Genomic DNA, 1057481 nt, shown 5'->3' on the forward strand with positions numbered 1-1057481 from the left:
CACTACAAATACATAAAAAATCTTAAAAATACATAAAAATATTAAAAATACATAAAAATAAAAAATACATAAAAAAGTCTTAAAAAACAAATGTCTACTTTATCATAATCCCAAAGAAGACTAAAAAAAGAAAGAGAAAAAAAAAATGTGCTTCGATTCACCCTTGGTTTTTCAGGTCTTGATCTGGAGCTAAATGGGCATGTTCCATCATAAGTCCTTTGGAACTGTGGTAAATCATTGTTTTGATCATAGTTACCACATCTTTCAGGCTTGATTATCTTTATAATAGTGCTGTTACTCTGTAGATTGTTCTCCTGCTTCTCCTCAATTCACTTTTTTTTTTTTTTGACAGGCAATTGGGGTTAAGTGACTTGTCACAAAGCTAGGAAGTATTATGTATCTGAAGCCAAATTTGAACTCAAATCCTCCTGACTCTAGCACCAATGCATTATCCACTATACCATCTAGCTGCCCCATCTCAATTCACTTTATATAAGTTTATATCCTAAATTCTTGTTATTGTTGTTTTCCCTAAAACCATCTTGATCATTTTTATAACACAATCCATCACATTTATATATAATAACTTGTTCAGCCATTCCTCAATTGATGAGCTTCTCTTTATTTCCAATTCTTGGCCACCACAGAAAGAGCTGCTATAAATGTTTTTATGCATATGGGTTCTTTTTCTTCTTTTTTTTTATTTCCTTGGGATATAGTCCTAGTAGCAGTATTACTGGATAAAGTATTCAGTTTTAAAGGCCTTTGGTAATAGTTTCAAATTACTTTCCAGAGTCTAGAATAGTCCACAGCTCCACCAACAGTAAAATTGTTTTCCCTCATTCCCTCCAGCATTTTCACATTCCTTTCTTGTCATCTTAGCCCATCAAATGTCTGTAAGGTTGTACTTCATAATGATGATTTTTTAATATACAACTATAAAGACACATACATGATGAAAACAAAAATCCTTCATGAATTCTACATTTCCTGCTCAACTACTAATTGAGACTACACAAGTTTAGAGGAATGACCTATTCATATTCATTATGTCCAATTTTAAAAATATTGAACCTAAACTAACTTTTAATATGTTAATATGTCCAATATGTTTGTGCTGTCATAGGTGCTATGTATGTCTTAAATATGGCAGAATACCTTACACCAAGGGTAACCCGAAAGCTTAAGGCCATACATTAATCACAACAGCCATAGTTACTGGAGACTGCTTTTGCTACCATAGGATTTGGCACATTCAAAGGGTTCAACATTAGAAACAGATAAGAGTTTTATTGATGGATATAACATTAAAGATGGTGTGTTACCAACTGCTTTCCTGCTGCATGCAAAATACTACTTTGGAGCCTTTCCATCTGACTTAGAACTGAAAATTATATATATATACTGTCTTGCCTTATTCCTAGAGATTGTCATAGGGTTCTGCATGTAGCAAATACTTAATATATTTTTTGCTATTCATTTATTCCTCAGTGAAGAAAACTGAAGTACCACTATGTAATAAGTTTCAAAACATGGCCAAGAGACCTAACCAATTTCTTTAATGTATAAAAGACTTGTTGAGTCTCTATGACCTTTATCTTAGAGACCTATATCTCATGATATAGCCATGAACACTTGCACATTATATTGTATAATTTAATATTTGGGTAGATCCATGACCTCAGTATAAGAACTACCTCCAAGAGTACAGATCATAACCCACTCATACTTTCTTATTCTACACAATTGTTGTTATATCCTTTCATAAGTCTTCTTTTAAGTATCTTACTTAATGCAATGGAGTTTAAGTTTTCTCTGCTTATCTTCCTCACATTGAAAAGGAAATAAACAAAAACAGCTATAGTTAATACAATTAAAGTGAAATAAATTCCTACATTGTAAACACTCCAAGAACATATGTCCCTTTATGCACTTCAAGACCACCTCTCTATCATAAGGCAAGTATCATGATTCATCATTAACATTTTAATATTATGACTTGTCTTTGAGTTCAAAGTTCTAAAATCTTTCAAAGCTGTTTTGTATTCACAATATTGTTATTGTATAATTTGTTCTCTTGGTTCTGCTCATTTCACTCTGTATTAATACAGATATTCTAAGGTTTCTCCAGAATTGTCCCTTTAATTATTTTAATAACCAATTAAATTCATATTCAATAATTAGTTCAGCTAACTCCCTGCTAACATTTCAAAAAGTTACTGCAATACTTGAATTGTGCTTATATCAATCAAGTAATCTTGAATGATCTTAAGAAACGCTTTGGAGACATTATGTTAAAGATATTTTGGGTGGTATTTTGTCAATCAAACCAAATTCTTTCTGTAGTCAACAAATCATAAACACAGTGGGATTTTGTGTTCTCAATTTTCAGTCCTGTTTATGACTATGAATGTTCTATAGTAAATAATCATCCATGCAATCCTGTCTATGAATTTCTCATATTTTTATCAAGGATAACCTTGATAAATAATTCTGTTAATGGCTTCTCTTGATTATCTTATATGTATCTGTTCATAAATGTTGATATATTTTCCTTCTTCTCCTTCCTCTCCCGCATTAAACTATGAACCTCTTGAGAGCAACGTCTGTTTTTGCCCTTTTTTGTATTATCAGTGCTTCGCACATTGCCTGGAACATGATAGACACTTAATACATGTTTGATGACTTGATGATGAAGATTTATCACAATAATTCTTTGGCAATCCAGCCTATATAACCTATCATTTAGAAGTAGAGCTCTGAAATGACAATTGCTCAGATTCAATCTTGGAGACTTATTAATTCCCCCAAACCCCTTAGATAGTTATATTTGGGAAACTCTGAATTTAACTCATCTATGGGATATTTAAACTTCTTACTAACAAGAAAAATTTCAAGTATTTTGGACAAAAAATATTGGTTCCTTTTCTTTCATATTAAATGTTAACTTAGCAAACCTCAAATCACTATATAAATGGCTAGCTATTATCATTATTCTTATTTATCAATATTATCTTCTAAATGTTTTTGCCTTATGTTGAACACTTACATAACAACTGATCAAATATTTGTCTTCAAAATGCTTATTCTTATTTTTTTGGACCAGATTTGTGATTTCATGAGTGTCAGGAGATTTTTATAAGGAATTCCCCATATTCCAGCCTTGAAAGGTTAAGTGAGTTACTTACTGATCATTACTCAGTCTATATGTGTCAAGAACAGGACTTGAAGCTGGGTCTTGTATTCCTTTTATTCATGCAGTTCTCACAATACTCTCATGTTTCTAATAAAGCATTCAGAGTTGCTCTTATATACACCCACCAATCATACGTTTCAAATTGTCATTATGTATACCATTACATTGTAGGTGCTTAATAAACACTTTGTCAACCATTAAATTCTATAGAAATGTAAGTTGTAGAATTTCCATTAAAACTTAGCATGTGCCTTATAGGTTCTCCTTGGCCAAAAAGAGAGAGAGAAAGAGAGAGAGAGAGAGAGAGAGAGAGAGAGAGAGAGAGAGAGAGAGAGAGAGATCAGTAACCATGTCTTAATAAATAATAATAATAGCTTACAGTTTAAAAGCACTTTGTATATGCTATCTTATTTGATTATTACAACAATTCAGTGCTATTATTATCCTCACTTTACAGATGAAGAAATTGAGTCTGGAAGAGATTAATTGACATGAAAGTCACACAGCCTTTAAATGTCTGAAATAACATTTAAACTTGTGTCTTTCTGATTCAAAGACTAATAAATTACCACTTCATATGCTTTGGAAGAAGGTATTTGATAGCAATACTGTTACATGGAATAGCTGTATCCAGGCAACCTAAGCCATAGGTTAAACATACTACTTAAGCACTCAATGCATATTTTCTTATTTTAATTATAGAAAAATATTTTATTTTTATCATTTGGAATAGCTCAGCAAAAGCTTTTGCCCCAAGAATTGAGGCCTCCCCCCCCCCCCCTTATGTCAATGCATAGCATTATTTTCTGTAGAAACATTTTTTAGTATTGACACAGTTTGGGATTCCTTGTCACTCATCTTCTCTTGGTAATTTTCATGCACATGTCCAAGTCAGTTGCTGTTGCTTGGAGCCAAACCAGACAAAGATGTTTCTCTGTGCTAACATCAACTGCTTTATTAGCTCTAGTGACAAGCCAAAAGCATAAACACAGGCTATAACAACAACTTTAGATACTAAAAAAAGTAAATGTATGACTGCTAACCATCTAGACAGGGTTTTGGTTTGTGTGGGGGTTTTTTTGGTTGTTGTTTTTCACTAAAAGCAGATTTGACACATGAAAACAACCAAAGGAGCTTGACCTCATTTTTCTATTATATGGGATAAGCTGAGTAAAGACTCTCTCATAAGGTTGTAGTTAAACCATAGGTTGAACATACCATTACCAACATAGGCCCTTATGACTTGAGACTCTGCAAAAACAAATTAAGCTGAACTTAAAAAGCTGTAAATGTTAGATTGTCTTAAATGAACATTCCCCTCCTGTTTCTTACCACCTCTTAAATAACATAAAGTACTTCTTTTAAAGACAATTTATTCTTTTGTTTCTGAGACAGGTTGCCATGTTTAGAGTATAACCCAGATAATGGAGGAAGTCAAAGTAGAGGGAGGGGGCTTCTGTTGTGTTTAATCTTGTGTTTTGCAATTTGTGCTTTGCAATTCTTTACCGACAAGCATCTTGTCAGATGGGAATTGCCATCTCCAGAGATCCTAATAAACCCCATTTTGCTTTTCTTACTCTGAGAGCCTCTGATTGTTTTTGTGGTAGCTACCTTCCCATGAAGTTTGGAAGCTCATTCAGGGATATTTCCTGTTGGTTAGAGGTCTTTCCTGTACCGAATCCTTGGACAGGTGCCCTCTGGAGAGTTCTCTGGTATTTCTTGAACTCAGTTTGGGAACACCTACTCCAATCAGGTAACTCCAGAAGAGAGACAAAATGGAAAGCAGAAATGGAAGAAGGTTAGCTAAGACAATTAATCCAGTCCAGTAGATAAGCCAGGTAAGAAAAGTTTGAAATCAGTCAGTTGTGCACAGGTGAAGACAAGAAAGAACTGGGGAAGGGAGAGAGACTTTAAGTCCCTCTGCCAAGAACTAGTGAGCCACATGGGTGACTGGTTTGGGACTGAGAGAATTTAAGTGGAAAAAGTCCATCAAAGGCTCCTATTTCCCTTTAATATTGGAAAAATCCTAAGAAGTTGGAGTCCATAAGGATTCTCTTATTTTCCTTTGGTAAGATTGGGTAAGTTCTCCATTAAAGAGAACAAAAAACTGAATCCTGGAAAAGAACATTCTAGCTGGCTCTCCTATCTAGTTTCCCAGGACACTAACTTTAGAAAGACAATTCTTTACAAATAATTGGGATGAAGTACTAAAATGTATAGGGAATAAATCCTGTTGTTTTTATTTAGACAGGCACTGTCCATCACCAAAGGTTGAGTGTAAATTCAAAGGAGCCTACAATACCTGGCTGGTTGACTGACTCCTAAAAGGTGGGGCTCAGAATGGGAGTTTCATTGATTTAGAAAAGCAGTTTTTGTTTTTGTGGGAGCCTGTGTTTTAACTTCTGGATTTTCTTTCAGTCAGCTAAATTACAAAGGAAAAGATCTAGCTATTTGGAATTTAAAAGAGCTTGTTTGTATGTAATTAGATTTATGCAAATAGCTTTTAGCTAGAATGAGAAAAAAAAAACTAGTTCTGAGAAAGGAAAAGTTAAAAAAAAAAAAAAAAACTGACCTTTCTGTGGACCTTAAACTGGCCAGTTTGGGTCTACAGAAATAGTTAAAGTTTCAGAACTGCCAAAAAAAAATAAATAAAAAACTTTTGGCAGATTTCAGGGTTTTTTAGGTTAATCCTTAAATTGCTTAGCACTAACTTTAGTTAGCTAAATTGAGTTAGTCTATTGCGTTTTTAAGTAGACCTAATTTACATGATTAAAAGCCTTCTGAGGGCCAGAACTTGAGACTTGCAGAAAAACTGCAGAAGGAAAAAAAAATCACCCTCTATGAGATTTTCCAAGCTTCTCAGGTTTGTGGAATCTATCTTAGCTAGGCTAGTGTACCTGGATTCTTCTGGGGTTTGTGCTGGTACCCCAACACCTTAGACATGACCCCTCAATATTTCTGGCATGGAGGATGAGCTAGTCCCAGGGCCACAGATCTGCAGCTGGACAACTAGTTCCAAATTTCTCCAACCTTCTTCCCCAAGGTTCTAATATCCACCAGTTTCTTAAAGCCCCTTGGATGGATTTGAAAGGGCAGTTTTCAATTTAGGGCCTATCTGTGTTTAAATTGGAATTCTGATGCTAAAATTGTATGAGATAATTACTATTAACTAGTACATGCTAAAATTGTGAATTTGTTTATTCTTGTGTAAAATTTTAGAACTACATATGCACTAATATTGAAGTATTGCTACTAGAAATTTAAAACTATACTTGATCTGATTGTAAGTTAGAATTTTTGATTCTCTGATAACTTAAAGAGACCACATGATTATATTTCCTAATTGGATGAAATATATTTAAGCTACTATATTGCTTTCTAAATTGTATATTGGGTTATTTGTAAAAATTGCTTGAGCTGGGTATGTGGTATAAATTTTGTGAAATTGAGTCCACAGCTATTTAAAATAGTAATCTTAAGGTTTGTCTTGCTTTCTTCCTTTAACAAAGAAATAAAAGCAAGAAAAATTGGCATATAGGAATATGTGTAATTGCAGAACAAAGTGTATCTTAAAGATGTGTAATATGTCTAAAGATAAATAAGAAGGTATTGAGAAGTCCCTTCAGAGAGAGGGAGCCTGTCTCTAACATATTCAGGTTAGATTTTAATAAAATAATACTTAGGAGGTGAACTCTAAAACTGTCCTCCTTGACTTTTGGGGTGAGCTCTGAAACTCTCCTCTGACGGGCAGATAAGTGGTTTCATTAAGATTAGCCCAGGACCACTTCCTACTTAGCTGGAACTTAAGTGGTCTCATTCAGCTGGAGATCTGGGCCTGGGGGCAGTGACAATATTGAAGGAATCTCATTCAATAGAAGCCCCAGCCTCGGATTTCTTATAAAAAAAAAACAATTTTAAACTCCAAATCTTTGCAGAAGTCCAAAGTAGGAGGATGCTTTGCCAAGGGACCTCTCCTCTTGGCACAGCTGCCTGCCAGGACTACTGCCCGCTATGAAGACATTCTCTTCTCAGTGATAATCTCTATTTCTCTGCCAAGACCTCTTGCCACTAAAGAATCTGTCTTCCTAGCAAAACTGCCTTCTCAGCTAATAATAAACTTCCCTTTTGTCATTCAGACTTTTCAGGTTCATGAATTCTTTCACATTGGACCTGTGTTGACCAGAAGGGATTCCCACAACTCTCTGCACTGCCACTAACCACATCAATACTAGTGGAAAAACTGAGATATGGTGGGGATGGGTGGAAGCTTTCCCTTGGGCTTTTGCTACTTTAAGGGGGGTTAGTGGAATAATATTGTAACAAATTGTACCTAAATATGGATTGGTAAAGTCTATTGATTCTGATAAAGGAACATATTTTACTTCTAAGATTTCATAAGAAATAATGGGGAGGGATTGCAAATTGAGTGGCAATCCCATTCATCTGGGCCTCTGCTCTCATCTGGAAAGTGGAAAGAATGAATCAGATTCTTAAGAAACTGATTACTAAATTGATGTTAGAGATTAATTTGCCATGGTCCAAATGTTTGCCCATTGCTTATTAAAGAATTAGAACTGTTCCCAGAAGTAATCTGGGACTTTTCCCCACATGAGATTGGTTTATTTCATTTTGGAGGCCAACAAGAAAGAATTTTTGAAACAAAGGATAAGTTTTTAAGGAATTATATACTGGCAGTGCTCTCATCCTTTTTTAGCCTTTAGGAAACAAGCATTGCTGGCCCAGACAACACCTTTGAAATGTGCAGTTCCAGGAGAGTGGGTGCTTACTAAGTCCTGGAAGAAGCAGGGTGGGAAGGACCTTACCAGATGTTACAGATGACTGAGATTAAAGTCTGGAGGCTGAGAACATCAGGGTTAAAGTACCTGTGGAGGAACCTCAAGAATGGACTGTTAAGGACAATTTATAACTTCTAAAACTTCAGGTTAGTACCTGAACATGTTTTGATATTGAGTGGTTATTGAGCATCTTAAAATAAAATGATTTGTTTAATGTTGAATTTAAAATCCATCTACTTAGATATGACGATAAGTCATGAACTTTGTTTGGAGTTTTGAATTCGGGTATGATTGTCTGATGAACCATGAAGCCAGTAATCCACCATCTGAAAGGAATATGCCACAAGCTACTCAGAGCAATGCAATCCTGAATTGTTACAGGTGGAGGTTAGTACCTGGCCAAGAGCAGGGAGGACAACCTTGGCTTCCGCTTAAGGTAGGATCCTTCTGACTCAGTTTCCCCATGGTGTTCTTTTGAATAAGAACCTACCTGAGTATTCCTGAGTCTGACTATAAATTGCATACAATTAGCTAAAGATACTTTATCCTGTCATGTCTCAGGCTGAGACCTGAAAGACCAGTGTTTGATTGTAATCATGTCCCTGCTTTTTCCTCTTACAGCAAATTTCTATAATCAGGGCAAGTGTTCAGTAGAAGCTAGGAGCACAATTCAAGTATGTAAGATCTTGCAGTTCTCATCCAAAATATGTGGCCATTATATCCTAAATAAGTAGGATAAGTGACTATTTGGTCTAGTCATATATCTGTTGCTAGATGCATGTGTCTGTTTGTTCTTTTAGTATTTTTGCTGTTACTGACTTTCATGACAGGCATTTTTATTTGTGAAAGGTTACCTACTCTAATTACTGGAGACAAAGATAGATGGCCCCTGGATGGCAGTTGGGGATACAGAATCCCAATTTGTATGCTGAGTAGGTTCATTAGATTCCAGGCCATGGTAGAAATTATTATTAGCCAGACCACAAAGACACTGGATTTATTAGCAGACCAAGCCACTCAGACTAGAGAAGCAATACTCCAGTAAAAAAAAAAAAAAAAAGACAACCAGACCCAGAAGGATTAGAGACTGAGAACAAGATGGTTGAGGAAATGTATGAAGAATGATATGAGAGGTCTTCAAAGGTTAATAAAAAAAAAAAGAGGAGGGATTATATGGGATAAACTGAGTGAAGACTCTCTCATAAAGATGTGGCTTCAACCTTTGGTCTAATTATAACTTGAGACTTGGCAATAATAAGTTAAACTATAGCTAAAAAGCTGCAGGTGTTTGACTGTCTTGAATGGACATTCCCCTCCTGTTTCTCACCACCTCTTAATTAGCATTTAGGTACTTCTTTTAAAGACAATTTATTCTTTTATTTCTGGGATAATTTCCATGTTTAGAGTATAAGTCTGGACTCCCCCAGACAATGGGAGAAAAGGTCAAAGTTGGGGGAGGAAGGCTTCTGTTCTATTTAATCTTGTGTATGGAAGTTTGTGCTTAGCACTTATTACTGACAAACACCTTGTCAGATGGGAGTTGCCCTTTCCCCTGAGATGGTAATAAGCCTTTTTTTTTTGCTTTTCTTACTCTGAGAGTTTGATTATTTTTTTTGTTGTTGCTCACTACAATCCCACATACTATTACTTGTTCCTGATTTTCCCATAGGATATAAAGATATGAGGGATACTTAACTATCTCAAACAGATTCATTCCATTTATTTCCCTAGCAGTGGCTACCCAAAGGATAGCATTTATGGGGATGGTATATCAAATACTAAATACGGAACGTTCTAAAAATCTTAGCAGAGTTTTAAGCTTCAATAGTCTTGATTACTGTTGTAAGGCAACTGCTGCCTCTGAAGAACAAAATTTTGTAGAAAAGCTCTGGTGATTAGTTTTAATTAGCTTTTTAATTGCCTTAAATTATTAAAAGTTATCAAGATTATTAAAAACTAATTAAACTTAAACTTCTAAAAGTTATTGGGAGCACCTAGATGGTGCAATGGGAGTATGCTGGGCCTGGAGTCAGATCTCATCTTCCTGAGTTCAAATGTGACCTCAGACACTTACTAGATGTGCAATCCTGGGCAAGGCACTTAACCTGATTGACCATTTCCTCATCTGTAAAATGAGCTGGAGAAGGAAATGACAAACCATTTCAGTATCTTTGTCAGGAAAACCCCAAATGAAGTCATGATCAGAAGACAACTGAAAAGTGACTAACAATTAAAAATTATTAATTTTATAATACTTTAAAAATGCAGAAAGACTTTAGGAACACTATGTATTTATTAGGTATTTAATATGAGCCAGGAACCAAGTACTACTTGGTACTGGGAATAGAAGTATAAATAATGACATATTCTAACAGCCTAAAGTCTCATGCTGTACAAAGGACATAGGTACAAGAATTATTTATAATAAGAATATTTTGTTATATTTCAATTAATTGATTTTGGTGGTTGGTGATGGTGGTGGTGGGTTTTGGGGGAGGGTTTTTGTTTGGGGGGGGGATTTGATTTGGTTTGGATTTTAGTAATCCTATGTATTGCATTTAAGCACCTAAAAACCATTATTTTCAGAAGGGGATGATCAAGCTTTGCCCATTCTACCAAAGAGGCTCAACACAAAAAATATTTAACAGTCTTTTAATTCAACTTACTCATTTTTACAGGATTAAAACTGAGAGATTAAATATTTTGTATATGGCTGTACAGGCAGATTAGAATTGAACTGATTCAAACCTCCATTCACTGACTAAGAACCCAGGGCTCTTTCTTTCCCCACTATGTTGCCTTCAGGCTAGATGATAAAAATGTTTGCTAAGTGCAACGCTTCCCTTGGGGATCCAAACCTTTTGTAAATGGAATTGAAGTCTGTGTGAAGAGAACTGTTGCTTGACCTTCAGCACAGCTGGTGATTAACCATTAGACCACTAAGTATATTCTTTTTCTCAGATCCCACTCCTTACTTAAAGTCTAAGGACACTTTATGTTGACAATTTGACAACTGATTTTTACATTTTCACAGCATCACTATAGACGGTCCACACAAAAAAAAAAAAAAAAATTCTTGTCATCAAAATAATGGTATCTTATGGATTGCTATAAAGAGAGATTGTGACTTTGTTTGTGACATCACATATCACTGAAAAGAAGAAGCAGTAAGAGGGGCAGGTCCCTGAACTCTTACTAGGCACATGTGTTACATATTGGGTAGCAACCAGCAGAGAAATTGCTGTATTTAAGGTCACTTTATAAATTATTGAGAGAATCAGGGGTATTGTAAGTGATGGGCTCACCTGAGATTTTCTACAAAAATATTTGTAGATGTGAATAATTGTTCTGTAGATGTAGCATGGTATAGTGAATGGAATGGAATTTTAGGATGGTAATAAGATGTACTGAATTTGTCACTAAAGGACTATAAACATCCAATTTAACCTTTCTCCTTTAACCTCCAAAGAGATTAGGCAAAATGTTTTTGAGGTCTGTTGTTTTCTTTAAGCCTAGGTTGATTGATCTCCACTTTCTTATGTGCTATAAATACCACCAGTTGATACTAAAGAAAAAAAAATACAAACTTACTACAAATTAAACACCTTTATCACTTTTAAACTGTGACAAGTTCCACTTATCTAAACAGTTGTTTTCATTTATAAGCACAGTGACTCTATGGAGATTTCTCAAGATTTTTTTTTAAATTCCAGCTAATCCCCAGCTGTAGTAGAGAGTAAAGATGGTAATTATTTCATTAACACCTTATTATTCTATGATAAAAGTCCTCTTCATTTTTTTCTGTCAAAGGCACTCTGAATACAATGTTATTTTCAGTGTGTCATATTGATATCCCAAAGCTATCACCTCCTTTCTAAAATATTTACTAAAGGGAATTGAGTTGAATATAATTGAAAAGAGACATTTAATGTCTTTGAAGCAACAGCTTTGCATGAGTCCCTCCTACCTTTTCTAATTTAAATTCTATATTATTAACAGAACCAAAGTCTTTTTCTTATGAGATTTCACTAGAGAATCTCACACATTGTAGACACTTCTAGAGAAGTCCCAGGATGTGATGACCAGGTTTAGTACCCAGAGTATTTTAAAATCAGCCGGAGTCAGGATAAGGGAAAATCCTTGATCTTTATTCTTTGCAGAGGTGAAGGGGAATGGGGATAGGAAGTGAGAGCAATCAGGCCGAATCCAGCCAGCAGTGCCTCTGGCTCTCACACTCCTTCCACCAAATCTTCCATGCAATCTCCTATACAACACATCAAATTTACACAGAGAATGGGCGGGGCCAGTCTTTCTCCAAGCATATATTAATAGAGTATTGTCCAATTACTAATTAGCCTTAAGTTCTCAGACCTCAATGCATCTGCTCAGCTTCAGCCCATTACACCAGGAGAAATTTATTTTCGCAGATTTTAAAATGCTACATAAATTTTGACTCTTATTATTGTATTAAATATAATACATAATAATAATATGTATTACATACATATATAGCTTTCAAGTAATGAGACCAAACATCTCCCTAAGTATATTTGTGTGTATGTACACACACACATACACATATATATATACATTTATACATATGTACATATACATACACCTATTATATGCCCATATTTATGTGTGTTTATAGGTACATGCACATAAACACATTCTATGATACTGCATATACACAGCAAAACAGAAACGGTTTATTCATATTATCCACATATAATGCTTGAATTAATGTTTTTCTGTGGGAACTGCCTAAGATGTGGGTCAATATGAAAAATAGTGATATTAAAATCTTTCTAATATGTTTATGCTTGGAAAGATAGTTTTAATTTTGCCCTGAAAATTTGGAACTCATAATACTATTTAAAATACTGTCATATTTTGGATTGTAAGCTCAATTGGTACCCTTGCATTAATGCAAATGTAAATTATCTACTTCCTAAACCCTACTAGACATTCCCTAATAACACAAAGGGATTTCAGCAAGTACTCATCAAATATAACTTGATTTGAAAGTTCCCTAATAGAGCTAATTCACTCTAGGTGATGTGGGAAAGATTCCTATCTTTGATTCCCAAACCCCTCTAGTGAGTGTAATTGCCCTTTGACTCACAAATCCTGGTCTGTTTGAATTCCAATAGAAGATCCGGACTTCTCCCAGCCCCATCAGGATCTGAGCCAACTTTGGGGCTACACCCAAAAGCCCCTTGAGCTAAGTGTCCTATTATAAAAGGGCCACGCTGGGAACCCCTCTTTGCAGAGATTCCAAACATGGTTTTATGCCTCAGTTCTCTTTAACTGTTCTGACTCAGTTTCCCTAAACTAGTTTCATTTGTCCCAGTTTCCTTGGCTGTTCTGTCAAATCCCCTTAGTCGTAAAAACCCACTCTAGTCCATTAAGACTGGGAACCGTTTACTCTAAGGTTATATATTGCTAGCAAGATAAACAAGAGAGCAGAACTCCTGACCCTCCCCTGTCCTCAAGAATTTACAATATCCCTCTAAAATATTCCAAGATACCTCACTGACATCTTTATCTCTGGGTATTCAGACATCCTGTCTCTGGGCTTTTAGGAGTTATGGTCTCCCCCCAACCTGGCAGAAGCCTTCGCGCCTTTTTTACCTTCTTTGTCTCTAGGGTTATTTAAAGGAGAGGGCCGCTCTTATTTGGGGCTGCTGCATTCTTTGAGATGACAGCCCTGGGACCAACATGGTTTCCTTGATCCCAGTATATCTTTATCTCTATCTGAATGGATAATTTGAGATGAGAGTCCTGTCCAGTCAATTATACTCTACAATTAATAAACTATTGAAAACTCTCTAATCTCTCTCCTGCCTCAGTTTCTCTGGCATTACAATGGTAGCCATGTGAGGACCCTCTGTCCACTGGACTCCCTGTCCAGTGCCCTCCTTATCTCTACCTTCACCTATCTCCTACTTCCAAACCCAATAATAAACCTCTTTTATCAGTCTAGCTCTCAGGCTAATAAATTCCTTTATTGGGAACTTGTGCCCTACTAGACCTTATTTACCTGCCACTAGACCTCAACTAAATCCTAATCTCATTTAGGTACCCCAAATCTAGACCTCAAGATAGGGCTTGGAGGAGGAACTTGACAACAGAACCACTATATTTGCATGAGATTTCACTTAGGAAACTTGTGATACTGGAGCCACCTGCCAATGATTGCTGGAGATTCAACTCAGACCTATAGAGTGGATCTCTTCATGTGAGAGAATGATGATAATACAAGGAGGCTGAGAGGCAGTTGCTGTTCTCTGACCTCCCTCCTCTTCCTTCTGCCTCCAATTTATTTCATTCCCAATCCACAAAGAACATCTGTGCCAGTAAAGTTATAATTCACAGCTGTGGAGGCTCTCAGAGAATTGACCTGCCCCTTCACCTAGGCATGGTCCTTAACAGAATCTCACATACTATGGGTCCTTCTGGATAGACCCAAAAGAAACAGGGTAACCAACATCCAACCCACACACATAAGAGAAAACAATGAAAGAGCATAAATAAAAATTGCCCAGGATGAGGAAGTTTAAATAAGCTATTGTCTTTACTAATTAAAGAAATATCAGCATAAATGATTCAATTCAACAAAAAGTTAAAAAAAAAAAAGACAAATATCAATTTCAAATCCATTGGTGCCCTGAAGTAATAAAGGAAAATGAAGACATCAGAAATTGTCACTGCTTAATAGTTAAATATACTGTTATCCATAGCCCAAGTAAAGAAGGCAAGATTGGTGCCCTCCCAGAGCATTGCTGCTACATTTCATGCATTCAAACTCCTGTAATTTGGTGACTTTTCCTTTGCCTCCAGGCAAGGAAGACATAGCTAATACTTGAAAAAGAGAGAGGAAAAGAGGTGAGTGAGAGGCAGAATTTCCTTGAACATGGGTGACGCAGACCTGAATTTTAAAAAAAGGAAAAAAAAAATCTCCCCATTGGACACAAGCTAAAGTTTTGATATAATAAAAGGAATCCTGAGTAACATTTGAGGGTTGTCATTTATTCTCTCCTGTACATCCAACCATGACAAAATTCCTGCCATCTTTCGAAGATATTTTGGAAATACCCTGTTTCCCAAAAAGTGAACTATGCTCTGAACTTGGCATATCAATAATCCTTTGTGCTCTAAATGACCTCACTCTCTGGCAAAATATATTGCTTGCACCAGCACCAGGAATTATTGAAGTATTGAGCTCCCACCATTTGCCAAGGCCCATCCATCAAATGTTTACAATCCCTGTTCTTTGTAACCACTGGGTACTGCATTCCTGTTCCTGCCACAAAACTCTAGTTCAGAACCCCCAAGACTGAAGACAATGGCTGTTCCCACAGCTCCCAGGAATGCCTATATTTTCCCAAGAAATGCCAACCATGATTACTAAAGATCAAAGAATGATTGTGTTGAGGTTTAGCTCCTTTCACATATATGTGTTCCCAGCATCAGCAGCATTAAGTCCCCCTTCTTAAGAGAGAAAAGGAAGAAGTTTTGAAATTAATTAAACTTCCTTTTGTGTGCACCTTGTCCTGTTTCTGGCCTGCTCTGTTTTGGCTCCAATTACCCACAGGTTAGAGGTCAATTCTGGTCCAATTAACATTAAAGCAGATAATAAATCTGAATTAAATTAAAATGAGTTATAAAATTAGGGAACAAGCCATCACTAAAGTTACTGAAAAACTTGAGCATGATTTTAATCATGAATGCTTCTCAGGAGATCAAGAATAAATGAACCTTTAACCATGATATGTAAAGTATCCAAAGTCTACATGCTTTTCTTACTCAGAAATGAAAAATAAGTAAGAGAACTGACCTACACGGCAAATGATGTGAAGAAGGTATTAATTACATTTTCAAAGCTACAGCCCAGATCACTGACATTTTGCCAAATGTTATGTTTTAGAGATGGAAGATTTTTTTAGATTCTCATTCAACTGTAAAATAGCCATAGCATCACAGATTCCTATTGTTAAAATCTTTCCTCTTTCCTCTAGTGAAATGGAGGTTAGTTGGAGGGAGACTGGCTAACAGTGTGTTTTTTAGGAAGTTAAGACTTAAAAACGAAAGGGACTTTAGGAGACACACTTTACATAGCATGACTGCTATGAGTAGCATCATAGAACTAATAAGGCAGAAATAGATGCCTTATCTTTAAGGGTTTCCATACTCACTACCATAAAGCATCAATGTCTCTATGTCCAAACTGATCATGGACCCTCTTCCCAGTTTTTGCCATTCTCAAATGGTATCAACTTAATTATTCTTCTCAGTAAAAAGTATATAATTTCTCTGAGAAGCATAATATTTTCACAGCATTTCATGGTTGTGATTAACAAATGTACATATCCATAAACCTATAATATGCTTATGTTTATATGATTTTATGATATATATGTGTATATATACATACATAAGCACATATACATATGCATGATGCAGCTTCAGGGAGAAGTGGGAGCCCGTTAAAAGAAGGCTGATATTTTTCAAAAGGAAAAAACAGATAATTATCCTATCTTAGGCTCAACTCATTATCCACGTGCAGCCCCTTTCCCAAGTATGTCCTGATGGATAAGCCCTATAGGCTGACCTTCTTCAATGACAGTAGTACAATGACTGGCAAGCATATAGCTCCCTGCTAAATTTGAATTTGCCTCTTGATGTCAATAATAATAATGATGATACATGGATTGTTCTTTATTTTTACATCTTTCAGCTTATCTTACATGATTTTGATAAATATATGTACACACATAATTATTTTGTTCCATCAAATCATTTTTATTTGTAATCAAATAGAATATAGTAGAATCTTGCATTTCTATATCTTTTAGTCAATTGTGTCCTTGAAAAGTTTTTCTTCCAGGTATATATGACTGCAAGTCAAACATTATAGTTTCTAATAATTGGAAGTTGAAGATTACCTGAATGACAATAGAGAAAGGTAGGCATAAATAAAAATTAATAATACAAATGAGAATGACATTATAAATGTTGTTTCATATATGTTATCTGAGAAATATTTAAGTGGGGAAAAAAAGATAGTCTGATCACAAGTGGCAACCAATGGACAGTTTTCAGACTCTACTGCTATCCCCAAAATGTCAAGAAAATTAGAGAAAGGCCCTCAACATGTTGGATGAATCACAGATGGAAAATTTCTGAATAAACACAGACAAGAGAAGCACAGGAAGGAAAGCACAAATGAGTTGAAATCAATATCTTTTGGGCATCATTGGGCCAAATAACATTGGAGTATTAGAGTACATTCAGTACACTGAGCAATCAATGTCATTTCCAGTATAAGATAAAATAATACAACAATTAACTATAAACTTGAAATCATCTTTTAACTTGTGAAATCATTGCTAAAGCATTTTATTACTTTGTAGCCATGTTCTTCTTTCCAGAAAAAAAAAAGAATATCACTACAAAAATTTGATTACTATTAGGTTTTATCTGGTGGGGAGGAATATGAAATCTAGACTGAGAAACAGAATTAAATATGGTTTCTTGATTAGTAGACATAATGGTGCTGGCACACTTTGAATATTGCAACTATTATTTTTCTTTAACCAGGTTCCTAAAACTGAACCATTTGAAAACTGCCTCAGGATCCAACCACAAAATTAAATGTTGAATGAAATACAAAAATTCCAAAAGCAGGATTGGCAATATATTATGCATTTTTCAAAAGCAACTTATCCTTCCTCAGGGAAAATCAATTGAAAAACAACTGTGAATTAATTCTATTTGGCCTCATTCAACCACAAATTTTTTTTTAAATGTATAGTTTTCCTTTCCATGTATACAAAGCATATTTATTAATTTGTTCAGTCCCTGCTTACTTTCTGTGGGACTAGCTTTAGGCACTATTGTGAAATAGAAGAATTCCATTTTCCATGCTTAATCATTTTCCCCTAAGGCTTCTTTACATCATCAGGCTCTGCTCTCTCTAGTGTGCTAGTGCTTCTCAAGTGCATTTCTAACTCCTCACTGTTTTCCCCGCCCCCAAAGTGGAGATAAAAGAAGTGGGAGACCCTGAGTGAAAATGAGCACATGATCCTTTCGAAAGGATAGCTACTACAGCTAATGGTGTTTACTGCTACCAACTTCAGCTGGTAGAATCTCTGATGGTTCAATTCATTCAATTAATGAAATCACAGAAGTCTCAGAAACTCAACATAATCAACACATCCAAAAAATAAACTAGATACACACAAGTCTTTTACATATTTGAGAGGAATAAAATGTTTTTGTCATTGGATAAAGACAAGATGGCAACAAAAACTTTCTTGCAGTTGCTTAAGAAAAAATCAGTTACACCTCCAGTTCTAAAATGTATAAAAGAACAAATCAGTTTGTAATATTGCAGTCCAGCAGAAGGCTATTCATAAGCAAATAAACTCCCCTGAGTCTGTATTTCAAAACAGATCATAAAAGAGGGGAAAGGACCCATTTGTGCAAAAATGTTTGTGGCAGTCTTTTTTTTTTTTTTTTTTTTGTAGTGGCAAGGAATTGGAAATTGAGTGGACATCTTTAAGTTGGGAAATGGCTGAGTAGGTTATGGTATGTAAATGTGATAGACTACTATTGTTCCATAAAAAATGATCATCAGGCTGATTTCAGAAAAGCCTGGAAAGATTTATACAAACTGATAATAAGTGAAGTGAGCAGAACCAAGAGAACATTTTACATAGTAACAAGAAGATTTTGTGATGATCAACTATGATGGACTTGGCTCTTTTCAACAATGTGGTGATTCAAGGCAATTTTAACAAACTTGTGATAGAAAATGCCATCCACAACCAGAGAGAAAACTATGGAAACTGAATGGGGAATCAAAGCAGAGTATTTTCATTTTTGGTTGTTGTTTTTTGTTTCTTCTTTCTCATGTTTTTCCCCCTTTTGATCTGATTTTTTTTTAGTCATCATGACAAATATGGAAATATGTTTAGAAGAATTGCACATGTTTAACCGATATCAAATTGCTTACTCTCTTGAGGAAGAGTCGGGGAGAGAAAGGGAGAAAAATTTCAAAGAGGAGGTTTTGCAAAGGTGAATGCTGAAAACTATCTTTGCATGTATTTGGGGGGAAAAATACCATTACAAAAGAAATAAAAACTCCCCTGAGATGGAAAGATTTGGAAAGACAAAAGAGTTTTTATTTTTCCTAACCCCCTCTTATTCCTAATAACCATATCAGTTTAGTAAATTCAGAGATTCCATCAGTAAACACCATTAGCTATAGTAGCTGAAGAGAGGAAATACCAAAAGACAGATATGAAAAGATAACCACCTGAATACGACACCTTTAAGGATTAAATCTCTGTGAAAGAGAAGTAATACAAGTAATGGATTCAACAGAGGTATCAATGTAATGGTAATACTTAAAGGTAGAGATATATGGGATATTTAGGGAAAACTAACATCTCAGATATGGGAGTTTGCCAAGCCCTTTTCAGGATTGCTCATCTACCTTTGGTGTTCCCTTTTACCCATCTCTCATCTGTGGCTCCAAGAAGCTGTAGCATATACAGAAACTATCCCCTGAGGAAATTGTCTTGGCAGATAGGCTAAATAAAGTATGAGGTTAATTGACATCTCAGACCAATCACTGAGTTTGGGACATGTCTACCCCATGTATATGAAGACTTTCCTCAGGGGAAATGGAAAGATGAGAAAAATTTGTTCCAGGGCCATGAAGGCAACTGAAACAGTGTAACTTGGAATGTTTAGATCGTGGTCAGATATCAAAGACCCCAAGGTTATCCATTGTATTCTGAGCCATTGCCCATCATCTTGACTTTTGCTTTATCACTGTACTTCAATGTCTCTGGAAGAGAGAGTGAGGTTGACTCCTTTATGCAGCTCTGCCTCATTTAAATCCTATTCACATGCAAGTCAAAACATCACCCATGAAGTCATTGGTCCTTTCTGAAAACAAAGGACAAACAACACCTAAATGTAATTTCACTTTCAATAATTAATTGCTTGAGATATCCCTTTGCCAATGTGCCTCACTACCATTTTACTTTAAGTTTCAGCTTATTCTACCTGGGGACATTTTGTGTTCAGAGAGAATGCCCCAAGGGAAATATTTATTTTTTAAGTCCCCTTATCATTTTTATATAATCTTAGTAAATACCCTTTCTAAATTTTAACTGAGGGTTCTAAATGATAATTATTAGGAAGAGTACTATGAGCAATAGTACTAGAAACACAGACCACTGAAACTATCTATATCACCCTGAGAAAGGCAATAAGTATTCATCCTTAGGGTTCCAGGCCATTAATGCAAGTGGGATTTGAGGAAATAAGTCCAGAAGGAATGTTACAATAGAGTTGGAATGAATTGTTATAGCAAAGAAACTATAGCCATACCTCAAATTTGAGAAGCAGTAACTTATAATGAAAAGAACACTGAATTGGGGCAGCTAGGTGGCACAGTGGATAGAGCACCAGCCCTGAAACCAGGAGAACCTGATTGTGTGACCCTGGGCAAGTCACTTAATCCCAATTACCTCGGCAAAAAAAAAAAAAAAAAAAAAAAAGGAAAGAAAAGAACGCTGAATCAGCATCCAAAGTTCAGGTATAAATTCTGATTCTGCTGCTCGATTATTTTTGTGTTATTAAGGAACGTCCGACCTAATATTCCTCATCTTCAAAATGGGAAAGTTAGACTGTGTTCTAGAATCATAGAATTAGAATAAAAGGAACCAGAAACATTATCTAATCAAAACCATTTCACAGTTGAGGAAACTCAGGCCAAGAAACATGCATTTACTTGCCAATATGGCATAGTTTGTAATTCTGAAAAAAATTTCAAATGTGTGCCTTCTAAATCTATATTCATCACTCTTTCTGCTGGAGATAGTTTTTTAAATCTTTATTAGTTCTACATCTATTATTTCTGATTTTCCCAGTATATGGTAAAATTATAGAACTGAAAGTGATCTCAATTGGCATTGCATGTAAAGCCTGAAGAGATTTTTTTTAAATTATCTAAACCAATTCTCACAACCTTAAAATGAGGATTCCAAAGACTACAGAAACTAGGCAATTTCTCTAACTTCACAGAGTTAGTAAACCACAGAGTCAGACCTGGGATCTCACCCCACTCCCTACCCTCAAGGCTTTTGATTATTACCCTAGTGATTTTTTTCCTGTTACTCCAGTAAGGCTAATTATCCATGGCCTATTCTCTCCCAACAATTACAATAGTAATTAAAGAAGGCCATAATTTAATTAAAGACATAGGCCATATATGTTTCACATATCACTTTCATAATTTTAAAGTAGAGAGCATGAATAATTGAGGAAGGAAAAGCTGAAATAGATGCCCTGTTAACATTAACTGCACCTCTTTCAACCCTCTGGTCAATATTTATGAAATCAAGAATATAAGTTCCTAAGGTAGAGACTATCTTAAATTTTGTCTGTTTATATAGTGTTGAGCACCTACTAGATCACTGAATCAATACTTTGTCAAATTGAATTAAATTTTATTCATTGCTTAATTCTTATAGAGGAAGGAAAAAAAAAGGGGGGGGGATATAAAAGGAAAAGGAACTGCTACAGAATGGTGAGACCTAACAAAGGCATGAAGGAACATAATAGAAACTCTATAAAAATTATATAGGTTATGCATTTATATAGGTTATATACATAAAATATCATCCTCTTTTCCATCTTCACATCCCTATCAGCCAGAACTATTACTATTGTGCTGTAGGAAAATGTAACATTACTGATTAAGTTTTTTTAGTTGAAATACCAAATCTCCTTTTAGTATGGTGATAGAACCAGAGAGAGAATTATACTATTTAGAGCCAGAAGCAATCTTACAAATCCTCAGTAATTGGGGAGGATAAAAGTTCCATTAGGAAAAGGTCTTTTTCCTTGTCCCTAAAAGCAGAAAATTGGATGCCTCATGAAGACCTTATCTTAAAAAGGCCAGTGTCAACTACTGCATCCAGGGCTATCTGTAGTTGTCATAAATAGATTAGATTAGATAGATAAGATAAGATAAGATAGATCTGGCCGCTGGACCCAGTGAAAATGAGTCAGGTGACCTTCACAGTTCTCCCTCATTTAATTTCAATTCACTTTCATGTCATGGCATCACCTCCCTAATGCTATGGTCCTCTTCCAGAATGAAGAACAAGCAAGCAAAAGGGCACATAATAGGCCCTTAATGGATATTTGATTGATAACCAATTAATACCTTGATTAATTAATAGATAGATAGATGAATAGATTTATGAGAAAATAGATCCGAGAAATTAAGTAATTTGCTCATGATCATAGAGGTAGGAAAAAAAAGAGTTCGGAAAGAAATTAAGGTCCCCTAACCCCAAATCCTGTTATAAGATTTGATGTTTGAATCTATTGGTTAACTGCCTGTTTCTTTTCATCCTGACACATTTTTCAAGCAGACTTTAACAATGAATCTGAGTGATCTGAAAATATTTTTTTTTTTAATTTCTAAGACCAAATTTATGGTTGGTGTGTGCTAGCTCTCTAAAATGGAATAAAATAAGATTTCAGAAAGTTCAGAAAGTTTTGTGGGTGTGTCATGGACATTTTTGTCATCTTGATGAAATTTATTAACTCATCATAATGTTTTTAAATGCATAAAGCACACAGGATTACAAAGAAAATAAATTTTATTGAAATAGTGTTATCAATTTCATTTACATAAACCCCAGTTGAAGTGAAGAACCTCTGATTTAGAGTGACCTAGCCATCAATTTCAGCATCTGTAGGATGGGAATAAATGTTAGGATTTCCTACCTCACAGAATTTTGTGAACACAGGGCTTCACAGATATTAAAATACCTTGTAAAATGATATCAGTTTCAAAAGATTCACTGCCAAGCTCATATCAATGTGCCAGCCCTCAGAATTTCCATAAACTACAGATCTAGGAAACCCTTCTTCAGACCCCTGGAAAGGGAAACCACTAAGCTTGCCAAGAAGTAGTGGTCATAGTGATGAGAGATACCCTTCCAAGTCTACTAACCTTCTGATGGATGATATTGATGGGCACAGACAGTACTATATTCCCTCAGGGATATATTTAATCTTCATTTGAATTTTCCCTTTGAAATCCTGAAAAGGTATTTCTTCCCTTCTATACAACTCTCTCCCTTCCTCTTTCCTCTTTTCCTACTTTCCTCTTTCCATCCCTCCTTCCTCCCCCCCCTCATACCCTCCCCCCCCCCGCCCAACTCTCTTTCTCTGACACATACAGATACTCACACAAATGCTTAGAGGAACACTAATCCAGGTCCTCTACTTAAAACCCCAAATCCTAACACCCTACCAAAACCTGCTACTATTACCTACAAGAAAATGGTAATATTTCAATATTACTATTTTTTTTAGTTATTCCTATATTAGCATTGCTAGATTAACTACCCAGGGAGGGGGAAACAAGCATTTATTTAGCACCCACTATTTGCCAAGCATTTTACAAAGTACTTTGCAAATATCTCATTTGATTTTCCACAGATTAGAAAAGTATAAGGATTTTTTTTCTTGTTAAAAGAAAAAAAATGTCCTCAATGCAATAAGCTGTCCCCTGAAGCCACATATTCAGAAATTTCAGCTGACTGTGAAAGTTATTTTGAATGGGAACTTCCATTCCATTCCAGCTTTAGAAGACTTTTGAACCAATACAAAAACTCTACATTTCAACTTTTAACCAAGGTTAGCCCTACTGTCAGAAAGCTCACTAATACAGAGATGGAGACCTAGGTCTGGCTCTAGAGGCTTAAGAGGAACAAAAATAAAATTTTCAGTATGAACATTTATTCCTTGAAAATCAACAAACGCTACAAAAAATGACTTGACTTTTATTTAGTTAATTAACAAAACTTAAGAAAGGGATGGGAAAAAATGTTAACAATACAGATTGAACCTAAAAATCTATCAGGCATACTATTTTTATATGAGAGAGAGAGAGAGAGAGAAATGATTGATAGATAGATAGGTGGATGGATGGATGGAGAAGAGACAAAGACATAAATAAGAGACAGACAGACATAAATGATAGAGAGATAGATGGGAGAGTCAATAGAGCACCAGACCTGGAATCAGTAAGACCTCAATTCAAATCTAATCTCATAATAATAATAGATTTGTGATGGAAAATTCTCACTGTCATATCCAGAGAAGGAACTGTGAAGACTGAATGGATCAAAACATAGTATTTTCACCTTTGTTGTTGTTATTGTTTTTGTTTGATTGGTTTTTTCCCTTGTTTTTTTTTCTTTTTGATTTGATTTTTCTTATGCAGCATGATGAATGTGGAAATATGTTTAAAAGAATTGCACATGTTTAACCTATATCAAATTGCTTGCTATCTTGGGGAGGAGGGAAAGGGAGAAAAATTTGGATCACAAGGTTTTGCAAAGGTGAATGTTGAAAACTATGCCTCTATTTGGAAAAATAAAATAGTATTAAGACTAAAAAAAAAATCAAACTACCACATAAAATATTTACCCCACATAATATAGTGTGTGTCCTAATATTAAATCTTAGAGTATTTTCATGCATAAGTTATGGAAATATTGTTCATGATCTCTAAGGTTACGTTTACTTCTAGCAATGTAAGATACTATTAGCCTTTGGTAGAAAATAGTACTTTCACCTTTTGGTGATTGGACTAGTGCAATTGTGTAGGTTCCCCTTTAATTGATATACATCACAAAACCCCACCTTCTATACAGTTCTTACCCATATTTTTCCTAAAATTATGTATATGAGGTCTACTATATGGAATTCTTTTCTTTTACTACTTGGTAATAATGATGAATTATTCAGAATTGTCTATAAGAATGTTAAGACTATATGGGATGATTGGATCACTTTGACTAACCTCTTAATATTACAGATAAGCTACCTGCAGTCATACAAGTCATGCATTCAATAAGTATCAGAGTCAAAATTCAAATCTTTGCATTCTGTGCAGAGTCTATCATCTTACCACATTGTTGTACTCTGGTTCTCTATATATGATTAGTCAAATTAGTTAAATACTTTTCCTGGATATATGCGTTTTCAGTACTTCTTTTGTACCACTTGTTGAGTGCATGAATGAAAAGGTATTTATTAAGTTCTTACTATGTGCCAAGGACTGAGCTAAAGAATTAGAGATAAAAATAAAAATCAGACAGTTCTGTACTCTGGTCATTTGAATTGTAAAGAAGATAATACATATAGGGAAGTGATACTCAGGAAAGGATACTTTGGTCTGGAAGTTAAGGATTATTGGGGAAATGGGGAATAGAATAACTTTTTTTTCAGGAACAATGGCAGAGCCAATTGGAACTAAAGAACAGAGAAGGAAAGGATACATGCAGAATGATGGGGCAGTTTGCTAGACTGTGGGAGAGATGACCAGAGAATGGAGAGAGAGAAAGGAAGTGTGACTAGGGCATTTCTGAAATAGCTGACCAGCAGAGAGTGCTTGATAAGACCATTTTCTTCAGTGAAAGTCACCATTAGTCATATTTTGCAACCTGCTTTGCACAAGTCATTCTCTTGTCGTTTGAATAGTTTTTCATTTTAATTCTTTGGAAATAATGGTGGTCTGTGACTCACAACCACGATATCACTGGGAGTTATTTGTATTGAAGAGAGGTGGTTTTTGTGGTGGCAGTGTGCATCCTGGATGCAACAAGTTACACAGTTATCCCTTCTATATTGTGGGGATTAGGGGGTGTAGCACCCCTGTGATCTGGATAATCCATATAGAATTTTTGGGCCCTTCCTTTGTACCAAAAAAAGAAGTCTGAATTATTATGGTATTAAAAGATAACACATATATATGTATATATACAAACATACACACATACACACATATATATAGATGTATATTATATATATTGTATATATATATATATATATATATATACATATTACATATATATTATGCATCACTGGATTTCTAAACTGTTTCCATGTCATCTGCTGGCTTTTATATGTCATCCATAGCTTCTGCAATATTCCCCCAAAATGCCCATTTAATTTTTTATGACAATCCATGATATGTCAAAATCATGATTGGGAAAGTCATGATGTGGAAGGTATAACTATATACATTTTTAAGTACCCAGCCTGATCTCTTCTTAGTCTCCAAATCTTCAAATCACAGTATCTCAGAGATGAAAAGAGCATTTGAGGCCTTTTTGTTCAATTTAGAGTTGACCAAAAATTCCTTCTACAAAATCACTCATAACCCATTTTATTTTTTAAATCAATTTCTAATAAATTTTTCCTTACATCAAGCCATTTAACCTTGCACCCATTGCTCATGGTCCTGCCTTCTGAGGCGAAGAAGAACAAGTATTTGCTGTCACATATGGCATTCTTTCAAATACCTTTAACTCAACTCTTGGTCTTCTTTCCTCCAGGATAAACTTGTGGGTTCCTTTTATGAATCCTCACAAAGTATTTTCTAAATTTCCTTTACCATCCTGGTTGCCTCATCTGGAAGCATTCAAGCTTATTGATCCCTTCCAAAAATATGTTGTCCAGAACCAAACACAATATTCCATTTGTGGATTGATAGAAGCAGAGTACAGGATGATAATCACCCTTTTGTAAGGGACACCATGCTTCTCTTTACACATCCGAAGATTGCATTACACTTTTAAAAGGTCAATTGGGTAGTCTTCAGAGCATTAGATGGAGAAGGCCTGATTTCAAATCTGATCTAAGACACCTATTAGCTTTGTGACTTTGGGCAAATCACTTAACCCCTGTTTGCCTCCATTTCCTTATGTCCTATACTAGCACCCATCTCCAGAAAGATGGCAAAAATAAAATGAGAGATTTCTAAAATGCTTTAGAAATCTATAAGTTCTTTGTAAATTCTAATCAATTTTTGACTCGTAGTAAGTTTGTAAAGCACTAAAATTTCCAAATTGTTCTTGAATTCTAGTTAAGCCATATCTATATTTTACTTAGTAAGCTAATTTTTAAATTAATTTATTTATTTTAATACGCATTGCTTTTTGAACCATGTTGTCAGAGAAAAATCAGAACAAAAGGGAAAAGCCACCAGAGAGGAAAAACATAAAAAAAAGAGGTGAATATAACATGTGTAGATTTACATTGAATCTCCTTTGATCTTTTTCTGGATGCAGATGCATTTTCTGTCCAAAGTCTATTGGGATGGCTTTGAATCACTGAATCCCTGACATGAACCAATTTTTTATAGTTGATCATCACACATTCTTGCAATTATTGTGTACAATGTATTCCTAGTTCTGCTTGTTTCATTCAGGATAATTCATGCAAATCTTTCCAGCTCTTTCTAAAATCAGTTTGTTCACTATTTTTTATAGAACAATAATATTACATTACCTTCATATAATATATGATATGATCTATATGAACATATATGATATCATATATCACTGCTTGTTCAGCCCTTCCCCAACTGATGGGCACCTACTCATTTATCAATTCAATATTACCCCCCCAAAAAAATTGCTACAAATATTTTTCCACTATGGGTCCAGTAGAGACATTGCTGGGTCAAAAGTTGTGCACAGTTTTATGGCCCTTTGGGCATAATTCCAGATTGCGCTCCAGAATGGTTGAATCATTTCACAACTCCACCAACAATGCATCAGTGTCCAAGTTTTTCCACATCCTTTCCAACATTTATCATTATCTTTTCCTGTCATCTTTGCCAGTCTGAGAGATATAAGGTGATACCTTAGAGTTGTTTTAATTTGTATTTTTCTAATCAATAGTGATTTAGAGCATTTTTTATATGACTATAAGTGAATTTAATTATGTTATCTGAAAAATGTCTGTTCATATCCTTTGATCATTTATCAATTGGGGAATGACATGTATTCTTGAAAATTTGACACTGTTCTTTATATTTTAGAGATGAAACCTTTATCAGAAATGCTGGTTATAAATATTTTCCCCAGCTTTCTACTTTCTCTTTTAATCTCATTTCTGCTGGTTTTGTTTATATAAAACCCTTTTAATTTAATGTAATCAAAGTTGTCCATTTTTGTCTTTTATAATGTTCTCTAGTTCTTCTTTAGTTATAAATTCCTTCTCCAAAAATCTGAAAGGTAAATTATCCCTTCCTCTCCTAATTTTTTATGTTATCAGTCATTATGCCCAATCTTGTACCTATTTTGACCTTATTTTGGTAGGGATATGAGATATAAGTCTATGCTGAGTTTCTGAATATCATTGTCCTGTTTTCCCAGCAATTTTTGTCAAATAGTGAGTTATTATTCCAGAAGCTGGAGTTTGGGGGGTTATCAAATACTAGATTACTATATAGGTCTTGATTATTGTGTTGTTTGTATCTAATCTATTCCACTGATCCACCCACTCTTTCTTAGCCAGTACCAAATGGTTTTGACGATTGATGCTTTATAATACAGTTTTAGGTTTGGTACTGCTAAGCCACTATCCTTTGTATTTTTTTCATTAATTTCTTTGATAGTCTTGACATTTTGTTCATCTATATGAATTTTGATATTATTTTTCGTGTTCTGTAAGATGTTTTTTGGCGATTTGATTGGCATAGCACTGGACAAGGAGATCAAGTTAGGCAGAATTGTCATTTTTATTAACTCAGCCTATCCATGAGCAATTGATATTTTTCCATTTGTTTAGATCTGATTTTGTTTATGTGAGAAGTGTTTTATAATTGTGATCATATAGTTTTTGGGTTTGTCTTGGCAGATAGACAACCAAATATTTTATTTTGTCTCTAGTTATTTTAAATGGAATTCTCTATCTCTTGCTGTCAGGCTTTGTCAGTAATATATAAAAATTCTGATAATTTGTGTGTATTTATTTTATACCCAGCAACTTTGCTAAAGTTATTAATTGCTTCCAAGAGGGTTTTGGATGATTTTCTAAGATTCTCTAAGTATATCATCATATTATCTGCAAAGAGTGATAGTTTTATTCCCTCAATGCCAGTTCTAATTCCTTTAATTTCTTTTTTCTTTTCTTATTGCTAAAGCCAACATTTCTAGTACAATATTGAATAATAGTAGTAACAATGGGCATCCTTGTTTCACCCTTGTTCTTATTGGGAATGTCTCCAGCTTTTCTCCATTAAAAATAATGCTTTCTGGTAGTTTTAAATAGATACTGCTTATTTTTTTTAAGGAATGCTTCCTTTATCCCTATGATCTCTAGTGTTTTTAATAAGAATGGGTTCTATATTTTGTCAAAAGTTTTTCTGCATGTATTGAGATTAGTTTCTATTGTTTTTTATTTTTGATTATGTTTTGATTTTGATTTTAATATTTTGATTATTATTTATTGTTTGATTTATTTTTATTTTTTATTTATTGTTTTGATTATTTTTTATTTTGATTTATATTTTGATTATTATTGTTTTTGATTTTTATATTTTGATTTATTATTGTATTTATTTTAAATACCAAAATACTTTGGTATTTATTTATGGTCAATTAAAATAATAGTTTTCCTGATATTGAACCAGCCCTGCATTCCTGGTATAAATCCCTGTTGGCCATAGTGTATTATCCTACTGATAAATTGCTGTAATATCTTTGCTAATAACTTGTTTAAAAATTTTACATCAGTATTCATTAGGGAGATTAGTCTGTTATTTTCTTTCTCTGTTTTGGCTCTTCCTAGTTTAGGTGCCAGTACCATATTTGTGTCATAGAAGGAATGTGGCAAGATTCCTTTTTTATATTTTTTTAAAAAATAGTTTACATAGTACTGGAATTAATTGTTCTTTAAATGTTTGGCAAAATACACTTGTAAATTCATCTGGCCCTGGAGAATTTTTTTTAAGGAATTCATTAAAGGCTTGTTCAATTTCTTTTTTCTAAAATGGGACTATTTGAGTAATTTATTTCTTCTTCTGTTAATCTGGGCAATTTATATTTTTGTAAATATTCATCAATTTCAGTTAGATTGTCAGACTTGCTACCATATAGTTGGGCAATATAGTTCCCAATTATTGCTTTAATTTCTTTTTTCATTGGTGGTAAATTTTCATTTTTGATGCTGGTAACTTGATTTTATTCTTTCCTTTTTCTAATCAAATTAACCAAAGGTTTATCTATTTTTGTTGGTTTTTTCATAAAAAAAAAACTTAGTTTTATAAATTACTGCAATAGTTTTCTTAGTTTCAATTTTATTAATCTCTCCTTTGAGTTTCAGAATTTTTAATTTGGTATTTAATTGTGGGTAATTTTTGTTCTTTTTCTAGCTTTTTTAACTGTATGCCCTATTCATTGATTTCCTCTTTTTTATTTTATTCATGTAACTATGTAGAGCTATAAAATTTTCCCTAAGAACTGCTTTGGCTGCACCCCATCGGTTTTGGTACATTGGCTCAGTATTTTCATTCTTTTAGATGAAATTATGGATTGTTTCAGTGATTTGTTTTTGACCCACTCATTTTTAGAATCAATTATTTATTTTCCAGCTGATTTTTGTCTTATCTTTCCCAGACCCTTTACTAAATATAATTTTCACTGCCTTGTAGTCTGAAGAAGCATTTATTATTTATGCCTTTCTGCATCTGATTGTGAGGATTTTATGCCCTAATACATTGTCAATTTTTTGTGTATGTGCCATGTACTATCAAGAAAAAGGTTTATTCCTTTCCATTTCTATCCAATTTTCTCCTGAGCTCTATCATATTTAGGTATTTCTAGGATCCTATTGACCTCTCTAGTTTCTTTCTTGTTAATTTTGTGGTTAGGACTGACTGATTCTGAGAGGGGAATTTTGAGGTTCCTCATTAATATAGTTTTGCTGTTTATTTCTTCCTGTAATTGGCTTAATATATTCTCTATGAATTTGTATGCTCTACTACTTAGTGCACATACAATTAATATTGTTACTACTTCATCACTTACAACCCTTTATTAAAATGTACATTCCTTCCTTATATCCTTTAATTATATTTATTTTTACTTTTGTGTTATCTGAGATCAGAATTGCTACCCCTGCTTTTTTATTTCAGCATAATAAATTCTGTCCCAGCCTTTTGCCTTTACTCTGTATGTATCTCTGTTAAATGTGTTTCTTGTAAACAATATATTGCAGCATTTTGTTTTTTAATCTACTTTGCTATTTACTTCTGTTTTATGGGAGAGTTCATCCCATTGACATTCACAGTTATGATTACCAGCTCTGTATTTCACTCCATCTTACTTTTCTCCCATATGAACTTTTGTTCTCTCTTTCCTGCCTGTCCTTAGTAGTGTTTCTTTTTGACCCACTCCCCCCATTACTTTATTTTTTTTATCACCTTCCCCTCTTCTCTTACCTTTTTTCCCCTAGTATTTCTGCCCTGCCTTCTATCCAGCCTCTTCCTTTTCTTTTCTCTTTCTTTGATTATTACTTTATAGGGTTAGATAAATGTATATCCCCAACTGAATGTTTGTTATTCCTTCTTAGAGCCAAAACTGATGAAATCAAACATCAGATAATTCTCATCCCCCTTCCTTCTTCCCTCAATTATAATAGGCCTTTTGTGCTTCTTTATGTGATCTAATTTGTCCCATTATACCTCCCCTTTTCTCTTTTCCCAGTACAGACCTTTTTCTACCCATTAATGGTTTTTATTTCTTGAAGTTTTAATTTTGGGATCTCTTTCAGTAGGTGACCAACAAATTCTTTCAATGTCTATTCTACCTTCTGATTCTATGACATCTGAGCAGTTCTCTTTGATGATTTCCTGAAAAATAGTGTCTAGACTCTTTTTTTCCATCATGATTTTCACAGAGTCCAATAATCCTTAGATTATCTCCCCTAGACCTATTTTCCAGGTCTGTTGTTTTCCCAAGTAGGTATTTAACTTTTTTTTAATCTTTTCTTTTTTTTTGGTTTTGCTTGACTAATTCTTGGTGTTTCCTCAAGTCATTCATTTCCATTTGTTCAATTCTGGTTTTTAATGAATTATTTTCTTCATTTACTTTTTTATTTCTTTTTGTAATTGTCCAATTGAGTTTTTAAATGAATTGTTTTGTTCTATGGAATTTTTTTCCCATTTCACCAATTTTATTTTTAAGGGTTATTTTCTTTTTCCAATTCACAAATTCTGTTTTTCAGGAAGTTGTTTCTTTTTCCACTCTATCTTTGAATGAATTACAGCTTCCCTTTCATTTCCCCATTTTTCTTCTAGCTCTCTTTTAAGAGCCTTTTAAATTTCTTCTATGAGAGCCTTATGTGGTGGAGACCAGATCATATCCACCTTTGGGTTTTCATCTAGAAACAAATTGTGTTTAGTCTCCTCAGGGATTGAAATCTGCTCTCTTTCAGTATAGAAGCTATCTATAGTTAGAACCCATTTGGCCTTTTTCCTCATTTTATCAAAAAAAAAAAAAAAAAGCTACAGTTTGCTTTTGAGGCAATGAGGGGTTATCGAGCTTCCTCACCAGACAACAGGAAATGGCAGCCAAGCCACAGTGAAAGACAGAGGCTGCACTGGGATTAGTGGTTGCACACTGAGATTGTTCTGAGTCCTTCCCAGTTCTGGGTGGGTGTGGCCAGGTCCTGAGAGACTCTAGAATTTTGGGGTTATAGTCTTTACCTTTTGTGTTTATAGCTTCTCTCCTGATCTACTGGCTTGCTGCCAGGGCAGAGTAGCCAACACTATGGTAAAGTTCTCCCCACAGATTTTCAGCTGGTTCTCATCATTCTTAGGTGAATATCACCCTAGAATTTTAGCCTAGTGAGTCCTACCTAAAGTTGCTCTGAGCCATTTGGTTCAAAGTTCATACCAGCCCATCCCTGATTTTCCTCTTCTCTACTAATTACAGTATACACTACTCATTTCTCCTATTTTTACAGAGACTATACTTTGTTCTGGATCCTGGGTTGTTCAGGCCAGTTATCTTGTAGTTTAGGTTCAATATTGGAAGAAAATAAGATATTTCTTGAAAAATCAACGGTTAACCAAAAGAAATTTATTTTCCCATAGCAGTAAGAGAGCAAATAATCTTAGACATTGAGAATACCTTGAGTTAATTCAACTGAGCAAAGTCCCTTGACAGAATTGCCCATTATTTTCCACCAGCCAAACAACATAGAATAGCTAGAGTTCTTCTTAGTCAATTTGTAATCAGGTAACCAGGGAATGGATATCAACAGCCTGAACCTTTATTTCCCTTAGTCAGTCAATAATCTTAAAAAAACTTTAAGGAACGCTAGATTAATATGCATGGGAGCAGACATTAAAATAATGCTCCTGCGATACATCATTTCAACCCCAGCAACCAATTCCTATTGATGAAAATTGAGTTCAAAAAAGTTCCCCATTTTATCTCTTCCAGTTTTTGAAGAATGAAATTATTATCAAGGAAAATCAAATTATTTACTGCTCAGTTTTAAATAGAGAATGCCTACATATATCCAGAAACCTTTCCTTTCCCTAAAATACCAAATACTTGGTATTTCCAATTTAAGTTGTTTGTACACAGTTATTTGCATCTCTTCTTTCACCCCCATTAAGCTGTAAGTTCATTGAGAGCAGGGACTTATTTTGGCTTACTTTATATCCAATGGTTTAGGACAGGGCCTGCTACATAGTGGGTGCTTAATAAATGTGCACTAACTGACATTTATCCTTCATTCTTTAAGAATTGTGACACCAGGGAGGTTATGCCAAGTGAACTGGATTTAAGTGAGGGAGGATTATGCAAAACTATCAGCCTCACTTTGTCCTCCAGAGACATCTGGATCCAGTGGCCAGATTTAAGTCAGGATGACTGAAAATGGCACTGGATTAAAAAAAAAGAGAGAGACCTTGACCTTTTTATGTTAAAGTCTTTAACAGGTCTCCAGCTGACTGAAGCAATTACTCATTTAGAGATTAAGACTAATTTAAAAAGAACTGTGGCCAAAAGTGTCCTTTTTTATCTAGTAAAAAAAAAAAAAATCAATCCAGAAGAGGAAGACTGATTACCATATCCTAACTCCGAAGTTTGTGCTCTCTTTTCCATATTCATTTATTTATTGTTTACAGATAGCTACATTAGTGGTGTCAAATTCAAATATAAAAGGCAGCCATTAATATCTACATATGAATTCCTAAGGGCCACATATTGACTCATTTTTATTTATTATTATTTATGTTTTATCATATGTTTGTATTTCCCAATTACATTTTAATTTGGTTCAGGTTACACAAATATGTTACTGGTCTTTTTTTTTTTTTTTTTTACACCATTGATTGATATAATACTTGGGTGATGATTTTTTCCCTTCATCTTGCCTCTGTTGACTTTCACTCAAATAATCCTAATCATGCTTCTTAAATTTCCTCAAATGAGGCTATGTTTAATATATTGTATTCTCTACCTCTACCTACTACTTTCTGATGTTTGAGGACATTTCATTTACCTATCCTGTTTTTTTTCTTTAATTTATTTTTCCATAGTCATAGTTTAATTAAAGTTCCTTCTTGAATTAGCATCTCTACTTCATCTTATTTGCTTTTTCTGTTTTTTTTGCAAATGCTTATAAATCTCTGAAGCTATAGGTGCCTTTCTACAAGTTTCTTTCTTGAATCTTTTGGAAATGACTCATTCTTAGCACCAAGTATTCAATTTTTTCTTTTCCCTTTCTTTTCTATGACACATTCTTCTACTTTCCAGTCTCCTGACCAGTTCAGTATTCCCCTATGCCTTCTCAATTTTTTTCCTCTGAAAGAACATCTGTTTTCCCTAATAATCTAATGGGTGAAAAAATTCTTTTTAGTCCCCTCTATTTTTAATTTATGGAGGGAGATCACTGTCCATATTGAGCCTAGATAAGATTCATTTAATGGGCAGAACTACAAACATCACATTATATATGTCATTGTAAAATCTACCTGTTCTCTATACTTGTCAGCAATGAGATCATTAGTCCTTAATCCTCTGTTCTTTATCTGTCTTTTGAGATCATTAACTCTAAAGTTATCACTCTTCTTACTTTGTAAGCATCTTTTCACCATCTTATCCCTTTGTCAACTTCCTTTTTCTTGACTTACTAACATCTATATTTTCTCAATTTGTCTCAAGTCAACAACTCAACAAGCATTTATTAAGCACCCGCAATGTGCCAGGTACTATGCAAAGTGACAGGAATATAAAAGGTAAAAACATAGTCCCTACTTTCAAGAAGCTCACAGCAAAATAGAATACCTAGCCTTATTAAACTCCATCTTCTTCTCCTTCTCCTCTTTCACCATCTTCCTCTTGTTTCTCCTCCTCTTTAGATTTTCATTGTTGACCTTATTCCTTCAGATTCTACTTTTCAAGTTTTCTTCAAATCCTTCTCTTCTGTCTTAACTCCTTTTCCTTCTACTCAAACCTTCTTTTTCCCTTCATCTTGAGCCTTTCTTCTCATTTCATCCCTTCCCCTCAACTCCTCCAAATTTCCCTTTCCCAATTTTGTGTCACCTTTTCCTTCAAATCTACGACCATCCCTCTCTGACTTCATAGTGCTCATCTACAATGCTTGTCAAAGGCAACAGAACATATGGATATATTCCCATGTCTATATTTATCTCTGTATCTCATTCTAAGTTCATGCTGTAGTCTTTTGAGTCTTTTTACTCTATTACCTGCCTCTTATAATTAAAAATCAGTACTTGATCACACTGTGCTAATAGAAAGTATTATTACTACTAAGACCACTTATGAAAGGGACTCATTGTTACTATTATATTCACTTCCTAAAGTGATTTACTTTCATTGACTCACTCCAAAATGTTTGTAGGAATCATTTCAAAGATTAATATTCTCTTTTTATACTACTAATTTTTCATATTGCCACTATCTCATCTTCTAAAGTCGCTATGATTCATCAAGTTTAATATCAGAATGCTTTTTAAAAATAAGTCTAAGAGGCATCATCACAACCTAGTTAAAATTCAGTTCAGTGAACACTTAAATAAATGTTTCAGACATATCCATAATTTGACAAAAATTTCTCAAACGTTTATCCTGAGTTTAGCACTGTGAAAATCACTAATGATACAAAGAATGATTATATTCAAACTTGTTTTATGCTGAAGAGATAGAGCATTTATCTACCTAAATAATTTATTTTTTTTCTTTAGGGTATTGATTTAATAGGTATAGGGATGGAATGGAAAGAAAAAAAAAAACTTCCTCACAATGCAGACTGACTACTGTTATATAGTGTATAATCTTAGAGCATTTGCCTGGGACACTGATTAGTCAAATGATTTTCCCAAAGAAGACACAGTGGACATCAGAGATGGCATTTAAAAACTGGTTAAGCTGACTCCCAAACTAGCTTCTATCCACTATTTCTTCTATCCACTATTTCATCCTAGTTCTCATATATAAAGCAATAAGGAGTCATTTCAAGATGAAAAGAGCATAAGTAATTTGGGGATCAAGAAAGGACTCACATAGAACATGGTACCCAGGCAACACATTGACAAAATTCTACCTGTTGAAAGTATGTTGTCAATGGGAAAATGAGGTATTGGGAATTTTTCGAAACAGATGTATAACTTCATCAATGAAGAAAACTCCCAGTGAGTAACTTCCTCTAGAAATAGAGGCAGCTGATGATGCAATGGATGCAGTGTTGGACCTGGAGTCAGTATTTTACCAGAATTCAAATTTGATCACAGACAGTATTAGCTGTGTGACCCTTGGCAAGTCACTCAAATGAAATAATGTTTGTAAAAAAAAAATCTTAGCATAATGCCTGAAATTTAATAAGCTAGCATAAAAACTTATTCTCTTTCCCCTTAAAATGCAGGTGAGGCTCTTCTCTGCCACTGTCATATAGAAATGTACATGGGATACCAAGAAGTTGCTTGCTCATAGTCCAATAGTCATATGTGTTGTCAAATATCTACATGAACTGCATGTTCTTGTTGAACTTGAATCCAAGTGTTCCTGATTCCAAAGTCAGTTCTCTATCTCCTGAGACACACTGTTCCTCATGAGAAAAGTACCAGTTTTTTTTTTTAAAGAACAAAAAATAAACCATACAGCTAGAATATAATCCTTGAGCCCAAAGATCTAGGAGAAATAAATCATATGATTTACCCTAATTTTGTGTGTAATAATGATTATCTTGTTTTGTTTTCAAGCGTTATTCTTCTCACCAAGAATAATAGTTAGTAGAGTGGGCAAAGCTGGTTCTCAGTTGGAATAGCAGCTGTTCTTGCTCAAGACTCTGTACAATCTATGAACTTGTGAGTGGGGCATTTTATTAGCATTTTGGTTAGGGCTGCCTGATCCACCTTCTTTCTGACCTGTGTGCTGGCTTAGAAAATGAATTTATCACATAGGGAACAGCAGGAATCCCAGACTAGTTTTTGAAGCTAAGATTGTAACTTATTTGCTCCAGTAGAGAAAGACAAGCACAGAAAGCTAAGTATATTTTCCTGGTTCTTAAGTATTTCCATATATGTGCTGTTCTTTGTCATGATAGGTGACAAAGATAAACTAAGATAAGATGATGACTTCAAGGATCATTTTAATGAGGAGAATTTAATATGAATAGTTGCCTAATTTAGAAGTTTGGATAAAATTAAATAGCAATTATTGCAGATCATATTGAAGGCTATATTGCCTCAAGTATTATCTCTGGAATATTCTGAACAATGACTGAAGTCTGAAATTCTACATGCTTAGAGAACATTTACCAATGTCAATGATTATTTAATTTGGCTCATAAGGCACATTGGAGCCAAAAATGTATACTACTTTTATTATTATAGTCTCATTAATTGTAGCATAAACAACGCACAGGGCCTCATAGTTATCTTGGTACTTTTGTCTCTCAAGAATTAAATTAATCTTAATATCATTGCAAGAGGCAGTATGGTATGGGAAATGGTGGAAGGAAGGGGATAGAGACAGAAATAGAGACAGAAGCAGTAACAGAGAGATAGGGACAGAAATGGAAAGATAGGGACAGAAACAGAGTAAAAAAGACAGAGAGAGAGACAGAGAGAAAGAGAAGCAAGAAGGAAACAAGGGAAGGAGGAAGAGACAGAGTGGAGAAAGAGGAGAGGTAGGGAGACAATTTCAAAGATAGGAAGACCTGAGTTCAAGTGTTACCTTTAATACATACTAGTAGCTGTGTGGCACTAGACAAGTCACTTAATCTTTTAGTGACCTAGACAATAGCTCTAATTCTATAAGTTACACAAAAGAAAACAACAACAATATTTTAAATACTAAACAATAGCTAGCAATTGTATTGCTTTTATCACAAAGCATTTTAAATATGTTAATTTGTTTGATCTGCTTCTTAGGAGAGAGAACTTCTTTTTTTGGAGGTTTCCAATGTGATAGATGGTTAAGTGGACCCATATTTAATTCCAATCAGTATTAATCATTTATGATTCCATGGGGAAGTGATTATAAATAACTCTGTATAATAGACCCCAGAACTGTGAACTGAAAATTACAAGTACATTTGCTTAATCACAGGAAGCCAACTAGAGGACTTCCATTCTTGTTTTTTCTTGTTACAGCAACCAAACCCAATGTGATGGAGGAGATTCAATTACACAGAAAGTCCCTCAGGTGTTTTTGTTGCCCCTCTATCCCCAGTTATCCCTCTATTGCTCAATAAAGGGAGATGACCATGAACATTTAACCAACAAGTTGCTCTGTTTGCTGTCTGTGGCCTGCCTATCAGTTCATCAGTTCATGTAGATATTTGACATCTATTTATCAGTCCAGTTCATAGTTTTGTTCATCTTGGTAGGACCTCCTGAAGGGTCAAAATAGATCTGTCAAGGTCTGTTCATTAGCCTATTTGTTAACCAATGGGAATGTGTATTTTATGTAGGCCTCCAAGAAGGTAAGATCTATTAACCAATGAGAGTCTATTTTTTTTAGTTTACTTCATCTATCTGGGTATCAAGCACTATAAAACCAATGCCCTGAAGGAAGGAGGCATTTCAGATCATGAGGAAAATCTGTTGCCCACTTCATTAGAAGGGGCCATGGCTTTAATAAAGTACCATTGGCTCAGAACTCTTATTTCAGTTTATTTTATTATAGTTCTCATTATTATAGTTTATTATATATTATAATATATGTTACATTATAGTTTATTATATATTTATTATAGTTATATAACATATAAATATATTTATTATAATTTTGGGTCACACATCTATACCAGGAAAGTCATAGATGTAGTCCTTATTCCTTACTCCAATTATTAACTTCATCTTCTAGTATTGGTACCTCAAAATAGTTTATACTCACTTCAAACTGTAGTGCAATTTAATGATAGTTAGCAAGACTACACTAACATGGATGGATCTGAACCCTGAAGTTTCAAGACTTTTATTTGAGAAAAAAAAGGATACACATTCATTTTATAGACCAAACTTTGAACTAATTTCTAAGTAAATAAAAACAATTATTACATTGAAAAAGAGATCTTTCCCACCTTTCCCAACTTGGTTGAAATCACCTGAATAAGACACAGCCACTTCTTCTATAATAAAAAATAAAGCTTAAGATGCAAATCCTCCTGAGAAAACTTAGGCATAGCACCTAAGTAACTAAATCAGAACTTTCCTCTAAAACAAGACTCATTCAAGAATTTGGATTCTGACTAAATTACTAATGTCTATTTTGATTCCATGTTTATTTGTTTATTTTTGAATTCTGCTGACCTTATTAGAATTATTAATATATATTGTTAAACAATACTACAATATATTTAAACTTCAGGACCTTTGAATCAGGTTATCCAATTCTGACCCACATCTTTCTGCGCTTATCATCCACTATTTTCAAACATATACTTTATATTCTATCATTCTTTACAGAATCTGATTTACTCATTGTTACCTAAAATATGCCTTGGCTTATGTTTTCCCATGATCTGGAGTAACTTGTCCTATCTTCCCTTCTCTTTATATTCTATCCAAGTTATATTAATTCATTTGACTTATTATCTACCCATTTGTCCCCTGACTTTTACTTGTGCAATTAATGGTTTTTATTCTATATGTAGAATTTATATTACATTCTGCCAATTGTTACACTAATTTAACCCAACACAAAAATCTTTTTAGAACACAATTCTATCATTTTGTGTAATCTATCCTCTCTGCAAAATTTTAGAACATATAATACCCAAGTCACTGACTAATATCTTAAATAAAACAGGGATGAGAATGGATACATAAAGTATCCTCCTAGACATTTCCCTCTAGGTTAAATGTAAACAATTAATCATTTATCTAGAGCCTAGTCATTCGACTAGTTCAGAACATATCAAATTATATTGAAATGCTCCTCACAACTCTCCATCTTGCTCACTAGGAAGATTTGTCAAATGAATTACTGAATTCCAGGTACATTTTGTCTGTGTCATATCCCTTATCTACCCCTCTGCACTTTAGTAATCCTGCCAAAAAATGAAATATGTTTAGTCAAGCATGGTCTGTTATTAATGAATCCATGCTAGTCCTTATTGATCTCTGTCTCACTTTCTAAAATATCACCAACAGTAGCTCCATCATACTCACTAGGAACCATTCATCCAGGCCTTGTGATTTGAGCTCATCTAGGGAAGTTAAGTGTTTTTTTTTTTCACTATCTTCTCACATCTTGTTATTCAATTCCCTGTTAATCATTTTTGTTCCTACTTCCCAAACTGAAGGTCATTCTTCTGAGTGAAGAAAACAAAGTAAGAGTGGAGGCAATTCTACTTTCTTCCTGTCATTTATTATAATCATAACATCCATCTCAAGCAGAAGTTGTTACTTCTTTCTGATCTTCATTTTCCTCATATATGCCTTTAAAGATGGATCTCTTGTCAACTTGAGCATCTTTCTCCAGTTTCAGCTCATTCCAGAATTCAGAATTCTTATTATTCCTTTAATAATGTCATGTATCATTTTTATTCATTTTTAGCTTGCTTCTCACATTCATTTCAATATTTATATTTAGAATAATTAACCAGTTCTATATAGTAAATTCAAGTTTGTTGTTAGGTACATGTCCTTTTAAAAATCTAAGTTAATGAAGGATTTTCTTTTCATTTGTATTAGTCTTTTTAAATGAGGTCCACTTCTCTTTTCTTTCAGTCATTTGTATTTATATCAGAGCTAAATTTTTATGACATGAAAAAAGCTAGTTTGATTAGAATCTATAATTTACAAAGCTAAATATCCTGAAAAAAAGTTATTCCATAAATTTCTAAGGAATTATGTTTGGTTGGACCTTTCCATTACCATAAAGATAGTGGCAGTGTGTTTCTAAGACTTCATTGAAAAGATTCATCTGTGTGGTTTTATTGATCACCATAGAATTTATGGCAAGAAAGCACCTTTTAAAGTCATCTAGTCTGACGCCATTATTTTGGAGATAAGGAGACTAAAGCTTAGAATAATAGAATGTTTGAAGATTACTTTTTGGCTAGAAACAATTATTTTGAGATCAACCCAATGGCTATATAATATTGCTTCCATATAAATTAGATAATCTGTCATAAATGCTCTATTTTCCTTTCTAAACTTATATAAAACAGATGTGCCTTTGAAATGCAAACTGTCCCCATAAGATCTGAATATCTATTTTTACCTCCTCTCAAGTACATAAATTTTTGATATTAATCTTCACTTGCTGATTGAAGACTTTAGTCATTAGCTTTAATTATAGCACTATTCATGGAAATGAGAAATTTGTAAGTGTTAGTAAGGGAGATGAGACCAGAATCAAAGTGCTTCATCATTTTGATAGAATCAGAACAGAAATTCCAGTTGTTTTATGGAGGAGGTCTCAAGGCAAAGCAAAAACTGTATTTGTTTTTTCTCAGTTCTTAGGCTATTAGTGTTTTTACCAAATAATTACTAGGGTTCAGAAAATCTAAAAACGGGAAAGGACTTTGTAATTTTCCATGATTCTCATTGGTGGTTAGTTTCCCTAATATCAGGTCTTTACATGCCTCTCTAAACTTTTACCCATTACCATTACCCTATTAGCCATGATAATGCTTCAGATATTTTTTTACTATACTGTTCTTAAGTCAATCAATAAAATATTCATTCAGTACCTACTATATATCCAGATATTCCTTTAAGTTTTCATATTAATAACAACTAAATATATCTATAAAATTTTACATTTTTTTTTTTCATTTGCTCTCACAACTTTGAGGCACTGATGGTGAAAATGAGACTGAGAAATAATAATTGATTTAACTAGAGTCACTCAGCTAGCAATGTCCAAATTAGGATTCATACTCAAGTCTCATTGATTCCAAAGTTAATACAACCTGCATCAAACCACTAAGCTCTCTCAAGTACAAAGGATGAAATAATCTTTACCTTCAATGAGCTTATAGTCTAATGAAATAGCTATCTCAAATACAAAGAAAGAAATAATCTTGCAATGAGTTTATATTGTAATGAATATACAATATATGTACATATGTAATACTATATATATATATACATATATATACAATGTAAATATAAAGTTACTCAATATATATGTATATAAATGAAAATAGCTAAATTTCATTCAATCATGTCCAACTCATCATGATCCTATTTGGAATTTTCTTAGCAATGATACTGGAGAGGTTTGCCATTTCCTTCTCCAACTCATTTTACAAATGAGGATATTGAGACAAACAAGATTAAGTGATTTGCCCAGGCCCACGCATCTAGTAAATATCTGAGACCAAATTTGAACTCAGGTTTTCCTGACTTCAGGTTTGGCACGCAATCTAATAAAATTCATACCTGTCCAATTCAATATGTACGTCTGTAATGTCTGGGCTAGCTCTCTGGAGGACCTCGACATCAGACAAAGTGCTTGGTCTTGGGTTAGAGAAGTGAAGAAGGCAGGAGAACCACCATGTGGCTGGTCAAAGATGGAGTCTGGACTCTGGAGTCTAGAGCCTGAAGTCTTCTCTGTCTGAGAGTACTGAGACTGAGAGCTCTGTATCCCTCCCTCAGCCCTTAAATCCTTCCATACAATTACCTCACTATACCACATTAAGCATGTGCAGCCATAGGCACCATGCTGTGATTCAAATATATCTTTTCAGAGTTCTGCCCTCTACATCTCTAGCTTTCTTTTGTTTTAGAACAGAGGTGGTTACGTCCTCCCTGACTTCTCAGGAAGGGAGGTGAAAACACCCACAGGAAATGGGGAGTCAAACCAGACATTGTTTCCTCTGGGCTGAAATTGAAATAGGTATACATAAATCCATGAGCATGGGATTTATTATTACACAAGCACATAGTAATATAACTCAGGCTAGTAGTGATGTAACAAACAACATAGATCAACATGAGGAATTATACATGCAAATAGTGATTTTAAAACAGTGTGAATCAACATAGTGATATGACAAACGATATGAATATACATGTCCATAAGTTCTAGAAGCAGGGTATGTAAATAACAATCACACATACACCTCCTTCAGTAGCCAAGAGATAGTCCAAAACCAATCTATTGTCCATTACTTCACGTGTTAGGGAATCCAATGATTCCTGCAGATATTGAAGTCCTGCAACAGTCTTATTAACAATGTCTAATGTTCATGTGTCAATTGCCATAACTGCCATGCTCTTTCAGTGGTGGGCACAATCAGGGATGAAACCACCCGATGTTTCTTCAGTCTTCTCCTTTGTTCCAAGGGTCTGCTCCATCTCTCTCCAATGGACTAGGCAAACACGGCTCATTGGTACCCAATGGGTTTCTTCTCCACCTGTAGAGATACAAGCAAACCCTCTCCCCCAAGCAATTAACCTATCTGGTCCCTTCCATTCACCACTTTCTGGGTCTCTCCATATCACCTGGCTATTATCTAAAGATAGTGGAGCTGCTTGCACTAGACACTGCCCTTCTGGTGGATTATAAAACCTGTCTGCCAGAGACAGTGCATCTTTGTCAAAAATCAAAAAGTTAATAGTGTAAAGTGTTAATTCATTAACAGTGTAAAGAGCTAAATTTAGAAGTTCCCTACCATTATCTGTGGCTCCTTTTCTTTTTTGCTTTTGGAGGAGCGTCTTGACTTCTCTGTTTCTCCTCTCTACTATTGCCTGTCCTTGAGGATTAAAGGGTATGCCAGTGGTATGTAAAATCTTATACTATGCACAAAAATGTGCAAAATGTTTAGTAGTATATGCAGGACGATTGTCTGTTTTTATTGCTTGTGGCACACCCATAATTACAAATGCTTGGATAAGGAATTCAGTGACCACTGGGGCTGTCTCTTTTGCTGCTGGTATTGCAAAAGTGAATCCTGAAAAGGTGTCTACCACAACGTGGATAAAAGACAGGTGACCAAAAGATTTATAATGGGTCACATCCATTTGCCGAATTTCAATGGGTCTCAAACCATGAGGGTTCTTCCCTGGAGGGTGTAAGTGTGTGGAATGGAATGCAAACGGTACAGGCTTTTACTATGCTCCTAATTTCCCCTTTTGTTATCTCAAATTGCAAATGTAAAGCTCAAGTAGTCTGATGATATTTAGAATGAGATTATTGGGCTGCCTGAAATAAAGGAGTATTGACTAACATGGTTAAAAGGCAATCTGCCTTTGAATTTCCATGAAAAATCAGACCTGGAAATCCACCATGAGAGTGTAGATGCAAGATATAAATCTTACCTGGATGTTTTCTCACTTGCTCTTGAAGTTCATTAAAGAACTGATATATATTAGAAGCTACAAATTTTATTTGTGCTGTGGCAATTCTTTGTACCACACCTATTGAATAGGCTGAATCAGATATTATATTTATATCTTCTGGATAATAAGTAAGAACTAGAATGATTGCATACAATTCATTCTGCTGAGTGGACTGAAAAGGAGTTCTGACTATTCTCTTTATAGTTAAGTCATGAGAGTATACAGCACAAAGGTTATGTTTGGATACATCTGTAAAGATAGTTGGTCCTTTAAAAGAAACCTTAGAAACCTTTTCTTCAAAAATCCATCGCCAATTATATAATAGTCTAGTTATCTTTAATGGAGACCCGTGTGTGAAATTTGGAGCTATGGCCAATTAAATTTGCCACTCTGGGATGGTTTCACAGCATGCATGAATTTGTGCATTAGTATAAAAAGTGTATATCTTGTCAGGTCTTATCCCAGATAATTGTACTGCTCACTTAATGGCCTTTAATAAAATTCTAGCCACAAGCACTGGGTAAGGAGTAGGGTTCTGGTTGTGCTGGGAGGTTCACCCACTCTATCACACTGTCTCCTTGATGAAGAACTATTGTGGGTGCCTCTTTTGTAGCAAAAACTGATATTTCCAACTGTTTCTGGGTGACTTTTTCAATCACATTGGATAAACCCAGTTCAACTTCTCTCAAAGCCTCAAGCTTCTTTTGTAAGCTGGTGTGGTGAGTTTAAAACACTGTCTCCCCTTAAAATGTCATATAATGGTTGCAATTGATAGGTAGTCAAGCCTAACTAACACTGGTCGCATCCATTGGATATCTCCTATCAACTTCTGAAAGTCATTTAAGGTGTTTAGCTTTTCTGTTCTTAAGGAAAGTTTTTGTACTGTAAGCACCTTAGGGTATACTTCATATCTAAGTATTGAAAAGGAGCATGTCTTTGAATTTTTTCTGGAGCTATATGCAATTTGTATTTCCTTAGTGTTTCTATGGTCTTTTGTAGACATGCTTCTAACATTTGCTCCTCAGGTGCACACTCATATCATCCATATAATGTAACAACATAACTTTTGAAAATACTTTTCTTACTGGAGTAAGAGCAGCAACAACATACATTTGATACATAGTAGGGCTACTTTTTATTCCCTGTGACAAAACTGTCCATTCATCTTTTATAAGGCTCAGCTAAATTAACACTGGGCATTGAAAAGTCAAATGTTTTCATATCCTCCTTATGCAGAGGGATAGAATAGAAACAATCCTTAGTGTCTATAACCCAAAGAGGCCATTCCCTAGCCAATTGAGTAGGAGATGGAAGTCCAGGCTGAAGAGTTTCCATAGTTTCCATCTGTTCATTTATTTTTCTTAAATCAATTAATATCCTCCATTTTCCAGATTTCTTTTTTTACAACAAATACAGGGGAATTCCAAGAACTTAGAGAAGGTTGTAAGTGTCCTTGGTCAAGTTGCTCCTGTATTATATCTAATAAGGCCTGAATCTTATCACTTGTTAAGGGCCACTGTTCTACCCACATTAGTGTATCAGTTTTCCATTGGATAGGAACAGGTGAGAGTGCAGGCAGGCCTTCAACAGCAGCCCTGCCTAAAAAACCCAGTTTACTCATTTGTAAACTTGTTGTAAGATGTCTCTTCCCCACAGATTGATGGGAATTTTTTCAACTACAAAAGAGTAAAAAACTCCTGTTTCACCTTCAAAAGTCCATCTCAAAGGAGTAGCACTGACTTCAGCTGCTATTGATCCTCCTACGCCAGACATGTAGGTGTCTGCCTTAATCTTTGATCAGTGACTGGGCCAATTGGCACCTCTAATGACTGTACGATCTGCACCTGTGTCTACCAATCTTTCCAATGGTATGCCATTTACATAGATAATGAGCATAAGATGGTCAGCTATCACAGCTTCATTCCAGGATATTATTGGATTTTGTTGCTAGGAGCCAAAATCTGGGCAAATTTATCACCAGATTGCCTATTAGGAGTCTGTATCAGTAAACCTGATGCTACTACTTCTCTTGGTTGATAAGTTATACATTGTCTACCTGTATTAGTAAATGGGATATTGGCTACACATTCCCCAATTTCCCACATCAGTGTATGGTTGGACACTGTTTTGTAAGCACTCTCAGGAGGTGGAATGGTCAAGACTACTGTATGTGGAGGCAAGGGATCTATAGGTCAGACAGGGACAGATTTCACCTCTCCAGGGGATATCTCAGTAGTCCCAGCTACATACAATTCTCTTCTCCCCAATTGCAAATGCTTTCTCCCATCAGGTTGCTTCTCGGCTGATTGATCATGTTGGAGTCCTGAACTTCTAAAGACTCTCTGGGTGTAACATCGGCTGCCATCATGCCCCAAGTGTTTTTTGCCTGGGGCCCTGGAGCTCAGCCCTGCTTTCCATTTTTCTGAGTCAATCTACATTCTGATACCCAATGGAAACCTCTGTTGCACTTTAGACATGGGGTTTGGGGTCTTGCTTTTTCACCCTGTTTTTTCACTCAATGTTATGCCAACATTGAGCTTTCAAATGCTCTACTTTACTACACTGAAAGCATTGAGAAGTCTCTCTGGAAGTCCCTTCCCAAAAACCCTGTCATCCCATGTTTGGATCTTGAGAAGTCTGCATCATAGCCTGGATATAAAAGGTATTTGTGCCTACTGTGGCACAAAGTCTTATGATTTCATCTAAAGGACCATCCTTGTGTAGTTCTAGCATAATTCTTCTACAAACCTCATTAGCATTTTCTTTAGCAAGTTGTCTTATTATAATTTCGGTTACTACATTTTCATCAATAGTTTGTATGACAGTGGGACTGCAGACGTCCCACAAAATCATCAAAGGGTTCATTTGGCCCTTGTGCTATTTTCGTGAAGGCCTCTCCTCTGTCCTGTTTACCTGGGATAAAACCCATGTTTTGATAGCAGCAGAAGCAATTTGCTCGTATGTTGCTATAGGGCAATTAATCTGTGCTAAAGTGTCTGCATAAGAACCTACACTTGTTAGTTGGTCAGAGATGACTATTATATTAACTCTAGGAAGCCTATTTTGTTGAGCTTGTATCCTACAGAGTTTACTACACTCAGAAAGCCACAACAAGTTTTGTCCAAGTTCTAAACATGTCCTTTCTATAGATTTCCAATCATTAGGGGTTAAAACTTCAAAAGACAATTTTTTTATTATAGCTTTTTATTTACAAGATATATGCATGGGTAATTTTTCGGCATTGACAATTGCAAAACCTTTTGTTCCAACTTTTCCCCTCCTTCCCTGCACCCCTTCCCCCAGATGGCAGGTTGACCAATACATGTTAACTATGTTAAAGTATAAATTAAATATATATATACATATATATATATATATATATATATATATATATATATATATATATACTTCACACTTCCTTGTCTGGCTGTGCTTATTGGCATGGTACTCAAGATCTCACTCTTCATGCTTTTCAGCAGCCTTTCCTGCTGTTTCTTCTTTTTCCTTATTCTAAAACTTATGTAATCCCTTAAAGTCAATAGTATTATAATGTATATATAGAATGTTTCTTCAGGAATTGAATCAGGACCATTATGTTCATAATATTCAAATAGCTGCTCTACCACTAGTTTCCACTTATCTGGTTCTAATCTTTCTTCCTTAGAAAACCTAGGAGACGTGCACTCTAATGTTTCCAAGAGTTCAGGGATCTGATCCCAAGTTACCAACAAACCTCTCCCACATGATTACCTCACTACACCACACTGAGCATGCATAGCCATAAGCACCATGTTGTGATTCAATTATGCCTTTTCAGAGTTCCAGCCCACTACATACATCTACACATGAAAATAATTAAATACTATGAGAGATCACTAGCACTTGAGAATAGAGTGCCATGAGGTCCAGGAAAGGCCTCATGCCAAAGATAATATTTGAACTTTATATTAAAGCAAGAGAAGGACTCTATGAGGAAGAGGTAAGATGGCCTGAAATTCAAGACCTGAAAGACAGTCAGTAAAAAGGCAAAGAGACAAGAGTGTGTGAGAAATAGAGAGAAAGATAATTTTTCTGGATGGATCAAAGAGCATGGAAGAGGGAATAATGTCCACAAAGCTGGAATATAGGCTGACTTGGTTATATAGCGTTTAAAAAATAAACCAAAAGAGTTTATATTTTTTCTCAGGAGCAAGAGTGAGCCACTGACATGGATTAAATAAGGGGATCATGTGGTTACATTGACCCTTAAGAAAAACTCATTTTATGATAGATATAGTTGGATTATATTGGGGAGAGATTTGAGATAAGAAAACCTGTCAAGATGCTGTTGCAGTAATCCAGAAGAATGGATATGAGACCCACTGAACTAAGATGGTAACTGTGTGAGTAGAGAGAAGGGGTCACATGGAAGATATTGATAAGTCTTGTACTATAATCTAAATGTACCCATTTTCTTAAACCAATCCCTCTACAGTATTTTCCAATTTTCTCAACAATGCTGGTTTCCCTTTTCAGGTTGTATTTCAGCTTATCTAAGGACTTCCTATAATATGGTACTTAGAGAGCCAAGTAAAATATCCCTAATGTGGTATAACTTGGCCAGAATACAGCAAGACTGTGGCCTCTCTCATTCTGAATACTGTGTCTTTTTTTTCAATTTTCTTATTTCATTAAATATTTCCCAATTACATGGTTTAAAAAGTAATATTCTTTTTGTTAAGTTTTGATTTCCAAGTTATCTCCCTTTCTCTAGCCCCTACCTTCTCAATGAGAAAGTAAGCAATGTGATTTTGATTATATATTGTCATGCAAAATATATTTCCATATTAGACATGTCACAAAAGAAAATGCAGACAAAATAGAAAAGGAGAAAAATAAAAATGTTTAAAAATTATTATTTAACCTGCATTCAGAGTTTATCAGTTTTCTATCTAGATTGCTTAGCATTTTTCATTATAGGTCTTTTGAAATTGTGTTGGATCATTATCTTAACCTTTACAATATTATGGTCACTTGTACAATGTTTTCCCAGTCCTACTCACTTTATTTTGCATTAATTCATCTAAGTTATCTTCGGTTTTTCTAAAGCCACCCTGCTCTTCATTTCTTATAGTATTGCATCACAATCATATACTACAGCTTATTCATCCATCCCCCAAATAATGGGCATCCCTCAATTTCCAATTCTTTACCATTACAAAAAAAGTTGCTATAAATATTTTTATATGAATAGGTCTTTATCCCTTATGATCTCTGTGATACAGATGTAATAATAGCATTCGTGGGTCAAAGAGTATATCCTTTGGGGCATAGTTCCAAATTGTTCTCCAATTAGTTCACAATTCCACCAGATATTAGATTTCTATGGTCATTTACCACCTTTTTTAAATCTATTGTCAAAATGTTTTGACAATTTCTGCTTTGTAACAGATTTTGAAATTGGTACCAGTGAACCTCCTTCCTTCAGATTTTTTATATTAATTCCCTTGACATTTTAAAGCTTTGGTTCTTCCAGGTGAATTTTGTTATTTTTCTAGCTTTATAAAATAATTATGTGGTAATTTGGTGGGTATGGAACTGAATAAAGAAATTAGCTTATGTAATATTTTCATTTTTATTTTACTGGCTTAGTCTACCCATGAGTAATTAATATAAGTAATTAATCAACAATAGCTAATTATAAGTTAGCACAATTAAGAGTTTCAACAATTCTTTAGATCTGTCATTGTGTGAAAAATATTTTGTAATTGTGTTCATATGTCTTAGCAAGTAGACTCCTTAGTATTTTATATTGTCTACAATTATTTTAAATGGAATATCTCTACCTCTTTCTGCTGAGTTTTGTTGAAAACATATAGAAATGTTGATGATATTTATATGATTTTATTTTATATCCTATAATTTTGTTAAAATTGTTCATTACTTCAAGTAGTTTTTAGCTGATTCTCTAGTGCTCTCTAAGTGTACCATCATATTATCTACAAAGAGTGATTGATCTGTTTCCTTAATATCTATTTTTATTACTTCAATTTATTTTTCCTGTCTCGTTGCCATAACTAGCTTTTCTAGTAAAATATTATCAGTAATGGACATTCTTGCTTCACCTTTGATCTTATTAGGAAGACTTCAAGTTTGTCCCCATTACAGACAATAATAGCTCTTAGTTTTAAATAAATAGTATTCATCATTTTAAGAAAGGCTCCATTTATTCCTATACCATGCCTTTCTTAATGTAGCCTGGAAGAACACTAGAATTTTTTGACTGCCTTAGGATACTATTAACTCCTTTTGAGCATCCAACCCTCTAAAATCTCTCAATCCTTCTTCACAGGAACTATTGTCTAGCCACAACTCCTCCATTCTGTACTTGTGAAGTTGATTAAAAAAAAAATACACACTTCTTTCAAGTCACTCAATACAAAAAGTCCCAATGCCAGAAGCAGTATGAAGAACAGAGTTGCTGTTGTATCCACTCTTACCTGCTTGAAGCAAAGGAGAGGCAGGAAGGATGAAGGGATAAGCAGTCATTTTGACCTCATGCAGACTGGTTACCCTTTGGATTGCCTTACATGGTGATCTCACCTGGTTCCCCACAAACACATAGTACTCAGCCAGATATCTCTCATCATAATGCTACAGTGGAGACTTTCTTGCTCTCTGTGTTCTTTTTAAAGCTAACCTGCCATGACTGTTGCCTAGAGACTAAAAACTCCCCATCTTGTGTTCCAGTAGCAAATCTTTCTGTCTCCATCTGTTAGGTCCATAGTTTTTAGAATATCAAACACCATGTCCTAAATTTACTTTACTAGTGGAAAGCTGAATTGCCTCCAAAAAGAAGGGGGAAGTGACCTTATTATCTTACTATTAAATCTCAGTTTCATAAATACAGTGATTCCTCAGAGCTAGTACAGACCAAGCCTCAGACCCCCTTGGCACAAAAAGGAACTCAGCCTCAAATAAAAGCCTAGCAAAGCTTCAGATGGAGCCTTGGGCAATGGGACAAACAGCAAAAGAACCAAAAGCTAAGATATTGACACAGAACTCAGTGTATCTTCCATGTCATGAGGCTATATAATGAGTAACATGTGTGAATTCAATACTGTCCTTAGAGAGTTAGCACAGTGCCTTGTTACACAGTAGGTACTTGCCAAATATCCACTAACTAACTGATTGATCTAGACCTTTTCCCAAACTCTCTATTACATCCATTCACAGCTTCATGGTCTGTAGAGAGCAGAAATCCATACAACTATTACCATCTAACATAGTATTATCAAGTAAAGAGATTCCAACAAATTGACATTTCCCCAGGCTTAGAGCTAACACAGAAAATTCTTGTTTCCTTAATCCCTGTGATTCAGTTACCATCTACTGGGGCAAAAACCTAGTCCTATGTTTATCAGAAAAGGATAGGAATTAGAGGTGGAATTCATCAAAATTTGGAACCTCCCAGATAACAAACAAAAAAACAAAAACAAAAACAAACAAAAATTTTTTCTGCAATAGAATATGGAGGGGTTATGTAACTTATCTAGAGTCACAATGGTAATATGGGATAGAGGTGAACATTTTGTTTCTTAGATAGGTTCTCTATCTACTATGTCATGGCTGCCTCTCTCTACAGGGAATGAGGGGAACAATCAAATTAAAGCCCATATGAGAAACTTCATAGGGTCGGAGGAAAGAAAGACAGAGACAAAGAAAGAATCGTGTGTGTGTGTGTGTGTGTGTGTGTATGTGTGTGTGTCCTTATCTCTTTGTCTCTGTCCCATTTTCTCTTTATTTCTCTCATATCTACACACATAACCACTCATTTTTTTCCTATCCTATACACACTTTTATTTTTATATTCTCTCTCTCTGTCTCTCTCTCTCTCTCTCTCTCTCTCTCTCTCTCTCTCTCTCACACACACACACACACACACACACACAAGAGAGAGAGAGAGAGAGAGAGAGAGAGAGAGAGAGAGAGAGAGAAACATATTCCTATAAAAGAAATTTCAAATAAAATTCTAAAATGTTTCTACTAGAAAATGTAACCTTGCATGCTGAAGAAATGATTAAAATTTTAATAGGTGGATTGAGTATGTGAAATCAATTGGAATCTTATTTTGGTTTTTTGTTTGTTTGTTTTGTTGTTTTTGTTTTTTTTTTCCAGTTGTGTTTCTTTATTCTGTTGGGGTGTTTTTTCTTTGGTTTGGTTTTGATTTTTGGTTCTTTCTAAAAATGTTTGCATTCTGTGAGAGCTATCCCTCTGCTATTCCATTAATCTCAATCTCATTCTAAGATAATAGCAACTATTTCCAATATCACCACATGTGACAATTGTCATAAACAGTTGCACTGGGCAGGTTACTTCCCCCAGTGAAAAACTCTTAACTCACTGAATGCCAGCCAAGGACCAAGAAGTGTAAAAGACAAATTAGGAACTGATCCACTTACCTCCTAACTAATCACTGCACGCCAGCAGTCTAAGAAAGAGTAAAAAGCAGATCCTTATGATAAACCAAAATGTGGCTTTCCCTACTTATAAAATGTTTAAGTCGCCCTCCCAACCTATTCTTCACAGACATGCAAATTCATCTTCAGTGTGGACATCAGAAATTTCTGGATCCGGGAAAAGATTCCAAGGTGGTCATGTTCCAATCCCTGTCCCATTATCTTGAAACCAGACAATGGTCTCTCCTTTAGTAAACTCTACCTGTATCTCCAAATTACGAATTTTTTTATGCTTCTACTTTGAGGGGTAAAGTGATAATGCTTATCATGTAACTACTTCTTTTAGGGAAAGAACAAACTTTCAGTGAAAACTAAATGCCTCTACAATCTCAAGAAATTTATTCCTCACCTCCAGCATCCTGTGATTACCATCTTTACTCTTTTCTTATTCCAATTCAACTCAACCCTTCTTTGTCCTCTTAGAACTTAGTATTGTATCCATCATCTTCACAGCTGCCAGAAGAGAGTTCCTGAGGCAGAAGTGTAATGTCACTCTCCTATTTAAAAACTTTAACCCCAAGAGAACAGCAACAACAAGATTATGTAATAATCAACTCTGATGGATGTAGCTCTTTTCAACAATGTGATGATTCAGGTCAATTCTAATAGATAAAATGGAAAAAGCCATCTGTATCCCGAAAGAGGACTATCAGGATTAAATGTGGATCACAGCATAGTATTTTCACCTTTTTGTTGTTGTTTGCTTGCTTTTTTCCTTTTTGATCTGATTTTACTTGTGCAGCATGATAAATGTGGAAATATGTATAGAAGAATCGCTTATGTTTAGCATATATTGTATTACTTACTGTCAAGGCAAGGATGTAGGAGGAAGGGAGGGAGAAAAATTGGAACATAGATTTTTGCAAGAGTGTATGCTCTTGCTGAAAGCTATCTTTGCATGAATTTTGAAAATAAAAAAGCTATTGTTAAAAAAATTTTCCTGACTCCTCCTCATTTATAAAATGAAACACAAGCTTCTAAATTCTATAATATAATTGTCCAAATATTGGCCCCTACTTTTCCAGATTCATTTCATACTATTCCCTTTCAAGATTTAACATTTCAGCCACTCTGGACAATCAGATTTCCCTACCTGACATCATATCTGAGCCTTTCTCAGGCTCTCCTACATGTCTACAATGCATTCTTTCTTCAGGTGACTGGGTAGTGGGATCAGGTCAGAGATTAGATTCAGAATAACCTGTCTGAAAAGAGATACCTCCATATACAGCTGCGAAATAAGATGTGAATAGCATAGAGGTACAAGAGGTGAGATGTGATTGGTAATGGTGGTGTCAAGATTCTGGGTTAGTAATAAATAATCTTCAGATTCAAGGCAATATGAATAGACTTGGAATAGGAAAATGCCAGTCATATTCAGAGAGAACTATGGAGATTGACTGTGGATTGAAACATAGTATTTTCACTTTTTTGTTTGTTTATTTTTTTCTCATGATTTTTTTTCCTTTTGGTCTGATTTTTCTTGTTTAAAAGATTGCACATATTTAACCTATATCAGATTGCTTGTTGTATGTTGGGGAGGAGGCAAGTAAGGGAGGGTGAGAGAAAATTTTAGTTTTACAAAAATGAATGTTGAAAATTGTCTTTACATATATTTGGAAAAATTAAATACTATTGAAAAAAGTAATAACCTTCTCACATTATACTAACTACTCCCTTTAAAAATCCACAGCGACACATTGGACATGCCATCTCTCTTCAAGTCCACAAAAATAGTCCTGAAAAGTGATCTGATACAGAGTATGCCAGTGAGACTCTGCCCTCTCATTGATCAAATTCTGACAACACCACTGAGCTTCAAAAGACTGCCAAAACAACCTTCACTCTCTGCATTTGTGATATTAAAAAAAAAGCAGAGCTTGTAATTTCATCAGTTGCAGAAAGTACTAAAAAGAAATTTTTTTTAAAGTGCTGAACATTTTCATAACCTCTTGCTTGATCAAGATTGCATTTCAGAAATTATTTCAGAACAATTCATCTTTTACATAGCAAATGAAAATAAAAAAGTTGATTCTGCAAGGAAAGCAAAATGTAGTCATCTGGAAAAATAGAAAGGCAAATGTGAAAAACCTGAACAGAAACTAAATTTTTATGCAATATGGAATTTTTATCTTCTAGGGCTTTCACCTGTAACTTGAATTAAAGCCTATAAATTCATCCTCAGTTTCCTTTATAATATTGTTCTGTACTCATAGAAACAGATTATTTATCTCCTTTGGCAGTGGGACATTTTTTCTAAAATCAGGCACTTCATAATCACATGAATAGATTTCAATTAAAGGATAAGGATTTGATTGCCAGAGTATATATTCTTCCATTTAACTTTTGTTGTTCAGTCATTCTTCAGACATATTTGATTCTTCATGATCCTATTTGGCAAAGATACTGGAGTGGCTTACCATTTCTTTCTCCAGCTAATATTAAAGATGAGGAAACTGAGGCAAATTGAGTTAAGTGACTTGCCCAAGGTCACCTAGCCAATATCTGAGGACAGATATGAATTTAGAATGATGACTCCAGGCCCAGCATTCTATCCACTGAGCCACCCAGCCAGCTTTTTTATTCTGTGCTTCTCTCTCAGAATTGTAGAATGAAAGACTTCCCAATCCCTTGTCCTTATTCTTTAAGGAAAACATTTTTAAATGTTTGAAGACACTCACAATGGTTTTTATGACAAATAGCCTTTTCTTCATGTGTAAATAATCTCTGAAATGTATTGTGCATTTTAAGTAAAGCCTGCTTTTCTGTACAGTCTATAAAGTAGACTAAAAGGAAATTCTGAAAATTGTAAATAGGGGCTTTGAGAATATTAAATTGGAATGAGAAAACAAGACTGAGAGAAGCTTCCCAAGACAAGAAATGTAAAGGAACAAATACTCCCGTGTGGGAGGATGTAAACCAGATAGAAAAAAGAAGCTGGGATGAGAAGATAATAGTTTGATTGAGGCCAGAAGGAATACCCATCGAAAATGAAAAGTATTTTAAAAAAAAGTTGTTTAGGAGTTAAGAATGAGTATCATTCTTTAAAATTCCTATGAAAGAGAGGTTGAGAGAACATTTTCACTCAGAACAGTAAGTGCTTCTAATATATACTGTCTGGTCATACTCTGAAGTTAAGCTCTGGGGAAAGTAACCAGAATAGGATTTGCATCCTCAATAACCAAGAAAATGAGTTTAGAGTCTTATAGAGAAAGACAAATATCAAACTAGGAAGTAGCTGAAAAATGTCTGATGTTCAATGTGTCTGACTCTTCCTGAGTTTCTTTGGGGTTTTCTTGGTAAAGACAGGGAGTGGTTTGCCATTTCTTTCTCCAGCTCATTTTACAGATGAGAAAACTAAGGCAAATAGCTTAAGTGACTTATAATAGGTTAAGTGACACATAATAAGTGTGAGTTCAGATTTGAACTTCCCAACTTCAGACCTGGTGCTCTATCTACTGCACCAACCAGTTGCCCTAATAAATGGCTAGACATTGCATTAATCAAATCAAGCTACCTTGAGTGAATATTCCATGTTTCAAGAAACTATTCACCTGAACTTATTAAAATATATATTCCAGTTAAGATGTTTATTGTGGTGGTATTAATAGTCATCCTCCTTTCTTTAGCAGTTCAGGAATTTCAATATAATCACTGATGATTCCTCAAATATCCTGAGCCATCAACATCAGGCTCCATAATCTTTATACATAAATGTGTGTGTGTGTGTGTGTGTGTGTGTGTGTGTGTGTAGTGAAATTCCCATCTCACCATAATTTCCTTTCCTTTCATCTCCCCTTCTTTTTCACTCCATTTAAATCTATTCTTCAAATACATTGCAACCTCCATCTCTTCAATACCATCTTGTTCACCCAAACCATCATTTTTACTTTTTTTTTTTGTCAAAAAAACTCAAGGCTGTAATGAATCCAATTCACTGTCCTGAATCCATAGTATTGTTGGCCCCATAGTCTTTGCTATCCTTCCTCTTCTTTCTCCTCCCCCTCCTCCTCCTTTTTTTCCTCTTCCTTTTTCTCCTTTCTCCTCCTCCTTCTCCTTTTTCATCTTTACCTTCTAATTTCTCTCCTTCTCCCTCTTCCTCTCCCTCTCTCTCTTCTTCTCCCTTTCCTTCTCTCTTCTCTGTGTGTGTCTCTCTCTCCCTTTGTGTGTGTGTATATCTCTCTCTGTGTATCACTCTCTCCATCTCTCTTTCTCTTTGTCTCAATATCTCTCTGTATATGTGTCTCTGACTCTCTATCTCTGTCTCTCTGTATGTGTCTTTTCTCTATCTCTGTGTGTGTCTGTTTGTCTCTCTCTCTCTCTTCTCTGTCTCTGTGCTGTCTGTCTCTTCCCCAGGTCCACATTATAGTATTTTCTTATTAGTTCTTTCCCTGCTGTCTATAAACATGTTTAGATTTACTCCATCCTTGAAAATGACTCTGACATTTCCTTAAAGTATAATCCTACATCTGGCAAAATCCTAGAAAAACCAATCTATGCTTTCTGACTCAATTTTCTCACTACTCACCTACTTGTTAATTCCTTAGATTCTGAATTCCAATCTCACCCCTTTACTGAAACTATATTCTATACGTTTATCTGCAATCTATTACCTGCTAAATTCAGATATATATAAATATGCATGTACATATAATTTATATTTTATTTATATTACTTCAAAATATATTGTATATTCAGTCCTCATTTTTTTGCATATCTCTGAAACTTTTGATAAACATTATTAAAATCTCCTTCTTCTGGATGCTCCCTACTCCACTGGCATCTATGACAATTTTTCTTCTCTATTGTCTCTCTTGCTGCCTTATTTATTATTCCTTCTGGATCACCATATATTATCCACCATTTTCCCCTAACCTCAGTGTTTATGTATCACCTTCTATCATTTTTCTCTTTGTGTGTCTGCTTCCCAGGATTCTGTCTGAAGCCATTTTTTCTAAGATGTGCTTGGAATCAAGAAGATTTAAGTTCAGATCTGGCATCAGAGATGTATTAGCTGTGTGATCTTGAGAAAGTCCCTAATCTATATTTGCTTCAGTTTCCTCATCTATAAAATGAGCTGGAGAAGGAAATGGCAAACTAATATCTCTGCCAAGAACAACATGAATGGGTTAAAATAGAGTCAGACATAATTATTATGAACAACAAAAATGGTTAGTATGTCTGAGGAAGAATTTAAACTCAAAGTGTCTGGATTACAAGTGCATTCTGTAATGAGAATGGGTTAACTGTTCTTACTCTTAAGACAATGTATTCTACAATATTTCATTTTAAAACCTCTGTATTCACTTACCTATTTGTCCCTAATTTGTTGAAATTGTTGTAAGAATTTTTTCTTTGAGCAAAAGAAAGAAGGTAGCCTATTTTTCATTGCTGAACTTATTTCCCTTTTTATTTAGGAATCCACTGTTGTCTTCAAAATGTGCCTGTGAAATGTTATGCTGCAAGTGTAGATAATAAAAAACCTTTTGCTTGGTCTCTAGCTAGGATAGCGTGCTTAAGAACTGGCAAGAATTTAAACAAACCCCCAAATCCAAGTGCTTTCCTGGATAGATCAACACATTTTGATATGTCACATGTCTCTCTTGTGACAATTGATTTTCAGCTGGCAGGAAAGACAAAGAGGTCTTGTAGTTTTTGTTAAAACGGAAGGATTCAGGAAATCCATGAGAATAAAAAGAGAAACTTGTTGAGCCCTGTACAACTAAGAACCTAAGCTAGAAAAACAGCTATTTTATGAAGAACAACTTGGCAAAATCATACATATGTACACAACTGCAAAAGACCAAAAAGAAAGGCATGTTCTATTTGAAAATATGAGCTTCATGCTGCTTCCTTGCAGATTTCAGTTCTAGCTTCTTGGCTGCTGGACCATTTTGTTCCAGTTTTTTACTCTTCCTGATATCAAAATATTTATAGAAATCCGGAATTTTTTTGGCAACTGAATGTGCATTCATTCAATTAATGCTAAGAACTCATTGGTAAATGAGCATCCAATTGGTCAGTCTATAAACATAGCTGAGTACTTCTCCCCCCCCACCCCCATGGTGCTCTGACTCATATAACTTAGAACATATCTCTTTAAAGATAACCACCTGGTCTCCCCAGGGGATACCAGTCACCTGCACCAAGAAGAGCCTGTCAGCTGTGACTAGTTTGACAGCAAACTCAGCAGCACTTGTCAGTTGAAAAGGACATCATTAAGCATGTTACTGCTAGGCTTCCCTGCTGCTCCATCAGCCAATACAGCAGGTGTTGGGCAGCCTCTCTAATTCAGGATGTTATTGGATTAAACGATATTCCCTTTGAAGCTGAAGACTGTGTATAAACAGCAGTTTGTGCCACAAAAGCCTACCAACTCAGCAAGAATATAATAGATGGATACCGCATGTTTAAATATTTAATGAAGATTGGACAGCTCTATGGGAATGGAAAATCTGGTGGGAATTTCTCAGTGTCAGAGTCTGACATTGAAGGTATAAAGGAATTACTTTTACTTTTTAATGTCCCCTTCCATCACAGGTCTCCATTTTTGGAGGAACAAAAAGCACAATCATCAAAACTGAAAGAGAGCTTTTAAAGTATCTAGTCCAATGGTATCATTTTACCAACAAGAAAACTGAAGTTGACTTTCCCATAGTTACACAGTGGCAGAATCAGGATGAAAGTTCTGGGGTCTCCTGACTGCTGGTCCAGCTTTCTTTCCATTGTCAGTAAGTTTCCTACAACTTCTATAGACCTGGACCAGAAAGAGAAAAAGCTAACAGTATTTTGCAAAGATTTTCTTGCCCTTGATGTTGAGATTAAAAGGACTATGTGTATGGACAAATAATATCATAGTTAATACTTATATAGCATTTAAGGGATTCAAAATATTTTGCATATGTCATCTTATGTGACTCACACAATAACTCTGTATGATATGAGCAACAGGCCTTATTCTTACCACCATTTTCGACGATGGTACAATGAGATTAAGTGACTTTTCCAAAGTCAAAATAGCAGTATGAGTATTCAAACTCAGGTGCTCTGACATCAAACTCAATGTGCTTTCAAGTAATCTTTGTTGCTTCTTGTAATATTTGCGTATGGTTATTCTTTGAGAAACAGTTTCCTCCCTTCATTTATTCTTTCTCATATGAGAAAGACCATTGATTCATCAAAAATGAACGTTAGGAGAGATAACTGACAATAATCAGGATTCAAAATTGTCTTGACAGGCCATTACATTGAGCCAAATATAATGAGATGAAATGTAATAGAAATAAATGTAAAATTTTGCAATTGGGTTCAAAAAGTCAACATTACTTGTTCAAAATTAGATAGATAGAGCAATGCAATTTTAGACTTGCAATGAGGTATAATGCCTCAAATTAACCAGTCAATCAACAAGCATGTATTAAGTGTTTGCTTTGTGCAAGATATCATGCCAAATGTTGAGACTATAATGAAAGGTAGAAGCCCAAAGAGAAAGCATCCTAGGTCTGGGAAAGTGCTACTGCCAATACAGAGAGACCATAAATGTCATTTCATCAGTGATGAACAGTGAAAAAAAAAAAGATTTACTGGACTGTGTACATGAAGTAGAGAAATCGCAAAGTTGGAAAGGCAGGCTGGGGCCTCTCGTTTCAAATGTGAGAGAGGTTTATATTTGCTCCTAGAGGTGTTAGGAAACTCCTGGAGTTTACTGAGTAAAACACAATTGTTCATTAAGTGTATGAAGCTGGATTTGAATTTAGGTCTTACAGTACTACCTACATTTAAGGTAATTTCTAATTCAGACACATTCATATTTAAACATGAGTCTAAGAAGTTATTCTAAAGGCCAGTTATAGACTCTATTCTTCCACTGAAGAATATTGTAAAACTTTGGGCAGGCCACTTAACCAATCTTTCAATCAATCAATTAACATTTATTAGTTGCCTACTATTATATTAGTTAGATGACCCAATGGATACAGTGCCAGACTTGGAGTCAGAAAGATTCTTCTTCACGAGTTCAAATCTGGCTAGCTACGTGACCCTAGACAAGTCACTGGCGCTGTTTGCCTCAATTCCTCATCTGTAAAATGAACTGGAGAAGGAAATGGCCAACCATTTATGTCTTTGACAAAATAAATAAACAAAAAAATGGCTCTGAAGCTTTAAGTTGCAAAGAAGCTACCAACTGACATTGGTAGAGGAAATTTCCCCATCTGGAAACGCAAGCCCAATTCTTATCACTATCTGTAATATTCTTCTCTAAAATATTATGTTCTCTGGGAGCAGGTTTCTTGGGGGGCTTCTGGAGGCAGCCTTAGTTTCAGTTCGGTTCATTAATCATAAGTGCAGCCAGGGATTAAAGTCCAAATCCTTTATTGTCTCTTTTAAATTCTTGTCTCCTTCCTGGGGCCTGGTTAGCTTTCTTAGAGGCCTATCTCTCTCCTTAGTTCCAAGCTTAAGCTGCTTTCTCTGGCTTGTGAATCTCCTCGACTGAATCCTGGCTTCTGAATCTCCCAGACTCCAAAGGTTTCTGCTTCAGTCTCCAGCCAGCACAAAGTGGAAGATGGAATGAATCCGTCTCCTCCAAGACCTAATGGGCTTCTCTTCTTTGGCCCTGAGAGCTCCTCCTTATAAATACTCTCTTAAAGCTGTGAATCTTGTGGAATTATAGTACTAAGTACATGTAAATTAGAGAATCATTATCTCATCAATTCCACGTACTTAGCACCTTGTAAGAATCCTAACAGCTATCAAGCTATCAGTATCTACACAAATTATCTCCTCAATAAAAGTAATTTCCTTGAGGGTGGAGAATATTCCTTTTCATCTTCTTACCTCCTATACCAAACATGGCATCTAGTAGACATATCTCTTTAAGCATAGTAAAGATTTAATAAGTGTTTTTTGACTGTCAAAATGCTTATTGATTGATTAATTGAATATGTTTATAAGATACGTTGCTCACAACAACCTGATGGAGTTAATGTAAACATTATTTTTCCCTTTTTAATATATGAGGAAACTGAGAGTCATAGAGATTGGCCATAGCCATCCAGCTAATAAATATCAGGAACATCTAGCTCTACTAAATCCCAGTACAGTTTTAGTTGAAATCTTGAGGAAATTAGGTATTCTTAGAGTCAAAGATAAGGGGGTACTATATTCCAAACATGGAGGATAACCAATGCAAAGACAGAGATGGGAAATCAAGTTTTGGGGGTAAAGTAAAAAAGAAGGTAAAGTTAGAATCCTTCTAGATGTGATAAGAAGCCCATGGAGTTTATTTAGTAACAGAGTGATATTCAGGAATCACTTTGGCAGCTTTATGATGGTTGGTTTGTCATGAGAACAAGATTTGTGAGATGGGAACTAATTAAGGAACTATTGTGATACTCTAGGATAAAGATGATACAAAACTGAATTAAGATTGTAGTTGGGTGAGTAGAGAGAAGGGAACAGATTGAAGAGATGTTGTGAAGTAGAAATTACAAGATTTAGCAGCACGTTGGATATGTGGGGCTAAGGTATTGTGAGGAATTAAGTATGATACCTTGGTACATTTTCTTGAACTCTGAAATCCTGTTTAGCTCCAAAATCCTTTTTAACGCTAAAATTCTATGATTCTATAATATTTATCTATGAAATATAGACACTATATCTTTTGAGCTCTAAAATTATAAACTCTTATTAGTGAGGATAAGCAAGAGTTGACTGGTTTGTATTCAATGATTATAAATCTTGCTGTTTATTTCCCCCTTAGCCCACCATCATCAAAAAATAACAATAATGGTATCTTAATGGTATCTAATGAAATTACAGAATCTCATTTTTGCAACAGAAATAGCTCATCTAGCCCAACCCACAAACAAAACATCCCCTCTACTACATTTGGTGCTCATTCAGCCTTTGCCTGAAAACCTTCAGTGAAGGGAGATTCATTACCTCCCAAAGTCCTCCATTCCATAATTTGGATAGCACTAATGCTTAAAAATAATTAAATAAAATCTAAATTTGCCTCTCTGCAATTTCCATTCACTGATTCTAATTCTAATTCTGCCTTCTGGAATCAAGCAAAAATAACTCTAAATCTTCCTGTCAGACCTTCCAAAACCTTAATGATGACAGTTGTAGTGAACAGTATTTCCTCTCTATCTCTATCCTCCCAATTCTTTTCTTCTCCAGAAGAAAAATTATTCCCATTTTACAATTGAGGAAACTGAGTAAACAGAGATTAAGAGATTTACCCACTAGCAAATTTCTTATTTCTGATTCCAGGCTCACCACTCTCTCCTTTTACATCATCATCCACTATGCTACTGGTTCCCTTTAAGAAATCTAAAAAAATCACTTCTACCCAGGAAAGTGGCAAATGGTATAAGGAAGAAAAATCATTGTTATATTTAGTTAGATTTTAAGGAAATGGGTGAGTTGAAAGTCAATAGTATCCTTTAAAGCAAAGAAGAGGAAGTTTTACTTTACTGAATGGACATGAGGAGAATTTCAAAATTATCATATTTGATGTCAAGATAATCACTGGTCTGATGTTTGTTAGAAGAACAGATAGTCTACATTTATTTCTGTGGGAAGCTCACAATAATGCCTACTCATCACCCCAGGTGCATATCAATAGTACAAATTACCTATAAATCTGTCTCAAACCTTTTGCCCAAATAAGTGTGAATGAAGATGACTAGTCATGTGTGAGCTTTCCGAAGTTATACTTTTTCTTTCATTTGCTCCAGTCTAAAGATACTTTTGATAAATTTGCAGTATTTTTAAAATTTAGAAGTCACTTTTCCTATACCAGCCCCTATAAGAAATTCTTACCTACTTTACAAATGAGCAAACTGAGGTATCAAATCACTTTAACAAAGTCATACAACCGATTAGTGATGGAATCAGGCCTTGAACTGGGGTCTTCTGACTCCAAAACTAATGTTCCTTTTATCACATCATACTGCTTTCACAATTTTAAAGGAAAATTTATAGTAACTAATATATTGTTTTCCAACTCTATACTATTTTTCTACATCATCTAATGAATTATTGACTTTTCAGCCAAGATTTGGTTTTTATACTTGTAAAAATATGGAAAATGTATTTTTTTCAGATATTAAGGAATTTTGCTAGAATAGATGTCTCTCTTAATTAAAGCCCTTTTTTCTTAAATTTCGATGTTAATGTTCCACAAATATTAATTGACTACTATGTGAGAGGCACACAATGATTAAAAAATATATAAAGATACAATACCTACCCTGAAGGAGCTTTTATTCTAATGACACATCCTTTCACATAACAGGATAGAAGAAAATTGAGTCACTTGGAAATCCAGTAATGGGAGCCTGGCTTTGGTCTATTTCAACTTGTGGATATACTTATTACTAGTGTTTCATAGATTCAAGACATTAAAAGTTATCTAGCATTATCCCCTTATTATGCAAAAGAAGAAAATGAAAAATAAAAATGATAAATAACTTGCCTAAAATAACACAGGGAGTAAATGATAGAGTTGGGATTGCAAATCAAAGTCCATGATTCCATAGATTAAGCTTTTTCCACTGCACCACAAAATCTCTCCACTAATTCTCTATTCATATTCAATAATACAAGAAGACTTTCAGCCACCCCTTCTCAACTCCTGAATGCTATGCTTATCAGGAAGAAGCTATTCTTTCAATCATCCCTCTTTCCTTTTTCCTTCTTCATCTCCTTCCTATCTCACAGTTGGTTCCTTATTTCTTTCCCCTCTGTGGTAGAAAATTGAATTCATTAAATTTTCCTCAAAACCCACTTAACAAAAAAAAAAAAGATCTCAAATCTAATTTTATAATTCCAAAACTCACTTCTAAATGTTACTGTCTCTTTGGAAGGTATCATCACCATCCATCTTGTCACTCAGTTATACAACCTCAGAGTCACTCATTTTTTCTCTCTTTCATGTCTCATATCTAATCAGTTGCCAAATAGCTTACCTCCAAAAGCATGGTTAATACACTACTTGAAGCTCTCATCATCTCCTGCCTAAATTAATAATAATAATAAAACTGGTTTCCCTGTCTCAAACTTCTTTTTCCAATCCATCTTTCACACAGTGACCAAAATGATTTTCCTAAAGCCCTATTCTAATCATGTCATGCCTTCCTCAATAAAACATATAACAGTAACTCATACATCTCACTTCAGTTGGTCCACTCTTTCTGAGAGTTATTGGGGTCTTTGAACTTCTTTGGACTCATCTTTTCCATCCTTGCCCTGCAGACATTTTTGGACATGGGCTAGAATTATAAAACTAGAATTTGAAATTTTTTTTATTAATTAAATCATTCATACCCTTTCTGGGAATAATGGACTATATTACTCCTTTTCTTTTCTACAGCTGAACTGTTCTTTATACAACCTGGCTGATTTATTGTTTCCTCCTCCACTATAATTGTTTTTTAATAATATCATGTAGTATAATTAATTTAAGCCCGGACTGAATGAAGTGCAAATAACAATGGACAAGTAATTATACAAGTATAGAATACCGAAGGCATAGTGCAGGAAAAGTTTATATGGAAGGAAATTGGGAGCTTCAGTAGAACACAAACAGTGAAAGTGAACATGGGGCACAGCAGCAAAAATCAATAATGTGATCTTAAGCTGCACTGATGAAAGTGCAATTTCCAGAATCAGTGAGGTAATTATCCTGCTGCACTTGTCCCTAATCAGACATCTGAAGTATTGTATTGAGGTCCAAGTGTCTTGTTTTAGGGGAAGACATTGGTAACTGGGAAAACATCCAGAAAAAGCAAACAGAATTGTGAATTGACTTGGGGCCATCCACTAAAATATTTAACTGAAAGAATTGAATATGCTAACTCTGGAGAAGACAGTGGAGTGGCCTTTGAATATTTGAAGGGTTGTCATATGAAAAAGGGATTCGATGCGTTTTGCTTTGTCCCCATAGAATAGCACTATAAATAATGGAGGGAAAGTTATAGTTACAGTAAGGATAATTTCAGTTTGACATTAAGTAAAAATTTCCCAATAATTAGAACCATTCCTTTGAGAAATGGGATGCCTAAATCTGACTTTTTTATTGCCCTTTCTCACTTATATTGTCACATACACACATAGAGATACAAATTTGTGAAGCCATCAAGAACTTCTCAATTGGTAATATAATGATGTCTAATAAGTGAGCTTTAGCAAAATCAATGAGTTAAGAAGTCCTGGATTCAAATCCATTCTCATACACTTAGTTGTGTGACCATGAGTGAGTCCTTTAATCCCTGCCTGCTTCGGTTTCTTCAGATATAAAGTGAGGACAATAATAACACCAATTTACCAGATTTGTTGTAAGGATCAAATCAAGTCCTATTTGTAAATCATTTAACATAGTACCTGGCATTTACTAGGTTCTTAAACATTTTTCCTTCTTTTTTTATTCTGCTCCTATTTTCTTTTTAATTTATTGTATAAAACAAGTTTTACTATAATATAATAAAAAGATGATTGCACATGAAACTGCAAATTATATGCAACTTTATATTCCTTTTAACTATATAATAAAATTATTGTGTAAGATTTTTTCCTTTCCTCTCCTCTTTTGTCTTTGCATTTTTGACATTTTTTGGCAAAATATTTTTAAATGTGATGATTCAGGGACCTGATAAAGTTGACCAGTTTGTGGCTGATAACAAAGCTTCTTTTAGGACATTTGAAAGAGTTTTTGTAATTCATATATGTGTGTGTGTGTGTGTGTGTGTGTCTGTGTCTGTGAGGAACTTCCTTTTTAACTAAAAGAGCAAAAACTGCAGAAACTCCATCTGTACTGTGGATGAAGCTTTTTTTTCTAATCAAAGTATTGTTCACCAAAAAAAATCTTTCCCCCATTTCCAAAACATCAATGACCAATTAAAAAGTTTCCAAGAGCTACTCAAAAAATAATTTTTCTTCGATGGCATCAGCATGCACAGAATACAAAAGAAGCTTGTTACATTGAAAGATGTCTTTAGATTCATCCAATTACATTCTGAAGGGAAATGGTAAGACTCCATTTTTTAATGTTTTGAAATATAAAAATAAATATCAGACATTCTAGCATTTATCTCCTCATTTAGCAATGAAATTCTTCTTTCTTTCCTCCTCTATTGCAATCCACAAGTCGGCTTGGCCATCTTTACTGCACTTTAAGTTTCTCCAGAAGTGTGGGTCTTCCTTTGGAATTCTGGTAAATACTATCATAGGAGGCTTTAAGAAAAAGTTTTTGAGCGTGTGGGAGACAAAGACACACAGAGACAGGACAAAGAGATAAAGATGAAGCATTATATTGAGGAGTAGCACGAAGTCCAGTTTGGCTAAACAGAAGCAGGCATAAAAGGGGGAAAGGAGGGAGAAAGTACTTATTAAATACTGACGTGGGCACTGTGCTAAGTGCTTTACAAATAGATCTCATTTGCTCCTCAGAGCAACCCTGAAAGCCAAATGCTACCATCATTCTCATTTTCATTTGAGAACATTGAGGCAAATAAGGGTTAAGTAACTTGCCCATGGTGACATAGCTAGTATTTGAAGTACAATTTGAACTCTGATTTCTACTCCAGACTAACATTCTGTTTATTCACTGGGTCTCCTAGCTGCCTTTAGACAATGGAGAGTAATGTGTAACAATGCTGGAAAAGTAAGCAAGAGCTAGGCTACAAAGGGCTTTAAATGTCAAACAGAAGTGTGTAAATATATACACAGAAAGACAGAAATGTAGAAAAGTAAAAAAAAAAAATCACAAAGTTTTTTTACCAGATATGGTAGAATGATATATCATGATTAAACCAGTTTTACATTCTGAACACACACACACACACACACACACTGACCTAGATATACTCAAAAATTTATTAGATGGTAATGATTGGCTTATGTAAGTACAATTCACATATTGATCTAATGGTCATAATAGACCACAAGTTTCTGAATATAAGATAGTAATTCAGTTTACTTATCTAAAAAGCACGTTTTATGAAGGCATGTCTTTTAAAATCAATACTATAAAAGAACAAGTTCATTTTAGCAGTATCTAGTCTTTTACTAGAGTACTGTGGTTAGGAACTCCACAATATAAGAGGTATATGGGAAATTTAAAAGATTCAGTGGGAAGCCAAGAAAATAATTAAAGAGCTAGAAAATCAAATACATTTAAAAAAAAAGAAGGTTCACAGATTTAGGATTCTTCAGCATAAGGAAGAAGGCTTCCAACTATATGGAGGTCATTGCTGCATAGGAAGGTAGTCAACTGTTTCCCATCACCACTGAGGCTACTTAAGAGGAAAAGTATTAAATTTGAGACATAAGAGAGAAATTCTTGATAGCAAACCTTGTCAAACACTTACATGAAATATGAGAGGGTTGGGAGTTGAGGTGTTTGGAGTAGCACCTATCATCTTTCTCCTGTGGAGGACTTTTTCTTTACCTGTGTGGGTTGACTAAATAGTTCACTCTTCCTGGATCTCTGATTCTCTGATAAATTTGAATAAGGACAAATCAAAAATCTGCCTCTAGTTAAAACTTTTACATTCTCTTCTAGTATTCTCCCTCCAGCCCAGTCTCTATTAATGGAATTTCAATGTAAAAGTTTATGAGGCAGACTGGCAAAAACTGGCTCCAGCAGGCAATTTAACAAAGAAAATGGACCAAAAGAGAGTGCAAACCTGTCTCTACCACAACATCATTCAAAAGAGAAATTTCACTGTGTCCCGAAAACCTCATTAAAATGTTCTGGGCAGGTTTCTAAAACAATTGGTTCTATTTTGAGCCTTTCTAGTGGTATAGAATCTTTAAAGGAAGTTTGTAAAAGATAGTCCCTTTTGCAAGATGAATGTACCTATTTTGCAGCAAACACTCCATTAATATCTGCTATTCCTTATCCATTTCTATACTGGCTATGCACGTCATCAACAGTATATGACAAAGTCAAGTATCATCTTTTCATTTTTCCTAAATTAAAGAAGTTTGACAAGACTAATTGAAGCTAGAAGGAAACTTTAAGAGGAGAGGAGGAAAAGAGAGAGGGGGTAGTGAGAGGAAGAGAAGAAGGGAGGAAGAGGGAGAGGGGGAGAGAGAGGGAGAGAGGAAGGGAGATAGGGGGAGAGAGAAGAGAGAGAAAGAAGGGAGAGGAGAGAGAGGAAGACAGAGGACATTAGGAAGGAAGTTAGGAAGGAAGTTGTTAAGGAAGGAAGGAAGTTACTAAGGAAGGAAGGAAGGAAGTTGTGAAGGAAGTTGTGAAGGAAGGAAGGAAGGAAGGAAGGAAGGAAGGAAGGAAGGAAGGAAGGAAGGAAGGAAAGAAGGAAGGAAGGAAGGAAAGGAGAGAAGAAGGGAGAGAGGGAGAGAGAAAAGGAGGGGGGAGAGAGGAAGGAAGGAAGGAAGGAAGGAAGGAAAGAAGGAAGGAAGGAAGGGAAGAAGGAAGGGAGGAAGGAAGGGAGGAAAGAAGGAAGGAAGGAAGGAAGGAAGGAAGGAAGGAAGGAAGGAAGGAAGGAAGGAAGGAAAGAAGGAAGGAAGGAAAAAGTGTCTTTAAAAAGGGAGCTAACTAAAAATTTTTCCCTTGGAACAAAAACATTTAGGAATGGGTACAGTGATTATACATAGGAGAGTTGATGGCTGATATTATAGTGTAGTAAAAGAAGAGGTCTAACCTTTACCCCTGTCAGCACTGGGAAGAAAAATGGGCCTGTTAGAGAGGTACCAAAGAAATAAGATGGTGGGTGAGTGGACCAGCAGTGGTTGTGAGATATTATTGAGTAACTTGCTCTGGCAGAGGAAAAGATAAAAACTGCCATAGGAAGGAAGAATTCTTTTAATCTCCATAAGGGTATGCTGGTTAAAAGTCTGATTTACTTCACATTGAGTTACAGCTCAGCTAGAAATTCTATCCAAAGAAATACTACCTGGTGAACACAGTTGTAATAAGCAAGCTTGGAAGGAGGGTAGTTTGGGGAAAAAAACCTTTATTCCAGACCATAATATGTTCATAATTTCTTGACTCATTGTGTCCCATCCAAAATGGGACAAAAAGAGGGAGGAGATAACTTACCTGTCACTATCCTTAATTTGAAATCTTCATCCAGAAGGAACATATTGAAACCATTAGAATTTGGGGAGAGTGGAATATGATTTTGCTGAATGGCACCAAATAAGCTAATGCTATGGGTGCTTCGGAGCTCAGAAAGACCAATAGCCTCAGACACTGGAAAATGTTTGCATTTTGCAAGGAGGAATTTGGAAAGATGAGTAAATGTGCCATTAGAAATAATATCCAAAATTGGCTATCCCAGGATATGACCCATCTTCTCAGCTGCTAATTGGTTAATCACACTCCCTTTAAAAGCACTTGAAAATCACACTGAAGTAAGCCTGTGATCCCTTTGAGGACTTTGAAAATCACCAAACCAGAAAAAAGGAAGTAAATTATATTAATCTTGCAAAAAATACTACCTGGCTCTTTTAGGAACTTTTTGAATTGTGGTTAAGAAAGAAAATTCACAAAGGGTTGGTACCAAGTGATGGTATCTCCCCTCTCCACATTGTAAGCCTCAATTCTCCAAAGAATGACAAGATCTAGTTTAATTCAAGGTTCTAATACTTTGAACACTGTAAATGTTTCTGGAAATACATCAAAAACCACCCAGATGTATAATGCCAAAGGACAAAATTAGATGCTAGCAACCATGTGGGTACAATAAAAGAACATTGAACTTTTAATTATAGTACCCAAGTTTGAGTCCAAGTTTTGTGGGATAAGGATGTACTGACTCTGTCAGGTTAAGGGTACCTCATTTAAACTCTGGGTCTCTCCTCAACCGCAAAATGAGGAGGTTGGACAAGAAATCATACAAGGTCCTTTATAGCTTTTGATCTGTGAACTCCTTAATGCTTCCAGATAGCACTTTTCCTCTTCCTGTCCTTCTCTTTCTATAGTTATTCTTAAAGTGTCTTAATTTTTTACTGTTTTTCCACATTAGTCATGTTATGAAAGAAATAGACAAAAAAAAGTTCATTTTTAAGCAAAAGAAATATCGAGTTGAAACACAAATTAGCTATCCCCAAATAAAGGTTACATTCTTAAAATGAAATCTCTCACTAATTAAAGGTCACACACATGTAATACAAGATAGATTGGTGGGAGAAGAAGGGGGAGAGTCATTTATACCTTTTATATATACTATTTATATGTGGAGCAATATAATATATACTCATCTTTCTTTTAGATTCTGAATTTGAGACAGAGGCCGAGTTTTTCTTTTACAGCCCCTGTGTATGGATCTCTGCATTTGACATGTCTTCAATACTACTGATCAGCAACTCAAAAGATTATTGATAGAATATCTCTGAAACTCAGTTAATTATCCAATCTGGCAATTCTAGTGGAAAGAACACAGAACTTGGAATCCAAAGATTAGATCCTACTGCTACCACTCACCAAGCTTTGAAATTTGAATGAATCACTTCCTGACTCAGCAAAATGAAGTGCTTAGATTAGATTGTCCAAAAGTTCTTTCCCCTCCTAACATTCAAGTAATTCATTCAAGATCTTGAACTTGTTTGTTTGCTCCAGTATTTTAACCTAAAGTAACCTAAACTTTCCGACCTCGATTTCTTTTGAGTTATAATGATTTTCTTCAGCTCTTCTCCCTTTGTTTTCTGTTTAAGTCTCCTGATCATATTTCCCATTTTTGGTCCCAAATTCAGCTACTTCATCTGTTCAGCAAATGACTGTTCCTGACTATCTTCACTAGGGGGTGACACTGTGGTACTTAGGAGAGCCCACCAAGAAGAAAACAGTAGCTAGGTGACTCAGTGGATAAAACACAAGATTTAGAGCCAGGAAAATCTGAGTTCAGATTTTCCCTCAGACATTTACTACCTGTGTGGTGCTAGACCAGACCTTTAGCTTCAACCTCAACTTCCTCAGTTATATAAAAAAGGAGGAAATTGGACTCGATGGCCAAAGTCTCTTTTAGCTCCAAAGTACTTCAAAATCCTATGAAATTGTATGAAAGGATACAGAACACTACCTGCTAGAGAATTAGAATCTCAACAAAAGAAGCAGTATATGAAAATATAATGACATGAACAAGTTGTGATCATTTTTTATGCTGATCATAAGGCACACTGGTTTTGAATGCATGAATTTGGGTAGACTCATTGAATTGTCTAATGGAAAAAAAATGCACAAAAACATATCCTTTTCCCTTTCTTTGTCCTAAATTTAAAACTGAGAGGCAGCTTGACATATGGAATAGACATTTGCCTTCTAATTGGAAAAGACAGGATTCAAATTTTCCCTTTAAACATCCAGCTGTTGTGTGATCATAGTTGTCACCAGTGTCCCAGGAAATCTGCTAAGGCTACTTGTGGTAGTACTTGTGGTGATTGATCTTTTTCAGGGAAGAAAATTTCTATAGGGAAAGTTCACACTGATTAAATCATAGATCTAAACAAAACCAAAATAACAAAACCTTTGAAGCATAGATTTTTGATTAGGAGGACCCTTAGAAATCACTTTGTCTAATTCTCTCATTTTACAAATAAGAAAACTGAAGCCCAGAAAGGAAGTGACTTGCTTCGAGGTCACACTAATAATGAGTAACAGAACTAGAATTTGATTCAGTTCTTCAAATTCCAAAACACTCTTTCTATTATACTACATTGGTTACAACTAATAATAAAGATCTTCCTTGGAAGCAAAAGGGAAACTGTAAATTAACATGTATGAAAGTGGTTAATTATAAAGTACTTTATAATCTTCACTTTTGCTTCCCCATAGAAATTTTGCAATGGAAAAGGTAAATATTTAGCCAACTGACAGTTTTAAATTCAGCTCACAATTATATACATCTTCATTAAATAGTCTATTTGAATAGAAACATAGAATTGGAGGAATGACTCTGAAACTATTTTAAAATCAATTGAAGTGGAGAGAAGACTCAAAAGACCAATTTCCTGAACAAGTAAAGCTCAAGGGGAATATTAATAAGGTAAGAAACAAAAAAGAAATTGTATTAGGCAGTTATTATTATTTTATTGTTAATTATTATTTAATTATTTATTGTTAATAATTAATAATATTATTATTAACTAGCATCTGTTAAGCATCTAACATGCAACAGGTATTATGCTAAGCCTTTTTATTTAGCAACATCACTGAATATTTATCCTACAAATGAATGCCTAGGACAATGGTTCTTCAAGGGTGAGCTGTGAGAATTATTAGGTAGACTATATGATTTGGGATATTAGTTTATGTAGATAAAATATATTAATCACTTAAGTTTGTTGATTTGTTTATAACTTTTATTTACTCACAACACTAGATATGTTCACAAAATGTTCACAAAACAAACTTTGCCTATAATACATATACACCAACCTCAAGATATATGATATTAAAAATGGAACTCAACATAAAATGGCTGCTCTTATGGAAGAGACAATTTACTACCTGCATGATTTTTCTGGACCACTGACAACTTGAGAATACTGTTAATATCAACAAATGATACTATAATATTGGCCAAACAAAGTTTGAGATTCACTGGTCTAGACATTTTGTTCTTGCTCTTCAGAGATTCAGTCACATCTGATTCTTTGTGACCCTATGAACCAAAACATACTCTGGCCTTCTTTATTCCACTTTCTCTTAAAATCTGTAAAATTTTATGTTCATTATTTCCATAACATTATCTATCCATTTCATCCTCTCCTATCCCCTTTTCCTTTTGCCTTCAATATTTCCCAACATTAGGGTCTTTTCCAATGAGTCCTGTCTTTGCATTATGTAGCTAAAGTATTTAAGCTTCAGCCTCAATAATTGACCTTCCAATGAATGAATAGCCGGAATTAACTGCTTTTTAGCATTGACTGATTTGATTTCCTTGTTGTCCAAAGGACACTCAAAAGTCTTCTCTAGCACCACAATTCAAAAGTGTCATTTCTGCAGCATGCAGTTTTCCTTATAGTCTCTTACAAGTCTATATTACCACTGGAATAGCTTATATTATACTATACAGTGAATATTAACATTACAAAATATCTCTTATGGACTTACAGAAGGACCTCTAAAGACAACCAGAGGTCCCTAAAAAAATACAAAGCTAGCTGTAGACTTGCCCTTTGATTTGGAGCACCAGTCTTCATAATAATATATATTGATAATTGAACTAAATATATAATGGCTTAAACATTATCCTAAATAGTTGCTCTATCTCTGTTTTGGTTTTTATGGTGGAGCAGGGTGGAGTGGGGAAAAGACTTCAAATCATTTCAAAGCAAGTCTAGACCTTAGAAAAAGGTCTTATTATTATAAATTTTTAAAAGATCACTATCAAAGTGGGGCAGAGTTGGGCAGTGGTGTCCCCCTAAAATTTTGAATGCCTTTTAATTCAAAATTTGAGTTTTATATTTGGGTTTAAAAAAACATGTTTAAAAAACCATTTTCACAAATATAAAAAGGGGGAAATCTAGTTGAACATCAAATTGTCTGAAAAAGATTTGAGGTGTTTCATGGACCAAAAGTTCAATGAATCAATAGTGTGATATAATAGCAAAAATCAGATCCTAAATTCCCTCAAGAGAGATATAACTTCCAGGAATAAGGACACAACAACTGTGTTGTAGTATGCCCTTCTCTGAACATATCTGGTATATCATATTTAATTCTATACACTAGATTTCAGAAAGGGTATTAATAAAGTGGAAAATATCCAGAAGAAGCAATCAGGACAGCTTGTGGCATATGGGGATTAATCAAAGAAATGGGTGATATTTAACCTGATAAAGGGAGGCTTCATAAGGACTTCATAACTGTCCTCAAATAGCTAAATGATTTTCATGCGCAAAAAATATATAAGATTTGTCCTGGTTTGGCTCCAAAAGCAGAAAGAGGAACAATGGGTATAAGCGAGTAACAAGGGAACAAATTTATATATGAAGTAAAGTAAAACTTTCTTACAATCTTAAAGTAGCATAGACTGCCTCTGGGTATAACTGGTTCCTCCCCATTAGAGGTCTTCAAAGCAAAGGCTGGATTAACCAGTTGCCAGACAACATACAGAAAGAATTATTGTTGGACTAATCAGTCTTTAAGTTCCCTTCCAGTTCTGAGATTCTGTGGTCCTCCCAATGTATTAGATACTGGAAGGATTCTCATTACTGAGTAAAGGAAGAGGTTGTCTTTATGGGGTCAAGGAAAAGATTGTACTTAAAAGAGAAGACATTCATTATCTTTTGGTTCTTTTATAGGAATCTTGAATGGAGAATTGCAGTCATATGGAGACTTTTGCAGTGTGTCCTATTTTAAATAAACTGAGCAAGTTATTTTCCAAAGTGCCCTAAGAAATTTTAAGCATTAACTTTCTATCACTAAGACACTAGTTCCAGTCTGAACAAAAAGAGATTTACAATATAATGTTTCTTTTTTTAATTAAAACTGGGAACTGCCTGGAAAAAATAAATAAATAAAACTAGTACTGAAGCAAAAATAAATCTCAAGAAATTGGTGATTAAATTCTGAGTCAGAAGAGGGCAAACAAATTGAACACAAGTCAAATGAATAAATGCTATGCAAAGGCTGGATATGAAATGTGACAGAGAGTGGTGGAAATAGCCCTGGATTCTCACCATTCATGGAAACCTGGGGGAAAAAAACATCTCATTTCTCCCAAGAGGCACATCTCACTGATCTCTAGGTTCTGTAGGTCTCTGTTACTTTGTCTCTAAAATGAGGGTATTTAATTCAGTATACATGAAATCCATTCTACCTCTGATGTTGGTCTATGATTATTGTGAACCTGAAAAGCTAAGAGTCTTCTTTTCCTTGGAACTACATCCCTTTTCCCTGAAACAATGCCTTTGGTGAAGTTGAGGCAACTAGGTGGTACAGTAGATGGAGCAATGGACGAGGACTCAAGAAGTTCCGACTTCAAATCTGGTTTTAGAACTTACTAGCTATCATTTAACCTCTGTCTACCTTGTTTCTTCATCTATAAAATGAGAATAATAATAGAAACTACCTCTCAGGGATGCTGTGAGAAATATTTAGAAAAATACTTTATAAAACCTAAAAGGCTAAATAGATATTAGGCATTGTTATTAAGATTGCAAGTATACTGATAATTATTCTATGGGAACTTTTGTACTTAAGCAATAAATTAAACATCTGTTCTGAGGCCCAGTAAAAGTCTACTGTTTCTAGTACTTCACATGATTCACCAACTTTTTAAAAGTGTCTTAAAAATAAAAATGCACTTATGTATCCTGCAAGCTGAATATTAAAAAAAAATTAGAAATGTAATGTATCTGTAAATCTGAGGGATAAATATGGCTCTATTTATAATAATTTCCATTAAGAAAGGCTTGTAAGTGTCTCATGGAAAACTCTGAAACCTATTCTGTTTAGTTTGCTATTCTCTGACTTTTGTTCCAAGTTTAAAATGATCATCATCCCTCCCATTTGTCAAAGCCTCTCTTAGCTCCTTTCAAAACTGGCCAGGGAATTTGAGTGAAAGCTAAGAAATTTTGTTTCTTTGATCCTCACTGGAAAAGAAGATGGTGCTGAAACTTGTTCATTGCCTGTAGAACAGAAATGTGAGAACTAGAAGAGAGGTCAATGGAGTAGTAATGACCCTACAAAAAAGACATGGGCCAGGAAAAAAAAATGGTGTTTGTTTTTTGCTTTGCCACTCCAGAATTTGATATGTCAAAAAGAAATAAAAATAAAGAAGAAAAACAACATTTTGTGGTAGCCAAAGATTATAAAATAAGGAACTATTTTATGGGGGAAATTATGATATAGGAATGTAATGATACATTATTGTTTTAATAGAAATAATGAACTGGATAATTTGCAAAAAAAAAAAATGGAAAGATTTCTATGAACTGATGTAGAGCAAGGAATGCAGAACCAGGAGAAAATTTTAAATAGTGTTAACAATATTATAGAGAAAAAATAACTAAAACTAGAATTCTGATCAATAATTTGATAAGTGGTATGTTCAAAAGAATGAAGAAGATTCACCTATCAGCAGACTGATGAATTTAAAATGTAGAAAGGCATTTAAAATATAACCAATTTGACAAGTAATTTTATTGAATCACAAAACTATGCATTGATGAATTCCTTTTTCACTTTATTGTGTTTTTAATTTGTTGGATAGGGGGAGTTAGGGGTAAGAAAAGTAATAAAATTACACATCATTTGAAAAAAATAAAAATAAAGCATGTTTTAAAAAAGAAAACATGAGGCTTCTGCAATGTAGACAAGACAGTAGAGTGGAAGAAGCATTCAGATGAACTCTCCCAACATTTCCTTCCAAACAATTTTAAAAATGAGGTTTCATATCAAATTCTGGAGTGGCAAAGCCAATGAAGTGTTAGATTGAGAAATCCCTCCAGCCCAAGACAACTTCAGAGGTCAGAAAGAAACATCTATGACACAGGGGTGAAGACTGATCTGAAGTCCCCGTGGATGAAACACCAGTGGTGGGACCAAGAGGCTGTGAAAAAAGAGCAACAGCTTTTGGAACTCTCAACCCAGAGGACCTGACAACTGGTCGGAGAGAGATTATAGAGGACATCTTTTCTAGTTCTGGATGCAGAACTAGACAACTTGACAACTCCATTGCCTATATACACTTTTAGATAATTATTCTAGGGAGAGAGAAGGACTTGCAGTCAAGAAGGATTTGAAACTCTGAGGGGAAGTATTGCTTTTGGTCACAAAGAAATGAGGAACTCTGAGGAATAGAATTGCTTCTAGTCCTAAGGGAGCAGGAATCCTGAGGAGCAGTGTTGACTGCAATCCAAAGAGATTAGAGGCCTTCCCAGAGTAAAGAACAGAATGAAGAACATGAGAGCAATGACCATAGCTCTCCCCAGATTACACTATCTTGAAAGCCTCAAAAACTCCCAAACCCCCCAAACTAAATCTGAAAATAGAAGTCTGAAAGCCTGAAGCTTAAGACAATGTCACTACCCTCTGCACACACCAGAAACAGAGTCCAAAATTAACATAAATTTCAAAATCAAGAAATGGGGTAGGGAAAATGAGCAAACTACAAAATAAAAGAATCTTACCATAAAAAGCTATTATGAAGACACGGAAGATCAAGACACAAACTCAGAAGAAGACAATGAAATCAAAACAACTACAAACCCTCAAAGAAAAGATGTAAAAATATGAAAAGGAAGTATAAAAATTGCTAAAGGAAGTATAAAAAAGTATAAAAGAAAGGATAAAAAATACTAAAGAAAATTGGACCTTAAAAAGCAAAATTGTCCAAATGGGGGGAAAAAGTACAAAGGCTAGCTAAAGAAAATAATTCCTTAAAAATTAGAAGTTGTCAAATGAAAGCTAATGATTCCATGAGACATGAGGAAATAATAAAACAAAGTCAAAAGAATGGGAAAAAAATAGAAGAAAATGTGAAATATCTTAGTGGAAAAACACTGATACATGACATCCTTCTAAAAACTTCATAACTAAATGAAGAAAAGAAGAAATGCTAAATACAAAATTTTCAAAGCATAATACAATAATATCTATACAATGAAGAGAGATAATTTAAAGATTATTGGACTACATGAAAGCTATAATCAAAGAAAAAGTTTAAACATCATATTTCAAGAAATTATCAGGAAGAAATTCCAATATCTTAGAATCAAAAGGTAACATAGAAATTAAAAGGTCCACCAATCAAGATCTATAATGGTTCCCAAAAATAACAACTCCCAATAACATTAGAGCCAAATTACTGAAATCCCAGATCAAAGAGAAAATATTTCAAAATATTTCAAATATTCAATAACATGGAGCTATGATCAGAATCATGAAAGATTTGGCAGTTACCACATTAAAGAAGTAGACAGCATGGAATATGATATTCTGAATGGCAAAAGAACTGTAATTACAACCAAGAGTATCCTATCTGGAAAAACTGAATATAATCCTTCAAAAGAAAAAATAAAGGGACAGCTTGATGGCACAGTGGAGAGAGCACCAGCCCTGAAGTCAGAGCACTTGAGTTCAAATCTGATCTCAGACACTTAACACTAACTATCTGTGTGACCCTGGGCAAGTCACTTAACCCCATTTGCCTCAGCAAAATAATAATAATAATGAAATAGAGAAATTTCAATCTTCCTAATGAAAAAGACCAAAACGATGTAGAGAATTTGACTTTCAAATGTAAGACTGAAGAGAAACATAAAAAGATAAAAATAAGAAAAAAAGGGATTCAGGTTACTTTTACCTTTCTATATGGGAAGATGATACATCTAACTTCTGGGAATTTTATCATGCAGTTAGAAGCATTCTGTATAGAAAAAAGGTGTAAGACTGAGTCAATTATGTTAAGATGATAATTTTAAATGGATAGGTGAAAAAGAGAGATGTCCTGAGAGAAATGGAGAGAGGAAGAATGGAGGAAGTTATTTAAGAGAAAAGAGGTATTTCAAGGAAGAGTTTTTATACTGAGAGGGAAAATGGGGAGAGAGAAATACTTGAATCTGAGGTGTAAATTTGTTCAAAGATGGAAAAAAATATATATATCATATGTTTGTGTATATGTGTGTATGTATATACATACATATATTCAGTTGGTAATAGAAATTTATGTTATCAATAGAGGAGAGGATGAAATAAGGAAAAGGCTAGGAAGTTAAAAAGGAAGGCAGACAAAAGAAGGCCCCCATCAGAAGCAAAACAGTCTTTAGATAAGGGACAGAAGAAAAAAAATAAAACAGATTGGAGGGGAAAGCACAGTAATCATGTAAATATGAATGGAATTAACTCACCCATAAAAAAAGAAGCAGATGGCAGAACCTATTCAAAACCAAAATCCAACAGTATGTTGTTTACAAGAAATACACTTGAAACAGAGAGACAACAGAGAATTAAAATAAGGAATTGGAAAAGACTCTATTATACTTTAGCTGAAATAGAAGGGGCAAAGATAGCAACCATGATCTCAGAAAAAGCAAAAGCAAAAACAGGCCTGATTAAAAAGAATAAGCAAGGAAACTATGTCTTGTTAAAAGAAATCATAGAAAATGAATTAATATTAATGCTAAACACAAATACATCAAGTGGCAAAGCATCCAAATTCATAAAGGAAAAGTTAAATTAATTACAGAAGGAAATAGACAATAAAACTACACTAGTGGGAAACTTTAACTTTCTTCTCTCAGAATTAGATAAAACTAAACATCAAAAAGATGAATAAAACCCTAGAAAAGTTAGGTACAATACGTCTCTGGAGAAAATTGAATGGAATATAACTTTTTCACAGCTATACATGACATCCTCCTTAAAACTTCATAACTAACTTCAGAAAAGAATAAATATTAAATGCAAAATTTCAAAGCATAATACAATAATATATATATATATAAAATAAAAACAATATTCCATAAGGATCCATGAAAATATTTATTAAAATTAATTCATATAAAATAATTTAATCATAAGAAATGTGTGTGTCAGAGAATTAATCCTAGAAATAATCAAGAATGACAACATTGACAAAACATTACAAAATCTATAGGATGCAACCAAAGCAGTACTTAAGCAAAAATCTATCCCTCTAAACTTACATCAATAAAAGGAAGTGTAGAAAAATGAATTGGATATGCAACTAAAAAGGCTAAAGAAGGAATACATTAGAAATTCCCAATTTAAACAACAAAATGGAAATCATAAAAGATCAAAGGAAAGGTTAATAAAATTGAAAGCCAAAAAATATTTTGAACAAATACATAAAAGTACGAGTACTTTATGGGGAAAAACCATTAAAACAAATAAACCATTGATTAATTTATTTTTTAAAAACAACTTGCTACTATCAAGAATAAAGAGGATAAATATACAATAAATAAAGTTAAAGCAATTAGGAAAATGGTGCTCAATTATATTCCATTTAAACTGACAATCTAAGTAAAATGAATGTTTACAAATGTATAAACTGCTCAAATTAACAGAAAAGAAAGTAGAGTACTTAAATAACTTTTTTAAAAAAAGAAAATGAATGAGCCACAAATGAGTTATCTAAGAAAAAAATCTCTAGTACCAGAAGAATTTACAAGTGAAACCTACTAATATTTAGAGAAAAATTCATCCCAATATTTTATAAACTATTTGAAAGAATAGATAAAAAAGAGGTCTTGCCAAATTCCTGCCAAATTCTCTTTACAATGTAAATAATATTTACAGAAAATCCTGGGAAAATTTATATGAACTTATGCAAAGTGAAAGATGTAGAATCAGGAGAATATTACACACAGTAACAGCAATCTTGTAAGAATGATCAACTGTGAAAGGCTTATCTACTCTACTGAAGATAATGATCTAAGAGAATTCTAAAATATCTATAATGAAATATGCTATCACCTCCATAAAGAGAAATGATAAAATCTTAATATAGATTAAAAGCATTCTTTTTTAATTTTATTTTTCTCCTTTTTGGTCTGATCTATTTTATAATATGGATAATATACAAAAGCATGATTTCACATGTGTAATCAATATTACATTGTTTGTCTTCTGAAGGAAAAAGAAAGGCTGAGAGAAAAGGAGAAAAGTTGAAACTTGTTTTTTTTTTTTTAATGACCATTTAAAATGTTTTACATTTAATTAAGAAATATTTAATGAAATAAAAATATGTTTTAAAAATAAATTTAAAACATAACTCAGAACACTCTACAAGGAGCAGGAATTATAATGTAGTAGACATGTTGAAACATAATGAGTTTCTGAACATTATCCAGATGTAAGTCAAGAATATGAAAATCATTTTTCTATTCTCATCCATGGGCTTAAATCTTTAGGATTTACACAAGCCTCTACATACACACAGACACACGGATGCACAAATACACATACATACTGTTATGCCACAGTTCTCTTTTATTTTCCTGAATTAGTTTCCCTAATTATTCTAACTCAGTCCTGACTAAATTTCTTTGCTTCAGTCTATAATTATCAGCTCAAAGCTCAGTCCTGCAAAACCTCCCCTCCCTCTTTATCAGAATATTTGATAAGGATAAAAGATCTTACGTTTTAGAATATCAGGCCTCTCCCCATCCCAAGCTATCGAAATGTCAGATACCGTCTTATCAAGATGCCTCCCTCCAACTCTGGAGTTCCTCCCCCTCCCAGTGGCTCACCCCACCCCTGACTCCACTCCTGCCTCAGTCTACCCCCTGAATCTGAGCCATGTGTTTGCTGGATTCTTGGAGACAATAGTCTCATTCAGCTCTAAGACCAAACCATGAATCCATTTGCCAGTAAATCTCTCCCATTTAATAAATTATTAAATACTCTCTAATCTCTATCTTGCCTCAGTTTCTCCAATATTATAATACATGCACACCTGCACATATATAAACCCTAATGAATATGGAGTCATAATATCTGAGTAAGACTCTTCCTCAGGTACTTTCTAGCTGTGTGATGTAAAGAAAGTCACTCAGTGTCTCTGTAATTGTTTCCTAATTTGTAAAATAGAAATTATAATAGTATTTACTTCTCAAAGTTGTTGTAAAGATTAAATGAGATATATAAAAGGGCTTTATAAACCTTAAAGCACTATATAAATGTTAGTTATTTTTATAAAATTATCCATTAGTACCACTACCTGAGTGCTGATGCATCATGCATCTTATAATAAGAATTACTAGATTATTACAAAGAGTGACCTCCCAGTCTGGGAATTAGTTATACCTCTATGATATTCCCCCTGTGCTAAAGGATCTTGAGCTGGAGTCCTAGAACTTTTTTTTAACATTTTCATAATTATTTCAATATAACTAGTTTCCTTTACAATTTTATGTACTTTATCTTATATGTGTAAAATCTTATTTTAAGAAGAGGTCCATAGGTTTTCGTAGACTGTTAAAGTGGTTTATGACACACATGGAAATGAGCCTGCAAGGCTCTAGGCATGTGTTCACATGATGTGTTGCTTAGCTATACTTAGAGCAAAACCACTGCTTGCCCAAAATGACCCAAACATGCACACTTTGGAAATCTCTTACAAGTATCTTATATGGTTCCTTTGATTAAGCCTAATGATTTTGCCCATTCTGGAATAAGTGGTAACAGCTGAAGAGTATTTGTAACAAACATGATTAAATTCAGAGCTAGAAGGGTGATGTCATTTACTGTGAAACTTAATTCCAATGCTCATTAAGTTTTCAGTAAAGCCTGCCATATTAACATCAAATGGTTTGACCAAGACAAACAGATATTTTCTAAGTGGACTTGGTGACATTTTGTATGGACTTCTTATTCATGGATGGTGGTTGCTGGTTCTCTGAATAATGGTCAAAATTTCAAAAAAAAAAAAAAAAAAAAAGACAGAAAAAAGAAAAAAAGTCCCTACATGGCAATTGTCTCCAGCACTTGGATCCCTTTTCTCTCTTTTTGATAATTGTGGGCCATGTATTTGACCTTAATAATTGAGAAAGCTCAAGCTAGAAAAGAAACATGAGCTTAATTTTTGCGCTTTTTCCAGGGAAATAATTATTTACTTTTAAAATTAAGTTAGTTACTTAAATAAAAATAGTTACTGCTGTGTATAATTCACACAAGTAGTTTTCTTTATTTTATATATCATTACATATATATACACACACACACACATACACATTTGCTGAGGCAGTTGGGGTTAAGTGACTTGTCCAGGGTCACACAGCTAGGAAGTGTTAAGTGTCTGAGGCCACATTTGGACTCAGGTCCTCCTGACTTCAGGGCTGGTGCTTTATCCACTGTGCTACCTAGCTGTCCCTGGGGTAATATTTAAGGATCTTCACTGGGTCAAAGTGAGTCATAAAGAGATGAGAGGCACTATCCAATTTGAAGAATAAAGAGGTAATAGTCCCTCTGTATCCTCCCTTATCAACCCATGTGGATCTGGAATCTTAATTCTAGGCAGTTTGAGAAGGACATTGATAAAATCTTATAATTAGAAGAACAAGAAATAAATAGTCTATCTGTCAGACTTATGGGAAGGGGACAAATTCTTCATCAAAAAAAGAGGTAAAGTGCATCAAAAATGCAATGTGGATCATTTTGAATTTAATTATATTCAGTTAAAAAGATTTTGTCCAAAGCCAATGCAACCAAAATTAAAAGGAAAACATAAAGATGGAAAACAATCTTTACAGCAAGCATCTTTGATAAAGGCCTCATTTCTCAAATATATAAAGAACTAAGGCAAGTTTACAATATAAGCCATTCCCCAATAGAAAAGTGGTTAAAGGATATAAGTAGGCAGTTTTTCAGAAGAAGAAATCCAAGCCATATATAGGCATAGAAAGAAGGGTCTAAATTACTAGTTAGATAAATGCAAATTAAAACAACTCTGAGACACTACCTCATACCTATTAGATTAACTAATATGACCCAAAAAAGGAGATGATAAATATTGCAGAGAATGGGGTGGGGGCTAGGAGTTGGGGTTGAGACTGGAAAGACTTGTATGAAACAATGCAAATTGAAATGAGCAATATATAATAAAAATAACTATTTTATCCAAATTAATTGATATATTCACCTCTATCCCAATTAAATTATCAATTTATTTTTACTAAATTAGAAAATAATAATAGCAAAATTCATTTGGAAAAAGAAAAAGTCAAGAAAACACATGGAAGTTATAAAAATAAATGTAAAGGAAGGAGGATGAGGAGTACTAGATCTTAAATCATATCATATGGCAATAATTATCAAAACCATTTGGTTCTGGCTAAGAAAAAGAAAGGTAGTTCAAAGTAATAGAGTACACATATAATTTACAGCAGCAAATAAACACAATAACCTTGAGTTTGATAAGTGTAAAAACTTAAGATTTGGGGATAAGAATTCATTATTTGGTAAAAAAAAAAAAATGTTTGGAAAACTGGAAAGCATTATGGCAGAAACTGATCATTAACCAATATCTAATACCATTTACCAAGATAAAGTCAAACTAGATATAGGATCAAGATATAAACATTGATCTTATAAGAAAATTATCAGATTTATGGATATGTAAATAATTTATAAATATATAAGAAATAGAAAGCAAAGGTATATATAAAATGGATAATTTCACTTACCTATAACTAAATTTTTTTTTGGAAAAATAAAAATAGCCAAAATCAAGAGGAAAGCAGAAAATTGGGACAAAAATTTTGTAGACAGTTTATCAGATAAAATTTCATATCTAAAATATGTAAAGAACTTTGTCAAAACTATGAAAATACAAGTTATCCCCCAACTGATAAATGATGTCAGTTTTCAAGTGAAAAAATAAAAACAATTTATAGTCATATAAAAATGTTCTAAATCAATATTGATTAGAGAAGTGAAAAATAAAACTACCTTGAGATATCATTTTAAATCCACCATTTTGGCTAAAATGATAAAGGGGGAAACTGATAAATGTTGGAAGGGATGTGGAAAAATTGGGACACTAATTCCTTGTTAATTGAATTGTGAACTGATCCAACTATTTTGGAGAGCAATCTGAAATTATGTCTAAAGGCTTATTAAGTTACCTATATCCTGTGATCCAACAGTGCCATTTCTTGGTCTATTTCCAAAGATGATTAGGGGAAAGGAAAATAACTTATATATTATAAAATGTTTATAGCATCTCTATCTATGGCAAAGAAATGGAAATTGCAAGGAGGCCCATCAACTGGGAGAATGGCTGAACAAGTTGTAGTATCTGAATGTAATGGAATACTACTGTGCTATAAGAAATGATGAGCTCAATAATTTTAGAAAAACACTGAAAGAGTTGCAAGAAATAATGAAAGTAAAATGAGTAGAATCAAAATAACACTGTATTCAGTAACAGCAATATTGTTTTAAGAACAGCTTTTGAGTGAATAAATTATTTTGAGAATTATAAATACTCAAAGTAATTATAGACAGCATATTAAGAAAGATGCTATCTATCCCCAGGGTAGGGGGAAAATAACTGATAAACAGAAGTACATATAGAACAATTTTACGTGTGTGTGTGTGTACCTATTTGTGTTTAAAGATAGCCATCCCTAGGGTAGGCAGGGGAAATAGAAGAAAAAAAAGGAGGGGGAATGAAGTTTACATGATAATTTTATTGTACATTTGAAAAGAATAGCAAATTGTTCTTAGAAGATTGGAAGTTTCATGTGTAATTATCTTTTTTTATTGTACTGTTATAAAAATGCTTGTTTTATCCCATAAATCAAAAATAAAATTAAAAAATAGAAGTCCTCCCCTGTAACAAATATGTAAAGTCAATCAAGACAAATAAACATTCACCACGTCTGAGAATGCATATTTCATTCCCCATCTAGTCCATTATCTTTCTGTCAAGAAAAGAAACAATCATCCCACTCTCTATCAATATCTCTTCTGTTCAATTCTAAATGTACTTTTTAAAAAAGTCTATATTTCAAAAAAGAGTAAAATCTGCTTAAATGATGTGACAATATCCAAAACATCCCTTCATTTGTTTTTACTTCTTATAAAGCTCTTAGCCACTATAACGAACTCTGACATTTCAACACAGACATCACCAAGGGAATATTATAAGCAATGAGCTGCCATTTATCATGGCTTTGTCCTAAACAATTTACCATAGCTGATGGTAAAAAGAGAGGAAGGCCCTAAGAGTTTCCTTTTACCCCTTGATGGGCCAGCTTGACAATGATGGCATGTACTGAGTACCTGGAAATAAAAGAATATGGCTCATTAATACTAATTTCCCTTTACCAGATCTATCCCAAAAAAACAATCTTAACTTACTATTTTTGCTCAAATAGCATCATCCCTTTCCTGAATGACATTTTTCTGAAAGCTATTTTAGATTTTTTTTCTAAATGAGACATTTATTTTAGTTTTTTTTTATTTGATTTTCAATTCCTTTGAGAAAAAGAAACTATTCAAGAAACTATTTTTTTACTACACATGTGTAACCTTTATCAAATTGCTTGAATTATCAATGAAGGGTAGGAGAGAATTTGGAACTCAAAATTGTAAAAAATGCAAAGGTTAAAAATTGTTTTTATATGTAATTTGGGAAAAATAAAATATAAAAATTCAGAAAAGAGGTATAAAATGACTGAATTCTATAGATACATCTTGATAGTAGAAATGATAAGGCAGACATCATTGAAGTAATATTTTGGAACACAGTTTCTCAACTTATCCTTCAAATAAATTACTTTAATGAAGTCAGCATAGGGGCAATTCAGTGACAAATGCCATGGGAAGGAAGGAAAAATGAGAAATTCAATTGATGGACACACATGAATCTTTTCTATCAATGCCAAATCCCAGATTAGCTTCTCCCTATCCAATCCCACCATAGCAAATGGGCAGAGGGTTTGACTGATACCCACAATTCCCCCTAGAAGTCATACCTTCTTCCAAGGAACATTTAGAAAGAGTAGCAAAGACTCTTAAAAGTTAGCACAAGGTCTTGCTAGACTGATCTCATTTACTTTTTGATAAGATTTCTAGACTGGGAACATTAAAATAGAATGCCACAGGCACTGTACACTTGATTTCAGCAAAGCATTTAACAAATTGATACCCTTGGAGACAAGATAGAGGGATATGAACATGATGATAATAGGTGGATTCAGAACTGATTGGATAGCAGTGGTGATTAATCAACAATGACAACCTTAAGGAAGGCTCTAAGATAGTCTATCAACATTTGACTCTGTTCTGCTTGGAATTTTTATGAACATTTGGATAAAGGCAAGAATAATATGCTCATTCTCAGAAGTAGAAAAGCATTTATTTCTAGGATTCTTCTTTTAAAATAGAAAGCAAGCATGGACTGGCTCTCCTCCAGACCTTCTATACATCTCTGCTAATGCCCATCATCTCGAACAGAAAACAACAAAATCCATTGACTTTTATTTTACCTTCTCATCAATATGACTGAAAATCCTGCTTCCCTTGAAAAGAGTCAAACTTCCTTTACATTATATAAATGCTCAGCTCAGAAGCCTCACATTTTGATTTCTGAAGATGCTCTTTGCTTATTCTGATCCTTACACCAGAGGTTCCATCCCAACATGAGGAAACCAGTACCATGAGATGGTACTCCATCACTTCTGTAGCTTACTGTTCCTACCCCCATGAAATGTGAGAACTTCTGATATATTTCTTCTATGTTGCTTACTAAGCACTGACACTTATAATTTTTTTTTGGTGGCAGGGGGAGTTTGATCTGTGATTTCATCAGAGTAGGGAATTTCTATTATAGAAACTCCCTCTTCCACTGCAAGTAAATTCATTCATATTTTATAATATTAGAAAGTGCCAATGGCACTGTGGAGTTATAGTGACTAAACAGTGTCTACATCATCATCACTATCACCACCATCACACCACCACCACCACCATCACCAGAGCTAACATTTATATAGCCCTTACAATGTGCAAAACACTTTACAATGACAGGTTTTATTATCATCCCCATTTTTGAGGTGAGGAAACAGATAGAGAGTGAGACACTTACTCAAAGTCACACAGTGATAGAACTAATGCATCAGAGTTCAGACCTAAACTTATGTCCTTCTGCCATTTTGTATCAGTGTATATGATATAGAATAAACATTTTCTAATATGGAAAATATTACAAATTTAGAACTAGAAATTACCTTAGAGGACATATTTTCATTTTACAGATAAAATAGAGACCCAGAAAAGTAAAATGATAATCATCACCCACCCTAACCTTAGTCTCGTGACTCTGATTGCAAACACAGAAATTAGTCAGATAATAATTGTCAGAGAAAGATTTCAAACCCAAGGCCTCTAACTTCAGAATTCAATGCTCATTTCTCTTACATAATACTGCTTTTCTCAATCATCATCTCAGAGATGATAATTCCCAACTTGATCAGAAGTGTTGTGTGGACAACTGACTCAGTAAATAGAGTTCTGGGTCTAGAGTCAAGAATACCTGAGTTTAAATGAAGTCTTTGACATCTACTAGCTATGTAAAATTTTGGCAAGTTATTTTACCTGTGTCTGCCTCAGTTTCTTCAGGAGATGATAAAAGCATCTATTCTCAGGTTTGTTGTAGATCAAATGAGATAATATTTGTAAAGCACTTAGCATAGTGTCTGTAACATAGTAAGTACTATATAAATATTTATTCATTTCCATTCTAGACATCATTTTTTAAAATAGTTTTTTTCCCCAATAACATGTAGAAACAATTTGCAACATTCATATTTTGAGTTCTAAATTTTCTCCCTTTCTCCCTCCTTCATCTTCTCCCTCCCTAAGATGGTAAACAATTTGATATAGATTATATATGTGCAATCATGTAAAATATATTCATATTAATCATATTTTGTAAGTAGAAACAGGCCAAAAGGAAAATGAAAACAAAGTGGAAAATAGCATACTTCAATCTTCATTCATATTCCATCAGTTCTTTCTCTGGAAATGGACAGCATTTTTTTTACCATGAATCCTTTAGCACTATCTTGGATCATCATATTGCTGAGAACAGCTAAATCATTCAAAGTTGATCATCTTACATAGGCATCATTTTTTACAAAGCAAACTAATAAGCTTTGGCACATCTTTACATGGAAGACCAAGATAGTCTTAGGTTTAAAGATTTAGGACTAGAAGGAACTAAGATCAACACCCTTATTTTTATCTTCCTGTGCCTGCATACCTTTGATTTATTCTTCTTATAGGATTATAAAAAGAGAATTCATTTTTTTTCTTTTCTGTATCAAAATGTGCAGGATAAATGCTAACTCTGCTGCAGACATTTTGACTAAAATAATGGTTAAGGCTTTGTTGTCTTATTTCAATAATTGCTCCACAAATTTATATCTTTTTCACAGGACAAAATTTATAATCCTACCATATATACTGAGCCACTGTAAATATTACTGATAATGTTATAATGTACAAGCCTACATTGAGAAGGCAAATTGAAAATTGCTTCTTCTGGTAATTTACTAAAATAGAATAATATAGGAAAATTATTGATGTTCAATGAAATAGAAAAACTGTCATGTAATGAAACTATTCCTTCTCTTTCTCTTTTCCAGACTCCTCATCTTTCTCCTAACACTAAGCATGTGCTTCCCATAAGATTCTGAGTTCTTAGACCTTTTCTCTCTTTACCTTATCTTCCCTCATGATCTCATTTATTCCTACAGCCTTGAGAAAGTAATGATAAACTTCTGGGTCTCATTTCCTCATCTGTAAATTTGAGAACATTAAACTAGTTGTCCACTGCAATTCCTTCCAGGTCTGAACATGTGATTGGCTTTCAATAGATTCAAAGGAATGTTACATAAGATCCCTAGCTTCAAAATTTATAGAGAAAGTTGTCCCCTAAAAGGATAAAGAACTCTTAACATTCAAATTTAAAATACTTTTAATGAAAAAGGAAATAGGGAAGAACTCTAAAAAAAAGATTCGGTGTAGATTCAAAGGTGACTCACTGACTTAGTTATTATTTTTCTACAGATAAGATAGCTAAGATACATGAAATATATTCCTGAATATATTATGCTACTGTTTGACCTATGATTTCTTCTGTCACCTTTTTTATAAAGGGAAAGAGAAGGAGGAAAGGAATAAAGATTTATATAGCACCTACTATGCTCTAGGAACTTCACTAAGTATTTTTTTCAAATATTATCCCATTTGATAGTCAAAACATTTCTGCAAAAGTAGGTGCTCTTATCATTTTTAAAGGGTCACAGATAATAGGAAACCCTGAGTGAGGTGTAAGACCCTTTAGTCTAGTGGAACTCTGCTGACATATCTGGTTTGGCTCCCCATCATTCCTAAGGGCATCTTAGTCTTCCTGAGAAGTCAAGGGTCATGACAACCTGTGTTGTAATTACAGAAGAGTTATATTAAAGTGGCAAGGAAACATCTGCACATAATAGCAAGTTGTTTATATGGTCCTGTATGCACAGTATTCTATAGTTAATGCATGTGCAGTATACTATAGTTATGCAAGTGTATTAAGGTATATAAAGCTGAGAGAATTTTGAATAAATGTACTCCTGTTTGACCATCTTTGAGAGTTCTGCCCCTTCATTGCTCACCCATGAGCAGTATTTGGGCTGGTACTGAAATCCTCCGGTGAGCAGGTCTAGACAATTATTATACTCATTTTACAGTTATAGAAAGTAAGTCAAAACAGAGGTGAATTGACTTGCTCAGCATCATATAGTTAGTTAGTGTCTAAGATTAGATCTAAGCTCAGACTTTCCTTATCCCACTCCCAGCAGCTCTATCAACTACAGTAGCAACTGCTTATATATACCCATTGTGCCTAGGTAAAAAAGATTCTTAGCCTCCCTACTTTCTTATTTAGTTTTAATCACTGAATGATTATTGCTTCAGTCAGACTGAGACTTGTTAAAGACCTTAGTTTAAGAAGGGCAAGATTTGCCATTATATCCAGAGCCATTTCTAATTGTCCTGATCTATATCTGGCCACTGGACCCAGATGATTCCAGAGAAAAAAGGGAGGCTGGTGACTTTGTATAGCCTTCCTCACTTCCTCACTCAAACCCAATTCATTTGCATGGAATGGCATCACCTCCCTGTTGTCATGTTTATTTTCAAGAAGGAAGAACAAACAAGAAGCCAGGTATCATAATCATCATGTAGGGGGAAAGAAATTACATTAACAATGTACAGATCATGATAACAGGTGAAATATAAGAAAAGAGACAAATAAAATCCAAGACACTGATAAAATAATGTCTAACTTCTCCTTGATATATTAGGGTCACCTGTTAAGATGAATTTCAAATTTAGGTATTAAAAAGTAGCTAGATATGATTAATGAACTATTGTCAGGAATCTTGAAAGACTGGAAAACTGCAAATACTGCAGAGTTAAGGGAGAACAAAATTCATCCAAAATTTCCCTCTAAATATTGGAGGGAATAGGGGAAAGATGATGGAGTCTTCAGTCTGGAAACCAGTGAGCTTGACTTTGATTCATGGCAAAATTCTAGAGCCTCTTATGAATAATCAGTTGCTAATGAGCATCTAGAAAAGAAGTAATGATCACACTGAGACAGCTTGATAATTAGCTTGACCCATAGGCTGACTTAAAAGATGAGTTTCATTTCTTTTTTGGACAATTTTACCAAAATGCTTGATCACAGGAATGCTCTAAATAAAAAAAAAAAATTGTTTTAGTAAAACATTTGACAAAAGTCTCTCGTATTAACCATTTAGAAAGGTTAGAAAGAAACTGGTTATACAATTCATAATTAAAATAGATCAGAACGAGTTGACTATCAGAAGCAGTTGTTAATGATAATATGCCAGTTTGAAAGGAGGTCTCCAGTGGAGTGACCCAGGAATCAAGCATTGGCTCTGTGTTATTTGATTTTTTAAAAAATCAGTGGCTTAAATAAAAATGTAGTTGGCAATCTTAACTCATTTCCTAATGACACAAAGCTAAGAAGGATAAATAACATACTTGACAAAAGCTTCAAAACAATATTAAATATGTAGGGTATTGAGATATAAATAAGATATATAAATGTTCAAAATAAAGAAATTATTTAAAACAAACTTTTAAGAAAATAAGGAAATCAGGGATAGGCAACAGTTCATCTGGAAAAAAGTACCTTAAAGCAAAAGTTCTTAACGTAAGATTTGTGGACTTTTTAAAGTATTTTGCTATCTATTTCAATACATTGGTTTCCTTTGTTATATATTTTATATATAATATGTATTATAACATAACATATATATTATAATATATATTATATTTGTATTATATATTTTATTTTATCCACTAAAAATATCACTCTTAGGTCCATAGCATTCATCAGATTGCAAAGGAAGTCATGATAGAAAAAAAAAAAATTGAAAGTTTAAAAAGCTAGTTCTTAGAGTTTTACTCTTGGATTACAAATTCCATGTAGTATAATGGTACCATGGATGATAAGACAGAAACTTTTGCTACATTAAAAATATCAGATAAAGTAAGACATCTTGGACTAAAGTAGCAATGGTCTTCTACTCTGCCACAGTCAGAGCCACCTGTGGATTATTATTTTCAGTTCTAAGAAATATTTTAGCACAGTCATTGATAGGTTAGAATTGGCCAATGGAAGAAAAACAACCAGAATGAAGAGAATAAAGTATTCTTTTAAAAAAGTACTATGTTTTAAAGAAGAAAAGGCTTTGAAGCGGGGCAAACTAAGGTTAAATGCAGAGTTATACAACTATGAAGTGTCATTAGTAAGTTTGAAGTCACATATTCTTGATTCCAGGTTCAGCATTAAATTGCCTGTTATACTGACCTGCCTTTCTATAGAAAATAAGAAAAGAAAATCTTGGGGAGAAAGATAAAATCATACCTTTAGAGCTAGAAGGTATTTTTGAAGCCATCTAGTTCAAACCCCTTATTTTTAATAAGTGAGAAAACTAAAGCTTAGAGAGGTTGGAGTATTTGCCTCAAGTTTTTCAGGTAGTGAGGTAGTGTGGGGAAGAATGGGTAAATAAACTTATGTCTTTTGTTTCCAAATCTGCATTTTTCACTCTACACTGCAATACCACTATCCCTCCCTAAATATTTTGGTACTTAGTGCAGACTCCTATGACTATATTTTTATGTGCTCCCATCCCCCAGAATGAGGGAAGAGATCAAGTCTGCGGTAGACTGTCTTACCTTTTCTCTTTAATCTTCCTGAAAGTAAGACTCATACTTATTGCTTATTCTCAGTACTTCTTTTAGCCAAGTCTGATGACAAACTGCAATGACAAATTGCCTGCTGAGTTTGGTGGTGAAAACTAATGAGAAATTCTGCTTTTCCTTTTTTTTTTTTTTTTCTGTTTCTTCCTCTAACTTTTTCCTCTTTCTATTTTGTTTCTTTCAGTTTTTCTGCCTTTTCTCAGGAGGGGAAACCAACTTGTTCAACATCTTTTGATTATTTAAAGACCTAAAACAAACTGCAGCTGAACACAGTTAATATGACAGGTTATCTGGCTGAATTCAGTTACCAGCCACTTCAGTTCAAAGAACAAAATTTACTAAGTGCTTTCCGAACTAGTACTGTACTAAGCACCAGAGATACAAAGACATATGTAGTCTCTGTCCTAAGGAGCTAAAAGTATACTGCAGAAATAGTAGACATATAATAAATCATTCTTGACTCCTTCCTTCTTCCTAACCACCACTCTTTAGCTAATCATGTTTCCAAATCTTATCTAGTCTACTTCCATAGCTCTCACATCCATTATTTTTTCTACACTTATCCAATTTCTGGTACTCATCATCTCTCACCTAGATTACTGTAATAGCCTTCTAAATGGTCTCCTTGCATTCAGCCTCTTCCACCTCCAATCTATCCTTCACAGAATTGCCAAAAGCAATCTTCCTAAATTATCTGTCTATGTCACTTTCCTGGTCAAAAATTTTCAGTGGATATCCATACCCTCAACGAAGATGGAATGCAAACACATCAGCCTGACATTTAGAGCTATTCACAATCTGGCTCCAACCTTCCTTTTGAGACTTGTTTCAGATCATCCCAATTTATAAACTCTCTGTTCCAGCCCAAATGCCTGACCAATTGTTCTCAGAAATCACCAGTATATTTTCAATTTATGTGCCTTTGCATACATTGTCTCTCATACCTAAAGTGCCTTCTTCACTACTACCTTACCCTGATGCTTAGCACATCATATAATGCACTTAATAAATGCTTGTATCTTTGAATTTTCTAAAAAAAAAAAAAATGACAGAGAAAATGGGGAAAGATTAAAAAAAGAATTGTTGAAATTGGGCAAATAAGAAAGAATAATGGAAGTGAATTATTTACCACAGGAAAAATTATTTACTGCAGGAAATAAAAAAGCCAAGCATTGAATTAACATACCAAATCTGCATTACAGGATTGGTGGCCTCTGTGGGAAAGTCCCTGACAACAGAAACAAGATGTGAATTTGAGCTTTAGCTGTAAGTAATTCTGTTAGGTATTATAAAGAACTTCCTGATAGTTTAATGTGAAGTATGGGATAGCTCCCTGGAGGGCCTCGAGGTCAGCTAGGGTCAGGATAAGTAAAAGTCCTTGGTCTTTTGGGGGAGAAGCGAAAGAAACAGGCAAACTGTCAAGAGGTTTACCAATGATGTATCCTGGATTCTCGAGTCCAAAGTCATCAACTTCTTTCCTCCTCATCCTGCTGCAAAGTGACTATCTCATCCCTTTCTCACCCCGCCCTCAAATCCTTCTCTATGATTATCTTAACACTAAACATTCAGTAAGCACCAACAGTGAGAAGAGCTATTTATCCAAAAAATATGCTCACATCCAATACGTAATTAGCCTTAAGTGTTCCATTGTCTGATTCCAGCGCACCTTTTTCAGTTTCAGCCCTCTACAATTTAAGGCTAAATACATCAATAATAGAAGTTTGGAAATTGTCTTCTCTAAAGATATTTAAGTATCTTGGATTATTAGTTCAGTGCAGGCTGGTGAAAAGTGAAGGAAGAAAACTATAGGCTGCTTTCACTCTTTTGATTCTATAAATGTTTCATTTCAAGGTAGCCTTGACTATTATCCAAATAATTTGTAATTCAACCTTCAAATGTTAGATGCCAAGTGTTTCCCAGTAATATTGGCTAGATTTGAAGATTAGTTTTCTGATCTCCTGGGAAGAGTTTTTTCTAAAAATTATACACTGCCATTAGTTTAATTAAAGCTAATAACAGTTGTGCTGACTCTTGGACTGCCAGAAATTTGCAAGATGGATGAAGTGTTTTTCAGCAGGTCATCTCTTTCCAAAGGATATTCTAACAACACTTGGGATGTATTTTCATTCTCTTATGTCACACAAGCATTTTGTACTGTAGGCATACCAGGGATAGAGCTTAATGGAGATCTGTATAATTGCATCTAATTCAATTCACAAAATCACAGAATTTTAAAGTTGAAAGAGATCTCAGTAACCATCTATATTGTAATGCCAGAGAAGCTGAGGTAAGATAGAGATTAGAGACTATTTAATAATTTATTTAAAGGGAGAAATTTACTGGGACCAAATGGATCCATGGTTTGGTCCCAGGGAAATGAGACTATTGTCTCCAAGAATCCAGCAAACAATTTGAGTTCTCAATGACCTATATACAAGTGGCTCAGACTGAGGGGGTATACTGAGGCAGGGGTGGAGTAAGGGTATTGAGAGTGGGAACAGGACTCTGACAGAGTGGGGTGAGCTTCCAGAGATGGATGACATAACAGGGGGGAAGCACCCCAGACATGGGGAGAGGCCTCTTGATAAGACAGTATCTGGGAGATACTGGGATGGAGAGAGGCATTCTGATATTCTAAAACATAAGATCTTTTATCCTTATCAAATATTCTGATAAAGAGGGAGGGGAAGTTTTGCAGGACTGAGCTTTGAACTGATAATTATAAATTGAAGCAGAACAATTAGAGAAACTGAGAAACTGAGTCAGGACTGGGTCAAGATAACTAGGGAAACTGAGTCAGGACAATAAAAGAGAACTGTGGCATAACAATATCTGAAGAAAATCCCATCCACAATATATTTGACCAAGTGTCATCTGGGCTCTACAACTTCTACCCATTGCTCCTGGTTGTGCTCTTTGGGACCAAACAGAACAAAATCTAATTTATTTTCAATATAATCCTACTTCAATATAGCCCTTTTATCCTTTCTTTTCTACATACTAAACCTCCCCGGTTCTTTAAACTGATTTTTCTATGAAATGGATTCAAGGATCTTCACTACTCTAGTAACTCTCTTCTGTAATCTCTCTAGTTTGTTAATGTGCTTCATAAACTTTAAAAGACCTGAGATTATAAATTCTAAAGTTGAATGATTGCAATGATCTAGCCTGACAAAACAGAACTCAATCCAAATTGCCTCCCTCCATAGAGTACATAGACCTGAATACATAGAGGATTGAGATCTAATTCCCACTTAGGAAATTCTGCTTTTACATCTGGCCTCTGACACATTTTAGCTGTTATCCTAGGCAAGTCATTTAAGCTCTCAGTGTCCTAAAGAAGCTCTTTAAGACTTGCCCAGCAACTCCACGTCTGAATTAGAGGGGGGCAACTAAAGTTCTCTTTACTGATGAAATCACTGACCTGGAAATAAAAGTTTTAGGTTCTACAAGAACAGAAACAAAACAGGGCCTACACTCAGCAAACTTTAGAGAGTAATACAAGTTATCATACAGTTAAGACATGTAGGTGGTACAGTAGATAGAGCACTGGGCTTGGAATCAAGAAAACCATAGTTCAAATCCAGCCTTGGACACTTATTAGTTATATAAACCTGAGCAAATCACTTGATTCTATTTGCCTCAACTTTCTCATCTGTAAAATTACCTGGAGAAAGACGAGAAACCACTTCAGGATCTTTGCCAAGAAAACCACAAAATGGGGTCACAAAGAGTCAGAAACAATCAGAATGACTGAATAACAACATGATATTGCTTCTATTATGACCTCTAAAATGAAGAAATGGCAGGTACACAGATGAGTAAATGCTAGATATATCCAATATATATGAGTAATTTAGGCAGAATGTAGAGCAGTAAGGACTGGGGAATCAGAAAGGCCTTTTGAAGGAGGTAGAATTTGAAGGAAGTAGCCTGGAATGAAAGAATTCTGGGATACACATATATGTGCATATATATATATATATACTTATATATGCATATATAATGTGTGTTTATATGCAGGGAATAAATTTAAAGACACTGCTTCTTTCTCACCATAAAATTTATGGCTGTCCTGAATGTGGGTTTGCAAAATGAATGAATGATGATGATATCTTAATGCCAATCTTTGATATGGGCTAAGTCATGAAAAGACTTGTCTCAGTGATGAGAGCTGAGGCTGAAAAAGAGGTTAGGCAAGAATGGGTAGACGTTCAGCTGTCCAAGGCATGAGTTCTGGGGAAGGAATGTCACTAAACCCAAAGGCTATGGTAAAAAAAAAAAAAAAAAAAGCTTTATTGTTAAAGAAACAACAAGAGGGATTCTCTTGGCAGGCATATCATTCTCAAGAGAGAAGTGATCTGCAAAGAGTCATTTTCTGAAGACCCATTTTATGCATGAGTCTAAGGGAAGTCTCAAGTAGATGTGAAATATTGACTGGGGGTGGGGGTGGAGGGGGGAGAGGAGGGAGGTCGTGGCTTCCTCCAAGAAAGCTTATCTTGCTCTGAGAGTTTGCAGGACCGTTTGGATTTGTAGATCAAAGGAGACATTTTGTTGATTTTACATAATTTTACAGGGATGATTCAGATCAAGCAGAGTTTTACTTTCATCATCTGCATCTCTTCCATTCCTGAAAAGCATTGTATAAAGGCAGAGTAACTTTAGGAAAAGACTATTGGTCTGGGAATCAAGAAACCCATTTTTGGAATTCGGGCAACTCTCTTGCCATGTGACCTTGATTAAATTGCTTCAATTCCCTGAACTACCTTGCAGTAGTCATTGAATACATGACCTAGAAAATGAAGAAAATGTCAATCAGTCAAGAAATTTTTATTAAGTCCTTAATATGTACCAGGCATTGTGAGAAGCATCAGAAATAAAAATAAAGGCCAAAAAAATGGATTTTTTCCCTTAAAAGCTCACATTATAATGGGAAAGACATGTAAAAAATTAGACAGATGATTTGCCAAGTCTTTTCAGGCCTGCTCATCTACCAAGGTGTCCACCTTCATCTAACTCTCACTTGTAACTTCAAAAAGTTATAGGAAGTACAGTAGCCAAATCCTAGTAAAAACCATCATGGCAGACAGATTAAACCAGGTTGAAAATAACCAACAGTCCTCAAACCTGTCAATGAATTGGGGGATGTCAGCCCCAAGCATATAAAAACTTCCCCTAGTGAAATGGGAAGACAAGAACGATTTGTTCCAGTTAATCATTCGATCCATGAAAGAAGCTGAAGTAGGTGCTATGGAGCACTTAGAGCTTTATCTGACACCAAAGATGCCAAGGTCAGCTGTTGTATCCTGAGACACCACCAGTTGTCTTGACTTCTGTCTTCCCTTGGACTTCGATAATTCTGGAAGAAAATAAGGATGCTGACAACTTTGTATAACTCTGCCTTACTTAAATCTAATTCATGTGCAAGTCTTGCAAGGTATCACCCTGTGAAGTCATTGGGCCTCTTCAAAATGAAGGACAAACAAAAAGACATTTGGAATGTGTGTGTAATGTAAAGGTACAAAAGGAAAATAATTTCAAAGAGAAGAAACTATCCAGTCATTGGGGCAAGAAAAAAAGATAAGGAAAAATCTTCTGTAAAAAGCTGGGTTTAAATTAAGTCTTGAAAACAAAAACAAAGGAATCCAGAAGGCCAAAGTAAGGAGAGGGAGTATCCCATATATGGGATATAGTTTAAAGTCACCAGGTTAATAGATGGAGTATCCTGTGAGAGGAATGGCAAAAAGATCAAAGTCACTGAATACATACAGAGAGTAAAGTATAAGAAAACTATAATGATAGGAAGGAGCCAGGTTGTAAAGAGGCTTAAAATCCAAAAGTCGCATTTTATTTTTGATCTTGGAGGTAAAAGGGAGCCACTGGAGGGAACTACTGAATATCCTCTGGCTTCTATCATATCCATAATTGCTCTTCAGTTAATTACTCAATTTACCAACCCCTATAAATGAAAAGAGACACCTTAGGAATAGCTAGGTGGTGCAGTAGATAGAGCACCAGCCCTGAAGTCATGAGGACCTGAGTTCAAATCTGATCTCAGTTACTTAACACTTCCTAGCTGTGTGACCCTGGGCAAGTCACTTAACCCCAATTGCCTCAGGAAAAAAAAAGAGAGAGAGAAAAGAGACACTTTTAACTATCAGTCAAAAATGGAAATACTCATAAACTGAGGCAGACTGAAGAAAGTAGAATGGGTAAATCAACATACCCAGTGACAATAATAGTGCAAATGAAAAACATATTACAAGATATCAGAATTCAGATCATATACCAGACTTAATTTTGATTCTAAGATCTAAACTCATTAATCAGAGATAGTCTCAATTTTGAAATTATATTCCTAAGGCCTCGTATTATGGCCTTATTATATGAATAATAATACATAATAAATTCTTGTTGAGTTATTGCTTAAAATACATTTCTCTCCATTTAGTAGAGAGGCAGTCAACACCCAATGCCCATTGAATCACTGTGTTTATATTTCTTAGCTGTTTTATCTTGATTATAAAGAAGATTTATTCAGAAATTGTATTTTTATAAACAGCCAAAAATTAAAATAAGAATAAAGACAGGATACTGCAAACTAAAGAACATTAACTTTCAAATCAGAGAACATAGGTTCAGGTCTCCCCTCTGACATTTACTATGTGTCTGACCTTGGACAAGGAACTTATTTGTCTTTTTAAATCTCAGTTGCCCCATCTGTATAATGCAAAGAAAGGTTCAAGTAGTTAACCTTTGAGGTTCCAACACTAAAACTTTGTTCTAATATTTGGACTAGATAATATCTAAGATTTTACCCAACTCTAAATTTCTGCAAATCAATTATAATTCAAATTCTAGTCGCTTTACAGAATGGGACAGAAATTCAAAGTGATTATTTTCTTTGAATGATAAGAGCTGGTAAACTGACCAATTGAAGAATAATTGTGGATATGCCAGAAATCAGGAAAACCAAGATGCAGTTATTCATAGAGTCCACAGAAGTCATTGGAAGTTAACTTGAGTGTCTGCAATTAAGAACTAACCCATTTCATCTACTTAAAAAGTGAAATATTATAAGAAAGTAAAGAAAAAGCATGTTGCTGCTAGAATAGTATTATAAAGACAGTCTCTTTGTTGTCCTGACTGATAGTTGGAAGGATGTTATTTTTGGCCTGTCTTGACTTGCCACACTGTTAAATTATCCTGCCAGTTTATCTTGAGCACATGCCAGAGAGTCAGGAAATAAGACTTCATTTGCAATTAAAAAAAATTAATTAAAAAAATACTTAAAGAGACCAGACCCAAAAACTCTCACATTACTAAAGTACCCTGAATTCCATCATATCCAAAGCCATATTAGTTCTCACTGTTTTGCTGATTCAGCAACATCTTTCTATGAATAATAACTAGACCAGCAGTCTTCAGCCCGTTATCCAGAGTGGACATTAAATTTATATTTTTGAATTAAATTACCTTTCAAAATACAATATGTATAATGATATATTCATAAGAATGGCACAAAACAAATGTGAAGCAAAACTTGATGAATGAGGGAGAATCATAATTGTTTGGAATAATCAAAGAAAGCTTCATGGCTGTGAAGGTAAATAGGTTTTTAATAGTTGGAGAGAGAGAATTTTGATCATATTAAGTTAAAAAGTTTTTGTACAAACAAAACCAGTGCAAACAAGATTAAAAGAGAAACCATAAACTGGGGGAGGGGGAAAATTTACATTCTGATAAAGGCCTCATTTCTAAAATATATAGAGAATTGACTCAAATTTAAAAGAACTCAAGTCATTCTCCAATTGATAAATGATCAAAATATGAACAGACAATTTTCAGATGAAGACAATGAAACCATTTCTAATCATATGAAAAGGTGCTTTAAATCAGTATTGATCAGAGAAATGCAAATTAAGAGAACTCTGAGGTACCATTACACATCTCTCAGATTGGCTAAGATGACAGGAAAAAATAATGACAAATGTTGGCGGGGATATGGGATAACTGGGACACTGATACATTGTTGGTGGAATTGTGAAGTGATCCAACCACTCTGGAGAGCAATTTGGAACTATGCCTAAAGGGTTATCAAACTGTGTATACCCTTTGATCCAGCAGTGTTTCTACTGGGCTTGTATCCCAAAGATATCCCTTAAAAAAGGGAAAGGAATCCACATGTGCAAAAATGTTTGTGGCAGCCCTTTTCGTAGTGGCAAGAAACTGGAAATGGAGTAGTTGCCCATGATTTGGAGAATGGCTGAATAAGTTATAGTATGTGAATGTTATGGAATTCTTGTTCCATAAGAAATGATCAGCAAAATGATTTCAGAGAAACATGGAGAGACTTATATGAATTGATGCTAAGTGAAGTAAGCAGAACCAGGAGATCATTGTACACAGCAATAGCAAGATTATACAATGATCAGTTCTGATGGATGTAGCTCTCTTCAACAATGAGATGATTCAGACCAGTTCCAGTGATCTTATGATGAAGAGAGCCACGTACATCCAGAGAAAAAACTGTGGGAACTGAGTGTGTATCACAACATAGCATTTTCACTCTTTTTGTTGTTTGCTTGCATTTTATTTTCTTTCTCATTTTTTTCTTTTTTGATCTGACTTTTCTTGTATAGCATGATAAATGTAGAAATATGTATAGAATAATTACACATGTTGAATATATATTGGATTACTTACCATCTAGAGAAAAGGATTTGGGAAAAGAAGGTGAAAAAAACTGGAATACAAGGTTTTGCAAAGGTAAATGTGAAAATTATCCATGCATATATTTTGAAAATAGAAAGCTTTAATAAAAAAAAAAATAGCTACAGAGAGGAGGCCATGATGGACAAAGAGAATGATGTGAACAAAATTTAAGGACTTGTATGGGAGATTAGGGAATCATCAGATGATCTATTGAGGTACCTTACAGAATCACAGAACAGCATAGTACAGTGGAAAGAGCACTCTGGAATTGAAGGACCTGAGAACAAATATCGCCTTTGATACTTACAACCCATATGATTTTGGACAAACACATCAATCTCCATGGCTTCAGTTTCTTTATCTGTAGAAAGAGACAATTGGATTAGTTGATCTTTGAGGTTTCTTCCAACAGTGAAAATTTGTAATTCCATAGACTTTCTGAGCTTCAGTTGCCCTATTTGTAAAAGAAGAATACCAATAGTCCCTAATTTATATGGTTGTTGTTGTTGGCAATCAGAAGCACTTGTAAACCTTAAGGTAATAAGCAAAAAATATATTAGTATTATACATGAAAAATTTTGGGGAAGACCCAATTTATCTGATAGAAAGTTATTAAAAATGACTGTTGCATGAGTATTATATCTTGTTCTGGAAGTTGTAAAGTGTATGGTTGTTGGTACTTTCAATCCAAATAATTCTTTTACATTGTTTCATTTATTTGAAATAAATGTAAACCCAACTCATTAGTCCCTTCCAGGGTTGGGATTTTACCAGAATCTCACTAAAACACTAGTAAAATGAGTTTGAACCAAACTAGATGAGTCAACGCCAAAAACAAAACAGTCCAAGTCAAAATTCCCTTACTCTCCACAAAACAGATATTATGAGGAATCAGAATGTAAAATTGGCTGTCTTTAAGCCAAACTGAAAAAAAAAAAAAAAAAGGCAACTGAATGACTTCATTCATGCATGGAGATTTATCTAGCAGGGAGTGGTGTTTAAGAAAAATCAATTTTTGCTATCAATAGATTTGAATTGCTTCAACAAATAAACCATGCAATGTCAGATGAGAGCTTTCTAAAAACATTAGGATTTTGTGCCTACCTTGGTTCAACTAGTATCTAACAAATATTTATTGAAAGTCAGGTATGTGCAAGGCACTCTGCTAAGAATTGAAAAAGACACAAATATATTTAAAACATGGCCTCTTTCATCAACTTTACAACCTGCCAGAATAGCTAGGATGAATATGTAAATAGCTACTATTCAAATTTGACTATAATATACATGAGGTCTAAACAAAGTGAAAGCACACGAAGGAAAAGATCATTTCTGGTTGAGTTTAATCCAGTTTTTTCCCCTCCATCCAGGACAAAGTTCACAAAAGACAAATAAGATAAATTTAATCAGGACAGAGAGAAAAAGATTCTTCCACCACCCCAAAAGGCACAGGAAAAAAATGTAATGCCATTTAGGATTGCAGAGGGAAAGTTTAGAGTTTTTCTGAGTTACAAACATCCATGGGGGAGGGATTAGCTATAATACCATCTGATAGTTTCCAATTTTAGTTAATTATTCTTAATAACCCGAGCTAGAAGAGTATGTGTTATCAGTGGTCCCTAAATTTTGGCCACCTATGTTTCAGCAATGATCACCCTGCCTTAATTATAGCCACAGTCCTGAATGAATCACAGAATACTTCATGGACCTAATGCTAGCACAAGGCTTTGCTATGAAAGGGCAATAGGTAGAAGTGGATTGCAAGATCATTCTAGGCATATGGAATGATATAGGTAGGAAATTTCAATAGTATATATTCTGGTACTTTGCCTCTCTTCAAACAAAAAATGGAATTGGGGGAGGACTACAGTATCTCTAAGGAGCCTTCCAGTTATAAATCCTGTGATCCCATATGTAGTCAAATTTGCCTGAAATACATGAAAGGGAATAGTGAAATAAACCCAGCAAAAAATGGCTGACCAAAGAATTAGAAAAATTAATCTGGTCATAGTTGATAAGATAATTTAGAGGAGAAAAAGACTAGCTATTGTTTTAAAAATTCTCTAAAGTTCCTTCTTAATCTAAAACTCTGTAGACCTTAGCTATTTAGTTGTCCTCTGAAATAACTCAAATTTGTTCCCACAATATTGTTATGTATTAATACAATATTGTAACTTTGGTCATCTATAAATATTAGATATGAATTTCTAGGAACTATGAGTTTTAGATACAGATAAATAAATTCACTAAAATCTATACCATCAGTAATAAAAGGAGCTTCTTAGTCCTGAATGATTATTCTTCCTTCCAAATCTTTCTTCTTTCTATGTGCTCTATGTCCAAAGGATAAAAGTTGAAAAAAGTTTCCAAATAATAACCTTTCAAATAATTTTAACCGGTATTTATATTCAAATAAACTATAACTAGATTCCTACAAGGATGGATTTTCAAGTTTTACATCCAAATAACAGAATTCCCCACATTTTACCATAAATTATTTCCTTCTCACTATACAACCTCAGGTCTTAGAAAAAAAAAACTGCTAATTAATATACTTTCAGGGTATTATATCCTCATTATACTCCCAAATGATACCTGAAAATATATAGTTTTCTGATATAATTAAGTAAAATAACATTAAAGAATGACTTACCTACAATATTATACTTTAGCAGTTTTCAATTTCTTAATTTACAAAATTACAATTGGGGATATTGGTTGTTTTGTTTTCTGCTTTGTTCACTTTGTGTCTCTTCATGCAAGTCTCTCAATATTTCCATTATGTGTCCTTCTATAGAGTATAATATTCCGTTGAACTCAAAGATCACAATTTATTCAACCATTCCTCAAGATTAGACCAGATTACTACATGTATTCCCTTCTAATTCTTGTTTATCTAATCTATTCCATCTATCAACTATTGTTTTTGAAATACTTATGAAACATAGAGGTTGCATATTATTTACATACTTGATAGAATTCACTTGCAAAGCTATTTGGATACTTTTTCTTATAGGAGATCATTTATAAGTTATTCAATTTATTTCCCTAGAAGATGTTTATTGAGGTTATCTTTTTCTATTTTGCTTATTTAGGAATGGTATGTCTTTTGAAAATATTAGGTTTTTTTTCCTTTGAGATTGCAATTTTGTGCCAGAGAGTATATAATTGTAGTTTCTAATAATTTTTTTACTTTCCCCATATTTCTTGTGAATTCTTTTAACTTCTTTTTAAAAAATATTTTTAGCAAGACAATCAGGATTAAATGATATGGTCCACAGCTAGTAAGTATTAAGTGTTTGGGGGGGCCTGAGGTATCAGGTCCTCCTAATACCAGAACTGGCATTCTATTTAATGAGACAATTAACAGCCCCTTCTTTTTATTTTCTTAACTTAATTTGCCTTCTCTTATTAAATTCAATTAGTCAATAGTTTTTCAATAGTATAAGTCTTTTCAGAAAATTACATCTATTTTTTTAAACAATTGATTTTTTTTCCTTAAATTTTCAAATCTGGTTTTCAAAATTGATGACCTTAATTTTCAAAAAGCATCTACTTTTGTTCCTATTTTAGAACTATTTTTGGTTATTAAGTTCATTCTCAGTCCATTGGTTCTTTCTTTTTATCTTTTAATTTAATTTAAATATAGAAATTTATAAGAACACATACATATGTTTCTATTTTATTGCATATTTATATAAATAACGTAATACAAATTTAATATAATCTCTCTCTAATCACTACATCAGTCAAGTAACAAATCATAATCATTTCTTAATTGTTTATATTTCTGTGAATTGGTATTTGATCTATCCATTATTTAGGATACAATTTTTAATTCCCATTTATCTTTGTCATTTGGCATATTTTCTTTAAAATGGTTATTGAATTATAGTTCATAAAGGATGTATTTATGGCTTCTGCCTTTTTGCATTTGTTTGTGAGTTCTTTAGCACATAAACTTTTCTACATGGATTCCAAAGTATTGATGAATAATAAAATAAGAAGAACCAGAACAATTTGTACAACAATAATAACATTGCAAAGAAAAACAACTTTGTACTTGACATCTCAAGTCATTTCACCAGTAAAATAAAGGACCAGATATATCCTTCTACTCTAATAACCTCATGAATCTTCCCAAAATAAAAGTTATTCACAAGAAGTAAAGCATTTACTGCTGCTCCATGGGCTAAGACCCCAGAAATCCTAATAAGGTAATAGTCCAATAAATTGGGAAAACTTAATACCTACTCGCCAGTGTATTCATTCAGCTGCTTCTTCCCCACCAGCCCCACCCTGACAAGGTGACATCACTGTACTCACAGGCTTTTGCTCTGGCAGAAACAATTCCTTTATTTTTTGAAAACATTCTGTGGCAACAAACAGCTGGACTCAACCTGTTCCCTTTTCTTTTGAGAAGGAGTTGGAGTATAAGAGAGAGAAAGCTTGGTCTGCCAAGGGTGGCAGCTTATTATGTCAGTAGTCACCCAGAGAATTAGGAAACAAGGATGCCAGGACGGGAATGGGAAGAGACTACAAAGCTTAATTTACAAATATTGAGATCTTGGGCAGATTTTGTGTAAAGGGAAGCTAGTCATTTAGTCGATAAACATCTATTACTTCTACTATGATTCAAGCACTGAAAGATGGTGTTGACAACATGCACAAAATTATATACAAACAAGCATTGTACAAACAAATTGTACATTTTTCTGTCCTATAGGATAGCAATCAACAGATAAAAAGCACAAGCATTAAGGAGGATCCAGAAAAGATTCTTGCAGAACTTGGAATTATAGATAGAATCTTAAGGAAGCCAGGATATGGAGGATGGAGGGAGCTGAGGGATGTATTGTCTTATGTGAAGAATCCTTATGAAAGGATGTGTCTTATGTGCAAATTAGTTTGCATTTTGCCTTCCATTTCCTATATTTTGGATCATACATTTAAGGGAAGGGATCTAAGAAACTGTCAAATCCAAATTCACCATTTTACAAATGAAGAATCTAAAGCAAGAGGTTGAATGAGTTGGCTAGAATCACACAACTAAAAAGTGTCCAAAGCAAGCTTTGAACTCAGCTCTTGGGGAGACTCATTCCAGGACTTTTCCACTACCCCACAATGCCTCATTTCTGAACAATTTTGTTGTGTGACTTCTTAAACAAGAGTATTCAAATTAAACTCCTTATGTCTTTATATTTTTCTTGCAAACCATTAATTCTCAAATTTTATTTTTCTGTTACGCTACAGGGCACAGTGAAAGGAGTACTGTCCCTGAACTTGGGCAAGTTCCTCAGTCTCTGGCTATCTCAGTTTCTACATTTGCAAAATGTGAATAATAATTGTACCTATCTCAAAGGGTTGTTGTAAGAATGAAAGATGGATCAGTGGAGAAAGCACCAACCCTGGAGTCAGGAAAATCTGATTTCAAACAGGCCTTAGACACTTAACACTTACTAGTTATGTGACGTTGGGCAAGTCACTTCACTCTGTTTGCCTCAATGTATTCATCTGTAAAATAAGCCAGAGAAGGAAATGGCACAACACTAGTATTTTTGCCAAGAAAATCTCAAATGAGGTCAAAAAATGTTGGAGTGGATTAAAGGACAAAAATATGTATATGTGCATATATATGTGTATGTGTACATGTTTGCAATTATTATTATCATATTATTAACTCTATAGTTCTGGCTTATAAAGATTTGTGTCTTCTTCAAATTTTAATCCATCATTAGTTCTTTAATATCTCTATTTTTCATTATGCCCAATCCTCCTCCTGTACCTACTTTTTAGAGGGTTCAATACCTCACAGATATTTTGCAGCAAACTTTCTATTATTAAATCATGTGAGTCTTTTTGAATCCTTCCTTTAGCAATATTATTTCCAATCTTAAAGATGCTAAACTTTTTTTTATATCTTACTTCCATTCAATGTCTTTTTATGGTATGTCTCTTTATCTCTTCTAAAAGTGGTGGTGGTGGTGGCAGTGATTGTATTGTTGTTCCTGCTATCACTGTTACTGTTGGGGATAATATTGTCATTATTGTTCTTTGTTCTCAAAGAGGACCCTGACATTAGGGAGGTGAAGCCATGACACACAAGTAAATTGGATTTAAAAGAGGGAAGGCTGTGCAAGGTCACCTGCTTCATTTTCCCTCTGGAGCCATCTAAGTCCAGCAGTGAAATACAGATCAGGATGACTAGAGATGGCCCTGAATGAAGTCATTGCTGTTGTGGTTAGTATTATTGATGGTAATAGTGGTAATAGGGTGCTATTACTGACGGCAGTGATAGTAATGTTTTCATCTAAAAATTTCTTTTCATTTTTTTTTTAACTGTGGCTTACTTACTCATGTACTGAGACTCTTTTTCACTATTTCTTTCATCTCTGTTTAATTTTTTTGGAAGAGTTTTTTCCCTTTCCCTTCTATTTTTGATATTTGTTCTTATTTTATTTGGCACTACTTCAAGACAATGCAAAAAAAAGATGGGAGTTATGATAGCCACTCATTCTTCCACCTTTTCATCCCTGTTCTTTTCGAAGACCACTTATACACCTACACATAGCCTTTCCAAAATGCCCATCCTGAAGCCCCAAAAGCTAAACCAACATCTGAATTTCTCCTTTTTGATTCCTTATTTCATATGTATATATGTATACATATATATTATTCATATGTATATTTCATATGCACATAGCTCAACTCCACACAAATGAGTCTCTCATGAGTATTTTGTAATTCTTATATAATGATTTTTAGTGCTGGAAAATGATGCAACTTTTCTAAGTAACTTTGATCATGGGTATTGAGAAATAAGAATTTTCACATGTGGGAAAATTTACTCCAAACTAGTACAATAATATACACAAGACTGCTTATTGAACCAGAAATGATGAAAGGGAATATGAGAGGAAAGACTGAGGATTACATTCATATAGGCAATTTTCTCTACTTATATTACAGACTTTCCCTGAAATGAACTATACACAATTTATTTCAGTGACAACAAATATTCCTGAGAAAGCAGTTTTCTTAACAATAATCTTTTTTTCAAGTATGACAATTTCATTAATATATCAGAAAAAATACCCTGTATGTCTATTTTTATAAACACAAGAAACAGCTCAGCAGCTCCGAAATTATATAGGAAGGTGGTAAGCTCAACCATCTAGTATACTTCTGTACTGACACATTAAAATTGCTCTTCTAAGGCAATAATATTGAATATAAAATGATAATTATTCAAAAAGATGTTGAATTTTAGATGTGTCAATATTCCTTCATAGAAGCCCAACTTTCTTGCAAAGATGGCATCCAGATAGAAGTCTATGCAAAAGCACCTACGTGGGAGAAGAGGTCTTAGAGCTGTATATTCTTCTTAGAGCCCTACTGATCATCTTACATATTTCCTGTAGGGGCCCCTTTGAAGATAAATGCTCTTGATTTCCTGATATTGCGTAGACATCAAAGAAGCATAGGGACTGTTCAATGGTCATCCATCATTCTTGCTAAGTGACCACTCCATTTTCTTTTCTGGTTCTGTACTTTTATTGTATGTATTTTTTTTCCCATTGGTAATTTATTATACTCTCCTCATCCCTAAACATTCATCTCTCCATTGTTCTGTAGGTAACTCACAACTTTGATTCTTTGGAGACTTTGATATTTTCCTATGTACCACAAAAAAAAAGAAGAAGAAGAAGAAAATTAGTTTTAGGAAGATAAGTCTTTGTTTCATGGATAAGCTTGAGAATCATTAAAATGCTATGTAAATTCCCAGCCTGGTCTTTATGTTGAATTGAAAATAATTCATCCCTCTCCAAGTAGCTCAGTTTCAATCAATTCACCATTTACATTTAAAATCTACATTCTATTTAAGCTTCGGATTTTCACATTCTAGAGTTGTATAAAAATAATTTCAAACTTGTTGTCTTTGGAAAGAACTGTGTGGACAAACATGTAAAGAGTTGTATTTAGAAGGAGCAATGTAAACGAGTTTTAATTATTCACATGTCTAGCTGGTTCTAACAAGTCAAGTGGTATAATGGTATAATGAACACCTTCTAAAATCAGTTCCCTATCTCAGACCACAAAAAAATTCTCTAAATCACTATTGATTAGAGAAATGCAAAATAATACTATTCTGACATACCACCTCCCACCTCTCAGATTGGTGAAGATGGCAGGAAAAGATAATGATAAATGTTGGAGGGGATGTGGGAAAACCAGGACAATATATGCATACTGTTGGTGGAGTTGTGAAATGATCCAATCATTCTAGAGAGCAATCTGCAACTATAGCCAAAGGGCTATAAAACTGTGCATACCTTTTGACCCAAAAGTATAACTACTGGGTCTATATCCAAGGAAATGAAAAAGGAGGAAAAAGGACCCATATGTGTAAAAATGTTTGTAGCAACTCTTTTTGTGGTAGCCAAGAATTGGAAAATTAGTAGATGCCCATTAACTGGGGAATGGCTGAACAAGTTGTGGTACATAAAGGTAATCGAATATTATTGTTCTGTAAAAAATTATGAAAAAGCTGATTTTAGAAAGGCTTGAAAAGATTTACATGAACTAATATTAAGTGAAACAAGCAGAACCAGGAATACAGTGCACACAATAACAGTAAAAATGTATGATGATGAACTGTGAAAGACTTAGTTCTTCTCAGTGGTTCAGTGATCTAAAGCAATCCCAATGGACTTTGGACAGAAAATACCATCTGCATCCAGAAAAACAACTAAGGAGATTGAATGTAAGTCAACACATGATATGTTCACTTCTTTTTTCTTTTTTTATCTTTCTCATGTTTTTTCCCATTTGCTCTGATTTTTCTCTTCCAACATGATTCATAAAGCAATGTGTGTTAAAAAATAAAAAGTTTAAAATTAAAAAAAAGAAATTGGAGACAGATAATAAGTTAGTGCATCAAGAGGTCCTCACCCACCATGGAAAACAAACTAGAAAAGCAACTGTTTTTGAGTCTCATTTTGTACTTGAGCCCTCCTTGTGTTCTTGTCCTTGTCCCTTGCAATGAGAAAGAGTCTAGTCTGGATCCTTATTTAAGTTACTGAGTCTTTTATGTAACGACTGGCCTTGTGAGATGCCATGAGCCAAATATCATTTGGAAACTATCTTTATATACTCATAAGAGTGGCAGATATGAGGAGATTGAGCAAATGAACTTTGTTTTCCTGGGTCTTCTAGGTTTGGAGTATCTTATATATTGTTTGGGGGAGCACCTAGGTCTTTGAGATGATGTGAGCATACAGCCATGTGACAGATCTTATGTTATGTTATATTATGTTATTGGTGTGTTTGTTTCTTTTACCGTTTCTATACACAAAAAGGCAAAATACCATACATATTATTTTTTTAAAACTCCTGCCAGTTCCCATGGAGTACCAGTTCTGTAAGCCAAAGCCTTAGGATCAATACAATATAGCATATTCAGGGAAAATCAGAGTTTTCAAAGAAAGCAGGCTTTAAAACGTAATCTAATTGAGCAAATTAACTAAACATAGCTCTTAGACTAAGTTGGAGACAAGTCTTTCACACAGAGAGAGGTGAAGTTGAAGGTTAGAAAATCACATGCTCTCTGAAAACCATAGACAACCACCACAGGGGACTTCTTAGGGCTGTTTGTTTTGTTTGGGGGTTTTGTTGTTGCTGTTTTGTTCTGTTTTTTTGTTAATGAATTGGATCAGGGCAGTGACTTATACCACCACCTAGTGGTTAAATATCTACCATGCTCTGGTCTCAAAGTCCTCTTGTTTCTTCTGACTTCCTCCTAATTTGCCATCAAATCACCTAATACCACATTCCTTTTAATCAAAGAATTGTAAATAGAACATGAAGTCCTTGAAAGCAGGGGCAATTTCAAGTTTTGTCTTTGTATCTCCAGAGCAGAGCTTAGTGCCTGACACTTTATAGATACTTAATAAATAATTCCCTTGTCCAATTGAGCTCAATCACCCATGTATCATCCATGACTATTTTCATATATAACTCCATTTGGAGAAAGAGAAACTATATTCATTCATCACTGGAAACCCTCCAACCTTGCCATTGCAATGAGTAGAAAATGAGCCATCTGCTTCCCCACCCCATCCTCCACCCACCACATCAGCCAAATAATTAATTTCTATAGTTGAAGAAATCATCCAAGTAGAATGAAGGACATGGAGTTATTTAAGATCTGAGAAGTACACTACAGAAAGTTAGGTAATGGGCTGGTGGCTTTGGGAGGGAAGTAAGAGTCACAGATGACTTTTGATAAAGGGTGTTTTTTTTTTAAATATCTTTCTCTTTCTTCACTCCTTCCCTGAGATAAGAATCTTTAGGACTTGCTATTTGCTGCAGGTATATGTTTTTGTTTAAAATCTGAGGGAAGCAAATGTGATTTTTAAATTTTAATTTATATTGGGAATAGAAAAAAATCTACTATTGATGTTTTGTCCTCTTACTTATCCACTCCTATCTTATACAATGGATAATTAATCATTTGGGTGTCTCAGTGGATAAAGCCCTGGCCATGATGTTAGAAAGATCTGAATTTCAATTTGACCTCAGACACTTACTAAATAACATTGGATAAGTCACTTAACCATCTGCTTCCCTTATTTTCCTCATCTACAAAATGGATATCATAATAGCCTCTCCCAGGCTTTTTAATAATATCTCCCAGGATCAAATACATGTAAAACTCTTTGCATAACTTAAAAGTTCTCTATAAATGCTAGCTATTATTATTACAACTAATGTTTGCATTGCTTTCCACATGTTTCATTTCATCCCTATTATGAGATAAATACTACAATCATTATTCATCCAATTTTATAGATAAAGAAATTAAGGCTGAGAGTCTTGCTTTCAGGAACATGGTTCATAAATTCCAGAGTTAGGACTGGAATTTGTCTCCAAGTTCAAAACTTTAGCACATCACAGAAAAATAATTCTCAGCAGACCTGAGTTCAGATCTGGGCTTAGACACTAGCTGTGTGATCCTGGGAAAGTCGCTTAACTCTGATTGCCTCAAAAAAAAAAAAAAAAAAAAAAAAAAGGATAAAATAATGAAACTAATTCTCTCTCTCTCTCTCTCTTTCTCTCTCTCTCTCTCTCTCTCTCTTAAATATGCATACCTACCTCACAAGTTCTTAGAGAATTCTAGAATATCTAACTTGGTCCATTACAAAATTATGTTATCTGCCTACTACTGGTATCATTATTCGATTATTCTCTTTCCAACTGAGTAGATCTTTGTGACATCCTTCTTGTACCTGCCAAAACTACCACCTGACATTGATATCTAATAAAATACTGGCACTGCTCAGCAAAAACTTGTCAAGTTATTGAAATATAGCTCTTGATAAGCCTTAAACTGTTGTAGAAACCTTGATCACTCATAATGATGATGGAAGTGATGAAAATGATGATAACTTGAAGATGAGAAGCAACTAAAATTTGAAATATCCAAAGTAACTCATCCTTTTCCCCAATCTTCACCCCACTCTCCTCCAAACTTTCCCATTTCTATTGAGAACAACTTCATTACTAGTAATTACATAAGTCATTACAACCCATGTCTAGAATAAGATGAGAGGAAGAAAAAATGTCTTTAACCTTTGCCATTCTAATTCTTAAATGCATATAAAAATAGTGTTAATTATGTCCAAATACTCAGGTGCATGATTGCAGTCATCTTCAAATCTCCTCTCTCTTGTCCATCTCACTGACTATATCCTATCAGTTGCCAAAATCTTGATGTTTCTATCTGTACAAAATCTTTTCTATTTTTCTTTCTCTCTCTTCACAAAACCATCTTCTAGTTCAGGTCCTAATTTCCTTTCACATGAACTATTGAGTTGCTGTTGTTTGGTTGTTTCATTCATGTCTGACCCTTTATTAACCTGTTTGGGGTTTTTTTGGCAAAGATACTGAAATCGTTTGCCATTTCCTTCTACAGTTCATTTTGCATTTTACATTTTTGCCTCAGGAAGCTGAGCAGCCCTTAACTATAATAATACCCTCCTAATTGATCTCTCTGCTTCAGGTTTCTATTCCTTTAAAAAATAATCCTTACAGGAGACAAAATAACATCTCTAAATCACAGATCTGACTCTCTCACTCTTCTCAAGAAGCTTCCATGACTACTTATGGTCTTCAGAATAAAGAGCAACCTTATTACTTTGTCACTTAAAACTCTTCAGATTTTTTCTTACCCTACTTTTTCAGAGTTATTTCACTGAAAGACTTTTGATGAATTCTATGTTCCAGATAAACAGGCCTATCTGATCTTACTGGAGTCAGCATTCTACCTCTCTCACCTTCATGACTTTGCCCTAGGCCATCTTACTACCTGGAATGCTCTCCTATCTCATGTCTACCATTTAGAATTCTTAAGTTTCTTTCCCATTCATACCAGGTGCCACCTTTTTTGGTAAGCTTTCTCAGGCTCTCTGAATTGTTATTGCTCATAATCTCCACAAATTATTTTTTATTTACTTATCTCTGTAAATACTATGCTAAAGTAATAACTGGCTAATATTTTGACAGCACAGGGAAGTTTGCAAAGCAATTTATATAATTATTCAATTTAAATCTCACAACAATCTTATGAGGAAATTACTGCACTTTAAGGAGAAAGAAGCTTAAAAAAAAAAAAAAAAAAAAAAGCTATGGGACTTGCCCAAAGTATGGCAGCTATGTGAGCCAGATTTTGAAATCAGGTCTTCTTGATGTATGACATTCAATTCACTCCAACATGCTATTTCATTGTAAGCTTCTCAAGAAAAGAGATTTTCTTATTATTTCCTTATCTCCTCTTATCACTTGGATCAGTGTTTTGCAAGCACTTAAGAAAAGAGGGGCAGTTTGATTTGAATTTTTGAATTGAGGCTGGTATAGTGGAAATAATTGTGGATTCTAAGGAAAGAATACTAGGCTCTAGTCCTGAATGTCACTAAATATCAAAAAAGGGTTTAATAGTTCCTCCTCCACCTACTTCCATTATAATACTAAAGTTGCAGTTGTTCAATTCCATCTGACTCTTTGTATTGCAAACCTCTTTGGAGTTTCCTTGGCAAAGATACTGGAGTGGTTTGCCATTTTCTTCTCTATTTCTTTTCACAGAACAGGAAACTGAGACAAACATGGTTAAGTGACTTGGTCAAGGTCATACAACAATTACGTGGGTGGCTAAGGCTGGATTTGAATTTAAATCATTTTGACTGGAGGTTCTGTCCACTGCAACTTCTAGCAGTCCTATAATTTTAGTAATTACTATAGTGCTTTGCTATATGATAGCCCTTATCATATAAATATTAGGCACTACTAATAAAACATCAAAATGTAGGATTAAAATATAAAATTACCTGATAAAAAAGAAAACTTTTTTACTTTTTTCAACTGAAAGGAAAAAAAATATCTATTCATAAAAGTTTCCCCTGTACATACTCTTTCCTCTCCTAAATATTCCAAAGTATATGCCCATCTTCCTTTTGTGTGGTTCAGAATGGTGAATGGTCACCATTTAATAAAAAACTGGAGAGATCTCTAGGAAAAAAGCAAAAGTTTATTGTATGTTCTTGCAAGAAGCAGACTTCTCTCCCTTTGAGCAAGCAATCAAAAGGAGGAGGCACCTTTTGGGACAGGTTTTACATTTTAAATTGTCCCTAACTTGCAACCATCCCTCCCACCACTGACCATCATCCTTATTGGCTGAAAGTCTTACATTCTAAAGGGGAACTACCCAAGAAATTGAACTTGGCCAATAGGGAGAAAGTGAATGATGCCATGGGAGGATAGTAGGAAGGGGACTTAGGTATGCCCTTGAGTCAATGCTCAAGGACCTTCAGGTCTACTCCAACTCTGAAGTAGATGAAACCTTACTGGATTTTCACAACTGTCTGAAAGATCTCACCTCATCTCTTTCAGTGCCCCCTCTTATTTGTACAGTGAGAGCTCTTCAAATTTTGTAACATAACTTCACATTCCCTATCGAATTCCTCATCCTCCTTTTGGCTCCTGTTGGTCTTCTTGTGGCACCGGCTCCCATCCTCGTCCTTTTAACACCATCAATCTAACAGACCCTTCAGCTTTGTCTTCCAACCTAATCATTCTAGATAATGAGTTTTGGATCATTCTAGTTATCAAATGGATCAAACTAGGTATGCAGGTAGGGAGTAATATAACACTACTAAGCGCTTTAAGGCCAAACCAAAGAAGCTGCTTCCACCAGCTTCCGCCCAACCAGGACCACAAGGAAGTCTCCTTCTTTAAGCTCCACTTCAATTCTTACTCAACATTATTGGCCTGGAGAGTCATAGTTCAGCATATACAGCCTCCTCTAGATTAACAGATTCTTTACTATTAACATACAAATTTAGTTTTGGGCACACCCAGTCTTCAAGGGAGCCATACTTAGGCCAAATGGTGCTTCCACCAACAGCATTGTTACCTCAGACAAAGCAACAATACCCTATCATCTTTTTCTTGCTTTTTCCTTTATATTTTGGCAGTTTGTTCCAATTACTTATCTCCCAAGGGACTATCTACCGATGTTTTCTGATCTGATCATTTTTCTCCAAGAGGGATAGCTGGAACAGGGCTACACCCATTGAATTTGAATGAAAACTAAATCCTAAAATGCCCAAACACATCAATTGTCACCAATTTACCTCAGTCACACAAGAATGCCTATCCTATCCTGTCCAGAGCACCCCTCCAGAATCTGTAACTCGACTCAAAGGGCTCACAGGGGGCTTACCTCTGGGTTGCCATGCAGCAAATTGCTTGACTGATCTGTCCTCACACCGAGCCGGTCAGAAATTTTACCGCAGAGTCTCTCCCTTTTGCTTTGCCCTGAGTCTTTCCATTTCAGGCCCACTTTACCTTGAGGAGCAAGGAGAAGCCCCTGGACACTGGTGGGCTTCGGAAATCAGGGCAGGGTTCCATCCCACTAGCACCTAAGAGTTTGCCTAGTCACCAAGTCATGTGATCCTGGACAAGCCCCCAAAACTGTGTGGCTCAGATTGGTAAGGGATCACCATTTAATAAAAAGCTGGAAAGATTTCTAGGAGCAAAGCAAAAGTTTATTGTATGTTCTTGCAAGAATCAGGAGTCCCTCCCTTCAAGCAAGCAATAGAAAGGAGGAGGCACTTTTTGGGAAAGGTTTTACACTTTAAATTTAATATAAATATATACAATATAATATAATAGCAACTCCTCGAAATTATAAATCCTCATGACATAATAGCCCTAACTAATCTTTAAAAATACAGACAGCTGCAGGAAAAGATGAAATTGATTACCTTTCCTTTCATCATTAGAAAAATACATATTCAAGCTAAAATGAGAACAAATTTGCCTATTTTATCTAGACAATATTCCTAGGATCTTTTCCTCCAGTGTTACTCTCATGTTTGCTTTTTTTCCCAATAAAATTCCCCTCCTCTATATTTCATTCCTAGCTTCAACCATTCATAGGCCTCTTCTTCCTAATCACACAGTATTTCACTCTTGAGGGATTTCCCCCAAATACATTGGGTTTGATTATTGTTCCTAAACAGATGGATGACCTGAATAAGACAGTGTTAAGAGATAAAAAGATTCTGTTGGCACAAAGCATTCTAGAATCACAGAACATTTAAGTGTAATAAATATCAAATACTTTCTCAATAATTTAACAGTTTATTTGAGATTTCATGGTAAAGGTGAGATTCCTAGAAATTAAAGAGATTTTAAAGATTGTCTAGCCCAACTTGATTTTATGAATAAAGAAACTAGAGGACAGCTCATTCAAACAGCTTATCAAAGATTATCCCAGTTTCAGAAAACTACAAGTGAGTTATAAATAAAGAAGGCTGTCTCAATCAGAGATCTGCTTCTCAGTTTATTACACACATAACCCAAAAGGTAAAAATGTAGAATCAAAGCTATTTGAATCAGGAACATAAAACATCAAGTTATTTGTATATTCCTATGGAAGCCAAATGGTAGAATAAAAAGAATGTGAAAAATGAATACAGAAAAATCTACATTCAAATCTTGCCTCTGAAACTTATCAGCAGTACTACTGAACACTCTTCCTTGGGCACTGATAATGTACCAGATCTGAAATCAGGATGGGCTCATTATTATCCTTTGTTCTCAAAAAAGACCAAAATGGCATCACTATGTGGCTGGTCAGACTAATACGAGTTTTGAATGTTCTACTGGTCAGGCCCAAATAGTCCATGGAAACATTTGGCATATGTTCTCTCAATATGCATATCTCACATTTCTTTTGAGCTATTGCAATTATCTTTTGCTCAGAGAATAAAGCACCTTCTCTGATGAGGGCACACCATTCTGGACAGTCCTGTGCCAGTGTCTTCCATGTCTCATCAAATCACTTCTAAAATTCTTAAAAGAAACCTTGAAAGTATCTTTGTATCACTTTTTTCTCACCACAATGTGAGTGCTTGCCCTGTGTGAGTTCTCCATAAAATTTTGGCAAATGTATGTATGGCATTTGAACAATGTGGCCAGTCCAACAGAATTATGTACTTGGCAAGAGAGTTTGAATGTTTGGCAGTTTAGCTTGAAAAAGGACCTCAGGGTCTAGTACCTTATCCTGCCAGGTGATTTTCAGAATCTTTCCAAGACAATTCAAATAGAAGCAATTATACCATCCCTATGTAGAATCAATTACAGCCAGCTAGAGAAGTTTTGAATACTGTCAATGAAGTTCACTTACCTTGGCAGTAAGCTTCCCAGTGATGTAGACATTGATAATGAAGTCAACACACACATTGCCAGAGCTAGCTCAGTGTTTGGGAGGCTCAAAGAAAAGTGTGGGAGAAAAGAGGTATTAGGTGGACTTCCAAAATAAAGGTCTATAGAGCCATTGTGCTGACCTTATTGTTGTCTGCCTGTGAAAACTGAACTCTCTAGTGCCATGCCAGGAAACTGGATCACTAATGTGTCTGAAAATTGGAAGACTTGAGTTCAAATATAATTTCAAATGCTTGATCCTGAGAAGTTACTTTACCTCAGTTTGCTTCTTTTTCCTCATTTGTAAAATGGGCATTAATTAATGTGGATCAAATAAGACAATCATTTTAAAGCACTGAGCATGGTGTCTGGTACATAGTGAGCTCTACATAAATATTAGCTATTATTGTTAAAACTCCTAACATCTAAGTACCTCCAGCAGTTCTTCAGTAGATTGTAACTTGTTAGCAGAGAGAATAGCGATATCAACAATCCCAATATCACAAAATCACAGATCATTTTCTTATTTATGCATTCAAGCCTATATCAGAAGGAATCCAAAATATTCCACGAATGGCTAAAGAATCCATTTGGTTTAGTGAGTCAAATGACTAGAAGTCCCTATTCTCCCACTAATTAGCTATGTGACCATGAGTAAGTCTGCTTCCCCTGTGGACTTCAAGGTCCTCATCTATAGTAATGAGTGGATTGAATCAGATGGCCTTTAAAGTCCCTCCTAGTTCTAATAATCTATAAATCCTTTCCTTGCCATGTAATCTCAGATTAGCGCTTATGTTACTGAGAAAATAATTGCCTTTTCTCCACCCTACTGTTGGGCAGAAGTAACGAATAAGCTATTTTATAGTCATAGTGCATCATAACTCTCTTAAAATAAATATTAGTAGAGGAGATTATTCTGAAATTCATAATATCCATCCATCTTTCTTGAAGCTACAAACTGACCCTCTCCTCTGTAACACAATCACCTGTTGCCATGGGAATGGCACCAACAATTCTGTGACATTATCCAGCATCGCATAAGCCAGAGGGAAAGGGATGCAATTTAGATAGGAAGCTTTCTGTTTACATAGATACCTTATAACACTGAGGGGGACTGGGCATCAAGATAAAAGGCATCTGTAAGGAATTAGAATTATGTCCCAGATAGCAGGATATTTTAAAAATTGCTCTACTTATCATCCAAATAAGAAAAATCCCAGCCTACTACAAGATCCAAGTTCACATCAGGCCCTGGAACATAGCGAATTATATGTATGTAGTTGTCACGTAAGTAAATCAATGAGCCTTTTATTTTTAACCCCACTTCATTGATTCTATAGCGGCATAGTAAGAGATGAACTAGTCTCTTTCTCTCATATTATAGATTAATAAACAAGACCCAAAACGTAATATTATATCCCTAAAATCATACAAATAGAGGAATTAGAATTTGAACCCAAACATTCTGATTTCTATTCAGGGTTGCATAAAATATATGAAATGATCCTACCTCAGAACAACTGGTCCAAAGCCTTGTCTTTCTCAGGAAGAGAAATCTTAAAAACTAGATAGCAGCCGCATTTTTTCATTGTGTTTGCATAGACAAACTTTTCCATTGTATGCTAAATATTGAATTGACCTCATCTTGTCAGAACAAAAACTAAGCAGAAAACATATTTGGTCTTATTTTATCTGGTCCTTATTTTTCATGGAATTCATCCTTTGATACCCAGCTGAAAACTACTGATTCAACAGCTTGTGGGAAAGAATGAGCTCTCCTCTGTGAGATTCTTGCTGGAGAATGAAGCTGTAGCTCTACTCTTTCTCTCATATATTTTGGTCCACATTAGTTTCCCCATCCTTGGTCCTCTTCTGTAAAGTAAATGACAACATTTGTTGTCAACAGCTGCTATTTTTCATAAATATTATCACTCCACAGGGGTCTATTTAGAACAAGAACATTAAACACTTCTGTTGGACAAGACAAAACAAGATGCAGTTTAAAAACAACCTGAATGTACAAACTGTCTCTTTACACTCTTCTATAGACCTATCTATAGACCAGCAGGAGAGAATTTCATATTAGTATGTCTGAAATATAACTATTTTCTTTTTGGACAAAGATGTTACCTTGAGTCAGAGGATATGGATTCAAATTATATGCTTTCTGTATGACTTTGACTACATCATTTGGCCTGCTAAGTAGTGCAGTGGATTCATAAAGACTTATCTTCCTGAGTTCAAATCTGGACTCAGACCCTTACTAGCTCTGTAACCCTGGGCAAGTGACATAACCCTGTTTATTTCATCTGTAAAATCATCTGGAGAAAGAAGTGACAAACCACTCCAGTATCTTTGCCAAGAAAACCCCGAATATGATCACAAAGAATCAGATATGACTGAAAATAACTCAACAGTAACAAGTCATTAAAGGTGCTGGCTCTAAGATTAGCCTTTGCTAAGAAAGCTCTTGAGAGCTTTCCCAATTTTCCATTTATAAGTCTCTACTCCTTTGGGCTCTAGAGCATTTTCTGCCATTTTCCTACATAGTCACTCCTCTATCTTGGATTCAAGGAATTTCCTTTTCCTTTCCCATCTATTCTTCACTTATGCTTACTGAACTTGTCATTCTTTTTGGATCTACCTCTATAGTGCACCCAAGGTTCAAGTCATCTTGACTAACCAATCTTGATGCCATGAGTAAACATAAAGAGGATGCCCTCTATGCATCAATCAAGATAAGTGGAAATAGTTACTCAGGTGTTCTCTAGCTCAAATGATGAAGAGTTAAAGAAGAACTTATAGTTATGTTAGGAGAGAAAGTTGTTAATTGAATCATTTCAGCTATGTCCAATTTTCCATGATTCCAATTGGGGGTTTTCCTGGCAAAGATACTTGAGTTTTCCATTTTCTTCTCCAGCTCATTTTACAGATGAGGAAACTGGAACAAACGGACTAAGTGACTTGCCCATGGTTATTATAGCTAGGAAGTATCTGAGGCTGGATTTGAATTCTGATCCAGAGCCAGTGCTCTATGTACCGTGCTACCTAACTCCCCTATAAGTAAGAAAAAGGGTATATCAAAAAGACCAGAAACAAATTCTCTTTCAAACTCTTCAACTTTACTTTTAGAATCTATTGCTTATTTCCAAATCTCCTAGATATAACACCTAGGTATAACAACTTATCAGTTGTTGTGGTGACTAGTTCTGCTGGGATTAAAACAATTGTTGATGGAGAAAAGATGAAAAGAGATCAGTAGAAGTAACCAATGAGACCAAAATTCTAGAGATTTTTCCAGTGTTTCTGCATTATCATAGAACAACAGAGTCTCAGAGTGGGATAGGAATCTTAGTAGCTATCTAATTCAATTCCTACCTGAAGCATGAAATCTTTTTTAGCATCTCAAACAAGTGGTTCAACTTCTGCCCAAAGAAGCAGCCATTACTCCCCTAAAGCAGTCTCTTCCATTTTTGGAAAGTTTTAATGGTTAGGTAATTCTCCTGTATGTGAAGTCATAATCTGTCATCCTCTAGTTTTTTGCCTTTTGGGGTGGTGGGGGGTGGTGGATGGAGTTGGACTGCCTTCTAGATCAGAGCAAAACAAGTAGTACAAATTCTTGCACAAGACAAACCTGCTAATATTTGTAAATAGTGACCATAAGGCCCTGCCTATCATTCACATAAAGAGTGCTATATGATTCAGTAAATACATCACCAGGCCTAGAGTGAGGAAGACCTGAGTGCTAATGTAATTCTCATGCATTCGTGACTTGTGTGATCCTGTGCAAGTCACTTCAACTCTGTCTGCCTCCAAGTTTTTAATAGTAATAGTACTCACTTCCCAGGATTGTTGGGAGGATCAAAGGAGATAATATTTGTAAAGCTCTCAATACAGTACCTGCCTTGCTTAAAAAATACTTGTTCCTTTCCATACCCACCAGCCACTTCTCTGAGTTAAATATTTCCAATTCCTATCACATGTCTACACATAATGTGTATCTATCCCCTGGTTAATAATCCTATCAAATTGTGGCAACCAGAACCAAATGCAAATATGTGTGCTACAGCTTTATCCAAATCTATATATGTTAGTATATATTGATTTGTGGCTGGAATTGAAGCCCAAAAGACCTAGATTCAAGTCCTGCCTCTGACATTCTGGCTATGTGACCCAAGGACACAAACTGTGTGTCCATTACCAAATTAAAGAGACCCTAAATCAAAGACAAGTTGTCTACCTGCATTCTAGGAGTCCCTCATACCAATGAAATCATAGATCTAGACCAATCAATTAACAAACAAAAAACAAGAGACTAAAATGGCAATGATGCTAGTCTGACGTGATTTGTCCTCCATTGGTTTGTGTTGACTTGTAATTAATAATTATTTTCCTTTGTAAATGCTTTCCAATCTTCAAAACAGAAATTCATTCTAGAATTTCAGTATTCTTATCACAAACTAAAAGCTAAGTCTCTCTTCCTTCCCTTTCAGAAAACTAGGACAAAATTTGTCTGTTAGAATTTAGAATTTAGAACTTTAGAATTTCTAATTATTTAGAATGGAGAAGAAGAAGAAGAAGAAAGAAGAAGAAAGAAGAAGAAGAAGAAGAAGAAGAAGAAGAAGAAGAAGAAGAAGAAGAAGAAGAAGAAGAAGAAGAAGAAGAAGAGAGGAGAGGAGGAGGAGGGAGGAGGAGGAGAGAGGAGGAGGAGGAGGAGGAGGAGGAGGAGGAGGAGGAGGAGGAGGAGGAGGAGGAGGAGGAGGAGAAAGAGGAGAGAAAGGAAGGAGAGGAAAAGGAAGGAAGGAAAGAAAGAAGAGATGCAGGGAGGGAGGGAGGAAAGAAAGAAAGAAAGAAAGAAAGAAAGAAAGAAAGAAAGAAAGAAAGAAAGAAAGAAAGAAAGAAAGAAAGAAAGAAAGAAAGAAAGAAAGAAAGAAAGAAAGAAAGAAAAAGAAAGAAAGAAAGAAAAGAAAAGAAAAGAAAAAAGAAAGGAAGGAAGGAATGTTAAGATTGTGTATTTTAAGATCAGCACGAGACAGGAATTCAGGTTAGGGGAAAATCGTCAGTCTTTATTCTCAGTGAAGAAGGATCAGAGGTGGAAGAGAATCATGATAGCAATGTGTGCAGCTGAGTCAAGAAGCTAGCCTCGACCAGCAGCCACACAACCAGCAGCTCGGAGTCTCGAACTCAGCCCAATCTCTCCCAGCTTGTCTTCTTCCCTCTCTGCCTCCACCCACCAAAATCGTCATTTCCTATACAACACATCAGGACTTGCAAGGAGAGTGGGCAGGGACCATTCTTAATCCAATCATGTATATTAATAGAGTATAGCCCAATTACTATCTAGCCTCATGTACTTGGGACCTCAGTGCATCAGCTCAAACCTCAGCCCATTACAAAGGAAGAAAAAGGAAAGAAAGAAAGAAAGCAAGGAAGGAAGGAAGAAAAAATAAAGAGAAAAAGGAAGGAAGGAAGAAAAAGGAAGAGATATAAGATGGGAGGAGAGGGGGAGGAGAAGAAGGAGGGAAAGGGGAATACTGAGCAACAGAGAGAGATGCACACACACAAAAAGAGTGATTCCTTGCTCTCAAGAAGTTTTCATGTACAAACAAAATATATACAAAAGAAACTGGGGACAATCAATATAGCTTCTTAAAATTTGGCATTCTTTGCCTCAAATGCAGATCCCAAGGATTTAAACATTTTAACACTAGAAGGAAACAATTTTTAGATGATAGACTCTTAAGACCAGAATCCAAAGGACAAGAGGGAGGGAGTAGCAGGGAAACTGTCCTAATGAGGGACTTTCCAAACCCACATGATACAGCTGACAATGGTCATCCTAGTTAATTTTCCTGTTAGTCAAAGCAAAACATCCTTTTCAGAAGCAGTGTGGTATGTGCACAGCACTGAGGACACAAATAGAAAAGCTTAGAACGCTTCGATTTTTAAGGAGTTTACAATCTAATGAAGGGAGATTACATATTAAAGAAAATGTAACTGCAGGTCTGATAGGAAATTTCTGAATGTCCTTAGGGTACATCAGAGGGGGCTGATGGCAAAGCCCAGTGGCTTTTGATGACTTCAATAATTATTCAGATGATAATGACAGGATTTTTCAGGGCATAGAAGCAAAACAGATGGCAAAATCTTGAGAATCTTAGGAGGCAAAAGTCAGGTGATAATGCCCTTGGTCCTCCATTTCATCAGAAGTAATAGTATTGGTAAATCCCATCTCAGCCAAGCTATGTGAGCAATCAAACAATTTTGAGTTGCTTAGGCAAGGGAAGGAGGAAAAGAAAGGAGACAAGTAGGAGTCTAGGTGGAGTAATAATAATATAATAGCATATTATAATATAATAGAAAGAAAGAGCAGCTGTGGTATAGAGGGAAAAAATTAGTCAGAAGACCTAAGTTTAATTCCAAATATGCTACTTATAATATTTGAGTTCATGACCTACTACTTCTCCTCTCTTTACATTCAGCATTCACATATGTAAAATGATATGGGGCAGGAAACAGAGTAAGACTAGATCCTTTTCAGCTCTAAGTGTTAAGATGCTGTGTGGTTCCATGTTGTTCATGCTGATTTGTTGTAGTCATCAGGAAAACAATTGGCCTGTTTAGGCTTGTGCAGCAAACTGAAACACTGGATGAAACTTCTGAGAGATGTATGATTAAGATGCTTTGGGGTTATTATTTGTGAGATTTCCTATCCTATTCAGCCTTTACACAGCCCTTTTATAAAACTAAAAATAACTATCAATCATGAGTTAACATTATAATGTGTAGATCCAAACAATACTTATTTCAAAAGCTTCAGAAGTTTTCTATAATATCAAATAACCAAATAAAAAGTCTAACCAGCTTTAAAAAAAAAAAAAAAAAAGTTTTGTCAATTCCCGATATCAGGGCTTTACTTACCTTCCTCCCTAGATCTCAAAAGTCATTAATATCTTCTGAAAAAATGCTGGAATTTGTCATTTTGTTGTATTTAACTGTTGTTACTTCTTGGTTTGTTTATATTTGACCTATTTGCAAACCTGCAATCTGACAAATAGTGTACATTATTTCCAAGGGGAAATTTTGCTAAAGAGACAAGCATTATTATGTGATATATTTAGAAACACATGGATACAGAATGGAAGATTCTATGTTCTCTCTATCATCGTAGCAAAGGTTGCCCATATCAGAACTGTCCAGATGGTGCCATCAAAGAGAAAGTTGACCCCATGAATGCTTAAAGGCATGTCCATAATGTCTTGTGGCTTTTTAATGAACCATGACCTTAGGATTCATAGCTTCAGGATGCCCCAAACCCACCAGTAATACTTTTTTCTGGATGAAAACATGTCATGGAAAGAAAGGAAGCAGCAGAGTGCAGTGAGATGAATGTTGATGTAGACACCAAGGGCTTACCACTGAATAATCTTGGGCAAATAACATATCTGGCCACCATTGTCCTCATTTATAAAAGATTTGGACTATATAATGACCAACGTTTGTTCCAGCTTTCTCCCTAAAAGTTCTGTGCCCTCTTATTCTCAGTACTTCACTTTGCACTTGAGAAGGTAGAGTTTAAGGAAGTTGAAATCCCAGATTACTGTTCTAAATAAGAATAACTCCGATACACTTGTTCTTAGTTGAAAGTCATGCAATTAACCCTCCTGTGGTGAAATAGAAAAGACACTCAGATTCAGAAGATCTGACTTCCAAGAGTAAGCAAACTATGATTGCCTCATTTTCTCCAACTGACCGCACCCCGTTAGCAGTATCTTACCGACTAAATATTTAGTTATAAAAATATTTTGTTGTTGTTCAGTGATTATAGTCATTCTTCCTGACTCCATTTGGAGTTTTCTCGGTAAAGATATTAGAGTTCTGTGTCATTTCCTTCTCCAGCTCATTTCATAAATGAGGAAACTGAGGCAAACAGGATTAAGTGACTTGCTCAGGGTCATACACCTAAGTGTCTAAGGAGATATTAGAACTTAGGGCGAGAAATCTTCCTGGCTGTAGGCCCGACACATCTATGCTATGTAGTTGCCCAAATACACAGGTTTTGCTAAGTTCATATAGAGTTTTTGTTTGTTTGTTTGTTTTGGGGGGAAGGAACAAAGGGCGATGGACCTGTGATTTCATCTGCTGAAAGCAAGTGTAGAAACCTCCTTCATCAGTGAATATTAGCAATGAATAGATAATTCTTAAAGTCTTAGAGTTTCTTGGGGTACTAAGTTATACAACAGGATCACACAAATAATATGTGTTGAAAATAAGTCTAAAACACAAACTATCCTGACTCTCAGGCCAGGCCTCCTTCCCTTATGTCATATTGCTTAGTATAAATATAACAAGGTAAATGAAACTTTATGTGTAGTTAAAAACCTTAATTGAAGCCAGCCTATACTCACACATAATGAAAAACTTCAGGAGACGTAAACTTCAGGAGACGTACTATGAAACAGTCATCCCTATCCATAATTTAAGTAAGTATAACTTCCTTACAAATTTAATATAAAATATTCTTTCATTTTAATAATAATAATCATAACCAGTTAGGAGATCATAACTCCTATTTTTTAAACATGGATTCTTAAGAAGCCCAGTGGGAGATCTTCAAGTAGAAGCTAAATGATCTCTTGCCCTGCACATGGTTATAGGAATTATTTTTCAGCCTAATTTGGCTGAGTTTATTCCTAACCATAAAAATTTGGTGAATTTGCAATTATGATCTTTGCTGATCTTAGCTTTTATTTCTTTGATCAAGATAAAATCACAACATTTAGGCCAATTGCAAGTTCTCCAATTACCTCCTCTATCATTTACAAGAATAAAAACCACCTGGATCTTTTGCCTTTCTTCAAAACAAAACCAAGAAAAAAGAAATGTGAGCACATTTTAAGGGAAATATAAAAATATGTTCAAGCTTTAGATGTGCTAAATGTTAAAAACAAGTTATGAAACAGCATCCCTTGAAAAATACAAATGGATCCTGCTCTCATTTAAAAAATATTGTCACTTCTGTCAGCAAAAGGCATTTGGAGTTGTTACTGAAATATTTTGAGGACACTGAGGCACCATTTGGACTAAAAATCCATTTATATAATAAAATATTCGATCTTAATTTATCACCTATCATAGTTGTCCCACTGAGAAACAGCAGAACTTTTGTATCATATTTTATAATCCAGATAATACTTAGATGCCCACTTGCTTCCACTTACTTTATAGTCCATGCTTTTCAATTAGTTCACTAAAGAAATACAGGTCAAAGAGTTTTTTTCCATATTTTTACTCTCTCAGTAATGTGCAACATGAACATAATTTTAAGAGGAAGTCAGAATAACTTAACACACTAACAATATTAGATTTTAAGATAGGCAAACTTTCAACAATTACCTTCCATTAAATTCAAAAAATTAGCACATTTGTTAATCAAATTAATTAAGTAGCTTTTCAAAATAAAAGCAATGCTTTAAATAAATATATTCTTTTTATAACCATAGAACATATTGTTCTGTCAGAGATAACATACATATTACACTCAAGTACATTATCAGTAAGATGGAATAACAACAGTGACACAGATTCTACCATGGTAGGAGGCTAATTTGTCCCTTCATTGACCTATGTGTCTTCCAAGGTGTGTTAAAAGTACCTTGAAATTGGTTATTTCTCAAAACTTACCCCACCGTTAGACACCTGTATCATTCAATATGCTATCACTTTACACAAATGCTGTTCTTTCAGTTTGATGTGGCAGCAGCATACACAAACATACCCCTGCTACTGAGGAGTCTAAGGCTGGAGAGTTGCTTGAGCTAGGGAGTTCTGAGCTGCAGTAGGGCTAAAGGCAATCAGATGTCCACAGCAAGTCCAGCACCAGCATAATGAGTTTCTTGAGAGGTTTGCCACTAAATTGTCTAAGGAGGGATGAACTAGTCTGGATTGGAATTTGAGTAGGTCAAAGCTTCCAAGACAATAAGCAATGGAACAAGTCCATGAATGACAACTGAACTTACAGCCTAGGCAAGGTAGAGAGATCTAGTCTCAACAATAATAATGAGGATGATGATAACAATAGTCATTCCCTTTATTTAGAGCTATTTCTAACCTTCCTGGGCCTCCATTTTCTCATCTGCAAAACTAGGGGACTGACCTAGATGACATCTGAGACCCATTCCAACTCTACATTACCAATCCTGTAACTTTTAGAGCAATCAGGCACTCTTCATTAAAATTTTTATGAAGATACACTCAATGGCTCCTCATTGATCATACAAATCTATCACACGGCTCATGGTTTATAAAGTTCAAGAACTTTCTACAAATATCAATACTGAAATTTCAGAACTCCTAAATATCATTTCTGCATTAAAATCCTAATGGCAAACAGGTTTCACTGTGTTACCAAGCCCCTCATTGGTGGCCATTATTTCACTCATGATTGCCTTGTCCACTGAAGTTACAGGTGTTCATTAGTCTCAGGTGCATTACTTCCCTGAATTCTAATAAATGAATTTTTAAAAAATAAATTTCAAACAGCAATGGCTGAATGCAATGGCTTTGGTGATCTATCCATAAATTCTGCTGGTTTGTTATTGTTTTTATTGATTCACATTGATAGTGTGATTCAGAGAATTTATTCTAATCTATATTTTAAGCTATCAAAACATCTATCTATTGATAAATTTGTCTTCCTTCAACAATAAGATATATTAAGAGCTCTCAATTAAATGACAAAAGCAAGAAAGTAAAATAAGGTAAAAACCTAGTTACAAGAAATACTCTTCAGAATTTCAAAATTAACAGATATTAGAAAACTGGGAGTAAAATAAGTTAGTACATGGAGATGCAACATACAATAGATTTTATCCAATCTCTCTCCTTCAGATGCACACACCTGTGTCCATAAACACACAGAGCTTTGATCTATTTTAAAACATGACTACAAAAAGTTTTAACTTAGATAAATTAACCACAATTAAATACTGACATTGTGAAATAATCTGTGTATTTCCAACACCCTAGGGAGGGCATTCTTTGTGAAATTATAAATGCTCTAAAAAACAGTTTCAAGTCCTTGACCCAAAGGACAAGCCCAGTAGTTGTGCCTCAGTTTAGAGCCTTCCATTCTCATCTCCAGTTTCCTTCTCCTCAATTGCCTCAAGGCTTCTCTTGCTCTTTGCTTCAGCACCACCAGCCGCTGCTTTGCTCAAGCCACAGGACAAACATGCTAGTTGTATCTGCTTCATGTTCTCCAGGGCTTCATTCTTGGCATTCTTCAACAGATCACTTTGTCCCTGTACATGTGTGCAAATATGAACAAAGAAGAAATTAGGAATTAGAAATGATATTTTCAACATGAAATAATTCAAATTTTCTCATGCTATTGCTTAGATAAATGAATCACAGGCTCATTCTCCCTAAGTATATACTCCATATTATTTCAAAATAAGAATATATTATTTAAGCTTAAAACCTCACTAATCCCCTACATCTATGCTATTCCTCCGCCACTCCACCTACTGAACTCCCTTAGTTTCCTTTAAGTTCCAACTAAAATCCTTTTTTTATTGGAAGTCTTCTCCAGCCCTTCTATATTCTACTGGGTTTTTTTGTTAATTATTTCCTCTTTATCCTTTCTATGCAATGTTTACATATTGTCTCCCTCATTAGACTGTAAGCACCTTTTGAATAGGAATTGCTTTTTGGCTCTTTTTGTATACTAAGTGCTTATCACAGCCTGGCAAATAGTAGGCTCTTAAAAAAAGGTTGATTGATTGAGATTCCTGAGTTACCATGTGTGTGTGTGTGTGTGTGTGTGTGTGTATGTGTATGTGTGTGTGTGTATACACACACATATATGATACAAACATTTATATATATGCACACATGAATGTATATTATATATATATATATATGTATGTTTGGCATATATAGTATATAATGAGAGTTTGATATACATTACATATATATGTACATATAAAATAAATATATATGTTTGACAATCTGTAATAAGGTTGATATATTATGTATGATGAATATAAATAGTGATATATATGTATATAATATGTTTGAGATATATACACATGTTATCTGTGTTTGATATATTGTGTAATATATGGTATATTTAATTATGTTTGATATATGTATTTTATATATGTATACATAATGTGTATTTAACATATACTGTGTGTTTGATACATTGTATATTTATATGTGTTTGATACATTGTATATTTATATATATATACATATATAGAGTATGTATATTTGATATATATTGTATTTTACATATAGTATGAACCTTTGATATATATAAATAATCACCAAAGAGCATTACAGGAAGACCTGAGTTCAAATCCAGCCTCAGATACTTATAAGCTGTGTGACCTCAGAAGAATCGCCACAAAAAGGTATTGGAATAGAACCTTTATGAAAACTTATATGTATTCATACATATACATACACAGAATATCCTTCATGCATAAATTACCCTTGCTCCTTTACTCCCTGCCTCTAGGAATCCTTAACTCCATATACACTCACTTAAGGAGATATCTCCTAGAAAAGCCTTTCCTGTTGCCTTCCAATTAGTAAGGCTTCTCCCCATACACAGGAAATTATTTTGTATTTAATATAAAATATATACATCTACATGTATTTTGTGATTACTAAACGTGTTTCCTTCCAAAATGGTGTAAACCATTTGAGAAGCTAGATTATTTTCTCTTTTGTTCTTTCCCAGTGCTAGCAAAGAGAAGACACAATAAATAAATCCTCATTTAGGCAAAGTGGAATTATAGAAAAGTGCTGAATTTGGAATCAGGAAGATCTTTGGAATTTCAAAATTAATAGAAATTAGAAAACTGGGAGAGGAATAACTTAGTACATGGGGATGCAACATACAATAGGTCTCTCTCCTTCATGTGCACACAACAGTGTACACAAACACTCAGAGTTCTTATCTGTTTTAAAACATGGCTACAAAAGGATTTAACTTAGATAAATTAACCATAATTAAATACTAACATTGTGAAATAATCCATCACCCTACAGAGGGCATTCTTTGTGAAATTCTATATGCTCTAAACACTATGTGAAATCCCACCTTAGACACTTTCTAGGTATGTGACCCTAGGCAAATCTCTTAACAGCTTTATGCCTCAGTTTCCTAGAATGAATGGATTGTACTTCAAATTCTCATCCAAGTCTAAATCTATGCTCCTTTGATGCTATGAGTTCCTCCAGAATGTTTCTGGATAATAAGACAGGTCAGAGAGCACCTGCCTCAATCATCTTTGTATCTGCATCTATTCCAAATGGTGTTTATAAAAGGCAAACAGCATGAATGATAAAAACATACACATACTGGTTTCAAGCAAAGATATCTCTCATACATGGACTATTAAAAATGTATTCCAAATAAACTTTCCCCTGAATTTTTTGATTATTCTGTTTTCTAAATATGGAAATATTCTCAGAAGGAAGAACAGTGTCATATTTCCAATGACTGCTAAAGTATATAAGATACTAAAATCTATATTACACATACATATTTTCTCTCCACTATCCCATAAATAATTAATATTTCTAAGCTTCTTAATTACTAATTAATTGACCAATGCATCACCAGAAATTTATCTTGGCCACCAATCAGCAGTATGTATGCTCAAGCACCAGACTGTGCCAGTTCTGGTAAACAGAAGTCAGTTTCTCTAGAAAACAATAGCAAATTGGGGAAAACAATTTGTACCAGCTCACAAGAACATGACGGCATCACCTCCTGATAACCCAGGAGACAAAACGTCCTTGCTGCATAACAGGGAGAAAAAATAGAAAAGGCAGAAGCTAAAAGAGGAAGGACTAAAGGCAGTCAATACTAATGACATACTACCCAGGATTAAACATGAAGCACTCCTGAAAGAATTTTAATGCCTTTTTTTTTTAAAGGAGCCACAAAACGTCAGGTCATATCTCAACAGCCACAGATTGATAATTGACTAACTGTCTATTCTCCTTTCCCTATCCCTACTCTTCACTCCCAATAATAATTGGACTCAAGCAAAATAGTAAAAATAGTATGGGTACCATTTGCTCATCCCAACTAATTCCTCCTTTTTAGTGACTCTCTTCTCTAGCAGTATGAACCCAGGAGCATGCTATCCCTGACCAAAAAAATAATGCTACTATAAATATTTGGTGCTAATGGAGGATTTCTTTTTTTTAAAAGACCTCCTTGGAGTATATACCTATGATGAAATTCTGTGTGTCAAAACTTTGGGCATCTTAGTGATTCTATTTTCAAATATCCAAATTACTTTCCAGAATGGCTTTATCAATTCAAAGATCCACTAACAATGTGCTAATGTGATTGTCTTTTTACAGCCTTTCCAACATTAACTAATTCTGATTTTTGACTATCTTCTGTGATATATAATCTTAAATGAATCCTTCCTGCTTCATTCCTATCTTACTATCTCCCTAGTTCAATCCTCACCCTGGCAATTTCAAAACTTTAGCTCCTAATCCCACAAACTATCTCCATCCATAAAAACAACCTTCCTAAATAGATTAAGGGCATCGTACATGAGTATTCCTATTTCTATTGCTCTGTTCCTCTGTTCATTTTTAAAAACAAGATTTTCCTATTTGAGTAGAATGTGGATAGAGTACTGTGTCTGGAGTCAGAAAGATCTGAGTTCAAATCTAAGTAAAACATTAACTAGTTATGCGAACCTGGGAAAGTCACTTTACTGCTGCCTCAGTTTCCCCACCCATATATCAGGGGTTATAATAGCACCTAACTCCTACAATTTTTGTGTATATCAAAAAAGGTAATAATTGTAAAGTGCTTAAAATAGTGCCTGGCACATAGCAAATGCTATAAAAACAGTAGTTATTTTTGTTATCTCACTCAAGCTAGAAGTGCAGTAATCTCTTATGGGCTCATTCTTACTGCAAATCATCCTAGAAGCTTTGACCTCCTTCCTTTTTGACTTGGGTCAGTTCACCTTTTTTCTATATTCTCAGGCATCTCCTGAGGGCTCCATGTCCCCAGAGGCTAACCATATTAGTGCCAGACTTAGTTATGGCATGTAATCAGCTTTGGCCCTACAGAAGTTCAGAAATCTTGAACTTCAACAATTTATAAGCTTCAGCCTCCCTCAGTGTCAAAGATTACAGGCAAGCATCACTATACCTGGCTTCTAAGTCTTTTTCTATTTTATCTTCCTCCTTCTTGCCAAAACTGAGGCCATCAACTTTCCCCTTGATCCTATCCCCTGTGGTTTCCTTCAGGCCTCTGCTCCATCAGGCACCCACTTTCATGAATTCATCTTCACTCTTTATCTCCCTACTGGCTCTTGAAGGAAGAAGAGGAGGAAGAGGAGGAGGAGAAGGAGGAAGAGGAAGAGGAAGAGGAGGAGGAGGAAGAGGAGGAGGAGAAGGAGGAAGAGGAAGAGGAAGAGGAGGAGGAGGAAGAGGAGAAAGAGGAGGAAGAGAAGGAGGAAGAAGAGGAGAAGGAAGAAGAGGAGGAGGAAGAGGAGAAAGAGGAGGAAGAGAAGGAGGAAGAGGAGGAGGAGGAGGAGGAGGAGGAGGAGGAGGAGGAGGAGGAAGAGGAGGAGGAGGAGGAAAGAAAAAAAGAAGCAGGAAGAGGAAACCTATACTTATTACTTTGACCAAAATTTAGGATTTAACTTTTATTCTTTCTTTATTTTATCTTATTTGATACAGGCCATAATTCTAGCCCATTGAAATCTTTTGGGATCCTGGACCTGTTACCAATATGTTAGCTCTATCTCTCTATTTCTTTTTATCTGCCAATGTAATAAACATGTCATCCATCTCTAACTTTATATTAAATAGTCCAGAACCAAGGAAAGATACAAAACCACCAATTCCAAGCTGACAAGCATTTATGAATGACTATTCTTTGGATTATTTCTTCAATGAGCTTATACTAAACTAATTATATTTTGTCTGGCCAACATCAGCCATCTTGTCTGCAAAGATTTCATGAAAGATTTTGTCAAATGCTTTGCTGAAATTCAGGCCTACTAAATCTATGTCATTCCCTTGATCTAATAGTCTAGGAATCCTCACAGAAAAGCAAATGAGATTAGAGTGTCATAGTCTAATCTTGATAAAAATGCAGTAACTCCTAAAAATCAATTTTTTAAATGCCCACAAGACATTCTTTTAATAAGACATCCTGGAATTGCACTAGGGATTGAAGTCACACTCTCTTCAATATGTTACTCACTTATTAACTACTTTAGATGTAGTTTCTGTGAATCTACTTTACCTTTTAATGTAAGTAACTAGGTCCTCCCTTATTATCTTCTCTATGATGACTTGCCTTCCAGCTGAATGTGATACCTCCTTCCCTGTGTAGTCAGTGTACTCAAAGATACACAGACCTCTACTATGACCTGAAACATTTTATAACTTGTCTTGTTCCTTCTCCTAAACTGTACATTCCTTGAGGGGAGGAATCTGTATTAATTTTGTACCTTTAGCATATAGTACAGTCTTTTAGTCACAGTAGGTGGTTAACAATGAATTGAATTAAATTCTGCACTTTTAAAATGAAATAAGATTTAAAAGTTCATCTTAATGTTACAAGAATTGTGAATTAGACACAGAGATAAGATAAAGATGGCATTGAGAGAGCTCAGGTCAATAGATTCAGTGAGACAAAACTATCAGTGCCACAAGTTTTTTAGTACGATTTTTTCCAACATTTAGATCTGGGTATGGAGAACTAGGCTTTGCAGATTCATTTGCGTTTTAAGCTCCCTTCTTCTGCTTGCTCTTCCTCTTACTCCATAAATGAATCCTTCCCACCTATCTGGCCATTTATTTAAAATAGAGCTTTGTCCTTGCCTCCTGATTTCTTGAGAATTATCTTGAGAAATATCTTTCTCTTCTCAGGCTTCAGAATGCAAAAATCCTGAAGTCACTACAATAGCCATTCTAAGGGGTTTAAGGTTCCAGATCCCTAAAATGTCTGACTCTTTGTTAACATTAGCCTAATCTAAATATTCTGATTGTTTTTAAAATATTTCACTAGTTTGCTGTAACAGTTGGTATGATCCCTGGTTGTGAAATTGACTTCCCTATCTAAAATCCTATAGAATAGGAAATCAATTTGGCTTCATGGACTCCTTGATCTGTGGATAGAGTTTAGGAAATATATGAACTTGTATGGGAAATTCAGCATCTCCTGTAATACTTAAAAACATTATTCTGAAGAGTCCATTAGCTTCACTAAAGTGTCAGGGGATTCCATGACACAAAAGGATTAAGAATTTTATCCACATAGACATTGGAGCCTTCTCTTTGGTGGAAGCCATAATGTTTGGGGACCAAGAAAACTAAGACACCATATTTCCCTTCCCAACATCAAGTCCCCTAAGATGCAAAAAGTTACCCCTTTCAAGCTGACCTACTCTTTCTATCTCAATTCCCAGATCTCCTGGGAACCCTCCTAACAGTTTTGGTTTCAGACCCCGCCAGAATCCAATTAAGTATGGACACCTTTGCTTCATCCTTCTGCTGGTTCTCATGCTTCTACATGGAATCCTTAGTTTCTGATTCCCCCTTTTATAGGGAAATTGCTTGAGGGACTTTAACTTTTTTTATTATAGCTTTTTATTGACAAAACATATGCATGGGTAATTTTTCAACATTGACCTTTGCAAAAACTTCTATTCCAACTTTTCCTCTCCTTCCCTCTACCTCTTCCCTTAGATGGCAGGTAGTCTCATACATGTTAAATATGTTAATGTATATGTTAAATACAATATATGTATACATATTTATACAGTTATCTTGCTGCTCAAAAAAGATCGGATCAAGAAAGAAGGTAAAAAAAAAACAGAGAAGGAAAACAAAAATGAAAGCAAACAATAACAGAAGGCATGGAAATGCTATATTGTGGTCCACATTCATTTCCCATAGTTCTCTCTCTGGATGTAGCTGATTCTCTTCATTACTGAACAATTGGAACTGGTTTGGATCATCTCATTGTTGAAGAGAGTTACGTCCATCAGAATTGATTATCATATAGTATTGTTGTTGAAGTGTATAATGATCTCCTGGTTCTGCTCATTTTACTTAGCATCAGTTCATATAAGTCTCTCCAGGCCTCTATGAAATCATCCTGATGGTCAATATTATTCAAGAACAAGAATATGCCATTATATCACAATTTATTCAGCCATTCTCCAATTAGTGAACATCCACTCAGTTTCCAGTTTCTGGCCCTACAAAAAGGGCTACCACAAACATTTTGGCACATAAAGGTCCCTTTCCCTTCTTTAATATCTCTTTGGGATATAAGCCCAGTAGTAACACTGCTGGATCAAAGGGTATGCACAGTTTGATAACTTTTTGAGCAGAGTTCCAAATTGCTCTCCAGAATGGTTGGATCTTTCATAACTCCACCAACAACGCATCAGTGTCCCAGTTTCCCCACATCCCCTCCAACATCTGTTACTAATCTTTTCCTGGAGGGACTCCAACTTTAAACAATGACAATACAATACAAATTACTCAATTAGCACTTAAGAGGAAACAATTTACCATTCTCAGCAAATTTTCAGATTAGCCCTCAACAATGATTATTTGCATTTTTTCCAAAGTCTGAGAAAATAGAATATAGATAAACTCTGTGTGTAACTACATATATCAGTTGTTCCCCCCAAAATAAATATGAAAAATGAATGATGGATAAAATTATTTTAACACCCAAGGAAGGTCCATGGAAAGGAAAATTAAGTTTGATCCAAGAGAAGACTTGAAAATGTGTACCTCATTTCCTTCCCCTCTGAAGATGTGAATGTGGAATATTATATATACTATCAGACATAATTGATTGGTTTTGCTTAACTACAATTTTTCCTATTTAAAAAAAATCTTTTTTTTTTACAAAGAATTCCTCACTGGGTAGAGAAAGATAAGATTCAGAAAAGACAATAATATAAAATCAAGATAAATCAATAAAAATAAGATTTTTCAAAATAAATTTATTCATTGAACATAATAAGAATGCAAAAGAATACATAAGCCTGAAAGAGAAATAGCTAATAATGCTAACTATAAGCACCCTGCTATTGATCAGTAAATGTCTCTCTTTACTATAAGTACCCCTTGCTTCAAGTAGAACAGAGATGGCCATGCCCTCCTTCACTTTTCAGGAAGGGTGAGAGCCCTTAAAGGACATGGGGAGCCAAATGAGACATTGTTAGCAGGTTACCTCTGGGCTGAAGGGTCTTACACCTCACCTAGAGTTTCCCTCCACTATCTGCAGCCCTCTACAGGTCCCTTCCATTCTAAATAAACTAAGATATATTTTTAATAATGTGGTAAGGGAATCAGGTATTCTTATCTTTAGAATGTAAGTTAGTTGAGGGCTGGAACTGGTTTTTTCCTTTTCTTAATATGACGCCAAATACATAGTTATTGGTTAAGTGATTGACAGTTCTACATAACTCCTGAAGTCATTCCCAACTCAAAGATTTGATTTGTACTGTTCTTAGAACTGGAAGTTGCCTCATTGCTTCTTGAAATACTATACTAGTAAAAAATAATTCCTAGCATTTATAAGAATTGGAAAGTATTTTACACATCATCTCATTTATTCTCAGAACTGTATGAGATAGATATTTTTATTGCCCTCATTTTAAAGCGGGGAACTGAGTCAAACAATGGTTACATGACTCGCCCAGAATAATACAATAAGTATCCAAGGTCATATTTGAACAAAAACCCTTTCCAACTAGATGCAAACACTCTACGTGCTACTTTTCCTTTATTACTATGATTCTCAGTTAGCATTGTCTGTCTTACAATATTTTGTTTAGAAGGCTTTGTAACAGTATATTACCCTCTTAGGAGATAGAGAGAGAAAAATGCTTGCTCCTTGTGGAGACCACTATGATTGCACCTACACCTACGGTCCTCCACAGACTTCCTTCGGTCACAATTTTATGAAGGGGAAGACTGGGTCTCCCTAAAGGATAAAATACCCTTCTTCCTGTGACTTCACCAATAGTATAACTGTCTTCTGAAACTTTGCTACTTCCCAGCCAGCAATAGAATTTGTCCCAGGCTCAATAGTTATGGCCTAAACTTACTGATTCTAGCTAATCATCCCCCATATTTAGAATGTTCTCCTTTCTCCTTTCCATTGTTCAAAACTCTTCTCTTCCTTACAAGCTTACTTTACAAACTCACCTCTTCTGTTACCCTATTATCCTAACTAAAAAAATTCTCTTTCTCTTTAAATATACTTAAAAGTCTTTGACTTTATCCCTTTTTGACTCCATTACACTCAGTCATATCTTATGCCTATCTGTATATGTGTTCTATCATTCCCAGAAAAATATAAATTCTGTTTAGAGCAAAGCCTGCCTTGTTTAAAAAAATCTTTCTATTCCCAGAACCTAATAAAAATGATTTTCACAGAGTAGAGACTTCATAAATGGTTGTTTAATAGCCTAACTGGTTTCTCTACATCTTCAAATCCATTAACATAACACTCCCAGATGAATCTTTCACTACTGAGCTCTGATCACATCATTGTACTGTTCAAAAACCTTCAGAAACTTAGCTAATAAAATCTAAATTCATCAGTTAGTCATCCAAAGTCCTTCAAAGTTCAAATAAATAATGCAGTGGAAAGAAACGCAGGCCTGAAATCAAGAAGATTTCAGTACAAACTAGTTATCTGACCCAGAGCAAGTCCCTTAATCTGTTTACCTCAGTTTCCTTATCTATAAAATGGGAATAATAATAGCACCTACATCCCAGAGTTGTTGTAAGGATAGAAAGAGATATTTGTGGAATGCTTAGCATGTTGTCTGGCATATTTAGTCTCTACATAAATATTAGCTATAGTAGTAGTAGTAGTAGTAGTATCAGGCTCTCAGATTAATCTCATACTACTCCTTTCTATGTCTCTTATAACTTCTTCCAAAAAAGACTATTCCATAACCTCTGAAGGAATCCCATGTTTTCCTGTGTCTGTGCCTTGAGTGACTTTGTTGAGCTATAACATTATGGAATCCCAGCTCTATCTGTGGAAATTCTTCCCATGTTTCAAAATTTCAGACTAAATATCACCTCCTCCATAAAATCTTGTTTTCTCTAGGGTCTTATGCTCTTTATCCCTCTTAGAAGCTTTCATAAAACATGTACCTCTCTTTCCATATCCATGATTTTCATAGAATCATTAATTTTGAGTTAGAAGAAATCTTTAAATCATCAAGTCCAACTCCTTTATTTTATAGAAGAGGAAACTGGGGCTGAGAAAAGTTAACTATCTTTCTCCAAGGAATAACAAATGTCTGAGGCAAAATTTGAACTCGGGTGCTTTTGGAAGTCCCAGTGCTCTATTCACCAATTCTACCATTCAGATCAATTCAGTTCAATTTTTATTCAAGCATTTATTAAATACCTACTATGTGCAATGTTCTAAGCTAGATGCTGAGGATACAAAAACAAAAGTAGCAATGTCCCTGCTCCCAAGGAACTAATATTCCCCTGGAAAGATATAGTTTAATAAGGGAAAATAGACAGGACATCAATTCAAAGTAATCTCAGCTGAGGAAAAGTATCAGGGGTATCAGGAAAAGTCTCATGCAGGATGTAGCCTCTGAGCAGGATCTTAGAGGGAGTTAAAGATTTTCAGAGGTAGAGGTGAAATAATGCCAAGGAGATATGGAAAGGAGCTAAGTCAGCGAGAGAATGGCATGTAGGACTGTAACATAAAATGTGTGAAGGGAGTCGTGCTGTCTGATATTTCCTACTAGATGGTAAACTCCTTTAGGAAAGAGAGACTGTGTTTTTCTGACCAACTTGAATACAAAGGTAAATAAAATACTGGACTGAGAGTTAAATAGATTGTAGGTTTAAACCTCACCTCTAATACTTTACCTGTGTAACTATAGGAAAGTTACTTAAATAATATATGTGAAATTCTTTATAAACTTGAAAGTGTTATATAAATGTGACCTATTTATTCCTCTTCCCCTGTAAATTCCTCCACAATGCCTAACACACATGCTTCACACATTGGCATCCACTAAATGTTGTGCTAAAGCCTACTGAGTAAAAAGCAAAAGATTTATGGGATCCAAAGAGAGATCTGGAATTATCCAACTCTGCTTCCCCACCCTATATTCTGCTTTGAGTACATGACATTAGCTGAATAATAAACAATGGCCTATGTCAAATAAAATAATTCTCAGAACTATTAAAGATGACTGAGAGTTAAAAAATGTATAGCACTCAAAGATTTCTTAGAGACTAAATAAAATGTATTATTATGCACAACTCAGAATGAGTATTAATACATAGTATTTTTTACTCATACATAGTACAATACTGTAGATGAGACTGTTCTAGATAGAAATACTCTAATCCCTTACAAACCAATTATTGGTTTTATCCTCTATAGATCAAAACTAGAATTTTTGAATTCCTAATGTTTTAATCTGAGTCAAATTTCTAAGAAACTGAATAATGAAAAAAATACTGCTGTGTAATGGATGACAACAAAAATACATGAAGATGACATTTTAGGCAGCAATCATTTGATATTTCAGATTTTTTTCATAGAAGTCAAAATTATATGAATGTGACTTTGCAGGGGAATGGTAGAAAGTGAAAAATGGGGACTGGTCAGTGTGCGTGGACAATTCTCAGTTCTTGTTTCAAACATACTGCATGGAAATACTCAAGAAAATCAAGGGAAGCAATGTAGATTTAAATATAAGTTAATTATCAGTGTCGTGTTAATTTTTGAGCGACATCTATTAATATGAGTACTCATCCCAGTAATTAAGTTATATCTCTTGAATTGGGAAAACTCCTAGATTGATACACCACAAAAGTGTGAATTTCTAGAGGCTGAGGATAATCAAGCTGGCTTCCTCTAATGGTTATACAGTGAATAGTACACAATGGGACTCAATAGGACCCAATACTTGATAAACATTCTTGAGAATAAAATGGGGAGGGGAATGGTTAGGAGGTGGAGGGAGTGGTTAGGTGTGAAACTACTAATACAACAAAAATTAGTGATTTCATCAGGATCTGGGTGCTCCTGCCACCAAAGTACAAAACAACTTCCCACTCTAGACCCCCAAACTTAGCAAATGACCTTTCATAAGATTCTGAGAATAAAAATGTATAACCTTGTAAGCAATGCTGTGACAAATTACCCAGACTGACTCTCAGGTAACAAAGACATGGTTTTATAGTCAAGTCCTATCTAGCCGAGTAGGATTTATCAAAACTCAGGCTAGGCTGGGATAGCCTTCAAAATGCCACAATGAAGGTGATTGGTGGTTGTCCTTCATTCTCGAAGATCAAAATGACATCAGTATGTTGGAATCAAACATCAGAATACACCATTATTAATACACATATATTGCTTTAAAAGGTATTTTCTCCAATATCCCTGTAAGGTGAGTCATAAAGGATTATTGTCCCCATTTTACAGATGAAGAAACAGAGCTTTGGAGAAGCAAAGTAACTTACTTAGGATTATCTGGTGGCACTATTGAAACTTGCAAAGGTCCCCTGATTCCAAGTCTTATACCTTTTCCATTGTTGCACATTTGCAAAAAAGTGGCACAATGGATAGTCAGGAAGACCAGTTCAAATCTAACATCAGATACTCACTAGTTGAGTAACCATTGGCAAATCACTTAACCTGTTTGCTTCAGTTTCTTCAACTGTAAAATGAAGATGATAATAACATTTACTTCCCAGTGCTGCAAGGATTATAATAAGGCGTTCTAGCACATTATCTGACATATAGTAAATACTGTATAAAAGTTAGTATTATTATTGCCTTCATCTGCAAGTCACAAGGATCCCTTGCTTCCTATATAATGTGACAACTTAGTTTGGAAACTTTCTTTAAGAAGCTTAAATGAGCTCTAATCACTATTGATCAGAGAAATGAGAATTAAGACAACTCTGAGGTACCACTGCACACTCTCAGATTGGCTAAAATGACAGGAAAAGATAATGATGAGTGTTGGAGGGGATGTGGGAAAACTGGGATACTGATACATTGTTGGTGGAATTGTGAATACATCCAGCCATTCTGGAGAGCAATTTGGAACTATGCTCAAAAAGTTATCAAACTGCGCATACCCTTTGATTCAGCAGTGTTACTACTGGGCTTGTATCCCAAAGAGATAATAAAGGAGGGAAAGAGATCCACATGTGCAAAAGTGTTTGTGCAATCCTTTTTGTAGTAGTAAGAAACTGGAAACTGAATGGATGCCCATCAATTGGAGAATGGCTGAATAAATATGGTATATGAATGTTATGGAGTATTGCTGTTCTATAAGAAATGATCAGCAGGACGAATACAGAGAGGCTTGGAGAGACTTACATGAACTGATGCTAAGTGAAATGAGCAGAACCAGGAGGTCATTATATATGGCAACAATTCTGATGTACGGGGCTCTTCTCAACAACAAGATGATTCAGGCCAGTTCCAATGGTCTTGTGATGAAGAGAGTCATCTATACCCAGAAAGAGGATTATGGGAGCTAAGTGTGAATTACCACATAGCATTTTCACTATTTTTGTTCTTGTTTGCTTGCATTTTATTTTCTTTCTCATTTTTTTCTTTTTGATTTGATTTTTTCTTGTGCAGCAAAATAATTGTATAAATATGTATGCATATATTGGATTTAACATATATTTTTACCATGCTTAACAAATATTGGATTAATTGTCATCTAGGGAAAGGAGTGGGAACAAATGGAGGAAAAATAAAACATGTGGTTTTGCAAGAGTCAAGGTTGAAAAATTACCCATGCATATGTTTTGAAAATAAAAAGCTTTAAAAAAAAAAAAAAGCTTAAAGCAGATATTTCCACATTCTTAATAGTCAATAGTGAAAGCATTCAGAAAATTTAATATTTTCCATTGATGGTATTGGTGAAAAATTTAATTTTCTTTAGCTCCTGATTTCAAGAGCTGTTTTGCATTTCAAAGTACTGGAGGGAAAGGATAGAAATCAAAATCACTTGGGTGCTTAAAAAAATAAATAACCTTTCTTTAGGCAGTAGAGCAAGGATTCAACTAGCAACTCATCATGTAAAGGATGCTGAAAATAAAAACCATAATTCTTTATGCTGACATAGAAACTTTCATTAGAGAATCTCAAAATATTTTAATTCCCCTTCCAAAGGGCTTGTTTCCACAATTATCATATCAGGATAACTAAAATGTTCTGTGCAAAACACAGAAGTGTTGCTCTTTTCTGGAAAATTTTTAAACAGCTGTTTCATTTGAGCAAGATGAAAAAGTTAAAATGATCTGGAATCATCTGTCACCCCCAAAGTTAATGGCAAACATTATCCTTTGCAACAAGCTTGTCATCTTTCTGAAGATACCATAAGCAATGTTTCTGTGAGCATGCTCTGTTAGGGAAGCCATCTGCTCCCTTTGGAAGGATGACTGCAAGCATAATCCACTTATAGAAAATGCCATCGGAATTGCTTCAACACCAGTGAGCTAAATGAGAGGGGGAAAATATCCAAGCTAAACTTTTAAAACACGATTAAATTGAAATAAGCATTATGAATCTGCATAGTGATTCAGGTGCCCAGAATGATTTCCTTACCTCCCACTGACAAAAGAAGCATTTTGTGAACCAAATTGCCATCTCTTGTTTATTCCCAAAGCTATTCTTTGCCTTTTGTCTGTTCATAAGATATATGTATATAAGCAGAGGAAAAATATCTATATATATATAATTTATAGATATATAAGTATTCACATCTATATAAAAACTATTCATTTTATGAACCAAAATAAATATCTTGTTGATTCTCATAGTTATCTCACTTCTTTCTTCTATTGGTACATGTTTCAAATATATTATATATGTAGATTCAAAAATATCTATCATATACATTTTTATATATACATACATACATATACACAATATATCATGTATATGAACTATTCTAAGAACCAAAATAAATCATCCCTTATCGAATCTCAGTTATCTCTGTCATTGTCCTATTAGCCATAAGTACAGATGTATGCATATGTTTGTGTATATGTGTGTGTGTGTGTGTGTGTGTGTGTGTGTATTCCCAGATACATACTTCCCCTGACACTTCCATCATACTCCAAAACTGTAGTTTCCTTAGTGAAATTGCCCTACTGGGGATACTGACTTTACTAAATGCAGATCAGTGGTTGTTCTATAACCTGTGGTTTTATAACCTGGATTACTGAGAAATTAATTGAGTTGCCAAGTCACACACCTAACTGTGTGAGGAAGGACTTGATTCTACTTTCTGATTGAATATGTTTCTCTGTCCTTTCTGAGTGTTCCTATTGAGATCATAGAATCCAAAAGTAGGAATGGACTTCAAAAGTCATAAAATATAAGATTTGGCCTGAAGTGTATTAAACCAAATTGATAAAGCTAAAGGTTTTTAGTTACATTTTAGATGAAATTTCAATTAGTAAAACAAATATTTATTAATGCAATAAAACATACTACTTTGGAATATTTTGGCAGTTAAAGAGTTGGTTTTAAAGCCAAGGGACAATAATTCAAATTCTGATTCTTATGTTTATTACCTGAAAGTGACTTTGGACAAATCACTTAATTTCTTTAGGCCAAGGCTTCCCTATCTCGTAAAATGAAGGGATTCACACTAAATGGCTTCTGAGGTCTCACCTGGCTCAAAATCTATAATCTTATGATCAATAATACATGTGAATTTTCTCTGAATAATAAGTGACTCTCAAAATCAGGATTTATATAACTGATTTGACATATATGTATGTGTGTGTTTATCAAAATAATGAAGGAATATCGAGATGATACAACTAATGCAATATAAAATTGCATTGTTAACAATTGTAGAAAGATACCTTTTAAATGTACCTCAATCTTTTCACAATTGTTTATTCATGCCAAATATATCAACGATGGCAACTACTGATAATTCATCAGAGAAGAAACTAATTCTCCAAAGTGCTCCTCTAAGTTATGCTGAAGAATGAGTGTGTCATCCCAAAACAAACCATTTACAGTAATAGTAGGCAGATAGAAAGAATCATGGTCTCAATTAATTACCCTGCTATAATACTCTCTGCCTTTCAAAAGGTAAAAGAAGTTCTAATGATGAAAATTAAAGGTCCAGAAACTTCCTTTTATCTGAAAAATAAGTATGAAGGTGTCATTAATCAAGATGCAAGTCCATAACACTTCTAAGTAGATGGAGATGTTGTCTTTTAAGGACATCTTTAGGTCTGCCACTAGTAACACAGCCAATGCTTCATAAGCACAGTTGCAATTTTGACATTGAATTAAAGTTCACTTAAACTGAATCATTAGCAAAACCTGTGTCAAAGGAGTAATTTTAATTAACCTGTTGTCCCCCAATACAACCCTCAGGCACTTTTATTCTCAAAACTGTAACTGCTACTGAAAGAAATGTTTGACTTCTTACAATGAAGAAGAAGCACAGCATGTACCACCCATAACTGTTGAATTGATGAGTTTCCATTAGTGAAGTGAACACTGTGGGGGCCTCAAATTTGGAAAAGTACTTTCTATTGCTTCAAAAAGAACCATTACTTTTGGATTACTTTTTTTTTGGGGGGGGCATTAAAATCTAAGGTTTTCTCTCCTGAAAAACAAAACTTTCTTAATACTTCAAAATTAAGATTTAAGCCATATATCATATCAAAAGGTATATTTATGAGCATTCATAATCTTACCCTGATACACATTTCCACAGTACAGCTCCTGTTGTCATTAGGAAACATCCACAGATAAATCCAGCACTCAAGCTGTTACAACTTTTCCCCTGAACAGCATTTTAAGACTTTTTTAGATCAACTTTATAAATATTTTTAAAAATTTGTCTGAAGCAAAGTAAAATCAAGATATATTGACTAGTAATAATGACATATTTGTCAAGGGCTCTAACCTTTACAAAGGAGTTGCTTCAACAACATTGTGAAGCAGAAAGTAAGATCATTCATAGCCCCATTATATTGATGGGAAAACTAACACTCAAAAACCTTAAGCTAACAAGGGGTCAAGCCAGGACTTAACAGGGGTCTTCTGATTCCAAGAGCAATTACATTTCCCCTATACTACTCTTACCAAAATCAAATTTGCATTGACCGTTATTTAAACAAAGCAAAAAAATAGAAGCCAAAGTGGGAGAGGAAGAGGAAACATAATATAATATGGCTCAAAATCAAACTCTGACTGGTGTGCATTCCAAAAGGAAAAATCAACACACTTCAACAAATCAGTAAAAATAAATAAATAAATAATATTTATTAAGCACCTACTATGTGCCAAGCTTTGTGCTAAATCCTTTAAAATTGAGTCTTCACAACAACTTTATTAAGAAAAATAATTTGTTCATTTTAAGTAAGATATTCTCTTTTGGTTAAAGTCAAAAGGACCTAGCAGTAAAGAAAAGTGAATTTAAATTTTTATTAGTATATGTCAGCTTTCTCTGTCTCATTATGTCAAGGAAATAATAAGTCAAGTCAAATAAAGAAGCAGTTATCAAATGTTTACTATGTGGTAGATAGGAATTAAATGAATGGCAAAAACACTCCCTGTTCTTAAGTAGCACACATTCTAGTGGAGAAAACAGCACTCAAACAACTGTATAATACAGCACATTTTCAGGGTAAATTGTGAATAATTTCATTACATTGCATTGCTAGGAAAGGATTCTTGCAGAAGGTTGGGTTTTAGCTAAGACCTAAAGGAAGCTAGAGAAGCCAGGAGCAGAGATGAGAAGGGGAAAAAAATTCTAAGAACCAGGCACTAACCAATGAAGATGCATGCAGTTGAGAAATGGAGAGCCATTTGGAAGAACCAGCAAAAAAGGCCATTGTTGCCAGATTAAAGACTGGAAAGGTAAGAAGAAAAGGTTCTGAAAAGTTTTTAAAACTTTGATCTGTAATAGGGAGCCTCAGGACCAAATTAAGTAGTGTCAGAAGGGTGATGAGATTCAGATCTGAATTTTAGGAAGATCACTTCAGCATCTCAGTGGAGGGCAGTCTGGAGTAGGGAGAGATGTGCAGGAGGGAGAACTAGCAGATTTATGCAAATAGTCCAGGTTTAAGGTAATGAAGTGAGTGAGGTTTTTAAGACTTTGTCAGCAGACTGTGAGTTTTAGTAGGAGCTAGCAAGATGAAGTCTTCAATTACAGACTAGGTAATAACCCAATGCCTTTGGCCTGAGGATAGGTTTAGCTAAAAATGGAAACGTTAAGCATCAGAAATTGGGCCAGGTAATAAATTTTTGTTTAGTCACTTATGAAGACAGTCTACTGAGGTATGGCAAATATATGATGTTTCACTGATAAAAATCAATGAGGCCCTGAAGACTTCAAAGAAATACATCTGATTTCACCAAAGAGACTTATTTCAGACAACATCTTCGTGGTCTGACATCTGAGATTGATGCCATGAGGTCTTATTTAACCAACTAGTATCTCTTTAATTAAAGGATAAAATAAGGACTGGGAGCAGCTAGGTGGCACAGTGTATAGAGTGCTAAACCCCTGGAGTCAGGAAGGTTTATCTTCCTGAATTCAAATCTCATTTCAGAGACTTACTAGCTTGTGTGACCCTGAGCAAATCACTTAATACTCTTTGCCTCAGTTTTCTCAACTACAAAATGAACTGGAGAAGTAAACGGCAAACCACGTCAGAATCTTTTGCCATGAAAACACCATATGGGGTCATAAAGAGTTGTGCACAACTGAAAACAACTAAACAATGACAAAAAAAAGGACCTGATTTATGGATTTTCTAAAAGTTCTTCTCTATCCTGTAATTCTTTATTCTTGATCTATGTCAGTCACATCATTAATGCATGGGTGAAAGATTTAACTAGCCATAAATATACTTTCTACAGGACTCAGAAAAGGATGATTATACTTTTCTTTTTCTGATTGGATATAAACTCATCCAGCCTGAATTTTGAATTATCAAGAGAAACAAAGACATATAAAAAGTTGAATGAATTCATTTATAGCTTCAACTTATATGGAGACTGGTTATTCTAATTTCATCACATCTTCAATATGTTTTTTTTCTTTGGACTTTTATTTAGAAAAGAGAGTTACGCAATAAATAAGAAATTTTCAAAGTATCATTTTTAAAATGAAAATAAAACTGAATCATAAACATAAAGATATGAAATAGGCTCACATGAGTGTGAAGTGTCAAGAATTATTATATTGCCCACCAGGTGGCTCCCATGTGTTGGATTTGGGTGTGGGTATGTGATTATGTGTACAATATGTAAACACACACATTTTTAGGTATATATAAGTACCCTATCAAAAAAATGTAATCATAAAGCTAGATGACATCTGAAACCATTTCCAGTTCTTATATCCTTTAACTCTATCACCAGAGAACACTAGATAGATTACCCTAATTTATCTACTTATTTATAGGTAGATGTTTACTTGGAATGAACAATGGATTTGGGGCCAAGCAATCCCTTGTTGTTTAGTCATTTTTCGGTCTTGTTCAACTCTTTGTGACCCATTTGGGGTTTTCTTGGCAAAGATACTGGATTGGTGTACTACTTCCATTTCCAGCTGAGGAAATCTTACAGATGAGGATACTGAAACAAAGAGGGACTCCAAGTCTAGCATCCTATACACTGTGCCAACAGACAACCTTCCATTTAGCCAAGTTCTTGATTCTGCTACATACTGTTTGAATCTAGGCAAGCCATTTAACTTCTCTGCCTTTTATTATCTGTAAAATAAAAGAGTTGGATTAGATGATCTGTAAGATACTTTCTAGTCCTAAACTCGATATTTCAGAACTCAGAAAGCAAAGAAAGTTAAAAATCTGATAAATATATGTATTAACAGAGTTTCTACAGAGGAATTCAAGATATACAAGGAGAACTCCCTTCTAAGTGAAGAACGTGTCAAAGAAGATGTTATGGAAATTGTATGGGAGCCCTCCTTGAAGGAGGAAAAGGATTCCCAGTAATCAATTAATCAATGAGCATTTCCTAAACCCTAGGTGTCAGGCACTATACTAAATTCTGGGAATATAAAGAAAAAGCAAAAACTTCCCCTATCTTCAAAGAACTTGAGAAAATGGAATTCTGTGTATGAAGAACCTCCAATAAGTCATTGTGTCTGGATCATAGGGTATATGGAGAGGAGCAAAGTGTTAATGATAATTAATAATAATAGCATTTGTATGGCATCTGAGGGCAACTAGAGGCAAATAGATAGAGCACTGGGCCTGAAAAGACCTCAGTTCAAACTCGACCTCAAATACTTCCTACCTATGTGACTTGGGGCAAGTCACTTAACCCTGTTTACCTCAATTTTCTCATCTATGTATGAGCTGGAGAAGAAAATGGCAAATCATTCCAGTGTCTGTACCAAGAAAAACCCATATGAGGTCAAAAATTATTGGAAACAACTGAACAATAATACCTTCATCCTCCTTATTTTCTTAGGACTGGCCCCACTGACAGCATATCAAGTATTTAATATACAATGAGACTCAAAATAACCATGAAAAGACTAGATAAAACTGTTTTTCTTTGTGAAGAAATGTTTGGGAAATTGTACTGTCAAAATAAGAGAATTCATAAGCTGTGGAAGAGGCATGTTATCAACCAAGATGAGGAATTTACATGAATATCAAAAAATTGAATGGAATGGTAAATAACCAGGACTGAACCTGTTCAACACCAACTGGTCAAGAACATTTTCCCCAAACGCAATCACTTGGTAAAGATATCAGGAATAGGAATGCTTCTGTCCTTTTTCTCCTTTAATTTCATGGGAAACATAAAAGAAAAAAAATGCAAATATCCAGTTAGTCACTCAGGCAAAATCTAATTGTCCTGAGGTGATGCTACAGAATTTATAAAGATCTATGCTCACTAATGGAGTTGATCCTCCATTAAAATCTTATCCAGATGACTAATCATGGAATAACAACAGGAAAAGAAGCCTGGATTAAGAATGAAAAACTAGATTTGAGTCTCAGCATTTCGACCAAATAACTTTGTGGCCTTGGAGTAAATTAATTCCCTCCTAGGAATCAGTTTCCCTATTTAGAAAATGAGAATACTGAATAAAATGATCATTAAGATCCAACATTCTCTGACTGCATTTTCTTTACTTTTTTTACTTTTATTTAAAAATGCAGAACTAGGATAATATCTGACAAAGAATGTTTAACAATTAAAAAAAAAGAGTCACAGATTCTGAAGAACATCTGATGTCCCTTTAAAAAGTGACCTTCAGGTGTTACTGCAGAAACATGTTTTCTGACTTGAATTTGGGTTTTGCTCTCAGGTTTTTTACCAAATATTTCAATAGCAACAGCAAAGGTCTCAGATCAACAGATATTATTTTCCCCCATCTTTTCTTTCCCAGCCACCTTCTTCAACCCTCACAAACAAACACTTTATCTTTCTCTCCTGAAAAGGCATCAAGCAGTAGCTGCACTGCAGTCTAGTATAAGCCTGCAAACACTGAATAAGATAAATGTTAGTGACCAGCAAATCACCACCCTGGCATACTCTTTTAGGCAAGACTGCTCATTCCTACCAAATACTCAGGAACTATTTATTTATTTCCTGGGGGAAGGGGGAAGGATTCTTATTGAAAAAAATTTGAAAACACTAAATCCCCTAGTTACTATATGAAAATTGTTCATTAAAAAAATCACTTATGTAAAAACAGAGGCATCAGCAGAACATATATTTTATATATTAAGTTGAATTAGTGAAAGCCTAGATAGATGGTGGGTTTTAATGTTTTGTTTTGTTTTTTAATCAGAAACTAGTTACAATTCTATGATGTTTCCAATCAAGACTCCCTTTGGAAGTTTCCTTGCCAGCCTTTTACTAATTCTTATGCTGGCTTCCCCAGGGATTCTCCCATCACAAAGCACTGGACTATATTTTTAGGTACAGCCATGCATTGATTAAATAAGTGACTGCAAGAAGGTCAGCTAATCTTTCTAAGCCTCAATTTTCTCACCTATAAAATAGGGATAATAATATTTAAAGCACCCATAGTTTAAGCATAGTTTTAAGTTTATTGTGAGTAAAACACTTTGCATAGTTCACTATGCTATGGAATTTTGTTAGGGGCTGAAACTGAGTTGATGCACTGAGGTCCAAGCACTTAAGGCTAATTACCAATTGGATAATTCTCTATTAGCATATGCTTGGAGAAAGAATGGCCCTGCCCACTACTCTGTGCAGGTTTTGATCTGTTGGCTTATAGAGAGATTGAGGAAGGATTTCGAGGGTAGAGGAGGACAAGCAAGTGTGGCTCAGAACAGGAGAAGAAAGAGGAGATTCCTGTGTCTGGGAGCTCTCCTCTCCCTTTGATAAAGAATAAAAATCAAGGACTTTCTGGCTTGTCCTGACTCCAGCTGATTTTAAAGTATCCGGGTGCTAACTCAGTCTTCACAGAATTTCAAAGTAGTCTCATTTTATGAGAAAACACTTTTATGGTAGCAGGTGGCCCAGTGACTAGAGCACTGGGTCTGGAGTCAGGAAGATCTAAGTTCAAATCCAGTCTCATATACTAGTCTGTGGATACTGTTTCAGTTTCCTCATCGGTAAAATGAATTGAAGAAATAGCAAATCACTCTAGTAATTTTGCCAAGAAAACCCCATGGATAACATAGTTCATAGGCTCACAAAGAGTCAGATTAAACTGGACAACAGCAAACTTTTCAAGCAAGATTCACACAATTCACTGATTTACACAATATACTTTACTGAGATTTTTCATACAACTGCTTTTTCTTGAAAATTATATTGTTCCAGTGAAAAATTTCAGGGACAAGTTATGTTCATTTCCAATGGAGCTTTAAATTGTAGCAGCATAAATGTCTTTGTCTTAAGTGCCTCTTCTCTTGGCTCCAATTTTCAGTGTTTAGTTACTTGATTGACTCTAGAATTTTTCTCAAGGCTTTAAGGGTCCACTAGTAAATATTTAAATGTAATAAAAGAGTTTCCTTAAAAGAACCACTTTTTCTTTTTTCTTTAACTTAGATATTTTTTAATAGTATTTTATTTTTTCCTAATCACCAGTCAAGACAATTTTAGCATTGATTTTTTTTTTTTTTTACAAACGGTAGATTTATTTTGCAGAAATAGATTACAGACAAAAAAAAAAAAAAGGGATACAATAGATACTAGGAAAGGTAAATATGAAATAAAATTGAAAGAGCTTATAGTTAGACTAAGGAAAAAGACAAGTTCCTCCAGGGGAACTCACAATTAACCAGAAGAAAGGAAATAGTCCATGAGGTGGGAGAAAGCCATTATTTGGAAGGATTAGGCAGGGGTCCTCAAACTATGGCCTGCGGGCCAGATGTGGCAGCTGAGTACGATTATCCCCCTCACCCAGGGCTATGAGTTTCTTTATTTAAAGGCCCACAAAACAAAGTTTTTGTTTTTACTATAGTCCAGCCCTCCAACAGTCTGAGGGACAGTGAACTGACCTGCTATTTAAAAAGTTTGAGGACCCCTGGGTTAGACTGATCCGATTTAGCTAGAGTAAGGAAAATGGCACCATTGGAAGGAAGGCACTATGAAGGAAGGAGCCCTCATAGTGAGTTTAGTCCTAAAGAGAACTTATCCTTTAGCATTGATTTTTACAAGTTTTTGAGTTTCAACTTTTTTCCCTTCTTCCTTCTCTTCCCCCTTCTTAAAATGGTAGACAATTTGACACCTGTTATATATGTGCTGTCAGGTAAAACATATTTCAATATTAGTTACAGTTGTGAAAGAAGAAAGAGATCAAAATAAAAAATGGAAAAAAGAATAAAATAAGTGAAAAAAAAATCTACAGAGACCATAAGTTCTTTATCTGGATGTGAATAGCATTTTTCTTTGTGAGTCCTTTGTACTTGTCTTGGATCATTAAGTTTCTGAGAATAGCTGAGTCATTCATAATTGATCACACAATGATGCTGATACTGTGTACATTTTCCTAGTTCTACTCATTTCACTTTGCATCAATTTGTACAAATTTCTCCAGGTATTGCTGAAATCCACTGATTCATCATTTCTAATTGCACAATAGGATTCCATTACATTCATATACCTCAGCATGTTGTCATTCCACAATTGATGGGCAACCTATCAGCTTACAATATTTTGCCACCAAAAAAGGGTTGTTAAAGATATATTTACATATTTATGTCCTTTTCTCTTTTTTATGATCTTTTTGGGATACAGACCTAGTAATGTTATATTGTTGGATCAAAATGTATACACAGTTTGGTTGCCTTTGGACACAGTTCCAAAAAGTTCTCCAGAATGGATGGCTCCGTTCATAACACCACCTACCAATTGTGCATTAGTGTCAAAATTTCCCTCAACCTCAACATTTATCATTTTCTTTTTTTTTTTAAATATTAGCCAATCTTATAGTTTTGAGGTGGTAGTTCAGAGTTCTTTTAATCTTTATTTCTCTAATAAAAAGTGATTTGGAGTACTTCTTCCCAAGCTTATAAATAATTTTGATTTTTCATCTGAAAACTGTAGGACTACTACTTCATCATAAACCTCTGTAACTCACTTAACTTCTTTAAGAATTTGGATGTTACCCCACTTGATGTATATATGTTTACTATTGATATTACTTCATTGTCTATGGTACCTTTTAGCAGGATGTAGTTTCTTTCCCTCTCTTTTAATTAAATCTGGTTTTGTTTTTGCTTTGTCTGAGAACAGGCTACCCCTGTTTCTTCTTCCTTTTTTTTTTTTTACTGTAGTTGAATCAATCCTGTTCCAGTTCCTCATTTTTGTGTATCATTTTCCCAAGTAGGAATATAAACAGTTCAGCTCCATTGAATCCCTTATGTTTTCTTTTCCCTTTTGATCTTTTGAGGCTTCTCTTGGGTCTTGATATTATAAATTAAAATTTTTGTTCAATTATGGTTTTCTCCTGATGAAAGCTTGAAGTCCTTTGATTTTTTTTTTGATTGGCCATTTTCCCTTGAAATATTATGCTTACTTTGTAATCCTACCTCCCTTTGCTTTCCAGAGTATCATGTTCCATGATCTCTGTTCCTGTAGTGTTGCAGCTGCTAAGTTCCACACAATTCTGATTCTTGCTCTCTAATATTTGGATTGTTTCTTTCTGGCCACTTGCAGCATTTTTTCCTTGATTTGATAGTTTTGAAATTTTTCTGTTATGTTTCTTGGAGTTTTTATTTTGGAGTCTATTTCTGGAGGTAATCAATTCATATACATTACAGGATATGGCCAGAAACTGGAAATTGAATGGATGCCCATCAATTGGAGAATGGCTGAATAAATTGTGGTATATGAATGTTATGGAATATAACTGTTCTGTAAGAAATGACCAGTAGAATGATTTCAGAGAGGCCTGGAGAGACTTACATGAACTGATGCTAAGTGAAATGAGCAGAACCAGGAGATCATTATATACTTCAACAGCAATACTATATGATTATCAATTCTAATGGATGTGGCTCTCTTCAACAATGAGATGATCCAAACCAGTTCCAATTGTTCAATAATGAAGAGAATCAGCTACACCTAGCAAAAGAACTATGGGAAATGAGTGTGGACCATAATATAGCATTTCCATGCCTTCTGTTATTGTTTGCTTTCATTTTTGTTTTTCTTCTCTGTTTTTTTAGCCTTCTTTCTTGATCCGATCTTTTTTGAGCAGCAAGATAACTGTATAAATATGTATACATATATTGTATTTAATATATACTTTAACATATTTAACATGTATTAGACTATCTGCCATCTAGGGGAGGGGGTGGGGGGGAAGGAGGAGAAAAGTTGGAACAGAAGGTTTTGCAAGGGTCAGTGTTGAAAAACTATCCATGCATATGTTTTGTAAATAAAAAGCTATAAAAAATAGAAACAATAAAATTTAGCTACAGGAAAAAAATGTTCATTGGTTTTGTCCACTGGTTCCAGGATATCAGGGCAGTTTTCCTTGAAAATATCTTGAAAAATGCTATCCAAGTTCTCCCTTTGATTATGTCTTTCAGGTAATCCAGTGACTTTGATTTGATCCTTTTTTCCAGGTAAATTGTTTTCCAATGGAGTATTTTAGGTATTCTTCCATTTTTTCATTCTTTTGAATATGTTGGATTGATTCTTATGTCTCCTAGAGTCATTAGTTTCTACTTTCCCAATTCTAACTTTTATGTAGTTTTTTCTTTAGTGGACTTTTGTATTTCCTTTCCCATTTGGCCAATTTTACTTTTTAGGTACTTGGTATATTTTCCCAAGCTGTTGACTCTTTCTTTCCCCTAACTCTCTTGTATGACTCTCATTTCTTTTCTCAATTTTTTCTTCTACCAGGTTCTCTTGACTTCAGGGTTGGTGCTCTATCCACTGCACCACCTAGCTGCCCCTCTTATATGATTTTTAAGTTCCTTTTTGAGCTTTTCCACGAGTTCTTTCTGGACATGTGACAAGTTCCTCTTTTTCTTTGGGATTTTGCCCATAGATATTTTGATATTGTTGTCCTCTTCTGAGTTTGTATCTTGATCTTCCCTGTCATCATAATAACTTTCTATAATCAGATTCCTTGTTTTGTTTTGTTTTGTTTTTTGCTCATTTTTTGGATCTTTTTCTTTCTTATGTTAAGAACCACAGACCCTTGCTATTTACACTGCACTGGTGTTGCCCTGAGGCTCAGGGAGGTCCCTTATGCCTGGTGCTGTGGTGAGGGGTTGAGGTACAGAGGTGGCTGGTGTTGCTGGAGGCTATGGAAGTCTGACAACTTACCTGGTGCTGAGCCAGATTGTAGAGCTGTATCTGTTGTATGCTGAGACCTGTGGGATATTTCTGTGTTTTTCTGGGGCAATTCTAAAGCACATGGAGCTCTGGTTACTGGGTGTTTTTTTGCTCTAGGCTATGCTAAAGCATATAGAGATTCCTAATGCTGGAGTCTGTCCATTTCCCTCACTATGCTGAGATACGGGAGGGTTCTTGGTGATATTTGCCTTCTCCACTGCACTGGGGCTCAGGATCTCCCACTGGTCTGCTGTGGTGGAGCTTGCTGCTGGCTTGCTAGGATGTTTCCTGTCATAGACTGCATTCCCCCTTTTCCCAAATGAAACAGACCTCTGTTGATGATCTTCCAAGTTTTGGGGGGCTAAAATACTCATCCTGTTGCTGGTTCTGCTGTTCCAAGATATTTTTTGGTGTGCTATTTTATGAATATGAGAGAGTTATGATAATTACTACTTAATCCACCATCTTGGTTCCCAGAGAGAAAACCATTTATTCTTTTGTTTGTTTTTTGCTGAGGCAATTGGGGTTCATTGACTTGCCCAAGTTCACACAGCTAGGAAGTGTTAAGTGTCTGAAACCACATTTGAACTCAGATCCTCCTGAATTCAGGGCTAGTGCTCTATCCACTGTACCACCTAGCTGTCCCTATTCTTTTTTTTAGAACATAAACACTTCTATTAAACTCCATTATTCATCTTAGTAATTGTATTTTTCCTATCAATTTACCAAAGAACAATAACATAATGTAGATTACATATTGAGAACTGAAAGGGAGCTTGAAGTAATATAATTCAACAATATGACTTTATAGATGAAGAAAATGAGATCCTTACCCAGTATTATAAAGGGATTAAGTGGTAGAGTTAGAATTCTGAGACTAATTGTACTTATAATTTACTAGTTCTGAGTAGCCATATAGTTCACATCTAATTTCTCCAAAATTTAATCTCTCTGGCTAGTTGACCCAAGTTACCTTTCAACAAAGATTGCAATTACAAGAGAGAAAGAAATATATTAAAAGTTGTTTCAAAAATGCAATTATTCCAAAACAATAAATAAGGCTAAAGGAACAAGACTTGCCAGGTTTGAGTATGGGAAGACTCTGTTAGAAGAAGAGAATAGCTCTCTGGCAAAAGACATTTTATTTTTAGTGCCAGACACACAATGAATTCTCAATAAATATTTCATAGTGACAGTGATGAAGATGATGATGATTCATAAAGGAAGGAAGGAAGGAACTCAAGGACAAAGTTAAACAGATAACACTAAAAGATCATATAAAGCTATCCCAAAATCTAATCCCTGGGATTGTTAACAATCTCCATGGAATGCAGGAAGAGGAAGATAAATCCATTGAGAATTCCTTTTAGGAGTCACCACCTGTATGCAAAGCCTCATTACACTGGTACCATTGTTGTGTTTTCATCTAAATCACCTAAAAGACAATTTTTCATCATTCAAATTCCTATGGGTTGTTTGAAAAAGGGGTGGAGAGGGAAAGACAGGCCCTTAAATGAGAAATTTACTTTCTCCTCAGAAGGCAAAACTTAATTTGCTCTCTCAAAAGTTTGGATTGAACTTCAAGAGGGATTGGCTTTTGCTTGTCCTGATGTTCTTGTTTTTTTCTTGGGGAGAACAAACCAAATCAAGTATGTTTGGTTAACAAAATCAATGAAGGTACAAATCTAGCTAATCCACAGCAATCAGTGTTCTCATAACCAAATGAAATCTATTAATCTCAATAATACTTTTCATAGCTCAGCTTCTGATTTCATATGCTATGCTTCCAGTACCAATAATAACAATAAGTAAATAATAATAATAATAATAATAACAATACAAACAGACATAAATTTTGGTGCCTTAGGCCTTTGGGGTGTATTATTTTTAACAATTTAAAATTTTCAATTAATGATAGCACTTTTTGTCTGTTAAATATTATTGGTCATGAGATCATTTTCCTAGGCTATTAACTTCAGCATGATATTGGATTGTACTAAGTACTATGGTTTGTAGCAAATCAATAATTTTCTTATAATTCTTATAATAATATTTCTTATAATTAATAATGCATTAAAGATATACCTTCCCACCCCCCACTCACCATTATGATAATCCAGTGGCAGGACTAGAAGTCTGTTGAATTTGTAAAATTCAAGTATCATATTTTTAAATTTGGGTTTGAAAAAAAAAGGCTCTGCAGACATGATTATTCCACACCTTAGTACCTCAGAGTATTTGCACTAGAGAAGAAAATTTTGTATGAATCCAAATTTTGCTTCAATCAAATTCATATTGGAACAATCAAAAAAATGAATAGTTCAGGGGTTTCTATAAACAACCCTACAATCAATACCACATTTTCCCACATGAATTTTATGAACATTGTGGCAATTTTGCCTAAGAATCAAATTAGGTGAGAAGGATACGATCAGAAGCTTTTGTGAAAAGAGTAAAGTCAATGGGAATCATTGTTATCTCTGTTATCTCTGTAGCACCTTCAGAGATTTGACTTTGATTTGCTGATAATTCACAGCTTTTGATGCTAGTAAGAGAGATGGTATAACACACAGTAGAAAGTACACTGATGAGATAAATTTTATCATCTCTGGTACTTACTAGCTATATGACTCTGAGCAAGTCATTTTACCCTTGCAAATGAATTTACTTACCCATAAAATAACGATAATAATATTAACCTTTTTGCCTCCAAAATATTCATCATTTATTAAATACTAGGTAGGGGATTTAAAACCAAAAAGAAAATAAATCCTTTCCCTTAAACAGCTTATATTCTGCTAAAGGAATATATCAGTCATGTTCCGACTTGGCAAAGATACTGTAGTGGTTTGGCGTTTCCTTCTTGAGCTCATATTACAGATGAGGAAACTGAGTCAAACAGAGCTGAGACTTGCCTAGAGTCACACAGCTAATAAGTGTCTGCATCCAGATTTGAACTCACAAAGAGGAGTATTCCTGATTGCAGGTCTAGAATGCTATCCACTAAACCACCTAGTTGTCCCTTATAACATTGAAATAGATCAACAGATACATGGCAATTGAGTAAAGAAAGAAAAATAATAGTTAAGGAGATCAGGAAAAGTTTACTGTAAGAGGTGGTGCATACACAGAATATACCTGAATGAGAGTATAAGAGATGAGGGAGAAATGCATTCCAGATCTCGGGAGAAGCCTTTCAAAGAACATAGAAGGAAGAAGGTCCAGTTTGGGAAACAGCAAATGGGAAATTTTGGCAAGAATATAAAGTGCATGAAGTTTGATTTAAGGAAATCATTTTGCAAACCTTAAAAGAATTATATTGATGTTGGTTTTGCAATATGAAAGGATAAATATTCAATGAGGATCATAGATATAGAGATACAAAGAAACTTAGAGGTACTCAAATCTAATTCCCACATTTTACAGATAAACTGGTTTGCTCAAGGTCACAGAAACATCAAGCAGAACTCAATCTCATGTCATCTTACACCAAATTCATCATAATGTTGCTAAGCATGTATTTTTCAGAGTAAATCTGAAATCCTCCTGGTGACATATATACATACATATATTCATGTTTTAAGAGAGAATAACTCTTGTTTATATAAATAACCAAAAACTAAAAAGAAGTTACCATTTCTCTTTGGTGACCAAAATCTTACCTATCATTGTTAGGTATAGTTATAACCTTCCTTCGAGTGAGTGTTATTATTAACAGGGTCATCACAATATTCGAACTGGAGAGTACTACATACACATACACACACACACACACACACACACACAGTCACAATATATTTTGGAGCATTCTTTTCAGTGACAGTCTTCCTCTCCCACACAAATCTTTTATTAAAAGAGGAAAGGAAGGAAGTTTCTGGCTTTCCCCCCACCCCGCCCCCTCCATTTTCTGACTACAGCATGCTAAGTAGTCAATGAGCTGGCATTGTGGCTACACAATGTACATTGTTTAGAATCTTCAGTCCCTTTCATTTACTATTAATGTTTTGATATCATCACCATTGAGACAGACAGACATTTAGGTTCAGAAAATTTATGCAGAAAAAAATTACTGATCAGTCTCATTTTCAACAAATAATTTAAAAAACCTTATTTTAATGTTAATTATATAATATGTTTTATCATATAAATATATAAGTAAAATTAATATTTATTTCACATAATTATTCTTGAGAAAGTCAGGACTTAATAGCATTATAATGTAAAAATATTCTGGCTTTTGAGTCAAATGACCACTGTGCAAATCATGCTTCTTCCTACTTCTATCATAGTTTCCTCATTTGTAAAATGAAGTTAGTCTTGATAATATTGAAGATCTTTTCTAAATATAATCCTCTAAATAGTGCTAAGCTTAGAAATATTCAGTACCAGGTAGACAAATCAATCTATATTGAACCAAATTGATTTCAGTTTTCAATATCTTGATAAAACTTTAAAACATTCATTTTGCTGAAAGAGTTCAAAAACTCATTCACTGACACATTAACAACTCACATTTATTCTTTTATTTGAATAGAAATATGACACAGAAAGAGACAGGGACAGAGAGAAAGAAAGAAAAAGAGAGCTACAGAAAAAATGAGTGATATAAACATAGACAGTCAGATAAAGGATTTACTTTGTCATGTATAATAATTACAAAGCAAAATCATTCTACTTATTTCATAATGGTAATGACTTTTGCCCTGTAGTTCCCTTGCTGCTAGAGAATATTCCCATTGATTAAGTAGTACCAGTGAAAGATTTGGATTACAATCATTTTACTCTGAAACACATTGTAAAGTAACTTGAGAACTTTTCATCACCAAATATAACTGACTCAAAAGCCCATTGAGAATAGTATCGTTTAAATAAACATAACAAGAGTTAGACTATTTTTAGACAGTTTTGTGCTGGCAGAGAAAAGCCTACACACCTAATCATTAGGAGGCAGTATTCTCTGCTGCCAAAGAAGTATTCTGTTTGGCTAGAAAGGCCCATGGTTCTCTTTGTTTCAGAATGCATCAGATTTGATCTAGTGGGTTGATAATACCTCTCCAGTGATTTCACAAGAAATTCTGGTGAAAGGTCTATTGGGAAGAAGAAGAAAGTCTCTCAAATGCACCTCCCACCAACAAAAAATAATAGCTATATTCTTTAAAAGTTGCATAGAAATAAAATCATCTTTCAAATGCTAGAAGAATATTCTACTTTTAAAATCCCTAAAATGACTATCACTTTAAAACAAGGAGTCAGCTCTCAATTTTTCTCTTTTATACATTCTAATTATCATATACAGTTAATTACACTTCTTTAAACCACACCAAGAGCACAGCAGATTTTTTAAATTGTTTCACTGATTAGGGTACATCCTTTCAAAAAAGAAGAACTTCAAAACGGACTCCTTTTTAATTCCATGAACTTTTGAATTTGCAACCTTGTATCTCCAGAACCTAAGACAGTTCTAGCATATAACATAGGTGTTTAATTAATGGCTTATTGAGTTGAATGTAATTGAATTGTTGTATACTGTCTAGTGAGACCTCAGGTCTTTGACTCAGGACTAAGATGAAGAAAATCGATTTCAATTAGGAAATATCCACACCTGGAAAACAGCCATATCTCTTCTTCCCTATGGGGATCTACTCAAGCCAGTCCCTCAGAGACACCATCTAATTTCTTTGTCTTTTCCATAATGTGTACATCATGGGTTTGCCTTTTCTACAAGGTAAGCTCAAGCTAATGGGCAAAAACTACTGGTGATTAGCTGGGATAACTGTTCAGTTTTCCAAGCAACAGAGAGAAGAGGTTGTTCAAATGTGAATTGATAATGATACTTTACATCTGTAAAATTTATGAAAAATCATGCATTAAGCACTTAGTATATATCAGACACTGCTACATGCTAATTCCCTACAGTTTACAAAACCCTTCACATATTATCTCATTGGAAACTCTCCAAGATACTTCAAGGTAGTCATTATCACTGTCATTTTAGAAATGAGAAAACTAAACCTCAGAAAGATTAGAGTTGACCAAGATCACAGAGCTAGTGAGTGGCAAAGATAGGATATGTATATCTTCTAATTCCAAAGCTAATGTATTTTCTACTCTACCACATTGTTACCTAAATTAAACGGGGGCTCAGGGACACGAGGATAAAGCTGACATTTTTTCCATTTACATGGTTTTCTTTTAGCTTTATCATGTCCATTCTAGGAAACACTTGAGATAGCACTTTCATTTCAAACTACAAAAGCCTTTGAAGGCATATGAAACATCCATGAGAGAAAGTCCCCAATTCTGCCCTATACATGCACAGTGTAAAGTAAAATTTGGAAATGGTCTCCAAAGTTGAAGCCAACTCTTCTAGTCTTTTTAATAGCTTTATTCATTAGGACTCTGCCACTTCTGAATTATTTAATAATCATTGTAAGATATGCTGCTTTTCCTCTGAAGAAAAAAGTGTATCTCAGAGAGAAGCTAAATTTAGTTTGAGTGGAAAAAAAGTAACGTAGTCTGTGCTTCCATAATCATGTCAACAGCCTGGCTTTTATCTCTGCCAGTCTCCTGGGCAGCACAGTTGGGTTTCAGCCACCAAAGGTGAAAAGGCAGAGAGGGAGTAACTGCCTATTTATTGCTAAAAAGCGTTAGAAACCTATTGCTAAAAGTTCCTTATATAATTGAGACAAGAGCAATTCAGAAAGAGCATGTTGTAAATTAGTTATATAATTACCATAGGTACTTCCATTTTACATTTATATTAATTATAATGATCTCTGCTCAGTTTTTTACTAGTCCTGTAACCCTGGATAGTCAATTAATATTTCTGATTCCATGTTTCCAACCTCTGTAAAATGAAGAGTCTGTGACTTCAAAGGTTGCTTTTCATTCTCCTAATCTATAATTCTAAACTTATTTTTTTTTGCTTATTTCATTTAATTTGGTTTGAACCTGTAAAACACATTTCATTGATGCAGATCACTAACTCATATGTAACATAACATCTTAAAGAATTGGTTAGGGCAACAAGAGATTAAGTGTTAGGAAAATTTGAATCTGGTTACAGAGTCAGGGCTTGAACTTGAGTCTTACTGATTCCAAGAATATTGGTCTCTATAACATGCCAAACTTTTTGGTTTCAGAATCTCTTATACTATAAAAAACTATTAAAATCAGATGTCCAAAGAGTTTTTGTGTAGATTATATCTATCATACTAGAAATTAAAACTCATAATATTTAAAAAATATGTATTCATTAATTCAACAATAATAAATCCATTACATGTTGATATAAATAATATATTTTATGACAAATAACTATTTTCTAAATAAAAAATTTAGTTAGAAGGATGGCATTGTTTATATTTTTTTTATAAAAATTTAGCATCTTTCTTAAAAGAAGATATTTAGGTGGGAACCAGGATAGTTGAATTAGCAGTGAATCACTATAACTCTCTCATATTCACCTTCAAACATCCAGAAAGCAGTCTCTCCCCCCCCCCCCCCCCCCCCCCGCTCCAAACAAATCCTGGAATAGCAGAATCAGCAAAAAGGTGGAGTAAACAATTTTTTAATGCAAGAAACTTGGAAAATCAACAAGAAAGGTCTGTCTCATTTAAGTAAAGGGGAAATGTATTACAGGAAGCCAGCAGCAAGCCACACCTCAGCAAACCAGGGGAAGATTCTGAACCCCAATGCAGTGGAACAGGCAAAAAAAGCATATCCAGGGGAACTCAAAGATTCTAACTGCTAGAACTTCCTCTTGCTTCAGTATAGCCCCAGGCAAACAGGCAACTCCAGTGACCAGACCTTCATGTGCTTCAGTAGTCTTGAGGAAATAAGTAGATGCCAACCCTACTGTGCCTAAGCAAATAGGCAGCCAACATGCTCCTCACCATGTATTCCAGGTAAAGGGGCAGACTCCAGAATGCTTCAGTAAAGCCCCAGAGAAAGAAAGAAGCACCTACAAACCTCTACAAACACAAAACACCAACACTAAAACTTAACTCAGCACTACCAGACTCCTACTGCTTCCCACCACATCTTCTAAAAACAGGACCAGATATAAGTGGTCTCCATGGGCCTCAGGGCAATATCAATGCAGCTAGACAACTAGCCCCACCTGCAGTCCCTAACACAAGAAGCCTGAGACTACATCTCTTCCAACCTTGCAGCAGAGCCCAAATTGAAAAGAATGGGAACAGGCCAAAAGGATGAACAAAAGTAATATAAAAAAGAGAGAATCTCACCATAGAAAGTTATTATGGTGACACAAAAGATCAAGATACAAATTCAGATGTCAAAACATTTATGAGCAAAATCCCCCCCCCAAAAAAAAAAAAACAAGTAAGATGTCTCAAGCTCAGAAAGAATTTGTGGAAGAGTTCAAAAAGGAGCTTGAAATCATATAAGGATGATAGAAGAAAAATTGGGAAAAGAAATGAGAGTGGTGCAAGAGAGTTGTGAAAAAAGAATCAATATCTTGGGCAAAGATGACAAGTACTTAAAAAGTATAATTGGCCAAATGGAAAAGAATGTAGAAAAGCTGACTGAGGAAAACAACTTAAAAGTTAAAATTAGGCAAGTAGAAGCTAATGACTCTAGAAGACATTAAGAATCACTCCAACAAGTTCAAAAGAATAAAAAAATAGAACAAAATATAAAATATCCCATTGGAACAACAACTGACCTGGAAAATACATCCAGAAGAGATGATATCAGAATCACTGGACTACCTGAAAGGCATAATCAAAGGGAGGACCCGGACACCATCTTTCAAGATATCATCAAGGAAAATTGTCCTGATATCCTAGAACCAGAAGGCAAAAGAGGCATTGCAAGAATTCATTTACCTCAGAAATGATATTGCAAAATTAAAACTCCATGGAACACAAACAAAAAGCCAAATTTCAGATCTATCAGGTTAAGGAAAAAATACTGTAAGTGACCAGAAAGAAACAATTCAAATATGAGAGAGCAACAATCAGGAGTACACAATTCCTAGCAGCTGCAACATTAAAGGATCGGAGGCCATGAAATATGATATTCTGAAAGGCAAAAGAGCTAGGATTACAACCAAAAATCACCTTTCTGGTAAAATTAAGCATAATCAAGGAGGGGAAATGGTCAATCACATGAAATCAAAGAATGTCAAGTTTTTATAAGAAGACCAGAATTGAACAAAAAATTTGATCTTCAATATCAAGCCAGAAGAAACCTAAAATGGCATATATATATATATATATATATATATATATATATATATGTATGTATGTATAAAAGCCCGGGATGGGGGGAATATAAGGGATTCAACAGAGCTGAAGATGATACAAGTAATTCTTTTTTTTTAATGTACCATTAATAGTATAGCTCAAAAAAACACATATAGAGAAAATGTATGAGTATAAGGTGAATTTGAGGGAATGATAAAAAGTAATAATTAGAGATTACTCATCTAATTATGAGATGAGAAAGAGGAGTATAGTGGATGCAGAAGGGAGAGAAGAGGCAGAAAGAGAAAAATTAAAACTTATTACAGTAGAGAAAAGAAGGGTAGGCAACAAGCATTATCCTACTCTCATCTGTATTGGCTCAAAGAGTGAATAATTTACATAACCAGTTGAATATATAAATCTATTTTACTCAATAGGAAACCAAGATCAGAGAAGATTAAGTAAGGCGGTGGAGGATGGGAGAGGGATTGACAGAGAGGACAGAACAGGGAAGGCAATAGACTGAAACAAAACAATGTTGCAAAAGGAAAGGGTGAAAGGAAAGAAAGGAAAAATAGGATGAAGGGAAATATATAGTTGGCAATTATAACTGTGAATGAGAGCAGTATAAACTCTCCTATAAAACAGAAGCAGATAGCAAAATGGATCAAAAACCAGAATCCCACAATATGTTGTTTCATGAAACAAACTTAAAGCAAAGAAATACACAAAGAATAAAAGAAAGAAGCTGGAACAGAATCTATTATGTTTCAGCTAAAGTAAAAATAAAAATAAAAATTAAGCAACGGTAGCTATCCTGATCTCAGACAAAGCAAAAGCAAAGACAGACCTAATTACAAGAGATACAGGAGAAAACTGCATCTTTCTAACAAGTACTATAGATAATGAAATAATATCAAAACTGAACATCTATGCACTTAGTGGTATATATATATAGCAATCTAAATAATTGAAGAAGTTAAGTAAAGTATAGGTTCATGACTTCACAAAAGATAGAGGGCATTATAAAATGTGAAACAGCTAATTTTGATTATATTAAATTTAAAAGCTTTTACACAAACAAAAGCAATGCAACCAAGATTAGAAAGAAAGCAGAAAATTAGGAAACAATCTTTACAGAAAGTATCTCTGATAAATTTCTCAAATTTATCATTTCTCATTTCTTCATTTCTCAAATACAGAGAAACTAGTCAAATTTTTATATGAATACAAACTATTATCCAATTGATAAATGGTCAAAGGAAATGAACAGGCAGTTTTCAGATGAAAAGATCAAAGCTATATATGGACATAGGAAGAAGTACTCTAAAAATTTTTGATTAGAGAAACAAAAATTAAAACATTTCTGAGGTACAACATCATATCTATCATATCTATATAAAAGAAAATGATAAATGTTGGAAAGAATGTGGGAAAATTGGGACACTAATGCACTGTTGTGAAGTTGTAAACTAATCAAACCATTCTGAAGAGCAATTTGGAACCATACCCAAAGAACACCCAAACTGTGCATACCCTTTGATCTAGCAGTGTCTCTACTGAGTCTATATCCCAAAGAAAACAAAACAAAAAAAAAAAAAAAAATGGGAGGGAATCTACATAAGCAGATATATTTATAGCAACCTTTTTTTTTGGTAGTAAAATATTGAAAATTGTGGAGATGCCCATAAATTGAGCCTCTGGGCTCAATTGAGCCTCTGGGAGGCTGAGGTATATGAATTTAATAGAATCCTATTGTGCAATGACATAATGAACACAGAGATTTGAGAAAAACCTAGAAAGGCTAGTGCAAACTGATATAAATGGAAATGGAACAGAACCAGGAAAACACTGTGCACATTGTATGATGATCAACTATGAATGACTTCATTCTTCTCAGAAACACAATGATCCAAGACAAGTACAAAAGACTTAGAAAGGAAAATACTATTCATAACCAAATAAAAAACTGATGGACTCTGAATTCATTTCAAAGCATAATTTCTTCTTTTAAAAAAAAAGATAGCTACATGCTCATATCTGCTTCTGTATTCAATCTGTTGTGAAATCAATTTGGTTGAAATATATGAGGAAAATTCAGCCTCACAAATACATGTAGTTGGGAAAAGGTAGAGTTATTCCCCCCCCCTTCAGGCAATTGAGGTTAAGTGACTTGCCCAGGGTCACACAAATAGGAATTGTTAAATGTCTGAGATCAAATTTGAACTCAGGTCCTCCTGAATTCAGGGCTGGTGCTCTATCCATTGCGCCACCTAACTGCCCCTAGGTAGAGTATTTTAATAGGAAAATAATTTCTTTGTATTATAATGAAAAGAGTTTTCATTTTTCAGAGCTCTTGATAGCTTCTTAAGACAGTATACTTTAAGAACCACTGCACTATATCCCTACTGCCTCTCACTAACATTCTTGTCCTTAACACAAATTAACTTTTACTATTATAAAATATTCTTCCTTACTTTCTCTTCCATAAGTTTTTAAATGACATTTATGGATGTGAATAATAATTAAATGATAATAGAGATTATTTTCTATAACCTAGATAATTAATTCCATTCATAATATAATATTTAAATTCTTTCTTCAATTAACAATCACTTTATTTAAATTTAATGCACTAATAAATTATTTATAATACTAATGAATAGTTAATGAAATAAACTTTGAAGTAATTCTAAAAAATAATATATCAATCCCCATTTCATTTTGAGAAGTTCTAACAGACATATCGAGTAAAGTTATACTCTGATGCCTCATTGTATTACAAATATGACCTTGTATTCTTGAAGGCTAAGTCAGTGAAGCATAAATTCCATTCTGCCATTCAGTTTAACAAAACTTAACTTCGAAAGGATTGGTATATGGGGTACACCATGTACCATGAGTATACAGGCTAAAGATCAGCCTCATCACCAGGAAGTTGCACACAAGGTGAGTAATATTTTGGCCACAGCAACTCATGAGGAACTGTCTTCTAAGGCACAAAGCAGTTGAGATTGTCATCATTAATATAGAGGACCCATAATAATCAAATCACAGATCTTTTGACTTATGGAAGAGGTTTTACAGCCATATATCAGTGAAAGATAGATCTAGAAATTAAGAAAATTAAGTATGTGGACATAAAGTCAAAACTATCTTTATACTAAATGCCTCCAAGTTTATTATCCATAAAGATGGTGATGAAATAAATATATTACTTACCAAATGTTACATTGGGTTTCAGAGAAGAGGAATGGTGAGAGGATTTTTTTCTTAGCTATTGAATATTACAGACTATAAAGAGAAATCATCTTTTCTGTTTCCTACATAAACATTATAGTCACCAATGCCTAGTTAACTAAATAATAAAGACACACTGTTGTGTCTCTAAACTCATGATACAATCTACAGCATCTCTAAGAAGCCAGGGTAACTATCATGCTTTCTAACTGTGTATATTTTGCTCCCAAAAAGCACATTTATTTTTCAAAGGATTTTGTATATGTTATTTAATCCTTCTAGTAATTATATTATATAAATGCTATTAATATTCATGCTCATTTTACAGATGAGAAACTGAACTGTGAGAGGTTAAGTGACCTGCAAAGAGCTGAAGAATGACTAATTTTCTGAGGCAGGATGCAAGCTTAGTACTTTTTCACTTCAAGCCCAGCACTCTATCCACTCAACCCATCTAACTGTCTTCAATGACTTATGATGACAAGATATTCTATGGTGATAGAAAAAAAAGAAAAACTAAGTAGTTCATGTGAAATTAAATCCATTACCAGAATTCTTTTTCTCCTAAACTGAGCTAACTAGTTCCTTTTATAAGCTAAATAATATCTAAATGGGCACCTAGACACCAATTAAATGTAAATGTTTAACACATATTGGGCTACCTAAGTATGGGGATGGTGAAAAGGGAGGAAAAAAAATTTGGAACATAAGTTTTTTCAAGGAAGAATGTTGAAAATTATCCTTGCAAGTTCTGGGGGTAGAGCCAAGGTGCTGGAGTAAAGCCAGTAAGCTAATTCAGCTCTCCCAGTTTCCCTCCAGAACCAAATGAAACCCAAGCCTCTGAAGAGAGTTTGATGGAATGAAACCATCTGAGCTCTCCAGCTCAGATTAGACTGAAAAAAATTCAAGGAAGATCAGTCTCACTGGGGTGAAAAGAGTATTCAAACCAGGTCAAATAGACTATAGAAAAGCTTGTGAAAGGAAGGTCTTAATCACAGCAAATCAGCAACTAAGATGCTCAGTTCTGGCTCAGTAGAAGAGCAAATCAGTGGGGTAACTTCTATTCCCAGCTCAGAAGGCAAACTCTGGGAAACCAGGCTATTTCCTGAAAAGAGCAAACAAAGCCAATCCCTGAAAACACAAGGGATCCCTATGCTCAAAGCCAAGGCTCAGAATTTCACAGGAAATTTGAGATAATGCTACCTTTACCTCAGGCGCAGTGTTCCACCTTAAAAGTTAAAAAAAAAAAAAAAAAAAAAAAAGGAAATTCCAAAAGAAAAGGAAAGAAAATGAGCAAAAAACAGAAAAGAACCTTGACCATAGAAAGCTACTATGCTGACAGGACAGACCAAAACACAAACTCAGATGAGGACAGAATGTCCACAGAAGAAATCTCAAATAATGAGGCAAATTGGTCTGCAGCCTAAACAGGGTTCTTGGAAATTCTCATAAAAGACATCAAAAGGCAAATAAGAGAGGTAGAAGAAACAAGAAGAAAAGAAATGAGAGTTATGGATGAGAGAGTCAATAAATTAGGAAAGGAAGGAAAATAATTGGCTGAAGAAAACAACACCTTAAACAGTGTAGTAAATCAAATGGAAAAACAGAGACAAAAGATAACTGAAAAAAATCACACATTAAAAACTAGAACAGAGCAAATGGAAACTAATGGCTTTGTGAGATAGCAAGAATCAGTGAAACAAACTAAAGAGAATGAAAAGATGGCAGAAAATGTGAAATACCTCATTGGAAAAACAGTCAACTGGAAAATAGATCCAGAGGAGACGATTTTAAAATTATTGGCTTATCTGAAAGCCATGACCAAAAGAAGAGCCTGTATAGCATTCTACAAGAGGTCATTAAGGAAAACTGCACTAATATTACAGAAACAGGGAGGAATACTCATTGAAAGAATTCATCAATTGCCTCTGGAAAGAGATCCCCAAAGGATAACTGCAAGGAACATCATTGTGAAACTCCTAAATTATAATCTCAAGGGAAAAATACTGTAAGATGCCAGACAAAAACAATTCAAATATCAAGAAGCAACAGTCAGGATTACCCAAGATCTGGCAAATTCCATAATAAAGGATTGGAGGGCCTGGAATATCATATTCCGGAAGGCAAAGGATCTATATTTACAACCAAGAATTTACTTCCCAGCTAGATTCAGCATCATCTTTCAGGAGAGGTAATGGACCTTCAATTAAGTAAGAGACTTTCAACCATTTCTATTGAAAAAAGCAGAACCAAACAGAAATTTTAATCTACAAACATAGGATGAAAGAAAACCATAAAAAGATAAACAAGGAGAAAATATATATTTAAAGGTTAAACTGTTTACATCCCTAATTCACTAGGGTAGACAGAGAAGGGCACCACATGGACTAAGAGTGTAGTTGTGAATGGTCCCTGATGTGATGACATTAAAGAAAAAGACATCAAGGGGTGGGAAAAGGTCTGTACTGGAAAAAAGAGGAAAGGAGAGGTATAATGGATAATTAGTTCACATGAAGAGGGAAAAAAGGGAGGGGGATGAGCATTGTATGAAGCTTGATCTCATCAGTTTTGGCTTTAAGAGGGAATGATTATAATAATTTTCTAAATTAAAATTTAATAATTTTATCTAACCCTATAAAGAAGTAGGAGGGAACAGCTAGGTGATGCAATGGATAGAGCATCAGCCCTGAAGTCAGGAGGATCTGAGTTCAAATCTGATTTCAGACACTCAATACTTCCTAGCTGTGTGATCATGAGCAAGTCACTTAACTCCAATTGCTTCAGGGGAAAAAAAGTAGGAGGAGAAAGAGGAAAAGAAAAGCTAGGGATAGGATAGAAGGGAGGGCAGGCAGAAACACTAGGGGAAAAGGTAAGAAAAGAGGGGAAGGATTGATAGAAGATAACATAGTGGGTAGAGTGAGTTAAAAAAAAAACATTATTAAGAGAAGGGGGAGGAATGATAGGAGGTAAGGAGGTAGGTGGATTGGGTTAAAAAAAACCCACATGACTAAGGATAGGGTGGAAAGAGACAACAAAAGTATTTACTGGGGAAAAAATACATGCAGGGAAATACAGAGCTGGTAATCATAACTGTTAATGTGAATGGGATGAATTTTCCCAAAAAGCAGAAGCAAATACCAATGGATTAAAAAGCAGAATCTTACAAGTTGTTTTTTTTTGTTTTTTTTTTTCTTCAAGAAACACATTTGTCACAGAGAGATATATACAGAGTAAAGATAAATGGCTGGAACAGAATTTATTATGTTTCAGCTGAAGTAAGGAAAAAAAAGGCAGTGGTAGCAATTCTGATCTCAGATAAAGCAAAAGTAAAAATAGGTCTTATTAAAAGAGATAAGGAGGAAAAGTACATCTTGAAAAAGGGTACCATAAATAATGAAATAGTAACAATACTAAATGTGTATGCAGCAAATGGTAGAACAGGCAAATTCCTAAAGAAGATTTTAAGTCAGTTGCAGGAAGAAATAGATAGCAAAACTATTCTAGCAGAGGACCTCAACCTTCCCCTCTCAGAATCAGACAAATCTAACCACAACATAAACAAGAAAGAAAATAGGGAGGTTAATAGAATCCTAGAAAACCTAGATATGATAGATCTTTGGAGAAAGTTGAATAAGAAGACAGGAATACACCTTTTTCTTGGTAGTACATGGCACCTGCACAAAAATTGATCCATGTATTGAGGGCATAAAAACCACACAATCAAATACAAAAAGACAGAAATAGTAAATGCTTCCTTTTTAGACCACAATGCAATAAAAATTATATTCAATAAAGATCCAGGGAAAGACAGGCTAAAAATCAATTGGAAATTAAATAATCTAATTCTAAAAAAATGAGTGGTTCAAACAACAAATCACAGAAACAATCCATAATTTTATCCAAGAAAATGACAATAATGGAACAACATACCTATGGGATGCAGCCAAAGCAGGTCTTAGGGGAAATTCAATATCTCTAAATAACTACATAAATAAAATAGAGAAAAAGGAGATCAATGAATTAGGAATGAAACTTAAAAAACTAGAAAAAGAACAAATTAAAAATCCCCAATTAAATGCCAAATTAGACATGTTCAAACTCAAAGGAGAGATTAATAAAATAGAAATTCAGGAAACTATTGAACTAATAAAACTGAGTTGGTTTTATTAAAAAAAAATAACAAAATATATAAATCTTTGTTTCCTTTTTCTGATCAAATTAACCAAACAAAAAACAAACAAACAAAGCACCAGCATCAAAAATGAAAAGGGTAAACACCACCAATGAAAAAGAAATTAAAGCAATAATTAGGAGCTATTTTAACCTGTTCTATGACAACAAATCTAACAATCTAACTGAAAAAAATGAATATTTACAAAAATGTAAATTGTTCAGGTTAATAGAAGAGGAAATAAAGCATTTAAATAGTCCCATTTTAGAAAAAAAAAATTGAACAAGTCATTAATGAACTTCTAAGAAAAAAATCTTCAGAACCAGATGGATTCACAAGTGAATTCTACCAAACATTTAAAAAACAATTAATTCCAATACTATGCAAACTATTTGAAATAAAGAAGGTAAAGAAGGAGCACTGCCAAATTCCTTCTATGACACGAATATGGTACTGATACCCAAACCAGGAAGGGTCAAAACAGAGAAAGAAAATTACAGACCAATCTCCCTAATAAATATTGATGCAAAATTTTTAAATAAGATATTAACAAAGAGGTTACAGAAATTTATCAACAAGATAATTTATACCAGGAATGCAGAGGTGATTCAATATCAGAAAAACTATTATCAAATCAACCATATTAATAACAAAACTAACAGAAATCATATGATAATCTCAATAAATTCAGAAAAAAACTTTTGACAAAATACAGCACCTATTCCTATTAAAAACTCTAGAGAGCACAGGGATAAAGGAAGCTTTCCTTAAAATAATAAGCAGTACCTATCTAAAACCTACAGCAAACATTATTTATAATGAAGAGGAGCTGGATACATTCTCAATAAGTTCAGGGGTGAAACAAGGGTGTCCTTTATCACCATTATTATTCTACTGTACCAGATATGTTGGCTTTAGAAATAAGAAAAGAAAAAGAAATTAAAGAAATTAGAATAGGCAATGAGGAAATAAAACTATTACTTTGTAGAGAACATGATATATTTAGAGAAAATTATCTATGCATATATTTTGAAAATAAAAAGCTTTAATAAAAGAAATCCTACCTTCTTACTCCTTTGTATTGTTAATAAACCTTTTGTATCATGATCCTCTTGGAAGTCTGGTAAAGCCTATGGACCCCTTCTCAAAATAATGTTTTTAGATTTATAAAATAAAATACACAGTAGTAAAATGGAAATTCATTGTATTAAAATGAAATTTATGAAAACATTTTAAAAACTAGTTCAGTATTAGGAAAATTTTCCTAGAGAAAGGAATCTTTGCATTTTTCAAAGAAGGTTGAAAGCTTTCATCCTAATCTTCTCATCTTTCTGTCCCAAATGGAGAAGAAAAGAGTTGTGAAGCAAGAATGGGGGGTTATAAAGAGAGCACAGTTGTGATGGGGGCAGCTAGGTGATACAATGGATCAAGTGCCAGGACTGGAATCAGGAAGACCTGAGTTCAGATCTGGCCTCAGACACTGTCTAATCCTTAGCAAGTCACTTAACGCTGTTTGTCTCCATTTCCTTATCTATAAAGTGAGCTGAAAAAAGAAAATGACAAACTTCTCTAGTATCTTTGTCAAGGAAACTCCAGATAGGGTCACAAAGAGTCAGGCATACTCAGAACAACAACATAGTAACAATGAAATTGAGGAGGAGAAAGATCCCTTTTTAAAATGTTTAGCATTGAGAAATAGTGTTTTATTGTACATTTTAAATTATAAATTTGTCAGGCTCAGTGCCTGGCACATAATAAGTATTATATAGCTATTATTATTAATATTATTAGAATATTTATTTATATATTGCTTTGTGATTTCATCCTATAAGGAACTTTTGGTGAAAAAAAATTCCCTTTGCCTGTGAAGATTAACAAATTTTCTACAACTTTTAATAGTAGAAAATTGTCAGAAATTCCAAAAGATTATGGGACTAGGGTCATACAGTCTGATGTATCTAAGATGGATCTGTTGTCTGTCTTTCTTCCTATTGGTTTAAAGTTCACAAAACTTCACATCTTTTTAAATCACATAATAATCCAGTATGTCTCATAGCATAAGTATCATTCTCCTGATCTTACAGATTAAAAAAACTGAAGGTCAGAGACATTAAGGGAGTTTTCTATGGTCATATGTTGCCAGCCCAACCAAACCGTGCTTTTTGCAATGGAGTTGGAATGCTTGGCAATTTAATTTGAGAAAGGACCTCAATGTCTGGTACCTTATCCTGCCAAATCATATTCAGAATCTTCCTAAAACAATTCAAATGGAAGTGACTCAATTTCTGGTATGGTGTGAATATACTGAACAGGTTTCATAGGCACACAATGAGATCAATGCCTCTGCACATCTTCAATTTGGTAGGCAGTTCTATTTTTTCTCTCCCATACTTTCCTTCAGAGCCTCCCAAAAACTGAGCTAGCTCTGGCAATGTCTGTGTCAAACTCATTATCAATGTGTACATCCCTGGAAAGTATACTGCCAACATAAGTGTATGCCAAATATACGCTTGCCAAAAATACTATTTTATGGAGAATTCACACAGGGCAAGCACTTTGAAGGGAATCAGAAAAAGTGATACAAGGACACTTTCAAGGTATTCTTTAAGATTTCTAGAATTGATCGTTTGACAAGGGAGATACTGTCCAGCCTGATGTGCCTTCATCAGAGAAGATGCTGGGCCCTGTGAGCAAAGCAGAATTGATTTAGCTCAGAAGAAACATGAGATGTACAAAGTTAGACAGTCCATTCCCAAATGTTCATATTTGTGTCTGATCCATGGCAGAGTATTCCAAGCTGATCAGCCATAGTTGAAGATAATAACTTTACCCTAATATGGTGATGTCATTTTAGTCCTCTTTGAAAATAAAGGATCACAACCATTATGGTCATATAAATAGATAATATGATAGGTGTTAGGAGTGGGATACCAATTCATGTCTTCCTGCCCTTAATCTGGTATCAGATCTGTTATACCAGTTTAGTTATTTTGCATACATCAAGTTTTATTTAAATGACATTGTTTCAAGAATTTGAAAAGAATACACATAGTGTATAACAATCAGCTTTTCTCACTTTCCATTCTTCTTTCTCTTGTCATGCAATAAGGAATGAAGATTTGATTCCCAGAGAGCCCTGAATAGTGGGAGGCCAAGTGAACTCTGAATGAGATAAGACATTTGATATCTTTTGAAATCTGTTGGGAAGCTAAGAAGAAGTTGCACCACATAGAAATTTCCATTAAATTATAAGCTTCTTGAGGATTGAGGCTAGTTTCTGCCTCTTTTTGTAACCCTAGCACTTGGCATAGTGCCTGGCATATAAGCACTTAATAAATGTTGATTGATTGATTTATTGATTGTTTGTAGCTAGAGAACTTTGGTAGAATCCCAGATCTACTATTTACTACCTATACAACATTATGAACGTCCCATCCCTTCTTCTTCTCTATTTGTCTCAGTTTCCCATGTATGTTAAATGCAAGAGAAGGGAAAAGAGATTATTTAATGCCTGCTGGCAGAAGGCTGAAAATTTAGGAGACATCTAGCATGATCCCTTCACTATATAGAAGAGAACAATGCAGTGCTAGGAAGCTTTAGTGATTTAAGGAGAGGACTTAACACATAAAAGAGGCAAAATCTGATCTCCAACTTTTGGACTTCCAACCCAGTACTTTTTCCACTATATCATTACTACCTAATAAGAAAGCTCTTTATAACCACAATTAAAACATTCTATTATATACATATATTATGTATTTTCATATAGAATTTATTCCTTTATGTCAGAATTATTAATTCCTAGAGTGCCTAATTCTTAAAAATGTGTTTGTTGAGACCTTTCCAGTTTTCTTACAATTTATTCCCTTATTCTTAGATTCAGTGACACAGGCCTGCTGGCTATTCCATGAACAAAGCACTCCACATCTTAATGTCAAGCATTTTCTTTGAAATGTTCTTTCACTTCTGTTCCAATTACTGAGCTCCCTGGTTTCCTTTAAGTCTCAACTTAAAATCCACTTTCTACAAAAAACCTTCCCCACCCAACTCTTTTTAATTCTAGTGTCTTCCCTCTGATAATTATTTCATGTTTTTCCTGTACACATTTTGCTTTGTATATATCTGCTTGCATATTGGTCTCCTAAATTAGATTGTAAACTCCTTAATGGTAGGATCTGTGTTTTGCCTTTTTCTATCTCTCTTGCTCAGCAATGTGCCTGGCACATAATAAGTACTTAATAAATATTTATTGATTGACAGAAGAATTGAAATCTTAGAAGAGAAGAAATAAAATGAGTAACAGTTAAAAAAAAAAAAAAGAACCAAGATATAAAATAGAAATGAAATAGATGGCACATACACAATTGGGTCTTGATTTACTGTTTCAGTCTTACTTAGCATCACTCCCTACTTTATCCTGCCATCCAACTACATTAGCCTTCTCTGCTTCTTACATAGAATAATCCATTTCTTTGCACTGACCTTGTGGAACAACTACCTCAGAGAATTCCCTCTCTTCCTATTAAGAAGCAATTTGTAGGGACAGCTAGGTGGTGCAATTGATATAGCACCAGCCAGAAGTCAGGAGGACCCTGTGTTCAAATACAGCCTCAGACACTTACTGGCTATGTGGCTCTGGGCAAATTACCTCACCCAATTACCTAAAAGAAAAAAATACACTCCTGACATGAGGCCTTTCCTGATTTTCCTCTTTCTCTTCCTCTCACCTGCCAAATATTAACACCTTATCTCACAAATTCCTTTGTATTTTACTATTTTGTATATATGTGCTTTTTTTCTAGTTATATTGTATAAATTTATATATGTACTTGCCCCTCCCATTAGAAAATAAGTTTGTTCCAAATAGGGATTGTTTCATTCTTTTTATTTGTATCTATAGTACCAAGCATAACTTCCTGGAATATAGTGATTACTTAAGAAATAATAATCAAGTGATTGATTGAGATATAGATTATCATGACAATATTGAAGTATATAAGAAGAATTAGAAAAAGACATTTCATCTATATGCTAAATATGTCAAAAGAGAATATTTTTTTTATCTTACACACCAAAAAAATAGCAAATTATGAAAAAAAGAGTTTTTGTCAAGAATCATTCCATATAAGAAACTACTGCTGAGGAATGCCATCTATTCTATACAAATTTCATTTATCCAATTATCATCAAAACTCACAAGTAAAATCTTAATTAATTTTTTTTACCATCCCTTACTTCATTCTCTAGTAAATACCTTCCTTCTTTCTTTCCCTTCATAAATAAAAACTCCAAAAATATACTTCCCCATTATTATTTTTCCATCTGTACTTAAATCTTTCCTAGCCTCCTAAAAATGGATGTCATCTGTCAAGGCGCTAAAATTTAATGGTGATAACATCTTGAGCCCCTTAAAGCATAGAAAAGAATGAGCCAGAAAAACTTATTCCAGAGTCTCTCTAGAATATTGTTCTCAGTACTTTTGGCATCATGTTATAGGTAAAAACACCTTAAGTCAACTTCATTCTATAGGGGTGAATATAGCATATTGTCCTAGGCATAATTAATTTCTTTGTCTCTCTGCTGAGAGTAGATGCTCAAAACCTTTCAAGTCCCCAGAGTCTCTTCTAAATTTAATTCCAGTTTCCCTAAAAGGAATAAGCAAAGGAAGTTGTAGACTTCCTCTCAGCAAAGGTCTTTTAAAATAGGAGAGATTTAGTTAGATGTAAAACCATGTGAGCAATCAGAATAAACATGTTCCTGAAGAACATCATTAAGAAATGACAGATGGATGAATCTGCTAATGTGTGAATGAAATAGGTATGGGTGTCTGAATCACTTCAGTATGTAATATATGTATACTACAAAATGAAATGGAGAGAATGGTTCTTGTCAGAGCATATCCTAAACCTAGCAAGAAATAGATGTGGGATAGGAACCAGAGGGAGAATAAAAATTGACTTCTACAACGCAGCTATACTGATCTCCCTGTGGTTGTGCTAATATAACACTCCATCTCCCTTCTCTATGTTTTTTCTTTTGTCATCCCCACAAGCTCTGCCTCCTCACACCTGGTTTTCCTGGTTTTCTTCAACTCTTAATTCAAATCTCACTTTCTATCAGAAGCCTTTCTCAGTTCCATCCTTTCCATCCCTTTCCTCCCAACTGTTAATAATTCTAATTATCTTGACTTACTGTCTCTATATCTGGTATGTACCTAATTTTTACATGTTATCTGCCCCATTAGAAATTTAAGCTTCAGACTGATTTCAAAAAAGCCTGGAAAGATTTAACTGAAATGATGCTAAATGAAGTGAGCAGAACCTAGAGAACATTATTATTGTGTATAAATGATTAACTGTTGTAATGGGCTGAAGCTCGAGGTCCCAAGCACGTGAGGCCAAAGAGTAATTGGACCATACTCTATTAATATATATGCTTGGAGAAAGAATGACCCCTGCCACTCTCTGTGCAAGTCCTGATGTGTTGTATAGGAAATGACAGTTTTGGTGGGTGGAGGCAGAGGGGTAGAGAGAGAGGTGGAAAGAGATTGCTGGCTGGGTCCTGTTGCAGCTGCTCACATTTGCTATCGCGATCCCCCTTCACCTCCACAAAGAATAAAGATTGAAGATTTTCCCTTAACCTGAACTCCTGACTCCAGCTGATTTTAAAATGCATGGTCATCACAAATTGTGACAAACTTGACTCTTTTCAACAATTAGATAAATCAAGGTAATTCCTAACTACTTGTGATGGAAAGTATCATTCACATCCAGACAGAAAATTATGGAGATAGAATGTGGATCAAAGCACAGTGTTTTCACCTTTGTTCTTGTTGTTGGTTTGCTTGTTTGTTTGTTTTTTCTTTTCTGGGTTTTTCCTTTTGATCTGATTTTACTTGAGCAGCATGATTAATATGGAAATGTGTTTTAAAAAATTACACGTTTAAACTATATCAGATTACTTACTGTCTTGGGAAATGGATGGAGAGAGAGGGAGAAAAATTTGGAACACAAGGTTTTGCAAAGGTGAATGTTGAAAACTATCTTTGGATATTTGGAAAAATAAAATAAATTTTTTTAATAAAAAGGAAATGTAAGCTCTCTAAAATCAGGAACTGTTTTTTTTTCTTTTCCATCTTTTGTATCCCTCATAGCATAGAATACATGCTAAATAAATTATTGCTGAATAACTGACAATCGTTATCATGTGGAAAACCACAGAGAAGATCTCATATTTAATTTGATACATTTATACCTTGCTTAAATCTATGAGGCTAATTAAAAAACGGGCAAACAAGCATTTTTTTTGTCTCTCTACCTCTTTTTGTAACCATCCTACAATTTTTTATGAGCCTTTTCCCCTTTGATTGATATCAGATCAGTGCTACATCTAACTAAGAAGATTCAATTTTTAACTAAAGAAATTCATTCAAATATATTAAGAAAAGTAAAGAAATTTTCTATATTCTTTTATATTTTTAAGATTCAGCCCTCTTTCTTATAAGTCTTGGTTCTCTGGGTCTACATTGACTAATAGAGATGAAACTCTTTCTTTTCTCTTACCTAAGCATCTAGAAAGCACAGGAGGACCTAAATTCAGATTTGGCCTCAGACAATTTAGCTCCTCCTTACACCAAACACAGATGCGATGGATAAACAAAGAAATTTAAAGAACTGCTTTCTTTAGAGGTCTATAGCACCTCCTAGATCTTTGTGAACAAATCCATTATCGATACAATTCAGCATTTTTAAGTACTATAAAAATGAGGAGATAGATATGACTATATATTAAGTTCTACTAAGTGCCAAGCACTGTGGTAAATGATTCACAATATTATACCATTTGATCCTCACAACAATCTTGGGAAGTGAATGTTATTATTGTCCCCATTTTACAATTGAGGAAACTGAAACAGAAATTAAGTGACTTGTCCAGGGTCACATAAATGTCTGAAAAGCACTACAGGTGAATTGTCAAGATTGAATTTGAATGTTTGGATCATTATTAATTATATAACTCAATAAAATTAAATTAAGCTCAATAAATAATTCTATAATTATTTTTTAAACACCTATACCATGTGCCATGTTAAGTATTGAGAATACAAAAAGAGGAGACAGTCTCTGCCTTCAAGGAGCTTACAATCTAATTGGGAAAACAAAATGCAAACAAATATATACAAAGTAATTTATGTACAGGATAAACAGGAAATGATTAAAAGAGGGAACTCACTAGAAGGAATTAGGGAAGGTTTCCAGTAGAAGGTTGGATTTTTGTTAGGATATAAAGAAAATGGAAAGTGAAGTAGTAGAGGAGGAAAAGCAATTATTAGGGATAGTCAGAGAAAATGCCTGCATAACTGGATCAAAGAGTATGTGTAAAAAGACTAAAGGTAAGAGGACTAGTTGATGGAAGGCTTTGAATTACAAATGGCATCTTGTTTACTCCTAGAGGTTATAGGTATAGGAAGTCATTGGACTTTGTTAGAGTGGAGAAGGAGATGGTGGGGATTCTGGATAACTCTACTTTTTTGTTGTTGATGGCCTTACACATATGGATATAATCTCATGGAAAAAGAGCAATAATTTTGCACTATTTTACCACTGATTATTGAAACAATCAGTCTCTGAGTCCTTCTTTCCATTTTAATAGCATTTTCAAGCTCTCTGTTCCCAACATGAGAAAGGATAAGATGTTGAGAAAAGGTTTTTCTGTGAAAGCAACAACCTAAAAGTCTGTGTGTAGACCAAAGATAGCATGGAATTAGAATCCAAGAGAATATTGAATTAGACTGGCTTCTAGAAAGAGATTTATTTTTAAACTGCTTAATTTCTTTTTGCATAAGGGGAAAAGTTCCAAAACAGCATTCTGTGCCTTATATTGAGTCAGTTTTTTTTTTTATAAATACAATTTCTCAGAGATTTTAATATTGCCTTTGCAAAAATTGTCTAAACTGGAAAAATAAAAGATATTTCTTTCTAACAATGGCATAACAATAAAACTAATCTATTTTTCAACTAAGGTATAAAAGATTACAATTCTGTCCTAGCATTCGAAAGAAGCAGGTATTTGAGACTAATACAAGTCAGGATATTTTTAAAGTGTATCAACAGCAACCAGTAACTCTTCATTTGCAACATAAAATCAGTCCATCTTCTTTTCTAACCCTATGTCTCTAATATTTCATCCTTTGCATCATATTTTTTTTGCACAGTTCTCAGTGGCAGCTTATTTATGTCTACCATTTGCCTCTCCCTTGATCTTTGGTTGAACCTCAACTTTCATTCTTCTGTGACTGTATATTCTATGACTTGAAGGCATAAACATTATTTGAAGCAAAATGCTGAGCTAGAGTTAACTAATGAGGAGTCCATATAATATACCCAGTGTGCCAAGAAATAAAGAGAAAAGATCCAATCACATTGGGTGGATCCCTGGTAGAGATATTCCAAGAGAACATGGACAAGGGTTTCAAAGGAGGAAAGGGATTGGTTGGAGTTCAATTTGCATCACTAAAGAGAATACCCATATTGATGAGATCACAAATCTATCAAAATGTTAAGGTATCAAAATAAATTATCCAGGACTAAAGATGGACTAACCTAATTAAGTTATCTTTAAAGTTTGGTGTGCTTGCCCTCCTCATTTTCAATTCTCCAAGTCCCTCTAAGACTCAGTTTAAAAATTATGTACTATATCAGGACCTTTCTAAACCATCTAGTTAGTAGTACTTCGCATCTCAAATCACTTATTTATTTATGTTGTATATATTTTATATTATATTGTTTTATGTGCATATTGTTCCTTTCTCCCTTCCTAAGTAAAATACAAGCTCTTTGAGAGAAAGGATTATTTCATTGCTTTCTTTTTATCTCCAGGATTAAGTATAGTACCTGGCACAGAGTAGACACTTAATAAATGTTATTGAATTGAGAGACTCATAATAAAATTGGTTATAGAGTGATTGATTTTCTGAACACTGAAAACCTCAAAGACCATCTTTAAGGTTTTGGAGAGATAATGACATATATATAGATATAGATATTGATATTGATATAGATATATAGATATCAATACAAGAGGACTGAAGTTATCAAAGTCCCACATTCCTGCAATTTCATAGTTAATTTCAATAACACATAAGATTTTATAGGAAAGTACATTTTCTTCTTTGTTCTTTTCTTGTCTGTCATTATCCTAATGAAACTATAATATGTGTATGGCTATCATGCTATTTTAAAACCATAATCTTTTATAAATAATGATTCACAGCCTTGATGTGTGCATCACTGGATGAATGCTGTTGCAAATAAAACAAAACATCAAAACAACAAAAGACAGACCATTGCTTCAGAAAAAAATTTAGGGTCATTAAATACTCCGCCCAATTTCTCTGTGACAATCTAGCCCAAAATCCTCCTCTTTTTCAATTCTGGGCCCAGATCAGTTATGGAATATCACATTTCTGAAGAATTAAAGTTGAATGGAGAAGAACACAGTAGTACAATTACATGGCAACACACTGATTCAAATGACATATTATCAGGAATATAACTTTTAAAAAATGATCATGTAACAAGATCAAGTTGTGACCAGTTCATGTGCTTACAGGTACCATTGAATGTTAAGTTATAGGACATACTGAACAAAATCCTTGCAAAGAATTTACAAGAAGTCATAATCAAGAGTTACAAAACGCACGTGGCTTGTAGAATAGCTTCAGAGAAACCTAGAAAGATATCCATGAATGAATGCAAAGTGAAGTGAGCAGGATCAGGAGAATGTTATACACAATAACCAACAATATTATATATTGAAGAACTGTGAATGACAAGGGCTTGAGGTAGGTAGATCTTTTGAACTCAGGAGTTTTGAGTTGTGGTAGGTCTGAAGCTAATTAATAACAAATAAAGTATCAAAATGGTAAGCCTCTGAGAATAGAATGCTCATTAGGATGCCTAAAGAGGAGCAAACCAATCCAATGTTAAAAAAAAAAAAAACAGCAAGTTAAAGTTTTCATACTGATCAGTCTTGGAACTGGCCTAAATCACCTCACTGTTGAAAAGAGCTGCATCCATCTGAATTGATCATCATATAATCTTGTTGCCACTGTGTACAATAATCTCCTGGTTCCGCTTACTTCACTTAGCATCATTTCATGTAAGTCTCTCCTGGTCTTTCTAAAATCATCCTGCTGATTGTTTCTTATAGAACCATAATATTCCATAACACTCATACACCATAATTTATTCAGCCATTCTTCAACTGATGGACATCCACTCAGTTTCCAGTTCCTGCCACTACAAAAAGAGCTGCTACAAACATTTTTGCACATGTAAGTATTTTCCCCTTTATTATTCCCTCTTTGGGATACAAGCTCAGTAAAGACATTGTTGGATCAAAAGGTATGCACAGTTTGATAGCCCTTTGGGCATAATTCTGTATTGCTCTCCAGAATGGTTGAATCAGTCCACAACTCCACAAATAATGTTTTAGTGTCTCAGTTTTACCATATCCCCACCAACATTCATCATTACCTTTTCCTGTCATCTTAGGCAAGCTGAGAGGTATATAGGAACACAAGGTTTTGTGAAGGTGAATGGTGAAAACAATAAAATACCATTAAAAATTTTAAAAGACCATTTTTGAATTTGCAAAAAAATGTAGAGGTTGATATATTAAAAATATTTCTAGATTCTATTCTCTCCTTTTCCAAACTTATTTCACTTAAATTCCTTATATTTCTACAAATTTATCAAATTAATTTAATCTATCATTCTCAATAAAAACATATATAGCCAGTGGATCAAGACTAGCTAGTTGATGAATCCCTGTTGTTTTTAGTCACATTTGTATTCATAGAAAATTACTGTGCCAGCACAGCACTCTTAAAAAATTAAGATCAGCATATTTTATTTCATATATATATATATATATATATATATATACACACATATATATATATACACATATATATATTATGTATACCTACAAAAATAATTTAAAAATATATTTTGGGGTCCACTAATAATATTAACACCAAGATCAGCGTATTTTATTTCATATACATATATGCATACAAAAGATTTTTTAATATATTTTGGGATCCACTAACATTGTCATAGATCAAACTACAGTTCCCCTCACTGCCACGTGCAAACTAACATAGCAAGATTTCTCAAGATCTTCCCCTTCAAACATATATATTGTATAAGCATGCACAAGGCTGAGTAAGTATTTGAATTTTGTGTATAAATGGGTACATATGCACATCCAGCCCATGGTTTACCAAAATAAGCCATAGTCAAGTTTATTAGTGCCTAAATAATCTCTGATTTGGTAGATTAAAGAAGTACAAAATTTTAGAATAGTTATCTAACTACCTATTTCTTCCATAACACACATATATCAATTAAATATTCCACAATAAGAAAGTTCCTGCCTAAGCTTCCCCATGCCTCATTAAGATATCTATAACTTTTAGGAAGGCTTTCCTAACATCAAATAGTTTTTTTTTCTTTTTATAAATTCTATCCACTGCTCTAATTCTTTCTTTGTGACAGAACAGACAAGTCTTAAGTGTCCTCTACCACAGGATCACATTTATAGCTTTTGAAGACAGCTATCAATTCTCACCCCCACCCCTACCGTCATTCCCCAAGGCTTGTCTTCTCTAACCTAAGCATCCTGACTTCCTTTAACTACCTACCATAAGGAATGATCTTGAAGACTTTAAACATTCTAGTTGCCATCTTTTGGATGGCTTCAATCTTATCAATGTCATTTCTAAAACATGATGCCTGGAACTGAACAACATTTCAAAACTGGGCTGACCAGACCTAAAAATATAAAAGTGGCACTTTTACTGTATAACTCCAAAACTAAACTATAATTTAAACTAATAATTATTATCATTCTCCTTTAACAGAGAAGGAAGTGGAGGCTGAAAGAGATTAAGGACTAATAAGTGGCTGAGGTCACATTAAAACTCAGGTCTTCTTGAATCTACATCTCTGTCCCTTGTATTACCTAACAATATAAAAAATATAAAGAACCAAACTGGTTTCCTAAACAATTCCCTAACAAGAAGAGAATGTATGATAGGGAATGAGAGTGTAGGGTAATTATTGTAAAGACTATACAGTTCTTGATGCCTCACCAAACACTGCAGTTTGTCTTCTATAACTTGTAGCAACATCCCTTAGTCATATTCTGCTGACAGGCAAATACATGGAGACCCTATTAATTTCTACAATGTTCAACTAAAGAACACACCCAACCAACAGAGAATGGAATCTGGTGTCATATATCTGTAACCCTCTGTCTTATGTGCAAATTTAATTGTCCTATTATGGTAAAATGTTTATTGATTTCAATCTGCATGTTCCCATGCCTCCCACAGAGAATGAACTAGGCAATATGCCCACAAATAACTCTAAGGAACCTAAATCATTGTCCACAGCTGAGAAGCCCTTGAGCATATTGTGAGAATAGAGTGGACAATGGGAAAGTTCAAAGGGTAAGCTGTATTTTCCATTTACCTTCAGTACTGTAATGTTCCATGCAAAACTCTCAATTGCCTTATTGAGTTTTCTTCCTTTCAAGCCTTCTTTTGCCCCGAGATTATGAAGTTCCTCATGGAATTCCATCCCTTTGAAAATAAAAAATAACAGACTTTAGAAAATATGGTTCTCCATAATAAGGAATAATATATGAATTGTGAAAAAAAATCCTATTTTTTCCTTACCTCTAAAAAATCCCTTCCATTTATTTTGTTCATCCCTGCCAATAGCTTCTTGTTCAGAGTACAAATATTGGGCACATATTGGGCAAAATTATAAAAGTAATAATATATAAATAATGAAAGTCAATGAGCTATAATTATTCAATCCCTGCCTAGGGAATAAAAGCAAGGATTGTCAGCCAGAAGCATTCAGCTTTCTGTTTTTCTTATGATGTCATTCATACTTCAGTGACCCTATTACTTTATCAATGTTAGTATTCTCAACGTTGCCTATTATAACTCATCCATGCCTTTTTTTTTCCTAGGTGAGTCTAGGGCAAATAACTGACTTGAAAATAGAGTCCCTTGGGCCCATACAGTGCCAAATGGTCCCTAACTATGATTGATGTGAATAAATCAAAGAAAAATGCCACGCCAAGGATCAGCTAAAGAAATTTGTGGAAAGCCCAGCTACTGTTTCTCTAGTGTAATACTTAAATTCCTAAGAATGCAGAGACAAGATCAGATGCTTCAACACTCCAGATAACTTTTGAAAGCCCTACACCCCCAGGAAGACCAATGGGATTAAGAATTCTTTAATTCCAATTAATCAATAAAGTACAAACCTAACTATTCTAAGCATAAAATTAAAATATGGCCAATTAGCGAACCTCATTGAGCTCACAGCTATGCACTAAAAATCCATTCAAAGTTCATATTACTATCACTTTTATTCTATAAAATACAAAGAGGAAATCATGTAATTACCTGCTTTTTGACACTGAATAATCTTATCATGGATGGTGTCTGCCGTTTCAATAAGAAATTTGCTTTCTTGAATCATCTGTCACAAAACAAAAATAAAAGAAATTATTGCTCAGCATCATTAAACTAGATTTTAGAGGTAAAGCATGTATTTGTGTATATAAACTATATTTATATATATAGGGGTATACTAATCAAAGTTATTATGATTAAGTATAAAATATTTGTCTAATAACCAATATCTAGCTACCTTTTACTTCACTTATTTTTATTTATTTTTAAATAGTTATTTTATATGTGCCAATATTTGTAAATTTTTGTTCCATTATGGACTTCATTTTTTTTGGCCTTTTGTGCTAAATAGTGCTTAGTATATGGTAAATAAATGGTAGATTCTTTAATATGCAGGGGTGAGCTAGAGTCAATGCTAACCTCCAACTGTTCTATTTTCAGGGTGATCAATTAGACACTACAAGGGAGGACTTGATTTATTGTTTTGTTGTCTAGGCTTAAGAAAGAGTTAATTCAGATTAAACTAAAAGTGTGGGTGCAAGCATTTTTTGGAGATCTTAATTGTTAAACATTTGCCAACACACCCCTATATTGCTATGTAAACATTGCTTGAACTCAGCAGAAGTGCAAAAGAAGGCTTAATGAGTGAAATCAGCAGTAGACGAGATATATAGTAACTGTATACTAATAATAAACACAACAACAATAATTATAATATATTATAATTATATAATATTATATAAAGCATATAATATGTAATAATATAATATAAATTATACAATATTAAAATTATATAATGTATAATGATTAATATTTTATAATTGTATAATATGTTATATTATAATAAATAATTGGCATTTACATAGTACTTTAATATTTGCAAAGTCCTATGCATTCACTATCTCATTTAAGCTTCACAGTCCCATTGACTGATAATATAGTTGAGGAGAGAGAGATCAGGATAGGGTGACAATTCACAAAAAACATTTTATGGAATAAGCAGAATTAAAACTCAAAGAACAATAGGATTTTGAGAAAAAAAGAAAAAGAAAGAAAACTTTTTTGTTTGTTTTTTAAGGAAGAGGAAACAGTTTGAAAAACAGCAAGAAGGGAACAAGTATATCACATTAAGAGATAGTAAAGAAACATGTCTGATTAAAGGAATGACTTGAAGTTCAGAAATGGTGGGAGAGAAAGTAGGATAGAGGAAATGGAGCCAAATTGTGAGATTTCATGCAAGGCACAATCTGAGATGTTTAGACTTTATTCTGAGGGCATTAGGGAGCTAGTAAGGAGCTTAGAGGGTAAGAGTGGCAGCAAAAATAAAGCAGTGTTTCTAGAAGTGTGAAGGAGCACAATGATTTTGGTTACTGCTGAGCTGCAAAATAAATGTCACTAAAAATTCTTAGTCTTTTCTTAGGAAACTGGAAGAGATGGGATCAAAGGTATAAGTGGCAGGGTTATGATTAATACTTTTTCTAAGTTACAGTAAATCTCTTGGCCCAGATAAATTAAATTCCAGAGTATTGGGGGGAAAAACTCTTAAGGATAAGATTACTGAATTAAAGTTACTCATCTCTTTTTGTTGTTCAGTCGTGTCCAACCAACTCTTTCTAACTCCAACTAGAGTTTTCTTGACCCCCAACTAGATTTCTTAACATGGGCATTGTAGTGGTTTACCATTTCCTTCTCCAGCTCATTTTACAGATGAAGAAACTGAGGTAAACACAACTAAGTGATTTTCCCAGATCACATAACAACTAGGGATCTAAGGCTAGATTTTAACTCAGCAAGATGAGTGTTCCTGACTCCAAATCCAGTGTTATATCCACTGTACCACTCATTTCTACACTGTTCCAATAATCTCTAAGCAATGCTAATTTAAAATTTTGCAATAAGTCTCCCTGACTTCTACTTTCAGAACTTTAGAAATATTGGTATTCTAAAGCAAGTTTTCGCAATTCCAAAAGTCATTAACTTTTAGTTAAAAGGAATAATTTGGATGTAACAGGTTTTCTTTGATATAAATCCTCCCTTACTGTTTCTGGATCATAGTTAATGTTTTAGCAGTCTAGGAAAACCTGTTTCTTAATATCTAAGGAGACAGTGTCACGTTTCAGACATCCTGGCCAAACTTGAATTTAGGATTTTGGTTCCTATTGGATACCAAGATTTTCATATTTTTCATAAGAACTAAAACATATTTGTACAATACCAAAAAATAGTAACAATCTGAGTAAAAAGGAGAAGCTCCAGAATTCTGACATTGGACAACTGATGGTGACGTTTAAGCATAAATCCTGTTATCTTCTGCAAACAGCAAATTATAAACTTGGCATCACTTTTAGGCATTAAATTAAAAGATTTTGAATGTTAAAAATAAATGGTGATTAATAGAAGGTAATATCACTAAGAATGTCATACCAAATTGATCTCATTTCCTTTTTTCATTAGGTGATTAGATTGATTGATCAAAAAAAATGTTCTATACTTAATATGCTAATATATATTAAAGTTATATTTGGAAAAAGTCTATCACATTAACAAAATGGATAAATGTAGGCTGGATAATTGTATAGATGGATAGATGTGCCCTGATTAAGAACTAAATCCAAAAATCATTTATAAATGGAATGATGCCATGCTGGAAAGAATAGCTCAATGAGTACCCTGGATCTCTTTTTTGGGTGTCTTACTCAATACTTTAATCAATGACTTGCTTGCTTGAATGGCTTGCTTATCAAATTTGTTAGTGACATGAAACTAGACGGGATTGAAAACGGGGTAGATGACAAACTGGGTATCTAAAAATACCTTGGCAAGAATGAAGAGAGGACTAAATCTGACAAGAGTTTATAATAGAGGTAAATGTAAAGCCTTATCCAAGATCTTCATGAATATCCAATTGGGAAAGCACTACTTTATAACATGTTAGGATGGGGAAAATTAGGATTTTGATTGCAGTCTCAACACAAATCAAACATAATATGCTTGATAGAAAAGTCTAAATCAATTTTTGAATGCACCAAACAAACAAAATGTTTGGGATAAATTGATCATTCTATTGTCCTCTTTGCTAATCATACCACATAGGGAGAATAATTTCACTTCTAGGTAACATACATTTTGTAACATTTTACTTCTTAAATATAAGTTTTGTTTCAACATAGCAGACATTCTAAGAAACACTCAAATCAACCCTCTACATTTATACACAGACACACATATACACATACACATAATATTAAATAAATTTTTGGTGCCACATTCTGAATGACATGGACAATTAAGTGCATCCAGAGAAAGGTGACCAGAAAAGTGTGAGAACTTGAAACTACAAAAAGAATGGCAAGAACTAGAGACAATTAGCCTAGAGAATGGAAAATTAAAAGAGTTTATAATTATTGTTTTAAAATTCAGTTCAATTCATTTACATAAACATTTATGCAGCTAGGTGACAGTGAATAGAGTACTAAGTTCTAAGTTCAAATCTGCTATAAATCATTACTAGCTATGTGAATTTTGGCAAATTAATTAAACTCTCTCAGCTTCAATTTCTTCATTTATAAAATAAATTTAATTATATCACCTACCTCAGAGAATTATATTGACAATTAAATGAACACACACATATATATATACATATTTTTTGTGAATGTGTGTGTGTGTATACACATTTCTGCTATATTGACTTCAAGGCACTTATTTCTACATAAGTGACTGGATTGAGCATTTCAATGAAGACAATTTTCTATTTGATTCTTATTTAGTTAGAAGAGGCATATAAACATCTATGTCTAAAGAGCCTCATTATTAATGATTGATGTATTTCTATTAGAAATATGAAATCTGGAACTGTTCATTATAGAGTCTCATGGATTAATTAGAGCCATGCTCACTCAGAAGAATTGGGCCTATTCTCATTGATAATCTGACCACTTTTGGAGTACTATATCCAGTTTTGAGAGATATAGAAAAACTTAGAATATGAAGAATGTTTACATTGATCTGAATAGACAATCCATCGATCTTGTTCATCATTAGATTTGTTTTGGAAAGACTCTGAAAATAGACAATGTGCTGCGTGGAGATTGCACAGGAAATAGAACCTTGGATTATCTTTGGGAAAATGACATAGTTCTTTTAGTGATAAGCTTCTCCCTTAAAAATGAAAGGATTTTATTATTTTTGTACCAATAATCTGCTGATAATGGTTATTGCTATAAATCATGGAATACTGTAGTCCCAAGAGAATTTTAGTTGAGGTCACCTAGAGGGCAATGGAGAGGCATATGGTGGGCAGGAATAGGCTGCAGTGCATAACAAATAATAAATTACTAAGAAAAAATAGTGATGTAAAAATATCCCCAGAAAAATGTATGACAAAAGAGAAAAAAATGAATTAAATATGTAGAGAAAGAGAGAAATATTTAATGGAGAGTCTTTGAGAGCTGTTGTTACCTCAAAAAGACTAAGAAAATAAGAAGAAGGCCCCAGAATTATAGGTGAAGATATAGAGTGGTAGGTTTATAAGAATAAATGGACAAAAGTAATAAAGAGAGGGCAGCCATATGTGGATTGCAATTTGAATCAACGAAGAAAATATTTAAGCAATGAGATCACAGACCCACTGAAATATTAAGAATTCCCAGAATAAGATAGTTGACAGTCCTATTCTTAGACATGTTCCACGAAAGGCAGACGTAAAGAAATATTAACTTTCAAATACCTACAGAACATATCATGATGGTGTATATTTATGACTTAAAGGAAATAGCTAACACTTATATAGTGCTTGCCATTATCTTCTTTAATCCTTACAACAATCTTAACAGGTAAATGATAGTGATATCTCCATTTTGTAGATAAGGAAAACAAGACCAAAAGAAATTAAATGAATTTTCTAGGTTTACACAGCTAAAAGGTATTAGAAGAAGGGTTTTAATTCAGTTCTTCCTAGAAGTAGCTAGTGGCATAGTGGATAGAGCACTGGGCTTGAAGTTTAAAAGACTTGATTTCATATCTTGTTTCAGTTATTTACTACCTGTGTGACACTGAAGAAGTTAATCAAGTTTATTGTGAAGATCAAATGGGATAATATTAATAAAGCATTTAGCCCAGTAGTGGATACATAGTAAAAATATAATAAATATTTTTCTTTGCTGATAAATTCTATGTTCTCATCACTATTCCACTTAGAATTCCTTCAGCAGCTTCTAAAAGTGGCTAACATAAAGCCAGAACTAGCTTCTTATTTGTTTATTATTTTTCTACATTTATAATTTTGAAATTGTCATTTATTTCAAGGACTATTTGTTAAGTTTTCAAACATATTTTTTAAAAATGTTTTATGATTTTCTGTAGCAAATTTTAAGAGTCTTATTCTGAAAAGAGTTAGTAGCCCACATGTTTTGGTGAAATATAGATAAGGGGAATATTTCTTCTCAAAGAATGTTCCAAAGTTTCAACCATATGACAAACAAATAACATATTATAGATTTTTAGAATCACAGAATGCAAAGCTGGATGAAACAAATATCAAGCCCTGCTATATGATTCTAGAGAATAGGAAAATGAGGCCTAAAAAGCGAAATTACATATCTAATAGTGCTTTTATTTTTTAAAAAAATATTGAAAAAACACTTTTAAACATAAAAAAGTTGACTTGAATTATGTGACTTGCCTCAAATCATGCAATCAGTTAGTGGTAGAGACATTATATATACATACATATATGTGTGTGTGTGTATATATATATATATATATATATATATATATAACCTAGGTCTTTTGAACTACAAACCCAGTATTACTTCCATTGTATACTATAATGCAAATTCCCTTCTGGTAAGATGCAAATTTCTTTGAGAACAGGAAGTACCTCATTTTTCTGAATGTTTCTCCAGATCCTAACACAATGTCTGAAACATAATGAATGATATACATATATATATATATATGTATGTATGTGTGTGTGTATATATATATATATATATATATATATATATATATATCTTTCTTGACTGATCCTTTTCTTTACTCACAAGAAAACTAACATATGAATATGGTCTTGGAATTAGAGTTCCCTAATGAATGTTCTATTTTGTATCAGAAGTAAGAAGCAATATGTAGAAGTTGAAATGAGGCAAATTTTGGCTTGCCATTAGAGAATACTTTAGACCTGCTGAGGTATGTAAAATGGGCTGCTTCATGACAGAGTAGGATCTCCCTCTTTGGAGGATTGCATATTGAGACTATAGTATGTCCTGAATGAATATACTAAAATTGGTTCCTTTTCTTTATGACCAAAGCAGAACTAGAGATCATTACTGATCACAAAATAGAAAATTTCGATTATACCAAACTGAAAAGTTTTTGTACAAACAAAACTAATGCAGACAAGATTAGAAGGGAAGCAATAAACTGGGAAAATATTTTTACAGTCAAAGGTTCTGATAAAGGCCTAATTTCCAAAATATATAGAGAATTAACTCTAATTTATAAAAAATCAAGCCATTCTCCAATTGAAAAATGGTCAAAGGATATGAACAGACAATTCTCAGATGAAGAAATTGAAACTATTTCTAGTCATATGAAAAGATGCTCCAAGTCATTATTAATCAGAGAAATGCAAATTAAGACAACTCTAAGATACCACTACACATCTGTCAGATTGGCTAAGATGACAGGAAAAAATAATGATGATTGTTGGAGGGGATGTGGGAAAACTGGGACATTGATGCATTGTTGGTGGAGTTGTGAACGAATCCAACCATTTTGGAGAGTAGTTTGGAATTATGCTCAAAAGTTATCAAACTGTGCATACCTTTGATCCAGCAGTGTTACTACTGGGCTTATATCCCAAAGAGATTATAAAGAAGGAAAGGGACCTGTATGTGCACGAATGTTTGTGGCAGCCCTTTTGTAGTGGCTAGAAACTGGAAACTGAATGGATGTCCATCAGTTGGAGAATGGCTGAATAAATTGTGGTATATGAATATTATGGAATATTACTGTTCTGTAAGAAATGACCAACAGGATGATTTCAGAAAGTCCTGGAGAGACTTACACGAACTGATGCTGAGTGAAACGAGCAGGACCAAGAGATCATTATATACTTCAACAACAATACTATATGATGACCAGTTCTGATGGACCTGGCCATCCTCAGCAATAAGATCAACCAAATCATTTCCAATGGAGCAGTAATGAACTGAACCAGCTACGCCCAGAGAAAGAACTCTGGGAGATGACTAAAAACCATTACATTGAATTCCCAATCCCTATATTTATGCCCACCTGCATTTTTGATTTCCTTTACAAGCTAACTGTACAATATTTCAGAGTCTGATTCTTTTTATACAGCAAAATAATGTTTTGTTCATGTATACTTATTGTGTATCTAATTTATATTTTAATGTTTTAACATCTACTGGTCATCCTGCCATCTAGGGGAGGGGGTGGGGGGTAAGAGGTGAAAAATTGGAACAAGAGGTTTGGCAATTGTTAATGCTGTAAAGTTACCCATGCATATAACCTGTAAATAAAAGGCTATTAAATAAAAAATAAATAAATAAAATTGGTTCCTTTTAAAGATAGTATAAACCAGATGATTGTTGAAGTAACTTGCAATTCAAAAATTCTGAAATTCTGTGGAAAGGAAGCTTGAAGTATCACTTAGTCTATCTCTCTTTATTTGGAAACAGCCATAACTAAACGATTTCTGCCAAATGTAAATCTATTCTCTTTTAAAAAAGTTATTCTAAACGTGTTTTGGAAAGAAGCCATGGCTTCATTTCAAATCAGTTTTCTTTTGGATTGCCTTGAGGGCAATTAAATTCATTGTTATTAATGAATTTCTGGTACACAAACACTGTCAAATTTCCCTTCTTAGAATTAAATATCCCCCATTTCTTTCATCTTTCTATGTAGAGTCATTCTTTAATTCTTCAATCTGCATTACACTCCTCTTTCCTTCTACCTCACAAGTTCTCCACATCATCTGAAATTGGATAAAATATTCTGGTTCAGGTTTCAGCTATATTGCATATATAAGGGATGTTTTTTATCATTTTTGTCCAATAGTAAGATACTTCTAATGCCAAAATTTTTAGCTACAATTTTATATAGTACTTAATTCCATATCTTATATCTGTACAGAAGGTAGCTCAGCATAACAGCTCAATTTTAAGTCAAAAATATGGGTTCACTTGCTGCCTATGATACTTACTGATTGTGAGACCCTGAGTATCACTTTACTTCTCACTGCTCAACTGTCTAGGTTCATATGGTAAAAGATGTTGATCTTCACTGATAAAGGGAGAGTTTCACTCACAGTTCCTTACACAAATGAAATCTTAAATGAAGAGATAGGAAGACACCACTATTTGTTGTTTAGTTATCTCAGTTATGACCAGTTCTCCTTGATCCCATTTTGTGTTTTCTTGGCAAAGATACTGGAATAGTTTGCCACTTTCTTCTCTAGCTCATTTTTCAGATGAGGAAACTGAAGTAAATAGGGTTAAGAAAACTGCTCAGGGTCACACAGCTAGTAAGTGTTTAAGGCTGTATTTGAAGTCATGAAAATGAGCCTTCCTTTTTCCAGACTTTGGAGTCACTACTGTGCCACCTACCTACACATATGACTATTTAGACCAGGAGTCCTCAAACTATGTCTGTAGGCCAGATGCGGCACCTGAGGACAATTATCCCCCTCACCCAGGGCTATGAAGTTTCTTTATTTAAAGGCCCACAAAACAAAGTTTTTGTTTTTACTATAGTCCGGCCCTCCAACAGTCTGAGGGACAGTGAACTGGCCCCCTATTTAAAAAGTTTGAGGAACCCTGATTTTAGACTGATTATCTTTCTCTCTCTCTCTCTCTCTCTCTCTCTCTTTCTCTCTCTCTCTCTCTGTATGTGACTCTATGTGTGTGTGTTAGGGAGTGAGTATGCAATTTGCATTTCTTATGTCCTAAGATATGGATGGGTCAAATTTAAATTCTGTATCTTTCTTTGAAGGATAATAGTTCAGGAAAATATTTTTACATTCAAAGGTTCTGATAAAGGCCTCATTCCTAAAATATATAGAGAACTGACTCAAATTTATAAGAATTCAAGCTATTCTCTAACTGCTAAATGGTCAAAGGATATTAACAGACAATTTTCAGATGAAGAAATTGAAACTATTTCTAGTCATATGAAAAGGTGTTCCAAATCACTATTGATCAGAGAAATGCAAATTAAGACAACTCTGAGATTCCACTACACACCTCTCAGATTGGCTAACATGACAGGGAAAGATAATGCAGAATGTTGGCGTGAATGTTAGTCATATATTAGAGAAGCTTGGAAAGACTTACATGAACTGATGCTGAATGAAATGAGCAGAACCAGGAGATCATTGTATACAGCAACAACAAGACTATACGATCAGTTCTGATGGACATGGCTCTCTCTAACAATGAGATGATTCAAACCAGTTCCCTTTGTTCAGTGATGAAGAGAGCCATCTACACCCAGAGAGAGGACTGTGGGAACTGAGTGTGGATCACAACATAGCATTTTTTACTCTTTCTTTTATTGTTTGCTTGCATTTTGTTTTCTATCTCAGTTTTTTTTCCCTCTTCTTGATCCAATTTTTCTTGGGCAGCAAGATAACTGTATAAATATGTATACATATATTGTATTTAACATATATTTTAACATATTTAACATGTATTAGACTACCTACCATCTAGAGAAGGTGGTAGAGAAAGGAGAGAAAAATTTGGAACAGAAGGTTTTGCAAGGGTCAATGTTGAAAAATTACCCATGCATATGTTTTGTAAACATTTCCTCTATGTACCTGCTTATTAAGTAGAACTTTTTTGCTAAAGTTCCTGCAAAAATTTTATTTCATTTGTTCCTGACCATTTCTCTAAATTGCTAATGTTCTTTGGAATTTCAATCCCATCTCCCAAATCTTTCCCATATTTACCTGCTGCTTCTTATTTATACTTAACTTGGAATAATGGCATAGTCAATTGAGGGGCTTAAACCATAAAAGCACATAATATGACATCACTTTCATAATACCATTTCTTTGTTCAACAATCTTCAATAGCTCCCATTTTTGAACCAGTTGTTAAGGCTCTATACAATCTGAGCTTTATTTTAATTGTTCAACTTTATTTAACACTACTCATCAATACAACCCCCTTTTCCACAGTAGACAAAGTCAAGGAAACAGAAAATAATTATTTTTACCCTGCATGACTGCTTATATTGTGCTTGCTTTCTCTTGGAATGCCTTCTTTTATATCATCAGGCTCTCTAGTTTACTCATTCCAGAAATTGTCACCTTTATTCTTACCTATGCCATAAAAATCTTTCCTGACCACTGCAGAGTCATTTTCAGAGAATCTCAGAACTGGACCAATAAGGAAAAAATCCTTAGTTTTTACCTGGTTACCTAATACCTAAACAGAAATCACCTCTACAATATCATTGACAAATGGATAATCTGTCTTTGCTTGAAATCCTCTAGTGAGGTTATATCAAGCAGGTCAATCCATTATCCAATAAGAAGGTTTATCCTTATAATGACCCAAAACATTCATCTCTGAAACTTACCACTCATTGCTCCTAGTTACAGTTTCTGAGACCATTCAAGACCAACCTAATTCCTCTTCCACATAACAATCCAGCAATGCCTGACTATACCAATTATTCCCTTTCCTCCCTACAATCCATCATAAACTTTGTTTTATCAAGGCTAAGCACCCCCAGTTCTTTCGTGTACCTTCACCATGTCTTCTGGATATATTCACCTTATCCAGGTCATTCATAAAATGTGACAACCAACACTGATCATAGAAATTCCAAGTCTTATCTGTCTGGAGCTAAATATAACGGAACTATCATTTTCTCATCCTGAAAACTAGGTTTCTGTTTTTTACTTCCTTTTCCTGACATTAAATTATATTTGGCTTTCAGTATGTGAAAAACACACAGGTGTTTTTTTTTTCACATGAATGAGATCACCATGCTTCCCTCTTTTATGACAAAAGTAGAACACTTTTCATTTGTCCCGATTAAGATTGTCTTAAACAATTCAATCTATCATCATCATATGTCAAGAGTACTTTGAACCTTCATTATGATATCAATTAGCCATCCTCCCCAATTTCTGTCATTTGATATTCATGCCACCTAGGACTTTATTCAAAATATTGATAAAAAGATTAAACAGAAATCTATCAAGGAGAAAATCCCATGAAAGACACTAATTCATTCATCACTGTTCTTTGGATCTGGTCAGTCAACCATATAGAAGGAACAGTGATCCATTAACTGAATATGAGATTTCTTAGGCGTGATTTTAAATTAATTTTCATCCTGTTAGAAAACATGAATTAATAAGACGTTAGCTCCATAATTTGTTTAGGAATAAATAAGAGAAAATATTAAATAAATTTTTTTCTTTGCATCACATTTAGCAAAAAAATCCTGACAAATATGGTGCTTTAAGGTTTGCAAAGCATTTTTTGTGCACCACATCACCTAATGAATACAGACAGGTCAATCTTTATCTTGTTATATATTTTATTCTTTTTGGATCCAAAACATAACAGATATTTTAAAAATCACAAAGTAGGTATTTATATATATATAATATATATTATTGCTTTGGAGATATGTTATATTGAATCTCTATTTGTTTTGAGTGAAATATTCTTTTGTAAGTATAATATTTCTTATGAACTAAAACCCAATTGTCACATGGAATCACCCTTGCTTGCTTGTTTCCTAATATCTCTTAGGTCCCCAAACGTTCAAGTAATACTGTTATCCAACAGAAATTTTTGCCAACTCTGAAGATCTTTCATCAGCTCCATTACACAGTGTCAAATTGATTTTGTCAAGAGTCATCTGGTAAGGGTTAGAGGAAGTAGAGATGAATAGTAGTGATTGGTGACTCACTGCTGAGGGGTAATGAGGCTAAGCTATTTGTTGCCCTGACAATAGCAATAGCGAGTTCTGCTCTCTTACTAGGGCATGCATCCAGAAAACCTCCCCAGAGGGGAAAGAGGAGAATCAAAGAAAGGATAAGACCACTTCCCAAGACAGTTAAGACCATGATAATGGACAAGAGATAGTGGATATATCCACTGAACTATAATTTTGTTATTTTCTCTACTAAGAAGAATCATTTTCTGATGGAAAAGAATAAAACAAAATGGCTTAGAAAGGAGTTGAATCCAAAGACAAGTGGGAGTGAGTGTAAGAGAGCATTAAGGTGCCCTTGAATTTAAGTCACTATTAGACCATTAAAAAAAAACACTGGCAGATGCTATTGCTGAGCCACTGTGAATGACATCATAGAGATTAAGAGGTGTGCCAAAGGACTGAAGGAGGATAATGATGCCCCTATTTTCAAAAGAGGAAAGAAATAGTAATCTGATAAGCTTGAATACTTTTTGGAAAAATATATAATATATATTAAAGGAATGGTTTTGCAATCATTTTTAAAAAGAAAATAGGATCAAAAAGAACAACCAAAGGTTATATAAAACAGACCAGGCCAGACTAATTATATTTATTTTTCTAATAGGTTTATTTGAAAAGACCAAAGAAATGCTATAATTTACCTGTATTTTAGCAAAGATTTGACAGTCTTTGATGTTATTATTATGGACAAGATCAGACCACAAGAATAATCCCATGTTTACTTAGAAGGAGATCCTTAGAGTGGTACCCTAGAATCCAAGTTTGTTCCTATGCATAGAACATGGTAGGAGCTTAATAAATACTTGTTTATTATTTTTGATCAGTGACTTAAATAAACCACAAATGCCATATTCATCAGATTGGTAGATGACATTAAAGGTATCACCAATACAAACTTAGATAAAACTTGGCTGACTACTGACAAGTTGCCTAGGCAGCTAAGTTGTTGGGTTTGGGGTTTTTTTTTTTTTGTTTGTTTGTTTTTGAGTCAGTTGTCAATATTATTTGGGGAGGAAAAGACCTTGGAATCATGTCATAGATGAGAACTTGTAACACAGTTTCTTGTCTTGTTACACAGTGCCTGCTCAGGAGAAAACTAAGCACATTTTTAGAAAACTTCATTATCTTTTTTTTTTCACATTTATTTATCTAAACATCTGTTGTGTGTTTTACAAGTTATCTTTTTAAAGAACGGTAACATTCTGCAATCTAATTAGCTATCTTACTAATTACTGCTGTGCCATTTGTTGCTTTGGACAATTTAAAAAACTACTGGCCATACAGTCTCCCTCAATGAAATATCTTGAACTATAAAAAGGAAAAAAAAATTGCATATGACAATGCAAGAAGGCAAAGTTGATACCAGTCAGTAGTCAAAAAACAATAGCTAGAATATTGGGCCAAATCAAATAAGATGAAATGTAACAGGGATACGGATATAAATATAGATGTGTGTACCTAAGAGAGAGAATATTAAAATCAGGTTCAAGAAATTAATTTTATAATTACAAGTTAGAAGATATACTGTAGTTAGATAATATTTTGAAAAAATATAGATGAATTTTCATATTCTGCAATTTCGAATGAGTCAAAAGTGAGTGGATTAAATTAATGATCAATCAAAAAACATTTATCAATTGTTTGCTATATGCAGAACACAGTGCTAAGTGCTTAGACTATAAAGTCATACAAAACCAGAGCCTTAAGGTGTTCACATTCTAATGAGAAGACAGAATGTAGATAACCAGATACAGATAAGACATATACAGAGGAGATGAGAGGTAATTTCAGAGGAGACCACACTGGCAGATAGGAGGACTAGGAAAGTCCCTTTGAGCTAAGACTTGAAGGAGGGCATGAGAACTAAAAGACAAAATGTTAGGAGGGAAAATATTTTACAAGCATGGGTACAGCCAGTCATTACAAAGGCATGGAGTCAGAAGATGGAATTTATGCAGCAGGAACCTCAAGTGGTACAATGGAAACCACATCAAAGAGGTATACAATGTCCAGGATCAAGGAGATTCCACTGCATTCTTACCAGTCAAACCACAATTGGAGTATTATAGTTCTAAGTGACACATTTTAGAAAGGATAAGTTGGAGAATATACAAAATTAGTGATCAAGTTTAAAAAACGATCTCGGTATTTATGGGAATTGGCTTTAAAAATGGAGATGTTTAGCCTGGCAAAAAGAAAAACAAAAGGACATAATAGCTCTCTTTCAAGTATTTTCAAAGTTATCATGTGGGAAAAGTATTAAATTTGCTCTGCTTTTCCCTCAGGAAAAAAAACAGGAGTAATTAATACAGAGAAGTAGATTTAGGCTCAGTGTAAGGAAAAATATTAACAAGTATGATGGACTGTCTCTGGAAGAAGCAGGTTTTCCTCACTGAAGTCTTCAAGTCAAGGCTGGATGCCTATTAGTCAGCTACATCTGGAACTTCTAGAATTCCAGCCCCTAAGAATCCATCCAATTCTGATACATTAGGATGCTGGGATCTAGGACTTGAATCTTTGGGTTGTCGTTCTTTGTAAGTGATACATGTCAATAAATTATTGTTTTATTTACAGTGGGGTTTTTTTCCACTTGCCCCATTATTATCCTATGAGTCAATTATTTTGTGTATGATTTACACTAATATAATAGACATACTAAGGAAAACTAATATTCCTGGGTGAGGCAGGAATGTTTTATTCGTTTGGTTGGAATTCAAAATATTTTGATAAAATATATTTGTACTCTTAGAAGACCAACTTTTTTTGCTTTGAAAAACTATATTTTTTTGCTCATCCTTGTAATTAAATTGATGTAGGGAATTCAGGATAAGGGAAATTGTTCAACCAATGCAGATTGGCAGTTTTATAGCCTGGTTCCCTGGAGAACTCATAGAATAATCAATTTTTCCAGAGTTATACAAGCAATATATGTGAGAATTGGGACTTCAACACAGCTGGGATTTCACAGTGACATTGCCTCTTTTTCTTATCTGATTCTTGGTATCACTTGAGAACATAATACCTCTCAGAACTATGAAGTAACCCCAAACACGTGAAAAATTATTTCCTTCTGCTCAAAAACCCTTGGTTAGGAAGGCCATATGGAATATCATATTGCTTCCATTATGAAAAAAAAAAGCTAGCTATTATTTATATAGTGATTTAAGATTTGCAAAATGCTATACAAATATATTATTTGATCCTCATGTCAATCCCAAGAGGCAGATGATATTATAATCCCCATTTTATAGATAAGGAAACTGAGGCATATAGAAGTGAAGTAACTTATTCAGGCTCACACAGCTACTACCTAAGACTGAATGCAGGCCTGGAGTATTATCCATTGCATCATCCCTCTGCATTAGATAGCAATTCAGTCAATTTCAGAGTTTTCTAATAATACTCATTTCCCAATTCCCTTTTATAGACAAGGTAAAGTATTCAGGTACATTAGGTCAATGTATTATAAATTGTATTTATTTGTTCTATATCTTCAGAAATTCTATTTTAACTTCTATGTTAATGTTCAAGAATATAGTCTAGAAATCATCTGCAGAAATTGCTTTGAAGTTTTTTTTTTACAACTACACATGCTCTTTAGCCATTTTGGCCTCTGGCTAATTTACCCAAGACATTCTTGATTCAATAAATATCTGTATATTAATTCAAATCCAGAAAATCACAAGGAACCCACAAGAGTTCCCTGGCCATGCATCAAGAGACATCTTATACTACATCTAACAGGACTGAAATCAAAATGTCAGCCTTTAAAGATGAAAAAAAATGAGGAAAGTCATTCAACAATATTTACAAACATTCTTTATAAGCCAGCAAATCCACTGTGCCTAATCTTATTGGTTGCAATTGAAGGGGGGAAAAATGAGGTCACAGCATCTGAGGAGGTTACATTCAAGTTAGGGAGAGAAAACATCATTTGTTTCATTTTTATGTTTCATTTTATGTTTTATGTTGTTAGTACAGGATAAAGGTCTCTGTAGCATGGAAGGGTTTTTGTTAGACTTGGAAGAGGACTAGAATCATTGTCTTTAGGGAAATCTGGGTAGGAGAGGGAAGGAGTAGGTGATATTCAAAGTAAAATAAATAGATGATAGATGAACAGATAATTGGTAGAAAATTGATAAACATGTTGATAAATACATGATTGATAGATATATATAGTAGATAACTGATAGTGTTTATGCTAGGTATCCCTGTCCAATTACAGGGATACTTAATGTTCAAAATCATATAGATATATTATGCACTTTGCAGAAAGAATTTTTTCCTATGAAAAAACTAGATTTAACGAAGATTAAATCAGATCAAAAGGAAAAGTGGAGAATTATAGTTTGGTACCAGGGTGTTCTTAAGGATAATTCCAATGCATTATAAGTCTTGCATAAATGAGCTGTGTTTAGAGCATTCATAGACTATCTTTCTCAATGATTCACGCATTACAGTCATATAAAGTTAATCTGAATTTTTCTATCATAAGAAGTTCAAGGTGTTGTAAATCCCCAAGAGGGTAACAATTATAGGAATTATTATTGTTAAGAGAAAACAACCATATGCAATCTTGCATTGCTACTATTTATGTATATGCATGGTTTCTCCATGTAGAATATGAGTTCTTTTGGTATTTTATAAGTGAAATTATTATCTAACTCAGGGGTCCTTTACCTGGTGTCTTCAAAATATTTTGATAATTATATTTCAATGTAATTGGCAACTTGGTAATTCTATATATTTTATTTTATAGATTTATAAATCTGAAAAGCATTCATGGATTTTACCAAATTATTGAAGGAGTCCATAACACACACACACACACACACACACACACACACATGCATACGCACGCACACACATACAGAGAGAGAAAGAGAGAGAGAGAGAGAGAGGTTTAAGAATCCCTGACCTAACTTATCTGCCTGCCTCCACATTCTCCAAAAATCTTCCTAAGAAAACAAACAAACAAACAAAAACAAGGTGGTTTTACAAGCCCCACTCAAAAGTCACTTGAGTAACTTCCTATTGATCTTAGCCTGGAACTTAAGATCCTCCACCATTTGGTTTAACCAACTTTTCATTCATTCAGTAACCATTTATTAAGCATTTGCCATTTGTCAGGAATTGTCCCCAAGTGTTACAGATACAAAGCCAAAAAAAACGAAACAATCCCTATCCTTAAAGTGTTATATTATTTTGGGAGGAAACATGCACATAAAAAAAATTAAAGACTATATCAATACATAAATACAATTTCTTGGAGAAGGGTACTAATAACTGCAGAAATTAGAAAAGCTTACTCTTAGTGATAGTACTTGAGCTGAGATTGGAAGAAAGCAAAGAATTCCTAGGGGGGAGGAGGGTGGCTCAGTGGATAGAATGCTGGCCCCAGGTCATGAAGACCTGAATTTAAATGTGGCCTCTTGATACCAGTTGTGTGACCCTGGCCAAGTTGCTTTATTCCACTGGAAAAGGAAATAGCAAACTACTTTAGTGTCTTTCCAAAAAAAACTCCATACCCAGCATCAACATCCTATACTAGAGGGGGTCACAAAGATTATGACACAATTGAATGACTGAACAGAGATTTGATGAAGGGGAGGTGAAAAAGGAGTATTTCATACATAGGGATTACAATATCATGTTCAGGGAAAGTTATATAGAGAGAGAAGAGTCAATAGGCAGGGTTAGAAGAATTTCAAGCATTTAATAGATTATTTGACTTTCAAATGCAAACTCAAAATAAACACCAAAAAAAGGTAAAGATGAAAAAGAAATTTTAAGGAATTCAATAAGGTTAAACTGCTACATCCTTACATGAGAAGAGGATACTGTAATTCTTAAGAACTTTTGTATTATTAGGGCAGATAGAAGGAATATACATAGACAGAGAACAGGGGTATGAATTAATTATGATAGGATGGTTTAGAGATAACCTTCCCAAATAAAAATAAATGTGAAAAACAAAGATACATTCAGATTAAGGGAGAAGGAAGGTAGAATAGGATAAGTTATCTAGCATAAAAAGAAGCAAAAGAGTTTTAATAGTGAAAGAAAAGATGGGGGTGGGAGTGGCAGGCAGCATTTACCCTCATCAGAATTGTCTCAAAGCAAAAGTAATATATATTCTCATTTAGGTATGCAATCTATCTATCCTATAGGGAAGTTGAAGGGGGAAAGGATAAGAGAAAGAGAGGGGCTAATAGAAGGGAGTGAGGATTGGGAGAGGCAGAAGTAAGAAACATAACACTATTGAAGAACAGAGTGAGAGGAGAAAAAGGATAAATCAGAAAAAGTAGGATGGAGGGAAATATACAGTTAAAAATCATAACTTTGAGCATGAATGGAATTTACTCACCTATGGAATTAGAAAGTGGAATAGATTACATGATTTGTACATAAAGGGTAATACCATAAGTGAATTAGGGGAACATGAAATAATTTAGCTGTCAGATATAGGTAAGGGAAAAATTTGTAACCACAAAATATATAGCATTACAAGATATAAAATAAATTTTATTTAATAAATGCATAAATGTGATTGCATTAAATTAAAAAGTGTTTGCACAAATAAAACCAATGCAATCAAGATAAAAAAGAAAACAAAAAATAGGCAGGGAGGATTTTTATAATAAGTTTCTCTGATAAAAGCCACATTTCTCAAATATATAGAGATCTAAATTTATAAATTTACATTGAAATATATATATAAATTTATAAAAATACCAATAGAAATAAGATTAAAAGGGAAGTACGAAGCTGGGAAACAGTATTTCTGACAAAGGTCTTATTTCTAAAATATATAAAGAACTGCATCAAATTTATAAGAATGCAAGTCATTCCCCAATTGACAAATAGTCAAAGGATATGAACAATTTTCAGATGACAAAATTAAAGTCATTTATAGCTATATGAAAAAGTGCTCTATCACTATTGATTAGAGAAATGCAAATTAAAACAACTCTGACATACCACCTCACACCTCTCAGATTGGCTAAGATGACAAGAAAATATAATATTAAATGTTGCAGGGGATGGGAAATGGGAAAACTGGGATACTAATATATTGTTGGTGGAATATTGTTGGTGAAATAATCCAATCATTCTGGAGAGCAATCTGGAACTATGTCCAAAGGGCTATAAAACTGTGCATACCCTTTGACCCATAAGTGCCATTACTGGGTCTGTAGCCTAAGGAAATCATAAAGGAGGAAAAAAGACCCACATGTGCAAAAATGTTTTTAGCAGCTCTTTTTCTGGTAGCAAAGAATTGGAAAGTGAGTATAAGCCCATCAATTGGGGAATGGCTGAACAAATTGTAATATATGAAGGTAGTAGAATATTATTGTTCTGTAAAAAATTATCAACAAGTTGATTATAGAAAGGCCTGGAAACATTTACATGAAACTGATGCTGAGTGAAACAAGCAGAACCAGGAATACAGTGTACACAATAAAAGCAAGAATATGTGATGATCAACTAAGAGAGGCTTGGTTCTTCTCAGCAGTTCAGTGATCCAAAGCAATCCCAATAGATTTTAGACAGAAAATGCCATCTGTATCCAGAAAATTATCTAAGGAAACTGAATGTAAATCAACATATGCTATGTTCACTTCTTTTTTCTGTTTTTTTTTAATCTCTCCCATGGTTTTTCCATTTTGCTCTGATTTTTCTCTCCCAACATGATCCATAAAGCAATGTGTATTAAAAAAATAAACTTAAAAAAAAACAATCAGAAAAAAATTATAAGAATACAAGTCATTCCACAATTGATAGTCAAAAGATATGAACATGTAATTTTAGCTGAAGAAATCAAAACTACCTATATTCATATAAAAATGCTCTCAAACACTTTTGATTAGAGAAATGTTTCACAACTACCAGATTGGTTAATGTTACAGAAAAGAAAATTGACCAATGTTGTTGAGGATAGCAAAATTAGACCATTAATACATGCTAAATCAATACAAACATTTTGGAGAGCAATTTGGAACTATACCTAAAGACTTAGAAAACTTCATACTTTTGTCCTACCAATACCACTATAAGGGATGTATCCCAAAAAGATATTTTTAGAAAGGAAGAGAAACTATATCTACAAAAATATTTATAGTGATTTTAGGGGATTGTTGGAAATTGAGGGGAAGCCTATGCAGAATGGTGGAACAAATTAGAGTATATGATTGTGATGAAAACATTGTTGTACTATGAAAAATGACAAACAGGATGCTTTCAGAAAAACCTGAAAAAATTTATATGAACTAATGCAAAATGAAGTGAGCAGAACAGAAGTACATTGTACATAGTAACAGCAATATTGAACAATGATCAACGGAATGACTTGGTTATTATCAGCATTATAATAATTTAAAACAATGCTGCAGGATTTATGATGGAAAATACTATCTACCTCCCAGAGAAAGAACTGATAATGTCTGAGTACAGACTCAAGCATATAATTCTTTAAACTTTTCTTGGTTTGTTTTGTTTGGGGAGAGGGAGGAGACTGTTTTGTTTTACAGTATAACTAATAAGGAAATATGTTTTTCATGACTACATGTATAATCCAAATCAAATTGTTTACTCTCTCAACGACAAGAGAGGGGAGGAAAAAGGGGAGAGAATTGAGAACCCCAAATTTTTAAAAAAATGAATGTAAAAAAACCATTGTACATATAATTAAAAAAATATTAAATTTAAAAGGACCATTTTAAGGATGATAATATTTTCATTAATGTTGCTGGTTTGTAAGCTCCTTGAGGACAGGGACTATCTTTTATCTCTTATTTTATATTTAGCATAGTGCCTGACATAATACAAGCATCTGCTTATCAGCATAGAATGGTTGTTTAGCCAAACCTTTTTTCTGTAGAATTATTTTCATGGTCTTTTGTCCTCCAAGGCAAAGAAAACTGTATTTTCTTTTCCATTTATCGAATGTAGTTGCTGTTTTTTCTTCCCAAGGCAAGACAACTAGAAAAGTACAATTTCTGCCAAATCCTGAATTTGTGATGATTGGAGTCCAATTTAAGTACCTCAATTGTCACATATCTAACTCATATTCCTATATTTTAGAATTGTTTTCCACAACATATAAGTCTTTGTCTTTCTGCCTAGTCTGGCATTAATCATATTTCATAAATGGCCTACAAGTTTCTATTCCCCATAATAAAACTAAAGGATAATCTCTTCAGGGGAAAAAGAGAACTCATAAAACTTCTTTAAATCATGCCCAGTCATTGAATTGAAACAACTATTATTTTCACATACAACAAAGCCCATGCTTCTACAAAAAGTCACATTTAGAATATCCCAGAAACAAATATTAAAGGAATAAAAGCATGAGGAATATTAACTAGCCTAAAGCAAACACTGTATCTTAGGCAACAAAAAAGTATATTATTTACTTCTTTTGCCAAAATTATATATCTTTTGTCTCTTGTCAATGTCAGTCAGTAGGTTTTTATTACTTACTATATGCCCTGGCCTTGTGCCCTGTGTTAAGCACTTAGAGAAAGGCAAAATAAGTTCCTACCCTCAAGGACTTTACATTCTAAAGAACTAGATTTTATCAAATGCAGCTAAGTGACACAAGTGAATAGACTGCCCTGCCTATAGTCAGAAAAACTGATCTTCCTAAATTCAAATCTGGCCTGAAACACTTAGCAGCTATATGAGCCTGAACAAATCACGTAATCCTCTTTACCTCAGTTTCCTTATCCATCAAATGAGCTGTAGAAGGAAATCACAAACCACTCCAGTATCTTTGCCAAGGAAACCCCAATGGAGTTACAAAGACTTTGACAAAAATAAAATGACTGAATAACAACAAAGAATTTATTAAGTACCTACAACGTTCCGGTACTGTGTTAAGTGCTTTATGAATATTGTTTCTATCTATCTTCCCAACAATCCTGAAAGGCAGGTACTATTATAATCATGTTCATGTTACAGTTGAGGAAACTGAGGCAAAGAGAAGTTAAATAACTTTCATTGTCCAATGTAACATTATAAATAAATGTCTGAGAGTGAAATTTGAACTCAGATCTTCTTGACTCCAGGCCAAGCACTCAATCTTAACTATCTTTCACTATTTAAAGTAGATGGAGGAAATGAAAGTTATATTGGGAAGAAAGAATTGGTGATATACTAATGAACAAACTGACAATATTATAGGTATATTTCTTTTTTTCTCTTGTCAACAAATCCATTCAAAATGTATTTAATTAAGCATTTATCATTCCCAGACACTAAAGATAAAAAGAAAGAATGTCTGTTCTAAAGGTACTCATATTCTACTGAGGGAGATAACATTTCAATAATTAAGTACATATAAGATTCCCAAAGAGTAGTTGAATATCCTCTTGGTAAGAAATGTTCATCTTCAGACAGTCAAATGTTTTCACAGTTATTTTAAATGGGTCTCAAGACTATTTGCATGGGTGTCTATGAGGCACAAATAAAGTACTGCAAATGTATGGCAAATGCACTAGCTATGTTCACTACTTGTATAGAGATGGGAATTATGAACAAAAAAGTGATGAGTCTATTATTCTTTCAGTTACGGTTTTGGGGCTTAAACTTTGGTTAAGAATGCTGTACACAGATTATAAGCTATACTTCTGAAATATGAATAGAAAAATTGATATTTAGGCTCTGATTCAGCCAATAAGACTAATAAACCAGTGATGGCAATGCCAACTTTAGGGTCTACAACAAAAACAACCAGTCACCATCCTGATTTCTCTTGGGTTTTTTGTTCGGTTGTTGTTGTTGTTGTTGTTGTTGTTGTTGTTGTTGTTGTTGTTGTTGTTGTTCCAGGCCTAGGAGAACTGTTTCTTCCCCTTCTCTAAAAAGAATGAATTTTAATTCTTGGCTTGAAAATCAAGTGAAGAAATGAGTGGTTTCCATGGCATCAATTTTGATCGTAACTAGGGGAGCTGAAGTCACTCTTTAGAAAGCAGTTACTTCAGTCTACTGTATAAGTGGCAGCTTTGGCAACAGTAGAAAGGAAGAAGAAGAAAAGAAAAAAAGAAGGAAAAAGAAAGGAAAGAAAATAGGTTTCATGAATAATGAGATATGGGGAACAAATGAATTTCTAGCCAAAATTAATGTGAAATTTAATTTGAATTTCAGTAACTGGATTTTATTATTAATTCCTTTTTATCTTCTTATTTGGGAAGAGGTTCTGCAAAACATGATTCTTCATTTCATAGATTCAATATCCTTTTAAAAATATCCTCAAGCCCTATAACATAGTCCCTTTCATGTGCATGATAAATGTTTTTAAAGTTTTTAAACTTAACTAAGAAAACTAAGATTTCAAAAAATTTAAGCTCTAAAAATATTTCACTTTAATTGAATTCAAATCACTACTGAAATCTAAGCTTGGTTCACAATGTATATCAATTTCGTATGAGACATTTACAATCAATGCTATTCCTAATATTTGGTACACAAACAATGTTTTAGCAATAACATCAATAATATTAACTTAAAATAAAATAAAAAGCTTTACTTTAGGTGGGAATAAGGAGAATGCCATTTCAGCCTGTAGCTGCCTGCATTCCATAGATGGAATTAGAAGAACTCTCCCACATTTATTCAATGAGTAGTACAAAGTAAAACAAACTATAATCAGCAAGACTGGCAATACTCATCCAAACACACAAAACAATTATAAAAAATGTTATATTAGATTGTAAAATTTCATACCAGGTCATAGGCAGCTAGAACCTTTTTCTGTACATCTGGTATCATCCCCAAAGGTTCCAGGTATGGGAAGTTATCTTTCATAATGAGAGATACAGAGGGTGTATCATCACTGTTTATTAGCCGAGAGGACAAAGTCAACATGCACTGCTTCAAGCTGGCAATTGGAGGGAGTCCACAAAGCTCTTTAACAGACACTATTGCATTCTGTCAGGGGAAAAAATGGGAATTACATTGTATGGTTTAACACAATACATCTACTTTATAAAGCATCTGTTCTTAATGGATAATTCTATTAAGACTTTTTATAATTCCAAAACAGATTAGAACTGCAAAATTTGAGGGAAATTGGAAAATGACCAATATTTTAAAATAACAATACTCATTTATGTGAATATCTAATTTATCATTCCACACTTCTCTGATTTAAGAAAGTTCTCATATTCCATAAGAACAAAGCAGTTCATTTTTAAAGATCATATTAATGCATTTTAAAGCAAATTTCCTCCAAAAAAAAATTTAAATAGTTTTTAAACTAACAATAATTTGTTAATTACAATTTCTTTAATTTTTGCTATGATTACTTTTTACTCTTCTATTACACTAGTTCTTCTTTCTCTTTCATAGTTAGAGAACAGTTCTTAAGTTCTAGAAAACAGTTTCTAACATAATAAGTGAAAGTGATTGTTGCCATTTTCTAATCTTTCTAATCTATGTTTTCTGTACATAATAACAGAATGCTAGAACTCTAAAGGAATATAAACATCAAATTATACCTTTAGTTAGAATACCTTCTGTTGATATTCAGTTTACCAGTCTCTTGTACTGAATCTTACTTATATAAACTATTCTATTAAAGTCAGATAAATAAATTATCATCCTCTGATTTAATATTTCATATGCAATATTGGCTCTTCTCATTATTTATACTATCACAGAACAAATTAATAAGAGATGCTAACATGGGTCTCAATGATTTAAAAGAGGCAAGCAAGGTATTTTTATACTTCCTTTAAACAGGAAAAATAATTGTATATTTTTTCATATATATATATATATATATATTAGATTTTTAATTGATAGAATAGAATTTTCAAACTAAGTATATGTAAAATATGCACATGTGAAATTTATTTGATGATATTTCTACCTAATTACTAAAATTCTATTGACAAGTAAATTAAGATAAAATATGGTACTTAAAAATGAAAAATTAATATTTTATGGTATTTTCTCTTATTCAGCTCTGGGACCTTTCAGTAACTTTGGCATAGTATTACTCTGCATAAGAGTATTGGGAAAAAATATACCAAACTTATTTTTAAATTTCAGCATAAAAAAAAAACCAGATCTAAGCTAAGAGAATAAACAATATCCCAAATATGCTTTCTTTATTATGGTATGTACTTTTCTATCTATAGATAAGTAGGTCTACTTGGGAAGAATTCATTCCAAATAAAACAATGATACTCTTCTGAAGAATGACTCAAGGAAAAGAAGCTATCCAGTTTCTCCACCTTGCCTCCCTTATAAAATAGTCCATAAAAACCAGTTAAAAAATCTGATTTTCATGATGATTACACTGAAAACTTCCCTCTTTTGAACTAACCAGGAAACATAGGATAAAACCATGCTTTTGTTTCATAGGTCTTCTCTGAATAAAAGTAAAGGGATGGAGGTGAAATTTGCTTTTTTTAATGAACAGAAATTATTTTCTTTCTCTCCCATCTTCTACTCAGATGGGGGAAAAAAGAAAAAATATATTGTAACAAATATTCATAATCAAGAAAAAAAATTTCCCAAATGTATATACATTTATACATGAGGTATGTACATGATCCATATGTCAAGCATATTTGCATGTTTATTGTATATGTCTACTTTTGTATCTATCTATCTATATATATATATATTTCATACTTGTAGATAGATAGATAGATAGATAGATAGATGGATGGATGGGTGGATAGTCTTCTTTTGTACTCTAAATCAGCTTTCTATAAATGAAATCATGTTTTATCATAGATCTAAAGAGGTAGAAGAGGTAATATACTTGTGAAATGTTGTGTCTATTTTCAGATGAGGTCACTGAATTATTACTTAACTGTTTTAGAGACTTCTCTCAAAGTGGCATAATATATAAATTTAAGTGATATCAAAACAAAGTATATTGATAAAACTGAAAGTGCCCCCTCAAAAGGAAAACTTTAACAGAACAAGTCCTTAACAGAATAAACGTTAATCAGCATAAATTTGCAAATATCATTTGTTAATAGATCAAAGCATGGATAGCCTATCTATAGCTAATTGACAATGTATTATATTAATAGATATGCTAAATGACTTACAAATTTAAGTGGATCATTTAGTAGAGAGGGAAGTTTTGAAGGGGAGGTAATTGCAGATTGATTCAATTTAACAAAAAGATTTATGCGCCTACTACCGTGCAAATAAAAACATAAAGGCACACTCAATATATTTACCAATTTGAAACAAGAAAAATTGTTTCTTGCACAAAGTCCCTCAGAAGACCTGAACTTAGCTCTCTATTATAAATTCTTAACAATGGTTCATATAATTTCTCTAGGAATAAATCATGTATAAAGCTGCTTAGTGTTCCAAGGGACAGAAAGGCCTTAGTTCAAATCTTGCTTCAGAAACTTATTAGCTGTGTGACTCTGGGCAAGTTACTCTACGTCTCAGTTTCTTTATTTATAAAATGAAGATGATAATAATACTTACTTCTCAAGGTTGTTGTGAGGATCAAATAAGATGAGAGACAGAGAGGAAAAAGAGAGATAGTACTTTAAAAATCTTTTATAAAGATGGTGGCTAGCTCATAATAATAATAGTAGTAATGTACTGTTTTTATTTTTTCTTAAGAAAGAATTCAATTAGAAACACAAATGTCATAAGGGTATGTTACCTGCATATTTTCTCTCACATCTGTGGCTTCTCTCAAGGGATGAACAGCTATTTTAAAGATGTCATCTATGGTTTTCAGACCAACATTCCTGAGCATGGTGTACTCCCTAACCTTCTTCCCTATTCTTACTGAAAGACTGCGCTTTGGGGCCTTTCCTCCTCCACTTCGGTTGGTTATTGCTATGTGAACAAAGAGTGTCACATGTTCCATGATATCTCCCACAAAAGAGCGCAAAGGGATGTGTCGATAGCCAGGCTGCAGGCACTCCAGTGGTATCGTATACTGTCCTATAAATTCGTCACCAATGTAGTCATCATCCAAGACCACAAAACGGATCATGGCAAGCTCAGGAAGGTTTATTTGAAACTCAAAAGTTTCATCAAAAATAGGATTATCACTGTTTTGTTGAACAGTTTTAGTTCTTTGTTCTGAACAGTCTGCAGGAATACCATGTATTTCAATACAGACATAGGGATCTATGACATCTCCTTTAGCACATGCTCCCTTGGGTTTTGGAAAGTTCTGACCACTGATAATTTTAATATGCAAGGCTTGAGGAGAGACCCCTGGAACAATGCCCTTTGTATTGGCACTAAAGTAAGAGACTTCATCCCTCATGATGGAGGGTCTGAGAACATATCCACAACCTCCATTCTGGAGAAACCAGCCTGTATGTAAATCCATCATTGGACCCGGAGTCTGGAAATTCATTGCCACAATCTGGCAGCCACAATTCCAGAAGTCTTGGGGGTTCAAATTACTGGAATCTATCCTCATAGCACTTGGGTATACCCTTGATAAGAATCTCTTGTTATAATTTACAAAGTCCTCTGGATATTCATTGGCAATTCTGCTAGCTTCTGTCTCACTAAATGAGCAGATTTCCCAATAACTTTGGTTCTTCATAGATAGTTCAAAATCCCTATATTGGACAGATTTACATATAGATACCAAATCGGATAGTTCTCTACAGAGACACATCACCTTCTGTTCCCCATTATAGTCCTCTGACATCTTTTGAGACATTTCGGCTTCCTCATCTTCATCTGTCACTTCACCTTCCAACATATCCTGGTCAGGAGGCAACTTCTTTCCTTTCACAATTATTTTTCTTTTCAGTTTCTCAGGGGAAGGGAGGTAGGCTTCAGATGGCAAAGGTGCTTCAGTGTATAGCTTATTGCCAAAGATCTTTTTCATGTGTTGGGCCATGACTTTCTGTTGTGGTACAGAACAGTGAGTGCCTAAGCAAAGGATAAGTGGGTATTCAGAAGCCACAAAGGCAAATTTATTTATCACCTCTATGACACTACGGAAGGAAAGAGGTGTTGTCATGTTGTTACGATTACAAAGGATCGGCTCACTGTCTGGTCCATCACTTACATCAAGTTCTATGCTTCTACAACTCATTTTTAAAGCTCTAACATAACCATTAATATCAGCAGGTCCCCTGAATTGATCTTCTATTAGATAAGTATTATGAGAAGCATTGATATAATAGTGTGATAATGGTTGGGTCATGTCTTGAGCCACCTTTCTTTGCTCAGGATCAAAAATATCACATTCTGATGACAATAAATACTGGGTAAAGCCATCAATTGCAAGGAAACCTTTGAGCCGCCCTTCTTCAGAAAGCTCATACCTTCGGATAATGTCTAAACACATCTCCTCAGTTATATGAGCAACTCCTTGTTCAGCTTCTAAAAACAGCATGAGGTCATTAGCATCTAAATATTCTTTGTTTTTGGATATCTGGACGAGTAAGAAATAAACTTCTGGTCTGGTACAAAGTTCACTAAAAGCTTCACAAAATTCCTCTTTTGTGACTCGGGTGGTTAGTTTCTCTTTGCTCTTTTGAATTTCTTTAAACTTTAACCTGATCTTAGATTCCTTCAGGGTAGGGTTGAGCTGTTTAATTAATTCTACAGATGTATCTTCTAACATAATCCCATTGCCATCAACATCTGCTGCTTCAAATACTGTTTTTAACCACATGAACCTTGGAGTATTCTGGCTGCCTTCTATTAAGTCAAGGGGTTGTTTACTTCGAGAGACTAGGTACCGTAAACCAGAAACCCAAATATTTGCTACATCAGCTGAATTGGCAACCAGATCCAAAGACTCATAATTCTCCCCATGGAGTATGGACAGGGCACAGTCCTCAGAAATCTGGTCAGCAAGTCCATTGTTCCTAAATGTCTCTGTGTTCTTCCCAAGCCTGATCTCTTTTATAGCAGAAATATCAAGCTTTGCTTTTTCAAGGTCTTTCTTAGAAGGCTCCCAGCGAAGAGCTTGAAGGTCTGTGTCCAGGGTAAAGAAACGATTGTATATCCGGGAATTGGGACGCACTTTCTTCAGCTCACAGCCAGCCTGCATGAAACTGATGCAATCACTTGCACTGCTGATTTTCTTTTCCGATGGCATACTGCTGAATGACACAGTCTTCTTTCTTCCACATTTTTGGTTTGAAGGATCCTGTAAGATAATTGGAAAATGATGAATAAATGTCTTTTGTAAAACTGAAAAATTCAGAAAAACCTATTTAATTCAGAACTGCCTGAGGTTCATCTTCACAATATGTGAAGGAGAGGGAGAAAAGTAATAACATACAGAAGATGAAGGAAAGTAAAAGTTATAAATCAGCAGATTTGTCAGACACCTTCATGTATACAATTCAAAGAATGTCCTAATTATAAACTACTCAGTATATTAGATCTAAGAATCTTTAATTAGTAATTCTTTGATGCTATATTATTTAATATATATATATACCATTTTGCTAAATATATACTATATTATATATTATATATTTCAAGTATACTATATATACCATTTTACTAAAAACAATAAAATTGTTTTTTCTTCTTAAATAGAATATAAACAAAACATTTCACTGATTTGGGATAAAGTTTTTTTCCCAAAACTAGTTGAAATTTATAAAATTTTAATGTATATTGTTATTCCTTTCATGGCATTATATATACAATATGACTTTCCTATATCACAGTTATTTCTGAAACAAAATTTTTATCCTTTTTTATAAACTACTTTGAATATTTTATATCATTCTACCCTTCAAATAGAAAACTATGAAAATGCCCTGAGAAATTTGACACTAAACAACCTTGAAAATCAGCTACAACTGCTTTTTTATGTATAATGTGTTCTTAGTAATAGCTTATAAAAGAACAAAAATATAGATAGTATCATCTGTTCTTAGGGGTCAGTCTAATGTAACTCAACTCAACATTTTCTGCTCTAAAACATTTCACACGAATCAATCAATAAGTATTTATTATGTATTTAATTTGTAATAAGGTACTGTGATGAAGCTATGAATATAAAGAATGAATAACATTCCCAAGGATTTTGCATTCTAATAAGGGAGACAAAAAATATATAAGTATAAATAGAACATAAAATACAATAATACCAAAAAAAGCAATCTAGGAATACTAGCAGTTTGAGTACCTAAAGAAGAAAATCTTATGAAAAATATATCAATAAAAACAGATAAAAATTGTAATCCAATGTATTTTCTTTCATACATTTAAAGTGTTTTTCTGAGTCCATAGGCTTTACCAGATTGCCAAAAGGACTCAGATACAGAAGAAATTAGGTAGAAGATAATTCTTAAACTAAGTGTTGAACGAAGAGAGGAATCTAGTAAGGTAGAGCAGGGAATAGAATGTATTCTAGACATAAAAGAAGGCTGTGAATACTTATGTTGGTATATTGTGTATATGTATTAGTAAAGAGCCTCCTACTCTGTTAAAGTCTCCTGATTTCTTTATTAATTGCAGAAATTTAAGTCTTTTTAGCTTGTATGCTTCTAAATATATAAATAACCAAAATATGGCCTCTGAAAAGGGTCAAAGGGCCAATTACCTCCTGATTTTACTGACTTATGGTTCTAAAATAAAAGTAAATGTTCCCTATTCTCCATACAAAAACTACTTATAAAAAGAAAGCTAAACAAAAAAGACAATATTGAAACAAGGGACAAAGTAGAAATAGAATCCCTTCTGGGGAAGAAAGTGATTCACAGTAACCCCTCTCTTTTGGGGGGAAAGGAGGAGGGAATCTATCTTCTTTGAGCTTTGAGCTTAGAAGAAAAACTTTTCTCACAGATTCTAGCTATTGGAGATTCATTTGGAAATTCCATGGGATTGCAGGCGCAGTAGAATTTGCTAGGCCTGACAACTTGTAAGCCAGAGGCCAAAACCAGTCCAGCAGCAAATCTCACACAGCAAGCACCATGAAAAAGCTTATTATTTGATATGACATCTGCTTAGGAAGGTTTGTACGCCAAGGAGGCAAGTCTCACATAAAATAATATGTACTAAGTCTATGCAAAAAGATAGGTGAGTTTGGAGATGTAAGGGTCATCCAAAGTGAGTCAGAGTTTATGGCGTTTTCAAAGATCCCAAACTATTTCCTGGCATCCAAGCCCATCTTGTTTTACAGTGTTTAAGTGAAGTATGTAAAAGGATGTTTCAGATTTAACACTCAATTATTCTAATAGACAGATGTTAGAAAAGAAAAAAGAATATCTATGTTCCAAGTGCAACCTCAGCGAAATATGACTAGGAGAAAATGATCTGACTATATTAAGGGATTACAGAGCAAAGCAAGTAATTATTCAGAAAAGTTGCTACCAATGATTTGATAGGAAATAGAAGCCACTGTAGGATAAAAGCATGAGCACATCTGTGCTTTGGGAAAACTTATTTAACAATTTGCAGAGGATGGATTGAATGAGGGAGAGACTAGAAGGAAAAAGACCAACGAGGAAGCTATCACAATAGTTCAAGTGGGATGTGACAAAAGATTTGAGCCAGGATGGTAGTCATATGAATGGGTAAAAGGAGATACATTGAAGAAATGGGACTTTTGTTTGAAAATTTGATTGGGATTTGCTATGTCTTGCTTTCTGCTTGATGTCTCTGCTTCCTATTGAATATTATTCAGTCAATTATCACAAGTGTCCTACTCTTTGTGACCCCATTTGAGGGTTTTTTTGGCAAAGATACTGGAGTGATTTGCTAATTCCTTCTCCAACACATTTTCCAGAAAAGGAATCTGAGCCAACAGGGTTAAGTGACTTGGCTGATTCACATAGCCAGTAATTATCTGAGGCCAAATTTGAGATCAGGAAAATTAGTTTTCCTGACTCCAGGTCCAGCAGTTTACCCATTGTGCTACCCTAGCTGCCTGTTCTCTATGTTGATTGTTGGCTTAGCCTTGGTGTTCTTGGTCCAGATCTATCACCAGTCTATAGCAACTCAGAAATAAGGTCCAAGTCCTTTGAGTGGAGTGCAAAGAAAATATAGTTTATATAAATCTGTATTTATAAAAATAATAAATCATAATAATGACCTATTAGGAAGGTCTGCTTTTCCAATGTATGTGAAGACAAACAGAATAAATAATTTATAGGAGGTAGCATTCATCATATAGTGGAGGATATATCAGAATAGGAGACAGAACACTTAAGTTTGAATCCGAGTTCCCCTAAATGCTACCTGTATGAGCCTGAGCAAATCATTTCAGTTCTATTAGTCTCATTTATCTCATCTACAAATGAGGGAAATAAATGTTACTTGTGCTATATATCTTACAAAAATGTTTTCAGGAAACTGCTTGGTAGATTTAAAAAAAACATTATGCAAATTTGCCTCTTTGTCACAAAATAGACAAAAGAAATACTACAATAATCACTCACAGTAATAACTAGTGTTATTCATTGAGCATGTAACTATATGCATAGAACAAATTATCAATCACTCAAATCATGTAGAAGAACAGCATTTAAGCATCAATCAATGGCTTTGTGACAAGCAAATCATACCTTAGCAATTGAATTCTTTCTTGTGATTGACAGACTATACACTCATGAGCTTTAGAATATTTTCTAGTACATCTGCCATGCCTCTTTGAATTTCTAGAAAGGTTTTTGATTCCTTTTGATTCCAATGTGACATTCTTATTGGAAATAAGTGAACTATGTTAAAGACTGAATCCAAATGGTATTCTTTAATGACTATAGATATCAACCTACTAAAATTCAGTATTTGAGAATGATTTCCCAAAAGATTCTCATTAATAAAAACACAAAATCATAGTGTTTCAAGACTTAAAAAGAACTTGAAGATCTTTTAGTTTAGCCCTCTCAAATTAAAAATTATTAACAAAGGTCCCAAAAAATGAAGTGACTTGCTACATAGCACAAATAAATCAAGAACAAAGCCAAATCTTGGGTTTCCTGCCTTCCTATCTAGAGAATTCTCCAGTACATAATTCTGCCTTACAATTATCTGTATCGATAATCTGAAAAAAGGAACTGAATATATAGTCATCAATTTCACAAATTATATTCAGCTCAATAAGTATTTATTAGGCACTTATATCAAATTAGGCCAGTTTATGAATAATGTTTAAAATCACTCAATGCCAATATTTGTCTCTTTTCTTCATGATTATCTATCTCCTGCAATAAGAATTATGTTTTCATTTGCATAAAGAGGACTATGATCTTTGAATAGATGGTTTCTTGTTTTTTTCCCAATCTGTGATTCTATAGTTTTAACATAAACCCCTTTAGAAAAAGATTTAAAGAGGAATATTTACTCTATGAAAACAAATTAACTGCTGCATGGTTTTAGATGACCAGACAAATTGGTTTGTCTGTTTCCCCTGGATCAAGCCATATAAATTCAGACTTGATATTTTCATTGTAAACACATCTGTGCTTTGCAAATTATTTTGAGTATGAGTATTGATTTTTCTAATCAGGGAATTTATTTTATATTTTTGTGGAATATTTTTGGATTTTACTTATCAACATTTAAAACAACATTCTTAAATATCACTCATCATAATGCCAAGTTATTTCCATAGAAATGCAGATCTGCATTTACAATAAAAGTCATTGGGTAAAAAAGATTTGATTCAAAGATCTTTTCTATTTTGTAAACTCATTAAAAACATAAATTCCTTAAGTGAGCTATATCTCTGACTTCTTACTGGGTCCACTAACATCCCTAGTACAAAGTTATGACTTCAGCAGCTTCTAAAGAAGAATTCAAAAGCAATTACATACATTTTTATAACCCAAATGTTGTATATTTGTATTTTATCCTATATATACAAACTACTCCTAAGGAAAAGGTGGAAAGCATTCATTCATACAGTTACTCACAAAATGATTTTTAGATAATCCCAGTGAGGCCATATAATCTTTGTCTTCCATGGGTTTACACCAAATCCTTGACATTCACTTTGTTCATCATTTTAACTTAACTATGTAACTATGTACTATGTAACATAACTAAGTAACTATGATCCTACAATATTGAAAGAATAATCAGAGGAAACGATCTGATCTTTACATATAGAAATCTTTAAAAATGGGAACATTTCCCATATGTCTGGCCTAATTTAATTGTAATAGTGTCTGAAAGACCCTTACAACCCTGAACTTAAAGAGACAGAATGATTTATTATTCTATCGACTAAAACCACATCCTTGAAAATTAAGCAAAATTTACTTTCATTACAAGATTCTGGTAAAATGATTTATTGACTAAATCACATATCAGATCTTTGAGTGACATAGATATATATTACCAATTTTAGACAACTGATTTTTGCTTTTTCTTAGTATTTTTAGCATTTAACAACCAAGCTTTTGGACCTACTACAGAATTGCTATTTTTAATTAGTGTAGTCAATTTCTATGTCTATTAGTTATAAAATAACAATATATCTTCAGGGCTTTATGCACAGATGCAATATTATAGCAAATTTAAAGTCATCAATGGGAATTTCGAATGGTTGTGTATATTTTCCTACCATTAATGTAGGCAACTAATGACATTGCTTCAATGGAATTAATCTAACACATAATATGACTATAAATTGTGATTGGGTAAATTAGAACATGTCTCAGCCTCTAAAAATCCTATTTGACTACTGTCTCACTCTAATGAAAGCTTTCAAATTAAACATAATGTTTATAAAAGAAAATTTTGTGTTAGCATAATTATTAAGAGAGCTTCAAAAGACCATTTAAAAATAATTATTGAGAGGGAAATTATTCCTTTTTTATTTATGTACTTTTATAAAGATGACTATGTTATTCCATATTAATGTAATAAATTTCCCCAATAACCATTTCATTCTTTGAGTTATTGTTTATTACTATTAAAATCAAGAGAAAAAAAATTTGATATTGGGTCAAAACATTAAGGGTTTCCTAAGTCAAATTTTTGGGTACTGAGGTGGCACAGGCACAGAGACAGGCCTGGAGTCGGGAAAATATGAGTTCAAATGTAGTCTCCAGATCAGAAGCTGTGTGATCCTGGGTAAGTCATTTAATCCTGTTTTCCTTAATTCCTCATCTGTAAAATATGTTGGAGATGGAAATAGCAAATCATTCTAGTATCTTTGCAAAGAAACCTTCCAAATGGGGTCACAGAGTCAGAGACAACCGAAAAGAACTAAGCAATAACAAGAGGAAATGCCTTGGAGAAATAAATCATAAATGCACCAATTAGTGAACCTGAGAGTCTTCATTTCTTTACTGAACTGTCTACTGGATTATCCCATTCTTCATTATGTCCCACTGCTAAAAACCCTGAACAAATAAAGTCTACTCTTCCCAGAGAATATAAACAAAAGGCATGCCCTTTGTGTATCGCCAAGCTAATTTAACAGCCTAAAAAGTCACAGCAAATATAAATGGTGGGTTATGGAATATTCAGCATTTTCAGTACTAATATGGCTGCTCTAATATACCATGTCTAAAATCTCTTTCAAATCTTATTATGTAGCTACAAAATGATGATGTTTTAGTTTCCAAATAACTTACAGTAAAATACTTTTTTTAATTAATCACTTCCCCTCCAGGTCTGTTCAAAGATTCTCTTTTTATATCTTTCCCCAGGATTAATACCTACACAGTGCTTCCTGCTTTTCTTCAGATAGACCCAGGCACAAATATCCTGCACTCCAGTATATAGCATATAAAATGCCTTATTTTAAGGTAACATTACTTTTTATTGTTTGCTATGGCCTTTAATTGAAATCAGCACCTACAGAGTTATAAGGAATGGCACTCTGGTAGAGTACATAGAGAGCCTGCCTTGGAGTTAGAAAGAACTGGATTATATTCCTATTTCTAACACTAACTGGCTGCATGATGCTTGGCATATCACTTAAACTCTCAAGGCCTTCAAGCAACTCTCTTAAACTACCAGAAGCAAAAGCAGATCACTTTTTTCTGATCCCATGCTCCCAGGCTACTCTAACTCTAAATTGCCCAACAGATAGATCTACATTGGGACCACCAGGTGGCTCGATGGATAGAGTTCTGAGTCTGGAGTCAGGAAGAGTCATCTTCCTGAATTCAAATTACTTACTAGCTGCATGACCCTGGACAAGTCACTTAACCCTGTTTACCTCAGTTTTCTCCTCTGTAAAATAAGCTGGAGAAGGAAATGGCAAACCACTCCAGTACCTTTGCCAAGAAAACCCCACTGAAAAGTAGCTGAACCACAAGATCTGAGTTGATAAAAAGGAGTTTTCTTTTTTGGTAGTTCCCATTACCAATGCAATTATATCTAGGCCATACACATACAAAAAAAGTTTTAAAAACAAACCAAAGATATCTTATACCTTGAATAAGTCACAAAGAATATAATTCTTCATCTCACCTCTCATAAGTGACAAAGTCCTCAGGCTTTACAAGCTACCTACTGAGTTTAAAAATGATCAAAAGTACACGTGTGAAGGAATAAGAAACTTGCTTCCCTATGACAAGTGCCAAAATGATTTATTGCCAAAATAATCAAAAATGTCTCCAGGAAACTAAGGTTTCTGTGTTATTGTAAAAGGAGTCTAGCATTCAGAGGCATTATGTTCTGGTCATTTTCAAGAATAATGTCATATAGTCATGCTGAATAAGATTGGGGAAGGGAGGGTCTCTGCAGTGTGAGGCTAACTAGAAATCAAGGAGTGCCTCAAATCCAGAATCTCCTTCCCAGTTATGTATGAAGGACCTCTATCTTGGCTTCAGATTCAGTGGTAATGATTTAAAGAACACTACACACCCTCATATGGCAATTATCATCAGGGTGGAGAACACCAGCTGGGAAGAAGAACACTGCCAAAGCAAAGGAGTTAGTAAAACTGATGCAAAGATGAAAGAAATGCTAACATTGTTCTATGGATAACTCCACTGTAGCTTCTTTCTGACTCCTGATAAGATAAATACTTCTGGAACTTATTTTTTTTAAACCAAAAATTTGGCATAATATTTATTCTTGTATATTTTTGCCAGCTTCATTGTGCTATTGTAATATCTCCAAAAAGAAGGAAAAGACCAGAAATTATTTTAAGTAGTTGTCACAAAATAAAAAGTATTTTTAGTTTATTCTAGGCCTAGCTTCTCTCAGCCAGAAGCCTAAAATCAATAGGAAAGAGCTACAGTCCCAATTGTAAGAGCAATTCACACAGAGTTACAGGTTGATTCCAAAGACCTCCACTGAATTGAATATGACAAGTCTATTGTAATGCCTTGTCTTTTTCCCCCCTCTCATTCTGGCTCCACCTCTTGAAACACAGCCTAGACTCCAGTGCTAAGGAATCAGTCCAAGGAATTAGTCAGACCCCAATCTCAATCCTTTCTATATCCCAACCCTCCCATGTTTAATTTTTGATTTCATCACCTCACAAGAAGACACAATGTCTAAACAAGTTTTAATGATAAAATAAATAAACCAAGTTTTATGGTTTATATAGTCTCCATATGTGAGACAAAATATCTCTAAAAATCAAAACATGAAAGAGATCCCAAGAAGATTTTCACATTTTTTAAATTCATTATGTCCTCAATTAAACCACCCTTCAAGAAGGTTTTTTATAGTTGCAGGCTTGGACAATCTCGGAAACATCAAAAACTCCAGCCAAATGTGCCCAGTTTTTTCTGTTAAAACTTTCTAAGATAAGATGTCCAATTACTTCCCATAATAAACAAAAGGTCAAGACCACTCTGGGCTGGTTGCATAGGCTTATTTCTACAGTAAGAAGGCAATTATCTCAGATGTTGCTAACAGTGGCCAATGATTTCTTATGCTTTTCCACAGGATGAAAAAATCTGCTGTTAGAAGCAGGGAATAGGTAATGAGAAAACAATAATATGACAAAAGAATGAAAAATCTTTCCCCCTCAAAGATGCTTTATTAGTAGGACCTATATGTGCAAAAACATATGTAAAGTCCTTTGTATAGTGGCAAGGAAATGAAAATTGAGTGGATGCTCATCATTTGGGAAACAGCTGAATTAGTTATGGTATATGAATGTAATGGAATATTATTGTTCAATAAGAAATGATGAACAGGTTGTTTTCAGAAAAGCCTGGAAAAATTTACATGAACTGATGCTAAGTGAAGTGAGGAGAACCAAGACAACACTGTATACAGCAACAAGAAGATTATGTGATGAGCATCTGTGATGGACCTGACTCTTTTCAACAATGAGGTGATTCAACGCAAATCCAATAAATTTATGATAGAAAGAGCCATCTGCATTCAGAGAGAAAGTTATGGAGACTGCATGTGGATCAAAGCATAGTATTGTCACCTTTATGCTATTGTTGTAGTTTTTTTTCTTTCTCGTGTTTTTCCTCTTTTGATCTGATTTTTCTTATGCAGCATGACAAATATGGATATGTTTAGAAGAATTACATATGTTTAACTTATATCTGAATGCTTGCTGTCTAGGGGAGAGAGGAAGAAGGATAAGAAAGGAGAAAATTTTGGAACACAGGGTTTTGCAAAGATGAATGTTGAAACTACCTTTGCATGTATTAGAAAATTTTTGGATATTAAATTGATTAGGAGAGTACAAAACATTTACTTTGTTAAAGAGCCCAGTTGAAATTATATAACAAGTCTGTAGTAGACCCAATCAGCACAATTTCATGATTTTCTTCAGTACCACATGAATAGAAGTTAAGTTGGGATGATGAGAGAAATCAAGGGTTGGGGCTTGGCAAGTAAGACTGAACAATAGAATAAGGAGACAAGGGACTTGAGTTTAGAGGGAAATAGAGCAGAATTGGTTCACCAGGGATCAAGCTAGAGATAAAGGAGTTTCAAAGTTCATGAATATGAATATGGAACATGTCAGGTGATAGAATGATCAAAATCTCTATGTGGAACTGGGATGCAATAGAGGAATAAACCATGGGAAATGAGTAAATTGAGTAACTTAGAAATTAATGTGTTTGAGGATGTATCTATCTATTTATCTATAAATATAGATATTGATGTGAAACTCCCTAGTATGAGAGAAGGAATTCAGATGGAGAGAAAAATTGATCTAGGGTCTGATCTCACTAGCGAAGGAAGGAGAATGTCCTGGAGTCAGTAATTAATAACTACCAGAATCTTTATTTGGTGACAAATTTGAATTGAATGAACCTCAAAAAAAGAAAGAAAGAAAGTTTACTGAGTTATTGCAGGAAAAGTTGAAAGAGGCAATACTAATCATTGAAGAAAGAGTGCAGATGGATTATCAGTTGTTAGAAGTATCTTAAGAGAGATAGGTGAAAAGAGTTTTTAAATTATATTTTCATTCACAAGCATTTATTTTCTATCCCTAACACTTTCTCTCCCTCGTTCAACTGAAAAAGAAATAAAAATACTATCATCATAACCAATATATTATAAAATAAAACATTCTTAAATTGGTCAGAACCAAAAATATATATCTTATTCTGTATATTGAGCCATCATCTCAATATCTGTCTCAAGAAGTAGGTAACTGCATCATCATCGGTCCCCATAATTGGACATTGCATTGACAGAAAGGCCATCCATCCCTGGATGTTCATCATGATGGAGAAAAGCAATATTGTGTCCTATGAGGCCCATGAAACCAATTCATAGAAGACACAGAGAGAAAAAAGATGACCCATAGAATAAAGACTATATTCAAAACCATCTCTTTCCAGAACCCTATTCCAATTAAAATGGCCAAAAAGATCAAGTAAGGAAAACAGTTCTTACAGTGACTGAATTTTTCACATTATCTCTTTAAAAGATTCTTCTTCTCTTGAAAACAAAATTAATAGATGCTCCAAAAGAAAATCCAGGGACAGCTTCTAGGAAATTTCCCTGTTACTATGTAATATGTTTAATATTATTGATTTATTTTGCAAAATAGATGAAGCATCTATTGTACTGCACCTTCTTATAATTGCTAGTTCAGAACTCATTAAAAAACACTATATAAATAAATGATCATGAGTTCTGCCTTTACATATTTTTGTCAATTTATGTTTTGCCTGCAAGTACAACTTTTCTCATTCATTAACCATACATTATTTTCAGTCTTAGAAAATCATTAACTACAATATTAAAACTGCCTATAACAGGTATCACTTATGAATCATTTATACTTCCCTTTTGTTCTTCATTTGTGCCAGTATTTTTAAAAGATCCTTAAGATTACTTAAATAAATAAAATTTATTTATAGAGATATGTTTATATGATTTCAAGGAGAGCCTTTTTTGCAGTCAAACAATATATCTGAGGAAAAGAAAGTTAGAATTACCTGATAAACAAAATAGATAAGCAAAGAACTGAAATGTATAGGTGTAGATAAATATATTTATATATATATATATATATATAATATACACACACATATATATATTTTTTTAAAATTAGCCTATAATAGACAATTTATAAAAGGGTTGTTATTTAAACATATATCTTTAACAGAAGGCCTTAAAGAGATGCTAAAGAACAAGAGAGAAAGCAAAAACATGCTAAGATGGTCAAACCTCACCAAGGTAAGTCTGAATGAAAAAAAAAAATTAAAGAACTATCAAATATCATCATTTTAACAAAAATGTCATAATACAAAAACAAAAAAAATATGCATCAGTGCTTTGTTGTGACACAGTCTGCTTGGGAATGAACTTTAGACTAGTTCAAATCTTGGACCTCATCCATGAAGGAAGTTTGATTCCTAAAGTACTTGAAAGAAATAATCATAACAATGTCACCTATGACACTCCTTGCCTGGACTTTTAGAAAGGTTCTGGGGTATTTTACTATAGTAACTTATTTTGCTATTGTTTTGTTACCATTTGAGATTCAGTAAAATAACTTTTAACAACAATCTGAAGGCATTTATTAGCCTATGCAATGATGGCAGAACACTAAATTTCCACAATACAGGCCAACTCTTTCAGTCTCCATCCAATTCAATTATAAATGTTTGTGTCTGTAAATAAAATTATTCTATACATACTTCTTTTTATCAGTTCTCTCTCTGGATGTAGATAGTGCCTTTCTTTGTATGACCTTTAAAGTTAATTTGAGTTTTTATGAAAGACAAAATAACTTAATCAGTCAAGGTTGTTCTTACAGAATATTGTGGTTACTATATACAATGGTTCTGTTCATCTCACTCATTTAATTAAGTCTTTACTTAATTACTTAAGTCTTTCCATTTTTTTTCTAAAATCATTGAGCTCATCATTTCTTATTGCACAGTGTATTCCATCATAATCACATACCACAATTTGTTCAGCCTCACCCATTCCCCAACTGATGGACATCCCTGCAATTTCCAATTCTTTGCCACCACAAAGAGAGCGGCTATAAACATTTTAGAACATATATATTCTTTTCCTTTTTCTCTAATTATCTTTGTAAATAGATCAAATAGTAACATTACTAAATCAAACGATATATAGGTAGTTTCATAACTCTTTGGGAATAAGTCCAGATTGCTCTCCAAAATGGTTGGATCAATTCACAGTTCTATAAACAAAGAATCAGTATTTCAATTTTTCCATATCCTGTCCAACATTTGTCACTTTTCTCTTTTATCATTAAAAAAAATCATGTGATTATATTGAGATGCAAAAAATCTTTTGATAAAGCTCAACATTCCCTTCTATTAAAAAAATTCTCTTATTGATTCAAAAAATGTGCAGAGTGATTTGGGCTTTATCATCTACATGAAAATATATACAACAAAATCCCTTATCATCATGCAGTTTGATACCTCACCAATTTTTATTTTGTAACATCTTTCACTTATCTACATTGATGATTCAATGATGTTAAAACTATTGCATATTTTTTAATGAAAAGAAATTTTATAAATGTAGACAACTTGGTGCCTTAAAATCCTGATTAATGTGCATAATAAATCCTCTGAGGTACCCATATTATTTGAATTCCTATCAATTATTTCCATTGGGATAGAACCATTTTCCATATTTTACATAATTATAATATCAAATAATATGAATCCAAATACATGTAAACACTTCAGGGCATTCATTATTCACATTAATCAGGACCTGGCTTTACTTAGTATAATATAATCAGAAAAGATACCCTATGCTTTCTAATTTATAATACAAAAAGAAAGAAGTTGGCATCAGTTGTCCCAAGTTTAACCTGAATTATGCCACTTATTTCTTATTTTGGTGACTTTACATAAGTTAATCAACTTTTGAACCTCAATTTCCCTATTTATAAGTGGGGGATAAAATACTTCAATGACCTACCTCATCAGGTTTTTTTTGTTAAGCTACTGACAGAGTAACACTATATTAAATACTGTACTGAGTGCCATTTCTACTACTTAGTTAAATGTCTCTTTTTAATTAACTATGCTAAAAAATATTCAAATATGCTCATGTGAGAAGTGGTAGAGTAGAATAAAAAATATATGTATATGTATAAATAAAAGATATATGTGTGTGTCTATGTGTGCATATACATATACATATATTTATATACATAAATATATTCCATTATAGATCTAGTCCAAATTCTTAGTTTAGGTATATAACCTTTCTGCTTACTCTCTCTCCTTCCCTTCATCTCTACAGTTCATTCAGATGGGTAAAGCTAAGGGTGCCACTGACCAAGAGACAGGTGGAATCCATGGATTTATAAAATGTTAGTACCGGAAACGACCTTAAAGGCCATTTAGTTATAGGGTTCTTATCCCTTTTTTAAGTCATGAACTCCTTTGACAATCTAATAAAGCCTACAGATCCCTTCTCAGAATAATTCTTTTTCAGGTGAATGTTTTAAAATTATTTTCCCAAGAAAATTTAAATAAACAAAATATATAAAGTTGGAAAAATATAGGATTACAAAGGAAATCAAAGGCTGGTAAAAAAAAAATGTCAATTTTTTTCCCACTATAGTTCATGGACTAAAATGTGTATTCAGATTGCAGGTTAAGCAACATCTCATTTTGGAAATAAGAAAATTAAAACTTCAAGACCTGCAAAGATTTGCCCCAGGTGACAGAGATAATTAGAGACAAAATTAAAGCTAGAAGCCAAGACCTCCTGACTCCCAGCCCAGTTTGTTCTTCCTCTGCCATTACAGGCTACATAGATTCTATTTACAACTATAGTCAGTATAGTCAATATATAGTCAGAATATGCCATATTTAATGTTCCTCCTCTCTATTCCTCTCTTCTTCACAACTCATTGGGCTTCTCCCCAGGATTAAAGTACTTATTTAAAACTATAAAGAGATGGCATAAGAGGAAAGATCTTTAGTACTTGAAAATTCCCAACCTATCTTCATATCACCACACATATAGCATTTCATAATTACAACAATGATTTTGTTGTTTCATTTGATTCTTGCAACAACACTTTGAAGTAAAGTGCCCCAAATATTATCATCCCATTTTTATTGATAAGGAAACTGAGGTTTAAAGAGGTTAAGTCACTTGCTATAGGTTACACAACTAGTAAGTGCAAATCAAGAATTCAAACCCTTTTCTTTGGGGTCAAACTTTGCTAATGTTTCTAATTTCATCATGCAATTACTTTGTGTGGGGAAGCAAAGTGCATTCATGCTTTTATTCTACCATAGCATATGAATTCCTTTAAGTGCCAGCCATAACATGTTATTCATGATGTGATTTATTGCAAGATTCAGTAAAAACACAAGCTACACTGCAGAAGCAAAGTGACATCAATAGGATGATAATGAAAATTATAGAGGTCATTAGTATCCGTTCACCAGCCTGGTCTGCTGGTATCAATCCAGTTTCAGCAAGACAAACCTCTATCTCACACATAAAATCACAATTAAAATTAATTGGCACCCTGGAAAGCTTTCTCAACAAAGGTACCCAGGAATAAGTAGATCAAAACAATGAGATACTGTTCTCTTGTTCCTTCCTCAGAAAAGTTTAAGCACACAGACAAAGTTGAGACCTTTACAATTATTGTGAAGGTTAATTGAAGAATTTTGCTCTTTAACAAAACTTATCAGTATACTCTCCCTTAAAAAGTAGTCCTTAGTAGAAAATAAAATAGCCACTCATTACCAGTGATACAAAAAAAAAATCTCTTTAACATGCATTTTCAGAGAATTAATGTAATGCTCTAATTACTTTCATAAACATCCCATAAATGAAATCTATAATGGAGGGCTTTAATGAGGTCATTCATCAGAAAGTGATACAGAAGTAAGCATCCAGTTAACATAATGCACAATTTTATTTTTCTCTCCAAATAATATTGTGCACATAATTAAAATGCTTTAGCTGAAAATTAAAATGTCAACAGAGATGTGCCCATATTATTACGCGGATTCCATATCTTGAGCATTCTTGCATCCTTTACTATAAAGGAGTAAAAAAAAAAAACTATTAAAAAAAAACTTCTCCATGTTTCATTTGAAGAAAGCTCATTAAACTATCCTGAGAATTTTTTCTCCTTTATTTTGACTTTTAAGGATTTTTTTTCCTGAATTGTGACATTTTCCCCCAAGGATGAAATATTAATATGGTATTTGCATGATTTTCAATCACTTTTGAATTTAAACATATTCATTGCCATTAAAATTTAAATAAAGTATGTTTAAAATTGAAGAGGACATGCTAGTAATGCTTCAAGATTACTTCAGCTCTAGCAATCATTATCATAGGCTATTATTAAAGCAGTTTCAGAAACAGGTGACATTTTTAAGAAGAGACAAATCATCTATTGTTAAACTAATCGATTGAAATTACAGTAAAGATCAGTCATATTTTGGAGCAAAAAAAAAAAAAAAAGTTTTCACTGATGGAAGAGAAATGAAAAAATCAGGTCAATTGCCAGGATTTTATTATTTCCTTTACAACATTTGGTGCAGATAAAAACAAGATACAAATTTAGATGCACTTCTTTCAAACTTTAAATAGACACCTATGAAACATTTTGTTCAGGGTATTTCTTGAGAATGGAATAAACTCTATTATATTTGTGATGATACTATATGTGCTAAAAATAAATAAGAAGATCTCATAAAAGAAAATGCTATCGATTTTGAAGCAATGGAATTAATTTTAAGTTTTCCTCCAAACATAAATTAATTTTAAAAAATAATACTTTCCCCACTCAATAAAAATATCACCCAAACTATCCCTTCTAATGATAAAGAATAGTCATTTTTCATCCTCTGAAGTACATAAATCTTTTTTTCTATGAGAAAACAAGTTTATATAATAGCAAAATGCTATAAGATAAGCCAAAAGAAAGCATTTGCCTTCTCCCAAATAATGATTTGATTCTTTATCCTAATTTTTCTCTCATCAAATTCCTAAGCTTCCTTTTTATTAAATGATAATCTCTATTCTCAGTTACTGGATTGGGAGGCAAATAGGTGGCAAATTAAATAGATAGGTAGACTTAGAATCAGAAAGAGCTCTGAATCCTGCCTTAGACACTAAATAGCTGAATAACCCTGAAAAAGTCACTTGACCTAAGTAATTTTTGAACATGAGACTGGAATTAATATCCTCCAAAGTTTCTTCTAACTCTTAATTTATGATCCTAAATCATAGATATCAATCTATGGGCATTGCTTCAAGAAGATCAGACAGTTTTAGGATTATTATGTTTAGATTTTCAAAGATCAATGACTCAACTACATCCACATTAAGCTGACTTTGGGGCTTACGAATAGCATACAAATGGCATACATATCTATATTTATAATACATATTATATGTCACATACACACACAAATCTATGTAAACACATAAATGTATGTGCACAAGAAGGGTACCTTCTGGGTTCTCTGTCTGTCTAATACAGAGAATGAGACCATATAAAGAATTATTTCCAGAAATTTGATATTTGTAATGGGCTGAAGCTTGAGTTGGTACACTGAGGTCCCAAGCACATAAGGCTAAATAGTAATTGGACCATACTCTATTAATATATATGCTTGGAGAAAGAATGGCCCCCACCCACTCTTTGTGCAAGTCCTGATGTGTTGTATAGAAAATGACGATTTTGGTGGGTGGAGGCAGAGGGGCAGGAAGAGAGGCAGAGAGAGACTGCTGGAGGGGTCCTGTCACAGCTGCCCACATTGCTATCGCGATCCCCCTTCACCTCCACAAAGAATAAAGATTGAAGATTTTCCCTTAACCTGAATTCCTGGCTCTGCCTGATTTTAAAATACACAGTCATCACATTTGGCGCCCAAGCATGGAAACCAAGGACCCTACGATAGACAATAGTAGAGAGGAGAAACAGAGACATTAAGATGCTCCTCCACAAACAAAAGAAAGGGGGAGCCACAGGTAACCCTAGAGAACTTCTAAATCTAACCCTTTATACTACTAACTTCTTGGTTTTTGACAAAGATGCACTGGCTCTGGCAGACAGGTTTTATAACCCACCAGAAGGGCAGTGTCCAGTGCGAGCAGTTCCACTATCTTTAGATAATCGCCAGGTGATGTGGAGAGACCCAGAAAGTGGTGAATGGAAGGGACCAGATAGGCTAACTGCTTGAGGGAGAGGGTTTTCTTGTATCTCTACAGGTGGAGAAGGAATTAGATGGGTGCCAACAAGCCATATTCGCCTTGTCCATCACAGAGAGTCAGAGCAGACCCTTGAAAGGAGAAGATCCAAGAAATATCGGGTGGTTCTGTTGCTGATTGTGCTCACCATTAAAAGAGCGTGGCAGTTATGGCATTTGACTCATGGACATCAAAAATTGTTGAACTTCAAAACTCTCAGGAATCATTGGATTCTCTGAAACATTATAAGATTGTTGTAGGACTTGAAAACCCTCAGGAATCATTGGATTCTCTGAGACATAAGACTTGAAAGCCCCCAGGAATCGTTGGATTTTCTGAGAAATGATAAAACTGTTACAAGACTTCAAAATCTGCCGGAATCAGCAGGATGAATACAGAGAGGCTTGGAGAGACTTACATGAACTGATGTTGAGTGAAATGAGCAGAATCAAGAGATCATTATATATGTCAACAACGATACTGTATGAAGATGTAATCTGATAGAAGTGGATTTCTTTGACAAAGAGACCTAATTCAGTTTCAATTGATCAATGATGGACAGAAGCAGCTATAGCCAAAGAAAAAAAACACTGGGAAATGAATGTAAACTGTTTGCATTTTTGTTTTTCTTCCTGGGTTATTTTTACCTTCTGAATCCAATTCTCCCTGTGCAACAAGAAAACTGTCTGGTTCTGCACACATACATTGTATCTAGGATATACTACGTCATATTCAACATATATAGGACTGCTTGCCATCTAGGGGAGGGGGTGGAGAGTGGGAGGGAAAATCGGAACAGAAGTGAGTGCAAGAGATAATGTTGTAAAAAAATTACCCTGGCATAGGTTCTGTCAATAAAAAGTTATTATAATAAATTTTTTTTTAAAAATCTGCTGGAATCATTGGATTCCCTAATACATAAAAAAGACTTTTGCAGGACTTCAAAAACTTGGGGGGATCATTGGATTCCCTGACACGTGAAGCAATGGACAATAGATTGGTTTTGGACTATCTCTTGGCTGCTAAAGAAGGCATGTGTGGCTATTGTTTACATACCTTCCTTCTAGGACTTCTAGTGATCTTTTACAATACCATGTTGATTTATATTGTTTGTTATACCACTACTTGTATGTACAATTCATGTTTGTTACGTTACATCGAGTCTGCACTGACTGAGGGGAGGGTCATCACTAATAGCCTCTGCATTATTGCTATGTGCTTGTGTAATACCTCCCATGCTGATGGGTTTGTGCATAATAAGCCCCTCCAGCCCAGAAACCTGCTAGCAACCCTCACTTCCCTTTGGTGCTTTTCATTTCCCTTCCTGAGATGTCAGGGGGGTCGTGATCACCTCCTTTTTGGTGCTTTCACTTCCTTTTCTGAGAAGTCAGGGAGGGTGTGATCACCTCCCCTTGGGGGCTCTGACCTCCCTGAGGAGTCAGGGATGGCATGGCCACCTATGTTCTCAAACAAAAAAAAAGTGGGAGATGTAACGGGCTGAAGCTCGAGTTAATGCACGAAGGTCCCAAGCACATGAGGCTAAATAGTAATTGGATCATACTCTATTAATATACATGCTTGGAGAAAGAATGGCCCCCGCCCACTCTTTGGGCAAGTCCTAATGTGTTGTATAGGAAATGACGATTTTGGTGGGTGGAGGCAGAGGGGCAGGAAAAGAGGCAGAGAGAGACTGCTGTCTGGCGTCTTGTCGCAGCTGCTCACATTGCTATCATGATCCCCCTTCACCTCCGAGCCCCCTTCATCTCTGATCCCCCTTCACTTCCACAAAGAATAAAGATTGAAGATTTTCCCTTAATCTGAATTCCTGACTCCGGCTGATTTTAAAATACGTAGTCATCACAGATATTAGTCATACAAAATATTGTATCATCAAACTCATCAAACAAGACATTAAATAGGAAGAACTATGAAGTTTTATAAAGCAGAAAAAAGAAAGCCAGAGTCTCTTACAAATGTATTTGTATTGAATGGATCAAATGAGACTAAACATAGGGATTTGTAGAAATCCAGTTGGATTTTACACTCATGAATATTTTTCAGTTAATCTAATTCCTCTTCCATTATATCTCTTTCCATATTCCTTTTTTCTCTCAAGATGCTGGAGACTGATCTATCTGGACTAAATCACAAATGCATTAGCTTCTTAATACTATCCTTATTATTTTCAAAAAAGCAGTTTCTAAAAATGTAAAATTTTCAGTAATTTGACTTTTAAACCACTTTCCTTAATCTTTCCTTTGGTATTCAAGCCCTACAATTTTTCTTAGTATATTGTAAGCATTTTAAAGACATAAATTTTTTTCTGTATATAGCCAAATTTTTTTCTATATATCACCAACTAGCACCAATAGTAACTGATGTTATAGACATTTTATAAGTATTTGTTGAATTTAATTTAACACCACATTTATTTTTTTTATTTGGTATGTGCAATTATCAAGGCACAATGCCTAGCAAAATACAATGTTCAGTTCTTTTTTTTTTTAAATGATGGTGATAAAGTAATATTCTCTTTATGAACTTAGTACCCAGGTTACTGCACTATATTTGACTAGCAATAAACAATGAATAAATCCTACAGAATAGGATTTCACAACTGAGAGAGTCCTTCACTATAGAATTTTATTCCTGGCAAAGCCCAATAGAGCTTCAACAGGCAAAATAGTTGCAAATCAATTGTTTACATTTCTAAATTTCCTCAAATTATGAATTTAGCAATCATCTACAAACAAGAACATTAGAGGATTATATATGAAACTATCACTTGTTATATATAGATTTCTTAATCTCTTATCTATAGCTGTTTCATTTAAAACACTCATTTTTAAATTATGTGTTGTAATGTTTTAGGATTTTATAAATTCATAATTTTAATTTAAGATGTTAAACTTTAAAGATATCATTATACAGTTTCAAGGGTTCCCACTTCCCCCAAATCCATCCCAACCTACCAAATTAAATTATTTAGGTAGACAAAATCATTCCAGTGAAAGTCACAAGGTTTGCAGTCAATTGATCTCTAAGCCTGAATTGTCTGACATGGGGAGATGATATTAAAATTTCTATGTCACATGATTGTTGTAAAGATCCATTCAGATAATGGATGTGAAAGTTCTTTGAAAAGTAAAAAGTGTTATGCAATGATGTGATACCACTACCAATAAATAAGGCTTTGTGTTAGATCTCAAACTGTGGATTTATATCTTTAGAGATGATTAAAAGAAATGGGGGAATTAATTTTTTTAAGTTAACCTATATAGCTGAAATAACTAATTTAAAATTAAGGTTTTTTTAAATAAATATACATTGGTGAAGAAAATATCTAAGGTGCTTTGTCTTATGCAGATATTGTAGTTTTATTTTGGTTTAGTTAAATTATACCATTGCAACATTCAGTGTTCTTAAGTTGATGTCCTACTAATATTATATAACACAATAATCCCATTTTTTATCTGAAAATTTAGTGATTCCTGGCCATGATTGCAAAAGTATTCACTTCAAATATTTTTCAATCATCCTCTTTCTGATATAGCAATAAAATTAGTCTAATAAAGAAAGTCGGTTTCAATATATAAAAATTGATAAAATGGCTTACTTTTTACTTTAACTTACTTTCTTAGTTGACAATTAAAATCTACCCTGTTAATAACACAGTTATCCATGTTAAGAATTACATAATTTTAACTACTTAACTTTTTTTCCATTGATCACCATTCCAAAGGAAGAGAGACAGTGTATTTTTGAATGAAATCAATTCAATTAAACAAATATTTGTCAAAGATCTAAAATTCCTATGTTAAAAGCACTGATGTTGTTTTTACCTAGTAATTTGATTCAGTGTAATACCATAGCTCTTGAGTTCAATGCCATTAGTACAACCCTCCAGAGCTGGCGCTGGAGCTGGAGCTCTCCAAATTCAAAGTTGTTATTCCATTTGAATATCATCCCAAATATAATACCAAAAATAAATGTAGACTTTAAAGTTTAGCATTGCTCTACATCATTTTGTTTTTCTCAATCCAAACTCATGATTTCCTTTTTCCTGTTGAAGGCACCAATACCTTCCATTTACACAGGTTCAAAAACTTGAAAAATTTTCTATCTCCCTCTACCTTTGATCCCTCCAAAACTCATTGGTGAATACTGTGGAACTTTTTCACTCTCTCATTAAGACACCAGTATTCAGGCCCTAGTTCAAGCTCATAACTTTTCACTGGGGTTATTTTATAGTCTCCCTGCTGTTAGGCTTTCTTCTGGTCCACCACTAAAACAAATGGCAGAATAATCTTCATAAGACACCGATCTACTCAAACACCTTCAGTGGATCTATAAAGCTCCAAGATTACAGATCCTTTCATGACATCTAAAGACCAATCATTCAGTCAATAAACATTTATTAAGTATCTACTATGTGCCAGGCACTTGGGAGTGGGGGGTGGGGAGGGACAATTCTCCCTGCTCTTAAAGAGTTAACAGTCTAATGGGAAAGATAATATGACTATAACTAAGTATAAATAATTTATATACAGGAAAAATTATAAATAATTAGCAGAGGATCAGAAAAAGCCTCCTGTAGAAGATGAGGTTTTAAAGTATGTATAGAGGGCGTGGAACATAAAATATAAGAAGAATGTTAAAGTAAGAGGCAAGTTATGAATGGAGGCTTTAATTGACAAACAAAGAATATTATACTTGATCCTAAAGATGATGGGGAGTCACTAGAGTTTATTGAGTATGGGATAATCATGGTAAAGACAACTGAGTGGAGAATGGATTAAAAGGGGCAGAAACGCAAAACAGGAAGATCAGTAGGCAAGGGTTTCATGTCTGGACTCTTTCAAGAGTCTTGAAGTCTTGCCAACAAATTGAATTTGGGATATAAAGTTAAGGAGATTGGATAGAATAAGGAGTCAAAAATGACATAAGGCTATGAAGTTAAGTGATTGAGAGGACCTTCCCTCACAATATGACTTCTACCTAAAAGTTTCTGGAATGTGCCTTATGAGCATCCATTAAAGAAATTCAAAATATTTAGCCTAGAGAAAAAATTTGAAGGGCTATCACAATAAAAGGAGCTTCATGTAAAGAAAAAAAAAGAAAAACTACTTTAATATTAGAGTTATCCAAAAGTGGAGCAAACTATCTTGAGACAGTTGGTGTTCACCACTATTATACCACTGCAAAGGTCCTTTCAAGTTTTAGATTCTATAGTTTTGGGTTCTGTCTTTCTAACCAGATTTCACATTATTCTTCACACTTTATTGCAGCCAGACAGAAAGTGAAATATTACCTGATCTCAACCCACTTTCATCCCCATGCAATCCTCTGTGCATATACATGAGCCACCCCCATTCTTGGAAGGTATTCTGTCATAAACAATTACTAAGTTCCCTTTTTTCTTTCAAGGCATTGTGTGGGACAGTATCATCAACAAAAACATTCAGAGTCTCTTAAAAGTAAGAAAAAGCAAAAAGGGGGTTATTACAATCTTGTGAGAAAGGGTATTTTCCATCCCACAAGGTGTTTGTCAGAAAAGAAGTTTAAAGCATTGTCTGGGAAACATGATTAAATAGGTCTCTGAACTCAGAAGCCCCTCCCCCTACAAGTGCCCACTGCCTCCCAGGCTGGGCTTTTCTTCCATTTTTTGTGGGAATCTATGTTTACATTCTAATCATGGAAACTAACCCAGAGACAAAAGAATACAAGTTAATAATAATAAACTTTTAATTTAAATTTCCCTAGAGAACTGTGATACAAGTATATATCGAATTCAAAGCAATCACCATTTTTAAAAGAAGTAATTAAATGCTAATTAAAAAGTGGTGACAAATAGGAGGAGACACACCTGCAACTTTTTAGTTATAACTCTATTTGCTATTATGAAGTCTCAAGTCACAAAGTAGAGTTTAAGGCTATATTCCCATGAGAGTGGTCTTCAATCAGTTAATTCCACAAAGCACTGCTCAGATCTCTTCAATGAAACTTTCCATGTCCCTCCAGTTGAAAGATCAGTGATTATTTCTGCGTTCAATGCAATAAATATGACTTCTATAAACACAAGGAGGTTCTGTCCTTTAGGAAAGTCAGTTCAGTTAAACAAATATTTATTAATTTTCTACTATGTGCAAGGCACTATTCTTAGAACTTAAAATGCAAGATGAAAAAAGGACAAAGTTTCTACCCTCAAAGAATATAGCTGGGAATACACTATAGACCTTCTTGGGAGATCCATGACCATTCATTTCTTGGACCTAGGTTAAGAACCCCTATTGGAGAAATAATATATAGATATTGTATATATATATATATATATATATATATATATATAATATGTATATAAATAATGTGCAGAAATCATATAAAGATAAGTCAACATAAAATATATACAGAATGATTTCTAGGGGAGAAGGGCACTAGCAAATAGGATTACAATTGCCTGTACTCAAAAATATTTTAAGTGCACAATTTTAGAAACTCAAAAAAAAAATCACATAAGGCCATTAGTTTTTCTGAAGGCTTGTGCTTTTCCATATGTTGATGAAACTGAGTGGCTCAACCCTACAGCTGATAAATTTCTCATACTTCTATTAATGTTGCCTGATAATAATAAGATTTTTTTCCTAGGGAGTTAATATCCCATGGTGAAGAAGCAGAAAGAAAAAAATTCACATTACAGATTGCTCTTTAGTCACTTAATCATAAAAGGAAAAACTGATCATGAGCTTCAAGAAAAGCAGAAACATGCAAAGTATGTTTGGTTATTTATACTTAAAAAAAAATATCTTTTGAGAGTTTTTATCTCATTTTAAAAGAATAAAATAAGTAATTTATTTCATAGAACTCATGTGAAAAAGAAATTAATCAAATTATTTAATCAGTTGAATCAAACCCAATCAAAATAGTCAATCTAATCAGTCTCTCCCAAATACAGAACTTTTACTGCACACTTTACAATTCCAAAGAATATTTACCAATAATAGAAAATAATCTCTAATTAATCTCTAAGGAGGAAAAAAAGCCTCTACACCTAATGGCATATTTAAATTTAATTACCATCATTATCAGAAATCTTTTGAATATTCTATTGACAAGTAGTATATTATTTATTTATGCCTAGTTACACAATATTTTAATGAGTAGTTTCTCATTAATAATTTTAAAAGGTAGGAGGGTGGAATAGGCCTATGATTTTACTACTAGAAAAATAAACTCCATTCACCGGTGTAGAGAGGAAAGCCATCTGAAACTTATAGGTTTAAAAAAGTTTTCTGAGGTACTAACCCTACTAAGATTAAATAACTTAGACTTCTATATTGCATATATAGAGGTTAGCTTATAACCAAGCAACCAGTATGTTTTAGAGGTAGGACATGATCAGGTCTTATTGACTTCAACATCAGAACACTAACCACTATATCATCATTCCTCCTTCCTTTCATTAATAATTCTGCAATCAAGTAAATAAATGAATTTTCAATTAAATCAAATTTATTTTAATGAATTGTCAATTAACTCTCCAATAGTGGATAAAACCCATATTTCTAATAGTCTTCCAAGAAAAGACAATTTTGCCCATAATCAAAATCCATATTAAATTGAAGGAAGAGTTATTTTTAATTATTAACATTTTATATTTATAAAATGTTTTTAACTGTCCAACATCATAAACATTTTTCTTATATGAACTCCACAAGAGGCCAGTAAGAGAGCTTGGCCTTTTTTATGATTCTACTACTCCTATGTCTGCAATTTTTTATTTTATTTTACTTTTTTTGCTAAGACGATTGAGGTCCCACAGCTAGGAAGTATTAAGTGTCTGAGAACAGATTTGAACTCAGATCCTCCTGACTTTAGGGCCAATGCTTTATCCATCATGCCATCTAGCTATCCCTCCACTATGCCATCTAGCTACTCCTCCACTGTGCCATCTAGCTGCCCCTCCGCATTTTTTAAGAATATGTCTCTCGTGAATTTCTTAAACTCATACAAGATTTCTTGATAGACATGTATTTTATTAGTGCATTATTGATTATAGATATCAATGAGGGATAAAAGAAGGCATTAAATATACCTTTCTGCCATTCTTACTTATCTAGACTGGAATGAGATCTCACATCTATTCCTTTATCCAAAAAGTAAATACATATATAAATAAATGAATGAATAAAAGTATTGCTTTATGTGATATCCACACTAACGAAAGGCCAATTAATACAAGAGAAAGGATCCACTTACAATATGTCTGGAGGCCTTTCAAAACATTTTATCCAAAACTATTTTGTCATTTTTCACCAAAATATTTTTTTCCTCAAATTATTTTAGATTGCTAGATGGTATTGTGAATGTGTTAAAGAAATTGCATTTAGGTGGACTTGGGTTTGAATTTTCCTTCAGACACTTAAAAATACTTAGTACCTACCTTAAACATTTTCCTACCTGGGATATCATAGCCTCTCTACATCTCAATTTCCTCACTTGTAAAATTGAGGGTTATAATAGCACTTAACTCACTGGGTTGTTGGGAAGACCAAACAAGTCAATATATATGAAGTCCTTTGAAAAACTTAAAACATTACATAAAAGCTGGCTGTTATTATTAGCTTGTCTGAAGCTGACCCACTGACATCCTGTAAGGATTTTTACATATATAAAATCAAGTATACTGGTTCGAAACATTTTTTTTATCAAGAGCTAAAAGAATTTTATTTATTAATTTGTTAGTCATTTCTGTGAGGTAGTCAGATACCAATGATGTTATCTTTGATTCCAAGAAGATAAAGAGTCAAGATTATGACTTTTCTAGTTTATCATTAATTTCCACTCTTTAGCTTCTGAATATATGCAATCCTATTTGATAGCAATACTTAAGCACACACACAACCTTATTTCTATAATCAGTCAATACTATCATACAACAAAGTGAATTTTTTTCTTCTGTCTCAGACCTGTTAGTATATAGTCTATCATTAGTTTGATAATCTGTCCTTCAAATCATGCTATTTTACAAACAGAATTGATTTAATCCTAGAAACTTATGATTGCTTTGTTGGCCACTAGCTGTGCTATGAATAATCCAGCAATTCTCTTTTTTACCAGCCCACATAGGACAGCCCCTCTTTTCTCCTGCTCTACTTACATTTATAGGCTCTAGTGACTTGATCTAATTTGTTTTCCAATCCAAATCTTAACATTAAAAAAAAGTTTGGTTTGTATGGCTCAGCACACCAAAGTGGAAAACTAAACAAAGTCAGTTCTACCTTCTGATGTCTAATGATGTGAATTGAAACAAAAATTGTGTGGTGTCCCTTGGAAGTCTCTTTTTTCAGCAGCAAATTTACCTAGCCTATTAGTCCACTTTACCTTTATTAAGAAACTCCAATGACACAGTTGATAGAGTGCAGTCTGGAGTCAGGAAGACACAGCTTCTGACCTCAGACACTTACTAGCTATGTTATCTTTGGCAAATCACTTAACCCTTTTTGTCCCATTTCTTCATCTATAAAATGATCTGGAGAAGCAAATGGTATACCACTTTATATATTAGCAAAGAAAATGGCAGCACAAAAAGTCAGACACACCTGAAAAATGACTGAACGACATAGAATGTTAGCATTAAATTACTTGATAATTAATTTTAAAAGACTCACTTATAAAAAGATCTAGTCATTAACATGATATGGATTCTGCAGATAAAAATCCATCAAGACACAAGGAACTCCAAATTTGAGCCATAAAGCCATTACTCTAGCATTGGAAGGAATATTTGACATCATCTAGGACAATCATCTTATTTGTAAATAAACTGAGGTCAATGGAAGGGACTGACTAAGTGCTTGCTCAATAAATAGCTGGCAGAGTCAATAAGAAACCATGGCAGGGATCTCTTGGTTCCCATTCCAGTCTTCTTTCTGATGAGGTTGGGAAAAGAACCCCAGAAGGTTGGGATAACAGACCAGTGTTGTGAGATGTCTCAAAAGAATTTGCTGGCTTGAATCTATTTCCTAGTCAAGGGGCAAAGTTTATTGTAATTGTAATGCCAATTGGAAGCAGTCTAAATTCCAAGAGAATTTAGCAAAGAAACAGAAGCAAGGAGACACATTTATTTAGTTCTTCATGTTACAGATATGCTCATTTTATGGCCCAGAGGTAGGACCAAGGAGTAGTCTCTAGAATTTGGTTCATACTGACTAACAGATTATCTATCTGAGAATCAGCAAAGAACTGAGGAGTGGTTCATTCACCATTGTCTCAAGAATTTGATCTGTGGGACTATCCTAAGACCAGAATACTTTAGAATAGATTGGGTATGGGAGTTCCCAGGGCCAGACCCCAAAGCCAAAGGATTTAAATCACTGATTTATTATTGGAACAGAAGCCCCCTAAGGTCAGAGGACCTCAGAATCATTGTTATCTCCTCTAGAAGCTATATTACATCATTTCCACCCAATCAATATGTCTTTCATTAGGCTCATAGTTATCATTTGATCATGATGATAATCACCTAATTCCATATTTTAAATTTCAAAATTCTATTCAATTTTTAAAATGACAAAGAGAAGTGTCTGTATTTTATCCTAGAAGTCATCATATAAAATCACAAAAAGAATACTGATTCTGTAATCTGCAGACTTGGGTTCAAGTTCTACTACTTCAAGTCCAACTACTACCTTTTTCATCTTGAACAAGTCATTTGAACTTATATGGTCCATGAATTCCCTTTGTAATGACGATATGTGATCCTAAGGTGAAGTAGAAAATCCCTTTGAAATATAAGATTGTTAGTCAAATTCAAGGAGTTGACTTTAGTTATTGAGCATATATTATCTACCAAGCCCTATGTCAGGTCTTGTGGGAAGCCATGAAAGAAGGTAAAAGACTCAAGCCCTTACCACAGGGATTTTCCAGTCCATATGGAAAAAATGACATGATATTCTTGAAAAGTTAAATAACTAATCAAGTCATTATATTAGGTGAAAAATAAAAATTACAAAGAGAAGTGCTTCAGAAATTCAGGAAAAAAAAAAAAAAAGTAAGACCAATATGGACCAGAAGACTTCATGGAGAAGGGTAAATCTAAGCTAGGTATTGAAAGATTTAAATTTATCTAAATTATAATCATGATGAGACAGAAAGAGTAGTGGATATGGAATTAGGAAGAAGTAAGATTCAAATCCTACCTTCAATACTCATTAGTCATAGGACTAAGAACAAGTTATCAATTTCCTTGAGCTTCAGTTTGCTCATCTATAGAATGGTGATGATATCTTTAGTACACAAATGTCAGAATTGCTATGAGGATCAAATAAGGTAATAAATAAAACATAATTTAAATTATTACAAAAAATCAGTTACTATTTGGGGAAGATAAGATCATCAAAGGCAAGCAGAGATGGTTTTGCATGTTGTGTTCAGAGAATGATGAAGAGATCAGCCTGGCTGGAGCATAGGATTCATGTTGGGAAATAGTGAAACATAGGTTATCATTATATTAAATCTCCCTGAAGGTAAAAACTCAGATTGATTTATCCTTTTAAGTCCCCTCACTCCCTAGCACAGTATGCTGTGCATAGTAAATGCTTAATGAATGTTTGTTGAATTTTGAATGAGTACAGATTTTTTAAAATATACAAAGAGATGAACATAGGCTTCTTTATAGAAATTTTAAAGCAGTATGGTCTAATATTTGGAAATGATAGAAAAAATGTGGTCGTTAGCAAGCAGGCTTAAAATAATAGCAAACAAGAAAATTAGAATCTATCTTCTTAAAAATACTCTGGTCTCAAAGCAATCTGCTTTGTAGGAACCTCTGTTTTCCATATAAATGTATCATCTATATAATCTGAGAATCATCTTCAGTTACTCAAGTTTTCATCTGCTTAATGAAAAGTAGTTACTAAGAATGACGACCAAAATATAGCAAATGTGTGCCTTTTGTTGGTCTAATGAAATTCACTTAAGGGACTGGACAATATAATCAAGCGGGCCACAATGACATTATTAACAAGATTGCTACCAAATTTGGAACATGCAGATAGACTCTCCTGCTTCGTGTCAGAAATGGCAAACCATTCTAGTACCTTTACTCAGAAAATCCCAAATGGGGTCATAAAGAGTTGGACACACCTAAATAACAACAAATGCTAAACATTTTCCCTAAAAGGCTAAAAAAATAAAAAGGAACAAAGGAACAAATTTTTAAAAAGAAAAAAAATTTGAAAGAAGTAAAAGTACATAGACTATATATTAATTCTTAGACTTCTAAAAACACAGGTTCCAATCTGAAATAAAACTATATAGTAGTACATTTTGTTTCTTTTTATAACAAAACAAAATGCAAACACTGAGATGGTCCTTGCCCTATATTCTTATTATAAAAATGTTGCTATTGTGCCAAGCACATTTCTTTTGTTGTGCAGTTGTTCTTCATTCATATCCCACTTATGACCCTATTGGGGGTTTTCTTGGCAAAGATACTTGAGTGATTTGCTATTTCTTTCTCCAGCTTATTTTACAAATAATCTCATTTACAAACTGAGGCAAACAAAGTTAGGTAAATTGCTCAGGATCACACAGCTAGGAAGTGTCTGATATCAAATGTGAATCTGTGATGAGGAGTTTTTCTGACTCCAAACCTAGGTGCCATGTCTGGTACATAGTAAAGACTAAATAAATGTTTTTTGAATTGAATTGAAATACCCCCTTTCAAAACTGTCTTCAAAATCTGGGGCATATTTTCACAAATATCCTCAGTGATGACAAATCCATATTCTTTGAATAAACAACTGATTTTTGTGGCAACCAAAATATCATCTGGAATAATGTTTAATTAATAAATTAGGTGATTACACAGAAAAATATAATTTTCAGTCCAGAAATTTTTCTAAAACATCACAGTATTGCTATGAAATTAGAAAGACTGGTTACTAGACTGTTAGGTGAATGTGAGGAAAAACAGCATTTTATACATAGTTATATACATTCTTTAGTACCTAGGCTGGTGTTCTAAAGCTGTTCACCATTAATACTTAACAAATGAGTACAGTACAGAGAATAAATTTCTAGATCTAGAATGAGAAGAGATTTTAAAAATCAAGTCGTCCAATTTGTTCATCTTACAGATAAAGAAATTGAAGTATAGTGAGGCTAATGATTTTTCCTAAACTCATACAGAGAGTAAGCATCAGGAATATTTGAACTTGGATTCTCTGATTTCAGTCTTTTCTTTTTCTTTTGTACCACATTGAATTGCACTGTATGGTGGAGCATTATGTATACATACAACAACATACACAAACACATACATGTATAGGTATATACAATATATGTGTATACATATACACACACATACACATATATATGGACAAAACAAAGAAGATACAAACATTTATTCAATATCTATTATGTATCAAGCATTGTGTTATGCACTTTACAAATATCATTTTATTTGATCCTCATAATAACCCTTTAGGAGTAGAAGCTAGTATTATCCACACTTTACAGATTAAAAAAACTGAGGCAAATTCAACATTAAGAGACTTGTCCAGGATCTTACAACTGGTAAGTGTCTAAGGAAGAAAAGTATTATCTTTGGAATAAGTCTTTTATCATTTCTCAAGGTAAATATTTTGAAAAGGACCTCTCTTTTGGGTGTCCAAATTTTGGTGTATATGTTTAAAATAATCAGTATCTTTAACTTCATAGTGATAATACTATCTACTTATAATCTAGAAGTGTATTTCTTTTGGATTTAAGTTAGCAAATTGCAGATCAAAAAGGGACAAATTACTATAACAAGAAGATGTAAGGACTCACATGTAGAGGATATTTCTACTAGCTTTATAGAGGATAAGCCATTTTTCAGATGTGAGTGGACTAAAAGATGTTAGACTTCGAGCAGCTCATTTACATATGAAAAGTCCAAGAATGTCTGAGTAGCCAACAGAATCAATAAACATGCCCCCAGGGTATAATTGCTTCTGTGACTTTTTTTCCCAGATACTCATTTTCTTAGGTCAAATAGAGATCAAGTTTCAAGAAACTGAAGAACACTGAACCCCACAGCTGCTTGATGATTATTAGGAAGATGGCCATTATCTGGTTATGGCCGACCCTGCAAGGATGAAAACTTGGGAAATTTACTGTATGACAGCCATAATTGAGGGCAAGTATTAGTATTAAAAAGATGCAGTCCTAAATCTGGAAGAGTTGCTGAAAGAGAAGGCTTAACTACTGCTGATTCACCTGCTGCCCAACAGGTAGCAAATGTCAAACTGAAGAAAGAGAAGTGGAAAGACCATTCAGTCCTAGGCTAAGGAGCTTTGTTCTTTGTGTTAGGCTAAGTGATAATCCAGGCAAAGATTGCAGTTTAAGCTAAAGTAGGAGAGACTATAGTTATCTGCTTTACAAAGAGTAAGTTTTGAGAATAAATCAGCCAGTAAAAATTATATACCCTATGAGGAAGAAACCCTATTGAGTAATCTCTCTAGCATAGGTTTTCTTTGTGAGGATTCTAAAAGGAAAGGAAATCAAAATCCTACAATTCTCGATCTGCAAATTGTTTGGGCTTCTTATGTTCACAACACAAGCCTCACTATAAGTTTTTGTCCCCATCCCCACAAAGTATCTATTTGTGGGAAAGCATAAAGTTTATGTTGGGGAGAGGCATTTTAATAAATGTCTTTGCTTAAAAACTACTTGAGTCTATTGGCTATTAAGTACAAAAAATACTACTGGGGGCTTATGTTCTATACTTTTAAAAAAGTGATTGCTCCCACAATGCTCTTGAATTGTGGGAATCGTTACCCCGCTAGGGATCAATTAATCATGTGACAATATAAAGGGAGGGAAGGGTGGGGCCAACATTCTAATAAGTAGGCAGGGGCAGCAATGGATAGAGCAACAGTCCTGAAGTTAGGGACCTGAGTTCAAATTTGACCTCAGACACTTAACACTTCCTAGTTTTGTGACCTACCCAGTGCATGAGAAAACCTGCAGCACCATCAGTCCCAGCCCAGTGTAGTTAGTGAGAGGCGCCTCCTCCCCTTGCAAAAGAGCTCAACTTTTTAAAATGAGCAAAAAAAGCAAAATGAGCTCTGACATAAACCCAGAAAAGGGCAGCAAAGGCAATATGCCTCCAGGTGAAGCCTCAGAGGAGGATATCAACTGGTCTCTGGCTCAAAAGACTCTCTTGGAAGAGTTTAAAAAAGATCTTACTAAAAAGAGAAGACGGGAAAGAGAAATGAGTGCTATGCAGGAGAAGCATGAAAGTTTGGGGGAAAGACCCAACAGCTTAGAAAAGGAAACACAAATTGGCTGAAAAAAAAGAACTCCTTAAAAAATAAATTTGGCAAAATGGAAAAAGAAAACAACTACTTGAAAAATAGAACTTGTGAAATGGGAAAAAAAATCCACTGAACAAAACAACTCTTTAAAAAGTACAATCGGACAAATACAAAAGGAGGTAAAAAAGCTAACTGAAGAAAATAATTCACCAAAAATTAGAATTGGACAAATGAAAGTGAATGACTCAATGAGATATCAAGAATCAGTCAAACAAAACTAAAAAAAAAGAAAAAAAAAAAGAAAATTAGAAAAAAATGTAAAATACCTCATTGGAGAATGTAAAGTGGGGAGGAAGAGGGAAATAGTCCAGAGAAGTACTATATTATGTTTGGAAATAAATAAGTAAATGATGATTGCAATTTGATGATGTTTGTTTTAACATTGTATGAGGTCAGCAAAAGATTGTGTTGTTAGAGCTAATTAAGCCAGGTTCGGAAAGATTTACTACTCAGTCCATCCTCAGGCAAAGAATATTTTAGCTATAAGAAGTCTGTAAAATCATCTATTAAGTCAGAGAGGGATTTGTGTTCCACAGAGAGAGGAAATACATACACTAAGAACATACCAGATCCTTAAAGTACTGAACTACAAAATGTGATTATAATTCTAGGATTATGAGTGTGTGTGTGTGTGTGTGTGTGTATGTGTGTGTGTGTGTGTGTGTGTGTGTGTGTGTGTGTAATATTTATGTGTATACAGAAACAAGCCATTTGTGTAGGTTATGGCTTTTTAATAAATTATACCTTCTCTAATCATAGGGTGAGATTCTTATGTGTTAGGAAACTACAATTTAATCAAGGCTTTTAATTTGGATAAAAATAGCTTCTTATGAGAAACCTCAGGATTTTTTAACTGTGAAAATAAATAAATAAATAAAGCATCTTCAGCTCATTAAGAAAAGCAGGTTGTTAGAATGATTCACAAGTTTAATTTTGCTACTTGGTAGGTGTGATTAAGAACATAATTGAAAAAGAAAGACAAAAACCCCTGAAATATTGGTTTGTTGGATTTTTTGTTTTGTTTTTGTTTTTTTAAACCAGGGCACTCACATATGCCAGGTGCAGATTCACATAACAGTTAGAAGTGTGTTGCATCTTCAAGTGAGAAACTATTTTTATTAACACATTACCAAGTACAATAAGGGCAATGAAAGGGGCAAAATCTTGAAGGGAAAGAATGATGAATGATGGAAGTAGAACAAGAGTTGTATGACTTGAAGAAGATGCTGATGCTGACATAAAACATACTGTAACAGGCTAATCAAGAATCAAAGTCAATGAATAAGGTCACATTACTGGGCCACATTACTGGATCTCATTACTGGTATTAACTCTTTTCTCTGTAGACCAGAAAAGTCAAATTATATACCACTACCAAAATATTTCCCTAATTTTTAAAGTCCCTGAAAATTAAAGATTACAATACCCTTCATTCATCAACCTTAGCAACACAAAGATACACATGAATAGTCGAAGTAAATATCAAAATGGAATAAGACCCCTCCCCTCCAGAAAAAAAAAAAAAAAGATATGTAGCCAAATAGCAAATTTTGAATGATCCAGTATCTTATAATGACCAAACTCACTACTAAATATAGTATAGGCCTAAATGAGAAAATTGCCAAGATATATTTTATTTTTTTTTATTTAATAGCCTTTTATTTACAGGATATATGCATGGGTAACTTTACAGCATTAACAATTGCCAAACCTCTTGTTCCAATTTTTCACCTCTTACCCCCCCCCTCCCCTAGATGGCAGGATGACCAGTAGATGTTAAATATATTAAAATATAAATTAGATACACAATAAGTATACATGACCAAAACGTTATTTTGCTGTACAAAAAGAATCAGACTCTGACATATTGTACAATTAGCTTGTGAAGGAAATCAAAAATGCAGGTGGGCATAAATATAGGGATTGGGAATTCAATGTAATGGTTTTTAGTCATCTCCCAGAGTTCTTTTTCTGGGTGTAGCTGGTTCAGTTCATTACTGCTCCATTGGAAATGATTTGGTTGATCTCGTTGCTGAGGATGGCCTGGTCCAGCCAAGATATATTTTAAAACACCAACACACACAACTGCAAGTTTCTGTGGGTTATTTAAGTAAGAATACACAATTCCTCAATTGTTCTGGTTTAGGAACAGAATAGCAATAGGATAAAGAACAAATTATCAAAGGCTTATAGTAGGCATTCAAGGTAATAGAATAGCCCCAACAGAAAATGAAGAAGCCAGAAAAGTTTTCTTTTCCTTTTTTTTGCAAGATATTTGGGGTTAAGTGATTTGCCTAAGATCGCACAGCTAATAAGTGTCAAGTGTTTAAGGCCTGATTTGAACTCCAGGACCAGTATTCTATCCATTGTGCCATCTAGCTACCCCCAAAGTTTCCTTTTTTAATGTCTGTGGAAAATTACAAGGCTATATTTCCCCTCTACAATCCAACAAAATTATTTCATTAACTAGTGGTAGCTAAGAAGCACAAAATACCCAGAACCTAATGTAGAAAGGGCAGAATAAAACTTAACCAGAAGACTACCCTAAAAAATATATGATTACAAATATTTCTCTTTTAAATTTATTTTAATTAACCATTATACATAATCCATAATTATCTAAAGTCTAGACAAATTCTCCTTTATTGTTTTAAATTTTAAAAGTTATCTTTTTGCTTTGAATGTTTCCTATTTCCAATTAAAAATGGATGCCTCATACTTCCATTATAATCCTAGGCCAAGGAGAGTTTGACTACTGCATTATGGAAATTTCAACAACCTTTCCATCTGAAGCAAATTATTCTATTTTCCACTTGGAACATCCCCATCCTATTTGACTTTTTGCCATATCCTTGGAGGCTGACTGGAAAGCCTTCATAAGCGAAAGGCTGCCAAGATATTAAGTCCCACTGTGTTTGCAGGACCGTGCATCAGCAATGATGAAATATGGGTTGGCTTCAGTGTTTTCATCATCAGTGAAATACAATTTCACTGGAACACTCCCAGATTTCACCATTTATTAGAAAGGAGGCAGTACAATATTTTGGGAAGAATACTAGCTTTATATTTAAAGAACCTGGATTCAAATTTCAGGAATAATACATATATGCTTTGACAAAACTCTTGCCCTTACTTGGTCTCCTACTCTTCAATTGTGAAATTAAAAGTTGGACTAGATCTCCAAGCTCTCTTATTTTATATCTTATGAAAAGAGATAAAGATGGCCTTAAGACCAAGTATCCACAAAAGAACATTATGCTCCTTTACAATCTAGCAACTCAGAACATTGAACTTGCAATCAGGCTCTGATTTCAAATCTTGACTGTGCTCCTTACTTTCTCTTTGATATTGGGCAAATTATATAATCTCTCCAGACCTCAATTTCTTCAGCTGTAAAATGAGTGTGTTTGATCTCATGATGCCTAAGAGTCCTTTTAGCTCTATATCTAAGATGTCTGACTTTGGATTATTTTGGATTTTGTTAAATTCCATTAAAAAAAATAAGCAAATTGGTAGACTATTGAGCTCTGGCCACAAAATCAGGAAGGGCTGGGGTCAAATTCCATCTCCAAGACATACCATTTAATGTTGGTATCAGTTTCTTCATCTGTAAAATCAAGATGATATCTACTTCACAAGCTTACTGCAAGCTCAAATGAGATAATTAAAATAAAGTTTTGTAAAAATTTTAGTGTTCCATTAATGTCCATTATTGACATTAATTTACTTCCTCATCAGAACATGGAAGTGAACTTGAACTCTCAAAGATTAAGTCAAATAGACCAAGCTCTGCCATGTTAGAAATTATTTCTAGCATAAATTCATTGAAAGATTGTGTGAATAATGCATTGTTGGTGAAGTTTTAAAGGACCCAAACATTCTGGAATACAATTTGGAACTATGCCCAAAGGGCTGTAAAACTGTGCATATCGTTTGAGCCATCAGTGTCTCCACTGGATCTATATACCAAAGTTATCAGAAAAGAGAGAAAAAGAACCACATGTGCAAAAATGTTTGTAACACCAGCAATTGTGATGAACTAGGCTCTTTTCAACAATGAAGTGATTCAAGACAATTCCAATAGACTTATGATAGAAAGTATCATCCGTATCCAGAGAGAGAATTATGGAGACTGAATATATATTTTGCCTTTATATTATTGTTGTTTGCTTGCTTGCTTTTTCTTTCTCATGTTTTTTTCCTATTTTTCTTGTGCAGCATGGCCAATTTGGAAATATCTTTATAAGAATTGCCCTGCTGTTTTGAAGAGGGAAAAGGAAGGAAAAGATGGAGAGAGGGAGAAAAATTTGAAACACAAAGATTTGCAAATGTGAATATTGCAAACTATCTTTGCACATATTTGGAAAAATAAAATATTATTTAAAAGATTTTTTAAAAGATTGTGTCAGAGAGACATAGAAATGACATAAAATGACCATCTGGGCTAAATTCAGAAGGTTTCATTATCAGAGAATTGGTCTCCTTATGGCAAATATTTTTGGTGTTTTAACCTACAACTCATAAAACTATGTACTGAGGTACAGAAGGAGTGATGATTTACTTCAATGGAAATGAAATTATGGCTATAAACATTAATCCAAATATCATCTTTCAATTATATCATTTGTTGCAATAATGTGGAAATGACTGGTAAGTCACTTAATCTTTCTATGGGAAAGGCACTATCTTACCAGTCTCTTTCATCCTAGAGAATTTTTATACCAGAGATCCCTCCATATTGATAAAGTCACAGGTTCCAACCTTTCTCCCCAAAAACAAATTTAACTTTGTGATCCTGGTAAAGTCACTAAACACCAATCTTTATTTCCTAAAACTATATTATACATAATAGAAAGAACACTGTTTTTAGAATCAGAAGACCAGAGTGTAAAATCTAAAATTGCCAGTTAGCTTCTATAATCCTTAGTTTTCTCATGTGTAGAAGAGCAATAATATTACTTGCAATTGTTAATAGTATCAGCACTGTCATTAATAATTGTATACTTAATAATTTAATTAATATTACTGTTATTAATTACTAGTAATAGTAATAGCAAAAATAATAATGGTAATCCACCTGAAATGGTATTTGCCAGAATCTGTGAAAACATTTTATACTTTTAAAATGTTGTAAATTTATTATTATAGTAACTCTGATCCAACCCTATACTAACTCAGCATTCAAACAGATAATGGAAAGTTAGTTGCAATTTGGAAGCCAAATGGATGCATTTAATGCAGAAATAATTCAAAAATGTAATTATTAGGAAATTAGCCTTAAAATCAGGGATTATTTGAGATTCAGAATCAATAATTTCAGCACCTTGAGGACATATCTGGAAGAGATCTCTCATATTTAACCAGTAGTCCCTGAGATCTGTGAATGTGAAGGTTAAATCAATTGGTTATATGCAGGTTTTATGGGGTATATGGGGTTTTAGCCCCAAGCCCCTCAATAGCTTTAAAAACAGGAAGTGAGAGAAATGCAGAAGGCTGCTTAAAGCAGGGGATGTTTCTTCCCAGAACCTCCGACCTGCACAATGTGACAAAAAAAATAAAAAATCTGGGAAGAAGAGAGGAGTTTGGATAGGGTGTCCATTTCCTGTTTTTCTTTATTTATTAGCCTCCTTTCCCCATTCCCACTCCATCATCACCACCACATGACACTATCTGAGTTGCCAAATGATTGTTCCATCCTGAAGCCACTCTGGGACTCTCCATGTGGAGCGTTGAAGATGCAGAATGGACTCTCCCTCCCAGTGAGTCTATCATTCTTATACTACCAATAAGAGCTTGGAAAAGTGGATAACTGTATCTTGGTTCTACTTTGGTTCCCCCCACTAGAGCCTCTTTCCCTAGAGAGTCCAGACTTCAAGGATTTGCCTTCTGACTTTATAAATCTGAATCTGATCTGAAATCTGGACTAAGTTACTCAGTAAGCCATTTGGATGTTAAATACATCCCCTCCCACAGTGCTCCTCTGGCAAAAAGCTATCCTGGCAGCAGTCACAAGCAAGCTCATCTTAGCTCCCCTCGGTGAAAAGCTGCTGCATATCTGGCAAAGGAAGATACTAGAGCAGCCAGTTCTGTAATCCACTCTACTACAGGGCCTGCCCAAATGGTAGTGAGTAGAAACCAAGGTCAGGAAAGTCTGTTCCTGGCTCAGCAAAGGCCAAAGGGAGATCCCTGCAGGGCCACACGCAATTCTTTTTCCTCTGAATTGACCCTCTAGCCCTTTCCCAGAGGGGAAAAAAAACAAAACAAAACAAAACCATGCAGTCTTGTAAATACTCCACTCCAACACAAAAGTCTCTAAAGGAAATGGGAAATAGATTATAAAGCAGAGGCCAGAAAACCCAAAAGATTCCTCATTATAGCAAGTCCTAAAAAAAACTCATAATCTTTGACCCCATATCCAGTTTCCCTTCCCCATGCCTTTGTTTTGAACAATAACATTCCCACTATTTTAGTTTATCTTCCACCTCTTATAGTCAGTCTGTTAGCAGGTCACCTACTTTTTCAAATATATCCTGCCCTTCCTCTCCATTCATGCTATCTTCACCTTAGTCCATATCTTCATCATCTCTCGTCTGGATTCTTTCAATAGCTTCCTGACCTCTTCCTGCCTTTTCTCCTCTCTCTAACATACTCTTCACACTATAGCCAGTCTAAACATCCCTAAGCTCACTTTCTTTTATTTTTAGCAAATAACTGCCCTGTTCCAGAATCTCTAGTGGTTCCCCATTGGCTTTTATATCAAGTCCAGTTCCAGTCACCTAACTCTCAAGATCCCAGAGTATCTGTGCCCATCTCATAAGGAAAAAATGCTATCTGTCTCCAGAGAAAGAACTGATAAGAGTCTGAATGAAGATCAAATCTTATTATTTTCACTTTCTTTCTTTTTTTCATGATGGTTTTTTTTGGTCTGTGTTTTCTTTCACATGACTAATATGGAAATATGATTTACATGATTATACATGAATAACCTAGCATCTCAGAGAGAAGGAAGGGAAGAAAAAGGAGAGGATTTAGAAACCAAAAATTTTGAAGAACAAATGTTAAAAATTATTTTCACATGTAATTATGAGAAAGTAAAATATTATTCAAGAAAATTAAAGAATCTGTGTCCATTCTAACCTACTAGCATATTTCATATTCTTATTCAATATGTATCTTCTGTTATAGGCAGATCATCTAGCACTAATCCAATCTACTTCAAGAGAGCATAAGCAAAAAACTTCTACTTCCCTAATTGTTAGAGTTAAGAATTATTCAAAACTTCTTACACATAGTGTGCTAATTCTAACCTCTATGCATTTATTCATTTAGTTCCCCAGGCTGCTTCCTTCTACCTATGAAGTATAAAGTATTTATTGACTACTCTAACCCCCAGCAAATTTTCCTTTTCTATATTAGTACTCTATTTATTTGTTTGTTTGTTTGTTTATATGAACAGAATACTAACAGCAGGAAAACTTTCCTATAGTAAGAATCCTTAGCCTTGAAGGTAGTCTTTCCTATTTGTTAATGTTTTCTTCATTTTCACTTTCTCTTTTGTCTTTATATCCTTAGTTTCTAGCATATTGAAATAACTTATACATGATAAGTGCTTAATTGAATTGAAGATGCTTGTTGAACTGAAATGATATAAAAGTTGAACTGAATAAATAAGATTATATTTAATAATAATAATTTTATACTTGGGATCAAAAATTTTATTTCATAAGTATTAGATAAAGGAAATATATGACTAGATAGCCTTTTGTCTGAAAAAGATACAAAAATGGAATGAACAGCCTTGGGAAGAAGTAGATTGTCTCTACTAAAGAATCTTCCAGGAAAAGATTCGATAACTACATATTTGGGATTCTGTTCAGGTATGGGTTGACTAAATGAGCCATGAGATCTCATATCTTAAATTCTATTATTCAGTGACTCCTCAATGATGCAAAAATATTTCAGGAAAGTACATGAACCCATCACCATCTTTTAGTTCCAGATAATTGCCTAAGTCATTTAAATAATCCATAGTGATCAGTTCAGTCTATCTTACACATCATGGCAATGAGCAATTGTCCACTTGTTAGTCTTATGTTGTACTAGGAAAGTCCCACTAACCATGTAGAAACTTCCTTTCCTAAGAGCAGGTATCTGAAACTCTACTGTGAGAGATTTATTACTTCAGCAACAAACTTCAATTATAAATGAAAAGGGTAGCAACATAAACTGTTAACAGTTTTTTTTAAACAACTTAAACATGAATAAATTTCAAATCCATTCTTAGAAATGAGTTTTGTTAGATAGAAAGAGAATAATTTTGAAGGAACTGGATCCAGCATGAGGGAAAGTAACTATCAGGTATGAAAGTTGACAATGCTAAGACAAAGTTTGCTAACCTTCAAATTTGTCCTAGGGGAAGTTCTAGAGATCAAAGCCAGTAGTTTTGAAGGAAGAATATAGCAGCACTTACCCCAAACAAACCAATTCCTATTTTTGCTCATTCAGAATATTCATGCACTTCAAAATAGAAGCATTCCTATATGTTATTACAATGTGGTAAAGTATAAAGAAAGTTATAATGTGAGTAGAAGATTTTTTTCCTCCCCTAAAGTTTATACTATCCATAAAAGTGATGAACCAAAGTAATCACAAAAGACATCCTTTTTATTTTTAATTCATCAAATTTGTTCAGCTATCTCTAGTGCAGAATCTATACATTTTCTTTTTGAATGTAGGAACCTCAATATTCCAGTTTTCAACATTTTCTTCAGATCTTTTTCTTAATGACTTCATCGTTTTCTCAACCAGTCATAGGATCATAATTATAGAAATGAAGACATTAGAGGTCATTTATCTAAGCCATTCATTTTTAGATGAGAAAACTGAGGCCTGAAATGGACAAATTATTTGCTCAATGTCTCATAATTAATAAGTAGCAGAGTTAGGACTTAAATGCAGGTCCTGTTATTTGAAATCCTGCTCCCTTTCCACAATAAACAGGCAGGCCTACCTTGCTAAAATGTGACAACTTAATTACATTCCTTCAGTTCAAATCAGGAATTTGGTTAATTGAACTAAAAAGAGACAAAATTGACTAGTTAATTGTCCACCTTCTAGCTCTATGGTTGGACCTTGAAATGTCTCCTTTTCAAATAATTGTCCTGTATGCCACTCTTCAAATCAGACTATTTTCAGAACTATCTGTTTTAACTAAAAACAGCTTTCAGAGGTGTTGATTTGCTAAATGTAGCTTAATCTGAGATTGTAAGGACTTCCTGAAGGTAACATCCTAGAAATTTATCAGCAGAGAGATATAAAGGAAGAGAGCAAAAAAAAAAAAAAAAAGCTAAAGGAGTAGACAATATAGAGAGACAGGAAGAAAAATGTTGCAATCAATCCATCAACAAGTTCCTAATCTGTGCCAAGCACAATGTGAAGTGTTGGGTTTATAAATATAAAAATGAAACGCTGGAAAAGACTGGGGAAAAAAGAACAAAAACTCTCCCTTTTTTTTCTCTCTCTCTCTCTCTTCCTGACTGTATCATAGATGTGCTTTCACTTGCTCTCTCTGAGACTCTCTCTCTGTCTATTTCTCTCTCTAGTTTCTCTGTTTGCTTCTGTGTGTGTGTGTGTCCCTTGGTTCTTCTGATGTTCATATTACCCTGGTTACTCTTTCATTTTACCTCTTCTCATTTTACTTTCAATGTGCCCCCTTTTCAGTAATGAGCAAATCCCCTCATATCTTCCACTCTCATTCTTTAAGTCAAACTTGATTTCTTCCTATGTCAAGCTAAAAGCATATGTTTAATTAATTAATTATTTACTGTTCTTAAGTGAAAGAATATTGGAAATGACAATTCTATGATCTTTCAAGGATCAGGAGGGCTACTTCAGATCTACAGCAGAGTTTTCCAGGACCAAAGCCTGGTGATGCACTAGTAGATCCTTATAAAATTCAACCCAGAAATGATGATCTGGTTGCTGAGATTTTGAACCCACTCTTCACAGGGTCAAAGTTAGTAGGAAATGTGTCTTCTAGTTTGGGAGAGCTATTTTATTACTTCTGTACTTGCCATATCTTTTCAGTAATTATGACTTTAAAAACACCAAAAAATTGATGTTAATTGCTTATTGATGATACTAAGATAACTGGTAAAATTAATAATGAGTTAATAATTACTGGATCATTTAATGATAAAGGGGAGATATTATGTATAACTGTTGTATAGAGAATACAACAGTGACTTGAACTAGTAACATTAGAAGATATGCCAAAAATGATTGAATGAATTGTGATATGTGAAAGTAAAGACATTATTTTGCTATAAAGAAGCAAATTCAAAGAATCATAGGAAGTAGAAATTGATTCAGTGACGTAAGCTGGACGAGGAGAATAATTCACACAATAACAGCAACATTATAAAGAAAAATAATTTTAAACACTTCAAAAACTCTGAGCAGGGCAATAACTTGCTACCTCTCCAGGGTCCTGATAAAGAGACATTCTAGCCATCTCCTAAAAGAGAGGTGATTAACTCAGTTTGAAGAAGAGATGAATTTTTGGACATAGACATTTCATGGATCTGTTTTTGCTTGACATTTAAAAACTGCACAGGAGTATACAGACAATAGTTTAGAAGCAAGCATGGAGAAGTAGACAGCTTTTAAAGTAACAGATTGAAATTTAAAAAAACAGTACAGAATAGAAATTTATGCTTTGTTATAATACTATTTTGTGCTCAAAATTGGATTGAAAATGTTCTCTCTTTTTAGTGGTTAAATTCAGATTTTTTTTAAAGAAGATATTCTAAGCACCCAAAGGCACCCCTAGCACCCCAAGAGAGAGATATAGCTAATCATCCTTTGGAGGCTGATTAAACAATGGAAATGACTGTTTAAATGAGGACCACCAAAGTTTAAAAAGACTAAATTGTTATTTACAAAAATTTTCCAAAGATAATCAGTCCTAAAATAAATACAAAGAGTATACAATATCAACTGAAAAACACTAATAGATTCAAGGTGTGTATGTGGAGAGGAAAGTTGGGGTGTGTATGGATGTGGGTGTGGGAGTGTATGTGTTATTTTTAACTGAACTTATGATTTCAGAGGTAGAAGGAATTCATGGTCAGGAAACCCATTTTACCAATTAGTCACTCCCCTACCACCCACATTTTTAGAGCATTGTTTCACCAAGAGGTCTCAGTCCAATCACAGTCACTAGTGTCAGGATCATTATCTGAGTCCAGGTCTTCCAGATTCCCAGAGAAACTGTTTCTAAATCCTAAAATAGCATAAGGGTTTTTGTGAGGATAAGAGAATATGTTTTATTACCTTATACAAGATAATGTGCTAAAATTTCCTTTTCTAAAATCTATCTTTTAGGAACCATTTCAAAGGGAGTTTTGAAATAGTTCTATTTTTCTCTAGTTTTTATTATTTCAAAGTTTTCTCAGATGATTAGTTTCTATTAGATTATTCCCACATCTACCACTAAAGTGCCCTTTATGTTAACAATACAGGTACAAAATTGTTGTCGGAAGGATGTTTATTCTTGACTCTAATGATATCCTGATCAAGAACCTGGATATATAAATTTTTTTAATTAGAGAAGATTAGCTGGACTTTTGCTTAATGTTTAAAGACATTTGAGGGTCATTTTTTATTATTGTATTCTTTAAATATTTTCTCAATGTTTTCTGCCAGACTGAAAGGGGCCCCTTTCTAATCCCACAAGGCCTCTATAATGTTTTCAATTTGTGAGAAGAAAAAAAAAAAAAAAACCATGGCCTTGGCAACAGGGAAAACTGCATGAGGAGGGAGCAGCTTCCACACCCTCAACCAGATGGCTACAGGCCATAGCCTTCCAAATTATGTCTAGCATCATTGTAGCCAAATTTTCGACTATAGTTAGTGAACCCTACCATCCCTCCCCCACCCCACTGGCACCAAACACATATCTGACCCCAATTCAACAATGATGCTTAATGTCTTTTTCATCTAAAGCTCTTCCCACAGCTTGAAGACCAGCTGTTCCATATTGCAGTTGTGTACCAGAGTTGATGGATGCTTCCATCAACTTTTCTTATTTACCAGCCTTTTAGCTGCATCTCACCTTGGCACCCATTGCATTTTCTTCTCTGAAGAATCTTTCAACTTCCTAATCAATCATTATTTCCACAGGCCTGCCTGGTTTGATCATTCTGTAGAAGGTGCCTGCTATTAATATTGATGAAGAAAGAGTATGACCTCCACACAGCAGTTGCCTGGCACTCCTAACTTTCAATCAAAATTCATAAAAGACTTAAAGGCCTAATGAGCTAGGAAGTCTGAGACCTGCTGCTGCTGCTACTACTATTGTTGGCTGCTGCTGCTGCTGCTGCTGCTACTGCTGCTGCTGCTGCAAAAGGGATATCATTCAGCTGGGTTTCCCTTTTAAATTATTTAGAAATCCTGCCCGAGGTATTGGAAAGCAGAAACTCAGGGGAATTTACTGTTACAGGCACATTGAAAAACATGTCTTTTCATAGCCACAATGTGGACAATACCTCATTTTAGAAATGTGACATTCATTGAAAAGGTTCATTTCAGGGAACAATAGCAAAAAAAGCTCAGGATTTCTCATCTTCACTTTCAGACAATTTCCAGGTTCATTTTAATTTTCTGGCTCATCAGTCACAAACCATAGAGCCTTAATTACATGATGCCTTGTATAAATTATGCATAGAATTAATTAATATCTGTTGAATGAATAAACAACAAATGTTCTGTATGTTTTTTTCTCTCTTCACTCTGTGTCTGTCTGGTAAAGGATAGTCCACAGGAGGATAGTCCAGCTCCTGTTTTGCTTTTAGTTTAAAAAAAATTACCTCACTTGTCCCAAGGAAATAATATGAAATAATAAATTCTGTGCTCAAAACAAAATAAAAATTGTCTTATTTTCTCTCTATCTCTTTGTAAATAGATCAAAAAGAAAAATATCTTAGGCCCAATACATCATGTCATATAAAACTCATTGTCCTGGGTTCCAATCCCAGAGTTCTATAAGGCAACTTGAATGAATGTTAGCTAAGAATTCTGACCAAAGCAGTCCAATACGACCTTATCTACTCAATCTGGTCTTCTATTCTATCCTAAAAGTCTACAATCCAGTCTATTGTTTCTCAGATCAGCTCTCTTTATTCCTTCCTTCATGTCTTTGTTTAATTTATTCTTTCTTCTTATAACACTGTCCATCATGCCATCTAACCAATCACACACTTCTCTTGAGGGCTAATCCAAATCCCGTTTCCTCCATCAAGTCTCCTCCAGTTATTGATTTCTTCCTTATCTAAATTCCTATTGCATTGGCAATCTGTCTTACTTTATTGAAGGAGGAGGTTTGGGGATAATTTTCTGCTGCCACATCCAGAGTAAATAAGATTTCTGCTCATAATTTTTACCTTAATTCTTTTTGTAGTGACTGTCCTTATCCACTATACACACTATAGTGAAGAGCATACAAAATATTTTAAGGCTATGCAAGGTAAATTAAGGGCAAAATTTCATAGAAATTGCATAAATTGTAGGTTTTATGTCACTTAATTAATCTAGAAACATGTTCACACAATAGAACAGCTTCTAAAATTTACTATCAATTCCTTACTCCCTTACTGGAATTCCCTACGTTCCTATCCTAGATTTGGATTAGTTTGTGGTTTTTTTCCCCTTTTGGCTCTACTTTTTCCTGAAGAAGTAGATCTTTTCTATCTAGATGCCAAGGTCTTTATCCATCACTTCTTCATGGAAATTGCTCTCCTCAAAACCATTCAAGTCCCAACTCCATAATCCACAACTGGACAAAACTCCCTTTGTCTAACATATGATCTAAGCCAAAAGACTAAGAAATACTCCTCTAACTTTCTCTTATTATTATTTATGATTTCATATTTCCTCTAAAAGTCCCAAGCCCCTTAACCATGACCATCCTCATGGCATGGCACTCATATTGTTATTTTCCAGGCTTACTACCAAACATTAGCGTATGTCATTTACAGAAGAATTGTGTTTTAAAAGTCTTTAAAAGTCAGTGACTAGCATAAGACTTTGCATTTGCAGTTCAATGAATCTTTGCTTAATGAATCAATGATACTTTGGCATGTACAAAACCCAGTGATATTGGGTTTCAGTCTCAACAAGACTAAGAAAACTAATGTTCCATAAATATCTATGAGTTTGGGGGTTTTTTTAAGAGTGAAAGCTTTCTAACAGTTACACAGTTTCGTACCTGATTTTATAAGGTCTTACACTCAGTCCCACCTATCAGAAGATCAATTAGGGACTGAGGCTAGCATACACATAAAAGAATGGTGTCCAAGGAAATTGCTGAAATTCTTTAGCTTATCAAGTCTTATAGGACAAATGCTCATTCTGCTAGCACTCACTGACCTCCTTTTGAAGGGCCTTCACAATAACAGACTCCAATACTGAATACCAGTTCTTAGGATGTTGAGAGCAATTTCATTTCCTGTCTTATCCTTTTGGCTTGGTATTTCAAAGAATTCTAGCTTGATCAAGCATGACCTATTCTTTTGTGTGATCATAAATTATACTTTGCCTACTTTCCAGAGGAAAATTCTTCCAAAGGCCCTCTTGATTGATTTTGTTCACAGGTTCATCCTGCCCCTCAAGAAGCCAAGTTCAAAATCTTGGACATTCCTCTACGTTAGTGTTTCTTGACCTTTTCATTGGCAGGGATCTTGGTGATAGTCTGTTGAAGCCTATAGTCTTCTCAGGAAAATGATTTTACATGCATAAAATAAAATACATAGAATTGCAAAGGAAACTAATTTTATAGAAATATGGTTTGTAAAGAGGAAAACTGATATCATATGCAATCTTGTGGCAGATTTAATAGCTACAGAACAAAGTAATGATGAGATGTTACAATGGAACAACTGTAATATGATATGAAAATAGAAAGTCATAAGTATAAATAATGTTACTGTGCTTTACTGACTATTTCAAAATTGAAGAAGATGCTAAATTTCACTTAGAAGCAAAAATTAGGGATGCATCTTTTTTCTCATCCAAGTTCAAAGACTTTCTGAAATCTCTCCACTGATCTTGGATACCCCAAGTTAAGAATCCTTATTCTGCTTTCATTAATGCAAATTCCACCTCCCCATAAGGTTATAATTTTTTTCAAGCAAGGGACAATGGTTTTTTATTTCCTTTTCTATCATCCTCAGAACCTGAAAAGTCACTGAATATTGATGCTTTATTAACTGCTATGGATAAATGTTACCTGGAAATACTTCAAGACTTTTCAAAGATGGAGGAAAATAAATGTGTTCCAACAAACATATTTAAATGATGCTTTTTCATTGTACCCATCACTTCTTCTCAACAAGTATTTATGATAAAAGCAACCTACTGTTGTATGGTCAAGACTTTGAAAGAGAAAAGGGGAAAAAATGGCATAAAGCAGAGTCCTTTCCCTCTACAAACTAAAGTCACTGTCCAAGCAACATATACAAATTCACATCAAGTATTAGAAATTAAAAGTATAGGACTTTGGAAAAAGATCAAAGACGATTATCTCTATTTTACTATACTCAATTGTTCCACGAGGGGGTATAGTCCACAAAATAAGGTAAATGAAATGAGTTCGTCAGACGTAGAGAACTCCCTAAATCTCATCACAGACCCCTAGAGGTAGCTAGGTAGGATTGTAGATAAAGAACTGGGATTGGAATCAGGAATACCTCAGTTGAAATCTTGCCTCTGAGCAAGCTATTAATCTCTATTTGCCTTGATGTTCTTAACTTAAAATGTGGATAATAATAGCATTTACCCACCAGAATTGTTGTGAGGATCAGTTGAGATAATATTTGTAAAGCATTTATTTAGCACAGTACCTAATGGGTACTTAATGTTTCTTTCTTTTCTTCAGACTTCAGATTAAGGACCTGTACTCTAGGTATTCCATGAATTCAAGCTCTTCAGGCAAGAGGCTATACATACTACTCCTGTCATATCATTCTTCTATCTCTTTGTAATCACTACTTTCTGTGGTAGATGATATCTAACCAACTCCTTCATAGTATATCCTAAAATTTTGCCACAAATTAAAGTTACATTCACTTGTCCATTGTTAGCACCCTCTTTCTTTAACAGATAAAATAAGGATAACATTTACTCTTTTCCAGTCTTGCTGAGCCTCTCCCATTTTCCAAAATCTTTCAAGTATCACTTTGGATGATTCATCCATTCCAAGTACCAGTTCTTTCATATCCTGGAATATAGTTTACCTGGAACCGATGACATGAATTCATTGAGGACCCCTAGATTATTTTTTAACACATCTCCATGTATCTTAGGTTTCAGTTCCATATTGGTCATTTTTGTTCAGCCTGTCTATCCCCTTCTCAGTCCATCCTTTGATCTTCCTCTTAGTGTCAAATCCTGCTGTGCAGACCTTTGTTTGTCCAGACACCTTTGCTCAATTCTTTCTGACTTTAATTATTTCTGAAACTATTTTTATAGGATAAACCATACTTTTGCATTTATTTTCCTTCATCTTCTACATATGTTTCTTAAAGTCTTAGCTGTTTGATGAGATCCTTATGTATATATATATATATCAATTTCTTTAAATCTAGAGTAGAAAGGACCTTAGAAATCATCAAGTACATCCCTCTCATTACACAGACCAACAACAGGGCCCACATAGCTAAATGGCCTGTCCAAGTCATGTAGGTAATAAATTGCACTCATGCTTAATTCATTCATTAACTTGATAGATTGCATCAGTTTCCCATTATATACATAGAGAACGAATAGAATATTAGGCATCTTCTAACAGAGTGAAGAGAAATCCCAGTATTGTACTAAAGTTAGGATTAGAAATATTAGAGCGAAACAAATTTCTCTTTTGATTCCACAAGGGAAAAGAACTGGCTTCCCCAAGAGGTAAAATAATGACCCAAAGTCTTATGACAATTATTCATTTTATCATTTATTCTGGCAACCTAGACTCTGCTATTAAGTCATTTTTATAAGTGCAAATCTATGACCTCAGATTTTTTTAATTAAAGCTTTTTATTTTCACAATATATACATGAATAACTTTTTATATTCAACCTTACAAAACCCTGTGTTCTAATTTTTTTTCCTCCCTTATCCCTTCTCCCAGTTGGCAAGTTATCCAATATATGTTAAACAAGTGCAAGTCCTCTCTCTATTTCCACAAAGATCATGCTGCACAAGAAAAATCAGATCAAAAAGGGAAAACAATGAGAAAAAATGCAAGCGAACAACAACAAAAAGAGTGGAAATACTATGTTGTGGTATGACCTCAGATTTTAATTTCCCATATCTCAATAAGAGTTGATAAATCTAGTTAGACTTTTACTTATAGGCCATTAGTAAGATCATTCAGTCAACTAGGGTTTTATCCTAGGGTAGCCAATATCCATTTCCAAGCAAATTAATTTAAGTCTTTAGCTTACCTATTGATTCCAGGCAATTAAAATTCATTATTACTTTAAAAATGTCAAGTGAACTGAATACTTTGTCCTCTTCACTCTCAGCCCTGTATAATTCCAGAACATACAAATTATTGCTGAAACCATGCAATAATGAATATTTGCCATTTTACTATCCATTACAATATGAAAAGTTTACATAGCAAGATTTTTTTGATATGTCAAATAACATTTTAGTGATTCATACAATCAAAATTGATCCCCCTCCAAAAACCCAGCCAATTGTGATAAAATTTGGAGCAACAAAGCCAAATTAAGCTTCAATCTAATATATTCTTGTGTGTTCTACATTACCTCAAATCCTATGACTCATTCCCCTGCAACATTAAATAAAATTGAATAAACACTGGAACAAGAAAAGTAAATTTTATTGGTCCTACAGAGCCTGTTGGTTCCCTCTAGGAAACATAATGTAAAAAAAAAATACTAATTTCAAAAATAAGAAAGAGTTGTAGCAACATAAAAAGAAGTCAACCAATTCAAATTCTTAGATTCAGTGATATATGTGAATGATTAAGATAAAAGTATATGTATAATACTTCCTGTTATTCACATTAATTAAGTGACTTGTAAAAAGATAATGTAACATGAAGTTTGCCTGAATCATGATTTGCTCTTTTAAATATTGTAATTGATAAACAAAGATGATAAAACAAATCTGTTATCTGAACTTGATTTTTGCTTCATATTAAATCATCTACTTGTAAAAAAGGTAGAGAATAAAATAACTGATGGTTATAATAATGACAGCAAATTATTAAGAAAAATTAAGTTACAACATGTAATTCCTTTAAAAAGGAAGAAGTATGTATATTTCAAGAATAGTTTAAATGTCAGGACATTTAAAATTTTAATTCCATTGTGGAATGTTAAACCAAACTCTCTCACATTATTGTGAGTGAATCTACTTGGTAGGTTTGTCATGTTCTTGAGTTTTATATAATCAGCATAAAGTCATTTCAAAACAGTAACATCTGGAGAACCATATCAATTATAGGAAATTCTTCTTTCATTGGTACTTTTTGCTAAACCTACTCCTTGATAGTGGTAGATACTTTTAGTGAGTATATGTCTTTTGGACTCTATTGTTCTTAATAACCAAAATGTAAAAGTTATTTCTTTTGTTTCTTGTTTAATATATATACATATGCATATGTATATTATGCTATCTGTTACACATGTGAAGGTATTAAAATATTTTCATATTAACTATGATTTTTAAAAATCAAGAAAAATAAGGTGGAAAAAATATACTTCAATCTGCACTCAAAGTTTATCTCTTCTGTCTGGAGATGAATAGAATTTTTCATGATGAGTCCTTTAGAATTGCCTTTTATCGTAATACTGAGTCTTTCATAGTTGATTATTATTTCAATATTGCTACTATGTACAATGTTCCCCTGGTTCTGTCCATTTCACTTTGCAACAGTTCATAATTCAAGTCAGTTCAAGTTTCCCCAGGTTTTTTCTGAAACTATCCCAACTGTTACTTCTTATAGCACAATTGTATTTTGTCATAATCACATAGCACAACTTGTTCAGTTGGGTATCCCTCCAATTTCCACTTCTTTGCAACCACAAAAAGAGTTGCTATAAATATTTTTGTATATTATTGTATCAGTGGGTCATGAATAGTTTTATATCCCCTTGGACATAGTTTCAAATTATTGTACAAAATGGTTGAACTCTTATGTTGCATTTTTAAAATAATGTTACATAATTTTGACATCTGTAAGAGACATTTTACTGGAGAAGAATCTTAAAAGTAGAATTTTGTTTTTAAAAAAAATACTTGTTTATAGTCAAAAAACAGAAAAAGCAAGTGAATAAAGAATGCCTGTTTTCCAAGTCATGATACTTATTTGAATGGACAACCTATCTAGCTGATATGGTAATATGTATGTCTTGAACAAACAGCAACTAGATTCAGAATTGAACTGGAGTACGCATACAAATTGGATGGCTATTGGGAAATTGCATAGTTCTTTTATTGATCCCAAAGTCCTCCCTAATACAAAAATCAACCCTTATTTTATTTTCAGTAAAGCTGTATTTATTTAAATAAAGCTGTATAGCTAAATTGTAGAATTCTAGTCTCTGGAAAATAAAAGTTTCAATCAACAAAATGGCAGTGGAAAGGAACAAAAGGTCCCTCCATTGCCTTTGGCTTACAAATTCAATTTTTTTATACTTTATATATTCAGAAATTTTCCATACTTCATATATTCAGAATCATTGAGGAATGACATCATTGAGGAGAATATTCCTTTCATTGGTGCAGATGCTAAACTATCCGTACCCCATCTAGTATAATTCTTGTCCATGTCTTTAATGAAAGATGGGGATAGAAAAGGGAAAGATCCTAGTGGGCTGGTGTTTTTATCTAGATATCTTGACTTTACATAGCTACCAATAAGGGCTACTTATTGGTTATCCTTCACCCTTTTTGTTTTACTTCTATTTATATCTTTCTGATGCCATCTTTAATCTGTTTCTATTATATAATTCTTCAATTACATGGAACATTTATTTATATGGAACCTCTCATTCTTCAAATATTTTTAAATGTGGAAAATATTTAGCAAAGAAATTATATTTACATTGGTTTTAAGTAGCACATGATTTTCTGTTATTATTCAAATTATGAAAAAAATCTAAAAATAATGTAAGACAATTAAGACTGATAAATGTAATTTTTTCAGAACATTACATAAGACATGAAATACTAAATGAAATTTTCTAAATATCTTAAAGGAAAAACTTTAAACCTCAAATTTTAAAATTAAATTAAGGAGTGGTATGATATAATATGCCCACAAAGACTCACAAATATTAAACATTTTACTTGATTATTCAGCTCTTCTACATTAACAGAAATTTACTTAATAAAATTTCATCTTTAATTCATGGAAAAGTACTTCCCAATTTGGGGAAGCATTTGACCATGTCAAGCCAAGTTTTCCTTAAAATAGTCATTCAGCTATTCATTGATAGAAGGGAAAAGTTATTTTTTTAAAAATGTGTATGTGTGTGTATGTATGACAAAAATTTATAAATGTTGCACCTTACTCTCCCTCCAGATCATCTCTGATCCAGGGTCATGGGCTTCCTTCCTATTCTTCATAGATACTCTAAATCTCCCAACACTATAGATTTTTACAAACTTGAAATTCTCTTTTGTATCATCTCCTCTTCCTGAATTCTTTGCTTAATCTCAGCTAAAATCCTACCTTCTGCAAGAAGGTTTTCCCATTATCCCTAAATACTGATATGTTCCCCCAAGATTATTCAAATCTAATCCTATACATAATTTATGTTTACATAGTTGTTTGAATTCTGTCTTCCTCAGGTGACCATCTTTCCCTTTTCTTGCATCTCCAACCACTTGAAATAGTGCTTGGAACACGGTAGTTATTTAATAAATGCTTGCTGACAACTTGAAATTTGATTGTTTTTTAAAACTTTAAAAATCACTAACAGCCAAAAGAAAATGAAATGTAGCTTTAATTGTCAGCAGTGCATTTACCAGTCATCTGACAGAAATCTGTGGTGCTACAATTCTGAAAACATTGTCCCCTAAGCAAAATTGAAAGGTTATGGGTAGTCGTATTTAGAATCTTGTAGTTATTCCCGGATTAAATCATTTATTTCTCTTGCACATTTGTTCTCTGAATGGGAGAATATTCATAAGTCCAAGAGCTAAATTCATACTGGCACAAGTTCAGAATTGGGAGTAAGTTTTTTTCTTTTTTTAAAATTAACAATGTAAGTGGGCAACCTGAGGCAGAGTACTTTCTAAGTAACTGGCTTGTTTATGAGTTAAAGCTGCTTCTTTGCATACCTGGCAAAGTTCAATTAGATTCTGCCTTATCTCACCCACTGTTGACAAAATATAATCTCTTTTCTTTAGTAAACTCTCTTCCTTTTCAACTTCTCAGTTTCTTAACTCAAGATTTTGTATGCAGTCAAGTTTTCTTTTTGGAAAACATCGTGAAACAATTCTATTTTTACTTTGTCTTTGAATATCATGTATACAATCCAGCTGTTCTGAAGTCAACTTATACATTTTCATCAAGAATAGAATACCATTTCAAGAAAGTGAAATGATTCTTTGTGCCCTGGATGACAGCTTAACCTCACACTTGTTCTCTAGCTAAAATTCACTGTTCCCCCCTCTGCATCTGTTTTGGGATCATCTCCCAAGCTAATCACACAAGCATATGGGCTAGGCTTTTACTGTGGTTCTAGAACAAAATCATCACTTCCAATTTCCAAATCATTTATACATTCTTCAGTACTAAGACAAAATCCGATGTAATAAAAAAGTCCTTGACACTGTCCAAGACTCTCACTGATTCTGATGCCCAACCAGCACAAGTCTGATTTTTTTTGTAAAAATATATGCTCTAAACACATTTTTTGCTGTAGAAGATAACTAGTGAATTTGGCAATTAGTACCTATGTTGCAAAGGTTACTCCATAAATATTTTTGTTAGGTGCTCTGCCCCCTTTGCCTCCATTCTGCTTCAATCATTTGTTGATATGAGGATATCATTTCTATAACCTGAAACAGATTTTAAAGGCAGAGACTGATTTTCAGTAATTGTTTTATCTACTCTCAAATTTGTGCCAAAAGATCTTCAGCTAACACAGTTACATTTTGCATACCTGTAAGATTCAAATCACCATATGGTTCACACATACAAGAGAAAAAAATAAAATCCATGTAGTTGTATGGGAAGATCTGGGGAAACTGTGTCATCTCTGTTTTTGTCACAGAAACCTAAAATGAACTTTTTTTGCTTCTTACTCATCATCCATTTCTATTTGACTATTTTGATATTTTAAAATCATCTGTAAATCTGTACAATTTTAGATTTCTGCGTCTTCATTTTCAGATGATTCATTTGGATAAACAGGAACAAATATTGATATTTGAATATCTTTAACCCTGGATTCTTATAATACAAACTCTATCTGTTCCAAGACTTTCTTGGAATATTCTATACTTTAGGCCTAATGATGGCAAACCAAGAATACCATTCTTTCCTAAGCACAATGATGGATGTGTTGGATTGACATTGTCTTGGAGAGGAGATGGTATATTTATATTTGCTTTACTTCTGTGGAGTTTAAAGAAAGGGGTTTGAATATGTTCATTTTCTATACATTCTTCTACTTCATCTACTTCTACTTCATCTATTTCTAGATCCCCATGATGCTATAGTAAAAATTTAATGTTGATTTTCTGACATGATATAAATTATTTTGTTGTTGTTGTTGTTGAGTACTCTTGCTGGTCCACTGTGAAGTTCAAAAATATAGGTCTAAGGAATTGACCTTCTTCAGTAATATGCATACCTAAAAATTCAACATATTTGCATATTTCCTCTACATTGTTTTTATTTAGGCAAATTGTATCAAAAATCCTTTAACTGTCATGTCGTTCACTCTGCCTAGGCAAAGTCCGGGAGGGTCATTTCCTTCGGTCTAAAAGTGGATCTGGTATTTGGGATACCGTGGTTCTTGGCAGTGTCAGAAGCTCTGGAGATGAGACACAAGCCACAATACAGTGAAAATGTATAAGTTGACTCCAGAACAGCTGGATTGTATACATAATATTCAAAGACAAAGTAAAAATAGAATTGTTTCACGATGTTTTCCAAAAAGAAAACTTGACTGCATACAAAATCTTGAGTTAAGAAGAGCCCCAGAAGGGAAGTGATCAGGTAATTTGGTTTAGTTAATTTTTAAAGAAAGGAGTAATACTAAGAAGATGGTCTGCCTCAATCTATAACAGAGCAATAATTCATATCAAAGCTTAACTCCACTTGCTAGTGATCATAGAATCATGGAATCATGAAGCTGGAAAAGACTGGCAGAAGCAACATGGTCCAGATCTCTGACTGAAGCAGATGGTTGTTAGAACTATTTTTAGTGATTTCCAAGGATGGAGATTCCACAACCTCCTTAGTAGCCTGTTCCAATCTTACAGTCAAGATGTTCTCCCTTATGTCTAATCAAAACCCCATTCTTGCTATGATTTAAAACAATATCTATACAGTAACTCCTCTAGAATATGTAAAATAGAACACAGTCTTCTGCAGTATCCTTAGAATTAGGTTATTTTTATTTTTTTTAATTTACAAAAATCAATTTTCTTTCTCTTCACTGGAGAAAAAAAAAGATAAATTAAATCCTTATAACAAAAAAATCATAATTAAGGAAAACTAAGTGAACCTTGAGGACAGTTGTAGGATTAATACAGAGTGAAGTGAGCAGAACCAGGAGAACAATTTATACAATAATAATAGCATTGTTAATGAAAACAATTTCTCAGGGCAAGTCAAAAATCATCTATGATTCCTGAGGATCAATAATAAACCATGCTACCCATTTCTTAACTAAGAAAAATAATAGATTCAAGTTGTAGAATGAGGTATATTTTTCAGATATGATCAATGCTGGAATTTGAAGAAACTATAAACCTAAGTCCTTCATTAGCCTTTTCTTTTTCCCAGATTAAATTATCTCCAGTTTTCTCTTTGATCATTTTTATTGTGTTTTTTTTCTGGATCATCTTCAATTTTTCTGCCTGTTTTTGAAAATGCAAAAATATAATTTGCACATAGTAGTCCAGTGAGGACTTAGTCAATACCTTGGCATGAGTTATTTGTTGATAATAGAACCATACCACTCATTCATTGAATTTGAGATCCACTTTTCCTGTCATATTTGCAAAAAATCAATTTTCTCCAGATTTTCCATGTATAAGTTAGTTGAGTAGAGGCAATTAGGTAATATATGTAAGTCTAGGTTTGAAATCAGAAGACTTAGCTTAAAATTCCATCTTTGGATGGACTTTGACATGTGCTAAATGTGTTACTATGGGCAAGTCACTTAAGTTTTATGTTAAAGATCATATTAATATTTCTACCTACTGACTAAAAACACAGATTCAAACATCTTTTGATATTACTTTTACTACTAAATATACATAGTTATTCTTTCTAAAGCATTATTAAAATATGACATGGGTATTAGTCTAGACACTAAACCTTTTAAGTTATAGAGTATGATGGAGTATTAAAAAACAATCTTCCTAAAGTCCCTATGAACTCTATAGGAATAGAATGCTATTTCTCTATGAAGAAAGAGATCATGTTCTCTTGGATTAAAATGGGATTATAAATTAATTACATCAATCTAATATGCCACACACAATTATCAAATAACCATATAGAAAACTGCTATTCTATAAATTAATCTACAGTTTGGCAAAATTCTTTTTGGACTGATAGCAAGTTCTTTATATAAAGAATGAAAAGTTTTAAAATAATATAAATTTAGGAAATCATGTTAAAATCAGCTGCCATTTTAATAAAATATACTTTCTTATGAGAGGCAAAATGTTTGGAAACTCAGTCAGAAAGACCTGGGTTCAAGTCTCACCTGTGTCTATGTGACTCTGGGCAAGTTATTACTAGAAGATGTTTTTTATATCAATGAAAATACAGGTCTAGTCTCTAATTCTATTCTGTCTTGAAAGGATTTGAAAAAATTGTGTATCATAGGAAGTAAACACTATCTACAAGACGTTATTATATATGGTCAATGTGAATAGAACACAGAGACAAATCTAATTTGTAACCAAGATGAGTTTGTTTGCAAAGATAGAGAGGAACCTATGGTGAAAGTCTTATCACCATGGCAAATTTTTATTACAGTGGAAAGACATTAGAAGGATTGGCAGATTAATAACTTTTTCTTTTGTGTTTAGGCAGCCTGTCTAAAATGAGATGAGATTCATTTCCAAGTAACTGAGATCACTATCAGTACTGTGTGTCTCATCTAGATATAATTTAAATTGTTTGTTTTACTGAATAAATAGTACATCAATATCTTTTGAATACAAGATCTATTTTGTCCAAGAATTTCTCTCACCAAAAAGACCAAAAAAAATATGTGAATAATAAATAGCATTGTCTTACTTGATCCTTCAGTTCAATTAACCGGGTAATAATTAAACTTTAATTATCCATTATTAACTAATAATCAAAACACTGTTCTAGGTACTACATTTTAAAATTACAAAAATGAAAGAATCTCTGCCTTCCAGAAGCTTACATTCTAATTGAGGGGAAGATTCTTCTGACTCTACTGTTACATATCATCCCTGTCCTGGGTTGAATTGGAACCCAGGAATCAAGGAGTTAAATTGAAATATCAAAGGGCTGCTTTTGGACCATATAGTTCACGGGAGCTATGAGAGGATAGCAAAGTCAGAAGCAACTGACTGAACACTGAGGCAGCCAAGTAGCTTCTCTTATTGAAACTTGGCTTTCAGTCAGATAGTGGGAAGAAGTATGTAGTATTATTACATGAAAGCACATCTTTACTAGAAATTCTCTGTGAGATGGAGGACCTATGGAAAAAAGAGGCAATGAATCCAAGGGACTGGCAGGAGGAAAAATCAAGACCAATTTTAGTCCCAAAACAAACATCACAGAACAAATATTAAATTAAAAGGACAGGCGTCAAGGTGGGTGAATCATAGGGACATCAAGTAGCTAGAAAAGCAGACTGTTCCATGGCTAAAATAAACTGTCCAGTGATAACCTTTCTGATGCCCTCTAGTTTTGGGTGCTCCTTCTCACTCTTCAAAGTATCCTGTATTGCTTATCTGTTTTTATATTGTTATCCCAATAAAATTTAAGCCCTTCAAACGCAAAAACTGTTTGGGGTTCTTGGTTTGCTTTGGTTTGGTTTTTTGCTCTTTATTCTCACCTACACAAAGTAAGTACTTAGTAATGTTGGCTAAATTTCATTAAACTACTAGATAAAGTAGTTAGGTTTGGTTTCTTAGAAAACTTTGTCTAGATCTCATTCTTCCCCATCACTCTCTTTCTTGTATTAATATCTGGCTATGTATCTATTATATCACATTCCCCAATTTCATTCCTTACAACATAAAGACTTAGAGCATGTTATATTCTCAGATTCTAGAACAACCACATGAACAGAAAAGGAGCTAAATAAATGTTTATAGACTCAAACATGGGACTTACTGAATATTCAACTGACAAGGTCTTTCATATCTCCTCCAGAAGGTTAGAAAATAATAGTAATTTCTCCCCCTTTACTTCTGAGATCCCTCTAGCGCCAGGAGGTAGGAAAGATGGGGGGAGGGGAGAGAGTAAATCCTATTATCAGTTTTGAAAGGCTAAAAGCATTAGTAGGTGTAATCAGCATTCAGAGTTGAACCTGTCATTCAAGCTGCAGAGGTCTCTTTCCTATGTAAACCTCAAACCACCAAGCCACCCAGTGCAAGGAAATGAAGACTAAGGTGAAGTTAGTTATTTTAAGGAGATGATGATCTGGATTAAGAGACCCCAACCTAACCCTATTGATTAACAATGGAGCTGCCTTAGGCACAGAACTCTCCTAAAAAGATTAAAAATTGTGAGCTTCTTATGCAAACCAAACAATTTTCTAAAACCCCTACTGATCAAGTTAAAAAGTTGCTTTTTTAAAAGTTGCCTGTTATCCTTGCACATCCCAGTCTCTCTGTGAGCTAAATGGTTATGAAATCTATCACATTTTAGGCACTAAGTACTAAATAACCCTGGGAGGCAGGTGCTATAATTTTCCCCATTTACCAGAAGAAGTAGACAAGTTAAGTGACTTGCTAGTGTCTGGGGTGGGATTTAAATTCATCTTCCAAATCCCAGGTCCAGCTTTCTATCCACTGCAGTCACCTAGCTGTGTCCTTTGTAATTTTAATTAACCATTTCTAAGGGGAAAAAACCTACAACAACAGGAGCAAAATTTTTTATTTATTTATTTTTAAGTATAAAGTTCTCTGCAAATTTCTATTCTAATCCCTCTTAGTGGGGTGGAAAGGACCTTGAAAGTCTGTGGCAGTAAAGCATGTACACTGGCAGGATCTATCCATCAAACTGTAAAACTGACCTTTTTTGTGTTGTGGACACCTTTGATGGTTTAATGAAATCCTATGGGTTCCTTAAATGCATGAAACAAAATACATAGGATTACAAAGAAAACCAATGATATTGTGAATATAATTTTCAAAACATTTGTAAAATACAAGTTCAAGACCCCAAGTCAATAATGCCTTCTATTAGGATTTCTGATATGGTTCCAGGTACAGATTTAACTTGATGTTCATGTATCAAAAAAGTTAAATGTGGATGGACTCATCACCAAATTGGTCACTCAGTTCTTTGGTCATAACAACTTATAAAACAAAGAAAACTCAAAAAAGAACCTTCAGTCACAGTCAATCTCTCTTGGTGCCTGTGCTGACCGTAATAGAAGTATTGGATTCTAAGAATCACAATTTTCATACTGTCTACAAACTTCAACTTAATTGCTAATATTACAAGTATGTTTTCTTCACCCAAAGACTGAAGTGTTGACATAAAATTGGAAAAATAGAATCATAACAATATTAATGTTTTCATCATAAAGGAAAGTAGACTACAAAAGGATGCTACAGCTAAGTAAGAAAATTTCTTTACATGTTCATGTTGTAAAAACAAATAAGGGAAATGGCAAAGGTAATTTTATTTTATACACAAAGGCAATAAGATGCATCATTTTATATTTTTTCATCCTCTATCTCAGATATTGGTACAATAATCATCCATACAGTCACGTTCCTTGTATTCATCAACAACTCTGCAAAAAATGAAAAAAGACAAAGCCAGACAGACAGAGAAGGAGAGAAAGAGACAATAAGAGAGAAAAAGTGAAAAACAAAGTGAGAGAGAGAGAATGGGAGAGGAGAGAGACAGAGACAGAAATGAGAGAGAGATAGAGAAAGAGAGAGCGACAAAGAGAGAGTGAGAGAGAGTGGGAAAGGAAGAGAGAGAAGAAGGCGAGAGGGAGGAAGAGAAAATGAAAAAGAGAAATAGAGAGAAAAACAGATAGAGACAGAGACAGAGACAAAGAGAGAGAAAGACACAATATAAAGAACTTGATTAAATTCTCCAAACCAAGACAGCACACACTGGGTGTTCCTAAAGTCTTAATGCAGTTTTAAACTTGCTATTATTCATTCATTTCAGTTGTGCCTGACTTTTCATGACCCCATTTGGGGCTTTCTTGGCAAAGATATTGGGAATGATTTGTCAACATCAAAAGTTTAAAAATTGGTAAAGCTTAATTCCATACTAATATTGTGCTGCACCTTATACATTGATATTCAATGGCTTCAGTACAAAGGTAGGTAGAGGAGTGACAAAAAGCATGCTGGACAAAATATGTGAGGTTTGAGGTATGAGAGAAGCTAAAAATAACTTGCTTATAGACTACTCAGGTGCTTCAGGTCTTCATAGTATGAACATGGCCTTTCAGAAGAAAAATAGAACACCAAAAAACATCACATACACATGCAAAAACACTTGGTTACTGATATGTCATAACAGGATTAATTGATTGTCTACAGCTAGATAAATGATTAGGTAGAGTTATGATCAAAATAAATATCAAATTTGAATAAGAAATATGAGATGTTAGCAATGATTACAATGTGTTCATAATGAACCATTCACAAATAATTTATAAATGATGAAAAATGGAAAAATGAAAAAAAAAATGATATTGATTTTGTTTAACTATCATAATGAGGAGCCCAAAAAAGGTCCAGAAAAACACAATTTTCTTAGCACCAATCAAAGACCTGACTATCAAGGGCAACTACTGATTTCGAATCCAAAATAAAAATCCAAATAAAAGGATTGCAGATTCCATGGAATAAAAATTTTAGTCATGAAAATAAGGCTATAGAGAATTTGATATGTCTTAAATGAACTATGACATTTCAGGACATTCAGAAATAAAGTAGGCAAGTTATAAGAATAACTAATTTGCAGAAAGTGATAATAAATCTAATGATTTATTTCACATCACATCTAATGATATTTCACATCAACAAATGTGAAACCATCACACATACACTAAGCTTAGTCCTTAATATGCAATATAAGAAAGTTGAAATGACATTTAAGAAGACAAAGTTGGGAAAAGACACTGAACAACACCAAGGATAAAACAAGTAAATCCATACAAGTAAATCCATAAAAGCAATATAAAGATACATGATGGGAATCAGTAGGTTAAAGCATAAATATAATGATGACCCATGTGCAAAAAGTAAAATAAGTGAAGCCAAATAGGAAATGTATGATAAGAAATAGGGCAGGCTACTTATGCAGTAAGACTGAAAGATGACGGATAAACAGAGTACTGAACCCAAAGTTCTCCACAAAATGATAAAAGACCAAGTCACTATCGTGAAAACATTGTCCATGAAATTAGTAATAAGAGTCAATGATCTAACGCATCTTTCAATGGCACAGCAGAAAGAACATTGAACCAAAATAATAAGTCCTGGGTTCAAATCCTACTTCTATTCCAAACTGTCATGAAATTTCCCAGGGTTTTATTTTCTTCATATGTTAATAAAGGGGGTAGATTAAATAATCTTTGAAGTCACTTTCAATTCTAAATATATTCACTATATTCTTATAGTCTATCTACTGGTAGAAATGTTTTCCTTCTTCCACCTCAATCATCTTCTCTATCCCATATGGTAAAACAAAGGTTACCCAAAGATTTCTAATGCAAAAATAAACTCCAAAAAATTAATTGTGAAATATGTATTATTAAAAAAATATAAGGGGATTTGGGGGCAAGGTAGGAAGAAGGGTTGTTTATAGGTTTTGATTTTTTTTTTAGAGAGGGTATTGACAGATAACTCTTGCCATCTTAAAGAAAAAAGAATCTCTAATTGGTCCAAGATTTTTTAAAGTCACATGATTTTTATTTTAATAAATTATTATGTTTACCATGTCTTAGGAACTAACATTAAAATAATATTTATAAATGTTACTAGACATTTCTTGAAAAGGGTTATTCCTTTTCAGGAAAGTATTCCAGAGAAGTAGCTGAAGGCATATAATGCCCATATCACCTGAGCTAATTAATGGTTCTAACATAGCTAAAACTGCAAAAAAATCAATTCCATTAAACAGTTATTGTGTTTTGTATATATCACTTTATGCCAAGCACTATATTGAACAAAAAGTTAATAAGCCATAGTATTTGCTTTCAAAAAGTTTAAAATCCAGTAGGCATCATAAGATGGAACTATAAGTGCCCAAAAAGAGGCAATAAGGGCTTCAGTAGTTTAAAAGAGAAAAAAGAGAGGTGACATTTGACTGGGAATATATGGGAAGGCTTCATGAAGGTTGTAGCAATTGAGTTGCTTCTTGAAAGAAAGTAAGATTTCAATGGATGGACAGAAAAGATTACTTTTATACTCAAGGCAAGCAGTCCATTTTGTAATACAATGTGGGATAAGGAGAAATAGACATGCAGGATGGGACCAGAGCAGGGAAATTATTGTATTGTGATTTAATAAATTCATAACAAGTAAGGGTCAGAATATCAAGGATAACCCTTCAAAACTTCATTGTCCAGTTATGAAACTAATCCAAAGATGGCCTACAGATATGGTGTAATTTTGAAAATCAAATTTCAACATTATAGGCAACTTTGATTAATAAAATATGATATAACCATCTGAAATAATAGCTGGTAGAACTATAACAAAGAAATTCTTGTTAAAGTATAACAAGCAGATAAAAGGAGATGCTCAATGGAGTAGGGAGGTCTTTATGTAACAGCAGAAAAATAATAGGAAAGTAGGACGTCTCAATTGTGTTGAAGGTCTAAATCCAGGACTCTCTGAGAAGCAGAATAATTATCACACTGGCCCCAAGAAGATCAGCCTCAAACATTTACAAGCATGTGAGCTTGGATAAATCATTTCATATCTCAGAATCCCTGTTTTCTTAAATAAAAAATGGGAATAATAATATTTGGCTTACATACCTCACAGGATAGCTTTGAAGGAAGAGTTTTGTAAATCTTAAAGAATTTTACAAATGTGAGTTGTTAACATAAAAGCATTTTATTTCCTATTTACTTTATTCTGATGGTTACTTGTTCATTTACAATCTTAGAGTATTTACTATTTGGATTCTAAAGTAATTAGCCAGCATTCTAAAGCACTGTAGCTGACAATCTGCATTCAGATTTATATTTGCTAAGGTCATTTGAAAGATGCATACATCTTCAGATTTTAGTTGATGGCATTTACAAAGGTATGACAAGGGAGTATGACAATATATATATGTCATGGGCAGAAATATATGTGAAGGAAAAAAAACAGGGAACTTATAAGACCTCTGAGCTCTGACAGGAGAGAAAAAGGAGCAAGAGAGTAATTAGTATCAGGCTAAAATATAATCAGCATCACCAGGCTCCCTTTCTGTTCTCTCCAATAAAATCCCATAAACTGAGCCAGTCAATTCAATGTTCATATGCATACATACAGCAATATGGAAAGCATATCAGAAAGACAGATGTAAAGGTAAAAGACATAGGCTTAAATTCTAGTTCTGCTACTTATTACTGACACTACCAACAAGTCATTTCAACTCTCTGTGCCTCATCTTCCTTATCTACAAAATGACAAGGTTAGACTAGCTGTTCATCAAGGACCCTCCTAGCTCTCCGACTTATAATCTGTACTCTGTGAATAGATTCATTTCAGTATCTTTTGTTTTCACTTAGATTATTGTCACAAGTTCCTAGTGAAAAATTCAGCCCTTCTCTCCTCTGAACTAACACAAGGGATTTTTCCATATCTTGATTCAGTAAACCTTTAAATGTTATAGTTATTCAGTCATTTCTGTTTTGTCCAACTTTGTGATTCTATTTGGAATTTTCTTAGCAAAGACACTGGAGTGATTTGCCATTTTCTTCTCCAGCTCATTTTACAGATGAGGAAATTCAGACAAACAGGATCCAGTGACTTGCTCAGATTCACACAACTAGAAAGTATCTGAAGCTAGATTTAAACTCAAATCTTCCTGACTAGACTCAGAATTCTATCATCCAGCTACCTAGCTTTAACAATTAACAATAACAAGAACACTAATAATAAGAGTAGCTGTTGATGGTGCAACATACCAAGAATCAGAAAGACTCATCTTTCTGAATTCAAGTCACTTAATCCTGTTTGTCTCAGTTTCCTCATATGTAAAATATCCTAGAAATGGAAATGTTAAACCACTCTAGTATCTTTCCCAAGAAAATTCCAAATGGGGTCACAAAGAATCAGACCCGACTGAAATGACTAAACAACAACAGAAATAATAATAATGATAACATTAGCATTTGTGTGGTACCTAATATGTGTCAGACATTGTGATAAACAGTTTACAAATATGATCTCATCGATAATCAACTCTGATGAACATGACTCTCCAACAATGAGATGATTGATACCAGATCCAATGATATTATGATGAAGAGAGTCATCTACACCCAGAGAGAAGGCTATGGCAACTAAGTATGGATCACAACATAACATTCTCACTCTTTTTATTGTTGTTTGCTTGCATTTTGTTTTCTTACCCATTTTCTTTCCTTTTTGATCTGATTTTTCTTGTGCAGCAAGAGAATTGTACAAATATGTTTACACATATTGGATTTAACATATATTTTAATATGTATAACATATATTGGATTGCTTGCCATCTAGGGGAAGGGGGGGAGGAAGGAGAGGAAAATCTGAAACAGAAGGCTATGCAAGGGTCAATGTTGAAAAATTATCCATGCACATGTTTTGAAAATAAAAAGCTTTAAAAATAAAAAAATAATAATAATAAATATCTTATTTGAACAACAACCCTGGGAGATTGGTGTTATTATTATCCCCAATACAGGCAAGCTAGTCCCAAAACTTAGGGATCAGATCAAGAAGGAGCTTGGTAGGGAAAAAAGCCATAGACCAGAGGTAGCATTTGACCCCTTCTCATAGTATGCAGCAAACTTTCCTTATGTTATCCCTGGTTCTCCCTAATTATGGTGAAACATTTCAATATTAGCATGATTTTTTTTTCTATCAGCACTGTATTAGTTTAGTGAAGGGGACATCTTTCCCTCAAGGAAAAATTGCCTGCAACACAGACCTTGATCTCATTTACCCAGGAAAATAAAGGCTCAAGAACAAAATCCATTTTAAAGACATATCTAGATTCCCTAACTTAGTAGTTTATTCAAAGTATAAACAAAAGTGACTAAAAGAGCTGCATATTTCCTTTTAAGACAAACTATCTACCTTAGAGAAAGGTTATAAATGTCTCTCCTAAAGATTTCTCCACCCCAGTCCAATGACCCCAAACTAGATTATTCAACTTGTCATAGGGATACCTGAAAATACAGCTCCTGAAATTCAATCATTTCAATGTTAAGATTGAATTTGCACTCTCTCCTTTCATTATGCAAATGAAAGTTAGTAAGAGTAGTCTTCAATAAAGTCATAATTAGCATGGAGTGAACAGGACTTTGCCCAAGGTAGGATCTGCTCTTCCCTTGGTAGTGTCCTTCCTACACACATCACCAAGATCCCCCACATGTTGCCTAGTATTCCTCTCTGACAGTGATTAAATGTCCCCAAATGTATCTCTCTAGTCTCAGTGAACATTACTTGCCTCCCTATACTCTGCGATCCAACCAAACTGTTCTCCCTTCCATTCAATACACATCATACTCCATCTTTGGTCTCCATGAAATGATAATGACCTTGACCAATGCCTGAGATGCACTGACTTCTTATCTCTGCCTCATAGAGCCTTTCTTTTTCTTTAAAATACAATTCAGAAATCGTCTTCTGCTTGAAGTCTTTCTTAATAGAGTCCTGCCTCTCAAATTACCTTGTACTTCACAATTTTCTATATATTTTAAATCATTTACTTCATATTTATGCTGTATATATTTTAAATGTAGGTACTTGTCTTTTCAATTAGAATGGAATCTTTAACTTGTAATCCTGAGCATCTAGCAGTAGTAGGGAGTTAAGAAATACCTATGGATTAATTGTTCATGATGATCCCCCTACTCCCAGATTTTCTTCATCCTCCTCAATTCATGAAGAAGCAAAGGCCATATTCTCTAGTCCTCTAGTGGATTGGGAGGCTCCTCTCAGAGCTACGCTGTGTGTGTGTGTGTATGTGTGTGTGAGAGAGAGAAAGAAACAGAGAGAAAGAGACAGATAGAGACAAAGAATGATAAAGAGAAAGAGAAAGGAGAGAGACAGACAGAGAGACAGAGACAGAGAGACACAGAGATAGAGAAAGACACAGAGAAACAGAGAAACAGAGAGACAGAGAAAGATTTACAATTCGAGTAGAGCACTGCTCTATAGGGCCACAACCCAGAAATATGAATTTACCCAAATAGTGGGAAGAGTCAATTCTATTGATCTCTGATAAGCATATCCATAAACAATCTTGCTGCTTTTAAAAGTTAGCTATGAATGTTTAATTAAGAAGAAGCTTGCAAAAAGATTACCCTGAAACAAGTTGTATTTTTAAAAGCTAATCATCTTAATCATTTAGTTTAATCTCTTCCATTTCTGTTTACCTAGCATCCCATTACCAAGCAATCTTGTTTGTTGTATTTCTTATGTATGTTTCCAAAAAACAAAATCAAAAAACAAAAAAATACCCAACCTGTCTCTCTGATAGCATTTAGTTAATCCAGGATATTTATATCACTGATTACTATCAAGGAATAAGAATTTTCCATTTTCTTATTGTGAAAGTGAGTAGTTCAGAGTATCCAAATTAGCAATAAACTGTAGAAAAGTTTGGGATTCTGTTTATTTTGTTTCTCTAATGAGAAGAGCCCCAAGTCAACCACAACTCTCCCTAATCCCACTAAACCATGAAATGTTTAGTTCACCTGTGAAAAAGCACAAGGGATCTGTCATAATGAGAAACACAGCTTTGCTCTGGTTTGCCTCTCTGTGGGAATTTCATGTTAAGGGAAGACAATTTTGAGTCAGGCAGCTAAATTCTTCTCATCTTCAAATAACAGTTTAGTCTACAATTTGACAAATTAATATCTTGTGCTTCTATTTACTAGGAACTGAGAAACTGAAGGTAAAAAATTTCCAAATAGCAGAAAAAAACTTTTTTTTTCCTGCAAAAATATCAAGGCAATATTTTCTGTCTTACTCTCTTTCTTTTGAGTTTTGTAGGGAGAACAAAAGCATTTCCTGGCTGCTCTGCTTTTCAAAACGACAAGACTTTGGCATACATTCTGCTATTCCCACACCTGGAAAATCTCCATTGTATTATACATTAGAAAGCAAATATTAGTCTACAATGGAATAATTGGTCTATTTATGTGCACCTACAATAAGATAACAATGTGGATGTTGAAAATGACAGACTAGCAAGATAAGCTTTCCTTAAAGTCCTGGTTGCTATGGGGCCAAGCCTATGGGAGACCAGATAAAAATCAAGTCACATTCATTGAACATTCTTCAGAGAATTTGTGTATACAAAGACACACTAGGGGAAAAACTAGCAATAAAAAAGAACTCTATTTACCCATAAAAATCTTCCTAGATCTCCAAACTGAATAGAAGTGTATACAGAAGACATGTATAAACTCTCATATTGTCCAGCTAATAGAAGAATAATTTAATTCATTTGATTTCATTAATCTTTCATAGATGCTTATTATATGTAGGACACTGAGGTATTAAGGAGATGAAAAGGGAATGGTCTCTGCCCTTATGAAGCTTACAATCTCTAATATATAAATATAATCTATTAATATAATATAATATATTAACTTTCTTTTTCCATGGTGTGATAAGCACCAAAAACAAAGATTAGGACAGATAAATAAGGAAATTATGAGAAAACAATGAGGTCAAATTCCAGTGGTATTTAAAGACCCTTAATACTATGAAACATTTTGAATACATTCATTATCTAACCAAATCCTAAAAAGGATCATGAGAAAAATGAATCCAAAATCAAAGTGGTTATAAAGTCAATGAAGGAAACTCACTACTTAACTAGTTAAAATTAAACTTTCTGATCTTTTTATTTCTCTGAAAAAGAGATCTGGCCTCAAATAGCCAAAAATCTTTTGGGAGTAGTTATTGAAATTTGTAGCTACATTCAGACATTTGAAGAAGCCTTATAATGATTTTGGGGTCCCTTCAGTACAAAGTTCCTCCATATCAATATATGAGTAAGGTCAAATCCCAAGTCTTTTTAAGTATCATTATATAAAAGTATCCAAAGTATCCAAAAAAAAATAACATTTAGTATTTCAAATATTTGTTATTCCTATTTTAGAGAGGAGAAAATGGAGGCTCAGAGAATTTAAGTGAAATAGTCAAACAGTTAGATAAATAAGTGTCAGGACCAATTTTCAAACCCAAGTCTCCTGACAAGTCCCAAGCTATATCATATTGTCCTTTTGGCATGCAAGTAATCAATAAACATTTATTAAATGCCTACTATGTGTCAGATGCTGTGCTAAGTTCTGGAAATGCAAAGAAAGGTAAAAGACAGTCCCTCAACAAGAGAAGATGATGAAATAAGAGTATTCCCGACAAGGAGGGAGGAACAGGGGGACAGCCTGTGCTAGGAGATGAAATGTTATGTGTGAAAGCAGCAAACAGGAAGGTTTGTCTGGCAATGGACAGTGTGTGATAGTGAGTAATGTATAATCAGCTTGCAAAAATAGGCTGGAGACAAATATAAAGAACTTTAAATGCCAAACAGAGGAATCTGCATTTCACCCTAATGGTAAGATGGAACAAGGGAAAACACTTTTAACAGAGAGGTGATATTGTCAAAACTGAACTCTATGGAGCAATGTCTGCTGTCACTTCATTTATGGAGCAGCAGCACATATTTTGAATCCTCAGAGCTGTCTGGGGCTTTCTTTTTGTGTTGAATCAGCATCTGAAGATGGAGGAAAGGAAGGTGTGCCAAATTATCCATCATCACCTATCAGTCAGCAATGGTATGGCCAGCAATTAAAGTACTGTCCTGATGCTGATTGACCATTTGGTAAGTCAGTGATCATATTGGAAAAAGACAGAGGGAAACATTTCCTCCCCTGATTTATATGTACCTTATAATTTGTATATACCTATATATTAACACCATAAAGAGGAGTCCTCAAACTTTTTAAATAAGGGGCCAGTTCACTGTCCCTCAGACTGTTGGAGGGCCGGACTATAGTAAAAACAAAAACTTTGTTTTATGGGCCTTTAAGTAAAGAAACTTCATAACCCTGGGTGAGGGGGACAAACGTCCTCAGCTGCTGCATCTGGCTCATGGCCCCTAGTTTGAGGACCTCTGCATGGGATTTCTCACTGAGACATTAGAGATAATTTAATCCAATCCTCCCATTTTACAGAGGAGGAAATGGAGACCTGAAGAGATAAAATGATTTTCCTTGAGGTCATATGAGTAGTATGTATCAGAACTGAGATTTTAAATACTGTCTACTAACTCCAAATCAAGTGCTTTTCTTCTCTGCCAAAACCCCAACAGTACAAAATGACCGGGTGGGGTTCAATAGTGAAATACTGTACATATATGATTCAATAATGGGGAAGGAACCCTTGGCAGTACCAAGATCCCAATCTAAGAGCTAGCATAAAAACACATAAGCCACAAAGGTCAATTCTAGGACAATAGAGTGTGAAAGGGATGGGAGGGAAAAAGAAGAAGGAATATTGTTAAAGGAGATTTCTTAAGACCAATTTCCCAAACTTCACAATTTTGTCAAGGACAACACTAAAAACAAAACAAAACAAAACAAAAAAACAACTATCAGCTTAAATTTTCAGTTTTTCTCTATGAGCAAATGTGGCAGGATTGAAAGGAAACCCAGGACTGCAAAGAGGACAGGCTGCTGGGCAGATGAGATAACTCGAGAAATCATTTAGTCCTTCGTGTATTAAGTGTTGAACACCATAAGACAGCAGGAATGAACCAACAAGGGATAAACTCTTATCCTGCACTGAAAGCTTTTGGAAGTAATTTACACTTATCAGTAAAGACAACTTCTTTAAGAAAAGATAAACTTTAAAAAAAAATCTCACAATGGGCATCACTTAAGCTCTTGTTTTTAAACAAGAGAATAAAAAGCAAACTGTAGGTATTATAAGAAATTCCCTTTTTCTCTTGAGACACCTCCATCTTCTAGTCTCTTAAATCAGCAACTCAAGATGCTGTTATACTGATTTTATCTCAACATTCCTCTAATCAAGTCTCTTCACTCAGAGACCCAGTTCCAGAACCTCAATTTGTTCTAGATCATCATTACTGCCTTAATTAGAGTGCTGCTGTTCACTTGTGTTCAACTGTTTGTAACCCCATGAACCATAGCATGATAATGCTGCCCATGGGATTTTCTTGGCAAAGATACTGTAAGAAGTTGCCATTTCTTTCTCCACTGGATCAAGGCAAACAAAGATTATATCACTTGCCCAGGATCACACAGCTAGTTAAGTCTCTGAGGCTGGATTTAACTCCAGGCCCTTATCCAAACTATGACATGTTAAATTTGTTCATACAGTACATTTCATTTTTATTTATTCAGCAAATATTCAATAAGCAACTTGTATGGACAAAGTGCTATGATAGGAACTGAATATGACACAGTTCCTACCTTCAAGGAGTTTATAATCTAATAACAAAGATAATAATACCTTACATTTATATAGTGCTTTTTCATCACTATCATAGCATGAGGTAGGTTCTATGTGTGTGAATATTCTAATTTTGCAGAGGGAGAAACAAACCCTGAGAGGTTAAGTAATTTACTCATGACCACACAGCTGTTAAATATATGAGGTATAATTCTAACATGATCCTTCAAGCAGAAACAACAAGAAATGCTTAGAGGAGGGAAAACTCACCCTCAGATATAGTGATTTCAGAGGAGACAACATCTGTGCTGGACTTTGTAGGATGAGTAAGGCATCAAAAAGTAAAGATGGAGGAAAATAGGAGGCAATATTCCAAATTGAGCAGCTTGAGCAAAGATATGGCAAGCAGCAAAGAGACATGCACAGAAAATAGTAAGCAGCTAAAACATACAGTACATGTGAGCAGTAGTAGAAAGCATGACTAGAAGTGTAGATTGGAGACAAACTGAAGGATCATGAATTTTAATGGCTGTCAGGGGTTTAGACTTTATGCTGGAGGCAGACTCAGGAAATAATCACTAAAGGATTTTAAGCAAGAGCAACACGTTCAAAGTAAGTTTCTTGGGATGATGTATCTGGCATCATTGTGCAAGATGGAGTCCATCAGAAATAGACTGGAGATAACAAGCCTAATTAGGGTGTTATTTCAACAGTCTAAGCTTGAACTAATAAGACCCCAAACTAAGATGGTGGGAAGGGGAATGGAAAGAAGAGACAGATTGAGAAGTATTGTAAAGAAAGAAACAAGATTTGGGAACTAATTGCAAGTGGTAAAAGAGAGCGGGATATAGCTAATAACTGTGAGAAGAATGGTATCACTAAAACAGTGAGGAGAATTTGAAAAAAAGTTATCACATAAGAGAAAATAATGATACTGGATTTTATACATGTGAGTGTTAGACTGAGATGTTGTTAGGCAATCTTCAGAGAGAGGTTAGGATTGGAATTATAAATCTGGCAGTAATCCAGAGAACAGTAATGAATGAAGCTTTGGGATCCCACTATTTAGTGAGTTTGAAGAGTAAACAGAGAAAAAGAGAAAGGATTAGAAAGAAAAATTGAAAAACTAGAAGGCAAATACAGTGGAGAAAGCCTAAGATTCAGTCAGGCAAGCTAAGTATGAATTTCTGCTCTTCCATTTATTATCTATTTAACTTTGAAGAATCATTTCTTCTCTTCAGTCTTCATATTCCTCATCTTTGCATCTATAAAATCAGAAATGTGGAAGCACCTCAGAAGCCAAGGGAGAAGAGAGATTGAGAAAAAAATAGGGCTAGATCAAAGAAGTAAGAGATTGGGGGAAGGAGTATCTGGACATCAGAAAGATACTGGTGACTTGGAGGGAACATTTCCATTAGAGTTTGACATATTCCTCAACATTGGCACCTCTGATGTATTTAATTTATATACCATCCTCTGTGATAATTTCTCACAATGGTCACTCATGCACCTATCCCATTCAGAGTTTTAAAAGGAAATGGTATTGCTTTGTTGTTCTGTCTGTCTCTCTGTGTTTTTCTGTGTGTGTGTGTGTGTGTGTGTGTGTGTGTGTGTGTCTGTGAGTCTATGTGTCTGTCTTTCGCTCTAGTGTGTCTCTCTTTGTTTCTGTCTCTGTGATTGTCTCTCTGTGTCTCTCAGTCTCTCATCTCTCTCCCTCCACCTCCCTCCGTCCCTTCTTCCCTCCCTCCCTCCATCCCTCCCTTTGTCCTTCTCTCTCTCTCTCTCTCTCTCTCTCTCTCTCTCTCTCTCTCTCTCTCTCTCTCTCTCTTCTCTCTCTCTCTCTCTCTCACACACACACACACACACACACACAAAAAAAAAAAAAAAAAAAAAAAAACTGGTTCTTATTTTGTGTCCATGCCATGCACTGGAAGCTCTGCCTTTAAGGAGCACCTTAAATTTCCATGATTTTTAACCTTCCTGAACCTGGAAGGCTTCCAAGACTCTAGCCCCTCTTTTAAGGAATGCTCTGTTAGAGAGATATGACAAAGTAGAAGATAGATTACTGCTTCTGGGTGGTGGATTTTTAGTTTGTTTTATTTTGAATATTCTTTTATTTTGTCATTGCAATTCTGAAAGACTTAGTTTGTCTAATTAGTGTGTATGTCATGGATACTAATGCTCTTTTCCTCTCAATTAAAGAAATTAAATTTGTTTTACTTTTCATTGGCCTTTGCAGGCTATCTGATGACTCAAATTGTATTAACTGGGTGCATTTTAGACAGTAAGGGAGCTATTCTTAGGCTGCAAACCTCAAATCCTTATCCTCAGCTCCACTCACAGCCTCAAAATACAAAGAAAACTTAATTTTCAAACACCATCACACCTTTTGGGGTTTGGGAGATTAGGGAGGAGAGATCAAGAATAATTGTCAACACTGAATAAAAATGACAATATATTCTTCTATTTGCTACTTAGATGACAAAGGAGGTAGATTTTAAAATCAGACATAGGAAAAAAAAACTATGTCATAGAAAAAAACTACATACCAGAAATCCACAGTTTTATTTACAATTTCCTATTTTGTTTTTGTTTATGTAATGCATAGTTCTTTGGAGAGCAATCATTCAATCACCACTCAAATTAAGAGGTCAGGTCTCCACAGCAAAGATAATAACACTTCTCCCCTCGGAATTCTAGGGAGTAACCTGGGAGTGCTTTTCTGTAGAGTTTTGCTCATGAGTCCCCACCACTGCACCCCTCTATTTGATTAACAAATTGATCAGACTTAATCAGCCTTTAAAAATAGATGATTATGAAGATGGTATATTAAGAATAATTAATATAAAGCATTCCACCCAAACCAGAAGCATATTGTTCTACAAATATATGCAAAGTCCAGGAGAAAGAGGGCTCAAGCTTAAAGAGCATATTAATTAAAGGGGTAACATCTATTTATTGGCAGATCTTTTCTCCCCTTAAAGGTGTCTTTCTCTTTTGTGTAGCTTTCTTTTTTGACTTTAGAGACCTGAAACTGCTTTTCTTTAGTCTAGTTTGTTTTTGGCTCCCACTTTTGCTGGGACACTGCTAAGATACTCCTGGAAAGTTCAAAAACTTCAGACCTTTTGAAGTTCATAAAGTTATCCTCTGGTCAAGGGGGGTAGGAAGGAGACAGAAATTTTCTCCTTCCTTCTCCCTAAACAATTCCTTCTCAGAAATTTGGCCAGAACTTCTTCCACCACTAGGATGACCCACCATTGGACTGTCAGATTCTAAAGTGGCTTACATCCCTATAGAACATGAGTGAATTTCTTCAATCAATCCAAATATACTTCTTGTGTAGTACCATTTCATTTTATCTCATTGCTTTCACTTGTTCCAAATCAATTGATGATATTTCTACACCTCATTAATGCTTGCACTTGATCGATTGATTGATGGATTGATTTAATGAAGAAAGCCTCATCTGATAAAGGTATAACATTAATATAAGCACCTACATAGTGCTGTATGGCATAAAAAGGAAAGAAAATTTTAGTTTTGGTTCATTAAAACCTAGATTTTAACAGATGCAAAAAGGAACAGTTTTCAATTTTTTTAAGGTGCATGAAGTAAATGTAAGCCCTTTTTCATAGCTATGATGGAATAAGTTATTTCATGTCACTTAGAGGAGTACGCTTAGTAATATGTACAATTCATAGATCCACATGTACAAAGTATCTCAGATGCCATGGATTTCCTCTTGCCAAGGCCTAAATAACCGTTTCCTGTTCTATTTCCAGTTCTATTCTAGGAGGGAAAAAGTTGCCAGTTCCCCAGTTTCTACCGTCACTACCAATTAACTCTCTCCCTCTTCCATTTGTGTAAGTAAAAGGGAGAATATAGATGTTATCAATAATTCAGGAGCTGAAAATTTATAGGGAACAGATAATAATACCAAGATTGTTTCCTTTCTTTAGGTCATTTCCACTAAGTACTATAGGGAAATGAAAATAACACAGTGAGCGGTGACTAGTTGATGCAATGGATAGAGCACCAACCCTGAAGTCAGGAGGACCTGAGTTCAAATCTGGTCTCAGACATTTAACACTTCCTAGCTGTGTGACCCTGGGCAAGTCACTTAACCCTAATTGCCTCAGCAAAGAAAGAAAGAAAGAAAAAAAAAAAGAAAGAAAGAAAGAAAATAGCACAGTGAGGTTTAGAAGGGAAATCACATTGCAAGTCAAATGCTACATAAATGTGATATTGATGTTGGTGATATCATGAATCAATCAGTAGCTTATAAGAGTAACCAGAAAGAGTAATCAGTTTTATTAGACTGTACTGAGAAGCACAAATGGCTTCTGAGACACAGCTTGGCCATACTGAGCATCAACATAAGCACAGATGGTGTATGCTGCTATAGCTTGTTTAAGAATATTGTTTTTTCCTTTGCACATTCCACCTCAGAGATCTCTGAGTAATGCAGGTAATGTCAGCCACAGCAGCAATTTGGCAGTGAAATAAAATACAAGAATCATTCTCACAACTGGGAAAATGTCATTTTTAATAAAGGACCATTAAGAAGAGATGTTATCAAGTAGAAAAGCCTGTTATGGGTCTATAAAGATCTTAAACTTACTCACCCAAAAGACTATTCTGTCTCCTAAGCAAGAGAAAATGTACAAAACACAATTTTCTTTCCAACTGTTGGTCTCATATGATGAAAAATGGCTTTTGGTGGAAAATTCCAAAAATAATTAAGTGGTAAAAGACATTAGCAACATAGGCCAAGAGCTGCTTGGCCAGAGGGGCCTTATGAAGTAATGCTCATCTCACTCTCAGTGTCAGAAAAGTCCTGTACACCATTTAAAACCACTTGACTGAGGTCACTAACATAAAGGGGTTTTGTCCTCCTTTTCAGAAATATTATCACTTTGACAATGGAAAAATTAAGTGTGACAGACCCAAGTAATATTCTGTCAAACTTTAGTTAGACATCTGAAGAAAGATATCTCATTTAAAACTATAAAGGATTTTAGTTGCACTAAGTTTGTGGAGGCCTATTTCTTGTTTAAGAAGTTTTCTGAGAGATCTACTAAATGTAGCAATGAACTTTAGGTAACTTATTGAGAAACAGATCAAGTTATTGAAAAATATCAAACAATACAGAACCAAGGAGAAGTTTGTGGGACATGTACCTTATTACAGGGGCAAGTATGTGGTGCACCAGATCTGGAGTCAGGAAAACCTGAGTTCAGATCCTGGCTAAGTCACTTAACTCTGTTTGCCTCAGTTTCCTCATCTGTTAAATGAGTTAGAGAAGGAAATGACAAACCCACTCCAGTGTCTTTGCCTAGAAAACCCCAAAGAAGGTCTTAAAAGAGTCAGACACTCCAGAAATGACTAACAAAAGCCCTATTACATACCTTCCCACAAGTTGGCATTGACCTATCTTATGATACTTTATGAGTCTAGCTACTGAAACATCTCTGATTCTACCTTAGTATAGTTTAGTCCATATCTCTGTTTTGTCCATAAGGATATTAGGAGAGACTTTCTCAAAGGTTTTTCAATCAAAGCATAACTTACGTTACTCTGGTGTTATCTTGATAAACTATGGTTGTTATCAGTAAGTCCTGCCTTCCCCTTCCAAAACCTCATAAACCAGGCCTCATTCATAAGATCAGAAAGTCTAGCACTGGAAGGGACTTCAGATGACATCAAGTCCAGCTTTCTCATTTTACAAATAAGGAAACTGAGGAACAGGCACACCCAAAATTATATATGTAAGGTGAGATCCTCTATCTTTAGAGTCAGTAATTTTTCACAAATTTGAGAAAGTAAGAGGAAAGATAGGGTCCAAATCCTCAGCAAATAGCCAAAGTCTTAGTTGCCTAGAACAAAGAAAGAATGGTCTACTTGCCCAAACACACAGTAATGTGTCAAAGACATAACCTGAACTCAGATCTTCCTCATTCAAAGACCAGTCTTAATCCACTGTGCCATGATGAATTTGTTCAGAATGATGAATTGTATAGAACCTGGAGTTAAGCTTAAAAATCTATAATTTAAAGAATTTACCTTCTCTATCTTCTTTTTAAATCATTACAAAATTTACTTCATTCCTCTGACAATTTTCCAATAAATTACATTTCCCCAAAAATATTGCTAAGAATAACTCAGTAATGACATAATTCAAGCAGGATTCACTGATCCAGGTTATAGAACATTACACAGGATCCATAATCCTCACAAATTACAATAAGAAAAGACATTGCCTTAACCAACCTTGATTTTCAGATTTGATGAAATTAAAATAGAGCTATTCATCTTCTGGGATCTGAATACACCATGCAACAACTAAAGCATTTAAATCATGTCCCTTGTATTGAAACTTGAGAATACGTGAACCATTTCCAAAGTCTAATCTCTACAGTGTATGTGCCTATGCATTTGAACTAACCTGTGAATTTTTATTTTAAATGGACTCCATATTGGGAAATAGGCCAGATTTGATCCCCTACTTATTACAATTCTTATCTCCAGTTTCTTATCTGATAATCAGGTATAATTCATTCACTACAACTTTTCCACATTGTGTTACCAAGTAGTTTCCATTGGTGATGACAATGAATGCTCATTCCATTGAATTACTCTATTGTTCAATCTATTAAACCCAATTCATTTTGCATATCCTATGATATATTTCATAGAACAGCTAATACTGATATACTGTTATAAGTTTCACCCAAAAAAGGACTTTATACATATTACTTCATTTGTTCCTATTAACAGCCTTGTAAAAACAGTACTATTATTATCCCCATTTTATAGATAAAAGAACTAAAACTGAGAAAGTATCTTGCCCAGGGTCACACAGCCAATAAATGTGCTGCTCTAGATCTAGCACTCTATCCATTATGCTACCTAGTCACTATCTAAAAGATAAACACACTGTAAACTCATTGTTGGTGGGGTATGGACTCTAAACTATTTTCCTAGTAGTTGAGAAAAATTATTATTTATAACCAGTCATTTGAGGGCAACAAGAATTTTCCTTTTTCCCTCATTTTAGAGTTGAGTCTTTTAAAGGACATTATTGAAAACAAGATTAAATTAATCTCCTCAATCCTGGTCAGATCCCATCCAATTTTACAAGGAATTTAATCCCATTGTATTCTGTTTCATTTTAAATTCTATTTAAATTCAGGTGGGAATAAATTATACCTAGACCACTCCCTGGGATAGTCTGAATATAGAGATATTCTCTTTGTCCAAGAGTGAAATGATGTCACTCTCTCAGCTCCTCATTGGAATAAATCCAGTTCTCATTGTAATATTCCTTTTCTCATTACTTGGTTGGTTCAGGTCCTCCTAACTTCAGGGCTAGTGCTGTATCTACTGCACCACCTAGCTGTTCTTCTCTCATTACTTGTTAACCAGTCAGATTTGATTTCTGGAACTCCTACTTTTCCAAGGATCTATAAATTGTGTGTAAATTCACTACCTTAAGGGTCTTTGCCATTAAGGAATGCCACTGACCTCTTTTATTAAGATGGCAGCATTGTTAAAAACAACAACAACAACAAAAAAAAAAAACTAATTATAGAGACTTTTTGTCACATGGTACTAAAGGATTTATACAGATATAATCACATACTTTTGTCTTGTTCAACTCGGGCCACAAGCTTGGAAATAGATAGAAATAGAGGATTAGCACAGCCTTACCAATTGTGCATACTGACCATATAGACAAATAGTTATTACATATTCATGCTAGGAAGGAACAGAGGAAAGCATATAGCAGTTTATTTGTTCTGAATATTCATTTATCACGTACTCAATCCTTCCAAACTCCTGACTCACTTTTCTGTATTGGTCTTAATTTGTTTTGCACTCCTTTAGAATGCTTCCTTGGAAATTTTCAAAATTAAAAATAAAAATGTTTTAAAATAAAATATAATGGATTTTTAAAAGCAAATATTTAATATGTATTTATATGTGATATAAATTGAGAGCTATCTAAGAGCAGAAACCTCAAGTCAGAAAAACCTGTATTCAAATTCTGCTCAGACATATGACAGAAAGAATTGTTCTTTACTAAATAAATTCATTTTGTTTGATTTATTTACAACCTCTCAATTCTATAAGATATTGTTACAGATCAGCTTTTATATCAGTAGGCTATGGCTCCTACTGAAAGCTCTATATTTGAATCACAGATATGTGAAAAGCTTTGAACTTTAAACTAATCTTTATTCAAAATAAAATGTATCCCCCAAATCGCAATATGTCAATTAAATGGTATCCAACTGGTAACAATTGTTTAAAGAATGGAATTTAGGAAAAGGGATTATTGATTAATAAGAAATGGAAGTGGAAGAGCTTTCTTCAAATAAATTCACCTAAATTCAGTAAACAGTTTTAAAACACTGACTATATGTGAAGCATAAGTGAGGGGCCAAAGACAAAATTGAAAGAGTCTCTACTCTCAAAGAGCTTATGCTCTCCTGTATTTTCCTTAACAATTTGAACTAAGTAAGAAAATACAAAGTGTTTTGAGGAGAGAGCCAAGCTAAAATGAGTGATTCTGAAAGCTACGCCCCCCCCCCCAATATGGAGAGTAACAAGAAAGATACCATAAAATTAACATGTTAAGACAAATTCTAACTTGAGGGTGGAGATGAGTTCAGGACATAAAATTCCATAGTAGACAGGAGAAAAGAAGATTTAAGGCACTAGTCCCATACACAGAAATTCATGAATACCTTATGAAATCAGAGTTGAATATCAAGGAAGAGCTCACCAGGTTTCAGACTATGTACTGGTTTCCTATTGTAAAAACTTGAATGATTTTTGCTAAATGAATGACAAGCTCAATAGTAGATGTTTTCTGGTGGTTTATATGAGCTGACACTATCCCCAAAACTTCTGCACCCTGAGAATACCCCATTGTGCTACTCTCGTTTCAGCTCCAGGAGGGGAGCATAGAAAGAAAGAAAGACAAGTATTTCAAGGGATAAAGGAGAAACATGAGTGTGTTCCAGCATTAGATATGGCCTGACCTGCCAAAAGGGTAGTACGGATTCAAAATCCTCCAAAGGGAATCAGGTGTTCATAAGTACAAGGATAAAAAAGCAGCAGATAAAAAGGACAAGCTCAGTTCATAAAAATGCATGTTTTCAGTTATCTCACTTTGTATCATTGATTCATTTTTAATGAATACAAGAGAAATCCCCAAACTAAATCCAAATGAATTTTAAAAGCATTGGAATATCACTTGAAGAACTTACTAAGAATATAAATCAAAAATGTAGCCGTGTTTTTCCAGACTCAGGATCACACTTTTGCTAGGGGCATGAGTAAAATCTCTTGGGGGATGAGTGAGGTTTCAGATCTCAGAACAGCTGTTGCGTGATAGACTAGAGCACACCTTCTTAGTAGATAAATAGCATAAAGGGATCTTTGGGATTCCGATTAAAGCCAAACCTTACTAGCAAAGGGCTCACATTTTAATTAAATTACTCTTCTTACTTTGCTAAATAGTGTCATTTAATTAACATCTTTTAAAGTGCTATTTCCCCAAATCACTATCACATGGATAATCTAGTTTAAACTTGTGATATTAACTTCTGAGGAGTTCAGTATTTCTGCCCTGAGCACTAAGTTACTCACATATGTGCTATCTGTCAAGAAACTATTTGTCCAGCAGAATGAAGACTCAATCTTTGAGAAAAAAACAAAAAATCAAAACTCTTCCATTTAGCTCTTATGAGGGTTTCAGTTTTGTTTTATTTTGTTTTTCTCCATGGTAAAGGGAAGGAGCAGGACATTATAACTATCTAAAAATTAAAGAGGTTATCCGGACAAAAAAAGCCGTTAAGAAAGTATGGTCAATTAAATTTCTAATCTCCAGGAGAGCTGTATCTCATGGACAAATGACACCTCTGAATCTTAACCAGATTAAAGTAAAATATGTTAAATAAAACAAATTTGTAACACAGAAGATTTGGAGACAGAAGGACAAGTCTCTGTGAACAATTAAGGCTCTGAAATGACTAGTCTTCTTTCTAGTCTCTTGAAAGAAATTATTCCACTTATCAAAGTTCCACTTCAGAATTTCAACATTCCAAAGAACTATGTTTTGTGCAATATGAAGAAAATTTCCAATTTCATTCCTCAAAATGAAGTATTAACATTCACTCTTGAGACTATTACATCACAGACCAATAATTGAAGTTAGCAATTAGCAGGGAAAGTCTCTATTATAAGTAATAACAAATTTTAGCTAGTATTTATACAGAACTTTATAGTTTGCAAAATGTTTGACATATATTAAAATTTATTTGATCCTCACATTAATTCTAAATAATGTACTTTATTTCCCCCTTTTTGAAAGATGAGGAAAGAGTAAGAGGTTAAGTGACTTGCCCAGCATCACCCATTCAGGGAATGTCTAAACTAGGTCTTCCTGACTTGTATCCTATGCCACGTAGCTGCCAAGCATATTTCCTAGTAAAAGAAAAACTTATCATACTGTAGCTTTCTTGTTGAAGGTTCTAAAAAATTCTGGTGTGTTAGAGAAGGAAAAATGGCAAGGGGACAGGAAAGATGATTGCTCACAAGTGTTTCTATCCTTCATATTTCTTATCTCTGTTGCTCTGGTACCCTCACACAACACATAGTGTAGGAACAATTTCCAATGATGGCTATGAGATCAAGTTTGGTTCATTACTGCTTATCTCAACTGTATCAATTGATTTTAATTCCAACTCTGTCCTTTGTGATTAACATTGGCCAGAATTGTGAGGATATTAGAGGCAGTTTGGGGCTGGGACAATAGATGAACCTGAACGTAAGATGGATCTATCAAAGTAACCTAATAGTTATTGGAGAAAAACCATAGCGATGACTTGACTTCTCCTTTTCATCTTGAATGGGACAGTTGGGCAATCAGAAGCATGGGGAAATGGGAAAATATTTATAGTCATTACCACCACTGATCATAAGAATTATGACTGATCAAGAAGCTCTGTAAAGGTAATGCATAGACACACACATACACCATGTCATTTATCTCTCTAGATCGCCTTCTTCTTGACCTCACATTCTTCAAATTGACTTGGTCAACAAAATCTAGAAATTAATTGCCTATTTCTCGATTTGTTAATAACCTCATAATTTCTTTCTTAGCCGATTGCAGCTACATATGCAGCTGGAAGAGTTACAGTCTGAACTATTGGGCTGTTTGAATCAACACTCCAGGCAAAGGGAAAGTTAACCCAAAAAAAGAGCAGAATATCAAAATCTAAGTCATTCTTCTTCGTGATAAGATTTCAGATAATCAGGTTATACTGGGGGTTTGGTGGGAGGTTGGGGGAAGAAAAAAAGGTGGGGAATTGCTTCCTGGAGAATTGCTTTCTAGACAACAAGGCAAAAATTGATTCCAAGAAAAACTAGAAAAAGGAGACAAGTATTTCAAGTTTTGTTTATGAAGTAGAGGCAGAGTAGACTGTTGTTTGTTTCAAAGAGGACCATACTGTCATAGAGGTGATGCCATGAAATACAAATGAATTGAATTTAAGTGAGGGAGGGATGAGCAAGGTCAGCTGTTTTACTTTCCCCTTCAGAGTCATCTGTCAAGAATATGGATCAGGACAACTGGAAATAGTCCTGGATGCACTGGGAGATCTTGGCCTTTTTAAGCTAAGATCCTAGAGAACTACACTTACAGTCAGGAGCACATGATTGTGTGACCCCCTAGAAAGCCACTTAAATTCTTAGTCTTCTAGACCAATGGTTCTCAAAGTATGGCCTAATATTGATATATTTTAATTTTTAATAGGGTAAATATCTTTAAGGTTATGATAGTAGAAAGGAAGTTATACTGAGAGATAGGAGACCTCATATTCTAATCCAAACTTTCTACCTTTTCCTCTACATTGTTATATTTTAAAATTCCAGCACTTAGAATTCTCCATTAGCAATAATGGAGGGCAGAAGAGTAGCACATATCTATATTATAATTAAATAGACTGAGGAGAAAGGTCTGAGGAGTTAGGGAGGTTGAAGATCTGGAAGGTTAAAGTTTTTAAAGAAGAAGAGATTGAAGTAGAGAAAAGCCAAGCGCTGAACTTATTTGGAAGAAGCAAGGTAACCTGGATGGAAGGGCTCTCAAGAAGAACATGCAAAGAATAAGGGAAGGTTGCTGAGTTATAGAATGTGTCATTCATAGGATCTGAAAAGAGCAGTAAAAATCAAGGAGGATATAAAAAAGAAGCAAAAGAAAATTCCTGAAAAAGACCTAGATGTATAAAAAATATTCACAACAATTGGAAATTGAGGGGATGCCCATCAATTGAAAAATGGCTCAATATACTGTGCTATGTGTTTGTGATAGAATATTATTGCTCTTGGGAAATGATGAGCAGGATGTTCTTAGGGAAAAAAAAAAAAACAAACTTTAAAGTCCTCCATGAACTCGAGCAAAGTGAAATGTACTGTATACAAAGTAATAGTAATGTTCTGGGATGATCAGTTATAAATGACTTTACTATTCTTAGTAGTTTACTCATCCATGACTATTCTGAAGGACTTATAATGAAAAAGTTCTATTCATACCCAAAAAAGGCACTGATTGTGTCTGAAAACTGATTGAAGCATATTCTCTCTCTTTCTCTTCCTCTCTGTCTCTGTCCGTCTCTGTCTCCTTTTAACTTAATTTTGTTAATTGTTTTTATTTTCCTTAGGGCAGGAGATCTAAAGTTTCTTTCACAACTTGACTTTTATGGAAATGTTCTGTGTAACTTCCCAGGTGGTTTTTTAATTGTGAGTGGGGATAGGGGAAAGTACTTAGAATTCAAAAATTTTTAAAACAAATGAAAAAACAATTTTGTTTTCAATGTAAGTGGGTAAAAATATTAAGTAAATCAAAGAAGAAGGACAAAAAGAAAGAGAATCCCTTATCTCAAGGAATTCACAATCTAATTGGGGAAGATAACAAATATATATATCAAGCTATATATAGGATGGGCCACTAGGTGGTGCAATGAATAGTATCAAAATGACTCCTCTTCCTGTTAACATCTGACATCTGTCACTAGCCGTGTGGGCAAGTCACTTAATGGTATTTGCCTCAGTTTCCTCATCTGTAAAATGATCTGGAGAATGAAATGGAAAATCACTCCAGTATCTTTGCCAAGAAAGCCCCAATGGTTTCACAAAGAATCTGATACAACTGATACAGCTGAACAAGGATAATAAACAAATAAACAAAAAAAAAAAAAATAGAAAATAATTAGCCTAGGATTAAGATTAAGAGAGGTTGAGCAAGACTTCCTGTAGTAGATGGGACATAAGGGAACTTAGGGAAACACAAAGGGCAGAAGTGAGGGAAGAAAAGCATTCCAGGAATCAGGGATAGCCAAAGAAAATCTCTGGAGCTAAAAGATGTTCATGGAAGAATAAGGAGCTCAGGGTCATTGGAACAAAGAATATGCAGCAAGGAAGAAGAGATAAGACTGAAAATAGGAGAGGAAAGAAGGGGATTAAGCTAAGAAGAACCATAAATGCCAAACAGGATTTTATGTTTGATCATTGAAGCAATAAGGAACTATTAGAGTTAACTATACAGCTGACATAGTCAGAACTGTTCTTTAGGGAAATTGCTTTGGTAGCTGAATGGATGATGTATTAGCATAGAGAGGGACTTAAGATAGGTAGACTAGCAGGCCATTCCAATATCAAGAAATGAAGTGATGTGGGCTTAGATGAAAGAGATGGCAGCGTCAGAGAAGAAAAGGAAGAAGATATTGAGGAAATGTTGCAAATGTGAAATCAATAAGCAATATATTATACATGATAAACTGAGAGATACTGAAGTCAAGAGTGACACTTAAATTGCAAACCTGGGTAACTGGAATAGTATTGCCCTCTACAGGAATAGAGAAGATAAGAGGAGGTAGGGATCAAAAGGAAATATAATGAGTTCTATTTTGGACGTTAAGCTTCAGATGAATACTGGACCTCCAGTTTGACATGACCAGTTTGAGAATTATCAGCATAGAAATGTTAAATCTATAGAAGCTGATAAGATCACCAAAAGTTTATCAGTGAAGGGAAGGAGAAGACAACCCAGGACAGAACTCTGAGAGTCACCTATATTTAGAGGGTGTGATCTGGAAGAAGATTCTGCAAAAGTGACTGAGAAAGTACCTGAGAAGTCAGGTACATTGGAGAATCAAGATGAAGAAGTATCCTAAAAACCTAGAGAGAGGAAAATATTCAGAAAGAGAGGATTATCAACAGATACAAAGAATGGAGAAAGTTCAAGTACAATGAGGATTGAAAAAAGTCCAGTTAAGAGAGTTGGCAGTTAAGAGATAAGTGCCCAATACCATGATAAAATCAAAATAAGTCCATGATTTAGACATAAGGGTGATGTGATAAGCAAATTAGGAGAGCAAGGAATAGTTTACCTGTCAGATCATGGAGAAGGAAAGAATTTATGACTGAACAGGAAATAGAGAATATTGTAAAATTTAAAATGAATAATTTGATTACATGAAATTAAAAAAGGTTTACACAAACAAAATCAATGTAACCAAAAATTAGAAGGAAAATAGAAAGCCAGGGAACAATTTTTATAGCCAGTATTTCTGACAAAGGCTTCATTTCTTAAATATGCAGAGAATTGAACCAAATTTATAAGAATACAAGTCATTCCCCAATTGATAAATGGTCAAAGGATATAAACAGACAGTTTTCAGATGAAGAAATTAAAGTTATCTCTAGTCATATTAGAAAATGCTCTACATATCACTACTGATTTAGAGAAATTACAAGTCTAACATATCACCTCATACCCATTAGATTGGCTAATATGCCAAAAAAAAAGAAAAATTACAAATCTTGAAGAAGATGTGGAAAAATTGGAATACTAATGCATTTTTGGTGGAGTTGTAAACTGATCCAACTATTCTGGAGAACAATTTGGAATTACACCCAGAGGACAACCAAACTATATCCAGTAATACTACCACTAGGTCTATATTCCAAAGTGATCTTTAAAAAGTGGAAAAGGACTGACATGTACAAAAATATTCCTAGAAATTCTTTTTGAGGAAATTGTGGGAAAACTCATCAATAGAGGAATGATGAAACAAGTTGTTTTATATGATTATAATGGAATATTCTTATTCTATAAGAAATGAAGAGCAGATGGATTTCAGAAAAACCTGCAAAGACTTACATGAACTGATGCTGAGTAAAGTGATAAGAACCAAGAGAACATTGTATACAGTAACAGCAATATTGTATAATGATCAACTCTAATAGGCTTAGCTTTTCTCAGCAATATAATAATCTGAGACAATTCCAAAAAACTTGTGATGGAAAATGTTAACTCTATCCAGAAAAAGAACTATAAAGTCTGAATGCAAATCAAAGCATTTACTTTCACTTCTATTTCATTTTGTTTTTTTTTTCTTTTTCGTGCTTTTTCTCTTTTGAGTCTTCTTTCGCAACATGACTAATGTGGGAATATGTTTAACTCATATGATTGTATATGTATAGCCTATATTAGATTGTTTGTAGTCTTTGGGAGAGGGAGCAAGAAGGAGGGAGAAAAATTTGGAATTCAACATCTTATGAAAGTGAATGTTGAACACTATTTTTATATATAATTGGGGGAAGATACTATTAAGTACAAGAGGGAGGGAGAGAAGAAGAGAGAGAGAAAGACAGAGACAGAGACAGAGAAACAGAGACTGAGACAGACAGGTATTCAAAAAGACAGAGACACACAGATAGATAGAAAATAAGAGGGAGAGGAAGAGGGAGAGAAGGGAAGGAGAGATGATAACTTTAAAGAGAGCAATTTCTTTGGAATGGTGATATTGGAAGCTAGATTGTAAGTGGTTAAAAAGAGGATGAGAGAAGAGAAAGTGGAGGCATCTGTTACAGACAACCTTTTCAAGATCTTAGTTACAAAGAGCAGAAGAGATATAAAATGAAAGTTAGAGGGATGAAAGTATCAAGTGAGGGTATTTTGAGGATGGGGAGACATGAATATGTTTGTAGACAGGACTTACTAAAAAGGAAAAGATTGAAAATAAATAATAGAGTTGGGATAACAATGTCAGAGAATGAAAGAAGATATAGTCAGGCTTGAGGTGAATGCCAAGAAATGTGTCTTCAAAAGAAAGCTAAGCTTCAGCAAGCACTGGTTGGAAAGAATGACAGGAAAATCTAGGATCCAACAATTTTACAATAGAGGGATAGTCCAGAGAAATATTTCCAGTGGAAAATGCAGGACCCAGAGAAGTCTAGGTTTATGTTTTCTATTGCCAGAGCAAGATTGAAGGGTGACTATAGCTAGCTTTACAAAGGATCCCAGGCATCTTACCTGTGTGGCACAGGTTCCTAGATCATATGTGGTCAATACACATAGAGAATATTAATAAGTGATAACCAGGAAAGGAATGTAATAGCCATGGCCTTCAAGTGTACAGAATAGCTATAAGCAATGTCTGCTCCTGGCTGAGGGAAGGTGGAGGTAGGGGAGGACAGGAGAGAATGTTCTGTTTAATTCAGACTCTAAGTGATATTTCTTTCAGACCTAAAATTCTGTGATTCTAAAAGTTTGAGCTAACCTGTAGGAACATAGCATTGTGTTGAAATTTAAACTCTGAATTTTAATTATCTTATAACAAAGCCACTTATAACAAAGTGACTAAAGTTTGGATTTTATCCAGTCACAGAATATCAGTTACATCATACTCTGAATCATATCCCACAGAGAAATCCTACAAAAGAACAGGTCATTTGTACTTTTGTGGTCTTTCTAATCAGAGATTATGTTTACAACTACATTGTTTTTGTAAATAATAATAATTCAAGCTCCTGACTTAGAAACAATAGATTATAATTACATATCTCCACTTGATTTTGTCATTCTTTTAAAAATTAGAGAATCTTGTCATTTTTCTCTTTGTTTCTGATTCTTCTCAAAAAGACAGTTTCTCTGGAATAATGATATTGGAAGCTAGACTTTAAGTAATCAAGAAGAGAGCAAGAAGAGAGTAAGAAGAGAAAGTGGAGGCACCTATTGTAGACAGCCTTTTCAAGGATTTTAGCCATAAAGAAGAAAAGAGATATAGAATAAAATCTTTAGAATGAGAATCTAGAAGGCTACATTACCTTGCCAACATCTACATCTAAGTATCAGAGGATGTTGAGTATCAAATAAGTCTAATCCCCCAAAAAATGATTCATTTGAAGTTAATATTCCTTGGATTTACTCTATAGATCTTGTGGTGATGGCTACAAAATCAGTCTCTTCTGATAACGTCCCATATACTGTCCAAGTTCAGTTTAGGCCATCTGACTATTGTTTGCTTGGATTTGGGGGAAAGAAGGAAAGGGGTTAAATAAATTGGAAATTAGATTCCTTTATAGACATATATATTTAATGTATACCAAAAGCTAAACTGCTAAGCTCTGTAAACCCTGTAAAATTTGTTCCTGCAAATACTTTAAGGTTCAAATAATCACAATGATCTAATTAATTGTAAGAAAATTACTGCCTAATCCAGAAATTACTTTATTAGCTTTCTCTTTCATTTAAAACATTATAAAACTATTATGAGCAAGCACATTTACAAAGTTTCTACTTTCAGTATAAAAGCCATCATCAGACTTAGGGAGGAAAGGCCTTCAGAGATAATCCTTTGGGTAATATAAGAATTGAAATGGTCAATTAGGATATTTAGTACCATTTACTTTGCAACAAAAAATATAATTAACAATTTATAAGAAACCCTCCAGCTATATACAGTTTTATCTCCAGTTAACACACACATGCGAATTCTGCAGATATAGTTTTGTTTTGCTTCTATAGAAATTTCTGTAGACTTCTAAATAGTCAACTTAAAGCTCAGGTTTCTTGATGTCCTTATTCTTCATACAGCAATTATGACATCAGTTCAGGAAAAAATAAGCTAGACATGTCTATATGTGATAGATGTCAAAGATAAACAATACCTCAATTAAAGCATCTCAATTTATGTAATTCATTTTTTTATTTAGATATAGGCTCATTGAGTCATAGATAAAGGCATCTTAGAAGTGAACTAATACAACTGCCAACAGTTTACAAATAAGAAACTGAGATCCAGAGAAGGTAAGCCACACAGCTGGATAAATAGCAAAACTGTGATCAAATTCAGTCTATTTGACTATCAATGTAGAGTACATCTGCTCATCCACCTACTATAGTGGAAAATTAGGGCTTTGAATGTATCTACTGATTTGAGTGTAACCCCTTCAATGAACAGAATAGATCTGATTTAAATATATTACAACACAGGTTGAATATGTGATTTAATAAGCCAAATCTTGATCAGGAAAATACAAATAGTAATTCTGTCTAGAATCAGGGCCAACCATTAAGGTTTTTGACACTCTGTGTAAATACTATTATACAGAGCATTACAAAAGGACTTGAGATGCTTGTAGTAGGAACTATGTGGGCTAACTGAGTAGATCAGCTCCTCTTTGGATCAAGTAGGCAAAACTGTCAAGGAGGCAAATTTATATTACCTAGCCATCATATTTTTATTTCCTTTTACTCTATCCTTCAACAAAACCACCGTTGTTTCCCCTATTCAAGTACCCATATCCAGTGTCCCCAAATATTCTCTCTTCCCACCTCCCACTCTCTCCATCCTTCTTCTTTTAAAGCCTGACTTTTGGAAAGGTTCTAATAAATTTATTTACATCAATCTCATTGTCATTTAAATTTTAATAGGGAAAGAAAGCCCAAAACAATGAATCCCAAAATGTAGGATTTCAAGCATCAAAGAGTAGACAGAGAAACTTCTTTTGAGAGCACATCTTACTTGAAATAACATAACTCAGAGCACATAACTTAGTTGAAATAATAGCACATAGGTTTCTACACATTTCAACAAAATGAAAACAAAATCAGCCTTACTCTGTCTCCCAACTGACTTCCTCTTCTTGATCAAATCAAAATGGCTAACTATTAAGGTTTAATGAATGGTAGATGAAAATAAGAGTAATTTTCTTCCCTTTTGCCACCTATGATCATATTAGATACCTTCATCACATGCCATACCTAAGAGCTAAATATGGTAAAATGAACCGAATCTATTCCTGGCTTCTGGGATATGTCCATCTGAAACAAATATCAGAATAGTCAGACAAGAGAGGATCAGAAAGATTATATAGAAATAAGAGCCAACTTTATGAATGAATGGATATACTTTGTGTTATCTCAGTAGGATTCCATGGAAAGATTAAGAAAGTCATGGGGCACCTAGAACAAATATCCCAAATTTTATATTCTCAGAACAACTAACGAATGCTACAAAACCACTAAGGAGTTCTCCTGATGTTATCTTGCTGCTGTCACTGAGCCTTCCCAAAGATATGTTGTCTTATAAACTCTGTTTTTCAGTCTCTCGTAGTCTCTTGGTAGCTGTATGGTCTGGTAGTCCAGAGCATTGCTTTTCTTGTCTTGGATGGTTATCTAGTGCCTGATGGACATAGTCTCTTCTGAACATGGTTCCTTGCCACCCATTTCTAGTTTATTCTATTCAGACCCACTCACTGGCCACCTCATCTTGAGTCTTATAGGGTAGAGTGATTAGAATCCTGATAAGGGCAATCATAACCACCACACCCAATTAACAAAATCCAAGAAGACTGCTTTCAGGCTGATTGTCTTTCTTTTCTATTTTCTAGTTTTTAGGGGAAAGTGATGAAATAAACTAAAGATGTATCTGTCTCCAAAACCCAAACTGAGTAATAGACATGATTCTTTTTGCTATTTGCAACACTAATCACCTGTCATAGGCATATCAAAATTCAGGTATTCTAATAGGTAAGAAATTTCACCATTACAGAATTCTGAGAATTGAAACTTTCATTTTAGGAGATCCAGTTGATAAGGGCATCTTACTAACAACATCAATTAATTCTTAGAACACAATTGTTTTGTTTTGTTTTTTTAAATAGCAATATTATTATAGGATTATGGTAGGGAAAGGGTGAAATATTATCAAAAGCAAAAGGTACCTCATTCAATCAGTCAATAAGCATTTATTGATTCATCCAATTCAACAAATAATTAAATGCCTTCAGAAAGCAAATAACTATGCCAGGTTCTGGTAATGCTGAGATAAATCACACATTGACAATGTGTGATTCTTTATAATAGTGAAGAAAAACTAGTATACAAACAGCTATGCAACAAATGAGAATAGATAAAGCAGAAGTACAAAGCTAGAACAATATCTGGCACAGGGTTAGTTGCTAATTAATCGATACATATGATAAGATCTCTAAGATATAACAAACTGGCATCTACCTTGATACATGGGATACTAAAACCTACTCCTAGAACTGGAATTATTTGAGTAGACTGCTATATTCTAGATTCATCTATATTCTTATTCATCCACTCCACTGTCAACTTCCTCTAGCACATTCAGATAATAAACATTCAATTGAGTCAAATTCATAAAGAGTTTAATTAGATCATTAAAATCATGATAGAATCAAAAGGCACTAGAGTTATGTGTCACAGGAGGCAACATTCTATTCACTTCTTAGTGCCAATACATAAGACAAAATCGTTCAGAATGAGATTCATTTCTCCTTTCTTTAGTTTTCTGAACTCCAGGAGAGCCATCTGTGTACCTATGGATGTAAACTTGGAAAACTGTATTATGCATTGTTCTGGCTTGGATGCCTACCTATCCCTAAACGTCTATCACTGATGAAACATGCTTATTGAATCCATTATAGATTAATACTACATTGGACAAAATCTGACTGTAGTAAATCTAACATCAATAAGTGACAGGGGACAGGTATGGCTTTCTTGCAGCCTTGGCCAGCATTTCTTTTTCTTCTATATCTTTTAAATTCAATGAATTTTTCCACACCACCCTTGTACTTTGCATACCATTCATATATCAAAACAAACTCAGGATTTGCAGTTACCAGAGCCAACTAGACCCCAGGGCAAGAGGACCTAGAGGAACATTATTCCCAAGACCCCAAGACTATCCCAACAGACACATTCTCTGCCAAAAAATCCCTGCTATCTATGACACATATAACAAGTCAAGTTTCATGTGTTAAGATTGAAGCCTTAAAGTTTCCAGTAGACAAAGAAAAAACTAATTTGATTGCAAAATTAATCGGGGAGAAAGAGGGGGGAGGGAGAGGTAGAGAAGGAGGGCAGGAGGGCAGTGACAATATGTGTTATGATTCTCTGTAAATAGCAGTAAGATCAGGTTGGCCATCTGGTCCTGTTTCAACCAACAATAATAGCTGATGTTCATTTAAAATACTTTAAAGCCTGCAAAGTACTTTATATACATCACCTCACTTAATCCTCATGATAATCCTGTGATATAGGTTCTGCAGGTATGACATTCCAGCAACACTCTCCCTCCTTACTTCTTATTGGAATGGACATGTGAGGAAACAAAGGTTACAAAAGTAACACTTCTTGCCCATCCTACACAATTAGTGTCAGAGGCAGGATTTGTACTCAGATCTTACTGATTATAGTTGCAGTGTTCTATATTCCATATCATTCTGCTTTCCTCAGCTAAGGAAAAAGAAGTATGAATGTTGTAGAGGTATAGTCATTCATCTGAGTGACTGTACTGAGATGAGTGCAATTTAATAAATAAACTCTTCCAGTACATTGGGCAGCTAGGTTACCCAGTGAATAGAGTATTGGACCTAGAATCAAGACTGATTTTTCTCAATTCAAATTTGTCTTCTGACATTTATTAGCTGTGTGACCCTGAGAAAACCACTTAACTATATTTGCCTCAGTTTCGTCTTCTGTAAAAAAGAGCTGAGAAAGAAATGACAAAATACTCCAGTAACTTTGCCAAGAAACCCCAAATGGGGTCATGAAGAGATATACTGAACTGCAAATGACTGAATAACAATAGCTTCTAGTGTAAAATGTGCCTGACAGTTAGTTCATCTCAAAAAGCAAGCCTTGCACTTCCTTTTTTCCTGTGAGTTGGGTCCTTTAACTAGTAAAACAGTATATGCTAGGAGTTGCAAAAACAGGATGTAGCACAGCCTGCATTTTGATCAGTACAGATTTGTGCAACTGATTAGTATCTCTTTGAGAAGAACTCAATTTTCTGGCCTTTATTTGCACTCAGTAAACCTGGAGTGATGGGGGAAGGGCATTGCTGACAAAATAGATTCTGTGTAGCCAAAATGCCCTGAGTCAGACCAAGAGCCAGCAGACTTTACCCAGAATTTAAATAGCCATAGATGTCCACTCTGGATAAGAAAATCTATTATCTACTGTTCTGAACAAATGTCATGAAAGGCAAGAGATATCCTCATTGGCCTGTGCTTTCAGCTTTTAGAGAATTTTTCTATAAAAGCACTAGAAAAAAGAAAATATCATTCCAAAATCAATATTCCATCCAGCAAAAGAGCATTCCTTTGACTTTGATCTACCATCTGCTGTTACTCCCCAGTATATTTGGAGTTTTTATATTTATGCAGGTAATACCTACCCTCTGCTCAGACAATGTAACTTATAAACCCTTATGAAAAATGCTCTAAATTGCTCTGGGTTGATACCTGTCCACTGATGGTCCCTTCTTTAAAAATAGTAACTAATCTTCTAGGATGTTTTTTATTACTTGAAAGCATTTTTCATTTCAATTTGGTACTTTTTAAAAAAAATTAAATCTACACAGAATTAAAAAAAAACTTGTAACAAATATATATAGTCAAGTAAAACTAATTCTTCCATTGACCATGTCCAAAAGTTGCATCTCATTTTGCAACTTAAGTATATCATTTGTCTTTTAGCACTCTGAGTCTATCATCTAACCATGCTTACCTTCATCATCTTCTGAAATTCTGAGGAACCAAGAGATTTCACCTAACATTTAAATAAACATGGATCCCCATTTAAGGTAAGAAAATTTATAATTTACTGTTTTGAATAAATGTCATTAAAAGCAAGATGCCTTCTGGAATCATGGTTGGTAATCCAAGTTCCTAAGTATTTCAAAGTTGTGTGTCTTTACAATGTTGATGTGGTTCTGCTCACTTCCTTCTGAATCAGTTCATTTGAGTTTTTGCATGTTTCTCTGAAACCATTTCTTTCATCATTTCTTATAGCATAATAATATTCCATTAATCATATTTGTATACATGTATAAGTGTGTATCTATATAGGTGTCTAGTGCAATCCCAGCTCCTGTCATGCCAGTGCAACCCCAACCCCAGTACCAGAAAAGCAGGACTTCTGAATCAGCTACAGCCCTGGTGATTTCTAAATCTCTCAGCTCAGACACACCAAAGACAAGACTGGCAGAAAAGGTTTGTCAGTGACATGAGAGGGCCTTGGGAAATCAGCATATCAAGGGTGATTGTAGCAGTGGTGACAGCAGCAGCTTCCAGAGGCCTCATCTCATGGAAGTCTCTGTGTTGACATTGAGGAAGGACTCTATTGTCTTAGCAGATCTTACTAGATCTTACAGCTACACTGGGGCAGGGACATTCCTAGTATTTCCAAGGCAAAAAAGAGGACCTGTGGTCAGATCTCTAGAAGGATCTCTGGAAACAGACGCACAAAACTCCTGAAGTTTAGGACAGTGTACTCTCCACCCTGGAAATAAAGCCCTACTTTAACAACGAGTTAAAAACCTAGTAATAGGCTAGGAAAATGAGCATACAACAGAAAAAATTCCTAACCATAGAAAATGTCTATGGTGACAAGGAAGATAAAAACACTCACTCAAAAGAAAATAACAAGAAAAATAGAAATTGGTCTCGAGCCCAAAAAAAAAGCTCAAAAGGGATTTAAAAAACCAAATAAGAGAAATCAAGGCAAAATTAGGAAGAGAATTGACAGGGATGCAAAAGGAAATACAAAAAGCTAATGAGATTACCTAAAAAAGGCAAAATTGGTCAAATGAGAAAGGATATGCAAAAGCTCACTGAGAAAAATAATTCCTTAAAAATTAAAATTGTGGAAATTGAAGTTAATGGCTTGATGGGAAATCAAGAAACAATAAAAGAAAATCAAAAAATGGAAAAAAAATAGGAAAAAAGTGAAATATCTCATTGGAAAAACAACTGACCTGGAAAACAGATTTACCTACAAGTCATGACCAAAAAAAGAAACTGGACATCATTTTTCAAGAAATTATTAAGGAAAATGATCCTGATATTCTTGAGCCAGAGGATAAAATAGAAAGAATCCACCAATCATTTCCTGAAAGAAATTTCAAAATGAAAACTCTCAGGAATATAATCAAATTCTAGAACTCTCAGGTCAAGGAGAATATATTGAAAGCATCCAGAAATAAATAATCAAAGTATAGTGGAGCCACAGTCAGGATAACACAAAATTTAGAAGCATCTATGTTAAAAGACTGGAGCACTTGGAATATGTTATCCCAGGGAGCAATGGAGCTAGAATTACATCCAAAAATCACTTACCCAATAAAACTGAGTATACAGGGGAAAAGGTGGAAATTCAATGAAAGAGAGCACTTTCAAGCATTCATAATGAAAATACCAGAGCTAAATAGAAAATTTGATTTTCAAATTTTCAAAACTCAGGAAAAGCAAAAGGAGAAATTCAGGAAAGTGATATTGTAAGGGTCTTTATAAGGTTTATCTGTTTACATTCCTAAATGGGAGGATACTTGTAACTCATTAGAAATGGTAGGCCAGTAATTTTAAAATTAACTCTCCTGGTTTTATTTGCCAGTTCAGTTGCTTTTACAATGAGATATTGCACTTTTTTCTATTTTTTTTTCATTTTATGGTTTTGTTTTATTGTTTCTTGATTTCTTATAAAGTCATTCTCATTTATTATGGCAGTTAAAAGGAGTATATCTAGATAGAAGGCACAGGTTTGAGGTGAATATGAAGGGATAATATCTATTTTAAATGTTGAAATTTAGGGGTGAAAGAAGAATGTACTGTGAGAAAGGGAAAGGGAGAAATAGAGTGATATAAATTATCTGCCATATAGAAAGTCGAGAAAAAGCTTTTACATTGGAGGGGAAGAGGGGGAGTAGAGAGGGAGGGAGTGAACCTTACTCTCATCAGAACTGACTGAAAGGAGAAATAACAAACATACTCATTATGGGTATAGAAATCTATCTTACTCTTCAGGAAAGTAGGAGAGGAATGAGATATGGGAAAAGGGGAAGGTGATAAAAGAAAGGGCATATTTGGAGAGGAAGTGGTCAGTAGCAAATTACTTTTGGGGAGGCATAGAATAAAAAGAGAGAAAAGAACAAATGGGGGGAATATAGTTAGCAATAATAATTGAAAAAAAAAGAATTTTGAATTAAATTTCCCTAATAAGGCCTCATTTCTCAAACATAGAGGGAACTGAGCCAATTTATAAGAAAAAAAAAGAATTATGCTACAATTGATAAAAGATGAAAAGATATAAGCATTGCCTAAAGGGTTATAAATTCATGCATACCCTTTGACCTAATAATATTACTACTAGGCATGAATCCCAAAAGAGATTTTTAAAAAAGGAAAAGGACCCTTATGTACAAAAATATTTATAACAGCTCTCTTCTCAGGGCAAAAAAAAATTGGAAATGGAGGGGATGCTCATCAATTGGGGAATGGCAGAATAAATTGTGGTATGAGATTATGATAGGATATTATTGTTCTATGAGAAATGATGAGCAGGATGCTCTCAGGAAAATCTGGAAAGTCCTCCACGAACTCAAGCAAAATTAAATATATTATATGCAAAGTAATAGCAATGTTCTGGGATGATCAGATATAAATGACTTTGCTATTCTCAGCACTACAAAGATTGACTACTCTGAAAGACCTAAAATGAAAAATCCTATCCATACCAGAGAAGGAAATGATTGTTTCCAAAAATGGATTAAAGCGCTCTCTCTCTCTCTCTCTCTCTCTCTCTCTCTCTGTGTGTGTGTGTGTGTGTGTGTGTGTGTGTGTTTTCTTTTTCTTGAGGTTTTCCTTTCTGTTTTTTACAGTGGAAGATCTATGTGTTCTTTCACTTTTATGGAAATGTTTTGCATAACTTCACATATATTTTCTTAATGGGGGTTGAAGATAAGGGAGAGAATCTGGAACTCAATTTTTTTTTAATATAAAAAACATGTTTTAAATGTAACTGGAGAGAAGCATTTTTTAAGAAAAAAAAATCACCCCTCTAAAGAGAATTATATTCTATAAGGGATGGTACATATATATGAATATATGCAAAGTAAATATGAGGAAATTTGGTGGGGAAAGGCACTAGCAGCTGCTGAAATCAGGAAAGTCTTCTTGAAAGAGGCAACATCTGAACCTCAGCCAAGTATAGAAGAAAACAAGGGATTCTGGGAGGCAAATGTAAGGAGTAGTACATTCTAGGCATGAGAAACAGATTATGCAAAGAAACAGAGAAAAGAGAAGAAATACTACATGTAAAAAACTACAAGATTGCCAAGATTGCTAGTTTTGTAGAACAAAGGGTATATGATAAAAATAATGTACAAGCCTGGGGAGAGAGAAGGAGCTTCTCCCTCCTTTGAACTCTTAGAGTAACTATTGTCTAGATCAGTCACACATACTATTTATCATATAATGGAACATATTATAATATAGAAATTGGTGTTTTTGTCTTATCTCTATGAATTAGATTATTAAAGGTTTGAGTGCAAGAACTTTTTTCCTGTGTCCTTGGGTTCTTACAGATGCTGGAATAAGATCCTTGCACCTCATTTTTCTTTTAACATATTTATTAATTTGTTATTTGTTAAATAAATGAATGAGTGACAGATAATACCTATCAGGAAGAACACCATTCAATACCTTATGCATTTTAAGGGTTTGTGTAATATGAGTTTTCCAACTATCTTATTGGATACTTTTTTATTGTCCTTATTTTTCTCACCTCTACATATTGATTGTCCAAGGGAAAATAGGTCATTTATATCCTTATTTTGAATTATATCCTAGTTTTGAATTATATAATCCATTGTTACAAAAAATGCATAGGAGACACTCAATTAATTTTTGATTGAGAAGATGGAAATAGAGATCTGTTTCTAAAAAGCAAATTCAATCACAATTACTTAGACTGGTCTAGATATCAAAAGATCTAGGATTTTATTAGTAGAGGCAAACCTTCTATCAAAGCAAATAACAACTTTTCTGCTCTTTAATAAATGTTTTTGTTATTGTTGTTTTCATGAATTCTTGTATCCTCCTTCTGCCCCTGATTTAAGAAAAAAAATATCTGATAGCCACTTTCCCATGATGAGCCTCTTTGAACTTGGATAGACTGATCCTTAGACAACAGTGCTTTGCTGTACTTATATTCAAGATCTTTCTGTCTGGCTTGGTACCAGTGTTTGCACTTCTCTAGTATAGTCTTCAAAAATCCAGAGTCATAGGCTGGATCAGTTGATAACAATATAAATTAATGTTTTCAAATGCCCATAAAAACAAATGAATTCATAGTAAAAACTTGATATTATCCAAGAATCAAAAGGATGTTAAAGAATTAGTAAAGACTATAGAAGTCATCTAATCCAATCCCCTTATTGTCAGATGAGGAGACTGAGGCACAGAGAAATTAGATGATATTCCCATGATCTCACAAGTAATAAATGCTCCAGTAAAATTGGACTTACGCCTCAGTTTGGGGTATTTTGCATCTAGTTATCGAATATGCAAAAGGAGATGTATTTACCTGCATAAGAAACAGTTTGTGACAGTCTTTGAGAGAGAGAAACATAGTTCTAGAGATTCATTACCAGAAATACACATGAAAAAAGAAGCTGCAGACATGTAATTGAAGCCAATTCGTAACCATGTCCCTGATGGCCAGTTTGCCTTCCTAGAAAATAGAAAAAATGACCTCTTTGGATGATTTGTGGCCTTCTCTCTTGATTTGTTCATGATCTCTCATTCCACTCCCAGCTGAAGAACTCATATCTTCTTGTATATTCTTCAGCATATGCTAATCTATAACTTTTCCATTTTCTGTTTATTTGAACATCTAAGTTTACTCACTATTTACTATTTATGATGGAATTTTGTGTAACCAGTATTTGATGGAAAGGGGCTAAGCAAATAAAAATAAACTGAAAGCTCCCCTATCCCTTAGGTATAACCAGACAAGTGTTTTGGTTTGTTTGGTTTTTTTTTTTTCATTTTAAATTAGATATATCACCCTAAATTACCAAAACCAGAGATGAGGGGGAAGGCAAAATCTTCCAAGCCTGTGTGAAAGTGTAGATTTGAATCAGGTCTTTTGACTCCAAATTCTGTTTCTTTACACTTTTATCAAACTATTCTATCGATTTAAAGTAGTGCATTATTTCAAATAACTGCAAGCTTGTAGCTGGCTTATTTCATAAATCTTATTTCATAGATTTAGAAATTATAGATGTTATCTTCTCCAAATCTCTCATTTTCTTGATGTACAAACTGAGGTCCAGAACTGTTTAAGCCATTTGTCCAAATTCACAGAGGCTGTAAAACATCAGTAGCAAGGATTTGAACCTGGCCTCTCTGACTCCAGAATCAGCATTGAACCATGTTACACTGGACAAAAAGATGCCATGATATGAAAACAGCAGTGAAATGTTTGTTATGGGCCAGAACTCTGAACTTGAAACAAAGGATTTTTACAAGGTACTAAATCAGTGGAATTGATAGAGACAATAGTTAATCTAATTTAGCATGATTCAGTATGATTGATTTAATCCTACAAGAAGGTGTTATGGGCCAGAACTTGAAACAAGGTACTAAGTGGAATTGAGGAGACAATGATTAACCCTAAATTTAATCCTACAACAAATAATGGTTTCCTAGTGAGAATCCTAATGATTGGTTTGTACTCGTGTGGAGCATATAAGCTAGAAGCCTCAGCCAGGGACATTCGGGGGACATTTCAAGAGAAAAGACTGGTGTCAGGACTTAAGCTCTCCGAGCCAAGGGGAGAAATTCAATTCGATCTTTGATCTTCCTGGTGGCTGGCCTAGACTCCTGCACTTCCCCCACCAAGACCAAGGCCAGCCTGAAAGGCTCTCCAGAAAGCTGTCCAGCCCCTGGAAGGAGATAGGCTCTCCAGAAAGCTGTCCAGCCCCTGGAAGGAGATAATAAAGGATCTGGACTATAAGAAAGCTAACCCGGCCCCAGGAAAGGAGACAAAACTTGGAAAGAGACAATAAAGGATTTGGATTTTAATCCCTGGCTGCACTTGTGATTACTGAACTGAAATGAAGGCTGCTTCCAGAGACCCCAAGAAAACTTCAACAGAGAATATTACATTTTAGAGAGAATATTACAAATGTTGCTTCAGTACTATTTATCTGTGCAAGCTGGAGTAAGTTTACTTAACTATTCTGGCTGGAATATGATCTCAACAGGCTTTTGTAGCTATATGATTCTTAGACATTCTTTTTTTCTGTTTCCATATATATTTTAATTAATAGAATTTAATATATTTTACCCATATCTTTCAATAAATATGACTGAGAGGAGAAACAGATACTTTGTTGTCTAAACTCTGTTGTCTAAACTCTGAACAGTAGTGGTAAACTACAGAAGGAAAAGAAAAAAAAAAAAACAAAGAAGCACTGTTCATTGACTGAATGTTGCTTATTTTAAGAAATCCAAGAGAGTCATTGTTCCAGAAGAAACCCTTAATTGTTTTGTTGTTAAATGTATCATGATTGTTGCTATTCATTGACAAGGTTACATAAATTTCAAAACACTCAAATGGCAAATGCTAATTTGTCTTGAGGAATACAATCTTTTCAATGAGAATACTAAGCATACTCTCCACTCTGACATTTCTTTATGGCCATTCTTGCCTCATCTAGCAAAATTTTGGGCCTCCAAGATTTTGTTTTGTTTTAAACTGAATCCAAAACATGACCATAGTTACCTGGGGAGAAAATATTTTCACAAAAATCGCATCAAGTATTCAAAGTTATGTTCTAGAAAATAATATCATTGTTGTTTACACAGTAAAACCCTCATTAAAACATGTCTCCAATTGAAGCACAAAAGGAGTAAATAGCAACAAGATTAATTCAAATTAAAAACTGAAGACTAAGGATAAGTTCTATTTCCCCGATCTTTTTTTATTTTCAATTAAGCCTACAAATTGTTGTTATATTTGATCTATTATAAGGAGCCAATGAAATAAATAAAAAAGTCATTTCTAAAGCTGCAATTTTTTCTGGTAACATAAATAGTTTTGCTGGCACATAAACTGAATGAATTCTTTCACTTGCTCACTCCAAACAGTCACTGAAGATATGCTTTTGCCTTCTCTTAAGCTTGAATTCAAAATACAAATCTATTTTTAATATCAACATAATAATGTTGATATTGTAGACCACACAGGGGACAGCCAAGAAGAAAGTTTAAAAGGCCACAGCACCCTATTAAAAGTATCCAAACAAATCATTTGTATCCATCTGTAATTCAAAGAAATAGCCCCTGCTCAATATTTACAGAGAAAATTGAGTGGAGCATGTTAAAATGGGTTATTTTACACAAGACCATTTAACATTTAAAGATACTTTGCTTGTCCATCAATTTGTGGTACATATATCTAATGGAATATTACTATGTTGTAAGAAATTATGAGTGAAATACAGAGAAGTATGTTCATCTCTATGAACCAACGCAAAATCTTCATTTCAAGAAACACGACAATTTAAACAAAAAGAATCTCTTTCACACACACACACAAACACACACACACATCAAAAGTGGAACACATATGTTTTGAAAAAAAAAGATACTCCCACCAAACCCCTTTGCAGAAATGGGAGGTCCATAAGTGTTTCATATTTCACACATTTTTTTCAATGTATTAATTAGTTAGCCTTTTTTTTTACTCGTCTTTTTAAAAAATATATTTTTAAAATCCTATCTTAAAAAATGGTTTTTTTTAAGGTAAGAAAAAATCAGTTTAATTAGGATAACTCTAACAGGAAATGGTGGAAGAAAAGTGTTAACTCAGGGAACACTGAAGCAACATAAAAAAGATGTCAATAAATTAATTTTAAAATAATTTAGATATTTTGCTAACAATTTCTGTTTGTGGACAGAATTGTTGTATAAGGATTTGTTTTACATCTAAGAAAAGATCTTTGTAGGGTCTACAATGAGTGATGAGGTAGAATTTTGAAAACTACCCAATGTCCTTTTCTAAATTATCATAAAGGAAATTACCTACCACTTCTCTATTTCTCCCAGGCAACATTATATTCAACTACTGAGACAGAGGAAATAAAATGTTGAAACAAAATCTTAAAACCTGTTTAGGTTTTTGAAAATTGGAAGATATCCAGTCTCCACAGGTCTGTCTGATTGTTACAAAAACTAATAAAAGCAGTTCTACTAAATTTTTTTGCTAGGAAGACCAAGTAAAATTTTTTGCAAGTGCTTTGATAACTAAGTTGTACATAATACAAACATAACAGTGGTGATTCAATACAAATTTTCTTTGACCTGAAGAAAGAGAAAGATCCAATTGATGAAAATGAAGTACAAAATAAGTAAGAGGATATCTCAAAAAAATTCTAAAAAATGTTAAGATTCAAATCATGACGACAAAATATTATGAGACCTACTAATTTAAATAATCCTTCATTCATGACAAAATAAGCTATTACAAAATGCTTTATGAACCAAAAAACACTCTATAGATATCAACTAGGATTGTTGTTATTAACTGCTTCTTCCTGTGTACTATAAAATATACATACTAAACTCAACAACAAATGTTTATTGACTAAAATTAAATTCACAAACTTTCTCCCCAAATCATTTCCCCTTCCAAGCTTCAATGTTATTGTCAAAGAGATTACAATCCTCATAGTGCCCCAGGCTTACATTTTAGGAGTCATCCTCAAGTTTTCACTATATCCAATCTGTTTGACAATGTCTATTGATTTTACTTTTGTAACATGCATCTTATACACTCGCTTTTCTCCTTTAATGCTGCCATAACTCTCAGATCTCCATACCTGGATTATTACAATAGCCTGTTGGTTGGTCAACCTGACACAAGCATCTCCCCACACTTGTACATTCTCCACTTAGCTGTCAAAGTGGTCTTCCTAAAATGCCAACCCAACTGTGTCACACACACACACACACACACACACACACACACACTTCATAAACTTCAATGGCTCCTTCCTTCTCTCCCTCCTTGATCAAAGATAAAATCCTCTGCTATTTAAAACTCTTTATGGCCTAGCTTCACCCCTGCTCTCATGCCTACTTTATCTATTTTCTTATACATTATATATCTCCATGTGCTTTTTGATTCAGTCACACCGCCTCTTTGCTATTCCCTAAAAAAGATACTCCATCTTCTAATTCCAAGAATTTTCATTGACTATTTTTTATGCATGTAATGTCCTTTTTCATCTCCACCTCCTGACTTCTTTCAAGTCTCAGCTTAAAACTCCTTTTTCTATAGGAAAACTTTCCAAATCTCTTTTAATTATAGTATCTTGCATCTATTGATTATTTTCTACTTATCCTACATGTAGCTTGTTTGTACATATTTGTTGACATGTAGTTTCCCCCAATAGATTGTAAGCTCCTTGTGGTAAGGGGATCATCTTTTGCCTTTCTTTGTATCTCCAGCACTTAGCAGAGTCTGGAATGTGATAGGCACTTAATTAATATATATTGATTTACTGACTACTCACTTTACACAAAGGCTATATGTCTGAAAACTTGCATGAAATTTAAATATTTCTAAATCAGATCATATTTCAAATGTGATAAGGTAATTGAGCAACTAGGTAACCCAGCAGACAGAGCACTAGGCTTGGAATCAGTAATGCTGAGCAATTCACTTAACCCTGTTTGCCTCAGTGTTATCATCTGTACAATAAGGTAGAGAAAGAAATGGAAAACTACTCTGGGATCTTTCCCAAGAAAAAGCCCAAATAGGATCACAAAGTAAGAATCCACTGAACAACAACAATAAAATGGGGATAATATTAAATAGTATGTATCTCACAGAGTCATTGTGAAGATCAAATCAGTTTTTATATGCAAAGTGCTTTGCAAAACTTTAAAGCATTTTATAAAGTTTAGCACTGATCATTTGTACCTTTGATTTTCTTAAAGCTGACATACCCATAACTAATTGTTGATATGGCACATTTTCTTTGTTTAATTTCAAATATCTCACTATAATGAAAAACAAAATAAGCACAGAAAACATTTTTTAACAATTGAATAATATCTATGCATTGTTTTATTTCAAAGATCCTCCCGCTTGAGCTGCTTCTTAGACTATTGCAGTTTCTAAAATAAGAAAATTAACTAAGAGATCTATACATTTTAAAATCTTGACAAGTGAAAATGGAGTGGAGAAAACACTTGAGCTGGCAATTTTCTAAAAGTATTCCCTTCATATTGAAAGACAGCTAGTCTCTCAGCTTTTATCTGGGCATTATGAGCTCTAGACAGTCTATTTCAAGCTCTAATTAGGACTTGTTGATACTTGGACAAGGCTTTTAACACCTGTGGATCACAACTGCTCTGTTAACAAGTAAGAACTCTTTTCTTTACCTATATAATAACAATGATTTACTATTAATGAAAATAATTCATAGAATCATGGGGCCAGTGAAAAAGACCATTAATCCTGTACTAATAAATAAAAATAGCCCTGTACTTAAGAAACCCTCAAATGTATTCCAAAGGAAAAAAAAACGTCCCCTATCTCCCTCCCCAGCCCACTCCCAGAAGTCTGATTTTATTTCTGACTCAGCAACTTTCTTTCTAGGAGACCTTTCTACACTTGGGATATTGTTATTTTGGAGGTGAATACTGTCTAAGTGACTGCCTATACATTCTTACTTTCTAAAATCAGTGTAAGAGATAGTTAGTAATTTATTAGTACTAATAGTCTTTTCAATGGTCCCTGGATAAAAGGTCTTGTCCATTGAAATTTTCACAATTTTTCCTAAGGGTCATAAGAACAATTCTTAAATTATTGGGTATAATCATTTTGGTTGCTATTTTCCTCTCCTTTATCTACCCATCTCAATAAATAGTCTACAAAAGTTTGTAGTTGTCAATAATATATTCACTGTTCCTCTGGCTTCTGTGATTTTCTTGGGTCATACCTGGGCAAAACCTAGACACTAAAGATAAAATCAATCAATCAATAAGCATTTATTAAACTTCTACTTTTTGCTAGGCACTCTGTTAAGTGCAATGGGATAAATTCCCCTGGGCATTTAGATCAGTAAAATTGTATTTATCCTTTCTCAGTTTTAATATAGTTCTTATATTTTGAAGCCCAACACAAAAAGTTCAAATTAGTAACACCAAATAAAAATTTTCAGGACTCCCAGAATTTCACTCTTGGAAAGTATCTCAGTCATGATCTGTTCTAACCCATTAGCTATAGACAAACCTTTCTCCACCCATTCTCCATTATGACAATAATCCTCAAGTCTCTGCTTGAACACATCTACTTAGGGGGAATCTCATTGCCTCCTAAAATAGCCAACTGCACTTTGGAAAAGCTTCAATTGCGCTGAATTTCTTCCTAATATTGAGCTGAAATTTACCTTCCTGTAACTTTTACCCATTCCTCCTAGTTCTTCCCTCTGGGGCAAGCTTAATATTTCTTTCACATGGCAGCTGTTTATCCAGCTGTGCCTCAATGGGTGAGGGAAGATTTTAGGTCCTTCCTTCTTGGCTCAGGATGGAGTCATGGAAAGGACACTGACCTGAGAATGTGAACATTGGACTCCTAGTCCTGCCTCTTTCATTAACTACTATGTGAACTTGGGCAAATAAGCCACTTCCCCCTCTCTGATCCTCAGTTCACTAAGCTGTGGAAGTCTGAGAGTCTCTAAATGAACTTCTTGCTCTCAAAAGCTACAATTTTCTAACTTTCTTGATCTGTGAGATCATTTTTCAAAAAGTCATGATTGATATACCCAAGACATATGGTGAACCCATTAGGAAAACTAAGTAGTAAATTATGAAAACATATTTGTAGGAAGAAATGGGAAACAGTGTGGTAATGAACCCCTGTAATGACTTATTGCAAGAAAAGAAGAGAATTCTAAAAGAAAGATTAAAGAGATATGTTCCAGAATGAGAATCAATTTTAGTTGATATGCAAACATTAAATTTAATAATAAATACAGAGAAGAGTTTTTCTCTTAAAAAACTGAGTAGTATGCATGCCAGTGTCTCTAGCAGATTTGGTTGTCTAGCTCTGGGTTTTAAAAATTTGTTGGCCATTTCTGTGTAAATTATGACTTGCTTTAGAAATTCCTAATTTTTTATTTAATCCCATTACAATGACTTATAAATAACCATAGTTTATTTTTTCTGGCCCTGTGATTCCTTGGTTCCAGAAATGATGGCTACTATGCATGCAGATTGGCAACTATTCTGCAATATAATGGCATTAGAGAGCTACCTGGGTATCTTTATTAAGAGATTAAGTGACTTGCCTATAGTAACACAGTCACTACATATGAAAGGTAGGACTCAAACCAAAATTGGCCTGATTCTGTGGTTAGCCCTCTAACCACCATTTCTACCCCATAGTGCCTTTCACTGTGGTTTACAGGATATCACTCAGCATTTTAGCCTTAGATGATGAAGTAAAGCCAACTTTAGATTTTGACATATTTAGATCTGTTAAAACAAGTTGAAAATTTATTTTGAAGCAATGAATTTTTCAATGTCATATCTTTATTAAAAGTAATGACCTTTTACAGTATTTGTTGCTATGCAATAAATATCTAAATCTAAAATTCAGAAACTAAACAAAAATTAAAATGCACATGAACTGACTCCTACACATATACACTATTTCCATCCGAGCCCTAGCTTTTCTAAATAGAACTGGACTACTCCAGGAAGCAATTAAGATTCATGCTCAAGGACTCTGGAGTAATTGGCAGCTTTTTGCACTTCCCCTTTGAATCTTAAGAAATGAATCTATTTTTCTATTAATTGATTTCCATCTACCTACCCACATTTTTCAGTGCTTTGACCTGCTATATTCTTTTTTGAAGCACAGTTTAAATGTGGCTTTTAGAATTTCATTTTTCCCCTAAATTGAAAAATCACTGATTTAAATGATGTCCAGTTTGAGGACAAATTATGGATGAACATTAATAAAATATACAGTTGGAGAAAACCTGTAAGAAGCAGCAGGGTATAGTAATTAATCAATAAGCATTTTTTAATTATGCTTGATACTTGAGAAATAAAGAAAAAAGCAAAATTAGTTTCTGCCTTCAGAGAGATTTTTTAATACATGCTACCAAGACAGACATTCAGCATTCACATCAATAATACCATTCCCAAAGTTTATGATAGTTTCCTAGAAGGAAAATTCTGATTCAAAGATAAAATTGGGCTTCCCAAGGAAGAATATTTTTTTCATTAGAACACACAACTCAGTAGAGCCTCAGTAGAGCTCACCCTAAAATAAATCTTATAGGAAATTCAAAGAAGAAAACTTTTGGGGGGTTCTGTGTTTTGCTTGTGAACTTTCAGACTAGTATCATAATTTGCAAAATAACTGTCATAAATGTTATATGGTTATTATAATTGTCTATTCAAATAAACTATCACAAAAATATTGAGGAGTAATTACTATATGATTATTAAAAAATGTATTAGTGGACTTTTTTCCACTATGAAATTCTAATTTTTTTAATGTAGCATATGCTCTAGATAAAATGTATCATATAGTTTCCAAAGACAATACATTTCACTTTCTTCCTCTTATTCAATTCTGGCCCTGTTTCATTCTCAATCAGCAGTGTCTTTCTATGATACTTGAACAGATGGATGAGTTCTATGCATTGTCCATCCATAGTGTTTATTATATTCTGAACAATAGGTACTTTTCCTCCAATTGCTTTTTCCTGGGTTGACTGTGAGTTCATTGACCTCTTCTGAACTATTACATATATATATATATATATATATATATATATATATATATATATATATATCGCTATGTATGTATGTATGTATGTATGTATATTTACATGTACCTACACATACAGTTACATATATACATAAAATATGTATATTATAAATATTTGTATAGATGTCAATTCCAAGTATATTTCAATGTAATAAGTTTTCCTTGTTAATCCTTTGTGTTCAATTTTATGAAATATCATTCACAAAAAGAAGCATCTAAAGGACCTCACTGTATATAGAGAATCCCTTTTCAATCTTTACCCTACTCTAGGCCTCCTCCATGAGAGTGGCAACTGATGTTAGAGAGTATAAGATTTTATGCCTTATTTAATAATTGATCAGAAAGTTGTCTACATTAACTCTGCTATTAAATATTTCAAGTCTTTTTATGTGATTTTGATTTTTGTTTTGTGGGCCTTGATAGTAGAGCTTTGATGTACCAAATTAAATTTTATAATACTCTCTGAATCTTTAAGTCAACTAGGTGATTGAATACTATTGAATATCGTTTACAAAAATCTGCCTGTTGTCTTCTCATTTCTTCACCAAAGATACTTTCATTGTATTCTTATAAATTTTTGTAGAATTGAAAAATTTGGCATATGACTCAGTTTTCAATAGTTTTTCAGTAACATTTTTCATGCCATACTTTTAATGACCTCAAGCTTCTACCTAGACAAAAGTCAATCTTTTTAACATCAGTATTATTCCAAAGATGTTATATGTCAGCATTATATAATATACCATGGTGTCCAAGAAATAAAGTTTCAGACTGCCCAAAAGAAAATGGAGAAATGTATGGCAGGCATGGGCAGCTAGAACATATCACTAAGAGAAAATTTTGCAGCAAAATCATCTCATTAGCAGAGAGATATATGGCTGAAAAAGCAGTTACTTGGTTTGTGTCAAGAAATAAGGATAATCAATGTATAGCCTATAAGCTTCATTGATATTTCTAAATAAATACATCAAAATATCTAAAGGTTGTTCTCCCTACCCTAGCATACTGAGTGAATCTCCTGTTTAGGAGTTGGAGAAAATTACACAAGATGGGAAGGCTTAAAATAGGTCATTATCTATCACATTGAAGTATATATACACACATTGAAGAGATCATAGGTCCATCAGAGTTTTACATATTTTTTTAATAAATGGAACAACTAACTTTAAAACTTCCTGTAGGACATTATAAGAAATCTAAACAAATCAATTACCATGACTCATCTGGGGCCTGGAGAACAAATGATGAAATATATTTCCCTTTTCTCAGTAGCTTTTGTTTTTTATTATGAAGAAGGATTCATTGAGGATAAGCAAAGGGTACATAAGGAAACAACTATGATAAATAAATGACTGAAGCTCCTTTTTAAAAAAAATACAAAATCTACCAGGAAATTTTGACTTTTCATACAATGATATGATGAGGCGCTCATTACAATAATATGAAAATGATGCAAGCTAATTATATAATGACCTAATTTGAAGTAACATCATATGCACTCATTTTTCCTTTAGCAAAGACTCATTTAGTTGTTGTTGATTTATTTTTCAGTTTTCTCTGACTTTCATGACCCTGTTTGGGGTTTTCTTGGCAAAGAGACTGGAGTGATTTCATTTTCCTTCTTCAGCTTATTTTACAGATGAGGAAACTGAGGTATATAGGGTTATGTGATTTGCCTAGGGCCATACAGATGGTAAGTATCTGAGGCCAGATTTGACTTCAGGAAGTCTTTCTGACTCTAGGCTCAGCACTCTATCTACTGTGTCACCTAGCCATGCCCAAATGCTTCTTAATATTGTTATAGAATTACTATTTGATTCATGTTTCCCTCACCCCCATGATATCACAGAACCCATCAGGCACTGGAAGGTAGGAAGATTCTCCACAATTGAAAAAGAGGCTTAGAAATTATTCAGTTCTGGCAGGAAGACCTACCACCACAGTACCAGCTTTTTTATTCTTTTCCTTTCACCTGGGGAATGCAAAATTTATCTGACCTTCTTGCTTGATTACATGAATTAGGTGAAATAAAAGTCACCAACTTTTCTTGGCAAAATGAAGGACCACCATTACTAACTACCCTGCCTAGTATCTTTAGCTCCTCTAGGTTTAAACATCCACTCTGTTTCTATGTCTTCCAGGATTGTTATCTGACTCACTGGGGTAATCTAAGGCACTGTTGAATCCTTAAGACTCCTAGGCTTTTCCATCTAAGTTCCAGTCCAACTTAATGTTACCTGTTATCAACTTCAATTAGAGTGTGAGTTACTTGAGGACAAGAATTGTCTATATATTTTTGCAGAGAGATCTTGGCACATAGTAAGGCCCTAATAAATGCCCCTTATTCATTCATTCAGCCATTAAAAAGGAAGTCTTGACATTATAGGAGTACAAGGTTTACGTTCCAAAAGTACCTTTGAGATTATCTAGTCTAACTTTCTCTTTTACAAATGAGGAATATAAAGCTCACAGAGCTAAAGTGATTTGACCAAAATGACCCAGACAGTGAATGGCACAGGAAAGCTTCAAGCAAAGATTTTCTAGTAGTAAAGTTTATGATTTTTCCACATCATAATGATGGCGAAGAGTAGAGACAAATTTTACATCTGAAATTATGACTTTATTTGGGATATACTCAGGTATGCCCAAATTATTTAACTGTATTTCTATGAATGGGATTCTAGACACGGTCTTCATAACATACTTCTATTCTTACAACACTTGCTTTTCCTTTTAATTGCTAAAAGTGACATTTTGAAGTGGAATCATTCTGAATATACCACAAAGTTGGTTTAATTACTATTTTTGTCCTCCAGATACTACTAGACAACCCTCATATTTCAATTGCTTTGACATTTGTGAACCACCCTTTCAAAAAGCCAAATCACTCAGTATGGGTCTTTTATGACACAATCCAAATTCCTTGGTAAATTTACATATTTTCTTTTCTTTGCATAATAATGAATGCTATTCAATCTTAAATAAGGTTGCCCTCATCTTTTATTTTACTTAGCTATAAATTCAACTGCAACCTAGTTTAGAAAAGAGGAAATTGATGCTATAAATATCTGCAGTTAAGGCACTCCCTGGGAACCAATATGAGCTTAATGTTCATTTAACAGAATTCTTGATCTCTACAAAGTTTTCCTGCTTAAAATAATTTAGTAAAAACAGCAAGAGAATGCACACTATTATTTTATTTATTATTATTATAGCTTTTTATATACAAAACATATGCATGGATAATTTTTCAACACTGAGCCTTGCAAAACTTTCTGTCCCAACTTTTCCCCTCCTTCCCTCCACCCCCTCCCCTAGATGGCAGGTAGTCTAATACATGTTAAACATGTTAAATAAAGTATATATTAAATCCAATATATGTATACATATTTATACAGTTGTCTTGCTGCCCAAGAAAAATCGGATCTAGAAAGAAAGAAAAAACCTGAGAAGGAAAACAAAAATGCAAGCCAACAACAGAAAGAGTGGAAATGAATGCACACTATTTTAACATTTCAAAACAATTTAAATTTGCTTTCAGCACATAAATGTGAATGCCTTTATGCAAATAAATAAATGTAATATAAAGATGTTACCTCTCTAGGTCTCTCAGAGTTCCTTCAATGATCTTTCTTCTTAGCCAGATGTTGGACATGAGTAATTTTGAGGTGCTTTCTGGACCTAGAATGCTGATTTGTAAGCATTTGATCCCCTTTTCTATATTTTCTTTAAGAAAATATAGCTAATATCAAAAACATGATGATTATGATTTAATCTTTTTATGACAATGAAGACAACACCTCAGGGATCCACAAAGCCTTAGTGTCCTTGTTATGATCATCAGTTTTTATTGTGTACTATTAAAGATACAGGCAATAAAAGAAATTTGACTAGAAATGTACAGATTCTATGACATATCCTAGAAGGTAACTTGCCTCTTCAGTGTTAAACTTATCATTTAGGTCTTTCTAGTGAATATATACATACATAATTATATATCTATATCTATATGAATGTATAACAGATGCATACCATTGAATTTTCTAATGATTTGAAATCTAGGTAAGCAGATCTTTTGACAGTTTCAGAAGATAGTTGAAAGAAGGTGGTTCAAGAATTTCAAACAAGAAAATAAAATGCTTTGTTTTCTTACTCACTTTCTTTTTTGATCTGATTTCTCTTGTGCAGCAAGAGAATTGTACAAATATGTTTATACATATTGAATTTAACTTATATTTTAACATGTTTAACATATATCAAAATTGCTTGCCATCTGTGGGGAAAGGAGAAGAAAATCTGAAACACAAGGCTATGCAAGGATCAATGTTGTATAATTATCCATGCATATGTTTTGAAAATAAAAGGCTTTTTTAAAAATAAAAGAAAATAAAAGGCACAGATCCTTTAAAAGTTCATTCAATTATTACCTGTATTTTGAAAGATTTTTATTTTTGTTTTTGCCTTTCCCACTCTTTTCCCTCTCCCCAACTCTTTCATTCACACACATTATGCTTGCCATGTATTTACCTTATAAGTATGAGGAAGATTAATTCAAATATTAGATTTTCTTTAAAACTACTAAACTATTTGTAAAAAAAAAAAAAAAGTACTTTATCATTAAGACAGCTTATTTGCCTTGTAGAAAATAAAGCATTTCTAACTATTGTCACCTTTAAAATCATGTAATAGGATTACTGGGATGGGAACATGGGACTAAAATCTGTTTCCACAGTTTTTGACCTATAAAGTAGGAATAATTCAATATATACAAATACTTGGTGAGCAATTATTTTCAGGATACAAACTGAACATGTTGAGAGGTATAATTCTTATATGAAAAGGAGTTGCATGGGCCAGACACAAATTCATGCACCTAACAGCTACTTAGAAGACCATTGATCCTAGTTCAATTTGTAATCTCTCCATGAGTACTGTAAAGAATTAGTTTTTATATAGTACAGATTGGCACTTCTTCAATCCTAAAAAGACAATATGTACCACAGTCACTTGGTTCACATGTGAACTTCATTTTGATATATTTTATTTTTATTTTTATCTGGCTTTTCATTGTTATTATTGACAATGATAATGATGGCTAGCATGTATATAATGCTTTAAAGTTTGCAAAGTACTTTACATCTGATATTCCATTTGTCATTCATAATAATACTGAGGTAGGTGCTATTATTATCCCCATTTTATAAATGAGGAAACTAAAGCTAAAATGTTACTTGCCAAGAGTCATGCAGCAAGGAAGTCACTGAGACAAGATTTGAATTTAGGTCTTCCTAACTCCAAGTTCAGTACTTTATTGTTCTATCTAGTTACCAGCTGTGTTTTGTAATAGTAATTATACTACCTCTGAATTTCTATAGCATGAGGACTTAAACTAACTAGTACAAACCCTAAAAATTAATCCTCATAAGTTAAGTAACAAACAAAAGAATCTGTGATACAGTTTTTGTTCTGAAGATAACGTGGAGGATCTTTGGGAACATCACTGAATCATAGATTTAGAGTTTGCAACCTTAAATGTAAACCAGACCAATCAGCCTCTCAATTTTACAGATAAGGGAAATTGTAGTTTTTTATAAGATTCAGAAAAATTAGGTGCCAATCCAAGATTAAGTGACAAGTTGTGGTTCAGTGTTTTAGTCATGCCTGACTCTTGGTGACCCCATTTAGTAATTATCTGAGACCAGATCTAAACTCAGGAAGATGAGTCTTCCTACCTCCAGGTCCAGCATTCTATACACTGTACTACCTAACTGCCCCAAGTGACAAGTAGCAAATGGCAGAAATAGGCAGAAAATCTTAGATCTTCTAATTCTAAAACCACACTCTATTATTACAATAAGCATAGAATATATCCATATAGCCAAAGCATCCATAAACAATTCTTAAACAATTAACTTCATTGTTCATGGGGACAAATTTTGTTCAGAAGTCTCTAACATATGGACTACATTAGTCTCTCTGGGTGAATACCAGGTTGTGAACTCCTTGAGAGTGAATCTGGCTTTTGCCTTTCTTTATATCTCAAATTCTTCCTTATTACAGTATTTGGTAGATGCTTGGCTTCAAATCCAATGTTATTTGTACCATATTGCATCCATCAACAAACTGTTATTCAAAATAAAGGTCCAGTGGCTCTCTTCAACAATGAATTCAGACCAGTTCCAATTGTTCAGTAATGAAGTGAGCCATCTACAACCAAAGAGAGGACTGTGGGAACTGAGGGTGGACCGCATTTTCACTCTTTCTGTTGTTGTTTGCTGGCATTTTTGTTTTCTTTCTCAGGTTTTTTTTTTTTCCCTTTCTAGATCTGATTTTTTTGTGCAGCAAGATAACTGTATGGATATGTATACATATATTGGATTTAACATATTTTACGATGTATTGGAATAACTACCATCTGGGGAGGGGGCAGAGGGAAAGAGGGAAAAATTTAGAACAGAAGATTTTGCAAGGGTCAATATTGAAAAATTACCCACGCATATGTTTTGTAAATAAAAAGCTATAATAAAAAAGATAAATAGGAAATATTCAAAGAGGGAAAGCATTAAAATTAATAGGTGCTAGAAAAAGCACGATATTTGACATATTATAAATACTTAATGATTATTTGTTACTTAAATGTAATCTAATTATTTATAACCAATTGAAGAATTGCAGAATCAGGATTGGTAATGGAAAAAAAAATAAAGTAAAGGTACATTAAGTTTGCATAAAATAATTCATTAGATCTATTACCAGAAACAAAATTGTCCAAAAATCTCCTATATCACATTAAGACCAAATACCATGCAATGCCTTACTGACTCCTGAAAATGTTATGACTTCCAGCAAAGCTTGGTTCTAAAGACTGCAGGAGATGTTATACTTAAGGGATACAGCAAAAAAACAGAAAGATGTTAAGAATGTCAAACTGTCACCTTGTGATGGATATATTTAATAATTGCTTATGAAGTATTATGCTGTCACAAAGGCCACAGCAATAGGAGATGATCAACTACAGTAATAGGTTAGATGCATTTCTTTTAGGGTTCTAGCTCTAACAATAGCCCCCCAAATAATAAATTTTATATGATAGAGGCATTGTTCTGGGTGTTAGGTGAGGAAAAAAGGGAGAAGAGAGTGCAAGATGTATAAAACACAATTTTTTTCCTTGAGGAGCTTATAATCTAGTTGGAAAGATACCTACATGTGTGTATGTATGTACATGAAACAATAATTCATCGTACAGGGTTTAAGTCAAGACATAGTATTATGACAGCAAACAGAAGCTGTGAGTTTTAGCCCTTACTCTATTACTAACTTACTACTACTATTCCTCTTTGACCTGGGACAAGGCTCCTTTGTACCTTAGTTTTCGCATCTATAAAATGAGAGAAATGGAATACATAATCTCTAAAGTCTTTTATATCTCTAAAATTCAGTTGTTTAGTTCACTTTAGAGGGAAAAAATTAATTCATTTTAGGCTGGGATGACCCGGGAAAGCTTCTCAATGGAAGTATGAGTCTAATTGAGTCTTTAAGCAGAGAAGAGAAATTATGCAGTTATTTGATCATGACTGACTCTTTATGTGGTCCTATAGACCACGGCACAGCAACATTATCCATTGAGTTTTCTTAGCAAAGCTATCAAAGTGGTTTGCCATTTCCTTCTCCGATGAATTAAGGAAACAGCGGTTTAATTGATTTGTCTATAGTCTCATCAGTAAATAAGTATCAGAGACTGGATTTGAATTCAGATCTTCTTAACTCCAGATCCAGCAATCTATCCACTGAGTCACCTAATTGCTTCCATAGAAAAGAAGAAAGAAGAAGGGAATTGTGAATAGGAAATAAAAAAGAGGAAAGTACAAGATATATTTAGGTAGGGTAATTGGTTTCTATTAGTTGAATTAGGGAGTTGGTTTCTATTAGTAGAATACTAGATTGAGAATGTGGAGCAAGGCGAGTAACACTTAAAAATAGAAAAATCAGGAGGGAGAATTACAAATGCTTTCTGGAGTATATAAAAAGTTCCATTTTAGAAATGTTTATTTGATGTGGATAGCAGGACAATGAATTGGAAAAATGCAGCAGGAAGTTGTAATATAATTTATGTAATGTAATATAACAATATATAATGTAATATAATAGGATATAATATGTAATATAAAACTAACTTTAAAAGAATAGTTAGAACTAGAAATGTAGATGAAAGAGTGAAGGTTATGCAAATAGAAGAGATTTTTAAGGACAGAGTGTGGAGAAGTAAGGGGAGAAAGACAAATATAACAGTTTAGGATAAAACCATTATTTAGTGAACTAAAAGAGGAAGAGGATTAAAATGTTGTAAATAATCAGAAATATCAAGATGACTCCCAAGATCTAGATGTATACGAGATATCTTTTGATGTCTCCTTTGAGTTTTCCTGTGATGAAACTCAATCCATCTATTTGAGTGTACTTTAGAAGAAGAATGGGCAGAATTTCATCATGAGGAGCAGTATATATTTTTAAATAGTTTTTTTTTCATGATTACATATCAAGACAATTGTTAGCATTCATTTTACAAGATTTTAAGTACCAAATTTTTCTCTCTCTCTCCTTCCTCTCCTCCTAAATGTGTAGACAATCTGATAAAAGTTACACAACTGCTGTCATGTAAAACATATTTCCATATTAGTCACAATTCTGAAAGAAGAAGCAGCTCAAAAGGGAATAAAAACCACAAAAAAATATAAAGGGAAGTGGGTGAAAAAAATAATGCTTTAATCTGCATTCAGAGTTCATTAGTTCTTTATCTAGAAATGAATAGCATTTTCCTTCCTGAGTCCTTTGTACTTGACTTGGATCACTGTGCTGAGAAGAGCTGAGTCATTCATAGTTGATTATCACACAATGATTCATATAGTGGTTACAATGTTTTCCTGATTCTGCTCATTTCATTTTTGTATCAGTTCATATAAAATCTTTCCAGGTTTTTCTGAAATCTGCCTGTTCATCATTGCTTATTGCACAATAGAATTCCATTATATTCATATACTGTGAAGTCCAGGCTAGCTCCCTGGAGGTCTTAAGATCAGCCAGAATTAGGATAAGCAAACGTCCTTGGCCTTTAGGGGGAGAAGTGAAGGAGACAGACAAACTGCCACAGGCTCGCCACCAACCTCCCTTCTCCTGGTCCTGCTGCAAAGTGAGTCTGCCTTGTCTCACACCACCCTCCAATCCTTCCTACAATTATCTGTATACACCAAACATTGAGCCAGCATGGAACAGTGAGAAGGGCCATTTTTCCAAACATAGGCTAATAGAATCATTGTCCGATAGGTAATTAGCTTTAAGTGCTCGGTTGTCTGATTCAAGCACACCTTTTCAGAGTTTCAGCCCTTTACAATATATCGCATCATGTACAACTATTCCACAGTTGGTGGGCATCCCCTCAAGTTCCAATATCGCCATCACAAAAAGGACTCCTATAAATATTTTTCTACAAATGGGTCCTTTCCCTCTTTTGGGGGGGAGAGGGAGTTGTCTTTGGGATATAGACCTAGAAGTGGAATTGCTGGATCAAAGATTATGTACAATTTGGTTGCCCTTTGGGTATAGTTCCAAATTGCTCTCCAGAAGGATTGGATCAATTCCAATTCCACCAAACAGTGCATAAGTGTCCCGATTTTCCTATGTCCTCTCATACTTTTATCATTTTCCTTTTTTGTGGTACTTCAGAGTTGTTTAAATTGCATTTTTTTTAATCAAAAGTGATTTAGAACTCTTCTTCCTATGCCTATTGATAGCTTTGATTTCTTCAACTGAAAAGTTCCTGTTCATACCTTTTGACCATTTATCAATTAGAGAATGACTTGTATATTTATAAATTTGACTCATTTATATATCTGAGAAATTAGGCCTTTGTCAGAGACACTTCCTGTAAAAATTGTTTCCCAGCTCCCTACTTTCCTTCTTGTCTTGGTTGTATTGGTTTTGTTTATATAAAAGTTTTTTAATTTAATAAAATCAAAATTATCTATTTTATGTTTTATAATGCTCTTTATTTCTTATTTGTCATAAATCTGTAATTCATTTAATTTTTCCTTTAAGAATGTGGGAGCTGGGGCAGCTAGTTGGTATAGTGGATAGAGCACCAGCCCTGAAGTCAGAAGGACCTGAGTTCAAATCTAGCCTCAAATACCTAACACGTCCTGGTTGTGTGACCCTGGGAAAGTCACTTAATCCCAATTTGCCTCAGCAAAAAAAAAAAAAAAAAAAAACAATGTGGAGCTATACTACATGGTGAATATATGTTTAGTTTTGATATTACTTCATTGTCTATTATACCTTTTAGCAAGATGAAATTTCCTTCTTTATCTCTTTTATTTAGTTTTATTTTTGCTTTTCCTTTATCTAAGATAAGATTCAGTTAGATTTTTACCACTGCTTTTTTTTACTTCAGCTACAGCATAAGAGATTCTGCTTCATCCCATTACCTTTATTCTGTGTGTGTCTTTATGTTTTAAGTGTGTTTCTTGAAAATGACATTTTGCAGAATTCTGGTTTTTGATCTATTCTGCTATCCATTTCTTTTTCATGGGAGATTTCATCCCATGCACATTTACAATTATCACTATTAACTGTGTATTTCCTTCTATCCTGTCTTTCATCCCATGTTGCTTTTCTCTCCTTTCACCCTTTACTTTCTCAAGAGTGTTTTGTTTCTGTCTACCACCTCCATTGTGTCTGCCCTCTTTTCTGTCAGTTTCCCACTCCCACTCCCATCTTCTGTCTTAACTTAATCTCCTCCCTTCCTATTTTCCTATTGGGTAAAATAGATTTCTATATTCAAGTAATTATATATATTCTCTTTGAGTCAATACTAATGAGAGTAAAATTCAAGCAATGCCCATCACCCATCCTCCCACATTATCCTCTACTATGTTTTCCTTGATGTTTTATGTGAAATAATTAACCCCATTCTACTCCTCCCTTCCTTCTGCACTCAATGTACTTCACTTTCTCAATACTTAATTGTTTTTATGTCATTCTCTCAAACTTACCATATACCCATACCCTCTGTCTATGTATATTCCTTCTAGCTGTACTATTAGTGGTAAAATTTTAAGAATTGCAAGTATCATCTTCCCATGTAAGGATGTAAACAGCTCATCTCCTTTGAATTCCTTACTTTTTGCTTTTCCCTTTGTATTTTTTAGGCTTCTCTTAGGTCTTGATATTAGAGATCAGAATTTTTGTTCAATTCTGGTCTTCTTATGAAAGTTTGAAATCCTTCCATTTCACTGAATGATTATTTTTCCACTTGGAATATTATGCTTGATTTTGCTAGGTAGGTGATTCTTGGTTGTAATCCTGGCTCCTTTGCCTTCTGGTGTTACATGATCCCTGGTCCTTTAATGTTGCAGCTACTAATCCTCTATTATTTTTATTGTGGCTCCCCAATACTTGAATTGTTTCTTTTTGGTCACTTGTTTTATTTTTTCCTTGATCTGATAGTTTTGTAATTTGACTATTATGTTCCTTGGAGCTTTTATTTTGGGCTATCTTTCCTGAGGTGATCAGTGGATTCTTTCAATGCCTATTTTGCCCTTTGACTCCAGGATGACCAGGTTTCCTTGATAATTTCTTGAAAGATTCTGACTGGGTCCTCCTTTTGATTATGGCTTTCAGGTAGTCCAATAATTCTGACATTGTCTCTTCTGAATTTGTTCTCTAGGTCAATTGTATTTACAGTGAGGTATTTACATTGTCTTCTATTCTTTCATTCTTTTGAATTTGTTTGATTGATTCTTGATGCCTCAGAGTCATTAGCTGCATTTGCCCAATTCTAACTTTCAAGGAATTATTTTCCCCAGTTAGTTTTTGTAATTCTTTTTCCACTTGGCCCATTCTACTTTTTAAAGTTTTTTTTGTTTGTTTTTCCTAGTTGTTGATTTTTTTTCAAAATTCTTTTTTATCACTTTCATTTATTTTCACAATTTTTCTTCTACTTCTCTTATATGATTTTATTCTCCTTTTTGAGCTCTTCCATGGGTTCTTTCTGGACTTGAGACCACTTCATATTTTTCTTTGGGGTTTTGGCCATAGGGATTTTGACATTGTTGTCTTCTAAGTTTGTATCTTGATCTTCCCTGTTACCATAACTTTCTATTGTCAAATTCTTTTTGTTGTTGTTTTGTTAATACTTTTCTTGGCTTTTAATTTGAGCTATGCTTCCAGGATAGAAGGGGCACTGTCTTAGTCTTCTTGACACAAGAAGACTGTTTGGGCCCTGGCTGTTTACTTGCTACTTTACTGAGGCCCTAAGACTCTGAAGCCCTGAGACTCTCCTCTCTGGTGCCCATTTATTGGGGATAAAATGGGAGATGTAGGGATTGTAGGGGTCTGGCAGCTTAATTGGTGCTGAGCTGGGGTCAACCAGAATATATTTTGAAATTGGAGATTTCAAATTTCTGAATTTGAATTGAATCTTAAGCAGAATTGAATCTTAAATGTTTTAATTTGATACATTGTCAGAATTTAAAAGCTAATATTGTTTATACTTTTTACTCTATTTAGCAAACAATTTGTAAGCATCTATTTCATACAAAATACTATGGTAGTGCTGGAGGGGAATAATAAATGGCCTCTCTGTCTCCAAAGAATTTATAATCAAGAATTTGGGAAATTAAAAATGTTGAAAAGGCACCAGGATCACAGGACATAAGTGTTTTCTGTGATCAGTTCTGGTCATATATGTCATAACTGGAGCCTTTCTTCTTGCAAATGCATGTCATTCATTAACAGGCAGCTAGGAAAAAGAGTAAGTATCTTGTTGGATCAGTAGTTGAATCAGTGAAAATATATCATCACTTAATAAAATAATAAACTCAAAATTTAGTCTTAAAATGGGCCAATGGTTTAGTCTAAGCATAGGTAAAACACTGGATCACAAAAGATACAGTATTTCACATTTATTGGAGGTCTTCACAAAATGCTACTACTCTCATTAGGCCAGATCCTTTTAGATAAAGTTCTCTTTTCTGAGGACATAAATAAAAACTTAGATTTTCTTAGTAATTCAGACATGGAATACTTTTATTTGGGACCTGAAATATAGTCATACAACTCATAAGTACCATTGAGTAATATGAGTAGGAAAAAGATCCTGGAACAATGAGCTTTCTCCAGGATAAAGAAGAGAGCGTGGAAATTTTGGAACAACGTAGTAGAAATTAAGCTTATTTTCCTAATAAAAAATTGTCATTGATACAAACCAGAAAAGCAATGGAACACTACAGAATAGGGAGTTATAGGCCTCTTGTAGCATACATTCATAAGTCTGTGTTAGCTTCTATCAAAGCAAGGTCACAGTGGTTTTTTGAAATAGAAGTGTTTTATATTACATTTTCCCTTCCCTACACACACACACACACACACACACACACACACACACACACTATGAGATTCTGTTTCTATTCTCAGAAAATCTAGCCTTCCATCAAAGTCCTCCTCTTTGAAAGAGATTTCCTCATTATTTGACCCAGGCACAACTTTAACTTAAACTGAGATTTTGCCTCACCTACAATCATTGTCCCATTCTGTTCCCTTGATTTTCCCTTCAGGAACATCATCATTAACATTGTATATCATTTCCACAGCTAGTCACAAAAGACTGTTCATACACATTCATGCAAGCAAACAAATAAAATCTTATGATTCATTCATAAAACTTGGAGAAAAGAGAAGATTCTCTCTTCCTGCTATAACTAAAGAAATTATCACAATCATTGAAACCTTCTTAGACATAATCTTTCCTCTTTTAGAATTCCAATCACTACTGGCAAAATATGAGTTAAATGCTTCTGGGAGTCTATCAAATAAAATTTACAGCTGGAGTGCCTAACCTCTTCTGTGGGAAGGAACGACTTTTTATTTTCCCTAAGACTTGAGATCATGGGGATGGGTCCTGATAGTAAAAAGTCCTTTAGGAAAGAGGGAAGTGAAAGGAAAGAATTAAGAGTGAAGTCTCTGAGGGTTCCTAATACAGGCAGCTGTTTGAAGCATCTGGAGACTGTTCACAAACATTCTAGGAGAAGCACTACATATATTTTACTTTAGCCAACAACTGACCTCATCATCTGGATTCATGAGACTGTATTATTAATGCAGTCTAGAGGTTTCAAAACTAAATTGCCCTGAAAACTTTTTTTTTTACTTCGTTCTCTTCCTGCCCTGGAGTGATTCTCTGCCAAAGCAGAAAATAAAGTATTTTATTTCTTTTATTCAATCTGCTTTTGGTGGGTCATTAAGTCTTAGCATGGCTCTGTCACAGCTCATTATGTTAAACAGGGCTTAATGTTGGGAATCCCAGCAGTGTCATGGAAGAGTTAAGTAAGCTATTTTCAACTCTGTAGCAATTGAGGGAAAAAACATAGCTTAAAAACAACGGAGAGTTGAAATATGATCCACAGTCCCTTTGAAGTACTGTAGAAGAAATTGATTCCTTAAGTGAGATACTGAAATCTAGCTAACATCCCTTAGGAAAAAGAAATTCCAAAAAACAATTCTGCATAAGACACAAACTCCTGAAACAAAACTCACAAGAGTATTGTCTTCTCCCATAAGGAACTCAAGTAATTTATTCTATTTGTACCATGCAAGCTCAAACATTTTTGACAACCTCTCACCAAAATAATAAATGATACCAAACTCTAGCACTTGGATTTCAGTTCATTTGAAAGCATGGCACAAAACCCTTCTTTAAAATCATCAATGTTCTTGACCTAAGACATAATAGCATTATTAATATAGCATGTTGAGATATGTAAAGTGTTTTATACACAATAGACAGTTATTAGAAATTATGTCATCGGTAACTAATTACACTAATAGATAAAGGAAAGAAAATGCCTAAATAATTCTCCTAATCTAAATTATAGAATTATAATCTATAATTATTTTAACACTGTTTAGCCCTTTATCTGAGAAAGGTCACAAATTAAAGATTGGATACCATGGCAATGATTACTGTAAATTTTCACAGGGAATTGACTTTTTCTCTATCTCCTTTCTCCCTATTCCAGGCAGATGCTATCATTTATTTTCACCTACAAGTTCCAGGTTAACCTTATTGGAAATGGGTACTTAAAATGTTGGATTGTCCAATAGATAACTAGAAACACATACCTAAGGATCTTTAGGATGATGGCAGCAGGACACAACAAGCAGATGCCAAAGTGACTCTTATTCTTGGAAGATCTATTGCTCCTCAGATGTCAAAATATTTGTTTAAATACTGGCAGAGCACCCATCACCTCTACCTCTCTGGCACAACCTTTGAAGGCCAGTCTCTATATTCTGATACAAGTTAGATGGTATGGACAAATGATATGCTCTATATATTAAGGATCCTCAAATGTCAGGGCCTTTGCGATATGGCATAAAGCCCAAATCTAATATCATTTCTAGGGACCCCTTCCGAGACTGAGCTTTATAATTCTCCCTGTTCTATCTGCCTCACATATAAGTCATGGCCTCAAATAGGATACCCAGTGTCATTATAGTTAATACATGTTATTATTCTCATAAAATTTAAAGGAAGACATTATTTTTTCAGTGTTTTATTCCATTTATTTAATTGGCAGCACAGTAGATAAGAGTGCTGAGCTTAGAGTCAGAAAGACTAGCTATGTGACCCTGCACAAGTAATTTAACCTATATTTGCCTCAGTTTCCATCTATATAATGGCACCTATCTTCAGGGTTGTTCTAAGAATCAAATGATATAAGATAGTCAAGAATGCTTAGCTCTGTACCTTACATAAAACATTGAGTCTAATTCCTTCATTTTATAGATAAAGAAACTGAGACCCAAAGAGATTAAGTCATTTGAACAATGTCATACAGTTTGTAAGGGTATGAAACAGGGAATGAACTAAGCCTTCCTACTCCAAGTTCAAGACTTTCTCCACTACAGCATGCTTTTTATATTTGCTGAATCCAGTTTTTCTTTTACAATTTTACAAGTCATTATTAAATTATAAAAATTGTAACAGTACTAGGACATTGTTTTGTATTTAAATTTTAACACTTAAATCAAATTTTAAAAAAACCTGAAAATAAAATACAATAAACCTGTTTCCAAAATTATAATTTTTCTTTTAGGCATTTCAGTTTGATATAATAATTTATGGTTGCATCTATGCATTTTTCTTCTAACATGTCAAACTTGAAAGAAAGGTCCCCAGAATCTTGGACCCTAAATATTCCAAAGCATCTTAATCCACTTTGGACTCTTGCTTTAACAAGATACACATAAACGTTTTTAGCCAAAGCTAAGGACTGGCATAGATAACTAGGTCTTATTACAGGTGTCTCATCGGTTCTCCCACTTGCTTTATTCAGCCCCTCAGATCTACTATTTTCTCCCTATTTGCCTTAACTTTTGTTCCTCTTCTGTCTCTAACCTAGAGTATTTGTGACTTATGTTAGTCTGTTTTCCTGACTTCTAATTGGTTGCTTATATTGATCCTTATATGTGGCTATCCCCTGATCCTACCTCCTGTCTAACTTCTAAGGTGTATCTGATCCTTTAAGCCATAACTGATGACCTGGATTCTAAACCTCACTACCTAGTAGGACTTCTGATATCTGATGCTTCAAACACTGCTTCAACATCTCCCTCCCTCTCCCCTCTGCTTCCCCACACACCCCCATACCAGCACATTAATAACAAAGTCTAAATCTGAATTCATAGAGCTTATTAAAACATAAAACATTTATACAATAATTATCTTTAATTCCAGTTCCTTTGAATGGATATTTTAATTTGTTTTCTTCAAACTAAAGGTTAAAATAAAGGAACCTACAACCATCTATTTTGAAATGTGAAATTTTGATACCCCATATACCTTTTGTTAACTAAAATTAATTAAAATTAATGACATCTTCTTCATGCAGAGTCTATTTAGGTGGCAATTTTATCGATTTATTATGCAAAAGATAAATTTATGATCCAAGGAATTCCCCATTTTAAACATTAAAAAAATGAACGTAAACAGATTAAGTTGTATATTTTTTGTATTTTCTTTCTTTTTTTTAAGGACTTAAATGCTTATTGACTGGGAAACAAGAACAAAAATAAAAGATACTCCCTTCCCTCAAGGAGAAATGCTGAGGTGGCGGGGAGGAAGCTGCAGAAATAATGTACAGATACAAAATATACATAAATAAAAATAAAATAATTTTGCAGGAGTAGGGGAGGAGTCTGGTACTACAGTATACAAGTATTCTTATCGCCTAGAAGTTGTAATTATATGCAACACTCAACCTACAAACCTTTTCAACCTACAAACATGATTTCCTGTTGACACTTATATTCTCAGACCAATACACAGAAGCCTATTTAAACTACAACATACCTAAAGTATAGGACTATAAGTAATAATATTACATAACATAACCATATCTAGCAGTATTTTTTTTAATCATGCAAGATTCGCATGAGTAGTTAATCCTTAACAAGGTGAATTATTAATCTTAAGCAAGGATATGCACAAAGTTTATAAGACTTTGAAATGTATATATAGTGTGATCTTATGACATATAGATCTTGAAGAATTAATAGAACTTTGAATCCTTAAGCAGTATACTTACTGCTAGGATAGTCTCCAAATTGTGTTTTCTGTTTGATCCTTAGAGGCTCCTTTAGAATGTGGGTCCTTAGCAAATATGCAATTAGCTAAAGAACAACTATTTCTACTCAGGAATCCAAACTCAAGCAAATTTAGATGTTAAAAATTAAAAGGGTGAAGGATGTTTACTTGACTTTTGATCCTGAGGTTCTGAAAAAAAAACTGAGGTCAAAGAATGTCCAGAGTATAGCATACAATAATAAGGTTGACTTATTGAGTTATCTTTTTTTTTATTCAGAGAAAAGAACAAAGGCCAATAAAAAAATCAAGACAGTTTAAAAAGCTACATGCTGAATTTACATACTTAAAAAGAAAAGTAAACTGGACATCTGAAATTTAATGTATAATCCTTTCTTTCTGTTCAAATACGTATATGGAAATGACTTTTATTTGGTGTTTGTTAAGATGAGAATGAAAATCAATTTAAATTCAACAACTATAATAAAAAGTTATGGAAAATAGAAAAGTTGCTGCAAAACTAGACAAGAGAGAATAATGTCCTAATTTCATGAAAGGAAAGAATAGAGTTCCTCCAGCTTCAACTTAGCAATGGACAAAATTTTAGTATATATTATCACAAAAGATAATAAAGAAATGTATTTAAGACAAATGGAGAGATACTATAGACAAATCAATAGCCTTTTTTTTGGTGGATTCCGAATTGATCAAAGTACCAGAGCAGCCATTAATGATACAATATGAACTGTAAAGATTGGGAGTTTCTCTTCAAATGAAGTGTCTCAAACATTTGTTCTTGGTCTTGGAATGTTAAGTGTCTTTATTGGTGAATTACATAAAGTTGCTCAGTCAAACTGAGGTCTGTTGAAGATCTTAGCTTAAAAAGGCTGAGTTCTGCCACTGCATCAAGGGCTATCTCTGTTAGTCTTGATCTATATCCGACCTCAAGTGTGATCCAGGTGTGAACTTGCACAGTCCTCTTTGACTCAAATACAATTCACTTTGAAGTCATGGCTTCAGCTCCTTGATGTCATGGTAATCTTTGAGAACTAAGAACAAACTACAGCAACAGCAGCATATACTTGTACAAGATATAATCATCTAATTATCAGATAAAATAAAAATAGAAGAGATATTAAGTATATTGGTTGACAGAGTCCCAAAAGAACTTTATAAGCAAGAAAGATGGGCCAAATCTGATAAAATGACATTTAATAGGGATAAACATAAAATTTTACAATTGTATATTTAACATCAAGTACCAGATGGAAGAGGAATAACTTGAAAAGAAATTCTGAGAAAAAGAACCTAGCGCTTTTAGTGCCCTGCAAAGAAGCCAACAGTGTGATCAAAACAAAATAAAACAAAAAGCTAATGCTACATTAAAAAAAGGGGGGGGGGAAGAGTCCAAAATTTGGAAAGTGATAGTATCCTTTTTTTTGTCCTATTAAGACCATTTCTGGTACACTGTATTCTGGTTTTCAACTCTAAATTTTATAAAATAAATAGCATTCAGGGGTGGAGGGAGGAGGAGGGAAATGAATAAACCAGTAAAAAGAATTGGAGACTATGTCATATGAGAGCAGATAAGAGAACTGGAAATGTATTTAAACTGGAAAGCAAAAGACTAGGAGTGGAGAAGTGATTCTGTGTTCAAGTATCTCAAGGATTGTCTTGTGAAATAGGAATCAGATTTGTTATTCTTAATGTTGGCAAGACCAGAAATTAAAGTTGAAGTTTCCACAAGACAAATTTAGTCCTAATATAAAGAAAAAACCTCCTAATAATTAGAGCTATCTAAAAGTGAAATGAGCTGCCTTGGAAAGAAATGAGTCCTCCAAGTTTGAAGGTTCTCAAGTAGAAATTAGATGACTGCTTGTCAAGGAGATTTCAAAAAGAGATTCTTATTAGATATGGATTGGAGTAATTGGTGTTTGAGTTTACAGCTTCTTATTCTATAACCTTGATTGCTTCTTTTTGTAGAAGGCATTTCCTAAATCCACATCAATAGTTGCTAGTACCTTCTCCTCTGAAATTAGTTTCCATCAATTTTGTAATATACCTAGTTGTCTCCTCCCCACTAGACTGTGAACTGCTTAAGGAAAGAAATTAATTTTCCCTTTCTTTGTATTCTCAGGATTTAGCACAGTGCTGGCATTTAATGATTGTTGACTGACTATTGCCCTGAAGAGGAAAACTAGGATCAGTAGTCTAGAGAGAGGCATATTTTAGTTCAATCCAAGGAAAAGCATCCTAAACACCAGAGGTTTGGAAAACAGAATAAATTGCTCAGAAACAAGAGTTCTATCACTAGAAGCCTTCAAACAGAAACTGGGTGATCATTCATTGGAGATGTTTACAAATAGGATGCATAATTTGTTTAGGAGTAGACTAAGGGATCTCTGAGTTCTTCCAACTCAGCAGTTTTCTAATTCTGTACTTCTAAATTTAAAATTAACATTGAGGTAAGAAAGTATCACTGGAATAATAAATAACACATAATTAGATTCAGAAATAACTATATTCATTAGAAACTAGTCATCCAGATGGACATCAATGCAAAGCTGTTAGAGTATGATAGTATATGATAGAAAAAAATTCACCAAAAATTAGAAAGGAAAAAGGACCAACTAATTTCTTTCTCTCTAAGAGTAGTGATCTGTATTGAGTATAGAAAGAAAATCTAATTCCAAGCTTTCTTCATTGAAGTTACAATACAATACTCACTGACTATGATTAAATGACATTACCTTTATTTATGAAGAACATCAGGCATGAAGAATGTTAAGTAAATTATTTTTACTGATATCAATGATTCAACAAAAGTTCTTCTCTATTGGTAGCATGCAAGAGTTGGGTTCCTAAAAGAACAGGAAAGACTTCAAAAATAGATCTGGTCACTAATTATGTGTCTGAAGAACAAGGAAAAACCAAGCGGCTCATTACCAAAAACTTGTCACCAGATGAAGTGACCCCTCAACTTACTGAAGGAAAAAAGTTATTTGGAAGTATTGGTAGATTAAAATAATATCAACTACAAGCCAAAAGAGAGATTATAAAGTTTTTCTGTGATTTTAAAATTATTTTATTTAAGATCATGAAATAAAATTGGGTTTCCTAACAATATTTTTGAAAAATCCATCAACAAGTATTTATTAAGCTACTGCTATTTATTAAGCTCCTCCTACTATTATTACTGTTAAACTTACTACTGTGTGAGGCCTTGGAGATATGAGGACAAAGACAAAAATGAAATACTTCCTGCCCTCAAAGAACTTACTTCCATTTGGAAAGATTGAGCATATTCACATATAGTTATATACAGAATAGATAGAAGGAAATATAGGAGAGATTCAAATATTCATAACAATGGTAACTGAGCTGAATTTTGAAGAAACTAGGGATTCTAACAAAGCATAAGTAAGGAAAAAATTCATCGGGGAGGGATATAACTTGTTCAAAGCTATATAGATGGGACATGGAGTGTCCCTAATAAGGAAAAGTAAGAACAATTTGACTGGACTATAAAACACATGAAGTGAAATAATATGTAATAAGATTAGAAAAGTAGGTTAGTGCTAAGCTATGAAGGGATTTAAATGGCAAAAGAGGAGTTTAAAATATTTAATCCCATAAATAATAGGGAAAGAATACCGTAGCTTAATGAGTAGTGGAACAATATGGTCAGACTTGACCTTTAGGAAAATCACTTTTGCAGTTGTGTGGAGAGTAGAAAGAAGTGGGGAGAGACTTGAGGCAGAGAGAGAACAATTGGGAATATTTCAATACTCAGGAGAAATGATGAGAACTTAAACTAAGTTAATGGTTACAAATGTAGGAAAAAGGGGGGGATGAGTGTTGATCAGGCATGTTAACCATAACATAATAGAAAGGGGGAAATGGGAAAGATAACTTAATGTTATCCATAAACCCATGGTTTTTTATCCTTCATTGTACTTATTTTCAAGGTATCAAACCTTACCTTAAACTTACTAGATAAATATGTATTTTTGAGTCTGTTTTGAATTCATGGCTCAATGATTTTATAGATCCCTAACACTGTCTTACTTTCAAATGACTCTTTAAAATTCATTTACAGTCTTTAAACATCAAACACATTTCCAACATTTTGAATTTCTATTTCTCTGTCACATTTAATTCAGTCTCATCATTTATAATGTCATATCACACAATAATAGTATAAATGATCACATTTCAATCTAAAATTGTGAATATCAGCAATCAAATTTCATCTATTTAATTGAAACTCTTTGCTTAATATTATATAGATTTACCTTCTTCGTTTTGTTTTTGCAATATTAAAAATTGATTGGTGTTTCCCAAATAAAGCACGTTATACCAGACACATGTTGGATTATAGAAGAAAACCAGATTAGGATTTAAAATTTACCATGAATGACCCAGATGCAGGTAATTGAGTTGCTTTAATACAAAAATCAAAACCATTTTAAAACCATCAGTGAAATAAACTGAGGTTGTAGGGTTCATTCAATGGACCCTGGAGTTAGGAAGACTCATCTTCCTGAGTTTAAGTGTGGCCTCAGATATTTACTATCTATGTGACTCTGGATAAGTCACTTACCCCTGTTTACCTCAGTTTCCTCATCTGTAAAATGATTTGGAGGAGGAAATGCCAAATTGGTCCAATATCTTTACCAAGAAAATCATAAATGGAATCATGAAGAATCACACATGACTGGGCAGTAACAATCACAGAAAGAAGGCATTAAAATGAAGGAGAACTGAAAAAATCCTCTTGCAGAATGTGGGACATTGGTTGATACTTAAAGAAAACTAGAGAAATATAGGAGATAGAGGTAGGGAGGGACAGCATTCCAGCCATGGGAAACAATCTGGTAAAACACTCATAGTCTGGAGATGAAGAGTCATATATAAGGAAAAGCAAGAGGGTCAGCATTATAGGGACTACTCTGTCTACTTTATAAAGGCACTAGACAGATAGTAGCTTCACCTTGTACATTTATCTTTTGCTTAAATCAATTTGCATCTTGTTATTTTCTATTACCTTTACTAGAGCTGAAGAGGCAAGAAATAATGGAAGAGTACTATTACCACCCATCCTTACCTTCAAAGATTCTCTCTAAATTTGTTAGAGGATCAGCAAAAAATTACTATGGCAAAAAAAAAAAATTACCATGTGGTGACCAGCCTCCTGGTGATCAGATTCTCTGACTCAGAGAGATTTTTCCATAGGAGGTAGTGACTGTTCAACTTGGGTCTATATTGAAGCCTTTACTCTCCTAACATCATCTTTGACATCGTAGGATCAACTCCACAACAAAATGAGATTCCAGAGAAAGAATTTTCCTTGTGTTCCAGAAAATGATTCCCTTGAATCAAAAGCCTCATTTCACAAGTCATATATATTTCAAAAAGAATCTATTATTTAAACACAGGAAAGAGAAATTAACTGCCCCCAAGTCCTAAGTTTATTTTATCCAAGATCTAGAAAAGGCTAATAATAGAGTAAACAATCATCTGAGATCTAAAGTACTGAGTACAATTGCAATAGGAGTATAATATATGAAGTATCATAAAGTTTTGATAATGATTTTTATCTTCCTGTATACCTAATAAAAATATTTATATGTAAATTAAAAGGAGGGAGAGAAGAAGAAAAAACTAGAAAGATACAAATCCATCCAGAATGAAATTAAACACAACTAGCTGAAGTTGACACTAACAATTAATAAAAAGGAAGATATATAGGTGAACAAATTATTCATTTGCCTACTACCAAAAGGAAGATCCATCCATCAGATACTGAAATTTCTCAGGGTGTGACTAATAAATCATTTCCCAACATCAAAGTACCATCAGGAACAGGGATATACCAGGAATATGCTATGCTAAAGTATATATGGAGGTGGGAGATGGGAAAAGGGAAGATAATCAAACTCTCATCCCTGAAATGTATTGTGACAACTATTTAAGACCAACACATTTGTGCCTCACAAACCATTATTGATTTGGATTATATAAATAACATCAATCAACTGCTAAATTCCAAAATAAAATCTGAAAACTTGCCAGAATACTTCTGACATGATCTTCCCTATGAAGTACAAATGCATAATTGAATACCCCTTGCCAAGAAGCTGACAGGAAAGCTAACATTCCTACAATACTTAACTGGATGAAACCTTCTTGAGAAAGCAAAATCATGTTACACATCTGAAATACATTCTAATGCATGAAAGTACACCATGTACAGCATACTATGGGCCTGATGGAATTAATTTGCAACACTCTGGAGGTATCACATATATAATTTTCCCCAAAAAAGGGACTATCGACACATTAAGGGGGTGGGGGAAATAATTTTGGCATAGGCAAACTTTTTGTGTAAATGAAGCTTTCTTTCCCAGATTTTCTCTTCAATATTTTGTTCTTCCTTTCAAGAGACTTTCTTGCTTTCTTATTCTTCACATCCTCTCTCCTTCCTCAAAAACTCCATCAACACCTATTCTCAGGAAAAGATCTGATATCACTTATTTACATCTTCATATGAATTCAGGGATTCTAAAATGTTTAGCCTTATCTCTTAATTATACAATAAAGCTTTTCTCATGTTTTAGCCATCTGTAAGTAGGTGTGGAGACATTTTGCCTCCTAAAAACATATCCCGTAGATAGCTCTATAGTCTGCCTACACAGAAGGCAGCTATTGAAGGCTTCCTCCACCTTTTTATCTCATGACTCGTTCAAAGACTGCTGAGACCTCTCCCTTGTCTTTTTTTCCTACCCAAAAATATGATAATACGCCCCTGTTATGTAGGAGAATAACATATGTAACAGATTTCCTTTTACTAGCCAAAGGGAAGATAGGAACTCAATGAAGAGCTTCTGAATTAAGTTCAACTGATATAATGAGAACAGTTATTTAGATCACAGTTTTTGCATTAAGGAAAAAAAGGCAGTGATTCCTTAACCATACAATATTTAATCTCAACCAATTCCCCATCTACATCCACACAGTGAAGGCAGTATGTGGCACCACAGGATGGAAAACAGATTCAAATAGAGGAGAGCATAATAGAATTTTTTAAAATGTGTTTGAAACACACATTTTAGCTCCCTTCTTTACAAAATCTTTTGTCAGCAGTGTTAACAAGTATCAATGTGAACTTTTCTTGAATTTATTCTCCTTCTCCTTCTTCTCTTCCTCCTGATCCAGAACAATCTGTGAAGAAACTGGCAAGTCGTCAAAGGAGGACTTAGAAGAGAGGAGAGGCTTGAAACGAGAAAAGCAACAGTTCCTTGGATGTGAACTGATGCTGAATGAAGCAAGCAGAACCAGAAGAACCAGTGAGAGCAACATTATGTGATGATCAACTATGATACATTTATCTCTTCTCAGCAATGCAATGATGCAAGATAATTCCAAAAGACTTGCAATGGAAAATGCTATCCACATCCAGAGAAAAAACTATGGATTCTGAATGCAGATCGAAGCATACTATTTTTACTTTTTTTCAACTTGTTTTTGTTGTTGTTGTTGTTCTTTTTTCTTTCTTGAGATTTTTCCTTTTTGTTGATTCTTTTTTCACAAGATGCCTAATATGGAAATATGTTTAACATGATTGTACATACCTATATCAGACTGCTTGCTTTCTTGGAGGCAGGGGGAGAGAAGGGAAAGATGGTAAAAATTTTGGAATTCAAAATCTAACAAAAATAATTATTGAAAACAATCTTTATATGTAATTGGAAAAATACTATTAAGTGCAAAAAAAGAGTGCGATATTATTTGGAGTTAATCCAAAGTTTAGATCCTAGAAAGATTAAAACTGTATTTTTAACAAAGAGAATTTCCTTTATTTGAGGAGGGGTAGTTTGAAGTATCTGTGTTTTTGATTATGGTGCATCCAAGAACAGGGATAAAAGGATTTCCTCATTTTACAGAAGATATACCAAGAAATGGAATTTATCTAGTATGATTGAATGATATATGAGCTGAGGCTTTAAAGGGCACTGTTGTTTCATGGTTAAAGTGTTCAATGAACCTGAATTCATAAAGATCTGGATTAGACTTATAAAATAGACATATAGAATGTATAATATATATATTATTCAGAAATAAAGACATATTAGAAATACAAGTCACTTCAGTCAGTCATCAGTCAATAGGCATTCCACAAGAAGCTAAGGGAGAATACAAGGAACTAACATTAATTTCTGGATTGAAGAAACTAACAGGAGTATTCATTACTATTTGTAAGGGAAAAAATCTTTCCAGTCACTATAAAGATAATAGCATATTTATTTCCTGGACAATGTTTGTCTTGATTGACATCTTAATGCTAATTTCATATCTTTAGGAATGGATGCTTCTTACAGCCTTCTTTTTTCTTTCTTTAAGTTTTTTTAACCGATTCCTTTTCCTTTACTATTACTTTTTTACTAGGAAAAAATCCTTCCCTCCTCTCCCTTCAACTTTTCCTAATAATAAAGAAAATTTAAAATATCAGCAAACCCAAAAAATAATTCAGTAGGTAGAAACACATACATATACATATATCTACCTATTTATAATATAGATTAACAATATAAATATAAAATAAACAAAATGTATCTACAGCCCAGAAAAAAAAACTGAACCAATAGATCAGGTAACTTGCCCAGAGTAATACTAATAGGAACTAACACATATACTGAAATACATTAATGGTAAAAGTAAAGGAACCAAAGGAGAGAGAAGAGACTTTTTGGCAAAAAGTGGGGGAGAAACAAGAAATGCTTTCTTGTTCTATGCAAGATATGCCTTTATTATAAAAGTACGATTGATTTTCTTTAAATAAATATGAAGACTAAATCAGCATTGTCCTCTTTATTGTAGTCACCTTGGAAAGCTGGTAGAGATAATTTCTCTATATAAAACTTGTTTAGAATTCCCTTGGGCTCCAGTTAATGAACCATGAGAAAACTAGATCCATTATTTATAGTATAATGTAGAATTATATACTACTTTAGAGTAACACTTTAGTGTAGACTAAAAACAGTACTACCCAGCTTGACTATACACTATATTCACCAAAATAGACTCAGAATGACTTGACTATTTTAAAATATCATAATAGAATCCAAAAATGGGCTTCAGTTCTTTATAATCAAAATAGGTTACACCATTATGCCCATGGCCTTCCTTGAAACTTACTATGTCAGCTATTGCATTTTACTCCTTTAGCATTTGATGGCAGAAAAATTATACAACTGTGACAGCCTATCCCATAACAGGACTTCAGTTCCTCAGGACTGTACCTAAATCAGGCCAGTCTCCTCGTAGTTTTATGTTCAGTTAGAACAGAACAAGACACTTGAAGCTTCTGTGAGAGTTAACAAAAGGAGATTTATTTAGTTAAAACACAAGATATTTAAAAAGGAAATTCATTGAGGACACACAATTATGATTTATTTAAGTGAATTCCATACCCTTGTTATCAGTCGTGGCACCTTAAATGCTTTTAAAAAAAAGGGGGGGGGGGAGAGGGAGAGATTGAGCCTATACAAAGGAGCCATAACGAGCTTCAGATAGGGCTTCAGTCACCAGAGTCAATCTTGTCTCAGGGACTGTTTCAAGATTTTTCAAGGAAAAAACCTAGTCTGACTCACATGAGAATAATAGATTGGAATGTTATTCTCACCACAAATGGGAATCAGTCCTTATGTCCTTGAACAAATCACAATCTCTCTAAACCTAAGTTTTTACAAATATAAAAGGAGGAAGATTAGTCTAAATGTTCTAAACTCTCTTCTAGCTCAAAATTTTCGATTCCAACAGAAATAATCATTTCCACTTAGGAAGATAATATGATATCTTTATGATATCTCAGGAAGAATCCCAGAACAATATGGCAATGTCATTTTGCAATAATGTTTACTAATGTAACATAACAAAACCTATAAAATTGCAAGACCATAACATTATTTTCTTCCCTGAAGTGAAAATTGAATTATACAATTCAAACCAGAGCCCTACAAACATTAAGTTCTCTGAAAAATACCATGCTTACCATCACCATACCATTTGTCCTGTGTTCATGAACATTACTTCTACGAAACTAACATCCCTCTTCTAGAAATTTAATTTTGCCTAAAGTTACATTTTTATGAAGCATTAGATGAGGTATGTATGTTTAAAGATTTAGTGATTTCTGCAATCACAGCAATGTTACCAATAGATGGAGGAGGTAGATATTTCATGATTTGATGGATGAAAGGAAATATATCTCTTGCACAAACATATTTCCCTACCTGGGCCTACTGTACTGCCTGAAATTTCCTTCTTACTCATTCTTATGATGTTAAAGAAGTGTTATTAAAAGTCAAGTGATAACTAGAAGAGGTAATACTTTAAATCAGTCTGCCTTAGTTGTTCATTTTGTAAATACCAATTCTTAAAACTATTTAGGGAGTCATGAGTTGTCAGACATGATCTATATATCTGAGAATTTTTCTTTTCTTAAGGAGGCGTATTTCTTTTAAAGAACCATTCTAAGGGAAAGAGAAAATTGAGAAATAACAACAATGTAAAGAAAAAGTAAAAAATAAAATAAAACTATATCCTGTACCAAAAGGATATAAATTCAGAAGCTGTCATGTATGTTGCACTAAACATACATATATAAATGTATTCTGTGCCCTATATACCTCTAATTTGACACTCTAACCTACGCCAGAGATTCTTGGCTTTATCTCAATGAACATTCTATGTAGATACTCCTACATGAAAGAATTAACAGATTTCACAAACATGTTCATACACCACCGGAAGCAGACCTCAGGCTAGAATAAAATTTTTCTACTAATTGCAGATATCCCAAAGAACTTCAGAAGTTTCTGCAACTCAATTTTATTACTGGAAACAACTTCATTAAGAAAGAGTACTATACAACCATAATTTTGGAGGCAAAAGGTCAGTATCAATGTTACGCCACATTCCTGTCCCATAGTGGATTTCCTCAGCAAATTTTGAATGATCAGAGTTTGTATGGGATGATATACTATGCTGAGATGATAGGTAAAAACAATCCATTATAAATACATGTGATTATGTACACAGAAGCAGTCAGATAGAAAAGCAAGAAGGAATGGACTTATTCAGTAAAAGTATTGTATAATAATGAGTGAAATGGTTGCAATTTTGTTCAAATATAGAGCTAATGATAATAAATCTTATCCTAGTTTGTTCTTAAGATATTTGACCTGTTTCCACACTTAATGGACCACAAATCTTTACCCATCTAAATCAAAATTAAGGTTAAAGTGTGACCTTCAAAGGAAAAAAATTCTGCAACTCCAATGTCATGAAAGGGTAAAACATAAAAATTGCTAATCATTTTAAAATAACTAGAATAGTGAATTGAGAAAAGGCTCAGTTATAAAGATGATAACAAATACTTTAAACAATACTTTTCTAACAAGTTTGAAATAGGATCACTGGGACCTGAAGAGGTGGTTTTAATTCTAACATTTCTATTACTTGTTGAGATTTATAAAGCCCTCTTTCCTTGCAACAACCCTGAAAAGTAGATAATAACAGAAAGCTATAACTAGGGATTTTGAATTGGAAAGTTGAGTCAAGTAGAGTTTGGCAGAGGATGGAGAAAGCAAAAATCCTGGAATATTGTGAAGCCATTGCTATATAGGCCACAATCAAGATAATAGTAATCAGGGGCAGGTCAAGGTAAGAAGGAGCTCAGCTGCCATATAGCTTCCCATGAAGAAAAACCTCATGCCATTTTGTAGATGACTACTTTAATTCATTATATTTGCTACCAATATGATAAGTATAATAATTTTATATTCCTAGAGGCTTTCAAATGAGATAAATATCTTCTTAATTGTGGTGCCGTGGGGAAAACCTCCACTCTCCTTAACCTAGTTATAACTCTGGGTATATATATACCTTATAGAGGCCAAATAAACTTCACCAAGTCACACTGCTAGTGTCACAGCAGTTCAAAACCAGCCTCTCTGGCTCCAAGTTTAATGCTCTATTACCAAATAAGCTTTCTCATTGATCTGGGAATATTATCGCTCCATAGTATGGGGAAGTACTTGGTGCTCACTTGTGTCTGAAATGCTTCAGAGACAAAGATTGTACCTGCTCACCCACATATCAGTGTTGTGTTGGTCCAAATCTTACCTCCAAGACTGGTTTGACCTCTCCTACAACAAGATATATATCTAAGTGGTACAAAATCAGGTTTGTTGGGTTATAAACTTAGAACTATAGGAGCTTATTAGCACCCAGACTGGGGAATTTTGATGAGTACACTGCCCTCTCTCTAATTGTGGAGCACAGTTCATCCTGGAAATGTCCATCTTGCCTCTTATGTTCACAAATTTCATCAGAATACAGACATAAGCAACTGGAGCCATAGGCCTTCAGTCTATTAGGTGAATAACTCAAATAAAATGAACCCTGAATTAATCTTTCATTCCCCATTTGCCTACAATGCTCAGACCTCCAAGACTGAACCACTGATTATTGAGGTTCCTTTTTGTCCTACCTTAAGACTAGACAGCCCATGAAACACAATACAGGCAGAAAGAAGCTAGATTTACTCAGGATTGAAAAGAATTGCAGCACTAATAATGATGTTGATGATGATATTGATGATGGTGATGATTATAACTAACATTCATATAGAACTTAATAGATGCCAAGCACTGTGCTAAATCCTTTACAATTATCATTTTATTTGATCCTTACTGAATAAGTGGGTGCTTTTGTGATTCCCATTTTACATATGAGGAAACTGAGGCAAATGGAGCTTAAGTGACTTGGCCAAGGTCACATAGGCCAGATTTTTACTTCAGACCATCCTAACTACAGCACCATCTAGCACTAGCCTTCCTGCTATTACAGGATGATATTAAATTTTATCATAAAGGAAACTAGAAAAAGTCTCCTCTAGTGTTCCATTTTGGAAAAGCCATCCCAAACTGCTCATCTTGTTCTTGTATGGACTTAAATTAGTTTTCTAGACTAGAAGCAAGAACTCCCTTCTGAGATTTTGAGAAAAGTATTTCTAAAATTAAGAGGATGACCACTTCCTTAACCCTAAGATTTCAAGCTCCTTCTCTATTGGAGTTTTATTCTGGCCAACAAAGAAAACCCAAACTATTCACAGAAGCCTTCCTATACTGTTCAGCTTGTCTAGTCAATGAAATTTCATGTCATAATCAGATTAGGAGAAGTTATGACATATTCAATCTCCTTACATCTGATAGTAGAAGCAAAGTGACCTGAATTTATGCCTCTTGTCAGGGTGATAAATGAGTTCTGTAAAAGAAAATTAATAATTCTGTAGCTTAAGCCTGCAGAAAACTTATATAGGCCCAATTCTTTTCATTTGTTGCAGGGGTGAGAAGGTCAGCAACACTGGAAATCTTGCTTTAGGAGCAAGGGCTTCACAAATCAAAGATCTTACTCTACTTAGTATCATTCTGATTTTATGAAGAATATGAAAAGCCTGTCAACTCTATTTTAGTCTCCTTTCTCCCAAAATAGTATTATCTCCACTTTTTGCTTGGTCCTTCCTCCTTAAATCCCTGCTCTTTTAGTAGATCTGGGATTTTTCTTCTTCTGGGTTTCCTAGTAAAGGGTCCCAAAGGGTTCCCACAGTAAAAGGTCTCAAAAATCACAATAACCATGAAACTGAAAAGAGCATAATCTAGCCTGATCTGTTGTCAACTATGCAACCTTTGAAAAGAACCTAATTAGTTTATCATGCATGTCTCACATGAGCCAGGAGTAATTGTTACCTGTAAATTCTACCTGTGACTAATTTGTAGCTGGAAGGCCTAATTAAATCACAGGTGACCTGCCAAGGCATATTTTTAAAGTAAATAAAACTGCAGGGAAGACACAAGCAGAATAAGTAGAAGCAAGGACAGGAAGGAGGCAGGTCAGTCAATCAGTTAGTCAATAACCATTTATTAAGCACCTATTAGGTGCCAAACCCTGTGCAGAGTACTGAAAATACAAAGAAAAAGGGCTGTCTTGAGGAGGGAATGGAGTCCAGGATCAGAAAACATTTGCCCCACCCCCATACCAAATAACACCTGGAAACCAGAAAGTATTGCCAGAACACTGATGTCACAAGATTGGCATAAAGCAGACCTATTGTATATCCATGTGTTCTGATCATTATATAAACACTTTCCCACCCCCAGAGACAGCCAAAAAGTCCCAGCATACACCTGTCCCTGATGGGATGCAAAAAAAAGGGGGGGATCTTCAGTCCTTTATAATTCAAAAGCTCTTTCTGTCAGTCCCAAGCCATCCTCTTTTAGTCATTAAAAAACCTCTGATTCTGCTTGTTGTAACTTAAAGACAGATTCTAATTAAAATGCCTTATTATATCCTCATTAAGACACGCTACTTTAAAATTTTGAGTTTTACAAATGATCTTACATGATTATTTGAAACCCTTAACCAATGCCACATTATATTTTGAAGGTTATCCCATCATATTTTGGAGATTAAATTTTTGAGTTTTTTAAAAAATAATTTTACAGGATTATTTGAAATAGTCCTGTATCAAAGTCCTTACCCAATGTCTCATCATATTTTGAGTTTTTGAAGACTGTGTGAAAGGAAGCACAGGAAGTATTAATTTAGGGGTCCATGAAATTTTAAAAAATATTTTGAAAAGTGAAATCCACTTTATAATCACTTTTCTTGGCAATATTTAGTTTATACATTTATACATTAATCTGAGAAAGAATTCATTGATTTCATCAGATTGTCAAAGGGGTTCATCAAACACACACACACACAAGATTAAAGACTCCTAACCTAAAAGGTCCTACTGAAAAAAACTGAGAAAACTTCAAATATTGACCCAGTGGTTCAATAACACTCCCAATAAAATTCACAAAGACATCACAAAGACATGACTAATATATAATTAATTATTTTCTGGGTAGAAGGAATCATATCAATACATGTATACTGTCAACTAAGGTCTGAAGAGGTTAGAATTTGCACTGAAGGAAAAATTAGCCATATTAAAATGACATTAAGAATTTGTGAAATATTGACATAATCAAAATTGTAGCTTTGAATACAATTTCTATTTAACAACCCTAATAGTTTCCCTACTAAAGGCAAAAACATTGTTTATATATAAGATGTCACAAAAAATTTTAATCATGGAAAATTTCACTAAGACTCTTGGATCAACCTATATAGTTCACTACCCCTAACTATAAAGGAGGAAAGTGTTTGAATATGAGAAGCAGCATGTTAAATAGGAGACATTTTTCCTGAGTTCATGCCATTTGTCACTAACGTGGTGTCAGTAAACTGCTTGCTTTCTCTGATGCTTACTTAGTGTCCTCGTGTGTTTAAAAGATGGGGGCAAATTTTATATATCTTGAAAGTCTTCTATTTTAAAAATTTTCTAATTAGGGTAATATAACTATTTGAACATTTGAGGAATGTGATTTTTGTTTAAATTATGAAATTAAATTTGAAGATATACACATATTGTAGATATGAATTGTAGATATCTATATGAAGAGGATATATATAAATTAGTTTAATAAAAAGATAATTGGTATATCGAAGGCAGTCATATATTCATTAAATTTAATCATTAAAGCACATTTCTGCTTGCAGGGAAAAAATGGAAAACACTTCTCCCTGAGATTCCAAGAATATAGGGGCTGAAATAATTCAAGAGAAAGGAGACTTTTCCAGTTTAAGACTATAGGAGGGAAATTATAGAAATCATCTTTATGTATGCTAGCTAAGAGTAGCATTACTAGACAACATTTCATATAAAAAAAAAAACTATTAATCCTAAAACAAAAATCTAACCATGTTGCTCACCAGCTTAAAAAAAGTTACAGTGAGTTGTTGATAGGATAAAATGAGGTAATATTTGTAACATAGGAAGTATTATATAACTGCTTATTTATGAGCCTTCCTTCCCCTCCCTTCATCCTTCCACTTATTTGATCATATCAACAACTCTTTGAAGATGCTGTTATACCCATTTTTATAATTGGGGCAAACAGAGAATAAACTCATGGTTAGAGAGCTAGTGTCTGAAGCTGGATTTGAATTCAGGTTTTTCTGACTCCAGTGCTCTATCCACTACAACATTTAGTTACATAGATACCATTTGCTTCAGGGGTAAAATTAAAAACTCTTTTTCCCCCCAAATATTTAAAGGCCCTTATAATCTGGCTTCACATTACCAATCCAGATTTATTCATTACTCCATTCTCATATTCGACTGACTAGTTAAACATGTCATCTTGTTCATCTTGCACAGACATACCATCTCCCCTCTCAGGTCCTTGCAGTCTCATCTCCCATGTTGGAATATACTCCCTTCTCACTTCTGCCCTTATAACCCCTAGGTTTCTTCAAAGCTTACCTCAGGAACCACCTCAATGAAGTTTTTCCTAATTTTGTCAGCAATGAGGACCTCCTTCTCCCATAAAATTACCTCATTTAGTTAGTATATATTTTGTATTTATTTATATCTGTACATATTATTTCCCTAGATGTAGTGTAAATCCAATGAAAGCAGGCTTTAGCATAGGTTGGCACAGTAGATCAGCTGCCCAATAAGTATTATTAAGTGTCTACCAAGCGTTAGGCATTTTGCTAAGTGCTAGGAATACTTTTTTCATGGCAAAAAGACAGTGCTTGCTCTCAAGTCAGTCAGTGATGGAGACAAAATGCAGATAGCAAGGTACAAACAAGATATAACTAGATAAAGTGGAGATAATTAACAGAGGAAAGGCACTAACATTGAGTACATCAGAAAATCTTGCAGAAAGTGAGATTTTAGCTATGATTTAAAGGAAGCCAGAAAACAGTGATGAAGAGAGAGTGTTCCAGGGATAGGAAAAAAAAAAACAGTGAAGTCTGAATATTGTGTATTGTGAGTGTATTGTGAGAGGAACAGCAAGTGTCACTAGATCCCAAAGTATGTAGCATTAAATAAATGTTTCTTGATGGATCGATTAATGGCCTACAAGTAATATATATCAATTTAGCAGCCAGAAGAGACTACCTATCCAAAGCTTCACTAAGAAAGTCAGTGTCCAGAACAAGGAAGAAATTGTTCTATAATACATAATCTCAGCTGAGATCTGTCTGTATCTGGGATACTGTGTTTAACTGTAGACACTTCATTTGGGGAAATACTTAGACAAGCCAGAGTTTGCCCAAAAGAGGATGGAGTGTCTAGAATGACCAGAGGGGTGAGAACATGTGAGGAAGGAACCAGAGATGTTAAATCTGAAAGGGACTTGATAGTATTTGAAAGGCTCTTATAGAATTAAAGAAGGATAAATATGTTTGTTCCTCCCAACAATTCTAGAATGTTAGTGCTATCATCTTCATTATTTAAATGAGGTAAATAAGGTGTTAGATAAATGTTTTAGCCAGGGTCACACAGCTAGTAAACTGAGGCTCAGGAAGACCTGAGTTCAAATCCATCACTCTCTATATAGTATACTACTGATTCTAAGAAGTGACAGAATCCCCTTTCACTGGAAGTCTTCTAAAAATCCTGGATGACCACTTGTCAGGTATGTTGGATTGTCAGGTATAAAGGGATTAATTCAGGTAGGGTTTGGATGAGATGATTGTCCCAGGCTTACATTCTATAATTCTGCACCTTACTTTAAAGCATAACAAAGTGATTAAGGATTCACTATCAGGCTATAATAACTAAAACATTATTTCAGTCTTGCGCCACTAAAAAATGGAAAACTGCTGGAAATAAACCACAAATCAAGGCAATTAGGATTACCTGTTCCCTTCACCATTCATCAGGAATGGAAGCAATAGAAGAAAGTAGAATTCAGTTTAAGTGGCACATTGGAGGGCGTGCTGGATCTGAAATCAGGAATACTCATCTGAGTCCAAATCTGACCTCAGACACTTACCAGCTGTGTAACCCTAGGCTAATCACTTAATCCTATTTGCCTCAGTTTCCTCATGTGTAAAATGAACTGGAGAAGGAAATAACAAACCACTCCAGTATTTCTGCCAGGAAAACCCTAAATAGGCTCACCAAGAATTAGACACAGCAGAAAAAACAACAATAAAAGCTGTCCCAAACTTCTTTTCCCCATTTATTCTGTAACCTTCCTACCTCCCTTGGACTGTAGTTATGAGGCAACAAATTTGACAGGCTGTTTCTTGGCCACTAGACAAGGGCATTTATGTAGAACATATGCTAATTCTATAAGAAAACATTGAAGCAATAATCTTCACTGAACTGATTCTACAACTACATGATCTTCCTTGCTCTGCCCAAGGGTATATATACTCCACTCTAAACTAGAAAGAAAGAAAGTCATAAATAGAAACACCACCTGTCAAACACCACCAGTAATTACTCTCTCCTTAATTTTAAACTCTCAGTCCTAACAAATATACACTGGCATTCAAAGTCAATGATTTCTTCAAATGTTCTTTCTATTACACATGTTTAATATATATATTGGATCATTTGCCATCTAGGAAAGGAAGTAGGGGGAAGAGAGGGAAAAAATTAGACAGAGTTTTGTAAAGATGAACGTTGAAAATTACCCATGTGTATATTTTGAAAATAAAAAGCTTTAATTTTAAAAAGTTACAAATGTCTATTTTAAATCCTTAAAACTTTTTAAAAAATATAACCAGTATTTCTGGAAAAGGGGGGAGGAAATTATTTGACTAGCTAGAAAGGTAACTTAGTTTACTATTGAGAAAAGTACTTGACAGTGAAATAAAAGATCTAGTTTCAAAAAATAACTCTGCCATTATTCATATTATGACCTTGGACAAATCACTTCCTCTCTAAACCTGAATTAATTCATCTAGAAAATAAGATGAGTTAAACTAAATAATATCTAATGTTCCTTCGATATCTATAATTCTTTATTAGCAGACTCCATTCACCTTTGTAATTGCTATAAAACTTTGGTAACTTGTTCTTAATTAATTGGAAGTCAAAATCTCCAAATTAAGGTTGTTGAGGATAACAGCAGTAAAAACTAGGATCCAGAGCTGCTTATAATTTCCAACTACTGACCACTCTCATTTTAGAGTAAAAATAGTATAAATAATGCGTTTAAAATAAACTTCCACTAAGAAATAAATAGCCTTCAGACTGAATTCATTGATAATGTGATGGTATGAGACTGCTATGACTTTACTTTTAGCATCATATTCATTCATATTCTGTTCCCATTTAACTCACAAAAAAGCAAGCTACCAAAATACCATGTCATAATAACTGTTACTCCACACATTTTTTTTAATTGCTACGATGTTATCATCTAAAACCAGATTCAGTTGGAGCCATGATTCACTCTTGAATGACAATCATAACACCTTATATGTGTTTATCCTTTTTCTGTCATGTTTCAAAGGGCATTCTCATATATATTGTGATCTAATCTTCACAGCTAAAAAAGTAATATGTGCAAGTACTCTCATTGCCATCCTACACAAAAGAAAATGGCTAAATGGAGAATTAAGTGGCTGATCCCCACCCAGGTCACACAATGGCAAAGTCAGGGCTAAAATGTATATTTCCTGACTCCTGGACCAATGCTTAAAATTCTGTTATGTTATGACTTCCTTTGTACTAGACTATCCTACTTGCAAAAATGGCATTGAAGGGGAGAGATGAAAAGAAAGTTAAATTATCAAGAAATTTTGTATTTGTTAGACATATAAAATATACCAATTTTTCTATGTTCATAATTGTTTTCTATGTTTAATTGGAAATATTCAGTTTTCTGTGGAATAAGAGTCCTTTAAATGAAACAAGTTGTAATTGCAGGTTCATTCTTATAGCCCAATCAACCACCTCAAAATTAATCCACAATTTTACTTCTGCATATAGAGTAGTTGATTGGAAAATGAAAGCAATGTGAAAACAAAATATATCAATAAAATTGTTCTTACCCACCCAGATTCCATCCATCCTTAAAAACCTTCAATTAATCCTACCATTCTTCCAAAATATTTTCCTATATAGCTCCTACTTTTTATTACCAAACTATTAGAAAAATAGAAGCAACATTCTAGGATCATTGGCTCTACTATCTCACTTCCCCCTCATTTCTCAACCCCTTTGCAATCTGGACTGAATGCCCACCACTCAAATAAAACCTCTCTCATCAAGGTCACTGATTATCTCATAAATACTAAATGCTTTTTTTCTCAATAGTCTTTTCTGCAACTCCTTTCTTCTTGATCTTTTAGCAGCATTTGATGCTGTTAACAATTAACTCTCTCCTTCAAAAAATCTAGATATTCTTGGTTTTTATCATACCAATAGCATCAAACTCAAATGGAAAGTAGGACCATAAACCATACCTACACATCCCTGGATATTGACTTATCAAATGTAATATTATCAGTGTTTGATTGTATTTTGTTTGTGAGAGGTATTAGTTTGTTACACATTTCTTAATTTCATTTTAATCTGGCTCTGGCTAGAATGTTGTGGGCAGTATATGGCCAGTGGGCCAAGCAGATGGTTAGCATTTCTGCATGACACTGCTTTGTAGTGACTTTCTTCCTACCTATTCAAAAGATTCATCTCAATGTCACCTTTGTAAAAAATCATTATCTTTTCTTTAACCTTACTCACTCACTTTCTCTTTTCTTCTTTTTCAATATTACTCAAAGAATCTCTAGATTATAGTATGAGATCATCCAAGGAAAAGGATCCTCTCTGGGATCTTTCAACTCTTAATTAACAACAAAGTGAGGAGGTTACTTCTCATATATTTATCTGAAGATTACAAATTTAATTTTTTTTTACTTTTTAATTATTTCAGTACAGGCTTCATAACCCATGATGCCCTGTCTCATAAAACTCATGAATGAATGGGTAAATGACTAGATTTAAATAATTTAGCAAAATAACAAATTATAAAAGTAAATTACAATTTGTATTTTATTGTTTTTACTATACTAAAGTGTTTACATCACTTTTTACCACCTAAAAATAAGCCTGATCATAAAATAAATGATTCCTGCAAAAAAAAAAAAAGTTAAATCTTTCCCAGAGACAAGTGCTATATTTTCAACTTTCCAACCAAGTCTACTCAATAGTATAGTCTAATACTCAAAATACATAGGTAATTAACACATATAAAACTTTAAAATTAAAATTGTACTAAGATTTTTGGCACATTCTGTGTAATACCAAGTATCATTTTCCAGTAAATGAATGATCAGGAAAGATGAATACTCCCCTTTAAAAAAAAAAAAAAAAAAAAGATGGAAACTCTAATTGTTAAAACATACTCCTAATCATCATTAGTAAGATAAAACTTAAAAAGCAGATATTATGCATTTTATAATAGAATAACAGGACAAAGGTCATAGTAAATAAATCTGTAAGAAAAATCTACAATGAGAAAAGTCAAATAAAATCAACTTTTCCATTCTAACTATATGCTTTATACACTTGGAAATGTTATTATCTATAGAAGTAGAAAATTTTGATATATTTTGTTATGAATTATTTTAAGCTATTTACAAATAGCTTTAATATTATTTGTGTATATGTATTATGTATCTAACATACATACTTAAATGTTTGTTGGTTCTGCTCTTGTTCAGTCATGTCTGATTCTTCATGACCCTATTTTGAATTTCTTTGGCAAAGTTATTGCAATGATTTGCCATATACATATAGGACCACACCTCTGATTCTATTTTGTAGATATAGTATCACTGAATAATTTCTAGTGAAGAAATTTCCTTTACACTGCAAATCTGCAAATTTAGTCTTAGATCTGCATCCAGAAAGAGAACTGTGGAAACTGAATGTGGATCATAATATGTTATTTTCACCTTTTTTGTTATTTGCTTGCTTATTGTTTTCTCATTTTTTTCCTTTTTGATCTGATTTTTCCTATGCAGCGTAATAATTATGGAAATATGTATAGAAGAATTGCACATGTTTAATATACATTGGATTACTTGCCATCTGGGGAAAGGGTGGGGGAAAGGAAGGGAGAAAAATTTGGAACACAAGATTTTGTAAGAGTGAATGTTGAAAACTATCTTTGTGTATATTTTGAAAATAAAAAAGTTACTATTTAAAAAAGAATGTCCTTGCATTTCACATATTTAATTATTAATCATGTCATTTCAGTTGGAATATACTTGCATTTCACATATTTAATCATTAAAATATCATGTATGTTATTCCTTCTCCTTACATTTCAGCACATTCAATGTCCTTCAGTTTTTTGTGATAAAAATTAAGAAGAGCTCAAATCATACAATATCTGTCAATATCTGATACTGGACAATGCCATAGAGTTATAATTCCATGTAAGAAAAAGGTAGCTCTTTTTTATAGCTGGACATAGGGTTTATATTAAAAGCAAAACTGGGAAATGGTGGGGAGTACTATATTTTCTTAATTTCTTCCTAAATGAAACCATTTGGAGAAATATAAGAAAAATATGCTCTCATTTCAAGCATTTTATGGAAGCCACACATTGCACTCCAAATATTAAATCTACTTATCTTCCATATCTTAATTGGTGAAGTAAATATATGAATGCTGGATTATCTCAATGGTGAAATAACAGAAGAGACTGAGTTTATTTTTGTTTTGTTTTGTTTTTTAACAACTTCAGCTTTTACATTTTTTGCGAAGGGTTATGCTACTTATTTTATTCAGCAATATAGATGGAATGAATTTGTTTTCCAGTACTGTGTCTTGTTTACAAAGACATCATTGTTGTTGTTATTAAACATATAAATGCTTCAAATTTATAATAGAATAACAGGACAAAGATCATAGTAAATAAATTTGAAGAGAAATCTACAATGATAAAAGTCAAAATCAACTCTTCCATTTAACTATATGCTTTATACACTTGGAAATGTTATTATCTATAGAACAGGAAAATTTTGATATACTTTGTTATGAATTATTTCATAATTAAATAATCAAAGTAATAACTTTACAATCTCATCCTCATTGGTGCCTACATAACATTATCATGGAGACAGATGTCAAATTTATATCAATGTTCATTGATAAATGATTGATATTGATATTGATAAAAATCCATTTTAATATCATTTTCAAAATAAATTCATTATGCCATGCTAACACTTTTTATTCTGATTCTTATAAATGTGAAGACATAGTTAATAAATGTTCCCCACAAAGGTAATAGGGAAATTTGAACCTCTACTATTTGAAAATCAAGCTTTCTTGTTTCACATCAGCATAAAACTTCGTCAACTTGAAATCATACCTTAAAACTGTTCATTATGAAGTAAAACTCAGTATGAAGCAGGTTCATTTTGAACCCCAATATAACGAATTAATTAATAAAGGCTAAAGGCAATCTCCTGTTATAGCTGATTTCACAGCACAAACCCACTGGGAAAACAAATTAACAAGGCTTAAGAGATAGAAATTGAGTCTCACACACACACACACACACACACAAACACATACATACAGGAGGTTCACGTGTGCTAAAACTTTTGAGATGCAAAGAATATCAATATTAATAATACTGTGCAGAAGCCAATAGAAATGCTAATGTAGGATATACGATTTTCTCCAAAGGCATCGCAGAATCACCAGGCTAGAAGGAATTGAATGATCATCCACTCCAGCCCCTAAATTCATACAAAACTATCCCTGTACTGTTCCAAAGCAATAAGGATCCATGCATCTCACAGCACAATCATCCTATCATGAACTTCTTCTTTTAAAACGTAATCTAAGCAAAAAGCAAAAAACAAAACAAAACAAAACAAAAAACTTTCCATAAGTTGCATGTTATTCAAATGCTCAATTAGGGTGGTTGTAATACAGTATGTGCTGTCAAACTTAAAAAGAAACAGGGATCATTAAACCAAACAAAAGGATCCCTGCAGACTATAGATCAACTTAGAAAAATGTTTGTATCTTCTTTTTTTATTAATCCATCAACACATTAAAATCATATAGCCACTGCTTTTTAATCTCATTCAGGTAACACTCCAGAGTGTTGTAGGCCTTTTGCTGTCCAGATGTCTCTAAAAAACCCTGAACTTTGGAGTCAGCAAATCTGAGTTCTAATCCCAATTGTGTTGTGTGTGGAAAAAGGCCAAAGTCTCTCGTTGCATCCAGGGTCATCTCTAGTCATCTTGATCTGTAAATCTTGCCACTGAACCTAGCTGGCTCTGGATGGAAAAGTGAGGCAGATGACTTTGCACAGTCTCCCTCACTCAAATCCAATTCACTTGCATGTCATGGCATCCCCTCTCTGAAGTCATGGACCTGTAGGAACAACAGTACTTAACCTGGGCAGATCACTCCTCTCAGAATGTTTCCTTCTCTATAAATGGAGCTGGACTAAAAGATCTCTCAAATCCCTTCCAGATTTGAAATTCTTCAGTCTAATCTATTATGCATGTAAACAGAGTCTTAATCTCCCAAAGTCCAGAGTAAATTACTTAAAGACCCAGGGCTGTAACAAGGGTGAGGCAAATTAGGCACTTCATGTTAGTCCTCAAAGCTAAAATGCATAGAAAACAATGTTAAAATTGTATCAGACGCTCCATTAGGATAGAAGGACACAATTTTATATTCTTGTGTCTGGTGTAAAATTAATAGTTTAGTACTGTGAAAACCATTATTGATCACTTAAATCAACGATTTCTCTTTCTAGTTCAATCATCGTTAATATGATCTTTCTTCTTGTCTAATCTTCTAATCTTTTCTCCTGGGGACTCATCTCTAAGCCTGCTCCAAGTTGTTCTTGGTGTATAAACATATATGGAGAGAAAGAGAGAGAGAGAGAGAGAGAGAGAATCTCAAAAATCAACTTGTTAGGCTCTAATTAACTTTTTAGGAAGTCTGATGTACTGGGTGTTTTATTTAAAAATTCCTATTCATAAAGTCACTAAATGCTAAAGTTAGCAGAAACCTTAAGTGTGTAGGACAGTGACCCTTACCCAAATTAAAATCTGAGACTCTCAAGGCAAAAAAAAAAAATTCTTTTTAAAGCAAAAATAAGATTTACTACAATCTCTTGAGAAAGAGCAATTCCCAACAGACAAGTTGTCAATAGTGCGAAGTGCATATTGCAAAACACAAAACACAAGATTATACAGACCAGAAGCCCCACAACCCTTTTCTCCCATTGTCTAGGGGAATCCAGGCTTCTACTCTAAACACAGGAATCTATCCTGAAAACAAAAGAATACTAGTAAATAATCTTAATTCAAATTTCCCTAGAGAACTGCTATACAAGAAGATATTCTTGGATGAGAGAAATCTGTTACCTGAATTCCCAAAGCCATCATTGTCTTTAAAAGAAGTACTTAAATGCTAATTAAGAAGTGGGGGAGAAACAGGATGGGAAATGTTCGTCCAAGACAATGGAACACCTGTAGCTTTAAGCTATACCTCAACTTGTTATTGCAAAGTCTCAAGGCCACATTCCTATGAGAAGTTTTCGCTCAATTTATCCTATTCAGTCCCTCCCCTTTAGTTATTAACCTTTGAAGATATTTCTCACCATTCTCAATATATTTCCTCAACCATCTTATTCTTAGCCTCTAATCCCTTGGAACTTGGTTTGTCTTTTTCTCTCCTGGGATCTATCTTCTTCCTTTTAATACTCCAAGTCTAAGTGGACCTCCTCTTCCAAGTTGTTCAATCTTTCCTCTGGGGAAACCCCAGTCATTTCCCTGAGGTTAAATTTTCCCTCTAGAACCTACTTGGGGGCCCTTTGAGTCAGCCCACCCCAGCATTCTGTTTTTTCTCCTCCCCCATGCCATGTGGTATCTTCCCTAACTCATACCCCTTCATTTTGTCTATAACCCATTTCCCCAAATAAATCTACCTTTTACCAAAGAGAATGGCCATTGTGAATTCTTAACATGACCAAACCCCAATTTACATCATAGATCACATCAGTGAGGACCAGGTTTGGGATGAGACATAGACCAATTTTCTAATGTCTTTGGCAATTTCCTTCACTATCTGTCCATTATCATAAATTTTCACACAGCAAATATTTAATTTTCCACAAACTCTACTTTCTTTAGCCAGCAAGTAGTCTAATACCAATCTATGCTGGAGTACTGCTTCTCTAGTCTGAGTGGCCTGATCTACTAACAAATCCAGTGCCTTTGTTAGCTGGTTAATATTTCCACGATGGCCTGCAGTCTAATGAGCCTATTCAGCATACAAATTGTGATTTTATATATCCAACTCCCATCTTGGGTCATCATCCCAACCATTTGTGTCCCCAGTAATTAGAGTAGGTAATTCTTCACAAATAAATATGTCTATATCTATCAGGAAAGTCAACAACAACAGAAATGCTAAAAGAAGCAGACAGACATATGCATCTAGCAACAAATAGATGACTAGGCCAAATACTCATTTACCTATTAATTTAGAATAGAATGTCAATATATTTTCAGATGGGAAACTGCAAGATCTGACATATTTGAATTGTGTTCATAGCTTCTAGTGAACACTTGCCCAGATTATAGAAATTTGCTATAAAAGAAAAAAGCAGAGATATGATTCTAATAGCATCAAAACTGGCCCTTCAGGATTCAGCCTGAGACCACAAATTTGACAGGATATAGCATCCTTAGTTAATTGTATGCAATAACAATTTCAGCTTATAGCCAGACTCAAGAATAATCAGGTGAATTCTTATTCAAAGGAACACTATTGGGAAAATGAGTCAGAATGAATGCACCTTAAGCAGAGGCTAAGGTTGTCCTCCCAGTTCTTGCCCAAATATTAACCTCCACCTGTAACAATTCAATGCCTTGTAGTATATTCATTTCAGATGGATTACTGGCTTGATTATCCATCTGATTATCCATCAGACAATCATACCTGAATTCAAACTCCAAATAATATCAGCTACAGTCCCAAGAAATTTTATCTCAAATAGCAAGTCTCATTAATCAAAGCTTCAGATAAATTTCTCTCTCAAGAATCACAAATCCTAAATAAGTACTGACTAGACCTACTTGCATTGATAACAGTAAGAGATTCATCTTAGAAAGTTCACAGCTTATCTTCATATCTGAGTAAATGGGTTTTAAATTCAACATTACACTTTAAGATGCTCAATAACCAATCTATATCGAAGCATGTTCAAATGTAAACCATGTTCAAAGGGACAGACAGACTACTGTTCTCAAAATTTCCCATCTGTAACAATGTGAACAGCTTTAAAATGATTCAATACAACCAATTAAAACTCACATAGAATATAAAATAAACTGTCCTAATTTCACATTAAAGAACCCTATCAGAATTAATATTAATAATTTCTTCATCCTAAAAATGTTTATTCAACTTCCTCCAATCAAGGAGTCTTTATAAACTTTTCTGGAAATATAAATAACAAGTACAACACCAATATTGTTAAAATTCCTCTAAGTACAATTAATCTCCCCTCCCACTAAAACATTCTTAATTGCCCTGGTGCAAAGTCAATTTTAGAGATTACAAATTGTCCGTTAACAGTCCATTCTTGAGGTTACTGCACAGGTCCTTTAACCCTAATGTTCTCAGCCTCCAGACTGTAATCTCAGTCATCTGTGACCTCTGGTAAGGTCCTTCCCACTCTGCTTCTTCCAGGATTTAGTAAACACCCACTTTTCTGGAACTGCAAACTCCAAAGGTGTTGTCTGGGCTAGCAATCCTTGCTTCTTAAGGGCTAAAAGGGATGAGGAAACTGCCAGTATATGATTCCTTAAAAACTTATCCTTTATTTCAATAGAAGGTTTCAAAACCTTTTTCTTCCCAAATAGAATAGAGGAAGCCCCAGATCACTTCTGGGGACAGTTCTAATAGACAAACATTTGGCCCAAGACAATTTAGTCTCTAACTTCAATTTAGTTTTCGTTTCTTAAGAATCTGATTCATTCTTTGCACTTTCCCTGATGAGGGCAGAAATCCAAATGAATGCAATTGCCACTCAAATTTGCAATCCCTCCCCATTATTTCTTCTAAAACCTTACAAGTAAAATATTTGTCTTTATCAGAATCAATAGCCTCTACCAATCCACACTTAAGTACAATTTGTTTAGCACTACTCTAAGCCCTCTTAAAGCAGCGGAGCTAAGAGGAAAGTTTCCACCCATCCCAACTGGTGGCTTCATTAAAACTTAACTTGAATATTTTGGAGCCAGGCTCCCCTCCAGGACACCTACTCAGTAACTTGTTATTTGCCTTTAGACATATTACATACCTTTCAGATACAATTTATTCTACAATTATGCATGCCCCTATACACCAAAATTTCTTGCTTTTACTTCTTTGTTAAAAGGAGAAAGCAAGACAAACCTTAAAGATTCAGAATATAGGTTGTAATGGGCTGAGGTTTGAATTGATGCACTGAGATCCCAAGTATGTGAGGCTAAATAGTAATTGGGCTATACTCTATTAATATACATGATTGGATAAAGAATGGTCCCTGCCCACTCTCTGTGCAAGTCCTGATGTGTTGTATAGGAAATGACGATTTGGGTGGGTGGAGGCAGAGAGAGATAGGAAGAGAAGCTGGGAGAGATTGAGCCTGGGTTCCATACTCCTAGCTACCGGTCAGTCGAGTGGCTGCTGGTCTAGCTAGCTTCTTGACTCAGCTACACACATTGCTATTGCCGATTCTCTTCCACCTCTGATCTTTCTTCACTGAGAATAAAGACTGACGATTTTCCCCTAACCTGAATTCCTGACTCCGGCTGATTTTAAAATACGCGATCTTCACAATAGGTAATATCTAAATAACTTTGAACCAAATTTCACAAAATTTATAACATATTCGGCAGGGCTGACAAAATGTTAAATACATTTACATACAGTTTTTACAAATTACCCAGTTACAATTTAGAAAGCAATATGGTGTAATTAGGAAATACAAACATTGTGACTTCTTTAGGCAAGTTACCAGAGTAACAAAAATTTTTAACTTAAAATCAAATATAATACAGATTTAAATTTCTAGTAGCAACACTTTAATATTAATGCACACATATTTCTAAAGTCCTATGCCAGAATAAACAAGTTCACAATTTTAGCGGGTTTAATAATAATTATCTCATACAATTTCAGCATCAAAATTCCAATTTAAACACACACAGCCCCAAAATTTAAGGTGATAGAAAACTGCCTTTTCAAGTCAGCCCACAGCTAAGAAACTGAAAGACTTTAGGGCCTTGGGGGAGAGGGTTGAAGAAATTTGGACCCAGATGTTTGGCTGCAAGTCTGGAGCCCAGTGACTAGCCTACCCTCCATGCCAGAAATGCTGGGGAGGAGAGGAAGGAGATATGGAGGGGCCATATTGAAGATGTTGGGGCACCAGCACAAACCCCAGAAGAATCCAGGCCAGCCAGCCTGGCCAGGATAGATTCCACAAGCCTCTCCATGGCAGATAAAAGCTTAGAAATTCCCAGAGAGTTTTTTTTTCCTTTTGTCATTTTTTTTTTCCTGTAAGGCTCAGATTTAGGCTCTCAGAAGGCTTTTTGTCATATAAATTAGGCCTACTTAAAAATACAATAGACTAACTCAACTTAGCTGACTGATAATGTCAAGCAATTTAAAACTTAGTCTTAAAAACCCCAGAATCTGCTAAAATGTTTTTTGGAAGTTCTGCAACTATTTCTGCAGACCCACATTGGCCAGTTCTAGGTCCGTAGAAATGTCAGGGTTTTTTTTTTTTTTCTTTTTAGTGTGACAGTTAAAAATTTTCCCTATCTCAGAACTAAACCTTCTTCTCTCTAGGTAAAAGCTATTTGCATTCAGTCCAATTATATCCCCCCCCCCAAAAAAAAAAAAAACAAACAAACAAACAAACAAAAACTTTTAAATCCCCAATAGCCAGATCTTTTCCTTCATAATTCGGCTGACTGAGAGAAACACAGAAGATAAAACACAGGAACTATTTTTGTACATAAACAGAAACTATTTTTGTAAATCAATCAAGCTCCCATTCTTGGCCCCACTTTGGGATGGAAGCAAGGAGAGGAGCTCTGGAGACCAAGCCTTTGGAGTTCCTGGCCCCTATAAAAGGCTCCTTTGAATTTACACCAGTCCTCAAGAGATCAAAGGTTCCTCCAGCAAGCAGGATTCTTGCCCAAACAAAACAACAGTATTTAATCTCTATACATTTTTGGTACTTCATTTCAGTTCTTTCTAAAGGGCTATCTTCCCAAGACATTAGTTTTTAGAACCAGATACCTTAGATTGTGATGGAAGACTTATCCAATCTTACCAAGGAAAATGGGAAAAACCTTACAGATTGGAACAGCTTAGAATTTCCCAGTATCAAAGGGAAATGGAAGCTTTTTACAGACTCTGACCCCCTAAAATCTTCCAATCCCACTCCCAGTCACTCAGACAACTCACCACCTCTTAGAACCACTTACAGTCTCTCCCCCACCCTTACCAGTTGCTTACCCTACCTAGATTGTTCCTTTCTTAAGGTTCACAATATCTTACTCTCTTTTCAAACTTTTCTTAGCTGTCATTAGTCATTTTGTACAAGAAAACTCACATAAGGAAGGAAAGAAGGAAGGAAGGAAGGAAGGAAGGAAGGAAGGAAGGAAGGAAGGAAGGAAGGAAAAAAGGAGGGAGGGAGGGAGGAGGGAAGGAGGGAGAAGGGAAGGAGGGAAGAAAGAGAAAGAAAAAAGAGAAAAAATTGGTGTTATTCACTAATATGATGTCTCTAGAAATCAAAATAGAAACAATATCCAATGGTTCTTCCTTAGTACTAATAAATATTACTTATCACTTACCATACTGCCCATTCTACAAGCATCTAGGGATCTAATACAATTGGGTTTAGAAATTCATTGAAAGTTATAATACATTACTCTTGGCATTACATGTGTATAACTGTTTGGAGAATATTTGTGTGTGTGTATTGGGGGGGGGGGGCGGAATTAAACAGCTGAAGAGAGGAATCCCTTTGAAAGGAATAATGCTAACAATTTACAGAATCAGAAAGCTGCCTAACTACAGTCCAAATATTTTTCCTACGAGTAAGAAGACACCAGCACTTGATTTTCCAAAAACCTATCTACATCCTTTAATGTAACTGTGTTTATATAACAGTTGCCATAAACTCTAATTGGCTGAGATCTCCTAGATTTAACATGATTAGGGGGAAAATGCTCAGAGCTAAATATGCTGAGTCAAGATGCTCTTAAGTTTCCTTCACAGGCTTCTGGAAACACATCATAGACTAGAATTTGTCTGAAATAGTCATTTTTAAATATAGCTTTCTTTTTGAGGAAGCTTATTTAAGCTAAAAAAGTATTAAATGCTATGTAAATGCTGATAGAAATTGTGTCATGTTAGATCACATGAAATCTTTACACACAATAAAACATGCCATGCCAAAATAAATAAAGAAGTTTACATCATGTTAAATAAGGAGGCCTCTCTCCCTCTTTCATCCCAGACATACCCTGATGAGTATTCACTTAGTTTGGATACATTCCAAGGGTTCTAATGAATTCATTCATCTCTCAATTATCCATAGCTATAATATAGTTTTAGCTTGTCCCCAAACTAAGCTGTTGCTACTACAGTAGCAAAACAAAATAATTTGTAATTCTTTGCAAATGAATTTTTCTTTGTCTCCTTACCCTGGCATAAAATACCAATGAGCAGAAAAATGACCCAAAAGTAGATGACAGGATAGAAGAGAAGGAGGAAGAGAAGAAATGTGCTTGAATAATTAAATGACTGAATAGTTTTTGAATAATCAAGAGTTGGATGGAGAGACAACATCAAATCCCTCCTCTTGTTCCCTCTCCCAAGCTCATCACCATCCTCACTAAAGTTATTAGTAGAATTGTTTTTTCTTTGAGTTACCAACCATTATTCATGACATATCAGATCCATGGCAAGACTAGAAATGACCACCCCAGAGAGAGAGCTGTAGGTCATCTAATGATGGTCTCCACTCACTGGAGTCTCAATTTTTCTCTAATTCCTCATTTATGAGATCTATAATATAACAGAAAATATATTTCTCTTGAAATTTTATCTATTGTTGAATTTTGGTCTTTTTTTTCATTTCATTTTTCAGATCAGACCCTAATCTTTGTAACACTTGGATAGTTTGAGATCTCATGTTCTTGAATAACAAATTTAAAAATTCCTTAGCCTGGCATGTATGACCCACCACATTCTGGCATCATCCTATCTTTCTACCTTTATTTTAAATTGCTTTACTCTGTGTTCCAACCTGCTGTTCCCTGATCTGTCGTGCCAATTAATTGCATAAAGGAACTCCTTGCCTAGAATGCACTCAATTCAAATCACCAAACTAAGTCCTAGGGCAGAGATTCTTCCTACCATTAGGAACCATTAGGAGGGATACGTGTGGCCCATAAGTCTAGGTCAGTTTGATGGAGTGTTCTTGTCCTTGTCTTGGGGTAGAGTCCTGGGCCACATGAAATACTAGCTAGTCTCCCAAAGTAGCCTCAGGCTCCCTATTTCCTAAATTTTTACAGCTAATTAGAAGCTCTGTATTTAGCCATTCTGATAAATGAAAACAGCTGAAATAGTGGTCTCACAACTTTATAGAAAAATGAACTTTTAATTTTGGGGGAGGAAGTTCCATAAAGGTTCAGAATTTGGAACCACTGAACATGGTTCTGCTATTCAATCACTATGAGCAAAGTAAAATTGAATTAATACAGAAGAAATGCAAAATGTGCAGAGTTGGCAAAGCCATCCCAAATGTTCATAAGGATGATGTGTGTCCAGTCTGTGGCAGAGCATTCTAAGCTCACAGTGGTCTGAACAATCACAGTCCGACACATTAACTTTTGATATCATTTTGGTCCTTTTCAAGAACAAAGGACAACCAATCAACCAACCAACCTTAGGCATGTCATTCACACAGCAAAGTGGCATAGTAGATACTATTTCAGATCTGAACTCAGACAAACCTAAAATCAGAACCTGCCTCAGACACTGAATAAGTCACTTAACTTCTCTCAATTTCATGTGCCTCATCTGTAAAATTAGGATAACCACCTATATATGACAGAGTGCTGTTGTGAAAACCAAATGAGATAAAATAAACAAAGTGCTTTGCAAACCCATGAGTGTTCTATCAATCTGTTTTCTCATTTTTTATTGTTTTATTTTTTCTAGTTATACATGTATATTAACTTTTTAAATACATATTTCTTTATGAATCATGTTCTGGAAAGAAAAATCAGGACAAAAGTGAAAAATCTGTGGGAGAGAGGGAAAAAACAGAAAAAAGAAGTGAACATAGCAGGTGTTGATTTACATTCACTCTTCATCATCTTTTTCTGGATGCAGATGGCATTTTCTATCTAGAGTTTATTGGGATTGCTTTGGATCACTGAACCACTGAGAAGAAGAACCAAGTCTTTCATAGTTGATCAATACACATTCTTGCTGTTATTGTATACAATGTATTCTTGGTTCTACTTGTTTTGCTCAGCATTCTTTTGTGTAAATTTTCCCAGGCTTTTCGAAAATCAGTTTGTTCACCAATATAGAACAGTAATATTCCATTTCCTTTATCATACCACAGTTTGTGCAGCCATTCCCCAAATGATGGGCATTCACTCCTTTTCCAATTCTTTGCTATCACAAAAAGAGCTGCTACAAATATATTTGCACATGTGGGTCCTTTTTCCTCCTTTATGATTTCCTTGGGATACAGACCCAGTAGTGGCACTGCTGGGTCAAAAGGGTTTCCTCATCTTTAAAGTGACTTGAGTTGTACTCGATGATTGCTAAGATCCTTTCTATCTCCATAGTCCTAATTGTAAAAATACTTTCTACCTTTCTCTTATTGAAAAATTTCTCTTATTTTAAGAATTCAGTGCCACATCTTCCATGAAGCCTTTTTAAACCACTAAACTTCCTTGACAACTTGAACACTGTCCTTTGACAATGAATGATTTTTCTGTCTTTGAGTTTTCTTTTATTATTTTATATGAATCTGTTTTGTCCTTTATGTTATATCTTATAAGTATATTTATGTGTGTGTTGCATACTCCTAATTAATAAACAAGTGGCATTTTTAAAATTTATTTTAACAGCACTTTGCATGTGGTAATTGACTTATAAATACTGGTCCAATTGCATTGAGCCATGATTATCTACATGACTCTATGACCCACTAAGTGGGCTGGATACCCTCAATTGCCCATCTTTGACCTCATGCAGATGGCCTTGAATCCTGGTCTGATCAATAGAAACCATTGCAGAGGGATTTCCAAATTCCTACTAATACATTCTTAAAATAATCTCACCCAATATGGGTGGTCCTATTAAATGGATAGGAATTATGATTAAAAAAGAGAATGCCAAAGAGTGCCCCATTTAAGGACAGGATTAATAGATAACCTAGTTTAGTAGAGGTTCTTGATCTAGGGTATATGGACTTGTTTCTTTAAGATTTTGATAACTGTATTCAATATACTTGTTTCTGATGTATTTTATATGATGTATTTTTCTGAGAAAAGGGCCATAGCTTTTACTAGACACTGCTAAAGAGAGCTATGAAACAAGTAAAGGTTAAGAACTTCTACAAGATAGGAAGTTTGGGGTCAGTCACTAGATTCCAGAAAAGAAAAATTGATGTTTCTCTTGTCTTTTGGTTATAAGAAGTATCTTATGCAGATATTCAACAGAATTTCTTCTAAAACAGTCAACCCTCATGTTCTAAAAGAGGCTAACCCTGATTAACTGAAATGAACAGTTTGTCTTCTGTGTTCACAATTCCCCTTCTTTTATATCTTATTCTAAATTTAAGTTACCACAAGTTTAAGTCATTAAGATACATCTCCCTGGAGTACTCACAATCTAAGCCACATTTCTTCATGGGAAAAGTTTTGGTCCATGTGAAACTTGGGGAAGAAGTGCCTTTGAAATAATAATAGTTCACCTTCATAGCTATATGACATATAGAGCATATGTATGTTATATGTAATATCTGTATATGTGATATACAGTTATTATATAATAACATATGTACATATTTTCATCTATCAGTCTTCTCCTTAGGTTGGGGATCCCACAGCACTCTTTCATTTATCCTAATTCTTACCTATTCTACAAGGCCACCCATATTAGATGAGATTATTTTAAGACCTCTAGTTGTGCTAGGAATTTGAGGATTTCCCTCTGTCCAAAAACCAAAATAGCTTATATTTATCAGGCTAGGATACAAGACTATATAAATGATGTCAATTATGGCGAATTGAGTATACCTAGCCCACTCAATGAGTCATAGCATCATCCAGACCTCAACCTTCCTGAACCCAAGTCTCTCCCTGTATCCATTATACTACCCTGCCTTCTGGGAATATCCTACAAAAGGTGATCACTAAGATAGCTCTAGTAGAGAAAGCAACAATGGTTTTAGAAAGGAAAAGCACATTCATAATGGAAATGTGAAAGAGAAAAAGAAATAACTAATTTCACTATTTAGGAACTTGATAAAATAATCCACTAATCATATTTCTCCTTCTTCTTCACCCATATTTTCCTGCTATTCTCCAATAATGTAACAAGACCCAGGGGGATAGGTGAGAATATAATGTTGTCAAGAGTAAATTGCATACTCTCCAGAAATCTTCTGAAATGCCAGTCAATATAGGCAGAATTTAGAGACACAAACACCCTTTTCACAAAGGTCTCACAATCATAGTTCAACCTGACTCTTATCCTACTTTATCATACCCTATCCTATCCAAATCTGACTCTCCTACTGTTATCAGTGATTTTAACAGCAACTAGAAGCACTTAAATAACCAACAGAAACATTCCTGGGGTTGGGCAAGCACAGGCAATTGCTTCAGCCATGTTTTCCTAGGGATTTCTACTTCAAAAACTGGGAGGTCAAAACTGTAGGCACAGAGATTCTGCATGGAGAGTTAAAAAGGGAGCTCACACTAATTAGAAGAGAGACAGACAGACAAGAGACAGAGACAGGGATAGAAGGACAGAGAGACAGAGACAGAGATGCACAAATGCAGGCATGTATAGATGGATAGACAAATGGACTGAGAGACTGACATACATACATACATACATACACACATACATGGAGAGATGGCTGGAGACAGCTACATCCATACATCCACAGATCCATAGATGGATAGACAGACGGACAGATTTTAATAAGTACTTATATAAAATCAAAAAGGGTGTGATCAGTTTACACCAAACACCCCTCAGGCTCACACTGCCTAGTGGTGATATCTTGTCTTTTTTTCCTTCCTCAAAGCTGCTCTTGTTCATTTTAACTAGAATTTATACAACAGATCATTGAGGATATTAATGGAGAAAGGTCCCAAAGAGTAAACTTCCACAATATCTTAAGAATTAACTTAATAGAAAAGGAACAAAAAAATTAAAGAGACAATAAACCAAAATATTTCTCAAAAGGAAGAAGGACAGTGTATCATTCCTTCTCCTTATACAGTAAACGTTGCAAATTAGGAATTTCATTAATAAAATCAGATGTCTTCACCTTGAGCAGTCCACACTAGCAGTCACATGAGAATTTATAAGGAATTGTGGAAGTGATGACCCATGGTGGGGACTCCAATTCCTCATGTATTGTCACTTAGTCAATATTGATTGCCAAGGAAGACAAACTGTTAGCAGGTCAGTTAACATAGCTACTGATAAAAGCTGTTGTTTGAGAAGAGATAGATCTGAGAAGACCTCCAGTTCTTTTTTTTTTTCAAATTTGCAAAGCGTATCAAAGATAGCCATCAATAAATAAAGAAGTCTTGCATATTAAGAAGTACAAAAACAAAGTTCTTTTGCTGAATGAACTAGTGAGAAAAAAACATATACATAGCAAATTAAGACTAATCCTAGGATTACATTTTCAATTTTAACTCTACAGCTTCTGAGTCATCAAATACAAAAAAATAATAATAATAACCATAATATCAATAATAGAATGCAAACCTCTCTTTCCTAAGACAGTAATCCATGTTGCTGTGGAAACTAGAATACAAGCACATATGTGTATCTTCATGTATATATACACATATATGTACAAATGTATATATTAAATGCATATAATATATATGTGTGTGTATTACTTTGTTCAGAGGAAGTCTTTTTGGGCAGTGACTAATGGTGTACATTGTACATTTTGCTCAAAAGACTTTTGATGAAACATATAATTTATGGGGTTTTTTACTTTTCCAAAAACATTTATTTAAAAATAAAATATAGGTGTGTATGTATGTGTGTGTGTGTGTGTGTTGTGTGTGTGTGAGAAAGAGAAAGAGAGAGAGAGAGAGAGAGAGAGAGAGAGAGAGAGAGAGAGAGAGAGAAACTCTAGATGCTGAAATAGTACTATTTTCTTTCAAAATTCTTTTTTTTTTAATTTGGAAGAATCTCAAATAGTATATATTACATTCCAAACCACTTCAACCTATTTAGAATGTGTTTTTATATGGAGCAATAGTAATGAATTTTTCCCCATTCTGGGAAAACTCTTACTGGTAGGTCTTCTGCACAAATTATAGTATGCCCTTTTATGTATATTCATCCCTGGGGAGCAGTAGCCACCCCATTTCTGCCTGCCTCCACACCAATTGGCACTCAGTGAAACATCTGTGGCTCAAGACCAGAGGAAGTGGAATTGGCAAACAAACTAATTTGGATAATAAATTTTATTCTATAACTTAATTCTGATTAAATATATAATTTGTTCATTCACTTTCTTATTTCCTTTCTTTTTGCAATCATTTTATACCTGTAGCTTTGAGATATCAGGAAAAAGGGAAAACTGTAAAGAAAGAAACTTATGTTTGGAGAAAGCATGAAGGAAAAAGAAAAGCATTCATTTGACTAATTAGCATTTAATTGTTACTCCTACCCTCCACCTCACCAGACTACAGTTGCTCAACTCCGTTCTCTCTAACCCTCCCAGATGGCCTCTCAGTTTTCTTTTCTGATAATTTAGATTTACAAAATACCCACTCCCCAATTATCATTTTATAATATTTACCTACTATCCACACACTAATGACATAACCTGCTTTACCTCTAGACAGGATTCTTAACGTTTTTTGTATCACAGATGCCTTTGTCAGTCTGGGTTAAGCCTATGAATTCTTTCTCAGAATAATATTTTAAAGGCATGAAGTAGAATCCACAAAATTATAAAGGGAATAAATTATACTGAAATTCAGTTAGTGATTTGGTAAGAACACAAAGTCATGGACCCCAGGTTAAGAACTACTGCTCCTCAAGGCAGACAATTGAATGAATTAGATTTCCCAGTAAACTCACAAATACAATTCACAGACGTAATACTTGGCTATATGTAATGGTCTTTTGCCCAAGGCAAAAGGCTATCCCCACAAATAGGAATAAAGAACATTTTAGATGGCCAAAAAAACTAGGAAAGAAATCATCCTAAGGACATTTCTTCAACACATGAGCCCAAGAATCAATCAACAACTCATCAATCAATAAGAATTTTTTGTTAAGTGCCTATTATATGCCAACCCTTGAATTAGATGCCAGTGATACAGCCACAAAAATAAAATAATTCCTGTTCCCCAAAAGCAACTATTCTATCAGAGGAGACAAAATGTACATATATATAAACATATAAAAATATATTTCCCCCCAAATCAAGGTAAATTTGAGAGAATGTTAGTAGTTGGGGACAAGGTGGGTGGGGAGGGAAATGAAAGCTTTAGGTAGAAGATGGTGTCACTTGAGCAGAGTTTTAAAGGAAATTAAGGATTATGAAAACCAGAGGTGAGATGGGAGTGCATTTCAGACATAGAGGACATGTTTATATAATGCAAAGACATAGGCACAGTAGATGGTATATCATTTGTGAGAAATAGTAAGATCAGTTTACACGGAGCATAGAGAGTAGGAAGGATAGTAATGTGTAAGACTGAAAAGACAAATTGGGGCCAGGTTTGAAGGGTTTTAAAAGCTAAACAAAAGAGTTTTTGTTTGACCTCAGAGACAACAAAGAATAATTAAGAGTTTCCTGGATCAGGGAACAACATAGGAAGACTTGTATTTTAGGAAAATCATTTTGGCAGTAGTGTGTAGACTGGATTGGAAAAGAGAGAAATGAGACAGGACACATTACAATATCCAGGAAATAGAGGTCCATTCTACTGCTTTTTCATCCAGAGTTTATCCAGATCCTTAAAATTCAAGAAGGCTCAAGATAAATATATAAATATATTATATATGTGTGTATGTGTGTGTGTGTGTGTGTGTGTGTGTGTGTATATATATATATATATATATATATATATATAGAGAGAGAGAGAGAGAGAGAGAGAGAGAGATGGATAGATATCTAGATATAAATAATTACAAAATATTCAGGATCATCTGCAAGCTCACCAATATAAGTATTCCCTCCAATATTGTAAGTTTCAACCTTCCCTACACTCTCAAACTGTGAATTTGTCTGTACCTTCCAATAAGTTTGTTACAAAGGATCCATCCAATATTTTTAGAGATCTTTGATTCCTTTGGCTATCATGATGATGCCAATGGAATACACAAGCTATCCATCAGGTCAGTGTTATTATAGAAGAAATCTAGTGCAGAGTCCAAATCAAGGAGGGATTTCCTATATATGATGAAGTATTTTGGTTTCTAAATGGAATGTTCTCCTTCCTCATCACTGCTTTCTTATTTTCTTTCAAGTGCCAATCAAAATCCCTCCTTCTATAGGAAACCCCCTTAATTGTAGTTCCTTTCTTCTATTGATTATTTCCAATATATCCTACCTACCTTGTTTGTACATAGTTATTTTCATGTGCTCTCCCTCATTAAATTGTGAGTTGCTTGAGATCAGGAACTCTCTTTTACTTTTCTTTGTATCCCCAGTGCTTAGAATGGTGCCTAAAACATAGTGTTCAATAAATGTTTCTTAACTGATTGAAATGACATTGTTCTACTTATACCAATCTCCAGAACAAAGCAAAGACTCCAAAATTATAGGTAAAATATTTCAAAAGAATTCCATATAACTAACCACATAGGAAAAACCAAGTGGATTAAAAATGCCTATAGTCCAGATTATAACATACAGTTGAATGAACAATCTACAGAATACACACACACACACATACACACATATACACACACACATACATATATATATATATATATATATATATATATATATATATATAACTTGAAGAAAATTACAAGTGAACAATGAACTAGATGGACCCAGCATTGAATTTAAGGAAGATAGTAGGTTGGATTTCCTCACAAAATTTTGTGTTTTTTTAATGACCCCAAGCTTCTTTCTGAAATACATTTATTTCTTTTTAATACCACACTCTTCCAGTAAAGCTATATGACTATAAGTCATAGAAAACTACTATTTTCAGAGAAGTAAAGTTAAAAATTACCCAAAAGGCAATAGCAAAGCAAATGGTGGACATAAGAAGGCTGCAACTTATGAAACACATCAAAATGAAAATATTACCTCCACAAAACTTGTCTATAATTGTTTATATATAAGCAAAATTCAAAGGCTCAGAATTTAAGCAAAAAATAGAAATCAGAGATGGAAGTTTTAATTAAGTATCTAACACTTTTCTCATCATACTTCACTAAAATAAAATTATTTTCAACTTATTATTTTTCCCCTAGTCTAGTTTGAAGTAAAATGGAACACTGATTCTCCAATAAATTCAGCCTTTTAAATATAAATTCCAAGCACACTTTGGATTGATAAAATAGAACTTTTTATTCCTATAAACATGTCATATACAGATACTGGGAAAAGTTAAAGAGAAAAGCCAATCTGATGCAATGTCAATGATCCACTTTCAAAGCAGTTTTACTTTTTAGAAAGTTATATAGTGTTACCCCATAAGCTTTCCCCTGGATTCTCTTCATATCATCTTGAATATTTATCAAAGGCATACAATTCCAAGACTGTCTAACATCTAGTTTGTTTTCCTCAAAAATTTCCTGGTAAATGGGACAAGACAGGCTTAATTGGGCCAGTAATCAATGGGGACCTACTCTCAACTTTTTCACAGTTGGGACAGCATTGTGGGGAGAAGAAAAAAAATAGCAACATTCACTTGATCAGCACCACTAAATACGGAGCCAAGAAGATTTAACCTTGCCAAGACATTTAAGCCATTTAAAGTGAATGATAATCTAATTGGGAACAAAATGCTTGTCTGAAACAAAGAGCTAATACATCATTCCAAATGTTTATCTGGCAGCACAGTTTACTGAGCAAAGGTAAGTAAAAAAAAAATTTTTCCTTAAAGACATATTTGAATATAGCTGGCCAGTTATTTTATTTTACTTTATAATATATATGGATATGAATGTCCACAAGCACATGTACTTATAATTTATTTTTATATCTGCATATAACATATTCACAAAACTTTCAACTTATAAATCTCTTACTTAGTTCTGAAAAAAAAAAACTCCCAAATGACAACAAACTCCATTTTGCCCTTGAGAAAACCAAAGCCAAGAGTATCAATTTGTCTGTGGTCACACAGACAAAATCCAGCATTATTTCTACTATATCATATTGCTAAAGATATATCAGCATCTTGAATGTACATAGGAGACAATACAATGAGGAAATTTACATACATGCCTTCACAACCTTCTTTATTAAAGTTCAAGTTATTAAAGTATGTACCATTGCAATTTTTTTATATTAAAAAGATTCATGCTTAGCCTAAAAAGATTTCCTTTCCTTTTTTTCCAAGTTCAATGAAATTCTAATGGAAAGAACACAGACTCGGGAGATAAAGAACTTAGGATCAGATTCTGCCCCCTGGCATTTATTCCTTGGGTAACTCTGGACAAGTCACGATCTCTCTGGACTTCAACTTCCTCAGTTGTAAATTGAGTAGATTGTACCAGATGGCCTCTAAAATCTCTTTCAAGTCTACATCTATCATTCTATGATTCTCCCTCTTGAACCTACTATGTGCAAAGCATTATTATTCTATTCTCATATGACCTAACCACAGCTACATCAGTGCTAATTATAACTATCTATTCTGGTCACTCCCTAAAGAACTACATAACCCTAATGAAATTTCAGTAATAAATATGGATGTTGATCGCTCAAAACATTTTCTTCTTAGAAACAGAGTCATGCAATCCATCCCTTGGGAACAGTATTAATATCTCACCCACGCAAACTTGAATCATAAGACCTGATCCACAAGAAAGAATGTCTACAGAGACATCCTTCCTCCCAAATAGTTCTTCCAAATGAGCCAGAAAAGTTTCTAAATCTAGAAACCAGTGTAGCTATTCCTCCCAATTCCTTGCAAGATGTACCTTGAGCAGACTTATCTATTATTGCCTTGGCTGTCTGCCCTTCTAACAGCTAATTCTTGCTTATTATAATTCTTCCTCTTCCTCTTTCTCCTTTTTTGTGTTTAAAAATAACCCTTCATCATCAAAAGGTATTAGACATTGTACAAAACTCAGAATTAGAATATGAGTCCATACCAGTTCAGCTTCATTCTTTTTTTTTTTTTTTTTTTTTTGTTCAGCTTCATTCTAAAACTGAAAAGCCATGAAACAAGTGAGATACATAGAGGTTGTTGATACAGAAATTGGGAACATAATTGGTAACTAAATAAAACTATAATGACAGATCATACAAACTTCACAATAGAGGAGCCTACCTTGATCTTTCTCTTCCATATAGTTATATTAGTATTAAAGATGCAATGTACACATTTACATCCTAAAAGCTTTCATTGACTTCCCAGTGTCTAAGGGATGAAAAGTATAAATTCCTTAACCTGGTCCAAGCCTCTCTATTATCTATACTTAACCTATATTTCCAGACTTATATCCTCTTATTCTCTGGGAGCATCTACTCCACGATCCAAACAAATATGCTACACTTTCCAACTTCTGCCTTTTTTCTTCTTTTCCCCCTTCCCCATCTGCTGACATCCTATCTAATTTAAAAAGGCTTAATTCAAAAGTTTACTCTTCTATGAAGCTTTTCCTAATTCCTCCAGCTAAAAGTAGCTTCATTATACTTTGGATTTCTATGTATTCATCATATTCTAGTTTGTAGTAAAGTTATCTGTGTACTCACCTCTTCTATTAGATTGTAGTTTGCACATGGAGAACAGAGATCTCCTGTTCCTACACAGCATATATAAAATGATTAGGAAATGTCTATTAAATGATTATTTGTGGTGTGTTGCATAAATTTTAAGGCAAGAAATTTTCATTGAGTCCATACTGTGATACAAGATGGATAGAGACAGGGAGATACAGATAGATAGTTGTGACATATGAAACTGACTAGAAAATCATGATTTGAGAGAAAACAATGAAGAAAAAGCTGCCATGATCAAAGGAAGATACAATCAAAAGAATGGACAGCAGAAAGTTCATATATGAGAGATGTTAAAAATTAATGATATTATAGATTTCTATACACTTGGAGCACAATTCTTGCCAAGAGCTTAACAATAAAGTCTTCCAGTGTGATAATTTAGTACCCAGAATTATGATATCTTGCTCCCAAATCCAGTTCTGTCTCCCCAGATTAAGAAAACCATTTTGCAATTTTCAGAATATGTGAAATTTTCAATTTTAAGTAGCAAAATTTAGAAATGTAAACATCACACTTCAGAACAACTTTCCCTTCCCCAAATTGTATATTTTTCTGCATTATTTTTGTTTTGACTAAAGATTTTATTCTTAATGAGAAATTAATTTCATAACCCATGTAATTGGGGGTTTTTTCTACTTAAGTAGAAACTTGTACAACATAGGAAAATGTATGTGTAATTAAAGAAATTTCCTGGGGCAGCTTGATTGTGTAGTGGATATAGCACATTGCTGAAGTCAAGAGGATCTGAGTTCAAATCCCACCTCAGGCACCTAACACTTACTAGCTGTGTTGTCTCTGAGCAAATCATTTCACCCCAATTGCTTTACAAAAAGACAAAATAAAATAATTTCCTAGCTAAGCATTACAAATAACTACCTCACTTCTATGCATCGTAGCTTAAAAAGAGTCTCACAGCAGCAGTTACCAAAACCATTTGGTATTGGCTAAGGAATAGACTAGTTGATCAGTGGAATAGGTTAGGTTCAAGGGACAAAACAGTCAACAAATATAGCAACCTAGTCTTTGACAAACCCAAAGACCCCAGCTTTTGGGATAAGAACTTATTGTTTGATAAAAATTGCTGGAAAAATTGGAAATTAATATGGCAGAAACTAGGCATTGATCCACACTTAACACCGTACAGCAAGATAAGGTCAAAATGGGTTCATGACCTAGGCATAAAGAATGAAATTATTAATAAATTAGAGGAACACAGGATAATTTACCTCTCAGACCTATGGAAGGGGAAGGACTTTATGACCAAAGAAGAACTAGAGATCATTACTGATCACAAAATAGAAAATTTCGATTATACCAAACTGAAAAGTTTTTGTACAAACAAAACTAATGCAGACAAGATTAGAAGGGAACCAATAAACTGGAAAAATTTATTTATAAAAAATCAAGCCATTCTCCAATTGAAAAATGGTCAAAGGATATGAACAGACAATTCTCAGATGAAGAAATTGAAACTATTTCTAGTGATATGAAAAGATGCTCCAAGTCATTATTAATCAGAGAAATGCAAATTAAGACAACTCTAAGATACTACTACACACCTGTCAGATTGGCTAAGATGACAGGCAAAAATAATGATGATTGTTGGAGGGGATGCGGGGAAAACTGGGACATTGATGCATTGTTGGTGGAGTTGTGAACGAATCCAACCATTCTGGAGAGCAATTTGGAACTATGCTCAAAAAGTTATCAAACTGTGCATACCCTTTGATCCAGCAGTGTTACTACTGGGATTATATCCCAAAGAGATTATAAAGAAGGGAAAGGGACCTGTATGTGCACGAATGTTTGTGGCAGCCCTTTTTGTAGTGGCTAGAAACTGGAAACTGAGTGGATGCCCATCAGTTGGAGAATGGCTGAATAAATTGTGGCATATGAATATTATGGAATATTATTGTTCTGTAAGAAATGACCAACAGGATGATTTCAGAAAGGCCTGGAGAGACTTACACGAACTGATGCTGAGTGAAATGAGCAGGACCAGGAGATCATTATATACTTCAACAACAATACTATATGATGACCAGTTCTGATGGACCTGACCAAACTCAGCAAGGAGATCAACCAAATCATTTCCAATGGAGCAGTAATGAACTGAACCAGCTACGCCCAGAGAAAGAACTCTGGGTGATGACTAAAAACCATTACATTGAATTCCCAATCCCTATATTTATGCCCACCTGCATTTTTGATTTCCTTCACAAGCTAATTGTACAATATTTCAGAGACTGATTCTTTTTGTACAGCAAAATAACAGTTTGGTCATGTATACTTATTGTGTATCTAATTTATATTTTAATATATTTAACATCTACTGGTCATCCTGCCATCTGGGGGAGAGGGTGAGGGGTAAGAGGTGAAAAATTGGAACAAGAGGTTTGGCAATTGTTAATGCTGTAAAGTTACCCATACATATAACCTGTAAATAAAAGGCTATTAAATAAAAAAGAAAAAAAAAAGAGTCTCACATCTGTTTATATGGTTTTCCCCATCTTAAAAAATAGTGACTGTATCATGCTGTATCAAAAGGATAACTTAGAAATTAGATGCCTGTCCTGAGTTTCCCAAAACAATTAGCTGGGAAAAAACCTGCTTCTAATCCAAAGCATGGTTAGAACCACAACTCACACTAAGTAAAAAAAGATGATTTTACCTACAATTTTCATCAAATGCTGAAACAAGAAGAGAACAATGAAGAAAATTCTACTTATGAACCACAAAATAATTAAGATCCCTAATAGACTCCTTCTGCTTTATGCTATACAGATTTGTGATTTGCTGCAAGTTAACTCAGACTAATTGTGACATTACTTCCTTCCTCATCTAAAAGTAAATACCCAAGAGGCTCCTCTATGGCAATACAAATGGAAATTCCCTCTAATGCAGAAAGTGTGACACATAATTGTAATATAATTATTTCCAGTCCCTGAGCAATTAATGATTCCATCCATAGTCAAGTAAAGTCAACCATTATTAATTATGCATATACTGTGTTCCTAGCTTTGTGCTAGGCACATTTAGGAACACAAAGAAATATAAGATATAGTTTTTTGAGAATCTTAAAACTTCAGAAGCCTAATCTGTGAAATTGGAGAACACTTCAGTCTGAATGTTAAATGGTAAGATGAGCCCTAAGTGCTGAAGAAAGTGGTGAGATGAGAATAAAAGAAGTCTGTGAGGAAGACTTTTTGTTGGGCCTTTGAAGAATAGGAAGAAGTCAATATCCATTTAAAGAAAGGACACAATATGAGCAAAAGTATAGCGATGAACATCAATTATGTTAGGCTACACAAGCCCAGGCTTAATGAAGCAAAACAGATAAACTGGAGAGTGGTAAGAGAAAATATTGGTTAGAAGAAGCCATGAAAAAAAATGCAATGTTTTGAATGTAAGGTCAAGACATTGGGATTAGAATATGTGTGTGTGTGTATGTGTGTACAAATAGATATGCATCATTGGCAATGATTAGTATCGCCTTCCATACATATCTTGAAAATTACCATTTTTAAAATTTTGGAATGTCACATTTGAAAAAAAATTACTTTCTTTTCAACTCTGGGAGATGACTAAAAACCATTACATTGAATTCCCAATCCCCATATTTATGCCCACCTGCATTTTTGATTTCCTTCACAAGCTAATTGTACAATATTTCAGAGTCTGATTCTTTTTCTACAGCAAAATAACGTTTTGGTCAGGTATACTTATTGTGTATCTAATTTATATTTTAATATATTTAACATCTACTGGTCATCCTGCCATCTGGGGGAGGGGGTGGGGGGTAAGAGGTGAAAAATTGGAACAAGAGGTTTGGCAGTTGTTAATGCTGTAAAGTTACCCATGTATATATCCTGTAAATAAAAGGCTATTAAATAAAAAAAAAAGAAAGAAATGACCAGCAAGATGAATACAGAGAAGCTTGGATGGAATTACATGAACTGATGCTAAGTGAAATGAGCAGAACCAAGAGATCATTATATACGTCAACAACGATACTGTATGAAGATGTAATCTGATGGAAGTGGATTTCTTTGACAAAGAGACCTAATTCAGTTTCAATTGATCAATGATGGACAGAAGCAGCTACAGCCAAAGTAAAAAACACTGGGAAATGAATGTAAACTGTTTGCATTTTTGTTTTTCTTCCTGGGTTATTTCTACCTTCTGAATCCAATTCTTCCTTTGCAACAAGAAAACTGTTTGGATCTGCACACATACATTGTATCTAGGATATACTAGGACATATTCAACATATATAGGACTGCTTGCCATCTAGGGAAGAGGGTGGAGGGTGGGAGGAAAAAATCGGAACAGAAGTGAGTGCAAGGGATAATGTTGTAAAAAAAATTACCCTGGCATGGATTCTGTCAATAAAAAGTTACTATAATAAAAAAAAAAAGAAAAAAAATTACTTTCTTTTCATTCACTCTACTATAGTATTAAGACAACGTTGTGGTTCTTTTATCAAAGTCACAGGTTCAAAAGACAATTTCCATTATAAGTAGTTACTTTCAAGGACCTAAAAGTGAAGAGAGTCCAAACCATACTTTATTCTTCTATCACTAAGGAATCCTTCTCTAAAAATCAGCACAACCCTCCTCAACTTAAAATTATTATTTTTACACGTTTACAATTCAGATTGATAGATAATGTGGTATAGTACTGGGCTTGGAGCCAGAAATACATAAATCCTACCTCTGACATTTAATATCTGAATAATTCTCTACAAGCCACTCAATTGAAATGTGCCTCTAGCTAAGCCCTAAAAGCAAGGTAGTGTGGTGAGGTAAAAAGGCTGCTCTGAAGTCAAAAGACTTGAGTTTTAAGGGCCAGGGTTCAAAGCTTGATTTTGTTTACCTCTTAACTCAGTGGTTTTGAACAAGTCCCTTCACTTTCCTGCACCTCTCTGTTTCTTCATCTGTAAAATGAAGGGGTAGTCTTAAATGATCTTTAAGGTCCAATCTAGCTCTAAATCTATGAATCTATTTATCCTCTAATCTACCAAACTTTATCAGTTCTTTAAGTCTTAACTATTAAACTAAACTACTTAACTACTAGAGTCAGTATATCTGAAGAAATCAATAGTCCTTTATTGATCATTCATATTAATTAAAAATCAGTCCAGACTATATGTATATAGAATCAAAAAGCATTTGTTAAGTTTGAACTATGTGCCAAAAACTGTGCTAAGCCCCGGGGATACAAAAAAAAGCAAACAAGAGTTTCTGCTCTCAGGGGGCTCACAGTCTAATGGGGGAAAGCAAGCAAAGTATTGGTAAAGCCTCCCACTTTTTATTTTCATTAAGCACAATAAAGATCACCAATAATTCCATATTTACTACCCAAATTTTCATATCTCATATACTAGAAACCTTAGAAATTCCATCCTGAACAGTACTAATGGGAAAATTAACAAACAAACAAAAAGGTCATTTTTTGGAGGGAAAAGAAAATGTAAACTATTTACATTTTCTTTTTAACTACTTAACCTCAAGAATTCTGTGAGCTCATTAAACTCAGTCATTTCCGAAAGGTTTTTAATCATGAAGCAATGATAACAAGCAGTCAGTTGTCCTCCAGAAAAATCTATAATTCATAGATGTAAATTCAGCTTCTTTTTATTTTCTTTTGGTAAAATTTCTTTATCATATAGTCATTTCTCTTTGTTATATTTGTATCAGTTCCTCTAAAAATTAAAAATGAAGGGAAAAGGAAATAAAGGCTAAAGTAAAAGAAAAAAATGTACATGTATTTTCCCAAACTAACAGCTAATAGCCACAGAAAAGAACAACAATCGGTAAATTTAATTAATAACAGCTCATTTATGCTATTAGAACTAAATTTAGAACTATTAAATGTCTTAGAATTGGTCTTTCACTTTTATTATAATTATTATATCTGTCAATATCAAGGACCAATCTCAGTACTTTTTTTTTTACAAACCATTACCTAAAATAAAAGCAAGATATAGGATAATGTAGTAGTAGGTGGAAAGCTTATCTCAGTATCAGAAACAGAAAAACTAGTTATATGATGCCCTAGCCAGTCATTTAACCAAATCAATACCCCTAGGCAACTTCCTAAAACTCTAAATTTCAGAATACTTACTGATCTGCATCTGCCAAAGGAGTATCCTCAATAGAAAATTGAAGATGTAGACAAAAACAACATGATAAGATTATCTACCTGTGACCAAATAAATGACAAAACCCCATAAAACCTTGAATATAAGTAAAATTAGCAAGATAGCCACAAACTTAATAACAAATATCATTAGTAAGGTATGATGTCTTACATTACAAAGCTCAATAACTGTTGAGTTGTTATTTTCATTATTACTACTTAAGTTAACCAATTACTATTTACCCCAAGACCTTTCAGGATGATCCTTTAGCAAATATAATACCCATTATTGTCTAATGCAGGATATTAGCTGGTATTGGATTTTAAGCATTCTGTGCGACTTAAGAATTGGTTAAAGGTAAAAGGAAAAATGAATGAAAATAACTAGATAAAGAATTTTGAGGGAGACTTCTTCAGATAACTTGACAAAAGTTAGTGTGACACTTGTCTCATTGACATTAATTAATGTGAATGTGAATCCTATGAAGAAAGTAAGAAGGTCAGTGTCGCTAGTAAGGTGAAGTAGAATAAGAGTAAATTGCAAAAAGACTAGAAAATAGGAAAGGGTCAAGTCATGAAAATTTTAAAGGCCAAAGAGAGGATTTTATATTTGATCCTAGAGGAAATGGGAAGATACTGGAGTTTATTGAAGAGGAGATCATGACATGGTGAGACGTGCACTTTAGGAAGATCATTTTTATGAAAGAGGAACTGGGATGGGGAGAAACATTAGGCATCAAAGTTCAATACTGCAGTAGTTCAGTTGCTAAGTTATAAAGACTACTACCAGGATGATGGCAGTATAAGAGAAGAAAAAGTGGTCATATACAACAATTATTGAAAAGGCAGAATTAACAGGATTTGGCAAATGATTATATATGGGGGCTAAAGAGAGAGAATGAGAAGTCAAAGTTGGCAACTAGATTGTGAGCCTGAGAGACTGGAAGAATGGTGGTTGTATGGGAGTAAAAGTGTAGGAGGTATGGGAGGATAAATTGGCAGACAAAAGTTCAGAATCATTGGAATAGACAGATTATAAAGGAGGGAGGTTAGTTAATCACTGAAGAATGCATTCAGGCTAGTACCAGATTGAAGACAGGTCTTCTGAGGGAGGTTTGATTGTCCAAGTTCCTCTTCCAAGGTTAAACTTCATGCCAGGTCATGATGTTGTGTTCCACGAAGTACCAGGAGTCAGAGTAAAGGGGGTAATATAAAATAGTATATGTGACCATGGTCAAAGGTATTCTAATACCTTTCCAATTCAGTAGATTTCACCAGTCTACCCAAATACAATTATCCTTGATTTTCATTAGTATGGTCAGTGATAGACAACCTATATCTGCCATTAACCTAGAGGGTTTCCTAATGAACACTGTGAACAAAGAATCAGGAACGAATTACAAATGCGACTTTCTACCTTCTGAGTAACATTTTTAGAATCAAATAATGTTATTGCTGGAAGGAGCTTTGGAGATTATCTAGTCATTTCTATCCAATCCTTTTGTTTTATATTATCTTGTAACAAACTATTCACAACTCAATCAAGCATATTTTTCACCTGAGGTTGAGTGGAAATGGAGGGAAAGAAAGAAACAAATTATGAAAATCTAAGGTTACAGTCGGAGAAGTATATAAGAGGTTTGGGGAGGAAAGGGAAGGCACAAAAGGAACATGTTTGATTTGTAATAGTTTCCTTTTTTTCTTTTTCAAGTTCTATAGCCGATGGTCAGAGATAGATTAATTCTGAGCAGTAGTCAAGAAATTCTGAGGATGGAAGACAAGGAATTTGAGAGATGAGGGCTTCCCCTCCTTTGGCCCATCTTGGCCTCCCTTCACACACATCCCCCCAGGCAAAATCCTATGACCAGCAAGATGGAAGGAGTCACTTTCTGTTAACTTCTTCAAACTTTTAAGATTAAAAAAAGGAAATAAGAAGCAATTGTATAGTAATTAGACCTAAAGTCACAGAATTAGAAGATAGACCTAATGATATCATCAACCATCCCTTAGCAAAGTTAAAAATTTCAAGAATTAACACTGAAGAACATTAATATTTAGAGTACTCATTTAACCACCTACATCTTCATCCCTATGAGCAAAAAATACAAGAAGATTCATAGACTTGGGCCCTAATTTCTTCCATTTAAGAAAGAAGAAAAGTCAAAGGACAAATTGATGAATTTGAAAATATGTTGGGTGTGTCTGTATCAGCCAAAAGGAAAGGAAATAGAAAAACTGTCTAGGACTACCTGGAATCTCTCAAAGATTATTCAGGGCAGGGATCCAAACAATGATCAGCATATCTTCCAAAGTAAATAGGCTATGGCAGCCTCTGCCCACAGGATAGACCAGCCTCAAAGGTCTGCCCACTAGAGAGTGAAGAGAGCCAGAAAGGGACAGAGAATGACAGAAAAAGGCTGAAACACCAAAAAAGATAGAGAGAAAGCCTCAACAGAAGTTCTGCTTTTCAGCATATATATCAACTGGTCCTAAAAAAGAAGAATGAGTTAAATTTCAAACTGAAACAGGGTATGATGAGCATAACTTAGTACCTGTGGACCTTGGACACATCATTGAAATAGTTATGCCTCAGGTCTTCATCTGTAAACTGAAAAGATTAGACAAGATAGTATCTAAATCCTTTTCAGCTCAGAATTTATGATCTACAAATAATATAATACAAATAAAATAATATAAACCAGATTCCTGCAGATTCTGCAGAAATCATGGAACAACAAGACACTTCAGAAAGGTTCAGAAGAAAAGTATAATATATAAAATAAGAAATTAGTTCATTCGTAAAATAAGAAATTAGACATTTTATCTCAACACTTTTTTTTCTAATTGGCAGAGTAGGAAAATTTTAATTCATGATAGAGAACCTCTCTAAAGAAAGAGATGTTGTGAAGGACAGATTGAGAAATTTGAAACACAAAAATGCTGAAGTGAAGGCAAATTTATTTGACTTAATAAAAGGAAAAAGAAACATCATTTAACACACACACATCCACACAAATTCTAATCAAGTCACTGTCTTTAAGATAGGATGGGCAGAGATCATTTAAAGCTAACAGGTCTCCCAAAAGAATAGTTTAAAAAAATTTAATACCAACAAATTAAAATACTAAACAAATTTTTAAAAATCACCAAAGTGCAAAAAATATTATTTTTTTAACTGTCCAGGACTTCTCAAAGAAAAGAATATGCAAATTGTTGCCAGAAAGAGGTAGGGAAAGAAGAGGGAGAAAAATTAGTCCTTCCAAGTAGATCAGAGTAGTGGTCAAATTTAATAATTTTAAGGACAAACACAAAATTTTGCAAGGGGTCAGGAAAATGATCTTCCAGCATAAAGGGAAAATAATTCAATAATATATCAAAGGTAAATTTTAGATATTTGAAAATATTTTTTAAGGCCAACCCTACTTTTATACTAGTTTAAAAGGCAACAAAGTGGCATGATGAATAGAATGCCAGGTTTGGAGTCAGGAAGTTCAGGAAGGACTGAGTTCAAATCCTACCTCAGACTATTTACCAGTGATATAAGCCTGAGCAAATTGCTTTATTTCTGTTTGCTTCAGTTTCTTAATCTATAAAATGGATTGTTGTGAGGATCAAATGAGGTAATAATTGTAGCTAAGGACAGTGCCTGGTAAATAGTCAATGCTTGATGAATGTTAGCTACCATTATTATTACCATCATCCCTCCCTCCATTCAGCCTTACCCAAGTTGATCCTATCTACATACAGAACAAAAACCTTCTCAGTTTTAATTCAGTTTCCAAAAAATAGGTGATACTTCATTTTCTTTCTGTCTCTAATGACAGTCTTTTCCTCACAATTTTCTATACAACTAATTCACACTCTGCAGAGAAAATATGAAGTATATCCTAAGAAAAAAGGAATTTTAAAATGCCTTCTACTGCTTGCCTCCATACTAATATTCATAGAAAGTACAGATTGGGTAAGAGGGATTTACCTTATTTGCCAAATTTTTATTATAATAATAGCTATCATTTGCATTATCTTTACAGGTATTATCCCATTTTAATCTCATCACAACCCAGGTAAATAAAGGTAATTAATTATTGTGCCCTTTTTTACAAATTAGGAGATTAAGGCAGAGTCTAAGTGACTTGCCCAGGACCACACAACTGATAAATATCTGGGATTGCATTTGAACTCAAGTCTTACTGACTCTAAATCCAGTATTCCATCCACTGTGTCACCTAGCTGCTATATACAAGTTGGTTAAAAGCAGAATTGATCATAAGAAATATCTTCAAGTGTGTAAGTTTGCCATTAATTCAAATTCGTCCTCAGACATTTATCAATTGGTTAATAAACATTTATTAAGTGTCTATTATGTGCAAGACACTGTGCTAAGCCCTGGGGATACCAAAAAAAGGCAAGAGACAGTTCCTGTCTCCAAGGAACTCACAATATGATGACAACAAGCAAACGACAACAGTTATTCCTTCCACATGTTTAGGGGCATGATACCCCCTTGAGATGGAAAATCCATGTTAAAATTTTTGGTCCTCCATACCAAAGAATTCTGAATTTTTTTTAAATCTTTTCATTGGGTGTTTATAGTAGCTCATTATAAAATTTAGGTTGATATTATACAAAAGTATACAAATATTTTATGCATTTCTGAGTTTCTAAGCATTTTCTATATTGTCTGTTAACTTTCTAGGTTATCTGTGGTTTCTGCAAAACTCTCCAAAAATTCCCATTAAATTTCTCATGCTGATCCATGAACTGGATCAGTGAAGGTGGGGAAAGTCATGATATGAAAGGAATAACTATGTATAAACAAGTTATATGGAGGACATGGGGGGATTAAAAAGGGAAAGTTCTAGAATTAAAAGGCTTCTTTTGGAAGATGAAATTTCCGTTTAGACTTAAGGGAAGCCAGCAGACAGAGATAAGAAGGAAGACTGTTCCAGGCATGGAGGATAACAAAAGAAAATCCCCAGAGCCAGGAAATGGACAGTCTGGCTTGTGAGACAGCCAGGATGCCAGTGCCACTGGTTTGAAGAGTATGTGTTGGGGAGTAATGCATAAGAAGCCTAGAAAGGTAAGAGGGACTGTGTTAAGAAGGGCTTAGCATGCCAAACAGCATTTTGTATCTGATCCTGGAAGCAAGAGCCATGCACTAAGGCTTATTATTAAGTTGGGGAAGTAATATGGTCAGACCTGCATTTTAGGAAAATCACTTTGGTGACTGAATGGAAGATGGACTGAAGTGGAGAGAGACTTGAAAGAGAAACCACAGGAGCTGATGAGATCACCAAGAGGACTCAGGACAAAACTCTTGTGGGATACCTATGGTTAGAGATCATTATCTGGATGAAGATCCAGCAAAAGAGATTGAGAATTGGTCAGATTAGAGGAGAACCAAGAGAGAGTGATATGCCAAAAATCTATATAGAATAGCATTATCAAGTGGAAAAAGGTGATGAAAACTGTCAAAGGCTGCACAGAGGTCTGAGAATGAGGATTGAGATGTGATCATCGATTTTGGTAACAGATGAGAAAATTGAAGTAGTTGATTAATCTGGGTAAGTCACAACTTCTACCTCGATTTCCTCATCTGTAAAATGAAGGTGATAATAACACTAGTCTCCCAGCTTTGGCTATGAGGATAAAATTAGGTAGTATTTGTAAAGCACTTTGCAAACTTTAAAGTATTATGTAAATACTAGTTTAAGTTTTATCATTAATTATTAGCATTATTATCATAATAAAAAGAGCACTGACTCTAGCCAAGAGATCTGGGTTGAAATGTCACCTCTTACACTCAAGAAATTCATTTAATCTGTCTCAGCCTCAGTTTCTCAACCATACAATGAGAGTACTAAATTAGATGAACTCCAAGGTCTCTTCCAGTTCCACGTCTATGATCCTGTGGTTTTTTATGGGTATATATTATACTAACTACCAGAATTGTAACTAGCCATAATTTCACTTAGCAAAAACAAATTCAGCATTTTTCCTCTTTTATTTCAATTTTATTTGAGAGAGGGGAGTGGCAATACAGAGGGCTATTTGAGGTGAGATCAAGGAGTAGAGTAAAGCAAGTCCTTCTCCAGATGTCCAGCCTTGCTAATTCTAGCTCTGCTAATAACCCCTGCTGCTATATTCCCACCAACGCCTTCCCAAGACCAAGTCCCAAATATACTCTAAGAAGTGAAACCAATAATAAAGTAAGCCCTACAGACCCACAGTCCTATAGTTGCTAACAGTTCCTGGTCAGTTTCTCAAGATATTAAGGCAACTTCTACTGGGAGGAGAGAAGAACACCTATTTTCAGATATTTCCTGATCTATGAAGACCAGTATGGAATTAGGAGTGGTCATCATCTTTCTTTCTTCTAATCCCAAATAAAAATATAGCTAACTTTTAGAGCTATCAGTGAGGAATGGAGGAGACTATTTGTATGGATAGGTTAAAATAGCAAAAAGAAGTTATCAGGATGTATGATCTTTTCTCCTTGTTGAAAGAATATCAACTCTTGTAGGTATATAAATTCATAGTACTTATCATTGCTCCTGAGCAAAAAGTCATTGGGAGCTGAATTTTTAAAATAACATTTCCTCAAGCCAAAAATGGGTGGCAAAGGTTTTCCATCTATATATGGAAACATTTCCTGACTCTGCCAAGTACCTAGAAGAGTCTCCTTAATTCTATTCTGGCGATGTGAATCATGATCTAAACAGCAAATTCCAAAATCAAAACAATTTCCAAGTGAAGAAAAAAGCAGATCACCAGCCAAATGCATACAATATCTCCTGGAATGAATAGCTGTGGGAAACTGAATGGCACATTTATCTTCTGGGACTAAATCTACCACCACAGAAATAGCAAAGATTCACCTTCAGTCTCTTTTAAAAGACTATGTATTTCTGTTATTGTATGTGCTTTAAAAAAGACCACTAACCTTGCTATTGAGACAAGAAATTCAAATACTTATCTACAGATCACTTAACATCTTATCAAACATTTATAAACTCAATATTTTCTTCAATATGTCCTCATAATTTTTTCACTCCTTATACTTCTTTTAGAGCAAGTGTTTTCTGCAACACATAGAAATAAAAGAGATATTAAATTCCTCTTTTTTCTTCAAGGAGAGATCTAATACTAAGTCTCTGAAACCTCTATGATCAACAAAAAATACTACAAAAAATAGTTTCTGTAGAGGATTGTTACTTCCCCATCCAATCATTAAAAACATAACTCAAATATCTTTTTGTTATTCAGTGACAGTAGGTAAAGTATCATACACATGAAAAGTATACTTTTCTAAAATGTGATAAAATTTTAAGATATTTACTTAATATTTTCCCTACTTTTATTGATCATAATGAAAACATAAGACTAGTGAATGATACATTACTTGTGTTTAAACTGACTTAAGAGGATACATCAAGATCTGTCTATAAAATACAGATATATGTGATATCATGCTTTTATCTTATGTTATCTTCAATCACCTATATTTTATTCCTCAAAATGTTTTATCGCTATGAAAATTAAATGGGCATTATATAATATGTAAAGTTATCATTATTGTTGTTGTGTTACCTTTGTCTTTTCCCTGATGTCCTTTTAACAATATATCTTTCCTGATGTACTGAAAGAAAACTGAAGGCCAAGATGAGTAAGAGGAGCTAGATGGCACCAGGCCATTCCCAATAAATGAAAATCCATTTAAGTACCAAAAGACCCACATCCATAAGCGTCACCCAGGACTTTCAGAAGATATCTGTAGCAACCAAGAACCCATTATTCTCCATGGCCCCTAACTACCCTACATTTTGTACCCTTCCTGTCCCATTCATAGTATGCTTAATCCTTATCTGTTAAGCTAATCACTTGTTTTTGGATCTTTCTCCTTCAGATCTTTCTGTTCTTACATTCTTACACACACACACACACAAATTTATCTCCCTATTTCATAAGATGGGTTCAGATCCAGCTGATTATACATCATTTTCATTCCAGCAAATGGTAAAGAGATTGTTGACATTTCTGTTAGTGGATAAAATGAAGGAAAGAGGTCTTACTCCAAATGACAAGGCTCTCTGCTGGTCTTGGACTGTTACGCTCATCACTAGATCATGCCTTGTGGCCCATTCCCTACCCAACTCTCAGTTAACCCTTTGTATAGCAAACTGCCTTGATATGTTACAAGAATAAACTAGAAAGTGCCCTATTCATATTGGAAAAAAACTTAAGCACAAGATTGACTTGTATACCTATCTTGATAACAATTCAAATTATGGTTTTTTTCAAAGTTGCTGTAATTTTAGATTACATTAATATATCAGGAGAGCAACATGGAAGATATTCTCTGATTGTCAGAAAACATTGTGAGTTTTATGTTTAGTTCTTAGTATCATCTTTCAAGATTATATTGAAAAATTTGTGCATATCACAGAAAAATAAGCAGGATGGTTAGAGTAACATCCAAAGATGTTAAGTCTGTGAAAGAAAGTTTTAATGATTACATGATTGCTGTTTCAAAAATATAAAGCACTTCATATAGAAAAGACATTTTGTATATTATTTCAGGGAGAATATCTATGGCCATTATCAATAGCAGGAATTGAAAAAGCAATGTCTTTATTTAGTGTATAATTTCTATTACTTATAATCATATTTTCAAGTACATATCTAATATTGTTATTTTTCCAAAGTCAGACCACATCACTCAATGAATTTCAGTATTCTACATAACCAAAAATATAAATTCTTTTGATTGATTTTTAAAGGTTTTTACAACCAAGCCCTATCCTATTACCTTTTCCTAACCTTTTGCAAATGGTTTCTCTCTATATACTCTGAGGTGCAGAACTAGTCTACTTCCAAATACTTGACATTCCATTTCTCATTTCAATACATGGCTCTTCATTTCTCATCTTCATACCTTTTTCATTAGCTGTCACAAATGACTAGAATTCCTAATATTTTCTTAAAAATCTTTTCTTTCAAGTCTTTCAAGACAACTCAAATGCCTTCTTGTGCATGAGAATTTTCCTGTCCTCCCTCCTGCTAATTCCTCCCCTACCGAGTTTACATATATTTTATATGCGTGTGTATCTATATATATGTGTGTGTGTGTGTGTATGTGTATGTATATGTATACATATACATACAAAAATATATATTTGCATATAACTATATATGTATATGTCTCTTCTATTAGAATATAAGCTCCTTAAAAGCTCGGACTATTTTGCTTTTGTCTTTCTATAACCAGCACCTAGTGCAGTGCCTGGCACATAACACAGGTTCAATTGATTGCCTGGAGGTAGATTTTAGCAGTTCAATATATGGAAAAAATGTTTTAACCATTAAGATCATCTAATAATGGAATGGACAGCCTCACAAACAGAGCTCCCATTACTGAGTGTGCACCAGCAGTTCAGTGATTACTTGTCAGGGGTTTTAGAAAAAAATTCTTTCATGGAGTAAGAGGTTGAACTAGATGACATCTAAGGTTTCTTGATGAACTAGATGACATCTAAGATTTCTTGAAACTTTAAATTTTATTATCATATGTTTTCTCTACCCTCATGAATACATGTGGTATATTTAATATAAATTGAAAAATATGAAGGCTAATAAACCTAAAATCAGTCCTGAGAATTAAATGTATATGTGTGTATGTACAATCTATCATTCTCTATTTGTCTCATTTAATCTTGTAAACTAGCCCTCTTATAGCACATATAAAAATATGAAACAAAAATCTCTGTGTTATATAACATTATGATTCCGAAGATAAAACTTTCTAAAAGGAAGAGTTTGTATCAAGCTTGTAAAAGTATGCATTCATTTAGTTCAGGTAAATATGATGCCAATGAAACTAATGTCCTTATGGCATACTGGGGAATTAGGGGAGGGAGAAAATTGCTTCAATCATTCCAAGGCCATACAGTGTAGCCTCACCAGCTATCTTGCAAATATAATACAATTTATCATAATGTAGTCCAGGTGAATGATTCAACAAAAATCTAATCATCAACACTAAGAGAAAGTGGTTTATAGTAGATGAGTCTATTGATAGTGAGTTAGGAATGTTACATCTGATATTAGTGATTCATTCCCTCCCCATCACCAGTTAGTAATAAATACCCCCAATGCCCCGTCGAGAACTTCATTTCATAATTTCCTAATGGACTTATTATGTAATATGCTTAGCAGCTACTTGCTGATGTCTTACTTTCTCTACAGTTAGTTTATTAGGGGCAACAACCATGAATTTCTTAAACTTTTCATCTCTTACCACTAAAAAAAGTTTTTGTTGAATTTTATTACTTTTATGGAGAATACCATATAGCATACAATTCCACCAAAGTGATCAAAATTACATCCCAATTAATTGATACCAGAAACAATCTTGAATACCAGAACCCTATATAAATCATCTAATTTGAACCACAATTAATTTTATTCATGATGATTATCCTATCCAAATCATGTCCTTGAAATTCACCCAGAACAGAAAATCTCCCAGAACACAATAGATAGTATTTCTATTATCATAGATGTCCTAGCAAACTAATTTTCTCAGGAACTTTCAAATGTAGCATGATAATCATAATTTATTATATCATTTCACTCAATAAATATCATTGAGTCTTACCATGTGCAAAGGATAGAAAGATTAAAGCATGGTCTTTAATTCAAAGACGTTTACAACTTAGTCAAAAGAGCTTATACTCTATCATTCAGTTTTAAATTACCAAATATGTATTTCCTGTTTATTCACTGGAAGGTCAAATATTGAAGTTGAAGTTTAAATACTTTAAGAAGACAGGACTCATTGGAAAAGACACTGATATTGTAAAAAACTGAAAGCAGTACAAAAAGTGGATAACAGAGGATTAAATAGATAATGTCATAGAAACAATGAATGTCAACATGGACAGAGAATAGAGAATAGAAGTCCTATGGTCCATGGGTTTATGAAAAGTCAGAAATGACTGAACAACTGAACATTTTGCAAGATGCTTGCCCTAGGCTACAAAGAAGCAAATAACCCAATCCCCACTCTCAAGAAAAAGATCAATGTATGTATTCTATATTGAATTTAACCTATATTATTAGCATGTTTAACATATATTGGATTTCTTGCCATCTAGGGGAGGGGTTGGGGAAGGGAGGAAAAATCACAACACAAGGTTTTCCAAGGGTCAATGTTGAAAAATTATCCTTGCATATGTTTTGAAAATAAAAAACTTCAATAAAAAGATCAATGTCTATACTTTTATACTTTAGTACATAAAACTTAGTCATTTTATTTCATAAGTCCAAAATCTTAACTGTTTCTTCTCTTTCTTTGATACTTTATTTCAAGACTTGGTATTCTACTCTCAAGCAAAACTTGTTTTTCCAATTACTGTAGTATCATAGAATGTTAAAACTGAACAGAGCTTTAAGTGTTTTCTAATCCTAGTTTTTTGTTCTTTGAAAATATAAGAATTATATATCATTTATTTTAATCTCTGAATAATTGCATAAAATTCCATTGCAAAACCTCATGCATAAGTATAATTTTTCTTTGAGGAGGTGTCTTGGCAAGCTGGCACTACCCTTGGGAAGTTATACACCATTTGGTATGAACTCCAACTTTCTGTTTCTATTATATGCTATAAGACTTTTCAGGAGGAAAAAATGGTTTATATCTATTTAATCAAATGCAAATTCAAAAATTGGAGGAAAATTATACTACTATGGATGGATGTTGCTAATTTGAGCTCAGAGATTAAAAAAATCATGATCAGACTGATAAACCTTTATATTTCCAGAAGAGGATGTGATTTACCATAGTAGTTTCCTCAGGAAGGGTGGAGGGAATAGAAAGCCACCAACCTTCTATACTTGACGAGTTGTGAAGCTCCGAGCAATGGCACATCAAAACAGATTGCAGACTGCCAATGTGGAACTAGATATTTTTACTCTTCTAGGACAGGGTACTTTGGATCTTCTCAGCAAGTAACCAAGAAAAACTTAGAATGAAAACTGCAGCTAGACAGGCAAAATTTGTTTGATTTTTCCCCCAAACTCTTTAATAGCAATAAAATCAAAGGAAGTAAATTGTTTAAAAAATTAACATGTATAAAAGTAAAAGCATCATCCTGAACCTTCAAGTACACTATATCCCTTTTTTTAAGTACAAAACATTTATAAGGGTACATCTGATTCTTTTTCATATCCTGTATTATCATGTTCACTAATCAGAGTTACTTAATGAGGAATATTTTTTTTCCAAGCTTATTTTTGGTGAACAAGTCTCATGAGGATTTCAACTTTTTCTATTGGAAAGAACACTGGACTAGAAGTCAGAAAACCTGAGTTATTGACCAGTTTTTTAATCATCTATGTGATCTTAAGTAAAACATCTAATCTCTTGGGATCCCAGTTTCCTTATCTATAAAATGAGATTGAACTCTAAAGTTCCTTCCAGTTCTTAAAAAAATTAATTATTCTAACTCAGAAACACTTACTTGCTGATTTCTATGAGAAATAGCACTAAAGAGGAAAAAAAAGCTCCAAGAAACAATTGTTTGACATTCTTGCAGGAGTTACTTTATATTCCCAGAATTCAAGTCACAGAGACCACCACTCATTCTTTATCAGTTTCCCTGGTCATTTAGAGTTTCCAAAATTAAAGTATTTTAATGAAGCTAGGAGGAGGAAAAAGTGATCCAATTATCTGGAAACTATATGCACATTTTGAAGGAAAATATTTTTAGGTTTATGGGATCATTTTGCAGTTTCCTCTCCTCCAAATCCATCTATAGAATTTACTTCTACATGTAACCTTATAATAAGCATCCTTCACCAAAAAAAAAAAAATAAAATTCTGGAAATAAGGTTCAAAGACTTACCAATAAGACAACTATAGATAAAGAAGTAGTGATGAAAAGTGAAATAGGAAGGGGAATATTCAATTGACATTGTTCAGGAATTTTCAGTGATATTCTGCTAGACTATGAGCCCAAGGGCCAGGGACTATGTGTTCTTTCAGGCTCTGGACAGTGCCTACAGCATTTTCTGTACCTAAATTAAATCATTCTAAATTCTTATGCTTTTGTACTACACATACAAAAAAAAGAACATTTAATTGTCCCCATACCATTGCCTTAACTTTACTTTCTCAACTAAATTTTAATTTTTTTCAATACAAAAATGCCCCTCTCATTTTAACTGAAGTGAAATCAAACATACTAGGTCCTAAACTACAGGTTTATAACCTAAAATGCTAATCAACATTAAACATTACTCCTCTGAGGAAAATGAAAGTTAAGCACAAAAATTTCCATATGGAAAAAAAATAACTTGATGAAAGCAGGCCAAAGTTATTTTAAAATTTTTAACTGAGTACATGTAAACAAGGACCACTAAACTTTAATCAGAGAACGTTTTAATGTTTGAGAAAATTGCTGGTTTGAATAAAGGAGTATATAATCATACAGATGTGTAAAAATCATGTGGATAAACAGTTTTCTGTGCCTTATATTATATTTTAAGCACTTTCCCATGTCTAACATATGTATTATGTGCAGAATGTAGAGAAAAACATATTTTGAACTGTGTAATAATTTATAAAATATGTACTATATTTATACTCATTTTAGTACATATGCAAATGATTAGTACTACAAATATATAAAGCATTAATGCTATATCCCTAGGGCAATATCAGAGGAGCACAACCAATTTGGCTGAACAGCTCACAATCTAAAAATCTGTGCTTGGTTATGTAAATTGGAAAACGGCTATGTAGGTCAAGGTCATCAATTGACAAATCATTTTTCAAGGTCTTTCTAAGTGCCAGGCACTAGGCTAAGTACTGGTAATACAAAGAAAAAACAAAAATAGATCATGAGTAAATCACTAGTAGAAATCATCAGCCTTTTTACTCTTCTCTGACGTCTGCCATTCTAAGTTCATATAACACAAGATGAGTTCAGTGGTCACAATAGGGGCTGAACCATAAAAAGTGACATATGAGTTTACTTCAAAAGATTACCAAATACCCAAATGCACTCATACATCACATATTTAAGGGCAATATTATGGTAAAGCTTCAATTGACCAACAAGGGGATACAAACAGTGGAATTGAGGACAGAATCTGTCTTCAAGGAATTTACATGCTATCTGAGGAAGGAACATGTATTATATGCAAATATAATCAAGGCTAAAAACAAGATATTCTGGCCTACAGAAAGAAGTACTAGCAGCTCAGGGGATCAAGAAGGGCTTTATCATATAGGCTATGTGTGTCTGTTGGCATATGTGTGTGTAGATGTGAATGATTTTCATAACTATCTTTCAGAAGTATGTCAATGTGTTTCCTTTACCCAAGTGTTCTCATTCAACACCTATTTTTCACAAGTTAATTTTGTTTTCTATAATTGTTACTTGAAACCATATCCTGAAATTTCAAACTTTACTACTTTGAAATATAAAAGGCAATGCTGAGACTCGTTTAAAGTTGATATTTAGTTCCTATTAATTATTTATTTGTTATTTATCAACTTGCGATGTCATTCAAATACAATTTATATTAATGTAATCTGTTACTGAAATACAATAATTGTGTTGCTCAATATCTGAGGCTAGCAAACTTAAAAGAAACCAGTGCACAATTGTGCTTTATAACAAGCATTTGTTTTGTTGTTGTTCCGATGTTTTTCGTACTTTTTGACTCGGTGATTCCTATTTGGAGTTTTCTTGGCAAAGATATTGAAGCAATTTGCCATTTACTACTCTGATTTTACAGATGAGGAAACTGAGACAAAAGTAAATGATTTGCCCAGGGATATACAACTAGGAGGTGTCTGAGGGCACTCAAGTGTTGAGACCTCAACAAAATGAGTTTTCCTGACTTTAGGTGCAGCTGCTGAGCCATCTAACTCTTTTTTTTTTTTTAAGGGTCTTATTCACTTCTTTCTAGAATGATGTGAAATCAACATATATAAAAAAAAGTTAGGTGAATAAGCAGAAATACAACAAAAGAGAAAAACTAAAATGATTAATCTCTGACTTGCCTATATTTTCCCTTAGATTCTTCAGCGTTAGCCAAGAGAACATCAGTGGTTGATAATTTTAAAATGAAAATTTTATATGAGAATCAGCTTTCAAAATTGGGAGTTGTATTCAAAGTCTGCAGCACTTCTTTTTTTCTTTTATGGAGCAAGTCTTCATTTTTTTTTTTGACAATGGCTTTGGTTTTTAGAAATAGCCAGAAGTCATTCCATACCAAGAATGTTGAACCAAGCAAGAGAACAAACTGAGGAATACATTTTCAGTCAAAAATAAGGTATGGTTGTAAAGTAACAATAGTGATTAATTTTCTTAGATGTGTCATATAATGTCATTGAAGGTAAAATTCTAAAAGAGGAGTTCTAAAAAACATAAAGCAATGGCAGGAGCCTAAGAACATGTGTAGAGTTTCCCAAGGCAGGATTCCTTGGAGCAACAGCACTGATAAGGGATTCATTCCTCTTTGGCTGTACTGTGCCCATCCAGTTACACAATTCTCTTGGATTTTAAATGATTTATTAGTTTCCTTTAGCTAATTTCCAGATCATGTTTCTAAAGAAAGAGCATCAAGTCTGGAATCAGGAAGACTCATCTTCCTGAATTCAAATTTGTTTTCAGATACTTACTAATAGCATGACGTTGGACAAGTCACTAACCTGTTTGCCTCAAGTTTCCTCATTAGTAAAATGACCTGGAAAAGGAAATAAAATACTCCAATATCTTTGCAAAGAAAACTCCAAATGGAGTCACAAAGAATGAGACAAAACTGAAATGACACAACAACCAACTGCTACTCTATTAGTAATTAAATGCTATGTATGAAGCCACTTAAGAAACCCTTTAAGAAAAATCTGATCAGTACTCTATATGTAACAGGGCAAAAATTTATTATTTTCTAAAGCATGAGATTGATTCTACCATGCATAATATCTGCTTTTTGAATAAGGAAGAAAAAATGTTTTCATAATTGAACTGCTCCCAGATACCACTTCAAGGAAAAAGCCCAGTGGCCAAATGCCATTATGTCTGAAGAGAAGAAAAGTGGACTCAAGTATAATACATGAATCCATAAGATGATCATGGATTACTCTTTTCAGACCCGATTTTCCCTCAACCCATGATCAATTTATTCCTCTCTTCTTCCCACTAGTAACTGCTTTTTTTTTCTTCCACATTTTATTGATGTGTTTTGGTTTTATACAACAAACATTTACAGACTACTTCCACTTCCATGAAAGTTCCCTTATAAAAATATAAAATGATTAAGCAAAACTAATAATCTACTGACTTCATTTGAAAGTGCATGAAACTTTTCACAAATATAGCATTCATCCATTTCTCTATCTTTTTTAATTAAGAGAAATTTATTTTCTCTCCCTCCCAGCTCCAACTCTAGTGAAAAGAAAAAATGGAAAACAAATTTCTTTTAACAAATATACATAGTCAAGCAAAACAGATTCCCACAATGGCTATACGTAAATATATGTAAAATGAATATATGTCTTAATTCTGATCTTAAATCTATCACCTCACTGTAATAAATAACATTTTATTTGCTCTTCCTCTGAAATCATGACTAGTTATTATATTTATCAGAGTTCTTATGTTTTCAAAAATGATTTCTCTTTATAATGTTGTTATTATTGTGCAAGTTGTTCTACTGGTTCTGTTCATTTCATTCTTTGTCAGTTCATATAAGTCTTCAAAATTGTTTGTTTTTGTCATTTTGGTTTAGCATAAATTGTTCTTACTTCACTTTCTATCAGTTTATTTAAGGCTCTTTGAAATCATATATTCCTCTTTTCCTTTATTCCTTCATTTCTTCTATGAAGCACAATTAGTACTCCATCACACTCATATGCCACAACTTATTCAATTGTTGCTCAATTATTAGGAATTTCCTCAGTTTCCAAGTTTTTGCTACCACAAAAAGAAAAAATGCAATTTTTTTGTACGTAAAGGTTCTTTTCCCTCATCTTTGATCTCTTTTGGGTAGAGATCTAGCAATGCTAATGATGGGTCATTGGACACTTATTTATCACTTTGAAGTAACTCCATTTCTCTTACCTTTCTTTTGTGCATCAGTCATGCAGAGCACTAAACTGTAGACATGGGCATATCAAAAGAATAGGTCATATAGATCTCTGCCCTGTGCATATAGTAGGAATTTAAGAAACATATTAATGAAAATGGAAAACTCTCTGCCTGAAGCTTACAACTTATGTTAAGAGCTATGAAATATTAATATCAAACAATTAAAGAATAATCCCAGGGCAGCATATATGAACAAGTATAAAGGAATTTATAAATACTGAGGAAATTCAAAATAAGAGAACTATCAGTACAGGATTAAGCTGACTAATGTTAACTTGACTAACACTTCTCACATAGGGGAAATAAGTCTTCTTCAGCTGGGCCTTCAAAAATATGATTTGGTTTCACTGAGAGAAAGTAGCAAATGACATTCAAAGAAATGGATTTTAGAGTGGAAAGAGAATGAAAATTACATTAACAAAGCATCCAGAGGAAAACAATGATCAGTAAGTATGATGGAAAATCAGCCTATATGTAGCGAAGGGAATTATTGTAAAGAGAAATGATATTAAATAGATAACCAGTAACAAAAGCCCTTCCTATTCAAATTCACCAAACATTTATTAAAAATTGTATTGCAACACTATTCTAGGGACAAGATTAAAATACATAAGTGCCCCTTTATGAAGTTTATAATTTAGTAAAAAGATATGCACATACACAAATAGTAATATACATGATTAATTTGTGAAGGGTATAAACAAAATGAGAGGGAAAGATCATTACCAGTTTGAGGATATGGGGTAGAAGGTTTCCTGAAAGAGTGGTGATGTTCGAGTTTATTTTTAAAAGTAGGAATTTGACAGGAAGAAGAAGATTTTCAGGCAAAAAAAAAACATCAAATAGGAACAAAGATAGATAGGTAATAAAAGAGAGTGCATATAGGAGACAGAAAGTAGGCTAGTTTGGTTGGATTGTAGATTTTATAAGATAAATAATACAAAGATGACTAGAAGGCAAAAAGGGGAAGCATCTCTCTATAAAGATCTCTGAATGCAAGATTAAAGCAGATGACATAAAGTAGACTCAAATTGCCATCATAAGATTTTGAGGAGAGGATTGACATAAAAATTCTAAGAATAAGGAAAATTAATCTGGCAGCAGTATTAAGAGTAAATTAGGAAGAGAAAGAGAAAGAGAAAGATTTGTTAGGAACCTATAGAAATACTTCAGTGGAATATAATAATGAGGTTCTTGTCCAAGGTTATAGTGGTAGATATCAAGAGAAGCAGAGACAAATGTAAATGAAGGAAGGGTCATAGATACCTTGCTTTGAATGCCAAGCTAGAAAAATATGGATGGTTACTCATGTATTCCAAGAACCAAATGTTCATTCTGATTTACCTTCTCAAGCTGAAGGTTATACATCTGGGTTTGGGTTTGGATTTTATTTTGTCTTTGCCTAAGCATTTCATTCTAATAAGAGCATGTTTTCCCTACTTTTTGTTGTCTTTTTCCATATTTAATGTTTTACTGTATCTGTGTTGGACATTTGTCTTTCTTTTATTTGTTAAGATTAATATGTACTTATGCTAAAGGAAAATTCTTGGGGTTAAAATTACTTTCCTTTTCTAGAAGGAATAAAATTAATTTTTTTTACCAAGAGAAAAAAACAAACTCATTCTCACTGACTTGTGTGATTGAAGGCATAACATATCTTTCTGGATTCTTAGGTTTTGCTAATTAATATTTCATATATAAGACAAACACTAGTAAAGTACCATACTATAGGTACATAAGTCTTTTCTTTTTTTTTTCAAAATGATCTGGTGGCAACAAATATATGAAGCAATTCTGAGAAGAGAGAATTGTTATTTCTCCCAAAAAAAGTTATAAATAAAAATACATGGTAGTCTTTTTATGTTATTTTTCCCTATAGAGGTAAGAGCTCAGGAGTAACTATCAAGAACATATAGCTGCCAGGTGGCAAGATGCAATAATAAGTCCACACACACTGTGGCAAAGATGAATTTATGCTCACTTCAAATTTCTTCAATGTTTTCAAATATTATCACTCAAAAATGAAGTACTGCCAAGAGTAAGTCTCTGTTTGAAATACAAATGTCCAGCTTTAAAATCTGACTTAAATCCAGATCTATTTTAAGACAGAACAGTATTATATCCATGGATAACACATTTGTTGATTCCCCTCAAATTTACAGACCCTAAGTCAAATATTTACTGACTCTATAAATGAGCTTCCTTCTGCACTATAGGAATGGTAAGCACAACTCCATATAGCCTTAGTACAACTTACATTTACATGGGTCTTCCTAGCTGCAAAATATATACTCTCAAATGAGGCTCAGAACAACTCAGATATGGATACTAAAAGTATTATCACTATCTTACAAATGAAGAAACTGAGAGTCAGAAGTTAAATCACTTCTCCTTGGATATACAGCTTGGATTTAAACCCTAATTCCTGACTCCAATTTCTGTACTCTATTCTATCCATTATTTTACACCAAATACCAAACAACTTATATTTTATGGTAGCCCTGGTAGAGGAAGGAAGAGAAAGAAGAAGAGAAATAGGAAGAAGTGGAAAAGAGATTCTCCAATGAAGGTGAATTTTACCTCCCCAGGCATTCCTGGGGAATGTCCATTTTTGAACAGTCTTGTTGGAAAATTTTCCTGCCATCAAAGGGTCTAAATATTTCCATCTGAAATGTAAATTTTTGGGTACTTATTTTTACCTCTAGAAACAATTGAAATATAAAATTTCTTCCATAAGACAGTCCTTTAAACACTTGAAAACAAATATCAGGGCCCCCATGTTTCTTCTCTTGTCCAGACTACATATTTCTAATTCCTTCCACCAAACTCCATGGATTTAAGGTACTTGACCAACTGGTAGTCCTGCTCTAGCAAACTTTCTTAATCACACTTTCTCTTAGACTGTTATATCAGTCTCCTAATTGATCTCCATGACACTACTACCCTCTGCCTACATCATGGACAACGATACGTCCCCCTCCAAAAAAAAATGAAAACACATAAAACACAATATGATTGCCTAGTATCCAGAATAAGATAGGATAAATAGGGAAAAAATTCATGAATATAGTTTCATTTTTACATTTCTATTGTGAAAAATGATCATTTATCAACTTTGCTAAAGCCCAGTGTTTGGATTACAAGTATCAGCCCATTCAAATGTTGATTGAGTCTAGATTCCTATTATGAAATATAAATGTGGACATTCAAAGACACTGTTTTGGCTCATGAGCACTAGTTGTTTTTAGGAAAATATTTCATTCAAAATCATCAGCCCTGAGACCAGAAATGTAAGCAATGTACATTTAGTAAGAGTACATTTTGCTTATCCTTCCATATATGGCATTTGTTTGGTTTATAACCAATGTACAATCACTAAATTGTCAAAACAAAAAAATAAAATCAGATTTAATAGAAGAATAAATGCAGTCAGTATAAATCCAAGGTGTCATGAAAGTAAAGTACCATCATTCCTAATCCTATCTATTGATTTGTCTCCCTTGGTAGGTACTTATATATAAATCCTCTTTTAATAATTTTTGGCTGGAGAAATGAGTGAAACTGGCTTTGGGACTCAGCTACATATTTGTGTATCTTAGTGCTATTTATCAGCCTCACACAAAGGTATGAGATCTCCTCCTACATAAGAATGTTCTCCAGTTCTCTGGGGATTCTTAAAATTTAACTAGTTTCAGTAATTAAAAATTGGCTCTAACTTATACACAAAACAGTTGATTCAGTTGAAGCTTTCACACAATAAATCAAGAGTAAACAGGATGTTACTTCAACAGAGAGAGAGAGGTCAAATAAAACAAAACAAAATTTCCTTGGAGATACTTTCACAGCACATTTCAAAGAAAGTTTACAAAATTTCTAAATAATTTAAGTTTGTTTCACATATAGATATGTGTGAATATAGAAATATACAGAAAATATGAAGGAAACTCTTAAGTGAAAAATCATAGATAGTACCTGGGCATTACTCACTGAGCACTCAATTTAGTTCAGCAGACATTTGTTAACCACTTACTATTTGCAAGGTACTCTATTAGATATTGTAAAAAGAAAAAGGAAATATGAAAAGGAAAGGAAAGGAAAAAGGAAAGACTTTCATGAAAAGAGTCGTTCAGAATTTATGACCAAGCAAGAGATAGAGATGATCCACAAGAAGTAAAATTTATATTTTTAATTACATTAAATTTAAAAGGTTTTGCTCAAACAAAATCAATGTAGCCAAGCTGAAGAAATTGGAGGGAAAAAATATAAAGCATGATAAAGGTCTCATTTCTCAAATAGGAAACAGCCAAATTTTCAAAAATATGTCATTCTCCAACTGATAATTGGCCAAAGGATATGAACAAGCATTTTTTCAGAAGAAGTAATCAAAGCTCCCTATAGTCATATCGTTTTTTAAAAAATACTATTGAGTAGAGAAATGCATATTAAAATAACTCTGAGGTTCTACCTGGCATCTATCAGATTAACTAACATGACAGAAAAGGGAAATGACAAATATTTGAAGAGATGTGGGAAATTAGGACACTAAATGCATTTTTAGAAGAATTATAAATTGTGCCAACCATTCTAGAAGACAATGTGGAACTATGCCCAAAGGGCTATAAAACTGTGTATATCCCTTGATTTAGCAATATTACTACTACTAGGTCTATATTTCAAAGAGATCAAAAGGAAAAGGAACAAGTCCTAAATGTAAAAAAAAAAAAAAAATGTAGTAACTCTCTTTGTGATGGTAAAAAAAAATGGAAAATGAGGAGATACTCATTAATTGTAGAATAGCTAAACAAATTGTGATATATGATTATGATGAAATACTATCATGATATTACAGAAATGATGAGGGGAGGAGTGTTTCACAAAAACCTGAGAAAACTCATATGAACTGATGCAAAACAAAGTAGACAGAAACAGGAGAACCCTTTACACAGTAACAACACTATTGTATGATGACCAACTATAAATGTCTTTAGTTATTCTCAGCAATACAGTAATCCAAGATAATTCTGAAGAACCCATGATAAAAAATACTATCTACCTATAGAGAGAGAACTGGTGAAGTCAGAATGCAAATGGAAGCATAATTTTTCCACTTTATTTTTATTGCTTGTTTACAAAATGGAAATATGTTTTGCATGAATTCACATGTATAATTGAAATCACATTTTTTTTACCTTAATGAGTGGGAGGAAGCAGATGGGAGGATAAAATTTCAGGATTCAAATTTTTTAAAAAATTAATACTTTTACACCAAAATAAAAGAAAGAAAAGAGTCTTATGGAGATTGAAAATATCATGGATGTATCATAAAATAATAAAAGAAAAAAGACTTTAAATATTGGCAAGCCCAGTAAATTTACTTTACAGATGAGGTAGTAAGGTTAAGAGAAGTGGCATGAAACTTGACAGAAAAGTTTAATAACCTTGAATAATATTTATCACTACTGTTCCTCCTAATAGCAAGGTTATAAAGAAAATATCCAAATTTCATCATTCAATCCCATAGACTTTTTCTTATGTAAACTATGATTTAATTGTCCTACATAGATACCACCTCATTATTTGTGATGGAGAAAATTAATTTCCAAATTTGGCTTCCTTTTTCTATTAGCTTTTCTGAATATTCAGAAAGTTGAAAAAAGTCAATAAAGGTCTAAAAATTATTTAACTGCCACAAAGAAGTGGAAGTTAAGAGGTCTGAGTCTGACACTGACTTTGCTATGCATCCTCAGGAAAGTCATTTAAAGTCTCTGGGCATCAACTTCCTTACCTATAAAATGAGAGGTTGAGCTTAATCATTTCTAAGATTCCTTTCAACTCTAACAAGCTAAAAAATCATACATCTGATATAAACCTTTTAGGCTGTGTCTTTTAATTTTCCATCTATATGAGCAACCCCCCAAACAAAAGTCATTTTTCATCCACATTTTTTACTTTGAATCAACATATTCTGAAATAAATCATCTTTGAATGTGATACATTAAAAGAACACTTCAATAGCAAGTCAACATGTTGGTTAAGCTAAGTGTTATTTCATAAATAGTGATATTCAACCTGGATGAAGATTCATGAGAAAACATGGAAGCCATTTTTCTGACCATTGGTAGGATTTTACAACTGCATGATACAAACACACATTTCATTCTAGAATTTCTCTAGGAAATCTTTTTTATTATTATTCTAATAACTCAGCTCTATTTCCTTCTTAGATAGGAAAGATATTTAATATCTTGCAGGAAAATCTGAAATGTTGGGATAAATTGCCAGCAGCTTATTGTAATAATACTGAATATAAATGAACAGTATTAGAGAAGTTTTAAGGCCATCTTTTTCAAGAAGATTCATTCTGATAAAGCAAAATCTAACCACAAGTTTTCATTAGCTATACTCAAGTCAAATGAGTCACAAATCAAATCTTTCAGTAGTTGAAGAGTCTGTGCCTGAGAATGCTTTATAGGGAAGATTTTTGCAAGGGTAAGAGAAGAGAACTTCCTACCTTCCCTCTTCCCCCCTCCATTAACTATATCATCAGAACTATTAGTCCAGCAGAAAACAATGCATCCAACTGAGAGAAGGAATACACATCTAAAGACAGTTAACCAAGTGAATAAACACCTTCAAGAACTGTTATTCATCTTGACAGAGAAAATTTCTGACTGTAGACTCAAGAAAAGATCAGACCATAGGAGGTCAGTTAAGCAATCTATTCAACACAAACACTACACTCAAAAAGATAGATGAAAATTCTACAAAGAAAGAAAGATCTTGCAGGCACCTCATACCAGGAGTTGTGAGTCACCTTTGCCACGTGCCTTGATACATGAACCTCACTATTACTGTATTTTAAGTTTGAGTCAATTCTTCCCCTGGATGCTGTAAGAGAGGGAATTTGTGGGAGAGAAAATCCTAGATTTGGGGAAAGAATGTATCAACTGTTCTTATGTAAATGCCTTTGTCAAAAACTAACATACAATATAATATAGAAAAACACTGGCTAACTGTTGAAAGTACATTAGTAGAGATTTATGAGCTATAGTTTTAGAAGGCTGGTTCTATAGGATACACCCTCAACTCCAACATAGTAGCCACCATCTGGAGATCCAACCTTCTAGTACAAGTTGAGGGAATAAATCTTAAGGTATGTTCCAGATTTTTAGACTAAGAGAGTTAAACATTATTATATCCAAATAGTTGAAGAATTGTTGTCACAGAACTAGTGAAATGGGGAAAAGTTGTAGAAAGGCAAATTTAGGAAGAAGAGAGAAATATATATTTGAAGAAGATCCTTGAAGAAAGGGAAGGATAACAATAGTTGAAGGAAGAGCCCAGAATCACAAAATCTCATTTAGAAAACAACTATTCCAACTCATTCCTTAGCAAGAATCCTCTCAACAAGTAGTCCTCCAAGCTTTGCTTGAAGACCCCAAAAAAGGGGAGAACCTATTACCTCAAGAGGCAGTCTATTCTCCTATTGGATAGTTCTAATCATTAATAAGGTTTTTTTCCTTACATCAAGCCTCAATTTCTCTCTCTCTCTCTCTCTCTCTCTCTCTCTCTCTCTCTCTCTCTCTCTCTCTCTCTCTCTCTCTCTCTCTCTCTCTCTCTCTCTCTCTCTCTCTCTCTCTCTCTCTCTCTCTATATATATATATATATATATATATATATATACACTTTGTTTTCCCCTAAGTAAAATATAAGCTCCTTGGGTACAGATACTGAATTGGTTTTTTGTTTTGTGTTGTTGGAGGGGGTGGTATTTGATTTGGGTTATGGGGTTATTTTTTGTCTCTCTATCCCTTGAATCACTGAGCACATTACCTAAAATACAGTAGGCTCTTTAAAAATGCCTGTTCAATTGAAGTGATCAGTTACTTAAAGGCACCAATCATTTCTCCTTTAGTCTTGTCATTTCCAGGTTAAACATTACTTTTTCTTTCAAAAAAATCACATGTGACATAATTCCTTTCATCATTGTGATCACCTTCCACCTTAGGAAGTGTGTTGTCCAGGACTGACTAATAGGAAGAAGTTATATCTATACAAAAACTCTATTTTTTACTTTATTAAAGCTTTTTGTCTGCAAAGCATATGCACTGGTAATTTTTCAACATTGATGCTAACAAAACTTATTCCAATTTTTTTCCCTCCTTCCCCTCACTCCCTTCCCTAGATGGCAGGTAGTCCAATACATTATATAAAAACTCTAAAAGGGGTTTTTGAACTAGGATTCATAAACATTTTTAAATCTTTATGTATTTATTCATTAGCATTTCAGTATTCAGATGTATTTCAGTTGTGACCAAAGCAGAGCAGAAAACAGATAACGGGAAATAATATTGAGAAAGTTCTTGTCCTATTCCAGAATTCTGTTCATTCCAATATACTGCCTCACATTATGGGAATAACAGGATCAAAGGATAAGGATGGTGGGAGTGGTGGAGGTAGATTCTTTTAACACTGGGGAGATTTGAACATATTTGTAGGCTGAGGGGAATAAGGAGGTACAGGTAGAAAAACTGGAAATTCAAAAATAAAAGAGGAGATGATTGAAGGAGCAAGGTCCTAAAGGAGAAAGGACAGGAGTGGATCAAGAGTGTAGATGAAGGATTCGTCTTTGGAAAAGAAAATAACTTCATTCTTTGAGATCAGATGAAGGGAATCTATTAAAAGAACAATAATGGGAAACAATAGAAAAAAATTTGTAATAAGATCACATAAAAATAACCTTTAATTTTCCCCCAATTCTAAGACTTTCCAGTCACATAATTACCTTGGACTATAGTAGGTTCCTTTCTGCTATGAGAAGTTTAATAGGTGACTATTTTACACTAATTATGAATCTTTATAATTTGAGATAGGATTAGTAAGGACATTTCTACAGTTTACCCAAATGTTATTGCTTCCTAACCCAATGTCCTCCGTTCACAGAATCACAATGTTAGATATGAAGAGGAACTAGAGATGATCTAGTCCTAACCCCATATTTTTAAATATGGGGAAAATACGGTCCCAAAATGATTTAGAAATAAATAATTTAGCTAGGAAGAGGAAAAGTAGAGACTTGAACCCAGGGCTTCTGATTCCAAATCTATCACTTTTTTCTAGCTCTGCCACGTCATTTATGCCTACCTTCATTACAGAACTATTTATTGAAGATCAGATTTTTGGAGTTGTTATTTTATTGCTGTGAGGATTAAAAATATAAAATATATTTTTACCTCACAAGGTTGTTGAGAAGATCAAATGTAAAGTCCCATATAAATATTATTATTCTTCTTTTGTGCTTTCCTTCATGAATTTCTCAGCCTATTCTAACTTTTCATATGTTTTTCATTATTTCCTATCATATAAGAGGAGGGATTCTTAACTTTTTTGTGCAATGCACCCCTTTGACAGTCTGGTAAAACCTATGGATGCCCTCAAAGAATAATGTTTTTAAATGCATAAAATGAAATACATAGTATTACAAAAGAAATCAGTTGTATGAAAATATATTGAAATACAGACAAATTCAAAGTCTAGGAGAGTGGAGAAAACAGGCATACAAATAGTGAGCCAGAGCTTCCTTTGGTAAGTGTCATATAATTGCTTCCAACAAAATATTATTTGAGGATCTGAGAATTTTTTAAATCACTTACCGGGACTTTTGTGATTAGTGAAAATTTTCACTAAAAATATTTCCCAACCTGAATGGGAATGGTAGCATTTATACAGTACCTACTATGTGCCAGGAACTATGCTAAGTATTTTGTAAATATTATCTCACTTGATGCTCATGAGAACCCTATGTAATAGATGATATTGTTATCTCTATTTTACAACAGAAGAAAAGAAGGGACATGCAGGTTAAGTTATTTTTGTAAGGATCTAGCTAGTGAGTATCTCCAGTGGAATTTGAACTCAGGATTTCCTGACTCCAGAACTGCCTACACATCACATTACCAATTTCTTTTAGCTGCATTGCAATATTGTTTTCAAAAGTTTTCTACAATCCAGGAAAATGTCATATTATATAAAGGTGCCATTTAAAATCTATCACTGATTTTGCATAGAAGAGTAACTTAAAATGCTGGGATTGGAAGAGATGGCTTCTGTGGTCTGTGACATTCTATTACTGCTGGTCTATTAATCTTCCAGATCATCACTTTGAATAGATATTGTGTCATACTGACCTTCAGCCCAGGACCTTATGAAGCTGATGACTAATTCATTATGTATTACTTCTCATCCTGTCTCTCCAAAGCCCAACATTAGAAATTAAACAGCAATCTGGTACTTTTTTTGTAAGCAGTGGTCAGACCCACAAGCAAAGGAAACCCATATAGTCACACATTAACTCTTTCAAACATTCATTGTATTTTGGTATTAAAAGTCAGACTGAGAAATAAGAAAGGAGAAATAAATAAAATGGGGATGAGGAGACAAAGTCAATTTCCATCACAAAAACTGTCCTGTTTCCAAAGCTAAGAGTGGCTAACCTCCTTGTTGCACTGAACCTCTGGGATCCATTATCACAGAGCCTGGTGCTTCTAAAGGAAAAGAGCTATTGGCAAATTAAACTTTCCTTGGATCTAAATTCCCAGTTCTCCTAGATCTCATACAATTTTTAAAATTCCAAGAATACCACAAAGGAAAAAAGTGGATTTTATTCTAGTCAGTAAAACTATTGTAGAGTATCAGAGATTTCCTTTTACAAAGAAAATGATAACAATGTAGGGGATAGAAGTAAAAATCATATTTACATAGTTCGTACCGTTTGACTGGCACTGTATTTAGCACTTTAAAACAATTAACTTATTTAGTTTTCACACATTTTACAGGAAACTGAAGTAACAAGGGGTTTAATGATGCCCAGGATCAAATAGTAGCATCGAAAACTGGATTTGAACTCAAAGCTTTCTGACTCCTGGCCTATAACTCCCTCCACTGTACTACCTAACTTCTAATGTGAATCTGTTCTAAGAAGTTAGAGAATGTTTGCCACAATGCTGATAGCACAGTGTATAGAGCAATGGACCTAGAATCAGTAAAATCTGAATTCAAATCTAATCTGAAACATTATTTGTGGGGACCTAGGTAAATCATGTAATTTCTATTTGTAACCATTTTGTCAACTATGAAATGTGAATAATAGCACCTACCTAACAGAGTTTTTATAAGAATTAAATAAGATAATATTTGTTGTTTTTTTAAAGCCCTTAGCACAGGGCCTGGCACATAATAGATACTATATAAATGTTTATTCCTTTATTCCTTCCAATGAAGCATTCTCTTTAGGATGTGGTGCTTTTTGTTTTAATTCAGATTTCTGATTTCATTAGTATACAGAACTTGAGGAGAGAAAATCACCAATAAAGGTCTGCAACAGCTTTAGTTTTAAAGCATTTTCTAGGACACTGATGGGTTATACTCAGGTGTCACAGTTAATATGTCACCTTTAAATCATTTTAGCAATTGCTAGCAGTAGAAACATAAGTAAGAGCGATAACCTCAGCCTCAGTTTTCTTAACTGTTAAATGGAGATAATAATAACTGTTACATACACATATCCCATGTATAATCATGGAGTGATTATAAGGCTCAAATGAAATCTATACAAAGCAAATTGCAAACTTTAAAGAGCTAAATAAATGCCAGTTATGATTAACAATTTTTCAATACACATGTTTTGCAGATTCTTCTAGATTCTCATTCTGTGTCTGGCTAGGTATAGTACTTAAAGGTAGAAAACATCCTCATGTAACAAAAAAGTAGAACAAAAGAGAATAAATGATACTTTATGGACATGGTTAGTGGATAGAGCATTAGAGTCTGGAGGCAAGAAAATCTGGATAAGTCACTTAATCTGTATCTAAATTTTCTCAATTGTAAAATGGAGATAATAATAGCACCTACCTCCAAGGGTTTTGCAAGTATCAAATGAGATAGTATTTGTAAAGTGCTTTGCACAATACTTGAAACCTAATAGGTGCTTAATAAGTGCTTACGCCCTCCTCCCTTTACACCATGCATCTTTATTGTTTCTAATACCATTTCATACATTTCTGTGGAAGGGGGTGGGGAGGAGGTGAGAGAAGAGAATAAGAAACATTTGTAGAAAATATATAAGAAGTTAATAGGCAGCTTGAGAAAGTTGATAAGTGACCACAGCTTGGAGTCAGGAAGAATATCCTGATGAATAAATGTCTCAGACATTTACTAGCTATGTGACTCTGGGCAAGTCACTTAACCCTGTTTGCTTCAATTTCCTCATCTGTAAAATGACCAGAAATGGCAAAACACTTTAATGCTTTTACCAAGATAACATTAATAGAGTCACAAATGACTGAACAACATCTTGAGCCCAAGTATAGCATTCTCGGCAGCATGTCATGATGTAGTTCATAGCTCCCTAAATCTGTTATCTTCAAAAAAATGCCCTTCTGACCTTGTAGGAAAGGAATATAGAATGTTTCCCTTTTTCATGCCTCATGTTGAGGACATCTGAAAGTCATTAATTAATATAGAAAATATCATTTGTAAAGTTGTGAGGCAGTTTGCTACATTCAACTCTCATAAGTCAACTTATTTTTTACACTTTATTATTGCCTGAGAACAACTATTTAATCCCCAAAGACTTGGTTAATAGGGGAAATAAACTATTAGTGAAGCTCCTACCATAGCAAGTCCTGTAGAAAGTTTGAATAGAGTGCAAGACATTTGACTTCATAGTTATTAGATCATATTCTCTTTTGCTGAAAACTTTACTAGTGGTAATTTAGTATCATAAGGTAGACAGAGAAAAATGGACCTGAGGGGGAATCTAGGAGACTTCTATATTTTATTGATGAATAAGGGGGCAGCTAGCTGGCACAGTGGATAGAGTGCTGGTCTTTGAATCCAGAGCTTTCTGGATCCAGTGGCTAGATATTATAGATCAAGATGACTGAAGATGGCCCTAGATAAAATAGGAGACTTTAGCCTTTTTAAGCTAAGATCTTTAACAGTTTTAGTTTGACTGAGGCTGTACCACAAAGTCTAATGGATATTAACAAACTGGAAAAGCTCTGAGGATATTTCTGGTGTTGGGTTCTGAATATCAGCCATCTCCAAATAGAGATGTTCACTATCACAGCTTTGAGACACAGCATGCTTTAAAGTAGGGAAGCAAAAGTATCATCCCATCAGCAACAATGGAGGAAGCGCCCACACAGGTGAAATTAGGAATGTTTAAAATACTGAGGTGGCTTGTTTCCAAGAGATTTACCCCCTTATCAAAATAATCACAACTAACATTTACATAGGTCTTTGAAAATTGAAAAGCTCTTTACAAGTACTATTTCAGTTCATCTTCACAACACCTTAGATGGTTAATGTGATTTTTATGCCCTTTTTAAAGATAAGAACACTGAGACAGACAAATGATCATACAGATAATACATCTGAGGCTGGATTTGAATTCAGGGTAATTAATCCTTCTGACTCTAAGTCCTGCACTTTACCACTGCACTATCTAGCTGCCTAACATAAAGTATCGATTCATTTCTACATTAAAATCTCTGGAGCTTGTCTATATTTTATGAATATTATTGAGCTAGCTGTTATATGGAAACTAAATTATTTTTAAAGTAATATAATTAGACAAAAGCTAACTCACTTGAAAAGTTGTGGTTAGATTTTTATTTCTTTCGAAAGATTAAAACTAATTATATTCATAGCTTTTCTAAATTCTTCACATTTTCCTATGTTTATCTAAATTACTTAACATGCGCATGCAATAGTTTGCACAGATTTTTATGCATGAACATAATAAAAAGAGGGTTTTCATCAAGTTGGATATGAGATTCACCAAGTTCATTTCCCTCACTCTTCACCAAGAAAAGCTATTAAGAAAAAGTAAAATATGAAACTGCCTGAATTTTCTTTCTTCTATGACTGACATAATTGAACACTAGATATATGCTACAAGTGCACAATTAAAAGATAACCAGAATTTAACTTTTGCTCAGGTTGCAGTTCACTACACTTCAAAGCATAAAAATATATATACTTTTAAGGGCATCTGAACATAATTATGTCTTTTAAAGAATTTGATTGCATTTTTTTCTTAAAGCAAAAAATCCATTTTTCATTATTGCATTCAAAAGAGTAAACAGTTACAGCACTACTGAAACTGTGGCTTCACATCAGCCTTAGATTTACTAGCAAAAAGAAAGTGTAATATTTGTGATTAACAGATAAGCATTTGATACATTTTCTTTCTTAATACTTTTTAACTGCTGTTTTGTTTTGGTTTTGTTTATTAACAGGAGAAATAGCCTGTCAATCTACATATATATCCTTATCTCCAAAGAATTAGTTAACAAGTATTTCTTCAAATGTGCATTATGTGGCCTACCCTCTATATTATATACTGTAAATCTTTGTCCTGGATTAACTGTGTAATAATAGTAAGGCTCCCACTGAGTGGCACAATAGATAGATATGGAGTCAGGAAGATCTGAGTTCAGTTTCAGCCTCAAATCCATATTAGCGATGTAATCCTGGGCAAGTCACTTAACTGCCTCAGTTTCCTCATCTGTAAAATGAATTAGAGAAGGAAATGACAAACTACTCCATTATCTCTGCCAAGAAAACCCCAAATGAAGTCACAAAGAATTAATCACAACTGAAAAATCACTGAATAACATTCCCAAAGTAGAAGCAAAAGAGCTAGTAGTCCTCTGGGCATTATCAGGAAAATGAATTATGTTAGTCTAGAACTAGCTTTTAACCAATTAGGAAGAAAGAGAAAAGTGAAACATTTTCTTTTTTTTTTTAATAGCCTTTTATTTACAGGTTATATGTATGGGTAACTTTACAGCATTGACAATTGCCAAACCTCTTGTTCCAATTTTTCCCCTCCTTCCCCCTACCCCCTCCCCCAAATGGCAGGATGGCCAGTAGATGTTAAATATATTAAAATATAAATTAGATACACAATAAGTATACATGACCAAACCGTTATTTTGCTGTACAAAAAGAATCAGACTCTGAAATATTGTACAATTAGCCTGTGAAGAAAATCCAAAATGCAGGTAGGCAAAAATATGGGGATTGGGAATTCAATGTAATGGTTCTTAGTCATCTCCCAGAATTCTTTCGCTGGGCTTAGCTGGTTCAGTTCATTACTGCTCCATTGGAACTGATTTGGTTCATCTCATTGTAGAGGATGGCCAGGTCCATCAGAATTGGACATCATATAGTATTGTTGTTGAAGTATATAATGATCTCTTGGCCCTGCTCATTTCACTCAGCATCAGTTCATGTAAGTCTCCCCAGGCCTTTCTGAAATCATCCTGTTGGTCATTTCTTACCGAACAATAATATTCCATTATATTCATATGCCACAATTTATTCAGCCATTCTCCAATTGATGGGCATCCACTCAGTTTCCAGTTTCTGGCCACTACAAAAAGGGCTGCCAAAGTGAAACATTTTCTTGCCCCTTTATTAATCCTTTATGTAATGAACTACCTGTGAGACACTAGATTTAAAAAAAAAAAAAAAAAAGATAAAAAGATGATGAAGAACTCAGGTCTTGTACCATGACTTGTGTCTGGGGCTTCTACACATTTGAAACAAATCCAGATTCAGTAAGCAAACATTCTTGAGACTCTCCTTAAAAGATTTCGGTGGCATCCTATTAATATTAAGGTAAACTGAAACTAGCTTCATTCACATTTTCTCACCTAAAAATATAGCCTCAACTTAGAGGAAATCTTCCATACTACCAGCAATAAACCAAGCCTACTTACCATGTCCAAAAGAAAAAAGTTCTTAGGGAGATATTAAATGACACATTTAAAATCCAAATAACTTCCTTCTCAAATAAAATTTAAATTCTCGTTGTTGTTGAATCACACATGTTTTATTAATTCCTTAATCTTCAATATAGAACAGATACTGACATATATTGACTGTAGGGTCCTGAAAAAAAATCATTTAACTTCTCATTCATTGTCCCACACAACTTCCTAAGTCTTTGGACTTAGTACAGGGCAGGTGCTGGTTTACATTGGGAACTACATAGACTGATAAAATCAGTTTCACCCTCCAAAAATTTTTCAGCATATATCTCTGATATTTTCCATCTTTTAACTTCATTTCCCCTAAACTTCAGTTTAATTCAATTAGACCTGCAATTATCTAAAAAGTTGTTTGAGTCTAAACAGAACTCTCTATTTTCCTTTTGACTCTTAACAAGTATGCAGCTATATACACACACCACAAATAACAGAAATGCAAAAGGATATTTACATAAAATACAAATCAATATAAATAACAAAAAACCATAATGAATAGAAAAATATTCCCATCTCTCCTTTCCCTTAAAAAAATGAAAGTTTTCAACCACCAAAAATGAAAGGTTGAGTCTAGTTCCCCACTAAATTAAGAAAAATGGACATTCTACCTGTGTAAGCAGTAAAAATCCTATTGTCAACTTGCCCATGGAATAGACATTAAAGATTTCTCATTTTGATGCCCCTGTCTCTCACTACTGTGAGTCTTCAGAATTTTTCACCTTCCATTTCTCAACACAAAAAGATAAGAGCATCAATGGACTATTAAAGTAGAACTACATATGAGTATCTATCCATGAAATGAGTGGAGAGATGCCTCACTAGCCTGCAAAGGTTCTTCCATATTAACACCATTTAGCATTAGACAGTATTATTCTGAGAAAGATGTCAATATCTCATCATATTGTAAGAGGTCCCCAACAGAAGACAGAGTCCAAGAATAGCTTCTGGTTTAACAACTATCTCTTCTATCACTTCTTTGATTTGTATCTGTTCAGTTCTTTCCAGGAACTAGTTAGCCTCTCATTTAATGTCCTGAGTGAGGATATCACTGAATTCTCACACAGAACTCTCTATACCATATAGTCCTAAAATGAGAAGCAAATAGGTGACTCAGTGGGTAGAATCTTACGCTGGTATTCAAGAAGCCTCAATTTTCTTTGCTTTTAAGACTTAACTTTCACTATCACAAAGTCATTCAGTCTATTTTATAGACGATGAAACAGGCTCAAAGAAATTTAAAGATTTTCCTAGGGTCACAAAGATAGTAAGGATATTTCTACTCTATAAAAGATTCTTTTTTATTGTAATTATGAAAATGTTTCCTATTTCTAGAACAGATTTATTTCTACTTGTTTTTTGTTATGCCCAATATGACAGTGTTTCTATTTGGACACACGTAAACACTCTGAATGTAACAATTCAGCATATAGATTATATAAACTTTACATGAATTAACATGATAAAACATAATCAAAGGAATTCTGTTAACCAGCCAACAGAAACAAAAATTATAAAGAAATAACTTTTGACAAAGATAATTGCTCAATTATCTCAATTAATAAATACTTATTAAGGGCCCACCATGGTGGGTCTGAAGACTCACAAATACTACTCTTTAATATAAAAATGTTTACATGATGGTATAGTCTCTCCATTCATGGAGCTTTCGATACAGAAAACATCCTGAAGAAATTTGTTTGTAATTTCAGAATAAATGCTCCAAGCATTCTTCAATGGCCAATGAATTTCCTCTAGTTTGAGGTTAAATTTTTAAAACTATAATACTTCCCTCCTCTGAGAAAAACATTATAGAAAGTATTATTAAAGTTAGTCAAAAGTAAGTAATCAAACTAAACTATAAAAATAGGAGACCATATTTAGTTGTTTATAGTCCTCAGAGTATCCCCACCAGAAATTCTATGCTTTTGTTGTTCATTTGCTTTTAAAGAATAACAAGAAAATATTTGTTTTGCAGCCTGTTTCTAATCTTTTCCCTTATCTGTAGATATGGTGTGTTTAATGTTTTAGTAAAGTTTAATGTATATAGTAACTGTGCTCAGTGTCTAAGCAACAGACTAAATACAAAAACTGTGTCTGAATCCTAGGCAAGGAGAATCATTTACCCTCCTATATCATATTTTCCTTATATGTGATAGGATGATAACAATACTAGCCTACTTCACAAAACTGAGGTAATAAAGAATTAATAAAAGTTATCGATCATCTTGTAAATCTTGGTGGCTGCAAAATATTAGGTGCAGGAAGGTACCTTAATGATCATTTATTTTAATTTCATCATTTTAAAGTTAAAGAAAATAGAGATCCAAAGGGGTTGTCACTTAATCCAAAGTCACACAACTAGTCGATGGCAGAATCAAGTCTAGATCCAATCTCCTATTTCTTGGGACTTTTCCAAAACAACATCCTGCATTCCTTTTAAATGACTTAGAAATATTGCATCATGACAGAAAGTCATGATATAAACTGTTCTTAAATATTCATTGACTTCATGTTTTCTTTGAGTAATCCTTTTTTAAATCTAACTTGCATAAATTAGAAAAACGTAGCATAATTTACCTCTCAGACCTGTAGAGGAGGAAGGAATTTGTGACCAAAGAAGAACTAGAGATCATTAGTGATCACAAAATAGAAAATTTTGATTATATCAAGTTAAAAAAGTTTTTGTGCAAACAAAACTAATGCAGACAAGATTAGAAGGGAAGCAATAAACTGGGAAAACATTTTTACAGTCAAAGGTTCTGATAAAGGACTCATTTCCAAAATACATAGAGAATTGACTCTAATTTATAAGAAATCAAGCCATTCTCCAATTGATAAATGGTCAAAGGATATGAACAGACAACTTTCAGATGAAAAGATTTAAACCATTTCTAGTCATATAAAAAAGTGCTCCAAATCATTATTGATCAGAGAAATGCAAATTAAGACAACTCTGAGATACCACAACACACCTCTCAGATTGACTAAAATGACAGGAAAAGATAATGATGAATGTTGGAGGGGATGTGGGAAAACTGATACATTGTTGGTGGATTTGTGAACAAATCCAACCATTCTGGAGAGCAATTTGGAACTATGCTCAAAAAGTTATCAAACTGTGCATACCCTTTGATCCAGCAGTGCTACTACTGGGCTCATATCCCAAAGAGATACTAAAGAAGGGAAAGGGTCCTGTATGTGCCAAAATGTTTGTAGCAGCCCTGTTTGTAGTGGCAAGAAGCTGGAAAAATGAATGGATGCCTATCAATTGGGGAATGGTTGAATAAATTGTGGAATATGAATGTTATGGAATATTATTGTTCTATAAGAAATGACCAGCAGGATGATTTCAGAAAGGCCTGGAGAGACTTACATGAACTGATGCTAAGTGAAATGAGCAGAACCAGGAGATCATTATACACTTCAACAACAATACTATATGATGATCAATTCTAATGCATGTGGCTCTCTTCAGCAATGAGATGATCCAAATCAGTTCCAGTTGTTCAGTAATGAAGAGAATCAGCTATACTCAGCAAAAGAACTATGGGAAATGAGTGTGAATGACAACATAGCACTTCCACTCTTTCTGTTATTGTCTGCTTACATTCTTGTTTTCCTTCTCAGATTATTCTTACCTTCTCTCAAAATCTGATTTTTCTTGTGCAGCAAGATAACTATATAAATCTGTGTGTATATATAGATATATATATATATATGTATATATATACATATATATATATATATCGTATTTAACATATACTTTAACAGATTTAACATGTATTGACTACCTGCCATCTAGGGTAGGGGGTGGAAGGAAGAAGGAGGGAAATTGGAACAGAAGATTTTGCAAGGGTCGAAGTTGAAAAAAATTGCCCATGCATATGTTTTGTAAATAAAAAGCTATAATAATAAAAAAAATTTAAAATCTAACTTGCAAATAATATCAGTAAGGTGGACTACAAGGGAAGAGGAGGAAAAAAGAGAAGAGTTTTGATAAACATACATAATTATGTGTCATATTAGTCCAGAATAAAAACTTTTGCTTGAAAAGGCAAAAAAGCACAGAATAATGGATTTTCTTGGATTTTCCCTGTGATGTCTATATGGAAATCAAATCCATGTCATAAAGTCAGTTGGATTTTCTCAGAATCATATTTGTATAACTGGGCATTGCTTTCCCAAGTAAGAAAGGGTTTACACCACATACCACAGGATCATAGGATACAGAGTTTGAAAAAGATCATAGAGATTATTAGGCTCAGCCTCCTCATTTGGCAGATAAGGAAATGGATAGCCAGATAAAGGAACTAGACCAAAGCCACAAAAGATGATGAATAGCAAAGTCAGGAATTGAGGTGCAGGTAATCCCGTTTCCTAAGAGAGTGAATAACCATGCCACTCTAAAGACAGAGTCATCTAAATGATCAGATGAAGAAATTAAAACTATCTATTATAATCATATAAAAATGCTCTAAATATTTATTAGAGAAATACAAATTAAAACAACTCTGAGGCACTACCCCATATCTATCAGATTAGATAATATGACAGAAAGGAAAATGATAAATATTGGAGGGGATATGGGAAAATTAGAACATTAATGCACTACTAATGGAGTTATAAACTTATTCAACCATTATGGAGATAAATTTGGAACTATGTCCAAATGGCTATGAAACTGTACATACCCTTTAATACAGCAATAACACTATCAGATCTATATCCCAAAAGGGAAAAGGGCCCACATTTAGAAAAATATTTATAGCAGCTCTTTTTGTGGTAACAAAAAATTGGAAATTGAGGGGATGTCCATCACCTGGAGAAAGGCTGAACAAGTTGTGGTATCTGAATGTAGTGGAATACTATTGTTCTATAAGAAATGGCAATTATATGAATTTCAGAAAAACCTGGAAAATGAACTGATGTTGAGTGAAGTGAGCAGAACAAGGAAAAGACCATACACAATAACAGCAGGATTATATGATGATACATTGTGATGAAGTTGGGTCTTCTCAGCAATCCAATGATACAATTTATCCCAAGGGACTTGTCTTAGAAAATACTGACCACATCCAGAGAAAGAACTATAGAGTCTAAATGCATGTATATGTGTATGTAATCTGAATGCAGATTGAAACATAGTATTTTCATTTTTTGTTTACTGTTTATCTCTTTTTCATAGTTTTCTCCCTTATGTTCTGAGTCTTCTTTCACAACATGACCAATGTGGAGGTATGCCTAACATGATTGTACATGTGTGGCCTACATCGTATTGCTTGCTGTCTTGGAGAGAGGGGAAGGAATGAAGGAAGAGAGAGAGAAAAATTTGGAGCTCAGAATCTTATAAAGATAAATGTTGAAAAATTTGTTCATATGTATATGGGAAAAAATACCATTAAGTTAAAAAAAGATAACTATCAAATGACAGAGCTGGGAGAGATATCTAGTTGAAATACCTCATGTTATAAATAAGAAAACAAAGATATAGAGGATTAAAGTGACTTGACCACAGTCGTAAGCTCACATGTACAGAAGAAAAGGATCTCAGAAATCATCTAGTCCAAATATCTTATTTTATAGACTAGTAAATTAGAGATCATATAACTTGTCAAAAAGACTCACATTTAATAAGCATCAGAGATTTAAAAAAAAACTAATTTTTCCACTGTTCTATCAAACACCTATTATATAGTACCATGAGTTTTAACTAATAATTTTGCTGCCCAGAAAAATCAATGCAATTACAATTATTCTTTCCATATCATGACTTTCCCTATCTCAATTTGACATATAAGAAATTAAATGGGAATTTGGGAGAAGTTTTGTGGAGTCACAAATGACACACTCAGAGGCTAGATGACACAGAAAAATACTTAACCCAAATTTTACAATAAAGCACCATAAACACTCATAAAAGAAAAAGAAAAAAATTCAGACTTCTTTTCTGGTATGATGGAAGGGCCAAAAATTGTATGAAAATTTTCCAGATTGAAGGGTACGATGCCACTAACCCCATCTTCAACCCCCATGATATGGAAGAGATAACTATATTATTGTCATATTATTCTTTTAAAGGGCAATTTTTATTTTACTTTTTAAACAATTAATAAGCATTCATTTTCAGTTCTTTCAATTTCCTTCTCCCCTACTAAAAAAAAAATTTGTGTGTATAAAATCTTTTCAATAAACGCATAGCAAAAAAATTGGTCATGTACTAAAATATATATCTCATTCTCCTCCCAAAAGGTTTTATCATTTTTTCTCTATAAGAAGTCTTCATTATTTGCCCTCTGGAATTATGGTTGGTCATTTCATTAATCAAAATTTTTAAAGCTTTTAAAAATTGTTTTTAACAATGTTGTGATTACATGAACTGTCCTTGTTTTATTTACTTCAATTTGTTTGCGTTCATACAAGTCTTCCTAAGTCTCACTTAAACCAACTTTTTCTTATATCACAATGGTATTTCATTATATTCATATACCATAAGTTGTTCAGCCATTCTTTAGTTGATGGATACTCCTTTATTTTGATTGGAATGGCATTAAATAAATAAATTATTTTAGATAGTATTGTTATTTTTATTATGTTGGCTTACCCTTGTCAAGCACAATTAATATTTCTCTAATTATTTAGATCTATCTTTACTACTAAAAAGATTGTTTCTTGGTTATAGTCATATAATTTCTACACATGTCTGGTTAAGTAGACTCCAAAGTATTTTATATACTCTGTAATTAATTTAAATGGAATTTTCCATCTCCCTTTGTTGAGTTGGGTTTTTATTATACATAAAAGCCTATTATTTATGTGGGTTTATTTTACATCATTCAGTTTTTCTGAAGTTATTATTTCAATTCATTTTTAATAAACATCTACAAATAAGTATTTTTTCTTCCTCTTTACCTATATTTATTCTCTTCATTTTTTTTTCTTGTCTTCATGATGTAGCATTATATTTCCAGCATTATACAAATAGTTTTGTCTATTTGGTCACTCTTTTTCAAGTCTTTTCAAGTAGATGTCAATAATACTTAAATTTATAAAAGACAAATTTATTAGAAAGCACTGTTAAATTAATAATGACTTCTTGTCATTGTGTATGTTCTTAAGCTACAGATACATTATCATTGCTGTCATGTAGGATTCTATGAGTTTTTTATATTAAAAAAATCCTAAAACTAGAAAAGATTGAGAAATATAATCAATCCTCAATTGTCATAGGTGTAGCGTGCCTGGAAAAAAATGTGAAATAACCCACAAAATGCAGTGTACAAAATAAAATTGGTATGAAAAACATTTTTTCTTGCTAGTATTTACCTAGAAATCTACCGACAGCCCTTTGTTCTAACATCTAAATAAAAAAATGACTTCAGACTATATTCTTTTTCATAACATATGAAATCTATAATACCACAAATACTATATACAATTGCTGGTGGGGGTGGTGGAGATGGTGAAGAATGCATCAGCTTGAAATAATCTATCACTGATGCTTCTTGCACCATTTGAGATCCTTAATGACATCAGAGTAGAGGAGAATACCTGTGAATATAACTAGTTGTAAAAACAAAAGTGAAAATGTGGTTACTAATAAAATCAAACAAATGCTTGAAAAAACAAAAGTTGATCTTAAGGGTGAGTGTCCTATTCTTTGAATTTAGTGCCTTTTCCGAAAATGCTGTAGTATTTACCAATAGATGAAGTGTTGATTATTGTTTCAGTCATGTCCAATTCTCTGTGACCCCATTTTGGGAGGTATTTGTCATTTCTTTCTCCAGCTTATTTTCCAGATGTGGAACTAAAGCAACAGGGTTAGGAGACATGCCCAGAGTCACACAGCAAATAAGTGTCTGAGGCCAGATTTGAACTCAGGAAGAGTCTTCCTAATGCCAGGGCTGATATTCTATCTATTGTGCTATCTGACTTCCACAAACTGAAGTGTTCTCATGTTGGCAAACCAAATGACCCTTCAAAATTTTCAAAATAAAACTTGTGAAAGTATAAATCAATATCTAATTGAAAGACCAGCTAAATAACTAAAAGGCCTGGAATTATTTTTTTTAATTGAACTGTTGCTTCAATCTTTTGGCAATCTTTTGATTCTTTTGGCAAATAATTTTTAGTAAGTTCCATAAAACCATAAATATAACTGTTTCTTAGAAACGTTGTCCTCTCTGACTCACCAGATTGCCTGTTCCCTACACTCTTGATAATATCATGACATGCATCAATAATAACAACTCAAAACATTCCATTGCCTCTAGAAAGAAAGAAAAAAACTATCAATTGATGGCTTTGTTTATGAGAATGAAGATCAAAGGAGAAAAGCAGAACAAGTAAACTTCAAAGTGTTCTTTGTAAACCAGTGAAGTTTTCTCAAGGACATTGTTTCACACTGATTTAAGTCTTGATTAAAGATATGCCAAACAGTTTGGCAGGGAGCTAGATACCAACTAACCAGAGGTAACTGTGTATATTCTTACATTTACAACTTTTTTAATAAACAAGCTTTTATTGTGCTTTGTTTCACAGCTATTGACCTTTTTTCCTTCTCTATGAAAAACAATTTTCAAATCTATTTTAAAATAAAACTTCTCAAGCTAGGTGGAGTACATAGTAATAGTTTAGACAAGCTTGAACTTCATAACAAAGTTGTGAAGTTCTCTATGTTGTTGTGTACAATGTTCAAGGACCTTGCTTCTAGTGGGGGAAGACAATATATAAAAGAAAACTGAAAAGGAATGGGGGAGATGATTTAAAGGAAGAGAATACAGAGGTACTTAATCCAGCCATGGTAGAAAAAGTCCAGAGTGCAACCTAGAGAGAAATGAGACAAGGTGGAATTAGACTGAGAAACTATAGGTAAAGAAACACTTCTTATCCACTGGTTTCTAAAACCACTTTTTAAGGGGCCAGGAAAACAAAAGCTGAAAAGTCACCAATATCACTTGAAGTTAAGACATCCGGGACTCCAAATTCCCTTCAAACTTAGTTTAAAAAAAAAATGATATGCTGTATGACTACTATTGTGCTGATTTTATACTACTTAATTCAAAGAATCTGGGAATAAACACCATCTAGAATCAGTGAAAATTGTGTTAAAGGGATAAAAAACTCTCTGGTTGTGAGAACTGGAAAACTTAAAAGTAATAACAACTAGTTCTAAGTAGGTGATAGAGTAAATGCTTTTGAGATCCCTTTAGATATAGATGGGGGGAGAGAGGGAGGAAAGAAAGGAAGGACAGAGGGAAGGAGAGGTAGGGGGAAGGAGAAAGGGAGAGAGAGAGAGAGAGGAGAGAGAACTTAGTGTACTCCAGTCATGTTAAGTGCTGGGGATATACAAACAATCAAGCAAGACAGTCCCTGTTTAAGAAAACAATTTAAACAACAAATCATAGAAACAATCGATAATTTCAACCAAGAAAAAGACAATAATGAGAAAACATACTAAAATTTATAGAATGCAGTCAAAGCAGTTCTTAAGAGGAAATTTTTTCTCTAGATGCTTACTTGATTAAATAGAAAAAGAGAAGATTGATGAATTGGCATGCAATGAAAAAGCTAGAAAAAGAATTAATTAACCCCCCCAATTAAATATCAAATTTGAAATTCTGAAAATAAAAGGAGAAATTAATAAACTTGAAAGTAAGAAAACTATTGAACTAATAAAACTGAATTGGTTTTATGAAAAAAAGCAACAACAACAAAAAAGAAAACAGAATTCTAATGCATATAAGAGTAGAAATCTAATATGGAGAGAGTGCAAGGATAACTACTCCAAAGCAATGTAGCAATCTTGAGTGTTGAGGGGGCAATGATGTGAATTGTGGAAGGGTTCTTCCTAAAATGTTGATCCCAGAGGAAGTTATCACTGAGGAGAGGAATGCCCCAGGGTGGAAGCCTCTTAGGGAGGCAGGCAAAAAGTAGATAAGAGTCCAGAAAGTGGGGGGTGGGGGGAAAAGAACTATGCAGTAGATATGCATACTTGATAAGAGAATGAGTTCTCCTGATTTTCAAGCAAAGCCTTCGAGAGCATTGATTTAGGATGTTAAGGAGGAGATGCCTGTTCCGATACATAGACTGCCCTTGAGGTCCCTTCTCAATCTAAGAATTCATAAATCTACTGCACATACCATTTACTTCCTACAATGCAAGAAATTTGCCAAATATAATTTAAAAAACATTGAATGAAAAACTCCAACCTCTAAGGTCAAGGAGGCTATCTTTAAAAGTATTTATAGGCGAGTTAAATTATTAAGTAATTTGATATCTTTTTTTGGCCTTTCCTCCAATATTGCTTTTAATTAGAAATCATTTAACATACATTTTCAAATCCAAGTTGGAGTTTAGCACACAAAATGAAGAGCCATAGAATTTCTTAAGTGTTTTTTACTCTCATCCGGATCATCAGTTAATCAATCAAAACCCATATACTGAGTACTTCATTCCTCTTTAGACTGCACATATTGGAAATACCTTCTTTACCTACAGCTTCTCAGTCTAATTCCAGACAGCCTCGTCTCATTTCTCTCTAGGTCACACTCTGGACTTTTTCTACCATAGATGGATTAAGTACCTCTGCATTCTCTCCCTTTAAATCATCTCCTCCCACTCCTTTTCAATTTTCTTTTATATGTTGTCTTCCCCCATTAGAAGAAAGTTCCTTGAACATTGTACACAGCAACAGCAAGTTTATGTGATCAATTCTGACAGATGTGGCTCTTTTCAACAAGGTGATTCAGGCTAGTTTCAATGTTCTAATGATAAAGAGAGCCATCTGCACCCAGAGAGAGAACTATGGGGAATGAGTGTGGATCACAACATAGTATTTTACTTTATGGTTGTTTGCTTGCATTTTGTTTTCTTTCTCATTTTCCTCCCTTTTGATCTGATTTTTCTTGTGCAGCATGATAATTGTGAAAATATCTATAGAAAAATAGCACATGTTTAACATATATTGGATTACTTGCCTTCTAGAGGAGAAAAAGGAGGGGAAAACTTTGGAATACAAAGTTTTGCAAGGGTGAATGCTGAAAATTATCTATGCATATGTTTTGAAAATAAAAAAAACTTTAATAAAAAAAGTAGTAAACTCCTTGAAGTCAAAAACTGTCTCTCTTTTTATTTATATTTGTATAACCAGCTCCTACCACTATGCCTGTAAGTATCTATAGGGTGTGCTTATTACACAATAGCATTCTATTATAGTCATATATCACAACTTTTATAGTCAATCCCCAATTTATGGGCATCCTCTCAATTTCCAATTCTTTACCACAATAAAAAAGAGCTACTATAAATATTTTTATACATATGTGTCCTTTTCCCTTTTTAATTATCTCTTTGGCATTCTGATATAGTAGTGACTGAATCAAAGGATATGCACTATTTTATTGTCTTTGGGGCATAGTTTCAGATTGCTCTCCAGAATGGTTGGATTATTTCACAATTCCACAAACAAAGCATTAGTGTCCCAATTTTCCCATATCCCCTTTCTCATTGTCCTTTTCTGCCATGTAAGCCAATCTGATAGGTGTGAGATGATACCTTAGAGTTATTTTAATTTGTATTTCTTTAATCAATAGTGATTCAGAGTATTTTTTTCATACAAATGTGGATAGCTTTGATTTCTACATCTGAAAACTGTCAGTTCATATCATTTGACTATTTATCAATTAGGAAATTGACTTGTATTAACTACAAATTTGACTTCATTATCTACATATTTAAGAAATAAGGCCTTTAGCAGACACTAAAAAAATTTTCCAGATTTCTGCTTTCCTTCTAATCTTGTTTCTATTGGTTTTCTTTGTGCAAATTTAATTTAATATAATCAAAATTAATCAATTTACATCTTATGTTCTCTACCTCTTCTTTGGTCCTAAACCCTTCCTTTCTCCATAGATCTGACAGGTAAATAATTTCACACTCCACTAATTTGCTTATGTTATCTTCCTTTATGTCTAAAACATGTACCCATTTTGACCTTATCTTGATATACAGCATGAGCTGTTGGTTTATACTAGTTTCTACCATATTGTTTCTAGTTTTCTCAGCACTTTTTGTCAAGTAGTGAATTCTTATTTCAAAAGCTTGGATCTTTGGGTATATGAACACTACATGACTATGGCCATGTATTACTATGTATTGTGTACCTAATCTATTCCATTGATCCACTACTCAGTTTTATAGACTGTACCAGATTTGTTTTGACAATTACTGGAACTCTGGGAATTCTAAGAGATGGAAGTAAGGGGGTACATTCCAAGCATAAGGAACAGCCTGTGCAAAGGAACAGATAAGAGATAGAATACTATGTGTGAGAATCTCCAAGAAAGCCAGGTCAGCTGAAACATAAAATGTGAAGGGGGATAATGCATAATTAGCCAAGAAAGATGAACTTGAACTAGGTTGTGAACGTCTCTAAATGTGATACAGAAGCATTTATATTTAATCCTAGAAGCAATAAGTTAGAGCTTATTAAGCAGGGAGAAATATTATCTATGCTTAAGGAATATCATTTTGGCAGCTATGTGGAAGATATAATGAAGAGGAGAGAGACATAGGTACCTTCCCATAAAGTTTCCTCGTACTCAGTCAGTTCTCTTCCCCCACATCTACTGTCAGTCCAGTGTTTACCTCTAATATTCCCAGGAAGACAGTATTGTGAGATACTGCCAAGATACCAAGTCCAGTTTTGGCTCACATCTAACAAAATCCATGATGCTAAACAACATGTCTGCATTTCCAAGAACAACAAGAAACTTATATTTCCTCTTTTCTATTCCTCTCTCCACTATAAATCTAAGAGAATAGATTACCTCATAGGTCAATTAAATAAATTCATGCTTGCCTTTTGGTATGAGCTAACTCTATTCTTACCTATATTGCCCAAAGAGATAGACAATATTAGTTAGAACACATTTAGTGATGGGCTTATACTGTACTTTCTAATTAGCAGATAACAGAACTTGTCTTTTTTTTTTCAATTCAGTAGAGAGGCACAATGAATAGATACATGGATTATGTTTAAGTAATTTGAAATCTCCTAAGAGATCTACTTATCTACTTATCAATGGAAAGACCATCACAAGCTCTAAAAGATATTTTTCTTAAACCATTGCCAACACCAAATGACAGAACCACATAACAAATTCTTTACTGTTTATCTCTCTTTCTTACTATGGAACATGGTTCTTTATCCAAGTGGAAATTAAAAATGAATACATAGCCTGAGATTTTTCAGACTGCTGCCAAATCAGGGACAAATGACTGAGTAGTAAATATAGACTCTCAGACCCCAGGATTGGATCTAGGGTATATATGTCCTCTGACCCCCAGTGAGGATAGGGAACATTAGAAACTTTAACAACACAATCAACTTGAGAGATTAAAATGACAACCAGAGACATTATGGTGGCAATGTTATAAACATTAAAAGGAGGTCTTCTTCTGTTACACTCTATAACTCATTATTTGATTAAAAAAAAAACCTGCTAGGGAAACTGGAAAACAATATGGTAGAAAATAAGTATAAACCAACATCTCAACCCTGTGAACCAAGAGGATAACATAACCAAATTATATTACATCCACTTCTAGATTGCTCTAAGGCAACTTGGAATTCCACTGAATACAGAAAACATTAGCAGAAAATATATGTTCTGTACTGTCCTGTTGACTGACTCCTTGTCTTCTAGGCATTATGTCTAATCCTTTCTTTCCATTATATTCACCTGTGTCTATAGTTAGGAATACTAATCCACAGCAGTATTGCTGTGTAAGTGTTAAGAAGTCTTTATTTTTCCTTTGAAGACTTCATTTACTTGTATATTCTTAGCAGCTGAGAAAGATAGGACACCATAGTGGATGGAGGACCACAGCTTGAATTCGGAAAGATCTAAGTTCAAATCCTGTTTCTGGTGTTAGCTTTGTAGACAAAGATCAGTTTGACTTCCTAGATGTTTGACCTTAGACAAGCCACTTAATCTCAGTTTGCCTATAGATTGGTAATCCACTGGAGAGAGAAATGACAAACTATTACAATATCTCTGCTAAGAAAACTTCATGGATAGAAGTCTACTGGGTCACAGCAAGTCTGACCTAATTGAACAATTAAACAACAACAATATTCCAGGCACTGTGCTGAGCACTGGAGATTCAAATACAATGAATAAAAAAATCTCTACTTGAGAGGACCTATATGTTTTTATACCTTTAAACTGACTTCATTTAAATAATTCTATGTTACAAGCGATAGTTTGATAAATACAGAGGTTAGAGTTATATTTAAAAATTAAAATAATAAGAAAATAAATAATTTCAAGGCAATTTTAAATAAAAAAATTAATTTGAAGACTTATGGTACATGCAGTTCCAGAAACCTATATTTCCCATTTTTCCTCAGCACCTGATTTTAGTCTGATCCCATGGAAGTTCTTCCAAGTAACCCAGCATCACCCCCAAGAGCTGTCTAGGAAACACATAATTTCCTATAATCAAAGTTTCTGGGTTCTTCTCACATCTCCAACACAAAGCACTTTGAAGGAGATACTGTGGTTCTACAACTATAGAAAATGTTTTGGCACTAACTGCAAAAAAGACAAGAATCTGCCAAGTCCAAAAAAAATTGGTAATGAGTCAATTAAGCAATCACAACCTAAAAATTCTTCTGAGTTCTAAGAATCTTGACAATCACTAGCCACATCTTTGTGTTTTTCATTTCTAGCCCTGTCTTTCCTTTTTAACAGTGTTTTCAATATACACTGACAGATTCCTTGTTCTCAGCGATCTTTATAATGTAACAATTCAATCCAACAAATATTGGATACCTGCTAAAGCACTGATCTCAGAGAACTGATAGTCTAATAGGAAAATAAAAGGTGAACACAAATAACTTCAATTCAAAGTTTAATTGGGAAGGGACCAATTAGAGATAATTAGAGAGGGGAAAAAGAGATTTTAATTCTGGATGGAGGAATGAGGGAAGGAGAATGACAAGAGAATCCTGTAGTTATAAATGTGAGCTAAAATAGACTTTATATTATAGGAGGGTTTTTGTCATCTTTATGTCACTGACACAACATAAATATATCCCCATCTCACACCAAAGTTCTTGGTCTTAGTCTCTTAATTTGGCAGTAATGAAATTTGGTAGAGCAAACTTTGAAGTTTAACATCTTTTAAAATTTATTCCCATGTCTCTTTGACTTGCTGTTTTATGATAATCTTGACATGTCAGTCCTAATTGTATCATTTGAACTAAATTTCAGTTGAAACAGCTGGTCAAGCTATTTTCAGAAGAAAAAGGAATCAGTGATGCTTCAGTCTCCCAAACAAGCTGGTATTTCAACTTCACCTTTCAGTGTCATTTGATACTGCAGTGTGGCATCTGTCACTTATCTGGCATCTAATAAGGAATACATGTAAGCATTATAAAATTAAGTTTTTGATAATTTTAGAGGAGAAACTAGAATATAATTTAGTGTTATTAGCAATATGGCAGATACAATCCATTTCCAAAATAAATTAATAGTACATGTAGAATTTGTCTAGATTTTTTAATGATAAAATGTCTAATGTTATTCTTGTCAACAAATCAAGTCAATAAACATTTATTATGCACCAGAAAGATAGTTCATACTCTCAAAAATCTTACATTCCAATAGAAAAAATAACACATAAAGGGAAGATATGGGTTTTAGGAGGAGACATAAGAGAAGTTACACTCATAGGGTCATAGTGAAGAAAATTCAGTCAGGAGTACACACAAAAAAAATGTCAAAATGTGGATTAGAAGGTCAATTAAACTGATTCAAATTGACTGAACGACTAAACTCCAAAAGTAGCCACCAGTGAATCATTATCAATTTTTTTTTTTTCCGCAGAAGCAACTGGGGGTAAGTGACTTGCCCAAGTTCACACAGGTAAGAAGTGTTGAGTGTCTGAGGCTAGATTTGAACTCAGTCCTCCGGACTTCAGGGTTGGTGCATGATCCACTGTGCCACCTAGCTTCCCCTCATTATCAAATTAGAAGGAATTTCTCCACTGAACAACTTCTGGGTATTTATCTTAGGTTGTTGAATATTTCTATAAATGACTTAGAAAAAGGTATTAATGGTGTACTGATCTAATCTGCAGCTGATACAAAGCTGGAGAAATAGCTAATGCACTGAATGACAAGAGTCAGGATCCAAAAAGAATTTGACATCCTAGAATCTCAGCTGAGATTCTAATAAAATGAAATTAAATAAGAATAAATTTAAAATCTTACAGCTGTTGATTTCACATATTGATTTCACAAGTACAATTACAAGAAAGGCATGATGAGGCAGCAGTTTTTCTGGACATAGTTGGCAGTTTTTAGAGGAGTGAAACCTCAGGAGAAGCATGAAATGGAAGCCAAAAAAGCTCATGAAATCCTGGGCTGCAAGAGTCAAGGACTCCAATAATAAGAAGGTAACAATCACAGTCTTTTTCCTTAGTGAAACTACACCTGGAGAATTGTGTAAAGTTCTGGGCACCACAGTTTGGGAATGGCAGAACAATAACAATCTAAGAGAAAGGCCACCAGTCGAAGTAAGAGAAAGACCACCAATGGAAGACCTCAAGTCCAGACCAATATGAGGATAAATGAAAGGAGCTTGGCTTGTTTAAACTCAAAAAAGAAAACTCAAAGGGAATAGAAGAGTTGTGTTCAAAGTATTTAAATAATTGTAATTTGAAAGAGTGAGAAGACTTTCTCTGCTTATCTCAATGGATAGAACCCAACATAGTGGATATATAAATTTGCTGAATGATAAATTTAGCCCTGATGTCCAGAAGGAAAAACCTTCTAACAGCTAGAGCTACCTAAAAGTGAAATGGTCTCCATCAAGGAAGTAATGGACCTCTTTTCATTGGAAATCCTCAAGTAGTATTGAATGTACTTCCCCTTATATATCTTGCAGTGGGGATTCATTTAGGGGTAGAGGTTTGATTAAATAGCTATTGAAATTGTGATTTTTTTGAGTTTGCAAATTACAGAAACTAGAGGTATGGTTACCAACTAGAGTAGTTCTCTACTCTGCTTTTATATAAGAAATAATATCAGTAAAATTAATGAATGAAGGTGAGGAAAGAAGGAAGAGAGACTTAAGCAGTAGGATAACATCAAAGACTCTATAGCTCTAACAGTTACATCCTGCCATAGGTTAAAGCATTACAACTTTGTAATCACAGGGTCAGTCTTGGTTATCATTATCACTTTACAAAATATAATAGCACTGATGCTCTTCTGATTGCTGTTTTAACTTTTCCCATATATTCAGGGTTGCTAGATATGAACTGTGGAGTTCACAAGTGGCAGAACTCTTAAAATCAGAAAACTAAATTTACAAATATGTGAACTCACATATAAATCACACTTGAAAATGTATTCCAAAGACTAAGATGACCACATGATTAAAGTCAAAGCTATTGATTCCTTTATGTGAACACTTGCAGAACTTTTGCACTTGAAGTTTAAAGATACATCTAACCAAGGGCAGAAAATAACAAGAAATGTCCAGAACTTTTATCACCAAGTTTCAAACCACCAAGTCAACAAACATTTATTGTCTACAATGAGTCAGGCACTGTGCATCAAAGAAAGGCAAAAATCACAATTTCTTGATTCCACAGAGAAATATCTACCACTCAAAAGAACCATGACTGTGGAGTGTTTTAAATATCTTGCAAATGGAGTCAACAAAGTGAAACTCTTCTAATTGATGGCTCTGAACCAAAACTATATATGTGTATTGTAAGTGTGTATATTTACAAGTATATACACGCATACGTATGTATATAAATGTATATATATGTGTACATTCATGTGTTTATGTCTGTATTTATGTGTGTGTATATACATACACACATTGTGTGTGAGGAAAGAAAAACAGAGACAGAAAGAGAGCCATAGAGAAACCATGAAAATCACACACTCTACCCATTTCAGGAAGTGTATCCAAAACAGAGTGCAGTTAAGCTAATGGCAATAATATGGAAATGTGGGAGTTAACTAGTCAGCCAACTAAAGTCAGGTTAACAAGTCTACTGACCACCAAAGTCTACTTTCTGACCACCATAGTCTCCCTCTTAACTCCTGACTACCCATAATTTAGGTGGCCAGAGTCACTAATGTCAACTTCACAGCATAACTTCAACCTTCTTATCTTTACAGCAAGCTGAAGGAACTTCCACCAAAATGGTAACAAAAGGCCTTTATAGTCTCTCGTCTGTCTCTGTTTCTAGCCTATCCACAAGGCTAAGACCTCTGCTATATCCAACCCATCCAGCTGACCGAGGTTCCTAAAACTATTTACCCTTCTTTCCTGTCTCCTTAAACACAGCAAAATGAACATAATTTGATCTTTTCTTCATGACAGGATAATTATTGAAGTGTAGTAAGTGATATTTATATACTACTTTACAATTACAAAGTGCTTTCCATATATTATCTTATTTGATCTTTACCACAACTAAGGAGGAAAGGAATTAGAATATTGTTATTCTTATTTGAATAGGCATGGATGAGTTGTGACCTGCATAGAGAGTATGTGCATTCAACCTTCTCAGTGAAATCACAGGTCCATTGTGATAATTGAGTAGAAGGAAACTAAGACTCAAGAGACATTGTGACTTACCTAGGATTCCACAGCTAATAAGTGACAGAGATGGGATTCTACGTCCAGTGACCTTCCTGGCCCTGCCACATATGCTCTTCTCCCAGCTTAAAATCCTCCCCAAAAAACTGATGGGACGGAGAGAAAGAAGATGGGGGCAGAGAAGAGGAGGAGATTATCAAGGGAAGCATTGGCTGGCTTAAAGTTCTTCCAGGTAACTTTTTTTAATCAATCAATAAGCAATTTATAAAATATTTATTATGTGTCAGGCACTGTGCAAAAGATTGGGAACATAATTCAAGCAGAAAGATATTCCCTATCATTCAATTCATGTAAAAGGTTTAGGGGAAGAAAGGGAGTGAGGGAGAAGAGAGAGAGAGAAAAAAGAGACAGAGAGAGAGCAAAGGATGAAGCAACTGAACATGTATGGTAGAAGTCTAGAGTGCAGCCTAGAGAAAAATGAGATATGGTTGGGTGGGTGACTAGATGGAGATTCTGGGAAGAATTCCAATTGTGAGGAGAAAGGGAATGAGGTGAGCATTTATATAGCACCTACTATGTGCTAGACATTGTAGTAAGCATTTTTTTTTGATCCTCACAATTCCTGAAGGTAGGTTCTTTTTATTGCATTCATTTTACAGTTGAGGAAACCAAGGCAAACACAGTCTAAGTGATATGCCCAGGATTACACAGCTAGTAAGGATGAAGTTAGATGGGAAATCAGGTCTTCCTGATTCCAGGCCCAGAACTTTGTCTACTGTACCACCAGTATAGAATGAATTTCCAGGATGAAGAGCTTTCTGGGATATGATGGAGAAGTGCTGCATACTGAAGAGTAAAATTTTTCCAAGATTTGTTGATAAATCTAGATCCATGTGTTAGAGATGAAACCAATTTATCAAAAGAATAAATTTAGGGGCAGCTAGATGGTGCAGTGGATAGAGCACCAGCCCTGAAGTCAGGAGGACCTGAGCTCAAATCTGGCCTTAGACACTTACCACTTTCTAGCTGTGTGACCCTGGGCAAATCACTTAACCCAATTGCCTCAGAAAAAAAAAATTTAAAACAATACAATGGCCTGAATTTGATATGAAGTAAACTTTAAAAGAACATAAAATAAATACAGAGCTAGACAAAAATTATTTTAATTTTTCCTTAGTAGTATAAAAAAATTATCAGTTCACATGAGTAAGCATGAACTAGGTTTATATGGTTTTCAACAACATTCTTGAAAGTTACACAAGATAGGGACCAGATGGAAAAATGCTACTGACTTCACCATTTTGTCAAAAGTATGTGAAAAATATTTCAGTCTTAACAGAGATTCTTTTAAAAGTAGCTAACAGTTGATAATACTCACAAACTTGCAGCCCACTTGCAGACAACTCCGAAATACCACCAGAATCAGATTAAAAGATAATTGGGAATTAGATAAAACATAGTAATCAAAAGAAATAAAAAACACAATATAACAATATATTGATAATTTATGGTTTTCTAAGTAAACATATAGCCTGGAAGTTTCTATTTGAGTTTGACACAATTGCTCTACAAAATAAAAATAACACCATGAAAGGAATTTGTCTATATAATGTAAAGAAAACCCCATGGCTACCTCCAAAGACAAACGGAAGAAAGGAATAGTCTCTGCCTGGTACAATCCCAACCACATTTCTAAAAGATCATGGCAGCAGGGATGATGGTATCAAATCAATTATAACTACTTTGCAAAGTATATAAGAAAAATGGCATGATTCCTACCAACATGAAAATAAAGCTTTTCCCCACTCTTTTCCCCACCAATCTTAGATTGCATCTAAAAGTAAAAGTGGCAAAGCATAGATAGCATTTCTTTCATTCTTTTTTCCCAAAGTCCTCTTCTCTGATCTAGGACTGGGGAAGTTCAACAAAGATCAAATGTACTGTATTTGTTAATGGTTCTTAAATTATTTCAGGTAGTTCTACCATTCTATTAATATGTATTATTGATCCTACCACAATTTCCTTGATATTTAAAAAGGTGTCTTTTACGTACTTCACATGAGAATAATAAAATCACTATCTCTTAAGGGATTATCAGAGGAAATACCAAAGCAACACAATAAAAAGACCATACAAAAAGTAAATATAATTGGGAATATTTTATACTAATTAAAAGCTAAATTCATCTTGTGTAAATTATGAGGCAGCAGGTAGCCCAAATTATTTTAAGAAAGGAATCTAAAACTGCCTTCATTTCACTTATATAGGGAATACTTTTCAACAAAACAAACATTGAAGATAGTTAACCATAGATTTTATCCAAGAAAATGTTATGGCAAACTTCAGCAGTAATACTCATTTGTGCTCAGCTCAATCTTTTTAGTATTTAGCATTTATTTACTATATTTAGCAGCAGCATCATTGAATTTAAATTATTGAAATAGCTATTTTGGTCACCTGCTAACTGATTAGTCTAGGTCCTTTGTTTCTTTTATTTTGATATGTGATATTTGTATTTTGTTAGTCATGTAGATTTGTGTTTATAAAAGTCATTATTGTTTCTGAAAATATTCACCGATTACCACCCACAATGTACAATTCTCTATTTAAATTTCTCTCAAGAAGATGGCATCAATTGATTTATTTTAATTGAGTACTTAACATGGCCAGGCACTCAGAACGATATTAAAAAAAAAAAAAAGCTTTTATCTTCAAGAATCATAATTGAGAAAACCAAGTTACCACACTTGAAACCATTAAACAAGTCCTAAACTGTCATGACAAAACAGCACTACAGAGAATAGTAAGATCAATTTGGCCTTGACTATAGAAGGTTTTATGGAAGAATTGAGAAATTAGCTGCATCTTGATGGAAATAGGAAGATGGGAAGGAACATTTCAAATGGTATGTGTGAAGAACTATTCTTGACAAAGGAGAGGGTGCCCAATGGAAAACCAGCTTAAAGTGGAAAGTTAGTTGGATAGCAGTAGAAAATAACATACAATGGAATTAGATAATAGAGAATTAGATAATAGAGAACTTTGAAAAAAAAATATGGGTTTGGACTTGATGTACTAATTACTGGAGAGCCAATTGTATGTTTTTCAACAATGAAATAATATGATGACAACATTCTTTTTTGGAAAATTAACATACTCAAGGAAAACAGGATTGAAAGGAGGAAGAAAAATGAGAAGATATGTAAGTGATGTGTTCCATTTAAAGAGAAGCGTCAACAGTACAGTTCATATTAAATTAACTGAAGAGAGATAAAATATTCAGATATTTTAAAAGTAGGTAGGCTGTTTTCGATGAAATTGCTCCCTCAGTGAGAAGCATTTGACTAACAACAACAACAACAACAACAAAGAAGTTCCTTTCTTCCTCTGAAAAACTGGTTAATAGGGTTTGAATGTACTTTTCAGTGCAAAACACTGAAATGAGCACCAAGAAATCTGAATTTTTTTTTCATCCTGAACCACCTGACCTTGAGCAAATCACTTAATTTTGCTAAGCCTGATGTTCTTCAGTTATGAAACGTGTGCTGCTTATTACCTTGAAACTAGCATTGATTGAACACCAAAGTGCAGATCATCATAAAGAGTATAAACTTAGAGGGCTCCTATCTAGGGGATTTCAAGATCTTCTATTAATTAAAGTGACTTAATGTAAAGTGGCTCAGATAAAATTGCAATTAGTATCAAGGTCTCATATAATCTGGATTATAAACCCCGAACATTGGGCTTGCACAAGCAGAATTTCAACTTCTTTCCATAGACAGAAATTGCTAATATTTTTATGGCTTTTGGATGCTATTCATTTACATAGGAAGTCTCATTATAACATGCATCTTAAACATCCCAATAAAATTAAAATGGTACTTAATAGACAAAGAAATTCTATACTTTAATGAGAAAGAGAAAAAGGAGAGATAGACAGAGATAGACACAGAGTCAAAGAGAGACAGATACAGAGACAGAGAAAAGACTGAGGAACGAGGGAAGAATCAAGAAAGATTTGTTATATTCATTCCTTGAAGCCTCTATTGCCAATATATACCAATGTGAAATACCACCAGAACTGAATGTAGATCACAACACAGTATTTTCATCTTTTCTGTTGCTGTTGTTGTTTATTTTTCTCTCTCATTTTTCCCTTTTGATCTGATTTTTCTTGCACAGCATGATATATGTGGAAATATGTTTAGAAGAATTGCACATGTTTAATCTACATTGTATTACTTGCTGTCTAGAGGAGGAAGGAGGGAGGGAGAAAAATTTGGAACACAAAGTTTTACAAGGGTGAATGCTGAAAACTAACTTTGTATATATTTTGAAAAATAAAAAGCTATTATTATAATAAAAAAAGATATAGTGGGAAATGTGCAAATAAATACTGAAATGTGAAAAAAATAAGATTTTAAAAATAAATAAATGAATGAATGAAGGGATAGGGGAGAAGAGAAATACCACCAGAGACCAGGGAAAGAGAAAATCTCCATTACTATCCAACTTAACTTTCCACTTTAAGTCTGTTTTCCATTGGGCGTCCTCTCCTTTATCAAGGCTGGCCCTTCACACATTCCATCTGAAATGCTCCTCCCCATCTTCCCATCCCCATCAAAATGCAGCTAATATTTCAACTCCTCTATGAAACCTCCTATAGTCTAGGCCAAGATGACCAACTTCTCTTTCTTTTTCCAATCACCGCTACCACCTTTAGTGAACCATTATCAAAGCAGTACTAATAAAACAACATTAGTTGCCTCCACAGGAGGTGTGCTAAATTTATAAAAGAGTTACTAGACATCATATAGAATATTGGCCCTGGTGCAAGGATTAGAAATGGGATATGCGGCTGTATGGAAATATATATATATATCATATCTATACTCAGAATACAGTTAGAGGGAAAGGAGGAGAAAAGGGAAAAATTATTAAAGCACCTACTATGTGCCAAGCATGATACTAAGGATTTTATTAAAATTACTCTACATGATCATTAAAATAACCCTAGGAGAAAGATGATAATATCATTACCATTTTGCAATAGATGAAACTGAAGCAAACAGCAAGCGACTCACCCAGCATCATATCATATAACTACTAAGACAATGAGGTCCCATTTTAAAACAAGTATTCCTGGCTTCAGGTCCAGATTCTACTGTGCTACCTAGCGTCTTAGTCAACATTATTATTCATATACAAATAGAATATTTTTTTGTTTTTTAAATATAGTGATACAACATGACTTTATGGAAATGTTTTACAAAACTTCAACATGTATCTTCTCAATGGAGGGAGAAGAAAGGAAAGAATTTGGAGCTCAAAGTTTTTAAAACTAACATTAAAAATTATTTTATAGGTAACTGAGGAAAAATAAAATATCAAATAATGACAAATAAATAAATATAGTGTTATAAAATGTTCAGTGATTCAGAGATACTCTCCAAATCTTTCCATAATTTTTAAATGATTAAGCAAAGTATCACTATATTATCTCATAAAGTTAAATGATGACCGGATCAGAATGATCATGAAACTCAGAAACTTCAATATGAGAAAGTTTCTAGAATAAGTAACTATTCTAACAATTTCTCTCACTTGAATACCTTGAAAAAATTTTTAAAGAAATTAATAGAAATAAACCCATTAATGGAGCATAGTAGCCTGTAAAAACAGATAGCAATTTCATAATACCTGATGGCACACAGCTCCTTAAAACACAAAGAAAAAAACATCCAAAATAGACCAAAATAATTAGTGCAAAATAAATTGCTAGCTGATATGTATTTTGCCAAAGGGTAAAAGGGTAAAAAAAAGATATCTATTCCATTTATAATGCAATAAATCCTATTTCAATTATATCTGAGACATTCTTTATGCTTCTTGCTAGTGATCTGAAATTACATCAAAATAAACTGGGGCGGATAAACAGAACAAATTCAATGATAACACATTTTAACACATGCCTTTAGTCACCTAAAGGCAAAACAATGTACCATAGGTTCCAAAATCATTAAATATTAAGCTAATAATTCCTTGAAGATAGGGAAGTTTGCTTTCATTTTTGCATCCTCCATGCTTAGCACAATTCCTGACATATAATAGATGCTAAATAAATGCTTGTTTGATTTATAATTTATTTCCAAAACAATTTATACTTTACTTTATATTTTCTTAGTACAGTTTGTGAATTATGTATGTGCTATTATGCTCGTTTTAGTAGATGAGTCACATAAGAGTTTTGGAGTAATAAATGACATGTCCACACTAGGGTCACAGAATTAGTGTCCCAGGTGGGGTTAACCTGTGATCTTTACTTTAAGTCGATCATTTTTTCTATCATACCACAACACATTTTTACTACTATACTACTATCATGCTACCAATCATATATGATCTTGAAAAAAATTAATTTATGGCTGATACAATAAATGGTGCAGTAAAAGAGTGCTGGGTCTATAGTCAGAAGGACTCTTCTTCCTGAATTCAAATCTGGATTTAAATACTTACTAGCTTAAGATAGTGTGTGACTTACTAGCTTAGATACTGTGTGACTTCTAGCAAATCACTTAACTCTTTTTGCCTCAGATGTATCTCATTTGTAAAATGAGTTGAGAAAGAAATGGCAAACTACCTCAATATCTTTGCCAAGAAAAACCCAATGGCATCATGAAGAGTTAGACAAGACTGAATGAGTCAACAATAACAACATAGTAAATATGTAGAACTTCTTAGGGCTCTGAGTGAGGAGACTTGCTTAGGGTCACACAGTCAACATATGGTATATACAAGACTTTGACTCCATCTTCATGACTCTATGACTGTGTCTGCTCATTAAATCATACTGCTGCTTAACTCCTATAAAGTTCAAAGAAAGTGAAGATAGTGTTAGGAGCTCTATACACCAATGAGATTAAGTACCAAATAAATGTAATAGTTACCACAGACATTTTAGATGCCTTTAATTTGAATAGCACAAATATCATTGCCTAATGGAGAAAGCATTCATCCAGAAATATTCATCTATTGAGCCTCTCATCACAGCATCTTGCAGATGACATCACATTTCTAAACCCCTGTATCTTCAATCGATAAAATGTGAAGCATTCAACAAAGTGTCAAATAACCAACAAGCTAATTCTAAAAAGAACAAGGGTGAAGGATGTCAGGAAGGAATTGTAAGATAGGTAAAGAAGATGGACTGATCCTATAGAAAGATTAAGGAAAAGCAAATGGACAGTTGGAGTGCTCCAATAGTACATTTGATGTCAGAAGCAATCAAGTTATGTCTCTAACATGTCAGGTGAAACCCTTAAGATGAATTTTAGGGAGAATATGGAGAGTTCCAAAAGATAAGCAGATATGGATGGGTTGAGTTGCATTACTGGTGGGAATTCCCAAATCAATGAGATCACAGATCTGTTTGAATATTTGAGCCAACTCTCCAAGGAAAAAACTTCATCAAAATAGATAAGCATCTTCTCAGCAACTTCTAGTCTCAGAAAGGTGGCTGGAGCATTAAGTGACTAAGCAAGTGACTTGCCTAGGATCTCACAATAACTTCATGCCAAAGAAAGAAATCAAATGCAAGTCTTGATTTTAAAACTAGTGATTCCAAAACTATACCAGATTGCTTCTCAATAGTACTATTAACTGAAGAATAGCAATAGCTCATATTCAGAAAGCATTTATTAATCCCTTACTATACACATTATAGATGTATGTGTGAAATTTATAGATTAAAATGAAAACATTCTCCTTAAATTCTGATGTTTCACTTTATTGTCTATACAACATTTTCCCCACTGTGAGATAGTTTACATTGCCTATCAATAAACTCAGTATATAGCACATTTGTCATTAGCACTAATTATTATACCTAATTTCTAGAGATGACTCAGTTTGGAGAGTTTAAGGGGCTTCCTCATGACCTACGTGTACCCAAGCCAGAACTTAAAACCAAGTTCAGGGTTCTTTCCATAACTCTAGGCTACCTGAGTGCAATCTCTAGTAAGTTTCATCCAGAACAGCTTGTAAAGACTCAGGGCAAAGTAGCTGCTTGGAAAGAGCTCAAAACGAATGATAATTCCAGAGGAAATGTCTAAATCTCCTTTTCCTGTTCAACCACTTACACTTATAATAAATCTTTCCACTCACCTTTAACCATCCCTGCCTCTTTAGCATTCAGCAAGAAGGAAACTAATACTGTCAAATGTTTGAGCAATGATTATTCCAACTAACTTCTCAAGTGGTTTTATTTTGTTTTGGAGCTAATTCTTACAATTGTAAATTTCATGAGAGACACAATTGTGTCTTCTAGCTTTTCATCACATTTTAAACTTTGGAAATACTCTCTCTGGATCAGTAAACTCAGCATGCAACACATCTGTCATTAGCACTGACCTGAATTACTAAACAATCAGAAAATTAAATGTCACTTTGGGGATGGGGAGGAAAGGAAGAGAATAATCCAAACAGAAATTTGTCTTATTTAAAACTATTAGTACCATTAAAATGGAGTGTCATTATTTCTGGATGTTCCTTACCTATTATCAAGCTGTCAGTCAATAAGTGCTTATTAAGTGCCTACTAGATGCCAGACATTGTGATAAGGAATAATGATACAAAGAAAGAGGGAGGGAGAAGCAGTACCTACTCTCAACAAGGTCACAATCTAATTAGAGTGACATTATGTAAACAACTACATATAAACAAAATATATACAGGGCAAATTGAAGATAATCTGGGAAGAAAGTAGTATAAATCTTATAGAAGATATGATTTTATTTGGAATCTGAAGGTGACCAGAGAAGCCAGAAGATAAAGATGAAGAGTATTCCAAACACTGGTAAACAGGCAGCAATTTTTACTCCAAAAGCAAGCTGCATTTGGAATATTTCTCCAGTTATAAATCGCACCTAAAGGCAGGCACAACCAGAAATTTTAATTGTTTTGCAAAATCTATCCCACATTTATTATCATCTCATATTTATATAACTCTTGACATTTATAAAGTTCTTTATAAGAATAATTAGCTTTCTGGGAGATTAATCCAAACTATCAGATCTGGAGGTTAGGATGTTCAAGGTCAAAAGTACTCACTAAATACTAAATACTAAAGAAGTCAGCAATGTGTACTTATTTAAATTACAGAACTTACTTCCTGTTTGACTCTGTGACACTTAACTTTGGAAGAAATACAGTCACTGGAGATTATGATTAGAAACCCTCCTCAAAAGCCACACTGATGGTAGTATGGCTTCAAGCCAAAAGATCCTCCAAATGTACATCTAATTCTAGTTAAGTACCATTTCTCAATATTTAGTGTTACGTAGAGTCTCTTAATACAAGAGACTGATTTTTTTATGTAATTGAAATTCTATACCAATAAATATCACTGGAGATGAAAATAAAATTGGGTATTGACCTATTAAAGCAATTATATTGTGTTAGTTTTACACGTAAGAAAGCATTAGTTAGTGCTTTGTAAATTACATAAAAATATCAAGGATACAAAAGAATGGTATCTTCATCAATAGTGATTATTGGGCCTTTAAATTAGCAAAGGAGATTACATATGCCTAGGGAAATTATTTTTAAATCATTGAAAAAACCACTGATGAAATGGTACTTAAAACATCTTCCTCTTTTTTCTCAGCATCCCTCATAAAATTATACATCTTTCACTTTCAGCATATAATCATATAGTAGGATTTCATTCAAAATCAATTATATCAGTCCCTCAGTTGATTAATTAATATTCCTTACATATGGTTTTGCTCAAACCCAAGGAAAATTCAAAGAATCTACAAGAAGTAAGTTTCATAGGTAAGCAATCACTATTTCCTTCCAAAGGTTACTGGGGTAATGAACACTTGAATTTTGATCAGGGCCACACCAATGTTTTCATGAACCAAAATTCTTACATTTTACATGAAGCATTTGATAAATTAAATCTGTTTGGTTCAAGTAAATGAGGGTCTTACTCCCCTATGAAAAATGTCTTTTGCCTAGGGAACAAGGGCATAAACAATGGGACTATGATATTCAATTCCCTTGAAGTCTGTGAATACATCAAAGGAAATGTATTAACTATGCACTGTATTGTAATTTATGGGCAAAACACAATGTCTTGCACCCAATAGGCAATCAATAAACATTTATTGGAATAATAAATTAATGTCATACTTTCAATGAATGGACAAAAAGTCTTAAATGTTAAAAAGTAACAATAATAAAATTTGAAATCAAAAGGGGTTAAATTATTTGCCTAAGGACACAGAGACAAGGATTTGGACTTCAGTCTGTTATGATGTACGGTACTCTCAGGAGCACCATTTATTAGTGAGTTGTGACAATGAGTTGTGTCAGTCAATAAATATTTATTAAGCACTGTCTAATGTGCCAGACACTGGACTAAGCCCACTGCATGCAAAAGAAGCAAGACAATGCCTACCCTCAACAAACTCACAATCTAATGGGGGAGAGAACAAGCAAAGAAATATGTACAAATGAGCTAAGTACAGGATAAATAAGAAATAATTAGCAGGAAGTGGGGCGGCACTAGAATTAAGAGAGAGGAAAGCTTTCCTATAAAGGTAGGATCTTAGTTAGGACTTAAAGGAAACCAGGGAAGCCAGTAGGTTTAGATGACCAAGGGAAAATATTCTAAGCTTGGGAGACATTCTGAGAAAATGCCCAGAGCCAAAAAATGGAATGTCTTAGTGATGAAATAGCCAGGAGGAAAATATGGTATAAAAGAGGAGTGACATGATTAAACCAGGGTTTTAGAAAGATTACTTTGGAGGCTGACCAGGTGAATTGAAGTAAGGAGAGACTTGAAACAGACCAACTCATCCAGCAGTAGTCTAGAAGGAGACAAGATGAGAAACTTGTACAAAAAGGAGAATTTCTCCTTTAAGTTTTGAAGTCTATATGTTATTGTTTTTCTGTTCCTCTCTCTCCCTCCCAAGTTTTTGATTATTAACTTCTCTGCCTATGCGATTCTTTCCCATCCACCTTCAGTGTCTATCATGAAAAGGGCTAGAAAAATATCACCAAAATAATAGAATTGTATGTAAAATTAGAGTAAACTGTGAGTGAGGGACTGTGGATTTTTCTATAAAGAAAGAGCATATGTTTTAATATTTGACAATGATAGTATGTGACACTGATATTTTTACCACCTAGGAAAAGCTTCCATCTTAATTTTGAATATGTATGATATTTTAAGAATTAACTTATAAAACAAAATAATAAAGTCACAACTTAGTTCTTCATTTTTTGTGATAGAAGTTAATTTTATATTTTTTAAAATCTTTGGTCAATTTAGTAGTTTGGTTGATTGGTCATTTGTAATAGATTAATAAATAGGTTCTATCCCTGATTTTGCCACAACTTTAAATATGAAATCCTGAACATGAAAAGACATGTACTTTTAGTAGTTACAGTGAACTCATTCCCTAGAAAGTCATACATATTCACAAAGGACTTTTTCCACAATTTTCCAAATAGTAAGCTATATGGAACTTTCTTAATATGCAATCTTTAAAATCAAAGTCTGGATTGAAAAAATGCAATTTTCTATAAAACAAAATTTACACATCAGGAGTGCATGAACTCTTGTCTTTTTGGTTCATTTCTATAATTCCTTGATGAATCTAGAAAAAGAAAAAAACTTAGTTTCCATAGTAATTCAATAATTTACATAAATTTAAGTGATTTTTACAATTTCCTATGCTTATTCTCCTAAATGAAAATCCTTTGTAAATTCTTTTAATTTAAAAAAATGATAATTGATAATTCACTATTTAAATATCCTTTTTCTTCTCTTTTTCCTCAAATTTTCATAGAATATTTGATAATGATCTTTTCTTTACCTTTGTCACACTATATTATATTAACCTGTGTATATGTAATAAATGCCACAGGAAATGCTATAAGCTCCTTAAGGGTATGAATTGTTTCATTTTTTTCTTTCCTTTTTGTAGACCCAGCACCAAGTTGATAAAGTCTGAATATGGAATGATGTACATCCAAGTAGAAGAGGGCTTACAGCTGTTTGTAGTTATAAATCACCCTGGCTATAAAAAAGGAAATTAGGACTTTCTCCTGACACTGGTAATTAGATAAATTATTGGTGGAATAAGCACAATAAGAACTCTATAGGCTATGAATATTTGTGAAAGAGTATATCTAGAATTAATGAGGAAGTAGAAAGCAGTAGAATGTATGATAGATGATTATCAGTGGTTATGTAGGAAAGGAGAGGAAGGAAGAAGAGGAAAAAGAGGAGGAGGAGGAGGAGGAGAGGAGAGGGAGGGAGGAAGAGAAGGAAGAAGAGGGAAAAACAGAGAGAAAGAGATTAGGTAATATTGTAATGCTATGGTATTTGGATTTATGGATGTCTTCACTTGTGTTTTTCTATAATTTGTAGAGTGAATCCATAGGGGTTTGGGTGGTCTTTTAGGATGATCCTTGATTTAGAGAGAACTGGAGAGTGAAACTAGAAATGGTACTGAAAGACAAGCTGGGAAATGTTTGTATTGCTGATTCCTTCTGCTCTATCTGGAGCAATTCAAATATTTTTGGGATAGTGATAAAAACTCTGTATATAATATAGCTGAATTATACAGCTTTAACTCTCCATTCATCTTTATCAGGGAATATAGAATGAGAATGGGGGAACAGGAAAAGGAATAGATGGTACAAGCAAGTTCAAGCAAGTTCCTAAGCATAGGATCTAATAGATGCAAATTGGGTTTCATAAATGTTTCTTGAATTGAACTGAAATTTATCCTTAACAAATTGATAAAAAGTGTTTGGTGTCATTGCATATATCATTATTAAAGTATGTATAGTAATTTGAATAATCTTCTGTACGTTGTCTATTTAAAAGTACTTTAAAAGTACTCTTAATGTTAGAAGAGACTGTAAGGAAAGCTGAGCACTAAATGATTGACGCTTTCAAAGTGTCATATTAGAGAAGACTTCTGAAAGTTCCTTAGACAACAAGATCAAAGCAGTCAATACTTAAAGAAATTAACTCATAATATTCACTTGGTCAAATACTGAAGCTGAAACTTAAATATTTTGGCCACATAATGAAACGACAGGACTCATTAGAAAAAAAAAAGCCATCATATTGGAAAAGATTGCAGACCAAAAGAAGAGATTAAGACAGGAGCATGAAATAGATAGTGTCATGAAAGCAATAAATACAAGCTTGGACAAACATAGGAAATAGTAAAGAAAGGTCTTGTGTGCTACAATTCATTGGGTCACAAAGTCAGACTCAACCAGATGATTGAACAACAAAGTTCAGAAATAATGATCCACCAGCCTCAGCATCCGTAGTGACAGGACTAGTTGGTATGCGCCACTACAGATTCTTCAATTCCATAAGAATTTATTAAACACTGGCACATATTCTTCTAGATACAGTAGGAAAGACAAAGATAACTAAGATACAGAACTGTTTTGAAGAAACCTACAATCCAACAAAGGAAATAAAACATATATTCAAACAATGATGATGCAAAAACATCAATGAAATAGAATAGAGTATGGTAGGTAGGTTAACACATATCACAGGCAAGGTATCTAAGAACAAAATATCATGAGAGAACAAAGATGGAAAGAATCTATTCCACTGAGGAAAAAAGGGAATTTCTAGAGGTCATGGCAGGTAGAACCACAAAGGATGAACATTTTAAATCTAGTCATGACCTAGTCAAACATAGAGTGGGAAAGTAGAGAATAATATGGAAATATGGGAGAGAATTTGAAATTCAAATTTTACTTTTAAAAAATATTTAAAATTCTTTCTCCATATAATTAGAAAAAATAAAGACATTTTTAAAAAATAAAAGTACAGAAAATGGTGAGAACATGATGAGTATTCCAGTTTAACTGGAACACAGTGTATACAAACTAGTGAATGTGAAGTAAGATAAGAAAGGAAGAACTAAGTCAAGTTGTAGAGAGCTTTGAATGATAAGTTAGAAAATATGATCTTTATTTAATGGGCAGGAAATAAGGAACCATCAAAGATTTTTTTTTATCAGTAAAGTAAAATGCTCAGACCTGTTCATTTAAAAGATTCATGTGACAGTGATATACAGAATGTATTAGAAGGAGATAAGATGTAATATAAAGATCACTGGTTCTAGAGTCAAAAAAGAGTTCATATGTCCACAGGACTATCAAGCTCTGCATACCCTTTGATCTAGCAATACCATTACTAAGTTTGTATCCCAAAGAGATCATAAAAAGGGGGAAAGGACCTACATGTACAAAATATTTATAGCAGCTCTTTTTTAGTGCAAAAGAATTGGAAATTCTTTCCCCATAAGTTAGGGAATGGCTAAACAAGTTGTGGTATATAAATGTAATGAAATAATATTGTGTTATACAAAATGAGGAACTAGTAATTTTCTAAATAAAAACCTAGAAAGACTTATATGAACTGATGCTAAGTGAAGTAAGCGCAACCAAGAGAACATTGTACATAGTAACAACATTGTGCAATGATCAACTTTGATTGACTTAACTCTTCTCAGCAATACAATGTTCCAAGACAGTTCCAAAAACCTCATGATGGAAAATACTTTCCACACCTAGAGAAAGAACCGTGGGGTCTGAATGCAGATTGAAGCATGCTATTATCACTTGAGGTAGGGGAGGTGTGGCTTTTCCCTTTTGTTCTGTTTTCTTTTTTTACAATATGACTAATGTAGAAATATGTTCAACATGATTGCACATGTATAACCTATATCAGATTGCTTGCCATCTTGGGGAGGAGGGAGGGAAGATAAAGAAGGAGAAAATTTTTGAACTCAAAATCTTGTTTAAAAAATGTTGAAAACTATCTTTTACATACAATTAGAAAAAAAAATAAAATACTACTTACTTTTTTTGAAAAGGATGAGTTCAAAGTATACCTCTAATACTAATTTTGTGACCTGCCTGATTAACTTACCCTAACCTTTATCTGTAAAATTGGAATTAGAAAAAAAAAAGGGGGGGAGAGAAATTAGACTAGATGACCTCTGTGGTCTTTCCCATGATTCTAGATCCTCATCAAATCAGGAGCAATATGACAGAAGGCTACTACTATACTCCAGAGGAGAGCCAGTTAAAAACTGGTTTGGTCCTTAGGAAGCATATCATGTTAAAGCCAATAAGCCCAAAGATTGAGCCTTGCCTCCTCCCTCTCCAGTTTCTTGCTTTTGTGGCAAGTTAGTATTAAGTGGATAGAGCATTATTAAGTGGATAGTATTAAGTGGGTCTGGAGTGACCTGAGTTCACAACCAGCTTCACATACTTCCTAGCCGCATAACCATTAGCAAATCACTTAACTTTTGATTACTGACAAAAAGATCCACTGGATCTACTGCAAAAGTAAATAGCAAACCACTGCAATATCTTTGCCAAGAAAATCTCATGAACATTAGTCCATGGAATCATTGAGTCTCACATAACTGATCAACTGAACAACAAAACAGCATTAAGTTTCCTGGATCTGTTCTTGTTCTTTACTCAGAAAATCCTCATATCTCAATAGTCCAGGTTTACTCTATTTCCTTATGATGGGTCATCTCCTAATAGTTTCATATTACATCTTTCTCTAAAATGCTACATAAATTTGAGCCTTGACACAATTTGGGGCTTTACTGAAGTGTGTGCACACCATTGCACAATAGTATGTCCAAAACTGCATCTCAGTATATTGCCCTTGAGCTAACGGCAATAGAGACTATATACTGAGAATCTTCCCTGTTGATCTGTTCTCCTCTCCTTATGAGTAGTTATAAAGTTTTACTAACTGGCATTCCTGTGAGTCCTTTCTGCCACAATTCAAATTATTCCCTCCCCTTCTGAACTACAGGTCAGAACAAAGATGATGAGAGTAGGAATATAAAGGCATGGACAGGGATGGATGCAATATCTCAGAGGTATTATAAAGTTTTCCATAAGCTTTTTAGAAAAAATATCAGAGAAGCCTTCCTAATTTGTGTTCAGGTGTCTGAAAGATGCATTATAAATGCAATTCAAAAAGTAAGCGGGAAGCAATCAACAGAAGCTAGGAAAGTTACAAATATTTTTATTTCATCTTTAATTATATACTGTTTACTGAAATAGCTACTGTCAAGTAACAAAATCACATTTAATGCAAGTTTTTGTGGAGGGGGACAGTTGATGTTTTCCTACCAGTTAAGAAATAGCATGTTCCTATACAGTTGAAATTTCTGGCTAGCTTCCACTCCAGTTAAAATTCCTTACCTTCTGATTGAAAGCTTTTCGATGTGAGATTTACCAAAATGTCAAATAGTTATCTCTTACTGGCATGAAGCATATTGTTTAGCTCTTGGCCAAGACTCATTTTTACATCATTTGTCATTTTACACATGGAAGGGGGGAAAGCTTTGACAATTTATGTTCTCTTGAAATGAAAATATGCTTAATATTTTTCCAAGTTCATTATGTACAGATGTAATGTGTAATAAATTGTTCTTAAGAAATTTAAATTAAAAAGAGCAACAAACAAAGCTGAATACATTCACGTATTTCAAAACCTTCATAATATTTATGCTCAAGAAAATCTAACCATGTCCTTTCTAGCTCATTTCAGTTTCCATTTCATTAACAGTGAAACAGCTAATCTATGGGAAATGGAACCTTACTGCTGTGCTATAATACAACCTTCAGAAAAAAAGAAAAGAAATAGAAAAACAAGCCTCAGTAAAAGTGGTTAGAATGTAATGAATGTCAAAACATGCTGCACTCATTCATCTATTAACATTTGAAATAATTCTGAGTCAACCAAGAACATAACCTTAAAACTCCTATTAGGGGTTAATAGATTTATTTTGCATACTATTCTTTTCAGGACACTAAGTGAATTTGGTGTCAAAAACATCTGGGTTCAAATCCCACCTCAGATACCTCTTAGATATATAACCAGCACTTAACACACGCCTAGTACATAGTGTTAAATAAATAAATATGTAACTGACTTGTTGACTGACCGTAAGCAAGTTATTTCATATTTTGAGCCTCAAATTTTTATTTCCTTTACCACAAAAAAAAGAAATAATTAAGCACCTACCATATCCAAAACATTGGCGTTACAAATAGCAATTGTAAGCTTCTTAAATAAAACTACTGTACTACTTCTATTGCATATCATAAGTATTCAAAAAGCAATTGATTGAATTTTCATAAAGAGATATACTTCAGTTTGCCTTCTCTTGGAAATGCCAATTTATGGCATTCTGCCACCAGAAGTTTCCAAATTCCTTTTTCTCTAGAAAGAAAAAAAAAGATACAGAATAAAATGTGAAGGCCCCAGACCTATCAAAATAAATTTAATGGGAAAAATGAATCAGAATGTTCATTTTCTTTCTAGGTAGCCAAATTCATCACAAAATATTTCAAAGTGAAAGAGTGAATTTATATAATAATCTAAGAGAGCATGATGATTCAATCTCAGAAGATGTGTACTTATAACAGCGCTAGTGATAAGCCTTTCTTATCACTTTTTTGCTAGGCTAGTCTTTGCCACAATTAGGCATAAGAGAAGAAATTTAATAAGTAAATGTCATTTATAAGTTATTTTTCAAATTTTCTAATTATTTTTATAAATGTGTGGTTTTCAAATGATAATTTTTAAAATGTGGTCAAATATAAATGGATTTCCTCATTTTATAAAAGTGCTTAATTGTTTACTTAGGCATATTATGTAGCCTGATATTCAACAAATTGCTCATTTGATGACAAATGCTCTAACTTCAGGTTGATCACTTTCTTACTGAAGACAGCACTGGATACAGAGCTAGACTTTGAATTAGGAAGAGCTGGGTTCAAACCCCAATTTGAAGATTTACTATATGACCACAAGAAAATCTCTTGAACTCTTAATCTTCAAGTAATTCTCTGAGATATTAAGATTTAGACATTTTGGTAAGCATCAGAAAAGGGAGTTTCCACACTAATGAAATCATAGGTCATAGACATTTCTGGCATTTATCACGTAGAGCACAGCTAAATTTGAAAGAAAAATTTTAAATGTGTGTGTGTGTGTGTGTGTGTGTGTGTGTAATTAGTCTACTCTGAAAGCTGAAATAACTTTGAAAATTATAGTGGCAACCAAAGAACAAAAAGACTTTGACAATTTCTGTTGTGACTGATGATCAAATTATGAGATTTTCATTTCTCCCATTTTTGAATACTAGTCTATTAGATAAGACATATTAAACAACTCATATGTTACTATAATAATGACTGTTCAGAAATAGAAAAAACAGAATGGGGCATTGACTGTAAAGGGTTCCCTTAATGAAAACGTCATACCCAAACTCAATGATTACCATAGCAGTCAGAACTTTTGGCTTTGTAATGCCATGCTATGAATCATCCTTCTATTTAAGTTCAATTAAAGTGTTCAATTAGGCTTTATTAGCTTAAAATTGCACTAGTCTGAAGACTTTTAAGGTATCCTATATACTCTGACTTTATTCATAATGAGAATGCCAATGCTTCAACGCATTCCATAATTCCAACTTGGTCACTGGACAAGGATATTTTGAGTAACTATAGTTAAATTAATATTCAAAGACAGTCTAAAGACCGCTACTTTCCTAGTTGTCTTTGAGTCAATTTAACTGATCCTTTAACACTGGACTTGGAGTCAGAGTATATATATTTGAATCTGGGCTCTGCCACTTAGTTCTTATGTAACTTTGGGCAAGTCAATTAACCTATATGGACCTCATTTTCATCATTTGTTAAATGAAGGGATTGGATTAGGTGCCTTTTCAAGTCCTTTCCAGCTCTAAATCGATGAATGTTAAGAAGAAAGAATAAATATGAAAACATGACACTAACTACCCTATTCAAACAATTGACACACAAAAAACTTAGAATAAAGGGAAAAAATAATATGTACCATCCCCATTTAATGCAAAAGTAACTGAGTTAAAACAATACAATATGAAGGGGGGAGAAACATATCATCCAAGCTAGAAAACATTAGCTCTTGTTATTCAAAAGAGAGGCATGACAGCTAAAGTCAACATTAGTTTTAAATATAAATTTATTTGTAAAATGTTACTGTTTTTGAAACTATGCCCAAAGAGCTACCAAACTGTGCATAACCATTGCAGTGTTTCTATTGGGTCTGTATCCCAAAGAGATCATAAAAAAGGAAAGGGACCCACATATGCAAAAATATTCATAGCAACCCTTTTTGTTGTGACAAGGACTTGAAAACAGTGGATGTCCATCATTTGGGGAATGTTCATAGTAATGGAATATTATTTCTCTATAAGAAATGATCAGCAGGATGATTTCAGAAAATCCTGGAGAGACCTACATAAACTGATGCTAAGTGAATTAATAGAACCAAGAGAACATTGTACACAGCAACAAGAAGATTATGTGATGATCAATTCTGATGAAAATGGCTCTTTTCAGCAATGAGGTGATTCTGGTCAATTCCAGACTTGTGATGTAGAGAGCCATCTACATTCAGAAAGAGGACTCTGGGGACTGAATGTAGATCACAACACAGTATTTTCACTTTTTTGTTGTTGTTTGCTTGTTTTTTTTTCTTTCTCATTTTTTTCCTTTTTGATCTTATTTTTCTTGTGCAGCATGATAAATGTGGAAATATATATAGAAGAATTGCACATGATTAATATATATTGGATTACTTGCTGTCTAGGGAAGAGAGTGGGAAGAAGGGAGGGAGAAAAATTTGGACAAGGTTTTGCAAGGGTAAATGTTGAGAATTATCTTTACATATATTTTGAAAATAAAAAGCTAATTTTTAGAAATATGTGGTAGATTGATAATGGTCAAAGAATATGAAACAGATAATTTTCAAATGATGAAATTAAAGCCATCTATAGTCATATAAAAATGCTCTAAATCACTACTTATTACAGAAATAAAAATTAAAACAACTCTGAGATACCACTACACACCTCTCAGATTGGCTAAGATGATAGGAAAAGATAATGATAAATGTTGAAGGGATGTGGAAAAACTGGAACATTAATGCATTGTTGGTGAAGTTGTAAAATGATCCAATCATTCTGGAGAGCAATTTGGAACTATGCCCAAAGAGCTATAAAACTGCATACACTTTGACTCAGCAGTACCACTACTGAGTCTATATCCCAAGGAAATCATAGAGGAAGGAAAAGGACCCACAAGTGCAAAAATGTTTACAGTAGTTCTTTTTGATGATAACAAAGAATTGGAAAATGAATAGATGCCTATCAATTAGGGAATGACTGAATAAGTTGTAGTATATCAAGGTAATGGAATATTATTGTTATATGAAAAAATAAGAGGATTTTAAAAAGGCCTGGAAAGATTTACATGAACTGATTCTAAAAGAAACAAGCAGAACCAGAAATACATTGTACACAGTAATAGCAAGAAAGACTTGGTTCTTCTCAATGGTTCAGTAATCCAAGCAATCCCAATAAACTTCGGGTAGAAAATGCCATCTGCATCCAGAAAGAGAACTATGGAGATTGAATGTAAATTCACACATACTATGTTCATTTTTTTTTCTGTTTTTTTCTCTCCTATGGGTTTTTCCCCTTTTGTTCTGATTTTTCTCTCTCAACATGATTCATAAAGAAATGTGTATTAAAAAGTTAATATAAATGTATAACCAGAAAAATTAAATTTTTTAAAAATTTTAATAAAAATTAACTTTAAAAAAATTTAATGCTATTGTAGAATAGGATAAAAGATCATAATAAGCATCTTTTCACAACACATCAAAGAGTAGAGGAGGGGGAAATGAGTCAGCAGAAATCTTTCCATGAGGCCCAACTAAGGTAGATGATGATATAGTGACACATAAAAGGACATTTGTAAGTAAGATAGAAAGAAGGATAATAAGTACATGAAAAATGAGACATGTATCTTTTTCATCATTAATAACAACAGAGCCATCGTATTTGGACTTAACACCTCAGTTGTTGATGATATGAAGAAGTAAAAATGGGATTTTAAAAAATGACGATGGAAAAGGCAGTAAGACCAGACCAGGTACACAAATATAAATGCTGAAGGCACTATAATTTTGGAAGTTTAAGAATTAATTTTTCAAGATAAACAAAAAAGAAAAGTACTAAATGATGCTCCCAAACACAGATTATATAATTAACCAAAACAAAAAAGTGTTCAAGAAAACATCAAAAGCTACAAAATATACATTTCATTTCACCAAGGCCAGTCTCTGGTGCTACCTTCTATCACCTCCCCTATTATCACCTCCATTACATTGTCCCCACTACTAGTACTACTACTCTCATTCTTCTCTTTCTCTTTCTACCTCTGTGTGCATCTTTCTCTGTGTCTCTGTGGTGTCTCTGTCTCTGTTTCTCTGTATGTTTCTTTTTTACTTTCTAATTTTTAATCTCTCCCTATTTACTGAATACTTCCTGACTCCTGACATAAAGGTAAAAACTCTTACTAGATTCTGCCATATTTACTAACTGAATCTATCTCCTCCCTTTCTCAGCCAAATTTCTTGAAAGAGTCGACACTCAGCATCTTCACTTTTTCTCCTTGTATTCTCTTCTTAAGCCTGAGCAACCTGGCTTCCAACTTCATCAATCAACTGAGACTACATCTCTAAAGATACCAATAAGCTTTTTATCACCAAAACTAATGATCTCTTTGCTTTCTTCAACCTTATTGACCTTTCTGTAGCATTTGACACGATTATCCTCTCCTCCTGAATAATCTTTTCTTTCTGGACTTTAAATAATATAAATTTTTCTTGGTCCTTTTTCTATTGGGACATCTGTGGAAGAAATCAGTCTGAAAACAAATGTGAAATGATACAAACTGGCTAAATGTCTACCCCAAACAGTAACATTTAGATATAATGCTCAATTAATCAAAAATATTTGTCAAATTTTCAATTCATTTCAAGCACGGGGATAGGTAGTAGAAATAAACAGATAAAAATGAAGCTGCTAGGTGGTGCAGTGGATACAGCTCTGGGACCTGGAGTCAGGAAAAAGATCCAAATTCAAATCTTGTCTCTGACACTTACTAGTTATATAACCTTGGGTAAGTTACTTAATTTCTGTCTCTCTCAGTTTCCTCATCTATAAAAAATAGGGAAGATAATAGCACTTGCTTCCCAGAATTGTTGGGAAGATAAAAGTAAGATAGTATTTGAAAAGAGTTTTACAAACTTTGAAGTATTATATAAATGCAAGATATTATTATTGCTAAATGAAATAAATATAAATTCCATAATGCAGTATATAAATGCTAGTTAAATGAAAAGTCTCTAATTTCAAGGAATTTACATTCTATCAAGAAGAGATACATACAAAATTGAAACAAAGTAATTTGAGAGAAGAAGGTCAGTAACCAAGACCTATAGGGAATCAGCAAAAGCATCATGTAAAGGTGATGACTGAAATGTCTTGAAGGAAACAAGGATTTATAAGAGGTAGAGAGTGATTACATTGCAGGCAAGGAGGAACAATTATTGTAAAGGCACAGAGATGAAAAATGTGAAGAAATCCAAGAAGTCTAGTTTAGCTGGACCGTGGAATGAAAAAAACAGAATAAAGAATAATTAGGTTAAGATCAAATTATAAAGGATTTTAAATGCCAAATAGGAGAATTTATATTTTAAAATTATATATAATTTATATATATTAAATATATATTTAATCCCAGCCAGGAGCCACTGGAGTTTTAATAAACAATCTTATTTTATCAGCAATAGTAAAGAGTCCTAAATATGGGCTCTGTCACCTAAATGCCTAATAAGCTATGTAATTAAATCATAATAATACTTCAAAAAATAAAATTAGGTAGGAGCAGTTAGACTTGGCTAAATATATTTTGAAGAAAGCAACTCTGCAAGCAACTCTATTTGAAAGGCCCTTGGGGATCAATTTTTATGGTATCTAATAAAGGAATAGATTTCAAAATAGCAAAGATCGCAATGTTAATAATAGTTGGCATTTATTTAGTATTATAAGATCTGAAGTCCTCTATATAATTTGATTCTTCTGAATACTGTGTGAGATAAGCATTTCCTATTCCCCATGAATAACCCCATTTTACAGACTTGTAAATTGAAGCTTATGCAGATTAAATGATTGGTTAAATAAGTGTTAGAGGTGAAGAAATGTCACAACCCAGATCTTTCCTGACAAGTCCAACACACTATCTACTGCATCATACTATATACCTCACCAAAAAAATAAATAAATAAATAAAAAATCAGGTTCTACTAATAATTCACATGCCTGCTTTCATATTCCCATAAATAACTTTATTCATTAAGAGTATCCTCAAAGAAAACATGAAAAGGAGATAGGAAGAATTTAATAGAAAATTTTTTATACAAGATACCTTTGCATGGTCACACTCCAACTGAGACTGAGAAGAATAGAAAATACAAGCTCCCTTTGAAGCTATTGCTTTTTTAAGTATTTGACTTGGGGCAGGAGGAAGAATGAAAAGAGCTAGATTTCTTTGAAAAAAAGGAAAGGAAAAGAAAAGATAGTCATTGAAGAATATTTTTTTTTAAATTTAAAGAAAACGTAAGACCAGAAACACAGAAATGCAATACAGCTTTGAAAGTTACATGTTGAGTTTATCATAAACTGTAAAGAAAAACATGGATATGTTGCTTGTTGCCCTTCTTCCTCAAAAAGGGCCAAAACTGCATTATGTTATAATCAAGATACAAGGTGTCCAACTGTGACTGATCAAACCAACAAGAACTCAGCAGCTCTACCACAGGTCAGGTACAACTAATTCATATGAACATTTGGGGTGGGTTCTCTAACTTTGTGCATCTTATGCATCTTTTGAGGTACTTCAATTCTGCTTTGCTTAGAGAGCAACCACCTCTGATGAGGGCATGTCATGTTGGGCATCCTGTACTAGTGATTCCAACATCATGCAATCAATTCTAAAATTCTTGAGAGAAACCTTGAGAGCGTCCTTGTATCACTTTTTCTGACCACCACCACATGAGCACTTAGCCTGTGTACAGTTTTTTTGGCAAGCACACATTGGACATACAAATAATGTGGCCAACCCAACAGAGCTGCACTCTCTGCAATAGAGTTTGATTGCTTAGCAGTTAAGTTTGAGAAAAGCCCTCAGTATCTAGTACATTTTCCTTCCAGGTGATCTTCAGAATCTTCCCAAGACAATTCAAATGGAAGCAATTCAGTTTCTGACTTGGCTATGATAGACTGCTCAGCTTTCCCATACATATAGCAATGAGCTCAGCAAAACAGCTCTGCAGACCTTCAATGTGGTCATCAGTCCAATACTTCTCCCTCACACTTTCCTTCAGAGCCTTCCAAACCCTGAGCTAGGTCTGGAAATGCGTGAGTCAGCCTCGTTATTAATGTGTACATTCCTGGAAAATATGCTGCCAAGATAAGTAAACTTATCCATAGCATTCAAAACTTCTCCATTGGCTATAACTGATGGTTCTACATATGGACATTGTACTGCCGATTGATGGAGTTCCTGTGTTTTCTTAGTGTTAATTGTTAAGTCAAAATTAGCAAAAACAGCAGAATATAGATCCACACTTTTTTGCATCTCAGCTTCAGAGGCTGCAGTGGGTGCACAATCATCTGCAAACAAAAAAGCATGCACCAACACTCCCTCCACTTTAGTTTTGGCTTATAGTCTTTTCAAGTCGAAGAATTTACTATCAGTATGCTAGCTGACCTTGATGCCCCGTTCTTCCTGATTTAAGGCATTTGACAACATGGCTGAAAACATCATGCTAAAAAGCACTGGAGCAAGCACATAGCTTATTTCACTACATTGGTGATTGGCAAAACACAAGAGCATTCATTGTTCATTATCCAGAACCCAGTGAAAATGCTCGAAGTCAGAATATGGATTGTTGAATCTGGATTCCAGAAGACTGAGCTCAAATCTTGTCTCTGACACTTATTAGCTTGCATAGCTAATGTGAACAAATCATTTAATGTCTTCTTTATAATACCCACATCATAGGATTGTATGGCTCAAAGGAGATAACACATGTAAAGCACTTTGCAAACTTTGCAATGTTCTACAAATGTCAGTTATTGTTTTTCAGCACTCCAGATATATTTGAATACTGAAGAAAAATCAACCTGTGAAAAAGGCTTAAATGAAAGAATTAACAATATATTAATTTAAAATGCTATTCAACTTTAAATGACAAATATGTATTGCTTCCATTTCCTACATTTCCTAAATGGAAAGTAGATGAACTAATATATAATTGGCTCCTGTGATTGCTACAACATACAAAATGCCCACGATTTTGTAAGAAGGCCATGACAAATATTTAACAAATTGTAAAATGCTGTCATAGTCAAATGGTAGCATAGAAAGGAGGCAATCACTAGCATACACATCAGAAAAGTAAAACTTCTGGACAACTAAACATTTATTAGCTTGTCTCAAAAAAAGAAGAAGAAGCACAAGATGGCACTCCTTGCCCCTCCTCCCTGACTTGAGGTCCAAGTCTCTATCTTCTGCACTAATTAGTTTCTTTGTAAATGCCTTTCCCATGAAACTTCCTCTGATCCCTTCAGCTGAAACTGGTCTCTTCCCCCTCAAATTTCTCACAGATCTTCTCCTAGACCTCTCTCTTTTGGACTTATCCCACACTCTCTTATATCAGTTACTTGTATATGGTTTCTTAATTTTTTCTCTTGTCAGAGGTCAAGGTCTACATCATAGCTATGTTTTAATCCCTAAAATCTAAGCATGGTGCCTTACGCACAGTAGGCAACTCAGTAAATGTCTGTTGTTATATACACCACCACCTTCCAAGCAGACCACAATATTATCAATCCTAGAGTCAGAAAGACCAAACACTAGCTATGTAATTCTGGGCAAGTCACTTGACCCCTACCTACACAAAACTGGAGAAGGAAATGACAGACCACGCCAGTATTTTTGCCAAGAAAACCCCATGAACCATTCATCCACAGGGTCATAAAGAGTTGAGATTCAGTTTCCTAATTTGTAAAATGGTTAATATTTGTAGAATATGCCTATTACATGGGGTTGCTATGAGCAGAAATTTATAGACCTTAAAGAGATATATTAATAATAATAATAGCTAATGTTTATGTAATTCTTCAAGATTTACAAAGCTATAAATATGTGTAAACTGAACAACTGATATATTGCTGACTGAATTATAAACATATCAAAAGAGGGATAATAATAGCACCTACCCCCTCAGGCTCAACAAAGTTGTGTGGCTCCAATGAGATAGTAATAATGATGTATTTATCATTGTGCCTGGCACTTAGTAAATGCTACCTAAATGTGTTACTATTCATTATTATTATTGCCAATGTTTATTTTTAGATTGAGTTATTCTATCACAAAACACAAAGCATAAACAAGGAACATTTTTGTTCTTTTCAAAGAGTCACTTAAAGATTGATCTCCATCAGTTTTCGATTTTTCGTGGCAAATTTAAAAACCTAGGCCACAGGTGATTTATGAAAAATGTTGTGTAGAGAAAAGACACTAGTTTTCAAAAGAATATTTGATTTCAGAAGAAACGGTTTTGAGTTCCAGTTCCACTGCTTACCAATTGTAAATCACGGGCAAATCATTTCATCTTTTTTGAAATTTAGTTTCCTGACTTTAAAATGAGCAAAACTTGTACAAATATTTATGCTGCCTACCACATAGGGTTGTTATGAATAGAAATTTGTAGACCTTAAAGAGATATATTAATAATAATAATAGTAATAGATAATATTTATATAGTGCTTCAGGGTTTACAAAGATATAAATTTGTGTGTATTTATATCATCTCATATGAAGAATTATTATTCTTGGCATTGTTAATAGATAATCTCAAGCTAGCTAGTATAGAAAAAATTTGAATATGAAAGTAGTATTTTATGTGCAGGATGTTCATTACTTTTAGCAAGTTACATCTCATGTGATAAATGTGGAAAAAAAAATGGTCTCTATCCTCAAAGAGTTATATTCTATTGAAGGGAGATGATGAGATAGCTAGATAGGATAGAAAGACAGATAGACAATCAGATATAGATTATATATGTGTGTGTGCATGTGTGTGTATGTGTGTGTATGTGTGTACATATATACTTACATAAGATAGACACAGTTATACAAAGTAATTCTCAAAGGGACAGAGTGCTGAGAACTGGGGAAGATATTAGTGCCTATCTTCAGATTTATCTCCTATATATTTTGTTTGTTTGTGTGTTATCTACCCCATTATATTGTGAGCTTGACTATTTTGCCTTTTTTATTCTCAATTTCAGATTACCTAATGCATAATAGGTACTTGATAATGCTTGTTGAGGGGCAGCTAGATGGTAAAGTGGATAGAGCACCAGCCCTGAAGTCAGGAGGACCTGAATTCAAATATGGTCTTAGACACTTAACACTTCCTAGCAGTGTGACCCTGGGCAAGTCACTTAACCCCAATTGCCTCAGGGGAAAAAAATAAATGCTTGTTGATTTTATTTCATTAAAAAAGATAGCATCTTAGTTGTGCTTTGAAGGGACCCAGATATTCTAGGACATATAAATTAGAAGGGGGTGTATTCCAAAAATGGGAGAACCAAATATGCAAAGGCTAACAATATACTGGAAAGGGGCAATTGAAATGTCACAGGAAAGAGCTAAGCAGGCCAGGAAAATGAAGGAAAGCACGATTTTATAAAACTAGAAAGACAAGTTAAAGCCAATAATTTTGTATTATATTCCAAAGGCACCTATCCTCATCTCTCAGTTTTTATTGCAGAGTATATCTACAAAAACCAGAGTTAATAAAGGGTAGAGTGGCTTAAAATAGAGTTTAAGACACTAAAGGAATAAATAAATAGCACTTCCCCTAATCCCCACTAACTACCTCAAGTACTTTATACAACTGACATTAATAGTTCCCTCATAAACTTGTAAGTAATGTCTTCAAAAAAGCTGGCATTTTCCTCATAATACAGTAATAACTTACACATAAAATTGTTTTAAAGGTTTTTGTGGTAACTTACCTGCCAGAGTAGTGGGGAGACAGTTAAAATAATATATGTAAAGTGCTTTTGCAAACTTTAAAGGACTTTATAAATGTGAGCTATTTACAAAGCACTTTCCCCACTAAAAATGATGTAGGAAATAAAGTTATAATACTATTAACTAAACTTTACACATGACAAAAGTGAGCCCAGAGAGGTCAAGTCAATCAATCAATCAATAAACATTTATTAAACACATACCATGTGCCAGGAAATGTGCTAAAGGTTGAGAATTAAACAAAAAGGAGAGGACACTTTCAAGGTGTTCACAATCTAATGGAAGATAAAACAAACAAATATATAGAAGCAAGCTTTAACAAAAATCAGGATAGGAAACAATTAACAGAGGGAACTAGAACTTAAAGAAGTTGAAAAAGGTTTCCTATAGAAGGTGGGATTTTAGTTAGGACATAAAGAAAGCCAGAGAAACCAATAGGCTGAAATGAGAAGGGAAAACATTCCAAACATGGGAGACAGCCAGAGAAAATACCCAGAGCTGAAAGATGGAGTGTCTTGTTTGTAGAATAGACAGGAGGCCAGTATCACCGGATGGAAGACTACATGGTGAGGAGTATGGTGAAAGCAGAAAGAAAAGGCAAGAGTAGGCTGGGTTATAAAAGGCTTTGAACCCTACACAAGAGATTCTTTATTTGAATCTGGAGATGATATAATCAAACCTGCATTTTAGGAAAATCATTTTAGTCACTGAATAGAAAAATGGATTGGAGTGGAGAGACAAGGCAGGCCAAACCTGCACTTTAGGAAAATTATATTAGTCAGTAGTGGGGAGAGATGAGGTAGGCAGACCTACCAACTGATAATGGGTTTATTGCAATAATCAAGGAGTGAAATGATAAGAGCCTTCACTAGAGTGTGGGCATTATCAGGGAGGGAGGAGAATTTGAAAGATGTTTCAAAGACGCAAAGGCAGCAGATTGGATGGGGAAGAGGGAAGGTAGAAAGGAGTGGAGAACAACTTCCAAGTTGAAAACCCAAGAAACAAAGGGGATAGTGAGGGTCTCTGTGATAATGGAGAAGGTAGAGAGTTTAGGAGGAAAAGTTAGTTCCATTTTGAACATACTGAGTTCAGGAAAGGCAATTGAAAATGTGAGAGTGGAAGTCAGCAGAGAGGATGGGGCAGGATAGGTAAATTTGAGAATTATCAGCATAGAGATAGTTATTAAAATTTATTGAGGCTGACAAGATCACCAGGTGAAGTAGATAGAGAGCAAAGAAAGAGGGCCCAGGACTGAACCCTGAGGGACACCTACAGTTAGAAGGAATGATCTAGATGGGGATTTGGCAAAGGAGACTGGAGTAAAGCAATTAGATGAGTAAGAGGAGAATCAAAGAGCCAGTGTCCTGAAAACCTAGAGAGGCTCAAAGAACACTAGATGCAATATTCTAGGTCTCCCCTCCAAAATCAGAGCCCATTCTGCCTCTGCTATATCACCCTTCTGCCACAAATAAGTGAATGGTGGGTGCTAAATTCTACTTTCTCTTTTTTCTTGACTTTTTTTTTTAATTTTCTTTGATTTTATGGAAAATGTAAAAGTCTTAAACTTAAGTTTAGTTCTCTGGTTTCTCTGGCTTTCTTTATATCCTAACTAAAACCCTACCTTCTACAGGAAACCTTTTTTGAACTCCTCTAAATTCTAGAGTCTTCCCTCTGTTAATTGTTTCCTATTTATCCTGATTATAGCTTGCTTCTACATATTTGTTTGCTGTATCCTCCATTAGTTCTCTATATTTTAATAGAGCAATAAAGTCATATTTTAAATAGCTTAAAAATAAGCTGCATATTTAAAACCATAGTGAGGCAAAGAATATTAATGAATGTGTATTAATTCTATGAAAATGTTCAGTCTTGCAGCAAAAAGTGAAATAAATATTGCTCAGCCTTGTATGGAGCCATGTCCTTGCAATCAGACCATCACATTTTTACCAGCCTTTCATACAACCCTGGGACATATGGTGATGGTCCCAAGAGAAATCAATATTATTCATTTGAACAAATAAATCCTAATGCTGTGGGGTATAAATCAGTTTTTATTTTATTCAGTAAAATGTAAAATTCTTAAACACAGGAACTACTTGATTTCTGTCTTTGCGCAGCCAGCACCTTGCACAGTACCTCCTTGTGTGTTAGTCTTGACCTTTTGATTTCACCACTGTGGGAAACTGAAAGAAATTCTCTCAACTAATAGATGCAAGTAGCTACCCTTTGATTTATAGTCAGAGATTTGGCTTGCACAGAATAGATGTTTAACAAATTTTTGTTCAGTTTGTTAAAAAGCATCTAGTAGGGGTTCAATGAATATTTTCTAAATTGAATAATAACTTTAATCTACTCAAAGCAAAATTGACTTCAGTTAACTGTCTCTTCTGTGAACTAGATCAAATTCTCAGTTCAACAATTAAAAAATCCCAGCCCATTTCAAGAGCTGGGATCTATTTAACTGTTTGCTATAATGGTGTTGATTTTGCTGAAATCTTTCTAAAAATACAGGTCAATATAGGTAATATTAAATGAAATTGAAAGTAAAACTAAGTGATATGTAATAGGATAGTTCTGATAGTCCTAGATAGACATTTATTCTATCATCATGAAGTAGTATATATGGATTGAGATATGCTACAGATTAAAGACATACTTGTTGTTGCTATACATGTGTATGCATACAACAAAAGGAATTAAACATGACCTTTCTCTTGTGACTTATACATGAATATCTATGTAATATTTCCCAATAAAATTATAATGGTAATATAAGTAAAGACATAAAATTTAGCTGACCATGACATCTCCCTATCATTTTAAAATGCAATCTGAAGGACAATAAAACTTCAACTCTCCAGATTACCATCATTTTGAAATTTAACCTTTTAAGTACTAGGCCCTTTCTAGTGAAGTTTGTCATGATGGCATTGGTTTCATTGAAATCTTTCTGAAATGACTTGCAGATTTCCTTGCTTCTTAAACTGGACTTCCTGAATATAAATCAGTTTTTCTTTGATGACTCTAGATTAGCTTTGTGAATTTTAGTTTTATATCATACTGAAAATGCAGCTGCAAATAAAGATAGGAAAATACTAGATGATCCATAAATTCTCTCAGTTCTAAGTTATCTATTATCTTATCATTTCTATTGAGTAGAACACAGGAAAGTATTAGTAGCTAGCCCAAACTTTAGGGAGTTGTTATCTTGAGGGGGAAAAATGTTAACTGCAATAAATACTCCACCTTCCAAAAAAAAAAAAAGAAAAGAAAAGAAATAAAGAAAAGAAAAGAAAAAAAGATGGTGAAATTCTCTCAGTAGAGAGGTAGGGGACCATGAGTACAAAATACTCTTATGAATTGTCAAATGAGATCTCCTTCACAAATGATTTTGCTTAATAACTGTATAGATATGTATACATATATTGATATAACATATACTTTAACATATTTAACATGTATGGGTCTAGCTGCCATGTAGGGGAGGGAGTGGGGGAAGGAAGGGAAAAATTAGAACAGAAGATTATGCAAGGGTCAATGCTGAAAAATTACCCATGCATATATCTTGTAAATAAAAAGCTATAATAAAAATCAAATCAAATCAAATAAAAAAACAAAAACAATTGATTTTGCTTAACTGCTACAAGAAAAGAAGCAGAACTATATCAGAAAAAGATAGTGATATAAAAAAGTCAATAAGAAAAAAATGAAATCTCTCATATAAACTTGCTCTATGAATATTGGCTTCTTTCTCATAAAGCTGTGGGTGAATGATTTCTTCATCAGTTGTCTTTCTTCAAAATGAATTAGCAAATCAAAGACTAAGGTATTTTTTTCTCACCTTCCAGGAAATCATCACTTTTACTATGAATATCCGTTATTCAATTTGCCAGCCCGATTTAAAACATAAACTATGATTTGTTCATCATTACCTCAATGGAAGAGGCCCCTACCATATCACCATCTTTAAGCCCAGACTTATCTATTTCATCTGTATCATTCCTTCATGGACTCTGATAACTACTTGAATTTCAACATTCATCTCTGAAAATATCATTCAGCTAATACATCATTAAGGAGGTAACATATGAGGAGAATGGTTACAATTCAAGCTAGCACTTAAATGTAAAAGTATCCTTTCCCTTTAATTTCCCTAGGTATCAATCAGTCCATTTATCATCATTATAACATTTGCTATTTGTACACAACACTGATTCTATGGAACTGACTGCCACAATAGTAGTAATATCTTTTCACCTAATATGTTTCTACAAAAAAAAAAATGATAGTTTAGTTTAGATATGCCTGAAGCCAAAAAAAAAACTCTTTATCTTTAGCTTAAATTTTGCTGGATAATTATCTGACACTTTTGTAAGTTTTAAGATGATGAAATTTTTCAATCCTAAAGATTTGATTTTATGAATGTTATCAAGATTCCAGCTTCCTAAATGGTGGTTCCTTCAAAATTTGGGTTAAGTCAAGGTGCCAAACCCAATGATACCCTTGAGAAGAGGCTGTTGAACAGTAGCTTGCATCATTCAAAAATTATTAAATACAAAGCCTTATAGTAGAAGCTAATGACACAAAAATGTTAAAACAACATAGTCTGACTTCAAAAATTTCACCATCTGGGGCAGCTAGATAGTACATTGGATAGAGTACCAGTCTTAAAGTCAGGAGGACCTGAGTTTAAATCTGGCTTCAGACACTTATCTTGTCCTAGTATCTTGCACCATGGGCAAGTTACTTAACCCTATTTGCCTCAGAAAAAAAATATTTCACCATCTATTTTTTGGATTTCATGCAAAAAAAAAAAAAAACTTTTTTAAAAAGAATTATTCTCTTATAGTTGAAGCCCTAGAATCAAACTGGTGGTTGTTGTTTTGTTTTGTTTTGTTTTCTACTGTGTGATGAATCTATCAACTGTAGAATAACAGTTACAGTATTCAAGTCTCATGTCTTCTTAATAGTGTTCCCTCCTTGCTGGGTTTTTTTTTTTACTGGTTAGTTCCAGATCTGTAATCATCAGAACACTAAAATTTCACTGTATAGAAAACTGTAAAATAAGATCTTAAGAATCAATGATTCTGGGACAACTAGGTGGTTCAGTGGATAGAACACCAGTCTTGAAGTCAGGCCTCAGACACTTAACACTTCCAAGCTATGTGACCCTGAGCAAGTCACTTAACCCCAATTGCCTGGGGGGGGGGGGGGGGGGGGAAGAATAATCGATTCTAGCCCACACTGCAAGTTTCAACTTACCATATCTATAGTTGATAGCATCATAACTTCATTTCCTACAAAGAATGAAAAAGCAGTACTGACAACAATCTAAATGCTTTTCAAAGATTTCCTGATACATAGTTTTCATGCATGATCTCTCTTTGTGGCTAATTTCCCTTCAAACATTCTACTTCCTCATTTTCTCCTAATAAAAATCAGGAAACTTGCTCATTTGTCCCCCACTTCCAAATTGTTCACTATCTGATCACCAGCACACTCTGGTGCTTATTAAAGCAATTCTGTGCAATAACATGCTCTGGATTCCAGGAAAGTCTCACATTGTCTCAAGTTAATCTTGTTTTCCTTTAGTTTATGGGTTTTAAAAACCATTTTGGTTACTGTAGGCCCTCAGATATTAAGAAAGCAAAAGCAAATTTAGGGTAATAATAAGTTAAGAAAAAAAGCTACAGCTCAGATGTGACCAATGTCATTCTCTTGCTCAAGACTTTTTAGTGGCTCTCTATTAAAACAATAGAATAAAATAAAAAACAGAATAAAATATAATCTCAACTTGGAATCCATAACCATTCACATTTAACTCCAGCCTACTTTTGCTTACTTATTTCATAATTACTACCATTCACACACTCAACATTACACTCATACTTAGCTACTCGAGATTTCCTGAACTTGGCATTCTATCTTTGGTCTCAATCCCTTTAAAAAGGCTATCTCACTTGTCTGGAGGCACTCCCTCCTCACCTCCATGCATCTTCAGTTTCCTTTAAAGAGAAAAGACATGTCATCTCCAATAGGAAACCTTTCCATAATCCTTTCATTGGTTATAATTTTTCCTCAAATTGTTTTGTGTTTAAAAATTGTGTAATATTTGTATGTTATATTACTTTCCTTTAGCAGAATGTAAGCTCCTTTAAGAAATTCTTTGTCTCATCTTCATGTCACCACCAAATAGCATATCATCTTAAAAATATAAACCGTTTTAGAATAAACATATGGCATATTAGAGCTAAAAGGAACCTTAGGGCAATCCTTAGTCCAATCAAGTCCAATTATTTCATTTTATAGATGAATAAACCCTGGTAGGACCCAACATCATACAGCAAGTTAGTGAATGCCAGAACTCAGAACAAGAACTCAGATCTTCTAAACCTCAGTCAAAAGTTTTTTTGTCTGGTAGAATAACTAAAAATAAGATTTAGAAAGTATTGGGTAATTATGTCCATGATCTCTTGAACTGGATGAGCACCTAAGGTATAACCAATCCCTTAAGTGAACATCCATTTCTCTTTTTCAAAGCCTCTAAAGACAGAGAGAGAGAGAGAGAGAGAGAGAGAGAGAGAGAGAGAGAGAGAGAGAGAGAGAGAGAGAGCACTTCCTAAAATCTATATAAAACCCCTATGAAAATAAATGTTCTATAAAAATATTGTGGTCTGAAAAAACTTCTAATTGTCTTGACCTAGTCCTTTTCTGTCCATTAGACTATCTGTTCCTTAGTTATATCCCTTTCTTCTGCCCAACAACTCTTCCCTTCTGTCCTGTTCTTTCTCAGAAACTGCCATGCTACCCCCAAAATGTAGAAACTTGTTTATTTAGAACTTCCACACAAAGACATTTTGATTATCCTAGATGACTGCTGCTTCTTTGACTATAATCTCAGAGGTGGAAAATCACTTATTTCCTTCTAAGCAAGACTCGTTTTCTACCTAGAAAAACAGCTGAATGATTCTGATCCTAAAACTGGCTGTAACATCCAAGAAGATCCAGGAGTTGCTCTGAAATATAGACCCAGTAATCCTAAACTATTGCAGACCATTTACTGCCAAGACCTGAAGATCACTGTGTTGGAAGCTTACTGGAGATATCCCTGCTTCATCCCTTTCCTCTTCCTTACTACCCCCACTTTTAGAGATGACCCTGGTGTAAAAAAATAGGAAAGGGTCATTAGACTTCCCTAGTGTCATTCCCTTGTTGTCCATACATTCCCCTCCTTTAAACATATCAAATAAAAAGGGTCTGATGCTTTTAGCACTGTCTGTCGCCTAATTTAATGAAACTGTTTTAGTCCTAGCAATAGACGCTAACATAATAAAATTTATATTAAATCTGCTTTAATTGATCTTAAAATAGTTCCCTTATGTTTTATGTATAGTGTAGCTAGGTGGTACAGTGAATAGAGTGCTGAACCTAGAGTAAAGACTTATCTTCCTGAGTTCAAATCTGTCCTCAGACACTTATAAATTCTGTAACCCTAGGCAAATTAGTTAATTCTGTTTACCTCAGTTTCTTCATCTGGAAAAGGAAATGGCAACCCACTCTAATAACTTTGCCAAGAAAACCCCAAATGGGTTTGTGAAGAGTAAGACAAGACTGAAAACAATGGAACAACAACAAATGTTTCATGTAATTCTTATTGCTTGAGCCCTGATTCCATTCATGTTTTAAAAGCCCCTTTCTCTGCATTGTTCCTTCATCCTTTTCTCTTACCATCCTTTCCTCCTTTTTACACACCCACTCCCACCTCAAAACAATTAAAATTCTAAGTAAAAGCTTAAAGTGAAAAAGGTATTATAATATCCACTTTTCTGTGGCTGTTGATGTCCTTATATTAACATGATTGTATAGATTAATTAGCATTCCTATGCCAAAAACTCAAGCTGAAATTAAAAAAATAAAAAAACAAACAAACCCTGAAACAGGCAATATCTGAAAAAGAAAATTTGCTTCTTTATTTTCTTCCTGCGACTTTTTTTTTGGGGGGGGGGGCGTTAATATGATAAAATGTCAAGGATATCCTCAAACAAAATCATCTTTACATTTGCTGTCGACTCGTAAATTGTTTCTTCCCAACATAAAACAGTAAACCTTTTTAAATAGCTATTTTGGGGAAAGACACCCAAAGAAGAAATCTAGCCTAACAGCTAGAAATAATAACCAAAAGTTCACTGTGATCCTTTCTGAATTTATTTCTATATAGTACATGCCTAATTCATAAAGACTTGTTCCTTTTTTTTTTTTAAGTAAAATTTAACAATTCCACTGGCTTAGTTTTTCTTGCCTTTAACTTCATCTTTCAAAGAATTCAATCTTTCCACCTGACTCTTTACCACATAAGCAAATTAGATTTGGAAATTATTTTGGAAACATTAGGCACAAGATTGGAAGAAGTACCAACAGTACAGTGGATGTGCCACAAACTTGATGGCCCCTAAGGCCAATTCTAGCCCTGGAACTAACATCCAATAAAGAGTAATGAGACAGATGGGATTCCAAGCACAGGAGTTCACCTTTCAGTTAAATGGATCAGAAGCCAACTCTTTCTCAAACTGGAAATTGTTTTCATCTGGCTCAGACTAATAAATCTACATCCTTATTCAGAACCTTAATTCCTTTCATTATATCTCATAGCTTTTGTGCAGGCTTTAAATATCTTAAATAACATTAACATATTAAAAGTGGTTAGGGCAGAATTTGGTTTTGTTTGGGTTTTTTTTTTTTCTTCAGAAAGGATGAGGTAGAGGAAAGAAGTTACATTGCACAGCTGTACTCTCTGATTCAAGCTACCTAGCAACTGTCAAAATACAACCCAAACCACAAAGGTGCCTGAAACTGCATATGAAAACTTATTCTTGGGAGATCCACTGCCAAATGTAAAACTGTGTAATCTACTGCTTCTCATTTCTGGACATAAATACAGTGAGAGACTGCTTTGAGAGCTAAGTTGAGAAAATATATATTTATCCATAAGGATCAACTCCTATCTAACATCAACCACAAAACAATAGGAACACTTAATTAGAACCAAAAGCTCAAAACCTTGATTGAAGTCAGTGCTTTAAGAGCAAATGAGCAGAAAACCAAGGTTTCTCAGAATGTGAACATCAACAAAATAACATTTGAAGGGTGGAATAGATGGTATTACCTGGGAAAGCTACTTGTACAGAAAGTTATAGCTTTACAAATTATGCATCCATAGTCACAATTAGCATTCAAATTAATACTATTAATACTATTCCTCAAATTCTGTCTTTTCTGAAATTAAAAGTCCCAATTAAAAAGCAGCCACGTGTTGGGTTTCAAATGGAGTAACACCTCTAGTTACACCTTCCTAAAAAGAAATTGGAAGCCATACCGATTATGAATGTCCCATCTCTAGTGACTTGAATGTTACAGAGCGTTTAACAATGAGATCAGCTAGTGCATTAGAGGATGGAACATATTTATGTGAGGAATGCACTGAATGTCTATGGAAAGCCACAGGTTCTTATAGTTCAAAAGAAAATCCTCCTATAAATGTTTTCTCATAATTTGTAATAAATATGGCCTGAATTTTTCTCACTAAGAATACCAAGAAAGTAAACTAAAATTCTATTTTGAGAATTCAAAGTACATGCCATTCCTGCAAAACCAAAGAACACACATTTGCTCAACAGCCCAGTCCACTGTTTCATAGTTTTAAAATGTGAATAAGGGGCCATAAGTTTTAAATCAACATCATAGTTCTCCTTATTCTTTCTCTAAAACCCACAAACCAATTCTGATTATCAAGACATTAACTCAAAAAAGATTTTATTAAGTATTAATAGCATGTGAAGCTCAAATAGAAATGGGAAAAGAAGCTTAACATTATACAAATTCTATTGTATTTTTATTTGTTTTAATATTTCCCAATTATATTTTAATCTGATTGAGGCAGGGCTTTTGACACCTTCTCTCTACAATAGGTACAATTCTATTGTACCAGCTTCTACTAAGAAACCAACATCCTGATCCTGACTCCCATAAAATTCAGTGAGGAAATTTTTCCTATTATAAATTCCAGGCTACTTAAGCTATTCCTAAAGTTTCCCAATGGTTTATCAGGCCAAATGCCATCTTTCATCCTGATTATCCTTTAATGTCTCTGCTGTTTAACAATGTCAATTAGTCCTTCTTTTTCCAAATGCTTTTTAACCTCAGTTTCCAAAGTAAAGTCTCTTGCCAATTTGCCTTTGATTCTGTACCAACTGCCTTCTATTAACAGCAAAATCCCTTTGCTTTTTTTCTTGGGTTCCCAAATCTATGCATCATCCCTTTAATATCAATAGCTTTCTATACATCTCACAATTCCTTTATCTAATTCTACAGAACTTATTTTTTTCATTATCTTTTCCTGAAATTCCTCTTACTTGGAATTTCCATGTAAGCTCCAACCAACTGCCTTGCCAAAACAAAAATTTAGCATAAATTAAATTTCTCATTTTTTTCTCCAAAGTCACTATCTTTGCCAGCTTCCCTCATATGAGTTGAAGGCACTACCATCTTTCCCAATACCTAAGAATAGAACTATGTTAGTGTCCGTACTAGCTTTCCGGAGGATCTCTGGATGAGCCTTGGTCTTAGGTGGAGGAGTGATGAAGGCAGGAAAGCCACCAGGAAGATCTCTATTTCTGTCTCTGTCTTCTGTGTCTCCTCTGTGTCTGTCTCTTCTCTCTGTGTCCCAGTTTGAGATCTCCTCTCCAGTCCTCTCAGACCTTAAATACTTCAATATGATTACATCATTATATCACACTAAATATATACTAGAGAACCATTATCTCATCAATCACATGGAGTAAATGCTTACTATAAGCTCCCTGCTATAAGTATCCTTGCTTCAAGTAGAACACAGGTGGTCATACCCTCCCTGACTTTTCAGGGAGGGAGGTGAGAAATTCCAAAGAGAAAATGGGGAGCCAAACCCGATATTTTTAGCAGGTTTCCTCTGGGCTGAAGGATCTTATACCTCACTCAAAGTTCCCCCACTATCTGTGGCCCTCTACAGAACTACAAGATTATTATGGAACCTAACTTTCTAATAATAGTTAATAATGAAAATAACAAGCACTTATATAAAATCCGAGCACTGTATTATAAACACTTTTAAAATATTATCTTATTTGATCCTCATGACAACCTGTGAGTCAGATGTTATTATTATATCCCTTTTTTTACATTTGAGAAAAGTGAAGCAAAAAGAAGTTAAATAACTGTCCCAAGCTCAAATACCTAGTAAGAATCTCTGGTAGGATTTGAACTCATTTATTCCTGACTCTAGGTACAGTTTTAACAACAAAGTTCATATGGAAAAACAAAAGGTCAAGAATTTCAAGGAAATTAATGAAAAAAAAATCAAATGAAGGTGGCCTAGCTGTACCAGATCTAAAATTATATTATAAAGCAGCAGTTACTAAAACCATCTGGTATTGGCTAAGAAATAGATTAGTTGATCAATGGAATAGGTTAGGTTCAAAGGACAAAACAGCCAATAACTTTAATTATGTAGTGTTTGACAAAATCAAAAACCCCAGTTTTTGAAATAAGAATGTATTATTTGACAAAAATTGCTGGGAAGACTCTAGGTACAGTTTTCTCTATAGCACCATTTAGACTTAATACTCTTAAAAACTGAGAACCCCAAAGAGCTTGTTTGTATAATACCTATTGATATTTATTATGTGAAAAATTAAAATTGATCACTTAAAATTTTTTTTAATTTTAAAAATTATGTATTACTTCATTTTAAAATAAATCATGGGGGCAGCTAGGTGGTATAGTAGATAGAGGACCAGCCCAGAAGTCAGGAGGACCTGAGTTCAAATCTGATCTCAGACACTAAACACTTCCTAGCTGTGTGACTCTGGGCAAGTCATTTAACCCCAATTGCCTCAGAAAAAATTATTCCCTGACCCCCTGGAAAGAGTCTTGAGAACCTCCAATAGGACCATCTTTTAACAACTTAACTTTTTTAAGCTTTCCTTCGTATTCTTTCTCATATTTCTCTTCTTTGAGTACACTACTACATCTTTGTTATCTGAACTACTCTTACTGTAGTAAAAACTTACTTATCTTTCACCTTCCTTCACCTACCTTATAGCCTCTCTTCAAATATTCTAAAATGCCCAAAAAGTCATGTCCAATGTTGTCTCTTCCATTTGACTTTTTTTTGGGGCAGGTCAGGGAGGACCAAGGCAATAAAAGTTAAATAATTTACCTAGAGTAAGTGTCAAGTTTTGGATTTGAATTCAGCTCAGGGCCTCCTGATTCTAGGGCAGGTGCTCTGTCTACACACACACACACACATACATACATACATACAAACACACACACACACACACACACACACACACACATCTCTTCCATTAGACTAGTTCTTTAAGAGTAAAAATTGCCTTTGCTTTTGTATTTGTATCCCTAGTTCTGTCACAGAAATATATGCTTTTATTCATTGTACTTTCTTCACCTTTTACTTCGGTTCATTTTTTTGCCATCTTCCATATCTTCACTCTCCTCATCCCTTTGTTTCTGAACAGTTTAAAATATATTCTACTCAAGGGAAATGTTAAAGGTTTCCTCTATGTTTTCTCATTACTCTTAACCAATAACATACATTTAAAGTATCCATATAATACATATTCTAGGCTTTAATGCTATATTTAAATATTTTTAAGCATCAATCAATAAACATTTATTAAGTACATACTATGTGCACTGGGGATATAAAAGAGGCAAAAGATAGCACTTGTTCTCAAGGAAGTTACAGTCTAATTGGGGAGACAATATGTAAATAAATATATACAGAGCAAGCTATATCCAGGATAAATAGAGTAGGGTTAATGAACAGAGATACTAGAAATAAGAGAAATCGAAGAAGGCTTCCTATAGAAGATGAGGTTTTGGTTGGGAGTTAAATAGGAAGCCAGAGAGGTCTCCAAGGAAGAAGAGTATTCTGAGTGTAGGGAGTGCTAAAGAGAATACCTAGAGCTGAGAGATGGAGCATTTTATTTATGGAATGGATAGGAGACCAGTGTCATTAGATTTAAGACTTAAGTATTATAACAATATATTTTGTATTTGCTACTGTAGTTAAAAGGAAATTACTGTAGTTTATTTAATGGGGAGGAGGGAGATAGGCAGAAAGGAGGATGACATTCTTTGGAATTAGTCTACACTAAATTATGACACAGAGTCAATTTACTGATAGAAGAAACCTCCAGAAGCCATCTAATCTAACTCCCTCATTTCATGACTATGAAACCATGATTCTAATCCTGAAATCCATATACTTGGATAGTGCTTATACACTTAAGTGTCCATTTTGAGGGAGTGCCCAGGCCAGTCATTACTTCCTTCCAAGCTTGGCTCCTCACTTCAGACCATTCTCTCAACTAGAGTACCTTTGGCCCACCCTTTTTTCATCTTCCCTTTATGTATTATCTTCCCTCATTAAAATGTAAATTCCTGGGAGGCCGGAATTATCTTCTGCTTTTATTTATATTCCCAAAGCTTTGAAAAGTGACTTGCAGATAATAAGCACTTAATAAATGCTTGCTGATTTGACTTGACTAGAAAATGCAAGGACCAAAATGCTCACACACTCAAGGCTTACCATTAGAAGGATAAAATGCAAGTCATATATCTCAGAGCCTTCTAAATGACATGTTTGACCTCCAAGGTCCTTGTACTAAGTAAATTCCCAGTTCTCTTTTTTTCTCCTACATGAAGCATGGTTTATAATGTCTAAATGACTTCCTGAGAAATCAGGGTGAACTACTGTTAATGCCAAAAGCTGTTTCATTCATTTGAAGGAATGCCACATAGTCATGGGAATAGAACTAGAAGAATTTTTATTTTAACCCTACAACAAACCATTAGTTCCTAGGATGTGACTACTTTAAAAGGCTTTTCCAACAAAATTTTATATTAAATCAATAACCAAAATGATTACATTTAATCCTCATATTTAATAGTTTATGTTACAAATATGCAGTTATAATTCTCATGAAACAAAACAAATGAAAAGGATGAGTTAAGAGCAAATCACAATATTAAACTTTTAGAAGCAATAATTATGGTGTAATGGAAAATACATGTTAGAGCACTGATTAGTGCTTTTTTACTTGTCTGTAAAATGGAAATAATCAAACTTTTGCCATTTACCTCACAATAATCATAACAGCAATTAAAAGATACCACCAGAGGTATCTTTAAGAAAAATAAGATTTGTTTTTTTTCCCCCCCAGGAAAGACAGAGGCTTAACAAAAGGAATAGTTAGCTTTGGGCTCAAGTAGGAAGAGCTAACCAACCAGTAACCACTCCACCCAGATCCAACTGACAGTCTTCCAAGACTGTCTGTACCCTAAAGCACCTCTAAATCTATGGGATAATTAGAGAAAGGATGTCAGACTTTAACAACTGCATGTTTCTTCTTTATTTGACTAAAAGTGTTTACTTCACAAACAACTGAAATTTGAAATTTCAATCACTTTTTTTTCAAACTTCAAGTTCATATTTCCACCTACCTACAAGGCATTTCTTTCTGCTTGACTTCCCACCAACACTTGTAACATGTCCAAAATCAAACATTATCTTTATCCAAAAACCTCCACCATTCATCTAGTCATCTGCATATGAAACCTTGACGATATCTTTTGTTTTCCCTCTCTCTTTTACTTCAAAATATTCAACCAATTGTCATATCCTATCACTTCAATCTAAAATAATTATAGACAATAATGCAATAATTTTGCATATTTATTGCCACCAAATTAGTCGGCCAGATTATTACAATACCTTTCAATCTTTCTTCCCAAAGTAGTTTACCCTCCAATCAATTCTAAAGCACGAGTCTGACTATGTCACCTCTGTAGTCAATAAACAACCAATGATTTTCTATTTTCCCTAAAAAGAAATATGTTTTTCCTTTTGGCATTTAAAGCCCTTCACACAAAGTTCCTCCTACTTTTTCAGTTTTTGTAAAATTTTCTCTCCTCCACAAACACTATAGTCTAATCACTTAACTGCTTCTCATATAAAATTTTCCATTTCCTGACTTGGTACATTTGCCTTGACTGTGCCTTATATAATTTGCACTTTAATGGCCTCCTGCAAAACTCAGCTCAAATGTAACTTTCTGCAAATAATAATAACTGGCATTTGTTTAGTGCTTTAACTTTTGTAAAGTACTTTAATAAATGTCTCATTTGATATTAATATAACCTTATAAATTATTTCCATTTTAATGATAAAGAAATTGAAAATCAGAGAAACAAAAGATTTAGCCAATCACAAACCTAGTAAATATAAGAAGCAGAATTTGAATTCTGACCTCAACTACGTCTTAAGCCCAGCACTCTTTCTACAATACTGCCTTATACAGAGATATGATTATATCACATATTTTTTTTATTATTTTCTGACAAAAAATTGGAGTTAAGTGACTTGCCCAGGATCATATACCTAGTAAAAGTTAAGTGTCTGAAGCCATATTTAAATTCAGATCCTCCTAACTCCAGAGCCTGGACTTTCTCCACTGTGCTATTTAGCTGCACCTATATCACTTATCTTTTAAAAATTCTCCAATAGCTCCCCTATTGCCCACCAAACAAAATTCAAATTCCTTAGTTCAAGGCCCTTCATAATTTGGTACCAGACTACATTAACAGTTTATTTTCTACTACTCCCATCCAGATTACTCAATTTAACCAGAATGTAATGTCTCATCCATCACCTGTACATATTCCCTGATATTGCCAACATCATTTTATTGTAGACATTCCATTTTTTTATTCTCTAGAAATCAACACTAAGTTACTGAGATATAACTTACATCTCCTTGTAGAAGGAACACAAGTGAACTTAGGTGTCCTGGGATCTGGTAACAATAATCTAGTAAGTGCTAACATTTATGCAGCACTTACAACATACCTGGCACTGCCCTAGGTGCTTTACAGTTACTATCTCATTTGATCCTCACAGCAAGCACACTTCAGAGACATTGCGGGATCAGTTGCAAATATTGAAATGAAGCAAATCATGAATTGTTTTGTTTATTACTACATAGGAAAGTGTACAAGAGGATGATATTAAAAAACAAATAATCCATATACTTTAATTATTTTATTGCTTAAAAACAAAATAATAATAATGCTAATCTAAAAATGCTGAGCTTTCAGTGAATCATAATCTTTTCTCTGATTGAAGGTCTTGCCTCAGTGCTGATGACTGCTGAATGATTTAGGTAGTGACTTGAAAGATGAGATGGCTGTGGCAATTTAGAATAGGACTATACAATTATTAATTAGCTTAATTTCAACATTGTGATTCAGGCAAGAGTGAGACCTGAGGAGAGAGAGAAGTGGGAAACACATCGTGGTGCCCCAAAACAATTGCAATAGTAACATCAAAGATCATTGATCACAGATCATCATAACAGATATAATAATAAGAAGAAGAAATTTTGAATATTGCAATAATTAACAAAATATGACAGACACAATGTGAAGCTATTGGAAAAATGGTACCAAAAGATTTGTTTAATGCAGGGTTGCCACAGACTTTCAATTTGTAAAAACCACAGTAAAAATCAAAGCACAATAAAATGAGGTTTGTCTATATTATCTGTCACTGGCCAGTTATGTGATTTTACTATGCCTCTGTTTTCATGAATAGAACAAATACAAAAAAATTAAATTTCTCTAGCCCTCAATGAACCTACCATTGTTTCTTCCTTTCCTTCCCTGAAGGGAAGAGAGAAAGTTCAGATTACAGTGGAAGTAAATAAGGTTTAGGAAGATAGTGATAGAAACTTGATGTCTGAAAAACTAGAAAGATAGTAGTATTATTATAATATGAACTTAAAAGAAGTTGTTTTGTATATAAGCCTCAGAATAACTATCTCAACCCTTAAACATCCTAGCTCTTTCCAAATTTTTCCCAATGGTGCATACAGCTCTTGACTTCCACTGTGATTTTCCTTCTATAACAGCATATCTCTATTGCTTAGGAAAGACTACTTCTCCCACATAAAATCAAGACAAAAGTAGTTTTATTATGCTCCTTAAAAGTCATTCTATAATCATTTAATAAGTTCTGTGCTAAACACAGAATACAAGAAAAAGATAGTCCCTACCCCCAAAGACTTTTCCTTCTATTGGAAGAAGATAACACATAAAATGATATGGAAAAAAGGAAAGGAACGGGGAAAGAAGGTATCAATGAGAGATAACGGACAAATCCAGGTGAATATAGTCTGATGGGAAATGAAGGCATGACTGGCCTGAGCCATAGGAATTTAGGGAGGAGCCTTTCACCCTCCAATCAGAAGAAGTTGCCCCAGGGGAATGATTAGACTCTTAAGAAGGTTCATAAATCTAGAAAGGCTACATTATTTGTCTAAGAACACAGAGAGTAGGTGTTGAATATGAAAACCTGTCCAGGTGACTATTCGTTTATCTTCTCAAAATTACACTCTCTAAATGAAATATACTTACACAAAGCCATGAAAACAATGGTGACAATAACCAAAGAAAATAAATAAATGAAAGTGGATAAGAAGGAAGGAAACACATATTACATTTCCTTTCTTCTTAACACCAGCTCCTGTTTCATATATCTCCCTTTTATCCCTACCTTAAAGGAATGCTGGGAGAGTTTATTAAATTTGTTTCCAAAGATGCTCTTGACAGTGGGACCTGGCCATCAGGCCTAATTAGAAATAAAAAAGGGACCAGCTTGAGCTCTATTGGCATTACTTTATCACCCACCTTCAGTACTCTCACAATTCATAGAACAAAATAGCTAGAGAGGATTGGCTTCAGTTGGCAGGGGAAGAGGGAAGTTAAGATACAAAAGTTCAAATCTCACATCATATTTGGCTCACCTATGGTTTATATTTGGCTCATAAACCACCTGAACTAGCTATATGTAGGGATTATCTCTCCAGAGAAGAATCATAAACACTGTCTGTCTTTCAATCAATCAGTGAAACTTTTCCCAAGGTCTTCCCAAGTCTTCATTACCATACTAGCCAAATCTGTTGGAAGGAAAGTGGCTAAAGAAGAGTTGCAGAAAAAAAGTTAATCAGACATTTCTAAAACCTTCCAAAAGCTCCAGGGTCAGTTTCAGAAATGGTGCCAACTTTTGGGGAAAACAAAATAAGGAAAATCCCCTTTCTCCTTTCTCAACTCCAAACTAGCTAATTTGTCGGACTTAAGTCTCCTGTATTCCAAGCCAACTTTGCATTTTCTATTATAATAATTTGTAGACAAGGAAGGCATTCTTCCATTATCACTTTTTTAAAGTTATAATTAAAAAAGAAAATCAGTTCAGCCTGAGTTGTTGTTTACATTTTCTTTTTCTAGGATTCCTTTCAAATGGTCATTTCTAAGCTATGTTCTACAAAGGTTAAAATCACAAATGTGATGAAAATGCAGTCAGGGACATAATATTTTTTAAAAAGGAAAGAATGGCTAATTTTTAAAATTGATAGCAGAAATCTAAAACCTGCTTTATAAATTAAAATTTTCCTCCATCATGCAATAACTCATATATCATTAGGTTTCTCTTTCAAATTCTTATTGATATTTAAAGTTCAATTGTATACAATAACAACAAAATTATGTGATGATCAACTATAATAGACTTAGCTCTCCTCAGCATACATTGATCCAAGATAGTTCCAATAGATTTCAGACAGAAAATACCATCTACAGCCAGAGAAAGAACTATAAAGACAATGTGGATCAAAGCATACTATTTTCAAACTTATTTTTATTTGCTTTCTTTTCTCATGTTTTTTCCATTTTGTTCTGATTTTTCTTTGACAATATGAGTGATATGGAAGTACTTTTAAAATGATTACATATGTATAACTCATATCAGATTATTTGCTGTTTGGATGATTTTGGAGGTAAGGGAGGGAGGGAGAAAAAAGTGGAACTCAAAATCTTACAAAAATGAATATTAAAAAAGATTATGTAATTAGAAAAATGAAATGCTATTGAAATTTAAAATATGTATTTAATTGGTTCTCCAAATTTAAAGAAAGAGAGACAGACAGACAGACAGACAGAGACAGAGAGAGAGGAAAAGTTCATTTGATAAGAATTGAAAAAGGTCATCTTCCTGAGAACAAATCTGGCCTCAGACACTAGCTATGCAACCTTAGCCAAATTACTTAACTGTATGAGAGAGAGAGAGAGAGAGAGAGAGAGAGAGAGAGAGAGAGAGAGAGACAGAGACAGAGAGACAGAAAAAGAGAGAGACAGACAGACAGACAGACAGAAAGAGAGACAGAGAAAGAGAGAGAGAGAGAGAGAGAGAGAGATTAAAAATTCATTTGGCAAGAATTGAAAAAGGTCATTTTCCTGAGAACAAATCTTAGACACTAGTTATGCAACCTTGGTCAAATTACTTAACTCTATTTGCCTCAATTTCCTCATCTGTAAAAATGAGTCAGAGAAGGCAATGGTAAGCCAACCTAGTATCTTTGCCAAGAAAACTCCAAATGGGACCACAAAGAGTTAAGCACAACTGAAATGACTCAATAGCAAAAGAATTTAATCTGTTCCAATAGGTTGTTTCTTGTGTATTTTGAAATAATCTAAGTCATTGCTGATATAGTAATAAGATCATTTTTAAATCATTTGGGTGAGAGGGGAATCAAAGCTAGCTACCATTCTTGAAAACTGGTTTAAGAAAGAATGAATTTATACCAAATTCTTCAACTTCAAATTCTGAGAGCAGCATAGTTAACTAAAAGAGTAAAGGTAATATAAAAATAAATGAAAGAAGGAAGTTATAAAAATATTTGATAGGTAGCTAGGTTAATCTAGAGTTAATCTTAGGGTACTAGACCTAGAAATCACTTCATTGAATGCATTTTTTTTCTTCCCAACAAGAATTTAAAATATATAATACATAGAATTGGGGAATTACTTATTTTCTGAAAGGATTTCCACCCAAAATTTCATCTAAATCCTTCTCCAAAGGCTAAATAAGTAATTATTTTCTAACTGCCAAATAAATTGTACTGTCAGAGCAAGTTCACATTTGGTTTTATAAATCACTATACAAATACAGGCCTTAAAATATCCTTGAGAATTCAGCAAATTAGCTTTGATGGAATCAAATCATTATCACAGACAAAACTATGGTCCATTCAGAGATGTCAAACTTGCCTCCATAGTGCATCTGAAATCAGATTAAAATGTAATTGTGAAATCTTAAACAAATAAAAATAATACAACATAGACAATGCTAATTTGTGATTTTCTAAGTCTATATGCAGCTTGATTGATTTTTATGTCACTGTTTCAGTTCATTTTCCAAATTTTGTTTCTGGAAAAGTCCATGGTTAGAAGAATACAGACAATATAGTACAAAATTTATATGTAGCAGTAAGTAGTTGGAACATGACAACTTTTGTGTCACATCTCTCATTATTCCCATATACTTACCCTCCATTAAAGCCACATTGGTCTACTCGTTGTCGCCATAACTATAGTTATATTCATATTCCCCTCTATAAAGCCTTTTCTAACCAGTGCAGACCACCTAAATACTAATTGTATGCATTATTATTAATTTAGTATCAATCAATAGTATTTATTAAGCACCTACTATGTACCTGACACCTGACAAGCACAAGGAATAAAACAATCTTAACTTGTTTCTAATTATAATTCTAATGAGAAAACCAAAAAGTATATATGTAAAATACATATATATGTAAATATAAAGAAACTTAGGAAATACAAACATATTCAAAGTATTCAATATCAGGTAGTTTAGGAGAGATAGCATTAGTATCTGGAATGGGAAAAGGATCAGAAAAGGTTTCATGCAAAAGATGGTGCCTAAGATGCCTCTTAAAGGAGGAGATGGACTTTATAAGTGAGAGGTAAGGAGAAGATTCATTCCAGGCATGGAGAATAGTCAGTGAAAAGTCACATACATGGGAATTTAGTATCTTGTTTGAAGAATAGAGAAAAAAACCAGTCTGACTAAACAAAATGTAGGAGGGGACATTGATTATGCCAGGATGTATAGAAAGATAAAAGCAAAAAGAGGAGTTTCTAATTTTAGAAGCAATGTAAAGTCACTGTAATTATTTTATTCATTTTTTTTTAGCTTCCCACATATGCATTCCATCTCTCCAACTGGATTGTTGAACTATTTAAAGGCAGGTAGGAATTCTTAATATTCCTCATAATATCTCCATGAATGTCTTGCACTATTACAGTTACTCTATCAATGTTTATTGATTGACATGTCTTGCACTATTATTTACTTGTTTTATTGATATATGCCCTTATTAATCTTTTAGAACCATACAGAACTAAATATAAAAATATATTTACCAAAACTAACAAAAAGCAATTTGTTCAAAATTTTTTTTGAAATTTGAGAATATAGTTATCATCTTTTTATTTCTTCTATCCATTCTCATATGGGAATGCTAAAAAACAACAACAACAACAACAATAAAATTGAATAAAGGATAGGATAGCCAACATAGGACAATAAGAATTAATGCCTGAGAGTAGACTGAAATAAATGCCCTAAAAAAAAGGTCTTATGGATGGATCATGTCTGTTAAATTTCTAGAAAGTTTATTACACCTGATTAAAAATAAAAGTTTTCACCCCAAAATAGGGGGGAAATTTAATTAATACACATTTTCAAAACAGTAATTAATAAAATTTAACCACAATTTCTATATCCACTTTGAAGAGGGGGTAAAGTGTAAAATTGGAAAATAAAATAAGCTCCAATAGCCTCCTATTACCTCTAAGATAAAATATAAAATTTTTTATTTGATCAAAAGCTCTCTGTATGTTTTTGGTGGCAAAGGACTAGAAAATCAGGAGTGTCCATCTATTGTGGAATGACTGAATCAATTAAAGTATATGAACATATGGGTGAAAAATATATATATGTATTTGTGTAAATATGTACATACAGAATTGAACCAGCTATACCCAGCGAAAGAATTCTGGGAGATAACTATGAACCATTACATAAAATTCCCAATCCCTACATTTTTGCCCACCTGCATTTTTATTTCCTTCACAGGCTAATAGTATACTATTTCAAAGTCTGATTCTTTTTGTACAGCAAAATAACTGTTAGGACATGTATACTTATATTATATTTAATTTATACTTTAACATATTTAATATATATTGCTCAACCTGCCATGGGGGGGAGGGAAGGAAATGGGGAGAAGGAGGGGGAAAATTGGAACAAAAGGATTTGCAACTGTCAATGCTGAAAAATTACCCATGCATATATCTTGTAAATAAAAAGCTATAAATAGATAGATAGATAGATAGACAGACAGACAGACAGATAAAATAAAAGACAGCTTAAGTCTCACCTTCTATAAAGGGAAGCTTCTTTCAACCTCCACACACCCCCACTCCCCCTTAGTGTCTTCCCCCTTTGATTGCCTCTCATTTACCCTGTGTATATTTTGTGTTCATAGTTGTTTTCATGTAGTCCTCCTCCATTAGAATATGAGATCCTTGAGGACAAAGATCCTATTTTTTCCCCTTTCTTTCTATTTCCAGTACTTGGCACATAGTAAGAGATTCTGAAAACTTACTGACCAACTAACTGGTCTTATGGCTAAGGATTTCAAACATATTATTCTTCTCCACTCAACCTTCAGATTTTCTACCTTGATTATTCCCAACTTTGTATAATACCACCACCACCATTCACTTTATCTGCTACTAGTTGAGGGAATCTGGGAATACCCCTGGACCTCATAATAAATTTATTTTATCTAAACTCAAATGAGTTTTCATTGCTGCAAGATAATCTTTTTTTATCTCTTGACTTCATCCAATATTCCTCAAAGCTATTATTCCAAACCCCTTCCTATTCCTTATACCCTCTTCTCTTAGTTCATACTATATTAAAGAGACTAAAATTTTATCAGTCATGAATTCTCTCATCTTCCCTGTTCCACATCTTGGTGAGTTGGATCTCAAGCATTTATTAAATATTTATTATGTGATGAGCTGGGATTGAAGAAACAAAGAAAGGCAAAATTACAGTTGACTTCAGGGAGCTCACATTCTAATGGGGAAGATAGCATGTAAATATTTTACGTACATATGAGATATATATAGAGTAAGTGGAAAATAAGCTCATAGGGAAGACAGTAATAGCTAAGGGGGGTAGAGAAAGGCCTCCAGCAGAAAGTGAAGTTTGAGCTGAGTCTTGAAGGAATTCATGAAAACAAAAAGGTGGAGTATCCCAAGAGCATTCCAGACAGAGACAGAGGCAAAAAGAAAGAAAAGAGAATGTTATGGTTTAGGGATAGCAAGAGGACAATGTAATTTGATCATGGGGTACATAGGGGATTTGTAAAAGATATGAAGACTCCCTAGCTGTGTGATCCTGGGAAAGTCACTTAACCCCAATTGCCTCAGGAAAAAAGATATGAAGATTAAAAAATAGTCAAGTTATGAAAAGTTTTAAATTAGAAAAAATGGCTCAGGGAAAACCCCTTGGGGTTCACTCATATTAATCATATTAATGGGAGTGACATAAGTAAAGAACCAATAAAGGAGATTGTGATGGAGCAATAAAGCAGATAGGAAGAGTATGAAGAGACAGCCAAATCATGAAACTGTAGACAGGAGATATTATTCTAGAAAAGGTGATCAATAATGTCAAATGCTACATAAAGGTCAAAAAGGATGAGGATTGAAAAAGGACATTAGATTTTGTAATTAAGATATTAGTAGCTATGAAAGGGGAAGAAAAGGAAAGACAAGGGAAAAGAGGGAATGAAAGGAAATAAAAAGGAAGGCAAGAGAAGGGAAGGGAAGAAGAATGGGAGAAAAGTAGGAAAGGACTCATCTGTAAAATAATGGGATAGGACTACATAATTGTTGAGATCTCTTCCAATTCTAATAATTTGAGGCTAAGCAAACAATGTGTCTGAATGGTTTCTCATTTCATCTTATTTTCCCCTAGACTCAAATATTTAATCAGTTCATTGCAAGGTACTCTTCACACTTAAATATATCAGCAAGGTACACTATATTTATTTTGCATATATTTCGATCTTCATATGTTATTTCCACTCAGTAGAAGGTAATTTCCTTGAGGGCAGAAATTGTTTCATTTTTATTATTGTATCAGTAGCACCTAGAATGATGCTCAAAACATAGAAGTGCAAAGTGCTTAATAAATAATTGCTGGTTAAATGATAGTGCTTAGTATTGTGTTTCTCAATCAGAAATTATGAGCAAAAAATATTAGAAATATGCTAAATAATCAAGCTGCGAAGTCTGACAATTTTTAATGATTTATGTTCTGTTACTAAGGTCCATGATATTTTAATTTTAGCATATAATTGTGTCTTCTTAAAGTAATTAAAAACTATTAGATTCTGATCATTTATACTTATAAATGACCAATTGCAGGTAAAGTTTTTACAGGAGCTTGACTCTGATATCTATTTTTCTTTCATTCTCTTTTCTTTTGGTGGGCACAAGGAAAAATAGTTTGGATATAATTGAGAGATTTACGTGGTTCCTCTAAAAACAACAACAATACAAAATATTAAAGCCTTCACCAATTATTAAGGAGACAATCAGAAAATGCAACCTCTAACCCTCATGGAAAAAATGTGTCCTATAACATACAAAGGGCATTCCATGACATATGTACAGCCAGAGGAGATGGAGATCTGCCAAACTCAAAAATAATAATAATAAAATGTGACTATAGAATCTCTTTGCAACTGAATAACACAGCCATTACTCAGTTACTCAGCTTAAATGTAGTTATTTAGTTTTATCAGTAAAATTAAGAGCAGACCACTACTAATAACATAGCAAATGATCAAATGTCTTATGTAATGGTCATTACCTAAAAGCTATAAAGTAAGGAAATCAAAGTGTTTTCTGAAATTCTCAACTGAGAAATTATTGATTTTTTCCACTGTCAACATCCTATCTTTACATCAACTTTATTAACATAAAATATAAGAATTTATTGAAATATTTCTGTAAAAAATAAATATGGGAATTAGTATTATATTATTTTTAATATAGGAAACCACAACTATCAACGCTATATTAATACATTTATTGAAAATAATCTTGCAATAAAGCCTGAATTTGCAAAACCCAAAATCATTGTTAAAATTTGTCCAAGATGACCTTGATTTCAGAATACAACTCCCTGCCCCCAACACATCTGTTCTGTCCCAATCATTATCAAGTTGAATGGCAACATTCTGTCAAGTTCTATAACAACATGTCTGCTAATACTGCACTTCTCATTTTTATTCTCTTATTGGGTATGCTTATTATAATAATATCATAAATCATGCTTTTTGCTTTATGACATATATGTCATATGACATATCATATGCTTTATGACACAATCAGTTGGTAGCCCATATTAAAAAAAACTACAATGGATTCAGTGGGATCTGTTACTTTTTAGAGAAAGTAATAATCATTTATGGAATTGTTTTAGACAGCTAAAATCAACCAACTTCCATATATTTTTGATACATTCTTTAGGGGATTGTTTATGACATCACTCAATATTTGCTTTTAACAAAATGGCAGTCACTAAGCATCCAATCCTGGATTTATGCAAGTCATATTAAAATTGGTTACAGCAATAAATGTTATGAACCTTGGTAATATTTCATGATATTAGGTGCCTGCCACAACAAAGCTTACAGTGACATTGTAAAACAAAATAGTTTAGTGGAGAAAAAAATTTTTAAAGGATATCTTTTCTTCATACAAAAATTTCAAATTACTATTGCTAAATCACCCCAATATTTTCTCTTTATACTATCTTTCCAATACTCACTTTACAATAAATAATAAGCCTCACAGAAAAACAATTAAAAATTCCATGATGAATTTTTCATTTAACTATACTTTATTATATCTTAATATTATGTTATGTTTCAAATTAAATCTACTTTGAAAGTATTTAAGCCATAAGAAGAAATTCACTTTTAAGTTATTTATTATTAATTCCCTAAGTTTTGACTCAAGTATAATTTTTCAAAACTAAAATATGTCAACAATGGGTTTTGTTTCTTAAAAAAATATACTTATCAGTCTTTGGTTTGAAATGACCAAAAATATCCTTTTATTAATAATGTGTTGACATTATTGGTAAAATGATTAAATTACCTAGGAACTTTGTCTTTTGAACCCTTTTTAATCACCACATTATAGGATTTAGAGATAAAGCTAAGAAATCATCTTGTCTAGCCCTCCATTTCAGAGAAGAGAAAACAAACCAAGAGAACTGAGATGAAGCTTAGGGTCACAGATTAGAAAAGAATGGCAAAGAGAAGTTAAAAGATTTGGTCATGGTCATGAGGCCAGCAAATACCAGAGGAAGGTTCAGGCAAAAGTGCTGCCTGACTGAATCCTTACTCTTTCAAAGCTGGAGGCAACAATAAAGCATGTATCTTATTATCATCATCACCCCTTAGAGGTCTGAAATGTAAGGATTTTGAGGTTCAAAAACCAAGGAATCTAGCTCATGTGAAGAGTCATCAAAGTCCAGGTGCAAGACAAAAGTCAAGACAACTGGCTATGGTCCAAAGTGCAGTGAATGACCTTGGTATCTTCAATGTCTGCCCAAGCTCTAAGCACTCCACAGCACCTGCCTCCATTGCCTTCAGGACCTACTGGAACAAATTGTTCATATCTGCTCATTCTACCAGGGAAAGATTTCACATACTTAGAGTAGATACTACATTTAACTCCCCCACTGGTTTTGAGGCCTATTGTTTTTTCTTAGCCTGATTTATCCCATCTTCTGAAATGATTTTTCAGGGTAAGACTACTACAGATGCTGTAACTTCTTGGAGTTACAGGTGAAAGTTGGATGCCAGGTGATGACAATGATGGAAAGCAGTCTTGAAGAGGTCCTGGCAGCCTTTATACCCTTATTACCCTTCCCTAAACACCTGCATATCCCTTCTCAAAATAAGGTCCTACATATTCCTAGGGCATTCACCTGGATTCACGGCTTTTTTAGTTTATATAAGAAATAGAAACTAAAGATAGCATGGCCCCTATGTAACCTTAATTATATCTGGATGTCTCCCAGACAAACAATAGCATCTGACATTGAAATTTATCTATACAGAGGATAGACAGACCTGTCTTTTCAGGGGCATAATGAATTTCCAGTGAAAGATTCCCTCTATCAATACAGGTTGAAACTTATACTCAGAGGTTTGCTTATAGAATCATGAGGTTAAGTGACTTGTCTAGGGTCAGACAGCCAGTATATTAGAAGCAAAACTTGAACCCAGGTCTTCCTGACTAGCTTTTATCTGTTATGTCACACTGCCTCTCACATATATATACACGTATTGAACACACATGAGAAAGAGACGATTGCCATACCTTAAGATGCTATGCTAGGTGCTATGAACTAGAATTACACAGACTAAAAGGAAACCATACTTACAGTATAAAATACATGGAGGGGAATAATGTTGAATCAATTTATAAAGGCAGGTGGGATTCAGGTTATAACGGGCCTTAACAGAAGTCTGAGGAATTTGTTTATCCTAAAGGAAGTAAGAAACCCCTCAAGCTTTTGGAACATGTGGGTCACAATGTGAAAAAAAAAATAGTAAAACAAAATCAAATGAAGCACTTAGTTTTCAAACAAGCAAATCAGAATACTGCCACAACAATAAATATGATGTATTGTGACTTGTAGGTTCTGGGAAGTTTGGATCATTTGGGAACTTCTGGGAAACTACATTGAAATCCATTGTATTTCCTAGTACTAAGCAGAGTCTATAACAGTAGAACTCCTCTAAAGCTGTCTGAAGTATTAGCTTCAGTTGATGGATGCCCTAGCTCCCCCATGAACTACTATTTGGTCAATTTTCACTATTAACAAGCATAAAAAGAAGATGCTACCCTAGCCAGACACTTAATTTAGACAAACTCAGCAAAATTTCTGTTCTTAAATTCAGGAGCTGTAACAATACTATTCATTCATTCAACAAATATTCAATGAGATTTTACCATATAATTAATTCTGTTATTAGGTACCTCAGGAGATATACAGAGAGTTTCACCTACATCTATGGAATCTTAATTAGACACCCCCCCCAAAAAAAAAAAACAAGCAATTTGTGCCATTATACTAAAATATTTACTATTTCATTCCAAGTTCTTTGAAGGAGGGAGTGCTTTGTTTTTGTTTTTATATTTGTAGCATAATGCTTGCACATAGTGAATGATTCCTGAAATTGACTATGAAAGAGTATAGTGCTCATCAATCTGATGAAGCTAAATCCTGACAAAAAATTCAGAGAACAATAAAATACATCCTAAAATGATCTATTTATTTTCTCCAAAAAGTAATTAACTTTATTCTTTCTTTGGAAACTTGTAAAACATAGGCAAGTAGGAGTTGTACATTTTAGTAAAGTCATGTGATTCTGAGGTAATTCTTTTTTTTTTGGTTGTTTTTGTTAATTATTGATTTTTGGATCAAATAAAGTAATATAGTACTTAGAAAACAACTTACCCTCTAAGTCAAACTTCAGTGTCTATCATTTTGAAATATAATACTGGAATAGCAATTTCATGATAGTTTTCATAGGATCATAGTTTGAAAGTTAGAAGTGATTTTAAAGATCACCTAATGTAATAACCTCATCTTACAAGAGGAAATTGGCTTGAAGAAGCTGGTATTATTTTATGTCACATAAGTAGGAACTAGTAGATTATTATTGCTTGGTCCTTTTCCAGTCTTCACAACCCCATTTGAGGTTTTCTTGGCAAAGGTACTGGAATGATTTGCCATTTCCTTCTCCTGCTCCTTTTACAGATAAGGAAACAAAGGTGAGCAGAGTTGAAGTGACTTGCCCAGGGTGTCTGAGTCCAGATTTGAGTTCAGGAAGATGAGTCTTCCTGGCACTCTATTCAATGTGACACTTAGCTGTGCCAAGGAAATAGCAATATTTAATATTCAAATCTTAGGTCCTTGGATTCCAAAAAAGAATACGCTCTCATCTTTACCACATTGTAGCAAGTAACCAAAATGGTTTCTTGCAAGTATCTGATAAATAGAGAAGTCAGTTTCCACCAAACCAATAAAATGGGACCACTCATATGACAAAAATCCTAAGAAGAAAAACAAAATTTTTCCTTTTTTAGTATGTGTCACTCTACTGGGGTTATATGACTAAAATCACATAGCTAATAAATGTTAGGGTCTGAGGCTGGGTTTGAACTCAGAACCTCCTGACTCCAGGGTTGAATACTTTATCCACTGTGCCATCCAGCTGCCTGAGAAAAACACATTTCAAATGTTTCTGTCATGCCAATCTCTGAAGAATGGTTTAAATGACTCAGCCACATTTAACTCAAAATAATAGCCTAAATTATTGATTTTTATTATATTAGGACTTTGAGGATATCTTATATTTATGATACTGTTTTAAAAAGTTAACCAAATTAAGTTTAATTTCTTCCTTACAAATATATTTACTCATCTATAAATATTACAGATCTGTCAGACTATAACCAAGCAAAGGTAAAGATCAGTAAATAAAAACAGAAAAAAATATTATATTGTCTAAATCAATATATCCCACTAACTAAAAATCACAATTTATGGAAATTTATGACATACTAAATATTCATAACTAAAAAAAAAAGTTATTTGGGGGAATTTTAGAAAACAACATAAATCTTACATGCAAGATTTCTGAGAAATGTTTTAAGTTAGGCTACTTTACTACTGATAATCTTTGAGCAGAGAAAAAATCCTAAAAATAAAGATTTGAAACAGTATTATCTTTGTATCAAAATGATATTACACTGTATTATTTCTTGAAAATAATTTAAAACATTTTTTAAAATTTTATAGTTTATTACTGAAATTTCCTTTTTTTAAACAACAAATCTCTGAGACAACCAAAACCTTCTACCATGCAGACTAATCCTCCTGGTTAACGTCTAGCTCTAATTAGCCATACATGCCACTCCTAAAAGCATTTTCTATGGATACCACTTTATCCAAGAGGCTTTACCACTCTGATCCTTTTCAAGTGTATCTTTATAATTTCCATTGGTCTTTATTCTCAGTTCATATGCTACTTGATACTTCTGCAGTATTTGACATCAACCACCTCCTAGATACTCTCCTCCCTTAATATCTGTAGTACTATTCTCTCGTAGTTCTCTATTCTTTCAAACTTCCCTATTTCCACTGAAAGCACACCATTTTCTTTCAAGTCACTCAGGTCCCCAAATTCATAATCATCCCTCCCTTTTCCCTATATCCCTATGTTCCATCAAGGGCCAAGTTGTGCTGATTCTACCTCTAAAAATATTTTCCACAGATCCATTTTTGTCCATTCATCCAATGTCTGTGCTAATTCAAGCCTTCAGAATGTCCTGCCTGGACTATCACAAAAGCCTCCTAATTTAATTTTCCTGCTTCCATCTTCTCCCATTCTCCAAAAATTGTATCAAAGGAGATAATGTATGTAAATATTTTGCAAACTTTGAAGCATTATGTAAATGGTAACGATTGGTTTTGCCATTATTATTATTAGCTCCAAAGGTATAATTCTGGCTATATTATCCTAGTGCTAAAAAATATACAGTGATTCTACTGTTTCTCAAGATAAAACTCTTCAGTTTAACATCTAAAATCGTCCATAATCTTCCATAGTCCACTTTACCAAATATTTTGTATTATTCTTTCATTCATTTTATTTTAGCCAAACTATCTTACTCATCTCATCTCCTTCATATTAATTGTACCTCACATCTAATATATATCTCCTCATCTTCATATCTATCTCTTAAAGAGAATTCTCTAAAAAGTCAGCTCAGATGCCAATTCCTTTAGGAAGCCTTTTATTATTCTCAAGTTCTTAATTCTCTTGCTTCTCAAATTCCCTTGGTTTTTATTACTTGTTTAAGTCACACCTCACTGTTAATGATCTCATTTGGGATATTATTGGTAAAGATGCTAAGTGGTTATCCATTTCCTACTCCATCTCATTTTACAGAAGAGGAAACTGAGGCAAACAGGGTTAAGTGGCTTCCTCAGTGTCACAAAGCTACATTAGTAGCCGAGTAGTCTGAAGTCAAATTTGAGCTCAGAAAGATGAATCTTTATGAGTCTTGAGTCATCTATCTACTACACCACCTACCTGTCCTATCTATGTTTTATTGCTCTATGAATATGTTGTAAATCCCTTTCCTCTGTCCCAGACATTGCATAGTGTTTTGGATGTGGTAGACACAAAACAAGCTTGTTGAAAGGAACTGAATTCTCAGGAGTAAGGAGCATAGAATCCTAACCATGGCCTGTCATTCACGTCTATCATCTCATTTAGTGCAAATAAACACTAAAGCCACAATTTCCACTTAGTGAGCCCAAATGTACCACATTGTATACAATGATTTTAATCCATTATATGTGCTTCTCCCCCAAAAAATATAGGACCATATTTGATTCATGTTCTTTAATAGAAAGAATTAAGGGAGGGAAGTTGGAAGGGAACTTAATTTAAGACCCATAACTATTCCAGGATGAGGTTGTTTAATTACAATATCTGGCATAGAATACTTATGCAATAATTAAAGTATTTTATGGTGTATCACTGTGTACAAATAAAGTTATTCCATAGCTAGCGACATGATCTTTTCAAGATCCAAGCTCATAAATCTTTCATGCTTCATTCCATATTATTAGACACCTTCATTTAAAGAAGAACAGTGTCTAGTTATTATAACCAACAAGAGAGAATCTTTCTTTTATTTAAAGTTGGGAATAGAAAAGTGATAAATTTTAATGTTCGGGCTAGCTTTCTGGAGGTCCTTTGGACGGGCCTTGGTCTCAGCCGGATAGACACCATGAGAATGAACAGGAATAGAATCTAGAGTCTTTATTCTGGCCCAGACTTGATCTTAGTGCAGGAGTGTAGTGGTCAGAAATGGAATGTCTCTTTTCCAGTCCTTAGCCCTGATATACCTTATTGTAATTACATCATTACCGCATACTGATTATGTGTGAACTAGAGAACCATTACATCACTATACTAAGTACTAATATATGTGAACTAGAGAATCATCATCTTATCCATTCCACTGAGGTAACACCTTGTTTCAAGTATACTTCTCCTGAGTTCCCGCCCACTATAATAAATGGTCATTTTAATTCCATAAAAGTAACTGTTCTAAATAACTTATTGAGGAAGTGTAAAAGCAAATGTCAGTGAAAGATTCTTTAATAAATTACAATCTTTGTCTTGAGAAATCACTACTAGATATTTAAAAAAATAATAATCTTTATTCAATCCTTTGCCTCTGATTTGGGCAACTAGTGAAACAATGTAATCAGTCATACTGTATCACAAGGCACTGAGCAAGAAATAAGAGTCTTAATAGTTATGCATGAAAAGTTACTTGGTAGAGCTGTAAATTGCTTCTAGAGTTCTGAAAATAATTTGGAATTATGCAACAATAGTCAATAGTTCAAGCCTTTTGACCTAGTAATCTCACTATTGGCATATATCCTAAAAATGTTTAAACAGAAATAAAAGTCACAAATATAGCTTTTTGTGGTAATAAAAACATAGAAACTAAAAAAGTGCCTAGCAAATGTGGACTGTTTGAACAAATTGTGGTATGTAGAGTTAATGGAATATTACTGTGCCATAATAAATATGAAGAATTCTTTGAAACAGGAAAACTTGAAGCGATGCAGAGTGAATAAAGTAGAATCAAGATGATAGTATATAAAATGTAAATCATGCATGAAGTATTTCTGACAAATGTTTTAAATGAGACTACTTTAGTATTAATAGTCTTTGAGCGGAAGAAAAAAATCCCAAAAGTAGAAAATTATCTCTAGAAGCTTCCCTGTCCCCTTCTATTTTTATCAAGGATATTATACATGTGAGTATAGATCATTCTCACAAAATATTTTATAGAGATGAGCAAATAGACTTAGAATCACTGATGTCTTTTTAGTCATCTTTTTTATAACACTTAATTTTTAATGATTTTTTTCCATTCTTTTAGAATTTCTCTCTCTTTCAGATATCTTAAAAGTCAATGCTGAAATTCATTTAAAATTCTTTTGCAGTTTGGAACACAAGGTTTTGCAAGGGTGGATGTTGAGAATTATCTTTGCATATGTTTTGAAAAAAAAGTTGTATTTTTAAAAATCAAATAAAATTCTTTTGCTTCAGGGTAAGCTTTCCTCTTTACATATTTGGTCAGTTACTTGTCAGATAGTTTTATAAATTCAGATAGTTTTATAAAATCAAATTCATAGATTTTGGAAAGCCAGTTCAAGAAGCATTTTGTTAATTTTACTTTAATGCTTTCTCAAAAGAACCACTTCAGTGTAGATGACAGGAAATAAATATTATAGCATAAATATCATAAATTTCAATTATCATATAACTGTCTATTCCAGCTGTCATAAGAAAGCCAAATAAGCCCAGAACAATAATATCTAACAACTGGTTGTACAATTTCTTTTATTTGATGCCACAGGAAATAAAGTTCTAAACTGTAACTGGATTATTAGATTATATCATTGCAACTAAGCCAACAAAGAAATTGTTTCTAATAATTGCCTTAACTAAAGTTATAATTGCTAATCAGTTAATTAACGAGCATTCATTAAACAATGACTACACATCAAGCACATACTAAACACTTTATATGTAAAGAAAAAACTAGTCTCTTCCCTTGAATTTACATTTTACCATTGACATGTAAATAACAGAGATAGATAAGTGGCACAGTAGATAAGACGCCAGGCCTGAAATTGGGAAGACCTGAGACCAGCCTCAGACATTTTTACTACTTATGTGGTTCTCTTACCCCCAGTTTGCCCTGGGTTTTCTCCGCTGTAAAATGGGAATGGTAATAACAATAGGTATCTATCTCCTAGATTTGCTGTGAGGATTAAATGATGTAATAATTATAAAGTGTTTATCACTGTGTCTAGCACATAGTAATCATATAAATGTTAGCTATTATTATTAGATAAATAATCTAATGGGGATTTGATTGACAACTTGAGGGGAAACACGGAAAGATATCGCCAAAGAAGAAAACTGCCAAGTTATCTTCCTCATGAAAAACTTTTTAGAAGCATGAAACAAGAAACCTTCCACTTTTAATAGAAAGGTATCATATAAGGGAATTGTCAGAATCCTATCTGCTTCATCTCCTACTCTGAGGATGAAACATCATCAGGTCTCCTAATTCCTAATCCAATAGTCTTCCCACTATACCATGAAAACCAGAACCCAATGGCACAAACATTTAATTTGTATTGAAATAATGACTACCCAAAGATTTGTCAGATGTGTTTTATCTCTTACAATGTTTGTTTAAAAAAAAAGTGACAATTCTTGAGTATTTAGGGGAAAAAGTAATTTATTCTGTGACTTCATTTTTTACTGAGGTTCTACTTGGATGACTCATTCTAGGGTTCTTCAAGGTTACGCCACTGCCAGAGTATGAGCTCTCAAATACAAAATCCACTAAGTTCAAGAAATATGTATTACCCACTATGTGCTTGGCACTACGCTAAGTACCTGAGATACAAAGAAATCTCTACCTCTACAGTCTGTTAGGAGAACACAACAGATAAACACATATCATAATTTTAGGAAGAAGACTATAGTAACAGGCTTCACATGAGGGTCTGGAGACAGATGAAAAGTCCTCTAGGACCAAATTATGTAGGTTTAGAGAAGCTCATTCCCAGAAACACTCATTGTTGATTTTTTTTTCCTTTGGTCACAGCAATTCTGCAATTAAGGCATCAAGAGGTTGTGATTTGTACAGGCAGGGATAATCAATGACATAGATTAAATCATGAGTTTTTAAAGTATTAATGTGAAATAGAGAAGAGCATTTATAACTAAGATTGAGACTAAATTTTTAGCTAATTGATAGAGGATATATCAGTGCTTAATTTTAATAGCTTCTCTATCTCCCAAAAATCCTTTAGAGGAAATAAAGGGAAAAAAGATAATAGTACTCCCTCCTACTTTCCATAGATCAATCGCCTTTATAGAAAGGAAATGTTTGTGCTTATTATAGACCCTACTGAGTAGATGTTATTATAGACCCTACAAAACAAATGTTGTATTTGCCAGTACTTCAGTGTCAACTCTTCCCCAAATCACAGATTAATTATCCCTACAATCATAGGTAGGTAGATGACAATATAGATGGACCATGGATAGATTTTGGCTCTTTGATTTCTACTACTCATTAATCACTTTATCTGTCCATGAATATATAATTAGTGAATAATTCATATAATCCACTGCTATCCATGCAATTTCAAAAGAATGAAATAGCCCCAAAATTTTGGATAGGTTTCCTTTAGCTTTTATGTGGACATGAACATGAAGAGTACTAAATATTTGGTGGGCATGGATTAGTTGTGAGCTGAATCATTGGAATATATATCCACATTAATGATATAATATCTACTGATATGGGAAAGTATTGTGAAAAGCTTGGTTGGCTCTATGGAGTTATATTATTTCAAAATTCTCCTTTTTTAAAATTTAAGGGCTCCCCTTTCTTCCTAATATCACATGCAGGCAGTCTGTCTATTCTCAAAATAATCATGCATTAGAGTATATTCAAAAGGTATCCATGTACTATCACAAAGAGCATTATAGTTTTTCTTAAAGCACATTGTCAATTTTTGCTTTGACCTATAATTGCATGGGTGAAACCATATTCAACATCTTAATATATTGATGTTATCAAGAAACAACACTTAGTTACAAACCACTTTAAAGTCTAGATAGTTCTATTTAAGCCTCATAACACTAATGTTGTTACTATCCAAACTGTGTCCAAAACACTCCAAAATAAGATACAAAAAGATGCACTCTTTATAACCATTCTCAAAGACAAAAATAGAGAGAGCTACATTTAGAGTAGGGAAAGACTAGAAGTAACATCTCTGATATAGAGATACCTGTCCAAAAACTACTACAATCAACAGGCACCTGCTCTGCTATTCATTGTCTTAGGGAATTTGCTGGGAGACTGAAAAGTAAAGTGAATTGCTTAGGATGTGTTAGTCAATGTGGTCTCTAACCCAAATCCTACTAACTCTAAGACCAGTCTTCCAGCAGGCTGTGTATAGTTACACACAACTCAGTTTTTAAGTTTATAATCTATATGACTTAATTATATAAAACTATAATATATCTACCTCCAAAATAATAAATCAATTATTGCACTACAGTTACATTGGGCAAATTTACAATAATAATAGCAATAATAATTGTGGAGGGCTGAAACTCTGAAAAAGGTATGCTTGAATGAGACAAGAGAACACTTATGGCTAATTACCTATTTGCTGTGAGATAATAGCTCTATAAGCATATATTTAGATGATAGTTTTCCTCACCTTTGGTGCTTCCTGAATGCTTCCTGAATGAGGTAATCATAGGTAAGGATTGGAGGGCTGAGGTAGAGAAGTCAGGGTTACTTGGCTGGAGGAGGAGGAGGAAAGAGGCTGGAGAATCCAGACTGCAGAATCCAGGATACGTCTTTGGCAAGCCATGTGGCAGCTTGCCTGCCTCCTTTACTTCTCCCCCTAAAGACTAAGAACTTTGATTTATCCTGACTCTGGTTGATCCTGAGGCCCTCCAAGGAGCTAGTCTGGATATTATAAATAATAGTTCATATTTATATGGTATTTTAAAATTTACAAAGCACCTTCCTTATAAACAGCATTGTAAGGTAGATAGTAAAGTATATTCATTTAAAATAAGGAAACTGAGGCAACAAGAGTTGATTGATATTCTCAGGGTCAAATAGTGTATATCTGAACTAGAAAGGGAATCTGGATTTCCTGATTTAAGTATAGTATTTTTTTTCTCCTGCATCATGCATAATTTTGCAAATAACATTCATTAATGACAAATTTATCATTTGTCATCAATTACTGGGCCAGCTAGGTGGGGCAGTGAATAGAGTTCCAGGCCTGAAATCAGGAAGACTTATCTTCCTGAATTCAAATGAACCTAGATACTTACTAGCCATGTGACCCTGAGCAAGTCATTTAACCTTGTTTGCCACAATTTCCTCATCTGTAAAATGAGGTGGAGAAGGAAATGGCAAACCACTCTAGTATCTTCGCCAAGAAAATCTCAAATAGGGTCATGAGGAGTCAGACATGACTGAAAAACAACTGACTGAACATTAATTTATGACAAATTAAATTATAATAAAACCATAATCAAGCATTTAACAGGCCAAGAATCATTTAAGGATATCAACTCCAATAATCAAAGCAATTTTATAATTTAGTAATGATAGTTAAAGAAATAGTAGGTGGCAATGAAATATCCTAAGATAATTCAAGTTCAAAATTCAAAGACATTTTTACTTTTTCTTTGCCTTCCACCAGTGTTAGGAAGACTTGTTATTTATGTTTCTAAATGTTTCTCATCTTTTACCTTCTCACTGCATTTCCAAAGGTACAGCCGTACTCTAGGAGCTCACCTATAAATTACTACTACAGTCTCTTACTTTGTCTCCCTACCATTAGCTTCTCCCCGTTTGACTTGCATAGAGTTATTCAGGCCAGTCTTTTTCTTTTTTTTTTTTTTTTTTTTTTTTTTAATAGCCTTTTATTTACAGGATATATACATGGGTAACTTTACAGCATTAACAATTGCCAAACCTCTTGTTCCAATTTTTCACCTCTTACCCCCCCACCCCCTCCCCTAGATGGCAGGATGACCAGTAGATGTTAAATATATTAAAATATAAATTAGATACACAATAAGTATACATGACCAAAACGTTATTTTGCTGTACAAAAAGAATCAGACTCTGAAATATTGTACAATTAGCTTGTGAAGGAAATAAAAAATGCAAGTGTGCATAAATATAGGTATTGGGAATTCAATGTAATGGTTTTTAGTCATCTCCCAGAGTTATTTTTCTGGGCATAGCTGGTTCAGTTCATTACTGCTCCTTTGGAAATGATTTGGTTGATCTCGTTGCTGTTGATCTCGTTGCTGAGGATGGCCTGGTCCATCAGAACTGGTCATCATATAGTATTGTTGTTGAAGTATATAATGACATTTCACTCAGCATCAGTTCGTGTAAGTCTCTCCAGGCCTTTCTGAAATTATCCTGTTGGTCATTTCTTACAGAACAGTAATATTCCATAATATTCATATACCATAATTTATTCAGCTATTCTCCAACTGATGGACATCCATTCAGTTTCCAGTTTTTAGCCACTACAAAAAGGGCTGCCACAAACATTCGTGCACATACAGGTCCCTTTTCCTTCTTTATAATCTCTTTGGGATATAATCCCAATAGTAACACTGCTGGATCAAAGGGTATCAGGCCAGTCTTTTTCAAGCATTATTTTGACTCTATTCTCTTCTGCTTAACATTAGAATAGCAGTTTTTGTTAAATTTATTAAAACTGAATCTACAAAGGGCAACTAGATGGGGGAATGGATAGAGCATTGGCCCTGAAGTCAGGAGAACCTGAGTTTAAATCTGGGCTCTGACACTTAATACTTCTTAACTGTGTGACCCTGGGCAAGTTACTTAATTACCACAGGGGGAAAAAACTGAATCTACAGAGGACTCAAAGCTATCCTTTGGTTGGCCTTCCACTATCTTCAAACTTGTACTTGCTATCCTGGTCACTATTTCAGGAAGATCCTGTCATATTCCACTTTATTCCCTATTCCCAGACCCGTTCAGCAACTTCCAGTCCTTGGTTAGAACATAGCAAGCAATTAACAAATGTTTTTGTATTTATTGAAATATGAAGGTGACCCCAATGATAAACTGTCAACAGGATATATTAGGTAGATTTTCTTCTTTTGTATGTATTTTAATTTTTATAATAGCTTTTTTATTTTTCAAAATACATTCAAAGATAATTTTCAACATTCACCCTTGCAAAATTCTGTGTTCCAAATTTTTCTCCCTCCCTTCCCACTTCCCCCTTCCCCTAGACAGCAAGTAATACGCCAATATAGGTTAAACGTGCAATTTTTCTAAACATATTTCCACATTTAACATGCTGCACATAAAAACAACAGATCAAAAAACGGAGAAAATGAAAGAAAAAACAAGCAAACAACAACAATAATAAAAAGATGAAATATGTTGTGCTCCACATTTAGTCCTTCAGATGGATTTTTCAAAATGAATGGCAGGTTAAATTGAACCATCCATGCAATTGACTTCACAGCTATCCTTGAAGCTAGTGGCCTATGTTTTCATGCTATCCTATTATCACAAAGAATGCAGACTATAGCTGTAGCATAGAGATATCTCTGCATGAAGCTAAGTGGCCCATACAGGAATTGAACTGAATTGACCTTGTTTTCAAAAGAATCATGTTCTAATCAGTTGAGCTAACCCAACTACTTAGTATATACACATAAATAGAATCAGGAAAACTCCTGAATTCAAGAAAAAGTGCTTTTCACAGTATATTTTGATAATATATAGTAATCTAGCTCTTTAACTCATTTAAGAGTACTTCATTTAACTAATTCTTTCAACTTAACACAAGCATATTTCACTGCAAAGTCTATAAATATCAAGTGTGATTTCCCTCTTATTTTATAAAATGATGTTATTTTAGAACTTTAGAGATCATCTAGTCCCACCCACTCATTTGACAGATAAGAAATTTAAACAGTTGCATTCTAATTCAAGGCCTCAAGTTAAAAACAAAAAAATAAAAAAAGCAAAATCTGAACTCCACTTCATAGATACCTAGATATCTTAGCAGAGAATTCGGAATCAGGAAGACCCCAATTCAAATCCTGCCTCAGATATTATTGGCTTATAACCCCAGACAGGTGACCTAACCTCTCTCAATCTATTTGCTCATCAAAAAAATAGAGATAGTAATAGTATCTGCTTCACAGGGTTGTAAGGATCAAATGAGTTGTGAAGAGCTTAATGAAACCTTAAAGTGCTAAAGAAATTTTAGCTGCTGTTATTAAAATCACAAGATGCTAGAGCTGGGGTTTTAGCAATCAATTTATTCAACTGCCTTATTTGACAAATGAAAGAAATGGGAAGACACTTGCTCTAGATTGAACAAACAGTAAACAGCAGAGAAGGGATAAGAATCTTTCTAATTTTTATAGAAACATGAGCAATTCAGAACAGATATAATAGCATCAAACTGAAAGTACAGGATTTAGGCAGGTGAGAACAGATATTCTCAGGCTTATGCTGAATTCTATGCTATGATAAAGAATTTAGGGACATTTCAGGGTGCATTAGCTTCATTTATTTAACGTGAACAAGTATTTAAAGGATAGGACTTGGTTAGATTTTAGGAGCATAGAAGTAGTGTTAGAAAGGAACGCAGAGGTTAATAATCCAACACTCTCATTTTATAGATTGGGGATAAAAGGTCCAGTAGATTAAGTGATTTGCTCTAAGTCACAGAGAGTATTAGAAGAAGGATCTGAACCCAGATCCTCCAACTCCAAAACTAATAGTCTTTCCACTATATCATAAGGATATCAATATTTTGGAGAAAAAAAAAAAAAAAAGATGTGACAGGCAAAATAAACCTTAATGTCACAGCTCCTAGGTGGCACAATGGATAGAGAGCTGGCTCAGAATCAAGAAGGCTTTGAACAAGAGTTCAACTCCAACCTCAGATATTGAGTACTTGTGTGACCCTAGGCCAATCACTTAATCCTGTTTGCCTCAGTCTCTTTCTCTATAAAATGAGAGAGAAGGAAATGACAGACCATTCCAGCATGTTTGCAAGAAATTCCCAAACAGGATCACAAAGAGTTAGATGTGACTTAACAACAAAGATTTGAAATATGATGAGTGTTTGCCCTGTTACTATGTATGTCACATTTCTATGATCTTAAGAGGGAAAAGATTGTGGCAAAAAACCTAATATCAATCAAAATAATACCTGATATTTATATAATCACAGACACACACATATCATATATCATATTATAGATCATCCTTTCACAATAATCCTATAAGGACTTACAGCTACTATATCCCGCTAACATTGAAATTATTATTGTCTGTTATTTTACAAAGAGATTAAATGATTTTTCTCCCTGTCATCATCTTGATAAAATACAAACTTAAATGGCTGGCATTTAAAACCCTATTCAGTATAGCTTTCCCCTCTCTTCCAGAAATTTCTTATTATCTTCTTTACACTCTCTACCTTCCAGTCAAACTGATCTGCTAGATGTCCCCAGACTTGACTTAAAATCACATATTTAGAGTATGGAAGGAACCTTAAAGATCTCTGTCTTTGCATGGATTGTACAAGATATCTAAAAGACCAATTCTCCCCATTTCCTTCTATTAGAATACCTGGGTTCCATCAAAATTCATCTTAAGTGCTATCTCCTATAAATAGCCTTTCATGATTCCATAATTGTCAGCACACCATTCATCCTAAAGATGCTTTGCTTTTATTTATTAGTGTGGGTGTGAGTATGTAGACACACAGATAGATAGATAGATATGTGTCTATGAATATATTTATGTGTATATATATTTGTGAATTGAAATATATGTATCTGGTCTCTGTATATATGTGCATGCATATATTGATAGATGTAGATATATGCCTGTGTATATATGCTTAAACATGTAGCTATAGATATATTTATAGATATAGGTATTCATTTGTCTGTACATTTATATTTGTTTATATATGTATATATATTACATATGTATATATTTAGTTTTTGTAGATATGTTATAATTGTCGTTCAGTCAGTCAGTCATGTCCATCTCTTCATGACCTATAAACCATACTGTCCATGAGGTTTTCTTGGAAAAGATATTAACGTGGTTTGCCATTTCCTTCTCCAGTAAATTCAGGCAAACCGAGATTGCATGACAGGGTCACACAGCATAAGCGTCTGAGGCCACATTTGAACCAGACCTTGCTGACTGCAAGCCTATAAAAGTCACCTAGTTGATTCCTATCGATAGATATATATGTATGTGTCTGTGTATATGCATATACGTAGTGTTTCTACTCACACAAAATAGAATGTTAGTGCTTTGAGAATAGAAATTACCTTATTTTATTTGAATCTCCAGGCCTGGCATATTGCCATCTAACTAGAAGATGCTTAGCAATGTTTTTTTAATATTGAATTGTCCAAGTTTACTCAGTAACTAGCAGAATCAGGCCTCAAATCCATGGAATCACACTATTTTCCACATTCTTTCCACTAGATCATGCTACCTCATTGCCTTGAAGCTTATTATACTTGAGCAATTATTTATCTTTGGAAAGTAAGAATAAAAATAGCCTCCCCCCAAAATTAAAATAATGAAAATAAAGATGGAGGACAAAAATCTAATGAACACCAAGTTAACTTATTGTTTTCCTAGGAAATCTCAATGCATTAAGTTTCTGTACCTCAGAAGGAAGTTGATTTCAAAATATAATAAAATATTAGACATGGTTTTTAGGAAAGTTAAGTTGCTGTTTAGTTCTCATTGACTTCTCTGGAAGGAGTTCAGTCTAGCTAAAACATCCTGCACAATGTTCTCATTTTGTGTAAACAAACATCTGATCTCTGGAAGCTATACGAGCTCTAAAGGTCTACCTAAAACTAAAACAAATGTGTAAGAATGCTATGAAGATCTGTGAACTGCTCTTCAGATTTTTTAAAAGTAAGTCTTAGGGATATTCTCCAGCAATCTAACATTCCTGAACAGGATGCCAAGTTCTTTTTTCCATCATATTTCCAAGTTGACAAGAGGAAAGAAACACTCAGATTCTGAAGTCAAGAGATCTCAGTTTGAATCCAGAATGCTTGATTATGAGCAACTCTGCTTTGACCTCGATTTCTCCATATGTTAAAGGAAAGCAGTTAACTAGATGATCACTAAGGTCCTTCCCAGTTCTAAAATGCTATGATTCTTTGTTCTAAATAACAGATTTCTGGACCAATGTGCACAAAAAAGTAGGTTCTAAGAGTTTCCTTTTAAAGAATTATGAAGTATATGAAAAATCATAGATCATATATGACCTTGGCTGCCAAACTGTATTTAGATATTAAAGGCTTGAAAAAAATCCATAAAATGATCTCTAAAGACTTCATATTAATGCAGAAAATAATTAATGATTTTAAAGAAAATTAATTTAGATTTGGGGAAAACTAACCATAAAGAAGTAGTTTAAAACTTGGGAGCTGTGACCACTAAGGTATTAAAAGAAGGTCTGTAATGATAACAAATATCATAATCTTAGGAACTACAATCATGCTCTGGTAATGCTCGCTGATTTTCTGCCAGTACTGTTTAAGAAAATCCTTAAGCCACCTAACTTCTTGTTTTTCCTATCTCAGAGCAATCAGCAGTCTTAGACCACTTGACTGAGCCCCCTTTCCCAACTAAATCACTGACCTAATAAATTCTGGTCTTGGTGGGGACAGGGGGTGGGGGGGAGGGGAGGGGAGGGTGTGGTCAGGATTGGGGTGGTGGTGATGGTTATTGTTCTGGAGAATAGCATAAAGTGAAGGAAGAAATCAATGGAACAACAGTGGGGTTTTTCCAGGAGAGGGTAAATTACAGAATAAAAGCACTAGCAGACATGTACTGTATATGAATCTTAAAGAAAATCCTTAATTAGACCTCAATAATGTCTCAACCTATTCCCTACTAACAACTTTTCAGAGGGAAGGGAATGTCAGAAGGGTCTTCTTATCTGAACAATGATATGTTTAAATTTCTAAGGTCCTCTCCAGCTCTTTGATTCTTTAATTATATTTGTGGTTTATTTTTCTTATCAGAATCCAATTATCAATTTTTCTGTAATATCTTGAAAATGTCCTGATGGGACTTAGAAAGCAAAATGTTGAACTTATTTCTTTCCTTATCTCCATGCTTAGAGTTGACCCTCCAAAACTGAGGCAAACTGTCTTTTAGCACTTTCTTCTCTTTTCCTTTTGGATACCAAATACCTCTTCCCAGCTGCCTATTCTGTTTCCATTCCCACTTTCTCTCATAAATCCCTAGCTAAGGGTTAGCTGTTAATTGCTTATGGCAGCATTTCTCCAATTAATTTAGCAAAGTCACATTAAGGGTTTGAAATATATTAACTAATCTCTAAGTGCTAGTCTGAGAAACAGCCTATGAAGCATCCCCAGAATAAAGGAAAGTGAGACATTTTTGGAATAAAATAGAAGATATTAAGTCAATTTATGAGCTGAGAAATGGATGTAGATAATATTTTCATATTTAATATATTTAGAGGAAAAGATATGTCCAGAATTTTTTGTATATTTTTCATGGGGCAACTATATAAATCCCATTCAATATCAGAGTTCCACAGAATGTAGTTTGGGAACTATTGGTTTATGGTATTACTTTTCCTAAGATATTTTAATAAATGATTCCTAAAGACTGAAAAGTCTTAAGATCTCATAAATATCACAGACCTCCCTCTTCCCCAAAGTAAATTAGCATTGGCAGGACTTTTATAGGGAGATATTTTTAATTTAGGGACTTTTCACATGTCATTCAATTCACAAAACAGAGGCTTGTTCTAACAGCTTAAGAAAACTTGCACTCTTTGTTCCCATTCTCTATTGGGTTCAAACTCCAGATCTGTCATTTGCTAGTGTAATGTCTGTTCCAAAGTCCACTGGCATGAGACAATCTCCTTATTGGTGGAGATGAAGGCCCTGACATATGTGAGGGGCAGGATGGAATTGGTAAAAAAAAAAAAAAAAACCTTCTTTGGGGTTCTCCAAAGGTTGGTCCCCTTTGGGAACTTAAGATTTGAGGGGGTTTTTTTAAGTACTTCCAGTCACTTGGGACATTCCCAGCTTCCAGCTTTGAAGGAGGAAATGAAAAAAGCTAAATTCACTTTAGGTTGCTAAAGGTAAAGATACTGAAAAGGCATGAGAACACTAGAAAGACTCCATCATGTCCCTATTCCCAATTTGCTACTCTAGATAATTCAGGGAGTTTTGCTCTTAGGTAAAAGGACCTTCTCTCTTGATTGGGTTGAGTTATCTCATTCTCTGTGGAAGAGTTCCTTCACTTTGTTGTGTGGAATACACTATCCTATGCATTCCTTCTCAGATTTCTGTTTTGCAATGATTCGAATGCTTTGTTTGTTTTGTTCTGTTTTGGCTAATCCTTATGTGTTTTGATTGTGAAACTGGTTTCTCATGGTAAAAGGATCAAACCTTGTATACAGAGCTTGGGATCCCCCATTCCCTTCAAATGACAAAGTGATCAGAAATTAGATGGAAGTTGATCTATATTACCCAGATAATCAATATATAAAGACTCTTTTGCTACACTATTCTGATCTACAAATTTCCTAACCTTTATGAACTTGAGCTTCCTAATATGTAAACTAAGGTGAAAGTTGGGGGGTCAGAAGGAGATTGAACTGTATGATCTTTAATCCCTTCCATTTTTGCCATTATGTGACTTTATAACACTGATTCCTCTGATTTCTAAGATGATTGAGTAACATAGTACTGAGGTTCAGATAAGTTATATGACTTACTCATGGTCATAGTAAATGTTAGAAGTGAAATTTAAACCCAGGTCTTCTCCACTACAGTCCTGCACTCTGTCTACCATACCACATTGTTTCTCACATTACACATCAAGGGTGAACCCAGAGTGAACACTAAAATGGAAAACAATGACATGAAATCACCTTGCTAGTAGAACAAAATATCTAGGGAAAGGATTTGCTAAAGAATCTACTTGGTGTTCTGTGATGGGGCTGGATTTGCAAATGTTATACTTTATTGTGGCAGAACAGGAGGTAAAGAAACCTGCCGTGTAAATGTCCCTGAAAGGTAACTCACAATTCCAATAGCATCAGACCAATCTGCAAGAAATCCTGGCTTACAGTTAAACTGACAATACTACAACTCAGCAAATTTCATACATGAAGTTTCCCTGCTAGACAAAATAAGATAGTTAACATTAATAAAGCAAAGCAGCCCTAATTGAAATTATCCACTTGAATTTCCCATATATTGACTCTGGATTTCCAAATAGCAAGAAAATACTAATTGAAAAAACATATAAAGCAAGAATGTGTCTAACATACAGTGTTAACTAGTTCTCACCAATATTTCACACTTCTGGAGGGCATGAACAATATCAAATTTCTAACTCCCAAAGTACCTAGTATAGTGCTAAGAACATATGTATGTATTTGGCTAGGGCTTGGGGGGAAAGGGAGAATTCAAAAATGAAAGAAATGTCAGCAGGTTTCAATACACTACTTTTATTGTTATGTGGTTCATATCAAAGTATACACCTTGAACTCTTTCATGGAAAAAAAAGATTATACAAATACTACTTGCATATAGTAAACATTATACAATTTTTATGAAATTAATGAACATCAATACTAGCTATGGGAATTAAAACATAACAAATGCACAACATTAAGCATACTTATTTTGAAAATTTTACATTTTGTGAAATGGACTTCCCAGGACATATTCCAAAGCAAAGGAATAAAAATCAAATGCTTGTTGTGCTCCTGCAATGTAGAAAGTACTATGCTAAGTACTATGAGAGGAGTGAAAAATGAATGACAATTCTTAATGTTGATCTAAAAAGAGGGAATGAAAAAAATTACAAGTATATAAAAGGTAAAATATGCTATGTACCAAACAAAAAGGCATGATCAAAATGTTAAGGGAAAGTAAAGAAAGGAGATATTATATCCAGTTGCACAAATAAAGTACACTTTCATGAAGCATAAGATATTTCTCATAGTTCTTTAAAGATATGTATCCAGTTGCACAAATAAGGTACACCTTCACGAAGCATAAGATATTTCTCATAGTTCTTTAAAGATGTGTAAGGTGTTCAAGTCTTCCACAGTCTTTTCCTACCAGTTTTGCAATCTAAATTTCTTGTTATTCATCAAGCACTCTTCATTCTAAAACACGTGGCCTGGTATTTAGAATCTATATACAACATTCCATTCCCTGCCTTTCCAAAAGTGGTTTTCTCTGTTTAAGACAGTATTCTCTTCTTACAACTACTTCACAGATCCTTCATTAACTTTAAAAACAATGAGATAATAATGACAATTTAATAACATTGATATAGCACTTATAATTTGCAAATTACAACTACTATCTCATTTTATCTTCATAATAACCCTGTGATGTAAGTAATATATTATTGCCATTTTGCTGAGGAGGAAACTGGGGTAAGAGAGATTAAGTGACTTTTTCAAGGATCACCTGAAGAAATGATTTGAACTCAGATCTTCCAGATTTGAGGTGTAGTACTCAATGTAGTATGTCACCTAGCTGCTTATGTACTAGATCCAATATGAAGCTTTGCCAGATCTTTCCATTTAAAAATACTATTACTTGATATGTGCTTTGTATTTATTAACTTTCATACATGTTATTTCCCTCAAATGGAATATAGGAATAGAGACTATTTCATTTTCGTCTTGTCCAGCATGTAGCATTGTAAGTAATAAATGTTGATTGAACTGAGTCAAATGACAGAGATGGGAAGAAAAGTATTCAACACAAAATCAGGAAAATATATACCGAGAGCCATATGTAGGGGGAAAATGACAGATGAATTTGAAATAGCAGGCTGAGGTAATTTTCTGGAGGTATCTGAATTTCATTAGGTATACAATGGGGAATAATTGAAGATATTAAGGGAGGTATGACCAGAACTATGCATTAGCATGTTGAATTTGGCTGTTGTATGTAAGATTATAAAGAAGCAGTTTGATGGAGTAGATAGAGAGCTAACCTCAAGGCCAGGATCAGGTCCTACCCCTAGCACATGCTGCTTGAAGCTCTTAGTGCTCTAAACTTACAATTCCAAGTTGCAGAGATAATGCCAGTAAGAACTGGTAGAGAATTCTCTATACAAATGAAATCCCAATCCCTATCCAGAATCTATGCAGAATTGGAGGGGGGAGGAGGCAGAGAGATCGTCAAACCAGAGAAAACTAGAACCACAACTAGAAATTGTGGAAATAGAAAAAAAGAAAGGGGGAAGGGAATGAGTGCACTGGTGACAGGGAAGGGATAGAATTTATAGGGTCCAGCTACTGACCATAAGCATAAAAGTAATGAAAATGATTCCAAAGTTTTGAACTTGAGTGACTGAGAAAATGAGAATGCTCATAAAAGAAAAAGTGAGAAGAAATTGATGTTTTGTTTGCTTTTGAACATATTTAATTTTGGGCAAATGAGACATCCTGATGGTGATGCTCTTTAGGCAGCTGGGGCTCAGGAGTAAAGTGGTACTCAGGAAAAATAGAAAACTGGAGATACTGATTTGAGATTATCTGAATACAGATGCCAAGAGATGGGTCAAGGAAAATTGTATATAGGAATGTGAGAACAGCTTCTCTTCTTAGAGAAGAGGGTGGAGGAGATATTCTTTATGAAATGCTCCTTGGAAAAATTTCAAAGAGCTATTCTTAGAACTAATTTTTTCCTGATATATTGTTTGCTTTTCAAGGTAGCAACAAGAGAAATCTGTTGTTTTATCAATTATTGCTTAGGTTCAAATCACTATGAACAAAATAAATACAGCCCTCTTCAACAGAAAAAACAAACAATAAAACTAAATTTTGATTAACCAGACTCCAAATATTAAAGCCCTAAAATAACTGAAATAGGGAGGATTAGACTTCTTAGGAAGAAGCCACAAATGATAATAAAATAAGTTAATAAAAAGGATTTAATTTTCTTGAAAAATAGGCTGTATTCTGGAAATAGTGAAAATTGAGTTAATCTTACATCTCAATTGTTTTATAATGAGAATTAATGTTCAGAATGATTACCTCTGGTAATCAGAGACTGAAAGATGTTAAATCACCAAAGAAAGTTTAATAATACTCATTAAATGAAAAAAAAACATAAATACAATTTCCAAAATCATTATAAAAGGGCTGAAACAAAGATAGTTCCCAGTTAAACAGAAATCACAAATAACCATACTTTTCTCCTCAAAAAAATCTCCTCTCCTAAGATCAGTATTGCTATAAATGGCATTCCACTAATAGAAGTCTTAAGATAGTATGTTTTATTTCCCCCAAATAGCAAGACAGAATTGCATAGGTGATAGGAAAACCCAAATGAGAATACTACCTCCAAAAATGGCAGTTTGACCATAAATAAGTCACTTAATGTGTTAGTACCAGTAGACCCTTCTGTATAACCTTATAGTACAGACAAACTTCTGGACACAAAGTGTGTTTCTATAAAAGGAATTACCCAACTAGGTGCAAGCACTGTTCTAAAGGACACCAACAATCAAAAAATTACCTTAGTGTTAACAAAAGCTAAATTAACATGGCAAAAAAATGTGAAGACAAAAATATATTTTGCTCTTGAGATTGAAAATAATTCAAATTATTTTTCTATTTACACATTATCAATTGAAAATGAAGAATTTGAACCTAGAGCCTCTGACTTTAAGTCCAACAATGCTGACTTGCTCTTTCTAATAATAATAATAATAATAATAAAATAAACTTCACTACCTTGAAGAGAGGATTATATAATCATATAATCTTAAAAAGTGGCACAGTGGATGAAACTCTGGGCCTATAGTCAAGAAGATCAGAGTTTAAATTCAGCCTCAGCTACTTATTAGCTATATTTCCTCCAGCAAGTCACTTAAGTTCCCTCAATTTCCTCAACTGTAAAATAGAGATTATAATAACCTACTTCCCAGGGTTATAGCAAGGATCAGATAAGATCATTGTAAAGTGATTAGCACAGTGTCTAGCATGTAGCAAGTATAGAAAGTTTGCCATTGTTATCATTATCATTATAATGACTAAAAATCACAGCTTTAGAACTACAAGAGACCTTGCAAGCTCTACTGTTCAACCTTTCATATTATAGAAGAGGAGTTAAGGCCAAGAAAAGTTAAATGACATTGATGGACTTAAAGGAGTACTTTCTCTTCAAATCTTAGGGAAAACTCAGTACCATTATTTAAGTGAGGGAATAGGAAGTAATTGGCAATCACAAAGTGTGCCTGTTTTGCCAGACTACGATTTCATTAATGTCAATGATCTCTGCCTAGGCAGATTGAAAGTCCTCCATGCCTTTTCAACCTATACAATTCTTGCCACGTTTTTCCATGTAGCCTCCATGAAGGAACTGGAATAGAACATAGGAAAGGGATTAAAAAATAAACAAGCACAATTTGTGAATTAAAACTGCATTTGCATTAGTCCCAATAGTTTTGTTAACAAATAAAAATATTATCAGTAATTAATAAGTAAATTTCAAACCAAGTCCTTCTCTTTGGGATTATCATGTCTAGGAAGGAATGAGCTGGGAAAGAACTTTTAAACCAGAAATCCCTGAAAAAGTTATCACATAATTCTTTTGCTCATTAAAAATAAAAACCTAATAATCTCAGAGAAAATTCAGCTTCTTTATCTGTTTCTTTCTCCTTCTCTTCCTCCCTTTCTCTCCCTTCCTCTTTCTCTTTCTTCCTCCCTCCCTCTCCTTCCCTCTGTCTCTCCCTCTTTCTCTACTCTCTCTTCCTTTCTCTCTCTCTATTTCTCTCTCTGTCTCTGTCTTTCTTCCTTCCTTCTCTTTATGTGTCTCTCTTCCAGGTATAGACACAAAACTCACAGTTCTATAGTGCTTTAAATTGTATACAGTTATTTCCTCAAAAAAAAAAAAAAAACAATGATGTAGGTTATTACAAGTAGTAAAGAATTCCTGTTTTATAGATGAAAAAACTGAGGCATAAAAGGCAAAGTGACTTACTTATGGCCACATGTCTAGTATCAAACCTGTGTTGTTGATTCCAAAATGACTTCTTCCTCATAAAAATTATTTTAAAACCCAAATTCATATAATGACTTAAGCAAGGATCAACACAGAAACATATTTATAACATCTTCATTTTAAATATCTTTCACCTTGACCTTTTTACACTTGCAAATTTATATTAATAAACTGAATTTTTTTTCTCAAATTACTTTTTTCCTATACCATTTATGAGTGGAAGAAGATTTCAAAACTAGGAAAATAGAAGTATTTTAAATTATTTTCAAGGTTCCATATTTCTAGATGGATAAGATAAAGATTTCTCAGGAATAAGATAAATATGTCTACTAAATTAAATATAATGTCTATTAAATTAAACATTAAAGGGAAATCTACACAAATCAAAAGTAAAAATTTAATCATACCATGAAATTTAATTAATTGTATTATAAAATGAAAATTAAAGAACAGTATAGATTCTCATTATTTTTCACTGAAGTTCATTAAATGCAGACTGAAGATGCCACTTTCAAATTAATTTACTTTTGTCCTTGTTAAATCAAGGGTAACTAGAGGGTACAGTGGATAGAGTGCCAGCCTTGGAGTCAGGAAAACTGATTTTCCTGAGTCCAAAATTGATTTTAGACACTGTGTGACCCTAGACAAGTCACTTAACCCTGTTTCCCTCAATTTTCTTGTCTATAAAATGAGCTGGAAAAGGATATGGCAAATCTCTCTAGTATTTTTGCCAAGAAAAAACTCAAATGGGATAATAAAAAGTTGGACACAAGTGAGTGACTGAACAGCAACAAGAAGTTAAGTCAAATTAGAAGGTTATTTTTTAAAATTTATCCTCGGATTATAACTATCATTGCATTCAAATGATGGTTCTTAAATTTTTTCAGCCTTAAACCACTTTAGTAGAACAAAACAAAGCTTTCCCCATCAACCCAAAAAAATCTACTAACACATCCACTCTTGTATGTTACTAAATTTTCTTAAAAGCCACTAAAGCATTTCTCTACTAACCACACTAGGAAGCTTTATCTATTAACAGAAGTTACATTATTATTATTCCTCTTAAGTCTTCCCCAAGGTTATGGATTTCCCCAAAATTAATGTTTCTTCCTTCACCATAGAAAGAGTCTAGCAAGACAAAGGCAACATCTGTGTTAATGAAATCTTTGCCGCCTTGAAGTCTATGAAGGAATCAGTTTTGGGGATTTTCCACTAAATAGAGAACTTTCCAGTTTTCATAGATGGTTGATGACTGCAATATTAGATAGTCTTTTAGCCAAGTGTTCTTTTATCTTGATAGATATATATCAGATAGAATATAAAGAACAATAAATATTAACATACAGCCCCTTTTACAAATGGAGATAGGAATAATGTCAGTTTTGTAAAATCTCCCTGAGAAAAATCTACATCCTTTCGTGAAGTTTAAAATTAGTTTTGGAAAATAAAAATAATAGCTACTCCCCAACTCTGAAAATGTATGCAATTGTAATTATGTAATTTTCACATTAAAAAATTTTAATCAGCTAAAGTTTAAAATAACTTGGAAGACTGCTGTTTCAACAACTTGATATAGATGAAGCCCTATAGCTACTTTCTTCCTCAATGAACATGTTGATGAAAAGTGTTAACTACTTAAAATTATTTGCCATTTGGTCTGAATTTAAAATAATGAGATCTTCACAAATTGTCACAGAAACATAGGACATAAAAGCATATTTTATACAATAAGCCTCCCCATGTAAAACAGTGACAGTTCTTAAGCTTTGTTCAAGGCAGTTTTTAGATTCTTTCTGTAAAGGGCTGAAACTCTTGAGTTCATGCACTGCAGACAACCGAGCACTTAAGGCTAATTACTTATTGGACAATACTCTATTAGTATATGCTTGGAAAATGGCCCACCCCACTATTCTGTGCTGGCTCGATCTGTTGGTGTAGACAGAGAATTCTAAGTGGGATTAGAGAGTGGAATAAGAGAAGCAAGAATTACTTTTTGGCTGTGGAGAGAGAGAAAGAAGGTGTGGAGATTCCTGTGTCCATTCCCCTGACTGCTACCCCAAAAGACCAAGAATAAAGATTAAGGGCTTTTGCTTATCCTGACTCCTGCTGATTCTAAGGTATCCAGGTTGCTAACTCGGTCTTCACATCTTTCAAGAGTCAATATTAAAGAACTAACAAAAAAAAAAGTATTCTGGCTTTGGAAATCAACCAAAATCTCTGTTTTATCTCCTCTTAGGTTTTCTTTTTTTATAAGCACTCCTTTTTATTCTTTCTTTGTGGAAATATTGGTGTTTGGTCATATTTTACAGGTTCAGAATTTTTTTTAATTTCACATATTAGCTCCTTGTGTTGTCAATTTAGCTAAGGTAATTTCAGAAAACAAGGTAGACAAATTACTGTCACAGAAAATCACTTTATCCACAGACCATTAGGCAATTACAATTTCCCCATAATTTAGTCTCTGTCTCTTTTTTTATTAGAGCTTTTTATTGTATGTCCTCTAAGTTTAACACAGGAATTCCATGCAACATTTGGGAGACTGTTCTAGCTATTGAAATAGATACCATAATTAAACCACAATATTTATTCCTTATATCTTTATTTAAGTTTTTAAAGTTAGGGGGAATTATTCTTATTTTCAAAAACTAATTTTAAACTCTATCCAAGTTCTACTCTAATATTTCATCATCATAATCCTAGATCCTTTCCCTCTAATTTTTTTTAACATCTTTATTTAAAGTTTTGAATTCCAGATTCTATCCTTCTGTCCTTCTCCTTCCTGCTCTCTGAGACAGGAAGCAATCGCATATAGCTTATACATGTACAAATATGTAAAACATTTCCATATTAGTAATTTTGTACAAGAAGACTCAAAAGGAAAGAAAGAAGGCTTAAAATAGCATACATGATGCTGGAAAGGCTTCAAAGTTTGAGTCCAGTGAAGAACTGTAGGATTCTTTTCTAAAGATTGGCCTCAAAAAGCCTCATCATCAGGTTAGCTTTGAGATAACTAAGTTTTTATTCACAATAAGTCTTGTTTTCTATTTATTTAATGTTTAATTTTTCCATCTCTATGTAAAATAGTTTTTTAACCTTTGTTTTTAAAATTTTTGAATTCCAGTTTCTCTCTCTCCTTCCTTTCCCAGCTCCCCCCATTGAGAAGGCATGTGTGAAGTTATGCAAAACATTTACATAAAAGTCATGTTGCAAAAGAAAATATAGATTCCCCACCAAGAAAAAAAAAGAAAACCCTCAAGAAAAAAAAATGTTAATATGCTTCAATCCGTATTCAGATACAATCAGTTCTTCCTCTGAGTATGGATAGTATTTTTTCATCATAATTCCTTCAGAGTAATCTTGTATCATTATATTGCTGATAATAGCAAAGTCATTTGCTGATCAGCCACAACATTGCTATTACTTTCTACACAGTACATTTCACTTTGAATAAGCTCATGGAGGACTTGCCAGGTTTTTTCTGAAAACATCCTGCACATCATTTCTTATAGTACAATAGTATTCCATCATAATCACATGACACAATGTATTCAGCCAATGCCCTCAGTTTCCAATTCTTTGTCCTGAGAAAAGAGCTGCTATAAACATTTTTGTACATATAGGTCCTTTTCCCTTTTTTAAGTCTCTTTTGGGATATTTACCTAGTAGGGTCACAACTATTAATGTCAGTGAAGGAAGGACTCACAGGAAGAAATCACAGATCCTCGAAGTATTAGTGTAATTCTAAATTTAATTATACTTAAGATTATCTAAAAGACTAATGTCCCTAAAAGTAATGTTATTAAACTGTGGAGGGATTAGAGGGGGTGGAAGAAGAAAAGGGGAGAAAGGGGAAGGGGAAGAGAAAAGAAAAGTGAAGGTCCATGAACTTTCTAACATTCTGATGACTGCATTTCACTATAGTTTTCTTTGTAATTCTGGATATTATATTTTATGCATTTAAAAATATTATTCTGAGAAGAGGTTTTTGGAGTTCACCAACCTACCAAAGTCAACCTACAAAAAAATTTTTTTAATTCCTATGTTACAAAGACATCATTGAATTCTCATCTGATATTTAAAAAGAAAAGAAAAAATAGTTTCTAAAATCTGTCTCAGAGTGCATATAGCAGGGAAAAGTTAATTCTCTTGTGGCTTTATAATAATTAAGAGAGCTTTATAAACCAAAAAAGTTCATCATCCTAACTTTGTGTTTTAGAATTTGTTTGTAAATCAACCTGCTTTCTTCCTAGAAAGAATAAAAGAAATCAAAATTGTAATTCTTTTGTACTTGCCCTAAACAAATTGTTAACTCTTTTCAGGTGACTAGGAGCTTAGTTACTTATAAAGTTATTTATTGTTTGAAATTGGGTAAAGCATTGGCTCAGGCTTAGAAAAATCTTTATTACACAAAAATTTTGTTGTATATCAGTACTTATTATGATTACAGTTAACCTATAATGTGTTATTAATGTGTTGTAACCAGCACAGTATAATTAATAAATATGATGAAACCTAAGAGGAAAATATGGAACCACTTGAATTCCAAAATCATTTTTCTGTGAAATTTTCAAATAGATCTTTTCTATAATAAGCCCAAAAGGTGACTTTTTGATCTTAAAAGGGTTTCATTACAGTAATAAAAAATATGCATGCTCTCAAATTCAAACAACTTGTAAGAGTCCAGGATAAGCAAGGAGACACTGAAGTAATAACTTTCCTTCTTTTAGTCCCCAATGGATATAAGTATATATATAGAGAGAGAGAGAGTTTGTCAGTCAAAATGCTTACATTCTTACTTATGTCTGGCTTTGGTATTATTTATGCCCTGAAAAAAAAAGAATTAATTTAATGTTTATAACACAGGGGTCCTCAAACTTTTTAAATAGGGAGCCAGTTCACTGTCCCTCAGACTGTTGGAGGGTCAGATTGTAATAAAAACAAAAACTTTGTTTTGTGGGCCTTTAAATAAAGGAACTTCATAACTCTGGGTGAGGGGGATAATCGTCCTCAGCTGCCGCATCTGGCTCTCAGCCGTAGTTTGAGGACCCCTGAAAGATGGTGCTATCAATACTGCAACTGGAATTAGAAATATCTTCAAACTCTTATTAGCTATTTGACTCTAGGCAGATAATTTGGCCTCAGTTTCCTCATTTGTAAAATGGAGATAATAATAGTACCTTCTTCCCAGTACCCTTGATCCCAGAGGATCAAAGTAAAATGCTTAATATTTCTTCTTTCCATTAAAAGAAATAGAGAAGTAGGAATAGTCCCTATGTTGTATTACTCTATGAGACTATAGTTAACCTGTTATATGAGAAGGAGATTGCACAGTAACCCAAAAAGTCAAATACATGTTGCTTTTGATATCTTCTTATACCAATAGCCTGAGATGTGACTTAAAAAGAAATGTCCAATTGACATTTCACTATGCAAAATCTAATAACCTATTTTCTCCATTGTGAAAAGTGGGAAGAGCACAATCTTAATTTCAGTATACATTTCACTTCTCTGTGCCTGTCATTGCTCCTATTTTCATAATTGGCAGATTTTTTCCAAGAGAAAAAAATACAATCATAATAGTAACAATGGACACCTTAGCAGATACTTCTAAATCATCATTAGCAAAAGATCATAGAGTTCTTTATAAACTCCCAACTAAATTTAATTTTCCAACACCCTTGAAAAGTGATTGAGAGAATCACTTCAGAAATGCACCATGAAATACAGCTACTTTCACAATAGGATGGCACCATGTTTCTATGGCAGTTCCAGAGAAAGTAAACACTTCTGTGAGAACTGTTGAAATACATTCAGAAAAAGAATAGCAAATTACTTTAAATTTACAATATTACTATTGGAGAATTTTCCATGTCAGTTCCTATCTACCATATGGCACTTCAAACCACAAATCATCAATTGACAACTGATATCAACTCTTGTGTGCTACCTTTGTTTACACTCCATGTGAATACTAAAAAAAAAAAAAAAAAAAAAAAAGATAAAAGCTTCTTGGTGACTTAACACCTCTCAGCTCTCAGAAATAAGCTCAGAAAGAGTGAACAATAAGTGGGGAAACAAAAAGAGAATCTAGTTTCACTCAGATGTTAAATTTGGGAAAATCCAAGACTCTACAGAGATGAACTAAAAAAAAAAATGTGAGGAGAGTTAAGAAAGATTAACACTGAAACTCACGGTAAATAATGGGAAAATGTGTGAACATAAAGCAATTCTATGTGATTTTTTTCCAAATCAGAAGGAAATGTTATCTAAACTAGAATTTCATTTCCACAAAGTATAGGTCAAAGTAACAGAAAACAGTTCTTTTTTTCCCCTGTCCACTGTAATTTGGTATGGAAAGGGAAAGGGTTATTCTGATTTTGAAATAGTGTTATTAATAAACCTACTTGTTTAGATCACAGACTTTCAAAGAAGCAAGAAACAAATGCATGAAAACTTGGATAATTCACAATTTTTAATAAAGATTGATTTCTGCATTAGCTAACAATTAACACTGTGCTACAAATATTTAAGATGTCATCTAACATAGTCAAAGTTAAAATGTCAGAATAACCTTTTAGTTTGTATTAATCCCAAATTCAAAAATGCTAAAAATGATAAATTTTTAAAAGATGTAAATTCTTTAAGAGACTCATCTAGAAACGGTACTAATATGATTAAGAAATTTCCAAATAGATTTGATGGCTGTTGAAATACCATGATTATAAAATAAAAGCCTGCTCCTGAAATTTACAATATTAATTTAGGAGAGGCCACAATTTTCTTTGTCCTCTGTTGCCCTTCAAACCTTAATTCAGTTTGGATTAGCATCACAGGATTTTAAACTATGAATACAAAAAGAGATTAGGCCTATTATTGTTACCTTCTTTATTAGGTAATAAAAGTAAAAGAACCATTGCCCCACAACTTTATTATAATTCCAACATTGCCCTTGTGTGAATTTAAGCCATCACCAAAAATATACTAAGCAGAGTATCTAACGTGCAGCTAAAGAACAACAAACATGTTTGCAGGAATTGGTATTTCTTTAGCAACTTGGTTTTTATGGACTATTATTTTCATTTTGCTTTTCTAAATCAAAAAGCAATACTTCATAGTGGACAGCAAGCCATGCTCTGAATCAGGAAATCCTTAGGTCTCCCTTATAATCATACTTTTATAAGTATTTCTGGGAATTTGTACTGTAGTGTCTTAGGTAATTCACAAATTTTGAACTGCAGAACAGTACTGGGTCGTGCATTACAAAGAACTGACTCTCTAAAAGATCATGAATCAGTAAACTTCCCTTCCCCCAACAAAACACAAATTTTTAAATCTCTTGAATTTAAATGCTTCCTCAGTATATAACTACATATAGTATAATCTATTATAGATATTTAACCATCTGAAATTTGGGTACTTCCTTCACTAATTATGACTCCAAGTTTATTAGTTTCAAAAGTATATATTGCTTAGAGGAAGGGGATTGTTTATTTAAAGCTTGACCTTCTTACCCTTTTATCCCAGTTCATAACCTGAATAGGACACTAACCCCCATATAATCACTGGACCACAAAAATCACTGAAACTTCTATAAACTATTTATATCTGGTCCACACCACCCACTGTTCTTTTAATACAGCACCCTTCTTGATGGTCTTAACCTTGCATGTATCAGAGTACTGGGGAAAAAGCAGAAACTGTACTTATGGCTGAGATAGATGTATTATAGGAGTAATCTACCCACACTTGTGCTGAGAATTCCAATTTAGATCTTGGAAAAATGCCACTAGTTAGGTCCTGGGTACACTGCCTCAGATCTGAACATGGATCTTGAAAACAGGCATTTATTTGAGCACCAACAAGATGCAGAAGTGAAGAGTTCAAAGTCAGCCATATGTTATCATCATTGACACTTTTTTTTCCTAAGCAGTTTCATGCTGACTCAGAGCACGATGTCAGCCAAGATCGATCTTAATCAAATATAGGTCTGCTTGCTCACAGGCATTTGTTTTAATAGACATCTTCCAATTATGTTTGGTGCTAAGCCTATTGAGGGCCAGGGGGAAAAAAAACTATCGTGGAATGATGCACCCACAAGATGAAATGCCAAACCGAGTACAATCAAAAGGAAAAGACTGGAGGCAGGAAGGGGAGAGAGGAAGGTCAAAGAATCGGAGTGTGTGTGTGTGTGTGTGTGTGTGTGTGTGTGTGTGTGTGTGTGTCTGTGTGTCTGTGTGTCTGTATGTATTTCTAGCTGTCCTAGCTCCTTCCTTTTCTTCCTCCCCTAACTCCACCCCTAGAGTTCCCACTAACCTCAAGGTAGATGTGAAACATTAAATTCAAAAAAAGATTGGAAGTTATAGAGATTCCGGATTCTATTTTAGCAGAGAGACTCCCGAATTCATAGAGATACTTTACCACCGTAACTTCGCTACCTGAGGCAATCTCCATTGGATGGAAGGGGGGGGAAAAACCTTTAATTTTCCCTGCACTCTCGCTTAATCAGGAGCCTGACTGGACTTTGTCTTATGACTACGACCTGTTTCCCTCTTCCCTCCCAATACCTCAACCCCGCACTATTTTTTTGCTTCAGGGAAAAGATTCTACTGATTTTGGGGTGCTTGAACTTCACTGTTGAGAAAGTTAAATTCCGGAATTTCAAAGCCAGTTACTAATGAAAGCAATTCTTTCAGTACTGGAAAACAATACACTTCACAAGCTGCTGTCAAAAATCTAACCTTCTCTCTGATATATAGAGAGAACATAAAATGAAGTCTTGAGTACGCGTCTGAGACAAATGTTTAATATAATCAATACGCAACAAACAGTTCGACTGTAAACAGATTTTCTCACTCTTCATCCTCCCCCTACTCTCCATCCCAGCCCAATCCCCATGGCTAGTTTATGGAAACTTTCAGGAGGCTTTGCGGAGAGGGTTGGGGATGAGGAAGAGGTTGTAGATGTGAAGTATATCCACAGAATTAATAGCAGTGGAGTTAAATTTGTCCTTTGCTTAATTGACAGAAATCTGTAACTTGTAATCAACAGTAGCTCTCGTGAACATCCTGGGGAGGAAGGAAGATTTGGTAATGAAGGGGCGGGGGGAAAGGGAGGTGGGGGAAACAACACAAAACCTCAAGATGTCTCTAGGGATCCTGCATCCTGGCCCCCAGCTCCTGCCTGCTCTTTCCCAAGGCTGCACTGCACTCCAGATGCTCGGGAAGGGAAGCCCGGGCATCACCAGGGACGCAGAGGACAACCCCATTCCCCGGCCAACATGGACTCACCTTGATAATGCTACTTCGCCGAGGTGTCACCCGGGCAGCTTCCAGGAGACTGGCTTCGCAATCAGATGCAGAAGTGCCCGCTGAGGCTGGCAACGAAAGTCCACTTCTGCGGTCTCTTCGGCGTCCAGCAGCCCCCGCCGGTAGTCCTTCCCAGGATGCAGGATCTGGGCACACCTGAGTATCCTCCTCCCCGTGGTTCATCTCGGATGAGGAGGGACCTTCTCTGCAGGTCGTACCTTCGGCCATCGTGGTACCAGCTTCGGGCTTCTCCCGGTGGAGAGGGGACTTAGGGATAGCGGAACCCACCCCTCCACCCACAAGCAAACATGCACCCCAACGTCGACCCTCCAGACTTTGTTTTCACTGCCCCGAGGCAGCCACTGCAACTTTCTCGAGCAGAGGAGACATTACTCTGGATGAGCAGTCCTTCCCCCAACGAGTCAGATTATAGAAAGGGGAGCGAGAAGAAGGGAGCCTGGGAAGAGGAGAGAGGAGATAAACTTGATCTGGAAAGACAGAGGAAGATCGGGGAACAGAAAGAGGGAGAGGGAGAAGGACGAGGAAGAAGGGAGGTGTCCGGTCGCCAAAAATGCAACGCAGACGCTTGGCTCGCCCCCGAACAAAAGACTCCAAGGCGCCTTTTCAAAGTGGCCTCCTTGAGACAAGTATGTGCCAGAGCGCAGAAGGAGCGAGCGCTGCACGGGAGCACCCCGCCCACCTGCCTCCAGAGAGCGAGGCTGCGAGCAAACGAGCGAGCTAGCAGAGCGAGCAGGAAGTGGCTCGGCGGCTGCCTCCACCGCTCCTCTCGGTTGTGACAGGGAGGGAGACTTGTTTTGACAGCCCGTGGGGATTGGCAGGCGGCTGGGCCTCTTAGGGGCCGAGCAATGCCAAGGAGGGGGTCGGCGTGACCAATCCCCAATGGAGAGGGGTGTGACCAAGAGAAAAGAATGGAATGTGTTCTGTATTGGGAATAGATCCAGATGGTCTCATACATAACACTGTGTGTTACGGATCTGCGAGTGTATGTATGTGTGTGTGCGTGTGTGTGCGTGTGTGTGCGCGCGCGTGCAGGAGGATGCTTCACACGTATTTTTGGGAAGTTTTGAAATTTGAATCGAGGTGAAAAATGAAACAGGGCGGAGAGGGGGGAGATCCTTGTCCATCTGCAAAGCAAATAAACTCCCAGGGGTGCTGGATCCAAATGCTTAAAAGCATCCATTGCCTACAAAAGTAATTTATGGGATGTGTTTGGGGGGTGGGGAAGTATTCTTGTCCTAGAGAGAGGTTAATATCAGCTTCACACAGGCTTCTTTTAAAAGTAAACATCAGGCAGAGAGATAAGATTGGTGTTACTGCGGTTTTTTTCGTAGCAAGTCGGGAGACGCAGAAAATAAAATAGAAAAGAAAAATATTAATAGAAATAGTAAATATGAATAAATGTGATGAATAAAGAGGAAGTCGAAGGCTAACGAACAACACAAATTAAAGGATTCAATAAGAATTATGCCCTCTAATAGAATTCTACTTACTGAAAAAACTGAATGAGAGCTTTGCTCCTATTATACCGTTGTTTAGTAAATTACCTATAGAGATAAATTGTTGCTTATACATGTGTCCTGATATTAGACCTCCTCTTCGAAACCACCAAACCACACAATCTCCTAGGGTGACACGATGAAAGGCACCCTATACCTTTATTACTTATAGGAGTTGATTCCAATCTGGGCTGTACTAAGGTCCAGTTCTCATTATCAAATTTTCAGTATGAGCATTTACACCTAGAAAATCAATAAATGCTACAGATCAAGGCTTGATTTGCTGTTTTGTTTGTTGTCGAGAATTAAGAAAGCAATAGAAAAATTAAGTTTAAAGATCTGAATCAAGTACATTTTTAGGGAAAGCTGGCGGAGCCCAACCTTCATTCCAAGTCACTTCAACTAAAGATCTACTTATTATTCAACAAGCACAATTAGGTACTACTCTAAAGAGACTAAGAAGTCTAAAGAGCCTTTAAAATTGTTGCCTTTTAATATATCTAATAAAAGTCTGTATTTAAGAAAAAGAAAAGTTTTTTTTAACTAAATGGATAGATGATGATGGTGATAATGAAGAAAATAAAAGAGACAGAGAGAGAGAGAGAGAGGAGAGAGAAAGATGGATAGATAGATGGATAGACAGATTACTGTCATTGTCAGGAATCTACTGAGCAGATTTATATGGAGAGATAGATGGACGGATAAGAAAGCATGATGTACTGGATAGAGTACTGAGTTGCTTTGAGGCAGTATGACCTTCATGTGTCTTTTAACCTCTAGGTGCCTCATACAATTAATCTGCTTATGAAAGGAGTTCCAACACCTGGAGCTCCCTATGCTCAGAAAATCTCACCAAAATGATCTCAATTACCCATTTGCCTATAGATATCTATACTTTAAAATATATATACATTTACCAAAGGGTATAGAAATTCCAGAAATGCCTGGAATTTACAAATACTTTTTAAAAATTTTAATCCTAGAGTGTGAGTTTGTCCTGTAGGGGTTACAAAAAGATCTAAGGAAGACTAGATCTTTTCAAAACTGCCTTGAGAGTGAACATCTAAGGTAAAATTTGTTAATGAACAGGTCAGAAGTAAGAAAAAGCTGAGATATCTAGGTCCTAAGCATCCTTTTAGAAGTCTAAAAGACAGTGTAACCTAAATCAGAAGTCATAATTTAGACAATTTTCACATCACTATTTAGATTGACAAAATTCAATTTAAGAAATAGTTTTTTCTTTTTTTCCTTTTTTCTTTCTTTCCTTTTCTTTTCCTTCTTTCTTTCTATTCTTTCTTTCTTTCTTCTTTTTTTAGATGTTAATTCCTGAAATTCTTATAGGTCCCAGAAACTGATCTTGACTGCATATCACAGTGGGATATGGACTGGAGTTTTGGGTGGTTTTAATTGCAGGATTTTCCAACTTTGGCAGAAGAAACAGAAAACTTAACTTTTTGTTTTCTTAAAAATATAAATGCAGATGAATACGTACTAGAGCATATAAGCATCTCTGGTTTTAGAGACAACATCCCCCTCTAGCTAGTATTGAAAGAAATGCACGAAGTAGATTTCTTACAATATGCTATTTGCTTATCTATAAAAGAGGAGGGAGGAAGAGAGGGAGGGAGAGAGCCTATAGCTTTATTTTAAACTCTGTTTTAGTAAAATAATAATAATAATAATAAAGTCTGCATTTTTTGAAGCTAATAGAAAAGGATGAAGTAAAGGAAAAGGAAGGAGATGAAAAAACACACAAGGAAATTCTTAAAAACAGAACAAACAGGAGACAGCTCCCTCTGTTGGTACATGAGATTGTCATCTTTTTAGTCAGTATGCTCTCTAGCATTTCAATTAAAAAAGTTTTCTCCTCCATCTTCATGACCTTTAAACTCACTTCAGGCGCCACTGATTAAGGAAACTATCTTCCATATTTTCCTGAAGTTCCCCAATTTCTACAAAGCTCCCCACTATTCCTGGCTTGGTTAGTGTTTGTTACTCCCTCAATCCCTTTGGTATTTATTTTCCCCCATAAATTTCCTAGGAATAAAACCTTCATCTTTGGATGTATGTGAGTGCACTAACATTACTACCACATCGATGGACCTTGATGCTCATGTTTGAATTGTTAGAATATAGAATATAGAAATGTTAGAATACCCAACAAACAACTTTATTCAACATCCCAACAATAATAGGATTACAATTTTAGAACAATATCACCTAGCTGAACATTTTTCTTTTTTCTAGCCTTTCTCATTTCATTCTAATATCCTAAAACACACACAAGCCATGAACATCTTTACAACACTGAACTCCTTTTCTGAACTATATGCTTAAAAATATTGCTTAGTTCAGCCTATTTTAGACAAATAGCCCAACCCTGATCCAATAATTGGTATTACTGATTCACCACATAAGTCTTAGAAAGGTCCAGAAAGAATCTTCAAAGATGTGATGCCTCTAAAGCTACTTAGAGATAACCCTCCCCCCCCCAAAATCACACTATTTTTGGCTATTTTTCTTGAGAAGGGACCTCTATTCTTGCTTACCTCCAAAATGAGGCAAGAGGCCCAGAAGGTCTAAATATAATAGAAGATGAGTAAGGACTCTGGTCTTCAGTTTCATCACCTGTAAAATTAAGTGAATATATTAGATAGCCTTTAAGACCACTTCTAGCTATAGGCCTATGAATCTAAGAATTTTGATATAAGGGGAACTACACGAGATTATAAATTAGGAAAGCTGTCTTCTTCTAATCCCAACTCTGCTACTACTTAGCTATGTGGGCACTTTTTGGAACCCAGATGGGCTAAATGACCTCTAAGCTTCTAGCTCTAAAATTCTAAAATTCCACCACTTGGAAGTTCTTGGAAGCATCCACTCCAACTTAGAGTTTGGAAAAGAAAATAAGAGGAATACTGAATATAATGAATGCACATGCAAATTTCAGGAAAACAAACATGAAAAAGAATAGGCAGAAGTTCATGGTCTGAAATTTTACAGCAAACTGGTCCCAAGAAGAATGGATAGCTCGAGGAAGAAAAACTTATTACACAAACATGTAGTGTTCTTGTTTGGTTTTCTGGAGGTCTTGGGAGCAGCCTTCGCTTTAGTTCAGTAACTGCCATGAGAATAGCCAGGTGTTAAAAGTCCAAATCCTTTATTATCTCCTTCACAATTTAGTTTCCTTGCCTGAGGCCCAGGCCAGCTTTCTGGAGAGCCTTTCAGACCAGCCTTGATCTCAACGAGAGAAGTTCAGGAGGCCAGCCACCACAGTGGTATGAGATGAAGTGAATGAATCTGGCTTTGAGTCCAAGGGCTTGGTTTCAGCCTCCAGCCACCACAAAGGTGGACGATGGAATGAATCTGTCTCTGAGTCCCTTTTCTGAGTCTGTCTCTGGCTCAGACCGGCCTTGGTCTCAGTGGAGAAATGAAGGAGGAGATCCTGACACTACAGTGGTGTGAGATGAAGTGAGTGAATTTGGCTCTCTTCCTGGCTGAGTTTGTCCCAGCTTATATGCTCTACATTGAGTATAAACCAATCACTATACCACTAGGAAACCATTATTTGTTGTAAGATTAAATCAATCATATTGACTTAGAGAACTATTAAGCACCATGCTAAACTAGATAGTCATTGTCTCATCAATTCCACTGACTTAACACTTTGTAAGAATCCTTGTTTTAAGTACAGAGTTCTGGCCCATAACACAAACATAAATTGTTTCAATTCGGAAAAAAGAAGGAATAGATATCTAAGAAAACTCATCCATCAACTTAGATTTTTAAAAAACTTGTACATAAATGAAAGAAACAAAAAGTAACCAAAAAAGAATAAAGTAATACCATCCTAAAGGAAAAATGTCAGAAACATTAAAACTCCGAGTAAAATAAGTTGATGATAATTGTTAAAGATAACAAGGAGAGCTTTAAAAAAAAACTTTACTTGGAAAAAACATGAAATAATGTCTTTAACAGAAGAGAGAACTACATTTCTCTTATCTTGTTTTCTTTGTTCTCTAAAATCTTCTGAATGATTGAGAGAACAAAAAATTTAACAGAGATCTGAAACTTAAGAGAAAAGAAGAGACAGAAATAGCTATTCTTAATGAGTTCAAGTCACTAGATTGGGATGAAGTACAAATGGATGAGTTCTGGTAGTCCTCTTTAGAAGACTGGATATAGACCAGAAGAGGTACCCCCAGAATAGAGATGGGCAAATTGTTTTTAAATTTCTTTTTTTAAAAAGAGGAGGAAGAAGGAAAAAAGAAAGCAAAGAAGGTAGATTCTTCTAAGGCTAAGTCAATGAGTTCAATTTTAATTTCTAGCAAAAAAGGGTACAAAATATTTAGACCTCCAAAGAAAAATTTGATGGAATCTGAATGCAAATCAAAGTATAACTTTTTAAAAAATATTTTTCTTGGTTCTTTTTCATCTGTTTTCTTTCACATTATATGAAAATATTTTCCATAATTATATGTGTGTATAAATATATATATAAATATGTATATGTATAACCTATATCAAATTGCCTGCCTTCTCAGTGGGTAGAGGTGGAGTAAAAGGAAGGAGGAGAATTTGGAACTCAAAAATTGTTTTAAAGAATACTAAAAATAGCTTTTACATGTAATTGGAAAAAAATACAAAATTTTCAAAGAAGTGATCAGGGCCTAAACTAAGGAGGTAACTGAATGGTGAGAAGGAATCAGTTACAAGATAAGTTGTGAAAGTAGAAACAGCAACATTTGGCAACTGATTGGAATCATGAGGTGAGATACAATGAGGAGGCCAGGATAATGGTAAGATTAAGAGCTTGGGAGACTGGAAGCATGATGGTCCCCTTTAACAGAAACAAAAATACAGACAGAAGTTTGGAAGAAGAAAAGATTTAGAAAGATTTTAATAAGTTGTTTTGGACATGTTGAATATGAGTTGTCTCTGAAACATCCAGTTTGAACCATCCTATAGATAACTGGTAATGCAGAATTGAAAATTACAAAAGCAAATACAAAATCAAAAAAAAACTGTTAAATTGTTCATGACCTTTGACTCACTCATACCCATACTAAGTCTATAACCCAAAAAGATCATAGAAAGAAGTAAAAAGTCCTATATGTACAAAAATATTGATAATAGGTCTTTTCATGGTGGAAAAGAATTGGGAATTGATTGAGTATATTAAGAGAAAAGAGGAAAAGTCCTAGGACAGAATCTTGTTGTAAATGATAAGCCAGGAAAAGTTACTTCAGAGGCTACAAACAAGAAGAGCCTAGGGAGAACCTGGAGACAGTACTGCCAGAAAAATCCAGAGTATCCTGGGAAAGAGATTGGTCTACAGTATCAAGATATTTTGAATAAGATGAGAACTGAGAAAGAACCATCAGTTCTGGATATTAAGAGATCACTGGCAATTTTGGTGAGAGCATTTTCAGTTAGGTGATGACATCCAAAGCCAGATTACAAAGAGTTAAGGAGTTAGGAAGAGGGAAAAAAATATAAGCAGAGCTTATGTCCAAAGGGTTCTAAAATCATACAAATCCTTTGACCTACCAATATTACTAACAGGCATGAATCCCAAAAGAGTTTTTTTTAAAAGAGCCTATATGCATAAAAATATGTATAGCAGTTCTTTTCTCAGAGTAAAGAATTGGAAATTGAGGGAGGGTTGCCATCAATTGGGAAATTGTTGAATAAATTATAATATGGGATTATGAAGGAATATGATTGTTCTATAAGAAAAGATGAGCAGGGTACTATCAGAAAAACCTGGAAAGTCCTCCATGAGCTCAAGCAAAGTGAAATGTACTCTGTACATAATAGCAAAGTTGTGGGATGATCAGCAATGAATGACTTTGCTATTCTCAGCAATACAATGATCCAAGACAACTTTGAAAAATTTATGATGAAAAATGCCATCCATACTCAGAGAAAGAACTGATTGTGTCTGAATACAAATTGAAGCATGCTTTTTTTCTAAATTTCTTTTTTTCTTGAGAGTCTTTTTTGGGGGGGAGAGAGAGATCTATGTTTTCTTTTGCAACATAACTTTTATGGAAATATTTTGCATAACTTCACATGGGCCTTCTCAATGGGAGTGGAGTAGGGAGAAACAGAGGGAATCTGGAACTCAAAATTTAAAAAAACAAATGTAAAAATTGTTTTACATGTAGCTGGGGGAAATAAAAATATTTAAGGCATAAAAAAGAAAAGAAATTTGGCTGACAAAGACATGAAAGATAAAGGATAATAACTTGAGGGGATGGTAAAGTCTAGTGAAGGTTTTTTTGAGGACAGGGGAGACCTGGAGGTGATTGAAGGCAGTAGAAAAAAACTAATAAAGAGACAGAGTTTGAAGATTTGAGAGAGAAAAGAGATGTTTACTTGTTCAATCTACTAGAGAATTTAGAAGGTGGGATCAAGCTCACAATGGTTATCCAAGTATAGGTTGAACTAACTAAAATTTCTTCTAACTCTGAAATTCTACGATTCCATGACTGGTCCACATTTATATTTCTCCCAACATATACCATCTCTTACTTAAGTGGCATTCAATAACAATTTTCTTAATTGAATTAAAAATACTTGCAATATCAGGGTAAAGCCCAGACAACCAAATGAACAAATAATTAGGCACACATACTGGTCCCCATAGACAGAGCAATGAAAATGGACTCTATAGGAAGAAGTGTTCCAGAGCCATCTTTAAAAGGAACAATAACTAGATTTTAGAAATACTAAGAATAATTCATGATCTACCTTTATCATACCCCAAAATGAGAGTTAATTGACCCTGTTCTTACATTTCAGGAAACTTTAGGAAAATTAAAGACTAATAACCACAGTCACAAAAATCTCAATCCACCATCAGTATCACCACAATTTTTAAAGTTTGAATTTGAACCTTGTGTACTTTGTTTGAGATAAATAGATAATCAATATGTTTATCTTTCTGAATTAGAAGAGAATAGACCTAATATCATTCGTATGTGAATAGCAAAGAATTCATAGCATCTAGGACCATTTCTCCTGATAATTTGATAATTTCAACATGAACTGAAAGAAATCATGTATTTGTAAAACAAATACAGTTCAAATCTCAGAGTTTAAATGTAATTGCTTTTAGTTTATTTGGGATTTTACCATACATAAAATAAATATACATTTTTGGACTTGATAATATAGAAAATCTTGCCAGTAAAATTCTATTCCTCTTTAGGGCAGGAATGACCTTGAGTTATTGAAGTCTATGCCAGCAGTGCTGGAACATTCTCTCAAGTTGGAAAAAATTTTAGCACACAGTTCATAATAGACTGCAAATGTATTATTGTCTGTGGACCAGTCTAGCTAAATTCAAACAGGCTAGTTACCTAGTTAGCTACCATAGATTGAACAGCAGCACTCAGAAATTAAGAAATGGAGGGGTTGCAGTATAGCAAATACTCATACTGACAAAATCATGCATCTTTCCTGTTCCTGAAATTATTTGAGTAGAGGTCAACAGAATTCTGAATTAGTAAGATTCAAATTATTTATAATATAAATTCCAAACTAGAATAAATAGAAACACAAAACATAAAGGGAAACAAGAAATAACTACAGATAGATATAAAAAGGATAGGATATACTTTGCACTAAGGAATCTACTATCTAGCACTGTGTGCATATTGTTTAATAAATGTTTGTTGAGGGATTATGTAAAAAAAGTAGGCCATTATAGATAATTTGAGATCAATGTAAGCATTGTACAATTTCCCAAATTAAGCCCAGGCCAGTCCCCTCCTTCTACTCACTTAAGACTCAGATTATTACCCATATGTAGGATTTGTCTAATAGAATATACACTTTCATGTTATGATCTGACATGTTGCTAATCCGTTTATATGTCATAATATTAACATTATGCATTTTTCATCTATTTTGTTTTTCATTGTGAATGGTTATACTATTTTATTTTAAATTATTCTGAATTTCACAAAGGAATCATTGTAGAAGTTTCTTAGGTTCAATGTGATTAATATAATGCCATTTGTGAACAAGACCATCTGAAGAACCTCATAATCAATGAGAAATTCTTCTTTTTGAACATTGCATAAGATGTCTTCCCTGACAATAGTGAACACCTTTGGTGAACTATTTTTATGGTGTGCAAGACTTTAATTCATGTCATTAATGAATCCTTGAATAAAATTATCTTTGTAGTAGAATATGTCATGGAATATTGATATTAGTGTGCTTAAGAAAAATATTTTATGTAAAGAAAATTTTTCAAAGTATGATTTATTTAAAATTATCTAATATCAAATAAAGCCAGACATCAACATCTTTCCATTTCTGTCAGGTTGTATAACAATAAAGATATAGTCATTATAGAAAACTGCCCATAGAAATCTCATTATTCTTTTCCCTCAATTTTAGAGAGAATGCCCTTGATGCACATACTTCTCGTTTTCATAATTTTTTTATGAGGATGAGAAAGCAGAAATGAATGCCATGATGTACATATCATTTTTTAATGGGAGAACTATAAAAATACATGACTTCATTCAATACCATAATATTAAAAATCAATCCTATTCCTAGCCAATTTTAAAACTAGATTGACAATGCTTGCTCAGTCATTAATCCCAAAGAGAATCCCACAGTTCTCACAGTTATTGAGTCAGAAAGGTCACCATGGATACAACTCTTTCTGTCTTTGATCCACTGGGAAGAAGCAACAGCTGTTGACCCACACTAGATATTTACACCATTCTGTGTTGTATAAAAGTTGCCCTGATGAAAAGATTCAGATACTGACATAACTGTATTGAAAAAGCGTAAAAAATTATAGAAACAGATTAACAATATTTAAAAAGCATCATAGAGATGAAATTTAATGTAACAATTGAATTGGATTTCAGAGTCTGATTCTTTTTGTACAGCAAAATAACGTTTTGGTCATGTATACTTATTGTGTATCTAATTTATATTTTAATATATTTAATATCTACTGGTCATCCTGCCATCTAGGGGAGGGGGTGGGGGGGTAAGAGGTAAAAAATTGGAACAAGAGGTTTGGCAATTGTTAATGCTGTAAAGTTACCCATGCATATATCCTGTAAATAAAAGGCTATTTAAAAAAATAAATTAAAAAAAAAACAATTGAATTAGTATAGAATGTCATTTATATGGTACACATTGAAATTTTTTATTTAAATTTAAATTTATCACACATGTTTGAAATTTGTAGAGTATTTGCCACAGCAACAAATTGTCTTTGATAGTATCAGATTCTGATAACCATAATGATCCTCTCAAGTAGGAATCTGAGAATTTTCTTTTAAGTGATTCTATTTATTTAGATTAAAAGGCACACAAATTTTTAAACTTCCAGGCATAAATCACCAAAGACCTACTTTATGTCAATTATGAAATTATATTGCTAAGTTTTGAATCATGCAACAAATTGGATGCAACATTTTCTCTAAACCTCATGACTTTTCAAACTTCTTCAAAATAGGAATTATGTACAAGATATAAAGCAATTTCAGTTGATTCTATAATCTAGGACACCAAGAATTCTAATAAGGTAACAATTCAATGAAATAGCAATAGAGAAGTATAATTCCTAACACCTAACATTCACTCAGCATCTACTTCCCAACCACCCACTGGGTAGGTAGAACTATAAAAGACAACCCATAGTCTTGCAACATAACTCAACTTTAATGTTCAGCCTTTAGGGAAAATACATTTCAAGGGGGAAAGAGTCAGAAAGTGATAAATATGAAAATAGAAGGGAGGAAAAGAAGGAAAGACCCAAAGAGCTTAAGAGGAAGAAAGTTAAAGACCTTGTGTATAAACAGATCTCTCTCTCTCTCTCTCTCTCTCTCTCTCTCTTACACACACACACACACACACACACACACACACACACACACATACACACATACATACACGATATTAACAAAGGAGAATATAACCTCAAAATCGACTAAACAAATACAGACTTCCATAAATAACCATTGCAAGACAAATGAAAATTAACCAATACCAGATAAGGCTGAAGACCCTATAATTTCCCAAGAAAACATGGAATCACAGCATGTTCTTTCATGGTTTAAGTATATAAATATGCATATACATTATGTAATGCTGTAGTTGACATTCAATCTATCACAAAAGCAATGCACATTTACTACAACCATAAATTTTATCGTCTAAGTTTTCTTTTCTTCATTCTGAATATTCTCAATTCTTTTTATTGATTTTTATGATACATGATTATATCAATTGGAGAATAGTTGGAAAAATGTGGCATAAGAATATAATGCAATATGATTATGCCCTAAGAAACTATGATTACAAAAATTCAGAAAATTGTGAAGATTTATATGAACTGATTCTTAGAAAAGTAAGGAAAATATGTTTAACATATATTGGATTACTTGCTGTCTAGGGAAAGGGGTGGGAAGGAGGAAGGGAGAAAAAATTTGGAGGTTTTGCAAGGGTGAATATTGCAAACTATCTTTGAATATATTTTGAAAATAAAAAACTATTATTTAAAAAAGAAAAATTAGCCAAACCAGAAAACAATTTATACAAATAGCACAATAATGTAAGGGAAAATAGCATTTGAAAATATCAGAATTCTAGTTATTACAATGATCTATCATGTCTTTACATATTTTGACATGTAAAGAGCCTTCACAATGAATTGTTCTTTGTACCTCTTAGGCAGAAAAGTAGTGACCTATAGGGACAAAACAATCAAATATGGTCAATATGTTTATTTGTTTTGCTTACTGTATTTATTTATTATAAAGAAAGAGTTTTATTAGTGAGAGGAAGGTAGGAATTATTGCGAAGTAATAGCAACGTTGTTTTTAAGAGCTTTAATAAAACATTTTTAAAAAGTAAGACATGAGGGGATGGCTATCAATTGAGCTGAACAAGTTGTGGTATATTATTATGATGGAATACTATTGTGCTATAAGAAATGATGAACAGAATGCTCTCAGAAAAACCTGGAAAGACTTACATGAACTGATGCAAAGTGAAATGAGTAGAATCAGGAAAACATTGTACATTAGCAATAGCAACAATGCAAGATGATCAACTGTGAATAACTTATTCTGAATATACAATGATCCAAGACAACTCTGAAGGACTAATGATGAAAAATACTATATATCTCCTGAGAAAGAACTGATAGAGCCTGAATACAGATTGAAGCATACTTTTAAAAATGTATTTTTCTTGGATTTTTTTGTCTGTTTTCTTTTACAACATAACTGATGTGGAAAACTTGTCATGCAAAAGTTGACTATATGTATAACCTATATCAAACTGCTTGCCTTCTCAATGAGGGCAGTGGGGAAGGAAGGAGAAAATTTAGAACTCAAAATTTTAAAAATAAGTGTTAAAAACATTTTTACATCTAATTAGGAAAAATAAAATAATAAATAAAATTTTAGGATGTTTTTAAAAGAAAACATGATTTTAAGGTCATTTGCTATCCTTGATGAGTTCCTCTGGATCCTCTTCAACTAATCAGTATCCTTCATAAAAGGTGACATAATACTCTAGATATCATTTGACCAGGACAGAAAATAGCAGAACTCTCACCTTCCTAGTCAGGTACATCAATCATACTTCTCTTAACAAAGCCTTCCATTACATTAGTTTTTTTTTTAATGCCACATGACACTATGACTCCTCACAATGAACTTGCAGATCAATATAATACTGAAATCTTTAGAGGTAAACTGCTCTCTAACTTCATTTCCTCAATCATATACTTGAGGTTGATTTTTAAAACTCTGCTTTAAGGTTGTACAATTTCCCTATTAAATTTCATCTTAAATACTTCTAGATCAAATGATAAAGAGGGAAGACTAAATAGTTTCTCCAGTCACCACTTCCCTCCATCCCCATCCTTCACATGCGCAAAAAGAATTATGCAGCAAAGATAGAACAATTACAGCTACCCACTATGGCAGATAAAAGATGAAATAATGGAAGAAAACAAAGATTCATTCTTCTGAGCATATTGATTTATTAAACAATCCATGCCAATTGCTTAACACCCTGTAACAAGGCCCCTTCTTCAGTTTATGAATGGACCCTGAATGCAAAAGGAGACAAAAAAATTTTTCTAGTTCTTTTCAGAGATAGAAAGTCAATATAAGTAAGTTCTAAGAGCTTGCTAGTATTTATATTCTCCAAATACATAGTTTGGTTCAATAATATGAGGTTTACATATATGTTTGGCATATGGTCTGGGAGAGTCCCAAGCTATTGATACACTTCTGCTTTGTTGTAGTATAGTTTCATGTGTGTCAGAATGATCTCATACCCTTTTTTTGTATAACATCATAGCTCTAACATTCAGTGAAATTCTGGACAAAGCATCTATATCCATACTAAACCCATAGTATATACTGAAATCACAATTGACCAGTGCTGCTACCCATTCCTAGCAAGAAGCAACCAGTTTGGCATTTGTGAAAAAATATCCATAGATTGCTATTAGTCCATAACTGGAGTGTTATTTCATTATTATACAATCGCAGACACTTATCAGCTGTGTGAGCTGATAAGTACTAAATCTCTTCTCTATCCTTCCCTCTGCCTACTGACCTCCCTAATTTTAAGTCCCAACTACAATCCTATGTTTTATAGGAAGTTTTCTTCAACCCCTCTTAATTCTAGTGCCTTCCTTCTGTTAATTATTCTCTATTTACCTTTTATATAATTTACTTTGTATTTATTTGTTTGCATGTGGTCTCCATTAGAATGTAAGCTTCTTAAGAGCAGGATCTGTCTTTTACTTCTTTTTGTATTCTCAGCCTCTACCAGGAGGATAATTTTATACACTGTTCCCTCTCTCACCTGACTGCCTCTAGGCCTATGGCTCTGCACTAGTGATGTTCCTTTGTTTTGATTTTTTTACCCCGAACTCAAGAAAGAGTCTTGGAACTTGCTAAGACTTTAGAGGTAGATTGACCAAGAGTGTCTGTCTTACCTCAGGCATTTTTGGCAGTGGTTTCTATGTCTTTATAACTACCATGACATTGGAAACATGCCCTAGCTCAGTTATTGTCATTCATTTTTATGTGTTCTCAGTATCCACTGGACCTATATAAATCAGTCTCTATTTCACCCTGAGGAAAAACTCAGTAAGCTTTTCTCTTTTAGGCTGCACAGCATTAAAGACAAAATTAACATAAACTTCCAGTGACCCACCTCCCTCAAGCATGTAATCATGGTAGGTAACAACTGGTTATGATCCATAGTGGTTTTTCATGATCAAGTTATTCATTGCCACTAAGGCTGTCCTTCTTTAGACTCCATCATTCTCATCACTTTGTGACTCAAATACTTTCTAGTGTCTAATATTTATTGTTATCTCTACAAACCAATCTTTCCAACTCTGTATTCTTTGATAAAAATCCTTATATTCATTACTTAGCTCCCAAATGTACAGTGGTCCTTCTCTTTCTCCTCTAAGTCACACTTCTATCTTCTAACTTCTCCATATTAGTAGTTCATTCTCACTCTTTAGATCCTTTTTATTATTTTTTTCCATATTGAAACTCTTCCTTTTTGTTTTTGGCTTATTTGTTTGGGATTTTGTTTTTGTTTTTGCTTTTTTAGCGATACAATTTTTCATTAAGAGGAGGAATAAAAAGTTGTTCCATTAATCCATTTATCTTCTCTCCTAGGAGGAAGACCACCCTGAACTTTGAACATGGATAACAGTCATTTGGTCTTGGTTGAAATACAAACATCACACATACTGTGCAGATTGTCCTACAAGAGTTGTCCTGCTTTCTGTGCTTGCTACTGATAAGATTTTTAATCCTTCCTTATTCTTTGGAGTAGATTCCCTTTGAGATGAAACTTGTAAATTTTTAATTCTGTTGCTCTCCTCATCTTGATAGCATCTTCTCACCTTAGTTAACAATAGATCTTTATTAGCTTCTTCACAGAAAACACAATTCCTTTCTCCTTTTTTTATTAACCTTTAATATTGTCTCCCTTATTCTGTATTATTTTCTTCTCTTTAACTTTCCCCTCTTCTTATAGTTCTTTTTCTTCTTCCTAGATTAATGCTTTTCTTCTTCCTAGTTCTTATTGTCTTTATTTTGCTCCTTCTTCTCCTTCTGTCCTGCTTGGTTTCTTTTCTTCACATCCTTTCCCTTTAAAATCCTTCATAACCTGGCCCCTGCTATACTTCCAGTGTTTTCAGTACATACCCTACAATCCACTGAAAGTAGCCTCTTGACTGTCCTTTACCAAAAAAAAAAAAAAAAAAATACTCCATCTTCTGACTCAATGCTTTTTTCACAGATGGTTTTCTATGCCTAAAATGCTTTCTTTCCTCATCTCTACTTTCTGGTTTCACTGGCTTCCTTCAAGTTTTAGCTAAAAGATCACCTTCTGAAAGAAGCTTTTCCCAGTGCCTTTTATCAAAAATTATCTCCAATTTACTAGAGAGAAAAAGATATCATGTTTGCACATAGCTTTTTGCATGTTGTCTCCTCCATTAGAATGTTTGAGGGCAGGGACCTTTTTTTCCTTTCTTTATAACCTCAACATACAACATGGCACCTGACACCCTTAATAAATGTGTGTTGATCAACAGACTAACTTTCTATTTTTTAAACTTTATTTTTAAAACCTCCATAATTAATCTCTAGACTTCTTAACAACTTCCAAACTTTCCAAATCTTCACAATTCCTTCTTCAGTTTGAACCTTTCTTCTATACATTCTCCCATTCAACTTTCTTCCACTGTTTTGGAAATCTCATCAAGGAATATTGCCCTAATACAGAAAGTCATTGAATCAGCTCTCAGTTAACTAGGTCAGGGTCTACTCTTTATTGAATTACTATTTTTATCCACATCTTTTCCCTTACACTCTACTAGCTCTGAATGCTAATTCATCTATTTGCTAATGTCTAAAAGAAGAAGCAGGGTCATTTTCACATAATAAGAATATACTGATGATATTACAATATCAGGGAAGCAAAACATTTTGATAGAATTTTATCTGTTTACATCATTGATACTTTGTTAAAATCTTCTTTCATGCCTGTTCATGGAAGAGATATGATCTTTGTTTACTGAAGTCTATGCCAATGAAAGGCAAATTTTGACAGGTGCTTTTTAGCTAAAAAGGCTTCAATATTTGATCATCAATTGACTGAGTGAATATTCTCTAAATACCAGACTATCCATGTGCAAAGAAGCTCACCACAAAAAAGATTGGCTAACAGGGAAGACTGGAGCTAGTTGGATTGGAGGTAGCTTCAGCCAAAACTACAGAAACTTTCACTTGTTCCAACAGTTTGAGAAGTCAGAGGTCTGAATCCTGAGGAATAGGAGGTCTGAGCCTGGAAAAATTAGGGGAACTTCTGCTGACAAGGAACACCTGGCACAATTGTGCTGCTAATTGGTTTGGGATTCCAAAGAGGAGGGGAGAATTGAAGGAAGACATAAAGTCAGAAGTACCATCCCCCTCACCCCAGAACTGGAGGTGATTACACTAAGTTCTTATTAAAAAATAAATATGAGCAGGCAAAGGAAAAGGAATACAACCATAGAAAGTTACTATGGAAATAGAGAAGACCAGGATTTATTTTTAGAGGAGAATACTAAAGTTAAAAAAAAAAAAAAAAAAAAAAAAAACCTTCTCCTGTCCCAAAGAGTAAAGCTAAATGGCTACCTCCCCAAAAAAGAATTTATAGAACTCCAAAAGTCTTTTAAAATCATAAGAGAGAGGAAGGAAAGATGAACAAACAAAATTAGGATAATCCAAGAAAAATAAGACTATGAAATGAATGTCGACATTCAGTCTTAAAAATGAAAATGACTATTTGACCTTGTGAGACTAAAAAATAATAAAAAAAATATAAAGAATTAAAAAATAGAAGAGAATATGAGATATTCTCTCATAAGAAAAACAATAGATCTAGAGAACAAATCAGGAAAAGAAAATAATAATTGGACTACCTGAAAGCTATGACCAAAAGAAAGACTCTCAGTACAATACAAGAAACAAATGAAATGATAGAACAAGAAGGAAAGGTAGAAATAACCGCCTCAAAGAGATCCTATAAGAAAAACATAGAAATATCATTGCTAAATTTTTGAAAACCCCAGATCAAAAAGAAAATTTTATAAGCAACAATAACAAGTCAAATATACTGGAGCTACAATAAGAATTGTACAGGATTTTTTCAATGGCTGCCATAAAAGACTACAGATCCTGGAATACTATATATCTACAATCAAAAAAAAAAAGTAGGGTTGTGGCCATAAATACAGAAAAATTAAATATAAAATACTGAATGGAAAAAATGGAAATTTAATGAACTGACAGATTTACACAATTTTTCTCTCAAACTCAAACTCAATAAAAAATTTAACATATACATCAGAGACTAATTTCAAAGGATTCAATAAGGACAAATTGTTTATGTTTTATACAAGGAAATATAAACCATATGCCTAAGATTAACATTAGTAATTGGAGTTTTTTGAGATGATGAGAGCCTTCTACACCCAGAGAAGGGACTGTGGGAATTGAGGGTGGATCACAACATAGGATTTTCACTCTTTTTGTTGTGGTTTGCTTGAATTTTATTTTCTTTCTTTCTTTTTTTTTTTTTTTTTTTTTTTTTTTTACTTTTTGATCTGATTTTTCTTGTACAGCAAGATAATTGTATAAATATGTATGCCTTTATTTAACATATATTTTTATTATGTTTAGCATATATTGGATTACATGCCATCTAGGGGAGGGAGTGGGAGAAAGGGGAGGGGGGAAATTTGGAACACAAGCTTTTTCAAGAATCAATGTTGAAAAATTATCCTTGTATGTGTTTTGAAAATAAAAAACTTCAGTTAAAAAAATTAGTAATTGAGTCGTCCAGAAGACAGCCTAGGAGAAAGATGAGTATATTGGAATTCTAAAAAGCAAAACCATCTAGGAAAAAGTAAAAATAGTAACTATGCTATATGAATGAGGTTTGATAGCAAGAAACAATACAGAAGAACTAGATGGGAGAGAAGGGCGGGTAGTTCTGAGAACCTACTAGCATCAGGAATGGGTTAAAGAGGGGACATCATAAACCTACATACATATATATATGTGTGTGTGTGTGTGTGTGTATAAATTCATATAAATACACACACATATACATATATTTATATATATATATATATATATGTACCAAGAAAAATATAGCACCTTCACAATCCATAAAGAAATAAGGGGAAAAGGAATAGCATAAGGTGGGATACAGAAAGAAGTATAAATCAACAGGAGTGGAATAAGGAGTGTAGATTAATAGGAAAGGGATAAAGAGAGAGGGAAAGGGCATATAGGATAAGGTGGATTAATAGGAATCAGATAAAGAGAGGGAAAGGGTCCAAAGAGAAGATAAGGGAGGGATCCAAAAAAGTGGGGTGATGAAGAGGTTAAGTAATAGCAAGGCAAGTCAACAGGTAGAAGTAGAGGAGTTAGCAGGAATAGGAAATGAGATATATACAAACATAATAACAACGATCAGGAATAGAATTTATTATCAAACTTAAGACAAAGTCAAACTTAAAAAAAGATTCAATCAAGAGAGAACTCTATATTATATGTCAACCATATTAATATTGCTTTACATGTATATGTATATTCACATATATATGTATATATGAAGTTATACCTATGTGTATATATGTATGTGTGCAGGTATACATGTGTATATACATATGCATACATGCTTAACTTCAGCCTGCTTGGGGGAAGTGGGGCAAGGAAAACGGGGGAAAAGAATAAAAGAGTGCATAGAAGAGAACAAAAGAAAACTTACAAGGAAGCAAAGAAAAGATAGACAGTTGTGAATACAATATAATCTACTATTATATATATTTTCCTGAAATGGAAATATATTATGACATATTTTGAATCCTTCATGATGTTACTGACAATGTTTCTTTGGTTTTATTATTTCTTCTTTTTTTCTATTTTCTTTTTTCTTATTTTGCATTTGTTTTAAATAAATAAATATATACATATATATTTTTAAAGAGTTCTTTAAATATCAAAGAAATTACTGGTTCAGACTAATTTTATTATTCTACATGTGCCCTTTGTACTATCCCTGATTTAAATACTGAATAGGAATAGAATCTTTGAGGGATCAGAGTATACTCATTTGAACTTAATATAAATGATATATGAGATAAAAACTCATGTTCATCTGATATAATGCAAACATCAACCTTTTGCATGTTTCAGATTAAGTCTTCATTTGGTTTCATGATAGTTCTGACAGTTCTTATTAACTTGTACCCATAATTAAAATAAATTAGAATGTAGATTTTAAAAAACCCAATAAATTCATTAAGCCTCAGAATTGGAAAGCCATTTACTCCAACTCTTATCAGAAACACCATACAAATAATGGTTAGACAACGAAAGGTAAATTTAATAAAATCTTACCTCTAATGATTTTTATATGAATTTGTTAAAAGCAGTCTTGTTTATCCTGGACTTAACAATTTTAAATAAGGATAGTACACACAATAATGACTATTAATTTTTGCATTCCTAAATAATTTTATTTGCAAGACTTTGAGAAACACTTAAATTTTATTTTTCAAATAACAAGCATTAATTTTCTCTTCCTTTAATCTCCTCCATTGGTAAAGAAAAAAAAGAAAAATAAAAAAATTATAATTAATATGCATAGTAAATACAATTAATTCTCACACTGACTATATCCAAAAGTGTATGTTTCATGTCTGCCTATTCAGTCTATTATCTCTCTATTGGGAATTGGGTAGTATTTTTTATCCTTGGTCCTCTGGAATCATCACAGTTGATTATTGACTTCCTCAGAGTTTTTAACTCTTTCAAAGTTATTGTAGTTTATTGTTGCTATAGTACAAAATATTATTCTAGCTCTGCTCACTTCATTCTTCAGTAATACAAGGCCTTCAAGGTTTTTCTGAAACTATCTTTTCCATCATTTCTTATGGCATAACAATATTCCATTACATTCAGCCATTCCTCCAAATAAGATACTCCCATAGTTTCCAGTTCTTTGCCACTACAAAAATTAATCAATAAACATTTATTAAGTGCCTAATATGTACTAGGTACTGTGCTAAGTGGTAGAAAGAGTTGTTAAAAATATTTTTTGCACATATTGATCCTTTTCCTCTTTCTTTGATCTCTTTGGAGTATAGTCTAGTAGCAAAATCATTGAATCAAAAAATATGGACAATTTGATAACTTTTGGGGCATTGTTTCAAATTGCTTTCCAGAATGATTATACCAATTGATAACTGCACTAATAATGAAATGTTGTGCTTGTTTTCCTGCAGCCCCTTTAACATTTGTAATTTTTCTTTGTCAATTTTATCAGTCTGATAGCTTTGAGACTGAAAGTCAGAATTGCCTTAATTAGCATTTTTAAAAATTACTAGTGACTTGGAGTATTATTTTATATGGTGCCTGATACCATATATTCAAAAACAGCTTGCAAAGATTATGACCCACTCACCCATTGATTAGATTGCCTTTAAACTCCTCATGAAGTTATTATCTCATCCTACTGGAATATCTGTCAGAGACACCATAGAAGTTGCCACATTGTTAGAATCTGTAGATAAGATCCTTTCTGATTCTAAGATTCCATGAGTTTTAAGATTCTAAGTAAATTTTCTCATTTTATATTCTAGTCATATTAGTGTTCCTCCAAGCACACTAAACTAAATCTCTTGATGTAGGGGGGTGGGGGGGAATAAGATTAATTAGACTAAAGGAACTAGAATTCTTTGCCAGGAAAGAAAGAAGACACTTTAAAGTTCATTAATTAATTTAAATTAATCATTTATTAAGTACCTACTAAGTGCCAAACACTTTGCAATGAACCTGGATAAAAAGACAAAAATGAAATAAACCTTCCTCTCAAGGGAAAGAATATATGAAATAAATACAAAATGATTTTAACAGAGACACTAACAACAGAGAAGAAATCAAGAAAGACTTTTGATAAGAACTGAGGAGAGTATTCCAAGAATGGGGAACAGCCTAAATAAAGGCTTTGATTTGGGGCCATATTGAGTTTAAGATGTCAATGAACAGGAATATACTGGGAACTAACTCTGGAAACACACACATACAGATGTTTGACACTTTTAAATCTGATCTGCATTATTAACATTTTCCCATCACTTTAAAAAGTACAATCAGCAAACAAAAATTGCATCCTAATTAATAGCATCTGCTCATACTAAAAATTTAACAATTTCTAGAGGGGGGTCCAGTATATCCCTGCCCTTGAAATGCCTAGGTGGAGAGATTCACCAGGCAATTGGAAATATGTGGCCAGAAGTCGGGAGACAAATATAGTTTAGTTATGTCCAAAAAGACAAAACATAGGTAAGAAATCAACATTTAATCCCTAACATGTATTGTTGACAAGTGGCCACTTTGGGATCATTTCCGGTGTCATCTATTTAGCCTCTTCAAACAATCCATCATATCTCCCTCAGAGTAACAGGATTTAAGAGATCCCCCAAGATAGCTGGTCCTTTTAGTAATTTCCTGAGACATTTATGTCAAGCCTGAAATTGAAAGCCCCATAATTTGTAGGTCTCTGTCTCGTCTTTGCAAGTAGAACCAATTCCTGGAGCCTTTAAGTAACTTGGTCCCTTTTTCTGGTGACCCTTGATAAAGAGGATGTTATCTACTATCTATCTTCTCTAAAGAAAGAAAATGAGGAAATTTCAGTTGGATAAAAAAAATGATTATTCTACAAAAACAATTTCTTTGTAGCTTTTTAACTATAAATGAGATGTTCAGGTATGATGGTATTTGAATGCAGAATGATGAAAGAGATGACTTCGAGATCCCTTTTAGATTTCTTAGTTATGTTTTAATGTATTTAAGAATTTGAAAAAAAAATTCTTACAGTTGAGTGTTCCTTGAAACTCAAATATGCCCTTGATTAATTTTTGATTATAAAGGAGAAAAGCAGTTTGAATTTTTGTGGTGGTAGAAAGATCCAGAGGAAAGACTAATATGTGAAGAAAATTTGAAGAAAACCAAAGTTAATGCTTCAGCTCTGCTACTTACTTGCTAGGCAGTCTTGGCAGTCTTTACACAAAGACAACTGATTGATTAAATTAATTACATTTGGTTAACATTTAATTTTAAAATAAATGATAGACCAAGCAAATGCTGTAGTAAAGTTGAATTAATTTGAATTGAATTGATATTTAAGGAAGAAGAGATTGTAATAGGCCAGAGTGATCTCAGAAAGCTTCATAGAAGAGGAAAGATTTGAAGACATTCCTTGAAGGCCCTAAGAGATATTGCTGAAGAGAGACAGCAGGACTGTCTTAATCACTAACACCCCACTTGGCTCAATCTCCTAGGTTGTTATTTAGTTGTGTCTAACTTTTCCTGACCCCAAAGACTTTTCTTGACAAAGCTGACAGAGTGGTTTGCCATTTCCTGTGTCCCCATTTCAAGGAAGAGGAACTGAGGCAAATAAAGGTTAAGTGACTTGCCCTGGATCACAAAGTTAATAAGTGTGTAAGGGCAGATTTAAATTCTTATTTTCCAGACTCCTGTTAATAGAATGTTTTGCAAGCCTTGAAGGATTCTGTTGAATTATATTTACAATTTTTTTTATTTTTTGGCTGGATTTTAGTATAATAAAGTAAGATTATTATTGAAAAGATAAAGAACATGGAAGAATGGATAGGAATCCTTGCCTTAGAATCAAGATGTGTCTTACCTTTGACACATACTGAGTGTGTGACCTTGGGCTAGTAATTTAACTTCTCAGTACCTCCAAGTAACTTTCCAAGGCCACAAATCTTTGAAAAGTTGCTGCTGTATTGGTAGATGGCATTTTCTCATCTGAGATTTTCTTATACTGATAAAATCATAAATTCATTCCCTATCCTAGGGGAAAAACCAAACTCCATTAATACAATGTAAGGTTGTAGGTGAATGATTAGGCTTAAATGAATCATTTGACAAATATTTACATGCATATTTGGCCTAAACACTGAAAAATAAAAATAAAACACAGTCTCTCTGCAGAAGCAACTCACACGTTAAAAAGTTAAATATATAATGAATATAGAGATTATGAGAAGCAGTGTAATATATTGAAAATAGAAGAAAACAAGTACTGTATTTATAAAGCATTGACTCCAATGCTTAATTAAATGCAAGCACTGTGCTAAATATTTTACAAATATATTCTCATTTAATCCTTACAAAATTCCTATGGAGTAGGTACTAATAGGATCTGAACATTATAACAGACTTGCCCAGAGTCACATAGTAAGAGTCTGAGGCCTCATTTGAACTCAGGTCTTCATGATTTCAGGCCCAGGATCTATCTACTATACCACCTGGCCATGGTAAACTGCTAAAACTGCTATCAGATTCAAATCTTATCACAGATTTACTATATGCCTGTTTTATTTTAGACAAGTATATCACAACTACTTTCCCATTTTCTCATTTGTAAAAAGAAAAGGGCTAAATCAAATGGACAGCTTGGTGGTTAAGTGAATAGAGCAGAGTACCTGGAGTCAGGAAGACTCCTCTCTGAGTTCAAATATCAGTGTCAGATACTTACTAGCTGTGTGACCCTGGGAAAGTCACTTCACTGTTTGCCTCAGTTTCCTCCTCTGAAAAATGAATTAGAAAAGGAAATAACTGTTTTTGTCATAATATAATAACATTATATTATGACAAAGTAGAATTACACATTAATATATATTATAATTATTATTATATTTATCAGAAATAATGAACAGGCTAATTTCAGAAAATCCTAGTTTTACATGAAGTAAAATGAACAGAACCAGTAAAACATTGTATACATAACAGTAAGACTATATGATGATGATCAACTATGTTAGATAGACTTAGTTCTTCTCAGCAATATAGTAATCCACAATTTTAATAGAGTTTCCATGTGGATGCCATCCACATCCAGAGAAAGAACCATAGAGACTAAATGCAGGTGAAAGCATACTATTTTCATTTTTTGTTTTTTGTTTTCTCTCTTGGAGTTTTTCCCTTTTGTTTTGATTGTTCTTTTCCAACATGACTCATATGGAAATATGTTAAAAATTGATTGTACATTTATGACCTATTGAAATAGGTTTGTTCTTTTGGAAATAAGGATGATAAGGGGAAAAAATGGAACTCAAAATCTTATAAAAATAAATTCTTGAAAACTATATTTATTTGTAATTGAAAAAAAATGCCATGAAAATAAAATTTAAAAAAAGAAAAAAAAAAAGAAAATCATCCAAAGAAAATCATCCTAAGACTCTGAATTCCAAGCCAAGGAATCTGGCCTTAATTCTCTAGGGAATATGGTACCATTGAAGGCTTTCAAACAAGGGAGGAATAGGATGAAAACAAATGAAAATTGAATACAAGCATTGCATTAATAAGGTTGCCCCAGTCAAGATCATTTTCCAATTTTCTTTTTAGGGGGCTGGGCCTGTAACTAGTTACATTGATATAGGAAATTCCTGTGAAGAAATTTATTGCATCAGTGCAGAATACCAATCTATAATTTTAGAATTCCCTGGGGCATTGAGAAGTTAAATGACTTGCCCAAGATCCCACATGCATCAGAGTGCCCAGATCACATCTGAACCTAATTCTTCCTGCTTCTGAGGCTAGCTCTTTATCCAGTACTAATGCTCCCTTTCTTTCCAATGATATCCTTACCATATTTTACTAAAAATTCTATCACAAAGTTATAAAACCCCATTATATTTAGATCACGATCACCTATTTAAAGTATTGTTCCTATCTCCTTTGGCCATTTTAGAAATTAATGACATTAGATGAGATGAGTTTATCCTTATAAACAATTGTGTTTATTTCGGGAAAGCTAAAATGTTATCTAAAGGAGACTGCCGGATATAAAGGTTGAAGGAATTGGAATTATTCACCTTTAGGAGAGGGAATATAGGAATGGATGATATTAAGAACATTAAGTTATAATTGAACTTGATTGCACATAATGCATCTCTAATAAGCTCATGTGCCCCATCTTTCTGTCAGATATCTTCCTTCCATTCTTTGCCAGGCACTGTATTTCTGAGTAACTTAGGTCACAGTGGTTTTGGGAATATATGTGCTAAGTGGTAAAGTGTGAACAAGGCAAGAAAGGTTTGGTAGTTCAATCAAGTCCATCCCCTTCCCGGATAAACAATTAAAAGTGGAATTATTGGAAGTTTGAAACATAATTACTCAATTCTAGAACATGTCTGTTAAGATCAAAAGAATAACATTCTCATTTAGAGTGAGGATAAAACAAAAAAAAATTAGGTTTAAATAGCTTGGGAAAATCTAGAAAAAATGTAATGCATTAGAAGGCTAAAAAAAAATTAGGTTTCAATAGCTTGGGAAAATCTAGAAAAAATGTAATGCATTAGAAGGCTAAAAAAAAAAATAGGTTTAGATAGCTTGGGAAAATCTAGAAAAGATGTAATGCATTAGAAGGCTAAAAAAAATTAGGTTTCAATAGCTTGGGAAAATCTAGAAAAGATGTAATGCATTAGAAGGCTAAAAAAAATTAGGTTTAGATAGCTTGGGAAAATCTAGAAAAGATGTAATGCATTAGAAGGCTAAAAAAAATTAGGTTTCAATAGCTTGGGAAAATCTAGAAAAGATGTAATGTATTAGAAGGCAATTACAAATAAAGATGGTACACTTCTCATCATATCCATAGTTAGATTTAGATCACTTTAGATCTCTGAATACATTAAAATCACTATTAGGCACTTTCATTGGTTTTATTTTAATTCTCTTGCCTTATAAGTAAAATCCATTGTAGCAGTGGTCATTTGGCAAGACTATAAGAGAATTATTACTAAAAAATAATTTTCTCTCTCTGTTCCTGGTTAAAAGCTGTTGGTTCTTGATTCGTAATTTTTTTTTAATTTTTAAATTTTAAGTGAGCCCCAACTACCTCTTGAGCACTAAGTTTTCCTTCCCAATGAGACGTAGAATAGTATTTCCTATGGAAAGTATTCTCTCCAAAAATATAAAATAAGTCTTATTGTAGGGAATAGGTCAATAGGCGATCCTAGTCCTGGAGGTTTGCGTCTAAACCTGACTAGGATCAGCAGAATTATGAGCACGCTGGTGAACTGATACCAGAGTACAGTAGTAGAGAGAAGGAATGTGTTAGGATCTAGCCATAGCAGAAGCTCAGAGGGGATCGGAGGGAGCCCTGAGGGCCAGTGGCCAAGAGCCTGGAAACCTTTCTAGGAAGGTGAAGTTTGCAATAACGCCCCAACTAAAGTGGTCATTTAGGGACTCTTCCCGAAATAAAAGGTGAGTGAGCCAAAACCTCCCCTCTTCTGAATGGCCTCCAAGCCAAGTTGGGGGGGGGGGGGAAGGGGGGAGCAACGGAGCATGCAGGGCTCTCTGTTCTCAGAGCCTGCCCTCTGCTCTCCTTCCAGGGATGAGTGACAGCGACAACAGGTGGAGGGAAGGGTGGGGGAGCTGTCCATGGCGTCTCAGGAATCCCCACTTCTAGGGGAATGTTGCCCCCTTCACCTTCCACCAGGATCTCCTTAATTGCTCCTTTAAAGAGTCCCCCTTTAAAACAAAATTCTTTGAAATGGTGAGGAAGCAATGTTTCTAAACTAAATAAAGCTTCTAGAAAGAGAAATAGAAAAGTCACAGGCAGAGGGGCAATCGATCCCAATTCACTCCCTTGGCTCCCAACCCTCGGAAACTAGCATAAAGCGGCCACAGATTTAGGCTAGACGCCCTTGACCCCCATCCGACCCCCCGAACCTCGGCAGCTTTAGTCACTCTTCCGTAAAAGTAAAAGGGGGGAAAAAAAGGATAGTGATAACAGGCGTCTACATATTATTTTAAAGTTTGCCAAGTCCTTGACATATACTGTTTCATCTCATCTTTAAATTGGGGCCCCCTCCCTCTTCCTCACCACCCTCCTCTCGCAGAAGAATTCATTCAGGTCTCTCCCTTCCACCTTCCCCATTTCAGATTACTGGTAATCCGCCCTTGCCTGGGTAGGGCAAAAGCCGCCCGCCCGCGCCTGCCGCGCAGCACCGCAACACGGAGAGGTCCCAGGAGTCGCCCGCAGCGCCCCCTCCCTCGGTTAAAGGGCCCGCCCGCACCACCTTCCCCATCCCCCCTCCCCCGGCAGCTAGGGGACTTCAGCTTGTTCCCGTGTGGCAGGTTCACGCCCCCGCGTTGGAGCCGCCGCCTCTGCAGCCACTGCCGCGAGCGGGGCGGGGGTGGGGGGGTGGGAAGAAGAAAGTTCCTCTCGTCGGGAAACGTGGTTCTGCTTCATTTATTTGAAGGTTTCGAGGTCCGGTCTTTTTTAGTTGTTGGGTTTTTTTTTTTTTTTTTTTACACTTTAAAACTTTTTTTTTTTCTCCCAAAGGGAGCCCAGGGAAGATGGAGACGGATTCAGGAGCGGTGAGTAAGAGGGGACGGGATCCGGGGTGGGCCGGGCCGCCTCAGCCGCTGCCTTCCCCTTCTACCCTCCTTGGGTGAGCGAGGGCTCAGGCTTCCGTTTTGGGGTCAAGCAGCGGGACTGGGTCAACAGCTCCCCCAAGGAAGGAGCCCCCCACCTCGCCCTCTGGAGCCCAGGTTACGGCCTCTAACGCCGCCGCCGCGGGCCAGTCGTAGGGGTGCTGGTGGGAAGCTTGGGGGCGAGGAAGGAAGACGGCCTGGACCCGAGGGCGTCTTTGGAAGGGGACGGAGATTTCTGGGGGTGGGCGGCAGCCAGGCCATGTGCCTCGGGAAGGAGACTGGAAAGGTGTCTGAGGCTCGGCGATGGCGACGCCGCTGTGCGCAGACCGGGGGTTGTGAGCTGTGAGCTCTCCTTTCCCGCCGAAACCACGGCCTCGAAGACCACGCACCCTCCCAGCGCCCACCCGGCCTCCGACGCAAGGAGAATTTTTCTAGCTCAGCCATGGCCAACTCAGGCCTCGAGGAAGCCTCTGGTGAGGCTACGAAGTGGCCCCCTCCCCCTGACCCGGCAGAAAATGAGGGGCAGGGTCCAGTGCCTGGGGTCCAAGGCCCGTCTGAGGCTTTGCTCTCCTTCGCCAGTGTTGCGAAGGGACCGCCGAGGGGGGAGGGGAGGAACCGGGCTGTAGCCCTAAGGCAACGTGCCTGGCTGTGTTCTGCCCCGCCCCCTCGCCTTGCGGCAGGACCAATGGGCGCGCCCGATGCGCAGCAGTAAGGCTGGTCCCGCCAGCCCCAGCACGCGCGCGTGGAAGGCGGGGCGCGAGGCGGGAACGAGGCCGTTGAGGTTTCCTCTCGTTGGGTACGGGGATTTATGCAGAGATGGGGGCGCTTTGAGGCTGGAGGACGGATCAACTTTATTGGCCCTAAGTTCCTGCTTGTGTCCCTTCTTTTTCCTCCCGATCCCTGGGGAGGGAGTGTACCCTCGAGACCAAATCGGCTCTGGTGACGATCTCAGGCAGTCTGAGGCAGTGCTTGCGGCTTCCATTACCCCGCTGGCTGGCCTCCGAGGGGACGGGGCGGCTCTGAGACAGGGGCCGTGACGGTTAGGGCGCCCTCTTTCTTTCAGCTCCGTTTGCAAAACCTGTCACGTTTTACAGTTAAATTAAGCCATGGTATTTAACTCCCAAAGAAAGCAGTCACTAAATGGACATTACTGTGGGAAAGAATTTTACTAATAGTATTTTTGCCGAAATATTTTTGCCGCACGTTAAGGTGTGCGGTATGGAATGGAGTTTTCGTCTTTAGTAAGTGATGGATCCATTTTTCTGAATTGCTTCTGTAATGCTACTTAGATGTTGTCGTGGAAAGTTACTCACAGAATTATGGACGGAAATATACTTTTGTCGTCCAGTCTTGTGCAACTGTAACTCACCCTATTTGTAGTTTTCTTGACAAAGAGTGGTTTGCCATTTCCTTCATGTTTTACAAATGAGGAAACTGAGGTGAACAGTTAAATTACTCGCCCAAAGTCACACAGTAAAATTCTGAGTTTAGATTTGAATTTAGAAAATAGTCTGAATGCAGGCCCAGCACACTATTCATTGTGCCATATTGCTGGGTTTTTTGGTTTGTTTGTTTTGAATCTCGAGATTGTCATCAGTGACAACTTCTATTCTGTAAATAAGAGTATCTCTCTCTTGCCATTGGTTATAGAGACAGCTTCATGGGTTTTGTTTTACAAATGGTATTTTTTTTCTATTCCTAAACATCCTGTGAAATCTAATCAGGTTAGGTATAGCATAACACAATTTCTTTTTTGCATTTCACAAATAATAAAGCCTTTTTTTTTTTTAACTTTCTCTCTTAGGAAAAAGGAATGAATAGTTAAATAATATTGAAAAGGGGTTTATTCTAGTCAAGTCTCTCTTCCCCTTGAAAAAAAAGTATCCAGAGAAGTTTTTTTTTAATTTTTTTAATATTATTTTGTATTAGTATTATTACTTTTGTCATAAGTAATGCAATGCAGATAATTCAGATTTGATTTAAATACAGTAAAAAAAAAAAAAAAAAACCCACAAACCATTAAATCTGATCCCTACACACATTCAGCCAGATATTCAATGTTAGTGGAAAGGTAAGTTTCTGCCAAACTACTAAGAGAAAAATTGTGATATAAATAAGTTACTGTTTTACAATCTTAACAAAAATGGACTCTCACTTTTCTGCAGTTCTTTTAATATACATACAAATTTAAACTTTTCATTAATGTTGTCTCCTGAAGGAATCAATCCTAATAGAAGTTAGAATAATGTATTAAAATGTAATGAAAAAGCATTTCTTGTTAAATATTGTGTGTATATACATATATGTACACTGTGTTAAATAACTGCATAATTCAGCTTTTTCTAACTCAGATTGGTGTTCCTCTCAATTTGAAGTGGTGAGTTTTTAAGGTACCGTAAATTCTAAAAATAACTACAGGTAGGAAGGTGTTAAAGCTTAGCCCAGAAATTTAGTTGGTATCAGGGAAGATAATTACTAGTTGCTCACTTTAAAGTCATTTGTTTTTCCTCAGTTAAGAATTAACCTTGACATCAACTCTTCCCTCAAATGTGCTAGTTAGTATTTGTTCTATTCTTGCTTTTCAAGGACATTAGTCTTTTGTTTTCTTTCAAATTTTAGTAGTATCAACAATAAAATGTTTTCTTGTGCTTTATTCAATGTGTTTATATATATATATATATATATATATATATATATATATATAAATAAATTTAGGACAGTTGTCAGGTTTTCTACATTTCCTTTAATCTAATGTAAATTTGACTACAGGGGTAACTAGGTGGCACAAATGGATAGAGTTCTGGGCCTGGAAGTCTGGAAGACTAGAGTTCGTTTTTCAGCCCCAAATGCTTTCTTACTGGCTGTGTGACCCAGGGCAAGTCACTTAACCCTGTTTGCCTCACTTTCCTCATCTGAAAAATGACTTGGAGAAAAAAATAGCAAACTACTCCAGTATCTTTGCTAAGAAAACTCCAATGGTATCACAGAGTGTCGGACATGACTGAAAACAACTAAACAAAAAATTTGGAGATAGATATTCTGTTTTTTCATGATTTAGTTTATGAATTTCCTTCAAATTGGTCTAATTCTTGAAAGTAACTAAAACAATCTGCTGAATTTCTTTGAATGTCTTAATGAAAGTTGAATTTCCTTGTTCTTTCAAAAAATTTTCTGTGAAATAGTTATTGCCAAAGTATTTTGAGATTTTGACATCACATTTAAATCTTAGAAGGTACTTTAGAAGTAATCTAGAAAAAAAGTAATACAATTAATCTTTTCTAACAGTAAGAATACTATCTATAATGGTCTTAATAAACCATATCCAGCGTCTGTTTTAAACATGTCCAACAACAATATACTATTTACTACTCTTTGGTTACTGGCCACCTCTCACTGTTAGGAACTTGAACCCAGACCAGCCTCCCTAATTACTTCTTCTTGTTGGCCCTCCTTGAGCTCTGTAAATTAATTTAAAATGAATCTGCTGTTTTCCATAGTAAATTTTCTTCAAATATTTAAAAATAGCTATCCACACACATCTGTATTTCCAAGTTGGGTCTCTTTCAGAATAAAACTTTACAATTGCCCCAATAATTCCTTATGTAACATTCTTTCAAGATTTCTCATTATCTTGGGCATAATAGTTTGTTAGGCACTATAGTTTGTTATTAAAGTGTGGTACCCAGAACCAGACAGAATACAGTGATCAGGCAACATCAGTATCTGTAGTAGACTGTTGTTAAGATTACTAACCTCCTTTGGTATGGCCACTATACTTTTCTATTTGTAGCCTAAGATTTCATTTGTGTGAGTAGCATATTTGTCCCTTTTTAAAAACTCATATTCAACTGAAAGTTAAGTAAGCCCTAAAGTTCTTGGGGGGTTTTTTTCTCATTAAATCATTTGTGTCGTGTTACTTTACATTCTGCAATTGATTTGGGGGGATTTTTATCTTAAATTCAGAACTTTTAACTACTACTGAAATTTAATCTTTTTTATTTCAGTCCTTATACTACCATTTACTAGCCATGTGCTCATTTTATTCTTCTGAGTCAGTTTCCTGATATGCAAAGCAAGGTAGTACTTCCATGCCTAATACAGAGTTGACATGAGAATCAAATGAAATTTAATGCTTAAGACTAAAACACTATTGTTATCAATCAGTATGACTTGGGAGACTAATACTCTGAAATCAATATCATTCTATCTGTAGCAATTGGCATAATATTATCTGCAAAACAGTACCTCTATACCACTTTGCCTTTTATAGAATCAATCGACTTGCACAAGACCACATCCATGATAATGGTGAACCCTATTAGCAAGCATACATTCTTTCTTTAAAAAAAAAAAAAATATATATATATATATATATATAGGCAGTTAGGGTTAAGTGACTTGCCTGCTGAGGTCAAACAACTTGTAAATATCTGAAGATTATATTTGAACTGTCCTCTTGACTCCAGGGCCAGTGTTCTATTTATTGCACCACCAAGTCCACCCTTATTCTTCCTCTTAACATCGTGAGCCTAATAAGCTTTAAAAGACTCCTTGTTTGAGGAAAACCATTACCACAGTGTTTTGCTCTACATAATGAAATGGGTTAGGATTTGGAATAAGAGGAGAAAAGGGGTAATTGACAAAATAAAATTTTTTGGTTCTTGGCACCTTTTAGTCTGGCAGCAGGCACTTACAAAGTGCCTATTAAGAGCTGTGCAATGTGGTGGAAATAAAAAGAATTATAAAAACCCTTATAATCTCGCTTTAATTATGTGACTGTAAATATCCAATCTGCTGCTTGCCAAAAACCTGCCCAGACTCATTTCACCAGCTATCTTAGATATGTATAGCATAAAATAATTTTTTTCCTAAAAATGAGAAAGTGACATATTGGTTAGTAGCTATTAATATCTTCTCAGGTGTCTTTTTGGATATTAAAATTACCCTTGATTTTTGCCATTTCTCTTGAATCACCCTCGTTGAAATACCTTATAGAGTTATCCTTCAATGATTTTAAGATTGCTTTATTTCTAGCATATATTTCTTTGATAATTTTAGTCCAAGTACTCTTTTTCCTGATTTAATTTTTTCTTAAGTAGCATTTCAAACATATTTGGGAATATGGTATTAGAATCCAAATGTGGTTCTGTTGTCATTGATGGTAAAAATAATTTATAGACTGCAGATACATTTGTTCAGTTTTTCATTGGTTTGTTGTCTTATCAATTTCATCTTGGATTGATAATGGCTTAGTTAAGCCAAGTTCTATTTAGACATATTTATATTGCCTTGTTCTGTTTTATGAGACAGTATTTCTAAGTATCTACAATCACTTTGTTATTATAAATGTATTTACATTCTTAACTAGTGTTGCTCCTAGCTCTCCTAGAGTTGTTATTTGTTGGTTAAGGTTGTTTTTTTTTTAACTTTTAATCTCCATATTGTGATCTTTTTACTTATAATAGTTAAATTTTTATATCAGAAGATGATAATCGAGATCAACATAATTGGCTCTTTCCATTATCCATTTTTGAGGCGTTAGTATTTGAATAGATCGGGTTGAAATTATTGCATTGTGCATACTATTTTCTTATCTATGTCTTTTGTCCTTATAACATTGATTTTGATTTTTAATTTAATGAGTCAGACTGCCTGGAAAAGCAAGTTCTGATATGACTCCATAAACAATTAGTCATTTAATTCTTTTAAGAGAGTCATTTTCAATTTGGGGACATTCAGTGATTGTTGGCCCAAAATCTTTTGAGTATTAAATTTATGGGAGGAACTCGATGCTTCTGAGAACTCTACAAGTCTTTGAATTGTGTATTTCTGAAATCTAGGGCATACTTTCCCTCAATTTTCCTCCATGCCCATCTTCACATAAAGTAAATGAATATCAAAGTTGAAGTTGAGTAAGTTTGGAGGGTCTTAGTATGCTTGCCTTACCTACTTATCCCATGCAACTTATGTAATAGTAATTAAACTGTTTTCCTCATGATAGTAATTTTGGTTTTGTTTGTCCTATTTTAAGTGGTGATCAAGTACCTTTTGAAATGTTTTTTTGTGGCCCCTGGGCACATAATGAAAGCAACTCCACCCTTCTCTGCCTTCCCTCCCAACACTATACCACTTGCTGCAAAAGTAGAAGGAAGTTGCAAAGAATTGAGGTCAATTTTATTTTTATTTAATAAGGTCATGAAAGTTTTTAAGAGTTGTAAGTTAGCATGTAAACTGTAAGGAAAAGAAGATATGTTTAGTTGGGCATGATTTCCATCCAGGTTGCCTTTTAGGGATTATTGAATTCTTTTAAAAATGCTTATCCATCATCTGAAATTTTCTTATCTCAGATTCCTCTTTCCAAATCCTTAAAATGATCTCCAGGATATTTGATACTCATTTTTCTAGACTGGTCTAACTCTAAACAATTCTTTATGTTTATCCTTTTGACCGAATATATTTTAGAAAGAAGGGCTTGAATTTACAAACAAACTCTAAGTGACATTAAATGAGATCTGTTATCTCTCTATATATACTGTTGACAATTCTGATAATACAATTTCAGTTTGAGAAACTCAGCAGTACTCCTTCATTTCTATTAATGGGTAATGTATTGATGATTGTGTTTGAATGAAATATCTTTAGTATTTCTAAATAATCTATAGAGTAATTTCTTCATACCCTACCTATAACATTAAAATTGTGTGTATTTGTGCTTGTTTCTCCCATTACAACATAAAGTCTTTGAGAAAAGTTGTTTCATTCTTTGTATTTGCAACCTTAGTACACAGTAAACACATAATAGGTAATTCAGAGATTTCATTCTAGTATTATTTGTGACCTTACTGTGATTTATTTACAAATTTTTAATGCTGTATTCATGAATATGTTGTTTTAAATCTTATATAATTAGCTAAGGAACTCTAACATATATACTTTACTTGACTTAAATACTTGTGTAAGTTATTTTTTTCCTTTCTATATCTTAATCACAGAAGGAAGGAAAAATCCACCTTTCCCTCCTCCCTTATATGTTTTTGTTCGTTTTTCTATACTAGATGTTGGGATTTACATGACTGACTTAGATACTTATCTGTAGCATAAGCATAATAGGAACAAATAGCAGTCCTAAAAGTACGCTACAATGGAAGTGCAGCAAACTTTTCACTTACCTCCCAAGAAAAGGCAAATTCCTTTTCTTTATCCATAAGAATGAATGAATGAATAAATAAGTAAAACTGAATCATTTCTATAATACTATTTTTCTAATCAGAAAAAATTAATTGAGCTTCAGAAGACTTTTGTTTTTGACATATTGATAGAGTAACATTTTATTCAGCAGGAATATAAAGTTAACAAGAGTCATACTAAAATAGCAGTAGAAGGAAACCTCACAGAAATTCTCATCTGTGGTATTGAGGTAGGATTTCCATATTGATAACTTTCAGGAGTGGGGAACCTTTTTTTTCTCAAGGGCTATTTAGATACAACATCATTTATGAGCCTTACAAAATGATTAACTTACAAAACTCAAGCAGCAGTAGGAGGTTATTGGATCTAGCTTTCAAATCATCTTTGCCTGTGGTTGCCTAAGCAAATGATTTTATGATCTCTCGGGCCATATGTTCCCTATCCTTAGAGTTTCATCCCTCTGAGGAGCCACTGTCACCTGCCACTGATCAAATTAGCAAGTAATATCTTTTCTGTTCCTGTCCAGCATAATCTTCCTGTCTCTCCCCACCACCATTCCTAATTAATACCAAATTAGTTGGCTCTTGTCTAAGCAGTGCTCCTTCTCCAGAAGGAGGTTAAATATTGTTTAGTATAATAGTAATTAATTGGAGCTTGTATTAAAATTTTCTAATAAACCCTTTGTATTTTCTTGGGATGTCAGGATTCTATAAAACATGGTTTTGGAATCATTCATTTAACTTACAGGGCAGAAATTATTAGACTGATAAATATAAATATAGAAAAGTCAAAAGTAGAAAAAAACAGCAGGTTCTTGAATTATGCTTCTATTTGGACTTTTATTCTGTAAGTTATTTAAATAATAACCTTTTGTCTCAGATAAAGCTATGTACATATGTAAATGTTTTTCTGAAAATAGGTCCTTGGTGTGACAATTTCAAGACTACAATATTATTTGTTAAGACATAGTTATACAACTTTATTTCTCAAATCCTACCTGTAGTTTGGCTAGTGCACACTTTTTTGTTTTAACTATAGTTAGAGTTATTTGTGTCATGAAGTTACTTTATTAACTTGTGGGGGCATTTTAAGCTCAGTAAAAAATTGCTTTATTCTCTCTTTGATTTTTCATTCTATTCTCACCTGACAATTTGTACACATACTTTCCCTGATTTTTTCTATTTCTCCCCCTCAAAAAAAGATGTTAATATTTTTGATACTGTAAGCTCATCTGAGTTAGGCTCTCCCTATATTTATTACAATAGGGATTACTTCTATAAAGCTACATAAAAGAAAACATAATGAAATCTTAAGGTTGGATTTTTTTTCTGTCATGCCATTATCTCATCTTTGTAAAATGCTTATCTTTACATTGTGTAGGATATCATAAAAAATATTAAAAGTGAATCCTAAAAGTATTTTTTATCTTACAGCAAACCACAAATCAGACACAAACAGATTCTTTATCTCCATCCCCCAATCCTGTGTCACCTGTGCCTTTGAATAACCCAACAAGCGCCCCAAGATTTGGAACCGTGATTCCTAATCGTATCTTCGTGGGAGGGATTGACTTTAAGGTATTTAAAAAATAAGTTTTTTGTAGTGGTTTGACTTTTGTTTGTTTTTTAATCTTAGAACTTTTGTTTGGCACTTTGTGATTTTTTTTTCCTACAGCAATGATATTTATAAGTCAAATTTGTTAATCCTATTATGTCTTATCATTTCATTTAATGATCTTAATAATCCTATGAGGGAGACAGGACAAATACCATCACCTCCAGTTTGCAAAGAAAAAAATAGAGAATTTACCAGAATATAAAAACATATTGAGGGATATGGTGAATTATTGATACAGTTAGAAATATTTCAACATAGTATGAACTTTCAGAATCTGTTATAGTCTTGTCTATACCTTTTATATTTGCAGTGAAGAGTTGTCATAAAGTTATCCAGATATCTTTGATGTAGCATCTATGGAAAGATCCAAGTGAACTCTCTACCCTTATATGGCCATTTTCTGAGGCTAATTTGGGTTTTAGCAAGGCAAAAAGTGGACAGCAGCAATGACATAGGTTCTTTTAAATGTCCTTTTTTTAGAAACTTAAAATTTTTCTCTCTCTCCTTTATCTAATAAATATCTTCTACATGTTCACTTCATGCTTCAAATTTGATAAATAGAACTGCATGCTTATTAAAGTAAATCATAGGATCATAAATTTAGACTTGGAATTGGACCTTGACATTTGATTTAGCCTGCCTCTCTCCTTCATTTTATAAATAAGGAAGCTGAAAGTTAAGTGCTTTCCTCAAGGTCACACAAGTGACAGAGGCAAGATTGGAACTCAAGTCTATTGATTTTTAAGTTTACCCTTTTTTTCATACTGTACCACAGCTTGCCAGAGAATATTGTTTAGTTTATTTTCTTTATTCTAAATTAGCTTTGTTCTACTGCTTTCTGACTGAAATCAAAGGGGAGATTAAAATAATCTTTAAGGTTTTAACAATAGTATGCAAGGTTAGTTTCCTCAGCAGCTAACATGATGCTTTGTATGTAATGAATGCCATTAGTAGTTATGAATCAAATAGTAGAATCAAACTAAAAACAACAACTAGGCACTGAAGATAGTAGTAGAACAATAACTTCAAAAATTGTCCTGCCACTAACTTTTGAGTATTCAAATTTTCATTTTATTTATTAAGGAAATAGAACCCTGTTCCATACATTATAAAAACATTTTGAACTGGAATAAAAGGAAAGGAATCAATGCTTATACATGAAAAGTGTTTTGCTAAATTTATTTTTATTTTTAAAAATTAAATTGCAATGGATTCACTTTATTAGAATTATTCTGAGGTAAAGTAGCCTGTTTTGATTTATAGGAAATACATGAAAAAACAACTTAATCGGCAGAGGTTTACAGAGATCCCAAATTTTTGTTCTGAATTCCAGAATTAATTATATTGCTCAACTATAAATGAATACTGATTTAATTATAAAGGTTTCTAGTAGCTTTCCACAACTATTCTTTATTAAAGGAGGAAAATTAAAAATACTAAATAGTCAGTGTCTATTAAGTCGTCCAGTATACTAGGTACTATACCAGGTAAGCACTAGGAATACGAAGACAAAAATGAATAAATCCCTGCCCTCAAGAAGCTTGTCTTCTATCAAATATAATTCTGTTTAATTCTGTTGAATCCAAGTCCAAAAATTTATGAAGCCAGTAAGAGTACTATTTAGCTTTAAGCTTTAGGATTGAATTGGATATAGTCTGTAAATTAAATATTATTACTTCACTGACTTAAAAACCTTCATGAGTGAATGAACAATTAGTTAATGTTGCAAGACAACAAAGACAACAGAAAGGAGGTAAACCCTCTAAGAGAAAAACCAACAATTCTAGTACCTATTCTGGGGAAAACTGCACTGATTGTTTTCATTTAGAGATAAGTCCAGAAACTATTCAACAATCACTTATTAAGTGCCTACTGTTTTCAGGCTGTTAGACACACGAGTAATACTAGCATAAAATTTTTTATAGTCTCTCTTCTAAAGGAGCTTCTTGCTTAGTAGGAGAGATAAGTCAGGCATGCCTATATAACAATATTAGATTATAAGTACATACGAAATAACCAAAGTGCTACAATATTTACATTTTGTGCCTTACTCCTTTATTCTTTCTGGGCAAAGGAATTATGTCTGTCTTCATTTCTACCACTAGAGGTTACCTTGTGCTTTTGTACATAGAAGCTTAATAAATATCTACTTCATTGGAAGAAAGTAAAAAGCAACATAATTTTGGTGTCAAGAGGACCCAATGCAAACCCTACCTCTCCCACACTTTAATAGTATTTAATAATTCAGTATCTCACCTTCCTATCAAAGTATATTTTAATCAGTTTAAATAAATAATTGGTTTTATTAACTAGTGATTTTCTAATCTGGCCAAACTAAAATCTGTACAGATTAAAAATGACAGCTTAATTTTATAAACATTTGCCTTTTGCTCAAATGTTTTTCTCCAAATAATTTCATCTACTGTTTATATAGCAGAAATGGGAATTGTATCATTTAAAATGTATCCAAAATAGTCATGAAACTGTTCTGTTAATTTTTTTTTACTTGAAAAGATTTTCACTTTTTTTTGTTCATTTGCTTTTACTCCTATTAGACTAATGAAAATGACTTAAGGAAATTTTTTGCCCAGTATGGGTCTGTGAAAGAAGTGAAGATTGTAAATGACAGAGCTGGAGTGTCAAAAGGGTTAGTATGGTTGTAATTAGTACATATTCTAAAAATTAAAACTAAATTCTTATTCTATTCTAATATTTAGAGCTAAAATTAAAATATATAATGTCTTATTCTTCTATATTGGTACCAAAATACCTTCCCTCTCATTAACCTAGAAGTATATTAGGACATTAATATTCTTTATCAAAAAAGCTGTCCCAAAATTAGGGCAAGAGGACTAAAGGATGCTTTAGGCCTAGAGTAACCAAGTAGGAGTAAGAGATAGTGTCTGGAGTATAAGGTATGTAGGTGAAATAATGAAATTTCCATAGATAAGAATTATTCTGCATTGTCATATTTAATCTTGTCTTCCTATCAAAGTTTTGTTATGTTGCTGATATCTTTAAGAGGTGACTTATCTTAATTTTTAAGCATTCATGATGATTAAGTGAATCTACTTGATCCTCTGTTAAGTTACCTGCATTCCAATCTTTTATGAACCAGAATTTTATATAATTCACACCTCCATGCATGTGAGGCAAAATAACATCTGGTCTTCATAAGAATTGCTCTAAGGCAATAAGATACTTTGACTCAGAAGAAATTTAAATTTTTTTTTACAATGCCTCAAGGTAATTTAGAAAATAGTAAAAACTGCTCAGAATAATTTTAGTATTAAATGCATTTTATGCTAATTTGTCAGGATTTAGTGATCAAAGTTTAAAAACTCTTGCCATTATGTGATTATTAGGAGACAACAGTTAAGTACTAGACTGTGTGAAATATATATACGTTGTCTCTGTTCTTAAGAAGCCTACAATTTTAGTAGTCAAGACATACAGGGTATCCCAAAAGTTAATAGGTTTATTAAACTTAAAATTGCACTAATAGTTTTGAAACAGACTGTATATCTTGTTTATATCTAATTGTATGCCATGCAATTGGGAAAAAATATAATTTATTGCATATGCAGTCAAGTTCAAAAGAATGACTGTAAATTTAGAGAATTTAGAGAAAGGGAAATAAAAGTCGGGATATTTCAGAAAGCTTTTATAAAGGAAAGTGGATCTTCTGGTAGACCTTAAAAGGTAGAATTTCAATTGACAAACAATAAGGTAGAAAACGAATAAGGAAGAAAAAGCAGCATAATTAAAGATAGATGACTAGCATGTCAAGATATATATATATATGAGTAGCAAAAACTTGTGTTGTTCAGTTGTTTTTCAGTCACGTCCAACTCTTTGTGACCTGATGAAGGGTTTTCTTGGCAAAGATACCTGACTTGTTAGTTAGTACCTTTTCAGCTAATTTTACAGATGAGGGTGCTGAAGCAAACAGGGTTAAATCACAATGGCACACAGATAATAAATGTTCGAGGCTAGATTTGAACTCAGTTTCCTGACTAAAACCCAGTGTTTCATCCATTGTGCCACTAACTGACTAGAAAGAATTTAGGATTGTCATTTACACACTGGTTATTCATTCTCCCATAATGATATTAGTAGTTGGTATATGATACTCTTTTTTTCTATTGATTTCTGTTGATGGCACCACTGACCTATCAGTTACCTACCCTATTAATCAATAAACATTAAACTTACTATTTGCTAGGTACTATTCTAAGCACTGGAGGTACAAAAAAAGGCAAAAGACAGTCCTTTCATTCAAGAATCTTACAATCTAATGAGGGAAGAAAACATGCAAACAAATATATACAAAGCAAGCTATATACAGGATAAATAGGAAATATTTAACTGAGGAAAGACATGTTACTGTCTATGTCACACATTCAAACCCAGGTCCTTTTCAAATCCAGTATTCTTTCTACTTCATTAGACTCTCATATAATAAAGCTTTCTAACTGATCTCTTTAATTTTACTCTCTCCTTCACAAATTTGCAAAAATAATCTTTAGTCCATACATCTGACTATTACTTCCCTACTCAAAAGGCTTAAGTGAGTCCTTATTATTTATATAATAAAATACAGGCTTATTATTTTAACAAAGTATTCAGGCCTCAGTTTACCTTTCTAATAACTTTTCCTATTCTTCTTCATAAATTGGGTTTCAGCTGTTTCAGCCAAACTGAACTGCTGGTTTTTCCCAGAACTCAGTGCATTCAGACAGTCCCATTTCTCCTTCATCTTTGCTATTCAGATCCTTCTATTCTTTCAAGGTTTAGTACAAATGTCATTCTTTCCCTACTCCTCTTACTGGCTGAAAATTACTTCTCCCTTGTCAAATTCTCCTAGATTTTTTCCCTGCATCTATCATATTTTACCTTATATTATGCTTAATTCAAGTACTTGCCATATCTCCTTTCAGCATGCTGGTTTCTTGACCAGGATTGTATATCTTTTTTTGCCAGTCCTTAGCATTGTAGCTTATGCATAGAACATGATTAATAAGTTTTTAAATTTTTATTTGAATTTAAATAACTAAATTACATGGTTTCTCACTATAGTTAATATCATTGACTTTATCTGTTTATCACCTCCAACAATCTCTCTCAAGATCTAGTAAGTAATGTGAAATTGAATTCACTGATCACAATCTCCTCACTTCTTCACACTCTTATCTATTTGCACACTATACCTTTTTCTAATTTTCAATTCTGTTCTTCCAGGCCATCTTCCTCCCCCCTTCCCATTAGATTGTGATTAGACTTATAATTCCTCCAACATGAGGAAATTCTGCCAATGCAGATTGGCACCTTCTCAGAAATTTGTAGTTGCTAAGCAAATTGCCTAAGGCAACAACCAACATAGATTACAGGCAGAACTTGAAACTAGATCTTCCTGACACCAAGACACATTTTAGCCACTATGCTGCTCTTAAGTGTCTTGAAATAGCTTTACATGATTCATATTTTTGAAGAACTGTAATTAAAATGAGAATTATGTACTACAAGTAAACAAAAATTTTTTATTTGATTTATGCTTAATTAGTAGTTTCCAGGGAAAGCACATTATACTTCCCTACTTAATTTCCCAACTGTGTTCACTTATTATCAATATAAAAGTGATGTATTTCAATTTTTTAAAATAAAAAATGTTAAAGACGTAAGATTGCTGCTTTGAATACATATTTGGGTAAGTTGTTGTGGTTAAGTCATTTTCAGTTGTATCCAGTTTTTCGTGACCCTCTTTTGGATTTTCTTAGCAAAGATACTGAAGTGGTTTACCATTTCCTTCTCTAGCTCATTTTATAGATGAGAAAACTGACGCAAAAAAAGGTTAAGTGACTTGCCCAGATTTACATAGCTATTAAGTATCTGACCAGATTTGAACTCAGGAAGTCTTCCTGACTCCAAGCCCAGCATTCTATACACTGTACCCTCTAGCTGCCCCAAATTACCTTTAAACAAACCCCTAAATAGGATAAAGAATAGTAATCTACTGTAGTGTCACAGTAATCTATGTTGACATGATGTGTAAATAGTAGAATAGTTTTTACATCAATTTTAAAGGGAGCTTATATTCTTGGACACAAAAACCAACAAATCAACAAATAGCAATTTATATACAAGAAAGTCTGTAAGACTATCCTAATATTCCCAACTCACATTGATAATATCTCAAAGTCTTTGAAGGACCCATCACTTTAACCCATAGTTCAATAAGAACAATACGAAGGTATCAAATTATTAAGCTGTCAATAATTGATGCAATTTTTTTCCTCAGCATGATGAAGTGGTTTTGGGTTGGGTTTTTTAAAATCATGCCAATCCTTATTTTATAGTGACAACCTATGCTTTAAAAAAAATTGACCTTTAAATTTGCCAGAAAAGATAATAATTAATGTATTTTGTTTAGGTATGGTTTCATCACTTTTGAAACACAAGAAGATGCGCAAAAAATTTTGCAAGAGGTAAGGCATATCTATCTATGTAATATATTTTATAATATAATTATACATTTGTTTAATTTTATTTTGAAATTTATTTTTCACTTAATTGAAAATCTATCTTCTTTCCCTTTCACCTCCCCCCATTGGAAAAGGAATAAAAACAAAATCTTTATTATATGGCAATCTATAAGACAAAATCTTTATAACAGATCTATAAAGCCAAATAAAACAAGTTTCTGCTTTGGCCATGTCTCTCCCCCCCCAAAAAAAAAAAACATAGATGTCTTAGCATACACTTGGAGTCTGTCACCTCTCTGTCAGGAGATAGGTAGCATATTTCATCAGCATCCTCTGGAATTTTGGTTGACCATTGCATTGGTCAGGGATCTAGAGTTTTTTGAAAGCTGTTTGTTTTTCCATATCATTTTTATGTACAAATTTTCCTCCTGTTTCTGCTTACTTCATATTAATAAGTATGGTGGTTTTGTTGTCTCCGGAACCTTCTCATCACCCATTTGTTATAGCACAAACATCATCACATTCATATACTATCATTTATTCAGACATCCTGCAATTGGTGGACATCCCCTCAATTTCTAATTTTTTGACATAAAAAAAGAGCTATAGATATGTATTTTATACATATGATTTCTTTGGGGTACATAGCTAATAGTGGTGATCCTGCTGTATGTGTTTAATAAATTAGGCAACTAGTGTCTAAGTAGATGGAGTGCTGGATTTTTTAGTCAAGAAGATGAGTTCAGATTCCACCTCAGATTCTTAGTAGCTATGTGACCCTGGACAGTCACCTAACTTCTCTGAGACTTAATTTCCTTATCTATAAATAAGGGGATGGGACTAATAATAGTAAATAAGTTGCCATGAGAATAAAATGAAATAACGTGCACAGCACTTTGCATACCTTAAACTACTATATAACTGCTAGTTATTATTACTGTTATCATTATTAAAATTATTATTTTTATTATTAGCTGAATTAGTTCATACTTCACCAGCAATGCATTATTGTACCTGTTTTCCCACAGCTCCAACATTTGTCATTTTCCATTTTTGTCACCTTTGCCAATCTAAGGTGAAACCTCTGAATTGTTATAATTTGCATTTCTTCAATTATTAGTAATTTAGAGCATTTTTTTCATATGGCTAATTGATAATTTGGATTTCTTCTGAAAACTGCCTCTTCATAGTTGATCATTTAGCATTTGGGGGAGTGGCTCTTACTCTTCAGAAATAAAACTTTAGAGAAACTTAAGTTGCTGCGGTGATTTTTTTAAGGTATAATTTTAGCTGCACTGGTTTTATTTGTAAGAATTTTATAATATTGTGTGATCAAAATTGTCCATTTTACCTTCAATGGCTCTTTTTACCTTGTTTGGTCATGTACTTTTTCATTTGATCTCATTTTTGGATTTCCATGAATTGATAAAAGACTGTAAAGCACTAATTTTAATATAGTTCAGTATAATTAATATTATAATGTATTCTAAGTAAAAAGTGTTCTCATCTTCTAATAGTAATTTTTCCATTTACAAAAAAAAATTGGAACAAGACATTCCAATTAAATAACAATTTTATATTTTGAAGACCTCCAAATAATTTAGTTCATATGAGTTTTTAACAATTCTTCATAGATAATTTTTCCCTTAATTTAGATTAACAGAAAAATAATTTGGGGTCTTAATGTCTTTTTTAGTATTGATATATTTAATTCCTACAGAGTAGAACAAGCATAGGATCCTAAAATTGAATGATTCCTCACTATTGATTAGCTTGTGTGTTCTGCTGCCCCTGACCAAGACCCTACTGCTGACATTATTCTTTAAAAGACTTAGAGGGATTTTGTAATTATAATCCAATGTTTTAACTTTGTTTAAGTAAATGCATGATTTATCTTAAAATCTTAAGCACTGTTATCAATCAGCACACACACAAAAAAAATCTTTTTGCCCTTATAAGCATTCCTGAAGATCAGAATCATTTCAGAATGGCTCAGTTAAAAAAAAAAAAAATCTTTAGTTTATGGAATTTTGTTTATTACTTCTGATTTTGATTGTATTGTTCCAGAATCTTCTATACTATTAAATAAGAAGAATGACATAATTACTTAAATTGTATGAGTTGGAGCACAATCTTTTTTTTAGATTAGCATTTGGCATAATTATAAGTAGTGGAGATTATTATATGGCAAGCTATAAAAGGTCCCATAAGAAATTTAATTCCCAGCAATCTTATATTTAAGGAAAGAAGAAAACCAAACAACTTTAATTCTAAGAAATAATTCCATTTTTGACTGAGTTTTTATTACATTTTTTCAAGGTGTTAATAATAGACATAATGTTCTGTCATGTTTTGAAGAATTTTGTTCTTTTTTTTTATCAGTCTTGCATGTGTTTGGCTTCTTAATACTTCACAAGTAAAAGGTTTCATGTACTTGATTATGAGGGACTTAAAAAACACATTTTTAGTATTCAGGAAGATTTCACATAGCTTATAAAGGATATCAAAACTAAAGTTTTTATTAGTTTTATAGATAACTGGCAAAAGAAGGGGAAATTGAAGTGCTCTTTTTCCATTTATTTTAGGCAGAGAAACTTAATTATAAAGATAAGAAACTGAATATCGGCCCAGCAATAAGAAAACAACAAGTAGGGATTCCTCGTATGTATTGTTATATATTTTTTTCACTTTATTGACACTGGTATTTTAAAAATAGAATATTCTCTTGCATTTTGTTAAAATGACAGATAGTTTTCATTTTATAAAAATTCATCTAACTGCAAATTTTAAGTGAACATTTTTTTTCCCATTTATAACATTGGAATTTTTCTGTGGGTAACAGTTCATAATAAGATGTAATGAAAATAATGCTTGAGCATGTAATAAACTTTATAATCAGATGTTTACAAAGAAAATAAATTTTATAATATTTTATATATTTTAAAGCCCTGCTGCACCCTTTATCAAAATACCAAAGGTTAAAATACTGTAACATATGAAACAGTTCCTAAAGCTTCATAAATTTGCCTAAGTTATTCATGAAAATTACATAATTGGTAGGACAGGATCTTAAAGCCAGATTTCTAATCTAATCTCTTCATTTTACTATTATCAAAACTAAGGTTCAGAGAAACTAAATTTATTCATTGCCATATAGTTAGTTGTTGGCATAGCTAGGATTAGAATCAGTATTTCCTAACTGCCTGTTCATTCTAGTAGATAGTATTTTTTTATGATGATGCTTTATGCATTTTATTTATTTATTTTAAACATAATGAAATCCTGAAGACATATGCAAGGGGGAAAGTAAATATTTACTGACCAACCTCAAACTTTGGTGACACTTTCACACGATGGTGACATCGTGTTACTTTTAACTTTTTGAAATATTTCTTTATCATTAAAATTTGACCTTTTCACAAATACCTTTATCCTGTATAATATCCACATGATTTGTTATGGTATCTCCAGATGAAATGAAAAACATTACATAAAGTAAAAGATTGAAGTGTTTTAACTTATTACCTATTAATGGAGGATTACTATGATATAATCATAGTTTGCTAATCAATTGAGAAAAAATTAGATTGTTTATACCATTCCATTTTTAGTTTATGATTTGTTAATTTTACTGATAATCAGCTCTATTAGCTAGTCTTTTTTTTTTTTTTTTGGTACTTGTATTTTTTCCCCAATTACATGTAAAGATAATTTTCAGCATACGTTTTTGTAAGATTTTGAGTTCCAAATTTTTCTCCCTCTTCTCTCCTCCCCAAGACAGCATGCTGATATAAGTTATGTATGTACAATCATGTTTAACATATTTCCACACTCTTTAGCTAGTCTTTAACACATTACAGGATCATGTGATATTTGACAAAATGCTAATTTTGCCCAGAAAGTAATCACTTGTTGCAGTTTAATTATAAAACAAATAACACAAAAATGCTATGTATAGTATGATCACCTTTCACCTGATAATAGGAATAGGAACTAGATGATATTAAGGGACTTCTTCTTTCCTCTCTTATCCCCCCGACCCCCGTCACCTTCTCCACCAAAAAAAAATTCTGTAAGCTTTGGTGAAGCAAGTTGGGTAGAAAAGTTACTTTTTTACTTAATTGAACTGAAATCAATTATTTGAATATCTCTTAGATGAGAGACACAGATAACATTATTCCTTAAGCATTATAATAAGTATAGATATATAACATATGCCCTCAAGGTTGTCACCATTTCCACTGTAAATGTAATTTACAATGTAATTGTATGTATGTATGTAAAGTGTGTAAAATACTATGTAAAGTAATTTCAAGATGAAACCTAATATTAGACTTACTGAAGCATAAATAATAACTTTTATCATTTTTCTGGATTAAAAATTTTATGACAACCATATAAATACACTCTGATTAGCATTTTTTGATTTTCCTTTCCTATTAACGTCTTCTGAACTTGAGTTCTCTTCTTTTCTGCTGTTGCAATTCACTGTGATGGGGAAGTAGGCTTCTGGTTTTGTGAACAAATGACATCTAGATCAAAATATATTAACATGATATCTCCAATACTAGGCCTTCCCTAGTGTCCTGATGGGATCAGAACAAAGGACATTTTTTTTTTTTTTTTTTGGTCCTAATTCACTTTTCCACTCTAATTTTTATGCTTAGGATTCAATCTGATTATAAACCAACAACTTGAAGAAAACACTAGAATTGTGTTGTAAGATTATTTTTATTTATCACAGAACAAGAACTTTTTAAATATACTTTTTTAATTCATCACAGAAAAAGACTTTTTCTTTGAACTTTTTTTAAGATGTGAAATTACATAATTTCTTATCACCCAATCCCTGATCACAGTAAAAAACACTGATGAATTGTTAGGTGCCTTCTAGATTTAGCATTCATGGTTGGTTGAATTTTATGTTCTGTATTAGTTTTGGAGTCTGCTTAGCCACTCTAGACATAAAAAATCAGTTGTCAAGGAGTTCCATTCTGAGGAAGCTTCCAGGACAACAGTCACTGGTGGGCCTGTTGGGCTAGTTTTGAGGGCCCACTGCTATTCTGGTCGTCTTGGATGTATTTACATGTCCGGGTATTGTGGGATTTATTTTAAACATAATGAAATCCTGAAGACACATGCAAGTAGAGTGAAAAATTCTTAAATGCTTTATCTGTTAATAGAAATTTTAGGGAAGTTAGATAACTTAGCCATGCATAATCTCAGTAAAGCTAAAAGAGCTAATTTTTAGTGTGATTTTTCAAACATTGATTTGGAATCTTTTTTCTTTCTCTTGGGGCAAGTAAAGTTATTTGTCTAACGGCCCTAAGTAGTGAATTTCAGTTTACAAAAATTGGGCCATGATATCACCTTAAGGTCTAAGCAAAGTTGTTGTTTTTTTTTAAGGGTCTATAATTAAATCTAACATGATATCCAAAAGTTATTATTTTGTTGAATAAAACGTAATAATTTTGATGTTAATGTAGGTATATATCAATGTGTGTACATATTACATGTATGTTTACATATATATAAATTTATTGAATATATAATAACAATATAATACTATCTGCCTTAGGTTCTAGTATAATGCCAGCAGCTGGAACAATGTACCTGACTACTTCAACTGGCTATCCTTACACCTACCATAACGGTGTTGCATATTTTCATACTCCTGAAGTAGCTTCTGTCCCACCACCTTGGCCTGTAAGTGGTTTAAGTTCAGGAAAGTTTGTTCTCAATATGTTCAAATGTTTGTTGAAAATAGAACAACTTTAGATCATCTTTATTTGAAAATCACTCCCCTGCTTAAATCACAGTAGTAGTTGCCTAGTGTCTATATAAGGAAGTGGAAGGGGGTGAGGGAGCAGCACTTCTAAGCTTAGGACAGAAGTCTACCATTTCAGTTTTATTTCATGTTATTTCCTCCATGTACTCTATATGCTATACTATTCACTGTTTTCTTTTTTACTTATATGTTCACACTATTTCCCAAGTCTGGAATAACCCAATCTCTGTTCCTTTCAAACACATGCACAACATATTTGCCTCTATTGGAAGCATTTTTCTAACTTTATGATCAAGCTTGGGGTGCTACCTTATCTATAAAATTGTCATTGATCCTATCCCTCAAGTGAAAGTCATCCTTCCTTCCTGGATCTTTAATTTCATACTGTTTGACCTCTCTTATCATCGTCTGACTTGTATCAGAATTAATGTATGTCTTATCCCCCAATTAGATCACAGGCTCAGAGAGGGCAAGGATGGTCGATCTTTTTTCATTTTTGTACATCCAGTCCCTAGTATAGTGCCACCTGGTACTTTTCATTCAATTTAATAGACATTTATCTTATATTAAGAAGAAAGAACTTATAGCAGAGGATCAGGAATAGCTTTCATACCCTCTAAGTCTGATATTAATATTGCATTTTCATCATATATAATAATGATTTAAACTCTTAATTGGATGTAGTATTGTTTTAATATGTCATGGGTGCTTCTTTTGAAATAGCATCATATTAAGTACTATTCAAAATATATTTTAAGTGAATAAGATATACTTTTGAATAGAACTTCTTAAAAAAGAGATGAGGAACAACTTTTCTGTAAAGAACCACAGCCACATGTATCAAAAGGAATGGTTTTCCTTGGAAGGTTGCTGGTTCCCTCTCATTAGAATTTTTCAAAGACTGGATGATTGTCAGCAGGTATCTGGTAATATGATTGATTTTTCAGGAAGGAGTTGGACTCTATGGCTTCTGAAGTCCTTTTGAAGGCTGAAATTCAGTGATTTTCTAGTAAGGCAAAAATTGACTGGAATTAGTTGGGACATTTCTCTCATATTCCATTTTGGAATGTTTTTTCTTAAATTTTATCTTTTTTTTTTTTTCTTTTCTTATTAGTCACGATCTATATCTAGTTCCCCTGTGATGGTAGCTCAACCTGTTTATCAGCAACCCGCATATCATTATCAGGTAAAAATTAATAGAGGATTATGTTACTGCTAAAATAGTATTTTGTACTTTGAGTCTTGATTTTGGTTTTGTTGTTCTTTTGAATCATTCTGAGAAAAAACAGCTCAAACTTCCACAGAATATATCAGATTGCTATCAGTTTTTTATTTCTTTATATTACTCAGATCTTAGACTAAAGTCTTCCTTTTTGAGAGAGTGTGATAGTACAAATCAGGAAACAGAAGGTTATTTTTTCCCCTGTTATTAGTTTAAAATGTAAAAATTAAAGCTAAGACATCTTTTTAGTGATTCTTGCGTACTAATCATGTGGATTTGAAAACCACTTTTGACATACACTGTCTGTATAACTAGCCAAGCCAAATTAACTTATTTTCTCTGAATATCAGTTTCCTTGCCTATAAAAGAGGAATAATAATACTTCTTATAAAATGGTTATAAAAGTATAAGCACTTTAAAATTTGCCACATGAGTTGCTGATATTATTATTACAGAATATATCCTAAAAAGTTACCTATAAATTGAATTCCTTTATCAAGACATTTTTCATTTTAAAAATAGAGATGTGTTACTTTGGGAAAAAATTTGGGGTTCCAGAAATAACGTCACATTAATAATGCTGAAAATCTTCTAAAATCAGATATTTAAAAAAAAAAACAATTTTTGACTTTGCTTACTGACAAATCCTCCAGATTGTCACTATTTAGAATTTTCCTTTGCTACTTTAAAGAGCAAACTTGAAACTGTTCTTCAATGGCATGGTTGTAGGACAGAGAACAGAGTAGATAGATAGCTAACGGTTTTCATCAGCATTTCTTAGTTGAGAATCAGAGTAGTGCCTGATTCGTTTTTTAAAATTTGTCATTTTTTTTTCTTTTGACCATATGTTATAGAAAATCTTTCTAAAATGTATTATGTGCACTTTGCCTTCTCAACAATAGGCTGAACATAGTTTAACCTACTTTTATTCTAATCCAGAGGTTGACATTCTGAATAATATGTCAACCTAAGCTTGTTAAATTAACATCTCTTTCGTTCAATTTCTTCCTCTGTAAGATGGAGATAATAATAGCACCTACTTCTCAACTTTGCTGGAGAACTCAAATGACATAATATTTATAAAACACTTAGCACAATACCTAGCACATAAAAGGTGATATTTGTTGTTATTGTTGTCCTTATCATTATCAGCAGTTATTAAGATGTCTATGATTGTTTGCCCCCAATTGCTGTACTTTTCTTCTTATATGTTGTTCTACTTTTCCCTGGACTATTTTTTTTCCTGGTTCCTTTTCTTCCTCCCACTCCCTGAATTTGGATATTTTCCAAGAGTCTTATCTTCAGCCCTCTTCTCATCACTTTAAACTCCTCCTTGCAATTCACGTCTCAGTATGGAGGTCAGGGAGGAAAAAGACTGAGAAAAGGTCATTAGATTTAGTGGTTAGTAGGTCAGTGACTTTTGAAAGAGTCGTTTTAGTAGTTTTGTTGGGATGGAAGCCAGATTACAGGTGAGTAGGAAAAAAGCAGAAGCTTCAAATATAGGTGAATTTCTTTTGAAAAATTTGCTCAAGATTTGGGTACAGGAGCTTGGAAGAAGGTGAATTGCTCAGGGGTTATACAAGGTTCTTTTAGGATAATGGATATCTAAATATGTTCATTAGTAAAAAAAGAATAAGAAGATGGAGCTCATGAAGGAAATAGAAGTTAAAAAGTTAAGAGAGAGTATGGTAATGATTGATTCAAGGTTCTGCAGAAGGTAGAGTGGGATGTAATCAACCACTCCTAAATTCCTCTAGATATTTTTTATTAAATAGAAGTTAAAAAGTTAAGACAGTAAGGTAATGATTGATTCAAGGTTCTACAGAAGGTAGAGTGGGATGTAATCAATCACTCCTAAATTCCTCTAGATATTTTTTATTAATGTTTCTTTTCTTTCAGAGGTATTTTGATGTACCTTGCTAACTGATCTGAGGGATTGTTGATTTTCTAAAATAGAAATTTAATAATTCTCATTTATCTCAGTACCATTACATTCATAAATGTTCCCTTTAATTTTCATTTAAGAACCACACTAAATCTGTTACCAAGATATAGTCACATGCCAGTGAGAGGACATCCATAAAATGTAATGTTCCCTATCACCCATCCCTGGTTTTCAACTTCTGTAATAAAGGGAGTACTTAAGTGACTCTACATATGCTTATTCTGATAGATTTCATTACTCGTATAGTAGGTTAGTTATTTCATTTTATTAAAAGAATAATATGGCAGTTATCTCCTGAAAAGGTAAAAATCTCTCACAGATGTCTCACTATTTTTTATTGTTTATTGGTTTCTTGTTCTCATTTTTCTTCTAGCCTTTTGTTTATATGTTTTTATTTGATGAATGGTCTTTAAATATATATATAGCTTATTCATGTTCCCAATAACTTCCCCCCAGCTTTCCAGATATCTCTTCCCATTAACCCCTTGCCATATCTGACTTTAATTTTGCTTTATTTCTTTTTAAAATTTTTCCATATTTTGTTTTTCCTTAAATTAATCCCATAACATATTAAAAGTAAACAAATTGTCTAAAGTGAAGAGTACAGTACTATTATAATACTACTAATCTACAATTTATGATGACAACAGTAACAAATATACCTTGACCATAATTCTATCAGCTACCAAACCAAGTTTCACTAAGCCACAAAAATTAAAGTAAGAATATGTATAGCAATATTAGACATGAGGACCACTATCTTCACATATGCACATACATTAAAAATGTGTATATAAGTGGGCCTCCTAACTGGTGGTGGTATATTTACCAATCATTTCCTCCATTCTTTTGTTCTTCAGTTTATTTCTTTCTCCCGATTCTGTTCTTGCCTACTTTATTCCTATCCATTTATCTTCTTCCTCCAGCTCTTGCCTACTTTATTCCTAGAAGTTATTTTCTACACTTTACCAAGTGCTTTAATTTTTAAATATCAGAAATCTTAATTGTAGTGTGTTTTGTTGTTTTTTATTGTAGTTATGTTTTATTCTGCTATCATATAGAAGTTTACTTTCTGTGCCTTTATGTTCAGGAACAACATTTTTTTTAATTGATTAGATTCATAAGAGGAAAATTAGCATTTATATATCACCATGTGCTAGGCACTGTCCTAAGATCTTTTTACAAATACTGGCTCATTGAATAACCCTTCAAGATACATAGTTATTCCCATTTTACATTTGAGGAAACTGAGGTAAAGAGTTACTTAATCAGAATCACAGTCATTATGTGTTTGAGGCCACATTGGAGGTCTTTTTGATTACAGATCCAGTGCTATATCTGCTGAGCTACCAACTAGCAGCACCTCTCATTGCTTCTCATTTTTCTACATACTAAAAAATAAATAGCTGTGTAGTGTAGTAACATTAATTTTTTTTAATTTAAGGAATTTTTCTTTCTGGTTTATATATATATATATATATATATATATATATATATATATATATATATATATATATGCTAAGTATATTTCAAGATAGTTATATTCTTACTGTAATCCTCTAAGCTGTGCTGATAATATCTGTGTTATTACTGTGTGTGTCTGTGTGTGTGTGTGTATTTCTGATGAGACAAATGTTCTCACTACTCTAAAGTCATGAAATTGGTGCTAGTTTATTCCAAAAAGTGATACTGATGTTCATGTTCTTTCGTTATGAAGAACATCTACATTGAACATTGCTAATATTTTACATTTTAATCTTCTTTAAAAGTCACATATTATCATTACTAAGAAATTTTGACTAAATTTCTGGATTGAAATTGTAATTTTTAAACACTTTGAATTTATTTAACCTTTCAATACATTTTTTTTTCCTTTTCCATGTTAGGCACCTGCACAATGTCTTCCAGGACAATGGCAGTGGGGAGTCCCCCAGGTAATAACAGTAACCTTAAATACTTGGTTATGAATTCTTTTTAAAATTATTACGGTTAAAGAAAGGTTAGATATTCATTCAGCACTTTTTCAAGTTAGATTTTGTTTCTATTTTATTTATATTTAGGAAATCTGTTGCTTGTTTTGGGTAGCATGTATGTACAAAATATAATTAAATCATTTGTCCCTAAAAATATAATTAAATCATTTGTCCCTACTTACTTGAAGGAGCTAAATACCCACCCAAACATTAATGTACAATAGAGTAAGAGGTACCCTTGGTACATGTGTTCATCTTAATTCAGATAAAAAGGGTGTGACAGACAATGGCATAGGGAAGTTCAATGTTTTCCCCAGGATTACTGAATTATTTAGTGACATACCCACTAGAATTTTTATTACCTTCTAGTCTTTTAATTCTGTAATTTTTGTTCAGCATGATATTTGTAGAAGAATTTATAGAGGACTTGCCGACCTAGGGAGGGGTTGGGGTAGGAAGAAGAGAGGGGAAAAAATTAGAACACAGGGTTTTGTAAAGGTGAATGTCAAAAATTATCCATGTGTATATTTTGAAAATAAAAAAAATGTAATTAAAAAAATTCTGTAATCTTATGTTGCCCCAAAAGAACAAGTTGTTAAAATAAGTTTTAATTTTCTGTGATGCTCCCATACATGGAATAAAAACTACTTTTAACTGTTTCGCTACAATCATCCCTACCTTCCTGCAAAGTGTAACCTATTCTAATTCAAAGACTTCCCTGACCCCCACCTAGTTATTTTCATTCTCTCTCTTGAAATTAATTTTATTTTTATTTTACTTGTGTATATTTAATTTTCCATCTCTACTATATCCCTGGGAGATTATTAGCTCTTTGAAAGCAACAACTTTTATTTTTTTAACATGGTAACTATAGTGCCTTAAAAAAGCACCTAACTATATGCTTATTGAATTAGGTTTCATTGAAATAATTTAGTTTTGTTTCCTTTAGTCTCCAGCTTCTTCAGCCCCATTTTTATACCTACAGCCATCTGAGGTTATTTATCAGCCCGTAGAAATTGCACAAGATGGTGGGTGTGTTCCCCCTCCTCTTTCTCTAATGGAAGCTTCAGTTCCAGAGGTATGTATGATGATTACAGCAGTTAATTGCAAGAGAGAGAGAGAGAAAGATAGATAGAGAGAGAGAGAGAGAGAGAGAGAGAGAGAGAGAGAGAGAGAGTGTGTGTGTGTGTGTGTGTGTGTGTGTGTGTGTGTGTGTGTGTGTGTGTGACACAAATATTTGGCTATTGTTAAAAATGGAATAAAAGCTATTATTAAAATGTCTAATTTTTTTTGTTTTCCAATTTCCTTTTTCTGTCTTTTTGCTCCATCTAAGGAAGGTTTTTTTGCTAGGCTTTTTCATCCAATTTCTTTCATTTTTGTTTTCTCACCTACAGGTATCCTAAATTCTGTGTTTATCAGCTTATTTTTATTCTGTTAGTCTATATATATATATATATATATCATGATCATCAATAAAAATCTTACCCTCTCCATGAACCTTTCTCTGAACCTACTCAGTTCTCTCTATAAAGTAGCAAAGCAAAAGTGAGAACTTGTTGTCTTTCCTTTGTTTTGGTTTTTTTTCCTGTATTCTACCACACTCCCTTTCACTTTCTGTGTCAGAAATGAGTAAAAATAATTTTTTTAAATTTTATTATTATAGTAACTTTTTATTGACAGAATCCATGCCAGGGTAATTTTTTTTTACAACATTATCCCTTGCACTCACTTTTGTTCCGATTTTTCCCTCCCACCCTCCACCCCCTCCCCTAGATGGCAAGCAGTCCTATATATGTTGAATATGTCCTAGTATATCCTAGATACAATGTATGTGTGCAGATCCAAACAGTTTTCTTGTTGCACAGGGAGAATTGGATTCAGAAGGTAAAAATAACCCGGGAAGAAAAACAAAAATGCAAACAATTTGCATTCATTTCCCAGTGTTTTTTCTTTGGGTGTAGCTGCTTCTGTCCATCATTGATCAATTGAAACTGAATTAGGTCTCTTTGTCAAAGAAATCCACTTCCATCAGATTACATCTTCATACAGTATCGTTGTTGACGTATATAATGATCTCTTGGTTCTGCTCATTTCACTTAGCATCAGTTCATGTAAGTCTCACCAAGCCTCTCTGTATTCATCCTGCTGGTCATTTCTTACAGAACAATAATATTCCATAACATTCATATACCACAATTTACCCAACCATTCTCCAATTGATGGGCATCCACTCAGTTTTCCAGCTTCTAGCCACTACAAACAGGGCTGCCACAAACATTTTGGCACATATTGGTCCCTTTCCCTTCTTTAGTATCTCCTTGGGGTATAAGCCCAGTAGAAACACTGCTGAATCAAAGGGTATGCACAATTAAAAATAATTCTTAAAACTAACAATATAACACAAACATGTCAAGCTTATTTTTAAATAAAAGTTGTAAAAAACCCACCTTATGGTATAATGTCCTTTTTGAAACATAGTGGCAATTTAAAAGAAATAAATTAATAGACTTTAAATACAAGTACTTATTATACTTTTTGCCCTAGGAAAATAATTCTTTTTACTATTAGTTTATATTTCTATAAAAGAATAAGGTTAGGGATAGGAATTGTGGACCTGTGATTTCATTGATAATAGGGAACTTTTGACTAAAAACAAGACACTCCTGCCTATGTAGAACAGCATTTTCTCTACACATATAGTCTTAGAGTCGCCTAGAACAATGAGAGGCTAAGTGACCTATCCAGAGTCACACAAGCAGTCTGTATCAGAGGCTACACTTTGAACTCAGGTTTTCTCTGTCTCATTGCTTCTCATCTTTCTACATATTAAAAAATAAATAGCTGTGTAGTACATTAATTTCTTTTTAATTTAAGAGACTTTCCTTTCTAGTTTTATATATATATATATATATATATATATATATATATATGCTAAGTGTATTTCAAGATAGTTATTTCTTGTGTAGTCCTCTAAGCTGTGTTGATATCTTTGTTATTACCATGCTTTGTTTAAATAATATCTCAGAGAAGGAAAGGATTTACTTTGGTGAGAGAATAGTTAAATAAATAAAGTAGTATAATTTGTTTTTGGAAAATTTTGCTTATATAGTTGAAACCAAAAATTACCAACTCATTGTTGACATTTGAGTCAACTTAAAGTGAAAATTTATAAATATTGAGAACTCTTTTTTTCTGCCTCTTTTAATTGATCCTCTTGACTAAAATTTATACTTTTTCTTTTACTAGCCTTATTCTGATCATGGAGTTCAAGCAACATATCATCAGGTTTATGCCCAAAGTGCAATTGCTATGCCTGCGCCAGTGATGCAGCCTGAACCAATTAAAGTAAGCTGTTTATTTTAGATTATTTTCCCCCTCATATCAGATTTCAAAATTTTCAGTATTTTTTTTAAAAATAAAGATTTTGTTCAGGTATGTCTCTCATACCATAATTAAACATAAAGAATTACTATCTCAGAATTATGTGACAAGTATAAATTAGCCTTATTTATTAAAGATTGGTGGATTTTAGGATTATGGATGGATAAATAGATTCTAGTTATATAAAGTTCTATACACGATACAACTGGGCCATACCAGAAGTAAAATGTGATGTTTTTGATTATCTTCTTTAAGTTAAATATTAGTAAAGATAACCAGAAACTTAATAATGACTCTTTTATTGGTGAACTTAGAAGGGGCTAGGTTTTGATGAATTTGTTGAGTCCAAAAGAGTGCTATTTAAGAAGCTCATGTGGTGATGGGAACAGAAGATTTAACTAATGATTAACAAATGAAAGAGGGTCATCAATCTTCAAAGAATAGAGCAGGCACAATCTAAGAGCCACTTTGAATTTCAGAGACCAAACCACCAGTAATAAAAATCAAAGGTGAAAGCTAGAACTCCATACAATAGCAGATCCAGGGACCTATATATTATAAAATGTGGTCTAATATTTGGACAATATGGCCAAAGCCACATTGAGGTTGGTTGAAGGTCAACATAGAGGATTTAGTATTGCACCTCAAAAAAAAAAAATGTTTTCACAAAGAATTGGCTCAAGGCATTCGTTTGGCGGTTGTGCTTGCTATATACTCTTGGTCCTATTCCTACTACATATCAAGCTCTGAGAGTACTTACTCTCTCCTGATATTATTTTATTCAAACTTACTGTGCCAGCTTAGAGAATTTTCTTTCACTAAGAATTAAGAGTCAATAACAGTACTTTTGGTGGTGGTACAGAATCTTAAGATCAGAAGGAGACGTCTTCTGCAGTAGATTGAGGAGACTAGTTGTCCATTGTTTAGGATGTTGATCCGTGCTATATAGTATTGGATACAAAGCATTGCTATTGTGAGGAACCCCTCCATTTTCGCCCCACTTCCTCACTTACCATGTTACTGCCCTTAGGAAATTGGATCATGGCCCTAATTTATTTAAAATATAAGGAGGGTACCTTACCTCTCAAATAACTTGAGGCTACTTTCCGATTCTTCTGTCTCCAGAAGTAGGAAATATATGTTGTAGGATGTCAGGTGTGATCCTAAAGCAGCTAAACAACATAATGGTTGAATACATTGAAGATACTCATCCAATGGATATTCTAAATGTGACTTATATATTTAGTTAGAAGGTAAATTATAGTTAGGTGCCAACATGGTGGAGTGAGGAAGAGACTCCCCAAATTCCCCTTCTAAACAACTAGAAAACTGCCTCAGAAGTAACGTAGGAGCAGGGAGGCAGCTTATTAGCATGACAGGAAAGGTCTGTTTCACAGGGATAGAAGGGAGCGAGCTCTAAGAACAGCAGTGGCAGCCAGGCTATATAGCAAGGCTTCAAGTCTTGGGCAACCCCACCAGTGAGGCCCAGCCCCTCTAGGCAAATGAGCAGTCTGTGCAGTACAGGAGCCCCCACCCCCAATACAAATCACCATTGAGGCCTTAACCCTGTTACTAACTGTAGGGAAGCCTCACCATAGGGCTGGCCAACAGGACCCTGCTCCTTGGGGCCTGCTAGCAGAGAGAAAGAAAGAAAGAAACCCTGTTGTTATAGCAATCCATCAGGGGCCCCATCCCTAGGACCAATCAGCAACAAGATCCCTCCTCCAGAGCCAGCCACCAGAAAGATTCTGTCACAACAGCAACCCCACAGAAAGACCCCACCCCTGGAGTAAACCAGCTGCTAAAACCCACCTTCTTAAGAGGCCAACAGGGAATCCTCTCACCCTACAAGCCAGAAGAATAGTTTTATCCTACAGTAAAAGCAAAAAGTTAAACTTTGTAGCTCAGTGAAAGCTAGCAGCAAGACCCCAAGCCCCAGCACAAAAAAAAAACTTAGAACAGTGTATATTCAGCACCCAATTTTTACATGAAATCACTTAAGTCACACACACACAAAAAAAAAAAGATGGGGAAAAAATGAGCAAAAAAGAACTTGACTATAGATAGTTGCCTTAAAGAAAAATAATTTGTTCTCAAGCCCAAAAAGAATTCATTGGAAGAGTTCAAAATGGATTTTGAAAAGCAAGTAAGAGAAATAGCAAAAAAATTGGGGGAAAGAGTAATGCAGGAGGATCAGGAAAAAAAGAGTCAATAGCATAGAAAACGATATTTTAAAAATTTACCAAAGAAAACAACTACCTAAAAAATAGAATTGCCCAAATGGAAAAGAGAGCACAAAAACTCACTGAAGAAAAAAACTCATTAAAAATTGAGCAAATGGAGGCTGATGACTCTATGAGAAACATCAAGATACAATAAAACAAGATTTTAAAAGTATAAAGAATAGAATAAAATGTGAAATTTTTCATTAGAAAAAACTGACCTAGAAAATAGATCCAAGAAAGATAAGAAATATTGGATCACCTGAAAGTCATGATTAAAAAAAGAAGAAAAAGTCTGGACAACTTCTTTCAAAAATTATGAAATTGGCATAATATAGTAAAACCACAGAGAATATAAAAATTGAAAGAATCCACCTGTCAGCCTTGAAAAAGATCTCAAAATAAAAGTTCCCAGAAATATCATAACCAAATTCCAGAGATCAAGAAGAAAATACTACAAACAGCCAAAAAAGGAACAATTCAGATATTGTGGAACTACAGTCAGTACTACACAGGATTTGGCAGCTTTCTACATTAAAGAACCTTAAAGCTTGGAATATGATATATCAGAAGGCAAAGGAGTTAAGATTATTCCCAAGAATCACCTACCCAGAAAAACTGAATATAATCTTTTCAGGGGGAAAAATGAATGTTTAACAAAATGGAAAACTTTTCAAGCATTACTAATTGAAAGGACAGAACTGAATAAAAAATCTGACTTTCAAATACAAGACTTAAGAAAATAATAAAAAGGGGGAAAAAAGCATAAAAAATTTTATAAGATTAAACTTTTTATTTGTATATGACAAGCTAATATTTGTAACTTTTTAGGACATTATTACTATAAGAATAACTTAGAAGTATATGCATACTGAAGGTATTGATATAAGGTGACTGTGATGGAATAGTACCCCAAAAAATGCCATTATAATAGAGGGGAAGATGAGAGAAAGGGCAGAGTTTAAAACCTTTATTCATCAAAATTAAGCTCAAAGAGGAAATAACATACATGCTCACATGGGTATCGAAATCTATCCTCTCCTCTAAGGAAATAAAAAAATATGGGGATAACAGGAGAGGGAACAGGTACTGATAAAGGGAGGCTGGACTGAGGAAAATGTTGATCAAAAATAAAAACACTTGTGAGGAGGAAAAAGGGGATGAGAGAGAAAGGGGATAAATAAGGAAAACACATAGAGGGAAAAAGTTATCCTTGTGAATGGAATGAACTCACTCATTAAACAGAAGCAGATAGCAGAATGGATTAAAAACCAAAATTCTACAATATGTTATTTACAAGAAACACATCTGAAGTAATTTGATGCTTGGAAAAAAGGACTGAGGAAGAATCTATTATGCTTCAGCTAAAGCAAAGAAAGCAGGGGTAGCAATCCTGGTCTCAGACAAAATAAAAGCAAAAATATATCTAAAAGATAAAGCAGGAAACTATATCTTGCTGAAAGGTACCATAGATAAAAGTCATATGAATACTAAATATATATGTACCAAATGGTGTAACATAACTACAAGAGGAAGTAGACAATAAAACGATACTAATGGGGGACCTTAACTTTCCCCTCTCAAAATTAGATAAATCTAACCCAAAAGCAAGAAAGAAGTTAAGGAGATGAATAAAATTTTGGAAAAGTTAAATATGATAGCTCTCTGGAGAAAATTGAATAAGAATATAAAATAAAATAATCTTTTTTCTCAACAATATCTGGCACCTATACTAAGACTTGTATTAAGTCTTAAAATCTTGACAACCAAATGCAGAAAAGCAGAAATAATAAATGCATCCTTTTCAGATTATAATACATCGAAAATTATATTCAATAGTGGACAATAAAAAGTTAATTGGAAATTAATCTTATTCTAAAAAATAAGTGGGTTAAAGAACAAATAATAGAACCAATTGATAATTTCATTTTTTAAAATGACAAAAATGAGACAACCTAAAATCTATGGATTGCAATCAAAAAAATACTTGATGAAAAACTTTGCTCTAAACACTTAAATCAGTAAAATAGAGAAAAAGTTGATGAATTGGCCATACAACTAAAAAAAAAAAAAAAAAAAAAAAACCTAGAAAAAGAAGAAATTTTAAATCCCCAATTAAACACCAAAATAGAAATTCAGAAAAATCAAAGGACAGATTAATAAAATTGAAAGAAAACTTTTGAAGTAATAAATAAAACTTAGGAGATGGTTTTATGAAAATTTAAAAAAATAAAATAGCTAAGTTTAAACATTAGTTGATTTGATTTTAAAAAGAAGGAAACAATTTCAAGCATCAAAAATGAAAGGGTAGAATTGACCACCAGTGAAGAGGAAATTAAGGCAATTATTAGGATCTCTTTTGCCCAATTATATTGCCAATAAATTTTACAATCTTAATGAAATGAATTAATATCTACAAAAATATAAATGGCCTAGATTAACATTAGAATAAATACAATCATTAACCCAACCTTAGGGGAAAAAATTGAACAAACCATCAGATAATTATACCTAAGAAAAAAAATCTCTGGGACCAGATGGATTCACAAATTCAACCAGACATTTAAAGAACAGTTAATCACAGTACTACATAAATTATTTGGAAAAATAGATGAAGATGGGAGTTCTACCAAATTCTTTTAATGCTATAACAGTGCTGCTACCCAAAACAGAAAGAGCCAAAAACACAGGAAGTTATAGACAAATGAATGCTGATAATATACATGTACACATGTATATATATGACACTATATATAATATAATAGACCTGATGAATATATGATAACAAAATTTTAAAATAATCACAAAGAGATGATATCAATATATCACAAGGATCATACAGTATGATCAGGTAGGATTTATACCAGGAATGCAGAGTTGGATCAGTGTAATTGACTGTTTTAATAACAAAACCAACAGAAATCATGTTAGCAAATCTGACAAAGGAAATGTTGAGTGTTGGAAGAGATGTGGGAACAATGGGATGCTTAATACACTGTTGGTGTAATTGATTGTGAACTGCTCCGACTATTTTGGAAAGCAATTAGAACTACTCCCAAACGGCTATAAAATTATGAATAACCTTTAATCCAGCAATACCACTTCTAGATCTATATTCCAAAAACATCCAAAGAAAAGAGGAAAGGACCTATTCATTCTTTTTGTAGTAGTTAAAAATTGGAAATCAAAAAGATGCCCATCAATGGATGAATAGCTAGACCAGCTTTGGTATAATTATAATGGAATATCATTGTGCTATAAGAACAGACAAGATTATTTCAGAAAAACCTGGAAAAACTTATATGAACTAATGCAAAGTGAAGTGAGCAGAACCAGAGCAACATTGTACACAATAACAACAGTAATATTTGATGATTGAGTGTAAATAACTAGGCTATTCTCAGCAATACAATGATCCAAAATAATCCCAAAGGAATAATAATGAAGCATACTATCTGTCTTCATAGAAACAACTGATAATGTTTGAATATAGACTGAAACATGCTATTTTTCACTTTTCTTTTTCCTTTTATTCAAATCTTGTACAAAATGACCAATATGAAAATGTTATACATAATTGCATATGCATAACCTGTATCTGATTACTTTAGCATCTCAAGAAAATGGGGAAGGAAAAGGGAAGTAGAGAGAGAATTTGTAACTCAAAATTTTAAAAATATTAAAAAATAAATAAAAATTTAAATAGTAGGAAAGAAAAAATAAATAATAATAGTTTGCAGAAGTTATCAGGGAACCAAAAAGATTTATGATGACAAAGTTTTTATTTCTCTACAGTTTGTGACATTCCTTTTAAATTCAATAAAAGCAGAAATTGCTTAACATGTTTCCTCATTAAGGGAAAACATAAAAACAGTGAGATTAGCTTATTTTAACTTATAGCAAAGGTTATAATAAAACCAAACAGTTTATTATCATATTTGTCACTAAATACAATAAATTAATTTTCTCTTCTAATTGTTAAAATTGTGTTCCCCTACATGCTTCTGAGATAAAGGAATTAAAGGCAGTGCCATCTATTAGAATATATTATTTGTGAATTTTTACATAACAATTATTTTACCTTCTAGATTTCTTATAAATCAAATATCCCTGCAGAGTTTTAAATGATTTTAATTATATCCCAGTAGAGAGGGTCATAGCACAGATTTCTCAAACATTTTAACATACTTGAGTATCAAATAATTTCCAAATGTCCTGAAGAATTAAGGAAAGCCTCAAAATCTATTATTTCATTTAGTTTATGACTGGTTAATGTTTATTCCAAATTAACACAGAGATAACTAACTGGGTATGACCCAATGTCTGTTGTATAAATGAATTCTGAACAAAACTAAGTAGAATGGGTAATCTATAGGCAAAAGTTGGATTCCTAGAGAATTTGACCTCAAAAAATACATAGTTCCTTATTCAGGCTTCTGTACCACTACCATAGAGAATTAGGATCTAGGTCTATTAGGTGTGGTGTGGGTGAGTTTAAAGGCACGGTTTCATGTAGTTATAATCAAAGAATTATTCCACAAATACCCTAGTCTTTACCCCCAGTTAAACTATTAAATTGCTGTTATTATTACATTAAAGGATTCAAGGAGTTTAAAAACTGGGAACAATGGTTTACTAATTATCCTTTAAATTGATATCCTATTCCTCTGAAATTATAATTAGTAGTTTTAAGTCTCCTTCAGAACCTTCAGAACCAGTCTTCTCTTATTATAAAAACTCTTTGTCCTTCTGGCTTCCAACTCCTAGAGTGGTTGTCTCTTTTTCCTTTTCCCAGCCTTACCTTTCCTCCCTTTCTCTCCCTGCTTTTTCCTTTTGTTTTCCCTCCTTTTCCCATCTCTTTCTTATTTTCTTCATCTTCCTTAAATGTTAACTAATAATATAAAGTCTAAGTAGATGAGTCCAAGAAAGAGAGCATAGAATTTTAAAATGAAAAAAAAAAATCCTTAAAAGGATCATCTAGTCTGATCCTTTCATTTTACGGATGTAGAAATGGGGAGTCAGAGAAATTAAGTGACTTAGCTAGGGTCACACAGCGCATAGTAAAAAGAGTCAAGACCATAAATGATTTTTTTAAAATATCATTTGAGTTTAATAATTTGTTTTTCCAAGAAACAAGGAAATTAGTTTAATTTTCTTTATATACTTTGTTGTACTCTTTATTTTTCTAAGGCAGAGTGCCTTTTCACTAAAAAGTTGCATATCCTGTTAAAGAATTTCTCAAAAATGGTGTGCTTACCTTTTCTACTACAACTGTAAAACCCTGTTGGTGCTATTAACATGCCAGTTATATTTTGCAGCAGATGTGACCTTTTTGTACCTTAGTAGTATATCTCACAGAAATGAAAAATTGTAAAATTTGATGCTATTCTTTACCTAGTTTCAATATTTTGTACTGTAACAAACTTTTTTTTAACCAAATCCCTTTAAAGTAATCTCATTATTCAAGTAAGTGAACAGCATTTTAAACATATTTTAAAATTCCTTTTGTGCAAATTTCTATACTGTTCATGTAAAACTCTGATGACTTCAAAAAGAGGTCTGCAATCGAAATTTATTATGTAAAAATTTGTTCTTACTGGGTTTTTTTAATGTAAGCATTGTTTAAAACTAAAATATAAGAAGATAATTATCTTTGATCTATATATAATAAAGCTAATATTTGCAAATAACAGAAATATTTGTGAAGAGTCAGTCTAACCCCTTGACTTGGGATTGCTAAGTCGTGTTCAAAGTCATAAATCTAAAAAATTATAAAAGTTAAGATTTTGATGCCCATGGACCAGATATTACAGTAGTCATTTGCTCTTAAAGAAGAAGCACAAAGTACTGGAAATGGGGCTAGCCTTAAAGTCAAGAACCTGGGTTCAGGTCCAACCTCTGACATAAATTCTGTGTGACCCTGGGCAAACCACTTAACACCCAGCTTTCTGGGCAACTCTAAAGGTATTAGCTGCAGGGAGGATGCTGACCTGCCTTGGATGAAAGAGTTCCTTCACCTGGGAGTTCTCTGTGCCAATGATATCACAAGTCTAGTTCCTATCCCCATTCTTCCTAATAACATTAACTATTTGGCCAATCATAATACAGCATAGGGGGAAAATGTTTACATGGCCAAATGTAAAGTTCCTTAACAATGTATCATTTTTCTCTTTTTGATTAGTAATGGAACAGTGATCACCATGGCCATAATATACATAGACACAGACATTTAATCTTTCTATAGTTTCCCTGTTTTACTGAGCTTCTATTTAGTAATATTGTGGAGGTTTGGGAGGAAGAATGCTTAAAAAGTATGATCTCCAGGAGCCTTAAAAAAAGATGAAAATGTGCTTCCTGGAGGTGTATGGATACACTTTGTATTTGTGTAAAGAGTGTAAGCTGAAGGAGACTTGTGTCGGACTTTGTTTTCTCACCAGTTCTTTCTCTGTTCTTTCAGGAAATCTTTTTTCCAAAAAGTTAGATATTGTATGGAAGCATTTTCTTCCTGCCTATAATGGTTTTAAATAATATCAGCAACCCTTTCATAGCCAAACACTTGGGGAAAGCTGTCTACTGTCATTGCTTCTATTTGCTCTCCTTTTACTTCTCAAATCCTTGCAATTTGGCTTCCAATTTCATCACTCAACTGAAATTATTTTTTTCCCAAAGTTACTGATAAGTTTTTAATTTCCAAATGCAGTGGCTTCAGTCCTTATTTCTTGATTTCTCTGCAACATTTGACAGTGTTGACCATTCTGCTTCATATATAAACTTATCTTCTTGTGACAATGCTATCTTGGTTCTTCTCTGTCGGACCCCTCCTTTCTTTTTCTTTACTTGCTCAATCATCATCCATACCCAAAAACTCTATCTTGATCCCACTTGATGACTTCATCAACTCATGGAGATTCAGTTATCATCTTTATGCAAATGAGTCCCAGAATAGCATATCCAACCCCGATTTTCTTCCTGATCTGATTCTGTACCAACTGCATATTGGGCTTTTCCAAATGGATGTCCCATAGGCATCTGAAATTAAACAAGCTATATCCAACAACTCAACTCAACCCCAAACTTTTCTTTTGTACTTCTCTGTTTCTGTCAAAGGCATTACAGTCTTTTCAGATTTGAAACCTTGGAATCATCTTTAACTCCTTATCTACTCAACTCCTTACCCAGTCTCCCTTCCTTGTCCTACATAATTATTCAGTTGCTGGTTCTTATCATTTCTACCTCTAGCACATGTCCCCTCCTATTTTCTACTCTGTTTCAGATCTTCACTATTTCTCATATATCTGACCTGTTTTGTCTCTATAACATAACTTTGTAATTGATCTTCCCAATCAGTCTCTCTCGCTTCATCAGTCAATCTTTCACATGCTTCTTAAAAGGATATTCCTAAAGCAAGAATCATATTATTCCCCTACTCAATAAATTCCTCTCCTCCCTATTATTCCGAGTTTCCCCTCAGATCAAATGCAAACTCCTGTGTAAATAAAGTCCTTGCAATTTGGCTTCATCCTACCCTTATAAGGTTATTTTCATACATTCTTTGCTCCCCAGATTGTCTTCCTTACCCACATCTTGCTTCTCTGTGTCTTTGCACAGGCTGTCCCCCATGCCTAGACTGTGCTTCTTCCTTACTTCAGCCTTTTAGAATCCATAGTTTTCTTCAAAACATGCTTCCTCAATGAGCCATTTTTTAGTTGAAGTCTTTTTCTTGAGCTTTCTATCACCATCCCAACTATTAGTGCCTTCTTAATAAAATTGTTTTGTGTACATTTGAATTTATTTACATGTATTACATGTAGAGTCCCTTTTTAGAATGTAAGACTTTTTCATTTATTTCTTTGCATCCCTAGCACTTAGAACAGTTCTTGGTATGTAGTGTGTACTTAATAAATGGTAATTAATTGGTTGATCAGTCATGTGTTAAACATTGTAATCAGGTATTCTTCTGAATAAGCATTTAATCTTTTAAAAGCACAAATATATACTCAGATTCTTCTGAATTATGTCTCCAAAATATTGGGGGGAACTTTTTTCTTTTCCTGAATTTATTGTAATCTATTCATCTAAGGTAAATCAGCCTCCCTTGCAGGAGTATTCTTAGTTTTGTCTTTTATTTTTCTTCTCAAAGTGCCTATACTCCTAGAAGGAATATACTATATTAATAAAATATAGTATTGTAACAAATTGAGAAAACTGAAATTAAAGGAGGATGTGATTGCCATTGTCACATAAGTTATGAAAGGAATTTTTGTTTCCCTCACTTAGCTATTACTTTTGATTCATGTTACAATTCCCAAATAGTTGTTTTCCTATACACAATTATAACTTTTCCTTATTTCTACATATATGATAGTGAACAAGGAGAAATTGAGGGAAGATTTCAGAATAAGAAAGACAAATGGGAATAAAAATTTGAGCCTTTGGTACTTTTTGCTATCTTGTGTGAAGTAGTAAAACTACTAAATAGAGCAGTAATTAGAAACCACTTTTATTTTTTCAACAACATCCCTTTGAGATAGCTATATAAGTCATCCAGATATTATAATCTAGGCTTCTCTGATAGATATACTGAACCGAAATTTTGATATTGTAGTCAAAGGTACATAGCTACTACATAGCCATATTTAGTAGTTTAGTAACTCCTGTAGCTATAAACCATTGTCTTTCCCTCTAAATCACATTATGCTAATAAAAGAGTACAATTAGTAATCTATCAAAATGAGTAAAAATGGAAAGTATAGCTTCTAAAAGACCAAAATGAGGAAGGAGGAGGACAACTTATGCAAAGGCAGAGAGAAAGAATATGCAGCTATAGAGGTGGGCAGCTATGCTCCATAAGATTATTGAAGTTACTAGATAACAAGAAACCTCACCAGGATCATGTTTCTGATCCTATAGATAATAGAAAATACATCATTTTACTGTACCAGTAAATAGGTAGAGTGGTAGAGAACTTTGGCCTGTCGCTCAGAAGCCAAAGCTCCAAAAAGTTTAATCATTCCACTTGGTTCCAACCACAACTTTTCTCTGACCTGCAGGGAATTATCTTCTCCATTATTTACAGATAGTTGATAATTGGTTAGTAAACTCTTACTTTGATTTATAGTACAATCTTATTCAAGTGAGCTAGGTAGCCTACAGTTTTAAGATAGTGATAATTTACCATGTCAAGTCTTCATTGTCATGAAGCACTTTGTTTGTTTGAATAAAATGTATATAGACTTTAACAACTTGTGCATTTTGTTTATCATTAAAAATATATTGTTAGTATATTACATCCTGTACCTTATGGAAAAATGTTCTTTAGCTTCTATTCATTTTTGAGAACAATAAACTATTGACATATACTTAGAGGTCTACATTTTTTCTTCATCATATTTTAGATGTAACTATACAACCTTTATTTCAAATTTATGGAATCTTGAAATAGATAGATGTGTTTATGGTTTAGTTGGGAATTTACATCTTCACTGTCTACATCCCAGTAATGTTTTCTGATGACACATTTCATTGTTTCGAATCATATTTAATTCCACTATTTAAATTTCTGTTTTTTAAAACCATAAATGAAATTATCAGATACTTCATTAATGTCATCTACTAGACATATCACTTAGGAATATACATAGTGATTTTTTGCTTTGCTCTTGTAAAAATCTTCTTGTTGTTATTGTTGTTTGTTCTTTGTTTTTAAAGAAGACGATGACATCAGGGAGATGTGACGCAAGTGAGCTGGATGTAAGTGAGGTAGATTGTGCATTGTCTCTGGGTCCAGTGGTAAGATAGAGATCAGGACAATTGGAGATGGCCCTGGATGCAGTGGCAGACCTTGGCCTTTGCAAGGCCAAGGTCTTTAACAAGTTTCAAAGAGGCTTTTTTTCCTTAATTCTTAACTTAGCCTTAATCACTGAATTGGGTGTAGTAAATGTCTAACATTGAAGTGACAGATAATACTTTATTGAAACATCCTTTTTTTCCTGCTCTGTACATATCAAAGAAAACTGAGATATTTTAAGATGTGTTTTCTTGGCCATTGTTAAACACTATGTTTTCTTCATATTGTTTGGAAACTACTACCATGTTATAAAATGCCAATTTACTTTTCTTCTCTACCAAAGAATCATATTGGGTAAAATGTTTGAGGCTTTTTTTTCACTGCAAAGGAAACATGGTCAAATTCAATTCTGTCCTTCCTTGAAATTTTGTAATGAAGAGTTAAGCTACAGGAAATCCAAAGCCCCTTTCCTAGTTCATTTGAATTTCCTTCAAAAATTGATGTTTTGATCCAGAACTATGACTAGGGAATGAAATCTAAACCAAAGAAAAAATAAAGTTGATTACAAACGTCAAAACAGACAATTTCAGTTACATTACATTGAAAAACTTTTGTGCTAATGAAACAAATACAGATAGTATAAGTAGGAAAGTGATCAATTGGAGGAAAAAGCTATATATCAAGTATCTTTCAAAAGAGTAAAATTTCCAACATACTTAGAATGTGTAAAACCATAAAGTATTCCTCAGTAGAGAAGTAGAGAATTTGAACAAAAAGTTCTCAAAAGGCAGATTGCAAACTTAAGCCATGTAAATGTTAGTGATCATCATCATTAACCACCATTAGATTTTCCAACATTTCACATTGACAATTTGAGTTCTTTAAGAGAAAGGGTTATTAAGTTCTTTATATTTGCTTTTCAAACAGTTTCTAGCATATAGTAGCTGCTTAAAGAATGTTTTATTGATTGATTTATTAACAAGAGAAAATTGCACTTTAAGGAAACTCAGATTTCTTTTCACATCTAACGTTTGGCAAAGATAAGAAAGGAATAGTCAATGTTGGAAAATTTGTACAAAGATGGCACAATGATACATTGTTTATAGCATTGTGAATTGATCCTATTTTTTGCAAAGCAGTTTGGAATTATATGAAGTGATTAAAATGTCCATAATCCTTTGATCTAGAGCTTGGAATAGTAAACATATGCCAATGAGGTTCGTTGTAATTTAAAAAAAAAAAAGAAAGAAAGAAAGCTTCCTATAGAAAAAGTTATTTATAGAAATACTTCCTATAGAAGCCCAGTATTGGAAACAGAGTAGATGTCCTGTATTCTCCTCAATTAGGAAATGACTATACAAATTGTGGTATATTCATATAATGGAAAATTACTGACCATAAGAAAAGATAAATATGATAAATACAGAGAAGTATGGGAAAACTTTTGAACTGATGAAAATTAAATAAGCAGAACCAGAAAAACAATGTAGGCAATGCCTACAAAAATATAAGTGGAAAGAATAGCATCACAATGATAAAAATTAAATGCTGTAGAATTATTACAAAACTTAGCTCCAACAAAGAAATAAGAGAATGTATTTTTTCTCTACCACCTCACCTTATACACTTTTTATAGAGGCAAAATGGGTAAAGAATACTATATATGATAATTTGCTGAGCTTTTAAAAATAATTTTTAAGAATACAGAGATGAGAGGGAGACATGTCTATGTATATAATATTTTAAAAGATAGCAATAAAAATTCCAAAACATGAATAGTTGCTACTCTAAATAAAAGGACATACATACTTTATTGTTAATTCTTTAATAATGTATTGATTATCTTAATTGTTCATTGATTGAAGTGTTTTTCTATTTTTATCACAACTTAAAGATGTTTTTTATTTTGTAAATAGCCCATTAGAGAAAAGATAGGAATTTTTTTAAAAAATTAAACCATTTCCTTTTTTATGGTTATTCTGATAAACAGTAAGCTTAGTAAAAGAGTAGACTAAATGGCTTTTAAACCATTTTTCAGCTCTAATCTATGATCCTAATAAGAGGGTAAGATAAAAATGATGGCTAAAATAAATCTTACAATTTTTCAATTTAGATTATCCATGCTAATCCTGTTTCATATTACAAATAATCAAGAATTGGCAATTCCTTAGGAACCCAAAGTGATCTGTCAGTTTCACTGTTTGACTTATTTTTATAGAATAACTATTTTAAAAGTTTATTCTTTCCAGTTCATATGCAAAAATCTATAATTTTTTTCATTTCAACATGTGATATTTTAAGATTTTATATAATTTTTCTCTTAACTCAGGATGTCAGAGATATCATTACCTTTGAGAGAAATTGGCATACCAAGTATAATTAATTTTTTCTTTTATGTTAGGGAAGTAAAATGCATGAGAAAAACTTTTATTCTTTTCTTCACTAATTCCTTAGTAAATAAATTTTCCCCAGGATGTCAGTTATCTTTTTTGTTACATAAAATAGGTTTTTGTTTGAATAACTAGATAATCTTAAAATAAAATTTCCCTATTGTAAAGTAATATAGTAAACATTGTTAAGATGCCAATAGGTATATTTTGATTTGGTCGAGATTGATTTTTCAATGATTCTTTATGAAAATAAAGTCCATAATTCTGTATTTCTTATGTTGCTTTCTTTATTTTCTTGAAGATCTCTTTATTACTTTCTTGAAAGTGAACATAATAAATTGTCAAACTCTCTTCACTCTTATGTGTATTACCAGCACAATATTAATAAAAATAATACTTTTATTTAACTCATTTTAATTAATGGCTACTTCCCAACAGAATTAGATTGACCATAAAGGTCAGGAGATTATAATTAAAAAAACAAAAACAAATCCTTTACAGAATTTGGAACTCAATTTTTACAACTGAAAAAAGGCATAGTTCCGATCTGGTCTGGATTAAAGTTTTCTTCCTTTAAAATTGTTAGTATAACCAAATTATATCATTTGTTAAAGTTCAAATTCCCTTATTATGATGCACAAATTGAAATTTCCTATTAGTGCTTCAGTTATTTTGGCAGCAAAAAAAATTACTTAATTATAATAATTAATAAACACTATTACAACTCCACTTGAAATAATTTTCAGCCTGTCCATTTTTGTCATAAATGTTTGCTAAGAATCCTCCTTTTAAAGAAAATTATTTTATTTTCAGTTCCACATTTTCTCCCTACCTTTAATAAGCCCTTCTCTAGCCATTGAGAAGGCAGAAAATACAATACTCATTACACGTATACATTATACAAAACATTTACATATTATGTTCAGAAAAAGAGATATGATTGAATTTGCAATCATTCTCCATTTCTCTTTCTGGAAGTAAATGGTAATTTTCATCATGTCTTGGATTCATTGTGAATTGATAAGATTTACTAAGTTTTTCACATTTGGAATATTTTTATAATATTGTATGTACCATGGATGTTGTTCTCTTGGTTCTGTTCTCTTCATTTTATATCACTTCAAATAAATTTCCTCTGAAACCTTTCCATTCATCTTGTTATCATCACAATGATATTCCATCATATTCATATACTATAACTTGTTCTGTATTACCCTAGTTGATGGCCATTTTTTCAGTTTCCAATTCTTTGCCACTACAAAAAGAGTTGCTATAAACATTTTTTACTTATGAGTCCTTTTCCTTCTTCTTTGATCTCTTTGGGATATATTAGATCTAGTAATGGCATTGCTGGGTCAATTGCTGTTTATAACTTTGATGTCATAGTTCCAAATTACACTCCAAAATGGCCAGACAAAAATATTTAATGTTTGAATATTAAAATTTCATTTAGCTTTTGAAATTTTTAGCTTTACTGTATAGAGCAAGCACTTTGGGATAATTTTATATTAAAGTTTTATTTTTAGATTTGTTTCATAAAGTTATCTTTCAAATAGTTTTATAAGGTCTCAGCTTGAGAAATTTTGGCAGGGTTTCCAGCCTTTGTCATATAACAGTGAAAATTCAAGAAAAAATGTTATTCATAAGACAAATGTATGGCTGAAAAACAAAATGTGCCGGTCAGTCAGAGTGAAGATAAGAAGATGGTGGTTTACATACTCTGATACCCATATAATGTCAAGAAAATATGAAGAAGATCCCCAGAACATTGGGCCCCCACTTTTGCCCAATGAGAATTTACTGACTGTCATGGACAATAGTTGTGCAAGTTGACAGGCATGATTAGGTTGCAATTTGCATCATTGGAGGAAATGTGTATATTGGTGAGATTTCACGTCTTTTGGAATATTGGATGAAGCCAGTCACATTATTGATAATTACATTTATGGCAGAAATTTAGCTGGTCATATCTGCAGTTTAATTTTTACTGATGTGTTGTTATAGCCTGGTATTATATATTAGACTCTGAATGTCTGGATTCTTCTTATTTTGGTAATTTGTATGTGTTTTATGGAATTGATGATTGATAGGGAAATTTCCTTAATACTTTCAGTGGAGCAAAGATTGGTTTTAAATAGTATAAAAATAAGTTCATCAATTAAGGTATTATAAAATTTAAAAATATTTGCCTGTCATTCACACTTACATAATAGTTGACAACAGTCAGCCAAAACCTCTTTCTTCATTTCCCAATCCCTAAAAAAATTCAAAAATTATTCTGAAACAAATTTTAATTTAGGCCTGGAATGAATTGTCATATAATTAGTCTCTGAGGTTTGTTTGTGTCTGTCTCTTATGTCTGTCTTTCTCTCCTCTTTCTCTTCTTGTCCTCCTAGTCCAGAAATTTGGGGTCTGACAATAGTTTAAAATAAACTGCTATTACTAGTCTTCTTTAGGGAAGTAGAAGATTTGCTTGCATAAGATAAATGATAGCAAATTTAACACACTGAATAAATTTTTTCATTGATAAGTTTCATAGGGAAATTTAGAAATTCATTTATATTACATTCATTTCATTTTCTATTCTTTTAACATTTATTTGTTTTCTATTTAGAAGACCATTTCTTTCAATCCCCAGTTTGTAAACTATTGTTCTAGTCATCCACTCTCTACCTCTAAATCTCCTCCTCTAAAATCTAAATTTCTAGGCTTTATCCCATATTCTTGCTGCCTAGAGTTTATCTATAATAGTTCTTTTGCTTATTCATTAGAGCTGATTCTCCAAAATTCTTTTGTTATTAAACCCAATCCTATTTGCTTGCTCAATATACAAAAGCAAAGGAGAGAAAAGGCTTTAGACATACATTTTCTTTGCTATGGAAAGGGAGGGGTGTTTCATATCATTGTGAAAGTGCTTTTCTCTATGTAGGGACTACTACTTTCAGTCTTATTGCTATTGGAACCATTGAATCAAAATAGCCACATGAAGAATTCTGATCAGATTTTGCCTAAACTAAATCCCAAAGGTTTTCTTTTAATTCTTGTCCTGCATCTTTTCATTTAATTCAGCAAGCAGCACCAGCCACCTCATTTTAAAAATAATTTGTTTTGGGCTTACAGTTTAATTTTCTTCCTTTTTCTTTAACTTGCCATATTCCTTCTTGATCTCCATTTATAACTATTCCTTTTCATTTTTTGCTAATCATGAGTCATATGTGGCTCTTATGCTTTAATCTTCTCTTTCTAGTCTCAATGTATCCATCCAGAAGTTTCATTGCCTTTTCAAAAGAAACCCTGCCTTGAGCTGGCTTTTCTTTCTTCATTTTATTTTTTGGTCTCAGCAACTCCCAAATTTAATTTTTATCACTATGCAGATGATCCCTTAATCTATATGCCTAGACCTGTCAGTCTCCTGAACTTTAATCCCACATCATCTGTTCATCTCTACCTAGATACCCCACAGATAATTACAAACCCAACATATGTAAAAAAAAATTTCCCTTTTATCTTGAGAGCATGCACATCCTTCTGGTTATTCAGTGGCCCAACTTTAGAATGATACTAGATTTTTTTTACTCTTCCATTTTCCCTATTATAAACAATTAACATTTATTAGTAATTCTACCTCTACAATATCTCTCACATCTGTTTCTTTCTCTCCTTTCACACAGGCTCTACCTGAATTCAAGTCTTCATTACCATTTGGCTATATGATTGCAAGTCTCCTAATTGGTCTCCATACTTCATGCTGAGTCTCTTCACTCATCACACAGTTGCCAGATGGCTATTTCTAAGTCATAGATGTGACTATCTCTCTCTCCTTCTCAGAAATCTTCAGTTGCTCCTACTGTCAAGAAGATAAAATACAAAATCCTTACCTTGCTACTTAAAACCCTCCATAGTCTAGCTCCCAACTTGGCTTTCCAGTTATTTTATACTATTCTTTCATATATCTTCTTTTTTTAAAGCCAAACCAGACTTCTAGCACTTCCACATAGATGGTATTCCATTTCTTGCCTTTGCACAGGCATAACTAGAATGCACTCTCCCTCATTTTCACCAATTTAAATTATTTACCTTCCTTGAAAGCAGAGATAGGTGCCATTTCTTATATAAGATCTATTCTATCATCTCCCCAGTTATTAGTTCTCTCTCCCTCTTCCCCCATCTCTGTCTGTCTCTGTCTCCCTGTCTCTCTGCTTTCTCTAGCTCTTTTCCCCATTTCTTTCTTCTCTTCTCTCTTAATATTACCTCATATCATTTAGTATAGACTTTGAATTTACTCATCTGTGTATATGTTGTATATCTCCAACTATATGTAAGCTCTTTGAGGAGAAAGGATTGCTTCATTTTTCTTTATATTCTAGTGCTAAAGCAATGCCTTGCACATAAGTGGGTGCTTAATAAATGTTTGTTGAATGAATACAGTGCCACACGCATGTTCAATAATATTGATTGATGTAGTTGATTCTTCTCTCTTATTCTTGTTCTTTCATTTTCTGTTCAGTTTCTCTGATCTGTATTTTCTTTCTCTTTACTTAACAGACAGTGTGGAGCATTCATTATTAAGACAATTGGGCAGCTCTAGTCCAGCTCAACTGATTTCTTGTCCAATGATCCTTGTGTGGCCGAGATCCAGCTTCAACGAACCGGCTAGAAGCTGCCCGTTGTGAAACTTAGGGTTAGTTGATACTTCACCATACTTGTTTTTCCAACTATAAGCTATTAGATATTATGAAGTTCTCCCTTTCACTTACTCCACAAAAATTAAGTAGTTGGCTATGGCATGTTGGTTTTTGTTTTGTATTAATCCAACTATTGTGACATTTTCTGTGATAAATGTTTTGTTTATTCTATAATAGCCATGCTGGGAACAGTGAATCATCTTTCCTTTTCACTACTTTGTGATATTTCTTTTCATCATAGACTTTTAGATTTTGAATGTTATTTTCGTCCTCTTATTTTTGCTTTAATACTTTGGATGGATGATAATAACTTCTCATTTACATTGGATTTTCAAATATATTTTTATGCTTTTTAGGTCATAAGGCATTATTTTAACCTTAGCCTGACTTGGGTCAATATTCCTGCCAATATACTTAGAAATTTTTTATTATCCTTTATCCAGATTTTAATGTTTACTTCTTTATTAGCCACTACTTGTTTCCTAATCTTTGACTTTCTTCATTTATATTTTTCTATTTCTATCATGATTTTCAGCAAAATTCTTACTTTTATGCCTCCTTCTGTGGTATTTTCCAAACATTTGAAAAATTAGTGTACCTTTTTAATTGATATTTTTTGTTCCTTTTTTGGGGAATACTCTTAATATTTGTAATAAGCACCAGAGCCATACTATACGATAAATCTGCTAGATGTTTAAATTTAATCATCTTAGACCCTCCTCCAGAATTCATTCAGTAGAATTATATTTTGCACACTTACTCTACAGAGAATACTATAATAGGCACTAAATAAGATATGCCCTTGTGCAAGTTTAGTTAAATACTGTTTTATGGGAAAACAATAATTCATAACCTATTAAAGGAACTCTTGAAGGTTTGAAGAACGTTCATTCTTTGAGGTAAATGGTATAGGTATCCCTTTGGTAAGTGAGGAAAGTGAATTTAGAAAGTCATTCTATGATGCAGACCCAAAGAATGATAGTTTAATACATTCTTGACATTTTAGAGTAAAAGTGAAATTTCTTTTGAGGATAAAAAGATTCATAGTTGTAAAGCTAGAAGGGCCCTTAGAAGTCATCTAGTCCAATTCCCTCATTTTACAGATGAAGAAACTAAAGCCAGATAGTTGGCATTTCTTGCCCAGGGTCACACAAGTAATAAATCAGCAGAGTCAGGATTTGAACCTAAGTCCTGTACCTCCACGTTCAATAATTTCTTCAACATACCCGTTATTTTATAAAAAGATGAACACTTTTGTGAATCCTAGGAGCATTTTTTATTCTGATTCTGGAGGCAATTTGACATATTAATATGAGGAAGTAAGGTTTAAGAAAATATTTATTTTCTAGAAACTGTAGAATAAATCATAAGTCAGTAAACTCAGACATTCAGACCTTGACGTTATGATTGATATAACCATATAAAATTCTCCTTAACTCTCTTTATCTCAGGAGGAAAAAAGAAAAGCATTGGTACTAATCACCTAAATCACCTAAAAATTGTTCCTCTTCATGTTCTACCCCCAGATATGCTTGTACAATTCACTATGTACATTTTAATTTTATCTTCACAACCACCCTGTGAAATCTTTTACAGATGAGTTAAACTTTAGCAAGGTTTAGTGACTGAATGACTTATAGTCACAAACTTTAAAAAATGCCAGAAGCAGGATTTGAACCCATGGCTCTCCAAGCCCAACTCTTTTTCCGCTATACCATGCTGCCTTTACTGAATATATTTGCCTGTTAAAGTTCTTTCACGGGAGACAATAGGATCTATGAATGTTTATTCCCAGAAAAATACAAGTGAAATAATGTTATTTCACTTTGCCTATTATTCTGAAATTTCAGAAATCATGTTCTTTTTGCTTTGCTTTCCACATTTGATGTATCAATATCAGGTAAGAAGGTGTCTTTTTTTTTTTTTCTTCACTTTAAATATTTGGCTGCAAGACACGTAAGGGTATTTTGGTCTTTATTTTTACTGCCATTTATGCTATGGAAATTTCTCTCTAATACCTCTGGTCTTGAAAACAAAAATTAAGAGAGTTTTAATATGGAAAACATTAGGTAGGACAGTGCCATATATCACTTGGGCAAAAATCCATTGATGATGTGAATTAATATAAATATGACAAAAATTCATTGATGATATGGATCAAAGATCTTGTAATAGTTAATACATATGTGTATCCTCCATGGATACGTTCATAGAATTTAGAAACTATCTTTAATTTGAGAAGCCGACCAAGACTTCAACATTTGTGTACAGCACCTGCAAATATTGGAGCATGTCAGCCTACCTTCTCCATCCCTTAGCTTGCCAGTCCAGAACCATATTACCTCAGAAGACAGATGGATTGGAGGGAGGGTGAGTGTGAATCTGTGGAGGAGACAAATTTGGAGAATTCCTCATTACAGATACTGTAAGAAACTCATTTTATTTTTCATTTATTTAGTATATCTTCTATAGAAGTTTTTGAAAATTAGAAAAAAGTATTCATTCTGAAAAAAAGAACAACTATGTTAAGATATCTGCCAGTTTCTGAATTTACATTGTTTTGTATTGATGATCATGACTCAAGTCTTTAATTCAGTAAATATTTATTGAATGCCTATGGACAAAATTATTTCATGATTGTTTTCTAAAACAATTACGCATATATGACAATGGTAATAATTTTACTACATGGATGATGAGAATATTCCCTTTTTTTGGCAGAACCTTCAGATAGAACCTGACTTTAAAATCCTGAAGTTTTAAGTTATAGTTCTTAATAGTTAATGTTGCTATAATGTTTAGTTTGTTTGATAGGCTTATTTTATATTCTGGAATACCCTCAAGACCTTTGCCCTTTTTAAATTAATGACCCTGGTAGACTAAGAATGGATGACTTGGAAAGAGAAATGTAATTTAGTACATAGTATAATTTATATCATGAATTAGTAGTGCAATATATGCAGACTATAAGTGAAGATATTGGTCAAAATGAAACCATGCTCCCCTGTAGGATAGACTTTTGCTTATAATAGTAAAGCTTGTAATAGTTAATACATATGTGAATGTCCTCTATGGATACGTTCATAGAATTTAGAAACTATCTTTAATTTTTTATAGAGGATATATAGGATTTTGCTTATAGGATAGACTAATTCTTTAGTAATGAAACTAATTTCAGGGCCCACACTAAAAATGAGTGTCTTGCTTTATTCTCTCTTAAGAATATATGTTTGTATATTCATATCTAAAGCTCATATTTAGAAAGTACTCCCAACCTAGAGAAAAAATTCCCTTTATGGGGAAGTAGATATTTATACATTTTCTTCCCTCATTTATAAACCCACATCTTTCTTCCCAAATTTCTTGAATTATTCATCCACAAAAGTGAAAAGGAACAATGTTTTAGGTTAACAGGAAAATGAGCTGAAACTGCTACTCTTACTTGCCTTCAGCATTAGCATTACCTTTTCCTATTTTTAAAAGCATCTCTAGTGTTTGCCAAAGACGACTACTTATGTAACCTTGAAATGTGATTTCCCATTTTGCTTCTCTTATCTGAAAAAAAGCAAAAGTCAAATTTAGTGACTCCTTTTAAATGTTCCCAGATCGCTTTGCATTGAGATTCTGATATCTTCCTGAAGAAAAGGTTTTGGTATTTTTAATGATATTTTTACTTTGGGCTAGTTCTGTCCAACAGACACACACACACACACTCTTTCACACTTTTTTCTGTTTGGATACTACTCATTTAATAATTTTGCCATCCACATGCATAAATGCCTAAAAAGATAGTTTGCATCCACATACATAAATGCCTAAAAAGATAATTTGCATTCCTTTCATATTTTTCTCTAAAAGCTATGGTATCAGTCATTTATTGAAACTATCTTGCACTACACACTATGTTTTTGCCTTACAGGCTATATAATATCTGTTCAGTTTAGCCTCATTTCAAATTGCACCATCCTTTTATTCTATTCTTTCTTTTCTCAACCAGCAAACAATAGCAATTTCAGATTGCTTCCAAGTACATTTGATAATATTTTCATTTTGTTTCTTTTCTCCACTAAGCAGTTCTGATTAAGTTTTTAATTTATCAGTTATATTTTATGCAAATTTCTTATATAGCAAAACTTAACAGATGCAGACATAGATTGTGTTCTATTCAACAAACATTTATTAAGCACCTGTTTTGTGCAAAGCACTGTGCTAGTATAAATTTTCTTGGAATGTGTAGAGTCTACTATTTTATACCAGTCAAATAACTATATTTTAGGATCTCAGTGTTAGTGATATTATTTTTTTAACCTCAATGCTTGAAACACTGATAGCAAAATTAATGTTAAATCTGAATTTTCTGAACATTTTACTTGTGTAATAAATTGAATAGCCCTTTGGATTTAGATTCTTGTTATACCATATTGCCCCTAACTATCTGTCAGTCTTCGAAAAATATACTGGTTTTCTTATATTTTCTAGGACCTAGTTTTATTAAGTCCTTTGCTTAATAGTGTACTTCTGATGTAGTAAAATTACGTGATCATGTATTATTTTATCATGTATTATGTACAGTATAGTACTGACCTTAATTTTGTATATCTTCCCATGGGCCCATGAGGATACAGCTATTAGAATTTAGTAGTTTTCTAAAGATAATCAAAGTCACTAGTCATCACTTTGGTAATTTTACCCTCATCTTTGGGAAGCTATAAGGATCTGAGGAATTAGAGAGCCAATGGCTTAAGCCCTAACTTCCCTCACACACACACCTCACTCCCCTCTCACACACACCATATGTCTTCTGCCATTTATTACAGATTTAATCTTTTAGACCTTCTGCCTAGGGATTACTCTCAGCCTCAAAAAAAAAAAAAAAAAGAACAAAAAAATGAATATTTAATTCTTATTTGAATTCCTTTTTTACTTCATGCTTCTCCATATCTTGCTTCTATTTAGGTGCAAACTCCTTAGTTTAGAACCCAAGATCCTTCACAGCCTGATAGTAGCCTACTTGACAATTTTATTTTCTACTTCTCTTTTTTCCTCTTCTTCCCAACTTCTCCACTCCCTAAGACAGACACTATTTTCTGACCAAAATAACCAGCTGTTACCCATATTTGACCCATATCTCCTTCATAATTGATTAGATCATCCCCCATACCTAGAATGCTTTCACTCTTCATCTCCATCTTTGAGAATCTACCTTGTTCTTTTTTTAAGCTCTTGAAGATTTCTCAGATCCCTTTTTAGGAAACTGATGTAGATTTAAGTCTCTTCTCTCCTGCCTCCACTCCAACCTTAAGAATATCTTCTTGATGGGATTCAGATTTATCTTAAATTAGGATGTTGATATCTCAACTGTCCTTTTATGGGAGATTTTAAATTTAATTACCATCTACTATTTTAAAAATACAAATGGTTTCCTTTCCTTTCAAAAGTAGATTTCACCTCCTAAATATTACCCTCACTGGTTTCTAGGACCTATTTTCCAGATACCTGTCAATCTTGCCCAAGATAGAAATTTACATGATGTTTCATGAGATATCTTAGAAGCCATTGTTTTAATCTCAGCTGCTATTTTGGATAATTATTATATGTTTATAGCTAGAATAGTTCTTTTTTCTTCATATATTTATTTAGGTGTCATTTCTCTCACATTCCTCTTCATTTTTTTGCACCCAACTCAGAAGGACAACCCAATGGTGGTTTTTACACTTGAGTGTTATTCAGCATCGTACTGTTCTGATGGTACCCCTTTTACCTCATTCTTAAATGCATGAAAAAGAGAACAGTAGATACTATCAAGCATATTCCTGTATTCAAGTTAGTATTAAAAAAACAAACAAGAATTTCTCTTATTTGACATGGACTTTCTCCAAAGTATACATGTTTTCTAACCTTTTTTCTCCTACATGATGGTACAGAAGTACTTCCTAGTTATCTTTCCATCATTACTCACTTTGAATATTACAGGTAGTCACAAGTTTATAGATGGATATTGTTTTATTATTTTTATTCAATAGTATCTTATTTTTCCAATTACATGTAAAGATAACTTTCAACATTCATTTTTATAAGATTTTGAGGGCCAGATTTTCTTTTCTCCCTCTTCCCATACCTTCCCATGCCCCAAGACAGCAAGCCATCTAATACGAGTACAATCTTTTTAAACATATTTCTATTATAGTCATGTTGTGGAAAAAAAATCAGAACAAAAGACAAAAACCACAAGAAAAAGCAAACAAAAAATAGTAAAATAGCATGCTTCAATCCACATTCAATCTTTATAGTTCTCTCTTTCTGGATGCAGAGGGCATTTCCCCTATCCCAATTGGGTCTATTGGAATTGCCTCAGATCAATGTATTACTAAGAAGAGCCAAATCTCTTATAGTTGAGCAGATGGCTATTATTTTCTAAAAATGCAAGTATTCACTGATTTATTTAAAACTTGAAGTGCATTTTCCCTTAGAACCACATCTAATGAATAAGATCCCATACATATCCACCAAAACTCATTTAACCCATAGTGTAATTTATTCATACCACAAGTCCCATCAAGGCCATGTGGTACAAAAAGGAGAAATGGAGAGGGAATTGGATACTGAGGTGACTGGGTAAATTTTCTTTGATATTTTCCCATTGCTTTTTTCTGTATCGATCTATACTAGTAGGGTGCATCAAGGTGGCTGATACATTCTTGTCTTTTAAAACAAGACTTTAAAAAAAAAAAAAAACTGTTGTTACTGTTCCAGTTCTGTTCACTTCACTATACATAATTCCGTACAAGTTTTCCTAATTTCTTCGAAGTTATTCTTTTTATTAAGACTTCAATTATTGGAACCAGTTTTAAACAGGAGTTATGTAACATACTCTTGAATCACATTATCTTTATTTCATTTTTCATAGTGATATTCTATGATGATTATTCAGAATTCTGTCCTAGATGCTTGCTTCTTGCCCAGATCTTTTCTTCTGGGCCCCCTGACCTATTCAGACTTTTTCCTGGGTCTTCTGATATTTTCTTCATAAATACCCCAGCTTATTTTAGTGTTTCCTATTGCTTGACCTCCCTGATCTTTGGCCCTGTTTATATCTGCCTTCTAAATCCTTGTTTTATTTGATTACTCCATAATCTGAAGATTATGACTACCTAGATTTGTCAGTTACTCTCTTATTCAACCAAATTCTTATGTTTGATTTCCACATAGCTTATAGTCCTCTAACAGAAGTCCATTGTACATTAGAAATGGAAATTGTATGTTCTACTGTATATCCATCAATAAGCATTTATTTAAAGTACTTTCTGTATTTCCGGCACTGTACTGAGTGCTCGAGGTACAGAGACAAAAATTAAACTAGTCTATATTAATTTCCAGATAAAAATAGCCCAAAAGATACACTTAGATAATGCAGCTTTAGTGTTTTGGCACAGAAGTACTTACGAAGAAGCTTTATATAATGGGAAATGCGAGTGTAGGAAAAAAAACTTTGACATTAAGACTACAGAAAACTCTTTAAGTCACTCAGATGTCTTTGCAGAATGTTTCAGTAGACGATTGATATCCACATGAATATTCAGTGTAACAGAATTTAATAGGTTTTTTGTGTTAATAAGGTATGTGAACTTCAGAACTTCTTATTATATTTATCAGTTCCTGTTCTGGGCAATTATTTATGTAAAAGTTTACAGTATTGAAATAAGTTTTCTCATGCAAATCTATATGTATTAAGAATCTATAAGGCACCATACAAGGGTTTTTTTTTCTAATTCTAGTATACTACTTATAAAAGAGGCTCCAAACTTTAATTTAAAAAAATAACAACAGGGAATTGGATAAAGCTTTCATAGGATCCATATGTCATATAATCAGTGAAGAGAATCTGAAATGTTACCTTCTACCTTCTCAGCCTGGCACAGGAAGTGGAATAGATCTAATTAGTCATTATGTCTCTAAGAAGATCCTACTATAACCTGCCTCCTTATGTATGATTCTCTGAATAATAGTTTCCTGAAGCCACATCAAGTCTTCATAATTTCCCTTTTTCCCTCCCACAAGTCAGGAAATCCTTTCATAACTGGAAATGTATTTATTTGTGATATTGTGACTTAATACTTTATGATTTTGAAATATCACATATGAAGTACAGCATCAAAATAGAATCAAAGGTTAGTGCAGAGAGGTGTGCTAGGGTCTCTTCAACAGTCGTACTGACTTTTATGTTTGTTCATTCAGCAAATGGCTTGTTGAATACCTGGCATTATGCTAGGCACCAAAAGGAAATTTTAAAATGAATCTATTTATTAAATCATTTCAGTTTCATCAGGCATAAAATCTAGCTGTTGGTATTAGGAAAGAGATGCAAATATCAATTATACTGTTAATTATACAAGTGTAAATTAATTTCAAGATCTTAGTAGATTTATCTATATTCTTATCCAACTGTTGACTAATTTTTTTCAGTTAGGCTCAAAACCTTAGAGCCTGTTTATCTTTTCCCTGTCTTCATCCCAACAAAAACAGTCACTAAGTCCTGTCAGCCCTATCTAACAATACTTCTTACTTATCTCCTTTCTCTTCCAACAACTACCACTTTCATTCAGATTCTAATTATTTCTTACCTGGACTAATTGAGTAGTTTCTTAAGCTTTCTTCCTTCTTCCATCAAATCATGATTTAGAATTAGACTTACAAAACATCTAACACAACACCCTCATTTTCCACATTAGTAACTGAGGCCCAGAAAAGTAAAGTGATTTATTATACAGATGGTAAGTAGCAGAGCCATTATCCAAATCTTAGGTCATTTGACTCCAAATTTAGGACTCTTTTTAAAATATATGTAGGTTTGAAAATTATATATAATAATTAGATCCTCCTTGGTGAGATAGGTGGCAATATCATTCTCAGTTTACAAATGAGAAAACCAAAGCTCAGTAAGTCATTTGTGCAATTACATGGAAAGGAAGGAAGTATAAGATTTTAACTCACTTCTTCCTGAATCTAAAATTAGCACCATTTTGTTTACAGATTAATCTTTCTTCTACACAAAATACCTTTGACTTGGAGATCTTCCAATGTCTATTGAATAAAATCTAAATTGCTTAACATGGCTTTCTAGACTCTCCACAATTGATATGGTTCCCATCTGCCTTCATACAATATCTGCTCTTCACATATGCTGTGCTCCAGCCAAATCACTTTTCTTGCCTCTGCCCAGGCCTTTATGCCTGGAATATCCTTCCTATCATGTGTTCATCTCTTCCTATTAAGATCTTCAGCATCCTTCAAGGCCCAATTAAAATATCACCTTCTCTGGAAAACTTTCTTTGGTTTTTTCCACTCCCCAGGCAGAAATAATCACTCTTCATCTCTTCTAAAACTTGTTTTATATGTCTCTTGTGCATTAACCACATCCAATTTTTTGTTCTCTTCATATATAACAGGTGTTGGATTGGAAACACCCTCCATAGAGTACTGAGTTGTATCCCTGAAAGTGGCCAAGGTGTAGGCTCAGCACTCCATGATGTACTACAACTATCACTACACATGTATTCATTTATCTTATCTCCTTTAATAAATCTAAGCTTCTTGTGGATAAGCATTGTGCAATTAAAGTCTTGATTTTCTTCGGCCTTTCAGCACAGTCAAGCGCATACGAGGTATTTTATAAATGTTTGTTGAATGAATATAATTAAATTGGTATAAAAGTATCCAAAATCTTATCTTGATAAATATGACTTTAACAGTCTTGATGTTAATTTTATGCTTCAAAACTCTATCATAGTATGGCCGACCATATTTTTTACATTTCAAGATAATGTTTCTTACATATTGTTTTAGTTTAAAATACCTTCATATGCATTAATTCTTTGGGGGTTTTATGACAGATAGAGTAGATATCCCAAGACATGAGAGAAAAACAAGTTTCAAAGAAGTTAGGTGATTTGTTTAAAGACACATATTTGTTATATATCAAACTCAGAATCAATATTATTAAATTGCTCCTATATGTAAAGCTAAGCATTTTACAATTAATTTCATTTGATCTTCATAACAATTCTGAGAGGTAACAGCTATTATCATTCCTATTTTACAGTTTTGAGGGAACAGAGGCAAGCAGAAATTTAAAGATTTGTTTGGGGTCACATGACTAAGTATCTGAGGCCATCTGAATTTAGGTCTTCCTAACTCCAGGCCCAGCACTCTACCCACCTGCCTCACAATCTGGGTTATTACGATGCCATAATCCAACATTCTTTCCACTAATCTATGTATTTTTTAAAAATCTAGCCCAATAATTGATTAGTATAGAAAGCTCCTGATGAGGAGCTCTACCAATGCAGATCTGAACCCACTTTTCAACTTAAAAGAGTTGCCTGAGGGCCCTGAGAGGCTAAAAACTTTGCCCAAGATCATCTATCTAGTACATATTCAAAACAGAACTTGAATTTGGATCTTCTGCTTGAATTAAAATAAAATCATAAATGTTTAAGATCTGTGAGACCTTAGCAGCTATCTTCAACTCACCCCAAAAAAAAGAAAGTCCACTGATCATACCCAATAAATAACTGGCCACTGCAAAAAGACCTCTAATTAAGGTAGAACCTGAGACAGCCCAAATTTGCCTTTTTGTAGATTTCTATCTATTGCTGTTGCTTCTGATCTCAGAGGCCAGAAAGAACAACTGTTAATTCTTATTGTATTTGAATAACTCTGAATCCTGTATTCTTCAGACTAAATATCTCAGATTCTCTTAACCAATTCCCATATGCTATGGACTCAAAGGCCTTCATCATCCTTCTTGCCCCATTGTAAAAACACTCCAGTTTATCAATGTGCATCCTAAAATGAACATAAAACTTCAGATTTGGCCTAGCCAAGAAAGAGTACAAAGGATTATCAACTTATTCTGGAAGACAAGTTTTTCCTAATGGATATCAAAGTCATCATTGCTGCCATATTGACTCAACTGTAGGAGGCCCTTTCAAGGTGGTTTAAAAAATCTTAAAAAATCACTTTTGGCATCACCATGTGCTACTTTCACCAAGTCACTAGAATATTTTGATCTCTAAAGTATCAGAAAATGGTTATTGGTATCAGAACATTTGAAAATGTCTTATCTAAAGGGATGTTTATTGAAACAATTGAAATGTTTTTAAATGGAGAAAAATTAATGTAATTATCAAGTAATCATTGCCTGTAAACATAGACATGAGTAGCTATGGTTAGAGTAATAAGGATAGAATTCTTCCAGGGTTGGCCATTAAATCATTTATAGTTGCAGTATACATATTTAAGTATTTAAGTATGGTAGGATTTCCCTTTCACAGTAAAATGTAAGTGTCTAAAGTAGGATTTAAACATAGGTCTTCCTGACTCCAGGCCCTACATTCTGTCCACTTTTAAGCTGTAATAATTGCTGCTTCATAATATTAATATCCTCACCACCACCACACTGATAGATTAGGTACCCTTCTTAACAGTTAAACTTAATTGCTTAAAAATTTTGTTTTAGAAGAATTTGACATATGAGAATAAACAGATAATTAAAATAATTTTTATTATAAACAGATCAAATCATGATACATTCCTCACAACTCTATGAAGTATATAACTGAAAGTTATTGTGGTGTTCATTTTAATGGAACTATGGCAATTCTTGATGGAAAATTTTTTTTTAATTTTGTGAGACAAGGTACTTTAATATATAAAACTTATCTTAGATAGCATAAACCTAATGTAAAATATATCTTTAAATTTGTTTCTTTTCTGGTTAAAAACTGCTGTATAGTTCTGAAATTATATGAATGAATTGTCCAGAAAGCTACACAAATTGCAAAACTTTTTAGGCAGAAAATTATATGTAGCTAACAGGTATTCCAGAATAAAGTGCTTTTAAGATCTTTTCCTGAATCCTTTTTAAGGATTGTTGAAACTAGTTAACTCCTGACAATTTCAGTAATGTCCATACAATGGTTTGCCTGAAAAACTACTAGAAGTTATATCAAGTTTTATAATCAACTAGCATCTTTTTTGAAAGATATAAATTACTTTGCTTTACTAATTTAAATAGTCAATGCCCTCCATTATATCAGTTGTTAAATGGAGCACTTTTAGAATTATTTCGACTTTTAAAATATTTTAGAAGTACAATTTGATAAATTACTATTGTGTATTCATTCAACATTAGAAAGTTGTTTTTACTGGAGCACCACTTAAATAGTTTTTCCCTACCTTTACATATAAAAATTATATTGGATCTCACTGCTACCTTTTGAGTCCACAAATACCTGATCTCAGAAAAATAGTGATAGCCTGAGCATATTATTAGATTTCAGAGATTTTTGTTTCTAAATTTATAGGCTCCTTTCCCTTCTGTTTTCATTTGGTACATAGTAAATGCAAAGCATGCCTTTTTGATTCCTGAGCAAAAAATTATCTGTGCCAACCCTCAGTTGGATCAAATTGAGCACCTCTCATTTAGATTACATGTTATATATCACTGTGCTAAGTTATTATTCATAAGGCCACAAATAGTAGGTAATTTTTTCTTTATGTAATGTGACTGTCCAAATATGACATAAAATAATAGAAAGGATGCTATAGTGGATAAAGAGTCCTGGAAGAAGGAAGCCCTGGGTTCAAATTCTGCCTCTGACACATACTAGCTGTATGATCATGTACAAATCATTTAACCTATTAATGCCCTGAGCAACATTGTAAGACTATAATTGGAGAACGGGTTGATGATCTGTTATTGTTAAAAATAGTTTCTACACAAAAAAAGTTTCTGACCACACTAATAAAGTCAAGAGACCATCCATTCTCTTTCCTCCCCTCCCAAAAACAGTATATAAAATAAAATGTTCATTTTTTTTTTATTTTTGAGTTCACTGAATGCAAATTATATTGTTCTAATATTTATAGATTGGGGGAAAAATCCTTATTTTTTTTTAATATCATGATAGGAACCAAGGTTACATTCTGTGAGAAGAAGTTTTTCTCAGCCTTCATCTGTGGGACTGAAACCTCGATATACCCGAAGCCCTCACTTTCATCCTAGGAAAGAATTCAGAGCAGAAGATTCAATTCTTACTCCACCTTCTTCTACTGACTCTGTTAAGTAAAATCTTGGCTATTATACCAAACACTAAATAGCTACTAGCTCCATATGTGGTTTGGTACTGAGTTAATGAATGTGCCTAAGTTAAAGGTGTCTTTGCTTTTGTAAAGGGAATAAAAGGAATCTTGCAATTCATTGCTCAGAACATTAGAGGTGCAGGATAAAATCATGGTTTCCTTTATTAATTCATAAACATTTATGGTAACATATACTTAAATCTGATAAGTAGAACAGAGGCTACAGCTACAAGACAGTACATGTCTAGATTAAAAAACTGAAATTTGAGTCATCTGGATATTTTATCTACTTGATTCCTCATACACAAATATTTTAGAAACCTCTAAGTGATTAAATTTCTCAGTTTTCATCCAGATGTGTTTTATATTGTATAAACACAACCACAGTGTATTAAAGCAGTTAAGAAAAACTGTTTGTAAGATAGGCTGGGCTCAAAAAGGCCATATCTTGATATAGAATATGTTTAGATATATACTCATTCTCATATTATCCAGTTTCACTATATTTAAGTTTTTATGTATGTTTTGTCTATTTTAAATATTTTGCTAAAATATCTAATATTTTTCATTTATCATTTGAATTCTTATCCAAATATATCTTTTAAATAATTTATATTAAGAATTTTAGAGGTCTGTCAGGTAAGGACTATTTGTTTCATACTATATTCCATGGCCAAAGCTGACATTCTTAAAATACAGTTAATAATACATGTATATTTATTACTGATCCTCTTGTCACTGATATATATGAAGTGTAAGTGTTTTCTGGCATCTCTGCAGTTTAAATATTTTATACCTATATATGCAACATATATATATGTGTGTGTCACATATATATGTAATATATATACGTATTATATCTTGAGAGAACATATATATATATATTTCTTTATTGAAAGTAAATCATCCACCTGTCTATGCTTTCATGTCTTGGCTTATAAGACTTACAGTTTTAAAAAATAAATTAGTCTTGAATTTAAAAAAAAAAACACTGAATTTTCTATTTAACCTTTTAAAATAAAATTTAGGATCATCTGTTAATGTAGTATGGAAGAGTTGATATTTTTTATAAAATGTTAAACTGTCTTTTAAAAATTTACATCAGTTTAGGTACATCTCAGCTGTTCTTAGGAGAAAACATTATCTTCCTCTTAAACAAAATTAGGTTCTTATAGAGTGGGCATTATAGCAACAGTGGTTATATAAATTAATAATATTGAAATTGTTGTTTTTATAATCCAATCTAATATTTAATGAAATTATATTATACTATGTGTTAGAGTCAGATATTCTCAACTATATTATAATTTTTTGTCCACTCTATTGCCTAAAGCTATTTTGCAGTCTTGTTGAACAGGAATAAATATCCCAAAAGGTAAATCGCCCAATTGTTATAATTTAGGACAGTTTTTTATCCTCTTTTATTGCCCCATTTGTCATGTAGGACAATAAACTGTCTATTGATGTATATAATTTGTTGGGGATGTCAATTTAATGTTTTGGAATAATATACTTCAGCTGAACACTAAAATTTAGCAATGTAGGAAAGTTCAAGCGTATTTTGGCACATCCTAAAGCCACTCCATCTATGTGTACATGTTTTCCTTTACTGTAATTATTTGTAAGAACAATATCCTGTGTAGAAAGTCTTGTGTTCTGATATTAGAGCCATATTCAAAATATCATGAAACAGTATATTTACTCCATTTGTCTGGTATTTGCAGGATAAGTTTTAGTCCTTTTTCACATTTCTAGCTTATTAAGTATATACCAAGGCATGTAATGTTCTAAAAATGTTGTAAATTATAGGTCCAAGAGTAATTGTATTCCAAAAACATTTACATTTGAAGTATTTTCTAATTTCATGAACAATTGTGCTATTATTTAAAATGTATATCAGGGAAAGTATTATCTGGAAAAACCCAAATATTTCCATGGATTCATTATTATTTTCATTCAGTTTTATGAGAGTAATATAATACTTTTTTTTTCTCCAACTGTATAAGTAAAAAAAGGACTGAGCAACTTTGAAAATTCATTAATGCACACAAAAAAAGTAACAAAACCAATCTTAAAAGAAGGCAATAGAGTATCTGTTGGAAAATTGTCATGCTTAATTTCTGTAATTTTGCATTTTAACAAATGATGTACCATATCCCAGTGTATTCAGAAAGCAACTTTAACTATTTTACAGATCAGTGTGTTGGCTTTATTTTTAAGTGGCCTTGCCTTTTTCATTACAAGTCATGATAAAAATGGCCATATATGTAGAATGTTAAATTAAAGGGACTAACTACTAATCTTTTTTATTGGTCCTCATATGATTCAAAAACTATAAATTGTATATGAAGGGAAGGTTGAATTAATATATAAAGTTTTGCTTACAAATTATTCTTTGTGCTTCAGAGAAACCACCTCAGTTTAAAGGACAAAAAATAATTTAACATACATTCATGAAACCTTTAAGAAACTTTTGAAGGTTTTTGGAAAATATTTCAACATTTGTAACAAATCAAAGAAATTAATTAAAAAGGGCTAGATAAAATCCTTGTTGAATTGGAAGTCCTAATTGAACATTAAGGATTCAGAATTTTTTAAAGTAGTTAGATTTGTTTACTAAGAGCTCTACAATTCAGTAACCTTTTCTGCTTCATAAAATTATATTCATACCAAAAAGTAAACTTGATCACTCCATTTCAGTTTAGAAGATAAAAGTTTTATTTTCTTAAAACTAAGTCTTTATCATAATACTTAAAATCTTGAGAATGCCATTACACTAAAAAGCTACCCTTTAAGTTTCTAATGTGTGTAGCTATATATCTTTCCTTAAATATATGCATTTTTCTGCCTTTCAACCTAATATGTCCCTCTCTTTGGAAAATGACTATTAAATGTCTTGGTTATTAATACTTAGACTTATAGTTATCCTGGTAAACTTCTGCTGGATTGGAATTATTGCTACCCTTAGCATAAAGCAATGTTTTCTGTATTTATGTTCCATTTCTGCCCAAGATCTAGAGAAAAAATTGCATTTCCTAATTTCTCTATTTAGCTATACAGGGATTGTTTTGCCTCAGAGCTTTTCAAGTAAAATCAATGTTGGCTCCACAAGATAGTCTCCATGAGCCATTAAAAATAAATAAAAATATTATGCATCCATTTGAGCTAACTGACTTGATCTTAAGGGCATCATTTACATCTGAAAATAAGACAATTGATTTGAAGACAATGGACAATAATAACCAGATGCTTTTATGGGAGAAAAAAATGCTACTTTGAATTTTGATTACTAATTACCAACTATTTTTATGTATTCGGTCAAGCAATGTCATAATGATTACTAAAATAATATTTTTTTACATTTGAACAGGAATTTCTTTTTTCAGATGTTTAGAAACTGTCATGAAAACCCAACCATTAAACTCCATTCAATTAACCAGTATTCATGTGTTTTCTGTAATTTGGTATATCTTTTATTTTTCTCTGTACGTAATGACTCTGAATACCAAAATAGGCTTCCTTAATATGGTAACTTTTGCTGTCATAATTTGATTTAATCAATCACATTTCGGTAATTTAATAAAAATCAACCAGAACACATAGGTTAAAATTTTTCTGTATTTTAGATGAAAAGATTTAGGAAGTTTTAAGGATGCGCCTTCTCTAAAAAAAAGTTAACATAGACATTTTAAGTATTAAAGTAAGTTAGTGCAGTAATTTCAGCTCATCTGGATTGAAGGTTTCTTCACTTTATGACAGCTTCTATTAAAGGAAAAAAACCTTTAAAAAGTCATTTTTAAAATAAATTCAAACTATGATATATATATATATATATATATATATATATATATATATATATATATATATATATATATATATAGGTCATTTTTATGATGCATTAGTCTGATGATCCTGTCAGCAAGCTATAACCTACTGTGCAAAAAAAAAAAATGTGATAAGCACCCATCATGCCTAGCTAGCTGTAAGAATGTGTTGCTCACATTTTAAACAGAGTTTTAAATAATTTATTTAAGACACAATGTAAAGAGACGGATCTTTTTGGCCTTCCAAGTTAGCATGGACTTAGTGAACCTTTTGATATTGTAATACATTTTTTAAAATATATTTAAAATAATAGCTTAAAAGAATGCCATAGACTTAGGTTTTCATCATACTTCTTTATTATGTAGCCTATGTCCATCAAAATGGCTACATTTCATAATAAATGGATCAATTAATATAACAATGAGTGCTCTTCATGTGATTCATAATAACGTTTCTAAATATTTAATTTTGTGAAGTTGGAACATGACAGAACTGTCGTGTGATATGCAATTTATCAAGTATTGTCCAGTATGCAACATTTTAGCTAATGGGGTAGCTGTTTTGCTTTGTTAATAAATGGAATCCAGGGGCATTTAATGTGGTTACTGCAGGCTTGTTAGGAAAAATATAAGTGTATAGCAATAAATGTTTAATAAATTCATAGAAGTTAAGTTGTTAGTAAATATATGATTCTTTAGCATAATTGACTATATAGCTCATTTGTATTCAAACTGTGTATGTATGTAATACAGTCATGAAAAACCAAGTTTCTATAGTTTGTAACTCCTAATAAAATTCTGTTTTTGTAACTAAAAAGTTAATTCCAATAAAAAATTTTAATATTTGATTGTGTGTTCTTATGGGGTAAATGTAAATTTTAAACATTAATAAGTTTTCATTATTTTAGCTTTTCCTCTTATTTATATTTGAAATAACTAAAAACATACGAAGGTATCCAAATTTAACATAAAAATTTAATATAAGTTTAACATAAAAGAGAAATGGTAAATTCTAGAGATTGAAACAACACAGAAAGTATAATAATGAAAAAAAAAGTCCAAACTACTTAACCCATTTATTTCCCCTAGTCCTGCAAAAATTAATTATTGAACTTCTAAATCACTTTCCCAGAAGCACATAGAGAGTTAACTGTAGAAAAAATTTCTACAGTTAACTGTAGAAAACATTTTTCTGAAAGTTTTCACCCCTTTTTGCACTCAGTAAACTCCAAATTTTGAGAGGGCAAGCTCACATTCTTCAGCCATCAACAAGAAATCATTTTCTTCTGCTCATGTTATCTTGATTATGGAAACATAACTTAGGGTCACCTGTTTGTGTTTTCCTATTGAGTTCTTAATAGGCTTAACTGGCCAAAGCTATCATCAGGTGGGGTAAGAGAGAAGTCTAATCAGTGCCTAAAGCTGGCACTAGAATTAAGAATTTACTGAGAAACTGGATCCATTAGGAATATGCAGATTCAGGAAGCAGGAACAAAAGAATTGTTTTGATCACTCTTAGGTTAGCAGACAGTCTGAAAGAGAATAATAGAAATACACCATAGCATAAATGAAAAGAATATACTAGATGTTATTAGTTTCATAGAATATAATATTACATTTTAACATTCATAATAGTAGGTATTATTTCATTCATAACTCATTCATTCCATTGTCTAGCATGATTCAGCCTGGCATATAGATTCTTAGTAGTAATTGATTACAGATTAAGTCAGAAATTGATTTTATATCTTGGCTCTGCCACATAATAGCTATGTGATCTTAGATTATACTTCTTTGGACCTCTGCTTTCTCATCTATAAATTGAGGAGAGTTTTCTAAAGTCCCTTTCACCTTCAAATCTGAATTTAGGCTCTAACCATTTTTACTTGTTTAAAAAAGTCTCATTAGACTTCATTACATTTGCCAGTGTCTCTATAAAAATATATTTATTACTCACAAAACAGTAAGAACATTGATTTTAAAGTGAGAAAGTACAAGTCTTCTGATATTAGTTGTGTGAATTTGGATAAGTCATATAACTCTACCCAATTCTTCATCTATAATAATAGAAGTAATTACACTATGCACCTTAACAGCATTATTGTGAAAATGTTAATAATCTTTAAAGTGGTACATAAATATAAGATACTATTAGCAATAATCTAAATGCAAACATAATTTTACTTATTGAAAATTTTGAATATATTGAATAATTTACTTATTGAAAGACTATAGTTTCTTTCAAGCCCTAAAACTGACTGATCTTTTTTGGACTGTACCTATAGTTCATTGGTGAGAACAACCAGTCAGTATGTGAGCCCAAGACTAACTGATTAACTTTCATAGTTTATAATTCAACAAAAGCCTGTCTGAGAATCACCAAGAAAAACAAGAGAAAAACATTGCTGAAAACCTAAATTTAATGCATGCCAAAATGATAGGATGTTCAACATCAACCACAACAAAAAAAGCCTCATCTGTTCAAATAAAATAGCTGTCATGTATATACACTTTAAAGTTTGCAAAGAACTTCACAAATATCTTCTTTTCATCATTACCCTGTGAGGTGAGTTCTACAGGTATTATCTCCATTTTGCAGATAAGGAAACAAGCTTAGAAAGATGATGACTTGCCCGTTTGCCACACAACTAGTGAATATGAAAGGTAAGTTTTGAACCTAGGGCTTTTCTGATACATAATGGTTATCACAGTTTTCTAGAGTCCAATAGCTTTAAAGAGAATAGTAAAATATAAAGCCAGTTGTGTGGCAATAAAAGACACAAATTAGCTTCGGAAGGTTACCTATAAGATGGATAATGATACATGTACTTACATTGGCTGCTGTCCTTTGTTCTTGAAGAGGATCAAAATGACATCACTGTTAGAATCGAGTTAACAGTATGTCCAACTGTGGCTGATCAGATCAATACAAATTTGGAATGTTCTGCCACAAGTCGTACACAAAATAATTCCTATGAACTTTTTTTGGCTAATTCAATTCTGCTTTGCTCATAGAACATAGCACCTTCTCCAATGGGGGCATAGCGTGCTGGGCAGTCCTATGCCAGTGTTTCCCATGTCAAACAATTCTAAAGTTCTTAAGAGATACTTTGAGAGTGTCCTTGTGTCACTTTTAATAAGCACTCACCCTGTGTGAATTTTCCATAAAATAATTTTTTTGACAAGCATACATTGGCTTTCATATAGTATGGCCAGTTCAATGAAGTTGGGCTTTCTGCAATAGGGTTGCTATGCTTGGCAGTTTAGTTCAAGAAAGGACCTCAGTGTATTTGGTATCTTATTGTGCCAGATGATTTTCATAATCTTCCTTAAAAGGAAGGCTCAAATAAGATAGTTTATGTTAAGTTCTTTGAAAACCTTAAAAGGACCATGTAAATGTAAATGTCAGCTATTGTATATTTGGATGGAAAAGTCACTGGTGTTGGTCATGCTACATGTTCTTTATTGTACATATTCATAGGATATGTCATATGTCATGTCATAGGATTTTAGCAATTTCCTTGCTTGCTTTTATCAAGACACCTTGACAGTACTATCATATATATAAACTGCCCATCTTTTGCTGTAATACATCCTTCAAAGCCAGGTATATCTTTTTTTAATAAAAATAATGTTTTTGTCATGAAAGAAAATATACTATAACTAATGCAGATTAAATATGGGGATGAAAATATGAGGAGTCAAGAATGGCACAACTAGGTTGTGATCCTAAGGAACTGTAAAAATAGTAGTGCCTTTGACTAATTAGGAAGTTTGGAAGGAAATGGGGTTTGATCCATTCTATTAAACTTAGAGTCTTGCCTCTCTTAAATTTGAGAGCCTTTAAAAAAATTTATTTCCAATGTCCAAATATTTGAAGGAAGCACTAAATAACTTCAATTGGGAGTTTTGGAAAGGGACCCTTAATCTTATATCAATGACTTGAATATGGACTTGTTTGTTTTTGCTTTGTTTTCATCGAAAGGTTTGGAGTAAAACACCTTTTTCAAGTACCTGTTCTATCATTTGCTGTATGACTGGACACATCACCTAACCTTTTTGGGCCTACTACTTCTTTAATCAATCAACAAACGTAATGTATTATGTGCCTGGAGATACAAATACAAAAACTGAAATAATCCCTGCTTTAAAAGGAATTTACCTTCTAAAAGATGAAACAAGAACATATGTAAGTATAAGGATAGTGATATGAACTAGACCTTTGATTTCATTGGTTTTGGGAATTATTAGGTAAGCAAACTCCTTCTACCAATGCAATTTGCCACCTTCTCTGCAATTTATAGTCTTAGTTGTCTAAAAATCATTGAGAGTTAATTAATTGACTGCCCAAGAAGTCACAGGCAGTAAATGTCAAAAGTGAGACTTGAACCCAGATCCACTACAATATTGCCTCTCTAAATAGAGTATATACAAAGAAAATAAACATGGTACTAACAGGTCCAGTTAGAATCAAGAAAAGCTTCTTGTGGAAAGTAGTACTTAAGCTATGCTTGAAAGACAAAGATTCTAAGAGACAAAAGTGAATATGTGCATTTGAGGCATGGGGAAAATGGATGTAAAGGTACCTAGACAAGATAGCATATCATGTTTCATGAACAAAATATTAATTTATATCCCAAAATATTAATGTACAGTAAAGTTGGAAAAAGAAGTTAGGGTCAAGTTTAACAAGATTTATAGAGAAATTTGTATTTGTAATTTTTTTGTTGTAATTTGCAACAAATACAGTGTATTTGTATTGCAATAGGGAACTTCTCCCTTCAGTTTTCTGAATAAAGAAATGACCTGGCCAGACAGATCTGCCCTTAAAGAAATTCACTTTGGCAACTCTGGAGAAAGTATTGTAAGGAGAAACATAAACTTAAATTGGAAACCAATTAGGAAGTGAGAAGCGATGGCTCATCTAACTGAAAGAGATGCTAAAGAGGTAGAACAGAAGCTTCGGAGTATGAATTGTTTCATTCTTTGTATTTATTTCCACAGAGCTTAGCATATAGTAGAATGCTTTAATAAATGTCAATTTTCAGTAAGATTTGTCAACTGTTTAGATTATATAGGGTATGATAGAGTAAGGAGTTGAGAACAATAGGGTTCATACCTGAAAGACTGGAAGAATGTTAACTGTTATAGAGGAGTTTGAAGGTGGGGTGGTTTTGAGAGGAAAGATAATGACTAATTACTTGGTTATGTTAAGTGTGAAATGTCCACTAAACTGCTATTGATGCAAGATTGGAGGAAAGTAGAAGAGACTAATTTGCTACATAGAACCCATAATTAGGTTCTACATAAGGATGGTAATTAAACCTGAAAGTTTAGAGAGGATAGAAAACATATAATAAAATCTTGGGTAATGCTCTCACACCCTGATAATGCATGGCAAGCCAGCAAGGTAACTGAGGAAGCAAATAGGAAAAGCAGGAGCGTCTAGGGTCATGAAAACTCAGAGAACAGAGACTGCCTGTTAGCCTCACAAATTTGTATAGCAATTTTAACTTTAAAAAGGAATTTCACGTCCACATTCTCCTTATGTTTTCACAGTAATCCTGGGAGTATGTATCCTTTTTACAAGATCAGGCTGTTAATAACTAAGCTTACATTACCAAATCAATGATGGAGCAAGAAATAGAATCTAGATTGAATTGCCATCCCTAAATTAAACAAGTCAAAACCAAATTTGTTTAAATCTGTGAGATACAATTCTGGATATTTAGTGTATTGTGTTGAATAAAGTATACGGGATTGTGGTTTCATTATGTTAATTTTTGAGAGATCTCCAAACCCAAAGTTTATAGTTCTCAAAGTAATGTCCAAACTTTACAAAGATATATAAAAATTTGGCATAGTCAGAGTTTCTTAACCTTTTCCTGTGTCATGGATTTTGACAAAGCCTATGGATTCTTAGAATAATATTTTTAAATAACTGAAGGAAATGCAAAACTTCTATAGTTAACAAAAATAATGATGTTTGGTTTTTTGCCCCCATCCAAGTTCACATTTTCCTTGAATTCTCTTAAGAGATTTGGATTCTATGGAAAGAACCTCTGATTTGAATCACTTAGAGGTAAAAACAGCCTCAGAATTAATGTATTTCAATGCCCTCTTAAAAATAGTGAAACAGAGGTTCAGAGGAAAAATTATAACAGCCAAAAATCAGACGTAAATATTTGGCTTTCTACTACATCAAGTTGCCTATTTAGTAACAGTGACAGGGTAGTACCTCGGGCTGTTGGTTGCATCTAACATTAGTGGTAATACGAAAAAGAAATGATAGGCTAATAAGGCAATGGAGCAGACTGAGAGTATTTGTGGTGACAGTGTGCCTGAGGGGCCCTTAAAATAATAGTAGTAATATTGAGTAAGCAAAGGAGAAATAACTAAAAATACCTAATTGGGATAGAGAAGACTTCAAAGAAAAAACAGATCCTGGAAAAGTTTAAAAAGAACTTTAAAAATCAAAAAGGTTGAAGGGAAATTAAGAGGAAAAAAATAACAATTCAAGAAAATTATGAAAAAAATAAGTCAGACAAATGGAAAAAGATGCAAAGATTTAAAACTCCTTAAAAACTAGAATTGGGCAAGGGGAAGCTAATAACTTCATAAGATACCAAGAAATAAAATCAATAGAATGAAAAAGCAGAAGAGAATTTAAAATACCTGATTAGAAAAACAACTGATCTGAAGAATAGGTAGAAGAGAGACAATATAATAAGAATTGCAGGATTACCTGAAAGTTAAGATTTTTTTTAAGTCTAAATAATATGAGAAATTATTGAGGAAAAATGCCCTGAATTTCTACATGAGGATAAAACACAAATTTTTAAAAGTCCATCATTCACCTTCTGAAAGAGATCCCAAAATGAAAACACAGAGGAACATTTTTGCTAAATTTCAAAGCTCCCAATTTAAGGAGGAAATACTACAAGCAAGTTAAAAAAAAAAAACCTTCCAATACTTTGGAGCTACAGTCAAGATAACGGATCTAGCCACTTCTACATTAAAAAACTGGAGGACTTTGAACATTATATTTTGAAGAGTAAAGGAGCTGGGTTTGCAACCAAGAATAAGTTATTCAGCAAAACTGAATATAATCCTGAATGGAGGAAAAAATGGATATGTAATTAATTGAAAGGCTTTCAGATATTTGTAACAAGAAGACAAGAACTCAATGGAAATTTTGACATGGAAGATCCAGGAGAAATGAAAGGGTAAACATTAAATAAAGACCCAGGTATAAGGGAAGTCAAACTGTTTTAAATAAAGCCCAGGTATAAGGGAAATCAAACTGTTGGCTTCTTATATTAAAAAAAAAAAAAGTGTTAATCTATTAAGAATGTTTTCATTACTTGGGAAATTTGAAAGAGCAGAACATACATACATAGAACTTGAGGTTAAGTTGAGTATGATGGAATACTCTAAAAAACAAAACTTGGGTAAGGAGAGATAAATGAAGCAATTATTTCATTCAAACAGGATGTGACTGGAAGACCTATTAAAGAGAATAATATATACATCTAGGAGGGTATATAAGTCTTCTAAATTTCTAAAGAAATAAAAAGGCAAGGAAATATGATAAAGATGGAACTTTTAGAAGGGTGCAAAAATCAAAAAGTTAGGAGGGTGGGGAAGAGGATAAGGGAAGGATTCTGAAGGTTGTGGATTGAGGAGGTAAAGATTAGAAGCAAATCAGACTTGTGAGAAGAATGAGGAAAAATAGGATGAAGGGAAATATACAACTAGTAATTATAATTATCCCTTCTACATAATGACTTTGCCAGTTTCGATATATCATGGGTTCAGCATAAGAAATTAAAAGAGAATTAGAGGGGGCATTTGCAGAGTTTTGCAGACAAGACATGTAAGTCAGAAGACAATATAGGAAAATTTCTGAAAACAAGAAATGCATAAAATATGTGTATGCATACAAATATGTAAAGTATAATATCAACTTATTTTAATACCATAAATATATCCAAATTTGACATTAAGGTACTATAAACACCCTATAAAAGAAAAAGGGAAAAATCAAACTTACCTTGTACAAAGAGAGAGGCAAAAAGTTTTATGTGTATTTTTCAGAGCACAGGGACATCACACCTCTAACCTCACTAATATGGAAAGTATAATTGTAATTTTGAAGGTGAATTGGATGAACTCAACCAAAAAACAAACAGCAGAGTGTGTTAAAAAATCAGAATAGACTAATATGTTTTGTTTTGGGTTTTGTTTAATTTTGTTTGTTTTTTTTTAACCAGAAATATTTAAAAATGACACATAGAGTTAAAGGCTAGAGTAAAATTAATTATGCTTCAGCTGTGTTTAAAAAAAAGAAGCAGATGTAGCAGTCATGATCTCAGACAAAATTAAAAGCTAAAATGGATTTAATTAAGAGATAAACAGGGAAATTAGACAATAATGCTAAACTTGGATGTACCAAATGCTATAGCATCTAAATTTTTAAAGGAAAAATTAAATAAAAATAGTAAATAAAAAAAAAATAATAGTAAGGAACTGCACTCTAGTCTCAGATAAATCCACCCAAAAATAAGTAAGAAAAAAATTATAAAGGTGAATAGAATTTTAGGTAAGCTAGACATTATGGCTATCTGGAAAGAATTGAATGGAAATAAAAAAAGAATACAGGTTTTTTTCTCGGAAATTATGGTACCTTTACAAAAATTCATCTCATATTAACACATAAAAACTTTATAGTTAAATGCAGAAATATTAAATGCATTATTTTCCAATAATAATGCAATAAAAATTATATTTAATAAGGAACCATGGAAGCACACATTAAAAAATAATAAGTTACTAAAAAAACCCTAATCTTAAAGAATGGGTGGCTTAAAGAACAAAGTATAGAAACAATTTTATTAATGGGAGTGACAATAATGAAACAGCACCTCAAAACCCAAAGGATACTGAGGAAAATTTCTTTCTTAAATGCTTATATTAATAAATTGGGTGTGCAATGAACTGGATACACAATTTAAAAAACTAGAAAAAGAACAAATTAAAAATCCCCAATCAAACAACAAATTGGAAATCTTAAAACTTAAAGATGAGATTAATAAAAATTGAATATAAGAAAACAATTGAATTAATAAATAAAACTAAAAGTTGGTTTTGGCTGGGAGGGGGGAGGTTGAAAGGGGAGAGGAGGAACAGTAAAATAGATAAACCATTGGTTAATGTGATTTTAAAAGAATAAAATCATTAGTATTAAAAATGAAAAGGATAAGTAACAACTAACAAAGCAATTACAAGGGGTAAATTTGCCCAATAATGGCCAATAAATTTAACAATTTAAGTGAAATGGAAGAGTACTAACTAAAAAAACAAAAATGGCCTACTTAGATTAATAGTAGAGGAAATATAATATCCAAATAAAAATAGTTTAGAAAAAGAAATTCAACAAGTCATAAAAGAACTTCCTAAGAAAAAAGTATTAGGACCAGATGAGTCTACAAGTGAATTCTATCAAACATTTAAAGATTGACTAATTCCAAATTAAATAAATTATTTGAAATAGACAAAGGAGTCCTACCAAACAATTTTTATGAAACAAATATGTACTTACACCTAATCCAAGAAGAGCAAAAATAAAAAGAAAATTACAGACCAATTTCATTAGTGACTGTGGATACAAAAATCCTAAATAGAATACTAACTAAAAGGCTATAACAGTACAGTACAAAAATTATACATTCTGATCAAGTAAGGTTTATGCCAGGAATCCAGAGATGGTTTAACTTAAGGAAGACTAAATGTAACATTATATAACTGATTCTTTCAATATTTATATCAATAAGTTAAATGTTTATATGTTTATATCAAGTTAAAATCAAAAAGTAATTATTATATCAATAGGTGCAGAAAAAATTTGCTAAAACACAATTCATTCTTATTAAAAAAAAACACTTGAAAACCCAGGTATAAATTGTTTTCCTTAAAATGATAAGAAGCATTTGCTCAAAACAAGAAAGCATTATTTGTAATGGGGATAAGCTAGAAGCTTTTACAGTAAAATCAAGAGTGAAAAAAAGATTCCCATGGTCATAAATATTCAGTATTGTATTAGAAATTCTAGCAATAGCAATAAGAGAAGAATAAGAAATTGAAGGAATCAGAATGGGCAGTGAGGTACTAAAACAATCTCTTTTTGCAGACAATATGATGAAATATTTAAAAAATCCTAAAGATTCAACTAAATTAGTTGAAACAATTTTAGCAAAGTAGCAAGTTATAAGATAAAACCACATCAGTTATCAGCATTCCCATATATCACCAACAGACCTCTTCAAGAAGAGATAGTAAAAGATACCCTGTAAAATAACTATAGACAGTATATAATATCTAGAAAGATACCCACAAAAACCAACCCAGGAATTACATGAAAGTAATTATAAGACACTTTTTATACAAATAAAGTCAGATAATTAACTGGATAAATACTCATTATTCATGGGAAAGCAGAGCCAATGTAATAAAAAATGACAACCTAACCTATTTAATGCCATCTCAATTACATTACTAAGAAATTTTACTGAGCTAGAAAAAATAATAGTGAAATTAATTTAGTTTGGAAGAACAAAAAGTCAAAAATATCAAAGGAATTAATGGGGAAAAATGTAAAGGAAAAAGGTACAAGATTTAAATTTTGCTAAAAGGCAACAATCATCAAACCAAAAATCATCAAAACAATGGAACAGAGAGAGACATACAATTTACAGCAGAAAATGAGTAAAGTAACCTTGTGTTTGATAAACGTAAAAATTTAAGCTTTGGGGATAAGAATGCATTGATAAAATTTGTTGGGAAATCTGGAAAACAGTATAGCAGAAACTAAGCATAAACCAATATCTTATACAATTTATTGATGTAAGTTCAAAATGGATATGTGATCTACATATAAAGGAAGATAAAAGAAAATTAGAAGAAAATGGAACGTATTACCTATCAGGCTTAGATGTGGGAAAATAATTAATAAATAAGAGCACATTGTGAGATGTTAAATGGATAATTTTGATTACATTAAATTAAAAAGGTTTAGTACAAATAAAATCAAGGTAACCAAGATTAGGGAAAAAATTGGAAGAAAAATTTTATACAATTTTTCATGTTTGGGAATCATAATTCAAATATATAAAGAATTTTGTCAGATTTACAAGAATATGAGGTATTCCCTAGCTTGATAAGTGGTCAAGAATATAAACAAAACTACATAATCATATAAAAAATGCTCTAAATCACCATTGATTAGAAAAATGCTAATCAAAACTATTGAGATATCAGCTTATATCCATCAAATTGGCTGAAATGAAAAGGAAAAGAAAAAATTTTGGAGGGGAATGTAGAAAAATTGGACCACTAATTCTCCACTGGTGGAACTGTGAACTGATCCAACAATTTTGGAAAGCCATTTAGGATTATCCCAAAGACTTATTAAACTGCATATTCTTTGACCCAGATATAGCATTATTTCTTAGGGTGATTAGGGGGAAAGGAAAAGAATTTACATGTTCTCAAATATTTATAGCAGCTCTCATGGTGGCAAAGAATTGGAAATTGATGCCCAATAGCTAGACAAGTTGGGATATATGATTATGATAGAATACTCCTGCACTATGAAAAATGATGAGCTGGTTGGTTATAGAAAGACATGGATTTACACAAAATTGTGAAGAGCAAAATGAGTAAAAAATGTACATAGTAAAAGAACAACTTGAGTATTCTGGTTGGTAGGTGGTTGTCCTTCATTCTCAAAGACCAAAATGACATCACTATGTTCCAGTTGAGTTACGGTGTGTCCAGTTGTGGCAGATCAAAGCATTATGAGCTTGGAGTGCTCTGCCACAGCTCAGACACAAATTGTCTCCAGGAACATGTGGGGAGGCTTCTTTAACTTTGTGCATCTCACATTTCTTCTGGGCTAATCCAATTCTGCTTTACTCATAGAGCAGAGTACCATCTGACGAGGGTACCAGTGTCTTCCATGTCATACAGTCACTTCTACAGTTCTTAAAGGAGGCCTCGAGAGTGTTTTTATATTAGTGCACATTTGGCATTTGAACAATGTGGCCAGCCCAGTGAAGTTGTGCTCTCAGCAATGGAACTGGAATACTTAGCAGTTTAGTTCAAAAAAGGACTTCAGTGTCTGGTATTTTATCCTGCCAGATCTTCAGAATCTTCCTAAGACAATTCAAATGGAAGCAATTTAATTTCCTGGCATGGCGCTGACACACTGAATTTCACAGGCACACAACAATGAAGTCAGCACAGCTCTGTAGATCTTCAGTTTGGTAATCCATCTACTACCTTTCCTCTTCCACACTTTTCCTCTCAAAGCTCTGGCAATGTGTGAGTCCTCTATCAATGTGAACATCCCTATAAAGTATACTGCCAAGGTAAGAGCATTCAAAACTTCACATTTCCTGTAACTGGTGGTTCCACATATGGATGATGTAGTACTGAATGATAAGGGACCTGTGTTTTCTTGGTATTAACTGTTAGGCTAAAATTAGCACAAGCAGCAGAGAATCAGTTCACACTTTGTTGCATCTCAAGCTTCAGAACTGCAGTGAGTGCATAATCTTCTGCAAACAAAAATCATGCACCAATACTCCCTCCACTTTAGTTTTGGATTGTAGCCTTTTCAAGTTTAAGAATTTACCATCATGAGGTAGCTGACTGATTCCATGTTTGTCCTCATTGAAGGTTTTTGACATGGCTGAAAACAAACTTGGAAGTTAAGTTGAGCCAACACACTGGTGGCAACAATCAACAGAAAAGGAATGGGCAGTTTTCAGAGATTTGGTGTAGAGCATTGCCTTTGTTCATCTGGGTCAGAACATTCGAAAAGACTGGTTTGATGAAAATGATGGGTTAATTGGGAAGCTGCTAAAGGAAAAACAAGAACTCCACAGAGTATTCCAGCAGAATAGTTCATCTCTAAGAAGGTAGCATTCAGTTAAGAAGGCAGATGAAATTCAGTTTTATGCTGATATTAACAATTCAAAGTGTTGTTATGATGCACTGAAGGCTATTTATGGGCCAGAGACCTATGGTGCATTTCAAGTACTCAATGTTGATGGTACCACATACTAGAGAGATGGGCTGAACATTTCCATAGTCAACAAATCACCATCTATCAATGCTGAAGCTACTGATCATGTACCTCAAGTTGAAATCAATCACTCCCCACCTGAAGTTTTAACTGAAGAAGAGATTTTGAATGCCATCAGGCTGCTTTTGTGTAGTAAAGCAAGCAGGTGTTGATCCTATTTCATCTGAGATTTGTGGGGGGGGAGGGGGGAAGAGAAAGAGTCCAAAAGCTAACTGAAATTTTCCAGCTTACATGACAAGAGGTTATGCCCAGAAGTTCAAGGATCCCTCCATTGTTCATCTTTATAAAGGTAATTAATTGTCCTGTGACAATCAAAGGGAGTGTCTCTGTGTTAGTTACTGCTGACAGTATTCTTAACAGTCTTCAACTTCCTTGAGTATTATACTCAAATTAACTCCAAAGGACCTATGAAGGTGTTATTTACATCCAGAGAAAGAACTGATAAATAAGGTGAATAATATATCTTCACATAAATAGGTGTATATATACATATTTATGTTTTATTATAGTTTTCTCTAGGGCAGGAAGGTAGGGAAAAAGTGCACAATAGAACAAAAGAAAACTTGGATAACTGAAAACAATGTGTAGTATTTTTTTCAAAAATCACTATGAAATGAAAATTCTAATTGAATCCTCCATGTAGTGCTAAGTACATGAAAATGTTTGGGTTTTTTTGCTTTTTGTATTTAAGTTCAAAGTGTAAAAAAATTTAAAGCAAAAAGAGTTGTTCTTGCTCTTAAGGACTTCACAATGTAATGGGGAAGACAACATACAAATACATGCAAACAAGCTATGTACAGGATACAAAAAACAGAATTAAGAGGGGTTGGGGAAAAATTATTTTTTTACATATGAAATCATGCAAAATATGTTTTCAAGTTAGTCATTACCAAAAAAAAGAATAGAGAAAGTAAAAGAAGTATGTTTCAGTGTGCACTCAGATTCCATCTGTTTTCTCTTTGGAGATGGATGGCATTTTTCAGCATGGATCTTTAAGATCTTTTAGAATTGCCTTGGATTGATTAGAATAGCTTAATCCTTTAGTCAATTGTCTTTATATTACCATTGCTGTGTACAATGACGTTCTGTTCACTTCACTTTGCATCAGTTCATGTAATCTTTTCAGGTTTTTCTGAAACTATCCTGCTCATCATTTCTTATAGCTCAATAGTATTCCATCATAATCATATAATTTATTCAACCATTCAATTGTTGGATATCCTCTTAATTTCCAATTCTTTACCACCACAAAAAAAAGCTATAACTTTTTTTTTTTTTACATATAAGTCCTTTTCCTTTTATCTCTCTGGAAAACAGACCTATGAGTGGTATTACTAGATGGAAGAATTTACATAATTTTATAGCCCTTGGGGCATAGTCCCAAATTGTTTTCCAGAATGGTTGGACTGGTTCATAATCCCAGCATTATTTTCTTATTCTCCTGCCCTTCCCCCCACCTCCAGCATTTGCCCTTTTCCTTTTCTATCATGTTAACCTGACTGTTGTTCTTGTTTGTCCTTTACTCTTGAAGACAACTATAATATCAAAGAAGTGATATAATGACATGTAACTGAATTAAATTTAAATGAAGTAGGGCTGTGCAAAGTCACCAGCCTTAATTTCTCCTTTAGAGTCATCTGGGTCTGATGGCCAGATAAACATCAGAACTGGAAATGGCCCTCACCAATTTAATAGTTGTGAAGTAGTACCTCAGTTATTTTATTTTGCATTTCTATAATCAATAGTGATTTAAAGCATTTTTTTTTCATGTGACTATTGATAGTTTTGATTCCCTTGGAAATTTTCTAATTCATATCTTTGACCAGTTATCAATTGGAGAATGGCTCATTTTTATAAACTTGGCTCAATTCCCAAAATATTTGAAAAAGGAAGCAAACAACTTATTATAAAAGATGGGATTTTATTTGGGACTTAAAGCCAAGAAAGTCAATAGGAATTTGAGAAGGGACAGCATTTCAGGTCTGGAGACAGAGAAAATATCCAGAAATGTGTCCAAAATTACAGAGTTTTCAAGGAGAATAAGGTTTAAGAAGACAATTAAATTTGGCAACTCAAGATCATAACATTGAAGAGTATTTTCAGTAGAATTATAAAGTTGGAAACTGGATTACAAATAGTTAAAAAGAAAGTGAGAGGAGAGAAAGTGAAGCACCTGTGCTCCACTTTTTGAAATGTTTAGTTAAAAAGGACAGTAAAGGAGTGGAAAAACCAAGGGAAGTATTTTCAAGATGGAGGAACATGGACACATTTGTTGGCAGCAGGGAATGAGCTAGTATGAAGAGACAAAAGTTAGTAAAAGAATGACAGAAGGGGTATTCTGTTGGAGGAGATAGAATAGAATGGAATCATTTGAACAGGCAGAGGGGCTGACCTTGTTAAGGAATAAAGTACCTTACATCATGAGACAGGAATGAAGGAGACAGTGGTGAAAGGCATTGAGTGGCAGATGAAGTGAGAAGAGGGGACTCGTCGTGAATGACTTCAATTTTTTCTGTAAAATATGTAAAATTTTCAGGTAAAAGGATGGGGGAAAGAAAAGGCATGGAAGTTTTAAGGGAGAAATGAAAAAGTTTGGAAAAGCATTGCCTAGCATCAAGGCCCATTTGAGCTTGTGTGACATAAGTTTGAAGTGGACTCAGACTAAACTAGTGTGATTTTCTCCATCTCTGTTCAGCAAGTATTTAGAAACAAAGGTAAAAAATGGTAGGAGTGATCCAAGACTGAAGCTTGGAAGAGTCTACTTACTTTTATAAAGAGATTTTGTTGGCTTTTGTTGTTTGTCCTTCATTACAAAGAGTACCAAGGACATCACACATGAATTGAATTTAAAATGAGGTAGACATCAACTTCTCTCTTCTTAAGTTGTTGAAATCTAGTAGCAAGCCAAAATGTCAGGATGACTGGTGATAGCTCAGGATGTCTGGTGATAGCTCAGGATGCCATCTGTGTCTAAGCTCTAAGCATTCCACAGCACCTGCTTCAGCAGCCTTTAAAATGGCCACTGAAACAGTTTTCATCTGCTTATTCTGCAAGGAAGTCTTCACATCCATGGGACATTCCCTTGACTCACCAACAAGCTTGAGGAAACTAGGGATTCAAGAGAGGAGGATAGTACAAAATTTATTTCATTCACCAAGAAGTTAAGATGGGGAAACAAGGAGAGTGGCTAGCATAGGGAAGATGGCCTAGGAGAAAATCAAGGAATCAAGATTGGAAGTCATGGTGTAAGGAAAGGCAGAATGGTTAAAACTTTGTGGTGAAAAAGTTATGGTCAGATAAGGGAATTTCAAAATTGTTCAACGTGTTATATTTCTGATCTGCAAGATAAAAGGCATGTAGCTTATGAGAGGTAAATAAATTGAGGAATTAAAGTATTTGAGGAAGAGCCTTTATGAATGTTGAAGCCTTTTAGTATGAAAGCAGGAGTTGGGCAGGAGAGAAAATTTTGAACCATAGTATTTATATAAAATTCATTGAGGAAGGAAAGGTACTGACCTAGACCTACCAGACAACAGCTACCAAGATTTTGAATGGGTAGTAAATATGAACAGCATGAACCTCAAAGAAAGGTTACTGTATAACGGAGGTAAGGAAAGAACTTGGAAGTGGCAACAATGAACTGCCTTGCCTCAGCCAGTGAGCCTAGAATGATTGAAGATGCAGACTGAACTGGAAAAAAAAAAGGGGGGGGGGGGGGGGGGGGCGGCTCTCAACAAGAGAAAGAAGTCTCATTCCCCACCAACTTTCCTCTTCCTCTTCCCTCAAGGTATGGGTTCAGCAAGGAGACTGAAGGCTTAAGGTCAAAGGATGCTTGCCTGTTCTTTGCCCTGGTGATTCTCCACATCCCAGCTGAGATGTTAACAGAAAGTGGAAGGTGCTGCTGGGGGTAAATGCAAAACAACCCACCTGACAAATTGCCATCTTCCTCCAGGATAAGCTGCACCCAAGGTCAGAGGAACATTTGGCTTATCTTCTTTGTAGTTTTAGAGCTTGAAGGATCCAGAAAAGTCATCTAGTCAAGGGCTTTTTAAACTTCCACTTGCAACCCCTTTTCTCCTGAGAAATTTTTACACAACCCTATGTCAAATCTGAGCTAAGGCGTTTGTGGCAGCATTCATGGATGTGCAGTGCAAAATGTGCATGTTGTGTGTTCAGAAACAAAGCTGCAGTGAAGTTGCCCAATTAATTTTTGGTCATTGTGTTCAGAAACCTTTTACTGTTGCCAAATTTTCTTCAACCCCCATATTAAGAAGCTTTGATCTAATCCAAACTCCCCTCATTTTACAAATGAGTAAATTGAAGCCCAGAGAAGTAAAGTGAAATAGTGTTCATAGAACATTTTGAGTGGAAATGAGCATTGTACTTGCTCATAAGTACCTCTCAAAGAATTCCCCAGCTACCACTGTTTTGTACATCTTAATGGCATACCACCTTCACATGAGTAGCTCTTCCTGTAATCGGTGGGGGAGGGGATAAAAAGGAGGGAGAGGAAATAGACAGGAAGAACACAATTAGAAATACCTTTCCATGAGAAAATAAGATGAGAGGAGATCACATTTGGGGCAGTTTGCTAGGTCTAATTTATGTAAACTCTTGTGTTATTTATCCATGCCAGGACTCAAATCTTTATTCTTTTTAATTTCCATTAATGTTTTTCCTTCCAGTTCCAGTAGTTCCAGTAACTACATACAGCTAAAGTTTTTTAGTGGGTTTATCAAATCATAGTGGTTTTTCAGTCACAAGACAGCCACATGGATGTGTATACTCAGCCCTACTTGTTAGGTGACCAAGGTTTCAAAAGAAATCACAAGAGCCCAAATTACTAGGGTAATGGGTTTAAAAATATTCAGATACAATTTTTGTTGTATTTTCCTTTATAATATGCTCATTATGGTAAAAGCAAAATCTAATTGCTAGGAAATTTAAAGTGTGAAGAGACCCAAAAGATTTTGTATTCCAGACCCTCTTTTTACAGATTAAAAAAAACTGAGGCCCAGCAAGATCAAATGATTTTTTTCATTATTAAGGGAGAGGTGGGAGAGGACATGGTTTGGCCTATTAGGTGAGATTTTTTTAAAATCAGTACTGGCACTAACACAAGCCTCCTAGATCCAACCAATGTCTTGTTCCACCATACTACACATACTACATGCTTTGTACAACAGAGGTATCAAATTCCAGCCAACAAAATTTCCAAAAATGTTATAGCATGAATCAGATTAAAGTAGAATTGGGAAATGTTTAACAAAATGTACATTAGTACAATATAGATAATGCTAATTTGTGATGTCTATTCTGCATTCCTTGCAGAGATGTTTCTATCAACATCACTGTTCTACAAACTGTTAGGATGCCAGACTCCTTACAGGCATTTTGTTTCTCTCTTTGTAGCCTCCTGAAGCAGGATAGTAGTACAAACAGAAAACTGTCCTTGGAGCTAGGAAGACATAAGTTCAAGTCCTGCCCTGACCCACACTGGCTATATCTCTCCAGGCAATTAACTGAACATCTTTGTGCCCCAGGCATTCAAGCCTGGATGTCTTAAAAGTGTTGACCTGCACTGGCAGAGGGAGTTTCCTCATTTGTTAAATTCCCAATATCAGTAAAATCACAGAACCTGCCTCCCTTTCCACCCACCTCTTTGTAGCTCCAGTGCTTTGCAAATAGTAGTCACTTAATAAATGCTTATTTAGTTTGAAGTGGAACTGGGATAAATCCCTATCACTGATAGATTTAAAAGTCTTGAAATTCACAACTACATCCTATGAGCACCAATACAGCATTCCCTGACCCATCCAAGCCCTTTCTAACATAGCCACAACACCAAGCTTATTTTACATGAAGGAACCAACCCCTGGAGATTGTAAAAGGTCACAAACATATTAAAAGTGACAGAGCAAGGATTCAAACTCAAGTGATTTCATGTTCAACATTTTATAATCCACTAACATACCTTAAGAGACCTGGTAACACAAAGTTTTCCTCAAATTTTCTAAACAATATCTCAACATCTCTCCTTAAGCACCTCAGGACCTTCTGCTCCCCCCCTGTACCAGCTATTCTCTAGGGCAAGCCTGTTTTATTTCAGAGATGGATTATAATATCATTTGACTGCAAAGACAATGAGAGCTTACATTAACACAATTATTAAAACAGTATATTTAAGCAGTTATATCAACAAAATTAATTAGGTAACTTCAATAGTTAACCTAAATTTAAAATAAATAAATTTCAATAAAGGTTTCACTCAACCAGTTGCCTAAAATGAAACATCTAGTCATCACTGGTTAAGGTCCCAGACAGGTTAATAAGCAAACCATAGAACCACAGGATTCATAAAATTATAGGACCAATTCAGCTTTAGAGCTGAAAAGAATCTTGGAGGCCATCAAATTGAGACCTGAGAGACAAGTGACCTGCTGAAAGTCACACAAATGCACCCGCTCATATCAATGAGGGTCTCTCTGTTCCTAATGAGAAACCATCTTCAAGCTGATAGAAATCTTTTTTACTGCTCAGTGAGAAAAAAATATTTGAGGACAAGGAATACACAAGATTTGCAAGTTAAGTCTTCCTCATTCCAAGTTCAACCCTACTATTGTACTATTTAATCAGTACTTCAAGTGCACTAACCAGTGAGGTGGTATGAATGTCCTACTAAAAAAGCTCTAGAAAAATGGATACTACTGGTATTTCAGTCAGGGAGGAAGTCTGACAGTTCAGATATTCAGCCATCCTTCATAATCCTTTCCAATGGGGTTTAGGTATTCTATGCACTTCATGGTTAAGAAATCTACAAACTAACCATTTGAAGGTAAATTTATTCAAGGGACTATATAAATTTGGATCTTATCACCAAGAAATGGTTACCACAGTTTAGAATAGCTTAGTTATTTTGCCTGACAGAGACAAAAGTCCTAGGTTATAGAAAATTAGTGAGGTAGCCTAAGCAAATAATTACCTGATAATTTCAACTTATTTGTCCAGAAAAGTTGGTAGTGGCCAAGGTAGCACAATTAGAGGAAAGGGAAAAGGGAAGAGGGGGGAAGTACCAGCAGCTCTGGCTTTTATCTTCTCTCCTCCCTACCCTATACTCAAATTGCCAGTACTAAGTAAAATGATAAATGGGGTAAAGAGGTTAAAGAGTACAGGCATTGTGTACCCGAATTCATAAACCCTTTCTTGCAGGTACTAGGTTCACATTATACCCCTTATCCCTATCCTCTTGAAGTAGTCATTTGAGAAACTTTCCACCCAGCTCTCTGGAACATACCAAAGATGTTTGCCTGACTTAAAACATAACTTTTAAAAACACCTAAGTGCTATGAACTTTTGTCAAACGTGCCCTAGATTTGTCCAGTCTTGGAAATAAGAGTCCAGTGTCAGGTCCCAGTCTTCTCCCTTCAAAGGGACAAGATTGCCCATAGTATCGAGGAAGGAAACATAAGTCCTGAAGGCCCCTCTCAGTTTCAGAGATACCTAGTCTGGAAAGAAGCTTGTCAGCTAGTGCTGGGGTAACTGGCTGAAGCAACAATCCAAAGACCCGAAGGCACTCTAGTGTTACATGCAGTACTGTGTCCAGCCATTGAAGATCTGCCAAATTCTCCCTGTTAAGCTTCCAAGGTGCATTCCTCTGGACAAAGCTATTAGTCTGACGAACACAACTGGACACTGCTTCCAAAGCCTTGTAGATTTGAAAATTCTCATAGTAGTTCTCCACCTGTAGAGGCAAAGCTGACACTGACCTCACCAAGGCATAGTCTTCTGGTTGGGCCTTTGGGGGAGCTACTGTTGCACCCTCCATGGAAGGGAAACAGGAATTGCAGAATACTGGGAAGATCCCAGTAGGATTCAAGCTAGTGGCAGTACATCGATTCAGGAGCCCCCCCAGTGCATCTGCCAGCTCAGCGTCAAGTAACTTGACTACTTTCTTTTCATAGTAGTCACAGTCCCAGTTAGGAACACCTTGCCTTAAGAGGAAGTAACGGAAGCCATCTACAGTAAACCTATTAAGACAAGTCAAAGGATCAACCACATTACCCAAGCTCTTAGACATCTTCTGGCCGTGTACTGTCCAGTGGGAGTGCACATATATGCGATGAGGAGGGGTCATCCCAGCCCCCAGGAGCAAAGCAGGCCAATAGATGGCATGAAACTTAAGGATGTCTTTGCCTATGATGTGGTGGGTGGAAGGCCACCACACCTTCTGTTCCAAGTCAGGGTAACCTATAACTGTGAGGTAGTTAACCAGAGCATCAACCCACACATAGATGGTCTGTGTTGGGTCACCTGGAACTGGGAGGCCCCAGGACAAACTGCTATTCCCTCGGGACACCGAGAGGTCTGGCAGGTCTTCCTCCAGCCACTGGAGAACAGTAAGGCGAAAAGGATCCGGAGTGATGGCCTGAGGGTTGTCCTGGAGCCACTGCCTGAGAGGCTCCCTAAACTGGGAGAGCCTGAAGATATAGTTTTCCTCTTTCATCCAACATACCGGATGCCCGCTCTCCAGAGCCACCGGGTGGCTTTCCCCGTCGGGACCCGGGCGCCAGGTGACTTTAGCCTCGGGCAGGAAGCACTCATCGGAGGCGCAGTACCAGCCCTCGTACAGCCCCTTGTAGAGCAGACCTCGGGCTCGCAGGGCTCCCCAGAAGTGGTGCACGGCGCGCTGGTGCCGGGCCTCCGTGGTGCGCAGGAAGTCGGTAAAGGAGACGTCCGCCTCCTGGAAGAGCGCCCGGAACTGGGCGGACACCCGGTTGCAGAGTTCTGAAGGGCTGAGCCCCGCCGCGGCGGCCGCCTGTTGAATTTTCAGCCCGTGCTCGTCGGTGCCAGTAGAGAAGCGGACTAGGGAGTCCGCCAGAGCCGGGCCCCGAGGCGGCGCGGCCCGAAGGCGGCGGTAGCGGGCCATCGCATCGGCGAGTAATACCGAGTACAGGTGTCCGATGTGCGGAGCCGCATTCACGTAAAAGATGGGGGTAGTGAAGTAGGCGCGATCGTCCCGGGCACGCGGGGGCCCCGGACTCCCGTCGCCATCGCCGGCACCGTCACACCAGCCGCGGCTCCCCAGGACAGGGATCCGAAGACTGGGCCCTCGCCGCACGGAGTGCCCAATCCCCCGAAGCACGGCCTGAAGCATGGGTCCCAGGGACTCAAGAGCACCGGCAAAAACACGCCTGAGCGGACTGCGGCATGGAACAAGCCGGAGTAAAAAAGGAGCGCATGCGCTTGCTCCGCCCATCCAGGGCCAGCCAATCACCGACCAGGGCGATCTCAGCGCGCGAACACGATGACGTCGCCCCGCCTACCGGAAGAGCCCTCCCAATGCAGTAGCAATGATAAAGCGGGGAGGAGCAACTGGGTCTTAACCTCAGTCTGTAGCAAACCTTGGGGAGCGGAGGGCCCGGCGCGGGAGGGAGCTGGGCAATCTCCGCTGGGCTATGTGAGCGGAGGCTTAAAAGCCGCAAGGGCTCTCTGCGAGCTGCCTGACGGAAGAGGTGGAAGGAAAGTCGGGGGAAGGATTTTCCTTCTTTCCCCTAGACGTGTGGGTGAGCGGATAAACTTGGAGTTTTAATTCTTTAAAACGGAGGAAGGTGTTCCGTGATTCACGGCCGTCGTGGTACCGGGACGCTTTTCTGTATCGTCCCTTTACACAGCCCACTAGGCTGTCACCGCCCCAGTGAAGCCCTGCAGTTATTATCCCATTTTACAGACAAAGGAACCGAGGCACAGTAAGATGAAGAAATTAACCCATTAAGGTCCAGTTCATATCCCCATTTTACAGAGGAAGAAACCGAGAACTGAGAAAGGTCATGCGATTTGCGGGATTAGAATCTAACTCCCAAATGCAGCAGTTTCCATTTGCATTGCCACACTAATTATTTGGGAAAACTGGTGTTGATTTTTTAATGTTTTCTAAAGTGTCAGGGATTTTAAAAAAAAAATTCCTTTTAATCATAAATTAGACAAACACGAACATCTTTCTTAAACAAAGCAAAAAAAAAAAACCCTGCGTATCAACAACATCCAATATTTATATAGTCCTTTGGGTTTATAAAGAAATTTACAAATATCTCCGGATTTACTTTTATCGATTATCTCTGAGAGACGGCCAGGTTGTGCAGCGAAGAGAGCGTGATGGGAATTCAGATTTATCCTCAGATACTCACTAGTTGTATGATCCTAAGCAAATTACTTAACCTCTGTTACCAATTACTCATCTGTAAAATGAGTGATGGTAGCACTAACCTTCCAGGTTGTAAAGATCAAATGAAATAATTGTAAAGGTGGCAAGTAGGTGATATAAATGTTAACAAATACAGATGTTATTTGACAGAAAACTATGGCTGAAGGAGTTATGTGACTTGCCCAGGGTCAAACAGTTAATAGAAATATGAGGTACAATGTTTAACCCAAGTCTTCTTGACTTCACTTATACTTAGCTGCCTCAAGCTCTATATTTAGGTATTTGTATTTGGGATTTTTCTCTGCTCTTTTCTTTCTGATTTCCCATTTTAAAGCAGCACTTACTAATCCCTTATTCTTCCTAATACAGTTTCCTGATTATAGTCAACAGTGTCCGTCCCAAATATCTATGCACAGATCAGCTCAGTAAGCTGCTCATCAGGCTACATATCATGGTATTGAAATACTGAATTGGGAAACATTGTTCACATTTAAATATCACTTTAATATTTATAAAGTCCTTTCATCACATGAAGTGCTTTCTTTATAATAACTCTGTTGGATAAATAGTATTATTCTTCTCCATTTGAATATATCCCAAGTTACAAAAGTCATTAGTATGAGTCTCTCCCATCCTTTCTGGAAATTAATGTCCTGCTTTGCTTGAGGACCCACGAGGTTTGTTAGGAGCCAGATAGAGGAGAGCTCCAGGCTTCCAATCTTATCTATTTGGGACCATCTTCCCTAACCACTTATCAGTTTCTTGAAGCTGCATCTCCCCAAAAGAGAAATTTCCCTAAGTCTCTGGTATAGCAGATTGTGGATGGGGACATGGTAGAGACTGCCAGCTTCTCTCACAGCATCTTCTTCCCAAATTCTTCCCTTCTGCAATTTGAAGTGGGATTGTTACGGTCCATCTCTTCCCTGAAAGCCAGAAACCCGAAGTACCCAAAGTGATTGTAGAGTCCAAAGAGAGTTGAAGCAAGTTCAAAAATTTGAAAAGATTGATGAACTTAGAAAACCAAACTTTTTCCTGTTCTGGAAACTCTACTCAGCTCCTCATATAAATGGATGCAAGGCACCGATCTTCACCAAAGAGGGGAGAATATCATACTAATGGGCTCTGGGATTCAAATTATACATATAAGTGAGTAAGATGGGAGACTAAGGCAAATGAAGTGATTCCCTGATAGTCATAACTAAAAAGCACTGGAACTTAAGATCCCAAAGCTCCTGGCCCCAAGTCCCAAGCAATTTTTTAAATACCATACTATCTGATTAAAATATATAAGTAGAATCTTCATATATTATTAAATTTCACCTGTTGATCCCTAAATAATTTCTATTTAATATTGAAACAAGAGTTTTCTCTACATAGAGTATGAAATCTTTACAATTATTAACTATTGGTGAAAAATATTTAATTCAACTCTTAAAGGCCAGAGCAATATTTATTTTTACTTCTAGGGGGCACTGCTGTTAGAGAAGGAAGAAACACACAGAATCACAGAATTTCACTTGGAATCTAACAAACCATCTAATCCATCAGTACTCAAGAATTCCTCTACATTATCGCCCACAAGTGGTTTTTAGATGTCTCTGTTTGAAAACTTCCATTTGAAGGAACTCACTATGGCAATAAAGGCAAATTTAATCCAAATTGAAATCAAAGATCCTAACCTTTCATAGTCGAATTAAAGACTCACCTGTTCAGTGAGATCTTCTCTAACTCCATCAGTCTACACTAATCTCTTTTATTAAAGAGTAACACATGTCTATGCCATCCATTATCTAGCAAATGTAGTTTTTCTTTATATAATAGTTATTGTATCACCAAAATGATCATAGAGGCCTCTAGAGTAGGAACTAAGTCTTAGACAATTTAATAAACATATATTAACACATTCTTGTGTTCCCTAATTTCACAGAGAATTTTTAAATATTCAATTTTATAATTCATTGAAAAGGAACTTATAAATCTTTTCATTTCATACTTTAGGAAACAAGTTCAGAGATATCAAGTAATTTGTCCAAATTCACATAGCTAGTCTACTGGTAAAATCATTAAAATGATGCCCTTTTGCTGACAATTTATTTAGAAATTAGTGGATATTGTAGCTATTCTGACTAGGGCTTAAAAGAAAAGACGATATGATATAGCAAAGTAATTTTCCAGCTTTTTTTTAAAAAAAGAAATATTTTTTAACATTTTGTTTTGTTTTGTTTTGTTTTTTAATGTGGTCACCTCCCATCATAGTAGTGAGTCAAAGATATCTGTGTATTGACAAAATACAGGATGACCAAAAGCTCCCATCTATTAAGTAATGACAACAGTACAGTGCTGGACTTTGAGTTAGACCTGAATTCAAATCCTCCCTGACATACTAGTTCTGTAATTTGGAGGAAATCATTTAACTTTTCTCACTTCAGTTTCCTCATATCTAAAATAGGATAATAGGATCTATAGCACTTACATACAGAGCTATTTTGAGTATAAAATAAGATAATATATACAAAGCAAAACACTAAAATACTAGACTGGGGATCCCAGAAATCTTAGTGTAAATGTTAATACATTAAAGTTTTTGAAATAGCACTAAAACTTTTGGAATATTCTTTAGATATGGTGATATAGTAATAATAATAGTATCTGCATATTTTGAAAATACTTATACATATGAATTTTAATCATCCTAATAAAGGTATATTTTCTTATTAAAATCAAACAATATTTTTAGCGCTAGTTAAATATTAAAATGACAGTATACTTATGGATTTGTGGATGCCTCAAAAATAACTGTGATCTCTGAGTTATCTATATGTACAGAACCACTGGTATAGTAGAAAGAAAACTGAAGCTGAAGTCAGAGGACCTGAGTTCAAATCCCAGTTCTGCTTCTTTCTTCATATGTGTCATAGGTTGAGAAATTTAATTTTTCTGCCCTCCAGTTTTCTCACCTCCAAAATAAAAGATTGGACTGGATTATCTCTGATTAGAGGTCCTTTCTAACTCTAAACTTGTTATTAGAAGTAAAGTGGACACTGGTAGTAACATTCCTTTATAATAATAATTTGTAATAACATGACATTTAGAAAGCTTAAAATTTGCAAAGTACTTCATACTCATTTCTCACAACAACTCTGTGATATAGGTACTTATAGGTATTATTATTATTACCAATTTACAGATTTCACATTTCATGACAGCTAAGTGACTTCCCTCATGGTTACATAGCTAAATATATGTCAGGGGCAGAATTCAGATCCATGCAAAGTATAGTATTTAAACGTTTTTCTTTTGTTTGTTTGTTTTTTTCTTTCTCATTTTTTTTTCCCTTTTGGTTGATTTTTCTTTCACAACATGACAAATCTATTTAAAAGGATTACATTTATTTAATAAATATCATATTGCTAGCTGTCTTGAGAAAAGGGGAAGGAGGGAGAGAAAAAAATTTGGAACACAAAGTTTTACAAAAATGAATGTTGAAAACTATCTTTATATGTATTTAGAAAAATAAAATACTATTAAAAAAGAATTCATATTTGTTGAGAGATTTTATTGATGCTATTTATATTTTTAAATGCTTTTTAGAAATTATTTTCTAATGACCCCTTCTACCCTAGAATCAGCTCTTATAATAAAAACAATTAAGCAAAATATAAAGTGGTGAATTATGTTCTACTATACTCTCACCTACCCTCAACCCCCAATCTACACCATCGCTCTACTGAAAGGAACAAAATGTATTTTATCATCAAATTAGATTAGAGACTCTGAATTCTAATGTTTTATGCTGCTTTTTGAATTTGTACTACTTGGAATACTATTGTTCTATAAGGAATTATAAACAGGCTGATTTCAGAAAAATCTAGAAAGACTTATATGAACTGATACTGAGTGAAATGAGCAAAACCAGGAGAACATTATACATAGTAACAGCAATATTATGTGATGATAAGATATGATAGACTTAGCTCTTCTCAGCAATATAGTAATGCAAGACAGTTCCAATAAAATCCAAGACAATGGAAAAAGCCATCCTTGTCTAGAGAAAAAACTATGGAGACAATGCAGATCGAAGAATATTATTTTCACCTTTTTATGTTTGTTTATTCTTTCTTGTAATTTTTCTCTTTTGTTCTGATTTTTCTTTTACAACATGAATAATATGAAAATATATTTAAAATAATTGTACATGTATACAACTGTAATCTTATTGAAGAGACAAAAGACAAACACATGAAAAAATCAATGCTTCAATCTTTAAAGGATCTGTGGATACTATCTCCATGCACATAGATGAATCATACAGCCCTTCCATGCTTTAGTAGATGGGGTCCGTGAGTGATTGTGGCCAAAAAAAAATTAAACACTTAGAAGTCAACTTGGCAATTAGACAAATAACAGTTTTTCAAATGTCAGTGATGGTTGAACAATAATTGTATTAAAGTGAACTGTAAGGTAATAATTGATCCCACAGAACTACCACCACTATGTGGTTATTATTCAAACTGCCTTATAGTCCCCAGGATAACCTTCCTATGGCAAGGATTTAATCTCATTCACCACTATAGCTCCAGAGCCTTAAAAAATGTGATTCTACTTCATACAAAAATCAGAGAGTCAATAAGCATTAACTACTTTTTTGTCAGGTCCTGTGCTAAGTACTAGAGATACAAAAAGAGTATCTTGCCCACAAGGAACTCACAATTTAATAGGGGGAAAAAAGTAAATAAAGTGTACAAAACAGCTAAATATATATGATAAAAATGAAATAACAGAGATAAGGCACTAGAAATAAGAAGGGTTGAAAAAAGGCTACTGTAGTACAAGGTGGAATTTTAGTTAGGATTTGAAGGAAACCAGGGAAGCTTCATTTCTTGTGATATAAATCACCATGACACCATCAATTCTTAAAACATAAAACATATATGAAATATTATTGTTATAGAAGAAGTGATCAGCAGGATGATTTCAGAGGGGCCTGGCGAGACTTACATGATCTGATGCTAAGTGAAATGAGCAGAACCAAAGAGAACATTGTATATAGCAACAAGAAGATTATTCCGTGATCAATTGTGATGGACTTGATTCTTTTCAACATTTTCAGGCCAGTTCCAATAGTCTTGTGATGGAGAAAGCCATCTACATCCAAAGAAAAGACTGTGGGGACTTTTTTGTTGTTGTTTGCTTGCATTTTGTTTTCTTTCTCATTTTTTCCTTTTTGATCTGATTTTTCTTGTGCAGCATGTTAATTGTGGAAATATGTATAGAACTCTGCATGTTTAACACATATTGGATTGGTTGCCATCTAAGGAAAGGGGTAGGGAGAAGAGAGGGAGAAAAAAATTTGAAGCACAAGGTTTTATACGAGTGAATGTTGAAAACTATGCATATGTTTTGAAAATAAAAATCTTTTAAAAATTAAAAAATATATAAATATTTACATGATGTTATGGTAAAAGAAAGAATAATTATATCAATTATTGTTGGAGTTATGAGTTACAGATTGTCCCTGTATGGGGCCACCAAATGATAGGGTTACCCACCAATTGTTGGAGAACATGGAGTAATACCACCAAAAGTATATTGGATATGTATATATATGTATATGTATGTATAATTATAGTTATATTTTTTAGCTTCCTAGGACCTCCTTAGTATCCAGCAAGTAAAATATTAATTTTTTTAAAAAACATTACAATTCAATCATATACCTGGATACATTCCCATTGTTGTGATGGGGTCCTGGGTAACTAGGTCCTGGCAGAGAAAGCCTGAAGTCCTGATAAGATTATAAAACTTCTGAAGGAAAGCAGGGAAGGGCACTGTAGGAATCAGTTCAGCCTTATAGTCCCACTCCTGTGGAGGTCTTAGGAAATCCCACCTTACAATAATCAATCAGAAAGCCAAGTTGTTATGTCAAACACCACCCCCCAGGTTAAATTCCCTATCAGTTTGTCCATGGTCTGTACCATCTTTGCTGAGCCCCTTTTGGATTAGCTGACACAGTGGTGGGTTTCCTCTTATCCCCTCCCCCATGCCTCATGGTGTTTTTCTCCTTGCTATAACCAATTAACTCTTTTAGAGTGCCAAACTCCTCTATGGATTTAGCCTGCCAGTTAATGGCATACACTATCTCATGGTGATCACCCTTTTCCCTAGTTTATGAGTTCCATTGGGGAACTTGTCTTTTCCATTGTTAGTTGTTAAAAAAAAAAACAAACAAACAAACAAACAAACAAACCTCTTTCCATGCTAACTATATGTTCTCCCAAATCATACTATTTTACCTCTTTGTTTTGTCCATAACCTCTTCTTGTAAATAAATCTACCTTTTGGCAAAGGAATTGGCCCTTTGTATTCTTTACATGTGAATTGTTGCTGAACCCCATTTTTTGGTCCTCATCATGGCACATAATGTCCATGGAGAAAGCAGACTTGGAAACACCTAATGAGGAAGCACATGAGTACAGAAATTCATGTTTTCTCAGTAGTAGCTGGTAATACAGTGGTTAGAGAACTGGGCCTGGAATCGGGAAAACAAATTCAAATCCCGTCTCGGATATTTAATGTTTTCCTCAGTTTTCTCAACTGTAAGTTGGGATAATATGCTTAATAAGCATCCTTTTCCTCAGGACCTCAAGCCAGCTCATAATTATAAATGGTAAGCCTTATTCCCTTCAGGAATTATCTGCAGGTTCTCTGCTATTCCCTTCCATTCTAGTCCAAATCACTTTTCAGGAGGGTAAATCTTTTCTTCTCATACTAATGAAAAAGTGACAAGCTCTTTTAACTGACAATCATCACCCTTAACAAGGCACTAAGCATGTGATGTCATTGTATTAATAAATCATTACCTTAATCCAGAGAATCGCAAAACTACTCAGATTGATATTTGGTCATTGAAACAAACTCATGCTGCTCTTCCCTCAGTAAAAATGTGCCAGTCCAATTACTTTCAGCTCCCTTCTTATAAGGAAAGAAGCTTCACAAAATATTTTTTTGGAGAGGTTTCCCCTTTCTTAAACAGTAGGTGGCATTGGAGAGCAATATTTCACACTTCCACATTTCTGCCCCCCTCCATTGAGTGCCCACAATTTTTTCTTCAATGCTCTAAATAATTCCTCTCCTCCAATCAAGCACAACAGCTGGAACCGTTTAGTCAGTTTACACTCCTCCTGGCTTCACTACACACTTGTTGGCTTCTTTACTGCTAGGATTCCCTCAAATCACAGCCTCCTGGCGGTCAGTGACTCACCTTTTTTTTAGTTATGAAACTGATATTTTTATTTAATTTTCTCATAATCTCCAAATATTTTGATATTTGATTTATCATTTTGTGAGTTATCACCTTCAGAACTAAAAACGAGTCACTTTTCTGGGAGAGCACAATGCCCTGTAGCCTTAGTTATTTCTCTGCTCTCCAACAAATCCTCTCATTTCTTCTGGGCAGCAGTTGTCTACCCAGTGCCCCTCTCAATCTATGTCAGTCAGTTTCTCTACATTTTATCTGCAAACTTTCTTCACATATGGAATTAGTTCATTTTTCATGTAGAAAGTCTTTTGTCTCCTTTAAGAGTCATATTGTTCACATGTGAAAGGTCTATTACCTTATAAAATGATGGAAAAAACTGGCTTGGAAGTAGTCACTAGCCCAAGCTCAGGCAGGCAGAAAGTGACACAATTAGCTTCAAACTCAGGTGGTCTTAATACTCTTTTTTTTTTCCTTTTAAAGGGACTTTTTACTTACTGGACCTGGATCAATACTGTTTCCAACATGCCTTCTGACATATATAACCACCCACATGAAAAGCTTACTTGCCTAAAACCACACTTTGCTTCTACTTCCTTGCCATTTTCCACTAAATTCTGCCTATACTCTGACTATCCTCCTCAAGTATCTCCCACTAGAACCTTGGAACTTGTCCCTGGAATGCTCTAAAAGGTGAGTTTTCTCCTCTCCCCAAACTACTAATAAAACATTAAATCCTTTTGTAGTCCAAAACCAGATCTCCCACTCATTCCTGAACCATATGTGCCTATCCTTATCTAGCTCCCCTTTATGCACTGTCTTCTCCCAATAGAATATAAGCTTCTCAAGAGTGGGAACTATCTTGAAAGCATCTATTTTTATTTTCATTGCTTAGTACAATGTTGTCAGCCAATCAATAAATAGTGCTGGGCATAAAGTAACCTATTCACAAAGTAGGTTTTTTTTTTTTTTTTTTTTTTTTTTTTTTTTTTTTTTTTTTTTTTTTTTTTTTTTTTTTTTTTTTTTATCATCCTTTCAAAAATACAAAACCTCAAACCAAATGCTTCAAACATTATCTGCCAAGGAGGATCCTATGATCACAAACAAGCATTGCAGTAGATCCCATGCAAACATTTTCACATAATCTAAGGTTGGCATCTTAGAAATCATCTAGTTCAACCCTTTCATTTCACAGATGAAGAAATTGAGGTCATAGAAAGGGGAAGTAACTTTGTGCAAGGTGACATGGGCAATAAGTGTCAGAGCCAGAATTTAAACTCAACTTATCTGATTCCAAATCAGTCATTCAGTCTAGAAACTTTTATTACATGCTGGACTATATTCTAGTGATATGTTAAGACCTAGGAAAACAAATACTAAACAGAAACTACAGTCCTTGCCCACAGAGAGATTGTAATCTAATGGGAGAAAATACACAGATGAAAGCTGAAAAGCAGAGAGAAGATACCCAATGCATGAGCATGACGACCAGAGTGTGGCCCCATTGAAAATGTTGAGATGGGTGGCCTATCCCCTTTCCTTAAGGAAAGGTTTGGGAGGACATAACTACCCTCCAATCAGAGAGGAAGCGATATGGATTTTTTGGATCTCACAGGATGGAGAGATTTCTCAATGATGGAAGTTCCTGGGCACATACATGATGGAGAACCCCAAAGAACTCCAGAGGAGTACAATCATATAGGAAACTTAAAAATTCAGGGTTCTTTACATATTTCAGATATGTACTCTTTGCTAAATTATTCTTGGGAAACTGAAACTTGATGATGACTTTAAACCTAAGCTAATTAGAATAATGAAGATTTAGTTATAATCAGATGAGACCTCTCAAATTCAGATTCTGTCACTGATTTTACGAGGTATATGACCCTGAATAAGTCACTTAAAGTCCCTGAGTCTCAGGGTTTTATTTAAATCTGTTAACAGGGGGCTACTAAAATTTACATTATTTCACAGGATTATTTTTTTTAAGGCTTGTAAACTTCAAATGTTCTATTGATGCATGTTATTATTTAAAATATTTTCTACTAAAATTTTCATTTCATTCCCCTACATAAAAATATATCAATCCTCTGTTGACTGCATAGATAATAAAATGAAATCAACAATCACTACTGATCTAACACAAATTTTGCCTGGCCAAAGTTAAATAAATATCTGACTGTAATATCAGTGTTCATTAATAATAATACTGCTGATGCTATAGAGATATTGTAATTAGTAAGTATTGTAAAGTTTCAGGCAATAGAGAAATACTAGCATATTTTGAGAATTTAGGATGGGGGAATCCACAAAAGTCTCTCCTTTGAAATTGTTGTTTTAATGGTCACACTTTCATTATGTTTGAGACTTTAATTATTCTAGTCCTATGCTATGATAATATATTTGTGTCTTTCTAGCAAAAAAAGGAAATTCATGTGGAAAAAAAAGCAAGAAACAAATCCTTCGATTTTAAACAGGGACTAAAATATTTTTCTTTTCTCCCCTTTGCAAGGCAAGAAATTGTTTCCTCTCAAAGTCAGCTTCCTTTTTGGAAATAATCTTCATTTCCAACCATGTTGAAAATCTCCTTTTTCATTCTTTCATCCTACAGCCTTCTCATTTTTTTTTCCTCTCTTGCCTTTTTGGTGGTAGTGGAAAAGGGAGGAGGGGTAGAATTGGAGGAAGAGAGCAAGGCAAGGGAGAATTGTTTGCTACTGTATCAGTACATCTTCTAATTGTAGGTAATTATACTCAAGTCTCACTCTTGCCTCTTTATTTCAATTCTCCACCACCTCCTTATGATTCCGCCAACAAGGACGGACAAAGCACTCTTAGTGCCCTGTGCAACGGAGCCCTCACTGTTTGGGGGCTGGCTATAAATTGACGTGGCATGGAAAATCTCAGCTAAGTTGTTGCAGCTTGTGTGTTTTCTCCAAGAATAAGCCCACTCTCCTGAAGCTGTCGCTTGATCATGGGTTCGATGCTTCTGCGTAAAAATGGCTAGAAAATGCCTTCAGCTTTTTACCGGGGACCCAAAACTTTTCTCCTTGGGAGTTTATGGCTTAGTTGTAAGCAAAATCCAGGCAGTTAAGTTGGTGGCTTTCTTTTCGCAGCCTGAACAACAGAATTTGCAGCGCTTCCCCCCCTTTCCTGCAATTTAACTCCTTGCAGATCTTGCCATGGGGTGCGGACTTAGAAAATTAGAAGACCCTGATGATAGCAGCCCGGGAAAAATATTTTCGACCCTGAAGAGACCACAAGTGGAAACAAAGACAGACTTTGCTTATGAATATGTATTGCTGGATTTTACTTTAGAAGGTATTTTTATCTTCTTTTTGTCTCCTAAATTCAGTGTTACAAAGAGAAGCCGCTACTGATTGTTAGCTGTTGGTTTATGCATTTCTTAAAAGAGATGGTCATATTCAGATTGATCATTCAAACCTTAAGATTTAAATTGAAGTCGTATTTAAATTGAATGTCGTAAGTAATCATGGTCAGTGTTTAGTTATCTTCTAACAGTTTTCTTAAACCTAGCTTATTTGTACTTTCTGGAAGTTGAGGAAAAGTGCTTGGAAAATGTTCTTTGCCCACTGAATCAAGTAACTGTTTCTGAAGGATCCATGATATATGTTCAGTTTTCAGGGGAATTAGCCATAACCATAGTGACAGTATAAGAAAGAAAGAAAAGCCTGGGGACAAACACAAGATGTATTTGGGTCCTGTAGGCTTGCTAAGAACGGTTTTTCAGGTTTTAAAAGTTATTTCTTTTTCAAAGTGTATTATTATTGTAAGTGATCATTTCAAATTTTGAGGAAGGTAAACTTGAAGTAAACTGGCTTAGCGGTAGCCAGCTCAGTGCAGGATACTTCCTTTTGCTGGATGTTCTGTCTCTAACAGAGAAACTCCCTGTTCTAGAAAGTTGAAAATACAAATAAACAACCCCAGATGGCAGCCCTCTGGGAACAGAGGCTGCTGTACTCCATAGATACTTTGGCCTCACATTTTACAATTAACTATTTCTCTAGTGGCTTTATAATAGTGGGTAACTGCATTGATAAAACTGACCATTGAGAGATGAACAGAAACACCCCTTTAATCTAGATTTTTTTAAAAAGATAAATAGAAATCATTTGTTGTTAGGATTTTCAAATAATAGCAATTGTAAAACTTTTACACCAGAAGTTTCTATTGTTGAATTTTAATCAGCTGCAGGATTATTGATGCATGAAGCTTAATACTAAGCTAAATTATCACAACAAACAGAGAATCATATTTGTTTTTCCCAATATAAAAGCACATTATTAATTTGCTTGATTTGCTCAGTAAACATTCCTTTGTGCAAGAATAGCTACTACTAATACTAATAATGATGATGATAGAGTATCTTAGGTTTCTTTTTCAAAAATTTGCTAACATATAAATTCCATTGTGGTGTTTTGCCATAAATAATGGTTAAATATATATAAAATGTATCTACATGTACACAGGGTTTTCAAAAAAGTCTTACTGCATTTAAAAAACAGCACCAAAATGTTTGAAACACCCTGTATTTTTTAAGGTCTGTATAAAAGTGCCTGTTTTTCTTAAGCTACCTATATTCTATTAAATTAACATGTTTTTAATTTTATTTTAATCGTAAAAGTAAATCAGTTGTAATGATCATAGTCAACTGTAAATGAAAGATTTACATACTAAAATCGAGTTTTTCTAAAATTATACATATTTTTCCTTAATACTTTTTTCCAGAAATGTCACATAAGAAAAAAAAAAATCTTGTTTATATTCCAAATAGCTGTTCTCTTTGAGATTTAAGACTAGTTTTCTTAAATTCATTGTACACATGTTCACATTCAGTACCCCTCAAGACTTTTAGCTTTTTAGAAAAAATGGAGACTAGAACCATCTTGAAATGGCATTTAAGACTTGTTATTTGCTCTTTTCTTTATGAAATCTACCATATAACTCAAAATATCCTGGGAAGGTCTCACACTTTTCCCTCTCTTCCCTTATATTACAGCATAACAATCATATAGCATAACATAAATAAGTTTGTGTTAATGAGAGAATTTAGTCTGGTTCCATTAATCTAAATCATTCTCTGTGGAAATTGTCACTCCTACTTATTGTTTGAATTACTTTTGGAGATTGATAGAGTGTTCAAATGAAAATGATGCTTTTGGGAGTGCAACTACATACATGTACATTAACATACACACTTTAATTTATGCACTCATATCTACACCAGGTTCCCATTTGTTGTAGTGCCTCTCTCCTCATGCTGCATTCCTCATGCTACCTCTACCAAATATGATTTTTTTTCATTTGGCCCATGCCTGTGAATTAGAAAGCATATTTGAGTTCCCACAACTTTCCCACTCCATACATTTTCTGAATCTTTGCTACATTGTACTTTTTCCATCTGCCCAATCTCACCTCCATGGACAAAAGGGAAATGGAGAGATGTGTTCAAAACTCTCTGCCTCCTATTCATCACTGAGCAGAGAGGACCATGAGGTGCATTTGATTCTTTGATATGAACTGATTATACAGAAGAGATTGTAGTGACTTCTCCTGATATCTGATAGAAAGTACTTGGGGATTTCTGAAACCCTTTTAGAGGGTCTACAAATTCAAAAATGGTTTTTATTTCCAATATGGTAAATGTCTATAAATATAACCCAGATAAACAAAAATGCTTTGGAGAGATCCCCAATAATTTTTAATAGGATAAAGATACTGAAAACAAAAGTTTGAGAACCACTGTTTTAGAGCAACCTTTTGGTTGAGAATTTGCAATATCAGGGGCACAGATTCTATTGTAGTAGTTAGTGAAACATTATACAGCTAACCATAGGATCAAAGTTGAATCTGAAACCAAGGAAAGCCAGAGCGGGACAAATGGTACAAGAGAATATTAAGGGACTGAGTGCAGATACAATAACACAGAATAGATTTAGTGGGAAAGAAACTGTGCCAGGAATGGAACGATACAACATTGTGGTAGAGTTTGATGAAGGTGACAGTACACATCAAAGTCCATCAAAATGTTCACTTCTTTATAAGAGACAGCTTGTTTCTACCTCATTCAACTTTATTATCCTTATCAGTCTGGCCCATATTTTTCCTTCTCTACTCTTTATCCCAAAAGGTGAAGTTGGGACTGGGCTTCCAGGGAAAGCAATTTGCCTTGAGAATCTCCTATCGTGACCTGTTTTTTTTATTATAATTTTACTGAATTGTTGATTTTCTAATCTGTTCTATGGCCTTTGATAGAATCAACTATGTTATAGGTTAAATTGCAGTTAAGGTTACATGAAATTTCCACTTTGCTATTTTAACTAAAATGAATGAAATGTTTCATAATTTTTATCATATCACTTCCTTTAGGCTTTAAAGTCTAGGGAGACCCACAATTGCCTTTTAAAAAAATCAAACTTAAACTCCCTAAGTATCTATTTTTGGACATATGTACACACAAACAGAGTACTTGTTATTCATGCTACACCCCTTTCCAATCCTTCCCATTCTGGAAATTCCCCTTAATTCCCAGTATATGTCTGTTTACATTCTGCTGCAATCAGAAAACCTAACAAAGTAAGACACTTAAACTGCAGACTACAGGTTCCTTCTGCCTTTAAGCTATTCCATATAGTATTCTTCCTTTTGGTAAATTCTTCTGACCTCATCTCCTCTTTCAAAACTCAGGTCTTTCCTGAGATCATTTCTAAATTCTAATTACTATTGTTTTTATTCTCTGTTTAGCTATAATTCTTTATTTATATGTCTATTTAAAGTGGACCTTTTGTTGAAGACACTATCTTTCCTTCAATCAACATTCACTTCTCAAACATTTGTCAAGTTCTTCCTGAAGGGACAATTGTTCTGGGTGCTGGTGGGCTTATACAGAAGTTGAGAAAATTGTATCCATGCTTTCAAAGGACCTTAGAATAGGATCATTATAGATCTGCTTTGTCTTAAGATATATTCCAGGTGATACCATACTTAATTTGCCCATTTGATGACTGGAATACATTGTTTTTCAAAATGCAGATTCCTGATTCTTTACTTGTTAATGCCTTTTCTAAAGGTAGCAGAATGCATAGAATCATACCTTTTAAATTCCCATTTATTAAAGGAGATTGTAAGTTATCTATTTTCCAAATGTAGGGATATGATCTTGGAATATCATTCAATAAAACTGCAAAATATGTACATATGTACTTTTTCTTTTTCAAACTGGACTTCCAGTATACAGTCAGTCATAGCAAAATTAGATATATGTATGAATTTCTTTAGAACTTCTGTGAACATTCATTGACTGATGAGGCAGATGAATTTGTCATAGAATATAATAAAAGATCAAATTAGGTTCCTTTGTCTTCTAGGAAACATAAAATCTACTAAGTAAAATGTTATTAATCCTCTAACTTCCATTGGAAATAAAACAAGGGATTTTCATCATCATCAAGAACAATAAAAAATATAGAAAAGTCAATTACAGACAAGGCATTGTGCTAAGTACAGGAAAATACAAAATGGCAAAAAACATATGCTTTCAAGAACCTTAGGAGAAAAGGCAGAACCTATAGGTGAAAAAAATAAATTATAATACAAGGTAACATCTAAGTGCTAAATGAATATACATAAAATGCTCCAGGAATCAGGGAACAAAGATATCACTGAGAATTCAAGTAATTAAGGAAGATTTCATAAAGGAACTAGGACTTGAACTGGCTTTTGTAAGAAGAGAGAACATAGACAAGAGGAGAAAGCAGTCCTCATATATGAAATGTCATGAACCAAGGTATAGAAAGACAGGAATATGCCGTGGCAATTTCATGAACAAATGAGTAGAATTGTTTAACAAGATTAGAGTTGTATAAGGGAGTAGTGAGAAGTAAATTTAGCTAAATAGGTTGAATCAGATTGTTGAAAGACCTTGAATGATAGGCTTACAAAGTATTTGGACTTTCCTTTGTAAGCAATGGGAAATCACTGAAAGTTTTAAACAATGTTTCTAGAATTTATAGTTATAAAATCAATAGCAACCTGCAATTTTATTTGTCGACCTTTTTAAAGAATTGTGAAAAGGGGGTGGCCACTGTTGAATTAACAAGGACAAAAGGACTCAGATATGATCCTCACATTCCAATACTCCTTAGTTTTAAAGAAGAACCATTCACTGATGTTATTGGCATAAAGTTAAGATTATCAAGTAAAAATCTCAAAGGCAAATGTAGATCCTTTTATAAAGAAGTGATCATTTTGGTGGACTTTGGTGTGTACTTGTCACCTTCATCAAACTTTACCACTACCTTTTATCCTTCTATTCCTGGTGGAAGGATATCCTTCATTCCTACTAAATCTATTGTTTGTTCTTATCGTAACTGCACTCAGTCCCTTAATATTCTTAATATTCTCTCATCCCATTTGTCCCACTCTGACTTTCCTTGGCTTCAGACTCAGCCCTGATCCCATGGTTAGCCATGATATTTCACTAGCTACCATGATAGAATCCCTGCCCCTGACATTCCAAATTCTCATCCATGAGTAATGCTTGCTATCTTATTTCTTTGTTCCTACTAAAAAAACAAACAAAAAACAAAAACAAAAACCTGCTGATGGGCACTGCTGTAGAAAATTAGGAAATGCATCTGACCCACTACAAGTTTATGCCATGTATGAAGTCTGGCCTTTCAATTAGGAAGATCTAGATACAAGTATTGCTTGTAACATACTAGTAGCTGTGTGACTCTCATAGATATGGAAGCATTATCATTAACTTCCTATCTCATTCCCATGGAAATCATTCCAAACTTTGCTTCTTTTCTTAACAATACCTTGAACCTAAACACTAAGAGTACATGACTTAGGCCCCTATTTCACTGAAAAGATTAAGGAAGTGAACATCTTCAATTGCCTTCCTTTATTCCTCAAAACTTTACATTATCAACATATCGACATATCCTTTGTTCTTCTTACTTCTAGATAGAATCCCTATTCTTCACTGAAGCTAATCACTCTATCTGTAACCTCAATTCCATTCCTTCCTATCTTTATACAGGTCTTGGGTTCTAGATGCACCAGTTATTTTTTCTGTGTTTCTTTCTCTGTCTCTCCCTCCCTTATCCTTTCCCCCTTTTTCTTTATTTCTCTTTCATATCATCAATCTCCACTAATTATCACTTCAATTTATTTTATTTTATTTTTGTTTTCCTAAACCATTTCTATTAAATAGTTTGTATTTTCAAAATATATGCAAAAAGTTTTAAACATTTACCCTTGCAAAACCTTGTATTCCGAATTTTTCTCCCTTTCTTCTTCTCTTCTCCTCCCCTAGACAGCAAGCAATTCAGTCTATGTTAAGCTTGTACAATTCTTCTATACATATTAAAACAATTATCATGCTGCATAAGAAAAATCAGATCAAAAAAGGGGAAAAATGAAAAAGAAAACAAAAAGCAAGCAAACAACAACAAAAAAAGGTGAAAATACTATCTTGTGTTCCCCACAGTCTTCTCTCTGGATGCAGTTGGCTCTCTCCATCACAAGTCTATTGGAATTGTCCTGAATCATCTCATTGTTGAAAAGAGCCACAAGCATCGGAATTGATCATCATATAATCTTGTTGCCTTGTACCTGGTTCTACTCATTTCACTTATCATCAGTTCCTGTAACTTTCCAGGCCTCTCTGAAATTATCCTGCTGATAGTTTCTTATAGAACAATAATATTTCATAGCATTCATATATCATAACTTATTCAATCATTCTTCAACTGATGGGCATTCACTCAGTTTACAATTCCTTGCCACTACAAATAGGGCCAGTACAAACAATTTTGCACATGTGTGTCTTTTCCTCTTTTTATGATCTCTTTGGGATACAGGCCCAGTAGAGACACTGCTGGATCAAAGGGTATGTACAGTTTGATAGCCCTTTGGGCATAGTTCCAAATTGCTCTCCAGAATGGTGGGAAAAGTTCATAATTCCACCAGCAATGAATTAATGTCCCAGTTTTCCCATATCCCCCCAACATATGTCATTATCTTTTCCTGTCATCTTAGCCAATCTGAAAGGTATGTAATAGTAGGTACTTCAGAGTTGTCTTAATTTGCATTTCTCTGATCAATGATGATTTAAAATGTTTTTTCCTATGTCTAGAAATGACTTTAATTTCTTTGAAAATTGTCTGTTCATATCCTTTGACCATTTATCAATTGGAGAATGCCTTGTATTCTTATAAATTGAGTCAATTCTCTATATATTTTAGAAATGAGACCTTTATCAGAACCCTTGAATATAAAAATATTTTCCCAGTTTTCTGCCTCCCTTCTAATCTTGTTTGCATCGGGTTTGTACAAAAACTTTTTAATTTAATGTAATCAATATTATCCATTTTGCATTTTATAATGTACTCTAGTTTTTCTTTAATCATAAATTCTTTTCTTTTCCATGGATATGAGAGATAGACAATCCTTTGTTCTCCTAATTTGCTTATAGTATCACTCTTTATGTACAAATCATGAACCTATTTCAATATTATCTTGGTATGGGGCATTAGGTATTGGTCAGTGCCTAGTTTCTGTCATACTATTTTCCAATTTTCCCAGCAATTTTTGTAAAATAGTGAGTTTTTATCCCAGAAACTGGAGTCTTTGGGTTTATCAAACACTAGACTACTATAATCATTGACTATTGTGTCTTGTGAACCTAACCTATTCTACTGATCAGCTACACTATTTCTTAGTCAGTACCAAATGGTTTTGATGATCACTGTTTTATAATATAGTTTTAGATCTAGTATAGCTAGACTATCTATGTTTGTATTTTCTTTTCATTAATCATCTTGAAATTCTTGACTTTTTATTCTTCCAGAAGAATTTGTTATTATTTTTTTCTAGCGCTGTAATTTTTTGGCAGTTTGATTGATATGGCATAAGTAGATTGGCATGGAATAAATAGATTAATTAGGTAAAACTTGTCATTTTAATTATATTAGCTAACTATATATTATATTAGACCTATGAGCACTTGATATTCTTCCAGTTGTTTAGATCTAACTTTATTTGTGTGGCAAATGTTTTGTCATTGTGTTTATATAATTCCTGACTTTGTCTTGGCAGGTAGCCTCCCAAATATTTTATATTATCTACACTTATTTTAAATGGAATTTCTCTTCATATCTCTTGTTGCTGTTCCTTTTGGTAACATATAGAAATGCTAATGATTTATATGGATTTATTTTGTATTCTGAAGCTTCCCCAATCTTAAAAAATTATAACTCTATGATACTTCCACCCTGTCAATCTATCCTTCAGTGTAAATTTTTTTATTCCCAATCCTTTATTTCCCTGAGTTTTTACTGAAATTTCTTTTCAAAAATCAATAATAATCTCCAAATCATCAAATCCAATGACTTTTTTCAGTCATTACCCTTGATTTCTGCAGTTTTTGATATTATGGATCTCTCCTTACTTCCAGAAACTTTTTCCTCTCTTGGCTTACCTGACTCTTCTGCTTTTCCTCTTACCTCTTTTACTACTTACTCTCTCCTTCCCTGGGGGGAAGCAATCCTCATCTTCCTAACAAGTCTTTAACTTCAAAGTCTGTTCCTAACTTTCCTTCTTAAAATTCTTATTTAGGAACAACTACCTCTAAGCAGATAACTCTCAAAATTTAAATCTCCTATCCAGAATCTCTCTTACTAACTTTGGACCTATGTCTCCAATTGCCTTTAGAACATCCTTTCTTGTCTACTCCACCAAGAGCTCAAATTCAGAGATCTAAAATAAAACTTGTGAACTTCACCTCTAAACTTGTTTGTTCTCCTGAATCTATTTCTATCTGTAACAACATTATTGGCCATTCTTCCCATATTCAGAATCTTGGGGATTATTATTGACATCCTTCTCCCTTGTCTCTCAAATACAGCAAATTATCATGTCCTATAAATTCTATTTCCAAAATATCTCTCACATTTGTCTCATTCTCTTTATTATTCATTCCACTATCCTAGGACAAATCCAAATTATCATCTATCTTATTCATTCCAAGTCTCCCATCAAAATGGGCTTTTGTGATTGAAGTTTTGGAGTTAAGGAACCATTAGTAGCTACATTTGCTCCTTGTCACTCAGTTCTTTGTCAGATTGTGTTTTATAAATTGATGATATAAGTATTATGTTCAATCTAAATATTTTTCATTTTTTCATTCATTTGATAAGTATTTACTGATTGCCTATTATGCACATTGCATTATACCAGGATCAAATGAGTTAACATGTGAAGCGCCATACAAATGCAAACTATTATTACGATTACTTGCAGAGATCAGGGGAGGAATATAAGAAAAAGATAGGTTTCCAGAACTTGTAACATAGTTGAGGAAATAAGTGGTACATAGATGAAACAATTTAATAATTATGTAAAACTATTTGTGACCAAGAATCAAAGTGAATAATTTCTTTGCATTGTGTTAAATACATAATATTGGTATCTTCTGGCATAAATAATGTTTCTTCAATTAGGTTTTCATAAAAATGCTTTTAGTTTATTGAGAAACACATGTGAACTCAACAAAGAGAGACAAAATTTTCACCATAGCAATTCTTTGATTATTTTCAGAAGTATAGTGTCTAAAATAAGGGTGGTAAATACCCTACTATATTCTTAGGTCAAAGCCTGTTTGGAGTATCACTTTTGATTCTAGATGTTACATATTAGAAATGAAATTACCAAGCTGGAGCATATCCAGAAGAAAGCATCCATGATGGTGAGGGTACTAGAACCCGTGCCATATGGAGATCAGTGAAAGGAACTAGTGATATTTAGTCTAGAAAAGTGAAAGCATTATATCTATGTTTATTAAAGCTGTTATACAGAAGAGAATTTAAGCTTGTTCTACTTGACACCAGAAGTCAGAAATAGGAGAAGTGGAATGGAAATTGAAAAGACAGAATTAAGATAGTAACATGATAGAAAAAAATCTGAGCAAGAATGTCAATATTTTTCTCATACCTCATTTGTCCTGATTAGCTGCCCTCCTCCTCCCTCCCCCCCACTTCTCTATTGCCTCTTTTACTCCCTTACTTTACTCCTTTACTGGAAGTACCTTTGGGTACTTTCAAATACTTAACAGTATTTGAAAATGAGTAAAAGTAGATTAGGCAGACATATCTTTAGTATCATAGTTGCCCACCCTTTATAACTATTCTTTCCCAGTGTTTGGCATAGTAGCACAGGATGCAGGTGGATAAATGCTTTCATATAATAATAGAAACTTGTAATTGAGACCTTAAAGATCAAAAAAGCTTATACAAATATATAAAATAAATATGAAGGAAGTCTTGTTATAATCTAATTTAGCCTGTTACTACTACTACTAAATTCCTTTTGCAAAATCCCTGATGAATCCTCATATTTAGCCTCTGCTAGCAGTATACCAGTGATGGGGAACTCACTGCTTTGCAAAACATTCCATTCCTTTGTTAGACAACTCTAATCATTGGAAAAATCTTCCCCATATTAAGCCAAATCTACTTTCTTTGCGTCTAGGTCTATCCTCTGCAATATGACCTGAATCAGTAAAGAATATTTGGGGAATATTACTTCTCTTGGTCTGAATATTTACTTTGAAGGTTCTGTGATTTTATCAATGTGGACGCTTCCTCTGCCAACAAAGATGGAGACATTTCTATGCATTTTCTTTGTGTTTCATTCATATCTACACTTTCCTTAAAGGTTTCAGTTGTGAAAGCCTTTGGAGACTCTTCTGTATTTTTTCATATTTCATGCATGCCAAAGTACATTGATATAAGTTTTTAATCAATATTTTCTCTTCCTTTGGCTTCCATAGCATTGAACTTTCCTGGTTCTTCTCTAGTTTTCATGGGTTCTTTCTCCTTCTTGGCTGGTCCTCTTCTTCATCTTTCCTGCAAAGTATGGACATTACTCAAAGCTCTGTCTTTAACTTTCTTCTTCCCTCTTTATTTTTCTCCCTGAATTCTTTGCCCTGGCATTTTGTCCCCTCCCATGGACTCAGTTATCCCCTCTCTGCAGATGAAGCCATTCTCTTTGAGACAGGTAAATGATACAGTGCAGAACGTGTTGGGCCTGAATCAGGAAGACCTGAATTCAGATTTGGCCTCAGACACTTAATAGCTGTGGGGCTCTTGGCAAGTCATTTAACCTCAGTTTGCTTTAGTCTCAACTGTGAAAAGAACATAATAATAATACCTACCTCAAGAGGCTGTTTTCAAGCTCTAAAGAGATCTTTATTAAAAGTTCTTAGAACAGGACTTCACATATAGCAGGCACTATATCAATATTTATTCTCTTCCTTTGCCTTTCCCTTCTCTATCTCTTGCCTTCTTTGGTTATCTCTTAAAAGAACTCATTCTTTCATTTTTTTAATATCTTAAGCTATTCTGCTTGATTTTTCCCTGTGAATTTAAAAATTTACTAACTTGTATCAGTTAATTGTATTTATGCATCATTCCCTTTCCCAATTCCAACTAGATTATACTCCATAAGGCTATAAACAGTGTCATATTCTAGCTTAATTGTTTTCATCTTGAGAATCCAAGCATTTGATAAGAATAAGATTTTTCAACTGCATTTGTTTTCCCACTTTATGTGAAGCATATTGTTGGACTCCCAGTTAAGATATATGCCAAGGATTATATTAGATGCTTCAAAGCCCTAAGAGATCAAAATACAGAAAAGAAGCAAAATAACTAGGCTAACTTCCAAGAGACATTAGGAACCCAGACTAATGAACAATTATAGTAAAGCACACCCATTTATATCACCAGTTTAGTACAAATGGCCAGCAATAAGGTAGTAATTCTGAGGGCCATAAGACATACAGTAATTGTAAGCAAAAACAAAGCATAAGACATACAATTAATTTAATACTTTTTAAAAAAGTAATTTTAACTGTCTTTTTTTTTTACTTTTTCACAACTTTTATATATATTACAACATCAGCTGCCCAGTAATCTGAAATAACTAGATTTAAAAAGAAGAAGACTTAAATTTCTTAAAGGTTTTTTTTGTTTTGTTTTGTTTTTAGAGCAGGTAGCATGTAGTATATATTTTTTAAACAAAATAAATTTGGCTATTTCTACATTTCAAAGATCCATGATTTAATCAACATAGGTCTTTCCTCTACCAAAACAGCTCATAACTCCTAAGCATTAGCTGACAGTCTTTGTGAGTTGCTGTGGCCAAAAGGAATTATCACCCTGTGGCCATTTGGGTAATGAGAGTCTCCCAGTTTAGACTAATTCTCAGTCATCAGACATACAACCCATTCCAGGCTCACAGTTGAAATCTTTCCAGCATTCCAGGCTCACAATTGAAATCTTTCCAGTTTGGTAGGGATTACCAGGCTTGTGTTTTGCTGATATAGTCTTTAAAAACCCAAGGTATGGGTTTCCATGCCATGAGGAGTAACTGAAATATGACTTCAGGTGCCATTGTCCATTTAAAAATATATCTATTGTCTAATAGCTTTGAGTCACAAAAGTTATATGATAGATACATAGTAATTGAAATACAATTCTAACTACTGGCACAAATGATAAAAATTCATCATACTTGAAAACTTTTTAAAATAGACTATATTTGCTAAAAAAAAAAAAAAAAAAAATCCTATAGGGCTTTCTTTGGATAGCATATGTTCTTAAAATCAGTTGTTGTTTTAAATCAGCTTATTTAATTTTCTCCCTTAATCAACTACAACTATGATTTAGTCTTTAGTCTTTTTTTCTTTTTTTTTTTTTTTTTTTTTTTTAGTTTTAAATGGTTTTATTTATAAATCAGGGCTAGTACTCAAAACACTACCCAAAGTAAAAACAAATGGGATATTTTAAAGGATGTAACTATAACCAAACAGGGCTGCATTATTTAAAATGAAACCCAGCTGTTTCTTAAAAGCTCAACATTATTCTCTTTGTTTTCATTCCTGCTGTTAATGATGAAGAGGAAATACTTAAATAGACGATTATTTTAAAGCAAAAAGAGGGATAAAAAGTTGTGGGAAATGAAGTGGCCTGGATTGATATAGCTTTCTGTTTTGAATGTTTGTAAAGGTTTGGAAGAAGTTTGTATATCCTCCAATTGGTGGTGTAGTTCTATTTAAATTCCATGGGTCAATTCGTGGGTGTTGAATGGCTGGTAGTAGGGGGTGGAGTATTTCCTCTGATCTTTTTTCCTCATCTGTTTCTTAACCTCCTTCCTGTGCAAATGCATTCAACAGCATTTCTTTTTTATAAGGCACTGGCAGTGCTTCATGAGGCCAATGTCTTAAATGACTGTACCTGGAAATTATTTCATGTTTTATTATTCAAAGAGATCATTAAATTACAAGTCTGTTTCTAGACATTGGTTCTTGATTGTTTTCCAGGAAAATAAAAAACTTTGTTAGAGGATTTTTTTAAAGTTGTTTTTGTAGTTGTATTGCTGGCACAACATTCAGAACATTTTCTCTAATTTTATATCCCTTCTGTTTTGTATTTTATAGACAATGTTAACTATAGCCTATTTTAGGTGTTAGTAAAATTGCACATTTTATTCATTTAAGTTCCTTTATATTTTGAGTTATAACTTATTGAAAAGCATTTAATGCGATTTTTTAACTGAAAAATATTTAGGCAACTTTTAGGTTTTCTATAACAAATTACCATGTAGAATATAGGATTTTTAGAAAATTATTATTATAACCTAATTTGAAAATAAATTGCATCTGTGGCAGTTATGTGCTACAGATTTGCCAGCACTATCTACATTTGTGGAGGGGGGAAGAAGGGGAGGGGAAGCATACATTTAAGAAGAAAATATTTGTCAGATTATTAATGTTCTGACTTTTTTGTTAAAAAAAAAATATATGATCAGGAATAATAACTAGGTGTTCAGTAAACAAAGCACCAGGCCTGAAGTCAGGAGAACCTGAGTTCAAATACAATCACAGACACAACACTACTAGCTGTGTGACCCTCAGCAAATCACTTAAATCGGATTGCCTCACCAAGATATGTGTGCATATATGTACATACATGTGTGTGATCACCACAGTCATGTTGATATTTGATATTTCTTTTTTGTTGTTATAGACATAGGTAATACCATGTGAGTAAAACCTAGTACTAAATTCCTAGAAAGTGAAAATTATGTTCTTTACATCAGAGACTAGTATGATACTTGACACTTATAAGTTGTTCAATCAACATTTGTTGAATTAAATTGAACTGTGATAATTTCCTTTTTCCTTGAACATTTCAGCTTCCTCAAATCCAGAAGTTATCAAGATCAACTCAATTCTGGATATAGTACCAAAAGTTGAAGAATATTACATTAAAGGCTATATCGTAGGAGCTGTTCACCCTATTATATTATCTTTTGGACAAAGAAAACACTTGCCAGCAAGCCATCTGTATAGAGTTGTACTGTCTCGCTTAAAATTAAGGTACGTTATACCAGAAAGAAGGATTATTCCAGAATGCCCTTACTTATTTCAGTTGGGAAAAAATAAATAAATATTTACAAATTCATTTCATAATGCAAAGATTTTCTTATAGATCCTGTCTTCTCTTGACACTAGTTTGATGAGCTATTTCAGTGATGCTCAGTATTTTACAACTGAACAGCATTAATCTACCTAAACCTTGATTATCCAGTTATTCCTTGTTGACAACCACATCTTTTATCTCCACTCCTACTCTAGATTAGTCAAATGCTTCTAGAAGGAATTAAGAAACTGTGAATAAATCTTCTGCAAATCTGTCCTATTTGACTTCAACAGGATCTTCATTATTTTATGAAGATTTTTGTATTCACTTTTTATTTTTTTAATACCTGACATATACTCCATAGAAACTATCCCTCTTTCCTCAAATCCACACCTAGGTGGTCCACCTTTTTAGTAAATGAACTCTCCTGCTTCTCTAAGATCAAGGCTATCTGAAGTGAATTTCCTCAAATCTCCTACTGACTTTCTATATTTGGAGGAAGAATGTTGGAATACATGGGAGCCACCTGACAATGGCTGCTGGAGATCCAACCCAGAATGGATCTCCTCTTGTGAAAGGATGATTGATACAAGGAGACTGAGAGGCAATTGCTATTGTCTGACCTCCCTCCTCTTCCTCTGCCTCCAATTTATCTCATTTCCAGTCCGCAACACCTGTGTCAGCAAAAGCTGCCCTGCAACCCCTTCAGATGCTATGATCCACAGCTGTAGAGGCAATTCTCCAAGAATTGACCTGTCCCTTAATAGAAGAGGAATGACTGTTCCCACCACTAGTCAATAAAAGGAATTAAACTGTCATGAATATGTTTTAGTAATAAGATATTTGGCTGAGAAATCAAATCTTTAGGACATGTTATCATCAACTTTTGATTCCCTTCTTATATATCCTGACCCTCTTCCTAGTTTTTATTTTTTAATGACACTATTCTTCTCCCAAAAAACATCAAAATGAGACCTCCAAGTTTTATTTGACTCTTCCCTTTATTTCATTCCCCTCTTACATCCAACTAGTTATCACGTAATATTGTACTTCCACAATATCTTTTATCTGTACTGTTACATAGCCTAAATTCTTGTCTTTATTACCTCTTAGCTAGACAATTGCTAACTAGTAATCTTGATCACCTTATCTCTAACCCTGTTGACACTGTTACTCAAATAATTTTCCAAATATTCATCTTTGATCACTTCCCTTATTAAAATAACCATCAGTGGCTCTTAATTGTCTATATAATAAATTACAAACTCCTTAACCAGCATCCAACACCTCCTTCTACTTTAACCCACTTTTTGAGCTTTAGTTAATAATGTTCTCACCCACATTGCATTACAACCAAAGTAGATTTTTCCCTATTCTCTTTTCTCATTGTGCTCTTTCATTTCCAACCTTTATTATCATTCCTGAAGCCTTCAGTGGGTTCTCGGAGGAAATCAGGTGCCATGTTCTCCAAGAACCTTTCCTGATCTTACCCCAACCCCTCCTGGGTCTCCTTTGTGAAATTCCTCACATAACTTTGCTTAGTAATTATCAAATTTTCATTGATATTATGGTTATTTATGTATATGTCTTACCTTCCCTGTTAAAGGTTTTCCTTTGAGAACTAGGAATGTGGCTTATGTTTATTTGTGTAACTCCAATATCCATCATAATGCCTTACTCTTTGTAAGAACCTAATAAAGGTATTTAATCAATTTGAATTAAATGGTAGCAACTGAAATTAGCATTAAATTATAAAATGTGTTTATTGATCAATGAGAAATTTCAAACTTTTCCAAGAGTAGATTAATTTCTGAAATTGGTTGACTTGTTTCCCTTCCCCCATTCCTACCCAAATGTAGATTCAAAAAAATAAAATTAGTCATCATGTTTTTGAAATGATTTCTTTTCAAAATAATAGTTTTTTATGTTTAATACACAAAGTTAATAGCCTCAATTAAAGTCTCCAATAAATAATAATAATTATTTCATTTCCATCATAATAATAAACCCCAAACCTAAGTAAATATCTGAATTTAACAATTTTTAAACACAATTTTCCAGATTTCATCTAAAAATCTAGGGCAAATTCTTCAGATTTTATTTAGAGCAAGTATCAGCAGCCTCTTTAGCCTAGAATGGCCCTACAGGCCCTGAGCAACATGATTATGCAGCCAAGAAATAGAGGGAAAAAAGAGGAAAGAAAGGAGAAGAAAAAGAAGGAAGGAAAGAAAACAGAAAAAAAAAAAAAGAAAATATAGCAATATTGTTGATAAAAACAATTATGAATTAACCTGGTGTGTCCTTTCAAGAAGGACTGCCTTACAGTAAATGATTTCCTACTTAACTATATTATATTTTAGCTTCCAAGAGAATACTGGTCCTAACATATATATAATAACTCAAGCATTACTAAACAAACATGACATAGCAACAATCTTTGTGTCCTAATTAAAATCTGATCAGCCATGTATAAATAATTTTTCCATTCTGATATCAAATTATTTCCACATAAAATCTTCACTATGTAGCATTTTATTTATGCTCTTGATTCATTTTGTTATACAAAGATAATACATCAGTGTCAGAAAGTATATGATTTTCTTTATGATATTTCTTTAGACATGAAATCAGCTTGTGTTCAAAATTAGAAAGGTTTAAGCATTATTATAATGTGTTTTCAAGATGTCTATGATAAAAATGCAAAGCCATCAAGCCTTAATATAAAGTTGTGGAAAAACTATTGCCAGGTTTTATCTATAGATTGGCCTACACATAAAACCTAGCGATGTAAGCATTCATCTACAAACATAGGTATTTTGATGGGCAAATGTTAGGTGAAAGTCAGCAATAGATCTCTGACCCAAGATCTTCTCTCTGTCACAGCCAGATCCAGACAACATCCAAAGGACAAAGTCGACCCAGGCTCGTAATTGAAGAATGTCCCTTGACAAATGAAATTCTAACAAATGAAGGAGCAAAAGGATTGGTAGAAAAGGTACTGCGTTTGTCTTGGCCGTTTCTATTATAATTTTTTTTTAACTTAAAAAAAAATAGATTGACCTCTATGACAACAAAACTTCTGAATAATAACAACAAAGACTTCCAAACCCTAGCTTATTCTTTTAAAACCTTTTTCAAAACTTGAACTGTCCTTGGAATTTAATATAATGATATTTAGCCTGTTAGGAACATCTGTATTATACATTAAATCCTGTTCCATTGCCTCATCCTCTCCTCAGTGTCCTCAGACCTAGAATACCATCCTCTCCAAGCTTGGAAATTCTACCAAGCATGGTCCTAACAATAGGCTCTATGACTATTTTCTGAGGACTGACCTTACTTAATACAGAGACTCATTAACAATGGGGAGTCCCAGGGCCTTTGGCCATAGCAAATTGTGGAGCAAATAAAAAATATAAAATAACCTTCAATTTTATGTGGCTTTTTTTTTTTTTTCACTTTTGCATTTGTAACGCGTTCTCTAACTCATTCTCCCAATTCACTAGCAGAATAGGTTCCCAAATGGCAGCAAACTCCTCCTACCCTCATTCTAAGCACAAGTTCCCATCTAGGATAGTCCTACCCATCTCAAGATATATAGCAAGGACAGAAGTTATAAAACTATCCCCCATATTGGAGGTGCACTCTACTTTTTTCCTACCTTCAAGCTCAGAGAAGGAAGAGCAGGCTTAAGCTAAAAGTACAGAGAGAGGTAATCAGACACACATTTTAAGAATAAGACGATCTCGTGATTCCTGGCCCTGATACTCCTTTTTTTTTCCCATTTGTGGGATCTCTATCAAATTTTCTTTTTTTTTTTTCATCATTGGCAAAGGAATAGCTTCTTCATCAGCTGACTAGCTCCTTACTAGATTCCATGGTTTGGCTAACAGGATGGCTCACTACTACACTGGTCAGTCAGATCATTCTTTAGGACAGGGTCCTTACCAAACTAAGCTACTGCTGCTGCCAGCCTCACTAATCTTTGCTACCAAGTCAAATTGCTACAGGAACCTTTTGATGGTTCTTCTAAGATGTCAGTGCTCACAAGGTAATAACCTGGTCATTTCTATCTCTGGGTTTCATTCACCCTATGGTTAAGAAAGAGTAAGCACAAAAAAGATAAAAGAAATATAGGCTTATTGGGTGGCAGGTGGCAGGATGGGGGGAACCAGGCCCATACTCAAAAGCCATTAAGGAAGAAAGTGAGAGATCATCTACTTGAACCTTTTGTATGTACAATTACAAGTCAATTAAAAGACTCTTCATCACCAAAGTTGCCCTGTCACTCATGATTAGAAATAAGTTCATTTTGTCTCTGCATGTTGAATGGAAACAAGGCAGGGAATATTGCATATTTTTTGCCTAATAGACTCTAACTCATCAGAAAGAGCAAATACTTTCATGGACTAAATACTTTTCAAGACTAATCTTTCATTATCTAGTCTCCTCATTAAATGGCAATAGAAGCAAACTATCCAGAAAGGAGACAGAGGTTACTAAGAAGCACATTTTTTTTTTCAGATTATCTACAAACAATTTAACTGATGGCACTCTAAATGTAAGATTCTTGCTCAGTGTACAATGAGTAAACATACCATTTAAGAACTAACTATAAGTCTTACATTCTCAATACAACAAAAATCAGAATAAAATGGAAATTGTGGCTAAAGAAGGTAAACTCACTAGTTCTTTTTAAGAAAGCAAGTAAAAGTGTAGGCAAAATTAGCTTTTTCATGCATCCAAATATAGCAAGAAACATTATTTCATAATTTATTTGTTCATCTCATATATCAATGGTCCTAATAAGCATTTACAAAAAGGCTGTGTCAAGATAATTACAGATTATGTGCCAAAAATCTGTTGCACAGGAGGTAGAGAAATTCTAGAAAGAACTTTATTAGACCCATTAGATACAATCACCATAAACTTTAAAATGCAGTGACTTTAATGTCAAAGTCAAAGTAGTGAAAATTTGTTGGAAGAGAATGTTCAAGAGTAAAAAATATTAGAAAGACTACGGTTTATAAACTAATTCCAAAGCTCACACTTCTGTATAATGGTGCAGTGGATAGAACACCAGCCCTGAAGTCAGGAGGACCTGAGTTCAAATCTGTTCTCAGACACTTAACTCTTCCTAGCTGTGTGACCTTGAGCAAGTCACTTAACCCCAATTGCCTCGGGGGGGGGGGGGGGGGAGAGGGGGGAATAAATAAGAGAGAGAGAGATTTGGTGAACATTCAGCATAGGATACACTTAATAATACAACCAAAAATAAATTGGTAATATTTTAAGAAGTAGGAAATGATCAGTTTATTTTATAGAAGGCATTTCTAAACTAGCTGTCTGTGTTCATTTGGCTACTGATCAAAATTAGAAAAATATATAAAAATGAAAAAAGGATATGGCACACAATTGAGACAACTCCCACTTGACTATTTAAATTAGGTGTTCATATAACAAATATTGACAGAAACTATCACTGTTTCCTAAGCAAATTTGCTATGACAGAGAGAACAGAAGATCCTAGAAATCCCTTCATTTAGCAAATATTTCATCTTTTTGCCAACCACACAGCTATGACAGAAAAGGGGAACATCAAATTATTTTAAGACATAAAATAATTTGTAAAATTAGTGGAGAAAGGAGAAGACAATGATAAGTAATACTTCATAAAACTATGAAAAGCAATGAAGGAAGAAATTAATTTACAGAAAATTTTGTGAGATCCACCTAGGTCAGGTCATAGCAAGGTCATTTAAGATGAAAAAGGAAGGAGAAAATAAGGAACAAAGAAGAAAGGAGAGGAGAAACAGAAGAAAGTAGTGAGGAATTGTAAAGATTTCTGTAACAAACTTTTCTCATCAGTGACAGTAAAGCTACCTCATTTAGATTCTAATATCACAATCCCAAATATGCTGAATCAAGAAGGAACAGTAAATAGAACAAAGATGGGAAAAACAGCCAAATCAAATCAAAGTATACAAAAAGGACATTTTGCTAAAGATGAAATAACATTAAAGGTTTTAAGTAATAAATCCAAATGATTGGGGGGGGGGGGGAAATCACAGATTTTATTATTGCCCCAAAAATGGCAATTAAAAAACTGTAAAAACTACTGACCTACTTTACCATTGCTACAAAATATTTACAGGAGATATCTGCATACTTGCCAGGAGCATTCTTGATAAAAATACAATCACTTCTGCAAGCAATATTCTATATCAGTCTACATCTTTATAATCCTGTAATTGGCTGAAAAGTATTAAAAGTATAAGAATCTACTGCATTTATTGTTGACTATTAAAAAAAGCAGTTGATTTGATGGAGCAAAATGTCGTCTTAAACAACAAATGCCCCCATCTATATGTCAAAATCATACAATGTTTTTTGAATAGCATAACAGAACTTTTTTCAACAACTCTGTGATATGTGTATGTTGGACAGACATTGGGGATAGATAATGACTTGGATCTAGAGATAGCTGGATTGCCTTTGGAAAAAAAATGTGCATTTTTTTTTAATGACACTTCCTTCCCCGCACCCAGGGCTTCTCCCTGAAACAAAGTCTCCAACTTTGTAACATTAATATTATTCTGATGATGCCTTATGCCTGTGGATCATGAATTACCACAAACTCCAAAGAACTAAGGTTTTTATCTTACCCAAAGAGCAATGAAAAATGACATGGTGAGTGTGAATAGGGTACTACATATCAATGTCTTCACTGCACTTCAAAGCACGGGAGTGACAGTATACAGGGTGCCATCAGGAAGTTTTATAACTGGAAAAAGAGATGATTGCATCATGAAGTTGGAGCAGAGGATAACTGATGAACAGACTAAGTGCTCCACTGGTATCCCTATCATCTCAAGAGATCTAGAGGAATGTCCCCATGACATTGGGTAGATGATTTATAATAGAACATGAATAAGAATCACACAGAATGAGAAGGAACTAAGGGCTTGCAATCTGTCAATGAAGACAGTACCTATGTTGATAAAATCCCAAGTCCATCAAAGTACTTTTTGTCCACTAGCCATAAGTTTTTTTTTTTTATGTCACAGACTGCTAGATTTCATGGACAGTGTCTAACATATTCAAGTTGCACCTGTATGTTTAATTAATGCTTTTGATCATGATTTTATAATTTGATTTAGCTTTTGGTGGACATCAAAAACTCCTTCAATTTTTGTTTTCTAGGTGAGAAAGAAATGTGACATTTTCCTGCAAGTTTGTCAGTGTTTCTATTGTTCTCTTGACTTAGATGAGGATAAGTAAAGGGTATATAGATATACACATATATACAGTGGAATATACAAACTGGTAACTACTCATGAATAAAGATGTAATAGCATATATGGTATGTTTCTACTAAGGAAATGGATTATGTTTACAAATATTTGAGAAACACATTAGATTAATACATGAAACTCATAAAATTAATCATAAGGACTATAAATATATTTATATGTAATAAATATAAATATCATAAATCAAATAAATTCATGAAAAGTCATTCATATCAGATTCTCAAGTTTTTAAAGATATTTGGAAAAAATGTCCACTTAAACAAAAATTTATTTGAATTTTAAAAGTTGAACTCCTAATATATATTCCTAGTGGAATAAACTCAGAGATCTTACTTTGTCTCTAACTTCCTGAACATGATTGAAGATATGTTGAAGCAGAAAATTATTGTTATTTCAGCATTTAAAATAATGGAGTTATGTCAGAAAGAAAGACATTTCAGAAAATGAAGCACATAAAGTATTTGAAAATCTCTGTCTAAATGACCAGTAGTAATGGATAAGAGCCATTTAACATCTTAGGAAAACTATATTGTATAAGGACTTCAAGACAACTAGTTGCTAAGGTAGAATATAACTTGATACTTATACCAATTTGAATTTGAAAGTGAGGATAAAATAATTCAGAATTCTTAAATGAAAATAAAATTATAGGTTAATATCAAGGCCCCATTTTTTTTTTATTTTTTTGCTTTTTACATACAAGATATATGCATGAGTAATTTTTCAGCATTGACAATTGCAAAACCTTTTGTTCCAGTTTTTCCCCTCCTTCCCTCCACCCCCTTCCCCAGATGGCAAATTGACCAATACATGTTAAATATGTTAAAGTATAAGTTAAGTATAATATATGTATACATGTCCATACAGTTATTTTGCTGTACAAAAAGAATTGGACTTTAAAATAGTATACAATTAACCTGTGAAGGAAATCAAAAATGCAAGCAGACAAAATTATAGGGATTGGGAATTCTATGTAGTGGTTCACACTCATTTCCCAGAGTTCTTTCTCTGGGTGTAGTTGGTTCTATTCATTATTGAACAAGTGGAACTGATTTGGTTCATCTCATTGCTAAAGATGGCCATGTCATCAGAATTGATCATCATATAGTATTGTTGTTGAAGTATATGATGATCTCCTGGTCCTGCTCATTTCACTCAGCATCAGTTCACTCAGCATCTCTCTCCAGGCCTTTCTGAAATCATCCTGCTGGTCATTTCTTACAGAACAATAATATTCCATAATATTCATACACCACAATTTATTCAGCCATTCTCCAATTGGTGGGCATCCACTCTGTTTCCAGTTTCTAGACCCCATATTTTAAAACAAAAAAAGAATCACCACTGTTTATTAATACCCAAAGCAAAGGTTAACCCTTTTGTATTTTGTCACTGAAAGCTGTGACCTAAACATGTAGAAAATAAATACAAATTGTAATCTTGTAATTAAAGCATTTATAGCAAACCATTTTTCTACTTCACTCCTCATTTTCTATTGTTCTCAATCATCAACTATTTTAGATATATTTCTGTCATTGAGAAGAAAAATTTTCACAAGTTGTCCCATGTTCAATTTTTTTCATTTGCTATAAGAAAATGATGTTGCATTAACCATAATTCTTTGTCTATCTCATTTATTCCATTCCCTCTTTTCTCCAATTTCTCCTCTCTTTCCTAGTCCTCTCCAAATTTGCCTTTATTCTCCCCCTAGCAATTTCATCCACTTCTCCTTCATTTCTAAAAGTGTTATAGACCCACTGTGCTCTGCCCTGTGCAGGCCATATCTAGAGAATTGTGTTCAGGTCTAATCACCCCGTTTTGCGAAGAACACTAATAATCTGGAAATTGTACATAGAACAACTAGGGTGGTGAAGAGCCTTGAGATTATACCATATGAGAATCAATTAAAGGAACTAGGGATCTTTAATCTGGAAAAGAGAAGCTACTGTTAGGAGACAGCTTGGGATAGCAGAAAGGTCAAAAAGATCTCAACTTAAATCCAGCCTTAGATATTTATTAAATTAAAGAGAAATCATTTTAAACTAGCAAAAAGTAGGTAGAGAAAACTTGAAATTTCTTTTCATTGTAGAGAAGGTTTCGAAAAAGGAAGAGACTTTTAACAAATCTTGGTGGTGATGAGAGGGAAGTCCTTTTTAAGGATGGGAAACAATATGAAGAAAAGCATGGAGACAAGGGTAGACAACACAAGAAGAAAGAATAAAAGTAATTCCATAATGGAAATATACTACTTGTATATGGAAAAGAAATAGTATGAAATAAGACTGGAAAAATAAATTGGAGCCAGGTTGTGCCAATGCTTAAGTGCAAAGATAAGAAAGTTATACTTCATCCAATAGTTATTGGAGAACCATTGAAGGATTTTAAATAGAGACATGACAAGATCTGCTACTTGCTATTTTTATGATTAATCACTAAATCACTTCAATTTCCTGATTCCATACTCCCTCTCAGCAAATGCTAGCACCCTCTTTTTAATTTTACCTTATATTTATTTTTTTATCTATTGTCTGCTTCTATTTCCTCAACTATAAAATGAGGATATTAATATCATCCCCAGGGAGGTTGTGAGGATCAAATGATATATTTTAAAATATTTAGCACAGTGCCTAGCATATTGTAAGTGCTATAAATATTTTCTTTATCTTCTTCCTCATCATCATTATTACTACTAATATTATCACTATCATTATCTATACCTTTTACATATATGTTCACTCCCCAATACAAGATAAACTCTTAGAGACAGTGTAGTTCTTCTTTGTAAGTGCTTAATAAATTATGTTGATTTTTTGATTCAAGATAAGAACTATGCATTAGGATTATGAAGTCCTGAGCATATTTGTAGCATAGAAACAGGAACTCATAAAATGGGAGGTGTTGAGAATACATGGGAGAGAAAGAGAAAGTTTGGCAGATCCAAGTAATCATTTTTAGAAGATTTGAAAGAGAAGAGTTGAGGAAATTCAAATCAGATGACTTTAATCTCTTCATTAAAATAGGAGTGAAATCATCTGCTGAAAATGAAAAGGGAGTGGGTAAATCATGTTGAAGTCATGAGGAAAGAAGAGAAGGTTTAGAACACCTGTTGTGGGGAATATGTGATAAATAATGAACACAAAGATTGTTATGTTAGCTATGAAGGCTTAGTCTAATAAAATAGCTTGTGTAGTGGACATGATCTTGTGATTTTTCTCCAGCAGCATTTTTGCTACTTTAGAATGGAAGCAAATTGAAATTCCACATACATTTATTAAACACCTAACATATGTCAGGCACTGAGGATACAAAGACAATAACAAAAGTCCTTGGCCCCAAGGAGTTTATATTCTAATGGGAATACAACAAATATATAAGTAAATAAATAGAATTTTAAAAAAGAAAGAATACTAACATTTATGATAGGATGTTTCTAGTAGGGGGTGCATCTGGTCTAGACCTTGAAGGAAAATAATGGTTATTTTAAAAAAAAAAAATTGCAATAAGATGGTGCAGCTAGATGAAGCAGTGGGTAGAGCACCAGCCCTGAAGTCAGGAGGAGTTCAAATCCAGCCTCAGATAATTAACATTTCCTAGCTATGTGATCTTAGATAAGTCACTTAACCCCTCCCTTTCCCCAAAAAAAGAAATGGAGGTGAGAAGGAAATATATTTCAGGTATGAGTGAGGGAAAGTAACTTGTAAAAGGGCATAGAGATAGAGGATACAATACCTAGACTGAAAAGCAACAAATTGGCTAGTTTGACTGGAACATAAAGTATATAAGTAAAGTAGGAAGTACTAAAGTGAAATCAGTCTGAAACTATATTATGAGGACTTTAAATACTAAATCAAGAATTTTTATACTTTACTCTGGAGGTGATAAGGAACCACTGAAAATTCTTAAGTGATACTGTCAGATCAATGTTTTAGGATGATTGTTTTTAATCAACTCTGTGGAAGATGGATTGGAGAAGGGAGACTCTGGAATCAGGGAGAACAATTAAGAGGCTATTGTAATAATTCAAGTGAGAAAGTTATTGAAGTAGGGTGGTATTCATATTAGCATAAGGAAGTAGAGCTAGAAATAGCAAGAATTGGCATCCTATACTAATCTATATCAAATTGCTTATCTTTTCAGTGGCAGGAATGGGGAGAGGAGAGAATTTTGAACTCAAAATTTTGCAAACTGTTTTTATGTGTAATTGGGGAAAAATAAAATAATAAATATTTTTAGAAACTATATATGTAGTGTGATGAGGGATAATAAAGAATTAAGAGTGACTCTAAAGTTATAGATAGAGCTAGAGATTAGCAAGATAGGAAAAGATGGGAAGAAGGGGAGGGGGATCAAATGTTTTAACTTTGAAGGAAGGAACATAATAAAATAGCTAACCTGGATAAGGGAAGTAAGAGCAGAACAGGGTTTAGAATTGTTTATTATTTGTAAAGGGCTGAAACTCTAAAAAAAGTGTGCTTGAATCAGACAAGAGAGCACTTAAGGCTAATTACCTATTTGATGTAAGATAATGGCTCTATTAGCATATATTTAGATGATGACTTTCCTCATGATTGGAGCCTGCTGAATAGGTGGTAGTGAGGTAATCCTAGGAAGGATTGGAGGGCTGGGGGAGAAAAGTCAGAGGCACTTGGTGGCAGGATGAGGAGAGAGGCTGGAGACTCTGGACTCTGGAATCCAGGATACATCTTTGGCAAGCCTCTTGGCAGCTTGCCTGCCTCCTTCACTTCTCTCCCTAAACACCAAGGATTTTGATATATCCTGACTCTGGTTGATCCTGAGGCCCTCTGGGAAGCTAGTCCAGGTATTATAATTATTAGATGCTTAATTCTTCTGACTTCAAAAATGATTTCATTAATATAAATCACACGGCCTTTATATCCTTGTAGACAGTTTTCCTAAGTTGTTCTGACCTAAAATTCATCATTTTGGTAACCAACTTTCTAGTAATTAAGAATATTTTTAAGGATTTAGCTAGGCTATTTCACAGAAAAAATATATATTAAGGATTTAGCTAGGCTGTCCTACAGGTAATATACATGTAGATCATTTTCAGACTCACACTTGAAGTCTTTTCAATGTTTTGTAAGACCTTTTGGAACATTCCATTGGTCTAGACATCAAAAACCCACAATCCCCTTCATGTTTTAATAAACTCCCCCGAGTATGTGGGAGTGAGTAGCTTTCTGTTGAGCTCTGAGAGTTTGGTATTCTGGAGCTGCAATTCTCTCCACCTCACCGAAATCATGCTCAGTGAAGCTGTCTTTCCTCAGTTTATCTGGTTTGTCCTCTCTCAGTGCCCAGCTAAATGCATTTTTACTGATCCAGTTTCTGAGATGACATGAATAACTGGAAAGATAGGAGGGAAGAGAAAAAGAAATGTGGCTTTTTTAATGAACTCTCTCCACCTCCTTTCACTGACCTCTCTGGTTATAGACACAAGGATCTGGCTACTCAAAGCATTTCCAAAACTTAGCTCTTTAAGCGATTGCTGGAATCATATTCTCTAATATCCGTTAGATGTGTTTAATTCTTTCAACCAGTACCAATACAGCTTTTTCTAAAAATCTGATTTTACTCAGTGGTTATTTTTTTTATTCCCTCTCACCTTAATTACTTTTTTCACACCTAGTTTATGCTTTTGATTTTATTGCTCAAAGAGGAAATTTCACTTGATGAATATATCAGGGCATAGAACATCTCATGAGTTATATTAATTGGGATATAAGATTAATATAACATATCCCTTGCAAAAGAATTGCAAAGTACTTAAAAATACTTTGGTCAAGAGATTTAATAACTAAGAAAGCTATTGGTAGAGATATTCAATAACTAATAAAGATCAATGGAGTCTGATCTATTCCATGAAAATTTCTTATTTTACTATTAAAATGTTCATAAAATGAAAAATGAGGTTTGCTTACATACTCATCCTTCATTATTCATCTCATTTAAAACTGCAGATAAATGAAGCTGCTAAAAGAGGAATGAAATTTGTTGGATTTGTAACACAGCATTGTACCCAGTCTAAAGTTTGCAATGGCACCAGCTCTGAGGGAGATGTAGAACCAGAGTCAATCCTGTACAAAACTCAAGAACATCAGAGACACAATTCAGATGAAAACTGTAAAACTTGGAATGAAGGAACTTTGAGTGGGCAATCTTCTGAAAGTGGAATTGAAGAAGAAATTCATCATGAAAGTGGACCGTGGCAAATGGGAAGAGAAGGAAGTCCTATTCCCTCTAAATCAAGAAAGGGAGAAGGTAAAAGACAATATAATGAGAAAAGGAGAGTTAGAATACATTTGTTAAGTTAAATTTAGAAAGATATGACTTTTGAAAGAGGGAAGAGGCAAATGGGTAAGAATAAGTTTTGAAATTTTTTTTTAATTTTTATTTAATATTTTTCCCAGTTATATTCAAAGCAATTTTCTTTACATTTGTTTTTAAAATTTTTGAGTTCTAGGTTCTCTGCCTTATCTCTACCCACAATTAACAATATGTGAAATTATGTGAAACATTTTCATAAAAGTCAAGTTGTAGGGAAAAAATATAGATCTCCCTAATGAAAATAAAAGCCCTCAATATTAATATATTATATGTCACATGTATAATTTTATTTGGTCCTCACCCCACGTCTGAGAGATAAGTACCACTAAAATGATAATCCCCATTTTACAGATTTAAAAAAAAAAAAAAAAAAAAAAGAGAGAGAGAGAGACTGAATGCTTAAATGATTCATCTGTGGTGACCCAGCTAGTAAATGTATTGTCTCCAGCATTGCACTTCCAAAAGCAGTAAGCAGTTTTAAAATATTCTAAACTGAAAGGAATCTTAAAAATCACATTGTCCTACCTTCTTGTTTTATATACAATTTGAGAAAATTAAAGCTTGAGAAATGCTTTGCCCCAGGTTCTAGGGAAAGGGCCCTCCTCCCTTCCACCAGGACACAATCTAAACCTCTGAGGTTTTTTATAACATCATTACAATCAAAACTATGCCTCCTTATCATGCTACTTTCAAATTAGCACTATTTCTAAATACTTGTAATGGCGAGCTGTGATCCATGTGAAACAACTGTTCTTCAAAATTTCATCAACTAACTAAACTGTAGCTCATATATCATGTACTAAAAGCCTCTAATGAAATTACACCGTTTGAAAGGAACTTGAGGTTTTTCACTACTGTTCTATCTTGTGAAGTCAATTTTTTAAAAAATCAGTGTAGTTTCACAAAAATCCTTTTAACACTAAAAAAATCCAAATTTAAGAATAACTCAAAGCATCAAAAAATTATCAGTTGGGACAACGTCTTTTTTTTTTTTTTAATCCAAAAAGCAAGGAAAATAGAAATAATAGGATAAAAATTATTTTAAAGCAAAATTATAATAATTTCTTTTAATTATTTGCATATAAAGTACATTTGTAAAACTAGATTTCAGAGTACAAACATAAAAAGTATGAAATAATTGTTTTAAAAATTCATGCATCAATAAATAATTGGTACACCTAGTCTTTTTAATCATTCTTGCAATAAGAGGGAGAATAATTGCTAAGTAGGCAGAAATTTGACCTTCCCTTTCCAGGAAAGATTTGCCTCCCATATGCACTTGTCTTGTATATGGGTGCCAAATGAAGATGATTAAGAAAGTGCTTTGGAGCAATGGGAAAAGGGAAGAAGGGAAATCAAAAAGACAAGAGTCCAAAGAAGGAACAAATCAGAAAAATTACCATTCAAAGGTGAAATCTTCCTGAGATCATTTGTAGGAAGATTTGAATTATATCAAATTTACCAATTTTTTCCTTGCTGTAACTAAAGCATTTTCAGCACAGCAGTAAAATTTAAAAATACCCATAACTGTATATTTCAGCCATTGATTACTTAATAGTTCTTTGGTAACAATATAATAGGAATCCATACATGGTGGAAAGATGAGGGGTAGAGGGAGTGGGGAAAGTATAACCAACATTTATTAAGACCTACTAAGTGTTGCATATTTTGCTAAAGATTTCACAAATAGAGGAGAATAAAGCCCCCTCACCAAGGCCTTAAAATCATTTTGAGTGTGACCTTTCTCTACCATTCTACAAATATAAAAGTATAAAAGATTTTAACACACTTATGACCTCCTGGTTGTAGATGTTTACCTCTCACAGTGTAGCTCATGACTGATCCACATCCTGTGCATCTTGTAAATCCTCCATATGTTGGGATCCACTCAATATGTTGGGAGCCTTCCCCCAGAAAGCATTCTTGGATTTAATTTTTTGAGATCCTAAGCTTGCTACAGACGGTACAGTGCCATCCACAAACAAAATTATTTAAAGGATATCACTATCTGTAGAAATTTACCAGAGTTAAAAACTGATAAAGAAAAGATAGAATTAAACATAAGATTCAGAAAGTTCTTATTTTGTGCACACTTGATTTAGAAAATAACCCATGTGTATTCACTACTGCTTCTACCACCCCTACCTGATCCATCATCTACTATAAGTATTCCCTTTGCTTTGAAGTTCTTTACCCAACACTTCTGTGAAAGTCAGAAGAGCAACTGCATAATCCCACTCCCCATTTTTTTCCAGCTGGAAACCTTTTCCCTCCAATTCCATTGATAGTGTCCAGTTACCAGAGCCTCCACTTTTTCTTTCTTTTTTTTTTTTTTTTTTTTTTTTTAAACCATACTTCTGCTCCTCTTGGACATAGGGAGACTCAGGATTTAGGAATTTAGGCTAGTGATCAAATCCTAAATTTGCTATTTATAATACATAGGATCTGAGATAATCTCTCTGTGCCTCAATTTGTTAGTTTATAAAATGAAGGTCTACACCAGATGACTTGTAAGGACCCTTCTCACTCTAAATTCATGGTCCTATAATTATGGAATTAAGCTCTTAATACTCATTTGGTTATATGATAATCTCAGTACTATAATATTTTGAACTAGCCTAGAAACCTAACCTTTATAGCATAATTTGAAGGCTGTCTATGATAGTAATGGACAACAAGCATCATATATACCTTTGCACACAGATTGCTAGGGTAATGTAAAGCCAATTTGTTTTGGCTTTTCTAAGAGCAGAATAAGTGGTTATGGTGAAACTATTTTTCAGAGAATCCTCTACAATATGACTTTATTCCAACAAACTGTGCATGGCACTCAGTTTAAGAGAATTGTTAGCATTTAGTCATTTCTTCTTTGGCCACCATTTACCAGCTTCTAAGACGCAGCCGTAAATGTGTATCAAAAAGATTATGAAAAAGCTGTTTCTGGTTTTAAGATTTTACTTACAAACAGGATGTGAAAATTTTGGGCAAAAATTCTCCCACTTAATAGATAATTTTCACCTCTCTGAGGTTTACTGGCCTACTGTGATCATTAACTAAAACAAGACTATGGCTCTAGATATTCTAGGAACAAATAGATAGTGTAAAAATCAAGACTTCAGAGCCATATAAGAGGATTTAAATATGTTAGGTGTGCTTGAGACTCTTCCCCTTCTGAGCCAGGTTGCTACATCAGGATTCACGTGTACCCTGAGGGTGTGAGGAGCAATTTTCTTTCAGTTGCTAATGATTCAACTCTCCAATGTGTGTTCTTCTCAAAGACTAGGACTCCAGTTCCATTTAACTACTTAATCTCAAATGGCATTTACAAAGCGAGATTAAAAAGATATAGCAAGAACAAACATTTCTTTGAACTCCTCAGGGCAAAATTCCCTCCAATAAAAATCCCCCAAAATATAAACACATACTTACATACCATGTCAGTGAGTGGAAGCAGGGTAAGAATTAAGATAAAAATTTAACTCAGTTCCTTGATTTACCAAGTTTACAACCAATTGATCACCAAATTACATCAATCCAGATAATTTCTTCCCCTGGACTAGGGTCCCTATGAGGCCCAAAGATCTCTCCTCAGTCCTCTGAAACTAGACCAAGTACAACACCTAGCCTGGATCATAACTACCATATTCCTGTAATTCATTCTTCTGGCTGAGATCAGAGATTCCACTCCTGAACAAATAGTCCAAAGAAGCCCCATTTTATGGCCATGGAGATGGGGGGGAAGGCACCATAGCTCTTTCCCTTACATCATGCTCTTGCCACTGTATTATAAGAGCAAAAGAATCATCTTGTCCCCCCAGATACAAAAGCATAACAGAGGCAAAGAGGACATAATGGAAACTGCAAGGCTTTATTGAATTCCTCCAAAGACAGCCTCTTCTCAATGTGGTGTAGCCAGATTTAACCAATTAACTCAACATCCATGCATATGTCTTCAAGGCACTTCCCCTACATGTCATCATGATTCTCCTTGAAGCAGTGTCCTTGGTATCCTCTATGGGGAAATACCATCAGCTCCATAGTGCCTACCACATGGAGACGTGATAGGAGCAAACAGATGGGATCCAAGCACATGCCATTACTTGCAGTATAGGTGATTTTGTGCTTTGTTTCCAGTGACCAAGGATGGTTAGTCTTCCCCAAAATGGATGATACTGAATATACATATATTAGCAATTGTGTAGTGGTCTGATTCCTCTTTTAATATGAAAGAAAACATCCTTATAAGAAAGCAAAAACTACAGGATTGTTTCTAGCTGATTTCATGGAATCCTATTATATTGCTAATACTGGTAATTGAAGGCAACACCTGTTCATAAAATTTCTGAGTCAGTGAGAAAAATTTGCTGTATATCTTTATTGACGAAGGAGGCATGATCTGACCTTCAGTATCCTTAAATTGACTGTCTAGCTTAGTCCTTCTATCAACCAAAATTCCATGGAGCTCTTTCCTGAACTTTGTTCTCCATCAACTACATATCTGTGTTTTTTTCAGTCACTGTTGAAGACTTTAGCTTAAAAAGTCCTCCAGGGCCATCTCCAATCATCTTGATCTATATCTGGCCACTGGACCCAGATGGTTCTGGAGGGGAAAGTGAAACAGTGACCTTGCCCAACTCCCTCGCTTAGATTCAGTTCACTTGTATGTCAAGGTATCCCCTCCCTGATGTCATGATGAATAAACAACTACACTGTATACATCGCTCTCCTCACTCTGCTTAACCTCATGCTGTATCTCCCTCTTCCAGATTTCTTTTTCCCTGGTTTATATAACCAAATAGAATTGCCCAGATATGCATATACCAAGAGAGTGTGTCATCCTTCCTTTCCTTATCTCACTGAATCCTATGTTGATTTTCAAACACCATCAATACCTACTTCTGATGACTATAAGATCAATATTTTCTTTTTCTTTCAATGTGAGTCCAAGACATTGCTGATTTAATTGAAAACTTTCAAAAGTCATTTATTCCAAGTTGTTCAGTCATCTCTGAATCTTCATGACCCGAAGAGCCAACTGTACATGGGGTTTTCTTGGCAAAGATATTGGAGTAGTTTGCTATTTCCTTTTCCATGCAAGCAAAGGTTAAGTGATTTACCTGTAGCTAGTAAATGTCTGAAGTCAAATTTGAACTCTGGTCTTTCTGACTCCCAAGTCCAGAGCGAAATACTGTGCTACTTAGCTGCCATTAACAAAGTTGTTTGCTTTTCAATTTAAATTATTTTTGAAAGATTTCCCTAAAAGATAAAGTTTTTTTTTTTTCTCTCTCTCTCTCCTGGATATTCATCCCCAGATAGTAAATTATATACAGTCTTCAATGTTTTTGATGATGAATCAACATGTTGGACCTATCAGGAAGGCATTCTATCAATGAAAGTCACAAAAAAAGGATCTGTAATTAGCACACTGGATGCTGACTGGCTAGAGCTGACTACATTTTATTATAAACAAGGATTGTCCTTAATCGATTCTTTTGTATCCTGGGAAACTTCTAAAGGTAAGTCTTATTTCAGAAACAGATCTTGTGATATCAAAAGATTTTGCAACTGTGTCAAGAATTGTGTTTCCATTACCCTTTCCTACTTGAGAACAGGAACTGTAAGATTTTATTTTGGTTTTTGTAATCCCATCACAGTGCCTTATGCATAATAAGTACTTAATAAATGCTAAATGAATGAAGTTATATGACCCATAACAAGAGGTGTGGTTTCCAAAATAATTACATAACCAATGCCACAGAGATATGCAGATTTAATCCAGCAATTCCTTCGATAAAATAGGCAGCAAAATGGACCCCTGCTATGTAGGGGAGCATTTCTAATAAATACTTGCCATTTCATCATTACTTTTTTGAAATAAACAGACCAATATGACCAACAAAGATAAAGTTTACAATATCTCTACTATTGAGTCTTCACAACAGTTCAGTCAAGAATAATGGCTGGTTTCCTAGGAAAATGAAAGCTATTGATCTGAAGACAATTAGGTTAAATAAAACTGTTATTATCATGATTCAGTGCTTTGAATTGAGCATTTTTAATTGAGAGGCTTAGTTTTGTTTTCCTCCTCTAGTCTCTATTTATACTTCCAATCTAAGGAATTATTCTAGGCCAGACTGTCTTTATAAATATCTATTATCTTGCATCTATCACCATATGCAGTAGTTAATATCCTAGGGTAAAAATATTATCTTGAGTTTGGAGATAAGTTATATCATATTATGGTTGATGTTTGACCTTTTCTATAATTGGATTTTATAAGTAAGTATTAGTGATGAAAATATAGTACAAGGTGAGACCTTTTAAGCTCCTTTTCCTTAATCTCTCATCTTCCCAAAACTCCCTAAATGATCTTTTTTTAGAGAAACTGTGAAAAAAGTAAAAATTGGTCAGGTGAGGGGCAGCTAGGTGGCGCAGTGGATAGAGCACCAGCCCTGAAGTCAGGATGATCTGAGTTCAAATTTGACTTCAGACACGTAACACTTCCTAGCTGTGTGACCCTGGGCAAGTCACTTAACTCCAATAGCCTCAGCAAAAAAAAAAAAACAATTGTTCAGGTGGGTGAGAAGAGACTGAGATAGTGGAGAGATTAGAAATGTGGCTAGAGACATACAATAGCAAATGCACTGAATTTATCTTCTCTAAATTTCAATTTCTTCATCACAAACTGAGGATAATAATGGTTTTGCTATGTTTCACAGAATATCATTAGGAAGTCTCCCAATTATGAGGTATTACTGTAATAGGAAATTTTAAAAAACAGAATAAGAGCATTTTCTCAGAAGTAAAAAAGGAACAAATGAAAAAGTAAATGAAATAAGAGCAACTCAATTTGCATTTCAGAGTTACAGTTGCAGATTTATCTAAATAGAAATATTTTACACTAGTTCTACTTTTAAAATGTTTTGGAAGAAGAGACAAAAATTCACATTTCATTAAGTCATATTGCTTAGTAACCAAGATACATGTATCAAGCCATTTGTGGGACTCTGAATTATATAAATAGCATATTCCAAACAGGGGATTGCCAACTTTTAAAAAATTTTTCTGTTAAGGGCCTTTTAGGACATGTAGCTGCGATATTTCTATTCACAGATCATCTAGTTGGACAACTGTTTACCTTTCATTAAGTTACACATACAACTCCAGAGTCCAAATTGGGGCTTCCCTTGATTAGTTTTCTAATTTTTGGTGGTGATCTTTTTATTGGAGCAGAAAGAAAAGTATTCCCCATGCTAACTCTATCCTACAATACTTTCGATGGGCCTTTGCCCGATTACAACAAAATTAACCTTAGCAGATGCTATACTAAAGAAACTCTGTGGATTCTTTGTGTTTCAAAGCTTCCCAAGCTATTTACAGTCAAGGCTTAAGGGAAAATCATCACTCTCAGCAGCTATGGAATGTCTCATTAGACATTTTACATAGCCTGCTTTTCAAGAGCAGAGCCCCTAACTAGCTTTAGCCTTTTGGCAGTTTGACCATTGGGTGTGTCATTAGGGACTTCACTGAGAGTATATAAAGACTATCCAGATGCCCCAATATAGAGGGAAACTGTGAAAAAATCTCTGGGACATCTGGAAAAGTACTTTAAAGGACCACAGCTGAACTCAGTTACTGAATTCAGTATTATTTGGCATTTCTGTCTCTGAAAACTACTTGGGTGAGCTATCCATTCATATTACTTACTAATTGTCTCAGGACTCATGAGCAATACTAATATTGTAAAAGAATTAAATTAATGAATGTTACGAAAGTCAGCTCACTATGGAAACAGATATTTCACATGATAATGAGAACAAAAACCAGGAATTGCCTCCCAAGATTAAATCTGTTTCTCTTAAAACATTCAGTCTGGGGTGGCTGGGTAGTGGGAAGACCTGCCACCAAAAGGAAGTATTCTCATTCTTCTTGCCTTTCCCCTTTACCTTTTCCCCAACATAGGCCACACATCTTGATTGCTTTACAATTCACAGGAACTTGGATGAGATGGGAGTCACCAACTCTATTCTTTTTGATGAGTTGAAGGACTACCATAGGCTTTGCATTTGCCCGACCCCTGTTTCCTAAAGTTCTCCAGACCTTAACTATCTATCTATTCTGTGTCTATGCCCTAAAGACCTCTGGGATTGTTATCTGACTCTGATGAGATTAGTGATCCTTGGGCCTTGCCATATGCTCCTCCACTGATGTACCCTTGGGGTTTCTAGGCCTTTCCATCAGCCCTGCCTCTGAGCTTCCTTTTATGTATTGTCTCCCGCAATTAAAGGGTCGACAATTAAAGGGTCGATTCTTTGAGAACAGAGCCTTTTTTGCTTTTTCTGCCTTTATAATCAGCACTTAGCCTAGTGGTAGGCGCATAGTAAGCACTTTAATAAATTTTCCTTTTTCATTCTTTCTTCCTCTTTTAAAAAACAATTATCTAAGTTATGATTTTTTAGAAAGGGAAGGAAGGATACAAGAGAAATTGTAAGCAATGTAAAAATAAAAGATATTAATAAAAATTGGGAGTGAGTCTTTAACATGGCACTGTATTAAATTGTTTTGTTTTGTTTTTAATTACTGGCATAGTAATATCTTGTGTCTCCTTTACAATTCATTCATTTAAGATGAATTAGTATGATATGGAGTACTATTTGGGAAACTTGGCTATTTTCTCTCACACCTTATTAATACCCTAGTATGTAAATAGAATGATCTCATAAAGGAAAATAGGTACAAGGATTGGTTTGTATAGTCATTTCAGTTGTGTACAACTTTTTTTGTGACCCTGTTTAGGGTTTTCTTGGCAAAGATATTAGAGTGGTTTCCCTGTCCTTCTCCAGCTCATTTTACAGATGAGGAAACTGGGGCAAATAGGGTTAAGTATCTTGCCCAGGGTTACACAATAAGTATCTAAGGCCACATTTGAACTCAGGTCTTCCTGACTCCAAATCATTGCTTCCCATGGGAGTTAATAGCTATTAATATTTTCTGGATTTCATTTTTTAAAAAGAGTAATAAAGATTCCTGATTTTTTTCCCTTAGCTCTAATCAATACTGTTATTCTTGCCAATGGTATAGATCACAATTCATATCTTTTCATCCACTGCATCTCTTATACATGTCTTCCCATAAATCCTCCATAAAGGATCCAACCAGACTGCTGGGAGACTTCCTCTAGATCTCTTGACATTGCTTGATGCTAACCACCAATCATCTCTCATTCTCTCTGTGTGAGATGAATGCTTACTTTCTTTTCCAATCATACTTTAAAATTCTTTATATTAGTTATACTGCATAAATCACCATTGGTCATCTGCAGTAACCAACTTACCCTTTGATGCTTTCTCTTTGATTTAACCCTGAACTTAAAGTCAATAAAGACTGGAAAATTCCATGACTACAGCATCATGGGAAAATATTGTTAGGCCTTTTCCTGAAGGAAAAACCTGGCAACTCAAAGCAATCCATAAATTCCTTTACTATTTCTACTTGGATAACTTCCCTTTCAAAGTTCCTTTTGATATTATTTCAACTTAATTTCAATCTACCATAGTCCATTCAACAGATATTTATTAATCACCTTCCAAGGGTAAGGTGTTCTGCTAGATGCTTTGGGCACAAAGATAAAAACAATAAATTTCCTGTACTCCAAAAGTTAAATAACTCAATATTTGTAAAGCATTTGCTATAGTGTCTGATATGCAGAAGGTGTTTAATAAATGTTTGCTCCCTTTCTTTTGCTCCCTTAAGGAGCTTACTATCTATGGGAGGAATAGAAATGTCCACAGATTTAAATCAAAATAAAATATGATATGAGCATATAAGTGATCCAAAGTTCTCTAAGAAAATCTGAGGAGAAAACATTTATATCTTGGTGGAATTAAAGAAGGCTTAATGGAGAATGTGGCATCTCAATTACCATTAAAGGAAGAGAAATATTAAACAGGTAATACACAAATGGATGATATGAAAGAGAAGATGAAAAGATTGTAGTCCGATTTGTGTAGAATGTAGAACATATAAAGCAAAATTATATGAAAGGAGACTGGAAAGGTAGGTTAGCACCAGATTGTGAAAGGCCTTAACTGACAGGCTAATTAATTTGTTTATTATGCCTTAGGCAATAGGAAACCAAATGTTTTTCAACAATGATGAAATAGCATGACCATACTTGAGCATTTAAAAAATTATTTTGGCAGCTCAGTGATGGATGTTCATTTCATAATTGCTATAAAAATCGTTATAAGGATGATTTACATACATATAGAAGGCATCCTTGATAAGAATATGAAAAGGCAGGTTCTCCTAAGTGATTTTCTATAGCAGAAAACATCTTCATTAACATACAGTTAATTGAATGATATATCAAATACAAAATCCTGCTATATTTATTCTTTATTGATTTTTTGAAAAGCATTTGACAAATGAAATTTTTGGAGTCCTCTACCAAGAAGTCTCCCATACTTATTGTGTTCATCTAAGATTCCTTGAAAGATAAAACCATGGAATAACTTTATTCATTGATCTCAATATTAATATCAAATGAAGACTAAAACAGGAAGATGCATGTTCACTAAAGGCACATTTCTTTTTTTTCCATTTTTTTTTTGCTGAGGCAATTGGGGTTAAGTGACTTACCCAGGGTCACACAGCTAGGAAGTATTAAGTGTCTGAGGCCAAATTTGAACTCAGGTCCTCCTGACTAGGGCTGGTGCTCTATCCACTGCAACACTTAGCTGCTCCAGGCACATTTCTTTGTGAAAAAATATCCTTTGCAGAATTGAAATAAGAGAAGGATTTTCCATAAGTGATGAGAGGGTCTAAATGCTCCTGTTTACAGATGACATTGTAATGTTTACCTCAGGTCTTAAAATATAGAATCTCTTCAGTGAACATCATGATCACTCCAAAAAAATCAGCCTCATAATTACAGAAGACACAGCAATTATGATGAACAATTATATCCCAACTGTGACAAGTACCTAGATAGAATAACTCAATGAGTAGGCCATAAGTTAATATATTTTATATAGACTGAAGATAAGCACTTCACCCCAGACTGATAATGAGGAAGAAAGGTGGTGGATTGAACAATTCTACTTATAATTCCAAACAACTCCCTAATACAGAAATCTGTCTTTTTAACCTTGATATCATACTACTATAAATCAAGGAGGACCCCCATCTCCAAAGAATCAACATTGTAAGTACCCTGCATAAATAAATTAAAACCTATTACCAAAGTTGATGTGCAAGATATCATAAAAGAAATGTATAATCAGAAAGGAAGAAGGAAAAAGAGATGGATGGATCACTTGACTAACTACCCTGGTATCCATAGAGCTCTTGTAAAACCTAGAGAAAGGCCTTCAGATCATGGAGTCATAGGATCAGAGCAATTTGAGTTCCAAGGGAATGTAAGATTTTAGAGCAAACTGAGTCACAAAGAGATTAAGTGAAATGTCCCAATGTCCTACTGCTAACAAGTACCAGAGATTTAGATTTAAACTGAATCTAAATACAGTCCATTATCCCACACTATGATAGCTCTTTTATGAAACATTTCTAAGAGTGATATGGATGGATTATAATCTTTTTCACCTGAAAGCCAAATTGATGAGATTATGTATTCATTGAAATGTGAGGGATAGAGTAGAAAAGGCAAAGGTTACAGGTTAGCTAACCATTTTGAGTCTACTAAAGTATAATCCAGATAAAGGAGGCAATGAGGGCCCAAAGTAGATCGATGACAGCATAAGTAAAGAAAAGAAACAGATGTGAGAGGCACTATGATGGTAGAATCAGTAGGACTTATAAACTAACTGTGAGGGAAAGAGAAGGAAGAATCAAATATGATTCTAAATGTTCTGAGCTTGATGACCTAGAAAAAGTAGGTCAATTGGGAAGATAGACAGATTCTGGTTGGAAGAATGATAAGTTTGGGACCTAGAATCATTAGAGCTGGAAGAAACCATTCGGTTCAGACCATTTATTCTATCAGCGACCTGTGGCTGATACATCAGAATGGAGATACCCAGGGTTAGGCATATAGATTTGGAAATCAGCTATAATTGGACCATTAGAAATTAATGAAATCACTCAGGGAGAGTAAAATGAAAAAAGAGGGGCCATAAGCAAAGCTTATGGGCCACCTTAAACTTGGGCAGGAGGAGCATGATCAACCAGTGAAGACAGAGAGGAAACATTTGTATAGGTAGAAGAACCAGAAGATGGCAGCATAACAGAGGTCATGGGAGAAAATACTTAGGGAAAAAAAATACAGTCAACCCTATCAATGCTATGGAAAGGTCAAAGGGGATAAACACTGAGAAAAGTTCATTTTTTGTAGCATTTGAATGACAACTACTATGGCCTTTCAAAATCAATTTCAGTAGAATGGTAGAGTCAGAAGTCATATATATTGGATTGCTTTTTGTCTAGGGGAAGGAGAGGAAGGGGGGGGAGGAGAAAGGGAGAAAAATTTGTTCTTTTATTTATTATTATTTGGGCAATAGGACTTGCCCAAGGGTGAATGCAGAAAATTATCTTTGCATGTATTTTGAAAATTAAAAACTATTATTAAAAATTTAAAAAGAAAACTATTCTATTTTTTTAAGAATTCATTACACAAAGTAGAGAAATTCAAAATGTAGACATCTAAAAACTGAGAAATCCTCCCATTTTACTATAGAAGAAGAATCAATTCATCTTTCAACATATCCAATAATTATATGTGTTTGCAGAGCTTCAGATGTTAATCTCCTCACAAGATTTGACCTAATATTACCCTGACTCCATTCCACTCAATTATTAACATTTCTGTTAAAAAAAAAAAAAAAATGATACTAATGAAAATACAGTCCCAACAGGTTCTTAGATTGCTCCCATTCCACGATGGATGGAGTCAGCTTGCTGTAGGTTTTTCTCAACTTGTTCTTTGAAACAGGAGATAGAAATCTTCTACTGAGGTTAAATTACTTCTTTCCAACAAAAATAGAAACCCAGGTGTTGAAAACCTGAGGTTGAAGGCCACAAGGCCTTTATCTTTACATCATATAATGTCAAGGAAAATTAGAAGCAGATTACATACAGCTGCATAAACATTAAAATATATATTTGTAATGATTTTCTAGATAAACTTTAAGCTCATATTCAAAAAACATTTGACTATTCTGGCAATCTTTGATGTGATAGTAGAAATTATACTTAAAGGAAGTAGCATATTTGTTATATTTAGGAATTCTGTGATTTTAAGAGATCAAATTAAACTAAGAGTAGATACTTTCTTTCCAAAAAACATGTAGATTCTTTTTTGGTATTCTGCTATGATGGAGTCATTTCAAAGAAAAATGATCTGTTCCTCACATCTGTGGCCAATTTATAAAAATTTAAACTAAATTATTTTTAAAATACTTTATTTAGAAATAGTAGTTTTAAAGCCCTTAATGTTTAGATTATAAATAACTGGAGTTTTGATATAATCATTAAAATATACACTGTTTTATAAAAACCAAAAAGCTTAACCAGCATTTGGCCATGAAGACCTTCCCTAGTGCAGGCCCAATAGGAAACAAAGGAACTTCCATGAAGTAGATGTGGTTTAGGACAGTAGGTTACAATTGACCAAGACTATTTAAGAAACAAGTCAGATGAACACTCCCTTATAACTTCCTTCTCATCAGAAATCCTGACAATGATTTCTGCTTAGAGTCTTCCTGTTATTATTGTAAATGTTTTTTTATTAGGCTCATTGGATTAAATGTTTGTCTTTGTGTTTGTGTATTTTGAATTAATTTTGTCTTAGTATTATTTGTTGCATCATTATATCATTTCTAAGGTGGGGGGCAAGAGGAAGAGAGAAGAGTATTGTTGTTTCTTTTACTGGCTTAAATAATATGTAACTAAAGTATGTGACATGAACCAAAATCTTTTCTCAAGCTGAAAGGTATTTCCTGTTGTTTCTAATTTCAGAAGATTACTTTAGAGCACTCTAATGTTCATTGTCTGTCTCCTTTGAAGAAAAGAAAAATAACTATAATTTAACTGAAAAGGAAAAGGATATATAATTGGATCAACCAAAATAAGTGCTTATTAACCATTTGTTTGGAGTTTTTTTCATTTCAGCCTTTTATAAACTCATTTAAGGATGATGATAGTATGATGAGAAATTACATATTTAAAGCCCTTCATAAATATATTCTTTATCCCCACAGATCATTTGTCCAAATCTTTGGAAGGATTATTTATATATGAAGAAGAAGGTTCTGGAGTACCAGGTGCTAACAGGAAAGGAAATGATGCTATTGTTGTAGAACAATGGACTGTCATTGAGGTAAATTGCAAGTATTTGGCAAAAATTTTATTTGTATATTTTATTTCCTAAGTTAGTACTTTTTTTGCTGCCTCATTCTTAGATATGTGTTTATTTATAGTTGGAAGATCACCAAGATGATTTGGCAGTTTTCTGTCAGATTTAAATTACTTGCTTTATATTTAATCAGATATGACAAACATCAATCTTTTAAAAGAAACACAAATATTTAGCTAAGAATTTGATAACATCATGCCTTCAAAGGATTTGATATACTAGTATAAAATGAAAAGGCTTATGGCACTTAGACTATCTCTACACAATGCCACAACAAATAGTTAAAAAGGAGAAACACTGCATAAAGTTAGTCAACTAACTACTTGATTTTGTGGAACAGAAGCAATAACAATACTAATATATCTATTGCACTTACTTGTGCCAGGCACTGTACTAAATGCTTTACAGATATTATCTCATACAACCTGGGAAGTAGGTACTATTATTATTCTTCCTTTTACAGTTGAGGACATTGAGGCAAAGAGAAATTAAATGACTTGCCCAGAATCACAAGCTAGTAATATCTGAGGCCAGATTTGACCTAAGATACTCCTGACTGCAGACTTTATTCTTATTAAGCGCTCCATTCCCATTTAAGCACTTTGATTTTTTTTTTTTAATTCAATTGACCTGTTGTTTCAGTATCACTATAGGCACAGTTTAAAGACCTTGGAATACAAAAACAAAACAAAACAAAAAACTCTTTGGTCTGGCACAGAAATTTACATAATAATATAATGCTTCCCAATCAGATATGATAATTCTATGGATGCTGTGCACTCTAAAAGACGAATAATCTTGAGATAGCAAGGGTGTGGCTGGCAGAATTATCCAATACAAATATACTCTGTTGTGCATCTGAGACTATTCCTTTCAGAACCTGTCATTTTTAATAGACTGTCCATTTTTGATATTTAAATAAGTCTGCAGTTTCATTTGTAATTCATATTGCATCTCATCCATTCCTTCTTGTTCTGTGTGAATCTTGCCCATATATTCTAGAAAAATCCTTCATAGGAGGTCTATCCAACTTTGGGACTGGGGAGGTGGGAGGAAGGGGAGAGAAAAGAGTTCTAGATCTCTTTACCAGGCTACCAGTGGTGTACCAAATGGTACACCAGTTTCCATCAGTTAGTTGTCTTTCATTCTCACTACATAACTAATTCACTTCTTTCTATAGTCTTTTTCCCCCCAGATCTGTGATCTCCCACATCACTGTGGAAGAATTTACACTATAGAGTTACTTCCCATAAGAGTAGATTGTCAATGCCTCTAAAATAGATCAAAGAAAGAACTTTAATCCCATCTATGTATTCCTTACTCTTACAGGTAGCCCTCAGTGCCATGCTTTTGCTTTATAGTCAAAACATTTCTTTAATAATATCTTTTACACAACTCATTGTTGTGTAACTTCTTTTGCTTGAGACTTCTTTTGGCTTCTTTGTATTTCTTCATCATCTTTTGGGTGACTTGCATCTTTAATTCTTTGTAGATGGAGGAATTTATTCTAACTTGGAGTCAAATGTCATCATCAGAAGATTATTGTTGTTTCAACATGATACACTATTTCAGGAAGACTCTTGGGATTATTAAAAGCACTAAAATAATTTCCCAAAGGCCACCCAACCCATAATCTTTTTCCTATTTAATTCTAAGTTTAACATATCTTTTATTTGCAGTGTGTCTACAAAATATGTAGAGGTGTATTTCTCCATTGCTTTTTGCCATATTGTTTCACCATATTGTTGTCTTTTACTGATCCATTTACTCTTTTGGCAGAGAGATCAAATGTTTGCTAGCTGAAGTGGTTCCTACATTTTTTTGATCTCCATTTTATGGCAATTGATTTATATATGTTAAAGTTCCTCAGAAAATTGCAGTAGTCTATATCAATGTCCATTTTAACCATTTCCTGTTTTTTGTCTTTATGAGATGGCTTAATTCACATCAGAATTCCCTCAATTACGTGAAATAATTTCTTTTTATTTTTCCCCCTAATTTGGTGCTAATTTTAATCTTTTATCTAACAAGTCAATTGTCTGTACACAAATAGTTATTTGCAGAATGATTTCTCACATCAGTAATCAATCATTTTCTGACAATTAGGATATAATAATTTCATTTTGTTGTTGTTTTTCGGTGCCCAACATGTATTGTGTCTCTTACCTTCCGTCTTTTAAAAGAATGTTTTATTCATGTTCTTTTCTTTCTTTTTTTTTTTACTATCATTGTACCATCTGCATACTGTTGGTTTTCAAAGTTACTTATCTAGCCCCAATGTTTCTCCCAAATCTCCCAATGTAAGATTTTACATCTTCAACTGTCTTTCCAACATCTTGAACTGGATATCCAGGAGACATTTTAAATATGTTCAAAATATAACATGAATTATGTTCAAAACACAATTCATTATCTTTTCTTATTATCTTCTCTCTATCTTTAGAGCAGGCAAAAACAACTAAGATTAGTACCTCATTAACAATATTCATAACAAATGAATGACATTCATTAACAATAATAATTAGTAAAAATAGAATGTATCAACTTGCTGAACATAATTACTCCACTTCCATATAGCCACAGCTCTTTCCTAACTGAGCCTTTCTCCTCTTCATGTTGTCCCAAAGTCTCCATTACCTGTGGTCCAAGTTTTCTGGCTTTTAAAAGTATACTAAAGATGATTTTCTCACAATTTACCCCAGACACATTTTTGATGCTAGTCTCAGTGCTTAGAATTGCTCATTATAGATTTGATTGTAGTGCTTATAATTGACAGTGTAACATTCTATTCATAGTTTGCCAGTTCTTAACAAAAAGGATGGGAAAGTGTGTGTGTTTTTTTTTAATCTCAGTCATCTAGAACCTCTATATGACCTGAATTCTATTGGTTTTTAGTGTTTTCATTCATGTTTTTATAGTCAGTGAGAATTGATGCTATTTTCTTTGCTTCCATCAGTTCACAAAAATCTTCCAGTTTTTCTCTAAATTGTTCAGACTCACCATTTCTCATGGCACAATAATATTCCATTACATTCATATACCACAATTTGTTTATCCATTTCCCAGTCATTTAGCTCATAATTCATTTTAGCCTTTTTCTATTATCACTAGTACTGTTTTTAGATATATCATATTTTACATATATGAGAGTTTTATTTGTATCATTAACCTTCACAAGCTATATACCAAAAAGTAGGTTTGGATGAAACTAGAAAATACACAGGTAGTAAAATATTGAGAACGGTTTCAAGCACAAACTTTTCAATTAAGTCTGAACATACAGTGAAGTCTTTCTCATCTGCTCCCTGCCTCCTTTCCTGGCCTGAAATTCCTATAGAAAACCAAAGAAGGCAGTGAAAGCCTCAGGGAACAAAATAAAATCCTTTCTTCCCTCAATTTCCGAATTAGATCCCAGTCTAGATTCCTGGAGGATCATCGGATCATAAATTTAGAACTGGAAGAGATCATAGAGGTTTTCTAAACTAAAACTTCTATAGCCTCACAGATGGGACTTGGGGATAACTCAAGATTGACAAGGGTGTCTCAAAAGTCTTAATGAAGGACTTTTAAATTTTAAATTTTAAAAACTTAAATACAAGTAAATAAGCCTTAATAGCTTAAAACTACAGTGAATTTTAGGAAACTCAATACACATGATCCAGTTGAAAAGTGAAACAATGAAAAATAATGTGTTTAATAGTTCAGAGAAAGGAAAAATGAAAGGTATTGAAGTTAGCAGGAAATTTGCCTTCCCAGAGGAGGCAAATTTTTTATCCTAACCTTAAAAAAAAGTAGAATGTCAATAGAAAATTCAGAATTTAAGCTATAAAGTAATGTAGTAGATAGAGGTCTGGGCCTGGAGTCAGGAAGGCTCATCTTTCTGAGTTCAAATCTGGCCTCACTCACTAGCTATGTGACCCTTCGCAGATCATTTAGTCCTGCTTGCCTCAGTTTCCTCATCTGTAAATGTACATATGTGTATTTTTCTTTTTTATATTTTTATATTTCATCCAAATTTTGAAACTAAAAATTCTTCTAGAGACATATAAAACTTGAATGAAATAAATCTGTAATTTCTAAATAAACAATTAAATATCAATCAAAATTTAAATGAATAAATCTACAAATTATTTGCAGGCTCTCAAGTTTTATTGTCTAGCTTTCAGTCCTTTATAGAGTCAGTTAGATAAGAGAAGAATAATGTCATTCATGCCTGTCCTCACAGGTGCATTTGATTAAGTATTTAGAATTCTTTATCAGAACTTATCTAGAACATTGGAACCAAATGTACTTCTTTTGCAATCTTTGTGGTAATAAAACAAATTATGAAAGACGCTGTACCTCCAAATCCTTTGATCTAGAGATCCCACTAATGATATATACTCAAACAAGGTAAAGAAAGAAAGATCCAATATATGTCCAAAATATTTATAGCATCATATTTAGTAATAGCAAAGAACTAGAAACAAAATAGATGTATATTGAGAAACAGCTAAACACTTTATGGAATAAAACTGAACTGCAAGAAATGAAGATAAAAAATTCAGGGGCAAAGAAATAATCAGGATAACATTCTATATGACTACAATAAATTGAAAATAGAACAATAACAACAGACAAATGAAATTAAATGCTATGATTATAAAATCATTATAATAAAAAATAAGCCTGGCAGCGAGGTGATATTGTAGGTAGAGTCCTGGCTGGAGTCAGGAAAAGTTGAATTTAAATCCAGCCTCAGACACTACTAGCTGTGTGACTCGGCTTACATCTCTATCTGATTCAGTTATTCAGTTATAGAATAGAGATCATAATATAGCATCTTCTTCATGGGATTGCCTTGAGGATCAACTGAGTTAATATTTGTAAAATACACAGTACCTAGTTTGCAGTAGGCACTTAAGTCTTGTTCCCTTCCCTGAATAAAAGCTATGAGAATGTACCTTCACTTCCCCCCTTGTTTAAAGAGGTTAGAAATTAAGTAAGTGGAATACAAAGTGTACTGTTGGACTTAATGCATTTGCTAATTTTACTGACCTACCTTTGCTTCGTTCTTTTTTTGTTTTTTATGAGGAAATCTCTTTCTGGATGGGGCAGACAGGAAAAACATATTGGGAAATTAAGGTGATATGAAAAGATAAGTTTTTAAATAGAAAAGACAGTCTATATTCCAAGACCATCTAATCTTGGGAGCAGGGTAAAATGGAGTAGAAAAGGACAAATTTATGCAGTATTCCCACCCAGTAGCTTCTTGAAGAAAAATAATTACTAGATACAAGGTAATTAGTATAACTATTCTTCAGTTTATCATGTTAGCTGTTTGAATTATGTTACACAGTTCTCTACTACAACTAGACATGATATAAATTTATCTATCATCCATTAGTGACCATTTCTAATATAACTTGTTTCATATAATATATATTTAATCACTTGGTGTTAGTAAAATAGATATAAAGAGCACTTACCATGTATCTATATTTATTTATGCAGGGCTGTGAAATTAAAACTGATTATGGTCCTCTACTGCATACTCTGGCTGAATTTGGATGGCTTTTGACGAGTGTACTTCCGACACCCATTTTAAGACATGACAGGTATTATGAAAGTATATTTCAATATTAGCATTACATTCTAAAACTTAGTTATAAGTAATTTCTTAGAGACGAGTACTTTGCAGGACTTTCCAAATCAGTTTCATAGAGTTAGAGTCTTAGATGTGAAAGAGACAATAACCACAATCTAGTTTTGTTGTTTAGTTGTTTTCAGTCATTTCCAACTCTTTATGGCCCCATTTGAGATTTTCTTGGCAGAGATACTGGAGTGGTTTGCCATTTCCTTCTCCAGTTAATTTTACAGATGAGGAATTGAGGTAAACAGAATTTAGTGACTTGCCCAGAGTCACGCAGCTAGTAAGTATCTTAGACCAGATTTGAATTCAGGAAGATGAGTCTTACTAACAATAGGTCCAGCACTCTGTGCACTATGGTGCCACCATAATCTAGTCTACCCCTCTCATTTTATAAGTAAAGAAATTAAGGCATAGAGAAGATAATTCATTTGATAAAAGTAACAATTATTTAATAGCAGATCCAGAACTAAAATCCAGATCTCCTGGTCCAGAGTTCTTTCCATTCTACTATACTACCTCTTCAACTTTTCCACAAGGAATTGAAAAAATCATATTGACTGTGAAATCATTTCTACAAAATTGAATCTTTTTTTTTTCAATTGGACAAGTTGAATAAAGAAAGAGCTGTTAGAAACTCCAGATAGGAAAAAATGTATTCATCCCCAAAAAACCCAATGCTTTGGTATCCTGCGTTGTAGTCACAAAGGTCTGTGTCCATCTTTTCTTCTCAGGACACAATTGTCTGATTTGGGGGTCTGGAGATAAGGTTTAGAGAAACAGGCAGTCTAAGGACCACAATGGCAATTCTGCTTTAAGTTGACCTTAGCTTCATATGCACCTTTAACTGCTGAATTTTCACCACGAGTGAGAATGCTATGAATATTACTCCTTGGTTTCTTCTTTACTATATCCATACAACTGTAAGTCTTAAAATTTCATAGATTCGTGTCTATACTTATTTCCCTTCCTCTTCTCTGAATCTACCATTATCATTTCCTGGGAACACTATAGAGCTAAATAGGGAAAACTTGAATCATTTTTATTTTTTCTTATGAACTTGGACAGAAGAGGCCTAACTTGAAATTTTTTCATCAAAGCAAAGATACTTTGGAGTGAAGTGGAGAGAGGGAGGATACTAGAGAGCAGAGAAAGTGACCAAGGAGGTAGTGATGGAACTTAAAGTGTGTCAGTTGCAAAGTGGTAGGAGCTCATAAAGTGAGGTGAAAGAGCAGTAGTGCCCATGGAGAATAAGAAAACTTACTCCCCTGCATCACGATCCTAGGGCAAAGTCCCATTCATTCTATCCTAATTATTTTTTCTCCCCAGTAGTAAACTTATTTATGTTTTAAGACTTCTCTCTTTTTTTTCCTCATTGAATGGGCTAACTACTTACTGGGTATAAAGAAATGATTAGGCCTTCTAAACTGGTCCAACTCTAAAGTTTTATGCTTTAAAAGCAAGTAATATTTGTAGTATAATTATTTGTATATGTATTTGAACATCCACCTAGACTCCAAGTTGCATGAGGGCAAGGATTATGCCTTATTCATACTTGTATCTATCTTAGTATGTATGTTTTGCCACACAAGAGCTAACTCTAAGGAGCTCTAAGGAGCCTTAGAGATCATTTCGTCCACCAACCTCATTTTACAGTTTAAGAAATGGAAACCCAGAGATTAAATGGATTTACTCCATTTAAAACCAGTATTATAAAGATAGTCATTTGTATAGCCAAAATTTTAAATCAGTCCCCCAAGTCCAAGTTCTTTCATTCTATCACCTGGAAGTATTCGATGAATGCATGTTAAAGTTGAAGGAAGAAAAAACAAATCAAGGTACCCTCTACTTTTTATTCAGCAAAATCATCAAATTAAGGAATTGTGACTGTTCCACCTGCTTCCATTTTAGGTAACGACAGCCACTCTCTAGCCAATATACGCAAAACAAGCACTACAATCCAGTGATCTTTCCTCAAATATATAACATGCTTTCTCTTGTCCCACCACAGCTTGATTCACTGTGTTCTTAAATGAAAATGCCCACACTTCAGGAAAGGAGGGAATTAAGAATCCTTGGGTAACACAGTATTGCTCAACAAACTCAGATTTTTCAATATATAGGATTGGCTATGAAGCATTTCTCAAAATGCAAGTTGTAGCCCCTTAGGGTTTCCCAGCTTTTGACATTTCATTATGGTAATAATGATAATTCGTATTTATATAAGCACTTTAAGATTTAAAAAGTGATGTACATAGATTATTCTCATTTGATCTGTATAACAACCATACAAGGTAGACAGTGAAAACACTTTTTTTTAAATCCCCATTTTACAGATGAGGAAACTGTAGCTGAGAGGCTAGTTGACTTGTATAAGGTAGCATAGCCAGTAAATGCAGGCGCTGGCACTCAGTTGTCTAGACTACATCATACTAATGCCATGAAATCAGGACATACTAGGATTAAGCATACAAAGAAGCTCTTTCCTACATCAAGTTATCCACTGGTCCAGGACTTTCTGTCCTAACCCCCATGTCCTCTAATCACTCTATAGAGACACAAAGTCACCATATTCTCTTTGGTGCCCTTTCCCAAGGGCCCCAGTTATGGTCTCCAGATTCCTTGTAATAATTCTACCAAGTGACATTTATGCTCTGGACCTTTCCTTATTCATGCCAAGCACTGTTTCCTCATCTTTCTTCCCTGTCCCCAAGAGAAAAGAGACACAGAGACAGAAATTATTTAATATGTGATATATAATTTTATATGTAAAATATAAATTGAATATGTATAATGTAGTAGAATATATATGTGTATGTATTGCATTTCCTCAGTGTCTTACTCTGCCCTCCACTAATTTAACATAGATTAATTTATCAGAATGAAATGGATCATAGTGTGTTGAAATTGTTATCCTTCCTTGTAATATATTTTTCTAGGGTACTATGGGGAAAGCTGCTGATGGAGGTACTTTCTTATCTTCTTTGCTTCCCTCTACCCAAACTTGAATGCATTTTGTCCCCCCTCATTTTTGTCAAAAAATACCATTTTCCAGTTCTTTGTATATGCTAAGATAGATATTTATTCCATATTGCTTTTCCTCATTAGCTGTTCTTTTCTTGGCTCATAAAATGTGCTCAACAAATATTAATTGAACTGAATTGATTAGGTTCATAGGTCAAAAAAGGAAAGGAACTTCAGAGACCAGCTATTCCAACTCTCATTTTTAAATGGGGAAACTGAACCCCAAGGTTAATACAGATAATTGTCACCAGAAGTACCTAATGTTAGGTCATCTAACTCCAGAGTCTGTGCTCATCCCATTGTACCCCATTTTCATTTAGATCTTATTCACAGCTTTCTCTTTCTTTTCCAGAAATATTGTCATTTGGGTGTTCATTTTGGTTGAGAGGTAAAAATGTCCAACAGAGAGTACAGTGTCACAAGAACAGGGAGGACATTTGCTCTATAAGTATAACAGGTTACATTCTTCCCTGGATGTCACTTCCTAGAATTGTTTGGAGTTGCTTTGCCAAATGTCTCTAAATTCCTTTCCAGCTCTAAAATACTATAATGGTCTATGCTCCTTGGGAAAGTTAAATACCATGCATTGCTCATTTCCTCTTTAGCAGTTTTTATGACCATTGTCTAATTATGCCTTATGAGCCTCTGTGAAGATGATTATTTTATTTGTTAAAAATTGGCAGGGTAATTTTGCCACTATAAAACTAAGTTCAAAATTAACTGAACAATTGTAATTATAGGTGCTTTGTGTCAATAGGATCTGTTTCAATATTGGCCAGATTCCAAATCTCAAATTTCCCCACTAGTTTCTTGGAGATAAAGTGCTATTTAGAGACTTGATTCCACAGTAATATTCTTGTTTATCTAAAATGATATTTACTCTTTTTCCTATTGACTGCCTTCTTGGCCCCCACATAGAAGGGAGCTAGTAGAAATAAAAACAAATCAATCTGAGATGCACGGAAGCCAGAAAAGGGGCATGGCCCTACACCTCAGGGACCAGTAAGAGAGCTGAGCCAACAGCTATGAGCATTTGGTGATTCCACAGGTAGACTTGCCAGCTTCTTCACTTGTCCCTTTGAAGTGGCAGCCTTTTAAATACTCTTAAAGAATTATTTGAAATCACTTTACATATTCTTAACAGATGCTTTAAAGAATCCCTACTTACTAGGAACTTGCCTCCAAAGTGGCAAGAATTTAGGATAAGATACGTTGCTTTTCTGGAGAATAGTCCAAATATGATATGTGTGGTAGAAAATGCTGGACAGGAACTCAGAAAACCTAGAACCTAACTAGCTTTGTGACATTAGGCAATTCAGTTCTCTCTGGATCTCAGTTTCCTTCATCTATAAAATGAGGGAGTTGGACTAGATCAGGGATTCTTAAACCCTCCTTAAGGGATCTGTGGAGAGATCCTTATGTGTTTCATAACATGTGAATGTTAAGTATTTCATTTTCTGCATTTTAAAACATCATTCTGATATGATATTTACCACACTGTCAAAGTAGTCCATGAGATTAAAAAGATTCAGACCCTTTCTGCAAAGCGATCCTTACAAATCCTTTTCAAAGCTAAAATTCTATGCTTCCATATTTGCCACATCTTTACAGTTTTATTCCTTAGTCAGTCTGAGGGATAACAAATCCTTGATTGTGAAGAGATTCTCCTACACATGCTCTGTAAAATAAATTCCTCTCAAGTTGTTGTATAGCTGTATTATTTGCTTGGTATTGTGTTGCTTTAAAAAGGACTTCTGATAATATCCCACTCTGGCTCAGTAGCTTAAAAGAAAAAAGGAGTAAGTTAATGTGAATAATTGATCTTTTATTGATGATTGGTATATCTGTGTTCACTGCATTTATTTAAAAAAAAAAAAAAAGTGAGACCAGCTTAAGTAGACATGCCATGATTTGTAGTCCCTGAGAATGTGTGTTCAGTGTAGAATTACAAAAGGTGCCTTTGTAGACTCTAAAACAGGGGTTCTTTTTTGAGGCCAGATGGAATATTAAAAGCTCTTAGAAGTACCAATTAAGAAACTTAACCTATAAAGTTTACTGATTGTGATTTTATTTTTCTGTTTTCCATGGAACTGTTATTTTTGGTTTGTGTTAGAAATTCTAACAAATGCAAGTTTGGGACAACTGAGTCTCACTACAGTATTGTGTACAGATAATGATTTAACAGTAACATACTTTAAATTCTCTAAAGCAAAGCACTGCAATATTCAGAGCAACATTAAAATTCAAGCTAAGATGAACATTTATACATAAAAATGGTTTCCCCTGAAGTACTTCCTGAAACAGTAATTTAACAACAACAAAATTTTAAGAAATTCAAAATTCAAGAAATATAATTGTTCAAGATCTAATTGGTAGGTTGGCTTTATGACTCCTATAACAGTAGTATCAATCTGAAAATAAATTGCTGTGCCATGTTAGATATTTTTACTGAGCTCTACTCCAGTTATATGTCTCTTAACAAAGGCACTATGGGCCTTGCAAAAGAATATGGTGACCTGTTTTTGGTGGTTTCTGAGGTACCGAATATGCCCCAAACATACATTATATGTTTACCTGTGTCATTCATGATGATATAGACTTGAAGCATTTCCTCTTCCAACCTAGGTCCTACTTCATCTAGCATTTTAGTGTGCCCCATTATGTTGCTTCTTCATCCTTCATCCTTTCATTTGCTTTTTTCTAGATCCTTTGTTTCTATCATACAACTAACAAATATTCATTAATCACTTAATATGTACCAAGAACTATATTAGGTACTAGGAGTATAAATATAATGGATGAAATAGTCTCCTCACAAGGAATTTACATTTTATTTGGGATATTATAGGGACCAGAGCTACATGCAGTTTTAGATGACGCTGTGCTGTGGTGCTATACATATCTTTGAAAACACTCCAAATTTCATTGCTCTTGCAATAATGTCTTGCTAAAATGTCTGCATGTAACATTCTACAGTGATTCCCAAGTCCTATTTTTTTTAAATTGTACTCAATAGTTCAAAGATTGATCCCTGAAGTAGCCTATTTATGAAATAGGTCTCATTGGCAAGTAAGGATTGAACATTACTGTCTTTGGTTTCATAGATCCAATGAAGTGATGCCAAATTAAAGGGGGTGGGAATTGTATCAGATGTAAATTTTTAAATACTGGGGAGATTGATCACTGATGAGGTGAAGCAGCATGGCGTAATCAATACAGAAACAGCCTTGCAGTCAGAAAGTACTGACATATGCTAGCTGTACAAGTCATTTCATCTCTTATGATCCCCAGACAGCTCCTAAGAAACTCTACAGGAAAAAGTTTAGAATAATGCCAGTAAAGCAATGATCAAAAAAAAAAAAAAAAAAAATTAAGGGGAAGACCTAGTAAGGCCCTTCATTCAGTCCAGACCTACATAAGATTTCTGCAAGCCCACAAGTGCTCTGTACCAGTTTGGGGAATAAGAGTGGGAGTAAACTGAGGTCAAAGCAATCTCTGATGAAGAGAACCTGAAGCCAAAAGGACTCCCATTCTTGTTTTTTGGAACAGCAAGATCAAAGCCAGCCTCTAGGAGATATCTGTCCTAGAAAATGGAGACATGAGAGGGGCACCGAGGCCTGCCTCTGAGCCCACTCTGGGAGATCTGAAGCCAGCCCAATCTCTAATGTTCTGTTGGATCCCAGTAGGGATCTACCTGTGGAAATGAAGATAGAATAGAAGTGTCCTGGCAGCTTGGCTAAAAGTGCTCCAGGAGACCTGAACCCACCAGCTTTCAATATTGGTAAAATCCTTAACATGAGTGAATTAAGATACGTTTTTTCCAGAGTGCACTAGGGAACTAATACTAATATAATCTCCAATATTTTGTTAGGGAAGGCCATGGCAGGCACTAAAGCCAACTCTTGGCTACTGATTTTAAAAGTAGAAGATAGAGACAGATATATGAGGCTAGCAGGCTACCAGAAGATAGACTAAGAAGAGAGGGATTAAGCAGAGGCCCACATGTAATCATAGCTCCTGGCCCAGTTTTGAGTTCCAGGCTAGGGTTTTGGAAGAGCTAAAAGATCAAGGTCATGGATATAGAACCAGACTTTTCTGCCCTCAGAAGTCTGGTTCAACCCTCTCATTTTACAGATGGGGAAAGAGGAGGAGACCAGCAATGAACCTCCCATCTACAACCACTACCAGGTAGCAGAAATAACCAGGCAGGATGCAAAAAAGATAAAATTAAATCCAACCCCAGAAAATAAGGATGCTGGAGAAGACAGCTGTGGCACAAAGTCTCACTCTGTGAACTAAGCGTAGAGACAATGAGTAAATAGAAGAAAACACCACATACACTTAAGAACTACTATGGATTGAAAAACCTAAGAAGTAAACCCAAAAGCAGAGTAGCTTTATAAATCCAAGCAGGATTTAGGTTGGCCACAAGAATAGCAAGGATATGGATGAAAGAGAAAGAATTTTGGTATTAGGAATTTTCTTTTTTTTTTTTTTCCCCTGAGGCAATTGAGGTAAAGTGACTTGCCCAGGGTGACACAGCTAGGAAGTGTTAAGTGTCTGAGGTCAGATTTGAACTCAGGTCCTCTTGACTTAGGGGTGGTGCTCTATCCATTGCGCCAAGGTGCTCCAGTATTAGGAATTTTCTACACTTATGAAACCACAAACTCCTTTCAAAAAATACAACAAAAATAAAGAGAGGTAAATAATAGTTGAATCATTTAAAATATAGACATTTTTAATTCTGTAGTGGAAATGAGACAGTGTTAGACAAAACCTGATGCAGCCAGCATTTCTAGAACAATTTTATATTTTTACTTTCAATAGGTTTAAATTATAATTTGGTCTAGTTCAGCAAAGTATTGTAATTCAAAGAGTAGTGTTAGGAATATTTTCAATTTTATGAGAATTTTTAACTATTTCTTTTTAAAAAATCATTGCAAGAGGTTTGATTCGTTTTAAGTGTTATTTCGTCATAACCAAGAGCCAGAATTTTTACTATTGCAATACATCTTTAACTTTAAAATGGAATAGGAAAATATGACTCATATAATAACTTTGCTGAAATGTTTTTCTTTCATTAAATGAGACATAGTTTTACTCCTAGATTTATTTGCCTACATATCTTGAGAATAAAAGTCCCAGTAAAAAGATAAGTTTTCATAGTGTGAAACTCCGAAATAAGTCAAAGTCATGAATTGAAAAATAAAGCATCTTTAATTGAAATAACAGGATAACAAACCTGCCACCATAGGAAATGTTCCATGAGTACAGACAAAATATTTTAAAAGTAAAAATGTAAAGACATTACAGGAATTCTGACATTACTAGGAAGTAACAAGTAATATTACATTTAACACTAATGATTTTCTGTCATATTAATTATATTAACAATTTTCTGTCATCAATTTTACTCATTTTTAAAACTATAGCTTCTCATTTCATGTTGTCCCTCTCTCTTCTTAGGACACCATATCTTTACATGTGAGTACTTTGTCCATAGGAATATAATTTTGGTTGCTAAATTTTATAAAATTTTGAGGCTTGGGTACTAGATTTTTTTTTCCCTAAAAGCTGGGAAATTTTACTTTTTGTCCTGGGCAAGCTTTATTTAGGATTTCTTGAAATATAGTTCTGAGTCCTCAGAACAAATTATTGCCTCTATAGGAGAGACAGAGCAATTTTACACTTCAAACAGTCTATATACTCTGGAAAGAATAAAACTAACTTTCAGCTCTAAAAGACCATCAACTTAACCACAGATAGCTAGTAGCTTCATCTAAGTTCTCATGTGACAGCCTAAAAGAAAGATTGCATATTTAAAGGGAGTTGGGGGGATATTGTAAAGTATCATTTTAGTCCTTTTTGGTTTTTTTCTTTTCTAATTTAAATTCTTTGAAAAACTCGGAGTTGTGTAATTCTACTGTGAATTAAACCATAGTAATTTTACCCTGAGAAGCATTTTTAAAAGGTTGTTTTTTTTTTTTCAAAAAGCCAGTTTACCTATTATGTGCTCCCAGATCTCTTGATTGCCCTTCTGAACTTAAGTTTTTACCTTTTCTTTAAAACAGAGCTGTGATCTTTTTTCCATCTATTCAGACTAAAACTTAGGAAATATTAGGAAATCCTAAACCTTGAATTAAGCCTTTTAAGGCTTTGTGATTTTTTCAGCCAAGCAAACATCATTATCTTATTCTATAATAAAATTTAATTTTTGTGCCAGCTAAAATTTTGTTTTTAAAAGTTTTGAAAAATATATATAACATACTAAATTTAGAGTCAGTAGACTTGATTCAAATCTGGTTCTCTTACATATTGCCTATATAACCCTGAACAAGTCAGTTTAGCCTGTTACCTTATATGCAAATCAGATGATATCCAAGATTCCTTCCAATTCTAAATCCTGTCTTATTGTGAAATACTTCAATATTGACAGTCCTGAACTTTTAATTGGATCATATTCCTAAAGTTTATAAGTCAATATTTTGGAACTCAAAATACTTTGGAGCCTGAAACATACTGAAAGCCTTCAATTCTGAAATTTCTATCATTTCTACTATTTCAGTCACCTATCATTCACCAGATCTACTCCCTTTCTGAAAAAATAGGAAAATTCCCTTTCGTATTAATTTATTTAAATTAAATAAAATGTTGGTGAAATAAACTCCCTTCCTGTGGTCTGAAACTATTTTTGTCTGTCTGAGTTAAAGCACCAAAGAGACATAGAGCTAATAATCAGTAATTTAAATTTAAACTATTCCTTACCTATACCCAAGGTTTATCGTTGTTTTGGACAAGTCAGGTTAGAATATGGATTATAAAATAAAATTTGTGAAATATATTTGTTTTCTACTTCATTCTGACCTGTCTAAATTATCTATAAAGCCAAACTGACTAATGTCCCAGTTCAGATGACATGGAAATTTAGTATTAACTGCTATAGTGAAGTTCAAGTATTATGGGGAAAAGGCCCTAAAAAGTAAACATTGGGCTTTTTTTTTTTTCCACATTTCAAGATGAAGAGCAAGTGGCATCATTTGATGTATTTTAATATGAATAATTAGTATTTGTGTGGAGAAATAAATAATTCTCTAATCTGTAATGCTCCCCAAATTCTGCCAATCAAATAGGGCAACTAAGCTATGTTGATATGAAGAATAGCTAAGTTCTTCAGAAAATCCATTACATTATCAGTGTGGGTACTACCTCTATGAACATAGATTGCATTTCCTCCATGAATCAGAAAATAACCACAAAGGGTATTATCTCTCTTCCAGTCAACTATGTTAAAAACCTTTCTGCCATCCTTCACTCTTATCATCTACTCACATACCTAGTAAATTGCCAAAATTTGTAATTTCTTTATATCATCTCTTACATGTGCCCCATTTCTTCATTAGACAGCCTCCCCCTACTTCAGACCCTCATCACATCTCTTCTGGACTCTTACAATAGTGTTCTAAATGGGCACCTTTCCTCAAATCTTTCTTAACTCCAGTATATATACCAAAGTGATTTTTTCAAAAAAAGCATAGCTGACCATGTTACTGGTTCTCACATCCCACTCAATAAACTGCACTGGTTCCTCATTACATCTAGGATCAAATAGAAACATTTCTATTTGGTACTTAAAAGTTCTTCAAAACCTGTCCCTTCCTAACTTTTCTATTTTTTAAACCTATCCATAATGGTCTACTTACTATTCCTCACACACAGTACTCCATCTTCCATCTCTGTGCCTTTGTCCCCATGCTTGGCAAGCACTCCTTTCTCTTTTCTGACTTTTAGAGTCCCTGGCTTCATTTAATATTCAGCTCACAATCTGTCTTCTCTAATCCCCCCAGCTGCTTGTGCCTTCCCCCCAAGACAACTTTCCATTTACTCTGGATTTATTTTATATGTGATAATTTCTCTATGTTACAATCTCCCTTATTAAAATGTAAGTTCCTTAAGAACAAAGGCTTTTTGCCTATCTCCAATACAGTTCCTGGCACATATTAATAAGTGATAATAAATACTTTTTAATTGATAAGTTAGTGTAGCCAAAAAAAAAAAAAAAGTCTACTTTTGGTCACCCTTCTGTGAATGAGCCTTTCCAAATTTATCTCAGTTGGTCTTGAGTCACTGGGTCTTTGCTTAAAACATTTCCAGCTTGCTAAGACTTACTTGCTAAAGTTTATTATCTCTTAACATATATTTTGAGAACCCTGGCTCATCTCCACATTGTGATAAAGCACTGAAACAGGAATTTAGTGGAGGAGTATCAAGAAACTTCAATAATCCATGAACATGGAGTTCTCTTGGACATGGCCCATTAGCTCTAAATCAAATAGCCCACCCTAGGACACCCCACATACTCAGAGATCTGATATGTGTGTGGATGTGTTAGAAGAGGAAAATACCCCTGAATATTCACCATCATCATCTTGGCAGGCCTATTTTCTACTCAAGAACTCTGATACCTTCTCCCCTACTCTGGAGGTTTCCATTTCTATGACATTCATGTAATCCTCAGTCTGAAACCCAAACAATACCCTGACCATTGCCAAAGACATCCTTTTCTATCCTCATCTCATGTTCTTAGCTTTCTCCCTGTAAAATAGAAGTTCTTATTTCACTTTTTTGAATTAAAGATCCTTTCAGCCACTGATAAAACCTATAAACTCCTTCTCAGAATAATGTTTTAAAATGCATAAAATAAAATATGTAGAATTACGAGCTAATTACATTGAAATACAATTATCAAAAACAGGTGATGGAGCTGTTGTTTTTTTAAGTTCATAAACCCCATATTAAGAATGTATACTGTGTATAACATATTGGATTGCTTGCCATCTAGGGGACGGAGTGGGGGGAAGGAGGAGAAAATCTGAAACACAAGGCTATTCAAGGGTCAATGTTGAAAAATTATCCGTGCATATGTTTTGAAAATGAAAAGCTTAAAAAAAAAAGAAAAAAAAAAGAATGTATACTGTAGGATAAAGGGACATTCTTTCCCATTTCATATTTCTTTAAGACACATGCATCTTGACAATAGGGCCTGTTCTATTCCCTTTCACTATACTTTTCAGAAGGTCCTAAAAGAGTTTAAATTTTTCTCTATCAAAATAAGTAAATAAAGAGTTGAATTGAATGTTATCTTTATACTTTTGCTAGCTCTGGCCCTGAGGGGAGATTAAAAATAGATTAGTGATATATACTTTAGTTAAGGAAAGCTGGAGCTATTTAACATTAAACTACTTTAATAAAATATGGAATTTCAGATTTTGTGGGAATTCTATAACATTTTTTGTTATATTTCAATACTGCATTTGTTTTTAAATAAAAGAAGTCAGGATTCGATAGACATCTACAATAGTAGGGTTTTGTTTTGACTTTTTGCATAATAAAAGTTGTAACTGAACAACATTAGCTACAGACACTCCAACCCACAAATCCATAGAGATACCCTGAAAAGCATTTCAAGAGGGATCCAACCCTCTTTCCCTCTTTGGTAAAAGATAATTTGCCATGATAGTAGTTGAATAAGGAAGGAACTCAGAATGACAGACTATGACAAGACTTTTGAAGAAAAAAAGCCTGAAGTGATTGAATTCTCCTGACTGAACATGCATTCTAAATGTCTCCATGCCTATCTAATTTGCTGTTGTATATTCATCAACTGAGATAACAGGATGACGTAATGGGACAGAGGAAGGCCTTGAATTGAGGAATCCCTGGCTTGAAGTAATGCCTCTGTGACCATGGGCAGGTCCCCAATCTCTCAGAAAACTATGTAAACTATAAATTACAAATCCACAGCAAATCTATCCTGATAAAGGGGATTTCTACATCAGAAGCCCCCGTACTAATAAATATACCATTCCAAGCCAAGAAAATTCTGTAGCCAATATAGTAATGTGGAAAAGATATATGAATACATAGATGGACAGAATAATAGAAAAAACTCTGGATTTTGTCACACTTGGAATTAAAGTCAACCGAGGTATAAAGCTCCAAGCATAATCAATTTAGTAGCAAAGCATGAATTTGCCAATAAGCAGGGTATTAGTCCCTTTAGTTAGATAAGGCCCCAAATGAAGGTCAACCAATCATTTTTATAGACAAAAGGAGGAGACAAAAATAGACAAAATAATGTAGAATCATAGATGGGGAAAACAATATGATTGGTTACAAAGTCTGAAGTATGGAGCACAATATGATTAACTGAAAATGGGAATTGTCGGGGCTAGCCACAACTTTTCACTAGTAAATTCTGATTCAGTCCCCTTCTTGACTAGTTAGTGCCACAGCAATAGCAAGCCAGACTTTTTTGAAGGACAGCCAGTGTTACAGAGATAACAGACCAGACTCCCCAGCATCCATCTGCATCCTTCAAGGATAACAGATTTCCTTGACACAAGAATAGAACAGTAATTAGCTGAAAAACTGAACTTCTCAACTCAGAGCCAGTGAGTGATTTACAGGAAAGCTGAACTTCCAAATTTTTAACTTAGAGACAAGTGAAACATGATATAGGTAATTACAAAATCAGAAGTGATATAAAATGAAATCACTTAGAGATTTTCTCAATTTTTAATTTTGAGTCAAAAGACCTGGATTCAAATCTAGCTACCCACTATGTATGTGATTCTAAATCACTTCACTTCTCAGATGCATAGTTTTCTTATCTGTAAAAGAAGAGGGAGGGATGGGAGGAAGTGAAAAATAAGATTGGAGGAGGGCAAAAAGGACTAAGTGACTTTTGAGATAATTTCCAGCTCTAAATCTATGAATATCCTAATTTGGTATCAATTATGAAGTACTGTCATCTCTCAAAACCTGTTTTCATTTGCAGTGAAGGGAATTTGGCTACAAAGCAGGTTGTATTCCTTCAAAGGCCTATTATGTGGAATTCAGCTGTACAAACACCAGAGGTAAGTTTAAAAAAAATTTTTTGTATATTTATATAGATATAGTATATATAATATACTCATATACATACATGTATATATGCATTCATACACATATATGTGTGTTGGACATAACAGCAATATAAATTCCCATTAATATTTATCCCCTCATCCCTATTTCCTTATAGCAGATACAGATAAGGAAATTGGGCTTTACGAGGAGTTAATCTCCAAACATGAGAGTTAACATAATATTTGTAAAATACTTAGCACAGTGCTAAGTCAGCATTTATACCCAAATCATTTAATCTCTCTGGGTCTAGGGGTCAACTTTCCAAGACATATATGTAAGCGAGACATGCTGATGTTACTGATTTGTTTCAATAGAGGAAGTTTCCACATCCGGAGTTTCCCTACAAAGAAATAAAGTCAAAGATCTAAAGTTTCCCTCTGTGCCCCGCAAAGTTAGATATCATCATGAGAGAATGGGATGGTAATTAGGAAACATAAGAAAATTTTGAACACTCAAATTATTTAAATAAGCATTCCTGATCTTAGTTATGAATACTCCCTGTCAAGAGTATTATTTTTATAGTATCATGCCAAAAATGCTAGCCTACCCTCAGCAATGGGTATATTGATTTCCATTTTCAAATTGAAAATTACCATCTATCTACAGCTGGATAGGGCACTGAATAGACCAGTAGGCTTGGAGTCAGGAAGAACTGAGCTTAAGTCCAGTTTCAGATACCTACTAGTTATATAACTTGGTCAAGTCACTTAACCTTGTAATGCCGAAAGAAACTGAGACAGAGATTAGAGACCAATTCAATAGTTTATTAAATGGAGAGAAATACTGGGACCAATAGATCCTGGGGCTAGAAGAGACTATCATCTCAAAGAGTCTAGCCCCGAGTATTGGGGCAGCAAGCCTTTTATGGAATAACAAGAACAATGACATAATGCAGAGACCTAGGTGGGGATAGCCTCATAGATGGAGGTTACTGATATTCTAATGACATTAAGGAATGTCTATAACACCTTTATCTCAACCATTAAGAGGGAACAGTCATGACCTTAAGGCAGAATTATGAAATAGGACAAATGGAGGAACTGGTCACCCCATTAAAAGTGACCTTTGGCATTAGAACCTTTCTTCCTCCAATGCCTCAATTGTAAAATTGGAATAATAATAGTACTGACTTCTTAGGGTTGTGAGGATCAAATGAGATAACATTGGTAAAGTACTCAGCACATAATAAGAATTTAATACTTATTCTCTTCCTTTTATCTTCCCAACAACTCATAGTAATTCACAAATTGTGAAATAATATTGTAATGCTGCCAAAATGTATTTCTTCCTTTCTAGACATTATCAAAAAGACTCCATAGAAATGTTCCCAAAATATGGAAGTTTAATATGTCTAAAGTGGCACATGCAATGTTTATTCATGTTTTGTTTTCTTTTTCAAGAGATGAAGATGGTTGTAATAATTGGAAAAATGCATGTGTGTGTCTAGTGGCTTTCTTTTGTAGCTTACGGAATATGTTACTTTAGTGCAATTGTGGATTGCCAAAAACTAGAGATCTTTGAACATAACTTGGATAACTACTTGTCAGGACTTTTTGAGGAGAGTTCCTGCTGAGATGGAGATTGAATAAGTGGGACTCTGAGATCCTATCTAATTCTGAGAGTTTGTAATTTTGTGAACCATCCATATTCAGGGGGTAGAAGAAGAAAGGAGAGAAGTTTAGGCCAAATTTAAGAGTAAAAGGGAAGAGTACTAATAAAGAGCCCTTAAAGATGGTCATACTTATTATGGGCACCAAAAAGTATCATATGCAAACATTTAGTACCAACAAGCCTAGAAATAAATATAGGGACATAATTATGTTCAATAGGCATTTATTGAATTGATCTACAAAAAAAAAAAATTAAGTAACTAGGTTGACAGATAGTCACACATATCTCCAAATTAAATCATATCTTCAAGTAGCCCAGTAGATTTAGTTGTTGTTCCATTGTTACAGTAGTGTCCAACTCTTCGTGACCCTATTTGGGGTTTTCTTGGCAAAGATACAGGAGTGGTTTGAAATTTCTTTCTGCAGCTCATTTTACAAATGAGGAAGCAGAGGCAAATAGAGTTAGGTGACTTGCCCAGGGTCACACAGCTAGTAAATGTCTGAAGCTTGATTTGAACCCAGATCTCTCTGACTCTAGACCTGGCACTGTATTCACTGTGCCATCTAGCTGCCCAAAAGATTTAGGACTAGCTGCTAATCACATGGTAATGGAAGGCTTAGGAAGCATAACTAATTTTTTATCTATGACCCTATTACATATATATATAGTATGTTCAATGTTGCTTCATCCTTAACAGACACAAAATTATGAATTAATGTAACACAGCTTATAAAATAAAGAAAATTGGCAGACTAGAAAACTAGAAGATCCTTTAACTGAGCTTTTCCTTACGCCTCTGGTTCTAGGAAAGATCTTGCAAAATAAGAACTTAAATGACAGAGAAGTACCACCACACCAGTGCAGCAATTCTAGAGGATAATACTTGTTTTTTAAAAAAAATCACAGTCTAAAAGATTGTCTATAATTACCTATATTCAAGAAACATTTATCCAATCATATAAGGTAGAAATTGCCATGGAGCAAATTTTAGTTGGTTCAATGTAAGGGAAAATGTTGGGACTATTAGGTGGCTCAGTAGATAAGAGTGCTGGCATGGACGCAGGAAGACTCAGCTTCCTAAGTTCAAATCCACCCTCACTTATTAGATGTGTGACCCAAGGCAAGACACTTAACCCTTTTGCCTCAGCATCTTCCTCTGTATAAGGAGCTAAAGAAGGAAATGACAAACCACTCCAATAACTTAGACTTCAAGAGGTCTTTCTTTGAGGGACAGGTTACTACAAATTCCCATTTAACTTGGCCTAGACTAAGGCACAATTGAGGGATCTTCTAAGTCTTTGATTCCTTATTGTGGAAAACACTAGTAAGTGATGGAAGAACTACAAATAGAAATAAGACATGACATAGTCTTTGACCCCAACAGGATTACAATATCAAACAGGTTAAGATATGTACAGAAATAACTAAATTTCTAAAACTTCTGCAGTCTGGTTTATGACTTTATCATTCAATTAAAAATGCCTCTTCCAAGGTTACCAATGATCTTTTAATTGCCATACCAAGTGTTGTAATTTTTTCATTCCTCATCCTTTTTGATCTTTCTGCAGCACTTGAGGAAGCTAATGCCCTCCTCCTAGATACCCTCTCTCCTCTTGGTTTTCAGGATGCCATTATCTCAGTTCTCTTTCTGTCCAACTGCTCATTCCCAGTTTTCTTTATTGGTCCATATCATGTCCACAGAGCCAGCAAGGTTCTGCCCAGGTCATCTTTTTTTACTCTATATTATTTCACTTGGTGATTTCATCTACTCTCACTGATTTAATTATCACCTCTATACTGATAGTTCTTAGATCTATTATATACTCAGTCCTTCTTAGCTAGAGTCAGGCATCTCCATCTGGATGGTAGCTGATGGACGACCTATGTTTTCTTGGTGTTAATTCTTAGGCCAAAATTAGCCCAAGCAGCAAAGACTCAGCAGAGACTTGATCCATATTTTCTTGTCTCAGCTTTGTAGGCTGCACTGAGTGCACAGCCATCTCACACCAAGAAAACACAGGTCCTCCACCAGCCGGGACCACACCATCCCACATGGAACCATCAGTTACAGCAAATGGTGAAGTTTGGGATGCTGTGGATAAGTTCTCTCACCTTGGCAATGTACTTCCCAGGGATGTCCACCCTGATAATGAGGTTGACACACGCTTGCCAGAGCTAGCTCAGTGTTGGGAAGGCTCCAAAGGAAAGTGTGGGAGAGGACAGTGTCGACTGACTACCAGACTGAACGTGCACAGAGACGTTGTGCTGACCTCCTTGCAGTCCATCTGTGAAACCCGACATTACATCAACACCATGGCAGGAAACTGAGTTGCTTCCACTTAAATTGTCTTAGGAAGATTCTGAAGATCACCCAGCAGGATAAGGCACCAGACACTGAGGGCCTTTTTTGAATTAGCATTCCAGCTCTGCTGCAGAGAGCACACCTCAGTTGGGCTGGGCACGTTCAAAAGCAAATGTGCACTTGCCAAAAAAGATTATTTTATAAAGAAATCACACAGGGCAAGCACTCACAAGATGGTCAGAAAAGGATACTAATCACAGTCTCTTTTAAGAACTTTGAAATTAATTGTATGACATGGAAAACATTGGCACAGGACTGCCCAGCCTGGCATGCCCTCATCAGATAATCACAGTCGGACCACTGTGACTCAACTTTAACATAGTGACATCATTTTGGTCCTTTTCAAGAACAAAAGACTACAACCAACCGCCAAAACAAGCATCTCCAACTGCCATAAAACATCTTGAACTAGATATCCTAGAAGTATCTCAAACTAAATATATGCAAATCAAAACTTGTTATCTTTACCCCCAATTTCTCCCTTAAAAAAAAAAAAAAAGATTTTCCCCCAATAACGTGTAAAGACAATTTTAACATTTAACTTTTTAAAATTTCGAGTTCTAAATTTTCTCTCCTTCCTTTATCTTCCCCTGTAATGTCTGGGCTAGCTCGCTGGAGGGCCTCAGGATCAGTCAGAGTCAGGATCAATCAAAGTCCTTGATCTTTAGGAGGAGAAGTGAAGGAGGCAGGCAAGCTGCCAAGCGCCTCATTAAAGATGAATCCTGGACGCTGGAGTCTGGAGTGGAAGTCTTTCCTGCTAAGCTCAATGTGGCAGAGAGAGTCTGACCCTCTCCCTCCACCCTCCAATCCTTCCCTATGATTACCTCATCACAACACATTCAGCAAGTGCCAGTTGTGAGGAGAGCCATCACATCACCATATCACCTAATTCTATGTTTATAGAACCATTATCTCACATTGAGTACTTAGCCTTAAGCACTCTGCCGTATTCGATTCAAGTACACCTTTTCAGAGTTCCAGCCCTCTGCAATTGTTCCAGGGCTCTATATTCCCCCACCAAGACAGTTAATAATTTGATATAGGTTAGATATGTGCAATCATATAATACATATTTCCATATTAATCATATTATAAAAAAAGAAACAGACATGTGAAAAAAGAAAAGAAAAATTAAGTGAAAAGAAGTATACTTTGATCTGCAGTCAAACTCCATCAGTTCTTTCTCTGGATGTGTTTAGCATTTTCATCATGAGTCCTTTGGCATTGTCTTAGATCATTGTATTTCTAGGAGAGTAGCTAATCATAGCTGATCATCATACAATCTTGCTGTTATTGTGTACATGGTTCTTCTAATTTTGCTGGGCTTCATTTTGCATCAGTTTCATAAGTCTTTCAAGATTTTTCTGAAAATTGGCCTGCTTGTCATTCCTTATAGCATAAAAGTATTCCATTACTATCCTATACCACAACTTGTTTAGCCATTCCCAATTAATGGATAATTCTCTCAATTTCCAAATTTGCCAACTGAAGATCTGCTATAAATATTTTTGTACAAATAGGTCTTTTCTTCCCCTTCCTTTAAAAAAAATCTCTTTGGGCTATAGACCTAATAATGGTATTGCTGGTTCAAAGAGTTGTAGTTTGTTGTCTTTTAATCATACTTATGCCCTATGGTCCATTGATAGTTAATTCTATAATCTTTATACCTACATCCTTTAGGATGCAAGAGAATATTTTGAAGTTTGTAATTTACTATTTTAAAATTCCATATAATATAACTGATTTTTTAAATATGAAGGAAGTCTACAAAGAGGTTAATCATAGGCACTTCACCCAGAAGAATATGTATATATTAAAACTTAAGGCTCAATTTCTAATTAAACTTAACTTGTTTAACTTTGATGAATGTCTGATTTTCCTAACAGAAAATCTCAATTTACTTAGTCATTTCAACATAGCACATATGGGTGGTTCAGGCTGGAGCTAAAATATCTTAACAATTATAACAGAAACACTATTCTATAAAGTCTATTATTTTCCTTAGTTAAAACAGAATATTTTTTATGTCAAAACTAAATATAGATAAAGCACCTGGCATGTAATAAACACATTATAAATGTTTATTGAAATGTTGAATAAAGGAATGCCATTGACACTGGAGAAATTAAACTGTATATCTCATAATTTTAAGTTAGTTAAAATTCATGTTACCTCTAAGTGTACCAGGTATTTGGTAAGAATTTCATTTATTATTATTATTAGTGCATTTATTGATTTTAGCATCTCTCTTTGTAATAGTAAAGAACTAGAAATTGGGGAATAACTGAATAATTTGTGGTATATGATTGTAATAATATACTACTGGGCTATAAGCCATAATGAATGGAATGATTTCAGAAAAACAGAAATACTTGCATAAAATAATGAAGAAATAAATGAACAGAACCAAGAGAACATTGTATATAGTAACAGCAATTTGGTTTTAAGAATGATTTTAATTTAATAAGTTATTTTGTCTATTATAAATACACAAATTAATTTTAAAGGACATATGAAGAAATATGCTATCTGCATCCAGAGAAAGAACTGATAAATAAAAATACATATATGTGTGTGTGTGTGTGTGTGTGTGTGTATGTATATATATATTACCTATATTTAATGATAACCAAATCTAGGGGTGGGGGAAGAGGGATGGAGGAAAGAAAAAAGAAAGTAACATGGTAATTTTGTTGTATATTTGAAATATAGTAAGTTGCACATACTAGATTTGCAGTTTCATATGCAATCATTTTTTTTATTGTACTTTGTCATGGGAATGCTTGTTTTATTCCATAAATTAAAAATAAAATTAAGAATTGCATTATAATTAACTAAATCATTAATGGAGAAATCTACATTTAAACAACTCTGAGGTATTTTTCATATCTATAAGACTGTCAAACATGACAAAAAAGAAAAATGATTAATGCTGCAGGGAATATGAAAAACAAAGATACTGATGCACTGTTGGGGAAGTTATGAACTGCTCCAATCATGCTGAAGAACAATTTGGAACTATGCCCAAAGGGTTATAAAACTGTTCAAACACTTTAAACTACTATATTCGAAGGAGATCAAAGAAAAAAAGGACCTCTATATATAAAAATATTTAAAGCAACTTTTTTGTGGTGGCAAAGGATTGGAAATTGATAGCATATCCATCAATTGAAGAATGGCTAAACAAGTTGTAGTATATACCTGTGATTAAATACAATTGTGCTACAAAACAAGGGGGATGATTTCAGAAAAACCTGGGAAGATACATGAATTTATGCAAAGTAAAGTGAATAGAACCAAGTGAACATTAAACATAGCAACCACAATATTGGTTTTTTTTTTCATATTTTATTTATTTATTTTTTTTATTTAATAGCCTTTTATTTACAGGTTATATGCATGGGTAACTTTACAGCATTAACAATTGCCAAACCTCTTGTTCCCATTTTTCACCTCTTACCCCCCACCCCCTCCCCCAGATGGCAGGATGACCAGTAGATGTTAAATATATTAAAATATAAATTAGATACACAATAAGTATACATGACCAAACCGTTATTTTGCTGTACAAAAAGAATCAGACTCTGAAATATTGTACAATTAGCTTGTGAAGGAAATCAAAAATGCAGGTGGGCATAAATGCAGGGATTGGGAATTCAATGTAATGGTTTTTAGTCATCACCCAGAGTTCTTTCTCTGGGCGTAGCTGGTTCAGTTCATTACTGCTCCATTGGAAATGATTTGGCAACCACAATATTGTAAAGATGAATAACTTAGTTACTATGATCAATACGATGATCCAAGATAATTTCAAAGGATTCATCATGGAAAATGCTATCTGTTAAGGACCATGCCTAGGTGAAAGGGCAGGTCAATTCTCCGAGAACCTCCACAGCTGTGGATCATAACACTTGAAGGAGTTGCAAAGCAGCCTTTGCAGATGTTCTTTGTGGATTGGGAATGAAATAAATTGGAGGCAAGAAGGAAGAGGAAAGAGGTCAGAGAATGCAACTGCCTCTCAGTCTTCTTGTATCATCATCATCCTCTCACATGAAAAGATCCATTCTACAGGTCTGAGTTACACCTCCAGGCTCCCATATCACAACATATGACACCTGAATGTTGGACATAAGAAACACAAGAAACAAAGAAGATCAGCGCCTGAGAGCTGTTCATGAGAGTTCCTTCAGTAACCCCATGGGGAAGGAAAGGGAGAAGAGACCCATAAGACTTTTTTAGTCGGGGTAATTAAATGGGCCAATACCTCAAAGAGCTGAATCAGGAGACTGATGAGAGACTTAAAAGCCTGTTCTGACTACAATCCTCTTTTCTGTTTGAAAGTTTGCCTCCATGACATCTCACAAGCTTCAACACCTGCTATAGTGCTGTTTACACTCCCTAGCATGCGAACTCAGATACCTTAGCATGTGGACTTAGATAAGAGCTAATGCACAAACTTACTGATCATGCTGTGGGGGAAAAGTAATCACAGTCTCATAAAACAAAAAACGGGGAATTGTTAAGGACCATGCCTGGTGAAGGGGCAGGTCAATTCTCCTAGAGCCCCCACAGCTGTAGATCATAACACTTGAAGGAGTTGCAAAGCAGCCTTTACTGATGCAGATGATGCTTGTGGATGGAGAATGAAATAAATTGGAGGCATAGGGAAAATGAGAGAGGTCAGAGAATGCAATGGCCTCTCAGTCTCCTTGTATCATGTCTCACAAGAAGAGTTCCATACTGCAGGTCTAAGTTAGATCTCCAGCAGCTCCTGGCAGGTATCTCCCATATCACAACAGCTATCCACATCCAGAGAGAGATGATGGACTCTGAGTGCAGATGGAAGCATGCTTTCTTCCTTTTTTTTTTTTTTTTTTTTTTTTAACATGGCTAATATGGAAATATATTTTGTATGATCTCACATGTATAATGAGTATCATATTATTTGCCTTCTCAATGAGTGAGGGAAGGGCTAAAGGAAGGGAAAGAATTTGAAATTCTAAATTCTTTTAATGAATGCCAAAATTTAATAAATCAATTATTTAAAAAAAAGAATTGCATTCATAAGATGCAGAAGGATTTAATAATAGCAGCATTCATTGCTTATTTCTTTTAATAATTTTTTCCTAGCTCACTCATAATATTCTTCAAAGGATTTTTGTGTCTTCAGTACTAAAGTCAGTTGATTGAAAGAGAAAGGGAAGGGAATAAGCATTTATATAGCACCTACTATACATCAGATATGGTGCTACACTTAAATATTCTTGATACAACAACTCTGTGAGAGAGGTGCTATTATTTCTATTTTATAGTTGAGAACATGGAGGCAAATATAGGATAAATGACTTGCCTCAGGGTCATATAAGTAAATAATAAGTGTCTTAGGCTGAATTTGAATTCAGGACTTCCTGATTCCAGACCCAGTGTTCTGTCTACTTTAATACCAGTTGAAATTTGAGATATCACCATAATCATCTTTGCCCAGGAATCTATATAAATTTAGATAAAAATGATCATTCCATGGATCCCATAGCTGGACATGTAAAGTAAAAAGTGAGAAGGAGAAACAAATGTTAAATCCATTGGAAGTCTTGATTTGTGTGACTTACTTTCTCTATTAGTCCCCAAAATAGACCATCTCTATAGAACTTGCTACACAAACTCAGAGTCATCTCCACACTATACTGAGGCATTTGGGGAGGACTTTTCATGAGGCATTCTCTTTGTCCGTGAATCAAAAATATTATTTCTTTTTCTTCTCTTTTTTATGATTAAATAAATAAACATATATTTAGGTCATTTGTGTAACAAGTCAAGCTAACTAATTGAGTACCTCAGGTTCAAAATCAGAGGAAAAAGATACAGTTTTCATATAGTTCATAATTAACAAAAGGAGATTTACCCAGCAGTGTCAAGGGAAGGATGTGGTACTGATTTAGCTGAGTGCAGTTTCCCTCTGCTGGTGTGGAAAGCTACTACATCAGAAGCCTCCAGAGAGGAGCTCCTTGTGTTTTTGTCCTCAAATGACCAGGAAATGCCTTCAGTGGCCAGAACCTCAATTCCCTATGCCAATAAAGCCTCAAGGATAGTTGCAGTACCTTTTAAGGAAAAGTTAATAGCTTTCCCTAATAGCATAACTAATCTAAGTTATTATGATGTGAATCTAGACTCAATTTTCATCATACAAATATCTAGTTTTCCCTATTCCATTTAAGATCATAGATTTAAGACTAGAAAGGACTTTGGAAACCATCTGGTGAAATCACCTCATTTTACAGATGAGAAACAGAGGTGGGGAGAGTTAAGTGGTTTACCCAAATTCATTAAGATAACAGTCCTCAGAGATGGGATTTGAACCCAGGTCCTCTCATTCCAGAGACAAGTTGGTTATTACATTTTTAAGCGTAGATTTATCAAATATTAACTTCTTATATGGGTATTTTCTTTATGTTCCATTTATCTATTTCTTTCTATTTCCAATACTAATTCTTATAATTATTGCTTTAAAGTACACTTTTTTTTTTTTTTAAGTTCTTAATCTTCTTGCCCATCTACTTTTCTTTTTTAGATGTATTTTATTCTGGTCTTAACAAAGACCAAATAAAATAAGCAGTTCCATTTTACAAAGTAGAACAGAAAAAAAGGCTCAATTATAAAATTGAGTTCTACTATGTAAAACTTGCTTTTCTGGTTTACATATATAATAAATTTAACATGTTGCTTTCAAAGCTATCCTGTTTATTTGGTTTTTCCTTCTGGTCTTCATTTAATTTTCTTTTAATATTCTCTGTTGTCCCTGTGCATTCTCCATCTACTTTTCCATGTAAGTTATAATAATTTTATTATATTTGTATTGTGTTGAATTTTAAAATTCATTTGAGAAATATTGGCATTTTTTTTTCTATATTAGCGTGGCATAACCTTGAATAAGCTATTTGTTTAATTCTTGTCTGATTTTTGTAAAAATAATTTTGAGGTTTTTTGTGTCTTGAAATGCCGAAATTTTGTATATAAAGTTCAGCATTGAAGAAAGATTATCCCTAAAGAAAGGAACCACTGAGAAGCACAATGTCAGAAACAAAACTAAAATTTTAAAACTCCTAAGTTATTTTGTAGAGCAAATGATAACAGATGGAAAGCCCAAATATAACATCACTACCTAGAGAAAGTTTAAAAAACTAAAAGAAAGTCTTTGGCATATTGTGTGGCTCCTCTCTGGAGGATGTAGGTGAAGCGATGAACAAGGGAGATAGGATGGCAGGGGAGACAGGCTTAAGTCTGAAAGACCACGCCACAAGTGCTTCTTCCCATACACACTACCTTTGTGACCGCAGGTAAGACACATTACTTCCCAGTGGCAGGGACAGCACTCTAAGCCTATAAAGTACAGGGTGAACAAGAGTTCCATTAGAAGAGAAAGCATGAATGGATCATAATCAAGAAACGGTATCTGACTTAATTAGTTTTTGCTTATGCTTTCTATTTGTTAACCACAGTGATAAGCATTGGGAATACAGAGAAAGGAAAACAGTTCCTATCTTTAAGGAGCTCACATTCTCAAAGGGGTGACACTATGTAAAAAAAAAAAAAAAAAAAAAAAAAAACTATACAGTGGAAAAGGAAAGGCACTAGAAGTAGAGGGATGGGAAAGGCTTCTCACAGAAAATGGGATTTGAGCTTCTTGAAGGAAGCCAGGGAAAACCAAAAGCAGAATGGAGGAGGAAAAGCATTCCAAGCATTGGAGATGTTAATATTATTATTAACAATAATAATAGTAAAGTGGCTAACATTTGTATAGTTATTGTATAGTATAACAGGCACTATATTAATACAAATATTCTCTTATTTGATGCTCTCTGGAAGTAGGTACTATCATTATGCTAATTTTACAGTTGAGGAAATTAAGTGATGATTTGCCCTGGTACATACAGGCTGACTCTGAAATTTAAGATCTTCCAGCCCTCATTTACCAAGCCATCTCGCTGCTCCATGTATGTAAATTTTGGGGGACTTACTAGAGAGGAGATTCTTTGCCTCAGTTGCTACCTAGTTTTAACCACTGAGTGAGTGTCTCCTGAGTCACCTGTAAAGGCCTTAGCTTAAAGACCAAGGTGCATCCAGACCATCTCCAGCAGTCCTGATTGTGTCTGGTCTCTAGATCCAGATGACTCAGAAGGGAAAGTGAGGCAGGTGTCCTTGCCCAGCCCTCCCCCACTTACTCCAACTCACTGACATGTCATGGCATCACCTCCCTGATGTCATGTTCCTCATCAGGAACATAAGGCAAACAACAGCTGCTCCATATCAATAAAAAGGCACAGGATTAGAAGACTGAGCATCACATGGGGGACATATGGCAAGAAGGCCATTGGTCCTGGGTCTTCTTTCTCTACAAAGCTGGATCTCTGAAACTCGGGGATAACCTAAAGATAGCTCATGTTGCCTCCCAAGGTGAATTTGGCAGTAACATTAATCATAAACAACCTTGTTCAAACATTTCAGCCATGTCTGGTTCTTCACAACCCCATTTGAGCTTTTCTTGGCAAAGATACTGGAGTGGTTTGTCATTTCCTTCTTCAGATCATTTTACAGATGGGGAAACTGAGGCAAACAAGGTTAAGTGACTTGCTCAGAGCCACACAGCTGCCAAGCATCTGAAGCCAGTTTTGCTCTCAGATCTTCCTGACTCCAGATTTTCACCGCTTTGCTGCCTTATATGTATATATGTGTATGTATGTGTATATCTTTATATTTACTATTGCTCTCGTTTGTTATTAAATTACTTATAATAAATTAATATGTATTTAAATATAAGTAAAAAGGATAATTATGCAAAGGACCAGTGGGTCCTCAGGAACTACAGAATGAGGAGTATAGCCCCCCCCATAGGAGTTATCCCTTAAATCTAAGGGACCTGCTACCCAATCTGCTACTAAGTGTGAATTAGAGAAGAGTGAACCTTGAGAGGGGGCCTCATAAACATCATGTCTACATCACTCATGTAAAAACCATGTTGGCATGGTCACAAACCCTCTGACCTGAATACTTCTAAGAGCATGTATGAATATCCATCTCTTCCATCACATTACTACATTTACAACATGATTTCAAGGGGAAAATACTACACTGGTCTTAGCAGACAAGCAGTGGAAAGCTTTATTCTGACCTTAGACTCCACCACTTTGAGCCTCAGTTTCCATAGTAATCTTTCAACCAGAAAACGTTTATTAAGTGCCCACTGTGTTTCAGGAACCATAAAATAGAGATAACAAGACCCGTACTGCCTACCTCAAAGAATTATTGAAAAGGAAATGCTTTGTGGATTTTCAAAGCTCTCAATAAATGTGAGTTATTGGGGACAGCAATTCTTCCACCTTCCTCCTTTCATCAGGTTGTTTTTCTTGCTTAGATTGGTGTCCCTAGCAGAGACCATGTGATGTTATCTTTATTCTGAGAAAGATCAAGGATGCTGTGAACACTCATTAATCATTTATTGTTAAAGATAGTTATCCTTAACACAGTTCTAAAGCATGGTCACTGTTACATTGCTTGACATTCCCATTTTGCCAGACAGTGGCAAAGACCTTGGGCTAAGACCTAAATAAAATAGGAGAGTTTACAGAAACAGATTGGACAAAAGTTATCAAACTGTGCATACCCTTTGATCCAGCATTGTTACTACTGGGCTTATATCCCAAAGAGATCATAAAGAAGGGAAAGGGACCTGTATGTGCACAAATGTTTGTGGCAGCCCTTTTTGTAGTGGCTAGAAACTGGAAACTGAGTGGATGCCCATCAGTTGGAGAATGGCTGAATAAATTGTGGTATATGAATATTATGGAATATTATTGTTCTGTAAGAAATGACCAACAGGATGATTTCAGAAAGGCCTGGAGAGACTTACACGAACTGATGCTGAGTGAAATGAGCAGGAACAGGAGATCATTATATACTTCAACAACAATACTATATGATGACCAGTTCTGATGGACCTGGCCATCCTCAGCAAGGAGATCAACCAAATCATTTCCAATGGAGCAGTAATGAACTGAACCAGCTACGCCCAGAGAAAGAACTCTAGGAGATGACTAAAAACCATTACATTGAAATTCCAATCCCTATATTTATGCCCACCTGCATTTTTGATTTCCTTCACAAGCTAATTGTACAATATTTCAGAGTCTGATTCTTTTTGTACAGAAAAATAACTTTTTGGTAATGTATACTTATTGTGTATCTAATTTATATTTTAATATATTTAACATCTACTGGTCATCCTGCCATCTGGGGGAGGGGGTGGGAGGTAAGAGGTGAAAAATTGGAACAAGAGGTTTGGCAATTGTTAATGCTGTAAAGTTACCCATACACATAACCTGTAAATAAAAGGCTATTAAATAAAATAAAATAAATAAATGAATGAATATTTTAAAAAAAGAGAGAGAAACAGATTGGACTACCTACATATCTGATCATAGATTTAGAGCTGAAAGTGTCTCTCAGGTTCTCTTTAGCATTGATGAGTATTGAGTTGACAAGGTCATTAAGATCATTTTATAGATGAGGAACTTGAAGCTTAAAGGGATATATGACTATTTTAGCACCACTCCCCACCCAGTTGGTAAGTGTCTCAAATAGGCTCTTAGATCACATCCAGAATTGCCCTGTCCTGACTTTACACCACTGGCCTCTCTATTTTTGTTTAGCAGTTGCCAAGTGTCTGGTTATGACTAATGTTTGAATATCTCTTGAATTTCAGAAAAAATCCATGAGGCAGATAAAAACAAGAGAAGAGAAAAGCAAAGTAACTAGCCGGAGCATCGGGCTAGACACAGCTACTTCTTGCCCTGCAGAAAGCAGACACTGGTCTGAGGAACATCATCTCTCTCCTTCTCAAGATCCTTGGGCCAGAGAAGGGACACCAGCACCCTATGGCAGCTTTTCTGGGGTCAGCAGCAGTGACAGTGTCCTGAGGGAATTGGATGACGGACAATATGATCAGGAGGATGGGGTGACACAGGTCACTTGTATGTGAGGTGGGAAATACTTAAATTCAAAGGATTGTAAATAATACAGAAATTTAATTCAATGCTGAATTGAGGACATTACTTCATAAACTTAGATGTAATGTTCTGTGTTTCTCCAGACATATGTATTTTTCTTCTTTGTGCTGGCTTTGGCTCCTGCCTCTAAATGCAGAAGATCTATTATTAGTAAATTTTTTAATTAGGGTTATGTTTATATTTCTCTTGTCAACTAAGAACATCTGTTCAAAATGAGTTGTCATTAGTGTATGAAGAAATAATGTCCTTCCATTTTGCATCTTTTTGTGCATTACATCCCTACACATTTCCGAATTAGACTTACATCAGTCAACTACTCTTCCAGAATAATAGTCCTTTGGAAAACTATTCATCATTGCCCCATACCTCACAAATAGTTCCTAAATTAAAGAATTTTCTAGTAGTTATTTTCCTATATGTAGAAATTCACCAATTTATCTTTATTTGCCACATATATGTATTTTATAGCAACCCCTACTCATTCAGATATTTCTATTTAAAAAAAAAGTTCCTTTTTGTACATTTTTGCTTCTAAAAGAATGCCATATTATTAAATGATTTCATTTATCTGAGACACTGTTTCCCTAGACATCCAGAAAATAACCACAACAGAATGCTATTCACTTATGCTCAAAATAAAAACAACCTACAGTCTCAAAATAAAGGGGGAAATGGGTGGGAATTTAAAGGTAATTTCTCTTTATTAAAAATTTAGAGAATAAAAAACTAAGCAACAAATGATAAGTAAAGCCTTTGTCTTTACAATTTGATAACTTTCTCCTTTTCTTCTCTTTTTTTCTAAATAAAGAAATCTTTAAAACTTAAAATTTTCAGGCCTAGAAGTTCAGCTACAGAAGCAGACCAGTTATTACAGAACCTTCAAGAGGATTTCAACTAGTCTTACCTATGTCGTTTTTGTTTGTTTTTGTTTTGTTTTATTAGGTTCATTGCTTTTTTTGTGCTTTAAAAAATTTTTAATTTATTTTTATTTAAAAACAAAAGAAAAAAGAAAAACAGAAAAGAAATACAAAACAAAAGAGAACATTGTCATGTGCCCAGCAGAATATCCAGGAAGAATTCAAAATATATAATAAATAATTACCAGTTCAAGAAAGTATATATACATATTAGTAGAAGAAATTATATTCATTAGTGTCCATCTTTTCTTTAGTTCCTTGTAAATTATTCTTTTGCTCTCTGTTGCACACTTTTTTTTGCTTTATTCTTTTTCCTCCTTCTTTATCCCTCCTCCCAAGCATGCTATAGTTAAAAAAGGATTTATTTATGTAGATAGATAAATAGACACACACACCTCAAACACTCCCCTCCCTAACTTTCTTATCCCTGCTCACTTTTTGGTTTAATTCTGCTCCTTAACTTGCCTTGCTACTACTTAATCTCCCCCCACCTATGAATCTCTCCAGTCTTCTTTGACCACCCTTCCTTCCTCATCCGCTCATATCTCTCCCCTTATTTCTTTATGGATTTTGGAGGGTGCTATACCTTTCATGGTATACATGTAGTATTGCCTATTTAACCCATTCCCAATGTGAACAGGTTTTCAGAACTAGGCGCCCTCCCCACCCCAATCCTCTGTGACTAATCTTCCTCTGCACCTTATTTGTAAAACATGATTAGTATTTTTAGTTTAACTCTACCCCAGTATTTCTTTTGAGCTACCCTATTGTTGATGTCAATCTTAAACATATGATATACATTTCCTATGTTAAAAAAACACATAAACAATTTGTCCATGTTGAGTTCCTTGAAATTGATCTTTGGTATTGGCTTTTATATGTTAAACTTTATATTCCATTTATTCTATTCTAATCAAGTTTGGTTGATAGAAAGTCTTAGAAATCTGCAAATTTGTTGAATGTCTTTGGGATAGAAGCTTTTTTTATTTCACTGTCTTCCCTATTCCCAGATCTTTCTTCTTTGCCAGTACATTTTTTTAAAATAAGAAATATTTAAAATAAGAAATAATCATGGGGTGGGAGGGAGGATCACGACTCTAGCTTCACTTCAGCTCTCCCTTGACTAACCTGGAGCCCCAAACAAAAACTCCACCCTCCAGCAAGTGCCCAGTCAGCAGCATCCCTGCCCAATGTCCTCTGCACTCACCAGGTGTGCTGGTTCCTTCTCACCCAGAGCAGTGTCTCAGCAGCACAGCTGGGCCTGGCATTTCTAATCAGCTGAGGTTCCTCAGCCTTCCAGGACTCAGGGGTCTCCCCAACTCCTCAAGCTGTCCTAGAGGTGAAACTTTCTGTGGTTTCTACTGAGGTTCCAGCCAAATCCAGCTAGCCTCAGGGCTCCCCACTTGGTGCTTCTGCTGAGTTAGCCTAGAGGTGTTTATCTTCACACTGGTTAATCCCCAGCCTGGGAGCTTTCTTTAGGACTTTTTGGGTTATACCCAGAGGACTTCTGTCATGCCCTAAATCTGCTTGGTTTGTCACCAATTTGTGTGCACCCTGAGGTGCAATTTTTTTCTACTTGTGTGGAAAATCTAGCTAGTTTGAGATTTACCAATCTACTTCACCACTTCCCAGAATCCTCACCTTTGTGATTTTCTAAAGACTTAATGGGACAATTAGGTGGTACAATAGATCAACCCTGGAGTCAAAAAGCCCTGAATTAAATCCGGATACCTGATACTTAATTAGTTTTGTGACCCTGAGTAAGTTATTTAAACACAGTTGCCTTGCAAAAAAATAAAAGTAAATTAAAAAAAAAAAAAACATTTTAAAATTAGATATACATATAGAGTAAAAATAAAGGGTTGCAGTAGAAATTATTATGCTTCAGCAGCTGCAAAAAAAAAAAAGTAGGGGTAGCAATCACAATCTCAAAGTTAAAGCTAAAATAGGTTTAATTTTAAAAGATAAACAGGAAAAATATGATAAAAGTTACCATAAAAACGAAGTAATAATTATACTAAACATATATGTACCAAATGCTTTGGTATCCACATTTTTAAAAGAATAAACTAAATTATGGATGAAAATAGAAAAATAATGGGTGATTTCAATCTTCCCTTCTCAGAACTAAATAAATAAAGAGAGGGGGAGAGAGAGAGAGAGAGAGAGAGGTCAAAGAAATGAATAGAAGTTTAAATAAGCTAGATAGAATAGATATCTGAAGAGAAATGAACGGGAATAAAAAGAAATATGCCTTTTTCTCGGTGGTATATGGTACCTTTATAAAATTGACCATATGCTGATTCTTTTTATATAGCAAAATAATGTTTTGGTCATGTATACTTATTGTGTATCTAATTTATATTTTAATGTATTTAACATCTACTGGTCATCCTGCCATCTAGGGGGGGGGGGGGAGTAGGAGGAGAAAAATTGGAACAAGAGGTTTGACAGTTGTTAACGCTGTAAAGTTACTCATGCATATAACCTGTAAATAAAAGGCTATTAAATTAAAAAAAAAAAAGAAAGAAAAAGAAAAGAAAAAAACCAAAAAAATAAATAAATAAAATTGACCATATGTTAGGCATAAAAACTTTCTAGTTAAGTGCAGAAATATTAAATTCATTCTTTTCAGACCATAATATAATAAAAATTATATTTAATATGGGATCATGGAAACAGATTGAAAATTAAGAGTAAAAAATCTAATCTTAAAGAATGACTGGGTTAAAGAATGTCATAAAAACAATAAATAATTCTTATAAAGAGAAGGATAATAATGAAATGATATTAAAACCTATGGAATGCAGCAAAAACAGTAATCAGAGGAAATTTTATATCTCTAAATGCTTGTAACAATAAGAGAAATAGCAGATAAATAAATCCTGTATGCAATTTTTTAAAATTAGAAAGATCAATTTAAAAATCACCAATTAAAGAATTGGAAATCCTAAAAGTTAAAGGTGAAATTAATAAGATTGTGTGTAAGAAAACCATTGAATTAATAAATAAAACTAGAAGGAAAGGAAAATTACAAATACTGAAATGAATATGGAAAATTTAGGACAGTAATGCACTATTGTTGTGAACTAGTGCCATTCTAGAAAACAATTTGAAACTATGCCCACAAGCATACCCTTTGATTTAGTAATACTACTATGAAGTCTATAAACTAAAAGGATCAAAGAAAAAGAGAAAGGACCCATATGTACAAAAATATTTATAGCACCTGGTTGTGATGGCAAAGAATTGGTAGTTGAGAGGATGCCCATCAATTTGGGAAAGGCTGAATAAGTTGTGGTATATGATTGTAATGGAACACTATCATGATGAGTAGAATGATTTCAGAAAAATCTGGCAAGACTTATATGAACTGAATGAAGTGAGCAGAAGTAGGAGAAAATTGCACACAGTAATAGGAATATTGTAAGGAGGAGCAAATCTGAAAGACTTAACTACTCTGATCAAGACAATGATTCAAAATAATTCCATAGGGATGGAAAAATGCCATCCTCCTCCAGAGAAAGAACTGATGAACCCTGAATGCAAATTGGAGCATACTTTTTTTTTTCCTTTGTGTGTGTGTGTGTATCTGTGTTTTGTAATGTGGCTAATATGAAAATGTTTTGAATGTCTTCACATGTGTGAGGGATGTAGAAGACCCTTATCCAAAATGAGTATTCAGAAATCATTCAGTAAAAAGCAGAAAAGTTGTTTATTGAAAACTTCCAGAGGATGAGCCAACCCATCATAGATAAGAAAGAGAAAGCTCATGGTAGGAAGGCTAAAGAAGTAGTAAAGATACACAGCTTTTATGCAAGAGATTACATCACAAGTAAGTGAGCATTGAGAAGAGAAGGGGGAGGCATCTAATTGGTTATTGCTATTCGGAGAGATTGGAATGGAAGATTTCTGTTACAAAGAATTACATCATAAATTGGGGAGCATTGAGAAATAGATGTCCTCTCCCCTAATTGAATGTTAAACATTGGTGCCAAAGGCAGATTAGAACGGAATGCTTTGTTTCCCTGATTCTGAGAGGAATCATCAATCAGACCTTCAAACTTCAGATTACTGAGCTGAACTCATTTAAACTAATAGTCTAAATATTGATAACATTGAACAAGGATAAATGTCATAATTTCTGGTTAAGTAATATCTAAAGTTTTAAGTAAATATTGGCTTGTACACACTGTACTTATGTAGGTCACAGAGACATAGAAATAATAAATAAAGAAAAAGAATTTAAACATTCCTGTAAGTTCTTCATCTTATCTCTCCATTCCCCACACATGTATAATGGACATCATATTGTTTACCTTCTCAAGGGGAGAAGAAGAGGTAGAAAAACAAGAGAGAATTTGAAACTTAAAATGTTTTTTATTTAAAATGGTTTTTAAATGAATGTATAAAAATTTTACATATAATTGAGAAACATGTAACAAAATAAATACAAACATATTTAAAAACAAATAAACAGAGCAAATGCTTCTGTCCTCAGAACACTATATAGAACTTTTTCATTTACATTGTCAGCAAAGGGAAAGAAAATATTACATTCCATTTAAATGATATTCCTTTATTTTCCTGTCACTGACTGGTTGAGTTTTATATCAGTCAACATTGGCCAGCTCAACATGGAACAGAAAATATTTCACTTACCTCCATTTCTCCCCTGCTTTCTTGCAGATGTAGAGAACTATATGTGTGGAAAACTGTATCTCATGTTATATGTTTTGGCTTGATACTCAGCCAACCTGTGACATGGTTAGAGGAAATGGAAATAATTTCCCTCCTCCATACCTGCACCTATGGACACACAGTAATTTGTACTTTTTAATTTCTTGCAAACGTCAGACAAATAGATTCAAAAGGAAATCCATGTCTATAGTAATAGATTTTCATACCTTTCCTATATGTTGAACATTATTTCTATGAATGTGAGTAACTTACAAAAAAGAGTTCTGCTGATTCAAGAAAGACAATCAGCACAGAAAAATAACCCATCAAGAGGAGGCTCCTTAAAGGAATGAGAGAAGCAAGGTTGCTTTATGTTAATTGTCATAGAATTATTTAAGTTCACAAGAACGGAGAAATTCAGATTCATGTGATGAACAAAACAATTGGAGTTAACCATATAAGTTTCAATTTTACCCTACTTCCTACGGAGTCACCAGGAACTAATCACTAGGGGTTAAGATTTCATAAGCCAAATTCTCTAACAACATCTTTTTTTTTCTTTTTCTTTTTTTACAATTTTATTTTATTTTTTAAATGTAAAGATAATTTTCAATATTCATTTTTTATAAGCCTCTTGAGTTTCATTTTTCCCTTCCTCTCTTCCCCTACCCACAAAATGGCAAGCAATCTGATATAGGTTATACATGGACAATCATGTCATATTTCTACATCTAATCACATTTTAACATAAGATGATGTAGACCCATAAAGAGTGCAAGCCTTTTTCAGATCTTTGATAATTTCCAGAGAGCTGGTTCAGACAGTATATTTTGGCACCCCAATGTGGGGGCTCTAGAAAACTCCTTACACTCAAGGGACCTGAAAATGGTTTTGTGGATTGAGTTGAGAGGAGTCCATGAACTTGGATGAGAAAAAAAAACAAAAAACAAAAAAAACCATCTTTTTTCACTAGGCCTTGATTTCCTTTATAATCCTAAATGTTTTATTTTATGAACTTAAATTTTTTATTCTGAGAAGTCCAGAGGCTTTACCAGGCTGTGAAAGGAGCCCATGTCACTCACACACACACACACACACACACACACACACACGAACCAATGCTCCAGAGGGGAAATAAGGACATACCATATCTTATAATTCCTCTATTTTCATGGGAACAGAAATCCTCATTGGCAGAATTTTCAGTGTGTTACATACAGTAATTTTTCAAATGGAGATTCACTTTATTTTAATAGATACAATTATTCTGGGAAGAAGACAGACCATGTTTTGTTTCTGCTTAAATGGAGAGAAAAGCATCTCTGTCTTCCTCCTGTTAATTAATACAAAACTCCAACAAACTCAATTTAGGGATTTAATTGTTTCTTTTTTTCTTTCTGAGGCCCAGATTGTCAATTTAAGGATTAAGGTTGAACATTTCATTCTACTTTTACAAACAATAGATCTTTTTACTAGGGAAAAAGCCCTTTTAAGTTTGTTTTTCTAAGAAATAATAAATGATAAAATATTCTTCCTTTTGTTTTTAAACACACACATTATTGATGAGGATTTGATTTATTAAAACATTCAGTTGTGTAATGCAGCTGGAGCTGGGCTTGCCATCAAACAGTTGGATACTTTGTGATTCCCTTTATATTTTTTTCCTATTTCTACAAATACTTTGCCTCGGATTTCCATCTGCCTCACTGGAGAAATGGTACTGAGGAATATTCATTTTATTTATTTAGATTGCATTTCCCTATTTCATAGAGGCTGGAAGTTCAGTAGCCACTCATGGCTTTATCCAGTTGCAGATCAGCATAGAATCTTTGCCCTAATCCAGTTACAGTCTTGGCTGGTCATTCCTCCTTCCTAGAAGCTCCCTGTATTGATGTCAGACTCAGTACAGACATCAAGTATCCTTTTAGTTAGTTTATTTAGACAGAGGAGGATCCTAAGGCTACCTGCCCTTAGTAGTGCCACAAACAGTGCTGGCTGTCAGAGAACAATCTGTTGGTCTGTAAGCCATAGAATTCAATGATAACAGCTGTTCCACTTTGATGGGAGCTGCTCCACCTCCATTCAATACTCTTCAAGAAGCCATGAAATTCAATAATGGGTATCAACCCCACCTCACACTCCTCAATTGTACCTATAAACTATAAAATGAGCATATCAGTGACTTGAATCTGATCTGTATTTCTCTTTCCAATAAAATTATCTTCTTGCTTCTGGCTCTTTGCTAAATTCCCTTGGAACTTACAACTCAATAATTTTTTCCCCTTAATTTGGAGACAAATCGAGTTTGCAAATTCTTTCATCATACAGGGTTTCACCAACCTGGGGACCCTAACATTGTTGAGGTGTCTTCTGCCTCAACACTGACAGAAGATGCAACAACCTATATTTGTAGTTAATCACAGATCTCCCAAAAAGATGGAAAAGTGTTTCATCATTTGTCCTGTGGATCAATAATGGTCATTGCATTTAGAAAAATTTAACTTAACATTTTGTTTTTAACACTACAATGATTTAGTTTCCACAGTTTTGAAAATTAAATTGGAGAAATTGATAATGATCAAAGGGTATGAACGGACAATTTTTAGATGAAGAAATTGAAACTGTTTCTAGTCAGATGAAAAGGTGCTCTAAATCACTATTGATCAGAGAAATGCAAATTAAGACAACTCTGAGATACCACTATACACCTGTCAGATTGGCTAAGATGAGAGGAAAAGATAATGATGAATGTTGGAGGGGATGCAGGAAAACTGGGACACTGATACATTGTTGGTGGGAGTTGTGAACAAATCCAACCATTCTGGAGAGCAATTTGGAACTACGCTTAAAAAATTGTCAAACTGTGCATACCCTTTGATCCAGCAGTGTTTCTACTGGGCCTATATCCCAAATAGATCTTAAAGGAGGGAAAGGGACCCACATGTGTAAAAATGTTTGTGGCAGGGCTTTTTGTAGTGGCTAGAAACTGGAACCTGAGTGGATGCCCATCAGGTGGAGAATGGCTGAATAAGTTGTGGTATATGAATGTTATGAAATATTATTGTTCTGTAAGAAATGACCAGCAGGATGATTTCAGAAAGGCCTGGAGAGACTTACATGAACTGATGCTGAGTGAAACGAACAGAACCAGGAGATCCTTGTACACTTCAACAACAATATGATGTTCAATTCTGATGGACAAGGCTCTCTTCAACAATAAGATGATTCGGGCCAGCTCCAATGATCTTGTGACAAAGAGAGCCATCGAGTGTGGATCATAACAGCATTTTTACTTTTTTTGTTGTTTGCTTGCATTTTGTTTTCTTACTTTTTTCCCTTTTTGATATGGTTTCCTTGTGCAGCATAATAATTGTGGAAATATGTATAGAAGAATTGCACATGTTTAATATATATTGAATTACTTGCCATCTAGAGGAGGGAGTGGGACTAAGGGAGGAGAAAAAAATTTAGAATACAAGGTTTTGCAAGGGTGAAATTGAAAATTATCATGCAGGGGCAGCTAGATGATGCAATGAAATAGAGCATTGGCCCTAAAGTTAGGACAATCTGAGTTCAAATCTGGTCTCAGACACTTAACACTTCCTAGCTGTGTGACCCTGTGTAAGCCACTTAACCCCAATTGCCTCAGGAAAAAAAAATTATCCATGCACATGTTTTGAAAATAAAAAGCTTTAATTAAAAAAAAAAAAAAAGAAAGAAAAATGAAAAGAAACTAAAATTAAATTGGAAAAATGAAACTTAAATAAGAAAATTGAAACCTATAAGGATATCAAAGAATAATCAAGGATACAAGTTATCCTGCCCTCAAAGAATTTACAAATAGAAGCTTCTTGGGGGCAGGGACTGGCTATATAAGGAGGGGTGGAGGTTCAGGTTAATGGGGAAGAGCAGGAACTTGTGCATCAGGATAGGAAATAAAATACTGCCTTTGTTGTTTCAAAGGTGTGTCTGTTAACCTACCTACCTGAATGGCATAAACTGAATGAAGATTTCTCATAAGAATGTGGCTTAGACCTATGCCCTAATTGTGACTGGAGACTGCAATAATAAGTTGAGCTATAGCTAAAAAGCAGCAGGTGTTCCATTGTCTTAGATGAATATTTCTCCTTTTGTTTCCCACCCATCCACCTCTTAATTAGTATTTAAGTACTTAATGGATAAAGAGTTTGATATTTAATAGTATTCTTTTTTTTCTGGGATAGATTTTCTGCATTTAGGATATAAGCCTGGACTCCCTCAGACAATGGGAGAAAAGGTCAGGGGAAGGGTGGGGGCTTTTTCATTAAGGTCTATATAATCTTATGTTTTGCAGTACACACTCATTCTTGCAAGAATGTAAAATGAATCTTTTCTGCATTTATCAGTGAATCGGTGGAGTTCTTGCTAAGATATATCGTTTTTTGTATATACGTACCAAATCTTGAAACCTTCTACAACCCCTATTAATTCTAGTGACTTTGTTCTACTATTTCCTTTTTATCCTCTATATAACTTGCTTTATGCATATTTGATTATAGATTGACTCTCACATTAGTTCTAAGTTTCTCAGGGACAGGGACAGTCTTTTGCCTCCTTTTGTATATACTTAGCACAATAAATGTTTATTGCTTCATAATAAAAAAAAAAAGTTAAGTAAAATCCAACTGATAAAGCAACTATATTGAACATTGTTGGCATATACCATCCTCATCATTCTCTACCTCTCTACAAGAAGGGAGAAGTATTGTTCATTATCTGTCCTTTGGGATCAAGACTGGACATTGCAATTACTTTAAGCCCAATAATATTTAGTGTCATTTTCAATTACAGAATCTTTGCAATTGTGTATGTTATCTTCTTGGAGCAACCTTCCTCACTCAGTATAAGCTCGTATTTTCCCAATTTTTTTACTTATAGTTATCATTTCATGCAGCACACTGCATTCTTATGACACAATTCAACAATCTATCAGCTTATGTTCTCAAGCTATTGATTCAAACACTGAACACTGCATGTTATTCACTGTCCCCAAGTTGAAGAAAAAGCAGTAGGGAACAGGAGTTCAGGAGATTCAAGATCTGGATGGGCTGTACAACTTTTTATGTTGTATGAGGAAGGAATGCTTAATTTTCAATTTGCAAAGAGGGCTCTTGTTTGGGAACATGAGAAGAATGAGAAATAAGAAAATGCCTGAGGAAACAGAGCAAATCCCAGGGCAACCATGGAATCTGGAACCAGCAAAAGAGCTTCACTACAATGTGTCCACAAAATCCTGAGAACAGACAAACCAGGCCAAACAAATTCACCCTATTTGAAAATGCAGCTCGTACCAGAACTGATTTAAGATGTGAGGTGAAGCATGCTATAAAAGTCTTAGTTGAATGAAAACAGTTTATCCTTCAATTTTGAAAAAAAAAAACAAAACACTTCCCTTTTCTTTTACTCTATCCCAACCTTTTCCAGGCAAAAACCCCATAATCATACTCCTCACTTGAATATTCATCATCAGACATCCCGAAAAGCATCCCAAAGGTTTTTGAATAGGTTCTAAAATTCTTTCCTCCAAGATTAGTACAGAGAAGGGGAAGATCCTCCCTCTATATATACACTTTTGTGAAGAACAATTTTCAGGACATAACAAAATATAATAGGGGAAGAGTATAAAACTTCAAAAGTTTTCCCAAATGTAGCCAAAAATGTAATCAGTGTATAGTGAGTGTCAAAGATGTTCCTTCGTTTTTATTTTTTGTTATAAGAGCTCTGGGTACTCTTTGACTATTTGTAGGTGATACTGACTTTGAAAGGCACATTCTGGGGAAGATCATGAGAGGAATGTGAGCTACTCAAATACTTTATCTGCACAATTTAAATGGGAAGATAGGGATCTGAAGCCTCAAGACAAGGTATGTCATGGGCCAAAAATGATCTATAGTTCTATTTTTTATATTCCCGACCCTCAGAATATGTGTATGTGTGTTTTTGTAAGAGACAGAGACTCAGAGAGAGAGAGAAAGAGATGGGTGGGCATTTATTTGGTTTCCATAGTTATAAAAATTAAATTGGAGAAATGAAACAAATTAGAAAATTGAAATCCACAGGGCCCTTTGGGATGGAGGTTATCTTCCCCAAAAGAATGTAAGGATGTAAGCTTCTTAGGGGCAGGGTCTGGGTTTGGTAATCAGGAGTGATAGCCTGAGATTTAAAAGGAATCTTTAGTTCTTTGTCCCTCTGCTTTTCAAGATTTTCTTTCCCTTCTAGAATGGAAGCTCCTTGGAGCAGGAATTGGATTGAGTGGGAAACACCTACTCTGTTAAGTATTTGATAGCTTTCGGGCTTTCTTTGAAAATATGCTTTAGAAGCCCCAGCCAATGGGGAAAGGAGCCAAGGAAGGGAGCTCATTTTTAGGGAATTAAAATTAAAAAAAAAAAAAAAAAAAAAAAAAAAAAAAAAAAAAAAAAAAAAGAAAGAAAGAAAAGTAAAGCCCTTTGCTTGTATGTATGTTTCTCTCTCAAACCAGGATTTATGTATCAGAGACTGTGCACTCTTTCTCATGAGAAAAAAAATAAAGTTTTTCCTGCACTCATACTCGGATTTGTGATTGTTTTAGTGGTTGCTACCATCGAGAGAGAGAGAGAGAGAGAGAGAGAGAGAGAGGAGGAGGAGGAAAGAAAAGAAAAAGGTAGAGATGAAGAAAAGGAAATATGAGAAATGGATGGGCATTTGTTTTCCACAGTTATGAAAATTGGAAAAATGAAACAAATTAGAAAATTGAAATTCACAAGGACATCAAAGAATAATCAGTTTTGGAGGTTTTAGATTTGAATAAGAGCCCTCTGAATTTTGCCTCCATAAGAACGTAAGCTCTTTGGAGGCAGGGACTGACTATTCAATGAGAGGTAGAGATTCACATTCTGTAATTTCTGTAACAATTAGTGGTTCCAAAAGTGTGTCTACTAACGTAGGCACCCATTCTTGCAAGAATGTAAAATAAATCTTTCCTGCCTTCATTAGTCTGCTGAGTTCTTTGTAAGATATTTTGTTTCTTAGAGAAGGAAGGAAGAAAGGGAGGGAGGAAGGTGTTGAGCCACAATTCTCTTTTAATGTCCTGACCCAGTTTCCCTAATTGTCCTCTTTAGATACTCTGCCTCAGGTTATAACCATTCCTCCTTAATATTTGATAGGATAAAGTCCTTATATCTTAGACCTTGGGCTATACTTATTCCCTCTTAATGTTTAATGGGATAAAGGTCTTTATCCATTTTAGATATCATTAGCATATTAGAAGTCTCTCTAGTACCTCCCATTATGTCATCCTAGGTGCCTGCCTACATTATGTCATCCTCATCCTAGGTTCCTCCCCCCATTAGGTCATCCCTATTCAGGTATCTCCCCCATTACGTCATTAGTCTTGTAACTCTTGTTAGTCTTGTAAAGAATCTTGTATCCGACATTCAGGGCTGGATTCTTTGAGACAATAGTCTTGTTTAGCCCTGGAATCCAATATGGATCCATTTGGTCCCAGTAAATCTCTCCATTTAATAAATTATTAAATTGTTCTCCAATCTCTATCTTGCTCAGTTTCTCCGGCATTACAAGGGAAGGAAGGAGGAAGAGAAGGAGGGAAGGATGGAGGGAGAGCAGGAGGGGGGAAGGAGAAAGGGTGAGAAACACAGAGACAGAGATAGAGGGAGAAGGAGGAAAGAAGAAAGCAGTACAGAGAAAGGAAGCTAGAAGAGGAAAGGGGAAAAGAGGAGACTTACATAAGGAGGATTTGAAGATTGATTTTTCTGAATCCAAGAGCAGTACTATATCCTTCTGACTGTATTGTTTCTTTATCCATGTATTGGCTGTATATAGTCAAGTCAAATAACCCCAGACAATTCTCCAGACCTTAATTCTATATAAATCCAAGATCCCTTTTCTAATTAGTGAGTTCCTGTCTGGAAGCACTATTTCATGAAGAAAACAGGCCATCCATGCTTACTGCTATCTCAAATCTCTGAAGCTCTAGATTTTCCCACCTTTTCCCATGAGCACACCTCCTTGTATCCTCCCTCTCTCCCTTTCTAATCCTTTTTTGTGGTTGTTTTCCCCATTAGAATTATTAAAAATGGTTTTTATATGTAATTGGAAAAACTATACATACATACATTTGTATGTATACATATAACCATATATAAACTATTTTATATGTAATTGGAAAATGTAAATATATACAACTTTTGGGTGTGGGAATAGGGGGAGAGATCCCCTCTGCTCAGAGACACAGGTCCAATGTGAAAGAATTTATGATTCTTGAAATCTGTGGCAAAAAGTATTTTTATTGTTCACTAAGAAGGAGCTCTCTTAGCAAGCAAAACTCCTCATTAGAAGTTTGGCAAAGATGTGTTTAACAGTCCCCTGGTAATATGGGCAAAAGTTGGCCTGGGGCTGGCAGCTACCTGGGCTAATCAATAAAGGACCATCAGATGAGATCTCCAGTTGAATCGAAAGCTTTGCCCAGAGTCTGGGAACCCCCTGAAGGGGATCCGGGCCACTCCCAAAAGATCAGTGGAGGGTGATTTGACCAAGATCTTCAATTGAATGAAGCTAGTTAACTTCTCTGGGAAGATATGCTCTGCCAGGGGAAAGCCTGAGACTCTGAAACTCCCTTCTTTTACAGATTAAAAGGAACACAGTTTCAGGGTTCACCCCTATCACATGCACTATACATGTGTACATGTATATATTGCATGCCTATATGTGCATGCATATACATGTACACATAAATCTTGTGAATAAGCATACAAAAATACAGATATACACGCTCTACCTAGACATACACATACACCTATATAATATATAACGTATGCATAATATGCATGCATGCACACATATATGCAAATTCTGGAATTTGTATATACAAATAGCAAGTTATCTTACCTTTATTTGCCTTAATTTCCTGAGCTGTAAAGAGAAAAATAATAAAGTATCCACCTCCCAGAATTGTTAGGATCAAAATAAAATGATTGTAAAGTGCTTAACAAAGTGACTAGTACATGCTGAGCACTGTTATTATTTCTTTAATAACTCTAAAGTAGTTTTAAAATTTCAAATGTAATAAAATAAGTGATTTTTAATATATGATTATTTGAAAATCCAATTGATTCCATTTGAAGTTTTGTTTCCTCTTTCAAATACATGGTAGTGTTTATTACTCTATTTCTAAATTTTCTTATACTGTGTAATTTGAGAGACCATTGTAACAGAAATGCTGTTGAGCACAGCAACTTTTTAATCTGGATGCTATTATGCAAGAATTGGACTTTTTAAAATGATGTAATTTTTAAATATTTGAAAACTAATATTTAAATTTTAATATTTAATGAGGTTTATAGGTTTAAGAAGATAAAATATAATAGCAAATTATCATTTGAAATCATTGGCTATTATAAAGCATATAGGGTAGTTTATAAATGTTGCTTCAACATATTATTGATGAATCAATTATCAGGTACTTGCTATAAGTGTGAAGCCCCAGAATAAGGGTAGTTTTAATTTATAAGTAAAGGACTGATAAAAGGGTTAACTATTCGGGAAATATTAGCAAAGTTTCAGTTAGTAAAATTTTGCTATTTGAAGTAAAAATTCTTGGGACTGTAATTTGCTATTGGTTTGAGCTTTGATTACAGGGATAATTCTTTTAATTGTCATGAAGCCAATTGTGGAAAATGGCATGTGCTGCAGTTTGGGAGTTGCTAAAAGTAGCTGGATGTCTGTGCCTGGAAAGTTTCGGGGATGACCATACCATGGCCTGCGTAGGATCCTCCTGACTCCATTTCCCCAATGTGCTACATGGGTTGGCTGTCAGATATGACTCATTCTTGGAATCAGACGGAGCCAAGCATGTTTTTTCTTCTGTTATAATTATGTCCCTCTTTTTTCCTTTTATAGCAAATTTCTCTAATAAAGTTTAAAAAAAAACCCACTAAATCTATTAAGTAATAGATTGAACATCTCTGAGTTACTATACTAGGATACAAATATGAACATCTTATAATTTTAATCTGTATTTGTGGTCAAATTATAATACAGGGATGATATCCTCTAAGTAGGAAATGATTAAACAGGATAATAAGACCAAGATATATGTAAAAGTTTTCTAATAAAATGGAATAGTAAATTTTAAGAAAACAACAGATAGATGTTTTCCTCTAAAAATTATACATATATGCATATGATTGCCTTCCAAACTTTATCTATCATGGAAATTCAACCTTTATGTTTCAGTAATAAGTTCTCAAAATTGGATTTTACACATAAATTGTATGGTAAAGAAAGTTAAATTATTTTCCCATTATTAAAGTATCTGTGGTCATTTTAAAAAGCAGAAGTTAATTTTACAGTTGGACTCGTAAATTTTTTAAAAAATTCTATCAGATACAGGATTTTGGTAAGGTTAGAAATAATAAATGACAAGTAAACCAAAAGTCTCTGAAGTTTTAGGATTGGGGAACCAAATTTACTAAATTGTATTAAGTCTTTTTACTAGTAGAATTATCTGATAACCTAGATTTGGAATGAGAGAAGCAATCCTCTTCAGAGTTGTCCTGAGGAAAAAAAAAAAAGATATCTAGGGATCACATAATTGGTACTCAAAATGAAAAGTCTGGGACTCAAAATACACCGATTCAATGGACATTGAGAATGGATACAAGGAGGAAACAAGAAGAATTGATGTTCATTAAGATTAATGATAACCATTATATTGCTTTGGTCTTTTGTTTCAAGATGTTTATATTTTCTTGGTCACCTTTGTGACATGTAAATCTCCCTTTTCAGAAATAGTTGATTTTAAGTCCTCTAAGTAGTTTGATGTGTACCTGACAATGTAATTATGCAGTAATAATGAATGTGAAAAACCTTACTGAAAAAAACTTTGAAACTAGCCCTAAATGCCTATATGCTTTTTGGAGATCCTTAATCAAGGACCTATGTTATGCTGACTCAAGTCCAAAGATTGATGCAAGGAGTTTTTCCAAATTGTACATCTCAAGTAACTCATATGTCTTTATCTGAAAGCTGGCAACCAGTCAGTGTTTCTAAGGGCTCCCCTACCAGATCCTTCTTACTACTCCCACAGCTGACAAATTTGTGGGTATGGTCTCTTGGATCATCCAAAGAAAGCCTCTGCTCCTGAGTGAATGGCAGAACCTTCCAAGGAGCCCAAGGTCGAATATGGACCCAGAAGCAATCAAGACCCAAGATTCCAGATGAAGGCTAAGTGGACTCTCCTAGATTTTTTTTTTGCTCTCGGGACTTGATTCAAGCATGAGATGGCATTTTCTCCCTCTATATCGTTGCCCCACCTTTTCTGCTTGCAAGCCAACAATGGCTAGCAATATATCTGAGACACACTCCACAGTATGTTCCCTCAAGGAACTAATCCCCTGGGCAACATCTCAGCCTGGCCCAGCTGGCCTTGTGGCATCTTAGTATAGATCTGCCTCTCCTTAATCAACTATAAGGGCAAGAGTTCTTTCATATCTCATCCTTTTGACCAACCAGGGAAATGTAAGATATTAAGAGACACCCTATTTTTCAGAGCTAAATCCCAGCGAGCTGTCCCTAGTCTCCTCTATTCAGCTCCAGCTACCCACAGGTTAGATGCTAATTCTGTCAGGCTGACAATATACATATATAGGAGGTGTGTGTGTGTGTGTGTGTGTATGTGTATTCATATATATATATATATATATGCAAATAATACATTTTGACAAGAGTTATTCAGGAATTAGTTTTGCTTTATCTATGCATATCTATACTTAGCTTTATTTTTCTTTTCTCAATAGGTAGAGAAGAATTTGTAGTTGTTGTTCAGTCATTTTGATGGCGTCCAGCTCTTTGTGACCTCATTTGGAGTTTTCTTGGCAAAGAAACTGCAGTGGTTTGCCATTTCCTTTTCCACCTCATTTTTGCAGATGAAAATGATGCATATAGGATTAAGTGACTTGCCCAACATCACACAGCTAATAAGTATTTGAGCCCAAATTTGAATTTATGGAGATGTTTTCCTGATTTCAAACCCAGTGTTCTATCTACTGTACCACCCCTAGCTGCCCTCTGAGAATTAGTAACTGAACATAAAACTGAACTTAGAAAAATTTAAACAAAAGGAATGACTGTCACAAAATTATAATAACCCCAGCCTCAAAGAAATGACTTGAAAACATTCCTTCATTCGTTTGCGGAAGCATGGGGATAGTGGGTGATCCATAGGTATGGAACATTGGAAATGACATCAGAATTTTTTCTACATTCATCAGTTTTCCTGGTGTTTTTCTCTTTATAGGTTTTTTTTTTTTAATTCTTATAAGTGATAGTTATAAGTTATTTCTATATAAGTTATAGTTATAAGTTGTAAGTGATAATTTTCTAGAAGGAAACAGAGTTAGGATACAAGGAGAAATGTTGTATTAAAAAGGCATCAATAATGGTCTAAACAAAGAACACACATAAATATTCTATATAATGTATATCGCAATTGCTAGAAGTACATCAGTGAAAAAATTTTAAACCTCAAAGATCTGTGATTTTCCCAACAAATATGTTCCTACCCATTGGTGCAGATCAAAAATGTTACTCAGCCAAATTATTCCTGAATAGCCAAAATGTAATTGGGAAATATTCAAACAAATAAAATATAATAGAACATATAGTTAATGTAGGATTTTCTATGTCACTATGCAGCCAGCAGGGATCCTTACATGTAGGTTAGTGATCCCATTTCTATTTGAGCTTGAAATCAGTGGGGTAAATTATGACTGCTTTACAATTAAAAAGACTGTCAAGAGTTACTGTAGTAGATAAAGTTGTCATGCTTCAATCAACCTCATTATCTTGTTGTATTTTTGCAAGACAATTGGGGTTAAATGACTTGCCCCGGGTCATACAGATAGGAAGCATTAAGTGCCTGAGAATGGATTTAAGCTGAGGTCCTACAGACTCTAGGGCTAGTGCTCTATCCACTACCCCAAACCTGACATCTTTAAACTTAGCTAGGCTAATCCTTGGATAACAGATGTGTAGTCATTTCATCACCAATATCCATTATACTGATGTTCAATCTTGATATAAATCATACATAGTTTAAATTTTCCAAAAAAAGTCAGAAGTTCAACAATATTCCTTGCATATTACTGAGACTTCTCCTGACTCTAGGATCATAGGATATAAAAACTGGGAAGGTCATTTAAGATGATCCAGTCCAGCCTTCTCATTTTATAAATTAGGCTACTCAGACCCAGAGGTAGTGAATATCCAAAGTCATACAGATAGTGCGCAGTAGAATGAAGATTTGAATCCTGACTCCAAATCAAGCATCTTTCAACTACATCTTTATCAAGCAAATAACTCATATCTCAAAGACTGCAGCTTTTTGAAGATGGAGATTGCAATTAAAAGATGTCAGGGTCTTTTCAAGATTTCAAACTCCGGCTCAGTTTATTAGAAGTCACACCTTATTCTCTTGGATAAGGAATGGATTTCTTACTTATGCCAGTAAGAAAGGTGAATGTATGCATACCTTATACCTGGCCACAGGTGAGAATTACAGAGAGCCTACAAACTTACTTTGTGACTTCTGAACAATATGGTTACAAAGCAAGAAGCAAATGTAGGCATGAGCCCAAACTAAGTTGTTCATTGATTCCATAGAGATATACCACTGGGTGAAATGTGTTAATGGACACAATTAGCTTCATAGACACAATGTTATAAGCTCCTGTGGAGCAGGGATTGTTTCATTTGTCTTTCTACCCTCAGTATCTAGTATGTAGTAGTCACCTAGTAGATGCTTCTTGAAGCATCAAGCAGATAACGCATATCTCAATGACTACAGTTTTTTGAAGATGGAGGTTGCAATTAATGATGTCAGGGTCCATTTTGAGATTTTAACCACAGGCTTGATCTATTAGAAGACACATCTTATTCTCTTGGATAAGGAGTGACAACTGACAATCTATACCTTCAAAGGCAGTTGTGTTATAGATCAATTTCACCTCACCCCTTTTTTTTGGGGGGGGGGTGCAATAGTTTCAATGAGACTAGGATACATTAAGAACTAACCCACAGGGGGAAAAAAAGCAATAAAATTCTAGATGATATTGGATGTAAAATTAGCTTTAAAAAAAACTAATCCTAATACTAAAGGGGAGAGAAGTAATATGATGCTTATTGGCTTTTTTATTTGCTTACATAAACATTTATTATCTATTGCATTTGCCAACAATACCAAGTGGGGCCAATGTTTGTAATCTAGGGATATTCTGAAGCAATAGTACCAGGGAGGAATGATTCTGCTGTGTTCCCTATTTGAATGCAACTAGATATTAATAAAAGTAAACATTTTTAAAAATGGAGTTATACGAGACTAGGGATTATTTTTTAAAGAGGACTTTCCAATTATCTGCCTGATGTCTTAAAAAGCAGTATTGTTTGGTAGAAATTGAGCTAATAGACTGTGAATCAGTCCAAACTTTATGGATATCAGTTTGGAATTATGAAAAAAAAAATACTCAACTGTCCATACCCTTTGACTCCAAAACTTACTGGGGTATATATCTCAAGAAACTCACAGAAAAAATGGTCAAAGATGCCAAAACATTTATAGCACCACTCTTTGTGGTAGCAAAGCCTAGAAATAAAATAGATGCCCATTAATTGGGGAATGGCTAAAAGAATTACTATGGAATATGTAATGACATTGGGTAGCAAAAAATAATGAATATAAGAGTTCAATGAAACACAGATTTTTTTTTTTTCTAACCAATGTATAGTAAAAAAAAGAGCAGCTAAGGGGTGAAGTGGATAGAGAGTTAGACCTAGAATCAGGAAGATTCATTTTCCTGAGTTCAAATTTGCCCTCAGACATACTTTTTAGCTGTGTGACCTCAGGTCAAGTCACTCAACTTGTCACAGTTGTGACAACCACTCCAGTAGCTTTGCTAAGAAAATCCCAAATGGTAGGTAATGAAAAGTCCAGCATGGCTGGAACAACTCAACAACCACAAAATAATAAAATAATCAGAAGAGAAAACGGACAATGATTACCAGGGCATGAATTGCAAGATCATTAGAGGATTGTCTAGACAATCCTCTAATGATCTTGAAATTAACACCCCCTAGAAAAGGCAAAATTATACTTTCCACTTTCCTAAGACAGACAACAGTCCTGTGAAAGGTGGTCACTAAATGGTTTGATTTTTTATTTTTGTTTTTTGTTTGCCACAGAGGGTACACTATGAACAGTAAGGGAATTTTCTTTTTTCCAGAAATGACTGATTTAAAGGTAAAAGCATCAATAAAAGGTGGTTTTTGTGTAACTATGGGCAAGTTATTTCTTCTCTCTGACCCTTCTTTATCTATAAAAATATTTCTATTCCCAATATTATTGTCAAAATGCTATAGAAATGTGAAGAGCCTACAGAGTAGTAGACAGTGTTAGAAAATCTAAGTTCAAATTCTACTTCTGAAACTAGCTAGGAAACCATGAGCAAATTTCTTTAAGCTTTTGACCTCTTATGAGCTTTCTTTTGTTTATTCTCTTTCCCTATCAGATTGCACACTCCTTGAGGGCAGTAACTTTTTCCAATTTGTTTTCCAGCACCTTAGCATACAGCAAGGGGCATAGTAGGCACTTAATGTTCACTGAAAGATAAAATAAAGCTTTCCCTTTCCTGACCCCTATTTCTCCAAATGCTTCAGCCATCTGAAGTCTCCTGCCAGTCATTTACTCATTCTTCAAAGGCTACAAACTCCGTAAAGGTGCAGAACATGTCTCATCTAAATTCTGTATGTCTCCCAGTATTGTGTTCTACACTGAGATGTTCAGAGTCAGATACAGATTTGGACCTCAGCTCTGCCTTGTACTACCAGTGTGACATTGGGCAAAGCACTTAACCTTTCTGGGTCTGTTTTCTTATGAGAAATGAAGGAGGTAGCTAGATGACTTCTATCCTTTTAGTCTCTTCTAGATCTAAATCTTTAAGTCTAAAATCTTGCCTATTATTGTGTAATATAGCCTCTCCCTATCTTGAGTTAATGATTAAGAATATATTCTTTTTTAGCCCTTTTCCCAGCATTTCATTAAAAGAAAATGGCAGGATGCCTATGACTGAGATGAGAACCAACATCTACCATTAGTCCAGCACTTTTCACTTCCCCCCTTTTCAGTCCCTTCAAAAAAAAAAAAATCAACACATCTTCTAAAAAAAAAGTCCAGCTTTATTTTTTAAAAACACATATTGAACACTGTACATATTGAATGCTGTATTCAAAATAGTTACTTTACATTAATTCAGCACTGAAAGACAAAATCATCATTAAATAGGCTGATTGTTAAGTGAATATGTTTTGTGGATAAATTTAGCTTTAAGGAGGTTGACATCAGAATTTCTTGTATCCACATGATTAAAAAGTTATTCTGAATAGTAGCCAGGACTGGAAAAATAGGTTTTTTGTGTTAGACTGTATGTCACAATGAAATTTTTAAAAACAGGGTTCTACCTATACAATATATTACAATGACTTTACAATGCAATCTATACATTTTAGGGTATATTCATCCAAATGTACAAAGTACTATTCAAGGAGCAATTAAAATCTACAGGTAAAATCTTTTTCTTCCCTGGCATTTCTAGCATGATTTCATATATGGGAACACAAATTTAAAACTGTTTAAGTATTCTAAATCCTGATTCCCAAGAAATCATGGCTGACCTAGCCCAAGCTACTTTCAAAAATGCATTTCCTACTCACTACCCTCCCTTTGACAGAGAGGACAGGAACTAACATTATATTACACATACTAAACCCTGTCGGTTTTCACTGTTTTTGTTTTTTTTTTTAAACTTGAGAGGACTCATTTAGGTTAGGAAAAGGTATTCTTAAAAATAGCCTTGACATATAAACAAAAGGGCATCATCAAAAAAAAAATTTTTTTTACTATTTCCTATTTTGCCTCTGTGATCATTAGATATTTGTAGAAATGTTTTATTGATGCTTTTTTTTTGTCATTGTCAATTTCCAGCAACTTTATTTTCCTTCCCTATAGGACTTCTCTTGTATAGTATAATAAATGTGATAAAGCAATAGTACTTGACACATTGGCCATACCTAAAAACATATGCATCAGTGTGTGTCTCTAGTTTAGAATCTCATTGCTGAGACTTGGGAAGCAGACTTCACCAAGTATCCCCAAGTCAAAATTCATTGCTGCATTCATTAGAATTCTGAAGTTTTTCAAAATCATTTTCTTTTATATTATTGTAGTCAATGGGTAAACTGTTCCCCTGGCACAGTTCATTTCACTCTTCATCAGTTCATACAAAATTTTCCAAGTTTTACATTTTTTTTTTTGGTTCAAAATATTTATTCCAGTTCTACCTCATGCCCATCAGATTGGTAAAGTAGACCAAAAAAAAAAAAAAAAAAAAAAAAAGAAAAGAAAGAAAGAAATGGTATGTTGGATGGACCATGGGAAAACAGATTAATACGTATTAATCCATTGTTGTTGAAGCTGTGAACTGATTGGTATTGCCATTCTGGAAAACTACTCTGGAAAGCAAGTGGAACAATGTCCCCAAAGTTAGTAAATTGTATTATTATGTCAAATCATTATTAGAGGTTTGTGCCCCCAAAGAAATTAGAGAGAAAAAGGTGCTGTATGTATTCAAATACTTATACTAGTTCTTTTGTGATAAGCAAACTAAAGGGGCACTCTATGAGTAGAAAATAGCTAAATAAATTGTGGTATATTAAATGGAATATTATTGTGCTGTAAGAAATGAGGAAGGGAACACTTTTAGAGAAACCTGGGAAGATTTATATATGAATCCATGCAGAGTGAACAGGAGAATAACTGTTACATAATATTGTAAGATTGTAAGACTTTGAAAGACTTAAGAACTTTGATCAATGAAATAAGCCTGATTCTAAAGGACTGGTGATAAAATACTGAACCAGTTCCAAAAAAAGATAATGGACCAAATATATGCAAAATGAGACAGACATTTCATTTAGGACAAGGTCAATATAGGAATTTTTTTTTGCTTGACTATATCTATTTGTTAAAAGGGTTTTCTTCTTCACCAAGGTAGAAGAAACTTGCAGATTGCTAGAAACTGAATCAGAAAAACCTAAATTCAAATCCAGCCTCAGACTTTTACTAACTTGTGTTGTCTCAAGTTGTTCATCTGTAAAATAGACATAATAGAATCTACCTCCCAAATTTGTTATGAGGATAAACATATTTGCAAAACACTTTTCAAACCTTAAAGGGTCATTTAAAAAAATGCTATTATTATTATTGTTGTTGTTGATAAAATTTTAACTTTAAAAATGCCTCATTCATCTTTCCTGATAAAAGTATATGAAATGTGATTTTATCCAAGCAAAGACTTGTTTTAAGAGGTACCAACAATAATACTATATAAAATAACATATACTATAAGGATGCTTTTAATAATGCCTTTGAAAGACATTTAATTTTTTCTCTATTACCTTAAACCTGCTACTTCATATCTGTGTGACGTTGCATAACTCATTTAAGGTGTCCGGTCCAGTATCCTCATCTTTAACATGAGAGGTTTAAACTAAATTATCTCTTGGAAGATCTCTTACAGCTCTTAATCCCTTCGTATTTTTGACATTGTTCAGTTTCCTCCACTAAAGTGCTTCCCTGATGCATCATGGTTAAGAGACAAAAATACTGGGAACAGCCAAATTCTGCCAAGTCATACATACCAAAATGCAAAGCATGTGCCAAGCATCTGAAGACACATATGAAGGAACTCACAGACAGGTTGATTACTAGGTGATGAATTGCTTTGGCTATAGCAATTCACAAAGACAATCTATCGAAATGTGGAGGGGGTTACAAACTGTCTCAATAGACATGATGACAAAATCACACATCCCTCAAATGCTGTTCAATCTGGAATAATCTTGCAGATTAAATTTTAGTCCACTTCAGTCATAGGTTTCCTTAGAGGCCAGAAAAACCCTGAAGTATCGATTTAGCCAAATTTCCCAAATTCCTTTGAAATATTTTTTATTTTTAAAATTTCATTTTTCAACCTCTTAAAAAATGTTTTCTGCATAATTTTGAGTGTGACAATTTCAGCTCTTTATGCTTTTTATCTACACTACTCAATGTTTCTCCTGAGACTTGAGAGCAGAAGGGAAGTACCAAATGATGACAACTATAGTAGTAGTAAGCACTAGTTTAAAGAAACATATTTGATCCCACACAAGGGGATTCCATCAGGTTAATATGAATCTACTGAAGAAGCTCTGATAAAGAATCAATGTATTATGAACTGGCTAATGGCAAGTAAGTACAGGCTGGAAATTTAGAGCCGGTCTATTTTTCATTTAGAATTTTAAGGCAGGAAAAGAACATTTATAATCAGATAATAATAAAGAATAAACTACTCCGTGGGAGTAAATTAGGGTCTTTGGAAATCAACAAACATTACTACTATTTAGTGTACTACATTATAGCACAACTGTAGTAAATATTTTCCAATGCCTAAAAAAATTCATAGATAATCTGTAAATGTTATACTCCCAGGAAGCATTGTCAAGTCTGTCTGACTGTAGTATGGATATTTTTAGAACTGGAATTTTGAGGAACAAATGAGTAGAAATAATTCTCTCATTGGGCATGTAGACAGCACAGTGGACTTGAAATCAGAAAGACTCCTCTTCATATATTCAAATCTGGCCTCAGGCACTTATTAGTTGTATGACCCTGTGAAAGACATTTAATTTAACCCTGTTTACCTCAGTTCCTCATATGTAAAATGAGCTGAAAATGAAAATGGCAAACTGCTCCAGTATCTTTACCATGAAAACTCCAAATGAAGTTAGAGTTGGACATAAGTTAACAAAGTTCTCATTTATAGGGATCACTAGTACTATGTGTGCTATACATGAAGACATGCATGTCTTCAAACTATATCCAATTTGAGTTGTCTCTACCAATAACACAACTACATTCAAAATAACACACCTAAAAAATTCAAGACAAATCAATATCAGGAGTTCATTCCTTCCCAAGGATAGGGCTATTTCAAATGACTATTTTTTAAAAGCCCTATGAACATTCTTTCAGCTCTCTTCCCCATTGTGAATGTCAAAGTTTTGCTATGGCAATGGCTCCTTAACTTATTGGACTTACTGGAACTTGCCTGATTTGCTTAAGTCAAAGCCTAAACTATATATCAAAACATTTTTCAATAAAAAAAGCAAGCTTAGCCATCCAATGTAAAAAGACATTATTGCATTTACACATTATCATGGCTAATGGTACACAAAGTAGAATTACTTTGAACTGTTTATAAAATAAGGTCTCCAAATTATGTCATGATATGATCACCTTTATGTCCATAATGGAGTGCAATGGTCTTAAAGGGCACTAACTTTATTGGCTTATATTGAGAAAATCATGTTGTAAGCTATTAAATGTGAGCTGTTACTAAACAAAGACCAGATAATCTTTTAAAGTAACTTCCAACTCTAATATATAAGGGAAGTAGTAAGATTCAGTGGAAAGAACACTTGATTTAAAAAATTCCTGTTAAACTTAATATATACTTTGAAAAACTGTATGTAACAAAAGTTCATGGTTTAATATATAATGCTCTTTTTTGGTTGTACTTTGTTTCTTAAAGATTACATTCACAGTTTTTAAAAAAGCTTATAAGAGAAAGGAAACTAAACTTGGGAATCAAAACACTTTAGTTTGAATCAATTCATCTCTTGTACTATCTATATGACTAAAGTAAATTACTTTTTTTGAGCCTTGGTATTTCATTAAATAAGAATACACTCATCTAGCTTATCAACTTTATAAGGTAATTTGAGAAGTGTTTTGTAAACCTTATAAGGCTACCTCTCTGTGGAACCTATATAATCTATACAAACATGTACATGTGTGTCATTAGTTTAAATGTTAAGCACTGGCTACATTTGGAAGTTATTATTGGATAAGTATCTGGAGAGAAATAGCAATCAGCTGGGGACACAAAGAGAGTCAGCCTCAAACTTACATTATTGTGTCATCCAAGACTTCTTTTATAGTCCAGGAAGTGACTGGGATCTTTTAACACCCCCAGCATCTTCTAAATAATCCTTAAGAGAAATTCTAACTGCAATTAATTTTCAACATGCTTTTACAGCTACTATGATGCTAGTTTCTGCCCCATCTCCCTCTGAAGTTCAGCCAGAAAGAGACCATCTGCAAATTAATGTTTGGTTAACACTAATTAAATTCCTGTTGGAATTTAATACATGGTGCCCAAGAAAGAGCAGTCACTGAATCACATTGTTGAAGTTAGAAAGGAACTAAGGGGGTAATAATATAGGAGAGTACTAGATTTGGAGTCAAAAGACCTGAGTTAAAATACTGGCTCTGTATCTTACCTGTTACTTTGGACATATTACTACTTAATGTTATACTCTGGATCATAATTTCCTTAGCTATAAAATTATGAAAATCTTCCAACTCTAAATCCTTTGACTTATGAAATCTAGTTTAACTTGCTTAATTTACAGTTAAGAAAAACAAGTGCATATGCTTAAAGTTTTAATCTATCCCCTGTATGAAACTCAGGAAAACCACATGCAAGATTTGGGGAGCCATAGGTAGGAGCATAATATATAATAAATAAAAATAAGTGCTGGTATCAACAGTGGCTAGTACTCTCCATAGCAGGGTCCACATTTCAAGGATCCAAAGACAAGAAGAACAGAGAGGATCTTTTAAGAAAGATACAAAGATTATCAAGTACTTTGCTAAGTGATAATTATGGGAAGAATTTGAAGACTGTAGAATTATTCAGTGGGGACTATGAGAAGGGGGAATTTAATAATGATCATATGAATTAATGGTACCCATGTAAAAAAAAAAGCAAGATAATCAACTATTCTTGATCTCCACCAGTAACAGAACCAAAAAGAGGAAGTGATATAATGTCTAGAAATACTGAAGACCTGAGTTCAAGTCTTCCTTTTCATATACTTGTGTGACTCAGCAAATTCTTTAAACTTGCATGCCTCGGAGATTTACTAAGATTGTAAACTGCAGAGCAATAATCATCTGCACTAGTACAAATAGAGGGTGTCTCCTAAATGGAAGTTCCTTATACCAATGAAATGACATTTTATTAACTGGAACAGGAAGGATTTAGGTTAAATACAGATGTGACAGAAGGAAGGCAATAGGGGCAATCCCGGTGTAAAAGCAGCAAGCAGGAAAAAGAGAAGGTGAAAAAGATGGCAGCAGCAATTCAGCCTCTAAGATATTCCCATGGTTCAAGAAATCAGCACCACCATGGGGTTAATGCTAACTCCTTAAGACTTGGGTAGGTAGGATTTCCAGTGCAACACCTACAAGATTATTAGGCACAATGTGCATTATTATAAATTTCATATGTTTCTATAAAGAAGTGGTTTACAAATTGATTTTATTACCATCACAACCCAAAATTACCAAATTCAAGAGTGATGAAAGAAAGGCTAATTTTTTAATCCTACAAGAAAATAATGACTTCAGATTTTAAAAGATAAATAGGGATTAAAAAAGGGAGGTAAAAATATCAATCTATCCTCAAAATCCAGAGAACGTATACCTGCCATCTAAAACCAAAGAAAAAGTTTATTTCCTTCCAGAAATTCTCACAAATCCTATTAAACCATAATTACTACTAAACTATAAAACAAACACAACAGAGGAAGAATCCTTTAAAACAATAATTAAAGGATAAGACATTCCTATAAACAAGTCATTCTCATTTTAAAAGTCTCATCATTATTTCACACAATGGCCACAAGCTAAATCCAAAAAAATCCCTTACTAGTACACAAATATTATTTAAGAAAATAATATTTCAAAAGTTATGAGTTATAGTAAAAGTTGCTTATATGACCCTTGACCTTAAGAGAGGGGGAAGCAGCAACTATCGGAAAATATTGCTTGTGGGAAAAACAGGTTCTTACCATTTGTAAAAGAAATTTAAGGAAGAGTAAAATTCTATGATATGTTTTTAAAAACAGAAATGGTTTTGAAAATGGACATTTTTGATAAATCTTAGAACCAAGGTCAGAAATTTAGATTATAGTGTTAATATCTTAGCATTTGTATTCTTTTGTGAATTCAGGATACTTACGAAAATTTCATCTTTTGTTCACCAAACTCTATTATAATTATTTTCTTTGTACTTGAATCAAAACATTGTACATAAGAAAGGGAGAAATAAAAACAGTAGACACTTAAATAAAGTACTGCAGAAAAGATGAATAGCTCCAAGTACAGAAAGAACCCCTCTCTAAATTTTAAAAATTAATTTCCACTTTGTGGAGTGAATACCCTCTAGTGGATTTAATTGGTAACACTATGTTTATAATATAACCAGGACACTGATTCATATAACTGTTCAATTAATTACTTTGATGTTCTCACTGATATGTTTCAGAAAATTCATTGAACTGGTCAACAGTAATGAAACAAATACAGTTGCACTCATTATCTATCCATTAGCTTTATATTAAAAATGGAAGCCAACTCTAATATTTCTAACATAAAGCTTATACTATATGTAGAAATAAAATAAGCTTGCAGTGGCAACAAGCAGTTGTAAAACTGAAGTATTTCTAAAAACTGGAATTTATATACTTAAACTCAGCTCTTACCATAGGGAGAAAATTCGATATCCCAACAGGCAATGGACCATTCACAATTATCAAAAATCTCAAATGTCCATCATTTGCAAAATTCTGGTTATGAAAAGCCACCAAATAAATGCTAACTTATAATTATGCCCACTGGTTTGAAGATATCTGGGGGTAAAGGTAAAACAAGGTCAGTTAAAAAAAGTTATGGCTTCTGATTAGACTTTTTTTTTTAAAGAGTTAACTATCATTTTGTTCTTAACAACTAAACCCACCAAAAAATTGAAAAGAACAACTTTTTATATGTGTTAAAATACCAGTAAGACCAATATTCTCTTTAAAAAAACAAACCAACCAACCAAAAACTTAATTAACCAAAGGTATAAATAAATCCTTACCATCAATGTTTCATTACACTTAATCTTGTTTCTACAGAATTTAGGGGTAATTAGGTGGCTCAGAAGATAAGAGTGCTGGGCTTGGAGTTAAGAAAACAAGTTCTAATCTGACTTTAGACATTTACTAGCTGTATGTTCTGGGGCAAGTCACTTAACCCTGTTTGCTTCATTTCCTCATCTGTAATAATGAATTGGGAAAGGAAATGGCAAAATATTCCCCTTGCCAAGAAAACCCCAAATGAAGTTACCAAGAGTGGGAAATGACTGAAAAAACAACAAATTTAGGTAAATCTCATAGAACAGAACTGAGAACCTACCACTCATATAAAATCAAAACCTTAAACTAAAGAACAGAAAAAGGAGAAATACCGCACAGAACTAGAATGAGCCATTTATAGAAAAATGAATTATAAGAAGTATCTACTGTCCCAGGCATGATAAAGATGAAGAGAAGAGTGAGCCACAAGGCCAAATACGCCAGCATGGAAAGTGAGAAATTTAATTTTAACCTCTTGACCTTTACAACATAATTAAAAGTGGAATCTAATTTCCCAGCATACAGAGCCTTTAAGTTCACAAATTTTCCTCTTAAAATACTTACTATACAAATTGATGGGTTTGCCAGGCTCTTTAACCTTTTGTAGTAAGGGCCTCATAAATACACGTACATTTTTAGATAGATCCAATAAACATCAAGAAAAAAAAAAAAGGAACTGTTTCACTTAGGTCTTTTATACTCAGGTTACATAATGTAATAAATAAACTTCACAGTACAACATATATGAGAATGAGATGTCAATATGAATACAAAAGCAAGACAAACTATTGTAAGATTTTGTTTGGACTTGTTTTTTGAGAATCAACTCCAAACATATAGTATATGAAAGATGGAATAAATGCCTTAGGTATTTCCACAGTGCAGTGAGCTATACTATTGAAAATACTAAGTAAAAATATTAGTAGGTCATCTCTTCTAATCATTGCTTTAGTCACCAAGAGATGAATAAAGCCACAGAAATTCATTAGGATATGCATTGCTAAAGTAAACAGCTACACTGTATTGATTAACTAGAAGTATAACTTCTTCCTTCCCAAATTTAGCAATTTTACTACTTCAGTTGGTTTACAGTGAGATTAAAAGAAATGTAAAATTTCAGAGACAATTTCTTATTATGACATATGTAATAAGATATCCTTAAAGATAGAACTAGAGGTGGGGCAAAATATTTTCATAGAAAAATGTCTTAATTAGTAGAACATACTACTACCAGTCAAATACATCTGAACAAAAGGCATACTAAAAAAAAATTTTCTAAACATTTTCTATACCTTATATTATTCCACATTTCCTTATTGTACATTTTATAACACTCATATAAAGTTCAGCCTCAAGTTGGGAAAAAATGGTGATACAAAAATGAATATTTCACTTTTATTTCCAAACAACCCTACCTTCTACACTCAAAAAATATTTTTCTCTCCTGGGCACTTAAAACTGCCCAAAAGCCTATCTTTTTGATATTTTCTTCATTGTTTGTACTCTCTTATACCCTATATTACTGTATAATGCTTCTATGCAATATGATAAAAATGAGACAAGTGCTTTTTAAAAGATTATATTCAGTTACACCACTCAAATTAGCAAATGTGAAGTTCTATCCTTAAGGCATTTCATTTTAAAGAGATCCACTAGTGCAACACCATTAAGTAGCACTCATGGATCCTGGGAATTATTGCAAATAATCTCACATGCATACACAATTCAAATATGAGATTTTTTGGAAGGGGGAGAAGGCAATATTTTTCTACCCATATCTAAATATTGTCTAGATTAACAAAAAGATTAATATTACTCATAGAAATATCCAAACTATTTTAAAGACTAAAGGTTTCCAAATATTTAGTTAAAATAATTCTGCCAAACATAAATAAATGAAAAAGTGTGTCAGTACATTTTTCTTGTAGTGTAGTATGAATGTTAATATGAGGTATAATCTGTAGGCAATTAATACAGATACATATAAGCATATAAGCCTTTGCAGTAATAATTCATGGTAGCCTCAAAAAGTATTTTTTGGTGAGGGGATTGAGGGAAAGAGGTAGGAAAGAAAGGGGTTTCATTGGGAGAAACATTTATTTGCCTTAGCATCATTACCATGATGTATGCAAAACTTATAATCCACTATTACAGAAAGGTAAATCTAGAAAAACATACAGCTTTCAAGTATGTTGGCCCAGAATATACTTTGTGTAGCAGAGTAAGGTTAATATTATAGCATTAATAACACTGCACTTGCTTTTACATTTGGATATACACATAATCTTCATAGATGTATGTCAAAATTCATAAGGAGACCATGGAAACAGCTTTTTTAAAAACAGCTACAGTTTAGTCTGAACTGTATTATGTAGAATTTCTTAGAGTATTCTAAATTTAGGACACAAAAACTAAGGGGAAATGTTGCTATTTCATTAGTAAATGGCTTATGTGAAACCTAAAGCTCACTCATCTTTTTCTGATAGATTTGTTTGATGAGGATTGTGATTCAACGATTGTTTAGCAGCAATTTTACAGAATTGTAAATTCTTTTTATTAACAGGCATTATAAACAGATAATACTAATCTTATTTAAAAACCATGAGTGCCACACTGGTGAATATACAGCTCATGAATAACTTAAAGTCTTTCCCATTTTAAAAGGCAACACACAGCATACAAAACTATACTAAACAAAGAAGCTATAATATGAATACATGATTGAAGTGTCTAAAATGATATATACAGTACATAATTAATGTTAATTATGTGTTCAGTACATTTTTATGTATGATTCCCATCATGCTTCACTCTCCCCAGACACTGAATTCTGCACTTCCTCTTCCAAAATTGGTACAATCAGGTTATCCTTAGACATCAAATTATATTTCATCACAAATTTAGTAAATCGATGACACAAAAATGTTTCATTCTGTGGAATGGAGAAAAAAAATTTTAATTTGTAATCCAAAAACAAAATCAACAGAAATGTATACCACCACTACCACAAAACTATCACCATTTGATTAAAATAGCCATCACCAACAGAGTAACATACTTACCTCATATTCATCAAATATTTGCCGATGATGAAAATAAGCATGTGAAAATATTCTGTAAATTCTACGGCATACTGATCCTAGTTTGGCTACAGATGACTCCTTTATGCTAACTCTACAAAAATAGAGAAAAAAGAAATCATCTTTTTATTTCATTCAGTTAACTAATACGACTCAAAATTCAATCTTATAAAATACTGTTAAAAGTTTTAAGATGTTAATATGATGTACCAGGACTCCATTTAGAACTTTAACATTTTGTCTTCTCGGTAATTAGTAACAATGAAAAGGTATTAGTTTCATCTTATTTCTTTCTTGAAAGGAAAAAAATACATTTTCATGACTTTTTAAAAACTGGCATTATAAATCTGAACTATGCTTTTATTTCAGCTCTCAAGGTAAAGAATCTTTTTTAGTGAATTTCCAGATTGTTGACTTTCTATATTTAAGGCTTTAAAAATCATTACCAAATAGAAAACAAATACAATAAAGGCTTGCGATTATAAAGCAGAACATATTAATGTCTCTCAATTTTTACTGCAATGTCTAATAACCCTTCTACAATTAGAACAAGAAATGAACTTCTCAGACTTGATTAATTCTACAGGTAAGCAAAAATTTAAAATGTATAGTCAGCAACCACAATGGTAAACTCAAGATGATAATCAACCTCTCTTCTTTAGCATGGGTATGGTGGTCATCTGTATGTCAATCATATATATGGTGCCCACACCACTTCTATGTTGTAATTATTTCATTTGGTTTAAACATACTGATGCTGGTTGTGGTCCCTTTAAGAACTGATTTCTTTCTTTCTTTCTGATTCCCAACCCCTCCTAGCTAATGGATTATCAATCCAGGAAGCTAGGACCTTTGATTTGCAAATCCTGGTCCCTTTGAATTCCAATAGAAGGTGTGGGCCTGTCCCAGTCACCACCCGGATCTGAGCCAACTTGGGCTATCCCAGCCCCCATTCTCATGATCTGCTCAGGTTTCCCAACACTCACCAAGCAGACTCAAGCCCCCACTGAAAGCCAAAAGGAGCCAACCTGGGACTCTACCCACAGGCCCCTTTAGCTGAATCGCTCATTATAAAAGACTTAAGCTGGAATCCTCTCTTTGCAGAGGTTCTAAACATGCAAGCGTTATGCCTGGCACACCAGGGATCTCTGTCCACTGGACTCCTGTTTCCGGTGCTCTTCTTATCTCTACCTTCACCTATTTCCTTAACTATACTTAAACCTTACTTCCAAACCCCATAATAAACCTCTTTTATCAATCTAGTTTTTCGGGCCTGTAAACTTCTTTACAGGGGACTCTTTGCACCACTTCTAGACCTCATTTAACTCTGTATCCTTGCACCGAATCCAAAGGGGTTGTAGGGGAACTCTATTTGACTCCCTGTATCCCAAACCAGCCACTAGACCTCAATTAAACCCTAATTTCATTTAGGTACCCCATATCTAGACCTCATCAATACGATTTAATCTCAAAACCTGTATAACTTAAAACACATGATACCAGAAACATAATTTGAGTAAAAAATGCATTGTAGTAATAACTTGATACTCATTAAAATAAAACATAAAAGAGATAAATAGCACCATATTTAAAAGTTTTTACCTGCTAGGGAAATATTTATTGCTATTCAGAAGACATGCTGCACCATCAAGTGTGTGCCTAGTGTAGTCTATAGCAGGACACTACAAAAGAAAAAAGTACAAAACGGTATCACCAAACACATCTATCTCTATTATTGTATATATTTATATGGCAAGAACCAAAGGTCAAGCCTTGTCCTAATCCAAAGAACAGAGAATAATAATAAAAAAAAAAAGGCTGCAACAATTCAGACAGAAATAGAACCTAGCAAACAGTGAATGCAAAATAAAATTCTTCTGAATTCTTGGTGGTAGAATCAGATTAGAATATGCAAACGAATTATCATTTTAGTAAACAAGACTTTAATATGCTAATGTTAGACTTCTCCAAGACAAACTCTCTTTCCCTGTTCCTCCCCACCCTTACATTCCAGCCTTTAAAGAAGTTTTAAACAAAGAAATCTACATCTAATATAATCTCTTCATTTCAATGAAGAGAAAGAAGGCCCCAGAGAGAAATCAAAAAGATCTTGATTTAGCTAAGATCACATAGTAAACACCAGCCCAAGAATCTAACTTCTAGTCTTTTCAGTGTTACCACACTACTGTACTAGAAAAAAACCATCTGTTTAATTCTACTTCCTGCCTCATCCCATCAGCCATTATTGGGTTTGGCTAGCACTAGAGATTCTTTATATTACAACTGAAGAAGCTCTTCTCTATTGTACACATCATATCAGCAATACTGAAACCTTTCCTATTCTAGTTTTTTTTACTCTTGCTACTGTCAAATAAACATCTGGGAGAAAATGAGGTAGCATGGTTTTGAGGGGAAAGTGTTAAACTTGGGAGTCACAAGAACTAAGTCTGAATATCAATAAACTTCCTATTTGGACACTTAATATCTCTGGCCTCAGCTTCCTCATATGTAAGTCAAGGAAATTGGACTAGAAGGCTTCTGAGTTCACTTCCAGCTTAGATCTATGATCTTAAGGTTCTCCACTCTTTCAGAGGGCAGATAGGATGAAACCAAGAGTAAACAGAGTCAAGCAGAGACCCAAGCAAGCAAAGAAAAGGACTGAAACTCGGGTAAAAGAAACAGTAATGATAATTATGGTTCTATCCAGTGGAGAGAATATTTTTAAAGCAAAATATACTTTTAAACCTGCTATTTGGGAACTACCAGCTGTTTCAATGCTGATATAGCACCATAATAAGCAGCTATCTTTATGTGCATATTCACATTCAAAGCAATATTAATTTTTTCAAAAATCTCCAGATGACTACTAAAATATCATTCCCACTATTTATTCAAATAATACACCTCCCAAAATACACATCCTTCACAGTTAAAACTGATGCAATAATGATAGATGGTATAAGCATGAATATGACTAAATTCATAAAACTAGCATTCTTTTGTCTTTTGATAAAGAAGTCACTGTTTGTAAATTGAGCATCATTTGTTCCTTTGGATCATTATCTTAGAATCCAACTAATGCCTTTGTTTCAGAATGATTAAGTTACCCACATAACTCCTGCTTTCTTCCACAACATATAATGATGCTCCTCTTCCTATCCTTTAAGTGTTTCTTCAAATACTGTTTAAAATTACCCTTTACCACACAGTCACTGCAGAGAACTCTTGCTTTCACCTATTTTCCACACATTTCAATTCAGAAGGGTAGCAAATAGAATTCCAATATTGATAGATTAGTGGTTTACAAGACCTCTTTAATAGTGGTCTCATTTTACTAAGTAATATTATGTTAAGAAAATATTAAAGAAACTAGCCATGACACCTCTAGGATATCCAGCAAGTTGAACACATCCATTTATCAAGACCCTTAATCTAGAGTGCAACTTAAACTGACTTTGGATTGTTTTATCTTTTCTAGATACCAGAAGACATACTAATCTTGTTTTGTTTCTACTTTTTTTTTGTCCATCCCTGTCCTCCAAAGTGACTTAATAGTAAGGCTCAATGAAAACCTTTAGTTCTGTTTTACTGCCAATAGATTTATCTAGATATGGGCTGGGTACTTAGATCTCTATTTTCTTTAAGTTTAACATCAATTCAAAGGATGTGATATCAACATTATGAAAGAAATTAGTCTTTGAATCTTTTGTTCCAGGTCCTAAGTCCTCCACAATAATCTTCCTCCAACTACAAAGTAACCTCCTTGGGAGCAGGGACTGACTAATGAAGGGTGGAAATTCAGGTTGTGTAACTTCAGTAACATCCAATTAATGGGGAATCAAGTGAGGGACTTATGCTACAGAATAGGAAATAAAAGGCTGCCTTTGGAGTTTCAAAGTTGTGTCTCTTAACCATTCTTGCAAGGATGTAAAATAAATCTTTCCTGAATTCATCAAAAAAGAAAAAAAAATCAGTCTTTGTAATAACTATTCAATAAAATAAGCACTTCAAATATTGTATTCTAGAGTATTTTTTTTTCCCTCTTTAAAACAAACATTACAGAAGTAGAAAAAGGTAATCTTAGGTAACCCTTACTTTAGGGTTCTAAAAGCTGCCAAACAGCATAACTGACTGACAACTCTAAATTTACCCTCAAAGTCTGCCTGCCAAAAAAGATACAATGAACAATTATCAATGCCTACAAATAAGAATGAAGATTCTGAAGACTTCGTTGCAAAATTCAGCAGTGATATGGCAGATTTCAATGTATATAACACATGGAAAAAAAAACCCCAATTATTTCATGATATTACAAAACTCAAGAGGTTCATTCATATTTAATAAGTATATAAAGTTTCAAATAGTAATCACACTATTCTTAGAAAAGGAAAACATCATGAGTTATGATTCATGCACTATGTCATTTTTTTCCAGTAGACTTAAGATTATTTAGATTACTACAGTTTACAGAAAGGAGAACTAACCATCACTTACTACATCTATAACTGTTAACTACCAATGTGGCTCTAGGTCATTTATATCACGGTTCCAGATGATAATTACAAAGAGTGCACAAACCCTTTGATAGTATGGGTAAATAAAATAATTTGAATTATTAGTAGAATGCAAGTTTCTTCAGAGCAAAATCTATCATTTTTATTTTTGTATTCCTAGTACTAGCATTGTGTTTGAACTTCAAGTGCTTAATAAATATTTGTTAAATTGAATATAAGCAGTTCCAGTTAAAGATATGTCCAACTTCTTACAACTTATAAAACTTCACTACTCATGTATTTAAGTAAAGAATCTATATTATAAAGCTACACTCAATCACATTCTAATTATTTTAAAATAAATTCTTACCTCTTTTGGAGTTTTATGAGCTGCACAAAGAAAAATCCATTGTTCAGTTGCCGTCATCTGAGTACATGTATCTGGATGGCACTCACTCTGTTAAAATATTTGTACTTAGTCTCAACACATAAACCTAATATAAAGGCACAATACTCAAAATCTGTAAGAGATTCTAAGAGAAAGCATTTAAAATTCTGAACAATACTCTGTAAATACACAGAAAAAGTATAAACACTTTCACAAAGATTATAGTTGAAACATAAAAATCAAAAAATTTTAAACAAAAAATTACCTGAAGTTTGACAGCAAGTCCATTTAGCTCTAGGCAGAATTGCCTGGAAATGCAAATATATAAATGAAAACATCAATCTTATAATTTTCCAAAGATAATGTTTAATTAAACATTCATTATATTTGTAACAAAAGAGTAACACTACACTACCACTACAATTCAAATAGTATATTTTTTCCAAGTACTTCACAAATCTCATTTATTTTTAACTAGAATGGAGGTATATATAGTCCCCATATTATAAAAATTGAAAATATGATATAAAGTAAATAAATTTCTGTACAATCTAAGATCAAAATATTTCCTTTTGCCTAGCTACAAATTAAAACATAGTTGAAAATAAAATTTATAGTCTTTCTTAAATCTGATAAAGCCATGACCTTGAATATCCCTTTCAACTCTAAACATAAGAAAATTCACCAAGACAGGAGTATCATTTTGATGGAGTGAACCCTGAAACTGTCCTTGACCTTTGGAGTGAGCCCTGAAACTCTCCCGACAGGGACCCAAAACCCTTCAGGGAAATTAAATGGTTTCATTAAGATTGGCCCAGGACCACTACTACTTTGCTCAAATTTAAGTGGTCTTATTTAGCTGTTGATCTGGACCTGGTATCTCTATTGAGCTAAAAATTAGCTCAGGACCATTCCAGTAAGTGATCTCATTCTACTGGAAATCTAGGCCTGGGGGGCAGTAATCTCATTCAATTGAAACTTCAGTCTCAGATCTCTTTTAAAGGGCAACTTTGGGGTTCATTTCTTTGCAGAGGCCAGAAAGCAGGATCATGCCTTGTCAAAGAATCTCTCTCTCCTTGGCATAGCTGCCTGCGAGGACCCTTTGCCAACTATGAAGACATTCTCTTCTCAGCTTTAACCCCTCTTTATTTCTCTCTGCCAGGATTTCTCTGCTAGACCTTTACTTCTCTGTCAGGACCTTGCCACTGAGGAAGTCGGCCTCCTAGCAAAAGCTGACTTCTCAGTACCAATAAACTTCTTTTTGCCAATCTAACTTTTTGGGGTTGGTGAATTCTTTCATGTTAGACCTGCACCGGCCAGAAGGGGTTCCCACAACTCTCTGCCTTGTGCCAAACCTCATCAATTTTGTAATATACATTGGTAGCTGAAGAATTATTAAAGTAATATGTATGCCACACAGTCTAATTTTCAATTGCCAAAACACTGATTATTCCTAAAAGAAAAAAAAATTATTTAATAAGTTTTAGTTCACTGCCTCAAAAAAAAAAAAATTCTAAACTGACATCATAAAGTTAATTTTTTTAAAAAAAGGCTTTAGTTCCCTAAAAATATAACACTAATACTATGGAAAATAAAAGAACAATCTCTAAAAGAAAAATGCAATATAGTTTTTAAAAAAAAAAATCACCCGGTAAGAGAAGGAATCCTATCTTATTAATACCATGGAAGAACAATGTAATTAAATAAATAGCAAGAAGTATCTTGATTTACTTTAAATTAGGAATACTACTATAGTGGCACTACTGATCAACCAAAGAAAATAACTCTTATTTTCTTTCCAGATTCCTAATAATAATATTACCTTTGGAATTTAAAAAAATATAAAAATTGCATATCTAATATATTATTTATATTATGTGCTTTGAGCTATATTTTTAGTGGTGAACATAAGTTTTATCTCACCTGGTTCCTGTTATCACCAAATAGTCAAGATAAAATAAAGTATGAGTTGCAATCTGTGACCAAGGAATATAGTGAATTTAACTGGCCTTTACTGAAATAGAATTTATAACCTAAGATTCATCAACATCTCGTTAAAAATACTGTTAAACAACTACCAACAATGTCTCAATGTAGCAATTTCAAACAAAAATCTATCATCCCTGAAACTTTTTTCTTAAAACACATTAAAGAGACATTTCCTGAATGTATAGAATACTGAAAAAAACACTTAGTATTATTTTTTTTAAAGGGTAACAAACAATAGCACTAGGCTAATAGACCATGGATGAGAATTCTATTTTGAATTATTCACTTAATAAAGTAAAATAAAATAAAATAAAGAGTTCTATTAGACCTAAAATAAGAATACTACAAACAAAAGATGGTTTCCTTTTTCTTAGAAGAAAACTGACAAATAAATAGCCTTTTTTTTGGTATTGACACTATCATACTACAACTATGCAGAGCAGTTAAAAGTTGATTGAAATTTAATTAAAGAGTATGGAAAAGTTAAGGAACGTAAGAAAATATTATATTTAGTAAAAAAGAATCATAAAAATGACTGAATAAACCTATATTTTTCAATAACTCTGAAGATTAAGTTAGACTCATTTTTTTTTTAAAGAAAAAAATGGAGCAATTTATTACTAGTAAAGTAACTTAACCAGGAAAACCATATGGAATACGAAAATGATTCAGTCTACAGAAGGGGCAGTATTTTGAAGCAAGGGGAAAAAAAGTCTTACCCTAAAAAACAGAGTGATAGCAACAAGAAGTGAGGTGTTTTGTCATAGGCAGATATGGCATTGCTAAGGGGAGGTCATATTATCTACTTTAGTCATAACATGAATCAACTGAAAAGCTATTTTTAATGCCTCATTCCACTCCATAATTTTGATTCCTAATTCAAACTTCCCAAACCAAACTCCAATCTGGATTTTAAAATCGGAATTTAAAAGCAGTAATTCTAAGATTGAGCCTAGCAACTTTATGACATTGAGATGATCATACTGTTATACCCAAACTTGTTTCAAAAGCTGTCACTCTCTTCATCAAAACAATACTGAAAAAGATTTGAAAACAAATTCTTTATGTCAAAATTCTATTCAAATTTGGGTTTACAGGTCTATGAAGTCTTACAGAGTCCACAAAGTCAAAGAATAATGAAGAATGGCAAGGGCATGCTATTAAAAAGTTAATAGATACTTAAAGAATGAGTAAACTAGAAATATTCTTATGGAATAAAATAATAAGTAATTGAAACAACATATAAAAAAGATAAATGTCAAGTCCAAAAATTTAGTAGTGTGTTAGAGCAGATACTTGAGCAAACAATTTATTAATAACTCTCTCTGAAGCCAAGTTCCAGTTGTCTCAATTTATTATGAACAATACTGATACAGTAAATGCCAAAGGTGAGAAGATTATAGCGTTAAAAGGCACAAAAACTTTGCCATTTGGTTTTTTAAGTTTCTAATTACATAGGTAATTTATATTTATGTATTATAGTTATCATTGAATCAGTATTACTGAAACACATTTAGCAGAAGTCAGGCAAATAAAAATACTAATAGTAATTCCCTACCTTAAATGTTCATATTTCCATACACCTTCATCTTGGCCTTCAGGTGGTTCAAGAATTTTGTCAATATTGGAGCAGTCTGCCCTTATGTTCTGTTGAATATACTATGAATAAAAAGTCCTCAAAGTTATTTAAATTAAACACAGTATAATACATTGCCTGTCAAATTTTATTTTTAAATATATGTAAATATTTTCTGCCATTTCAGAAATTTCAAAATGCTTCACTTTTATGTGAGAAATAAAGTGTATACAGTCCACAATCAATAAGCCAAAGTCAGTAACTACCACGCAAAAAAGCTAATTCTTATATATCTTTTAAATGTTCTATTATCAAGGAAATTAAATTCTAATACATACGAAAGACATTGAATTTATCAGAACTGGAATTGAAACTGAAAATCATTTTCAACTAAACATAAATTTTAAATTACATGATGTGGTAGAGGGTTGTAAGAAATTCCAAAGTATTCAGTTACTATTAGCCACTTCAACTAAAAGTAAAAAAAAAAAAGACAAACTATTCAAATGAAATCAAAAAGTTCAAGACTGAATTTGGTAACATAGTCAAGATTTGCAGATATTTTTAAACTTGAAGCATAGTCTTGAATATACCACCTTCCTAATTCCATGTTCCCCCTTCAATCCATATTTCATACTATTGCTAGATTCACCTTCCCAAATCATCACATTCCATATCCTAACTCTGCTAAAAATCTTTCAATAACTCCATGATTCCTCCCTAATTAAATTGTTCTGTCTAGTTTTCAAAATCCTCCAAAACTTTATTTCCCTACACCTATCCAACTTCATTTCTCACTGCTTCCTAACACTATGTTTTTAATTAGATTGGTCTTATTACTGTGCCTCAAAAAAAAAAAAAAAAAAAAAACTATGCTTAAATCTTACTTCTGTGATTTTGCTCATAGTTCTGCTTCCCTAAGGAACTGGATCTAGGTCATTAAAATTAATAATTTATAAGCTGATTTACTCTTGATGTAAAGAGATGTAAGGTATAGTTTTTCCAGAAATAATTACTAACTGAATTGTAAAATGTAATAAAAAAAAAATCTGTTACAAATGTAGCTAAACTGCTGAAGTTAAAAGAATCTTGTACTCAGTTTCTGACAGAGAATGGAAAGAAAAAAAAAACATAAATTTGTTTTTAGAGTGGACTCATTTCACTTAGGCTAGCAGGACAGTAGCTTCTCACAATCTGATCCCAATACAGCAGAAAAGTTTTTAACCCACTGTTTTTCTGGCATGGGCCAGGTCACTGTTCCTTAGGCAGACTGGTGACCCTCTGCTCTTAGGAGACTCACAATATTAGTGCTGGTCTTTAAAAATCCACTAGGATTTAGTCCTACTACATCTCAGAACTCTCAAACTCAAGCAATCCCCCAATCTCAGTCTTCCCAGAAAAAGACATATGCCACCATACCCAATGTATGAAAAAACATTAATATTATAGTTAGGAATACTTGATTTTATTTTCTAGAGATCAGGTACTACAATTTTTTATCTTTATACCTCCAATACCTAAAACAGTAGTAAATATGTATAAAATTTTTTTAAAAATGAATAAAATCATGTCCTAAGGGTTTAGAAGAATTTCAACTACGTCTAAAAAGTCTTCATTTTCTGAAAAGAAATCAGTGAGGAAATTTTCATTAGATAAAATTTGCTATATGTGACTTTGTTTTGTCATTTTGTAAACTATCATTTTCATCAGTTTCTGCTTCCTTTATTGCTTCACGTGTATCTTCATGGAATTCCGAAAATAAAAAAGATTGCCCAAAGTGGGAAAAAAAATTCTCTACTCTTCCACCCAAGTTTATTTCTTGACTTCATTTATTTCTAAACACAGGCCAGTTTCCTTCTGATGCTCCTAAAGATAAAAGGAACTGAAGCGAAGGAAAAAAAGTTAAAAATTAGAGTTTTGTCATTCAAGTTTCTTACTTCCATGTAGCAGAAAATATACACTTGGGAAAATCCCAGATGGAATATCTAGCCAAATCTCTGAAGATATTCTGCATTGTGTAACATTTGTAGTTCTACCTTATTTATTTTGTAATCTTGTCAAATGGAGAGTAGTGCTATCATCATTCATATATTTGCCTTTGTTTATTTGATGCAAGGACATAAACTTGGTGGTGCCAAAAATACTTCCTATATCTTAACAAAAGCATGAATTTTACTTCTTCTATACTTATAATGGATATACCTAAATTCTTCAAAACATTAAATTTAGTCACTTCGTAAAAATTTTATCTTTATGCTTATGACTACTTAAAAATATATATTTACTTTTTCTGGAAGATTTGTTTTTTATAAATCTTTGTTAAATATCATTCCATCCCACCAAATCATAATGGAGTTCTCTTTCACTTTTAATATCCAATCTAATTCCACCTCTTTGAATCTTAGTAAGGGCAAAAACATCTTAGCTCACCATGTCAAAAGTAAAAAAGCAGAAATCTATGAGTCTACTTTGGTTTTTGTTTGTTTGTTTGTTTTTTTGGGGGGGTTTTGGCTGAGGCAATTGGGGTTAAGTGACTTGCCCAAGGTCTCACATCCAGGAAGTGTTAAGTGTCTGATGTTAGCTTTGAACTCAGGTCCTACTGACTTCAGGACTGGTGCTCTGTCTACTGCGCCACCTAGCTGCCCCTTATCAAAATATTAAAACAAAACAAAAAAAAAGTTCATTTTTTTGTTACAGGCAAAGAAGCCTGGAGTTACCGGTTCTTAACAGTATACAACAAACAACAATAATCATGAATGGAACAAGTATTATATAAAGAATGAATTATAATTGCACTTTCTATACTGGAAGCTTCAATTAGGTCAATAAAATCAAATAGCTTTTTGATCATAGGACATAAATGTGAGGAACAAAAGAAATGACCTCTTGAATAGCACAGAATTTTTGCTTCTAAAAATTTGGCTCAATTCTAAATCAAATCTTTAATGGACTTCACCAGAAACTCATAACCAATTGGGTACAGAGAAATCCTTACTATATTTTCATTTTCTTTTATAAATTAAGGCAGATAACTGATGCAGTAGAGTGCTGTGTTTAAAATTAGAAAGACCTGGGTTCAAAACCAACATTGGACATTTATTAGCTCTGTGTTCTTGGGTCTTCACTTAAAGGCTGTCTGTCTCATTTTCCTCATTTGTAAAATGGAAATACTTAGACCTGTCTCTCAGGGTCATCATGACAACAAAATGCTGTCATATATATTACATTACAACTATTTAAATGCTATATCTTAATATGTATAAACTTTTTCTACTCTACTGAGTAATTTTAACAAATTTTTTTAAAAATTAAAAGAAAAAAAATTTAGATACTTCTACTAGGTTGTCATGCAACTTTTATTTATTATTTTCATGTTGTTGTTTTTTGTTATTTTTATGTCTTCCTCATTAGATATGAACTCTTCAAGGGAAGGGACTGTCTTTTAGCTTTCTTTGTATCCTCAGTATTTAGAACAATAGCTGGTACATAAGTAGATGCTTAATAATATTTTTTGATGGATTGACTGATTCATGGCTCAGTCTGACATCCTGAAACAAAACAATGGCTGATAAAAATTTAAAATGAATATACCTTCCATAATAGTTAAATTAATTTTAATGAAATTTGATTTGTGGATAAGTAGCATTTACAAAGACAGGTTGAGAATAATTGCTAATTAATCTGGACAAAAAGGCAACAACAAAAATAGTTCAGAGGGGATATGGAAAAATAGGATGATTCTGTCACTCAGGAATAACATTTACTTTTAAACACTGTAAATAGCAAAATTTACAGTGTAAGATTCAATTTTTTGTTTTTGGGTATTTGTGTTTAAATTGGTAAAGGAAAAAAGTACCAAGAAAAGCAAGTTTAAGACAGCATCTCACAACTATCATAATTAAAATAGCCCATACAGGCAAATATTGAGGTTAGTGGGGCTAGATCTACATTAAAATTAATGAAAATTGTGGAGGGTTTCTGCCACTATATTAACAAAAATGACCAAACTCTCTGACCTAATGATTCCATTTCTGAGGCTATAGTCTACAGATTTTATCAAAATTAAAAAGAATATGTATCTAAATAAAAGTATCCATAGCTACTTTGTCACAGTCAACAAATAAACGAAACCCAAAAAAACTAGAAATCCAAGGGTTGGAAAATTGATGTACAAATTACAGAATATTAATGTAATAAAGTATTATTGTGCAACAATAAAGTACAATGAATATAAATAAATATGGAAAGACATGTGAAATGATATGAAGTTAAAATAAGACCTATAATGACAATTTAAGAAGTGACAAAACAGCAAAACAAATATTTATATATAGATTAAGAAAAGGATATAGAATAAAATTAGCATAATTTGGTTAAAATGTCAAATTGTTCCAGTCAAAATGTTAATGATTTTGTTTTTATCATTTTATTTGAAGATTTATTTCATATTTATTCCATTGTTTATTATGTATTTTTAGTTACAATTACTATCAGTAAAGGGAATTTCCTCATTTGAGATTTCCCTAAGTCAATAAAAACAGGTTCAGTCCTTAGTCCTGTTACTAAATTTGTAATAAAAATTTTAGAGAAAGATATGATGATACATATTGAGTAAAGTTTGTAGGTCATAAAGTTGTTAGAAGAAAATACTTCCTACCTGTTGAACAGCTAATGTGCTGTCCATTTCATCAAAGGATTCATCAGGCCAATTATAGAAATCCTATGAAAATACAAAAATTAGGAATGGTCATTTCAACTTTTTAAACTACATTTCAACATCTAACAACTAGAGAGGGGAAAAGACCTTATAATATGGAATTTAGAAAAACAATTTTACAAATTGTACACAATATTTTCAAATAAACAGGAAGATTTTTGCTTCATCTTAAAACAAATTATATTCTTTCTTTCCATATTTCTCAACATATACTCTGAGAAGTTTTATTGAATTACTAAGTTAAGGTATATTTAATACTATGACAGCTTAACTATGGCAACTTATCTTGAAAATATTTCTAAATATAATGTATAATTGTTCAAATCAATTAAAATATGTTAATTGAGCATATTAATTTTCCTTGATCAAGGCTACCAAATTAATAGGTAAATTTTTTGCCATATAAATACAAAGTAAAAGGATCCTATAAAATGGTTTTATTCCCAGTTCTAATGCAAACCAACTCTATTAAAATGCAATGATCATCTAAGTGTAATGAAATTGAATTACTCTAATACTCAAATGGATCTAATTCAATATTAATAGCTTCTTTAACAATTAGGAGTAACAGGAAATAAATACAACAAATTAACTTTAGGTAATCTTGAATATACTATCATCTCCTACAAATCACAAAAGTGCCACCAAAAAACTATGCTGTAATAATTCTTTTCACATGGTTTAAGCATAAGCATTCATTCATACATTAAGTATTTATTATCACCGATTATATACAAAACACTTAGGCATTGCTCTAAAATGAAACTGTTCTTGCTCTAAAAAAAGCTCACATATGTCTTTGGGGAAAGAGCATGCACATAGATAAGTCAATACAAATTTATATGTAGAATAAATGCAAAATAATTTTAATACACATTGTTCTTCAAAATTATTTTAAAAGCTGATACACATGCTTAAAAAGTAACTTACCAGACAAAAATAATAATCTTTAGAATTTACACAAATAATTATATGACACAGAATGATCATTTTAATTATTCATGTTCACTATATTTACTATGAAACATGTCCAGAATCAAGATTAATTAAATTTCTCTCATTCCAACCATCTACTTAACTGTCTCAAAACAAAAGCAGGTGAAAATGAGACCAGAGATATCCCATCCCTTTAGTTTTGTCACCTAAAATCATAAATTTGGAGAATGAACAATTTCCATAAGAAAAAATTCATTTATCTCATGTTTGGCATACCAGACAAATGACAAATCCTTAAGTAGTCGTTTTTTATGTCAGACTTTTTTGGATGGCTACTTTTTAATTTTACAACATGGACCTATAACAGTGTATTTTGAGGGGGGGAAGAGAACTATAATTCTTTCTACTATAACATAGCTATCATTTCTCACATAAATATCAATACACATTAGATGTTACCATATTATTAAGGTAACATTTTCTGAACCAAAAAGTATCACCTAAATACATGAGAAGATAGCAGTAAGGTGAGTATAAACATCAAGATAGGAAAAAACCAAAGTTCATAAATTAAGAAAGCTAATTTAGCACAAAGATAATGTGGAACCAATAATAACAATCCAATGGAAAAATTTAAAAAAAAAAAAAGGTCGATAAAATTACACTTAAAAAGAAGAAAGTTCACAAAACAAAAGAAAAATGTTTGAATCTGTTACTAACTCAGGAAGATAAAACTTCCAGGAAAAACAATCGACAGTCATTAAATTGTTCCTTTCAAAACAGGTCAAATATTCTGTGTTCAGTTAAGTGCTGGAGAATGGCATAATACATCTTTAGCAACATACTTCACCCTTTCTGTAATTTTTTTCTTTTTCTTTCTTTCTTTTTTTTTTTTTTGCTGAGGCAATTGAGATTAAGTGACTTGCTCAGGGTCACACAGCTAGGAAGTGTGAAGTGTCTGAGACCAAACTAGAACTTAGGTCCTCCTTACTTCAGGGCTGGTGCTCTATCACTGAACCAGCTAGCTGCCCCTAAATATTTATTTCCAAAGTCTTAATGACATTTAATTTGATTTCTTTAAAAATACTCTAGAGGTAGAGATTCTTTGGTTCTTTGGAGGACTTTGGCTTATTGCTAAAGCCTGTGGATATTCTTAGAATGATGTTTTATAGGATTATAAAGGAAACCAGTTACACTGAAATAGCTGCTTATATATATTTCCATATATACTATACATATGTATGTATATACATACATATATACATTATATGTATAATATGTATATATGTGTACATATATATAATATACATATATACATTATATGTATATGTGTACATATATATATATTCCCTGCACCTAGTGTAAGGCTTCGAAGAAAGTCCTATGAGGTAGTCTAGTTGATAAGTCTAGGAAGCAGTTGGGAATTTTTTTTCAAATGCAGCACCTCTTAGCCAAATTTGAAAAGAAAATATATTAATTTAAAAGCACGGATTCACCCCAATTTAGTGGTTTGTTAGACGTTAGCAAAACCAGAGACAGTTCACTCCCATAACCCGGGGAAGGGCTAACCCGGAAAATGCAGTCACTGCCTTCTAACAAGTCACAGCCTGATGGAAGAAAAACTCGCCGGACTAGAAAAGCACACAAGAACTTGTCAAAATCAGACCACAAAGCCCGAGCCACCTCATTTACGCTGGGACCTAGATGGAGTTCATAGTCGACCCAAGCTGGGATGGAGTTGGGGAAAAGGAAAAGGGGGAAAGAGTAGGCTGAGGAGGGGGAGAGAACTGTGTTTACACTCGCACTTATCCGGGGCCTCCTCCCCCGCGGGGGGGTGGGGTCCTCTGGGTCTTCCCGGAGGAGGGGGGGGCGGGGGGAGGGGAATTGGGACGGGAAGCCGGGACCGCCAACAGCTGCTCTTGACAGTCTCCTGACAGACAACCCGAGGCCCCTTCTCCGAGGCCAAACTCCCCCCCCCCCCAACCCCCACTCCCGGCCCGATCCCTAGCGGCCTCTCTTCCGGAGCCGCCCGAGGCTGGCGGCCGGCGGAGGACCAGCCAGTGGCCGCGGAAGCAGTAGGCCGGACACCAGCCCCTGCGGGGGGAGACTTGCCCGGCCCGTCCGCCTTCTGTCAAGACTCCATCCCGGGGACAAGCCTCTATCCCCTTCCCAGCACGGTCAGTCCGGCGTCTCGACCGGCGCAGAAAAGCTCCCCGCCTCCAAAGAGGCCTGCGCTGGTACCTGAGCTTTGGTGCCGGGCCTGTTTCTCCTCAGCACTGCCGTCCCCTCCGCCATGACCATAGTGCCAGAATCTGGGCGGCTAGAGCCGGTACCCGGATGTTGGGGGACGGCTCCCAGCTCGGAGGGAGGGGGCGGGGCGGCGAGGGAGGGGAGGGGAGAGGAGCCGAGGCGCCCAAGGGCTGGGGAGGAGAACCAGCCGACGGAACAGCCGCGGCGGGGGCAGGCGGGAGAGCTGCAGGCGGGAGAGCGGCAGACGGAGTCGCTCTTTTCTGGGAGCAGGCGGGAGAGAAACCGTAGAAAGAAAAAAGGGAACAACTGTGGCGGAAGGACCGGAGATCTGGGAAGGAACGACCAGATTAGAGAAAACTGGGAAGAAAAAGGAGGGAAGGCCTCGCCGGAGCGGGGAGGGGCCCGGGAAGGAGGCGGGAATGCTGGAGGGAGGGCCCCGCCTTCGGGCGGGGAGAGAAGAAGACCTGGAAGAGCCTGGGAGGGCGCACCTTGGTGGGAATGGGCTGCGCGCCTCTTATCGGAGGCTTGTCCTCGGGCTGCATGAAGCGGTTTTAGGAAAGCGTGTGGGTCCTGCAGTCTTTTTCCATAGCAGTCTTTAGGCCTGAATAGAGAAAGAGAATCCCAAAGATAAGTCGGCCATGATGAAGGGCCTGGAGGGTGTACGGTTAGAATCCCTCCTAGGGCTTGGGATGTTCACCCTGGAGAAAGGAAGACTTGGTAGGACAAAACGGACTATTTAAAAGCCCGCCTATCTTATGGAAGCTTTGTACCACCGGACTCCAAAGCATCAGTAGATAAACATCACAGCCGCCATTTAGGCTCGGCGGGGGAAGGGGTAAAGGGCTAGCCTTGGGATCAGAAAATTGGTTCAAATTTCCCGTCTAACTAATGGCTGTTTCTCTGTGAGCAAGTATTCTGTCTGTGCCTCATCTGTAAAATGGGGGGACTAATTCCTGTAGGTCGTGATGCTCAAATGAGATGAGTGTAAACTAGTTTTGCCAACCTTAAATTACAGTATGATCGAATGTAAGTTACTTGAAAGTAGAGACTTTTAAAGTTTTTCTCCCTGCTTGATTGATAAACAATCTATCCCAAATGGAATGTGCTGCCTCAGGCAATAGTCGATTCCCACTTCTCCCCTCCACTAGATGTCCTCTTGAGATCCCTTTCAACTCTGAAATTCTGATTCTGTCAATAAAAAGCCGAAATACAGGTCTCATAGTGAATAAGCAGAGCAATCCTTATGGGCTCTAAAGATTGAAATTTAAAAGTGGCAGGATATCTCCAAGATATTTCTCTACATACCAGTCAGTCAAAAGCCATTAAGCACTTAAAATTTTGCCAGGAACTGTGAAAAGAAAGACTATATATAGAGTGTCCCTGTCCTCCAGCAGTTCACCATGAAATAGTAACTAGATATACTCAAAAATCATGTATTTGAAAGAAATATGTAAATTGAAAGTTTTCTTAGAAAACTATAATAGTTTTTAGGAAAGAGAGAAGGGATTTGGTAATCCACAAGACCTCCAGCATGAGCTGGATCCCTATTTTAAATTAAGACCTTTTGATTTGAGTTTTTGTGCCCTATTTCTGTGTTTAAAAAACCCCCTAAGGTGCATACTTGTATCAGAAACAATGGTCGTCTGTTATAATGCATTAGACAGCTTTAGCACATATTTATGTTTCCACAGTTCAGTGTGACAGAGAAGAAAATGGTTCTCTTATTGAAAGTGTATAAAGTGGAAATTTTCTATCCTTTGTGTTACCATCTTCTATTTGTTCCTAGCCTGAGTCATTTATATTGTGTTTACCCCAGTGATGTAAAGCATGGTTTTGTGGCTCAGAAACCTTAAAACTCTGAATTTTTGAAGACTGGTTTATACTAATTGGGAGGCCAGTTTAAAGGGTGAAAACAAAAAGGGGGGGGGGGTGAGAGATAGATGACTAGATTCCAAAAAATTCCCAATTGTTATTTAGAGTTCTCCAGTTTTGTCTGAGACATGAAGAGTTAACCTTAGTCTAAGTGAGATAATTGTCCACTTGTGAAATTAAGCTCAAATGGATTGAGGATACTCCAGAAGGCCTCAAAAAAAAAAGGAACAAAGCTGAAGATTCCAAAGTTGGTGCCTCTTTGATGAAGACAATGGAAAGGCTGTTCTATAAATTCAAGAACCTTTCTCTGGGCTTCAGTTTCTTTACCTATAAAATAAAAATAATACTTGGACTACTACAGGATTGTTGTATATGTAAATATCAACTTCACTTTAACTTTGCTATCCCCTCAAGTTGTCCTATATAATCTTCTTCCTTTCTCACCACACTCCTAGAAGTTGTCTATACTCAATGGCTCCATTTCTTCATCTCCCACTCATTTCTCAGTCCTCTGGCTTTTTGATTCAACTGAAACTGCTTTTTCTGCTTTAACTATTTATCATCTCATACTTGAACAAGTTTGAAGTATGCTTCTGGTTGGTCTTCCTCCCGCAGGTGTCATCTAGTTCCAGGCTGTGATCCATTCAGCTGTCAGATTTTCCTACAGAACAGATCTGACTCCCCTCCCCATTGAGGAAACTTCTGTGGCTCTCTTCCAGTCAAATATAAAATCTTCTCCTTAGTTTTTTTAAAGCCTTCAGAAACTGTCCCTTTCCTACCTTTCCAACCTTCTCATACCTTACTCTTCTCTATAATCCCCTCTTCCAAATGTTTTCTCTGGCTGACTCCATGCCTGTAATTGTTTCCTTCCTCACAAAACTTCCTAGTTTCCCTGATTTCCTTCAAGATTCAGCAAAAGTTCATCTTCTTGAACTTTCTCCAGAAAGTTCACTATTTATTTATTGTTAACCTAACTTTAAGAAAAACAAAACATTTCCATAATAAAGTAGAACACACATAAAAAGATTGCATATGAAACTGCAAATCTATTATATATAGCTTACTTTTCCTTTTAAATATATAATAAACTTATCATATAACTCCCCCATCACCAGGGCTGCCATTAGACCCAAATACATACATACATATATATATATATATATATATATATATATATATATTTATAAAACCATATTATTATCTATCATTTCCTTCTCTAGGTGCAGATAACATCTTTCTTCATAGGTCCTGTGTGGTTAATTTGGATATTTATAATAGTAAAAAAATTTGGTCACTCAATTATTTTAAAAATAATGTTGTTACTATCTACTATGTTTCCTCGGTTCTGCTCATTTCATTCTTCATTATTTCATGCAAGTCTTTCCATGTTTTTCCAAAATCAACTAGATCATTTTTCATAACCCAATAGTATTCTATCACAATTGTGTGCCATTCCCCAATTGATGAGTATCTGCTCAATTTTCAGTTCTTTGCTTAATAGCAAAGAAAGAGAGCTGCTATAAATATTTTGTATATCCTTTCCCTTTTTTTTATGATTTCTTTGAGACATTGACTTAATAATGGTATTGCTGAGTCAAAGGGTACTCAGTTCTATAACTCTTTGGACAAAATTCCAAATTGTTCTCTACAATGTTTGGATTGGTTCACACTTCCACCAAGAATAAATTAGTGACCCAATTTTTCTACATCCCCTCCAATGTTTGTTGCTTTCCTCCTCATCATTTTAGTCAATTGGAGAGGCATAAAATAATATCTGAAGTTTCGAATCAATGATTTAGAGCATTTTTATATGACTTTAAAACGTTTTGATTTCTTCATCAGAAGATGATTCATCTTGTGATGATTTATGAACTACGGAATGACTCATCCTTAATAGATTTGACAAAATTCTTTCTATATTTGAGAGATGAGACCTTTATCTGAAAAATTATGAATTTTTCTCCCAATTTTCTGCTTTTCCTCTAATCTTGACCATATTGGTTTTATTTATATAAAACTTTTTTAAATTTAATGTAATCTAAAGTATCCATTTTGCACTTCCCAGTGTTCTTTATCTCTTTTTTGTTCAGAATTTTTTCACCTATCCATCAGTCTGATAAGTAATATGTTCCATGTTCTTCAAATTTTCTTTCATTATCTCCCTTGTATCTAAGTTATGTATCGATTTTGACCTTATCTTGCTTTTGCTGTATTCCACAGGTTTTGATATATAGTCTCATTATTGTAATTCTCTTTAATGAAATTATTGTTTCTATGATTGTTCTCTAACACATTCATTCTTCAATATGAGGTTGTTTAATTCCCAAATAGTTTTTATTTTGTATTCCTGTGATCTCTTACTAAATATAATTTTTATTATATTTTATATAATAAATTGTTATGCCCTAATATATGGTCAGTCTTTGTAAAGGTACCATGAACCAAGTATTCCTTTCTATTCCCATTAAATTCCCTTCGGATTATATATATACTTGTATATAAATTTCATATTTAGCTTATTTAAAATTCTATTCACTTCCTTGACTTCTTGTGTATTTTTTTTGTTAGATTTATCTAGTTCTGAAAGGGGAAGATTATAAAGTACCCCACTTATAGTACTATTGTCTATTTCTACTTCTGATTCAATTAACTTTTCTTTAAACAATTTAGATGTTATATTTAGTACATATAAGTTTAGTATTGATGTGGCTTCATTGTCCGTGTTGTCTTTTATCATAATGAAATTTCCCCGTTTATCTCAGTTAGTCTGTTTTAGCTTTAATTTTGTCTGAGATCATAATTGCTACCTGTGCTTTTTTTTTTTAACATCATCTGAAGCATAATAAATTCTGTTCTATACCTTATTCTCTCTCATTTTTATTTTTTAAATCTTTTTTAAAATTTTGTGAGCAATTGAGGGTAAGTTACTTGACCAGAATCACAGAGGTAGGAGGTGTTAAGTGTCTAAGATTGGATTTGAACTCAGCCCCGCCCTGACTCCAGGGCACCAGTGCTCTATCCACTGTGCTATTTAGCTGCTCTGTATCTCTTATTTTTAAATATCTTTCTTGTAGGTAATATATTGTGAGATCCTGATTTTTAATCCATTCTACTATTTCTCTTTCACATTTAGAGTTATAATTGCTATTTCTACATTTTCTCCATCTTGTTTTTCTTTACTGTTGTCCTTTTCAGCCTATCTATTTACCTTATCCCTCAGAAGTCGTTTACTTCTAACTACTACTGCCTCCTCCACACCTTTTTAAACAATCCTTTCCTTGTCCTGTCCCCTTTATCCTCCTCTTTTTATTCTACTCACTCTTCCTAGTCCCTTCCTTCCCTTCTATCCCCAATTTCCTAAATTTTAATCTACACACCCTTCTATATAAGTCCCTCCCTTAACCTGTCCCCTTGCCCTCTTATTTCTTTATACATTAGAAAACTTAAACTCTTCTAGATATATATGTTGTTCCATCTTTACCTCAGATCTAATGAGAATAAGGTTCTAGTACTATCAGCCTTCCACCTCCATTTGCTTTCTCTTTTACCTTATCCTACTCAATTTTGTTTCTTAGAATTACCCTGTTATACTGAGCTCAGCCCCAATTTTTTTTTCCAAGTAACAAAGATAGTCTTAATAAGACTGATAATATTTTCACATATAAGAAATAAAATTATAAACCTTATTGATTTTATAATTGATCTTTAATATTTATATTTCTCCTGGATCTTGTATGTTGAATTTTCCATTGAGTTCTGGTCTTTTTGTCACAAATGCTTATCTTTCATTTTGTCAAATGATCTTTTATAAAATTTAGGATTATACTCAAATTTGCTGAGTAACTTATTTTTGGTTGCCACCCTAACTCATTTACTCTTCATAATAAGATATTTTAGTGTAGAAGCTGCAAATTCTTATGTAATCCTAATTGTAGTTCCTCAGTATTTTTTTTTCTTGTTGCTTATAATATTTTCTTCTCGAATAAAGGCAAAGTCAAGATCAAAGAGTAAAGACAGGAACTCGCCTACCTCTCCCCCAAACTGTTCCAAATTCCTTTAAATAATGATTGAAAAATTTTAGAGCATCAGAACACTCAAAAAGACAGAGTAGAACATTTTCTGATTGAAGATAGGAAAGGTCTGTGGCACTAGGTAAGAGACCAGCACACAGTTCTAATGCAGGTCCAAGCCAGTCCAACCCTACACTTCCTCACCCTCCCCAGCCCTTGCCCTACACTAGCAAACCAGGAATGGGTCAATGGTCCTTTGATTCATCAATACTGGTGGCTTCCAGACTTCTCTGCCCAGAAACGCCAAAGACATCTTGCAAGGCCTTAGAAAAACAGCAAACCAAGAGTGGCCGTGGGCAGTGGTGTGAGTGGCAACTCCCTGAGGCTTTAGCTCACAAGAGGTCTTTTTATTAGCAGTGAAAAAGATCTCTGTTACTGTAGCGCCCTAGATCTTATTATAGTGGAGCAGGGACACTCCTTACAATTCCAGGGCAGAAAAGAGTGCTTGTGGTCAGGTGCCCTAAAAGAATCTCTGAAAACAGCTGCACAAAATCTCTGAAGCTTTGCATAGTGCACTCTTCACGCTGGAAACGGAGCCCTACTCTGACAAAAAGTTAAAAGCAGAATAATAAACTAGGAAAATGAGCAGACAACAGAAAAAATTAATTGACCATAGAAAGGTACTATGGTGACAAGGAAAATCAAAACACATAATCAGAATAAGATAACAAAGTCAAAGTTCCTACATCCAAACCCTCCAAAAAAAAATAAGAATTGGTCTCAGGCTATGGAAGAGCTCAAAAGGAATTTTGAAAATCAAGAGAGAGAGAAAAAATTAAGAGAATTGAGAGTGGTCCAAAAGAAAATACAAAGAGCTAATGAGAATAATGCTTTAAAAAGCAAAATTGGCTAAATGGGAAAAGAGGTTCACAAGCTCACTGAGGAAAATAATTCCTTTAAAAAATTAGAATTGAACAAATGGAAGCTAATGACTTTGTGAAAAATTAAAATTCATTGAAGTAAAAACAGAAAACAATGGTGAAACATCTCATTGGAAACACAACAGATCTGGAAAATAGATCTAGGAGAGAGAATTTAAAAATTATTGGTTTACCTGAAAGTCATGATAAAAAAAAAAAAATAGCTTGGACATTATCTTTCAAGAAATTACTTAGGAAAACTGTCCTGATATTCTAGAACCATAAAGTAAAATTGAAACTGAAAAGTCATTCATTGATTACTTCCTAAAAGAGATCCCAAAATGAAAACTTCCAGGAAAATTATAGCCAAATTCTGGAACTCCCAGGTCAAGAAGAAAATATTTCGAGCATCCAGAAAGAAACAAGTCAAAGATAGTGGAGACACAGGATAACACAAGATTTAGCAGCTTCTACCTTAAAATATCAAAGGGTTTGGAATAAGATATTTTGGAGAGCAATGGAGTTAGGATTACAAGCCAAAAATATTGTGTATAATCCTTCAGGGGAAAAGATAGATATTCAGTGAAATAGAGGATTTTCAAGCATTCATGATGAAAAGACCAGAACTGAATGGAAATTTTTATTTCAAATACAGGACCCAGGAAAAGCATAAGGAGGTAAATCAGGAAAGTGATATCATACAGGACCTTAATAAGATTTTATCTGTTACATTCCTACATGAGAGGAAAACTCTTTTCAAAACTTTTTCATTATTATGGCAGTTAGAGTGTGTGTATATATTTGAGGATCACACTTAAGTGTGAAACCCAGAAAGCCATCTCCCATTTGTGAACCACAGCACATTAGAGAAAACTAAAGGAATGCTTTGGTAATCTTTATCTAACTCTCTGAACAGAGCTTATAGGCTCCAGGAAAGATCCACACAACCCAGAGAAGTCAGAGAGATCTTTAAAAAATGAAATTAAGTGGTGAAGGAGAAAGGACAGGGAGAAATGGAATGGTATAGATTATCTGCCATAAAAAGAAGCAAGAAAAAATTTGTACAGTGGAGGGAAAGAAAAAGAGGAAAGGATAAGTGAATGAACCTTACTGTCATCAGAATTGGCTCAAAGAAGAAATAACTTACACACTCTATGGATACAGAAATTATTTTACCTTGCAGGAAAGTAGAAAAGGAATAGGATATAGGAAGGGGGAGGGTAGTAGAAGATAAGGCATATTGGGGAGGGAGCGGTCTAGTAGCAAAAGACTTGAGAAGGCATAGGGTGAAAAGAGAGAATAAAATAAATGGGGAGAAATAGAAATAGTAATTATAAAAAAGAATTTTGCAAGCAAATTTCTCTAATAAGGCCTTATTTCTCAAACATAGAACTTTAAATTTATAAAAAAAATAAGAGCCATGCCTAATTGGTAAGTGTTGAAAAGATATGATCTGTGCCTAAAGGATTATAAATTCATTCTTATCTATCCTTTCATCTAAAAATAGCACTATTAGGCATGAATGCCAAAAAAGATTAAAAAAAAAAAAGAAAAGGATCTATATTGTACAAAAATACATATAACAGCTCTCAGGGCAAAAAATTGGAAATTAAGAGGATGCCCATTAATTGGAGAATGACTGAATAAATTGTGGTATGTGATTATAAGAAATATTATTGTTCTTAGGGAAATGATGAGTAGGATATGTTCAGAAAAACCTGGATAATCCTCCATGAACTTAAGCAAAGTTAAATGTATTGTGTACAAAGTAATAACAATGTTCTGGGATGATCAGCTGTGAATGGCTTTGCTATTCTTGATAGTACAATGATCCATGACTACTCTGAAAGACTTATAGATGAAAAATACTATCCATACTCAGAAAAGGAACTGATTGTATCTGGATACAGATTGCAAAATTACTTCTCCCCCTCCCCTTTCTTTTACTATTTTTTTGGGGGAGGGGGAGAACACCTATGTTTTCTGTTACAATATGACTTTTATGGAAATGTTTTGCATAATTTCACATGTAATTTATTAATATGGGGGCAGAAGGTGGAGATAAGAGAGAGAATATAACAACTCAAAAGTTTTAAAAACAAAATTTAAAAATTGTTTTAAATGTAACTGGAAAAAATTTTAAATAAATAGAGATCACTTACATTAAAGTGCTAAGAGTATTAGGCCTTAGAAATTAAAATGTTACCATTAGTGATTATCTGTATTTAATTTGATTTAAACCAAAATCTGTCCTAAAGGAAATAAGAGCAAGGCCTGAGAGTTCTCTCTTAATCAGTGTTATTATGATAAATCACAACTTAACATGAAAAGATATTTGCTGTTTGGTGTAAGATATTGGTTGTATAGCTCCAAGAAAGTTCTATTTACTTCAGTTTACTGTTCTCTTAAGGGGATAATAATAGAACCCACCTCCCAGGATTGTTATGAGGATCACAAGATTGTTAGGCATAGTACATGGCATAGTGTAAATGCTATGTGAATGTTAACTGTTTTTACTATCTTATTAATTATATGTAATTGCTTCATATTTAATAACTTTATATGGGTTTTTAGATGTGGCTAATATACAATATCAATGTTATGAATGATTTCCTATGTAAAGTTATTTGGAAACTCATTCAACTAAATTAAGATTCCCTGATTGGAAATTAATTGTTTCTTAATTTAAATACATAATATTGTTTATGATATTATTATATTTCTAAATTTTCTTATATTGTGTCTTTTTAGGAAATAATTGTGTCAGTTATATCATTAGGAAAAAATATTTCTCTGATAATCTAGATGTTGTTAGATTTAAAATTGTACTGTTTAAAAAAATCAATGGGTTAGGAAGCTATTAAGTCATTCTGTTGGCTTTACTGACCTTGTGTTGGTAATATTCTAAAGTAGTATAATTTAAGAACTTGGAAGTTTTGAGTACATTTAAAAGGAAATTTCACCTAAAATTACTTGGATATTACTTATTAATTACGAGTTTGTTAACTAAATATATATATATATTTCCTCCTTAACCTGAGAACTTCGAAGCTTGGCTATGATCTTCCTCTAAGTTTTCATTTCCAGATCTCTTTCAGGTGGTGATTATTAATTTTTTTTTCCTATTTCTACTTTACCTTCTTGTTCTAGAACTTCAGGGCAATTTTCCTTAATAATTTCTTGTAAAATTATATCTAGATTCTTTTTTTTATTGCAACTTTCAAATAGTCAACAATGTTCACATTGTCTCTTCTTGATTTGTTCTGAAGGTCATTTGTTTTTCTGATGAGATAGTTCACATTCTTTATTATTTTTTCATTCTTTTTGTTTTGTTTTATTATTTCTTGGTTTCTTTTAAAGTCATTCGCATCTTTTTGCCCAATTCTGGTTTTTAAGGAATTATTTTATTCCTTATGTTCTTGGATTTCTTTTTCTAATTGGATAACTCTCTCCATAATTTTCTTGATCTTCCTGGATTGCTCTTCCTCCCCCTCCCCCCTTGTTTTTCCTCACTCTTATTTGATTTTTAAAGTCCTTTTTAAGTTCTTCCAACTCTTTATAGTTGGAAGTCTTCCAACTCCAACATATAGAGTCCAACAGACTCTATATGAGTCTGTAATCATTTGATGTTTCTCTTTGAGGTAGGAGTAACTTTTTCCACTTCACTGACTTCTTCCAAACATGAACTCAGATCTTCTTTATCCCCATAGTACCTGTCATGGCCCATTCTTTCTCTTTTGTTTACTCGTTTTTATTTTGTTTTATTTTATTTTCAGTAACTTATTATTGTAATCAGGTTCCAGTTGCTAGTAGGTAATGGTGCCTTGGGCTTCAGGTCTTGCTTACTACTATTTTCTGAATACTCTCCAGGGGTCTAAATTCAGGCATTCCTTTCCACCCCTAAAACAGAGCTAGGAGCCATATGTTTCCAGAAACGCTCTTGCTTCCTGCATAGCTGCAACTTTCAGCTCACCCCTTTGCCAAGTAATTGAAACCAGGAATTTGGCTTTCCTGCAAGTGCCCATAGCCAATAATGTCCTTGTCCCTCTGCTACAGCACTTAACAACATGTGCTAGCTCATTCTCTCCCACAGCTATATCTTTGGGCTTAGTTTGGTGTGCACTGCTTTGCCAGCTGTCCTAAGACAGTGGAGGATCTTTCTGCCCTTCTACTCAGCCCCTACTCAGCCATTCTATCTCCATACTGTTTATGAAGTGAAAGTTCTTGAGGTTAGATTACTTCCTACCCAACTGCCCCCAGGGCTTGTTGTTTGTAGAGATATTTGTACTTCAATCAGGCCAAACCTACTTCTGGAGATTGAATTTTTCCTTTGATTCTCTCAAGTTTTCTTAGGTGGACAACTACTTTATCCAAATTTTGTTTATTTTTGCTGTTCAAGTTGAGGCTATTCTGTTTTGTTTATGGGGGAAATTTGAAAGCCTGGAATTTTCTGACCTATTCTGCCATTTTTTCAAGAAACCTTTCTTGATTCCCTTTAAATGCTAGTTCCTTCCTTCTGAAATTTGTTTTGTATATATCTTGTTTACACTTTGTCTCCCTCATTGCACTGAGATCTTTCAGACAAGAACCATTTGCCTTTTTTTTTTTTTTTTGGTTTCCTCAAGGATTAATACAGTGTCTAGCACATAGTAGGTGCTAAAAAAGTGCTTCTTGACTTACCTTAACTCTACTTGGCATTTTCTTTGGCCTAATCCAATTTTACTTCCTTCCTACAGCATTTACTACCCTCACCTCCCTAGCCCTGAGGCAGCTGCTGTGTAATAGAAAGTGAACTAGATATGCAATGCTTGGGTTGTCTCTTTTCCACCCCTCACCTTGAGCAAGTTACTTTATATAAACTCTTTGTTTCCTCATCTATAAAATGGGAGAAAGTTGATTAGATCAGAATGCTTCAAACTTTTTGTTCTCAAGATCCCTTTACATCCTTAAAAATTATTAAGAATCCTAAAGAATTTTTGGTTCTGTTAGTTTTTGGTAAATATTTAACAGCTGACTCTGGCAATGTTTAACAACTGAGGGCACACTTTTAAGTTTAATCTGCATCATTAAATTTTTCTCCATTTAAATGTAAACAATCAACAAATAAATAAATCAAACCTGATTTGTAGCAGTTATGAATTTCTGAGGTATAAATGCTCACACTGAAAATCTAACAGTTTTCAATAATCATATCCCAGGATACCTTTCAATATTTATCATATTTGAAATTAAAACTGTAAATTATTTAAACATTAATTCAATTAATGTATAAAATAATGTATAAATATTTTTATGAAAACTATTTTCAAAAATGAAAAATTAAGTGAGAAAAGTGGCATTATTTTGCATATTTTTTCCAAACCTCTTTAATGTCTGACTTTATAGAGAATGACTGTATTCTCATATCTACTTCTATATTTGTTCTGTTGTTTTAGTTGAATTATATGAAGGAAATCTGGCCTCATACCAAAACATAGTTGGAAAAGAGATTAGTATTTTAATAAGTAAATGACATCAATATTATTATGAAAATAATTTTGACCTTGAAGATCCCCTAAAAGGGTCTCAGAGATCCTCCACACTGATGATCCTCAAGATCCATTACAAATCTAATACACCCATCCTGTAATATTTTCCTCAGAATATACCAAGGAATTCTAGGTCTGAAGTAGCATTAGGAAATAAATATCATTTAGCCTATAAAGCAGAATAAGAGAAGTAAATGGAATGTTGTGCTTAGAGAAATGTAAAGCATCATCCTGAGTGGGAGGGAAGAAGAGTACTAAAGATAAAAGTTTTTCTGATGTAAATCCTGGCCTTGTTCACAGGAATAACCTTGTTCTGTAAGAATGAAATGTTTCCATACCCTCACATTTATAAGCTTTCAGGGTTAGTTTTGAAAAACATCAACAACTACATCAGAAATGCTTTGACCACTTGACAACTTGGAATAGAGAAATGGCATGTTATTTTTGGAGGTAATATATGCACGTTTTTTGGAATTCAAAAATCCTAGGTTCTGGTCTTAGTTCTGATAGTGATTTGGAACAAAACTGCTAGAATTTTTTAGAATTCAAGAATCCTAAGTTCTGGTCTTAGTTTTGATAGTGATTTGGAACAAACCAGTGAGTCTCAGATCTCCACTAGAAGAAGAATAACATAATTCCTTTTTTCTTCTTTGTGGAGGGGGCATTTTCAAGAATAAATTGGAACAGTGGAAGTAAGTTGGCAAGTTACAACAAAAGAAAAATAAAATATGTCAAGTAGAGGAAATTTTGAGTACCAGATTGAGAGTTGGCTTCTGGGTAAGGATGACCTGGGTTCATCTTACATAACCTCTTATTCAAAGTGATCCCAGTGAATAACTTCAAAAATAAAACAAAAAGTTCTCACTTACCTCAGGCAACTATCTAAGATGATAAAATACAGAAGAGTGCCTATTTCCATAGCAAGAAGTTGTTCTCTTTCCTCCTTCCAGCTCCCTAAATCAACACAAGATTGGTTAAAAAAAAAAAAGTTACCACCAAAAGTTTAATTTTTTCAACCTTTTATTTTGCCTTTAGTGGCAGTAGTGTCATGTTAGGTTGAAAACAAAAAGGTCAGGATTAGCATCCTAGAAATGCCATTAACTGGTGGCAAAACCTTGGGCAAACTATTTGACCTTAATGAGCTTATAAGGATATATTCAGGAAATAAGGATAATATTTATTTTCCTTGATTTCCAAATGTACAAGTTGAAAAAATCAAATATCTTTAAAGTGCTTTGTAAACCAACTAAATTTCAGTCTCACTTTGATCTTGCTTATTTCTCATCTCTCTGCAATTTGCCTTTTATCTTAACTGCTTTATCTGAACTCACCATACTTTCTTAGTCCTCACTTGCCTGACTGCTCTACATGTGACATTCTTACTTCTTCCTAGTTACTCTTCCCTCCTTTAGTTTCAATGAAACTTATTACATGTCTGAGTCCCCTTCAATTTCCTTTACTCTATCATCTGTTCTGTAAGGATGGGTATTCCCCAACACTATCTTGTGATTTTTTTCCTTCCACTCTCAATTATTTCATCCAGTCCCAAAGTTTCAGTTGTCATCTCTATGTAGATGACTCTCAGTATATAGCTAGTTCTAGTATTTCATTGTATTACATTACATTTTCATTGTATTACATTCATTTATCTTTATTATTATTATTTTAAATAACTTTTTATTGACAGAACCCATGCCAGGGTAATTTTTTACAACATTATCCCTTGCACTCACTTCTGTTCCAATTTTTCCCCTTCCTCCCTCCACCCAACCCCCCCAGATGGCAAGCAGTCCTATACATGTTAAATAGGTCACAGTATATCCTAGATACAATATAACCGAACAGTTCTCTTGTTGCACAGGGAGAATTGAATTCAGAAGAAAAACAAAAATGCAAACAATTTACATTCATTTCCCAGTGTTCTTTCTTTTGATCAATTGAAACTGAGTTAGATCTTCTCTTGGTTGAAGAAATCCACTTCCATCAGAATACATCCTCATACAATATCATTATGGAAGTATATAATGATCTCCTGGTTTTGCTCATTTCACTTAGCATCAGTTCATGTAAGTCTCTCCAAGCCTCTCTGTATTCAGACTGCTGTTCATTTCTTACAGAACAATAATATTCCATAACATTCATATACCACAATTTACCCAACCATTCTCCAATTGATGGGCATCCATTCATTTTCCAGTTTCTAGCCACTACAAACAGGGCTGCCAGAAACATTTTGGCACATACAGGTCTCTTTCCCTTCTTTAGTATCTCTTTGGGATATAAGCCCAGTAGTAGCATTGCTGGATCAAAGGGTATGCACAGTTTGATAACTTTTTGGGCATAATTCCAGATTGCTCTCCAGAATGGTTGGATTCGTTCACAGCTCCACCAACAATGCATCAGTGTTCCTGTTTTCCCACATCCCCTCCAACATTCATTGTTATTTTTTCCTGTCATCTTAGCCAATCTGACAGGTGTGTAGTGGTATCTCAGAGTTGTCTTAATTTGCATTTCTCTGATCAGAGGTGATTTGGAACACTTTAATATGAGTGGAAATAGTTTCAATTTCATCATCTGAAAATTGTCTGTTCATATCCTTTGATCATTTATCAATTGGAGACATTCATTTATTATTATTAACCTGCTGGCCATTTCCATTCAGATGTCATTTGGGAAGTGTAAAAGCAGTAAGTCCAAAAGAGAAATCATCTTTTTCTCTAAAACTGTTTTTCTTCCAAACTTCCCTATTTCTTTCAAGGATGGTGCCCTACTTCTAGTCTCCCAGGGTCAAGAATTTAAGATTTATCTTTAACTCTTCACTCTTCCTCACTTCTTCATATCCAGTTACTAAGTCTTGTCAATTCTACTTCCATATCATTTTTCATATGTATCCACTTCTATTTAAGCCTGTGGGAATGTATTATTACAGCAACCATCTAATTAATGTTCTGGCCTCCCTCTCTCCAGTGCTTCATCCATACATATACTAAAATAATCTCATATAAATAAATATGACAATGCTACTCCCCTATTCTTGTTGCCACTACAATCAAATATGAACTCTTTAGCTTTGGATGTTCAATCTGGCTCCAATTCTTTCCAATTTTATACTTTATTCCTTCATGCATTTTACATGCCAAATACGTAAATTTTACATGCCAAATACGTAAACTATTAGCTAGCTGTTTCCCAATTGAAGCCTTCACATAGGCTCTTTGCTTGCAGTGACCATTTTTTTCCCCTCTAATCCTTGTCTTCCTTCAAAGCACAAATTAAGAACCATTTCCTATATGAAGCCTGCCTGCATTCAATTGTTACCTCAGATTACATTTATCTTTATTTATGTGTGTATGCATGTCAAATTTATTCTTGTAATCACACTAGAACGTAAGTTCCTTAAGGGCAAATGTGTCATTTTTATTTTATACCTGCAGTGCATAGCAGGATCTGATAGGATATCATACATAGTATGTATCATATTAAATTCCTTCTGTATTTTTAGGGAGTATGCTTATTAATAACAGCTCATATCTTATATGGCAATTTAAAATTTGCAAAGTGCTTTCTTCATAGCCTTTTATCTTAATAAGTGGTATAAATGTTTTTGTATTCTTACAGATAGATGATGAAACTAAGATTAAGATGAAGAAACTAAAATTAAATACTGACCCCTGATCACACACCAACAAAAGTGTTTGAAATGAGCTTCAAATCTAGGCCTCCTGACCTTAACACTCTTTTCATGAGCAACATCTTTGCAACATCTATATAATACAAGACCTTCTCTTTTACATGATAAGAACATTTTTTGTAAATTAATTCCCTTTATGGAAGTGATAATCAGTTTTCCTTGATAAGAGATTCTAAAAGTTCTGATTATTTTTACTCTCATTCTAGGCCTTAATTAGACTTCAAGGGGAAGAAACTGCTAAACTCAATAAGGAATTTAGTTATAATGATGGTATAAACAACAAGGATTTACATTTTAAGAATCTCTTTGCTTAATTAAGACAACTCTGAAATACCACTACACACTTCTCAGATTGGCTAAGATGATAGGAAAAGACAAGGATGAATATTAGAGGGAATGGAGAAAACTTGGACACTAATATATTGTTGGTAGAGTTGTGAATGGATTCAGCCATTCTGGAGAGCAGTTTGGAACTATGTTCAAAATGTTATCAAACTGTGCATACCCTTTGATCCGGCAGTGTTTCTATTGGGCCTATGTCCCAAAGAGATTTAAAGGAAGGAAAGAGCCCTACATGTGCAAAAATGTTTGTGGCAGCCCTTTTTGTAGTGGCAAGAAACTGGAAACTGAATGGATGCCCATCAATTGGAGAATGGCTGAATAAGTTATGATATATGAATGTTATGGAATATTATTGTTCTATAAGAAACTATTAGGAGGATGATTTTAGAAAGGCTTGGAGAGACTTACATGAACTGATGCTAAGTGAAATGAGCAGAACCAGGAGATTATTGTACATAGCAACATCAATATTATACAACAATTAATTCTGGTGAACGTGACTCTTTCCAACAATAAGATGACTAATGCCAATTCCAATGATCTTGTGATGAAGAGAGCCATCTACACCCAGAGAGAGGACTATGGGAACTGAATGTAGATCACAACATAACATTCTCACTTTTTTTGTTGTTCGCTTGCATTTTGTTTTCTTACTCATTTACTTTCTTTTTTTATCTGATTTTTTTTTTTTTGTGCAGCAAGAGAATTGTATAAATATGTGTATACATACTGGATTTAACATATATTTTAACATGTATAACATATATTGTATTGCTTGCCATCTAGGGGAGGCTGTAGGGGGAAGGAGGAGAAAATCTAAAACACAAGGCTATGCAAGGGTCAATGTTGTCAAATTATCCATGCATATGTTTTGAAAATAAAAATATGTTTTGGGAAAAAACATATATATATATATATATACACACACACACACATATAAACGAATCGCTTTGCTTAAACAAATGATTAGCCTTCAGGATAACAGACTTAAAATATGTTATTCTAAATGTGATTTGTGGTCCAAAGAAAATGAAAAAGCAAAGAGGAAACTTTTCTCTAAAGATTTTCAGAGAAGTATGGAATCTTCACTGGCCATTTAGTACAACTGATATCTAGGAGGAAAAATTTCCTTAGCAATAAACTTCTGTCTCTATTTCTGTTTCTCTGCCTCTTTCATTCTGTAACTCTATTATTCCCTCCCCCTTCTCATTCTTGTGTATAGTCTGTAAATTTGATAAATGATTCCTATCTTAGTTCTGACCCTGACTTACTCTATGACCTTTCTTTGTTGTAATTTTTCCCTTTTACACAAATATTTCAAGAAGAATCATCACAGTTTTATAAGATTATGGAAGAAAGGATAAGATAATATCCAGTGATTACTTTGTAAGTTAATGATTCTAGCTTTATTGTAAAAAAAAAAATGTAAGTTTGATATGCCATTATTCCTTTTCTAAAATAGTTTATCTTCAAAAATTATATTCTACCCTTGGAAATCACAAAGGAAAAGCAGATACATTTAGTTAAAATAATTAAATATGTTTGAGTAGAATATTATACAAAGGAACATACCACAGAATTGACTGTCTTTTGATGTTTCAGTTTATTTTTATTAATAGTTCACTACTACAGGTTAGATATTAATGCTAAGTCCCTTAGGATACCTTAGAATACCCTGAGGTTCACTCTAATACCTGAATCCCAACCTGTGGACATTGGAGCTATACTGAACTCAAAACGTATCCCTGACAAGTGTTGTCATTTTGTTTTTTGATCACCAAGAAAATCACTTAATGTAATCAGCAAACACAACTTATGAATATATACTAATTTTTAACAGCATATATTCCAGTTTTTAAAATGTATGTAGATCCTGTTGTGAATTAATACACTCATGTTGAAAAGCAATTTAGAATTGTACAAATAAAATAAGTAAAACAAATAAAATAGCTAAAATATCTACAGCTGATCCAGAAATTCCACTGCTAGAAACATACCCTAAGGAAATCATTGACAAAAATCAAGCTCACCTTACACCAAAATAGTTATAGCAGTACTTTTGTAGTAGCAAAGAGCTGGAAATAATGTAGATGCTTATCAATTGGGAATAAATAATTAAAATGAATAATGGTATATGAATGTAATATATTATTTATATGAGAAATTATAAATATGAATATAATGAACATGGAAAGATTTATATGAATTGATGTGGAGTGAAGTAAGCAGAGCTAAGAAAATAGTATGTAGAAAGATGTTATTGGCCAGAACTCTGAAACGAGGATTCTTACAAGGTGTTAAGTCAGTGAAATTGATAAAGACAATAATTATCTAGTTTAGCATAGTGCTTAATAGTTCCTAGTTCAGTACATGTACTTAGCACTGTATATAGTTCTACAAGATTCACACCTATGATAATGTAATTATAAAAGAGCATAAAACTGGGATTCAGAGCCAGAGACATACTCAGAAGGGCCAGACACAGAGTCATAAAGGACCCAGAGACACATTCATTCCGTCTGGTGGCTCTCCTGGGAGACCAAGAGGCTTGGAAACAGAGCCAGAGAAGACTAGAGGACTGGAGGTGGAAGCTCAAGGTCTTGGAGCCTAGGAGAAAGATTCATTTCATCTTCATCTGCCACGTGGTGGCTGGCTTCCTGCATTTCCCCTATTAAGACCAAGGCTGGTCCAGGAAGGCCTCGAAGAAAGCTAGCTGAGCCCCAGGCAAGGAAACTAGACTTTGAAGGAGATAATAAAGGATTTTGACTTTAACACCTGGCTTTTCTCATGGTGATTATTCTGCTGAAAAGAAGGCTGCTCCAAGACCTCCAGAAAACTATCAAGAGCACTTGCCATGTGTTTCTCTGCCTCTTTCATTCTGTAACTCTAATTATTCCCTCCCCCTTTTCATTTTTGTATATAGTCTGTAAATTTGATAAATGATTCCTGTTTTAGTTCTGACCCTGACTTACTTTATGACCTTTCTCTGTTGTAATTTCTCCCTTTTACACAAATATTTCAAGAACAGTCTTCACAGTTTTATAAGATTATGAAAGAAAGGATAAGATAATATCCAGTAATTACTTTGTAAGTTAATGATTCTAGCGTTATTGTAAAAAATATAAGTTTGATATGTCATTATTCTGTTTCTAAAATAGTTTATCTTCAAAAATTATATTCTATCCTTGGAAATCACAAAGGAAAATCAGATACATTTTAAAATATTTTGTACATTTAGATACTTTTAAAAAAATTTCTTTTGGAATTCATGTCTAGGTATTGTTAGGTCAAAGGATATGCATGATTTTATAGGCCTTTGAACATAATTTATAATTATATATTTTGATCATTTATCAATTAGGGGATAGTTGTTTTTTTAAATAAATTTGACTCAGTTCCCTATATATGTGAGAAATGTCATCAGAAGCAACTTGCTTCAAAATTCTTTTCACAATTACTGCTGCTAAATGTATTCCTCCCCCCCCTTATTTTATAATCTCTTTTCACCCTGTCTCTCCTCAAAAGTGTTTTGCTTCTGCCCACCTCCTCCCCCAATATGCCCTTTCTTCTGTCACCCTCCCTGCTTCTCATACTTCTTCCCCTCCTACTTTCCTGCAGGGTAAGATAGATTTCTTTTTTTTTTTTATAATATATGTTTGCGGCAGCCCTCTTTGTAGTGGCTAGAAACTGGAAACTGAGTGGATGCCCATCAATTGGAGAATGGCTGAATAAATTGTGGTATATGAATGTTATGGAATATTATTACTCTTAAGAAATGACCAACAGGATGATTTCAGAAAGGCCTGGAGAGACTTATATGAACTGATGCTGAGTGAAAAGAGCAGGACCAGGAGATCATTATATACTTCAACAATAATACCATGTGATGATCAGTTCTGATGGATGTGACTCTCTTCAACAATGAAATGAACCAAATCAGTTCCATTTGTTCAATAATGAATAGAATCAGCTACACCCAGCAAAAGAAGTCTAGGAAATGAGTGTGAACCAGTACATAGCATTTCCAATCCCTCTGTTTTTGTCCATTTGTATTTTTGATTTTCTTCACAGGTTATTTCACAGGTACGTTATTTCAAAGTCTGATTCTTCTTGTGCAACAAAGTAACTATGGATACGTGTACATATATTGTATTTAACATATACTTTAACATATTTAACATATATTGGTCTACCTGCCAATCTGGGGGAGAGGGTAGGGGGAAGAAGGGAAAAAAATGGAACAAAAGGTTTTGCAATTGTCAATGCTGAAAAATTACCCGTGCATATATCTTGTAAATAAAAAGCTATAATAAAAAAAAAAAGTGGTTTTTTTTTAAACTTTCAAAGCATATGCATGGATAATTTTTCAACATTGGCCCTTGCAAAACTTTGTGTTCCAAATTCCCTCCCCTTCCCCCATCCCCTTTCCTAGATGGCAAATAATTCAATATATGTTAAACATGTTAAAATATATGTTAAATCTAATATATGCATACAATTATCTTGGTGCACAAGAAAAATCAGTTCAAAAAGGAAAAAAATGAGAAAGAAAACAACATGCAAGCAAACAACAAACAAAAAGAGTGAAAATACTATGTTGTGATACACACTTAGTTTTCCCAGTCCTTTCTCTGGATGCAGATGGCTCTCTTCATGACAAGTTCATTGGCCTCAATCATCTCATTTTTGAAAAGAACCATGTCCATCAAAATTGACCATTGTATAATCTTGCTGTTGCCACATATAATGATCTCCTAGTTCTGCTCATTTCACTTCGCATCAGTTCATGTAAGTTTCCTGGCCTCTCTGAAGTCATCCTGCTGATTGTTTCTCATAGAACATTAGTATTCCATAACATTCATGTACCATAATTTATTCAGCCATTCTTTAACTGGTGGGTATCCAGTCATTTTCCAGTTTCTTGCCACTACAAAAAGGACTGCCACAAACATTTTTGCACGTGTGGGTCCCTTTCCCTCCTTAAGATTTCCTCAAGATTTAAGCCCAGTAGAAACACTTTTTTATCAAAGGTATGAACATTTTGATAGTCCTTTGAGCATAGTTCCAAATTGCTCTCCAGAATGGTTGGATCAGTTCACAATTTCACCAACAATGTATTAGTGTCCCAATTTTCCCACATCCTCTCCAACATTATCCTTTTCTGTCATTTTAGCCAATCTGAGAGGTGCATCACAATACTTTCATACAGTATTTTACTTATTAACTGTGTGACCCCGGGAGAGTCATCTATCAGTTTCCTTATCTGTAAAATAAATTAGCTGGAGAAGAAAATGGCATACTACTCCAGGGATGAATACACACACACACACACACACACCACACACACATATTGCATACATACATATATATATAATAGCATAAAATACAAAGTGAATAAATACAATTATGTATTAAGTAGTTAAATACAGACAATTTTGGAATAAAGACATGCAGCTGTAAGGATCAATAAAGATTTGAAGAAGATGGGACTTAAAGGAAAAGAGATCTCTCTGAAGCAGATGTTAAGGAAGAACTTCCCAGGCACTTGGGAAGGTCATGGCAAAGGAAGAGGGACAAAAGTTTGGATGTTTTTTGTGAGGAATAAAGAGAAGGCCAGTTTGGATGGATTGCAGATTTTAGTGAGAAGGGATATGTTCAAGGAACATAGTATTCCTGATAAAAGACCAGAAAGAGGTCATCCTGCCATCTAGGGGAGGGGGTGGGGGGGTAAGAGGTGAAAAATTGGAACAAGAGGTTTGGCAATTGTTAATGCTGTAAAGTTACCCATGTATATATCCTGTAAATAAAAGGCTATTAAATAAAAAAAATAAATTAAAAAAAAAAAGACCAGAAATAGATGAGTAGAAACTTTGAAATACAAAAATATAAGCAATATTTTTTTCTTTTTTTTTTTTTTTTTCCTTTTTGATCTGATTTTTCCTGTGCAGCATGATAAATATGGAGATATGTTTGGAAGAATTGCTCATGTTTAACCTATATTGGATTACTTGCTGTCTAGGGGAGGTGGGAGATGGGGAGGGAGAGAATAAAATTTGGAATGCAAGGTTTTACAAAGGTGAATGTTGAAGACTATCTTTGCATGTATTTTGAAAAAAAAAATAAGCTATTTAAAAAGATTAAATTATAGGGAAGTTAGTTGGTGCAGTGGGTAGAGAACCGGCCCTGAATTCAGGAGAACCTGAGTTCAAATATGACCTCAGACACTTAACACTTCGTAGCTGTGTGACCTTGGGCAAGTCACTTAACCCCAATTGCCTTAGCAAAAATAAATAAACTCTATATGGATTCTGAAAAAAAAAAGTGAAAGCAAAAACCAAAATTAACCATATACCTGTAAGTTTACTTTTTCACATATATAAAATATTTATAAAAATAAAGTACACACATTAAAACCATCTTTAATGAGGGTCTTAAAAGGGAATAGGTAAGATTTTGTAAGCAATATTCCTAGTAGATATCTTTATCATTATAGAAATGACTGGACAATGTAAAGAATAAAGAGATTCTATTCTGTTTATTACCTGACTATGAAAGAACACTTCATTTTGCTGAGTAAAACTCTTAAAAGTTCTTTTGTAATAAAGTCACTTAGACATAAACTAAAATTATATGTAAGGGTTTGTCATTTCAGACTTCATCTATTTCAGATCCTAAATAGGCTATATTAAATGATTTTAAATGGTACCAACCTTTTAGACTTTGGCACTTATCTGTTGTATAGATTGCAAACCATAAAGCATATGTGGGAATGGATCAACAATTTAAAGACTTAATGTATATCAGTTACTGTCCAAACCACAAATATCAGCAAGTAAGACAGGTCCTGTTCTCTAGGAGTTGACATTTTTATGGAGAAAGACAACATATCACTGATGGTATCTGAATATAGGTTGAAACTTACTTTTTTTTTACTTGACTATTTTTAGGGAGTTTGGGGTTTGTATTTTCTTTTGCAACATAGCTAATATGGAAATATTTTACATGACTGCTTACCTTTTTAAGATGGACAAACGGAAGGAGAAAGAAAATTTAGAAGTCAAAATTTTGAACAAATGCTTGTTAAAAATTTTTTTCATTTTAATTGAGAAAAATAAATTACAATTTGGATTAAAAACAAACTAGTCATTTTATAGTTATTGTGATGAGAACCAATTATGGAAAAAGTCCTCTGCTCTCAAGAGAGAATCATTCTGTTTTTTCCATGTCTTTTTCAGTTTGCAGCAATGTAGAAAAAGAGATTGTCCTCTTCTGCCACAAAAGTACATAAGTGTAAGAAATGCTTTGCTGAACAGAGAGCAAGCCCAAAGAACTAAGCTGCAGGGAGAAGGTGCAAAGAATGGAAAAAATAAAAAAAAAATACTGTGTTAAGGAGGAATAGTATGAGGACACCAAAGAGGAAATCTTGCTTCTGACACATTGCATGCTGATAGTTGTCTGTAGTCTCTCCAATATATATATTTTCTTTTTATCAATTTTGCCAATCTGATAGGTGTAAGGTGGAACCTCAGAATTGCTTTAATGTGCATATATGCTAGTTATCATGATTATCATTTCTCTGGCTATTCATGACTTGAAGCATTTTTCACATAAATATTCTTAGCTTGGATTTCTTGTAAATTTTTTTTTTCATATCTTTAGCCATTTATCAGCTGGGTAATGACTCTTGCTATAAATTTGAATCAGTTCATTTAATATCCTGGAAATGGAGACCTATTATATCAGAGACATTTATTGCAAAGATTGTTTTTTTGATTGTCAGTTTTTTAACTACCTTGGTTTTGTTTGTTTACATTTTTATTATTGTATGTAATCATAATTGTTCATTTTAGAACCTCTTCTGAGAACATCTACAAATATCCTTTATTTGATCCTGTAGAATTTCTCTATTTGCAGTGGAAGATCAGATTCGGTAGGTAAAATTTACCGAGACCCAGACTCATTTTTCTAAGGAATCAGCTTTATTATCATAAAAGCAACCAAGCAGCATGTAGGCATTCCTTGGTCTGAGGAGCTTGCCTGATATTTATAAGACAAGAATTGTCTCCTCCCAAGGAAGGTAACCCTTCAACCATTAATTAGAACTAACAAAGGCCTTGCTGGGATCCATTCTATATCCACAAATCTAATACATTTTTTTCTTGTTTCTCTAGCTTTTTTCATGTATCACTCATTGTGTTAAAGTAATAAATATGGAGCTTATCTGATATATGATGTGAAATATTGGCCTATACCTCATTCTTAGTAAACTACATTTTAGTTTTCCTGGTAATTTTTATCAAATAGTGACTTTCTAACTTTGTGGCTGAATATGTTAAGTACTAGGCCACGATGTTTGGCATCTCTACATGGTGTCAGTCAACAAGAATTTATTAAACACTTATTATTTACAAGTATTGCACTAAGCTCTGAGAATACAAAATATGGCTCCTATTCTCAAGGAGTTCCCATTAAAGGAGACAATATTCAAATAACTACATACATTGTGTATACAATATAAAATGAAAGGAAATCTAAGAGAGAAGCTACTAGCAGTTGCAGGGAGGGGGTAAAGGATGGCCACAAAAGGCTTCCTGTAAAAGGTGATACTTGAACACACTTGATAGAAGGTAAGGGGAAAAAAAAGCCAGAGGTGAAGAGAGAGCATTCCAGAATGAGGAACTTTCCCTGAAAAGAACAAAAAGACCAATGTCATTCCATTGTAGAGTGAGTGGAGGGGAGTATATTTAGTGTAAGATAGAAAGTGTAGGAAGGGGTCAGCCAGATAGTGAAGGATTTTAAATATTCAAGAGAGGATTTTGTTTGATCCTGGGGAATAATAGGAAGCCACTGGAATTTATTGAATAGGAAGGTAACAGATTCAGACCTGTGCTTTAGAAAAATTACTTTGGCAAGTGGGGGGATAGATTGGAGTGAGAAGAGGCCAGAGAAAAGACTATTATGAAAGTCTACTTGTGAAGTGTTGTGTAGAGAGTTGGAACTCTGAAAAGGTCTACTTGAATCAAAGACAGCAGGATGCTTCTAGGTAAGCACCTACTCAATGTGAGATAATGGTTCTCTATAAGGTGATGTAATGGCTCTCCTAACAGTCTGTGCATGCTCAGTGTGGTGTAGTGATGTAATTGTACTAAGGTATTTAAGGGAGTCTCAGACACAGAAGAGTCTCAGCAACAGATACAGAGAAGACTCAAAACTCCAGACTGCAGACTTGGGACTCCATCTTTGACCACACTCTTGGTAGCTCCCCTGCCTTCATCACTTTTCCACCTAAAGACCAAGGCCTGTCCAGAGATCCTCTAGAAAGCTAGCCCAGACATTACAGTGCTGAAGGCTTCTACTGGGATAGTGGCTGTATGATGGAGTGAAGGGAAGATAAACGATGTAGTCAAGACTTGGCAATAAATAGGATCTGTGAGGTTAATTTGAGAGAGGAGTTGATGATGACATCAAGGTTGTAAGCTTCAGTGACTAGGGAAATGTAGATGTCCTCAAAAGTTTCGGAAATTTTGGAAGAGGGGAGGGTTTGTGGAGGGAAGAAAATGAATTCTGTTTCAAATTCTCTTGAATAGGAGGTTTCTATGGAAAATTCAGTTCAATATGTCCAATAGACAATTGTTGATTCAAGAATCAAACTCAGGAGAAAGATTAGAGCTGGATATATATCTACATCAAGATGATAATTAAACCCCTGGGAGCTGATGAGATCATCAAGACATAGATAGTGCAATGGGGAAAGAAAAGAAGGGTCAAGGCAGAACCTTAGCTTTAGTGGGAGTGATATGGAAGAATCACCAGCAAAGGAAACTGAGGACATATTGGAGAGATAGGAGAACAATCTGGAGAGAGCAGTGTCATGAAAACCTAGAGGAAGTGTTCAAAAAAACAGTGACCAACGGGTATACTTATTGTGTATCTAATTTATATTTTAATATATTTAACATCTACTGGTCATCCTGCCATCTAGGGGAGGGGGTGGGGGGGAAGAGGTAGAGGGTTTGGCAATTGTTAATGCTGTAAAGTTACCCATGTATATATCCTGTAAATAAAAGGCTATTAAAAAAAACAAAAAACAAAAAAACAGTGACCAACAATGTTAAAGACTGAAGAGATAATATAAAATTTGAGGAGAAAAGGGTATTAGATTTCATAATTAAAGATCACTGGTAAGTTTAAAGAGGGAAGTTTGATTTGAATGTCAGAAGTGTACTTATTCCATTGCACTGATAAATCTAATTTTTGACCAGTACCAAATAGTTTTGAGGATTGCTGTTTTTCATTATAATTTGAAGTCTGATTCTATTAGCCACACTTCTTGTTTTCCCCCATGATTTCTCTTTTTTCTTGATTTTTTGTTCTGATGAATTTCCTTATTTTTTTCTCTAAGTATGAGGTAATCCTTTGACAATGATTGGTATGGCACTGAATAAAATAATTGCCCTTTTTATTATATTAATATGACCCACTCAAGAACAATAACTATTTTTCCAATTATTTAGGTCTATCTTCATCATCTTTGGGATGAAAATGAAACATCATAATTAGATTTCTACTTTATTTTAGTGTTTATTTTGTTGACATTACCAGAGTTGATGTATATATTTTCTTGGTTCTGTTTTCTTTACATCAATTTATATCTATGAATATGAGAGTTCCTTTAAAATCTTCAGATTTGTTATCTAAAAAGTAAGAATAAGAATACCCCAACTATATGTCTCATAAGATTATTATGGGGACAGAACATTGTATACTTTTAAGTGCTATATAAAAATGTCATTAATATTATTATACTAGTGAATAGTTAGTTGAAATTCAATGATGCTCTTTCCCAAGTCCCTTTTTTTTCCCTTATCTCTTCTTTTTTGAATTTTCACAAACTTAATATCTAAGTTGAACTAGATTTCCTACTTTTTATTCTCTCTCAGTTTATTTATTTGCTGAGGCAATTGGGATTAAGTGACTTGCCTAGAGTCATACACCTAGGAAGAGTTAAGTGTCTGAGGTCACATTTGAACTCAGATCCTCCTGAATTCAGGGCTGGTGCTTTATCCACTGTGTCACTTAGCTGTCCTGAGTTTATTTTTTCAAGATATTGGTTGCAGAGAAACTTTTGTATTATCTTTTAGGCCAGTAAACAATTATTATTTCCACTCCAATCCCTCTCTCATTGCTCTGAGCAATTCTTATGTAGAACTAGCAGGGGGAAAGCAAGAGCTTTTCTATATTAGGAAATTTCTTAGTAGGAATTCCTGATACCAATGAAATAAGTATTGACCAAAAAACCCCAACCAAAATAAAACAAAACATAAAACTAAATGAATATATTGTAATTGGTGGAGGTGGTGGAGAGGCATGGCACCACAGCTTGGATGGAGGTCAAGAAATGCCTCAAAGAAACTCCTACAAAGATGCAAAGATGACAGGAATCTAAGAGATCTGGTCCAACCTTCTCATTTTCATTTTATAAATAATACCCCACCACCACCACCAAGAATGAAATTTCTTGCCTAATGTCACACATGTAGTGACTAGCAGAGGGACTTGAATCCAGTGTTCTTGATAACATTATTAATGAAATTTTCTTCAGATTTTTTGTTCTATTACTTTTACATACCATTTTGTGTAGTCATTCTCTAATCTACTGGGAGCCATTTTCTAGGGTTGTTATTGTTGTTTACACTAGTAACTTTCACAATGGATATTGGTAAGTAGGTTTTGATATGTAGGAGACTTTCCTTTCTATCAGATTTGGGTTCTATCCAGCAAGGGATTGATTTGATTCATCTGATTCAAAACTTTTCTAGACTATTTGGATTAATTTCTAACTCTATGAACTGTGTATGACTGCCTATATTCTTAGTTTTTTCAACATTAACTAGTTTGGTCTGTTGTTATCTTTGTCAGTTTGCTAGATGTGGGATAAAACCTTGAGTATTTTAATCTACATTTCTTTTAATGATCTGGGACTATTTTTCATAAGCCAACTTCTAATTCTTGGAGGAAGGAGGAAACAGTTTATATCCTTTGTATATCCTACTTACTCTTAGAGAGGACAAGAACAAATTCAGGGAAAGAATTATCTCTGTTATATTCTTATCCATAAATTCTATCCTCATTATCCTAGGGATGGTTATAAGACAGCAATAGATTGGGAGGCCCTTCCATTTATTAGCAAAATAATAAATGAGGACACTAAGCTGAAAGTAATTTCATTCTAGTCTTAGTTCTTTTCACTGTGTAAACTTGGGGCAAATATTCTAAACTTTCTGGACCATGAAAGGCAGCCAGATATGGTGGATAGAAAGCTAGCTTGATTCCCCACAAAATCCCACAAAATCCTGCCTCTAGCACACTGCACACTGATACAGTGTGCCTTCATCATTTCTATATAAATGAAATCACAGACTTTGGTTCCAAAAGGGTTTGGGGCCCTTATTCTTTATAATTTCATATTCATTTTCAATTGTTTTCTAGTTATTTTTCCATTTACATTGTTGTAGCCATCGTGTATATTGTTTTCATGGTTCTAGTACAAATATTATCCATATCTTGGATGATAAAACAGGTTTAACAAGATCAAGGGCTTGTGAATAGTACAAATCCAGGATTCCCAATTCCAAGGTCAATGGTGCCTCGCCCCCTACTGGTTTGAGGGCGAAATATTTGCTTACAAAAAAAATTAACAGGTGGGAGTAGGTAGAAATAATATGCATAAGGTTATCATTACATATAGATATATAGAAATCTATATATCTATCCATCCATCTATCTATCTATCAATGGTAGTGGTAACCTTAACAGTCCTGTTTTGTACAGGGATCTATACCACTGAATATAAGAAAAAAAAAAGGATGAAATTTTATTTGCGATTCTAAAGTGTGCCAACAGTAAAGAGATGGGTTTCTTTTTTATCCCAGTAAGTCTCCTTCTCCTAACAAAGGAATCCTTATTACTAGTGCTACTGTGACTTATCCATGGAGAGATAAATTTTTCAAAGAAGGAGTTAGTTTAAACATGACAAGGACTAAGTTTTCCTTTTCCTCTGAACAACCATCCCTAGAGCTTGTTATATCTATACCAGAGCATACCCAAAAAGTGAAGAATATTACAGACTCACCAGAAAACATTATTAAACTATTTGATTACACTACAACTTTCAGTGCTAATGCTATTAATAATTTTTCCACTACTGATGCTGGGTTTACTCTACCCAGAAATACATCTAACCTACTTGCTTTTTATAATCTGACTTCATATGGGCTTCTTTATAAAACTCAACAAGTAAACTCCTTTATGATAATTTAGTTAATGTGACATTTGATTTTGTCATGAGCAATAGAAGCAGAAAACCTTTCTTCACAGACTGCTCTTCCAAAAAATCAGCAAAACATTTCCCTTTCAATTTAGTCTATGGATTGGTAGCATCAGTGATAATTATATAAATGTGGGTTTCCTTGCAGTTATTTATTGTTAGTTATTTTATTTTATTTTTCCATATTTGTTTTATTTAAAGACACAGAATAAAAAAAACAGAAAAGGAATGCAAAATAAAATAAAACAAAACACAAGAAAATTTTGTTATGTTACCAGCAGAATATTAGGAAGGATTCAAAATATATAACAAATATGAGTTCAAGAAAACATGTATATATATACACACACACAGACTTATATATACACATATTATATATATATTAAACTAAAAGCTAATTAAGTCTGCTTTACAAATGATTTCATTAGATGTTATCAATGAATTGAACTAAACTCATTCCTAAGTAGTTAGATGCTTTCACTCTACATTTTTGTGCATTAAATCTAAAGTCCCATCATCACTTCCATAAATCTTATTTCAAAGTTTAATAAACATTGCAACACATTGCATCATGTTCTGAATCATTGTTATTTACAAAAGTAATGCAGGTCTAAGCAATGCTTTTTTTTTAAATCAGATTTTCTTGAAGTCATTGTCAAAACTTTCTTAAACCCAATGGAATAATTAAATTGCTTGTCAAATAGTCCCTTATTTTTATTATTGTATAGTATTAGAAGACAGCATAAGAAATGATTTGTCAGATGCCCAATCCCTAAATGATCCAGATAAACTGGTCACAACCAAGGTTGCCCTGGTTCTGTTCTAAATGCCTAGATAAAACTGGGTGCTAAAAAGGAAACAAAATCAAGAAACAGGAGAAATTACCATCACATCTGATACTAAAACCATATGGTTGTGACTTAATCCAAAGCTCCACTTTAGTCCTCCTATTCTAATTACGGAGTAAGTCACGGAATCAACCTCTATGGCAATAACTTTTTAAAAAAATACTTCATGTGCTCCAAACAGCACTTTGCCCCATTTTAAAAGACACTTTCACTGATTATACCTCAAGTTTACTTAAAATTCATTCTGCAGATTCTTCAGTTATTTGTGGCAAGTTTTTTTTTTTTTTTTTTTTTATGCTTTATGCTTTCTGTACTTATAAAATTAGGTAAACATTTATTAAGCACTATTTATTAAATACTATACCAAAAGCTGAGAATACTAAGAGGCTAAAGATAGTCCTTGTCCTGAGGGAGCTCACAATCAGAAACAGCAGCTAAAATACACACACACACACACACACACACACACACGCACACACATATAAGCTATATACAGGATAGATAGCATATAAGAGAAAGCATTAGAATTAAGAGGTTAAAAAAAATTTTCTCTAGATGCAATTTCAATTGAGACTTAAAAGAAGCCAGAGAAGTAGAAAAGAGAATTCTAGGAAAGGGGGACAGCCAGAGAAATGCCCAGAGCTGAGAAATGGAGTGCTTTGTTTGTGGAATAGCCAATAGGTCAATGTCACTTAATCAGAGTATGTGGCAGAGTAAGATATAAGACTTGCAAAAGTAGGTCGTATCAGATTGGCTAAGATGACAGGAAAAAATAATGACGAATGTTGGAGGGAATGTGGGGAAACTGGGACACTGATGCATTATTGTTGGAGTTGTGAACGAATCCAACCATTCTGGAGAGCAATCTGGAATTATGCCCAAAAAGTTATCAAACTGTGCATACCTTTTGATGCAGCAGTGCTACTACTGGGCTCATATCCCAGAGATACTAAAGAAGGGAAAGGGACCTGTATGTGCCAAAATGTTTGTGGCAGCCCTGTTTGTAGTGGTTAGAAACTGGAAAATGAATGGATGCCCATCAATTGGAAAATGGTTGGGTAAATTGTGGTATATGAATGTTATGGAATATTATTGTTCTGTAAGAAATGACCAGCAGGATGAATACAGAGAGGCTTGGTGACTTACATGAACTGATGCTAAGTGAAATGAGCAGAACCAGGAGATCATTATATACTTCCACAATGATACTGTATGAGGATATATTCTGATGGAAGTGGATTTCTTCAACCAAGAGAAGATCTAACTCAGTTTCAAGCGATCAGTGATGGACAGAAGCAGCTACACCCAAAGAAAGAACACTGGGAAATGAATGTAAACTGTTTGCATTTTTGTTTTTCTTCCCAGATTATTTTTACCTTCTGAATCCAATTCTCCCTGTGTAACAAGAGAACTGTTCAGTTCTGCACACATATATTGTATCTAGGATATACTGTGACATATTTAACATGTATAGGACTGCTTGCCATCTGGGGGAGGGGGTGGAGGGAGGGGAAAAATCGTAACAGAAGTGAGTGCAAGGGATAATGTAAAAAATTACCCAGGCAGGGGTTCTGTCAATAAAAAGTTAAAATTATTAAAAAAAAAAAAAAAAAAAAAAGGAAAAGGAAAAAAAAAAGTAGGAGATGGGTATGCAATGAAGGGCTTTGAATACCAAAGGATTTTGTGTTTAATACTGGAGGATAAAAGGGGTTGAGTTTATCAAGTTGGGTAGGGATAGGAAGGAAGGGTAGAGGGGAGAAATGTGAGACAGGGTCAGACATACACTTAAAAGTCACTTTGGTAGCAAAGTGAAGGATTTATTAGAGTAAGGAAACATACCTAAAGGAGGTAGAGCATGAGTAGATGAGGACTTGCACCAGTGGTGACAGTGGCAGAGAGAATATATCCAAGAGATGATGCAAAGGTGAAATTGATAGGCCTTGGCTAAAGATGGAATAAAGTTAAAAGTGAGGCCACACCCATTCATTTGGAGATATGATATTGAAGGTCAAAAAAAAGGATGAACTGGGAAAGTTATATTTAACAATCTTAAGTAAAGAGATGATAATGAAATCTATGGAAGTTGGTGAGATTATCCAGTCGAGTACTACAGAGGGAGAAGAGGCACAAGACAGAACCCTGTGGACCACATATGATTAGAACACAATCTGGATGAGGCATGTAGCAAAGAGTAGCAGAAAGGTAGGAAAACCAGGAGTATTGTCCCAAAAACCTAGAGAATTATCAAGCTGGTGATCAAGAGTTTTCAAAAGCCACAGCGAATGCAAATAAGGAAAAATGAGACAAGATTGTGGGTTTTCCACTCAAATTTTTAAAAAATAAGATTAAATACTTTTAACTTTCCAGAAACACTTAAATTCAAGATATTAACAAGATTTTAAATAATTTACTGCAGTTCTTCCATTGCAGATATTCTAGTAAGTGGGAAACCTAAGCCTTTCTTTACATTCAGACTCTTGAAATGACCCTTTAAATTTCTTTTATCCATTTTTTCTTCCCATATTTCACAGGCAAAATGAAAATATCAATAAACTATTATAGAACTGAGGGTTACCTCATCTTTTAATATTAATCTTCTATCAAGCAGTTCTGTGAAAATTTTTCCTAATCTCAACTCCAGCGACTTGAAGAATTTTCTTACCATATGCAAGCATTCAAAAATATTAGGTTAAAAGATATCAAATCCTATTCCTATATTCTTTTGCCCAGTGAAAAATTAAGTGTTTGAAAGCAGATATGCAAGACCTGTATGGAATTATGTGACTAAATTACCACTGGATAAAATTTTTCAATTAGAAAATAAAGGGGAAAAAGACTAAGGTCTATGAATCCAAGTTGAGAAAAAGTTATTAAAAATGAGTCCCTTAATTAATGAAAAAAAAATCAAATGAAGGTGGCTTAGCTGTACCAGATCTAAAATTATATTATAGAGCAGCAGTTACCAAAACTATTTGGTATTGGCTAAGGAATAGATTAGTTGATCAGTGGAATAGATTAGGTTCAAGGGATAAAACAGTCAACAAATATAGCAACCTAGTCTTTGACAAACCCAAAGATCCCAGCTTTTGGGATAAGAACTTACTGTTTGATAAAAATTGCTGGGAAAATTGGAAACTAATATGGCAGAAACTAGGCATTGATCCATATTTAACACCGTACACCAAGATAAGGTCAAAATGGGTTCATGACCTAGGCATAAAGAATGAAATTATTAATAAATTAGAGGAACACAGGATAGTTTACCTCTCAGACCTGTGGAAGGGGAAGGTCTTTATGACCAAAGCAGAACTAGAGATCATTACTGATCACAAAATAGAAAATTTCGATTATACTAAACTGAAAAGTTTTTGTACAAACAAAACTAATGCAGACAAGATTAGAAGGGAAGCAATAAACTGGGAAAATATTTTTACAGTCAAAGGTTCTGATAAAGGCCTCATTTCCAAAATATATAGAGAATTAACTCTAATTTATAAAAAATCAAGCCATTCTCCAATTGAAAAATGGTCAAAGGATATGAACAGACAATTCTCAGATGAAGAAATTGAAACTATTTCTAGTCATATGAAAAGATGCTCCAAGTCATTATTAATCAGAGAAATGCAAATTAAGAAAACTCTAAGATACCACTACACACCTGTCAGATTGGCTAAGATGACAGGAAAAAATAATGATGATTGTTGGAGGGGATGCGGGAAAACTGGGACATTGATGCATTGTTGGTGGAGTTGTGAACGAATCCAACCATTTTGGAGAGTAGTTTGGAACTATGCTCAAAAAGTTATCAAACTGTGCATACCCTTTGATCCAGCAGTGTTACTACTGGGATTATATCCCAAAGAGATTATAAAGAAGGGAAAGGGACCTGTATGTGCACGAATGTTTGTGGCAGCCCTTTTTGTAGTGGCTAGAAACTGGAAACTGAATGGATGTCCATCAGTTGGAGAATGGCTGAATAAATTGTGGTATATGAATATTATGGAATATTACTGTTCTGTAAGAAATGACCAACAGGATGATTTCAGAAAGGCCTGGAGAGACTTACACGAACTGATGCTGAGTGAAATGAGCAGGACCAGGAGATCATTATATACTTCAACAACAATACTAGATGATGACCAGTTCTGATGGATCAGGCCATCCTCAGCAACGAGATCAACCAAATCATTTCTAATGGAGCAGTAATGAACTGAACTAGCTATGCCCAGAAAAAGAACTCTGGGAGATGACTAAAAACCATTACATTGAATTCCCAATCCCTATATTTATGCACACCTGCATTTTTGATTTCCTTCACAAGCTAATTGTACAATAATTCAGAGTCTGATTCTTTTTGTACAGCAAAATAATGTTTTGGTCATGTATACTTATTGTGTATCTAAGTTATATTTTAATATATTTAACATCTACTGGTCATCCTGCCATTTAGGGGGGGGGGGGGGGGGGGGGTAAGAGGTGAAAAATTGGAACAAGAGGTTTGGGCAATTGTTAATGCTGTAAAGTTACCCATGTATATATCCTGTAAATAAAAGGCTATTAAATAAAAAAATATATATATACAGTTTAAGTTATAAAAAAAAAAAAAAAATGAGTCCCTTGCACATTTAGATGGAAACACAAGCAGAAATGTTCTTATCTTAGGATTTACAAGGACCTTAGTAAGAGCTGACATACTGTCATGGGAGTACTAAAATTTATGACTTCAAATTAAATCCTTTTTACTGACACCAAAGGAACATCTTATTTAAAATTCTCTAAATCATCCATCTTTTTATTGTAGTTTGGTTGGTCCAGATCATTTACTTATAGGGTCAAAGTCTACATTCCAATCCTAGTTAGCCATCTCACAGTTAGCATTGGTTAGAAGATTTGCTTTTCAGCACAAATTCTTTACCACACTAAAAGCAAATACCTAATTAAGCCAACTTCCAAGAACAGGAGGACAGAACAGCTAGTAGATTAATCAATTGTGATGTTAAGAGCACAGCTACAGAGCACAGATATCAAAAATAGTGTTTAATGAGTGGTTCTCATCTTAGCCCCACTAAATACTACCTTATCAATAATTTTCCTGTCATTATACCATTATCCTGTGTCATGTAATAGTAAAACCTACAGAATAGCAGCTAACATATATGGTACTTAGTTTGCAAAGTACCTTATTTCAAACATTCTTCACAGGTCTGTCATCCTCATTTTAGTTGAGGAGACTGAGGCTGACCCAGGGTCTCACAGCTAGTATATGAGCAAGGATTTGAATTCACATCTTCCTGATTCTAATCCCAGTGTTCTATCTACTATACCACTTAGTTGTCCCCAAAGGAACTGTATTTTATTAAACAATCTTATGATTAAGTTTCACTGTTAGAACTATAGAATTACTCGAGAGCCAAAAAGAACCATACTCAAACCATTAAAATTTAAATAGTCAATTCTTAGCAGATAATTTTCTGGTGTTAAAAGTAAATCTACCTTGGAAAAGTTTGATTTTCCTAACTAAAACCTTTGAGATGAAAACTTTCGTCAGCAAAAAAAAAAAAAAGTTAGCAGTGAAGATCTACTTAACTAGGTTCTATTTCAACAATGTAAACTTGCCATTTTTAGAAAGTTAAAATGTTACTAGAGAGGAAGATAGGAATAATGTTACTGTTTATTATTTTTAATCAGATACAATTGTTTTGTCCCTCATTCTCGAAGAAAATTATGACTTCAGGGAAGCATACCAAGCCTTGCAAGTGAATTTGATTTAAAGTGAGGGACAACTTGTAAAATTTCAACTTTCTCCTCCAAAGATATCTGGGTCTAGTGACAAGATATAGATCAGGAAGATTTGTGATGACCCTGGGTGCAATGGGGGACCTTGCCCTTTTAAAGGTAGCCTTTTACCAGTTTTCTCAGTTTGCTGCCTCACCCATTTAGGGATTAAACAAAGCTAAAGGAAAAGCCCCAATTTGAAAGTCTTTCCACGTTAACACACTATTAAAATAATATTTCAGAGAATTCTTAACACAAAAAATATAGTTAACCATTCATGTTTACAATTTTTTTTTTATTTGGAAATGTTCACATCGATGCAGAGAAATAGGATTTTAGACACAAGATATCCATTAATTATAAAACCAAGAGACCTGGAAATTATTTACATGATGAAACGAAAAGATTTTGGAACTTCGGTGGAATGGGCAACTTTCACGACGCCACTTAATTAGTGATTTTAGTCCACATATTTCCCCAGAATATCACTATCTCGAAATAAGAAATAGTCCTGCAAATTAAAAAAAAAAAAGTTATTTAATTCTGCTAGCAACAGCAACTTAACTAAATTTAAAGTTATATTAAACAAACCTTGTCTTCTATAACTACTTTGGTGCCACCATATTCTGGAAGAAGAACTTTATCTCCAACTTTCACACTAACTGGTTGAATCTCTCCACTCTACAAAATAGGGGAAAAAAATTAGAAAATATATCCTATTTGTCCAACTCTCCCATCAAGGTTATTAAACCAATATAAGAAAAATACTTTTGTAGCTAGCATATTTTAACTTTACAAAATTAAGAGTTCAAAATTGGTTCTTTAGATCTAAAAGACGAAGAATTTATCTTTAGCATGAAAACTATGCACTTTAGTTACACAAAAACATATTTAAATTTCTGAAGTATTCAAAGAACTTTATACTCAAGTTAAACATTAAGTTAAACAAATCTACACAGACCACAATTTCTTTCTATTACACAACTCAAAAGCTTCAGAAGTTAAAAATTCTGGTGTCAACTTTAATGTACATTCAAATTCAAGAAACCTACATTATGTAAAATGGGAGTGCTGATAAGCAATAGATTAAGGGTGAATTCACTATTTTTGTTATTCAGCTATAAGAGCAAGAAGTACAGGTAAGAGAACAAAGGAAATTCTGATCAAACAGAATGCAAGATAAACAGATTTCAGCATGGAACAATAAAGGTTGCGAAATTCTACCCTCAAGGCTTCAGAGAAGCTTGCTACACTTTCTTTATAAGCTAGGTTCTGTTACTAAGCAATCACTGGGATCCTGGGCAAATAAACTTTGAAGAAGTTTTCTTATCTATAAAATAAAAAGTAGTATGATAGTATAGTTCTTGGAGTTAAGAAGACCTAAATTCAAATCCAAACTTACATACATGTTGTATATCCCAGTGTCACTTAACTTCCAGTCTTTGTTCAAATGTAAAATATGGATTTAGTAATCTACTTCCCAAGGCTGCTTTAAAAGAATTAGTTTAGATAATTTTTTGTAAGGTACTAAACTCAGTGCCCGATACATAATAAGTATTTAGTAAAACTCTTCCCCTAAATTTCCAAATAGCCCTAAAATTTTGGATTCAATGTTTTAATACTTAGAATTTTGGGGCTTTAAATACACTCTTCTGAGTGTAAACTTAGCAAAATTAATGCTTCCTAACAAAAAAATTATAGAGAAGTAGGAATTCCACTGTAAAGACAGCTTGAAAATATAAGCATAATTAAAATGCAAGTCACATGGCACAGTAGCGTTCCTCTAAGCACTTGCAGTCTGTACTTATAAGCCAACTGCTATGAACTTCAATTTAGTTTGTTTATATAGAAAGAATAGTTATCTTGTTCAGTGTTCTATAATGACAGAAAAATCCCCATTACTTTTTCTACTTAATATTTTCATTACTTTATGACAAAATAATAATAATATGCTATCTTTGAAATATAGTAAGTACAAACTTACTACTTAAAGACAATTTTGTTAAAAGAATTTATGTCCCGAGAAGAGGGAGGTAAATGCCCAGTCCCTGATCTTAAAGAGCCCAGTCTAATGAAGATAACATGCAAAAATTGTACCAATGATAATCCTGTGGAAGATAAATCCTGAGTGCAGGGTAAAGAAACTGAGAAAAGCCTCCTTCAGAACATTTGATTTTGAGTCTTGAAAGAGCAAGGAAGTTAAAATGGAAGAATCCATTCACAGGATCAAGTAAAAAGAAATGGATGCCTAAATTTTATCAAGATCAATAATGAGAAAACAGTATAATCATCATCTTCCGGGGCTATTTGCTATGCAGTGACAATCTACACATGGGTACTTTTCATTAAAGAAAACTTTTTTCAGTCTATTAAGTTTTTTTTTTTCAATCAATGAGCTAAGAATTAATATAGGAACTAGTTGTCTATCCATTATGTTTGATCACTATAAATTAAGTAATAAATTAAGTAAAGAGGCTATCTTTCATTTCTCTTACATTAGTTAAAACTGGTAGTCTAGATTTACCTTTCCTTTAGATCCTGATCCAACAGCTACTACTGTTGCCTGTAATACTTTTCCTTGAGATTTTTCTGGAAGCATAATTCCTCCTTTGGTAACAGTCTCAGCTGCGCTCCTTTCAACCAAAACTCGGTCAAGGAGGGGAAGAAACTTTCTAAAAGCCTGCCCTGCCTGTTGAGAGAGAAATTTGAGATGCTTTTTAAAAAACAAGCAAAAATCGCACATCATTTCTTCTTGAAGGCTATCAAGGAGTCAGAATTTCGGCCCAAGTTTTCCCATTCCTTATATAGTGGTTTTACACTTTTCTTCTACTCATCACTCCCAAGTTTAATTCATTTCCCGAGGGCACCCTCTTCCCCAATCACAGGTCAGCATGGCTACCAGGACGACCTCCAAGTTACACAAGGTCACAGCATTTCCTTTCTCTCCAGGGAGGGAAAGAGCGAGGGCGCTCTAGGGGTACAACTGCACCCCATCCCCGCCCCGCGCCGGCCAAGGGCTTCCACATGGCAGAAAACAACCGCCCGAACCTGCAGGACCCGCCTCCTGCTGCCCAGGGACACGTGGGTCGAGCAAGGGGGACTCGAATTCCAGAAAGTAAAAGTTGCCCCCCGTCACGCCGCCCCTCCCCACACACAAGCCCTAACAGGAGAGGGAAAGAGGGGCGGGTTCCACGTGCTCCCAGAGCCGGGTGCTCCCTAAATCAAGCTTTTTCCCCCTAAATCACTTAACATTTCTCGCAGTCTCAGATTCCTCGCCTGTAAAACAAGGGCATAGATCTCCCAGGGTTGCTGAGGCTCAAATGAAAGAATCTAAGTAAAGCGCTTTACAAAACTTTGAGCGCTCCATACGTGCTATTTACACACCCTCCCGAAAACCTTGGGGCAGTTTACAGCTTTCGTGGCTTAAAATCGCACAAAGAATTTCCAGGGCATCCCGGATCATTATTATTAAAATGACAGTGACTGCACGGATAAAAGGACCCGAGTACTTTTAATTCAAATTAACTGTCAAAGGCCTATGGGCCGGTCAGACTGCCGACCTACCTCGCGAAAAAGGGAGTTCAAAAGGCCTCAGTGAGGGCAGTGGGTACTTCATTTCAAGGGCCACGAGGGCCGGACTTACCATGGCTCCGCTGTGCCCTGCAGCTGTCGCTCTTGCTCAGTCCGTTTCCTCCGTCCCTCCCCGGGCACCGGTAGACTTGCAGCCCAGTCCGGTAAACACGTGAACGTCGTAAGAGGGCGAAGACTAGTTGTTGCGCAGGCGCGCCCCCGCCCCCAATCTTGTCCAAACCTTAGGTGCGTAGGGAGCGGAGGCCGCTACGCGAAGTGCTATTCGTCCTTCGGAGGGCTACTCAGACCCACCCACAGGAAAGGGAAACAGAAGAAGAGTTTTCTGGTCTTTTCTACGCAGCGGCGCTCCGGTAAATTAAATCCCTTTGGGCCCCCAGGAAATGACGCAACTTCACCCTTGACCCACAGCTATAGCGGCGCGTTCCAGAAAGTTCTGGAAAAATGGGGGTCCCAGGAACGAGCCTAAACCATGCCCTGCCGCTCTAGCTCCTCCCCACTATCGCCAGCGAATGTAGGGAGGGGCGGGTCCAGATATATCTCATGCAGATTGCGGGGCTCTAAGAGGCGGTTGGTAGGGGGTGGAGGCGCCATCGGCACATGTGGTGCAGTGGGGGGGCGGGGTCTGGGACTCTTTGCTGTGTGCGCCCCGTACGTGTGTCCCTCACTCGTTGCTGCCGATCTGCGCCGCGCGCTTGTCCGCCTGCTCCAGCAGGTATACTAGGGTCTGCCTCGCGCTTTCCTTTCCCATCCCAGTCCTCTCCTCCTTGGTCTTTGTTTCCCCGCCGGCAAGCTTGGCGCGTGAATGGCGGAAGCGTCTTTTCGCGGCACGCGCCAGGCTCCCCGCGGCCTCGCTTTACATGCTCTTCCCTCTGGGCTGGGGGGCGCTGCTTCAGCCGGCGGGAGGGCCTGGACCTGGCTGCGGGAAATGGCGGCTACCGCCGTGGAAAAGCAGGGCCGGGCCGGGGTGGGGTCGGGTCCGTACAGGCTGGCGGAATCCTGCCGCACTCCGAGCATTAGGCTCCGGGTTACCTTGTTCCGGGGCTAGGCCCGGCCCCTAACCTGGGAGCTTCTAGACATCCCTTTTTCTTCCGGGGGGCGGCAGAGATACAGGGCGCGCGCACGGGGTCATGGAGCGCGGGGCCCACAATCGCACCTGCAGAGGAATGATTTTAGCTTGGGAGTCTTTGCCGAGGGAAAAAGGGGTGGTGGGCAGCCCGAGTCTGTGCAGCTCAGCTCTTTCGACAGTAGGGGGAGGAACGATGGGATCCTTGACCTTGTACCATGTGTCCTGATGGAAAGACATGTGGCGGGGCGTGGGGAGCGGGCGGGCCCCTTGCACCAGTATTCTCAAATGTATCTTATATTGAAACTGTTTCAACAATTTGGATACTAGGAGACATTTCCTCCTGATGGACGTTTTGCTGTGCAGGCATTTTCCCTCTAACCCCTCATCCCGGCTTTATGTCATTGCCTTTGCTCTTACTTGGGGTTTCTCCTCTTGCCTTTGATTTCATCCTTGAAGCACGTTTTCAGCTAGTGCAGAAATGATTAGCTCTGGTTTTTACCTGGAGGCCAAAGGAGAAATTCGAGCAAAGGTGGGTCCAAGTGGTGCAGGGGAGCTGAGGGCCAAGACTAGTGTCTGCCCTTAGAGGTAGCAGTACTCAGGTGCCCACTGGTGGTAATGGCAGTAGTAGAGATATACTTTCAGAAGATGTTGGGAAGCTTGTGCAATGGGTGCCTACTACTTCATATTCCTTTCAACAGGTGGCATAATCGAGCCACAAGAAATCTAGAGCATTCGAATTGATCTCGTGGTTTCATTTTTCCAGAAATGCTCCGGTTGCCCACAGTTCTTCGTCAGATAAGGCCAGTGTCTAGGGCACTGGCCCCCCACCTGACACGTGCTTATGCTAAAGACGTGAAATTTGGAGCAGATGCCCGAGCCTTAATGCTTCAAGGTGTAGATCTTTTAGCAGACGCTGTTGCTGTTACTATGGGGCCAAAGGTATCAATATCTTTTTTTCTCCCTCAAAACGGTCTTAGATTGAATAAGAATGTATAAAAAGTTTTATAATGTCAAGGGAGCTAAAAGTAATTTTTTACATTAAGTGGGTAACTTCAAGTAAGCTTTTTTTTTTTTTTTAAACTGAGTTAAGGCCCAGAACTACCTCAGCCAGATTTTTAATTATGTGGCTTCCTCTCAATTCCCAGTTTCCCATGTTCACTTTTTTTATTAAACTGGATAGGAGTGAATTGCGTTACCATTTAGTACAGAAGCAATTCTTAACTCCAGGCAAAACTAACCTGCTTTGCCTGTATTGTTTAAACTTTGGCTTAAATACTAATAGCCTGAATTCTTAAAGAGTTAGGGAATGAAAAAAATAACAATACTTGTTTGGGGGCCTCTATCATTTGAAGAAAACTGCTTGTGTTTTTTTTAATCTTTGCTTAACATTGAAATAACTTTGAGTGTGAGGTGTTGGCTTCAGAAGAAAAGAACTTGGGTGAGCGAGAGTACAGGTTTAATAGGAAAAATACCTAACAGAAATTGGTTTTGGGCTAGTTATAGAAAAAAACCGGTTTTTAAAAGATTAATGGTAATCATAGGCAGTTTATCCAAGTGGGTGGAGTTATCTTGGGAGATGACTTGGATTTTATTGCTCCATATGTCCAAATTAAATTTAGTACCAGTGTCTAGAGGTCTGTATAATCATAAATGAGATTATCTCCCACTCACAGCAAAGAGGGGCATGGTATCATATCATTTCTGACCATGTTCTGCCATATAAAAGCCCTTTAACATGGTAGCTATTCATAGAAGAATTTGAGGTAACTAAAATTTCATCATTTCTGGTTTTAAATGCAATAAGTAATAAATCCTTTGAATTTTTTACATTAAACATTATGAAAGACTAATATTCTTTCATTCATGCAAAGACTCTCACTTGGGCTTGGATAATATATAACACTAAGCTATTTGGAAGGGATCTTAAAGTCATTATCTAGTGCAGGACTTTGCTCCTGGGGTGATTGGGGTTAAGTCACTTTGGGGAACGGGGTTGTCTCACAGCTTGTATGTGGTAAGTTTCTGCCAGTGATTTGAACTCTGGTCCTCCTGACTTCAGGGCCTGTGGTGCTCTATCACTTTGGGACATGCAACTGTCCCTAGTGTTGAGCTTTTTAAACTTTTCCACTTGTGACCCCTTTTCATTGGACAAATTTTTATATGGCCCCGAGTATGTATATATAGTTACATGAAATAGGTATATAAATCAAACATTTACTGATAATAAATCATAAGGAAAGTTTATTTTAAAATAAATTCTTCGGTATGTATAATTTTACCATTTGAATCTAATGAGGTGAATGTGCTTGTTTATTTTTACATAAAGAATTAAATCTAGCCAGAATATTTGATACTGCAAGATAACAGCACATTCAGAAACCTTGTTTTTCCAGACTTCTTTTACCCACAGTTTAATAAACTTTGATCTAGTCCAACTCCTCTGTTTGACAAGTTAAGGAACTGAAAGCCTAGAAAAAGTCAAGTGACTCCACATAAACCACAGGAGCCAAACTGGGACCATATAAAACTTTTTGACATTGCTGATTTAGGCTATAAGTGGAAAAGTCAGGATCCATTTGGTTCTTTCTTTGCATTGGTTCAGGAGTCTTCTGTTTCTTGAACTCTGTTCTTAATGCATGGATTAATATTGTGTTACATTCATATGCCACAGAGGTTGAATTTCTGGCAATTTCTTAACATTTCTGGAACTGAATTTTCCCATCTTTAAAATGAAAAATTCCTTGCTTTGAATTAGATGAATGACCTGGAATTATACATTTAGAACTGAAAGGAACCTTTCAAGCTATCTACTTCATTCTCTTTATAGGGCAAAGAAACTGGGTTCTGAAGAGTTAGGATTTGAGCTCAGACCTCAGACCTCAGATACAGTGCTAGGTACTTCTTACTACCCTAGGTAAGGTTAAGAAAGGTAGAGGTAAGAAAGAGCCTTGAAAGTAGGGATTGCTTTTTCCTGTAGTTAGGACTGATGCTGCATTTCAAAAATGTGAAGTATGAGAATGGTTTAGGTAGGTCCAATGTACTGTCCAGAATTTGTCCCCTTGTTTTGCTAGAGGGGAAAGGTCATTTTGATTGAATACTGCAGCTTTGCTAAATATCTATCCTTAGGAATCATGATTTGGGATTAAATTATTAGTGAGACAATGTAGTGATACTTTCTATTGGGGTATATCCAGTTCTTTGGAATGTTTCCCTGTGATTTTGCCCTCAATATTTCACATAGGTATTTCTGTTTCTGTTTGGACCTACCTTTGGAAGGAATGCATGTGATTATCATATTTATTAATTAATGTGTTCTTACCTTTGTAGGGCAGAACTGTGATCATTGAACAGAGTTGGGGAAGTCCCAAGGTAACAAAAGACGGTGTGACTGTTGCAAAAGCAATTGACTTAAAGGACAAATATAAAAACATTGGTGCCAGGCTAGTTCAGGATGTTGCCAATAACACAAATGAAGAGGCTGGGGATGGCACTACTACTGCCACAGTCCTTGCACGATCCATTGCTAAGGAAGGCTTTGAGAAGATTAGTAAAGGAGCAAATCCAGTGGAAATCAGGAGAGGTAAGACTTCATGGCATTGGTATAACATTTAAATATTAACAAGTTATTTATTTAGGAAAATAACCATTGGCTAATTCACTTGAAAGTCTATTTGTTTTAATTTTATCTGCAATTTAAAAAAAATTAATTTTGACTATGTTACACAAGGGCTAAAGTAATAAAAATAGATGTAATAATTATTTACTCCTGAATTGACGGTCCTTGAAATAAATAGGGAAATGAGCTTTAAAAGGAAAGCAAAACTGCCAGCATTGGTGCTAATTAGTCAAGAGTGGCTTTATGATTTTTATCAATTTCCTTTGTAGAAAGATTTTTTAAAATTCAGCTTTGTTAGTGCATAATTAGAGCAAGCATAATACTTTTGATTCTACTCAGGTTTTAAAACCTGTATTGGATACAGGTTACTTTATGACTTTTTTTTTTAATTTTGAATTCTTTGTTGGTATATGCCTAAATCCAGGATCTCTGGATTAACGGGTATACTCATTTTAGTTGGTATAATTTGGATGATTGAACCAGTTCACGGAGCTACCAAAAGTAATTGGTGTGCCTGTTTTTTCCCATAAATTCCTCTTATTGCTGTGACAATTTTCATCGTCACATTTTTTTAGTTTGTTCAATATAAGGTAAAGTTCCTGGGATTTGTTTTCATTTCTTAGTTACTTGGGTCAGTCATTCATATTGTTAAAAAGGTTGGGACATGTTTGTTCATATCCTTTGATCACTTATCCATTGAATCTTTTATAGTATATATTACTGAAAATTCCCTTGACGCCTTAAGACTGGCATAGAAGCAACACAAAGGCTTCTTAAAGACTTTAATTCCTTGCCAGATTCATGAAACTATTTGGTAACTCAAGATAAATATAACAAATTATTACTCTGGATTCAGGTGTAATGTTGGCTGTTGATGCTGTCATTGCTGAGCTTAAGAAGCAGTCTAAACCTGTGACAACCCCTGAAGAAATTGCTCAGGTAGGCATTCTTTGTAAGTTGTTTTCATTGTGGTCACAACTGTATCCTGTTAAAAGTAAAAGCCAAAATAATAAGTTGCTATCATTTTATTTTATGTTGGTCAAGCTAAGAATGTTCATTGTAAATTGTACTTCCAAGTTTTCTTGTATTGTTTTCCATTTTAATGTGTTTATAATTCAGGGGTAATCTTATAGATTCTCATTTAACTTCAAGTTGATTTTGGTACTTTAAGAGTTATTCTGACTGAAGTAATGCATTAGCCTCTTAAATGACCAAATATATATATAAATTATATATATACATATAAATATATATATATTTTAAAAATAAATGATAGGTATATGTTGTATTATCCAGTTGTGTTTAGGGAATAGGTCTCTATAGATAAAACTGTCTTGGTGATTCACTTCATAATGATGAATATATTATGATTTTTCTGTTGCTTTTTCTATTTTAATGATGGGTGGTATAAATAGGAGTAAAGGTGCTAGGACCAAAGTGGATTGTTTATTGACAATAAAACTTTTACCTTTGAAATAGTAACTTGAGAATCATTTTAGGTTGCTACAATTTCTGCAAATGGTGACAGAGAAATTGGCAACATAATATCTGACGCAATGAAAAAGGTTGGACGAAAAGGTGTCATCACAGTAAAGGCAAGTTATAATGAGTCTTTTGTGTTGGATCAAAGATAGAATTCTAAACACGTTGTATAGATGTTTTCAATAGCACCTCTAACACATTAAGCTGCTTATTTGATAGCCATGATAAAAGACATTTGGACAGTTTACAATAGTATAAGTAATAAGTTAATTATTGTATACCAAGATTTTATCTTAACTCACCCTCAATAACATGCATTTTTGAGTAATGATGATGACTGTACTAAAAAAGCTACACATCTGATTTCCTTTGTGTCTAGTGGCATAAAAAGCTAATGAGGTTCAGAGTGACTTTAATTTTATTAATACTTAATTTCTTGGAAAAGTTACTGAATCCATTGATTTTAAAGGAAAAACTTATTCCTTTTTTTTTTTAGTCATCCTGATGTTCCTTTGAGTGACAAAAACATTTTTTTGAGAACATTATAGAATTATTAGAATTCCTAGCTCAAAGGGCATAAGTATAAAATAGGGTTTTTTGTATATTGATAAATAAAAAATTTGTACTAACTTGCTTTATCTTAGTTTGCCTATTTCTATTTATACATAGCCCCAGTGGGCTAATTTTTAATTGCATGTTTAGGACCCCCCCCCCCCCCCATTTTGTTTACTGTCTTGATTCTTGTATATGTTTGTATTCTACTATATTCATAGTTTGTCTTCATATTTTCAGGATGGAAAAACGTTGAATGATGAATTGGAAATTATTGAAGGCATGAAGTTTGACCGAGGCTATATCTCTCCATACTTCATTAATACAGCTAAAGGTGAAGAATGTGTCATCACTGACATTCAAAGACATGTATAGGGTGTATAAGCTGAATTGTACCATTTTTGGAGTATTTTTCCATTTTGGAGATAATTGGGGGGCGGGGTGGGATACTGGTCACTAGTCAACATTAGCCAAGTTATTTTAATTAGTGAGAAAGAATGGGGTTGGAATAAGGGAAAAGGGTGGAGAAAATGACATAAATTGGGGGTGGGGAATAAACCAAGGAGTTGAAAAATGGATTCTCTTTACAAGTAATTTAAAACAAATCTATTTAGCAATCTTTCTCTAGGCACATTTGCCTGAATTAGATCATAAACTCTTTTTAACATAATTTATTACATACCAAGTTTATAAGAAATAATAAGTGGTCTACATTAGATGAATAGTAAAATTTTTTATTTTGCTTACAATTGCTTTCTTATATATCATACAGGTCAGAAATGTGAATTCCAGGATGCCTATGTACTCTTAAGTGAAAAAAAGATCTCTAGTGTCCAGTCTATTGTACCTGCACTTGAAATTGCAAATGCCCACCGTAAACCTTTAGTTATAATTGCTGAAGATGTTGATGGAGAAGCATTAAGTACACTAGTTTTGAACAGGTAATGAGGCATGGATATTTGAAAGCTTTACAAATTGAGAGAGCCATTAATCCAACTGTATTGATAAGATATTGGGTCTGCCAAAAACTTTTAATTGTAATTTTCAACCCATAGATACAAAAAATACCTAAGTACAGAAATAGTTGTATTACTTTATAACTGCAAGAAAGCCTGGTGCATAATTAGATGTTCATTTGGTATAATTCTTGTTGATGCTTTTTTTGCATTTATCTTGCCAAATATTTCCCCATTAGTTTCTAGACAACCAATTTAATAGTTAATAACTTGACTGGGGAGGCAGTTGCGTATAGTAGAATACTGGTGTTAAAAAAAAGTTGTGTTCAAGAAATTATCTAGACTCTCTCATGACTGCTTACTTTTAGTTAATAAATGTGTTGTTATGAACTTTTACTAACAAAATTGTCATAATGGGCAGAGAGCCTTGGAGTCAAGACCTGTTTTTTTAGAAGGCTAGCCATGTAACCATGAACATATTATTAAACCTTCAGGCTGGGAGTAGCTCTTATTTTTAAAAAAAAGAAAGAAAAAAGGGGGGCAAAGACAATTTCATGGATCTCTAATTTTATGAAATTGGATCTCTAGACAAAAAAAGTTTTCACTCCATATTATGTTAGCATTTTGAACATAGCATTCTGAATTTAGAATTTGAACAAACTAAACATAGAAAATGTGTTTAGATGAAACATACCAAATATATTTTGTACCATCCCTTCATATATTGTCAGCATGACTGGTGCTTAAAAATGGTCTTAGATCTTGAGGATTTCAAGGGTAAAGAATCTCCCATATTGCTGACCTTAACTTTTTTTCTTTTTTGGGGGGGGGGAGGGGGGGTATGTGCAAGGCAGTGAGAAGTTTAGTGATTTGCCCAGAATCTCACAGCTAATAAGTGTCAGGTCAAATTTGAACTTGGGTCTTCCTGACTCCAATGGCAGTGCTTTATCCACTATACCATCTAATTGCTCCCACAGCTTTGGTTTAATACTTTGTGGCTAGCAACCCTTAATGTTGAGAGCAATAAAAGGCAATAAAACCACGTCTTGAGAATGAAAACTGAGTTTCTTCACTGGTAGTCCTAAAATAGTTTTGTAATGTTTCTGTGTTTATAGGCTAAAAGTTGGGCTGCAGGTTGTTGCAGTAAAAGCCCCAGGTTTTGGTGACAACAGGAAGAATCAGCTTAAGGATATGGCTATTGCTACTGGTGGTACAGTAAGTAAAATAGTTTTAACACAAGTTAGGCCTATTGGGACCCACAGAAGTTTACATTTAATCTGATAAATTGTTTTTAAAATGTGTAGCTTGACATAGTAAAGCAACTGGATTATACTACAGGGCCTTACAGATGGTATATAAATTAAGTTCGACTGAGAGTTTGAAAATCTGAATTTGATAACAATCAGAACAAACTGTTTTATTGTAGCAGGATGCCTAGTTACATACTGTAAAATTCTTTATCTGAAGTTGGAATATCACTGGGTTCTTTTGTAGCTTAAATAGAGTAATGTGTTCTAAATAAGCTTGATGTGATGAAGAAAAGTTCTGCTTAATGAACTTGTTACCTAATATCCAGCATATCTCCTAATGATTTTTACAGGTTTTTGGAGAAGAGGGTTTGACTCTGAATCTTGAAGATATTCAACCTCATGACTTTGGAAAAGTTGGAGAGGTTATTGTGACAAAAGATGATGCCATGCTTTTGAAAGGCAAGGGTGAAAAATCCCAAATTGAAAAACGTGTTCAAGAAATTATTGAACAATTAGAGGTTACTGCTAGTGACTATGAAAAAGAAAAGTTAAATGAACGTTTGGCCAAACTTTCTGATGGAGTAGCTGTAATAAAGGTAAGACACGATAACCCTAATTCAACCATGAAAAGTTTGAACTCTTTCCTTTCTGATGGCAAGTTACTTCTATTGTTAGGTTAAATCATCTGTGACTCCCATGATACAACGTAAAAAAAGTCTAAATGGGAAATTGGTTAAAGACTATGATTAGCGCAAAATGAACATTCAGTACAGGTTAATCGTTAGATTATTGCGTATCTTACAAAAACAAAACAAAGTTGACTATATAAATGTTGGAGGTTTTTTGTGTGTGCTTTTTAATATGGTAATACTTAACTCTGAGTTTCCTTGTACTTTAGGTTGGTGGAACAAGTGATGTAGAAGTGAACGAAAAGAAAGACCGGGTTACTGATGCATTAAATGCTACACGTGCTGCTGTGGAAGAAGGCATAGTTCTGGGTGGTGGTTGTGCATTGCTTCGATGCATTCCTGCATTAGAAGCATTAACTCCAGCTAATGATGATCAGAAAATTGGTAAAGAATATAATCTTATAGATTTGTTCTTGAACTAGTGTTAATTCTATGCTATAACTGTTGACAGAAGGTAGGATGTAATTTAGGGATAGATGACTAATATTCATTTGATGATTATAGTTAATAGTTTTAGGGTTGAAGGGTCTCAGAAATCACTTAATCCAACATGATACCTGAATAGGAAACCTCTCTAACACTGTCTTCTGACATAGCTTATCTCACTTTTTAGGAAGCTTTATATCCACTTAATATATTATACCCCTGTTAAAATTTTGTTGCAAACTGTATTTGTTACCAGCATTGTCCAGGTCTGTTAATCCAAAATAAAGGAAATTTAACTAGTTTTGGGGAAAGAAAGGGTTTTGGGAAGTGTGATCTAATTATATTTTCAGATTTGTACTTTGTCATATTATAACCTATTATGTTATATATGTAGCGAATAGAGTGCAGGTCTTGAGTTAGCAATTTGAATTGCCTCAAACAGTGAGACAGACAAGTCACTTAATCTTGATCTGAGTTTCCTCATCTGTAAAACAATTATTAAAATAGTACCTACCTCTCAAGATTGTTTGTTGGGAGTAAAAAAACAATCAAACAAAAAAACCCCAACCCCACAAAAAAAAAATTATTAATACATTTAAAGTTTATGGCAAATTTAAGTGCTATATGTTTGCTATTAGTGATATTTGCTATTATGAATGAAACTCAAGACAATCTTTATAAAGGATTTTTCCTTCTATAGGAATAGAAATAATTAAGAAGACACTGAAAATTCCTGCAGTGACCATTGCTAAGAATGCGGGTGTTGAAGGCTCATTGATAGTTGAGAAAATTTTGCAAAGCTCCTCAGAGATAGGTTATGATGCCATGCTTGGAGATTTTGTGGATATGGTTGAAAAAGGAATAATTGACCCAACTAAGGTAAACAATTTTTTAAAAAACTTCATTGTTTGCATATTTTTCTCAAGATAGTAAATTCAAAACTCTATAGAGAATGATTTGATTATGCAGGCTGTTGCTTGGAATTTTAGGTAAAGTTAATATTTTGACTTTATTCCCCTCTAGGTTGTAAGAACTGCTTTGTTGGATGCTGCTGGCGTAGCTTCCTTGTTAACTACAGCTGAAGTTGTTGTTACTGAAATTCCTAAAGAAGAGAAGGAACCTGGCATGGGAGGAATGGGTGGCATGGGTGGAGGCATGGGAGGTGGCATGTTCTAATTTCCTGGAATAATGCTCTAGCATTATGATCTGTGATGCAAGCAAGACTCAAGGCAGTGTTCTTTGCTAACTTCAAAGAAGTCAGTTGAAGACAGGACTGAAGAAAAGGCTGATGTTCAAGAAAATCACTATAACCATCAGTTACTGGTTTCAGTTGACAAAATATGTAATGGTTTACTGCTGTCGTTATCCATGCCTACAGATAATTTATTTTGTATTTTTTGAATAAAGACATTTGTACATTCCTAATACTGGGTGCAAGATCCATGTACCAATGTTCTGCTTTCAACTTAAACCAGCTGAGGCATTTTTACTATTATTCTGTGATATCAGAATTGTAGTATTGCCATCGCTAGAAGGAAAGTTCAGAAGCAGCCTTTATGTGCAGACGAAGACTAATTAAAATTGTGTACAAAGTAGAAAAATATCCAATTATGTGATGACCTTTGTGTAATAAAATTGTTTAAAGTTAGTAATTGTATTCTCATTTCTGTGTATCGGTGGAACTAAACTCATAAAAATACAGTGATCAGATGTTGAAGTCTAAAAATTTGGTCAAAATGGTGGTTTAGTCTGAGAAAATATAAACGAAAAATTGTTAAGGTGAAATTTCTAGATTGGGAAAAACGATATAGCAGGATTTGGAGTGGGGGGGGGGGGGCGGGGCAGTGTCAGAGTAATTTACCTGTCATTGGGTCCTTGAATTACTAGAGAACAGTTCATTTTATGAACCATGCCTATTCAAGATTATCCATAGTGAGGCAATGTACCTATAATTTAGATTCTGATATTTTAGCCACTAGTGTCTGGCAAAAGTTAATCTGCTCTGATCAGATATATTAACAGGGCCAGAGTAAAACTTGGATCTGTCTCTGAGCAATTCATTTCCTTGGCTTCATTTTTAAAGTAACGAGGACATCTCTAGCCCTTCAAATTTATTTTCTGCAGTATCTTTCCCCAGTCACTTTTTGAAGTACTTTTAATTTACTTTTTCTTGGTAAAAACTGACTTTAAGCCATGACAGATAGATTCAGAAGCCAGACCATGTCACTTAATAGCTAATATAACAGGTATGCAGAGTACATTAGTAGATTTTAACTCGTTTCATCCTCAAAACAATTCTGGGATGTGTTACCCTGTTTTATTGGTGAGAAAACTGCCAGGGTCACACAGCTAAATAGTGTCTGAGGCTAGATTTGAACTTGCCTTTCTGACTTTAGGTCTAGTACACTTTCTGCTGTGGCATTAGTCATCTCATAAGTACATACATAAGGATTTTTGTAATGGTGATGGCCATGAATTGTGGATAAGGGCAGAAAGCAAGTATTTTTTCTTTTATAAATGTCAAGATAGTATTCTATTTTCTTCTACAATAGAAAATGGTTTTAATTCCTTTTTCTCTCAACTTGTTAGCCTTGGCAAATTAGTGAAGCTTAGCTACATTTGCTCAACTGTAAACTGGGGATGGTATCTTGACCTAAAGGAAGGTGTTGGGTCAGTGTGTTGAAATCTTAAAAACTTGATCAGTTTTGGTTTCATCTAAATATTGCCAAGGTGATATTCAAAGAGGAAAAAGATAATGGTACAATGATTTCATGAAAATGATTCTTAGATTTAAGAGCTCAAATGGTTTGGAATTTGATATAAAGGGATTGTGGAACAATGTTAGATAATGGGGATAAACCCTACCCTAAGCCATCAGAAATGATTTCTTAATTTGTTCTTGTGCTATAAATATGTATTTATAAAAATAAGAATTATAATGACAATTATACAAAAAAGTAAACAAATTGCTTTAACTTTATTAAGTTACCTCTCTCTTCAGTGCTTACATTGATTTGTTTAAAAAAAATATCAGTTAAGGTTTAAAATACATTATTGAAAGTGAATGCACACTATAAATAAAAATATGAGAATGCAAATTGCCAGAGATGTCAACTAAACTATCTGAATCTGTTGTCAATGCAATTGGGCATTCAATTAACAGTGTTGAAAGAGCAGCCAAGTAAGTACCTGGAGAAAGGTACAAACTACTAGGAAAATAGCTTAAAGCTCTGGACCACTGACCAAAATATAATAAAAAATCAGGCTAATAAAATCACTATGAAAATACATAAAAGTATGCTGCATACTCTCATAAGCAGTATTTTTAGGTCACAAAGTTTTTACCTTAATGATGCACTGATGATTATCAAACATCCCAGGCCATCAAAGTAGGCCCTATAACAATAAGTTACAAATATTTTGGATTTAATAACTTAAACTTGATGTATTATGAATATATTACACAGCAGAAAAACTAATATTTCAGGTAAAAGAGTAATTACAATTGCTTTTTTGATTTACAATTTCGAAATTGTCCTGGGAAAAGTGTTATTAGTATTCTAGCAATAGTAACTACATTTCATTATTCAAAGTACAGAACATGCTAATGTACAAATTACCTTGAATTGCACTTGATTGAAGCAAATAATTCTATATACATCTGGTTGCATATTTTGTGTGCATATTTTCAATGGTGTAATTTTTACACTCTAAGCTAGGTTTAACAGCCTGTCTTTTGAAAGCACAGTGATGAAAACACTTTTTAAAGTGAACTAGATTAAAATCATAATTATAAGCAGACAGCACCAGTTCTTTTTTCATTTATGTGTGATGAACTTCATGTAGCATCAATTCCCGAGGTATACTAGTTTCTGGACCATATAATTTGGATGCTCTTCTTTCAAAGGCAGCTACCATCTGCTTCACAACTTCATCAAAAAACAGTGTGGCAAGCTGAGAGTGTAGAAGTGATCGAAACTCAAAGGAAATCTGTGGGGAAATGTCAAATTGTTTAAGGTGAAATCCAAAGTGAAGTATGTATAGAAAATGAATAAGCATTTAGGTTACCTATTATGTGATAGGCACCGCTAGACACTAAGTATCCAAAAATAAATATTAGTCTCTGTCCTCAAGAAGTGTTAGGGAAAACAACATGTTCATATAAATATCTGCAAAATATATAAAGTAAATACAGAATAGATTTAGGTTGAGAATAGAGCTAGAATCTAGAAAAGGGGAGGCTTAAGCAGAACTTTTAAAGAAGCTAGAGGTCCTAAGGACTGAAAGAAAGGAGTACATTCTAGGTACGAGGTGTGCAAAAGCAAAGGGAGAAAAATGGAATTTCATGTCAGAGGACTAGCATGTAGCTATTTTGGCTGGACTGTATAGGAGCATGAATGTAAACAATGGATAACAAATGTAGAAAAGACCAGGTAAGAATCAAACTGGAAAATTTTTTAATACCTAAGAGGAGGAGTTTATTAGTTCTATGGATCAAAGGAACCATGGACAAAAGTTTTGTGGCAATGGAAAGCCTCACTTTGGAAGCTATGTGAAGGATGGACTGAACAGAGAGGGACATAAAAGGCAGTAAATGCAATAAAGAGGTTTTTGGCAATTGTATAGGTCCAAACTTATGAGACCCTGAACTAGAGCTATAGTCCTGTGAGTGGAGGCCCAAAAAAAAAAAAAAAAATAAAAAAAAAAATTGTACAAGTATAATCAACAAGAACTAGCAAATGCATAGTCCTAAGGAAAATCAAAATCCCTGGCTGACACAAAATGCAGGAAAGGGTCATGAATGTCTAAGTGAAATTCCTAGCCAACTTCACATCAGAAGGAAGAATGTTTCCTAATAGGAAATTCTTCATATGCAATTATAGATTAGGCTGAATTTTGCTACATAAAGACAGAAATTTGCCTAATTACAAGAAAGAAATCACAAGGAAGATAGAGAAAGCTTTGCTTAAGCTCACACCAAGTATCACTCCAGCTTGTTTTATTCCCTCTTTTCAGGTCTTCTCCCATAATGAAATAAAGGAATGGAGTGCTGAAATAGCACTGGTAGCCCACACCTCTTCATTTCAACCACAAGCACAGCATGAGAGATTTATATCAAATGTTTTGCTGAAATCAAAGCATATTCTATTTACAATATTATTCTGGAGTATAAATCTTATTTTAGTGAATGTCAAAAAAGTAAATTAGGTTAGTCTGTCCCAATTTTTGATGAAGACATGTTGCCTCACAGAGATCACTTTTATTTCTAAGCACTAACACATTAAACCTACCCATTATTAGTGTGTTCCAGAATTTTACCACAAATATAAATCTTTCCATTTTTGAAAATCAAAACATATTCTCTTCTCCATTTCTTTCATTTTCTAAGATATTTCAGAGATCACTAGGAGCAACTAAGAAATATTTTCCAGCTGTAGCTCTGGCCTGATAACCTGAGGCCAACCAGAACTACCTCATTGTTTCCTTACATATATTAGATTTCCATTAGCTTCTAATCACTTTTATACTTAAGAAAAATAAATATTAAACACTTCTGCTTTGTCATTAGTATTTAGTAATTAGTATTAGCATTAGTAATCATCATCTTATCTGCCCTGAACAGAAGGATGTTTTCTGACTCTTCTCTTGCTTTCACATAGTTTTAAAGAAATCAAACTATGCTGCACTTTAACATTTGTCCTTAGTATTATTTATCATCAACTGCATTCTGGGTTTAGTGTTGCTGACACAATTCTCATTGTTGTTCAGTTGTTTTCTCATATCTGACTCTCCACACAACCCCATTTGGAGTTTTCTTGGTTAAGATACTGAAGGGATTGCTACTTCCTTCTCCAGCTCATTTTATAGGTGAGAAAACTGAGGCAAAAAGGATTATAAGTGACTTCTCCAGCTTCACACAGCTATTAAGTATCTTAGACCAGATTGGCAAAGGGTGGGTGAGAGGGATGAGTGGGTGTGAGGAGCCTGAAAAAGAGGGTCAATTGGGATTAAGTGACTTGCCCAAAGTCACCCAGCTAGTGAGTCAAACCCATTAAGTGTTTGAGGGTGGATTAGAACTCGGGTCAGTACTCCATCTAATGTGTCAACAAGCTGTGAGGCCAGATTTGAACTTTCTCACTTCAGGTCTGGTTGGTGCTCTATCGACCTCTCATTTATTTATTCCCTCTTTGTCTCTCAAAAACCTATCCTAATTCCTATATTTGAAGTCATTATTCAGAAATCTATAACCTATTCTCAAAGAGTGTATTGCCATTGTATTCACTTCTTAAATCTGTTTTTGTCATATCTTCACCTGGCAAAAATGATAAAAATACCATTTATAATTCAAGTTCTTCTCTTTTTTGCCTTGGACTTTATAATCTTAAACAAAGATTTCTAGATTACGTCTGGTAGTATCCTTTGTCCACATGGACCATCAAGATCAGGTTTGACAATTCTTAAGAAGCTCATTGTCATGACACAAATATATTCAAGATGGTCAACCAGTCTATTTACTTCACTTCTCTATTGAGTTCATACATCTGACTTGAATAATTCAAGTATTTTATTATATACATACAGAAAAATCCACCGTACAAGTTCTTGGATATCCAGGAAGGCCGGGGCTGAAACGCCAAATTGTTTCTAAGTGATTAAAAAGTTTCCCATCTGTGCAGGATGCCTAGAATGATATAAAAGGGATAGTTAAATGCATCCATATGGTACTGACTAAGGTTCATTGATTGAAATAAACATTTGGAAAAGCTAAAACTCTTACATGTCAGACAACTGAAAGGATAAGATTTAGTGGACAGGTAAAACACTTCACTAAGGGAACAAGTATTACCATTCCTATATTTATTCAGGGAACTGACTTCCTGAGTTATTATCCAGGGCTGGGTGCCTGATTCCCAAAAGCAGAAACTCAGAATTCTGTCTTATCCTATACACACTAAAAAAAAAAAAAAAGACTAAGGGATCTGTCCCAATTTCTAACATCCAAAGCGATAATATATGTCAGAATGAGAGTCAAAAGAATAAGACTTATTCTTAAGTTTGGTTGTTGTTTTCCAGTCTCATCTAAACCCTCTGAATCTACAAATCAATGTTTAAAATATGGAAATTTATTTGAGGAAATCTGAAACAAATGTACATTTATTTATTCAACAGCAATTTTATGTGAAGAAAATGTTAATGTTTAGTAACTAATATTTGAAAATGACTGCCAAGAACAAGATGCAGGAGCTTAAAAATTTTATTTATAGATGACTTTTAAAAGTTTATTCTTTTTATCACCTCCATTAATAACGACTCAGTGATAAATTATTGGTTAGATTTCAGGATTTTCTTTAATGATTAAAGCACTGTATCTAATTAGTATTCAAAAGTTCCACATTAATCATTATCTTTATTAGCAAATGCCTCAATTTAATCAACATAATACAATTTATAAGTTAAAAGAGAAATTTGGTGTAAAACAATGCAATTCAGAGAAACATTCATTGCATGTTTGCTGTGGAAAATCACCAAAGATGGAAGACTCTAAAATTTATAATGTAAATGGAGAATGGAATAGAACAGTAGTGTCAAATTAAAATAGAAACTAGGATGCGGAAACCATACATAAGGTTCCCTGTGGGCCACATACTGACTTAGGAAATCACATGTGTACATATTTCTTTGTTTATCAACATATTAACTGATCCAGGCCATTTTTAGACGTGTTGTGAATCACATCATCTCCCTTCCTCAAGTGTTTGTTCCCTCTGAACTGGAGGATAAGTTACACAAAATACAAAACAAATGTCTTAAGTGCTTAAAACAAAGAGATGCAAGTATAATCCATGGGATCATTACTAATGAGAAGTGGGAATAAAAGTAAATGAAGGAGTGGGGGGTGAGAGGGAATATACTATATTTCTCACAGTTTATTTTTACACAAATACAATCACAATTTAATCTAACCACCTACTGGTGAACTTCATCAGAAATAAAATCTTCAAATATATCATTCCCAATAGCATTTGGCAGAATATACTGAATGCTATGGATACTATTATTGTTGATTGCTTTCCCTAGGTGAACTAGGGAAATATAAAAAAAAAATTCCTGAGAAACTGATCATAAAGTAAACCAAACCTTTGCCTCTTTTGGAAATATTTGTATATTTTAAAGGTTTTAGTTGATGGAAAATTTTAGTATAAAAGAAATGGCTCAAAAAGTCTCAGAGAAATTTCTGGCAGTCCCAGAATGCCTCAGGTATTCTCCTTGATCTTCCTAAATATTTCTTAAATTAACACACAGGAAATTGGACTTGGGTTATATAACTACGATTTTTCATGATTTTCTGCAGTCAAGTTCCACATTGATATTCCCTGAGAAAATGGTCATATAATTTTAAGGTTGAGAGACCATTCAAGGTTCAAGAGAAGCAAAATGAGAACTTAACTGTTTAGTGTTGAAATCAAAACTTAACAACAAATGTAATCTGCTTCATATTTAACAACTTTTCTAGAAAGACCTACTTTGATGATACATGATACAGAAATAGTCCTGGATTCTGAAAGGCTCTGGCAATACAGTGAAAACTATGAACTTTTACTCAACTTGACAAGTTTCAAATAGGGACTTCTCCAGGGATGAAACTTTTTGATTAGCTCAACTTATCATGATATCTATTAAGGCATAAGTATGTTGTTAGAAGGAATGATTCACACTAAAGCAATCATGGATCTTCTAAAGCATCTTAGAATTCAATAACAGCCATAATAGTTACTGTTTTGCACAGCAATTAGGGACAACTGATATGCAATTCAAATCTCTAGAGGCAGCTAAAAGGAAGGAACAGAAGTCACAGGAAAAATCTGCCCTAAGGCACCTCTGAAGATCACCAGATAAGGGCACTAGCCTGCAGGAACCCATATAGCTAAGTTTCTCTACATTACTGATATCTGCTTTGTTCTAGACCATACTAGGTCTGGCAGATGACAGGTGTACCTATCCCCACACTTTGGCAGAAATAGGTCAGACAATGAAAGCCTGATTTAGAATATTATCCTTCTCTCTGTTGTCACAGAGCTGCTGTTGCACCCTTTCCCAAACTTAGCTGAAAGCCAAAGATGGGAGTAATAGAGTATTTGGCTCTTAGAAAAAGTACCAAGTAAAGATATGCTAGGGAAATTACCAGTAGTTACAAAAACAGAACATATTCTCTGTTTGATTCTAATAATAGTGGAAAGTCACAAAGATGCTATTCCAGGAAAGCTTTTTTTTTTTCTGGTCTGTATATACTTGTCTTGTTTCTTTGTGTTCATAAAGAACAAAGTACACTTAAATGCTTGTTATGTGCAGAGCCTTGCACATAAATTTCATATTAAAACAAAGGGGGACAAAACATTTCTATTCTTCTTTGACTTTCTTCTCTTAATTTGCATAAAATGTACTTTATCTTCTAAATAAATTTCTGTTGTCTTAAAAATGGAATATTTTCTTTCTAAAAAGAAACTCAAGAACTAATTTGTTTCACTTGTTGGCCTAAAACTATGGAATATTAGACCTCAATAGAAAGAAAAAGTTTCCTACTCCAACTGTATATCAATATTTTATACCAGGGGAAATACTAAATACTAAAACATATTATGGGAAAACTAAATAAATAAGGAAAAAAGTTACCTTGACCAAGTGTGGTTTCACCAAAGTTACTATGGATGTATACCGCTCCAACACAGGTGGAAACCCAATTTCTAAACGTGTTTTGCAGTATCCAGATCTCTTTGAAATTATATCTGATTTTTTGCACCAAGGTACAAAATGTTTGTAGTCTTCCATACCAGATACTACATCATACATTTCTTGCATAGAATATCTGAAATAAAGTATAGAATCGTTTACATTTGTTATGTTAATATTTTAAAGTGAATATAAACAAAAAACACATATGGGGCAACAATATGGACAGAGACATTAACTTCCAGAATGAATAACTAAAATAAACCTATGTTTCCAGAAATTGGATTAAAAATCCATGAAACTTAATTTGTTGATTGTGTTGAGATCTTTATTTTCCATTCATCTATTAACAGACTATTCTAGCCTACCACTTCAACAGGTTACTCTGATACTTTAAAAAACATTCTCATCTTTTACAAAGGAAGAATGAATATTATCACAAATGAGTGCTAGCCCAGTGTCTTTTCTTCACATTATATATGAGTAGAAAATGTTTCTATTCTTCCATTGCTCAATTGCAAAATTCTATTTAAGTTTCTAAAAACTCATGTCTTAATAATATCTATCTATCTATCTATCTATATATCTATATATATATATATATATGTGTGTGTGTGTGTGTGTGTATATGTATGTATCTTACAAGTTAAGTAGGCCTGTTTCACATTTTTCAGTACCTTTGAAGCACAAAGAAACAAAAGAACTCTTTTTAATAATCATTTTGTTTTCACATTTGTTGAAGCTGCTTCTTTCTAATTACTGTACAGAGTGGAGGGAAGAGGGAGTAAAGTGAGCTAGTTGTACACATTCAATCTTCAATCAATCACTTCCCTTCCCTCTACTGCAGAAGGAGTCGGAAAATAGAGCTATCATGGGGAATGGTGCCTTTGACAAGTGCAAGAGCCTTCAACGTTATGAGCAAGTGAATTTTTTTTTTTCCATTTTCTTTTCTTAGCAGCAATAGCAAAATGCATTCCTTCTTTTATTCCTCCTGCTACCTGCAGATCTCCCTAAATAGGGAGGGACAAGAAGCATCAGAGTAAGAAATGAGAATACATTAATAAAGAACTGCCCTTAAGACACGTCCTTCAAAATGAATCACTGAAGAACTCCTGCCATTAATATAGATAGGAAGGCCAAATCTCTGCTAACATCAAATTAACTATTCAAAGTAAAAATAAACAACATATTTGGCATAGTCGATAGAGTGCAGGATTTGGAGTCAGGAAGACCTAATTTCAAATCATGCCTTAGACACTTGCTAGATGTGTGACCCTGGGCAAGTTACTAAACCATTTCCACACTCAGTTTCCTCATCTGTAAAATAGGAAAAATAATAGTACCTACCTAACACAGGTTTGCTATAGAGATTAAAGAAGAAAATAAATGGGAAGTGCTTTGCAAACCTTAAGGTACTAGGATAAATGTTAGTTACTATTATTACTTGATTAAATGCAATACATAAGCAAAGCAAATACAGATAATATACACACATAACAGGCATTCCATGTTTCTGGCTAATAACAACAAGCAACAGGCCACTCAACAGGAAATTACTATGCTTAAGTGTTCTTGTTTATGGCTCTATATGGACATTTTTAAAGAATGCCATTTTCTTCAAACTAGCTTTTTTTTTTTTTGGTAGAGACAAAACAAAATGTAGTTTAAAAAAAGCCCTTGGGCTTGGAATGAGAGGCTCTGGAGATACCATTTCAAGCCCAGCTCTGCTACTTACTAGCTGTGTCATCTGGAGGAAAGGCCTTTCCCTTCTCTGAGGCTTAAGTCTCCTGTAAAATGGGGACAATGATCAATGTGTCACCTACTTTACAAAGGTTTGTGAATTAAAGAAATGAAGACACTAATTACTACAGAAAGTATTCCAACAAAAATGATTCGCCAGCTTTCTTTAAGCTAAAGAATGTTAAAAGGTATTTATTTTAAGATAACATTGTAAGGAACTAAAACTCTTTCAACCAAGAAGGAAACATAGCATAGGCTCAAATAGCAAATTATATTTCCAAATTAAGAAAATTTATTTGAAGGGCTGGAATTTTCTTTTATTTAAATTTTTTTCTAATAAATCTATTCAGTGTTTAAAACATTCTTTTTTTTTCTTCCTCCCAAATCATTAGAGTGGAATTAGGGAACTGTACTTCTGAATTCCTAACACTTAATTTTTCACACCTAATAGTATATTTTATTTGGTGTTGGAGATAAGGATTTTTCCAATTAATTCCAAAGAAATTTTAAATTTTTAGAGTTAGAGTACTGTAAAGATATTCTAGCCCAATCCCTTCATTTTGCAGATAAGGAAACTAAGGCCTATAACAGGTAGTATATCTTACCTAAGATCATAGTTAGTGTGTTAGAGGAATAACTCTAATTCTGACTTCAAGTACAGTATGTTTTCATTATACTAACCCTTGGAAGTAATTTAAAACCACTCAAATAGTGTGGGAGGGCTAGCTCCTGAACTTAGCCTAATGGCAAACCCTCAATCCCTGTTAGTTTCATTCTTTTACTTCCTTAGAAGTAAGGAAGTTTGACTTTTCTTTATTCATTGGCATTTTCAATCCCAGATATAGGGGTCAAATAAAAGAGATTTAAAAAATAAAATAAAATAAAATCATTAAAGTAGGGAGCATAAGAAAATTAAAACTATATTTTTATAGTATTTCAGAAATTGTGAAGAACATTAAGTAAAATGCAAATTTCCTGAAGGTGGGAACTATTACATTTTCATATTATTGGTGCCTAGCAAACATGTAACACATAGTAGTATAATCAATACATGGTGAACTAAATTAAATGAAGTTACAAACTAAATAGATTCCTATTAAAATGAAACTATTGTAGGAATTAAATACAAATGAAGCTTTCTATAAAGAAAAATGACAAAATTCAGAGAGAGAGGGGATTTAATTATGTTAAATATGATTAGAAAATGGAGAGAAATTTCAATCATTGGACCATCAATGATAAATTGATAAAGTTTATCTTTCATTTTTTAAAAGGCAGATTTGGTAGGAGAATTCCCACCTATCTACTCAAAAGTATTAATGTATTCAATGTATTTATGTGAACTAATAGTGCTCTCCATTCCCATGCCTTTTGCCAAATCAGTAGCTACTCAATGAATTTTTAATCTGTGGGAGACCAGAAATAAAGATAATAAATAAAATACAACAGAATTGCCTCTGAGAAATTCAAAAGAGTGGGAAAAAGAGGTGACCAAATTTCACAAGCAACAATACAGAATGCTTTACTAAAATGATTTGTAAATTATTAGGTTTAAACTTTTATCATACACAGTAGAATAAAATTATACTTTTTGAACATGTATAAATCACTAAAAAAAAAAAAAAAATTTAATTTAATAGCCTTTTATTTACAGGATATATGCATGGGTAACTTTACAGCATTAACAATTGCCAAACCTCTTGTTCCAATTTTTCACCTCTTACCCCCCCACCCCCTCCCCTAGATGGCAGGATGACCAGTAGATGTTAAATATATTAAAATATAAATTAGATACACAATAAGTATACATGACCAAAACGTTATTTTGCTGTACAAAAAGAATCAGACTCTGAAATATTGTACAATTAGCTTGTGAAGGAAATCAAAAATGCAGGTGAATCACTAAAAAATTTAAGAAGCAATGAATTAAATTAAGAAACAAAGAAAGTGAAATAAAACTTTCTAGCAGAAAAACTATTAAAAGAAAAATCAGAGAATCTATAGAAAGATAAAAGGGGTAAAATGAGGTTCCATTACCAGAGAAATGACATTTACTTGTCACTTATTAAAACTATTAATTTTATACAAACCCTATAATTCTCCTCTCTGAATATTCTTTTCTTTTGTTTATTAAAGGGGCAGCAATCTTGAAGAAAGTTCTTGCAGAAGTCTCTTTAGGCATAAGTGAAGTGTGTAACAAAGGCGCTTTGGTCATCAAAATACCACAGGAAGTCAAATGTCTGAAAATACAAAAAATTGCCTTCTTAGAGCGACTGAACAATTATCAATAAGCACACAATTAGAGCTAGTGAAACAACTATCATATTTTAGAATCATCAGAACTTTAAACAATCCTGAAATACATATATATGAAACTATAAACTTTACAGTACATCTAATAAGCTTATATATTTTGTAGGTTTTTTTTTTTAAACACCTCAGGGAAACTAAAAATAACAAGTCTGTAGTCATGAGAAAGAGTATCTGGCACATCATAAATTACAAAAATGCTTTCTCCCTGAAAATTTGGCTTTAAGTCAACTTACAGTCATATGATACACTATGAACTAGCAATAGATTCAATTTATCCCACGGTATTGTCTATATTCTAGTGACTAGAAAAGGAGGCAATTACAAACCCATTTATTTGAGATGAATTTATACTTATTTATAAGTAAATAAAAATCATGTTTTTAAATTTCCACCAGATATCCCAAAAGTTTTCAACATATGCTCAATTATTGCTATTCTACTAAGTTGAATGACTTTTTGAGGTCCACCGTTATAGATGGTATTAAAAAGCGATTATGTGTGTGGGTAGAAGAAGAAGAACCCATATATCCTTTTAATGATGGATTACATGTATGTAAACAATCATTTGCTGGTTCTGGAAAGCTGTTTCAATGTAAACAAGTGTAATTCTCATGAAAAGTTTAAAGATTTGTGAAAGAAAAATGATAGCATGAAATTGTCAACCGTTTCTAGAATTGTTCTCTCCAAAAGTTGGAACAGTTTTTTATGCTTTTCATGTCTGAAAGGTTTTGGCCACATACAACACATTAAACAGGTGGACATATTAGGAAATGTGGAATAAGCACCAGTATAGGAACCCACAACATCTCACAGCTTTAGTTTCCACATATTGCCCTATATCACCCTAAGCAGGGTGCTGGACTGATGAAAGATCTCTATGATCATAATATCTACTCAATTATTATTTAAGAATTATCTTGTGCAATGTATTTCCATCTACTTTAATGTGATTGGATCAATTCCCATCATTCCATGGGCTTTAAAAATTTTGCATACATTTAACTGCTATTGCCACTTCATCTCAAAAAAAATGTGGATGTATTCTTGGTCAATATATGAAATTTTGTATCCAGAGATTGTCAAAATACAATATTTTTTGTTTGCTGATGCCATTCATTCACTGGGAGTTTGGTGTTTGTTCTCTCTGTTTCTTTTCAGCTAGCTGCCGCCTTTTTGACATAAAGTTTTCTAAATTCTTTGTGGTCTTTATGTACTCCTATTTATGACATAACTCATGTACACTTCTCTCTTAGTCTTAACTTCTATTATTTGTGCTTTTTTTGACATCTGTTTTATGGCCTCACTAATCTGCATTTTTTTGTACACGGAAAAATTCTTATCTGCCAAAAACATATTTGAGCATTTGAAATGAAATAGGCTTTTCAAGTATTACTTGAATCACTCTGCACTTATTCAACAAATATATATATATATATATATATATATATATATATATATATATATGAATGTCAATTGTCTTACGCAAAATATTATCTTACTCATTATTGAAAAGAGGGTAGTCACAAAAGACATATTAGGGCCTCTTATCTTAATACAAATAAATTAAATAAGAAAAAATACATGATTAAAACTTAAGTATAGCATTCTAAAGGGACTAACAGTCTTTCAAGAACTGTTTGTCAAGACTCTGACTTTCTGTTTTTCTGTCTTAGGTAAGTAGCTGAAAAACCAGTGACCCTAATGAATGTCAGAGACGGGGAGAAAGTAAGGAGTTTGTTAACTGAATTTTTAAAGGTAGTAATGTTGATGGGAATTTGTTTTGTATGACTACACATGTATGCAACAGGTTTTATTTTTCTTGTCTCCTGCATGAGTAAGGAAGAAGATGAAATTAAAGGGAGAAAATTCAGAATTGAAAATTAAATTAAATTTAAAAGGTAGTCATAAACTTGGATAGCAGAGACTTAGCTACAAGGGTTTTCATTGTGTCAAGTGCTAACAGAAATTGGAGAAAAGGAATGATTAGGATAGATTAGTTACTCAGGGAAAGATTCTTATAAATCAGTTCATGAAAGAAATGACAAATGCTAATTAGTTGAGAAGGCTGAAGAGCATTCCAGAAAAAAGGATTAGCATGAATAAAGATAAAGACAAAAAACCAAGCCTTATACCGATTTAGCATCTTTCTGAGGAGAATAAAAAAAGATTAAACAAGATTAGAAGAACTAGCTGAAGGAAGAATTGTATATTATGTATAATTACATATTTACATATGTGTATATATACATGAAATATATAAGACCAGTCATGGTACATTTGTACAGTCATATGTACAAAAATATGTAACATGTTATACATACACGGAAACTAATTTGGAAGAACAGTTTAAATTAAGAGAAAATTCTCGATTATACACATTAGAAAAGCAATTTTGTTATTTTCAAGTATTTATTGTAATTCATATTAAACCATCAATTTTTTTTACAATGATCATTAGAAATAAATTGAAAGTAGTATATCAATTTAAACAGATGCTTCTGATGTGCTTGAGGATATCTGGTAAATTTTGTTTCCTTAAATATTTTAAGCATTCCCCTTATAATTTTGTTTTTACCATTAATTTCCATAATATATAACAAAAATTTTTTCTAAACAAGTGTAAATTTCAGGCTAGTCTGAATTGTCAAAAATTATAATTCAGTTTCTGGCAACCTAATGGTGTCAAAAGTTAGTAAACTGCATGTGTTGATTTCCTAAGCAAATATAAATTTCAAGCTATTCTGAATTATCAAATATCAAATTAAGAGGGCAAAAGTTATCAAACTAATTATTTCTACTATTATTAGTACAATTATTCCTCAAAAGATCAAAGTACAAGGAAAAGAACCTATTTATACAAGAACATTGATAGGAGCTCTTTCTATAGTGGCAAAGAACTGGAAATTGAGATGCCAATCAACTGGAGAATAGCTAAACAAATTATAGTACATGAAGATAATGGAAAATTACCATGCTGTAAGAAATGACAAATGGAAGTGTTAGGGGAAAAAAAAAAACACTTGGGAAAACTTATATGAACTGATGCAGAGCAAAATTAATAAATTTTGAATAAGTCATACAATAACAGTATTATTAAAACAAATGATTTCTAAAGAGTTAAGAACTCCTATTAAATTAATGACCAAAAATAATTCCAGGGCAAAACACATTAGCTATCTTTGGACAGAGAGGTTATGCCCTAAAGATACAAAAAGAATGAGAGAAATATTTTTTGGATACAGCCAATGCAAAAACAAAAATCTGTTAACAAATTTTTTTTTTCTTTTTCTTTTCAATGGTGGAGGGGTGGAAGGAGTGAAGATATTTTGGTTAATTAAAAACAATTTAATTTTTTTTTCTTTTTTTAAAAAAGCCTTTTATTTTAACTGTTACAACATGTATGTTTATATTGTATTTAATTTATACTTTAACATACTTAACATGTATTGGTCAACCTGCCATGGGGGGGGGGGAGGGGATGGGGAGAAGGAGGGGAAAAATTGGAACAAAAGGTTTAGCAGTTGTCAATGCTGTAAAATAACCCATGCATATAACTTGTAAATAAAAAGCTATAATTAAAAAAAAGCTTTTTATTTTTAAAACATATGCACAGATAATTTTTCAACATTGACCCTTGCATAGCCTTGTGTTTCAGATTTTCCCCTTCTTCCCCCTACCCTCTCACCTACATGGCAAGCAATCCAATATATGTTATACATGTTAAAATATGTGGTAAGTATAATATGTGTAAACATGTTTATACAATTCTCTTGTTGCACAAGAAAAATCAGATCAAAAAGGAAAGAAAATGAGTAGGAAAACAAAATGCAAGCGAACAACATCAAATAGAGTGAAAATGTTATGTTGTGATCTACATTCAGTTCCCACAGTCCTCTCTCTCTCTGGGTGTATAGGTGGCTCTCTTCATCATAAGATCATTGGAGCTGGCATCAATCATCTCATAAACAATTTAATTTTTAAAAATTAATTGGATCTCACTCTAACTACATCAGAAAAAGAATGTAATTTAAATACCAAGGATTATTTTAAAGTCTTTCAGTCTTCAATGAGGAAAGAATTTACCATCCTAAATCTTCGAGTCATTGTAAAGTATAAAAAATAATGTAGTCTTAGGCTTTCTCCAATTTCACCAAAGTAGAACCTCCATAAAAGTCCATGTCTGATGCCTAACTAACTGTGGCATAATGGCCAGAATGGTTTCTTAAAGAGTAAACTAACAGGGCACATAGATCTGTTGATTCTACTAAGCTGGAAATCTTTAAAAGAGCCAGTACACTACAATGGAAAGAGCCACTCTGCAGAAACAGCCCCTACTGTTTCCAAAAACTGGAAAACAAAATGGGATCTCTTAGACTGGGAAATAGTTGAACAAACTGGGGTAGAATACTACAGTACCTTAAGAAATTATTACTGTGAAGATTTCAGAGAAACTTGGGAAAATCTATATAAACTAATATTTAGTGAAATAAATAGAAAAATTTAATAATGATGATAGCTAGCATTTGTATAGCAATTTAAAGTTTGCAAAGTGCTTTACAAACATTCTTATTTTATCCTCATATAACAATCCTGGGAGATAGGTGCTATTATTACTATCTCTGTTTCATAGATGAGAAAACTAAGATTGAGGGAGATAGTGACTTTCCCAGGGTCACATAGAGAGTAAAGATCTGAGATTGGAGTTGAACTTAGGTCTTCTTCTAGATCCAGCACTCTTTGTCCTGTATCACCTAGATATTTCTTTCTAATATAATGGCCACAATAATGTAAAGGAATACCACTGGTAAAAGATTTCATATTTTTCATAAAAAGTTATCTGATTTACATATTTGAAGTATTTTTTTCCACACAATGGCTGGAACATCTTTGATTAGAAATACAAAGTAATCTTTTGAGATGCGGACAATGTGTTTACTTTTTTCCTTCCTAATGTGTTTACTTTGTTGTATTTTACTTATTTGTTACAAAGGAACGTGGTAAAGGGAAGAATTTGTATTGGGGTGTGTTTGTAAAAAGCATTAAAAAACATTGAATTTGAAACATAACTTAGTCATGCTCTGAGTTGCCTACAGGTTTCAGAACTATTTTTTTTTTTTTTTGCTTCATCCCAAAAATCCTGGAACCAAAATATTGAATTTTGAAATAAGAATGGATATGAATGGCATAAGACTCATGGAATTTGGCCCAGTATTTGGATATTTTTTGCATTTTGGCAATGACAGAGCAGTTAGCACATGGTATCCAATGAATGTTTATATAACCATTTGGAAACTGCAGTTTTGTTACTATAAAATTATATGACTTTTTTTTTTTTTACTTATTTTCTATTTAGAATTTCAATTTTCCTATACTCAAATAATACATTTTTCTCTCCTTTTACAATAAAAAGGCTATTAAATAATTATTTCATACCAGTTAGGAGGCATAGTAGATAGAACAAGACATGAAGTCATTTGAACTAAAATTAAAATCTAATCTCCATGCATGGTTCTAATCAAGCACTTATTCTACCTCATTCTTGGTTTCCTCATTTATAAGATGGAGATATTAATAGTACCTTCTCTCTTCCTAGGGCTGTTGTGAAGATAATAATATTTGTTAAAGCACCCTGCAAACCTTGAAGTATATTTTATTTCACAGCACAAGTCTTTTAAAAATTTCTAGGGAGTAGCATACCTAGTAACAAATCAAAAGATAATGTTTTAATTTCCTCAAAAAAAAAAAAAAAACCCAACCTAAAACACACACACCCAAAGAGATAAAGGAAGACAAGATATATCCTTTTGGTATTTGCTCCTGCTACCTACAAGCATGAACATTTAACTCTTAGATCAATATGACTAAATAGCACTTGCTGAAACAAAACTAACTTGCAATTTCTTGCTCATCTCTTTTAAAAATACACCCTGGAGAGAAGATTTAGGACCAAGCAAGATATAGGAAGCACTATGAAATATAAAATGGTTAATTTTGATCATATTAAATTTAAAAGTGTTTGCATGAATAAAGCCAATGCAACCAATATTAGAAGGAAAGCAGAAAACTGAGGAAAAAATGTTTACAAGAAATTTCTCTGATAAAAGCTTTATTTCTGAAGTGTTTAGAGAACTGAGTCAAATTGATAGGAATACAAGTCATTTTCCAAATGATAAATGGTCTAAGGATACGAATGGGGAGTTTTCAGACAAAGTAATCAAAACTATGTATAGTCATATAAAAAATGCTCTAAATCACTAATTATTAAGAGAAATGAAAATTAAAATAACTCTAAGGTATCACCTCAGATTGGCTATTATTACAGAAAAAGATTCTGATAAATGTTGGAGGGGATGTGGAAAACGTGGGACATTAATATTGTTGGTGGAATTGTAAACGGATCCAACCATTCTCAAAGCCATTTGGAACTATGCCCAAAGACGTATAAAGGTGTGTATACCTTTTGATCCAGCAATATTACTATTAGGTCTGTATCCCAAAAAGATCAAAAAGGGGAAAGAACCTATTCTGTACAAAAATATGTATAACAACTTTTTTGGTAGCTAAGAATTGGAATTTTTAGAGGACGTTCTTCAATTGAGAAACGAGAGAACATGTGCTATATAATTGTAATGGAATATTAATGTGCTTTAAGAAATAAGAAGGATAATTTCAGAAAAACCTAGAAATTCTTTTTTTTTTTTTTAAATTATAGCTTTTTATTTACAAGATATATGCATGGGTAATTTTTCAGTACTGCCAGTTGTAAAACCTTTTGTTCCAGTTTTCCCCCTCCTTCCTCCCACCCTCTCCCCCAGATGGGCAGGTACACCAATACATACATGTTAAATATGTTAAAGTATATGTTAAATACAATATATGTATACATGTCCATACAGTTATTTTGCTGCACAAAAAGAATCGGACTTTGAAATAGTATACAATTAACCTGTGAAGGAAATCAAAAGTGCAGGCAGATAAAAATAGAGGGACTGGGAATTCTATGTAGTAATTCACACTCATTTCCCTGAGTTCTTTTGCTGTGTGTAGCTGGTTCAATTCATTACTGTTCTATTGGAGCTGATTTGATTCATCTCATTGTTGAAGAGGACCACGTCCATCAGAATTGATCATCATATAGTGTTGTTGTTGAAGTATATACTGATCTCCGGTCCTGCTCAATTAACTCGACATCAGTTCGTGTAAGTCTCTCCATGCCTTTCTGAAATCATCCTGCTGGTCATTTCTTACAGAACAGTAATATTCCATAACATTCATATATCACAATTTATTCAGCCATTCTTCAACTGAGGGGCATCCATTCAGTTTCCAGTTTCTGGCCACTACAAAGAGGGCCGCCACAAACATTAAAACCTCGAAATTCTTATATGAACTGATACAAAGTGAAGCGAGCACAGGAGAACACTATATACTATATCCATCCTATACACAGTAACAATACTCTACAATGAAGAACTGTGAATACCTTAGCTATTATTAACAATATAATGACGCAAGACAACCCCAAAGGTCTCATAATGAAAAATGCTTTCAGCCTTTCTAAAAAGAACTAAGAAAGCCTGAGTCCTGACTGAAGCATACTATTTTTCATTTTCCTTCTTTCTGTTTTTTAAATTTTCCTGCACAAAATTATGATTATAGAAATGTTTTACCTGACTGCACAATATTCTCTTTATAAGGTATACTTAACTTAGGGAGAGGGGAGAAGGAGAAATAGAATTTGAAACTTAAAATTTAAAAAAAAAAAAAAGGATATGTTAAATTTTGTTTTTACATGTAACTGAAGAAAAATAAAATATTAAGAAAAAGGCATTCTCCAGAAAAATCATTACTCCTTCAAGGACTTAGTTGATTATTGCCCTTCATTCTTAAAAAGGAACAAAATGACATCACTATGTTAGAGTCAAGTTACACTATTATCAACTGTGCCTGATCAGAGCAATACAAGCTCTGAAGGCTCCACCACAGGCAGAGCACAAATAGTCCACATGAACATTAGGAGAGGAGATGTCTCTGAATTTGTACATCTCACATTTCTTTTGAGCTACTGCAATTCTGCTTTGCTCTTACAACACAGCACCTTCTTTAATGAAAATATACCAAGGGCTTAATGATAATACAGTAACTCAATGAATGAATTTCATTAAAAGAATTCATGTCAAATGATACCCACTCCCAAGTATGTTTACCGCTTTAGAAATAAACATATTTTCATATAATCCTGACTAATATAACAAGGTACCTAGTTACTTCATCAGATTTGTGATTTCATCAGTTTACTTCCTTCACTAATGTAAACATGTAAACAATTGCAATATCACACCTCAGCCACTGTGATTCTTGCCCGTTTTTCCCCCATAAATCTTCTACAGAGGACTGATTCAATTTGTTAGAGATAGCCTGAATCAAAGTATTTTAATTTATTGAATCCAGCTCTCTTATTATTTTCCAGATAAAGAATCTAAGGCTAAGAAGAAACTAAGTGAAATTACTTTTCAAAGATTTCAGAGTACTTCTCCTTATTCTTTTAGCATCTATCTTGAAGGTACCAATTTATATATTTGGGTTATTCATTTAATGTTTCTTGTTCTCATCATATGTTTAGCCAATATATGATATATATGTATATACATACATACATATCTTTGATGGCAGGAACAAGTTATTGCTAATAATGTGCTGTTAATAATATGGCTTATATCCACTTTGCCTCTTTCCAATATTGTATAAGTTATTTGTAGTTTTAATAATTCTGCTCCATGATTCACAACATACATAACAATACAAGAAGAATATTGTTAAAGAGTATGTGCGATGGCACATGTGGATGATCCAGAGTTAACTGGGAGGCTAAGACCTTGAAGGATCTCTTAAGCTCAGAAGTTGAGCTGCAGTGAGGCTATGCTGATCAGAATTTTTTTTTCCCTGAGGCAATCAATTGGGGTTAAGTGACTTGCCTAGGGTCACACAGCTAGGAAATGTTAAGTGTCTGAGACCACATTTGAACTCAGGTCTTCCTGACCCCATCCCCTACTCCACCAAGCTGCCCCTTAATTTTACTTTTTTTTTTTTTTTTCTGTTGAGGCAATTGGGGTTAACTGACTTGGCTAGGGTCACACAGCTAGGAAGTATTAAGTGTCTGAGGTGAAATTTGATTAAGTTTATGACTAGCACCCATTTACTTTCAGCCTAGGTGAGATAGGTCTTAATCAAAAAAAAATAAATAAAATACACACACACACACACACACACACACACACCCTACAAACATTTTTAAAAAAACATACTTTTTTCAGATACTATGCTAGATACTTGAGGTGCAAATAAAAAAGTGATAAAGGCTTTGCCCTCAAGAAGCTATTATTTAGTATAGAAATACAACACTTAACTGGGGAATGGTGATTTGGGAAGTAGTTTAGGCCATTTCAAGGACAATTTGTGGCGATATAAAACAGAACAAAAGACTGTATTACTCTCTCCTGGCAATATAAATTTGTTATGTTACCTGAACAAAAGGTGAAGAGAGGTGGGAACTGGTGCACAAAGAAGGAGATGGCAAGATTCATATACTGAATAAACTCCAGGAAAACAGATGGATGATTTAATAAATGGAATGAGATGAGATTTTGTAGCTAAAAGGGTCACTACACAAAATAAAAACAAAAACAGACCTAGAGCAGAAGAACGAGTTCTTAGCTCAATTCCTTCATTTTTTTTTTTAAACAAATGAGGAAATACAAAAAGAAGTACTTGGGGTTGACTTGCCTAGGGTCACACAGCTAGGAAGTATTAAGTGTCTGAGGTCAAATTTGATTGAGTTTATGACTAGCACCCATTTACTTTTAGCCTAGGTGAGATAGGGAGACCTGGTCTTAATTAAAGTACAAAAGAGGGTAAGTGACATTGTCAATATAAGAACTCAGATCCTCTGGCTTCAATTTCAGAATTCTTTCCATAATATCATGCTGCCTCCTGTTCTAAATGTTACAACAATTTCCTAAAGGCAATGGTAAAATCTCATTCTACTCAATTCTGGGGCCAACCCATTATCCACCTGCAGCACTCATCAAAGATACATAATGATACACTACATCAATGAATTAACCACCCCTTCCATCTGTTTATTAATCTAAACAATGTTTTTTTCATTCACTTTGTTTTTACAGTGTTCATGGCTAGCCTAATCTCTTGTATTAAACCACAGACATCTTTGAGGAAGCTCTAAAATGTTTCAGGGCAATGAGTATATCATCTATGAATAGGAACATTCGGAGAACCTAATCACCAAAGTTGGACAGTATTCAGAACAGTTTCTTGTCGAATTAAATTTTATTATATGTAATATTTATAATGTACACCGTAAATAGGGTTGGCCAATACATTTCTTAGGGGCAGACAGATATGTACCATCCATATTCAGACAAATGAGCTAACTTATAAAACAAGAGTTCATAGATTATGGAATAGTTCAAATAATGTCTGTTTCAGTCATATTGGTATTCCGCTCTAATATTAGAGATTGGACATCATTTCTCCTAGTTTTCTTGAAATCATTATGGAAAACTATACTTCTTAAGTACATATTTGAGAGAGACTTTTCAGACACCTGCCATTTTGCCTCCAACTGGCTGAAATTACATATCCTCTTGATGATAACAACTTTTTTGACATAATTCCATAAACGAGAATAATTGAGGAGTGATAGCCAAGTAAACATATTCATGCAAAGTTGCCTGTTAGGGAAATTTCTGTCAAGTAAATGCTATTACCTGTCATCCACATTCAGGAAGAGAACCATAGAGACTGAACGTGGATCAAAACAATTTATTTCCACCTTTGGGGGGGGGGGGTGTTGCTCTTTGGTTTGCTTTTTCTTGTGGTGTTTTTTAATCCTCTTTTGGTCTGATTTTTCTTGCTCTCCATGACAAATATGGAAATATTTTAAAAGGACTGCACATATCATATTGCTTGCAAAACTATCTTTGTATGTATTTGGAAAAACAAAATACTACTGAGAAAAAAAAGTATTCAAACAACCTTTAAAAGAAAAGTAAATGTTATTTCACACCATCCCCTATTTTAAAGTCAAAGATAAACTCCAATGGAAAAATCCTCCTAAAAACAAACTGAAAATTATTCATGAAAAAGAAATTTAAAAGGCCAACAATAGGATATGCCACATATTATAGTACTGTAGCCACTAGAAACCAAATCCTTACTTAACAACTTATATTTTCTTTACAATACTTAGAGCTCTTTAATTTCTCTACTCTGATTCCTAACTATGCCATAAAATATTTCTCTTCTGCTTGCTCAGTGTATAGAGGTATGCCAAACAATTTAAAAAAAAAAATTAGATAATTTTAAATCTAGTAGAGGAGGCTGATACCTTAAAAAAAAATGCTATTGTGAAGCATTTCATAAATGAAAACTCCTTTAACTGAATAATGATGACTTAATTTGTACTTTGTATATATGAGCTGGGGGCAGCTAGGAATTATAGGAGATAAGTGTGTTAAGCCTGGAATCGATAAGACTTGCATTCAAATTTAGCCTCAGACACTTATTAGTTATGTGAACCTGGGCAGAAACTCACTACCTCAGAGGTGGAACACTGATTTCTGTCTGGGTGGAGTTTCCTGTACCAATGGAATCACAAGAGAATCAACAACAAAAAAAATTGACACAGGGAGCAAACGAATAGAAATTATTTAGATTCCACTCAAAAGTTTTAATAGAGAGGGAATGATTTTTGTATTCTTTGTGTAGCTGTATTTCTTCAGAGGTATAAAGATAAGATTCATATTTTCCCTTCACTAGGATAAAGTTTACACTTATAAACTTTTTATACTTTCAAGACACAATCTAATCCCAAGTTTCCTGTGACCCTGGGCAAATCCTTAAACTTCTGCCTGCCTCAGTTTCCTCTTCTGTCTTATGAGGATAATAGCATCTACTTACCAAAGCTGTAGTGAGGTTCAAATGAGATAGTAATTGCAAAGCTCTAAGCAAGTGTCTGCAAAAGTTAGTTATTATTACTATCTGCAAAATGTAAATCATAATAGCACTTGTTTTCTAGGGATGAATTGAGCCGATTTCTTTTTTTTTTTTTTTTTATTTAATAGCCTTTTATTTACAGGTTATATGCATGGGTAACTTTACAGCATTAACAATTGCCAAACCTCTTGTTCCAATTTTTCCCCTCCTTCCCCCCACCCCCTCCCTTAGATGGCAGGATGACCAGTAGATGTTAAGTACATTAAAATATAAATTAGATACACAATAAGTATACATGACCAAAACGTTATTTTGCTGTACAAAAAGAATCAGACTATGAAATATTGTACAATTAGCTTGTGAAGGAAATCAAAAATGCAGGTGGGCAAAAATATAGGGATTGGGAATTCAATGTAATGGTTTTTAGTCATTTCCCAGAGTTCTTTCTCTGGAGCCGATTTCTTTTACTTGAAAATGTCCCACAAATATATTATCATCAATCCCTGACATCAGTGACAAGATAAAATAAAAGAGAAATGCCTTCATTCCCTCTCCAAACCTAAAAGTCAAAGGGGCAAGTGCCGGACTTTCAAGGTTACTGAACCCGACAAGTGGCAGAGGCTGGGGTTGAACTCGGGTCTCCGGGTCAGCACCGTCTAGGACCGCTCAAACCCCCCCTCCCCCCCCCAGGTCCTCACCCCAAGCCGACTACGATTCGTTCGGCAAGCGCCAAAAGGCGGGGGGAGCAAAGGGCTTCTAACCCCCGAGTCAGGAAGGCCCGTCAGGGCATCCGGCGGGACCATGGGCGGAGGATTAGCGGGGGCCGGGCTCCCGAGCCCAGGCGCCCCCGCCCGGCCCCCTCCCCCCGCAACCCCGAGCTCCGGCTTCCGCACCGGCGGCGGGGGAGGGGCCGGAAGAACCCCGCGGCAGGTTAGTTCCCCACGGCGTTAACCACGATTCGCTGCTAGCCCCGAGCCCCCAGCGGGCGGGGCCGTCATTCCTGGGGATTCCATCTGAGGGACTACGAGGCCTCGAGGAAGGACGGCCGGGCCCGGAATGTACTCCCCCGCCCCAGGTTTCTCCTCCGCGTCCCCGCTTCCTCCAGCCCAGGCAGCCGCCTCAGAGTGAGACTTCGACAACAAGACAACGAAGACCGCTTTTCTCGACAGTTTTACCTGACGCTCTTCGAGGGGCCTCGCGTCGGGGCCGGGCATCCCGGTGCTGTGGCCGACTTCGGGCGGTAGCCCGAGACCACCCTCTTCAAGGCCCCCTGACCGGTTCGTGCTGCCATGATCTTGCTACTGGACAGGTCTACGAGTCTCCCCCCGGGGCGAGGGCCTCCAACGCGCCGCCCTCCTCCCGGCCGGTCAGGGAGCGCAGCTCTGAGCCTCCCGCCAATCGGCGGGAGCCAGGAGGCGCCAGGGTACGCCCACTTTCGTCTCCCCGCCCGTGACGCGCAGAGCTGACGTAAGCCCACACTCCCCTACGGGAGGCCGAGGACAGACCGGGGAGGGAGACCCGGCGTCTTGCTTGGGACCAATCAACGAGCTCCGACTGTAGCCGATGCCGCTCCCTTTCGCCCGCCCCTCCGGAGATGCACAAATGGACTCGGGGTTTCGGTGCACACCCTTTCCCCACCCCCACCCCTACCCTCACCCCCAGGAGAGTTTCACGGAGCTTTTCTGATGCTGGCCCTTCGGTCCCCGGCCCTCCAGGTGTGCGAGCTCATTTTGTGGCGACCCCGGGGTGGAAACGGTTCCCCCCTCCCCCCACCCCGTGCCCGGAGCTGCGCGGGTAGATTTGAACTCCACCTCAGGTGAATTATGTAAGCGGCTCCTGAACCAGGGAACAAGCGTGGTCTGCCAGTCTGCAAGCATTTAAGTGTCTATGATGTGTCATTCATTGTGCTAAGTACTATGCCCGCAAAGAAACGCAAAAACAAGCAAACAAAAACCTCAGCATCCTTTGTCCTCAAGGAATTTATCTTGTAATGGAAGAGAAAGCAGACAAATAATTATGCTCGTGCAAGATACATTGTGTGAAAATGAAAAGTATTCTTGGAAGGTTTTATAAAGCCTTTGAGGAAAGAATAATAATTAAAAATTAGGCTTATGTTGCTTTTTTTATATTACAAAGCTGTTGCATTTGGCGCTATATTATTCGATCCTCAGAACAACTTAGAGATGGAGAGGAGGTTTTTCGAGTTCATCTTCTGAGAGGTTAAGTGACTTCCCATGGTCACAAAGCATGGCTGGAATTTGTACCTCGGGCCTTTGACTCTTAAATCCTGAAGTTCTGTACACTACACAGTCTCACAGTTGAGTTTCAGGAGGTATAGTTGTAGGTATTATTATCTCACCAGCCTACATCAGGGATACTGTAAGAGCAAAAGTGAGGTAACAGATGGGAAACTCACCTTGAAAAATTAAAAACACTAAACAGATGAACATTATTTTATCCAGTTCAAGACTCCTTGAGGACAGGAGCTCTAGGGTTTTCTCATTTTTACACACTCTTCTGCATTTCCTGAAAATAGATCTTAAAGGATTGTCAAGTACAGCAACATTTTTTTTTTTTTTTTTACTATAAAAGGAATCTCCAGTATAACCTAACTGATAGACAACTGATTGTTCTGTATTTTATAGTATTACTTTTAGGTTAGACACTGAGTTACTAACTTTCAAATTTTGCAGTGCCTTTAATTGTAGAATGATTTCTAATACAGCAAAACATGGAAATCACACATATAGGGCCAGTAGTTAGAGTATCGCACCTGGAGTCATGACTGCTTGAATTCAAATCTCTACTCAGAGTCAGAGTTAAAAGAGTTAATCTCTGTCTTTTTACTCATCTCCAAAATGAGGGGTTTATGAGAGTAAAATGAAACACTTGCAGGTGTCAAGAGTGGTTAAAGGACAACACTGGCCCAAGAATGAAGTAGAAGAAAACTGGTCCAATTTCAAGATGTAAAGAAGGTAATCCTTTAATGTTTTGTGGATTATCCTTGCTGTCCTACTATAGCTCAGAATTCTTAAACTCAAGTCATATAGTAGCAGGAACTCTATATCAGTAACTATCATCATTTTTCAAACTTAATGTGCCAACTCCTGATTTCCCAAGTTCTTAAATTGTGTAATGAATAATTATATTTTCATAATATTTAACTTCTTTCAAGGCTCCATTCATGTGCTTCTTCCTCTATATAGCCTTCTCTAACTCTTCTAATGAATGTATTCTCTCTCTCTCTCTCTCTCTCTCTCTCTATTAAAATATTTACAATCCAGGTTCCTTTGGGCATGCTCAGTTCTAGCATGAAGATATTCTTAAAAGGCCTTTTGAGCACTTCTGCTTTATCCAATACACAACTCTCTGGTGCCCTCCTGAGTGGATGAAAGGTAGCCTCCTTGATTGTCTGACTGAATCCTTAAAATTGAGATAGCCATTTAATGTTATTTTTCTTTTGCTCTCCCACATGCTGTGCCCAGCATGGAGTGGATGACCCTTTTTGAAGAATGAGTCAGGACTAGGAGTTTGAGCTATGGAGACTTTGGAGCCAAATTTGCAAGAGGAATGATGGTGTGGTCAGGCCCCTATGGAGGTCCAAAGAAGCCAAAGTGCCTGGGATTCTAGCCAGAGTAGTGTTTTAGACTTGCAACTGGGATGGTCCTTTATGAGAACAGAACTATGAACCTAATCTCTTTCTCCTAAGAGATTGAGATAATGTGAGGACAGAAAAGGGTAGAGGAAGAGAGGGAAAGAGGATTATATCTCCCCTAGTCTTGGGGGAATAAATTCATATGTTTGTGATTTTATCTATTGAAGTAAATATTTGTGTGAAAAAGCTAATCTGTTAGTGACTAAATGGAACTTGGGTGCAGAGGACTATCCCTTAGACTTGAGGGAACACTTATCAGTAGTGGCTGGAGTCATTAGCAAAGACCCTACATAGCCTAAATCTTTTTTTCCCCCCTCACAAGTGAACTGATAACCTTCTTCTTCTTCTTCTTCTTCTTTTATTGTAGCTTTTTATTTACAAGTTATATGCATGGGTAATTTTACAGCATTGACAATTACCAAACCTTTTGTTCCAATTTTTCCCCTCCTTCCCCCCATCTCCTCCCCACAATGGCAGGTTGACCAATACATGTTAAATATGTTAAAGTATAAATTAAATGCAATATAAGCATACATGTCCTAACAGTTGTTTTGCTGTACAAAAAGAATCAGACTTTGAAATAGTGTACTATTAGTCTGTGAAGGAAATAAAAAAAATGCAGGCAGATAAAAATATAGGGATTGGGAATTCTGTGTAATGGTTCACAGTCATCTCCCATAGTTCTTTCACTGGGTGTAGCTGGTTCAAATCATTACTGCTCTATTGGAATTGATTTGGTTCATCTCATTGCTGGAGATGATCACATCCATCAGAATTGATTGTTGAAGTATATAATGAATTCCTGCTCCTGCATAGCCTAAATCTTCATAAGAGAACTAAAGAATTCTGGTTCAGGATGATGGATAAAGTAGAAATATGACATATTTGGCCTTCAGGTGGTGGTAAATAGTGTTGATCTATGTTACATATTCCTGGAGCACTTTGTCTACCTTCACTATTTTGTATTTATCATTACTCTTATTATTACTCACCTTCCTGTCCTTGGCCTTTGGAATAATAAACTTTTTTTTATTAAAGCTTTTTATTTTCAAAACATATGGACAGATAATTTTTCAACATTGACCCTTGCACAGCCTTGTGTTCTAAATTTTCTCCTTCTTCCCCTCACCCCTTCCCTAGATGACAAGCAATCCAATATATGTTATACATGTTAATGTTAAATCCAATATATGTAAACATTTATACAATTATCTTGCTGCATAAGAAAAATCAAATCAAAAAGGAAAAAAAGTAAGAAAACAAAATGCAAATGAACAATATCAAAAAGAGGGAGAATCAAAAAGAGAAAGAAAGAGATCATGTTGTGATCCACATTCAGTTCCCATAGTTCTCTCTTTGGATGTAAATGGCTTCATCACAAGATCATTGGAACTAACCTCAATCATCTCATTATTGGAAAGAATCACACCCATCAGAATTGATCGTCATATAATTTTGCTATTGCCTTGTACAATGGTTTCCTGGTTCTGCTCATTTCACTTAGTATTAGTTCATGTAGGTCTCCCCAGGCCTCTCTAAAATCATCCTGCTGATTGTTTCATATAGAACAATAATTGAAACAATAAATGGATACAGAAGAATTTGATTTATCTGAGTACTTAATTGAGCATATAGATATATTTCTTGTTGGAGTAGGGTATGAATAGTTCCAATTCAACTTCTTTCCTAGTCATAGAACCTTATGTACATTAATCCAGTTCTCATTTTCCCTTAAGTTGTCCATCCTCTCTCACTAAATACCATTCAAACATGAACCCAGGATGTCCTAATTATTTGCATAGCCTTAGGCAATAACCTCCCAAGCATAATTTTGCAACCACCCTGTGGTGCCTAAATATTACAGAATCAAAGCATTTAGAGCTATAAAGGAAATCATTGATCATCTAGTCCAATCCATATCCAAATGAAATTTCCAATGAAATAGATTTGACAGTAATCAAGTTTTTGCTTGAAGATCTTCAGATAAGAGGGAACCTATCACATTTTAAGGCAGCCCATTCTCTTTCTGGATAACTCTTATTGTTAGGAAATTGGAGGGGATTATGAAGCTTAAATTTTTGTTGTTGTGTCATTTCAATCTCTTCCAACTCTTTGTGATCCCATTTTGGGTTTTCTTGGCAAAGATACTGGAATGGTTTGTCATTTCCTTCTCCAGCTCATTTTACAGATGAGGAAGCTGAGGTAAATGGTTTAAATAATTTGGCCAGGGTCACACAGCTAATGGATATCTGATGCCAGATTTTAATTCAAAGATGAGTCTTTCAGACTCAAGGCCCAACACTCTATCTACTGTACTAACTAACTAGCTGTTCCTAGTTAAATTTGCCTCTTTGGAATTTCCACTGATGACTTCTAGTTTTATCTCCTTGGGTCAAACAGAAAAAGTTTAATCCTTAATACACATAATAACTTTGTGACAGATGTATATAAAGGAAAATATTGCCAACTCATGCTGCATTTTTGGAGAACATACGTATTAGGAAGTCTTTGGAACTTGTCTCTATTGACTTTTCTGCCCCTAGAAGGAGATAGTAAAAGTACAAGTCAATTTTTTTTTTTACTGAGGCTATTTGGGTTAAGTGACTTGCTCAGGGTCACACAGCTAGGAAGGTTTAAGTGACTGAGATCAAATTTGAACTCAGGTCCTCCTGACTTCAGGGCTAGTGCTCTATCCACTGTGCCACCTAGCTGCCTCTTACAAGTCAAATCTTGGTAGTGACTGACCATCCAGCAGGTAATCATAATAATACCTAACCAGAAACTGAAAAACTAAAATGTTGTGGGAAAAGTATTTTTCAGTGTATGAATTTCTTGCTAGTACCCATTCTAATCAAAGCAAGGACTTTGAGAGCAAGTTACTCCATGAAATGTAGACTTTGGAAGTTATCAAAATTCTAGGATTACTCCTTATCATCCCCAAGGAAACCCATATTCTAAAGGTTTTAACTGAATACTGTTGAATATGTTGAGATCACAACAAAAGGTTCAGTAGAGTCAATATATCTTCTAGTACATTCATACAATTCACCATACTTGCTCATATTCTTGCATGAATCATACCTGCCTTTTGACTTATATTTTGGTACCTCAGAGAAGGAAGTGATGCAATTATTCATACTCAGTACATTTTCCAATTGAAGGAGAAACTGAGAAATACCTAATTACAAAATAGCCCCAGAAGTGTAGAGGGTCCTATCAGAACTATTTAACATCTTCTATTGCCCATAGAAAAATGAATGTAACTTTCTAATGAATTTGTAGAGAGAAATGATGAACACTCACCTAGCAAAAGGTTGAAAAGAAGAGACTATTCACCCACTGTACAGAGATTTAAATAAATGGCTTTCCTTTCTATTCTCTAAGTATATTTGTTGTGGAACTGCTATTAGGTAAGGAAAGGGTCGAATCTGGGATATAGGGTTTGTGATCTGATCTTTCTTGTAAAATGACAAAGGAATCAGAAATTAGATTGAATCTAATCATATCCCATTTCTCTGAGGAGAGCAAAATAGTTCCCTTTGCACCAACTCCCTGCTTCCTCTTCTGGCAAAAATTAATCTCCCTTGGAGCAGGTCGAGAGGCAAAGGGGATTGAGATGTTTGTCCTGCCTCCCTTCTAGTCACACAGCAACAGGCCTCATACTAATGCTCATCCTCTCTATCCCTTCTGAGGACTAGCTGGAGCATCCTAAAAGGGTCAGGTAAAGGTAGGAGCACTTTTATCTCTTTCCATTTTCACCTTTCCCCTCACACAGAGCAAGGTCTTTATCTCCATCAATAAGGAGAAAGTGCCTTACCATTAGCCTTTGAGGGGGTTACAATGTGATTCTATAATTAAAATTCAGCATGAATTTGAAAAAATGTAACACCATAGATTTAGAGGTGGGAGGGACTTTAAAGCCAATTAGCCTTATCATGACTCTTATTTTACAGGTGAAAAACTGAAAGAATAGTGAAGTGACTTATTCAAGGTTACCAGAAGCATGTAGATGTGATTTTATATTCCCAGACTTGAAATGATGCTTTCCATTAAGCCATGCTACTTTTAAAGACTTTGTTCATTATAACCTTGGGTAAAAGATATTGTGACAGAGAAAACTGGAATTTGGCTAAAAAAAGAAAAAGAAAGAAATTTTGTATTGACCATGGATGTCATTTACCTGTGCCCATTATCCTAGGTAATAGAGGATTTCCTTTGGTTAGCCCTGCTAGACTTTGTGGAAGTTCAGGACCTAATTTTAAGAAGTATTAGTTTGCCAGAAATTAAGAAGTGAAGTCACACCAGTAACCTTTGTAAGGAAAAACTTTTTCCACACTGTCAAATGCAAAAGTTTATGCCAAAGGCAAAGGAAACTTTTAAACACAGCAATAACTTGTTCATTGCTTGGTAAATCACTGATTCCTCTTATTTAGATCTTACAGTATGTTTGCAGGGGGAGAAACGGAGGGAAGGGGCAACAATCCAGAGCTAAGTAACTTGCCTAGGATTACATAGCTAGTAAACGTGTGATACTAGTGATTTGAACTCAGGATCAATGCTTTATCTACTGTGTCACTTAGCTGCCTGATGCTTTTTTTCTTGAAATCATGTTTTCAAAATATTATTCAATTTAAATTCAACAAAAATTATTTGGGGGGCTTTTTTGTTAATAGTATTTTATTTTGTTCAATTACATGCAAAGATAGTTTTCAACATTCATATTTTACAAAATTTTGAGATCCAAATTTTCCTCTCTCCTCCCCTTCCCGTTCTTAACCCCCACCCCAAAATGGCAAGTAATGTGATGTAGGTTTTACATGTACAATTATGTTAAACATATTGTCACATTAGTCATGTTGTGAAAGAAGAATCAGAGCAAAGAAAAAAACCACAACAAAGAAACAAAAATAGTTAAAATAGTATGCTTCAATCTGCAGTCAGACTCCATAATTCTTTCTCTGGATGTGGAAAGCATTTTTCATTATGAGTATTTTGGAATTGCCTTGGATCATTGTATTGCTGAGAAGAGATAACTATATTATCATCAATACACAATGTTGCTGTTACAATGTTCTCTTAATTCTGCTCACTTCACTCAGCATCAATTTATATCTTTTCAAGTTTTTCTGAAATCTGTTTGCCCATTATTTCTTTTTTTTTTAATTTTATTTTTATCTAATAGCTTTTTATTTACAGGTTATATGCATGGGTAACTTTACGCATTAACAATTGCCAAACCTCTTGTTCCAATTTTTCACCTCTTACCCCCCCACCCCCTCCCCTAGACGGCAGGATGACCAGTAGATGTTAAATACATTAAAATATAAATTAGATACACAATAAGTATACATGACCAAAACGTTATTTTGCTGTACAAAAAGAATCAGACTTTGAGATATTGTACAATTAGCTTGTGAAGGAAATCAAAAATGCAGGTGGACATAGATATAGGGATTGGGAATTCAATGTAATGGTTTTTAGTCATCTCCCAGAGTTCTTTCTCTGTTGCCCATTATTTCTTATAACACAATTGTATTCCATTCATATGTCACAACTTGTTTAGCCATTTCCCAATAAATTAGCCTATTGGGCATAGTTCCAAATTACTTTCCAAAATGGTTGAATCAGTTCACAATTGCCTCTAGCTCAAAGCATTAATGCCCCATTTTCCCATATACCCTACAACATTTATCATTTTCCTTTTCTGTCATATAAGCCAATCTGACAGGTATGAGGTAGTAGCTCAAAGTTGTTTTAATTTGTATTTCTCTAATCAATAGTGACTTAGATAATATTTCATATGGTTATAGATAGCTTTAATTTCTTTATCTGATAATTACCCATTCATATCCTTTGAAACCACTTATCAATAGGGAAAACAAGCTTTTATTCATCACCTGCTATGTACTAAGGACTATCCTAGAAGATACAAAAACAAATATTAAACAGTCCTTGCCTTCTAGCTTATATTCTATTAAGGATGGGGAAATACATGAATATTGATGATAAGTAAATGCAAAAAAAAAAAAAAAAAAGCAAAACAAGTAGAAAATAAAAAGCCTTTTGTAGGAGGTGACACGAACTGAGACTGTAAAACAGATGGCAGTTCAGTGGGGTAAGGAAAAGTACAAGGAGGTGTACATTCCTGCATGGGAATGGCACATTCAAAGGCTGCTAAAATAGAAACTAATGAATTGACTCTTTTATATATCTTGAATACTACTGCAGGTCACTTAGAACACAAGGCACAGGGCAGAAACTATCTTATATTTATTTGTTTCTCTTCCAGGACCTGGCACTTTGCAATGAATATTGATTAAATGATGTAATTCTCAGGGACAGTCAGAAGCACACATAACTGGGCATGCAGTATTTTTTTTGCTAATGATAATTGATTGATGCTATGTCCAAGCTACTAAAAGAAGGGATATATTGTGTTGTTCAGTTGAGAAATGACTTTTCTTCCTCTGTTTGAGGTTTTCTTGTAAAAATATTGGAGTGGTTTGCCATTTTCTTCTCCAGATAATTTTTCAGGTGAAGAAACTGAGGCAAACAGGGTTAAGTGAATTGTCTAGGATCATACAGCTAGCTTTGAAGCTAGCTTTAAATTCACAAAGATGAATCTTCCTTGCCCCAGGTACAGGCTTCCACTGTACCATCTAGCTGCCTAGCTTCCTATCATAGAAAACAGAAAAGGATAAATTGCTACCTTATTGATAACTTTAATTTCTTTACCTGAAAATTGCCCATTCATATCCTTTAACCTTTATTATAGGGGAAACAAACTTTTATTAATCGCATGCTATGTGCCAAGCATTATCCTAGAAGATAACAAAAACAAATATTAAACAGTACCTGCCTTCTAGCTTATATTCTCTTGAGGATGGGAAAAGAACATGAACATTGATAAGTAAATCAAAAGAATATACAAAACAAGTAGAAAATAAAAAGCCTCTGGTAGGAGGTGACACTTGAGCTGAGGCTGTAAGACAGATTAGCAGTACAATGAGGTAAGGAGAAGAACAAGGAGGTGTTCTGAAAATATTCTCACTGTTTATTTTCCAGTCACCCACTGAAAACCCATAAACTAAATAACAATGACTTTTCAGCTGGAAAGAGAAGCTTGCATTAATTCTTTTAGCAATTTTTTTGGTATTAAACGACAATCTTCTCTGTTCTGGTCTTATAGTTTCTCAGCAAAGGGAAATGATAATTCACTGAAATATACCATGGTAGAAAATGAGGAGGAGATACTTAAGAATACCTCAGAAGGTAGCTGCTGTTCTTCCTGGTCCCATCACAATCTCAGAGAATTAACCCAAAGAACTAATTGTCTCTTGAGTCAGAGACATGGCAGGATCAAAGAAGAATCTTTTCTTCATTTCCCTTGATTCTGGAGCCCCTAGATAAAACTTGGAAGGGTAAAGGAGGGAGAGGAGAGAATGGGATGGGGTACCTTAAGACTTATCTCACATTCTTTTTCTGAGATTAACACCGTATACCTCTATCCAGATTTCTCAAATTCACTATGTCCCAAATGCCTCATTTCCTCGACCTAACCTTTATCTCCATCCTAATCTCCCTCTTTCTGTTGATAGAACCAGCCAATTACACATATTCAAAATCTCATTATCACCTTTGACACTTTCTTCTTCCCTACTATTTCATTATACTAAAGGGACTGGCCAGTTGGGGACTTGATCTTCAGAGAATTGTAAATGTGTTCTGCTTGCTGTCAATTCATAGGAAGGTTTTGGTGAGCCTACTTTTGAAAGTATGTGACATTGTGTAATAAAGGAGACTTATCCTTGATTCAGAGGATGCACGATTGTTCTGTAAATGTTACTTGTCCACTAACTCCATAGTGGGCTGGGGTTTCTACTGAACTGAAACTGAGATTTTAAAACATTTTCCTGAGTTCAAATATGGTCTCAGATTTATAAGCTGTGTGACCCTGGGCAAGTCACTTAATTCCATTTGCCTTAGTTTCCTTATCTGTAAAAAGAAGCTGGAAAAGGAAATGGCAAACCAGTCCAGTAATTTGGCCGAGGAAACCTCAAATGTGGGAAACAACTAAACAACAGTAACAGCAATTGTTCATGGAAATTAGCATAACCTCATTAAATCTTATTAAAGGGCATTATGTGATTCATATAAACAAAAATTTTTTAATTCCATATCTCATCCTCATAGGGAAGCTATTTTAATTTCTTCAAAAATTAAGAGTACAAGCTCTAGACGATGCTCACAACTTGGAAATTATAAGCATTGCATAGACCTAGATTGTATGTCTGCTGACTAAGGATCAGCCTTGCTAAATTGGGAGAGGCTTATTACCAGAAGAAGGTTAGTGACCTTTTGGTGATCTGGTAATTAATATTTTTGGCTGTAGGAACTCATTATACAGTATGCTAAACCTTAAAGGAGTTGAAGTCTGCACTGGGGGAGATAGTACTCACATTCATGAAACCATAAATCTTTTAAAAGAGAATATATAATTCTTTAATATATGCTTTATTTGTGCTTTTAAAATGATATATTTGTGAACACTCAGATAGTTGGAGATAAAGCTTTCTTAACTAAATTAATTTTAAAATGTTTAACAAGGTTAAGCAAGACTGGATACACCTTTCTAGGGTTCTGTTTGTATGTTCTGTTATATATGCCTAATAATAAAAAATTGAATATATGAAACAACAGCAAGATTATGCAATGATCAACTATAACAGATTTAGTTCTTTTCAGAAGTCTAGTGATCCAAGGCCATCTCAATAAACTTTGGCTAGAAAATGCCATCTGTGGAGGCTGAATGCAGCTACATTCACTTTTTTTTTTCTTCTGTTTTTTTTTTTTTCTTTTGTGATTTCCCTTTTGTTCCAATTTTTTCTTTCCCAACATGATTTATAGGGAAATGTTAAAAAATGAATGTATGTGTATGATCCTCCCCCATAAAAAGGTTGTTTTTACATGTAGCTGGGGAAAATAATTTTTTTTCAAAAATTAAAAGAAAATTGGCCTTTATTGGTGGCTTTTATACTTTATATAATATTTTCTCAACATTTTTCTGAGTAGAGAGTGGATCTAATCTGAATTTTTACTACTACCAATTAAATTAACTTTTGTTTATTTTGAACTTGACAAATAACAGTACACAGGAACATTTTTATATACTAGGAACAGAAAAAAGGATTGCATATGAAATGATATAGCTATTTATTTAAAAAGCTTAAATTTTATCAGGTTACAGCAAAATACATTTCTCTTCATTTACTAGTTTTACAAAAGGCTAATATTCTTAGAAAAGAAGTATCTCTTCTGACAAATGTTAAAAGAGATGACCTTTTAACAAATATATGAAATTCTGTCTTAATAATATCATTCCACTTTCACTACTATCCCTAAAATTTCTTAATCTTTAATACCTTAGATGGTACCAGTCCTTCACTTATATATGATAGATGACTATAGTTTAAATGATTAAATTTGTGATATTCCAAAATTTATATATCTAACTACTAGAAATCACAAATCACAAAGGAGATATTTGCTCTTTTTGTCCTTTTCATAATGGTGAATTTGGAAAGCTATACTCTTAATCCAGTGATGTTATATTTGTTCAGAATATTTTAGAGGCTTTTCTTTGGGAATTACCTTTAGAGTTTTTTTGAATGTTGACAATTATTTGTCCTCTGACCTTTACACGAGGGGGTAAAAACTGAGGCAACATGGTACAATATGTGGAGTTTAAAATCATCCAATCTACAACAAAGGAAACAGGATAAGTTCTGAGGCAATGACACTTTATCAAAGGGTCTATTGTCCCCTTTAAAGGAGTGGACCTTACGTCTTCACAATTTGATATGTCTCCTTCCTGCAAGGCCTTTCTTTGAATAAGGTCTGACACCTTAATACTCTAGAGGGGTTACACAAAATACAGACAGATCTTGTTGGTTGATAGATCTTTCTCTTGAGGGTCAAAAATAATGTATCAGCCAAAAACTTGTATCAGAAGGGGAATCTCAGATTGAGTGAAACATGGGGGATCTTCAATAAATGGTTGTAAAATGGAGATGATCACACTCATGTTGGACAAAAAAGAGTGTTCAAGCAGTAAAAAAATAAATTGGAGGACTTTCCATATAATTGAGTCTCCTCCATCATGCTGGGCTTGGTCACCAAGGAAAAATCAAGGTAACAAGGAAAAAAACAACAACAACTGGTAGAAGTCCTCTAATTAAGGTTCCTGTGATTAAGCAAATTAACTTAGATCTGCAGTTCACAATTCTGAGGCCTACTATCAGAACTTATCATCATCACCCTATGGAATCATATCAAATTGATTAATACTGATTGGAATAGAGTAGAGATGCAAATCAATCATTATTTTTTGCAGGTGGAAAGATGCTGGGTCAGACAATTTAGGTTTGTATTCTAGTAAATCTACTTGCTACCTTCCGGACCTTTACCTTCTTTGGGTCTAAAGTTCTTCATCTATGAAATGAAGAGTTTGGACTAGACTATAAGTGGTCTTCTCTGTTTAACTTTGTGATCCTATGATATGGAAAACTAAGTCAGATGAATAAGATGGGCAGTACTATTTTGGATGGAAAATGATATGATTAAAAATGAGGAGTCAAATTTCATGTGGCCCATAAATTAACCTTGAAGGAATTTCCAAAAGGAATCCCAATCATGTTCCATCTCTGATCTCTATGTTTTTGCTGATCCACAGATTTAAATGTATTTCATTTAGCACTGTCTTTCATGCCCTTCTTTTCCTTTAAAATGGTGTAAGTACCAAATGAAACCTCTCCTGATTCCTCCAACCCTTAGTGCCTTCCCTCTCAAACTGTCCAACACTATTAATGTTTAACTTCACTTAATATAGTGCTATTTATTCATTTTTTCATTATACTGAAAATGTATACTTGTTTTCTCATTAGAATATAAGCAGCTTGGAAGAAGAAATTTGTTTCTTTTTATTTGATCCCCAGTAACTGGCAACCATTATTTAATAACAACATAATTATTTATTAATAATAGTAATAATTATTGATTTCATGAATAAATGCTTAGCTTCCCAAAGCTGCTACTCCAAACTCTCATTTGGATGTGTAAGTTCCATTATGTTTGTTTAAAAAACAGATCTCTCACTACTTTTAAGTCAGGGACTCATAAAATGTGAGTCTGATATCTTTTTTGTTGTTGTTTTTTTTATTGAGGGAATTGGGGTTAAGTAACTTGTGCAGGGTCACACAGCTAGGAAATATGACATCTGAATTCAGATTTGAACTCAGGTCCTCCTGACTTCAGGGCTGGTGCTCTATCCACTGCATCACCTAGCTGCCCCTGAGTCTGATGATATCTTAAAGATGATCTAGTCCAAACACTTTATTTGACTTATGAGAGAATGGTCCCATCTTTCATATGAACCAGTCTTTAATGATTTGAGTAAGTATTATTGTCCCTTTTCAAATCACTGAAGTCAATAAGAAAAACTTAATCTCATAAATTCAGAAATGTTAGGATAAAGAGTTGCTGGTGCTGGCTCCTAGCAATTCTTTAAATATGGCAGGAACACTAACACTTGGGGGCTATGAGACTTGTTTGAGTGCCTCATCACTCGAAGGCTAAAAACTTGGACTGGCCAATCAGAGAGGATGATTTGAGCCCTTATGGACCAGCACAGTAACAATCCTATGTGATGATCTCTGAACCTGCTGTGTCAGCAACCAGAAGACTGTATTAATCAGTCATCAGGAAGGGACACTTCCTTGCTTATAGCTTTACATAAGGCCTTTTACCAAACTCTTTCCCTGAGCTCAGTTCTAACTTCAGCACTATATATATATATGCCTTCCTGTTGGAGAGAAATAAAGCTCACACACATCCTAATGCTGTTTTGTCTTTCTTAGACTGAACTTTGGGAAAAGATTGACAAGACAAATGATCATCATTAGAGAGAACTGCCATTGAGGAAATTCCCTCTGCCATTGCACTAAAGGAGTACTTTCTTCGAAATCTTGTAATATTCTAGTCTATCTGATATAAACCCCATGAGAGACCATTAAACTAGTCTGTGTGCGTTGGTGGATCCTTTCTGTTGGGGTTTTCTGAAGGCAGCCTTAGTTTCAGTTGATATAAATAATTACTCCAAAATCTCAGCCAGCTGGTAAAAATGCAAACGTTTATTTCTCCTTCCAAAATAGCCCAGTTAGCACAGGCCTATCTCTCTGCCTGGCTCCAAGAGATCTTGCAGCTTTGTCCTTGGCTTCTGCCTCTGCTTTCTTCAGCCTCCAGGCAGCACCAAGGTAGAAGATACAATGAATCTCTCTTGCCTGGAAGATAGGGCTTGTAGGCTTTCTTCCAGAGTCTCCTGTCTCCAACCCCCATCAATGTTACGGAATAATTCCCCCCTTAGTTTTAAGAGCTTCCTCCATATATATCATCTCCCAAAGGTTAACTCCTCCTTCTCGAGGCAGGGATTATGGGTTATCTCCCAGAGTGCTCTCTGGTCCTAAGAACTTCAAGAGAGGTGTGAATTCAGACTAAGCCCTACTAAGCCCTGCATTCTCCCAAACGTGTGAACTCCATTGAGTACTTGGATATTTATGAGCTCTCTAAAGGTGTGAACAGAAGCATTGTTCTATCAGTTCAACTTAGTACTTTGTTTCAAGTTCTGGCCCAAAATTTTTCTTTCTAAGATCAAATCAATCACACTGAAACATGCCAAAACCAGATAACTATTGTCTCTATCAACTCCAATGTCTTAACACTTTGTAAAGATTCCAACACCTTTCTGCCAATTTTCTGGTTTTAACACATAGACCTTAACATGTATATAATAGGAGATAAGAATAATTAGCATGTATATAGTGTTTTGAGATTTGTGAAGTATGTTACTTGTGTTTTGTTATTTGATTCTCACAACAACCTTGAGAAGTAAGTATTGTTATTATCCTCATTTGACAGAAGAGAAAACTGAATTCAAGATAGATTAAATTAATTGTCTAGGATCACATGGCTAAGAAGTATCAGAGAAAGGATTGAAAATCAAGTCTACCTGATTCCAAGTGGAGCTCTCCATGCACTGCATCATCTTTTCCCCTAAGGAAAAGACAGCTCTGTTCAGTTTATTAATATTTTGCTCTATGTATTTTTTTCTTCCCTAAATAGGGAAAGATAGAGAACACTTTGTGAATCAGAAAGCTGTTAAAAAGCATGTGGTAAAGCTGGTGGGGAGCTGCAAATGAAGGGCAGATACAGGGAACCCTGGAGCCTGATAAAGGCAATGTTTTGATCTCAAACATTGGGATGCAAAAGATGAGTGACAAGAGAAACTTGTAGAAACTGGTAGAAACAAGGGGTCAGCAATTGAATGGGGAGAAAATATTGGCACAGAAAGAAAAAAAACAATAAAAGAGAATTTAAATTTGCTTTTATAAGATTTATATTTATTCATTCCCTACCTGCAATGGAGGTATTATTATTATCCTCACTTTACAAATGAGGAACTGAGACAAACAGGGTTAGGTGATCTGTCCAGGGTCACACAGTTAATATATGTGAATTCATGAAGACAAGTTCAGTCCTGATTCCAAGTCCAGTCTTCTCTCCACTGCATTACCTACAAACCTAGATAATGACCAACACTTCACATCATAAGCTAATATAATATTCAAATGGTTATACTGTATGACTTAAAAAGAGGGATATCATAAACAAATTATAGAGGATCAAGGAAAAAATTATCTATCAGATTTATATTATGAGAAGACTTTTATGACCATAAAAGGAATAGAGAAGCTCACAGAAACTAAAATGGACAATTTTGATTGCATAAATTTAAAAAAGTTTTGTAACAAACAAAATAAATGGAACTTAAATTAGGAGAGAAGTAGGTAAATGGGGGGGGGGAACTATAGCATTTTTCTCTAATAAAGGCCTCGTTTTTAAAATACAAAGGGAACCAATTTAAATTAGTTAGAAGAGCCATTCCCCCAATTAATAAATTGACAAAAGATAGGCAATTTTCAGAAGAAGAAATGCAAATTATCAAAAGCCATATAAAAATGCTCTAAATCACTAATAATTAAAGAAATGAAAATTAAAGCAACTCTAACATTGTACATCATCACACTTACAAGATCAGCAGATTTGACCCCCAAAAAAGAAAATTGACGAATGAAGTGGAGCTGTCAGAAAATGGTGAGTTGATAAACATTTATTAAGCATCTATCATGTACTAGCCTAAATTCTGGGGATAAAAAAACAAGGCAAAAGATAGTCCCTGTGTAAAGAATCTCATAGTCTAATCAGGGAGACAACATGAAGAAGAAATAATCAGTAAATCAGGGCAAAGAGTGATTAGATATATAGGAGGAAAACCAGGGGACAGTTATTTCCCAAAAGCCTAGGAGGAAGAGTATATTTAAGGAGAAGAAAGTGATCAACAAATAAAAGGCTATAGAGAGGTCAAGAAAGATGAGGATTCAGAAAAGGCCATTACATCTGTTAATTAACGATCATTAGTAATTTTTGAGAGAGCAAATAGGATCACTAATGGGATATTAGTAGAGCTCTGAATTTGTTCAGTTATAAAATCAATTTTAAACTATGCCTCCAAAGTCATTAAACCAGGTATACATACTCTTTTACCTCGTTATATAAGTAGTAGGCCTAGAAAATGAAGGAATGTCAATTAGGGAATGGTTGAATTATGGTATATGGGCATAATGGAATGCTATTGTGTTGTAAGAAATGATGAAAAGAATAAATACACATACATTGTCAAACTATTTTGGAGCTATCGCATTTTTAAGAGCTAAGGTCCAGCACGGAAGTTATGTCCTAAACTTTACATAACAATAATTCTTTGTGCTCTAGATATCACTCTCTGGCAAATTGTATCCCCTAATTTCCCAGAGCTGTACATCACTTGTTCCCAATTCCTGTTCTCTGTCTACAGGTACTGCACTCCTGTTCCCACCACAGAATTCTGGTTCTATGCCCCACTTGCGATAATGACAGCTCCCACAGGATCCAAGAACGCCTATATTGTCCTGATGTAAATTGTGTCCCTTTTAATCTGTGGGGGAAAGGTCAGAAAAGAATCTTTGAGGAAAGGGTTGTTTGCGGTCTCAAACCCTCCTGACCTCTGGGAGGGGCACACCCTTGTGTCTATAAGGGAAACTTCCAAAATAAGTAATCTCATTCAATTTTGAACTGAATTGAATTGAAAATCAGTTTCTTTGGAGTCTCTCTGATTCATCTAGAGATAGAGATTTGTGCTTCAGGTGTCATAGACTGGCCTGACAGGGGACAAGCTGCACCTCCCCAATGTCCTGCTCTGTGGCAGGAATTTGGGGCTCAGTCAAGCTCCCCCTCGATCCACCATGACAGCCCAATACCTGGATGTGGTTGGTAAGACCATTGAATTTCTTTTTGCTATGGGACTTCTCCTTCCTTCTTGCTCTGGCACTCTGGTCTCACTTGCCCCTCCCCCCCCCCCAATAGAATGGGAATTGCAGGGGAATTTAAGAATTGTTTGGAGACTTTTCCTCTGCCTTGCCAGCTTTGTGACCTGTTATTTAAATACTCATTTCTTATTATTCCCTCCTATCCTGCTCCCTTATTGGGGCATGATTTAATGGTGAAATTGGGGACCCAATTTTCTCTTCTCAGACCTCCAGATGGTCTTTTTGCACTGCTCTCAAAGCCCTCCCATATTCCCTCTGAAATCTGGGAGAAAATAGATTCCTCTTTGGGCCTTTCCAGCCTTAGTCAGGATTGAGAAATTTCTTAAGCACAAACTTTTAGCCAAAGATTTAAGAGATTTGGAGCCATTTAACTGCAGTCTTATATTGATCTGAAGTCCTGAAAGGCAGGGCTACGCCCTGGGAGATTCAAAATGGGTCACCTATTTCTCAAAGGAACTGGACTCAGTTTCCCTAGAATGGCTCTTGTGCCTTATAGCTGCTACAGCCCTTTCAATTGAAGAAGCCTCAAAATATACCTCAGTATAAAATGCTACCACCAGAGCATTTTATAAGCCAAAGGGCATCAGTGGCTTGCTAGTGGGAGGCTTATCAGATATCAGGTTCTCCTGCTAGACACCCCCAACCTGACTCTCTGGGTGTGTCACACTCTTAATCCTGCCACTCTGCTCCCTGAAAACATTCAGTCAGGAGACATTATTCATAATCGTGAGGAAGCTTTAGATTCTGTCTACTCCAGCCTACCTGATTTAAGCGATATTCCTCTTGACAACCCAGATAGTAAATGGTTTACAGATGGGTCGAGCTTTCTTGAAAATGGGGAAATAAAGGCAGGTTATTCAGGTTATTCTTTATTCTCAATAGCACCCTGGAGGCTAAGGCACTGCTCCTTGGGACTTGTGCCCTGAAAGCTGAACTCATTGCCCTCACCCTCTGGTCTTTGGAACTGGGGAAGGGAATGAGAGTGAACATCTATACAGACTCCAAATATACTTTTTATATTTCATATATTTCATATTTCATAGGGCTATGTGGAAAGAAAGAGGACTTTTGACAGTTAATAATTCTCTTATTAAATATGTAGGAGAAATTCTCCAGCTACTACAGGCTGTCCATAAATCCAGAGAGACTTCAATTATATTGTAAAGGACCCCAGAAGGGAGATTCACTTCAAGCCAAGGGGAATAGGTTTGCAGCTAAAGTTGCTGCTCATTCACCCCTGACTACGGCATCTTTAATCTCCCAGCTTTCAGATTCTTACACCCCTTCTTATAGCCTACAAGAGCAAACCCTTTCTCCTTCTGTCTGGTTTAAACCTCCCCCTCTCCTGAAGCCTGTTCAGAGAAGGAGCACATACCCAGTTGCTTTTGATCTTTGTTGACACCTTTACTAATTGGTTAGAAGCTGTTCCCTGCAGGACTGAGAAGGCTCAGGAGGTATGAAGGCACTTGTTAAAAGAGATCATACCTTGCCTAAGCCTCCCTAGCTTTTTGCAGAGCTACAAATAGTCCAACTTTTACTTCTCAGGTGTTTCAGAGCACTCCTGTGAGCACTGTGGAGAAAGAAGTGTGAAATTGTTTGTGTCCTTTTTCTCACTCTCACTTATCTTCCTAACTTTTTCTCACTCCAAGGATGAAAATTTTGCTCCTAGCATCTTTTCTTCAGCTTTTCTTGATGTCATTCTATGGCCCCCTACCAGTAGTTAACTCCTTCTTAGACTTTCAGCTAGGGAGCTATTTGTTTCCTCCAGGCTCCAAGCTACTTGGACACACAATATTCCTTAGATGCTGCTGCTATTTTCAGATTTTGCACTTCTCCTCCTGGCCTAAACCTCCATTAAACACAGGGGCAACTCTACAACCCTTGTTAGCTTGAAGCAGCTACAGAAAATGAGACCTTTGTCCCTTTGAATTTGGGGGGACTGCTTGAGGGGGGGGAAATGATGTAAATTGTATCTCCTTTAATCTTTGGGGGGCCTGATGTAAACTGTGCCCGCTTTGGGGGGAAGGGTGCTCCTGACTCAAAAACCCTCCCTGCTTCTGGGAAGGGCACATCCTTCCCAGACAACTTCCAAGATAAGTAAACTCATTCAATTTTGGTTTTTTTTTTTTTTTTATTTTTTATTTTTATTTAATAGCCTTTTATTTACAGGATATATACATGGGTAACTTTACAGCATTAACAATTGCCAAACCTCTTGTTCCAATTTTTCACCTCTTACCCCCCCCCCCCCTCCCTAAATGGCAGGATGACCAGTAGATGTTAAATATATTAAAATATAACTTAGATAACACAATAAGTATACATGACCAAAACATTATTTTGCTGTACAAAAAGAATCAGACTCTGAATTATTGTACAATTAGCTTGTGAAGGAAATCAAAAATGCAGGTGTGCATAAATATAGGGATTGGGAATTCAATGTAATGGTTTTTAGTCATCTCCCAGAGTTCTTTTTCTGGGTATAGCTAGTTCAGTTCATTACTGCTCCATTAGAAATGATTTGGTTGATCTCGTTGCTGAGGATGGCCTGATCCATCAGAACTGGTCATCATCTAGTATTGTTGTTGAAGTATATAATGATCTCCTGGTCCTGCTCATTTCACTCAGCATCAGTTCGTGTAAGTCTCTCCAGGCCTTTCTGAAATCATCCTGTTGGTCATTTCTTACAGAACAGTAATATTCCATAATTTTCATATACCACAATTTATTCAGCCATTCTCCAACTGATGTACATCCATTCAGTTTCCAGTTTCTAGCCACTACAAAAGGGCTGCCACAAACATTCGTGCACATACAGGTCCCTTTCCCTTCTTTATAATCTCTTTGGGATATAATCCCAGTAGTAACACTGCTGGATCAAAGGGTATGCACAGTTTGATAACTTTTTGAGCATAGTTCCAAACTACTCTCCAAAATGGTTGGATTCGTTCACAACTCCACCAACAATGCATCAATGTCCCAGTTTTCCCACATCCCCTCCAACAATCATCATTATTTTTCCTGTCATCTTAGCCAATCTGACAGGTGTGTAGTGGTATCTTAGAGTTGTCTTAATTTGCATTTCTCTGATTAATAATGACTTGGAGCATCTTTTCATATGACTAGAAATAGTTTCAATTTCTTCATCTGAGAATTGTCTGTTCATATCCTTTGACCATTTTTCAATTAGAGAATGGCTTGATTTTTTATAAATTAGAGTTAATTCTCTATATATTTTGGAAATGAGGCCTTTATCAGAACCTTTGACTGTAAAAATATTTTCCAGTTTATTGCTTCCCTTCTAATCTTGTCTGCATTAGTTTTGTTTGTACAAAAACTTTTCAGTTTGGTATAATCGAAATTTTCTATTTTGTGATCAGTAATGATCTCTAGTTCTGCTTTGGTCATAAAAACCTTCCCCTTCCACAGGTCTGAGAGGTAAACTATCCTATGTTCCTCTAATTTATTAATAATTTCATTCTTTATGCCTAGGTCATGAACCCATTTTGACCTTATCTTGGTGTTAGAGCTTAAGTATGGATCAATGCCTAGTTTCTGCCATATTAGTTTCCAATTTTCCCAGCAATTTTTATCAAACAGTAAGTTCTTATCCCAAAAGCTGGGATCTTTGGGTTTGTCAAAGACTAGGTTGCTATATTTGTTGACTGTTTTATCCCTTGAACCTAATCTATTCCACTGATCAACTAATCTATTCCTTAGCCAATACCAAATAGTTTTGGTAACTGCTGCTCTATAATATAGTTTTAGATCTGGTACAGCTAAGCCACCATCATTTGATTTTTTTTTCATTAATTCCCTTGAAATTCTTGACCTTTTGTTTTTCCATATGAACTTTGTTGTTATTTTTCTAGGTCATTAAAATAGTTTTTTGGGAGTCTGATTGGTATAGGCTAAATAAATAGATTAGTTTAGGTAATATTGTCATCTTTATTATATTTGCTCGCCCTATCCAAGAGCATTTAATATTTTTCCAATTGGTTAGATCAGACTTAATTTGTGTGAAAAGTGGTCTGTAATTTTGCTCATAAAGTTTCTGATTTTCCCTTGGCAGATAGATTCCTAAATATTTTATATTATCAGTAGTTACTTTAAATGGAATTTCTCTTTGTAACTCTGACTGTTGGATTTTGTTAGTGATATATAAGAATGCTGATGACTTATGTGGGTTTATTTTATAACCAGCAACTTTGCTAAAGTTGTGGATTATTTCTAATAACTTTTTAGCAGAATCTCTGGGGTTCTCTAAGTATACCATCATGTCATCGGCAAAGAGTGATAATTTGGCTTCCTCATTGCCTATTCTTATTCCTTTAATCTCTTTCTCAGCTCTTATTGCTATAGCTAGCGTTTCTAATACAATATTAAATAGTAACGGTGATAGTGGGCAACCTTGTTTCACTCCAGATCTTATTGGGAATGGTTGCAGTTTGTCTCCATTACAACTCATTCAATTTTGAATTGAAGATTAGTTTCTCAGATTCATCCAGAGATTGGTGCCCAGCTAAGGGCCAAAAATCAAAAAAGCCCCCAAACTTAGAAAGCTAATAAAAGACGATTCTGAACACCAAAGCTTTGCTAAAGCGCTTCTGGACTTAGCCCACTTATGAAGATATTTTCTTCTCAGTGTAAACCCATCTTTGCAAATTCCTAACAGGAGTTTGCCAGCTATTTTCTTAGTGCAAATAAACTCATTCTTTGCCACAAACCTTGTTCCTGTATTCATTGGGGAAATGCTAATCATGAGAACTACCTCAAGACTAAGAATGATAGTTTTGTGAATCACCCTCTTTCATATATATAAGCGAACCCCATCAACAGTGTTTAACCTTCCTTTTAGGAGATGGTTTCCACCTGCAGGTATTGTTTTTCTTACTCCGAAATTAACTAAACTTAGGTGCGTCCTGACTCTTCTGTCTCTAGCCTGTTCTGTTTTGGCTCCAGTCACTCACGAGTTCCAGGTTAGTTCCAGTCCAGTTGACAACATACACATACACACACACACACACACACACACACACACATTTTCAAAAAACAGCTGTTTTCCTGACTTACCTTTTAAGGGAGAAGTACACACCAAGTATTTTGTACGCTGGATTGTCTCCTTCCTATCAAACTCTGATTATATAAAATATTTTTGCAAGTAATGAATAGAAAATAAACTCATTTGTTCAAGTAAGATAGCATACAGAAAACTTATATAAATTAGCTGTACCAAAAAAAACATAATAATGAATAAGGTCTTTAGATGAAAGAGAAAATCTCTTTCATCCAGAAGAGACCTCTATCTCATTCAAGGAGTTACTGTTATTCAGTTGTGTCAGATTCTTTGTGATCCCATTTGTGGTTTTCTTGGCAAAAATATTGGAGTAGTTTGCCATTTCCTTCTCTAACACATTTTACAGATGAGGAATCTAAAGCTAGTAAGTGACTCCAGGCACTTTATCAACTGCTCTTCACCCAAGGGAAAATTTCTCCAAATCTCCCAGGGGGTGAGCTGAAAATCAGAGATGTGAAAAATCAGCTATGTCTACATGTTGGCCTTCCAAAGTCAATCTGTCTGGTTTTTTTTTTTCTCTCTCTCTCTCTCTCTCTCTTCACCTCTTTTTTTCTCTCTGTGTGTGTGTGTCTCTATTCTCTCTCTCTCTTTTCATCTCTCTCTCCATTTCTGTTTCTGTGTCTCTCTCTGTCTCTCTCTGTCTCTTTCTCAATAGAAGAATGCATTTCTTCGCTGAAGTTGTAGCACCATCTCCAACTCTTTTGCAGTAATGTTGTTGTTCAGTTGTTTCTGACTTTGTGATAGAGTAGGGTAATGGGAACTGCTTCTTTTTCTCCCCTCCCCTTCACCTGTCTTTCTAGAAAGTAGTTCATGGTAATTTCCCTTCTCACCTCCCACTCAAGATATGGAAGGTAGCTTTAACTGTAACTCACTTGTTTCCAGGGTAACTTGGGAGGATTGAACTAATATTCAGAGAGAAATTAAATATGCCATTAAGCTCTAGGACTTGTGAAGGCAGTACACAGACAAAAGATCATCTTTTTATTCCTGAGAGGAGAAGGAAGAATATCAGACTTTTAGAACTGCAATATCTAAACCTGGTGTCCATGACTGAACTTCTTAAAGATAAGAATAGTTGTATGCTTCTGATCCCTAGATAAGTACTGTGAAACAAGAGGTTATCAGGACTATAGCCCAAGGGAGAAACATGAAAACACCTGGACTCACATTACCACTCCATTTCTTCTAGAATTACTTCCCATTGAAAATATTTTTACAGTCAAAGGTTCTGATAAAGGCCTCATTTCCAAAATATATAGAGAATTAACTCTAATTTATAAAAAATCAAGCCATTCTCCAATTGAAAAATGGTCAAAGGATATGAACAGACAATTCTCAGATGAAGAAATTGAAACTATTTCTAGTCATATGAAAAGATGCTCCAAGTCATTATTAACCAGAGAAATGCAAATTAAGACAACTCTAAGATACCACTACACACCTATCAGATTGGCTAAGATGACAGGAAAAAATAATGATGATTGTTGGAGGGGATGCGGGAAAACTGGGACATTGATGCATTGTTGGTGGAGTTGTGAACGAATCCAACCATTTTGGAGAGTAGTTTGGAACTATGCTCAAAAAGTTATCAAACTGTGCATACCCTTTGATCCAGCAGTGTTACTACTGGGCTTATATCCCAAAGAGATTATAAAGAAGGGAAAGGGACCTGTATGTGCACGAATGTTTGTGGCAGCCCTTTTTGTAGTGGCTAGAAACTGGAAACTGAATGGATGTCCATCAGTTGGAGAATGGCTGAATAAATTGTGGTATATGAAAATTATGGAATATTACTGTTCTGTAAGAAATGACCAACAGGATGATTTCAGAAAGGCCTGGAGAGACTTACACGAACTGATGCTGAGTGAAATGAGCAGGACCAGGAGATCATTATATACTTCAACAACAATACTAGATGATGACCAGTTCTGATGGATCAGGCCATCCTCAGCAACGAGATCAACCAAATCATTTCTAATGGAGCAGTAATGAACTGAACTAGCTATACCCAGAAAAAGAACTCTGGGAGATGACTAAAAACCATTACATTGAATTCCCAGTCCCTATATTTATGCACACCTGCATCTTTGATTTCCTTCACAAGCTAATTGTACAATAATTCAGAGTCTGATTCTTTTTGTACAGCAAAATAATGTTTTGGTCATGTATACTTATTGTGTATCTAAGTTATATTTTAATATATTTAACATCTACTGGTCATCCTGCCATCTAAGGGAGGGGGTGGGGGGGGTAAGAGGTGAAAAATTGGAACAAGAGGTTTGGCAATTGTTAATGCTGTAAAGTTACCCATGTATATATCCTGTAAATAAAAGGCTATTAAATTAAAAAAAAAAAAAAAAAAAGAATTACTTCCCATTTATACTATATGTATCTTGCAAATACTCATGAGTATTTGTGAATTAAATTCTCCAAATAAAATGCAATCTCTTTGAGAAAAAGAATTCTGTTTTTAACCTCCCTTTTTATCCTTAGTGTTTAATATAGAACCTGGAATATAGGAAAGGCTTAACAAACACTTATTTGATTGTTTGGCTGATTAAGGGCAGAGGTTCCTTGTTTGATATTTCATTAGACAGGGAAAATTGTGTTTCCTGCTGTATGATAAGACAGTATTGTCCACAAAAACAATCAGAGACTTTCAGAGTAAGAAAAATCAAAAAGGGGTTTTTTATGATCTCCCATGAGAAAGTATTTGTCAACAAAGTGCAAAGCATAACTTCCAAAACACAAGATTAAATATCCTGAATGCAGAAGTCTCCCCCCCCCCCCACCTGACCTTTTCTTCCATTGTTTGCCAGAGTCCAAGATTACATTCTAATGACAGAAATCTAACCTAGAAACAAAAGAATGCAAGTCAGTAATAATAAACTCTTAATTTAAATTTCCCTGGAGAACTACTATACAAGCAAATATAAAATTCAAAGCCACTTAAAAGAAGTACTTAAATGCTAATTAAGAAGTGGTGGGAAATAGAAGGCTAAAACTCTGAAAAAGGTATGCTTGAATCAGACCAAAAGAGCTTTTTTTTTTTAATTTTTAATTTTTAATTAATTAATTTATTTTTATTATAGCTTTTTATTTACAAATATATGCATAGGTAATTTTTCAGCATTGACAGTTGCAAATCCTTTTGTTTCAACTTTTTCCCTCCTTCTCTCCACTTCTTCCCCCAGATGGCAGGTTGACCAATACATGTTAAATATGTTAAAGTATAAGTTAAATACAATATATGTATACATCCAAACAGTTATTTTGCTGTATAAAAAGAGCCAGACTTTGAAATAGTGTACAATTAGCCTGTGAAGGAAATAAAAAATGCACGTGGACAAAAATAGAGAGATTGGGAATTCTATGTAGTGGTGGTTCATAGTCATCTCCCAGAGTTCTTTCACTGGGTGTAGCTGGGTCAATTCATTATTGCTCTATTGGAACTGATTTGGTTCATCTCATTGTTGAAGAGGGCCACGTCCATCAGAATTGATCGTCATATAGTATTGTTGTTGAAGTAAGTAATGATTTCCTGGTTCTGCTCATTTCCCTTAGCATCAGTTCATGTAAGTCTCTCCAGGCCTTTCTGAAATCATCCTGCTGGTCATTTCTTACTGAACAATAATATTCCATAACATTCATATACCACAATTTATTCAGCCATTCTCCAATTGATGGGCATCCACTCAGTTTCCAATTTCTGGCCACTACAAACAGGGCTGCCACAAACATTCTTGCACATACAGGCTCCTTTCCCTTCTTTAGTATCTCTTTGGGGTATAAGCCCAGTAGAAACACTGCTGGATCAAAGGGTATGCACAGTTTGATAGCTTTTTGAACATAGTTCCAAATTGCTCTCCAGAATGGCTGAATGTATCAGTGTTCCTGTTTTCCCACAACCCCTCCAACATTCTGCATTCTAGCCAATCTGACAGGTGTGTAGTGGTATCTCAGAGTTGTCTTAATTTGCATTTCTCTGATTAATAATGAGACAAGAGAGCTCTTAAGGCTAATTACCTATTCGAAGTGAGATAATGTGAAAGAAGTGAGGGTCACTTGGTGGCAGGACTAGGAGAAGAGAGGGTGGAGACTCCGGACTCCAGAATCCAGGATACATCTTTGGCAAGCTTCTTGGTAGCATGCCTGCCTCCTTCACTTCTCATCCTAAAGACCAAGGACTTTGATTTATCCTAACTGGCTGATCCTGAGGCCCTCCAGGGAGCTAATTCGGACATTATAGCATAACACCTGCAACTTTTTAGCTATAGCTCTATTTGTTATTATAAAGTCACAAATCATAATTAAAGTATAGTTTAAGGCTATAATCCTGTTGAAGTTGCGAAGAGGGATCCTAAAAGTTTGGGGTCATAGACATATGTTGTGAGGTGTCTCAAAAGAATTTTCAGGCTTGAACCCATTAAGTCAAGGAAGAAAGTATTGTAAAGCCATTACAAAATGGGCTGAATTTCCAAAAGAAATTAGCAAAGAACCAAAAGCAATGAGACACATTTATCCAGCTTTCTATCACTGACATGCTAATTCTGTGGCTCATAGGAAGGAGGAAGAGTGGTCTCTGGAGTCTGGTTATCATTGACCAATAGATTATCTGACAGTAAGCAATGAACTGAGGAGTGTTCTCCAGAATCAGGCAGATTGTCAGAACAATAGCATTTCCTAGATTATGTGTGTATGGGGAAAAGCCAGAGAATTTTGGAATCAGATAGATTGCCAGAACAGAAGCCCCTCAACATCAGGGGACCCCAAAATTACAGCTATATTTCCATAGAAGCTATACCATATCATTCCTATGAGAGCATCTTCACTCAGTTAATCCCACACACTGCCAAGAAAAGGAAGCTCTGGAGCATTTCCCTCTTCAGATGCAGAATGAGAATTATTAAAGGGAAGCATTTTTCTCTGGTAGATGGCTAGTGACACCTCAGAAATGTCAAAATATTTTGGAGACAATCTATTTTCCAAAGCTAAGGCCCAGCAAGCAGGCTCTGCTCTGAGGTTGACAAAACAATAATCCTAGGTGATCTTGTGCCACAGTTCCCTTTTATTGTCCTGACTCAGTTTCCCTAAAAGTGTCCTGCCTCGGTTTCCCTAATTGTTCTGCCTCAGTTCCTAATTGTTCTGCTCAATCTTGCAACACTACCCTTCCCTCCTAATCATCAGGATGTTTGATAAGGAGAAAGATCTTCTATCTTAGGCATTATGACTCCAGATCCTCTCAACTTATCAGAATTTCTGGTGCCTCCACTGCCTTGTCAAAACCAGATTGATAGTCCCTTCTGGCTCTGAGTGCTCTATATATATATACACGTGGCTCATACAGTGTATATATATATATACACTTCATGGGAAGCACACATGAGTTGCTGGATGCTTTGGACATCAGCCTGGGGGCATCATGCCCCTAGTACAATCTCTCCCTTTCAAATAAAATATTAAAAACTCTCTAATCTCTATCTTGCCTCTAGCATTACAATCTCACCCTCTGGCAAAACCTGTTGCTTTGACAAGCACCAGATGTTCGACTAGGGAGCATTCCCTATTTCCTAAGACCTGATCTATCACATCTTACTAACTCTGATTCTATATCCTGCTGTCAGACCCATAGGACATAGGAATGCATGTATTTCCCATGCATGAGCCTGCCATAAGAAGTACTACTTAAGACTTAAGAATTATTATGTCATAAGAAGTGCTACTTAAGACTTAAGAATTATTATGTCATGGTTCAATCCACTTGTGTATATAAGTTTCTGCCTTTTCCCAGCATGTTAATCCCACTTAATCAGAAATATACTCGATACTGAAAATCAGATGTTATGGGCCAGAACTCTGAACTTGAAACAAGGATCCTTACAAGGTACTAACTAAGTGGAATTGGTGATACAATAGTTATCTAGTTTAACATGATGCTTAATAGTTCTCTAAGTTCAGTATGATTGATTTAGATTTACAACAAATAATGGTTTCCTAGTGATATAACGATTGATTTATACTCAGTGTAGAGCATATAAGCTGGGAGCCTCAGCTAGATTCATTCAGAGAGAGCTAGAGAAGACAAGTAGACTGGAGGCTGAAGCACAAGCCCTTGGAACTCCAGAAGGCCCTTCAGAAAGTTAACCGAGCCCCAGGAAAGGAGACAAAACTTTGAAAGAGATAATAAAGGATTTGGACTTTAACTTGTGGCTACACTTGCAGTGATTACTGAACTGAAAAGAAGGCTGCTCCCAGAGACCCCAAGAAAAATGAACAAAGAACATTACATTTTGGTGCCCAATGTGGGGCCAAGGACCTACATCTGTAACCCAGAAATTAGGGTGAGTACAAGAAGGAAACTTTGTAAAGGGCTAAACTAGTGCTTTAGTTAAAATGGAATAGATGTTTAGAAAACAATCTTCTTTTCCAGTTCAAGGAAAATGTGTAGAGAGCATTGTCAGACTTATGAAAAATCAAGGTTTGATTATAACTTGGGAGCAGATCATTGAACTTTTAGAACAGTACAGTACACATCTCCTTGGTTCTCTAAGGAAAAAGAATTAGATCTAGATGAGTGGAAATTAGTAGGAGAGCAATTATGTGAATATTACAATGATAATGGACCCATTTCTAAAGAAACATTTTATACATATAGCTTAATACAACTGGTTTTAAGAAATTATATAAGTATTAGAGTAAGAAAAAAGAAGAAAGAGCAAGAGGGGGAGGATTCAGACAAACTAGGTGAAAAGCATGAAGAATTAAACAAGAAAGGAGTTAAGTATAATTCTGATTAAATTAAGAAGTGTGTTGCTTCACAGCAGGAGCTATTAAGGCATTCTCCAACCCCAGACCTACCCCCCTCAATTAATTCTTCATGGGTCGGGGGAGAGGTAGTGACACAATCAGCACCACCTATGAAGCAGCCTCTGACAAGATTACAAAAGGCACTGGTTAAAGCTAAAAATGAAGGACAGGATCTATCTGATTTAAAAATAAATGCATACCTTGTGATTAAAGAATTTGATTCTTCAGGTCAAGCTAGGAGATGATATACTCCTTTTGATCTGGAAAAAATTAAGGATTTGGAAAAGGCTTGCACTCTATGGGGCTACATCGTCTTATGTTAAGAAGTTACTAGAGAATTTGGCTTATGAAAGCTTAACCCCTAGTGATTGGAAATCCATAGCAAAGACATGTTTAGAACCTGGACAAAACTTGTTGTGGCTTTTGGAGTATAGTGAACTATGCAGGATACAAATGCAACATAATAAGCAAACTGGAGTTAATATGCAAATCAGTTTTGACCAACTAGTAGGTAAAGGTCATTATGCAGACATTTCAGCACAGATTAATTACCCCACAGCAGGATATTAGCAAATTGTTGCTGCTGCTGCTGCTGCTGCTACTGCTACTGCTGCTGCTGCTGCAATCAAAGTATGGGGCTCCCTCCCAGGAAAAGATGAAGGGGAAGCCTTCATGAAAATAGAGCAAGGTCCCAATGAATCTTTTGCTGATTTTGTGGGACCTTTGCAAACAGCTGTCACAAGAACTATTGTAAAAAATGCAGCTACAGGAATAATGATAAGACAACTGGCTAAGGAAATGCTAATGAGGTTTGTAGAAGAATTATATGGGGAATACACAAAGATGCTCCTGTAGAGATCATAAGATCCTGTGCCACAGTAGGTACAAATGCTTTTTATACCCAGGCTATGATACAGAACACAAAAAGACAGGGTCCCTCTTGGCAAGGGACTTCCAGAGAAACTTGTCAATGCTTTCAATATGGAAAAATAGGGCATCCGAAAGCTCAGTATAGGCATAGAGATAAGAGTGAGAAGACAGACTGAAAGAAGACCTAAAACCCATGTCCAAAATGCCACAAGGGCTTCCACTGGGCCTCAGAATGTAGATTGACCCAGGGAAATGAGAGGTGGAGCCCAGCTCCAAAACCTCAAACAAAAAACAGGTGGGGCATAATGGCAGCTGAAGTTACACCCAGAAAGTCTTTACAAGTTCAGGACTTTGATATGATCAATCAACAGAAAAACAATCAAATGGGAGAAAGGGATTACAATTAGAGAGAATATAGGTTTTTTAACCCAACAGAAGACAATGTCCAGTGCAAGCAGCTCCAATGTAGTTGCCAGGTGATGAGGAGATTTTTAGAAAGTGATAAATAGAAGGGACTAGATAGATTAACTGCTTGGGAGAAAGGGTTTGCTTATATTTCTACAGATGGAGAAGGAATCGGATGCCAATGAGCACCTGGAGAGAGACAGAAAAAGAGAAAAACCTTGAAACAAAGGAGAAGACCTAAGAAACATCTGATGCTGAAAGAGCATGGCTGATAATAAGATTGTTACAGAACTTCAGAACCAGCAGGACTCATTGGATTCTCTGAGACATGATAAGACTGATGCAGGACTTCAAAATCTGCAGGAATCATTGGATTCTCTAACACATGATGAGACTATTGTAGGACTTCAAAACTTGCAGAAATCATTGGATTCCCTACACACATGAAGTAATGGACAATAGATTCCTTTTGGACTGTTTCTAGAACTAATGGACATGTATAATTCCTTATGTTGATTCATATTATTTGTCACATCACTACTAGCCTGTGTTACTATGTGCTTATGTAATTTATATAATTATGTGTAATATCTCCCATGTTGAGATCCTGTTTCAAATGAGACCTTTCAGAAACCCACTAATCTGATTTGATTCCCCATTTTCCTTTGGTTTTCATCTCCCTTTTTTGAGGAGTCAGGGAAGGCGTGATCACCTCCTTTTTTGGGGTTCTCACCTCCTTGAGAAGCCAAGGAGAGTGACTACCTTATGTTCTAAAACAAAAGAAAGCAGGAGATGTTATGGCCCAGAACTCAACTTGAAACAAGGATTCTTCCAAGGTATTAACTAAATGGAATTGATGAGACAATGGTTATCTAGTTTAGCATTGTGCTTAATAGTGCTCTAAATTCAGTATGATTGATTTAATCTTACAACAAATAATGGTTTCCTAGTGATATAATGATTGGTTTATACTCAGTGTAGAGCATATAAGCTGGAAGCCTCAGCTAGATTCACTCAGATTCAGAGAGCTAGGGAAGACAAGTGGACTGAAGGCTAAATGCTTTGGACTCAGATTCATTCATCCTATCTCACACCATCCTGGTGGCAGGCTCTCCTCCTGCATTTCTCCACTGAGACCAAGGCTGGTCTGAAAGGCTCTCCAGAAAGCTGCCTAGCCCCAGGAAGGAGATAATAAAGGATATGGACTTAAACACCTGGCTGTTCTTGTGGTGAGTACTCTGACTGAAAAGAAGGCTGCCCAGAAATCTCCAGGGAAACCGAACAAAGAACATTACATCAAGTATCAAGGAAAATTTATTAAAGAAGAATCTTAAGGAATCATCTTAACATTTCTGGCCAGACTGGAAGAGGGACCCTCTGCACAGAAGTGGGAGAAGCTTTATACTTGTAAGTTTGTCACAGTCTCTCCCTTCAGAGACTGGATTGTTCCATTCCTTTCTGGATTACAATCTTTCTGATATTTCCACTATATATTTCCCCTAAATATATATATATATATATATATATATATATATATATATATATATATATATAAACATGTTTTCTCTCATCATACATCCCATGTTCAAAAATGGCAGAAAACACTTCCTATTGGGTGTGTTGTTTAATATTCAATTAGCCTATTAAGCAGGCACAGTACTGATTTGGTCAAGTCAGATCATTGGCCCCAACTAGTTTGGGTTGGATGGACTATGATCTTAAGTTTGTGGTTTTCTCAAAACCACAAGACTCTGATTGCCAGAATCCACCTGTGTCTTCCTAGCCCCTCCAATTCTTTGTTTGCTCAAGGCTTCTATTTGAAAAGAATTGATGGGATGAAGTATTTTGTATTAAGACGGTCATATGATTCTATACCCAGAGTGGGAAGATGAGACCTTGGGCCTCAGGTTTCAAGAAGTCACATGATCCCTATTCCCAGCCCTGAACCCTGGGTTGAAGGAAGTTAGTGAAGTTACGGGAAGTGATATGACCCACAGTGACCCACTTTGACCATTGGTCAAAGACCATTTAGTCTATCCATTGAAAAGGCTCAGGCATTTTGCTTTTTAAATCTTGGACAAGAACTGAAATTAGAGGAGACACAGGGGGAGAGAGAGAAAGAGAGAGAGAGAGAGAGAGAGTGTTAATTTTCAGCCTATGCAAAAAATAGACCCAAGAAAAGACCTGGATTCCTAAGGATGAAGTGTGAATATGCAGGAAAGATTAGAGGTAGAGTTTAAGCATGCTTCTTCATATGGAACCACCAGAAAAATGTCCTGAAGCCACATCCATTTTTGCCTGAAATATTCTATTGTATTCTATAATATCTGATATATATATATATGACTGATATGAGTCTTTGACATTAATAGCTGCAAAACTATTTAGCTAATTTGGGATAATTCTGTATTGCCTATGTGTGGCTCAGAGAGATGAGTGATTACTATATAATTTAAAAAAAAAGCCTGGATTCTTGCCTAAGTTACTCTGATCACATGTATTCCTTACTTATGTGTCTTCACATATGCTATGGCTCTGTGCCCCTTAGTGAAGAATGTATACCTTAATGAGACATAACTTCTGACTGATCATCAGCAATCATGGTTGCATTAAAAACAATTGGACACAATCTAAATTAGCTATCCAGTGGATGGGTAATAAGAGGAACTCAGGCGAACCAGATTAATTTCTTTCTCTTTTGAAACATTTACAATGTTTCTTCTTTACATTTTTAATAAGAGGAATGAGGAGCAAAGAAACTCAAGGAAAAGTTTTTGTCACTTTTTATTTTAACATGTATAACACTGGTCAAATTAGGAACTATTATAGTATAGAATGGCATTATTCGCAATACTTCTATCCAATTTTTGCCAACTTAGATTTATCAAACAACAAATTCCTACACATAAGTGGTTCTATTTCTGGATTTTCTATTATGCTCCACCGATCTATTTTTTTTCCTATTTATTATATAATACTAGAGGCTATATTAGGGCATTGTAAGCTCTAGCTGATTTCTGCCATGCTGGGAAGTTTCCAGTTCTTTCCTGACAATATACTTTGCCTGTGTTCTGAGGATGAACCCAGCTAAATCCACAAAGAAAACAGCTCATCACTTTTAGGCTGGTCACTTAGCAATTATCTATGATAGCTCCTAAAAATACAAAAATGTCTCTAGCATCATAGCCTTGTGCTTCAATATTCATCAGGAGGCAGAACAGAAGATGCTAAGAAAGAATCATATAATTTTTCATACTTTAATGACATTAACTTAGCTGCTAGTACTTTAAATCTGAAACTCTTGTTCAGTGATCAATGAAGGTTCACATTACTAGAGGATCATAATCATATGGATGCTTATATTCTCTCTATAAATTAAACTAAAAGACAAAAGAAAGTTACATCTAAGTGGAAAGATGGTTCATAGTTTGTTCTTGGAAAAGCAAATACATGGATTTGTAGTTTTTTTTTCTTTTATTACTTACCTGAAGGTGCTAAGAAGAACCAAAACAGTGGAGTTTTAGGATGTAGTACATCCAAACAGGTCTAGAAAATGCACCAGACTTAATCTTGATGGGGGAATCCCTAAGTAGGCACAATGAACCATTTGTCTATTTGAGGTTGGCAGGAGTACACAGTCATAAAAGTCTTTGGACACTGAGGACTTGAGAATCCAAGAGCAGATCATGTGTAGAACACCCCATTACACAGGGAGAAGTTGTGTACCAGATTAGAAAGTCACAGATCCACAGTAGGCCACCACCAGACTGGCATGGGACACCACAGTAGAGGCAGATGCCAACTGTTACCTATTATTCAATTCTGGGTGACAGAACAGGACAAATTGAGAAAAGATTCTGTGCATAGGGATAGCAGTCCCCATTAGGGAACTACTGGGCATTGTCCAGAGAAATGTATGAATTCAGAAGCAAGCAGCAGCTATGTGATTGAGATGGTAGGAGCAGATTGGGAATTTATTTCCAGTATCTAAGTGGAGCATACAATTCTGCCATACTGGACCAACAGATCTTTCCATCTGACTGATAGAAACTGACTCCAGCAGCAGTCTATTCTTATCCAGCTCCAAACTCACATCAGGAACTTGCCGAGCTCCGACCATAGGGTAACAATCAGACTTTGCCTTAAATCAGTGGTGCTCAAAGTGTAGTCCAAAGAATTGTTGGGGTCTCTGAAACCCTTTCAGAGGGTCTACAAATTCAAAATTATTTTTTATTTCTAATATAGTAAATAGCTATTCCAGGTCCAGGAATAATATTACAGTCAATAACCCCAAGAAAGTAGCAGTAGAACCAGTCCAGGTCACTTCAGAAGTACCACAGAATCTGCACCCAGAGAGAGGACTGTGGGAACTGAGTATGGCTCACAATATAGTATTTTCAGCTTTTTTATTGTTGTTTACTTACATTTTGTTTTCTTTATCACATTTTCCTTTTTTTATCTGATTTTTTTTGTGCAACATGATATTCGTGGAAATATATATAGAAGAATTACACATATTTACCATATTTGGATTACTTGCCAGGTGGGGAGAAGGAAGGGAAAAAAATTAGAACACAAGCTTTTGCAAAAGTAAATGTTGAAAATCATCTATGCATGCGTACCTTTTGATCCAGCAGTGTTTCTACTGGTCCTGTATCCCAAAGAGATCATAAAGGAGGGAAAGGGATGCACATGTGCAAAAAATGTTTGTGGCAACCCTTTTTGTAGTGGCAAGGAACTGGAAACTGAGTGGATGCCCATCAAATGGAGAATGGCTGAATAAGTTATGGTATATGAATGTTATGGAATACTATTGGTCTATAAGAAATGATCAGCAGGATGATTTCAGAAAGGCCTGGAGAGACTTACATGAACTGATGCTAAGTGAAATGAGCAGAACCAGGAGATCATTGTATAAGGCAACAAGAAGATTATTAGATGATCAATTCTGATGGATGCGGCTCTCTTTAACAATGAGATGACTGAGTCCAATTCCAATGGTCTTGTGATGAAGAGGGCCATTTACACCCAGAGATAGGACTGTGGGAAATGAATGTGGATCACAATATAACATTTTCACTCTTTTTGTTGTTTGCTTACATTTTGTTTTCTTTCTCATTTTTTCCCCTTTTGGTTTGATTTTTCTTGTGCAGCAAGATAATTGTGTAAATATGTACACATATATTGGATTTAACATATATATTTTTAACAGGCTTAACATAGATTACTTGCCATTTAGGGAAGGGAGAGAATTTGGAATACAAGGTTTTACAAGGGTCAATTTTGAAAAATTATCCATGCTTATGCTTTGAAAATAGAAACCTTCAACAAAAAAAAAAATTATCTTTGCATATGTTTTAAAAAGAAAAAGCTTTAATCTAAAAAAAAAAGCACCATAGAGCCCAGCTCTAATATCAAATCTGAAACCAACAAGTAGTCTGGAAGAATGAGCAAACAAAAATAAAAGTCTACCATAAAGAGCTATTGTGGTGATTGTTTATTCATTTTTCAGTCATGTCTGACTCTTTGATCCCATTTTGGGTTTTCTTAGCAGAATCACTGGAATTATTTGCCATTTTCTTCTCCATTTATTTTACAGATGAAGAAACTGAGGCAAAACAAGGTTAAGTGACTTGCCTAGGGATACACAACTAATAAGTGTCTGAGGCCACATTTGAACTCAGGGAAAATCAGTCTTCTTGACTACTGTCCTAGTATTCTATCCACTGCACCTTTTCACTGACCTATTATGGTGGTAGACAAACTCAAGACATAAATGCAGAATGACTTTAAAATAACTAAAAGCAAAAACCTCAAAAATAAAACAAAACAAGGGCTTGGGCAAAAAAGCAACCAGAATTTCTGGAAAAGATGGAGTAGAGTTTAAAAGAGAATGAAGTAATAATTTTTATAAGTGAAATGAGTATACTTGGGAAAATAGGAGAAATGAGAGTTATATAAGAATTGGAAAGGAAATAACCAACTTGATACAAAAGGATGAAAAATCTTGTCTAAGCTTTGAAAATTAGAATGGACCAAATAGAAGCCAAATGGCAACTCTATGTGACAACAAGAAATAAAACAAAGTCAAAAGATTGAAAAAATAGAAAAAAATCTAAAATATTTCATAGCAAAAAAATTGACCTAGAAAAAAAGATCAAAGCTATTCTGGAGGGCAATTTGGAACTATACCCCAAATGCTGTCAAACTATGCATACTCTTTGATCCAGCAGTCTCACTACTGAGTAGGTAACCCAAAGAGATCATAAAAGAAGGAAAAGGACCCACATGTGCAAAAATGTTTGTAGCAGGTCTTTTTGTAATGGCAAGGAACTGGAAATTGAGTGGATTAATGTTGGAGAATAGCTGAATAAGTTATAGTGTAAGAATGAATTGGAATATTATTATTCTATAAGAAATGATGAGCAGGCTAATTTCAGAAAAGCCTTTAGAAAGACTTACATGAACTGATGCTGTGTGAAGTAAGAACATCGTACACAGTAACAACAAGATTATGTGATGATCAACAATGACAGATTTAGCTTTTCTAAGCAAGATGGTGACCCAAGACAATTCCAGTAAACTTGGAACAAAAATGCAATTTGAAACCAGAGGAGAACTATGGAAACCGAATGTGGAAATGAAATATACTATTTTCACCTTTTTTTATTTGTTTATTTGTTGACTTTTTCTTTCTCATGGTTTTTTCCCCTTTTGTTCTGATTTTTCTTTCACAATATAACAAACATGGAAATATATCTAAAATAGCCTAATGTTTATAACCTATGTCATATTGCTTGCTATTTTGAGGAAGAGAGAGGTGAGGGAGAAAACATTTGGCCTCAAAATCTTGCAAAAATGAATGTTGAAAAGTATCTTTACATATAATTAAAAAAATAAAATATTATTGAGGGGAAAAAAGAGATAAGAAAAAAAAAAGTTAAAAATCATTGGACTATCTGAATGCTATAGCCCCCCAAATAGCCTACATATCCTATTTGAAGAAATATTAAAAGAAAACTGCCCACATATTTTAAAACTAGAGGTCAAAGTAGAAATAAAAATAATCCACTGGTCACCTCTTGAAAGAAACTCTGAAATGAAAACTCCTAGGAACATTATAGCTAAAATATAGAGTTTCCTGGCCAATGGGAAAAAAAATACAAAATGCCAGAAAGTGGTCCAAGAAACCACAATCAGATCAAACAAGATTTAGCAGCTACTATAAGAGGATTAGCAACCTTGGAATACAATATATCAAAACAATATAGCCCAACAACTAAGCATGTAGCAAAATGGACTATAATGCAACTGGGAGAAGCTGGGGGTGGTAGGGGTGGTGAGGAGTAAGGTAAGGGAAGTGGGAAGAAGGGAATGAGACTTTAGTGAAAAAAAGGACTTATAGACATTCCTGATGAAAAGGCCAGAGTTGTATAGGAACTTTGAAATTCAAACATAGGAGTGAAAAGAAACATAAAAAGGCAAGCATGAGTGAAAATGAAAAGGGACTAAACAAACATAAACTACTTACATTCTGGGAATGGAAGACTAGTGATACATGTGACCCCTCTGAACCCTATCCTCATTAGGGGTCAAAGAAAATCTAAGTAGACAAGGTAGTAGTAGTTGACACTTTAACTTCACTCTCATTTGAACTGGTCAAAGAAAGGAAGAATACTCACAGTTAAATACAAAAATATATTTTACTCAATAGGGAATTAGGAGATAAAGAAGCAAAGGGGGGATTTAGAGGGTAAATAATTTAAGGAAAGGATCATTCCCAAGCAAGATAATTCTAAGAATGCACAAAAACACAAATAATGGGAATCTGAGGAGATATTCATAAATTGTGGAATGAGTAAACAAGTTATGGAATATAAATATCATGAAATACTATTATGACATAAGAAACAACAGAGTGGATTTCAGAGATACCTGGTAAGACTTGTATGCAAACATATTAACTGAAGTGAACTAGGAGAATAATACATACAATAAAAACAATATGGCAAAGGTAAACAACTTTGAAAGAATTAGGAACTCTGATCAGTGTGATGATATAAAATTCCAAAGGACTAATGCAGAGATTAAAAGACTTGCTCATGGTCACACAGTTAGTAAAGTATTCAAGATATAATTCAAATATATCATTCTGACTTTAGGTCCAGCCTTGTATCCACTATATCACCTAGTTGCCAAAACAATTTGGAGGGATTTATGAACTCTAAAGTCAGATTGTAAGGGATTAAGAAGAAAGTAAGAGAAAAGAAAATGATGGCACCCATTGTAGACAGATTTTGAGGAATTTGACTACAAAAGACACAAGAGATATAGAATAGTAGAGGGAATTGGAGGATCAAATGAGGGTTTTTTCAGGATGGGGATCTACTAGCATGTTGTAGGCAGTAGGAAATGGGTTAATAAAGAGGGAGAAATTAAAAGTAAGTGAAAGTGAAGATAACAGAGAGGCAATCTGTTGGAGAGATGGGATGGAATGGGATTGTTTGAACTAGTAGAGAGATTAGCCTTGGTAAAGATTATGGCCACTTCATTATGTTAGACAGAGGTAAAGGGAAAAAAAAAACTGACTGACGGTATCTGAGTGATAAGAGATAAGGCAGAGGGGAAAAAGAGTTCAAAGAAAATAGCCTCAATTAATTTTTTCTGTAATATATAAGGCAAGATTCTTAGTTGAAAGAGAGTGAAGGGAGGGGAGATTTGAAGCGGAATGAAGGATGGAAAACCTCAGTGGAAAGTGGGTAAATTGATGAGAGGCATACTAAGATTGAATTGCAATAGTGAGAGTACAATGAGTTATGTAACATAAATTTATAGTGGATCCAGTAGGAACAGTTGCATGATTTTTCTCTGCCTTCTTTCAACGATACATGTGTAGAAGTGAAGGCAATGAATGATGGAAGTGATTCAAGGCTGAGACCTGGGTGTGAATAATCAGCAATAAGATAAATGGGATTCAAGAGAAGAAGATAGTGTAGAGTTGAATTGGCTCACCAGGGAGAAGAGGATAGAATAGCTAGTGCAGGGGAGATGGCCTGGGAAAGAATTGAGGGATCAAGGAATTAGAGGTGACAGTATATATGAAGAGTGAGATTATGTAAGAGGAGGCAGAAGGAGAAGTGAAAATTCATATAATTGTGAGACATGGAAATTTCAGAATTGTCAAACACAAAGGTGGTATATTAATGAGTGATGGCAAGATCAAAGGTATGACCATCTTTGGATGTAGCTGAGATGGGGTAGAGAAGTAGGTCATGGTAGATGAGTAGGAACAAATGGTTAGGATCTTTGAGAGAAAATCAATATGTACATTGAAATCCCCTAGTCTGAAGGGGAGGAGAGAAAAATTGTAATCCAGGTATAATACTCACTGAGGAAGGAAGAAAAATGATTTGGGGTCTGTAGACAATAGCTATCAGAATTTTGATTGGGTGTTGGTAAATATGAATAGTGTAAATCCCAAAGAAACAGAAGTTACTAAGTGATGGAGGAAGGGAGAGAAATTGGAAGTAAAAATGGGAGCAAAGAGTATTCCAACTTCTCCAATTCAATCAGTGAGCAGAGGGAAATGAGTGAAGGTGCCGACAGCTTTGGAACAAGTGACCAGGAAGCCTCTCTTGTCAAAGGAAAGCCAGATTTCAGTAAAAGTTAGCAGATGGAAAGAGTGGGGAAAAAAATTCATTTAAGATGAATGGAAGTTTGTTGCCTATAGAATAGGTATTCCAAAATGCACAATGGAAGGATTGGGTGGAACTAGGACTATTTATATTACATAAAAAGTTTTTTTTGATGGGGCAGAGAATTAAGTGGAAGAAGAAGCTACTGATAATCATGCAAAAGAAAAGAAAAGAATGATAAACACAATAGGAAAACTTTAAAAACGAAACAGGATATCAAACTATGCATACCCTTTGACCCAGCAGTGCTACTACTGGGCTTATACCCCAAGGAGATACTAAAGAAGGGAAAGGGACCTGTATGTGCCAAAATGTTTGTGGCAGCCCTATTTGTAGTGGCTAGAAACTGGAAAATGAATGGATGCCCATCAATTGGAGAATGGTTGGGTAAATTGTGGTATATGAATGTTATGGAATATTATTGTTCTGTAAGAAATGACCAGCAGGATGAATACAGAGAGGCTTGGAAAGACTTACATGAACTGATGCTAAGTGAAATGAGCAGAACCAGGAGATCATTATATACCTCCACAACGATACTGTATGAGGATGTATTCTGATGGAAATGGATTTCTTTGACAAAGAGACCTAATTCAGTTTCAATTGATCAGTGATGGACAGAAGCAGCTACACCCAAAGAAAAAACACTGGGAAATGAATGTAAACTGTTTGCATTTTTGTTTTTCTTCCCGGATTATTTTTACCTTCTGAATCCAATTCTCCCTGTGCAACAAGAAAACTGTTTGGTTCTGCACACATACATTGTATCTAGGATATACTACGACATATTCAACATATATAGGACTGCTTGCCATCTAGGGGAAGGGAGGAGGGGGGAGGGAAAAATCGGAACAGAAGTGAGTGCAAGGGATAATGTTGTAAAAAATTCTGTCAATAAAAAGTTATTATAATAAAAAAAAAAAGAAACAGGAGAACAGAAGAAAGTTCAGAAGGAAACAGAAAACTACTACAGCTTTGGAATCAATGCATTAAATTTGTCATATAATTACAAAACAAGTTGTTGCATATACAATTCTCTTTTTCTGTTTTTTTTTTTAATGTGGAAATGCATATATTTATTGGTGTCTTTCAAATTCAGAATAAATAAAAATGTGTTAAGAATAAAATAAAATGGACTCATAATAAATATCCATTATTTAAGCAAAAGAAAAGACCTAACAATTTTCAATTAATCATTCAATGAACTCATCCTTATTAAGTGCCCACTCTGCCAGATTTTATGCTAGGTGCCATGGATACAAAGACAAAAGTGAAACAGCTCTTCTCTTCAAGTAATTTAGATTGTCAGATGAGACAACATGCATGATAAAAAAATGTACAAAATATAAATGGAATAAACACAATCTAAAAATAAAATTATGGGCAGGAAGGAAAGCATTAGCAGTTATGGGATATCAAGAAAGGCTTCATGCAGAAAGTAGTACTTGAGCTCCATCTTATATAAGATGAGGTATTTTAAATATCTGATATGAGGAATGCATTCTAGGGGGACACAGTCATTAGAAAAGCATCTAGGAGTTGAAGCATTATGTGTGAAGAACGGTGAGTTTCAGTGGATTGCAGTTCAAATTGAGTCAACAGTGGCAACTCAAAAGCAAAATCTAATTATGTCACATGTTGCTATTACTACTGCTCCCAAAATTCACAGCATCTGTAGAATGCTAAATATTTTCACGCTTGGAAATTTGCTGGTTTTTTTTTTTTTTTTTTTAACCTTATGTGCTCTGTAAGTCTAGCAATGGTCTTTGGTCAAAAACAATAAAATGTATCCTAGGTTGATCCCGTAATTCCTAAGACATTATAGTATCCATATTAAAAGTTGAATGAATTAGTTTATAACTGCTCACTGTAGCGTCAATGGCAAAGTAAATTTATTTGTTGATTCTAATGTGGCCAGGAAATTTTCAACTAAGTCATTCTTCTCAATACTGATTATGTCTAACAACTATATAAATGGAAAGAACAATAATATTTAAAAAATCAATCAATCAATCAATATTTATTAGGCACTTATTATGTGCCAGCCATTTTGCTAAGTATTGGAGATACAAAATGTGCAAAAGATAATCCCTGCCCTCAAAGATTCACATTCAAAAGTAAAACAAAATTATGAAACTCAAATTAGACTCAATGAAGATCTATGAGGAGATATTCCCATCTATCCCTTCATGGAAGTGGGAGATTCACAAATGTTACATATTATATACAATTTTTTACTTTTTTAAAACTCAAATTAGACTCAATGAAGATCTATGAGGAGATATTCCCATCTATCCCTTCATGGAAGTGGGAGATTCACAAATGTTACATATTATATACAATTTTTTACTTTTTTAATGTATCAGTTGGGCTAACTTTTTTCCTTTTTTTTTTTTTTTTTCTGAGACAATGGGTTTAAGTGACTTGCCCAGAGTCATACAGCTAGGAAGTGTTAAGTGCTGAGACCACATTTGAACTCAGGTCCTCCTGACTTCAGAGCTGGTGCTCTAACCACTGTGCAACCTAGCTGCCCCTTTTTTTCCTCTTTTAAAAAAATAGTATTTATTATATAGAATGACTCTGGGAGAATGAGAGATACATAGGATAAGTACTGAAGTGATATGAGAAACAGGAAATATGAACAAAACCTTATTTTTAAAAAAGAAATTTAAAAAATGCTGGTTGTACCTACTGTGTAGGAGAATAATTTTCTGTTTTATTAGCCATCACTATCCAAAATTAACATTTCAGATAGTGAGTTGCCAGCAGGTATCTCAGATGGTTATCACAGTCTCAAGAGATTGTGGGCTTGGTTTTAGTTGCTTCAGGAACAATAATAGTCTTAATGTTGCTTTAGTATGTAACATCTTTCTCTCCCCTTAGGCCAAGAACCATCAGTTTGAAGGAAAGGCTGAAGTATAACTATGTGAGTTATTCCAATACTGAATATTGATTGTGTCTAGACACTAGCATTTGTTCAGACTCTGATCACTATCATGGAGAATTTATAGAACCAAAAAATTCTGAACGAGATGAACAAAGTCATTTGTAACTAATCTGCATTAAGTTCTTCCTCACTATTTAATAATCTCCAACTTGAACTAGAAGTTATGATCCTGCTATCTGATATGGATATAAAGGCTCCTGGGTACATGAGAAAGATAATTATATCTCACATTTATATAGCATTTTACAGTTTACAAACCATTTTTTCCACAACAATCCATTGACTAGGGTACTATATTTAGAATTTGCCTGATCTATCATGGTAAAATTGCTCTAAAAGGTTGAAGTCTCTTTTACATGAAGTTATGCCTATAGGACAAGGTTTACTGGAGAACCATGAAAATACTTGGGATTTAAAGAATAAAAGCCCATGAATAGTAATCAGCCTTAGCCAAAGCAACTACTTGTCCTATGGAACTAGGCTAAGCTCTCTATTTTTCTGTCCAGTCAATCTTCAGCACCTATACTATGTACTATGTTTATTTCCCTAAAATTTTCCCAAAATTTACTTTTTTGACTTCAACTATTAATAGATCACATTTATATAATGCTTTATAATTTATAAATGAGATTTCATGAAAGCTGCCCATTGGTCCAAAATCCTCAGTTCTGACCTTTTGCCTAAAAGATACACTAAAGGAAAGTAGTATCAGCACATTTATGGAAAAGACTTTTAAATCATGAGAAAACACTAATATTCCAAATTTTACTTTGAATTCTTCAATGGATTAAATTTCCAAATCCTAGAATTTAGTTTTATTCTAGTATCCAAGGAATTATAATATAAGCCTTACCCCATAAATCTAACTATAGAATTTACTGGTAACGGGAAGGCAACAATTTTATTACTGAAAAGTAGGGTACCTGAGGAGTGAAACAAGGTAGAAACTCACCTGTGCTTTCCTAATTCCTCTCCAAACAGTTTTAAAATAGTCTCTAAATTAATATAGAGTAGTAGAACCAACAAAAGACCAGTGTGAAATAATTTTCTAACCCAAGACAACTTAGAAGTTGCCAGGAAAGGAATGTCTCCCTGAGGTGAGAGTGGAGCACAGTCCAATACACAGATAGCCAAAGCAAGCCAAGAGCAGGCTGTGCTCCAGAAAGAAAGGCAGCAACAAAGGTTGCTCCTTCCCATAAGCCAGCAATGGGCTGTTCCAGCAAGCCAATGCAAGCCTCCAGGGCAATTGAATCAGTAGCTGTGACTTCCAAAATTCACAGTTGACAGTAAGGAGGGTGGATAAGTGATCAGAAGAAGATTATAGGGGCCACTTTGCTGGCAATGGGTGAAAGATTCTGTAGCATTGACCAAACAAGGATCTGGGTCACAGTCTGAGGGTAAAAAGGAGCACTAGCACACTAATACCCTGTGGCAGAGGTGAGCAGAGATCCTGGTCACAGATCCAGGGCAGACCAGAACACAGGTCAGGAGTGCATTCTCATTAGAGTATATCACCTTAAAAGAAATGGAAATTTGTAAACTTCTAGAATTAGCTCTGAAAACAGAAAGACAAAAATCTCAATCTTGGTACAATGCCTACTCCACTGTAGAAGCAGAGCCTAACTTTAGCATAATATTAAAAATCAAGAAATAGGCTGGAAAATGAGCATGCAACAAATAAAGAACCAAGGAAGATCAAAATGCAAACTTAGAAATAGACAACAATATCAAAAGAGCAACATGTCAATCCTCAAAGTAAAATGTGAATTGGTGTTAGGCCCAAAAAGAATTCCTAGAAGTATTCAAGAAGGATTTTAGAAACAAGTAGAGGGTGCAATGGATAGAGCATTGGCTTTAACATCAGGAAGACCTGAGTTCAAATCCAGCCTCAGACAATTACTGTTTGACCTTGGGCAAGTCACTTAACCCTTATTACTCCTTATAAAAAAAAGGGGGAGGGTGAATTTAAAAAACCAAATAAGTAGAAGAAAAATTGGTTTAAAAAAAAAGGGAATGAATGATGCAAGAGAATCATGAAAAATAAAAGAAAGCTTTGTAAAGAAAACACTTAAAAAATTAGGAAAAGATGTTCAGTGTAACTCACTGAAGAAAACAACTCCTTAAAAAATAGAATTGGACAAATGAAAAAAGTGGAACAAAAGCTCATTGAAAAAAATAATACCTTAAAAATTAGAATTGGAAATGCTCTTGGATTGGGCGAGCAAATATAATAAAGATGACAATACTACCTAAACTAATCTATTTATTTAGCACTATACCAATCAGACTTCCCAAAAACTATTTTGATGACCTAGAAAAAATAACAACAAAGTTCATATGGAAAAACAAAAGGTCAAGAATTTCAAGGGAATTAATGAAAAAAAAAAATCAAATGAAGGTGGCCTAGCTGTTCCAGATCTAAAATTATATTATAAGGCAGCGGTTACTAAAACTATCTGGTATTGGCTAAGAAATAGACTAGTTGATCAATGGAATAGGTTAGGTTCAAAGGACAAAACAGCCAATAACCTTAATTATCTAATGTTTGACAAATCCAAAGACCCCAGTTTTTGGGATAAGAATGCATTATTTGACAAAAATTGCTGGGAAAATTGGAAATTAGTATGGCAGAAACTAGGCATTGACCCACACTTAACACCGTACACCAAGATAAGGTCAAAATGGGTTCATGATCTAGGCATAAAGAATGAGATCATAAATAAATTGGAAGAGCATAGGATAGTTTACCTCTCAGACCTGTGGAAGAGGAAGGAATTTATGACCAAAGAAGAACTAGAGACCACTATTGACTACAAAATTGAAAATTTTGATTATATCAAATTGAAAAGTTTTTGCACAAACAAAACTAATGCAGGCAAGATTAGAAGGAAAACAATAAACTGGGAAAACATTTTTACAGTCAAAGGTTCTGATAAAGGACTCATTTCCAAAATATATAGAGAATTGACTCTAATTTATAAGAAATCAAGCCATTCTCCAATTGATAAATGGTCAAAGGATATGAACAGACAATTTTCAGATGATGAAATTAAAACTATTACTACTCATATAAAAGAGTGTTCCAAATCACTACTGATCAGAGAAATGCAAATTAAGACAACTCTAAGATACCACTATACACCTGTCAGATTGGCCAGAATGACAGGGAAAGATAATGCAGAATGTTGGAGGGGATGTGGGAAAACAGGGACACTGATACATTGTTGGTGGAATTGTGAATACATCCAGCCATTCTGGAGAGCAATTTGGAACTATGCCCAAAAAGTTATCAAACTGTGCATACCCTTTGATCCAGCAGTGTCTCTATTGGGCTTATACCCCAAAGAGATACTAAAAAAGGGAAAGGGACCTGTATGTGCCAAAATGTTTGTGGCAGCCCTGTTTGTAGTGGCCAGAAGCTGGAAAATGAATGGATGCCCATCAATTGGAGAATGGTTGAGTAAATTGTGGTATATGAATGTTATGGAATATTATTGTTCTGTAAGAAATGACCAGCAGGACGAATACAGAGAGGATTGGCGAGACTTACATGAACTGATGCTGAGTGAAATGAGCAGAACCAGGAAATCATTATATACCTCAACAGCGATACTGTATGAGGATGTATTCTGATGGAAGTGGATTTCTTCAACAAAGACAAGATCTAACTTAATTTCAATTGATCAAGGATGGACAGAAGCAGTTACACCCAAAGAAAGAACACTAGGAAATGAATGTAAACTGCTTGCATTTTTGTTCTTCTTCCCAGGTTATTTATACCTTCTAAATCCAATTCTCCCTGAGCAACAAGAAAACTGTTCGGTTCTACACACATATATTGTATCCAAGATCTACTGTAATCTATTTAACATGTATAGGACTGCTTGCCATCTTGGGGAGAGGGTGGAGGGAGGGTGGGGAAAAATCGGAACAGAAGTGAGTGCAAGGGATAATGTTGTAAAAAATTACCCTGGCATGGGTTCTATCAATAAAAAAGTTATTTAATTTAAAAAAAAAATTAGAATTGGGCAAAAGAAGCTAATGACTTTATGAGCCATCAAGAAACAATGAAACAGGGGCAGCTAGGTGGCCCAGTGGATAGAGCACTAGACCTGAAGTCAGGAGTACCTGAGTTCTAATCCAGCCTCGGACACTTAACACTTCCTAGCCATGTGACCCTGGACAAGTCACTTAACTCCAATTACCTCAGGGGAAAAAAAGAAACAATGAAACAAAATCAAAAGAATGAAAAATTAGGGGAAAGTGTGAAATATCTCACTGGAAAAAAACTGATCTGAAAAATAGATCAAGGAGAGATAATTTAAGAATTATTGGATTATCTGAAAATCATGATTTTAAAAAGAATCAATGTATTTGAGGGAATTATCAAGGGAAACTGCCCTAATATCCAAGAATCATAGGGTAAAATGGAAATAGAAAATCTATCAGTCACATCCCGAAAAAGATTTCAAAATGAAAACTTTTAAGAATATTAAGTCAGATTTTGTAGCTCTCAGATCAAGGAGAAAATACTGCAAGCAGCCAGAAGGAAACAATTCAGTACTATAGAGCTACAGTCAGGATTACACAAGATTTAGCAGCTTCTAGATTAAAGGATTGTAGGGTTTGGAATATGATGTTCTAGAAGACAAAGGAACTAGGATTTCAACCAAGAATCATTTATACAGTCTTGAGAAAATGGATATTTAATGAAATAGAGAATTTTCAAGCATTTCTGATGCAAAGACTAGAGTTGAACAGAAAATTCGATTTTCCAAAACAAGATTCAAGAGAAGAATATAAAAGTAAATAGGGAAGAGAAAACAAAGGGGATTCAATAAGGTTAAACTATTTATATACTTACACAAGAAGATGATACTTGTAATTTTAAGAACTTTGCCACTATTATGGCAGTTGGTATATACATAGAAGAAGATGTGGTTATGAGTTGACTGTGATGGGATGGTATCCCTTTTCCCCAAAAAAATGAAGAAGTGAGAAAGAGGTATGCACTGGAAGAAGGGAGAGGTACAATGCGGATGAATTATTTCACATAAAAGAAATGTGAAAAACCTATTACAATAGTAGGGAAGATATGGGGGAAGGGGGGAAGCATGGCAGGCAATGAGAAAAAAAGAACATTCAACAAAATTGCAGATTTTCAGGACTTTCTATCAACCAAACCCAAACTTAACAGAAAATTTAACACATAAGAGCCAATATCAAAGAGCAATTTTAAGGAACTCAATATAGACAAACTATTTTAACATGGACAAATTGTTTTTTTGTTTTTAACATGGGAAATATATACTTTATGTTTAAGATTTACATCAACAATAGGGTAAGCTCAAAAGAAAGATTGGGGCAGAGTCAAACTAAAAATAGTAATCATGTTATATAAATGAGGTGCAGAGGAAGAAAAGACACAGAAGCATTAGAGGGGAGTGGAGGGATCACAGTTCTGAAAATCTACTCTCATCAAGAATGGGTTCAATAGGCAGCACTATATATATATATATCATGAAGAATATAGCACCCTCCAAAATCTATAAAGAAATAAGGGGGGAGGGATAAGTGATGGGGTAGCAAAGGGTAGGGGAAGAAGATAAGGGAGGGCTCTCTGGGTGGGGGGAGGTTAAATAATAGTAAGCCAAGTTATAGGACAGAATTTAATGAGTCAGCAGATGTAGGAAAGACTTGTGTATGTGGGTATGTGTGGGTGTGAGTGTGTGGATGTAGGTATATATCTACATATATCTACATAAATATATCTTTTCTTAATTGTAACTTCCTTGGGGGGGATAAAAGGGAGATGTGTGTGTGTGTGTGTGTGTGTGTGAGTGTGTGAGTGTATATATGTCTCTCTATATATCCATATCCATATATATATATATATATATAAATATATCCCTTCTTAACTAAAGTATGTTTGGGAGTAGTGGGGGACGGGGGGAGCAAAAGGAGGGAAAAGAAATAAAGTAAGTAAGGTACCCAGTAGAGAACAAAAGAACAATATTCAAGGAAGTAAAGACACACACTTATGAATATAATTTATTCTAGTAATATACATACATACATATATATATTAAATTGGTATTTGTTGTTATATATATTTTGAATTCTCCCTGATGTTCTGCTAGGCACATGATAATGTTCTCTTTTGTTTTGTTTCTTTTTTTTTTCTATTGTTGTTCTGTTTTTCTTTTTTGCTTATTCTGTTTCTTGAAATAAAATAAAATTGGAAAATTAAATTTTTTTAAAGATTGTATAAAAAAGAGAATAAATAGGGAATATAGGATAGAGGGGCATACACTGTTCATAATCATAACTGTGAATGTGAGTGGGATTATCTCAACCATAAAACGAAAGCAAATAGCAGAGTGGATTAAAAAACAGAATCCTACATGATATTTACAAGAAACACATCTGAACCAGAGAGAGAAAAACACACACAAGAGTAAAGGTAAGAGTTGGAACTGAATCTATTATGCTTCAGTTGAAGTTAAAAAAAAAAAAAAAAGAGGGGTAGCATGATCTCATACAAAACAAAAATAAAAACAAATTAATGAAAAGAGATAAGGAAGAAAACTACATCTTGCTAAAAATACATTTTGGATAACTTTTTATTCATTTAAAACTTAAATACAAAAAAGAAAAGAAAAAAAGATTGACAAGTACATAGCAGAACACACACACACACACACACACACACACACACACCACATATATAAAACAATAAATTTCCATTTGAATAAACCTACATAATAAATACTATACATTGTTTTCAAAGTTACCGAGCTTTTCTTTGCTTCCTTGTAGGTTTTCCTTTGTTTTCTGCTATGCACTTTTTACTTTATTTTCCCCTTCCTCCACTCACTCTCTAAAGAAAGTTACAATTAAATATATATGCATTCATATATATATACAACATATATGTATATATGTATTGTGTATACATGTATGGGATACACATATACAGAGATATCTGTATACACATATATACACTTATGCACACATATGCAAGACCATCTTATGCATATTTCCACTTGTAATCTCTGTCTCTGAAAGTGGATAGTATCTTCTTTCAAAGGTCCAAATCTTGGGGGGAGCTAGGTGGCTGAGGAGGGGGGGCAAGGAAGGGGAGCACCTAGGTGGTGCAGTGGATAGAGCACCAACCCTTATGTCAGGAAGACCCGAGTTCAAATTTGACCTCAGACACTTACTACTTCACACTTTTTAGCTGTGTGACCCTGGGCAAGACTTAACCCCAATTGCCTCAGCAAAAAAAAAAAAAAGTCTTTTCTCAGTCAATCAGCTCAATGAGCACCAAAGCAATATTCCCACATAATCACACCCTATTTGAGAGATTGCTTATGAAATTCCGGCCCCCAAAATTTATATATTCTTTCTAGTCTTAGCTATCTTAGGTTTATTTATACAAGAACATTTTAATTTAAAAAAATTATCCTTTCCCCACTGCAATAATATTTATGCTTTATAATATAATTTAAGGTATGATACTGTTGAATCTCCTTCATTAACATTTTTTATCCTTGGTTTCTTTGAAACTCCTGAACTTTTGCTCTTTCAAATGAACCTTGTTATTATTTTCTCTAACTCAGATAATTTTTTAGTAATTTAATTGGGATGGCATTGATTAAATAATTAGTTAGAATTGTCATTTTAAAAAATTGTATTGACTACCCAAGGACAAGAAATATGACTCTAATTATTTGTCTGACTTTATATAAAAAGTGTTTTATGTTTATGTTCATATAGTTTCTATAAATATTATCAGTATCAAATACACACGCACTAAATAATGGTCTAGTATCCAAAATCTTAAAGCCAAAGTTACAAGGGTTACAGGATGAAATAGACAATAAAACTATACTAGTGGGAGACCTCAAAATTTCCCTCTTGAAACTAGGTAAATCTAACCAAAAAATAAACAAGAAGCTAAGGAAGTGAATAGAATATTAGAAAAGCTAGATATGCACTGATCAGAGAGGTGCAAATTAAGACAACTCCAAGGTATCACTACACACCTTTCAAATTGACTAAGATGACTGGAAAAGAAAATGACTAATGTTGAAGAGGATGTGGGAAAACTGAGACACTAATACATTGTTGATGGAGTTGTGCACTGTCCCAACCATTCTGAAGAGCAATTTGGAACTATACCTAAAGGACAATTAAACTCTGCATACCCTTTGATCCAGCAGTGTTTCTACTGGGCTTATATCTTGAAGAGATCTTAAGGGAAGAAAAGGGACCGACATGCAATAATGTTTGTGGCAGCCCTTTTTGTAGTGGCAAGAAATTGGAAACTGGGTCAATGCCATTTAATTGGAGAATGGCTAAATAAGCTATGGTATATGAATGTTATGAAATATTATTGTTTTTAAAAGAAACGACCAGCAGGATTATTTCAGAGAGATTTAGAGAGACTTACATAAAAATATAAGCAATATTATATGATGATCAATTCTGATGATCATGACTCTTTTCAACAATGAGGTGATTGAGGAGATCCAATGATCTTGTGATGAAGAGAGCCATCTACACCCAGTCAGAGGACTGTGGGAACTGAATGTGGATCACAATATAGCATTTTCACTCTTTTTATTGTTATTTGCTTGCATTTTCTTTTCTTTTATATATATATGTAATATATATATATGTTTATTATAGCTTTTTATTTACAAAACATATGAATGGATCATTTTTTCAACATTGACCCTTGCAAAACCTTCTGTTCCAAATTTTTCTCTCCTTCCCCCCATCCCTTCCCCTAGATGGCAGGAAGTCCAATACATGTTAAATATATTAAAATATATGTTAAATCCAATATATGTATACATATTTATACAGTTATCTTGCTGCACAAGAAAAATCTTATCTAGAAAGAAAAAAAAAAAAACCTGAGAAGGAAAATAAAAATACAAGTAAACAATAACAGAAAGAGTGAAAATGCTATGTTGTAGTCCACACCAGTTCCCAAAGTCCTCTCTCTGGGTGTAGATGGCTCTCTTAATGACTGAACAATTGGAACTGGTTTGAATCATCTCATTATTGAAGAGAGCCAAGTCCATCAGAGTTGATCATCATATAGTCTTGTTGTTGTTGTGTATAATGATCTCCTGGTTCTGCTCATTTCACTTAGCATCAATTCATGTAAGTCTCTCCAGGCCTCTCTGAAATCATCCTGTTGATCATTTCTTAAAGAACAATAATATTCTATAACATTCATATACCGTAATTTATTCAGTCATTCTCCAATTGATGGATTGCCATCAATTTCCAGTTTCTTGTCACTACAAAAAAGGCTGCCACAAACATTTTTGCACATGTAGGTCCCTTTCCCTCCTTTAAGATCTCTTTGGGATATAAGCCAAGTAGTAACACTGCTGGGTCAAATGGCATGCACAGCTTGATAACTTCTTGAGCATAGTTCCAAATTACTCTCCAGAATGGTTGGATCCATTCACAACTCCATCAATAATGCATCAATGTCCCAGTTTTCCCACATCCCCTCCAACATTCATCATTATCTTTTCCTGTAATCTTAGCCAATCTGAGAGATATATAGTGATATCTCACAGTTGTCTTAATTTGCATTTCTCTGATCAATAGTGATTTGAAGCACCTTTTCATATGACTAGAAATAGTTTCAATTTTTTCATCTGAAAATTGTCTGTTCATATCTTTTGACCATTTACCAATTGGAGAATGGCTTGATTTCTTATAAATTTGAGTCAATTCTCTATATATGTTGGAAATGAGGCCTTTATCAGAACCTTCTAATGTAAAAATGTTTTCCCAGTTTATTGCTTCCCTTCTAATCTTGTCTGCATTAATTTTGTTTGTACAAAATCTTTTTAACTTAATATAACCAAAATTATCTATTTTGTGATCAATAATGATCTCTAATTCTTCTTTGGCCAGAAATTCCTTCCTCCTGCACAGGTAAACTATCCTATGTTCTTCTAATTTACTTATAATATCATTCTTTATGTCTAGATCATGAGCCCATTTTGACCTTATCTTGGTATATGGTGTTAAGTGTGGGTCGATGTAAAGTCCAGGCTAGCTCCCTGGAGGCCTCAGGAACAGCCAGAGTCAGGATAAGTGAAAGTCCTTGGTCTTCAGGGGTAGAAGTGAAGGAGACAGACAAAATGCCACAAGTTCTCCACCAACCTCCCTTCTCCTGGTCCTGCTGCAAAGTGAAGTTCTGTCGTCTATCTCACCCCACCTCTTAATCCTTACCTACAATTATCTGTATACACCAAACATCATGCCAGCACGGAACAGTAAGAAGGGCCATTTTTCCAAACATATGCTAATAGAATCATTGTCCAATTGGTAATTAGCCTTAAGTGCCCGGTTGTCTGATTCAAGCACATCTTTCAACCCTTTACGGGTCAATGCCTAGTTTCTTCCATATTAGTTTTCAATTTTCCCAGCAGTTTTTGTCAAATAGTGAATTCTTATCCTAAAAGTTGGGGTCTTTGGGTTTGTCAAACACTAAATTTGCATTTTATTTTCTTTCTTATTCTTTTTCCTTTTTGATTTGGTTTTTCTTGTGCAGCAAGATAATTGTATAAATATGTATGCATATATTGTATTTAAAACATTTTTTACTATGTTTAACATGTATTAATTGCCATCTAGAAGAGGGGATGGGGAAAAGGGAGGGGAATTGGAACATAAGGTTTTGCAAGATTATTGTTTGAAAAATTATCCATCCATATGTTTTGAAAATAAAAAACTTTAATGAAACCTAGATATGATAGATCTCTGGAGAAAATTGAATGGGAAAGAAAGTAATTTTTTTTCTTCAATGATACATGGCAACTATACAAAACCAAACTCTGAAAAGCAGAAATATTAGATAAATTACTAGGAAGATAGATTAAAATTAATTGAAATCTAAATAATCTAATTATAAAGAATAAATAAGTCAAGAAATAAATAAATAAAAGCAAGCAATTTCATTAAAGAGAATGACAACAAATAGAACAAAATTTATGGGATCAGCCAAAACAGTCAAGGAGCATATGTGTATGTAGCTATATGTGCTTACATCAATAAAAGAGAGAAAGAGCAAATCAATGAATTGAGCACACAACTAAAAAAAGAACAAATTAAAAATTCCCAATTAAACACCAAATTAAAACTCTTGGAAATCAAAGGCAAGATTAACAAAATTGAAAGAAAACCACTGAACTAACAAATAAAACTATAAGCTAGTTTTATGAAGAAAAAAATAATAAAATATCTAAATCATTAACTAATTTAATTTTGAAAAAGTAATAAGAAAACCAAATTATCAGCATCAAAAATGAAAAGGGTGAATTCACCACCAATGAAGAGGAAATTGAAGCAATCATTAAGAGCTATTTTACCTAATTATATGCCAATAGATCTGACAATCTATGCAAAATGGATATTTATAAAAATATAAATTGCCCAAATTAGTAGAAAAGGAAGCAGAATATTTAAATATTCTTTACTTAAAAAAAAATGAACAGACCATCAATAAGCTTCCTAAATTTATTGTGAATTCTAACCAAACATTTAAAGAACAATTAATTCCAATACTATGTAAACTATTTGGAAAAATAGGTAAAGAAGGAGTCCTACTAATTTCCTTTTATGACACAAATATCGTGCTGATACCTAAACCAGGAAGAGGAAAAAGAAAGAAAGAAAATTATATATCACTTTCCCTAATGAATCTTGATGCTAGCAATTTTAAATTAAACACTAGTAAGGAGATTACAGCAATATATCAGAAAGTTCATATACTGTGGAATTCATGCCAGGGAGATAAAGCTCATTCAGTATTAGGAAAACTATCATTATAATTTATCATATCAATAACAAAACCCAACAGAAACCATATTGTTATCTCAATAGATACAGAAAAACTTTTGACAAAATACACCACCTATTTATATTTAAAAATACTAGAAAGGTTAGGAATAAATGGAGCTTTCCCTAAAATGATAAGCAGTATGTATATAAAACCATCAGCAAGCATTATTTGCAATGAAGATAAGCTAGAAGATTTCCCAATAAGATCTGGCATAAAGCAAGAATGCCTATAATCACACTATTCTTTGATATTGTACTAAAGATTCTAGTTACAGGAATAAGAGAAAAAAAAGAAATCAAAGGAATTAGAATAATGAAGCTAATATGACAAAAAGGAGAAATTAGAATAATGAAGAAAAAAACTATCACTCTTTGAAGATGATATGATGATCTACTTAGAGAATAGTAGAGAATCAATTAAAAAAACTAGTTGAAATAATTTAACAATTTTTAGCAAAGTTTCAAGATATAACATAAGCCTGCATAAATCTTCAGCATTTCTATATATTACCAACAAGGTCCAGCAGTAAGAGATAAAATGAGAAATTCCATTTAAAATAATTGCAGACAATATGAAATACTTGGGAATCTGCCTTCTAAGACAAATCCGGGAAATATATATAAAACACTTTTCCCACAAATAAAGTCAAATATAAACTTGGAAAAATAAGAATTGTTTATAAGGAGGTTGAGATAATAAAAGTACAATTCTATCTAAGTTAATTCAGTGCCATACTATTTACACTATCAAAAATTATTTTATAGAGCTAGAAAAAATAATTTTAAAAATTAATCCAGAAAAATGAAAGGTCAAGAATATCAAGGAATCAATGGGGGGAAAATTGTGAAGGAAAGCAACTTGGCAATATCAGATTTTAAATCTATGTAACAAAGTAATAAGCATAAAAACAAAGTGCTACTGGATAAGAAATAGAATGGTGGATAAGTAGAATAAATTTCTACATAATACATAGTTATAAGTAATAACCATTGGCTGTTATAAACCCAAATACCCAAGCTTTTGGGATAAGAACTCATTATTTGTCAAAAATACTTGGAAAACCAGGAAAAAATTTGGCAGAAACTAGGTGTGGACCTTCATCTTATACCAGATATCAATATAACATCAAAATAGGTATATGATTTAGACATAAAGAGTGATAATATAGGTAACATAAGGGAGCATGGAAAACTTAACTTGTAAGATATAGGTATAAGGGAAATATTTATGACCAAACAAGAGATCCAGTAGACCATGGGAAGTAAAATGTAGAATTTTGATTCTATTAAGTTTAAAAAGTTTTAAATAAACAAAACTAATATAGACAACATTGGAAGGAAAACAGAAAGCTGGGGGAAATTTTACAAGTATCTCTGATAAAGGCCTCATTTCTCAAATATATAGAGAACCAAGTTAAATTTATAAAAACACAAGTCATTTCCCAATTGATAAATGAAGCATATAAAGACATAGTTTTCAGATGGAGAAATCAAAGCTATCTATAATCATGTGAAAAAATGTTCTAAATTACTATTGATTAGCGAGATGCAAATTAAAACAACTCTAAGGTACTATCTCACATTTAATAGATTGGCTAATATGAAAAAAAGGGGAAATAATAGAGGGAATGTGGGAAAATTGGGACAGTAATGCATTGTTGATGGAGTTGTGAACTGATTTGACTGTTCTGCAGAGTTATTTGGAACAACACCCAAAGGGCAATCAAACTATGACCCTTTGATTCAGCAATATCACTTATTGCTCTGTGTCTCAAAGAGATCAAAAGAAAGAGGAAATAACCTATATACATAGAATATTTGTAGCAGCTCTTTGAGATTAGGGAGATACTCATCAACTGGAGCATGGCTGGGTAAGTTGTGGTATATATGGTTGTGATGGAATACTATTGTGGTATAAGAAATGATGAGCAGGGTAGTACCTGGAAAAATTTACATGAACTGATGCAAAGTAACACAGGAGAAACCAGAACATCATACACAGTAATAGTAATATCATACAAAGATCAACTGTGAATGACTTAGCTATTTTCAGCAACGCAATGATCCATGACAATTCCAAAGGACTTATGATGAAAAATGCTATCACCAGAAAAAAAATCTGATGAATTCTGAATGCAGATCAAAGCACTTTTTTTTATTTTTGGTGATTTTTTTTTTTTTTTTTATCCTGGTCTGTATCTTTTTTTCCATCATGACAAATACCGATATACATTTTGTGTGATTGCCTTTATCAAATAGCTTGCCATCTCAGGGAGGGAGTAGGGAATGTATGAAGAAAGAATCTGAAACTCAAAATTTTAAAGGGCAAATGTTGAAATTTTTTTTTTGCATGCAATTGGGAAAAGATAAAACTTTTTTTTAAAAAGTAGTAGGATGAAGATTACCTGATCCACCCTACGCCAACCTTTTCAGTCTGGCTAAAGGAAGTTCTTGGGATGATTTGCATGGACCAAAGTCAATAGTAAACTGAAATCAAAGAGTGATAGCTCAGACTGAGTAAAGCACAAGAGTTCAAAGAATAAATTCAAAAACTAAAAGCTGCTTTTGTTGGCTTGATAGCTGAGTCTGAATCATAAAAGAATTAAAATAGACACTGGTGGTGAGTTAAAAGAGCTACTTTCTTAGTGTGAAGTGGCTAACTGGTGGGAGATGATCTAATGATAAAACATACCTCACTGGGTTGTTTTAAGGATCAAATGAGATAATATATGTGAAGTACTTTGTAAATCTTAAGGTATATACAAATGTTAAATAATGCTATAAATATATTCCTAGAGGGCAGCAGAGTACACACAGAGAAGATCTTAATGGCAGTAGCAGATAGTAGTGATATGGAGGGCCAGAAAATAACAGCACAAAAAATAGTCCAGAAGTGGATAAATTATCTCCCCTCACAGTCTCTTCCCTCACCACTATATAAAATGATGAGGTGGTTCTTCTTACTAAGCAAGGCAAGCTCCTCTACATGTATGCTTACTCCCATTCGCTCCCATCTAATCCAGGAGATTAGATCTCCATTCTCTAATTTTCAATCCCTCCTTACCTACTGGCCCCTTCCCGGCTGGCTACAAAAACACCTATGTCTCCCCCATTCTTAAAACAAAACAAAACAAAAAAAAATCAATTCACTTAATCTGATTTTCATTGCTAGCTATCCTTTCCTTTATCTTTCTTACCTGCTTGATTAAAAGAAAAAGAAAAACATTTACTCTTGAGTGCTTATACTTCCTCTCCTCTTTCTCTCTTCATAACTTTTGGCAATCTGGCTTCCAATCTCATCATTCAGCTGAAATTGCTCTCTTCTGAGTTATTACCACATTCAGTGGTAATTAAATTAATTACCACATTCAGTGGCTTTTTCTTATTCCTCATCCCTTAATTTTTGACACTGTTGATTATCCTCTACTCCTGGATTACTCTCTGCTCCAAGATGGGGCATAGGGTGTGTTTAAGGAAGACTAAGACTTCGGATGTGAGGGCTTGCCAAGCTCTTTTCAGAGTTGCTTTCTGTAATGTCCAGGCTACCATTCTGGAGGTCCTCTGGAAGGACCTTAATCTCAGCAGGATAGACACCATGAGAATGGACAAGAATAGAGTCCAAAGTCTTTATTGTCTCTTACACAGTATGTGTCTGTCATAGTCTGACCTAGTCTCAGTCTGACCCAGTCTTCTCCAGCAGTCTGACAGTCTGTCAGTCTCAACCAGTCTTCCTCTGAGTCTGACTTTGAAACCAGTTTAAATACCTTATTATAATTATATCATTACAGTATACTGAATATGTGTGAACTAGAGAACCATTATCTCATCAGTTCCACTGAGGTAACACCTTGTTTCAAGTATACTTCTCCAGAGTTCCAGCTCTCTACAATTTTTCACCTTTAGTGCCCTTCTAATTCACCCAACTCACTCCTATGGATGCAAGAAACTGTAGTATGGGACTTCAAAATCTTGGGGTTCCAGACTGGTGTTGCAAGATCTCTCAAAAGAATTTGGAGTCTTAGACCCATCTCCAAGTCAAGGGGCAAAGTTTATTATAATTGTAATGCCAATTAAAGCATTAAATTAAAGAAGTTAGCAAAGAATCAGGGACAAAAAGATAAATTTATAGGAAAAAAGTTATAGAAACCAGGTGCTTCATATCCCTGATATACTAATTTTATGGCTTAGAGGAGGAGTTAAGGAATCATCTGATTCTGACTTTGTGCACAGATACAATACCTATAATTCTCTGGTTGGGTGGGGGACCTTTGGGAGGTATGTTTTTAGGCCTGAAACATCACTAGGTCAAGTAGCAGACACCCAACTTTATTCTGTGCTTACATCATCTTTAAGCATCTCATTATTACTGCTCATTAGTCTCAAAAACTCTGTTATCACTGGCCAACAGACTGTTATCTGACATCCAGCAATATTTTTTAGCCATATCATCCTGGTCATATAGAGTAAACTGGGGAAGGATAACCCAGGGGAAGAAAGATATCATTTCCAATGACATCACTTCCAAGGCCAGGTGGCTTTGAGGCTGAATCTTCCCTGGGAACTGCACCACATCAGTATGTGCAGTGGCTAGACCCTGGTAAACCATTTTGGCAGATGGGCTAAATCAGGGTGAGGATAACTGAGGGGTCTCAAACCCTTTGGTGAATTAGGGGAATGTCTTTCCCAAGTATGTGAAGACTTCCCCTGGTGGAACGAGCAGATTAGGACACTTCATTCTAGTGGCCATGCTGGCAGCTAAAGCAGGCACTGGGGAACACAGAGCTGGGTGAGATATCTAAGTTGTCAAGTCTTCTGCTGTATCCCAAGCCATCCTCAGTCCTCTTTACTGTGTCTCGTCACTAGTCTGTGATGATTCTACTCACCATCAGTACATGGAGCAGGCACACACTTATGGACAACACAAAATCCAATAGACTTGAAAGGTGAATAGTTCTTTCTTCAAGAGAACCCAACAGGTATCCCATCCAAATAGCAGAGCTTAATGAAACAATCCTGGCAAGTGAAGGCCAGCTTACCAAAGCCAAAACTGGATACATATTCTTCTGGAGTGACCACAGTCAAAGGGAGTACCATGAAGTTGTCATAGATTTCTTAGGTTTTGTAATCAAAACTAATCTAACCAATGGGCTTGTATACCTACCAAAAGGAGTGAAGGACAAACTCATGACAATGTAATTGCTACTTACAGGAAAGTACAATGCGACCATCAGTATATATTGACAAATTATTATGACAAATTTTGATGAAGTCAAAAACTTTTAACATCATTATCAGTGTGGGAAAAAAAAGACAAGCTTATAATTCTGGATGATGTTAATACAAGAATAGGTCCAGGCTATCAGACATGGCAGGAAATCCTTGAAAGGAATGAAGTAAAAAACAGCACTTATTATTGAAGACTTGTGCTTATCATCATCACTGTTTTCCATTTACTTAATCACAATAAAACTTCTTGGATATACCCTTGCAGCAAACTTTGACATTAACAGACTATGTCATTGTCAGGAGAATAGACAGAAGTATGATGTGTGACCCAGAGCACTAGATTGATCACAGACTTATCCTGTTCAAGCTAAATATCTGCATTCAACAAAAGCTGTGACCTCAAGACAATACAACTGCCAGAAAATTTAATGTTAACAAATTAGAGTATTTCTCCTAGTAAAAAAACAGTTTGTTGTTAACTTGGAAGGAAAGCTGAGTCAATATAATACATGTTTGGCAATACTGGAGCAGAAAAGGAGGTGGCAATTTTCAGGATTTGGCATACAATTACTCTCCAGAATGGTTGGATCAGTTCACAAATTCAACAACAATGTATTAGGGGCCCAGTTTTCCGACATCCCCTTGAACATTTATCATTATTTTTTCTTGTCATGTTAGCCAAACTGAGAGGAATATAATGTACTTCAAAGTTGTCTTAATTTTCATTTCTTTAATCAATAGTGACTTAGAGCATTTTTTCATATAACTAAAAATGGTTTTAATTTATTTATCTGAAAATTGTCTGTTCATATCTTTTGACCAGTTATCAGTTGGAGAATGGCTTGTAATCTTATAAATTTAAAGCAATTCTCTACATATTTTAGAAATGAGGCCTTTATCAGAACGCTTGGATGTAAAATTTTTTCCCCACTTTTCTGCTTCCCTTCTAATCTTTTGCCTCTGTTTTCTTTCACAGAATGATTTACATAGAAATGTGTTTTGCATGACTACAGATGTATCACCTATATAAAATTGCTTGCCTTCTCAATGTGGGGGGATGAGGAGGGAAAGAGAGAATTTAGAACTCGAAATTTGAAAAAAAAAGTTTAAATTGTTTTTATCTGTAATTGAGAAAAAATAAAATATTAAATAAGAAAAAAAGAAAGGTTACTAGACAATGAGGTTCTCTCTCAAGTTGAACTGCCAAGCGTTCAAGAACTCCTGCAGAGTCCGGATCCAAAGGGCTGGCCATGTGGTTCAAATACTGAAGATGTGTTTGCCTAAAAGACTATTTTATAGAGAACTCATGCAATTTAGGCTGTCACATATTGTCCAGAAAAAATGATTGGAACACTCTCAAGGTCTTTCTGAAGAATTTTTGAATCTATCTCATGACATGGGAGACACTAACAAAGGACTTCTCAGCATGGCATGTCTGCGTCAAAGAAGATGCTTAGTTAAAAAAAAAAGTGAGATGCACAAATTTAGAGACACCTCCACTCCAAATATTCAGGTGTACTATTTGTGTGCAACTTGTGACAGAGCCTTTAGAGTTTCAGTTTGATCAGCCAACACTGCAACTTGACTACAACATAGTGATATCATTTTGCTCTTTTGTTGTCCTTTGAAAGGACAACAATGAATCAACCAACTTTCTGGAAATTTTCTCCTCTCTAGGTTTTCAAAACACCATTTACTTCTGATTCTCCTCTACATGAAAAACTTCTCCTTATTCTCCTTGCTGGACCTTCATCCAAATCATGCCCATCAATAATCAAGGATATTTATTAAATCTCTGTCCTGAGCTTTCTTTGCTTTTCCTTTTATATTGTTCTCTCTTGGCGATCTCATCAGCTCCCATGGATTGATTAAATTGTCATTTTTATGCAGATGATTCTAAAAAAATCTATTTATCTAACTTTTGTATCTCTTTAAAAAACCAATTATTTATTTTTTTAAATGAAAGCTTTTTATTTATGAAACACATGCATGGGTAATTTTTCAACATTAACCCTTGCAAAGCCGTCTGTTCCAAATTATCCCCTTCTTCCCCCTCTCCCCTCCCCTAGATGGCAGGTAGTCCAATACATGTTAAATATGTTAAAATACATTAAATCCAATATATGTATACATATTTATACAGTTATCTTGCTGCACAAGAAAAATCGGATCAAGAAGGAAAAAAAATTGGGAAAGAAAAACAAAATGCAAGCAAACAACAACAGAAAGAATAAGAATGCTATGTTGTGGTCCACACTCAGTTTCCACAGTCCTCTCTCTGGGATTCTATTGGTACATTCTATGTAGGAACAATGGAAGATTTGATTTGCTCTCGGTTTATGGTCCAGAACTAGAGGATTGGGGAAAGGGTAGGAAAAGATTTTCATTGGATAGTTAGGCTATTATTGTTTGTTCTTTATTCTTGAAGAGGACCATGATGTCAGAGAATTGATGCCATGATATGTGAGTGAGTTGTACTAAAGTGAGGGTGGGCTCTAAAAAGTCACCTACCTTACTTTGTCCTCCAGAACCATCTGGGCCCAGGGGCAAGATATAGATTAGGATCACTGAAGATGCCCTTGGCTATCAAGGCTATGGAGAGATGGCCAAAAAGTTGGGACTGATGTGAAGCATGAAATAATGGTTCAAGAGAGGCAGTCACAAGAGGGTGAGTCACTGGGAGGATGGTACAATGATAGAGAAGTTGGGAAGAAGGGAAGACTTAGAGAAATGATAACAAATTCTATTTTTGACATATTGAGTTTGAGGTATACAATATAAACTGTACAAAGTGTCCAGTTTGTGATGTGTGACTGTAGCTCTTTCAAAAGAGATACAAAAGTGGCTCTCTTCAACAATGAGATGATTCAAACCAGTTTCAATTGTTCAGTAATGAAGAGAGCCATCTACACCCACAGCTTCTCCAGTTGCAAGTTAGTAAAGTTACAACCAATGTCCTTTTAGAGTGAGAGACATATCCTTTATTTAGCCATTCTTATAAGAAGCAGGTGTGTTCTTGAATGAGACACACACCAAATTTAGAAAGGGGAGCAAGCTTTATACTGTTAGTTCTATTCTTTATCCCTCTCTTCAAGGTTGGATTTACAATCAGAATTACAATTGGTCAGATTTACAATTCAAGTTATAATTCTCCTTATCCACCCATTCCATATGTCAGAAAATGACAGGTATCTCCTCTGGGCAGTGTCAGTTAAGATGTATGAAATTACAAAAAAAACTTGTGTCCTATCATTGTCCTAGTTGTTTAGAGCCAGTTTAAGCCTGGGCCCCTTTATCAGGAACTTTGTTATTTTAGCCAGTTTCTTGACTTACAAGATGATTGATTGAAGATAGCTTAACAAGATATTTCACCCCTCCTTCATCTGTTTTGATAACATCTGTGGAAACCTAACTTTTCATTCTCACATCCAGGTACTGTGATAATGATTTATATCATTTAATCTTTACAACAATTTTGGGAGGTAGATTCTGTTACTATCTCTATTTTATGGTTGAGGAAACTGAGACAAAAAGAGGTTAAGTAATCTTCTCATAATCACATAGTTAATAAGTGTCTGAGACTGGATCAGGTTTTTCTGATTAAAGTTCCAGCATAGTACCTAGAGCACAATCTAATTGCTTCTTGCAAAGTTCCTTTAATGACCCCAAGCTTCCCATGAAAAGAAAGACTCATTTTTTTTATTAAAGCTTTTTATTTACAAAACATATGCAAGAATAATTTTTCAACATTGACTCTTGCAAAACCTTCTGTTGCAAATTTTCCCCTCCTTTCCCCTATCCTCTCCCCTACATGGCAGGGTGTCCAATACATGTTAAATATATTAAAATATATGTCCTCTCAGTTGAAGAATGGCTGAATAAGTTATGGCATACCAGTGTAATAGAAATTATTGTTCTATAAGAAATGATGAGCAGGCTGATTTCAGAAAAGCCTGGAAAGACTTACATAAACTAATGCTGAGTAAAGTGAGCAGAGCCAGGAGAACATTGTACACAGTAACAGCAATATTGTATAACGATCAACTATGATAGCTCTTCTCAACAATGCAGTGATTCCAGGCAATTCCAATAGAACTAGTATAGAAAAGCCATCACATCCTGAGAGAGAATTTTCACTTTTTTTATTTTGTTTTGTTTTTTTCTTTCACTTGGGCTTTTTCCCTTTTGGTCTGATTTTTCTTGCACAACATGACAAATATTGAAATATGTTTAAAAGGATTGTATATATTTAACCTATATTGGATTTCTTGTTGTTTGGGAGAGGAGGCAGGTAAAGGAGGATGGGAGAAAAATTTGGAACACAAAGTCTTACAAAAATGAATGTTGACTATCTTTACATGTATTCAGAAAAATAAAATGCTATGGAGAAAAAAAATCATTTGTAAAAAAAAAAATTCCTTTCCTAGCTAAAGTGACCCTTTACAGAAGGTGGGATTTTACCTATGACTTCAAGGAAGCCAGGATGCAGATGGGGAGCATCTGGGCAGACATGAGGAACAACCAGGAAAATGTAAGAAGTCTAGAGATGCATTTTTTTGTTAAAAGAACAGCAAGGAGATGTGGATCACTGAATCCCTAGTTTACCAAATGGGAGCAAAGTATCCAAAAGCTAGGTTAGAAAGGAACAAGGTAAGGAAGGAATTTAAAATCAGATTTTATATTTGATCAAGAAGTTAATAGAGCGACTAGAATTTACTCAGTAGAGGGTATAGATGGCACACTCAGATTTGTACTTTATTGTGATGACCGCATATTTTAAAATCAGCCAGAGTCAGGAATTCAGGTTAAGGGAAAATCTTCAATCTTCCCCGAACCATCTATTAGACATTTTGAATTGGCTCTCCTATAGACATTTTACATTCAATATTTCTAAAGCTGAATTCGTATCTTTTCCCCCAAATCTTCCCCTCTCCCTAACTTCTCTATTACTGTCAAGAATACTGCTAGCCTCCCAATCTCCTAGGTCTGTAACTTAGATATCTTCCACATTTCATTTGAACTCACTATACACATACCATCCCCTTCATCTCTCCTCACTTAAACTCACTCCCTATATTCAAAATCATCTGACAAGTTTGATTACTTCCACATTTTCACCATCTCTTATTTCTATTCTATTTGTATTCCTTTGTCTCCCCAGATATTACCACTACCCTGTTGTAGGCCTGGAGTATTGTAGTAATCCTCTGATTCTTCTCTGTCTCTTAAAATTTATCTTACTCCAGTTTATTCTTTACTTAGGTGCCAAAATGATTATAAAGTGTAATGGGCTGAAGCTCGAGTTAATGCACTAAGGTCCCAAGCATGTGAGGATAAATAGTAATTGGACCATACTCTTATTAATATATATGCTTGGAGAAAGAATGGCCCCTACCCACTCTTTGTGCAAGTCCTGATGTGTTGTATAAGAAATGATGATTTTGGTGGGTGGAGGCAGAGAGGCAGGAAGAGAGGCGGGGAGAGACTGATGGCTGGCTTCTTGTCGCAGCTGCTCACATTGCTATCACAATCCCCCTTCACCTCCACAAAAAATAAAGATTGAAAATTTTCCCTTAACCTGAATTCCTGACTCTGGTTGATTTTAAAATACGTAGTCATCACAATAAAGTACAAATCTGACCATGCCATCTATACCCACTACTCAGTAAGTTCTAGTGGCTGTATTAACTTCTTGATCAAATATAAAATCTGATTTTAAATTCCTTCCTTACCGGGTTCCTTTCTAACCTAGTTTTCAGATACTTTACTCCCATTTGGTAAACTAGGATTCAGTGATCCATATTTCCTTGCTGTTCTTTTAACAAAAAAAATCTATCTTTGGACTTCTTACATTTTCCTGGTTGTTCCTCATGTCTGCCTAGATGCTCCCCATCTGCATCCTGGCTTCCTTGAAGTCATAGGTAAAATCCCACCTTCTGTAAGAAAGCTTTCCAGATTCCCCCCTTAGTACTAGAGCCTTCCTTCTACTATTCTCAGTTTATCCCTGATTTATCTTTTTTTTTTTTAACAGGATTGCTAAACCAGATGAGTGGAATCCTGTGGATATATTTGACCTAGATTTTAACAAAGTTTTTGTCAAAATATCTCAAATTATTAGATGAGCCTATAATACAATTAGATCAGTGAGAACTAGCTGCATGCCCAGGCTCTAAAATAATTATTGATGGTTAAGTGCCAATTTAAACCATGAGAGCTTTGCTTTTTCAATAACTCTTAATTCTACTGCCTCCCTTCAGTTGATTATTTCTACTTTATTCTGTATAGAGTTTATTTGTATAATTCTTATTTGTATATTTGCAAATTCTCTCCTCCAGTTAATGTGAACTCTTTAACTATTTTTGTCCTTTGCATCTCCACATTGGATTATATGAATGTTCAAGAAAGAATAGCACCTCTTATGTGAAGCTTGCTGAGCCTCAACAGGGCTACTCATTCACTTTTGGTATCCACCTGGCACTCAATTCTCACTGTAACATGAACCATTGGTCATTCCTTGATAAATTATCACCAGGTTGAGTATGACCATGGAGCCATAAAACCATTGGTGAGTTAAGTGGGGTATCTACTCCAAGCATTTAAAGGCTTCTTCCAGGGAATGTATAAATAGTTCTTTCTTTCTTTCTTTCTTTTTTTTTTTTTTAATGAAAACAGTTTGTTCTAAAAGTCATGAAGGCAACTGAAGCAGATGCTGTGGAACCCTTAGATCTTAGTTACATCGAAAACCTGGAGGCCATGCCCTGCATTCCAGGCCATTACCAGTTGCTTTGACTTTTGTCCTCCCATTGGACTTGGATGACTCTGGAAAAAGATTTTGGGCAACTCTGCTTCACTTAAATCCAATTCAGACGTAAGTCAAGAGATGATTCATGGTCCTCTTGGTCCCATTGGTCTTCTTTAAAAACTCAAGAAAACAATCTACCCATAATAGATGCTTAATACATGTTTATTGACTGATTTATACAGATTCTTCCAAAAGGGACATTTTATTCTACTTACATATCTTCAACATCATTTCTGGTTCAGTAACTAGTTTCTACTCTTGGCTACTAGTTTCTATTGAACTTGAAGAGTAGCTATTAATGATTTGATATCAATTTGACAAGAGATCTATCTTTACAGATAAGAACCTAGGGATCAATGTTTGGTCTAGTGTTATTTAACATGTTATCAATGATTCATTTACAACTTTTGATGAAATATTAATTCAATTTGTAGATAATTTATTGCTGAGAGGAATTACTAACATACTGGAAAATAGTCAAGATCTGAAAAGATCTTGACAGGCTAGAGCATGGTGTTTAATCTAATAATGTAAAACTTGGTAAGAATAAATGTAAAGTTTTGAGTATAAAAAAGGACAACTACAAGATGGGGGAAGCAGAAAGCAGGTTTTTTTTTGTTTTTTTTTTGGAGGGGAAATATCTGAGATTTTTACTAGTGGATTACAAGCTTAATATAAAACAGCAGCCAAAATACTATATCCAAAAGAGGCAATGTGCCTATACTACATTAAGATATAGTTTCTAGGAATTAGGAAATCATAGTCTCACTGCACTTTGTTCCCCTCAGATCTGTCTAGAGTAGTTTTGAAGTATTGACTTTCTTTTTTTGCATATCTTTGATAGGATGTATGGGTTGCAGTTTCTAGGGGAAATATAGCAATAATCCTGAGGCACCCAGTCTTTAGGAATGCTATTGTTCTAACAATTCGTCTGTCAATGGTCCTAAAGTCTCTTGGCCTTAGGAATACTATAGTATAGTCCCAGAAAAATTGCTGACTGTCAGACAACAGTCTGTTTCATCTGTAGAAATGGGGGAAGCAGCAACAGCACCATACATCGACCCAAGCACCTCCCCAACCCAGCTTGGGGTATGGAGTTATAATGGGGTCAGACCCCATGGCCAACATTCCCTGAGCCCTTGCATCTGGAACCACCATGTTCCAGCCACCCCAGCCTTCAGCAAATTCTGTCCAGCAACTTCTTTTTTTTTTTTCAAAAATATTTTTATTTTTTATTTTATTTTAGCTTTTTATTTACAAGACATATGCATGGGTAATTTTTCAACATTGACCCTTGCAAAACTTTCTGCTCCAATTTTTCCCCTCCTTTTCCCCACCTCCTTCCCTAGATAGCAGGAAGTCCAATACATGTTAAATATGTTAAAGTATATATAAAATACAATATATGTATACATATTTATAGTTATCTTGCTGCATAAGGAAAATTGGATCTAGAAAGAAACCAAAAAAAACTTGAGAAGGAAAACAAAAATGCAAGCAAACAATAAGAGAAAGAGTGGAAATGCTATGTTGTGTTCCACACTCAGTTCTCACAGTCCTCTCTCTGGGTGTAACTGATTCTCTTCTTTACTGAACAATTGGAACTGGTTTGAATCATCTCATTGTTGAAGAGAGCCATGTCCATTAGAAATGATCATTGTATAGTCTTGTTGTTGCCGTGTTTAATGATCTCCTGGTTCTGCTTATTTCATTTAGCATGAGTTCATGTCTCTTCAGACCTCCCTGAACTCATCCTGCTTGTCCAGCAACTTCCAAGAAGAATCCGGGTGCCCCTGGCAGCACCAAGCATGGTAGTGTGAAGTGAGAAAGCCAGTTAGCCTTTACATTTGGTAATCCCACTATTCTCTGTTTCAATTGTGTTAGCTAGTAATTTATGACAAATTATTTTATCTCTGCCCAGTTTTCTAAATTGTAAAAAGAAATAATAATGGTGATTGTTGTGAAGATCACATGATTGCAAAAATAGCATAGAACAAATGGTACATGAATGTTAACTGCTTTAATGGATATAATGCTTCATATCTGATAATTTTATATGGGTTTTTAGATGTGACCAATATATAATGGCAATGCTGAGATAAATGATTTTTGTGTATGTGTGTGTAAAGTAATTTGGAAGCAAATTCAGCAAAATTAAGATCATCATGCCTGATCTCCCCAGGACTGGGAGAATAGAGGATAGAGAAAAGAGAATCTCTTTTCTCTTTCTTTCCCCTTTTCTCCTTTCCTGACTGCAGCAGGGATATATAGATGAAGAAGTAAGAGGGAAAGGAAATAAACTCAGTTCAACAAAATTTGTTAGTTGAGATATGATAGCAAAAGCAGTTTTAAAGGTGCTTTAATCAAAGCCCACTAAAGAAATATATGTAAATTGTAATCTATTTTCTTTCTTCCCTCCCCCCTCCCACCCCCCTCCCTCCCAAGCAATTGGGATTAAATGATTTGCCCAGGGTCATACAGTTTAACACAGAAATTGTTAAGTGTAATTGTAATCTATTTTCACTGATAGTGTTAACAGGAGATTTAAGAGTTTGGGAATTTTAGGAAAACAGAAAAGCAGTTCACTGCTACTTTAAAAACTCTGGCAACAAACAGCCTGATTTTGAGTTATCTAGAATCAAACTTCTGAGGGCCCTGCCAGGAAAAACTGGCATTTAACCCTTTCCTGTATCACAAAAGAAAGATGGTTTATATGAATTGGGAAAATAACCAAATGACAATTTAGTTTGTCTGGAACATTTAATTAGAATTTAGGGAATCTTATAAACTAAAGTTAAGTCAATAACTTTTAAAGTGGTGTCTGTGTTAAAATTGCAAATTTGGCTGTAAATTATATGAGATTCCTATTCATTTTTTTCAATAGATTCTGTTTTATCTGAATTTTATGAATTCTCTTGTTTTCTCCCTAAAACAAAAGGAAAGGGGAAAGCTGAAACCCTTCCTGAGAATTTCTAAAGCTGCAATAGCTTGGGGACAGAATAAATTGTACTAAAAGAAGATGGAAAGTTTATTTAGCCTTGTTAACCTGTTACTTAGATTGTTATCTAAGTTATTTGGAGTTATTGTCATCAAGAATTGTTATGGGCCAGAACTGTGAACTTGAAACAAAGCATTCTTTTTTTTTTTTGGGGGGGGGAGGGATTAATATAGAGTTTGATTTTCTTATTTTTATTTTTAAATAGTATTTTCCCTCAGTTATATGTTAAGAAAATCTTTTTTTTTTTTTAAAAGAATAATCTTAGACACTGCTAAAATTTATTAACTGTCATTTTGGAATTAAAACATTTTTCAAAACAAATTCACATTTAGTTTAAATTGCTAGTTTCACTTTTACTTTTCTGAATAATGTAGATATAACTGTGAAAGCAATTTCATTAAGACAATAATTCTATGTAGTTTCCTCATCATGAATAGAGTTGCATAATATATATATATTTCTCAATAATATGCAATCTTTTCTATAATTATATGAAAATTATTGTTTTCTACCTGCATTTTCTTTTTTTTTAAATTATATTATAGCTTTTTATTTATAAGATATATGCATGGGTAATTTTTCAGCATTGACAATTGCAAAACCTTTGAAACAAAAGGATTCTTACAAGGTGCTAAGTCAGTGGAATTGATAAAGACAATGGTTGTTTAGCATAGTGCTTAACAGTTCTTTACTTCAGTACAAGTACTTAGTACTTAATATAATTCCACAAGATTCACACCTATGATAAGAGAGCATATAAGCTCAGACAAATTCAGTCAGAATCCGGGAAGATTGATTGATCCTTTGGATCAGGATGAGTTTAAACATATAAAAGATGTTAAACAAAATCTCCTATGTGTATAAGTCCTAGTAAACTTTAAAAAAATAATGTATCTAGGGGGCAGGTAGGTGGTACAGTAAATGGAGCACCATCCCTGAAGTCAGGAGGACATGAGTTCAAATTTGGCCTCATACACTTAATACTTCCTAGCTGTGTGACTCTGGGCAAGTCACTCAACCCCAATTGCCTCAGCAAAAAAAAAAAAAAAAAAATCTAGTCCTAAACTGTGATTAGTATAATTTTCTATTATAAATAAAATCTTTTGGGATTGTAACAGATATTCTTTTGAGTTCTGAATTTGGGTATGATCACTTAATGGATCATTAAGTCAACAACAACCACCATTTCCCATAAGTTACTCAAAGGGATGCCATCCATAGATAGACTTCACTGGGAAAGAGCTGGGAGGATAACATTATCTTTTGCTCAAGATTGGATCCTTTTGACTCAGTTTCCTAGTTTTGTTTCTTTGTTTCCCACTTGATTATTCCTGAGTCTGGCTGTGAGGTGGAATTGTTTGTCATTGGTTGTCAAACAGAGCTAAAGATGTTTTCTCCCGTCATGCTATTATAATCATGTCCCTGGTTTTTCCTCTTATAGCAAATTTCTATAATAAGAGCAAGTGCTAAGTAGAAGCCATGAGCACAATACAAGTATGTAAGATCTTGTTTTCAATCTGAAAATATGTAGTCATTAAATCCTAAAAAATTGGTAAATGATGAGATATATATTTGTGTGAAATTAGGGCACTAAATAAATACACTGTCTATGGGACCTGTTACTCTCTTAATTATTGAAACAAAATCTGAAACATCTTTATTGTGGTTTAGATCTTACCACTCTGTGAACTTTCCTCAAAGAAACAACTGTATACTTTCCTGGGCATGGCAAGATTTTGTAGCTATTCAAGGCCCTAACATACTTCTTGATTTGGGCTCTGCTCAGGCCAAGCTTGCATAACCCTGAAAGCAACATTGACCTCTGCTTGGAGGGCCAAATTCATTGTCCTTACCAGAGCTTTAGACCTGGGTAAAGGCCCTCCAATCCTTTGTGGGACCTATTTTCACTGGTCACAATAGAGGAGAAACAATTTTTTTTTTATATTTCATAAGATTTTATTTAAAAAGTAAGCATTCATTTTCACTGTGAAGAGTGAAAAACTTTTTTTTATTTTTATTTTTTTTACTTCATAGCCTTTTATTTACAGGTTATATGTATGGGTAACTTTACAGCATTAACAATTGCCAAACCTCTTGTTCCAATTTTTCACCTCTTACCCCCCACCCCCTCCCCCAGATGGCAGGATGACCAGTAGATGTTAAATATATTAAAATATAAATTAGATACACAATAAGTATACATGACCAAACCGTTATTTTGCTGTACAAAAAGAATCAGACTCTGAAATATTGTACAATTAGCTTGTGAAGGAAATCAAAAATGCAGGTGGGCATAAATACAGGGATTGGGAATTCAATGTAATGATTTTTAGTCATCTCCCAGAGTTCTTTCTCTGGGCGTAGCTGGTTCAGTTCATTACTGCTCCATTGGAAATGATTTGGTTGATCTCATTGCTGAGGATGGCCAGGTCCATCAGAATTGATCATCATATAGTATTGTTGTTGAAGTATATAATGATCTCCTGGTCCTGCTCATTTCACTCAGCATCAGTTTGTGTTAAGTCTCTCCAGGCCTTTCTGAAATCATCCTGTTGGTCATTTCTAACAGAACAATAATATTCCATAATATTCACATACCACAATTTATTCAGCCATTCTCCAACTGATGGGCATCCACTCAGTTTCCAGTTTCTAGCCACTAAGAGGAGAAACAATTAACAGATCTGTCAGGCCTGCCCAGTTTGTGCCCAATTAACTCCTGAAAGAGCTGTTAACTACCCTCTCTCCTAAAGCCCATCTAGAGGAGGGATACACATCAGGGGAAGACTGGCAGATAAATTTTACACATATGCCCCCTCTCAGGGGCAAAATGGCTTTTGTTTTTTGTTGATACTTTTATTGAGTAAAAGTCTTCCCCTGCAAGACTGAAAAAGCTCAGAGTTTTTGCTAAAGGAAATCATACCTCATTTTGGCCTACCCAGCTCTTCATAGTGACAATGGCCCATCCTTCACTTCTTAAATAAGTTGTGGCTGAGGCTTTTAAGATTAAGTATCATCTCTACTCTGCCACTCATCCTAATAATTTCCATAATAACTCCACGTTTATTCTTTTTTTTTTTTTTTGCTCATTTCTGGCCCCTACATTTTTAGTCTACTTGTGAGATTTGTTTCTTCCAGACTCCAAGCCATGAATTCATCACCTGCTACCTGATTCTGATAATCATCATCCCTTTGATGCTGCTGCCACCACTTTACCCCATTTCGACCCCAGAAGGCAGGACCACCCTTATCAGTCTGAAACAGATCCAGAAGATGAGATATCCATCTCTGTCCCAAATGAATTTGATTCATTTTCTCCACTTTTCCTTAGACCTGAGGATGCCAGGCAGAGTGAAGGTAGGTATTGATGTTAAGTGCCTCTGTCAAAGTTTGAGCTATTTGTGAGTAGAAGAATGGAACATTGTCCCTCTGTGAAGAGCCAGTAAATCTAGGAGTTATGGCATACTTGAAATCTTGGAAGGCTCAACTCCTGGGTCAATCCTGATCTGTTGGGCATAAACTGGAAGGAACCATTCTGGGTTATTTTAACTACTCCAACTGCTGCTAAACTAGAAGGCCTTTCTACCTGGATTAATGTTGTAGGATAAAAGATGCTACTTATTTCTTCTTCTCCAGACCTTCTTGACTATTCCCATGAACTTGAATAAGTTTAAAACTACTGCTCTGCAGTTTCCCCTGTACTGCAGAAATCCTGGAAACATTTTCTCTGCAAAAGGAACACTTCCACTTGGAAAACCTGTCTGCCCATCATCCTTCCCCCCCCCAATGTCTAATACCTTTTAAACACTTAATGCCCTTGGCCACTTAAGCACCCTTTTTACTGTCTACAATACTACTGTTCCCACCCCATTCTTACCCTCTTGAGGAGATGGAAAGTGAGGTTTTTGAGGAAATGTTCTCTGATATTTAAGGAAAGGAACTGTGATACTATTCTCCTGGGATGAGTATTTAAAGCTCCAACATAACCTCTTTAACCTAATCATCACCATTTACCAACTCGCCAATGAAACTGCCCATTCTCTGTGTGAAAGAAAGGGAATTGGGTCTGATCTCTTCATTTTACCGAGTTATCCTTCCAAAAAGGACTTCTAGTTTGTTATCTGAGAGACTAGGGTGTTATCTTGCACTTGGGCTCAAACAATAAGCACTTTTTAATTTCATGAGAAGAAAAGTGGGTCCTGTTTAGTGCCCCTTATAAAACTTCCCACCAATCCTGTGAACCCCAACCTCAATTTATCCTGCTTCATTATTTGTTCTATACTCCCTAAATCTCTATAAATTTATCTATTTGTCCTTGACTATCTTCCTCTTTTGGATTTCAGCCTACTTTAACTGGCATCACTTATAATTATAATATAATTATAATAAAATTATAATATGTTATAATTATAAAATTATAATACTAGAATTATAATAAAATTATACTATATTAGAATTATAATAAAATTATACTATATTAGAATATTAATAAAATTATACTATATTATAATTATAATAAAATTATATTATAATTATAATAAAATTATAATATATTATAACAAAATTATAATAAAACTTTACTTCTTGATTTAGAGATTATCTAAGCCTCCACATCCTTTGTACTGGTCCAGAATACCAGTATTCTGGGCTCCCTCGGAATCCCCAACAAGCCTAATGGGTTGTTTAGGTCACTAAGAGGTTATATTGTTTTAATCAACTCCGATCGCAGATTTTTAGAACTGGGACGGATCATCAAGTTTATCGATTAACCAAAAAGAAAACTGAATCTTAAAGAGGTTCGGTGATTCCCCCGTGGCCCCAAGTCAGCACGTCTAAGGTACGCTTTATCCCCAATCCCCCTAACACCAAACTCAGAAGGCCCAGTCCCATCCCATGTGGCCCGACCCGAGTTAGGGACCGCGGAAGTCCAAGGGGTAAGCCGAGCAAACTCCTTTCGCACAGGCTGTTAAAAGGCACAGAGACCGTCCGATTGTGAGAGAATTTTGCAGAAGGGCTTAGTCATTACCATAGGGAACAGAGGGATTCATTGGATAACCCCCAAAGGCTTCTCCCAGGCCTCTGATTATGTAACGCCACAAAACCAATCCTTTTTCCCCCCCCCTCAGAAAAACCTTTCTATCGACGAGGACCTTCCATTACAGACGACTTTATTCACTTCTGGGGCCAACTCAGGAGCCGACCTCAGAACTCCTCGCTCCTCCCACGCCCACAATGCACCGAGCCGCTAGAGATTAGTGGTTCCTCTGTCACGTGATACTGATTTGCGCGCACTCCTTGTTGGCGCCTGCGCATAAGCACCGCTTCCCCTCCCCCGCTATTTTTCTCGGTGGCGGCGGCCACGAGCGGAAGTTCTTGGACGTACCAGTTCCGTCTGTGTGTTCGAGTGGACAAAATGGCGAAGATCGCCAAAACTCACGAAGGTAAGGAATGTTTCCCTGTCGTCGCTCGATCACCTCTTCTCTCAGGTTCCTGCGGTTCCATTTCTTCCTTGTCCCTTTGTTTTTTCTCCTCTGGACCGAGGAGCAGAGCCGGCGCCCGCGGGGTTCGGGGTCGATTGGGCGGCGGCGCAGGCCGCGGTACAATGTAATGGCGTCCCACCCGCCCACCCCCTCCCTCGACAGCGCTTTGTTTTGTGCTTCGGGGCGACGCATCTCTTTTGCTGTCTCTGTGGGCCTGATGGGCTTCTGCGGAGCCCGGTGGGCAAAACCTCGGAGAAATGAATCGTGAAATCGCCGGAGTCGGGTGCGGGGAAAGGGCACACGCGCTGCTCTTCCCTCCCCTCCGGAGTAGTGTTCATTTGCCTCAGACGAGACAGGGAGGGACTCTTAATAGATGTTTTTATTTTTGGCACCGCGCTACCTCCTTCTCTGCCCGCAACTCCTTCACTTTTGTATAGCCACAAGAGGGGCACTCACTGTTTTTGACTCCTGCTTTTTAATACCAGTCCAGTTTAGTATTTAGATTTGCCTGGGTGAGGGTGTTTAGAAATGTTCTTATTCCCCAACCCCTTTTCCTCTTCCTTCCTCCCATTATTCGCTTTAACTTAGATATTTATTTGACTTGAGGGAAGGGGAGAAGGGAGGTGTTTTCATTAAATTAAGCTTAGGTGTGCGTTTTTAATTTTAAGTTATTTTAGCGTGGATTGTATTAGCAAATTGGTAGTTAATTCCATTTTCTGATCAGGGTAGTGGAATTTCTTTGTATGCCCAATATTTAATATTGTTACTGGTACTTATTAATAAGCACTTGGCACTTCCTGACATGGCTTGAAAAGTGGAGCCCCAGTTTTGGTTTTCCAGTTTTAGTAGCCACAAGAGACTTCCAAAGAATGTTCTGAAGAGAATTTGAAGGTGGTCAGTAATTAAAACTTGTAGCTATGTATTTTTAAAAAAATATCATATAGTCCGATCCTATTTATGGTGGTGATTTTAGGTGTCTTTTTTCTTGCGTGTGAAAACTAGTTTTGCTCCTTTGTAGCTTGAATATTAGTAACTAGAGTTAGGAAGCCTTTTCAGGCACTTCATTATAATTGCTTGTCAGAAGAATGAATAAAAGAACATAAATTTGCTTTAAATTTGTAGATGACACAAAAGCTGAAAGGGGGTAATTAACTCACTGAGAATTATTAAGATACAAAATAACCCTGTTTTAGAAAACTTAAAGATATAGTATCGATTCTTAATTTTATGCAATAGTTTGGTTTTATCTATTTTATCTGTTATCGCTATTTTTTTATGCTTTGTACTTTAAAAAGTTTTTCCTTATTAAGATGTCTACTATAAGGTAGTCATGGATACAGAGAGAAATTGGATTAAGAGGTGTAAGTTTTGCTAAGTTTTCACAGCTCCTAAAAGCTTTGGTGGATAGGATATTGAAGCCATTAATGTAAAGTAGTTTACATTACTACTTTATGTAGTAATACATAAGGAATACTTAGGGAGTGGAATTTCATAATCTACTTGAGCAACTTGACTGTCCCTATACTACTAGGGTCATCAAAAACGGCTTTTTGCTTCACTGTAATATTAGTGTTCAGAGAATATATTGTTTAATAAGTTCCTGACCAAATTCATATGTGTGAAAACTTAACATGTTGAAGATCAGCTTGAAGTTGTTAGTTCTGCCTGCAGTTTGAACCTTATTTTTTGTCTTCCTAACCACATCCCTTCCTCCCACTGAGGTACCTTTATTAGTTTTTGGTGTCTTTCATCATTATACTACTATATTAACTCTTAATTCTTCTTACTAAGTTCATATGATCAATTCCTCCAGTTTACTCAGTCTCATGCAGAGATGCTCATTGCCATTGTCCACAAGCATGTTCATAAACTTTGAAATTCTTTTATTCGATCATAATATCTTATTCCATTTTTTATGCATTAGGACTCCTAACCCTGCGTTCTCTTTATTGTAACTTGCAATGCCTCTGCCTCTCGGGTTTTTTTAGTAGGCTGTCATGATACCCAGCTCTGACTACACTTTCCTCCCTTATCCATCTTAAACTCCTTGGAAGAACTAATTCAGCTCTATGCTATGTGAAATTTTTTCTCTTTCCCAACCACTGATTATACCTTGCCAAAGTCGGCCTTGGATTATTCCCACCATCTGTATGTATCAATTTTATCGATGTTTATTTATATTAATTGGTCTCTCAAGGCAACAGAGAAATCCTTTTATATCTTCCTAATCATTCCATACCATTTCATCCCTTCTGGAGCCTTCCATGGCATCCCATCTCCACTGTTTTCTGAGAGTTCCCTCATGTCTTCCATTTATTACCCAGACATTTCCCCCTACTATCTCTTTCCTGTCTCAAATGAAGTGGCTTCTTGCAAAGGCAGATCCCTCTATATTACGAGTTCTCTACCTAGGTTTCATAGATTTCAGAGTCCACAAAATGGAGGGGTGAAAATTACTTATTTTCTCTTTTGGCCAAGTATTGCTCTTATAAATAAATGCCTGTTGGTTTTTCTTGATGGATCAGTTACGAATTTAAAAAAAAAAAAAAGAAAGACTGACAGACAGACAATAAAGGGGCAATCTTCTGGGAAGATCAGTTCATGACCTTTTTTGTGACAGGTACTCCTTTGGAAGTTTGGAGAAACCTATGGACCCAATATCAGAATTTTTTTTTTAGTTTTAATTTTTGGCTCTTGCCAAATCTAAAGACTTTTTTTAAATCTTCATCCTTCTGTAACTGCAGTATTTCACACAGTAATGCATTTTTTTTTTTCTTGGATTGGTTTTCCTATTCTTTCTGAATGATTTCTCAGTCTTCCTTGCTGGAATGGATTCCTATTAACTATGGGTAGTCCCCCAAACTCTTTACTGAGCCCTCTTTTCTCCTTCCATGCCAGAAGTTATGCTACATAATCCCGTAGTAGTCCGATGAAACCTATGGCCCCATTTCCGAATATTGTTTTTAAATGTATAAAATTAAATAAGATTACAATTTCAATTTTGTTGAAATAAAGATGTAATTTTTTTTTTTTCTTTTCCAAGTCATGGATCCTCTGAAATTTGTCCAGGAGCCTGTAGCTCCCAGTTAAGAATCCCTTCTCTATATTATTTTTCAGCTCTCTTGAGTTCAATTATCATCTCCATGCAAATGATTCCCAGATGTATAAATTTAGTCTTAGTCTTTGTCTACCAAGTTCTGGTCCTATATCTTTAATTACCTTTAGGGCATTTTGATTTCTCCAATCTTGTATTTCTAAATGCCTTTAGGGCATTTTAATTTGGATGCCCTTGTAGTCATTTTGACCTCAACAACTCTAAAACTGAACTCTTTTATCTTTTCCTTCCCAAACTCCCCCTCTACTATCAAGACACTGTTTTCCTACTGGCATCTCAAGTGACCTAGAAGTCTTTCTCATTTCTTCATTTGAATTCATTGCTCATATCCAATCTGTTGCCAAGTCTTGTTGATTTTACTTTCATAATATATTGTTTCCTTATTTTCATTCACACAGCTTCTACCTAATATACTACCTTGTTCATGCCTGCTACAATAATTTTTTTTAACTTGTTCTGCTTCACTCAAGTCTTCATTTCATTCCAAATTCCTCCCTTCTGTTCTTTCCCCTTCCCTCTTCTCTCTCTTACATATCCACCCTACTCAGTAAAATCCAGTGGTTCCTTATTATAAATCAAATATAAAAAATCCTCTTTGGTTTTAAAATCCTTCACAATATGGCCTGCCTCTTCCACCACTTTATTGTATTCTGGACTTTCCTGTAGGTACTCTGATATTTTGACTCTTCACATATTGCATTCTATCTCCTGCCTTTTCACTGGTAGTCTCCCATGCCTAGAATGCTTTCCCTTCTTTTTCACTCATCCTCATTTCTGTCTTCCTCCAAGACAACTCAAATCCCACTTTTTGCAAAAGGCTTTTGCCAGTTTCTTCCCTACTGCTAATGTCTTATTTTGAGGATTATCTTCCATTTATGCTGTGTACATGCATGCATGCACACAGAGAGCGTAATTATTAAATATTCCCTATTAAATGGGGGTACCTTGCTGGCCAAGACTTGGCCATCTCTCCGAGGACTTAATATAATTCCTGATACGTAGTAAGCACCTAATAAATGTTTAATGATTGAACTGACGACCAATATTCTTCTATCCCACCAAGCTGCTTTTATCATAGTCTTTTATCATAGTATCTGTAGTTGAATAGACCCATATTGGATATTTGTGTACATAAAGATTTAGTGTATCTTTTATGGTTCTCATAATTACCATGGATCAGCTTAGAGTATGTAAGCAAAATTATAGAAGAACTTGTAAGGGATCACCTAAAAATCTTTTATATTTGAGGTGGTGTGTGTGCGTGTGCGCGCACATGCTGTAATTGTAGTGTTCTGGATTTTCTAGGAATTTTTCATAGTGAAGCCAACATAATAAAAGTATGAAGATTAGTCTGAGGATTTGAAAATTTATAGTTTTGTTCTGTCTTTTTTTAATATACCCTTCTAGCATAGTAAAATGAAAAAAGTGATGAACTAAAGTGAATAGAATTGAGAATTGAAATTTCAACTTTGTAGGACTTTGTGCAATTTATTTCAATTCTAAGTAAAGGTTGGCTTTCTGCTTTGTAAAATGTAGAATAGATTAAATGATCTCTAAGGTTCCTCCCAATTCTAAATATATAATTCTTTGAACTTAATCCTTCTTTCTACTTTTTACCGAGGGTAACATCACTTCATAGACTAACTTATGAACAACACTTTATATTTTTTGATTTTTCATCTTTCCTGGATTAGAAAGGGTAACATTTATTAATGTATTTGGAGTCAGATTTATTGAAGGATATTTGAGAGAGCCAAAATATAGATGTTTGTCCTTTTTGCTTTCCGATGTAAGAGAGGTATCCTTCTCTATCCTGTTGAGTACCCAAGTTGTATATCAGCCAGTAACTTGGCCCTCTGCATGTGAATCCATCCAATTCCAGTGGAATAGTAACTGCAAAATGATTTCCCAGTTTTTTCCTTATAAAAAGTCTTTAACTTAAAAGGTTTCCTCCTAGGTTGAAGGCTATTTAAAATTATATTAAAAATTTTTATTAACAACATAGTCAGGCTGTTTCAATTTTTCACATGTTAATCCTGTAGGAAAAACCTGTATTTAATCACAAATAAAAAATTGATAGCAAGTTATCAGTAAAATATTTATGCCCACTACCTTTGCTTGCTCCTCATCCATGAACTTCCTCAAGACTTTGCCTTCAAGACTCTTTGTCTCTAGGATTTTCCAACTTGGCAACTTTCTCTTTCCTGGCTTCAGTTATCCTCTCTGCAGAGGACTCTAGCCCCATAACTAGTTGCTTGCTGGAAATGTGTCCCATTAGCATCTCAAAATTTAAACTGTCCAAAAGTGAACTCAACCTTTTTCTATAATCCTCCTGCTTCCCTAGTGTCCTTACATTTCTAGATGATACCACCATTCTCCCAGACTTTTTTTTTTTTTTTAATTTAATAGCCTTTTATTTATAGGTTATATGCATGGGTAACTTTACAGCATTAACAATTGCCAAACCTCTTGTTCCAGTTTTTCACCTCTTACCCCCCACCCCCTCCCCCAGATGGCAGGATGACCAGTAGATGTTAAATATATTAAAATATAAATTAGATACACAATAAGTATACATAACCAAACCGTTATTTTGCTGTACAAAAAGAATCAGACTCTGAAATATTGTACAGTTAGCTTGTGAAGGAAATCAAACATGCAGGTGGGCATAAATATAGGGATTGTCTCTCAGACTTCTTATCTTAAAATTATCTTTTATTACTGTTTAGTTGTATTCACTCATGTCTGACCTCTTGGGATACCTTTTGGGGTTTCGTGGCAAAGATGCCAAAGTGGTTTGCCATTTCCTTCTCTAGTGCATTTGACAGGTGAGGAAACTGAGAGAAACAGGATTAAATGCCTTGTGCAGGGTCTTGTAACTAGTAAATGTTTTTGTAGCTAGTAAATGTTTTGAGACCTAATTTGAATCCAGATCTTCCTGGTTCCAGCCCCTTCACTCTGTCCACTAAACTATCTAATTGCCCTGATTCCAGTCAGTTGTCAAAGTTTGTCGATTCCCACCCTTTAAAAATTCTCCCATTTCTTTTCATTTCTCCTGTCATCCTAGTTCAGACCCTCATCAGACTTATTGTAATAGCTTCTTAACTAATCTTTCTCCCAGTTTTTCCACTCTTATTATAGTATTGCTGCCAAAATAAGCTTCCAGATAAACAAAGTTGATAAATCTTTAGTAGTTATGAATCATTTTTAACCATAAAATACAAATTCAGCCTGGGGAGGTTCCCCAAACCTCCCTTTCATACATTGTGGGGGTTTTCCTCCTTGAAATGGACTTTCTAACTTTTGCCTTAAAAAGTTTTATAAAGCTCAAATAAAAATATATGTGAAAACATTTTTACAAACTTAAAAGTGCTGTAAAAATTATTAGCATTTGTGAGGTGGCATGGTGGACTATTTAGGAAATCTTGGCCCTGTGTCTTTTACTAGCTGTATGGCCATGGCCTAGCAACTTGATCTATCCCAGCCTCTTTTTCTTCCCTTGTAAAATGAGAGATAATGCTTGTAGTACTTACCCTGCAGGATTGTTGCTCAGCTGTGATGATGTTTATAAAGAGCTTTACAGACATATATATCAGCTGTTATCCTGTACTGTCCAATTCCTCCCCCAAAGAAAATTCCTCCCATGCCACCAAGTATATTTCAGCATCTCTACTAATTGAAATTCTTCTTTTCTTGGTCAAATTCAGCTGCCACATTTTTTTTCCCCTAGCAGATTTATTTATTTTTAATATACGCTGCTTTATGAATCATGTTGGGAGAGAAAAATCAGAGCAAAAGGGAAAATTCATGGGAGAGATAACACAGAAAACAGAAGTGAACATAGCATGTGTTGATTTACATTTAGCCCCCTTAGTTCTTTTTCTGGATGCAGATGGTGTTATCTGTCCCAAGATCTGTTGGGATTGCTTTGGATCACTTGAACTGCTTTAGAAGAACCAAGCCTTTCAGAGTTGACCATCGCATATTCTTACTGTTATTGTATACAATGTATTCGTGGTTCTGCTTATTTCCCTTTAGCATCAGTTCATGTAAATCTTTCAGGCCTTTCTATAACTAGCTTGTTCATCATTTTTCATAGAATAATAATATTCCATTACCTTCATGTACTACAATTCGTTCAACCATTCCCCATTTGATGGGTAATCCACTCCTTTTCCAGTTCTTTGCTGTGAAGACCGCGTATTTTAAAATCAGCCGGAGTCAGGAATTCAGGTTAGGGGAAAATCATCAATCTTTATTCTCAGTGAAGAAAGATCGGAGGTGGAAGAGAATGGGCAATAGCAATTTGTGCAGCTGAGTCAAGAAGCTCGCTAGACCAGCAGCTACCAGCATAGAACCCAGACCCATTCTCTCCCAGCCTCTCTTCCTGTCTCTCTGCCTCCACCCACCAAAATCGTCATTTCCTATACAACACATCAGGACTTGCACAGAGAGTGGGTGGGGGCCATTCTTTATCCAAGCATGTATATTAATAGAATATAGTCCAATTACTATTTAGCCTCATGTGCTTGGGACCTCAGTGCATCAACTCAAGCCTCTCAGCCCATTACACTTTGCTACCACAAAAAAAGCTGCCACAAACATTTTTGCACATGTGGGTCCTTTTCCCTCCTTTATGATTTCCTTGGGATACAGACTCAGTAGAGACACTGCTGGGTCAAAGGGTATGCAAAGTTTTATGGCTCTTTGGGCACAGTTCTGGATTGCTCTCCAGAATGGTTGTATCAGTCCACAACTCCACAATGCATTAATGTCCCAGTTTTCCCACATACCCTCCAACATTTATTATTATCTTTTCCTGTCTTCCTAGCTAATCTAAGAGGTATGAGATCAGCTGTCACATTTTCCATGAATAATTCCATCAAGTTGAAAGCAGTCTCTTCCCTCCTTAAATTTCTTATGCTCTTTGTTTGGACATTTGTCTGGTCCTTTGTAAAGGACCTTATGCATTTTCCTTGTATCTGTGTAAACACATTTCTCGCATTAGACTATAAACTTCCTGAGGGCTAGGACTGTGTCTAAGGGCAACATTTTAATTCCAGCTCCTAACAATGCCACGTACTAAGAGGGTACTTAAAGCATGTTAACTAAAAATGAGTTGGGATGGTGAGTGAGAAAGGCTATCTTGCCTGAACTGTTGAAATTGGTTCATTGTCCTATCTCAAATCTCTAAAGCAGAAATCTGGTTGTGATCCTCAATAAACTCCACTGGCTGCTTTTTAGCACTAAGATTAAAAACAAACTCTTATTTCACATTTTAGACCTTTCATAATCTGGCTCCACCCTACCTTTCCACTCTTGTTATATATTATTTCCTTTAAAACACTAAGGAATAGTCAGACTGTTCTTGCTGTTCCTCACATGTGATATTGACTCTTATTGCCTTACCTTTCCTCATCTAGAATGTACAGCCTAGTACACGCCACACAATGCTAGGTGTTTAATAAATCCTTGTTGCTTGATTGATTTGAAAGGGCATTATTTTTGAGAGGAGTTGGAAAATGCAGAAAATGCATGCCTTTCACATGGAAATTTTTCTGAACATTAAATAGATATTCTAATCACCTAAATACTCATATTTGGGTCTAGTAGCTAGTAGTTCTTAAGTAAAAATAAATTAGTGATCAGCACCACAGAATCTATACACTTTATCTTTTAACCCTTGCACAGTGCAACTTTCTACATCATCAAATATATTTATATTTGTGAAAAATTTTCTTTTGAGGATTTTATAAAATAGGGGTTCTTAATCTGGGCTCTATTAACAATATTTTGATAAATATTTGAACATAACTAATTTTTTTTAATGCAGATGTACATATTTTATTTTGTGATTTTTAAAAGATAACAGCTTCACCATCCTGCCAATGAGGTCCATGACAAAAACAGTTGTAATCTTTGTGATAAAACAAGGAGGAAGAATTGTCAGTGGGATTCATTAGTATCTGTGTTTCATTGGCTGGGCTAAGACACAGAAAGAAAGTACTTAAATTGGAAAATGAATAATGTTTGAGAAACAGGTGTGTTAGGTGGAAAATGAATAGGTATACCCTGTGAACTTATGATTTTAGGGAGTCATAAACTCAAAGACTGAGATGGAAGTGAGCATCAGGGTCAATTTATTTGCTAAAGACATATTGCTTTTTCAGCATTTAAGTAATGAGGAGAAAAAAGAAGTGGGGGAGGGAAAGAGGAACGAAAATCACTGACAACATACACAACATTCTTGCAGCTTGGGGACAAAACTTCTAGGAAAAAATGTTCAGTTTTTAATGTCTGAACTGTTACAGAAAACTTTATGCTGTTTCTAAACAAGGAGTAGGGTAGAAGATGACTTTAGGATATTTCAGCTGAATCAGGTTTAACTATAGTTTATTGGCAGTTTTTTTTTTAATATGTAGGGAGGCATTTTAATTTGTGTTGTTGAATTATGAAACATTTGCTCTATCTTTGGTCAGGTCCAGCATAAGATAATCTCTTTGAGAGTATCAGAGGCTATATTTTAGGTTTATCTTTGGATTCCCACACTCTACCACAGTGTCTTGGACATAGCAAGCACTTAATAAATCTTTGTTGGATTGTTTTAGGAAACAGTCTACTTGGAAGTTGACTTCTTTGTCTTTTTTCTTTTCTTTTTTGGATCTAATCATTTTATTTTACATTAAAATTTTTTTAAAAATAGCTTTTTATTTTTCAAAATACATGCAAAGAAAGTTAACATTTTCCCTTGTAAAACCTTGTGTTCCAAATTTTTCTTTCTTCCCTCCCCTACACAGCAAGTAATCCAATATAGGTTAAACATGTATGATTCTTCTAAACATATTTCTACAATTATCATGCTGCACAAGAAAAGCCAGATCAAAAGGGGGAAAATGAGAAAAAAAAAAACAAGCAAGCAAACAAAACAAAAGAACGTGATGATTACTATGTTGTGATCCACATTCAATCCCCACAGTCCTCTTTCTGGATACAAATGCTCTTTCCATCAAAAGTCTTCTTCTTTTTAGTATTGTAATATTTAGTATTGTCTATTTTAAAAAATGGAGCCAGTTATTTTATGAGTCTGAGAACATTCCAGTGAGGAGACTTCCTGTGTGTCTCGATTTCCTAGTATATAAAATTGGCATAATAACACTTTTCTTAGAGGGTGGTGTTCAAAATCAAATATGTTAACATATAAAGCACTTTGCAAAACCTTAAAGCATTATCCATTTTACTCAGTAAGTAGCCTGAGCCACTGAAAAGTTAAGTGACATATCTTTTCCTTTGGTTTATGACCTCTAACTCATTTTTAATTTTCTTTAAATGTTTTTACTCCTCGATTCTTTTCCAGGCCATCAGTCTGGCACTGGCTATACTCTCCTCCCTACCTTCTTATCTCATCCCTTAGTTAACCAATTCAGCTCTATATTATCTTCTTCTCTCTCTTCCCCTTCCTCCTTATCCTATCACTGCTTCTGCTTTACCAACCCTTTAGCCTTGAATTATTCCCACCATGTGAAGCATGTGTTCCTATGCATATGCTACTGCATGGAGCTAGGGAAAATTTTGAAACTATGTTGATTGGATCCACTGACCCTAACTGTGAAGCTCTTTCTCCCTCATTTAGTTTACTGACAAGTAATCAGGCTTGTTGATACCATTAGTTCTCTTTGAGAAGGAAAGACGAATGGCAGAATAATCAATCCCAATTGAGTTTTTACCCCAGCAAGGCAACTCTTTTCCATTGCTTTAATCTGTTCATTTTTTCATTCTTCCTAATGCCTTCCATAGTTTTTTCTCTGGATCACCTTTTCAGTTTGCCTAAATGCTTCAGTGAAAAAATGGAGGCCTTTTTACCAGACTCCCTCTTTTCTCTGTCTCACTACTCAGGTGCTTTCTCTCACTATCTTTACCCCTTTCTCACAAAACAACCCGTCTTGTCAAGCCAAACCACTTTACCTGAATCCTCTGTTTACAGAGGTTTACTACCTCTGCTCACCTCACCTTCACTAATCTTCTTTTTTTTTTTTTTTTTTTTAAATTTAATAGCCTTTTATTTATAGATTATATGTATGGTTACTTTACAGCATTAACAATTGCCAAACCTCTTCTTCCAATTTTTCACCTCTTACCCCCCCACCCCCTCCCCCAGATGGCAGGATGACCAGTAGATGTTAAATATATTAAAATATAAATTAGATACACAATAAGTATACATGACCAAACTGTTATTTTGCTGTACAAAAAGAATCAGAATCTGAAATATTGTACAATTAGCTTGACCTTCACTAATCTTCAATCTCTCCCTGTTTACTGGCTGCTTCTCTGCATCTTATAAACAGGAACAGGAACACTTAAAAACCCCTCACAATCCAATCTGTCCTTCATCTTATCTATCTCAGTAGCTAAACTTTATATAGCATTTACTTTTGTCCCAGTTGGGGCAGCTAGATGGATAGAGTGGATAGAGTGCTTGATCTAGAGTCAGGAATACCTCAGTTCAAATCCAGCCATCAGATACTTCCCTATTTGTGTGACCCTGGACAATCACTAAGCCTCTGTTTGCCTTTATCCATTGGAAAAGGAAATGACAAATCACTCCCATGTCTTTGCCAAGAAAATCTCTTAGACAGTCAGACATGAATAAAAGACTGAACAACAGCGTTTCTAGTCATTATGCTAAAAGTTTTACAGTTATTCTCATTTGGTCTTCATAACAACCCTGAGAGGTAGGTATTAGTATTTTCTTTGTTTCACAGATGAGAAAACTGAGGCACAGGTTAAGTGACTTGCTTGGGGGTCACACATCTACTGTTTGAACTCAAATCTTCCTGATTCCAATCCCAGCAACTACCTCGCCTACTACCCTGATTTACTGAAATTGACTAAATGCCTTAAAAAAAAAAAATCTATGTATAGTTCATCCATTCCTTCTCTCTTGTAAACCTTCTGCAGTCTGGCTTCCTTCCAGTTTCAAACAACCAAAACTGCTCCCTACAAAATGATCAATCTTCATCCTTCTGTAACCTTCAACATAATGGATCATCCTTTTCTGGATTCTTTTTCATTACACTGCTCTACTCTGGTTCTCCTACAGTCTGCCTGCTCCTCCTCATCAGTTTTATTTGTTAATTCTTTGTCTCAAGAAAGTGGGAATGGGAATGTTCACTGTAGGTGTCTCTCCCCCTGCTCTATTTGGGCCTCTTTTCCCTCTATTCTCACTTTGTGATTTCCTCCTGGGACTTCATTGGTCTCTGTCTAAATCATTCTCAGATCTATTTATCCAACTCTACATCCTCTACTAGGGTAGGTAGGTGCATGTAGTGCTGGGGTTAGAGTCAGGAAGTCTTACCTTCATGAGTTCAAATTGTGTCTCAGACACTAGCTGTGAATTTTGGACAATTCACTTAACCCTTTTTGTTTCAGTTTTTTCATCTGTCATATGAGCTAGAGAAGGGAATGGCAAATCCCTCCAATATCTTTGCTAAGAAAATCCCAAATGAGGCCATGAAGAGTTAGACACAACTGAAACAATTAAGCAGCAATAACCTCCACTGACCTCCAATCACCTATCTGCAGCTGCCTGTTAAGACACCTAGAACAGAATGTCCTGTAGATAGCTCAAGGTCAACTTGTCTGAACAGAGCTAATTTTAAAGTTGTCCTTTCTTCCTTACTTTGCTGTTTATTATTTAGATTGCCACCATTACCCAGACTTCCAAGGTGCCATCTGTAACTCTTCTCTCTTACATATTCCTTTCTCCTCATGTCCAGTCTTTTGCCAAGTCTTGTTGATTTTACTTTCTCAAAAACTATCATAAGTTCACTTCTCTTTGATGCTCTCACCACAGTGGTGCCTGTCCTAATTACCTTATATTATTTCAGTAATTCAGTTCAATTTAGGAAACATTTATTAAATGCTTACTATATGCCATTCTCTCTCCACAAGAGTTTACAATTTAAAGAGGGAAGGCAATATTCTTTTGGAAGGTCTGTGCCATAAACTCTAAGACCTAATGATTAAAAATGTTCTCTTGTAGAAGAATGTAGGGAAGGGAAGGTCACAGTGCTGGGGGGGTCTGAAGGAAAGTGTTTGATAGAGGTGGCTGCTCAGTGAATCTGTGCTGCTTTCATTTGGAAGGAACTTTTTAGTTGGGGGGGGTTTATAGGGTGGTTTTTGGTGGAGCATAGGGGTGGCAGGGGTGAGAGGCTGTAGTACCTGAACCAAAAGACTAGAGTGCAGAGAGAGGGCACAATGCTATAAAATTAACTTAGTTCTTTGGAATGCTAATGTATATTAGGATTCTTTAAAGAAAGGTCAGATTTGCTTAATGAGATACACAAAACAAGAATTGTCTGTATTTGGTTTTAAAGCTCTTTTATAAATTAACCCTGTTCTGCTGAATATTCCCTTCCACGAACTTAAGGTCCAATGACACCAAGTTTCTTGCCATTCTACTGTCAAGAGAATATATCTCCTACCATTTTGTATCTTCATGCTTGGAATGCTCTGCTTCTTCATCTCTGAATCTTGACTTTCAAGTTTCAGCTAAAACCCCCTTCTTTTTTTTCTTTCCCCTTCCCCTTCCCCTTCCCCTTCCCCTTCCCCTTCCCCTTCCCCTTCCCCTTTCCTCTTTCCTTTCCTTCCTTCCTCCCTCCCTCCCTCTCTCTTTCATTCTTAACAATTTTTCTTTTTTTTTTTTTATTAAAGCTTTTTATTTTCAAAAGATATGCATGGATACTTTTCAACATTCATCCTTGCAAAATCTTGTGATCCAAAATTTTCCCCTCCACTCCCCTCATCCCCTTCCCTAGCTGGCAGTTAATCCAATTTGTTAAATATGTGCAATTCTTCTATACATATTTCCACAGTTATCATGCTGCAAAAGAAGAATCAGATCAAAAAGGAAAAAATGAGAAAGAAAACAAAAAGCAAGCAAACAACAACAAAAAAGTTAACAATACTATGTTGTAATCCACATTTAGTTCCCACAGTTCTCTCTCTGGGTGCAGATGACTCTTCATCACAAGACCATTGGAACTGACCTGAATCACTCCATTGTTGAAAAGAGCCACATTCATCAGAATTGATTATCTTACAATCTTCTAGTTGCCGTGTACAATGTTCTCCTGGTTCTACTTATTTCACTTAGTGTCAGTTCATTTTAGTCTCTCCAGGCTTCTCTGAAATCCTGCTGATCATTTCTCATAGAACGGTAATATTCCATAACATTTATATATCATAACTTATTCAGCTATTCTCCAATTGATGGGCATCCATTCAGTTTCCAGTTTCTTGCCACTACAAAAAGGGATGCTACAAACAAAATTCCATTTTCTGTAAGAAGCCTTCCCTGTGAGATTGGCTCTAATATATGTGTATATAGGTATACCTACATATCTATATCTTATCTGTAGTCATTTTCATGTTGTTACCCTTTTAAGAATGTGAACTCCTTGAAAGTGGGGACTGTGTTTTGCTTACTTTTTTTTTTTTTTTTGGTAGCCAGGACAATGGTTATTATGAAAGGATATGCTTATTTTAGAAAATTACCAGATAGGTTCCAGAGAGGTTTTGATTTTGTTTTTTAAGGGGAAATAAGATAACCTTTTAAAAGTTTAATTTTTTTTTAAACCTATCATGCTTTCCTATTTAAAAAATGCTTTGTGTTACTTGCACAGATAGTATTATATCTAGTAGATGTTTTGCTATAGAAAAAGATTTCTAAGGCTCCTTTCTTAGACTACCTCCTTTATTCAAGCTGGATAATAAATTGAGGAGGGGCGAAGAATCACCTTTAAAATAATTAGATGTGAAGTCCCTTTACAGTTTGGTTGAAGAATTTTAATGAAGTGATACTGTTGTTGAATTTGATTTTGTTCTGTGATTCCTTTATTTTAAAGAGATGCTATCAGTGCATGCTAAAAGAGAATTAATGTATCACATGTAAATGCTTACATATCTCTTGTACCACAAATGTGCTGTTATACTTTGTGTTAGGAATGCAGGTATGAAAATTAAGTCTACAAAGTATATACATGTATATATGATAAATCATTAAAATCTTTAGGTAAGTTTGATAATATACCTTTATCATCGTTTTCTGTCTATTCATTGATTCTGGATTGCTATTAGCTATCGAATTTTTCTTTATTTCTGTGAAAATGCTATGCATATACACATGCACGTGCACACAAACCCACACCCACACCCCTTTTCCTTTTTCTTTGATCTCTTAGTAATGGTTTTGCTAAGATCAAAGAACATGCACAGTTTTATAGCCCTTTGGGTATAATTCCAAATTTAACCATGTTATTTATGATGCTAATTACTCTAATAAATAACTTTTGCATACCCTAATAAATCTAACTTGGATCATAATGAATGATTTTTGAATATAATCTAATCTGGTAGTATTTTATTTAATATTTTTATTTTATTACTAATATTCTAGTGTTCTTTCTTTGCCTTATATACCCTTAGAAATCAGGATCCTGTTTATATTATAAGCTTGGTGTAGGGTGTACTTTTCTGCATTTAAAAGCATTTTTTATCCAACATAAGGATTATCATTTGTTTTAAGTTTCTGATTTAAATCACTGATAAACTTGTCTAGTTATGAAGTTCCCTGACCCACCCATCCCTTAGCCCCATTGGAGTTCCTTTATGACTAGTCTCATTTTTCTCTTGCTGAAATCAGATTGTTTATCAGTTTCCAGTTATATTTTGAGCCTGATATTTGTGTAAAAAGTCATTCATTTTGAAAAGGATCCATATGTGCAAACATGTTTGTAGCAGCCCTTTTTTGTAGTGGCGAGAATTGAAAACTTAGTGAATGCTCATTAATTGGGAGATGACTAAATAAGTTATGGTATATGAATTTAATGGAATGTTCTTTAAGAAACGATCAGCAGGATGATTTCAGAAAAGCCTGGAGAGACCTACAAATGAACTCATGCTAACTGAAGTGAGTAGAACCAAGAGAACATTGTACACAGCAGCAACAAGATTATATGATGATTAACTATGATGGACTTGGCACTTTTCAACAATGAGGTGATTTAGGCCAATTCCAATACACTTGTGATGGAGAGAGCCATCTGCATCCAAAGAAAGGACTATGGGGACTGAATGTGAATCACAACCATGGTATTTTTACCTTGTGGTTTGCTTGCATTGCTTTTTCCTTTTTCTTGTACAGCAATGATAAATGTGACAATAGGTTTAGAAGAATTGCACATGTTTAACTTAATTGGATCACTTGCTATCTTAAGGAAGGGGGAACAAAAGGAGAGAGGGGAAAAATTTTGGAACCCAAGGTTTTGCAGGGTTAATGTTGAAAACTATCTTTGCATATATTTTGAAAAATAAAAAGCTATTATAAAATAAAATTTAAAAAAGAAATAAATCAGCCATTTTGTTTGTTTTTAGTTTTGTGACCATATAATTCTGTATAATAGTTTATGTTCCTTTTATTTCCCCTTCACTTGTGAATGCTTATTCATATTTTATTTTGATAATTTGATATGGATTTGAAATTCAGTCCAAATTTTTGGATTTGGAGTCAGAGAACCTGGGTTCCAATCCCCTTTTGCTGTTTAGTATACCTATATGATCTACATGTGAAAGTGATTTTAAAATTCTCTAGACCTTAAATTTTACATCTATGAAATGAGATTGGGGGTGGAAGGGTGAATTAGATGATCTCAAAGCTCACTTTAGGTTCTAGCCTGTGAGCCAATGAAATCATTTATAAAAATGTGCAAGAAAACAGAACCAAGGACAGATCCCTGGCACCCTCCAATAAAAGGTCTTTCTCCAGCTTTATATGGAGCTGTTCTGTAATAACTGGGTCTGCCCGTTTTAACTATTTTGGAATATGCATAACTGACATATTTCCCACATTTCTCAGTAGAGATATTTTGATATAGTAAATATGTAACTAACTAGACTTGGAGTCAGGAAGATAAGAATTTGAAACCATCTCTGACACCTAATTAAAATACTAACCAATCATACCAATCAAAGTACCAAAAATTACTCTATTGAGCTAGAAAATATAATAGCAATTCATCTAGAAGAAGAAAAGATCAAGAATGGTCATAGCATCTGTTATTGTGGTGGCAAAAGATTTGGAAATTGAGGGAATGCCCATCAGTTGAAGAATGGCTGAACAAATTGTGGCATATGAATGTAATGGAATGCTATTGTGCTATAAAAATGATGAGCTTTCAGGTTTTGTTTACTCTTTTCTTACTGGTTTATTAATATTTTCAAATCTTTTTATATTCCCTTCTCAGTTAAAACAATATAGAAAGGGGATTTTAGATTTAGAAAGGATATTGTATAGGTTATGTCTTCATAAAGCAAGAATGAACTTTGTTCCAAGGGAGCTATTTTTAGTCACTGCCTAATTATTAGGAGTTGCTCTTTATGTTGCTATGCTATCTGTCTCCATCCAGCCTCTAGTCAATCGTTGGTCCTCATTCTATTTTTCAAAATAAGGCTAATTATACTTCGATAAAACAGTCATTTAAATATTTCAGTAATTATAAGTCCAGAATACCTAGGATCAGATTCTATCTCTGATGGTTAACTGTGTAATCCTGGGAAAGTTTCATTTAACCTGTCTGAATCTTTGACTTCTCAATTGTAATATCAGAGGGTTGAACTATTTGGCCTCTAATGGATTTTAGACTTAAATGATCTTATTCTTGACTTTTTTCCCATGTTAAACTTTCAATTTAATTGTTAACTATGACATTAAATTTAGGCATTCAAAATCGACCTGAATTTAGGAGGGGGAAAAGGGAACCAATATTCATATAGTGCCTTTTATTTGCCAGGCACAGTGATACATGCTTTACAAATATCTCATTTGATTCTCTGAGCAATCTTGGGAGATGTGTGCTGTTAATTTTATACTCATTTGATAGCTGAGGAATTTGAGGCAGGGAATGTTTAAATAACTTTCTAGGTTATTTAATGTCACACAAAAAAGTGTCTAAAGCTGGATTCAAATTCTATTTTTTCTGACTCCAGGTCCAGTACTCTTATTTGCTGTCACCTAATTGCCTTCTTGTATGCATTATTATAATTCCTAATTATTTTTACAGGCAGATGAAGTATCTGTCTATCTGAGTACCAGCCTAACAAAATCATATATCAGTTTGACTGTAAGGTGTTGAAACACTTTAAAAACCAATGGTAATATAGAAGATTTTTAATCTGAGTATCTACGCATATAAAGTTGCAGATCCTTGAAGTAATTTGTTTTGCATTTAACAATCTTGACAAAAAAAGATTGAATATACCAAATAAGGACTAAAATTTTAAGTTAAATAATAGAATTTAAGCAACTGTTTATATTTTGGGGGGAAAAATCACATAAATTTCAACAAAATAACAAATGTTAGCTCATTTACTCCATGATGCTATCTGATTTCTTTTCCTTTTTGTACTTATAGAATTTAGAGTGTGATTTTTTACTTATTTTACAGATGAGGCTACTGAGACCTTATAGTGACTTGTCCAAAGTCTCACAAAGCTAGTAACAAGGCTTGAATTTGAATCTAGATCCTCTGATTTCTAATTCACAGTTTTTTGCATTGTTATGTATTATCTTTGTTTTAATTTGGTTTGTGCCTAGCTCACTCGTGTTGAGTTTTGTAGTGCTAAATTAATCCTAAATTTTGAAAGTGCTAGAAAACTTATCTTTGGATGTGGTGTGTATAGAGTTGGAATATATTTTCTGAAAGTATTGTTTTAACCAACTGTTACAAAGAACTCCTTTAGCTACTCTTCCCCTAGCTGCTAATTGGTGTTTTTCACCTTTCACCTTTCTTTTCACCTTTTTTTGGGAATAACTATCCCTGCTGATCCCCAAGTTTCATGGTACTGTAGTGTAGTTGAGCAATTTGAGAATCATTGGCAAGTTTTTAATATCAACTGTGGCATTTAATAGTTTGTGACCTTAACAGTCTTCTTTGTGTTATGTCATTGTGTCATAACCGATCCTCACTTTGCTTATCTGAAAAATGAAAATGAAGTAGTAATTTTAGAATTAAATTTTATTTAGAATTATAATTTCAAGAGACATGAAACAATTGGGAGAGACACTTATCGCAGGATAAAGGTTTGTCATTTATTACATGAAATAACTCTAAGCAAGGCAGAATCATATATGATTAAGCAATGTGTTCTGAGTTAAGCTGACCTTAAAGTTTTATGGGAGGAGTATCTAGGGAATAAGGGGAAGGATTAGAGAGAAATTAGGGAGATATTAGGGAGGGGCCTGGTGGAATTAATGGAACTTTTGCAGTGGACTTTTTTGTTTGATACAATAATCAAGATTCTCCAAAGTTTGTCATAATCTATATGTAACAATGGAAATGGGATGAAGAGATTAAAGTTATTTATTAAAAGTTCCTTTTCCACCTCAAAGAACCCAGTAGTCTACATTTATAATATAATGAACTCTAATTTCTAATTGAAATGTATGTGAAAGTGCTTTGAAAACTAAGATACTGTAACTTAAAAAATGGCAGATGAGGGCTGAGAACTAAATGGTAGTAATAGTAATAATTTCCAAGAGTTAAAAATATAGCATTTTCTCATGAAATTCTCCCTAAAGTACTATGTGATTGTCTTGAATATGATGAAAACTCCTTTTCTCACACAGCCGGGCCATATCATCTCAACAGGGTATTCTGAGCTGGAATTTGAAACATAGAAATTGTTAGACATTGTGACTAATCTACTCTCTTGGTATTTAAAGCACATTTTTGAAGGTTGGCTTAAGCAATTATTTAATTTAAAGTTCTTTCAGCGGCAAAATAACTTTTCAGTTGCAGATAAAGAATTTAGAGCAAGCTTAAAGAAAAGAAGCAACCTTTTAAAACTAAGGACTAATTGTGGTTGAAGGAACCCCAATATTTATAAACTTGGAACTAGTGGAGAACTAATCCCTTTATCTTTGTGGCTAGATAACTTTATTTTTCCTAATTGCTGCATTTTACATTTTCTCATTTCATAGAATTATCTGTATAAAAGAAAGTCAGTACTGAATTGTAACCACTTATTTGTTCTTAATCAGTTCTGTTCCCATCCATCAATAAATGTTAATTGAATGAGTGAATATCATTGGATACTTAAATATGTATTTCTTTACAGATATTGAAGCACAGATTCGAGAAATCCAAGGGAAGAAGGCAGCTCTTGATGAAGCTCAAGGAGTTGGCCTTGATTCTACAGGTTATTATGACCAAGAAATTTATGGTGGTAATGACAGTAGATTTGCTGGCTACGTGACATCAATTGCTGCAACTGAATTAGAAGATGTGAGTTTAAAATAGATGTCTTTTTTGTTGATTTGGAGGAAATAATAAGGAATTTCCTCTTTATAACATTTCACAGAATCTTATCTTTTTATATTTGTGAGAGTATGATTAGCTTTTCTTTGAAAAATAACTATTTAAATCTTTGCTTTAGTTAAGTAATTTTGGTTTTATTTGAAATGTTTTTGTAAGCTTTAAAGTAGTTTTAAAAACCCATCAAATTGCTTATTGATTCTTGCCAATTTCAAATTACTTTTTATTTAATTTTGAGCAAATTTATTGAAAAAAAAATTTGTTTGATATTTAGAAAATTCTCCTGGCTGTCACAAATGGGGCACTTGGGTTTTACACAGTTGTCAGAGTGATAGCATTCTCATACTCTGAGACAGTAAGAATTCTTGTTCTGTGTTATTGAAACTGAAGAAAGTTGTGTTAAATATTAAAAATTTATGAGATTGCAAGTAAGATACAGCAGAGTTTTATGATATTTAAAATCAAAAAATTTTCCTGAAAAGTGCCTCCAGCACTATGCTACTAGCATAATATAAATTCTATCTTTTTTCATTATCATACACTACTTTCTCTTTATAATTCGTCGGTTAAAAGAGTTGAAAATATTAAGTATTTTGAATTTGTCAATTCTGTGTACATCCCTTCTGTTTTAAAATTATTTGACAAATTTTGTTCCTTTTTTTTTTTTTGGCATTGTAGGATGATGATGACTACTCCTCATCCACTAGCCTGCTTGGCCAGAAGAAATCAGGATACCAACCCACAGTGGCATTGCTTAATGACATACCACAGTCAACTGAACAGGTAACATTTTCTTTCTCCTATATAGTTAAAGAAACAGAAATACTTTGGGGACGGGGAAGGGAAAGAATTTGGAACACAAGGTTTTGCAAAGGTGAATGTTGAAAATTATCTTTGCATATATTTGGAAAAATAAAATCATGGATATTAGTTTTGAACCCTTTCCTTTATTCATATTTTCCTCGCAATAGACCTTTTATTGTTTAAAAAGCACATAATTTCATTTGTAAGAATGTAAAAATTGATTAATTATGGATTCTTTATTTCTGTAGTATGACCCATTTGCTGAACACCGTCCTCCAAAGATTGCAGACCGTGAAGATGAATATAAAAAGCACAGGCGAACTATGATAATTTCTCCAGAGCGTCTTGATCCTTTTGCAGATGGTAATTCACTCCCACTTTTCTATAAATCTTGTAAAATTTGTTTGTATAAAGTTGTCTTTAGCCCTTTGATTTTTTTTGGCATGCTTGTGAATTTAGTTTTTCTTTTTAAGCAGCCCCTATTATAGATGTGTATAGATTTTGAAATCACAGATGCCATATTCTTCATGTTTATAATACAAGTTTTCTTTCTAGGTAGAAGGACAAGAAAATAATGAGCCAATGCCATAGAAACGCAAAGGGTTAAAGGTTTTTCTTTTCTTTTTGTTTTGGGTTTCGCATACTATACTTTGAACAAATGTGTGTGTTTCTGCTCAAAGTACTTTCAAGTCTTTGAAAACTTTGAAAGTTTTCATTTCCAAATCATAGAATTTAATAATTATTATTTTTGAAATACTATTTTCTCAGAATAGAGCCCATTGCTCTAATCATAACTCAGTAATGCACCTACTTTGCTTTAAGCATTCCTCTGTTAAAACGAAAAAACTATATATATACAAAGACTTGGATCCTTTTAATAGTTGGAGTCTGTTTTGCTAATTTTAGTATGCAAGTCAGTTCAAGGGGCATAGTGGGCCTGATGGAAGCTTTCCTCAGGTGAGTGAGTTTCACAATCAAAATAAGGTGCCTGTTTCTTAAAATTAGACTCTGTTGCAGGTTTTACAAATTAGAATTTCTGCCTGCATGAATTAGTAGGGATATTTTTTTACTTGCTTAATTGTAATTGATTTAAACATGTATGTCAGAATTCACAGGCCCATACTAACTGTCCTTAATTTCTTTCCTACAGCAGTACTGCTATATGCCAGTCCTGTCTGCATTCTTAAGGGTGCAGTTCAACACATCCTGTGTAGATTATGGTGAAAAAGTATTCCAAAGGAAGTCTTATCAGAGCTAGTGTCAGAATGACACTGCTAATTGGGCATGGTCTTCAGCATAGAAAATGTTTTAGAATTTCATTTCCCCCCCCAAATTGTGATGCTATACTATTTGTATAGCACATCTCCCATTTCTAAGAGTAGTGTGCCTCCATGCATCTTGTTCTTATTGGGCTTCTTTAAAATATTTTGAAGTTTAAAGAGCAAGTAATGAAACTTCAGGGATAGCATTACACATCTCGTTGTACACGACTTTTTTGTGTGTGTATCATAGTAACTAGTTAAACATTTCAAGTAATTTGTAATTATGATTTCTCAAGAGAAAATATAAAAATTTTCTGCAACGTGTCATGGAAATAAAAAAAAAAAAAAGAAGCCCTCTTATAACATGGCACTTGAATACAAATGTAGAAGTGTTTCGATCAGATATGCCAAAGTATAACTGTATTCTAGAACTTTATGTGATGCACTGATCTAGGCTTAGTTAATGAAAGTCAGGATTTCAACAGCTTGCACAGGTAATGTTTTGAATATAAATATCTATCCAAAGTGTTACTAATGGTAAAGAGATAATTTTCTAGGCTACTATTCTGCTGCTTGAAGTCAGAACTGCTGGTGGAGACAAAGGCACGAAAGTGTACGTATTCCGGATTAGCAACCCAGGAACCCATCACTTCTGAAGACTCTTAACTGTGTTTTGTCATTTTATTGTTTTATCTGCATTAAAGTACTTGTTTTAAACTGCAGTAGTTATGTTTGTGTTCAAACAGGTTAAATTGATCAGCAAACTCAATAAAAGTAAGATGTGTAATTATTGAAGTTTTCAATTAAAAAAAAAAGTAAAATTAAGTGATTATGGAATAACATATTATTAGAGCAGGGCAGATAAATCATTTAAATTAAATTATTTTTTATTCATTGTGCTCCTGTCCTGTTGCTGTTATTTTCTGCAGGCGGCAAGACACCTGACCCTAAAATGAATGCTAGGACCTATATGGATGTTATGCGAGAACAACATTTGACTAAAGAGGAGGTCTGTTCAATGTTTTTTCTCATCATTTTATGGTTAATAGAGATAAATAAAGGAAATTGACAATAAGGCAATTTACAGTATATTTAATGTTACACTTTAAAAATCATACCATGGTTTATAAAATTTAAAAAAAAATGCCTCTGAAAAAGATAGTGAAATTGCTTGAAGGCTTGCTTCCAGAAAGAATCTTTTTTTTTTTTCTTCTTTTGTTTCGTTTTTTTATTTCAAATGTGAGAGATTTAAGAGATTATTGAATTTTACATTTGAAAATTTCGCATTTCAAAATACATCTGCTGAGGAAGCTAGGGCTCAGGGAAGTGAACTGATTTGCTCACATAGCTAGTAAGTAGCACAAAAAGCTTTTTTTTGAATGTGTAAACATATTTATACAATTGTTACACAAGAAAAATAGGATAAAAAAGGAAAAAAATGAGTAAGAAAACAAAATGCAAGCGAACAACATCAAAAAGCGTGAGAATGTTACGTTATGATCCACATTCAGTTCCCACAGTCTTCTCTCTGGATGTAGATGGCTTTCTTCATCACAAGATCATTGGAACTGGCCTCAATCATCTCATTGTTGGAAAGAGCAGAATTGATCATCGTATAATATTGATGTTGCCGTGTACAATGATCTCCTGGTGAAAGAGCCTTTTTCAATAAGTGGGATGGCTTTTCTTAGCATATGTGTGAATATAGTTGGAAGAGATTATTTTGTTGTCTAGAAAGGGAGAAAGTGAACTAAAAGAAACATAAGGGTAAGATAAAGCAAAGAAAGATTAAAGATATGTTGTAAAACAGAAGGATATGACAAGTGGTAGGAAGTGTGGATAATAATGTTTGAGAACTACTAAAGTTATTTTGAGTAATTGATTTTCATCATTATTCTTATTTTTCAGAGGGAAATTAGGCAACAGCTAGCAGAAAAAGCTAAAGCTGGAGAACTTAAAGTTGTCAATGGTGCATCATCCCAGCCGCCTTCAAAACGCAAGAGGCGTTGGGATCAGACAGCTGATCAGACTCCTGGTGCAACTCCAAAAAAGCTCTCAAACTGGGATCAAGCTGAGGTAATAATTTCCCATATCCTTTCTATACTCTCCCATATTCTTCCTGTGCCACCACCCTATTCTACCCTTCCCCTGTTAGAGAGTGGTAAGTCTTCATTTTGAAATCTTAAATGTCTGTTAAGTTCATGCAGTAGGTCACTTATTGTTGTTGAGGGGACAGCTCTATAAGATGGATCTTTCTTGCTCTTCTTCAGAGCTAGTTTAGATTTCTGGGAGAAGGTAAACTTCTATAATGATATGTAATTTGGTACATAGCTATTTTATCAAATATTTATTAATTAAAGTAGTGGAATAGAATTTGTCTTGCTCTTGGTGGTAGTTGTATGAAAAGGGAGAATTTATTCTATTGAGCTCAGTTTTTACCTTAGGTAACCAAACTCTATTTTGTGGATAAAATCCAGTTTCTAAATTTTGAAACCTGAAAGGAGAAATATGCATCTCATTGTGTTGTGCTAAATTGCTGCATATGAAAATAAACAATAGCTATTGTTTCTTTCCCTAAAGCATCATCTCTTCGACTGATCAAATGGGAGAGAGAAAATAAGCATTTATATAGTAACTACTATGTGTCAAGTACTTTTTACAGATATTATCTCGTTTGATTCTCTAGTCCCTATTCCTTTACTGTGGAAAGAGATTTGCTTGTTAACTATGCTCTCCTTCAGTTGGAGGGGAAAGAGAGAGTGGCTCCTAAGAAGACTTGTCTTTGGAAACTTTGTATGTTTGCTATTGGGAGATAATACTTTTCTAACAGAACTGTGAAGAAAATGCTTTATAAAACATAAAATACCTTAGAGTAGATTTTTAGCTGTTTTGAAGTCTTGAATTTCCATTTAGTCTAAATTGTTAAAGTTCTATTTAGAGAATGGACACATTTGCTTTTTAGGAAGAACCACTGATTTTCTACTTTTTCATCTAATGTAGTAGAATGGAAAATTGTTTTTAATAGATCTCAGACCACTTCTTTGTAGGAACCATAGCTAATTATATTTAGCATGTGATTAAATTTTTTGTTTTAGACTCCTGGGCATACACCTTCCTTGAGATGGGATGAAACACCTGGTCGTGCAAAGGGTAGTGAGACACCTGGAGCAACACCTGGCTCAAAAATATGGGATCCTACTCCTAGCCATACTCCAGCAGGAGCTGCTACTCCTGGACGTGGTGATACCCCTGGTCATGCAACCCCAGGCCATGGAGGTGCAACCTCAAGTGCACGTAAAAATAGATGGGATGAGACTCCTAAAACTGAAAGAGGTGTGTTTTGGATCAAGTGCTTTTGTTAAGAAAGCAAATTTGAGTGGCTTGTTAAATATTGATTTGCTGAGTAATAATGGAGTCATTTTTTGACCATGAAATCAGTACTATATGGTCTCTGGCATGAAAGAATAGCAAATAACTCTTTAGATTTCTATGAAAACTTAAGATACTCTAAAATTATATTGCTTGAGTAAATTAAAATTGTAAATATTTGGTTTTGTTTTTTAAAAGATACTCCTGGTCATGGAAGTGGATGGGCTGAGACTCCTCGTACAGATCGTGGTGGAGATTCAATTGGTGAAACACCAACTCCTGGAGCAAGCAAAAGAAAGTCACGTTGGGATGAAACACCAGCTAGTCAAATGGGTGGGAGCACTCCTGTTCTGACTCCTGGTAAAACACCAATAGGCACACCTGCTATGAACATGGCAACACCTACTCCAGGTACTTACTAGAACTATATTTGCTATTTTAAGATAATATATATTTTGTTATGAATTTTAATTTATGGTATTGCATATTTTGTTTTTTTCTGAATATGGTTCATAAGAAAGTTTGGGTGTTATGCAGAATATTTGATTATGTTTGATACAATTGATAATAAATGTAGTTTAAAATACAATTTATTAGGCTTGGATTTGATATTCTATATGGTACTTATCTTTTTAAGAGCCTTTGTAATAAGTCTCATAGTAAATGGTGGGTAATTTGTTTATTGTATGTCTTTTTGCTTACTATATAGGTCACATAATGAGCATGACCCCAGAACAGCTTCAGGCATGGAGATGGGAAAGAGAAATTGATGAGAGAAATCGTCCACTTTCTGATGAAGAGCTGGATGCTATGTTCCCAGAAGGATATAAGGTAATAGCATAATATAGGAAACTTTAAAAAAATATATTTAGCTTCTTTCCTTTGGAATTTGAGTTTTGTTTTTAATGGCCCTACATTTTTTAAAAGACTGCATAAAATTTTTTGGTCGGCTTTATTTCCTCTGATTTGAAGCTTACATTCACTAATGTTTTCTCCTTAGCCTCATTTCTGTGTAAAAACATATTGAAACACATCTAGCCATAATGTTTCAAGTTAATCCCTCAAAGATAAATTTCTCTGGAAATTGACCCCAAAAAGAAAGATGAGGTAAAGCATAATATTTTAAGCCCTGTACTTGATGTATATATAGCTTTATGTATGTTTTATAAGATCAGATCTCCTGGTTATTTGTAAGTTGTAATTATCAGCTAAATGAAGATTGCTTACTAAGAATATCAAACAGTAAAACTGAACTTTGCTTCAGCTATTCATTTATTTATTCCTAATGTTTTTTTAAAAGCATTCCTCCTGCCCCTTGCCCATTGAGAATGTAAGCAATATGATAGTTATTTAAGCTATTGCTATGTATGTGTGCAGAAAACTTTTGGGACTGGTCAAAAGAGCAAAAAGGAATTGATTCTCAAGGTTTCATTTACAGCCCAGAAATTCTTTCCAGAGATGTCAAGATACTGTAAAGAAAGGGGGGAAGGGTTTTAACCCCCGCTTCTATCCAAGAAAGATTGGAAAGTTTTCTTTGTGTGGAAGTTGTTTAGGACAGTATCTTTAAGGTAGAATGGTAGGAAAAAGATGGATTCTTCAGTTATATAATTTAGTCACACCAACCTTTTTTTCTTGCATCTGGGGAGTTTACTACTACTTAGAAAGTCTAGAAGTTATTCTTCTATTATATATACTTTCTTGAGGTAATGTATTGTTGTATGATATGAGTTCTCCCTGATGGGCAAATGACAATGTTCTGTGTTTAAAAAAAAAAAAAAAGCTATGAGTTCTTTTATCAGCCGAAGCACTTTTTTTAGGTCATAGTTATTAAAACTTGGTGCTTTGCTTAAAGTAAACCTTTAGATTTCTAATTTTTGCAACTAGTTTGAAAATCTTTTTATTCTTTTAGAAATTTTTTTTGATTGTAAAAAAAAACAAAACATTTTTTTCATTCTTTGTAAAAAAAAATAGTGAAAATAGCATTTCCATCAAAATCATGAATTTATGCAGTTTCTATTCTAATTTTTGAAGCATAAGATACATATATATCTGCTGTTGTTTAAAATTTTAAAATTGATGTAATTTTTTGGTGATATATAATTTTAAAACTCTAGTCTTTGATACTATGAAATTTTGTTACAATGTAACTTGGAAAACATTAAGTGATCGAATCTTAAGTCACTATCCTTGCTGCAGAATGAAACAAATATTTAAGTGAAGCAGAGTACTACTTGGGCTCAAATCTCATCTCTTACAAATCCTATCTCGGAGTTGTTTAATTTCATTGGTAAAGGAAATTCCTCATAAAACACTCTACATCAGTGAAATTACAGTTTTGAAACAAAACAAAAGCATAATTCATTATATCAAAAGTAATCACTGATTCTTATAAAAGTGATTCATTCTTGTAACTTAAAACTCAATATTGAATGTATTAGTATATTTGTATTAAATTTTTGACAGTAAGTAATGAGAAATTCTTAAAATTTTAGGTCATATAATGCTGTCATATAATTTTGATGTTACTTATATATCACTGTTAAACTCTAATTCATTAGGTACTCCCTCCTCCGGCTGGCTATGTTCCTATTCGTACTCCAGCCCGGAAGCTGACAGCAACTCCTACACCTTTAGGTGGCATGACTGGATTCCACATGCAAACTGAAGATAGGACTATGAAAAGTGTGAATGATCAGCCATCTGGAAATCTTCCATTTTTAAAACCTGATGATATTCAATACTTTGATAAACTATTGGTAAGTAAATAATAGGATTAGTGAAAGACTTAGTTTTCCTTTTAATTTGGGGGAGCGAGGGAATTGATGGTGAATACTATATTGTCTTACTTTTTAAATTCTTTGTGAAAATTTTTTGGTAGGTGGATGTAGATGAATCAACACTTAGTCCAGAAGAACAAAAAGAGAGAAAAATAATGAAATTGCTTTTAAAAATCAAGAATGGCACACCTCCAATGAGAAAGGTGAGAATTAATGTAAAAAAAAAAAATCACATTATGTTATGTAATTTATAATTATTCTTCATATGACCTACCTAATTATTCTAATATGCTTTCCTTTAGACAGAATTATTCAGGATGAAAGATAGTTTAAGATAGATTTTTTTTTTAAGGATCAAACTTTTTAATGTTTCAAGTGAATTCAAATGAATTCAAGTGAATTTGAGAATTTTTTCTTCTGGAGACCTGAAGTTGTCTTTTAGAATATTCAACAATTTTGAAAAAGTGGGGAAACAATTTGGAAGTTTTAGATAGTTCATGTGATCCATGCTCTAAAAGTAGGAAGATAAAACTTTCTGAAAGTTTATTTGCTAGAATGCTTTATAACAATTTGCCAGAAAATTGTTTATTTTCACCTTTCTTTTGAATACAGTCAATAATAGCTTATAAATGGTAAATTCATTCCAGTACTGTGTCTAAAATGCTAACCAAGTGACCTCCTTTTTGAAAAAGAATCATGAAAAAATAAAATAAATTCTCTCAACTTATACTTTGTGTTCTTAGGCTGCATTGCGTCAGATCACTGACAAAGCTCGTGAATTTGGAGCTGGGCCTTTGTTTAATCAAATTCTTCCATTGCTGATGTCTCCAACACTTGAAGATCAGGAACGTCATTTACTTGTAAAAGTTATTGACAGAATTTTGTACAAGCTCGATGATCTTGTTCGACCATATGTACATAAGGTTTGTGAGAAGATGTTTTTTCTTCACTTTAAAAGTCAGAAAGTTTTTCACTGATTAATTTTCACATTTTAAAAAATGATAGCTTTTGAATATAATTGGGGAAGTAGTATTTTTTCATTTTTTCAGTAATTATGAAAAATGATTTAACTTGAATATTGTTGTGGTTATGGGATAAGTAGAATGATGTGGTGGAATCAGGATAATTTGAATTTGAATTCTGCCTTAGATACTTGTTAGTTGTATGACATTAGGCAGATCACTTAACCTTTCTGTATCTCACTTTTCTCATTTATAAAATGGGGTCACTGATAACACTTGTCTTACCCACATTGGATTAAATAAAGTAAAGTACAAAGTACTTTTTTACAAACCTTGAAGTTTCACATAAATATTTGTTTTCATCAATGATAAAACAATTTTAAAGAATAATTGGGCATATTATAAAAATGGCACAGTTAAAAGCCTTTTGTTATCCAGAATTCTCTGGGAATAATGCTGCAAGTACTTGAGCTTTTTTACTATAAAATGTAACCCTTTTAATAAACAGCTTATTGTTTTCTTGAATCAGTCTAGATGAAAATATCACAGAATTCTATGTTTTCTTAAATAGAATGCTAAAGCTGATTTAACCTCTTGATTCAAAACTTATGAATGAAAATAAGTTATACTGTGCTTTTAATACATAAATTGTTGAAGTTTGTTAGAGCAATTTAATAAATAACCCCCTCCTGCTATATAAGTTTTGCATTTTCATTTGCTTTTTATTGTTTCCTTGACTACCTCTTTTTCCATCTCCATTTTTATTATTTCTACCCTTTTCTTTTCCATCTCCATCTTTATTATTTGTAATTTTTTTAACATTTCTTTTTTTAAAATTGTGAATTTCAAATTCTCTTCCTTCAGTTCTTCCCTTAATCATTGAGAAGGCAAGCAGTGATACCCACTATGTATATATATATAAAGTGTTGTAAAACATTTCTATACTAGTCAAGTTCCATATTTAAAAATTCTACCTGGGGTTTGAGGAACAAAATATAATTATATACCTATACATATATATGTATGTGTATATACATATGTAAATAAGTCCTGGCATACATGTATGTACATAAATATATATTGTTCATCAAGCCCAAGAGACAGAGTATAAAATGAACTGATTGTTGCTATAATACCCGTTTCCTTTTCTTTGTAGATCCTTGTGGTTATTGAACCACTACTGATTGATGAAGATTACTATGCCAGAGTGGAAGGCAGGGAGATCATTTCAAATTTGGCTAAGGTATTTCTTTATATTTTTTATTACATTGAATACATTTTTAAGAAGAAAGCTAAATCTAGTCATAGGAAATTTCAGAGGGAAAATTGCTACTGTATTTAAATGTAAATATCAATTAAAGAGAAGGAATTAACTAATCGATCACTTGTTCTAGACATCAGAAAATTGTACTAAATTAACTGATTGGTGACAAGTAAGCTAGACAGCATTGTGTAATAGAAAGTGCTTCAAGGTTGGAATCAAAGCCTGGGCTCCAGTCCTCACTAGAAGTGTGTCTACAAGAATGCAAACCTAACTCTGTGGGCCTCAATTTCCTTACCTTTAAAATGGTAAGGAGACTCCCACTACTTCACAGGTTATTGTGAAGGAATAGCTTTTTAACTACAAAATGAGCTGTAATTAACAAAGTGCTTGATGGATATAAATGTTCAACTTAATGACTGATTTAATATTTCTTCTAGGCTGCTGGCCTGGCAACCATGATTTCTACTATGCGACCTGACATTGATAACATGGATGAATATGTCCGTAATACAACAGCTCGAGCTTTTGCTGTTGTTGCATCTGCCTTGGGCATTCCTTCACTGTTGCCCTTTTTGAAAGCTGTGTGTAAGAGCAAGAAGTCCTGGCAGGCTAGGCATACTGGTATTAAAATTGTACAGCAAATTGCTATTCTTATGGGTTGTGCCATCCTTCCTCATCTCAGAAGTTTAGTTGAAATCATTGAACATGGTAAGTTAAGTTGTTTTGAACTTAAAGATGCAGTATTTGCCTAAAAAGTTTTTTGGGGACGAATTATGCTTTGGGCAAGATATTGAAGTATAGTATTTGTAAGCATCAAAGTAATGGACTGTTCTTTACTATTACTGATAGCAAAATTGATAAATGCTTTTTGAGCCTGATTGGTAGCTGGCTTTCTTTCTGTTTCTGTTCCTTTGTGTATATATATCTATATGCATATAATACATACACACATAATAATTTAACCTAGGATGTACAAGGTCATAGTATAAAAGACATACAAGTTAGGTGACAAACAGGTCATATTTATGATGTGATCTTTTGGATTATTGTTTGCTAAATTTCCTGCTTCACCTGTTTTGATTAGACTGTTAGAAGCAGTTTAGGTTTTTTGTTTTTAAACTTAATAGTCTTATGTTTTAGGTCTTGTGGATGAACAACAGAAAGTCCGGACCATTAGTGCTTTGGCTATTGCTGCTCTGGCTGAAGCAGCTACTCCTTATGGCATTGAATCTTTTGATTCTGTTTTAAAGCCGTTGTGGAAAGGTATCCGCCAGCACAGAGGAAAGGTATATCTAAAAATTAGTTCCCACTTTTTCTTTTCTTGCTTCCCTTTAAAGTTACAGTTTGAATCATAGTTTTATGCTTACCTTTTTTATTAAAACAGGGCTTGGCTGCCTTCTTGAAAGCTATTGGATATCTTATTCCCCTCATGGATGCAGAATATGCAAACTACTATACTAGAGAAGTGATGTTAATCCTTATCAGAGAATTCCAATCTCCTGATGAAGAAATGAAAAAAATTGTATTGAAGGTACATAGTAATTTATCTAAAATGGGTTAGTGTCACTGTCTAAAGAGAAAATTGCAAAAGCATGTTAAAAGGGCAATTAGTCTTAAAGTAGCATTTTAATTTTATTATTTATTAAATATTACCTCCTAGGTGGTAAAGCAGTGCTGTGGGACAGATGGTGTAGAAGCAAATTACATCAAAACAGAGATTCTTCCTCCTTTTTTCAAACATTTTTGGCAACACAGAATGGCCTTGGACCGAAGAAATTATAGACAAGTAAGGTTTAATTATGAAAATCATTATGACATGTTGCAATCATTCTTAATTTTGTAGTGATGGTGGGGGATATAAAGAATCTGCCATATTTATTTAATTTAATACAAAATCATATATTGGGAGACAGTCTATCAAATTTTCTCCTAGCTTAAGAAACAGGTTAGTAGAGTCATACTTTACTCTTAGTTATAGTATTTGTTTTGTCTAGTGCTTCATTTTTAAAAGGTGGAATAGTGCAGTATTGAAACAAGGTCTTCATGTACATTGTTTATCCTCTGGCTTTTGGTTTCCTTTTCTGATTCTACAATGTGGGGAGCCATGTTTATTCTCAAAATGTGTTGAATTCACTGAAAGCAGAAATTCTATGTTAAGTGCTTTCTAAACCTTGAAAAATATGTGTGTATGTGTGTGTGTAAGAAGCTATCTCAGTTCATTTTCTTATTTAGTGATGTTTCATAAATGTCCTGCATATACAGTTCAGTGTCTAGGATTCTGTGTCTTTTCCTCAATTGAACTCAGTTTAATATTTGCCAAGTGCCTGTTGGGTGAAGGTTCTGGACCTTTTAAAGATAAGTATGAGATGAAGTTCCCTCAATATATAGCAGCTAAGATCCTAGGCATACTTCTAAGTATTTTGTGCTCAGTGAATATTCCTACATCTAGTGCAGATTTCAATCCTCATTTGGTAGACGTATCATGGCTGAACAACTCCTCATTTATGGTTAATGCAGAGATTAGCTTCTTTGAACTTAGCAGGTCCTGGGACAATAAGACAGCTTGTTACTTGATGCTTATTTGATGTTTTTTCAGCTTGACTAGACCTGCCAGAGCCCATGCTTTGTACCACTATATAATAAAAACTAGAATATGGTAAGTGAATAGAAACAGAAAGCATACTGAGAATTTTGAGGAACAAAGGAATCAAAGCTCCCTAAGAGTGGAGATTGTTCTTATCCTTGCATTTGTGTCCCTGAGCATCTGGCAAGCATATTATCTGCAGCAATTAAGTGCTTGTTGATTAATTATTTTTACTTGAAAGGAGAAAGGGAGGTTTTCATGTAGAAGATAGAACTTGATCTGACCTTGAAGAATTGAAGAGATTCAAAAAGCACAGTTGGGAAATAGTACATTCTAAGTACTAGGAATAATGAATAAAAGCAGAGGTGGAAAGAGCAGAAATTGAGACAATATCGAATACTTTGATTTAATTATAGTGCATGCCACAAGAAACTAGGAGAGAAGTCAGAGATAAAAATTGGGAAGTCCGATTTGAACCAGATTATGGAATGCTAAGAAATTTAAACTATATGCCACGGACAGAGGGAAAATCTGAATTTATTTGTGTTGAGGGAATGATTTTAGAACTGTGGATTAGAACCATCACTCTCTGTTAATACATAGGATAGATTAGAAGATTGAGAGAGAATGGTACAATACAATAATAGTGTAAGTGAGAGGTGATGTTCTGAAGTAAGGTCATGATACTAATGAAGAACAAAGGATGATACAAAGGCAAATGTCAGGACTAGCCAATGATTAATTGTTGATGGCACTTAGAGAGAGGGAGGAGTCAGAATTACTGAGACTTCTAGTTTTTTAACTGGGATAATAATGGCAGACATTGCAAAGTTATTATAGATTGCATTGAATGTGTACATATGCTAGAATTCAATTTTCTCTATTAGTCTTTTCCCTTATATGATATCTTGCTTTCTCCTAAAACTGTAGTGCAAAAACCAAAAGTTTTAATTAACCAGGATAACCAACCACTTAGAAAGTATTTATGATATGCTGGCCACTGCACTAGAGTGATAAGATATAAAGAAAGATAAAAAGTTCTTTCCCTCAGTGAGCTCATATTTTAAAGAGTGAGAACAAAATGTAAATAACTTAAGTCCATACAAAATATGCTCTGAGTATGAGTAGATAGGAAGGCTTTGGGCAGCTGGGGGAACAAGTTGAGATGTTTTGCAAAGGAAAGATTTGAAGGAAGTCAAGGAATTTAAAACTCAAAGGTGAGTAGAGAGGGGGAGCATTCCAGGTATGGGGGATATGCTTGTGCAAAGGCACAAAGATGGGACATGAAATGTCAGGTTCAGAAAATTGCTAGGAGTCCCATGTAGTAGCCAATTTGTAGAGGGGAGTAAAGTATAAGAGACTAGAAATGATGAGATAAAGTTGTAAAGCATTTAAAATTTAAAACAGTAGGACTTTATGACTTAGGAAAATCACTGTCAGCTGAATGGAGGATAAGTGGAATGAGGATGGACTTGAAATAGGAGTATGCCTCAATAAAAAAAAAAATCATTACATAGTGCAGGTAAGAAATGATGAGGGTCTGAATCAGGCTCACAACTACATTGTAGCTTTGTAAATAGAGGGACATCTGAGAGATGATTCTCTGAAGGTAAAATTAATTATTTGGCAACGTTTGTTAGATATGTAGGTGAGTGAGAGTGATAATAAGACTGTGTGTCACTGGAAAGATGAATGTTGTTCTTTATTGGGAAGTTTCAAAGAGGGAAATGTTTAGGAGGAGGTGGGATGGGGCAGGGAGATTATGAGTTCTGCTAGAACATGTTGAATTTGAGATGTTTCCAGGACACTCAGTAGATATCAGTAGACATTTGGAGCATAGTATAGGGAGATTAGCACTGGATCTATAGGTATGAGAATCATCTTCATAGATACAGGTAATTGAACATATGATTTGCTGAGGAGATTAAATGAGGCAGTATTTTAAAGGGAAAAGAGAAAACATCACAGGACTGAACGTTGGGGAATACCCATGCCTAATGCATGCTAAATAAGTGTAACACAGAGGAATTAACAGAGGAGACTGAGAAAAGACTAGTCATTTAGATAGGAGAACCATGAGAACCTAGAGAGAAAAAATGGATCTAGAATCAGACAGTGAGAAAGTCTCAGGGCAGCTTGGAGTCAAGAAATTTGAGGATGGTGAAAAGTCAGTTTTATTTGTCAGTTAGTTGAAATCTTTAGTAACTGGGAAAAAGCAACTTCAGTTGAATGTTGTGAGGAGAAAATACAAGAGAGTTTAGAGATTATAAATATATTTTAAATAAATAAGTTCAAGTCTTTTTCCATAGCTTAGCATAGTGGCTCATTACATAGTAGGTACTTAGCAGATTGTTTTGTTGATTGATTCATAAACTTAGAGGATCATTTTTTATGCCATTAAAGTTAGATAAATTCTTATATAACCTATATATTTCTTTACCTAGGCTGAAGGGGTCAAGGTGGGGGGAGAAAAATCTCATTTTTTTAATTCTTAAACTAAGTGTCATCTTATTCTTTACACTTAGTGTTCAGGAGATCCTGTTAATTGTTTTTTTTGTTTTTTTGGTGGAGGGGGTATATATCTGAACTCTCAAGGACGTCAGGAACCACAGTAGAATTATTTTTAAGATTATTTTCTAGCCTTCATTTCCTTAACAGAAAAATGAATTAAGAATATTTAAGAGCTTGCTTTTTCTCTTTTCAGTTAGTGGATACCACAGTGGAGTTGGCAAACAAAGTAGGTGCAGCAGAAATTATTTCTCGGATTGTGGATGATCTAAAAGATGAAGCTGAACAGTATAGGAAAATGGTTATGGAAACTATTGAGAAAATAATGGGAAACTTGGGTGCAGCAGATATTGACCACAAACTTGAAGAACAACTTATTGATGGCATCCTCTATGCCTTTCAGGAACAGACCACAGAGGTAAGTAACGAGATTAACTTGGAAGAAAAATTTATCATCTTTTTATTTTATATCCATAACTTATATGTCCTATGTTTTTATGCAAATCTGAAAAAGAATTAAGTTAAGATAATAGGGGTCCTCTTATAGTTTGAATCTGTCTTGCTCTTTAATTTTCCTTCTTATTCTTAGTAAAGTTCTTTTTATTATCTAGTTATACTTGTTCTGTTAAAACCACAGGGAGCAAACTAGTAAGAGTACTTGATCTAATGTCAAGAAACTTAGGTTCTAACTTTTACTTTCACACTTTGTAGTAATTGGATAAGCTTGGGTGTCCCTTCATCTCAGTTTCAATTTCATTATCTGTAAAAAGGGCTGAAGAGTTCTTTATACTTCTTATTCTGTAAGGATTATTGCCTTTTTTTTTTTTTTTTTTTTTTTTTTGGCGTGCTGAGGCAATTGGGATTAATTGTATGACTTGCCCAGGGTCATATAACTAGGAAGTATTAAGTGTCTGAGACCAGATTTGAACTCCTGACTTCGGGCTGGTGCTCTATCCACTGCGCCACCTAGCTGCCCCGGGATATTGCTTTTTAAACTTTAAAACACTTTATAAATATGAGGAAGAACTTTAATGGTAATGAAATACCTGAAACAATCATTAGCATTTGTTACTGTTCCATACTGTAAATTAACTGTATTCCCCCTCCTTTTTTTTTTTTTTTAAAGGACTCAGTGATGTTGAATGGTTTTGGCACAGTAGTCAATGCCCTTGGCAAGAGAGTCAAACCATACTTGCCTCAGATCTGTGGTACAGTTTTGTGGCGTTTGAACAACAAATCAGCCAAAGTCAGACAACAGGCTGCTGACCTCATCTCTCGTACTGCTGTTGTTATGAAAACTTGTCAGGAGGTAATTTTTTACTTAAAATTTTCTTTTCCTCTTTTATATAAAAATGTTAATTAACTTTGGTATCTGTTTCTAAATTACATTTCTTATTTCAGGAAAAATTGATGGGACATTTGGGTGTTGTCCTGTATGAGTACTTGGGTGAAGAGTACCCTGAAGTATTGGGAAGCATCCTTGGAGCACTGAAGGCCATTGTGAATGTAATAGGTATGGAATTGTGGGAAAATGTGAGATATACATTAGCCTTGTTGATTTATAATTTTTAATTTGCATTCAAGCATAGTACTTGGACAGCAATTCCCACTCCTGGTTTTGCACACTTCTGGTTGCTCCAAACTAAAAAAGGAGGCCATGAAATTATTACATCTCCAAAGAAAAAAAGTCTTTTTAGCTTGATATATAGTCTGTTAGGAAGGGGCTGTTCTAAATTTGAAGAGCTTGGCATTATAGAATTTAGATCCTCGAGAAATAGTGTCCTTTCAACTTCTAAAATCTCATTTTAAGCTTTAGAACATATTAAAGAAAAGACAACTCAATTGGCAGACGATGGCAAAAAGTTAGCATTTAAGTTCATTTGATTTAAGAGATTATAAAACAATTTACAAGTTACTGTTTCTTTACTTTTAATCATCTCCCTACCTTTCCTGGTAGATCTTTTAAAATAAAATACTGTTAGCTATCCCAAGGGAAGTGTCAAAAACAAATGCAGCAAGCTTAGAGTAAATGATTTTTAGAAAGTGGAGAATGAGAATGAGGATGAGCTTTTAGTAAGAGGGCATATGATGAAGCAAGATAGCTTTCCCGATAATAATAATAACTCACATTTATATAATGCTTTAAGGTTTTCAAAGCGCTTTCCTCACAACAACCCTATGAGGTAGGTAGTGCAAGTATTATGCCCATTTTACAGATGAGGAAACTGAGGCTCTGAGAAGGTAAGTGACTTGGCACAGCTAATAAGCATCTAAGGTGGGATTTGAAACCCAGGTTTCCTGATTCCAAGTCCAGCCCTCTAGCTACTGTGCTACACTGCATATCTTTCACTGTATCACTTCATTATATTTGAAGTACAGCTACAGTCAGAAGCAACCCATTCAGGGTTTGGAGGGGCCCCAAATAACCTCCATGAAGGTAGTCAGCTATGGGCTGTGGCAGCTACTCATCCTACTAACTTAACAAAATATATTTATGGCAAGTTAGAGAACTAAAACACTGCATTGATAAATATGCATATGATCCCCAAATCAATTAAGCCCTTTTAAACTTGAAAGATTTGATTTGTTGAGGGATAATCATTTGGCTCTGGTGTGCATGGGGTTTTCAAACCTTATGGATTGCCTGGGGAAAGTGGGAAAGACAGCAGAGAGCAAATCAGTCAGAGCAAAAAATCTTTGAGTGAGAGCAAGAGCCCCTGCCAGCTGCGTCCTTTTTTTCTCTCCATAGGTTTAAATACCACCCAAGTATCCCCTGCATTGCAGGGAGACTGGAGATCTGTTTGTTTTGCAGTTAAAGGGTAAGGGGGCCCTTTCTGAAATTTTTACTTTAATTTAAACTTCTACCCCTGGTTTGAAGTAGTAGTGTTCCTTGCCAGATCTTTAGCTAGACCATTGTTTTCACTGTCAGTATAAAACACATTCCAAAACCAAATAAACTTTTTTGGGGATTGTTCACCACTTTGAATTGCCCATCTCACTGATTTTCTTTCATTTAATGTGCATAATTGAAAGTTGATGGCAAAAATGAAATTTAAAAATCAGTGTCTGAAGTTCTCTGAAGGTAGTTGAAAATCTTATTATATACACAAGTTCAGTCAAGGGAAAAGTAAATCAAAATATGGTTCAAACATTAATTGAGTGTTTATTGATTTTCATTAAATAGGTATGCACAAGATGACTCCACCAATTAAAGATTTATTGCCACGGCTTACACCAATCTTAAAGAATAGACATGAGAAAGTACAAGAAAACTGTATTGATCTTGTTGGACGTATTGCTGACAGGTATTGCTAAATAAGACAATTTTTTTTTCTAAAACTCCTTTAAAAAAGTTAATTTAAAATAATAATTTGGTATTTCCCAGAGTGTATAAAGTAGTTTATTCATATTGATTTGTTAAAAAATAACCTTATGTTGTTGAGTCAGCCTGATATTGTTTAGCAATTTTTCTCCAATACTAAGTTATAATTTTAAGACTTAAACAGATTTTCCATGACTATAATTTGATTACTAATTGATTTTGAGTTAATTAAAATTGGTGAAATTGTGAGCAAGAATTACATTTGCTTTCCTTTAAGGAAAAGTTTGTTATCCTGGGCAAGTCATTTTAACTTCAAGTTGCAGAGATAGGTGCTAGATCACATTGGTAAGGAGTTTCCTTACCCAGGAGTTCCTATGATAATGAAAGTATTTGTCCAGTTCTCTGTCTCTCTCCTCCTCTCTAGCTCAGCAGTTTTTAATGAATTTTTGTTTTTAATATTTTGAAAAGTATATTTAAGTAGAATTGGTTTCCTTTATATCTTATGTGTTTAAAAACCTTATTTGAAAAGGGATCCATAAATTTCATCAGGTTGCCCAGGAATACATCACACAAAAATGTTCATAAGCCAAAGTTTAATAGTGGATCTTAGCAGTACTTTTATTTGAAGCCACAGCTTTATTGTTGTGTGAGCATTTAAGGCATCTATAGGCTGAGTATTATCTGGCGTCCAGGGAGCAATACTGCAGCCTTTTAAGGTGACTGTCTCATATATATATATATATATATATATATATATATATATATATATATATATATATATGCCAGATAGATACTTCTGATATCATTGTGCTGTGTCTTTAGTAGATTGGGAGCTACTGGATAAGTTAGATGTTGTGTGCACACATGTATCTCTTTACCCCTCATCTTATCCCATATCCACACATGGCTAAATAATTAATATAGACATGCGGTCTTTTACTAAGGAAGGAATCACATCCAAAGACACCAAGGAAAGGACCATAATGTCATGATGTCAGATGTCACATATCTTATATCCTGCTTTTTAAAAAGTTTATTCTTAACTTCAGAATATCTAATGGCATTTTTTGTAATCAGGGGAGCAGAATATGTCTCTGCAAGAGAATGGATGAGAATCTGCTTTGAACTTTTAGAATTGTTAAAAGCTCATAAAAAAGCTATCCGGAGAGCCACGGTCAATACATTTGGTTATATTGCAAAAGCCATTGGGTAAGTGGTATTAATTTTGTTGATTTTTTTTTTTTTTTTGCCTTTTATTATAAATTTCTTGTGTTATTTTTAAACTGATCATATATTTGTGTTTTTAAGGTACAGAATACTTAAATAATATATATTTTAAAGTATTTATAGTTGAAAAAACATATTATTTTCCACTGCTATTTTCTAAAGTGTCATATTTTAAATTTTAAGTAAAATTTAGTTGGGAGGGTATTTTAATTTTCTATAATTATATTTGCATTAAAATTTTTTTTTATTTATTTAAAATTTTGTGTTCCAAATTCTCTCCCTTTTTACAGGCCTTTCCTCACCTTTTGAGAAGGCAAGCATTATGATACCCATTCATATGAAGTTATGGAAGACATGCCTATTAACTATATTGTTCCCCCCTACCAAAACCTCTCTGTCCCCCCAAAAAAGCTTAAAAAATGAGGAAAGTTTTAAAAATATATATACTTCAGTCAGTACTTGGGGTTCATCTGTTCTCTGAATGTGAATGGTGTTTTTCTTGGGTGACAGTTGAAATATGCAGAGAATTATATTTCAGGCTTGTTGATGTTTTGTTTATACAACCAAAATATCAGCCATATTTATATTGAACAGTGCCACAATTTCAAGTCTTGGTTCAACAAACGTTTTTGTTAAGCCTCTTACAAGGTATTAAGTTCTATATTAGGCCCTGGGGATATAAAGATAGTCCTGCACCTCAAAGATTTAGGCCAATATCACTTTCATTCAGAGTAAATGCAAGTCAATTTCTAGGAGGAACAACAAAAAACTGGGGAAAGAATCAGGAAATACCATTTGTAAGTGGTACTTGAGCTAAGCTATCACAGAAATTACAGATTCTGAGAGTAGAGATGAGGAGGGAATGTATTCCAGAGATTGATTGTAGCCAGGATTAAAATGCAAAGATCAGAGATGAACGGTTCTTTGTGAGGCAGGAGTGCATGTTTGATCTAGGTAGTAAAGAGTCATTGATGTTTATTGGTCAGGAAGTGATATGGCAGAACCACACTTTGAGAGTTGTGTATAAAATAGATTGGAGAGGGAGATATTAAATAGTAGCACAAGCCAGATATGATAACAGTTTCAGCCTCGGTAGTGGTCATATTAGTAAAGAAAAAGGGACCTATTCAAGGGTATAGTGGAGTTGGAATCAGTGAGACATGGTTAACTGATTGATATGGGGGCTAATGCCTTCAAAGTTGCTTACCAGAGGACTGGAAAGATAATGGTGCTCTCCACAGAAATAGAGAAGTTTGGAAGAATGGTGAGTTTAGAGGAGAGATCATGAGTTTTGTTTAGACATGTTAAATTTAAGGTGTCTGTAGAACAGTTCAAAACACCTAATAGGCAGTTAGTGATGCAAGACTGGAGCTCAGGAATTACTCTTAAATATTAAGATTGATTAATCAAACAACATCAAAAGAAGTACATGTTCTTACATGTTAATGTTCCCTTAATCTGCCTTATACCTAGTCTAGAGTTGTATGTATGTCTCAATTTGTACTAGTAGAAACAGAAAGACAGAGATAAGTTGGATTGTCTCTGATTTAGTGACACAATGTGTTTAACAGATATGAAGCTGTAGTTCATTCACACAATTCTAATTCAGCATGTTTTATTTTTATCCTTCCCCAAGGGCATTTTCACAATGTTTTAGTTCACTAAAATATTAGCTCGTTTGCAACAGATAGCTATTGATGACTTTGAGGTGGCAATCACCCTTCTTAATATCTTGCTTGAGAGTAGAAAGAAAAGAAAAGGAGAAAGAATTGTTGCCTCTTTACTATAGTGGATATGGTTCCAATACCAGTTGCTTAGAGACCAGGCAGATTTAATGCCATCCATTACCAACCATTAGTTTCAGATGTTTTGAATACAGAATAAATTTAATGTGACTTTCTTGACTTTCCATTTTAGAAATGACTTTTGCTACATTTTTAAATGAACCAATTACATTAAAGTAACTTTCCTCAGAAGCTGACAAAAGTATTAAATTCACAATTGTACTTGAAGAGAGGCTCTTAGAGAGGAATACTTTTGAGATACTTTAGATCCTTTCATGTGTGAATCTCCTCTGACACATGGAATATTAAGTAGACTCTGTGAGAATATAGAGTATCACTTCTTTTTTATTTTATTATATGTAAAATTCTATTCTCTTTTTTTTTTTGTTTTCCAGTATAGTTAATTAAAACTTTGATTCTTAGTTTGTTATTGTATTTTCCCCTTAGACCCCATGATGTACTGGCTACACTGCTAAACAACCTCAAAGTTCAAGAAAGACAAAACCGAGTATGTACAACAGTGGCCATAGCTATTGTAGCAGAGACATGCTCACCATTCACAGTCCTGCCTGCACTGATGAATGAATATCGAGTTCCTGAACTGAATGTGCAGAATGGTGTTTTAAAATCACTTTCTTTCTTGTTTGAATACATTGGAGAAATGGGAAAAGACTATATTTATGCTGTAACACCATTACTTGAAGATGCTTTGATGGACAGGTCAGTTTTTTTTTTAACTTAATAATTTTGGCTCCTTTCTCTATTGATGTTAAAAATGTGAAGATTATATATGACTTGTTTGGGTAACATCTTATCAGTTTAGTCTAATACAGTGAAATTGATTTATAATTTTTTCAGGTGTTGTGTATATATAAATATATACGCATATATAAAAATACATACACACATCTTCATTGGGAGATTTAACTTCAGAAAGCCTCAGCCATTAGGAATATTATCTTGAATACAGAAGTAAAAAGAAAAATCTTTGAGCAGTAAAAATTACCACAAAGTCCTAGGATTTTTTTGTCTGGAGGTGGGGGGAAAGGGTGTGGAACCAATGCCTAGCTAGTTGTGAAGTTCAAAGTACTAGTTTATTGGTGTTGGGAAGCTGGAATAAAATGACTAGGACCAGGAGGACCAATTAATACTAGGAGATATTAATTTAAAAGTCATTGTTAAAAGATAATAGTTCAGGATCGTTTAAGAGAGGAATACTCCTTTGTACCTTGTCATAATACCAAGGGAATCATTAAATATAGTTGGTGATCATCATCGTGGTCCTTTGTCATTAAGGGAAGGTTAAGTTGATATTCCCTGTATTCAATAGGATAATAAGGAGTATAAGAGATTCTATAATTCCATCCAAATGGAGAATAAAAATAAGTATTTATTAAGCACATACCATGTGCTAGGCACTATGCTGAGTAAAGCACTATGCTTTACAAATATTTTATTTGATTCTCAAAACAACCCTGAAAGGCAGGTATTATTTCCTTGTTTTTATAGTGTTACTAAAAATAGCTTGGACAGCCTGGGGCGGGAAGATCTTAGTTTCATTCTGGCTCAGACACTCACTAGCTGTGTTACCTTGGATATGCCACTTAACCCTGTTTGCTTCAGTTTCCTTATCTGTTAAATGAGTTGGAGAAGGAAATGGCAAACCCCTCCAGTATCTCTGCTGCTAAGAAAAACCCCTAATGGGGACTTTCAGAGTCTCATACAATTGAAAACAACAATGAAAATGGCCAAGATGGAAAACACTTCAGTTAATAAGCCCAAGTTACACAGAAAAACATAGTTATATGAAATATTTGAACATTCCATGTAAATTACATTTTGCTTTTATTGAAACACATTATAAATAACAGTAGGTCTGCATTAATTATATTAAATTATTCAATGAATATATAAGAAATTAAGGAAATTTTTATTTCCTTGGTATGAGAAAGCTGTTGACTTTTGAAAGTCTTAATACTTTACCAGAGGTATATAATTGAGTTATCTCAATGTCTGAATTCTCATGTTCTAAATTTGAAAGTTCAAATTTAATAAGATTTCATTATGTATTATTTCAGTTGTCATGCATTATTATTCCTGCCCTTTTATTTGTAGACTTGGAAGATAGTTTCTGATAGCCATTTTTTCTGACTTGTCATGAAATGCCTTAAGTTTGGCCAGGGGGACAAACAGTTTTCAAGCATGTTGAGTTTTTGAGGTGAATTTGGTTCCGATGAAACAAAACTTCACAGATAGAATGTTTTGGTTTTGCTAAATAAATGTTGAATACAGGAGAGTATTTTCTGTTATTAATGTTCTGAAATAGGCAGTCTCCTAATAAGCAATTTGATGTTTCTTAGAAAACTAAAACTAAATTTTATTTTGTTACAGAGATCTTGTACACCGACAGACTGCCAGTGCAGTGGTGCAACACATGTCTCTTGGGGTTTATGGATTTGGTTGTGAAGATTCTCTTAATCATTTGTTGAATTATGTATGGCCTAATGTGTTTGAGACATCTCCCCATGTTATTCAAGCAGTTATGGGAGCTCTGGAAGGCCTAAGAGTTGCTATTGGACCATGTAGAATGTTGCAGTACTGTTTGCAGGTATGTTGAAATGAAAAAAGGGTTGATTTATGGTTTAACTTATTTAAATCAGTCTTCAAAATGAAGAAAATAATTTGGCAAAAATCAATTACTAAATTAATAAACTACTGTTCTTAATTATCTATAGGGCACTACGTATATGGGCAGAGCAGTTACTTCATTAAGGAAAATGACAAAGAATTGGATCTTTTCTGAACAAATTGCTTAACTGTTTAGAAAATTGATTTACCCTTTGAGAAGAAAAAATATCCAGATTGCTGGATGACATTTTATATTTGAAATATATTTCTGAAAAGCAGATAACATTATCTTGCTTAAAAAACTAAAGAGATTTTATTCTTAATTTTTATTTTTTATTTTTAGGGTTTGTTTCACCCAGCCAGAAAAGTCAGAGATGTGTACTGGAAGATTTACAATTCTATCTACATTGGTTCACAGGATGCACTCATAGCACATTATCCAAGAATCTACAATGATGAAAAAAACACCTATATTCGTTATGAACTTGACTATATCTTATAATTTTATTTGTTTGTTTTTGTGTTTAATGCACAGCTGTTCCACACCTTAAACTTGCTTCAATTTGGTGATGTAAAATTTTAAACATTGCAGATCAGTGTAGAACTGGTCATAGAAGAAGAGCTAGAAATCCAGTAGCATGATTTTTAAATAACCTGTCTTTGTTTTTGATGTTAAACAGTAAATGCCAGTAGTGACCAAGGACACAGTGATTACACACAATATACTGGAGGGATTTCATTTTGAATTCATCTTTATGAAGATTTAGATTTCATTCCTTGTGTTTAAAGGGGATGTTTATTTGAAAAATAAACATTTGTGTACAAAATGCTAATTTGTGTGTGTTTTTTGAACATGGAGACTTGTAAAATGAGGAACTTGGATAAAATGTTGGTCTGTGTAGATTGAGTGGCATAATTTAACCTTTGTTACCTAGATTTTATTTTTAAAAAGGCCAAGAAGAATGCACATTCTCTTAAGTGGTGACAAATGTCTTTGTCAAAAGTGATACAACACCATTGTTCTTTCTTATTTCAGGGTGAGAATGCTTCAAGTAGCATAACCATTTGACCATGAAAGTTCATTCATCGTTACCACAGAAAGAGCACCTTTACTGATTTGTCTTGAATAATATTTTGCACTTACATAGCGCCTTTCATCTCTAATGATCTCAAAATGCTTTCTAGATAAGCATTGTTAAAAACAAATGTTAAAGATGTATCCAATTTTTGATAGTGAATAACAGATTTACTATAGGAACACCTGACTAAATTTTTAAAGGCATTTTCTGCTGCAAAATATTTTTATCTATTGTGAGGGAGTTAATCTCCAAATAACAGTAATAATCAAAGTAATAATCAAATCTCCCAAGCATGACATGCTCAAATATGTCTGATCATCCTTGATTCAATATTATAAGACGATACCAGCTAAAAATTTTACATTTGCTTCACATTTGTTTTGCCTTAGGCACTTAGGAATGAATTTTCAGATTTCAAGCCTGGACTGAAATATACTACTATTGAAGGGACCAGCACTAAATAAGTGTCATTCTCTAATAAGCAATATTTTAGAAAAGATTGTTCTCTACCTCCCCCTGCAGCTTCTCTGCTGCTCTTTTTGTGGTCCAGCATCCTTCATTTAAGGCTTTGGCTTTACCAACAGCTTTTTTGCCCTTAGTATTTAGTTAAGTATGAGATAGAGCGGGAGAGAAAACTTTTGCTCATTGTACTAAGGCAATATTTTTCCCGCTTTGTCTAATATTGACCACTCACTATACTGGCTTTTTGAAATGTGTTTTTGCTAGCTGTAGATAAGAAAAAAAAATACGGCAATAGAGTTCAATTTGCTTTTAAAGAATTGATATTTGAGCAGTTAAAATTTGAACTTCGTCGTGCATGGAATAGCTTTCTGGCATCAACCCATTAATATGTTATGTGACTCTTCCCCTTCCTCCTCATCCCCACGCTCAGTTATGTGTTCCAAAATGATCTTCACATAATTTCTTATAGCAGTTTTTGATAATAGTAGGTAGAAATGACATGATTAAAATGATGCTATTAACGATAGCTGGTGTCAAAATTAGCTTCAAAGTTGATCATGAGACTTGAAGAAAGATTTCAAAGCCAAATTGGAATATGCCAGGTTTTGTGTGCAATATGTTCTTTTCAATCTTGGCAAAATTTGAAAATACAATTCAAGTACTCCTCACGTACCTACTATGTGCTGAGCACCTTGCTACACACGTGAAAGTATCTATGCATTTGTTGTGGCAAAATAGAGCACAGGAGACTATTACACCATAAGTGACTTTATAAATGCAGAGAATTTGTGGGCACAGAGACAGGGGAAGTCCTAAAGGATGCAATCTTAAACATCTGGACCAAATAGAGGCTCAAGAGTTCCTTAAGAATTACTATCGTTTTGTATGCTTATTATTGAATAAGAAAAGCATTTTGTGAAAGTGAAAGACGCTATGTGAAGTTAAATTCTCTTATTTCCAAACTTCTTTAACAATTTGTTTTGATGTTCCTAAAGCCAAACTTAAACAAGGGCAGAAATTAATGTAATGGGAAAGTGGGTGGGTTCTTTTCTGCACTTATGTTGGTTCCTTTGTGGGCCTTTGCCCTCTCAATCTCTTTGGCTGTTCAATTTTTTTCTTATTGTATTTTAAAGATTTGTTGTACAGTACCCTGTGATCATCAGGCACCACCAGATAAATAAAACTTATTATATCTAAAGATTTAGTAGACCAATTTTTAATCGGCTAGTTTGAATATATTGATATTACACTGTCTTGGTTTTGCCACTTTCAAGATTAGCTAATATATGAGATTTTTCTACTGAGAAAGTTCTGATTAAAGAAGTTTCTAAGAACCAACTTTTTCAAAATTGAAAATTATTATGTCCACTTGTTTCTTTGTTCTTGGTTAAGTTTCTAACATTGCAAATAACTTTCAAGTTTCTCAGTATCACAGTGGAGTCAGAAAAGCATAGTAATTTAGGGAAATTTTTAAGGAAACTAAAATTTTCACAATTGGGATATAAGCTGTTCAGAGGCCTGTTATTGAAGATTCATACCATTGAATTTATTCCTTAAATAAAGTTTAGTGCTACAAGAAAAGTTTAGTTTGAGCAAAACAATTTTAAAATATTCCTCTTCAGATACTTTTCTTTTGGGGGTGGGGTGTATCTATAGCTATAGCTATATAGTTCTTACATAGTCTAGATATTGTTAGCCAGCAAGAATTTTGGTGTTTTTACTAGCAGCCTTAGAAGCATTCATTGTTAATGATTCACTGCTTAATATTAAGCATTTCACCAAAGGAAAATTTGAGTATTAATAAGGTGCAAGTAGTCTTTCTATACTTACCTTGACTTGGTTGTAGTATTTATTGGGAAGGTGGACACCAAATCTTGAACTTGGGAATGACTCAATGGTCAGTCTGATATTCATAAAAAGGAAGTTTTAAGTTTGGGTACCAGGAGAGAAGGTTGTTTTCATAATTAAGTTAGCAAATGTTTGGATTTTTAAATTTCACATTGCTCAAGCTGACTCATTCACACTTTCTTTACCCTAAAAATTTGGTCGCCATCGCACTGAATAGGAAAATACACAGATTCCAATGTAATCTTATTCTGAAGCCTCATCCTAGTATGGAGATGATTGGATTCTTAAAAGAAACCATTGGAGTACAAGCCAGAAAATTTTAAATAGGGACTTGGTGATGAGCTATATGTCTTCCAGAGACTAGCCTAGTTATATTCAAACAGGTTGTCCTTAGAATGAGGCCTTTTTTTTGTTTTTGTTTTTGTTTTGTTATGTTTTTTTAGCTCTTTATAGGACTACTAAAACAGAGAGGTTGTGATTTGTTTGGTGGAAGGTATACCCAACAGTAAAAATTAATAGCCTCCTTTATGTGTCCAATAGATCTATGTTCTCATCCAAGTGGATATTTGCTAAGTCTAACTTACCCTGTGAAAATCTTGTCCCTGTAGGTCTACCCAACATACTAGTGGATCTTCCTTGAGTTCTGATATCTTGAAGTCATCTGTGTACTTTATCCTCCCCTCTATCTAGTGACGTTTGATGACATCTTTAGCAGTATTTTATAAAATAGTTCATTATGTAGTGCTCATGACACATATATACTATTTTATGGTTTGTATAAACCTAATTTTAAATTTTAAAAGCTATCTTCTGCCTCCTGTCAGTTGCAAGATTCATGTTACTTTAATTTCCTTTCCCCATTGCCTTCTAGCCTTCCTCCATACCTTCTGAGTAGAAACAAGATTATCCAAGTACAAGTAGGTTTAAATCTTAAAGAACTTGAGTTCAGATTTATTGAGATGATCATTTAAGACATCCCAGATTATCTCTATCTTCCTACAATCAGGTTTGATAGTATAAATGAAATGCTGATATCAATTAACTGAAATAATTTCATTATCTAGTGAAATCCTCAATAGGAAACTAGCTCACAAATGTCTTGAGCTATTTTCCAAACACCCCCAACCTTCTCAGAGGTGAGAGTAGTATCCCAGAATCAAGAGTCAGACTAGCTAAACTTTAGTAGTATCTTATTTTCCATGTTTGGATGAAATTTAGAATCTTGGTAGTTATTGTTAATGGGAAGAAGGTGAGGTGTTGAATGAATAAAACTTGCTCTTTTCTATGTGCATCCTACATTGAAACCTGAGGACACAAACAACAGTCTACATTCTCAAAGACACTTTGCTATGTGACTTAAGAGCTAGATGTCTGATAGCATATTCTTTCTGGATCCTGTTTTTTTCTTCCCTTACCTCCTAGGAAATGTTTAAGGAATTTTTCAGCTTGATTCTTGGTGGGCAATTTTACAATTTTTTGTAGTTTGTGGCTAACTGAGGAAAAGGTAAACTTGAGCTTTAAAGATAAATGCACACCAGTCACACTCCCTTGAGAGGTAAAGAGATGACACAATTTGGTTTATGGTACAGGTTTATTTTTGACAAGATAACTAGAGTTCTCAAAACATACAGATAGATACACATACATAGATGTATCAACCCCTGACTTAAGAACTGGACTTTATTGTGAAAGCTATTGATTACTAAGCTGCTTATGTCTATTTCATATTATGGTAAATTACAGGAATGATTTCTTGGACATTACCTGCAAACTGTCTTTCACATTAGAAATTATTGAGAGGTTCAAGTTTCCAGAGGTGGACAGGGATTGTTAATTATCATTTGGGACCAGGAAAGCTTAAAACACACTGTAGGTAGCAATTAAACTTGAGATGTTTGACAGAATATTGTAGATGAGAGAAAAGTAATATGGAATAATTCCAGTAAAAAATTGGGCATAAAGAAAAAGTGTGTGGAATGGAAGGATGATGTTTTGTGTTACTAAAATAGAGGAAGATGTTGGGAAATGAAATAAATAATAGACTCAATAATTTGGGACTTCTGTAGTTTAACAAAATTAAAAAAAAAACCCTAAATCTCTTATTTGGAGGTTGAGGAGAAAACTTCCTTGCCTGACTTACTCTGAGAACCTGAGACTGGCATATCAAGTTAATATCTACTAAACCCTTATGATATTAAAAAACATTTTGAGACCCTGTCAATTTAATTAACTCTAAATTTTAAGTCTCATTGAAGAAATAAGCTGGGCTACTTATTGTTTGTATGACTGGAGGGAGGAGTGTCTAAGCCTGCTTCCTCATCTTTAAAACAAAAGGTTTGTACAGGATGAACTCTAAAGTCCATTCCAACTCTAAACCTATGATATCTGATCAAAGTTCAGTTTTTAAATCTCCTCATGGTTATATGACTAAACTAATCTATTTTAATACTAAATTTCCTTTAATTGGTTTGTAAATGGTTTATAATACAATTGCTTGCAGCAAAGAAGAGTAGGATACTTTTAAGGATAAAAGGAGCTGCTTGGCACCAATCAAATATCTTCATCTAAATACCTACCTATTTCACCCGTGAATAAGGCGATGCTATTTCAGTTCAAAACCACTAACTTGTATTAGAATTAAAGGTTATTGGATATCCGGGATGTTTCATATTTTCCAGGCTAAAAGAGATGACAAAAAAAAGAGACAGAGAAGGAGAACGAAGAGGAGGGAGGGGGAGAAGAGAAAAAGAGGAGTGGGAAAAGAGACAGGGAGAGAGAGAAGAGAAAGAAAGACAACAAGAGAGATACAAATAGAGGAGAGAGGGGGGAAGGGAGGGAGGAAGGAAATGGAAGTGGATAAAGTGAGACTTGAAAGTTTTACAATCCTTTACCTACCACTCTGTCCCCCAAATTGTTCAATTAAGTATGCTTGGGTTTCTTCAACAGCTTATAGGAAATTTACTAATTTTATGGAAATGGATAAAATGAGACTTGAAAGTTTTACAGAAGTGCCAGTTGGAATCTTGGAGTAAATCTTTGGTAAATCTCCCGAGGCAACTCAGGAATACAAATATTGAAAAAGAAAGTCCATCCTTGTTCACAAGGAGTTTGAAGACAATATAAAAGAATCCTTGAAAAGATGATGAGAATGGGGTGAAGGGTGGGGGAAAGGTACCTAGTGCCGGGGTATGATGGAACAATCCAAAGGAATGTAGCCAGCTGGGAAACTTAAGAGATGGTTGGCCAAGGTAACCTCCTGATGAGGTTGGATAGTAATTCCTAGTTGGAAAAATGAGGTGCTAGGCATGGGTGAAGAATTCATAATGGTATCTCTTTGCCAAAAGGTACTTTTATTTATGGTAAGAGGTTATGGACAAAATGAAGAGATAAAATAGACACCAGGAGTGATAAATATGAAATAGCTTTGGGAGAGCATATAGTTAGCAAGGAAAGAGATTTTTAATAATTAACAAGGGAAAAAGACAAGTTCCCTAGTGGAACTCACAATTAACCAGGAGAAAGGGAATACATGTGAGATGGAACTATGCCATTGAATGGCATGCTAAATCCATAAAGGAACATACACCCTAAAAGATGAGCATCCTAAGAGAGTTAACTATAATAAGGAGAAAGACACCATAAAACGTGGGGGAAGGGGTAAGAAGAAAGACCCTATTGGGCAGGATGGGCCTCATGGTGGGCTAACCCCTAAAAGGGATCACAGAAAAGATGTGGGTTGTGAACAGATTTACAGGAGAAATTTAACCTCAGGGGTTTGATAGCATAACTTGGCTTTCTGAATGGATTCAGTAAATTGGGGTGTCCAAAGACTAGGGGTTAGAGGATAGTTTAAGGAGTAGTAAAGTAAAGTAGTAAAGTAGTAGTCTAGTAAAGCTAGACTAATCCCATCACTTTCTTTCCCTGTCTGCCTGACGGAGCATTACAATCCTATCCTTGCTTCAGGCTTTCTCTGCCAACCAACCCTTCTTAGGCACCCAGAACTTCATCACTGAAAATTCTGGGAGGAGTTCTTCATACTCTACCTTTTTTCCAATCAGAGGCACCGAGGTGGTGATAATGGTGTGACTTTATCACCAAAATTGATATGCTCTTACAGGATAATAAAGTTCCTGGAAAGAAGGTTCTTGGGCACATGATGGAAAAACCCAAAGGAGTACAAAAAGTAGTAAATGAATAGCTTTAAAAACTTTTTAATAAATTTCCTAGAACGGAAAAAGGTTATCTGTAAAGCCATTAATCTCTATTATTGTTTTTTTAAACTATGCAATACATTCAAGATATTATTTTCACAGCTGCCCTAATTATCTGTTTTCTTCGAACAGCCTTCTCTTCTATTTCAAATGGTTCAATAACTTGTACTTTTTATTTTTTGGCAGTGCTTTGGCTTACTCTTCCATCTCTCCAAACTAAAAAAACTAAACAAAAATCTTCCCCAAACTAAAACTTTTACAACTAATAAATATAATCTAGCAAATATCCCCACACTAACATATCTAAAAATTTATATGATATTTGGCAATTTGAGTATATCTTTCCTTCAGGAGGTGAGTAATATACTTCATCAAAGGTTCTCTAGAGTTTCATTTGGTTATTGCTTTGAATAGTTTTAAAATCTGCTTTCAAGGTCAAAGTTGTAATCATCTACATTGTTATGCTGCTTCTGCTTCATTCTGTGTCAACTCATGTAAGATCTACCACATTTCTCTGAATCCATCACTTTCATAATTTCTTACAGCAAAATGGTATTCCATTATATTCATTTTACCATACTTTGTTCAGCCATTTCCCACTGGCTTGGGAGAATCAACTGTCTTCCGGCTCTCTGGGATTGGAGCTTCTTCCATCAGCCCTTTCTCTCACCTGGTCCCAGACTCGCTCACGCAACCTCTTCATCAGTAGTCCAAGTGACAGCGATATTTTTTGTGCACGGAACAAGAGTGGAAGCTGTCTTGGAGAGGGTCTGACTGAAGGAAGAAGCTCATTTGGCCAGCACCAAATCATCAGGGATTTTTCTGTTAGAACGGTTGTGTTTAGGGAGCTTGGGTGGGAGCAGCATTTCCTGCGTTGGCCCTTTTCCTGACGTTGTCCCTGCTTCATAGAGAAGGAGACGTCATGGGATGGGAGGAGAGCTTCAGGTGGGCAAGCTGAGGGGCTCAGGGAGCCCGAGGAAGAGGAAATGTCAACGCCTGGTGGACTTTTTCTGCAGAGGTAGTCCAAGAAGCTAACTGGCCTGTTACCTGAAAATCTCAAAGCACAGCGTTGACTCTGGGACCAAAGACCGATTGACTGTGCTTGAAGGTTTGGGTCTGGTGGGTGGGAAGGAATAGAAAGAAGGGAAGGCTTTCGGGAAGGAATATCCCGTTTTCACACATCTCAGTTTACCTCTGGTAAAGAGCCAGTTTGAGCTTCTAGACCCCTCCAATCTCTTTTACATAGTCTTTTCCCCAGTCTTGGGATTAAGACACAGTGGGATACAGGGTTGTAGTGGATTTCTCACCATCAGTTACTCCCCAAGGAGTATAGTGAGGAGGGGGGGAAAGGTACAAGAATGGGGAGGTGGGACAGGAAGGAAGGAGGACGGTTTCTTATTAAATGTCTGTCATACCTGAGCCTGGCTTAACGAAGGGTTTCCTGGCCTAGTTTCTTCCTCAGTTAAGCACTGTTCCAGTAGGGGTGACGGCCTGGGTCTCCTTTTCTTCAAGTCCTCAGTTCTTAAAGCCAATTCTGATCCAGGAAAAACAAAACAAAACCACAACATAACTGTAATGTGAATCTACTCAAATGGGACCAAAACCAGAAATATTTGCAAGAAAGGAAGATGGTGAAGAATTGTAAATTCTTTGTGATACTGGTTTACTTGTTCTCTCTTATCTCATTCCCTCTTTTTCCTTTTCTCCCTTATTATTATGAATTCTTTGCTACAACAGCAACAACAAAAAGAGCTATTCCAGGTATTTTGTACCTGTAGTCAACTTTATCTTTGATCTCTCGGGGTATAAACATGAGAGTTGTATCATTGGATCAATATATATATATATATACACAATTTAGTGGTTTCTGGGATGTAATTCCAGAATGGCTGAATCAGCACACAATTCCACTAATAACACTACATTAGTGCGATTATTCTCCTGCAATCCTTCTGGCAACTGTCACTTTTTTGTATGTCTTTGCCAATCATGGGTATGAAGTGAAAGTTCAGAATTGTTTTAATTTGCATTGGACCATGATTTTATAACTTGCTTTTGAATTCTTTTGTTACCTGTAAAAACTCCTGATGGGCAAAAGAGGGCAGCAAAGTCCACTAAATGATAACATCTTTTAAGGTTATTTATTGGGTATCCCCAAAGAGGCAAAATAACATTTCTGCTTCTGATTTACTTAAAGTAATACAAAGCAAATGAGAGAGATGAAACATTATTACATTGGAATTACCAGCCTTGACTGTCAAAACGGTCTGTATGCACCAGGCTTGCCGGTGGGTCTGCATCAATGATTTGAGTTCATATTTCAGATTGTGCTCCCCAAAGATGAGAAGGCAGGATGCTTCTGGGTTTGAAGTCCTTTGAGGATCCTTTTCTTTTTTTAAGTCTAGAATTCTCAAGTGTTTGGACTGTCTCATGCTGTAGGTTCTCAGACTGTTCCAAGAAAATTTAGAACACTTATAGAGCACAGCTTCTTAAAATGTGGATCTCCTAACTGAATTTGAGGGTCATAAAATTATGATTTATTATCAGTAAATATTTGATTTGTATGCCTATTTTATATATCTATATGCCTATAAAAATTTCTCTAGTGAAAAGGGGTCACGAGCACAAAGGAAATCCTGTGCTCTTTTGATTTATAGCAGATAGCTCACTTCTTCCTCTGTGAAGTCTTAACCTCATCTTCAAGAGATATGACTATCTAACTGATTTAAACCTGCCTTCACTGCTAAGGAGAAGCATACCCCCTTCATGTAATCATAGTACTTTACATCGGTGCTGATTAATTTTTAAAGAACACTCATGGATCTCACTCCATATTACAACCTTAGAACCAACCTGTGAAGTAGGCAAGGCAGGTGGTAGTATCTGCATTTGACAGATAAAAGAAACTGAAATTTGATGAGATGGCTTGCTCAAAGTTGCCCAGTTTAAGTATTATAGTATTATAGAACTTAGAGCTGGCAATAACTGGCAAGATCTTTTGAGGTTAGTTTAACTTACTTTTTACAAATGACTATGAGTGAATAGAGTACTGTATCTGAAATTAGGAAGACTTGGTTGTGAATTCTGCTTTAAAGACACACTTAACTATGTGACCCAGACCATGTTTGGTATTTTCTATTTCTTAAAACTTATTCCCAGATCAAGAAATAGAAAAGAGTAGAGGGAAAATCAGTTTTCTCCTACAACAAGTAAGAAAATAGACATGGTAAAAGCCGGTGGTTCTCTGCAGAGCCAGATCTGTACTGATTTTGAGGAACCTGTCAGGTAGTGGGAAAAGTATTAGATTTGTTAAAGGACCTGAATTTTAATCCTGGCTCTGCCACTTGTTTGATTTGGGGCAAGTCATACCTCCCCTAAAAGCCTCAAGATTCCTTCTATTCAAAGTGGGGCTGATGATACATGTGGTCTTAAGAAGAATGGTTATTAATAACCAATGATTTGGGGAGATCCAGAATTCCCTCTTTTTCTAAAGTCCTCATTTCAAAGCTCAGTCTCTGAAGGTTGAACTTCTCTTCAATTTGTTTCTTTTCAGCTGTTTTCTCAATTTTTGTCAGACCTATCCAACCTTACAAGGAATCTAATCTAAGGTGAATTCCTGTCTATTTTGTTACACTCAAGAAAATTTGGGTGGCAGCAAATCTTTTGTCTAGATTGCCCAAGGCTGGGAGTGGTGGTGGTCTGGGTGTAGAGATAATGTCACTCTCTTGGTCCCTCTACCTCTTATTAATTATTAACCAATTAGAATTGATTGCCATCCTGTGGAATATCTATTTTTCCAAGGGCATACAAGTGTGAGCCTTCCACCATGATTATCTTTGGTCCAAGTGAGAGACAACCAATGACTGTTCCTTTTGTTAATAAAATGCTAGCATTCTTAATAAAATAATTACCCAGAAACTATGTTTCTAGAATTTTTTAAGCATCACAGTATCTATTTTAGGTTTTCTGAGAGGATCATGTTAAATAATTCTTACAAAGAACTTTTTATGCATTAAAAGAGCTATAGAATTCAGTTCTCCCTTCTCTTCTCTGGTCCTCAGTTTCTTGATCTATAAAATAGGATGATTTACAAAATCATTTCTATTCCTAAATTCTATGATTAACTTTGAAGATTAGAAGGACCAAGGTCAAATGAGATATTAGGTCTAAATAGAAATATGGTTAAATAGCTATAATATATAATAATAGTTAATAATATATATAAAATATATAATAGTTAAAGTTCAAGAGTGAGCAGAACAGTCTTCAAAGGCAATATTACTCCAAAATATAGCCTAGGTCAAGCCCCATCCAGGCAATATTTTTGTGCATTTATCAAATTAGAAATACTTGAAACTATGCTAAATTCAAACTCACTTTTTTTTCAAATGAAAAACTATCTGGGTGTCCTTGTGTAAAACATTTCAACTTTTGGGACTTTTTTCTCTTCTCAAATTGTGTGTGTGGGAGGGGTTCAATTGTACACTTTTCTAATGTTCTTTCTGGGCTCTAAGAGTCTATTTATAAATACTCCAAATCCAGTCCCTAAGTACCAACCAAATAGTTGAAAAGGCAGGGGTTAATTTTTTTATTTTTAAGGCTATATTTTAATTTAAATCTATAGCAGGACTTGATTAAGAGAAGATGGTACCTCATTTATTGTTGTAAACCATTTATTATTTTAGCTGATCAATTATGTTATTCATTTCTAGATTTCAATGTTATATTATTATGTTATTCTTTTCTAGATTTCAAATTCTCTACTTTGAAAACTGTGAGCATAACAGTGTCCATATTCCCAGTCAGAGAGAATAGTGCCTTTGTTTTAGAGCATATAGGTCACTCCTGAGACACAAGAAGGCCAGGAAATAAAAACCATGTGGCTGTTGGTTTGGATTTTGACAGCTAAAGCTGTCTCGACAAGGAAAAAAGAAAAATCTCCAGCAAAATGTTCTTCATGGGTTACAATGAGAAAAAAATAACCAGTCCCCTACTTCATTTACCACTTGTATCTGTTCTTAGAGACTATTACTAGGCAGGCTACATGAATTGTCTGCCATTTTGAGGGGTTATTTCAAGGTGATAAAAAGGTACCATAATAGAGGTTGGTTTTTTTTTTAAAGCTATAAAACAATACATGCCTCAGACTAAATTATTCCTAGGTATCTTCTGGGAGGAGAGAGGGGAAGAGGAATTATTTGAACTTGATCTTGCATTCACTCACTGCTGGGCTGAGGCAGCCAAGGGATGACAGCTGAAGTTCTACAGACTCTATCTAAAGAAAACACAAGTGTCAGTCATCCTGGAGGAGACTAATTTTGTGCTTTATCCCTCTAAGGAAGAATTTAAAAAGAAAGTTCTGTTTGGTCTCTCATTTTTTCTGTCCTTTCCCAAATTTCTGCCATGTTCAAAACACTCAGGTCATGGGATTAAGAGAGAACATGTTCAGAGGGCCATGCTGGCTGTATGGAGTTGAGTCTGAGAACTCTAATGGATCAACATATATCAGAATGTATAAACAGGGAAAATAGAATAAATGCCTGAAAAATGTGGATAAATATTTGAGTGGATAGATAGCAAATTCTATTTCATCAACAGAATTATCAGGAGTGGGTCTCTGTGAAGGTGAAGAGGAGTGTTGTCTTTTGTCTTTTTCATTTTTAAAATACATTGGATTTTTAAAAAGATCTTATTAAGGCATTAATTTAAGCAAATCAAAAAGTACTGGGGTGGAGGGCAGTGGTATCAAAACTCAGGACTGTTGGCCACATTGCAGCCAAACCAGATTAAAATATATTTGGGAAATATTTAACAAAATAAATGAAAAAATAAGAGAACACAGATAATGTTAATATATGTTTTTTTAAATCACTATGTGGCCTTCAGGTATCTTTATGAATTGTTTAGTGGCTTCTGTTTCTATTTGAGTTTGACATTACTGGTGTTGGAGATTGTGAAGCATTTACTAAGCATCTATAATGTACCAGGTAGAGCAAATATTATCTGGTTTCATCCTCACAACAACCCTGCAAGGTAAATGCTATTATTATCTTCATTTTGCATTTGAAGGAACTGAGGTAGATAGAAGGTAAGTGACTTGCCTAGGATCACACAAGTAGTAACTGTCTAAAGTTGGATTTGAATTCAACGCTTTCTGATTGAACATCTATTGTTCTACCCATTGAACTAGCTAGCTGCCTCAATTTGGAATCAGGAAGACTTTAGTTCTGATCTTTCCTTAGATAGTTATTAGCTCCATGATACTGAACAAGTTACTTAATCTTTCTGTGCCTCAGTTTCCACATCTGTAGGTTGGAATCAAAGGTCTCTAAGATCCCTTCTAGCTCTAAATCTATATTCCTTTGTCTTGGATTTTAAACCTGGTTCTGCCATTTCCAACTTGTGTTCTATTGAGCAAGTAATTTGAGACTTCAATTTCCTTAACTATAAAATCAGAAAGTTGGAATAGAAGGATTTTGCCTTATTTAAATCTATTATCCTGTGATCCTTTCACTTCAAAGAATTCATAGAAGAATAAGGAATTATTGATTTCTTTTGTAATTCAAAGCTCTCTGAAGACTTGGAAATAGATTCTCTAAATAAAATTATAACTTAACAAGGCTTCTTAAGCCTTAATTCTAAATGTGCCAAGGAGATTGAACAAGATGAAATCATTAATACTTAGGGCTATGTGGTTGTTAAGGAAAATAGAACCTACAACAGTGAAAGGAGACTGTCTGGGGTGTTTTTTAGAAATTAATTTTAATGATGACTTCTGTTTTTACATCATAGTCATTTTTGAAAATTCCCCAAACCCCTCTAAATAGAATCCTCCTGAATAACAAAAGACAAAAAAACAAAACACCCAAACCCACAACCTCTCAAAACCAGTTTTTAAAAATCCCTAATACTCTGATCCCAACTGATAATATATACACCATTCTGCTCCTGTATTTTCCCTCTTCTCCAGTGAGAAATTAGGTATGTTTTCTTATCTGTTTTTCTGCAGTGAAGATGACTTTTCCCCCAGAAAGCAGGAACTTACCCCATTCTTTGGCAATTATCAAGTTGGTATTTGGGGCTCAGATTTTGGACATTCATAAAGTTAGGAAAGACCTTAGAAGAGCACCCAATTCAACCCCTTAATTTGACAGAAGGGAAAAATTGAGTCCGGGAAAAAAGAAAATGTTTTTGCTACTTATCACTAGTTAGTGCAAGTACTGGGCTAGCTTAGATTTTCTATGTCTTAGTCCAATGTTCCTTCTCTTATATTACAATTCTGGTGCAGGGAAACAATAGTAATACTGCTTTATGGATAGCTAAAACTGGACTTGTGATTCCATTGATTAAGGTTCCAAAAATGATTCTTTTCACTTTCTCATTTTAAAAAATGAGTTTGAATTTAATATTATTTTATATCAGAATGGCATATAAATTATGTCCACGAAGAAAAAATGAGTAAGAATAAATGGACAATACCATAGATTACATTATGAGGCATATGCCTCAAGGAAATCATTGATAGGAAGAAATACCTCATATATACCAAAGTATTTATAGCTATCCTTTTTTTTTTTTGTAGTACCAAATTACAGGAAGCAAAGTAAATACCCTTCGATTAGGGAAGGGCCAATGAAATTTGAATTTATTTGAAAGCATTTGAATGTCATGAACATTACAGTGCTGTAGGAAATGTCCCATATGCTGTATACAGAGAAGCATGGAAAGATGTGGAAGTTTTTTGGAGGTAGCCTTAGTCTCAGTTGAAATAAATAATTACTCCAAAATCTCAGCCAGCTGGTAAAAATGCAAACATTTATTTCTCCTTCCAAATTAGTCCGGTTAGTTAAGAGACCTATCTCTCTGCTTGAGCTCTTGCAGCTTTGTCCTTGGCTTCTGCCTCTGCTTTCTTCAGCCTCCAGCCAGCACCAAGTTGGAAGATGCAATGGATCTCTCTTGCCTCAAAGATAGGGCTTGTAGGCTTTTCTTCCAGAGTGTTCTGTCTCTGAGCCCTGTCGATGTTCTGGAGAATATTCTCTTGAGTCGCCCACTGGAACTGTATTTATGCTACTTCTCTGAGAGTGGGATTGTGGGATATCTCCCAGCATGCTCTCTGAAATCTCCCAAACGTGTGAACTCCATTGAGTTCTTAGATACTTAGATACTGAGCTCTCTAAAGGTGTGAACACAAGCATTGTTTCCATCAGTTGTACTTAGTACCTAGTTCAAATTCTGGCCCAAAATAACTCTTTCTAAGATTAAATCAACTCCAATGGCTTAACACTTTGTAAAGATTCCAACAGAAAGACTTCAATGAACTGATGCAGTGAAATAATCAGTCAAAGAAATAATCACAAAATGACAAAAATCACTTTAAATGTAAAGAATCTTCTCTCTCTCCTATAATCCATCAACAATGAATGCTACAAAATTTTAGAGAACAAGAATGGTCCCTAAGAAGAGGAGCCACCTCTACTGCACTTTACCTCTTTGCAGAAGTAGGAGGAACATGGATGTAGGACATTGCATGTTTTTAGACTTTTCTCAATGGTTTTGCTGATTTATTTCTCTCTTTTTTCTTAAAAAACAAACAAATTTGTTGAATGAGACTCTGGGAAGAAGATGGGAAATATTGGAAGAAATCTAGGTAATATAAAAACAAAAAAATCAATTATTTTATCAGTAATATTAAAGATCAATGATAATTCTTTTAAAAACAGAATTAGCAAAGAAACTGTCAAGATTTGGAAGACTGCATTGAAAAAGTTATAATGTGTTATGCATTGCAATTAATTTTAATATAAACAGATACTAAGCAAGATTACTTACATAATGATATATAATGCTATTTCTAATAAGAGCAATTAAAAAAAAAGATGCAAAGAGGAAAACAACCAAATGGCCTTTTTACTAATTAAAGTGAGGATGTAATAAGATGGGGGAGGGGTAAGTGGGAAGATAATAACATGAGTCATAAAAGATTGTGAATAAAAAAAAAGGGTGGGGTGGTTGTGAATCAGAATTTGGGATTCTAAATGCTGTATAGATGTCAAAAAAGATCAGTCTTGGGGCAGCTAGGTGGCGCAGTGTCAGCACTAGCCCCGAAATCAGGAAGACCTGAGTTCAAATGTGGTCTGGCCTCAGGCACTTAACATTTCCTCTATGTGTGACTCTGGGCAAGTCACTTAACCCCAATTGCCTCAGAGGAAAAAAAGCAGTCCAAAAGAAAACCAAACAATTTCTCTTCTCTTCTCTTTTTTTCTCTTCTTTCCTTCTTTCTTTCTTTTTTATAGCTTTTTATATACAAAACATATGCATGGGTAGTTTTTCAACACTGACTCTTGCAAAAACTTGTGTTTCAACTTTTCCCCTCCTTCCCACCACTCCCTCCTCTGGATGGCAGATAGTCCCATACATGTTAAATATGTTAAAGACTATATATATATGTATATATACCTATTTATACAGTTATCTTGCTGCACAAAAAAGGTCGGGTTTTGAAAGAAGATTTAAAAAACCTGAGAAGAAAAAAACAAAAATGCAAGCAAATAATGACAGAAAGAGTGGAAATGCTATGTTGTGGTTCACACTCATTTCCCAGTGTTCTTTCTCTAGGTATAGCTGGTTCTGTTCATTATAGATCAATTGGAACTTATTTGGTTCATCTCACTATTAAAGATGGCCATGTCCATCAGAATTGATCATCATATAGTATTGGTCCTGTTCATTTCACTCAGCATCAGTTCGTGTAAGTCTCTCCAGGCCTTTCTGAAATCATCCCGCTGGTCATTTTTTACAGAACAATAATATTCCATAACATTCATATACCACAATTTACCCAACCATTCTCCAACTGATGGGCATCCATTCTATTTCCAGTTTCTAGCCACTACAAACAGGGCTGCCACAAACATTCGTGCACATACAGGTCCCTTTTCCTTCTTTAAGATCTCTTGGGGATATAAGCCCAGTAGTAACACTGCTGGATCAAAGGGTATGCACAGTTTGATAAATTTTGGAGCATAATTCCAAATTGCTCTCCAGAATGGCTGGATGTATTCACAGCTCCACCAACAATGTATCAGTGTCCCAGTTTTCCCGCATCTCCTCCAACAATCATCATTATTTTTTCCTGTCATCTTAGCCAATCTGTCAGGTGTGTAGTGGTATCTCAGAGTTGTCTTAATTTGCATTTCTCTGATCAGCAATGATTAAACCAAACAATCTCTAATAAAGCCCCGAGCTTTTTTTCTTTTAGAGTCCGGACCTAAGAGTCAAGAGATGGCTCTGGTATTTACTAAACATGTGACTCTGGACAAATTCACTTTACTTGTCTGAACCTCAATTTCTCCATCTATAAAATCATCAACATAATAATGGCCTCAGGAGCTAATCTGGCAGAGTGGGAAGAGCACTGGCTATAACCTTAGAGGGCCTGGATTCAAATACCACTCCTGTTAGTGTGACTTAGACAAGTTGTTTCATATTTCTAAACCTCAGTTTCCTCATCTGTAAAAGGGGAGGGGACTAAATAACTTCTTGTGACCCCTTCCAACCCTGAAAACTATGATCTTTTGAATAATAGGGCCATATCCCATGGGGATTATGCCCTCCAGTGTTGTTATTGGAAAAGTAATTTGGGTAATGCAGAGTAAGCCATCATCTGTGTGCCTCTGGGCAAATCATATAACTTTTCTGATCTCATCTGTAAAATGGTAAAAATGACTGGGTTGTCATGAGATTCAAATGAGAAAAAATACACAATAGTACTCCCATATACATATAGACATAAGTGTATCTGCAATACATGTGAATATGCACATGTATACAGATATGCACATATATGCATTATACACATGCATGCACACAAATACAGGGACACAAGTGTATAAAAATATCATACACTTGTATATATATATATATATATATATATATATATATATACGAGTGTATATATATACATACACTGTAGATTCCACACCACATATAAACTATATATACATGCATTTGTGCACAGTGTATGTATAGTCATTCATAGAGTACTAATACATGTACATTTGTGTCCACATGCATATACATGAATGCAAATAAACACAAATGTATGTACATATATTCATATTGTCATTGACAGCTCATGTTTCTTTTGAGATACTACAGTTGTGCAGTATTGCTCAAAGAACACAGCTTGAGTGCTGAATGGTCCTTTGCCAAGGTCTCCCTTGAATACCAAAGTTCTCAAAGAGACACTGAGAGTGTTCTGGTAGGTTTTGCAAGGGTGAATGTTGAAAACTATTTTTGCATATATTTTGAAAATAAAAAGCTATTAATTTTTTTAAAAAAAGTGTCCTTGTATAGTTTCTTCTGACCTTTGTGTGAGTGCCTCCCTAAAAGTGAGTTTTCCCTAAAATAGGCTTTCAGGCAAAGGCATGCTTGGCATTTGAACAACATGACTAGCCCATTGGAGTTGTACTTTCTGCAGTAGAGTTGGAGTTCTTGGTAGTTCAACTCCAGAAAGGACTTCAGGGTCCAGAACTTGCCAGGTGATCTTCAGAATCTTCCTAAGACCATTACAATGGAAGTGGTTCAGTTTTCTGGCATGCTTCACTTCACTGGTGACTAGGAAACCACAAGAACAGCTTCTATTATCCAGAACTAAGCATGCAATCATGGAACTGGTCTATGATACTGATGAACACCTCTGGGCAACCAAATTTTGCCACAATATTCCACAAGCCTTCATGATCAACAGTGCCAAAAGTCTTGGTTAGAACCAACATTGTGCACAGAACTCTTTTCTGCTTTTGGTATTTCTCCTGGAGTTGTTGGGCAGCAAACATCATATCAATCATTCTTTGACCCTTTCTGAAGCCACACTGAGTCTTGGGTAGATCATCTTCCAAATGAATAATCAGCCTATTAAGGAGGACTTTGGCAAAAAGCTTGCAGTAATTATTAAAAGAGAGAGAGACAGAGAAACAGAGAGAGAGAGAGAGAGAGAGAGAGAGAGAGAGAGAGAGAGAGAGAGCCTCCTACCTCTGTGTTTGTCACAGGAAAACTTATTTTCTTTTTATTTATAGAAATTCATTTCTATAATATAGATATATTGATATATAGATAGGTAGGTAGGTAAATAGATAGATAGATAGATATAAACAGATAGTTGGTAGATAGATAGATATATACATATAGATAGATAAATAGATAGGTAGATACATGATGGAAGCATTCTTGAATTCCTGGGGGATAACTTCCTCTTGCTATATAATCTAAAAGATTTCTGCCAGCTTTTCTATGAGCAGTGCACCCCTTGTAGATCCATACTGGAATCAAATCAGCACCAGATACTTTATCTCATAAGAGAAGCCTAATAGTCAAAACCTCTTTTCAGTTGCAAATTTGGCTAGAGAGGGATGAATAACTTCAACATTGATTGATAATGCTCTATTGAGAATACTATGGGAGGGGCTGCTAGATGGCTCAATGGATAGAACAAAAAAAATATTATGAAAGTGTTCAGCCCCTGTCTCCAGGATTATGTCCTCATCACACATTAGTATGGCTCTAACAGCACTAGTAGTTGTGATGCATTGTGTAACATACGTGCATGTATTTTGTTCAAGAGATTTCTGAACTTTATTATTCTTTACCTATGACTTGTGTGACCTTTGGCAAGTCAGTAAGATCTCAGTGTCTCAGGAATCTCACCTGTGAAAAGAGAGGATTATATTAGATAGTATCTAATGATGCTTTTACGAGGGTGTATTTATATATGTACGAATGTATGTGTACATTTGTGTATATGTATGACAGCAGCTAAATGGCACAGTGAATGGAGGGCCCAAGCCTGGAGTCAGGAGGATCTGAATTCAAATATGACCTATGGCACTTATTAGCTGTGTGACACTGGGAAAGTCATTTAATCTGTATTTGCCACAGTGTCCGTTTATAAAATGAGAGGGTTGAACTAGATGGCATCCAAAGTCCTATCCAATCCTAAATCTGTGATCCTATAAGATGTATTTCTTTGTGGAAGTCAGTAAGCACAAAAGAAATACTAATCATAATAGTAATAATAGCTAACATTTAATAGTAGAAGAAATAAATAATAATAGCTAATGTTTAATAGTATCATAAGGTTCACAAGGCACTTTAGAAAAGAGGGATATCAATGAAGGCCAGAGTGATCAGACAAGATTTGAGCTCAATCTTGCATCAAATAATGCTGGAAAAATGTTGACTATGAAAAAAAGACGTGACAGATGAGGCAATAGCAAAAGCAAATATAAATTCCAAAGAAATCATAGAAAGAGGAAAAGACTCATGTGCAAAAATATATAGAGAAACAATTTTTGTTATAGTAAAGATCTGGAAAGTAAAAAGGCTACCCATCAATTGGAGAAGCTGAACAAGTTAGCATATATCATCTATGAACACAGGTAAAATGCTTTGTAAACCTTAAAGTATGATAAAATGCTAGTGATGATGATGATTATGAATGAAATACAACATTATTGTGGAGTAAGAAATGACAAAAAGGAACAGTTTCTAAAACATTTGAGAAGACTAGTATCACATAGTAAAATGAGAAGAACTCAAAATGTATCCCAAACCAAAAATATCACAAAGCAAAAATAACTTCGAAAGACTTAGGAAGCCTAATCAATGTAAAAAACAATTATAATTGCAGAGGACCAAGAATGATATATGATATATATCTCTTTTCAGAAAAGTGATGAATTCAGGGTGCAGAGAGGAAGACAGACTCACAGACACACAGACAGATAGAGGGAGAGAGCGATCATTTTGTCAAATCTTTTATATACTTTCTTACTTTTCCTTTTCTGAGTCATTGGTCTAATTGATTTCTAAGTCATTTAGAAAGTTTTCATCATTCCACTATATGGACCTCTGAGTTACTTATGGCCCAAAATAGTATCTTCAAAACCTCACTAATTGGAAACAGTCATGAATATACTCTGTATAATCCACCAAGAAGGTCAAATCTAAGCACACTCTAAGGACTGGACCTTCCTGTTTTAATTCAATAACCCTCTTTTTTCATGTTTCCTTTTTTGTTTTACAATCTTAACACAGGCTTCTCTCTTTCCAACTTCCCTTTTCCAAGTTGAGAAAGAAAAAGAAAATTCTTACAACAAATATACATAGTAAAGCAAAATAGATTCCTACAGTGACTATTGTGTGTATACAAATGTATGTGTGTATATATATATATATATATATATATATATATATATATACAAATTCTGCACCCTGAATTCATCACTTTTCTGAAAATTTAGCCCCACAAATTCTCTTAATGATTACCTGACTACTGTTGTGCTTTAAACTTGAGTTTACTCTCCCCAAAGACATGGTCACAAAGGCCCAATGTGCCTTTTAGTTTAGTGTTTTTGTCTCTTCTATCATTGTTATGCTTTAATCAGTAAATATCCCTTTATAATATCTAAATTATGTTATCGGAATGATCATTATTGGGGAGCATATTAGATGGAGGGTTCATAAGGAATCATATTAAAAGCTCCAGTTGTTTCAGATTACCTGATGATAAAAGCTTGAGAGGAATAGCCAGTTTGTGGGGACATTTCCTGCCAGTGCACAAAGGAATTGTGGAAACAACCTAGAGGGAAAGTATTACAAATGCATTTTTTTAAGAGTTGAAGTTTTGTGTGTTTGTTTGTTTGTTTTAATAATTATAACTTTTTATTGACAGAATCCATGCCTGGGTAATTTTTTTACAACATTATCCCTTACACTCTCTTCTGTTCCGACTTTTCCCCTCCCTCTCTCCACCCCCTCTCCCAGATGGCAAGCAGTCCTATACATGTTAAATATGCCACAATATATCCTAGATACAATATATGTGTGCAGAACTGGACAGTTCTCTTGTTGCACAGGGAGAATTGGATTCAGAAGGTAAAAATAACCTGGGAAGAAAAACAAAAATGCAAACAGTTTACATTCATTTCCCATTTGATGCATTATTTTTTAAACGTACTGATGAAAGCAGAGGGATGGCAGATAAGCAGGACTGCTTTTAGATTTTGAATTTATTATATAATTAAAATAAAAACCCAGACATATGTAATAAAGATTCACTGTTACATATAAAATCCTTTTTTTCTGTTCAGTTTTACATAAGGAAATATTGATATTTGAGTTCAGAATAAAAATAAACAATTATTTTGAAGGTACAGAGATAAAGTATGAATGAATATGGATTGTGATAGGGAATGAGAATAGTTTCCATCTGATTGTGTTAGAGGGTGTAGAGAAGACTAGTATCAACTAGTAAAATGAGAAGAACTCAAAATTTATCCAAAAATAAAAATATTGCAAAGCAAAAATAACTTTGAAAGACTTAGGAAGCCTAACCAATGTAAAAATAAGGTTGGCTAGATAAGATTGAGTGGGATTGTGGGAGGCCTTTAAAACCAGGCAAAGAAATTATAAATTCCTTGAAACAGGGAAACACAATGATAAAAATAGAGATACAAGTTTTGTATCATGAAATTGGGTTCTACCAAAAGAGAACTTTATCTGAAAAAAAATTATGAGTACAATTATTTCTAAAAGAAATGTTCTAAAAGAGATATTATTAGATTCAAGCTATATGGTGTCCATCAGGATCAGAGACAAGTGAAGCCTGAGCTGACCTGGTCTGACTGGCTGAATTGGGGTGATGAGAAGAGGCAGGAAAGGGAAGGAGAAGATGGGGGTTGCTTAGTTACTCACACCTTTGATAAGAAGTGGAAGGATAGGAAAAACCACTAAAATGAAAATTTGCTGAGATAGCAGGGATGAAGGTAATGGGAAACCAGAACTAAGATAGGTACCTGACTGAGCAAACCTAAATCATTGTAGCAAGGCTTTTGACTTTCCTTTGGCGTTCACTTAGAACTAAGCCTGAAGGCTGCATGTGGACTATGACTTTCCTGAGTTAAAAGATAATTAGAAAATATTTAATAAATAAAATGGATGACATTGCATTTCTTAATAGTATTTTACTTTTCCAAATACATGCAAGGGTAGTTTTCAACATTCACTTTTGCAAAACCTTTTATTTCAAATTTTTCTCCCTTTCCTTCCCTTTCCTCCCCCTCCCCCCAATACAGCAAGGAATCTGATAAAGAAATAAGTTTAGAAGAATCCCACATGTTTAACCTATATCAGATATTATGCTTTGATCCACACTCTGTCTGGATGCGAATGACATTTTCCATCCCAAGACTTGGAACTGTCTTGGATCACCTCATTCTTGAAAAGAGTCAAGTCCATCACAGATGATTGTCATACAATCTTCTTGTGCACAATGTTCTCTTGGTTCTGTTCACTTCACTTAGCATCAAGTCCTGTAAGTCTTAAAAACTGTCTTTTAATGCAAGGTCTTTTGATTTTTTGGGTAGACTCCCTTGGTGATATAGTGAAGCTTATTTTTAGAATAATATTTTTAAATGCACAAAATAAAATAGATAGAATTACAAAAGAAAACAAAGATTAATGAAAATAAAGATTTTTTTTTCCTCATCCAAATTGATTAATTGCCTGAAATCCTAACTCCAGTTTAAGAACCCCTGATATAATAGATGATTATTAGATCATAAACTCCTAGGATTTAAAGCTAAAATTAAATTTGATTAAAAAATTAAAGCAAAATGACTTTCTATTCCTCTCCCTCAAGTAACTCTATTAAGCAAAATTACATTAACCTAATATCACTTTACATATTTTAAAGCAAGGATTCCCAACTACTCTTGGTCCTTATAGTCTTGGTTTCTTCACATTTCATATTTAACATGAAATGTAATAAATTCTAGAATTTGTCATGAATATTTGCATAGCAATTATACAAAAAGATCACTTTCATAAAGGAAATGTTCTTATTTACATAATAATTAGGTATCATAGTTGTTAGGTGTTAATTTGAATACAGGCAAATAAATTAGTTAGACTCTTGATTCTGTTTCTTGTCAACACAGTTTATTTTTTTAATAATAGCTTTTATTTTCAAAATACATACAAAGATACTTTTCAATATTCAGCTTTGCAAAATTTTATGTTCCAAATTTTTCTCCTTTCCTCCCTCCCTCCCCTAGAAGTGAATAATCCAATATATGTTAAACATGTGCAATTCTTCTATACATATTTCCACATTTATCATGCTGCACGAGAAACATCAGATCAAAAAGGGAAAAAAAATGAAAAAGAAAAAATGGCAAGCAAACACAAAAAAGGTGAAAATACTATGTTGTGATCCACATTCAGTCCCTACAGCCCTCTCTCTGGGTGCAGATGGCTCTCTCCATCACAAATCCATTGGAACTGGCCTGCATCGCCTCACTGTTGAAAAGAGCCATGTCCATCGTAATTGAGCATTGTATAATCTTGTGGCCCGTGTACAATGTTCTCCTGGTACTGTTCATTTCACTCAGCATCAGTTCACTTAGATCTCTCCTGGTGTCTCTGAAATCATCCTGCTCAACGTTTCTTTTTGAACAATAATACTCCATCACATTCATATACCATAATTTATTCAGTTGGGAATCCACTCAGTTTCCATTTTCTTGCCACTACAAAAAGGACTGCCATAAATATTTTTGCACATGTTGGCCATTTTCCCTCCTTTAAGATCTCTTTAGGATACAAACCCAGTAGAAACACTGCTGGATCAAAGGGTATGCACAGGTTTTAGCCCTTTGGGCTAAAATTCCTCCAAATTGCTCTATAGAATGGATGATCAGTTAACACAACACATAGTTTATAATTTTTTTTTTAAAAGAGATCAGGTTGATTTTCCAGTTTGTTTTTTGCTTTTGATTTGAAAACAAAACAGAGAATCATGATTGACAGATACATTTTTATAAATAGAATTAAACCATTTCAAGAATGTTTAGTATGAATAAGACATGTTTCTCAAAAGGCATGTTCCAGAGTTTGTTACTTTATAGAGCAGAAATCAATTTGGAGTTTCTGGACAATGTGGAGATCATCTTGTTTGTCTTTCTATTTGGGGTTGCTGCCGGTTATTTTTCTAGCTCAATATGAAAATGTTTGTATGTCCAGAAGTTATTCATTTAGATTTGTTCAATAGAAATTATTCCTTCAATGACTGCTTTCAAATTTTCCAGGTTGTAACATTAATCTTCCTTATTCTCTATCCCACTCTGCTCTACTTCCTTTCTATTCTCTTCAATGTCTATTTCCCCTCTTTTGCCCTCCCACTATTACTTTTAGAATATTTAAATGGAATAATATTGTTTGTTGTTCAGTCATTTTCAGTCATGTACAACTCTTTGTGACTCTTTTTGGAGTTTTCTTGGCAAAGATATTGAAGTGGTCTTCCATTTTCTTCTTCAATTCATTTTACAGTTGTGGAAATTAAGGCAGGTTAATTGACTTGCCCAGGGTCACACAGCTAGTAAGTGTTGGTCACCAGATTTAAACTCAAGAAGAATCTTCCTGACTCCAGGCCCAATACTTTATCCACTGTGCCATTGGTTGCCAAGGGGACTAACATAATTGTTTACCAAATAAACTTTTTATGTCCTGTGGAGTTATAAGCTTCAGCTTGAGAATCTTTGTTTTTTAAATTTATTTTTATTTTTTAATAATACTTTTTTTCAAATTACATGTAAAAACATTTTTTCACTATTTTTAAAAATTTTGAGTTCCAAATTCTCTGTCTCACTCCTTTCCCTCCCCCTCATTGAAAAGGCAAGCTATTTGATATGGATTATACATGTGCAATCATGCAGAACATATCTCCATATTAGTCGTGTTATGAAAGAAAGCACAAATAAAAAAATCTCAAGAAAAATCAAGTTTAAAAAGAAGTATATTTTGATCTTCATTCAAACTCCACAAGTTTTCCCCCTTCTTATGGAGGGGGATAGCATTTTTCATCATGAATCCTTTGGAATTGTCTTATATCATTGTATTGCTGAGAATAGCTAAGTCTTTTATTGTTGATCATCACACAATCTTGCTGTTACTATGAATAATGTTCTCCTGGTTTTGGACACTTTACTTTGCATCAGTTCATGTAAGTCTTTCCATGTTTTCTGAAACAATTGTGCTCTTCATATCTTACAGCACAATAATATTCCATCCTAATCATATATCATAACTTGTTTAGCTATTCCCAATTTATGGACATTCCCTCCATTTCCAATTATTTTGTCACCACAAAAAGAGCTGCTATAAATGTTTTTATACATATAGTTTTTTTTCCATTAAAAAAAAAACTCTTGGAGAAACAGTAATGTTTTGCTTGGTCAAAGAGTAGGCAGAGGTTTTTATTACTGTTGTCTTTCTTTTTTTAGAAAAATATTTTCCAAACATATGCAAAGATAGTTTTCAAAACTCACCTCCACAAAACCTTGTGTTCCAAACTATTCTCCCTCCCTCACTCCTCCTTCCTCCCTAAGATAACAGGCAATCCCCAGTATAGGTCAAACATGTGCAACTCTTCTAAATGTATTTCCATATTTGTCATGCTTCACAAGAAAAATTTGATCAAAAGGGAAAACAAATATGAGAAATAAAAAAAAATCAATCAAACGCACAAGAACAACAACAAAAGAGGTGAAAATACCATGTTTTGATCCATATCCAGTCTCCATAATCCTCTCTATGGATGCGGATGGCTTTTTCCATCTATTTAGGATCTATTCTGTCTATTTAGGAATTGTCTTGGTTAACCTCATTGTTGAAAAGAGCCAAATTCCTTACAGTTCATCATCATATAATCATCTTGTTACTATGTACAATGTTCTCTTGGTTCTGCTTATTTCATTTAGCATTAGTTCATGTTCACTTAGCATTAGGCATTTCTGAAATCATCTTGCTGGTCATTTCTTACAGAACAATGATATTCCATAACATTCATATACTATAACTTTTTCAGCCATTCCCTAATGGATGGATATCCACTCAGTTTCCAGTTTCTTGCCACTACAAAGAGGGCTGCCACAAACATTTTCCCTCCTTTAAGATCTCTTTGGGATACAGGACCAGTAGGGACATTGCTGGGTAAAGCATATCTACAGCTTTATAGCCCTTTGGGCATAATTCCAGATTGTTCTTCAGAATGGTTGGATCATTTCACAACTCCACCAATAATGCATTAGTGTCCCTGTTTTCCCACATCCTTTCCAACATTCATCATTATCTTTTCCTGTCATCTTATAGGCAGAGGTTCATAGCATAATTCCCAATTGTTCTCCAGAATGGTTGGATCAGAAGAGAGTTCCAGGAGCAGAGCCAAGATGGCAGAGTGAAGGCAGAAAGTTGCTCAAACTCTCCCAGTATTCCTTGAAAACCACATGGAACCAACTTCTGACCAGAGTCTGATGAATGAAACAATTCTCCACCTCAAAATAGATTGGAAGGACTTCAATCCTTCCAGGAGCAGAGTTCAACCATAAAAGGCACAAAAGAAGAAATAAAAAAAGAGAAGGGAAGAAAATGAGCAAGAAACAGAAAGAACCTTAACCATAGAAAACTACTATGTAGATAGGGAAGACCAACTGAGATAAGAATAAAATTCCCACAGGAGAAATCTCAGAGTAATAGGAATTGGTCTGAAGCCCAAAGAGGCTTCTTGGCGTATAAAAGATTTTAAAAGGGAAACAAGAGAGGTAGAAGAAAAAATGAGGTATATAACTCAAACAAAAGGTATATAAAAGAGAGTTAACAGTTAGAAATAGGAGGGAAAAAATTGACCAAAGAAACAATTCCTTTAAAAATACAACTGCCAAATGCAAAAAAAAAAAATCCACTGAAGAAATGAATTCTTTAAAAAACACAACAGGTCAAATGCCAAAAAAAAAAAAAAAAAAAAAAAAATCCACTAAAGAAAACAACACCTTGAAAAGTATAATTAATCAAATGGAAAAAAGAGACAAGAGCTAACTGAAAAAAAATCACACATTAAAAACTAGAGCAAGGAAAATGGAAGCTAATGACTATGAAACATCAATGAAAAAGAATAAAAAATAGAAAAAAATGTGAAACTCCTCATTGGAAAAATAGCTGACCTGGAAAATAGATTGAGGAGAGAGAATTTTAAAATTATTAATCTACCTGAAGGCCATGAATAATTAAAAAAAAGGAATCTGGATAGCATTCTTCAAGATATTATCAAGGAAAACTGCCCTGATATGCTAAAACCAGAAGGGGAAATAGTTATTGAAAGTAAGCCATTGATCACCTTTGGAAAAAGATCCTGCAAGGAAAATCCCAAGGAATATTGTTGCAAAACTCTGGAACTATAATCTTTTTTTTTTTATTAAAGGTTTTTATTTTTTAAAACATATGCATACATAATTCTGCAACATTAGCCCTTGCAAAGCCCTGTATTCCAGTCCCCGCCCACCCCTGCAATCTCCCACTCTCTACCTTAGATGGCAAGTAGTCCAATATATGTTAAACATGGTAGAAATATATGTTAAATCCAATATATGCATACATATTTATACAATTATCTTGCTGTACATTGGTAAAGTGAACAGATCAACTATTCTCTCTTTTCAACTTGTCCCTCCTTAGTAGTGTTTTGTTTCTTATTCACCCTGTCCTCTTCCTGCATTCCCTTCTATCATTCCTCCCTTCTCTTACCCTTTTCTCTTAGTGTTTCTGCCCTCCCTTCTATCCAGCCCCATCATTTTCTTTTTTTCTTTTTCCACCTTTATAGAGTTTGACAAATTTCTATACCTGAGTGATTGTTATTCCCGTTTTGAGCCAAAACTGATGAAATCAAGCTTCAGACAATGCTCATATCCTTTCCTTCTTTCCCTTGATTATAATAGTTCATTTGTATCTCTTCATATGATATAATTTGCATTTTTTCATATGACTATACAATTATCCCTTCCACATCATGGAGGGGAGGGGAGGTGCTTTTCCCTCCACCCCCACTTCCTCACTACCACAATCTGGAAAATTCATGTAAAGTTTTTTTGACCTTCTCTTCATACCAGAGAAGATGTTTGAATTATTATGGTTTTAAAAGATGAAACATGTTGATATTATACAATATTATACACATATTTTATGAACTTATGATTTATAAACCTTTCTGTGTATCTACTGGCCTTTTTATGTTGTCTGTAGCTTCCACAAAACTCCCCCCAACATCCTCAGTTTTAATTTAGGTGCCATGTACCATTGAGAAAAGAGTATATTCCTTTCTATTTCCATCCACAATTTTTCTATCCATATAACTTTTCTAAAATTCTATTTGTGTCTTTAACTTCTTTCAAATGCTTGTTTTAAAGAAGTAAAATTACATTTTATTTTGAGAGCCAAGTGAGGTAGTGCATGACTATAATCCTGTCTCTTGAAGGAGACTGAGGCTGGTGGATTGTTTAAGTTCAAGAGTTCTACGAGGGGCTATAGCCAATTAAGTGTTCAGATTAAGATTGGCACCAATGTGGTAAATCCCTGGAAAAGGGAGGCCACCAGGCTGCCCAAGGAGGGAAGAATTGGCCCAGGTCAGAAATGAAACAATTCAAAGTTTCCATGTTGATCAGTGCTAGGATAGAGCCTATGAATGGATGCTTTATTTCTAGCACAAAATAGATAATTCAGATTTTTCACTAATTCAGGTGGCTTCTCACAATCATTCTGAATTAGTGAAGTCTTAATGCAATCTAGAAATGTTTCTTTACATAACAGAGAAGCATATAGCTTTCTCTGTTCTATATTTTCTCATATGTGAATAAAGCTGGATAAAGGGTAGACTAAAGACATTCTTTACTTACAGTTACTGCCCAAATATTGTGTGTTGTACTGTCAGGTACAAAACTCCACTAATAGGTGTAACAAATATTAATAATATTTACCTGTGTTATCGGCATAAGCCTGTCAGAAATAGTTTTGATTAATTTATTATTATTTTAATACAAACATTTTTTCTAGCTTAGAAAGGGACGTAAGCAAATTGGCAGAGTCTTCTCACATCTTCAGACAATTCTGCAAACGAGTAATTTTTGAAGTAACATTTGTAGGAATATTGGACAATATTTCACTATATCATACAACATAGACATGCATTTCAAGGTAAAGTGTCTTTTTTGTTTCATCAGTCCAGAACAATAATAATTTAATCTTAGAATACAATTTTCTTGAAACCACTTAATTCACTTATAACCATTTTCTTCAAGGACTTTTCCTGTATTCACCCCCACTTCCACTCCCTTAATCCCCACTCTCCAGTTGGGGAAATTCTCAAAGTTCACCTGATTTCTTCTCTTATGTAGATCAATTAAGAACTTCTTACCCTTGTTCTTGTCCAGTTACTGCCCTAATTAATCTGAGGGAGGAGTTTTTCTGGACCCATAAGAAGAGAGTTGAGTAGGACTTTGTTTCAGAGATCATTATAGAAAGACTAATAAGAGTTTCTCTTTCTTTGTCCAACAACTTTAGGCTATGAGACTTTCTAAGAGCTTTCTTAATATTTCTGGAAGGGGAAACAGAAGAGTGCTTTATCTGCTTCCATATGGAGAAACACTGAAGAAACTACAGAGAAACCAGAGTAATTTCTGTATCAGATGGGAGTTAATAAGCAACACAACAATTTCCAAATCTAAGGATATAATGACCCAGAGATGACTGAAATAAACATGAATTAAAGAGAAGGATCACTTAATAAAAAAGAACAGCCTCAGAGACGTATGTAAACAGAAGTGTATCAGTAGGTCCTAGAAACAGTTGTGGAGATAGATACTCAAGAAGTCTGGAGAAAGTCCAATGGAATGAGGGGGTAGAAGGCTCTCTCACCTGATAGCAAGACACTTCCAAAGACACTGTGGCCTCTGACCAGTTCATTCATTCTATTTTTCCTTTTAACTCTTGGTGGTCAATATTGAAGGCAATGTTAGTGTGATAAAAACCCCATCATGAAAGCTTAAAAAAGTGCCCGTGAGGAATGTCAACTAACTCTCTGATCATATTGCCTTGTAATGGACCATATTTATTAGCCAAGAATTCAAATTTTTTAAATGGCCACTTTCTCCTCTCTGCTTTAGGCCCTTCCAAATGAGGAGAGTATGCTTTGAGAAATGACAAATTTCATTCCGTCTCTCAGCTGCTGCTGGAGTTTCAGGGTGGGGGTAGGAAGCAGGGTGCAGACCAGAAAACAAACAAAATAATCCTGAATTGGTTCAAAGACTCTAGGAACTAGACTTTCAACAAAAACCAGATGCTCTCTTTGTACTCTTCCTTTAAATTGCTATCGGCTGCTAGTCTCCTGAAACCATCTCTTCAAAGGAAGCCTGTCACAGTGCTATTCCTTGGCTAATGACTGGGGCACATGCACAAGTGGAAGTGTTTCTTCTGCCAATAGAAGAAATGAAAGGTCAGCATGGATCTGGTGAAAAAAGTTCATGTTCCTTTCCTTTATACTTGTGAGATGAAAAGAGGTATAGTAAGAAACTCCAGTCAGTCAATGTTTTCTCACCATCTATGATTGGTGGTCTTGAGTTAATTCTTCATTGCTACTGGCAAAAAATAATTGTTAATTGAAGGTCACACCCATGAAACCCAATTGCTTCGCACAACCTCTCTATCCAAGTATACACTCTAGTTCTCCCAAAGCTAGGCTATTACTTCTACCCTTTTGGATTCTAAAGCACCCTGAAGTGTTTATATAGTGCCTTTTCTCTCCTGACATAGGCTTGAGCCCCCATTTGTTGTGTTCTTCCTACTATTAGGTGTCAGTGAGTAATATCCCAGTTTTCTTGACTACTTTGCATCAATTTGCTGTGAATTTAACTTTGAGATATTTACTTGGAGATATACAAGTATTTACCTTCAACACAATAGACACTTCCATCCTACATCATCACAACTTTCCTAGAAGCAGGCTCTATAACTTCTCCATATGAGAAGACATGTTAGGTACTTTGTGCATCTGACTGTCTTATATCACTTGGCACAGGTATCACACATACTCATGTAGAATTATATATGGGTTAGCTAAATTTATTGACACATCTTGAGGGTGACACGCTAGCTGGGATGGGAGCAAGTTTTGGACAGTTGGTTTTGGAACCAACCATCAACTGCCCTTAAATATCTTGCCCAATCTCCAAGAAAAATAGGAGAATGATATCTATCCATCTCAAATATTGGTAATCTAAGGGTTCAGAACAACAGCCACTTTCCTGATTACCTTTAAGGGTATGTGGAGCCATAACTTACACTCGATCTCTTAGCCCTTCTCCATCAAAAGTGGACTGAAAGTTCCCACCAAGCGGTTACTGATTGCCAGGGTCATACATACCAGTCTTCCCTGGATAGACATGGAGATGAGACTGATGTTAAAATGCCAAATAGTCTTTCTTTATTGGTAATCTCAGCAGGGGTTAGCAGGAAGCAAGAGCAAGTGTATGCATGTCTCTGCATTTCTCTTTCTGATTCTCTCTGCATTCTTCTTTTTGCCTATGGCAAAGGTGGTCATTTATATTTATTTTCCTCTGGGATTACCCTGTGCCTAGCCCACTCAGCACTGTGTAGGTGGATCTGCAAAAGGAAGACACTTGGAGTTAGTGCTGCATCCTAAGAAAAAATCTATCAAGAGGACACACCCCTCACCATCTTAAGGAAACACCTGTAAAACACAACCTCCTGCTTCAGAGGCCAAGCCCCCTTCTACCTCCTAGGTCTACTCTCAACCTGACATGGCATACATGGCAATTCTCAAAAGAAAAGTCTCTAACAAAGAAATACAGAAAAGACCATTGTAGATTGAAAGTATTATTTAAGCAAAACAGAAAGCAGAAGTGGGAGAATTTCTACAGATTAGGATATCAAGAGTAAAAGAGCTTTTCATCTGGGCTCATGATAAGATCTCAGCTCAACCAAGGAAGAAGGAAGTGATCTCACTCAAGAAGTCTCTGGTTGTTGTCCTTGGTTCTCAAAGAGGACCAAAATACATCACTTAGGTTAGAGTGAAGTTATAGTGTGTCCTACTGTGGTTAATTAAACCAATGCAAACTTGGACATAAATAATTCCTATGAACATTTGGGGTGAATTCTCTAACTTCGTGCATCTGATGCTTATTCTGAGCTAATTCAATTCTGCTCTGCTCATAGAGCATAGCACCTTCTCTGATGAGAGCATGCCATGCTGGGTGGTCCTGTGCCAGTGTCTCCCATGTCATACAATCAATTCTAAAGTTCTTAAGAGAGACCTTGAGAGTGTCCTTGCATTGCTTTTTCTTGAATCCTTGTCCTGTATGAGTTCTCCATAAAATAATTTTTTGGCAAGCATACATTTGGCCTTCGAACAATGTGCCAGCCCAACAGAGTTGTGCTTTTTTCAGTTAAGTTGAAGTGCTTGACATATTACTTTGAATTAGAATCTTTCTAAGACAATTTGAAGGGAAGCCAGTTTCCTGGCATGATGCTAGTACTATACAGGTTTCACAGACACATAACAATGAGATCAGCACAATGGCTTTGTAGACCTTCAATCTAATAATCAGTTTAATGCCTCTCTTCTCCCACACTTTCTTTCAGAGCCTCCTAAACACTAAACTCATTAATTTATGGCAATGTCAATCTCATTATCAATTGTATACTGGAATGTATATTACCAAGGTAGGGAAACTTATCCATAACATTTAAAACTTCACATTTCCTAAATCCGGTGGTTTCACATCTGGATGGCATGCTGCTGGCTGATGGAGGACTTGTGTTTTCTTGGTGTTAATTGTTAGGTCAAAATTAGCACAAGCAGCAGAGAATTGATCCATACTTTGATGCATCTGAGCTTCAGAGGCTGCATTGAGTGCACAATCATCTGCAAACAAAAAATCACATAGTGTTGAGAATTTCATAGACATCCAGGGATATAATGGGATTGGCTTCCCATACTTTGTCATTCCAAAGTCAATTACCTTCCTGGAATTTCTTTCTCTATGTCTCTTCTGAAGGATGGATGGAACAAACTCAAATAAGTTGGTACCCACTTCTAATAGATAAGTAGCTCCTTTTCCAATATTCTCTCCACCAATTAGAAGTCATGTGTAGGTAACACAAAGTACGGGGCAGTCTCTCTCCTACTCCAACTTAATGGTAACTAGGTTCCCATGATTTATACACTAAATCAAATTTTCTAGACAGGTTTGACATTAATCAAGGTGGGTAGCTATCTGAAGTACATATACAAGGAGACACAGAAAAATGCATTTTAATATTTTTTATAGATGTTTATTTTAATGCCATAAAGTTCTATTCTTTGTGTTGCAAAAACCTTGATTTTGTGATGGTTCAAAATGTGGAGAGTGACATACAATACAATTTGCCCTATGATCATGAAAGGTTTGCTTTGACTCTGTTTTCAGATGTTATCAATTATCACTTTCTTCTTTTTCAATAAACCTTCCTGATTCTTGGGGTTACAGAGTTTCTCACTAGTCTATCCTACTTCAACACTTAAATTTAGTCCCTTTTTTGGTATCTGAGGAATTAAAGATTTTTGTTTGTTTGTTTACTTTTCTTTTAAGAACAAGAACATTTGCCTTAAAATAGCAAGCCTTGTGATATCAAGGGAATGCAGCAGCAGCAGCATTCCCAACACCCACAGTCCAAACAAGTCCCATGTCTCCTCCCAAACCTCCAGGCAGAGTTGGAAGGAAAAAAATTTCCAGGATAATCTGTTATCTCTATACACCAAGGGAACAGTGAGAATTATATCAACAACTGACGGAACTTTCCAGGGAAATCAATAACTCATAACTGGGGTTTAATAAATTTGACTCATCAAACAAATAATCCTTGAAAGTCTTTGCTACAACTTAGTTCTCTTCAAAAATGGAATGTCCTTTGTGAATTGTGGAAGATTAATTTTTCCATGGGAGTTCCTGCTCCCAACTTGAAAACAGGGACTTCTGAAGTCTGTCCCCAACCAGATTCACTCCTTTTTGGACTTGAAAACATACAGGTAGGGGATAGAACACTGGTCTTGAAGGCAGGAGATCCTTGGTTCAAATCCTGCCTCTGCTAACTGATCATGTAATTCTGGACAAGTCACTTCACAGTGTTCTTGGTAAGTATCTAAGACTATAAACTGCACAAAGCATGCTGATCTATGTATTGTTAGGGAAGTTTTTTCAGCCATTTTCTTCAGTCAAGAGAAGAAACATAGGTCCAATCTCGATTCTATCTATTATATTTATATATAACTTTAATTTCCAAATATATTTCTCCGCTTCTAATTGGAGAGAAATTTATTTTAAGAATAGGAACTAGACCTGTAATTTCACTGGAGTAGGGACTCCTTCCCCTCTCCTTCCCCCGCCGGCCGCTAGGAAATTTTCTCTACTAATTCAGGTAGCATCTTTCATGCAATTTATAATCTTGGAGAACTGTCTATAGTACTTTGATGTTAAGTGACTTGACCAGTCACAGTCATTATGCATCAAAAGGTGGATTTGAACACAGATCTTTCTCCAAGGGCAGCTCAAAATCTTCTATGACATTCTGTTCTTCTATAGCAATGAATAAAAACAGAGAGATGGAAATAATTCAGTAAAATTAATCAATACGTCAATTAAGTCTGACAATATGAAATATTCCTCAGAATAATGCAAGATTTAGCATTTTCTACATTAGAGGACTGGAGGGTTTGGAATATCACTTTGGCCAATCAATAGCACTACTAGGTCTGTATCCCAAAGATATATTTTTTATTATAGCTTTTTATTGACAGAACATATGAATGGGTAATTTTTGCAACATTGTCCCTTGCACTCACTTCTGTTCCAACTTTTCCCTTCCCTCCCTCCACCCCCTCCCCTAGATGGCAGGTAGTCTCATACATGTTAAACATGTTAAAGTATATCTTAGATACAATGTATGTGTGCAGATCCGTACAGTTCTCTTGTTGCACAAGAAAAATTGGATTCAGAAGGTAAAAATAACCTGGGAAGAAAAACAAAAATGCAAGTAGTCCACATTCATTTCCCAGTGTTCCTTCCCTGGTTGTAGCTGATTCTGTCCATCATTGATCAATTGGAACTTAATTGGATCTTCTCTTTGTCAAAGAAATCCACTTCCATCAGAATACATCCTCATACAGTATCGTTGTTGAAGTGTATAATGATCTCCTGGTTCTGCTCAGTTCACTTAGCATCATCTCTCCAAGCCTCTCTGTATTTATCCTGCTGGCCATTTCTTATACAACAATAATATTTCATAATATTCATATACCATAATTTACCCAACCATTCTCCAATTGATGGGCATTCATTCATTTTCCAGTTTCTAGCCACTACAAAAAGGACTGCCTCAAACATTTTGGCACATAGAGGTCTCTTTTCCTTCTTTAAAATTTCTTTGGGATATAAGCTCAGTAATAACACTGCTGGATCAAAGGGTATGTATAGTTTCATAACTTTTTGAGTATAATTCCAAATTACTCTTCAGAATGGCTGGATTCGTTCACAACTCCATCAATAATGCATCAGTGTCCCAGTTTTCCCACATCCCCTCCAACATTCGTCACTATCTTTTCCTGTCATCTTAGCCAATCTGACAGATGTGTAGTGGTATCTCAGAGTTGTCTTAATTTGCATTTCTCTGATCAACAGTGATTTGGAACACCCTTTGATATGTGTAGAAATAGTTTCAATTTCATCATCTGAAAATTGTTCATATCCTTTGACCATTTATCAATTGGAAAATGGCTTGATTTCTTATAAATTAGAGTCAATTCTTTATATATCCAAAGAAATAAAAAAAAACCCAAAAGGAAAAGGACCCAAATAGACAAAATATTTATAGCAGCCCTTTTAGTAGTGACAAAAAATTAAAAATTGAGGGAATGCCCATCAAGTAGGGAAGGGCTGAATAGTTGTGATGGTTTACTATTTTGCTGTAAGAAATGATGAGTAGGATGTTTTCAAAAAAATCTGGAAAGTTTATATGAACTGATACAAAGTAGAATAAACAGAACCAGGAAACATTGTATATAATAACAGCAATGTTGTATGATGATCACTTGTAAATAATTTAGCTATTCTCAATATGATGATTCAAGACAATTCTGAAGGACTTATGACGGAAAATGTTACCCATCTCTAGAGAAAGAACAGATGAAGTCTAAATACATATTGAAGAATACTTTTTAAAACTTCCTCTTTTTGGTTCTGCTTTCTTTCATCACATGAATTATATAGAAATATGTTTTGCATGGCTACACATGTATAACCTTTGTTAAATTGCTTGCCTTCTCAGTAGGGGGGGGGGGCAGGGAAAGAAGAGAGAAGATTTGTAACTCCATTTTTTTCTTGAAAAAAGTTTAAATTGTTTTTACATGTAATTGGGGGAAAATAAAATATGCAATTAAAAATATGAAATATTCTACACCCAGAGTCTCCCAAGTCTGCAAAAAAGAGAGGGAGAAACATTTTCTCATCTCATCGTTGGTCATTATAATTGTACATTGGAATTTTGTTGTTGTTCTTCTATTTACATCCTTATAGTATTTTTCAATATATTAATTTTCTTTATTCTGCTTTTTTTGCATTAGTTCACATAATTTTTCCTATGCTTCTCCCTTTTCATGCAATTTGAGAATAAAACAGCATTGTATTTATATATTATATTATAATATATGGCTATATTTGGCTATAATATAGCCAAAGCCTTTTATGTATATGTCATTATTATTAATAATCAGTTGATTATTTTGTGAAGCAATTGGGAGAAGTGACTTGCCCAGTGTCATATAGTTAGTGTTAAGTGTCTGAAGTCATATTTGAACTCAGCTTCTCCTGACTTCAGGGCTTGCGTTCTAATTACTGCACCATCTAGCTTCCCATGTATATACACTCACATACACACAAATACATACATATATATAGAATGTCTCTGTCTTTTATCTTTTTCTCATACAAACTGTATTAGTTAAGGTCTGTATCTCAAAGAGATTTTTAAAAAGTAAAAGGACCAAAATAGACAAATATTTATAGCAGCTATTTAGTAGTAACAAAAAAATTAAAAATTAAAGGGTTTCCCACCAAGTGGGGAATGGCTCCACAAATTGATATATATGTTTGAGTCTGATTCCTTTTATATTGAAGAGAAAATTGAGGCCTGATCAGGTTATTAACTCTGACCTTCAATGCCTTAAATGATCTCTCTTCTGTCAATCTCTCACAAGTGAAGAATGATTGACTCCATATGCAACCTTTATCCCATGTTAGCCACTTTTATTTTATATAAACTGCTACTCCTATCACTTCCCCCTCTGATCTTCCATACCTCCCAATATTTCGATACTTCATCCCTAGGTAATCCCAACCTAGTGATTTCTTTATTCCTGCTCCAATCTTGCTTGCAAATGCCTAGAGAAAAATCACAAAATAGGGTTTATTTCATGCATTATCATCTCATGGTATATAAATTTGGTTGGTTTTGACAGTCATTGTACTCTACCTTTCTAGACTCTTTATCTACCTCATAGCTCACAGCAGTTATTCCAAACCTTTTCTCTTTTCCTCCCCACCTCCACCCCCTGCATTCTAACAGTCTTCACCCATACCACTTAACTGCAGATGTCCCATACTCCCACTTCACTGAGAATACTGAGCTCATCTGACATTAATTTCTTCATCTTGACTCCTCACTTCCTCCAAACTCTTCAGCAGATGCATCTTCTCTCCTTTCAGTTAAAGAAACATTTCTCTTTCTCATAAAACCAATATCCACTAATGCCTTTGATCTACTAGTGTTCTACCTCCTTCAAGCCCTTATGGCAACAATTATCTTCACCCTCTAAACATTTCCTTTAAAAATGTTTATTTTTTATTTTATATTTGAAAAATATAAACATTAAAAATTTTCCATATACAAAGAACAGAAAACAAGTATTGTGTATGAAACCATAAATCTTAATTATGTGTTGCTCTTTTTTTTAAAGTAAAAAAAGTAACTCACTGTTGGTGGAAGTATGAATTGCTCTGGAAATTCTAGAAAACAATTTGTACAACTAGGTTGCACAATAGAGTGCTGGACCTGGATTCAGGAAGGGCAGAGTTTAAATCTGACCTTAGACACTTATTAGCTGTACTTTGGGCAAGTCACTTAATCTCTGCCAATGTTTCCTCTTCTGTAAAATAATGTGACCTATTTCTTAGGATTGTTTTGTGGATAAAATGAGATAACTATTTTTAAAGAACTTAAAAAATCTAAAAAGCACTATATAAATGCAGTTATTGTTGTTTACCATAAGAAATGATGATAGGCACAGTTTCAGAGAAATCTGGGAAGATGCAGAATGATATGAATAGAGCCATGATAACATTTTATACAATAACAATAGGTGGAGAACCAATTACAAAGCACAGTGCTCAAAACAGGTGATATATTCAAGTTGCCAGATGGCACATACATTTTCAGACATGTCGTTGTAATGTTTTGCTTTACTATGTTTATTGATTGCAAAGGTTTTGTTTTTCATTTTGGAGGGAGGAACTGGGAAGGGGTGGGGAGAAGTCATAGCATTATCAAAAAACAGAAAGGTTACTGAAACATTTTAAAATTTATAAATGAGAAAAAAGTGTTCTGAAGAAAATGGATCAGCAGGACAGCTTTGAAAACAGCATCTTGAATGTTTTGCACATTCTATGTGCACAGCTATGCAATAAACATTAGTGACTTAATGTATAATATTTTTCTAGTTTATTTATGGAAATGTTCGTGTGTGTGTGTGTGTGTGTGTGTGTGTGTGAAAACCATTCATTCCCCACCCAGCTCTACTCCTCTGGATTTCTCCATCAAGTCCCCAGGAAACATCATCAGGAACTTCATCATCCTGCAAGATCATATCAGTCTTGGTACTTTCCATCTCTGCCCCTCTCATTGGAGTTTGCAGAGGAGAGGTTCCAACTTCCTTTTAAAGTGTTGTCTTCTCTGTTGGGTTGTAAATTGTAAATTCCTTGAGGGCAAGGACTGTATTTCCTTGTCATATTTGTACCCCTATTGCTTAGCATAGTGCTGGTACTCAATAGGCAATAAATGTTTATTGACTACCTGTCTCAGAATTTTTTAAAAAGTTGAATTTTTAAAATTTTAGTATATAAGAAATTCTAGCTCATTGGATTCAAAACTGTCTTATTTGCCTCTGAATTTCCTTCTCTTTTGTACATTAAAAAATGTTTCATTTACCCATTTTTCTTTCTATTTTTGAAAGTGCAAACTATTCCCTCCCACTTTCAGAGCCTTTCTCCCCCGAATTAAAACAAAACAAAACGACAAACCGCTCTTCTGACAAAAGCTTCCTGTTAATAACACAAGAAATTAAACCCAGGTGCACCGCAACTTCCTGGTTCTACATCTATTCTCTCCTCTTTGTTTTCTGTTACCCTATTCTAACTTTCCAGCTTTCTGTTTTTCTCATAAGAATTTATGCCCAGCCTCTCCAATACTAAATTGAAAATTCTCCCATTCAGCTAATCTGTGCTGATGTAGTATCATTTACCAACTTTGTTCTACATAAGCTTGTAGGGGATGTAGTTCCCAAGGAACTCAATATAACATGACAAAATCATAAAGTAGTTCAGAGAAGTGTATTGCAAAAACAAAAATAAAACAATAAACCAAGTGCATATTGTGACAGTTTTCCATAGTTCAACCCTTAGACTTGAAAGGACACTAGTCTTTCTTGTTGTCCTCCCTGTTTAAATGTAAGTTCTTTGAGAGTAGGGACTGCTTTTGGTTTTTGTTTGTTTGTTTTAGCATATTGTCTTTCACTTGATTAGATACTGCATAAATGTTCATTGGCTGATACAACTCCTTATAGTAGGGCTTCAGAACTGATGTAATTATTAGTGGGAATTTCAGGCCAGTGAGGGAGACATTATGTATTTGTTGTTTTGTGGATCAGTTATGTTTGACTTTGCAATTCCATTTGGGGTTTTCTTGGCAAAGATACTGAAATGGTTTGCCATCCCTTTTCCAGATCATTTTGTACATGAGGGAACTGAGGTAAATAGGATTAAGTGTCTCGCCCAGGGTCACACAGCTAGTAAAGTTTGAGGCTATATTTAAACTCAAGTCCTCCTAACTCTAGGACCAGCATTCTAGTCACAGGGCTGCCTGATATATTATACATAGGTAGTCTTTTTCATATTCCTGCCTGCTCCATTGGGAGACCTGAATCTCTTACCTATTGAACTGAGAGACTGCTGTTTTGTGAAAAATAAGCCTTTATAGTCCTGATTTTCCTAACCATTTTTTCTTCTAATTGAATTACAAATGTCTTTTCAATCATTTGCCTAATTCTGTTATTCACAATTCTGCCTTTCTGAAATCAAACTAAAAAGATTGTGCCTCTCCTGTTACAAACCATCTGAACCCTACAATTCCATCCCATCTGAACCTCATTTAACTACAATCTTCCATTATGCTAAATGAGATTGATATTCTTGAACATGCATTACTTTATTTTTAATGTAATAACTTCAACAACGGAAACTTGGTTATTCTGAAAGAACTTTAATTCCCTTGCCTCAGCTGGAAAATTTTTTTTTTAATCATGTGTGTGGGTGATACATTTCCGGATTTCTACTCCTCCCATTTTTCTATAAGATTTTTTTTTTTTTTTTTAAACAATGTTGCTTCAATTCTTTTCCTTTGGAAATCTAACATCCCAATCTTCTGGGCTAGGTTTGGTTGATGTTCTAAATAAGAAACATGACTAAGAATTTCTTCCTAAAGTTCAAGAGTTTTCTCCCTCCCATCTTCTATTCACTAATCTTCCCATTATCTTCTGAACACTTTATTTACTCCCTTGCTAGATAAACATATTATTTCATGCCAGGTGAATTGATAGGCATAAAAAGGCTAGGCAAGATTTCTTTGCAACTGGAGAGGGTAGAAAAAACCTTCATGAGTCAAGTGTGACTTTAACTAGGTCTTTGAAAATGAGTACAATTTAAATGAGTAGGGAGCAGTACAGAAAACATTTCAGTTAATAATAATAAAGATCATGCAGAGCCCTTCACACACATGATCTCATTCAGTCCTCTACAAAGCTCAAATTGCTCTGTAAATATCAAAGATCATCATTTATTATTATTATTCATTGAAATGTTTTCTGTATTATGAGTGTGTAGAGATTTGACCAAGACGTTGAATTTAAACTTAAAGAAGTTGTAATCTCTTAAAATGTGTGAACATTTCCACCAATCTCATTGGAAGGCAACACATAAAAGAAAGTTGAAAGGGATGGCCTGGGGGAGGGGAGTACCTTCAGGGTACTGGAGAAAGTACAGAGCAAGATGATTGAAAACAATTAGCTGAGGCCTTTTCTCAAAATGAGGGTTCTGGAAGGAATCAACCAATCAGAAGAAGGAGCTACAGAAACAGAGTGTATACTTCGAGCACAAGAAGGGAAACCAAGGTTAGAATAAACTTCCAAAGTAAGAAGATTGTTGTGGGATAGTATGGAAAGTTTGGAGTGGAGCCTGGAGCCAAATGAAGAACTTCGCATTGGAGATTAATTGATTGATTAATTCTGGTTATTGTGGATTCCAAGGCATCCATCCTAGTGTTCTTTGCTGACTGGGCAAGGAAAATGATAAAGCTGTCAGAATCAGTTGAGCAAAATCTAAAGAAAGCTGAACTAGACTAGAAACTTGAAAACAGACAAGGTTTCCCGGGGACAAGAGTGGAGAAGCCTTTCCTTTTGTGTCTCCTCTGGATGACTCTCCCTTGCTTTAGGCCAGAAAAGCTGATGAGAGAATGACCTCCTTTAGGCTTAGGACATGGAATCTGTGGAGAATGGAATCTTGTGGCTGAGTAGAAGATTTACTGAACTTCAGTTTCTCAGAAGGGTGTCAAGAGCTCCTGGTCCATGGCACAGTGGATAGAGCATTGGCCCTGGATTCAGTCTCAGATACTTAACTCATACTAAATGTGTAACCCTGAGCAGGTCATTTAACCCCAATTACCTTTCTTCTAGGCTTTTTTTTTGGGGGGGCGGGGAATTGGCTATTTTTTAAAATTTATTTTTAATGCACGTTGTTTTATGAATCATGTTGGGAGAGAAAAATCAGAGCAAAAGGGGAAAACCATGGGAGAGATTAAAAAAAAGAGAAAAAAGAAGTGGATATAGTATGTATTGATTCATATGCAGTCTCCTTAGTTCTTTTTCTGGATGCAGAACTCCAATTGCCTTTCAAAAAAATAATTTAAAAAAACCCAAGAGTTGCTGGTTTAACGATTAAGCAATTGTTTTTAAAGTTAGAGGACCTAGAACTTTGTCCTCTTTTGCTAAAATGAATTATTTGGGTGGTGCAGGTCCAAGGGAAGGGAATTACTTCTCTAGCAACTTTAAGTTTATTTTCCTTCAGAGAGGAGTCCCAAAGCCAAAGATAGTACTAGGAGAACTTTGTAGTTTCTTAGGTTGGAAATGGAGGGAGTATTTTATTGTCATGCATCTTCATGAATTCTTCATATTTTCTAATTCTTTTTATTGAGGAAAACAAAAGATGATAAAAAAGCTATATCAAATATGTATTATTACCTTTAATCCTTACTTGGAAGCTGGGTATTTTTTGATAATAATTGTTGTTCAGTCATTTTCAGTCATGAACAACTCTTCCTGAGCCCATTTGAGGGTTTCTTGCCAAAGATACTGGAGTGATTTGCTATTTTTTCTCCAGTTTATTAATAGATGAGAAAACTAAAGGAAACAAGATTAAATGTCCATGGTCACAACTAATAAGTATCTGAAGATGAGTCTTTCTGAGTCCAGGTCTAGCACTTTATCTACTGTACCATTTAGTTGCCCTCAATGATAATGATTGCTGTTTTTTTTTAAATAATACTTTATATCTTATTTTACATTATGTTAACACACTTGATTCTGACAACAATCTGGAGAGGTAAGTGCTATTGTTATCTACTTTTATAGAAGGGGAAACTGAGGCCGAGAGATGAAGTGATTTGAGTAAGATCACACAGCTAGTAAGTATCTGAGATTTGATTGGAATGAGGGTCTTCTTGATTTCCAAATACTTCATTCTATCTATTATGTTATCTTGCTATCTGTAGCAGAATTTTGAGATTCTCAGGAAAATCTGAGTCAGGACAAAATGAGTAAAAGACTGATTTTTGAGAGATTACCAAAATTGAATCTGCCCCATGTAAATTCACCACTTGAACTGTTGTACTATTTGAATTAGAGATATAATTGTACCCATTTTAAAGATAAGAAAACTGAAGGTCCCAGGGTTGTGACTTGTACAAGTTCCTATAATTAATAAGTATCAGATTTAGTGTTCAATCCTTTTTCTATTGTGCCTGACTCTTCCTAACCCCATATGGTATTTTCTTGACAAAGACACTAGAGTGGTTTGTCATTTCCTTCTCCAGATCATTTTACAAATAAGGACACTAAGGCAAAAAGAGTTAAGTGACTTGCCCAGGGTTACATAGCCTGTTAATAAGTGTCTGAGGTCAGTTTTGAACTCAGGCCTTCCTGACTCAAGCCCAGCACTCTAACCACTGCAAAACCTAGCTGCCTAGCAGTCTAATAAAGAAAAACAAGTATGTTGATTTGAGATAAAGTGTATAGAAATTGTTGCAAATGATATATAAAAAGAACCATTATACCATGACCATAAAAATGTAAAAGAAAGCAACATCAAAAGACCAATACAATGATCATTTTTGTCTTCAAAGGATTGTTTTTAGTAAATCACACCTCCGTCTTCTGTGACTGAAGTGGTAACCTATAGGTATGGAAATAGACATACCTTGTAAGATATGAACATTTATTTTGCTTAATATACTTCTTACCAGAAATGGTTCTTTGGAGAAATGAAGAATAGGGTTGTTGGAAAGTAATAAAATATAATAATAATAGCTAGCATTTATAAAAAGCTTTAAAGTTTATAAAGCATTTTATGTCTATATCTATGTATTTATGTGTCTATGTATCTATTAACTCCGTGGATCCTTATAACAATTCTTTGAAGTAGGTGATATTATTATCCCCAGTTTACAAATGAGGGAACTGAGGAAAATGGAGATTAAGTGGTTTGATTAGATTAAGAGATTTATTATCACCCAATTAATAAATATCTAAGTTCATATTTGAACTCAGGACTTCTGACTCTGGGGCCAACACTTTATCTACTGCTTTCTATACTAGCTAATTAAGAAATCCTGAATTCAAATTAAACCTTGGATACTTACTACCTGTGAGACTCTGAATAAATAATTTAACCTCTATCTTCCTCAGTTTCCTCATCTGTAAAGTAGAGGTAATAATAGCACTTATCTTCCAGGGTTGTTATGATGATAAAAATGAAAAAGTGGAAAAGTGGTCATAAAACAGAGTGCTGCATAAATGCTAATTGTTATTATTGTTATGTTAAAATCATTAATAAATTTTTAAAAGTATTTTGATGTGGATATATTTCTGTGACAACCCTTCCCTCCATTTCCCCCATGCACCACCCCACCATGAGACATAAGCAAGTAAAGCCTCCCAAAGCCTCTTTACTTCTTCAGAGAAAACACAAGCCAGACTTGTCCCCTGCAATTAATTCCTAAAGCAGGAATACTCATCTGAAGGTAAAATGGGGGGAAAGTCCTGAATCCAATCCCACTGAGATTACTTAAACTAAACCAATCTTTCTACCCTTTCTCAAAGAAGATACCTGATGATGAATATCTTTCTTATTGGACTTTATAGATACATCCTTAATTGCTGGATGAAGGATGAAGCTCTCCACTTTTCCAGTCGCCAATAGAGTGAAGCAGGGCTGAGTGCTTGCTCCCATGCTTTTTAGCATGATGTTTTCCTTGAAATTTTAAACAACACATTCAATGACGACAAAAATTGCCTCAAAATCATCAACTGCATTGTTGCTAAAGTATTTAGTTTGAAAAGGCAACAGGCCAAAACAAAAATGGAGTTTAAGTTGGTATGTGACTTTTTGTTTGCAGATAATTGTACAATTTCTCAAGGCAGCCTCTGAGTTTGAGATGCAACAGATCAGTTCTCTGCCGCTAGTGCTAATTTTGGCTTGACAGTAAATACCAAGAAAACAGAGGCTGTTCACCAGTCAGCACTGCATCTTATGTGGAACTATTGGTTAAAGTAAATGGAGAAATTTTGAATGTTGTAAATAAGTTCACGTGGCAGAATAATCTCCTATATGCATTGCCCGAGCTAGCTTAGCATTTGGGATTCTCCTAAAGAAAGTATGGAAGAAAAGATATTAGACTACCTTCCAAACTGTTAAGTCTACAGAGCCATTTGTGTTGACCTCATTGTTGTACATCTCTGAAATCTGCACAGTCTCCTAGAGCCTGCCAGAAAATTGAACCACTTCCATTTGAATGTCTTAAGGAGATTCTGAATAATAATGATAAATACTGGACACTGAAGCCCTCTCTGGAGCTGAACTGCCAAACATTCAAACTTTATTGCAGCAAGTATACCTCTGATAGGCTGGCCATATAACCTGAATGCCAAACACATACTTGAATTCACATAAGGCAAATGATTATCTGGTGATTAGAAGAAGCAACACAAAAACACTCTCAAGGTCTCTCAGAAGAACTGTAGTTATGATTTGTAAGTGATGGGATTCTCTGGCTCAGGACTGCCCAGCATGGTGTGCTCTGATCAAAGAAAGTGCTGTTCTCTGTGAGCAAAGCAGAATCACAGCAGCACAAAGGAAATGTGAGCTGTGCAAATCCAGAGCCACTTCCACACTCAATATTCCAACATGCCTGACTTGTGACAGAGCCTTCTCGATTCATATTGGACTGATTAGCTATAGGCAAACACTCTGTACCCTGATCTCAGCATCATGATGTCATTGATCTTCTTCAAAAAACGAAGGATAAACAACAGCAGCCATAAGAGCAAAATTACTAACATCTGCCTCAAGCCCTAAGGGCCAGTAATATGCTATTTGATAATTGCAAAGTTCATTTCCCTCTACTGAACTAGATTGATCCCAAACCTCGATATAATAATTAAGATATATGGTGAAAAAAAGAGCACTGGCTCTGCAGTCAATAGGTCGAGGAGTCAAATCTCACCTTGGATATTTTCCATTTGGACCTCAGTTTTTTTATCTTTAAAAAAAATGAATTGGTTGGATTCAATCCAGATTCTAAGATTCCTTTTAGATCTAGACCAATGTTCCTGTGATTTTTTATAATAATTGCCATGCTGAGCTAGGGTGCAAATTTCATTCCAGACTCAACATGGCTCTGTTTAGTTGTGCTTACCTATAATAAGTGTTTCAGTTGCTTAGTTGAACTGCCTTGTTTCCCTTATTTGTTTCCAGTGGGTCTTACATGAATATGGAAAAGGTGATGAACCCCAGAAAACTATGATTCTATTGAGACCAAACTATTTCTCCTGATAGAATTTAGGGCTAGGCTATCACAGCACACAATATACAATATTGAAGTACACAGTTGCATCAACTGTCTTAAAAACTCAGACCTTGGTAAAAACTGGCATTTTTTGAGCCAAGGGTATTAGTTAAAGGTGTCCTTAAAGATGCTGTAATCCTTCTCAAAGATTAGGGCAGTCTAGGGAAAATTTATCTTGGGTGTGATGACTATGTTTCATCTAGGATTTTTAGATAAAGAGCTGAGTTTCAAGTATATAAGATTAGAAGATCTGAGTTCAAATTTGACTCTAGATATTTGATCCTGGGCAAGTCATTTTATATTTCTGCTTTCATTTCTTCAACTGTAAAATTGGGATGATAGCAGTGCCTATCTTCCAGGGTTGCTGTGATGATCAAATGAAATAACATTTGTAAAGTATTTAGCATAGTTCTTGGAACATAGTAGGTCCTAATTCAATGTCTATTCCCTTCTTTCATTCTCTAAAGTTGCTAACTAGGAGCTAAATTCAGTTCTTTCAATATTTCTGGAAGGATTGCAAAGTATATCAACAGCCTTCTAAATTTTGCTGCTCTGGGGCAAAGTCCCAGTCAATCTGATTTAGTTAACATGCTGCAACAAAATTTAACAAATATGTCATTAAAAACTAAAATGTTTAAAATGAAATTAAAAGTTTTGTACTAGCTGTACAAGATTTCAGTGAAGAACTTGCATATTATTATATACCATTTTTAAAGGTGTGTTAGTGTTGTTCCCTCCCCCAGTGAATTGTAAACTCCTTGAAGGTAGAAACCTTCTCATTTTTCTTATATCTTCTACAATACTGGAAAGATGTCTCTAGTTAGTATTTCATAGATACTTGTTAATTAATGCTTTGATTCAATTCAATTCATTTTTCTTCTATCCTCCCCCCCCCCCAATTTTCCTATTTATAGGTATTGGGATCTATTCCATTTCAAAGCCCTGTCTTGGTAGCATAACTAACTTCAAATGGACTACATTTAAAATGACTTGATGCTTTAATGAAGAGTCTTAGAAAATTCTTATTCTCAACAAGGGAAATTTCTTCATACAAGCAGGCACTTTTCTTGGCTCTTAGCAAGGCCCCCAGAAACTTGTCAGTGAGTAATTTGGTGGAGTTGATATTTTCCAGGACATTTTTTTCCTTCACAGAAAAACTATGGCTGTTGTATTGTAGAAGAATAGTGGGAGGCAAAAAAAGCCAAAATATTTTGGGCTCAGTTGCTGTGCTATAGATTTTCTTTCTAAAGGTATATACAGCCACTTAAAAACAGACACTAAATTCCAAATCTTTATATTCTCTCTGAATAATTTCAGCACTTTCTATCAATTTCTATGTCATTGGCTGACTGTGTGGGTGGGAAAACCCAACTGTGACTCATAATGTGACTAGTTTTTTAGTATTTGGGTTTAATAAAACCCAAAATAACTTGGTCAAGCCCTCTTTGTTAAAATGTATTATTATAGAAAAATGTTTTATATATCTTACTTCTTAATTTATATTTAGATAGTTTTGCCTAAGTTATATATATATATATATATATAACCATTCAAAGATCTTGTTGAGCCTTCAAAATATATTTTAAAAATATTCTTAGGGAACAGGAAGTCACATTTTGTCAAAGGTCAAGTTAATCTGAACTCCAGAGGAACTGGCTTAGTTTCAAGACTTTTGAATTCAGGAATCCTGAGTTAATTATAAATTTTGCAAAGATGGTAGCCTTTATTTCTAATTATTTTTCATTTTTGAAACTTTATTGTAAATCAGTCTCTTAGAGACTAGGAAGTGCAGCAATTTGAACAGCAGTATTTATTATCTTTTGGATAACAAGTAAAGGGGGAAAATCAATAATCCCCTTGTTCAATTAAATTTATATCCCTAAGTATTTATATTGACAAAGCAGAAAAAATGGAGTAGTTTTAAAAGAGTTCACATTTTGTGATTTTCTATATGTGTAACTTTGGCCATGGCAGTTAACCTCTTTGGGTTCAATTGTCTTATCTATAAAAGTGATAGGATTGGACTAGATGACCTCTGAAGTATCTTCCAAAAATATTTTAAAATAATAAATTATCTATCCATCTTTCAGCTCTAAATCTATGAAATTATGAAATTTGATCCCTGGAAATGAAATGAGGTCTCAGTTTGCCTCTGCTGGTTGACATTAGTCTTATCCACTGTAATTTTTAAAATGGGAGAAATTCTTTCTTTCTTTCTTTTTTTTGGGGGGGTTGATTCATTATGTACAATGTATTCCTGGGGTCTGTTTGTTTCACTCAGCATCAGTTCATGTAAATCTTGTTAGGCCTTTCTAAAATCAAATTGTTCATCATTTTTTAAATAGAATAATATTTTATTACCCTTATACACCACAATTTATTCAGCCATTCCCCAGTTGATGGGCATCTACTCATTTTCCAATTTTTTGGTACTACAAAAAGGACTGCTACAAACATTTTTGCATATGTGGGTCCTTTTCCCTATAGGGGAAATTCTTAAGTGAATTATCTCAAAGATGCTGTTTAAGGCTAGGGATAACCAAAGGGATCTATCTGTTACCACAGATTTGATACTAGAATGAAATGAAACTGTTCAAAGACGTATAGTTAAAATGAGAATTACTCAGCAGGAAAAAGGATATTCATTAAAGATATAGCTTTAATTCACCTAAATATAGCTCACTGTCTCAGGTTGCCCATGAAAGGAAGGAACCAGATTCTATGCTATGCTCTATACAAATATTATCTTATTTGATCCTCCAAACAACTCTGAGAGATAGATGCTGCTATTATCTTAATTTTATAGTTGAGAAAATTGAGCAGATAATAGTTAAGTGACTCATCCAGAGTTTCACAGATGGTAAAAGTCTAGGGCCAGATTTGAACTCACAACTGCCTGTCTCTAAGCCCAGCACACCTACTGTGCCATCTAACTGCCTCTAGCACCAGAAGTTCCAGTTGGCTATCTTATTAAGGGTCAGTTGGAGTGCCTTTCATATTCAGGTAACCTAGAAAATCAAGTCAATAAATTGAATCTTGAATTGAAGCATATAGAAATTTCTATGCCAATTAAATATGGAAGACATTTTCAATATCTTTTAAGAAAAAACTTGCCTAATTTACATGGGACAAGGTCTTAGGTTATTGCTTTTGCCATAGACATGGCAATTAGCAGATTAACTAGTAGAGTATTAGGAAGATTATTCCTTCAGAGAGCTAAAAATATCTCACTTACAAATTTTAACTTTTGTGAGGGAAGGAATTTAATTTTCCATATGAAATAAGGGAGGATATATAAAATGATACAGTGAAAAAATAGAAGCAAAAAAATAATATATATTGACTAATAATATAAATGAAGACAATATCAAAAGACAATAAAATTCAGATGAAATAAATGGATACAACTGGATAATTGATTGTTGTTAACTCCATTCTCAAAGAGGACTGAAATAACTGCATTATGTTAGGGTCAAAATACAGCATATCTGACCATGGCTGATCAGATCAACACCACAGGTCAGAAACAATCTATATGAACATTTGCAGTAGAGATGTTTCCAGATTTGCTAATCACACGTTTCTTTTGAGTTGCTGCAATTCCACTTTTTCTCAGAGAGCACAGTGCCTTCTTTGATGATTGCTACTAAAATATTAAAGTTAAAATACCATGCCTTCATTTCTTTCAACATATAGTTACATGTAAACTTGCATGCACTAGTGATTGTAATCACTCATACTATTTTGTTTAACTATTTTGAAGGATTGTACTTTGTAGTGGGAATGGCTCATTGAAGAGCTTCTTGAGGTTTGCTATTTAAAAACAAAATTTTTTCAATAAAAAATCCCTGGATTTTTTCTAGTTTCCCTAGCTCATCTGAATCCACCTCCTGTCTAGAAGCATTTAAATTTATCTATGTTGCTTAGAATGTGTTTCCTACACAGATGTACATGTTGAAATTCTTCTCTTCTTTTTAGGCTCTGCTCATTGCCCACTTTTCCATAAAGTCTTCACTGATATCCTCCCACCCCATAATACTTTGAATATTTCCCTTTGACTTTATTATATTCTAGATTTTATAATTTTTTTGTTTGCATCTCCCATCCTTCCTAATAAGTCTAATAATAATAAGACTGTAAAATCCTTGAAGTCAGGAAATAAATTATTTTCCATTTTTGTATATCCAGCGTCTAGAGCACAAATAGAGTTTGATTATAACCTATGTTTTTTGACCCTGACTTTCACTATTCTGGATCCTGTATTTGTCTCAGTATAGCCTAAGATCATATTGGGTTGCTTGCTATTACAGTGTTAATTCATCTTGAGCTTGCTGTATATGAAAACTCTTAAGTCTCCTTCACAAGAAATACAATTCTAGACCTCTTATTTGTGCAAGATTGATAATGTTTCAGCCTATCCATAATCTGTGGCATCTCAATGCTTTTTATCTAATGAATCAACTTCTTTCCAAATTTTGTGTCATCAGCAATTTTTTAAATAATCACGATACTGTGCTGTCATTGATAAAAATAGTGAAGGACAAAGCTTCTGTCTCTGGGCTGTTTTCTCTTCCCGCTTTATACCTTCTCTCCTCAATTCTCTTAGTTCAGCTGTCATCTCTATTGGTTCTATTGAACCAGTGACTCAACATTATAGTTTTTGGCCTTAATCTCTCTTTCTTGAGCTCCAGGTCTGTACACAAACTGTTTCTTGGACATTTCCAAGTAGATGTTCTATAGGTGTCTCAGATTGAACACATCCAAAATCAAACTCATTATCTTCTCCTTACCTATCACCTCCTTCCTAAATTCCCTATTTCTGTTGAGAGCAATGTGATTCTTTTAACTACACAGGTTTTAAACTCATATTTATCATTTAATTTTCCCTCTCCATCACCACTTTAGTCATTCATTTGCCAAGTTTTGACCATTCCTCACATCTATTTCCCACCTCTCCTCTCACACAGTTAACACTCTGGTTTAAACTCTCATGCCCTCTTATTTATATGGGGGTTTGGTAGTTTTTCTTTTGAAAAAATTAAGATTTCAATCTGTAAAAACAACAGAAAAGGAGCATTAGAGATAAAACTTAGAATCTAGTAAAACAGTTTTTTTTCTAAATTTATGTTCAATAAAATTGACATGAAATGGAATATAGATATATACAAAAATTTTAAATATTATTAGAATTAATAATTAGAATTAATTAATAGAATGAGAAATAGAGAATTAAAACAACTCAACCTCACAAAAAGAGTTGAATAAGGGATAGATGATAAAAAAGGAACAAATGATAGATGAACTCTGAAAGGGTAAAAAATTCTTCATATCAGATGTGTTCACAAGAATATTCTATGAAATATTCAAAAAACAATTAATTTCAACATTACACAAACTTTTTAGAAAAATAGCAAAAGAAAGAAGTCTATGAAATTTCTTTTATTATACAAATATGGTCTTTGTACCTGAACTAGGGAGAGTCAAACCAAATAAAGAAAACTATAGACCAATATCCTTAAAGTATGTTGATGCAAAAAATCTTAATAAAATGTTAGCACAAAGGATATATTTGTATTGTGTGTATTTACAGACAGATATACACATGTATAAGTAACAAAAACATCATATGCTATGATCAGGTGAAATTTATACAAGGAATACAGGGTTGATTTAATATTAGGAGAGCTTTAACTATAATTGACCATATTAATAAAAAGAACAGCAAAAATAAACCCCAAAGGAGACAGAAAAACTTTTGATGAAATGTAACACTTATCTGTCATAGCAACAATATTAATAATAAGAAAACAAAGGAATGAAAGTACTTTTCCTTTAGGTGATAAATAATATACAGGGTCTTCCAAAAGGCTTAGTACAGTTGTAAGCTATTAAAAATTTATATTTAAAACTCAGAGTTAGCAAAATATGTAATGAGAATGTACTAGAGTCCTTTCCAATAAGAGCAAAGGTAAAGTGAGAAAATTCATTGTAATTATTACAATTTGATATAATGCTAGAAATGTTAGCAAGAGCAATAAGACAATAAAAAAATTAAAGGAATAATATGAGAAAATTGAAAACAAATCATCATTTTTTTGCCAGACAGTCTGAGGATATAGAGAAATCTAGAGAGTCAAGTAAAATAATTAATTTCAGTAAAGTTGCTAAAATAAAACATAGAAACAATATAGCATAATGTAGAAATAGAACATATAACAGAAATAGAAATGCCATTTAAAATTATTATATAATGCATAAAATATTTGTTAAGCTATAGAAGGACACACAGGAACTGTAGGAATAAAACTACAAAACACTATTTATGGAAATAAAGACAGACCTATCAAATTGGAGAAAGATTAATAACTCATGGGTAGGCTGAACCAATATAACAAAGTAAACATTATATAAAATAATTTACTTATTCAGTGCTATATACAAACTATCAAAGGATTACTTTATAGAGCTAATTAAAAGAAACATGAAACTTAGTTATTCATCAGATACTATGGTAAGTATCTGTTGTTTTTTGTTCTTCATTCTCCCAGATGACGATGACACCAGGGAGGCAATATCATGGCATGTAAGTGAATTGGATCTAAATAGGGAGAGGTGGGCAAGGTCACCTGCCTCACTTTCTCCTCCACAGCCACCTGGGTCCAGTGGCCAGATATAGATCAAGACTGGAGATGGTATCTCATTTGATCCTTAGAACAATTCTGGGAGGTAGATTCTATTATTATTCTCATTTGATATTTGAGGAAATTGAAGTAAACAAGTAAACTAACTTATGCAAGATCACACAACTAGTAAATCCCTGCAACCAGATTTGAACTAAAGTCTTCCTGACTCCAGGATAAGCATGCTAACCACTGTACTGACTAGCTTTCCAGAAAAAATAATACAAATTGAACAAATAAAATGATAAGTATCTCATAATAAAAAAAAATTTAGATAACAATACCAGTTCTCAAACTATATTACTGTCTGTGCCCAGAATCATATTGTAAAACCTAATAATTTCAGAAGTATTAATGTTACAAACATGTAGAAAATATCACTTGAAAGTTTATGTTTCTATTATATTTAATTTAGCATATTTTAAAAATATATTTTTAATTTTAGTTTTAACAAAATGGGGCATCCTGTCATTATGTATCATATGTGAAATATGGATGATAGTGTCTCAGACTAGTGGTAGATTAATAGGGGAGATCCCCTTGCTTAGTAATTTCACTCATCTAGTCTATCTTCATTAGACTTTTTTTGTGGGGTCATGTCAAAACCAACATGTATGTGTCAAAATTTCATTCTCTGGAAAATCTTAAGACTATAATTATAAATGCTATCCTTTCGGTTGCTGAGTAGTAGCTGATGATTTTTTTCCTAACAAAATTTGAAAGCTGACTAGAGCAACTTATAACACAAGATATCAGTTACATTGACTTTTAATAAACATCAGTAGTTTAAAATGCTAAATAACCTTTCTAATGTTGTTTTTCAAAAGTTTATAACATTTATGCTTATGAAGTTATTAAAGCTCAAAACTGCAAAAAGACTTTTGGGACAATCTATACAAAGCCAAAAAAAAAATTAATTTGATAATGGTTTTAAAAAATATAAATTGATCAACATATCAAAACAAATGAATCTCACAACATAATATCAGAAAACTTGTAGCTAGAGGAAAGATAAATCCAAAGATCCTAGCTGGTAAGGGAAAGCTTTGATTTTTGACAAAAACCATGGGGAAAAGGACATTAATCTGGTAGAAATTAGGTTTATATCATATAGCACATGTCACTCACACCATATAACAATAAAAGTTCCAAGTGGATATGACCTAGATGTAAAAGGTCACATTAATGAACAAATTAAAGAAACAAGGAACAAATTACCTTTCAGACTATGGATAGAGAAAGAGTTCATAACCAAATAAGAAACAGAATAAGAGAAGATAAAATGAAAAAATTTAATTATATGAAATTAAATAGGTTTTACATAAAGGAATCCAATAGAACTAAGATAAGGAGGGAAATAGTTAATTAAGGGAAAAGCTCTACATCATGTTCCTGTGACAAAGGTATAATCTCCAAAATATAGAAAGAATTTATTCAAATTTATAATATTAGAAGCTATTTGCCAAATGATAAGTGGTCAAAAAATATGAATAGGAGTTCTCAAGGGAAAAAATCCAAGCTCTCTATAGCTATGTGAAAAAAATGTTCCAAATCACTAATAATTATTGAAATGAAAATTAAAGTAAATTTAATATTCTACTATAAATTTTTCAATTGGCAAAGTTGGCAAAAGAGGAAAATGACAAATGTTGAAGGCACATTGATATTTCTAGAATGGGTCTAATTATTCTGGAAAGCAATTTGGAACTATGCTCCAAAAGTTATATCCTTTGAGCCTGCAACAGCACTTTTATGTTATTTCCTAAAAAAATTAAACAAAGAAGAAAAGGTCCAATATGTAAAATATTTATTATATTCCAACTTTTTTTTTTAAGTGGCAAAGAATTGTAAATTAATGGGAGTCTATCAATTGGGAAATAGTTATAAAATTTATGGGATATGAATGTAATAAAATACAGTTGTGCTATAAGAAATGAAGATACTGGGGGGTAGAATCAAGATGGTGGAAAGTAGACAAGGCTTTGTTTGAGTTCTTCCTGGCTTCTCTCACAATCTACAACAGATCAAGCCTCTGAATGGGTTTTGGAGTGGCAAAACCCACAAATATTTGTAGTGTTACAAATTTCCAGTAGAGGACATTTTGGAAGAACTTCAGGAAGATCTGCCTCAATTGGGAAGGGGGAGACACAGCCCAACACAGACACTCTGCAGGTAGTCCCAGGTTGAAAAGGCCCCATACAAGGATTCTAGTGGGAGGCCCTAAGTCAAAATACAGCAGAGTTGGCTACTCTTTCCTGGTTCAGAAATCAATGAATCAGCAAACTAACTGGGAGATCTCCAAGTCAACTACAGAAGACAAATAGTGAGCTCTTGAACAAGTGGGTATTGAACAAGTGGTGGGGAACACCAACCCAGCATGAAAAGGAAGCCAGCAGCACTGGCCACTGGGCAGTGTAAAAAGCTGTCTATCATTCTACAGAGGAAGATAGACAATCTTCCCTTTTTCCCAAGAGCAGATCTCAACCTTTACAAATGAGCAAAAATGCAAAAAGAGCTCAAACCATAGATGACTTTTATGGAGTCAGGGAAGAACAGACTTCAAAACCAGAGAACACTAAAGGCAAAATGTCTTTAGATGAAGTCTCAAAGGGTGATATGAGTTGGTCTTCAACTCGAAAGGCTCTCTCAGAAGAATTCAAAACGGATCTTAAAAGAGAGAAGAAAATGGGGGAAGGAAATGAGAGCTTTGGAAAAGGAAATACAAAAATTGTCTGAAGAAAACAACTTCTTAAAAAACACAATTAGTGAAATGGGGGAAACCATACTGAAGAAAACCACTCCTTAAAAATAGATTTGAGGGACAGCTAGTTGGTGTAGTGGACAGAGGACCAGCCCTGAAGTCAAGAGGACCGGAGTTCATATCTTGATACTTCCTGGGTGTGTGATCCTAAGAAAGTCACTTAACCCCAATTACTTCAGCAAAAAAATTATATTTGGCAAATTGGAAAAAGAAAACAACTCCTTGAAAAACAGAATTGGTGAAGTAGAAAAAGAGAACAATTCCCTAAAAATAGAATTAGTGAAATAGGAAAAAAATTCTGATGAACAAAACAACTAATTTAAAAGTTCAATTGGCCAAATTCAAAAGGAGGTTAAAAAAGCTAACTGAAGAAAATAATTCACTAAAAATTAGAATTTAACAAATGTAAGTGACTCATCAAGAATGATAACATCAAGAATCAAACAAAACCAAAAAACTGAAAATATAGAAGAAAATATAAAATTCATTAGAAAAACAACTGACCTGGAAAATAGATTGAGGGGAGACAATCTAAGAATTTTTGGACTACCTGAAAACCACAAAGAATAAAAAATCCCAGACAACATCTTTCAAGAGAGAAACATCAAGGAAAACTGCTCTGATGTCCTAGAACCAAAGGATAAAATAGCCAATGAAAGAACCCACTGATTACCTCCTGAAAGAGACCCCAAAATGAAAACTCCAAGGTATATTGTAGCTAAATTTTAGAATTAACAGATCAAGGAGAAAATATCGCAAGCAGCCAGAAACAAACAATTCAAATATTGAGGAGCCACAATCAGGATTACTCTGGACCTAGCACCTTCCACTTTAAAGGATTCAAGAACTTGGAATATGTTATACTAGAGGGCAAAGGAGGTTGGACTGCAGCCAAGAATCGACTACCCAGCAAAACTAAACATTATCTTTTGGAGAAAAAAATGGACATTAAATGAAATAGGGGATTTTCATTTATTTTTTATTTTATTTTTGATGAAAAGACTGAACAGAAAATTTGATCTTCAAATACAGAGATGCATAAAAAGGTAAAAAGGGAAGAAGAAAAACTTTTTTAAAGGTTAAAATGTTTATATCCTTATATGGGAAGATGATATGTTTAACTCTTGAGAACTATATCTTTGTTAGGGTTATATTTAGAGGATATAGATATAATCTGATTTTATTATGATGATATAAAAAAGAAATTAGGGGTGAAAGGGGGATTACATTGGAAGAAGAAAGGAGAGGTAAATTGGGATAAATTACATCACATGAAGAGGCAATAAAGACCTATTAAAGTAGAGGAAAAGAAAGGAGGGGATGAGCATTGTTTGAACCTTAATCTCATCAGATTTGGCTCAAAGAGAGCATATCAAACATAATTAGTTTAATATAGAAATTTGTTTCACGCTATAGGAAAATAAAGGGGAAAGGAAAGGAGGCAGTTCATAGAAGAAAGAACAGAAGTAGAGGGGGTAAAAAGATAAGAAAGGGGAAAGAGTCTGGAAAAGGGGAGGGCAGATTAAAGGAGGTGGTGGTTAGAAGCAAAACACTGGTGAGGAGGGAAAGGGGGAAAGGAAAGAAAAAAGTATAACTTGGGGAAAATAGGATGGTGGGAAATACAGTTAGTAATTTTTAACAGTGAATGTGAATGAGATGAACTCTCCCATAAAAAACAAGTGGATAGCCATAATCCTAGAATATGTTGTTTATAGGAAGCACATTTAAAACAGAGTGGTACATACAGAGTAAAGGTAAAATGCTAGAGCAGAATCTAAATAAAAAATAGCAGAGATAGCAAGCCTGATCTCAGATCAAGCAAAAACAAAAATAGATCTAATTAAAACAGATAAGTAAGGAAATTACATCTTGCTAAAGGGTATCATAGATAAAAATAAAAATAAAGAAGTTAGGTATGATAGACTTTTGGAGAAAAAAAAGAAACATACTTTTTCTTGGTGGCACATAGAACCAATACAAAAATTGACCATGTATTAGGGCATAAAAACCTCAAAATCAAATGCAGAAAGGCAGAAAGAATAAATGCCTCTTTTTTTCAGATCATGATACAATAAAAATCACTTGTAATACAGGACCAGGGAAAAATAGACCAAAATTATTTGGAGATTAAATAATCTAAAGCTAAAGAATGGGTGGGTGAAACAATAAATCATAGACACAATAATTTCATCCATGAGAATGGCAATAATGAGGTAACATACCAAAATTTATGGGATGAAGTCCTTAGGGGAAATTTTATATGTCTATATGCTTACTTGAATAAAACAGAGAAAGAAGATCAATAAACTGGGCATACAACTGAAAAAGCTAGAAAAAGAACAAATTAAAAGCCCCCAAATAAATACCAAATTTGAAATTTTGAAAATAAAAGGGGAGATTCATAAAATTGAAAGTAAGTAAACTATTGAAGCAAAACTAAGAGTTGGTTTTATGAAAAAAAATAACAAAATAGATAAAATGTTAGTTAATTTGATTAGAAAAAGAAATGAAGATTCTTTAAAAATTTTTAAAATTTATTTCTTAATAATATTTTATTTTTCCAAATACATGAATAGTTTTTAACATTCATTTTTGTAAAACTTTTGAATTTCTATTTTTTCTCTCTACCTACCCCCTCCCTAAGACAATAATCAATAGGTTAAATATTTGCAAATTCTTTTTCTTTTCTTTAAAAAACAATTGGGGTTAAGTGACTTGCCCAGGCTCACACAGCTAGTAGTAAGTTTTAAGTGTCTAATCCCAGATTTAAACTCAGGTCTTCCTGACTCCAGGGCTGGGGTTCTATCCACTGTGCCATCTAATTGCCCCGTGCAAATACTTTTAAATATATTTCCATATCTTCTTATGCTGTGTTATACAAGAAAAATCAGATCAAAAGGGGAAAAGCCGTGAGAAATAAAGGAAACAAACAAACAAACAACAACCACCAGAAAAAAAAAAGATGAAAATACAATGCTTCAATCTACATTCAGTTTCCATAGTTCTCTCTTTGAATGCAGATGGCATCTTCTATCACAAGTCTATTGGAGTTGCCTTGAATTACTGCATTGTTGAAAAGAGTCACATCTATCAGAATTTATCCTCACATACTCTTGCTGTTGCTGTGTCTTGGGCTCACTTCCCTTGGCATAAGTTCATGTAAGTCTTACCAAGCTTTTCTAAAATCAGTTTGCTCCTGAAGGAATGAAGATATTTTCTAAGAAACTAGGGAAGATTTGGATGAACTGATGCAGGGTGAAGTGAATAAAAGAAATAAAACTCTGAAGACTATGACATCAACATTAAAAAGAACAAATTTTAAAATTGTAGCTTTTTATTGACCACACATATACATGGGTAATTTTTACAACATTGTCCCTTCAAGATCTAACTCAGTTTCAGTTGATCAAGGATGGACAGAAGCAGCTACACCCAAGGAAAGAACACTAGGAAATGATTGTAAACTGCTTGCATTTTTGTTCTTCTTCTGAGGTTATTTATACCTTCTAAATCCAATTCTCCCTGAGCAACAAGAAAACTGTTCGGTTCTGCACACACATATATTGTATCCAAGATCTACTGTAATCTATTTAACATGTATAGGACTGCTTGCCATCTGGGGGAGAGGGTGGAGGGAGGGAGGGGAAAAATCGGAACAGAAATGAGTGCAAGGGATAATGTTGTAAAAAATTACCCTGGCATGGGTTCTGTCAATAAAAAGTTATTTAAAAAAAAATATTGTCCCTTGCACTCACTTCTGTTCCAACTTTTCCCTTCCCTCCCTCCACCCCCTCCCCTAGACGGCAGGTTGTCTCATACAAGTTAAACATGTTAAATTATATCTTAGATACAATTTATGTGTACAGATCCGTACAGTTCTCTTGTTGCACAAGAAAAATTGGATTCAGAAGGTAAAAATAACCTGGGAAGAAAAACAAAAATGCAAGTAGTCCACATTCATTTCCCAGTGTTCCTTTTCTGGGTGTAGCTGATTCTGTCCATCACTGATCAATTAATTGGAACTAAATTTGTCAAAGACATCTACTTCCATCAGAATGCATCTTCATACGGTATTGTTGAAATGTATAATGATCTCCTGGTTCTGCTCATTTCATTCAGCATTAGTTCATGTAAGTCTCTCTAAATCGCTCTGTATTCATCATGCTGGTCATTTCTTACAGAACAATACTATTCCATAACATTCATATACCACAATTTACCCAACCATTCTCCAATTGATGGGCATTCATTCAATTTCTAATTTCTAGCCACTACAAACAGGGCTGTCACAAACATTTTGGCACATACAGGTCTCTTTCCCTTCTTTAAGATCTAAAAAGAACAATTTTGAAAGACAATTTTGATAAGCATGATGATCAATCTTTATTCTAAAAGTTTGTGGGGATTAAAATTAGCCTACCTACAGTAAAGATAATGAGCTCTGAGGCAATGGCATTTTATTAAAGTGTTCATGGTCCCTTCTGGTGAAGTGGCACACAGATCTTCCTCATGATCATGCCTCCTCCTTTCAAGACCCTATTTTTTTACAGGACTAGATGTCCAGTCATTCCAAATACAGAATAATTCTACTAATTAGCATGTAACACATAAGCTATAAGAAAATGTCAGCAGGGTGACAAGTTGGGTGAAGTAAGGAACATCTTTACACAAGATGGAGAGGCTTCTTCTTTGGCTGATCAGAAGGAAATGGGATAAGCTATCACAGTCAGTGACCTAGGTGGTCATATTATGGTCATCAAACAAAGGATTATTACAGAGGCCCAAAAATATATTGGGGGACTTTCCATGTAGTTGTGATCTCTGCCATGCTGGGCTTGGTCACCATGATAAGTCAAAAAAAAAAAAAAAAAAGGAGGGCCTTTAGTTAATTTCTTATAGTTAAACAAGTGAACTTAGAACCTATCTCATATGTCTGGATCCTTATATACAGAATTTTGATATGATTCTTTCAAATTGATTAATACTGATTGGAATAGAGTAAGGGTCCAAATGATTACTTGTCATGGTAATTTCCATGAAAAAACCCATCTTCTGAACAGAGTTAATATACCAATACGGAAATGAGACAAATACATTTTTAGAGATGACCCTTATGGAAATTTGTTTTGTTATATTTATGTTTATTTCTTATAAGAGATTTAATTTACTTTTATTTCTTTAGTAGAAGTGGTTATGTAAAAGGACAAAAATATGCATGATAATCCAAAAAATGAATAATAAAAAAAGAATACCTCGGGACAGCATGCCATAGTGAATAGAGCTTATCTCAGAGCCAAGAAAATCTGAATTCAAATCATACCTCTGACACATTGGGTAGTGTGAACCTAGGCAATTCACTCAACCTTTCATGCACCAGAAACTCTTCAATTTTAACTTGAAGAAAAGATGCTGACTTGCATTTGCAGAGAGTTTTCTGGGCAGGGAATTTGCTATGTCAGTAAAATGACATGTCCATCCCAATATTTCAAGAACATTGCCCTGAGAACATCACTCCCAAATCTCTGCATCATTTTAAGCTTTTTTTTTTGCCTTATTCACTCTACAAATTCAATTTCTGGCCGTTTCTACCTTCATGACCTCTCTTGTTTGAATCTACTTCTCTCTACTCCTTCAGTCACAATTTTAGGTTTAATACTCATCCCTTCTCTCTTGAACTACTGGGAGACTTCTAATTGATTTCCCTGCCTTAAATATTTTCCCAATCTAAATGATCCTCCACTTGACTATCAAGGTAATTTTTCTAAAGCTTAGTTATTACCTGTGATGACCGCGTATTTTAAAATCAGCCGGAGTCAGGAATTCAGGTTAAGGGAAAATCTTCAATCTTTATTCTTTGTGGAGATGAAGGGGGATTGCGATAGCAATGTGAGCAGCTGCGACAGGAACCAGCCAGCAGTCTCTTTCCGCCTCTCTCTCTGCCCCTCTGCCTCCACCCATCAAAATCATCATTTTCTATACAACACATCAGGACTTGCACAAAGAGTGGGCGGGGGCCATTCTTTCTCCAAGCATATTTATTAATAGAGTATGGTCCAATTACTATTTAGCCTCACATGCTTGGGATCTCAGCGCATCAACTCGAGCTTCAGCCCATTACAATTACCATGTCACATTTAAAGGTTTTTGGAATTTAAAGCTCTTTGCAATCTAGTTCCTTTCTATCTTTTCAGCCTTTCAACATCTCATTCTCCTCTATGTACTTTTACCTGGGTACACTGTTCCTATCACGTGGCACTCCAATTCCCATCTCTAGGCCTTTATACTAGCTTTTTCTTATAGTGGGAATAATCTGTGCCCTCATTCCTTACCTCTGCCCCTCTGAAATCTCCCAAGATATACTGATGTTTACTGGCTAGGTTTCTTTCTCAAGGACCAGGGCTTAAACCAAAACCAATCTGATTCTAATTGGCCAACAATATATGCTAGGCCAAGTTCCATTTGATTCATTGAGTCCTGATTAATTTAGGTTGAATATGACCTGAATGTAAATAGCAATCATTTCTGCTTTGGCCAGAAACCTTAATTGTCTTCCTCTTCTAGATTAATTTATGTATTTAGATTTTTTTTGGACTAGGTAAAAGAGGCTTTGTCTCAATTGTTACCCAGCCTTAATCACTGAATGGGTAATTGCCACAGTCAGACTTTGATCTATGGAAAACCTTAGCTTAAAAAGACTCAGGTCTTCCACTGTATCCAGGGCTATGTCCAGTCATCCTAATCTCTATCTGGCTACTGGTCCCAGAAGTTCTGGAGGGGAAAGTGAGACAGATGACCTTGCACAGCCCTCCCTCACTTAAATCCAATTGCTTGCACATCATGGCAATGTCGAGGTTCAAAGGAGACCCCAAAAACATTGGGATTCTAGAATGGTATCACAAGATGTCTCAAAAGAATTTGTAAGCTCCTACTCACCTCCAAGTCAAGGGTCAAAATTTATTATAATTAAATGCCAATTGAAGCAAGCTAAGTTCCAAAGGAATTTAAGGACGAGCCAAAATCAAGAAGATAATTTTATAGGAAAGAAAAAAAGATCAGGTTCAACTCACTGATATGATAATTTTATAGTTTAGAGGTACAATTGAGATGTGTTAGGGGTGGGGTTATTGAACAGAGTCAGGAACAGCTCCCATAATTGAATTCGATGGCTTACTGACTAACAGATTGTTCTCTGCCAGCCAGCACTGTTTGTGGCACTCCCAAGGTCAGGCAGCCTTAGTGTTTCTCAGCCCTAGGAGCGGTACATCATCAGCATCACCTCCCTGATGTCATGGTCCTCTTTGAGAATGAAGGATAAACAACATCTCTGACTCAATTTCCCTAACTTCTTTCAAGACTCAGCTGAAATCTCACCACCAGGAGGTCTTTCCTAATGCTAATGCCTTTTCCCTTTCAGATTACCTTCACCTATTCATAGTTATCCCTTCAACAACTCAACTTTCCCCACTGAGATTGATATATTGAGGATTGGCATAAGACATTAAATGAAAAATTTGGGGAAGTTTTGTGGAAGTGGCAGATGACAGAAAATTTTAAAAGGTTAGAAATGCATCAAATATGGCATATGTATAGTATTGTATAATATTAACCCAAACTTTATAATAGGGTACCTTAAGCACCCCATAAAAGAAAAAGAAAAAATTTAGACTTCTCTGATACAAAGCAAGGGCTAAAAATTTTACTCAGATTTTCTATAACATGGGGGACACTTGTCCCTCCTCCCATCTCCTGTGCTGTTGAAGGCAATGAGGTTTGGCACAGGGCAGAGAGTTGTGGAAACCCCTTCTGGTCAGCGCAGGTCCTTCGTAAAAGAATTTACGAACTTGAAAAGTTAGACTGGCAAAAAGTTTATTGGCACTGAGATGTCGGCCTTTGTTAGGAAGCTAACCTCCTCAATGGCAAGGTCCTGACAGAAAAGTAAAAGTCTAGCAGAGGAGTTCTGGCAGGAAGGGGTTAACGCTGAAAAAAGAATGCCTTCTCAGCAGGCAGAGGGTCTTAGCAAGCTGCTATGCCAAGAGGAGAGAAAGAGGTTCCTTGGCATGGTATTTCTGATTTGGGTCTCTCTGTAAGGAGTGAGTTTAAGGAAACCTGTTATATGGGTAGCTCTTGGTGGGGGGCTGGGACACCCTGAGCTGATCAGACCAGGATTTCTTAATTGAATGAGAATTCAGAAATACAAAAAGATCAATGGGAATTGATTTGCCCTTGAATAGTGTTGCTTCTCTCATCCTGGGAGGATGGGTACTCTCTATATTCCTTAGAGCCTGGGAGATCCTGATCTCCCAGATCAAAAAGGGGACACAATTTAATTTTAAAGGTAACAGTTTCAGTAAAGGGAACACAGTTTCAGAGTGATAATTTTAAAGGGAACACAACTTCAGAAAAAGGGAACAGTTTCCCTCCCACTTTAAAGGGATAAGTGTACATATCTTGTATTTACTTAGTTACTTACATATTGAAATCTTCATTAGAATGTATACTCTTTGAAGGCAGATAGTGTTTCTTAACTTCATTTGTCTTTCCAGTAGTTAGCCTAGTGCCTGTCTGAAAGAAAGCACTTGATAAATTTTTGTTGACTAAATTTGACTTCAGTTGTTTCCCTAGTGAATTCTGAGTTAATAAAGTATTATTTTCATTATTCAGAAAGAAGACCAAAAATCATACCATGTGCACTACTGGCTATAAAAAAGGGGTTTTGAAGTTGTGTGGGACAGCCACCTTTAAAATCAGAGACTCTCAAAGTAAAAAGCAAAAAAGGATTTATTATGATCTCCAAAGAAAGGGCAACTCCCAACAGACAAGGTGTCAGGAGAGTGCAAAGTGCAAACACAGGATTATATAGACCCTAATGCAGAAGCCTGCACCCCTATTTTTGACCTTTTCTCCCATTGGCTGATAAATTCTGATTTACCCAGAGACAAAATATGGACCCCAGAACACTTTTTATCTACTAGATTAGGGATCCTCAAACTTTTAAAATAGGGGGCCAGTTCACTGTCCCTCAGATGGTTGGAGGGCCAGACTATAGTAAAAACAAAAACTTTGTTTTGTGGGCCTTTTAATAAAGAAACTTCATAGCCCTGGGTGAGGGGGATAATCTCCTCAGCTGCTGCATCTGGCCCTCTGGCCATAGTTTGAGGACCCCTGTACTACATACTTAAATCCTAACGAAAAGGGGTGGGGGAAGGAGGGAAATTTTTGTTTATCTAAGACAATTAAACACATGCAGCTTTTAGATATAGCTTAACTTGTTATTGCAAATTCTCAATCAGAGTATAGGTCAAGGCCACGTTCTTATGAGAGGTCTTCACTCAGTTTATCCCATTCAGTCCCTCTTTATTTATTAACCTTTGAAGACCTCTCACACCATTCTTGATACATTTCCTCAACCATCTCATCCTCAGTCTCCAATCCCTCTGGACCTGGTTTCTCTTTTTTCTCTCCTGGGGTCCATCCTGATCCTTTTAATACTCCAAGTCTAACTGGATCTTCCCCTCCAGGTTGTTCAGTCTTTACCATCCTGGCTAGTGATATCTGTACTACATGACTCTGCTTAAAAAATCAGGTACTAAAAAAAACCTGTTTCCACTAGCTGCCTCCAGACTAAGACCACCAAGAGGTATTAAACAGAGAGGATCAGGTCTGGATGGGACATGGGCCAATTTTCTGATGCCTTTGGCAATTTTATCATCAGTTTTCACACAGTAAGTGGGTAGATTTAATTTCCCACAAATTCTACCTTCTTCAGCCAGCAAGTAGTCTAATACCAATCTATGCTGGAGTACTACTTCTCTAGTCTGAGTGGTCCGGTCTGTTAATAAATTCAGTGCCTTTGTCATCTGGTTAATAATTATTTCCACCATGGCCTAGACTCTAATGAGCCTATTCAACATACAAATTGGGGTTCTATATTCCCAATGTCCTTCTGGGGTCATCTATCACTTCAATCACTCTTCACAAATAAAGATGCCTATCAGGAAAGTCAGCAACAACAAAAATGCTAAAAAAAAATCAAACCAAACCAAACCAAACCAAACCAAAACAAAACAGACAGCCATATGTATCTAGCAACAGATAGATTACTAGGCCAAATACTTACTTAAGATATAATAGTCACATATTTTCAGATAGGAAACTGCAAGATCTTACATACTTGAATTGTGCTCCTAGTGTCTACTGAACACTTGCCCTGATTATAGAAATTTGCTATAAGAAGAAAAAGCAAGAACATGATTATAATCAAAAACTAGTCCTTTAAGCCTCAGCCTGAGAGCACATATATATATATATATATATATATATATATATATCAGAATAAAGTATTTTTAGTTCAGTTTGACATTAGGTAATTATATGCAATAACAATTCCACCTTATAGTCAGACTCAGGAATAATCAGGTGGGCTCTTCTTCAAGGGAACAATACTGGAAAACTGAGTCAGAATGAACCTACCTTAAGTGGAGGCCAAGGTTGTCTTCCCAGCTCTTGCCCGGATACCAATTTCCACCTATAACAATTTAGGATCATATTCCTCTGAGTAGTTTATGGCATATTCCTTTTAGATGGTGGCTTACTGGCTTCATGATTCATCAGTCAATCATATCTGAATTCAAAACTCTAAATAATATCAGCTACAGTCCCAAGAGATTTTATCTCAAATGGCAAGTCTCATTAATCAAAGCTTCAGATGAATCTAGCTCTGAATAATCACATATCTTAAATAAGTATTGACTAATCTTTCATTGATAATAGTAAGAGATTCATCCTAGAAAGCTCACAGTTTATTTTCATATTTAAGTAGATGGTTTTAAATTCAATATTACACAAATCATTTTACTTTAAGATGCTCAATAATACCTGAAAATGTTTTGATATAGATTGGTTAACCATGTTGAAGGAGACAAAGACAAAGGGACAGCTTTAAAATGATCAATTAAAACTTACATAGAATATAGAATAAACTGTCCTAATTTCACATTAAAGAATCCTATCAGAATTAGCATTAATAATTTCTTCCTTTTAAAAAATATTAATTCAGCTCCCTCTAATTGAGGAGTCCCTCTAAACTTTTCTGGAAATATAAATAACAGGTATAACATCAATATTGTTAAAATTCCTTTAAGCACAATTAATCCACTCTCAGCAAAACATTCCTAATTGCCCCGGTGCTAAGTTAATTTTAGAGGTTATAAATTGTCCTTAACAGTCCATTCTTGAGGTTCCTCCACAGGTCCTTCCACTCTGCTTCTTCCAGGAGTTAGTAAGCACCCACTCTCTTGGAACTGCAAACATCAAAGGTGTTGTCTGGGCCAATAAACTTTGCTTACTAAGGGGTAAAAGGGATGAGGACACTGCCAGTATATGATTCCTTAAAAACTCATCTTTTGCTTCCATAGAGGATCTTTCTCTTTCTCCTTCTAAATAAAATAAACCAATCTCATATGGGTAAATTCAGATTACTTCTGGGATCAATTCTAATCCTTTATCAAGCAATAGACAAACATTTGGTGCAAGGCAATTTAGTCTCTAACATAAATTTAGTAATCAGTTTCTTAAAAATCTGATTCATTCTTTCCACTTTCCCTGATGAAGGCAGTTGCCCAGGTGTATGAAATTGCCACTCAAATTTGCATTCCCTACCCATTAATTCTTATAAAACCTTAGAAGTAAAGTATGTTCCATTATCAGAATCATTGCTCTCTACCAATCCATACTTAGCTACATTGGTCTCTACCAATCCATACTTAATCCAATGTTATTTCACTAAACCCTCTTAAGGCAGCAGAGCTCAGGGGAAAGCTTTCACCCATCTTTGGTCCCCTCTAATCAGTAAATACTTAGTTTTCCCACTGATGTCAATTCAGTAAAATCTAATTTGAATATTCTGGAGCCAGGCTCCTTCTCTCTGTAGGGATACCTCCTCAATACCTTCTTATTTAGCTTTAGACATATTATGCACCTTTCAGATACAATTTATTTTGCAATTACACATATCTCTATTTGCCAAATTTTCTTGCTTTTATTTCGTTGTTAAAGGGAGAAAGCAAGACAAACTTTAAGATTCAGAATAGAGATAATATGTAAATAACTTTGGACCAAACTTCACAAAATTTATACCACATATCCAGCAGGACTGAAAAAAATGTTAAAGCATAACTCATACAATTTTTAACTTAAAATTACATCAAAAACATATTTAAACTTCTAATAGCAATATTTTAATAGTAATGCACACATATTTTTAAAAATTTTATGCCATAATAAACAAGTTCACAATTTTAACAGGCACTAATTATTAGTAATTATCTCATACAATTTTAAAGTCAGAATTCCAACCTCAACACACACAACCCCAAAATTTAAGGTGGCAGAAAACTGTTCTTTCAAGTCTATCTACAAGGGAGGGGAACATGCAAGAGGGGCTTTAAAAACTGGTAGACCTTAGGACCCTGTGTGAGGGGGAGGGGGATTGGAAAAATTTGGACCCAGGTGTCCAGCTGCAGGTCTGTGGACCAGTGACTATCCAACTCTCCCTGCCAGAAATTCAGAGGAACCATGTCAAAGATATTAGGGCACAAGCACAAACTCCAGAAGAATCCAGGTCAGCAAGGGACACCAGCCAAACAATGATAGATTCCACAAGCTTCTCCAACAGAGAGAAGCATGAAGAAAAGAAAAAAAGAAGAAAAATCCCAGAGAGGACATTTTTTTTTCTTTTGCAGTTTTTCTATAAGCCTCAGATTCAGGCCCCCAGAAGGCATTTAATCATGTAAATTAGGCCCACTTAAAAGTGCAGCGGACTAACTCAAATTACCTAATAGAGCGACAGAGCCAAGCAATTTAATAATTAGTCTCAAAAACCCCAGAATTTGCTAAAATGTTTTAGCAGTTCTATAATTGTAACTATTTCTACAGACCTAAATTGGCCAGTTCTAGGTCCACAGAACTGTCAGGCTATTTTTTTTTTCTTTTTGGTGTGGCAGTTAAAAACTTTTCCCATTTCAGAACTAGTCCTTTCTCTCTCTAGCTAAAAGCTATTTTCATAAGTCCAATTATGTACAAAAAAAGCACTTTTAAATCCCAAATAGCTAGATCTTTTCTGTTGTAAATCAGCTGACTGAGAGAAACACAGATGACAAAACACATGCGAGAAACACACAAATACAAACTGCTTTTCTAAATCAATCAAGCTCTTATTCTTGGCTCCACCTTGGGGTAGAAGCCAGGAGGGGAGTTCTGGAGCTTTGGCCATAAGAGCCCACTAGTTGGGTATTAAAAACTCCTTTGAATTACACCCAGCCTTCGGTGAGGGCTAATCGTTCCTCCAAGTTGAGTGCCTGCCCAAACAATACAACCTTTTTTTATCCTTATAAATTTTGGTACCTTATCCCAATTCATCCTAAAGAATTTATCTTTCAGGGACACTAGATAAGTTTTTTAGAACCAACTACCTTTTATTGTTATTTTTCATTGCTTCACAGTATTTTGTCCTTTTTGATGGAGGAATCATCCAGTCTTACCAAAGGAAAATGGGAGCACCATTATGGACTTTAACTATTTAAAATCTCCCAATCCCAATCCCAGTCACTCAGGCAGCTCACCAATTTTTGTCAAAGGGAAAGTTCTCTTATGAACCCTAAGCACTTAGTGTCACTCCCCCTTTCACCAGTTTCTTGCCTTACCTGGATTATATACAATTTACTTGACTGACTTCAAACTTTGCAGCTGGATTACTGAGCCAAATTAATCCGCTATTTTTGCTAACACACTTCCACTTTTGCTTTCTCCAAGTGTCTCTCTTTGGGAATTTACCTGATCAGAGGGAACTTCCTGAGCTGAGTCCAAAGACCACCAGAGAATTCTCAAGAGGGTACCTGTCCAAGGATTCAGTATGGGAGAGGCCCCTCATGAACAGAACATATCCCAGACAAGCCCCCAAAATGGTGTGGGACAGTGACCTTTAAAATCAGATTCTCAAGGTAAAAAGCAAAAAAGGGATTTCTTATGATCCTCGAAAGAAGGGACAACTCTCAACAGACAAGGTGTCAGCAGAGGAGTGCAAAGTATAAAATGCAAACACAGAATTATAAAGACCCTAATTCAGAAGCCTCCACCCCACCTTCTGATCTTTTTTCCCATTGGCTGGCAGGTTTTAATTTACCCAGAGACTAAATATGGATCCCAGAACACACTTTACCTATTAGGTATTTAAATCCTAATGAAAAGGGCGGGGGGAAGAGATAGAAGGGAAATATTTATTTATCTAAGATAGTGGAACACTTGCAGCTTTTAACTATAACTCAAATTGTTACTGCAACTCTCAAGTCATAATTAGGTCATAAGTCTAAGCCACATTTTTATGAGAGGTTTTGACTCAGTTTATCCTACTTAGGCTTCTTTTTACTCTTACAACTTAAAAATGCGGGATAACATTGGCAAACATAAAATGCTGATTCAGGTTAGGACAATGGAAATTTATTTTATATTTATGAAAGGTATTTCTTGCTATGTTGTTAGGTCATTTCAGTTGTGTCTGACTCTTTGTGACCTTATTTTGCAGTTTTTGTGGCAAAGATACTGTAGTGATTTGCTATTTCCTTCTCTAGCTCTTTTTACAGATGAGAAAACAGGATTAAAATGACTTGTCCAGGGTCATATAGTTGTTAAATGTCTGATGCCAGATTTGAACTCATTCCTGAGCACTTCTTGATTCCAAGATCAATCTTCTATTCACTGCACCATCTAGCTGCCCCTTCATTTGCTATAGAAGAGTGAATAATGTGAATTCAGGAGAGTGATAGTGGAACATTCCTACTGCATCTTAGTAAAGGAGTGGTGAACTACAGTTGAGGAATGAGGCATATATTTTTAGATATGACCATTATATTGGTATTTTATTTTACTTATTATTATTATTATTGGTAAAAAGGGAATTATTCCTATATGTGGACTGGGGGTAAAGAGAAGTGAGTCAGTAGAAAATGACAATGACCTTAAA

At 34.2% G+C, this 1057481-nt stretch overlaps 8 protein-coding genes across 36 annotated transcripts; 4 read left to right on the plus strand and 4 right to left on the minus strand.

Moving 5' to 3' along the window:
* Nucleotides 1-127954: 127954 nt before the first annotated feature.
* Nucleotides 127955-534049, minus strand: PLCL1 (phospholipase C like 1 (inactive)). Its single transcript, XM_003764074.3, has 6 exons — nt 533242-534049; nt 214990-217461; nt 212067-212270; nt 188346-188421; nt 187396-187505; nt 127955-130683 (listed from the first exon to the last, which is right to left on the minus strand). The coding sequence occupies exons 1-6, from the start codon at nt 533485-533487 to the stop codon at nt 130501-130503; spliced, it is 3291 nt and encodes a 1096-aa protein (XP_003764122.1). The 5' UTR covers nt 533488-534049; the 3' UTR covers nt 127955-130500.
* On the plus strand, nt 444999-644025 carry BOLL (boule homolog, RNA binding protein). Of its 22 annotated transcripts, none has more exons than XM_031960240.1 (15): nt 444999-445179; nt 456944-457073; nt 494221-494276; nt 561246-561280; nt 569959-570102; nt 572698-572789; nt 576573-576627; nt 579210-579285; nt 582203-582330; nt 583527-583598; nt 587466-587513; nt 588502-588630; nt 590799-590897; nt 612336-612442; nt 619464-619656. In XM_031960240.1, exons 3-15 carry the CDS (start codon nt 494231-494233, stop codon nt 619639-619641), a joined length of 1209 nt encoding a protein of 402 aa, XP_031816100.1. In that variant the 5' UTR covers nt 444999-445179; nt 456944-457073; nt 494221-494230; the 3' UTR covers nt 619642-619656. The 22 variants fall into 22 exon arrangements, with proteins under 22 accessions (XP_031816100.1, XP_031816109.1, XP_031816098.1 ...); XM_031960238.1 differs by lacking the exons at nt 456944-457073; nt 612336-612442; nt 619464-619656 and adding exons at nt 622989-623138; nt 630970-631173; nt 643919-644008 and having other exon boundaries at nt 445014-445179; nt 494221-494272; XM_031960239.1 differs by lacking the exons at nt 456944-457073; nt 612336-612442; nt 619464-619656 and adding exons at nt 622989-623138; nt 630970-631173; nt 632544-632736 and having other exon boundaries at nt 445014-445179; nt 494221-494272.
* Nucleotides 644026-646067: 2042 nt separating this feature from the next.
* Nucleotides 646068-649449, minus strand: MARS2 (methionyl-tRNA synthetase 2, mitochondrial). Its single transcript, XM_031960234.1, has one exon. It carries the CDS (start codon nt 649385-649387, stop codon nt 647468-647470), a length of 1920 nt encoding a protein of 639 aa, XP_031816094.1. The 5' UTR covers nt 649388-649449; the 3' UTR covers nt 646068-647467.
* An 8641-nt stretch (nt 649450-658090) lies between these two features.
* On the plus strand, nt 658091-737810 carry RFTN2 (raftlin family member 2). Of its 2 annotated transcripts, XM_031960236.1 has the most exons (10): nt 658091-658280; nt 660701-660905; nt 674871-675054; nt 677981-678092; nt 688389-688689; nt 694068-694271; nt 702972-703090; nt 708620-708723; nt 722617-722695; nt 737474-737810. In XM_031960236.1, the coding sequence occupies exons 2-10, from the start codon at nt 660767-660769 to the stop codon at nt 737747-737749; spliced, it is 1518 nt and encodes a 505-aa protein (XP_031816096.1). In that variant the 5' UTR covers nt 658091-658280; nt 660701-660766; the 3' UTR covers nt 737750-737810. The 2 variants fall into 2 exon arrangements, with proteins under 2 accessions (XP_031816096.1, XP_031816095.1); XM_031960235.1 differs by lacking the exon at nt 658091-658280 and having other exon boundaries at nt 660422-660905.
* Nucleotides 737811-767970: 30160 nt separating this feature from the next.
* LOC100920453 (MOB-like protein phocein) lies at nt 767971-827262 on the minus strand. Of its 2 annotated transcripts, XM_031960263.1 has the most exons (8): nt 786942-787066; nt 783705-783767; nt 779030-779130; nt 775748-775790; nt 775465-775551; nt 772204-772283; nt 770584-770695; nt 767971-770453 (listed from the first exon to the last, which is right to left on the minus strand). In XM_031960263.1, the coding sequence occupies exons 1-8, from the start codon at nt 786999-787001 to the stop codon at nt 770322-770324; spliced, it is 678 nt and encodes a 225-aa protein (XP_031816123.1). In that variant the 5' UTR covers nt 787002-787066; the 3' UTR covers nt 767971-770321. The 2 variants fall into 2 exon arrangements, with proteins under 2 accessions (XP_031816123.1, XP_012400352.1); XM_012544898.3 differs by lacking the exons at nt 767971-770453; nt 770584-770695; nt 772204-772283; ... (3 more) ...; nt 783705-783767; nt 786942-787066 and adding exons at nt 823538-823774; nt 823855-823944; nt 825788-825952; nt 826907-827262.
* HSPD1 (heat shock protein family D (Hsp60) member 1) lies at nt 827122-838539 on the plus strand. 2 transcript variants are annotated; one of them, XM_012544896.3, is made up of 12 exons: nt 827122-827204; nt 828684-828859; nt 831248-831500; nt 832393-832475; nt 833036-833131; nt 833811-833904; nt 834343-834511; nt 835642-835741; nt 836127-836372; nt 836675-836849; nt 837592-837770; nt 837915-838539. In XM_012544896.3, exons 2-12 carry the CDS (start codon nt 828686-828688, stop codon nt 838065-838067), a joined length of 1722 nt encoding a protein of 573 aa, XP_012400350.1. In that variant the 5' UTR covers nt 827122-827204; nt 828684-828685; the 3' UTR covers nt 838068-838539. The 2 variants fall into 2 exon arrangements, with proteins under 2 accessions (XP_012400350.1, XP_031816120.1); XM_031960260.1 differs by lacking the exon at nt 827122-827204 and adding an exon at nt 827396-827566.
* On the minus strand, nt 832444-864119 carry COQ10B (coenzyme Q10B). 2 transcript variants are annotated; one of them, XM_031960262.1, is made up of 6 exons: nt 863864-864119; nt 850451-850600; nt 846564-846756; nt 843472-843573; nt 840512-840881; nt 832444-832521 (listed from the first exon to the last, which is right to left on the minus strand). In XM_031960262.1, the coding sequence occupies exons 1-5, from the start codon at nt 863977-863979 to the stop codon at nt 840714-840716; spliced, it is 729 nt and encodes a 242-aa protein (XP_031816122.1). In that variant the 5' UTR covers nt 863980-864119; the 3' UTR covers nt 832444-832521; nt 840512-840713. The 2 variants fall into 2 exon arrangements, with proteins under 2 accessions (XP_031816122.1, XP_031816121.1); XM_031960261.1 differs by lacking the exon at nt 832444-832521 and adding an exon at nt 839837-840287.
* A 75691-nt stretch (nt 864120-939810) lies between these two features.
* SF3B1 (splicing factor 3b subunit 1) lies at nt 939811-987226 on the plus strand. 4 transcript variants are annotated; one of them, XR_004233060.1, is made up of 26 exons: nt 939875-939970; nt 960300-960466; nt 961175-961279; nt 961549-961663; nt 963492-963571; nt 964471-964638; nt 965658-965895; nt 966130-966342; nt 966641-966762; nt 968490-968687; nt 968810-968911; nt 969452-969631; nt 970827-970913; nt 971372-971642; nt 972075-972220; nt 972319-972465; nt 972595-972720; nt 976223-976444; nt 977153-977335; nt 977428-977539; nt 978776-978845; nt 979211-979331; nt 980426-980557; nt 982807-983079; nt 984751-984967; nt 985331-985349. XR_004233060.1 is itself a non-coding variant. In XM_003764069.4 (25 exons), the coding sequence occupies exons 1-25, from the start codon at nt 939943-939945 to the stop codon at nt 985487-985489; spliced, it is 3912 nt and encodes a 1303-aa protein (XP_003764117.1). In that variant the 5' UTR covers nt 939811-939942; the 3' UTR covers nt 985490-987226. The 4 variants fall into 4 exon arrangements, 3 of the variants coding, with proteins under 3 accessions (XP_003764117.1, XP_012400356.1, XP_012400355.1); XM_003764069.4 differs by lacking the exon at nt 978776-978845 and having other exon boundaries at nt 939811-939970; nt 985331-987226; XM_012544901.3 differs by lacking the exons at nt 979211-979331; nt 980426-980557; nt 982807-983079; nt 984751-984967; nt 985331-985349 and adding an exon at nt 978174-978209.
* Nucleotides 987227-1057481: the final 70255 nt, after the last annotated feature.

The sequence above is a fragment of the Sarcophilus harrisii genome, chromosome 3 (assembly GCF_902635505.1).
Source record: "Sarcophilus harrisii chromosome 3, mSarHar1.11, whole genome shotgun sequence".
NCBI classification, from domain to species: domain Eukaryota; kingdom Metazoa; phylum Chordata; class Mammalia; order Dasyuromorphia; family Dasyuridae; genus Sarcophilus; species Sarcophilus harrisii.

Coding starts and splice junctions, on each gene's coding strand:
- PLCL1 (XM_003764074.3), bottom strand. CDS start 533,487: ATGGCCGAAGGTACGACCTGCAGAGAAGGTCCCTCCTCATCCGAGATG. Junction 217,462..533,241: donor GGCGAAGTAGCATTATCAAG/GTGAGTCCATGT, acceptor ATTATCTTACAG/GATCCTTCAAACCAAAAATG. Junction 130,684..187,395: donor GGAACATTACAGTACTGAAG/GTAAATGGAAAA, acceptor ACACATGTACAG/GGACAAAGTGATCTGTTGAA.
- RFTN2 (XM_031960236.1), top strand. CDS start 660,767: ATGGGGTGCGGACTTAGAAAATTAGAAGACCCTGATGATAGCAGCCCG. Junction 688,690..694,067: donor TAAATCAAGAAAGGGAGAAG/GTAAAAGACAAT, acceptor ATTCATCCCCAG/ATAGTAAATTATATACAGTC. Junction 694,272..702,971: donor ATCCTGGGAAACTTCTAAAG/GTAAGTCTTATT, acceptor TTATCCCCACAG/ATCATTTGTCCAAATCTTTG.
- LOC100920453 (XM_031960263.1), bottom strand. CDS start 787,001: ATGGTCATGGCGGAGGGGACGGCAGTGCTGAGGAGAAACAGGCCCGGC. Junction 772,284..775,464: donor CTCATAAAACTCCAAAAGAG/GTAAGAATTTAT, acceptor TTTCTTTTGTAG/TGTCCTGCTATAGACTACAC. Junction 770,454..770,583: donor AAATATTTGATGAATATGAG/GTAAGTATGTTA, acceptor TCCATTCCACAG/AATGAAACATTTTTGTGTCA.
- COQ10B (XM_031960262.1), bottom strand. CDS start 863,979: ATGGCAGCACGAACCGGTCAGGGGGCCTTGAAGAGGGTGGTCTCGGGC. Junction 846,757..850,450: donor TCAGAGAGGAGAATTATAGG/GTTTGTATAAAA, acceptor ACTTTATTTCAG/ATATTCTATGCAAGAAATGT. Junction 843,574..846,563: donor TGAAACCACACTTGGTCAAG/GTAACTTTTTTC, acceptor ATATCATTCTAG/GCATCCTGCACAGATGGGAA.
- HSPD1 (XM_031960260.1), top strand. CDS start 827,452: ATGTGGTGCAGTGGGGGGGCGGGGTCTGGGACTCTTTGCTGTGTGCGC. Junction 832,476..833,035: donor CCCCTGAAGAAATTGCTCAG/GTAGGCATTCTT, acceptor GAATCATTTTAG/GTTGCTACAATTTCTGCAAA. Junction 836,850..837,591: donor TAATGATGATCAGAAAATTG/GTAAAGAATATA, acceptor TTCCTTCTATAG/GAATAGAAATAATTAAGAAG.
- BOLL (XM_031960237.1), top strand. CDS start 445,117: ATGGGGGCAGAGAAGAGGAGGAGATTATCAAGGGAAGCATTGGCTGGC. Junction 572,790..576,572: donor AGAGCTGGAGTGTCAAAAGG/GTTAGTATGGTT, acceptor TATTTTGTTTAG/GTATGGTTTCATCACTTTTG. Junction 612,443..619,463: donor AATTCCTCATTACAGATACT/GTAAGAAACTCA, acceptor CATATATAACAG/GTGTTGGATTGGAAACACCC.
- SF3B1 (XM_003764069.4), top strand. CDS start 939,943: ATGGCGAAGATCGCCAAAACTCACGAAG. Junction 961,280..961,548: donor TACCACAGTCAACTGAACAG/GTAACATTTTCT, acceptor TTATTTCTGTAG/TATGACCCATTTGCTGAACA. Junction 972,466..972,594: donor TGAAAAAAATTGTATTGAAG/GTACATAGTAAT, acceptor ATTACCTCCTAG/GTGGTAAAGCAGTGCTGTGG.
- MARS2 (XM_031960234.1), bottom strand. CDS start 649,387: ATGGGCGGAGCAAGCGCATGCGCTCCTTTTTTACTCCGGCTTGTTCCA.